Raw genomic sequence first — 1,010,177 nt, 5'->3', positions numbered from 1 at the left:
AGTGCCCATGGAAGTATCTGTAGAAGAGGCAGGCAGCAGAAACAGTGCGTCTATGAGAAAGCGAGTGGAGAGACTCTGTTAGAGATGAATCATTAATTAACCTAACTGCCCTCTTCTGAATGGAATCAAGAAGCTTGAGAGAGGTTTTGGGGGCACCACCCCAGATGTGGGAACAATATTCCATGGCAGGGCGGATTTGCGATTTATACAGAGTGAGCAGCTGTTTGGAAGAAAAGTAACGCCGAGAGCGAAAGAGAAAACCAAGTTTTTTAGATGCAGAAGAAGCAATGTTTGTAATGTGCTTGTGCCAAGAGAGATTAGAAGTCAGGGTAATCCCCAAAAGAGATATATCATTTTGCCTAGAAATTGGAGTGTCACTAAAGATAAGCATAGGAGCAGAAGAATCCTTTTTGCGAGATATAAGACAAGACTGAGTTTTAGAAGGGTTGAAATCAACTAAGTTGTCTTTGCCCCACTGGAGAATTGCTTGAAGATCGGCATTTAAGGAATTGGTAGCAGACTCGGCTACCATTAAGGCAAGAAGCAAGTTTTCTACTCTTAGCCTGTTCAAACTCTAGTTTGGACTGATTAATAACTGCTTTACAATTGTTGCGAACTTTGGTGTAGGCAGAAAATGAAACTGAAGAATTAGAAACAAGCCAATTACGATATGCAACATTGTTCTCTTGAACAGCCTTAGCACATTTATTGGAAAACCAAGGTTTAGATAAAGGACGAGATTTTAAAGTGGAGTGTGGGATAAAGGATTCCATTCCTGCAAGAATAATTTCACTGACACGATCTGAACAAACGTTGACATCAGAAGTTTTGTAACAGTAATCCGACCAAGGAAAAGAAGAAAAGAAGTCTCGCAGGTCATCCCATTTTGCATTCTTGTAATGCCAAACAACACTAGGTTGGGAACAGCCATGAGATAAAGGTTCCATTGGAGAAGGGACAATCACCAAGTTGTGATCTGAAGTGCCTAAAGGACCTCTCACTTCAACCATGTACTTAGAAGGGTTGTTTGTGAGAAAAAGATCAAGTGTGTGGGCTGTATGATTAGGATTGTCTGGAATTCTTGTAGGTAAATGAACAATCTGTGCTAGGTAATTAGTAATTCCAAAAGCCTCAGCATCTCGACTGCTGGGTCGGTGTGACTAGAAAACGGAAGCCAGCTGGAGTTGTGAACATTAAAATCACCAAGGAAAATTACATCACTGTTATGAAAGTTGGACTGGAGAAAGTTGCAAAGAGAGGAAGTCAAAGAGCTCCAAGTGATTAGTGGAGTTGGGAGAATGGTAGAGACAGATGAATTTGACACAATGAGGTAGAGAGATTTTAAGCCAGAGAAGATCAAAGAGAGGAGATTCCAAATTTCCAAGTCTCTGACAGGGAATATCAGAACGGACATATGCAAAAGTTTCACCTTTGAGGCGAAAGGAATCATACAGCGAATAATTTGGGCATCTGAGATGAGAAGTAGTTGAATCAACCGATAACTGAGATTCTGTCAGAAAAAGTACATGGGGTTTGGCAGACTGCAAGTGGAAATGGACATCGTTGAGATTAGAATTGAGACCACGTATATTTGTGAAATGAATTAGGAAGTGCTTGGGAGGTTTAGATCTTTTCGCAGATAAGCTTACTCTATTATTTTGACAATTCATGGTGTATTCAATAGTAAGAAAAGTGGGTGGGACATGCTGTATGAAGTAATGAAATTTTTGGATAGGGCGTACAAGTGGTAAGAATATACCCAGATCCTTTATGGGCCTTTTTCACAACGTGGCTGAGTTAGTCTGTCTTTTTTCCCCATAAATCGGATTCTTCGTCCAGCAAACAGAAAATCGACCACAGAACATGCAATTTACAGACAGTATACACAGAGCAATATGGTCATAGTCACTGATGGTCGCAGAACCAAACTACAACAATAACAACAAACAGTATATTCGAAGGACGGGTCATTAGCTGTTCTCAGTTTTTCTTTCTTTGAACCATCATCCAAATCAATTTTCGATGTGAACTTCACAATTTTTTTCTTGTTGTTTTTAATTTCTGTTATGGTTGACTTTCCAACCTTGCAAAATCTTGCTAACAAAGTTCCACTTTCTCCCTTTGAAATTCTGTTTAAAATCTCAATCTTCGATTTAACTGTTAAAAAGTTCTACTTCTTTTAAAAGATGAAGAAGACGACTAACTACAGTACGGGGAAATAAAATTCTGTAAATGTTCAGAATCTCTTCATTCCTATATCTAAACTTCATCAACTTTTTACTCCGTATCTCACTTGCACATATTGTGTTAATTGCAATTTCTGGGTGACGTGTTCTTTGTTATTTGGAATCCAAAAAAAAGTCAGGTCAGTAAACAAAAATATCAGATTACAAAGTGTGTTTAAAAACAGATTACAAAGCATTATGTTTAGTTAGTACTGTATGTATATTAATTAAGCTAAGTACATAAGTGTAAATTTAGTTTGCTAACCTATGTGTAAGGGGCTTAGAGGGGAACAGGTATCCTGTGTGTTATCAGACACTCAGCCTAAAACACTGATGGATCCAATATCTCTCTATTACAGAAGATTTAGGAGAAGACCGGTTGGACTGCCTCCCTAAAATCCACTCATGCACACCTTCTCGATGGTAAGCCCTGTTACGTCACTTAGGTGGCAACGAACGTGTAGAGTGGTTCTCTTCAAAACGCCTGGTCGGCGGGAAGAGGAAAAGATCAAACCCTCCAGCAATATGAAAGCACAACGAAACAAATGGCCCTCAAGTCCCCAGCAGATTTCACTCTCCCTCTTACGGCAGCGAGAGAATTAGAGTGGAAGCAGAGGGTGCTAAGAATCTCTGGGTACGACCAGGCTGCCATGCACGGAAACTGAACTTGGCCTGTTATAACATACGATCACTCATCGGTGAAGACAGGATATTAGAGCTGGAAAAGGAATTAGAAAATGTGAATTGGAATATCATCGGTTTGGCTGAAACAAGAAGAAGAAATGAATCACTTATAAGTTTATCAAGTGGAAATCTGCTGTACACCAATGGAAACAGTGAAAGGAGTGAAGGTGGAGTTGGGTTTCTGGTCCATAAAGATTTTAAAAACAACATTTTGGAATTCAAAAGTACATCACCAAGAGTGTCAAGACTAATACTCAAGATTTCTAAGAGATACAAGCTAAAGATTACAATGATTTATGCACCAACATTGAGCCATGATGATGAAGAGGTTGAAGAAATGTACACCGAAATTGAGTCTTCTAGATGAGCAGAAAACCCACTACACTATTATTATGGGAGACTTCAATGCTAAGGTTGGAAAAAGACAAAACAGTGCAGAAAGGGGAACTATAGGAAATTTTGGAATTGGTGAAAGAAATGAAAGAGGTGAAAGACTTGTGGAATTTGCAGAATCTCAAGGACTGTCAGTAATGAACACTTTTTTTCAAGAAAAGGGTGAACAGAAAGTGGACATGGAAGAGTCCAAACGGATTAACTACTAATGAAATCTACTTCATCCTCACTAACAGAAGATATATTGTGAATGATGTCACCGTCCTGAATAAGGTAAATGTTGGAAGTGATCACAGAATGGTAAGATGTACACTTGATATAGATGTAGGAAAGGAAAGGAAAAAACTGACTCGAGTAAATAATACAAAGGTCTTTGAGATAACAGAAGAGGAGAAAAAGCAGTATGTACTGGAACTTAAGAACAAGTATGAGCTTCTGTAGACTGCTGAGGACCAAGATATCGACGAGGAATATTACAACTTTTTGAAAGTGATAAAGCCCAAGAAACCTATAGGGAAAAAGAAATCCAAAGAAGAAAAAATTAGTCAAGAAACACTTGTCATGATGAACCGAAGACGACAAATGAAAAGCAAGAAAAACACTGACAGGGAGAAAATTGAGTATACTGAGTTATGCAAAGCGATTAGAAAGAGACTCAGAGAGGACATAAGATTTAACACAAGAAAAGTAGAACAAGCATTAAGGGAAAACAAAGGATTTAAATCAGCAGCCATGAGCAGTAATACAGAAAGACATTATACAGAAAGACGTAATACAGAAAGACAGAAAGAAATACAGTAATACAGAAAGACAAATGATACTGAAACTGAAGAATAGCGATGGTGTACTTACAAACAGCAGAGAAGGCATAATTCAAATAGCAGAAGACTACTATAGAGAATTATACAAGGAGCAGGGGAATGATGCCAGCAGTGGGGAAGATGGATTGCAAAGTAGCAACACATACGACATACCCAATATTCTTCCTGATGAGGAAGAACATGCATTGAAGAAAATGAAGAATCAGAAAGCCCCGGGGGAAGATGAAGTTACTGTAGAGTTGTTAAAATTGGGAGGAAGAGACATAACACAAAAACTGGCAAGGCTCTTCACAAAGTGCATTAGAAAAGGTGTGATGCCTAAGCAGTGGAATAATGCAATCATAGTTTTGCTGCATAAGAAAGGAGATAAATCAGAAATTGGAAATTATAGACCAATTAGCTTGTTATCCCACATCTACAAGTTGTTCACAAGGGTCATTACTAACAGATTAGAAAGAATACTTGATGAGAATCAACCGAAAGAGCAAGCTGGCTTTAGGACAGGATTCTCAACTATGGATCACCTTCATGTAATATCACAGCTAATGGAGAAAGCAAATGAATATAAAACACCATTATGCCTGGCATTTGTGGATTATGAAAAGGCATTTGACTCCATACAGCATAAGGCAATGTTTCGAGCACTGGAAAGACAAGGCATTGATACCCCATATATTATGATTTTGAAGAAAATATACGAGAGTGCTACCTCCTTTATTAGACTAGACAAAGACAGTAGGAAATTTAAAATTGAGAAAGGAGTTCGACAAGGAGACACAATATCTCCGAAGCTGTTTACTGCTGCCCTTGAGGAAGCTTTCAGAAGATTAGACTGGTCACAGAAAGGAGTCAATGTGAACGGAGAGTACCTAAACCATTTACGATTTGCAGATGACATTGTGGTCATAAGCCATGATCCCAAAGAATTAGAGGAAAATCTTAATCAGTTATGCAGAGCTAGTAAGGATTTTGGACTAAAGATGAATATGGCTAAAACAAAAGTAATGATGAACAAGTATGCCACAGAAAGGGAAATAATGATTGAAGGAGCAGTAATTGAAAAGGTGGAGTCATATACTTATCTGGGACAAGTTATTAGCTGTAATAATGATAAATGGCTGGAAGTCAAGAGAAGAATAAATTTTGGATGGATAGCATTCAGGAAATATAGTCACATACTGAAGAGCAATATCCCAGTTTGTCTGAAATGTAAAATAATGAACCAATGTATACTCCCCACCATGACTTATGGAAGTGAAACTTGGGCACTCACCAAAAGAATGGAAGAGAAGCTGAGAACTACACAGCGAAGAATGGAACGAATCACATTGGGAATCAGACTGTTAGATAAGAAGAGAAACACATGGATTAGGCAACAAACTCAAGTAAAGGACATTCTTATCAAAACTAAAGAACTAAAATGGTCTTGGGCAGGACACATAGCTCGAAGACATGATGACAGATGGACTAAGAAAATAACAGAATGGTATCCAAGAGGAGCTAGAAGAAAACCTGGAAGACAAAGGCGGAGATGGATAGATGAAATTCATGAGTTTGTGGGTAGTAAATGAATGGCCAGTTCTCAAAACAGAAGGAACTGGAAAGTTGCCGGAGAGGCCTTCATCCTGCAGTGGATTGAAAATGGCTGATGATGATGTGTAAATACTATAACATAAGTGTAAATTTAGTTTGCTAACCTATCGGAGGAATATTATGAATAATATTCCTCCGATTTTCACACAAAAATTTCATTTTAATTGGCAAGGTAAAATAAAAGTATAAATTTGTGCTTTATATCTTCATTTTCATAGCCTGTGGATAATATTCCTCCGATTTTCACTTATTACAATTGCTGTTTAACAGGATCAAAATTCAATTTGCAAACACGATCACATTAATTGGTGCTTACTGCAATTATTTTATGGCACCAGCTTAAAAAAAATAAATGCCAGCTTGTTTGGATTTTCGATGCCCTCTAGTGTATAAATAATCACTAGGTTAATTAAAGGCCTTAGTACGTACATAAGTTCTGAATCGTACTTATTAAATATCTACTGTATACAATAGATAAATTAAATCAGAGGTATAAATTAATAACTCTTGATGTCCTAAATGTAAACAATATATGGTAGCAAACAGACTTAACTCATACCTATAAGAAGCAAGCTGTAACAGAAGCCTGGACATTTAACATTTCCATGTAATAACATAAAAATACCATTAAATCATGGAAAATACCATTTAAATCCATGGTTGGTTTGCTAAAAAATAACTTTTTAGCTTCCTTGCATTATATAGTCAAGCTACATTTTTTTTTAAAATAATCACTACTCTGAACATAAATGTGCAATCTAAATAAGATTGATGGTATTGAAGGGTTGGAAATTAAATACATTTTTTAGCCCTTCAAATTACAGTCTACAGAAGTTCAAGTCTAATGTCAACAAATATCTTCTTTCGTCTTCTCAACCTCCAACCCAATCACGGTACTAAGTACTATAGGTTCTAATACCTTTTGCGTTTGGGTTTTTTTTTAAAAAAACCAACAACATTACTTTGGTTTTTACTCCGGAGCACTAGTGTACTTGTCTGCTGCCATGTTTTGTTCTCATGGCTGATGGTTCTGTTTTTCACTACATGAATTCTAATACAGTAAATCCCCGCTATTCGCGGTATCTGATTTAATATAAAATGAAATCTAAAAAAATGTGAATTTTAAAGCACCGTGAACATTTTCTGCCATAAAAAAACATGGGCGTGGCTAAAATTATCTTCACCGGTCAAAACAATGCTCGGTGGGGGGGGGGGGTCACAAAATCGCGAGCGTGTGGATGTTTCTCACTAATCCTCGTTCAATGTATTATGCTCTTGTCATGGAAGGTTTCGTCGTTTGCTTTTAATTTATATGCTTATAAATTGAATAAATTTATCAATTTATATGCTACAAAAGTGATAAATCTACCGTTTTACGGTGTAAAACAGACTTTTTTTGAGTGTGTTAATGGAAGAAAGTGACTTTATTGTGGACAAGTTCTTTTTAACCCGTACAAAAATATGGCTATGAATAACAAGGGAAATGTGAAAAGATCAAAGAAGGTGATGACACTAGCGAATAAAATTGAGTTATTAGATAAAATTTCTAATGGTGAAAGTGTCTCCTCAGTGGCAAAACATTATAAAATCAATGAGTCAATGATACGATCAATCAAGAAATCGGAAGAAAAAATCCGATGTAGTGTCCGTGAAAACGCGCCAAATGCTTCAAAAATTTGCTCTGTAACTCGTGATGCTAAATTAGAAAAAAATGGAAAAGGCTTTAAATCTGTGGATAGAAGACCGAACTGAAAATAAAATTCCGTTAAGTTCACTTATCATTCGTGAAAAGGCAAAACTACTTTATCAACACTTGAGCGAAACTGGTGATAGCACTGGCGGGATAAGTTTTTTAGCTAGCAAAGGCGCTGGTTTGAAAAATTTGTTTGAAATTTCTAATAAATATTACATTTAATATTAAATTGTTTCTTATTTTCATTTCGATGCCATATGCTTGCATTTCACTATGTACTGTCTATGTACATAGTCATATTATGATGGTGCATATAATACATACAGAGACAAAATTTTAGACTAGTTTTTCTTATATATTCCATACTTTGGAACGGAACCCCTTTATTACTATGGGAGCCATAACTCAGTATTCGCATTTTCGGTATTCGCGGCATTTCTCAGGAATGTAACCCCCGCGAATAGCGGGGGTTTACTGTACTATTCTTATACTGCATAACAGTAGTGCACTCAGTTGGAAATTTACTTCATGCAAATTTCCTTCTAACGGACAGAACACACCTTGGGAAAAAGTATGCCACTTTAGAACCTTAAAATCAGTATGAAATAAATTATTAAACTGAAATATAAATTATTTCAATTTGAAATTGTTCATTTTTTGATTCCACCCTTTATTTTCATTCTATTATGAACACAAATGTGAGTAACACATTTTTTCTATCAAAAATGAAGATTTTAAATTATTTTTTTAAAAATAAATCTCCTTCTGCCATATTTAGACACATTTTTTCACCTGTTAAAAAATGCCTGCATATGGGTGGTATCATTGGTGTCAGCGAGTGAAACTTGAAAATAAAATAAAAAAAACTGCATGCTACAAGTTCAAATTCCTGTTTTTCAACACTGATAATTAGATGGAAGAAAATTCCTGGTTATTATTTTTTTTTCTTAGGGCAAAACTTCAACGAAACAATTAATGAGACAGATTGAAAGAAAACACAATTGAGGAATTCATAAATTAGCACTGATGTCATTTGTACAGATTATTTAAATCAGATTTGGGGGGCAGGGGACTCAGCTCTGGCATATCTTATGCAGAGGCACTCCCATCTAAAAATTATTTCATGAACCCTTGAACAGCAAGGCATTATCAGCACTGAATTGTTTCTGCCTGGTTGCCAACACAATATTTTCATTTTTCCAAGTGCTGATTATTAGATGAGATAAACACTTTACTGTGCTAACTTTATTTTGGCTCAAATCCTTGAACACGTTAAAATAATTTTTGACATAAATCTATTCCTTTTGAAAAAGTTATATATATTGTTGTGGCAGTCCGAAGAGATGAAAATACTGTTGTTTACATTGGTTGTTAATGTTAAATTCATAATATGCCAACTTCCCGAAACAACTACCATCAGATGTTATTTATTTGTTATTTGGTTTTTAGGGGCATTAGCAACTAAGGCCATATTGCTCCGGGATATGCGGTGGTCATTCCCTGACCTTTCCGCATCCTCCGTATTTAGTGGTGACAGGCTCGAACCCCGGTCTAATCAAGAAGCGTGTGCTACGCACTGCTGCTCCTTCCCACCTGGCTACGGAGGCGCCACTACCATCAGAGCCTCACTCTATGATACTGGAAGCACCACTGATAACTAAAGTAGATTTTGATAATTAAACTCAGTGAAAATTTAAATCTCTTAATTTTCTTTGTGGGATTAACTTTTATCTAATGTTTAATTAACCCCAGGGGCTCGGCATCAGTGTCTCACCTGATTTTGTTTCTTAGTTAAATAAGAAACTAAACATAATGTGGTAAATATGTTAATATTAGAAACATCGGTGACAATATGGTTACAAAATGTGAATACAGAGAGAACATTTATGTATGTAGCTTTGTTATGGGTAGCCTCTAAGAATTTTCTCAAAGCTATCTTGTGTCTGAGTGTTGAGCATATCTGTAAATCCAGTCAGATGGTGTGCATTTGAATTGGTGAGGGTGAATGTTGCTTTATTTCTTTATTATTTTTATGATTTCATTTTGAATATTCAGATATTCAGGTATCTTGCCACTTAGGTAGAAGAATTGCACCTTGTCAAATATAACTGATTGTGTCATTAATTTTCCATATTTGATTTTGTGGTATATTAGTGTTTATTTCTATAACAGTCTTGGGAGACATAACCATGGGCTGTTCAAATGAGTGGAGATTGCTTGATCAGCACAAAAGTGTCATGTCACAAATGCAGAAAAATTTACTTTCAAAATTGAAAGGTCAAGAGTTTACAACAGTAATGCTCAACTTTCCTACTTCCTACCAGTTCCTACTTTCAGTGTAGCCCCTTTCAGGTAAGGGGCTACACTGAAAGATATAATATGCTATTAGAATCAGAGAATTCAAATACCTTCATCATAACCAATGTAAAACTAAACATTACTATAAAAATAGTCTCAACTTGCCTTATTAATGTGAGACTTGGACCTGCCTTTGTCCCATAAGAGAATTATATTTGGTTCCATTTAAGTGTACATTGGCGTTTCTTGAACGGAATTTTGATTAATTTTGTTTCATGCATAAAAAAGCCTGTTTACTCTGTTCTATGTAAACAAGAGAATTAGAGTTGCTAGTAAAGAAGCAGCATAAAAGGTAATTCAAGCTTCCTGGTTGTAATAGCACCGAACTGTATCATACCCCAGGGGCTCGTGTCTGGTGAGTATGGGCTTGGCACACCCAGAGTCCTGAGCTGGATATCATCATTCTTCTCTTTCTTGGCGATTCTCTCTCTCTCTCTCTCTCTCTCTCTCTCTCTCTCTCAGGGTAATTCAGAATTTTTTTTTCTGCTGATGCAGCATAAGCCTCAGGCTTCCTTGCACCATACGGCTAATAATAATAATACTGTAGTTCAATCAATTCAAATTCCAATTTTTCTGGAGTCACTAACTTTAAGGGAGAATGAGTTTTCAGAGACAAGTATATTAGTACTGTGGGCATGAAAGTCGCTCACACTGAATCACATTTTAAGATTCTCAACTCAGGAATTGATCACTTCTACAGTATATACACATTTCAAAAGGGAAAGGCATACATTCTTATAAAGCAAATCACAAGAAGAAAAATGACAGTTTAACATTTATCAATGGTTTCCTGAAATAGTTTCAGCTTCATTTCAAAAGATACGATGGCCCCAGACATATCAGAAATAAGTTTCTATTCACTTTGAAGTTTGGTATTTAGTTGATTAATAATATTTGTTGATTATAACAAGCAGTCACATGCTCCTTTGAGGTGAATGAACAAAACTTACTAAAGTTAAATTGAAGGGTCTTAGTCAATTACTCTTTGTGACTATTGGTGATAGCTCAGCTTTCCCAGATAATCTATCTACTGCTCAAAAAAGTCGAATTGGGTGAATTGTGGGACTGGGATATTTGTCTTAAATTGTGGTACTTTAGGAAGGAACAGCCCAAGTTGTAAGTTACTTACAACACATTAAAGGAGCCAGAGGAAGATGATGAGCAAAATTGATTGAGCACAACTAGTTTACAACAAACTGCAAGAACAAACAGTAAATAGTGAAAATATTTTTATTCTTACTAATAAAAAAAAGTAAGCATTTTTTATCATTTATAATTATATTTGAAGACCTTAAATCACATTTCAGTAATCTGCATATAAAATTAACAGATGCTTCTTTGAGTGAAAGTGACCATCATCAGCCATTCTCAATCCACTCTACAGTGGATTGAGAACACAGAGAATTTGAGAATACAGAGGCCTTTATTCTCAAATTCTCAGAATACTCTGTATTCTGTATCTTTATTCTCAGAATACAGAGTTACGATGAAGGCCTATCCCCAGCAACTTTCCAGTTCCTACTGTATTGTGCAATGGCCATCCATTTACTGCCCACAAACTCTTGAATTTCATCTCCTTCTCCGTTGTTGTCTTCCAGGTTTTCTTTTAGCTCCTCGAGTACCATTCTGTTATTTTCTTAGTAAGTAACAGACAGAGCTACAAGGCTCAATAAGAAATTTGTTTCTATGTTGTCTGCAGAATGCATCCAAAAATCACTCCAACTTTTAAAATGAATATAAAACTTTGCATGCAAAGATTAGTGCTTTGACATAACTGAAATGGAGGTAATAGATATTCCAATTAATAAAACCGAGTGAAAACGATTTAGAAAATGATATAAAAAGTTAAAATTTCCTCAACTCCCTAGAATTTAAAATTTGCTTTCCTTCCTGAAAAGGCAAGAAAGTAAGTGATCTTTTTATAACATTAGGAAATTTTTTTAATCTTTTTAAAATTTTCTGAAAACTTCAAGGGCAGCAGTAAACAACTTTGGAGACATTGTCGCCTTGTCAAACTCCTTTCTCAATTTTAAATTTGCTATGGTCTTTGTCTAGTCTAATAAAGGAGGTAGAATGCTCATATATTTTCTTCAAAACCATAATGTATGAGATGTCTATGCCTTGTCTTTCCAGTGCACGAAACATTGCCTTATGCTATATGGAGTCAAATGCCTTTTCATAATCCACAAATTTTAGGCATAATGGTGTTTTAAATTCATTTGCTTTCTCCATTAGCTGTGATATTACGTGAAGGTAATCCATAGTTCAGGATCATGTCTTAAAGCCAGCTTGTTCTTTCGGTTGATACTCATCACTTATTTTTTCTAATCTGTTAGTAATATCCCTTGTGAACTTCTTGTAGATGTGGACAACAAGCTAATTGGTCTATAATTTCCAATTTGTCTCCTGTGTTACGCAGCAAAATTATGATTGCATTATTCCACTCCTTAGGCATCACACTTTTCCTAATGTATTTTGTGAAGTCTTTCCAGTTTTTGTGTCATGTTTCTTCCTCCTAATTTTAACAACTCTACTGTAACTCCATCTTCACCAGGGGCTTTTTGATTTTTCAATTTTCTTCAATGCATGTTCTACCTCAGTGGTGTGCAAACTGTGGGACGCAACCCCCAAGGGGTCGTGAGATAAATTAAAGGGGTCGCAGCAAATTTTTAAATAAATTTATTTTTTGGTATATAAAAGTTAAAAACCTGGACGAAGGTAAAAGAAGTCAACACAAGAACTATGGGAAACTTCACTTAACTTACCGGGCAAACTTGTTTCCCACTACCACAGTTTCTCCCTGCATTCTTGGTAAACAGATGGTGTGTATTATCAGTAGTGGCAGTAGAAGTTGATAACGATGTATTGATTAGTTTTTTGTCATTATTAAAAGCAGATTATTGGAGTTCATGAGTGTAATGCCTTCAAGGCTGAAACTTATTTACAGGTACACCCTGTAGACTGCCTCAGTCTTAGGGTGTTTATTCCCCACTTCCTGCTGTTTTAAAATAGGAAAATGACTTCTACAAATGGTGCGTGTTATCAGTAGAAGTTCATTTCCTATCGGGAAAAAACAGTGGGAAGGGGAGATAAACATCCTAAGACTGAGGCAGTCTGGGGGTGTACTGTAAGTAAATTTCAGCTCACTCGTGAACTTCAATAATCTTCTTTTCATAATGAGAAAAAATCTATTCAATATATTGTTGTGGACTTCTACTGCCACTACTGATAACATGCACCGTCTGTTTACCAAGAATGCAGGGAGCAACTGGGGTAGCGGGGAAACGTGTTTGTCCAATAAGTCAAGCAAAGTTTCCCATGGTTCTTGTGTTGGCTTTCTTTACCTTAGCCAAAACCTGTTGTTAAAATTACCTTTTCAATACTGTAGGTATGGAGACCTTACTACTTAAACGAAGTCTGAGATACAAATGAACCCAACTGCCACTCTTCATTTTGTTAGGGTGATTACGTGTGTGACGCAGGTGGCATTCTTACTTATGGTCTGCATCAGGATTATGACTTAATTTGTTCATTGGCTATGGACACACATAAAGCAGCTGACTAGTGCGACTTATGTATAATACTTCTCAATTGCCGACCGGGCTAGCCAGGTGGGTAAAGTGCCTGCCTGGCAACTCAAAGATCGCAGGTTCAAATCCCGCCTCGGGCTTGGATCAGAGTAAAATGCAAAAACTTCGGGAGGTGCATTATGGCCACAGAAGCCGATGCGCCAACAACTAACAAAAAAAAGTACTCAATTAATCCCTTTAATTCTAAATTTGTGCTTCCTACAGCACAAATTCTCAAACTGCCTATATTGCCTAAAGGCCAGAGGTGCGAATATGCGGTAGCAGTAAATATATTTTATATAGCAAGAGTGTTGCCTGCACTCTTTATTCTGTTTTGTAATTCAGTGCTTTCATGTCAACTTGCATGTGTTTTTCATTCTTCTGCTACTTTTTATATTGCACATTTCATTGTTATTATCATTGTTTTTAAGAAGAAAAAATATATTTTCTCATGGATATTTCGGTAATCAGAACAAGATGGCTGAGGAGTGACAACAACAATGTTGCTACAGGTTGAAATATATCATGTGAAAATTTGAACAGTAATGTTATTTCAAGTGTAATGCAACCATCAATTTCTGGTAGAGAGCCGTCATATTCCAAATCAAAAGTAATGAAAAATAACAAAAAGTAAGGCTTCACTTAGTGTTTTTGATGATAAGCAACGTCCCGTGTGCATGATATGTTACGAAAAACTGGCTAACGAAAGCTTTTTTTTTTTTTTTTTTTTTTTTTGGTAGTTGTTGGCGCATAGGCTTCTGTGGCCATAATGCACCTCCCAAGGTTTTTGCAGTACTTTGATCCAAGCCCGAGGCGGGAATCGAACCCGCGACCTTTGGGTTGCCAGGCAGGCACTTTGCCCACCTGGCTAGCCCGATCGGCACTAACGAAAGCATGAAACCTGTTAAATTAAAAATACACTTACACGTGAAACATCCAGAGCTAATGAAAAAAACTGAATCCTTTTTCAAAAGGCAAACACCAGCCCCATACAAGGTCTGAAATCTTTCGTGAAGAAACATACGGCAGTTCCATGTAAAGCTTTAAGAGCATTGTTGTAAGTTTCATATTTAATAGGAAAAAATTTGAAATCACATACTATTGCTGAATCTCTTGTTCTCCCTGCTGCAATAAAAATGATTTCAATTGTGCATAGAGAAAAGTACAGCAACAATTTAAAAATCATTCGTCTATCCAGAAACAGTCATGTGGCATATTAGTTATGGTAGACAATATAAAATTCAATTTATTAAAATGATTGAGAGAAAGTCCAATTTTTGCAATACAGTTAGATGAATCTACAGATGGTCAAACCTTGTTCAACTTCTAAGTACTATAGGTTTTGATACCTTTCGTGTTTGGGGTTTTCATAAAAAAAAAACTACTACAAGGGAGATATTTTGGAGGATTTTCTTTGCAAAGCTTTGGAAAGACGAACGATGGGCGAGAAGATTTTTGATGTTATAAATATTTTATTTCAAACAAATAATCTAACTTGGAACAACTGTGCTATGATTTGTACTGATGATGATGGTGCATTAAGAGGAGAAAACAAAGGTTTAGAAGCCAAAGTAAAGGAAATTGCTCCAAATATAGTTTTTAATCATTGCATTATACATAGGGAAGCATTAGTGGTGAAGCAAATGCAAACTGAATTGCAAGGAGTTTTGAAAGATGAAGTGTGATCAACTTTATTAAAAGTAGAAGCTTAAAACTATACTTTTCACTATACTTTGTAATGTAATGAAATGGGATCCGCTTATTAAACACTTCTTTTATATATGAAAGTGAGGTGGTTATCCAGTGGTAAAGTGTTGCGACGTCTTTTTGACCACAAACATCAAGTTTTATTGTAGTTATCGGATAGAAATTAGAACCTTGCTCAATTGTTTACAAATAAAAAAATTGCCTGGAAAAATTACCTTGTTGTTATATTTGAAAAACTTAAATGATTTAAATTTAAGTCTTCAAGAACAGGGAACAAATATATTAATACTCAGTGATAAAATAGAAGCTTTCAAAAAGAAGTTTAATCTCTGGAAAACTGAATTTGAGCATAATAATATCGAAATGTTCCCATGTTTTTCTGATTTTGTTAATAGCAATAATATTGACATTTTACAATTTAGGGATATCACTGCGACCCACCTAAAATGCTAATTAGAAATTTTTTTCAAACGATTTAATGTATCTCCAGAAAAAAACAGTTGTATTGCATTTGTGATTCCTTTGCTTCTGAAATTTCTTCATGCACTGAAATCACAATTCAGCAAAAGGAAGATCTTGTCGACCTGACGTCTGACAAAGCATTACGCACCACTAGTTTCAAGGCTACAACTTGTAAAAAATTGACTTCTCTTCGAGACGAGTATCCAGAATTATTGAAAATGGCAATACAGACATTGCTAAAATCTTTTGGTTTTATTGTTTTGTAATTTTAATTGAAAAATAAGAATTTGATTTGTTGCTGTATTCAATTAAAATATTAAACATTTATTTTAATGCGTAAATTAAAAAGGAAAATTTTTTTATTCCTTTCTCAGTACGCAAATAAAATTTTCTCCTAGTTAATTTATAAAATGCCCTTTTCTTCTCTAAACATCTGGTCATCCTACCTGGGGTTTACATTGAGGGGTCATCAATTTTATATTTAATATAGGGGATTGCTAGAAAAATAAGTTTGCATAACTCATCAAGAAGGTTATTGGATATGTCGTATGTGTTGCTAATTTATGATCCAACTTCCCCACTGCTGACATCATTCCCTTGCTCCTTACATAATACTTTATTGTAATCTTCTGCTATTTGAATTATGCCTTCTCTGCTATTTATAAGTTCACCATCACTATTCTTCAGATTCGGTATCATTTGTCTTTCTGCATTACTGCTCATGACTGCTGATTTAAGTCCTTTGTTTTCCCTTAATGCTTGTTCTACTTTTCTTGTGTTAAATCTTCTTATGTCCTCTCTTTCTAATGGTTTTGCATAACTCAGGATACTTAACTTTGTCCTTGTCAGTGTTTATCTTGATCTTCATTTGTCCTCTTTGGTTCATCATGATAAGTGTTTCTTGACTAATTTTTTCCTCTTTGGATTTCTTTTTACCTATAGGTTTCTTGGGCTTTATCACTTTCAGAAAGTTGTATTCCTCGTTGATATCTTGGTTCTGAAAGGTCTGCAGAAGCTCAAACTTGTTCTTAAGTTCCATTACATACTCAGTTTTTCCTTTCTTTTCTTACATCTATATCAAGTGTACATCTTATCACTTCCAACATTTACCTTTTTCAGGATGATTGCATCGTTCGCAATATACATTACTGTGCAAATTATTATGGTATAGTGCATTCATTACCCATTTTGTGATATTTATTAATACTTCTCGCATTCAATGAAAAATATTTATTTTGCTAAACATCCCACATCAAGTATAAAACCTTACCCTTTTAGCATGATATTTATTTTTTAAGTTCAAATTTATGCCACCAGGTGGCAGTTATGTACAGCAGTCAGTTTCCTAAGCTTTGCATGTTTAGGCCTGCTTAAATTTTTTGATTCTTCTGGCATCTTTTCAAGTGTGTGACATCATTCCTATTACATTTATTGTTGCAATTGATAAGTGTGCTTCCATCGGAAAGGAAATATTAAGGATTGAAAGGTATTGTAGTTTATTAGGCCTATTGTAATTTATTTACTTAAAATGGGAAAGCGATCTGACTTATCACCAAGAAAAAACGGGACAGATAGATTGTTATTGAAGAATTCTGAACTTAATCTGATGCTACGAAATTGTCTGTTTCACAACAGCCTGTTAGTAATATAAAAAAAATTGCTGAAGTTAGGGCAAAATATCACACCAAATAGAAAAGGTCGATGTGGGAGGAAGAGGATTACTTTGCCTCAGGATGATCGCTGCATTGTGAAAATGTGTCGAAATAATCAGAACAAAGTAAGGAGGCGGAACAAAGTTATGATGCTAAAGCACTTTATATATACATAGTCTAAATAATCAGAACATTAACTCTCGGCAGATAACTTCTGTGGAAATGAGAGGTGTGGCTATATCCTCATCAACAGTAAGGCGCCGCCTCCTCAGTGCAAGTTTTTGAGCATACTGACCATGGAAGAAACAAGTGCTTCCATCTGTTTTGAAAGAAAAACATCTAAAATGGGCTAAAGAGTTTCAAAATTGTACTTCTGAAGATGGACTTCTGTTTAATTTTCAGATGAATCCATAATAGATTTTACAAGACAGAACCAAATATATTCGATGGTGACCTGGAGAAGAACTGATGCCAATGTATCATAACAACAGTAAAACATCCTGAAAAAGTGATGGTATGGAATGTGATATCTGGTTGGTTGGTTGTTGGGGTTTATTGGCGCATTAGCAACTAAGACTATAATGCGCCAAAACCAGGTGATATATAAAAATTTAAATTTCACTGACCTAATTACTTAGGTCACCATGTCAAGATATAAAATAACAAAGATATAAAATGTAGAAAAGATAAATCAATAAAGAAATAACAATAACATGTAAATTTTAAATACAAGTAAAAACCTTTATTGATTTAAAATAGCTAAAAACAGCAGACATTGTCATTGTCAGATAAAATCTGATTGAGTGTATACGGCTCAGTCAGATGATTAAAAGCGGTAAAACGGATATTGCTAAAATCTGGACAGTCAATTAAAATGTGCCTGATTGATAAAATTGTGTCACAGGACTCACACATAAGAGAAGCATCAGCTCTCAGCAAAAACGAATGAGTCAAATGACTATGTCCTATGTGGGTCCGGGCAAGAACAACTTCCTCCTTATGATTTCTGTGCAGACTAGACTGCCACGGTTCAATTACAGGCTTTATACGATATAATTTATTCGTAGTCTGTCTATTCCACAAATCTTGCCATTGGGAGTATAACTTTTGGTGTATTATTTGCCTGTAGTCTGTATAGGGGACTGACAGGCAGCGATTATTACTGGGAATTGCTGATTTGGCTGTGGTGTCAGCCAAATAATTTCCCCTAATCCCAATGTGGCTGGGAATCCAGCAGAAGCGGATATCATATTCACGTTCATGGAGAAAGTGAATCTTCTGCTGAATGCAAGACAGAACTGGATGAGAATTATATCTCACAGTTATTAAAGCCTGTAACACGTTGAGAGAGTCAGAATATAAAATGAACCGCTCGTATTTGCATTTACTAATGTGACCCAAGGCTAACTCTATAGCGTGCAGCTCTGCAGTAAATATACTGCATTCGGGGAGAATCTGCTGTGATGTGGCGGTGTCCAGAAAGACAGCAGCTGATCCCACATATGATTCCGACTTCGAGCCGTCTGTGTAAACTGGCACGAAGTCAGAATGTTCAGCTCGGTGTGCTGAATAAAGCTGCAGGTAGACAGATGATGGAGTGTCCGACTTTCCCCAATTTCTAAGGGACAAATTGCATGCTGGAACATGAGCATGCCAGGGTGGAAGGGGTTGCTTTGGTGTTTGGGCAACCTTGTCTACCTTGATATTAAGTTCTCTGAGTAGCTCTTGGAGACGAATACCAAAAGGATGATTGGCAGTCTTACGGGTGTTGTGCAAATTTCCCATTGTGGCTCAAAAACGAATGGCCACGTAGGATGGTCTGGCAGGGATTTCAGTTTTAAAGCGTACTTTAGGGACAACTGTTTACATCGAAGCGATAACGGTGGTTCGTTTGCTTCGACGTATAAGCTCTGGACAGGAGATGTTCGATATGCTCCAATAGCGATACGGAGAACCTGATGATGGACAGGATCCAGCCAACGAAGTACACTGTCTCTGGACGAATTGTATACCAGGGACCTGTAATCTAGTCTGGATCGTACAAGCTCATGGTAAATGAGTAGTAGGGTGCATCGATCTGCACCCCCAAGATGTAGAGGAGAGAGAGCGCAGAATATTCAGACCTCTTGCGCACTTTATGTGGAGTTGACGGATGTGATCCAGAAAGGCCAGCTTTTTATCAAAAATGAGTCCTCGAAATTTTGTGTCCACTGCTACTGGAATAGCATTTTGTCCGAGCTTTAATTCAGGTTCAGGATGAAGATTACGCTTACGACAAAAGTGTATGCAAACGGTCTTCTCCGGCGAGAACCTGAAGCCATTAGCAAGTGTTCAGGAATTAAGGCGATCAACGGCTTTTTGCAGTTGTCTTTCAATAACCCTCATGTCGCACGACTGACAAAATATGCTAAAGTCATCAACATAGAGGGCACTGTTTACAGTTGGAGGAAGTTGTTCTGTGATAGAATTTACTTTGATGGCAAAAAGCGTGACACTTAATACTGATCCTTGTGGTACTCCCTCCTCTTGGCTGAAGGAACGAGAGAGTGAGGATCCCACACGAACTTGGAAAGATTGATTGGCTAAAAAGTTTTTAATAAAAATGGGGAGATGCCCTCTACAACCAAGGCTATGCAAATCTTTTAAGATGCCAAATCTCCAAGTTGTGTCATATGCTTTCTCCATGTCAAAGAATACAGAAACCAAATGTTCACGTTTTAGGAAAGCATCCCAGATGGATGTTTCCAGACTAATGAGATGGTCCAGAGTGGACCGGTTCCTTCGGAAGCCGCATTGGATGTTGGAGAGAAGGTCCTTTGATTCTAAATACCATATTAAACGAAAATGAACCATTCTTTCCAGGATTTTGCACAGACAGCTAGTCAGAGCAATGGGACGATAATTAGTAGTGACTTTTGGATCCTTTCCTGGCTTAGCAAAGGCAAGAACGATTGCCTTGCTCCAGGAATCCGGAAACTGCCCTTCAATAAAGATTCTGTTATATATAGAAAGAGCAGATAATCCATAGATTTTGGTGAAAGATGCTTAATCATTTCATAATGGATGCCATCTGGTCCAACAGCACTTGCCTTGGAAAGAGCGAGGGCTCTTTTCAGTTCCTGTATAGTGAATGCCCCGTTGTAGGGATAAAGGCTCTTATTCTTAAATTAAGTGCCTGTTTTTCAATTTTATGTTTAAGGACCAGGAACTCTGGGGAATACGAAGATGTCGAAGAGATGTGAATATTTTCCCTTCATTTTCCGGATTTTGTCCCAGACCAACTTAGTACTAGTGGAGTGAGTAATTGATGAAGTAAAACGGATCCACGATTCCTTTTGACTCTGATGGCGGATGTTGCATGCTTTGGCTCATGCGCATTTAAAGGCTATAAGGTTAGTCGTGGTAGGATATCGGATGTATTAGCATCTATATCCCCCACGCTTTGTTTTCAGCCTTTTTTGCTGCTGTGCATTGTGAATTCCACCATGGTTTGGGAAATAGTGGAAACCTGGTAGATGTTTTTAGGACGGCATTCGCAGCTACTTGGACAATAATTTCTGTGATGTACGTTACTGCATGATTGATAGGCTCCTGACTGACAGTACTGAGGTCAAAATTTGTCTGACATTGGAAGGCAGTCCAGTCAGCATGATCAGTCTTCCACCGTGGTAACCTGAAAGGAAGACACGGTCTCCCACTGTGTAACGAGGTTATCACAGGGAAGTGATCACTTCCGTATAGGTTCTCCTCAACTTCCCAAGTGAGTGAAGGGAGTAGAAAAGGGGAGCAGATAGAAAGATCAATGGCAGAAAACATACGGGTAGGCATGTGGAAAAATGTGTTGGTTCCTACATTTAGAAGGGAGAGAACATTGTCATTTAGCATATGCTCTATGACTCGTCCCCTTTCATTATTGCTAGCACTAACCCCACAGGGTGTTATGTCCATTAAAATCCCCTAGAAGTAAGAAAGGGGGAGGCAACTGCGTTACAAGATCATCAAGGTCTTCCTGGGAGATGTCATTCCCAGGTGGCGAATAAATTGAACAGAGGGTTAATAGAAATCCCACTGTAAGGCGAATTGCAACAGCCTCTATGCTGGTTGTAAATAGCAAGGCCTGGACTGGGGTCTGGTTGCCTACAAGGATAGCCACTCCTCCATGAGCAGGACCATCCGAAATTCTGTCCTTACAAAAAATTGTGATGTTATGCACGGTGGGGGTGATCATTTGCCTTTAGATACGTCTCCTGCAAGCAAAAGCAAACTGGCTCGTGCTTTTGCAGGAGGGCCTTGATGTCATCAGTATTTAGCCGGAATCCACGACAATTCAATTGTAGGAATTTAGCCATTATTTTGGCTTGGTGGGTCCATCAGGTGGCTTCCGAGGTGCTGAGGGCTTACTTTTGTCAGTCTTGGATTTATCTTTTTTGAGGAAGTGTGGATGCTGTCCCGGATCCATTTCTTCCTCCGCAAAGAGTTCCAAGACTGATTCCTCCGGTACCTCCTTATTCTCTACATCCATTGTTTCTGGTGTTACAGGTAGTTTTTCCGAACTTTTTAGCTTTTCTTTAGCACTTGGTTTTGGTAGAGCACTAGAAGGTAGTGCTATAGGAGTGGCAGCTGATTGTGTTTTTTTTTTGGTGGGCTTTTATGAACTCAATAAATAGCGTGCAATCGGAGTGAATGTTTCTCTTGGTGGTATAGTCATCTCAGTTTGTGTACCGATAGTGCACTTAGCAGAAACCTTCTGAGCATATGAAGGCTTCCTGCTATTTATTGGTTGGATACGTTTTCTGGCCTCTGGGTAGGAGATATTCAGCTCTGTTTTCAGTTCTTGGATTTCTTTTTCATCCTTCCACCGCTGGCATGCTCTAGAGTAGGCAGGGTGCTCTCCTTGGCAATTGACACAGATCGGTTTTGGAGCTGAACATTCCTTGCTCTCGTGGTCATTAACACCACATAGAGCACAGGCAGGGTTACCACGACAAGATGTTTGTGAGTGGCCGTATTTTTGGCATCTAAAACGCCGCACTGGGTTTGGGATATAAATCCTCGCTGGGCAGTTTAGATAGCCTGCCTTGGTGGAACTTGGAGGCCATGGGGTGTTAAACGTGAGGATAAGAACTCGGGTAGGGACGAGATTCCCATCCTTCCGTATCGGTATTCTCTTGACAGCTGTCACTCCTTGGTCTTTTAATTCAGAGCAGATCTATTCTTCAGAAACATGAAGAAGGTCCCACTCTGATATAACACCTCGTGAAGAATTCAGAGTTTTGTGGGGGGTTACGGTGATAAGTATCCCCCCATTGGATGTAGAGTTCAAGATTTTTACAGATTGTTTTGTGCTGGAAGCTTAAACCAAAAGGTCACCAGAATGCAGTCGTTTAACAGATTTTGGTGAACCTGCCAACCCTTCTAATCCTTTCTGGATAAAGAAGGGTGACATCTTTCCAATTGACTGCTCTCCGGTGGAATGGAGAATGAGGAAAAGTGGTGTCACTGATGGTGGTGTATCCTCAGTCCTGGCTCTTTTTGCAGAGGTGTTTTCTGCATCATCATCTTGATTAGGTAGGGGCCTTGTTGGGGCCCCAGAAGAATTTAAATTTATAATACTCATAGGAGTAAAATAAAAATTTCCGATGCCCTAAGTATCTCACCCACCACGGAGCCCTACGAGGGGGGCCCACTCGTGAACTAGCAGGTACCGCATACACGAATGGGTCGCCAAGTTAGCTTAGGAGCACCATACCCACATTTCCTTGATCCCATCCCAGGACCAAAGGGAGGGAGACTTATTGGAAAGCAGTTGACCCTAGCAGTAAGAACCACACGCCGATTGATCCCAGTCGGGCCAGTCCGGGACCACCTGTCTTGTCGAAGCAAGGGCAAGGCTGGGCCCCTCAACCACCAGGATCCCCCTTTCCGAATTCCACGGGTCGCGGCACACGCCAGATTCCAAAGATGTAACACCCTGGAACCAAGGTATGGGCGTTAGATCCCAGTGATGCTAATCTGGAAGGTCCCCTCACCACGTACAGGTGCCCACGTCGAGGGGTGTGATATCTGCAAAAGAACCAGGCTGTCTTTATAAAGTCACAGGGATGATGATGAATCACTAACAGTACAAATCTGTCATACAAACACAGCTTTTACCCCAAATTTGGGAGTGGTGTCCAGATGGAAACTGTGTCTTTATGCATGAGGGGGCTCCATGCCATCGAGCAAAGACCATTGAAAATTTGTTTAATTCCATTGGGATGGAGGTTCTTCCCTGGCATAGCAACAATCCAGACCTTAACCCTATAGAGGGAATTTGGGAACTACTTAAAAGAAAGAGTTCATAACATATAATGCACAAATAAGAGAATGCTGATTGAAAAAAATCATTCAAGTTTGGCACCACAATGATCATCCGCCAAAACTAATTTCCAAATACAGGTAAGACCCGTTTTACGACATGGTTAAGTTCCAGCAAAACAGGGTCGTAAAATGAAAAGTCGTAAAACAAGACCAAAATATAATGTAATTGAATGAGATAGGTTCCAAAATTCCCAAATTTTTTCCAAGTATGCACTAATATTTCTGTTCTTTATAAATAATTAAATATTTAATGCACATGTTTTATTTATACTTATATATAAAATAATTAAAAAAATAAAATTTTAATTTGGTCCTGTGGAGTCATCACTTGAGTACGTATTTACTCAAGTGATGACTCCACTACCCATTTTGTCCACATTAAAAACTAAATCAGGGTGGTAGTTGTCTTTGTCTATTAAGCGTTTAAATTTGGAAGGATACTCTTCCACCACTGCAACGTCAGCACTAGCAGCCTCACCAGACACTTTCACATTGTGAATTTTACAACAGTTTTTAATCTGATGAAACCACCCTTTGCTGGCTATAAATGTTTCAGTGCTACCAGACTCCTCACAATTTCGTCAAATAACGACTTTGCCTTGTCCAGAATTACCAACTGTGTAATAGGAATGTTATTTTGGTTCATATCATCAACCCACAACACTAACAATTTCTCCATTGTCTCACTGCATGAATAAGTTGTTCTGGAGGATGACAATTTATTATCCCCGTGTGTGTGCGTGCTTTATTTTATCAACATTGTTCATAATCGTTGATACAGTAGAAGGTGCCAAACTCAACGCCTTACACACATCCGACCGATGCTCACCAGACTCCATGTGACGATCGCATCCATTTTCTCCTTAACTGTTAAGTGTTTTACACTCTTTTTACACTCACATATTTTGTCAAATAACGACTTTGCCTTGTCCAGAATTACCACCTGTGTAACAGGAATATTATTTTGGTTCATATCATCAACCCACAACACTAACAATTTCTCCATTTTTTCCATTGTCTCACTGCATGAATAAGTTCTTCTGGAGGATGACACACTTGTTATCCCTGTGTGTGTGTGTGTGTGTGTGTGTGTGTGTGTGCGCGCGCGCGCGCGCGCGCACGTGCGTGCTTTATTTTATCAACATTGTTCATAATCGTTGATACAGTAGAAAGGTGCTAAACTCAATGCCTTACACACATCCGACCGATGCTCACCAGACTCCATGTGATGATCACATCCATTTTCTCCTTAATTGTTAAGTGTTTTATACTCTTTTTGCCCCCCCCCCCCCCCGGCACAAAAACTGCCCTACTCTTAGAGCTCATGGTTACACAAAAATTATTGAGAAATAACACTGTGTAACCTGTTAACAATTGAGAGAAAATTCGCAATGAAACGAACATGGCACACTGAAAGTAAACAAAGAACCCCGGGGGCTCACCTCTGGTGAGTGTGGGCTTGGCCCACCAAGGGTCCTGAGCTGGATATCATCATTCTTCTCTTTCTTGGTGATTCCCTTCTACTTTTGACTCTCTCTCAGGGTAACTTGGGAATTTTTTTCCCCCCTGGTGCAGCATAAGCCTCAGGCTTCCTTGCACCATATGGCTATTATTAATAATAACCCTTGGCATAGCTATCATTCCACCCACAATGCGCCACAAAAAACAAAAGAAATGCCTAGTGCATGTTTGGACTTGCAGGTGCTGCTGCAACGTGTCACTGAGTTGTGTTTTTTTGTTATTTTCAATTTTTTCAAGTAATATTTTGAAACAGTCGTTAATACAAAAAGTTGTAAAATGGACCATCATAAAACGGGACCTATCTGTACACAAAAAGCATGCCAGATCATGTCAAAGCAATCATTAAGGCCAAAGGAGGGATTACTAAATACTGAATTGGATTAGATTTAAACATATTACTTAGCAATTACTCAAAAACAAGATACTGTACTTTATTAGTGCTGTTAGGAAAATCAAGCTTAATAAAGATGGCAATATAGCCATTTTGTAGCAAATTTTAGAAATAACTTTTAAAATCATATAGCAAATTATACAATAATACTTCTGATTGATTCAAAGCATTCAATAAACCCACAGATTATCTTTCAAATAAGTTGTATTTCATTTGTACCTTCTGAGAATACATAAACACACTTTACCATAATAATTTGCACAGTACTGTACTTTCTGTTAGTGAGAATGAAGTCCATTTCATTAGTTGTTAATCCATTAGGGCTCTTCCATGCCCATTTTCTGTTCACCCTTTTCTTGAAAAAAAAAAAAAGGGTTCATTACTGACATTCCTTGAGATTCCGCAAATTTCACAAGTCTTCCCCTCTTTTCTTTCACCAATTCTAAAATTTCCTATAGATTCCATTTCATTGCTGTTTTGTCTCTTTCCAACCTTAGCACTGAATTCCCCAATCATAATGGTGTAGTGAGTTTTCTGTTCATCTAGAAGTCTCTCAATTTCGGTGTACATTTCTTCAACCTCTTCATCATCATGGCCCTATGTTGGTGAATATATCATTATAACCTTTAGTTTGTACTTCTTGGAAATCCTTGACACCCTTGGTAATATACTTTTGAATGTTGTTTTTAATATGGACCAGAAAGCCAACTGTATCTTCACTCTTGACTATTTCCACTGGTGTACAGCAGATTTCCACTTGATAAACTTGTGAGCGATTCATTTCTTCTTCTTGTTTCAGCCAAGCTGATGATATTCCAATTCACATTTTCTAATTCTTTTTCCAGCTCTAATATCCTTGACCTGTTGCAATGTAAGATCACTCATCACCGATGAGTGATCTTACATTGCAACAGGTCAAGTTCAGTTTCCATGCATGGCAGTCTGGTCATACCCAGAAATTCATTGCACTTTCTTCTGCTTCCATTCTGATCCTCTAGCTGCCGTAAGAGGGAGAGTGAAAGCCGTTGAGGACTGAGGGCAATTTGTTTCATCATGTCGTCATATTTAATAGAGTGCTGGAGGAATTGGTCTTTTCCTCTTCACACTGACCAGGCAGCTTGAAGAGAACCACTCAACACGTTTGTTGAAACCAAAGTGACATAATAGGGGTTACCAACAAGGTGTGTACAAGTGGATTTTAAGTAGGCAGGCCAACCAGACTTCTTCTAAATCTTCTGAAATAGAAAGATATTGGATCCATCAGTGATTTAGACCAAGTGTTTGAAAATACAAAGAATGCCTGTTCCCCTGTAAGCCACGAAAGTGATATAAATGGCAACAAATGTTTTGAAGATTTTAAATTGCTAAAGTAGAACATAATTTAATAAATGCAGTAACAAATATTAAAACTGCATTGCAAATTTTTTAACCTATCCTATTTCTGTTACAAACAGAAAGGTATTTTTCAAAATTCAATTTTTTTTAAGACTTAAGATCTAATCTGCTTCAGAAAAAAAAAATAATAACAAAGACTTTGTAATATAAATAGGTATATCAGAAAGCATTGATATGGACAACAGAAAACATTTGCAAGAACTGAAGCACAAAAATCAACATGTTAAATTATATTTCATATTTTTAAATTTCTTTTGTTGTTCTAGTGGTCTTTAAAACCACACATTACAATCAAGTAATCCATGGTGAATGCTGCTTGAGAGTTACAATATGTTGGACTTGAAACTTCTTAATGGATTCTGTAGGTCCAAACTGGACAGTATGTAACCTGCTTTAAAAGCTGTAGGAGGTTGTTGCATGTTAAAGGTAAGAATAAGAGTCCTGACAGATACCACATTTCAATCTAGGATGAAAGGAATTAAATTCTGAAAGGGGTAAGCTTAACATAAACCTAATTGTGGATAATTAATATACCATCTGAATACGTAAATGTATGTGTGTACGTGCATGAGTGTCTTAAAAAAAACAAAGAGAAATGTAATGAGTACAAGCCATTATTTAAACAATTACTTTCAGAGGAAAGAAGCATGATGCATTTTGGGAGTAATTCTGCTGAGGGAGGGGAAGCCATAACAATGTACCAGTTTGCTAAGCCTTTAGGTGTAATTACCATCCACATTCATTGAAAACAGGATGGATTAAGAGGGTCATGGGCCCCATGCCAGCATGTTTGGGGGAGGCACCTACCCAAATAATATTTGTTAAAGAAAATGTTAAAAAAGTAAGCATTTCACTTATTACATTCTGTTTTTAATACAAAATTATAATTCACAAAACAATGCATAGAGAATTCAAAAAAAAAACATTGTAATACAAAAGATCTAATTTTTTATTTAGTTTACTTATGAATCTGGTGAAGATGCTCTAATTGATGAATCAAATATCCAATAAAGATAATTTATGTAACATTTGACACCTTGCCACTACCAAAAGATATTTGCGAAATTCAATAAATCAAAACAGCAGATGTGATTTAATTTCTAAATCTTTTTTTCTCTCCACAAATTCAAATTCTTATGGTTTAAATTTTGTCTGCTGAACTAGGAAGGAAAGGTTTCTTTTTCCTTTTTTCTGTTTGTTTTGTATTTTTCTAGTATATGATTACCATTTAAATAAATTTGCACTAAAATTTTAATATGTAACTTTATGTGACTGGCTGCTGCAAACTGATCAATTATTTCATCATTATTTTATTCACTGAGATATAAATTTTAAACTATGTTGGCTCCAATACTAAGCATTGCCAAAGCATTTCTGGTCATACTTGTTTTTAAATTATTCTTTATAAATTTCAGTTCTGAAAATAATTTCTCTCTCTCTCTCTCCCTCTCCATTAGAAACAATGGGCAAATATAAATATATTCTTAACACAATCTCAGAATTTGGAAATAATTATGTTTCATTAGGATTAGCTAACAATGCAGTGGTGCCAAATTTATAGACTAGAAACAATATATCCCTGTACAAATTAAATCACACTAATTCTTCTTTCCACCACTATCAACATATGCAGGGGCATATTCAGGGGGGGATATGCCCCCTTAACCATGCATATAAGTGTTCCTAGGTCTATCTAAAAAAAAAAAAAAAAAAAAGCACACTAAAAAAATCTGGTCAGTGTGCCCACCCTTATGATGATACCTGGATACAATAGTGAACATATGCCCCATAATGGTCATTACAAGATTCCCTTTCAATACATCGTCCAAGGACATGGTGATTCAGGTGGAAATGCTTATGGACATTTCCAATGTGAATCAAAAGCTCGTTGCTTGTATAGCTGTGGCATGTATTCTAAGTTCATTAAAAGTAAGACAACTGATGATCCTTTTCTTTGCAACTGATATAAAGATTGTACCAATCTCAAATTAAAACTAGGTGCATTACTAGAAGAATATGAGTCACTGAAGAAATAGGTCCTAGAAACAAATGTTAACTGGGAGCTAATCAGGGACTCAAGTATTTCATGACCTGTCGTAATTTCAGTCCCTGATTCAGATCCCAGAATGGAACAGTCAAGGCATACTGCTCTGAATGAAGGAGACAGTTTTATTGTAAGACTATAATTAGGAAAACTAATGACAATTTTCGTAAATAAATATAGGTGGACTAGGACTAGGGTGCGTTTGACAACTGATTTGACAACTATTGAAAAATTTAAAAAAAAAAAAAAATCCTCTCCTTACCTTGTAGAAAGATGTTAACCTGCCAGGGATAACTGTGTGGATAGGAATCTCCTCGCACAGGAACATTGAACCTCACAGATTCATGGTATGCTTACTGGGGAAAGTTATATGAATTGTTAAGAAATTATGCAGTACCCAATATCAGAAGCACAATTTCAGACACAATGGTATTTTTTCGACAGGATGTCACACCGCCACTTTTCATATCGCTATCTGTGACTATCTGATCAGCAAATTTCATGAACAATTGAAAGGTTTGGGGGGAGCAGGGGTGGAGGAGTGCTTCAGGTATGGCGCCTCCGTAGCCAGGTGGGAAGGAGCAGCAGTGCATAGCACACGCTTCTTGATTAGACCGGGGTTCGAGCCCGTCGCCACCAAATATGAAGGATGCGGAAAGGTCAGGGAATGACCACCGCATATCCCGGAGCAATATGGCCTTAGTTGCTAATGCTCCTAAAAACCAAACAACAAACAGCTTCAGGTATATGCTCAAAAACACCAGATGACCTGTTGATGATGTTATAGCAGGAAACACAGAATTTCTACTAACTTGTGCACTGTTGTATGTAGGAGTATTGAAAAAAAGATGTTTATGAACATCTTAAATGAGTTTTTTTTTTAAATTGAAGCCAAAATAGAAGATGTTAAAATAAAGTATTTAAATTATTTAGATTTAAGATTTTAAATTGTGTTCACAAATATGCATAAGTGTGAATGACAGAGTGTTTCGGCATCCTATGATTGACCAACAAAGTCTCAGTTAATTGCTTCAGTGGGTGTGCACCCTGAACCCTAACTGACACAAATGTCAGGTTTGCACGTGTGTGGGACACCTTAGGAATTGTAATTTCTAAAGGAAGTACAGGCTGGCCTCTATTAACTCGTCCCGCAAGTCCATCCCGCAAAACGGAAACGCGTTAATCAAATATAATAATCAATAAGAAAAATTATAATTGGTCCTTGACCTTCTGAAATGTCCATAAAGAACTTTAAAAATACCTTTTAAATAACTTTTTAACTGAATACAATGTAAAAGATAATGAAAATAATTATGTAATTAAATGTTTACTGCATAAACCAGCGATTCCCAAACTGCGCGCCGCAGAATATTTAAAATTTTCGAGGGAAACACAGCGATACTCAACATCTGTCGGACACCTCGCAAACTATTAGCTCGAGGTAGTTCACAGTTTCAAATTTGAATTCAGACACAGCATGGGTTTGTTAAGGGAAAGTCTTGTCTGACAAATTTTATAGGATATTATGATGTGGTTACAAAGGAACTGGATGCAAAAAATAATTTTGATATCATATATTTGGATTTCAGGAAAGCTTTTGACACTGTTGCGCATGGAAGACTATTGTACAAATTGGAGCAGAATGGTATTAAGGGTAAGTTGCTACAATGGATAAAAGGATGGTTAAGTGGGAGACGACAGAGGGTGGTAATCAATGGGTGCTGCTCTTCTTGGACTAATGTTATTAGTGGAGTCCCACAGGGTTCGGTGTTGGGTCCACTGTTGTTTTGTATATTTATCAATGATATTGATGAAGGTATATCAGGCTTAGTGTCGAAGTTTGCAGATGATACAAAGGTTGGCAGGGTTGTTAATGACAGTAATGGCAGTGTGCTACTGCAACAGGATTTAGATAATTTGGGCAGATGGGCTAAGAAGTGGCAACTGAAGTTTAACTTGACAAATGCAAAGTACTGCACATGGGTAGAAGTAACCCCAGAGAAACGTACCAACTATGTGGTACTACACTTAAGGTGGTAGAAAATGAAAAAGACCTGGGAGTAATTGTGCAGGCAGATATGAAGTTTTCTGAGCAATGCAGACAGGCTGCCAGGGCAGGTCATTGGGTTTTGTCAATGATATATAGGAATTTTGCTAGCAGGGAAAAAGAGGTTATTATCTCTCTGTATAAGGCAATGGTCAGACTACGCCTTGAGTACTGCGTACAGGTCTGGAGGCCTCATTTTAGGAAGGATGTAGATTTACTTGAGCGTGTACAGAGAAGGGCAACAAGATTGGTGAGGGGAATGAAGGGATCCTCTTATCAAGAGAGGCTTAAGTTCTGCAAATTGCAGTGGCTGGAGACTAGGCACCTGCGCGGTGATCTGATTGAGGTGTATAAGGCCTTGAATGGGTTCAGCACGCTGAATTCTGATGGGATCCTTCCACTTGTTCAGATTACGAACCTAAGGGGGCATAAATTCAAATTAAGAAAAGACAGATGTAGATTAGATGTGCAGAAATTTGCCTTTAGTCAGCGGGTGGTTAATTGCTGGAACAAACTTCCATCTGTCGTTGTGGAAGTTGATAGGTTGAATAAATTTAAGGAGGAACTGGACAGGCATTTGGAGGGAATGGTGTGATTTTTTTTTTTTTTTTTTTTGGCTGCTGCTGCATAAGCTCATACATTTGCTTTCTTGCATCACATGCCACTACTACTACTTTGATCATTTTTTTTTTAATGTTTTCAATGGACTGAAAATGGGTTTCCATTCTTTTCAATTTAAGAAAGAGAGAAAATCACAAGGGAATAGGTCTGTCAAGTAGAATGCATGTTCTCAGAGATTTGTTTATTGGGCAGAAACTGGCAAACAGAGAGCATGTTGTGTGCTGGAACACTGTTTTGATGGAGCATCCAATTGAGGTCTCTTCCTTTGAATTTTTTCATGTAGCCTTGCCAGAACTTCAGTGAAGTATTTTTGGTTGACAGTCTGATTTGGTGGAACATAGTCAGCCATAATAATTCCTTAATATTGAAGAAAACAGGGAGCATAGTTTTCATTTGGAATTGGGGAGGGGATTGTTATCTTTTAGTTTCTGGGTTGTACTGGAAAACTTTCATTGCAAGTAACTACAGAATACACAGAAAGTCTGGATCTTCAATTTTTTTTCAAAACTTCTTCACAAACTTGCGAGTTTTTTCATTCTTTGATCTTCATTTAAAATTTATGGCACCATCTTTTCTGATGTATAAATTTTCAGTTAAAATATGTCTAACTGTTTCTTTGTCCATATTGAGTTCTGATGCAACGATTATAATGCTTAAACGATGATCACTTCTAAATCAACGTCCTCACCTGGTCCACATTTTCACCAATTTTCATGGATACCAGGCGTCCTGGTCATTCATCGCCTTCCATATTCTCTCTTCCTTCTAAAAATCCTTTACGCCATTCAAATGCGTAACAACTTGACATAATATCTTCCCTGTAAACTTGATGTAATAACTCATAATTTTCAGTTGGTGTTTTCTTTATTTTTGTTAAAAATTTGAGGTTCATTCTTTATTTGATTCTTTTGTGTAATTTTTCTGGCAAACTGCAAAAACAGAAGGTAATGAAAACTTGTCTTACTGCAAAGCAAATGAGCATGCTGGAACGTAACTTTGTAGACAACTAGGGAATAGTTCAAGGTCAACCGATGTGCCTCTGTTTCACAGGTAGTGCTTGGTGTGTAGTGGCTGTGTGTGCAGTTGCGTTATTTAAGCGCCACACCTTGTATTAAAATTATTTTTTGAATCCAGTTCCCCTAAGACAACCTCATAGTAGCTAATCAGATTGGTGGAGCATGATCTTCCTTTAAACAAACTCATGCTATATTTGCCTTACTACTCTACTCCTATGAAGATGATCTTGCATTTATTTAGTGACTTCATTAGTTTCCCTGGCACATAAGTTGAACTTACATATCTGTAGTTACCACTTTCCCCTTGTGATTAGGAAATCATTTGCAATAGACAGGCACTTCTCAATCTAACAATGCTCTCACTGTCACAACTAATGGTTAATCTACATCATTTGAAGTTCTTTTAATACACTACTTGACAAAATTAACAAAATAAAGTATTTTTCATGAATATTCTATTTGGAACAGTGTCACTGTTTTAAAATTTGATATAATAGGCATCATGGCATGTAAATTCCAAGTATCCAATAGAAATCGATTTACCACCATAAAGAGCCGCACATTATGCAAATTATTCACACCTATAAAAACACGGGTTGCGACCACATCACAGATATAAGGAATGCAGATTTTGAATTTGGGAAGTACAATGGATAGAGAAAAAAAAAAAAGACAGGATAGGAAGGGAGCAGGGATTATGCTATTCGTTAGGAAACAAAATCTAAGGCAGTGCATCCAGTTGTCATGGATGGCCAGTGCAGTTTTAAGTCAGTTTGGTGAGACATAAGCACTGGGAAAGCAAAAATGACAATAGGACTGTTATCAGCCTAATGACTTTGATAAGTACAATGAATAACAGTACAGAGAAAGAGTGGCCAGTAAATAAGAATGTCTTATAATGAGTATTTTTAACTTTTCCGATATTGACTGGAACTCTTGAATTGGTCACTCCCACACTAGCAAGACCTTTGTGGATTTATTGGATGACTGTCTTCTACAGCAGCATTCTCGAGAGGCAATCAGAGGGAGGAATACTTGTCATCTGATTTTCAGCAGTGATTATTCATGCATTAAGAATCCAAATATAAAGGAACCAACTAGGTGGCAGTGATCACAGCGTACTGATGTGGGATTTGCTTAAAGATGTAACTACCATAAGGGGGGTTAAAGAGAAGGGTTTTTGCTTTCATAAAGGTGACTATGGTGGTCTCAGAAAGTTTTTAAATTCTATACTGCTAGACCAACTGATAATATTACCAACTGCAAATTCTAAATGGGAAGCATTCAAGGAATTAATTTTGGAAGCTACTAGGCTTTTTATACCAACTAAGAAATATGTTCAAAGTTTAGGCTTAAATCTAGGTAAGAAGAACTAATCCAACTTGTGGCAGAGAAGAAATGCATGGGATGCATATAAATTATCAGCCAACATAGAAGCCAATGGTAGATATAAGCTAGTCTGTAATCAAGTCACAAAGGAGGTTATACAGGCAAAGGCAAATTACAAGAAATCATTGGCAAAGGATACAAAGAAAAACAGCAAAGACTTCCTTACTTGTATAAACTCTAGAAGGGGAAGAATCAGATTGGTCCACTTGATATCCATGGTTCGACCGTAGTTGATCCTGCTTGGATAACTGACAAACTGAATGAGTATTTTGTATCTACATTCACCCCTGAGGAATTCTGTAGGGAAGTGGAGGCCAGAGGTATATCAAACTCTAACAGGGAGCTAAATGATTTTGTAATAACTGAGAGCAAAGTGGAAGAGAAATTGTTGAAGCTAAACATGTGAAAGGCACCTAGGGTGGATGGGATCTATCCAGTTATATTACAGGAAGTAGCAAAGGAAGTAAGCAAACCCTGAGTCGTAATTATGAGAGCATCCTTGGATTCGGGGAAGGACTCTGTGGACTGGAGAACAGCAAATGTATCCCCAAATCACAAAGTGGGATCAAAGAGTGACAAGAGTAATTACAGACTTGTTACTATAACTTCTGTTCTGGGGGACATAATGGAGTCATTCATTAAAGAAGCAATGCATGATCATCTAGACAAGACTGCAATTATAGTTCAGACTTGTTTGTTAAGATGGGTTTGTTAACAGGAAATCTTGTCTGACCAATTTGATTGGATACTACAATGTGTTACAAAAGATCTGGATGCAAAAAATAATTTTGATAATCATATGCTTGGATTTCAGGAAAGCTTTTGATACTGTTGCACATGAAACACTGCTGTGCAAATTGGAGCAGTGTGGGAGAGTGGGAGAAGACAGAGTGGTAATCAATGGACACAATAGATTCAAGGAAGAATTGAATAAACATTTGGGCGAATGGAGAGTTTTTTTTTTTTTTTTTGGCTGATGCTGTATAAGCTTGTTTTCTTGGAGCATATGCCACTACTAATGCTACTTCATTCTCATTTTTTGGCTTGCACAGTGGGTTAGCTACATCTCTGGTACTCAGCATGGCAAGTCATCGTCATTTAAATGGATCTTTGATATGGTGGGCCGTTAGAATACTTAAAGCTGGGCAGTCACAGGCAGAGATGGCACGCTGGCTTAACGTATCATGATGTCCATTCATCAACCATCTCTTGACATTGCTACAGGTGAAAACATTTCCAACCAGACTGTGTTAAGAAGGTTCAATTCAAGTGTACCATATACATCAACATCGAGCCGTGATGATGAAGAGGTTGAAGAAATGTACACTGAAATTGAGAAACTTCCAGATGAACAGAAAACTTGATACATGATCATTATGAGTGACTTCAATACTAAGGCTGGAAAGAAACGAAACAGCATGGAAATGGAAACTATAGGAAATTTTGGAATTGGTGAAAGACTTGTAGAGTTTGCAGAATCTCAAGGAATGTCAGTAATGAACACTTTTTTTTTCTCAAGAAAAGGGTGAACAGAAAGTGGACACACGGAAAAGCCCAAATGGTTTAACAACTAATGAAACCGACTTCATCCTCACTAACAGAAGATATATTGTGAACGATGTTACCATCCTGAACAAGGTAAATGTTGGAAGTGATAACAGAGTGGCAAGATGCACATGATATAGATGTAAGAAAAGAAAGAAAAAACTAACCCAAGTAAATAACGTGAAGGTCTTCGAGATAATAGAATAGAAGAAAAAGCAGTATGTAATGGAACTTAAGAACAAGCTTGAGCTTCTGCAGACCTTTCAAGACCAAGATATCGACGAGAAATACAACTTTCTGAAAATGATAAAGCCTGAGAAACCTATACGAAAAAGAAATCTAAAGAAGAAAAAATTAGCCAAGAAACACTTGTCATGATGAACAGAAGAAAAATGAAGAGCAAGATAAAAACTGACAAGGATAAAATTGAGTATACTGAGTTAGGCAAAACCATTAGAAAGAGACCCAGAGAGAACAAAAGCAGATTTAACATTAGGAAAGCAGAACAAGCATTAAGAGAAAACAAAGGACTTAAATCAGCAGTGATAAGCAGCAATACAGAAAGACAAATGATACAAATCTGAAGAAAGTGATGGTGAACTTATAAATAACTGAGAAGGCAGAATAAAGTATTATATAAGGAGCAAGAGAATGATGCCAGCAGTGGGAAAGGTGGATCACAAATTTCCAACACATATGACAACATAATATCCTTCCTGACAAGATAGAACATGCATTGAAGAATAGGTAGAACCAAAAAGGCCCGAGTGATGATGAAGTTACTGCAGAGTTGTTAAACTGTGAGGAACAGACATGACATAGAAACTGGCAAGACTCTTCACAAAATACATTAGGGAAGGAATGACCCCTAAGGAGTGGAATAATGCAATCATAATTTTGCTGCATAAGAATGGAGACAAATCAGAAATTGGAAATTATAGAACAATGAGCTTGTTGTGCTACATCTACAAGTTGTTCACAAGGGTCATCATTAACACATTGGAAAGAATACTTGATGAGAATGAACCGAAGGAGCAAGCTGGTTTACAGGATTCTTAACTATGGATCACCTTCATTCAAAATCACAGCTAATGGAGAAGGCAAATGAAATAAAACACCATTATGCCTGACATTTGTGGATTACGAAAAGGCATTTGACTCCATACAGCATAATGCAACGTTTCGGGCCCTGGAAAGAAAAGGGGCACACTTCCCATACATTATGGCTTTGAAGAAAATATATGAGTCAAGATGCCGAGGCTTTTGCAATTACTAATGACCTCGCACAGATTGTACATTTACCTACCAGAATACCGGACAATCCTAACCATACAGCCAACACGCTTGATCTTTTTCTCAAAAAAACACTTCAAAGTACACGATCGAAGTGAGTGGTCCTTTAGCCACCTCAGATCATAACTTGATGATTGTCTCTTCTCCAATGGAACCTTTATCTGATGGCAATTCCCAACCTCATGTTGTTTGACATTAGAAGAATGCAAAATGGGATGACCTGAAACATTTCTTTTCTTCTTTTCCTTGGTCGGATTACTGTTTCAAAAATTCTGATGGCTATGTTTGCTCAGATCATGTCAGTGAAATTATTCTTGTAGGAATGGAATCCTACATTCCACTTAAAAATCTCGTCCTTTATCTAAACCTTGGTTTTCCAATAAATGTGCTAAGTCTGTTCAAGAGAAGAACGTTGCATATCATAATTGGCTTGTTTCCAATTCTTCAGTTTCATTTTCTGCCAACACCAATTCTTACAACAATTGTAAAGCAGTTATTAATCAGTCTAAACTAGATTTTGAACAGGCTAAGAGTAGAAAACTCTCTTCTTGGCCTAATTGTAGCTGAGCATTCTGGTCTCTTGCCAAAGCTATTGGCCACAACTTTTGCCCATCTCTGCTCCCACCTCTGTCTCAACCAGATGGTGCTATTGTCACTTCAGCCAAGTATAAAGCTGACCTGCTAGCATCTCATTTTTCTTCCAACTCCTGTATTAATGATCTTGGTAAAACACCTCCCACCATTCCCTGCACACTCTATTCAATGCCTCCTGTGGTCTTCCGTCAAAAGGATGTAAGAAGAATTTTGATGAATCTTGAGGCTAAAAAGGTTCTAGGTCCTGATGGTATTTCTCCACTTGTTCTCAATACCTGCACTACTGAACTTGCTCCTGTTCTTTTCCACCTTTTTTCACTTTCTTATTCCAGAGATGTTTTTCCTTCTGCATGGAAATTTGCTCATATCCAGACAGTTTCTAATTAGGGTGACAAATCCCTCCCATCCAATTATCATCCCATTACAATTACGTCTTCTCTTTCTAAAGTAAGGGAGAAATCAATTAACCACCAACTCTTACACTATCTAGAAACCTTCCATCTGATCAACAATCGCCAGTATGGGTTCCGTCAGTATGGATTCTGCTAGTATTTATTCCGTCACATCCACTGGTGATATTCTGGCTTATGTTACTCATTTATGGGCAAATTCAATGGAAAAGTTCGGTGAAACATCTCGAAGGCTTTCGATCATGTTTGGCATAAAGGTCTTCTAAATAAGCTTCCAACTTATGATTTGTCAACCGTTTTTGTAATTGATTAACCAGTTTTCTCTCTGACCGCTCACAGGGCGATGGTAAATGGCTCTCTGTCTTCTAACTTCTCTAATGCTGGTGTCCCCCAAGGTTCAGTTCTTTCCCCACTATTTTCCTTTTGTATATTAATAACATTTTTCCATCGTCTGGAAATACTATGTATAGTTTTGCTGATGATAGCACATTGCATTCCACTTTGAGAAACCTTGTCTGCTCAATCAGTTTCAACTTCTCAAATATCCGCTACCAATTCCTTCAACACCGATCTCCAGGTGATTCTCCAGTGGGGGAAAAACAACTTAGTTGATTCAATCCTTCTAAAACTCAGTCCTGTCTTATATCTCACAAAAATGATTCTTCTGCTCCTATGCGTATCTTGGGTGGCACTCCAATTTCTATGCAAGGTGATATATCTCTTTTGGGGATTATCCTGACTTCTAATCTCTCTTGGCACAAGCATAGTACAAATATTGCTTCCTCTGCATCTAAAAAGCTTGGTTTTCTTTCGCTCTCAGTGTTACTTTTCTTCCAAACAGCTGTTTACTCTGTACAAATCGCAACTCCGTCCTACCATGGAATATTGTTCCCACATCTGAGGCAGTTCCCCGAAAACCTCTCTCAGGCTTCTAGATTCCATTCAGAAGAGGACAATTAGGTTAATTAATGACTCATCTGTAACAGAGTCTCTCTACTCTGTCTCATAGACGTTCTGTTTCTGTTGCATGCCTTTTCTACTGTTCTTCTATAATTCCCACTCTCGCTTTCAAAGCAGTCCGAACACGTACCACCACCAACCAACATTCATTTACTATCCTACTTCACACTCACAGAACCAACTTTTCATCTTTCTCGTTTATTCATTCAACTGCTGTTTTCTCGAACTACCTTCCTTCATCCGTATTTCCTGAAAATTACAATCTACAGAAGTTCAAGTCTAATGTCAACAGATATCTTATTTTGTCTTCTCAACCTCCAACCCATGCACAATACTAAGTACTATAATTTATAATACCTCTCGTGTTTGGGGTTTTTTTTTAAAAAAAAAAAAAAAACTGGGAAAACCAAGTTAAGAGTAGGAGTGTGATATAAGCTTAATGATTCTGATGAGTACAATGAACAACTGTACAAGGAAATAGAGTCGGCTAGTAAATCAGATTGTCTTATAATGGGGGATTTTAACTTCCCTGAAATAGACTGGAACTTGTGGGTTGGTCACTCACCCACCGGCAAGACTTTTGTGGATTTATTGGATGATTGTTTTCTACAGCAGCATGTTCAAGACAACCAGAGCAAGTAATACTCTTGATCTAATTATCAGCAGTGATTCTTCATGCTTTAAGAATCTGCAGATAAAGGAACCACTAGGTGGCAGATAAAGGACCACTAGATAAGAAGAGAAACACATGGATTAGGCAGCAAACTCAAGTAAAGGACATTCTTATTAAAACTAAAGAACTAAAATGGTCTTGGGCAGGACACATAGCTCGAAGACATGATGACAGATGGACTAAGAAAATAACAGAATGGTACCCAAGAGGAGCTAGAAGAAAACCTGGAAGACAAAGGCGGAGATGGATAGATGAAATTCATGAGTTTTTGAGTAGTAAATGGATGGCCAGTGCTCAAAACAGAAGGAACTGGAAAGTTGCTGGAGAGGCCTTCATCCTGCAGTGGATTGAAAATGGCTGATGATGATGATGAGGTGGCAGTGATCACAGTGTACTGATGTGGGATTTACTTAAAGACGTAACTATCATCAGGGGGTAGTAAAGGGAAGGGTTTTGCTTTCGTAAAGGTGATTACAGTGGTCTCGGAGATTGTTTAAATTCTATATTGTGGGACCAACTGATGATGTTGCCAACACCAAATTTTAAATGGGAAGAATTTAAGAAATCAATCATGGAAGCTACTATGCTCTTCATACCAACTAAGAAATACTGTTCAGGGTTTAGGTCATCTGGATCAGTTGAGCAAATGAGGCTCGTGGCATGGAAAAAAAAAAAATTCATGGAATGTTTATAAATTGTCAGGAAGACAGACTATCTTATATCTACTTAAGGTAGATATAAGATAGTCTGTAATCAAGTCACAAAGGAGATTAGGCAAGCAAAGGCAGATTATGAGAAATTTTTGGCAAACAACACAAAGAAAAACAGTAAAGACTTCTTAACTTATGTAAACTCTAGAAGGAAGGGGATGAATCAGATCGGTCCACTTGACATTGATCATTCGATTGTTGATGAACCTGCTGAGGTAGATGACAAATTGAATGAGTATTTTGCATCTACATTCACATATGATGAGGTCTGTAGGGAAGTGGGTGCCAGAAGCTTATCACACTCCAGCAGGGAGTTAAATGATTTTGTAATAACTGAGGGCAAAGTGGAGGAGAAATTGTTGAAATTGAACATGAGCAAGGCACCTGGGGTAGATGGAATCTATCCAGTTATATTAAAGGAAGCAGCAAAGGAAGTAAGCAAACCTGTAGCCATAATTATGAAAGCTTCTTCGGACTCAAGGGAGGTCACAATGGACTGGAGGTGTGCAAATGTATCCCCAATTCACAATGGGGGATCAAAGGGTGACATGGGTAATTACAGACCTGTTAGTTTAACTTCTGTTCCAAGGAAAATGGAGTCACAGGTTAAGAAAGCAATGCAGGATCATTTAGACAAGACTGCAGTTATACTTCAGACAAAGCATCTGTTTGTTAAGGGGAAGTCTTCTCTGACAAATTTCATTGGATACTATGATGTGGTCACAAAGGAACTGGATGCAAATAATTTTGATTATTTTCAATGGATAAAAGGATGGTTGAATGGGAGAAGACGGAGAGTGGTTATCAATGGACACTGTTCTTCATGGACTAATGTTATTAGTGGAATCCCCCAGAGTTCAGTGTTGGGCCCATTGTTTTCAATTGTATCAATCAATACAATTGAAAACAACAATGGTATTTATCAATGATATTGATGAAGGTATATCAAGGTTAATGTCTAAGTTTGCAGATAATACGAAGGTTGGCAGGGTTGTTAATGACAGTAATAATAGTACGCTACTGCCACAGTATCTGGAAAAGTTGAGGAGATGGGCTGAGAGGTGGCAACTGAAGTTTAACATTGACAAATATAAAGTACTGCATATGGGTAGCAGTAACCTGAAGGTAATGTATCAACTGGGTGGTACTACACTGAGGCCAGTGGAGAATGAAAAGGACCTGAGAATAATTGTGAAGTCAGATATGAAGTTTTTTAAGCAGGGGAGACAGGCTGCAAGAGTAGCTCATGGAGTTTTGCAATGATATACAGGAATGATATATAAAGTGGCCTGACCATTGTCTTATACAAGGTACAAGACAATGGTCAGGCCACACCTTGATCCTGTATACAGGTCTGAAGGCCTCATTTTAGGAAAGATGTAGAGATGCTGGATCGAGTACAGAGAAGGGCAACAAGATTGATGAGTGGAACAAATGGTTGGTGTTACCAAGAAAGGCTTAAATTCTGCAAATTGCAGCTTCTGGAGACTAGGCACCTGTGAAGTTAATTATTGAGGTGTATAAAGACTTGAATGGATTGAGCAAGCTCAATGCTAATGGGATTCTTTTTCTTGCTCAGATTACTCACCTGAGGGGACATAAATTGAAATCGAGGGAAGACAATTGTAAAATAAATTGCAGAAATTCGCCTTTATCCAGCGGGTGATTGATATTTGAAACAAACTTTCATCTGCTGTAGTGGAGGTGAGTAACTTAAATAAGTTCAAGGCAGAACTAGACAAACATTTGGAGTGAATGGATGGGTGAAATGGGAAGGTTTTTTTTTTTTTCCTGTTGGCTGATGCTATATAAGCTTGCTTCCTTGCATCATATGCCTCTACTAATGCCAATGTACTTAAACTATTTACAATTCGCAGATGACATTGTGATCATAAGCCACGATCCAGAAAAATTAGAGGAAAATCTTAATCGGTTATCTAAATCGGTTAGTAACGGTTGCAGACTAAAGATGAATATGGATAAAACAAAAGTAATGATGACAAATATGCCACAGAAAGGGATATATTCATTGAAGGAATAGAAATTGAAAAAGTAGATTCATATACTTACCTTCGACAAGTCATTAGCTGTAACAATGATAAATGGCTTGAAGTCAAGAAAAGAATAAATTTCGGATGGACAGCATTCAGGAAATATAGTCACATCCTGAGGAGCAATATATCAATTTGTCTCAAACGTAAAATAATGAAGCAATGTATACTCCCCACCATGACTTATAGAAGTGAAACTTGGGCACGCACTAAAAGAAAGGAAGGGAACATGAAAACTACACAGTGAAGAATGGAACAAATCATATTAGGAATCAGACTGTTGGATAAGAAGAGAAACACATGGATTAGGCAGCAAACACAAGTAAAGGACGTTCTTATCGAAACTAAAGAATTGAAATGGACTCGTGCAGGACACAGCTAAAAGTAAACCTGGATGACAACAGTGGAGATGGACAGATGAAATTCAAGAGTTTGTGAGTAGTAAATGGATGGCCATTGCACATAACAGAAGGAACTAGAAAGTTGCCGGAGAGGCCTTCATCCTACAGTGGATCAGAAATGGCTAATTATGATGAAGATGAACCCAAAACCACTGCAGAGCTTGTCGAAAATGGTGCCATGAATACGTGACACAAAGCCCTGACAAATTGGGCACAGTTCTGTTCTCTGATGAGTCCGATTTTAGCCTACAAAGATTCTAGACATTATTTCCTCTGAAAATGAGGAATGCGGTACGATCCCTGCAATATCAGAAAAGGGGACACTTACAGTGGAGGCAATGTTCTCGGGTGGGGAAGAATAATGATCAACATCTGCATCCTCTTTCATATTTCTGATAGGGTTATCATAACTGCATAGGGTTATCATAAATGCGGTACGATCCCTGCAATATCAGAAAAGGGGACACTTACAGTGGAGGCAATGTTCTCGGGTGGGGAAGAATAATGATCAACATCTGCATCCTCTTTCATATTTCTGATAGGGTTATCATAACTGCACAGATCCTTGAACTCTATGTGTCACTTTTAAGTGGTGCAGCTGGCCCAGAATTTTCTTTTCATGCACAACAATGCCACTGCACACAGAGCTCAAGTGGCAGAGGAATATATTTTGAAACTGCAGATAGCCATTGCATGCCAACAGCTGACTTCTCGATCACTTGGTGAGCTGGTGGAAGAATGGAATTTGTTGGCAAAGATTCTTATAGGCACCCTTATATTGAGCATGGTTCACTGCTGTCAGGCATGTTTCATCATTCAAGGGGATCATACACCACACTGATGCCTTGTAACCATATTTTCAAGCATCATGTATCAACTCCTGTAATGTGACCTTTTTGGTAATTCTTATACAAACCCTATAAATGTCCCATAGATCTGCCCAAAGTTTCTTGCTGTCTCCTCATTTCTTTGTTACTGTATGGTACACAACCATACCAAATTTTCTCCTGCTTCGTTCCAAGCTGCACAAGTATTACCACCTTTTCTATTTGTTCTATTAATTTTGTTGAGCAGTGTATAACTGAACAGATTCCACCAACCCTAGGTGCTTTGTTTACTTTTGGTTGCAACAATTTCTCTTCCACTTTACTTTCCATTATTACAAAATCATTTAACTCCCAATCAACATAAGAGGACTCTAACCCTATCTCTAAAACCTTCTTCCTGTTTGAACATTGATGCAAAATATTTATTCAGTTTATCTGTATAGGATCATCAACAGTTATAACATTCATATACAGCTGACAAATGTGATTCATCCCTTTCCTTCTACTGTTAACATATGCAAAGAATGTGTTGCTGCTTTTCTTTTTTTGCCCTCTTCGTCAAGCTCATCAGTTCATCTGACATCCATTTTGACCCAAAATTTTAACAATATCTTTTAACATAAAATATTTAGTGGTCTCTCTCTGAACACTTCCCACTTGGCATTTACACTTTTTAACAGTCAGTTACACTGAAAAGAGTTTATGAAATGGATGAGCCCATTATAATCACCTTTGCAAAAATAAAATCCTTCCCTTTAGAGTTATTTCTTTGAATAACTCCCACATCAATAAACCAGGATCACTGCCACCTAAAGGGTCATTAATTTGAAGATTCTTAATACAGGATGAATTACTGCTGATAACCAGAATAAGAATACTGCTTTTCCCTCTTACTTCCTTAACATGTTTGTATAGAAAGCAACTCCAGCAACTCAAGAAATGCTTTGCTCCTTGATATGAATCAATGCAAGAATCCTTTCCACCTCTGCTTATGGCTGTCAAATTATTAGTTTCCTTGTATCCCCTCAGGCTAACAGTGCTTTGACCTGTCTAATGCTGTTTCGATTGCATCAACAAAGCAACAAATATTCTTGCACCTCTTCTATTCAAGTGTATCCCATCTCTATAAACACAGTCCCATCTGATAACAAGACCAACCAAGCTGAGAAAAATTCTAACCCATGAACCTTGCATAGTCTCTCCAGGGCCAAATCAACTCACAAGGAGGCTTTCATTATAAACTTCCTCCTATCATGCTGGGACAAAATCACAAACAAAAATTCAACCCTAACTTGTGGCCTGTTCTCAACATCACCTTGTGCTTGCTAGATAAAACTCAGAATACCTATGCCACAAGTTTTTCCCTGGCAGACATACCCTTATCCTATTCCACTTATCCTTATTACACAAAATATTTTCTACTTCACTGACAAGTCACCAAGAATGGCAACCTCCTGTGGGACTAACAGATCCCACTCATGGTGATCCTGCCATGCAGCCAGATGTATGAGGGCAAGCTGTAGCATTAAGGTAAACAGCTGAGTACTTATTGAATCCACTGATTTAATTCCTCCTAGAGCAATGACCCTTTTCTTCAAGTACTCATTGTCCAACAAAAGGCTAAATATCTGCTTAATTTCGTCAACCAACCTACAAGCCTACCCTACCTGCACCTAGGACACACAAAGATAAAATATGTCTGGTCAAATTGTAAACAGTTTTATGAATTTCTAAATCTTTTATATTATTGCCACACAGACTATTCTGATGGTTGCATTTACCACCGCAGCATAATGCTATGTTAGAGGTGAATGTAATTATCTCTCTCTTTTCCTGAATAAATAATAATAATGACAATAAGTGCAATTCAGCCCAAGAATGGGCAAGAAGAAAGATTTACATGACAGAACAGTGTATAATAATCAGCATCACATGAGCATCTATGAGTGGCATAGTATTTAGAATTAGGCAGTACCTTTAGTTTCCCACATTTGTGCAGTATATACTCTGTAATGGAATACAGAACTACTGCAAAAGCCCATAGTGTCTGATCTATGCAGTATTGTGTTATGCTCTGTTGTTGTGTCTCTGGCTACTTGGCCATAGGGCCCCTAGTGGGACCCTACGTTTCCCGCCACCACCACCACCACTGGGAGGTGAGCCAGGCTGCCCTCATAATCTGGCTGATCTCTGCCAGGGTTGCCTGAGCTTTCTGGATGGAGCGTCTATGAGTATTTCAGAAACAGCAGCCCAAGATTGGTTCAATAATCAAATAATATCCAGCCAACTGCAATCCTGCAGTTGGTAATAGCTTTTTAATGCACAAGGCCAATAGATACTGACAAGACTTGTATAGGGTAACAGAAAGGCTGTAATCAAATAACCCAATGCAACAGCAGTAATCAAAGAGGCATTTCAGAACACATAAGTCATCATATATTGTCATGGACAAAATACCACACCTGACAACCAAACCAAGATTTACTCATCAGAAAAAAACAAGAAGGTGCAGATCCTTGTTCCTGTTGTTTCAGGCTGATGGGAGGAGTATAACATGAAGGCAACAGCATCATTCAATGGACTCATCTTCCCAGATGACAAAAACTATACATGCTGGTGTAGGGTGTTTTTATAGTATATACACGATCCCTTGATACCAATAGAACAACATTTGGATGCCACAGGTTATTTAAAAATTGTATCTGACCAGGTTTATTTCTTTGTGGCTGCAAAGTATCCATCTGGGAATGGATTTTTCCAAGGATAATGAATCATTTCAGAAGAGCAGTATTACACAGAACTGATTCTAGGAATTGAGTGAATTCAGCCTACTGCAATGGCCTCACAGTTAACAGATTCCAGTACAAATGAGTATGTGTGGTTTGAGGTGAAATAAGCAGTTCAGATTTGATTTATTAAATGATTTCTTTAAATTATTTATTTCACTCTTTACAACGAATTAGCATCAGTGTCAGTACTGGAAAATGACATAACAAAGCAAGCTTATACATCAGTAAAAAAAAAAAAAAAAAAAACACATCATGGGTGCCGACAGCATGGTGCAAGTGCACCACCTTTGCATTTCGAAGTAATACACAATTTTTAATGTTTTCATTAATTTATTGAAACATAAGATATTGCATGAATTCGAAAATTTGGTGAACAAAAAATTTATTCCCACATGCACCCCGTGACAAAATATCCTGCTGGTGCCCATGCTTCTCATATAACCTGTCCATCCAGTTTAACAGTCTGTCTAGTTCTTTCTTTAATTTATTAAAATTATTCACCTCCACACAGTTTGTATAACTATTTGCTTAAGGATGTATAATTCCTTCTCTTGCACACAGTTGAGGGGTTAACTATTTCAGGTTATCTCTAATTGGCTCCCCTATTTTTAAAGAAAGTCTAACTCTAAGAAAAATTTCCTTCAATTTGAATTCCTAATTTAACCTGAAATGGTTTCCTTCATGTTTACTTTGTTTTTATAACTACACGCACGTTCTCTATCACCACAGCGAAACATGGCAGAGTCCCATTTTGGGCCTTCCCTGGAATGCATCGGTTAGTTCAAGATACAAGGAAGTGAGACTCCTCAGCATCTATCAACTGCTACAGAAAGCTTTGTTTTTATAACTACACGCACATTCTCTATCACCACAGCGAAACATGGCAGAGTCCCATTTTGGGCTTTCCCTGGAATGCATCGGTTAGTTCAAGATACAAGGAAGTGAGACTCCTCAGCATCTATCAACTGCTACAGAAAGCCAAGGTGGTCTTTGTTTACAAATGCTTTGAAGACACCAGAGTTTCCCCCTCTTTTCAGATACTTTTTCATAACTGCAGAAGAAGAAATATCGTACAATCTAAGAAATTAAGCCGACCTGAAGGTTCCACTTTTCAGAAAAGCCATAGGTCAGAAAAATATAAAATACAGAGGCCCTAAAACCTGGAACAAACTTCACCAAACCAATTCAAGAAACTACTAATTAAACACATCACCAGGAATGTCTGACTCAAATTACTTTTCACTCAACTCCTTGATTTTAAAACCACAGAGGAAATCATTATCAATATGGAAATAATGTACAAATGTTAAAGGAAACAGTTGGCAAATAGTTTGTAAATTTTGTGCATGTATCTCATCATTTTGCTTTTCTCATCATATAATTGTAAAAATGTTCACAATGATATTATAAGTAGTGATGGTTTACGAAGTCTTCTGTAGAGAAATGTACAAAAAAACTCTAATTTATTTATGTCGTTTCTGTCGAACATTACCTGTACAATTTCAGAACTGTATATTTGTACATTCATCATTTTTTAAGGGAACATCCCCTAAAAAGCCATTGGCTTATGTGTTCTTCCTCCCTTTTTGCTGTTATCTCCCAAAAAAGTGTAACATAAAATAGGGATAAATAAATTATTATTAAAAAAAATTATTATTATTTTAACAGTAAAGCCGGTTGAATTAGGCAGAAAAATAAAAGGCAATTTCAGGGATACAAATAGAAAGCATAAAGCTATAATTCTTCTTGAGGAAGAATATACTATTCAATACTTAAGATAAGTCAAAGAGGATTCCTTTCAAATGGTCAGTGGGTTTTATTGTCTCTAATTATTTCAATGTATTATAGAGAAAGTTTTCTTCCCACTGAAACAAAGTAGTAAAGTAATAAGTGAAATTACATTTGGTAACTTTTTTTTTTTTATAATATTTCAGTGATAGGAAACAGGAGGGCTTGTTATATAACTACGGCAACTAGAAGCTCAGAATTCACTGATAAATAAAATGAAGTAATGTGTTCAATAAACAGTAATCTATCATATATTATCAAAACAGCTGCTGAATATGTTTGTCCACAATTCTGCCCACGTTTTGCATAATACAGAAGAATGGTCATAACAAGGAACTAAGTTTGTAATAATGACCATAATTATACAGATTAACTTTTAATTAGGAAATTACATAATTGAATAATCACCTCTGCCATGAAGGTGTATAATGTGGCCACTCCCTGTTGTGAGTGTCCAAAACTATCACCTGGTAAAACATCAGGTCTCGATAAGGGTATTACAAGTACTCTAGTAGCATGGCATGGTATGCAAGTGAATTTTGAATAATCATGAGATTAATGTGCTGCAGCTGTTTATTGGTATATGTATATTTTAGGTGTATTGGTATATTTTAGGTGGTAGATGACTTTCATCAACCGGTGAAATACCACCACTTTGCTTACTAGAGGCTTGAAGTGGCGAAACCCATATTTAGTCTCTAGAGCAAAGTTTCCGGCATCCCCCTCCCCCCATACTTCTCCTTCAACCCATGCACGGTACTAAGTACTATAGATTTTGATACGTTTCCTGTTTGGGGTTTTCATATTAAAAAAAAAAAAAATGTGATGAAATCCAGCAACGTACATAGTATTTCTTCCATCTTTTTTTTAACCCCTATTTTGGATTCATCAAAAAATAAATAATGATAATAAGTGATATAAATTAGAATGTCTATTACTGGGAATAGGAAATGGACTTTAAAATATAACATTTCTGGTATAATAAATTAATTTTGAAAACTATTTATACAGAAATTTTATATACAACCTGTTTATATCAGAAATATTGCTGGCACAATAACGTCTCAGCAGAAAGCCATGCATTTTGACCACATTCGCCCTTTAAAAAAAATTCTGCAAGATTTCTGATATCTTTGATAAAAATTACTGGCATATTTAATTTGGTGATAATATTTCTGAAAAGTAAGTAAAATGTATTCAAAGATATTTTAGAATGTGTTCCTTTAAATGTTAAAAGCTTTATAACTCTTGCATTCTTTCAACATAATACATACACAACTCACTAATTTCATTTTATCTAGCTGTATGCTGAATTCAACTTTTAATATTCTACATATGAGACTGGCATTTGATGGAAGTTTCCTTTAATATTTTGTAATTCAATTTGAAATGGTCTAAATAATCACATAATAATATGAAGATCAGACCACAGAACTAAAATTTCCAAATTGTACTCAAGAACAATTTTGGAATTTCTACAATGGTATTTCTGACAGTCATACTGTTCTGATCACCACATGAAAAAATTAGCCACTAAATGAATTACCAAGCATTAAGTAGTAATTCATTCAATCCATACAAGATGATACAACCCTTACACTGCTACACATTTTAAAAACAAATCTTCAAGCAAAGTATCAGTGACAAAACTATTCCCCACAGAGTTTCGCCTCTATCGGGGAGGGGGGACAACAACTAATATGGTATGGTGGTCAGATCATGGGGAACCATGATCTGACCACCATACCATTTGAAATTCACTGGAGGGAGAGGGCTTAGAACTGCAGTTTCGTCTCTACAATGTATATTACAATTAATTCTTTCAGCTTTATCAGTATGCATTGTGGATGTCCAAATTGACAACAATTATTTTAATTACGATGAACTGTTTATATTCAAAAATCACTAGCCACACTAAAGTTTGAGTTTTTACAGTGCATGAGATACTGCTGGCCCCATTATAGATGTTTATCCTTACAAATGTGTCGATACAGGAAAAATAAAAATAAATAAAAGAAATTAGAGTACTGACACCGCTTAGCACATTAACAAAATTCGCCCTTTAAAAAATAGAACGTCATCTTTTCACAGGTGTAAACAACGCACCTGTTTTGAAATTTTTCATATAACAAAGTCACTAACACGATTTCATGGGAATTAATAATTATATGTGCATTTTATTTATATTTTCTTGTAATAAGATTGCTAGTAATTATTAGGTGAAGTTAAACAATTAAAAACAAAAACGAAACATAGAAATAATTTACATTAAAGATTATATCACGAACAGGAAACTGTTAAGCCTAACTCTCAAAAACCAACCTTTTATTTCTCCCTTCTACAAGAGAACGCATTCATCAAACAGTGAATTCGGTGCTTTATATATTACCTCCAAGGAATAGGAAACTTGCTGAAAGAAAAAAAAAATTGAACAAATTGAAAGACGCCTCCTATTTTCTCCGAGCAATTCGGCCAACTAAACAATTTCATTATGAATTCACGACACTTACCCTTAAAATGCGTCGAACTATGACAGCAAAAATGCAAAAAGATATTTTCAAAGCTACAATAGTAGTAGCGTCAACAGCTGCGTTATACCATTAGCGCATCTATATAACTTCAGATGAACATAAATTTTTGTGAAAAAAAAACGAAAAATATCACGGAATAAACTATCCTTGACAAATATACGTATACCACAGCCATGCACAAATCGCGTGTACGCAGGAACAAACAAACATAATAAGGTGGCGCTATTGAATCTTCTCCTGCTGCGCTTGCGCGAAAAGCGTTAGTGATAAAGAAAGGCTCGCCGCGTGTTATGGTAGACAGTTCAGATAGGGCAGGAGGTAGAAAAAAGTGGTTAGTTGATCAGGAAGCAGCTTTCTTCCGATCATCGTTCTTTAACTGCATGCGAATGAATGTTTCAGAATTGTGTCATATATATACTAAAAGTCATCTAATGAAAGTTTCGCGATTCATTTAATGAATATCAGCTTAACTCTTACGAGTTTTATGTTATCTCATTCACAAGCGTAAATTGTTCGTACTCGGCCTCCAAGGGACTGGTCTGCTGCTCCAGCCTCTAGGCAAACGGTGAACGTTACCGAGTGGGTGCATTGACTGGCACTTGCGGCTTGGAAAGATGTGGATAGGTGGCTGTATGAGGAGGCACACCAGACGATGGAGTAAAAGTAACAATTCACTACTGATTACGCTACTTGGATGGATCCTGTTGGCAAACTTGGAAGCGGTGAAAGCAGAAACTAACGGAGGTAAGAATTGTTTGCTATCTTGAATAGCGTCTGCTTTCCAATTTGCGTTCTTTTGCTATTACTATTAATTGCAAGACGAGTTTTCAGTGCAGAAGAGGTGAAGTTCATTAAATCAGTGTGGTTTATGTATCCAAAACGTGACGCATTAAGGTATGAAACATAGGTTAATTAAGCTCTGGTTTTAGCTAAAAAGTATTAAATTTTCTGTTAACTGCTATATTAACTTTCATTATCAATTTTTCTCCATTAAAAACTTTCCCCTTCAAAAGCTTTATATAGTCACAGCTTCAAAAAGCTGAAAAGAGAAGTTGCTCAGTATATTTTTTAAACTTAGATTTGATATGTTGAATATAATTAACTGCGGAAGATGATTAATTATGCGAATTCTTCGTGATGGCAAATTGCAGCAATGGCAGAATGTTGACTAATCCCTTACGCTATATTGCTCACTTATTAACAACCAATTCTACTCTTCTGCCGTAGTAAAAACAGGTTTTTAAATGACGCTAGGCTATTTAAAATGACTTGTAATTCATTATGGAGGAATTGTTTTAATATTGTGTAACTTATAGTGAAAAATGGCGCCAGCAGAAATACAATTACATGAAGTTAGGCTTTAGTAAAGAAGTATCTAGAATTTTAAGAACACCTTTCGATAATGCCCCCCTCAATATTGCAAGAAATGTTTTGTTTAAAGGAATGTATGTATTGTATAAAAATATTCATCTTCAAAGAAATGTGCAAGGAATTTCATTATTGCTTGCAGTGGTATTAGGTGTGCAGAAATGTTTGTAAGTATATTTAAAGAAATGCAGTATATGGCTACTTACTAGATATCTTTAAATCGCACATTTGTGATGTACATTGTATTTCTAACAGGACAGTCCTTTCCATTAAACACTTCAGGCACCATGCCTAGGCCTACGAAAAAAAGGGACTAAAAATATATAATTAAAATAGAATTAAGATTTTATTCCAACAGGAAAATTCTACGAACTTATTTCTAAGCACTGATTTCTAAAATAAAAAAAAATCAAAAAAAAAAAAATCATTCGTCTGCCTTTTCTATCATCAGTGGCATCATCATCATTTCTATCATCAATGGCATCATCAAAGTTTGACTAGCGGATAAGTTTACTGGAATAAGTGTTAGAAACGTTTTCGAATTTCTTTATGAACAAAAAAAAAAAAAAAAAAGAGTTAACCACAAGGGTATTTTAATAAGTGCGATAGAATGTATTAGGACTCGGATGAAAAGTGCTTAGGTCCTATGAACGCCAAAAGGCGGCCCTGATTTCAATAGGCAGAATCCACGCATTTGATTTTTTGAAGTTTAAAAACAGACCTTTTTAAACTTACCTGTATAATATTTATATTCAACAAGTAGGACTTTCAAATGTATATTTTTGCATCAACCACTATCAACCAGTATTGACTTCGATTATTAAAATTTTTAACCATTAAGATTAAACTCAACAGGATATGATCCGCCTAGAGAAAAGTAAAAAAAATTAATTAAATAATTTATATATATAGGTTACAACAGATCTGGTTTTGGAATTTTTTTTTTTTTTTTTTTTTTTGTTATTCTTACGTCAATACCAGATTAGCTTTACGAAATCTGAGCTTTGGTAAAATATCTAATCTACTAAGATTTCATTTCTAAAGGCAAGCTTAGTAGATCAGATTTGATACCCTATGAAAATATAAGAGGAATGTCGAAACAAGAAGTCCATTGGCTTCTTGATTACTTCAGTTATTAAATCCTCAAATTCACAAATTTTTTTTTTTTTTTTTTTTCCTATGATGTTCTAATGAAATGCAATTTTTTACTCCAAACGTTTTCATAAATTATGTGAAATATTTTCAAGCTCACATAGGCCTGAAGCGTCTAACATGCGACCTGTGAATCGAACAAAGTTTCTCGACTCTTGAGTGCAGCCTGCGTGATATATATATATATATATATATATATATACACACATGTGTGCACGTACTCTCTCTCTTCACAGTTCTAGAGAACTTCGGCTGATTTGATAACCATACCTTTAGTACAGTGGTTACGATCAGCGTCTTTTCATGCCGCGCGGAAAAGCCTATGTTCAAATACCATCTTGATGGGAAGAATTTTATTTGCTTTTTTTCACAACGTGGTCGAATTAGTCGGTCTCGTGCGAGGGTTGCATGATTTTTTCTTCTAGAAACTGATTTTTCGTCCAGTAAACAGTGTTTAGGGAGGAGATGCCATAAGTACTCTTTTAAAGTATACAATTACTCTGTAAAAGCCAGATAAAAGTATTGTTCGGTATGCGAGTAGTGTTATGTTGTTGTTATTTGGTTTTTAGGAGCATTAGCAACTAGGGCCGTATTGCCCCTGGAAAGGTCATTCCCCGACCTTTCCGCATCCTCGGTATATGGGGGTCACGGGCTCGAACCCCGGTCTAATCAAGAAGCATGTGCTACGCACTGCTGCCCCTGCCCAGCTGGCTACGGGTTCTGTTGTGGTCTGGTACCTGATGGGACCCCCACTTGCCCGAACACACTGCTAGGAGGTAAGCCAGGCTGCCCATTATTCTCTGGCTGGTCTTCGCTAGGATCGCCCGAGCCTCCTGGACGAAGACCAAGTTTTAAAGGGGGGGGGAGTAAGAGTGAAGGGGATGTAGATGAAGGCATTCCCCTGATTATCGGTGGAACACTGGTTCCACTAGGGGCAGGGGTATTCCCAGGGAGAGGGAAGCCATCCAGCGAGGGTGCTGGGTGTGATCGCCTGTTGGCATTGGAAAGTTAAAAAAAAAAACCACTGGATCCTACCCAATCCGAGTACTGTGTTAATAGCATCCTACCCAGCCATACAGTTGGGTTATCAGGGTGATCCTACTCTGAATGTTCCCGGGTTAGCAGTCCATGTAGGTGGAAGTAGGTCAGTTTAGGGAAATACTTCAAGACTTAAGTTCTAGGTAGGGATAACAGTAGAGTCGTGTCCAGTTTAAGTCAAGTCTAGATTCAGTTGGCAAAAGTTTTAGGTGAGGATGCCCATTTTGATCCTCAGGTTAGGAGAAAGGTGCAGAGGGAGACATTAGTCACGGTCAGGAGGAGTGTAATTTTCTATGGTCATTATTGTTCTTCTGCTGGTGAAATCCTAATGAGCGAACTTGGTGAAAGCTTGGTAGTACTGTTGGTCTGGTATTGAAAGGTGCTCTATCTTGTAGAAAGTCGTGTATATCTGTGATTAGTTGGCTATGAAGGTCCTTGTAGCGAGGGCAGATGTAGACTAGATGATGCCAGTCGTCTCTGGGTGCAGTGCCAGTAGGGCTCTGCCTAATGCCCAGAGATGTTAGTTTTGATCGATGAGGCCCTGTTAATACGAAGGTGGTATATAAACCATGAGAGAACCATTGGAGGTTTGGGATAAATAATTGCTATTTCTCGTATAAACTTCTTTGTGTTGGGCCCCTTGGTGGAATCGGACCATCGTGCTTGTCAGATTTGGTTCAGTTTGCTAGAGAGAGAGTGTGCTTTCTTGCTTAATATTATTTAAAGTGTTGGTGTGGTCATAGATGGTTGTGGGGGGTACCGCGGGAGAGACTAAAGTGAACTCCTCTATGGATAACTGCTAGGTCCAGGGGAAGAATTCCAGCAAGGATTGGAGGGCTGGAGTACTCATTGTGCAGTTGGCTCTAGTGATTTTCAGCAGGATACACCTTTGGATAGTTTCTAGTTTTTTATAGTTTCTGAGAATGTTAGTCTTGGGGAACCAAACTCCTGCTCCATACGTTACCACTGGAAGAAAAATTGATTTGTGGGGGAGAGAAAGGGAACGTCAATTTAAGCTCCAATCTCTCCTGCAAATGTAGCATATCAGACGTGTAATTTCTTACTTTAGTATACAGATAGGCTGGATAGCGATGGAAATCAGTTTGGAGTCCAAGACAATGACAAGATACTTCAGTTCTATAATAAGTTTCATAGTTTCCCCACCAATTTAATTTTTGGGAGGGCGGGTCTTGTGGTCTGCAGGGTGCCTTTTTAAAAGTATTGATTCTGACTTCTCAAGCATATGGAGATAAACAACCCCAGTGATCATTTTTCCAGGAAAAAAAAAAAAAAAAAAGAATCCCATAAACTCACTGAACAGAGAACACACTGACTTGGGGCTGTCACGAACATGTTTAAGCACACACCTGGTTTTTCTGTGCCCCAAACACGAACAATAGAAATTTTTATTTATTTTTTTTGTTTTTTCATACATCACATAGGATATTTATATACCGTATATTGTAGTCGAAGCACTGGATATTATATTTGTTACCGTGCGCTAATTGGAGAAATGAATGGGCTTTATGACAGATGCGCAGAGAATTTTTTCGGGTCGCGCATGAAGTTGTTACTTCTTTGCTATATTTTTTTTTTTTTTGTTAGCAATAATGAATTATTATAATAATGAATAATTATTCATTATTATGAATAATAATTCATTAGCAATAATAATGAATTATTATTGCTAAAGCGTCTGAAATTTAACGCACAGCGTATGTTAAATAACTTGTTTTCCCCATACATATCACATATACTGCAACCGAAGCACTGAATATTATGTTTGATTAGAGGAATGAATAAGCAATATGGTGGATATACAGAAACAAAATGTTCTCGGTCCGCGCATGAAAGTTGTTTGCATTTTTCTCGTGTTTTTTTTTTTTTGTTATCAGTTTACTAAATACATGAATTATTACTATTTGCTTATTTTATTAATCGCAGCAGAAAGGTTAAATACCTGTTATTTTATTTAATATTATTACTATATATAATACCACTCATATACCACGTGAAACTAATAATACAGTTTATTAAGCTATTGGCTTAAATTACTGTTTTTAGGTGACGTTTCAGGCATCTTACCGATACCCATCATCAGACCTTTCGGTAAGATGCCTGAAACTTCACCTTAATGAATAGTACTTTAGGCGAATAGTTTAATAAACTATATTATTAATTCACATGGTATTAAATATAATAATAACAACATCCCTTCCAAATACGGAGGATGCGGAAAGGTCAAGGAATGACCACCGCATATCCCCGAGCAATATGGCCTTAGTTGCTAATGCTCCAAAAAACCAAATAACAACAAACAACATCCCTTCCCGTCTATATTTCCTTTATTATTAAAATCCGTGACGAAATCAATAAACGGCACTACGAAAACATTGGCAATGTACTAAGGTAATTTATTAAGTCAGCCTGAACTACGTATTGCTGCTGCTGTTGTTGTTGTTATTGGGATTAACGACATAAGGGCTACTGAGGCCAAATTGTGTCTGTTCATAGTTTATTTACAGGCAACATTTCGTTAGAGATGTTAAATTATATGCTCCTGTACAGGCCAATATGTTTTAAATACGTGAAAAGTTCTTGTATATCGGCTTCATTTCCTAATATATGAGACAAATTATGAGCTGTTCAACGTTAAGAGTGACCGGAAAGTGTTTGATCGAACGGTTGAATATAAGGGACACTCAACCAGAAAATGACGAACCGTAAGATGCGTCTGCCCACTAGCAGGAAGAGATGGGTATGGTGAGTGTGTCCAATTCTGAGCCTTGCTAATACCATTTCTTCTCGTCTGTTTCGTCGGAAGCTAGAGAACTACAGCTTTGGATCTTCTTTTATCTGGTAACGTTTATTGTTGATGATACCTTTCCAGATCTGTGACCATTTATCGTAGCACGCTTTACAAATGACAGACTTATAGTCGCTGTAAGGAACCTGAGGGTGTTGTGAGAAAGAGGGTTGAGGACGTTTAGCGGCAAAGTCGGCACTTTCATTTCCAGGAATGCCAGAATGGCCTGGGATCCAGCAGAAACTGATCGATTTATTGGACACACTGCAACAGAATAGCTGGGAATGAATCTGTTTCAAGATAGGATGAGAATATGAGAACTTCTTTATGGCAGAGACAGCATTGAGGGAGTCGGTGTAAATTATGGCAGGTGAGATGGAAAGCTCAATCTTACTAAGCGCTAACTTAATGGTATAATTCAGCTGTGAAGACGCTGCAAGCTAGTGGTAGTGTGGTTGAATTCGTACATGAAGGAAAAACTGCAGCAGCACCTCCCATTTTGTCAGTTTTGGAACCATCTGTATAAATTTTATAGGCATGGTTGTTCATAGTAGCATGAACTGAGTGTAACTGTCTGATATTGCAGCGTGGTATAATATTTTTCCCCCACTGCAGAAAGATACGTATTGCATTTCACATGCTGTTGATTATAAAGTATTACAAAACGTGTAGTGAATATTACCTTGGGAGGTATGTACAATGAAGTGAAAACAGTTACTTGTATATTATGAGTAAATAAATTAATTAGTTATAAGATAATTAGTTATATTTTGCTTCTGTTAATAACAAATTAAAATTCAATTAATTTAAGAAATAAAGCTCTATGCGCCTGAAATGCACACGTTAACCCTCTTCCCCCCCGTTTTGCTATACCAACATTTTTCTTATTAATGTTGGGGAGAAAAGTTAAGCATTAAAATCAAAATTATCCAATTAGCAATATGTGAAAGATAACAATAAGTTGTATCTACACTGAATTTCTGAAATGTGTGTATTTGTTGCAAATAAAATAGGCTTTCGAAATGCGTGTACTGCAAAAATGAGATTGTTTTGTAATTTTATTTATTACTGATTTTAGATAGACGTAAAATAAGCAAAAATTGCACACACTTTAAATTTGAACTTTTTTAAATGTAAATCCCAAACACGAGAGGTATTAGAACCTATAGTACTTAGTACCCTGCTTGGGTTGGAGGTTGAGAAGACGAAAGAAGATATTTGTTGACATTGGACTTGCACTTCTGCAGACTGTAATTTTCAGGAAATACGTATGAAGGAAAGTTGTTCCAGAAAACGGCAGTTGAATAAATAAATGAGGAAGATGAAAAGTTGGTTCTGTGAGTTTGAAGTTGGACAGTAAATTGCTGGTGGCGGCACGTGTTCGAACTGTTTTGAAAGAGAGAGCGGGAATTATAGAAGCCAATTCAGAAAAACGGTGCCCATGGAAGTATCTGTAGAAGAGGCATGCAGCAGAAACAGTATGTCTATGAGACAGCGAGTGGAGAGACTCTGTTAGAGATGAATCATTCATTAACCTAACTGCCCTCTTCTGAACGGAATCAAGAAGCCTGAGAGGGGTTTTGTGGGCACCACCTCAGATGTGGGAACAATATTCCACGGCAGGGAAGATTTGCGATTTGTACAGAGTGAACAGCTGTTTGGAAGAAAAGTAACGCCGAGAGCGAAAGAGAAAACCATGTTTATTAGATGCAGAGGAAGCAATATTTGTAATGTGCTTGTGCCAAGAGAGTTGAGAAGTCAGGTTAATCCCCAAAAGAGTTATATCATTTTGCCTAGAAATCGGAGTGTCACTAAAGATAAGCATAGGAGCAGAAGAATCCTTTTTGCGAGATATAAGACAAGACTGAGTTTTAGAAGGGTTGAAATCAACTAAGTTGTCCTTGCCCCACTGGAAAATTTCCTGAAGATCGGTATTTAAGGAATTGGTAGCAGATTTTCGAGAAGTTGAAGCTGATTGAACAGGGCAATGTTTCTCAAAATGGAAAGTGGAATGCAATGTGTTTTAATCGGCAAAAATATGGATAGGATTTGCAGTCAATGGAAGAAGGTCATTAATATTCAAGAGGAAAAGAGTGGGGGAAAGAACTGAACCTTGAGGGACACCGGCATTTGTGGAGAAGTTAGAAGACAGAGAGCCATCTACCCTCACCCTCAGTGAGCGATCAGAGAGAAAACTGGATAACCAATTACTAAAAACAGTTGGCAAACCATAAGATGGAAGCTTGTTTAGAAGACCTTTATGCCAAACGCGATCGAAAGCCTTTAAGATATCAAGAGCAACTAATTGTGTTTCACCTAACCTTTTCATTGAATTAGTCCATAAATGGGTAACATAAGCCAAAACATCACCAGTGGATCGACACTGACGGAATCCATACTGGCGATCGTTGATCAGACGGAAGGTTTCTAGGTAGTTTAACAGTTGGCGGTTAATTGATTTCTCCATTACTTTAGAAAGAGTAGAAATAATTGCAATGGAACGATAATTGGATGGGAGGGATTTGTCACCCTTTTTAGGAACTGGCTGGATATGAGCATTCCAAGCAGAAGGAAAAACACTTTTGGAATAAGAAAGTGAAAGGGCGGCAAAGAATAGGAGTAAGTTCAGGACCACAGGTTTTGAGAACAAATGGAGAAATACCATCGGGATATGGAGTTTTCTTAGTATCAAGATTCGTCAAGATCCTTCTGACTTCCTTTTGACTGAAGACCACAGGAGACATTGAATGGAGCGTGTTGGAATGGTGGGAAGTGTTTTACCAAGATCATTAATATATGAGTTGGAAGAAAAATTGGATGCTAGCAGGTCAGCTTTATCCTTGGCTGAAGTGACAACAGAACCATCTGGTTTGGACAGAGGTCGGAGCAGAGATGGGCAAAAGCTTTGGCAAGGGACCAGAATTCTCGGCTACCATTAGGGCAAGAAGAAGCAAGTTTTCCACTCTTATCCTGTTCAAACTCTAGTTTGGACTGATTAATAACTGCTTTACAATTGTTGCGAGCTTTGGAGTAGGCAGAAAATGAAACTGGAGAATTAGAAACAAGCCAATTACGAAAAGCAAAGCTGATAAAACACCTCCTTGAGGGATACCTCAAGTGAGTGTGTATTCTGCACGGAATTCTTGATGTTGTACAATTAGGTTTCTTGGCTTCAAAATGATCTTGATAATCTGTAATACGGAAGTAAACAGACAAAATATTTTCAAGGGCAGATAAGGAAACCTTATTAAAAGCTACCTTAATGTCAAGGAATATGATATAAATTTGGGCCTTTTCATTTAAAGCTTCTTGTACTCTGAAGAGAGTCTCCAACAAATTAGTAATAGTGAATCTTCTTTGTACTATAGTGTGGGGGTGGCATGTGCGCAAAACTCTGGATTAAAGCAGGGAGGATGGCTTTTCAAAGAGTTTTAAAAGCGAACAACTGATCGATATGGGCCGAAAGTCTGATATATTGCGGTTTACTGTGGCCAGGCGACTCCACAAAGGTGGACTGTTTGCCCGACTGCCAGTACGCTGTGTTCCTTTACACCTACCCATCGGAGACACCGTTTACAGTGGTACATCGAATACAAGAACTGGACAGCAGCGCAATGGGGTAAGGTACTCTTTACTGATGATATTAGATTCAGTCTCAGCAGCCATTCTGGACGTCAGCTAATCTGGCGAGAGGTTGGCACACGTTATCATCCCGCAAACATCACTGAAAGGGATGGATATGGCTGTCGAGGTGTTCTCGTCTGGGGTCTTGGATGGACATACACAATTCCAGATACTGGAATCGGTTCTGTAACCGGTGCACGCTACTGTACTGAGGTAAACCTTCCCCATGTGCGTCTGTTCCGAGGTGCCATTGGCCCCGAGTTCGTGTTTATGGATGATAACGCCACACCCCATCGCATTGCAGCTGTTGATATGCTTTTGGAAAGTGAGGACATTGTTCGTATGGATTGGCCTGCCCGTTCTTCCCTCCGCATCGAGCGCATATGGGACGCCCTGGGGAGGCGCCTAGCGGCACGTCCACACCCACTAGAAAATGTTCATCAGCTGAAGATGGCGCTGACAGAGGAATTGACGGTGTTACCGCAAGAACTTAACAACTTTGTTCTAAGTATGGACAGGCGATGCAAAGCCTGCATCGACATTAAGGGTGGCCATATCTCCTACTGAGGACCACCTCTTCCCTTTGTTCCATCTTTGGCAGTGATGCATTTATATCATGGCAGCCAGTGCTATGTTGCCATTTTTGAATAAAGTCCCTCTGTACCGTTTTGTTTCCGTTGTGTCGGTGTTGTTTTCTTCATCATTTCTCTACCTCACGAGGTTCCTTTCGTATGCTTTTCCAATATCCAAGCCACCCCTATGAGAAGCTACAGGTGAAAACCTGACTGATCCTTAAGTTTTGCACACCAGTGTAGTACACTGAGTGATAAAATAGAGGTTTACGGAACGTAAGGTAACGGACAAAATTTTTCTGGATTGCTTCGATTTTGTTATTGTGCTAGGATTCTAGATGGGTGAGCGAATTCAAGGATTGGCAGAACAATACTTTTATAAAGGATAACAGCATATCTGTAGTTTTTTAACTTGTGGGTGCTCCATTTGATAAATCCTAGTGTTTTGAATGCTTTGCTTGTGATTTTAACCACATAGGCATCAAATTTAGCACTGCTGGAGAAGAGAATCCCGAAGTCGTTAACTTGGTCACACCTTTCAATGATCACAGAATTAATAGCGTACTCTGTGTTTATTAGTTTTGTAGATCTGCAGGATGAGAAAGATTATTTTGCACTTCGAGAGGGTTAGCAGTACAGGAGAGAGAGAGAGAGAGAGAGAGAATGAATTTGATGGCGCATTGAAGCTGTTAAGAATCGTAATCTCCTTCACTGCTGAGTAGATCTTAAGATCATCTGCATAAACAGCAACTTGAACATTGGAGGTGCGGATGAAAGAAGGAAGATCATTTATGAAAACAATGAAAAGTAGAAGACCTATGGGGAGCTTCGGAGTACTCCACTTAGTAGTATAAAATGGTCAGAGTTCACTCGATTGATGATAATGTTCAAGGGACGAGGCGTAATATAGCTGCGTAGCCATGAGAGCAAAGGGTCACGGATACTATTTAGCTTAAGTTTTTTCAGAAGTTGTTCGTGCGGGACTTTATCAAATGCCTTAGATATATCTGTGTAGACTGCATCAACTTGAAGGTGGTTATCAATAACTTCAGAGGTGTATTGCCAGAAAGGAAGCAAATTTGTGACTACTGATTTTGCTAATACTCTTATCGAAGATAACTTTCGAACATCACAACGCTGTCAGCCTCGACTACTACTGTGGATGTAACTTAAAAAAAATTTTCTGTTTATACTCCAGCACGACAACCAAGTCAGTAGAGTTTACAATAAATCGTCAATACAAATATTTATCGTATTTAGTAGTCACGGGCTTGAACCCCGGTCCAACTCAAGGAACGCGTGGTATGCACTCCCGCTCCTGACCACTGGGCTACGTCAGGCTTATGCCGAGAAATAACTCTGGTTAATAGAAAACTTCCTACAATCCAGTCTAAATCTCTTTCCGTGTAGTTTAAACATATGGCCTCCAGTACAGGAATCATTAATAACCGAAAATTTCGCCTTCATTCATGTTAGTACCCCTCCTCAGAGGCGTATAGATCCCAGTGAAGTATTTATAGAACCTAAGGTTGCCATAATCTGTAGACTACGCCTCGTTGATAGCACAGTGCATATGTGCACCGTCCTCCCCACACAGACTGTAAAATGTCCGGTTCGAAACCCGTCACTGACGCAAGGAATTATGGGATTTTTTACAACGTGGTTGATTTACTCGGCCTTACGCAATGTTGCATGGTTTTTTAAATAAATAAATAAATTTTCTGTTTATACTCCGGGACGACCAAACAGTCAGAGGAGTTCACGAGATAGACAGAATACAAGAAACAGCACCGCATTCAGCAGTTACGGCCTTGAACCCCGCTCACTCAAGGCACTTGTACTTTATCCGCGTGCCTGACTATTCGGCTACTGCGGCCTTCCCATCTGTAAATCCTGGTTTTCGGTCCAGCAAACGGACAAAGCGACCACAGAACACACAATTTAGAGATATTTATACGTGTGTGTGTGTGTGTGTGTGTGTGTGTGTGTTATTATTTTTTTTTTTTTGTATAATATTGAAGATAATAATATAGAAGATAATTCAAGCAGACAATACCAAACTGGATTTAAAGAAACGCAAGGGATAATAATTTAGTTAAATACAAAATTTATGATTCTATAGCTAAAGAAACGCGTTGAAAACTAAAAAAAAAAATTAAATAAAAGCAATTCGAAAAATATAAAAGGGTTAGAGGAAATAGAAAATTACATTCATCCCTTGCGTTTCTTTAAATCCAGCTTGGTATTGTCTGCATGAATTATCTTCTATATTATTATCTTCAATATTATAAAAAATATTTTATACACATATGGTCGTAATGCATAATTGCTTTAGCAAGTGCATTGGCCCATAAGTATTAGTTACAGTTTGTTTACAATTTATTAACTTTCTTTCCATATTACTCTACGCTATATATGTATATAGTGTAGTATGGTGTAAGTCGCTGATGCGCCTGAAAACTACAACATCGGCAGTCCACGTAATACTAAATGTTTCCTTGTACGTTGTTCTCTTGCGGTCTCAGCTGACGGGTTGCCTGTATTTGGACCTTTTTAAAGAAGTTCGATGGTCCTCCATACTTGGACACTGTATCCCTACAGGCAAATGTTCGATAAATTGTCGATGAGCCACAATGGACCTTTCTTGCCTCCTATTTGCACTGCTTGGAGAAGTTTCACGTTTGATCAAACCGCAACGTCCAAATTCCTTTCTTCCTCTACTTTTTTTTTCATTCATTCCGACCAAGTGTATAAGTTATTTTGGGGTTGGTATTCCCCAAGTGTAAGACTGCATTTTGCTCCATTAAAACACAGCTGACACTTTTCTAACAATCCATGACGCTCATATGCAAATCATTCTGAAGGAGAGCTGCTAGGCGCTGACCATTAACTGCTCTACAGATCTTCTCATCTTCTGCAAATTTTGACATCACGATCTTTATTCCTTCCTTTATCATTTATGAAAGTCAGAAACAACAGTAGGCCCAGAACCGATCCTTGGGAAATCCTACTTCTAACGTTAGACCAATCTGAAGGGTAGCCATAATCACAGCTCTCTGCTTTGTTCCTAGCAGCCACCCTGATTCCAACAATTTCCAGCTTATAAAGTAGCCTCTCATGAGGAACTGAGTGAGTTGCTTTGCTAAAATCCAAATAATCAATGTTGAACTTATTTTTTTACAATCCGTTAATGAATAACTCTGTTTAAAAAAAAAAAAAAAAAAAAACCGCTAACCAGGTTAGTTAAACATGATTTTTCCTTATGTTAAAATTATCGATAACTTTAAGTTCTAAGGTTGGAATGATAATTAAAAGGAACGGAAACCTTATTTTTGGAGGTAAGTTCCGAGAATGAGGTTTTCCGTTCCTGTTATTTAACATGATTTTTCCTTAAACTGTGTAGCCTTCAAAATTTTTAATTTCTTCCTAAATGCTGTCTATTGCACCCTTTATCGTTTCCTCCATGATTTTCTCCCGCTACTGAAGTCAGATCTACAGTTAGCCAGTTCACTCTTAGAATCTCCTTTATGCGGTAATACGTTATCATTTCTCTAATCCGGAAAAATCTCTCCCGAGAGCAATAAGACACTCATAATTAACCTCAAGGGTATAATGAATTAATTTTCTCCCTCCCTTTTCATGATTACTTAAATATGCCATTAAATTAATTAATTTAAAAAAATAACTACAAAAGGCTTACTTTGCTTTAGGTTCGAAAGTTTTTTTTTTTCTAATAAACAATCATTTGTAATTTCAGTATCGCTGTTCAGCTTCACTCGCTCAGCCTCTCACTAAGGGGTTTTGTTTGTAAAGATCAATGCGAAATACCTGTTCAGTTCTTTTGCCACATCCATTACGCAAGGGCCCGATTTCATTTGTTTTCCTCTACTTCACATGCTTGCAAAACATAAATTTATTTTTGGTTTCTGGAAGGGTAAGTGAGATCAAAGCCAAATTTTAAGCATGCTAGTAATGAAGAGGCTCCGTAAAGAGCTGTCTTAAAATTCCTAATTGCATTGACGGTCGATTGTCTTTACTATATACAGAAATTGTCAACTTCAGAAAACAAAAGTGAGAAGGCACTTTGTATTCCATGTAGTCATTGAAATACAGTGTTAATCCCGTTAATTGAACATTTCTCCCCCCCCACCCCACCCCATGTTCGCGCCATTTTGTATATTTTCAATAAAATTATAGAGTGGATTTTTTTTTTTTCGGAAAATGCATGTGCAATGTGTGTGTTTCATATTTTATAACTATAATAATTTTAATAAAAACACTGAACTTAACCCATTTTTCAAACTGTTTACAAAAGGGTTAAATGATCCTACGCAAACTTTATTATCCGATGGATTCATTTAAATATTAATTCTTATCTTAGAGATACCAATTTCTTCCAAAAAACAAAACGATACCAGACCTCTTTTGAAATGTTTTTGTTAGATGAAAACTGTTTTGAAGAAAAATTGTTAGATTAAATCAGTGCCGAAAAAAGGAGAGAGGCCCGAACAGGACACTTACCCGTGTCAAAGACAGCGGTGTAACAATCCATACAAAACTTGAGCTAGGGGCATGTTATACATGTAATTTGGAGTGGGGAGTGCGTGTTTAATATTCTACCAAGGAATTACTTCAGTCCTAGGTGAAATGCTTTTGTTGGTTGAATCAAGCTTGAGGAAAAATGATCTGTCTTCTTTTTCAAACGAGCGCATAAGAGGAAACAATGACATTACAACTTGGGATCTAAAGTTATGGTTAATAGGTTTTTCCGGAATTTGGAGCTCTGGGCCAAAATGTACTAAGCGCGTGGTGGACTTGTTTTTTTTTTTTTTTTTTTTCTATTCCTCTTTCATACGAAGGAGTTGATTTAAAAAAAAAAAAAAAAAAAAAATCAATTACATGACATCTGAGTTAAAATTAGAACAATCTGGGAAAGGTGGAATAGCTCCAGAAATTGAAGATTGGGATGCAGTAGTAGATCTTGTGCCGGTTTTCGTAGAGCCAATTAAATAACACATTCCTAATTATATGAAATTAGGGGGATTATATTTTCCTTTTATATGTTTTTGTTACCAGTTGGATTTTTAAATTGGCCGGTTACTGCAATCGTTTTAATCTTCACAGAACAACAACCTATGCTTTGTAACTTATTGCTCTATATCACTCTCATGAACGGGGAGAGCTCGTTGTGAAAGCAAAGTTTGGTCTATGTTTAGCATTAAGACCATTGTTTTAACTGCAGTTTTTAAATCTTGCTTTCTGCAAAATCACATGAAAGGACAAGACTCTCCTAATTTCAATAAGTCAAATATCTGTAGCCAAATGCTTGAAATGAAAGCACTTCACCTATGCAGACTGTGTGTATTCAACGTTTACATTCGTATATAACGAGGTAACATCTAGTGAGAATAAATTGTCATTGTCGCCAAGTCTACAGTCTTTGAGATTATTAAATAATGTATCGTAGTTCTTAATCCCAGATTGTATTACCTCTCTAAAGGGTTTTATAATGCTATATACATGTGTGGCTAAGGATGAAAATGCCGAGTTCCTGTAGGAAACAATAGGTCGAATAGGAAATCCAGTCTTGTGTAATTTTACCTGACCTAAAAGTGCGGCAATTTGTATGTTCTGGCCTTTAATTCCTTTAAATGGGCCATAATAATGTAGTCGTTTATTCGATACGTGGTTATATACGAATGTAAACGTTGAATATCCATTAGATATTATTTGGGATATGTTAAATAAAAACTCGATACCGATTAATTATGCGAAGCTATCTATTATGGAAATTTTTCACTTAATTAAACTGTTAGTTGAGGCCAATTATATCACCTTTCGAGACAAGGTGTACAAACAAATTTTTGGATTACCAATGGGTTTTAGCCTGAGCGGCTTGATGTCAGAGATCTATCTCTCAACGATGAGCGTATATATTTGACACCTTTTTCGACCCCGTATCACATACTATGGGAGGTATTTAGACGATGTTCAAGTTATTACTGATAGTAGTACTATCCAAGAAATTTTACATTCGTTTAATAATATTCATTCTAGACTTAAATTTACATTGGAAAGGGAGGATACGGATACAAACAATAGTAATATCAAAAAATATTTTATTTCTGTCCCATATGTTGAACAGTGGCACAAACAGCTTATTAGATTCTTTAAAGATACCGAATTTAAATTTGTGGCCAGGCCAATACGGAAATTACACACTATACTGAACAATCGCTCCGTTCTTTCCGTGTTCGCAACACAAACTAATGATCTGATATACAACATTTCTTGCGGTGATTGTGACTCGTCTTACCAAGGTTCGACGCGATTTTCTCTGAATATTCGTGTAAATCTCAACATGAAGTCTCAGTTCGTGCTTCTCGTTCAGCAGCGTCAGAATTAGCCTTTCATGACATTAACGAAAAACATACTTTTTTATTTAACGAGGCCAAAATACTTGATGTTCAACGTAATTATACGCGTCTATTAATTGCAGAAACCGTAGAAATTAAATTACACGAGAGTTCTGTTAATGTTCGGCGGCCATATTTGATCTCCGATGCGTGGACATTTACGCGCGTGCGCGAAGACAAATAATCACTATTTAAGTTTCAGGTTCAACCCTATTCGGTAATTTTCATTCCTGTGATCACGACATACGGTCGAAAAGCGTTGTCAGCTTCAGGAAGGAAAATCATTTTGAATATTTTCGTTAGATTCCTTTTAATTGTGTTAAATTGATTTGAATTGTGTTAAATTGGTTTTTAATTATTTATTTTTTACTCTAATGTAAGTTTTCGATTTCTTCGTTTTAATTTCTGGAGAGTATCATACGGAAGCGTTTTCGTACTATATTGAGGTAAACTCCTCTTATTTTACAAAAAGACTATAGATCTGTAAATGTCTATCCTATTCACAAAGGGAGATTAAAGGGCGAAGTGAGTAATTTAAACCTGTAATTTTAAATTCTGTTCCGGAGAAAATAATGGTTAAAGAAACACTTAAACGGCAATCACAACATGGAGTGCTAAGAGAAAATCATTTTCTGAATAATGATTAGTTATCAATTACTGTGATACAGAGGAACTGAATGCAAAAAAAATAATTTAAAATAAATAATTTTGACATTACAAACGTAGATTTCAGACAGCCTTTGATACTATTGTATTCCATAATGAAAACTATTTGTACTGCTGTATAAATTGCAGTGAGTTTCTGCTATGGATAAAGGGATGGTCGAGATAGTGGTTATTAATGGCCACTCTCTTCAAGAACTAATGTTATTAGTGCATCACTCTAGAGTAGGTTCTTGGCGCTTTACTGCATCCAATATTTATTAACGATATTGAAATTAAAGTGTACGTTTGATGATAATACAAAGGTTGGTAGGGTGGTTAATAAAATCTGATAAATTAGGTATATGGGCTGACAAATGGCACTTGAAATTTAACAGTGATAAATGCAAGGCACTAACTGAATTTGGGTAGCAATAATCCTAGAATAGCGTTCACGTTCGGATGTATCACACTCAAGATACGTCGAGAATGAAAAAGATCTGTGGATCTGTACAGTCCGAAATTAAGTTCTCTGAGCAGTGCAGACATGCTGCTGAGACAGCTCATCGGCCTCTGTAAATGATATACAGAAATTACTATCAAGTCCAGCAGGAGAATGAATTTTTTTTCTCTTATTGTAGACGGCAGTGGTTAGGCCGTATCAGAAGTAGCTCATGCAGATCTGGAAGCTAGATTTTCGGAAGGATTTTTATTTGTTGGAACAGGTGCAGAGAAGAGCAGCAAGATTAGTCAGGAGGCAAAATGATTCTTTTGCCAAAAAAGATTTGAGTTCAGAAATAAATTGCAGTGCCTGGAAACTAGGCATCTGCGAGGAGACTAATTTTAAAGCATGCCTGCCCTGCAGGACGATATGTATGCAGGCATACCATCTGCACAAGGCTTCGTGATCGTTAGTTATGCATACGACTACTAAATGTTATGCATCGAAAAACTCTGCTATCTGTGTTATTTTGACCCTTGTACACCAAATAGCACATTTCAGTGGGCTACCGTGCTCTTTACTGATTTTTCGAGATACAGTAACTGCACCTTCGGGGATTCAATGCCGTTATTTCGATTTTTCCGTTATCTAGACAGTTTTATTTTTTATATATTTAATACAGAAATAATGAGGCTAAATAAGAAATAGGGAGCTTAATAATGCAATTTTATTAACTGCGCATAAAAAAACAAATATGTTGACGATCCAATGTTATTTTCTGCCATTAACATACTCCCACCTACACCCCGTTCTATTTTCTTTATTATATCAAGTTTAGTTATATTAAGCTCGGTAGCACAGTGGTATCGTCACCCTCCTCCCCACACCATGTGGAAAAGGCCCGGATTTGAATCCTGTCGATGACGCGAAGAATTTTATGGCCTTTTTTTTCACTCCGTGGCTGAGTTAGTCGATCTGAGGCATAGATAGCAAGGTTTTTCGTCCAGCAAATCGAGCAGAGAACACGCGCAATTTGCAGACATGGGTATATGAATTAACTTTCAGGATGACCCTAATGTTAATAGTTTAGATTATATCAAGTTTGTCACTAAGCTTCTTGTTCTTCTCTGTATGAGATTTATTAAGTTTAGGAGCCATAGTGAAGGGTTTTAAATATAAAATAATAATAATCCATGATATCAGTACAGAATTCATTTTCAAAATGACGAACGTAAACAAATACAGTAATCACATAACTTGCTGTTTCTTTTTTTTTTTCGACACTGCAAGACATCTGTGTTGTATGTAAATATTTGATCTGAATGTGCCGTTATTTCGACAGTCTATTGTAGTATTCCAGTTTCCTGCTTGCTAACATGGCGGGAAGAGATACGTTTAGAGGCAGTGGTTTAATGGTGTTGTCGGAATTACTATCAATGGCCATACAGATCTCCATGTTTTCCTCAACGGTGCCTCCATAGCTAGGTGGGCAGGAGCAGCAGTGCCTAGCACATGCTTCTTGATTAGACTGGGGTTCGAGCCCCTGAGCCACCATTTAATACGGAGGATGTGGAAAGGTCAGGGAATGACCACCGCATATCCCCGGAGCAATATGGCCTTAGTTGCTAATTCTCCTAAAAAAAAAAAAAAAAAAACAATAACAGTTTTCCTCAACGGTGGGAGGGTTGTTGTTCATATTAAGAGTGAGAATATAGCCCACATGGAATAGCCAGCCAAATCTCCAGATTTAAATCTAATATAGGATTCTCTAGCGGGAGGTTTTTCATATTGTGATATAAGGCATATACCACCAACAAAGATAAATTTGTTGAAGTATGTTTCCATGGAATATCAGTACGTAGTTTTTGGGGGCTCTTGAAATGATATACATCTCTTATTTCAAATTAAAAGTGTGTCCAATCTTTTTGTCACTATTGAGATAAATTAAAAGGTTTTTGGTTTTTTTTTACGTTTTTGTGCTTTGTTTCTTAGCTTTTAATCACCATCGTACATGATTCCCATACATTTAGTAAGATATAGTAATAATACTTAATACTTTGTTTTCTCTTATACAGTATTTACTACTTCATCACAGAATGAATGATTTTAGCATTCAGTGAAACTAGTTTCTTCTGCATTGGCTGAGAAACAGTCTAGGATGATCGAACTACTTGATGACGAAGTCTGTCTGTGAAGTGAGTATCTGATCGACAGTACAGTACTGGGAAGCCTCTGTTAGTTATGCTTAAGTAGCATAGGAACAGATCATTTTAGCTTCAGATTTATTTCAAGCTTAAAACATAATGAGAGGAACTGGAGTAGGATCAGTAAGCATGATCCTACTCCATTTATTCTGAACAGTTTCTTTGTCTGATCTAACTTACAATCTTCGATAAAAAAATAATAATAATAATAATAAACGCAGCCGCAAATATTGAAATGAATGCAGTAATTAATTGGAAGAGACTGCTACGTGGTTATTCATCTTAGAGGAATCAATGAATTATGCAACATTAATAATACACCACGTGAAAGACTTTTTTTTTTTGAAAATGTTGTAATTAAATTGAATACACCTCAGTGAAACAATTTGACAATGTTTCGAGAAGCCACTGCTTTTCTTTGTCAGGGCCTCAAGGTTAAAATAAATAATATCAGGGTTTAAATAATAGCTGAAAGAAGTTAATTACGACCCCACTCTGTAGGCCTAAAGAGAAGAATATTGACTTCTCTTAACATCTCCAAATTGTTTTAAGTGCTTCTATTGCGATCTATTCAGTTCAATTCAATTGCAACATATTCAATCAAACAGCTTATAATTCACGTGATATATTAATGTTTCTTAATTCCAATAAGAATGCAGTAATCTAAATGAGCAAATGTCTTTCAACTTCGAAATTTGTTCCTATATTTATGATAAGGGATTTCTAGCAGTTCTATACCTTTTTTTGAATGTGGTCTTAAAATTGTTTGTCTGTAATTTTAATTTTTTCTTCAAATGTAAAATAGTTTTTCGGCGTATCCACCTTCTTCCAGCAATTTTCCTATTGATTATACGAGTAAGAATCTTATTTCTGAAGGATACTGCATATATTGTTCTTGATTTATTCATATACTCGTTCATCCACGTCTGTGTTAATGTTGATTCATTATCAACTGCATACCTTTCATGTTATTATTATATGCATGGTCATTCTTCCGCACGCATGTATATTTGATTTTTCATATTGTAGAGTTTATGGCTGCTTTCCAAGACACCACTACCAGCCACTTCAAAATTTCTTCATTATTCATCATGTTTCTAGATGAATACAGGTGTATCTTGAATCCAAGGGTCCTCGGACATGATTGAAGTGCCTTTTGGCTGTAGCCTTTGCGCGCTTCTTGTTCGACGTGTGTGATAAATATCTCCATGAAAGCATAAATGTGTGCGCTCAGATATATTTTCATCTTTGCGAATTGTACAACAAAAGTTTCCTTCTTTGTATGATACCGTGAAATGCAGCGAAAAAGATTTCAGTATAGAGCGTCAGTGATTGTTATGAAGTTATCATTGTTTATATGAAAAACAGGAAAGAATCTTTTAATGTTGTACATGATGTACGTAATAAATATTACCTATAAAAATAGCAGCAGGATGAGAGTTTGCATTGGCCTAAACTAAACTATTATAACTCCAGATCCGAAACTGCGGGAAGACCTAAAGATTAGTGTAGAGTGGTAGGGGTGTAATTCTGAAATCTTAATAGAATTTCTGTTTACTGCGAGTTCAATGTGAGTTTGAACTTCTTTTAATCTGAAACTTTTTGGCAGTTATAATTATCTTCACTGCGGACAGGATTTTGCCCATTGTGGCGAAATTATTCTCAGAAATGGATTTCCCATATGTGATTGAATACAGTGTGATAACTTAGATTTTCGAATTCGAATCAAATTCATTAAAACAGATACTCTTTGTATAATCATAACTTGCAACGTACAGTATTCCCTGAAAATCTTAGTTTACCCGGAAACTAGTACCTCAGTTTGGCAACAGTACTGATGATATACGAGCTGCGTACCTTATACAGTATTTGGAAGTGGGATGGGATTGGGGTGGCGAGGAAATGAATTTGCCTTCTGTGTGTCCATTTCTTAAAATTTTTATAAGTGCATACTTCATATTTTCAACAATTTTTAATTTAAAAAATTCGATTTCAAATTTCTTCAGCCGTTCCTCTCATTATGTGATAGTTATCAAAAAAAAAATGAAAATAAATAAATAAAATAAAATAATGAAGATTAATCGATTTCTAAACGTAGTCTGAAATAAAAACTCTGTTGCTTTGTTAAAAAAAAAAAAAAAAAATCTCAATAATATTTTTCTTAAATTTAAGTCATCGAAATGTATGCAGTCTCCTTTCCGAATAAACATATATGGGTTTTGTTCGAAAATTTTCCAAGCGAAGCAGCAAAATTTAAGCAGACCATATTAAAACATGTTAATACAAGCTCTTCTTTTACATGTTTTTAATATACATAGTCGTAGTTTTTATTTTTTTCGCGGTTTATATTTTTGGTTTCTTTTAGTACCAGCGTTGACCCTTGATTGCGTTTTCTAAGTTGATAAAATCCCCCTTGAGATTTTATAAACTTAAATGTTTTTAATATGCTGGATTTCATCTATATGTTATGACATTAGCGGTGCTCCCTAATTTAGTGTTTTGAAAAAAAAAAAAAAAAAATAGGCGCGTGTTGATGTTTATGAATTGCATGTGTTCACAATCAGGTTTGCATGTTTTGCGGAAGGATAACTCTACATTCGCCCGAGACCACCTAGTTACAAGTCGTTGTCATCATCCAGATCTGTTATATACACGGCGAGTTATTGGTCACTGTGGTGATAAAAATCAGTTGTTCTGGATTATCATATTTTTATTCGCTATTTTCTTGTATGTTATCCTGTTTGTTAAACTTTTAGCGCTACGCAGAGTAAGCGCTGTTTTGTAATGTCTGCAGATACCATCTCTCCCCCTTCCTCTGGGTCTGTTACACGTATACCGTTACTGCTATATATTTTTGATTGCATGGCTACTTTTACTTTTGCTTGTATCTATATAGCATTGAAAAATTGCCTTGTATAATTTACAATGTAAAGATTGCCAAAATCGCATATTGGGCAAACTGGTAGAATATTATTCAAGAGAATTCTTCTTCAAGAGGAGTGTTTCCATTTTCAGTGGGTTTCCTCAGCATACAAGTTATTTTTTGGTAGGAATTTTTTCCCGCAATAAAGTGCGGTTCAAGGTGTCTTGGTCGGTTAAGCCTCGGGCTGTCATGTACTCCATCCATCCATTGCCTCCTAAGTCTTCCTCTTCTTCCAGGAGGTATCCATTCCAGGATAGCCTTTGGATATATGGTTTCTTGCATCCGTTTTACATATCTGTACCATGTTAAACGCATTTCTTTGATAGTGTCAATAATATTCTTTTTCGCTTCCATTTTCTCTCTTATGTCTTCACTCAGTTTTCTGTTCCACTCGCCTATTCAACGTCCAGGTTTCCGCTCCATTCAATAGAAGACTTTGTCCAATCGTTTGAAATATAAGTTTCTTTGTTCTATTCAAGATATTTCTGCTCCATAGAACAAAATTTAACATGCCGATAACATTTCTGCCGTCTGCAATTCTCTTATTGATCTCTGCTTGGGATGATCCATCACTTTTTAAGATTGATCCCAAATATTTGAATTTATCGACTTGTTTGATTTTAAAACCTGCAATATTTAGAATGCGTCCTGATCCTGAAGACAAGAGAATTAAAGAACATAAATATAACATAACCCACGGCCTAGTAACAAAATCGGATCCTGGTTTGCACATGGGGTGCGAGGATCAGTAATGGAATTTTAAGAACACCTCTGTTCTAACCACTGACAGTTAAGGAAACGCAGACTGTAAAAAGAACCCTTTATTTATTATTAGCATAATCAACAATATTAACCGAAACACAGGCATGCAGATAGACATTAACTATATGCATATTTTCAAAAAAAGAGTATTAGAACAAATAAAATAGAAACCATAATAATTATACCTTGATAAAAGAACCCCCATTTCCCTTCTAACGTAATCTTGAATTTACATTCACAATTAAGACGCTTTGGATTTTAGGAAAGATTTTGACACTGTTGCGCATGGAAGACTACTGCACAAATTGGAGCAGTATGATATTAAGGGTAAGTTGTTACAATAGATAAAAGGTTGGTTGAATGGGAGAAGACAGAGTGGTAATCAATGGACGCTGCTTTTGGTGGACGAAAGTTATTAGTGGAGCCCCACAGTTCGGTTGTATGCCCATTGTTGTTTTGTATATTTATCAGTGATATTGATGAAGGTATATCAGGCTTAATTTCCAAGTATTATTATTGCCAATTTATTTCTCTGTTGAAGAGACATCTCTGGGACAGCCATTGGCTAGAAGGGTGAGAGTTACATTCTAAGGTGGGAAGCGGACCCATGAGCAAAAGGTTACAAAGAAATACAGAATTTTGGAATACATGAGTAATTATGATTTTATAATAGAATATTTACATTTTTGGCATCTTTGAACATCAACCCTGCCAATCTTTGTATGCAGATGATACAAAGGTTGGCAGGGTTATTAATGACAGTAATGGCAGTGTGCTACTGCAACAGGATCTAGAAAATTTGGGCAGATGGGCTGAGAAAGTGGTAACTCAAGTTTAATATTGATAAATGCAAAATACTGCATATGGTTAGAAATAACCCCAGAGAAATGTATCAACTGTGCGATACTGCACTTAGGGTGGTAGAAAATGAAAAACATCTGGGAGTAATTGTGCAGTCACATATGAAGTTTTCTGAGCAATGCAGACAGGCTGCCAGAACAGGTCAGGTCATGGGGTATTGTCATGAGATTCAGGAATTTTGCTAGTAGGGAAAAGGTGATTATCCCTATGTATAAGCCAATGGTCAGGCTACGCCTGAGTACTGAGTACAGGTCTGGAGACCTCATTTTAGGTGGAATGTAGAGTTGCTTTAGCGTGTACAGAGAAGGGCAACGAGATTGGTGAGGGGAACGAAGGGGTCCTCTTACCAAGAAAGGCTTAATTTCTGAAAATTGCAGCAGCTGGAGACTGTACACCTCAATTGTAGCGGCTGGAGACATTATACACCTCAATCAGATCACCTGTGAGGTGATCAGATTGAGGTGTATAATGCCTAGAATGAGTTGAGCACGCTTAATTCTGATGGAATTCTTCCACTTGCTGAGATTACGAACCTGAGGGGCCATAAATTCAAATTGAGGAAAGACAGTTATAGACCATATGTGCGGAAATTTGCCTTTAGCCAAGCGGGTGGTTAATTGCTGGAACAAACTTCCGTCTGTCGTTGTGGAAGTTGATAACTTAAATAAATTCAAGAAGAAACTGGACAAACATTTTTAGAGGGAATGGATGTGTGAAATTGATTTATTTTTATTATTATTTTATTTATTTATTTATTTTTTTGTTTGACTTATGCTACATAAGCTCAGACTTCTCTCTCTGAATATCCTCACCCTCAGGCACAAACTATCATTGACCCCAGAAGACCTTAGCCTGATGCGGTTACACATCAGTTTTGATTCAGAAGTTCTTAGTTTGAGAGTAAAGTATAGAACATGTAATTAATTGTAAACCACTGCCTTGGCATGTGATGCTGATGGTTGGTTGATTGGTTTTATTGGCGCAAAAGATGCTGATGGTTTCATAAGAATAGCATTACAGGAATGTAAGTATTCATGGCTATCTACTTAAGTTTAATTTTAATCTTTTAACTAAATTATTAACTGCTTTAAAAAAAAAAATGTGTTCGATACCATGCAATATAAAACAGGTGGGCAGATATGTAGGGATATTGCATGTGTGTACAGTTCAGTACGAGAATGGTTAGGACGAATGATTAAATGACTTTGAAAACGGCGTGGTAAACTGGTAAAGGTAAACTGCAGCCATTATCAACCCACTACAGGATGGAAACCCCTCAACAATTCATGCTGAGGGAATTGGACCATAATCTGCCACGCTGGTCCAGTGCGCGTCGGCAGTTCGACCGTATTTAGCACTCAGGGGCTTGAACCCCGGTCTACTCAAAGAGCGTGTGCTAGGAACGGCGTGGTATTCTGTTCCAAATGCGCCGGTATGAGAATCTCGGAAACTAATCGTACTGGTCTTTCATGTACGACTGCGTCTCCTGTGTATCGAGATTTGTCCGGTAACAACACACAATCGGTCCATGCACTCACTTTTTTCGTCATATTATGATCCTTCCATCAGCTTCAAAAGCAGGAACCGGTATTGGTCAAATCAAGTAACATTTTTCCAATACTCCACTGCCCAGTGTTAAGTGTTCTGGTGACAACGATGCAGGGTGATGACAATATAATGGTGTTAGGACTGCTTTCATGGTGCCAATCGGGCTGCTTGATATTATGGATGCCACATGTTATCTGGATATTTTTTTTTTTTTGAACCGAGCATATCCCTTGATGACTTCTGTGTATCTACGAATGGGTTCTTCCAACAGGATAATGCTTGTGATGTATTATACAGAAATGAGAGTGAATTTAGCCTATTGCGCTGGCCTGCCAATATATAAATCATTTTGAATACCTGTGCGATGAGGGGGAACGTGCTCTTCGGAGTATAAACCTGAACCCATCCAATATTGAACAACTGGAAAGCAGTTAAATCAACGTATATCCGTATCCCTGTGGCAGGCTTTCGACACCTCGTTGAACCTATGCTACGATGAATTCGGGCTCTTCAGAGGGCTTAAGGAGGATCTACTTGCTATTATGTAAGTGTACATATGTGGCTACTCGGTGTACAAAACTCTTCATACAGTATCACCATTGTCTGGTATTAAGGAATAATACCTTTCTACCTGCTTGCAAAAGTTTGCTAAATCATTGATGGTTTACATTACATGATAAACTTCATATTTATATTGTAATTCCTAAATATTTTTCTTCTTGAATCACCTTTAATGGCTTTTCCCCAGTCTCATCCCTGGTGAACAGAAAAGTAAGTCCCTTTGCTGCTTGCCAGGTGCAGGACCTTGCAATAAACATTAGCTGTCATTTTTTAGAACGTATTTTTAACCTCTTCAAATTATTTTGAAGCAGCATCGCTTGTTTTTGGTCATTTAACAAACCATATCAACATTTATAGCTTCCTCATAATTTCCTCATCAGTAATGTTGATATCAGTAGATACCACAGGTTATCTGGAAATTGTTTTGAATCGGGCGAATCCCTACATGACTTCTGTGTATCCGTCTGCCAATGTGTTCTTCCAACAGGATAATGCTCTAGAATTTATACAGAACTGAGAGTGAATTTAGCCTATTGCGGTGGCCTGTCCATATCTAAATCACTTGAATACCTGTGCGATGAGGTGGAACATGCTCTTCGGAATAGAAACCTGAAACCATCCAATATTCAACAATTGTGGGAAGCAGTTAAATCAACATGAAGAACAAGAGGAACTCATTTTACCATTCTCATAATACAATTCTACCATTCTGAAGAATTGTATTGTGATCACCGCTCCTGTATCTATCTGTAGTTTCTATTTTCTCCAGTTTATGCAATACTTTTCCCGTTGGGAGCTGTATGTAAAGCTTTACTGAAGTCTGTTTATAATATCAGAGTTGTTTTTACATCTAATTTTTTAAACTCTTCTTAGTAATTAATGAGAAGGTCAGGCAAACCTTGATTTCACAAACTTATGCTGTGATTTCAGGATTTTGTTCTTATCGAGATGGTCCTTAACACCCGACATCATGATCTTGTTCATTGCTGGCGCAGGACTCACTGGTGTGTAGTTAGCCATCGTCTCTTTCTCTCCTCCTTTGTGGAATAAATATTAACGCTTCTCCAGTTCAAGAATGTTATCCCGAAGTCTTATTATTTGTTATCTCATTAACGTTACTAACAGTATATATTATTATAACTGGGTATATAACAATGGGATAGGAAGGGGAAAAAATAATTATGGTGAGCAGCGGGAACGCTTTCTTTTCGCTTCCTCAGAACACAGAGGAATTCGTAAACACTTATCGAGTTACAGCACAGGGGTTTCGTTATCCACATGACAATCGTAAATGGGGGAAAAAGGCTTTATTTCATTTAGGAATTCGCATTAGGAATTAGCGGTTCAAGGATTAATACCTATGAACAACATAACATGTTGAGGTACATTGCCTTATCCGTTCAACTAAGAAATGAAGGTAGGTCATCAAAACACTTAACCTAATTATACGGCATACTTTCATAGTTGTTTGAATATGTAGTGCTACAAACCAGGTTTTGATGTGGTATTATCAGTTGGCCTAATTGCCTCCTGTGAAATAGCTTTTTATTTTTATTTTAGTTTAATAGTTCATACAAGATGTTGCTAAAATGTCCGTGGAAATCACTTTATACGAGGGGAGGATTGAAAAGTTTTTTAGTCGAATATAGATTCGCAAAGATATTGCCAATCTGTGCTGTGATTCTTTTGTGTATTCACAGGAAATTACCCATTTGGAACTCTTCTCCTTTATAGAGGGAGTGGAAGGTGAATGGAGATGGCAACTTTTGAAAAAATCAAGCACAGGATAGTCATTGAGTACTTTCATTTAAAGGGAACGTCGTTTAAAGAAATTCATATAGACATAGCAACAAATATTAGGTGAATATTTTTCTTCATAGGCCACGGACTCGGTGGGGTTGCAGAATTTAAGCGTGGACAGTGTTAAGATGTGGGAGACCTGTTAACGTGTCGACACCCGCAAATGTAGATGCTATTCATGACTTGTTCATGCAAGGCCGCAGAATAACATTGAAGCATATCGATATAAAGATAACATCGTGCCATGAGCAAGCTCACAATATTGTGGTTTGTGTTGGGAATGAAGATTTCTTCGAGGAAGGTCCCTAGAGCAAGCACTGCATGCAAATCAGAAGCGGAAAAGAGTGAGTTGAAGCTAACGAAGCTCGGTTTTGGGGGTGGTATGTCACTATGGACGAAACATGGGTGCACCACACCTCAACCCAGAAATTAAAGAACAGTGGAAACATCCTTCTTATCCCCCCCCCCTCCTAAAAATTGACTCCAGAAGTCGGCTGTGAAAATCATGGCATCCTTCTTGTGGGATCCAGGAGTGATCACAGATTTCCTAGAACGAGGTGCCACTATCAATTGCGAGTATTATTCTAACCTACTGAGGTATTTTCGCGAATAATTGAAGTTCAGGGGGGCGCAGGAAATTGGTCAAAGGAGTCATCTTGTATTAAGAAATGTATCGGCGCACACAGCGTTTCTGACTGTGGAAACACTGCATGACTGTTGGTTCAAGCATACAAGGATTCTTATAGAGATCTTCGAAGGAGATACCACAAAGAAATAGCTAATGCTAAAATAGATTGTTGGCAAGGATTTGTCAAACAGGTTGGAAATTCAGAACCGTGGGGATTAGTTTACAAAATCTCCAGAAACAAATTAATCTGTGGAGAAGTTTACAATACAGTAAGAATAAACGGAGCAGAATCTGAGGACTGGAACTCCACGGTACATGCTATAGTGTCAAGTCTGTTCCCTAAAGATATTCCAGAGTTGGATACATTGGAGCAAGGCAAGATACGTCTTGAAAACAGTATGTACACGGGTTCAACTGATATTGAGTATTTCAATCTGTTGGAGTTGGGTTCTGCCATAGCTGGACTAAACAGCAAAAAATGCCCCGGAATTGACCTTGTGGAGAATCTTGTTATCGTCAAGTTTTTCAACTTTTATCCACAAGTACTGCTAAATCTCTTGAACAAATGCCTCCTGGAAGGATACTTTCCAAATCAGTGGAAATTGGCATTGCTCAAGATTCTTCACAAGACAGGGAAAAATATATCCGATCCCCGTGCTTACAGACCAATTTCCTTACTTGCTAATATTGCTAATAAAGAAAAGACTTCAACTAAGAACTCAAATCCAAAATCGAGTATAAATCTGACAGCTGAGCAGTTAATATAAATGTTGGTATCCCAGACTACTTTCTGGGAAAGTTATATGAACGTCTTCTGGCTCCTAGAATACTAAAGAAATTTGAGGAAAACCAACTATGCTCAAACTGTCAGTTTGGCTTCAAAAAAGGGAGGTCCACCGACGATGCTATTCTTACGGTGATGAACTTTATCCAGAATTCATCTTCTAAATATGTTTTGGCAATTTTTGTGGACTTTGAGGGCGCTTTCGACTCCCTCTGGTGGGAGAGTGCCCTCAGGTCTTTAAGGCTGGCTAAATGTGATAATTATGTGTACCGGGTACTGAGATCATACTTTAATGAGAGATACATCATGGTCAAGGCAAAGCATCTGTCTTACAAGGCCCAGGTTTCGAGAGGATGCCCCCAGGGGTCGGTGTTGGGGCCTCTCCTCTGGAATGCCGTACTAGATCAGTGGCTCACGAAATCACACGAGGATTCTCTAAAGGTGGCCTACGCCGATGATCTCGTGATTGCCATAGAAGGAAGGTTACGTAAGGTATTAGAGGACAAAATTCAACCCACCTTAGATGATTTGGTGGCATGGGCTGACATCAACAAGCTCAAGATATCTCAGAGTAAAACGAATTTCATGACATTTAAAAACCACTTTAATTACGGAAGACCACCAAGAATTCGACTGAATGGTTTACAGATACCTTATGTTCCTCAAAACAAATATCTTGGCATAATTCTTGATGATAAATTAACCTTTCTCCCTCATGTCACCAAACTGAAGGAAAAAATTAGAAATTTTACTGCTTCGGTCATAAGAATCTCCAAAAGAGACTGGGGTTTGAATAAAAAGACCTTGAAACTATATTATAAAGCAATATTTCTGCCTATAGTTTCGTATGGAGCAGGTATTTGGCACCAGAACGTCGTTAAGGTGAAAATTAAAAACAAGTTACTATCAATTCAAAGGACAATGCTTCTGGCATTAAACAATGCCCCTCGTACAGTATCAAACAATGCCCTCCAAATTCTTGGAGGAGAACTGCCTTTAGATTTATTTATCTTATACCGTGGCATGATTTATAAACATAAGAAAGGACTGCAGGTATCTATTATGGGAATTACAACCAACCCAGTTAGTAACTTAAAGACAGAACGGAAAAGATTATGGAGTGAAATGATTAGTATTTGGCAAAGTAGATGGAATGAGTCTGTGCACGGCGAAGTCACAAAGAAGTATATTGAAAATGTTGAGTTTGCTTCTACTCAACGTTCTGTTTCGTGGTTTGCACCAAGCATGTTTACGACGTATTTATTAACAGGCCATGGATCTCTGAGGGCCAAACTTTTCGACAGAGGTTTGGAGCCGGATCCTTTTTGCACCTGTGGTCAAATGGAGGACTGGATCCATGTTTTACTGTTTTGTCCGCAATATACAGACCATCGAGTATTGCTACTTAATCAGGTTCCAGGTCTAGCTGAGGACAACGTGAAAATACTAGTTGAGAACAAAACAAACTTTGAGACTTTCCAGACCTTTGCAGAATCGGTCTTTAAGAAAAGACTTCAACTAAGAACTCAAATCCAAAATCGAGTATAAATCTGACAGCTGAGCAGTTAATATAAATGTTGGTATCCCATTAAATATAAATAGGATGACTTGTCAGATATGTAAATTGAATTGTATTACTAGGATTTAGAGTCAAAATTTTATTATCTTTTGTACATATGTAAATATTTACTTAGTTTGTTTTTTTTTTGCTGGTTTCCAGGTTTGGGCAACCTGGGGACGGGATTGCTGGCACCCACCGGTATTGCACTATCTCCGGTGGGTGTGGGATTTGTGCCCATGGCACTAAAGGTAATAGTAGACCCAGGCTTGGCTGCTTGTGCCTGGGGGCAGGCACCGGCTGCCTGGGTGTTGGCTGCTCCCTGGTGGCAAGGTGGACACACACAAGCGATAAAAAGCTTGCTGAGTTTCTGCACCACCACAGACGTGCAAGGTGGAGATGGGCTAAGGCCTAGGAGCCACCCTTGATACAGGTAAAACACACACACACACACACACACACACACACACACACACACACACACACACACACACACACACACACACACACGTGTTCATATATAATATAGTATATATATAGGTATAATGAGAATGATAATGCTAATGTATATAAAATTGTATATATATATATATTCTCTGTAAGTTCTTGTATATAAAATGTAAAGAATTGTGTGTACAAATAAATGGAAAAAAAAAAAAAAAAAATGTTGGTTCGAGCTATTACAGCATCCACCCTACTCAGCAGATTTGGCTCCATCAGACTACTTTCTATTTCTGAATCTTAAAAGGGACTTGAAAGGACAGAAATGTGATGGTGACAATGCTGTGATGAATGCATTCAATAACTGTTTTGAGAAACTTTTTTGAAATTTTTTTGAGCCGGTTACGAGAACTAGTGGATCGTACTAGAAAGTGTGACTCAAAGGAGTGGGAGGATTATGATGAAAAATAAATGGCTTTTCACAACTTTTTAGCATTCCTTCCGTGAGAGGCTAGAAACTTTTCAGCATTCCCTCGTGTATATGTTAAAATTGGATTTAAGTATTTACTTTTTCTTCAAAGTAGTGATTTTCCACTGTGTATCTCTGCATAAGGCCATTTTCTGCTGCCACAATTGGAAACATTTGTGGAGCTTATTTTACATTTCAGTGCCTTCGACGTACGGTGCTGTATTACCTTCAAAGATCCAAAATGTGTTTCTTTCAGAGAAGTTTCGATATTTGGAAATAGGTTAGAAAAATCAGGAGACAAATCGAGATGCAGGGAGGATGTTCATATGATGTATACCCCCGCCCTTCAGGCACTGTTTTTTCACAGGTCTTCACTTAAGAATTGATGATTAATATTTGACAAACATACTTTTTATCCAACCCCAGTTATGCTATCATCCCACACTGTTTTTTCAACATATTCATTAGTTTTCACTGTTGTTGGGCAACAGGATCGAAAATCTTCATGGACTTTTTTTTTTTTTTTTTTTTTTTTTTTTGTCCCAGAAAATCGTTAGTGCGGTCGATAAGTGGTCCCTTCATTTCTTGCAATAATTCGTTACTTTTAATTAGAGGTTTCTCCAGTTTAATCGGAAATTTCAGTTCATACGCTGTTCCATAAATTTCCAGATATTGTTTTTGAAGTAAATCCCACCTTAATTTTGGAGGTACATAGTAATTGTAAACTCTACTGACTTGCTTGTCGTGCCGGAGTATAAACATAAAAATTTAAATAGATAAATATCAGCTTATGGCGGCTGCTTTAACGATAGAGAGAGAAACTTGCAATTCGCACCTGCAACTTTGTCGTATACAGTATAAGTAAATAAATAGAAGACAGTGATGCTAAACATTGCTATCAGCAACAGCGAGATACTGAAAATTAGTGGTCAAAAATATGAATGCCTCTTCAACCTATGGAATACAATGTAATCTCTTCTTAGTCAAATGTTTTCAGGACATAAAAGATCGTGGAGGCAGTTATAAAGTTATACTTTCGGGGAACTTTCATGATATACAGAAAGAAGCTAAAACGGTAACTACCATTTTTTGCTCCAATTTTATGGACTTAAAAGTATTGCAAATCTTGATTATGAAGTACAACCTAATTTAATGACAGGTACCTAGGAGATGAACTTTTGTCCGTTACAACTGCCTAATGTATAAAATGAATGACACATTGCAACCTAAGTAACTTTATCTTTTTCTTCCAGTCACATAGATCCCCAAGGAGCTGTTGTGGCCACCAACAAATTCCTCCAACTGCATCGATCGTGTGCTATACGAGCAGTATCGCAAAGTGTCATGCCCAGAAGTTCACTGATCCCATCCTTCCACCTAGTTGCAGGTCTTCCTCTGCACCTCTTCCCCTCGGCTTTTCCTTCCATTATATTCTTCAACAGAAAGTTTTCCATTCTTACTTACTATATGGCCAAAAAACTTGTTTTCTTTTGTTGATGTTATGAAGAAGAATTTTAGGCCTGCCAATATTATTCAATACCCACTCATTTGTTCTTCGATCTAAGTACGAAATATGCAGTATTCTCCTGTAACACCACATTTCAAATGCCTCAATTTTCTTCCTGTCAAATCTTTTCAGATTCCATCCTTCACATCCATAAGTGGCAACCGGAAAAAATTAACGAATCAATGATTCTCAGTTTCGTCTTTAGGGGCAGATCATGATCTCTCCATAATTTTATCAGATCAGCTACCAACGTTTTAGCAATTGCATAAAGTTTTAAAATAAACTAACAAAGGGGAGTTTCACTAAACATTCCTTCTTGGTGTAAGGAAACTAGTCTTTCTGTAGCAGAAGACAAACCTTAGAGGTGATAGTTGCAGTTGGAGATCGCGCACGACTCTGAATTGCATGATGAATAATTGTTCAGGAATACTGCTGTTCTATTATCATTTGCTGGTTCCCGTCCTCACGGAAAGATATTACCAAGTGAAACTGAAAGAAGAACAAACCCAGAATACTTCCAATACTCTCTGGAGTGCCACAGTGTAGTTTCTTGGAGCCAGTATTGTATACCCCAGCGTTTCCCAAACTGTGTTCCGCGGATCACTAGTGAGATGTGAACAAGTGTTCCGTGAAAAATCTTAATTAATAAAATAAATGAATTTTGCATATTTGTAGCTTACACCACTTTTGTACCATTATAATTTTTAACTTTTTTTTTTTTTCCGGTTATTGATATACTGGCATAGACTAATAATCAAATAGACCGCGCACGGAACACTTTATTAGTATGCGTAGAGGTAATAAGATATACGCATACTTCCATTCGTATGGGATTTAGCCTGGAGTACACGGATTGAAGGAGAGGAGAAGCGAACCGATATCATAACAAAACTCACTTCCTTGTATAATTTTTTTTTGATAATTATCAGTATTTCGAAATATTATTATTAAAATAAATGTCCATGTTTGAAAAAGGAACTTTAAAACTAGAAGCAAGTACTTCTTGTAGTGCAACTGTGGTCGATGAAAACGAACACGATATTGTCACACTTCAAAGTTGAGGATGAACAATCGCAGCCTTTTGTTCCCCAAAAATCCGAAGTGAAAAAACAGGAACCAACTAATAAAAGACCAAAACGCAAGTATGATGACAGTTATTTGAATTTCGGCTTTATATGTGTTGGAAATAATGATGCTCGTGATTCACAGTGCATTTTATGTAATAAATTCTTTTTGCTCCCGCTAAACTTGTGTTGCGCAAATATATTGTGAGATAAAGTGTTCCATAACTAAAAAAGTTTGGGATACAGGAAAATACCAGAAACTTTTTTTTTTTCTGGTATACCCTGTACACCGCTGACCTCCCAGTTAACGATAACACCCTGGTAGCAATATTTGATGATGACACAGCAGAACTTGTAACCGATGAAAATCCAATAATTGCAATACAAAGGTTACAAGAACAGCTTAACCAGACAAGCTTGGCAAAAAAATAAATAAATAAATGGTGCATGAAAATCAATGAGACAAAATCTATTCATTTTGCATTCACAATGAGACAGGAAACATGCCCACCAGTGAAATTAAATGGCCACATCATACCGCAAGAAGGCAATGCTAAGTATCTTGACATGCATCTGGACAGATGCTTAAATTGGAGAAAGCAGATTTGTACAAAGAGGAAACAACGTGGGCTAAAGGCAAGTTGTATTGTCTAATTGGAAGGGATTCCAACGTTAATATTGGTAAACAAGCTACTTATATGAAACGTCATATTGAAACCCATGTGGACCTATCACATCCAGCTTTGGGGTACCGCCATCACCTCAAGCATAGAAATGCTACAATGCTTTCAATAAAAGATGCTGAGAACCATTACCAACTAGCCCTGATATGTCACCAATAAAATGATACATAAAGACCTGAACATGCCAACGGTAAAAGAAGAAATACGCAATTACAGTGAGAAATACCAACAACGACTAGAAGTGCATCCAAATTACCTGGAGATGAACCTGTTTGATAACAGCGAAGTTCCCAGAAGACTAAAACGCTAACATCCGCTGGACTTCAGTGTAGTGCTTAATGTTTTAATTAAACTAATCTATTCGGGCTGAATGTAGTCGTCAGTGATTAAGTAAGCTCAATAGAAGTGTCGTCACTGGACGTCTCATTCATTCATTCATTCAAGACAATCCTACTGACATTTGTCATACCATAAGATTTACTTAATGTTCGTTATCTCGAACAGATTGTAAATGAGCATTATAGTAAAAAAAAAATATATAAAGAAATGAAACAGTCGTCTGCTTGAACGATGATAAGGAGAATGAAATTCCATTTAAGCAGCTTGATTGTTATTATCATGAATATTTAGTTGAGAAGAAGTCTTTATTTTTCAGGTGCTTGTTGCTTATATTAATTGGTGTAATATGGACGGCCTCCGTAGCCGAGTGGTCAGGAACGGGAGTGCAGGAAAAAAAAAGGAGGGGAGGGGGGCTCACGCTCTTTGAATAGACCAGGGTTCAAACCCCTGACTGCTAAATATGGTCGATCTGTTAACCCGCACTGGACCAGCGTGGCAGATTATGGTCCATTTCCCTCAACATGAATTGTTGAGGAAGCTTCCATCCTGCAGTGGATTTGATAATGGCTGCAGCTTACTTAGCTTAGTGTAGTTTGCAGGATTATTCCCCCAAGCGGTCCTACTGCAAAAAGATGCAATTTAGAATTCATACTCTGAGATCCGTTTAGTTTTTTTGTCGAGGGAATTGGAGTTTGTCTTCTATCGTATTTTCATGTTATGCATAAATATGCAACTTTTAGACAGCCCGGAATAAAAATTTTACAATCATACGGTTTGCTTTAAACTTAAGAGGTTTATTGAGCTTTGTGTTATTGTGATACTGGTAACTGTAATTCTCCGATAAATCTTCCCACCGATAACTAGACATGACGACAACGTTTCTTTTATTTACAGTGATGTTAATTTATGGACTGACTGATTTTTAAAATTTAAATAAATTCCTTTTCAGATTTCTAACATTCCACCTTATCTTGTAAGCTGTGAGTCACCTAATTTTATTAGGTAGCTGTGCATTAAATTAATGAGAGATATGATGATCACAATATCTTGGACAATCACAAGAACCTGCACATGGCCGTAATATAATTGTCATTGGAGGTGCTGCAGTTATTTTCCAAAACTATATGACTAAAAAGAAAAGAGGCCTGCTCTTCACGTCTTCACGACTTGAATTCTTTGGGACCTTTTAATAGAGATTGTTATGGAAAATAAAGTCGCGTGTCAAAAAGTATTCAGCAGGAATTCCGCAAATCGGCGTAAAATTTTACCCCCCCCCCCGCAGGCAAGCTTAAAATAGTAACGGCTGTTCGCTCCAACTACAAATTCATGATAAACAGCATTTTTGGAATAATTTGTCTCGAAGAAAGTGGTTTTAGATCCTAAAATAAACGTACTGGGTATTTTTTGAAATTGGAATGTGACTGGAAGTTTATGAAGTAGTAAAAAAGTGATCGCCAGCCCTATATTTGTTTTTCTCCGAGTTGTCGAGGTTATATCAAATTCGTAAACATAAACTCTGAATTAGCAGGTTGTTCCTTCAAGACTGAAAATTCGATTCGTGTGTGTGCGCGCGCGCGCATCTTTCTGAGCGCAATTTTAATTTAGAGATTTGCCGATTGTTTACACCGCATATTTTACACGAAAGTTTTAAAATTGTGGAGGTGCGATTTGGGATCAAAATCTTCATTTAAACTGGCTCTCAATGTGATGAAGTTGAATAGTCATGATTAATACTAATAATCGACGCTTCAGTTTTATGAGAAATTAATTTTTATGTTTTTGAAAAGCGGACCTCTTTTCTTTCTGGTAAGTTCTCAATTAAGCATATAGTATTTGTTTTCTGTTCCACATCGGTGGTGGTGTTGGTTTCTAAACAGAACCTTTACCTTCACGAAGTGCATTCTTTTCAGGATTGTAATATGTAATACCAAATTCAGAGCAATGTAGGAAAACAAATTTTTATAAAATTTGATCCCATGAAATTAACTGATGTTTCTGTCCTCTGGTGACTGATTTATGTTCTCACATCAGGCTCGTATGACATATACAGAATCATGCAGTGTTAAATTGTTTGAAGAATGGACTGTTTTGTGCCCCCCCCCCCCCCCTTTTCTCCTTCCATTTAGCAAAATTGATAAATTATTTCGACAAGGTCACTACACCCTGGGAATGGCTGCCTGGGAATAGTCCGTAATATCCGGGATATACTGACTTATAAATTTTCTCTTTGCTATCCGTTTTCACCATTTACGAGGATTTACGAGAGAATGGGGCCTAGTAAGCCAATTTCCATTTTGCATTAGGCGTTCACAACGTTACTTCCAAAAACGGGTGCTCCAGCTGTAGTATATTTCGAGTTTATTGCTTGAGTGTAACACAAATCAAAGTTAAATGCTTTTTTCTTTTCTTCTTCCTCTCTTGTTCTGTCGCAGTGATTCTTAGCTCTGTTTCTGTTTAGTCATCTCTATATGTGTAGCAGCTGACATAAAATCGTTAGGTAGCCAGACTTTGAAGAATTTTATTTCTTTACGTAATGTTTGTGCTGTCTAATTTGCTTTGCTTACATAAATGCCAAAAATCCACCAGGTTTGTTAGCAGGTGCCAACATTTTTTTTACAAGTGCTCTTTAGATTTCGGAAAAAATTTCTAAAAAAAATCGTTGTTACTTCATTTTTGCTGTAATCTTATCTTCTACGTCTGTTTATATATACGTTTATTCAGTTTCATCAACTTTTGGATCTGAATTCCAGGAAACGTTGGTTTTGTAAGTCAAAATCGTCAACAGAAAGAGTTAAGTGCAATCTTCTCTGATTTTTAGAATCTGTTTTTCGTGCTGAAATCTATTATAAATTGTTTGTAATAATACATAGAAAAGGCAGCACTTGCGGAATGAGTTTGACGTACTTTGAAGAGAGCCTGGAAAACGTATATACTCAGGAGCTAAAACATTATGACCACCTACCTAATTGCATGTTGGACCGCCTTTTGCCATGATAACCGTAAGCCCTACGGAACCACACCGCTGCACTGTACGTGGCCATAGGTACGAATAGTATTGTAGTAAATATGTAGAATTTCTCTTCAGCCCCCATTCCTGTCTTGAAATTTTTATTAACATCACCGTGAATTTTTTGACTTTGGTAACAAGATGATCGATGTGAAAAATAAAGCTTAATTTGTCATCAATAAACAAGGCCGAGATTCTTAATTTGGAACCTGTGAACCATTGATTTTAACTTTTGGTGGTCTTGCATAATTTAATTTGTTCTTGAATATAATCATATTGGTTTTAGTAGGTGAAAATTTTAGTTTGAGTAAAGGTCCATTCATACAGATCGGTGAACTATTTCTGCCTTATTGTATGGTGCACAGCTGGACCCACCAGAGATCATTATTGTGAGGTCGTCTGCGTAGGCTATGGTACGGGGGAAGAATACTCGTATAAGTATTGTCAAAGTGACGCAAGGGTCCCAAGTAGACCCTTGGGGCAACCTCGAATAACCACTCTGGGCACAATCTGATGTTTTGATACTATAAGATTCTGTTCTGAAAATAACTACTTTATCATCTAATCCGTACGCCTGTTAGTCGCACGGATTTGATGATAAAGCTCAAGATAACAGCCTGCATTCCTAAGTCGATGTAGGGCGCACTCCAACCAGAGAGAGCATCAAATGCGCCCTCGAAATCGACAAAGGTGGTGGTTTCTCGTCGCACTTTTAGTTTGATGTCTCGATATGTGTTACTAAATCAACGAGTGGGTCCTCAAAAGGACGTCCAGGCCTAAATTCGTACTGTCTTCTGTATGGATTTAGTATGTATGGACGAAATGGTCTTGTAATTACTGATAACTGACTTAGCCTCCCAGAAATGCATGTCATCCTGGTGTAGCAACAGACAAATTAGACATTAGCATAGTTACACAAAATGATTTGGAGTGATAAATCACACTATATGAGATGGACGCACCTGGGTATAGGGTATACCCAAAGGACGGTTTCACACAGATTGTTTAGTACACCGCCAGTGCAGTTTGGTGTAATGGTATGAGTCTATTTTGTCTGTCTGTCATGATATTTTGAATAATTCTGCCTTACTTGCACTGTGAGAATTGTTTTTCGAGAGACTGCATTTGTATCAGCTGACAACGCTCCTTGTCGGATGATACAAATACAGTCATTCTCCTAAAATCAGTCAGTACGACTGATTTTAGGAGAATAATTTGCTAAACCAGCCATTTCCAGCACAGAGTCCAGATCGCATTCAGTTGAACATCTTGAGGAGCAGCAGTTGAAAGTTAGAACAAGACATCTTATTTCAAGCAGAAAACTAACCACAGCTCGGAGAAAAAAAAATGTAGCAAATGTTAAGAGCTTGTAGAAAGGGTCCTGCAAAAGGTTCTTCATGTCATTTTAAGATCATGGAAGTCATATTCGGTATTAAAATTCTTTTTTTCTAAGTTTTTTTTTTTTTCCCTCTTAATTTAGTGCCCTAATGTACGTTATGGATTGTGAACTACTTGATTTCCAACCTTTGAACGCGCAAAATTCGCCACCATTAAAATATAATGATTATAACTAAGGAAAGGATTCCCTTACCCCACGCTTTTCACTTCTGCCTGTTAGGCGTACAGTATTGCGGAAATTTCAGTATTTACCTTTGTATTTATGTATAATTCAATATTTATAGGCGCCAAACTATGAGCGCATACAAGAAAGCAATATAAAATGAACGGAACCGTGTTGTTATATTACTTTGCTTCAGAAGTTTGGGTATTTATTTTAAAATGAATTAACGAAGTTATTGATAAACATTTAAAATTTTAAAACTGGGCTTGGATTACAACTTCCAGTATGCTGTTATTAATTCCTTACTTTCCAGTAAAATCTGGAAATTTTTTTTGTTTGTTTTAGATTTATCAACTAAAAATTGACACAAATTCACTGATTATATAAATAAAAAAGAAAAAAAAAACTTAAAACAGCAAGAAATTTCTTTACAGTAGAGTGACGCTGTAATAGAATAGTTAAAGGGAAAACATCCTTCCTTAAAAAGTAACTGAAAGAAATATGACCGTATACGGAATAAGTAATTTGATAAGGCCATACGTTCTGTGTACTTTGAGATCTTAATTTTTGAATTAAACAAGTAGATACCAGTAGGCTTAGTTGTTTGATCCGATAAGTAAGTGGTGTTGCACTCCTCTAAGTGGTCGATAGGGTAATTCTGCCACAGCAACGAAAAGAGTATGTGTGTCGGATATATAAATATAAAGGTCAATCGATCAGCTCTAAATTAAGAACACGCTAATTTCGTGTAGTAGCTAGCACCTTAGGAAGCCATTTCGCTTTGTATAATCACTGTGTGTGTGTGTGTGTGTGTGTGTGTGTGTGTGTGTGTGTGTGTGTGTGTGTGTGTGTGTGTGTGTGTGTGTTGGCCTGCTGAGCTGAGATGGCCCAGTGGGTGTGATCTGCCATTATTCACAAGAAGCAGGGTATAATACATGCAGTATTAATTGCAAAGTTGCTATTTCGAGGTCAAAAGTTGATATATTACTAAGAACAGATTACAGTTAAGCTTATGGAACATATTTCTAGTAATACATGTATAGACCAACCATTTCAGCAATTTGGTACTATAGCAATATCCTGAAAGAGGCCTCTGAGGTAGGGAAAACTCATATCTAGGAAATAAACTCATACACCGACCATTGAACAAAATTTTGTTCAGTGGTCGGTGTATGAGTTTATTTCCTAGATATTGTACTATAGGCATTTTTGACTCAAGTTTTGGGAATATTGTATTACGCTTGTCAGTTTATTTTTTTTTTTTTATGAACAAAATACGTCCTAGTTGCAATGAACTTCACGAAGCAGTCGATTATACTCGACAGTAATTTGAAGCTTGTTCTTTCTTTAACGGAAGATAAATCTTAATGAAGTTAACCGTAATGGTTACAGCGGAACTCAGTTTTGGCATGGCAAATGATTTTTGTAATATAAGCAAAATACTTTTTCCTATGATGTGCAAGATTTCCAGAATTTGAGATGTTAAGATAGGCCTATATATAACTGTTAAATATCCCCCCACACACACGGCTTCGTTCATGTATTATGGTTATTTCTTCAGCCAGCTTTGAATTAGCATTAGCAGAGACATATAATACAAGAAAACAAGCTACAGCATCATCCAAAAAAAAAAAAAAAAAAAAAAAATCTCATTTCACACATCCATTCGCTCTAAAAGTTTGTCCAGTTCATCCTTGAATTTATTTAAGCTATCAACTTCCACAACGACGGATGGAAGTTTGTTCCAGCAATCAACAACCTGCTAGCTAAAGGCAAATTTCAGCGCATCTGTTATACAACTGTCTTTCCTCAATTTAAATTTATATTCCCTCAGGTTTGTAATCTGAGCAAGCGGAAGAATCCCATCAGAATTGAGTGTGCTCAACCCATTCAAGGCCTTACACACCTCAATCAGATCACCTCGCAGGTGTCTAGTCTCCAGCCGCTGCAATTTTCAGAAATTAAGCCTTTCTTGGTAAGAGGACTCCTTCGTTCCCCTCGCCAAACTTGTTGCCCTTCTCTGTACACGCTCAAACAACTCCACAGCCTTCCTAAAATGAGGCCTCCAGATCTGTACGCAGTAGTTAAGGCGCTTCCTGACCATTGCTTTATACAAAGGGATAATCACCTCCTCATCCGTACTAGCGAGATTCCTGTATATCATTGACAAGGGCACATGACCTGCTCTGGCAGCCTGTCTGCACTGCTCAGAAAACTTTATATCTGACTGCACAATACCTGTGTGTAGTACAGTTGGTACCTTTCTCTGGGGTTACTTGTACCCATATGCAGTACTTTGCATTTGTCAATGTTAAACTTCAGTTGCTTGCATTACAATTGCACTTGCTTTGAAAATGCGTTTCCATGATAGTGTTCTATGGAAACCCTTTCATTACACTGACTACTTATTCAGTAATACTCTACTTAAAGAAACTGAGAGAAAGGAGAAGGTGGATTCTTAACGACATGCAAAATTCCAATATTTAATGTTTCCAAGAGATGTTTATAGTAGTCCCATTATTTACCAAACTCCTAGTAAGAACTTTGAAGGCGTTTCATTTTCTTATTTTTTCTAGCATGCAGAACTCCATTTGGTACTAGTTAGGTTTACTGCTAATATTACATGCAAAATTCCAATATTTAATGTTTCCAAGAGATGTTTATAGTAGTCCCATTATTTACCAAACTCCTAGTAAGAACTGTGAAGGCGTTTCGTTTTCTTATTTTTTCTAGCATGCAGAACTCCATTTGGTACTAGTTAGGTTTACTGCTAATATTTGGTATTAGTTTTCTGATTGATGGACCAACAGAAGTACCTTTCTCCATTTTAGTATCACGTTTCTTGGAAGCTTTTGTTTTTATGTATAATCCTAGTGTTTTATGTGAAGTTCTGGCAACTAGACGGTCTGCTGAATATAGAATCTACTTTCTTTCATCCCTAAACTCTGAATGAAGTGTCCATCCGATATCTGAAGTAGCATGATAATATTTGGCACGAATCTGCCTGGTCACAGATGAAACAGTCGTAGCACTTCATAAATTCAGACTGAATATGAAGTAGATACCAAATACTACAACTGTACTAATTAAGGCATAAATGAAAGTACATGATTTTTATACAGTGGCGCCACCGTAGCCAGGTGGGAAGGAGCAGCAGTGCGTAGCATACGCATCTTGATTAGACCAGCGTTCGAGCCCGTCACCACCAAATACGGAGGATGCGGAAAGGTCAGGGAATGACCACCGCATATCCCGGAGCAATATGGCTTTAGTTGCTAATGCTCCTAAAAAAAAAAAAATAAAAAAAAAAAAAAAATAACAAATAACATGATTTTTATGACTTGTCAACAGGAGGTCCACAACTGATGAATATTGACGTTATAAACCGTTTTACTGGGGTTATTCCAAAATTTTTGTAACGAAAAACGTCATGCGAAAAGCGTTACGAAAATTTATTCCAGTTTAATTTATCTTCTGCTGGGCTAAATTTTGCACAGAGCTTCACCTTGGCTCTATATTAGAGACAAAACTTTCAAACCTCAGAAAATTGCAGTACTTTTTCCAGGATAGTGGAAAATATGAACATGTGATCAAGGAAATTTTCTCACCTAATAAATGGGATAATGTGGACGTATCGTTGGAAAGCTAAGGAATTAAGAAACAGAAATATTAAGCTCGAGTTCCAATCCCAAATTCCAGACCAAACCTAGCGAGAGTGCATCAACTAATGAGTACCTTTTCTTCAAGCAATTTTTGAGATTAGTTACAAGATAAGTTAAGATAATGGAGGCATCTGAAGAATCCGTATGCAGTACTTGGAAATAGCTCTCTCACGATGGAACCCCTGAATTTTAGACAAAAGAATTACATTTTTGGTGATGCTGTTTGTATAAAACGATATTGCCAATTCAGTTGACTAGCGACTAATGGATAATAGTGTCGTTTCTGATGTGAACGTAAGACCAAGCCGTCATGGCAAAAAAATTAGACCTTGTCATTGGAGGGAACAAAGAATCCCCATGAGAGAAACTGAAAACTTTAATCTGAAGTTCTTACAGATTGGATTCCTACGGTACAACTTTAGGTTCTACAGCTAGAGTACAGTTTAAGATTAAACTTAATCGCCTTTGTACTGCAACGCAAAGGTGATTAAGGTGTTTCTTAGCTGTAGGAAACAAATGTTTTGAATACAATAACATTGAAAACAGTATGAGAAGTATATACAGCATCCTAGTAAAAGTTATAAAAAATATATATTTATTCAAGGAAATTAATGACATGTTAGGCCTTAATGACTGTGTAATATGTCATGGAAGACCTTTTTACTAAAACTAATAACTGACATAGTCGATTTCAGCTTGTGCTTAGTACTACACATCTCATTCCTTTATTCTTGTTTACATATTTTTGGTTGTTGTCGAATAATTACAAAATCAGGGGTATTGTCGAATAACTTTTTGCGTGTGCATAGTGTGTGTTGGTGCTTAAAAAAGATTTGGAAAGCGCTACCGTAAGGTCTGCTTGGTTGTCGTAGGGTTTTAGGCCCATCAGTAACTTAGGCCCTATTACACCGTATATAATTAAATTGCGTGTGTTCCATGGTTGATTTGCTGCACGAAAAACTCCTAGATTTTGCGAGAAAAAAACAAAACAAGACATGCTATCCTCGTCTGAGATTGACTAATTCTCCGCGTCATTGACGAGATTCGAACTCTGTTCTTAACTACCCGTGGTAGGGAGGACGAGATTATACCAACTTCGCTACCACGAGGGCCTAAAGTCTGATGGCGAAATGAGGTAAGCCGCTGTGTCAAGCTCCATCGGCTCCTCACTTTCGCCCTCATGGATAACACATTTGGTATAATCCGTTGCCACACTGGGGAGGCAATTTGATTAATTTTAGTGTAAATTCTGGTGAGAAATATGTGTTAGCATTATTTATAGATTTCGAAGGAGCATTTGATACTGTATGGTATCAAAGTGTTCTTTTTTCATTAAGAGGATTAAATTGTCCCGATTTGTTATATCCAAATTATTAAAAGTTATTTAATGGATAGGCAGATTATTATAAGATCCCAACATCTAACATTTAATAGAATTATTGATCGCGGTTGTCCACAGGGATCTGTGTTGGGTCCTATTTTATGGAATCTGGTCTTAAACCAGTGGTTAAGTAGAACAGTCCCTAATTGTTATAAGGTGGCTTATGCTGATGATTTGGTTTTGTGCGTGACAGGAATATCTAGAGCAGTATTAGAAAGTAGAATGGAGGTTATTGTTCAGGATTCGACTGATTGGGCTACATTAAATAAACTAAAAATGTCATCTACTAAAACTGTCATGATGTTATTAAAAGGAAAATTATACTACAACAGACCACCTCGATTATTAGTAAACAGTAAACAAATTCCTCTTGTTTCCCAGGTAAAATATGTAGGGGTTATTTTGAATGATAAGTTATTATTTTCACAACATTTAAATTATTTAAGTAGGAAAATAAAAAATTACACTGCTTCTATAGTTAAGGTTACCAGAAAAGATTGGGGATTAAGTAAACGCATTTTGTATCTATATTATAAAGCTATTTTTATTCCGATTGTGTCGTATGCTGCATCAATTTGGTATGTTCGTACTGTCAATGTAAAATTTTAAACAAAAACTATTATCAATACAAAGAATAATGTTAACTATTTTGCGTGTTTGTAAGACCGTTTCGACTAATGCTCTACAGGTGATTGCGGGGGTATTGCCTTTGGATTTAGCAGTCGTGTATAGAGCTTTTTGTTATTTTATATGTAAAGGAATACAAACTACATTTATGGGGATTACTAATGAAGTTTCTTCTGCAAACAGAAGAAATAAATTTTGGTGAAATTAATTAAATTATGGCAGGACCGTTGGGATTCCAGTAGTACTGGTAGAGTAACTTATTTATTTATACCTAGGGTCGAATTTAATTTTAATAACGAATTGCATTGCTGGTTTTATCCAAGTATGGAATGCTCATATTTGATTACGGGGCATGGTTCCTTAAAAAGCAAGTTGCATCAGTTTGGTTTAGTGGAAGATCCTTATTGTGTTTGTGGAAGGTTGGAAACATGGGATCATATCTTATATGAATGCAATTTGTGTGATGAATTTAAATTAGACTTATTTAATTTGGTACCTAATTTTATTAGGGGTTCTGAATTAATTTGGCTGTCTAATGAAAGGAATTTTGTAGAATTTCAACGGTTTTGCAGGTTGACATTTAATAAAAGGAGGAGTATACATGTGGTTACAAATACTGACTAAAGACCTGTACTTTTTTTTTTTTTTTTTTTCCCTCTCCTCCGGATGGATAGGCATTCTGTCTTGGAGGCGGGGAGAAAACCTTTTTTCTTTTCTTATTTATTTATTTATTTTTTTATTTTTTTTATTTTTTGCAGGCTTTGAGGCGGGATTGTTGCACTCACTAGTAAGAAGTATTCTCCTAGTTGGTGCATGTTTTTTTTTTTGCTGGCTCTTGGGTAAGGTGTAAGGTGTGTTTAGTGTCAGACGGCACCAGGGGTTTCCCCCATCTCCGCGTAGTTTTCATTGTGGGTGTACCAGTTCACTGGAAATGCCAGAGATTTAAGTGTATGGATATTGTACATGTGTAGTGCCGTGTACCGTTGTTCATCTGGTCGTTTAGCCGCTGGATCCCTGCTGAGGCCCAACGTTGCCCCACCTTTTCCCCGTGGAGGCAGACCAGTAACTCAGTAGGCTTAAGTTACTCTGGCAGATCCTGCCACCTAATTTCCTAAGATTTCAGTGGCTAGGACCTAAAAAAAAAAAAATTTTTTATTGTATTTATATTGCATGCATATATGCGTGCATACAAGCACATATATACACACATGCACATATGTACAGCATACATGTGCCAACGTCAATCGTGGGGTTGACGTCACTTGAGCTGGGTGCATATATGCGTGCATACAAGTACATATATGTACACACAACGTGCATACACATACCAACGTCAATCGTGGGGTTGACGTCGCTTGAGTTGGGCCAGAACGTGGGTGAAGATATTTTGGATGTATTTAAATTTAGGTGTGTGGGGCTTCACTAGCGTGAAGATAGAGAGGGGGGGGAGAAAGACAGAAGTGTGGAACCAATAGGGAAGACAGCCCCAAGGTTCAGTGTGCTATGCCCCACCAGAGTAGAAATGAGGGGGGGGAGCGACGAGAGAATCGTCTCCTCAAGGGAGTAGGATTTAAAGGTGAAGGGGGCTAGGCTGCCGTGAGGCTTTGGGAGCTAGGCTGCAGTTTGTTGTCTCTATTCTTGTCCACTTGATTCAGATTGGGACACTCATGAGGCAATCCCTGTCCTTTTATATTTTTTTCCCCGTTGATTCTCTTTTCTTCTTCTTCCCTTTTCTTTATTCCTTTCTTTTCCATTCATTTTCTTTTCTTCCACAGTTTTCTTTTCCAGGAGTTGTCTCTATCTTATGCGATTTATGTTACTGTACTATCAGTCTCGGTGTATGGCAATTAACACCCTTCTCCTTGTGAAGAGGTCCTGTGCATACTGGGAGAGCGCGCGGTACTCCTCTTCCGTGTCAATGAAATGATGTTCAAGTCCTTTGGGGAGGTAATGGATTTTCGTGATGAGGGTGCATCTGAGGTCTTCGTATTGTGGGCAGTCGTAAAGCAGGTGGTCCCAGCTTTCGACCTCCCCGCACGTGCAATTTGGGTCTTCGACGAGGCAGAAGCTGAACAGTTTCTGGTTGAAGGGTCCATGTCCTGTGAGTAACGAGGTCAGGTGCAAGCCCGGGAAGAACCAGCCCGGTTGCCTTGGGTATATTTTGTTCAGTTCTGGAAAGAATTTTACGAGTGATCTCGCCCTTTGTCGTCTCTGTCCATCTTTGTTGCCACTCCTGAAGGAGGTAGGTCTGTAGCCGTGCTCTTTCCGTTTTTTGACTGCTTGCTGGGTTGATTGTGAAGTCCTGATGATTTGCGGCCACTCCCTTTGAGTGCAGGTAGAGCAGTCCTGCTTTCACAGCTTCTAAATCCAGGGGTAGCGCTCCAGCAAGCACCTGCAGTGCAGGTGTGCTTACCGTGCGGCAAGCTCGTGTGGTTGTCAATAGGATGGTCCTGTGTGTCATATCCAGGATTTTCTTGTTGGTTACAGTGATGTTTTGGTGTACCATACTGCAGCTGCGTAGCTTATTGCTGGGATGAAGGTTGACTTATAATATAGCATTAGGGTTCGTTTTTTTCAGTCCCCAATCCTTCCTCGTAATCCTAGCCACTAGGGCTGAGTATCTTCTTATTTTCATTCTTATGTGTTTCAGGTGAGGTATGAAGGATAGGTTATTATCTAAGATAACTCCTAAGTACTTCATTTGCTTGGTGAGTTTGATGATTAGGCCATTTATTTTTATTTGGGGCGGACGCTGTACCTGAAGAGTTCCTTTCAGCAAGATGGATATGGTTTTCGTCGGTGCAATTTTTAGCTGGTTTTTTGTGGCCCAGTATTGTAATTTCTGCATTGCCTGATTACCGATGTTTTCCAGGTGGACTCTGGAATCTGCCTCAATAGTAACAATGAGATCGTCCGCAAAGGCCTGGGCCTCAGCCAGCCTCAAGTCCTGGCACAGGAAATCGTCCAAGACCATGTTCCAAATGAGAGGACCCAAGACAGACCCCTGCAGACATCCCCTATGTATGTTTCTTGTGATTTTTTGATAATTTGTATTTATTTCCACTCTTCTGTTTGAAAGGTAGTCTTCCATTGCTTTGTATAAGTTGATTGGTACTGCAGCTTCTCTCAGTCTGTTCAGGACGCTCGGCCACCAAAGTGAGTCGAACGCCCCTGCAAAATCGACTGAAATGACCAATAGATATTTTTTCCTGCACTCTTGTGCTTTCCTAAGCAGATCTCCAAGGGCATCCACCGTAGAGGATCCTGGCTTAAAGCCAAACTGATTTTTAGCTGCCAGGCCTGCCCTTTCGTAGTGGTTCTGTATCCGCATGTGGAGCAGCCTCTCGTATAATTTACTGACTACTGAGAGCAGCGCGATGGGTCTGTACGATGATAGACATTCTGGGTTCTTAGTAGGGTTTTTCAGAATTAGCTTGGTGTTTGCAGTTTTCCATGCCGCAGGGAATTTCCCTGTTTCCAAACATCTGTTGTGTAGAGGGTGAGTAGGATTTGCGGGGCAGTTTTTACTATTTTCTTTCAGCATCTCCTGTTCGATCATATCAAGTCCAGGGCATTTGCGGTTTTTGATCCTTGTAGCAGCCGCGCTGAGTTCCTCATGGGTGAAGGGGGGCTCGAGCGCAGGGGTGATATATTTTTCATTTTCTTAGCAGATCCTATGTTGTTCTTGCAGAGTTAGGGTCGCGGGTTCCTTGAAAATTGTGTCAAGTATATTACCCATTGATTGCTCCCAAGTGGTTGTGTAGTCTCCTTGCGAGGTCCTGGTGGTGCTGATCACCTCCCCCCCCCTGGGCAGTTTGTTTGTAGTCACCTTGTAAACTACACCCCATGGGTCAGTTCTTCCTGTCGTGGATACTAGATGCTCCCAGGAACGCTTCTTGCTTTTCTGTATCGTGTCCGTATAGTGATTTCTGGCTTCTCGATAGCGCTGTCTTAAAGCCTCCACTTCATGTGCGGGCCAAGTCCTACGGGCTCTCTGGAAATCTTTCCTAGCTTTTTGCATCTGGCGTCGAAGCACAGCTATTTCTGGGGTCCACCAAGGAACAGCACCAGGTTTTGGGTTTTTTCTTTTGATTGTTCGATCGCTAATAGTAGTAGTAGTAGTAGTGGCACTTGATGCAAGAAAGCAGTGTAGGAGCTTATGCAGCATCAGCCAAAAAAAAAAAAAAAAAAAAATCACACCATACCCTCCAATTGCCTGTCCAGTTCCTCCTTAAATTTATTTACCCTATCAACTTCCACAACGACAGATGGAAGTTTGTTCCAGCAATTAACCACCCGCTGGCTAAAGGCAAATTTCCGCACATCTATTCTACATCTATCCTTTCTTAATTTGAACTTATGTCCCCGTAGGTTCGTATTCTGAACAAGTGGGAGGATCCCATCAGAATTCAGCGTGCTCAACCCATTCAAGGCTTTATAGACCTCAATCAGATCACCGCGCAGGTGCCTAGTCTCCAGCCACTGCAATTTGCAGAACTTAAGCCTCTCTTGGTAAGAGGATCCCTTCATTCCCCTCACCAATCGTGTTGCTCTTCTCTGTACACGCTCAAGCAAATCTACATCCTTCCTAAAATGAGGCCTCCAGACCTGTACGCAGTACTCAAGGCGTGGCCTGACCATTGCCTTATACAGAGGGACAATCACCTCCTTTTCCCTGCTAGCAAAATTCCTATATATCATTGACAAAACCCCATGACCTGCCCTAGCAGCCTGTCTACATTGCTCAGAAAACTTCATATCTGACTGCACAATTACTCCCAGGTCTTTTTCATTTTCTACCACCTTAAGTGTAGTACCACACAGTTGGTACGTTTCTCTGGGGTTACTTCTACCCATATGCAGTACTTTGCATTTGTCAAGGTTAAACTTCAGTTGCCACTTCTTAGCCCATCTGCCCAAATTATCTAGATCCTGTTGCAGTAGCACACTGCCATTACTGTCATTAACAACCCTGCCAACCTTCGTGTCATCTGCAAACTTCGACATTAAGCCTGATATACCTTCATCAATATCATTGATAAATATACAAAACAACAGTGGCCCCAACACCGAACCCTGTGGGACTCCACTAATAACATTAGTCCACGAAGAGCAGCACCCATTGATTACCACCCTCTGTCTTCTCCCACTTAACCATCCTTTTAACCATTGTAGCAACTTACCCTTAATACCATTCTGCTCCAGTTTGTACAGTAGTCTTCCATGCGCAACAGTGTCAAAAGCTTTCCTGAAATCCAAGTATATGATATCAAAATTATTTTTTGCATCCAGTTCCTTTGTGACCACATCATAATAACCAATCAAATTTGTCAGACAAGACTTTCCCTTAACAAACCCATGCTGTGTCTGAATTATTGCTGCAGTCTTGTCTAGATGATCCTGCAATGCATCTTTAACCAGTGACTCCATTATTTTACCCGGAACAGAAGTTAAACTAACTGGTCTGTAATTATTCGTGTCACCCTTCGAACCTCCTTTGTGAATTGGGGATACATTTGCACATCTCCAGTCCGTGGGAACCTCCCCTGAATCCAAGGATGCTCTCATAATTATGGCTAAGGGTTTGCTTAGTTGCTTTGCCGCCTCCTTTAATATAACTGGATAGATCCCATCCGCCCCAGGTGCCTTTCTTATGTTTAACTTCAACAATTTCTCCTCCACTTTGCTCTCAGTTATTACAAAATCATTAAGCACACTGCTACAATTTGATAACCTTCTTCCATTTTCAAACTGTAATGATTCCTCACGTGTGAATGTAGATGCAAAATACTCATTCAGTTTGTTTGCTATCTGAGCAGGATCATCAACAGTCGAACCATCGATGTCAAGTGGACCAATCATATTCAGCCCCTTCCTTTTAGAGTTTATATAAGTAAAGAAATCCTTGCTGTTTTTCTTAGCATCTTTTGCCAAAGATTTTTCGTAATCCGCCTTTGCCTGCCGAACCTCCTTTGTGACCTGATTACAGACTAGCTTATATCTGCTACAGGCTTCTGCGTCGCCTGATAATTTATATGCATCCCATGCATTTTTCTTCTCTGTCACGAGTCTCATTAGTTCATTTGATAACCATTTAGGCCTAAACCTTGAACAATATTTCTTCATCGGTATGAAAAGTCTAGTAGCTTCCACGATTAATTCCTTGAATGCTTCCCACTTAGAATTTACTGTTTGTAACATCGTCAGTCGATCCCACTGTACAGAATTTAAAAACTGTCTGAGACCACTGTACTCCCCTTTACGGAAGCAAAAACCCTTTCCTTTACCCCTGACGGTAGTTACCTCTTTGAGTAAATCCCACTTCAGCACACTGTGATCACTGCCACCTAGTGGTTCCTTTATCTGCAAATTCTTAATACACGAATGATCACTGCTGATAACCAGATCAAGAGTATTACTTTCTCTGGTTGCCTCTCGAACATGCTGCTGCAGAAAACAATCATCCAATAAATCCACAAAAGTCTGACTAGTGTGTGAGTGACCAACCCACAAGTTCCAGTCAATATCTGGGAAGTTAAAATCCCCCATTATAAGACATTCTGATTTACTGGCCCACTCTATTTCTCTGTACAATTGTTCATTGTACTCATTCGAGTCATTAGGCCTATAACACACTCCTACTCTTATTTTTGCTTTTGCAGTGCTTATGTCACACCAAACTGACTCAACAGTGCACTGTCCATCTATATCAACTGGATGCACTTCTTTTGATTTTATGTTTTTCTTAATTAACAGCATAACACCTCCTCCATTTCTGTCCTGTCTATCCTTTCTGTACACATTGTACTCCCCAAATTCCAGTTCTGCATTCCTTATATCTTTGTGACACCACGTCTCTGCTATCCCAACAATATCCGCCTTTGATGTCTTGACCAACACTTCAAATTCATCAAATTTATTTACTATACTTCTAGCATTGGTATACATGCAAGCATACATGCTCCTATGCCTATTCCTTGTTACCCTAACACATCCCATATACCCAACTATTCCAGGATGACTGCCATCCGTCCCTGAAACCCCCAACACCCCTCGCTCCAGGTCGCTTCTTATTCTAATAGAAGTTGTGCAAGAATCACCTTCACCTCTGCCTTTGTATTAGGCCTAATACAAACCTAATACATACCTAATACAAACCTTAATGGTTTGTATTAGGTCTGTGGTCCCCCTCAGCAGGTCATCCGGGTCATTCTGTGGGTTTATACTGGCTGGGTTGCTTTCTATGGCTGTGATGAGCAGGTTTTTGTATGACATCCAGTCTGCTTTGGCAACTGCATATCTGTTTTTCTGTTGGTTTGTTAGTGTTACTGTTGTCAGTTGTCTGATTATTTTAAAGGTGATTGCACGGTGGTCTGAGGTAGTCCATGCCTCCTCCACCCTCCAGTCAGTCACAAATCCCGCCAAGTTCCTAGTGGCTAGGGATACATATATCGTAGCCTCCCAGAGGGTGTTGCAAAAGGTTGGCAAGTGGTGAGGTTGATTTAGCACTGTCAGCTGTGATCCTGCCAAGTAATCCTCAAGGAGTTGACCATTTTGGGTTCCACGCCTGCCAGGGGTAGTACTGTGCCATGTCGGGGATCGACAGTTCACGTCAGCTCCTATGATGATTTTTTGGTTTGGTAGGATGTCCTGCAGGCATTGAAGATAGTCGATTGCAAAATCTATCTGTTGTCCTGGTCTACAATAGAGTGCCACAACGTACAGGTTCCCTAAAGCTGTATTTAGCTGGGCACAGGCGGCCCACTCCGTGCAGAACTGCGTGATTTTAGTCACTGTGATATTGCTGTTCCTTACCAGGACAGCAGCCCATGGGGGTGTCTTCAACTGTGTGTATCACTTTGTAGGTGAGTGGGTAGCCTACAACCCGTTTCCCTTGCGAGTATGGCTCCCGTAATATGATGACATCCGCGTTTTCCTCTTCAGCTTTAACCCGGATCTGGTCGGCTACTGCTCTACCCCTCTGCGCATTTATTTGAATTATTTTTAGTATATTTGTGTTGTAAGCTTTAATTTTCGTCCCCATAGTCAATCCTACTTTGGTATAAACTCTTGGCTCGTTGGTACGTGGGACACATGGGGTCTCTCAGTGAATGCTTGTACTCTAACTTTAAGTTTTTACAGTTTACGCAGGTAGGTCCCACATCTTTGTGGGGGCAGGCATTATATTCATGGCCTTTTTCTGAGCAGTGGCCGCATGTTGGGGTGGTTTGTGCACACGTATGCGTGGTGTGACCGAACTTGCAGCAGCGGTAGCACTTCGGAACGACCACACGTTCGCGATATCGGTAGCATCCCCATTCTATAAACACCCTTGTTTGGTTCTTCAGGGTTTGCCAGGCTTCGGGGTTAGTTCTACTACCTAGTTTTTGTTTATTCCATCCCTCGCTTTAATGGAGTATTTGGGCATTGCTATCTCTTGTGGATTTTTGTTAGGGATTTTACCCTGTAGGTTTCTATGGTAGAGTTCGTACGCCAATTGGTTCGGTGTGATGTCTTTATCTACGTCGTATATTATTATGGCTGGCCCTTTTCTTTTGGGTGGTTCAGCTGTTAGGCCCAAAGTGGCTATTTTTGGGTTTTGTATTATTCCTAGCATCTCTTTCTTTGTCTCGGTTTCTATTACCAGTCCTATGCTCCTCATCTTGCGTATTCCTCTGATTTGGGTTTGTTTGAGGTCTTCCTTCATGGTGCTTATTAGTTTTGCCTTAATTTCTTCACTTGTTTTTATTTCCTCCGCATTTTTGGGCTTTAGTATTAGCAGGTTTGGCGTTGGGAGGAGTGTCTTTTTCTTTGGCTGTTCATTTCTTGGCATCTGTGTCATCGTTGGTGGATTACTCAGTACACTTGCATAGGTAGGGATGCGCTGTTACATTTGTTGTGTGACCCTATATTCCTGGTAGGCCTCCAGTTTGGCTACATTTCTTTCTGCCTCACTGCGAACCTTGTGGAAGACCGTCTCCAGCTTGGTCCATATTCCTACAATATCAGCCCTAAGGGCGGCTGAGATTCTACTTGCGGAGTCTTTCAGTTTGTTTTCAAGTTCCACCCGGAGGGCCAAAACCTGGTCCAGTACCGTTCCATCCGGCAATTTGGGGTCTATGGTAGGCTGGGGCTGCTTACTTGATTCTTCACTGTTCTCTGGTTGGGGGTCCTCATTGTTTTGCTGGTCTTTCGATTCGCTTTGCGATCTTGTCTCCATTCCCGTACTCAGGGCGACATATTTTTTGTATTTCTTTTTTGAAGTTTGTTGTGGCTGTGCTCCATCGTCGTGATCATTCTTCTCTATAATTTGCAAATCATCATTTTGCTCTAGGATAGGTTGTTGCCTTCTTCGTTGGTGTTCATCTTCTGGCTGAAGTTCAGTCAATTTCTGACTATGGGTAATCAGTTTGTCTCAGGTACGGTTTATCGAGACTACTACGGATTATCGAGGTAGGATCCACACACTGAAGAACCGGCTAGAAATGTTTACAAATGTTGCCGATCGTAAGTCCGTGGCACAATTTCGGGCCTAGCAGTGGTCAATATTTTGTAGTGGGAAAGTGAATGCTGTGAAAAGCAGGTGGTCGCTGCAAGGCAATTACTGCCAGAGGCGTAGAGTGCGCCCAAGTAGCGCTCTCTAAAGAGAAGCTTAAGCGGCAAGTGGCCTTCAGCTATGACTGTGAGTGTGGCCCGAGACGTTGATATGCGCCTAGCAAGTGGTGGCGGTGGCGAAGCTAGTGCCGAAGGCTGTAGATGGCAACCAGGAGCTCTCGCTAATAGCTGCATAAGCATTAACACACATGGGGGTCACCCTCCCCACGCAGTAATGCAGATCACCGTAGTCACATCCTCCAGTTCAAGAACAATGGGTGAAGCAGTATGTGTGTCGTCGCAGGCCGTCCCAGTGTAGCACGGCGCAGTAAAAAATAGTTCTCTACACTAAGTACATGTTCAAAGCACACGATTTTACACAATTCGGCAGTTTACGGTACAGTTTGGTGGAGCGGTCTTTCAGCTCAGTTTTAAACACAGTTTGGGCAACTTCCCAGTCAAGTGTAAACTACCAACGTGGCTTCTGCTTTATATCAGTGCCTCTCTATGGCCCTGTTGCCAGCCACATAGTGACCATTGTAGTCTGGCAACAAAGGACACAGATAGATACGCTGGTAATTTACTAAATTCCCAATAGATAATAAAAACTAATCTCACCTACGGAATCCTCCAGATAAGTTCTTTCAGGTGGAACACTTTTTTAAACTGATTAAACATTTTAAACACTTATTTCCCACACAAATTCAGGAGCGCGAAATAACGTGTCCGGTCGTAACCCGGTCAAACTGCTTCCCCCCTGGCTCTTGGGCGTGGGCACCCCAGGAACGGGACTGCTGGCACCCACCAGTCTTGCACCCTTACTGGTGGGTGCAGGATTTAGGTGCAATATGCACCGCTAGAATTAGTAGACCCAGGCTTAACTCCTCGTGCCAGGGATGAGCACCAGGTGGTACCCATTGCACCCGTTACTTGGTGGCAGAGTAGCCTGTTTCACTTATAATACATTACACACACGTGTACACACACTTACACTAACAGGCCATTATGAGAACATGGTATTATATGATAAATTGGTGGAGATGGATGTATGTCCGGGTGCCACCCTTCGACAGTTAAATACAAACATACACTGGGGAGGACGGATTATACCAATTATACCCCACATGGTTATAATAGACCTGCGCTCAAAACCTTGTGAATGACGCGAGGACTTTTTGTGGCCTTTTTCACAATGTGATTGAGTTCGTCGGTCTCAGCAATGGTAAGATTTCTTTTTCTCTTCGTAAACTCGGTTTTTCGTCCAGCACACAGAACACTCATTTCACAGACATTATATACTGCACAATACAGTCAAAGTTGCTCATGTACCCAAAACCCCCTGACAACAACAACTCGTGACAGGCAGTATTTTATTAGCCCTACAACAAATATAACTACAAAATTTATTTTGGGCTTGATTTTAATGAAATTTGGAATGGATCGACAACATTCTATAAGAGACAAATATATAATTTATGACAATCCATTCACTGGCAGTCGAGTTAATTACATTCTGATGAATAGACAGACGGACTGACGTTGTGAAGACAATATACACCTTACACATATGAGCTAACGCGTCTGCCAATAGAAGTACCGAAAAATAGGAGATTCCCTAAAATCAAAAAAAAAGGGGGGGGGAGTATCCCATTCGCTAATTGTGATCATTAGAGAAACAAAACACGAAAATTCGATTTTTGTGATAACAATTAGTGATTTGCAATGAAAAAAAAAAAAAAAAATTCTGCACATAGGGAAACTTTTAAAACATAACTATCAACCGAAAATAAAATATTTGTACTACATAAAAATATCTAAAGTGTAAAATGTAGAACTATTTACATATTAACATTTAATTTGAATGGATGTATGAATGTATCACTATATTTTTATACGTTGCATTTTCATTCAATTGAATCCTGATATTTTAATTGTAAAAAAAATTACATTTTTATCTCCAGTTGGTCAGTGTATTTTAGAAGTCTTCATTCAACAATTTTGTTATTTTAGAAGTCTTCACTTCTAAAATACACTGGGAGATTGGGGTGTTTTAGTGTCAGACTGCTGTTAGGCAGCTATAATGCATCTGTTTTAAACTAGGGTGCAAACTTATACGGATTTTGTTGCACAAAATTAGGGTTTTCTATTAAATGGGGCGTTACAGGAAATCAGAATTCAAGCATGTGCTCTTGTTATAGACGCTGTATGGAAGAAGAGCAACATTTTGCTGCTGCTATCGTTGTAGGGTTTTAGGCGCATCACCAACTTAGGTTGCACCCTGCATGATATGTCTGTAAAAAGAGAAAAAAAATCCGTTTGGTTGGTTAGTCATTTATGAGATTCGAACTCAGATCTTTCCAACCCGTTGTGAGAAGGAACAGGTATTATTACATTTTGTTCAACGCTTTGAAGGAATATGATATGCAAATCTACAAATACGTAATAATACTTATCAAGCTAATTTCTAAAACTATAAAGACATGAAATAAACTGTGTTCATTTTTGATTATTGTTCTATTAATTTGTAGATTTGCAAAACGCATTCGTTCAAACCACTTCAGCACTTGTCGGCAGTACATCGTGTGCTCTTCCTCTTTTCAGTTTTCAACTTTGAAAAGAATTTCAAATTATGAAATAATTAGTTCTATTTTGGTCTTTCACAAAATGATGAAAAATAGGACTAAACGTCGCGTTGTGTTTTTGTGAGCAGCAGAAGCCCGTGACTACTGAATACGGTACTGTTTCTTGTAATCTGTCTATCTTGTGAACTCCTCTGACCGTTTGGTCGTCCCGGAGTATAAACAGAAAATTTATTTATTTATTTATTTTTAAACAGCAAGATACAAACATTTCCATGGCATTACACCGCTGTCAAACAAATTTCATCGCCAAAAATTAATTTTTTATATAAACACTAAGACGCCGCTATGATAGCAGTATCCCAGCATTTAGATAAATTTTGGCAATATCATTTGTTTGAAATTAGTGTAATATTAAAGCAACAAGTGTTGCTTTAATATTAAGTGGTCAGGCCCTGACCACTGGGCCTGACGTAGCCCAGTGGTCAGGAGCGAGAGTGCATAGCACGCGTTCCTTGAGTAGACCGGGATTCAAGCCCGTGACTACTAAATACGATAAATATTTGTATTGACGATTTATTGTATACTCTACTGACTTGGTTCTCGTGCCGGAGTATAAACAGAATTTATTTACCGTGAGCATTAACTATGCCGGTTAAATCCACAAAAACACCAGACAGCACGGTAAACTGTTTATCGTTATCCAGCAAAAAAATAACTATTTTGAAAGTGTAAGATCAAATTTTTTCGTCATTTCTGCCTCTCTCATTAATGTTACTTCTTTCTGCCATAATGAACAAGAGTTGGAAGCCCCCAGGATTACTAACTTAACTATCATCATCAGTGAACAATTGATTTACAAGAAATTTAATGAATAAACACTAGTGACGAAATTTTCTACTATGCACAGGGCACACCCATCTCATTCGAGAATCAAAGCGACTGTAATGAACGCTTCGGTGCATGTTCAATGAATAAATGACATCGCTTGATGGCTTGTGCGGTAAAGATTTCCTGCAGACAGAATAAGAGTTGTAGAAGACACATTTTTCATATCAAATGCCGAGTTCCTTTTCCCTTAATTTCATAAATAATTTAATGGCTTCGGCTGACATCATAAAAAATATTTACTATTATAACAGTTTCGCTGAATGTGGAAACACTCAATCAGGATTTCACTGTATATGCTATTAGAATTTTTAGGACTCTTCATACCATTATAATATAAATATGTAAATATACTATTTCATTGAAATTACAGAATCGTCGTTGACCAGTACTCTTCGCAAATATGAAAATGCTTATAATAAAAGTAACCACTCTGACTAGTAGAAACGAGTGGGTTTACTGATTGGCCTAAAGTAATCGGAAATCGGGGATAATTATTAAAACAACTATATATGAATACATCACACGCACACCACCATTTTAAGCGGTGTGTTGTTTGTAACTACGTTCACACAGTAGTAATAAACAACATAAACCTCAGATCGAAACCGCTTTCACTTACAGACTTACAAATGGATACCTTCCACGTTTGGTAACTTTTCGCGTTTTATGTTTTGGAAAGGCTGACTGGAGTTACGTACGCGAACCCAAATTTGTACATCGTAATTTAAAACCCATATTCATCCGCGCGCGCGCACACACACACACACACACACACACATGCATTTGATAACAGCTGCACTAACATGTCGGCTTCTAAAAACAGTTACAACGAAGCATAAACTGTTCTGGTTGTCTAGGGGCTGATTGCAGTAAAAAAAAAATATATATATATAAATAAATAATACAAAGTAGATATTTAGGCTGAATTGTTACAATGAAATTTGTTACAATTAGGAATTTAAGGTTTTCTCTAGATATGGCGGACAGTACTGTACGTGTACCTCCGCATTTCTTATTTATAATTTCGATGAACACATTTTCCGAACCGTCTTAAAAAATACTTCAGCTTAAGGGAAGACACGTGTGTTTAAAATAAGTAAAACGTGGTTGGCATTTCTCGAACAGTATTTCTGGGTGAGGGATCGTTAAAAATCATCCTTGACACTTGATAACATCAGTGTTGTTATCATCCACTATGTGATTGGCGTTTGGGACTTTTAAGTGCACCTCCTGGTAGCTATGCCGGAAGCAAATGCCGTAAGTCGTGGCGAGGTCATGCGTTCGTAGCGTAACGGTTACAGTAACATAAACACAAGATTTGCTGTTGATGGTGAGACGTTGGACCCTCTTCCAGTGGGCATCCCAAAGGGACACGCGTGAGAAAACTGATACAGTCGGTAGGTTGTCGTCAGTACGTCTGGAGTCTCAAGCTAATTAGTCCACCCAACAGCGAAACTTGGAGTGCTCCTCATATTTGCGGAGGTTCATCAGCGGGATGCAAGTTGGGCTACTTGCCGTCTGACAGGGACTGAAGAGAGAAGGGCTGTACGCTTTGATTAGTGCGTGGGTGGTTTAAGTACAGGAGGAAGCCGTCAGGAATTACGACTGTGATAATGTCGTCTAACTCAAAGGTCGTGTAACGAGGAAAGAGAAGTTTAATAGGCTGCTAACAAGCAATCGGAGACGCGCTGTTATCTTTAATCAAGTGAGAGGCTCATGGAGTGTGCTGTATGTTTTCTTCATGCTCGTGATTGCTATTGAAAATTAAATTGACTACAAGGGTCTTTTTAAGGCTAGGGGGGGATGCGAAACCTAGTGGGGACAAATGACCTTGAATGACTGCGTTTAAATCATTTGTGTTGGTATCAATTATCAAAGATGTGTGTTTGTGTTTTTAACCCTTATTTGGTCCGTAAAGCAAGATGCTAATTTAATTCCTATTGTTGCCTTTGTTCTTCGCTGTTCACTACATCTTACGGGAGCAATAAAAAGCACATTAATGACTGCCTCTATTGCCGTAGCTGAGTGGTGAATACAAGGTTACAGAAGTACAGTAAACCTGTACTTCTGTAACGTAACCCCCGCTATTCGCGGGGGTTATGTTCCTGAGAAATGTCGCGAATACTGAGTTATGGCTCCCATAGTAATAAAGGGGTTCCGTTCCAAAGTATGAAATATATAAGAAAAAGTAGTCTAAAATTTTGTCTATGTATGTATTATATGTACCTTCATAATATGACTATGTACATAGACAGTACATAGTGAAATGCAAGCGAAATGAAAATAAGAAACAATTTAATATTAAATGTAATACTGTATAGTACAGTATATACGCTTTGAGTGGCCCTGGTCCAAGTATGGTAATGCTCTTGCATCTCACTATTTTGTAAATTCTTCTCACCTTATGTGGTCCGGTAGTATAAACAGAAATTTTATTTATTTTATTTAAATGTTGGTGGCACTAAGATACCGTGTTATATTGATGTCTTTGACCCAATAGTTGTCCAAGATATTTGTAAAAATTTACTTTCAACGATCGATTAAACTTTATATAAAATAAATATACAGAAATAGGTTGAAATTAAATAGATTAAAACAGTTAAAAACAATACAGAATGAGTTTAAATTATAAAAGCACAGGAAAGATGCTTCCAAGGCAAAGTGCCTCTTTATTTTATTAACTTGGTAGTGAATGGCATAATGCAATTATAATTAGCACGGCTGCCATGTTATTGGGGAAGCCAGGGAACACTATGCTCAACAAAAAAATAAAATAAATAATAATAATAATAAAAATAAGGAAACTTAGGGCAAGTAACTTTCGTATCATATTTCGTAAATCTCCTGATTCTGAGAGTCATTCATTAGTAATTTATTGTATGTACCATCGCTTTAAGCGAATTGCATATTATTCCATACTTTGAAACAGTTTAATTAGTTGTGTTCTTAGGATGCCCAAAAAAGGAATGTACTATACAATTTACAAATTTAAATATTAACTGTAGCAGGTTAAATATGGGCGACTAACAGTATATTATTTTTTTATGCAATATTATTGTATATTATTCAATATTAACGCAAATAAACTGAACGCGGATTACCTTGTGATATGGTCCTCTGTTACAGTATAGCGGTTTCGCCACTTATTCCTTGTTTCGATGTTCTGGGTATGAATCCTGTCTACAGCTGGAGGAATTTCTAAAGTTCTCTTCAGTCGAGGCTGTAGTGAGCCGATCTCAGGCGGAGGGAATAGGGTTTTTTCCGTATTCCCTCCAGACTTGTTAAGCGTTTTTCAGTCAGCAAAACATGCAGTTTGATCCGTAAACACCCTTGTATAATACACAATCGCGCAATAAGTCGCTGATGTACAATGCTTGGCGTACCAACAACAGCGTTGGTACGCCAAGAATCATACTTGTGGTGAAGTGCCTCCAAATAAAAAAAAAAAAAAAAAAAAAAAGTTAAAAAGATAAGAGTAAGCAGACAAGTATGAATAAACTTGTATGCTTATTCTTGTATGTTTTTTATTGTTATACTCCTTACTTTGAACGTTTCTTAAATTTTTTTAATATTTTCTTATCATTGCCAACGAAAGTAAGGAAGCTATTAAATTGTGTCCTTTTCGTATCAGTGCCTTCGTCAACTTGATAGCAATATAGCGACATTCCTTATAAACTGTCATTACTAACCGTACAAGCATTCTCGCATGCTGCTTGCTAAGGACGTTGTAGGCTTATTCACTTTGTTTACAATTCGCTTTTACAGAAAAAAACTGACAAAAACGGTATCATAAATAAGGAATAGTAATAATGGTGGATTTATATTACTCCCCCTAAGAAATAATCGTGTGCCCCACATTTTGAGAAACTACCTTATTGCATTAATTTGTCATAAGAGATCTCTTAACAAACCATGTTGAGGCGCCTATGAAGTGCATCCTTAATTAATAGATTCCAAAATTTTATTGCCACAAAAAATAGACTTGCAGGTCTGTGGTTGCCCATATGACTCTTAGAATTTTCCCTTTTTGTATGGAAAAGATTTTCACATTTCTGATTTTCTGGAACTTCACCTGAGTCTAAGGATGTCTCCACTATTAGATTCAGTCTCCGCCATAGCTATTTCTTTCATAATAACCGACGAGATACTCGTATCGTTAGTTCTTTCTGATTTCTTCACTTTTATATTTCATAATAATATTTATTTTCCTGTGCCTTTTCATTTATCGCGAATTCATTTAAGTCGAATAATTATTAACTGAACTAAAAGTCTCCTTCCCTTTAAAAATATGATCTTGTATGAATTAAAAAAAAATGGAACCTCTTTGCCAAATACTTCATATCTAAGTTAGATTAGACTATGTTAAAGACCTGTTTCTTAACAACCTTCATATATTCTCAAGCAGCTTTGTTCTCTTTTACTAAATGAATTCTTTGGTCAATCATTTCGATATTATGCTTTGGGAGTCGGATAATTGACCAGGATACCGTAACTGATATTCAGTCGCCTCATTAAGTATGCAGAAACGGTAGCGTGTGTTTTGGCTCGTACACATTTCTAACGAGTGTTCATAGGTCGATTGTATGTTTGGCAGATTTGAAACTTCAGAAGAATTCACGGGAAAAACATATCATCCTCCCCCTTAGCTCGACCAACTACAGCCTCGATTGGAGAGAACTTTAGAAATTCTTCTGTCGTCGACGGGAATCGAACTCAACATCTTTACAAACGAGTAAGAGGAGACTGTGTATCGTGCTACTAAGCAGCCACGGAGGACCTCTATTTCGGTCTTATTACACAAAATTTACCCTGCAGAATCTAGTGATATCATATAAATAAATCCTTTTGAGGATGTAGAACCTACTTGGCTTAGGCAATAAATACCTAATTGTACCGTTTGGAAAGAATTAAGAGTTCAAATTTTCTGAAACTTTTTTGCTGTTTATCGTCCAGTACTCGGGATCAGAAGCAGTAAGATTGCACCTTTTGACATCTAAACTGATTCTGGTCTATAGAAACGCACTTTTTTTTTTTAAAGAAATAAATGAATAAGTTATATTATTATTGGTTTAACATTCTTCATAATAGAAGATGTAACAGACAAGACACATTATGGCTGTCATTACCTCTGTATTATTCTGAACATGCCCCTAAATCCTCCAAGCATGTGTATATCCGAGCTGCTATATACTTCTAGGGTGCCGAGAACTGTGAGCAAAGGAGTGTCCTTGAATCGAGTCATTTAATAAAAAAAATCAGCGCTGCCGCCTACAAACATATTCATTACCTCTATGGTACAGAAATCTCCTACATATAACCGGAAGTGTTATGATGCATGTATGCAGGGTTATGCATTCCATGTAAAGTTGTGTCTGAGTCTGTTTATAGTCCGATTTTGATGCCGATATTAGTGTTTGTTTATTAGGTCAGATGATAGCAATTCTGAATCTAAGCATCTAGTAACACACGGAATGAGGTATGATATACGAGGGAGTATACGTACTCCAAACAGATGTTTGGATTATCTGAAACTGTCTGTTAAGCTGTACCGTCAACAATAGTACGTTTCCATCATCTCCTTACAGAGACTAAGTACTTTAGCCTGCCAGTTGTTTGGAAATGGAAACCTGCAGGCTGTTCACTCCGTTAATGAGAGACAGAATTTGATATCTGTCTCTTTAACTCTTCTGGTTTCTGTTTGTATTACGGTTGTTATAGCCTTTAGGTCAAATTTAATGGTTTATTGTTCATTATCAGGTTGGTGGAACTGAAATAGGAGCGCTCTTGGAAATGTTTCTCTCATTCCTGTGGTTGAAAATGGATCGTTGGTATGAAGTGGCAGGGCATTTTTGATAAATGAAGATCGCTTTGCTGAAGCGAAGTCATGCAAAGCATAATCGATGCAGTTGATGTTTGTGGCCTATTGGAGAGAATCTAAAGAATCTGCCTCATTCTGAAGAATTTTAACTTTGGCTGTGTATTGTTTTAATCCCCTTTTGGTAATTATTGATTAATCGATTTGCTTAGATGTTTGTTTTGGCTGCATATTTTTGAAGTAGCATTTTATAAAACTGAAGTTATTTCGCTTATGCATTTTTCTGAAATATGATTCTGTGCATTTTTCGACCGAGTTTGTCAGTCTTTTATTTGTGAACTGATGCTACCAAATAAGTTAACTCGTGCGATTCAGCTTTAACTTATCCATCAGAAACAACATTGGTTTAAAAAAAAAAAAACAAAAAAACCATTAATTAGTTTCAATAACTGCAATTCAATTCAGTTTTAATAAAATATTTTATTAAAATTCAGCATCTATCAAACTACCATTCTATCCGTAAAACTGAATAGTTTGGTCATCGAAATTCTTTGCCCATAAACCATGGCCATGCGTGATAAGATAATATATTCCATGGTGTGTGGTATTTTTATTTACGTAGTGTAATTTTTTCATTCTTTCTGGTGTGTGTGTGTGTGTGTGTGTGTGTGTGTGTGTGTGTGTGTGTGTGTGTGTCCTCCAGTGTGCGCTCATAATCTTAAATGTATTATATCTGTTCAAGTTTGTGCACTGATTGATTTGCATGGTGGGCGGGCTGAAAAACTCCTTATAATTTACAAGGGAAAGCCTTTCTTCCTCTACCTGAGCAAGTATATAGCCTCGATTGAATCAGACTAAAAATTCCTTCAGTCTCCACGGGAATCGAACCCTGACCTTCCAAAGGAGTTAAACGGTGACGTATCGTGCCTTATCTGCAATAAATTGTGTTACCGCTGCCCCAAAAGACACACGTTATTATTAAATTTTTAGTGTAGTAGAGGAAAAAATCATGCAATTTAATAAACAAAGCTGTACAGGAAATTCGAATGTTAAATTGCATTTTTCTGGGTTTAATGCTCTAACCAGATGCGATCTTTGTCGACATTAGTCTTGCATTGCCAATTGATGAAACACATCGTTACAATGCTCAGAAGAGACTCCCGAGGAGGTGGATTGTTCCAAAGGCTCGAGTCACTAAATCACTTGATTTTTGATTTAATATGAGACATTCATCATATCGCAACAAAATCACCAGATTTGATTTTCTCGAAAGACTTTTTTTGGTTTAAAAAAAAAAAAACTGCCAATAACTCTTCTTCAACTGATAAAATGGTAAAACTTTCTGAAAGAAGTCGTTGCTTTCAATTATAATTTATTTCCGAAAGAACAAAGTATTGATTGTTTCTCGGACATTTTTCCCCCCCATCAACGCGCAAATTCTTATGGTATTCTAGTTCATATGACCTTTCCGTATGTTATTTATACAAGTTCAGGAGCTAACTCGCTGTTAAAAACCGTACTTTCTCTGCATTAAGATGGGCCAGTATGGCCCTATTGCAGAGAAACTTGATTCATCCAGTCTCTCAGAGAACCAGGGCCTGCTTAAGGCACGATCCAGCGGTTCCCCCGAACAGGGTGCCAAAATTTAGGGGGCGCAAAATTCCCCGAAAATTCACTGATTTGCTGTAAATTTCAAGTCGGAGAGGGCGCACCAAAAAATCTCGCACATGGCGCTGATAGACCTGGGGCCGCTTCTGCAGAGGACTGACCTCACCACTATACTGGCACGATGGATGCTGCCGAGTACAACAATACTTACTTTTTTTTAGATTTCAGTTGTATTGGACGGAAAGAGAGATATGTAGACGCGTGTGACAATCTCACCAAAAAAGATGAGTGAAAAATGTGCTAAAATTTAAATTATTTCTGCTCAAATGTGTTTAGCATTCACCATGACTGTGTAGTTGTGAGATCAAATGACTGGGAGACTGGATGGATCTTTAAGTTTCCCTTCAGTCGGACTATACTAGCCCATCTTAGGCGGAGGAATTATGGTTTTCCCGAGGAATTTGCGCTCCGATGCGCCAAAAAATGTCCCCTGAATAATCAGTACTTTATTCTCTCGGAAATAAGTTTTATAATCGAAAGCAACAAATTCTTCAAAGTTTTACAAGTGCCTGCTAGCTATATTTTACTAAATCACAATTTCTTGCAGGAAAGCAATATGTAAATATTTACTCTAAACTAATTTTAAATTTAACTTTACAATTGTAGATTTTAAAAAATAAATGAAAAAAGAAAGAAGCACTGAAACTCCCATATGCGCGTGTTTCTCGAGCTTGCTTCAATAATGAATTAGGCATGTGCTTCGTGCGTGTTTGGCTTTTATCGGTTTATCGATAAAGTGCGCGCGTTTTTTTTTTTTTTTTTTTAATGAAGTGGATTAAGTGACCAGTTTGGTTAGTTAGCTGGGGAAAAAGAAAAAGCAAATTTAGCAATTTAAAGTCACGGAGTATTATTTTTGTCTTGTGAATATCTCTTCAAAAATAAGTTGAGCCGCGAATGAATCATTAAAGCAGGTTTGTGGCTTATTACAATTTTAATAGCATTCGTTGAAGCTAAAGAAGCAGATTCAGAGTGTAATAATTAATTATCGCCTTCAGCTTCAGAACAAATGTGGTTGGGATGGAGTAGTTAAGTTTAGATCGATTTGCCTTCTGAAGTTTTCGCATAGCTTGGACCACTAAGAAAAATTCAGTGTTCATATACTTTCTTTGTTCTTTCCTGTGCAACAACTGATTGTGTGTGTGTGAGAGAGAGAGAGAGAGAGAGAGAGAGAGAGAGAGAGAGAGAGAGAGAGAGAGAGAGAGAGAGAACACACTTGAGTTACGCATTTAATTATATTTTACTTTCAAATGCCTTCGGGGTTTTTATTGCTGGTGTTTAAACTGAAGTTATCAAATTGAACATTTCTTTCGGTTATGAAAGATGCTTCTCTCCGAAATATTTGATATTACATATTCAAGCTACTGAAGATCTCACTAAAGAATTTGACAGCACTTGGACTTTATTCGGTCGTGCAGAATCTTCTCCTGTCTCTATCTTTTTCAGATGGAAACAAACGTGTAGTGTTAAATTGGAAAACGATTAAATACGTTTTTTTTTAATATCATAATGGTCAAATGATATTAAAGAAGTAGAATTTCTTTATTACAAAAAAAAATAAATGAAAAGTCCTTGCACACCTCAATGCTTAATTTCCCCTAAAATACTTAATTTCGAAACATTGCATTTTGCACTTGATCCATTAGCTCACCTCACCATATGTTTGTCCAACTTCAAACCGTCTCTGGGAGCTCTGTTCCTTATTTAGGTGCCATCAGACCTAAATACAATATTCCAAATGTATTCTTACACGGAGAAATAATGATTCCCCCCCCCCCTTACTTGCAATGTTCCTGCAAATCATAGATATACCCCGTGCGCTCCTAGCCGCCTGCTTACACTACACGATAAATTTCATATCAGATTCGATCATGACTAGTAAGTCTTTTTCATTCAGAAATACTTTTAATTCCTGTTTCCCCTAACTTGTAAAGAACTGGATTTCTTCTCCCCACCTTAATAGATGCATTATACTTCAGCTGTCATTTCTCAAATCATATCTGTGACCAGTCTAGTCGATTTGAAACCTTGTTTTGGTCGTATCCGATGAAAACAGCCTGTTTTTGGAACCTCTGCTGCTCTTCGCATATATCTTTCGCTGTTTATTTAAAGGTAGCTGTCATTATGAAAATACCACACATATACTTCATATGAGTGTTTGAGGTGGAGTACCATATGAAGAATAGAAACAGGACAAAGTTAAACCGAACTGGCCGGGTGGCTGAACGTGACTCAGCATTGTAAGCAGAACGTGTAAACTGTTCTTAAGAGCTATGAAGGGCTTCTTTGTGTCATCCTTATCTGGCCCAACTGTGAAGCGTCACACCAAGGCAGTTTGCTTCAGAGATGCAGAAATTCTTGTATCCAGGCGTGTAATCTGCAAATTTCGTAAAAGGGGTATCTAGATGCACACGGCTATTCCCTTAACTCTTCTACACAAGAGAGCCCGGCTGAATTGGTGCCCACAGCATCGATTGGATCCAACAATAATGGGCTATTTTGCCCTTCACTTATCAGTCGAGATTTTCATCTGGAGAAAAGAGGAGCCAGATCACGAAAATAGGTGCATCTCGCTGACATCATTAAAAGATATGCATCCCCAGACATAACGGAAAGAGATGTTTGGAGGTGATGGTGTGGGCTGAAATCTCAGTCAGTGGCCGTCCAGTGTCTGTTTTTTCGAAATCGCGGCTGTAAGGCATATCGAGATAAGATCCTTACGTTGGCCGTTTTGCAAGAGCCATTGGTCCACTTTCTTTTAATGAACGATAATGCATAAACTTTTAGTGAACTCTAGATTCCGTACCTCTGTCTGGTAGAAATCTCATTGAGCTTACATCAGCTCTTACTCAAGAATAGGCCGACCGGGCTAGCCGGGTGGGTAAAGTGCCTGCCTGGCAACCCAAAGGTCGCGGGTTCGAATCCCGCCTCGGGCTTGGATAAAAGTACTGCAAAAACCTTGGGAGGTGCATTATGGCCACAGAAGCCGATGCGCCAACAACTACCAAAAAAAAAAAAAAAAAACTCAAGAATAGGAATGATGCCGCCAACGCTAAGTCTGGTTCTCCGCTTATCATTTCTGTATTGCTGATACCCACAGAAATGCATATTCCTTATTTGGGCATGTTTCCATAAATTATCAACTATCAGTTTTGGACACTCATGATCTGACTTGCATAACTTTAATTTCAATCGAAATTTTTCACTTTTTTTTTTTTAATAAAAAATTATAAAAACGTAAATAAATAAAAACAAAATGACTTTATTTATTTTTTTATAAAGTTATATACAGTTTTGTCTTTTTGTTTCTTATGTCTCGAGGATTAGTGTTATTATTATTATTATTATTATTATTATTACCTCTTAGGAGTAAGTAAGTATTGTACTGTATTATTGTTATTAATAAGAACGTTCTTGTGTATATATATTCCGGCGCGACCACCATGTCAGAAGAGTTTACAGTATTGAATAAAATCCTTAATCGAATTTAGCAGTCACAGGCTTGAACCATGGTCCACTCAAAGAGCGTGTGCTACAGCCCCTAGCTCTTAACTGCTCGGCTCCGGAAGACCTTTTGTCATCGAAGTGGATTTCACTAAGTTCATAGAATTAAATCCGATCTGAGCATTTCATTCACAGAACTTACCCCTTCTACACATTAAGGATTTATTTTAAGCTGTACTCTAGACTAGGGGTTCCCAAACTTTTTCGACCTGCGGAGCCCCCCATCAGAAAGGAAAAACATCCGGAGTCTTAATAAAAAAAAAAAAAGTCTTAATAAAAATAGAAATAGTCGGTCACTAGCACCAGATCTTTACAAATATAACACGCACATTGACAATGAAAGGTCACTCAGAAAAGGTCAAATTTAATTTTTACTTCTTTTATGCACAGCGTATTCTGATTCAATTTTACAGTTTTAGAAAAAAAATATTAAAATTCTAAAATTTCCTCGCGGATCCCCAGATAACAATGGTAGAGCCCAAAGGCTCCGCGGAGCATACTTTGAAAAAGGCTGCTCTAGGCTCATCTGAGTGTGACCGCTCGCTATTATACTCACGAACAGTCTTCATTTTTCAATGATTTTATATTTCCAAGTGTTATTTTGTAAATTCGAAGAGTGTTTCAGAAAGTTTGATCAAATTTATTTTTCAAACACGTGCAATACAATTTCGCTGCGTAATGCTTGGTTGCTTCGAACATTACAAGGAGCAATAGCAAGTATTACCATATTCTAAAATTACAACATAATTTGCAGTACAAGGTAACTTGATGTTTCGTTATCTTTTATTTGTTTGTGCGTGCACGTATTTGCTTGATTTTTAACGGGAAGTGCTGCTTCCATAGAAAAAGGTGGGAACGAATCCATAGAAAAAGGTGGGAGACTTGGTATCTGATATAAAGAAAAGTAATAACCTGTTTCACATGGTATAGGTCTAGCCGTTTCGTTTTCCTTCCTTCTTGAACCCATCATTGCCTCTTGTTTGGCTCGTTACTCGGCTTTCCTTAGGGCTTACATGGTCTAATGGATATGTCTGCAAAAAGCTCTAAAGGGGAATTTTACGAGAAATTTGAGTACATTGCTTGTGTGACACAGCCTCGGGTCTGTTGCTAGGTGACCAGGAATTAACTTTCTCCGATATCTTGTATTTACGTCATAAAAATCGAAATGATGGCAATTAAGTCGACGTCTAGATATTCCTAATAAAATGTGTAATTTATTCTTCCGACTGCGTTAGTCATAAAACATGAATGCAAATAGGCATCTCGCTGTCCTATAACTTCTCTGAAGCTATTTTAAAAGTTCACATAAGCAAACAGGACATCAAGAGAACATATCTGAAGTAGAAGGAAATATTCTCATTCTACAATTTTTGCTAGATCTGCCGTCTGAAAATCTATAAAGATGTATTTATAAATCAGGCTTTCCGTCTTGATAATTTATCATTGTGAAATTTTACACCACCTTGGCACAGTACCATACAGTGAAAGAGGGCCGTTTTTGATATACCCTGGTCAGTTTCTTGGACTTGAAACTATGGCTGGAGGAATTATACTTGAGAAATAAAGTACAGTAATTGCTATAGAGGAAATACGATAGTGGGACGTAGATGGAAGTGCATGGATATTTCAGCGGAAACAGTTTCTGCGTCATTCTGTGTGCGTGCTTCACTTTGATCAGTCTTAATAATCCTTTAAGAGTGGAAACATACTTCACTCTTGGGTTAAAGTGTTAAATATTTGATGTTTAACAGCCCCGGGGATTTCCCCCATCTTCGCGTTGTGTACTCTGTGTGAAACACAAACTCTGAAGGCTAGAGGTTTTCAAACAGTGTAAGGGGAAATTGTTATGTCGTGTAATGTTGATTCTCTGACCTTTTAGCCGTTGGGACCCCCGTTGCCCACACTTTTCTCCACGATGCAGGTCAGGCAGTAGAGGGCTCGATCACATTTTACTCTGGCAGGTTCTGCCACCCCTAGTTTCCGAAGATTTCAGTGGCTAGGGCCTAGGAAAATAAAAGATTTAGCGTTGGGGGTTAAGTTAAGCCGAATTAGAGTTTAAGTTAAGGCGTGGAGTTAATAAATTTGGACGCTAGTTAAGTTAGGTTATGTTTAAGTTAGGGACATACGCGGTAGATTTGTTAAGTAAGAGTGGGGGAAAGACTGAAGACTGGAGGGAAAGATAGAAATATGGGGTCGATAGCGAAAGCGACCCCAGAATGTCAGTGGGGACGGACCCCACCAGAGGAAAGAGGGGAGACACGGGAGGGGAGGAGACAGAAGCCAGTCTCCTTCCTCTCCCTGCCTTGGGGGTGGAGATTCAAACCAAAGTATACCAGGACATTTTAAGTACTAAGGACCATTTTAAAAATTTGCATAACTGCCGGAGCACAAAGGCTCTTCAAGCAATTTTTACTTTTCCCAGAGTATTTAAACCTGAGGCATTTGTTTCTTCAGAGTTTAGTAGTGTGCATTTAACATTTTTGTTTGACCAAACTAATTCATTCAAATCTTTGAGCAGATAGCTCGACACTTATTTATGGGTTCGAGATATGAACCTCAACCTAAAAATGGCTTACGAATCCTGGAGGAGGGGATTACATGAGACACAAAAGATTACATTCATTTGTTGCAGCGAGATTAAACAATAATATTAAAAATAAATCTAAAATACACGTATACATAAATAGAAAATAATTACTATTAACAAATATATAACCATAATAAAATTTCATTATGTTGTAAATTAGTTAACTCTTTACATAACCTGATGTTTTAGCCCTAAACTATATCGTAATCTAAATTACTGAACACCATCAGGCCTCTGTCATATGTGGATTTATACTTCGCAACTGGGTTGTCATCATTGCAACGCCAAGGTCCACCCACTGATGAAGAGCCAATAAGCTCCGAAACGGTGCCGTATGGGTGATGGTATCCGCTGAGAATAAGTAACAGAAGGATCTCCTACGGTGAAGTGTTACTTATTATAAGGTAGTGCAATATTATGGCAACTCGTTGTGAAGGTATTCACAATATGAGATAGACTTAATGATGCCAATTTATAACCACTTAAATAGTTGGCTATGTACTGAAATGATGCAATTGCACTAACTTGTACATTGGGTTATATTTCATTAACATTTCCGACTTGAAGTTGGGCTGGGAAAGTGTTTTGGAAATGAGTTTGCTGGTGACCACAGTTAGATTAGTTGAGACGTCATTTGGGTGGTAATATTGATTATAAGGCATAAGCAGGAGTAACGGCAGACGGTCTGCGACTACGTTTTCAGCACATACAGAGGGCATGTATTCAGAACCTAGTCAGATGATATGCATGAAGAATGGCTTCTTTATATACTTTACTGATGCATAGTTTTCACTGTCTATGAAAAATTGGTTTAGTAAGTCCTCCCTATTGTTTTGGGAACATCCGATGTTAAGACGCTCAAAGCGATCTAAATTGGAGCGCAATTGAACATGAACGGTGTCTAGACTTCTCTAACTCTGGGATATGGAAATGATTCAAGCAAGGCAGTGTACCTACACGTGATGTAAGACATTTTGCTAGGGTATGGTTTTATTTCTCTTAAGGAATAGCCTTAGTGTCCATCGATGTTGTTGAAAGTTTCGAAAAAATTGCAGCTCTGGGAACATAAAGATCTTGTCGTAGAAAAGTGCTGTATTTTCCCTGTTTAGTTATTCTCTCCGTGGAACAACTGCCATTTCTTGTAATTTTCTTTTTACGCTGTTTGATTAGTGCATTTTTCAAAGAGTCGATAATCTTCTTCCATAATCGATATGCTATTTTCAACATAGTAAGGGAACCCCCCCTTCTCATTTCGTTAGGAGTCAATCGAATAATAAAATAAAAATGTATATTAACTTCTTACTCTGTACGTGCATTGCTGAGAACTATTTTTGTACACAGTTTGCGAATGGTATTAATCTTTGGCAACTGTAATTTGAATTTCAAACATCCAGGTCTCTTGTTTTTAATGGCACATATCCTATCATCTTTAAGGTTTAGTACTTAAACTTGTTTAATATTAATTAAATCATTATTTAATTATAAATATCTATAATTATTGTCAATATTTCTAAATCAAACCTTGCTTTAAAGTAAGAACAAATTCTTCTTCTAAATCAAACCTTATAAACAAGCATTGCCGTATAACCCTCCGATTTACATCATCCGGTACAAAGATGAGTAGACGTACTTAAACGTGTATGCAAGATGTCTGTAAGTATGTATAAGGTTTGCAAGTTTAAAAACCCGAATACCTCAATATGTGTTTAAAAAATTATCCCCTGCTTCATAAGATCCATTGGATTCTATTGTACATTTGTTTCTGTATATCTGTCCAAGTAGTCACTGAGTGGGCTGGCCGCCTCCGCAGCCAGGTGGGAAGGAGCAGCAGTGCGTAGCACACGCTTCTTGATTAGACCGGGGTTCGAGCCCGTCACCACCAAATACGGAGGATGCGGAAAGGTCAGGGAATGACCACCGCATATCCCGGAGCAATATGGCCTTAGTTGCTAATGCTCCTAAAAACCAAATAACAAACAAACAAACTGAGTAGGCTCTGTAACTTTCCCTAAACTCGAATAATAATAACTAGGGGGCTTCGCCCCTGCTCGCCAACCCTCACGTACGCTTTTCTATGTAAAACACACGCTTGTCGAAACGCACTGATCGATATCTAATCAGGAAATGACCTAACCTATGTAATTATTTACCTGTGCATTTTTAATGACATAATTTTCCCGCCCACTTGTACCACGTAACCCGCATCCCTTTTCTTCCATTAGCTACCCCACCACGCGGCATTCTCAAGGCGGAATAGACATCACTGTAATTATTTACCTGCGTTTACCTAGGTCACTTAGGAAAAGGCAGTTTTCTTTGGATTCCATAATGCATGAGGAATATTGTTGCACCCAAAAGAGCAGGACTAAAATATTTACAAACTATGTAAATATTTAAAATATTTACAAATACTGAACTATTTCGAAATATACAAACTATATACTTCATCAGCTGACATTACAATGGAACATCAAATGATACCGGGTGTGGTCATATATTACACAGTGAACCACGTGCACGAGGTTGGTGAACATTTGTAGTGACGTAATTGTTCCGCCCTCTTCTCCCATTGGCTCGAATAAATATCGCTAGGAGGAAAACTTGTTTAATGTATAGAGAGATAATAATAAAGAAAAAAAAAAACACCTCGGCTAATTGTAGTCTCAAGTAAAAATAAGGCATATAAAATAGAGGGCAATCTACAGTCGATCATTTACATTATATTTTCGTTTACTCTTCAGTACTTATTGTGCGTATAGCGTATTTGTGTCTAACGACACCAGGGATTTCCCCATCTCCACCTTGCTTTCATTGTGGGTGTAACAGTTCACTGTAAAGGCCAGAGATTTAAAAGTGTATGGATTTTGTTTGTGTTGTGTTATGTACCGTTGTTCTTCTAGCATTTAGCTGCTGGGCCCCTAATGGATCCCAACGTTGCCCACACATAGCCCCGTGGAGGCAGAGCAGGTACCTAGTAGTCTAATATTTTACTCTGGCAAGCCCTGTCACCTAGTTTCCTGAGATTTTAGTGGCTAAAAACCACTGAGAAAGTGGTCTTAGGGGGTGAGACGCTAATGAGGTTTGTAGTCGAAAGTGATACCCGATTATTGTATGTAAATACAGAAGTTATTCGCCTTTTAGATGTAGCCACAATGCAAAATTCAGTCTTTATTAGACCTGGTAATGTTATTGAAATTACTACTCAAAAAATAAAATTTTTCAGAAACCACAGACCCTGTACAGTTTACATAATTTAAACACTTATCTGCCACATTTTTCATCAGATAAAGGAGAGAAAAACATTCTCAATTAATCATTATAAAAAAAAAAAAGGCTGTTCTTGCATGGAAGTATTGAAAAACGGTACTTTATAAATTTTGTTTTATTTACACCATACAGCTTCGTTAGCGCTGATCACGGATAATGCCATATTTAATAAATTTGCAAGTTCTCGGTAAAAAGGATGTAATGTAATTCAGTAGTACCGTTTGCATTTTTGGTACATATTTTTCTACAGGGGAGGAAAAAAAAAAAAAAAAAAAAAAAAAAAAGGCCGTTTAGTTCCGGGATATAAATTTGTAAATATCAGATTGTGAATTACAGATCAGATTTGACGAAATAAATTAAATTCAAGAAGCACTTACATAAATATTTTTCTATTGCAGATGACGACGGACATCATGAAACTGTCTTACACGACTGTATATACAAATGAAAGCCTTCTAATGATAAATCGATTTAATTATTGAACTAGAGATTTGCTTATATTGCTCCTTAATCATGGTAAAAAAAAAAATTAGGATGAATTTTCTGTCATCGCGAACAGGAATTGCCATCATTAATAGTCAGCGGCCTTCATATGGAACGGTAATTGGCATACCTACATTCATAAAAACAAGGGTTGCTGCGAATTTTACACAAATTGCATGTCTACCTGCGTGAATAACCGGGCCCGTTTCCTTCTATAAATGACTATTTTAGTTCTATTTATGACTTCCCAGTACACAAAATCCTGCATTGCCACCATACTTTTATTACTTGCAGTGTATTTTGGGTCAACACACTATTAGTCATGGTCTGATAAATGACTCTTCTCAGGAGTCAACAATCTTCTTTCGTTCTCTCTCAACAAGGGAGCCGCTGTTTCGATATCCGGACTTTATTAGACCAAGACTGATTTGTTTTGGCATTTCCCATGATGATTCCAGATACATAAGAGTACCCCACCTGTTTTGGGGATATGGAATTTTTTTGTCTTGTTTTGGTTTTAAAGAAACAATTGGATACATTTTTGATTGCTTCTTTTGATTTCTTCAAGTAGCTCTGTTTTTCAGTGTCATATTATTCTTTTTGCTTAATCTTTTGTGTAAATATTATTTGTGTGTGTGTGTCATTGACACTAATCAGAACTGACACTTACTATAGTGGTTCTCTTTGATGGTCACTTTAATCTTTCACTTCTATTTTCAACTCTTGCTGTTTCGAAAACAGTGTAAACTCTGCTTTGAAAAGCTTATTTCGAATTTTTTTAAAAAATTACTTTGTGAAGCTGTATAGTTCATTTTCTCGTGGTTTTTTTTTTTTTTTTTTTCCTTTCTTGTTTGTATTTTATTTTATTTTTTTTTTTTCGGTCTTCACATTAAAACTATTGCTAATGATGGAAGATAAAATTACTTCATTTGCTATAATATTTCTTCATGTAGGAATTCTTCTGCAGCGCTCTTGGGAGAACTGGAACTAAAACATTCCATAATTGGGCCTTTTTTTTTCTTTTTCTGAGGTCAGTTTTTTTTTTTTTTTTTTCCTTTGGGGAAAAGCCCCCCCACCACCACCACAGAATTTCTTACGCTGACGGGAAATAACTGGCGGGTAAAGTTGAAGGTTACTTAAAAACTATGACCGATTCTATGAATCTAGGCCTTTTCCACAGTTGTAGAACGGCAGTCATAACCACTGTATTAACCGAAAGAACTTCAGGTTTTAGCATTACGTATGCTTTTCTTCTTTTATTATTGTTAGCCTTATTTTAAGTTAAGCCTGGGCGGCACGTTAAAAGCTAAGTACCTACCTAGCGTTATTTTAACATTGTCTAATTAAGAGTTTATTCGATTTCGTAAAGTAATTACAAAATAACGGAAGTTGAATAAGAAAATAAAACATCAGATTTTGCTGTAAGAAAGGATTTGAAAGTACAGTAATTGTTTTAAGTACATTATACATGTCTTTTGTCAATACATTTGGAAATGTTTTTCGCTCTGAATTTAGCCAAATATATATGTAACGTTTTTTTTCTATTTTTCTTTTCGGCCGTTTGAGAAAATACACATCTTAAAGCCATCCAAAGTCCGCAGTCTACGAAGCGATAAAGAAATACCAGACTGAATAGGTCACAGAAACACGTATGCATGTAGGTTTTGGATGTTTGTTTGTGACAAATTTATCTCATTAGAATTCATGGGAGCAAAGTTTTATGTGAATCGTTTTGGCCCTTGAGATATCTCTAATGGTATTTTATTGCACAAACGTCGTAGGACAATGTTAAATATTATTACGCCTAATTTCATTGGCCTAATGGGGAAATAAAATGAATGACTTATTTCGGTCTGCATGACTGTAATGCAGCATGTATTACACAAAAATATCACAATCACCATGCTACATCGATATTTCCAGAGATCACGGCAATATTTAAGGTAGCTGTAAGATCATATCTGGTACTAGAGATTTCTTTAATTTCCGTTATGATCACCATCCTGCTTTGAAAATTTGTCAGCTTCAAAGTTGACTCCTTGCTCCACTCTAATCCGAAGGATGTGCCATGGGATTTAGGCCAAGAAATTGTTAGCCAACGGTTCTGCAACATAATTTTCCATATTATTCTTATTCACATGCCGGATCTATCTCCATGAAGTTTCATCAATGCAGCTAGTACGGAATTGACAAATTGCTAATGTAGGGGGTGGTAGGTAAGCCCTTACTTTTTCTAAACATAGTCATAATCCACCTTGTGATGAGGAGCAGCCGCACACTATAGTGCACTACCTTCAAACTTCATTGTCGAGTGATGCACTCGGGTTATAGTGCATAAATTTGCCACCAGTAAGAAAATAAGGTGCTTCTCCTAAAAATGACTGGAACTCTTGAACAATTGCTTTACACCCGAATGCTCCTCGATTACTAATGTTCTCCGAACTCTCAATCAACCATCTCACCTGAACTGTCGCTCCACTTATAGTCGAAGAACAGTGGGTGATATTTCCCCTCACCCAGCAGGCGATATCTAGTTTTTATTTGTTGTTATTTGGCACTTTATGAGGTGTAGCTCTACTAAGGAAACCAATGCTTGTACTCTTTCCAATGGATAATGAAAATACTTATCAACAGTACTTCTGTTGTTGACGCCTGGTTCCAGATTTCATTCTTTGATCACTCTCTGGTCGACTTAACCATGTTCCTTATCCGTGAGCATTTTTAGCTTATCGAATCGTTACACTCCGTTTGACCACTTTTTCACGAGGTGAGTTGCAGTTGACTTAGGAAATTTATAAACTGATTGCAAGCTGCACACCACAAGAAAATCCCAGATGTGAACTCTGAAGTTTCGCACTTCGGCTCGTGCTCTACAGTACAGATCTGTTAGTGCTTTTTTTTTTTTTTTTTTCCCTTTTTATCTAGTCTAGTCTTCGCGATAGCACGGTGGTTTTAACTACTGTTCTCCTTGCACTGAGTGGAAAAGGCTGTTGGTTTTTCTTTTTTCTGGCGCAAAAGCAGTTGAGGCAGTAATGCGCCAGGTGGAAAAGGCCCTGGTTCGAATTTACTCAGTGCAGTAAAGCGAGGAATTTTTTTTTTTTTTTTTCCTTCGCTGATTGGCTGAGTTATTCGGTCGTATGCGAGGAAGGCAAGGTTTTCCTCCAGCAAATAGGGAAACCAACCAGTGAACACATTCAATTTATAGGCATAATGCACGTGGTTGGATGAAGTTGTTCGCGAGTGACATTACCCCTCCCCAACTGTATCTTCTACTTTTCAGTCAGTTGGTGGGTCCTATTTCACTAAAGTTCTAAAGTTTCTGAATACTTTGGCAGTTTGCATTATCATGATAAAATGAGAGTTCTTCTAACACAATTCACGCTGTGTATACTAATTGCACATAAATCGTCAGTTTACTGAATAAAATAAAAACATTGAAGAGGCATTCGCCTTATAACAGTTGAGGCACGATTGACTTACACTTGATTGCCTTGATGATAACCCAGTAGATGAAAAGAAACTCTGCTATCACATATTCTTGGCACAGTTGCTAATGGAAGGGGAGAAAATCCCTTGAAAAGATTACCAATCAATCAGTACAGGTGTAAATTGTTTACATATCAGTTTATTAATTGTACCGACAAGTATTAATTGGTCTGTAATTAAAGTGAATGGCAGTTTATGCAAAACCTGGGAAAATAAGGTCCACGGACAACAAGAATCTTTTGCTTATGATAATAACCCCCAAAGAAAGGCGATAAGTAAAATTAAATCCACTTCGCGCCAGCCAGTGATGGCTTTAATATTTTTCCATGCGTTTTGTATCAATACAGTATTTATATTTTAGCCTAGTTTTCAGATGAGATGATTCAAGCATTCCAAGTACTGGTTGTTATAGAGAACAATGATTTTGAGCTGGCTGAAAAGAAGTTTTGGCAAGAAATTGTCAAGCATACAAGGAGCCGGCAGTGGATGGAATCTACCTAGTTCTTTTGAAGAAAGGTGTGGAGATATCTCTCTATTACGAGAATGAATGCGTCATTGAGTTTAGGTGAAATACCTTCTTCTTCTTCTTTGGTCCTTAGCTGGCAGCTGGGGAAGGCGGTTGGCCACGCAACCAGTATGCTGCTGTAGGTGCCGCAGGGTTTCGGACTTGCTCTGTGATGTTCTTCCATACCTTACGATCCATGGCTTCAGTCCTGGCCTGGTTAAGGTCGAGACGTCGGCTCTTCAAGTCATCTTCCACTTGCTTGGCCCACGTTTTCCTAGGCGCGGTCCGTTGGATGCTCCATTGGGTGGGTCGTTGTCTCCAAAGGAGTGTGGATGGTATTCTGTTCGTGCCCATTCTACATACGTGGCCAAACCATCTGAGCCTTCGCTTCTGGATTTGGTCGGCAATGGTTGGTTGCTGTTGGCATCTGGCGCGGATGGTATCATTAGTGATGCGGTCGCGAAGAGAGATGCCCAAGATCTGCCGCAGGCATCGCATTTGGAATACCTCAAGTTTGTTCAAATCTAACTTGAGACAAATCCATGTTTCCGATCCGTAAAGAAGAATGTGCAGGATCAAAGTCCGGAAGAGTCGGATTTTAGTCTTTGTGGAAATGTTGGTCCTCTTCCACAGACACCATTTGAGCGAGGCGAACGCAGTGGCCGCCTGTCCAATTCTGCTGTGGATTTCCATGGTGGATGCAACTTTCTTCTCCTGGACCAGCGACCCAAGGTATTTAAAGTCCTGCACTTGCTCGATCTGGACGCCTTCGAGATAGATTAGATGGTGGCTTGCGACCCATCTGTTGTCAGGGCCTTTGTCTTACCAGCATTGATCTTCAAACCGTATGGCCGGGCAATGCGGGCAATGTCGTAGAGGATGTCCGTGGCTTCAGCGTCGTTAAGCCGACCGGGCTAGCCGAGTGGGTAAAGTACCTGCCCGGCAACCCAAGGTCGCGGGTTCGATTCCCGCCTCGGGCTTGGATCAAAGTACTGCAAAAACCTTGGGAGGTGCAATATGGCCATAGAAGCCGATGCGCCAACAACTACCAAATCAAAAAAAAAAAAAAAAAAAAAAAAAATCAGCGTCGTTACCGGCAAGGATAGCACTATCATCAGCAAACATCAGGTCAGTCACATAGTGATCCTTGTCATATTGTATGCCCTGTCTGTTTCTGAATGCTTGCCTCATAATGGCGTCGACCACGATGTTGAAAAGCAACGGGGAGGCTACATCCCCTTGGTGGACTCCAGTTTGGATGGTAAATTCCTCAGATAAATCATTCTGGATGCGCACCTGGCTGGTTAAACCGTTGTATGCAGTTTGGAGGAGTGTGATGACTTTTCGAGGTACATGTTCAACCTCTAGTAGTTTCCATAAGGCAGGCCGGTGGACACAGTCGAAAGCAGACTTAAAGTCAATGAAAACAATGACGGTTCGCTGTCCACACCGGATCCTCTCCTCCATCAGCTGACGAATGGCAAAGATTTGATCACAGCATCCTCGCCCGGGTCTAAATCCTGCCTGTTCTTCTCGACTGGTTTGCTCGCGATGTTTTTGCCGTCTTGACTGGATGATCTTCATAAAGACCTTTCCGATGATGGAAAGGAGGCTGATGCCACGGTAGTTCTTGCAGTCCCGGTTATCACCTTTCTTGTGGATCGGTACGATAATAGCTTTCCTCCATGTTAACGGAATTTGTTCAGTGCACCAGATGGTTTTGAGGAGTGAGTGTAGTCGGCGAAGCAGTACATCTCCCCCGGCTTTGATCGCTTCTGTGGTGACTTGGTCCACTCCTGGTGCCCTGCCATTCTTCAGGGATTGTATGGCTGCTTTCACTTCTTCTACTGTAGGCTCAACATCGACCATGGAGACCTCAGGGGGGTCGATCGAGAGTGCTGTTGCTGGCGGTCCCTGAGGTGGGTCGTGATTATACAAAGCTTTGAAGAATTCACTCCACCGTTGCAGGCTTTCGGATGGTGATCGCACGAAGGTCCCATCAGCATTCTTGATGTTGTCACTAGTCAATTTGGTCTTTCCACTCAGACATCTGAGGGTGCGGTAGAGAGTGCGGTACTCGTTTTTGGATGCCGCCACTTCAAGATCGTCTGCCACTTGGTTCCAGTATGCTTCTCTTTCTGCTGTCATTCTTTGTCGGACTTCTCGGTTTAGCTGCCGGTACCGTTCAAAGTCGACCAACTTTGCCTGTTTCCGTTTGTCCACGAGGTCGAGGCACTCGTCTGATATCCGTGGTTGCGTTCGACGTCGGGCAGGTGGACATAGGGGCTTGGCACATTCCAGGATGGCATCAGAGATCTGCTTTTCTTCTTCATTTATTTCCTCGGGCACAGCCAGCATCTCGAAGCGGTTGGATAGGGCGATCTGATATGCCTGTTTGTTGGCAGCATTCATTAGCTGCCTCCAGTCCAGCTTGGCTGACCGAGATGATCTTTTTGCATGCCGTAATTTGAGCTGCACCTTAGCCCGGATGAGGTAGTGATCAGATCCGCAATCAGGTCCCCTCATGGCACGAACGTCCATGAGTGATGAGCGAAATCTGGCATTGATCAAAATGTAGTCCAGGATTGCTGAGTCCTTGCCAGATGGATTTCGCCATGTAAGTTGATGTTTTTGAGGGTGCTGGAAATGGCTGTTTCCAATGATCAGGTTGTTAGATGCGGCAAAGGACAACAAATGTAAGCCGTTGTCATTGATCTTCCCATGGCCAAACTTGCCCATTGTTGTTTCCCAACCAGATCTGTCCACGCCAATATGGGCATTAAAGTCCCCTGCGAGGATGATCACTTCTGTCTGCGGAATTGAATCCAGCGTATGTTGGAGCTGGTTGTAGAAGTCATTCTTGGTCGGGTCCAGGCTAGTCTCAGTTGGCGCATAGGCGGAGATAATATGGGTCTTGATGGTGCCCTTGACAGTAAGGACTGCCAGGCGGTCCGATATTGGTTGGAAAGCGATCACACTACTGGTGGCCTGAGCATCGACCATAAAGCCCACTCCTGCTTCTCGTTTCTCACCACCAGAGTAGAATAGCATAACCGCTTCATTAGGTGCTGGTGGTTGGATGATCATCGTTCCAGACCCGGTGAGTCTTAATTCGGATAATGCCGCTATTGATATCTTGCACCTAAGTAGTTCTTTGGCAATGATTTCCTTTTGTCCAACGTGGTGCCCCGTTCGAACATTCCATTCGCCAATCTTAATTGTCCTTTTCGGCGTAGTAAGCTTATTGCTGTGGCCAGTGATCCACTTCACACCAGCACCCTGGGTCCCCAGTGCTGGCGCATCGGCTACCCCGGATGCGGTAACATTGTTATAACAGCTTGTTCTGTGGCCAGTGGTCCACTTCACACCAGTACCCTGGGTCCCCAGTGCTGGTGCATCGGCTACCCCGGATGCGGTAACATTGTTGTAAGAGCTTGTTCCGAATTTCATGCGGTTTCTTGCCTAGTTTCCCCGGTTTCCCGGTTCTGGTCATTTCGGCAGGATGACCACCCTCCTCCTTTCGCAGCCGGGCTTGGGACCGTCCATGGCGGAGTTAGGTGAAATACCTAACTCCGCCATGTCCTTCCAGTCAATAGGTGAAATACCTATTGACTGGAAGAGTGCAGAATTTTTCCCGATTCAAAAGCGAATACGGGTAACAACAGCCCAGCACGTCTGATGATTGTAGAGAAAATTTCATAGACAGAAAAATTAATGATTAAACGGTGTTGTTCGGGATCCTATAGACGGGAGCGAAATTTATAAGTGAATCACAGCACGTTTAAGAGATTTCATGCTTAACGATCTTCGTTGGTTATTATGGTGGTGCGAAATAAAAGGGTATATGTAATAATTTTGAACTGAATTATTTAGACTTAAGGCCCTTAGACTTAAGTTAAATTAGACACAATTTCGCATGCACTTCTTTTTTACAAATTAGATCGGTGAAGAATTAAGATAAGGATAAGATATTGGATATAATGGATAAAAAGTTAGTTGAGTGGTAGGAAACACAGAATAGTTAACAGTGATCACTACTCTGAGTGTACCACTGTCGTGAATTGATTCCAATGCAGTTTCTGGAATTTATTAGTGATACAGATCAGTCGTAAACTTCTACCAGTGCATCCCCTGAAGTTCAAGTTATGTTTACATACACCGATGAGCCAAAACATTATGACCAGCTAGTCGTTATGCAAATCGACGCAACTGCAGGTGAACTACGGCGCGGGTCGGGGCACTGTATAAAAAAACACCTGATACTGAGCTCCGTTAATCAGTGTCACTCTTGTTCTTCAGATGGGAAAGGCAGAGGACATAAGCGAGTTTGACAAAGGCCAAATTTGTAATGGCCAGACGACTGGGTCAGAGATATCCGAAACGGCACGGCTGGTGGGATGCTCACGGTCAGCCGTGGTTAGTACCTACCGAAAGTGGTCCGAGGAGGGGAAAAGCCACGAACCGCCGGCGAGGTGTTGGACAACCACGGCTCATCGAGGCTCTCCCTTATGGTACATGGCAACAGAAAGGCGACTGTGGCGGAACTAGCCGGTAATTGGAATGCTGGTAATGGGAGTTAATGTGTCGCAACACACAGTACATCGAACCCTGCTGAAAATGGGGCTGTATAGCCACAGGCCGCTCCGCGTGCCCATGCTAACCACGGTTCACCGGCGATAGCGCCTACAATGGCCACGCGAGCATCGAAACTGGACCTTGAGTGATTGGAAGAAGGTCGTCTGGTCTGATGAATCACGTTTCCCGTTGCATCATGTGGACGGCCGGGTACGTGTGTGTCGTTTACTTAGGGAAGTGATGGACCCTGGATGTACCGTGGGACGAAAACAAGGCGGGGGCGGCGGTGCCATTCTTTGGGCGATTTTCTGCTGGGATACCCTGGGTCCAGTCATCCCTGTGCCAGGCACTGTGACGTGAAGGAAACTGATTCATACGTCCTGCAAAGAACAGTGACTAACATAATCATTGAGTCCAGCAGTGCAACCATAAAGAAGAGACCCTCCCCAGGCATGATCCCATGGTGGACCCGGGAGCTACAGACCCTTAGGAGGAAGGTCGCAAATAGAAGGAAACAATTCCAAAGAGCCTACACGTCTTGGCCGCAGGCTGAGGTGGAGGCCTCAAGACGGCACTATAGGGATGCAAGAAACTTGTTCACAGACAAAATCCAATAGAGTAAAAAAAAATCCTGGGAGCTGCTTGTCTCCACAGCTGGAAGCACTGATCCCTAGGGGCTTATATACAGAGTAACCACCAACAAACTCCCCAGGGAAGAAGTTCTCACCACAATCCGAACTCCACAAGGAACTCTAACAACAACGTGGGAGGAATTAGTCAACCTCCTAAACATAATACTGAAGGAACCAGTACAGCCCTCCAGTGAACTCAAGCTGTGCAAAGAAAACGAAGAATACCTCACGGAACAGAGGGAACAACCATTTATAGTGGAGAGAAGCGGCTGTCCGTATCAGGCCCAAAAGATTCCCCAGAAGAGATGTTTTAACCTGAAATCATAAAGAAGGTTGCTGACCTAGTACCCCAACTTCTCTTAAGGTTGTACAATTGCTGCCTGGAGGCTGGCTATTTTCCTATGGGGTGGAGAACAGCAAATTTCAAATTAATTCTCAAAGCCCCAAGCAAAAATCCGGCACTCCCGGAATAACGTCGACCCATAGTGCTAAGAGTTTTAAGTAAGCTATATGAACGGCTCGTTCATAGACTGATACAACACTACTACTACTACTACTACTACTACTGCTCCACTGCCAACCTTGAGGCAAAAAAACCACTGTATTCAAGCCGGTTCACTACACTGTCGATGCGATGAGAAACCTACTGATATCAGTGAATGATTGCCAACAGAAGTACTTTCTCGCTATTGCAGTGGATTTTGCCTGGGCGTTCAACTCGCTTTCGTGGCCAAGCGTCCTGGGTAGGCTCAGAATGGCACAGGTCCCAAGCAACTTTCATAATAATATCAAACCTTACCTCTCACACAGAAAAATGGAAGTGAAAGTACCATACCAACAAATCAGTAGGAACATCCACAGGGGATGCCCCCAGGGTTCCGTGCTCAGCCCACTGCTTTGGAATATAGTATTTGATGACTTTCTGAACACCGGTCTTGGGAAGGTGGTAATCCAGGTATCTGCAGATGATTTAATTCTCACCGTGATGGCAGATAATAGGGTACAACTTGACTCGAGCAAATCAAGCTCTACAGCGGGGGACTACGGAGATCTTTCTAGAGATCTCGCCTGTCAAAACGACTTCCATTTTGCTTAATGGAACATTGGACATAAGGAGGCCACCGAAAATTAAAATAAATCACGCTACAATCAAATTCGCCCAACAAATGAAATACCTCGGGATCATTTTCGACAGCAAGCTCAGATTTCAACCGCATCTCGGGCAACTCGAGCCTGATTGCGTGAGCCTCAGACAGGGACTGGGGGCTGAGTAAACAAACCATGTACCTGTACTACAAGACCACTTTTATCCCAGCGATCATATACGGCACACCAAATGGTACCATATAACCAGACTGGCCACCAACAAAAAAAATACTGGACTCGACACAACGAACAATATTGCTCAAAACCACCCGAGCTTGCAATACTGTGAACACGGAGGCGCTCCAGGTTCTTACTGGATCCTTACAACTAGATCTCGAAGTGGTCATGCGGACTAGTATACTACCTGTCAAAAGGAATCTCTGTGACCTACTCGGACTTTACGATTGAACTTAAACACTATAAAAATGGAAAAAAGCTCGGCTCTTGACACACTTAAAACAGGTGGACAGACAACCAAAGAGGAAGTGACACGATGCTTCATACCTGATGTAGACAGGGTTTTCCCGAAACTACCTGTATGATTCCACCCAGGCCTATATGCCACCTACTTATTGACAGGTCACGGCCCCTTCAACGAGAAACTAACATCTCTGGGCCTCTTCCAAGTCTCCAGCAGTTCATATGGCGAACCGGAAAGCTGGACCCACCTCATGCAGGAAAGTACAAACTACGAGGACCTATGTGGAAACCTAATAACAAGATTGACCTACCTGTTGCGAGGCCAGGAGCATCATCTCTTGGACACAAGCGAAGAATATAAGAACCTCACCAGATTCGCTCAGAAACTTTTTTTTTTTTTTTTTTTTCCAGAAGGAGAACCCGTTCTGCGACCAGGAACTAAGGGCACAGTATGCCTTGTAGCAGACATGAAACTCGACAACAACCGGACTATGAGCAAATACACCAACACTGAAACCTAAATTGTCTGACCAAATCAAACAACAAACCTATTTGAATAGGCCACACCACAGGAATTATGTGCTCACTGGATGGAAAAGTACTGGACCGGTCTCCCTGATGATGGAAACAGGATCAACGGACCAGACCCCTTCGGGATGCAAAAGACGATCTATGACACTCTACCCTGGTCGGGTATATAACTCATAAACATGACTGACCCTAACCAACTTGGATGGACACATGGCCCTTGAATGACATGGGGGCACTGGTTCCGACTGCTTCGTTGGACCCGTATCTTTTCCCCACCTTGAACAGCAGATTTGCTGCCAGTGTGCCAATTGGTGACCCGAGCTAGGCACTCTTTCCTGGCTTGCTTTCCACTCCACTTCCCTGGCTGGGGGGAAGGCGCTGTCCTCTTGTCTCCTCCCCTCCTCGTCATCCCCATTTTTTTCGTTCTGGTGGGGTATGAGCATGCCCCCACTGACACCTATTGGGGTTGTCTTCTCTATTGACCCCATATTTCTGTCTCTTCCCCCCAGTCTTTAGTCTTCCTCCCCTACTTTCTGTACACAAGCGATTGCCGTAAACGTCCAAATTACTGTTTGCCAATAATTTCGGCCTTTCAAATCCTAGCGCTATTACCTCCCCCCACGCGGAAGATAAATTTTTTTTTTTTTTTTTTTTTTAAGGTCCTAGCCATTGAAATCTCAGGAAATTAGGTAGCAGGACCTGCCAGACTAAGTAATTATAATACTGGTATACCTGGCCTGCCTCCACTGGGCTGAGTGCGAGCAACGTTGGGCCTCAGCTGGGGGTCAAACGGCTAAATGGCCAGAAGAAAAACGGTACATAACACTATACGTATACAATATCCATACACTTTTAAATCTCTGGCCTTTCCAGTGAAAGTAACGCGGAGATGGGGGGGGTGAACCCCCGGTGCCACTTGACACTAAATACACTCTACTACCGAAATATCATTGCTGACCTGGTACACCCTTTCATGGCAACAGTCTTCCCCTCTGGCAGTGCCGTCTTTCAGCAATATAATGCGCCATGCCACACCGCCCGGATTGTTCGAGACTGGTTCGCGGAACATGAGGAAGACTTCCAGGTATTGCCCTGGCCTCCAAATTCCGCAGACATCAATCCCATCGAGCATCTGTAGTTTGTGCTGGAACAGCAACTCCGATCTGCGGCGTTTCAACCACGGGCCTTACACGAGTTAAAGGATCTGCTGGTTACGTGTTGGTACCAGATACCACCGACACTTTTTTGGAAATCTTGTACCCTCCGTGCCCCGCCGGGTCCGAGCTGTTTTGGCTGCACGTGAAGGACCAACATATTAGGTAGATGGTCAAAATAAAATAAATAAATTTTCTGTTTATACTCCGGGACGACCAAACTGTCAGGAGTTCACAAGATAGACAGAATACAAGAAACAGCACCGTATTCAGTAGTCATGGGCTTGAACCCAGGTCACTCAAGGCACGTGTACTTATGCACCCGCGCGCCTGACCACTAGGCTACGGCGGCCTGTTTTGGCTCAACGGTGTATCTCTTTTACCTTTTGATGGATGCATGAGAAAGATGCTCTAAGTTGTGCACTCACACTCCCTTTTGCTGCACCAATATCCGGAATCCCTGATTAATAACTACCCGTATAGATATAATTTAAAGTGTGATATTCAGATCTGAATATGATATATTTGTGATATTTAAATTCTGAATTAAACAGAACAGTTTTTAAGCGATGATCAGTTTGGTTTCCAAAATAAGGAGGAACACGAGAACCCATCTTATCGTTACGCACAATTGTAGATAGAAGAATAATCATAAATAAAACCACATAGCTTTTTATTGATCTAGAAAAGGCATTTGACAGTGTTCTCTGGGAGAAGCTTTTTAGAGTCATGAAGAAGGTTGTTGTATGGTTTTTAGGAGCATTAACAATTAAGGCCATATTGCTCCGGGGATATGCGGTGGTCATTCCCTGACCTTTCCGCATCCTCCGTATTTGGTGGTCACGGCTCGAACCCCGGTCTGATCAAGAAGCGTGTGCTACGCACTGCTGCTCCTTCCCACCTGGCTACGGAGGCGCGTCATGAAGGCCCAGTTTGATTGGCGAGATCGACGAGCCATCAAACAAATTATATGAAAATCAAACGACAAAAATTGAATTTCAAAATTATGAAGTACTGTAATAGCGTCTCTACAAAGTAATTTATGAAGTAATTGCAAACGTATGAGATGCAGTTCATACGTTTTGCAGATGATATAGCAGCACTAGCGGAATATGAAGAAGAGTTGAAAAACACAATAGAAGTAATGGAAGAAGGTGTTTTTTTTTTTTTTTTTTTTTTTAGAATACGGGTTCAAAATTAACACAAAAAAAAAATGGTTTCCGGAAAAATAAGACAAAGAAAAACAGACAAGATAGAAATAGATAATAAGTAAGTTCATTTGTTATATCTTAGAAGCAACATAAAAGAGGATGGCAAAAGCCATTTAAAAATAAAGTAGAATTGCTATAGCGAAAGAGGCACTTAGGAAAAAGAAATTATTTATTTCAAGTAACATAAACAAATAAAAGAGGAAGAGATTCGCGAAAACCTATATATGGAGTAGACTTAGTGACCAGATCCCTAGTATTCCAATGTGGGACCTCAGGGAGCGGGGGGGGGGGTGGATTTCTAAATATATTCACATACAAAATATAAATTAAATACATGCTCTTCTTTGAGCTAAACTTATAAAATAAAATATCACACTTCTTAAAAAAAATACTGTATGTGTGTGTGTGTGTGTGTGTGTGTGTATATATATATATATATATATATATATATAATTTTTTTTTTTTTTTTTTTCTTTCTCACAGAAAGGCTGAAATTCAGTATTCGGTACCCCTCGTGTTACGCTACACAACGAACAGAAAGTTGCGAGAAGGACATGAACTGAAAAAAAAATAGTTGTAATTAGAAGAAAAGAAAAAAAACTAATTAGATAGGTCACGTTTCCAATCGATTTTCATATTTGTTTAGTGAAAAAGGGTTAGAGTTGTTTCGTGAAATAATAATAATATATACTTCTTTTAATAATAAAAACAACAGAAATTAAATAATATAATTAAATATATTTTTCCGCTGAGTAAATTTTTCTCAATAATTCCTTATTATTTGCTTTTTCTTCGTAAAATTCTTCACAAGAATTAGCAAAATTGCTCTTAACTTGTAGTATTGCTTTCAGCGTTTCCGCGGAGTTGTGCTTTTGTTGACGTTCACAACAAACTCTCTCCATTGTCGGCAAACATAATAGAAATGATCTGCTTTTTGTTTGCAATTAAGTACGGAGGCTAGACAGGAACTGGTAGGAATTAGGGATCCTCAGCTAGCGACCAAGTACATTTTAATGTGTGTCCTGCCAATTGCAATGTATGCTTCGCAAATTTGGTCTTCAGCTCCAGATTCACATTATAAGTCCGTCCTTGGGATCGAGTACTGGTTCTTGCGATGGCTTAACAGAATTGCTGGCCACCCTTTTACTATCTCAAGGGCCATGCTCTACTCAAACCTTAACATCACACCCTGGATGCAGCGGACAATTAACAGGAACATACACACTCTCGCACAAATGCTCACAGGCAGAGTGGATGCTCCAGCCCTGGATAATATTCTAGTCAAACCGCGTGTCACTGCTAGACGTTGCGGGGAAGTAAATAATCCACTGCGTCCAGTCCTGAACAATCTTAGTAGCCTGCAAAGATTCTTCCCATCAAATGCAGCGAAAATATTTAACTCACTACACATAGATGCCGAAAAACTGTGTGAGGATGCAACATACCGGAAAGAGATCTTCCAGGATTCGTATAGACTTACCAAAATATGAATCGGCTGCAAAGTACCAAAGAATTTAGAGTAAAAGAGAAACTTTCTGCTTTCAGAACAATAATAATTTGTTGACTGTAAAAATATACCTTCTGTAACAGTTATGTAAATATGTAATTTATAGATGGAATTATTAGTGAATTGTAAATATATCAGTTGTATAATGTATGTACAGAATCATCAATGTGTAAATACTATATATATTAAACATAAAATGTGTATATAATATTTCGGGACGAGACTACGTGTTCAGTATATGTAACCCACTGCACGTAGTATCTCGTACCCTGATATGTACTTAGCACCCTCCTGGCACTTTGCCGTCCCGGGGTGGTTTCCTTATGGAAATAAACGGATAATAATAATGTCCAATCGGGACATTTTCCTGGACAGTTTGCAATGCGGGGCAGACGACTGAAATCCGGGACGTCTGGTCACTTACCGCTGTATTGAATGTGAAACATGGTCAATAACAGAAACACTGGAGGAGAATCGAAGCATTTGAGATGTTTTGCTGGAGAACATTGATGAAAATCAACTGGAGAAACAAAAAAAAAAAAAAAAAAAAAAACGAATGAAGAAGTCCTCAGAGTAGCTGAGGTACAAATTACAATCAAGAAAACCATAATAAAGAGGAATATGCGATTCCTAGGACATCTCTGGAGACGCAACAATTGAATAGCAAATATACTAGGACAGCTGGAAGGGAAAGAAGCAGAGGACGACCAAGAATCACACCACTTGATGACGTGCTCAGACTCTCAATAATGAACTACAGGGAAGCTAAACAAAACGTCCAAATTCAGGTTCAGTGGAGAAAAAAAAGATCTCTATGGCGACAGAGCTTGGCCTTTAGAATGATGATGAAGATTTAAATCTGCGGATGTAACGTATGAGTTGGATAGTTAACATCATCACGCAAGGAATATTTCTCAAAAAAAAAAAAAAAAAATTTAAGTATTCAGCTAGTCAGAGAAGTGGCATCCACAATTCAAGCAGGTAAATGCAAGTTTTGCATTTTGGTTAGCAATTATAGGTTGTTTGCTCATCCAGGTAATAGCGAACTGAAAGTAGTAGTGAGCGAAAAGAAATTAAGGATAATATTTCAAACCAATTTGAAGCCTTTCAGCACTGGAGATAGATAGCCCCAGGATAGCCCCAATAATACATAGAAACTTCTCCAGTAGGGAAGAGAATTGATTGAACACTCATTACAAAGCATTGAGTAAAGTTAATTTTGATTATTGTATACAGATTTAAAGCCGCATCGTACAAAGAACGTAGTCTCTTGAAAGAGTGCAAATGAGAGCAACATAAAGGAGTGCTTTGATAGATGTAAGATTTATAGGCCTCAATAAGCTGAATTTTGGGGTCTCTCACTCATTCAAGTGACTAGGAGCAGTGGACATACTCTTCAACTTAGTAACAGTAGAGTAATTGGATGTTAGAAAATTTGTTTTCAGCCAGAAAGTGATTGGCTAGGGGAACAGCAACATAACGCTTTTTGAGATGGAACTTCTGACTAGAGGTTGCTTCATTTATTTTTATTTTACGTTTTCTTTTTTTTTTTTCCTTGCTGACGTTTCCAGTGATCTTCTGCTTGCATCTTCCCTGCACACAGCTCCACGAGCTAGGTCTGGTTGCTATGTACTTGTACACAGAGGTAAAAGTGTTAGATAAGCAAGTAAGTTTAAATATCAGCTTTGCTTATTAACCATTTTCAGTAGAAAGCAGCATGTCATTTTCTTCGCATGTTAAACCGAATTACAGCGAAAAGTTCTTCTTTTACGAATAAACTGTATATGTGTTGTTGATATACATGCGGTCTTTTTCTTTTCCGTGATAGTTTATCCATGAGATCTTGTTTCTGTCACGAGGTTCAGCAGAGAACTGAAACGTAGCTAACTGTATTAAGTGTAGTAGATTAGGATTGTATATTATGATGTGCCAAAAATTGCCCGCAAAAAAAAAAAAAACATGGGTGTCCTAATTTCTTTTCTTGCGTGAATTGACTTTTCACCTTGCATATCTTTAACATCTTTATTTGTTCTTGGCCTGTGCACAGTTGGTGTTTGAGCACCATTGTTAGATTACATACAATATGTATACTTTTTTCTGCCTTTTTGATATTTGTTTCTTTCCGAACTTCTTTGTTTTAGTGTTTTCTGTTCATAATTATTCACTGTTAATTTTAAAATGGTTGATCAAGTGTAAAATATTTGCGTGGAACACGATATCTAGGATTTTTTATTGCATTCAGTTTTGTAACTTAAGTTTTGGTCTTCTGTTCAGTTTGATAGATATTATATAGGTCTGGAACATCTATTCTTTTGGCGATAAAGTGTCTTCTTATTAGAAGTTAAACGAAATACGCCGCTTCACTACGTGACTAAGTTTTATGATGTTTTTTGAACTGTTATCACATTAATCGATACTTAAAATACAGTTGGCTCTGTTTCAATTCTCTGCTGAACCCCTTTTTCATAGAGGTTAGAAAAGAAAAATCAGTTACAAAACAATTGCAGTAATATGGCATACAGATGCTCAGTGAGCATACATTAGCAGTGGTAAATTTAAAGGAACTAAAAATGATCTGAAGAGCTGAACATTGAGTCTTAAGAATAGAGAACGTAATGTTAATTCATAACCCTCCCCTGAAGCATTATAAACTAAATTACATTTTTAACTTTGTTATTACTTCACTCAGTTATTTGAAGTTACTTCTCTCTATATTTGAAGTAATAACTCTTGTGTTATTACTTCAAATGTACGCTCACTGAGCATCTTTATCCCCACATTGCTGTAATTGATTTTTCTTCTTCTAAACCCCCCCCCCAGTCTCGAAGGCGGGATTCGTTTCAAGAGTCAGAAGACCATTGAAACGTAGCCAACTGATTTAAGCATAGATTTTATAATAACACTTCAGTAAATAACTTAAACTTACTCACGTGGTGTAACAGTATACTTTTTTCGTTTAACTTCTGATAATGACTGACCATGTATTTGTCTCTTTTACAGGCAATATTTTCTTAAATGTGATAATGTGAGAAACGTTTTCTCTGGTAAAATTTTGGAAAAAATTTGAAAAATCGTGGAAAATTTTTATTCTGATTATTGCTGGCCGTGTATGCAATCAATTACAGTCTAAGAATTTATTGTAATTGATTGCAGACACGGTTCATTATGGTATTATTGCGATTTTTTTTATCTTGTCATCCATTTCTCTATAGGAGAATGAATCCAAACTTTTCTACTGTTCTCATTAGTATGTATCAGCCTCATTCCACAGAGTAGGAACAACATAATCACGTATCACTATTTATTAGCCGATAATAAAACATTCTGGTTCTAAGTATTGGCTGTTACGTTTGAATCACTTTAATCAGTTTGACTTGCACTCATTTGGACAGTTTGTCTAAACAACAGTTGTAATAATCTTAAAAAATAAGAAGAAAAACAACAAAAAAAAACCTCGTTGCACTCTGAACAGCGCCATATGATGTACCCAGCGCATTAACATGGCCAACCCTTTTAACAATGTCAACTTGGAGTATGAGAAGCTTTGAGCCTACATACAAATAAATTTTCAGTTTATACTCAGAGATGGCCGCATAGAGAAAGTGCAGTTTACTTGATAGAATACAAGAAGAGCACCTTATTTAGTAATCACGTGGTCTACAACCACAGAAAATTCAGAAGGCGTATACTACAGCACTGATTTTCCATCAGTGCTATCAGCTAAATTTAAGGGAAATTAACAGGTGGCTCAAGGTACTAGTTCCCCCTCTGTTCACTTACTCCATAGCGTGAGTATGGAGCTAGTAGACTTAGTGAACTCGCTTCCATTCTGTAACCAGGAATTCATTCTGCCATTTTGAGTATGCTAGAAAACTGTTGCTCTCATCTCATGGAATCCATGCAGAGGTGAATTGGAATGTGGAAAGAGTCCCACACAATATTGCGGTATTATTCTTATTAAATTGCCTGATGGTTTATCGATTCACAGGCATTGCTTCGGGCTTCTCTAAAGCCGACAAAAGGCAAAATTTTAGGAACTTGCGACGAAGACAAGAGGAACGTATTAGCTGCGCGTGTGTGTGTGCGCGCGCAAAGGTAAACAGACTGATTCCAGATTATAAATTATAGATTCTGGATGAGTGATGGCACATAAGATGTCTTCTCTTCAGGGAGCATCTTATATGTGCTACTGATGTGCTAGTTGTGTCCATTATTGTATTTTCATATGCTCTGAACAAAGGGGACGACGACTCGTGGAGAAAAATTATCAGTGCAGATTTGGTAAATTTTGAATAAAGAAAATACAATGTTGCATTTGGTTTGTAATCATTTAGTAAAGCATGTTTCGATGTGTAATTCATAAGAGATAGCATAACACAGATTGTCTATTGGTTATAAACTGATAATTTTGTAAACAAAAAATGAGTGACCTCTTATTCATAATGAAGTTTGAGAGTATCAATTTGCGATTAGCATTTCTCCAGCTTAATTAAGCATTACGTTCGATAAAGATACCTTTTGGTTAAAAGTTGCATCAAGTAATTCTTATCGATTCTTTTGCGCTGCTGGTATCTCCATTTCCTCCCCCCCTACTCTCATTCCGTTTTGCGAGTATAGGCGGAATGTCACTATTCTCTGTCATAAACAGAGTGCTATCATATACAAACCCACTTATCATCAAACAAAACGTCCATTATCCGATGTCTTGAAGCGCATCCACACTAAGAGCTAGCGAGCGGACCGCACTGCAACCGGGATCTAGTGGAAGCTAATGACGCGGAGGAATTTCGAGCAGAATTTCTTCCACTAGCTGCTCTAGGCTTCCTTGCTGGATTCAAGCGATGTTTGTACGAACATCACGATCAGATGAACACATAAGTTACCATGGAATTTTTCCATTTCGGTCTGCCAGTGACAGCAGTTTTTACTGTTAGCTTCTTATAGGTAAGAGAAGAAAGGGGGAGTGAGGGGTTAGAAAGCAATTAAATGAATTTATAACGATGCTCATTTCACACTTGAATCACAATAGACAATAAATTACATAACCGTGTTGCCGGAATTAAATATTGCACATTCTTTAGCTTTTATTATACAAAATTCTTTCACTATCAAAACCACAGTCTTGTGAATGGTATGTAAATAATTTTACCGTTGTTAGTTTTTTGTAATTTTCTTAAACATTTTTTCACCAGGTTAAAACGCTGTTGCTGGTAGTGCAATATATATATATATGGCGCTAAACTCTCACGCCATGTGTAAATGACTCCGTTGCTGAATACTCCCTGTCGGAACAGGAAAGCATTTTGTGGACTCTGTTCACCTCATGACCGAGTTAGGCGGCCTTGATGAGAGTTGCTTGCTTTCGTTCCACAAACTGGCTATAAAATATATATGAGTTATAAGACAATAAGTTTCTGAGATGGCCAGCAGCTCATTTATAGCGATCCTTAAGGGAACCACCCCATCCTTAGTGAGTTGAGTTTTATCGAACCAGCCAACACAGCCAATTCGATAGAATTCCTTTGTTGAGTGTGTGTGAGTGAATATAAACAAATAGGCAGTTCATTGATTGTACTCAACGTAGTAATTGGCATTATAATAACTATCCTTTCAATTTTCCGTATTTGGTTTAATATTTCTTACTTGCACTTTCTGATACAAACCTGTAACCCCGAATGAAAATAATTCTGATATGATGAGAAACGTGAAATACGCGTTATATTTCAATTTTTATTGAAATCAAGGAGGAAGTGTATTATGAAAGCGTTGCCTCATACTGCGACTGAGGTATCTGTTGCGATTTATTAAATTACAGATCCTGATATGCGTGTTTCATTTCGCGCGCTGTTGATTACAAAGTACAGTATTGCAAAACTTAATAAATATTAGGTTGTGTGGGATTTGCAGTGAAATGAAAACAATTATTTTATATATTATTAGTTAATAAATTAGTAATTAATTGATAAGAATTATTTAATTTTCACTTTTATTAATCACAGAAAGAGAAATTCTGTTAATTTAAGAAATAAAACTCGAACGCACCTAAAATGTAACAAGTTAGGTAATGTTCGCACCGTGGACTTTACACCTAACTTGTTTAAATTTACTTTTGTTACTTTTCTGTTGAACGTTATTATAAAATTTCATTAATTTATAACATACATTGAAGAAAAGAGGTAGAACATGCATTGAAGAATTAGAAAGCCCCGGGGGAAGATGAAGTTACTGCAGAGTTGTTAAAATTGGGAGGAAGAGACATAACACAAAAACTGGCAAGGCTCTTCACTAAGTGCATTAGAAAAAATGTGATGCCTAAGCAGTGGAATAATGCAATCATAGTTTTGCTGCATAAGAAAGGAGATAAATTGGAAATTATAGACCAATTGGCTTGTTATCCCACATCAACAAGTTGTTCACAAGGGTCATTACTAACAGATTAGAAAGAATACTTGATGAGAATCAACCGAAAGAACAAGCTGGCTTTAGGACAGGATTCTCAACTATGGATCAATATCACAGCTAAGGGAGAAAACAAATGAATATAAAACACCATTATGCCTGGCATTTGTGGATTATGAAAAGGCATTTGACTCCATACGGCATAAGGCAATGTTTTGGGCACTGGAAAGGCAAGGCATAGATACCCCACATATTATGATTTTGAAGAAAATATATGCGAGTGCTACCTCCTTTATTAGACTAGACAAAGACAGTAGGAAATTTAAAACTGAGGAGTTCTACAAGGAGACAATATCTCCGAAGCTGTTTACTGCTGCCCTTGAGGAAGCTTTCAGAAGATTGACTCCTTTCTGCGACCAGTCTAATGTGAACGGAGAGTACCTAAACCATTTACGATTTGCAGATGACATTGTGGTCATAAGCCACGATCCCAAAGAATTAGAGGAAAATCTTAATCAGTTATGCACAGCTAGTAAGGATTTTGGACTAACAATGAATATGGCTAAAACAAAAGTAATGATGAAGATGAACAAGTATGCCACAGAAAGGGATATGAGTATTGAAGGAGCAGTAATTGAAAAGGTGGAGTCATATACTTATCTGGGACAAGTTATTAGCTGTAATAATGATAAATGGCTGGAAGTCAAGAGAAGAATAAAGTTTGGATGGATAGCATTCAAGAAATATAGTCACATATTGAAGAGCAATATCCCAGTTTGTCTGAAACGTAAAATAATGAATCAATGTATACTCCCCACCATGACTTATGGAAGTGAAACTTGGGCACTCACCAAAAGAATGGAAGAGAAGCTGAGAGCTACACAGCGAAGAATGGAACGAATTATATTGGGAATCAGACTGTTAGATAAGAAGAGAAACACATGGATTAGGCAGCAAACTGAAGTAAAGGACATTCGTATCAAAACTAAAGAACTAAAATGGTCTTGGGCGGGACACATAGCTCGAAAACATAATGACAGATGGACTAAGAAAGTAACAGAATGGTACCCAAGAGGAGCTAAGAGAAAACCTGGAAGACAACGGTGGAGATAGATAGATGAAATTCATGAGTTTGTGGGTAGTAAATGGATGGCCATTGCACAAAACAGAAGTAACTGGAAAGTTGCTGGAGAGGCCTTCATCCTGCAGTGGATTGAAAATGGCTGATGATGATGATAAAATTTCATTTATTAAGAGACTACAAAAAATTGAATACTATCTTTAGCTAACTAAAGGAAACATAGGCCTTTCTCTGGTTAACTGCGACGTGGTCGTTGATTATAATACTATTTAAGTAGGAAGATGATTTATGGGTCGATAAAGAAATTAAAAAAAAAAAAAAAAATGGTTGCGTGCATCACGTGAACAATAGAAAAGATCTATTGTTTCACCTTGATTTTTGTAGCTTCCGGGAGGAGTCTAATAAGGTTATTTGGCAAACTTCTCAGGCGTTGTAATTATCATGGTCAGTAGTTAAATATGTCCTAAATAAATAATAAAAAAAATCGCACACCCTTGTAGCCAAATGATCTTGACAGTTGTGATGGAATGAATCGATTACGGCAGTGACGATCGTTCTTTTTGTTTTCAGTGTACTTTTTTTTTTTTTTTTTTTTTTATATATCAAGCAATGTAAAACTTCCAGATGTCCGCGCGGAAACCTGCTTGGATGAGTGGATTGCCACTCTGCACCTTTTTAGAAACGTTTTAGGTTTTGATGACGCGATTATTTGAATCCTCTTCGGTCAGTTTTGAGGTTTTAACAATCGGCTAACTCTGAACTCACCTGTCGTATCATTGCTTACCTTAATCTGATTTGCAAGCATGGATGCACTTCACGTTTCGTGGCCCGAGTCGCCTTGGCATTAACTCAAGCTTCGTATTTACAAATTAGAAACTCCTCAGTGTCTTGGCCATGTTAGAAACAGATCCTGTGGTGTGGCTCTTCATAAGAAAGGTTTAGCAATTTTTCTTTAGAGTAAGAACTTTACCGCGAATCTTATTTACACCATTCTAAAATGTAAGCAGTGTATACGCCCTCAGCTTTGCTGGCTTGCCGCCCACTGTCATTTTCCAGAGAGACACTACATTGTTGTATTGGCGTTCCTCAGGTGTGCGTGCGTGCGAACTACTTCATATACCACAATTTATCTGTTCACTTTTCAAACCGTGTTGAAAAGTTTACCAAACTAGTTATGCACGCACTTAAAAAAAAAAAAAAAAGTCCACGATGAAGTTATACGAAACTTTTTTTTTTTTTTTTTTTTTTTGTTTTTTACACTCAAAGAAGGCAACATTTCAACAACCAATTCAAACAGCTTTGTATACCTTAATCGGAAGAAATAAAGAGAACGGATTTTTCTATACGAAACGCACATTTCCCCCACAATTACTTTAGATTCCAGTTAGTGGGATTATATTCTTCTTTTGAAGATCTCGATGTTTCATCAGGTTCCTCCTTGGGCAGGAGCAGCAGTGCGTAGCACACGCTTCTTGATTAGACCGGGGTTCGAGCCCGTGACCACCAAATATGGAGGATGCGGAAAGGTCAAGGAATGACCACCGCATATCCCCGGAGCAATATGGCCTTAGTTGCTGATGCTCCTAAAAACCAACTAACAACATAACAACGATGTTCATCTGAATAACCTTGGCTGATTTTGTGCTAAGGCAATGAGCCGTCTCCATGTGTTTTGTTTGTAAATTCCTTACAGTTCAAGTCTGTTTTCTGGGTGGAAAACTCCGATTAGGAGGTTGGAGGGAGAAACATGCATTTCTCGACTGAGGCCGAATAGCTTGTCAACAGCTTACAGTTTGTACCTCAGTTACAGACATGAAATATTGTTTCATTTATTGAGAGAATATTTACTAGACTTTAAATAATTCAGTTGCTTCATTTACTGATGGCAATTATAGAGAATTCTTCAAACACATTAATTTAAAGCTTTCTCTCACTTACGTCGAGCTTGGTAAAGTGGCATATTCGACAACCTCTTTAGTTTATATTGTGATGACATTTAATTAACATTGGAAGCGATAATGGCGCTAATTAGAAATAATAAATTTTGATAATCATACAAATTTAATACATTTAAAATGAACTTTAGCGAAAAAAAAAGCGAAGTGACCATCCCCTTGTGTCTCAGCTTCTCCGGAGAATCAAATATTGATATCACTTTTTCAAATTCCTTCTGTAATCTAGCTATCAACGATTGGACTGTACAACCTAACTGGACAACAAGTGACTATCGAGCAATTTCTTTCTCGGCCTCCATACCTTCTCCTCCCTCAGATTCGAGTATCTGTGTGCCTGAGTACGTTCGCTTCTCAATCAATAACATTAATTGGGACATATTTGAACATTCTGTAAATGCTGATTTCTCCAAACTGACTAACTCTCATTTTGACGCCATGTCTGTGTCTGAAGCTGCGACACAGATTCAAAAAATTTTGATTAATGCATCATATAAATCATCAAGGAAAAAACGTGTCAATTCCAGAACGTGTTCCTGGTGGTCGTCAGAATTATCTTTGCTTCGGAAACAGGTCCACCACGCTCGACGCACCTATCAGCGCAATCGTCATTTATCTCAGGCTGATGTTCGCATCTTTTATAATAATTACGTTGATCTCAAGAAACGTTATGTGAAGGCAATTGCTACCAGGAAGAAGCAAACTTGGACAGAATTTGTGCACAACTCTGGTAATGCGGACCCGTGGGGGCTACTTTATAAAATTGTAAGAAATAAATTATTTACACAAGAAGTGTATGGATCGATCATATACAATGGTCTGGAGACCACTAACTGGACGGATTCTGTAAATATTATTCTAGATAATCTTTTTCTACAGGACAATGTGAGCTCCGACTCTGATTTTCACACTAATATTCGTTCTGCCAACTCTCTGTACGTTTCTTCAATCAAGACTGAGGCTTTTAGTGCCATCGAGTTGGACACAGCTGTCAAACAAGTGAAAGTTAAGAAATGCCCAGGGATGGACATGCTGGAGAGTACCTTTATAGTACTGCTCGCCAAGATTAAGCCCAGTATACTTCTACAACTTTTCAACAAATGTTTAGATGCTGGGACTTTCCCAGATCTGTGGAAGACAGCCCTTATCAAGCTGATTAGGAAACCTGACAAGCCCCCCCAGGAACCGAGGTCTTATCGGCCTATAGCTTTATTGGCCAACCTTGGTAAGCTATTAGAACGTTTAATTTCCCTGCGATTAAACAACTTGTTATTGGAACGGGGATTAATTGCGCCTAATGAATACGGATTCACTACTGGAAGGTCCTGCGAGGACGCCCTTGTAGACTTCATTTCTTCTGTTGAACACTCCAGTTTCAAGTATACTCTTGCTATCTTTATTGACTTCGAGGGTGCTTTTGATTCCCTTTGGTGGGAAAGTGCCCTCGAACGTTTACGTCATGCCGAATGTTCCCAGCAACTTTATCTTCTAATTAAGAGCTATTTCTCTAACAGATTTATCACCGCCAGATCAAAGTACAGACAAATTTTGCGTCAGGTCTATCGAGGGTGTCCTCAAGGCTCCATTTTGGGACCACTTTTCTGGAACTTTGTCCTGCAAGGTTGGATTACCCGAACTTTTGACAACGTGAAGATCATGGCATATGCGGATGATTTGACAGTCCTTGTTGGTGGAAATTCAAGGTCTTCTATTGAAATATCCGCTGAGAAAGTTCTATTTGATCTTCAACAATGGACAGTTGAAAATAAGTTAAAAATTAGTTCTACCAAGACAAAAATTATGATCCTTGGCTCTAAACTGGATGTTCGTCGACCACCAAGAGTTAAAATAAACGAAAGACAAATACCTCTAATAACGGAAATTAAACTTTTGGGAATAACTATTGACAGCAAGTTAAACTTTCTCCCTCATTTATCCAACCTGCGAATTAAGATCAGAAATTTCACCGGCGCTCTTGTCAGAGTTTCTAGAACTGAGTGGGGTCTTTCTAGAAGATGTTTAAGAATCTACTATAACTCTGTGTTTCTCCCTATGGTTACCTATGCTGCTGACGCTTGGTTCCATAGGGTGCGGACTGTACAATTTCAATCAAAATTGATGACAATCCAGCGTACAATGTTACTTTGTATTTTGAAGATTTGTCGAACAGTTTCAACACCTGCTTTACAGGTTTTAGCCGGGACGTTACCACTCGATCTCTACGTAATTTTCAGAGGCTTATGTTATCGCCTGAAACGTCAGATTCCCACTGAGATCCTTGGTATTTCTATCAACACTCAAGTCGATGTTAAAGCCGAACGACAAAGAATTTGGCAAGAGTTGATCAACTTGTGGGAGGGTAGGTGGGATGACACAACACTGGGCAGTGTAATGCATAAGTTTTTTCCTGAAGTTGACTCTCTTACGGATAAAAAATCTACAGTCTGGTTTAGCCTTGACTTGTTTACCTCCTATTTGATATCAGGCCACGGATCATTAAATAAGAAATTGTTTAAATTTCGCTTGTCTCCTACGGAACTCTGCCATTGTTGCGGTGTGGAAGATTGGCAGCACGTGTTGTACTCTTGTCCCTCATACAATGAATTTCGAGTAATTCTGCAGAATGCAATTCCCAACTTTTCATCAGGATTGGAACCTAATTTTGTATCAAATGCCACGAGTTACCGCGCTCTTCAGGATTTTGCTAAGGCAACCTTCAATAAAAGGCTCGCAATTCTTTCTGCAATGACTACACATTCGCATGTGTAGTCTTTCTGCAATGACTACACATGCGAATGTTTCAAATTCAGCTCAAGACTATTCACCTTCACTGCAATGACGTCCATTTTCTCAACAAGATCTACCGCTCTGGACTTGTGCTCTGTGTGTGTGTTGTGTTTTTTTTTTTTTTTTTTTTTTTGAAACTCTACAAGTGTCCTACAACTGAAACTGAATTTGATTCCTGTGAAAATTCCTGTGCTCCTTTGTTCGGATGGCTGTTAACTGACTGTGACTTTGTTATTGGTGATTAACTGTGACTTTGCTACTAATGACTGCAGGACTTACTGGATTTAACCTCAACTGTTTTTAAGGTTTGTTTAAGACTTCTGGGCTTGTGCAAAGTTTTGTCGGTTGAATGGGTACTGTTATCCTTAATTATTTTCTTTGAACTTGTTTTTTTTTTTTTTTTTATGTTAATATGCATAAGATTACTTTCATTGTTTACTTTGAAATTATCTGTGTGTACCTCAATCTGTTGAGGTTTTCTTTTGTACAGTACTTAATCTTTGTATATTTGTATAAGTTAACGAGGCGGAGATGAACTAACGTTCCAGGTGCCGCCCAAGACAAATAAATAAATAAAAAAAAAAAAAAAAAATTCCCCTTGTGTCTACTTAATATACATGCAAAATTTCAGGTTTCTGAGGTTCATAGCCTTCGAGCTGCAGTGCTGCCACAGTCGCACACATTTTAATTATTATACAGGGTGTTTCAAAAGCGATGGTCAACAAGTTAAAAGTGAACTGTACAGACTACAATATCCAAAAAAAGCCCAGTAAACATGGGTCCTTTAGTGAATCGTTTTCGAGATATTGCACATTTCTAGTTTGGATCCACCATTGACTTGTTTGTTTAGGTTAGGTTATGCTCATTCTCTCTTTTTCCCCTCTCTCAATGCTCTGAGACGTAGCAGGCATACTAGTGCTTGTCAAAGGATAGTCAACATGGAAAGAGGTTACAGCAACGAAGAGTATGCGGACATGCACTTCATGTATGGTAAAGCCAATTGTAGTGCACTCGAGGCTGCGCGTTTGTACGAAGAAGCAGTTCCCCGCCTAAGGCAGTCCAAATGGTGCACATTTATCAGGGTACATCAACGCCTTAGAGAACATGGAGTACGAGCAGGTAGCCATAAGCATAACACCTGATGTTGAGGAAAGGGTGTTGGAAAGAATTTTTATTAAAAAATAATTGGCGGTACCCAGAACATAAGTTCAACTCCGCCTAACAACTCAACTGAGTACCTTACATCTTTCATAAAATAAATAAATAAAACATTGTAAAAACATGAAATATATAAATTAATTAATTAAAAACAACAACAACAACAAAATTTACACTAGCAACTCATTCATATCTTAAACAATGTTAGAAAGAATAGAACAAAATCCAGGAATTTCAATAAGGAGGGTTGCTCTGCAAGAGCGTATACTGAGTCATAGCAGTGTGTGTGGCGAATTTTACATCGCCATTTACTGTACCTGTACGATATCCAGCGTGTAGAAGGTCTCAGCAATACAGACTACCCTCCCAGAGTGAACTTCTGCCAGTGGCTGCAACAACAGTGTGTCCTGAACCCCCAATTTTTAAACAATATTTTGTTCACTGACGAAGCTGGGTTTACTCGTGATGGTATTTTAAATTTTTATAGCTGTCACGTATAGTGACGAAAATCCTAATGCAATCAAGAGTCACGACATCAGCAACGTTTCTCGTTAAATTACTAGGAGACTGTCTAATTGGACCACACTTTCTGCCAAATAGGCTAACAGGAGAGTTGTACCTTCAGTTCCTGCAGAATCTTCTTCCAGACCTCCTTGACGATAATAATGTTCCACTTCAGCAACGCCAGAACATGTGGTTTATGCATAATGGTGCACCGGCACATTTTACTCGAGTTGACTCGGTATCTAACTAGAAGGTATGGTCAACGGTGGATAGGTAGAGGTGGGTCTGTAATGTGGCCTCGCAGATCACTAGACTTGAATCCTATGGATTTTTGTATCTATGGATTTTGTAAAAAGCCTGGTGTACATTTCTGACATTAACACAGTTGAGAAATTGCAGCGTCGGGTTGTAGGAGCCTTTCAGCAAATCAAGAATGCCAGAGAGCATTCGCAACTCAATACGGAGAAGACTACAAAGTTGCGTATGGATGCAAGGACAGCATTTTGAACACCTTTTGTAACATCTGTAAAATCGTGCGGTGTTGAAACCAAAAATTAAAAATGTATTACCTTATGTTTAATAAAACCACCCTTAGCAAAGGATTCAGTTTTTTTTTTTTTTTTTTTTGCTAAAATTGTGCTCCAGAGTCAGTGGCGAATCTTATCAGAAAATTTGCATTATCTCGAAAACATTCATTTGCTGTCCGATATTCACTGGGACTTTTTTGATTATTTTAATTTGTACTTTTCACCTTTAAATTATAGACCATAATTTTTGAAACACACTATATAGTAGATGTATGTAGGCCTCATACATTAAATTCATAAATGTTGCGTGTATTTCATTATATTCTGATGTTTGTGCAATTTGAACTTGAGCAAAAGTTCATAATCGAATTTATCTTGTCAAAAATTCTGTTTCGTGTGGTCGAAATCCCATAAAATATGAAAATATGTTCGTTAGCATACTAAGAGTTTATTTAATAATAAAAGGATGACATTCTGTTCAGTTTTTAATTTGATCTGTTATGTGTTTTGACTGGATTTAATTCAGCTTCTGCGATGTTATTATTAGTTTGGTCTGTTTATTCATTTTTAATTTAATATCAAGAAGTTAGTCAGTTTCCTAATTTTTTTTTTTTTTTTTTCCCTCTCTCCTCTTTCTTCTCAGTTTTCCTACTATCAACAGGCTGGTGATTATTTCCCGAATAGGAATAAGAAACGTAGCTTTCAATTAGTTTAAGAGATTGTTCTGTAGGCTGTTAGATTGCAAGTAACAACAAGTTTTGTTAGGAGCGTTACCGTTCTGTGTCACCATTTTGCAGTGGAGCGAAATGGTGACACAGACTGAATATCAAATTTTGCTCTATACTCGAAAAATCTGCAACAGAAACGTATAAACTGTTAAAAACTTTATGGCGGTGAAACGTTGAATCGTAACAGAGTATTTGAGTGGTATTAGCGGTTCGGAGATGGACGTGACGATATTCGCGATGACCCAACAAGTGGGCCACCGTCGACTTCTCGAAACGAGGGCAGAGTTGCAGAAGTTCTGGAAATTGTGGTAAGAGATCGTCGTTTGACCCTTAGAATGACGGCTGATGAGTTGGATATGAATAAGGAGACGATTCGTCAAATTCGGTATGAAGATTTAGGAAAAATGGTTTGTGCTGACAGACTGACGGATGATCAGAAGCAATGAATAATGTCATGCGAAGACTTCATCTAGACTTGTTAAGACAATTCTAATTTCCCGTGGAGTTCCAAAGTCCGAAAAGGTTTTCTTTTTTTTTTTTTTTTTTTTTTCTTTTTCCGTTTACAGAACTACAGGATCAAGACAATGATGATAATGTTTTTCGACAAACAACATGTGATTCGCAAGGAATTTGTATCTGAATGGGAAAGAGTCAATGTTGCATTTTACGTACAGGTGCTTCAAATAATTTTAAAATATTGAATATAAAAACTTTAAAAAAATAAAAACTTCAAAAATTAAAGAGAAAGGCAGTTGGTTCTTGTTGCACAACGATACCCACCCCCCCATTCCGGACTTGTGATGCCATTTCTGACGAAACATGGCATTGTACAGATCAGTCATCCACAAGGAGATTTTATGGTGTTGAGGACATAAAGAAAACCGTAACCGCCCAATTATATATGTCTGTGGGTAAAAAAGCTACCCAGATTAAGTGTGCAACAATAAATATTTTGTATATTATCTTGGGTGTGTTATTATTTGTCTAACATAAGTGTACACGTACATTTACCAACGTGTTTGTTTGTGTGTGTACACACACCTCTTTCAAATTACAGCAGAAAATTATTTTTACTGAAATAAAAAAGAGCTTAAATTAGGTCGCCCGAGTTCAGAGTCTGCATGCCGTATGGGTGAGGAATTTGTAAACAAATAAATAAATAAATTTTATTTGAAATGGTCTCCGAGACCTACAGAAGTTCCTGGATTGTGCCGAATACCTTTCTTCGGAATCCACTTTGTGAAATGTATGCTTGGACACTGAACTATATAACATAGCCCTAGCCACGTTTTTCATGGATTATATTCCATTTAATTCTTATTGATTGGTTAACAGTGCTGAAACTTTGATTTTAAAGCAGTAGTTTCAAACGGGTAGTGCCTATATCAGTGACTGTAAAAATTTGTTGAATTCACAGAATTGAGATTGTATTGGAATATTTATTTCTTATCCGCCGCTTCCTGTGAACTCAGAACGATCTGAACATTAATTCTAAATATGATATAGAAATCTGTTTGTTTGAACTCTGTTTATAAATACTCTTTCCGATAAATGTTTCTGATATTGCTTCTGCATTGCAGGGGCTTGTTGGGAGGAGTGGTGATTCAATTTAAGGGGAATGCTGTGAATATGGATTATATTTTTAAAGTTTAATATAAATTACCTACATCCTATAAACCATGATAAAATAATATTTATTATTCAGCCCTGATTACAGCTCGTTTACCGGCCTCGTTCACTTTCAAACTAGATTAAAGCTCGGAAAACGCAAATATAGACTATGTAAGAATAGTCTCAAAAAGATTTATTTGAATGAAGGAGTACTTTGTTTAGAGCTAGCCGGGTGGGTCAAGTGCCTGCCTGGCAACTCAAAGATCGCGGGTTAGAATCCCGCCTCGGGCTTGGATCAGAGTGCTACAAAACCTTCCGAGGTGCATTATGGCCACAGAAGCCGATGCGCCAACGACTAACAGAAAAAAAAAAAAAAAAAAAATTTAGAAAAAACATTCGGAAGACTTCGTTCTACGTACCATGTTCAAAATATTTCTTCCTTATAGAATACTGGCCAAGTCCGGAGAACCAATTTCAAACATGTGCTCTATAGGTTGTCACTGATTTAGACGCTTGGGTTATACCATCTAACAGCTCATTTCTTGAGCTGAAAACATTGTGTAACTGAATTGTGCAAAACACTTCAGTTTCGCGCTGTACAATTCGGCTTCACAATGTAGTCAAATGATAGAACGGCATAAAACTGAATTATGCAAAACAGTCATCCACATTTATAGGACTGTGATCCTCCACCCGCTAACGTTTAAGAAATTATTGAGAGAAAATTTAAGAAAACTTGACTGTTGTGCCGGAAAATATATTGCATTTGCACCGGCTACGACCACACTTACCGAGAAAGGATGAGTCTGCGTCAGTTAAATAAATAATAATAAATAAATCTAAAATATGCTACCTGTTGGAAAACCGTAATATAACCGTTATCATGGATACTACGACATTTCGAATGTTATCGTTTGAATATTTCTTTCAAGAAATTCGACATCGCTGTGTGATACATACAAGACTTAATTGTCCAGCAGTCTGGCCCAAGAGATATCAAGAGAGGCTCTTTGTTGGGATGTCATTTATCTGCTGTAGTTGCAGGTAATACAATTTGTATCGTTAGGGATCCATTGAACACGGCCATCACGAAGAAATTCTTTCAAATATCTTAGAAAAACCTAGCTTTTATTGCGTTAAGTCACGTTATTCCCAACACATAGAGATGTCTGTTTTCGTGACACTTGAAACTAATGGTTAGCATTTTCACTTTCAATAGTCGACGAATTCTTTCATGGGAGGGCACTTTCAGCACGCGCGCAGACACAGGGAAAAAAAAAAAAAAAAAAAACGCTGCTAACAAACTCGTGAAGTGCGCTTGTGTTGTCATAGCTTTAGTAGGCGGATCTCTCTGTGCTTGCGCTTAGGGGGATGAGGAGCTTGCAGTTGAAGGTAATGATAAATGGATGGATTATCCACTACTCTCTAAGGATTAGTGGGGTGTTCTGTCTTTTGAGGGAAGGGGAAGAAATAAGGGGGAAGGGACTCTATCTTACTTAGAAAGGAGGGGAAAATCACTTGAAATGGCAAGAGACGAGCTTTTGCTTTTACCTTGAAATATGAGGGAGGGTGGGGAGGTTTAGTTTCCTGTCGTAGCTTGTGAGCTATAGCTCTCCATCTTCGATCTGATAATTTGACGATTACGTAGCATGTACAGGAAATGTTAACAACTCACGCCATTTGGGCATAGCTTAAAATATTAAAATGGGTAAAAGTTTTTCCTTAAGGTCTTATTACTCCATGATTCGAAAGACTGGCGACATCTATCGCACTGACATCGCTTGTTAAGTGTCTCATGTTTGAATACCACCCTAACATGTGTGGAACTGTCTATTCGAATGGCAGTCGTATTAGTTTGCACTCGCAGAACTCCAACAGATAATGGTGACAGTTATTGATACAAATTTTCAACGCGACGGATAAACACTTTGTTAATCATATTAAATTTTAGTTACAATTTGAAAAAAATCTTAAGAGTTAAATATAGAGATCAAGAAGAGATCATTGCATGCTATTGCATAAATATCGTCCCATTTCCCCCTACGCATTTTTCAGAAACTTTAATGATCTGATTAACCTACTATTTATTATTATTATTATTAATATCAATTTATTTCCGAAGAACTGTCCTTTTACAGCTATGCAGCTAGAGGACATGAGTTATATACAGAGAAAAAAACATAAAATACAGACATATGCATTGCATACAGAGCCAGATACAATATACGGCTTTAAACAGCCACTGGTGAAGATACAAAAACATAAAGTTATAAGAAATACAAAATAATAATAATAATACTATTTAGGTGGACGGTGACCCTAGTCTTCCCATTCCATCATCCTTTCTTGTGATGACACATAACAGCGTAATTATCAAAATAATCCAAAGTGAGTCAGCTGCACTATAATGCTTTATATTTATTAAGTTAATTTTGATATCCTCCTTGAAATTCACTATGCTCAATAATTAGTTGCAAGTGGCGAATTTTTTTTTTTTTTTTTTTCTAAAGATTGCCTGTTATTTTTAGCGTGTTTGTGTATCTTGTCTATCCATCCGCATCTAACAACTCGATTCCACTGAACGGATTTTCATGAAAATTTTATTCCTTTAGAACAGCGGTTCCCAAACTGGGGTCCACGAAACGACCTCTGGAACTGGTCAACTTATTCGTTCTATGTACAGCAAAATTGATCATAAATAAAGTTGTTATTATTATATATTTAGGTAAAAATAAGAATAAAGTTGAGTTGTTTTAAACAAAACTTTAAATTTTCTTTTCAGGAAACCCAGTGTTTTTATATATATATATATATATATATATATATATATATATTTAAATAATGACAAAAGTTAAAATAAAATAAATAAATATTGAGCTTTCATTAGGGACAGCAACATGCACATCCTCCATATGAAGCCAAGATATATCCAATATTTTAAAATAAAATAAAATAAAACATAAGCCAGTATGGCAAAAACTGTAGAGCGAAAATTAAGATAAAAATAACCCAAAATAAAACGAACGAATGGGAAAAGGAAAGTAAAGGCAAGACATAAAAACAGTAGCCGAAAAATCCCTATATAATTTAGCACTTTAAATCCAATTAATAAAACCGATATAAAATTTAAAATAATGCTAATTACATAATAATTTAGCGTTCCCCCCCACCCCCAACAGAAAGGTACCAGTTCCGAAAGACGCGAAATATCACCAAAAAGTGTTTAATGGAACTACTAAAAGATAACAAAATCAAAATAATAGACTGACCATTATGCCCCAAATCGACAGAGGACCACGAGCCTCGTGAACATGTATCCTTTGATACATGTTCAGGTGTAGTGCCCTGATGAAATACCTGATCCATATACCAATTTTATCTTATTTATTTTTATCTAGTTTGCATCAAATTTTTTTTACCCTCATTTTTATCACTCTCATTTTGATGCTCACTACATTTATTATTTTACATTTATTAATTTCTACTTCCCTTTCAGCTTTTGTGCATATGATTGGCCTGTTAATTCTGCATAATTCTACTTTTTTTTTTCTTTTTTTTTTCTTTTTTTTTTCTTTTTTTTTTCTTTTTTTTTTCTTTTTTTTTTCTTTTTTTTTTTCTTTTTTTTTTCTTTTTTTTTTTCTTTTTTTCTTTTTTTTTTCTTTTTTTTTTCTTTTTTTTTTCTTTTTTTTTTTCTTTTTTTTTTTAGGTTCTTAATATTCTTTTTCTCTTATTTTCTTCTGTTAGGCCTGGCACCTTGTGTTAATAACTTCTCCACCATCTTTTAGTATTTTCTATTAATTATTTATATTAATTATTTTTAATTCTTATATATATAAAATTTGACATTTTGAAGAACTGTTTATTGCATACAAAAGGCACACTCCGTACACAAACCCTTCACGGCTACAAGCCAGGGGTTTACAGTAAAAGCTAATACAATGTAATAAACAAGGATGAGATGGGGGGAAAAAAACAGTATATTACTAATTTTACAAGTGTAGGATTAAAGATTGGAGAAAAAAATTACAAATTTACATATGAAAATATATACACAACAGCATGTTATCAAGTTAAATTATTTTAACTTGATAACATGCCTTTTACAGTGCTGGAATCATCACAGCAGGCGCAGAAAGTTGGACCAATATAGTGATGGATCTACGGAAGTGATGGACAGGGCCTCAGGAGCAGGTTCTAATTTCCTGTGACGTAGTCCTGAGAAGGAAGTCTGTGGAGTAAGTTCTGCCTATATTTTTTTATCGACTGCGAACTTGTAGAGGTCGCCATCCAAGGAGTGTATGAACTGCAGCATTTGCACTGGTAAGAACCGATCGGATAACTTTTAGCTGGTTTGGGGTGGCCGAAGGACTGTATTGGTCCTAAGGCTTGGTACCTTGATTCTCCATCCGCAGTTAGCCCATAAGTCTGGTTCCGAAATAATGCCAACCATTTTTAGAGCAAAGACGAGTCATCTCTCATGGATAATGGCAGAAAGACGTCTGATGTTTAGAACTGCCGCCATCTGGGTCGTCCTTTGTGCAGGGGAAAGCCGAAATTTCCATATGGCCCACTTCAGTAGCCAAAATTTTCCCGCAAAAATCCGTCTCAGATGCGTTGAGGCAGTTGAGGTCCAGACTTCTGCGTCATAAAGTGTGACCGGATAGATACGCGTCTTTATATATCTGCACCCAACAGCCTGGTCATGGACATGCATAAGTTGTTGCTGAAGTGTCCACCAGAGTCGACAGAACTTTATTTGCAGGTGATCTATGTGTGGTAGAAAGGAGAGCTTCTGGTCAAAAATAACGCCCAGATCGGTGAACAGCAGAAATCGCGGATCCTCTTAGATTGGGTTGCACCATTGTTTGGTTCCGTTTGAGGGAGAAAGTCAACTGTTTTGACTTTTCAGGATTGATGTGAAGGCCGAAACCGGAGAGTAAGGCCTCTAGGTTCTGGATTTTCTGTAGGATTAAGGCATTTGTGTAGTCAGCAGTGTCTCCAGGGTTGATAGCAGTGAACAGCTTTATACCATCAGCGAAGGTGATGATATCAGTTCGGCCCGTCACGAAAGGCAGAAGAACAGCTGAGAACAAGATATTAAATCAGAGTTACCTTGCATATGTTAGTCTTATTATAGTTACCCTTCACTAGTTAATCTGATTAGAGAATTATATGAAAAACATGATTCATTCTTCTTGGCTTATTTCTTAATTAACTCCTAACACTTATACATTCATTTTCTTTACTCCTTGAGCGCCTCCGTAGCCGTGCGTAGCACACGCTTCTTGATTAGACCGGGGTTCGAGCCCGTCACCAATACGGAGGATGCGGAAAGGTCAGGTAATGACCACCGCATATCCTGGAGCAATATGGCCTTAGTTGCCAATGCTCCTGAAAACCAAATAACCACAACAACTTTACTCCTTGATACAATACCGTTTCATATGGTTATATTAAAAATGCTGCATTCACCATTCTTTATTCTCACTACACTGTATACAATACTTGTAGACAAATCTTCAGTATCCTAATTTCCCTCCTTGAAGAAGGTTAATGTTTACAAGCGGGCACCCCTTGCAATTGATCTTTGCGAGTAGCAGTGGTTGACAAGCCATAGCCCACTATCATCATCATCATCATCAGCCATTTTCAATCCACTGCAGGATGAAGGCCTCTCCAGCAACTTTCCAGTTCCTTCTGTTTTGAGCACTGGCCATCCATTTACTACTCAAAAACTCGTGAATTTCATCTATCCATCTCCGCCTTTGTCTTCCAGGTTTTCTTCTAGCATGGTTAGTCTTAATTATGGTATTATCCCCCCTCCCTGTCGGGTAGGGTGGATAATACCATAATTAAGATCGTTTTAATCCCGATTTTAAAACAGCGGGTTCAATTACAACAGCCCGATTTTGAAAATCGGGAACTCGTTTTCCGATTTTAAAACAGTGGAGCGGGGTGGGGAGATACCTTAAGACCAACCATAGAGGGGCTACTCTGAATGATCAATCGGAAGGGGTACCTACTTGTAAATATTTAACGGGAATATTTTTTATTAAGAAAAATTTCTAAGTTACAGTACACTGTCGAAATAACGGCACATTCGAGATCAGATGTTTACATACAGCGCAGTTATCTTGCAGTGCCTAAAAAAAAAAAAAAAAACGGGAAGTCACGTGATTACTTTATTTGTTAAATTCGCCATTTTGAAAGTGAATTATGTGCTGATATCACGGATTATACTGCTATTTTACATTTTTTTAAATTAAAAACTACTCTCCTAAAATTAATAAACCTCATATAGAGAAGAAAAGAAGAATAATTAAGAACATTAAAGTTTAATGACAAACTTCATGTAATAATAGAAAATAGAACGCACGTAATAAGTAGGAGTGTATTAATACTCATTTACTGATGCAGAATATAACATTGGATCGTCAACATGTTTGGGTTTTTTATGTGGAGTTAATAAAATTTCATTCTTAATCTCTCTATTTGTTATTTAGCCTTGTTATTTCTCCATTAAATATATTAAAAATAAAATTTTCTAGATAACGGAAAAATCGAAATAACTACATCATCAGCCATTTTCAATCCACTGCAGGATGAAGGCCTCTCCAGCAACTTTCCAGTTCCTTCTGTTTGGAGCACTGGCCATCCATATTACTACCCACAAACTCATGAATTTCATCTGTCCATCTCCGCCTTTGTCTTCCAGGTGTTCTTCTAGCTCCTCTTTGATACCATTCTGTTATTTTCTTAGTCCATCTGTCATGTCTTCGAGCTATGTGTCCTGCCCAAGACCATTTTTAGTTCTTTAGTTTTGATGAGAATGTCCTTTACTTCAGTTTGTTGCCTAATCCATGTGTTTCTCTTCTTATCTAACAGTCTGATTCCCAATATGATTCGTTCCATTCTTCGCTGTGTAGTTCTCAGCTTCTCTTCCATTCTTTTGGTGAGTGCCCAAGTTTCACTTCCATAAGTCATGGTGGGGAGTATACATTGGTTCATTATTTTACGTTTCAGACAAACTGGGATATTTCTCTTCAGTATGTGACTATATTTCCTGAATACTATCCATCCAAACTTTATTCTTCTCTTGACTTCCAGCCATTTATCATTATTACAGCTAATAACTTGTCCCAGATAAGTATATGACTCCACCTTTTCAATTACTGCTCCTTCAATACTCATATCCCTTTCTGTGGCATACTTGTTCATCTTCATCATTACTTTTGTTTTAGCCATATTCATCGTTAGTCCAAAATCCTTACTAGCTGTGCATAACTGATTAAGATTTTCCTCTAATTCTTTGGGATCGTGGCTTATGACCACAATGTCAACTGCAAATCGTAAATGGTTTAGGTACTCTCCGTTCACATTGACTCCTTTCTGCGACCAGTCTAATCTTCTGAAAGCTTCCTCAAGGGCAGCAGTAAACAGCTTCGGAGATATTGTCTCCTTGTAGAACTCCTCAGTTTTAAATTTCCTACTGTCTTTGTCTAGTCTAATAAAGGAGGTAGCACTCTCATATATTTTCTTCAAAATCATAATATATGGAGTATCTATGCCTTGTCTTTCCAGTGCCCGAAACATTGCCTTATGCTGTATGGAGTCAAACGCCTTTTCATAATCCACAAATGCCAGGCATAATGGTGTTTTATATTCATTTGCTTTCTCCATTAGCTGTGATATTACGTGAAGGTGATCCATAGTTGAGAATCCTGTCCTAAAGCCAGCTTGCTCTTTCGGTTGATTCTCATCAAGTATTCTTTCTAATCTGTTAGTAATTGACCCTTATGAACAACTTGTAGATGTGAGATAACATGCTAATTGGTCTATAATTTCCAATTTCTGATTTATCTCCTTTCTTATGCAGCAAAACTAGGATTGCATTATTCCACTGCTTAGGCGTCACACCTTTTCTAATGCACTTTGTGAAGAGCCTTGCCAGTTTTTGTGTTATGTCTCTTTCCCAATTTTAACAACTCTGCAGTAACTTCATCTTCCCCTGGGGCTTTCTGATTCTTCATTTTCTTTAATGCATGTTCTACCTCATCAGGAAGAATATTGGGTATGTCGTATGTGTTTCTACTTTGCAATTCCACTTCCCCACTGCTGGCATCATTTCCCTGCTCCTTGTATTAATTCTCTATAGTATTCTTCTGCTCGCGAATCCCCAAAGGTGCCGTTATTCTGAAAGTCTACTGTACCTCTATACATAAATTGTTTTTGTTTGAAAATATTCAGTAGAATGTATTGCATATATTTCAGATGTTGGGCATTTTTTCATAAGGAAAAGTCAGATGGACACGAGATTTTCAGGGTTTGTTTCACTTGTCTCTGGAAGGGTGGTGGAGGGGGGGGGGGGAGAACCCGGGAAGGTACAAGACTTTTCCTTCTCGATTAATGAATCGGGTAGGAAAAGTCGGATCGACGCTAAATTTTTTTAAGTATTCATTCGTCGGTGTCTCGGAACTTTTAAGACTACTTACAATTCAGTAATCACTCCCCCCCCCACACACGCATATTATTATATACGAACTGTTCACTTAACTCCTGGAATGGCAGCAGAATCGTACAACCACTGAAGTTTTGGCGAATTTGACAACAGGAGAGCATGTTCAAGAATACGCTGACAGTTACATGTGATAGTTGCAAAGTAGGGTTCATTTACGTGCTGTAAGCGTGAACCTTTTTTTCTGAACTGCATAATGAGAGATTTGAAGATTGAGCAACGTTTGTTTTCCGATGTTATTTTTAACATATTATAGACTGAGATAAATGCCAGAAGTTTGCAGAGATAAAACTACAATTTTCAAGTGGCACAAGCCTCTTTAAAGAGGGTCGAGAATATGTAGTCACAGCAATAGCTCTCAAAGACGACTTATGAAGAAATGCTTTCCGAGAGAGCGCTTCTACGAGAGTGTTCATCGACGTTGCTAGTGCAGGGGTCGGCAACTTAATTTGTGACGCGATCTACTTTTTTTCTTCAAAATGTGCCGCGATCTACCATCTCAAGAATTTCATTGCACATGGTTAAAAAAGTTAATCAACACATATTGAAAAATGTCTTTAAATTTAAATACAATTCACAATTCTTATTTTAAATTCATACGTATTTAAATTTTTTTTTAATTTATGCAAAGTTTGTCTTCGTGTCATCTGCTAAGCTTTCAAAATGGGGAATATGCTGTGATGAGGGCAACTGTAAAGAATCTTCTGTATGCAAGTCCGTAAGAGTAGAGCGATTCTTCGTTTTTTTTTTTTTTTTTTTTTTTATTAAATAAGAAAAGGTCGATTTATATAAATATGTGGAACCAAAACAGGAATTTTAAAGTTCACTGCATTTTTTTTACATTTGGGTACTTTTCTCGGCAACCATATTTCCAAAAGTCTTTTTCTGATGATCTGGCTTTTAGGATTTAGGAAGATATTGTTTCGCAATGTAATAATTTCATTTTCAAGTAATATTTTCTCCATGCTAAAAATCTCAGCGATTTTTTTCTTCAATTTTTTTCGTATCTAAGTCGACATTAAATGGATAAGAAATATATTGAACAATGCCTTCAATTGTTTCGGTCATCCACAACTTCCTCAATTTCAGAAACATATTTCTCACTAGTAAATTCAAAAACGGGATATTTTTGCAAATGAACTTGCATATTTGCAAAATGAATTTTTTTTTTCTTTGAGATCCTTAGCCATTGCCAAAAATTGATATTTATATGCAGAAATATTACTAATCATGCCACCCACATTTTTATTTTTTCCTTGTATTTCCAAATTCAGATCACTTAATTTACTTGTAAAATCTGCCAAAAAAGCCAGACCACACAACCACTCCGTATCTTGTAGCTGCTAATAATCATCTCCCCTTTGATCAACAATTTTTTTTTTTTTTTTTTTTTTTAATTTCATTCAGCAAATTTCGAAATCTCTGTAGAAACTTACTCCGACTCAGCCAACTCACATCTGTGTGTAATATCAGATCTGGTTCATTTTCATCGAGTTGCATTTTGAAAAGTCTCCTTTGAAGAGATTGTCCTCTGGCGGAATTCACGATTTTGAAAGCTATGTCCATAACACTTAGAATTTAATCTTTTGCTGGCTAAAACTTATTGTTGGATGATACAGTGGTAACTCAAATCTGGGAATTCACCATCCTTTTGGCACAATGCGATGAATCCGTTAAGATGCCCCATCATTGCTTTGGCTCCATCTGCTGTTATTGATACGAGCTTAAATAGTGGCAATTTAATTTTTTCAATAAAATTTTTGAATGCGTTAAATATATCAAGATCTTTAGTTCTTCCTTTTAACGAAACCATACCCAGCAGTTCTTCTCTAGTGGCAGAATCATCGAAAAACCATACGAATAAAAACGAGCTTATAGTGTTAGGGTCGGGCGCCACCTGTGGTTTCCCACATCTGCGCCATATGTACAATGTGAAGAAATGCAGAACACTGTAAATGCCAGAAAAAGTGTAGTGTGTTGAATGTGTGGTGTTGGGTTCTGTTGTGTGTCGTGGCATTTGGCCGCGGGATCCCTGATGGAACCCCACGTTGCGCGCACACACAACTAGGAGATAGCTAGGCTGCTCATTATTCTCTGGCAGGTCTCCGTCAGGGTCGCCTGAGCTTCCTGAACGGAGACCAATTTAAAAAAAATAATAAAATATATAATGAAATAAATAAAAAATTAAAGTAAGTTAAATAATAAAAATTAAAATAAAACTAAATAATAATATAAAAATAAATAAAAGATAAGATAGTGTGGCAGTACAGGGTGTACAGAAGAAGATGGAGCATGAGAGTAGGTGAGGGCATCCCCTAAATTGACAGTTGAGCGTATGCCCCACCAGGAGAAAAGGGGAAGGGGATAACTCCAGAAGGGTAGAAAAGCCACTCAGCGAGAGTGCTGAGTGTGACTTATATTTTGCGGTGGAGTGGTCAAGACCACTGGAGAACCACTAACATGTGGAAAGTTAGCAGGTAATCCTACCCTGGATGTTCCAGGGTTAGCAAGTCAATGCTGGTAAAACGGTCAAGTACAGATTTTTTATTTCAAGTTTGAGCAAAACCCTCACAGGTTTGTATCCCTAGCTGGAGTTGGTTGTAGAGTCCTGCACCTAGCAAAGAGGTTCTGTACGTACTCTGTTAGTAATTTGTAGTGTTGTTCGTCAGAAATGAACAGGTGCTCCTGTCCTTGAGGTATGTGTTGGAGTCTGGCGTACAGTGTTCCTCGAAGATCGTCATAAATTGAGCAGTTATAAAGAAGATGGTCCCAATCTTCAATTTCTCTACATGTACAGTAAGGGGGGTTATTGTTGATTCCGAAGGTAGTCAACTTATGATTTATAGAGCCGTGTCCAGTTATAATATATGTACATAGAGGCCAGGAGAGAACCAAGGCGCGACTTTGGATAAACTAGTTTGACATCCGGGATGAATTTCTTAGTTATTAGGCCCTTGTCCGTCTCCTCCCATCTTGTCTGCCAGATTTGTAGTAGCATGACAGCTAGTTTCTTCTTTTCTTGCTTACAGTCAATGCGGGTGTCGATGGTACGTCCAAAGATGGTAGCTGGGATTCCCCGCGACAAGCAGTAGTGCAATCCTCGACGGATGACCTCCAAGTCAAGGGGGTGGACACCTGTAAGAACCTGGACGGCCGGAGAGCAGTAAGTGTTTTTAGGGTCAAGCGGCACCAGGGGTTTCCCCCGATCTCCGCGTAGTTTATGTTGTGGTGTATTACAGTACACTAAATGCCAGAGATTTAAAAGTGTATGGGTCTTGGATCGTGTAATGTCGTGTACCGTTGTTCGTCTGGCCATTTAGCCGCTGGACCCCTGTTGGGATCCAACGTTGTCCCACTTACGCCCCGTGGAGGCAGGCCAGGAACTCAGTAGACTTAGTAGAAAGGTCCTGCCGCTGAGTTTCCTGAGATTTCGGCGGCTAGGATAAAAACTTTGGGTGGCATATTCCAATGGTCATCAAGAAAATAAAATAAAGTGATTTTTTATTATTTGCGTTGACGTGAGGGTATTATCGCTTTAATTTTTTAGGCCGCATGCTGGGCATATGGCGGTTTTGATGTGTGGGAGTTTCGCTAGCGTCAAGATAGGGGGGGGGGAGACGGAAGAATGGAGTGAAAAGGCACAAGTATGGAGCCAATAGAGAAGGCGGCCTTTTCGGTGGGGCATGCCCATGCCCCAACAGAGAGGAAACAGGGGATGGCAAGAAGGGGGGAACGTGTGGCCGTCCCTTCCTCCCGGGGAGTTAGGAATTATAGGTGAACGGGGCTAGAGTGGCCACTTCAGGTCTCCAATATGGGCTTTGTCTCACGTCTGTTTCTTCATTGTCACTCATGGGGCAAGCCCCATCCTTTTGTTCCTCTTTCTTTGGTTCAGCATCCTTCTTTGATTGTGTGATAGCTTTTTTTTTTTTTTTTTTTTCCCTTCCCTATCAGGTGGGTTCTGTTATCTTAAACGGGTGGCGTTCCGTTCTCAACTTTGGGTGGCATATTCCAATGGTCATCAATCATTGGTTGATATCCCCGTCCTTAGTTTCTCGTATTCCTTGGTGTCCATATTTGGTTTCATTACTCCTGTTGGCCTTGGTGGATGGCTATTTGTAGTTTTCTTCTTGAGAATACGTCCTGGGCAAAGCGACTAAAGGCCGCAAATTCTTCTGGTGTATCCAGGAGATGGTGTTCCTGGGTGTTAGGGATGTATTTAATTCTCGTGATCATTTCACACTGATGCATAACGTGATTCCATGTTTCTAGTTCGCCGCAGTGACAGTGCGATTCTTCGATTATGCCCAAGGCATTTAATTTGGCCTTAAAAGGCCCGTGGCCGGTGAGTAGAAAAGTAGTGTTTAGGCCTGGTTTTTTTATTATTAGTTACCCTAACACATCCCATATATCCACCTGTTTCACCATGACTGCCATCAGTCCCTGAAACTCCCAACACCCCTGGCTGCTGCTTATTCTAATAGAATTATTCTTATTCTAATCACCTACACCTCTGCCTGCGGCTACTTTAACCTTTTAGTCTGTGAATTCCCCCCCCCAAGCTAGCAGTTTTCTGACCCACCTAACACTGCCTGGATAGCTTCAGCAAATATCCTTGCAACCTTTCTATTTAAGTGTATCCCATGCCTGTAGAAGCAGTCTGTCCTGTTAACAAGCACAGACCAGGCTGAAAAAAAATTTTGTCCCTTGAGCCTTGCAGATTTCCTCCACGGCCGAATTGATTGACAAGGCTCTCATCATGTACTCCCTCCTATCGTGTCTGGGCAGAATTGCAGACACTTTCAAATTTAACCCCAATTCACGACTTTTTTTGCAACATTGACCTGTACTTGTGTAAATCTGCAGATCTCTTACTCTTAATGTCATAAGTGCCAACGTGTACAACAATATCACCCTTTGTGCCCTTAAAAGATGATATATACTTTACAACGTCATAAAATTTTGCCCCTGGCAGACATACGGTGGTCCTATTCCAGATATCCTTTTTACACAAGATATTCCCCGGCTCCCTGACAATAGTCACCGACGATAACTAACTCCTGTGGGACCAGCGCATTCTGCCTTGGAGATTGCCGCTGTGTTGCCTGATGCCCAGGAGTGAGCTCTGGCGTTGAGTTGGGCAGCTGAGAGCTTGACGGGCCCCTCATTAATTTCTTCGAGGGCAGCTACCCTACACCTCAAGCTCTCATAGACGCCCATCAGAACGCTGTGTTGATGCCTAATTTCTAGACACTCTGCACCTGGCATACACAAAGACATCCTCCTTGGCTAGATCATGTTCCGTTCCAGAGAGTCGGCAAACATTTCACAAGTTGCATATTTTTTTTTTAGGCTGTGATGCGTTGGAGAATCGCCCCCCCCCCCTCAGCTCTCTCCCGAGTCACAGCACTCCTGCCACTTTGTGCCCGTTGCTTTTCTACTCTAGTCTGGGGCATGATATTTTAAATTAATAAGATAAATAAATTTAATTAATTAATTGTCAATACTACACTATCTAATAGAATCCTAAATGCAGGGATACGAATTACGCTATATAATTTTGCGTTAGAGCTACCTAATTACCACAGTTAAAAATTCGAATTCCCTGCCACTCTATGCAAAAACAATGGCTGCAAGATTCGAACGAAACAACGGTTTTACGTATATTTAGTAGTAATCTACAAAAACTCTTATCTAAATTTAAAATAAAAATAAAAATAACCAGCGTATCTAGAACTATATGGCTACTTATAAAGTTCAATATAAAATAACAATTAGGTAAATAAAATGGCAAACATTTATCACTTTTTCGGAGCCTGTGTTTCACAGCTGTAATTTTTAAAGAGAGTCATAATGACGATATACATAATGATGTCAATCTTATAACTATTTAGTAGTTAGCTGCGAGCAGATCTGATGCATTTGCACTAACTTGTAAGCACGTTAACTCACTACGCAACTTGAGGCATTTTGCCCTAAAATGCGACGTAACATAAATGATTATGTAACATCTAGCGATGACGATTGCAACAAGCAGGTGCCATGAAGAAAACTGTGGTGAGAACACCACCTTGGGGTACTCCGGCAGTTCTTGATCTTATCTCCTGGAAGGATCGTGGTTATGAATTATGGCTGTCTCGTGTAAGATGGCCTCGGGTAGCCAGAGAAGCTTGCCGTGAATTTCGAAATAGACGTCAGTGAGGTACACTACGGCAGGTATCCAAATAGTAGCGAAAGCGGCCGGCAGATCGAGATAGGTGACAACAACCTCCACACGGTATTCAAAAGATCGCAGAATCTGTGAAGTGAAGAAAGGACCGTGAAAGTAAACATGCTAGGAATAGCACAGTGGATTTCAGGTGGCTGAATCTCAACAATCTTCTGACCATCAGAGGATGGATAGATTTCTCTAATGGCTTGAGGAGACAGGATGCAGAGGAAATTGGTCTAAAAGTTGCTAATTTCTGAAGAAGAGTGGTTTTTAGGAAGAGTTCTGATAGAACAGCAATCGAAATTGGAGGTAGGGAATGTTCTAAAATCTGCTTGTAGATATTATAATAATGATATAATATCTATAACCTATTATTTACAACTATTATAGTAATGAATGAACTTAGGCTTTTGAGGGGAAATTGAGATATTCCATCATCACCCATGGTGGAAATAAAAATAAAGTTAGGTGATATACGCATTGCGTTATATTTTAGGTTCATTCGATTATCAAATAACGTGCCTTACGCCTTCTGTACCGAACTTAGGAAGTGTTTATTAAAACCTATACCTTTACCACGCGTTGCCATGATATTGCACTACCTCGAATAAGTAACTCTTCACAATCGGAGGACTATTGTTACTTATTCTCAACGGACGCCACCACCCAGATGGCACTATTTCGGAGCTGATTGGCTCCTCTTCGGTGGTTGGGCAGGCACGCTGGTGTTGCAATACGACGTTTCCAATCTTATAACTATTTAGTAGTTATCTGTGACCAGATCTGATGCATTTGCACTAACTTGTTGTTGTTGTTATTTGGTTTTTAGGAGCATTAGCAACTAAGGCCATATTGCTCCGGGAATATGTGGTGGTCATTCCCTGACCTTTCCGCATTCTCCGTATTTGATGGTGACGGGCTCGAACCCGGTCTAATCAAGAAGCGTGTGCTACGCACTGCTGCTCCTTCCCACCTGGCTACGGAGGCTCCGCACTAACTTGTAAGCATGTTAACTCACTATGCAACTTGAGGCATTTTACCCTAAAATGCGTGGTAATTCAAATTACTACACACCATCAGGCATCTATCTCTCATATTGTGGAGTTATACTTATATTGCCTTGCCATCATTGCCACACCAGAGTGCCTGCTTACCCACCGAAGAGGAGCCAATCAGCTCCGAAACTGTGCCGTTTGGGTGGTGGCATCCGCTGAGATTAAGTAACAAGTCTTCTCCTGTGGTGAAGAGTTACTTATTCGATGTAGTGCAATAACACGGTAACTCGTTGTGAAGGTATTCACAATATGAGATAATAATTAGTAGTTAGCTGCGAGTAGATATGATGAATTTGCACTAACGTGTAAGCATAATCATTTATGGTAACGATATGAAGTTACGATAATTGATGCAGAGAATAATCGTTTCAACACTCGCGCTTATTAACCAGAAGTTGGTTAATCTTGTAGAATACCCTGTGTCCCTTAAACTTATCCATGAATCCGACAATCTTCACAAATACGATTTTATGGAAACATACCCCCATCCAACATCATCTCTTGAATTTGTTGAACCCCTATAAATAACGCTTCATTTCACTGTGACCGTTGAGCCATTTTTAACTCCACGCTTCTGTTCCATCAACATGTCGAACAATTCACAAAATGTGCCATGTCGCTGGATAGCGAAAATTCAACTTACAACTACATAAGATGCTCCGGTCTTGCTCACAGTTACTTCGTTACCAATATCTTTCAATCAGTTCTGTATGTCCTAGAGATTTGTGGTTCTGCTGCCCTCACCGCAGTTACGTCTTCACTGCTGAATATTGGCTCTTGAAGTGGGCAGTATGAAAATTCACTTCCGTCAGCTGACGACCACGACCGAGATGGGACGTACCCTAGGTATTACCTAACTTCCAGAACTCATCCGGGAGAAAAGATTAGTGATCTGGGTTAAGGTATTAACTGACTTAATTACAGAACCTTGCACATGGTATATAATCCTCTCGTGGAAGATTCCCCACAGTCGTATGAGTTCGCTTCCTTCTTTGTTAGCAAACGCTAATAGACGTGGTCTCCCTGGAAGAGTTCCACCGAACCAAATGTTGTCTGACGTCCGAAACCTTGGTTATGACCTGAGGAAATTTGCCACGCACAAAAAGCTATAGGCGAACTATTCTGAATGCTTCCAGTTTGCCTGATGCGGTGGATATTGACATGTTGGAGTGCCTATGAAAACCACGGAGCCTGCTTACGCTGCTCGTTCTAGTAGATGTTCCCCCACCCCCTTTTTTTTTTTCTCTGTATGTTGGCCTGCCTTTGGTAGTCTGTGAATGGTTTGTCTCCTCTTGTTTTTGAATGTCTTGTTATTGTGGAGATCATGCGTACATAGATGTATGAACGTACTCTTATGTGTGTATGATCTTTCTGTCAACTGAAAGTGCCCTGACTACAAATCCATTATTAAAACAACGTGTAAGAAACGGTGGTCTCAACTCTGGAAAATTCAAATCATTAATAAACTGCTGCATATAATAAAAAAGAGCCACAGCTGTGGAGAAGCAGACAGGCTTCGTACTGGTCATTCCCATTAAACTCATTTGTATTTGCTTTTGAGAGAACCCTCCTCAGTGTTTCTTTTGCCCATCGCAGCTAACAATAAAGCATATTCTCATTGAATGTCCCCGACAGTCAATTATCCGAAAATCTGGCGCCTCCGTAGCCAGGTGGGAAGGAGCAGCAGTGCGTAGCACATGCTTCTTGATTAGACCGGGGTTCGAGCCCGTCACCACCAAATACGGAGGATGCGGAAAGGTCAGGGAACGACCACTGCATATCCCGGAGCAATATGGCCTTAGTTGCTAATGCTCCTAAAAACCAAATAAACAAACAAACATATCCGAAAATCCAGCTTTAGCTCCCTATCTAATTTTCAAGAACTCTTAACTTTATCACATATTCTTGTCGGTGATGCAAATCTCGGAGAACTGATTAACTATTTGAAACGCATAAATTTGTATAATTGTCCCTGATCATAATGAGATGTACAATTAGTCATAAGTAAATCATGAACAGGCATAATGTGACCCAAGAGGCCCTTATGCCAAAACCCCCAAATACGACAACAATATATTTTTAGTCATCTCGCAATGTTATTTCATGTATTTCTAATCATCTGGCATCAATTATGCTTCTTGTTGGGCCGTGACGGACATAGTACATTTTACTTCGTTATTGACTATGGTATATTTAATAAAGATTTATTTTTTTCGTTAACGCCTAATATCACTAATGAAAGAATTGCGCGCACACAATACCTAATCAGAGATTACCAGGGCTCTTCTCTTCGCTTCTCTCCCTCCTGCGAATACGTGAAAAGGAGAGAAGGAAAGAGAAGGGTGAAAAGCTTCATTTAAACTCGCATTCCTATACAGGTAGATAAAGGTGGGACAATAAACAGTGATATTTGGTTATATTAGTCTTATATTTGGTTATATACTAGAAAGCATAACTGAAAACAAACAGTAAATTTCGAATTTTATATACGATTTTTGGGATTCATGTGTGTACCATCTAGAGGGAATCATCTTACTATTCATAATGAGCTCACAAAATATCAAATTAAGTTAAATTGCTTCCTCCCCACCCTTTGATCAAACTGTTAGGGATTGTCTGTGGATTGCATGTGTTCACAAGACGCTTTTCCTGATGATTGTCGCCTGAAAATTTCAGAATAAATATCAGCAGTGACTATCTCAGATAAGGGCCATAGGGGCTATAGCTCCCCTATTAACCTTTTATGATTTAATGTAGATTTTGTTTACTGGTACATGATGATTAAAGCTTAATGATTCCCCGGAACGCTACTTTAACCTTTCTATCCCTAGACTTTTAGAAAATCTGGAACCGTTCCTGAATATGAGTAATAACTATGTAATCCTATCTAAAACTGAAGTTATCCAACGGATAGTTTCCCCCCAGACTTACTCCACATCCATAACTGTACTCTGTCTCAGCCTTCGGTATACGTTCGCACTCCACAGAGCCCATATGCTGAAAATAAAGGCATAACTATAAGTGTGTTCATCCAACTCAGCAGCACCTCTTTCTTGTGCTCGGAGCTCCAGAGATTACGTAGCTTTAATAGACCCATTTTGCAAATAGGACTCATGCGCTCAACTCTCTGAATTCGTTGGATCCTCACAGATCGCTGGATCTGTGGTCAATTGACAAGGGCTATTATGATGACATTTTGACCTACACTCAGTGATCACCCCATCTCTAATGTGCTATGTCACCGTACTCGCTGTATAAAATGCTGAACAGCTTCTTACGTTAGGCGGCTAGAGTAGTGGTCATTTGTATCTGGTCGTGCAAGTCAAAGTGATAAAGTAGCAGTTATGTGGGACCTAGTAAAGATATCACTAAGTTTCGAAATGGCATGATTGTGGGAGTCGTGCGTCGGTACTTCAATACCAGAAACATGTCTTGTGGATTAGTCGCAGCCCACTTTGGTTAAGGTGTACAAAGGATAGTGTCGAACTGGTCAAACCGCCGACAGAACTGTAAAGGATTCCGCAAGGTGGGATGTTCTTGGTGAGTGAAGGGTGCAGCGCTTTGTACGGGCTCAATCGCAAGTCACTGTGCGACAGTTTGCATCTTAATACAATATGGCGAATGCAAGAACAATATATCAAATTACGGTACTCTGCACATGTAGATGTATGGGGTTCCACAGCAGACGACCCAAGAGACACTCTCCAACTCTGATCATCGTCAGCGGCGAATATTGTGATGTGAATTGCGATTATTATTATTTACTCAATTTATTGCTTATGCTTATGCTTCACTCCTGAACAGTCTTCGGCTTTTAGGGTGCCCATATACAGATGTACAATATAACTTAGAAAGTAAACATACATAAGCATTAGTTTCTATAAAATAATACAACAAATAACATCCAATGGCCATCCAATATGAGTAAAGAAAGCACATACACTCGTATATACAGTGACACAAGCAAAAGGTAGAGAGAGACCTGTAAACATTCGCATCGTAATATTTATAACTAATATACATAATAATTTAAAACATTCTCCTCAGCAGTGGAGCGAAGTAGGATTATTAAAACAGAGATTCCATCCTGCAGGGGATAATCAGGCAACTGCTACAGCTGTGCGTTGTACTTTGTTGTACTTTTGGAAGATGTTAGCCGGGGAAAAGCTTCGAATCATGGTTAAATTCTGTAGCGAGCTTCTTGGGTAATCCACGAGTCTTTGTAAAAGATGCGGGACAGCCTAGGGTCCGCAACAAGATTGTGGACATTTGGGGGCATCAGGCCGATCGGTCAGGAATAAGTGGTTGCGTAGCTTTCGTGCCATGAACAACTGATTCCAAGTGGTGCAACCAAGGTTTGCAAACATTATAGAACACGAGATGGTGAAAGGATGGCCATCACCATCTCCCGTTCCAACCACATTAAAATCCAGTACTCGATACCCATGAATTTTTTGATGTTAGTGAGGGAAGCAGAGGACCAGATCGTTGAAGCATACATGGGAATCGGAACAAGACATGTTTGTGATTGTTTACACCAGTAATTTCCTGTTTTATCTAATCGAATAGTAGTTGGACACTGGAGGAATGGAAATGAGTTTTGTGGTCGGATGAGTTCTAATACCTGGTGCAGCATGCTGACGGACGCCATCGTGTGTGGCGCAAGCAATACGGGTCCATGGAACCGTCATACATGGTGCTCACTATCCAGGTGGTGGTGGTTGTTTAATATTGGACTTATTTTGCTGGCACTTTTCTATGGACAGCTCTAAGGAGACCACGTGTCCCTACCATGTTTCTTTTTTTTTTTTTCCCCGACGGAAACGGGATCTTCCAAGGCGAAATACGCCATGTCGTTGGGCTCGTACTGTGCGCGAGTAGTTCGAGGAACACAGTGAAGATATCACCCATCTTGCTTGGCTTCCAAATTTGTTTGACCATACAATTGAACACCTGTGGGATGTTTTGGAATGAGACGTATGGGCATGCAACCGTCATCTGTTCCTTTGTGGAAACCCTTGCAGTCAATATGGCTGTAGATGCCTAGGCTAATACGGCTTTTATTCGTGCGAATGGTGGCTCAACACTGTATTAGGTAGGTGGGCATAACTAAGTGGTCACTGAGTGTATATGTAAAGGACGGCAGTATCAGTGCCGGCTCTTAATTTTTTATTTTGGTTGTTTTACTCTCGTGATTTTTAGATTAATGTAACCGGTCGCCTTCTGACTATAATGGTGTGTGTAGTTTACCATTGTATTTCTGTTTTGTTTATTTGTATAGGCAGTCTATTGTAAGATTTCTGTTGCTATATGTTTACAGAATCATGAATATATCCAATTTAAGTTAATAAAGAATCATTATGGTTGTGAACTTCTCTTACATATATTTTGTTCGCTCTTAATCCTGACAAATACGCGCCATAAAGTTCTCATTAGCTAGTTGCTAAAAAAAAATGGAGTAGCACTTGGCAGCTGACCAGTAATTTACTCGATGTAAATTTGTTTTCCAGGGTGAAAGTATCAATGGACAGAGGTTTTTTTTTTTTATGAAAACCCCAAACACGAGGTGGTCTTGCTTGAGTTAAAACAGGGCATTTGTTTTTTAATTAAAAGTGTAGTACCTGTGTTAATTTTCAAGTGATAAAGATTAGTATTGTTAGATATTGCGAAGTTTTAGAGATCTTCAAGTACCGTGTTAATAGACTAGAAAAAGATAGCGAATGCTTAGAAAGCGGTACTCACCTTGAATTAATCTCAATAATTGAAATCTAAATTTAGTTTTCAATTATTCTTTTGCTTCTTTACTTCAATGACAACCAAGGATTGGATGTGCACGCTTCTGTTTCCTTGCACCTATTTTAACTCAGTCAACACTTACCTACTTACCCCCATTTAATTTTATTCAACTTAACAATTCAACCTAAATATTAACCACGCTGCCTAAGTAAGTCATCGCAGATTAATTCAAGGTGAGTACCGCTTTCAAAGCATTCGCTATCCTTTACTATTGTTAGACATTGATACATTTATAGGAATGTATATTGTTAATCGGGTTGCTGTGTTTAGAATTCAGCAGATAATTCGGCCATGAAGTGTAAATATATCGTATTTGTGAATTGTGTGTATTCTATGGCCGGTTTTGTTTTATAGGACGAATATCCTATTTTTGAGAGTAAAAACTGTCCAATCTGGGACCGACTAACTCGGCTACTGTGTGAAAAAAACCAGGCCTTTTCAAAATTACATAATTAAAGAACGACTCTTATCCATTTAGTTACTGGTGAAGATTTTCAACCAGAAAAATGCATGTAACGCATTGATAATGTGGCGTTATAAAAATGGTGCACGATAAGTAAAAAGGCTGAGCACTTCTGGTATAGAGTGTTTATTCCTCTAATGTATTTCTAATTTTTGGTTAAGTATATTCTGCTTATCTGATGCGTTTGCCACCTCAGTGGTTTTCCCCCATCTTACAGTGAGAGCGCTTTATCGATTTGTTACGATTTTTCATTTTTCCGCTAGATGACTCTGCTTAGAGGTGTATTGACTTGGTGCTAAAATTTAGAGGAAATGAAATTGTGTATTTGAAATTGAACGCATTTATGCTAATAGAAAATGGTCTTAGTGTTGAATATTAATGTATCATCTCAGAGTTTATGTAATTTTCCCTAGAATTTATTTTTCCCCCAGGTTTTCGGTTAACTGTAGTGATTATTAGTGGTTTTCTTGTTAAAGGAATCTCGCTACCATGTATGGTCTAAAAAATCCGAATTGACTATATTATTTGTACTGATTTGAACAGACAGGAAAAGATTTACTCTCAGTAAAAAAGCCTCTCCTGCTCCACTCTGTTATTATACCTAGTAGTATTTGTACGAATCCAACGTAAGGTCTTCTCTTGTCTCACTAACATGAATTAATAATGTGGCTGATCAGTTGGGACTTCGCACGTGATCTGAAGCTTGCTAGCTGACTTGTTCGTCGATACGATGACGTTAACATAAATTGGCTATCACGCGTACATCTTATCAACGTTAAAGATCATCGATGTCAGTTAAGTGGGCTTCCCACCAGAGGGTTGCACTAACCCGAAGATGTAACTGCGAACTTCGTTTTCCAACTCGGAAGAGGGTTACATAATTTTTCTCCTGGAAGCACTAATTTTTCATTTAAAAAGAAACATTGACCTTAGAATACAGGCAATTTACAAATGGCTCGGTGCGTACTTGCTGTGTTGCATATGCTAAACAAAATTTTGCTTGCGCGTTTTCGGAGACCATTGTTTACCCTGAATACCGAAAGTCACAGTCGGATTGTCCTGCACGATGATGGCATCCAAGATAGCATTCATGGTATCTCCCCAGTTGGTTGTTTCTTGGTTATTATTGCTAGTTAAAGAGTTTATAATATCAGCAGTGCGATTCTGTTGCGGATTACTTTGTGGACAATGCCCCAAGGGTTGGAATTCCCTTCAGAGCAAACCAGATTTTGCCATGCTGTCTGTTTTTCGTGGTAGACGGCGGTGCATTCTTGAATTGTTACTAATGAACTTATTTGTTTGGAGTGGCCACTTCTACATGTTCTTTGGAGCTGCCTGCGAGCTGTTTTCATTTCATTACTAAGTTTGGTTAGCCTGTGGTGGGACGCTCTGCTCTTTGCGTTTTTTCTTCGTTGTAATTTTTAAGGCTTGTAAAAGAAAATTTTGGACGTAGTTAGTAGTGAGTCTTGATGCATCCCCACTGCCCGGGAAGTCATTAGGCAGATTACTGAAGTTATTCCAAATGAGCCGGTCAAATTCGTCCCAGTGAGCATGTGTAGTTCCGAATATACTGTTATCATAAATGTGGCTGGTGGTGGTAGTTGTTACAGGAAAGATGTCACGTTATAAACATATGGTTATTGGTGATATGCATTTCGTGGACCTTCCAGTACTGTAGCGCGTGTTAAAGCCGGAGTAGTTAGGGTGACGTCAACATTTGTCACTTTTGCTAGAGGCAAACGTGGTGGGCATGTTTGGCTCGTTGATAATTCAGGTCTGTAAAAGCATTAAGTCCTCCATGACAAGTCCTCTTCTATCAGTATTTGGATTGTGTCAAAAGGGATGAGTGTGCATTCGCGTAAATCACCATTAGAAGATTTCCTTCCCCCAAGGAGACATTTCGTTAATTTTGCAGTGCCCAGCGTTCTATTTTGTCACTAAACGGAAAATAGGAAGTAAGGATTAGCAACCGGTGTTCCCAGTGGTGGCGCAGGCAGAGTTGAGTCGCAAAGGGAAAATATCTTACTGACGACTAAGTCCAGATTTCTAATAATTATGGACACCGTACAGCCAGTATAGAAAATGTGTATATGTAAGGGCTGCACCTAGAATGTTAGTTCAACTCCGCCTCGTAGCTCTGTGAAGAACAGAATCAATTGTAAAAGTGCTACAGATGTGTCTGGTGTGAGTGGTGTGCATATACTGTTGTTATGTTCTGGTCTCTTGGCTACCCAGAAGCATCAGACCCCTGGGGAGACGATTCCGGTTACTCATCCACACCACGGGAAGGTGTGGATGGGACAAAAGAAAGACCCTGGCAATCATATACCGTGCAATGTTCCTACCTGTTATCACCTATGGAGCCGGTGCGTGGTTCACCCGCTCGGCCATAGTAAGAAATATGAATAAATTAGAATCGATACAAAGGACAATACTTCTCACTATTACCAGAGCATGTCGCATAGTAAGCACACCTGCGCTACAGTTGCTGGCCGGAGCTTTTCCACTTTATATGGAAGTAGCCAAAAAAAAAAAAAAGGCTTATATTATAAATTTAAAAAGGGGGCAAACCAACAGAATTTCTGGGGATAGCCCTTGATATAACCAACACCTTCAATGCTGAAAGAAAAAGAATAGGCACAAAGCTCCATGAGCTATAGCAGACAAAGTGGGAGCAGGAAACCAGAGGTCTGGTTATCAAAATGTTTCTACCATGGGTGGCAATTATTAGCCCAAAGACGTAGCCCAGTGGTCAGGAGCGAGAGTGCATAGCACGCGTTCCTTGAGTGGACCGGGATTCAAGCCCGTGACTACTAAATACGATAAATATTTGTATTGACGATTTATTGTAAACTCTACTGACTTGGTTGTTGTGCCGGAGTATAAACAGAAAATTTATTTATTTATTTATTTATCTAAGTGGTATGCCCCTGGAGTTTTTGCAACATTTATATTGACAGGTCACGGCTTTCTAAAGACTCCTTTGGGTCATCAATCAGCCCTCCTTAGGGCTGATTGATGACCCAAACTGCACCTGTGGCGAGAGTGAAGACTGGGCACACACACATTCTATATGAATGTATAATTTATGACATCCCCAGAACAGAGCTAATAGCACAGATTGTCCAATTGGGGAGAAGAACTTCTGTTCATCATAGAAGAGGAAAATTATAAAGCCTTTACATCTTTCACACAGAAAGTATTCGAAATACGCAGAACTATCCAAAGAATCATTGATTATTGTTTAATTGCTACAGCAATTAAACAATAATCAATAGTTAAAATTGCCCAAGTTTCGCACCACGCCCAGACGATGACTTAAAAACTGTCAAGATAGCAGTATTTTGCGCCCTGACAGAAACATGACATGACAAAACTCCCCTGGACTACCCTGCCATGTGTAGGAATCTAGGGCTCACTTCAAATAAGTAACCATGTAGGGGAGGGAGATGTACAGGCAGCCAGGAAAGCAGATTAGCTGAAACATATCAGTAAGCTAGTAGCAAGAGGATGTAGAATGAGAATGAAAGACAGAATGAATAGGCTGGGCACTGCGTGAACTAGGAATTATGATAAAAGGGAATAAATGGCAGTTTTGGTGAAAGAAAGAGTGACCTAACATGAAAGAGTGAATGGGAATGAGTGGAAGAGTAATTGGCCGAAAGAATACAAAGTTAAAAATAACTTGCATTACTTTATATATACAAAGGGTACTAGGAAAGTTTTGCAATACAGCTTTGTTTATTTAATTTTTTCAAAGTAATTTCCTCTACATTCAATACACCTCTCCATCCTCCGAAACCAATCTTTAAACCAGTTCTGCCAAGTTTCACTAGGGAGTAAAGCACACTCGTTGTCCCAAGCCCGTAGAAGGTCCTCATCACTGGAAAACCGCCTCCCTTTTAGCTTCATTTTCACATGCGGGAACAGTGCAAAGTCGCAGGGAGCAAGGTCTGAACTGTAGGGAGGGTGCTCGAGAAGTTTCAGTCCTGTCGTGGTCAAATATTCGGTGCAGGCTTTGGCACGGTGAGCTGGAGCATTATCATGATGGAGGTACCAGGTGTCCATTCTTGACTTTGGCCGCAGGTTCTTCATAGATCCAATGACTTTAGGCAGGCATTGTTCAGTATACCACTTAGCTGTGACTGTCTTCTGCGTGTCCAAAACGACACGTTCCACAATTCCACTCGATTTGAAAAATACAGCTATCATTTTCTTCTTTACAGATCGGGATTTTCTGACAATTACGGGTGTGTAGTCATCATCAAAGACCCAAACTTTGTTTTGAGCCTTGGTCGGCAGATCGTAATAGTACAGCCAAGTCTCGTCACCTGTCACGATGTTGTTCACATACCGAGATTGTCCCTTATCAAACTTTTTTAACATCTCCCGGCACCAAGTCACACGTCGTGTCATCTGCTCTTCAGTCAGTTGATGCGGCACCCAGAGAGAACAAAGTTTCTTCACGTGCAAATGATCTTGCAGAATCTAACGAATTGCTTGGTGCATTTAGGCCCAAAGTATCCTCTATCTGTTGGTAGGTCACTCGCCTGTTTTCGTCAAGCATTTTCCACACAGCAGTAACGTTTTCCTCCGTAACTGACGTTCGTGGCCTTCCCGGCCTCTCAGAATCCTCCAGTGTGAAATTTCCCCTTTGGAATTCTCTATACCACCTGAATATCGTGTACGATGTGGACAATCATCATCTAGTGCAAGAGTCATTTCTTCTAAGCACTGGTCTATGGTTAAACCACGCACGAAATTATACCGCAAAACTGTCCTTATCTCATTTCGTGACGACGATGCCATCGCAAGCACTTTACACTCTCACTACTAATGAATAACTGAGCCCATCGACTTGGCGCGGCGGCTACTATGCACGTATGAACATGTTTCAACATGCAGCAACAAGCAGCTTCCTGTGATTCATTGTTGCGTCATATTGCAAAACTTTCCTAGTACCCTTTGTATATACTAACAAACATTTACCAACACAAACACTATCACTGCATTCTCCCCTGGCTTGCAAAAAACTTGCCGCTTGGCGCCTGCACCACAACTGAAGAATAATAGTAAGCTGAGGTGCCCAGAGCGGCCAGTGCAAAAAGCATGAGTTTAATAAAAAAAAATGAAAGCCAGAAAAACGAATGAGAGTTTAAGTGTGTGAGAAAAAGAACACAAACCATAAATGCTACAGTTAAGTACATACTAACCCTAGTTTTAATTAGTATTTAAATTTACACTACACAACATTGTATCCCCCCCCCTGGTGTGTGAGAAAAAGATGAATGAGTGTGAGTGAGAAAAGAAAAAAAAAACGTGTGTGTGTGTGTGTGTGTGTGTGTGTGTGTGTGTATATATATATATATATATATAGAATCAAATTACTAAAGCGTAGAACTGTGATGTTATATTGAAGATAATAGAAAAAGTAAATCAATCAAATAATACCATTCAGGGATTTAAGAGAACGCAAAGGATTTAAAAAAATAAAAAAATTATCGCTTTTTACCCACAATCCAGATGACTTCAACTGGGGCCAGCCACCCAGACTGAAGTTAAAAAACGACAAGAAGTTCTCTGTTTCTGTAATGATCAATATATGATAAGTAATTTGAATCTAAACCAAATATAGTAATTAAAAATGGTTTAGAAATTTTAGAATCAAAAGTAAGTGAATTATAAATGTAAGCATATATTAATCATCGTTGACCCGACAGAGAAATTTGATTGGTTAATTAATTAATTATTTATTTTTATCATATCCATCACATAGGGGGCACCACATACTACATGTCTGCCGTATCCAGGACATAATGTAGTAACGATAATAGTCGTAAAAATATGTGGTGCCCCCTATGTGATGGATATGATAAAAATAAATAATTAATTAATTAACCAATCAAATTTAAGTTAACGCAAAGAGAAATATGCAGATAGCAAGAAGAAAAACTAATGAATACGGTGCTGTTTCTTGTAATCTCTCTATCTTGTGAACTCCTCTGACCGTTTGGTCGTCCAGGAGTATAAACAGAAAATTTATTTATTTTAAAGGAGTAGGAATAATAGAACCTGAACTCCATAAAGGCGAAAAATAGTGCTATAAATAATAAATAGTTTCTCCTACGTCCTCGGATTGCCCTAATAATTTCGGAGAAATAAAAATGAAGTGTAGGACAGCTTAAAGACAATACAAGATATATGGTGTGGCTCGGGTATGCTCGATATCGCAAACCCGTTCCTATAATAGGACCCTGGCTGAATTTGCATGTTACCTCAGCGTGAACTTAAGTAAACTTAAATGAATTTAACTATGTAAAAAAAAAATAATAATAAAAATAAAAAAACAATACACTGTAATTTGCAAGCCGGTGGGTGCTAGTTTTCTACGCCGTAATACACCAAGAAAGCAAAGTGTATCCTATGTACTTATATACATGGCACTAAATATGACAATTATATTGAACCAACGGGTTCAGAAAACAAATTTTTAAAATTAATTATGCTTATCGCTTTCCTGAAATGGTATTTCAGGTAAGCGATGGGGAAATTATTATTAATCAACTTGTACAATGCTATTATGTTTGCTGAACAGTTTTTTTTTTTTTTTATTATTATTGCAAATATAAGCAATCCTCAGACATTGGGATAAAATGATATTAGCATGCACTGATTTTGATATATTAGATCTCCAGTTTGTAAGGCGGACTACACTGAAATTAAATGCGTCTCTTTTATTATATACGTTTACGTCTATATTATTATGGAATATTTCTATATGAAGATCCAGGTAATTTGCTATAGTATCAGAACTACTAGTTTTTGCTAATACTAGTTCTTCTGGATATAATTTACTGTAATCCTGGACAAAATGTGGACAATTAAACACACATAGATCATATACGTATCTGAATATAAGTAGGTTATCTTGGAATGCTCTTTCTGTATAATATAGATAAAGGTTTGCGATTATGCTTGATGCTGGACTTGGTGCCATTCACTTGCAAGTATAACGATGTTCCGTCATATACATAATTATTAAAGATGCATAAATTTATTAGAGTATCCCAATAGGTTAAATCAACCTTTATAGCATTTTTATTTTCCAAATATACTTTTAAATTAACAAGATTAATAGTAGTAAATAAACTATTAAAGTCAAATGTTTGTATTTGTTGAATATTGTTATTTTTATTGCATTTATAATCGGTAAGTTATTATAATAGTTTTATTTACGTTATTTAATATAATTTTAAGTAACCTTTCTAACGTTTTTCCTGGAATTTTAGCATAACTATCTGTACATCATGTTATGAATCTAAATGCAATAGGTGATTTATGAAATTTGGGTATGTCATATATAAACGGATATTTAAGTTATTATATTTACCCCGGGGGCTCACATCTAGTGAGTATGGGCTTGGCACACCCAGGGTCCTGAGCTGGATATCATCATTCTTCTCTTTCTTGGTGATTCCCTTCTACTTTTGACTCTCTCTCTCTCAGGGTTACTCGGGAACTTTTTTTTTTTTTTTTTTTCCTGGTGCGGCATAAGCCTCAGGCTTCCTTGCATCATATGGATGTTAATAATAATAATATACTTTAATTTTTTATGCAGTGCAATTAATTTTTTGATTATTATGTTAGAGGAAGATGCTATGTATTTATATGTATGGCTAGACTGTAGTTCATTTTTAATAATTTCTATATAATATGACTTACATATAATTGCAAGCAGCTTTGTCAACGGGAGTAATTACAAAATGTTCATGTATATCTTTGAGCTGCCTATTTATTAATTTTGTAGTATATAGATTATCCGGTATGAAGTTCAATTGATTATATTTGTTAGATATGATATTAAGCATTGTAAATAACCACATGTGGTATGCCTCTCAACCGGTATGTTATATTTGTATTGTATGCTGATCTTATGAAGTATTTTAATAAATCTAGATATAACAATTTTTTAAAGGTAGATTTATTAATAGGTAGATTAGGTCGAAATTTAAAACCAAGTGATAAAATATCTTTAAGTTCAGGATATGGGATTATATCTAAATCGCCGGTTATAATGTGATTATGGTTAGGATCCACGCATCTATGAAATGAAGGTTTGTGGCAAACACATGTATCCTGTCCGATGTTAATTTTGTGAAGATTTGTAGCTATTATTTTATAGTTACCTGCTTTAAGACCAAATGGTTTAGAATATCTAAATCTGATATTAATATGTAAGTTATTAATAGGCAGCAAGTCATTACGTAAATTAATAGTTCTATGTATATCCAAATTATCCATAATTTTATTTTGAAAATATAAGACGAGGACAGAGTTTTCTGGTTGCTTGTTAATATTCGAAATGTTACTTCTGAATTTAACAATGTCTAGTATAATGTGCATAAGGTGAGAAGATACAAAGACATAATCATTTGGTTTTTCTGCTTAGTGCTTTTAGTACACTAAGTTTAATACTGAAAAATGTGTTATGTATTTTACTAATATTTATTGGATCAGTGTCCCACATTTTGAATAAATCTATGAAATCTGCTAGATGTTCTCGGTTGCTTTTATATGTTTTGAATTTACTATATTTTCTTTTGCAATTATATTTATGAAGTTTCGCAATTTGAAACATATTATAAACACATATCTTTCATATTCGTCATATATTTTTGATTAAATCTATTATTCAGACCGTATGTATATAGTGTTTTATATTGTAACATGCTAATTTCTTCTTGCAATAATCTTTCATTCGTGTTATTAAGTACATTAAGTATTGAAATGAAAATATTACCAAAAGTGTGTTTTTGGAAATGTCTGAATTCAGTATCATGTTCAAGATTACCTGTTTTCTTACTGGACTTGTTATTATAAGTATTAATATCGGAACGATGAAGATTCATTCTAATTCATTCTAATTTTTTTTTTGGCTGATGCTGAATAAGCTTGCTTTCTTGCATCATATGCCTCTACTAATGCTAATATGTAGATTATTGCTGGTTTGATCAATAGATTTAACATTGCAAGTACGACAAGTGATCATATATATAACATTATTTATTTTACAGAATATTTGCGAATTTATATTAATTGTAGCATGATTTGGATGCATATAGGGGCAAGTAAGACGTAATTTGTTATTACAAGGTTGAAATTTAAGAAATGGTAATCGGATATTAGTGCCAGAAGCATTATATGCTAAACTGCTCTGTAAAGTGTGTGATATTTGTGTGTCAATGTATTAACATGGTTAGGATTGCTATCCAGGGCAACAATAGTATCCTCGGTCACTTTTATCCTACTCTGCCGATGTAGTATTTTATTATTAGTTTCTAAGTAGCATAATAAGAACAAAGTTTATTAAGAACAAAGTTATTGAAAATGTCGAAATATAATATAAAATAAAATATAATGTATATAATATAAAACCCAAAATGCGCACTCATAAAATCCATGAAGGTAAAATTTAAGAAAGATCAATGAAGGTAAAATAAATAAATAAAAAAAAAAAAAAAAAAAATATATATATATATATATCTAAATGTACAATTAATTGTGGAATGTTTTCGTTAAATGTGTTTGCCTATAGGTATTAGGGTGCTTACGATTCAGGTGATCAGATTAGTCCATAAAGGCTATTAAGAATTAAGATAGCCTTTATGGACTAACCTGATCCGTAAGCACCCTAATACCTATAGGCAAACACCATTTAACGAAAACATTCCACAATTAATTGTACATTTAGATAATTATAATTACAGGCACGTATTACGTCCAATTGGCTTATATACAATGCTGTTAACGATGCACTAATGATCTCTTAAAAGAAATATGTTAAAATCGAACTATATTAGCATTAAATATAAGTAATACTATGAAAATATCCAACATGTTTAACTTTATATATTTATATGAGTAATATGGAAAGAAAGAAAGTTAATAAATTGTAACAAGCTGTAACTAATACTTATGGGCCAATGCAGTTGCTAGAGCAATTATGCATTACGACCATAATGTGTATAAAATGTTTTGTATAATATTAGAGATAATAATATAGAAGGTAATTAAAGCAGGCAATACCAATCTGGATTTAAAGAAACGCGAGGGATATAAATATAAAAAAAAAAAAAAAAAAAATATATATATATATATATATATACACACACACACACACACACACATAAAACTTGTCGTTGTCTACCCACAATCTAGATGACTTCAACTGGGGCCAACCACCCAGACTGAAGGCAAAAAACGACAAGGAGTTCTCTGTTTCTGTAATGATCAGTATCTGCTAAGATATATAAAAAATCCAGAGATTAAGTAATTTGAATCTAAACCAATTAAAGGTAGTTAATTTTTTGAATCAAAAGGAAGATATTATAAATGTAAGCATATATTGAACATCGTTGACCCGACAGAGAACTTAATTTAATAATTAAAATAAGTATAAAGCATATCTACCATATCCAGGTACATAATGTAACAACTAGTCGTTATGAAATAGTAATCCCTCTAGTGAGAATATATGTGGTGACCCCTATGTGATGGATTTGTTAGAAATAAACAATTAATTAAAGTTAACGCAAAGAGAAACATGCAGATAGTAAGAATAAGAATTAATAGAACCTGAACTCCATAAAGGCGAAAATATAGTAGTATAAATAAGAAATAGTTTCTCCTACATCCTCGGATTACCCTAATAATTTCGGAGAAATAAGAACAAAGAGTGCAGGACAGATTAAAGACAATACAAGATATAAGCTGTAGCTCGGGTATGCCCCCGGGATCGCAAACCCGTTCCTATAGTAGGACCCTGAGCTGAATTTGCATGTCACTTTAGCGTGAACTTAAGTATATACAATTTGATGATAAGATAAGATAAAATAAAAAACAAAATGAATGATACGCTATAACTATTTTTTTTAATATATTTATATCCCTTGCGTGTCTTTAAATCCAGCTTGGTATTATCTGCTTGAATTACCTTCTATATTATTATCTTCAATATTATACAAAATATTTATATATATATATATATATATATATATAACTTGAAGGGGAAAAAATATACAGGAACTCCCCGACTTATGTGAGGGTTGCGTTCCACGGAACACTACTTAAGTCAGATTTTACGTAAGTCGGGTAATTTCCCCATGCTTGTGCAGCACTCGCAACTGTGCTCGCTGAATTGATTGAATCAAAAAAGAAATGTTCGACGAATGTGTAAATAGAATTATTTATTGTGTATCTATTAAATTTTTTATCTCATGCGCAAATAAAATTACAAAAGCGTGCAATTTAAAAAAAAATTCAAAATTATAAAATTACAAAAAAGAGAGGAGACAGGCATAACGTCAGTAAGTTTTACCTCTCGAGCATTGTTTCCAGTATCGACGTCTTCAGCTGATAAGTACGCCGCTGCGGAGGTTGAGGGCTGTGGAGATTTAGAAGGGGTTGGCTGCTCAACCTTACGAAAGAACATTTTAATGGATGACTGGACGGTGACTTTTTTCCTTTTCATCGTAGATTTTTTTGTAGCAAGCAAGCATATCATTCACCCCTCTGTTAACTTTTAAGAATCGTTCGCCGTCAGGATCCATCTTCTCAAACCTCGCCATTGCCGAGGCAATTTCACGAAATGCCATTGTCATCTCTCTGGTGATGAAGCATCTTGGCTTCTCATTTGGTTCATCTTGAGCTTCGTCAGCATTTTCTTCTTTCTCTATCGCTGCCTGAAAGTCAAGAAGTTCTTCATTAGATAATTCCTTCTGTTCTTCCTCTATTAACGTCTTTGGCATCAACCTCCAACTGAAGTAGCTCTGCAACCTTTAAAATCTTACCTGCAACCGCTTCATATGATTCGTCTTTTTTCAAATCCTTCGAAGCCTTTTACGTGCCTTAAGCATATTTTCTTCCAATCGCCATTTAAACAACTTTTAGTAATTTCTGTCCAGGCCTTTTATTAATGTTTAAGATGGCGTGGTAAATATTATAAGGTTTCCAAAAGTCTCAATGTAAAATTTTTCTTACCGTCTACTGCAGAGACAATGCCTGAGCAAATGTTGTGCGTAAATAGTATGCTTTTAAATTCAAAATAACACCCGGATTCCATAGGTTGGATAAGTGAAGTCTTGTTTGACGGTAGAAATATGACTCTCACGTTCGAATTGAAATCATCTAGATGCGTAGGATGTCCAGGAACATTATCTAATAGAAGCAAAATCTTGAAAGGAACGTAGTTGTATTTACAATATTTTTCAACCTCGGGAATGAAGCAGCATTTAAACCAATCCTCAAAGAGAGATATATTGTTATCCATGCTCTGTTTCGATCGGAAATGCACGGGTGCGGTGGCTTTATTGATGCCCTTAAATGCACGAGGATTTCCAGAATGGTATACAAGCAGTAGTTTTAATCTGTAATATCCCGCTGCATTAGCCCCAAGCAAGAGCGTGGCTCTATCTTTTGAAACCTGGCATTGTATTTTCCTCTTTGGCAATCCCGTATGTTCGATCCGGCATTTTTTCCAATACATAGCAGTCTCATCAACGTTAAAAATTTGCTGTATTGAATAGCCGCCTTCATCAATAATTTTTTTCCAACACATCACAAAATTTCTCTGTAACTGCAGAATCGGCACTGGCGACTTCACCTCATACTTTAACGCTGTTGAAACCAGCGCGATGCTTGAACGTATGAAAACACCCGTTGCTTGCCACGAACTTAGGTTGGGGTTCGCCGTACTTATCCTTAATATCTTCATAAATACTTGTTGCTTTTGCTTGAATGGTCATTAGACTCACTCAGGGGCCACTCGCTTCTGAATCTGGTTTTCCATCCATATTATTAATTTTCCAGCTGTTCCATCTTCGATATAGCACCGGAACACTGTTTTGTGATCACTATTGATCTAAGTGCGTTGATCCTTTGATATGTTCTTTTATACGCGCACTGTCCTTTAAAATATTATTCTATGTTGAAGCAGCGAGACCTAATTCCCGTGCAACAGATGACAAACTTTGTCCTGCTTAATCATTTTCATCTAAATTTCTAAACCAATTTTGTTTCGTTTCCTCGCACTGCCAGCACGTGCACTTTCCGTTGATTCCTTTCCCCTCACCATTATAATACGTAAATAGGAATGAAGAAAAGTTTCTGAAAATTTGTATTTTATATGATTGAAGGTTTCAGTGAAGGGGAACACATTTCACCATAATAGCGTAAAACCCCACACAATTGCAGTTATCGGTATTATCACAAATGCAATAAGATCGAGTTTACTGTCCGTTAATAATTAGATGCACGAACAGAAAACCCAATAAACCGGAAAGTGCAAATTGTTTTTGTTTTCTGGTCGTTACCTCCAGAAACGTGCTTTAGAAAAAATATCACAAAGGCTTTCAAAATTGATTCTTATAACAGGAACATGTGATAATGATGAAAGGGTAGTGCAATTTTCATTATAAATATGACCTTTTAGAGAGAGAAATAGCTTAGTAATACAGTGAAATTTTCAACCTTCAAGGACTTGGAACGAATTACAAAAGTGGGGGGAAAGTGTTATTGGGTTCACATTGCGATATTTTCACGACTCCATTTATTCCTACGGGATGCAAAATAAGTTTCCACGATTCTTTTAAGTTTGCACCGGCTGGCAAAAACGTACGTAAAGTCGAATTTCCGTAAGTCGGGGAGTTCCTGTATATATAAAACATAAGAAAAAAGTACTGTATTAAAAAAATAAATGCAAGTAGAGTGAGAATGCGAATTATTTATTTATTTTTTTATTTATTTATATATTTTGGTAGTTGTTGGCGTATAGGCTTCTGTGGCCATAATGCACCTCCCAAGGTTTTTGCAGTACTGTACTTTGATCCAAGCCCGAGTTGGGTTGCCAGGCAGGCACTTTACCCACCCAGTCGGCGGTGTGTGTGTGTCACCTCCCGAGCGCGATGAGCAGTTTGACCTGCCTACCGGATTCGACACTACTTGAACTTCACAACTATCACCGACGAAGACATTCTGCGGCTTTGCTGCGACACGCCATTGGCGATTTGAACTGGGTACTCTAACCCGGTTCCCTTTGAAACCCCATTCTCGGGCAGGGGAGGGAGGAGACAGGTCTCTGTCTCCTGTCCTCCCTACCTACCTCCCATACTTCGCCTCTTGGGGCTCGTCTCCACTGACCTCTTTGGGGATGCCTACTCTATCGTCTCTATCCTTCTATCCGTTTCCCCCCTAGTCTTCAGTCCCCCCTCTCACTAAACCGACGGAGTATACCCCTTAACAATGGCGCCAAATTCTAATTAAACGTCTAAATTCTACCGCTTTCTTGTAAATATCTTTTGGCCAAATTCTAGTGTTACAACTTACACCCCTCCCCCTTTTTTTTTAAACCTTTGCCACTGAAATTAGGTGGTGGAGCCTGCCAGAGTACTTAAATAATCTACTGGAGGCCTGACCTGCCTCCTCGTGACAAGGTGTGGGCAACGGTGGGTCCCACTAGGGGCTCAACGGCTAAATTGTCAGAGAAACAACAGAACATAACGCTACACAACAAACCACTCCCCACACACTTTTTAAATCTTTTTCCTCCACATAGTTCTGTGTCACTCACAAGAATACAACGCGGAGATGGGGGAAACCCCTGGTGCCATCAGACAACTAACACACTACACTTTACCACGGATAGGTGGGTCAGTCCCAGAATTGATCTCCACATTCACCTAAGTATGGAAAAGCAAGATCTGATAAGACGAAGCAGAATTGTAGTTCGACACATACTCGTAAAACTGCTGCCTAAAAAGTAACTGCAGAACTTAATGTTTGTTGGCTGATTGTTGTAGGGTTTTAGGCGCATTAGCAACTTAGCCCATATTGCGCCTTATACAATATGTTTGAAAATCGCATGTGTCCTATTTGCTGTTTGTGGACGGAAAACTCGAGTTTCCTGGAGAAAAAAAAAAAACTATGCTACTCACTTCTATGACGGACTAACTTAGCCACGTTGTGAAAAAGGCCCATAAAAATTCCTCGCCGTATTGACTGAATATGAACTCTGGTCTTCTCCACCCGATGTGGGAAGAACTGTGATAATACCAGCTGTACTACCACGAGAGCCTTAATGTGAGTCTTAGCAATTCAGTTCCTAGGGAAACGGTTTTGCGAGAACTTCATAAAGTTGAAATTTATGGAAGAGTTCTACCTTGCCACAATGATGGTAATGCTAGAAAGAGAATGCGGTGGTGTAAGGTCACGAAGGCTGGACACTTGATAATTGGAAACGTTATATTTTCAAACAAATCGTCATTCACACTTTTTCTAATGTCGGAGTGGTTTTTGTTTTTTTGCAAATGCCAAAGGAATGCGCATCGTCCGGGACTGTCTTGTGCCAACCGTCAAATAGGAAGAAGGATCAACAGTGATTAAGGCAACAATGTTATTCTTTAGGTCCTAACACCACCCTGAACTGCCAAATTACTGCCACTGATTATTCTGAGTGACCAGGTTCATTACCCTGATATTCTGAGTGACCAGGTTCATGGTGCAAACACTGTCCCACAAACGATGCCATGTTTCAATATGTGTCCAATCTTGATCTGAGGAACATGAAACTGAGGCCAAGCATCTCCCATGATTTTCCCAGTCGCGGGACTTAAACCTTTTTCAGCCGCTGTGGGAATATTTGGAGATCATAGCGAGTCCTCCAACTTCACTCAAGGAACTTGAAACGTACCTCCATTCAGAATGGTCCAATATTTAAGGGATATGGTCCAATATCCCTTAAGACAGTTCAAGATTTATATGAAAAGGGTGTTTTTATATATATATAAGCGTATCAAATTAATTTGAAATTCATTGATCAGAAATGGCGTTGACGCATCGAATTTGTTTAGAATACTGTGACTCAACTTATGAATATTTTTTGGCAGAAAGACGCTTGTATCAATTTAATCTTGAGCTGTGGTCGTACTTTTGTTAAGTGTTTACTTTAAATTCTAACTCATTTCCTTTGTAGTCCTCTACCCTGTCTTCAGTCCCTTCATATCAGTGATTTATTGTTGGCGAAGTTAAAAGCAGAAAACAAGCCTGTGTGGTGTAGCATGGAAGGAAGCGGTCCTTACGAAAGCATGGAGATGACAGCATATCACGTAATGAGCCATGGCCGTGTTTGCTGTTACGTAATTACCAGTTCTTATTTTTGCTTGCGGATGTTGGTTAATTAATTAGTTAGCTGCACTTAAATTGAAACTGTGATGTAGCTTGGTGAAGTTAACGAGTTTCGAAAAGACAACTGCTGTGTTTTTTTTTTTTTTTTTTTAAATATTGACGTGCAGTTAGGATACTTGAGTAACTACCTTTTGTAGTATTTTTTCCAGTATTTTTAGGGAATTATTATTGAGTGAAATATCTCATTCCTTACACTTCTTTTTTTATCTGTACGATTTTAAAGTTGTTTCTACTCATCAACTTCATTTTAATTCTCTTTCTTTCTCTCTCTCTCTGCAGAAATAATATTGTTAGTCTGATGTTCATTTTATTAATTGCCATTTTGAATCGGAGTAGTTTTTCTCTCGTCTATGCTCAGGAGAGTCGCAAATGTAATGTCATTTTGCCACCAGGCGTGATTCTTGCCACTAGAGATTGCGAACACCATTAGTGCGCTGTTGTCGAAAAGGCTGACTCATTCGGGTAAATACTTGGATTACTGGTCTTTACATGCAGTGGATGTAGAGACATGAGTTTGAAGATATTACACGAGGTTCTTCTGTACTAGACTACACAGAAGTCGTGTTTATGATGACTTCGATGGTTGGGAATTGACTAAGAAAGATTTACATTTATTTCATACGTCAAAATGTCTATGAAGAATTAGTGTGGAGGAAGTAACTGTTACTAATGTCGATCAGTTGAACTATGTGAATGTGACGGAGTCAAAGATGAAACTATGATGGAGGAATGCACTTAATTTTCGTTATACTTTTTAGCTACTAATATTAATCTGCTTATTAGGATTTAATCAATTTCAGTTGCTTTCGATTCGGAGTTCTTATCCTTGACTAATTTTTTGTGCATAATTGTGTTACACATTCCCCTCTCCAAAAAAAATATAGGTATACACTTAATTCGTTTATTGTTCAAATTGATTTCCACTAACATCTATGCGCATGAATCGTTGTACAAATGTTTCTTGAACGTTTATTGAAACAAAAACACTTATCTGAGAGCATGCATTCCAATGTGTTTTTGGAATGAATGTGACCTTATGTTTTTGACTATAAACCGGACTTTAGGCATCCTCATTTGTAAAAATAGAATCATCAGGGTAGTTGAACGTGACTGAAATATGTAAATAAATATCAGGTGTTGTTGTAAATTTACGAAAAACACCGTCTATATTATTAGGGTTCATACTTTTAATGTACTTAGTATTATGTGTGCATTATCTTCACGTTCAGACAACCCAGTTTAACAGTTGTCTTGTGTTATCATACAGGGGTGATTCCAGGTAGAAAATAAAGGCGCTATTGTCTCCCCGCTCCTCTCACTTATGATCAAAATAGTGATATTTTTTTTACTGCTACATGATGATTACAGCTTAGTGATTCTCCTTTAGCCCCTAGAAAATCCGGAGGCCGTTCCCAAGTAATAAATTATCTGATTAGGGAATATGTATGCATCATAAACAAGAAATTTCCAATTTATATTAGGATTCTCATATTGTATGTTTTTTGTTTAAATTGTAACTCTAAAACACGAATCATTAATAGTCGAAGCTTGTAATTTGATTAGCAGCCACCTGGTTAAAGATGATGAATCAAAATACTTCTGCCAAAAGTAAAGACCTCTTTGTAAATTTTATTTACAGTGTAAGTGAAATTCATTTTTCACAGATATAACACATATCCTGTGTGATTAGCACTTATAATTTGAGTGGCAGCCATCTTGCTTAAAAATGGAAGAGGTGTAATAAAAACATAATATGATACTTTAGTATGTTTTTAGCAATTCTGTAAATTTTGTTTCAATCGTACTGTGAACACAAGGTTATGAGGGACGGGGCGCACACGTAAGATGTGGCGATCTCGCAAGTCCGCTTTCCATTTTTCGATAGTACAGTATATTTAAAAACAAAGTCGAATTGTTACATGCAGAGATATGGAAAATATTATCCCAACAACAACGAATATTTATTGGCTGGAGCTTTTGCCGGTTTAAAGAGCACATACCTACCATCAAGTGCTTTAAATTCCTCCGATTCCGACACACATCACATGTCTGTGCCCGACAAGACTTCACCTGTGGCCACTGTGCCGAACGCGGACACACCTACAACAATTGTCCAAACAAAAATCGAGCCCCTAACTGCGTCAACTCCAAAGCAGCAAAAATGGATCCCAATCACTCCGTCCGGCATGTCAAATGTCCAGTCTATTTAAGGGTATTGAGAACCATCCAGAACAAAATCGACTATGGCTGTACACCATAATCGCCATTCCACCAACGTCCTCAAGATTCTCCAACTGAATGCCCAAAGAGCCAGAAATGTGGTCGAACAAATTAGAATGAAAATGGATGAAGAAGAAATTGATATCATCTGTGCTCAAGAGCCCTACACCCACAAGGGACAGGTACAGGGCTACCCTCGAGCATATAGGATCATTGAGACAACCACAGATACTCCATGGGCAGCCATCATTATTAGGAATACTACAATTACAGTCACAAAGATTGACTCCTTATGCACGCCCTTTGGTGTTTGTGCACACATTATCTGCCAACAATCTCTCTGCACGTAGTCTCGTTATACTGCCGACCACGAACTGATATCGCACCATATATTGAATATCTCCAGTCAGTCAGTCATAACTCTTACCTTTCAGCAAAATCCTAGTAATGATGGACGCCAATTGTAGATCTCACATGTGGCATAGCCGGGTGGATGGCCACGTAGTTTCCCAGAATGGACAGCGATTAGAAGATTTCCTTTCATCTTCTCCATTTGAGGTCCTTAACCAACCACATCACTTTTCTACCTTCAGCAATACCCTTCGGGAAAGCAACATTGACGTTACCCTCGCCACATGGTCCATAGCACAAAAGTTCTCATCATGGATGGTTCATGAGGCCTGGACCACCTCAGACCACAGGGCCATCTCCTTCCATCTATCTAGACAACTTGATAGTACTCCTCCCATATACCACGATATCATCAGATACTCCACCAAAACAGCTGATTGGAATGCCTTCAAGGACAATATAAAATCAAAGCTACAAATGGATACATCCCAACTAAACCATCTAGATCCACAGGAGCACCTCTCCCTCTTAACAACCACAGCCAACAAGCATCTGAGGGAACTATGAAAAAACGTCATAAGCACCTAAAAGCAGTCCCTTGGTGGTGCAGGGAACTAGAATACCTAAGGCGCCAAGTCCACACTGCCCGAAAAGCCTTCCAGAGAACGAGGCACTCCTGGCCTCCTGCTGAGGTCCAGGCTCTACGGGAAGTATATAGAAGATATTGTAACGACTACACAAGCCTCATTCGGCAGAAAAAAGAAAGTGTCTTGGCAGAACCTTGTGACAACTACTGGTAACGCAGATCCTTGGGGGGGGGTCGTTTATTGCATTGTTATGAAGAAGCTGCCCAGGCGAGAGATGTTAAATGCAACCCTGACTCCCGATGGCAATCCAACACACACATGGGCTGAATCCATGAATAATATTCTAAATGCCCTACTTCAGACTGATGAGAGTCCTGTCAATGATGAACAAAAGCAAATTAAACAAGACAACCAGGCCTTCTTCAGCAATAAAATAGAACCTCCTTTCACCTCTGAGGAAATGAACAAAGCACTTGACAGAACAAAAATAAATAAATGCCCTGGTCATGATAATATTGAGGCTGAGGTCATCAAGAAAGCAGCAACACACTCCCGAACCACCTATTAGCACTGATCAACAAATGCCTTGTGAAAGGAATTTTCCCTGATTCTTGGAAACAGGCAGTGCTTCGACTCGCCCTAAAAGGTCAGGATAAAGATCCTACTCTACCCAAATCTTACCGCCCCATTGCTCTTCTCCCGGTCTTGGACAAGGTAATGGAGTGGCTGCTTCAATCCAGATTATCCACCTACTACCAGACAGTCAACTTAGACTCTCCAAAGCAGTATGGCCTTAAGCCAGGATGCTCCACTGAAGACGCTATGAACAATCTCCTCAACACAGCAAACTCAACCACAGAAAAATATCTACTGGCTATCTCCATTGACTTTGCTGGTGCCTTCGATTCCATCTGGTGGCCCAGCATTGTCAGGAGATTACATGAACTCAATATTCCACTCAACCTCTACTGCTCTCTCCAGAACTACCTCTTCAACCGCTCAGTAACATTTCAAACAAATTTTCAGAAAACCTCCCGACCAGTTGTTAGAGGGTGTCCACAGGGCTCAATTCTTGGGCCCTACTTCTGGAACTTAATATTAGATGAATTTCTTCTTATGGATCTAGGTCCTGTGGACTGCATGGCCTATGCAGATGACCTCATCCTCCTTATTAAAGCTGATTCTAGAACTCAGCTTGAGCAAATTGCCTTCCCCTGCCTTAACGATCCTCCAAAATTGGGGAACAAACGAAGACTATCCTCCTCAAAGGATCCTTGGACATAAGAAGACCACCCCAAATTAAAATCTCTGGGCAGACATTGCAACTAAAATATCTAGGAGTAACCTTCGACTCCCGATTAACATTCTTACGTTATCTTAATTACCTCTCCAACAAAATACGTCGTTATACTGCTATGATCGTAAGAATTAGCAGAGCAGACTGGGGTTTGAAGAGGAGGACTCTCATGCTACTTTACAAAACCATCTTCTTACCAGCTGTGTGCTATGGTGCAGCCATATGGTTCCCTCGTGCCATCATTGCATGTAATAAAGCAAAGCTACATACAATTCAACACAATATAAATTTTCTGTTTATACTCCGGCACGACAACCCCAAGTCAGTAGAGTTCACAATAAATCGTCAATACAAATATTTATCGTATTTTGTAGTCACGGGCTTGAACCCCAGTCCACTCAAGGAACGCGTGTTATGCACTCCCGCTCCTGACCACTCGGCTACGTCAGGCCTTTTTAAGCTCTAGTCACTCACCGTGACTAGAGCTTGCCGCACAGTCAGTAATCCTGCCCTGCAGGTTTTAGCAGGTACTCTTCCTCTGGACCTGGAGGTTATTCGTCGCGGCCTTGCATACCGCATAAAGAGAGGAATTCCCACCACCATTCTGGTTATAACACTCGATCTAGCTAATGATCCCAAAAAAGAAATGAAACAGATTTACTCTATGCTCTTCCAGCATTGGCAAAGATCTTGGGAGCAAACAGCCAAAAGTGAAACAACTAAAAGATTTCTTCCGCAAGTTATGATAACTGCACCAAAACCTCCTCCGAGGTACTCAGCAGACCTTCACGTCTCGTTCTTCCTCACTGGTCATAGATCGTTTCGGGCCAAGCTGCATGCCCTGGGTCTCACCGATTCTCCTCTCTGCACATGCGGTGACAATGAAGACTGGATTCACCTCATGTATAATTGCCCTCTTTATGATTTACCCAGAAATCTCCTAATTACGAGAACTGGAAATATACCCAGTGGGCAGGAACATCTCTACATAATTGACGAAACCAACTACAAAGCCTTCACTACTTTTGCCCAGACTGTATTTGAAATGCGTCAAATTCACCTACAGCAGACTGTTCAGTGCACCCCCATCTTATAATGAACCTAAAACTCAATTCACAGGACATATCCTGAATGGAATCAAAGAAAACACCAACAGGATATTGATCTTTATCCTGATCTAACAGGAATCTCTCAACGTTCACAAAGGAAGCTATCTTACAAACCCACCAACCCAAAAAGGACTTTTCTACAATAGACACAAGAACTCCAAGCAATCCTTGAGCTTCATGAATCCATGTTCCTCCTCTCTTCCCTTAAGAGAAGATTATCGAAGTCCTCTACCCAGTGTGGGACACTGCTCATTGCCTACCAGTCACACTTGGCTGGAGAAGATTAAATTGCTGACACTGGGCCCTTGCCCAATGTGGGACCCACTCACTTGCTGGCACCCCTTCTCTTCGAAGTGTAGGACAATATCTGATTTTCCTACTTCTGTTGGAACTCACATAAATACTCCTCTGGGAGTGGGACTGGCATTTAATCTTTCAAATGCAGGGTCATGCTTAGGCAACCTGACTTTGTGGGTCACTTGATTTCACAATCTTTTCTCTTCTTCCTGAGGTAGGGTGGGCTCCCCCAAAGGGGGAGCCCACCCTATCTCGCCCTCTTTCTTCTCCTCAATCTCTCACCCCTTCTCCTATTTCAAAAAAAAAATTTTTTTTGGCCCTCCCTGGGAAGCTCAGGCTAACCCCAGGGTTGGCCAGCCAGAGTTCTCTTCCCACTTGCCAGTGAGGGTAACAAGCAGTCTGTGGTGTTTCACAGACCCTAGGCTAAGCGGCCAGATGAACAACATAACCCGCACTAAGCAAACATGAACATACACTAACATATGCTATCTGGCCTTGACTGTACTGTCTTTTACTTCACAAGAGATTCAAATGCCGAGTTGTGCGAAAGCACCGGTTCCGCTTGTCAAAAAATACTATGTGACTAACACTGTGTTACATGCGGAAGGACATGGCGAAGACATTGTTAACAGTTTTATGCATTTCAGAACGCGCCTATAAAAAAAAAAAAAAATTATTATTTTAGGGTTTCCCGTAATTAAATACATTAACCCGTATTTGTGTCTGTAAATTGCGTATGTTCTAATGTCGATTTGCCTGTTTTGCTGGACGAAAAAACCCCAGTTACTGGGGAGAAAAACCTTGCTATCTACGCTTGAGACCGATTAACTCAGCCACGGAGTGAAAAAAGCCCATTAAAGTTCCTCGCGTCATCGACGGGATTCGAACCCAGGCCTTTTCCACCCGGTGTGGGGAGGACGGTGACGATACCACTGTGCTACTCGCGCAGACAACGCGCCTATAAAGCTCTTTCGAATACTATCGCCGGCTCAGCACAGGATATTTTGAGTTCCAAAACTAGAGCCTGGGAACTGTTAAACAATGTCTTCGCCATGTCCGTCCGCATGTAACACTTCGACTTCCGATGGACAAATTTTCGTGAAATTTTATATTTGGGTATTGTAGAAATATTTTTCGAGTCCCATCAAATTCCATTAAAATCAGATATCATTATCCCTTTCCATACGAAATCCTAGTTATCCACATATATAAATGAAAATATGTTTCAGATGTTCAGGCATAATTCTACAGGAATCGACTCCAGCTTTTAGCATATGTTCCGTTAGTGTTTGGGCTGACCTTAGGTCCAGTTCTCATTCCATAGTCCCCAGTTTCTGCTGGAGTTGCGTTACTCGAGGAACTGTAAGTGTTAGGATGTAATTTCACTTGATTTGCTTAAATGAAAATGGCCATAAGCGAAACTGCGGCGATTCTCAAGGTTAGGAATTAACTCAGATTAAACTAAGTAATGTGGCCTTAATTTTTTTTGTTTTATATACTGGTAGCAATTAATGAATCAGGCGTATGGAGAAGTGGAAAATCTTCTCGTTAGCATAATTTTTTTTTTATGCTAACGAGAAGATTTTCCACTTATTAATTAAAGCAGAGCTTCTTTTTAGAATTTAAAAGAGCATTTCCGTTACAGCTAAATGTACTTATCTTGCAAATATCAAATACGTACAAGGGATCACTTGCAAATGTTTTAACAAGTAGGTAAAAACTGAATAGATCCTTTCTAGTGTAGTGAAGGCAAATACTGTTGTCATTTTAGCCAACCATTTGTTTGCGTTTTAACTTAAAGGACACTTTCGTGTCTTATTCTGCTCTTACAGTTGCCACAGACAGGCAAAATGCAATCCGGCCGTAAATTTTTTATATTCTTTCTTTCCCATTTGTTTCCCCTTTTCGTTCACTTTCTTTCGAGTTCCTGTCAATAGCCTATCTCCGTGGGCGGTGGTGCGTAGCAAATATCTTCACTGAGTGGCGGGCTTTTGCCGTTTACGGCCCTGGTAAGAGCAGTTTCATGATTTTCTTTCATTGGATGCTTTATAATAGTCTGCGCGATACTTCCATCGTCCCATTATATCACGGTAGTCCTGATGGAAGAGCGATATGTATGGAAAAAGTCTCGACTTGAAGACATCGGCAAGCCAGGCTAATTAGGCTTGATGTGCGCAGTGTCGTGGGTGTCAGTGGGTGGGAAGATATTGTCACGTGCTCGTGGCTAATATGATAGCATGTTTCACTTTTGGCAGAAGTTAATATTCTTGGGAGCACATGATGGATTACGTTAAGATAGATTAATCATGGCAGGCCGTTAATCTGTGAATTATTACTGGGTTTAAATATGGACACGAAACGTGTCCCGTATGTGAGAAGGATTTATGTTGCCACGAAAGCGACATGTTCCTCGAAATTAATAGATAAATCATCATAATAGTCTTCTTAGAAAACAGACGACACTCGATGTAGTTTTCCTTGAAATCCAGCACAAAGTCATGAGTGCAACTCATGACTTGATGCTGGATTTCTCTGAATATGACTACAAGTTAAGGAAACTTCTGGTTTTTTTGTTCTACGAGGGAAGATCGGAAAGTAAGATCTGGTATTTTAACTTAAAACTAGATGTGGTTAACGTATAGGTTAGTGCAGTTGCATCAGCTTAATTCGTAGCCATCTACCAAAGTAGTTAAATTGGCATCGTTTTAATTATATCTCATATAGCGAATACCTTCACAACGAGTGGCCTTGGTATTGCACTACCTCGAATAAGTAACGCTTCACCAGTGGAGAAGACTGTTACCTTTTTCTCGGCGGATACCACCACCCAGACGGCACCGTTTCGAGTCTTATTGGCCACTCTTCGGTTGGCAAGCAGGTACCCTGGTGCAGCAATATGAGATATAATTAAAACGATGCCAATTTAACTATTTTTGTAGATGGCTACGAATTAAACTGATAAAATTGTACAAGATTTGAGGTAGTCATTCCACCACATAGCTTGAGGCTCTTGCCTTTAAACGCTTTATAGTCTAAACTAGATGTGGTATAAAAATTATATCTTTGAGCGGTTATAGAATGTTGTGCGACACATTAGAGAAACTGATCTCACTGGAATTGTTATAAGGAAAAGTGACCTGGGTACACTTCTTTCCTGAACCAAAACAAGCAAACAAGCAATACCCACCAAATTTGTTCAATAACTGTTTGAATCAAGGCATCTTCCCAAGAAACTGGAAGACCGTGAGACTGAATCTGATCCCAAAAAACTCCACAGCAGCCAACCATCTACAGACCGATAGCTTTCCTACCGGCGATCAGCAAACTATTTAAGAGAATGCTATACGCTCGAATTGACTCGCATTACAAGAGTGCGGAACTGCACATGTCTACCCAGTTCGGCTTTAAGTCCGAGTCTTGCACAGTAGAGACACTTCGACCTCTACTGCATGGTGTGGCCAACTCCAACAGTAATTCTACTACCTAATCATCTCCATTGATTTGGCTGGGGCGTTCAACACCATTTGGTGGCCGAGCGTCCTGGCAAGACTAAGGCGGGCCAACCTTCCCTGCAACTTATATTTTATTATCAGTCTTACCTTACCGACAGGAGTATTAGTGTCGTGGCACCCTATGGTAGGGTAAGCTGCAGGGGCTGCCCCCAGAGTTCCGTCCTGGGGCCGCTCCTGTGGAACATTGACTTGGACGAGTTCCTGGCCATGGATCATGGTGACGTAAACTAAGCTTTCGCCGACGACCTGATCTTAAAAATTGCAGCTGACAGTAGGGCACAGTTGGAGGTAAAAGCTAACCATGCCATCAAGATACTACAAGACTGGGCCCTCTTACACTGCCCAAAAATCTCGCCGACTAAGACATCTTCAATCTTACTGAAAGACACCCTTGACATGCGCAGGCCACCACAAATAAAGGTGAACAACACCACAATTAAACTCCAAAGCCAGCTTAAGTACCTGGGGGTGATATTAGATTGTAATCTTTCCTTCAAGCAGCCACATCTGGGGACAAAGATAAGGAAGTATTATGCACTGTTAGACCGTGTGGTCCGTCTTGACTGGGGAATTAAACGTCGCATACTCTCCTTATATTACAAAACAACATTCCTACCAGCTATAACTTACGCATCTGCGGTTTGATATCACAAGGCATCAACTGCCATAAATAGACGCATAATCGACTCAATCCACAGAACTATCCTGTTAACTATTACCAGAGCCTGCAGCACCACTAGCACTGTTGCCCTACAGGTATTAGCCAGAGCACTTCCCCTTGATATCATTCGCACTGAAATAACCTATTATATAACCAAAGGAATGCCTTGCACCCATTTGGACTATACAGTTGATAACAGTGCAACCCAGAAGGCTGCAGAAATACCTAAAACAAACCTGGCAAAACCGCTGGACAAACACAACAAAAGGGAATATCACCAAAAAGTTCATCCCGGACGTAGAGCGTATACCCCATTCTCTGAACCTGGCTGCAACCCTGACTTTACACTACCTACCTCCTTACGGGTCATGGGGCTTTCAATGCAAAGCTCACAGCATTGGGAATAGCGGAGGACCCGCGCTGTACTTGCGGGGAACAAGAAAGCTGGGTGCACATTATGTTTGAGTTTGTCCAGTACGAAGACCTTAGATGCAGATTAATGACTAGAGTTCGCTATCTACCGCATAGCCCCACGTCGCATACTATTAATACTAACTTGTTAAGTATCACTAATATCAACCTCGGTTTTTTTTTTTTTTTGGTCCTAGCCACTGAAATCTCAGGAAAGTAAGTGGCAAGACCCGCAAGAGTACAGATATTCTAACACCCGCCCTGCTGCCCCGTGGCTGGTATTGGTAACGTCGGGTCTCACTAGGGGCCCGGCGGCTTACAGGCCGGACGAACAATGGGTACTACATACCCCACACACTTAAATACCTGGCTTGTCCGATACCTAGAACATACGCGAAGATGGGAGAAAATCCAGGAGCCGTCAGATCCTCAACATGCCTAATAATTATCCACTAAACACCTCCAAGGGATAATCTTGGGGGAATAGTGTGGTTTGGTGAGCGACTTAGCGTATTGGAGGTTTTGAATAAATTTTAGTGTTGTTGGTTGTTTACCATTTTGCATTTGCATTGTTCTTGATTAGCTGCCTGACGTCTTGGGTGGGCGGTTGGGGGTTTATCCCCTAACCGACAGAACGGGTATAGCGGTGGTGAAGTACAGAGGTTTGAAAAGTTTTTAATTTGAGCATTTCCGTACCCTCGAGTGATATTTTTTTTTTTTTTTTTTTTTAAGCTCCCGGATCCCCTGTCCGTTTAAGTTGGACAGGGGAAGTTTTTGAATTAGTTCCCTGAATAGATTTTCGGAACTTATTTGTGAGTTCTAGTTATATTTTGTCAGTTTTGATTCTATAGAATTAGTCAAGAATTCGATATTTTGTGTTGGCTATTTGACTCCATTGTTTACTAATATTGTAAATAGTAGTGGCCTATCGACTTTTGTCTCTTCCTTTTAATTGTGTATAAAAGTTTTAAATTTTTACAAACTGATAATGCCGGTAACTATAAGAAGAACCCTGACTGGCTCTCTCTCTCCCCAACCTAACTCGGGAAGAACAGGAAAATGAGGAAATCATTGTCTCAGCAAGAATTTCAGGATTCCGTAAGCGAAGTTTCAGATGAGAAAATTGGACAAGGCATCCTGACTGTAGCTGAGCAATTGGTGTTAGAAAAAGAGATACATTCTACCCCGACTGAAGCCATCAAAAGGAAATCAAGTACTTCAAAGGACTCTGCTTCTAAAAAGAAGAAGAAAACCAACACAAAAGTATAAGCCAAAATCTAGTCAGTTGAAAGAAGGTTCTGTTAAATTAAAACAAACTGAACTGACACAGGTTGCGAAGTTGTCTTCAGTAGGAGGAAAAGATTCAAAAAAGGAGATTAAAAAAAATGTTCCTATAAAAAGGCCAAGAGAAGATCTTGATAGTTCGGATGAATTAGATGTTCTTAACTTGCTGAGTTTAGAAAAGAATAAAAGTGCCTGAAGCAGGTTAAGGCATATTCTTTTCCTAAGTGAGAATAATATATCAGGAACTACCTCGGCTCAGATTCTGGAGATTTGGGATGAACTGGAAATGGCAATTCTGGAGCTCCAAATTGACAACCAGCTATTAAGGTCTAAAGAAAAAGAAGATAGTGAAAGTCTTAAGGATTATGCAGCTGTAGCTTCTATGAAGAAGGAACTTGTGAAGCCTAAGGTAGCCATAATAACCAGTAAGAATGAAAAATATAAATCCCGTGAGGAGATGAAGACGGATCTTTTAAAGACAGGCCAGTGTTGAAGGACATCAAAGTCAAGAATCTTCGAGCTATAAGAGATAAGCGAATTATTGAGGCTGAATCTGAAAAGGATATAGAGGAGATTGTTAAATGCTCTCAATTTAAGGCACTTGGTATGAAGATCGAAAAATAAAGAAGCAGAGTCCAAAGGTTTTGATTTTTGATGTAGAACAAGAAGTGGACAAAAACTTGTTGTTGGAGCAGTTGTGGGTTAGAAACTTGAGACTATGGGTTAGATCAAAAGGTTTTTCAAGATAGTGTTTCGGTTGTTTCTGTGAATAAGGTTAAAAATAAAAATGTGAATACTGGATTTTACAGGTTTCAGGGGGGTCATTCACAGGCAGTTACTCGGCTTTGAAAGAATGTTTGTAAATTGGTCTTCTTGCACGGTGCGTGACATTGTAACAGTAACTCTATGTTACAAATGCATGGCTTTAGACCATGTATTTGTCTATGCTACTGGAACGTTAGTTCATCTCCGCCTCGTTTCACTTTTAAAATACAGGACTGTGCAGTAATGAACTGGCTGTTTGGCTACCCGGAATCATCAGTGCGGAAACGCGCCACCACCACTGGAAGGTAAACCAGGGGCTACCAACCACCAGCAGCAGCAGAAGAGAGGGACGCCAAGAGCCCAACAAAGTTAGAGCCAAAGACTCAAGCCAAAAATAGTAAAAATAAAAAGTATCTTATCCAACTATACAAAAATTAAATACTGTACACAAGATTAGTCTCAACAGATTGAGGTAAACGCAGATGATACACTGAGGTTTCAAAGTAAACAATACAAGTAATCTTGTTAAATTTTGCAAATTAATATAAATATAAAAAAAATGATATAAGGTCAGAGAAAATAATCAAGGATAATAACCCCCCCCCCCACCAAATCACTAGACTAGTACCATTCAACCGTCAAAACTTTACACAAGCATTTTAGCCCAGAAGCAGGCACAAAACTTATAAACAGCTTTTTAGGTTAAATGCGACATCCAATAAGTCCTGCAGTCACCAGTAGCAAAGTCACAGTCAGTTAACAGCCTGCCGAGCAATTTCAGGAGCTCAGGAATTTTTATCGTTAAATTGGGTTGTAGTTGTAGGACACTTGTACGGTTGAAAAAAAAAAAAATAATAATAATAACACAGCACAAGTCCAAAACTGTAGATCTTGTTGAGAAAATGGACGTCATTGCAGTGAAGGTGAAGAGTCTTGAGCTTAATTTGAAACATTCGCAGGTGCAGTCATTGCAGAAAGGATTGAAAGCCTTTTATTGAAGGTTGCCTTAGCAAAATCCTGAAGGGCGCGGTAACTCGTGGCATTTGATACAAAATGAGGTTCCAATCCTGATGAAAAGTTGGGAATTGCATTTTGCAGAGTTACTCGAAATTCATTGTATGAGGGACAAGAGTACAACACGTGTTGCCAATCTTACACAATGACAGAGTTCCGTAAGGGACGAGCGAAATTTAAACAGTTTCTGATTTAATGATTCATGTCCTGATAAATAGGAGGCAAACAAGTCAAGGCTAAACCAGACTGTAAATTTTTTTTTGTCCATAAGAGAATCAACTTCAGGAAAAAAACTTATGCGTTACACTGGCCAGTGTTGTGCCATCCCACCTACTCTGCCACAAATTGATCAACTCTTGCCTAATTATTTGTCGTTCAGCTTTAACATCGACTTGAGTGTTAATAGAAATTCCAAGGATCTAAATGGGAATCTGACGTTTCAAGCGATAACATAAGACTCTGAAAATTACGCAGAGATCGAGTGGTGACGTCCCAGCTAAAACCTGCAAAGCAGGTGTTGAAACCGTTCGACAAATCTGCAAAATACAAAGTAACATTGTACGCTGGATTGACATCAATTTTGATTGAAATTGTACAGTCCGCACCCTATGGAACCAAGCGCCAGGAGCATAGGCAACCATAGGGAGAAACACAGAGTTATAGTAGATTCTTAAAGATCCTCTAGAAAGACCTACTCAGTCTAGAAACTCTGACAAGAGCGCCAGTGAAATTTCTGATCTTAATTGGCAGATTGGACAAATGAAGGAGAAAATTTAACTTGCTGTCAATAGTTATTCCCAAAAGTTTAATTTCTGTTAATAGAAGTGTTTGTGTATTGTTTATTTTAACTTTTGGTGGTCGACGAACGTTCAATTTAGAGCCAAGGATAATAATTTTTGTCTTGGTAGAACTAATTTTTAACTTATTTTCAACTGTCCGTTGTTGAAGATCAGAAAAAACTTTCTCAGGGGATATTTCAATTAAAGATCGTGAATTGCCACTAACAAGGACTGTCAAATCATCCGCATATGCCATGATCTTCACTTTGTCAAAGGTTCGGGTAATCCAACCTTGCAAAACAAAGTTCCAGAAAAGTGGTCCCAAAATCGAGCCTTGAGGACATCCTCGAAAGACCTGACGCAAAATTTTTCTGTACTTAGATCTGGCGGTGATAAATCTGTTAGAAAAATTGCTCTTAATTAGAAGATAAAGTTGCTGGGAACATTCGGCATGCCTTTTGGCCATGGCGAATGCTGAAAAAAGCAATGCATACTGTGGTCACTGCTCAAAGGACATTCTTATAAAAATTGTCCTATTAGTTTTGAAGCGCCTAGATGTATTATTTGTTGGAGGCAGCATAATTCTAATGAGCACATGACAGTGGATAGGACCTGTCCAGAGTAAAGAGCTGAATCGAAAAAGATTCGATTATGAATAGTAATAAGCACTTTGTTAAAAATTGTTCAATTAAATGCACAAAAATCTAAGGATGTGGCTTCCCAGGTAGTTAAGGAGGTTGAGGAGAAGGCTTACGAAGTAGTGCTTTTGCAAGAACCTTACTCTTACCTAAGAAAAGTAAGGGGATATTGGAGTTCATATAGGATCCTTGAGTGTGGCGAAGAACGGTATTCTGCCATTGATTCTCAACCCAGATTTGGGAGTGGCTATGATAACATCACTTTGTAACGAGTATGGCATACCTAGTGAAATAGTGGGCCCTTTTGGATCCTTGTACTTGGTGTTCCTATATTAGGTATGTTTGGGGTCTGACGGCACCCGGGTTTTCTCCCATCTCCGCGTATGTTCTCTGTATCGGAAAAGCCAGAGATTTCAAACTGTATGGGATATGCAATGTGTAGTTTGTTGTGCCCATTGTTCGTCCGGCCTGTTAGACACCGGGCCCCTAGTGAGACCCAACGTTACCAATACCCGCCACAGGGAGGCCGGCCGGGTGTTACCAATATTTGTACTCTGGCTGGTCTTGGTGTTCCTATAGGTATATTTGGGTCTAACGGCTCCTGGGATTTCTCCCATCTCCGCATATGTACACTGTATCGGACAAGCCAGGGATTTAAAAGTATATGGGTCATGTGGTATTTAGCATGTTGTGCCCTTGTTCATCCGGTCTGTAGGCGCCTCCGTAGCCAGGTGGGAAGGAGCAGCAGTGCGTAGCACACGCTTCTTGATTAGACCGGGGTTCGAGCCCGTCACCACCAAATACGGAGGATGCGGAAAGGTCATTCAGGGAATGACCACCGCATATCCCGGAGCAATATGGCCTTAGTTGCTAATGCTCCTAAAAACCAAATAACAACAACAACATCATCCGGTCTGTTAGCCGCCGGGCCCCTAATGGGACCCGACGTTACCATACCTCGCCACGGGGAGGCCGGCCGGGTGTTACCTATATAGTACTCTGGCAGGTCCTGCCACCTACTTTCCTGGGATTTCAGTGGCTAGATCCTTAAAAAAAAAAAAAAAAAAAGTGCTGTTCGAGGTTAGTTATTAGCATTTGTTAGAATAATTTAGATGCTGGCGAGGGGATATACGCTGAAATAAAATTTTCTATATGCATAAATGGGTTGGGCAGGAAATTTTGATGTAGTTAAATTTGGAGGCGTAGGGCTGAAAATGCTGTGAAAGTCAACAGTAAAAGGGGGTGTGAAGACTGGAGGGAAGAAAAGGAAGTATGGGGCCGATAGAGAGGATGGCTCGGCGATTGCAGTGGAGCAGGCCCGTGCTCCACCAGAGGGAAGATATTTGGGAAGGGAAGGAGTGGGGGCAAAGCCCCCTCTCCCCACGGGAAGGGAAAGAAAGCACCGTTCAAGAGAGAAACAGTGTATGTTGAGTCATATGACAGCCTTGGATGTCCTTTAGTCCAGGTGCCCAACAGGGCAAGATGGGGTTCTTCTGGTCTTCTATGGTGTCTTTGAACAAATTGAGTCAGAGTCTTAGTTGTGTTTCCATTACTCTGGGCCATTGAGGGATGGCTGTTGTCTCGTGATTTGTGAACTTTTGGAATATCTTCACTCAAGGGGAGGGTAGGGTCCGTTGTCTTGTGAACAGATTTTGCGCAAAAAGTGTGAATGCTTTGTAGGTCTCTTCCTCTTGTAGAACGATGTCCTCCTGGTTTCGAAGAAGCGAGTGAATCTTGGTGTATAGTTGACATCTGAGGTCCTCGTATTGGTCACACTCGTATACCAGGTGCTCCCAGGACTCCTCCTGTCCACAGGAGCACCGCGGAGTAGCTGCGATTCCAAAGTCATATAGCCTCTTTCTAAATGAGCCATGTCCGGTAAATAGGTAGGTAGTTTTGAGTCCGGGCGAAAACCAGGCTGGGGAGAGTGGATAAACTTGTCCTACATCCGGTATAAACTTCTTAGTAATGGAGCCTTTGTTAGTGAGGTTCCAGCGATTTTGCCATAGTGATTTCACGTGTTGTAAAACCGTCTGTTCTCCATGGTTTTGGAGTTTGATGGGTCTGTGGTGAATCCTATATGAGACTATTTTTCCTTTGGAATGTTGGTACAGCAACCCCCAGCGCGCGTGGGTGCTCACAGTGCAGCAAGCTCTTGTTATTATGAGCAATATCGATCGGTGTGTCATCTCCAGTTTTTTATTGTTGACAGCTGTGCTAGTCTTTGTGTACCAGGCCCCAGCTGCATAGGCTAGTGCTGGGATAAAGAATGCCTTATAGAGGACGCCAAGGGCCCTCTTCTTCAGGCCCCAATCTTTCCTAGTGACTCTGGCCAGTAGGCTCGCATATCTTCTTATTTTTGTTCTCAGGTAGCAGAGATGTGGTGTGAAGTTAAGGTTTCTGTCAAGTATCACTCCGAGGTATTTTATTTCTGTTAGCAACTTTATGGTTTTCCCGTTTATCTTAATCTGCGGCGGTCTTCTAGGGTCAAGGAATCCTTTGAGAAGTATTGAACTTGTTTTTTCTGAGGAGATAATAAGAAGATTTGTACTAGCCAAATTTTGCAAGTCGCTAGTGGCCCGGTTTGCTATGGTCTCCAGTCGTGCCCGGCTGTCAGCCTGCAGCATCAGAACCAGGTCATCCGCATATGCCTGGGTTTTAACATTTGGAATATCCAAATTAAGGAACTCGTCTAGGACCAGGTTCCACAAGAGCGGCCCCAGGACAGAACCCTGAGGGCAGTCCCTGTGGACCGGCCTAGAAACAGAGGCGTATGGAGTGGTAACAGTGATTCGCCTGTTTTCAAGATAGGATTTGAGGCATCGATATAAGTCTCCTGTGATATGAGCCTTCCGGAGCCTGGCCAGAACAGCAGGCCACCAGACAGAATCAAAGGCTCCTGCGAAGTCAATCGATATTAGGAGGAAGTATTTTGTGTTGCAGTTTTTAGCTGTTTCAATAATATTTTCCAGAGCCTCTACAGCCGAGCGCCCCTTCCTAAAGCCATATTGATTAGGCGACATGAGGTTTGATTCTTGGAAGTGGTTCTCGATTCTTTGGTAGAGAAGGCGCTCGAAGAGCTTGCTGAAGATTGACAGCAAGGCGATTGGCCTATACGACCCTGGCATTCCTTGTGGTTTCGTCGAGCTTTTTTAAAATAAGTTTTATTCGTGCAGTTTTCCACGAGGCCAGGAAGTAGCCCACCGAGAGACATCGGTTGAGGAGTCCCAATATTGTGTTCGGTATAGTTTCTACCACCACCTTGAGCATCTCGGGCTCAATTTGATTTATACCAGGGGTCTTTCTATTTTTCATTCTCGCTGCCGCTATGCTGAGTTCCATTGGTGAGAAGGCAGGTTCAACAGCTGTGGTTGTGTATGTGTTATTGTTCTCACATAGTTTTCTTTGTTCCTGGGTTTGAGGCTCGGTTGCAGGAAGGAAGATATGATCCAAGATATTGTCTATAGAGGATTTCCATGTTCTGGTATAGGTTCCCTGAGCTGTCTCGTTTGCCGTTACGACTTCCCCACTGGGGAGTTTGTTTGTGGTGACCCGATACACCACTCCCCATGGGTTAGCATTTCCTTCTGTATTTACTAGGTTTCCCATGAGGCTTTCCTTCTTTTCTTTATTTTAGCTGTGTAGTCATTTCTGACCTCACGGTACTGTTGCCGCAGTACATCGACCTCTGCCTGTGGCAGGATCTACGCGCCCTCTGAAATGCTTTGCGGGCACTATTTACCCTTTTCCGGAGATCTGTGAGCTCTGGCGACCACCAAGGAACGGCTTTGAGGGAGGGCATCTTCTTCTTGATGGCTATATCTTCCGCTTCTGTGATTATTTTTTGTTACCTCTCGCTGATGCCGGTCTAGGTTGAATTCATTGGGGTGGAAGTTTTCTGCTTTCTCCGTCAGCAGCTGCTTAAAAAGTTTCCAATGCGCTTTTGGTATGGCGTATCTTGGTAATAAAAGTCGTGTGACATGTTGCGATTGGAGTGATCCGTGGAGGTTGTAAGTTAACACTCTGTGATCTGAAGTGGTCCAGTGTTGTTCTACCTCCCAAGGAGAGAGGTGTCCTGCTATGGAATGACTTGCAAGGGTTAGGTCGATATTAACTTCCCACATAGTGTTCGAGACGGTGTGGGGCTGGTTTGGTCTGTTTAGAATGGATAGGTCGCTGCTTGATATGTACTCCTCTAGGTGCTGGCCTTTGTTTGTTCCTTTCCGTTCTGGTGTCTCACTGTGCCAGGCAGGTGATCTGCAGTTTGCATCAAGGCCTAATATAAGTTTGGCGTTTGGTAGTTGTTGCTGCAGATTCTGAAGATATTGTAGGGAGTATGTCTTGTCCTGGTCGGGCATAGATGGACACTACGTAAAATTCCCCTAGGGATGATGCTATATGGGCGCAGACTGCCCAGTTTGTGCACAGGTCTGTTATCTTAGTTACAGTGAGGTCAGGATTACCAACAGCGATGGCAGCCCAAGGAGTTTCACCATCCACTTGGACAAATATTGCAAATACAATGATGTTCTTAGGCCATACTTGAGGTATTTGGAAAAGGTGGTAAGTAAGTTGAGGACAAAGCCTATAATAGTCGCCGCGGACTCGAACACCGGTTCCACGCTCTGGGGTGCTGGAATGTCCGAGGATAGGGGTTTAGATCTTGAGGATTTCCTTGCATCTCTGGGCTGGGATGTGGTGAAAATCTATAAATTGAGTATTTCTCCTACAAAAACAGTAACAATACTTTTAAAAGGCAAGCTGAGCTTAACAAGGCCACCGCTTATAAGAAGTGGAGATGTCTCCCTTAGATACGTGAAGATACCTGGGGTTGTACTTGGAGGAGCGATTGTTTTTTACAGAGCACGCACGGTACCTGAAGCAGAAAACCAAGCTCCTATACTCAAAGCTCCGCAGAGTGATACGAGTTAAATGGGGCATTAAAGGTAGAGCGTTGAATATGCTCTACAAATGGGTATTTGTCCTATATTCACATAGGCTACGGGGGCTTGGTTTAGTAGAGCGGTGAATTCTGCAGTGAAGAGATAGTTGCTGTCTGCTCAACGATTTGCCCTTCTGGGTGTAACTCGGGTCTGTCGTACATTGTCTTCGGAGGCGGTACAAATCATAACAGGAAAGTTGCCAGCGGACCTCTTGGTGTTTCGTGCAGGCTTGTTATACTGGAGAAGCATTTCCACAGAACTACTTTGTGTTCAGTCTTGTCCAGTCGGCAAAGTGCTGCTGGATAGACGTCTGCTGATGGTAGAGCAGAGGAGGATTGAGGACCAGATGGTAAGCATATGGCAGAATAGATGGTTGAACTCCGAGAAAGGGAGTGAAACTTTTCACTTCATCCCCTCTGTTCAAATAGTCAATTATAGGGACCATGGAACCTCTGACGAAGTGTTCAAGGCGGATTTCCTAAAAACCATTATAAAATTTAGTAATTATTAATAAAACAAACTTTCAAATAATTAATTAATTTATAATATTTTAAAAAATCAAACTATTACAGGAAAAGAAAACTTATTAGTATAAACTCTACAATATACTAAATAACCTTTTGAAATCCTGCTCTACTTCTGTAATCTGCTTTTATCCATACTTCTTTTCTGGTTTAGTGCATATGGGCATAATGCTCAGGAGGCACTGAGAGAACTCTGTTGCTTATATGGTGATACCCACTAAACAAAACAAAAAATTCAAACACCCTCTGGAGATAAAGTGATAGATGCAATCTTATGAGCAGGGAGAGAGGGAGGGAATAACACACACCATTAATTTTGCAGAATATGTCCACTGTTAATGTTCAAAATTTTCCCTCTACAAAAGAGATATGCCTGTAGTAAGACATTAAGAAAACTTCAACTACTTGGTGACGTAGTCATATTCTTGAGAGTGCATGATTACACAACGCGCATATTTAATATCAGATATGCTGGGACACACTAGGTGGAACACTTTGCTGCAAGTCCCATGTTGCCTGATTAAGAACATTGATTTTCATCCGTTGAGAGGTTCGCAGAGTGACTGGTCTGGCTCTCTCTGGGGTTTATTACCGGGTCCACGAATCAAATTTCAAATTATCTCTAGTCAGATTATACATTTTACGGACGAAATATGGAACTCTAGCTTCGCACGACGTCAGTCAGCTTCAAGGAAGTCTTACATTCACAAAACGTAATAGTTGTTGAGATATAAGCATGCAACCCAAATTTTTGTTATAAATGTATGACAGCTGCGAGTGCTTTGAAATTATTTCCGAAGTTTAAGTAACAAAAGTTCTCTTTTCTTTTGAAATTCACAGTTAAATATAAAAATTGTCAAAAATATTTTATTTTTAAGCTCAACTTAACTAAATTGCAGTATTTATTTTTCGAGGAAGAACCCATTGCATCATTATTACCTCGGTAAAAAAAAAAAAAAAAAAAAAAAAAACGTTAAAACCAACTCCTCTCCTTACTCGACCTGCAAATTTTCTGCCTGAATGGGACGTCATTCAGCTTCGTGCAGCCGAAACATCACTATAATTGACTTAAATCTAACTTCAAAAAAACATTTCAAGGTTTGAAAGTTTTTCCATTTACGGATAAGCGGATTTTCATTTCTCGTCCTTACCCAATTTTTTTTTAAATTTGTTTTTTAAACTTTTATTTGTATACCCTTTCAGTTAATGTGATGACTAATCAAAAATTGCAGTAAAATCGAATCACCCATAATCAAATTAAAATTTGCAGGAAAAAAGTACAATTTTTAAATAAATTGGAGAAATACAGTAAAAGCTACTATCCAAAATCTGCAATTTTCGAAGGAAGACCAAAAAGTAGTCTATGGGATGCGTTGCTTCCGAATACTTGACTAGCGACAAGGATGGATGACAGCACGTAATGTTATCTCCAGTGATTTCTGGCTTGGTGGTTTTTTTTTTTTTTTTTTTTTTTTTTAATCGAGACGTTATATATTAAGTGAGCTCTTTCAGTGGTATAAACAGACCGTTTGAAGAAGAAAGTATTGAAAAAGGTAACTCGTTGAAAAGCAAAAGTTCGCTCCGACTGAGAGAACTAAGGCCACGGTATACAAAAAAACACCGTTAGGAGACTAAAAATAAAAACGTGTGTTGTTGCTGTTCCACACGTTTCCCTAGTTTTCACTTGCAAGCTGCTCATCCATCCTCTGGTTGAGCACTATGATTACGCAGGAAATATGAGATGGATTCTTGTTAAAAACGTCAAAAAGAGGTTCTGCATTGATAATTTGTTTTCAATGAGTAATAAAATATCGGTAAGCCTACTACAACAAAAGGATCTATATGCCGCATTATTAATAGTTTTATTTCTCCTGATCAAATTCTGCAATTTAAGAAGTTGAAACGTTTCTGTTAGTATACAACTTTGGAATGCACAAGATAATTGCAGTACTTGCTTAATTCATAATGTGGTACGGTTTCGATTCATCTGTGCAGTATATTTGCTTTGCTTATTTACGAAACTGTGCGGAAAGTGAACTTTTTGACCATGTTACCTTACAAATACAACATGTCAGCTTATTGGTTAAACCACCCTGACATCGACAGTACAATAATAACCGAGTTTTAATTTTTGAAATACAGAGACCACACGTGTATGCCACGTGTGGTCTCATGATATCACATGAAGCCGAATAGAAAACGAATATACGAGAGGTAAGTGGATGTATTCAAGTATAACAAAAGTTTGACTTCATGTTGAGATAGACTTTACCGAGACCGACTAGCTCGGCTGTGGGGGGGGGGGAGTTGGGACGCTTAACAGCTTCTTCCATCTACATGGAACTTGAACCGGGGCATCTTTCGCGCTTTGGCTACGTAATGTATACTGTTGATTATCAAGCGGGACTGGAGTCCCTCCAAGTGCTGTAGTCGTAAAATTAACAGAAGGTATACTCTGTGAATGTTACGTATGCAGAGAGTATACTGTGCTTATTAATCGAATTCCAGAGGGTATACAGCGTATACCCTCCACTACAGCCCTGGTCCCTCCCAATTCCGCATGTGTGTACTCTGTACCGCAGTAGAACTCTCTAAAGGCCAGAGGTAGTGTGAGCTTTAGTGTTGATCTGCGTAGTTAGTGTTGGTCTGGTGTTCCTCCGGCCATTTAGCTGCAGAATCCCTAGTGAGACCCCACGTTACCCATCCACTGCCCCGTGGAGGCAGGCGGGATGTTGCAGGGAATAGAAAGGTCTCTGGCAGGGGCGAACTCTAGGTGACCGAGAGAGAGACTCTGGAAGAGACATTAGCAGGAGAGAAACAGTTGCAGATAAAGAAGGTGGATGATAGGAAGACTTTTTCCACCTGGAAATGGGAACTTGATCTTTTTCTGTTAAAGGGATGGGGGGGGGGGCAAATTTTTCTGTTACGAACAGAAAAAAGATTTGTGGTGGTAGAGTTCACCAGGCGAAAAGGTGTGGAAGGGAAGAGGGATTATAGGGGAGTAAAGTCATAGGGCTAGGGCACCCTATTTGGGGTGCCCTGGCCCAATGATCGCACTGTAGACATGCCGTGCTTCTCTGTTAGTAATCCCACACTGATCAGGCCAGTTGAAGTCAGTGTTAGCATATCCCACGCCATGCCTCAGATCAGAGACATGGCGTTAAGGCAGGGGGACTTCCTAATAGGTTGTCCCAACTAGAACAAATTAGGGGTTCTTGCTAGAACAACACACAATGCACTCAGTCCAGCTGCACACCTGTCATACTTACGTTTACACAATCGCACACTTTTTTTTTTTTTTTTTTTTTTTTTTTTTAATATGTATTTAGGGGCAGAATAGAAATTTGGTTACTCACGACATGTACATAACGAAGTTACAGGCCATATTGATAACACCGTTCCTCTGAATGTTATGTATAATATGCAATACACTGGTGTTAAAAATTTAAGGACCAGCCAGGTTTTCACCTGTAGCTTCTCATAGGAGTGGATATGGATATGGGAAAAACATACCAAAGGAACCTCGAGAGGTACAGAAATGATGAAACAACACCGACACAACAACGGAAACAAAACGTACAGAGGGACTTTATTCAAAAATGTCAACATGATACAGATGCATCACTGCCAAAGGTGGAACAAAGGGAAGAAGTGGTCCTCATTAAGTGATATGGCCACCTCTAATGTCGATGCAGGCTTTGCACCGGCTGTCCATACTTAGAACAAAGTTGTTGATAAGTTCTTCCGGTAACATCGTCCATTCCTCTGTCAGCGCCATCGTCAGCTTTGAACATTTTCTGGTGGGTCGGTGTGAACGTGCTGCTAGGCGTCCCAGGTGTGTTCGATGGGATTTAGATCGTGGAACGAGCAGGCCAGTGCATACGAACGATGTCCTCACTTTAAAAAATATATATCAACAGCTGCAGTGCGATGGGGTTATCATCCATAAACACGAACTTGGGGCCAATGGCACCTCGGAACAGACGCACATAGGGAAGGATTACCTGAGTACAATAACGTGCACCGGTTACAGTACCGCCTTCCAGTATCTGGAGTTGTGTACGTTCATCCGAGATAACGCCTCGACTGCCATATCCATCACTTTCAGTGATGTTTGCGGGATGATACCGTGTGCCAATCTCTCGCCAGATTAGCTGAAGTCCAGAATCGCTGCTGACTGAATCTACCCTCATCAGTAAAGAGTACCTTTTTAGTAAAGATTTTGTGGTTGTAACCTTTAGTTGGTAAGTGGAATTTAAACTGGATCTTCAGGCATCCAAATGCTTCGAAATCAGTCTGATTCGATTATAGATCAGTTGATTTTTCGCGATTCCTGTAAATGAGTGTCATACACTGTCTTCTGTTTCCGTAATTCAGATAATATTTTAAATCCATGAACTGTTTTTCTCTATTGGGATAAAACTGGCTCACTGCGCTTGACTTTCTCATCCATACGAGTTAAGTAACTATGAATGCCTGCTGTGTTGTAAGCTTAATCAAAGTAAAGTTTTTTTTTTTTTTTTCTTTTTTTGCCCCTTCCGTATATATCTGCTTCATCTTATCTCATTCTGGTGCTGCTGCACTGCGTGTTTGTAATTTATTAAATATATTGATTCCTAGGAATTACATCGAGACTTTCGAATAACTAATTGTAGACCGTAATTATCGTCTGTGTAAGAGTTGTTGTAATAGAGAACTATGCTTAACTGTAATTTAAAACTTTGAATATAATTTTAAAATGAATAGAGCTTTTTGATCTTTTATGGAAAATGCCTATTTAAACTCACTTTGCTAAACAGCCTGGATTGTTTTCTGAATAGGCCGATTGTGGGAGCAAGTTTTACTCTGTCATGGCTTCATACAAATGGTTGCTCGTCGGAAAACCTGGCTAGATCCGACAGTATACGCAGTTTAGTAGAGGCGCCTCCGTAGCCAGGTGGGCAGGAGCAGCAGTGCATAGCACACTGTTCTTGGTTAGACCGGGGTTCGAGCCCGTAACCACCAAATACGGAGGATGCGGAAAGGTTAGAGAATGACCACCGCACATCACTGGAGCAATATGGCCTTAGTTGCTAATGCTCCTAAAAACCAAACAACAACAACAGCAGTTTAGTAGAATAGGTTGAAGTATTAGTATTAGTGACATTGTGCAAGCAGAAGCCATATGCTTTTGCTGAACCGGCCGAAAAAAAAAAAAAAAAAAAAATATATATATATATATATATACACACACACACACACACACACACACACAGTGGCGGACAATAAAAATGCATCACTTGTGAATTTTGCAAATGCGTTTTGCGCAACATTTTGGTTTGCAGAAATGTTCGAAATGCATTTTTTAGATGGGAAATATATCTCTGTGAATGAAATCAGTAAAACGACTCCACCTGATATACCTAATTGCCATAAATACCTTCCCAAAGGGTAAACTGCGTAATTAATGGAAATATTAGAAATCATGCAAATGGCAATCATGGCAACCAAACACATTTTTTTTCATTTTACGTGTACAAACTGAAATGACAAGTTAACGTAATAGTATTATGTGCTGTAAATCAGCAAAATAAGTCCTCAATATTTGTTGTTCCCCCCCTCGAGTTGTAATTACAACGATCTAGCATAGAGTTAATCAACTTCTGGAAATACGGTTGCCCAATTTCCTTGTACCACATCCTAGTAATGCTCTCCTGCAGCTGAATCTTACTTCTTTGCTTCTTCTGAGCAATTTTAGATGATATTATGTAACAGCAATTTTCAATTGGGAATCTGATCTGTGTTGTTGCCGGGCCAGTCCAACACTAATGCCAGCATTTCTGAGGTATGACTGCACCTTAAGGGAGAAAAACGAGTGAAAACATTTGGTGTATGTTTTAAGCCTTGTAAGACAAGATTTAGATTCATCATTAAATCAAAATAGCATAAAACTACCAATTTTGCTGTGTGAAAAGGTGCTGAATCCTGTTGAAAAATTCAGTTTTGAACGTCTGTGTGGTGATCCCTAATAACGGGTTTCTGCATTCACCGTTCGATTAATAAACTTAATTCACCCTAGACCATCTGACCGGCGGGAAACTTTACAGTCACGATGGTATGCCTCTGATTTTCGTCTTCTGACATATCACTTCCCATTTGAGCCATGCAGGTTGAATTTCGATTCGTCAGAAAAGATGTCCCATTGCTCTTTTGTCCATGAAAGGCGTTTTAGCCCAAGCAAGTCGCTTCTTCCTCATTTGTTGGGTCAACAAATGCTTCTTCTTGGGCCGATAGGTATGCAGACCACATTCCGAAAGCGTCTTTGGATAAGGTATAAGGTATGTTAGTGTCTAACGGCTCCTGGGATTTCTCCCATCTCCGCGGGTGTACATTGTATCGGGGCCAGAGATTTGAAGTGTGTGGGGGTCATGTGCTGTATATTGTGTTGTACCCTTTGTTCCTCCGGTCTATTAGCCGCCGAACCCCTAGTGGGACCCGACGTTACCACACCATGCCACGGGGAGGCTGACCGGGTGTACCACTGTAGCTAGAGTACTCTGGCGGGTCCTGCCACCTACTTTCCTGGGATTTCAGTGGCTAGGACCAGATTTGAGAATGAGATGATCGCTGTTTCTTGAGCAACGGTTGTAATTTTAACAGAGCGTAGGGTTGTTCGCTGATAACTTGTTCTAGGGCCAAATAGGTCGGGCAGTAATTTTGATGTTTTTAGATTTAGACCTGTGGGGAATGCGTGTGTGTGTATATATAAATATATGTATATATACACACACACACGCGCGCGCGCGCACACACACACACATATATATATATATATATATATATAAACTAAATAAAAAAAAAAAAAAAAAAACGTTGTGCAAGAGAAAAGTAAGGGAGGAAGGCAGAAGACTGGAGGGTAGGAAACAGAAGAAAGGGGCCAAAAGAGAAGATGGCCCCTGATGACAGTGTGGCATGCCCAGTGCCTCACCAGAGAGAAGAGTGGGGTGGCGGGTGGACGAAAACCACCACCCCACAAAAAAAAAAAAAAAAATCATTCTGTAAGAGAAAAATAGGGGGGGGGGGAGTAAAAGAACGGATGGCAGGAAACAGAAGAAAGAAGCCGAAAAAAAAAAAAAAATAATAAATAAATAAAAAATAAATAAATAAATAAAAAAATAAAATAAAAAATGAGAGAGAGATATACTCCGCAAGTTCAGGGTAGGTACAGCTAGCACGGCCAGTCAGTTGGAGCCGACAACTTGCTGGAAATCCAGCAGTGTGAGTGCTGCTATGGTGGATGGGTCATGTTCAGTAAGGTCTAGTTCAGGTGCCGTCATTGGGGCTCCATTTGGTGAGTCTGTGTCGCATCCAGACTAAAGGCTGGTCCAGTAGTCCATCAGAACGAACAGTGGGGGTGGTCAAAACCGGGAGTCCAAGATTGATGGTCAAGTCCAGGGATCGATGCTAGGCCTCTTCTTGATGAAATGTGTCACATCTGGTCGAGAGAAGTTTGTCCAGAAATCAATGATGAGGAATTTGTCAAGGTATGTGCGGACCCTGTCTTTTATTGCACTGCTGGTCAAGTCTTGTGCAAGTTGGTCCAAGGCGTTAGCATCCATGGCTCAATGATGCGTAGCAACAATTGGCAGTCATGGTTGTTATGACCTATTGATTCGGATACTAAGGTGGTGGTAGCGCTTTCTGCCTGGTAAATAAGTCCATTGCAAATTGAGTCAGAGCTCGGTAAGTTTCTTCATTCTGTAGGGTGAGGTGTTCTTGATTTTGGTAGTTGAAGCGTAGTTTTGTTATTAGGATCCTCCTGAAGTCCTCGTAGATTTCACAGCTGTGGGCAAGGTGCTCCCACGTCTGATCCTCTCCACAGTGGCAGCGGGGTGAGTCGGAAATTCTGAAGTCATGTAGTTTTTTCTGGAAGGAGCCATGTCCAGTGAGGAGGTAGGTAGCATAGAGTCCTGGTGAAAACCAGACAGGTGTGAGGGGGTAGGAGGCCCTGACATCAGGGAGGAATCTTTTGGTGACAGCGCCTTTAGTTGATGCCTGCCATCTTTCTTGCCAGGTGTCTGTTAGATGTTCATTAAGTCTCTTCTTTTCAGCGTTTCTATTATTTGCTGGGTCAGTGGTGAAACCTGCACAAGTAACTGCTCTTCCTTTGGCTATTTGGTAGAGCAACCCATGACGAACAATCTCCAGGTCCAGTGGAAGAGATCCAGTGAGGACCTGGAGCGCATGGGTGCTGACAGTGCGACAGGCACGCGAGGACAGAAGGAGAAGAGAGCGCTGGATAGTTCCTAGGCGCGATCTGTTTCCGCGTCTTTGGATAGTTCGTGCACTTGTTTTAACACCAGAGGCCATCTCCAAGTCAGGTTTTAGATCAGGAGCACTAGCATGGCGATTACGAAGGCATAGCCGTTTCAAATATCGATCTTGGGAAGACGTAGTCACTGTTTAACGCCAGATCCAGGTCTTCTCTTCACATCACTGGATTCACGCTTTAATTTCAGCACTCGGGATACTGTTGACTGGTGGCAGCCTATTTTATCAGCGATAGCACGCGTAGAAAGCCCTTCCTGGGACAGAACAACAGCTACACTTTTTTTTTTCTTTCTTTCTTCGTGTCAACTGAATTATGGAGCCGTGCTTACACCTCCGCAAAACTGGATACTAATGAGTGTATATACCCTTCCAACGCCGTATTTATAGAAACGGCTGAAGCAATAGAAACGTTATGACGCAACATCTTTGCTTTGCGATAAACAAAATGACTGTAATTGCCTTGTTTCTAATTCTTCAGTTTCATTTTCTGCCTACACCAAAGCTCGCAACAATTGTGAAGCAGTTGTTAATCAGTCCAAACTAGAGTTTGAACAGGCTAAGAGTAGAAAACTTGCTTCTTGCCCTAATGGTAGCCGAGCATTCTGGTCTCTTGCCGAAGCTATTGGCCCAAACTTTTTCCCACCTGTGTCCAAACCGGATGGTTCTGTTTGTCACTTCAGCCAAGGATAAAGCTGACTTGCTAGCATCCCATTTTTCTTCCAGCTCATGTATTAATGATCTTGGTACAACACCTCCCACCATTCCCAACACGCTCTATTCAATGCCTCCTGTGGTCTTCCGTCAAAAGGATATCAGAAGGATTTTGATGAATCTTGATGCTAAGAAAGCTCCAGGTCTTGATGGTATTTCTCCACTTGTTCTCAAAACCTGTGCTCCTGTACTTACTCCTGTTCTTTGCCGCCTTTTTTCACTTTCTTATTCCAAAGGTGTTTTTCCTTCTGCTTGGAAATTTGATCATATCCAGCCAGTTCCTAAAAAGGGTGACAAATCCCTCTCATCCAATTATCGTCCCATTGCAATTACTTCTATTCTTTCTAAAGTAATGGAGAAATCAATTAACTGCCAAATCTTAAACTACCTAGAAACCTTCCGTCTGATCAACGATCGCCAGTATGGATTCCGTCAGTGTCGATCCACTGGTGATATTCTGGCTTACGTTACCCATTTATGGACTAATTCAATGGAAAGGTTCGGTGAAACACAAGTAGTTGCTTTTGACATCTCAAAGGCTTTTGATCGTGTTTGGCATAAAGGTCTTCTAAACAAGCTTCCATCTTATGGTTTGCCAACTGTTTTCTCTGTGATCGCTCACTGATTGTGAAGGTAGATGGCTCTCTGTCTTCTAACTTCTCCACTAATGCCGGTGTTCCCCAAGGTTCAGTTCTTTCCCCCACTCTTTTCATCTTGTATATTAATGACCTTCTTCCATTGACTGGAAATCCTATCCATAGTTTTGTAGTTTTTCCGATGATAGCACATTGCATTCCACTTTCCATTTTGAGAAACCTTGTCCTGCTCAATCAGCTTCAACTTCTCGAAAATCTTCTACCATTTCCTTAAATGCCGATCTTCATGTAATTCTCCATTGGGGCAAAGACAACTTAGTTGATTTCAACCCTTCTAAAACTCAGTCTTGTCGTATATCTCGCAAAAAGGTTTCTTCTGCTCCTATACTTATCTTTAGTGACACTCCAATTTCTAGGCAAAATGATACATCTCTTTTGGGGATTACCCTGACTTCTAATCTCTCTTGGCACAAGCACATTACAAATAGTGCTTCCTCTGCATTTAAAAAACTTTTGGTTTTCTCTTTCGCTCTCGGTGTTACTTTTCTTCCAAACAGCTACTCACTCTGTATAAATCGCAAATCCGCCCTGCCATGGAATATTGTTCCCACATCTGGGGTGATGCCCCCAAAACCTCTCTCAGGCTTCTTGATTCTATTCAGAAGAGGGCAGTTAGGTTAAATTATGATTCATCTCTAATAGTCTCTCCACTCGCTTTCTCATAGACGTGCTGTTTCTGCTGCACGCCTCTTCTACAGATACTTCCATGGGCACTGTTCTTCTGAATTGGCTTCTATAATTCCCGCTCTCTCTTTCAAAACAGTCCGAACACGTGCCGCCACCAGCCAACATCCATTTACTGTCCAACTTCAAACCCACAGAACCAACTTTTCATCTTCCTCATTTATTCATTCAACTGCCGTTTTCTGGAACAACCTTCCTTCATACGTATTTCCTGAAAATTACAATCTACCGAAGTTCAAGTCCAGTGTCAACAAATATCTTCTTTCGTCTTCTCGACCTCCAACCCAAGCACGGTACTAAGTTTATAGGTTCTATTACCTCTCGTGTTTTGGGTTCACATAAAAAAAAAAAAAAAAAATATCTTATACGTCTCACTAAAAATGTTACTTTTTTTATGGTGATGCAGTTTTTGTCCGCCACTGTGTATACATTTGTATATTAATAAATACAAATTATGCGTTTCACTCTTCACTTAAGTAACTATCCAGTTGACCTTCTGAATTTACCTATCAGCCTCAACTACCTATGAAGGCAACTTGGCGGCTAAAAGAAAACTTCCTGCAATCTAGTCTAAACCTCTTCCCCTGTGATATTTGAATTTATGATCCCTAGTTCCAGAACTCTTTATAACAGTGAAAATTCTGCCTTCATTCAGTTTACTATCCCCTCTCAGAGCCTTATAAACCTCAATGAGTTCCCTTCTAAGGTGCTTGATTGCTAAGTCCACATGAACGAAGTCTTTCCTCGTACGTGTACTCTTTTGATAATCTTACAATGGGAAATGTCAGTTTTGGACCCTTTCAAGGTTAGTGACTTTTTTCCCGCATTTAAAATACACAGTATTTTAAATGCGGCCTTACAATTGCCTTGTGCGATGTGATTATGACCTATCCCTTTCTACAGGATAGTGTTCGATAAATCGATTCTATACCATTTGGGGTTGCTATTCCCCAACTAAATGGTCACAAAGCCCCCTTTGTGACCATTTTTGAAGCTTGTTCAAGTCATCCTGAAAGGAGAGCTGCTTGGCACTGATCATTAATCTCCCATTCTTTATATCGTCTGGAAATTTTGACATCACGCCTTTCATTCCTTCATCGGTGTCGTTTATAAAACTCGGAAACGACAGTGGTCCAAGAAGCGATCCTTGGGGGACTCCACTTCTGAAATTACACTAACCTGAAGAATATCCTTCAAGGTAGCTGTATGCTGCTTTGTGAAGGATACTGAAAATATTTTTATATGCTTGCGCGTTTACTGTCATCTCCATAGGAATATGGGGATGGATTATATGGGATTCTATTTGTAGCGATATACGAGTATATACATAATAATAAACAAGCAAATGTTTTTCTAAATGTTGCTTATTTTCTGATTATTTTAGTACAGTACACTTATTTTCTATCATTCAAAACTGCATAGTTATGTTTTAAAATTCAAATAGCCGTACCCCTTCAGAATCGGGCACATGTTTGACTTATTTTCCCTTTATTTTTGGCCCTACAATGCTTCCCAGAATTTTTCACCCATAATTTAGAAAGAACCTTTACATACGAATAAACCTAAAGCAAATAAGAATACATTTACCACGACATGAAAAATTTAAACGAATTGTCTGTAGCATACAACGAAAATTTCATCTGGGAGCATCTGCTATTTTTATGTATTTAAGTAGATTGGATTTCTAAGAAAATCATCGATGAATGCCCTCTCCGCAAATTGTTAAATATGCCTCCAAATGATGGTTAAACAATTGAGATCACGAGTGAATATGTAAAGTGGCTGCGATAGGATATTAATAGTAAAAAGTACTCTCTATATTAAATAAAGAAACACCACTAATAAAAGGAAGAAAGGCTTTCTTCAACGGAGTCTAAACAGATGCAAATATGCATCAAATTTTTTTAAGGCGGGGGGGAGGGAGAGAAGAAACTTTAAATACAGTAGAATTTAATAAATCAGGCATTCGCTGAACATTAGCATATGCAAGAATTATAAATTCCACTTGTTTTGAGTTATGGGCATAGCGTAAGTATTCAGCGCTATTTCCTGTTGTGTTATGCACGTATGCTTGGCAACTTAGGTTAGCGATATCATAATTAAGTACAGTCACACGATCAGAAACAATTTTGTGGATGTGAATTAGAGAAGAGCTTCCTTCGATTTCATAATAAAATAAGCATGCTTTTTTGCTAACTAAATAATCTAAATATGATTTTCAGCATTTTTTTTTTATATTATCGAAATCATATTTGAATATTTTTATGTGACAGTTTAGTATTACCGATTCTTGGAATTTCCACAGAGCGATAACCGCCAGCACTAAGTCAAAATATACATCCGTGACTTCAGATTGGCGCGGTGGGTAGAGTGTTTGCCTCAGAAATGAAATTTGCTGGTTGTAATCGCACCTCCGTATGGGTATCGTAGTTATCTAGTATTTTTTTTATTTTTTTAATGAGGTATAAACGTGTACAGTTGTACACATAAGGTACCCGTATGACTGTGCATAATTAGATTGCTGCAATGTGATTACAACAATCTTTTTTTTTTTTTTTTTTTTTTTTTTATTCGATTTTCATTCACTAAATGTGTAAGGCAATGGTCAGGCCACGCCTTGAGTACTGCGTACAGGTCTGGAGGCCCTCATTTAGAAAGGATGTAGAGTTGTTTGAGCGAATACAGAAAAGGGCAACAAGATCGGTGAGGAGAACGAAGGGGTGGTCTTACCAAGAAAGGCTTAAGTTCTGCAAATTGCAGCATCTAGAGACTAGGCACCTGCAAGGTGATCTGATTGAGGTGTATAAGGCTTTGAATGGGTTGAGCAGGCTCAATTCTGATGGGATCCTTCCTCTTGCTCAGATTACGAACTTGAGGGGGCATAAATTCAAACTGAGGAAAGGCAGTTGTAGAATAGACGTGCGGAAATTTGCCTTTAGCCAGGAAGTAGTTGATTTCTGGAATTGACTTCCATCTGTCGTTGTGGAAATTGATAGCTTAAATAAATTCAAGGAGGAACTGGACAAACGTTTAGAGGAAATGGATGTGTGAAAATTTTTTTTTTTTTTTTTGGATGATGCTATATAAGCTTGCCTTCTTGCATCATATGCCTCTGCTAATGCTAAATGCATACTACTGTGCTAGTAAGTACGATGCTGTTAATTAATATTGAATGTCTGCCAAAATGTTATATGTCGCAAACACTTGGTAACAACCCAACCACGTACAGCCTAGGGAAATATATAAAACGTTAATAACTCTAAAACGGTGTTTCCAAAAACCAATTCCAGATTTTTAATGGCATTGTTACTAATTTAAAAATTTGTTTTAAATCAGTAACAATGCCGATTTATGAAGTTCTACTCTAATAATAAATATATAAATCATAAAAATAATAGGAAGAAATTACTCAAACAGATCTAAATTAACACAAAAAATATAACTGTAAGTTAATTCTTTTAGCCTTTTAATTAGGAACTTCAAATTGTGAGGACGTAGTACAATTCTTAGCTGCTGTTTTGTTCAGACCAAATTTTCCAAGCAAGATCGGATTTTTTTCCAGTAACAATAATTGGACAGAACTGTTGGTGCATTGATATTAGTACGGAAGTATATTTTAATATAAGATTGGTTTATAAAATAACTTGGGATTCAAACTGACAAACTTGCTTTAGCCAAAATTAGCCCAAAGTACTCTAACGTCAGATTAGATTATGTTATGTAAGTTTGTATAGTACTTTGAGTCAGCCTCCTTATTTAATTACTGTAGTCTGTTCAGTCTAAGAATGACATGTATGAACGTTACAGTAAGCATGGTTGCATAAGCTAATTTATTATAGGGATTGTGCGAAAATTGTATTAATTGGCTTACGGATTTTGCGAAGTAACTGCTAAAACCATTGCAGAGGAATTTTTCCGCATAGCTCACATTGTTGGTACAGCGGTTACGATTGCCGTCATTGTTTTTCCGTGTTGAAAAGGCTTTGGTTCGAATTCTGTCTTGACGGGAGGAACTTTTATCGACTGAGTGTCTCTCGGGAGGATCGCATTGGTTTTGTGTTCCTGCAACTCGAGTTTTTCATCTAGCAAACAGACCGAAAGATTCACGTTATTGCAGATATCATGTACCAACTCCTCATAGCCTTAGTTTCTTTAGAGCTTAACATACCCGCCAAAAAAGGCCGCTGTAGTCTAGTGGTCAGGCGCGCGGGTGCATAAGTACACGTGCCTTGAGTGACCGGGATTCAAGCTCGTGACTGCTGAATACGGTACTGTTTCTTGTAATCTGTCTATCTTGTGAACTCCTCTGACCGTTTGGTCGTCCCGAAGTATAAACAGAAAATTTATTTATTTAATTGCATCTAATCTGAAATGGCGTTTTTATTTATCGGTTATCACGGTCAACACTTTGTGATGTAGTCGACGAAATGATAGTAGTTTTAATAATGACAGTCTACATTCTGGACATGACACACATTATAAATGGTAAAATTGTCAGTGTTACCAGTGATAGATATTTTATTTTTATTCTTTTCGGATTGGAGAGGGACAGGAAAAAATAAGCTAGAGTGACGTGATATTCCAGCAATCTTCTTCGACTTTAAGCCTCTACCTGTTATGGCAAATCCTAATAATGGTTTTCCATGTTCTTTCTTTCTTAGAATATTTTTGGAATTCACAGCTTCTTTGGGTAGATAATCGATAATTTTATCGCGGATTTCAAAATTTCGATAAATCGGAATTCTTCATTTTTGTCTTTCTCAGTAATCAAAATTTCGATAAATCGGAATTCTTCATTTTTGTCTTTCTCAGTAATTAATATATATATATATATGTGTATATATATATATATATATATTATTTTATTTTTTTTTTTTGCCGGACGACTGATGCCAGTGGAGTTAGGAGTAACTAATGGATAAGTTGTCTGCTGTAATTAACTGAAACTATAATTATTTCCCAACCTAATTATATAACCTTATCTTTTTAACTAATTAATGAAAAACTATTTAATTCATAACAGTCGTCGTTATATAACAGACAGTAACGTTGATGACCTCAGGTCAACACTTATATAACATGATGTATTGGATGTCGAATGATTGATTCGTTATTCATCCATTCTCGAATGCTATCAGTAACCAGTAATCTGCTATACTTATGGTTCTTATCGTTGTTTGTAGTTATTTCCTGCAGAAAGAATTGACAAGTATTATCGATATCTAAAGATTCTTGCGACTAAACGGCCACTACTTTAGTCCAAGAACATTTACCAAATTTCTGAAGCGTATTAACTAAAAAAAAAAAAAAAAAAAAATCCCACTTTTTGTGATTTTCATACCTCCTGCTAACCCTTCCCTCCGCAAAAAAAAAAATCTTCTAAAGCAGGCTAACTTGTTAAATATGTTCTAGTGCAAGAAAGCCAACTTGTGTCGTAATGTAATGTGCGTGCATTAAAATTTCCCAGAAGTAGATCCGCAGTCGACTACCCCTGACACAGGCAAAGCAAACAAAAAGATTTTAGCTAGCTCATGTATTTAACCCACCCGTCGTGTCGTTTAATTAGGCCATCAAAGTGACTCTGTTAATCAGTGTAAGAGGAAAGTTCTGACAGCCGATGAAAGGACTTTTGGCACGGCGTCTGCTGTTGAAGTATCGTGAAATCCATAACCTTTAAACTTCGGGTCGTTAGTAAAGTAACGAAACTTGGGTACTTGCTTTCCTTTCGGATTATTACGTTACATTAAAAAAAAAAAAAAATTAAAAGTTATCGTTCAAGAGAATGAGGCTAGCCTATCACACCGCGCTTTGCATAGTTTACTTAAGTGGAAGGCGTAATCTCACGTCATGTGTCGTTAGTCTTAATTCAACGTTATGATTCTTCATACTTGTCTACGTTTGCAGTATGAAGCATCGTAATCTCAAAATGGTCTCTGCATTTCTACGAGTAACGCATTGCTTTTAGGATAAAACGTAGTGACGGTTAATATTAGGCTACCAGAATACATCTGAATATAGAATAAGGATGTCAAAATTATCTGAACGACACAAATTATTCATTCTTCCAATGAATGATTCGCAAGAACAGATTAGCCACTCCTAAACGAGTGGATATTCTGTTCATCTGCATAAATTTTTGTCCCACGGTGGAAGGAAAAATGCATATATATGAATGTTTTTATTCGAACTAGGGAAAGGAATCCGAGAAGATTCTTCGAAGTAATTCCGAAGGAACGAGTTCTTACTTGTACAGTTTGAGAGGGCGGAGATGGAGTTCACAGAATAAGCGTCATTAAATGAGAGCTTTCTTTTATTGTACAGAGAGAGAGAGAGAGAGAGAGAGAGAGAGAGAGAGAGAGAGAGAGAGAGAGCTGTTGTCGCTGTGTTATATAATCATGACCTCTGAAGACCGCAGTAGCACGAGAGGACTAAACCAGGCTGCTTTCAATACTGGAGGTGATCAATAGATAGATGCCTTTTTCATCCTCGAGACCCACTCGTGAAATACTTTACTTGTTTTTTCCCTATTCAGTATGGGTCGAACAAGATCCGCGTGCAGCCTTGCGCTCCAGAAGTAAAACTAAAGAAGGAAGGAAGCAATTGGCAGGCCCGTTGCTTATTGAGGGAAGAGAGAGAGAGATCGCCTGCTCCCCTTCCGCTTGCCATTCGATGTTTACGACCGACTCTTAGCGGTAGTCGTTTCTGTCTTGTTTCTCCTTTTTCTTTCTTTACCTTTGGTCTATTCCGTTTGGACGGAAATTTTGTTTCACGGCGGAAGTTCTTACGGCAAAGCTTCTCGGACTTCTTTTGATTTTAGTTTTCGCTTCGTAGACCATCACTCCGGCATGCTCGTCCGTGTGCCCAGACTTAAGAGCTCAGACTACTTCTTAGACGTAACACTAGGCGTCTCGGTAATGTTTTGCACTGCGTGAAGTTTCGGGGTATAAAGCGCTTCAGTCTGATTGGTTGACGTGATCACACTTAAGACGTTCCGCCTCGTCGGTAAGTGTGGTCATAAGACGTATGGGCTGTATTGGGTAAGGCAAGTCTGGTTTTTCGTAATGAAAAGATCAACAAAAAATGCGAGACATGAATGCTGCAAATAAAATTTCTATTGATCAAAAAAGATGGTCAATTTAAGCTTTTTAACATAGTTTCTTGGAACAGTGCTTATTATATATATTTTTTTGTATCTTAGCATGATTCAGGTAGAGTCCTGCATCGGGTATCGTAGGCGCTGGAAGCCACTGGTTACCCGCATGTCGGTTCTTCAGTAATTTTGCTGTTCGCGAGGCTGGTGCGGGTCCACTTTTTGATTATAAATAATTTAATTTGATAATACTAAAAATTAATATATTAACTCATTAAGTAATTGTTTTTAGTAGTTTTTTTTTAAATAATGTATTGTAGTTTCTTTGTAAATTGAGTTTCACACAACAGTACTCTACTACTGATATCGTTATTTGCGAGATGCGATTAGTTTAATATATTTAAAACTGTCTCTCTCCCTTTCTGGAGTTGCTAGACATGAAAAGTAGGAAAGATAAATTTCGATTTAAATTCTGTCATAATATTATTATTATATAGCACATTAAGTTCCGCTGTCACTATATTAAGCGAGTGATTCAGAATTAGAAATTGAATCGACACTAAAAATAAGCTTTCAGTACGAAACTGAAAGAAAAACATCATTAAAAGTTTCCAAAAAATAGCAATTTAAAAGAGCACTAACTTTTTAGGATTTCATTTTTACTGGTCATTCAAAATTTAAAATAATTTAAGTGCCTTACTTCCGCCGTACATACAGAATCGTATGCTTTTTAATTTTTTTCTTGTTTATTAAACTTCTATTTATAAAGTTTATATTCGTATCCAGACTTTTCGAAGTCATAAGGATATAAATATTTGATTTAAATTGAATTTTTTATGGCACATGGCAACTAAGATAAGATGGACCAGTGAAGGATATAGAAAAACTAGAGTATATAATTAAGAAAAAATAAGAGTGTTTAGAATTTTAAATTGAGGGTCTAGGATTCTCGTGAACGTAGTCACCCCCCCCCCCACCCATTATGAACAGCCATTGTAGTTTTGGCCTGCTACTAAGCGATACATAAATTATACAGTGTGATACTGTATAATTACAATATGATACGATATGACAGGTAACATTTTAGGGTGTACAGTTTCTTCCAGTCTCTGTCAAGTACATTCTTCCCGTCTGATGCAAAACGAGGAGGATTCAATTCTTTCCATCTCTACTAACAGTGGAGCAAGCGAAAAAGTTTTCTGCTTCTCCATCCATTGAAGAGAAAAGATATACTGCTGAACCGTTGATATCCATTTCCGTATGTCAGTTTACCAAAGAATATGTAAAATTAATTATATTATGAACAGGTGTCAGTTTAATTTTTTTTTCAATTTAATTGTTTGTTTGTTTTAATTTTTATGTATTATAAACAATAAAAAAAAATTAACATTATTCATGATTTACTTTAATTTAAAGCTAACTGTTGCATTATTACTGACTTGTAGAAAACTTATTTGTTTATTTTATTTATTTATTTTTCTCCGGGTACGTATGGGTTGCGGGTCTAATGTAGTAGAACCGCGCAGGACAAAAGTGCAGGCAAAAATTCGGGGTCTCTCTTTCTGTGTTTGCGGAGGAACATACACAGGTGCAACATGATAAGAAAAATTGGTATAGTATTCTCCAAAAACACCTGAGATTAACGGAATCATCTGGCCATGTCTCTTATTCTTCTAGAGCATTTTTAATCTGATGACCTAATCACTAGTCACATATTTAAAAATGTTCTCGATAAAAAGTACATTGCTATCAAATCCTTGACCTACTACCAACAATTTTCAGTATTTCGGAAGAATGTCATAAATGAGACGCCACCGTTCCCAGTTGAATTTTTTAAACTCCATAGATAATAAACTCATGCTTCATGCCAACTGAAACTCTTCTGAAATCTAAGTCAGGATTCGAGACTCCAAGAATTTGATACTTTGATTTGGTGCAGCAGGAATTCTAGCCTTTCCATACTTTAAACCTCAAAAATATGATACATTTTAGTTTCTCATATTACAGCTCTGAAGTCTAGACTGTTAAGACTGATGCCTTCATTTTCTTATTGTGGTACTCTTCAAAAATGTTTCATCTCATTTCAGTCTTTCTTTTCAATTTCTGTCTGCCCTCCGTTTTCTACCCAATTTTTTTTTTTTTTTTTTTAGATATCTTCATTGGTCCAATGTTCAACAACAAGTTACATCCTCACAATTAACTTGATGGTGATTAACCTCAAGTTAATCACCATTAACTTGAGGAGACCTTTTAAAATTTTCATGTGCAGCTATCTCAGTATTATCTGCATCCCATTCTTGCTGAAAATCACTTTAGTTTCGCGCCTAAAAGACTCACCACTGTGCGCGCGCACGCACTCTGTTTGATCGTGTGAACGTACTATTTTGTCATAAAGCTGAAAATTTATAGAATTTTACCACCACTGTCTACTTTACTAAAAGGCTTTTTTAAAAAGGCGATACATAGGTTAAAAGAACTAGATTTCTGCCCATTCTCATTTACTTTGGATTCTCACTGCTTTTGAATAATTTTCGTACTCCTTGACTAGAAATGAACGATGCCTTCATTGTTTGCGTCATGATGGCGTTTAAATTTTCATGAGAGGTCCCATGTTAATTGCCTGCATCAAATATTTATCAGTTTTTATTGTGAATGGACCTCTCAAAAGGTTTTGATAATCAGTGTGGATTAATCACGTATAATCATATAAAATCGTAATTCAAAATCAATCTCAAATTTTGTTTATTTGGTGAATGACTCATCTTAGAACTGGTCATTAATTTTTAATTTCAACAACTGAAAATATTCTCTTTTCTGATTCCCCCCCCCCCCCCCATCCGCTTAAACTATCACTCAAGTGTATTCCTACTTTTTGGCTTAAAATGATTTCCAGTCACGTTTCACTCTGATGCTTCAATACTTCTTTATAAGAAACATATTGTATTGTTCGGTGTTTCTTGGAATCTGTTCAGAAGTAATCAGAGTTTGAACTCAGGATTGTATATCACTTTGTTTCAAGTTTTTACCAGTTCCCAGTGGAATTGAGACTGGTTGTACAACGGGTCCTGTCTTCTATATAAAATTGTCAATTTTCTCATTGACTCATCTGATTAACTTTCATTATTATACTTTATAGCTTGCACAGGGACGTGCAAAAGGGGGAGGGTTGCATTGGATGCGCCGCACCCGGGCTCTGAAGGGACCCCACCCCACATGTGTTTCTTAATGGTTATAAGATAGTTTAACAAAATAAAGCGGCGCGGAAACATGCATTGGGCTCCCAGAAAACATTGCACGGTACTCAGCTTGCATCAGAAGCAGGCGTGTACTATTTTGATCTTCCACTTCGTCGTGTCAGTGTCTTTTACCATAATCTTTTGACGCGCTGTACTCGTTTCATCAATCTGTCGAACTTTGATATTTTCTCTCCTTCGGTCCTCGACCGCCCTGTCCCTCACACTTTTCTTGAATAATAACTTCGAAACTTTGCACTTGAAAGTTAATCACATTATTAATTAACTTTTAACTCGTGGAATGTGGTTTGGCTTTTGTTACTCTCAATCGATGTTTTTATTCCTTTTTTTAATGTTCTCACTTCACAGTTTGATGTCTTTGTTGTCAAACTGCCGAATGTTTTAACAAGAAGGACAGACAAATTTATCAAAGCCCTTGAACCCTGATATATTGCCAAGTTGTATTTGTTTTCTGTATTTGTGTCTAGCTCTGTGTTTTTATGCTGTATTTGTATTTCTTTACATTTGTGATCGGTATTTTGTATGTGTTCGCTGCATTTTGTAGCCTTTTGTATTTGTACGTCGTACTTATCTTTTCTCTAACTGCTATATGTGAACCCCTGGTGCTCGTCGCCGTGGGGTTCACATATAGCAACTTTTTTATTATTTTTAATTTCAGAATCTGTGATATTGTGCTGTAACTTTACTTCACAGTAAAGATTTATTTATTTATTTATTTGATGAATATTCTGAAAATAAATAAAATTTACTCCTTCCATAAACGATAAAAGGCTATTATTAACGACACAGAGAGAGAGAGAGAGAGAGAGAGAGAGAGAGAGAGAGAGAGAGAGAGAGAGAGAGAGACTGGTATAGTTGAAACAAAACTGAATAACAGTGTTAAATATTATGTTGAACTTCGAAACTTAAATTTAAGGAACTTCTTGATACAACTGGCATTCCTTAAGAATCCAAGTATGAGGTTATGCACTTGATCACCACCATAACAATAGAATTGGTATTTGGAGGATTTTGACTGCTTTACTTTGTTTATGCGAATATTTAATTGAATGTTAAACGAGTTCAAATAATAGATCACAGTATTCGGCAATACCGTCTACGGATTCATTTTGAAAATAAAGCAGAGGACTGATAGTAGAAAGCTTTATAGATCAGGAAAATATCAGAAGTTGAGGAAAATATCAGAAGTCTAATCCATAACATACAGATGTTAAAATCTGTATGTTATGGATTAGACTTTTAGCCACCAATCAATAACTATTTCACATCACATTACTGATAATACAACAGATAAATGAATATTTAAAAATGGACGACAAGATTTGGAGACGAAAGAAAAAGGTCATACTAAGAATGTGATTGTTTTTGTTTTTCCTTCAAATGGGAAAATTAAGTTTAACTGCGCCAAACAACCTGGCTCAGAGTGCACATTAAGCGTTTGGGATTTTCAGTACCCAAAATTGCCTTCCTTCAGCGTTGTATTATTCTTAACGCCCAGTGCGTGAACTAAACTCGGAGATATTTTCAGCTGTAACTGATGTATGATGAAAAAAAAAAAAAAAAAAAAAGAGGGGCAAGGAGGGAAAAATAATAATTTTCTGTAGACAACTTGAAAACGGTTGCCTTTCGTATTAAAGAAAAGAAAGTCTTTCTTCTTTTCTTTTTTTTTTTTTTTTTTAATTTTTTTAAAATGTATTTTCCACTCCAGCGCTGAGTCTTCAAATAGCAGAATTATTGGGTGCAATGTTTCGTGGGTAGGGGGAAGAGTGAAAGAGCAGGAATTCCAATCTCCCATCCACTTGACACGTGCCACTGTTTTCGTTGTGTACTCGTACATGCGGGCGGGCGTTCTTTAATTTAAGCTGAGGAAGGGTGGCTAGTCTAGCGTGTAGGTTTAATGCTCTGCCAGGCCACGTGCTGCTCTGTGGCTTTGCCTAGTTGGAAAAATACCACCGCCGTTGTCGAATTGCAGGACAACTATATAGAAGCAGACTAAGATTAATGTATCCCTTGGAGACCTCCGTACTATTAAACTGCTGAAGTACTAGGTGAGGAAAGAAGGAAGAGTAAAAGCTAAGCGAGGCTCTCCAAGATATGCATAATTACCTTTTCTGTCACAGCTGACCTTAATGAGCTCTGCTGACGGGAAAACGCGAGCTCTCTCGCCTGCCTGTCAATAGAAGGGATGCCTTTGCCCCTGCTGGTTGTGACAACCCTCTAGTTGCGCCGTTTTACTTAAGAACTTGCAGCGTAACCACCAGTAGCGTTTGTGACACCAGGGTGGTAGGGATCTTTTCAACTGTTGCCAAGGTTATTGCTGCACTCTGTACTGATCATGCGCAGCATTTAGTCAATTTTCTTCCTGCACGCTCGTACTTGGATGTGTACGAAGAGGTGACAAATGTGCTAATTAAGGGGGTAGACGACGGGGATTTTAGCCGCTATTAGCTGAAATGACCCCCAAAGGAATTAGTTTAGCAATTATGTAATGCTAGGAATGCATAAATCGATTTGCATTTAAATGACTAAAGCTCGAAGAAGGACGCGTTCGTGTGACACGGTGATGGTTTATGTCACCCTTTCACGTCTTCCGGACATCTACATGTTAACATTTATTGTCGGGACCTTGGATAACGTTCTGTAACGGACTGCAATAAATGTATCATCGCCGTATTTTTAGAGGCCAGCAGAAGTTAAATATGGCTTCTGCTATCTTCAGACGGTACCTAGCACCCAGCTATCAATAAGGAAGATTGCTGCATTTCCTCCTATGGATCCATCTAGCTTGAAAAGCGATGTGTGCAGGCCTGAAATTGTTCATCCTCTGAGCCAGATGTTAAGACGTTAATGACTTACGCTTATGTCATTTAATGGTCCACTAGGAGTAAGTGAAACTTGATGAGGTGAAAAGGTGTCGCCTAATAATCGAAACAATGCTATTAAACCTAATGCAAGTTTCAACTTCTATTTTATTTTATTATTATTTTTTGTTCTAATATCTCACAGTGGGCCCAAATGAAAGTGCCAATAGTATTATTTGTTTTTAAACTGGAACTGCTAAGAAGGGCATCATGGTTAGGGAAAAAAATTCTTTCTGGGCTTAGAATTTGGGAACAAAATATTTATTTAATGTGTGTGTGTGCGCACAGTACGTTACATTTCAGGCGCGTTAGAAAATAGTAAGAATTCATGATTTATAACGGGGGAAAAAAAAGGCAAAACGAGCAAAAAGCAATCACTTATGGGACTTTGGTTTATTATTTATATGGGGAGTTTTGATAAACTTAATTTTGGGCCTGCTTAATATACCACTTTTTTTTTTTTTTTTTTTTTTTTTTGGGACCCTATAGGTAGCTGTTAAATACACAATATTTGTATTGTACAGTATATCCAGCCGGCGCCTCAACCTCCCAAAGCCCACTAGTACCTGACTACGTACTGAGATCAGGAGATCTCAGTTCTGAGGCTTTCTTGCTTACTTTCCCATCCAAGATAGTATCATTGAGTATTTTTGGCTGTGTGTTTTTTCTAGAATAATAGAAATCATTGGGTAAGGTAAACAAAAATACAGATTTAATTTTCACTTCTAAGGAATTTCATATAATACAACATCTAATTGACATTCATATACATAAAGTATAATTACAATTTTATATTTCTTCTATATGTATACATGGCTGCTCTATGATAAAAGATATGGCTTCAATTTCTTATACCTCTCCTTTAACCTCTTTACATAGGTAATTAATAATTAAGATATCTATATATTTATATATAAATTTATAACCTTCGAGAACTACAATACAACCTATAGCCTGGAATTACAATCCTTCTCATTCTCTTTATTTATGTTAGGTGCCTAAAGTGCTTATACATATTATTATACTGTACTCTTTATGTAGTAGGGGTGACGTAGTATTCTCACTGTTGTTAAAATTCTATAGTTATGATCCAGGATTACAGACTCTTATATTATCAATAGTTTTAGTTCATCCAGGGCTTACTGAGCCTTTAACTTGTCTCACTATGATTAATTTAGTAAGAGCGTTCTTTTATTTTTAAAATCTGTGGTTATATTTACTTATTATTTGTCAAATATAAATTTCAGGGTACAGACGACTCATCAAGTTTTCACACGCTTTAATTCTGTCCTTTTATAATCAACCAAAAAAAAAAAAAAAAAAAAAAACTTACATTCTTGTTATACTTCTTTCTTTTACCTCGATGGGCTTCCCGGTTCCAATGTCCTGCAGTCTTCCAAGTGGTTGTTTAGAATTACCAGACTGTCTCCCTTCCCTTCCGTTCCAAATCACTCTTCTTTGTTTGAGTTGAATTGATCGGTCCCTCCATTGCCTTCTTCTATTCTTATTTCGATCCCTTTCTCTCTCTTTTTCTTCCTTACTCTGCTTTCGCTGCTACATTTCTATTCACATCCTTTTCAAGAACTAACCCCACTTTCATGAGTTATTTCCTAACCTTACCCACTGCACACCTCATCCACTGTCCTTACTTCGGACGCGCACCTCTTTTTTTTTTTTTTTTCTTTTTCTCTTCAACATCTCTCCCGCTCTTCTCTTCCCACCTTTTTCTTTGTTTCTCTAACTTCGCTTTCTGACCAATCACTCCTCTCTCTACATCATCTTCCTCCTCATTCGGTTGCTGGCTTTCTACTTTTTCAGGCCCCCGTCCTCATTGGACGTCTGTATGTTCATAGACGAGGACAGTATATTTTTCTCTAGTTTCCAGAACCTTCCTTGCCATCGCCCCCACCAATTCTTACTTCCATTTGTCACGCCTGTAGCACCGGTCATCCTTGTAATTCGAACAGGTGCACTCAACCCTCATTCTATTCACTTATAGTACCCTATTTTTGGCTGTTTCCTTAATTAATATCCATAACTTTTCGCCCCCCTTGGCAATGGTCTCATTCTCCACGGACACTGTTTTGTTTCTGTACTTTTTTCATTCAGTAAGCCCCCCCCCCCCCCCCGCAAAGAACAGTGACCGATCTCTCCGTGCATGTCATTCAGACCCCGTACAGTTTGGCGCCTATCGCCACTCTTTCAACGATGTATTCGCTCTTGTATCGAACTTGACCCGCTAATCTGCCTTTGATGGGGGTCACCCTTCTACCCCCCCCCCCTCCCTTTAGGCAGAAAAAAAGGAATCGGAAATAAGAGCGTTCTTATTTCCGATTCCTTTATAATCATTACTTTAATTAACATTCTTGCCCATACTTAGTAAAACACTCCACAATTTATGTATCCTACAATTCTTACCTTCTTTTAACTTCCCCGGCCTGTATTGGCATGAACTTATTTATTTATTATTATTATTTTTTTATTTTTAAAGTTTATTTATTCTTTTATTCTTCCTTCTGGTCTCTGTCGGGTTGGCTATGATGTATACGTATAGACTTTTACGTGTACATCATAACAGAGACCTGGCTTGTTGCAATGGCTCCTACGATTTTCGGTGCCGATCCGCCCCCTCCCCCCTGACGAAGTAGTTAAAGCCCTAGGACCCACAGCAATAAATAAATTTTTTCTGTTTATACTCCGGAACAACCAAACGATCAGAGGAGTTCCAAGGTAGACAGAATACAAGAACAGCACCGTATTCAGCAGTCACGGGCTTGAACCACGGTCACTCAAGGCACGTGTACTTATGCACCCGCGCGCCTGACCACTAGGCTACGGCGGCTAGCATTTAGCATTAGTAGAGGCGCATGATGCAAGAAAGCAAGCTTATGCAACATCAGCCAAAAAAAAAAAAAATAAAATAATAATAATAATAAACACGCTCCCATTTCACCCCTCCGTTCGTTCCAAGTACCTGTCCAGCTCAGCCTTTATTTTATTAAACGATTTCTATCTTGTGACTGTATGTTACAATTGTCAGGGTTTTGGGCATACTACCAAAACATGTAGACGACGGGATTCTATATGCAGCCATTGTGCTGGGAATGGCCATACATATAAAAATTGCAAAAACATTAACAAAGAGGCTGCATTGTTAATGTTCGAAGTGTATTACTAGAAATCATGTGGGAGACCATTCTGTTCGTAACAAAAAGTGTCCAGAATATCAAAGAGTACTTAACCTGTATAACATCAGTCTAACAAACAAGCACTGCTGTTGCATTAGAAACATTCTAATTCTTTGTGAAACCTCCAAAATCCAGTTATTCCTGGAATCACTCCTGTTTCTACTTATGAAGCGAATAGTGACCTCAGCAACCATCTCCTCTTTCGTCAATCCCAAATACAAAAGATTTTTCTCATACATGTCACGTAGAAGATCATCCTTATGAACTTCCTTACTAACATCATACACAATTAACTTCGTTCCAGTTCTTTTGGGAAATCCAAAAGCTAATCCAAGCCGTGTCAGTTGTTCGCACTTGTTTATTTCTTCTATGTCTTTTTCAGTTTGCATCTCTAAAACAATGCCACGATCAAATACTTTTCTTACCTTCCGTATCCTGACCCCTCTCAACGAGTTTCTCATTTCCTTATCCACAGCAATTCGGACATCTTCATTACTTTTAAGTACAGAGTCATTAGCTTGAATTAATAAAACATGCTCGTCATTATATGATCTAGTCGCTTCATCGTCTGAGGAACTCACTTTCAAGCCCACCTCCTTTGCAACAGAAGTTAAGTCACTCTTAACTACATCACTATAAAGTTTCAGATTTTGTCGGTTATCCGTACCTTTCCTATAATTCTGAGCGGATTCATGCATACATTCTATCCGTTCCTTAAATTTCTCATTCTGTATTCCAAGTTCCAAAACCATGGCTTCATGAAGGTCCCAGCTGGACAGTATATATCTCTCTGATTTAACTCCGATTTATACCACTCTCTTTGGCAAAAAGGAAATCTTTGCTTAATTTTAATGTCACTTCTGTAAGGCTATGAGTATTATCTCCTTCGAAATCACCATCTACGCGAGGTAGTTTCTCTCCCCAGAAGAAGTCATGTTTTTTGACAACAGGATTAAAATTCATGTTTTTGTTCCTAATTTCTTTTGAACACGATGACAAGATACTCGCTTCAGTGTCATTCCCTATCTCAATTTTAGCTGAAGAATTTTCATTTTTCTCAGCCAAATCACTCTGAACATTTTTCTTAACTTTACGTAATTCCTTATCCCAATCATTTTTAGGCGCATTGATTTTGACTTTCCTCTTATTATTTCGTCTTAAAACGGGAGACCTACTGCACGATGAACAGTGATACAACTGAACTTTCTTCCCCACCGTAGCATAACCGCCTTTGACGACGTGTTTTGATGGAATATTCAGGAGATCTATGTGGTGTCAAAAGTGCAATGTCTTTATCATTCCTATTCTTCAATATCCATTTCTGCTAACATGATAGCTCTACCCGAGAGAACCTCCTTCCATTCCAGTGTCTTCTCACTTACACCTACAGAGATAGACCTCAGAAGATTCTTTGCTTTGACTCGGTGACAATTTACCTCGAGATATACTTGGATCCTGAAATTCTAGCTTACGCGAAGAATTCCAATTCTTCCTTAATCTACGTTTTGAAATTTGCAGACTTGAGTTAGTGGTCTCTGTAGCAACAGTGAGATCAACCCTGTGTGTATCTGACTCCATTTGATAAAAAGTTTTTTTAATAGAGGGTACTAATAACCGTATAGGGGGCACTACGAGCCTTCTTCCATTGTTAACAATGGCTGTATACGCCTTTACTATTTAAATCTAAAATTCTTTAAAATTATATATCTTTTCCGCTAAGAAGATATTTTGTTCCAAACTTAGATGAAACTAATCAGCCAGATATACCCTTCCGCCTATTTGAAGTCTCCTTCATCCATACTTTGCAGATTTTAAAAGGTAGCTCTTCAAATTTTGAAGTACCAGCGCTATGCTAAAGCATAGGCAGCTGGAACTGACAGAACAGAGAATGCTCTAACTGCCAAAACAGACTTATCGTAAATCTAGCTTGAATATTACCTTTCCTTGATTAGAAATCGTCAAACCTTGTTAGACCTTATCAGAATATATCCGTCTATCACAATTAGTTATGTATAGTACCTTATGTAGGATGGCACCCGAACGTCAGTTCAACTCCACCTTTCTACACTGTGATGATTACAGAAAGCACTGTAAAAGGCCAGAAATGTGTGTAATATTACGTTCGTGCAGTGTGTGTGTGTATGTGTTGTTTAGTTGTTTCTGGCCGCTTTGTCACCAGGCAGGCGATCACCTGGAAAGCCTGCCCAGTGTCCGTCTACACCACAACTACGGACACCCTCCGAACCCTCCGGTTTACCAGCTCTTATTGCCCTAATATCAGAGCAAAAAAAAAAAAATAATAAAATAAAATAATAATAATAAATAAATAAAATCTATATATATATATATATATATATATAAAGTAAAAAAATCCCATCCCTCGGGCAGCCCAAACCCAGGGTTACCAGCAAAAATAAATAAGTAAATCAAAATAAAATGTGAAAAAAAAAAAATAAATAATATATTCTCCACTTATAATATATATAGTCTCTCTCCACTATATATATATATATATATATATATATATATATATATATATATATATATATATATATATATAGTGGAGAGAGACTCCACTCCTACTGGCAACTGGCCTGGACAACCAGAGTTATTAATTTTTAGGACAGCTGTCCACCTCCAGCTGCGTAAATGGCTGATTCAGAAGTAGTAGTGTAGGAGTTATTGAGCTCTCTTATTTGTTGATGAGTAGTCAAGTCATCCTCTGGGCCACCAGAAGGAAGCAGATTGTCCAAGATAGCGTTGGTGTCCTTCCAGGCGAGAGTTTCGGTGCCGTTTGCGGGTACCGACCAATAAACAGCAGGGGAATAGGATTTGTTCCTGGTAAGGCGATAAACAAGGCCCCATTGGTCCCGATTGTCAGTAGAAGTAACCAAGTTCTGCCAAGATTTTATTTTACAGGTGGTGATGGTTCTGACGTATTGTCTTTTGAGAACCTGATATTCTGTTTTAAGACTTTCGACGTCAGGAGGTGGCCAGCTCCTGCGATGTCGTGGGCAAGTACGCCTAGCCCGATGCATATCCTGAAAAAGGCGTCTGAGGTTGGGAAAATTCATATTTTAGCATTAAATCAGCTCACATACCAACCATAAGAATAAGTATTTACTGTAACTAAAATATTTACATATTAAAATAAAATAACTGTTTACAAAAACTGCTATTATATTAAATTAAATTATATACATGTAAAAACATTAAAACTGTGATAAAATCCTTAAGATAAAATACACTAAAATAAACCGGATTAAGAGCGATAAAAACAATAAAAGTCTCTGGAGCTTTCGGAATCATCGGCTTCCTTCCTCAGCAGTAACAAAACTTCCTGCAGCACGTCCGAAAGCTCCAGAGACTTTTATTGTTTTTATCGCTTTTAATCCGGTTTATTTTAGTGTATTTTATCTTAAGGATTTTATCACAGTTTTAATGTTTTTACATGTATTTAATTTAATATAATAGCAGTTTTTGTAAATATTTATTTTATTTTAATATGTAAATATTTTAGTTACAGTAAATACTTATTCTTATGGTTGGTGTGTGAGCTGATTTAATGCTAAAATAGCCCGATGCACTTGCTGACGAAGCAAAGTAAGTTCTCGATTCCACCATGGAGTGGGATAGGAAGATTAAATTTTCTTTTTGGCTGCTTTATAACAGGCGTGGCTGAGAGCATCATTAACATAGGAAGCTAATTCAGAAGCTGTAAAGTGTGATGGATGAAGTTTATGGTTTCGATTGGAAAATCAGTGTTGATTGAGTCATCAAACCGGTTCCACATGAAGCGTCACAAAGAAAATCTTCTAATGTCCTGTAGTGGAGGATTATATGATTGTGCAGAACAAGTCACAGAGAAGGTGATCGCACGATGATCACTTGAGCAAATGTTAGTATTTACTGTCCAGTCATTAATGTTTGCAGAAACGGTGTAAGAAGTAGCAGTGATGTCTATATTTGATTCGCCATTTAGAGAGCTGAATGTATAAGGTGAACCGGGTTTATTTAGAACCGTCAGCTCATGTGAAACAAGAAAGTCTTCTATGAGTGAACCCTTGTTATTAGTATGGTCGGAGTGCCATAGACTGGTGTGAGGTGTAAGGTATATTGATGTCATGCGGCACCAGGGGTTTCCTCCATTTCCGCGTTGCTTTCATTGTGGGTGTACCAGTTTACTGGGAATGCCAGAGATTTAAAAGTGTGTGGGTATTGTACATGTGTAATGTCGTGTACCGTTGTTCATCTGGTCATTTAGCCGCTGGGCCCCTGTTGGAGCCCAACGTTGCCCCACCTTAGCCCCGTGGAGGCAGACCAGGAATCCAGTAGACTTTACTCTGGCAGGTCCTGCCGCTTAGTTTCCTGAGATTTCGGCGGCTAGGACCTTTTAAAAAAAAAATCATAATATGTATGTATATGCACATGTATATACAGTACTCATTTCACTTGTCTGCATACACCATATGTTGTATGCCTATACACACCGCTGGGGGGGTTTGATATTACATAGATGGATAGGCCGAGACTGGGCGAAGATTATTTTGAGTGTTGTTAAATTTAGTGTGTGGGGCGTTCGCATTGTATATAGATAGAGTAGGAGGGAGACAGAAGACTGGGGGGGGGTAAAGATAGAAATATGGGAGCGATAGAGAAGATGCCCCAGTTGGTCAGTGAGGCATGCCTCACCAGAGAGGAAAGGGGAGGGGGGGTTCGCGAGGGGACACAAGGAGTCTCCGCCCCGCCGTGGTAGGTTTGGAAAGGAATCGAGTCAGGTGCTCGATTCTGGTCCCCAACGAGTCTTGATGGCAGTGAAGCTGCATGGTTCAGGTCCATGTGGGCTTTTGCAGATTCAGGGTTCAGTCAGTCGCAGAGTTGTAGGCCATGTCCTTTTATTCTCATTGGAGGTATGGAATTTGTTGTGGGAATAGTAGCTTGTCCCATTTAGTTTCCAGTTGTGTTGTTATTTGCTTGTTGGGCTAGTGTGGCTCGGCGTCTGTTAAACAGTTTCTGTGCAAATTCGGTGAATGCCATGTATGGTCCTTTATCGTCCAGAATGAATTGCTCCTGATCCTTGGGTGAATGTCGTAGTCTTGTCACCAGCTGGCAGCTGATGTCGTCGTATTGGTGGCAGTCATACATTAGATGCGACCAAGTTTCTGGAATGCCACAAGTGTAATTTGGATTTTCAATTATTCCCAGAGTTGTTAGTTTGGCGTTTAAGGCACCATGTCCTGTGAGTAGGTACGTCACAAACAGACTAAGTGCGTACCAGGTTGGTAATTTAGGTTGGAATCTATGTATATTTGGAAAGAATTTATTTGTTATCCGACCTTTAATGGAGACATCCCATCGTGCCTACCACGCCTGCAGCAAGTGAGTCTGGAGTCTTCTTTTTTCCGTAATGCGGTTATTTCCTGGATCTCCGTTGAAGTCAAGGTGTGTACAAGCATTGCCTTTAGCGAGCTCATGGAGGATGCCTCTTCTCACCACCTCTAGGTCTAAGGGGAGGGTTCCTGCGATGACTTGCAGAGCGTGTGTGCTCACTGTGCTGCAGGCACGAGTAGCAGTGAGTAGCATGATTCTATGTATGGAATCAAGTATTCTTAGATTTGCAGCTGTGCTGGCCTTTTTGTACCAGGCACCAGCTGTGTATGTTGCGATTGGTAAGAAGGCTGCTTTATAATAAAACATCATCGTTCTCTGTTTCAATCTCCAGTCTCTTCGGGCAATTCTGTTTATTAAGGCAGTGCAGTTTCTTATTTTTCTTCTTACGTAGTTTAGGTGCGGTTTGAAGGATAAGCGGGTATCCAAGATGACGCCGAAGTATTTGAGCTCTGTGCTGAACCTTATTGTTCTAGTGCCAATTTTAATTTGGGATGGTCTGTGGATGTTCATTGTTCCCTTTAAGAGTATGGAGTTGGTCTTCGTCGGTGAGATTTGTAGTAAATGGTGTGTGGCCGTCTTGGAGAATTTGCACAGCGCGGTTTGCCAGTATTTCCAGTTGTGCCCTGGAATTAGCTTCTATTGTTAAGATGAGGTCGTCCGCGAAGGCTTGTGAGCGGACCCCTTCCAGATCCTTGTTTAGAAACTGGTCCATCAGGAGGTCCCACATTGTTGGTCCAAGTACTGACCCCTGTGGGCACCCTCTATATATTTTTCTTTCTATTTCTTTGTAGGGAGCTTTTATATTGATTGCTCTGTCGGTGAGATAGCTTTTAAGCACATTGAAGAGGTTGCCAGGAACTCCTGCCTCCCGGAGCCGACCCAGGACGCTCGGCCACCATAGGGTGTCGAACGCCCCGGCAAAATCAATTGAGATAGCTAGCACGTATTTTTTTTCTCAGATTCTTGTGCTTGGGCAATTAGGCTTTGGAATGCATCTACTGTGGATCGACCTGGTTTGAATCCGTACTGGTTTGGTGAAGATAGGTTTGCCTGTTGGTAGTGGTGATTTATTCTGGATAACAGTAGCCTTTCAAAAAGTTTACTTAGTACTGTGAGTAGTGTGATCGGTCTGTAGGAAGATGGCTGTTCTGGTGGTTTGTTTGGATTCTTAATTATTAGTTTAACATTGGCCATTTTCCAATCTTGCGTAGGCGTACACTTTTCCTTCTGCCTACTATATACATAAGTAATTAGTTTTAATTTTATCAGGTAACTATAAGTTATCCCTGGGCCGCTGACTGCATAAACAAGTCCAGGGAAATTGGGTTTTTCGCTGGAGTTTTAGTGAGACAACTGACAAAACACATGAAAATTGCAACATGTTTAATTCTAGGAAACTGACTTGTGTACATACAAATTTTTCACTAAATTTCTAATACAGGCACCTCCACTGGGATGTACAGTTACAAAAGTTCCTTACTATAATAAATAAATAAATAAATAAATAATGTGTTTATACTCCGGGACGACCAAACGGTCAGAGGAGTTCACAAGATAGACGGAATACAAGAAACAGCACCATATTCACTATATCTCATTACCAGGAAGATTTATTTACAGTTCCTTTAAAACATCAATTGTGCTTTTCCTTCCACCTCACAGGCTAATCAAGTCATTCACAGTTAGGATTTCAGAATTCCTTTCCCCAGGACTATATCTTGACTAGGTATAATAATACTAACAGTACTTACAATTATTTGTCTCCTTCTTCAGGTTGGGCCAGCTCCTTGATTTTAAGGCGATTTTCCATTATGGTCTTTAAATCGGATTCCTTTGTTCTGTACCAAAAAAACTCGCCAACCAACTCACTCTAATACTGCCTACTCACTTAAAACCACCAACACTCTCTCTGCAAACGATCAACTCACTCTAAAACGACCAACAACTATTTCCAAACCACCAACTCACTCTAAAACGACCAACAACTACTTCCAAACCACGAACTCACTCTAAAACGACCAACAACTACGTTTCCCGCCGAAACAAATCCCTAAAATTCTCCCCTCCCCCATCCCTTATTTTAATATATAATTCTTGATTAGTTCTATCGTCTTTGACCTTCTCCGTATATTTCTCCTGGTTCGGATCATTTCGGGGAAATTTAACCTGACCTTCTTTTTGTAGGTCTAAGCTCACCCTCCTTCTGGGAATTTTGTCTTGCCCTTAAACATTTTCCTAGTGACTTATTCCTAATCCTATCTTAATTGTACTTTGCGTGTATAATTAATTGTTCACCGAATCAGTCCAATTTGTAAGAATATTCCGATGTTAAATGCATATATACATATTATTATTATTACTTTATTTATTTATTTATTTTTATTTTTTGGTAAGCCGAAGCTTACACTGGATTTGGCATTAACGTCTGACATTGAGTTTGGCAGTGCCTACCAAAGAAATAACTTGATCGAGGTAGGCAAGATGAAGTGTAATGTCGGAAGTTGGTGGGCAGTATAGTGAAACTAAAAAGTAAGAATCCTGAGGAGTAGACACACTTATGCAGACAGCGTGTTGATTGTAAGACTAATATCCGTGTATCACAAGAGTATTTAAAGTAAGCACTTTAACACCATATTTATAAACACTTTTAACAAGAGCACATATAATAGCACTATCACAGCTAGCCGCCATTGTTAAGCCTTACAGAGTAGAGGCAAACTGTTATATTTAGACCACCCGAATAATTAAATTCATCTGCCGTGCTGTATCTTATGTCTGTTAATTGCGTATATTCTAAGGTCGATTTGTCTGTTTGCCGAAAAATTGCCCAAAATTTGTCGAAAAATTTGACGAAAAACCTTGCTATCTACGCCTGAGACCGACTTACTCAGCCACGGAGTGAAAAAAGCCCATTAAAGTTCCTTGCGTCATCGACGGGATTGCAGAGTAGAGGCAGCAGAATTATACACTAGCTGATCCCGAAGCCTCCTAGAGAGTACCAATAGGTTCGGTCCGGTGTACTAACTAGCGGCCGGCCTGCGACACCGTTTTAGAGCTGTACCCTCGAAATGTAAGGAAGTTTGTATCTCGCCAGTGGCGTTTAAGATAACCTCAAGACATCAATCATACCGCATGATGGAAGAGATTAAGGCGGGGGAGTTGACCAGAACTTAGGTCTGGAGACTAAACATGGGCTCCATCACTTCAAGCCTCCACTAAGCAAATTGGTGGTATTGCACCATTTGATGAGGGTCATCCACCACCTAGCATTGTGGTGGCCGCCTGGCTACGGCGGCCACCAGGCGGTCAGGCGCGCGGGTGCATAAGTACACGTGCCTTGAGTGACCGGGGTTCAAGCCCGTGACTGCTGAATACGGTGCTGTTTCTTGTATTCTGTGTATCTTGGGAACTCCTCTGATAGTTTGGTCGTCCCGGAGAGGTGCCTCCGTAGCCAGGTGGGAAGGAGCAGCAGTGCGTAGCACACGCTTCTTGATTAGACCGGGGTTCGAGCCAGTCACCACCAAATACGGAGGATGTGGAAAGGTCAGGGAATGACCACCGCATATCCCGGAGCAATATGGCCTTAGTTGCTAATGCTCCTAAAAACCAAGTAACATCCACATCGTCCCGGAGTATAAACAGAATTTATTTTATTTATTTTATTTTTTTTCATTGCCTGGTAACACAGAGGGGCAGCATCCTCCGTGTGGTGCGGACGCCACACCTCGATCCCTGCTTACGTTGGTTCACACCTGGGTGGTCACCCACAGTGTGCATACCCATAGGGGTTATACCCAGAATTAATAACAGTCCCACCAAAGTGAGGGTGCAAGCAGAGGATTTGGCTGTCACAGACCGTCCAGACTTCTCCGTAATTGGGTCCACTTGACTTGAGTGTCATCGGAATATCAGTGTTTTAGACTCCCAGGTACCACCACTTGTCTGGTATATCTGAGAGAATGTCTGAGACGGCCTCAAGGACCAAAAAAATAAAGAATTAATAAAAAAAAAACATTTTCGAGTATTATTTATTTAGAATAGCTTTAATTTAATAAATTTCACGATATATTCACAAATAACTAAGATTGCCATTATTGTTTTGATCCTGTTTTTTATGAATGGATTAATATAATGCCGTGATAACTCTGTACCAACTTTTTATAATTGAGCTAGTATCTCCAGCTTTAATTTGTATCAATAGTAAGACTGTAAATTGCATAAAAGGTCACCAGAAACTTATTTTCCGTCTGTCAGCAGAATGGAATACCAGTATTTTAATCGTGAAGGTACATTCAAGACAGCCATTGCGAGAAGTGTATAAAAGCCCCCTCCTTAAGCTGGAGATGTTAATCATGTAAATCAACCGAAAAATGTACGCAATTTACAGACACAGTACACTGATGCCTTGTGGTTTTAGCGCTCCTGGTGTAAATTCAAAACAACCATGTATGGATACACTTGCAGCCAGCACAATGGTTGAGATCACGGTTCTTCGGCACCGTGTGGAAACCACCTGCATTCGAATCCCGATGAGATGGGAGCAATTTTTAATGGCTTTGTTCATACCATGGAAAAGTTTCTCTGCGATGCTTATATATATATCATCATCAGCCATTTTCAATCCACTGCAAGATGAAGGCCTCTCCAGCAACTTTCCAGTTCCTTCTGTTTTGAGCACTGGTCATCCATTTACTACCCAAAAACTCATGAATTTCATCTATCCATCTCCGCCTTTGTCTTCCAGGTTTTCTTCTAGCTCCTCTTGGGTACCATTCTGTTATTTTCTTAGTCCATCTGTCATCATGGCTTCGAGCTATGTGTCCTGCCCAAGACCATTTTAGTTCTTTTAGTTTTGATAAGAATATCCTTTACTTTAGTTTGCTGCCTAATCCATTTGTTTCTCTTCTTATCTAACAGTCTGATTCCCAATATAATTCGTTCCATTCTTCGCTATGTAGTTCTCAGCTTCTCTTCCATTCTTTTGGTGAGTGCCCAAGTTTCACTTCCATAAGTCATGATGGGGAGTATACATTGGTTGATTATTTTACGTTTCAGACAAACTGGGATATCGCTCCTCAGTATGTGACTATATTTCCTGAATGCTATCCATCCAAAATTTATTTTTCTCTTGATTTCCAGCCATTTATCATTATTACAGCTTAATGACTTGTCCCAGATAAATATGACTCCACCTTTTCAATTACTGCTCCTTCAATCATTATTTCCCTTTCCGTAACAACTTGTTCATCATTACTTTTGTTTTAGCCATATTAATCTTTAGTCCAAAAATCCTTACTAACTGTGCATAACTGATTAAGATTTTCCTCTAATTCTTTGGGATCGTGGCTTATGACCACAATGTCATCTGTAAATCGTTTAGGTACTCTCCGTTCACATTGACTCCTTTCTGCGACCAGTCTAATCTTGTGAAAGCTTCCTCAAGGGCATCAGCAAACAGCTTCGGAGGTATTGTGTCTCCTTGTCGAATTCCTTTCTCGATTTTAAATTTCCTACTGTCTTTGTCTAGTCTAATAAAGGAGGTAGCTCTCTCATGTATTTTCTTCAAAATCGTAATATATGGGGGTCTATGCCTTGTCTTTCCAGTGCCCGAAACATTGCCTTATGCTGTATGGAGTCAAATGCCTTTTCATAATCCACAAATGCCAGGCATAATGGTGTTTTATATTCATTTGCTTTCTCCATTAGCTGTGATATTACGTGAAGGTGATCCATAGTTGAGAATCTTGTCCTAAAGCCAGCTTGCTCTTTCGGTTGATTCTCATCAAGTATTCTTTCTAATCTGTTAGTAATTGACCCTTGTGAACAACTTGTAGATGTCGGATAACAAGCTAATTGGTCTATAATTTCCAATTTCTGATTTATCTCCTTTCTTATACAGCAAAAGTATGATTGCATTATTCCACTGCTTAGGCGTCACACCTTTTCTAATGCACTTTGTGAAGAGCCTTGCTAGTTTTTGTGTTATGTCTCTTCTTCCAAATTTTAACAACTCTACAGTAACTTCATCTTCCCCTGGGGCTTTCCGATTCTTCATTTTCTTCAATGCATGTTCTACCTCATCAGGAAGAATATCGGATATGTCGTATGTGTTGCTACTTTGCAATCCATCTTCTCCACTGCTGGCATCATTCCCTCGCTCCTTGTATAATTCTCTGTAGTAGTCTTCTGCTATTTGAATTATGCCTTCTCTGCTGTTTATAAGTACACCATCGCTATTCTTCAGTTTCAGTATCATTTGTCTTTCTGTATTACTGCGCATGGCTGCTGATTTAAATCCTTCGTTTTCCCTTAATGTTTGTTCTACTTTTCTTGTATTAAATCTTCTTATATCCTCTCTGAGTCTCTTTCTAATGGCTTTGCATAACTCTGTATACTCAATTTTCTCCCTGTCAGTGTTGTTTTTTTTTTTTTTTGCTCTTCATTTGTGGTCTTCGGTTCATCATGACAAGTGTTTCTTGACTAATTTTTTCTCCTTTGGATTTCTTTTTCCCTATAGGTTTCTTGGGCTTTATCACTTTCAGAAAGTTGTAGTATTCCTCGTCAATGTCTTGGTCCTGAGCAGTCTGCAGAAGCTCAAACTTGTTCTTAAGTTCCAGTACATACTGCTTTTACTCCTCCTCTGTTATCTCAAAGACCTTTTGTATTATTTACTCGAGTCAGTTTTTTTCCTTTCCTTTCCTACATCTATATGAAGTGTACATCTTTACCATTCTGTGATCACTTCCAACATTTACCTTATTCAGGACGGTAACATCATTCACAATATATCTTCTGTTAGTGAGGATGAAGTCGATTTCATTAGTTGTTAATCCATTTGGACTCTTCCATGTCCATTTTCTGTACACCCTTTTCTTGAAAAAAGTGTTCATTACTGACAGTCCTTTAGATTCTGCAAATTCCACAAGTCTTTCACCTCTTTTATTTCTTTCACCAATTCCAAAATTTCCTATAGTTCCTCTTTTGCGCTGTTTTGCCTTTTTCCAACCTTAGCATTGAAGTCCCCCATAATAATAGTGTAGTGGGTTTTCTGCTCATCTAGAAGACTCAATTTCGGTGTACATTTCTTCAACCTCCTCATCATCATGGCTCGATGTTGGTGCATAAATCATTATAATCTTTAGCTTGTACCTCTTAGAAATCTTGAGTATTAGTCTTGACACCCTTGGTGATGTACTTTTGAATTCCAAAATGTTGTTTTTAAAATCTTTATGGACCAGAAACCCAACTCCACCTTCACTCCTTTCACTGTTTCCATTGGTGTACAGCAGATTTCCACTTGATAAACTTATAAGTGATTCATTTCTTCTTCTTGTTTCAGCCAATCCGATGATATTCCAATTCACATTTTCTAATTCCTTTTCCAGCTCCAATACTCTGTCTTCACCGATGAGTGATCTTTCGTTATATGTATGTATGTATTTAACTGTCGAAGGGTGGCACCCGGACATACATCCATCTCCACCAATTTATCATATAATATCATATTCTCATAATGGCCTGTTGGTGTAAGTGTGTGTACACGTGTGTGTAATGTGTTATAAGTCAAACAGGCTACTCTGTCACCAGGTGATAGTCCATTGGGCAGTTACCACCTGGTGCCCATCCCTGGCACGAGGAGCTATGCCTGGATCTATTAACTCTGGCTGTGCATATTGCACCTAAATCCCGCACCCACCACTAAGGGTGCAAGACTGGTGGGTGCCAGCAGTCCCGCTCCTGGGGTGCCCACACCCAAGAGCCAGCAAAAAAAAAAAAAAAAAATGCACCAACTAGGAGAATACATCTTACTAGTTAGTGCAAAAATCCCACCTCATGGTCATTCCACAAGGCCAGCCAAAAAAAAAAATAAAAAAAAAATAAAAAAATAAAAAAAAAAAAAAAAAAATTTTCTCCCCGCCTCCAAGACAGAATGCCTATCCATCCAGAGGAGGAAAAAAAAAAAAAATGCACCAACTAGGAGAATACATCTTACTAGTTAGTGCAACAATCCCACCTCATGGTCATTCCACAAGGCCTGCCAAAAAAAAAAAAAAAAAAAAAATTTCTCCCGCCTCCAAGACAGAATGCCTATCCATCCAGAGGAGGGGGAGAAAAAAAAACAGGTGTTTAGTCAGTATTAGTAACAACATGTATACTCCTCCTTTTATTAAACGTCAACCTGCAAAACCGTTGAAATTCTACAAAATTCCTTTCATTTGACAGCCAAATTAATTCAGAACCCCTAATAAAATTAGGTACCAAATTAAATAAGTCTAATCTAAATTCATCATACAAATTGCATTCATATAAGATATGATCCCATGTTTCCAACCTTCCACAAACACAGTAAGGATCTTCCACTAAACTAAACTGATGCAACTTACTTTTTAAGGAACCATGCCCCGTAATCAAATATGAGCATTCCATACTTGGATAAAACCAGCGATGCAATTTGTTATTAAAATTAAATTCAACACTAGGTATAAATAAATAAGTTACTTTACCAGTACTACTGGAATCCCAACGGCCCTGCCATAATTTAATTAATTTCACCAAAATTTCTTTCTTCTGTTTGCTGACTTCAGAAGAAACTTCATTAGTAATCCCCAGAAATGTAATTTGTATTCCTTTTCTTATAAAATAACAAAAAGCTCTGTACACGACTGTTAAATCCAAAGGCAATACCCCCGCAATCACCTGTAGAGCATTAGTCGAAACAGTCTTACAAACACGCAAAATAGTTAACAACATTATTCTTTGTATTGATAATAGTTTTTGTTTAAATTTTACATTGACAGTACGAGCATACCAAATTGATGCAGCATACGATACAATCGGAATAAAAATAGCTTTATAATATAGATACAAAATGTGGTTACCTAATCTCCAATCTTTTCTGGTGACCCTAACTATAAAAGCAGTGTAATTTTTTATTTTCCTACTTAAATAATTCAAATGTTGGGAAAATAATAACTTGTCATCCAAGATAACCCCTAAATATTTTACCTGGGAAACAAGAGGAATTTGTTTACTAATAATCGAGGTGGTCTGTTGTAGTCTAATTTTCCTTTTAATAACATCATGACAGTTTTAGAAGATGAAATTTTTAGTTTATTTAATGTAGCCCAATCAGTCAAATCCTGAACAATAACCTCCATTCTACTTTATAATACTGCTCTAGGTCTTCCTGTCACGCACAAAACCAAATCATCAGCAGAAGCCACCTTATAACAATTAGGGACTGTTCTACTTAACCACTGGTTTAAGACCAGATTCCATAAAATAGGACCCAACACAGATCCTTGTGGACAACCGTGATCAATAATTCTATTAAAAGTTAAATGTTGGGATCTTATAATAATCTGTCTATCCATTAAATAACTTTTAATAATTTGGTATAACAAATTGGGACAATTTAATTCTCTTAATGAAAAAAGCACACTTTGATACCATACAGTAACAAATGCTCCTTCAAAATCTATAAATAATGCTAACACATACTTCTCACCAGAATTTACACTAAAATTAATCAAATCGCGTAGGGCATCCTCTGTTGAACTATTTCTCTTAAAACCATATTGATATTTAAAATGAAGATTTTGTTCATTGAACAATTTCTCTAGCCTTAACAACAACAATCTTTCCAATATTTTACCCAAATTTGCTAACAAAGAAATGGGTCTATAACCCCTAGGATCAGTCAACAATTTGCCAGGTTTTTGTAATAATTTTAACAGAGCAATTTTCCAAAATCCTGGAAAAACTCCTTTCAATAAACACTTATTATACATATTAACCATTATTTCTGGACACAAGTCAACAAACTTTTTAACACAATTATTTTTCAATCAAGTCTAAACCTGGTGTTTTATTATCCCCAACCTTAGAACATACAAATTTCACTTCATCAATATTAAACAATTCCATCTCAGATGATCCAGTGTATTGTTCATTCCTCTGTCTAATTTGTTGCTGCTGTACACTATCTTTCCCACAATTGTCATTCAAAAATAGTGCTAGTAATAGTAGCAATTGTAGAATACCAATCAGACTCAGTATCATTTGAATACACAGTATTAATTAAATTATTAACATTCAACTTGTTTCTAGTTAACTTAAACAACAATCCCCATGGCTCACTATTTCCAGTAGTACAAACCAATTCTTTCCATGCATTAAATTTGTGTTCAGAGATTGCCTTATGGTATTGTCTCCTCTTAATTTTATACATTTCTTTATACCTTAATGCTTCATTATTACTTCTACTCCTAACCCTCTGAAAAAGCTTCCTTATTCTAAACACTTCCCTCCTTAATACTGATAGCTCCAAAGACCACCAAGGTACTTTATAACCTCTCTGTTTTCTTCTCTTAGCAGCCAAATTTAAAGCATTAAAAATAGAGGATTGAACAAAAAATGCATATTCAGAAGTAGTTAATGAATTTAAATTTTCCCTAGTATAAATTGAAAAACTATCCAACACAGCACCTTTAAATTTATCCTACTTAATATTTTTATAATTAAATCTCAAAGTATCATCTGTTGACATATCTGTATTGCTAATTTCAGATAAATTTATAATTATTACAATAGCTCTGTGATCACTGTTAGTCATATTTGTAACAACATCCCAAGAACTGACTCTTCTATTTAATTGATTATTTACTAAGGTGATATCAATATTGGAAACACCATGAATGTTATCAAAAGTATATGGTTTAAAAGGTTCATTCAAAACACTTAAATTATGACATAAAATGAATTCCTCTAATTGAACACCTCTATAATAAACCATATCACTATACCACAAATGTGATTTTGCATTAGCATCCATTGCTAAAATAAGATTACTAGAAGCTACAAAATTCATTACATTTTCTAAGTATTGCACTGAAATATCAATATTAAATGAAGGTGGACAGTATAGAGATACTAAATAAAATGATATCATATTAGTTGAAACATGAATACAAGTAGCATGTTCAGAGCAAAGACTACATATATCAGTGATATTAAAACTCTTATTAAAAACTACAGTAACAGTTTTAGGTTTAACTACAGTAGTGTGTATAACATGAGCAGTTATTGGAAATCCAGTGACCTTACAAGAGTATGCAAATGTACCTACATAAGGTTCTTGGAGACACAGAATATCATAACCTCCTTCAATCATACCAACTTTAATTTCATCCATGACATTTCTTGATTTTTGCCCATTCAATTGAACAATTCTTAAATAATTTACTCTATGATCATACGTACTAGCATTATTCATCATAATTAATTCGCATACTTGCAATTTCCAATGCCCTGATATATTCAGGGCAATTAACATCTCTTATAGAATGATCATGAATCCTTCCCTTCCTTTTACAATTAACACATTTTGGAGTACCATCCTTATCTTGACAATCACTATATTTATGCCCCCCCTGGGCACAATGCCCACAAGACACAGTCCTATGTGTACAGTTACCAGCTGAATGCCCGAATCCCAAACATTTAAACCATTTGGATATTATTACAAACTTTCTGAATTTAAAAGAAGCAAACCCAATGTATAACCTATCACAAGCTAAGATACACCTGTATAATTTTGGATTCATACTTATAACCCAATTATTATACCTGGCTTTAGATCCAGTACAAAATCTAAATAATACACCCTCTTTAACTTCCAATTCAGTAAAACCAAAATCCTTAAAGTTCTTATAAAACAAGTCCTCAAAAAATTCCTCCTTTTCCACATCCTTTGGCACATCATATACTAAAATTGAAGGGTCTGAAAGTTTAATGTTGTCTAGTTTTAAACCTTTATTTACTAACTGTTCAGAATTGATAATTTTATTCAAATCCTCCCTTTTAACTGTTTCAATCAGCACTCCCTTATTTCTTATCATTTTTAAATTTCTAATTTTAATGTCCTTAAAGCCTTCTTTCAGGGATTGAGCCACAACATCCTTCACCTCTTGACTGGAAGTAAATTGAGTATTGTCTTCTGCTCGCAATATAAGAGTATTGCCCTGTTTTTACTGAATGTTTTTAGGTTGATGCCAATGACTTCCATCTGACACACCTTCATGATCCTCTAAAACAACTTGAGCACCCAATTGCCCCTTTACAACACCTGATTTAAATTTATCTGCATAAGAAACTGCCTGTTGTTCTCCAATTGTTGACAGCTTGGACTGATCTCTAATAAGATCATCGAATAGATTGGCGGCTCTTAATTGTAGCTCATCAATCCTAGCCTTAAGAAATCTTTATTGCAATAATAATGATAATAATGATACAATTCGATAGATTGCAATGTTGCCCTTCACGGCCACCAGGCCAGGGGTTAACAGTAATAATACAATATAAATAGTGAACATTGATATATAAAACATAGGAAATGCATATGCGGAAGTACAATTCCAAACTCCAAGTATCATACAGTTATTTACAATACAATATATAAAGAAGATATGGGCAGAAACGGATAATTTCATATACATACAAATATAGTAGTATAAGCAGACAACGTTCTTTGCACTGAACAGAAGTAGTTAGTCCATCATTGCTAACTGTCATACTGAGGAGTTAGTATACCGTCTTCACATCAGGTGGTGTTGATGGCTTGCAGCATTAAGACGAGCTTCGAGGAGAAGGATCAGGGACAGGGAAGTACAATTCAAGGATGCGACATCTGTATTCCCTGTCAGAAACGAACTTGTTAAGGTCAGCATCCAAGGACTGGGCACACGAAAGTAGCTGAAAAGGCAGAAACCTATCTGATAGGTAGAGACGGCTGTGATGTGGGCATAGAGTTGGAGTCGCTCTGAGGGAAGACCGAGGGATTCTCCATGAGCACAGGTCCCAGAATGATGGTGCCGAAATCTCGCCAACCATCATTTTGATAGTCGTGGTAAGACGTTTCACCCTAATCAGCGTGGGGAGCCTTTGAATTTGAATTAAGCTGGCCATTTCAGTTGTCCTGAGCTGTGGAGGCAGTTTGTGTTTGTTTATGGCCCATTTTAAGAGCCAATACTCAGCAGAAAAAAGTGGCCTGATTGTGCTAGTTGCAGCTGATGCCCATATCTCTGCAGCATATAAAAGCGGAGAGTATACAGTGGTTTTTATATATTTTCTAGTAGTTGTGACTTCATTTATATAATGTAGATGCTGTTTGGCAATCCATCGGAGTCGAGCTGCCAGGGTGAGGAGCTTGTCTATATGGTAACTGAAGCAGAGCTTAGGATCAAACACAACCCCGAGATCAGTATGCTTATTGACGATGGGAATTGGAGAATTACACAGAATGGGCTGAATATAAGAAGGTGTTTTCTTTAAAGAGAATATCATAAATTCAGATTTCTCTGGGTTTATTTTTAATCCGAACTGGTTGAGGTAGTTTTCAAATTCGTTCAGTGTATTATTAATTGATCCTGTTATCATGAGAAGATCATCGTATGGAGAAATCGGTGTGAGGAGCTTTATATCATCTGCATAACATAAGATATCATACCTGGACTCAACAAATGGAGAGATAAGTGCTGTGAACAAGAGCCCAGATAAGACACCACCCTGTGGCACGCCTGAAGAGACACTTCGCTCATATATGTGCCCATGGACAATAAGCTGGATTATTCTGTTTCGAAGGAGTGACGTGAGGAACTGTAGAGTGTCTCCCTTGATCTGGTAGTGGTCTGAAAGTAGCTTCAGCATTGCAGGAACGTTTATAGAGTCGAAAGCTGCTTCAAGGTCTACATAGGTGACTGCAAGCTCTGCTTGGGATTCAAATGCAGAGAGGATAGAGCTGGTGGTGGCTAAGAGGTTAGTCACAGTGGATCTATGAGGAAGGGAGTAATGGATTTGAGGAGGCTGATGTGGAAGAAGTTGTTTAGTTAGAACGGGGAGAAGTACCTTCTCAAGGAGCTTTAGAAGACTTGAGGCGTTGGAGATTGGCCGGTAATGCTTAAGAAGTGAAGGAGATTGAGTTTTGGGGACAGGCTTGACAAGGTAGATATTCCACTGCTGGGGAAAGAAGTGGGTTGACAAAATAGCATTAAAAATAGTTAGAAGGGGATCCAAAATGTATGGGCTGAGACATTTAATAATGAATTGGGGGATTCCGTCAGCACCTGCCGTCGCAGAAGCTGATGTAGAATTAATGGCAGAAATAAGCTGTTCCCTAGAGATTGATACTGCCGACAGAGTGTCAGGCGGGATTCTCTTTGTTAGAGTATGAAGATCAGGACATTGTTCCGTGTTCGAAGCAAATCTTGATATGAAGTCAAGCCACTGGTCAGGTTCAAGATTTAGGGGGAAATCAGAAGGCCGCTCAGAGTAGGGACATTTTCCGCTACGAAGGGTTCTATCCATATAATGCTTAATTGCTGTTGACTTCTGCTTATTAAATGTTGCGCGAGCTTTGGAGTAGGCTATCCTGTCATGGATACTGTGCGACTGCTTCCACATTTTGTGCAGATGCTGCTTTAACTTGAAGCTCATGTTAAGATGGGGTTCAAACGCTCATTATCAATGAGCAAGGCTGTAGTAATTATCTCCATGTCAACCCATTTATCTAGTATAAAATTTGATGCTGTCTTTATAACCTTGTTGGCTTCGCTCGTGGTGTAATCAACCACAATCTTCTTTAACTTTGTAATCAACTCATATACTGTATTTACATCCCCATATCTGCATCTTTGCTCGTATATATTGTTGACTATTATGTTGCTCTCTCTGACATTGGTACCTATGCTTCGTCTGCTAATATCCCCAGAAGAATTGTCAACATCAACATTAAGAAATTCTGAATGAGTATCTGAAGCATCTGATATCCTTGGCTCTGATGTTAACTGTAAATCCTGTATATCCTCTCTGATCTCTTCACTCTGTGTTCCCTGATCTATAACACCATTCTGAACCTCAACAGCTGTCATGGAACCTACATCTTTATCCTCATTCCTTGTACCACTAACTCCTGGATTAGAACTGAAAGTTGCACCTTGAACTGAAGTTGAACCAGCTTTAACATTCTTAATTTTATGCTTTGGATCTGTTGGCTTTTTAGCCACCTCTCCGTGTAGCCTGGGAACTCGCGAGGAGAGGGGGGAAAGTGCCAGGCTCTTCTTCTCTTCCTCCCCCACCTCTAGGATTTTTCTTCTTATCCATATTTTAAACCAGATAATTGATCAACTCAGAAACACCAGAAATACAGTAACTATCAGCAGGAAAACCCAATTACGTTTCCCGCTAAATTGATCTTTCGTTATAACAGGCCAAGTTCAGTTTCCGTGCATGGCAGCCTGGTCGTACCAAGAAGATTCTTAGCACCCTCTGCTTCCACTCTTTTCCTCTCGCTGCCGTAAGAGGGAGAGTGAAAGCTGCTGGGGACTGAGGGCCATTTCTTTTGTCGTGCTGTCATATTCTGGAGGGTTTGGTCTTTTCCTCTTCACGCTGACCAGGCGTCTCCTTCGTTGCCACCTAAGTGACGTAACAGGGCTTACCATCGAGAAGGTGTGCATGAGTGGATTTTAGGGAGGCAGGCCAACCGGACTTCTCCTAAATCTTCTGTAATAGAGAGATATTGGATCCATCAGTGTTTTAGACTGAGTGTCTAATAACACACAGGATACCTGTTCCCCCTCCCCCCATCTCTCTCTCTCTCTCTCTCTCTCTCTCTCTCTCTCTCTCTCTATATATATATATATATATATATATATATAAAACATTGTATAAGTATGTATAAGCAGAAAAAAATAATAATAAATATATATATTTATTATTATTATTATTATTTTTTTCAACCATCAAATAAGTCAGCCGACCATAAAATACAATTTGAATTCACTTCATGACCTTGGTTGCCTTGGCGCAAGTATTAAAACCCAGTAAATATCCGACGAGGTCGTAAGCAGTCAGTAAAATGTCCAGTTAAGCCCTACTACAAAACATTGACAAGGCATATTGGCTTTTACTTTACCTTTTTAAAAAAAAAAAAAAAAAAAAGTATAAAATTTTCGTTATTGAATCCATTGAAATGAATTTCTGTCTTCATTGTTCTTTTTATGTAACAACCCCCTCTAGTCGTGTGGTCGTCCCGGAGTAGAAACAGAAAAATTTATTTATTTAAATTTATTTTTATTTATAAATATATTTTTAAATTTAAATTTATTCAGTTATTACAAGAGCGCTAGTTGCGCGTAACTTTTACTGATTTCATCTGTTAAACCTCACGCCTGATTGTCCAGTATTAATGGACAATCAGGCGTGAGGTGCTCCATCTACGAGACTTTTTCCTAACTATTTTTAATTTTTTTATTATTTTTTTTTTTTTTATAAAATTAGGTTATAAGACTAATTATGAAAAGCGATTTTAACAGTTATAAACACTTATGGTCCTTCTCTATATTCAGTTCTGAGTATTTCTTTATTAAATATAGGATTCACTAAAAATGACTTTTTTAACTCAGTCCATGACAGGAATAGGCCTGCTGTATATTGATTCGATTCAGCGATTTACTTTTAATTTAATATTCATATTAGTTTTAATATTCACAAACTTTTCGACCTATGAAAGGTTGACTGGACTTCGCTTTAGTTTCAGAAACGTCATACAAGCTGTCATTTGTTGTTGAATTATAATTTTCGATGATTCTGTGAGAAACACTTGCAGAACGCTTTACAATTGCACGATCGATGGAAGAGGGACATCTGTAAATATTTAATTCGACAGATGGAATCGTAAACTTCTCGTGCATCGACTTCACATTGGCGTCCATTACTCTTCTCAATGCTTTTGTCGTTGTTCAGCTTTTTCTTTCTTGTACCAGACAAGCTAAGACATTTAATGGTATATCCCTTTATAATGGAAGCGACAATTTCTCCGACTCACCGCCTCCGCAGTTCAGAGTAGTAAATTTCACTGTTCGCTTTGTTTGACTTTAATGTTAAAGAACTAATGGAATCCATAAGCCTATTACTGCTTTTGGCAGGAGAGTTAAAAAAAAAAAAAAAAATTTTTTTATACTAGGCATATCTTTATTCACTGGAGAAAGGACAAACTAAGGGTGCTGCAATTAATTTCGTTCATACTCCTTGCAGAACTGTTTATTCCATTGTAGAAAGAACTAAAGTTACTGTCCATATTTTATATAGACTAAATAAGAAAAAAAAAAAATCTTTCTATTCCGCGATGACCACATAAAGTTAGAGGAGTTCAAAATATAAAGAGAATACTTAAATGTAACTCTTTTAGTAATCATGTGGGCCTGAATCACGGTTCCTTACTTCTGTATCCTCGCGCTTGACCACCCATTACAGCTATAGAAATAGACCGTATAGCAATCCTTGCTAAACGTTTATGATTTGTACCCCTGACATATTTCATAAACTCCACATCTTCCCTTTCCCAGAACAAGTGTAAATAAACCGATTTAACGTAAAATTTAGCTAAGAGTATACATACATTTATAAATTAATATGTAATTCAATTAAAAAAAAGTCGAAATAAAATACGCTTTATGCTTGGATTGGTGGGATGGTTTGTCCGCATTACGTTAAAAATTGCTTCATAAAAACACTCGCCCATCAATAAACCAAATGCGCTCTCCGGGAGGAAGGAGCGCCTCACACTTAGGGAGGGCGCGTTTACTCAGAGCCACGTTTGGCGCGTGCTTAGTGGTTCTCAGTATTCTTAAATTCTAAAATATTCATCACTGTTAGAAATAAATAATAGCTATTTGAAACAATTGCAATGCCAGTCAGTCCCCGTCCACGCTGTACAATCTATGTAAAGTCCCCAGTCTGTTTTACTGTTCGACAAGTTTGAATTGTAATGTAAAGATAGTAACTTTAAAACATGGTACACAGCTTTTGGTTCAAATTTTTAATTACGAAATATATTATAAGTAAATAATCAGTGGAATGAATGAACTACTTCTTACTGTAAGAATATATATAATATGCAAAAATTTTAAAAAAATGGATATATTTAGGCCGAAAGAGAATTTAAGTGACACTTTTTTTTATAATTGTCTGACTGTATTACTTACTTAAATTGTATTAAACTATTACTTAAATTGTAAATCCAAATTTTTTAGCAGTAAGGGCTCTAAAATCCCGTAGGATCTTCAGTCCAGACCGATCCAAAGACACTTTGGTTCCTGAAAGTGCGATACCAATTCCAGATAATGTTCATCTAAGAGCTACTTGCATGGTTCAGTTGCATTGCAGAATTGCATGGAATAGGACACCACTCATGCATACTGAACAACAGTTTTACTGTTCGATGCCACGCAGTTTTCAGGGTGTTATTATTTGCGCATCTGTTATTTTCTTCCTTCCTTTATTTCATTTATTTATTTATTTTTAAGACGGGCATCCCCTCAATTTGATTCGTATACTAAATTTTCCTTAAAACGAACAAGTTTGAAGACAGTAAGGAACTTCCTAGTAGTGAGTTGTCCTCACGCTGTACTCAGAGCAACTGTTAATCATGCTTGTATTTTAATTACTTTAATATTCATATTTCATATCATTTCCCTGAAATATATAACATTATTTTTCAGATTAATGTTATCTGTTAATTAATAAATTATCTATTAATTAACTAAACATTAATTAATGAATTAATTAATTTGCCGGTGGGGGATCCAAAGAGGATATATTTTGATTTCCTGTGATCCGATAAACGCGTACAGTATACAGGATGTAAATTCATTTAACAACTAATTGTTTGCTTTTTATTCAGTAATTTATTCTTTAAAAGATAATTTTAGTTTTCTTGGGTTTTATATCATAAACAAAAAAAATAAAAATAAATGTAAAGAGGCTTTTCAATTTATCTGCTTTTTTGTTGTTTCTTTTTCTCTGGGAAAGTAAGCGAGGTTAACTTTCTCGGAGTAAATTTTTTATAATTTCTTGAGTGCTTTCCCTTTTTAGTTTTTTATTTATCCTCTTGTACTCTAGAATTTTCTGTCAAACTGAAAGCATTGAATGTGTTGTAGCTCTTCGTAATCAAATTAAATATCAAATGAATTTCAAAGCGAAAGATCGCGATGTTATAAAAACGCGTTTTTATAGCAGGAGAACGTAGAAAAATACTCGACCCTCCTCGTTGTTATCCGCTGCTTAAAACTTAATTTTAATGAATTTATTTGAGCTCTCTCTGATGTATACTTTTTCTTTTGCCTGAAAGAGGAATTTGACACTGCATAATCCAGTTATTTTGTTGTTCCGAAAGAAACTGAATCGGCAAACATGCTAATAGGTTGCTTAGAATATTTAAACACATGATTTTTGCCTCGATAACTTTCCTTAATTAACTTAGAAGTCTTATGTTTGTACTTTTATTCCAGTGTTTTTTTTTTTTTTTTTTTTTGTAATCGCATCACATTACTTGCTTGTGATGACGTAACCATACAGAATGTTACTGCTAATAAAGTGGGGTTTTTTTGTTTTTTTTTTATCTCACTTTGTTTTACCTGATATTGCAACAAGTTTCCGAATTCGGAAAATTGGTTAAAGAATGTGCATTTTAATATATTTATTTATTTATTTATCTTGGATAAAAGAAACTAGAGGCACGTAATTTCTTATCATAAACATAATTTTTGAGCTTCTCAGATTTAGAAAGGCATAGCTATCTTTAGCAGGAATGAGAAGATTGCGGCTTTTGTTTGGATTAGAAACAATCAAAATGCTGACAGTTAAAATGCCAACAGTCCAAAACCTCGATACTTAAATGGCGAAGGTTGAAAACGCCACATTACAAATGTTGACAAATTGAGATTCCTAGATCTTCAAAAACGCCTACACTGTATCGTTAAAATTCCGTAAGGATTAGAACGCCAACTGCTCAAAACGCCGACAGGTTAGAGCACCAATTGAATGCATTGTTTTTGTAAAACGGATCTGTTATTAATGATTTAAGCAATTTATAACGCAATTTTTTGACTTGTTTCATGGGTTTTCATGAGGTGAAAAATTAAATTTTCTTGATATTTTATTGTATTACCAACCGATTATTATCATATAGTAACCAAAACAGTTCATTTTGTACTCTAGTTTTAGTAGAATCAATGAATCAATTTTTTTTTGTTCCTTTCTTTTCTTTTCTATTCTAATTTATTTATTGTGATTTATTTTCATATTTTATTTATGGAAGAAATTTTAAGGATTTTAAAATCTTTGAACTTAGCCCTATCTAGAAAATAGTTAAACAGGTATGCAATATCTCCTGTAAATGCCCTTGATACTGTTATCGAAAAATCCTAGAGACACCAACCAGTCAAAGAGATCATAGGATAGCAAGTGGCAAACTTATAACCAGCATTATTACAGCCGTCTCTCTCTCTCTCTCTCTCTCTCTCTCTCTCTCTCTCTCTCTCTCTCTCTCTCTCTCTCTCTACCCGTGAAATCGCCGTTGTTGGGTTCTGCGGCCTGAGAAAGATCCTCCCTCCTCTTTTAGTGGCAGTGTAATCATTGACTCCATTTGATAGGTTCATGAAAAATAAGATGTTCAACCACTTGATGTTTACATCTTACTATTGTCAAAAGGGCCGTGATATCACAGAAACATCCGCTTCGATCGACTTAATTAACAGTTCATTGCTGAGCCCAATTTTTTTTTCCATTCTGCGCATTCCTAATCACTGCAGATTAAGTGTTTTCCCCCCTCTCCCTTCTTTCCCTGACCCATACAGCCTCCTAGTTAGCAGGAAACCCTGGAAAACAATTTACTGCCTTCTAGAGGCAATTATAGTTGTCTGTGCTGAAGACTATTTTGCTCTTTAAGAAAGTTGTGGATGATTTTGAAACCAGATTCAGTGATTTTATAACAATTGAAGACATTGTTCAATATATTTCGTATCCATTTAATGTCGACTTAGGTACGAAACAAATTGCAGAAAAAATCGCTGAGATTTTTCACATGGAGAAACGATTACTTGAAAATGAAATTATTACATTGCGAAACGATACTTCCTAAAAGCCAGATCATCAGAAAAACAGTTTTGGAAATATGTTTGCCGAGAAAAGTACCCAAATGTAAAAAAATGCAGTGAACTTTTAAATTCCTGTTTTCGTTCCACATATCTATGTGAATCGTCCTTTTCGTATTTGAAACAAACAAAAACGAAGAATCGCTCTACTCTTACCGACTTGCATACAGAAGATTCTTTACGGTTGGTCTTATCACAGTACATCCCCGATTTTGAAAGCTTGGCAGATGACATGAAGACACAAACTTCGCATAAATTAAAATTTTAAATACGTATGAATTTAAAATAAGAATTCTGAATTGTGTATTGAATTTTAAAATTTATAAACAACTTTTTTCAATATGTGTTTAACGTTTTTTTAACTTGGTGCAATGAAATTTTTGAGATGGTAGATCGCGGCACATTTTGAAGTAAAAAAGTAGATCGCATAACAAATTAGGCTGGCCACCCCTGCACTATATCACTTATAGTTCCTTCCGAAGGGATTTAGCATTAGCAGAGGCATAGGATGAAAGCAAGCAAGCTTATACAGCATCAACCAAAAAAAAAAAAAAACCCTTCCCATTTCACCCATCCATTCGCACCAACATTTTGTCCAGTTCTTCCTTAAATTTATTTAAATTATCAACTGCCACAACGACCGATGGAAGTTTGTTCCTGCAATCAACCACCCGCTGGCTAAAGGCAAATTTCCGCACATCTATTCTATAACTGTCTTTCCTCAACTTGAATTTATGCCCTCTCAGGTGCATAATCTGAGCAAGAGAAAGAATCCCATCAGCATTGAGCTTTCTGAAACCATTCAAGGCATTCAAATCAGATCATCTCACAAATGCCTAGTTTTCAGACGCAATTTTTACAGAACATAAGTCGTTCTTGGTGAGGACAACCCTTTGTTCCCCCTCGCCAATCTCGTTGCCCTCCTCTGTACTCGTTCCAGCAGCTCTGTCTTTCCTAAAAGGAGGTCTCCAGACCTGTATGCAGTACGCGAGGTGTGGCCTGACCATTGCTTTATACAAGGGAATAATCACCTCCTTATCCCTGCTAGCAAAATTCCTGTATATCATTGCAAAATCCCTGTGAGCTGCTCTAGCAGCCTGTCTGCACTGTTCAGAAAATTTTTCATCTCTTACCGCACAATTACTCCATGTCCTTTACATTCTCCACGACCCCGAGTGTAGTGTCGCACAATTGGTAGGATACTTTGGGGTTACTGTTACCCATATGCAGTACTTTGCATTTGTCAATATTAAACTTCAGTTGCCACCCCTCATTTCATCTTGCTAACTTTTCTAGATCCTGTTGCAGTAGCATAATGTCATTAACAACCCTGCCAACCTTCGTATCGTCTGCAAACTTCGGCATTAAGCCTGATATATCTTCATCTGTATCATTGATAAATACAGAAAACAACAATAGGTCCAAAACCGAACCCCGGAGGATTCCACTAATAACATTAATCCACGAAGAACAGTGTCCATTGATTACTATTCTCTGTCTTTTCTCACTCAACCAACCCTTATACAGAGCAGCAACTTGCTCTTAATGCCACACTCCTCCAATTTGTGCAGCAGTCTTCCATGTGCAACAGTATCAAAAGCCTTCTATGATTCAAATATATGATATCAAAATTATTTTTTTCATCCAGTTCCTTTGTGACCATATCGTAATATCCAATCAAATTGGTCAGACAAGACTTCCCCTTAACAAACCCATGCTGTGTCTGAACTAACTGCAGTCTTATCTATATGATCCTGCAATGCTTCTTTAACCAGTGACTCCATTATTTTCCCCAGAACACAATTTAAATTAACAGGTCTGTAATTACTCGTGTCACCCTTAGATTCTCCTTTGTGAATAGGGGATACAATTGCATATCTCCAGTCTGTGGGGCTTCTCCTGAATCAAAGGATGCTCTCATAATTATGGCTAGCGGTTTGCTTACTTCCGTTGCTGCCTCCTTTAATATAACTGGATAGATCCCATCCACCCCAAATGCCTTTCTTATGTTTAACTTCAACAATTTCTCCTCCACTTCTCTCTCACATTCCAAAATCTTTTAGATCCCTGCTGAGTTTGATAAATATTTGACATTCTCCTTTCGAAATAACTCCTCATGGGTGAATGTAGATGCAAAATATTCATTTCAATTTGTCAATTTGTACCTGAGCAGGATCATCAACAGTCGAACCATCGATATCAAGTGGGCCATTCTGATTCATCCACTTACTTCTAGAGTTTACATAAATAAAGAAGTCTACTGTTTTTTTTTTTTTTTTTTACTTCCTTTGCCAAAGATTTCTCGTAATCTGCCTTCGCTTGCCTAACTTCCTTTGTAACGTGATTACAGACTAGCTTATATCTACCATAAGCTTCTGTGTCACCTGATATGTTATATGCATTCCATACATTTTTTTTTTCTCTACCACGAGTCTCATTAGTTCATCTGACATCCATTTAGGCCTGAACCTTGAACAGTATTTCTTAGTTGGTATGCAAAGCCTAGTAGCTTCCAAGAAAGGTACTAGCTTCCTAGTACCCTTCCATTTGCCCCTGATTGGTAGTTACATCATTAACGCATTTAAGTAAATCCCACATCAGTACACTGTGATCATTGCCACCAAGTCGTTTCCTTTATCTGCAGATTCTCAATGATTTCGGAGATTTGGAGAAAATAAGTGAAATTAATAATGAATAGAAGAAATCTATTCTCTTTCCGAACATTTACATGATATTATTTTTCTGATTAATAATATTTAATTTTGTATTTCTGTATTTTTATGAAAATAAAGGCTAGAACTTTCTCGAAACCTGTAGGTGTTCGAAACTTTTCCCCATATTTGAAATCAGCTTGAAAATTGTTAGGTGTATTACTTGACATTGAGGCGAGTTTCGATTATGAAACAATAGGAGCTAAAAACTTCTGTATGCTACACATTAACAGGGAACATTATTATGTGAACATCCCGAATGACTAAAAGAGCATATTCTGAAACTTGGTGTCTGACTTTTTATTGACCAGCAATGCCCGAACATCAGAACATACTGAAATTTATATTTTTATGAAAATTGGAATGACTGGACAAATTTACTTCAAAGACAAATTTAAGATTTCATCAAAATCTGGCCACTGCGAGCTTAGTTTTCTACACGTGATCTAAATAACATAATTGTATTATATTAAAATAATGATATTAGCAGAATCGAACGATATCAGTATAATCGAATGTTTTGCCCTAATTGAATAAATAAAGAACTATAAATTGTGCCCATTTTAAAATAAATCCTAGTCAATCGCCAGGCCATAATGACATCGGGAGTGTGTGGGAGCTGCTGCAACATCTCCCCGCATACCCCCCCCCCCCTTCCTGGAAAAAAAACTGTTAGATTTGCCAGGCTGTATGTGAGATCGTATTTTCGTGGAGCATTATTACACAATTTTTATTTCCTGTGTTTTTTCGAAGAACACCTTCCCTCAATTTATTCAATGTGTCGCAGTAACTGACTGCATTTATTTTTCATGGCGTTTCTACTTAGATAGCGAAGAAAACTCCACAAACGTCATCTGAGACGCGATTGTTGCTATGATTTGTGTGTTTTTCATTCATGGAAATGGCCGTTTTTTTTTTTTTGTTGTTGGTGGTGTGTGGGGTGGGGGGTTGCTTCCATGTCATGGAGTGCACTTCTGACTCTGGAGAAACAGGCTGCAAGTCTCTTCAATTGTTACGATTTCATTTAAGAAACCTCTGTTGGTTGTTTCGTACCGCAGAAGAGTCTCATAGCATGGTTCTGTGTTCTTCAGTAAGCTGATTTAGAACACATCTTGATTATGCCTTCCTGGATGCAAGCCTGTTATGGATTATTTCGTACACTCCCGTTTACATATGTCTAGCTCTTCTGCAATTGGTCGATCCTTTCAATGCGACAGATTTTTTCTGTTCTGGGCGAACGTGATTTTCCTGGGTGTTTCGTCATTCGTATTAGCAATGGCCGCATGGTGCAAAAAAATAAAAATAATAATAAATAAAATAATAATAATAATAAAAAATAAATAAAGTAATAATAATAAGAAGAAGAAAATTTAAAAAAAAATAATAAATAATTACTAAGACAAAAGGAAATACCTATGCTTTCCCTCTTCCCTTAGATAATTCTCCAGCTGACCTTTGAATTTTCCTAAACTGTCAGCCTCTACCACCCATGTAGGTAACTTATTCCAATATAATTTATAACTCACTGGCTAAAATAAAACTTCCTGCAAGTTTTATTTGGTTCTAAACATCTTCCCCCGTAACTTGAAATTATGGCCCCTAGTTCTGGAATCGTTTATAACTGTGAAAATTTCTTCCTCATTCATTTTAATTATGCCTCGCAGAGGCTTAAACATCTCAAAGTCTCCTCTAGGGTGCCAAGTTTCCAAGCTCTGCAACCCAAATTCGAAGTTTTGCCCTTTTGCCGATCTTACCAGGAAGTTTCCCGTCTTTGGACCCTTTCAAGAAGCTCGATGTCTTTTTTTAGGTGCGGTATCCATACTTGAACACAGTATTCCAAGCGAGGTCTAACAATAGCTTTACATAATGGGATTATGACGTCCTTATCTCTACTAGCAATTGTTTGATAAATCATCGATAGAACACCATGGGCCTTCCTTGCAAACTATCTACAGTGCTCGGAGAACTTCACGTCTGACCGCATTGTAACACCCAAGTCTCTTTCCTCCACTACCGGCTTTAGTTCAACTCCACCAAGTGTAAGAAATCTATCTGTCACTATGAAGAACCTCTTCTTGGAGGTGATCATTAACTACTCTACCAATCTTTACATCATTTGCAAATTTAGACATCACGTCTTCTATTCCTTCATCGATGTAATTTATGAAAATCAAAAACAAGTGGTCCTAATACTAATCCTCGGGGAAGCCCACTTCTTACATCACGCCAACCTGAGGAATAACCATTTATCACAACCATCTGTCTCCTGCCCTGAAGCCATCCTGCTATCCGTCTGATTTTCGCTGTAATTCCAACCTATTCCAGCTTATAAAGTAACCGCTCATGTGGGACTGAGACAAATGCTTTACTGAAATCCAAATATACAATGTCGAAATTATTCCTTAAGTCCAGCTCTTTTCAAAATAGCTAACCAGGTTAGTTAAACACGATTTTCCCTTTACAAAAAAGTGCTTCAGAGCTCCATTTCTATCTAAATCAGGGGTGGGCAACAGCCGGCCCGCGGGCCACATCCGGCCCGCGACGATGTTGAATCCGGCCCTCTCGGTAAATGCATAAATATAGAAAATCCATACCTGACTACACTCGCCGTAAACGTTCGGCTTAATTCGGTTCAATCGGGAATCGCGGCCAGTACAACAGTAACCAAGTGATTCTACGCAGCGTCAAAGAATTATTTCCTAATTATTATTGTAGCATCGATCGAACGAAGTTCCTTTGGGTTTGACTTCTTATTGAAAAAAATAATATTGGTGCGAGATATTTTATGTTTTATGCCTTTTCTAATTATTACAATTTTTAATATAATTTATAGCCCATAAAATGAGCCAATTAAAAAAAAAAAAAAAGAAAAACTGATGCCGAATGCCGCATTTTCAATGATAATTGGACATTCAGATATATTTTTTAAAAATACATTAAGAATTTGGTAATTCAAGTAATATAACATTTTTTAGGTTCTGATTTTTTTTATTAAATCGTTCAATCTATTCCGGCCCGCATCATGATGCGAAAATTTCATTCGGCCCGCATCATGATACGGAAATTTCATTCGGCCCGCTGACGAAAAAAGTTGCCCACCCCTGATCTAAATGATCCTGAATTCCACCCTTGATCATTGTTTCCATGATTTTTCCTACTACTGAAATTAGACTGAGTGATCTTTTCAAAATAGCTAACCAGGTTAGTTAAACACGATTTTCCCTTTACAAAACTACGCTTTATAAAATATAATTCTGTTTATTTAAAATAGAGAGAATACATAATTTTACGTACTTCACCTGTGCTGTATTAAGTACACCCTCGTAGGGTGCTGTGTTCAAGGATGGATTTCCAATTTGAAATCAAATTAATTTTAATGATAGTTATTCTCTGTCTGTAGGTTGACATCGTGAAAAATTTTCGAAAACTAGGGCGACCTGCACTACTGTGTCTGGCCACGGCTCCTGAAGCTTAACCCCTCGCATTTCTGCTGGAAGAAATATTGTGCTATCACAAAGTAAAACTAAGACAGTAAATATGCCAAAAATAATAATATTCAAACGCTTTCAAAAATTAATCTACTTGTACCGAGATCTGCTAAAATGTGCCAGAAACACTTGTATCGAGGTTCATGGCAGGGTCGAACTTGGGGAAAAATTAATTTCCCCCTCCCCGTCTTTCCTCGTCCAAAAAAAAAAAAAAAAAAAAAAAAAAAGCATTATTTTGATTTATGACAAGTTTACCGAGAACCTTACGCTACAGAAGCGGCTGAAGCCCCCAAGACTTTCTAAATGTCTTTGCGAACCATTCCATCCCACAATAGTGGTTGCCATTTCGAACATTAATCAAGCTAAGTCTGGATTACTATGATGTGATTAGGGCCTTCTGTTAAATTGGATTATCATTTAATCTAGAAAGAACACATATTTCTCCGAAGTTGCCAGAATATTATGAAAGAATTCGGTACGACGAAATTAGAAGTACTCTGAAATCTGGAAATTCATATGATCCTCAACTTTATCTGAGACACTCAGTAAGCTGATTTAAAGTGATAGTGAGGGAAAATCCTGGCTTCTCATCACACTGCTTTATTGTGAAAATATGTTAAACGAGTAACCGAGGCAGTTAGATTATGTACCAATGAAAACCTAAGTTAAATGGACGCTGTACGTTATTTCTGAGATCCATTAAAGCTAAGATTTATTGCATTTTAATAAATTATTTATTATGCTTTAGAGTTACTTTGTCTAGTCAACAGAGTTATTTCTTGCGCCTTAGAAAGTATCTCGTGACTTCAGACTCGTCTCGTATTTTTAATTTAATCACAAAAAAAGATCATCCGTGACGGTATAGTGTTTTCGTCACTTGTCATTCATTTGGAGACATCTGGTTTCGAATCACTTCGGAGATTGGAAGAATGCTTAAGTCGCTTCAATCAGGATTGTAGTTAACTGATTTTAGGTGGAGGTAGTAAGAGTTTTCAGCCCGAACTTCATATACAAATCGTCCGTGTGTTAAATAAAAGTAAACTTCCTGTTAATACTCTAGAACAGCCACGTAGTATCAGGGGAAGTTGCAAAATAGTGATACAAGAATTTTGCCATTTAGAGATCACGTGGGCGCGAACTGCAATCAACTGAAACAGTTGGACTGCTCTACTCAGCGCATTTAACTACTCGAATAACAACCAATAATAATTAACAGTCACAAAAAAGGTACCTATAATTCTAAAAATAATTTATCGCTTTGTGGCAATAAAATTAATTGATAACTGATTAATTGTCGTATTCTTGTATAATTTTCTGTGTACACATACACGCACACAGTGTTTCAAGTAAAATGCATTTATCACGGTATGTCTTGCTTAGATTTAGGCTGCTTGTCGTTGCACCTTTTTCTGTCATATTTTGGCTGAAATTTTTGAATTTGATGTTAAAATTGATTAAATATTGCTGTTTAGATTTTACGATTTCTAAATTAAAATTTTGCTTAATTAACCCCCTTTCCCCTTTTTTTCTCCCCTCGGTGGAAAAGTTGTTCCCCGCCTTCGATTTGGTATAAAAACATCATCTGTGTTCTTCTGAAATGAATAAACCAATTTTATTTGAATTTTAAAAAATAATAATAATAAATAAATAGAAATGAAAAGTGGTTGAGTAATATTCGTTCCACAGTACGTACGCAAGTTACGAGCTGTGAACTGTTGGCTGCGAGTGCAGTTGTCCCGTCTCCTCACGCTACAATGTTGTACTGTATTTGTTTTTATTTTTGTTCAAAATACGTACGCGGATTTTCAATTAAATTCTACAATTGTCGATTTGCAATGAATAAAATGAAACTAGTAGTTCAATATTCATTTTCTAAAACATTGAAAATTTCCTCGGCCGTCCTATAACGTAATATGTCAATAAATATTTGTTTAATTCTTGACGAAAAGTTTCGAAGCCTTTCTTTCTGTTATTTGCGGGTTTGAAATCCTGCGACTGTTATCCTACGTCCTACTTATAAGTAGGATGATGCGAATAATCGGGAGGACCTTTTAACGATCGTAGACAAAAGAATTTCACTTGTTATCTTAAGCAAAAAGCTGTTTAGAAATATTTTCCTCTATTAATTTCTGTCTCTTTTCAATTTAACATAACCTTACTTTTATGTTTGAGCCTAGATTTCATTTTTTTTTTTCCTCAATTTATAGTACTTCCTTCGCTTTGAGCTATCACTGCCAAGCTCAGTCACTACATTTTCATAATTTGGAAAAAAATCAGCAGAAAACGCTTTGCTGTGTCTAGCGCCTTGCAAACTGCGTATTGTTGATCGAAGTTGGGGCTGACTTTTCTGCACGTGAAATGAAGTAGAAATACAATAAATTGTAGCAAACGTAATTACTCCGTTCGTGAAAAGTGAATGCGATGTTCCTGGCTAGATTATTTTACAGTTAAACGGATTTACACTTTTTTTTTTTTTTTTTTTTTTCCTTCCTCCACAGACATTGAACATGCTGGCTCAAATAAAAGAAAAAAGACTGAGCCATGACAGAACTTATTACCGTGAATATTTTGCATCCATTTTAGTGGAAGTTTGGGTTTAGGTATCCGAAAATAATGGCTAACGGATTGTAAGCATTTTTTCGACATGGGTTATACATTTTAAAGAAGTTAAGTTTCAATGTCTGTAGTCATAGTCCCATTGTAGTGCAGAGCACACGTTGATTCAAGGCCGCAGCTGAGTGGTCAAAGCGCGGTGCATTTGTACACGCGTTTCAGTTTCTCAGTATTCAAGTTCGCTTGACTGTAAATATGGTGATATTCTTGTATTTTCTATAACTTGTAAACTTCTCTGATCCTATATGGCCGCCAATCACTTTAAACTGAAATTTTAAATTTATTTATAATTCTTCGTTTGGGAATAACTCGGCCACCTACTCCTTAAGAGAGAGGGTGAGGTGTTGAAAAATAAGTTAATATTTGATACTTCTGCATGATTCATCCGAAGCATTTTTGCAGATTCAGTGAAAGAAGACTGCGAAATAAAGCAAGAGCCCCAATTAAGTCGAGCCACACTTATGCTGCCAACGTGATCCAACAAAGAATACAGCCAATCAGAAAGCAACAAGAAACAGTTTTGCGCGCTTGGAAGAGAGGCGCTAGCCTCAAAAAAAAAAAAAAAAAAAAAAGTATACACTTTTGTAGCTAAGTGGTTGTTGTGTTGGGCGTCACGCGCAAGCAGGCGATTTCTCCCTTTGTTATTGCCCTTGAAGCAAAAGTTTTTGCTTGGCCGAGGAATGAGAGTTGGGGAGATTTAATTGGTTCTGGGGACACGACTGTCCAGCAAAAGAAAAACGAAGAATTGTATTTTTGATCGAACATCCTTGTCGAAATCGAAACTTTCATGCCTTCTTTCGTAGTATACGTTGAGTACGAACGAGCTGTCATTCTTTTTCTATTGTAGACGTACACAAATTTGGCAGTGGCTTCTAATTTCAGAAGACAGTTGTTAATAGAAAAAGTGGAACAGCACGGTATACTTTTACGTAAGGTCTTTCGCTGTAGAAGTAGGGAGGCGCTACTAACCTGTGTTGCTTTCGACTAAACTTGCATTCTTTTGTATGGCCGAGCCTAATAACATTATCGCGAACGAATGGCTCAGATTCCACAACAAAGTTTGTTTGGAATAAAGCATCGATAGTTTTTGAAGCCTTGCTTAATGAATTTAAACGCGTCGGAAAATTAATATAAATTGCAGCTTATTAGCGTACCTGCCAGATAATTTTCACACAGCATGACGAGCTGGGATTTAATTAAGGGTTTTACGTTGGCTATCATTTATCATTTTCGAGTTTAAGAAAGGATGCCAGAACACGATGGTCGGTTCGTTAGTTTTTGTTTATGGTTTAGAAAACTCCTCAGTTGGATTCCTGTATACTCCATAAAATCACTCCTAGTTTCTTCTTCCTGTTGTTAAAATTTTCAGCTACCAGGCACGCGCGCGTCCTATTTTTATACCGAGAATAATTGTAATAAGCACAGTATGGATTTATCACCCTCATCATTCGTAAAACCTTTTTTTGAGCAAATATTACTTCATAATGCAATTACGTAGTAAAACGAGATTATCAAGAAACTGTCGAAATTTCTGTGAGAGCTCTTTTGGAAAGATCTAGATTTAATATAATAAAAGAAAAGAAAAAAAAAACTATGCTACACGAAAATATATTTTAACCATTTTACTTTACCTTCGAAAAACTGCAATCGGGGGTTGTCCCGACCGCGTGTTGCCTATTCCTTCTTATTGTGCGGCCCGCAGCCATATTTGTAGCTCTAAGCGTATACCGCCTCCCCCCCCCCCCCGGTTCTAGCGTGTCACAAAATATAGTTTCATATTTACTTTTGAAAATATCAGTTTTTACTGATGTTTGATATTTCTGTATTGCTTTCTTGTGATGTTTTATATATCTTCCTCAGTATTTAACAATTATTTAAGAGTATTATTACAGCCATCTAATAAAAAATATTATTAGTGTCGTGTAATATTAGTTTTGGATTTAATTAATTAAAAAAAATTAAAACTGTAAATGTAAACGTTGATAAACAGAAATTAGATTCAGTTTTGAAATATGGATAATTAGTTGGTAAAGAACTGTTCTTGCGGCCCTCGATCTTAAGCATTTTATCCGCGTTGGCCCCGACATTACTTCTTCCAGATTCGATCTCCATTCGAGAGCAATTAAGTTATACAAGGGTCGGTCCATAAGTAATGCCTCTTAGGGCACAAAAGTGAAAAGACAACATATACAAAGTTGAAATTTATATCATTTATTAAACAAACGCTGGGAAGCATGTATACATTATTCTGTATGCCCACCTTTTTATCAGCATATTTTTGCCATCATTATTTCCAACTCAGATATGCATTGTGATAAAAGGATCAGCCATGCTATTGTAGCCAGCCTGTTACTTTTTTTTTTTTTTTTTTCAGAACCTCGTCAATGAAATATCTTCCACGAAATTATGTCTTTATATGTCTAAGCAGAAACAAATCAGACGGAGCGAAGTCCGAGCGATGGGAGATGAAGCAAATCTCTCTTACCTCTAGGTATGCACTTTCATCTGAGTCATATGCACAGTGTATGGCTTAAAAAAAACGTGGCCATAATTTTTTGTGGTGACTTGGCAACTCGGGGTTTTCTAATTCACTAGAGGCGGCGGATGTGCTCATCCGATGGCGTTTAGAATACGGGCCATAATGGAAGATATATAGGTCTTATCACCTGTTATTGAGGCCTTCAAAAAACTTAAATTATTGCACTCTTGCAACAGGTCTTGGAAGATCTTCAGGAGAGTTTCCTTTCTTCTGTTAAAAGCTAGGGTACCTTTTTGCCGCATATTTTTCTGTAATCGAATGTGTGTAATATGGTTAATATTGTTCACTTTGAACACCCTGGTGTTGCTTGTATAATTGATTTTTTTCCCCCTTCTCGATCCACACACTTCTTCAGGTGATCACACAGTCTTCCGTTTTAAAGGAGTCACTGACACAAATGTCAGTGACTCCTTTAAAACGGGAACGCCATCTACGAACACTACTTATATCAGTAGTGTCTTTTTTGTACACGGCCTTCAATTTTTCATTAATCCATACATCTAAGTTTTCTCTTGACTTAAAAAGGAACTATCACCAACAGTTGGCGGAAACGGATAACAGTTTGATTGTTCATCACTTCAGATCTGTAACAGAAAGAAACTTTTATTTTAACATGTTTGTGTTAATATCTGTTCTAGCAATATATAAAACTTAATGATGTTAAATCAAGTACAAAAAAAAAAAAAAAAGAAAAAAAAAAAAAAACAAAAACGAACTTTGTCGTTCAAGAGGCATTACTTATGGACCGAACCTTGTGTTTAAGACAAGGCGCCTAACAGAAAATCTCAGGAGCTCATTTACCGACCCGCTGAAGTGAGGAGATGATAATTGTTAAATTATCATCTCCTCACTTCACCTGATTAAATAATTTACTACAATTTATAGCTAGCAACAGTGTTATATCAATTAAGCTGGACAAGAAGTACTTGTAGGGTTGATTTGACTAAAGTTGTCAAAAAAAAAAAAAAAAAAGCCTCAGGGTTCAACTACCATAACTCAGCTTTCCTTAAAAAGTTTTGTGCGTAATCCCATTAACTGTCAGTAATTATCGAGTGAATGTAAACTCTGAATTTTCCAAACTCGTGGTGAAAAATGAATCCACGAAGGGGTTAATACCAAAATGTGTTTCATCGTTACGATCTATCCCTAATAATCACATATCTGAACCCAGTTAGGGTTGTTGTTCATTACGAATACAATAAACTTAAATTCCGAAACTGAGCTTAAGGCCTTGAAAAGAATCGCCAGAAGAAAGGGTTTCAGCGCTTGTGAGAAGTTGATATATTGAATGTTAGCTGAAATTAGGTTCAAGTTAAGAGAGTAAGATAATTAATCATTCAAGTTCATGGCAGAAGAAAGGGTTTCAGCGCTTGTGAGAAGTTGATATATTGAATGTTAGCTGAAATTAGGTTCAAGTTAAGAGAGTAAGATAATTAATCATTCAAGTTCATGGCAGAAGAAACTTTTAGTGCCTAGTTGATTTTCGATAGGAGGGTATATGACAGGGATCCCTCCTTTGTGGAGAGATCCATGTCATGGAGCCCTTGGTTAATAATTAGTCCTCAGATTTAAAACAATTATTAAAATCAGTTTATTGAACCTATAAATGTGGTCTGCAACCCCTTACATGCCCATTCAGCCAGAAGGGCGATCCATCATACAATTAATTATTTACATCACATACACTCTACTAAAACTTTTAAACTCAATTTGGGTGTAATTTTTTTACAAGAAATAGATTTAACAAGGTCAACTCACGTAATTAACTGACATAGATAAAAATGTTTAGGTAGTGCGTTTCAGGCGCTTTAGCAAATGTTAACAATTCATGATTTATAACAAACAAAAAAAAAAAAAAAAAACCACCAAAAACAACTTTTATGTGCCAGCCAAGAAAAGTTCGGTTCTGCGCATCCGCCACATTGCCTGTTCAGTCTTTCAACCAAAGCACGGAAACAAACATAGTACGCAGTGCTTCAGTTACAACATACAATATACAGGTAGCCTATATGGTATTTTATTTATTTTTATTAATAACAAGATACACAACAGGTAACCATTAACAGTGTATCTGAGAGCAGTACAATGAACACAATGAGAGATCCAACAGAAAGATAAACATTGATATAGATTAAAATCATATGTACAAAAGAGTACGCATTAAGTTAAGTTATCGGTAAAACAACTAATAATTAATCAGTTAGAGAACAGAAAAATAACAAAACACATAATAATAATAAACTACAATAATTACATCAGAACTAGTCACTTTGCAGTTTAAGAGAAGAGGCAAACTTGTGGATGGAGTTCAGTGGTTGGGAGTTGTCAAAGAAGTCAATGAAAGAGTCATTTGCTGATTCTGTTTAGTGGACTGAACTTCGCAGAGTCAGCGCGAAACAGTGTAAAGTTCCTGACTTGTCTACAATGAGCATTGAAGTTGATTTTACTAAGGATATCAGATGCTATATAAGTTACAGTGATTACTTTGGCTAGAAGGGTGCACAGAGGCCTCAGATGAAAGTAATAACACAGCGATTCATAATACACTAAGTGATAAAATAGAGGATTACGGGACGTAAGGTAACGGACAAAAATTTTTTTGGACTGCTTCAATTTTGTTAGTAAAAGTGTGTGATGATTCCAGATGGGTGAACTGAATTCAAGGATTGGCAGAACAATAGTTTTATAAAGGATAGCCGCATATCTGTAGTTTTTGAAATTGTAAGTGTTCCGTTTGATGAATCCTAGTATTTTGAATGCTTTGCTCGTAATTTTAAGGACATGGGCATCGAATTTAGCACTACTGGAGAAGAGAATCCCCAAGTCGTTAACTTGGTGACACCATTCGATGATCATAGAGTTAATAGTGTACCCCGTATTTATTAGTTGTGGAGATCTGCCGGATGAGAAAGAGATTAATTTGCACTTCGAGGGGTTAGCAGACAGGCCATTCAGAGATAGCCACAGAGAGAATTTATTGAGATATGTATGAAAAAAATGAAATGAAAATCATATGTATGAAAATAAATAAATTTCCGGATTTCTGTTAGCCGATTTTAATGAAATTGGAAAAGGTTCGGCAAATCATTCTAAAAGGAAAAATCCATATGCTGGTATTAGAGATGTTACATGCGAACGGACGGACAAGCCAAGATATAATTATCGGATTTCTGTTGGTTCAATTTTAATGAGATTTGGGATGGCTCAATAAATCTTTCTAAAAGGCCCAATTATAAAATTTCATGAAATTTTATACTCAAAAATTTTAAATTTTAATTACCATCGGTAGATATAGATCTATCGATTATATGTGGACGGGGGAAAATAATAATAATTACCAGATTTCTGTTGGTCCGATTTTAATGAAATTTCACATGGTTCGACACATCTTTTTAAAAGGCCAAGTATAAAATTTCATGAAAATTGTAGATGGATATAATTAGGAGCACAATTGTTACATGCGGACGGACATGGTGAAGACAGTAGAGCATTATAGCGCCCCTAATAAAGTGAAATATTCTCTTTGATAGAATACGCTTAATGAGGGTTAACACAGAATCTTTGATTAGATAGAAAGAAATTAGATATAAAGGAAACCGAATCAAATGCAGTGGTTATGTGCAGGGTAACACCGTGAAGATCCACCTCCTTGATTCCATCAGAATCAGTGGTTGGACCTTCATGTTTTTGGTTTGTTTTTTTTATCAGAAATTTATATGATATAAACAATTAAATGCAATAATATAATGAAAAATAAATAAATCTATTATGTTAGTTGCTGAAGAAAAGATAAGTCAACCTGTGCATTTATCTCTTCAATTATTAAGATCTATTTTATTTCGAAGTGAATACAATTAAGTAAATGTATTTATCTATATAATAATTATTACAAGACAATAATTATATTGTAAAGATCTGAACATTTGTATAAAAGTACATGATGTATATTTCAAAATATCTCTACACCCTCCTAGCCCACTAGCTGTACAGGGGGCGAACCTTGAGTTAATAAACTGATAATAATAAATTCAGGGCGATTACTACTATTGCGAAATAAGCCACAATTCGCCGTAACTTAGGGTATGTATTCTCAAATGTGGCCACCGGTTATGTCTGTGAATAATATAAAAAGTGAGAGGTAATACGAACAAGTGAAAGAAAGTGCTGAAATTAGGAGCTGAAATTAATAAAACATGTTTTGAAATGTTTTCAGGAGCTGAAATTAATAAAACATGTTTTGAAAGTGCCGATGTTGGAGCACGAAATACATCCAAATGAGCCGAATTCTAGATAAAGTCCAGTGAATATCTGCAGTATCGGATTATGAACTTGAAAAAGTGTGATCAAGAACAATTTACTGAAGGGAGTAAGTATGACTAAACACAAGAAACTATAAAAAGTTTATTTGTGATATTGGTGACTCGTTATTTCTGAACTTTGAGGTGTATAGCACTTTCATTTGGGGGTGGGGAGAGAAAGTCTCTTTCTCCCGTTATATTCGTCTCGGTGTTTACCAGAAATGAAGGTCAAGATAATCTAGATCTAGGAAGGAAGAAGGTCACAATGGCAAATACAGATCCATGTAATGCTCAATTATATGATCCTATTTACTGGCAGACGAAATTACTCGAATCTTATTGTTCAGCTTTGTCTATAAGGGAAAAAAAAAAAAAAAAAACGAACGTAAGTCCAACCTCTCAGATGATCGACAGGGTTCTTGCTGTCCATAAACGATCTATAACCCACGAACGGCACTTAACTACAGTGCAACAAAAGACGGAAACGAGAGCGGAGCTCTAGGATGCTCCAATTCCAATGGGGGATTCAATTTATGACTGGTACAACCAAACACTACACAACATAATACTGTTTCATCCCATCCCCTATTCTCTCTATCTGTCTCCAGCTCGCCCACCACCACAACCACTCATGCGCGTGCCATTTTAGAGCCCATCAACGAAAGGCAACATCTCTCACATGCAGGATCGGGGGAGGGGGAGGGGGAGATTTCGTCAAACGATGCTTTCCTTGGTTACCTTGGTAACGCATCAGCCATTACATCTAGAGTGGGAAGTCGTTTTTACGAAGGAAAAAATACTTTCATGGTTAAGAGTTCAGTATTTGTGCGTTTGTAACGTGGTGGAGGTTTCTTGGAAATTTATGAATCACAAAGGATTTTCAATTTATCATAAAAGGAAAGTGTCCTATATGTGAAATTCAAGAATATAGGAATAATCGAAACGCAAACTTTTATGCGAATATACTATTGATTATGAAGTAGTTAATTAACAAGTTATCGGAATTCTAATTTGGCCCTTCTCATATAATTATCAGTTTGATTTTTTTGTTCTTATCTACCACACACACTTACTTTTGGTGCATCCTTCATGTTTTAAATTGTTTCGAAAATAGCCTTGCAGATTTTCAGTACGGCACCAGAAGCTGAATAAATAAAACACTGTTAATCACCGCGGTTCTCAATAAAAAGATATTATGTAATTCAAATTATCGACTATACGTTTCGATCTTCTTGTGAACTAAGTGCAAATTGTCAGAGTACGTGATTTCCTCGCGATTCATCCTGAAATTTTTTGAGAATAGAATATCTTTATTTGCCTTATTTTTTATTTTTTTTATTAATCACAATAACAGCATTAAGCCTTACATTTGTGGTATACAGTTTGCAATACAATTATTACATATACGTATAAAAGTAAAACATATAAACTTCAGTAAAATTAAATATTTATAGAATAAATACAAAACATGTATAAACTTCAATAAAAAAACAAAATATTTATAAAATAAAAGCAAAACTTATTATAAAATTTTAGTTAATAAGGAAAATGATAAACACACATAGTATTAATAATTTAAAAAGAATGATATGAAACATTGAATAATAAGAAAAACTTTAAAAAACAAAGAATTTTACTTCATTATCTATATGACAAATGTAATTTTTTAATCGTTGAAATAATACCTAAATTCTAATAGATGAATAATGCTTAATGATGAACTATAAATCAGTTTATAATATTCATTTTTAACACTGTTTTTGCTAATAAAAATATAAATTTTATTTTCATTTAAAAATGCTGCTGTTCTGTTGAAAAATTCAAATTTAAGATGTTTTGTCCTAAATTTGGTAATATAATATAATTTAGGTTCCCTCAAAGGCCTATGTGAGCAATTAAAGTTGATACATGTCAGTAGCAATGAAGCATATACTGTATTTTGCCTTTCGGTTCTTAACGGACATCTCAGAGGAAATATGAACTCTTAGACTGCAATTGGAGCTTTTTAATCGGAGAAGACAACTATATTCATATTCTAATAACAGCAGCTTATTGGGAATGTAAGGGGGTGGAGTCAGTTAGCCTCAGGCGAAAATGTAGGTGTTCCCATTGACATTTCTCCTCTGGATTTATCGTTGCTTGTTACACCTTCGCATAATGGCCTGAGTTTCCGTGGCTGTAAGTTAAATGAAGTTATCCTTTCCGAGTGATGGCCAGATGTAGATTCATCCAAGCAGACAGAGCAAAGTACGAAGAGGACGCTGTGGTTGAAATGATTCATTTGTTAGCACAATATGATGATGATAAAATAAGAGAATTCTCTTGTCATGCTGGATTCTTTGCAGTAAACAAGGATTGCCTTATCGACCAACATAGCGAGATTACAGAATTCTATCGACACAGTGTAATTCAGCTTCATATCGATTCCCTGTGAGGTTTTTGCCGAAAATGGTTTGTGCATGGCAGACACAAACCTTGTGCTCTTTTATCTCTGCCTCATAATGGCTTCGCATTCCTTGGAAGAGCTGGTCTTCTCTCATTTGTTGCCTTATAATTGGCCGTTATGGTAGTGGATGGCTAGTTCTCCTTTATACCTTTTCTTGTGTTGGCCGTGGTTTAACAGTTGGTTTGTTCCCACTGTACCCTTCGGACTAGACTGTTGCCATTACCAACCTGCTTGCTTGTTAGCATGACGATCAATGGTTTGCCATATGTAACCTCACATAAACTTCGCAGAGATTTATCTTAAAACTTGTGACGCTTTATAACTAGCCATGCGCATATAGAAACCGCCAAACAGAAGCTATATAGTATAGCTCAAGAAATAAAGGGATAACAATAAATGTTTGAACTCATCTAACATGAAGATGGTTTTATTAATATTGATCACTATTAAATGACATTTTTATTGACAGTGTGTATTATTTAGTGAGTCTTTAGCCAGACATAGCAAGTTTTTTATTTCGGATTTATAGTTCCACAAAATACATAGCCGAACTTTAACAAGATTATCGCCCACTTGACGCAAGCTCAGATCTGCATACCTCTGAAAAAAGGGTCGAAATTTGCACGATATCGAACACTGTGATATTAAATACAATTAAACATGGGCATAAAATTTCGGAAGGTAAATCTGTTTTACTCTTTCGGGTTGCTAGAATAGTTATTAAACTTTATTCTGAGAGGAAATGGGTGTAGTTAAATAGTCCACTATTATTAAGTGCCTCCGTAAAATGAAAACAGTACGGCTGTAAATAAACTTCCGTTTGTAATCTATACCACCATATACTGTAGTAGAAACGAGTTGTACTCTTCCTTCTTTTCTAGGCTAGTGCGCAACAGGGCTGTAATACGTCACCGGCTCGACAACGGTGTGTGGTCGAGGGAGCCCGTACAATTCCTCCTCCCCTCTCTCTCTGCGTCTGTGGGATTTGAATTCTGACCTTTCTACACGGTGCGAAATAACAGCGATCGTAACCACCGTGCTAGCCGTGAAGGCACACTGTTTAGTTTTAATAGGATTGGATGAAGGTGCAAGTCAGGGTACGGCAGCCTGACATATCGCCTACATTCTTTTAAATTTTGCTTTAATTTGATAATAAGCAGGATCCTCCTAGTTAGCACGCGTTACTTTGTAAACCTTGTTAGATAATATTTTCGGCTTTTGAATGGCGGTTTTGGCCTATCTTGTCTTTTTTTTTCCAAACCTTTGATACCATTTATTGAAGCTGTTATAGAAAATACCATACAAAGTTGACGTTCAACGCACACCACGTAGAAATGTCGGCCATGGTCCAGTTTGGGTTGGTTTGCACTGCCACAAGTAAGGAAGTTGAATTCGAGCTCGTATATTACTATAAAAAAAAAAAAAAAAGTACGACGTATTGTGAATGTGGCGCTGAAAATTCAGATATGCAGTGGCGATGAATTTGTTTACTCTTTTGGCCATGGTTATATAAAAAATAAGCTGAAATTTATTTTATTCAAGCGGACCGAGTCAGTGTTTAATAAAGAACGCAATGGACTTATACGGAGAGCTTATACGGAAGCAGCAGTGCTTAGAAAGCGCACTGAGTCAGAAAAACATCTCTGCGCCTCGTGTTTACGGAAATTGTGGAATCCAAATACGGTATTCACGGCATCGTGAAGAGAAATCATTGGCATTACTAACCGAAAATTCTTCAGGTAGAAGAATTCTTGACGATTCTGATCAAAATATGGGAATTCTGTTGAATGGATTTTCAGTATTTAGGCTAATTTTTGTCTAGTGAGATTCAGGGCTAAAACACGCGTTACTGGTTCATAAGTAACCTAACTAAATTACCCTGTCCAAGGAGCAAGGTGGTAGCCGTCTCATGGTATGATGTGATCTCTTGAAGGACCAATAATTATTCCACTCTTTTTTTTCCCAAAACACTGTGATACGAGAGACTTATCTTGATATGCTACAGAACTAGGCTTTTTCAAGCATTTTCACTGAAGATGTAAGTAGATGTGCTAGAACCATTCTGTAAATATACAAATAGTTCCAGCAAGATGGTGGTGCGTCTGCTCATTGTAGCCGTGCAGTTCTGGCAGAGATTAGGGGAATGGCTACGACAACCTCTGATAATGGAAAAAATATGCAATATTGAGCTCAGACGCTCACCACGAATTCCTCCGTGCGGTGAGATCTACCTCAAACAATTCATGCTATTCTGAACTGACGGAAAGTTTGCATTGTTGTGTTCGTGTATGATGCACACATTGAATAAATTTCTAAATAGTTTCTTTTGTTTCCAGACATATGAGACACCCTGTAGATTAAAGTGCAATTAATGTATTACTGAAATGTGAACTGCTAGGAATTTTAGTTTTCAGATGGCGCACAACATTCAAAAGTTTCTCCCACTCTTATAGTATAGATCTTTAGATTCTTTATATTTAACGCATCTGATCGTTTAACCCAGCCCATTTGTACTTTTTATAATGAAGGTTGAGGGAAAGAGTTGCTTTTTCTTATGTATGTGTGCTCTCGCACTTTGGTTTTGAACTTTGTTTATTTATTTAGAAATTCTTAAGTTGACGTCTCGATTAGACCAAGGCTCGCACGCGATATTGTATGTTTGTGTAGGAACCTATTTGTATATAAAGTCTAACAAGAGCAGACTCTTTTGAAATGTTGTGCGAACAAATGTAATGATATTTTTATCTGTACCCACAACATAATGGAAATACAAGATGTACGGAAAAAAAAAATATTGTTTCTCAATTGTATTTTTCCTGAGAACTAAAAAAAACATTTTTTTTCTTCTTCTGTCTGTGCGTGTGTGAGAGAGAGAAAGAGAGATGAGCATGTTAGATGAAAGAAAAGTCTCGTTTGCTTACGTTTGGGTTCAAATTATGAGTATATTTCTTAAATTTCGATTAAAAAATGTATAGTTTTTTTCTCCTATTGTGTATATCGTTAACACATGTAAGGGGAGAAAAAGTGTAGATGCGCAATAGTTATCAGGATGCACTGCTACCGTACTAATGGTGTTTATGGATCTCGGCGATGACAGAACTTGGCGATGCGTTTTATTTTTTATTATTTTTTTTATTTTATTTTATTTTTTTTTTTTACGTAGGCTCTAAATATATTTCCGGAATATTCATCCTCACGCAACCTTGCACGTGGCAGAAAGAGAAGGACATAGAAGGTGAATGACAGGGGGAGAATCGAAAGAAGGGAGGGGCAGAATAGTTAAGTGCCTACGAATGAAAACGGCAGTTACTCATCTGTCTGTGCTTTGACGAAGGCATTGTCGTTCTCACAATGGCTGTATTCCGGAAATTTCGATTGGTATCTCGGCTTCCATTTTCTCGCTTAGCCTTTTAGGCACAAGTCAGCGATAGGAGATTTTGACTTTGACCAGCCCTGTAATATCTTTCGTATATAAAAAAAAAAAAAAACTACTGAAGTTCGCGTTAACATTATTAAATCCGTTTATTAAAGTAGCAAGTATTTGCACCGGCTAGAAGGGATATATTTAAACATAGTTTAAATATATTTCATATTTGAAATATATTTCAAAAAGTAGTTCCTTGAATCAGTGGTGTCCAAACCTTTTTGGTCGCGCACCATTATTTTACTTAAAAGGATTAGCGCGCACCTCAGAATAAAAAATGAAATGTATAAGTTTAATGTATTTTTTATTTATAAATTATTTACATGGAAGGCATTATATCTACAATCACGATTTTAAAAGATCACAACTAAAAAAAAAATACAAAACAAAATTAAATTGAAGTTCAAGCGCAAAATGATATGAAATCATTAAAGTAACAAGTGTAGTAAATGTAATGTAATACTGTTTGTTTTATTTATAAATAATTTACATGGGATGCATTATATCTAGAATCACATATATAAAATTACAATCTAATTCGATGCAAAAATACAAAACGAAATTGAAATTAAAGTACAAAGTGGTATAAATCAAATCAACAGCATTTTTTAGTGGGAACAATGTGCTTGAATATTTTTCATTATTGCTGTGTATCTTGGTTTCATATTTTGGGATACAGCTACCCGAAGATCTGGTTTCAAGTTAAGTTTATTTCTAAACGTGGTTTTAATAGTAGTCATTGCAGAGAAAGTCACCTCACATAGATAGGTACGTTAATCCAAATGGAAGGATTGCATCGCTCGGCGGATAACTGCATTGATCATCCGCGCACCCCATGGATCATCTCGCGCACCCCACTTTGGAGACCACTGCCTTAAATGATTGTGTAATAATGGAAAAGTAACAGAGAGGACAACACAACTTTAGACATCTGTAAAATGCAAAAGAATGTTAAAAAAGGGCTAAGTAGAATTAATGGAGGCCACTTTTCTAGTCTTACAACATTTCTCTTATTTCATACACTGCAAATTTGGTTCTCATTCGATTGTGAACCCAAGAGCTATTAGGTCTGTAACTGAGAATTTCTATAGGCTGTTTAAGGTCATTCACTAGAATTCCCGCGATGCTTTCACGCTTTAATTTTACCCTTTTTCATCAACAACTTACTGATCAAAAGGGATCGAATTGTAGCTAGTCTGTATCACGAATGATATGGGTGAAAAGTATACGAAATAAGAAAGAGGTCAGCTAACGAATGACCTTCAAACTGTCTCCCACCCACTTCCCATTTTTAGAAAGTAGGCTAGAAGTCACTGGCACATGTAACACAAAGAAATGGCTAACTAATTAAAATGAAAGTCTTAATTATATCACGCTTACCAGAATTAGACTGTGGATGGCCAAAATTTACTGTAAATTAAAAGAGCACATGCGCTTCTGTGTACGAATATTATTGTCTCCTGTTTATTCGATGTTAGAGGTCTAATTTATATTGCATATTCTCAGTTGCTGCCCCCACCACCTGATTTCTTTGTTGTTTTCTCAGCCCTTCAGATAGTGTTTCTTATAATGGAACTTAAGAGTTTTTGGTTGATCAAAACAATCAGTTTGCTTATTAGTCTTACTGATCAGTGTTTTACAAGGATGAACAATTGCAGCACTTATCTACCTCCCGAAAGTTTTTGTCATTCCCCGCCTACGGTGATCCAATATATAATGCCCTAACGATTTCAATAACCCTTTACCCTTTTACGTCAGTATTTTCTCCTCTTGAGAATTTCTTGGGAATTCCCGCTTCCTTACCCTCTTGTATTCCATTTATCATTCAGCTTATGGATATGTATGGGGAATGGGGGGAAAATCCTCCTTGATTCGTCATTTATATACTTCCATGGTTGTCTCCCAATGGATGCATTCTATCATTGATCACCTGTGTTAAAAACTTTGAGTAGGCCCTCTATTTATGTGATCATTTTCGTTTATTTTACATTTATTATTTTTTTTACATTTATTTTGTGTTTGGGACCACAGCTGACATCACAGTGAAGTTCCCTGCGATTCACGGCTTACACGAAAGAAGAATTTTTCTCCCTCCTTTGGACAGTTGAATCCTGTGTTCATTCATGGTGATTTTAATTAAAGCTGTTTCCTATGAAATCGAGGAAGGAGCTGTTTATTAAACATAGACAATTAAATGCATCGTTTTGACCTACGGTAGCGCAAAGTTGATTGCTCATGTAATCAACAGATTTTCCCTGTTGGTCTTTCTTCCCCCCCCCCCCTTAATGATTAGTTGCACTTTTGTTGCCGTGCGCTCTTTGATACAGAAGAAGGAAAATTGCCCATTGTAAGATTTTCGCATGCTTAGAGATATCACATTCCACGTTCTTTTAACCTGCGCATATTTCTTAGTATTTTTCATCCATTGCAAGCCATGAAACAATGCTTCCATTTCGCATACTCACCACCACTGTATGCACATGGTGTGTATATGAAGTGCCAAAGCAGCTAAGATTATATGGCTTCTTCTGAGTATGCTTCCGACTAGGAGAGGGCAGTATTTGGACCTATTGTATCATTATCTGAATAATATAAAAAAATGTCACCCCTCAAACTAAATTCCAGTCAGATCACTGCCCCAATATGCTGTGAAATTTCCTCATCCAATAGAGCAGGTGTGCAACAAATTGATGAGCAAACAACTCAAACCAAGAAAATATACTCCCTGAAGTTTGGGAGACCTGAAATTATTTTAGAACATCTTAGGACCTACAACTGGGATGCTCTCTACAATAAACGGGTGGAAGAAGCTACCAATTTGATTGAGGAACAGCTCTTATTGATTTCTGACCTCGGGTGCCTCGAAGGAGGTAAGAATCACTAACAAAACCAAATCGTGGTTCAACGAGGTTTTAAAAAAGGCGTTCGTGGCCAAGCAAAAGGCTTATCGGAAATGGAGAAATTTCGGATTTAATGAAGACTTCACGGACTATAAGAAAAAAGCCATCTTTTTGAGAAAGAAACGACTTGCTCGCTACGAAGAGGAGATTCTAACAAAACTACGACATTCAAAACGAAATTGTCAGCAAAAAAGGCTACTGAATTTGAAATGGAGGAAACTACATTTAGACACTGTGCAAAGGAATGCTTTGAAAGGCTAACAAGTGAAGGGAAAGCTACAAATGATCAAAAATAACGGCCGGAGGACATGGCACGCCATTTTTTGGCAAATGGCGGTGTTTGTGTGAATGCATTATCCAACGTCACTGTTTCTAGAAAAGATCTCATTAATGTGCTATTAATGCACTGCCTGACAAATCTACAATCGGCCCCGATAGGTTCCCAATTTTTATTTAAAAAATATGTAGCGCCTATATTGTTGATGTGTTGTTGCCCATATTCCAAAACATCCTGAAAAATGGAGTTCCCCCCCCCCCCCCAACGTAGATGGAATCACTACTATGTGAGGCTGGTGCCAAAAAAGAACCCTAAAGACCCTTAAGACTTTCGGCCCATATCGATCAGTTGTTCGTTATTAAAACTCTTTGAAAAACCCATCCTCCCTGCTTTAACCCAACAGCGTTTTGCTCACAGGCCACCTCACCTCCATACAAAGAAGATCCACTGTTACTAATTTGTTTGAGACTCTTCAGAGTACAACAAGCTTTAAATCAAAAGGCCCAAATTGATATCATATTCCTTGACATTAAGGCAGCTTTTGATAATGTTTCCTTATCTGCCCTTGAAAATATTTTGTCAGTTTACTTCCGCATTGAAGGCAAACTATTACAGATTATCAAGACCATTTTGAAGCCAAGGCACCCAATCGTACATCAAGAATTTCGTGACGAATGCACCCTCAATTGGGGCATCCCTCAAGGAGGTGTTTTATCAGCTTTGTTTTTCGCGGCCTCCCTGGAACATTTTTCTATCACAAAATCATAGTTTTATTTCATACGCCGATGATATTAAGTATTTTGTTGTCTCTAGCGAACTAGCCTTTGTGTCTGACATCAATTCCCACGCCAACCCTCAGCTTCATGAACTACATTTATACTTAGGTAAAATAGGTTTATGGCTAAACTCTGACGAGTCAGCACAACTAACAATAAGTAATAAGAAGATAAAGAAAAGAATTGAGTTACAGTATCTATAAGTGGAGCACAAATTACGAAAGTCAGCACCTACACTGACCTTGGAGTGACGTGGGATGAGGGCCTTACCTTTTAAAAGGCACTTTCAGGACACCAGAACAAAAACTCTCGCTGCCATTTGGGCTGTAAGACAAGAGCTAACTGGGATTCGGAATCAACAACTAGTGACCCAATACATCCGAAGATGTATTGTTCCTGTTTCCCTCTAGGCCTCAATTATTTGGTCCTCTGCCCCCAAATATTAGGAATGTTAGGAAGCCCCCAAATATTAGGAAGTTTCTCAGCTTGGAATACTGGATGCTCTGGTGGTTGAATAGGATTGCCGGGAAGCTTTTTACAATTTCAAAATCCATACTGTGTACAAACTTAAACGTAGCTCCGTGGATAAAGATGGTCACCATGTGTAACATCAGCACTCTTGCACTTCCTACTGGGAGTTTAGATACCCTCAAATTGATAATATTGTGGCCACGCCACGCCTTGGGGCCCGGCTCTACTACCCTCATAGTTTGCGAAGCGCTCTACATCACACGGAGGGATTAAGGCGGCTATTTCCTGCCAGTACTCTGGAGTCTCTTTAGAGACTTCAAAATCGACTTGAACAGGCAGGTACTGCCATGACAAAACCTACACGAAGCTGATAGCAGCGGATTTGTATACTACACTACACATTTAATGAAGCAGAGAGTGTACATTTCTGTGTAATTTGTGCCTATGTAATGAACGATTTTTGTGTCTTCAAAATACTCTGCTGAGATTTATTTATAGTGACTGTTGCTTGTATTTATGTTGCTTGCATCAAGTGACCGTTGATGTATGTATTCTTGTGTATATATTGATTTATTTATTCTTATGTATTTTCTGATTTTCAGTGTTGCCGTCTAATTTGTTGTAGGATGTCTATATTAGACACTTTCCTAGATAATGTCTGTATAGGGGTGTTAGATAAATAAACTGATAATAATATTGTCTGTAATATGCATTCTTCGGTCGATTTTCCTGTTTGTTGAACGGAAAACGAATATCCGGGCGATAAAACCATGTAGCACTCGACTTCTTCGAGACAAGACAACTCCTTCACATTGTGGAAAAGCCGATAAAAGTTTCTTCTCGAGAAGGTATATGATCCCACATCTTTTGATCCACGGTGTAGGAGGACGACGATCGTAATCACTGCACGAACCGCGTGAAGTGCTCATAATGGAAACACTAACAAATTCAGGACAGGAGGAAAACATTAATCAATAACTTGCCCTTTCTCTATCGTCAAAACGTGACTATCCAGCCTTGCTTTGAACTTTTTACCAAACTCTCCACCTCAAACTGGTGCCAGATAATTTATTCCAGTGACCCATAACACAATACACGAAGGTAGACTATGAAGACAGGATCTCATTATTTGCATATTACTCCTTAAGATTTTCTATTTGTGGCCCCTAGTTCTTGTATCTTCTCCCAAGGGAAAATTCACCTCGTTTCATTTTTACTGATCCCCTTCAGGGCCTTATATGGCTCAGTCAGATTCCAATCCCTGAGATATCTATTTGCCAAGTTTTGCAATTTACAACCGTTCTTTAAATGGACATTAGTTGGCGCGTCCTCATGAAGAAGAAGCTTTGTGTTGTTTCGGGTGTGGCCTCGAGACCTGAACAAAATATTGCAATTTGTTCACGGCTGGAGGTTATCACATGGCAGGGATGTCCTAGTGTCATGTATTGGAGACCTGCCTCTGTGATCATCTCTATCCCTCTTTGTTGCAAAGAGAATAGAAATAACTGATAACATTGGCCTGCATAGATTTTGATGTTTCCAAAATACATTGTGTTACTGGGTGTACTGTTAACGCTAATTCTAAAAATCCAAACCGATTTTACCTATCCCGTACAGCTCTTTCACAAACAAACAGTAAAAATTGTTTTCTTAGGTACACATTCCATGTATACACGTATGCATACTGTTTTCTTTGACAAATATAGAAGTGCCCAGACGTGTTTAGAAATGTCAAGACCTGTCAGTCAGAAACTTGCGATGTGTTTCTTCTGAAGTCGCGTTAACTAGTATCTTTTAACGTGATTTTCATATTCTATCTTTGAAAATGAATTCGTTGTGCGAACAAATCAAATATTTCGCTACATTTGCAGTAACTATGTTGTGGATAAAGAAAGGCATCAATTGTGAAAAACGTACATGCTGCATATTTTGGAATTAAATTAAGTGACCAAGATAAAAGTTGCCCTCAACCCCCATAAAGTGTGCTTTACATGTGTGGACCGCTTGTGATTGTGGAAATGGTAAAAAGAAAGCCAGGACATTTGCTATTCCGTAGTAAAGAGGGAACCTCTTAATCATATTAATGACTGCAACCTTTGTTTCGTAAATGTAGAAGGTTATAACACGAAGAACAAGCAGAGCATTGTGCACCCCCAACAATATTACTTCAGCTGTAAGGCCAGTACCTCAAACTCGTGGGCTACCACCTCCACCAGTTTTTCCTGAAGATATGCCATCAAATCCTGAATCTGGCATTTGTAATATAGAGGATGATATGAACTATCCTGACAAAGAAGTGTGCAACTTTGGACTACAGCTGTTTACACAAGGTTAACTCGACGATCTCGTGAGAGATTTAAATTCCCAATTTTTCCGAAGAAGGCATATATTGCAACAGCATTCCTTTAATCCGGAACTTTTTGGAATAGTCTATAAATCAACAGAGCCAGAGCGGAGACTAATTATTGACTAATCGAAACAAAGCGTCAAAGTTCTTCATATTAGAAACAAGTATGAATGTATTCGTGTAGCCCATTCAACACACTTAAAAGAGAACTACGAAAATATTAAGTTTCTTTTGAAATAATAAAAAAAAAAAAAAAAAAAATGAGTACATAGATTATGTTTGTCTACTACTTGGCAACCAATTCGATTACACAAAAATGCCTTGCTTTCTTTCTATGCGAGTGGAATATTCGATCAAGAAGTGAATATTGGAAAAATAAAGTGAAGCCATCAAGACAATCTCTCCAGGCCCTTCCGTAGCCAAGTGGGAAGGAGCAGCAGTGCGTAGCACACGCTTCTTGATTAGACCGGGGTTCGAGCCTGTCACCACCAATGCTCCTAAAAACCAAATAATCGGCCAAACCCTGAATAAAGAAGGAAATTGTTTCAAACATGTTTGCACTAAATTCCCATATCGCTTATATAGGAAACGATCAAAGCAGGGATTTTTGTTGGACCTCAAAACCCCAAGCTAATGTTAGTCTGTATTTGAAAAATCCATGAACCAAACTAAAACATCCTCTTGGACTGGCTTTAAAAATTTCCCAAAAAGTTTACTACGTAATTCTTGGGAAAAGCAAACTTCTGTATTATGAGATGATAGTGAGTGACATGCTGGAGAAGCTTTCCAACCTATATTTTTTGCAACTTAGATTTTTTTTTTTTTTTTTTATGAAAAAAAACACGAAAGGTATCAAAACCTATAGTACTTAGTACCGTGCATGGGTTGAAGGAGAAGTATGTGGGGGGGGGGGGTGCCGGAAACTTTGCTCTAGAGACTAAACATGGGTTTCACCACTTCAAGCCTCCAATAAGCAAAACTAAGCTGCAATATGGCAATAGGAATGTTAAGGTAATGGGTAAAAGTAAGGAAATGGGTAATCAGAATTGGTAAAATAAATGGGGGTGAAAGATACCAACGGGGTATGGTACACTGCTGATGGATGTTAAAAAGAACAGCTTCCGAAAATAGCTAACCGAAGAAGTCAAAAAGGTGCAATTTTAGCCCATTTAGTGTAAAAGAAATAGTTTGTGGCCTTCTATGTGTGAAAGGAGGATAGTCTAGTATTTACGTTTTTACATATTTTTATATAAGAATAATGTATTCGTAAAATCTATAAAAGTACAAAATAAACCAAAAATTTTTTGTTTTGTTTTTATTTGTAAAAAAAATCCTTACATGCTAGAGCAAATTAAGTAACTTTATAAATTTCTATTGAAAATGTAGTTCAGATTACTTATCAGCAGTAAAACAGAACTTTTCCTAAAATGCAGACCAGTGTAATTGATGATCTTTGACGACAGAATCTTCTGCCATTGTCTACTTTATCGTTGCGCCTACGCATGGATGATGTTTACTTCTCAAGGGAATGGAAACTGTCCGTACGTGTCGTCGTACAGGTGACGCCTACTGCTCCTTCCCATCCTTCCCACAAAATTCCAACCGAGCTCCTAGAAGATGTCTATTGGCAGTACGTGCCCAATTTGATTTTCGAATGGTGGAGCGGCGCCACGCTTCTGTCAGGAATGCACATTGCTCGACTAGTAGATTGGTTGGGAGCAGGGGGGGTGAGGGGGAAGAGAAGCATGGTTAGCGTTTGCTAGCTAAAATGTGTGGAGTTCTACCTCTATAAATACTGGAATAGCACTGTGTATGCCCCAAAAGGTTAATACCAAGATTAACTGCCGTCTCTCCGGGTTTAGGACGGAAATTTTTAGAAGACATGTGCACAAGATTCTCCATATATTGTAAAATCTGGAAACGATAACAGTTTTGTTTTTTGGGCTTTATGCAAATGTGATTTTTCAATTTTTCAAGTGGCAGGAAACACTATGTAATAAGAATTTATTACATAGTGTTTCTATTTTCAAACTAATAAGCATAAGGAAAACGTGCAGTAGTTAGAAGTAAATGCGATGATAGATTTAGCATTTGTAGTAACGATGACGTCATATGCCTAACGTTTATTCGTATCTTTTTTTTTTTTTTTTTTTTTTTTAACAAAGGATAATCTTCCTGTGAATTGTTATTCATGCAGGCACATAAGTTCAGAAATATTTCCCAATAGTGAAGCACAGAGAGAAAGAAGAGGTAATGATTCTGCCATTTTCGATTGCTACAAATGGCAGTAATCAAAATGATTCTATGCTGTATCCCACCGTGGTGACCTTTCGTACTTAACAACAACAAAAAAAAAAAAAAAAAAACTCGTCAAATCGAAAGCAGCTCGCTCTCAGTGGTAGCATCAAGATGACTCTGAGTACATTGGACATCTTCTGAACAACCAGAAAGCATGAGAATATTCCTTCAAAGGATTGTCTGGCATTTAGGTTGATAATGCTTCTGAGAAGAGAAGAGGGAGCACTTGGCGGTAATAGATTGTCCTTGTGATTTCATGCATTCTGTGTGAAAAGGTAGCTGCGTGCCTTCCTGTAAAAGTGGGTGAATATTTAGAGACATTTACTATCACCTAGAAAGAAGTGCTAAAGGAAAGATAATATTAAATTGTTTCAATTAATACGTGCCAGTGAAATAAATAAAATTTTGAAGCATGTGTACATGTTGGCTGCTTTTCGGGTAAATGTGTAACCAGATTGGTAGAAGAGCAGCAACCTTTGACAAGTCTATTTAAGGAAGTGGTGGAAAAGCCATGCGAGTACTTTTCGGATTTACCAAATCGAAAAGTGGAAAAGTTTCCAGTGTTTCTTGGTGTCATTATAGATGATATGGAGCAACAGTTCTGTCAGTTTCAGTGTGAGAACTTAAGAGCCGCTATTGTTAAAGAAGAAAAAATAGATATTCAATGCCCAAAGAAGCTTTAAATATGATAATTTTCTCACAATGCTTCTTATATTAATAATTTCTGATAACAATATGAGATAATATTGAGTTAAGTGAAAAATGAAACCAAAACTAGAGTTCAGATCTGTTTCTGAGTGAAACTTCGGAAGTGTCCTTGATAACCAAGTCTAAACATCAGGGCAATTGAGGGAGAACTTTGATTCAACATTTCTGAAAAGAGAAAAGTCTGCAGCAATATCATTTTTGAAGCAAGCATAATCAGTTGATGTCTAATGGACAATCCAAACAGAAATCCACAGAGTGATAAACTCTAGGTAAACTAATGTTTGAAGGCATATTGTACTGGTAATCAATGGTGCGTCCATATTTTAATGTGAAATGTTTATTGTAAGTGAAATTTACTGCCTAGCGCAGTATGGACCTTAAGAAACCTTCTGCTTGTTATCCGATCTTCAGCTTTACAGAAGTCGGAAACTGCGCTTATGGCATTGAGTGTAAGAAGCAACAGAGCAGCTTTGCCAGGCATCAGGAGAACTCGGGTGGGTTCAATGTTTTTTTCTGTGCTGATTGTGTGTGTGTGTGGGTTGGTAGGTCACACTTAAGGTGTATTTAGTGTCAGACGGCACCAGGGGTTTCCCCCATCTCCGTGTTGCTTTCATTGTGGGTGTACCAGTTTGCTGGAAATGCCAGAAGTTTAAAAGTGTATGGATATTGTACATGTGTAGTGTCATGTACCGTTGTTCATTTGGTCGTTTAGCCGTTGGACCCTTGCTGAGGCCCAACGTTGTCCCACCTTCGCCCCGTGGAGGCAGACCAGGAACCCAGTAGTTTTAGTTTCACTCTGGCAGGTCCTGCCACCTAATTTCCTGAGATTTCAGAGGCTAGGACCTTAAAAAAAAAAAAAAAAAAAAAATGCACGCGCGCTCTTTTATATGCACGTACGTACAGACAGATCCATATACATGCGATACATATATCCATCATCGTCGGTTTGATGATCGTTAGGTGAGGGGGATAATGCTTGCATAATAATGGGCGAACGGTAATTTTGACATAATTAAGTTTTTGTGTGTGGGACATTCGCTAGCATAAAGATAGAGTGGGTGGGAGACTTAAGGCAGAAATATGGGGATGATAGAGTAGGCAACCCCAGAAGTCAGTGAGGCAGGCCCATGCCTCACCAGGAGAAAGTAGGGGGCGCCGGGGGGACCGTCCCACCACCGGGGCAAGGGGAAGGGGGTGGAACGGCACCAGGCAAGGGAGCCTGGTGCGATCGCCAACAAGCGTCTGCAGGAAAACTATACAATGACCCTGTTGGTGGTGTCCAATCTGGTGTCATGTCCGAGTTGTCATCCTTGGGACCTGGGTCCCGTCCATGTTAGTCCTTTACCTTAGTGTGGTTTATTTCCTAAGCCTTCCAGTTCTCAGGAGTGTGTCTTGTTCACATAGGCCCAGCTGGTGGGGTGTCTAAGTTTGGTAGTCATCTCCATTTGTCTTTCATGGGACATGGGTCCCGTCCATGTTAGTCTATTTTGGTATAGTTTGTTTCCTGAGTTTTCCTATTCTTGGGGGTGGGTCATTTCTGATGTCCCAGTCCAAGCGAGCTGAAGAACAGATGTTCTTTGGTTATAGTGGTAGTGGGTTGTCGGCTGCGGCCATTTGGTTTATCCTCCTCCTTCCGAACAGTGGCTGTGCGTAATCCGAGAAGGCTTAATACTCCTTCTTCGTGTCTAGGAGGTGGTGTTCTTGTCCCTGTGATAAGTAGTGGATTCTGGTGAGTAAAACACCACCTAGGTCTTCATTAGAGCCTGCAGTCATACATGAGGTGCTGCCCGCTCTCCAGCCCCCCGAAGTGCAAGTTGAATCAACCTGGATCCCAAGTAGAGACAGTTTGGCATTAATCGGTCCGTCTCTCCAGTTAAGAGGTACGTTACTTGTAGACCTGGGAAGGACCAGTTGGGTGAGGTTGGGTAGTTTTGTTCAATATTGGGTAGAAATTTCTTTGTGATCTCTCCCTTTTGAGATTTGCTCCACCTTTCCTGCCATGCCCTGCAGGTCACACTTAAGTGTTGTCACCTCTAATCCGCCAAACATGTATATCCCTTAATTAATTAATCCGCCAAAAATGTGTATCCCTTAATTAATGTTAAGGGATATACATTATGTTATATAAATGTTATTAATATGAGATTGTTATTACTGTTACAACTCAATAATAATACAATACAATATTTATTTGTCTTCATCAATTACATTGATTAGACCGGGGTTCGAGCCCGTCACCACCAAATACGGAGGGTGCTGAAAGGGTCAGGGAATGACCACCGCATATTCCCGGAGCAATATGGCCTTAGTTGCTAATGCTCCTAAAAATCAAAATAACAAACAAATAAATTACATTACATCAAAAACTCATTAGGGATTGCAGAATCGTTATCAACAAGTTATTGTTACACATTTGATTATACAAATCTCTAACCCACTCCCTGAAAAGGAAGGAGAAAATAATAATAAGCTTATCGATGAGCAAAACATATTTCATTTATCATAGATTTTTTTTAACCTAGAAAAATTCCGCTGAATTAAGACCAGACGTATTAGAAGTGACTACCAAATATTTGTAGATTCCTTTCTCCTGTGTTTTTTGAAACTTAGTCGATAATGACTCGCCCGCCTATCCGAAAGAACTAGAATCTTTTCTCCAAAAAAAAAAAAAAAAAAAAATCTTCCTGTAGATTTTTTAGCCACTGCTGAAGTATTTTGTCTCTCTGGTGGGTATTCCACTATTTTTTTTTTTTTTTTTTTTTTTTTTTTTTTTAACATACAGTGATAATTTCCTATGAAATGTTTCTATATTTAGCATAAAGGAGACTGTAATGCACTCTTGTCCCGGGCTCACTGCTGTTTCTTGAGGGTCAGTCCATGTTTAGTAACGAAGCATTTTTTAGTGGTCATTTGTTGTGGTTCTTTCAATTGCTCATTTAGTCAGCAAAACTGTTTTTTGCTACAGGCATATGTACGCCTTGCTGTTGAACGATATCCAGCATTCGTCCTGCACCGACAATAAAGAAAAGCCTTTCCTACCAGAGAGAGAGCTTTAAATATTTCTAGAAAGGCCAGTTGTGGTCGTTATTGTACAATGCGGGAAGTGGTAACGGCACGCGAATAACGAAGTTTCCAGCTGGGCTCTTTATGACGATCCATTTTTCTCTGAGTGGGACTGTTCAAACAATAAAAGAGTAAACACAAAAGAAACATTGAAGATTCGTTGCCAATACATATACACCCACCATTACTTGCAGCCTTCCAGCGTACCAGTGCCGTTCTCTAATGGTTACATTCGTGGTAAAAATATTTAGTCTGCTTTATATTTTATTCAGATTGGCTAAACTGGAATTGAAAGTCCACCCGGTTCACGCGAATTTCTTGTAAGGCTCAATGATTGTGAATGCTAGTGTTACAATTTGTAAAGGAATGGAATTAAAATTACATATTATGATATCGTATTCTGATTACCTTATCCCACTTACAGAGCACATAGTAGATATTACTGAGTAAATTTTAACTAAAAAAATCCACAAATAAACTCAGTCTGTGACAAATTTTATTATTTTACCACTCAGGTTACCTCAAGTAGACAAACTGAGGAATTCTGATTTAGATGGATGTGGACAAGAAAAGTGGGGAGGATTTGGTGTTTTACTAATTAGAATTTCATATATTACCAGAAAATACTCTTAACTGAAAATTGAATCGCCTTCCATTATTCATCGGCTGGCGCTTTTTTAAAATCTGGAACCTTCAGTTAATATAATATTAAGGATAATTAGTTTTACTCTGAAAACTCTAACTCCATATTATACTATCCTGATTTTTGGGTCTTCATCAGCTAAGAAATCTGAAAAAACTTAGGACTCCGCTAACAACTCTCTGCAACAGACTGTGAACCATATACAATAATTTCCCCTTTACGTTATTAAAAGATATACGTCAATGGTATTCTTCAGAGGATGCCTTAAATTTAACCTATAAGCTGATATTTTTTTTTTTTTACCCTCCCGTCATTATTTCTTCATCTTGCTACACATATTCGCACCTCCAGTCGGCACATAACTTGTAATTTTATAAGTACTTTTTCTTTTTCAAGATTAGCATGTTTGTGCGTACCAGGGTGTTTTTAAACGTGTTATGAAAAACTCCAAACACGTGGTATTAGCACCTATATTTGTTAGTACCATGCATGGGATGATGACGGAGAAGATATTCATTTGTGTTGAATCTAATTTTCGGGAATAACATGTAAAAGGTTTTTCCAGAGAATAGAAGACGGGATAAATGAGGAATAAAAAAAATGTTGGTGCTGTGAGTTTCGAGTTTGACTCCGATCAGAAGGCTTAAAAATGTCAAGAGCAACTGCTCGCTTTTCATCAGACTTTTCCATTGAATTTGTCCGAAGATGTGTAAGCCAATATGTACCCGCTGAATCGACGCTGACGGAATCCATATTGACTATCATTGATCATATGGAAGTTTCGTGATAAATTACGCGTTGGCTGTTGATTCTCCATTATTTTGTAAAGAGTAGAGGTAAGTGCAATGGGGAGATAATTGAAAAGGAGGGATTTCTCACCATTTTTAGGAATTGGTTCAATATGAGCAATTCCCAAGATTAAAAAATAATAATAATAAACAAATGGTGAAATAAAAAAAAAAGTGTAGGCAGGCGACATAGAATACGAGCAAGCTCGGTAATGCAGGTTTGGCAAATAAACTGAGAAATTCATAGGGACCTGGAGCTTTCTTGGTATCAAGATTGTTCAGAATTTTTCTACCATCCTTTTTGTCGAAAGGTTACAGAAGGCATTGAGTGGAATGTTTTTGGTATGATAGGATTTATCAAGATACAAGAATTACAAGAAAAGAGGATGCTAATAATTCAGCTATACTTATCTTTTGCTGAGGATTCAATAGGACCATCACAAGGAGATTCCCTTGGATTGGAAAAGTGCAAATGTATCTCCCATACATAAGGGTGGCTCTAAAAGTGAAGTTGAAAATTATCGACCTGTCAGTCTGACTTCAGTAGTAGGGAAAATCATGGAGGCAATGATCAAGGGTGGAATTCAGGATCATTTGGATCGAATTGAAATTCTCAAGGATACTCAGCATGGTTTTGTAAAGGGAAAATCATGTTTAACAAATCTGGTTCGCTATTTCGAAAGGGTCACTCACGAGCTGGATTTAGGGAATAATTTCGACATTGTTTATTTAGATTTCAGCAAAGCTTTTGACTCAGTCCCACATGAGCGGTTGCTTTATAAGCTGGAACAGGTTTGAATCACTGGGAAAATCCTTAGATGGATAGAAGGATGGCTTCAGGGCAGGAGGCAGAGGGTTGTGATAAATGGCTATTCCTCAGATTGGGTTGATGTAAGAAGTGGGGTTCCCCAAGGATCAGTATTAGGACCACTGTTGTTTTTAATTTTCATAAACGACATTGATGAAGGGATAGAGGGCGTGATGTCTAAATTTGCAGATGATGTTAAAATTGGTAGAGTAGTTAATGATCACTGTCAAGCTGAGCTTCTTCAGAGAGACCTAGATAGACTTCAAGAATGGTCAGAAAAATGGCAGCTGTGCTTTAATCCAACAAAGTGTAAGGTATTACACCTGGGAAACAGTAATCCCAAAAAAACCTATTCAATTGGTGGAGTTCAACTAAACTGGAGGAAAGGGACTAGGGTGTTACGATACGGTCAGACATGAAATTCTCTGAGCATTGTAAACAGGTTGCAAGGAAGGCCCATGGTGTCCTATCGATGATCTATCGAACTTTTGCAAGTAGAGATAGGGACGTGATAATCCCATTATATAAGGCTTATGTTAGACCACACTTGGAATACTGTGTTCAAGTATGGAGACCGCACCTAAAGAAAGACATCGAGCTTCTTGAAAGGGTGCAAAGAAGGGTAACTCGCCTGGTGAGATCGGCAAAAGGGCGTCCTTATGAAGAAAGACTTCGAATATGTGGGTTGCAGAGTTTGGAAACTAGACACCTTAGAGGAGATTTGATTGAGGTGTTTAAGGCTCTGAGAGGCATCAGTAAAATGAATGAGGACGAAATTTTCAAGATTTATAAATGATGCTAGAACTAGGGGACATAAATATAAATTCAAGTTACGGGGGGAAATGTTTAGATTGGACTGCAGGAAGTTTTATTTTAGCCAGCGAGTTATAAATTACTGGAATAAGTTGCCTTCATGGGTGGTAGAGTCCGACAGTTTGGGGAAATTCAAAGGTCATCTGGATAGTACTTTCGGGTAAGGGAAACGCATAGGATGATAGGTTTAATTTCCTTTTTATTTATATTTTATTTTATTATTATTTTTTTTATTTATTAATTATTATTATTTAGCTATTTATTTTATTTATTTATTTTTTGTTTTTATCATTGTTTTGTTCGGTTTTTTTTTTTTTTTTTTTTTTGGCTGGTGCAGCATAAGCTTAGTATTAGTAACGGCCGCATGGTGCAAGAAAGCCATAGGCTTTCTTGCACCATGCGGCCGTTACTAATACTAAGTTGTAAAAGAGGCAGGACTATTAATGGACAGAAGTAGTGGCCAATAGTGACAGAAAACCTGAATACTGAACTATCATTTAGTCAAGAAGCGAGATTTCTACTCTCTACCTTTCAAAATCGAATTTGCATTGAATAATAACTGTATTACGACCAATAGTGACAGAAAACCTGAATACTGAACTATCATTTAGTCAAGAAGCGAGATTTCTACTCTCTACCTTTCAAAATCGAATTTGCATTGAATAATAACTGTATTACGATTTGCATCAGCTTTAGTGTAGGTAGAAAATGAAGCCGGAGATTTTTATACAAGCCAGTTGCGATGTGTTACTTTCTTACCTTGAACAGCCTTAGCACATTTATAGTAAAAAACCAATAAATATGCTAAAACGTTTAGATAAAAGATGAGCAAATATTGGATCGGAAATTTTAAAACAGTAATACAACCAAGAAAAATAATTGAAATAACCCAGTTCATCGCATTTCGCACTGCTCTAATGCCAAAACGATACGAGGCTGAAAATGGTCAATAGAGAGAGACTCCATTGGAGAAGAGCATCACCGGCTTATGATCTGAGGTGCCTAGAGAACCAGTATTTTGGCCGTTCTTTGACCAAGACCCTTTCAAAATATTCGGCCAATAACATGTATTTCTTACTTAAACACATGTTATGAATACACTTATTAGAACGCCGTGAATCTATTTTTGACGGATTTGTTAGTCTACCTGTTGTAATTTCTATAATTCTATGTGACAATATAGTGATTTTGTCATTTGTTTATAGAGATCGGGGTGTGAATCCTTGCCAGAGAATAGAGGAATTCTTAAAACAAACCCTTTCCAGCCGAGCTGAGAGGATAGTAGTCTCTCTCTCTCTCTCTCTCTCTCTCTCTCTCTCTCTCTCTCTCTCTCTCTCTCTCTCTCTCTCTCTCTCTCTCTCTCTCTCACACACACACACACACACACAAAAAGCCCGGTACAACATACAGATCAGCCGGCGAATCACTTCTACATGAAAGACTTGTGAGCTAGTGCCTACCAACTGACGCTCTATAACTAAAATATAGCACTATAATGCATTTAAAATTTTTATTCAACCATCCGTATTACCTGCCTATATAAATCGTTCTGCAAGTGGATTACTAATGTATCACTCACTCTTCTAAAGTAGTGGCTACAAATATGGAGCAGTATTTTTTTTTTTTTTTTTTTCCCTCTCGCAGCTGTGCTTCTAGGGTCATGAAGCAAATAAAATTATATTGAAGTCAATTAGTAAATGACAGAATGATGGGGAGGGCGTAATAGAGACCCGTATCTGTCCTTAATCTATTGATCATCAATCACGTCTCTCACTTGCAGGGTTCGATGTCCACAAGAATATATCTACTATTGCACCCCAGGGAAGGATAGAGGAGTTCTTGGTCTCTGACTGTGTGCGATTAACAGATGGTCCTACCACCAAATTCTCCCGTAATGATTTTTCTCTAGTAGGGGAAAGGCGCAATGACTCACAGGGGACTTGGAAGTTCTTTGGCCTGCCCGTGACTTTCATTAGAGCAAATCTCTGTAAGATTTAGGTAGGCAGAATCTAGATTGAATAAGCACTCTATAAGAAAAAGATTGAAACTCTTATAAACATGGACCAGACCTGCTCATAGTGCTATAAAGCAGCAAAGGTATCTAATGGAATGTCGGATATTATTAGTGTTACTGCATGCAACTGAAAAAGATGGCGAGACGAACTTCATTTTGAGGTTTTACTGCTCGTGTCGGCTTCGGGCTGTAATTAGTCTATAATTCCCCAAGAAGTATGTTATGTTTCGCTACTAGCACTCTAAACCACTCACAAACCCCCTCACGTGCTCGCATGCAGAAGAGAGACACGAGTAGGTGGAAACAGACATGCAATATCACCAGTTGTGACAAGTCGAAGAAACCTCAAACATTTAGTTTTGTCTTTACAACTTCACCAGCACCCTTTGTTCATTACCATTAACTTTGTAACATTAACATTACCATTACCTAACATTACACGTCAGCAGCTTAATTATACATTATGTATAAAGCAGGCATTTGCAACATTGCATGTTGTAATATATACTAGAGTTTACCCAAGGAATAAATTATGCAATTTTACGGATAATATTGATTCCATGGACTTCAAAATATTCAGATTTCTTTCATTCTGATTTTAAAAAAATATAAAGAAAAGTTATTGCTCTCTCTGGACTTAATGCCAAATTTATTCTATAATTCTTCCTATTACTTAACAGTGCCCCACCCCAGAAATATTTGGGGATTAGTATCAAATGTCTCTCTCGCTGATATGTTATTTTATGTTGTATTGGTTTTCTTCAATTCTTTTAAGCTGTAATTCGAATGAATCGCTGTACAAACCTTTACATGCCGAGCAGAAAAAAAAAAATAATAATAAAAATATATATATAATAACAATAATGTCGTTCTGGACTGTTGGCAATTCTCACATTCTGTTTCCCTTGAAAAGATTTTAGGGGAAAAAAAGCAAAAGGCAAAATGCAGTCTCACTAGGCCATGTCGCCTTCTTAAATCCGGTCTCCGAGTTCGTTCAATACGAAGTATTTATTTCTCATTACTATCGATCCTTGAAGATTTGCTACCTTCTAGCAACTTTGAAACATCTCGTTTGACAAATAATCTGTATAAAAGTACTAGGATTATATGTCCATTAATATTTGATCGTTTGTAATTTCCTCTCGCTGCACTGCTTCGTTGGGATCAGTTTTTTCTGTCCCTTTTATTTCATATTCTTTTGGGAAAAATAAAAAGAAAACTTCCTAAGCAGACAAAATATTTTACTATACATTGCACTCTACGCTTTCTTAGTGAGCAAGTATCATGTAGTTTTTTTTTTTTTTTTCATTGGAAATTTTTTAAATTTTGAAAATTTCGTTTTTTAAATGAAAAGGACTCGCTTTTATATACCGTTCTTTTACCCACTATAAAAGAACCGACAAACAATCTTAAATTGTTCATTGTCTTGTTCTTTTACAGCACATCAGCATCGTTAGCACCTAATACGTTAATTGTAGTGTTAATACAATGTGTGTTCACTGGCCGATAGCGCGGACTGAGACACGGAACTGAACAAGTATAATTTTTTGGTTTGGTTTCTGGGTTTTTTTTTTTTTTTTTGCGCACGAGCAGGAATAAGTATAATGCTATTACGGTATAACATTGAATATTTACGGATACAGATACGTTTTTAAATAATAATAAAAAAAAAAAACAGTTGTAACGTTTTAATTTTTTTTATAAAAACTCCAAAACCAAAACGCTTGACAACCTATAGTACTTTAGTACCGTATATGGGTTTTGAAAACAGAAGACTTGAATTTCTGTCTTCTTACAGTCACGTAGCTCCCTCAGGAGCTGTTGTGGCCACCAACAAATTTCTTCAACTGTCTCGCTCTTCGAGCTTCTGCCATGTCCAGAAGTTCACTGATCCCATCCTTCCACCTGAAGATTGTGTACACTGTGTGAAGATTCTGTAGATTGTGTACTTTTCAAGAAATATGTGCAAAGAAATGTTAGTCCAATGGACAGAAATAGAGGGAACAAATGAGGAAGAGAAAGTTGGATCTGTGCTTTTGTAGAACAGTGAATGTATGTCGATTAGCTAAGGCGGGTATTTTAGACCAATTTTCAAAAGAGCGGTGAAATTGTATACTGTATATCAGTGCGTAAGAACAATTTTTATGTAAATATGAATAAAAATATTTCCACAATATATAAAATTTAAAATAAATGAATATTCGTATTAACGGCTGTCAGGCGTGGGATCATAACCTTAAGTGTATTATGTATGTGGACGTTTGCGTTCGGATTCGTATATTATGCGGGCTGACCCCGCCCCCTCAGAATAACCGTTGGGGGAACTTCTACACGCTCCGCCTGCGATCATCTAACTACAGCCTCGAATGAAGAGGATTTTAGAAATTCTACCAGCCATCGACGGGAATTGAGCCCAGACCTATCCAAACGAGTGGCAGACAGCGATTTATCGTGTCGACAAAGCCCCGGAAGGCATATTGAAATAAATATATAAAAGGAATGCAGCAAAAACTGAACTTCTGTGTGACAGAGTTGAGGTTTCTAAGAGAAGAGTCATTAATTATCCTGCTTGCGTCCTCTTTAAAATAGTCTAGGAACTTGAGAGAGTTTTGGAGACATAAACCCAGATGTGGTCACAGCATAGCAGGTTATACCAAACCGCCCTACTGCAAATCGTCCTTTGGATATGAGAATAAAACACCTCTTAGAAGAACTAAATTTAATCTTAGAGGATGTGGCGCGTACCCTCCCATTCTCTCTTGCTCCTTGGAACATCACTCCACCTTCATACGACTTACACATTCATGAATGGAATAAATCTATTTTACATAGAAAAAATTTCTTGCAGCTATACCATGCAGCAGTGGACCAGTTTCCCAACTTTGTCGTAGTACATACTGATGGACAAAGAATGATGCCCACGTTGGAATCGCCTTAGTTTTCCCAAACATCACATTAGCATATCAGTTGTCATGTGAGTTCAGTATATTCTCAGCCGAACTAATAGCAGTTCAGGTTGCACTGAATTACATTGAGTCCTCCGATATTAAAAACAGCATGATTTTTCTCAGATATTTTTAAGTGCACTTCAAGCACTGAAAAACGCCATGAACACCACTCACCGAGTTGTAAAAGAAATAATCACTTTGCAAAAATTATCAGAACTTGGGAGAAAAATACGCTTCTGCTGGGTCCCAGGACATATGGCAATTCCTGGGAATGAACTAGCGGACAGTGCTGCCAAATCGGCTAACCTTTAGAGAAGGGCAACAAGATTCGTGAGGGAATGAAGGGATCCTCTTACCAAGAGGCTTAAGTTCTGCAAATGCAGTGGCTGGAGACTAGGCACCTGTGAGGTGATCTGATTTAGGTGTATAAGGCCTTGAATGGGTTGAACACGCTGAATTCTGATGGGATTCTTCCACTTGTTCAGATTATGAACCTAAGGAGGCATAAATTCAAATTAAGGAAAGACAGACGTAGAATAGATGTGCGGAAATTTGCTTTAAGCCAGGGGGTGGTTAATTGCTGGAACAAACTTCCATCTGTCGTTTTGATAGTCGATAGGTTAAATAAATTTAAGGAGGAACTGGACAAACATTGAGGGAATGGTTGTGTGATTTTTTTTTTTTTTTTTTTTTTGGCTGATGCTTCATAAGCTCATACACTGCTTTCTTGCATCACATGCTACTACTACCACCACTACCACCACCACACGACAGCAAGTGGAAAGTCCCTCATGAAGACTATACATCAATAATCCAGGAAAAATGCACGTACCAGTGGCAGTTATCATGGCAGCAACAGCTTAACAATAAACTTCGAAGTATTAAACCAAATCTTCAGCGATGGCCTTCAAGCTTCAGTTAAATTCGACAGCAGGAGGTAATATTAGCTCGCTTGAGAATTGGACATACTAACATTACTCATGGTTATCTCTTAAGAGGAGAGACTCCCCCTCAGTTTCATTACTGTAACACTACACTTTCCGTGAAACATATCTTTATCGAATGCACAAAACATGCAAGAGAACGCCAGAACCTTCTCACTACTGACATAACGAAAGACCCTCTTACACTTGCTTCAATCTTCGGTAATAAAATAAATGTCTCAAAATCATCACTTTTCTCAAAAGGATTAATATATATCACTTCCTTTAGCTAATAAAAAAATAATAATAATTTTGTAGCCATAGTTAGGAAATTATCCCTACCTGCAAGAAATAACATTCATACTTACCATATGTATGGCGCACTATGGCCATAGATGCTGATACGCCAAATAAATCCCCAACCAACCAACCCAGATGTGGAAGCAATATTCCATGGTGGGGCGGATTTAAGAAATGAATATATCTCAATGTATATACAATAGGTTCAATAGCTGTCTGGAGGAAAAAGTAAAGCCTGAGAATTTTTTTTTTTTTTTTTTTTTTTTTGTGCAGATGAAGCAATATTTGAAGTGTATTTGCTGATGAGACTAGAAATCAGGATAATTCCTATAAAGATATAACCTTTTCAAAAACATTGGAAAGTTATCGAAAATGAGCACAGTAGAATGAAGTTTTTTTTTTTTTTTTTTTTTTTTTCTTGCGAGAAATAACAGAAAACTGAGTTTTAGAAGGATTGAAGCTAAGTGAGTTATCTTAGCCCTGTCTGAAGAATTACCTGGAGGTATTTAAGGAATTTCCACTATATATTCGAAAATTTGAAGCTGTTTGTGCAGAGCAAGGTTCCCAACCTGGAAGATAGAATTCGGTGTGCTTCATCAATAAAACTGTCCTGGTTTCCAGTGAGTAAAAAGTTATTTCTCCTGTTCTTTTTCTATTGGCCATTTCCAAGACCTGTTTATTGCTTCAACGGCAGTAGTTGTCTCCATTATGCTTTCAAACTGAGATTCCTGCAACAGCATCCTACGTTTGTTTTCAATCCATGTCGATGGGAAAACTTGTATAATATCCAACTCCCATTCTGTATTCGCATCCAGGAGCTATTCAGATTTACATTTTACAGTAGGCAAGGTTGTCCATCCACCACGGCAATCCCTTTCAATATGTAATTTATGTACCAGCATTCGACCTCTCCCTTCAGCACACAGCTGAACATTATTTATTATTATTATCTTAATTTTCTCTTAAGAGACACCCGCTTACGGCTATTAACCAGGGGGTGCACATTCATATAAACGAATATAAGTTATATACATAATTATCCACTTATAATTTATTCATATCATTGTCTTAATAAATTATACAAATTATACATTGTCTAATTAATTATATTATACACATCATTGCCTTATTTTTACATGACAGACAGATAGAAAGAGAGCAAAAGCATAATTTGCAATTTTACAAGGAATTAGAGAATGTTCACATCTACACCACGATTTACAACTAGATAACAGAAAGACATGACGTGTAATGTAAACATAATAGGAGCACCAGTGAGAAACAAAAGCAGTCCCGACCAGTTCATTCTTCATTTCCTGCATTCTATTTTGTTTTCATCTGTGGGCTTCACTCAACATTTATAGGTGGAATAATGCATTTTGAAACATCTCAGTCCTGTACCTCTTCTCTGTGCAAAGCTTTTCTGGGTCTGCTTGAAGATCGTTGTACATCTTAATGGTCTTCCTGCCGGTTTATACATTTTATATATATATATATATATATATATATACACACACGAATGCAGCAAATATCTACGGTATATACAGTAGATATTTATACCATGGAATTGCACGTCTGGTGGAGTTGGATCACATAAGAACTTGCCAACTGCCTGTGTATTATATACACAGATTCTTTTGAGTGCATTATAGGAGATATCTGAATTCACTCGTTCCTTCCCTGGGATCATTAGATGATACATTTTTCTGATGAACTTTATATTCCTTCTGCTCGCTCTCTAGCCACATTGTAATTAGCGAAAACGATTTTGCTGCACCATCTACAGGCAAATAATACGTAATATGCTGAATTTAATGGCAAGATTTTGGGGCAGTCACTAAGAAATTATATCGAATTAATCTTGTAATCAAAACATAGCAGTCTAGTCTGCGCAGCATTCGTATTTTTTACGGTTCCTGTGCAGACGACTCGGCTCCGTATAGGATATAATCTTCTTACATATTCTTTTCTGAAGGTTGATGACCCTATGCGCGTTTCCTGTAACACCATTTGAACTGTCCAACACATTTTAACCCGTAGTTTGAGCCGGATGAAGAAATCTCCAAATCAGGGTCATGTATGTATTTCGGTGGTATAGTTAACAGGAATGCTCGAAACCAGTATATAGATTAGCAAGGATGAATTGATGAATTAGTTATACGGACGGAAATGGACTGTGAGGTCTTGGTGCGTTTCGACAGTGAGTATAAGGCTACTGGGGTCCAAGGCCCATTAGTACTATAAGGCTACTGATAGAATTGAATAATGGAAGTATTGGGCCATATTTACAAATATCTTATGGGTCGAAAGGTCGCATTTTTGTAGGGATGATACCATACAGACCGAATTCATTTCATCTTGTAGCAATTTGTTACAACTGCCAGTGTTACGGACACACTTCAAAAAGCTGTAGGGGCTGCGATCCAATCTTCAGTCACTGTGCTAGGAGTGGTCACACATGACGCAGATGTCAACATACACATAATTCTGCAGTATGTGCAAATTTAAAGTCAAGGAGAAACAGACCTATCCATACGGTAAGAGACGTGAAATGTCCGGAATATGATCGTGCGCGGAAACTGATTATTGAATGGACAAATTCCTTTGCAACCTGCAGTGCACAGTACAGTAGTTTCTGTAATATGCATCAGAAACGATAGGTTATATAATCTACATTCTTTAAATATAGTCTAATTAAAAGGTCAACAATCAAGGGTTGTGGCAGATGAAGGGCGGGATTTCCCATTTGGTACCATAGGCACAGTGCTTAGGACCTACTAAATTTTTAGGGCCTACGTAGGAAGGGGGAAAAAAACAAAAAAAAAAAAAAAAAAAAACGTTCAATGTTTTTACTGTGTCTAACGAAAAACGAGCTGAGAAAACATGTGCACAATCGACTCTAGGAGCTTCAATTCAATTCGCTATCTAGCGACTGTTCTCGAAACTGGGAAAATCGAAGTGATGGTCGATCCGTCAATTGGTGGTTTATCATTTATTATAGTTGAAATTTGAGTCGCGTTAATTGACGTGATTCACAGTCTGTTAAAATAGAACCCCCCCCCCCCCCCGAAGTAGGGCCTATGAACACCAAAATACAGCCCTGGGCATATGAATTGCGGATTGCGTGTAATCGTGCACAGATTGATCTTGCAGCCGACCGGGCTAGCCGAGTGGGTAAAGTACCTGTCCGGCAACCCAAAGGTCGCGGGTTCGATTCTCGCCTCGGGCTTGGATCAAAGTACTGCAAAAACCTTGGGAGGTGCAATATGGCCACAGAAGCCGATGCGCCAACAACTACCAAATCAAAAAAAAAAAAAAAAAAAAAATTGATCTTGCATAAATCGAAGGACCATATGGAAGTACAGTAGGTGGTAGGATTATGGGATTACTCCTTTTCTACTCTAATTGCTTCCAGTCAAGATCGTAATCTGCATGCAGCTATATCTTATCTTTAACCGCAATATTACTGTACTTTTCTACATCCCTTCAGCACTTCGCATGCTCTATGCGTCTCGGTGGAGACAGATAGCATTAAATTTTACCTACCGTTGCTTGATTTCAAACATGGAACGGGAATTGAACCTTAGCTAAATTACTTGGATGACTTGTTGCATCACTTAGACTCGCGTGGGTAAGACGGAGATCTAACAGTTCGTAGGATCTCAGTCCTTCCCACACCGGGTGGAAAAGAACTGAGTTCGAGTCCCGTTGATGACGCAAGGAATTTTTATGGGCCTTTTTCACAAAGTGGCTGAGTTAGGTGGTATTTCCTCTAGCAAACAGAAAATCGACCACAGAACATGCAATTTACAGAGAGTATACACAGAACAATAGGTCCTTAGCCGCTAATGCTCCTAAAATCTTACAACAGTATCATTTAGGAGAGAAGGTCATTCTGTCTTTGCATTCAAGTTATAAAAATAACTTGTGGTTCAGCAGGACTGACTTACTGACAGGGGACGCTTACTTGAAGAGACTATACATCACAATTTGTTTGTTCATAATCAACACTCGGGACACGGTGCTTTTTGGAATGTGATGTTGATATCACGTTATCCACCATGCAGGGACCAGATCTCATAATTGGTTGATTGGGCCAGACTGAGTATACAAGTGACCATCGGGTAATCAGGATTCAGGTTGAGAAGAGAGATCTGTCATCCTAGTTATGTTCAAGGCAAGCTAAGACGATTCTCGATACGATTGATAAATTGGACCAGCTTCGATAAGCTACTTCGGGATAAGGTTGGTGAAATGACAGCAAACGTTTGTTGCAGAATTGGTTAGTTAATGCCTCTGCAGCTTCTATGAGGCTCTGTTAACGATAAACGTGCTCTAGTAAAGTGGTGGACTGCGGATTTGACGCATCTGAGTAAAGAAACAAATCGGGTAAGAAAGGTGTTCCAATGGAGTAAATGTTGCGGAAGAAATCAGCAAATTACTCTGAAGAATGACTACCAGAAAATATACTCATAGAAAAGAAAATATACTTTGTATTTTGCTTGGTAAATATACTCGTAGAAAAGAAAATATAAAGGTTGTGAACAACTGGTGAGATCCTGGGGTATAGTTTATAAGATTTGTACTAACAAGTTGAGACACCTTGCTGGAGACATGACCTGTTCTATTCATGTTAAATGGTCGAACTTCAAGATCTTGGGAAGAAACAATGCAGCTTATTCTCGATCATCTGTTAGGTAATTCTAACTTAAATGTAGACATTGATACTGGACTTGAGGACTGCTTGCAAATGAAGGAGTTAAATGATTGTCATGAAGGTGAGGGAGATCAAAATGACTTTCAACTTGATGAGTTAGAAACTGCTATTTCCAAGATAAAAAAAATGTCCAGGAATGGACCTTTTTGAGGGTGAGCTTATTAACCTAAGTGTCAGATTGATTCCAAGTCATCTCAGCATCATCAACGCTCGTCTGCGAGATGGGGTCTTTCTAGCCCAGTGGAAGGAGTCATTGCTAAATCCTCTTTTAAAATCTCCAGTGAAACTGGAAACTTATCGCTTTATTAAATGGATTGGGAAAAGTAGACGAAAGACTCCTGGCAACGCGAATGATGTGTGAGGTAACTACGTTTTACCTGACGATCAATACGGTTTCACTGCAGTCAGAGGAACAGATGATGCGTTACGGCAGCTGGTCAATTGTGTGCAGCAGTGCACAGCTAAATATAATTTGGGAATTTTCATCGATTTTGTCGGACGTGTGACACAATCGATTGGAACAGTGTGTTATTTGTTATGCGACAAGCGAAATGTACAAAGCAGTTTTATTCTGTTATAAAGGACTATTTCACAAAGAACTAACTGTCAAGTCGTCTTGTGTGACGATTACAAGGAGTGTAGTAAGACGTTGCCCTCAGGGATCTGTCTTTGGGCCACTTCTATGGAACCTTGTGCTCAATGAATGAATGAATGGCTGAAACGAAACTCTATTGACTTGATGATAGCTTATGCTGATGAGCTGGTTCTGTAAGTGGAAGACGATTCACGAGCGCAATTGGAAGAACGTTCAAACTTGATTCTTTCGGAACTACATTAATGGTGCAAAATGCATAGACTGACAGTGTCCACAGAAAAAAGTAAAACTGTGTTATATTGGATGGGCACCTAGCGGTTTCTTTAGATGGATCTCATTCCAGTCTGTGAAAACGATAAATTACTTAGGTATCCTACTTGATAGGCAGGTACGCTTCTTTTCTCATATTACTTACATAGTAGATACGGAAATTTGTTGGAATCATTGCACTGATAACAAGGAAGGACTTTTGAATGAAAGGAAGAACACTGAATTTGTTCTACACTGGTGTGCAAAATTTAAGGACCAGTCAGGTTTTCACCTGTAGCTTCTCATAGGCGTAGCCTGGATATGGGAGAAGCATACCAAAGGAACCTCATGAAGTACAGAAATGATCAAGGAAACAAAACCGTGCTGAGGGACTTTATTCAAAAATGGCAACGTAGCACCGGCTGTCATGATACAGATGCATCACTGCCAGAGATGGAACAAAGGGAAGAGGTGGTCCTCAGTAGGAGGTATAGCCACCCCTAATGTGGATGCAGGCTTTGCACCGCCTGTCCATACTTAGAACAATGTTATTGATAAGTTCTTGCGGTAACATCGTCCATTCCTCTGTCAGCGCCATTTTCAGCTGGTGAACATTTTCTGGTGATTGTGGACGTCCCGCTAGGTGTCTCCTCAGAGCGTCCCATATGTGTTCGATGAGATTTAGATATTGGAACGGGTAGGCCAAACCATACGAACAATGTCTTCACTTTCCAAAAGCATGTCAACAGCTGCAGTGCGATGGGGTGCGGCTTGATCATTCATAAACACGAACTCGGGGCCAATGTCACTTCGGAACAGACGCACATGGGGAAGGATTACAGTAGCGTGCACCGGTTACAGTTCCACCTTCAACTATCTGGAGTTGTGTACGTCCATCCAAGATAACGCCTCCCCAGACGAGAAAACCTCGACCGCCATATCGATCCCCTTCAGTGATGTTTGCTGGGTGACACCGTGTGCCAACCTCTCGCCAGATTAGGTGACGTCCAGAATCGCTGCTGAGATTGAATCTACTGTCATCAGTAAAGAGTATCTTGAGTAAAGATTTTGTGGTTGTAACCTTTAGAAATAGTGTTGGTCCTTCAGTTTTGCACTGCAGTGTATGACTGCACCTTCTTGCTAAGTGTTAGTTATGGTGTTCATGTATGGTTAGACTGTGGGTTGCAAAAGGCGAACGTCAGGAAGCTGTTTTCAATATAGCGTGCAGTGTTATTGAAGCTAAGTGCGGCCTGCAGAACTGTTTTGAACGATGCATTGCAGATTGTGACCGGACTACTGCTGCCTCTAGATCTACATTTTGTTTTCAAGTTAATGCGTTTCCAAGCTTAAGGCATAGAGTACCATGCAGGCATTTATCAATTGAAATTGATTGCACTGGTGCGTACAAAGAAGAGAAGAACCAATCTGGGCTCTCTTGGTTGGTCAATGGGAGGAGAGATGGAATGATAGAACTAAGCATTACAAATAAATTCCTACCGCTTGTAAATATTAATCGTAAATCTTGGTTCAGATGGTTCAGTCCAAATTTACACACCATCTTCTTGACAGGACATGGATCATTTTTTGAAAGGTACGTGAGTTAGTTATTGTGGACCGTTCTGCTTGCGTTTGTTGCAAAGATGAAACTTGGGAACATATATGACTATTATGAGTACTCGGATCTTAGAGAGGAATTAAAAGGAGGATCGCCGAATCTATATGGGTGGAAGCCTGGAAGGGAACAACTTCTTTTAGGAACAGAGGCAGATTTCTAATCCCTCCACGTGTTTGCTGTCCAGGTGTTTCGAAGACGGTTAATCTTGTTACAAATAGATGCACAAGGAAGTTAATTGTTGCATTGTGTAATGAAGTCTTTAGCTAACAGGAAAAAAACCAAGTTGGCTGATTATTAGAATGGATTTCAGCAGGGTAGGCGCTGGATGCGCACAACCGTTCTAATTCTAATTACAGGTGGGCGCTTACCCTGTGTGGGCAATGACGCCCAAATCGTTTCAGGAAGAAAGACATCTTGGAGGGTTCTTGTGCAGATGTACTTGGACTTTGTTGCCTATTTCGGATAGATGTACTTAATTCTCTGTACGCTACTGCGAATTGTATATGTAATACTATGTATGGTATTGTAAATGTACAGTGAGGTTGCCAAATTTTGCAGGGAACACCACTTAAATTAAATAAAGCTCCATTTGGAGCAGCACATTGGCTTGTAATCTGTACGGGTCTCACACGCTGTGTATCAGAACAGATTAATATTTATTAGCAGAGTAGAGGACGTTGCTACTGTTCTGCTTGGTGGGAGTCTGCTCTGCTATTCACCTAGTTGCATCTCCTCTATTGAGTTTGTGCTGCCAAGAGTTTCAGCTTGGACTATATTCTGATTTAGTTATCATATACTTAATGGGCTGCTGGTGATGGGTGGACTTAATTTGGTTTATCTGGATTTGCTGCTAACAACGTTTGCAATCAGCCAAGTTGTACGTGATGTGGACAGTGCATCTTTATTGAACCCATCACGTTTTTTGGACTTTCTTGAATTAAGTCCTCTAACGTGGATTCTTATTTCTGGTGGCATCTTCGTTAAGTCTGAACTTCATCAATGTGCGCTTTTTATAATTAATGGACTGATGGCATTTTAGTGAGCTTTCCCATTTGTCTAACCCTTAAACACAAGGTCTAGACAGACCACGTGATCAGCTGTTTAAGCTCCTGTTTGTGTTGTCCCAGTGGCAATGCGAATAGGGGTTGTGTTTTCAGTTGCGATTATCTAGTTTGAGCTCTATGCTATAGAAATTTTGATTGATATTTTCTTTGAACTCTATAGAACGTGGTATAGAATCATGGCTTCGGAAGTCTTTGAGGGTGAGCGTTGCCAAAGCTTTACGTCCACGTCGCCTGGGGTGGGCGGCCAGTGAGACTTCGTGTTTGACTAAGAAGAGTAGGTCTAAGTGAAAGCAGAGTTGGGACAGGAGATTTGTATTGTGTTTCAGCCCAATGTATTGACAAAAGCCTTGACATTGTGTTAAATTAGTTTATATTGTGAGTTCTAAGAGTTCCGTGACTCAAGTTTGTTTTGAGTTTAAATTATTTTTTAACTTCTCTTTGTCTCATCCTGTTGGCAAAAAAAAAAAAAAAACTAGTTTCGTCGAGGGACGCCAGTGACGTTGTGTTGGAGGTAGATGAAGGTGAGGAGGAAATATCACCAGTTAAAATTTAAAGTATTCGATTGGAAAGAACTGAAATGGTGAGATATGAGTCTTCTGATTCAGAAAGTGGAGAAGAGACTGTGGTGGAAGAGCAAGTTGATAAGGATATGTGGGGAGAGTTCACGATATTAGAAAGTTAAGAACTGAACTGCAGCGCTTTCTATTTTGTGACTCTAATAAGGTTACCAGAGCCGCTATGAATAGTATTCTGAGGATGTGGGATGCTCCGGAAACAAAGGTAATAAAAGTGTATGTGGAAAATAAGACATAAAATCCAGAATTCCGGACTGTCAGATCCTCCCAGAGAATAATGAGACCTATGCAGATATTTTACAGAGGGGTTTTGATAAAGAACGTCCAAATAAGAAAGGAAAAGAAAGGGGTATACGCTGTGTTGATAAAGACTTGTGATGATATGTATGCTACGAGTGAAGAAGTAAAAAAACATGTTAAAAGGGCACCTCCGTGGGCAGGAGCAGCAGTGCGTAGCACACGCTTCTTGATTAGACCGGGGTTCGAGCCCGTGACCACCAAATACGGAGGATGCGGAGAGGTCAGGGAATGACCACCGCATATCCCCGGAGCAATATGGCCTAATGCTCCTAAAAACCAAATAACAATAACATGTTAAAAAAACGAAGTGAAACCCGCGTTAAAGAGTTTGAAAGTGAATACAAAGGAGAAAATAAGTTTTTTATGGTGTTTTGCAGGACTGTAATAAAGACCGGTTTTATAGCTAACTTTGGGAGATGAATAATTGCGTTGTTAAGGTACCTAAATATGTTAGAGATTTACTGGTGAGAAAGGTACGAGTTTATATTCACTGGCCATCTGGTTTCAACTGGTTGGCATGACTCAATGAATGTGATATTGTGTGCCTTGTTTCCTGGGGATAGAGAGGTAGACGATAATTATGAACATAGGAATATTCGAGAGTTTAAGAATATAAGGGTGAATTGGACGATTCTGAGTTCTATAATGTGGAATTGCAGGATGCCCTTCCTAGGACTAAAACTGGCAAGGCACCAGGTGGAGACAAGGTTGATGTGGTGACACTAATGAAATTTGTTGAATAAAATTCTTACATTTTGGCCTTTGCGCTTGACTGCCAGAAAAACGAAACCATTGTGGACAATTGAGTATAACTAGCCAAATGGACAAACTCTTCAAATGGACAATTGAGTATAACTAGCCAAAAAAAAAAAAAAAATATATATATATATATATATATATATATATATTGGATAAACATAATTTTCTTTACTAAATACAGGTAGGTTCTTACTCCTGTACATATTTATCTAAGATAAATTCAGCCATTAATCTATCATTCTGCTCCAATTGTTTCCAAACAGAGTGGTCCGAATTAGATATTACTCTCAACAGTGACCAGTATCTAATAATCTTTAAAAGACAGTGACTGAAACAAAATGAAAATATATTCCAGGTTCATCCGATGATATATACCTCCAGTATTTTCCTCTTTGAAAACATTATTCAAAATCAATTCTTCAGTAACGTTATCAAGCATATCATTAAACAGATACTAGTTGAGGCTCTATCTTCTATACTGCAGTTCACTGCTGGAAAATGCAAACACGTCATCATGGTGGAATAGCAACTTGTGATGTTTCAAAGAAAAAAAATAAATAAATAAGTAAATAAAAGAAAAGAAATAAAGCTTAAGTTTATTCGAAAATGTCCTACCATTACCAATCTCTATTCATTATAAGGAGTTAAAGCAAATACTGTTATTGCATTAAAAAAAAAAAAAAAAAAAAGTGTGTAATGTTAAAAAGCATACTTCGTAATTTTTGACATTTTTGTTTTATTTTCAAGCATAAACTTTATTTCGAATTTCATCATATTTTACATAATAAAAAAAAAGTGCTTATTTTTAAAAATTATTTTATTATATAGTAACGTTTATTATATATTAAGGAAGCGTATAAAGTTAAAATATACTACTCTGATAGCAATTTACGAGAGTAGCTATAGAATCCCTTAATTTTAGTCAAAAGATATTGACAGGATCTTTTTTTGTTGTTGTTATTATTCTTTATATTATTTATTTATCTTTTTTTTTTTACCTTGTATTTACCTAACATTTTGGAAATGAAATGTGTGTGTGTGTCAGCTAGCTGTTTAACTGGCAGTGTAGCTCTTGTCAGATATCATTATCCAGATGTGTACCTATATCGTGGCGATAAAATATGCTATGATTTATTACATTGTAAAGAATTCCACATTCTCGACAAATTACTGTCGTAAGCTACATTGACTTCATTTGTTCAAAATGACTTAGTTAATCTGCTTATGTAAGGCACGTCTGATTGTGATTTGTGCGTTGGTCGTTGCCATGGTGAAAAATAGCTGCGCCAAGTTCTTTCATTATGTTTTGGTACCTGAAACGAATAAGCAATAACTTCCGTGTTTCAACGGTTAATCGCTATCTGCGCTAAAGAGCTATTGGCTAATTGGGTAACTTGTGGGAGCAGAAATATTCCATCTAATTGGAAATTGAAAACTTTTTTAGCATTGCTGCAATAGTTACATTATATGGAATAGGCTTTAATGTTCCACAAACTCCGAACCTTGTTTTGATCATATATTTAATCTCCATTACATTTCAGCATTTGTGAGCTATCAATATATCTGAATTCAGCCAATATAGCACTTGCATGCGCAGCTTTATGTCCACGATTTTCCAGTCTCTTCGGATGCTTTATCCGCAGCAGATTTTGTACTTAAGTTCTACAAGAAATATCTTTGAATTCTCTTCATTGGACGGACGATTGAACTAATCCGACTCAAGAAAAAAATGTTACCTCAATTAAATTGGCATTTGCAATTTTTTTTTTTTTTATATACATTCATTTAAAATGTTCGCGATGGAGAAAATTTTCTTTTGTGTTTGCCATTTTTTGTTTAGTAGATTGTTTATTACCTTCCTTGTGGTTTCAATCGTTCTTTCTTTCTTTTTTTTTTTTTTTTTCTGTTTATTTAATGTAACATCTGCGCGCGATCATTAAAGGGAAAACCTACAATCAAGATAACGATATGAAATTACTCTGACGCTGCGTTGTTGGTGTATTTTCATTATTTACGCGGTGTGCACGAGGGAAAAAAAAAAGAATTGAAAACGCGATGGTCCGACACAGAATCATTTTCGAAACCAATGAAATAGCATCAATTTGATTTTTTTTTTTTTTTTACAATTATTTCTAAAATGATTCGCCTGTGATAAATCAGTATTAAATTAAGGTAAACAATTGGATGACGTCGTCTAGAAGTAATATACTGTTGATCACGTTTTTGTTTTTCTTTCCCCCCACATATTGGTTTGATTTATGTATTTTTAATGAAAGAAGAATGTTTTTAAAGTTTTCCTACTTTTTTGTGATTAATTTTTGCTTTAGCCGATATATATTGGAGGGATAGAGAGAGAGAGAAAAAGAAAATTTAAGAAAAAAAATCGTTTTATCACATATTCTAATAATAAAAATGCTAATTTTCATTAGAATTTATAATGCACTGTCTTTTGATCTGTTCCCATGTTATTAATCTCTTCACCTTAACTATTGGTCACCATGTAACAAACGTGAAAGGGCTTTCTAAACACTAAAGCAATAAGTCTACTGCAATATGGAAAGAAAGTGTCCATTTTGTTTTGCATGTTTTAAGTATACTGTTAGGTGCTGTGTGGTTGTATTGGCGCCGCCACTTCCATAATGATTCCTTTGTGCGTTTCTTGTTTAGAGAGTAATAAAATAGTTGCTCAGACGTCATGCACAAAATGCATACTTCATGCTGAGTGCTACCCAGAGAAGGTCATCAAAATGCCTACCATATAATGAAGTTAAGCTGCACTAAGAAAACAGGTAGGAGTAAAGTTGTTCACTGAATAGAAACTCAAGATATGATCAGACGGGATATTTCCATTACTGAATATTCAATTCTAGTGGTCTTTGTATCGGATTGCTTAGCAAGGTCGTATTGTAAATAACACTTAATTAACTCTCGATGGAATCTAATTTCAACAGAATGCTGTTCTCAGTTCATATTTTCTTCAAAGGTTAAGTGTTCTGCTAATGGAATGGGGGATTTGCATTCTCCACCGGGTTTGCCAAAGTCCAATGGTTCCATCTATTTCATATAAAGATAAATTCGCTCTGATTATAGCAGCTTTTGTATTAGCAGTACGATTTTAATAATTAGAGAAAAATACTACTAACTATCAAAATAGAATGCTTCATCCTAACCAACAGTACAAGATACCAAAATTTCACGTGAGATTGTTTACCAAGTCCTTTTCACTCATGGCAGTATTTAACCAATCTCAAGACGGAGACACGGGGTTTCCTCCTTTAAGTGTTCCGGGTTTTTCATCCCACAAAATTTTCAAATCGGCGTGTCAACGCAAGCTCTTGCAGACATAACACGGGAACTATAGCTGAACCCCCATTTCAAGGTCCCGGGGTCATATTGTTTTTATTATTATACACTATGTACATTTCATATTTGTTAATTGTCGTGTATATAGAATTAGTACAACAACCAACAGACGAATTGATGTGGTCGGTGGCGTGTAGTCCACAGACGAAAGTTATACACTGCTTACTTTATTAAACTAAAATTTACAATAGTGAGTATACTGACAGTGAACAGTTTGTTATGCGTCTCGCACAAGCAATGGAATGACAGTATTATCGTAGGTGTATATTGCCGCTTTCTGCAAGCTTCCACTCGCAGACAACTGGTCAAACCATATCACAAAAGAGCAGACTGCCATTTTTGTGCTTTACGCTTGGAATGATGCGGCCTTAAAAAAAAAAAAAAAATAATAATAAAAAAATAAATAACAATCTTCTGTGTTAATGTCATTCCCATATTTGAGATTCATTGTTAGAATTTTAAACTCCTCCGAGCATGACACCATTGCCTATTGTTGCAAATTAATATCTGATTAAAAGTTGTGGATGGCAGATCTGTGATCAATGTTTACATGCTGTGTATATACTAACAACTGCTTCATTGTGTTCCTAAATTTATTTTGTATTCCCGGAAGCGATTTTCCAGAGAATACCAACAAGCGAGCTCCCTACTCAATACTCAGAGTTAAATTTGGCACAGTCAGCTGGTTTCTTCTTGCTTATGTTTCCCAAATTGAGGTTTTCGGTTTTCTGAGATGCTCTGAAACCCATTGTACGCTTACTTCTGCCTGGAATCTCACCACACCAGCTCAAATTCTTATTGGCTTTTGCGTTGTTCATCAACTGTAAATGACTTTCTATCTTTTGCAGCAATATGCTTCATTGCTATGGCTCCAAAACGTTAGTTAGCGGAGTGCGTACCACGCAATTGGTAACATTAAAAATATAAAATGAAGACAAGTGCTCAAACTTTGAAACAGGAGTGTCCTCGTTTAAAAAGGTCGAAAATACCCCTGCAGATAATGAAAATACTTTCCACTCATTGCGGTCAACCTATCTTAAGGACGAGACTTCGTCCGTAATATAGACTTAATTGCAAATTGACCTCTATCTGGATCTATCCATAGACTTTTCCAGGTGTGAGGAGTATTTCAGAACTGAGACGTGTCTGTAAATATGGACATACCTTCCAAAATTTCTTCCACTTGTTGAGCATGACATAGACAAAGGCTATTAGGAGTTACTTGTTCTGTTCTTTTTGTAACCATGAAGGAGAGCACATTCGCTCAAACAAGATATCCGAGTCTTATTCTGGCTTATTCTAGACATCTATCATTAATCCTCTATCTTTTTTCATCAAAAATGTGAATGCCATTTTGTATGGTTGTCTGTGGACTTAAAAATTTTCGTTCCACCTAAGAAAAATACCACGAAGATCATAATTCGTCCTTCCAAAGATTATCTGGGAAATCTCTTGCGCGATTCGCATGCAGAACTTTTATTGGCTAATTCTCACACATTTTATAGCACTAATATCGAAGGCCACGCGAACGTTAAGCACGTTTTGCGTGGCACCTCACTGACGACCGATGCGTACACGAAGAGTCTGCATCATTAGGTGGAGTGTATCGTTGTCGCTAACTGTGAAGAATAAATTCATTACTTGTACACTGACGGCTTGCTTCGCAGGCGTCTGCTTTCCTTCTTGTTTCGGATAATAACTGGTGCATTTAGAATGCGTGTCCGGTACATGTGGTATCTCCAGCCATGCGGTTCGTTTGTTAATTGAATAAACACAATGATGATTACAAACTAGACATTTTGGAATAATTCGCTCACCTTAAAAAATGTGCTAACCAACATTCAAAAGAATATTCTTTGCAGAATAGCAGAGGGCTCAGTGACATCTGTTGGTTGATAAGATAGTCATCGGCGTTGTTACATGTTCCATTTAGGATTAACCTCATTCATTATCAAGTATGGTTTTTAAACGGCAGCATACTCATTTGCAGATTAGTCACCTAATGAGTTGGAGAAGATGCATGCTTAGTTGTAATGCAGAAATACAGAGGGCGCCATTCGGAGCAGCGGGACGTTGATTAGTGGAAATTATCCAACTCAGTTTTCAGAGATTAGTGTTCGTGTAGGAGGATTGGCAGGGTATTAGGTGGTGTTCGTCTCTATTACTTTTGTAATAAAGGGGCTTAATGAAGGGGAGATGCTGTTTCTGAAGATATTTTCTCAATGATACCGGATAGACTACTAGCTACGTTTAATTATAGGCAGGCATTTGGTGATGGTGACATTTGCAAGGTTATATTGTCAAATATTTAATGTGTGCTTGGATTCTCTTTCTCTCTGAATGAGCATTTATATTAAATCAAGAAAACTAAATAATGGAGAATTTTTGCAGATCATTTGCTTTAAAAATTCTTTTTATGAACTTTAAGAAGAACTTAACGAGAATATAAACATGACTATTCTTGTTTAGTTACGCTGAGGAGAGTTTCATGCAAACAAATTTCTGCAAAGTAGGATGGCGGCCAGTCTCGTTCAGATTTGTTGGTATTTCAATTAGGGCCAAACTTCTGTTGGCCCTAATTTAAAGTCAGAAGAGCGTCAGTGCTGTAGCACATGTCAATATTTAACTGCAATATTTAACAAATTGAAAATGGATTCTTTTTAGTTGGGTGAATTACCTAAATAAAGTATACAGGGCTGAGTGAGACGCTGTAACACATGGTAAGTACTATGAGAGAAAGTACATCATTCTAGAAATTCTTGGACCGAGCTCCCTTTTCGGCATCTTCCTGTAATTGTTCTGCAGGATGCATGTGCACTCGAGAAGATAGGAATGAAAGTCTCTGACAAACGTTTATAAAGGTCGATGTGCTATACCTTTTAATTGAACTTATTCAATTTTTATAGTATGCACCATGTAAATTTATACTGCCCTGCTCTCCTAAGGCTGTCGACGTAAGCAGATTATAGAAAATAAATAGATTGCTGGTCAGAATGATTTCGACACACTGTTTATTTTCAAATTACTTAGTTAGCCGATCTGAAGCTGTCATGTGTAATGTTGATTTTCTGAAGGTTTATTCTATTCTGATATTCTTAATGTTCTTTTGAAAATACTCTTTCAAAAAGGGAAGCAGTTGTTGCTACATTAAAATTCAAAGTCTCTTGGCTCACCGCTAATTGTACGCATCTGTGTGATCCAAATTGTTTTTAAGGAAAGAATCCTCTTCTGCACATTTGTTGCCCGGTGTAGTATTAATATAATAATAATAATAATAAACTATTTCTGTCATTCATACCTTTCCCGTCGCCAAAAACTGCCTTATCTGTTTTCACTTGAATAGCCCCCGTAGGTAGTGTCGCTAGTAATGACCGTCCTCCCTACACCTGTTAGAAAAGACTGTTAGAGTTTGAATCCCGTCAAATGACCCGAGGAATTTTTATGGAGCATTTTTCACAACGTGGCTGAGGTAGTCTGTCTCAGGCGAGAGTAGATGTTTTTTTCTCCAGGAAACTTGAGTTTTTCGTCTAGTGAGCAGTAACATGATCACAGAATACAAGCAGTTCACAGACATATATATATATATATATATACGGAGCAACTTGGTTCAACTTGCTGATGCGCCTAAAACTCTACAGCGATAACAATAGCTACCGCATGGAATTTAATCAAACTATCAACATGCTGGGGCAATTCATTCCAGTAACCTACAACACGCTGCTCGAAAATAAACTTCACATGAGATACAGCCTTCTATTACTCTCCAAAATTCTGTACTTGTGTCCCCTGGCTCTCCCCCCCCCCCCTGCAAGCGAAAATATACCTCCTTCATTCATTTTAGTGATTCCCTTCAAGGCCTGATATAGCTTTGTCAGGTTTTCCTACGATGTCAAATTGCCAAGCTTTACAGTTCACACTTTTTACGCCCTTCTTTGTATGGACATCGATTAGCATCCATCCATCACAGTAGTATCAGGATACCGTATGAACCGAATTTGCGGGGATGGTACCCAGAAGGAGGAGGGTCCCGATTTGGCGGGAAATGGTATTTAGAAATAAAAAGGGTTGTTTTGTTTTTCTCTCGATAAAATGAGTTGGTGGTAATTTTCAATTTATTTTTTTGGGCCCGGGCGCGATATGGGGCTATCTGGCTGGCATCTATATACGTTTCCTCGGGGCTACGTTGTTCATTGGGGGGGATTGAAAGTAAAGGTGGTAGTTGAAGGTAGCGGCTGTGACGTCAAAAAAAAAAAGTTTGTGAATGTGTAATTAGGTTTGTGCTTTGAATTGTGGCTCTTAATTGGAAAGTGAATTCTGGGAAGATTATTTTGGAGTGTTAATGCTATGGATGGGGGAGGGCCGCCGCGTCGCAGACGCGGCATCTTGTTTGTTTGCAGGATGAAATACTTTTTTTACCTGAAAGATAAATTCCTTGCTGTTTCCATCTGTTGTTGAGACCTGAAAATAAAATTATCTGTATTCTTAAAGTTTTTCTTGACCAGAGTTCCACTTGTTCTCGAAAAGAAGAAAAATTAAACCTGTGTTTCCTTGAAGTCTTATCAAGTTTCTCTGCAATGATTATTTTCTCAAACCTCTATATATATTTGATATGTAAAGTATTTTCCAAAGTAAAGAAGTGTAAATGTTTAAAGTTTAGATTTTTTTTTTCTTGACATAGTTGCTCTCTGTTGTCACTACCTGAAAATTGTCCCTTTTTCAAATGTGTTTTTCTTAAAGTTTACTTAAACATCACAAAGTATTAAGAGGACCGTTATTTATTGTCAGCAGTTTGTGTGTGGTTATTTTTCGCAGTGACTCCAGTTAGTTTTTTCTTAAGATCTTAGCACAAGATGTTAATGTGAAAACTCCCAGCGTTAAGTTCGATATTTTAGCTGTCACAACAACAAGAAAAGTGTATATTAAGCGACATCAAGTGTGCTTGCTTAAATGAGTTGCTTTCTATCTGTTGCCGTCTTGTTTCGTTTAGATGCATACTCCTTTTTCATCGCAACTAGGAAAATTATTTGCAGATGTACATTGGAACCGTAAATTCCACTTTTTTTTTTACCGTGTGCTAAAAAAAAAAAACTAACACTTCAAATTAATAGCAGTTTGTATTTATAAAATTCGTTGATGATAACAATAATTTAAAAGTTTTACATTTTTTTTTGAATAAAAGAAATGTTTTAAAGCTAATTTATTATTTTTAGTAAATTAAAGTTGTAGAAAAGAAAAATTATAGTTTTCCGTTTTACTGAAAGAAAAATGAAAAAGCATAAGCAGTGGGCCGATCTTAAAAAAATAAATAAATGTTCGATTTTAATAAGAAAAGAAGTTGGAAGGCGAAAAGCTAAATATTTATTAAAATGTAGGTGGGAAAACAACAAATTATGCATCCAATGATTGTAAAGAGGGTATCTTCCCATAATGAAAATAAAAATTATTTTTATTTAAAAAGTAAATAAATCGAATAAAATACAGTCTGAAATAATTATGAATATTTGCATGAGCTTACTGGAATGTGCTTTGCCTTTTCATGTCTGTATTAAGCTATTTACACAAAATGCGTTGATTCTTTTTCAATTCCTACTATTAGTTCACACTCTCCCTATATATATTTATATATCTTGTTCAAATTTTCAATCATTAATAAAATACTTTTTATTCATCCACTCAAGTTCAAATAAATTTTTTTAAACTTGTACTGGATGACACTTGATGTTAATACAGTTTTTTTCAAATATTAATTCATTAATTAAATTTAATTAATTAATTTTAGTTTTATATGGGAGAAAAAAATTTCTCTTATATAAGATATTTAGCAGGATATAAATTTAGGAATAAATACCGTCAGTGGCGAAGCATGTAAGATCGCTGGAAAAAAATTTCTTTTTCAGATTCTTTTTTCATTCTGGGTTCTAGTCTGAGTCAAGGAGGGAACAAAATGGAAAATGAAACATGTGAATAAAAATAATAGTCCAACACCATATATAGAAAGGAAAATGGAAAATTGCAAGGAAATTCGCTTTCTATTTTGCCACTTAATATTGTGATTCTGTCATATGTATATACATATTTATATTAATTGTAATTATTTAATAAAAAGTAACTAAAATAAAATTTTTCTTTGTTGACCTAATTGACTTTAAAATTTTTTTTTTTATATTACTTGTTATCCGATAATTTTAATCTCTTATAAAAGAAATTGCCTAATGGTAGCAGAATAAAACTAAATACACTCTTTATAACAGTAAATTCCTTTTGTACATCAGAACCGTCACATAAAAAACTTAGCCTTTATGCTATTCTGCCTGTCTGGCAAATCAAAGGTCGCGGGTTCGAATCCCGCCTTGGGCTTGGATCAAAGTACTGCAAAAACTTTGGGAGGTGCATTATGGCCACAGAAGCCAATGCGCCAACAACTACAAAAAAAAAAAAAAAATGCTATTCTTCCGCAATGGTTTAGTCATTTTTATTTCGTTCATTTCATCAGTCTGTGGTTTCGCGAATCTTGTTTTCAGAACTAACTCATTTCGCACTTGTGACCATTTATAAATATGTCTGTAAAAGTTATTGCCCACTTTAAAACTCTAATTATTATTCAAACTTTAATATGAAACAAATAGTCTGATATTTATATATGAATTTATTGAAACGCATACATTACCTCCCCATTATTAAGCTAATAGCTTATTGACTAATCACTTTATGGCTACGATGGATAATCATCCATCATAGCCATAAGTTAGTAGTTTATATAGATTTAATGTTAATTAAGTAAAATTAATTTTATTTTCTAGATAAATAACCTTTAATAATTTTAATACGTCTAACAGTAGGCACAAAACTCGGTAAAAAATATTAATAAAAATTGATTTGAAGGATCAATGACTTTAAATAACTATATGTACACAAGTAAAGATTTCCTTTCCGTCTGTTGTACAAAATTCTATGCATCTTTTCCACCTGTATGCAACTAATATTCCTGGAATTCTAAGTTTTATTTATGGATGCTGTAAAAACGGGGGAATGCATGATTTAACGTCGTACGCAACCTAGAGATAGTGCACTGAGAGAGAAATAATTTTCCACAGCATGGTCTATTATCTCAGTCGAATTAATGACTGCACTGAACGATAATTTGGCTCCGGTGTATAATAAGTTCTAATAGGCCATCCTGAGCCTGACTATCGATACAGGGAGGCACAGAAAACATGAGTAAAATGAAAAGTGGAAAAGGAAGTATCATCTGTAGTTAATAAGATCTAGAGGGAGTAATGATCATTAAATTCTGATATCCAAGCGCATTTCAGCACTTCCCAAGACTCCATCAAGACTACTTTATGACCTGAAAGAAGGTCTTTAACGAGAATCGTTTGTCCCCACTTATTTATAGCCAATCTAACTGGGGTCATTCGTCATTTCAAGATATCCACAAGATTCCCAACCATCTGTAGCCTCCTGGTAAATTATCTGCAACACTGAGGGGAACGGGGTGGGAGTTATTTTGAAGTCATATCCCGAAGACGAATTTACAATATATTTAAACTTAGAGTGGGGAGAGAGAAATCTCGAAATTTGTGGACCAGACAGTCTTGAGTGCAGTACCGTTTTAAAGGAGCGTGCATTGGGAGAGGTAAGCATTATTAAAGTCTGCTTAGATCGGGAAACCTGCGTAAGAAACAGAACTGTATTTCTGCTGTAGATAATTTTTTCCATAAAAATATCAAGAGTAACTTAATTTAAGTTATTATTTTTTTAATGAAAACTCCAAACATAAAGGTATTAGAACCTATAGTACTTAGTACCGTGCTTGGTTGAATGTTGAGAAGGTGAAAGAAGATACTTCGTGACATTAACTTGAAATTCTGTAGATTATAATTTTCAGGAAATACGTGTGAAGTGAGATTTTTCCAGAAAACACAAGTGTAAGCAAGAAGAAAAGTTGGTTCTGTTGGTTTCAAGTTGGACAGTAAAAGGATGCTGATTGGTTGCGGCACGTGTTCTTGGTTGGTTTGGAAGAGAGAGGAGGAATTAAAGAAGCCAATTCAGGAAGAAAAGTGCTGAACCATCTATATGAAAAGCATGAAGCAGAAACAGTCTGTCAGACAGAGTGGAAAGACTTTGTAAGAGTTGGAGATGGTCATTAATTAGCATTTGTAGAGGCATACGATGCAAGAAAGCAAGCTTATGCAGCATCCGCCAAAAAAAAAAAAAAAAACCTATTTTATTCCTCCATTCGTTTCAAATGCTTGTCGAGTTCAGCCTTAAATTTATTTAGGCTGTCAACTTGCCTAACTGTCAATTAACCTAACTGTTTTCTTTTGAATGGTGTCTGAGAGGTTATGGAGGCAAGTTGTGAGAACAATATTCCATGGTATGGTGTATTTCTGTTTTGTACAGAGTGAACGGCTGTTTGGAAGAAAAGTTAACGCCGAGAGCGAAAGAGAAAACCCAGTTTTTTGAGACGCAGAGGAAGCAATATTTGTATTGTGCTTATACCAAGAGAGATTAGAAGTGAGAGTAATCCCTGATAGAGATAGATGATCTTACGTAGAAATGAGTGTTTGAAGATAAGCATAGGAGCAGAAGAATCCTTTTTGCGAGATACAAGACAGGTCCGACTTTTAGAAGGATTGAAATCAACTGAGTTATCTTTGTCCCACTGGAGATCACCATTTAAGAATTAGTAGTGGATATTCAAGAAGTTGAAGCTATTTCTGCAGAGAAAGGTTTCTCAAACTGGAAGGTGGAATGCAATGTGCTATCATCAGCAAAACTATTGATTTCCAGTCAGTGGAAGACGGTCATTAATACAGTATATACAACAGGAAATGAGTGCGAGGAAGAACCGAACTTTGGGGAACATCAGCATTAGTGGAGAAGTTAGAAGACAGAGCCATGTATCATCACCTGCAGTTGAGGGAGAGAGAGAGAGAGAGATATTAGGATATCCAATTATAAAAAAATAACAGTCGGCAATCCATAAGATGGGAGCTTATTTAGAAGACCTTTATGCCAAACATGATCAAAAGCATTTGAAATGTTAAGAGCAACTGCTGGAGTTTCACCAAGCCTTTCCATTGATGGGTAAAAGCCAGTATGTCGTCAGTGGATCGACACTGACGGAATCAATATTGGTGGTCATTGATCAGGTGGAAGGTTTCAAGATAGTTTTAGAAGGAGGCGGTCAACAAATTTCTCTATTATTTTAAAAAGAGTAGAAGTAAGTGCAATTGGACGATAATTGGGAAGTTTTTGTCACGCTTTGTAGGAACTGACTGGATATGAACAAATTGCCAAGCAGAAGGGAAACACCAGTGGAATAAGAAAGTGCAAAAATGCAACACAGAAATGGAGTAAATTCAGGAGGAATAAGTGGAGAAATACCATCAGGGATTGAAGCTTTTATTGTCGTCAAGATTGTTTAAAACTATTGTGACATAATTTTGATGGAAGATCACAAGAAGCATTGAGTGCAGTGCATTGGTAGTGATAGGTAGTTATTAAGATTCCTTTAGATTATGCACTCTTTAGTTTGATCTATCGTAAGACCTTAACATCCATAGAATTATTCATTTGTAGACTGTCTCCTGAGGCAGTTATGCCCAGGCTTCTTTGATATTGCAGGTTATTTAAAATCTTAAAATTATTCTTCAGGCCACTTAATTTCACTAAACACTCTTACCCAAGTGAGAAAATGCGTATTACTTGAGTAAGATAGTTTACCTGTTTGTGAACGAAACAATAGGCACACTTTAAAATAATCTTCAGCTACTTACTTTGGAGCAACACCAGTCAAATTCTGTCTTTTAAGGCTGTAAGTAGGAATTGGTCCCAGAATGTCTTATGGATGCGTTCCACTTTCCTGTCGAGCCCGACTGAATAGTTAAGTAGTTATAACAAGTACTATTTTTATAGCGATTTCTACTTTTCCCACTTACTGAGTTATGACCCTCGTTTCTTCTTCTACAGACTCGGTATTTCTCCCAAGTTTCGGAATCCCATTATCTTTTTTAACTTTATAGATTGAAAACAGGAATATATAAAATAGCATTTTAATGCCAAAATTCTTCAGCTCAAGCTGGAGAAAAAGTTAAAAACATCTTAGCCCATCGTGAGCGAATAACCGTAAAGATGCCAGATTTTCGTATAAAGTGAGTTTTAACAATTTTTCCTTAACGAAGAACAGTTTGTTTCAGACTTCTGTTTATGCTTGTTTTACAAAGGGGGTTTAAAGTGAGGTTTAACTCACTTTAAACGTATAAATTAACTAACTTTAATCGTATAAAGTGAGGTTTAACAACTTTTCCTTAACGAAGAAGTGTTTGTTTCAGACCTCTGTTTACGCTTGTTTTACAAAGGGGGTTTAAGAAACCCCCTTGTGGATTTCCCAAAGTGTGGTCCGCGGCCCGGTACCGGTCCGCTTGAAATATACTTACATAAAAGTATAAGAAAATATCCTGAAGAAATTAAAATGTAATAAAATTCCAAATACCCAATTATACTAAAAATACTTAATAAATAAATATTTATTTGCCCAAAAGCAGGCCCAATCAGATGTCAATTTTATGTAAACTGTTGATAATAAACAAAGAAATGAATCACCTATGCTTTATTTATATTTACTGATGTTAATGAATATCTAATTGCATTATTACTGGTGTGTTACATGTCCTAATGGTAGTGTCATTATTTCCTGAACCTACGATTATAATTATTGAAAATACATTAATTTATAGCTATAGGTGGGCCGCGAAAAAAAATCTTCCAAAACCGGTCCGCGCTTGAAAAAGTTTGGGAAACCCTGGTATAAACTAGCAGTTTAGGAAACTGTAATCCTCAGAAAAGCCCAGACAGGAAACTGAATGTGAAACGAATTTAAAAATCAGTTGCACACGTCTTACAAAAAAAAACAGGAGGATTTCACCTGTACCGTTGTTTCCTTGGCTTGCACTGAACGAAGGTAGTCCTGATTGCATGTTTCGGTTCTGTAAATAAATGTTTCGTTGCACATAGACAGGAACTGTCACTGACGATTTTTTTTTTTTTTTTTTTTGGGAGATGGTGTCCGATTGTTTTTGCAATCTGAATATCGCCTAATGAAATGGTGATGCTGCTTGTGTTATGATCAGAGTTGGAATCAATACCAGGATTAGGTTTTATTTCGTTATCTCGTTATTTAGATATATAGAGTTTGTTATTCATGCTTAATTTGTTTTATAAGAGAATTAAGTTTCTTTCAAAAACTAAGAATTATACAATATCCCTATTGCAACTAGAGACGTGATCGCATCAGTAATTTATATGTATTGTCAGTTTACATCTGTGTCTAATAAATTAATAGGATATTCAGTAATCTCGCACGAGGCATTTCGATACCGAGTGCCACATAATCGTCTCATTCTATTCGCCATAGTTCCCAACTGTGGAAGAGCTCAGGAAAAATTAAACAACCAGCTTTCGGGGTAATGACATTGTATCAGTATCTGAAGGTAGATTAATAAGAAACAGTTGGATTATGGGATTACAGGTAATAATGAAATATGAAGTGATTATGTAACTGTAATGTGATCTGACAATAAGGCATACTTACATTGCCTTATCAAAGTATTCAGATACTTCTTCCCACCCAATGTGGTGAACATCGCGAATGAAGTGTATGGAAAGCTGGAACAGGTAAGTTTTCAGGTAATAGTAGACACATCACAAATAAGCTGAATGATTCGCGGAAAAATAATTGACGAATTTCGGAGTGTCTTAATCTTGGAAGACATATCAGCAATTTATCATTCGGTTAGGTAGGTGTTAAAAAAAAAAAAAAACTGACGGATAGGAATCATTGATTCTCGAAGAAAGGCTGAAAGCGAACCAAGCTTTACGACCTTGAATCAGGGAACAGTGTAAACAGATCCTATAATTTCGTTGTACGCTCTTTAGAGCAGACTGTCTAGTGTATGGAGAGTACCTGGGGAACGTTAGTTACCGCAGTGTGTTGTGCTCACAGTGAAGTCCGGAAGACGCGAGGTGAACGTGTGGAACAGCTCTCGTGATTCTGACTCGGACCGCTAGTTTACTTCCAAAAACCATCAGTGTCAGGTTGAAGACAAACAACTTGGTCAATTCCTTTATGCCTGCACTTTATAAAAATCAGTGTTCCGTGTTTCAGGACGGTGCGACCCCATCACATATAGCAAAAGTGTAAAAACGTCGGTTGAGGAAAACAAAATTCCACTCGAATGGCCAGCCCAATGTCCACACCTGAATACGCCGAATACCTCTGGGAACACCTCTTCTACAGCTGGCGGCCGTACTGAAGGAGGAATGGTCATAAATTCAGACCCGGTGTCTAATACTTTCAGTAGCTTAGTGTAAATGTTTTCCTAAAGAATATGCAAGGTTGAAATATACATTTCTGTAGGTTGCCCAGTGGCCGCTTTTCTATGCAAGTTGTTAGGAGAAAAGTTGTAATTTGAGAACGAAATCTTTATGAAGCGAGATTCGTGTGACTGAAACTTTGGTCATCATGAATGTGCGATTTTTCTCAAACTAAAAGAAGGGAAAAAAAAAACCCTTAATAAGTATATGATTTATAAATGACTGTATTATATTTACTAGTTGTCTGTAATCTGTACTAGTAGAAGTATGATTCCATAGCGATTTTACTGATACGTGCAGTTGGATTGCTGTGGAACCATACTTCTATTAGCCTTGTGCTGCAGAGCCTCGAACCATACTTCTTTCTCATGTTGGAGAGCCTCGAAAATATTCTTTTTATTTATTTCGTTACCTAGATTTAGGCACAAAATGAAGCAAACTGCAAAATCGCAATTTGCTTCATTCTGTGCTTTAGGTCCGACGATCATCCTGGCAAGCGCCCCATCTTGCAGTCTTTCGTCAGTAACGGAAAGAACATCTAAATAGTTTATTGCTCTCGTGGGTAGCACAGTCGGTAGAATCGCCGTCCTCCCCACACCAGGTGGAAAACACGTTACCTTCCTGCTCCAAAAGCTCTTCAGCAAACGTTGACAGCTTTCCCTGTACTCCCTCGTAAATTACCTTAAGGAAAGTCGGGAATATCCTTATCGAGATGGTGTTGTATCGCATCCTTAATCATAGGTTCTATGATCGCATCCTTAATCATAGGTTCTATGATCGCACCCACCACAGATGTCACTCACTGGTCTATAGTTGCTCATCGCCTAATTCGCACATTCTTAGTGGATTGGATAAATATTAGTGCTTTTTCGCTGTGATTATCTCGCAGTCCAATGATCTAATTATCGTTCCCAACAGGTTAGCGTACTGGCTAACCTGTTGGAGCTTTTCCCCCTAGAATAACAGTGCATACGTCTACCATTGGAGCTTTATCTTTCCTCAGCGTCCCTTCGATGACGTAAGGAATTTTTATGGGCTTTTTTTACAATGTGGCTGAATTAGTTGATCTCAGGCGAGGTAGCGTGGTTTTTTTATCCCTTAAACTCGGGTTTTTCCAGCAAACAGACAATTTACCACAGAATACACGCAATATACAGACAGTATACACGGTGCAATATGGCCTTAGTTGCAGATGCTCTTATAAAACCCTACAGCAACCACTACTACAATTATTTTATGAATAATGCTGAATTAGTTGGTCTCAGGTAGATGTAGGTTTTTTTTGTTTTTTTTGCCAGCCGTTTAACTATTTTACTTTACAGAATATAAAAACCAGTAATGAATAAACGCAGTTATAGATATATATATTCTTGAACAACAGTGCCTGCTTTTAACAACATACGAAAGAATTGATTTCTATGTTCTTATAAATCACATGTATTCTGTAAAAAGAGTCAATTATAGGATTTATTTGGAAAAAGTGGTTCCTATCTTTGCGACGCTGCGGTGAAATCGATGACGATATCACTTTCACTAAAGCGTAGTTCATTTTTGCCATCTGGTTGTTGATGATGATTGTTTGGACGGAGAATTAGTATTAGACTACATTGCGCCTGTCCGCTATGTCTTTGCTGTCTAGTGTTGCATATTGTAAATTAAATTAATAATTTTGTCAATAATGAAATGAACGATATCCATTACAGCATTCGCTGTAGAATATGCGCAATACATTGTCAATAACACGCTACCTGCTGATTACAAGCATAACTAAAGAAACTTGGTTGAGATCTTATCGTTCATCATCGTGATGACAATCCTGCTTCAGACTTGACAGTCGTTTGAATTGGACGATACGTTCTGAAAATAAAGTGGCGGTTCTGATGAATGGGGTGGTTACTGGAGAAAAAGGGGGAAAAAAGAAAACGCTTACCCGGAATACTTTAAAATTAGGAGAAACGCTTTCTCCTTATTTTATATTAATTTGAACAACTGTGTACCCTGCAATTTTTCAGTAATATTGTATTGAAAAACACAAACTACTCTGATTTTAACATTAATTAGGTGTATTTTTCTTTTGGTGGTTCGGTACTTTGGAAGAGGAACCCTCCGTAGCCAGGTGGGATGGAGCAGCAGTGCGTAGCACACGCTTCTTGATTAGACCGGGGTTCGAGCCCGTCACCGCCAGATGCGGAAAGGTCAAGGGAATGACCACCGCATATTCCCGGAGCAATATGGCCTTAGTTGCTAATGCTCCTGAAAACCAAATAACAAACAAAACAACTTTGTAATAGTTTAAAACTGTGGAAAAAGAGTCTGTACCGATTTCCGTAAGTCTTTCATTTCCCTTTATACTTTACTACATTGTATCGTAGTAACAGAAAATAGTATCATTGTAACTAAGATCATAGATCGTCTCTTGACGATGCAAAAGTTATTCACTTCATATTTTGTTGCATTGATATGGAACATTTGCTGCTGTCATGTTGATCTGCTGAGAATATGCAGTGGAAAGTGCTTTGGAGTTCAAGTTGCCTGTTTACACTGCATGGTAAATTTCCTATCTCATTGCATCTGTGATCGTATCCCATACTCTTTTTCGTCCTGAATCACTTTTCATTCCTCTCCCACTAGTTAGCATTAGTAGAGGCATTTGATGCAAGAAAGCATGCTTATGCAGCATCAGCCAAAAAAAAAAAAAAATAAAATAAATAAATAAAATAAAATAAATAAATAAAAAAATAACCACTTCCACTTCACCCCTCTGTTCGTTCGAAATACCTGTCCAGCTGAGCCTTAAACTTAATTAGGCTATCAACTTCCACGACAAGGGATGGAAGTCTGTTCCACCAACCAACCACCCGCTGGCTAAAGGCAAATTTCCTCACGTCTATCCTACATCTGTCTTTCCTCAATTTGAATTTATGCCCTCTCAGGTGATTATTCTGAGCAAGAGGAAGAATCCCATCAGCATTGAGCATGCTCAAACCATTCAAGGCTTTATACACCTCTATCAGATCACCTCGCTGTTGCCTAGTCTCCAGACACTGTAATTTGCAAAACTTAAGCCTTTCTTTGTAAGAGCACCCCTTTGTTCCATTCACCAGTACTCTAGGTGTGGCCTGACCATTGCCTTATACAAGGGAATAATCACCTCCTTATCCCTGCTAGAAAAATTCCTATATAACATCGACAATACACCATGAGCTACTCTTGCAGCCCGTCTGCACTGCTCAGAAAACTTCATATCTGTCTGCACAACCACGCCCAGGTCCCTTTCATTCTCTTCCACTGTCAGTGTAGTACCACAGAGTTGATACGTTGATCTGGGGTTGCTGTTTCCCATATGTAGTACTTTACATTTGTCAATGTTAAACTTCATTTGCCACCTCTCAGCCCATCTGCTCAACCTTTCCAGATCCTGTTGCAGTAGCATAGTGTCAGTAGTGTCCTTGACAACCCTGCCAACCTTCGTATCGTCTGCAAACTTGGACATTAAGCTTGATATACCATCATCAATATCATTTATAAATACAGAAAACAATAATGGACCCAACACTGAACCCTGAGGGACTCCACTAATAACATTAGTTCATGATGAGCAGTGTCCATTGATTACCACTCTCTGTCTTCTCCCCCTCAACCAACCTTTTTCCATAGCAGCAATTTGCCTCCGATGCCACACCGCTCCAATTTGTGCAGCAGTCTTCCATGTGCAACAGGATCAAAAGCCTTTCTAAGATCCAAATATATAATATCAAAGTTATTCCCTGCATCCATTTCTTTCATGACTGCATCATAGTATCCAATCAAATTGGTCAGGCAAGACTTTCCCTTAACAAAACCATGCTGTGTTCCAGCTATAACTGAAGTCTTGTCTAGATGATCCTGCAGTGCTTCTTTAACCAGTGCCTCCATTAATTTTCCGGGAATAGAAGTTAAACTAACAGGTCTATAATTACTTGTCGCCCTTTGATCCTCCTTTGTGAATTGGGGTTACATTTGCACATCTCCAGTCCATGGGTACTTTCCCTGAGTCCAAGGAAGCTCTCATAATTATAGCTAAGTGTTTGCTTACTTCCTTTGCTGCCTCCTTTAATATAACTGGATAGATCCCATCCACCCCAGGTGTCTTTCTTGTATTTATCTTCAACAATTTCTCCTCCACTTTACTCTCAGTTATTACAAGATTCTCTAGCTTACTGCCAGAGTTGAATACACCTCTGGCATTCCCCTCGCTGAATAACTCCTCATGTGTGAATGTCGATGCAAAATATTCATTTTGTTTGTTAGCTACCTGAGCAGGATCATCAACAGTTGACCCATCGATATCAAGTGGACCAATCTAATTCATCCCCTTCCTTCTAGAGTTTACATAAGTAAAGAACTCTTTGCATCCTTTGCCAAAGATTTCTCGTAATCTGCCTTCGCCTGCCTAACCTCCTTTGTAACTTGGTTACAGATCAACTTGTATCTATCATAGGCTTCTGTGTCACATGTTAATTTGTATGTATCCCATGCATTTTTCTTCTCTGTCATATGCCTCATTAGTTCATCTGACATCCATTTAGGCCTAAACCTTGAACAATATTTCTTAGTTGGTATGTAAAGCCTAGTAGCTTCCAAGATAAGTTCTTTGAATGCTTCCCATTTTGAATTTTCTGTTGGTAACATCATCAGTTGGTCCCACTGTATAGAATTTAAATACTGTCTCAGTCCATAGTTTATAAGAAACTTCCGGATTTATGTTTCCTTGGCGAGAAACCTTACATTTAAAAGCATTAAACTTCAGTTGTCAATTTTTTTCAGACCATATGTGCAACTGATCAAATTTCATTTTGAAGCAAATTGGCTTGGTTTTGGTCGTTACCTTCCTGCCTCCAAATCTTCAGCAAACGTTGACAGCTTCTCCTGTATTCCCTCTTAAATGATCTTAAGGAAAGTCAGGAACATCTTTATCGAGATGGTTGTATCGTATCCTTAATCGTAGGTTCTATGATCGTACCCACCACAGATGTCACCCACTAGTCTATAGTTGCTCATCGTCTCATTCGCACATCCATTGTGGATTGGATAAATATTAGTGCTTTTTCACTGTGATTATCCGGCAGTCCCAATGATCTTATGAATGTTCCCAACAGGTTAATGTACTGGCATTCCATGGAGCTTCCCACCCTAGAATAACAGTGCATGCCATCTGCCCTTGGAGCTTTATCTGCCCTCAGCGTCAGTAGCTTTTCCATCAGACTCTTCTCCAAAATCATCGCTTTTACAGCAGTCGAATTGACTTGGCTCATTATGGCCTAAGCTGCCAATGCGCCATTAAACACTAAACCAACCATCAACTTTCTAACGGTGTGTCACTGTTCGAGCGTGCCTTTTACTGTAAATATCTTTGGCAAATTCCTATTCAACTCGTCTGCTGCTTCTGCTGGGCTTTATATGACTCCTCCACTTCGATCAAGTAAGGACATACAGTATTTGGTTCACCCTTCTTTTTTGTATTCGCGTACGAAAAGAATTGTCTAGAACTATCTCCATTTTTAGCTCTCTTTACTGATGACTTGTGGTATTCATCTTTTGCCTGTTCTGTCTCATCGGTGGTTTTGCTACATATACGCTTATAATTAGCCTAGTGGTCAGGCGCGCGGGTGCATAAGTACACGTGCCTTGGGTGATCGGGGTTCAAGCCCATGACTACTGAATATGGTGCTGTTTCTTGTATTCTGTCTATCTTGTGAACTCCTTTGACCGTTTGTTCGTCCCGGAGTATAAGCAAAAAAAAAAATCAAATTATTATTTTATGGTTGCCCGTAATTAAATACATTAACCCCTATTTGTGTCTGTAAATTGCGTATGTTCTATGGTTGATTTGCTTGTTTTGCTGGACGAAAAAACCCCAGTTACTGGGGAGTAAAAACCTTGCTATCTGCGCCTGAGACCAACTAACTCAGCCACGGAGTGAAAAAAGCCCATTAAAGTTCCTCGCGTCATCGACGGGATTCGAACCCAGGCCTTTTCCACCCGGTGTGGGGAGGACGGTGACGATACCACTGTGCTACCGCGCAGACCCGGAGTATAAACAGAAAATTTATTTATAATATTAATGAATCAGTGTTCCTCTGTAGCAGTGGTGTCCAACCTACGGCCTCCGAATATTTATACGGCCCGCGCTGCCATGAAAATGCTACTTTGTTCGGATCAACGTATGTTTGCAAGCAAATTTTTTCACTCGTGAAATAAAATAAATATTTAAGAAGAAACAGGATAACAGATAAATCTTCATTCCGTATCGAGAACTGCAAATTTTGAACAATTAACTAAAAATATCCGGCCTCAATCATCATCACATTAAATGTTAAATTTTGCTCAGTAAATGGTATTGTGTATTGTACTTAATTTTTTTGGAATATTTTCGATTTTAGGTGTATCATCATATTTATTTATTTACAAAGGGTACTAGGAAAGTTTTGCAATACAGCTTTGTTTATTTAATTTTTTCAAAGTAATTTCCTCTACATTCAATACACCTCTCCATCGTCCGAAACCAATCTTTAAACCAGTTCTGCCAAGTTTCACTAGGGAGTAAAGCACACTCGTTGTCCCAAGCCCGTAGAAGCTCCTCATCACTGGAACACCGTCTCCCTTTTAGCTTCATTTTTACATGCGGGAACAGTGCAAAGTCGCAGGGAGCAAGGTCTGGGCTGTAGGGAGGGTGCTCGAGAAGTTTCAGTCCTGTCGTGGTCAAATATTCGGTGCAGGCTTTGGCGCAGTGAGCTAGAGCATTTTCGTGATGGAGGTACCAGGTGTCCATTCTTGACTTTGGCCGCAGGTTCTTCATAGATCCAATGACTTTAGGCAGGCATTGTTCAGTATACCACTTAGCTGTGACTGTCTTCTGCGTGTCCAAAACGACACGTTCCACAATTCCACTCGATTTGAAAAATACAGCTATCATTTTCTTCTTTACAGATCGGGATTTTCTGACAATTACGGGTGTGTCGTCATCATCAAAGACCCAAACTTTGTTTTGAGCCTTGGTCGGCAGATCGTAATAGTACAGCCAAGTCTCGTCACCTGTCACGATGTTGTTCACATACAGAGATCGTCCCTTATCAAACTTTTTTAACATCTCCCGGCACCAAGTCACACGTCGTGTCATCTGCTCTTCAGTCAGTTGATGCGGCACCCAGAGAGAACAAAGTTTCTTCACGTGCAAATGATCTTGCAGAATCGAACGAATTGCTGGTGCATTTAGACCCAAAGTATCCTCTATCTGTTGGTAGGTCAATCGCCTGTTTTCGTCAAGCATTTTCCTCACAGCAGTAACGTTTTCCTCCGTAACTGACGTTTGTGTCTTTCTCGGCCTCTCCGAATCCTCCAGAGTGAAATTTCCCCTTTGGAATTCTCTATACCACCTGAATATCGTTGTACGATGTGGACAATCATCATCTAGTGCAAGAGTCATTTCTTCTAAGCACTGGTCTATGGTTAAACCACGCACGAAATTATACCGCAAAACTGTCCTTATCTCATTTCGTGACCACGATGCCATCGCAAGCACTTTACACTCTCACTACTAATGAATAACTGAGCCCATCGACTTGGCGCGGCGGCTACTATGCACGTATGAACATGTCTCAACATGCAGCAACAAGCAGCTTCCTGTGATTCATTGTTGCGTCATATTGCAAAACTTTCCTAGTACCCTTTGTATTTACCTTAATATTAGTAAATTAATAAGAGGAGTTTACCTCAATATAGTACGTGGAACACTTCCGTATGATACCCTCCAGAAATTAAAACGGAAAAAACGAAAAAATCGACAACTTACCGGTACATTAAAGTAAAATATAAATAATTAAAGTAAAATATAAATAATTAAATAATCAATTTAACACAATTCAAAATCAATTCAAAACAATTAAAATTCAAATTAACGCAATTAAAAGAATCTAACGAAAATATTCAAAACGATTTTCCTTCCTGAAGCTGACAATGCTTTTCGACCGACTGTCGTGATCACAGGAATGAAAATTACCGAATCAGGCTAAACCTGCAACTTAAATAGTGATTGTGTCTTCGCGCATGCGCGTAAAGGTCCACGCATCGGAGATCAAATATGGCCGCCGAACATTAACAGAATTCTCGTGTAATTTAATTTCAACGGTTTCTGCAATTAATAGTCGCGTATAATTACGTTGAACGTTAAGTATTTTGGCCTCGTTAAATAAAAAAGTATGTTTTTCGTTAATGGCATGAAAGGCTAATTCGGACGCTGCTGAACGAGAAGCACGAACTGAGGCTTCGTGTTGATTTACACGGATATTAAGAGAAAACCGCGTCGAACCCTGATAAGACGAGTCGCAATCACCGCAAGAAATGTTGTATACTAGATCATTAATTTGTGTTGCGAACGCCGAAAGAACCGAGCGATTGTTCAGTATAGTGTGTAACTTCCGTATAGGCCTAGCTATAATTTTAAATTCGGTATCTTTAAAGAATCTGTTAAGCTGTTTGTGCCACTGTTCAACATATGGGACAGAAATAAAGTATTTTTTGATATTACTATTGTTGATTGGTGCAGTATTTTGTATCCTAACCTTAGCTTGTACCCTAATTCGATTTATTGTGTTAATGGGATAACCCCTGTTCAAGAATCTGCTAGTTAATATTTGTATTTCTGAGTCTAAAGCAGAATCCGTCGTTGAATATTTATAGGCATTTAGAAATTGATTAAAGATAATCGATCTTTTGTAGGTGAACGGGTGGTAGCTATTATAATGTAGAAGCATACCGGTGTTTGTGGGTTTTCGATAGATGCTAAATTGTATTTTGTTCGAGTCCCGGGTAAGCGTGAAATTTAGAAAGTTTAATGACTTAGTATCCGTATCTTCCCTTTCCAATGTAAATTTGAGTCTAGAATGAATATTATTAAACGAATGTAAAATGTCTTGGATAGTACTACTATCAGTAATAACTAGAACATCGTCTAAATACCTCCCATAGTATGTGATACGGGGACGAAAAGGTGTCAAATGTATCTGCTCAATCGTTGAGAGATAGATCTCTGACATTAAGCCACTCAGGCTCAAACCCATTGGTAATCCAAAAATTTGTTTGTACACCTTGTCTCGAAAGGTGATGTAGTTAGCCTCAACTAATAGTTTAATTAAGTGAAAAATCTCCTTTATAGGCAGCTTCGTATAATTAATCGGTGTCGAATTTTTATTTAACATATCCCAAATAATATCTAATGTGTATTCAACGTTTACATTCGTATATAATGATGTAACATCTAATGAGAATAAATTGTCATTGTCGCCGAGTCTACAGTCTTTAAGATTATTAAATAATGTATCGTAATTCTTAATCCCAAATTGTGTAACCTGTCTAAAAGGTTTTATAATGTTATCTACATGTGTGGCTAAGGCTGAAAATGCCGAGTTCCTGTAGGAAACAATAGGTCGAATCGGAAATCCAGGCTTGTGTAATTTTACCTGACCAAAAAGTGCAGGAATATTGTATGTTCTGGACTTCAATTCCTTCAACTGAACCATAGTAATGTAGTCGTTTTTTCGATATGTGGTTAACGTTTTATTGTATTGATTTACCAAATTGGTAAACAGTGTCGGGTCCACTTCACAATAAGTGGAGCTATCAGATACAACTGAATCTAACTTATTAATATAATCATGTTTATCTAGTATTACCACTGTATCTCCTTTATCTGCCCTCTGTATAATAATGTCCTTATTTTCTCGAAGTTCTCGTAAAGCTGAACTGTCATGTGTATTCAATTTAGGAAGTCGCGTTTCTTTTATGTTATTCACTACTTGGTTAACTTGCTGAATAAATACATCTTTTTGTGGAACACTACGAAGTCCAAATTCAATATCAATTACGCATTGTTTTTTTTGGCAGCTTTCGAGGTGGTTAATTATAATTTAATCCTTTGGATAAAAGTGAAATCTGGTCCTGCGATAGTGTACACGAGGAAAGATTTGTAACCTGTTGATATATCGGTTCGTGGGTTACAAATCTGGGTTACAATTTGGGATTAAGAATTACGATACATTATTTAATAATCTTAAAGACTGTAGACTCGGCGACAATGACAATTTATTCTCATTAGATGTTACATCATTATATACGAATGTAAACGTTGAATACACATTAGATATTATTTGGGATATGTTAAATAAAAATTCGACACCGATTAATTATACGAAGCTGCCTATAAAGGAGATTTTTCACTTAATTAAACTATTAGTTGAGGCTAACTACATCACCTTTCGAGACAAGGTGTACAAACAAATTTTTGGATTACCAATGGGTTTGAGCCTGAGTGGCTTAATGTCAGAGATCTATCTCTCAACGATTGAGCAGATACATTTGACACCTTTTCGTCCCCGTATCACATACTATGGGAGGTATTTAGACGATGTTCTAGTTATTACCGATAGTAGTACTATCCAAGATATTTTACATTCGTTTAATAATATTCATTCTAGACTCAAATTTACATTGGAAAGGGAAGATACGGATACTAAGTCATTAAACTTTCTAAATTTCACGCTTACCCGGGACTCGAACAAAATACAATTTAGCATCTATCGAAAACCCACAAACACCGGTATGCTTCTACATTATAATAGCTACCACCCGTTCACCTACAAAAGATCGATTATCTTTAATCAATTTCTAAATGCCTATAAATATTCAACGACGGATTCTGCTTTAGACTCAGAAATACAAATATTAACTAGCAGATTCTTGAACAGGGGTTATCCCATTAACACAATAAATCGAATTAGGGTACAAGCTAAGGTTAGGATACAAAATACTGCACCAATCAACAATAGTAATATCAAAAAATACTTTATTTCTGTCCCATATGTTGAACAGTGGCACAAACAGCTTAACAGATTCTTTAAAGATACCGAATTTAAAATTATAGCTAGGCCTATACGGAAGTTACACACTATACTGAACAATCGCTCGGTTCTTTCGGCGTTCGCAACACAAATTAATGATCTAGTATACAACATTTCTTGCGGTGATTGCGACTCGTCTTATCAGGGTTCGACGCGGTTTTCTCTTAATATCCGTGTAAATCAACACGAAGCCTCAGTTCGTGCTTCTCGTTCAGCAGCGTCCGAATTAGCCTTTCATGCCATTAACGAAAAACATACTTTTTTATTTAACGAGGCCAAAATACTTAACGTTCAACGTAATTATACGCGACTATTAATTGCAGAAACCGTTGAAATTAAATTACACGAGAATTCTGTTAATGTTCGGCGGCCATATTTGATCTCCGATGCGTGGACCTTTACGCGCATGCGCGAAGACACATAATCACTATTTAAGTTGCAGGTTTAGCCTGATTCGGTAATTTTCATTCCTGTGATCACGACAGTCGGTCGAAAAGCATTGTCAGCTTCAGGAAGGAAAATCGTTTTGAATATTTTCGTTAGATTCTTTTAATTGCGCTAATTTGAATTTTAATTGTTTTGAATTGATTTTGAATTGTGTTAAATTGATTATTTAATTATTTATATTTTACTTTAATTATTTATATTTTACTTTAATGTACCGGTAAGTTGTCGATTTTTTCGTTTTTTCCGTTTTAATTTCTGGAGGGTATCATACGGAAGTGTTCCACGTACTATATTGAGGTAAACTCCTCTTATTAATTTAGTAATATTATTATCAACGTAGAACATATTGAGTATTACAGCTCTGATTCATACTATCTATTTACCTTAATATTGAAAAGCAGTGATCCTTTTCAGGTTGTAAAGTTTCTAGAGTGAGCATTTAAAAGTAAAAGTATGGTGTTTTGTATTTTTATAATTTTAATAAAATCTAAAAAAATAAATCGCTGACAGATTTGTTGCATATCTATGTCATTTGTTGAATATCTATATCTAGTGTTGGGAATTTGTATTTTTTATATATAGCCTGAAAATAATAAAAAAAAAAACCCGGTAACATGAAAATAGAAACTATCCTTTCACATGTAACAAGATATGGAATACGTTAGTAACACACTAATTTTTCTCGAATCACTCAGTGCGGCCCACGAAACAAATCTAACTTTGAATATATCCCCTGTACGGGAAAAGGTTGGACACCATTGCTCTACAGTGTGTAACTATCCCAGCCTTTTTATTTTTTTTATTTTCTTCAGCTAAACTTTTGATCTCTCTTGTCATTCATTTTGGTATCTTTCTTTTGTGTAACTTCTCCGCTGGAAGGAATTCGTTTGTTAGTATCCAGTAATATAATTATCTTTCCATTTAATAGAGCCCGATTTGTTCCATGAACAACCAGTTGCACAGATATAATACACAATGGCGCAATACGGTCTAAGTTGCTGATGCGCCTATAACTCAACAGTAACAATAATATAATCCCAGAAATATCTCACCCCAGTATAGTTTGTTCTCATGAAATTGAATCCTCAGCTTTTTCTTTGACTACGGAAATGTCCAAAGAGATTTCTATAGTTAAAGGAAGTCAAACTTTTGATCTAGTTTGGATCCTTGCTTATGCCCAAGGATCCACACTGATCTTTGACACATTGTAATAAATAATAATCATACAGTTCGCTCAGAAATCTGTTTTGTATAGCGACATTGCCAGTCAGCGATATACCGTTTATGGAAGGCAGATTCAAGTTGCCTAAAGAGATTTTCGCCGTACTCCTCAGAATGGTTTGGTCCGTAACGTGCACCACCCATGTTCAACATCCATCTGAACTTGAACCGACTCTGTGTCCAGTCTAATCGCTTTCAGACAGCTTTTCATAAGAAGCACGACTTCTCCCTTTCAACCTGCCCCATATTTCCTGGTCGATTCTAACTATAATCAGTTTTTCATCACCTCTCTGTGGTATATTGGAAATACTTCAGGTACGAGAGACGCTAGTCAATACAGTAACACAATTAAATCAGGCTATCGTCACGATTCATCTTGGTTTGGGTCGTATTTTTATTGATGACGTTTTCATTTATCTTATCAATTTTGTTTCATTCGAGGTTTTGTTGGCTAGTTCGCAAAGAGAATCACAACTACTAGTAAGTAGGGTAGAATATAAAAGTGAAGAAATGGGCTTTACAATTAACAATACGAAGTCAAAAATTGTATATCAATAAACAAAAAAAATAATAATAATAATTCTTCTCTCTCTGCAGAAATGGAAATATAAAACTAGTCGTCAACTTTGGCTACCTAGGAAAGTCGGTCTACGCAGACAACAATCAAAATAAAGAAGTCAGACCGCGTATTGGACAAAAGAAAAAGGAAAAGAAAATTCAATATGATGAGAAAAAAAATTGAGGTGGGATGTCTAAGAAGAACCGTGAGAAAGACAAGACAAAGTTAGTAATGAAAGAGTTGGCATACTGCTGGCATATCCTGAGAGAAATGAAATACCACAAATTACACTGTAGGCAAGATATTAGATTCAGAAGTGGGGGAAAGGAAGAGATTAATGTGTGGACGTGTGTTGTGTTTTATATAGGGCGGCTCATAAATATTAGTTCAATTCCATCCTGGTACTCTGTGACGATATACAGAAATGTGTAAAATGGCGAGAAATAAGTGTAGTGAGGAGATTAGCGAATGGCCTGAGATACTTGACTGGATTGAATACCCAGAAAATAATTCATGATGCTAAGGATAGAGCGGCTTGGTATTTGCTGGCTGCCAACTTCCCTGTTGGAGAATGCACCTAAAGAAGAAGATAAAGTTTTATGTTACAATATGCAGTTTATTGGCTTAGTTATTTGAGTTCTCTCTCTATTATATTATATTAATAGGAATTTTCAATTTACTCTGAATCAATGGTTGTGCTCAAACTGAATAGAAAAAAAATTTTAATAATAAATAAACGTCTTATTGCCTTCACCATAGGTCTCTGCTGTTTATGCTTAGTCGTTCACTGATGAGATGACAAGAATTGCCGAAACAGGTGCAGTACAATGAGAAAAAATTTGAGATGTGGTGCCTAAGGAGGAACCGTGAGAATCAAATAGCAAAGGCGGAGTTGGTAATAAATGAGTTAGCATAATACCTGCGGACACATCCTGAGAGATGAAGAGTGCCATTCGTTTTCATGTGATGGCTAATAGGCATCTTTCTATAGCCTGATTTAATTGTCATCCTATATTGATTAGGGGATCTAGTACTTGAGGTGCGAGACAAGACCCCTCTCTCTGGATGTCACCATTTCTCCATTATTGTTATTATATCAGTATAGGTTGACGTAGCAAAAAATCGTAAATTCTTTTAATTTATTTACAATTCTCTTGGAATTCCTATATAGATAAATGAAATTTTGTAATTTATTTTATTATTATTATTATTATTTATTTTATTTTATTTATTTATTTTTTTTTCATTTTAAAACTAACGCATTCCGTATAGCTACCTAAACACGTGGTATGCGATAGGTAGTGGTTTTTGCACATATTTCAATGTTTCTTTCTGTACATATGGTAGTTAGATCAGACAAGTGTGATTTTGGCCCACGTCACTAACCTTTATTTATTTCTACGACTGCCCCCTCCCACCTCGAATTAGCAGTTTCCCTGATTTATTACGGTCTCCTGATATTGGCAGAAACACTTGCACCTCTTTTCTTCAATTGACTAGGGAATGCCACTGTGAGAATTTCCCTTCACAGTCCCTCAATTCTAGAATTAATCTACAAAGCTTTCATCATATATTCCCTCCTATCGTTTCTGGGAGACTGCAGACACAGTGTCTCTTGTAGTGACATTTTTCCATGACCTTATTTCTTGACTAAGTCATCAGTTCGTTTATGTTTTGGGTCATAAATACTTACACGGATCACCTTTTCTGCCCTTAAAGACTAATACATGGCTAGTCTCATCAGTTTTCGTGACAGACGTAGTGTGGTTCCGTTTCATCTATCCGTACTATAGAATATATTTCCGGTTTCCCGTACAACTGAAGTCCGCTAGTTCCACAGGAGATAGTCTTACTATTTCCTGTGAAATCAGGATGTGCTGCACTGAATCGTCATGACAATTTCCTCGTTAGCCATGACATCCTCTTGACATGTTATACATACCTTTTCCAGTTGAAACCATAATTACTTTTAAGTAAAGATTTAAATAACAAAATGTCAAAATAAGACACTGATGAGCTACCTTTACAAATGTCCTACCTAAAAATTAAATTAAAGTTATAAAAAAAGAATACTGAATAAGATTAAAATATAGGGCTGTTCTGTCCAACTAGTAATATTCAACTAGCAATACACTTGATGAATGACCTACTTTTGAAATCAAATATAAAAAATAAATTCCTTAGGGACTCTATTTATGTCTTCCCCACTGCAATGTTTAAGAAACCAGAATTTATATTTAAAAAAAGGATATTATGTTACCGTTCCTGATTGAAGGAATGGGCAATATGGCGGATCCGCAGAATGGATAAAATGTTCTCGGTTCGCACATAAATCATTGCTTTTTGCTCGTCTTTTTTTTTTTTTTTTTTTTTTTTTTTAATAAATCATGAATTATGACAATTTTATAGCGCGCCTGAAATGTAACGCACTGCATACACAGCGAACTTGTTAAAATATGCTATGCTACTATATTTATAAAAAAATAAAATTCACTGAGATAAGCACGTGCGCTCAAAAACAGGTTTGTAAAGGTCTCCTTAGGAGATCTCCTCATCCTTCAGAATCCAAGAGAAGCATATGGACAGTAGTTTTAATGTAGAAACTAGCTTGACGGTTTGGCCTTGAAGTTTGATAGTGGGGTTTCTAGTAGGCTGCAGTGATCCCTTCAGGAGAATGGATTGTGTCTTTTGGGGTGAGAGTCTTAGTTTGTGTAGGGCTGCCCAGTTCTGAAGGATTTGAAGTGCCTGGTTTCCTCTGACTTCCAGAGAATGGACAAGGTACTATTAGTCTTAAGCTGTTTCCTGGCCACGCTTAAAAGTTTGATACATTTAGGTTACATAAAGAAAGGTTGTATACAAGGCCGTTGTCTGCCGACCATTTAATTCGGAAGACCCTTGTATAAAAATACTCTAAAGGTATAATAACTTCAGATTATTTTAATTTTGTGGTATAAGTTGATACCATCAGCACAATGGCTGTTTGGGGGACTGATATTCTAATATGCGAGGGAGATTGATTTATGTTTGTTGATCCCTAAGGAACTGTACTTAATGGTAGCGTTTCTTAGGGATCTACAGCAGCATATATATATATATATATATATTTTTTTTTTTTTTTTTTTTTTGTATATGCTGCTCCAACAACTGGCAGTTCTTCGTGAATCCGGTATTTTTTGTTGATCATCAGAGGACGCTAAATTTTATTGAAGACGGTCAATTCGTGCTACGAGGGATCACTAGGGAACGGAAGCGCGTTGCTAGCTGCACATATTTGTCAAATATATTAGATAGGTTGCTTATTTATAAGGAAAATGAAATAAGTAATTTTTGACCGACGATAGCATTGTGTTTATAGGTTGGAAGATTTGTTAATCTGTTTCAGCTGATGTCGAGGCTGTCATTAGCCGACCTCAGGCGGAGGAAGTATGGTTTTCTCATGTGACAACTGTCAAAATAGTTTTATGATTAAGCCTGGTATTGCATTGGTCAGTTATACCTCGTCACGTTGTGATGACTGCTGTGTTAATTTAAAGATAAGATTAAGTGAAATCTCTGATTATTAACCTCTTGTGATGTTCGCAGAATGGTCGGAAAATGCATAATCGTATCGTCAAATATTTATATACACATAAATCCGTTTGCCTTCAAAATATAGTTATTAATAAGTATTTACTGCCAGCAGTTGGACTTTGGATTTTCTGCTAAACTTGATGTAGGTCTTGGTCTCTTTGTTTAATAGTCTGGTGAACTGTTCTCTTAAGCAATTTTAGAAAGTTGAAGTAAAACTCAGTCATGGAAATTTTACAATCCTGTTTTCAATTTTAGCAAGGTTGTAAATGTTACTTTTTTTTATTCCATCATCTTTTATCTGTTTTATGTATATATGTAGGCCTGGCGTAACCGAGTGGTCAGGGATGAGAGTGCTGTAGCACGCACCCTTTCAGTGAACTGGGGTTCAAAGCCTGGCTGCTAAATACGATTAAAGTTTGTATTGACGATTTATTGTTAACTCTACTGACCTGGTGGTCGTGCCGGAGTATAAACAAAAATATCTTTATTTTATTTCCATTCTAATGTGAGTAAATCTTGAATTATTTCTTATATTTTTATATTTCAGTACTGTTTAAACTTTAACAGAACCTTTATTTAGATTTTCATCTGTATGGATACATTAGTAGTGCGTTTATTCACACGTGTTAATGTGTGTTTATGTTTGACTAATGAAATACTCTGCTAAATGTGGAGAGCAGCTTCTCTGTGCGTCAGAAAACTCGTACAGAGAAGCTACATTTCCGTCAGTAATTGTATAAAAAAAAATTTCTTCCGCTTTCTCTTTTGTTGTTGACAGGTTGGCCACCGCTAAATGAAAGAGACATTTATTCTAACTAAATTTTTAAGTATCAGCACATGAAATCAATAGGGCACTCCGCAATAACAATTCTTTCTGTAGAGTCTAGATTTTTTTTTCTTTTATTTTTTTCTTTAGAAAGCTTAGAACTACGCATGTGAGCTTACTGGGATGATTGACGAAGACATTGGTCGATGTCAGAGATGTTCAACAAGCAGTTACAAGTTAACGGAGACCTTTAATTATTCAAGGGCCTTCAAATACTCCGTGGATTTTAATCTCTCTTACCCGGAGATGTCGAAAGAAGATTAGGGGTGGGTAAGGAGACGAGAAAGGCAGTTGTTAGTACAGTAAGTCTTCTCGTGTTATTATCGACTACTGCTGTCTGCTTTCGTTATAGATGCATTCCCTACACTAAGTGGGATCATTTTAGCTTCGTGAACTGTCGCAGTTTAAGAAAGAATTAAAAACATTTAATTGTGTCTTGTTGAGCATTTTTTACTACGTGCTACGCATGCGTGTGTGTAATGAAGAAAGGCGCACGACGCATCCTTGCCTATAATAAAATTTGTTTTCACATTTTTTAAATCCGATACACTAATTTCCTTAATTAGTCAACTAACGCGGGCTAATTCTTTGGCCTTTTTCTTTAAATTGTCAGTATCTCTGCGTGTTTATTTTTTTATTATTATTTTATTCTTAGGTTGTTATATATCAGTGGTTTTTAAGCTTTTAGGACTGTGGATCACGGTTTTAAATAAAATGCACCATTTAAGCACATGATAAATTTAAGCATTCTTGAAAAGTTTGCTGTCGGGATGGGGGGGGGGGGGTTGTATACTTGCTGTATGCTCATTCTCGGCAGACCGAACAGGGTGCCTGACTACAGTCTCAGAAAAAGAATTAAAAAATAAAAATAAAAAACTAAGAAAATTTTCAAAAGCATTGGTAAATATGCAGGCAATGTAAGTACCATATGTAATTATCTGTAAATGGTCTGTGTATTATCAATCTGGTTATTATTTGTGGGAGTACGCAGTGCCCTTGAAAAATTTCAGTCAGCGGGCATTTAAATTGTCGCTATATTAAAACAGAAATAACGTGTTTATGTAAAAATACTAAAATTAGATTGGAATATATCTAGTGGAGTGATATACAGCCTATGTCTTACCAAAATACGATAGGTATCGTCAATGGCAGCTGTAGAAGTGTGTGTGTGGATCCGCCACTTTCCAATAGTTAGCAGGTGTCTTTCCACTGCAAATTATTGGAAAGTGGCGGATTGATGAGTGGATGAATTCTTAAAGGCTTCATCGGTGCTATAGTTAGTTAGTCGATTGGCGGGTGGAGGAATAGTATTAGTATTAAGCTGCATTGTTTATGCAAGGAATCGGAATTTTTCTGCATCTGCTAAAAGGAAACTCACGTTGTCAAAAAGTGCCTATCCGGTTCCTCCCCGAATATGACAGGCTGTCCGCCTTGGTAACCCTTGAAGGCAACTTATTTCAACGTGGCAAAGTTAAGACTCATAAGCTCTAGTCTGCTGTTCCTCCATATGATTTTATAATTTGTGTCCTCTGGGTTTTGTCTCACTTACCAGCGATAATACTCTTGTAATTTACTAACTAAAGTTTCTACTTGTTAGGTTCTGCACACCATATCTTCTAAGCCCATCCTTTTAGCGATAATACACTTAGCGCTTTTCGCTAATTTGGTTGTCCTTCTTTGCATCTTCTGTAGAAGTTCTATATTTTTCTTTAGGTGCGCCCTCCAGACTTGTGTACAATATTCTACGTGTGATCCCGACGTCTTACAAAGAGCGATAAATTTCCTTCTCTTTGCTTGCAGAAATTCTGATAAATCAAAGAACACCATGTGTTGTTCTTGTTCCCTGTTTACATTGCGTGTTGAACTGCATGACTTTCTTCATCCCAGAGTTTTTTTCATCCTGAACATTTCTTTAATCCTTCCCCAGTCTATAAATATTCCTGGGCCGGAATATCAGAAGGAGGGATAGAACTTTTTTTTTCTTGAGGTATTCTGGGATTTTCAGGTTGCATAACAAGCAATTCATCCCTTGAACACACGTTATTACAGGTTAAACCATATGAAAGCGGTGTAGTTGAGGCATCAAAATAACCAAAACGAACGAGTAACCTCCAGTTTCCAACACTTTTTAAACAAGATTTGCAAAAAGCGACGTTACCTTCGCATTGACCTTTACTAGGACAAATTTTAATCTTATTTATTTCTGTTTATCTGTGTTGAATTCTGTTTAATTTGGTTGAATAATCTTCAAGAACGTATTTATTAATGTTTTATTCAAACAAGCTGCTTGGGTATATATTTCATCTACTAAAAAGGTAAACTACGCCGAGTGACGTTTCTGCAGCTGTTAACTAGCTAAAATTTAATGCAGCACTAGTCATTAATAGTTAAATAATTGAATAATAAATGAATGTTAATACAACATCAGTGCAATGATAGTGTTTTGCTCTTTTTAAATGTAATCATCCAAGGTTATTCTTGTTAAATGAATGCGTTGTTTTTGGGGACGCAAATCGAATTTTTGGAAATAGAAATGCTAGGTTGTTTAATCAACATCAAGATGGATAAGGCGATGAAGCTTCCCTGTATCACAACCGCAGTGCTAATGCTAGTGTCATATTGAAAGTCATGTGACAAAGGAAATGCCTGTCCTATCAGCAACATGCTAGCTAATGGGTCTTAAACACAATGAAAGCTCTGAAGGATATAAAGTTTTTTTTCTTTGTACTAGCTCCAAAATTTCATCCTTAAGAAATAATCAATTCATTACACGCGAATCTTATAATAAAGACTTAAGAAGGTTGTTTCTCCAAAACCTCTTTTGCTTCTCATATATTGTAAATTTTTAAGAAGGCATATAAGGTACTTTGGTTCATCAATAGAATCATACGTTCAATATTGAATTTGTCCAACAGTCTTGCTAATTCTTCAACATGCTTTCCCTATGCGGGCCTAGAAGAGCACATTTTCTCAAGGGTTCGAAAATATGCAAAAAAATCTATAAGATTACTATTAAAATCAGAAGGTGCTAAATTTTTTCCACAGGAAATATAAAATGTACCTACAAGGAGATTTTCCTTATCTTATTTATTAAACAAGCGAACTGTGATCTAATTTAAATTTGTTTATAAGCTTTTACATAATAAAATCTTAGATACATTGGCGTATAAAATAAAACTTATTCTGTTCCTTTCACAATTTCGATTGCCCTCTCTTTTCAATCAAATTCAGGACTGGCTAACATAAAGTCAATTACTCAGTTATTTAATTTTGCTGAACTTGCAACTAGGTCATTCCATAAATTTCCCAAATTTCATTCACACTGTAAAAGTTTAACCTTAGCAATTCGGCTTCCTTTAATTCCTGTATAAATAAACTAATCGCCTTTTTTTTTTGCTGTGTTTATTCAGCATCTAAACACTTTCAATAATGATGTGTGTGTGTGTGTATATATATATATATATATATATATATATATATATCATTCTTTTAAATGCACCGTATTATTTGTCTTTTCTGATGGTGTACATAAACATTGTTATTGGAGCATACTCTGAAATGTATATTTTTAATAAAAATAATGAATAAAATATTCTTATGATTTCGTTTTTTTTTTTTTTTTTTTTTTTTTTCTCAAGGTTGAGGAGCAAAGAGCACGGTTTTTCCCCTGGGTTATTTCGGGTTTTTCAGGCCGCATAACATGCATTTTGGCCCCCGTGAACACGTACAATCATGACCCACACACAGCATAGTTATGACATTATATGCAGATGCGCTATATAAACAATAACAGCCAGTTTTCTTACTCAATTTGTTCTTTCCAGCTCACGTTCGTTTACTTTTATTGAAAAGTGTCGGTTTTTCGAGATTGTATTTATATTTTTTGCAAACAGGAATCCTCCTCTGACCACGTCCAGTTGACATTAGATGCACTGACCCATGCTCTGAATTGTCTTAGTACTAGTTCAAAATGTTAGCACTGTTGTTTCTTAATTATATTCTTTGAAACAATTTTTCATGTGGATTTCTTAAATTCGCAGCAAGCTAATAAATTCAAATGCAGTATAAAGTTTTCCCAACCATGGTATTATAGATTCGCGTAATTTTTAGCGTTTTGGAGTGAAAAAAAATTAATAATAATCAAATAAAATTATATATATATTCGAGTTTTGTTTCTTACGAACCTTTCGCATCGCTAGTAAAAAAAAAAAAAAAAAAAAAAAATTCAAATTAAAAATCTAGGCGTTTGTGCTGTTGTTGGCTTCGTTTTATTTATGTTTTCATACTGTATACGTTAGAATAAACAAAAAATACTCGCAGAAACCAAAAATAGATAGATCTTTAATTCAAATTTTAGAATTTACTTTTTATACTATGAGAATGGTCTTACAAGGGTAGATGTAATCTGACTTGTCGATCCGTATGACCTCATGGTCATATAAGGTCACTAATATTACTGTATTTTGTGGTATCACGTGAATTGGAACAGTAATGGGCTACGGCCGTGATTGTTATATTTTTGATGTGTAAACGTCTTTGGCGGCACCTTCTAAATTTCGGACAGTAGCAAAATCAATATGTCACGATTTTGCGACGCGGGAATGACGTCATTTCCACTTTTATTCATTATTAAGCACGTGCTTAATTAGAATTTTAGGAAATTAAAAATAAATAAGGCCTAAGGCCAAAATTTCGTTCCATCCCCGTTTTTTATGACACTCTGGCTTGCCTGTTTTTCCATGGCCATTTTAATCCTGATTTTTCTAATAATATCCTACTTACACGTTTTTTGTAGCAGTCGTTTAAAAATAATCATCAAACTTATGATAATGGAGCTGCTCTTTAAAGAGGTATCCTGCAGGACGTAAGAAAATCTGGTTTACTTACTTACTTACTGCCTTACGAATGAGTTTTGTTTCCTCTACGTTCACGGAGCGCCTTTAATGCTACATCGTAGTTATATATCTGAAAATTTATCAGGTGACGCCATATGGAAAATGCTGTGTAATCAACTGTAGCATTCCGTAGTTATAAGTTAAAAATTATTTTTCTTCTCCCTTCTAAAGCCCGCTGTATCTCGATGTCCTGTACATGCATCATGCGCTTTCCAGAGTTGTGTGGAAGCAGGAAAAAAAGTCGAGCAGAGCTGGAGAGACACAGGCATCTCTCCTAATGCAGATTTTTCTCGCCTCTCCTCTCTGGTACGCTGGATTTCCACGGTTGACGGCATCTACGACGCTTGCACGTGCTAAATTCCCGGCGTCTTATACGCGTGGGCTTGCCAATTTGAGGAGGATTTCATCCTTAATCCAGTAGAATATATGCTTGCATTCCTTTCGACACGCGATATCGTATTGGAATTGAGATTATTTCTCTCTACATTTGGACGATGGGGACGGGGAGACAAAACAAATAGAGATTAGAAATTGAGTCATACCTATGTTATTGATTAGTTCTTAGTTTTACTTAGAAAATAACTTCTGTATTAAAATTATACGTGACTGTTTTATAAAAACATAAATTTTAAACCAGTTAATAATTGAAATCGAGAAATTGTAGCATTTTTAAATTATAAGTGCCACATTGTCCTTGATTTGTGTGAGTACCAGCTTATACAACTTGCACATGCTCCTGTGTGGCAAGGAATCGCACAGCCCCAAAAGATGAACGACCATGTTGGCAGAACTAATTTATCGCGAGGTTCTTCAAGTGCATTAAAACGAAAGATTTGCAAACTTTGTCTGCACATTAATGGCGAGTTTCTGTTCTCTGTCTCTCTCCGGAAAAATTGTTTGCCAAAGCGGTGCCATTGAATTCTCGTTTCCATGGTTTCACTCTTGCTGATTTCTAGGGTTTGTTGCTTCCGGTAAATAGATTAAGCAGCCACGAAGTTCGAGCGTAATATTTTTTTCCTTACAGCTCAGGAATGTGAATAGTGTAGCGTGAACTTCGATCTGTCAGAACTGCCAAGGGTCGCTACGGTAAAATTCAGTTAATTTATGGTGTGTATCATAAACCTGGCAACTTGATTTAATTGCATTAGAATTTATAAAGAAAAGAATAACTAAATAGATTGTTGCCTAGTTTGACCACGCGAGAGACCCTATTAGAAACCTAATTTTCTTGGTAGCTGAGCTATGTATTTAAAAGGAAAAAAAAATCTTTTAAATCATAGGTACCATTTATTAGATGAACAAATCTGAGATGAACCTTTAATATAAAAATGTGTAATAAGCTTGCCACATTTCTCGTTGCAACTGCGATATACAAGTTACGTAAAGCAATTTATTTGCCGGTTTACGATCTTCGTGCTTCTTTATTAAAAATTCTTAGACCAAAAGGAACCATTCATCTGTTTGCGCTTATTTGGATTGGAATTATTCCGTTTTAACTAATGGATAGTGTAAATACCCAGAAAAAATTTACCAACCATATGATGCGCAACAAAACAAAAATTCGAGAGAGGAATTCTTTGGAAGTTTTGCATTTACATATGGACTACTATTGGGACAATATTTCTGTCGTTCAAAAAGCGTGGACCTTATTTGTGTAGCTGTAATAGAATCGAAAGGTTTTTCAATAAGTTATTTTTATCTCCATGACTATTAGTTTTTTTTTTTTTTTTTTTATTGTCAGGATTTGTCTTGGCCATCTACTTTTTCAGTAGACGAGAAGGCGACATCGGAAAATGAGCCAAACAACTCATGAGTGTCAGCTCGTGAAAGTGTACTGCTTCGCTTTTCTGAACACACGTGCTCTTTATTCAGTTATGACCTAGTTTGGAGGCGTTGACTAAAACGAGCTAAAACATGCAAATTGCTAGTTTGACAGAGTATATTAAAATAAATGCCTTTGATCGCATAAGTTTAGCTAGTTTCTGGAATGCTTCTCGTTTGTTAAATGCACACACAGATAAAAACATGTTGGTTTAGGATCGCTATTGACATAAGCATTCATCGTTTTTTTTTCTTTAAAAAAATGGAGGGTCTGTCAGTACATGAAGGAGCAAAATGCAATAACATAACTCATCTTGTTTTTGAAGCGAAACTGCTCAGTAAATAACTGGAAGAAACGTGGCAATGAAAGAAACGCTAAACATGATTACATGGAGAAGATAAAACATTGGCGATAAAATGTTCTTTCCACACTAAACATATCGTGCTTTGGATTTTTTTTTGTTTACTTTGTTTTTCCGGCTTTGAGTGATCTCTTTTCTCTCTTGGAAAATTATCTTAGGAGTTTGTATAAAGGAATGAAAAATGGAGTAAATGAAGTGATAACGAATAAGCATCCATCAGTACATTTTTGTATACTTAAGTTCGTTTTTCTGTTGGTGAGAAGCTTTTACTCTTGTCAGTGAGTTAAACAGAAGTTACGATTAAAAAAAATTGTAGGGGTCGTAACTGAAAGGCAGAAATCCAATTTTACTGCGTTCTTCTTATTACCAAAGGAATTGTGAAAGCTTCAGCTTTTGCGCATGCGCGCAGTAGGCCATAACGTCAAATTGTGTTGCGGTCATCATTCGTCCATATATATTGAATTCCTGGGGTCACTTTAATAAAATTATATTGATGGTTCTGCCTCCGATTTATGGTCAGGGTATTGGATATATGAGTCACGGAGAGGCAGTGTTGAAGCCCTGTCATTGCTGCCATGAAAAGTTCTTATCACTGGGAACTGTTTAAGAACTAGTCAACAATAATAATAAGAATTTCATTGCCCATCTGTGATTTTAAGAATTTTAGAATGCCAATGGAGTTCAGTTCTCGATGTTCTCATGAAACGGTGCATGTGTTGCTAATACATTGGTAATAATTCGAATAAGACGAATGCTCATGGAATATATCGTCAGTTTTATTATTTCAAGCTTTTATGAATTCACGCGGCTGGGCTTTCGAATATAGAACAAACCTATTACACTTACTAATGCGACAAGCACCCGAAAAGCAAGCAAGTATATTCACTATGATAGAACAAAAACTACCAATAGTTGGGGATGTGGGAAATCTCTCCCAATCTTTTTTTTTGTCGAAAGCAAAAACTGAATTTATTTTTTGCAATAAAGTGAAAAAAAAAATACATTCTGTGTTGTAAGGCTGCTGTTCACTGCCATGTTTTCAAGAAGCAGAGGCCGTTTAAATTGCACATATTTGGTGTTTGTTAAATGAACCACACTCAGAGTAGTGTGGCTGAAGAAAATGGAAACCATTTCGTGTAGTTTCCATTGCGTTGGACTATTTATGGCATGATTGTACTTACAGAAATATAAAATTTGTTTAAATGAAACTTAGAGACATTTCAGAGGGAGGAAACTGATTAGGACAATACACACACACACACACACACACACACACACACACACACACACACACACACACACACACACACACAAGATGCATATATATGAATAGAATATATTCGCATAGCATAATGTATGAATGTCTAACTAACTGTGCGGCATGTTCGACTAATGCATTCAAATCAGTGCAGTGTGCTTAAAGCGGGTTCTGACTATAGGAGTTCCTCCTGTTACTTAAGCGTTTACATCGCATCACAATAAGCGAACGCTTTTATAGTAAGGAGTCAAAAAAAAAAAAAAAAAAAAAAAAAAAAGTGGTTCACTCACTGGGCTTCCCCTTCTGGCTCATTTTGTAATGAATAGAACAGGTAGGCCCCCTAAATGTCTTTGATTAGTCTATTCTTTTTCTCCTTACTATAAGCTATATTTCAGCAATCAGCTTGAAAAATTTTGCGTTGCTGATTGACAGTAAGCTTCTCCCATACGGCAAAGGTTGCGAAGGCTACCTTTTTTAGAGGTGATGAAACATCCACCCTATATTATTGATCTCTATTGTGGTATCTCTTTCGCCCCGGATTTTAAGTGAGGCTATGACGTATAAACCACAGTAACGAGGTGGTTTTAAAGAGTTATTCCCTCGAATTTTATACCAAGGAAGTGAACTGCTTGTGCAACATTGTAATTTTATGTAACACCGTATTTCACAAATCGAATTAAACACACATTTCGTACATCTTATTATCTATACATTTCATCTGTTCCAGCTCTTAATATTAAGTATACAGGGGGATTCAGAATTTCATGTTTTAAATTTTACAGTGGGTTCTTGACAACAAAAAGAATCAAAAATTTTAGGCATTTTCGAAACCACTTAATTAAGAAAACACGATATTAAGCGTCACTTGCGGTATCCAGAGAAATGATCAGGGTATTGGATATATGAGTTAATAAAACGACATGATTACTCTGGAATATAGTAAATAAAGTACATTTATGTATAAAAACACACATGACAAAATCGTCATGAATTAGAAAATAAAATTTATTTTAAAAAAAAGTGAAATGCCTGTTGGTTTAGAGGGTATTGCGGCTCATGGTGGAAACTGTCAGGCATTTTAATGATAGCAAGCCTTTTATTCTATGGAACAGTAATGACATTGAATTTAATAAAAATTGTTTTAAAAAAAGGTTGGAATTTAATGTTTAAAGATCCGGCTGTTGTTTTTTTATTTATAGTTCATTATTTTTCTTCCTCTCAATTGGGTTAAATTAAGTCGATTTCAAAAATAGCGTATTTTTATTTTTTATTATTATTTTTTTTCATAACTTGCATATCACTGCGAATGCATCCTTCTCAGCATTCAATTTTAAATAATAGCATCACATGCAGGTATTTTCTGACTTGTACCTCGTCGTATACACAGTAAATGAGGGTAGCAGTATACCCTGTAAATCAATGGCCATTTTATGTTTCTAATGAATTTTATTTTCCCAATTCACACTGATTTCTAGAAGTGGAACTCAACATTATTTCTACCCATAGTCGTTTCATTTTTGCACACAATTTCTCTGATATTGGAAGTGACATAGGGAAACTTATTTTCTTAAAACATTTTTTTTAAACTACGCAAAACTAAGAATATTTTCGATCCCTTTCATTGTCAGGAAAACAATAAAATTTTGACATGCAATTCTAAACCACCCTGTGTATTATTATTATTATTAGCTGTAGGGTGCAAGGAAGCCTAAAGCTTATGCTGCACCAGCCAAAAAAAAATTCCTAAGTTACCCTGAGAGAGAGAGAGAGAGAGAGAGAGAGAGAGAGAGAGAGAGTTAGAAGTACAAGGGAATCACCAAGAAAGAGAAGAATGATGATATCCAGCTCAGGGTGTGCCAAACCCATACTCACCAGATGTGAACCCCTGGGGTTGTATCACCGATGATTCTCAAATGCGGCCATTTTCATTTTTATCGTGCATAATTGGTGGGGGGAGTGAAAACAGTCAGAATAAGTTAATAGAAACAAGTCAAACGAAAGTGCAAGAAGCGTAATGTTGATTACCAAACTCCAGTCATCCACATTAAAATGGTTCTTAAAATTGTGTGGCTTTAGAATCACTGGTCTGTATATCATTTTAAAAATATGCTGTGTGCGCCGTAGCGAACCATCCGGAATAAATTATTGAATGAACGCTTTCACATTCAGCCGATTTTACATGCTCTATACATGTGGGAAGGGCTAAACTTTGAATCCTGTTAGTGGCTAACAGAATTTTCTGTAGGTCTTTTGGATTGCTGCTAAGTAATTTGGGCTCAGATCTAGGTGGTAGCATTTTTTTCACTGAGAACTTCGGTTTTTGTCCTGCAAAACAGACTAGTTGCTCTTGGAATATAGCAAGTAGTAGATAATTACACTGTACCTGTCTTTTGCGGCAAGTGTAGTAAGCTGGCAACGAAATCATCATCTTGGTATGACCATGTAACACACTACGTCGATAGTTTTGTAAATAACCACTTCAGATGCTATTGGTGCCACCTGTTGCTCATTTCGTGTTTTCACTTTTAAACAGTGTGAAGGGAAGCCTGCTCTTTCATATCTCTCTCTCTCTCTCTCTCTCTCTCTCTCTGTGTGTGTGTGTGTGTCTGTGCTTGTAAAAATTTATTTTCGGGCTATTGCAGGCTTCCGTTAAGTCTACAGACTGAACTCTGTTTATCAGACAGCTTCTCATTAATAATAACCATAGATAAATTAATGAAATAACTATATTTATCCGTATGTAATTTTTCTGTAAACTTCACTTATTCAGGATTTGTTCTGACGGATATTTCAAAGGATAACTCTCTACCATATTTAAAATCGAATTCAGAATGGTATTCCTAAACAAATCTTGCATAAAACAAGTTCCGACAGACGCTTCATTGATAACGTGGCAGAATCCAGAATGGTTATTTAACATCCTGTGGACGGATTGAAGCAGACTTTCACCTTGATGGATCAGTGATGAGCAGTAATTGTCGAATTTGAGCTAGAGAACCATGTGCACGTAGAAAAATCTCTCCTCTCATTAAAGGTCAGAGTATGCTGTGAACTGAAACAGATGTAGGAAAGGAAAGGAAAAAACTGACTCGAGTAAATAATACAAAGGTCTTTGAGATAACAGAGGAGGAGAAAAAGCAGTATGTACTGGAACTTAAGAACAAGTTTGAGCTTTTGCAGAGTGCTCAGGACCAAGATATCAACGAGGAATATTACAACTTTCTGAAAGTGATAAAGCCCAAGAAACCTATAGGGAAACAGAAATCCAAAGAAGAAAAAATTAGTCAAGAAACACTTGTCATGATGAACCAAAGACGACAAATGAAGAGCAAGAAAAACACTGACAGGGAGAAAATTGGGTATACTGAGTTATGCAAAGCCATTAGAAAGAGACTCAGAGAGGACATAAGAAGATTTAACACAAGAAAAGTAGAACAAGCATTAAGGGAAAACAAAGGATTTAAATCAGCAGCCATGAGCAGTAATACAGAAAGACAAATGATACTGAAACTGAAGAATAGCGATGGTGTACTTATAAACAGCAGAGAAGGCATAATTCAAATAGCAGAAGACTACTATAGAGAATTATACAAGGAGCGAGGGAATGATACCAGCAGTGGGGAAGATGGATTGCAAAGTAGCAACACATACGACATACCCGATATTCTTCCTGATGAGGTAGAACATGCATTGAAGAAAATGAAGAATCGGAAAGCCCCGGGGGAAGATGAAGTTACTGTAGAGTTGTTAAAATTGGGAGGAAGAGACATAACACAAAAACTGGCAAGGCTCTTCACAAAGTGCATTAGAAAAGGTGTGATGCCTAAGCAGTGGAATAATGCAATCATAGTTTTGCTGCATAAGAAAGGAGATAAATCAGAAATTGGAAATTATAGACCAATTAGCTTGTTATCCCATATCTACAAGTTGTTCACAAGGGTCATTACTAACAGATTAGAAAGAATACTTGATGAGAATCAACCGAAAGAGCAAGCTGGCTTTAGGACAGGATTCTCAACTATGGATCACCTTCACGTAATATCACAGCTAATGGAGAAAGCAAATGAATATAAAACACCATTATGCCTCGCATTTGTAGATTATGAAAAGGCATTTGACTCCATACAGCATAAGGCAATGTTTCGGGCACTGGAAAGACAAGGCATAGATACTCCATATATTATGATTTTGAAGAAAATATATGAGAGTGCTACATCCTTTATTAGACTAGACAAAGACAGTAGCAAATTTAAAATCGAGAAAGGAGTTCGACAGGGAGACACAATATCTCCGAAGCTGTTTACTGCTGCCCTTGAGGAAGCTTTCAGAAGATTAGACTGGTCGCAGAAAGGAGTCAATGTGAACGGAGAGTACCTAAACCATTTACGATTTGCAGATGACGTTGTGGTCATAAGCCACGATCCCAAAGAATTAGAGGAAAATCTTAATCAGTTATGCACAGTTAGTAAGGATTTTGGACTAAAGATGAATATGGCTAAAACAAAAGTAATGATGAACAAGTATGCCACGGAAAGGGAAATAATGATTGAAGGAGCAGTAATTGAAAACGTGGAGTCATATACTTATCTGGGACAAGTTATTAGCTGTAATAATGATAAATGGCTGGAAGTCAAGAGAAGAATAAATTTTGGATGGATAGCATTCAGGAAATATAGTCACATACTGAAGAGCAATATCCCAGTTTGTCTGAAACGTAAAATAATGAATCAATGTATACTCCCCACCATGACTTATGGAAGTGAAACTTGGGCACTCACCAAAAGAATGGAAGAGAAGCTGAGAACTACACAGCGAAGAATGGAACGAATCATATTGGGAATCAGACTGTTAGATAAGAAGAGAAACACATGGATTAGGCAGCAAACTCAAGTAAAGGACATTCTTATCAAAACTAAAAGAACTAAAATGGTCTTGGGCAGGATATAGAGCTCGAAGACATGATGACAGATGGACTAAGAAAATAACAGAATGGCACCCAAGAGGAGCTAGAAGAAAACCTGGAAGACAAAGGCGGAGATGGATAGATGAAATTCATGAGTTTTCGAGTAGTAAATGGATGGCCAGTGTTCAAAACAGAAGGAACTGGAATGTTGCTGGAGAGGCCTTCATCCTGCAGTGGATTGAAAATGGCTGATGATGATGATGTGAACGTACGGTACACACATTTTCGGTACTTTTTGCTTTGAAGCCATTAAAAACGATGGCATTTTGAGACATGCACAATTAATAGCACGCGATATTTTAGCCTATTTTGGACCAGAATTATTCCACAGATTAATTAACGTGATTTACTCGGAAACAATTTTTATGCAGGGTGGTATTATGCTCCATCGAAAATAATGTCAAATCGCTCTTACGGGAAATTTTCACATAAGAGCAATTTATCAGGCTCCGTTTTACAAATCCCCAGCCCGCACTATCGCGTGATATTATTCCATCAGACCTTTGATTTTGAGGATTTCTGAAACACCGTGTTTACAGAAATTTGCCCTGTGGATATTTGATTAACTGTAGATTGAAAATTTACCTTTGTGTTATTTTTCTAAACGCACACACACAATGTTTTTTTCAGTGGTAAAGTTGTTCCTCCTCGCTATAAGAACATCATTAGTGTACAGACAATTTCTTTGAATAATAAAAAAAATCGGCCGTTGCAGTTTTTTTTTTTCCTATAAACTTCTAAAGAAAACTTGCATAAACAAGTAGACTTTCCGCTAGGCAAACTTTAACGACAGTCGTGCAGTTAATTGACGGTATGCATTCCCTAAAAGTACTCGATGTCATATCTAATCATAATATTTAATAATAATTAACATTCTTTTAATATTTAATAATATTGAATTACACACATGCGCACATCAGAGTTATTAAAAAGTCCTTTCCCACTTTTAAAAATTAACTCTAAAACGTTCGTTTCAGAAGTAGAACGATCCGGGATGTTCCGGGACGATCACTTAAATAAGAAGAGTTTACAGAATGGAGAGAATTCAAGAACATCGCCGTATTCAGCAGTCATGCAAGCTTGAGCCACCTGTCGAATCAAGCGCGACTACCTCACGTTTGGCCACTCGGCTGCGGCCCACACCATTGAAGGAAAGTGTCAGCTTTCAGCAACAATTTGTAATTGTCAGAATTTCAGTGAGTCTGTTTTCATCTTGTTGAATATTTCAAAAATATTCTTGGGAAGAATTTTTTTTTTTTTTTTTTAAGTGAAACTTCTTTAGGCGTGCCACAGACGGTTGTACCACTCTACCAGGTACGAGCGAAGCGGCGCCGTACGTAGCAGTAACGAATGAAGCAATGAATACCCCTATAGCGCGGCCACGGTGTAACTCACACGCGTGTCGCGTTTACGTTTTAAATCGCTATATCACAGCTTCTAGCAGTCTGATTTTAAAAACCAAAATATTTCTTTCGTCATTCTCTACCGTATTTAAAAAAAAAAAAAAAATCGACGGAAAACAATTTTTAATTCAACATGTCGAAGACTAATAGTGGGTCTGGTAAGGCGTATAGAGCATGTATGCGTGCAATGCGACCACCGAAACCACCTCCATTGAGTAAAGATCTGGAGAGATCTGTGAAAACCTTGTAATAAACTTGTAAAACAATTGTAAAATATTAAACCACTGTAGGGGTTTTTTTTCTTTTTTTTTTTTCTATCTACATCTACAGCTGATTTTAGAAGAGGTTGATTTCTGGCTCCAGACCCGCTTCCATTTGGTATTATTAAGTTTATATATGAGAAAAATCCATGATGCTATTCGTCAGCTGAGCAGGTATCAGTGTGTGGTAATTACCTGAATTGGATAGCATTTTAATAGACATAAAGAAGAATTTAGATATTGTAAACTGTTTCCCACAACGATGTTTAGCCATTGTGATAACCAATATTCCAGGCTCAAACTTTTTACGGCGGGATTTCGGAGCAGTGGACCATATTGAAGCTGCATAAAGTGGAACGGATGATATGCATTTTTGAATGTTATTGAGAAATTAATTCGGGATTTCCTTTTTCTTCATTTTCGCGGAATTCCTGCCTAATTGCCCACGTGTCCGCAAACGTTTATGCTTAAGCGTTTCAAATTGGTTTTGAAAGCTTAGTTGTCATCACTAAGTCAAGTGGTGCTCCCCCTTTTTTTATTGGTTCCCCCAGTATAATATCAATGTCGTTTTCATTTTTCTTATTCGTAATGGTCATTTGTCAATTTATCTATATTTTTCCTGAAGCCAACATGCCGAAGATATAAGATTGGATTTCGGGAATTTTTCTGTTGACACGTCTAATTTGAGCCTAGCGATTGTTGATCCGAGGTTATGCTGAACTTCATGTCATCTGCTTAGGTTGGGGACATATGTACGGAGGTCCCTGAACGCTAGTTCCACTCCGCCATGGTATTCTGTGATGCTTTGTAGTGCTATGTTTGTGCAATGTCTATGTTTAGTTGCTTCTGATCACTTTGCTACCAGGGAGCAGCGATCACGAGGAAGGCACTCCCCAGTATCCGTCCACGCCACGAGGAGGTGGGCCACAACTATACGCGTAATGTCCAAGATGGACAAAAAAACGCAACCACAAGCAGTAAGTGCAGGTCCTATGGATGCTAGCAGATTCCGCATCACTAGGAGAAGTAAAGAAGGGCATCTGCTTAGGTTAATAATACTGACTTGTTTGGCCAGCAACCGTTCAATAACAGAAGCAAAAAAAATAAGGCCGACGAAACACCACTTGTGAGACTCCCCGGGTTAAAGTAAAACGCTCGTTTAAGTGCTGTTGAACAAGTGCCATGATTTTAAAATTGCTCAGATAATCTGTAGCATCCTGATCCTTCGATCCTGAGTAGGTTCTCAAAAGGTTTAGTGCTGTTTACATAAGATTACCAAAGTCAGATTTAATATTCGCAAATAAGAGATCCAGTTGCAATTTACCGTTTTGAACTTTTATTCTGAATAGAGATCCATTAAATTAGTTCTTGTGGCCTCATGAGTAGCAGAGTATAAGTACAGAGCCTGATACGAAACAGTGTTGTAATAGCATCGGTAATACGATATTTTCAAATGCTTTCAACAGGATACATGTAATTGATACTGGTCGGAATTTTCCAGTTTTTGTTGGGGGGGGGGGGGATTTTAACCTTTAGTACAGTGACTGTGTATGGACTTCATATGGGACAAATTGACAGAATTCTATTCTCAATATATATAAGAGTAAAATGTTCACAAACATATGTATATGCTCCTTGGTCAGCATAGATCTCCGTTCCTACATATCTATGACATGGACTATCTATCTATAAGACGAAGACGGGCAATCTATTTAGCCGTTTGGTATCTGTGTTAGTTATTCTATTCATAGCTGAGATAATAATCGCGTAATTTTAATATTACACATTGCCAATCTGTCCCGAACAATGTTCGCGAAACAATCCATATTTATATATTTGTCAAGAAAGGTTTAATTATTTGATTCCATGATTTTGTCTTAGGGTTATTATAGATGCTCATTCTTTAATGAGTATCTGTTGCCTTAACATTTTATTCTGATACGTGTCTCCAGTACATACTTGTATTGCTCTGTCTCTCCATCTTCCTAATTTTGATATAAATGGAATTCTGGCAAACACGGCATGGTTTTGTAAAGGGAAAAATCAAGTTTAACTAACCTGGTTATTTTATTATTTTTTTTTTTTCCCGATATAGTTACTCATGAGCTGGATGCAGGAAATAATTCCGATATCATTTGCTTGGATTTCAGCAAAGCACGTGACTCAGTCCTGCAAGGAAGATTACTTTACAAGCTGGAAGATGTTGGAATCAGAAGGAAAAATTCTTAGATGGATTTCAGGATGGCTGTGAGGCAGATTTTTGTGATTAATGGTTATTCTTTAGATTGGGTAAATGTAAGAAGTAGAATCTCCCAATGATCCATATTGGGACCACTGCTGTGTTTGATGCTATATGACATCAACCAAACTATAGAGGGCATTATATGTCAAGATCGGTATAGTAGTTAACGATCAGCACCGAGCGGTGCTTCTTTTTCAGAACGATTCATTATTATTAAATCCGTTTATTATTGTAGAAAATGTTTGTTTTTATACCGACCGGCTAGAAGAGTGTACAAAAAGGCAAGAATAGCAATTATATACAATATTATTTACAAAATGCAATTATTTACAGTATCGTACAAAAGTAAATGTTCAAGTTTGATTTTGTTGCATTTTCACTTGTTTCAGAATATTACGTCTTAGAGTATTGCATCTCGTTCCACCTTCTTTATCCGAATAGTTTCAGCAGGGATGCTCCAGTTCTATATTTGAATTAAGTGTGGTCTTCAGAGAGGCTCTTCACTCTGTATTGCTTGCTTTTTGAGTATTCTGTTGCCAGTGAATTAAAAAGGTTGACTGCGTTGTTTGAAAATAAATTCTTTAGGCAGGAGAGGTTGGACAGTATAGAATGTAACGGCAGGTAGGGGTTGCCGTTACTGCGTCCAGCACGTAGAATACAGATAAATCCCTGAAGACTGGGGGCGTCAATTACACCAGTAAGGATCTGAGAAAAAAGAAGAATATTCCTGGATACTGTGAAATCTCCAGGGATTTATATTTAGATTGATATATAAAAGGCCCGGAGATGGTGAATGGGTTTCCCGTGACGACTCTATTCATCCAACGTATTATCCATTATTCGACTGCCAGTTATCTGTTTACATACGATGACGGAGCTGAAGACCAGATTGGTGATGCGTATATTGCAATTGGCTGTCGGCACAGCTGGACGTATATCCCGACGCCAGTGAATTTGGCGTTGAATAACCCCATCAGTTCTTGTCGAATTGCCCACATCGTCGAGTAATCTTCTTTTAGACGTTTGGGATGGTCAGAAATATGGCAACTGTTTTAATGCAGCAGAATGCAAGGTTTTACAATTGGGGAATAGCAACCCCAAAGTAACTTATACACTTGGTGAGGTTGAACTAAAATCAGTAGAGCAAGAAAGGGATTTGACAGTTGCAATACGGTCGGACATGAAGTTTTCCGAGCAGTGTACACAGTCGGCGAGGTTAATTTTTTTGCCGGTGCAGCAAACGCCTAGAACATACTTGCACCATATACCTTAATACTAATACTGAGTGTTTTCAGGAAATCGTAAATTTTCGGTTTTTTTGATTGCATACTTTTCTGGATTGTTTCACGTTTCTTGTTAATTTGCTGAAATGGGCTTGTCGTTTCTCTTTTAAGATGTGCGGAAATATTAAATGTGTTTTCTCATCACACGTATTTTTATGTGGTTTTTATATTTTCATATAAATAATCTTTCATAATAATACTACAACTAAATATGTACATAGTGTTTTAATTTAACTCTGAAATATAATCAAGAGTTCAGAGGTCTTCGAAAATCTATTGATTATATTAAGAAAAGTTTTTTTTTTTTTATTATTACTGAGCAAAAATGGCGCGGATTTCATGAAATATATATACAGTATATATATATATGTATATATATATATGTATGTGTATATATATATGTGTGTATATATATATATATATATATATATATATATATATATATATATATTAATCCGAATAAAAAATATTTGACGCATTCCTAATATTTTCTCTGAGCACCCCGTTCGTTTTTAATATGTATACATCTTTTACGGCACCTAGTAAATTTCGCACGGTAGTAAAATAATCAATTTGTCACGATTTTGCGACGCGAAATTTCCTTTTCATAACAAAGGAAAACGGGAGAGAAGGAAGTCGGGAGAGGAGATCGCGCAAAGGATCATGGGAATGATCTTGGGTGTGCTCAGCTGGTTGCGGAACACGTTAATGATTCGGGGCATACCACTTAGGCGGGTTTGGGCTAACCATTGCCACCCGTGGCAGAACCCTTTAGTAACCAGAGAAATGGATATCTGGAGGGCAGTGATCTTGGATGTGCCTACAGCAGGCATAAACCAGCACTGAGCACATCAAAGATCATTACATTACATGCGCTTCAGCCTTACCAGTTGAAGTGCATGTAATGTAGGCATTAGTGTACCCGTCTGTGTTACTGAACCGGTTGTATATTTCCATCAAGAGGCGAATCATAAACGTTTTTCTGCAACCAGCTGGGCCGGTCAAGAATATTTGAATCGGTTCGCGATTGGGAGATAAGACTCCAAATTACATGTATGAGTAGAATCATTTGCTTGTCATTCTCATTCAGTTGCACAAGTCCTTGTTATGGTTATCAAATGTTCGCGTTTTTTTGTAATTACACTGAGTCGGTTGAGCGTGGCAAGCTTTAGATCCTCATTCATCTCGCTGTTTGGATGATTGTAAAAGTTTAAAGGGGTCTTCTCGCAGTCGTGTTACAAAGCTGTGCAAGTCATTACCACATGCTTCGTCACGGTCAACGTCGTCGTTGCCTTGATACATCGTCTTACATATTTCAATCGTCTTACGAATGTCCAAGTCCGATTCATACAATTTACGATCTAGTATGAGCTCTTCATTGTCGTCGTAGATCTTGACATATTTCATCTTTGACAGTATCTCTGTTTTCTCATTGCGAAATGGAATGTGCAGCATTACCACCTCGTGCTTGTACTCGTTTAGATCCTGATCCAGTCATAGTTTCGATAGCGTATTATGCGCGGATACTGTCGTTTCTTGCAGATCTCGTAGTGCTGTATGTGTAATTTGCGAACAAAGCATGACAGAGTAACATTATCCAACATGATAGTAACATTGTAACAATACAAATACTTGTATTGTTGCAATCATACTGTTCAACAAATGGCTACAATCAAATGGGTAATTAGGCTATTGCCCTAGCTCTTCCAAACATTAATTCGGTAGAGTGGGGGCGTGTATCCTATTTATTACTAACATTGATTCGCTAGAGTAAATAGCGGGCGTGAGCATAAATTATATCGTTCATGATTTCTGTTCTAGCTGTTCGAAATTTAGTAGGTGTCCTCAAAGATGTTTACACATAAAACATCTTTCATGCGCACAGGGTACACACGCGATTTTTTTTTTTTTTTGCACAAAAAGATACCTATAATTGAAATATTGAAATTCGCAGAAAGAGGTAGACTTTAGTTGCAGTTAATTTTCTGTATAAGCGGACGTTCATTGGAAGTTCTCTGAGAATATTTCTTAGTCGGAGGTACTAAGTTTTCCATTCACAATTCCTGCTTTTCGCTATACGAAACAGACGAATCTCTAGAATACGCGTGGTTTACTGACAGTGCACAAGTTGACTCTGCCTGATTGCCAGTCAGCTGAACCCGATTCTCGACATAAAAATTAAATTGCATTCAGAGCTGCAGTATAAATACTCAAAATTTGTATCTACTTACTCCTTCTAGAAATAAAAACGAATAAATAAACCCAAAAGTTATGTATTTAATAAATAATCTTGAGTGAATGTATAATTGCGTAGAAGTAACATATATCGGTACTAACGACCCCCAGGCGCCCGCTCCTAACTGCAAGTATATTGTCTGTTGAAGTGTGTATTCATTGTCGATTCGCAGGATGTAAAACCCTCCACCTCTGTAGCCTTGAATGAAGAGGACTTCAGAGATTCTTCTAGTCATTAACGGGAATCGAACCCAACGTTCTCGAAACGAGTGGAAGAGGGCGATGTGTCAAGCCAACTAAACTGCCACAGAGGACAGCTTAGAAATAACAAGTGAAAGGTACATAAGTACATTAATATATGCACTTGTGTATCTTTATTAAGGCACAGAATAATATATAGCATATTGCAAAGGGAACGCAAAAACTACCGCTGATGAAAATTGCATACAGCTTTCAAGCTGTGATGTTTTGTCCTGTGTTGATTTGAATTTTATGTATCATTGTAAATTTGTAAATCGGTATTTTGTGCATGGCCATCATTTTAAAATTTTAATCTCAATAAAGGTTTAGCAATTGTATTTTAGCATTTATTTGCGGTTGGAATTAGCAGCAACAAACGCGTGGGTCTTTATACAAATTTACACTGTAAACAGTGGTCGAAATATCCTGTATTAATAATTTTTGTTACTCATCACTTGGTATAATTTTTTTTTATTTTTCCAGAAGGGACCGCAACTTGTTTCTTGTTGAACCTTAAAAAGGTTTAGAGTTTATTGTAGAAGAGCAAAAAAGCGTCAGTTAGCATCTTTTTTTTGTTTTTTTTAATGGCGTACTTCACTTACATCCATTACATCACGGACTTTTATATCCTCTCCCCCATCTCTTTATTGGTAGTGAGCATAAGGATATTAAAGATACCATCTATACCCACCCTGCTGATCCAATTTCCTCTCTTATCTTTGGCTTTAGACTAGAACAGACACGCATCGACGGAATAGTATCCGCCGTAGTTGGGTCTGTTATGTTTATGGGGCTGTTTTACGAGTTATGGCAAGCGGAGTGGATAGCACGCATCTTAATTCTATCGGGAAGAGGTTTATCTCAGGAGATGACTTTGAAGGATGAGGATGTTATAGGAGCTGATCGAGTGATGTTCAGATACTGTAAGAATCTCCTGGTATGTACAACAAATAAAAAGAAAGTTACTCTGTTACTTGGCTTCGGCATGGAAGTTTTTGCTTAGTATGCAGGTGCCGAAACTGCAAACATGCGTTGCATAGAGGTTCGTCGTGCACATCTAATCAACGTGCGTCAGACGTTGCTGTCGTGTTAAACGTTAACACTACTCTTTGCAAGTTGACTAAAACACAAAGTTTTCAGTCGGTTTTCAGAATCTTTGTTCTTTTTGTTGAAAATCACACTGTTCTGATTTAAGACTTTTCTCTGGAGAGACGATGCATTTCTATTTACTATAGTCGAGATACTCCATATTAGATTTTCTCAGTTCGTATTGAATTCTCTTTCCTTGCCTTGCGGAAACGAACATTAGCATTTTTACAGTCTTTGATTTGTAAACTAGAACAAATATCCACAAAACATGGATATTTGTTTTTAAATTAAATATTTTTGATACTACTGAACCTGTTGATATTCATATCAGGAAAAAAGGAAAAAAAAAAAAAAAGATCAGCTAGCGGGAAGTTGCGGCCACGCAAGCTATAACTAAATAAATAAAAAAACTGTTTCAGAAATTCTCATTGTATTTCGGTACACATCTAGTACATACTGTGCTGAAAGCGTAGGAAAGTACAAATCTTCAAGAAATATAACAATTTAAAGGCAGTTTTGTGAGCAATTTGATCCATTGACTCCAGTCCAAAATAGCAAGAGTGCAAACGTGATCTTAATTAACAGATAATGGCTACTGAAAACCATAGCAAGAGAAATATGGTTAAGGATCTGAGCTGGGGAGGGAAAGATCTCATATCAGTATAAAAATGTACCCCCTAATATCTAATTTCATTTTAAACGGCATAGAAAATAGTAAAAGCAAGAGTACAATCAACTTCTGCCCGTCTTATTTATTTGTTTGTTTAGGAAAAGGAAAGGATATAGCCACCCCTGGACAGCATCCAAGTTCTAGGAGGGTAAACACAACTATAACAGATTTAAAACAATACTTTACTATATATATATATATATATATATATATATATATATATATATATATATATATATATATATATATATAGTTATGTATATATATATATAGTTATGTATGTATGTATGTATGTATGTATAAAGTAAAAGATACAGAGGACAGAGATTCAATCAGTAAATTAATTACAGTAGACTAAGACAGAAAAATGTTCAAATAAATGCTGAAAATACATTGTGCACCCAACCAAGAAGAGTACGGGGTGTCGAAGGGTTGCAATAGGTTGCTCGGAACAGGAGAAGTAGCCTAGATCATCCTCTAAAACGGAAGCCCACGAAAAGTGAAGGTGAATTGGAAGGTCTAAAATTGTAAAAACTTTTGATCGGTAGGCCTTGTCCACGCAAATCGCCTCAGGGTTAATATTTAGGTCGTTCAGAAATCCAATCGTGTTTATTGGGAATATCTGACTGAGAGAGCTGATTTGGTTGAGGGCAGGTCGGATCAAAGATGTTTGCTTGTTAGATATTCTTCCGTTATTTTTAAGCAGGATGATGAAGCTATCGATTTTGGGAGCATCTCTCTCTCTCTCTCTCTCTCTCTCTCTCTCTCTCTCTCTCTCTAAGCTTATTTCGGCTTACTATAAGCTTAGAGAGAGCAATTATACTGTCCCATGCAGCGAATGCAATATCGCCCTAGCGATAGTAAGAGGATGTCCTAAAGTCCTATTGAGGGATCCTAGAAGCCAATACTCAAACACCAAGAACTGCTGCAGGTAGGTTGAAGTGGCTGAGGACCATATTTCAGATGCGAAGAGAGCCACAGGTACCACAGAAGTTTAGACAAATTAGTTATTAGCTTGTTATTGCCGAAATCCACCAGCTCCTGTCGAGCTGACTAAAGGGCCGCGAAGAATGTTTCTTGCTTCCTTGAAGTGCTCCTAAAAAGACAGGTTCGAATTCCAGACCAACTCAAGGTCTTCCCGGTTAACGTCAACCGGGAAGATTTTTCGATATTTGGATTCAATTCATTGGTTAAGACCAATGAATTGAAAAAATCCGTTTATCTCAGAGATTTGTTTTGTTGCAGCTCTCTGGACAGAGAGCGCCTGTTCTGGCCGATCCGAATGAATGAAGAGCTTTAGATCGTCGGCGTACGATATCATGTTTTGGAAATTTGCCACAAGAGGTTTGAATGCTACTACAAATAGCGCCGCTGACAAAACGCAATCCCGTGGTATGCCTCTGAAGATAGTAAAGGATCGTGAGACCATTGTGCTCAACAAGGATCCGCCTTTCCTGAAAAAGTTTTCATTGAGTACAGTGAGGATGTTATCGGAGATCTTATCATATGCAGATTTAACGTTAAGAAAAATCATGTCGAGCTGTGCTTTAGAACTGAAAGCTTCCTGTATGTGAAAGAGAGTTTTTAAAAGAGATTTGTGGTAGTAGATCTTCCAGAGACAACGGTGTGAAGATGGCAAGTCTGTGATGGAAACAGTGCTCAATAAGTTCAGTTAGGATTGTCTTTTCAAAAATTTTAAAGAGGAAGATCCCATTGCGGATGAAAATCATTCGCAGTTTTAGGCTTCAAATTCTTTGGATATTAGGGGCCTAAAACTGTAGGTGTGTTAGTAGTTTGGCAGTAGCGTGTCCAAATTTGGGGCATTGAAGATGTTCGCAAAATTTCATTGAATATTTGGGAAAGAATATCCAAAATGAAGATGGGCTTGTTTAATGATAAACAACGAAATCCATTTGGCCTTACGGTAGCTTTGTTTGATAACTCATTAATTACCTTCATCAGCTTCTTCTTCGTAATACTGTAAGTGTTCACTGCTTGGTCAAATCGCGTAATGGCATGGAAGGGGGACCATTAGATTATTCCTATACGTGACTCTTGCCAAAGGCACTGTCGGCCCATTCGATGAAAAGACTTTGATTCATCTTATTATCTTTGGAAAGCATTGAAAAGATTATCTTTATAATGCTTTGTAAATGACCACTTTGAGCAAACTAACCTCTTAGTTGTGTATATATTGTTAGCGAGCCGTTTTTCTTTCATAAAAAAATGCACTTTTTATTTTAAAGCTAATAAAATCGTTTGTGGTTCCAGAACTCTTCCATCTCCTGAAGCTGGTTGCTTATCTAGAAAGGCGGGCTTCAGATCTCTAGAGAACCATAGGTTTGAGTTTCGGGTGTACGAGCCTAGGCGATTTTTTGAGCGAGTACATGATTAGTTCCTTTAGTGGAAGTGGAGGAAAACCATGGAAGAAGACGCATAGAGATCTGGGAGTAACATTTGATACTAAACTTACGTTTAAGTCGCATATTGACCTGATTGTAAAGAAAATGACCTACTTACGTTGGGCAACAAAACAGCACCTCTTGCACGTGAAACAGACTACAACAACCGCATGATGTTTAGAACCACAGTGTATTCGGCCATTTTCTGTGGCGCCTAATTGTGGGCGTCAGCCACCCCTGCCCACATTAGGAGAATATATGCGAGTGAATTCTGGCTGCTAAAGTTGACAAACCATAAGCACCATCTCGCTCAACAGTTCAGGACCACGCAGCTTTCTGAACAGCTTGAACTGCAGCGTTTACCAGACATCATTGCCTGGAAACGATTCAAGCTGTTCAGAAAGCTTTGTGAGTGGCACATCCCGCCATCTGCATTAAGAGGCACCAAATCCTTGAGAATGAAGATCAATAGATTGAAGATGACCGACAAATTTATACCCGCCAGTGCGTTAGAATTAATTCAGTGTCTAGTACATCGGAATTGACTTACTAAGGCTGATAGAAGATCCGAAATATAGGAAACAAACCGCAGTGCGGTTCGCCGAGGCTACTGTTGCCTAGTAGCTGTGTGCATTTCTATCAAGAACTGTGTGTATGCAATTGAATAGTGTATATCTCGCACAAGTTGATTCAGTGGATGTGATGTTAAGATGAAATTTTGTATTACAATTGCCAGGACTCTAGACAGAAATGCAGTGATGAGTAATGCAGTTTATATTTTAGCTTTTCTTGTATATTTTAGCCATTCTTTTATTTTTCATTTTATGGTAATCCCCTGGCATTTTCTGCCGTGAAGGGAATTTATCACTTACCAATGTACACTTATATTTTATATTTGGTAGGACAAATAAAGATATATTTATTAATAGTTAATTTCGTCTTTTAACTGTTCTGAGCGTATTGAAACGAATACCTCCGTGGAGGTGCGGGGTGTTGTCCAAAAAAACCATGCTATTATTTTTAAGGAGAACATTGAAGAAAATCCTTTATTTTCCTATAAATTTCAAGAAGTGGCATCCCGCAAAAACATTACGAAAATCTCAGCCTTTCCGAATTGTCGCCTTCACTGCTGTAATAGTATTAAATATCAGTGGACTTTTTATTCGTATTAAACGTTGTGGTATTGTTAGCTTCAGTGTCACGTTGTCTGTATAAATAAGAGTGAACCGCATATGCTGGAAGAGAAAAGAATTAGCTGAAAGTAATGGTTTTTGTTGGTTGTTTTGGTTTTTCGCTAAAGTAATTAAGACTGAGGTGTTAATGTATTCTGTTTTGGGTTTGCCTTCTTTGTTGGATTAAACACCAGCGTGTCCTTGGCGATCGTGAAACTTCACTAACGCCGTCTTTATGTGTTCGAGACCACGCCTTTTATACACTTTGTAAAAGGACATTATTCATAACTACATCTGTGAAAATAATGGAAGTAGGGCTATGACAAGAAATATTCACTTTAAGCCAACAACAGCTACATTATTGAAGAAAACAAAAGGAATATAGCTAATTTAGAGGAAGTAGAAATGAAACTGAAAAAAAAAAAAATTATTTTATTGCAGAACCTAAAAGGATTGTGCTAGGGACGCCTCTCTTTGCCTGAGACAGCCCCTATTGAAGAGAACCCAGACCTTTCCACAGGAATGGCAGTAAGTTGCAAAGCCGCTCTTCTGTTAAGGAAGGCCTTGAGATAGTGGCTTATCTCATTTCGTTTCACCATTTTGAACTATAGTTCCGTATTCAGATATTGCATCTTTAATTCCTGGCCAGTCCATATTCCTTGAGGCACTTACGAAGCTTAGCACATGCATATAAAGGCAGCTGCTGTAATGGTGCATTATCGCTGAAGGAAGACTGCAGATCCTAAAATCTTCGATTCGTCATGGGAAAGAAATGCCAAGAAAACAGTATGGTAGAAGTTTTCCCAGCGACAAAGGATTGTTTCGCCTATAAAGGATTGAGAAAACTCGGTTTAATAAATAATAACAATATCTGTTTAATAGTTGAATCGTCACATATTAAATTTTATGCTTTTCTGTATATTCTGTTGTTTTTTAACAACAGAATATACAGAAAAGCATAAAATTTAGTAACCAGATCTATTACAGTTACTTTTATTTCATGTATGAAGTTCTGTGCTTATGAAAAGTCTCCTAGTTGTTTTCTCTGCTCACGTTTAGGCCAGATCATAGTAGAGGAATAAAGGAGGAAGGAAAATTTTTACCAGAAAAGTACAGCCTTTTAGCTCTGTATTAAAATTTCTGTTAATCTTTCACTGTGTCTTTAAATTAAATTTATCCACATTAAAAAAAGTCTCTTAAATATTTTAAAATTATACATTGGATTTATTATAATAATGGTATGGCTATAGTTTAGTGTATGAAAGTTACTTCAGAAACAAATTAAGCTTTTGCAACCCTGTTGACAAAGAAAACAAAAAAATTCTGAGCAGTGCAAGTTTTTTCATGATGAATTTCCAAGTACACTATGAATCACTCGGATTTGTGCGGGCGTTTTGCCAAGAATTTTCTAGCTAGTAAGGAGTTACAGTTATATGTGTAGTTAGAATATTTTTAACATTGCTAAAAATTATTGATGTCAAACAACAATGGAAGAGATTTGAGAACAAATCGTTCCTCTATTGAGATTCTTCCTAATCCCATTCAGAGTGTGTGATTTTAAAAGTTCCGTAAAACGGGAGAGTTTTTTGACATGAGGTTGACAAGAATTTGTCATTTTTATGAAAAGCTATCAGAATAAAAGATAAATGGCTCTCAGCCATGGAGATGTGCACGCGACGAGCTTGTCATCCTACAGAAGATAAGCGATCTAGTTGAGCAGGTGGATTACGTCACTCTGCTGGTGACTCAAAGCTTGCGTGTATGGAAGAAGTTGCAAAATTGGAAGTGGTGGATCCTGCAGTACAGAAAACAATTTAGAAGGAGATATCTATATGAAAAGCGGATTTACTGCGCGTTTCTTAAGTACCATATTTAAGGAGGATTAAGGATTATTGTTCTGATTGTCTCCAGCTTTAAGAATTAGGAAATAAAATTCATTTACCAAACTTTCAGTTGGAAAAGTTTTCTTTCTTTGTTGATAAATCCATCAGAGTTCTCGAAGTTTTATTGATTTACTGTAGAGCTCCGCACGCTCTAAGAATCTCTTATTAGTTCAGCTGATGGTCTGTGCTTCCCTCTTACTGGAACTTAGTCGCATGAAACATTATAATAATCTTCAAGATTCAGTCTGTTTCTGACATGAAAAATCTCTTGAATTACTCTGGCGTGTAGTGTTTGTATCTTTGAATTTATCTTTTTGTAGATATGATTTTTTTTTTTTTTTTTTCGCTAAAATGAAGGATTAACGTTTGTATATTTAGCAGGGGGTCATCAATTGACATTCCGCATCCGAACCTCCACTGATTTTCACGTTCTGCGAGTGATCTGAACCGAAGTTAGTTATTTGCGTGAAGCCAAATTGGTTGGGTGGGGCCAGGCCGGCCCTGTCGTAATATTGCTGTTTCGTAAGAAGTAATGAGATCTTCCACAAGCTGCCTGTAGTTGCCGGCTTTAACGTTTCCTACAAAATCAGTCGATACATTTCGATAGACTTTCCACGCTGATTTCTCGCTATCACTAAGGTCACATTCGAACGATTCGTCTTTGAAAAGTTAGTTGCCTTATTTGTGAACCAATGAAAACGACTGCCTTAATCTTCTCTGTACTAAGTCTTGGGAATTTCTGTTGCAAGTATGTAAATGGAGGACCATTCACTTCCAAACCCTTAACGAAATTTTTCATGAGTCCCAGTTTGATTGGTGGAAGCAAAACTACTTAGATCTACCAGAGGTTTAAATCTACGTTCTTTATTCCAGGTGTTAATGATTTTCCTTGAGGCCAACGAAATTCTATTCTAGTAGTGCAATTCTTTGGCACGACTATCCCACTCTCAGGGAGAGCAGCAATACTTAGTGTAACCCGTTTTGTAGTGCTAATAAAATGGCTATTACCTTTAATTTACCACATATCTGCTACTCATACTTCTGATAGTGTACAAATAAGAGGATGTTCTCCATGTTTGCGTATGTTTCTTTTTTGTGGACGGCATATGCAAGAGGTATTGAAGATAGCATATTTCCATTGTGTAATAACTCAGCCTTAAGGCTAACATTAGATGAATCTATAAAATAGTCGCCATTCTTCGGGAGCGTGGCTCATGTCTATTGCTGCCATTAGGCCATCAACATCCTTATAAACAGTGAGTTCACTTTCTGTTTGATGGATTTATCATAGTCTTTATTTCGAGTACAAAATGTTGTCACTTTCACAGAATGATCTAGATTCTAGAAGATTCAACTGTTATAGCCTCGAGACCAAAAACTCTGCCTTATTCTTCGGCAGTTCGAGATACCTGATGAGATCATTAAGCTCACTTTCTGTGATCTTGTGTTGTTCAGAAGAATATAGGTTTTGGAAAAATGGTGTATCCCTTGACGTAAACAGCTGCTGTACTTCTTCGTGTACATTGAGTCGATGTTCATCAGTATCTTCATCAGAGTGTACAGAAAAACGGTCGGGTGGTTCAGAAACATGTAGTGCTTCACCATGAGGCACGGGAAGAATTGCATGTGGTATATTTGTGTACGTCACTGTCCACTTCATTGTCATCCCTTTTCTAATAGGAGGCGCCACACAAGTAACAGTCTGTGACGTAATTTGTTGGCTTCCTCCATAGCATGGGCACTGCGAAAGGCATAAAACGTCCGTTTCGATTCACCCTCGCGTTGACATTTGATGAACAGGTAGTGCAGCATATATGTGGAGCCCAGTTCTTGTCCTGCTTGCCTACTTTCCAAAGTACAAGAAGTAGGCCTTTTTTTATGGCTCGAGTTAAGGGACGCTTTCTTGAAGCTAACGTGACTTCTCCACACTTCTCCACTTCTCCGGACTATTCACACAATTATGGGGCATATTAATCATACACGACACAAATACTGCGCAAAAAAGTAGGAATCTCACAGAAAAACAACCTTTTAACTGAGAAAAAAATCACCCAGTACTTAGCCTCATTCGAGGATTACTGCAACAGAGTTGAAGACACATTCGAGGCGATAGTTGCTGATCACGTGATAAGAGCGTGGTGGTACTGAAACTGATGTTTCCATGCGTTTTTCCGAGAGCTGTAGTTGATAATGTAGAGTAACTGGCTAATATGAAACCCCAACTGTAATTCGAAAACAAGAGCCAATCGACAAATTTAATGTAATTTTCGCGTTCAGTAGAATAAAAATAGTCAAGATTGGGTATTTTCGTAACATTTTACGCGTTGTCCAGTGTTAATTTGTCCTGCAGAGGCACTTAAAAAAAAAAAAAAAAAAAAAAAACATGTATCGAATCCCCTTAGCCCGGAACGAGAATTCTCGAATTGTAAATTGGTTTTCCGAAACTGTTTTTGCCGCATACGCAGTTTCCCGTTTATTAGACGAGGAGGGAAAAAAACATGATAATTGTTGGGCAGTTAGATGAAATATATTGAAGGTGGTCGCGAGGATGTGACTACTTTCCATCTAATTGTGATCATTGCTCTAATTCCCACCCTACCGTTCGTCCTGCGAGAGCACGATCAGTCCTTTCGTGCTCTTGCAGAGTTGGTTGGTTTGAAGCTCATAGCACAGGGATAGCTCGAGGCCACGTTGAATAAACTCAAAAAAGAAGTAGCTTCAGAACTGGCAAGTTGATTTGTTTAGTTTATATAATATAAGTATCCTCCGTGACAATGTAGTGGTTTCGCTACTTGTCATTCGTTTAGGAAGGTTTAGGTTTGATACCCGCGACGACGACGAATGGAGGAATTTCTAACGTCCTCTTGCGTTCCAGGCTGTAGCTAGCCGATCTCAGATAGAGGGAGTAGGGCGTTTCCCCATGAGTTATTCTGAGGTTTTCAGCCCACGCAACATATCCATTAGCCTAACACACACACACACACTTACTTATACGAATATGTTATGCTTGGAAACGGTTAATAATTATCTTAGTGTAAGTGTTTTTATAGGTCTTTTTGATCAACAATTCTAGAGAGATACTTTTTTCAGGTTGTGCTTATTATAACAGATTGTTTGTATCTTCTAATTTTTCAAAAATAACAGCGGTATTATGAGTGACGATTTGGGAAGGGAGGATGAATATCATCTGAGGGAGTGCGTGAATCTTTTTTTTCTTTGATTAAACAGCTACTGCAAACTTGTATATAAGCAAGTTAAATGAGTTTATATCAACGACTTCAAGAAAAGATGTTTATTTCATACAGGACGCTGCCCGTCCCCATTATTCTGCTCTCTAGGAAATTTGTCATCCATAAGCGACGATATTTGGATGAAAAATTTCCCGGAGGTGGGCCAGTCGAATGAGCTACCGAGTTATCAGATTTCACCTAAGCCGGTTTATTCTGAAGTTTTATAAAGGTAAAGAGTATTGTAAAATTTTATTTCTGTTGTCAAATACAGTAATTATTGAGAGATTTTCAAAAATTAATCCAGCTCTGTTTACAAGTGTTTGCCGAAATTAGAAGGTAGGAACTTTAAAAATTTTCCAAAGTGGAGACAAACAGACTCATGTATCTGAGGCTAATACCTGCTATTTTATTAATCTTACTAACCTTTAAATATTATAATTTTTATAAATTTCGTGACATATTATCATGGTTTTCAGATATCGGTTGTTATGTGTTTAAATGGAAGTTTCTTCTTCCGTACTGCTTGGTTGGGCGCCTCCGTAGCCAGGAGCAGCAGTGCGTAGCACACGCTTCTTGATTAGACCCGAGTTCGAGCCCATCACCACCAAATACGGAGGATGCGGAAAGGTCAGGGGATGACCACCGCATATCCCGGAGCAGTATGGCCTTAGTTGCTAATGCTCCTAAGAACCAAATAACAACAACAACTGCTTGGTTGTTCACTTAGACAAAATATATTTATTCGCGCAGTTCGGCATACCTTTGTAAATAAAGGTCACCCGCTGGCTTACGAGAATTAAATAAACTTCGAAACAGCTGTTCTAGTTGTCTCATATTTTTAAATGCATATCAGATTCACTCGCTCAAGTGCTGCTATATAATTTAAATTGATATTAGCAACCTAGGCGGAACCATAGTTAACGTTGGACATAAGACCAAGCTTCAGAGCCGAGTTTTTGGCGTCAATCTTTTGAGGGAGCAGAACATTTCGTGGGATGGAATACTTAACGCAGTAAAGTGCTCCAAATTTATTTTATTCTACTTCTGTATTGACTCCTATCCTCTAATATTATAAGAACAGTAATTTTAATGTATTCAATTCAGTTGTTTCATATACATTAAATGGAAAATGTCTCGGAACTTGTGACCCAACCTGTATATTTGAAATGCACTTGGTAATATTGTTCTTTGTTTTAATAATTTTTGAATAACACAGAGTGAATTCATGATATTTACATACGAACACATGTCAGAGATCAGATTTTTTCCCTACTTTTTGGTTGCCCTCACTTCTCTAATTCTGGCACAATCACCGATGTACATTGAAGGTCAAAGAAATTACATTCGATATATATATATATATATATATATATATATATATATTGAATGTAATTTCGCTATCCCTTCTTTGACCTTCAAATGTACAATAAAACATAAGTACACACATCCATATATCCGATGTACATTGAAGGTCAAAGAAATTACATTCGATATATATATATATATATATATATATATATATATATATATATATATATTGAATGTAATTTCGCTATCCCTTCTTTGACCTTCAAATGTACATCGGATATATGGATGTGTGTACTTATGTTTTATTTTTGAACACGTCATATGTGGTCTTAAAAGAGGGGGGGGGGGGTAGCTTGATTAATTTCTGTTCTTTTTCGGACAGTCAGTAATAATACCGAATGTAGATGAAACAGATTCAACTGTAGAATGGAGAAGCGATTGTTTGTTGCCATGAATTGGTTTAACTTATTTATAATCTAGTTCAATATCGAATTCAGATTTTTTTAACATTAATGTTGGCTAATGAAGACCTGTTTTTATAGCAGGACTTTCACATTTTATAGAACTTCCAAAAATTAAAGAAAATGTAATATTTTCAAAGGCAATGCTCTTGCAACTGTGCCACTAACGTGATGAGTTGCTCCAGTGCTTCTCTACAAATAAGCAATACTTCTCTAAAAGAGAATTATAATTCTACTTATTTGAAGTAGCACGATAATTCCTGAGATGGCCATTTTGGTCTGAACTATTTTCTATAGGAGAACTTACTACCCCTTATATAGTCTCAAAATTAACGTGGCTTTTGGTTGCCTCCTTCGGAATATGCATAGTTTGCTTAAGTCTGTGTATCCCGTCAAAATTGTTTTCTGTCTGTGATCAAGTTTTCTATTACTTCTGTTGCTCTTTTTTTTATAGGTACATTTCAGATAAACTTTTCTTCTCTTCTTGCTGCCATATCTTTGTGTTCTTTTAAAATACAGTTGTGTAAACAGAATTCTCTTGAACATTGTAGGAGGCAGTTATTTCCGTCGACGAAGAAATCCCTACTTTAGTCTAACAGCATCTGCTATTAAATAATTCGTTTATTCTTCCGTGTCCTTCTTCCCTGTTTTCTCGCTCACTTCTCTGTAAGCAAGAAGGGCCTTATTGTGTCAGAATGGACAGTGAAGTAACCACTGTCGCTATCATTGTTAGTGAGACATCCCATAGGACTGGCATTCCTCCAATCTTCGTGACACGGATGGGAAGATCGGTCTCGAGGGATTTAAGTTGATGTCTGTAGTTCAGAAACGGAACTTGCTTGTTCGCTCGACTGTTGATTGCTCCTCCTTGGATGTCTTGTAAATCGTTGTCATGGAAACACTCCGTGTATCCGAGTTTTTATTCTTTCTTTATCTGTGGTCTAGAACTCCAAATACAAATGCAATATACACTAGAAAACTTAGCATATCAAAGAGGTGTAAGATAACATTTACGTCTTTTAAGTGGATCACAGAGATTGCAAAAATAGAACACTATTCCGCAGACAGTAAATAGCTACAGTGTTCAAGGTAAGAGACGAAGAGCAGGGAGAGATTACTTTTTTAGGACAGTAACGTAGGCGATTGGAATGGATAACTTTCATGCATAATCTATATGTTTGGTAAATTGAAGTGGCCTAGCTGATACAACTCCATTTTCATTTTGAATATGCGCTTGATTGTATGTTCAGGAACATTTTCAGTTTAGAAAAAGTGATTTATAGCTTCAGAATATGATAAAGAACACGAACCAAAGCGCAGAACCATTTACGCTACATATATTTATGTGAAAGAATTTTGGAACCTTATATGGTTCCTTCTACCTTGTTAATTTTTCCCCTCTGAATTTGATTTAAATTACGAAAAGAAATATACGATGATTTATCTTATTTCTTAGTTCAGTAGTGCCAAGAATGTGATCGAGTATTCTGTATTTTACACACTACCAATTCTGTGTAAATTGGTGAAGGATTTAATTTTGTGCCATTTTTCGTTTCAGTTTGCGTGCGTAATTTCCACTCACTGTTGGAAGATTTTTATTTATTTATTTATTTTCTTATTTTTTTTTTCATTGTAAGCGTTATTAAACAAACTGTTCCGAACGCTGTGCCATTATTGCTACCACAGTCTCCTGGCATGACCCGTGCTACTCGCGTTTGCTACACCCGATAACAGATGCACGATTTTTGCGTGACATAGAAGACAATTATATGTTCCTCTGTATGTTTTTTATTCCTGTTTTTAACATTACTAGACATGAATAAATTATTTGAATGGGCCGAGAAATGACAGCAAAGACAGATGTAATAACATTGGAAAATGTCTTGCATTTTGGTAACAGTGATTTTAGAGTAACACAGAGACAAACTCAAGGTAGTTGATAATGCAGAGGATATGGGAATAACTGTACTGTCTGGTATAAAATTCTCTGAACAGTATAGACACACTGCTAGGAGAGGCTAGAGAGTTATGTCAGTGCTATACAGTAACGTGCCAGTAGGGATTATTCCATTACATAAATCAATGGCTATGTTATATCTTGAATATTGCGATACAGGTTTGAAGACCTCATTCAGTAAAGATGCGAACCTAATGTATGGCAAGTTTGCTAAACGCACAAAGGGGTGTTATTAAGAGAGAGATTAAAGTTCTGTAAGTTAACGGTTTGGAAACCAAGCATCTGCTTCATGTTTACATAGAGATGTTAGCATTTTAACGCTTAGTCATGGGACTCGCACGAAGACTCAATTCATTCAGTTAAGCGGGTTTCGGACATCCATTGTAGAATGGATGTCCGAAATCAGTCGTTGATACAAATGAGTTATATTTAAAAAATTGTTTAAATCGGGAGTATGCAAATGGTCTATCTCGGTATATGGAAATAAAAATATATCTACTCTTTCTTCTTAAAAAAAAAAAAAAAAGAAAGAAAAAGAAAAGCAGTATACTTCCTAAAAGTAAATAAGCGGTACATTTATAAAAAAAAAAAATGATAAATTGACCTTGCACTGAAACGGGTCCCACTGGTTATAATCATCGCCTTTATCCCCCTCTCCCCAACTGGATGGAAAAGGCCTGAGTTCGGATTCTGTCAGTGACACGAAAAATTTTTAGGAGAATTTTTTTTTTTACAACGTGGCTGAGTTAGGCGGTCTAAGGCGAGGGTTGAATAGTTCATTCTCCCGAAAACTCGGGTTTTTCGCCCAACACATGCAAATTGACCACAGCGTACACGCAATTTACAGACACAATATATCGATGACTCATATCCTTAGTTGCTTTGGCAACTAAGGATATGAGTCATCACATAACACATACTCAAGGTAACATTGGTGTCTAAAGAGATGTTTTGATCTGTATTCGGATTCTTTTTGTATCACTACTTTTTTTTTTTTTTCAAAACAGTATTGATGCATACAAGACCACATATGTTGCTCCTCCACTGCATTTCCTAATTTCCAGGACCACTTTAATACTTGTGGCTCGCAAGACCACCTCTCCTGTCGCCGTTTTGCGTAAGTTGACGAGTGAACCCCTTGTTTCCAAGTTACCCCACCGATCGACAAATCTCAACACTGTAACCTTTAATTCCACTCGTGGAATTGTGCCTGGGTGTCTGTCGTTCAGTTTTCCCAGGCATGTGAACTGGATTTGCATTTTTTTTTTTTTTTTTTTTAAAGCGGGGGATCAGCATTCACATACATTTCGAAATGTACCGAAAGATATTTCATCATTCTGAAAGGCAATTCCAAATTAAGAACAAGCGGCCAGGTTTTGTGAATTACGTTTACTGATATTTAATACCACATTAGCGGTGTGCAGGAATAGGAAGGGACCAAACTTGTAAGTTTATACGCATACCTAATTTTGAACACCGAATTAAATTCTATTATAGAAACATAAATCTTAGAAGTTCATTGTTCCTATCCCATGATGTGTTAGTTTCACCTCATTAATAACGCTGGTAAAATAAATAAATAAATGTTTATACTTTAGAATAGTCTTCATAGAGCCAGGCGAGTTTATAACTGCTAGACATGGCATTTACTGTTATCACTGAACTCCAGCGTTGTTGTGGATTTGTACACCGAAATGCGAAACTTTGTACTTCATGTGATCACTCAGCTATGGTTGTAAGCCATGTGGATGTTGGATAGATCTAGGAACTCATACATTTTCAACAGAGGAAAAAGAGATAGTGCTTTTTCCTCCGTTGCTATGCCCTTGTCAATTTGTGTAAAATTGCTACAACTCTATCACACCAAACTGCAGTACTTTTAAACATGAGGTGAATTGCGTAGTTTTTTTCAATAATCAGTTGAAAAGCTCCACTTCTACATCTGTTCTTCAGGCGTAACTTTACAGCTTCTTACTCATAAATTACATCAGCTATCCATTCAGTGTTAGTGCTCTCGCTTTTCCATCTTTACCTCTCCTGATACAGAGATCAGTCGCCAATCTATCATCACTGCCATACGTTTAGTTTTGATGTCCAACATAAAAACTAAAACTCATGTGCTAAGATGTGAAAATCGATTGGAACCTTGGAGAAAAATTTCCTCTTTACTCTCGCTTTAGCCTGATGCTACTGGCGAAGTTGAAGGGATGCACAGAGTGCCCAGTTGCTTCCTGTTTATCTCTTTACCTTGTAGGGAAACAGTTTTGTTTATTTGAATTAATATAAACATGGGTCTGGATACATTTTGTTTTAATCTATGACTATCGTAATATAATAATTATTATTATTATTAAATGTAAACTTTCACTTACTTTCAATCGGAACATCCAAAAATGAGGGACATACAATGTAATTCAGTTACTATTATCTCTGACGGGTAGCTTTTTTGTCTCTTTTCTCTCTGTATATACTGTATATATATTTCTCCTCACCAACTAGACCTCGCTGGATTAAAGCTATATTTAATCCGTGAATGTCTTTTTTTCCGTACAAATTTCTTTCCTCCTTTTTCGTGTGTTTCACACAAATTATCCCGGTTCTGTGCAGTGATAGAGCAGTTCTGTAGGGCAATCGTCATATTAGTGTTACCCGAGAAGAACCTCATTCATCCAATGTGCATTATGTCTACAAATTACATGTGTTCTCTGGTTAGTTTTGCCGAACAAAAAACGGAGTTTTCGGAAGAAAAGGAAAAAAAAAAAAAAAAAAACTTGCTGTCTTAGCCTGAGACCGACTTAACTAACTCAGCCACGGAGTGTGTGCTGGGGGAGGGTGTTAAAATGAAAGTTCCTTGTGTCATTTACGGGATTCGAACCCGGGCCTTTTTTCACCCGGTATGGGGAAAACGGTAATTATAACCACTATGCTACCGCGAGGACAATTCTATGGGACAATCACTTTTCCAGCCAATTTTCCAGTCTTGAATGCACCGATTGCAAGAGCGATAATAAGTCTAACATATAAAGAGGCACATGACCTTTATGATGTATGCAGCTTGCAAAACTACACGTATCTGTTTTCTATTATAGCACTGTGAATTAAACGAAAAAAAAAAAAAAAAAAAAAAAAAAGACCTGCGTAAAAATTTGATTCTAAAATATTAAGAACGGCAATGGCGTGATTTAATATATTAAAAATTCACTCTAGGCATCTGTTTATATATATATATATATATATATTCACACGGACGTGCACACATATACACAATCAAAGCTCCGGGTTTCGTGAAATAGCGAAAATTAAAAGAGAAAAATCAATAAACTGCGTAGTCCACTGACTCTCAGTACTACCCTTGCGGACTTCGAATTGAGAACCACAGTACTAGCCCAACTGACACACTCAGGAATTTTATTGTACCAAGCTGAAATGAAACAGAGTTATCATTTTGTTTTATTTTGTTTATTCATCCCTCCTCCAAACAAAGCGATACATGCTGCAATACGTTAAATGCGGGTCCGTGTCTCATGTCTTACAGGAATCTGGGTGTGTTGGCCTTCTGGTAATTTATATTTGAATTGTGCGCCATATCCCTTTCAGTAGTATATATTTTGGCGTTGATGTTAGTGTTTTTATGTATAGCGTGAGCTCGTGTGTTTTCGTATTTTACCGTATTTGTTCATGCCTTTTTGCATTGTACTTTTATCCTCCTTCCTATTCTTCACAGCTGCGCTCTCGGTTGTTACTTTTTTTTCTTTCCTCTCTTAAATGATATTGTAGTCTTTCTCTCTCTCAGTTCGCATTCTCCAGATGTCGATATTGATCAAACTGCTACTGGCTGGCTAGCTGGCTGAAGCAAAAGAAAAGAAAATCTGGATTCTCTGTACATCTCAGTAAATTTTCTGTGATCAAACATTGGATGATGGTTTGGAAAGACGTCCCGCTTCTGAGGAAATTGAATAGAAGTCTACATTAGTAGACAGAAGGTTTCCGTTTCCTGAAATAAAAAGTGTGAAAGAAGTTTAGCCAATTCCTTCTTTCGCCCACCCATTCGTGTTTGTTTCTTTCTTTTTTCTCAAACGTGGATTAAAAAAAAAAAAGATTATATATCCTTCTTGATATACGAACAGCTCCAACAATGCTAAAGATGCTCAGATCATTTGTCAGATAGTGAAAGAACTTCGAACATGGAAACCATTAATTACAAATGTACGATGCTACATGGAACTCTGAGCACATGCTGGCAGCTTGCTGTCTCTGAGTCTTTACTGGATGCAGGAAGTGCACCACTGTGTCTGTGGTATAATGAGAATTTTGCCAGTTGATAGGCACTGTGGGCACTTACTATTCTGGTCTTTCTCAGGGCAAATTGATGTTGCGCACTGTGCTGTGGTATCGAGGGACATTCTGGTCATATTGATCCCTTTGTTTACGTTTTTCTTTCTTACATTCAGAATCGATGTACCGAGCGTGGCAACGAACTGCCGTAATTTTTCTTTTTTCCCCCTTTCACTCGTAGGTAATTCATCGATCATTGATAGACGTGAGTAGACGGTTCACGTGTTGCTAAACATGATACTATAATACCATACAAAAACAAAGCTGAGTAGCATTTTAGGCTTCTCTCGCAAGTGTTATCGTGGCAACTCGACATACGAATATGCGGTTATCTGACTGATGATGTCATTACCACTTGCATCGAGTGCCGATGTAGCAAGCGAATTCAGTGATGGAAGTAAGATTTATTCTTGAATTAGGCTGCCTGGGAAAAAAAAAGGTGGAAAACGAAGCAACTTTAAGGGGAGTGTTTTAACATATGTACTTTATTATTTAACAGCGTAAACAAAAACTATTTGAACTATGCCCACCACTAAATAGCCTTCAAAAACCGGGCCTTCACTTTCGTTTTGTCGACAAAAGTTTTCGGCTATTGGACCGACTATAATCCTGTGACTGACGTTCCACATACCCCTCTTTTCCCCTCCATACGTTTCGATAGCGTCTGCTAGTTGGGAAGAATTCTTGGTATTTTCTTCTTAGACGTCCATCCTACGTGTTTGACGAGATGAGGTGAATGCCCTTTCGAATGCACCATTTGTTGTCTGATTTGTTATGCCTTTCAGCGCTGGTGTATTTATTATACCCTGATGTCACATGAGTCTGTAAATTGCAGATAGGGATTGTGCACTTTTCTGTGTAATGGAGTGTGCGAAATTTAAACGAAAGGGGGAAGGGAAGAGGACAAACGAAGGACTTTGGATTTGCGAGAAAGAGAATTTGGAGAACCTCAATAGTGCTTACAAGTTTTGAGTGATTTAGTAGCGCGAGGGTTTATACAATTAGCTTGCTTAGCTTGCTGACGTAGATGAAAGTATTCCCGTCCGCCAAATGGATTCCAGAAGAGGCGTGAAGTCATCATCCGTCACAGTACATCTCCTCTATCTCTCTCTCTCATTTCTGCAATTTTGACCATGCCTTTATCTTTCCTGAGTGTCCTGTGTTTGGAGATTAGTTTATTTATTTAATATATAACTATATGGCTGCCCTTGGGGGAAAAAAAAAACTTCATCAGATACTCGTGACACGCTTACGGACTAAATACTTGTGCTGAATATATGTAAAAAATGTACGAATATTTTTATTTCTTAAATTGGTATTAAGTGTAGCATTAACACCACTTTAAGCAGAACTTACTCCATCGACTTCCATCTCAGGACCATGTCAGAGGACATTAGAACCTGCTCCCAAGGACCTGTCCATCACTGCCATGGATCCATCACTACATTGTTCCAACTTTCTGCGCCTGCTCAGATGACTCCAGCACTGCTTTTCCAAGGACTGCTCCTTGGAAAATAATTTAATTTGATAACATGCTGTTGTGTATATATTTTCATATGTAAATTTTTCATTTGTTTTCCAATGTTTAATCCTACACTTGATTGCATTAGCCTTTACTGTAAACCCCTGACTTGTAGCCGTGAAGGGTATTGTGTACGGCGTGTGCCATTTTGTATGCAATAAAGAGTTCTCATTGTTTACTGCCAAGGTCTTCTAGAATAGAGGGCCATGTGTAGCCCACGGATCTTATTAAAATCAAACAAAAAAATAATATTACTTTTACACATTGCGTAAATAGCATTCTGCAGCAGATAATATTTTTAAGGTTTTTTGCCCCCTTCTCTTATAAAAAAAATATGGTTATCAGAATTCTGCGCCAAAATAAAATAATTGCCAAACTGATATCATGAAATCAGAAAAGTAAGTCTGTATAATAAATATACTCTTGCATGTCTTTTTTTCCTTTTTAATCTGCTGGCTTGGTTCCCGTGTTATGAAGGTGGAAATTGAATGTGGCCTGTTAATGCCAAACGGTTGCAGATTCCAGTTTTAGAGGAATCACCTTAAATTTTCTGCACAAGTAAGCCACATTAAATGGCCGACTTTGTTTGTAGTTAAGGACATCTTGAAACCGAAATGTATCCCTGTTTGTGTTAATCGGGCTCTTAAGCATTATTCATTATCATTGGGCATCCTCTTTATGAAGAAGATTGTATATTTGCTGATTTTTTTTTTTTTTTTTCATATGGGATTTATCTCCCGCTTCAGTAAAACCCATATGCGGTCCTCATGCCATTGCATGGGAGAATATACAGCAAAATGCAATTAAGTGTACACTTAAATTAGATGATATGAACTACTGTTCTGTGGATCGATACGAAGATTTACTAAGATGTGATATGCAGCCCTCAACCAAAAGACGAATTCTATCCGGTATTCGTTTCAGTATAAAAATCGTTATACATATAATTAATTAAAATTGTTACGCATATATAATTGTACTAGTATGGTTGCAGCTGTTCACCTGCTCGCCATCGATTGTGCACCCTTCAGTCGTCATGATGGAGCTGGGACTTCGTCAGACAAGCGATTCTTGTCTAGTGTCCAGGAACGGTGCTCCCTTACCCGTTGTAAACGGAGGTGTCGATGACGGTCGGTCAACACGAGCACATGAGCTGGTCGTTTACTCCGTAGACCTATACAAAAGGCGTTCACTGGATGGTGTGCACGGAAACGTTTCTCTGCCCGCCCTGGTTGTATGCAGTTAATTGAGGGATCGTGAGCCGTCTGCTGACCTGGACAGTATGGGCCAACCGCCGTTCACCTCGACTGTTAACCAACGGTGATTTCCTCCTTCCCGATACATTGGGTGGTTGTGTGCTCCCTCTTCGGACCATTCCAGCCACACTTTCACTACTGTGGCCCCGAATAGCTGACAATACCGGCGAAGCATATCTCGCCTAGATATGTTTCGCCGGTCGGTAACGTCATCCTAGATGCTGTGCGATGCGTCCGCTCGTGGAGATAGGGATGGTCATAATGATTTGGCTCATTGGTGTAATTTATTGAATTAAGATTATACTGGGCTACTATTGAATGAAAATACTATAACACAAATGGCTTTTACAAACAAGAAATTATAAACTTTACATTAATTATTGTGAATAGAGGTAAGGTAAGTTAAAACAAATTAGTTAATATACGCAGTACGTTACATTTCTGGCTCGTTCGATTCCCTCCCCCCTTAATTTATTGATTTTTTTCTGTGATTAATAGAATTGAAAAGTAAATATAGTTATATCCTTATCAATTAATTACTAAGATACAACTTTATACAACGCTTAATAAAACTCTGTAGCATTATGTTCTCTAAACTTAGCCGTGCAGGTTAATTAGAACTATATAATATTTATTTCTCTTCACCCTTATACTTTTTTTTTTGTCTCTCTTTATATATTTCTCTTAAACTTTCTAATACGAACTATATTTTATTGCGCTTACGAATTGTGTGGATTAGAGCTTGAAATTTTGCCCTGTCGTATGTTGGCAGTAGCAACTCCAAAGCTTACTGTCTCTCGAGTAACCTTGAAGGTCCATTTGCTGATGTTTGACACGTTCGGAAGATTTTTGAAAGTGAGGAAAATCCTTGTGCTTAGCCAACTTTATATGCTTTCTACAACCATCAGTTGTTCCCCTAGTTCTGGAAGTAATAAACTTTAGAGAAAACTGCCTGAGTTTTCCCTTGCAGTTACTAAGATCAAACTGCTTTTTTTCCCTACTCCTCACAAATCTGCTGGCCCCCGAAACATCGGACTTCGACTTTTCAATTAAATTGTTTATCATGAAATGCTCAGATTTACACATTTTTAAAAAAAATGTTTTCCACCACTTTTCTTAGACATCATTTTGAAAAAAAAAAATGGGGGGGAGGGGTGATGGAAACCGATGTTTCGTATTACAATGCCTAATGAAAACTGCTATACTGTACCCCCCTGGTGGCGATACTGAATGAATTACACATCGAAAGCCAATCTCGCACGAGTGCAGTATTTCTTGCGTCGGCTACGAGTTTCGCTCGTAAACTGGACCCTTTCCGCAGTATGTGAATTTGTTTATAGCTTCTTGATAAAAACAGGAACTATAAACACTACTTGACTTAGACACGGTTTCGACAAGTTAGTTCAATGGTTTTAAAACAAGGTTAAAACAGGCGAGGGGGAGATTGTTCATATAGTATTTCGGGTTGTTTTTTTTTTTTTTTTTTAATCTAATTATCGGATATTGATAAACGAAAGCAAGGCTAGCTACTCATTAGCTGCAAATTAAATTTCTTTATTGTGAAAATACTGTATTTTAACTAACAGCAAATACCATCAGACTGAGCTCGCAATGTCACCAGTCCGTACCAAAGCAGACTTGGAGAGAGCCGGTCTTTCTAGTCGGCCTTCGGTTCTTTCCTTGGCTGTTGGTGGACGCTGTCCGTTGTTTTCGAAGTCCATTACAACGAGGTTTTGCGGTATAATTAATTGTGTTAATTCTATAAAATCATCTGCTTTATTTTTAAAACGTAACAATATTTATTATTTGTGTCTCATGAATACCAAAAATTGTTAAGTCGAAGTTGGCCAGGAAATTGGCAAATTCTTGGAGTATTACCAAGGATTCAAAGAGGAGAGCGCTTAGCACGGATCTGTGGTTACGATTTTTATATCAATAAAGACAGTTAACATTTACAATTTAATTATAAAATTGACTGATAATTTTCGAAAAAAAAAAAGGATCGTATAACGATCCTTTTTTTTCGAAACGATCCTGGCATCTTCAGAGATACCAGATGATGCCATTTTACTAATAAGACATTCAACAACAGGCCTCCAACGATAAGAAAAACTTTTTTTTTTTTTTTTTCCAGTAGGACTGACAGCAGCATAAAACTTGAGCAATATCGGTGTAAATATATCTTTGTAAATATTTTGGTTTATGCGAATCAGTAAAAGTAATAAATACTGTGCAGTTTCTTGTATTATCTCTATCTTGTGAACTCCTCTGACCGTGTGGTCGTTCCGGAGTATAAACAGAAAATTTATTTATTTTATTTATTAATCCGATTGTTGAATAGGCCACCATCGTCAAAATATTCGAAGATGTTGACGATTATTGCCGTGCATGTTTATTTTCTTACTGTTATTCTTGTCGTCTAAAGATACTCGCCTTAGCTTTATATATATATATCGGAAAAATTAAAATAAAAAAATTCATGACTGAAAAAAAAAAAAAAAAAATTCCTCTTTACTTTAGCAAAACATTCGAATAACAAAATAAAATATTGATTTTGCTTTGTTAACCCTGCAAGTGCTTCAGTTGTTTTATATATACTTCCTTAATTCTATTGCATATTCTCTCAAAGTGTTCGAATATTACCATGCATTAATAGTGAATACGCTATTCATTAAATGTCTGATGCGACTTACGCGTAACAAATGTTGTTAATGTAAACATTTAGCCTCGAATCCTTTCATTACAGATCCTGTGATTGAAGAAGGTCCAACGAACAGTACTGTTATGGCTGGCGACAGCGTTCTTTTCACGTGCGTGGTGTCCGGAAAACCGCCTCCTCGCGTCACGTGGCAGCGAAATGGTCGAAGCCTTCATCATCATGGCCACGCCACCTACCGAGTCCTTGACAATGGCGCTCTTCAGCTAGAAAATGTTGGCCTTGCGGACGATGGCATGTATCAGTGCATAGCCCGGAACGAAAGAGCGGCCGCGCGCTCCGAGTATGTCCGACTGAAAGTTGAAGGTAAGAAAGCGAGTGCATTCTTAGAACGGGTTTTCTTAGTTTGCTTACGGATGGTTCAGATGTTTAACCCATTGGTGTTAGTGTGCATGATGTGAAATAACCGCAGCACATTCTAGACCCAAAGAGTGTCAATAAAGAATCCTGATTCAATTGGGGTTTTTTTTTTTTTTTTTCCATTCCAATGTCAAAAGTGATCAAAAAATCACTTTTTATTTCGGAATCATTTATCGAAGGCAGTATTGTCCCAAGAACACATTCTTTGGTAAGCTACAAAATTAAAATAGTTAAAAAAAAAAAAAAAAAAGAATTCAAATAACTATTTGAATAAATACATCAATCGCCCCTCCCCATGCACAGTTTGCTCTTCCCTTGTGAATTAGTGGGCCGTCCGCTAATTTCTGGTAAATGAAATTAATACCAACTGCACAAGTATTGAGAAAAATGGAAAGTAAAGGGGAGGGTGAGAAGGAAAAGGACCGAGGATCCCGTTTTACAAATCTTCTCTGGAGCGAGTTTGTGCCGCTGTGCTCAAGCGGCTTCATTGACAAAGCTACGTAAGTGATGATCATGTTGATTCATCTTTGAAACGGAAATTTCACCTGTCATGAATGTTGTACATACTTGGGTAATCAGGGATAGACATTTCGGCACCACTACTGTTTTCTGCTAACATAAATGTCCACTTCATTCTTGAAATTTAAGATCATTCTCATAATGCAGTCCAGTCAAGAATGTGCTGCCACAGGCTATGTACTCTTAGCAAAGGTTGGATTCTCACAACTCTGTTTTTCAGACCGTGGATGTTTTGAAAAGCCACATAAATATATGCTCATTATACTTCCATTGTCGTGTTTTACAACAAACATCTTCGTTGATGAACAATATAATTAAACATAGGCAAACAATAAACTAGGAAGAAAATACTTTTTGCTTTCACCTACAGAGTAAGCTTAATGTTGCAGGACCTTCATCAGTCAGATCTTGAGAAAAATAAGCTGCCCCTTGACTTTGCCGCCTTCAGTATCGTACACTGAAACAGAACTTTAAAATACAGTTCAGAGAAGCGCCTTGTTAAAAATAAACTCAGCATTTACGGTGGCGTGATGTTCTCAGTGTTGAATCCTTTGGGTGCTGGTGAAACAATTTTAAGTCTCTTTGGCTATATTGTCTGAATAAAAGCAATGGCCTTTCTTCATGGAAGATGTGGTAATCTCAAACATCGGATCATTGTTGTAGGATGGATATCGCCTTGAGACAACCGCACGTTCGGGATCGTGACGGTTTCGCGTTGTCATGGAACAACATTATGCCACTGATCACTTCTCCATTGTTTCGCTATAGGGATAAGCATTGACTCTGGCACCATTGGGATCACAGCAGGGTGAGGAGGTATAATGAATTGTTATGCGATTATAAAATGCCAGTGATATTGAAATGAAAAGTGTGTAAAATAATAGTGAGACCGGCAGCGGTGTATTGGAGTGAAATATTTTAAAACACCACGTACAGATAATGCGTACTGCAGCAATGAGTAATGATGAAGAAGTATGAAACAAAAGTAATGATGAACAAGTATGCCACAGAAAGGGAAATAATGATTGAAGGAGCAGTAATTGAAAAGGTGGAGTCATATACTTATCTGGGACAAGTCATTGTCTGTAATAATGATAAATGGCTGGAAGTCAAGAGAATAAATTTTGGATGGATAGCATTCAGGAAATATAGTCACATACTGAAGAGCAATATCCCAGTTTGTCTGAAACGTAAAATAATGAACCAATGTATACTCCCCACCATGACTTATGGAAGTGAAACTTGGGCACTCACCAAAAGAATGGAAGAGAAGCTGAGAACTACACAGCGAAGAATGGAACGAATCATATTGGGAATCAGACTGTTAGATAAGAAGAGAAACACATGGATTAGGCAGCAAACTCAAGTAAAGGACATTCTTATCAAAACTAAACAACTGAAATGGGCTTGGACAGGACATATAGCTCGAAGACATGATAAGAGAAGGGACTAAGAAAATAACAGAATGATACCTAAGAGGAGTTAAATAAAACCTGGAAGACAACGACAGAGATGGATATGTGAAATTCGTGAGTTTGTGGGTAGTAAATGGATGGCCAGTGCTCAAAACAGAAGGAACTGGAAAGTTGCTGGAGAGGCCTTCATCCTGCAGTGGATTGAAAATGGCTGATGATGATGCAGCAATGAGAATGTTGAGATGAATGTGTGGGGATGACCAGGAAATGTAGAATTGGGAAAGGATAGGATATGTGAGGGAGAAATTTGGGAATGGCACCTATTCAGGATAAACTAATGGAAAATAGATTACGATGGTGTGGACACAAAGAAGAGAGACAAAGATTACATTGGAAACCTGATTGAAGATATGGAATGAAGTAGGAAGAGAAAAAAATGAAAGATATGTGGACTGAAGGAAGAAGAGCTAGAAGACAGGAAAACTTGGTGGATAAAAATAAAAACTATTGCCTCCTATGGAATAACCAAAGTATCAATAGTGATTGATTCGTGTTCATGAAAAAAAAAAAATCTTATATATACAGGGTGATTCACTACCAGTGCGACAGACTTGCAAGAGGTGTAGGTGGCACAAAGACGAATCGGAATCACATAGCATTGCAGGGTCCGAAATGCCTTCGTCATGCGGTAGAGGACGTTGAACGGGAGTTCGCGTGAACAGCGATCCCGCTGGAAGTCAGCATTTGCGAACCGGTTCCCGAGGCAGTAGGATGGACGAGTATTCAAACATTGAACTGGCCGACATACACCTCGCGTATGGAGCTGCGGACTGTAACAGGCGCGCCGCCCTGCGCTTGTACTAGGAACGTTTCCCGCACAGGCGTGCTCCTCATCATACGATTTTCGCACGTGTGCACAGAAGGTTACGTGAGACTGGTTGTTTCACGAGAGGTACCATGAATCGAGAGCGAACGACGAGGACGCCAGACAATGAGGAGAATGTCGTACGTCTTGCAGAAGGCAATCCGAGTACGATTACTCGAGCGATAGGCCAACGATTGGGTATTTCCCAATCCACTGTATGGAGGATACTGTCAACAAACCAAATGAGTTCATACCATCTGCAACGCGTCCAATCATTGGAGCCTGCGGATTATCCACTCCGGAGGACTTTTGCTACTTGGTTTCTTCAACAGAAACGGTTCGCAAATGCTGACTTCCAGCGGGATCGCTGTTCACGCGACCTCCCGTTCAACGTCCTCTACCGCATGACAAAGGCATTTCGGACCCTGCAATGCTATGTGATTCCGATTCGTCTTTGTGTCCCCTACACCTGCAAGTTTGTCGCACTGGTAGTGAATCACCCTGTATATATATACCGGGTGGTTATAAAATAAGTTTTGACACTAGGGACTCCTATTCAGGAGACCCTAGTGTAGGGTATGGGGAAACCATTTGTAGAAGAAAAAAAAAATCGTTCAAATTTCCGCCGCCAGGGGGAAAACGGCGCTGCACATAAGTAAAAGTTGTTATTTACTTCAAGACACGCTGCTTACGCAAATGGCATCCTGTTAGATAAAAGCAGAAAGGCCAACGCCACCGTCAATAACCATTATGACTCTTCCAAAAAAGGAACCTATTAGTAAAACTGTTCTACCATAATAATAGTAATGCTAATGCAATGCAGCACTAAGTGAATATCGGAACAAAAATGTTTGCGTAAAGGACCTTTGACATCGTCAATGGGGCTTCGAAAACTAATAAACAAAATTGAAGCGACCGGGGAGTTAGGTGTAATTCCAGGCAGGGGATGACCACGTATCGGAATGGAGGTAGTGGATGAAGTGGCGGTTGCAATGGCCTCCAGGTCAGAGAATGCGAAACACTGCCTTCCAGTCAGTTGTGCCAGAAGTGTGTCAAGAGGCTTGAACCTTCCTTGGTCTACTGTACGTAAAGTGCTTCGAATAATTTTACGCTGGTTCCCGTACAAGATTCATGCAGTGTAAGAACTAGTCTTGTGATCAGCAACAACGAATAGACTTTGCTCTACGATTTCTGGCTCTTATGGAAATTGACGATACATGGGCTCGAATGATCTTGTGATCTGATGAAGCACATTTCGCTCTTTGGGGGCTGTAAATGCACAAAACTTGCTTATATGGGGAACCTCGTTCATCTGCTGCGCATGAAAGACCACTACAAAGTCCATACGTTACAGTATGGTGCGGATTCACAGCAGAGTTTATAATCGTACCATTTTTCTTTGAAGAGTCTACACCTCAGGGCCCCGTAAGGTGTCTTAGTTGCTAATGCGCCACAAAAAAAAAAAAAAAAAAAAACCACCCGTAAGGTGTACAGTAACTAGTGCACGGTACTGCGCTCTTCTAAGAGATCACATTATTCCCGCTGTGCAATAAAGGCAATGCTTGGAGACCGTAGTGTTCATGCAAGATGTTGCCCCTCCCCACGTTGGTCGACAAGTGAAGGAACTGCCTCCGTTCAACATTCGGAAATGATCGCATCATTTGTAGAGACTTTCCGCAGTTCTGGCCACCCCGATCACAGATCTCAATCCCTGTGATTTCTGGCAAAGGGAATACCTGAAAGACAGTTTATTGTGGCGGCATACAGACACTTGTCGATTTGAAAGAAGCATTAAACAGCATGTAGATAACATCCCCAATGAGATGTTACACGAAACTGTCACACGCAGTTCTACGTTTTCAGAATATCATCTCAAGTGAAGGAAAGCACATAGAACAATATCTGTAGATTTCTAAGTTCTGATAATCCTAAGTTAAGTATTCCATCTCATGTTTACAGTGCCAATTTCTTCCATGGTGGCGAAAATTTAAACTATATATATTTTTTTCTTCTTTAAATCACTTCCTCATACCCACAAAAAATGTTTTTGTGGTGCACATTGGACCCTTTAGTGCCAATAGAGCATTTGGCTGCCACAGGCTATCTGGAAATTGTTCCCAACTAAGCGCCTCCCATCACATTTGCTGTGTGTCCATATATGGTTGAGTTCGTCCAACAGGAAAATGTGCCAGAACTGTAAAGGGTTTTTCCAGGAAATAGACTGAATTCAGCCTTTTGCAGTGGCCACTACAGTGGATGAGATCTGTCTCAATCCAGTTAGCATCTGGAGGATGAGGTGGAACGAGCTGACCTTAGTGGAGATCTAGAACCATCCAATTTGAAACAAAAAAAAAAAAAAAATTAAAATGAACTAGCAAATCTGTGGCACGCTTTCGCCACTCCATTTTCGAGTCCATGCCATTACCTCGAATCCGGGATATTCTAAGGGCAAAAGGAAGTTTTACTTTAGCTATTTAATAGATAAAGTGACATTTAGCAAAAAAATTCAGTACTATCAAAACATCCTAAACAAGTATAAATGCAGAATTTCCCTTCTTTGATGTTCGAATTCACATTTTGTGTTGCTTTTCTTTTATACTCGTTGGCCATTAACTTGAAATATGATCCCGACAAATTCATACAAGTAGTGGAGAGTGCGCAACAGAAGAGCTGATCCGCTGAGTTCTGGTGTTCGCAATCGTATGCAGCATGTGCTTACTGGTAATCTTACTAATCGACGTACGTTAATGAATAAATTTTTTTTTGCTTATCCTGCCAGATTTTAAAGAGGGATAGTGATTGTTTGTTCTGACTGGGGAATTGGTTTCTGAAACTGCACGTCTGGTGGACTCTTCCAGTGCATTCTGTCATTTTCACGGGACCGCTGCTGGTGTCCCACTGAAGGCATCAGCAGTGGTCCCTTGGCATCCTTCTTCAGGATAATATAGCAGCAAACATATCTGCTACGTCTGATCAGACGTTGCAGATATGTTTTCAGAACATTTGGAAAAACTCTCTCTATCTCTATCCGGCTTCCCATGCAGTTTTGGGGAATTCTGCTTATTGTGGGCCATATCATTGAATCTGTTTCGTTATCCTGTGACGTCCTTATTACGGGATGATCACACACTTTTTCTCGCCATGGGTGTCGGAGGTGGGGGGATTAAAATATTTTAGTGTCCACAGTGTATTTTGATGTAAGTAAGCTCTATTGTCTGACCCTGTTTATTTGTGAAGAACTGACACGTTGCTTAGGGTCCACTTTGCGAATAGCTTATTGGTTTAGGACAGTAGTAATTAACATATTACTTCCCTGAGTTACACAATTTATGATGGAAATCGGTAAAGGACTGAATGTTGAAGTTAATAATTAACTCACATATTTCCACATCGCTTTATCGTGTAGGGGTAAAAAAAAAAAATGTTTGTGACGCATCTTGTTATAGCCGAGTCTAGGCAACGATTATTCAAGTTTTGTAACTAGCACCCTTTTTCATCATATATAACACTCTAAATATTAACTGCAGAGAGCGCTATTCATAATTTCTTCTTAGCTTGTAAATTTGGCCTCAGAGGTTAATGATGGCGATGAGTTTTTGATTACACGTTTGGAAAACAGGGCCAAAAAAAAAAAAAATGCTTCATCGTTTCGAGTCATCTGGAAGTCAGCTTATCATCAAATTATCTTATTTGACATAAACAGATAACCACTTGATATAAAATTATCATCCAATTTTCCATTAATATGACACTTACATAATACCCTGGGGTACTTTCTTGCTCATAAAGAAGGTTGCATTCGTATAAATTGAACTCGAATTCGGATAGCTAGATAGAAGCCTGAAATATGTTTTTTCGTGGCTGAAAACTATAGGGCACGCTTGATGGATGATGTACAAATGAACTTGAAGCAATTGCTACAGTATAGGAAACATTCATCCATTTTATTAGTCTGTACACAGAACATGCATTTCAACCATTTCACCTGAATGCGCTCATCACAGGAAAGGATATATAAAGAACTTTCCCTCTATTAAGCCGCCCCCGTAACTGTCATCTGACGTTGGCATAGCAACGATTAAGAAAACAAGTCCGGCGCTGTGAGAAATATCGGCATTTTGCGTAGCCCAAGACTTTCGCATACATATTAACTGACCGCATGCTCTGAACTTAATTGTTGTTATCGGCGTAGCTATAGCAACCGGTCCAAGAAACAGATGTCAGCCTTAGAAATGCTCTGCTAAAGAAATCGGCACGTTTATTCACCGGTACGAGATTCGAGAAGGCAGGATGAAATTAAAGGTTCACTTACCCACCTAGCAGCAGGATCGATAGCTGTTATTTAATCTTTTGCGCACTTACTTGCTCTAGTCGTGCAGTGTTAAAGAAACACGGTTTGTTAGAGTTGGTCTTTTCGATCGCTGCTGCGAGATTGGGGAACGCAATTTCAAGCGAGAATGGAAAGGAAAGAGTGTACCTTTTAAATGTAATTAGTATTATTAGAGAACGGCACACACCCCTTCAGCGTAGTGTGGAAGAGTTTGTAGATCTCGGATACATGTGTATACTCTTCGACACGAGTTTACGATCGCCCGATGCTTTGTGGCAACAGACAAAAAATCAATTACGTCCTCTTTGTAGATAAGGTTTCGTTCGTAGCAGCCGAAGTCTTGGCTGACTAACGGATTTTTAACTCAATTGCCTTTGTTAAGCTTCGGTCGTGCTATCTGTTCAGAAAGGGGTTTAACGTATCATTTCCGTAAATGGTAACCATTTTGTACGTGGCTTTCTATGGACTAAAGTATACTCTTAGTTGCTGTGGAAAAGAGTCAGCTGATAGGGACTGTGTGGTGTTTGAATTCGTTCCACAGTTGTTCTGTTTGATCTCGGTTCCCTCTGGGGTTTACTTTATCTGAGATGCAGTTCTCCTTTATGCTAAAGCTGCCCAGAAATCCCTCCTTCAAAAGATAATGTTTCAGCTAAACTAATGCTACTGTTTAATGGAAGTTTCGAGGTTTTTCTTTATTTTGAAATTCTTTCTGCTATCACCGTTTTACAACTGCATGATAATAAAGTCAAAATTATGTGCAGCAAGCGCTCTGATATTTATGTAATGCAGTTATCCGATGAAAAGGATTCTTGGGGGATAGCGTTAGTTCCTAGAATTGAATTCCATCAATTTATACCTTTGCGCTAGTTTTTCGGGACTTATCAAACGTAAAACTTTGCAATCATGAATAAATATATTTATTAACGAAAATACATAAATTAATACAAATGCCCATTTTCCTAATACAGTTCGACACATCCCTACATCTGTTCTGCTCTAATATAGAAATTGAATTTCCATACTTGGGGGTAAGGGGTGCTCAGGCTGGGTTATAGCCATTTTTATGGTCAGAATAACATTGAAATTTTCAGTGTTTTTAACTTTCAAGGCGAACAGTTTCCGTAGTTGTGCGATAGCTTCTCATAGGCTAATTGGCCCGGAACTGCTATATTCGAAAGTGATATTGGTATTAAATTGACATAATGATGCAAGAAAGCGAACTTATTCTGCATCAGCTAGAGGTTGTGGGGGGGCTCACATTATTCCAAACACGTGCCTTAGCTAATAAATTTATGAAAATGCTAGTTTGCATTATTATCCCCTTCCGCCAGAGGAGAAAAAAAAATTCGCGAGCGTACACTGCTCTTGATAGATGAATAAACCAGAAGTGGCTTAATGCGCTAAACTAATAAAAATGGAATGGAGAGCTTCACCCAGCAAGTCAGAAAGACATATGAACTTGTTATAGTCAGACTAGCAGAACTATTTACTAACTTCTAACGTTAACTCCAATAAAAGCTATTTCTGTTTTTTTTTTTTTTTTGTTTTTTGTTTCCGGTTAAAGTTATCTGATCGGTTCCTGTCCATGCCATTTCTGCAGTACATACGCTCCCTGGACGACGATCTCTACAAGTTTGTGGTAGATAAAAAAAATAGGCAGACCCTGCTCTTGAGAACTGCATCAACGCTACAGTTATATCACTCCAGTGATGAAACCTCCTTGCAGTTTACACCAGTTCTGCTTCATCGGAGATAAACTGTGCCTATCTGTGCTCAAAACGAGACTATGCTTGATGGATGCCATGATAAATAGCTGTGAAAATAAAGTATTAAAAACTGACAGCCTATGGTATTGGAACCTTGCCAAACAATGAGTCTCCATGCCGTTGTTCTGTACTATAAAAGGACTTTACCCAAAACAATAACTGTATTTAATAAATAAATAATAAAAAATTTTCATTTATTGCAACTGCAACAAGCCCATCACAGCACTAGGCTAGGGGCATAAATTCAGTACAAAGGAGACAAATATATATATATATATATATAAAACAAAAAAAAAATACATAGCATATTCTATATATACATTAACAACGAATATGAACTATAATGATCAAAAATATATATTGCAGAACATCAGATTTGCCTCTCGGATGTTGGTTGCAGGCAGGCAGCTGTTTGTATTTCTCATAATTTGTTTGTAAATGAGACTCCTGTAGGCTTCAGAGTTGAGCAACCTCTTACAATCAATGTTGTGATAATTTGAGATGAAGGGATGCATTGGGGAACATCCTGTCCATTTGTTTTATTTACTTCCTAACGCGCTGCTGTATGCACAGCGAATTAATTTCCCACGTAAATTTGTTAATTTTTGTATTCTAATCTTTAATCATACGTTTTAATTTTAATAATACAATACTGAGTTCCAATATTTTATTACTTCAGCAACGTTATTATAAAGATACTCAAATAATGTGTTATTTGATTATCTTTTCTTTTTAAATCTCTAGCTTGTAGCTGTGATGGGCTTTATTTATAGAGTAAAGGGTTTTTCTTACCTCGTATTCCCTCTTAATATTCAGAAGCAGAACTATTTGCGAACTTCTAACAGTAACACCAGTACTTCTGAGTCTGAATTTTTTCTGTTTGTTAATCGTCATATTTTAGGATCCCTGGTACCAAGGGTGATTAATTTATCTTCATAAATGAGATCTGTGGGCATAATTTGTGGGATTTATTTAATAATATTAGTACAGAAACAACGAGTATTGTAAAAGTTGTTAGAATTATTTAATTTTTTATTCAGTTCCGAAACTTTTCCGGAAAGTTCAAGTTCTCTCAGTATACAAATATGAAAATGTAACATCGATGGGAGTTAAGTCAATTACTGTTATAATTTCCTCCTTTATTTATTATAAATCAATACAGGAGAATCGAATTCCCCGTAATTATGAATGCGGGAGAACGTTGTACGTTGAACGAATAAATCGATAGATTATATACATTATTTAGCGAATAAGCAATAGCTAGAAACGAAAAGATTCATTAATATATGAATATTCGTAATTGTACAATTTCAGTTGGAAAGTTATTAGTAAAATGCAATCAGGCGGTTGGAGGTTAGTGGATGGACTGTTAATGTTTAATTCTAATCTAGTTCTGAACGCAGGAATAGAGAAATATCGAAAATTGACCACAGGAAACGAATGAGATTTTAGATTACTATTATGGCTGAATATTTAATAGACCATTGATTATTTAGATAAAAAAAAAAATCCGATATAAAGTGGACATAATTTTAAACCTTTCGTAAAGGTAGTTATAGACTCCATTATTAATGGAGTCTATAACTACCTTTACGTATCCAAAGCACAAAAGTCTGGTTATTCTTTTTTGCACGAATGCAAATTTCATAATTAATGCCTTAGATGAGATTCATGTGACATCGACCAAGTCAACAGAACTGTCACAAATATACTGAGTAATTTCAATTTGATAACAACATTACATTATCGAAATTAATTGCGAGTCTCTTTATGTAGCCTACATTTATAGTATTCTGATGGTAAGACCACAACATCTTTCCTGACAATAAAAGATGTGAACACTGTCAAGACGTTTTGAGCCTTTTATCAAATGCGACATTCTGAATAGAATAACATTGTTGAAGTTGTGAATAGCAGTGAAAGTAATACAGTGGTTTTTATCTGAATTAAAAGAACCCGAGGATAACTGAATCTAGATTTACCCGATTCATTGTCTACTGAAAGCGAAAAAATTTTTCATATCGGCTTTAAAAAGGAAGTTTTTGATAGTTGCACTTCATAGATCAACGACATCGTTCTGTTAATAGAAGTAGATCCAAGAAAAAATCCCGAGCAATTCTGCTGTTAAGAAAATAACAGGCAGAACAGGTCACTCCCTGCAGGATATACTGTATTTCTATTCATAAATGTAGAGGTTTAAATGTCGTACTAATCGAAAAACAAGCTGGCAAATAAGCCATCAAACAGGATTGGCTGCTATCTAGCGCAGTCCACTATTCACAGTTTCTCTCCGTATTGGCAATTTGTTGTTGAATCTGCGGATAAGGGATGCCAGATCGATGTGATTGATATCGATTTCAGTAATAACTTTGCAGTGTATCATAAACAGTGAAAACACTATGGTATGCCACAAGGCACTGTCTTATTTAGGGTGACAAAATTTCAAAGATAAAAACATAAATACTTAGTTCTAAATTAAAATTCGAATTCTCAGATAATTTTCGCAGAATATTTGCTTTCGTTTGTAATCTTCATAGCTGCAAGTACTTCACTTGCCTTGAGTAATGAAACAGGAAATTAAGAACAAGTACTGTAATTATCTGTATATCCAATATAACGGGTAGCAGAATAAGATGCTCGCCTCATTTTTGGAACAAAAAATATTAATATCAAATTACATTATAAATAGAATAATATCCGGCTATGGCGATCAGTTCAATTTCATAAACAGAGTTAAAATAAAAAATGGCTATTTTCTGAAAAATTTTATTTAATGAGTATAAATAGAAATTAATGTAAAGCTAATTGCTTGAAAATAGTCCTGCCACTTTATAAATGCTATTAGTTAAACATAAATCTTTTCGAATAATTTAAAAACGGAAAATTTGCTGCTCTGTTTTGATCATCTAGTTTTTTTACAAGTGCTTCTGTTAAAAAAGCACTGGAGAAGCGAAGATGAATTCTTGTAAAACCTTTGCTAGTTGGTGATTTAGTTGTATTTGTACTGATAAATGCAATAAAATATTGATTTTATTTTATTGCATTTATCATTTTATAATCTTTTCTGTTATACAGGTTTCCTGAAATATCATTTCTTTCTGCAGGAATCTCTGTCATCTTTTACCATCGTTTGTGATGGTAAAAGTTCCGCTTCCATCGAAAATTAGGGAAAATTCTTAAAGGACCTTACAGCTAGGACGGTAATTATCGGCTCCCATGCAGAAGGACCATGATTCTCCCCCCCCCCTCCCACAAATTATTCTGAGATTTTTTCGGTTCTTAAAACGTACAAATCGGGCTGATTTAAAAAAAAAAAAAAAAAAAACCATGTGCCTCTAACCGAGTAGTCGATAGTATACTTCATTACCCCGAAGTAATTTCAGACAAACAACTACAACCATTCAGTGATGGCTGCTTAATTTGCCTGTTTCGGTCGGTTTCTGGGTGGTAGGTGCTATCCATTGAATGCACTGCAGTTTTGTGTTGTAATCCATAGTATAAATCCCGTTAGAGGAAAGTGCGAAGGTATATGGCAAACCAAACAGGCTGAGATTAAAATGAACATATTTGCTAAACTGAGCAAAAGCATCTATTCAGCGTCGTTTACAGTTCTTTTCATTCCGATGTCATTTACTTTGGCGGCGTTTAAGTAACGCTGCTCGTACCAAGTTCCTCTTCAATGTTTTGGATGGACAGAACCAATACTGTGATGGATTGCGTTCATAACATGTAAGAGTGCCGTGTGTTAAAGGTTGCACAGTTTCTTTAACAGAAGCGAAAGTAAAATTGATATGTGAGTATTTTCAAAAGTTTCGTCATATATATTCGTCTGATCGATATTGTGTTCTAAATAAAAAAAAAAATATTCCAGTGATTCTGAACATCGAAGTGACTGCAATTTTATTTCTCCTACATTCGCCACAGAGATTGAAAACTTCTAGCAGTATTTCAAAGGGAAATGTGGTAGAAGACCCAGTACTGCATTCCAACTAATCTTAAAAGCATGGGCTGTGGAAGTTATCTTTTGATCCGGAATGTAAGGCGCTTAGCTTTCCATCAGCGGTTGGCATCTGTTAGTAAACATATGCCGAACTGCGAATAATGTTTTGTCTAATACATTATACACAGCTCGGCATATGTTTGCTTATAGGGATTACCACCTAGCCGATTAGAAGCGAATGGTGATATTATATAATTTAAAAATATTAGCAACTTATGCAGACAAAGCGTACGAATTTTTTTTTTTATAAAGATTTTCCCTCTATAAAGCAAAAATTTCTAGATCCAAAGGATTAGACTGAATGGCGTTTGTAATTAAAAATATTCCTGATTTTTGTCTACATTATTATTTTCTTCGAATAATAATTTTTGCAATGTTTCACTTTCAAAAGAACCTTGAACACTGTTGCTCAAGAATTTTCGAATGAGCTTTCATTCATTGACATCAGATAATACATGCTGAAGTTCGCTGGAATGATCCAGGCCCACAACTTTTTGGTGTACGCATTGAGTTACATTTCAGTTACATTATCAAGCATATCTCGGCGCTTAAAAATTTCTGTAGCTGCTATATTCAAGAAATATTTACCAAACTTCGCCACCTGATTGTAGCCATGAGGAGAGAGTGCTTGGCCTTTGGCACTCGCACAGTGGCGCCTGCCCCTGTGACTTTTGATCCCTCTACCCATCCCCTATTTCTCCTTACTCGGGTGGACTGCCTTCTCTATCTGTCCACTTTAGCTTGTTCCTCACATTCAGACCCCCCTTCCTCTTGTTCCCCAGGCCTTCTCTTCTCTTCTCTTTTTTTTTTTTTTTTTTTTAACTTGGTCTTCGTCCAGGACGCTCAGGCGACCCTGGCGGAGACTAGCCAGAGAATAATGGGCAGCCTGGCTACCTCCTAGCGGTGTGTGCGGGCAACGTGAGGTCCCACCAGGGGCCCTGCGGCCAAATGCCAGGACACCCAACAGAACCTAACGCAATATGTCATATACAACAGACAACACTTTTCTGGCATTTACAGTAGTTCTGTATTCTTCACAGTGTACATATGGCGCAGATGTGAGAAATCACAGGTGGCGCCTGACCCTAACACTATGCACACTATATGCAGTATTTCTTAAGGTACTGCTGTATATAGGGAAAGGATTGAGCTGACTTCTCCAGAATCAAATTTGATCAGTAGTGCTTCTTGAAGGGAAAAACTGAAGATTGGAAAATCGGAATTGAACAAAAAAAAAAAAAAAAAGGCACTAAAAATTAGTTTTTGATTAAACTTTTCCTTCTCGAGTAATGTCCGAATATCCAAAACTATATATTTCTTTAGAGGGGAGAAAACTATGTAGTATCAAATGATTCTGGAAGTTTTTCATTAAGTAATTTTCCTTATTGAGTAATGCCCAAGCATCACAAGCACACCTCCATTTACATATACAGTAGAAGCCATCTTATCCAACGTGATGAGGACCTGTAATTGGTTGGTTAATTGAAAAAGTCGGTTAAAGCGAGGAACATAAAATAAAAAGTATATAGGCGTACCTTAAGAATTTTATTTTTACTTAGAACACACACAGTTATTTACTTACTTTATATACTTGTACATTAATTTACATAAAATCAATAATTTCGATCTGTTTTGATGATGAAATATGTTTTGCAGCATAGTCCCCAATTTTTTTTTTTTTTTTTATATATAAGAATTATATCGTTGACTGCCAGATCAGGTTTCAATATAATGTAAAGCTTTTTCTAGAATGTTTTTGGCTGTGGATTTGATTCAATATCTTATGTGATCGTCACAGTTTGGTGACGATTTGTTGGAAAACATTGAATCCGTTGTATATTTTCTTGAGGAAAATTTTTGAAACCTTCAATTTTCCTGAAATTAGCTAATGAACTACGTTCGTTATTTTCTTGCAGTTCGGGACTTTCGTTAGCATTGTCCTTTTGGGCCAAAGTTTTCTCCCAAGATTTATTAAATGTTGAACTTGGAATTTCGTTCCATGTTAGTTATATGTTGTAAACACATCTTTGATGTTGATGGCGTTTAACGATTCTGTAAGACCAATGTTCGTGTCTTCTGTTTTCTTTTCTTTCCAAAATTGAAATCAAAAATTTTCGCCTTATATCGTCTCTTTAGACATTCTAGAACACCTTGATCCAAAGGCTGTATCAAGGATATTACAATCGGTGGTAAAATCATGGCCTTGATGCCCTCTTCTTTAATTTGGATGTGAAGGCTCGTTATCTAGAAATAGAATAACCTTTTCAGATAAGTTTATTTTCTTGCGGTGTTTCTGTACAGAAGATACAAATTCATGGAATAAAAAAATAAAACAAAATTCTTTGAATAATGAAGAACTCATCCATGATGATATTTGTGAGTAGTAGTTTTTGAGTTCCAATTGCATTGCTGCAGTTGGCTACCATGATTTTCTCTTTGGTGTCCTGGCACGGCAGGCTCTGCTTTTTTGTAGTCATTTTTGTAGATAGAATTTTATAATTTAGACCTGTTTCGTCCATATTGTAGAGTTGTTCTCCACTCAGTTTTTCCCTGTTGATAAGTCTTCTGTAAATTTTTGAGAGGCAGACTGAGCAGCGGATAATCTCTCCCCACATTTATGTATTTGAGTATTAACTTAATACATCAACATTTTTTCTAACGTCAAAGCCATCCGTCACTTGCTGTAAAACTTTCTGCACCATCACTCTTTTGGTGAAAGATCAAATCCATTTATTTGATGCTACTGTTTATGTGTTGGCTGATTGAAGTTCCGTCTTGTCTTTCTTGCATAAACTACAGCCAGTGAATAACGCAGTCTACCGTCTCTAGTATTGGTTTCTTTAAAGTGACGCGAGAACTTAACGACCCTTGTGAGACTAACTGGGTGTGAAACTCTTTATATACAGTATAGATATATATTATAGCTGTTTCACCCATGTCTAATTCAACAGCAATATCCTCAGACTCGCATTTATCGAATCCTTCCAAGAGCATCCATCTTAATTTTCATAGAAACAACTTCAATTCTTTTCTTGTATGTCGAAAAAGTCGACATACAAGAAAAGAATGGTAGTTGTTTCATATTTCATTAAGTTATGTAATATTTCGTTTAATTACATACTGAAATTATACTTTTATTGGTGCAAACACGGTTTGGAACAAATAGACAACTGACCTTTCGCGATGCATTCAACCTTACAGGTGGGTGTGGTATATTACAACAGCTGTTAGTTCTAATGCCTGGACCAGCCATCACAGAACACTGAAGTGTGTCTTGAACATCAGACAAAATGTTTTAAAGAGGAAAAGGGAGGTGGGGAGTGTCGATTAAGAGGACTTTTATATATATATATAAGGAGTATTTTTATTCTAACTTTTTATTTTTCATATATCTTAATATTTTATATACCATACATAACTGACTTAAACACAAAGAGTATACTCCCAGAACTATGTTCAGGGTACTACTATAGGAACGGGAATAGCAACCCCCGAACTGCTCAAGCACGATCTGTTTCCGTATTCTTTACACTTTCCTACCATTCTATATTTTTATTTCTTGTCAGCCATTAGTTTACCGAACGCAATATCGAGATGCTCCTTTTCTGCTGTAACACACTTTTCTCGTCTAAACAAAGTTTAGCGATTATTTACTGCTACTTTGTAAGCTTGTTATTCCTTTCTATCCTAGAATGTCTACTTCATGTGTTTAATACCCATCTCCAATATATATTCCTAATTTTAATTTAATTTTGTTACAATTTCAAATTTCTGACACGTGGGATATCTAGCGTATTTTAATTATGATTATTTCCTTAACTTAATTTTTTCATATCTCTTACACAGATTCGCTGGCTATACCATAAATACTTTATATCAGACTTACTTAACTTTTTCGTGACCCTCCACTGCAGTACAAACCTTGTCTCTCTCTCTCCCTCCTTAGTCAGTTATCCTCTTTTATTTTTACCTGCCTTTCTCTTTGCATTCCGCCTCTGTCGGTCAGCCATGAAATATACGTATGCCTTATAATTTAAATTTTAATCGTTATTTTCTATACCAGCTTTTCAAATCTACCACGTGTTACCTGTATTTCATGTCAGAAACAGAGACCTTACTTCTTCCGGTTTTTTCCTTTGATTTCGGCGGCTGGCCCTTGAAGAAGGCGTTGAAATCATAGGATACACAGCATTCCTTGTTCTTTGGTTCAGTTCCGTTAGCCTTTTACCTTTGCTTATTTCATTCCCTTCGTATCTACACACATACACACACACACACACAGACACACACACTCCGGCCTAACATTAATTTCCGGACACCTAGGTGCCTTTAGATAAAAAGAGCTTTTATTGTGTCATTTAATATTTTGTGCTGAAACCTTTTGCTTTTATGATGGCCTTCAATCGTTGCGGCATACTCTCAACAACCATTTTTATAAATGTCAGGTGATATGTTCCTCCACTCGGCCTTTAACGCAGCCACCAGATCGGCCGTGTTCTTTGGGTGATCTCGACGTGCACGCACCCGACGATCCAATACATCCCAAAGATGCTGAATATGGTTCAGATCAGAACTCGGTGCTGGCTAATCCAACTTTTCCACATCCATGTCCTCAACCAATCTGTTACGACCCGAGCAGTATGGTATGGCGCGTTGTCTTGCTGATACAGGTATGGGCCCTACCCCGAAGTATTGCCATAATGTTGGAATTGCATAATTGTCCAGGATGTCCTGTTATTGCACAGCATTCATGGTTTTGTGGATAATGACTAATGGGCCCAAGCCAAACCATGACCAGCAGTCCCATACCATGACACTACCTCCACCAAACTTCATTGTTGGGAGGATTCAATTAGGAAGGAACTGTTCCCCTGGCATTCGCCACACCCAGGAATGGCCATCAGACTGGTAGAGTGCGAACCTCGACTCGTCTATCCATTGGACTGTTTTCCACTGCTCTAGCGGTGCCTCCGTAGCCAGGAGCAGCAGTGGTAGCACACGCTTCTTGGTTAGACCGGAGTTCGAGCCCGTGACCACCAAATACGGAGGATGCGGAAAGGTCAGGAAATGATCACCGCATATCCCCGGAGCAATATGGTCTTAGTTGCTAATGCTCCTAAAAACCGAATAACAACTGCTCTACAGTTTAGGATTCGCGCTCCTTACACCATGTTAATCGGCGTCTAGCATTTGTTGAGGTGATCAATGGCTTGTGAACAGCTGCACGACCATTGTAACCCATATCATGGAGTGTCCTTCGTATTGTACTAGAGCTGACTTGGCACTCCTCTCTTCGCCTGGTGGGGCATGGGCCTGCCCCACTGATTATCTGGGGTCGCCTTCTCTATCGTCCCCATATTTCTGTTTCTCCCCCCCAGCTTTCTGTCTCCCCCACTCTACCTAATACGCTAGTGTATACCCCCACATCCTTAACATTTAATAATGACTAAATTTAATTGCGTTCGCACTTAACTCATTTGGGCTTTCTACTCAATTTTCTTAATCCCCACCGAGCGAAAATTTTATTATATATATATATATATATATGTATTTTTTTTATTATTTTTTTTTATTAGGTCCTAGCCACTGAAATCTCAGGAAATTAGGTGGCAGAACTTGCCAGAGTAAATATTTCAATAATAGTGTACCTGGTCTGCCTCCACGAGGCATAGTGTGGACAACGTTGGGCCCCAGCAGGGGTCTTGCGGCTAAATGGCCAGAAGAACAACGATACACAACACTACACTCATATAATATCCATACAGTTTTAAATCTCTGGCCCTTACAGTGAACTGTTACACCCACAATGAAAGCAACACGGAAATGGGGGAAACCCCTGGTGCCGTTAGACACGAACACAATATACACGACATTAGTCCCAATACTCTCACAGAGGGTGAGACAATGGCAAATTACGATTTGGCGCGCAGAATTCTCTTGTCCCGTTCTGTTAGTTTTCAGGGTTTACCAGGCTGTTTTTTGGCAGATTGAGTCCCATTCCTCTCTCATTTGCATATGACGTCACTAACTGTTGACCTAGGGATCCGCAGACTGCGATGTCTCGTACAGAACGCTTACTTATGTGGCATCCTACTATCATTCCACGTTAGAAGTCTGTTGAACGTATCATCTTGCATGCCTACTTTTGCAATTGTTTGTTCGAAGCCCAGTGTGCATATTTATAGCAAGTTCTGTGACGGTGTTGCATGCATAGGACCTGTTTCCTCGTCCATGGGGGGGTGTCCGGATATTAATGGTTAGGCAGTGTCAACTCGCTCGACATCGACATGTGGTCTATTGACAAGGCATATCGCGATGGCATCATGGCCTATCTTTCTGTTTGTAAAGGACAGTTATGTAAGTGCCTGTCTTAGTTAGCCGATGTCATTTCATGGTATGCTCAATTTTTAGTCCTTTTTCGTTTTAATTAGTATTTCATTATTACATTTTGATTAGATAGCTTAGCTTAATTTTGATTATTATTTTTTGTTTATTTATTTATTATTATTTTTTTTTCCTTATAAAAAAATCACTTGTGTAAACAACGTATTGTAAGATTCCTCTGGCTTTCTGTTTAAGGAATCACTATACGGGGTGGGGGAATTAAGAAAAAACTTTATAGATATGATTGCACATACGATATAACACCAGTTTGATTTACAATAATTTTTTAATAAGTGCACTTAATGATTTTCATGTATATCACTATTTCCGTAGGGTTACGAACTTTCATAGTGCTATTCTAGTTATGCTTGAGTTGTAAATTTGTGTTTCTGTTGACCAATCTAAAGTTAACTAAAGATTCTCATGAATGAATAAATTGAACTCACGACAGTAACTAGATGAGTCTAGGTAACACTTCTCTTAACGAGGAATATCATTACATCATTTACACGGATGAATAGCTATCCTTAAGGTTTTTAATTTACTATTTTTGTAATATATTAAAATGCGACAAGTTATTCATTGTAATGTCGGTCATTCTAGTGCCTTATGGCTTTCGGTAATCAAAATATGAGCTGTTTATTTTGTCTTATAATGGAATATGCTCACAGAAGTTTCTCATTATTCAAATTCACGTCTATTTTTCTGAACAAAATGATCGTCTTAAGTCTCCCATTTAAGAATCAGATACTTTGTCATCATTAGAGAACGATTATGCAAAAATTTTCAGAAGAAAACATGCATCGGTGCCGAAACGTACTTCCACGTTTATTTAACTGGGGGGGGGGGGGGGGACATATCTTTAAACTATCCGAAACACATACGATTAATTTGAATAAACAGAAAAATAGGCTTAGCGATTATATTCAAATGGAAGAAACAGGCCTAAAACGCCATCTTCTTTTATTACCATGAATATATAACAAAGGAAATGGGGTCTTTTTCTTTATATATTCTTCCTCCTTTCCGTGTTCCGCACTTCTGTATTTAAGCATTCGATTTCTTACAGATCCCTCGAGTGTGTTGTTTTATCCAGTCACTGTCTCTGATACCCGTTTCACCTTAAGTAACGTGGCCTCCGTAATACGTCCCCACGCTGCTACGTAGAGGAGATAGTCAGATTCGTCCGACATATCCTAGTCTTATAAAATATTCATTGAACTAAGACACGGTACAGAAGAAAACTCCGCGACCATTACAGTATAAGATTTGCGGGACAGAATTCCTCCATTTTCTGATGACACTGCAAAATGCTTGCGGTTTGGTAACGATAATGCACTTTTGTGTTCTCGACCTCCGCCGATGTTTTCGACACTGGCCGCCCTGCATGCTTTTCTTACCTGCTACACTTCCGTGGGATTGTTTGTTAATGAGAAAACGTGTGCCCTACTCGCGTTTGCTTTCAAAAGCGCGTGTTTTTGTATAGGGATTACGGACTCATGTCAAATAGAATGTCTCGTATACGCCGGAGAATTTAAGGGAAACGACTTAGAGGAAGGTGAAAGTAAGAAAAGAAATGTTTGTGGAAAAGCTTTTTTTTTTTTTTTTTTTTTTTACTGCTGTAAGTGAATGATGCAAACAGTTGTTATGCTGTCCCTGTGATTTTTAGAAAGAAAATTTCCTGTGTCGAGTGCGCTCACTAAACCTGCCTAGAAGCTGCAGAAATAAATAAATAAATAAATAACACAATGCAAACAGTGTTGTACGGTTCCTGTGTTTCATAGAAAGAAAGAAAGAAATTCTGGCGGCAAACTCAGAGATCAGCGATTTTCAGATTTTGTTAATTTTTTAAAACATTTTTACGGAACAACATACCAGTAGTAGCATTGATATTTTATAGGCTTCGTGTTTTTATATGTATTTACTGTTCTTCTTTGTTGCTTTTTGATAGCTTGTTTATTCTTTCCTCTCTCCATCCCTGACACGTGTCCTCATACGTAATGGTATAGAGTTCGTCATTTGTTAAGTCAGACTGGATTTGAATTCCATCGGAGAGTGAAGGATTCTTAAAAGCCCCTTCTCTAGTGGATGTTGTTATCCGACTCAGGCGGTAGGTATAGAGCTCCCCCCATGAGATATTCCGAATTTTTCAGCACATAACGTGCAAATCGGCCCATGAACATACACACGTCTAGTCTGCAGTTTCATAAGACTGGAGCAGTAGAGCCTAAGATGCCGACGCTCTGTAAAAGGAGAGATTTGTCTGAATTCATTTGTTATAAATCACAATATTGTAAGTCAAATGTTAAGACTTTTTTTTTTTCTTATTTTGGACCCTAGAATATATGCCAAGTTTTCTGCCATACTTTTGAAACACTGTATACATGAAATATTACTACTGGAGTATAGGTAAAGTATTTTTAAAAAATGAAACAAAGAAGTAGGGAGTATCAACTTATACATGATGGTGTTTTAATGTCTGATATTAGTTTTAGTAACCTTTGATGATCTTGCTGTTTTTAATTAAAAAAGTAATTTTGCTAGAGTGGATAATGCATATTCTTCTAATATGGGAGACGAAAGGCATCCTTTATCACCGATAAAGGATGCCTTTTCTTTATATATTCTTCCTTTCCGTGTTCCCGCACTTCTGTATTCGATTTCTTACAGATCTCTCGAGTGTGTTGTTTTATCCAGTCACTGTCTCTGATACCCGTTTCACCTTAAGTAAAGAATTTATTAATTTGGGTAACTATTTTACAGCGCAATTTAGTATAAGGCAAGGCATTACGATTTGTATAATTTAATTTGCCGAATTTTTAGTGAAATCTTCAGATTGTTTTCCCCCATCTTCTCCACTTCATGTATCAGCAACTACCATTACTTTTAACAGCATAAGCATTTGAGGCTGCTGGTTTCAAATACTCGTGCCTAACGAATGCTAGGCAGAATATTTTAACTATTTGACTTGTCTTTTCGTGGCTCGATTTGAATTGGTATTACATTCCTTTAGTTCTGATATTTATAGAGTACACGTTCGTTGTTAAATTGAGGGTAAAGGATGCAGTATGTTTTAGCGCGCTGAAATTCACATTTTCGTAAATTTTAAATAGAGTGTTATTTTTAGTAACTTTGCAGTACCTTGATAAAAAAAAAAATAAAATTAAAAGGTAAGTCCTTTAATTTATTCAATTAGTACCCTCATATTGAAGATTAATAGACATCTATGTGTCATTTTATCAATTATTCTTACTCTGTCATTTTATCAATTATTCTATTAGTATGACTATTCATGATGCACGAATCAATGGAATTTTTCATTATGTACACCATAATGAAAAATTCTATTGATTCGTGCATCATGAATAGTCATACTAATAGAGCTAACCTATTTGCGAAAATCGAACCTCCCGCCTTTTTCATTCATTTCACAAATACACATGTCTCAGTTGCGATCTCAACGATGGCCATATCCACAAATTTTAAGCCTACAATCTGCCAAACTCCACTTACTTTTGACAAAATCTCAATTATTTATTTCCTCAACCACCACTCATTTCAGTTTCATTACAAATCAGAGTGAATACGTTATTCGCTCTATGATTCCTTCTGCTTGGCATATGTCCGGTCTGATTTTTCATGAGACTTTCTAATCTGGATTCTTCTCGTTTTAATTTCCTCTGGCTTAAAATCTCTATACTCCATTCTCTCAAATTTTTCGGTTGTCTTTATCGTTGTCCTAACTGTACAAATAGCTCAGATGGAGAAAAATCTGAGTGGAATGAACAGTTTAGTCTTAGACTGATATACTTCCCTGGTGGCTCTAGTATACAGCTGTATCTTTCTGAAGAATTCTCTTGAGAGAGGGTTGAAAAGTCGCAAAATGTAGAATAGCTTTTTTTTTTTTTTTTCTGTCAGATCAAAACATTAAGGTGTCATTCTTTTCCAGTTTACATCATTCTATTATATTACTCCAGGCCCATTTGTCATCATTCTATTATATTTTGTTGTTCAATTATGACATTATTTCTTTCTAGTAGTAGCACAAATATTTGGCTAGAATTCCTCTTTTTAAAGATTGTAAAAAAAACAAATTTTTTGAAACTTTAAGGTTATCAAATTAAAACAAAATCACTTAGTGTACGATACCTTTTTAAGTAGTAGATTAATCGAAAGGACTTGTTATTAAATCATTATTATTGCATCATCGCATTCGTCCTTGCATTAACTCTTATTTTAAAATCTAATAAACTTATAGCATCAGGAAGAAATCAGGATTTTCTACTTATATATTGTTAGTCACGCTCGGATGAGGGTGCATGGTTTTTATCTCCAAAAGCTTGGAATTTCTTCTTCTTATTTACCTCGACGCGTATTTTATATTTTTTCGAAATTTTTTTTCTTGTAGAGTGCTTGTCAAAAACCAAGAGCAGAAGAAGTTCCTTTCGTAAAGATCTACTACGGAGATCTCGAGTTCAAATAAACTGTAATACTGCCTCGGATTAAGACTGAAATAAGTGAATCTTTTCAGAAATAGAGTGAAGGGCGGATTATTTTCATTACTAAAGGAAATGTGTCTATTACACTATCAGTAAAGAATGAATGAAATTATAGACGCGGATCTGAATACGCGTAACATATATGTGTGAGGACGCGTCGTTCTTTTGTGAGTTAATCATTTGTTTAGCTACTGGTCGCGAGCGGATAGAGATGTCAGCCAAACAGTGTGATATGAGACAATGAACCGAGGCCTAACGATTTTTTGCGTTAAAATATCACAATAAAAGAACTTACGTTGCAAAACGAAAAAATCTTCCTCATGTGTAATGATCATATTAAGCTCTTAGGTCAACCATCCTTGCGTGTTGTCGATATTTCTTTAAAGGCCTTGGAAAAATAACTAGCTGCAGTTGATCGATGGAACCAGCCACTACTATAAGTTGGAAACGTATAAGACGTTTTGTCGATATTGCCGACTTCGATTGCTTCCATTATGCGCATAAAAGTTTGATACTCATTGAACATATTCCTTGTCATTTATTTTGAACATCTGCCTGGGCAGGCATTTGTTGCAGATAATTTGGCATTGTTATGAAATGTCTAAGACTCCTTTAATTTAGTCAATATTATAGGCTCCCTTTTCCTTTTGTTAAATGGGAACTCGCATAGTATGATGAAATGCAAGGTCGCTTCAACAGCGGCATCCAAAATTGTGTGATTTAGCAAAGACAGTTCTTGTTTTTAAATTTCTAATGAATATCATTCGGATTTGGTGTGATAAATTCATGTTTTATGTATGATGTTTCTTCCTTCTTCTGCCCCTTTAAAACTATTTCCCCGGCATGATAAGGTTCTTTTAAAGAAAGAACGAGAGTTTCCTTATCTTATTCCAGTTAAATTCTTTGGAAGCATCCAAAATGGCAGCTTAAGCGTTAGCACGTTAATGGATTTTTTGTCACTTGCTGTAATATACATCACACATTACTTTCCAAAGTGAAATGCGCACGCCTTTAAACGGCAACATAAAAACAGTGCGCCTTCCTCCCTGGCACTCTAAGAACACCGGATGTGGTGCAAGTTTTACAAATTCTTAAGATGCGCGTTGATAAGGTGGGACATATGAACATCCTTTTCTCCCTCTCTACTTCCTGTCTGAAGGGTTATTACAGCTTGCAGCCCCCAAGGGGATTTCATTCATAATGGGAGATTTATTATGTAGGGCGAGTATGTGACATTGTTTCGTAAACACTGGTTTCAGTGTATCGGTCTGCATATGATTTATTCCCAGTACCTGTAGTGTAGAAATTCTATAGATTCCTATAATGGTACAATGGCAGCTGGAATTCCTATTCGCTTCACTCTGAGCAAGAGCGATTGTCTTTGCGATTCGTAATCTTAAATTCGATAATATGTGTAATCTATTTGGTGCTTGTGTTCGCTGACTGGAAGGACCTCTCCGGATAACTGCTAAAATTGCACAACACGTGTTCATTGAGATAGTTTATGCGCTGTACCCACACAGTTCGTGTATATAGCGCATGTTTTCTTTGAAGAAACTACGATGTGCAGATATAGTACGGTTGTTATAACCTGGTAGCAACTTCTAGCTTGATAGGTCTACCCTTACTTGTGATTAAATGAGTTCTTGCATAACTCTTAAGCACAAGCAAGGAGGTTCACTCCAGTACGCATGTGTGATATATGACATCAGTGTTGACAAACTCTCTAAAATAATGATTGATTGATGAAAACTAAAGTAAAAAAAAAATGTGAGAGATAACTCATGTTGGAGAGGAAAGTGATGACTTCAGCAAACCATGACGTAATAATTCTTTTCATTCTTGAATGATCCCTGATATATTCACCCCACACTCTGTGCGCCAAACCCCTTTTCTAATTGTTGACTTTAGGTAATTTGCCTTTCTCCTTCTTCCCGGACTGATGCTAGCGGTGGGAGTTAGCAAATTATATTCCAAACAATCTACGCTGCTTACCTCTAGAGGTCACCATAATTGTTGCTGGCGTTCTGAGTAGCGTTGATTGTGCGAAGATCGCCTAGAACAGAGACCGGGGTCGTCTTGCTGACGACCTTCGGAGCATCCAGAATGACATTTAAAATTCAAATGACTTTGCGCAAATGCAAATTTTTCTTCAACTTCCTGATTTCCCGCCTCCCTCCGGCCGCTGTCTTTCTCTCCTTGACGTTCATTCCCATTCGCTTCTGCGCTAAATAGACGGAAAGAAGAAAACGGTGAAGAGGATAAAAGATGAAGTAGAAAGATTTAATATGTAAATAATGAGGGAGTTCAGTCTGCTTTTGTTTATTTATTTTATTAATTTGAAGGAGAATACCTTGATATTTATGACGAAGGAATGGAGAGATCGGAAATGTTCACCTCTAAAGCAGGAATGAATGCTTCCAGCTAGGCAAAGATTTGTCTGATGGCAGTTAAGTGATTTCTGAAGATCAGAGGAAGATAGTGCCACGATAATTAAAGGATGATAGCTGGGAATGATCCGTTTTACAAGCTGTAGATGTGTATCAGATGCCTCCACTGATTCCTTTGTTTTTTCGCCTCTTTGTTTTTATCTTTCTCCTCAACACAGGTTCCTTTCTCTTTGCCACCAACAACCATTGCTAATTATGGACACATCACGGGATTAGAACCCTGTTTTTCTATCAGAGACTGCCTCTTTCTTGTAAACCTAGTAATTATCCTGGCACGTGTGCCTTGTTCTCACGGTTGTTGCAGAAAACTGTTACGGCCGTTATCAGTGACGTCACCAAAATTTGTCTGGTTCTGACGGCACTTTATTCTTCTCCTTCCATCGTCTTTCTTTCTTTCCGCCGTCGTCATGATCCTCATTCACTGCCAAATCCGACAGCCCAAGCTCTCCAGTTGATAAAAGAGATTATTACAGAAAGAGAGAGAGACGTGTCGATTGCTCTGAAGAACGCTACCTATAGCGAACTGACCACCTAGAAGTGTTTGACTTGTACGGAAAGATGATGGAGAGATGCTACACCAGGGATTAGTCGAGGTCGCAGTTGTTAGAAGAAGAGCCAATTCTTCGCATTAAATCTCATAGAGAAATATTTCGCTGTGTGTGAATAACAGTTGCCGTAATAAATTACCTTTTGGGAGTTTATCTGAATTGATTGTTTATTAAACTTCTTTGTTTTCAAGAGCTTCTAAATTCTTCAAATTACTTCTAAATTCTAAGGTGGTGCCGTACCTTATTTTTCTTATTCTGCGGGGGATACAAACGAGACCTCTCACCTGCACCCATAGGGTGTGGGAGGAAGTCACAGACACCAGGTCACTTTGCACAATTTTGCGTCGCTGTGCTTATAATATCCTGAAATACATTGTCAAGTTAGCCATTTGAGCAAACACATCAATTACTTTATTTTGTATTTACAATTTAATAAATATAAATAAATATAATCTTTATTGTGTACAAAAGGATGTATACAATGTACCCTTCACGGCGGGAATGCCAGGGGCTTCACATTGGCTGGTGGACAAAGTCCTTGAGGACGGGGCCCACATCGAATGTTCGGGTTGATCCCCCAGGGCCAAAAATATAATACGTTTCAGTTAAATTATTCACAATATATTCATAACGATATTATACAGTATTTTTGACATTATATACAATATTATACAGACATCCTTTTTAAATTTATTATACTGCGATATTACTGTGCAGTTCGCCTGATTGAGTTTAGGTCAGCAAGGATCTCTCTTCGGTATTTGCGATCCTTGACAAATATTTAGAGGTCGCCTTCGATTGGTTGGACTGTGGTAAGCATCTGCTTTGGGAGAAAGCCGTCGCTAAGGGCTAGTCTATTATGGTTGGCTATAAGTGTTGGAGCTGACTTCAGTCCGGGTTGAGGGATTCTCCAGCTGCAAAGTTCCCATATGTTTGGCTCCGAGATTATTCCAGTGGCCATTTGGCAGTTAGTGTGAGGCGTCTTTCCATTATAAGGTTTGGCAGTCGGGCAAAGTTCAGTGCGGTTGCCATCGCAATTGTTATTTGCTGGGGGTGGACGATGACGTTTATGTGTGATCCAACGAAGGAGCCAGTATTCGGAAGAGTACACACGCTTGATATTCGTGGGGGCTGCAGATGCCCATATTTCTGAGGCGTATAACACGACGGAGTATACAGAGGTGTATACGTACCGCCGAGTCACATCCAGATCCTTAACGTGAAGTAGTTGTTATTTGGTAATCCACCGCATTTTTCAGACTTTTGTTATGAGCTTGCCAATGTGGGGCTTGAAGGTCAGTTTGCAATCGAAGTCCGTATGTGTATTTACCACTGGAAGGAGAATGCCATCTAGAGAAGCTTGGACTTCAGTGGGTTGGTGCTTCAAAGAAAAGACAATTTGGGCTGATTTTGCAGGATTAATAAGTAGTCCAAATTGATGGAGATAGGATTCTAAGTCGTGTAGCTTTCGATTGATCTTTTCATTAATTTTTGAGATATATTCGCCCGGGTTAATCTGGGTGTGTAGCTTAATATCACCAGCATAGCAGATTGTCTTCTCTCTCTTGAACAAACGGAATTATGACTGCAGTAAATAATGCTCCGGAGAGGACTCCACCTTGGGGAACTCCCACAGTGATTTTTCTTGAGATAATATCGTAATCTGGTGTAAGAACAATGATTCTGTCTGATAGCAGGGTTGTGATCAACCACAACATGTCACCTTTTATATGGAAGTAATTTTCTAGGTGAACAAGCGAGGGAATGCTGATTGAGTCGAATGCAGCTTCCAGGGCGACGTACGTGACGTCAAGTTCTCCTTTAGCTTCTAGTACTCTGAAAATAGTGCTGGTAATGGATGTTAAATTGGTGACTGTGGATCTTCCGAGAATGGCATAGTGAATTTGTGGGGTCTGTGAGGCAAGATTTGGTTGGTGATGATTGAAAGTAATGCCTTCTCCATACGTTTTAAGAGGCTGGAAGAGCGAGAGATTGGCCTGAACTGTTTAATGAGGGATGCAGATTGACATTGAGGATGTGGCCTCACAGCATATCTGTTCCAGAGAGGGGGGAAAGTAGTGCTGCGTTAAGACACGGTTAAAAATTGAGAGTAGTGGATCGATGATAAACGTGCTGAGACACTTGATCACGAATTGTGGAACAAGGTCAGGGCCTTCGGTTGCGGTGGATGGCAATCCATTTATAGCAATTATAAGCTGCTTCCTGGTGATGCTAACTGTGGGGAGCATATCCGTTGGGACGTTGTTGACAGGTAAGTTGCCTGGATATGTCGGGTTCGAGAACCGTGCAATGTGGTCTATCCACAGTTCAAGATCCGGTGTTTTAGGAATGCTGTGTGCCGAGAGTCACAAAATGGTTTGCCTTTTTCAAAGTTGGTTTTAGTCGTTTTTGTGATTGCAGATGATTTCTGGCGGTTGAATACTGCCCTTGCTCTGGAGAAGGCAATCCGATCTTGTACAGCGCCTGACTCTTTCCATCTCTTATGTAGATTTTGTTTTTCTTGGAAGGTTTTGTTCAGTGCAGGTGTCCACCAAGCTCGTGAACGGGGAGTGATGACGACAGTCTTTATCGCTCCATAGTTGGCAATGGTCCGGATCCACCTGGTCATGAGGTCCACAGCCAACTGGAGATCGCAATTGTTGAGAGCTTCAAGGAAACCCATTAAACTCTTAACCTATTAAATTCTGCTTAATATCATAAACTCGATTCGTGGTTGAGACTTTTCGAGTGATTTATTTTTGTCGATGCAAAACTCGAGACCTCACTTGGAATTTCTATTAACACTCAAGTCCGATGTTATGGTTTGCCTTTTTCAAAGTTGGTTTTAGTCGTTTTTGTGATTGCAGATGATTTCTGGCGGTTGAATACTACCCTTGCTCTGGAGAAGGCAATCCGATCTTGTACAGCGCCTGACTCTTTCCATCTCTTATGTAGATTTTGTTTTTCTTGGAAGGTTTTGTTCAGTGCAGGTGTCCACCAAGCTCGTGAACGGGGAGTGATGACGACAGTCTTTATCGCTCCATAGTTGGCAATGGTCCGGATCCACCTGGTCATGAGGTCCACAGCCAACTGGAGATCGCAATTGTTGAGAGCTTCAAGGAAACCCATTAAACTCTTAACCTATTAAATTCTGCTTAATATCATAAACTCGATTCGTGGTTGAGACTTTTCGAGTGATTTATTTTTGTCGATGCAAAACTCGAGACCTCACTTGGAATTTCTATTAACACTCAAGTCCGATGTTATGGTTTGCCTTTTTCAAAGTTGGTTTTAGTCGTTTTTGTGATTGCAGATGATTTCTGGCGGTTGAATACTACCCTTGCTCTGGAGAAGGCAATCCGATCTTGTACAGCGCCTGACTCTTTCCATCTCTTATGTAGATTTTGTTTTTCTTGGAAGGTTTTGTTCAGTGCAGGTGTCCACCAAGCTCGTGAACGGGGAGTGATGACGACAGTCTTTATCGCTCCATAGTTGGCAATGGTCCGGATCCACCTAGTCATGAGGTCCACAGCCAACTGGAGATCGCAATTGTTGAGAGCTTCAAGGAAACCCATTAAACTCTTAACCTATTAAATTCTGCTTAATATCATAAACTCGATTCGTGGTTGAGACTTTTCGAGTGATTTATTTTTGTCGATGCAAAACTCGAGACCTCACTTGGAATTTCTATTAACACTCAAGTCCGATGTTAAAGCTGAAAGACCAAGAATTTGGCAAGTGTTGATCAATTTATGACAGTAGGTGGGATACCACATCACTGGGTTGTGTGATACGTAAATATTTTCTAGAGCTGACACTCGTGGATAAAGAAACTGCGGTCTGGTTTAGTTTTAACCTGTTTACTTCTTATTTGTTATCAGGACATGGATCATTAAATCAGAAACTGTTTAAATTTCTCCTCCTACGGAACTCTGTCATGGCGGCGATGTGGAAGATTGCAATGTATTGTATTCGTTTCCCCCTCATACAATGTATTTCGAGTAACTCTGCAGAATGAAATTCCCAACTTTTCATCAGGATTGGAACCTAATTTCGTATTATTTGCCACCAGTTATCGCGTCCTTCAGGATTTTGCTAAGGGGTCCTTCGCTAAAAGGCTTGCAATTCTTTCCGCATTTACTGCCTCTTCTAATATTTCAAAATTAGCTCAAGACTCTTCACCTTCAGGCCCGGGGTGCCAAGCGATTTCTGAGCTTTATAAAGCGATATAAAGCGTTCTCCTTTAAAGGAATCACTCTTCTGTTAAAGTTTCCAGTTAGTTTCTCTTAAGTACTTTCAAAAAGCACTGTAGACTCATCTTACAAGTAGTAAGTTAAGTCAGGAAAGAAAAGACAACTTTCCTTTTATTCTTATTAGAGTTATTAACCCAACTAATCTAACAACCGCCGCTCGTGACATACTCCTTCCTCCCCGTGGCGGGGCCGTTAACCTGAGTGGTAAAACCAACCTTCAGGGCCAAAAGGAATATAAAATGGAGAAATAAACCTTTCCTCCACTTGATCCATTGAGATCATCTACTGATACGGACCAACCTGATCGTGACCATTATCAAAATAAAAGGCAAAAAAAAAAAAAAAAAAAAAAAAATCCATGTCAACAAGATCACTCAGTCTTTCTCCTTATTCATTCACTGTCGGACTATCCTGTGAGCAAATTATCCCCATTTTTAATTCAGAAATGCTTGGAAAATGCTGCAGGAACACCAAAGATGGTAAAACGTCTACAGTCTGGAGATCTGCTGGTAGAAACAATAAAACCAAATCATTCAAAAAGATTAATGAAACTGACCACCTTTGGTGGAATACCAGTGAAAATTACACCACATGCCACTCTGAATACCTCCAAAGGAGTTGTAGCAGAGTGGAACCTCATTAACATCTCAGAGGAAGAAATTGTGCAATTATTGGCTGATCAGAGTCATACAAGCAAAGAGAATATTAATCAGGAAATATGGGGAATTAATGCCTCCACGGAACCTAATACTGACTTTCAGTACCCCAAATTTACCAACAACAATTAAAGTAGGGTATCTAAATTGTCGCATACGCCCATATATACCGAATCCCATCAAGTGCCAGAAATATGGACACTCCCAGGTGACATGCCGTGGCACTATGATGTGCCCAAATTGTGGTTCAACAGAACACACCCAAGCTGACTGTACTGTAACCGCTTTCACCTGCCCCAGCTGTAATGGTAACCATACGGAACATTCAAAAAATTGTGAAATGTGTAGTAAAATGGGAAAAAATATACAAAAATATAAAACAGAAAACAAGGTTACATACTAGGAAGCCAAAAAGCACATCATGCTGACTGTACTGTAACCGCCTTCACCTGCCCCAGTTGCAATGGTACTGGCATATTCAAAAAAATTGTGAAATGTGTAGTAAAGTGGGAAAAAATATATAAAACAGAAAACAAGGTAACATACTAGGAAGCCAAAAAGCACATCATGCAGTTTATGCCGAAACGCACATATGCACAAGCAGCTCAACAATGTTTCTACTGCTACTCAGACTGATATCTCAGTCCCTCCAAACACTTCAATTGCCGATTGGGTCTGGTCCGTGCTTAATACTAAGCCGCAACCTGCCAAACAAAGTCTACAAGAACAAGAAAGTAATACTCAAATTTCCGTTCCACCCAATATACCTGCAACTACTAAAAAAGCAGACAAATCAGCACCAACGGATCATATCGAGACAGGCGCCTCCGTAGCCAGGTGGGAAGGAGCAGCAGTGCGTAGCACATGCTTCTTGATTAGACCGGGATTCGAGCCCGTCACTACCAAATAGGGAGGATGCGGAAAGGTCAGGGAATGACCACCACATATCCCGGAGCAATATGACCTTAGTTGCTAATGCTCCTAAAAACCAAAATGACAAACAACAACAATCATTTTCCAGACCAAGAAACAATTCCCCATTCATATGGATGTTGACAACAAACAGGTGAAATTATATTACATATTCATGCAGAAGGACACATGGATACAGAGCGACCGGTATTCCCAAAAAACAGATAGATGGAAAACTGAACGATACAAATAAACTGCTCAAAAAAAAAAACAAAAAAAACAGACAGATCAAGACACAACTCCAAAAACCGTGTAATGCAGCACATACTTCAATGGAATTGTAGAGGCATGCGTGCCAATGCAGACGACTTATATGACCTGATTAATAGATATAATCCAATGATAGTTTGTTTACAAGAAACCAATTTAACGCCGCAAGTAACTCTCTCAATCAAAAACTTCACAATGTATAGAAAAGACAGGAATACTGCAAGATCTGCACATGGAGAGATGGCAATCTTAGTTAACTCTAAAATTCCCTCTCGAATTATCTCTCTCTGTACAGGCCGACTTGGAAGCAGTTGCTGTGCGTGTGGCTCTTGGAATAACACTAGTTTCAATATACCTTCCGCCAAACAGTCCCATCACACTAAAAGAAGTAGATCTTATAGTTCAAGTGCCAACACCCTTCTGTCTCTTCGGTGACTTCAATGGGCATCAACCATTGTGGGGATCTTCCCGCATGGATCAAAGAGGACATCTGATTGAGACCTTACTGAACCAACAGAAGTTAACCTTATTAAATAGTGGCCATCATCACATATTCATCCTCAGCAATTGACAGTCAATATACTTAGAGCTCTCCCATACTGTTCCCCAGTATAGAGTAGTCAATCTTAGAAGATCCACACAACAGCGATCATCTTCCAATTATATCCAAAATTCAAACAAAATATTCCCACTGTCCCGACCACAGAGTAAAATGGAAGTTCTCAAAAGCAAATTAGGCAAAATACTCAATCTGTGTGTCCTTTTTATGATCAATTTATAAAAACACAATCTACAGACATAGTCACCGAGCACATCTACCATAAATATTCTGGCAGGAGCTTCTGAAACAATTCCTCAGTTCTCTGCAGACCAACACAGATATGCAAAACACTGGTGGAATGAGGCTTGTAATAGTGCCAAAAGAAAGAAAATTAAAGCCTGGAATCAGTTTCGTAGGTTCCCTACAACAGCCGACTTCATATTATATAAAAAACAAAAGGCAAGGGCAAGACAAATAAGAAGAAAAACAAAAACAGACTCCTGGATAAAATTTGCCAGTTCCAACACGAAGAACTCCAGCAGTCGGATAATATGGAAAACAATCCAACAATTAAATAATAAATACATTCCATTTACTACCCCAATCCTGATTAAAAATGGACGAGAACTGTCCTCTCCTAAAGAAATGGGCAATTTCCTTGGAGAAACTTTTATTGAAATATCAGCAGCATCTACATATGACAATTCATTCCTGAAAATTAAAACCTCAGCAGAAAAATATAAAATAAATTTTAATATCACACGACCTCTTTCTTATAATCAGCCCTTCAACTTACTGAACTCCTTGAAGCCTTAAACAGATCAGCAAACAACGCAGCAGGACTGGACGGAATCTATTACATAATGCTAAAACATCTCCATAACACATCTTTAAAATTATTACTAGTATTCTATAATCGGATTTTCCTTGAATCCTTCCTCATAGCATCACGCAGTGATTCTTGCTTTCCTAAACCGGGAAGTATCAATCAGTTCCGCAAAACTGCCGACCAATTTCTCTCACCAGCTATATCGTAAAACACTCAAAAAAATGATACACAGCAGACTAAAATGGATCCTTGAAGGTAAAATTCTGTTAAATTGCAACCAATACGGTTTCCTCCAAAACAGATCCTGCTTGGATCTTATGATAGGAGCGAGCTGAAACCAAAATTCGCAACGCTTATATTAAAAATCATCATCTAGTGATGGTCAGTCTAGACATCGAAAAAGCTTTTGATACCACATGGAGGTATGGCATTCTTCGAGAGCTCTATTCCATGGGGTTGAGAGGACACTTACCACAATTCATTCATAATTTTCTTAAGCACGGAACCTTTCAAGTTTGTCACCAGAATGTACTGTCACAATGTTTTATCCAGGAAGAAGGGGTACCCCAAGAGTCCATACTTAGTGCTACCCTCTTTGCAATTAGGCTTAACACCATGACAGAATATTCCTAGAACTGTAGAGCTATCTATGTATGCTGACGATCTTGCCAAACAATACCATTGAGAGACAGGTACAACTTTCCATAAATAAGCTGGAGACATGGACTCAACAAAATGGCTACCGTCTATCAGGACGAAAGACGATTGCGATCCATTTCTGTAAAAAATGCAAATTACATCCAGAACCTGAATTTAAATTAAGAAATCATTCGATCCCTCTCGCCAGCAATATCCGCTTTGGGTTTAACACTAGATGTGAAACTAAATTTTTCCATTCATATAAGTTATCTTAGAACCATCTGTTTGAAAAAACTCAATATACTTAGAGCTATCTCTGCCATAGCATGGGGCGCAGATAGATACACTCTTCTGCGCTTGTATCATTCTCTCATCAGGTCGCGTCTAGACTATGGTGCAATCGTCTATAACTCAGCCAGGAAAAGTATGCATACAAGACTAAATACCATACAACACAGTGCTTTTCGCACTGTCCTTGGGTTCTTCTGATCTTCCCCGGTCCAAAGTTTCTATATAGAGGCAAACGAACCTCTACTCCACCTCAGGAGGAAAATGTTGCTACTCACCTACGCAGCCAGACTTAAAAGCCTTCCAGATCATTCCAATCAGGCGCTACTCTTCAGTCCTGAATAGATAACATTCCCCTTGACGTGGGCACCTTTATGGTGAGGGGACCTCCTAGTGATGCTGCTGGTTTACCAGATTAGCACCACTGGAATCTAACGCCCATACCTTGGTTCCAGGGTTACATCATTGGAATCCGGCGTGTGCAGCAGTGCGCCGCGACCAGTGGAATTCGGAAAGGGGGATTCTGGTGGTTGAGGGGCCCAGCCTTAATACACCACTTTGGCCCTTGCTTCGACAAGACGGGTGGTCCGGGACCGGCCCGACTGGGATCAATCGGCGGGTGGTTCTTACTGCTAGGGTCAACTGCGTTCCAATGTCTCCCTTCCTTTGGTCCTGGGACGGGATCAAGGCTTATTGGAAACGTGGGTATGGTGCTCCTAAGCGAACTTCGCATCCCATTCATGTACGCAGTACCTGCTAGTTCACGAGTGGGCGTCCCCTCGTAGGGCTTCCTGATGGGTGAGGTACTTAGGGCATCGGAAATTTTTACCTTACTCATATGAGCAATTTAAATTCTATTTCTTCTGGGGCCCCCAACAATGCCCCTACCTAATCGAGATGAAACCACAGAAAACACTTTTGCAAAAAGAGCCAGAACTGAGGATACACCACCACCATCAGTGACACCGCTTTTCCTCGTTCTCCATTCCACCAAAGAGCAGTCAATTGGAAAGATGTCACCCTTCTTTATCCAGAATGGATTAGAAGGGTTGGCAGGATCACCGAAACCTGTAAAACGACTGCGTTCTGGCGACCTTTTGGTCGAAGCTATAAATATAAAACAGGCGGAAAAAATTCTGAAAGCCACATCAATAGGGGAAATACCTATCACCATAACCTCCCACAAAACTTTGAACTCTTCACGAGGTGTCATTTCAGAGTGGGACCTTCATGTCTCTGAACAAGAGATCTGCTCTGAATTGAAAGAACAAGGAGTGACGGCTGTCAAAAGAATATCAATGCAAAAGGATGGGAATCTTGTCCCTACCCGAGTTCTCATCCTAACATTTAACACCCCACGGCCTCCAAGTTCCATCAAGATACTGCCCAGTGAGGATTTATATTCCAAACCCACTGAGGTGTTTCAAATGCCAAAAATACGGCCACTCACAAACAGCTTGTCGTGGTAACTCTGCCTGTGCTCGATGTGGTGCGAAAGACCACGAAAGCAAGGAATGTTCAGCTTCCAAACCGATCTGTGTAAATTGCCAACAAGAGCATCCTGCCTACTCCAGAGCATGCCAGCGATGGAAGGATGAAAAATAGATCCAAAAACTGAAAACAGAGCTGAATATCTCCTACCCAGAGGCTAGAAAACGCATGCAACCAATAAATAGCGGGAAGCCTTCATACGCTCAGAAGGTTTCTGCGAAGTGCACTATCGGTACACAAACAGAGATGACTGTACCACCAAGAGAGTCATTCACTCCGATTGCACACTATTTATTGGGTTCACAAAAGCCCACCAAAAAAACACAGGCAGCTACCACTCCTATATCCGTACCTCCTAGTGCTCCACCACTACCAAAACCAAGTGGTAAAAAAGAGCAACCAATAATAATAGAAACAATCAATGTAGAGGACAAGGAGGTACCGGACGAATCAGTCTTGGAACTCTTTGTGGAGGAAGAAATGGACATCGGACAGCGTCCATACTTCCCAAAAAGCGATAAACCCAAGACTGAAAAAAGTAAGCCCTCAGCAACTCGGAAGCTGCCTGATGGACCCACCAAGCCAAAATAATGGCTAAATTCCTAGAATGGAATTGTCGTGGATTCCGGCGAAATATTGATGACATCAAGGCCCTCTGCAAAAGCATGAACAAGTTTGCTTTTGCTTGCAGGAGACTTACCTAATGGCAAATGACGATCACACCATGCGTAACATCTCAATTTTTCGTAAGGATAGAATTGCAGATGGTCCTGCTCATGGAGGAGTTGCTATCCTTGTGGGCAACCAGAACCCAGTTCAGCCCTTGCTAATTACAACCAGCTTAGAGGCTGTTGAAATTCGCCTTACAGTGGGATTTTTATTAACCGTGTGCTCTATTTACCACCTGGGACTGACATCTTCCTGGAAGACCTTGGTGATCTTGTAATGTAGTTGCCTTCCCCTTTCTTACTTCTTGGGGATTTCAATGAACATAATACCCTGTGGGGTAGTGCTAGCATCAATGGAAGGGGGCGAGTCATAGAGCGTATGCTAAATGACAGTGATCTCTCCCTTCTAAATATTGGAACAAACAGCTTCTTCCACATGCCTACCAGTACATTTTCTGCCATTGATCTATCTATCTGCTCCCCTTCTCTTCTCCCTTTTCTCACTTGGGAAGTGGAGGAGAACCCATACGGAAGTGATCACTTCCTTGTGGTAACCTGATTACACACTGGGAGACCATGTCTGCCTTTTAGGTTACCATGGTGGAAGTTTGATCAGGCTGACTGGAGTGCCTTTCAACACCTGGCAAATTTTGACATCGCTGCAGTCAGTCAGGAGCCTGTCAATGTTGCAGTCACGTACATAACAGAAAATATTGTCCATGCAGCTGCAACTACAGTTCCAACAACGTCCACCCGGTTTCCTTTTCCAAAACCATGGTGGAATCCATGGTTTTGAAATCATGAAGGAATCATGGATCTGTTTTACGTCATCTATTACCCAGTCTACCAGTGCTAAGGTAGTCTGGGAAAAAATCCGGAAAATGAAGGGGAAATACACAGCACACCCCTCATTGGTCCAGGAATATAATGGATGTACTATTACAGACTCTACTACAATAGCCAATGCTCGTGGGGAAACATTTTCTAACATCTCTGCAACATCATCTTACTCCCCAGAGTTTCTGGTCTTAAAGCACAACAGTGAAAAACAGGCCCTTAAGTTCACATCGAAGGGTTCCCACCCATATAATCGGCCATTTACTATCCATGAGCTGAAAACAGCACTTGCCCGTACAAAGGCTACCGCTGTTTGACCAGACAACATCCATTATGAAATGATCAAACATCTTTCACCAGAATCCATGGACTGTCTGCTCTTCTGTACAACAGAATCTTTATTGAAGAGCATTTTCCGGATACCTGGCGCAAAGCAACTATTCTTGCTTTTCCCAAGCCAGGAAACGATCCTAAATCTCCGAAAAACTATTGTCCTATTGCTCTGACTAGCTGTCTGCGCAAAATATTGGAGAGAATGGTCAGTGCTCGTGTCTTATGGTATTTAGAATCGAATGACCTTCTCTCCCGATTTCAGTGCGGCTTCCGAAGAATCAGGTCCACACTGGACCATTTAATTAGACTGGAAACATATATTCGAGATGCTTTCCTAAAAAGAGAACACTTGGTTTCCATCTTCTTTGACGTGGAAAAAGCGTACGACACAACTTGGAGATTTGGTATTTTAAAAGACCTTTACAATCTCGGTTTAAGAGGTCACCTTCTCGTTTTTATTAAAATTTTTTTATCCTGTCGTTATTTCCAAGTTCATGTAGGAGCGAACGCTCCTCCCTTTCGCGGCCCTTTTGCCAAGAGGAGGGGGCACCACAAGGATCTGTCTTAAGTGTCACGCTTTTTGCCATTTAAAATAAATTCTATTTCTGAACAACTTCCTCCAACTATAAACAGTGCGCTCTACGTCGATGGCTTCAGCATATTTTCTCAATCATGCAATATGAGGGTTATTGAGAGACAATTGCAACAACTATTGACCGTCTTAACTCCTGGGCCACGGCCAATGGTTTCAGGTTCTCACCGGAGAAGACGGTTTCCGTCCATTTTTGTCGCAAACATAGCCTCCACCCTGAGCTTGAATTACGACTTGGACAAAGCACCATTCCAGTTGTATCAGAGATGAAATTCTTGGGACTCATTTTTGGCAAAAAGCTGACATTTGTCAAACACATTCGTCAGCAACGCACAAAGTGTACGGGAGGGCTTAACATTCCCCGCTCTCTCTCTCTCTCTCTCTTCTGCCTCTTGGGCCGACCGGGCCAGCCAGGTGGGTAAAGTGCCTGCCTGGCAACCCAAAGGTCACTGTTTCGAATCCCGTCTCGGGCTTGGATCAGAGTAAATGCAAAAACTTTGGGAGGTGTATTATGGCCACAGAAGCCGATGCGCCAACAACTAACTAAAAAAAAAAAAATTCTACGTCTTGGGGTGCAGACCGATGCACTCTACTCCGTCTATACTGTGCACTTGTACGCTCAAAATTAGATTATGGGTATCAGGTATATGCATCTGCCTGAAATAGCGCTGTTCATTTGCTTGACCCCATCCATCATCAAGCCATTCGTTTTGCTACTGGTGCATTCTGAACATCACCTGTCCAAAGTCTGTATATCGAAGCAAATGAACCACTCTTGTCGCTTCGACGAATGCAGTTATCTCTACAATATGCCTTCAAGCTGAAATTCTGGTCAGACCACCCCACGTGGACATCCGTTTTTGAGCCAGGATGGGAAAATCTTTATAACACACGACGCACTGCTAATCGCACATTCGGCATTCGTGTTCAAGAGCTACTCAATGAGCTTAACATCTCGGTAGACAAGATTGCTCGATCACCAAAGGAGTCCCTTCCACCCTGGCATGCACAAACACCAGCATGTGACTTCTCGCTCAAGGTTGCGAGGAAGTCTAATACTCCCTCTTCTGTCTACCTTCAGCTCTATTCACAACACTGTGGAGAACATTCTGACTTCTTGCCAGTTTACACAGATGGCTCGAAGTCAGAATCGAATGTGGGATCTGCTGCTGTTTTTCCAAATAATACCATATCAGAGCGGATACCCCTTGACTGCAGCATTTACTCTGCAGAGTTGCTTGCTATAGAGTTAGGTCTGGATCACTTAAGAAAACAGCGATACCAACGGTGTATTATACAGGGTGTCTCAAAAATATTGGTACAAACGTTTAGGGGAGGGAGGTAGGTAACATCTAAAGGAATGTGAACTGCATAGGAACCCAGAACCGGAAACGTCACCGTAAGTCGGTAGACGGCGCTGTTCATCAGTTCGCGAGAGGGAAAATTCTGGTTTATTCATTCAAGCAGTAGTCGCCGCACGAAGAGCATGCATCGATATACGAACTGTGAGCTGGCAGGCTTGCACCTAGTGTATGGATTAGCAGAGGGCAATGGACGAGCCGCTCAACGAATTTATGGAGAACGCTTTCCAGACAGACATGTACCGGACTATCGTTTATTTGCGTGTGTGTGCATCAAAATTTGCGCGATTATGGGTCATTTAGTGGTATCAGTAGTGCGGGCAGACTACGTTCGACGCGAAGTGTGTTGAATGCCTTCCAGAATAATCCTACTACCAGCACACGTGCCGTTGCCTCTGCTTTAGGAGTGTCTCGTTGCAGTGTACAGCGTGTCTGGCACGACGATTCCATACACCCCTTTCATCTCCAAAGGGTTCAGTTAACGCTCCCCCAAAATCATCCTGCACGTGAGGCTTTTTCGCAGTGGTTTCTCCAAGAAAGTGTTCAAGACTTGAATTTTCCAGCCTATGTTTTGTTCACGGATGAGGCTTATTTCACCTGAGAAGGCTTATTCAATCAGCATAGTGCTCATGTGTGGGCTCACGACAACCCACACGGTGTGCACCCCCATGCGGCACAACATCGCTTCGCAATAAATGTGTGCGCGCAGGTATGGTCGGTGACTGCTTAGTCGGCCCATACCTGTTACCATCCCGCGTGAACTCCGCTAAATATCGGATCTTTCTTGAACAAGTTCTACCAGGGTTACTTGACGATGTTCCAGCAAATGTGAGACGCAACATTTCGTTTCAACATGACGGGGCGCCTGCCCATTATGGAAGGTGTGTTCGTGACCATTTGAACAGGCGTTTTGGGCGTCGATGGATTGGCTGTGGTAGACCCGTTGCCTGGCCCTCACGCTCACCTGATTTATCGAGCCTTGGTTTCTTTCTGTGGGGGGGCTCAAATCTATCGTGTATGAATCGCCTGTGGAGACAGAAATGGATCTCGTGGCGAGACTCGTCTGCGCTGCTGCTTCTGTCAAAGAAACTCCAGGTGTGTTCGACCGCGTCCACCAATCCATGCTGCATCGGTGTCATGCATGCATCGCGTCTCATGGTGGAACCTTCGAGCATCTGTTGTAACATCATGAAATGCACCCATTTCGTATTCCATTGTTAATATTATGTCAAATAAATGTTTGCCACTAATTACTGTCTTGTGTCATTTCTGCTTCTTGTGCCTCTGCTACTACTTTCCCGTGACGTTTCCGGTTATGGATTCCTATGCGAATCACATTCCTTTAGATGTTACCTACCTCCCCTAAACGTTTATACCAATATTTTTGAGACACCCTGTATATGCTGATTCAGTGAGTGCACTACAGGCTTTATCAGCGGTGTCACGCACCAATCATCCAACCCTGTCCCGAATTCAGCAGATAATATACATCCTCTATGTAGGTGGATTCGATACCCGCTTCTGCTGGATCCCCAGTCACATCGAGATTAGAGGAAATGATTTGGCTGAAATTGCAGCCAAATCAGCACCCCTGACGGATAATCTTGACATGTTAGTCCCCTATACAGACTACATGTAGGTGATCTGCAATAACTTACAATCTCAGTGAAATAATGCCTGATTAATTCAAACAAACTATGTCGAATTTAGCCTGTGATCCATTCTTGGCTGTCCAGCTTACGCAGGGATCGCAAAGAGGAAGTTGTTTTTGCTCGGCTCCGCATAGGACACTGTCATGTGACACACTCCTTTTTGCTGAGGGCTGATGACGCTCCTATGTGCGAGTAATGCGACACCATTTTATCTGTTCAACATATTTTATGCGATTGTACCAGTTTTAGAAATGCTCGTTTTACTGCTTTTACCCATCTGACTGAGCCATATACACTCAGTCAGATTTTAAATGACAATGTGTGAGCAGTTTTTAAATTTTTAAAATCGATTAATAAATATACATTCATATGAAATATACAATTTGCTTTTATCATTGCACTATTTTATTTATTGATATGTCTGTATATATATGTACTTTTCGATGAAGTAACCTTTTTAAAAGTTTTTAACTTTAATTTTTAATTTTAACCTTTTCATGGCGCATTATAACCTTGCTGTTTTTGCGCCACAAAAATCAAAATCAAATCAAATATATAACATTTTATAACAATAACCCCACTGAAAACAGACCAACTGGTGTTAGACTAGAAGAGTTAATTCACTGCTGGAATGTACATTTGTACAAGCTCAAAGAAACTAAAATACCTTATCCACCCTGGTCCACAAACCAACCTTACTGTGACACATATTTCCAACAATTGAGGGAAAACGTCCCTGGAAAACTGTAACTTCAAACAACTGTACGAAGGGCATGCTTATAGCAATGCGCAGAGCTGCGTAATATATACTGATCGCTCAAAATCGGACGGCGCTATAGCTGCTGCAGCAGTGTTTCCCTTCAGTGAGGGTATCTCTCCCGACTGACTGCAGCAGCTATAATGCAGAACTGTATGCAATCCAGCTGTTTGGCTTGAGCTAGCTATTGAGATTATCAATATTCATCTCAACAACAGTAGTTTAATATATACAGACTCCATGAGTGTCGCAATAAGTAATATATTCCTTGGGGTTGTCACAGACATTCTCTCGGATATGCCAGGCAAGCTGTACTTGCTACCTGGGAGTCTAAAACGCTGATGGAACTGATATTCGGGTGACACTCAAGTCAAGTGGACCCAATTTCGGCGAAGTCCGGACTGTCTGTGACAGCCAAATCCTCTGCTTGCACCTTCACGATGTTGGGACTGTTAGTAATCCTGGGTATAACCTCCATGCACAAGTACATGGTGGGTGACCACCCAGGTGTGAACCAACGTAAGCAGGGGTCGAGGTGTGGCGCCCACACGACATGGAGGAACGCCGCCCCTCTATGTTACCAGGCAGTACTAGGTGGTAGATGACTCTCATCAACCGGTGAAATACCACCACTTTGCTTATTGGAGACTTGAAGTGATGGAACCCATGTTTAGTCTCTAGAGCTAGAAGGTCAACCCTTCCCTATATCTTCCATCATGCAGTATGATGATGCTTTTGAGGTTATAATGAACGTCGTGGCGAGATCCAATATTCCTTACATTTCGAGGGTACAGCTCTAAAACGGTGTTCGCAGGCCGGCCGCTAGTTAGTACACCGGACTGAACCTATTGGTAACTCTCTAGGAAGCTTCCGGATCAGCTAGTGTATAATCTTGCTACCTCTACTCTGCCAGATAGTGACTGGAGGTAGTCCGAGTAGTGTGTATGCGGGGAGCATTGTCGAGGCCACGTTATGTCAAGGATCTGGGTATATTCTTACCACATGTACGCCATTTCATTACTTCATACAGCATGTCCCACCCACTATTTCTTACTATTGAATACACCATGAATTGTCAAACTAATAGAGCAAGCTTATCTGCGAAAAGATCTAAACCTCCCAAGGACTTCCTAATTCATTTCACAAATATACGTAGTCTCAATTCTAATCTCGACGATGTCCATTTCCACTTGCAGTCTGCCAATCCCCATGTACTTTTTTTAACAGAATCTCAGTTATCGGTTGATTCATCTACTGCTCATCTCAGATGCCCAAATTATTCTCTGTATGATTCCTTTCGCCTCAAAGGTGGTACTTGTGCATATGTCCGTTCTGATATTCCCTGTCAGAGACTTGGCAATTTGGAATCTCCTCTCTTTGATCTTCTCTGGCTTAAAATCTCTCTACCTCATTGTGTCAAATTCATCTGTTGTCTCTACCGTTCTCCCAACTCCACTAATCACTTGGAGCTCTTTGACTTCCTCTCTTTGCAACTTGACTTTCTCCAGTCCAACTTTCCTAACAGTGAAGTAATTTTCTTTGATGATTTTAATGTTCACAACTCCAGCTGGCTTCCATTTCTAGTCACACCGACCCAGCAGGTCGAGATGCTGAGGCTTTTGCAATTACTAATGACCTAGCACAGATTGTTCATTTACCTACAAGAATACCGGACAATCCTAATCATACAGCCAATACGCTTGATCTTTTTCTCACAAACGACCCTTCTAAGTACATGGTCGAAGTGAGAGGTCCTTTAGGCACTTCAGATCACAACTTGGTGATTGTCTCTTCTCCAATGGAACTTTTATCTCATGGCTATTTCCAACCACGTGTTGTTTGGCATTACAAGAATGCAAAATGGGATGACCTGCGAGACTTCTTTTCCTTGGTCGGATTACTGTTTCAAAACTTCTGATGTCAACGTTTGCTCAGATCGTGTCAGTGAAATTATTCTTGCAGGAATGGAATCCCTTATCCCACACTTTACTTTAAAATCTCGTCCTTTATCTAAACTTTGGTTTTCCAATAAATGTGCTAAGGCTGTCCAAGAGAAGAATGTTGCATATCGTAATTGACTTGTTTCTAATTTTTCAGTTTCATTTTCTGCCTACACCAAAGCTCGCAACAATTGTAAAGCAGTTATTAATCAGCCCAAACTAGAGTTTGAACAGGCTAAGAGTAGAAAACTTGCTTCTTGCCTTAATGGTAGCCGAGCATTCTGGTCTCTTGCCAAAGCTATTGGCCGCAACTTTTGCCCATCTCTGCTCCCACCTCTGTCCAAAGATGGGCAACATTTGCCAATCTCTGCTCCCACCTCTGTCCAAACCAGATGGTTCTGTTGCCACTTCAGCCAAGGATAAAGCTGACCTGTTAGCATCCCATTTTTCTTCCAGCTCATGTATTAATGATCTTGGTAAAACACCTCCCACCATTCCCAACACGCTCCATTCAATGCCTCCTGTGGTCTTCCGTCAAAAGGATATCAGAAGGATTTTGATGAATCTTGATGCTAAGAAAGCTCCAGGTCCTGATGGTATTTCTCCACTTGTTCTCAAAACCTGTGCTCCTGAACCTACTCCTATTCTTTGCCGCCTTTTTTCACTTTCTTATTCCAAAGGTGTTTTTCCTTCTGCTTGTAAATTTGCTCATATCCAGCCAGTTCCTAAAAAGGGTGAAAAATCCCTCCCATCCAATTATCGTCGAATTGCAATTACTTCTACTCTTTCTAAAGTAATGGGGAAATCAATTAACCGCCAACTCTTAAACTACCTAGAAACCTTCCGTCTGATCAAAGATTACCAGTATGGATTCCGTCAGTGTCGATCCACTGGAGATATTCTGGCTTATGTTACCCATTTATGGACTAATTCAATGGAAAGGTTCGGTGAAACGCAAGTAGTTGCTCTTGACATCTCAAAGGCTTTTGATCGTGTTTGGCATAAAGGTCTTCTAAACAAGCTTCCATCTTATGGTTTGCCAACTGTTTTTAGTAATTGGTTATCCAGTTTTCTCTCTGATCGCTCACTGAGGGTGCTGGTAGATTGCTCTCTGTCTTCTAACTTCTCCACTAATGCCGATGTCCCCCAAGGTTCAGTTCTTTCCCCCACTCTTTTCCTCTTGTATATCAATGACCTTCTTCCCTTGACTGGAAATCCTATCCATTGTTTTGCCGATGATAGCACATTCCATTCAACTTTCCATTTTGAGAAACCTTGTCCTGCTCAATCAGCTTCAACTTCGAAAATCTGCTACCAATTCCTTAAATGCCGATCTTCAGGTAATTCTCCAGTGGGGCAAAGACAACTTAGTTGATTTCAATCCTTCTAAAACTGTCTTGTTTTATATCTCGCAAAAAGGATTCTTCTGCTCCTATGCTTATCTTTAGTGACACTCCGATTTCTAGGCAAGTTGATATATCTCTTTTGGGGATTACCCTGACTTCTAATCTCTCTTGGCACAAGCACATTACAAACATTGCTTCCTCTGCATCTAAAAAACTTGGTTTTCTCTTTCGCTGTCGGCGTTACTTTTCTTCCAAACAGCTGCTCACTCTGTATAAATCGCAAATCCGCCCTGCCATGGAATATTGTTCCCACATCTGTGGTGGTGCCCCGAAAACCTCTCTCGGGCTTCTTGATTCCATTCAGAAGAGGGCAGTTAGGTTAATTAATGATACATCTCTAACAGAGTCTAACATAGTGCGTCTAACATAGACGCACTGTTTCTGCTGCATACCTCTTCTACAGATACTTCCATGAGCACTGTTCTTCTAAATTGGCTTCTATAATTCCTGCTCTCTCTTTCAAAACAGTCCGAACACGTGCCGCCACTAGCCAACATCCATTTACTGTCCAACTTCAAACCCACAGAACCAACTTTTCGTCTTCCTCATTTATTCATTCAACTGCCGTTTTCTGGAACAACCTTCCTGAAAATTACAATCTACAGAAGTTCAAGTCCAATGTCAAAAAATATCTTCTTTCGTCTTCTTAACCTCAAACCCAAGCACGGTACTAAGTACTATAGGTTCTAATACCTCTCGTGTTTGGGGTTCACATAAAAAAAAAAAATTCTCAACTCCACCTTCCATAGTAAAAGAAATACTGTCTGGTCTAAATCGTTTACGGAATAGGAATCATATGCTAAGCTTCTGTTTGATTCCAGGGAATGCTGGCATCGTAGGTGACGAAACAGCAGACCAGGCAGCCAAACAGTACCGCACCTTCATCTTACCAATACACTACATAGATTTACTAACACATATCCGACATATCTGTAGAGACCAGTGGTTAAACATTTGGAAGACCCATATGAGCAATAAATTGTTTTAAATTAAACGTGAACCACAACTATGGAACTCTAGCTACAGGCGAAACAGGCATGAAGAGATAATACTGGCAAGACTACGCATAGGGCACACTCACACCTGACCCAACCCACTTGTTCCTGCTCATAGGTGACGATCCTCCTATATGCGCGCATTGTTCATCACAACTTCCAGTCCGGCATATTCTCTTAGACTGTTCAATTCATTCTCACATCAGAAATCATACTTTCCGCTCTCTGACGCAAATGCAAGCAACCTTATCAATGACCCACCTGTTAGGAAACAATGCTAATCTGGACGAGCTCTTTGCTTATCTTAAACAATCCAGACTATATGATTATTTCTAAAATCAAATAAAGCAAATTTCCAACATCTATCCAAATACCAGAATAGGCATATTTTGGCCTAAGTTGCCCTTGTGCCGATAAACATCTACACCAACAACTTCACCTTCACTCCAATGACGTCCATTTTCTGTGATTTGCTTATCTTCTAATTAACAGAATAAATTGACCTCATAATGTTTTCACTATCTTAAACAAAATCTTCGACATCTTTCACACTCAAATTGCACTGGATTATGTCCAAGTCTTATCACTTTCTGTGCCATGACGTCCTTTCCTCCAGTCAACTTTTGATTTATTAAATCTCAACAAGATCTACAATTTTAGGACTTATGCTGTGTTTTATAATGTTTGGTTTTTTTTTTCCCCTCCCCCTCCAACTTTGATGTAACATTTAACCTAATTTGTTTATAAGGTTTGTACCTGCTTCTGGGCTAAAATGCTTTTGTAAAGTTATGTATGTCCGTTAAATGGTACTGGATTGCGTTTTTAGGTTGTGGATTGTTATTCTTGATTTATTTTCTTTGATTTAGTATATAACCTTTAATATTTACGTTAATGAGATTACTTGCTTTGTGTACTTTGAAAACCTCAACGTATTGTCTGATGAATATGGTTTGAGGCAAATCTTGTGTACAGTGTTTAATTTTGTATAGTGTTAAAATACTCTCTCTAGCAATTTTTGCCAAGAGTCTTTGGCTTGAACTTTGTTCGGCTTTCGGCGTCCCTCTCTTCTGTACTGCTGGTTGGTAGCCCCTGGTTTACCTTTCCGTGGTGGTGGATGTGTTTCCGGCTTGCTGATTCCGGGTAACCAAACGACCAGTTCAACAAAAACAACACTCAACAGCACATATCTGGCCATTTCTACAGAGCCTTGTATCTTCATAGTGAAACGAGGCGGAGTTGAACTAACGTTCCAGGTGCCACCCTATACAAATAAATAAATACATACATTCCAATACGGGAACAACCAGGACTCTGACCTATTTAGACCTAATATTAGGAAACAACGTCTCTTTATGGTAATATGATTTTTCAGTCTGCAGTTGGAAAAAGGTCACTCTTAAGTCCTGTCTTTATGATTACAAAAGCAGAATTAATTATATAGTAATCTAAATTAATTTTGAGACTTTTGAGTAAATATGGAACATTTGTCATTGCTAATATTGAGACAGTTGGCCGAAGCCCACTGAGAAAATATTTTTGAATTTTGCTGTAGATTTAATTGATCGAGAGTCGATGAAACTACGATGTTTTATGATATGCATCGTACTTACATCTATCGTTAAATCTTAGAATTGTTTTTGAAAGAATGGGTAAGAATTCAACGAGGACAGTAAAACATTGGAGATACTCTTAGGATTTCAATTTCCATAGAACGTCCACCCGCCTACCCTTATTTGATAGCAATGGTCACATGCTGCAAAAGTCAAGGTTAATTGTTCCCAATCCTATAAGTCGAAATCCATGTTGTGCTGACACTGTTGTTGTTGGAAATTTTACGGCGCCACCGCAGCTAAAGGCCATTATGCACACTGCTGACACCATTCCATGATTTGAAATACATATGGTTTTACATATACAGAAAGATTCTCGGCCACTGCTGTATCGAATAATTTATAGAGGGAAAAAGTCAATGGGACGAAGTTTTCAGTAGCAAATCCAGATTTTTAATTTTTAAAATACTGTAGGACAAATCACCACCCAGTTTTTAAACAAAGTGGATACATACCCGATGCCGATGTTGTTAAATAACTGAAAAGTATCATGCACTATGGAATTTCCACATTATTTCCAGAACGAAAATTGTACGCTGTCCGGTCCCTACAAATTTTATTAAATAAGCTTTTTCAGTGCTTCCTCGAAATCCTGTTATTTATAAATTAGAAAGCGCATATTAGATACTTTGGGCAAAATACATTTTTAATTCAGGTACGTGCTTTCAACCGTCCAATGACTTGAAGTAATTTGCGGATTCATTAGCAATATCAGTAAGGTCACAACGTAATGTATTCTCATTATAGGAGGATGTCTTTTTTTAAATTTTATTTGAGAACTTAAAAAGGTTCTAAAAAGGTTTGATGTCGCTTTTGTTTAACTCACTATTGGTGATCGAATTAATGTAATTGTAATTCCATTTGACTATGAATGATTTAGTATATCTTCTTAATATATTATACTGAATTAAAGCATTATGAGAGTTGAGTCGTCTTACAGTTTCTGAAGAACCCATTATTTGGTTTCATTTCTTCCTTTGAAGCATAGTGTAAACCACATAGGGAATCTGTGAGAACAAGTTTTGTTAAGGGAGTACTCTTAATTATTCCGTGTAATTCTGAAATTAATATCGAGAAATTGCTAATAGTTGCTGTACTTAAAAACAGAGAATTCCAGTCAGTATTATAAAGATCTTTAGAAATACCTAACTGGTCTGGTAGCCGGTAATTAACATACTGATGGCTTTTATGCTTATATGAAAACATCGGGGTTCATTCAATTATGTGTGATCTCGTTATACGACAACACCACGCCACATGGGGTATGGATCGAGTATTTGGTAACGTGAAATTATACGGGAGATATGATCTTCCTGTAGTCGCTTGACCGCGATTTCTTCTAGCAAACCATGCACTCGTCTCCTGGTGGGACAATGAAATTTGCGTTTGATGCCCTTACGCTTGGCACATTTTATTTCAGTGTAATTAAATGAACCGACATAGTGACCTTGGGTTAGAACCAAAAAGTTCTAACCCAAGGTTATATACAAAAAGAACTTTTGGATATACCTTACACGAACTGTGTTCGAGAATGTAACGTTGTACATTTCGGATGAATTCTATATACCTTCATGACATGTGTTTCGTGAGAGAAAGAATTTTGTTCCTGCGGAGGTTACAGCTTCGTGGACAACGACTTATCTTCCAGTACTTGCCGATTCATCATTTTATCACGTTTTGAAAGTGCACAGAATAAGAGAGAGAGGTGTAGTGATTAGCCTTGAGGGGGGGGGAAGACAAAATGACCATTCTTGAAAGAAAAAAAAAAAAAAAGAATATAAAAAAACATTAATTGTGTATTGCGTTTATGTCAGACACGCGACCAGTTTGTCCAATCATTTAAAGTTCTGATATATGAAGCAGATGGAGTTTCGTGCTGTTAAGACAGGGAAAATTTCAATATCAAAAAGAACAATTATTTTGTACCGTCTTACAAAGGATATTGGACACGCACTTGTCTCGTGCAATGGACTGAACATGTGTCGCCTACACGACCCGTTCTTAATCGTCTGTTATCAGCCAGCTGGCTGTTTGTGATTTATAAATGACCGAAGGAAAGTTTAAATACTTCTTGTATGATAAGGCCAAACTGAATCCTTCGCAGTAGGTTACCCTACTGCGAACAATTTTGGCATTGAGTTATTACTGAACACCTGTTGCATTGTCTGATTGGATAGTATAATTGGGTAGGAAGATCATCGCGGTCTGTGTCATCTTGACTCTTGTTTGCTCATATTGTCTCTTGTTGACAGTCTTATTGTAGGCGAAGCGGGATTCAATTACCTTTGATACCAATCGATTAACTGTACGAGAAGAGCATCTAATGCGCCGCAGACTTCGTCCTAGTGGGAAGCTCCGAATTTCTCTGGAGGCAAAGATTGTTCTGTAGAAGCAAAAGATATTTGTAGAACAAATTAAAGTGCACGGAGCTATAGGAGAAGCCAATTGCAGGCGGTGCTTTTTTTTTCCTTTTCCTCTCTACGTGTGTCTTAGGGGAGAGAGAGAGAGAGAGAGAATTCAAGGGCCTTTGGGTAAAAGTAAACTCCTTTTTTTCTTTTCTCCTCCCTTTTTCATGACCCTAACTTGAAGTTAATTTAAATCTTACTTGAAGGCGATTGTAGCTACGCTCTCGCTTTACGGTCTCTGAAGAAACTTAAAAACTATTAGTTTTTCTGCTTCTCAACTTTAAATAACCATTTAACATCAGGGTGTTGAAATTACAACATTATATTGCTGTTGATTATTTTAATCATAATATTTTGACTTTCGATTTGTATTTTCTGGAAATATATTACTGATGCCGTGAATAGTTTAAACATTTCCATCCACTTATTATTTTAAAAGGGTGTTATTCTATAGGATACCCAACGGTTTTATAAAATATTGGATTACTTCAGTTAAAATAGGAAATATACACTGTTGTAGCTGCAGTAAAAGATGCTTATAATTATGAACTACACTTGTATTTATTGAAGTACGTTAATAGCAAGTTGGTTCACTTTTGGCCGTAATAACTGCTTCATTGCTTCTTGGAAGATTTTCTGCTAATTTCAGTAGAAATTTGGTGTTATTGTGTGCAATGAAAACAAATCCTATTATATCAAATACTCGCCTTCATCGACTCTGTTCACAATAAAATAATCATGAAAAACATTTTGTTCTGTTAATTTTGTCGAGCAGTGTGGTTATAATCACACGCTTGTTCAGCTGCATACGAGTACTTTAGAGTATGAACTGGTATCTACTTCATATCCGTGACTTGATGACTACTAGAAAATGTATTTTGTGATGATTATTGCTACTATCCTGTATGGCGCAGAAATGTAAGCACCGGCTTCTCCATATGCCTTCAAACTGATCTGCACTGCTGAATTATCGGTGGGTATAAAGACAGTTGGTCGGCAGAAAACGAATTTATTTCCGCTATAGTTGGTTTTACACTAATTTTACATGAGAAAATCAAGGAAGGAACCATTGATTATTGAAGATATTAAGTCCATATTTTCATTATTTCCTGAAGCAGCAATGGAAGTGTTGCTGCTTCGGGTAACTTCATTCGTTGTGAAGTTTTATTATTATTTGTGTTTTTAAGAATATGCTGGATAATAAGCGAATTTTCACCGAATTGGAGCAAAGACTATAAAATAATAATAATAAATAAAAAAAAAGAGAGAAAGAAAGAAAAAACTCACTTGAATCAGTTAACTGTGCGCCATAAGTTTGCAGAACAACAGGTGAAAATAACTGCGGAACAAAGAGACTTTTTGGTGTTAAAATTGTTCAAAATTCTTTTGATCTCTTTCTTGACAAAAAAAAAAAAAAAAATCAGGTAAGATAATTAAGTTGTATGTCGTTTGTTAGAAGGAGATTTTCTACAGTTGTCAATATATAAATTAGAAGAAAAGTAGGCCGGCTTTTATTTTTTATTATTATTATTATTTTTTTTTTCATGTTCATATTCTGAGACAAAGAAATAGAAGAGCGAGATGGGTTCACAACTGTAGCGATTTCTGTTTATTCCACAGACAACTCAGGGCGGAAGAGCTTCACATTCCTTGTGACTGTATACATATTTAATTAAGTGCAACCAGATTTTTGGCGCCGCAGTCCACAGTGGTCCGTTCATTTTTTGTGGCAGCGTACAAGTTCGAATCAGCACCTCTTACTTGTGGGCACGCATGATCATGTACACCAGGAGTGGCCAACTTAATTTGTGATGCGGCCTACATTTTTCCTTCAAAATGTAATGTGCCGCGATCTACCATCTCAAAAATTCATTGGTGCACAAATCGAGGGATCACTGTATATTTAAAATTCGTTGTGATCGACTCGTTGGCCACCCTGATGTACACGAATATGCATGAGTAGCTTTCTCATAGTCTCATCCCTTCCTCTCCATTCAGTATCAGCTTCCGTCTTCTGCTGTACGATCATTATTGTGAGCAACCTGAGAAGTAACTTTTGATTAAAATTGTTATTTTAGATTCGCAACACTATTGGTTAAGCACTCTTAATTTTTTATTAGACATGTTTTCGTTTATGAAAAATTTTAGAGCTGAAGAAGTGACTTACTTTGAATATTGATTCAGTCACGTCTTTTTATATTTTTGTAATTCGCGGAAAGGGTTACTGTAAAATCATATGGTAGGAGTTTGTACACGATGAACAATGGAAATAACAAATCGCAACCTCACCTAACTCTATATTGCCTACAGAACACACACATAATACACATAAACCTACATTACTCACCTATCTGGCCCATTTGCAGTGGCACTGTTCTTCACAGAGATACGAGGCGGAGTTGAACCGACGTTCTAGGAGCCGCCCTTTACATAAACACACGCCCACAGCCACATTATCACAAAAAAAAAAAAAAAGAAGATATAATAACGTTGTTAGTAGTCACCTTAATTTCAGTGGAGGTTTTACTTTCTTTGCTTTATTTAAATTAAACATAATATTAATTTGTTGTTGTTTTTAATTATTAAGGTAATAAGAAAGCTAGGCTAGGAAAATTTAGATAACCTTCAATATGTAGTTTTTTTTCCGCACTTCTCTTTGTAAGAAGCAAAGCTTAGTAATGCCGGTACAATGAAATTGAATTTTAATCCGCTTAATTAAATTACAAACGCATCCGCTGTTGAGTGTGTGTGTGTGTGGTGGGTTTTTTTTTTTTTTTTTTTTTTTTTTTTAAGACTAAACTGAATAACTCAGTAATTCCCGTAATTGTCACTATACAAAATAAAGTTACGATCACGTTTCAGAAACATAAAGTGGTAAATTTTAACCATGAAATCTATGGTAAAATCATTTCAGATTTTACCATATATTTCATTGTAAAATCTGAATATGATATTAATTCTAATATCATCTTCAGTTTTCCTCTCTGTTTTCGTGTTACGGATTGAAAATCGTGAACAATTTGCAACTCTATAACATGAAAATCGAGTTTCTGAGAAGTACTTTGAATTTATTTTCTTTCAGTTGGCAATTATGTTCTTCATTGGATTCAATTGGTCAACGAATGTTTTCTTAGTGAAGATAGTCTTTGGATGAAGTATCCATCCAGATTGAGAATGTCTAGGATGCTTTAGGGAGAATTGGGGCGCGTAAACCTTCTAGAACACTCCATGCGTCAAGACCTATGATTGAGGTTTTTTTTTTTAAGCTCATTATTATATTAAGATAGAATTATATTACGTAGACAAATTTCTTTACTTTCAGATTTTGTAGCTATAACTTTAACATTTGGGTCGCTGCCATTGTTTTGTTAGATCTTGTTCTATAAATTCCTAGTTCATAGTTATTTATATGGTACTGTAGAATGTTTTATACTTAGAATAATCGCATTGTATCTTTCCAAGTAATTTTTAACTTCTCTGTCAGGTAAATGGACACTATATACACACCTTTTCATGGTCTTAACTAGCTAGGCGCTTATTCTAAGCACCCAATCCACATCGAGCTCATTTTCAACATACAACGGAAAAAGTTTTCGTAATAAATGAAAAATGCGAAATAATAATTAATGAAATTTCGGGTGGAAGTGCATTATGATATTACGCATTACTGTCATTTTACGGACATTATAAAATAACATGTTTATTGCAGGGGTGGGCATATGATTACCGATGACTACCAGGCAACACATCGGACGTTAACACTGCTAATGGAGAGTATAGCAGGATCAGTGATATTCGCTTATTTATTATTTCGAAATAGATATTGCCTAATGGAAAAAAGTACAAGGTAATAGGGGCTTTTCCATAGATAGTATGCAAGCTAGCGGACAATTGCCCTAAACGCTAAGAAACAACTTAAACTTATTCCTGGACGTAAAAAAGAAGCTTTCGACACACTCAGCACACCAGAGCTAGTTAAAATTTTGAAGCTTTATTTCAGAATGGAAGGTCACCTTTTTGCTATCCTCCATCAACTTCTCATCAACAGGCAAAATTTTATTATATATGACCATAGATTGGTGAGGACCATCACGAACTCTGTCGGCATCCCACATGGTTTTTTGCCGCACTAGATCCCTTCCTTGCAAAGCACCCAAACTTCATTTCATACGCTGATGATCTTAAGATGGCTGGTCATATCCGACGATCCAGAAAAGTTGAAGCAGTCGCTTATGAAAATCAGATAGTACTGTTTGAACTCAAGGATTATCTAAGGCGTCTGGGATTTAAGCTGAATCCTCAGAAAGCAGCTCAGATGACCTTCACAAAAAGGAGCACTGTTAATGAAATTATGCTCCCAATAAATGGAACCGCCATTAAAAAGGTTCACTCCCACAGGGATTTGGCGTTGAAGTGGGATGATAGGCTTACTTTCAAAGACCACCTCAAGATAGAAGGCTAAAAACGCTTGCGGCACTGTGGGCAGTCCCGCAGGAGTTGGTCGGTCTTAGGTCTCAAAGGTTCCTTTTGGAATATGTCCGAAGGAATTTATTATTATTATTACTATCTGTTTATTTCACAGAAGGAAACCACCCCGGGACGGCAAAGTGCGAAGATGTGCTAATTACATAGCAGGGTACAAAATTTTAACTAGCTCTGTTTCGGAACGTAGTCTCGTCCCGAAATATTATATATACATTTTATATTTAATATATATTTAAACATAATTCTGCATATACATTATGCAATTATACATTTACAAGCCAGTAATTCAATATATAAAGTATTTACTCAATTGCTAAAGAGGGCATGTTTCCAGTAAATAGCTTCGGTACTCTGATCAGGAGCCTCTACTCAACTGAAGAGATTTCTTGGGGTTGAATATTGGCTCCTGAGATGGCTAAACAAGGAATTGGGCTACCCTTTTATCATCTCTAAGCAAACTCTAGCGTGCTCTATGCAAACCTTAGTATGAAATCATCTTCAAAGAGAGGAACCTGCACACCTTGGTACAACTTCTGTGCCGCCAAATGGATTCGCCTGATATCTGGGAAGTGACAACAAACCCTCAAATCTCAGAACGAACCCGGTGCAGTTCAACACCTTGTCCGCCATCTTCCCTGCAAAATGTGCAATACCTTAGATCAGTGTTTCCCGCGAATAAGTTCTGAATGTATAACTCCCTTGAAATTGACGCCTTATCCTTCTGCAGCTAGAAGCGCTATAGACAGAAGACCCTAAAAGAAGTCTGTAAACATGAACAATAATCCTTATGCGAAAGAATTCCCTGCCAAGGCTCTCCTGGATTCACCGTTGTTGGGTTTTTTATTTTATTTTTTTTTTGTTTTTGTTTTTTTTTTTTTTTTTGTGTTGTATTTTCAGTCTGTTTTGATTTCTTGTAACTCCAATCAATGTAATCAACTCGAATTTGCATCTTGTACATCCTTCTAGCTGAACCAGGCTGTTTAGGGGGTGTCCACTGATGTAGAAATAATGATGTTAATAATAATAATAATAATAATAATAATATACTACTAGAGAATATACTAATACTGTTATCAGTGAGATAATTCAGCCGGCTACCTCACCGGGTTCCACTCCTACAACAAAAAAAACAAAAAAAAAACAAGAAGCTATGGTTACAGTGGACTCAGTAACACCAACGCTTGAACAGTGTTGGTGTTGCTGAGGACGGCTCTTCTACTGCTATTTCACGCTGATATAAGGATACGGCATTAGGGGGTGTCCACTGATGTAGAAATAATGATGTTAATAATAATAATATACTACTAGAGAATATACTAATACTGTTATCAGTGAGATAATTCAGCCGGCTACCTCACCGGGTTCCACTCCTACAACAAAAAAAAAAAAAAAAAAAACAAGAAGCTATGGTTACAGTGGACTCAGTAACACCAACGCTTGAACAGTGTTGGTGTTGCTGAGGACGGCTCTTCTACTGCTATTTCACGCTGATATAAGGATACGGCATTAGGGGGTGTCCACTGATGTAGAAATAATGATGTTAATAATAATAATATACTACTAGAGAATATACTAATACTGTTATCAGTGAGATAATTCAACCGGCTACCTCACCGGGTTCCACTCCTACAACAAAAAAAAAAAAAAAAAACAAGAAGCTATGGTTACAGTGGACTCAGTAACACCAACGCTTGAACAGTGTTGGTGTTGCTGAGGACGGCTCTTCTACTGCTATTTCACGCTGATATAAGGATACGGCATTAGGGGGTGTCCACTGATGTAGAAATAATGATGTTAATAATAATAATATACTACTAGAGAATATACTAATACTATTATCAGTGAGATAATTCAGCCGGCTACCTCACCGGGTTCCACTCCTACAAAAAAAAAAAAAAAAAAAAAAACAAGAAGCTATGGTTACAGTGGACTCAGTAACACCAACGCTTGAACAGTGTTGGTGTTGCTGAGGACGGCTCTTCTACTGCTATTTCACGCTGATATAAGGATACGGCAAAAACTGTATGAATCCATGGATCTATCCATTCTTTTGTGAATAATGTAAACTGTTGGCAGCATGTGATATGGCATGGGGAGTGTTTTGTTGTGCATATTGGGCCCCTTGATACCAGTAAAGGAATATTTGGATATCACTGGTTATCTGAAAATTGTTTCCTACAAGGCTATCCCATAAATGGCTGCAGTGCATCCATCTGCGGATGGGCTCTTCAAACAGGATAATGCGCCATGTCACAAGAGCAGAAATTGAAAGAACATGAAAGTGAATTCAGTTTACTGTGGTGGCCTCCTCATTCACGTGATCTCAATCCAATTTGCAACGATTGTGGAATGCAATTTACTAAACGTAGACTACCATCCTTGTGGCACGACTTCGATAGTTCGTTGAGTCCATGCCACGACGAATTCAGACTGATTTGAGGCCTAAATGTTAGGGGGGGGGGACTTACTCGCTATTAGATTGGTGTGCCTAGTAAAGTGTCCACTCTGCTACTATTCAACATGGCACTGCAAACGTGCACTTCTTCCCTTACAATTATAAAAAAAAAAAAAAAGTAAATTGCAGCCATTATCAACCCACTGCAGGATGGAAGCCTCCTCAACAATTCATGCTGAGGGAAATGGACCATAATCTGCCACGCTGGTGCAGTGCGGGTTGGCAGATCGATCGTATTCAGCAGTCAGGGGCTTGAACCCCGTTCTACTCAAAGAGCGTGTGCTACTGCACTCCCGCTCCTGACCACTCGGCTACGTAGTGGTGTTTATTATACTGAACAGTTATTTCCAATTATAGTATAAGCCGTTGGGAACTGGTGAGTAACTGGTAAAAACTGATGAAACGCGTGCTGCTGGAATCTTTATTAAAATTTAATGGTAGTTAATAAATTAATTAAAGTCGATAAACAATGTCAGGGAAGAAACTTTTCGATCGTATTGTGAAGAGTGGTTTCTTTTAATCTCTGTGTGTACACAAATGTCTATGCTGGCTTCGTTAGAACATCAATTGTGAAATTTTACAGAAATCATTCTTTTCAGGCTGTACAATCATTCTGTACAGAGCTTCGGGACATCCGGTTTGTTTGTTTGTTATTTGGTTTATAGGAGCATTAGCAACTAAGGCCATATTGCTCCGGGATATGCGGTGGTCATTCCCTGACCTTTCCGCATCCTCCGTATTTGGTGGTGACGGGCTCGAACCCCGGTCTAATCAAGAAGCGTGTGCTACGCACTGCTGCTCCTTCCCACCTGGCTACGGAGGCGCCTGGGGACACCCGGTAGTGTCACCACAATCGGAATATGGTGATATTTGGATGCTTTTCACATTTATTCCCTTGCTATCTCCGCCTCTGATTGTCCCGTTTGCAACCTGTAAACAACTCAGCAATGCAATAAATCACTCATGCGGTGTCTTTGTAAGAGATTTTCCTTGATCACATTTGCAGATTCGTCTTTAGTTAAGTGTATTTGAAAAATGTTAACTTTTTTTGGGGTAGGGGAAAGATTTTATTGATTAAACATGCGAAAATTGGCGGAAACAGAGCAAAATCGTAAAACCGAAAGGTGTACGATTTGCTCTGTTAAAATGCACTTTAAACGTCACTTGCAAGATGCAGATTTGTTAATACTTTCTAGGACGTTGGTTAGGTGCAAAAGAAGCTAGTGTGAAATGTGAAAAATTGTCAGAGGTGAAGGATTATTTCACCCACGAAAGTTGAGGAATAACTCGACCATTTAAAACGCATTTATTCCAGATGCAACTCTTTCTATTCACTTCTAAAGAAATTGTATATAAATAAACTATGTTACTATAGGAAAGAAAACATGCTGGCGTTATTAATAATTCGTTTTTGAATTTTCTAGTTCCTGCCAAGGTAAAAGGTGGCAGAAGTGTTTACAATGTCAGCTGGGGATCTGACGTCAGGCTAGAATGTTCCTCTGAAGGAGAGCCGCCTGCTTTAATGACTTGGTGGCAGGATGGGAAAGTGGTAAGCATTAACTTATTTTTAATTTTCTCTATTTCTATATCCTTGATGAATTTGGCTCCAAGTTTTATTAACTTTTAATAAACCTACAGAAAAATGACATTTTCCGGTTAGATGAAGTAGACTCACTTATAGCGAAACCCCTTGACTTAACTGAAACCCTTGGTTTCAGATTTGGTTACTAGTTAAAAATAGGGCAATTCTTCGCCTTTTGTGTGCATAGCCCAAGTTGCGCAGTTCCATGGTAGTTCCGAGTTGCACGGTGCAGTTCTGCCGTTGCTGGCATTTTTGGATATATTATTGAGCAGGCCTTGATTCGTGTTCTCCAGAATATCGATTACTTAACCCCTATCAGTGCGTGTTGCGGTTACTCTGAAGTATTGGTGACGTAAATTTTTTTTTTTTATTATTTTATTTTTACCCCTAAGAATATCGTGTCTTAATTCAATAACTGTCTCCTTAATTAGATAAATGTGACACTTCCATACTTGTCTCCTGATGGCATCGACCGATTGGGTCGGAAACGTCTCCAAGCAAAACAGAAGGCGAGTATTTTTAGCGAATATAAATAGATCGAATTTATTACATACAAGATACAGTTTTTTCGTGAACTTATTCGGAGAAACAGTTTGCTGAAAGCGAAGCTTAATTCGGCTCAACAAGATTGTTCTATTCTTCTCTCGTTCACCCATTTGTTCCCTTGATGTCTCTAGTTTCTGACAGTTAACCTTAAGTATGCTACTTAATCATCATACCCTTGTGATGTGTGCCGCTGTTTGGGTGAATAAGTATATTTTTCCTTTTCTAGCTGCACGGATATAAATAATAATGTAGATCAGGATGTGTAACCTTTCAGGGCAAACGGATCAGCACGTAAAAAGGTTAAGTGCTTTGAGCATGTGATAGTTTCCGGCTCCGTAAGCGAAGTGCCTTCTCTAGTTATGCGAGGTAACATTCCTGTTAACCAAACAGTTTTTTTAGTTTTCTTTATTAAACGACTTATAAACGGAAATTATTTATTAAATAAGAAAAATAAATGCTAAAAGCGAAGAAACTTATTGATTCTTCGTAGAATACCAAGAATTTAGATAAATACGAATGCATAGGTTGCAACGGTTTGTTGCACTGTTTATTTTTACATCATATGTGTTGTAGTAAGAATTATGTGCTTTCTGTAAAATGGATATTGAAAATGATGTTCGTTTTTGTCAAGTAGATTTTGTTTTTCAGATAGTCGTGTAATTTTATATAATGTTTATACTTACACCTGTATATTAATCTTCGAACGTTATATTGTGTATGATAATACAAATATAAAACCTTTAAAATCCACATACACACTGCATTTTAATCCTTTTATCCCTTTTTTTTTCTCTTAATATGATGTTTATAGAGCTTTAAGTCCATTTGAGACTTCAGCTAATGTGGTATCAAGAGTTTGCATAAAATAAAATAAAAAAAAAATTAAAAAAAGCTGACTTTTTTTTTGTGGTCGCTATGCACCGAAGAAACAGAGGCCGTCGTGGCCTTTGCCAGAAAAGTTTATGCGCCTGTGGAATAAAAGTCAAAGACCAAGACACATCTTGCGTTCCCCACAAAATTTGTCATCTTTGTGTTAAATCCTTGTGACGTGTACTTTGTTTTCCCACGAACTTACGAGGGCTTTCCGAAAAGTAAGGTAACACATTTTCTCTCTCGATGATGTTTAATTAAACAGAGTTGAAATTACACACAAAAAAATAAGTGAACATGCACTAATTCTCCACAAAGTCTCCAGTTTTATTGATGCACTTGTCCCAACGATGGGTCAGTTTATCAATACCAGTACTGAAGAAGTCCGTGCCCACACACACACACAGTAACCAACATCGCACCGCCTGATTAACTTCCTCATCCGTGGTGAAATGCTTTCCTGAAAGGTGTTTTTTCAGAAGGCTGAACAAATGGAAGTCTGAAGGCGCTAAGTCTGGGCTGTAGGAGGGATGTGACAGGCTTTCCCAACGATTATAGCGCAACCACTCACGAGTGGTGTGGGCAGTATGTGGAGTTGCGTCGTTGTGCAACAAAATCACGCCGCTTGTCAGGAGTCCTGGACGTTTGCGTCGAATGTTGACTTTCAATTTTTCCAACGTTGCACAATAAAGCTGTGCATTGATTATTCCTCCCTTCGGCAATAAATCCACCAATCGAACGCCTTGGCGATCCCAGACTACTATGGCCATGACTTTACTGACACTGGGAACAGTTTTGAATTTTTTGCGCACAGGAGATTGTGGGTTTCCAGGTCATGGAGTCTTGTTTGCTCTCCGGGGTAAAGTGATGAACCCACGTTTCGTCTGCTGTGACTATGCGAGCGAGAAAACCCTCTCCGTCGCTGTATCGCAACAGGTTCTCCAGACACATCCCCATGAGTTTTGCTCTGACAATTGTCGGGGCACCCAGCAGCAGCACACCTTTCGAAAGCCAAGGACAGCGTGAACAGTGGACTTTCTCACGTTCACTATTTGTGCAATTTCACGCAGTTTCACTCGCCTGTTTTCAAGAGCGATGCCCTTAATGCGCGAAATGTTGTCTTCTATCTTGCTCGATAGAAGACAACGAAGGCTTGCCCGCCCGATGTCGATCTTCAATGTCAACACGGCCCGCTTTAAATTCATTGCAGCAAACACACACCTGCTTCTTTGTCATCACTTTCGCGATACACAGCAACCAGTTCACAGTGAATGTCACTTGGCGAAGACCTTTTTGCTTGCAAAAAGCGAATAACTTCACGAACCCCTGTTTTGAAGCACACTCACACGGTAGCCGCCATTTTGCAACTGGAATCTGGTGTGAGGCGACAGTACCGCAACACTGCACTGGCGGTCTTTTTGAACGTTTGTATTAACGGGTCTATCTGTCCACCGCGTTTCATCTCATTCCCTTTCACCATTATTAAGAAAAAAAAAATGTGTTACCTTACTTTTCGGAAACCCCTCGTACATGAATCTAAAAACAATGGAGATGATTATTATTTCTGTTCATGCAATGCACGAACACCAGTTACCCGGACCATCTGTAGTGCAAGAATCAAATGTCTTTATTTTTTCATTTGTTTTTGGATTGTTTTCTGTAATTTTCACAGTATCATATATTGATAAAATAGGGTAAAATTGAGAGTAGGAGGAGTTGAGTGTTTAGCGCATGCCAGATATTTGTTTGTACGAAACTAAAGCTTTTCTCTTATATTGGCCCCATTGCTTCATCCCCCCCACACACCCCTAGATTTAATTTTACGTAGATAGGAAAAGTAGTTTGGATTAGTAAAAAAATCAAGCTTTCATACTTTTTCCGACGAATTGCATGTTCTAAAACTCAGTTTATTTTTTGGAGCAGTTGGAATTTCAAATAACAAAACCCTGTGATCTTATTCTGAGACTTAATCTGGATTTGGCACCTAGAACAGCAGTTTCTTAACTGCTCATCCTGAGACCGCGTCCCAGAACTTTGTATATCTTGATATTTTTAGTACCTCTTAAAGTTAAATTTAACTTCTCTGAATCAGAAATTGAAACATTTATGAAAATAAACAGAATCTCACTCATTAATCTGCAGAGTGATTGTAAAACTACCTGTTTTTTAAAGTTATGATATTAGGTTAGCATGTACGTACATAGGATCACAATTCAATCGTAATTCAGTGATTACATGCCATTTAGTATGTACCCTATTATAGTTCAACGTAGCCACCACCATTTTCACAAGCCTTGGGTAATCAGGTGGCTTAACTGGCATCTGATTACCCAAGGTAACTTGGAGAATGATTTCTGATAACAGAAACCATTTTCTACTATACTAACGTTTTTTGATGATTAGCTCTTTTCAGCTCTTTACTCGGGATCCTGAGGGCCAAATAATAACTGTAGCGCCTACTGACAAACCCTCCCACATGACAAAAAGCTTCGGCCGACTAGAGCGTGTTTAAAAGGAGAGACCAGACCTCCACTCCATCCACGCATACCTTTCATGAACGCCAACCTTCTGTCATAGACTTCTGCTGACAGTTCATGAATACGATGCAGTTTCCAATATCTCCACTTCAGTTTTCTTGTGAGAATCTTTTGAAGAGCGTGATACCTTATTCCAGTTTCCTGTAACACTGCCTCTTGGAATTTTTCTTGGCTGTCTTCCGAACACCTCTTCACTTGCCTGAACATTTTCTGTGGACGTTTTTTTTTTTTTTTTTTGGTGGGGGCTTCCCACGTTTAGCATTAATGACTGTCATTAATTTTCTGTGATATACCTTAATGATTGTGTCCAGTGTTTCGTGTCATCCAGGTTCTGCGCGTCACCAGTTCTACATTGCTACCACTGAACCCCACACTACAGCAGTTCGGACTCTTATCACTTATATCCTCTTTATTCGTCACGTTTTATTTGCAATGAAAGAGGAAATGTTATAATTGCACCAAATGGCATAAAATTATCTACCTGATGCGCTTATTGATAGCTATACCTTGCAATACTGCTCAATTAACACAGGTTTAAAAATAGGGAATGACTTTTATATCGCTCTGCATTATACATTATCAGTCCAGTTGAATATGTATTTTAATGATCGTGCCCTCGTAGATGTAGCCTTTGTAGATGTAACTTTTTTACATCTACAAAGACAAATTATATATCATTCGAAAGTTCTTTACGAGAAACCGAGTTTGTTTATATACACACACTGGTGTTCAAAGAAAGTGAATCATCCTAAAATTGTAATTGTCGTCCGAATAACGTACGTATATGGCAATATTTCTTACAGATTACATCAGATAAGATTGACACGCGTAGGTGATGTAATATTGCATCAGCTGTAACTTTCAGCTGTATAAGCACGCTCTGCAAGAGTTGCAGTCATTTCTTGCTTATGTCAGGATGGTGAGTTACGTGCAGTTGAAGCCACGAAGAAAGAGTGCTATTATTGCTTTACATGAGGAAGGATGTTCTTCCCGTCATATTACATATAGAGTGTCTTGTAATCAGTCGACAGTGAGTAGATTTCTTTCCAAACTCAAGAATACTGATTCTGCTGATAGGAAAAAAGGAACTGGACGCAAACGAGTCTCTACGCCAAAACAGGACCTCGTTTTGAAGCGCTTATGCCTTAAAAACCGTAAAGCTTCTTCGTCTGAGCTGAAACGAGAATGGGAAGAACATACAGGAGTGGTAGGAAGTAGGTAGGTAGGAAATAACAGTCAGAAGACGCCTCTTCAAAAATGGACTTGTAGCCCGTCGTCCTAAGACAAAAAGCCCCTCCTCACACAAAAAATGAAAAAGGCCCAATAAATTTGGTGTAAGGAGCACGTCAAATGGACCCCGAGCAGTGAAAGCCAGTTATCTTCTCGGATGCGAAGAAATTCAACCTGCATGGCTCTGATGGGAGACAAACGATTCGCCGTAGACTTGGTGAAGAATACCACCCAGACTGTATGGTACCTACAGTGAAATTCCCTACCAGCCAAATGATATGGGGGTGCATTTCCTATCGCGGAATAGGTCATCTGCAGTTTATAAAAGGTTCCTTAAATACCAATGGATACCTGGCTATATTGGAAGGCAAATTGCTGCCAACCATTAGAGACCATTTCAACCTGGCAAGTAACGGCATCTTTCAGGACGACTCCGCTCCTTGTCATCGGGCGAAAAGTGTAAGTAGGTACTTCTGTAGTTACTTTAGCTTCATTTCTGCATTAGAGGTTCAACAGTAATGTGTTTACATTTGTTTTCTGTCCAGGAATCAGCCCTGACCTGAATCCTATAAAGAACTGTTGGCATGGTTTGGAATCTGCAGTTGCCAGAAAGAAACCAAAGACCCTTCGTGAACTTCAGGAAGCCATAATTGGTGTTTGGAACCACGAACTATCAGTTGATTATCTTCGGAAATTGATCATGGCAATGCCTCGACGGTGTGCTGCTGTCATCAGGGCCAGAGGCGGTTCAACTAAATATTAGTTTGCACCTGGTGAACTTTTCATTTTGTCTTCCATTTAAAATGATAAACTGAAGCAAATTGAGGGCTTCTGATAACATTTCAGCCATACTTGTCGTGTTTATCAAAAACTGTTGTATAAAAGTTGCAATGCTCATTTTGGAATATTTTGAGAGCACGTATCAAATATTACTTAGCTTTGCCTTAACTATTAATAAATATCTTTCGTTTATATTTCTATTTGTGATGCTAATCATTAATGTAACATATCATTGCGAAAAAAGGGGTAGAAATGCAAAATTCCTAGGTGATGCGCTTTCTTTGAACATTGTGTTTGTGTGTGTGTGTGTTCTCAAGATGCATACATGTGCTCTCAATTCTTCCATGGTAATTACTCCTGACAGTTCAGCTCCCCTACCTAATACACTGATAATAATATATTTGTCTATCTTCTGAAGATGTATATATTAACCGGAATTAAATTATCAATTTTTCCGCTAAACTATTGTGCCGTGGCAGTATTATGAGTAGTATAGTAATAAATGCGTATTGTGCTTGAGTGTAGTAGGTAGACAAATTTCGTCTGATGCAGTTGGATCTTGGTATATGTGATCAAATCCTACTGTTGTTGTTCAGAACTTTTTTTTTTTAGCCTTTATTCTTTTGACAAAATAAAATTCAAGGAAATTATATACATACATAACAAAGTTTATTACTAGTAATAGAAATCAAAACTTGAAAATGTAATTTTTATATTTGGTATTACAAATAATAATAAGTTAATGTAAAATTTATGATAAAAGTCCAAATAACAATCTGCTACGTTTCGAATATTGCTTACCGTCTATTAAAAAACCTCCCCAAACTGAATGACAAGAGAGGTTTATTATTAGCCTGTAACCTAAGCAAAGACAAATGAAACAATTCGATTGCAGAACCGGTTAAGGGTCACTCCGGTTAAGAGTGATATTACGGCCTTGCACGTATTGTATTAAAATATTTCTAAACTTATAACATAGTATTAACTGAACATTTACCAACAGGCATTATACATCTCTGAGTACAGTAACCTCAAAAATATTTATTCATTTTTTATTTTTTCAATTTGAAATCCAAAATATTGGGTATATTGTTTAATTGTTATTTTCTTTAAATTGTTTTTTAAAGCGTTTCAAATAAATTTGCAAAACTTTAAAAACAATTATGCAGCAATGTCAGTTCGTTGTATTTTATTAGAATAGCAGTATATAATTTATACAAAATCTATTGAAATGTGAAACAGTAGCCGTAGCCCAGTGGTCAGGCGCGCTGGTGCATAAGTACATGTGCCTTGAGTGACACCGGGGTTTAAGCCTGTGACTGCTGAATACGGTGCTGTTTCTTGTATTCTGTCTATCTTGTGAACTCCTCTGACCGTTTGGTTGTCCCGGAGTATAAACAGATAATTTATTTATTTATTTTTATTCGTCAGACAACATATGCTATAGACTCTTAGCCGATCAACTCTAGAACGAAGTCGTTTGCTTATTGTTTTCGTTGGGTTTTAGGCGCGTCAGCCGCTTCTGTCACGCTGCGTCATTGTGTATTATGTCTCTACAAGTGTGTGTTCACGAACCAATTGGCTTGTTGTGCGTGCTGAAAAATTCGGACCTACTCTCTACTCATGACGCCTTTAGAAATTCCTTCAGTCATCGAACATACCTTATACTCATATGAGGCCTTTAGAAAAAATCCTTCAGTCATCGATGGGACCCGAACCCAGACTTTTCCAAATGAATGCAAGTGACGAAACCACTACACTGTCACGGAGGACCAGGAAGAAGTAACAACGCCAACGAAGTATGGATACTTCTTTAACTGTGCGGATTCATGACTCACAATGTTGTCATATATAGTCACATACAATGCTGTGACTGTATATGGCGAATAGGCCTAAATGAAAATAGGAGTCGTAGCAAAGCTAATATACACTCTCCTACCATGAATGTCCGAACACCTACATGTCTATAAATAATCTTTATTTACAGAAAAACTAATAACTATGCCTAAACCGTTAGCCTTTATGACAACCTCTGTTCTCCCTGAAACTTTCTCCACTAGTTCTTGGTAACTACCCTCCAATATTTTCGGCAATTCAACCTTCAAACCGGCGATCAGTTCAGCTCTGTTTTCAGGGCAGTCTCTCCTCACACGCGTCCGACGATCCAGTTTATCCCAACCGTTCTCTGTAAGATTGAGGTCAGAGCTCTGGACTGGCCAGTCCAAATTTTCGACACTTTTGTACTCAAACCAGTCCGTCACAATACGAGCAATATGACATGGAGCTTTGTCTTGCCGAGAAAGGTATGAGCCTTCCCCGACGTTTTGTCACAACGTAGATAATGCATTATTATCCAAGATCTAGATAGAACTCGGCGTTCATGGTTTTGTCCAAACAGCCAATGGTCCCAGGCCAAACCATGAAAAACATCCCCAGACCATGACGATAGTCTGGCAGACGGCTTCCTCTGGGCATCCGTCACACACTGCCATCAAACTGGTCAACCGTGTACCGTGGCTTGCTGTTCCAAATGACAACTTTGTATTGGTAACAGTCCAAGAATGGCATGCCTTACAGCAAGCTACACGGCATCTGGCATTATTCGGGGTGAATTAGTGGCTTGTGGATGGCTGCACGACCTTGGTAACCCATATCATGCATCGCACTGTACTGGTGCTGGCATATATTCCAGTCGTCTCACTGAAAGCCTGTATGTGCAACCACAACGTTGCCTGCGTTCCGAGCGGACGATTCTCTGTAAGGCTTTCCCTTTCACGTTCTGTCAGCTTCTTGGCTTTTCCGGGGCTTTTCGTGACGCTTTCAGGCACCAGTCTGCTTCCATTTGTAGATCACAACACCAGTCATTGACCTAGGGATCTTCATTTCCGTTGAAATGTCACGTACAGACCGATTGTTTATGTGGCACGCTATTATCATTCCTTCCTGGAAGTCTTAGCTACGTCGATTGCGGCGCCTTGCATTCACAATCATACTCCTGTCTCTTCAAAAACTTATGAGCATAATTATTGGCTGACACGTAGTGCTTAACCAACTATCAACGGAGGGATGTTCGTATAGTAGTAGATATTTTCTCTGATTGTGAACAGTTTCCACGGGATAATTAATAACACCTTTAGGTAGAAGGTTGTGGCTCTTGTCAGCTGCTAAAAATATATTGACGTGCTTATTCTGTGATTGATTTCTGTCGAGTTGATTTGGATTACTCTACAAATAACCCAAATGTTCGAGAATGGGGTGGAAGTACATGATTATCCCTTCCGTGACTGTTATTAACTTAGCCACTGAGTGAAGGTAACTCATTAATGGGTCTTCCCGTTCCTGATTAGAAATACGATATCCTTCAACCTTGGTCAGCGACGAAAATCAAGTCTAGGTTATTTCCAATAGGTGTTAATGAGAGCAGCCATGCTACCTACTGCCCTGACCTCGAGGTTGCGGCGGTAAGTTATTTTGCAATGACAATTAGAAAATCGTAGATCAGCCATCCGATAAGGTTGATATATTTCTACCTAACCCAAAGCGTGGTGAATTTTATATTACATTTTCTAAAGTAACTTCAAGAAGTGGTTTCGAAGTTTTGATTGAAGGTATCATGACAAGATAGATTCTGACCTACACCGAAAATATTGTCAACCAAGTTTCAAAAAGAAATGTAAGTGAAAGATGTTGCTGATAATCAGATGATTCTATAGTAAAATTCGAGCATTATTTCGAAATGTGTTGCTGTCATTATTTAACTTTTCATTTTCTTTTTATTACTCATACCTTTAATTTGGTATTGAGATATTTCTGAAGGGCGATTATATTCGGAGATGTTACACGTTAAGGCTTAGTACTATGTATACATAGTACTAGTAAAATAATAAGAGGAGTTTACCTCAGTATAGTGCGTAGAACACTTCTGTATGATACCCTCTAGAAATTAAAACGGAAAAAACGAAAAAAATCGACAACTTACCGGTACATTAGAGTAAAACATAAATAATTAAATAATCAATTTAACACAATTCAAATCGATTTAAAACAATTAAAATCAAATTAACACAATTAAAAGAATCTAACGAAAATATTCAAAACGATTTTCCTTCCTTGATAGATTCTGACCTACACCGAAAATATTGTCAACCAAGTTTCAAAAAGAAATGTAAGTGAAAGATGTTGCTGATAATCAGATGATTCTATAGTAAAATTCGAGCATTATTTCGAAATGTGTTGCTGTCATTATTTAACTTTTAATTTTCTTTTTATTACTCATTCCTTTAATTTGGTAATGAGATATGTATACATAGTACATAAAACTTTCAAGAACTTCCTTAAGGTCGCGCCAAACAATACGTGTAGTTATAGATATAAGCAGGAATTGTTTGGAAATTTGATACGATAGCTATAGAGAGAGAAGTAATGGGAGTTATGAAATATTTAATCACACTCTGAGAATCGAATTATAAAAAAGCGTAAATATTTCTTACTTATTTTAACAACGCGAAAGTTCTCTAGGTTAGAAATTTAACTGGTAGAATACTGATAAGTGGAGGCAAAATTTGAAGACAAGTTGGAGGCTTAAACCGCACCTTATCACGTGACGTTAAAATACAAGCTTCTGTCCTTTACAAGAGTTTTATCGTATTTGTTGCTGCTTATTAGCCAGCATTACTGTGCGCGTAGTGTTTTCTGCATAAAAATTCCCTTCGCAGAACAGTCGCTTAATTATATCAAGTCGAGTAAGATAAATTAGCAGCCGTCAGTTGGAAGGCGTTTCTTAATTGGATAACTCAACAGACCGGACCTGTAATGTAAAGAAATTAGCAAATAACGAAGATCTTGTAACCTCAGAAATTTGGTAACGAAACTGCCTCAAGATGGCTCATTTTATTGCATATGCTAGCTGAATCACTGAGCAATGTAATGAGGACCCGTGACCATAGAAATTGATTCAACGTATCGTAGACCCATTTTTTTATTTCAGACTCTGAAATAAAGAACAATTAGAATACCTGAATCTTCGTTGGTAAGTCGGAAAAATGACGCGACAACTTGGCTGTCTACGGTAGCATGTGCTAAAATGATTGTACTTATATTATTAAATAATACTGAATATTTTCTGATATCATTTAATATTATATTTTTCTATAATACATTATTTTTCTTTATTATTTAATAATACTGAACATTGCTAATAAATATAGAAAAATGCTCCGATAAACCAAAAAAAAAAAAAAAAACAGAGGGAGATATTATGCTTAAAAATGAAAACTAGGACTAGACAGTTATCTCATGAAAGAGTAAATGATTGTGGAAATGGAAAAATCGAGTCTCAATTTTCCAGAACTACAACTTGATTTAGCAGCCTCCCATTCTAACAAATAAAAAGTACTCTGCTTTTTTCGCTCCCATTCTAAAGTAAAATATTAATTTAAACGTCGCCAACCGGGCTAGCCGGGGTGGGTAAAGTGCCTGCCTGGCAACCCAAAGATCGCGGGTTCGATTCCCGCCTCGGGCTTGGATCAAAGTACTGCAAAAACCTTGGGAAGTGCATTATGGCCACAGAAGCCTATGCGCCAACAACTACCAAAAAAAAATTTAAACATCTCTCTCACACACACAACTGAGAAACTACTTCTTTTTTTTTTTTTTTTTTTTTAAATTCGTTACTAAGTGTAAATACATTGCTGTGTCCTGCAAGTTAGAGAAAGTAATACAGGACAATTTTTTTTTTAAAGATTGCTTATTAGTCTCTATTTACCTTTTGTGACCAAACTAATATATTTATATCTTGGTACAGATGACACATCATAATGAAAGTACGTTTATATAAGAAGCTATTTATATTGGGAAAATGTTTATTCTCTGAAAAAATTGTGCCTCTTTGCCTTTATGTCTACAATAGTGTTTAAACATCACTTGTGCGTAAAATTTTGCCAACTGTATTCAAGTTTGGCTTTAATGCTTCCTGATGAATGATATTTCTGATTGAAATGGGAACATGTTACTGTTAAGTATTACTTTGACGCACATTTATCAAAAATAAGTAATAAAATTGAAAGTTTATTTGTTTTTGAACTCGAATACGAAAAATTACAGTGAACAATGTTGTCGCAATAGATAGTCATTTTGAACAGATACAGCTAAACTTGATAAAATTGCAATCCCATTTTTATGTTGCTAGAAGCACGTATTACCTATTCCTTAGGTATGTTATTATAATAATATTTTGTCCTTAACAGCCTCTGAGCATGTGCTATACTCATAAACTTAAATGTATTATATGGGTAGAAGTATCTGTTCAGGGGCTGAAAAACTCTGAATAACTCAGAGTCAAAAACCTACATCTGAGATCGGCTAACTATAGCCTCGAATGAAAAGGACTTTGGAAATTCCTCCTATCTTCGACGAGAATCGAATCCAGACTTCTCCAATGAGCGGCAGAGTGCCACGAAGGGCTCCTTTAGCATGTTTTTCATTTCATATCATTTGAACGAACTAGCAACGTAGACGCCCTATGCTCCCACCCATATACGTTTAGTTCTCATCTGTATATAACAACTAGTTGGTTAACACCAACGAAAACTTTAACACCTTCTCCATTGATCAAGTAAAGTTTGAAGTCAAAGCATACAAAAGCGAAATTATGGACCAAATCTGGACTAAAACACCAGGACTGCCGTGAAAATTTAGCTGAATTTTTTTTATCAGAAATTTATGATGTAAATAATTAAACGCAATAATATAATGAAAAATAAGTAAATATGTTGTCAGTTGCTGAAGAAAAGATATATAAGTCAACCTGTATAATTTATCTCTTTCATTATTAAGATCAATTTTAAAGTGAATTGTAACTTGCAGTTAAGTAAATGTGATTATCTATTTAATAATTATTGTAAATAACTTGAAAATTTGTATAAAATTGTATGATGCATATTTCAAAATATCCGTACACCCTCCTAGCCCACTAGCTGTAGAAAGGGTGAACCTTGGGTAAATAAACTAATAATAATAATAATAATAATAAGAGAGTAGTAGTAGTGACATGTGATGCAAGAAAGCAAGTGTATGAGCTTATGCAGCATCAGACAAAAAAAAAAAAAAAATCACACCATTCCCTCCAAATGCCTGTCCAGTTCCTCCTTAAATTTATTTAACCTATCAACTTCCACAACGACAGATGGTAGTTTGTTCCAGCAATTAACCACCCGCTGGCTTAAGGCAAATTTCTGCACATCTATTCTACATCTGTCTTTTCTTAATTTGAATTTATGCCCCCCTTAGGTTCGTAATCTGAACAAGTGGAAGGATCCCATTAGAATTCAGCGTGCACAACCCATTCAAGGCCTTATACACCTCAATCAGATCACCGCGCAGGTGCCTAGTCTTCAGCCACTGAAATTTGCAGAACTTAAGCCTCTCTTGATAAGAGGATCCCTTCATTCCCCTCACCAATCTTGTTGCCCTTCTCTGTACACGCTCAAGCAAATCTACATCCTTCCTAAAATGAGACCTCCAGACCTGTACGCATTACTCAAGGCGCGGCCTGACCATTGCCTTATACAGAGGGACAATCACCTCCTTCTCCCTGCTAGCAAAATTCCTATATATCATTGACAAAACCCCATGACCTGCCCTAGCAGCCTGTCTGCATTGCTCAGAAAACTTCATATCTAACTGCACAATTACTCCCAGGTCTTTTTCATTTTCTACCACCTTAAGTGTAGTATCATCACACACTTGGTACGTTTCTCTAGGGTTACTTCTACCCATATGCAGTACTTTGCATTTGTCAAGGTTAAACTTCAGTTGCCACTTCTTAGCCCATCTGCCCAAATTATCTAGATCCTGTTGCAGTAGTACACTGCCATTAACAACCCTGCCAAACTTTGTATCTGTAAACTTCGACACTAAGCCTGGTATACCTTCATCAATATCATTGATAAATATTCAAAACAACAGTAGACCCAAAACCGAACCCTGTGGGACTCCACTAATAACATTAGTCCAAGAAGAGCAGCACCCATTAATACCACCCTCTGTCTTCTCCCACTTAACCATCCTTTTATCCGTTGTAGCAACTTACCCTTAATACCATTCTGCTCCAATTTGTACAATAGTCTTCCATGCGCAACAGTGTCAAAAGCTTTCCTGAAATCCAAATATATGACATCAAAATTATTTTTTGCATCCAGTTCCTTTGTAACCACATCATAATATCCTATAAAATTTGTCAGACAAGACTTTCCCTCAACAAACCCATGCTGTGTCTGAATTATTGCTGCAGTCTTGTAGCAATAATTGTACAATAAGAGATATTAACACCATCACCGCAGAAGCGATGCCCCACCACTAGCTTAAGTGACATATACAGTCAGTCATGTCTTTGATTGGCGCACAATAGCCTTAGATGCTGATGCGTCATAAAACTCCTAATAACCAACCAACCAATCATGTCTATGAAGTTATTATATTCTAATGCACCAACTCCGTTACCCTTCACCACCCCACCGCACTGGTGGTGTGGTGAAGGGTAATGGAGCTCTTTTTAACCATAATCAGTCCTGCGTGTGACCATATCCAGTGCTCTGTTATATTTTGGATAGGTATTTCCACGGCAGTGTGGCCAGAGGAGGCTTTGCTTCTCCAGGATTTGACGCACGTGGATGTTTCATATAATTTACAATGTGTCCTAATTGAATATTCGCGCCCATCGTAATGGTCGCATCAGACATCGCCGGTGCAGTGCTTGACCGTGGATCTACTCTGAGTTGTATCTCTACTCAGAGTAACCTGCTTTAGCTATCCCTCTTAATCTTTGGTTCTCCCAATATGTCTTCAAAGCTAGATCTTCAAGCACCTTCACGGTTAGCTAGAATCCTTATTGTCCCAGTCACCTGTATCACAAAATTGAAAAGGCGCCTCCGTAGCCAGGTGGGAAGGAGCAGCAGTGCGTAGCACACGCTTCTTGATTAGACCGGGGTTCAAGCCCGTCACCACCAAATACGGAGGATGCGGAAAGGTCAGGGAATGACCACCGCATATCCCGGAGCAATATGGCCTTAGTTGCTAATGCTCCTAAAAACTAAATAACAAATAACAAACAAAATTGAAAGCCGGTTTAACACATACCTTTGTTCCTGGTCAGCATGTAACTGATGTTCTAAACTGATCTTCAGTTATGCACGAAGTCATCAAGTTTCTTTCCCAAAGCTGTTGCAGAAAATAATCTTTCAACGCACTGTTGTCAACATTAAAGATCACCATCTTCGGAGACAGTCTAGCTGGTTTGCCCACAGCCAACCCCAGTCGAGAAATTCTAGGACATGAAACAGTTTTATTCACATTTTCCTGTGTTGCCACTTCTAAAATCGCTCGTTTATTACTAGACGTTCTAATAGACGTCAATCTGATATCTGTAAGTATCGGCCGTACAGATTTCAGCAGCTCCTGCTTGACTTCGTCACCGGAATTATATTGATCCTCTTGGGCCTTGATGATAAAAAGTCGAAGAATTAAAGCTCTCATCCGGAACTCTCTGACGAACCACTTCAGCATAGTATCTACTGAGAGTAGCCTGCTTTAGCTGTCCCATATCTTTAGTTTTCCCATTATGTCTTTCAAGTTAGATCTTCAAGTTTATCCCAACAAGGCATAATTCTATCCATCACTACACTTGACATCTGTACTTCTTCGTCCATCAAGAAATTTCTCAAAATCCAAAGACGCCACTTCTTGTACTGAACCTTCACTCGGTTCAGCAGCAGTTGTTTTTTCTTGAGACTCAAACTGCATTGTTTCGTCCTGCACTGTCCACAGCTCGGGCCCTAGTTCTTTGCATACCACTTTCAGCAGAGGACGATATATCGTGCCAGCTAAGCTGTCACGAAGGGCTCCTTAAACATGTTATAGGCAATTGCTACCTATCATAAATTCTTAAATTATGATTTTTATTCTTTTGTGGTTTTGCAATCTTGGATCTCAAAAGTTCATGCTAACCCTACGTTTAAACGCAATAGAAGATACTGAACTCTTTGCACTTAACATTTGAACTAATGTCTGTTCTAGTTAAATTATTAAAGTTTCATTAATTCAACTTGATATTTATATTCATAATAAAACTAGCCGAATGGTCAAGCGCGAGGGTAGAGACGTGCATACGCTTGATTGACCGTGGTTCAAGCCTGCATGACTACTAAATTCGGTGATATTTCTTTTATTCTTTCTCTGTCTTGTGAACTCCTGACTTTGTGATCCTCCTAGAATATAAACAAAAATTATTCATTTTATTTTATTAAGTAATAATATTTAAGAAGCAACACTTTACCAAGTTGAAACGTTTAATTAGTTTATTGATATGAAAGGATTAGTTGATGCGATTAGACCAAAAAAGTCTCCATAGCTGTGTTTAGGATTTCTGTATTGAAATCTGTCTTCGAACCTGAGTTTTGGATCACTAGACTCTACTCCTCAGTCTTGGTTTGCTTGGCGCAAACCAACTTTTTGACGTTAAAAACGTCAAAAAGTTAGTTTGCGGGGGGGGGGGTCTAGTTATTCTATCTTTTGCATTCAGAGAATGCAAAAGATAGAATAACTAGACCCCCCCCCCTCCTTTTAAAGCCTGTGTATTATCTGTTGTTGGGGAGTCCCCGTTTACAGACGGCTTTATCTAGATCATGATTCCATCGCTGCAAGTATTAGTTTTAAGTAGCTTGGTATCAATAAATGCAGCTCATGAGACTTATCGGTACTTAATGGAATGTAAAGGCTTACCGACCCTTCTCGGGAGTTATCAACCATCCATGTAGCAGATGGGGAAGAACCGAGGAGGTTAGCTGCTGTACTCGATCCGCCACCCAATCAACGATGCGAAATAAACCTGCACGTACGCTCACTTAGCTTTAACGGGCGACCATCTTTTTTAATTTGCATCGTAATAAAAAGGGCTCTATTAGAGTGTCACCTTCACGTCCAGTAGTTTATTCCGAAACACGTCACTAACAGTACCATCCGCTATTAACTTTTTCTACGTGTGGGAGCACTTGGGAACAAGAAGTCGTTCTTTAGAAGCGATGTCAAAACCACAAACTATCAAGCCTCACCGAACAATCGCAACGAGACAGCAAAGGGTCACGTAAACCTGGCGTCTCCTTTAATGAGATCTGCGTCTTCTCACTTAGAACTGTCACTTGGGATGGGGGGGAACAAACCCTGTACTCCCTCCACCTCCCCACTTAATGTCATGGAACCAGTGGCCGAAAAAACGACGAGAAACAAATTCAGTTTCTTCCTCTCTCTCTCTCTCATTCCCCCTATACCCTTCCCGTCCTTTTTCCCTTATCCGTTTCTTCGACGTGTCGTGTGCCACGTGCCAGGGGTATCTTGAAGCTTAAAGTCTCTCTTTACGACAGGCGTCGGTAATTTGATGCTTGGCAGCACAGCACGCCGCAAGGCTGATGTGAACGAAGTAATTACTTACCCTTTCAAAGTCGGAATAAACAGACGGGACTCGGCACAGCCTCATTCTACAGGTAGGACTCTCATTCTGCCATTTCCCTTTACTTCTTTCTTCGTCTCTTCTACAATACAATTCGAAAAGCGGCGCTGCTTCACTGGATAAGAAAATTAAAAATACCCAAAAATTCCGAGTGTTACGAAACTTTCAGTGATTCTGTCTCATTGCCGAAAGAAACATTGGACGAGGCAACTATCATTGAACTCCACTTTTATTCACCGTTAGGCCATGCATCAAAAATGCTTGATCATGTACAAATATTTTTGTAGTTGAGCACTTCAACAGAATGTGTGTGGTTATCCAAACTTCCTGAAATGTCCTGAGCGTAGTAAGTTACGCAGTCTCAGACGAAACTATGAATTCTGCCACCGCTGGATTAAAGTAAAAGCTTAAAGAAGTGGGCCAATTATTAGAAGGAATGGGCAAAAAAAAAAAAAATGGTTCCTTAAGGAAAATAAATTTTACCCACTGTTTTAAAATTCCTTCTAATAATTTTTCCACTTCTTTAATCTTGACTAGTTCTTTTTTGTTTTTTTTTGTTTTTTTGTTCCTGGTTAAGGGTTAACAACCAACTAACCCCATCCCAAGTGAAAGTACCATACCTGTCTGTATGGTACTTTGGCCACTGGTCACAGTGGCAAAAGCACCCGGAAAAAGAGCTCGAAACATTCATATTTACATTGTACACACACAATATTAGTTATAGTCCCAGATTACCTTGGTAATACTGCTGTAGAGTGACTGCTTAGCTACCGGTTTTATATACTACCTGGTGGTTCGGTAACTAGCAGTTTCAGTATTCGCGCAGAGACCGGAAAAGCCATGAGGCATGCTGTATTTTGTTGTAGATATCCTAGTTTTCTGAATGGGGGAAAAGCAAAAAAAAAAAAAAAACGGATTTCCTGGGAAAAAAAAAAAAAATTATTTATACTCGCCCGAGATACACAGTATGGGGGGGGGGGAGACACTTAAAAATTCCTTCCGTCTCAGCGAAATTGTCAGGCTTTTTCTACATGATGTGGGGAAAAAAAAAAAAAAAAAACAATTATTATAACCACTAGCTATGAGGGCAGACTTGCTCTGTCCTTGCCTACCCCACCATGAGATTCTTTGAATCAAGTACCATCAACAAATAAATTAAATTAAATGCAAGGTTTCGCCTATTTGCAAAATTAGTACGTTTATCTATTAAAATAAATTTACTATATAAAAAAAAAAAACAGTAAGCAGAACCTGTGAAGTTCCATCTTCAAAGTTCGTTTTCTTATTGTTGCAATTTCGTTTGGTTGCATTAGAAACAAAATAGCTCTTTTCATTGCTATTTATTTTCAGAACAGTGCTAGACACCCCCTCACCATCAGCACACTTATAACCGAAATTGAATCACCTGATAAAAAAGCCTTTAAATTACAAGATAAAAGATGCAAATAATTGAGTGGAAAATGCATTTTGCAGGGTGTTAATCTTAAAAGTTGCCCACTTTATTTGTATTAAGTATAATTCTGCTAAGTAACGATTTTTTTGATGCAATTGTGACTAGAAGAAGTGACATTCAGTTTGTCACGTTCTGTGTTAGAAATCGCACGCGTCATTATCATACTGGTGAATAAACGTTATGCGTATACCATTGAGCAACGGTTTTTTTTTTTTTTTTTATGGTGAATCTTACTTTGAAATGAAGTCTTAATGCTTGTCAACAAAAATTCTCTACCCTGCGGAAACACTATTCAAAAGGAGATATCGCTGTTCAACTCATTTCGCTGTAAGAAAATACCTCTAAAACCTTTTCTATACCGAGTGCACAGCATGAACTTCGATATCAGAATAATGTTAAAAAATTACGGTACCGTCGTTGGTTTAAAAGTCTACTTCTCCTTGAAGGTATTGAAAATTTGGATAAAATTTATTTCGCTGGCGAAGCGCAGTTTCGCCTTAGTGGCCACATCAAAATTAGAGAATGTGGAGCGCTGAAAATCCGCATATTTTTTTGTGAAAACCGCTTACATGCCCAAAATATCGGTATTTGGTGTCGAATATCTCTCTATATTTTTTGATCATCTTTTCACATCTGACGTTTACCAAGGCATCATAATGAAATATATCATTGCTAGAGGGAAAATGAATGCCATCGGGTCCAACAGGACGTGGCAACCTGCCTATACCGCACACTCAATCATTGAAATGTTGAAAGAGTTTTTTGAGATCGAATCGTATCACAAGGACTTTGGCCAACTTAACAGACTTATTTTTATGGGGTTATTAAAGGAGAAAGTAATCCACGAATCATTCAGATGCTCAAAGCGATCATCGAAAACACTGTTAGGAGTGTATCGAGAAACTCTTTGTCGATCTCTCGCAACATGATCGAAACATTTAATTTATGTATTTGCAAACAGCGGAGAACACTTCCGGAATTGTTTTTGAACTATTATCAGCCTTATTGAATAGTGCAGCCACACACTCCAACTGGGACTGTGAAGCGTGCAACCCAGCCAATTAGGAGACATTAGACTCTAGGAACTGCAATGCCTTAAAACTCCTAGACCCTTAATTTTAATTTAATTTAATTTAATTTTTTAAATTTAATTAGAATTAAATTTTTTCCTAAATCTTTAGATCGAATTTATGTTATTCTCTGCATTTCAATTTGCCTATTATCTGTTTCTATCCTTTACCTCTGTGGCAGCTTAGTCGGCATGATACTCGTTTGGAAGAGGACGGAGTTCAATTCCCGTTGACGACTCGACTTTTTACTGTTTTTCAATCGAGGCTGTAGTTAGTTTTTTTTTTTTTTTTTAACTCGCACGCCATGTAAATGAACACACAATTCTACAGTCAAAATATGGCATACCTATATGAGCGACAAGCTCCAGGCTGTTGAAATAATAAAATGAATTTGAAACTTTCCGTTTTCTGAAGTCCGAGTTAATGACTATGTAGAGTGTGTTTAGTGTCAAATCTCCGCGTAGTATACATTGTGGGTGTGAAACAGAACACTGTCAGTGGCAAAGGTTTAAAGGTCTGTGGATTTTGTATATGTGTAGTGTCGTGTACCGTTGTTCCTCTGGTCATTTAGTCGCTGGGCCCTATTAGAACCGAACGTTGTCTACACCCCTCCACTTGGAGTCAGACCAGGTACACTAGAATTATAGTTCTTTACTCTGGCAGGTCCTGCCACCTAATTTCCTGAGATTTCGGTGGCTAGGACTTAAAAAAAAAAAAAAAACCCTATAGATAGGGTCAGCCACAAGGAGTACTATTTATACGATTTGACCTTAAGTTTTTGGGCATAGTGTAGTTAGTGGCTATGATGAGTTTATTCAAAGTTGTAAAAGGTCGTACAATAAAGATTATTATTAAATACGCCGTTTCTACTACTGATGCTTGCAAAATGCGCCTATTTATGTTACGCCCAATTACGTGTATTAAATTTACGCATGAATTGCACGATGCGATGCGAACGATGAATATAAAGTTGCGTGATACTCGTACAGACATCGGACAAAAACTTAGTCGCTTGTGGTATTTTCGCATATAACAGATTGAACGCTTATATCTACTGCGCTTGTCTGCTTGCAGCTCTGAGATTAGAAGACAAAGTTAACGCGTTTTCTCTGTTTACAGGTATACCAGCTGTGACTGAAGAATCAAGTTTCCACCACTATTTTAAATGGGACGCAGAAAGAAGTTTTTTTTTTTTTTTTTTTTTTTTTTTTTGGTAGTTTTTTGGCGCATCGGCTTCTGTGGCCATAATGCATCTCCCAAGGTTTTTTTGCAGCACTTTGATCCAAGCCCGAGGCGGTATTCGAACCCGCGACCTTTGGGTTGCTAGGCAGGCACTTTACCCACCCGGCTAGCCCGGTCGGCGCAGAAAGAAGTAATAGCACTTGGCAGGTTTAATGGACTTCTTGTTAAAGAAGCAACTGAATTCTTTGGTTTCAGAAAGAACAGTAATAAAAGTTTTGAAGGAATGTTGGGAGTCGAAATCAACCAGAAAGCAGCAGCAGCATTGTGGTCAGAATTCTCTATTAAGTGATCGTGATCAACATAAGACAAGAACTGCTAAGACAGTTAACCAAAGACCTCATCACTATAATATTTCTTGTTAAAATTATAGTGATATGCAGCCTGACGCCCAAGGCCTGTTTTCTAAAGACCTGATTTCTGAGAGCACACTGCGAATAGAATTGAATAACATGGATATCTGGGGTAGGGTCCCCCCCCCCCAAAAAAAGATCAATGTTAATAGCTGCGCATAAAAAGGCCTGGGTAATGTGGACAGAAAAGGTATAAAAACCGGACTGTTGATGATTTGAAAGCTGTGCAGTGGTCTGATGAATCCAAATTATGCCTATAGTCAATGATGCCAGGCATGAGTTCACAGGAAAAGCAGCAACGAGCAATTTCATCCACTCGGTGTAAGGTTGGGGATGTTTTAGCTATCAGGAAGTAAGTCCCCTACTTGTAGTACCAAACAGGATGAATTAGCTTGGCAATACAAGTATTCTAGATGATCAGGTTGTGCCTTTTGATTTTGATAGTCCTGTGTTCTATAATAACAACTGTCTGATTCACAGTGCCTCTACTGTTTTAAACTGACAAGGGGGAGGGAAATGATGGGACATTAGAATTGGCCAACAAAGTCACCAGATTTAAATCATATCGGAAAGTGAAAACACAACAGCATCCACAAAACCCGAATTTGTTATTGAGCTCAGTTGTTTTTAGAAGGCTTAATATTGATATAAACTATTTAAGGGGTATAGTGGAATCCCTACCAACGAGATCTCATGAAGTCTTTCGTGCTAAAGGAGGTTTCACATATTATTTAACTGAAAAATTGCACAGGTAACTAATTATTTTTTATATTTTTTTTTTGTCCAGTGTCTGTATACTTATAAACTCATCCACTTATACGATACCAAGTTCATTCTAATAACTAATTCTAGTTTTTTGTGAAAATGAAATTTTTGATTAGTTTTTAGAGCATCGTTAACTTAGATTATTCCGTGAACGAGTTGCAATTTTTGCGAAAAGAACTCGCACTTCTACAAAACTGTGATTAGTTTGTGTACGCTTATGGTGTGTATGAGAAGTAAATGTAGTGAAATCGACTTCACTATATTTCTAAGCTGGTTAATTTCCACTAAATTAAAGCTTCTTAAATTTAAGCCCTCGTGGGTAGCACAGTTGGTATAATCACCGTCCTCCCCACACAGTCTGGGAAAGACCCGAGTTCGAATCCCGTCAGTGACGCGAAGAATTTTTATGGGCCTTTTTCACAACGAGGCTGAGTTAATGGCGACGGTAGTATAGTTTATTCTCCAGAAAATTCAGGTTTATCGTCCAGTAAACAACAACTCGAACACACACAATTTACAGACCTAGTATATATGGCTCAATATGGCCTAAGTTGCTGATGCGCCTAGAACAATCAACCAATCTTAAATTAAAAAAAAAACACTATTGCTAAACAGTTTGCGCTGAGTGGCAGCTTTTACTTATACTTACTCTTATGAAATGGAGTGCTTCTTCAGTAACACCATCAATGTCAATATTTATATCGTACTATGCGATATAAAGCAAGTGGACACTTACGTAGGGACACTGTATGAGTATAGTTCAGTGCGATAATGGCCAAAGACGAAAGGCTTAAGTGACTTGAGCGTGGCATGGTAGTCGGCGCTAGGCGTGCCGGTTTGAATAACTCAAACCGCTACTTGTTGGAGTTTTTACTTACGACCAATGCAGGCAAAAGGGAGCTGAATGTCTTGGCAAATATGACAGTGATAGACATGTTTCCAATCCTAACTGATACCACCAAAGCATAGTGATGGTTGTATCACTGAGGATTAGGATCATATCCTCTATTGCTGTCATATTTACTAAGACTTTCGTCTCCTTCTTGCCCGTACTTGGTGCTAGAGCTTCTGAAACGTCCATCCTAAGCTCTAGTGGGAGCTTCCAGCTACCTCTGAACTTCGCCCATGAATTCTTGGAGCGTCGTCCTCTTCTACTGCTACCACACCTACCTAAAGATGTCACTGCTGCTCATTGTGAGATTTCGTTCCACTGTTATCATCTCACTCTTCTTTATTTTCTACTTCTTTTTCTTTCCTAGAGTTTTTTTTTTTTTTTTTTTGTTTTGCTGACCCTATTTTAGCAGAATTTATTTTATTCTATTTTTTTTTTTTTTTTTGTGTTTGTTATTCTATTTAAATTTTATTCTATTTTACCATTGATGTAGGATTTTGTCTTATTTTTTTTATAAGATAGTACGAATTGCTGTGGCCCGCCTTCTCGTGGCATGGTAGTCGGCGAGCAGCTTCCTGGTAGCTGTTTTTTGGTTTCAGGAGCATTGGCAATTAAGGCCATGTTGCTCACTGTATATTGTCTGTAAATTGATTTTTCTGTTTTCTGGACGAAAAACTCGAGTTTCCGGCAGAAAAAAGCTACCCTCGCATTAGATAGACTAACTCAGCCAGTTGTGAAAAAGACCTATAAAAATTCCTGCCGTCAGCGACGGAATTCGAACTCAGGTCTTTTCTACCCAGTGTTGAGGAGGACGGCGATTGTACTACATGTGCTACCAACGAGGGCCTTCCTGCTAGAAAAGCTGACAGAAACAACACTTTAAACATAACATTACACTTTACACACGTCTAGCCGTTTTATATCGAGATTGGTTCAAATACCAAATAACATTCAGTCAACCGGCGATCTTGTGGTTGGAAACAGCTCATTGGTGCAAATGGCTGATGGAAAGTTACAGAAATGCAACAGTCAATCAAAATAATAAGCCGGTATAGCAATCGTAACAAAAGTGACTTTTCAGAAATCACAACTCGTCTTACGATACCCACTGAAAATGGGTATTGTAGACAACGACCAAACCAAGTTCCCCTCCTATCAACAAAAAACAAGAAGGTACGGTTACACAATGGGCTCGGGATCACTAACACTGGAGGTTTGTAAAAACTTTGCTTTGTTGAGACAAATCTTGGTTTCTGCTGTTTCACGCTGGTGGGAGGACCAGAATATGCGAAAACAGCATGAGCATGTGGACCCATCCTAGAGATGTCAGTAATGCAGGGTGGCGGTGTAATGGTTGTGGGAAGTAGTTTCTTGGTTTGTATTAGGCTCTTGATATCAGTGAAAGCAACGTCAGAATTCCACAGGTTATCTGGAAATTGCTTTCGACCAGGTGCACGTCTTCTTGGCTGCAGCGTATCTATCTGCGAATGGGTTCTTCCAACAGGATACTGCATCATATCACAAGTCCAGAATTTTTCAGAACTGGTCATCAGAATAATCAGGTCATCAGGTCATCAGAACCAAGGACATCAGAATAAATTCAGCCTACGATAGTATCCTCCCCCCCCCCGTCACCTTACCTTAATCAAATTGAGCAGCTGCGGGATGAGGATCAAACGAGATCTTCGGATTAGATATACACAACCATTCAATTTGCAACCACTGCAGGGAAGCAACTGTGTAAACATGAATTAGCGTCTCCGCTTGGCACTCTGTCGACATCTCGTGTGAGTTAGTATTACGACCAAATCAGGCTGTTCCAAAGAGCTGATCTACCCGCTATTATCTAAATGTACCTAAAGTACCTAAATGTACCTAATAGCTACTCAGTATATATGTAAACTGTATAAAGTTTACTGCATTATATCTTGGACGTCAAATTACGTTTACGTCATATTACGTTTTCCTAGAGCTGACTTACTCAGAACTGCGCGAACTTTTTCACATAAAGAAAAAAATTCTGTATGCTAAATTTTGGGTATAATTCGAACTCAGCAGAATGTTTTTTATTTTTTTATTTATTTATTTTTTGTGCAGTTACTTGCCAAAAATGCGTGGAGATCTTAAAACCCAGACAAAGTTTTGTTTATTGGATTTTAGTGTATCTTTAGTCGATTAAAACACCATTAAAGAAATAGAGGGAAGCATAATTGCTTAAACATGAATGGTTTCAAAATATAGTTAATTTCCTCTTTGTCTTGTTTCTTAGCTGAAGAAAGCAGAAATGGGGGACTACGGTTCCACTTTCTCAAAAAACCTGTAAATGGTAAACACGAATTAAAAGCAGAGAGAAACAAGTTTCGCGAAACTTTAACCACAGTATGGTGAAAGGGATTTTTTTTTTTTTTTTTTTTTCCTGGAAGACAAAGAATTTATTGTTATAATTTTCGGAACTCTTGTTTTCTTCACTTGCATCTAGCATAGCGCTGTGATCACTTTTCTTTCACGCCATAGAAAGGGCCGAATTTGATTCCCCTTGGAATAAATGAGAAAGGATAGGACTTTTCCTTATTTTTTTTAACATTGTGTTCAATGTAGTCGATAGTGGACAGATTTCGTGGCTTCATTTTGTCTCGGAAATTCGGGAATTTTATCCATCAAAACATAAAACTACCATAAAATATCCATAATTTATAGACTCGGTATATTGACGTCTCTTGGCTTTAGCTGCCTTGGAGGTTTTATCCTAAAACAGCAACCCAACTGATTTGCTTCAAATGTTTAATGACGTGTTTAGTCGACTCAACTGATTTAATGATATTTCTCATTTGAACTGCCGTATTTGACGAACTTTATTTTTCTTATTTTCATTTTTCCATTTTGTATTTCTGGTGCATTAAATTATATACCGATAGTTTTTTAATGCTGAAAAAGTAAGTAGAACTGTTGTTTCTTCAGACTTTTGATTTGTATCCAAAGCTTCCAATGTCTTAGGCGAAAAAAAAAACTTTTGCTTTCTTTTCGAACTACGTGAAAGTTGTTGTTTTCGACTTATATCACTAGGTGGCGTTGGACAGTCTACTGGTTTTTACCTTTGTAACGTCAGCAAGGTCATCGAGACAGGTTTGTTTTAGGACGCTAACGGCAGGTAAAGGGAAGGCAGTAGAAAAACTTTGGAGAGATTTAATTATTCATGAACCACACGCTACGACTCTTCGGAACTGGCGAGAAATCAATAGATGCACGTGCGGCAGCTGGTACCTTTCCTCTCGGGTTCTGCCGACACTTTAGTAATATGTCGGTAACTGGAGTGAAACTTCTAAGGGGCGGGGGAGGGGAAGATTAATATGAGAGAAGCTGGATTTCTGTTTTATTCCTTTTCTTTGTGGATCGAGCTGCAGAAGGTGTTAGGTGTGGCAGGTGACGGAGGTTCTTAAAAGCCTGCGGCGTTCATTTGTTCTTTTCTTGCCGTCAATTTCTTTTAGTTATGAATACGAGGATATGTTTAAAGTCTAATTAAAATGCTAAAAAATCACATTAAAAACATCTTAATTGAGCTTTTGGACGAATTTAAAAAATAAATAACCAATCTGCGGGATATCATTGTTTTTTTCTCATAAGTCGTGGTTTTTTTTTTTTAGATTACTGTATTTCTTGATTGAAATGGCATGCATAATAGGGAATTTAACATTAATTGTACTGTATGATAAATGTTGAGTATAAATTGAAATATATATTCTATACGCCATAAAAAGGGAGTTTTGAAAATACATTCAAACATAATATTATAGCACTTTACAAGCCAGTGTAATATCAGTTTAATTCATTTACACTGAATTAAACAACTTGTGAGTGGCCACCTTATTGGGTACACCTGCTTAATAGGGAGTATATAAGCTCGTGGCATGAATTCAAAGAAATGTCGAAGACGTGCCATAGAAATGCTTGTTCATCCGTGAAATTATTTCCCACAGTTGTTGCAAATTCAATACTGTAGTTGCTGATCTCTATTCCGGAAAGTTCATTCCATCTCATCCCACAGATGCCCAGTTGCATTTGGTTCTGGAGGCTGGGGAAGCCACAGCAATAAGCTGAATTCAGTCCTGTTGGTCCCGAAACTAGTTCAGTACAGTGTTTGCATTGTGATATGCTGCATTATCCTTGTGGGAAAACAATTTCTAGATAACTTGTGGCACTAAACATTACTCCACTTGTATCAACGGGTTCAACGTGAACCGCGAAAGTACACCATTAAACTCCGCACACCATTAAAATCCTCTAACAGCCTGCATTGTTGATTCCTGGAAGGATGAATCCATAGACTATGGTGTGTCCGCCATATTCTGGTCCTCATATTAGCGTGCCTTCGCGGGTAGCATAGCGGTTATAATAACTATCCTCTCAAAGGAGAGTGTGAGTTCGAATCCCGTCAGTGACGTGAGGAATTTCTATGGTTTTTTTTTTTTTTTTTTTTTCATAACAGGCTAAATTAGTCAGTCTCAGGCGAATGTTGCATGATTTGTCTTCCGGAGAACTCGAGTTTTTCCTCCAGAAAGCTGACCAAAGAATGCACACAATGACAGATACAATACATTTGACGCCTCATAGCTTAGCTGTTTTGGCACTTAATGCACACATACAAGCGTGGGCGCTGGTAACACAGTTGGTGGAAGAGAGACCTCAGTTCAAGTCCTGTCGATGATCTGAGGAATTTTTATGGGCCTTTTTCACAATGTAGCGAGAGTAGCGTGGCTTTTTCTCCTGGAAACTCGGGTTTTTCGTCCAGCAAACAGATAATCCACCACAGAACACACTCAATTTACAGACAGTATATACGGAGCAATAAGGCCTTAGTCACCGATGCTCCTAAAATCCTACGACAACACACACACACACACACACACACACACACACACACATGCGTGAAACAGCAGAAAGCGAATTCGTCAATACCCTCTCGGTTATATTGGCAAAATATATGAAAGGTTGTGTCAGCAGTTTGATGATTTTGAATGAAAATAAACATGTCCTCCGAGGCCATATGTATATATATCCAATATGGATATAAAAAAGGAAAGTGTACAGAGGATGCTATATACAGACAGCTTGGTAGATGTTTTTGTGGACTTCAAGGGAGAATTTGACAGGCTTTGTGCAGGGTGGGGGGGGTTTTGGCGAGAATTAGGCGTGTTCAATGTTCTTATAATATATATTCTGTTCTTCTAATATATATAAATAGAGAAGTTTCAGTGACGACTAAGATAAGATAAGACGTCAATTTTGCGTGGATGTCCTCGGGTCTCAGTGGTGGGCCCTTTACCTGGAACATGCATGGGCTTTGGGTTTTTAAATGAGCATTTAGAAAGTGTTCAGTATGCGGCTTACGATGATCTTGCTATAATGATATTTGGCAATTCAAGGTCTCAAATTGAGTCTCTTGCCTCAGATGTGTTCGGTACACTCATAAATTGAAGCTAATTTAAGTTGCAAATTTCACATAAGACTGTGCAGATGCTGCTCAGATTGAGTTTAAATATAGCGTCTGTTGTTAAGGGTAGATGGAGTCTCCCTTAGATATGTAAGAATGGTGGGATACCTTGGTTTATACCTGGAAGAGCGTTTATATTTTACAGAACACATGAAATGTTTAAGGAACAAAATTAAGATATCTTACTCCACGCTCAAAAGAGTCATTTGGATGGATTGGCGAATTAAGGGTCGATCTTTGAATTTCTTATATGAACGTCCCTTTGTTCCCCATCTTGACCTATGCTTCTAGTGCTTGCGGGCATAAAGTTCCGAATTCTGTTGTGCAAAAGTATGTTTAAAGCACAGCGGTTTTGTCTTTTGGATATAAAGAGGGCATCACATATACTGGTTCAGCTAAAGCACTTCTAATGATTGCCTGCAGGCTTCCTGCTGATTTGTTGGTACTGTTGAACGGTATGCTGTTTTATACTAAAAACAAATTTCAGTCAGTATCATGGATCTTGTCCATGGGTATTGTCCTGATGTGCAACGGGTATATACTAAACTAGATTTGATACTAGAGAGCTATTACGTGCTCGATAATTCCTATATTCTATTATATTATGAATCAACAGGGCTTACCTTTATTTTTTGATATAGGAAGCTTCTTTTCCAACTCTCCTTGTCCAACTCGCTAATACTTCATGGGGAAGGCGATGTCAATTTTGCAAAACATTGTCATAAAGTTTGATTTTGGAGGTCTAAACGGGCTAATAATTAAGGATCGATTTTACATTTTGGTCCTGTGGCTGGAATTTTGAGTTAAATTTAGGGGTCTAATAATTGGGTAAGGGGCGGGGGTGGGGGTAGGGGTTGGGGTTATTCTCTACATTCCTTAAGTTGGACTAGAACTTTTCGGGGCATCATGTTCACAGGAAGAGAGTTACTCACAATTAATCCGAAACTTTTTTTCTTTCCTTATGTTGTAGTATTTGTTCTTCACGCATGCGTATAAGTGACCAATCGTCGGACAATAGGAATGGCCTACGGATATTGATTGAAGTTTCATGTAGTTTCATCTCTAAGGTTTCTGCAATGAGTAGTTTGTAGTAGTTGTGTTGAATATTTATAATTTTTGTTTCCGTAAAGCCGAAAGTATGTCTTTCATTTATTGCGTGGAACGAAAGTTCCGATGCATTTGAACGACCCGCCCGCACCGAAGCTTCGTGTTGTTTTGCTCGAAGCTGTGCCACTCCCATGGTGGATCCTACGTAGACAGCGTCACAATTTTTGCATGGTATACTGTATACGAGGTCATGCTGTGATTGGAATGTGGTGTTTGATGGCCGATTTCTGAAGAATGTGTATAGTTTGTTCATGGGTTTTGCTATGATTTTCATGTCGGTTCCCTTGCATATTTGGTTAAGTTTATTGTACCAGTGCTCGATATATGGGATGGTGATGAAATATATTTTTTTGGTCTTGTCGGATTTTTTTGCTATGTTTGTTGCGAGGTTGTTGTTATTTATTTTATCACGGGCTATTTTTTTTACTTTGTTTATATAGGTTAGAGGGTAACCCCTATTTGAGAATCTTCTTGTTAGTTCATTTATTTCAGTGGTTAGAGAAATCTGGGTGGAAGAATATTTATAGGCATTTTGAAATTGGTTCAGCATGACCGATTTTTTGTATGGTTGGGGGTGGTAACTGTGGAAATGTAGAAGCATCCCTTTATTAGTGGGTTTTCTGTATATGCTGAAATTTAGTTTTTGGTCTAATCTGTGTATGGTAAAATTAAGGAAATTTATGGAGTGGGATTCTGCTTCAGTTTCTAATTCAAATTTTAGTCTCTGATGGATGTTATTAAAAACCTGTAGAATATTGTTTATGGTCGAATGGTCTGTGATGATTAGGATGTCGTCCAGATATCTTCCGTAATATGTAACATATTACGGAAGATATCTGGACGACATCCTAATCATCACAGACCATTCGACCATAAACAATATTCTACAGGTTTTTAATAACATCCATCAGAGACTAAAATTTGAATTAGAAACTGAAGCAGAATCCCACTCCATAAATTTCCTTAATTTTACCATACACAGATTAGACCAAAAACTAAATTTCAGCATATACAGAAAACCCACTAATAAAGGGATGCTTCTACATTTCCACAGTTACCACCCCCAACCATACAAAAAATCGGTCATGCTGAACCAATTTCAAAATGCCTATAAATATTCTTCCACCCAGATTTCTCTAACCACTGAAATAAATGAACTAACAAGAAGATTCTCAAATAGGGGTTACCCTCTAACCTATATAAACAAAGTAAAAAAAATAGCCCGTGATAAAATAAATAACAACAACCTCGCAACAAACATAGCAAAAAAATCCGACAAGACCAAAAAAATATATTTCATCACCATCCCATATATCGAGCACTGGTACAATAAACTTAACCAAATATGCAAGGGAACCGACATGAAAATCATAGCAAAACCCATGAACAAACTATACACATTCTTCAGAAATCGGCCATCAAACACCACATTCCAATCACAGCATGACCTCGTATACAGTATACCATGCAAAAATTGTGACGCTGTCTACGTAGGATCCACCATGGGAGTGGCACAGCTTCGAGCAAAACAACACGAAGCTTCGGTGCGGGCGGGTCGTTCAAATGCATCGGAACTTTCGTTCCACGCAATAAATGAAAGACATACTTTCGGCTTTACGGAAACAAAAATTATAAATATTCAACACAACTACTACAAACTACTCATTGCAGAAACCTTAGAGATGAAACTACATGAAACTTCAATCAATATCCGTAGGCCATTCCTATTGTCCGACGATTGGTCACTTATACGCATGCGTGAAGAACAAATACTACAACATAAGGAAAGAAAAAAAGTTTCGGATTAATTGTGAGTAACTCTCTTCCTGTGAACATGATGCCCCGAAAAGTTCTAGTCCAACTTAAGGAATGTAGAGAATAACCCCAACCCCTACCCCCACCCCCGCCCCTTACCCAATTATTAGACCCCTAAATTTAACTCAAAATTCCAGCCACAGGACCAAAATGTAAAATCGATCCTTAATTATTAGCCCGTTTAGACCTCCAAAATCAAACTTTATGACAATGTTTTGCAAAATTGACATCGCCTTCCCCATGAAGTATTAGCGAGTTGGACAAGGAGAGTTGGAAAAGAAGCTTCCTATATCAAAAAATAAAACTAAACTAGATGTAAAGAGGTATGAGGTATATTGAGGGTCTAGCGGCTCCTGGGATTTCTCCCATCTCCGCGAATGTTCTATGTATCGGTGACAGTACCCTGTCAAAGCCAGAGATTTAGAAGTGTGTGGGTCATGAGTAGTGTTATATGTTGTGCCCATTGTTTATCCGGCTTATTGGCCGCCAGGCCCCTAATGGGACCAGACGTTGTCCATACCTCGCCACATGGAGGCTAGCCGGGTGTTACCATTGAGTCAATTGTACTCTGGTAGGTCCTGCCACTTACTTTCCTGGGATTTTAGTGGCTAGGACCTAAAATAAAATTGGAACGACCGCGGTTGATTTTAAATCACTTACATTAAAGCACTAATATGGGGTTTGACGCTGAAAGCCTGTTTCTGAAGTGCCTAAAAGGTTGGGCGAAATTTTTTGGTGTATTTAAATTTGGACGTGTAGGGCTATACGCTGTGCAAGAAAAAGTGCTGGGAGGGGAGAATGAAGGCTGGTGGGTGAAATAGGAAGAAGAGGGTCGATAGGGTAGGTGACCCCCAATTTTTTCAGTGAGGCATGCCCATGCCCCACCAGAGGGAAGAAATGGTGTGGCAGGGAAGAGAGGCGACAGCAAGCCGTCGCCGCCTCCCTCCCCTGCCGGGTGTGGGAGTAAAAGAATTGCACTGCACAAGAGAGTGCAGAGCATAGAGCCAATATGGCTCCGTTGAGGCAGCAACTTGGAGTTTCTCTATCTTCGTTGGTCTTCTCTGTCATTGGTAGCCATATTTTTCCTCAGCTATGAACACTGGTCAGGTCCATTGTTGGTCTGTTAGCTATGGCTGTGGTTCTCTTCATCATGGGAGGATCCGCAGCTCCATGGGGTTATTCTTGCGATCGCTGGTTTTAAATGATTAGTAATAAGCAGGTTCCTGGGCGAGGTTCTCCTTGAGTCCTCTCCACGCATGTTCTGTGTTTTTTTTTTTTTTTTTTTTTTTTTTATCTTGTGTAGATGGCTATCAATGTTTTACGCCTACCAAATAGTTTTTGGGCATATTCCTTTAGCTCCCTGTATTCCTCAAGTGAGTCCAATAGATGTGATTCCAAGTTCTTGGGGAGGTAGTGTATTGCAGTGATCAGTCTGCACCTGAGGTCCTCATAATGGGTGCAATCATACATAATGTGCTCCCAGCACTCAAGCTCCCCACAGGCACATCTCGGATCCACCTCAATCCCCAGCGCTGCCAGCTTGGCTGTAAAGGCCCCTTGACCAGTCAATAAATAGGTGGTGTATAAGCCAGGTTGAAACCAAGTTGGGGGACTGGGGTACATCCTGTCGATGTTCGGAATGAATTTCCTGGTGATATTTCCCTTATTTGAGTTGGCCCAGCGCTCCTGCCAAACTTGCATCAGGTGTTTTTGCAGCCTTGTCTTTTCATTTTTTTGTGGTGCATTAACGTCCACAGTATAGCCATGGTATGTACAAGGTACAAAGTACAAAGTACAAAGTATGTTGAGGGTCAAACGGCACCAGGAATTTCTCCCATCTCCGCGAGTGTTCGCTGTATCGAGGGACAGTACTCTGTCAAGACCAGAGATTTAAAAGTGTGTGGATCATGTGTTGTGTAGTATGTTGTGCCCATTGTTCTTCTGGCCTATTGGCCGTCGAGCCCCTGATGAGACCCGACGTTGTCCGTACTATGCCAACGAGGAGGCTGGCCAGGTGTACCTTGAAATTTATTATACTCTGGCAGGTCCCGCCGCCTAATTTCCTGGGATTTCAGCGGCTGGGTCCTATAGAAAAAAAAAAAAAAAAAGATAGATAATCGCGGTGGTATAATTGCAAAATCGCTATTAAGTTGGTATGTGGGGTTTGTTCCCCGAAATTACCATGGGATTGTACGCTAAAATGACAAGTTCTAGAGGCCTAATGGGGCGGGCAATAATTTTGGTGCTAATTTAAATTTGGATGCGTGGGGCTTTCGCGGTGAATAGTCAAAGAGAAGGGTAGGGAGACTGAAGGCTGGGGGGAAGAAAGAGAAGTAAGGGGCCGATAGGGTAGATGGCCCCTGCAGTCAGTGGGGCATGCCCATGCCCCACCAGAGGGAAAGGGGGATGGCAGGAGGAGGAGAAGACAGCGAGCCATCTCCCCCCCCTGCCAAGGAATAGGAGTGAAAGCAGGCTGGTCAAGGTTGCCAGCCCAGATCGCCATATGGCTAGGTGGCAGCAATGTGCTGCAATCATTTCTCTGAGCCCTTGCATGGTAGTATCTGGGAAGGTTTCTGTGGTTGTGTAGACATTCTGCTGGCCTGCACGGCATGGTTGTTTACTGCAGTGGTTGAGGCTGTGGGAGCGTCCTTCTCCTTGTGAAGAGGTCCTGGGCCAGCTGCGCGAATGCCTTGTATGTGTCAACTTCAGTTATGGCGAGGTCTTCTTGATTACGGAGGTTAAGCTGTGTTCTAGTAATGAACCTGCAATAGAGGTCCTCATATAGTGGGCAACTGTACATTAGGTGCTCCCACGTTTCACGTTCACCACAGAGGCAGAACGGTGTATCACTCAGTCCAAATCCTTGTAGTTTGTCTCTAATGGCCCCGTGTCCCGTCAGCAGGTAGGTGGTGTAGAGTCCTGGTGAGAGCCACGGTGGATAATTCGGGTATACCAGCCGTATGTTGGGTAGAAATTTTCTAGTTATTGCACCTTTGCTGGAGGTCTCCCAGCGGGCCTGCCAAGTTTGTTGGAGGTAAGCGGAGAGACGGCTCCTTTCTACTTTGGGATCATTTGACAGATCTATGGTGTAGTCGAGGCATGTTGCCGTTCTGCCTTTGGTCAGTTGATAGAGTAGCCCATGCTTAACAATCTCCAGGTCCAGAGGGAGGGATCCCGTTAGAGCCTGGAGTGCGTGGGTACTTACAGTGTTACATGCTCTCGAGATGGTTAAGAGTATGTGTCGCTGTGTAGTCTCCAATTTTTTCCGGTTCACTGCAGTGGTAGCCTTGCGATACCATATTCCAGAAGCATATGTAATCGCTGGCAGGAAAATAGCTTTATAGTAGAGGCTGAGGGTTTTCCGCCTCAAACCCCATTCCTTGCGTGTGATTCGCGCAAAAAGTGCGGAGTATCCTCTAATTTTCTTCCGTAAGTGCACTATATGTGGTGTAAAGCTCAGGTTTTTGTCTAGTACGACTCCAAGGTGCTTTAATTCGGTGGTAAGCTTGATTGTGTTACCTTGTATCTTGATTTGAGGGGGTCGTCTGGTGTCTAGGGCTCCTTTTAATAATATAGATCTTGTCTTCGAGGATGAGATCTTCAAGTTATTGTTGTTAGCCCAGTCCTCTAGAGTTTCTATTGCTCTGTTGGCGATGTTCTCCAGTTGCGCCCTAGATCCCCCAGGCAGCATCAGAACCACATCATCCGCATAGGCTAGGGGAACGACGTCGCCGAGTTCCAGGTTCAAAAAGCCATCTAGAACCAAGTTCCATAGGAGTGGGCCCAGGATTGAGCCCTGTGGGCATCCTCTGAATACTTCTCTTGTTACTGAACAATATGGTGCTCTGACTGTCACGAACCTATTCGACAGGTAGGATTTGATGACTTGATACAGATTTGATGGTAGGTTGGCTTTCCGGAGTCGGGCCAGGACGCTTGGCCACCATAAAGTGTCAAACGCCCCAGCAAAGTCTATTGCTATGACCAGAAAGTATTTCTGATCTGAGGTAGTTGCAGCATTTGTAATATTTTCCAGGACATCCAAGGTTGAGCATCCCTTCCTAAATCCATATTGTCGGGGTGACTGCAAGCCGGCTGCAGTGTAGTGGATCCCTATTCTGTTTCTTAATAAGTGCTCAAAGAGCTTGCTCAGGACTGATAACAGTGCTATGGGTCTGTATGACCCCGGAAGGTCCAGTTGTTTGTTGGGACTTTTGGGAATGAGGCACAAGTTTGCAGTTTTCCAGGCCTGGGGGAACAGGCCTTCTTTGAGGCAGTGGTTGTATAGATTAAGAAGCACCTCTGGAATGGTTTCGACGGCTTTCTTGACAATCTCTGGCTCCAAAAGATCAGAACCAGGAGACTTCTTGTTTCTAATCCTCATGGCAGCTGTTTCCAGTTCAAGTTTGGTGAAAGGTTCTTCTGTTGCAGTCGTGTAGTAGGTTTCATTGTCTGCACAGAGGGTTATCTGCTCTGGGGTAGAGGGGGCAAGATGGTCTTGAAACATGGTATCCATGATGTTAATAATTGTTTCCTGCCAGGTCCGGGTATAAGTACCCTGCCGTGTCCTCGTCGCTGGTATGGTCTCACCCCTGGGGAGTTTGTTTGTGGTTACTCTGTATACCACACCCCAGGGGTTATCATTCCCAGTCTTCTTGATTAGACCGGGGTTCGAGCCCGTCACCACCAAATACGGAGTATGCGGAAAGGTCAAGGAATGACCACCGCATATCCCGGAGCAATATGGCCTTAGTTGCTAATGCTCCTAAAAACCAAATAACGAACGAATCATTCCCAGTGGTAGAAACAAGGTGTTCCCAACTGCGCATCTTACGCTGGCGAATGGTTGCCGTGTATAGGTTCCTTGCATCTCGGAAGTTCTGTCTCAGTGCCTCCACTTCCGCTGCCGGCTGGGAGCGCCTTGCCCGCTGGAAGAGTTTCCTTCTCCTGTGCACCTCCTGCCTAAGCCTCTGTAGCTCTGGAGACCACCAGGGTACAGCCCCCGGGGTTGGGTTTTTCTTTTTGATAGAGGTGTTGGCAGCTTCAGTGATGAGACCAGCGACCGTCATCTGATGCTGATCCGGGCTGAGTCCAATGATGTTCAACGATTGGGCTGCTGTGGTCAGTGTGGCTTGGAAGAGTGGCCAATCCGCCTTCTCTATGGCATATCTTGGCTGTGCCTGCCTCACTGCTTGGTGTCGCCTAAGGGAGCGCTGGAGCTCAAACGTGATGGCCCTGTGGTCCGACGTGGTCCAGCTTTCTTGGACGGTCCACGATGTTAGGTGGCCAGCGAGGGATCTGGTAGCCAGAGAGACATCGATTGTGGCCTCCCCCATCGAACTAGAGAACGTTGCCAGATTGTTTGGCCGGTTGAGGACTGTGTACGGACTATTTGCTAAGTAGTCTTCAAGTTGTTGCCCGTTCTGTACTCCACGTCTATCCATGGTCTCGCTGAACCACGCTGGGGACCTGCAATTCACATCCGCTCCCACGACAATTTTACTGTTTGGGAAGTCTGTCTGGAGGCTCCTCAGATATCTGGTTACTGGTAGTATATCTTCACCTGGGTGACAGTATAGCGATACCGCATAAAATTCACCCAGGGGCGTGATAATATGGGCACATGCAGCCCAGGATGTGCAGTAGTTGGTTAGTTTTGTTGCCGTTATATTTGGATTCCGAATCAATATGCAAGCCCAGGGTGTTTCTCTGTTATCCTGCACTATCTTATAGGCCAGGGGGTAACCCCTGACCTCCTTGCGATATGCATATGGCTCCTGGAGGAGGAATATGTCGAGATTTGCCTCGTTCGCCTTCTTTGTGAGCTGCGCCGCTACTATTTTGGACCGTTGTGCGTTCAGTTGTATGAATTTTACCCTGTTGATGTTATAGGATTTAGGGCGTGTGGCCATAATCTAGTCTCATTTGGAAAGTGCTCTTTGCTTTACAGTACACTGGACATTCGTTATCCCTAACTGAGTGCTCTGCTGGTAGTTTATGGAATTTGCAATTTACACAGGTCGGCGGCTTGTCTTTATTCGGACACGTGTTGAAGTCGTGGCCACGTTCTGCACAGTGGCCACAAGTGGGTTGGGTTTGGGCACAGGTATGAGTGGTATGCCCAAACCGGCAACATCTGAAACACTTAGGGACAGCAACGTGTTCCCTAAAGCGGTGACTGCCCCAGTTTATAAACACTCTGTCGGTCTGGCTAAGCGTGACCCAGGCCGCTGGTGACAACTCGACGACCCAGTGGCAAGCATTTCCTGTTCTGGCTTTCGTCTTGAACTTGGGAATAATCAAGTTGGCGGGTTCTTCTTCCGGATGTGCGTGCTGGAGGTTTCTGTAATACAGTTCCTCCTGGAGAGCAGTTGGTGTCAGATCATTGTCGAGGTTATATATTCTGATGCTAGGTCCTTTGCGTCTAGGGTGTAGGGCTTCAAGTCCGAGTGTTTGAATCTTCTCATTTTGTAGGATTTTTGTTGCGTCCTCTTTTGTTTGAGTCTCGATGATAATCCCTACGTTTCGGGTCTTCCTTACCGATTTTATTTTGGTATCTCTGAAGTCGTCTGCCAACTTTGTGACCACTAGATTTTTGACCTGTTCGCTGCTACTGTTTTCGTCTGTGGAGGTCGGGCGCAGTATTACCAAATGTGGTGTTGGCAGGAGGGTCCTGCGTTTCATCGCTGTAGTCGCAGTTGCAGTTGGGTCAGCAGTCGGTCGGGTCCTCAGTGCTTGCGCATACGAGGGAGCGCGCTGTGACATTTGGTCTGCTCCCACGGATTGGAAGGCCTCCAGTTTCGCTTTAGCTGTTTCGCACTCTAGGTTGGTTTGTAGTAGGACTGTCTCCAGCTTTGTCCAGATGGACACTATTTTTCCTCGAAGTCCAGTAGTTATTCTGTTGCTGGTATCTTTCAGAAGGTTCTCTAACGTTGTTCTGAGGGCGAGGGTCTTTTCCAGTACCGTCCCCTCTGGGAGAGTCGGATCTAGCGACTCGCTATTTTCGTCCTCCTTTACATTGTTGGTATTTTCTGCTTGAGAGCAGAGGATGTTCTGACTTCCTCTTGTTCCTTGCTGGCTTCTTGTCTCTCTGTCACTCTGTTCGACGACCTGTTTTTTATTATTTTTCCGCTTGGGTGCGGAGTTCGTTTCCTCTGTATACTCAAGCTGCACAGTTTCCAATAGAGTACTGCCTGCTGTTTCCTGCGGAGCAGTGTTTATTTGGGCGGTGTTGCTATCAGTTTCTTGTGGCATCTTGAACCAAACTTCGGATTACCGAGCTATTCCAGATAAACGAATGTAATGCGTATCGTTGTGGAAAGTGATTCACAAGATTGCAAATAGCGTTGACTACAAGTTCGTAGCACAAGTCCAAGCCGAGATATGGCGTGTCAAAGTTTCAGCTAACCCCCGCAGGTCACTGAGGAGGGGGGGGATAACACCAGGGAGCTGGGACTACCTTTAGTAGGTTTTGGGTCAACAAGTACAACGGTGGTGTTAATTCTGTCTATGGTGCATGGTTATCAATCGTGTCTTTAACATTTTAGGTTCCACGTGGGGTGGGTGGTGGGGGAAGCACATTAGAAATTTAGAAATCATTGTTCAGTAGTGGTAGTGAACTTCTTCCGTTCGATGACTACAGGAGAAAGTATGCAGCAGTGGGTGGGAGTGGGGGAGAAACAATCACTAACCCTGTCGCCACCTGACCTTGCCAGGAGCTTAAGTGACGTGTTGCCTTAAGCAGAATATCACTGGGTTCGGCTGCGTTGAATGAACATTAAGCTTGCTGTTGGTTTCGACTGTTAATTAACTGGAATATACGAATGCTTAAAATTTAGATTAAACATATTTTCCTTAGCAGACACTACAGGTTCTAGTTCTCAAAAGCTTTCTGTTAAATTGTGATTCAATATATAACACAGGGGGTCACCCTCCCCAGTCAAGAGTGCAGTTCAACCGCGGTGGCAGGGAAATAAGTGGAATGCCACTCTCTCCAACGCTAGAACAATGCCGCCATGGTGAGCTGACACATTGTTGCCAGCGTTGAATTAAAAACGAGTTGAAATGCACTATCTCACCCAATAAAACTGAAAACAAATCTCACCACTGTGATCCACTGATGTAGATAAATCCTTCAGTACACAATTTAATTACCATATTAAACTTAAAACGCATAATCCAGACACATTTTCACGGAGCGATGAACAGCACGTGTGAGTAAGAAGGCGGCCATTTTGGTTGTGGTATGTACAAGGTAATGAGGCGGCCATTTTGGTATGTACAAGGTAATGAGAGGGAGAGATTATTAATTGAATTGTGCTCATTATGGCAAGATAGGTGTAGTCTATGTCCTGAGATGGCTAAACAAGATCGCCGGGAAACCGTTTACCATCTCAAGAGCGGTCTTGTCTGCCAATCTGGACATCACACCGTGGAAGTATATCATCACAACCAGAAACATCTTAACTCTGGCAAAGCTACTAACGGAGAGAACAGATGCGCCGAAAGTGGGAAACGTGATCACTCGCCCTCGGATGACACGACCGAGAATAAACAGAAAAGAACCAAGTCTCAAGTGCCAACTGACTCAATTGGACTCTCTGGGGAGATTTTTCCCAGCAAATACTGTGAACTATTTTAATAATTTAAATATAGATCCAGAGAAACTATGTACAGCAAAATGTATAGGACAGAAATATTTGGTAATGTGTACCGGCAGGTACAAATATAATAAGACTAATTTAATAATATATATACTGTAATAATATTTAGCATTTAACAACCATTCACAATTAATCCATTAACACATATTCTGTGTTTTGTCATCTCCAAATATTGTAAATAAGTTCATGTAAATATGCTTGTAAATACTGAAATAATGTAACCACACCCTCTAGCCACGTGCTGTCTATGGGTGTCTCGTAAGAGAAATAAACAGATAATAATAATAAAAAAAAAAAAAAGGATGGTTGGTTAGTTAGTGTTTTATGGCGCATTGCAACTAAAGCAGCAATGCTCCAAGTCAAATAACACAAAATCACATCAAAAATCTATTTGGTAACCTAAACAGGTTACCACGTCGAATTATAGAAATATATATCAAAATATAAAGTATAAATTCAGATAAGCGTATGTATAAATTCACACTGTGAAAAGTTAAAAACGTTAGACATATTGTCTCTGTCATTTAAAATCTGACTGAGTGCAAACGGTTCAGCCAGATTAATAAATCTATAATATATATATATTATAGATTTTTCCTCCAGAAATTATAATCAATTTGCATCTGATTGGTTTGTTATTCCAACCCATTTCTGAATTTAATCATTATATGTGTATGTTAACCTTACTTTATGACGTGTCCTGTTTAATCTATAATATCTTTGCTACTTCAGAAAAATCCGCGTAATATTCCTTGTTTGTGAACCCCTGGATGTGGTCATTCAGAGCTTTGAATTATCATTCTCCCCCACCTCCCAATTTCGTACTAAACACTTCACGTCGAACATTATCCTGTATTTAATCTTTGATTAGACGTTTGTTGAAGATATCGTTCTTTTCTGTGAAAAAAAAATAAAATTTTACTTTTTAAAAGAACGTTTTTAAAAGAAAAATATATAAAATTTTTACTTTGAAAACAAAGTACAAATTTTATTAACTGATATGTACACAAAATCGTGACATTCTGTCTAACAGTAGTATTTCTCAGCCTTTTTTTGTTATATGATTATAATGAGTTTAAAATATATATGCAAAAAAACCCTTATTTGTAACTGGCTGGTTGGAAATTTTTTTTTCCTATGGTCATAAAATCGTTATCGTACTTATGATTGTGCACACAGGATTAAAAAAAATCATATGAATGTAAAATAAGTCTGGTTTTTTTTATTCATACATGTATTATACGTACACATACGTGCATTTTTATATAAACAGCAAATAAGCAATGATCATTAAAATTACAAGAAAAATTATAATCAATTTAATACGAAATTTGAGCTTATTTGGAAGAAATCAAAATTTCTAACCTAGGTTTTAAACTGCCCAGGGCCAAAATTAAATCATAGGTGTAATGAAATATTTCGATAGTTCTCCCACAAACCTACAAAAAGAATAAAGGGCTATAAAACTTTTAAAAAAATCGTCTTTCTTAAAATTTCAGTTGCTTTGGCGTCTCCCACCCCAGCCTTCTCAAGCATACCCTTAAGCATACGCATACCACCGGTTCAGAAAAACTGCAACATAGCACAACGAGTCGATTTGCACTTTAAGCAGATGGAAAAACCAGACTAACTCATTGGGGAATCCTCCGTCAGAGCGTCGAGAATTAACGCGAGCCCCAAGAAAAAGTGCATGATGGCTTCCCCTTCATTTGTATGCACAATTCAGGCCTCAGTAAAAAGTGTATGAGTCCAATGTAGGTGTGAGGGTTAAAAAGCAACATGTCAGTTCTAACATATAATGAATCACTAAGATAAAAAATTAATCTTTTACCGATTATTAAAATTTAATTACTTAAATGTAATATTAAAGTCTTGGACGGGCCCCAGCAAAAAATTGTGGACAAAAAATTATTTCAAACTGTAGTTTGGCCTATTCCTCTGCCCGAGATCGGCTAACTCCCGTTGAAGAGACCTTCAGAAATTCTTGCGGTCATCAATGTGATTTGAGCCTAGAACTCTTTAAACAATTGACAAGTGGCGAAACCCCTGTCCTGTCTTAAATGACTAACCCTCAATAGCTCAATGGGAAGGGGTTGATCTACTCCTCCCGAGTTCAGCTAACTAGAGCTTCTATTGAAGAGGCCTTTAAGAAATTCTTCAGTCTTCGACAGGATTCGAACAAATGGAATAGATATTACTTGCTTCATCTAGAAATTTTGCGCAATTTTTCTTAACGGATTCGATTGTACACATTCTAGCCAGTTGACCTTGTTTTATTTTATTATTATTATTAAATAGTGGACATAGTGGACATCTGTCAGTGGTCCCCCACAAAACCGTGTGAATGTGCCATTGTGAAGAAAGAAAATCTGCCAAGGCCAGATGAGCGTGTGAGTAGTGCATATACCGTGGATATGTTTGTTCATCTGGCCTCTCAGTTACTGGAAGGCCCCGTCACCAGGAAGAGGCATTCCGGCATCCGTCCTCGGCACGAGGAGCCGGACCAGGTCAGTAGAGGGACGCCTGTTGGAGTCGAGTCCCTCCAGCAGAGCAAGGAAAGAGAGAACTCAAAAAATGAAATGGAACAAAGGAAAGGAAGTAAGAAAGGGAAGAGGAAAAGCTGGGACCTCGAGGAAAGGAGGTCCCAATATAGAAATAAAAACAAAAAATAAAATTTAAAAAATAATAATAAAAAAATAGAAATAAATAAATCATTAAATAATAAAAATTTATTTTTTCTCCCTTTTTATATTCTCTCTTTCCTTTTTTTTTACTACTACTGCTAAGGGTTAGCAGACTACCAGAGGAGAACCTCTTGCATAGCAGTGAGTGCATCAGCAGGAATATTAGAAATTCTTACCCCAGGTCGGGGTTTGCCTGAGTATTGTCCCAAGTTCGAAGAGGTTGCACACAAGAGAAACCTAGTGAGACAGCAGGAGCAGCAGCAGTCATAAGGTGTCTCTTCCTCTTGAAAAGAGTGTACAATAGTGTATGAAGATATTGAAGATTTCATTAGTTTCAATCAACAAGTGTAGGGGCTGGAGAGCAGGCAAGTTGCTTTGGAGGAGGAGTTGTTGTCTCAGATCCAAATAAATATATTTGGTGCGGTAGATGAAGAACCACCGCACCAAATTCACATATTATTATTAAATGTAATTATAAGTTGCAGTCATGCAAGAAAGCAAACTTTTGCAGCATCAACCAAAAAAAAAAAAAAAAAAAAAAAAAAATGTGTTCGCGCCGAGCACGAATAGAGGAAGTTAAGTGAAACTTCTTTAGGCGAACATTTATCACTTGACCGAGGATCCCGTATTGAACGTATGAATGCCGCGGGCAACGAATCTGCAAGAATGGGAGCCTTGTTGATATGAGATGTTCCGTTACCAAATCTAGTTTCGGCAAGTGCTGTGGCATTGGATGATATTTAAAACCATTTGACTTCGATAGAGCCGGAATCACTTTGTTCTTGAGAAAGCCACGACAGCTGTTACACGCCATTTGACTTACTTCCTCATTTGGAAATGATGTTTGAAGAAGAGCGTGATCTCGAGCTGCTACAATCTTCACATGGTTCTTGAACCAAACACACGGAACAGACTGAACCGAAATCATTATCCAGGAATGTACGTTTAAACTGTGCGTGGATGCTTCGGTGTTCCTTGAAATCCTGTTGCTTACACCCGCTACGTGTTGAACGATATTCTGGAATACTTCTGGCAGTGGGTTTTGGCTTCTTCCCTTTTCGTTTATGACTTGCCTTCTAGGACTCTTCATAGTTTTCGTTTGCAGTATCAGCTTCCATGACTCCTTCCATATTCACTTCTAACATTTCTGGGAAGATGTACGAGTACTATGAAGATATGGATGAACCTTCTCCAGCTTCTTTGTTCAACTCCATCGCACGCTATAATTTTTTCCGCTGTCGAAAATAGCTTAGATCTCTCCTTTGTACTCAATGGAGGTGGTCGCATTGAACATATACGTGCTCTGTACACCGTATAACGTCCACTATTATTCTTCGGCATTTTGAATAATAAATTCTTTTCCGTCGAAATTTTTTTTTTATTAAATATATATCATTCTCGACCGTATATTAAATACGGTCGAGAATGATGAAGGAAATAGTATGACGCAATTCAGGAAGGGTACTGATTGGGTCATGCGTTGCTCGTGCCGGTTACGGGGTGGTACAATGGTGGGGGAGATGAATAATTTTGTGTCGCATTTTCTTTGCGATTTTTGTCAATCCACGGAAGCATTGTACGTGTGCTATACGCCTTACAACACTCACTACAGTGGTTCCCCCGCGCTTTACGTTTGGTTCACTGTACGATCAAATTACTTTACGATGGACACTCCATAACAAAATACCGTTCACTATAAGATATGTAGTAAGCGACAGTAATTTTGATCATGTTTACGAATTCAATTTTAGTTCTATTAACGGCGAGTCTAATAAGCGAAAATAGGAAGAATATTATCCATATGCTATAAAAGTAAAGATATAAAACATAGATTTACACTTTATTACCTTACCAATTAACAAAATTAAATGATACGTAAATTTTCCACAGGTTAACAAAAGAAAAAAATCAATTATACGGATTTTCACAAGTCGGTACCTACCAATTACTAACGGAGCCCAACGCTGCTTAACTTAGGTGATCGCATGAGAACTGGGGCATTTTGCGTAGTAAATAGCTGGCTGTTCAGGGAGCGTGTAATGCGTTTACTTATGGCAGTGGTCGCATTTTCTTCGCCTTTTTTGTCAATCGACGAACGCAAGTTACTCCCATCTGAAAATTACCTGGTGCGCGCCTAAAGAAGTTTCGCTTCAAATAAAAAAAAAAAAAAAAAAAAACAGCCTACACAGTTCACCCATCCATATCCTCCAAGAATTTGTGTAGTTCTTTTCTTGAATTTATTCAACCCCTCCACTTCCACAATAATAGATGGAAGCCTCTGTTCCAACAATTAACCACCCTCTGGCTCAAGGCAAACTTCCACACATCTATCCTGCAACCATCCTTTCTCACCATGAATTGATGTATGCCCATTTGATATATAGCGCAACAGAGCAGTAGTATTCAGTATATTCTGATACAATTTAAACTTTTAAATTATAAATAAAGCTTAAAAACGAGTTAAAAATTATCGCTTTTCAGGAACAGGTGGCCAGTACTAGGAAAAGAATTTGATAAAGAGAGCTATTAAGTGCCCGATAATTCCTATATTCTATTATATTATGAAACAACAGGGATTACCTTTATTTTAGATATAGGAAGCTTCTTTTCCAACTAACTCTCCTGGTCCAACGCGCTAATAATTCTTTGGGAAGGCGATATCAATTTTACAAAACACGTGGGACATCTTCCCCACTGTCAGAACCGTAGGGGTCTGAACGCTACGGTTCTGACAGTGGGGAAGGTGTCCCACGTGTTTTGTAAAATTGATATCGCCTTCCCAAAGAATTATTATTAGCGCGTTGGACCAGGAGAGTTAGTTGTAAAAGAAGCTTCCTATATCTAAAATAAAGGTAATTCCTGTTGTTTCATAATAGAAAAATAATACACGGTTCTACGTGTAATGGTTCTCAGAATGTCGTAGTAGAGACATTTTCACATAGGAAAACACAAATTTAATTCGGACATATAATTTTTGGAAAAGACAAAATAACTCATTTCTCTTGATTTACCTTCTTACAAATTCTCCTACGTAAATTTTGAGAATCAGCGAGTGCGGGTCTCCTTGTTGTTTCGTGCAGTTCAATAGAGACTCATTAACGTTGACACTTTAACAGCTCTTTCGCGCTTATTAGTGAGCTGAAGTTTTTGTTCAATGGAGAGACCAACCCTGCTCCATATAAACATGGACGCACACAGATTCAAATTAAAACAATCAAAGAAGAATGTTAAAATTAACTGTAAGTGGTGAAACCGCAGCATCACTGAAATATAACTAGAGTGAACAAGTTCCAGAAAGTAAAGGTTAGAATGCACTGTTTGAAAAATTCAAGGTTTCATTTCATAATTTTCTGTTTTGTGCTCTGGCATGATCACTAGGTCAGAAGAGTTTTCAGTTATTCTGAAATTTCAACAGTGAATTCAATTGTAAACTGCATTTAGCAGTCATGTGAGCTTGAACCACAGTCCATTAAAACGTGCATGATTTTGTACTCGCGCTTGACAATTCGGCTTCGTCTGGCCTCTACAGGAACATTTCATAATGTTCCTGATTTTATGCATTTCTTTGTTTATCAACTTACATTGACTTAGACTTCCTTCATATACAGGGCCCTAGAGTCCTTGTATAAGAAGTTCTTTTTTTTTTCCTAAAGTTGTAATAAAATAAATAAATCATTTATTGCCATAAATATACAGGCAAGTTCGTCACATCCGAGGCAAGGGGTCAGCTTCAAAAAGCTGCGATATGTCTAGAAAGTATTAAATTAAAATACAACGAAGCGGGCTTAAAATAAAACTAGGAGAATAGTCCAAATTCTATCTTTGGTTTGCTTTTGCTTTTGATGTTGACTGATGGGTTTTCGAATGTTCACATTTGCCTATAACTGTTCGTTCATTTTATTGTTTTGAAACTTGTTGGCAGTTTCTTCCCTGTAAAGCCTGCTAGTCGTGTATTTCTGACAATCAACTAAAGGGGGATCAGTTAGATGTAACATCGAATTGGGAATGATCTGTTCATTTGTTGCAGCCTCGTGAGTATCCTTACCGTACTAAACTAATTTTACTGGGATTTTTGGAGGAAGGAACGTGACTAGATTTCCTTTTACACTCAGGACAAATTAACACGATATTGTTCTTTTCATAATTTTTATAAATACAATAGTAAGATACTATTGTAATTATATACGAATAATTAGTAGTAAGGATAATGTGTTTCATCGCATATTACTTTGATCTTAGAATGTTTTGGCGTCCTTACTACTAATTACTCGTATATAATTATTTTCGGCCGACCGGGCTAGCCGAGTGGGTAAAGTACCTGCCCGGCAACCCAAAGGTCGCGGGTTCGATTCTCGCCTCGGGCTTGGATCAAAGTACTGCAAAAACCTTGGGAGGTGCAATATGGCCACAGAAGCCGATGCGCAACAACTATCAAATCAAAAAAAAAAAAAAATAATAATAATAATAATTATTATTTTCAGGGGTTGGGCGAGCATATTATTTTATATTTTAATTTAATTTTAAGTATTAAAGAAGAAATAGTCAATGACTTCTTCAAAACGTTAGGACTCTGACGATATGCTTCCTGGCCAATTCCATTTGCTATAAAATAACGATAAAACCTACAAATACTAAGTGGATGTCGCGATTGTTGAGCATGTCACGTGTGATCAGCATGATTGTATTAAGAATATACTCTAAGGTTAGTTTGTCCGTCTTGCAGAATTAAAAATTCAAGTTGCCGATAGGGAAGACTATGCGATCGTCTTAAGAGATCAAGTTGCTCGAACACGGTGTGAAAGAAGCCCTTAAAAGTTCCTCCTATCCCATGGATCGAACTCAGGCCTTTTCCTCACAGTAGAGTTATAACAACAGTCTCATGTATTGAGACCCGTGTGTAGGTCGATATTGTCCTGCCGGAAAATAGCCACTGAGATGGAGCATAAAAAAGGGCAGAAGTACTGGTCTTAGAATGGTTCAACATAATCAATGTCTTGCCGATAACATGCCATCAGTGGTGAAAGGCTATGGTAACTGATGGCTCCCTACACTGTGATTCCAGGTATTGGGACACTATGATACGCCTTGATGCAGGCTGGATTACCTCTGTCCCGGTATGTCTCCAGACACGCATACGGCCGTTACTGAATCCCAAATAGCACGTGATTCGTAATTTAAAAAGATAGTGCCGAGAATGGTATTGCGCCCGTATAAGGATATATATATACATACAGCCAGGCCTCGCATGAGGCGAGTTCGATTAACGCGCCTTTCAGTTACCGCTATTTGAAAATATTATACCACTTTACACGATGCAAATTTCCAGTTAACGCGATCTTTTTTTTTTTTTTTTTTATGTGATAGTTGAAAAAGATTTGAATCGCCCGTCGGACGGTCAATAAACAAACGTTTGCCTACTGCCCGCATCAGTGTGTTCCATCAGCCATCGGAAGAAGACGTGTTACTTATCTCCCGCTAATAAAGTCAATGCAGACTTGCATTTAAAAATTCTAATTCTTAAATCAGTCAGATAAAAATGTTACCGTGAAGGAGATTATTATTAACCATTGGTGCAAGGAAGCCTGAGGCTCATGCTGCACTAGCCAAAAAAAAAAAAAAAAAAAATTTCCGAGTTACCCAGAAAAAGAGTGAAAGAGAGAGAGAGAGAGAAGTAGAAAGGAATCTCCAAGAAAGAGAAGAATGATGATATCCAGCTCAGGACCCCGGTTGTACCAAGCCAATACTCACGAGATGTGAGCCCCTGGGTGGAATTAACGGTAAAAGAACTTGATGATCTTTCGTATCGCGGAGAACCTCAAACAAAAGATTTGTGGTTCTCTGCGATATTTATTTCGCCAGGGCCCAGAGAAGATTGTTGTCGGCTATCGGAAATTGATTGATGAAAAGAGAGAAAATCGACTCTGTTCAAATATTTCAGTAACAAATTTCAGTTCAAATATTTCAGTAACATTATGTATTTTATGTCAGATCAGAGGTTCCCAAACTTTCTCGGTTCATAGCGCCCTTAGTGTCTCAGTAATTTTTTCACGGCGCACCCAGACCAAAAGAAAAACCTGACAGTTCCGTTTATTAAGTAGTTAGGACCAAACAACCTAATAAGAAATGTTGAAACAAACTGTGAACTACCTCGAGATAGTAGTTTGCGCTGTGTCCGACAGATTAAAATTAAATTAAATTTTCTGTTTATACTCCGGGAAGACCAAACGGTCAGATGAGTTCAAAAGATAGACAAAATTCAAGAAACAGCACCGTATTCAGTAGTCACGAGCTTGAAGATGTCGAGTATCGCTGTGTTTCTTTCGAAAATTTAAAATATTCTGCAGCGCACAGTTTGGGAACCGCTGTTTTATGCAAATAAATATTTAATTCCATAATTATTTTCATTATCTTTTACATGGTATACAGTTAAAAAGTTATTTAAAAGGTATTTTTAAATTTTTTTATGGACATTCTTGAAGGTCAAGGACCAATTATAATTTTTCCTATTGATTATAATATTCGATTAATGTGTTTCCGTTTTGCGCGATGCCCTCGTGGGACGAATTAATCGCGTTAATTAAGGTCAGCCTATATATATATATATATATATATTGGGACAGTACTTTCCATAAATTGGAAATAAGGAAATTCATTTTTAAATTACACAGCTTTTTATTTTTAATTATGCAATTCTTTTAATTTGCGAGGTTTTCTTGGTGTGTGTGTGTGTGCGCGTGCGTGCGTACGTGCGTGCGCGAGCGCGCGCTGATAATGAATTGAGGATTTAAGTCTAACCCGTTGTGAGACTTAAAAGGGGAAAACCCCACCTTAATAGTTGAATTCGGTCAACAAAACTACTTTTTGTCTCAATTGGATTTCGTCATTTGGTCAAATTGGATCTTTCTGTCGAGTTTTGACAGTCTTTAGTGTACCTGTTAACGAGTTAAATCATTTCTTCATTTCCTTTCAGATGTCCAACATAGAACCCGTCTACACCCACTCCGTCCTCCACGTCAATGCGACACATACCACCATGCTGACATGCCACGCCACCAACTTTATAACCAGTATAAATGCCACTGTAGCGGACAGCAAAGACTTTCAGCTCTACGTTCTCCCAAGGTTTGGTAAGTGCTTATTTCCTGTTCCGTGTTAGCGTACTTCTTAAATATCTAGATGGCAATGAGTTCTTCCATTTCGTGCCAGCCACAGTTCATTATTATGTGGCTTCGGTGGAATCTACTTCTCTAAATACCATGACATTATTTTAGTAATGGATTTCAATTTCAATCTGTAAGAGCAAATACACTTAATTTTATGAATAGAAATCTATTTGCCGACCGGGCTAGCCGGGTGGGTAAAGTGCTAGCCTGGCAACCCAAAGGTCGCGGATTCGAATGCCGCCTCGGGCTTGGATCAGAATAAATGCAAAAACTTTGGGACGTGCATTATGGCCACAGAAGCCGATGCGCCAACAACTAATGAAAAAGAAATTGATTCATTCTTATATTGCACACTGCACGATATATCATTAAAAATATTTGAGGATCCAATTAAGTTATCTTGACTATTTCACTTTTGTGAAGTGCGTCCACTCTGTGGGAATGGAAATTTTTATCTCCTTCATGTTGTTGTTATTTGGTTTTTAGGGGCATTAGCAACCAACGCATATTGCTCCAGGGATATGCGGTGGTCATTCTCTGACCCTTCCGCATCCTCCGTATTTGGTGGTCACGGGCTTGAACCCGGGTCTAATCAAGAAGCGTGTGCTACACCCTGCTGCTCCTGCCCACCTGGCTACGGAGGCGCCCATCTCCTTCATGTCGATCAGTGTAAAATAGTTTTTAATTATCTTGTCAATCAAGTTACAACAGGACATGAAAAACTGGATCATGAAAATATCTGCGCTATACCTGCAGTTATTAAAGATTAATTTCCTTAATTTACAATTACGTCTTGTGTTAGTTCGCACAACACTTCAGTATACGGCACCGAAAGTAAACGAAGAATCTGCCCACGGTGACACATTTGACAAAATATTGCAATTACTGTTTAAACGGAAGCCTCCCTCCCCCATTGGGTGAAAATGAAGGGGTTTAATGATAACAGTATTACTGTTCATCGTAGTGCTTCCCAAAGATTAGTTTTAATTCCGTGTAAGCTTAACACGGTTTGTGTTCGGTGCCACCGTTAATTGGGTTGTAGTGTATGTGCGCCATTTGAGAAGGTTGTTGGCAGATCATCTCATTCCAAACACATGTGGAAAGATTTGACAGTAATTGGATTACTTGCTACTGTTGGAAATTTAATGTTTTGTTTTTAAGCAGAAGCAACGCCTTTGATGTGCACTTCGTTGAATTAATTATTCTTCTCCTGGGAGGGGTAGGGATGGATAAGAGATGCTTCTGTTGTTTCATTCCTTCTGGAAGGTAGAGTTTATTTACGTAACGTATCACGAAGGGGATGAACTTATTTAAACTACTTTAGGTTACCTGTCGTGATCAATAATTTCTTTACAGCGCCAATTTTTTTCTTCACTGTAATTTAATTTAATGTAATAATACAGTACCTTTTTTTTTTTTTTTTTTTTTTTTTTTTTTGCAGCCGATCCGAATGACCTAATAGATGTGGAAGAGGAGGAAGACGATGATGATGAGGATGAATTTGTGGATAAGATGAAGAAACCAGATGTTCGGAGACCAGACACAGCTTTGGGTTATTGTTCACCCTACTCCGGTGGTGTGTGCAAAAAATACTTAAAACGCACTGAGCTGGTCTTTTACAACTTAACGAGCGATGAACATCCCTTAAACGAAGACATCACCCAAGGATTATGGAACGAGTTGATCTCCTCGCTCCAAGAGCCGTGTCGCAGCGCAGCAGAAATACTTCTGTGCTATTATGCCTTCCCCAGGTGCGAATGGCTCGGTGGCATTGCTGTGTATAGACCTCTCTGCAGGTGAGTGATTATAATAATTCTATGAGCTGTTTACCACACCATCCCTTACTTTAAACACTGTTTAGCAGCATTTATATTCTTCTCCAAATTGAATAAAATAACGTGTAAATGACCATGAGTCAGGAGACTAACACAGGTATGCAAGTACTTTGTATCGGGGAAAAAATAATAATAAATGAACTAGATAGATCTTTGGACACTGATTCCAACTCTCTTTTCGGTTTCCTCTAGTTTTTGTGATGAGGTCGATTACATGAACACAATGAGACTGATGATGCCATTCACATACCTATTCAGCCAACCTACGTGAATGTAATTATTACGTATTTATTATTATGTTTATACATTCATATTTATGTAATTGTTTGGGTGTATCTTATCCTTGTTATTTCACAGTTTAATTATTTGCTTATAAATTGGTTCGGGCAAGATCCGGTGAATTATTGAAACACATTCATTGTCATGCCTTGAATATTTAAAAATCCCCCCAAAAAATCTGCGAAATGTGTGTCTTTTCCTAAGAGAACGGTGTACAATCATCACAGATGTTCTGAAAATTTACAAGTTATACTTTGGCTGGCCTCTGGGTGACCAGAATAATCCTTTGGGCACCAATATTATTTGCGGCGTTTGTTCTAATGGACTAAGTGATTAGTATGAGTAAAAGGAGAAAGTCAGTGCCGTTTTCCATATCCATGATATGATCCGCGCGAGTAGCAGAGTGATTATAATCATCATCATCATCCTCCCCACACTAGGTGGAAAAGGTCCAGGTTTTTATCTTGTCAATGACGTGGAGATCTTTTATTGGCTTTTTTCACTCCGCGGCTAAGTTAATAGGTCTCAGGCGTGGACAGCAACGTTTTTCCTTCCCTTTAAAAACTTGGGTTTTTTTCTTCCGGCAAAACAGGAAAAATCAACCAAAGAAGACAGCAGTTTACGGACGTAATACACGTGGGCAGATGAATTAGGTTTCTAGTGGCCCTAATATGACACTTTACTTATACCAATGATACAGTACGCCAAAAGACCATGATGGCGATGGTTACTTTTTGTAATGTGAATGTAACTGGATTCTCAGCAAAGGATAAGCATAAGGTTATTTATCCGAACTTGGATTCAACGGTGAGATCAATCCATCACGATGACAGTATGCTAATTCCGGTACCTACATAGCACGGACTAGATTCTTAAGAACGCGAAATGGAGTGTAATGTAGACCTGACAACTTCAGCCAGTGCCGAGTACATATCCAACTAAGAGACATCGGAGCCAGACTTGTTTACCAAGATGAGTTGAATGGTCTCATTAAAGATCTAGCTCTCTCCATAGATTAAGTCGAACTTCCCGCTTTGAGATTAATATTATCAGCAGTCGCATTATGAAATGTTCTCGATTTCTTTTCTAGGACTACTACACGTCCTAGAAAAGAAATCGAGAACATATTTGAAATCAGTGCGCAAAACTGGTTTATAAAAGTTTGGATGTTGTTATGTTGTTATTTGGTTTTTAGGAGCATTAGCAACTAAGGCCATATTGCTCCGGGAATATGCGGTGGTCATTTCCTGACCTTTCCACATCCTCCGTATTTGGTGGTGACGGGCTCGAACCCCGGTCTAATCAAGAAGCGTGTGCTACGCACTTCTGCTCCTTCCCACCTGGCTACGGAGGCGCCTTATAATAAAAAAAAAAAAAAAAAAAAGTTTGGAAAAAAGGCGTATATTCATTTTGTTGGCCAGTGTTATCGAAGACCTCAATTTAAACCTTCGTTAAATTCGCCGAGTTCTCGTGAAAATTAATGTATTTAGGCAAAATATTGATTAGTATTAGCACCAGTTTTTCTACTAATTGAGGAAAGTTTTACCTCTATTTTTAAAAAAAATCTTAAGTTTTAAAGTATTATTCTAAAAACCGAATTCCAGTACGCTTATTAAAAAAAATAATAAATTCTGACTGATTGATCTTGTTCAGAAAGAAATCCAGGTTCTCGATTTTTAAGAAAATTTTCGAACTAGATACTTTTTCGAATAAATTATCAATTTCATAATAATGTGCCGCTTTCGGTGTATATCACATATATTGATATATAAAAGGACAGAATACATGGGGTACCTGGTTCCTCTGCAACGCGATGCTGTCACCTCTCTCCCTAGTGGATACGGTGGTGATTCGATGTCAGTATGGATAAACGTCGTGAGTTTACCGACTTTGAAAGAGGGGTGATAGTGAGTGCCAGACGCATGGGTTACTGTATCGCGGAGGTGATACAGAAATTGCACTATTTCCGTTCGACAGTATCGAGAATGTATCAGAAATACGCAATTTCCGGAATAACATCTCATCGTGGACAGCGCTGTGGAGGAGAAAGTTGGTAGATGAACGTGGCCGTCGATGCCTGTCTCGCATTGTTTCAGCCAACTGGAGAGCGACAGTGGCACAAATCATCGCCGACTTCAACAAGTTAGATTGCCAGAAACGTGTCCACGAGGACCATCAGGCGATCATTAGCCGCATAATTATGGGAGCCAACGACCCACCAGAGTCCCATTGTTAACACCACAACACAGGCCTCTACGCCCCAACTGGGGCGCCTCCGTAGGCAGGAGCAGCAGCGCGTAGCACACGATTCTCGATTAGACCGGGGTTCGAGCCAGTGACCACCAAATACGGAGGGTGCGAAAAGGTCAGGGAATGACCACCGCATATCCCCGGAGCAATATGGCCTTAGTTGCTAATTCTCCTAAAAACCGAAAAACAAACAAACAAACAGCCTGAACTGGGCGAAAAAACATCGGCACTGGACCTTGGATGATTGAAGACGGGTCTCCTGGTCAGTGAGTCCCGTTTTCAGTTATTTCAAGCGGACAGAAGGGTGCATGGAAACTGGCCGAACCATCCGTCATGTCAATAAGGGAACTGTTCAGGCAGGTGGACGGTCGTTAATGGTCTGGGGCTTGTTCAACTGGCACACGTTGGGACCTCGTACGTCTAGACGCATCTCTGAACGGTCCAGGATACGTGTCCATCCTTGCAGACCATCTGCATCCCTTCGTGGTCATCGTGCACCCACGGGGCAATGGACTCTTTCAGCAGAACAGTGCGCCTCCCCACAAAGTCGTGGTGACTAGAACATGATTCGAAGAGCATTCTGCAGATTTTACCACCACAGAATGGCCTCTCCCGTTCACCGGACATGAACTTGTGGAGCATCTTTGGGATGCTATGGAAAGATCCGTTCGAGCTCTGGATCCATCACTCAGGAATGTGACGGAATTATGGACAGCGGCGCAGCAAGCATGGATGGAAATACCTGTGGAACGCTTTCGTGAACTAGTGGACTCAATGTCTCGCTGTGTGACTGCCCTTATTCGGGCGTAAGGTGGGCCTACCCGTTACTAGGTAGGTACCCAAGATTTCTGCCCACTCAGTGTATAAGGCTTTTGTATATATCAGAAAGTCAGGTTGCACATTATTTGAAATCTTAGACTGATCGAAGTAAATGGCATGAACCCGACTATCCTCGTCAGTTATAATTTATTGTCATCCTGCCTGACAAAACGTTGCAGAATAGGTTTTATTTATTTATTTATATACACATTTCTTATACACAGGGCACACAAACCCTAAATAAAGGCGAGAACGCTAGGAATTACATAAACAAAACAGTAGTAATCAATATAGAACTAGAATTAAAATATATACACAATTTACATTAAGAAAAGAGAGTAGGGAGCAAATTCTTATAGATAGGTGGATTAAGAGTAAAATCAATATTGTACTTCTTCATTTCCTGAAGAAAACGAAACAGAGGACTACCAAGTAAGTGATGAGTACGAGGAACAGGCAGTGAGAAATTAATTTTATAACGAGAATTCTAACGGGGTATAGCGAAAGGTATTTGTGCAAGAAGAGATGGAGAATCGATAACAGAGTTTATGATATTGTAAACAAAAAGAGACCCATGGAGTTGTCGTCTAGAGGGAAGAGGAATGATTCTGAAGCGACCACAAAGAGCTCCATAATTTCGACGGTGACAGGCAATGTGATTTCGATAGCATAAGAAATTAATGAATTTAATTTGAATTCTCTCCAGTTTGAGAGAAAGTTATTCATGTTGTGGGGACCAGATAATATCACAATAATCAAAAATGAGAAGTATAAGCTGCTTGTAGAGAAGGTTCCAGACAACGTTTTATTAGAACGGTCTACTGGCAATTAAGGTTTACAATACCGGTCAAAATCTTAATACCGGTATTTCGGTATTTTTAATTTATGATACCGGTATTCCAAAAACAAACGTTTTTCTCAATAAATTTTGATGACAATTAGGTGCAATAAAGGAATGAAGAAAACAAGTACTGTAATTACTTGAATTCATGTTTTAAATAAACATTTATTGCAATAATAAATATTCTGAAAAAAAATCATTAAAATACAGTTATTCTAAAAGCAAAGAAATACATATTGTTACTGCAAATTTTAGTTATGTTTAAGCATCCACACTACCTGTCTGAATAAAGTGAGCTCTTAAGAAACATAAGCAATTAATAGTATGATCGTTTAAAATGGATCTAATTTTGGTACATATTTGATTAGCGGCAGAAAACGCCCTTTCAGATTCTATTCTGTTACATGGACTGAGATCGTCTACGATTATCTCAGTCCATATTTTCTAGGCTTTGAACTTTTTTAGCAAAAATAGTTAAGTATTTCATTAATTTCAGACTCCAGTTCATCTTTTAAAATTACATTGGAGTCAGGCAATTTCTTATTTTGAAAATAATTTGTGGAACACTGATGTTCTGTTCCATGTTGGTCTTCACTGGTTGAATTATGTTCATCATTTTCTGAAGGAGAAACACGTTGTATTCAGCGAAGTATAATTTTCACTATAGTATCTTTACTGAGTCTGGGAGAGAGAGCAAAGAGTGGGAATAAGGAATAAAGAGAGCAAAGAGTGGGAATAAGGAATAAAGAGAGCAAAGAGTGCAGTTAAGGAATTCTTCACATATATAAATGCAAATAACAAAAGGACAAATCAGATCGGACCCTTATGTAATGGACGTGGGACAGTATTAGATATCCCAACTGATGTTGCAGATGAACTCGACAGACTTTGCATCGATATTTACAGAAGAAAATCCCTTCACGTCAATGAGAAATTATGAGAGTGAAGTTGAAAAAAATGTAATTAATGATGATGAAATTTCACATGTTGATTTAATAAGAAAACTTTCGCGCCCACGGGCGAGTAAGGCTCCTGTGGTTGATGGCATATACTCTATAATCTTAAAGGATGCGGCAAGTGAGTGCATTGAACCATTAAGGCTAGTTATGAGAGCATCACTGGACTCAGGAGAGATTCCGTTGGATTGGTGTAAATTGGAACATAAAGGCGGTTCTAGGAGTGTAACAGGAAATTACCGACCGGCCAGTCTAACTTCCGTAGTAGGGAAATTCGTGGAGGCAATGATCAAAGGTGGAATTCAGGATCATTTAGATGGAAATGGAATTCTGTAGGATACAGAGAATGGTTTTGTAAAGAGAAAATCATGTTTAACAAATCTGATTAGCCATTCTGAGAGGTCACTCGTGAGCTGGATTTAGAAAATAATTTCGACATTGTTTATTTGGATTTCAGCAAAGCAGTCTCACATGAGCGGTTACTTTATAAGTTGGACCAGACTGGAATCATAGGGAAATCAAAGGAACTGGATTCAAAGAATAATTTGGATCTTAGAAAGGCTTTTGATACTGTTGCACTGGAAGACCGCCGCACAAATTGGAGCAGTGTGGCATTGGAGGCAAATTGCTGCTATGGATAAAGGGATGGTTGAGTGGGAGAAGACAGAGAGTGGTAATCAATGGACACTACTCTTCATGGACTAATGTTATTAGTGGAGTCCCTCAGGGTTCAGTGTTGGGTCCATTGTTGTTTTCTGTATTTATTAATGATATTGATGATGGTATATCAGGCTTAATGTCCAAGTTTGCAGATGATACGAAGGTCGGCAGGGTTGTTAATAACACTAATGGCAGTACGCTGCTGCAACAGGATCTAGAAAAGTTGAGCAGATGGGCTGAGAGGTGGCAACTGAAGTTTAACATTGACTGATGTAAAATACTGCATATGGGAAGCAGTAACCACAGAGTAATGTATCAACTGTGTGATACTACACTGACAGTGGTAGAGAATGAAAGGACCTGGTGGTAATTGTGCAGGCTGATATGAAGTTTTCTGAGCAGTGCAGACGGTCTGCAAGAGTAGCTCATGGTGTCTTTTGAATGATATACAGGAAATTTTCTAGCGGGGATAAGCAGGTGATTATCCTCTTGTATAAGGCAATGGTCAGGCCACACCTTGAGTACGGTATACAGGTCTGGATGCCTCTCATTTTAAGAAGGATGTAGAGCTGCTGGAACGAGTACAGAGAACGGCTACAAGATTAGTGAATGGAACAAAGGTTTGCCCTTATGAAGGAACTGTAATTTGCAAAATTTAAACAAGTTTTGCAAATTACAGTTTCTGGAGACTAGGCACCTGCGAGGCGATCTGATTGAGGTCTATAAAGCCTTGAATGGTTTGAGCATGCTCAATGCTGATGAGATTCTTCCTCTTGCTTAGAATAATCGCCTGAGAGGGCATAAATTCAAATTGAGGAAAAACGGTTGTAGGATAGATGTGCGGAAGTTTGCCTTTAGCCAGCGGGTGGTTGATTGCTGGAACAAACTTCCATCTGTCGTTGTAGAAGTTGATAGCTTAAATAGATTCAAGGCAGAATTTGACAAACATTTGGAGCTAGGGGATGGGTGAAATAAAGGTGTTTTTTTTTTTTTTTTGGCTGATGCTATATAAGCTTGCATTTTTGCATCATGTGCTTTTGCTAACGCTAACTTTTAAAATCCTTAGATGCATAGCACGATGGCTTTAGGGCACCAGGCAGGCGGTTATGATAAATGGTTATTGCTCAGATTGGGTTAATGTAAGAAGCGAGGTTCCCTAGGATCAATATTGGGACCACTGTTGTTTTTGATTATCTTAAATAACATCTATGAAGGGATGGAGGGCGTGAGGTCTAAACTTGCAGATGATGTAAAGATCAGTAGAGTAGTTGATGATCGCCGCCAAGTAGAGCTTTTTCAGGGTGACCTAGATAGACTTCCTGGATGGTTAGAAAAGTGGCAGCTATCCTTTAATTCAGCAAAATGCAAGGTTTTACACCTGGGGAACAGCAACCCCAAAATAACTTTATACACTTGGTGGAGTTGAATTAAAGTCAGTAGTGGAGGAACGGGACTTGGGAGTTACAATACAGTCAGACATGAAGTTGTCCGAGAATTGTGGACAGGTTGCAATGTTGCACGGTGTCCTATCGATGATTTATCGAACATTTGCTAGTAGAGATAAGGACGTCATAATCACATAAAGGTGATTTTATAACCTTTATATGATTAAATTTTAAACTATTTTTTATTAAATTAGCACCGAAAAACCAGTATTTTTGTATCAATACAGGTATTTGAATACCGGAAAAAAATGAGCGGGATCCCGGTATTGTAAGCCCTACTGGCAACCCTCGACTTGGTCAATCTACGTGTTAAAACTCAAATGATATAAATTTTTGACAGTCTAACTCATGGGTTCGTTTTGTTTGTTTTACTTCATGAAACAAGTCTTGCAATCAGTACATAGTAAGAATAAAATTCATATACATGTATATGAAAATCATAAAAAATAAAATCAAATTGTAATATCATTATTACACAATTTTTTAAAAGATTTTATAAATACATTTAGTCAGCATTCTCAGCAGCGCCTACTGCATGTTAATGATATAGTTCTCGGCATACAAAGAAACATATCTTCAGATAAACTGTTTTTTTTTTCAGCAATTTGATGGAAAAATCCCATTAATAAAATAATGGGCACGACGAGGTGAAAATCACATGGTCGTGCCAACCGGGAAGGAATGTGCATCTGCGGAGAAATCTCTCTCTTGAAAACTGGTCCATCAAGGTACACAGCTTTAAATAGATGCCCCTCTCTATAGCATAAAATATACTCCAGAAAATCATCAGGTTCCACACCGATTAATTTTTTTTTTTAAGTTTAAGTATTAGATAATATATTTAGTGCGTGTTAATATAAAGATCATTAAAAGAATCCTCTTTATATAAATTCAATAAATTTGAAATCGGGTCCAATCATTAAGGTCTCAAAAAAGCTTCAACATTTTTTTGAAGATTTTTGGCCTGATATAGGATAAGTAATAAAGGTTGAATCGGCTTTCTTCCTATTTTCTCTACAAAATTTGCTAATTTTGTAAAGAACTGATCTCCTGATACCTGAATAACTGATCTCCTTTCTTAACTCGAAAAATTTCAGTGAAAAATCAAATAAGGTATTCCGTCAGAGCATTCGATTTTTTAATGGTAAACTTGTTATCCAAAATTCATCGTCATGCATTTGTATGACGTGGCACACGTCATCCAAAATGCATGACGTGTGCCACGTCAATGCAATAAAAATTAACGGTAGAAATTTCATTCATCTGAATAATTAGCCTTCATTTATTGAAGTGTAATTAATTTAAAATTTTCTGCCCTAAAACTTAATGCTAGTCGGTAATTTTAAAGAGTATTTCAGGATGACTTGGCCACTATGAACAAGTTCCACTCGTTAACTATCCATATTTATTCCAGGGAAGACTGTGTAGCTGTCAAAGAGCTCTTCTGTTACAATGAGTGGGCGTTGGTGGAGGACAACAAGCAACGTGGAATTTTTTTCAAGTCACGAGGACACTTCCGTTTGCCTGACTGCGATTCTTTGCCGTCCCTGGGGAACACCACTACACTTTCGTGTTCACACAGTCACTTGACGGATATGAAAGAAGAGGAAATTACATGTAAGTTATCTTTATTCCTAACTGAAGTCCATTAGGGTAATGCAAGTTAAGAAATGTAGGCAAGGCTATGGTAAGGTAGACTGATACAGTTGGGAGTAATCTGTTGTGAGATCACACATCGTGTAAGATCATTACTCAGAGGTGTATTAGAGGCCTATGTTAGGTGAGTGACAACTGACACCCAACTAACCCAGTCCTTTGTGTTAATATAGTGAATCCACCTCTTGTCACTCGTTTGAGAAGGCTGGGTTCAAAGCCCGCCAGAGATTAGAGGAATTCTGAAAGGTATCTTTAAGGGGCTGTAGTTAAGGTCCTCCTCCCTCCCCCCGTTATTCCGTAGTTTTATGCCAGCATATGGAGACCCATCCGTTAACGCGCGCGCACACACACACACACACACTTCATCGTATCACTGTTATACACAGCATTATCATATTAACAAACGTATCATATTACATTGCATTGGCATTCGCCATCAATTTTGCCTTCTATTGACAGGGTCTGGTACAGACATAAAGAAAGAGTCCCAGAAAATATTTAGAAACCGGAGCAATGATTTAAGTAGTCGATGTGCCAGGAAATTAAAATTAATCCCAAAATTCAAAAAATAAGTAAATATAACACAAATCAACTAATATTCCAAAAGCAGATTCAGTATTCTTTTCCATATCATAAGGCTTAATTAGTTCATTTTGCCCTCATTTATACATATTTTTCAAATTTTTTTATACACTGTGCTGCCACTTTCTTAGGTACACCTACCTTGAGCCTCGTTTAGCCTTCAAAACAGCCTGAATTCGTCTAGGCATGGATTGAACAAGATGCTGAAGACGTTGTGCAGGAATGGAGTACCATACAGATATAAGTGTGTCACGCAGTTCCTTGAGATTCGACGGAGATGTAGGCCTGCAGCGAATAGCCCTTTCCTGCTAATCCCAAAGATGTTCAATAGGATTGAGATCCGTGGACTGAGCGGGCCACTGCAGAAAAAAAAAGTCATTGTCATGTTCCTGGAACTATTCCATAGTGATTCTGGCTTTGTGCACCGGCGCATTATCCTGCTGGAAATAACCATCTGCCTGAGGATAAACTGTCAACATGAACGGATGCACTTTGTCAGCAACGATGTTTGGGTACGATGTGGCATTCAGACGTGAATCTATGGGTATCAATGGACCCAGCGTGTGCCAAGAAAACATTCCCCACACCATAACACTGCCCCCACCACCTTGCACAGTAGTCGTCAGACATGACGGGTCCATGGATTCGTGTTGTTTTCGCCAAATTCTGAGCTTTCCATCAACATAATGTACAAAGAACTTCGACTCGTCAGACCAAGCAACTGCTTTCCAATCCTCGATAGTCCAGTGCTGGTGTTGCTGAGCCCACAGGAGGCGTGCGCTCTTGTTCTTCATTGATAACAAAGGTACGCGATGTGGCCGTCGGCTGTTGTAGCCCATTCGCGACAAAGTAGTAGTGGCATGTGATGCAAGAAAGCAAGTGTATGAGCTTATGTAGCATCAGCCAAAAAAAAAAAAAAAAAAAAATCACACCATTCCCTCCAAATGCCTGTCCAGTTCCTCCTTAAATTTATTTAACCTATCAACTTCCACAACGACAGATGGAAGTTTGTTCCAGCAATTAACCACCCGTTGACTAAAGGCAAATTTTCGCACATCTATTCTACATCTGTCTTTTCTTAATTTGAATTTATGCCCCCTTCGGTTCGTAATCTGAATAAGTGGAACTAGTGCAACTGGTGGTCCGTTGCCATATTTTGTTCTGCGCACCAAGGTTGTATTCTAACTTGATGTGCGACATTGTGGCCCGTCTGTTTGCTTGCACAATTCTAGCCATCCTCCTCCTCTGACCTCTCTCATCAACAAGCGATTTTCTTCCGCAGGAGTGCCGTTGGGAGGATGTTTTCTGTTCGTTGCACCATTCTCTATACACCCTTGAAACTGTGGTGCGTGAAAAGTTCAGGAGAACTGCCGTTTCATAGATGCTTTGTCCAGCACGTCTTGCACCTGCTATCATGCCACGTTCGAAGTCCGTTAGCTCACTCCTTTTCCCCATTCTTGCTACGGTTTGTACGCTTAACTGATACTAGAAAGGTTTTTCTGCTGCTTTTATATCCACAACTGTGGTCATGTGACTTGCAACGTTGTCGGACAACCATTTGTGTGCACAGCAGGGATGTACCTAATAAAGTGGCAACACAGTGTATATGGCAACTGGAAATGCTTAACTGATCTTAACTTATATGTTCAGGAAAGATAACAGAAAAATATGACTATGCGAAGCGTCACCGCTCAACAAATAAATAAGTGTGATGTCACAGGAAACTACTGTCGATAATGAGTCCATCTTACTGTGCCTTTGTCGAACCAAGTATGAAAAATGTTTATATCATTTTATAGAAAATTTTGTTAATGTGAGTGCATATACGAAGAAATAATTTGGGTAGCCACTGTGTTACTGGAAATCTCGAATAAAAGGATTTCCATTAATGCAGAAACCATATGAAACCGTGTTAGAAACAACTGCACTTGAACACCGTATGCAAGTTTCGAAAAGTGAATAATTAGGACCTCTTTTTCTTCTTCTTCTTCTTCTTCTTCTTCTTCTCTCTTGGAATAAAATAAATACGGGCGCATGGAGAAAAATAAGTGAGACATGCGTAAAGAACTGCGAGAGGAATCACCAAATAAATTCTACAGTGAGAGTAAATAAGAAAGCACAAAAAAGAATGAAAAGGATATGGAATTCCTTAGAATCTTGGTCTCACAGGAAAGGCCGAGTAGTGAAGAGAGGAATAAATGCATGTTGGCCACGTGCCTCAAAAATGCATAAAGGAAATAATATCAGAAAATACTGTCCATCTCCCACCCCTTATCCATAACATCTTTGATGTTTTGTTTATTATTTTGGTTCACAGGCGCAATGTGTATATCTCCTTCGCTGGAACATGATTACCCTATTCCTTCTTTCTTTGTATAGCAGCACCACTGTTCAGAAATTCACCATTCTTTGCAAAGGCGTTTCGCCTAGCGACTTCATTATTGCCTGTAGCGCTTCCCCAAGAGAGCACACTTGCATGTGGAGTCAGTGAAGTCGGAGCACGTTGTTTGGATAGCAGAAACTTGGAGACAGTGTCAATGACGCAGCTGTTGTTCCACAAGAAGACTCCTACCTATCTGCCTTCCCCATTCATCGTGTAACCCTCTATCTGTCTGCCATGACAAGTGTGGGAGGTTCTTGTTAGCGACCCTGCTGCAGAACGCTACCACACGAGCGAGTAGTTCGTATCAGAAGTGGTAATTCAACCTACCTCTTGTCAGCGTTGGCGTGATGAAGTGCCAGGTTATAGCAGAGAGACAGGCCATCGATGGTGTTCCTTTTCCACCACTAAGGCTATAATCTCTGATTAATTGCTTTTGTCCGCTGCTCGACTGTCAGCATTATCTACAGGCTTCTGGTCTACGCCCACTTATTCGTTGCTTATTCCATCAACTACTCCTCGTGCCTACTTTAAATATGCAATTGGGTTGCTATGGCAACTTAGTTTGCGCGACAGCACTGACATAACAAACACCATACCAGATATCGCGCTGAAATTCAAAGCTGTCCCCGCACGATTTTTTGCTTGTTTCATCACCTGGGATTCAACGAGAGAATTCTTTCAGACGAAATGAAAAATGGGGGACAACGTGAATATTTAAAACTTAAGAGGCTCTCGAAATCTTTTACTCCAGAACTGACTTCCTCAGAATTCATTTAAACAACAATATTTCAGAATTAGTGTCTGAACTGAAATGTAACTAATGCTCAATTCTCCTTTGCCAGACAATTTTCTATGTGGAGGCTCGATAAATTAAGAAAATATTTAAATGTTGTTATGATGCGGTAAAATGGGAAGACTTAACATAGGAGTGTGCTTTTCCCTAGAATGAGTATTTTCCAAGGTGACAGCAGGCGAAGTGCTATTTGAAGTCTTTAAAAGTAATTGCAACCTATCTTAAAATTCGTCCTCACGCTGTGTGTTGAAGCCGCTGACTGTGGTGGCTTTTTTCAATGGATACATAGGTCAATCATGTCGTCATTTGTGGTCGACATGTGTCATATAGTTACAAAATATTTCATAAAGTCGAAATCTAGAACCACAGAAAAAGCTTTATTCGAATATACAAACATATATTATGGAAAGCGTCCTGCTAATGTACTGTTTTTATTAAAAATTACGAAAGTTCTCCCCCCATAATTTTGCAGAAGTCCATATAATCCTGGTTGTAAATCTGTTTTGCAATACATGAATGAGAAAAGTGACATAATATCTGCTACTATTGAGTTTCGTGAAGTGCGAGCTCTTACTACTGACACGAGGTTCCAAACTTCGTTGACAGCTCTTCATCTGTGATTGATTGTCAGTTTTCATCAAAAAGGGAGTGAGGACGTAATGAGCAGAAATCTCATTAATCATACATGTATTCTGACCACAGTTCAATCCATCGCAGGTTCAAAACTTACAGCCTTAGTGATGGTTATTGGAACTTGTGCAAAATTTAAATTTTGTAACCGAATAACAGAACATATTTCTACTACAACAGATATTCTTATTGTACGAGAAATGCGGGGGGGGGTACGTTTTAGCCACTCTTTGATTTCATGTCACTATCTGTAATCAGTAGTTTACAAGTTTGTACGTTATAGCCGTAGAAATTTAGGTAACGCATAAACTGAGAAAGCGTTACTTGGAGGAACATGCCTGTTGTAACAAAATCAATGAGGAAACAAATTTGAACTAATCAGGTAGATGATAGCAAGAAGTTTGTCAGGCTGTTTTCATCATAAGCTTATCGACTCGATATGATTTCATTTGCCAAAGTGATCAATACTTTGTCTGTAAGGCTAAGAATTGTCTTAGCCTGTTTAAGCTTTTTTTTTTTTTTTTTATTGTTTGGTAAGCGTAATTTGAGGGATTAAGTGTTTCGGTAATTGTCAAGTCAAAGTAATTTTCTTGAAAAGGACGTAGGTGACCAAGAAGAAAAACAAACCAAAAATTTGAATTGTAGATAGGAAAATCGCCAAAAGATTCCTTCCTGAAGGCCGATGTGGTGTGGATGAATGCCATGAGTAGCTGTGTCTTTAGGACCATCCTGATAAATATATTCTTCTAAACTATACGTTCTGCTTTTGTGTGAGGGTTGCCAAAATCAATTCTTGTCTACATAGTAAAAATATCTCTGACCAATATCTCCATTTCCGATCGTTAGTAGATAATAGATATTGGCCATTGATAAACTATTATCCACTAAATGGGCAATAGATTATCAGTGTATAATGTTATCCATAAATAGAGGTCATTGGATAATCGGAAGCTAAGCAATGACAAAACATACAGATCTGCCACTCTCACGGATACTTAACCCCCCTCCCCCTAATTAAGTTGTAAGTAATCATCGGATTCACCCACTAAACATCCCAGTAACGAAGTTATTGTTTCAGTAACGGATTAACATTAGGTAAACCTCTTGGGGCCCAAGGACCCTTTTCTGGCCTACATTCATATTGGACTATATTCATGCCGTTTTTAATTATATGTGTAGTTGTAAGTAAGCACTCAAATGTTAGCGGTTTAACAACAATGTGCTGTAATGATATTGCTTTTTTTTTTATGATTACCCTTCCCCATAAATTGTATTTACTACGTAAAATTGTATTTAACATTTAATGTAACACCAGCCTCTCGATAGCTGTAAAGGGGGATTTCTTGAAATAAACTGATTATTAGCACACACAAGAAGCGAGAACTGCCAGGCTAGGAAGTTTTTATCAGAATGCGTTAGTGAAGTTAGTCGGACAAGTCCGTGTTGGGGCGTACTGAATAGTGTCTGGGCTATTCAGTACGCCCGTAGCCGTAGCGGGCCGCCGTAGCCTAGTGGTCAGACGCGCGGGTGCATAAGTACACGTGCCTTGAGTGACCGGGGTTCAAGCCCGTGACTACCGAATACGGTGCTGTTTCTTGTATTCTGTCTATCTTGTGAACTCCTCTGACCGTTTGGTCGTCCCGGAGTATAAACAGAAAATTTATTTATTTATTCAGTACGGCCTGCGAGTGTATTCCAGTACCTAAAAATGAAATTATTAATTGAAAACTAAAAATATAATTTGAAAAAATAAATAAAATTACAGTAGACTTTCGAAATAACGGCACCCTCGGGGATTCAAGATGCCGTTATTTCGATTTTTCCGTTATAGAAAATTTTATTTTTAATGTATTTAATGCAGAAATAATTAGGCCAAATAAGAAATAGAGAGATTAAGAATGCAGTTTTATTAACTGCACATAAAAAAACATAAACATGTTAATCGATGCAATGTTATATTCTGCCGTTAATACACTTTAGCATTAATAGAGGCATACGATGCAAGAAAGCAAGCTTATGGAGCATCAGCAAAAAAACCCCCTCCAAATGCCTGTCCAGCTCAGCCTTAAAAATATTTTGGCTATCAACTTCCACAACATAAGATGGAAGTCTGTTCCACCAATCAACTATCCGCTGGATAAAGGCAACTTTCCGCACATAAACTCTACAACTGTCTTTCCTCAATTTGTTTTTATGCCCCCTCAGGTGCGGAATTTAAGCAAGAGGAAGAATCCCATCAGCATTCAGCTTGCTCAACCAATTCAAGACCTTATACACCTCAATCAGATCACCTTTCAGGTGCCTACTCTCCAGGCGCTGCAATTTGCAGAACTTAGCCTTTCTTGGTAAGCGCGACCCTTTGTTCCCCCCACCAATCTTGTTGCCCTTCTTTGTACTCGTTCTAGAAACTCTACATCCTTCCCAAAATGAGGCCTCCAGACCTGTACACCGTACGCTAGGTGTGGCCTGACCATTGCCTTGTACAACGGGATAATCACCTCCCTGTCCCTGCTAGCACGAGTCCTATATATCATTGACAAGACTCCATGACCTGCCCTGGCAGCTCGTCTGCACTGCTCAGCGAACTTCATATCTGACTGCACAATTACCCCCAGATGTCTTTCACTCTCCACTTCCCTAAGTGTATTATTATTATAGCAAGTGATTGCTTTCACCCCTTTTACACAGCCAACCGGCTAGAAGGTATAGAAAAATGAACTCCCGTGTCCATTTTTTTAACAGTGCCATAGGGTGGACAATTCTGCCCACTTAGCTTTCATTTCCTGAGCTTTCTTGCCCTGCAAATGCAGGAACTTGATCACTGCTCGATACTCCACTTTGTCAACCATAGCATCCTTTCTCAGATTCCGGGCGGCTCTACCTCTGGTGTGCGATCACCTACGGAAATGAAATTTCCCATGTTAGCGGATTTTTTTTTTTTTTTTTGTATGATTTCATGCAGCAGTACTTCTTCATCAGGTGTGTTATTTTAACAGTACTTTGCCATATCAAAGAAGGGCAGTGCTTAAAAATGCAATGAATGTTTAAAATATATTGAAAGAACACTGCAAGAAGTATATTTCATTCATATTTACAAATAAAAGAAATGTAATGTGTATTTTGGTAGTATCTGGTATATTGGTATATGATGTGTGGGTACTGTTCAAGTAGGTAAAAAATCAAACTGAATTGTCATTTATTACAAGAATGACAAATTGAGTGTAAAAGGAAGTATATATGAATTTAAATATTTTCACATTTGCACTCGTTAAGTGATACTAGAAAAGTCAGCAGTAACGTGTGCGTTTCAATACTTGTTAACATGTTTTACTTGTTTTCTTCAATAGTTGATTGCATCAGAGGACGCGGCAGGTTCTATCAAGGTACTATGAACATCACGAAGTCAGGAACTCCATGTCAGAGATGGGATTTTCAGGTATACGAAACGGCCTTTAAATTCACGATTTATTAATGCATCCCTAATTATTGAGATTATATTGTTTGTATATTAGTATCAGACGATTTGTTTTTAACTACTGCACCATAATCATAAAAAAAAAAAAAAAAAGTAGGGAGAGAAAGGAGATGGCAGGCGCATAGTATCACAAATCGTCTCTAATATGGGATAACATTTATTGCATATACCCAGATCTTGGTATATGCAATAAATGCGATAACGGACTCTTGTGGGGGCTAGAGAAAAGTCAATTTTGAGGCCTCTACGTTAATTTTATCGGTCCCTAAACACCCCTGATATTAAGGAAGTAAGGGGATTTTAGGGATCCCCTTTGGTTGGAGGCCCAGTGCGTTGCATAGGTTCGAAACATGTACGCAGCGCCTCTCCCCTCACGACGACACAGTTCTCTTTCTCTTCCTCCCCATCTATCTAAAGGTCTTGTGGCTAGATGTCTACTACAGTAATCTTGTGTTCAATGGGACATTAATTTTCATAAAGCTAACTGCACTCTGGTTTGAATCATATCGAACAGATTAAGTGCTTAAAAATAACTATTAGAAAGAATTAACTTACTCTAATAAAAATTTTAAAATATATTTTATTTAATTCTTAAATAAAAACTAAAGAATTAAGTTTAAAAAATATAACTATTAGAAAGAACTACTAGCAACAGTCCTTTGTTGCTGGTAGTTCTGTAAGCATTTTTAGTCCAGGACAAATTTATAAATGGGGCGGATTGAATACCAAAAAAATATTTTTTTTAAAAATGATCAGAGGAAACCGTCTATCATCCATGTTTGTGATCTCTCTCTCCCCCCTCCCCCCTTAGTCAGAATGCTATGTAGTGAATACTTATATGGAGGGATATGAACAGATGATCCTTCCGTAATGTTTTTAGTCTGTTCAGTTATCTTAGCTTTAGTATCATTCGCAATTTTTAATGACATCGGTTTCAGTTAACTTTGTAAAGTTCAAAAGGATTGTAGTTACATCCAATAATAAAAAAAAAAAAAAAAAATGAATGATATAATATCCGACCATTAAACCTCTGCAATTTGATAAGCCTGCTATTAGCTGATACTGATAGGTGTGTGTGATCCCCTGGCTTTTATTAATGCCGATGCTTTTCATGTGGCCGGTGTCGGACCATTGATTCTCACAATCTGTTTTGGAAATATTAAGTTCTCGACCTCAGAGGAACTCGAACTTACTACCTTATGTGATTCTCCACGGGTATGTGCCTATTCAATGCCTTTAAAAACACTTACACTCCATTAGCCTGGAACTATATTCAAAATATGCGCGGCTACCAATAACAAAAAGGATTATAAAAGTCGATTTTTACGGCTTTAGATCCAAATTAGAAACTGTTGGTCATCACCTTTCATCTTTGCCTGATGTCAGACAGAGGTTTGCTTTTCGAACGTCATTTTAAACATAGTAGGGCTAAAGCATATGGTGCCTTGTGGGCCATAAAGCAGGAGGAGCTTGTCGGATGTCATGAGCCAAATGCTATTGCCATTCTGCAGTACATCCAGAAGTGTGCCTTATGCCAGTTCAACCTTATGCCTCAATCATCTGGTCCTCCGCCCTGACACATACAATGCCTCATTTGGTCGTTGGATACTGGATTAATCTTTGGATGAATAAGGTTGCAAGTAAAGCCCTTTACTATTTTAAATGCCATTCTCCCCAGGAAACTGTCACTTGATCATCCTTTTCCATGAAAGCAGCTGATCACTGAAATTCTTCGTCATACTGCACAGCTCATCACAGAGGATAGTCTTCGAGATGTCTTTCACCCTGTCTTCCCACGCTTATGCTGGTAAAGCCAGTGGAAATAACCTTCTTCCTCTGGCAAGAAACTTCTGTTTCCTTGCATTCGGTGAAACGATTCTTTTATCCAACTCCTTTGCGATGTTGTAAATTGATGCTGAAGTGCTTTTATAGTAACAACTCACACTGGGAGATTATCCTGTCCGAGACTCCTTGCATTTGGAAATCTAGCAAGTCAACTTGACTTTGTCCTTCTGATTTGCAAGACATCTGTTTTTATCTCTAAATTATTATAAACCTTGTATATAAGATATACAATAATTGTTCAACTTTAATTCATTCTTAATTAAATAAATAATATGTATGCTGCTGTAAAAGCCCGCTAAAACCTAGTTTACATTACACAGACTAGTATTTAAGTAAGTTATACTTAGCTCAACCAAATGATTTCAATCAATCGAATGACTGTATACTTGTGTTTTTTTTTTTTTTTTTGTTCCTTGTGAATAACACTTCTACTTCTGCTAGTAATAATAATAATAATAATAATAATAATAAAGTCTGCGATTGCTCTCCTCAAGATGGCGCCACAATACTAAGAGGAACATCACCGTTAATTTTTTCCTTCTTATTCTGATGTGTGTGTGTATGTGAGATATCTGTTTTAGATCTACAGTATTTTATAATTCTTTCTGACGGCGTTTACTATTTTTCCCATCTTTATAATCGTATGCTGGAAGATCCTTAACAGAAAAAGCTTGTGTGCGTGTTTGAATCACAAAACTGCAATATCAAAAATCAAGTTATATCACTAGCTGTTTTGTGAAAAACTTTTTTTTTTCTTCGTCAGGAGCCTCATCACCACAACAGACCTCCTAAAGTATTCCCCGAAGTACTTCATTCGGAGAACTATTGTAGAAATGCAGGAGGTGAGGAGCCAGTCCCCTGGTGCTACACGATGGATCCGAGGATTCGCTGGCAGCACTGTGATATTCCGCTCTGTGGTAAGTTCTCATTCAATCTGAATAGTTTGTTGCATGTTAACTGCACGATTAAATGAACTGAGTGTAATGGTATGCAAAACTTCTTATCGCCTAACTTCATTAATGCTTCAACTAGTCTAAGCCAGCTTGTCATATTTGCTTCGTTTCATCTTTTTTGCATGCATGCTTGAATTATCTGATGATGTGTTTCGGCATGTACCTCCGATTCTTCTCTTGAACAATTAAACAGTAATGGAATTCATTCTGTTGAGAAATCTAACATCCTAAGCAACTTCACGTCACATCCCTGCTGCTTATAGCATGTTCAGCTTGCATGTATTATAGCCGTCTTTAATCCGCTTAGTAATATCTTCATTCCTTGCAGATAACAGTAGTCTCTTGAGCCACCCCGATACAGACCTCATAGATATCTTCGAACCTCCTCTGGAACCTCTCTTCACCCCGACCTTCATCCTCATCATCTCTGCCATCAGTCTCGCTGGGATCGTTCTAATTATGGCTGTCATTTTGGGCTTCCGACGTCTTCAAAAACAACGCTGTGGCTACAACGCTACGCCGACGGCCGAGGTGGAAATTGATCTCGACAAGTTGCCTTCGAATCTTGCCTATCATCGCACGGCCGCGCGCCTCAATCCCCGCCTCGAGAGACTGGAATATCCTCGAAACGACATTATTTACATCAGGGACATTGGACAGGGAGCTTTCGGGCGGGTTTTTCAAGCTAAAGTTCCCGGCTTGATGAAAGAAGACGATTTCACGATGGTAGCCGTGAAGATGCTAAAGGAAGAGGCTACAGATGATCTGCAGAGCGACTTTGAACGCGAGGCTTGTCTCATGGCAGAGTTCGACCATCCCAATATCGTGAAGCTTCTCGGAGTGTGCGCGGTAGGGAAGCCCATGTGCCTTCTATTCGAGTACATGGGAAGAGGTGACCTTAACGAGTTTCTGCGTTCCTGCTCACCAACCAACTACATAGTGCGGACAGGTAACGGAGATATTTTCAGTGATGTGCGTCTTACGCACATCGATTTAGTGAATTTAGCCAGGCAGATCGCGTCTGGCATGATGTACCTGTCCGAGAGGAAGTTCGTCCATCGCGACCTGGCTACTAGAAATTGCCTGGTTAACGACGAGATGGTCGTAAAGATTGCAGACTTCGGCCTCTCTCAGAAGATCTACGCTGCCAACTATTACAAGGGTAGCGAGCATGACGCTATACCAATACGGTGGATGCCCCTCGAATCCATCCTCTATAACAAGTTCACCGTGGAGTCCGACGTGTGGGCGTGTGGGGTTGTGCTGTGGGAGATTTTTTCTTTCGCTCTCCAGCCGTACTACGGCATGACTCATGAGGAGGTGGTGAAGTACATCCAAGATGGAAATGTACTTACGTGCCCCGATCATTGTCCCAGCAATATTTATAGCCTTATGAAGTCATGTTGGAACCGAAAGCCTTCCAGTAGGCCTAGCTTTAAAAGTATATATAAAACTTTAGGAAATATTCACGAAGATCTCGCCAAAAATCAATCCAAAGACCGAAGAGTGCACGTTTGAATAGAAAAATTCGAAGACTTTCCGCCAGGTGGCACTAGAAAAACTGATAACACTGAAAACTCATCCTGTATTTATGTCGATCTTTCGCCTTAAAGGATCTCTTTTAAGAACTATTAAAGGTACCTTTAATCACTGTGAAATTACTTTTGACTTCCTAGACTCCACCTGGACGTTCAACAAAACTAAATGTTGAGTCTAGAATTCCCCTTTTTGCAGAGGAAAATATAAACTCCTTTAAGTACTTTGTCTCTGTGGCGTGTGAGATGTGTCGCGTTAACGGACCTACAGACCATCGTGTAAATATATTTTGGATTTGAAGGATGCAACGTTTGCTATTTTTTTGTATTTAGACAAGGAAAAGACATGGACAATCTCAGAGTGACTGGCAAGCCTGTGTATAGTTAGTGCTTTTACTTTGAAAATAAATCTCACTTTTTTTTTTAAGTCATTTCTTTACCACTTATTTTAGATGAAAATTTTACCTTCATATACACGAAAAATCTCCGTATAAAAATATTTGCAGATATGTGATATCGTAACGTCCCTACTGTTACTGTACAAATAGGTTAATTAATACTGCCAGTATGTGTAGGAAATCATAAGAAATTTCTATTGCACAAAGCATTTTTATTGTACTGTATTTTATAGCCTTTTAGACACCAGATGGCACCACGTATGAACTTTTCGGGTAAAAACTTCATTTCTGAAATCTGTTGATATGCGCAACGTTTTTATTGCTGCCTTGCTACTGGTACTCCACGTGAGAATGATTGTGTCTTGAATTCAAGTAGAACATTTCATGATCTGTTCACTTGCTAGTTGTTTATATTTCTGCTGTTTTATGTAGACTGTATCTCCCTTTCCAGTAGTAACAACTCTACAGCGGGGTATGCAACATAGAAGGTTAACTACCCCCAGAAATGAAATCCTCCACTCCTTTTCCTGTTCACAGCTGTTTCTTCTTTCTCTCTCTGTGATTAGAATATACTCATTTATGAGAAAAGCTGGGTGTGTGTATGCTCACGCTCCCATTCATTGTCGTCTAACCTTAAATAATCAATTAACAGGTCAGTTCTATCGCCGATTCGAATAAGACAACTTTTTTTTGTTGTTGTTTTTAAGTTCAGGTGTCGGAATCACTGAAGGAACAGAATAAATAAGGGTTTTTTTTTTTAAGATATTCACCAACATTTATTCTTTGTAATTGTACACTGCAAGCAAGAAAGATAAATTAGACATTTAAAGAAAGAAAAAGAAGGTATATAGATGAATAAATACATACTTAGCGTATAAGATTTTTATTAGTGCGCTTTACAGGAGGCGTTGTATTCTCGATGGGATTTAGATCTGATGACTATTAAGGCTAAGACCTTAAGGTTTAGATTTGGTGACTGTTAAGACCTTGGAAAATGCCTTATCTTATTTTTCGGGCGCAATGATTAGTGACTAAGATCATTGGTATGAATGCAGGATCAACATTTATTGTAAGAAAAATTAACTTACACGACCACTAACTGTAAATTTTGAATGATGGTTAACTCAAGTGTAAAATACGAACTAGTAGTGAAGATATAACTAAGTTTTGATTCCAGATAGCACTAACATCGTGTGTACGCTTAGTGGTCGACGCAGTCGCTGTTGTGAGAAATTTATTTATTAATATAGTGTAAGAATAAATAAATGCATTCTTACAATGTACTGACATGCTAAAAGAATAATAAAATGCATTCATACAGAGGAAGTAAATCCTGAAGCATTATAGCAAAGTTAAGATTTAAAAAAAATTATAAATGTAACCGTCTGGGGTTATTTCTTGTGGGCTTTTACTTGTATCGTCATATCATGCGATACATTTACATTCTGAACAATTCTGCTCCTCCTACACTCTGGCAGTTCCTCCATTGTAATAGTGGTTTCATCATTTGTCACTCCTTTGGGGAGGTATAGGTTCGAGTCCCGTCGATGATTAGAGTTATTTCTAAAGGTCGGTGCAATTGGAGTTACAGTTGTGCAATCTCAGGCAAAGGGAATAGAGCCCACCCCCCTGGGAGTTTTTCCGTGTTTTTCAGTCCACAATACATGCAAATCGGCCTAGGAATGCACACTTACAGATAGTACACAGTGGAACAATATGGTCCAAGTCGCTGATGCTTCTAAAAACCAGTAATAACAATACTGTGGCAGCAGTATGTGGTGGGGGGTGGACCTTCGGTATGAGAGCGCACCATTTCATACTGTACAAGTAGTGACTTGGTTCGAAGATATGAGCTTGCGAAAACTTTATTGTCTTGCCCAATACAGTAGTCGAGTTGATCTTTGTGCTGAAGGACCAAAATACCGCCTTCCTGTTTCGAAAAGTCGGTTCGGCGTCTACTGACGAAGGTACAGTGGTGTAATTAAGGCGAAAAGTGGGTCAATATGTTATTAAATATTGTATCAGTAAAAAGTTGTCTGAAACCTGCAGGTGTCAGGTTACTTTTGACAATACAGTATATTGTTAAAATAAAAAGAAAATTTATATTTAACTATGGAATCAAAAATTTAACCTGTTACTACTTACGTGAGATACATGGCCGTCATTTTGAGCATAAAGTTTGGAATCTCGTTTATGTAGAGAAAATTATAAGAGCCGATTTAAAAAAAAGTTGGGTAATATATATATATATATATATATATATATATATATATATATATATATTTTAAGTGAAGCTTAGCAATCGGAACAGCCTTTCCAAAGAATTAGTGGAATATTTTCAGTCTTTAACATGATAATTTATAAGATGATTGATTGCAAAAGAAATCTAGACTGTGTATAATAACGTTGGCCATGGAATCAATAAAATGAAGTGAAGAAGCGCTACAGTTTCAAACTGATTTATAAATTAGTGTTGACGGATTCGAAATAATTTGCGGAGTTGCTAACTCATCATTTACAATGGCGAGAAATCTTATTTAAATTTAGAGAAGAAATTAAGTTACAGTTTGAGTGCCAGTGTGCTTAATAAAATTCCAAATTTGACGAAAATATTTGTTTTTCGTCATCCTTAATGTAACCGATTTGCGGGAGTGAACGCACTATACACATAAGCATAACGTGACCCCAATTATCGTTCATACTGAACGATAATATGGTGTCATATTATCGTTTAGTATGAACGAGATTCAAAGTATTCAAAGTATATTATGTAGTAATGCGGTCTCCTGGGTTTCCCCTATTACCGCCAGTATGAACGAGATGGCGTTACTGAACTAACTGGGGAACCCATGGCTGTGCCGTGCACAGCCATGGGTTCCCTGTTGGTATTTTCACCGCCCTCAGACTGTGCTTAACTGGTGGCGAAATTATGGTCAACGACTCCATTTACCAACAAGTGCACGGCACAGCCATGGGTTCCCCAGTTAATTCAGTCACGGCAAACATCGCGATGGAAGAATTAGAGGGTCGTGCATTTACGAGTATGCCACATCCCATTACCTTTTGGTGTCGCTATTTGGATGATATGTTTGTAGTTATCCCCAGAGATTCGGACGACCGACTCTTAGACCACCCCAACTCTCTGTCGCCTTTCTTAAAATTCACCATCGAACTAGTCGGACAATACCCTATCATACTTAGACACCCTTGTCCGACGTAGGGCACTTGCTTGAAGACAAGTCTATCGCAAGCCAATGTGTGCTGGCCAGTTTACCAACTACCGTTCAGCACACACGCGCAGTCATCTTCTTGGCACTGCGCGGACCTTGTTAACTCGCGCCTGGACCCACTCTAGTTCTACGGATGAGAGGTGCACCGAGATTGCTAGGGTCAAGATGGATATTGTACTGGTTATCCCACCAGTACCTTAGACAGGTGTGACCTACAGGCACGTGACCACGTAGCAACCAACAGGAACATTCAAGGTAATGACTCCGCCACGAGCGTCTTTATCCCATACTACCCGAACCTATCACAGCAGATTTCTAGGGTTCTGAAATCTCAAGGGATAAACTGCGTACAGCTCCCGGGAATAAAATTGCGATCCTTCGTCTTTAGAGTGAAAACACCGGCTTCCACCTTACTACGGCCCCGAGTGCCAAGCGATAGTTCCCAAGCGATCTTTCTAGTGCGATTTTCTAGCGATTTTCCTAGGGCGAGTACTAGTGCTTTGATAATCCCTCCACCGCTCGCAACGTTACTGCTGACCGCTCGCAACGTTTCTGCTTCCCTCGCTGAGCAACGTCACTGCTTCACCGCTAGCAACGTTACTGCTAACCCCGCTTGCAACGTCACTGCTATCGCTAGCAACGTACTGCTCTCCTCTTCTGCTGATCGCTTGGTCACTGGTTGGCACCGCTCCTGCCTCCACGTGGCGGGGCCGGTAATCTGGGAGAAGGATTTCCCTCTTCCAGGGCTAAAAGGAGCAACGATGGATTGTAATGAATATCCATCTCTGGAGCCCACAGGTGGCAAAGTTGTTAACTCTGTCTCAGAACAAGAGTCCAATCGTCCGAAGAGACTTCGGACGGAAAAACAGATTTCAGATATGCCAGCATTTCTTATAATGCACTCATTGTCCACACAACCTGTCGGCAAGCTATCGCCTTTTCTGATACAGAAATGTTTAGAATCGGTTGTTGGATCCCCTAAAATGGTGAAGCGTCTCCAATCAGGAGACCTTTTAATTGAAACCTCAAAAACATCTCATTCGGAAAAATTGTTAAATTTAACAACATTCAACAATATTCCAGTGTCAGTTACGCCCCATAACACCCTGAACACGTCTAAAGGCGTTATCAGTGAATGGGACCTATTAACTGTTTCTGAAGAAGAAATAGTACAAGAGCTTAGCGAACAAAAGGTGACACATGCACGGAGAATTATGACCAAAAAAGATGGCAACCTACTACCAACTAGGTCCATTATTTTGACGTTCAGCACTCCGAATCTTCCATCTTCTGTCAAAGCAGGTTATTTAAACTGCAAGATTAGACCTTACATCCCGAATCCCATTCGCTGTTTTAAGTGCCAGAAGTACGGCCATGCACAGACTGCATGCAGAGGTGATGCTGTTTGTCCTATTTGTGGCTCTAAGGAGCATTCCCAAGGAGAGTGTACAGTTTCCACTCCTACTTGCCCAAACTGTAAAGGAAGCCACCCTGCATTTCCTAAAGCATGTGACCTCTGGAAAACAGGAAAAAAAATCCAGAAATATAAAGTGGAGCATAAAGTTACATATCCTGAAGCAAGAAAGCAAGTGCTGTTAACCATGCCTGGCAGATCATACGCATCAGTGACCAGAAGTAGCCGCTCAATTGCAACACAAACAGATGTCTCCATAGAACCAAGCAGTTCTTTTTCCACCTGGGCCAAAACTGCACTGCTAACATCCAAAAAGAAACTTACAGTCAATGAGACCAACAATACACCAATTAGTATCCCAAGTGATGCTATCTCATCATTGCCCGAAACAGCAAAATCAGCAAATGTTGAAGACCAAGAAAAAGGGAAACAATGCAATAGGAAAATGGAAATCGATATTCAACCAGAGGATGAAGAGTCAGTTTTAGAATTATATGCTAATGATACCATAGAAACAGGACGCCCAACCTTTTCAAAGAATGAAAAATCAAAACAAAGCAGACTGAAACCTTCTCAGAAAAAACAGTCAGATCAATCTTATTCAATCAAATCCAAACAATGAATAAATTCATACAATGGAATTGTAGAGGATTACGTAGTAATTTTGATGACCTGAGTGATTTACTTTTTCAAACAAATGCAGTAGGTGTATGCTTACAGGAAACATTTCTATCACCAAAAGTCTCTCTCAGATTCAAAAATTACACCATGTTTAGACGAGACAGAGATTCTGATGGGCCTGCCCGTGGGGGCGTAGCTGTTCTTGTAAAATCTACTATACCGTCAAAACATCTCCAGCTACAAACTTCCTTAGAAGTTGTTGCAGTTCGGATGGCATTGGGAATATCATTAACGCTTGCATCCATTTATATCTCGCCCAATTATCCTTGCTCCCTGGCTGAACTTGACAATCTAATCGCACAACTGCCGCCTCCTGTCTGCTTATTCGGCGATTTCAACGGCCACCATCCATTGTGGGGATCTTCCACCATGGATAGGAGAGGCCAATTAATTGAATCATTCCTGGATAACCATAACCTGACTCTGCTGAATTCTGGCTCTCCAACTTATATACAACTACCTACAGGTACTACCTCAGCCATAGACTTGTCCATCTGTTCGGCATCTCTTTTTGCAAGCATGAAATGGTTAGTGTTGAATGATCCATTCCACAGTGACCATTTTCCTATTATCAATTCAATTGAAACCCAGGCTGTGTCATGTCCAAAAGGCCGTACTTCTTGGAATTTTTATAAAGCAGACTGGGTAAACTACTCAGCTTGTGTCCTTCTCGACACTCAATATGTTCAACATCAACATATTGATGACGTAACTGACCACATTACCAGCCAAATCCTATATGCAGCAGAAATTTCCATCCCAAAATCAGACCAATGCAAACATGTACACAAAAACCAGTGGTGGAATACGGATTGCTCTAAAGCAAAAGTAGAAAAAAACCGTGCTTGGAACCGGTTCCGCAAATGCCCAACTACTGCCAACCTAATTTTATACAAAAAACTCAGAGCAAAAGCAAGGCAAATTAGGAAGAAAGCAAAACGTGACTCCTGGATAAACTTTGCATCAACTATTAACAAGAATACTGACACACGAATTATATGGAAAAAAATACAAGCTCTCAATGGAAAATTCCCTCCGCAGCAGTCTCCGATAATACAATGGAATGGGCAGGACCTATCCTCTTCTACTGACATTGCAAATGCTTTAGCAGAATCTTTCTATAACATTTCCGCCTCCTCTTCTTATGTCACCTCCTTTCAACGCATTAAATCTGTTGAGGAACGTCATAAATTTAATTTTTCAACTAGACTCTCACTTCAGTATAATCAACCCTTTTCTATAGCTGAACTCAAAGAATCCTTGAGCAAATCTCCAAATAGTGCAGCAGGACCAGACGGCATTCACTACAATATGCTGAAGAATCTATGTGAAGCTGATCTCTACATACTATTACTCTTTTATAACCGGATCTTCTCAGAAAATACATATCCCCTCTCATGGCGTCATTCCTACATTTGTGCTATTCTAAAACCAAGTAAAGATCCTTCCATAGTTGAGAATTACAGACCAATATCTTTGACAAGCTGTTTGGGCAAAATCTTTGAAAGGATGGTGCATAAGAGGCTCATGTGGGTGCTAGACTCCCAAAACGTTCTTTCCGATCACCAATATGGCTTCCGTAAAAACAGATCTACCCTAGATTTACTACTCAAAATTGAATCTAACATACGTAACGCTTTTGTCATGAGACAACATCTGGTGATGGTGAACCTAGATATTCAGAAAGCATTTGATACCACTTGGCGTCATGGTATTATTAAAGATATACATCAGTTGGGGTTGAGAGGCTACCTTCCACAATTCATCCAGAACTTTTTAAGGTTACGCACCTTTCAAGTCCGATACCAAAACGTGCTATCAGCAACTCACATTCAAGAAGAGGGTGTTCCTCAGGGTTCCATACTGAGTGCTACCCTATTTGCTATTCGGGTCAACCACATATTGGAAGAGCTTCCAAAATCCATACAAATATACATGTATGCAGATGACCTCACCATATCCTGCCAGTCACAAAGTATGAATACTGTTGAAAGACAGTTACAAATTGCTCTTTCCAGAATAGAATCTTGGACCTTACGTAATGGATACCGCCTAGCTGAGCAGAAATCCACCGCTACTCATTTTTGCAAATTACGGTCACTGCATCCCGATCCTGAGCTAAAGATCAATAACATTTCTATTCCTCTTGTTCACACTGTCCGTGTTCTTGGCCTCGTACTTGATACGAAACTGAACTTTCAAGCACATGTAGCTTATCTTAGAACTATCTGCTTGAAAAAGTTGAATATTCTCCGGTGTGTGTCATCTATGTCATGGGGTGCTGATCGACATACCTTGATCCATCTTTACCGAGCCCTCATCAGATCCCGCTTAGACTATGGCTCTCCAGTGTATGACTCTGCGAGAAGAACTACTTTAGAGCGATTAAACACGATCCAGCACAGTGCGCTGAGAGTTTCTCTAGGAGCTTTCAGAACCTCCCCTGTTCAGAGCCTTTATATCGAAGCTCATGAGCCACCTTTACATCTTCGGAGGAAAACATTACTTTTGATGTTTGCCGCAAAAATTCGCAGTTTGCCCTCCCACCCTAGTTGGAAATATCTGTATAATACCGAATGGGAGTCATTTTACAACAGTAAGCCAAATGAAAACCGACCTGCTGCACTTAGACTTAGAGAACTCACTCAAGCATGGAATATAGACATCAGCAATATATTTCAGGACATGACACCTCCTGGTCCGCCTTGGACAAATATTTCTGTTAATTACGACGATTATTTTCAACAGTGGGGTAAGAACACCTTGTCGCCCTCCAATATTGCACAATTACATGAAACTCACTCTTCTAACTCAGAGGCCTGCAAAATCTATACAGATGGATCAAAAACTGAGACCCAAGTAGGTGCTGCAGCAGTCTTCCCTTCATTCACCATTTCTGTTTCATTACCAACAGAATGCAGTATCTTTACTGCTGAGCTCTATGCTATTAATTTAGCTCTCGATCGGATAAATGAATTTTTAATTACGACCACTTTAATATACACCGACTCACTCAGTGCTGTCACTGCTATAATAAGTGGTAACAACTCTTCTCACCCTGTAATAAAACAGATTCGTTCTAAGCTACTTGCCTGTAAGGAATTAAACCAAACTGTGACATTCTGCTGGATCCCAGGACATTCTGGAATAGCTGGCAATGAAAGAGCGGATCATGCAGCCAAACAACCAGAAACCACCATTTCGCAGAATTTTCAAGTTCCATATACAGATTACAAACACATTATCCGTAAAGCATGTTATAACAGTTGGTCATTAATCTGGAAAGGTTATCCAGGAAACAAACTCTACCAAATAAAACCGGAACCAAAGCTATGGCAATCCAGCTTCAGCAAAAACAGGCGAGATGAAATAATTTTAGGAAGGCTAAGGATTGGGCATACTCACCTCACTCACCTATATCTATTAACTAATGACAGCGCTCCACAATGTACATTCTGTCAAGTACAACTGACCATTCGCCATTTGTTAGTGGACTGTCCCCACTTTCAAAATATCTGCTTAAACACCTTTAAATCAATAGCTAATACACAGTCATCAATAAATTTATTACAGATTCTGGGTGATGATTCTAATGAAAAAGAACTATTTATTTTCCTAAATCGTATAGGAATATATAATAAAATATAGTTATATTCACTATTAGAAAGACACAATATGGCCCTAGCAGCCTATGTGTCGTTAAACACAACAACAACAACAACAACAACCACCTTACTACAAAGTGGACTAGTCTACCGCATTTCTTGCCGTGACTGCACTGATTGCTATGTCGGAGAAACTGGCAGAAGGCTCGGTAAACGTATCTCAGAACACGAAAGAGCCATCCTCTTAGCGGACATAAAAAACAAAAAAACCCCTATTTTTAGGCCACCCGAATAATTAAATTCATCTGCCATGCTGTGTGTCTTATGTCTGTTAATTGCGTGTGTTCTATGGTCGATTTGTCTGTTTTGCTGGACGAAAAAGCCCAGTTTCTCGGGAGGGGGGGGAACCTTGCCATCTATGCCTGAGACCGACTAACTCGGCGTTTAGCGGACATAGAACACTCGGCCATTCCTGAGCACTTCTGGTCAACCCGACACGACATTCGCCCACACCGTGATGGCATGGTTGCCGATCGGTCCCGTCACTACCAACGCCACGCCTGGTTGGAGTCGTTGCACATCACGTGCTCTAATACTTTGGTCAACAGAAGCAGTGGATGTGTGTCCACCCTATTATTGAGGCAACCGTTCTCATGACTGACAACGTTGGCAACGTTCACATACGTCACAACCACAACTTCAAACAGTTAATTGTTACATCACGCAGTTTAATGTGCATGACTGCACTAACGCTCTTAAGTTCTGTGGTCCTCAACTTTCAGTTCAACTGATGAAGGTTACCATAATAACCGAAAGCTCTTTGTACTGTATGCATTTAATTATTCTGTTTTACTATTTAACATTAAACCTGTCGTTTATTTAATTTACTTTCCGTTTCGCTCTGTGCTACATAATAGATTATACAGTGCAATTTTATTAATAAGTTACATGAAAATTTATATTACACACCCATTTTCTAAGTAAGGCGTATTATATAGATAACGTTTCATGTTGCATATATTTAAAGAGAGCGATCATAATAATGTTTACTGATTCACTCTCCATTCCCAGGAGACAGGAATTCCTGTGCGCAACAGCTACGAAAAGTCAAAGCATCGTTATCTAAAAGTGACAGATGTGTTGCTTTTTTTGTTTTTACTCTTATGATTAAGGTGATCTCAAAAAGTTGTGGGGGAAGCTTACGTTTTAATGTATAATATGAAATAAAATTTTATATCACTATATACAATTTTAAGCGCTGTTTACAGATAATACGAAGTTGTGCCTAATATGAATAAAACTGAGTATATTTGTCTTACTCATAACACTGTGCACTAGCTGTAACCTTAAATTTGCACTCAACTATTTGGTGTATAATAGTTCATACTGTATTTCAAGTTCAATGTCGAATAAGAAATTCCTGCGTCGAAGAGATCTCATCTGATGTAGATCCGCCATCAGCATTCTATGTGATTTTTGGTTTAGGAGACACCCTTGATGTAATATTTTGTGTTAGCCCTTGATTGAGTCGTAAGTAATCGAAATATTTAATAGCTGATTTCCATTGTCCACCACCATCATCATTATCCGTTGACCCTGAAAAGCAATTAAGCTCTTCAGGGTCAGTGGATAATATATCAAATACCCACGTGGAGTTGAATGGAAGTATCCAGAGCGGTTTCCTTCTTTGCAATTTGGATCTGGTGGGGAGAAGTGCTATGACTTTTATTGCGTGACGGAGGTTTGGAAAGGATTTTCCATAATTTGTAACTTTCAACGAATATGTGGTGTCTTTTAGTGTAGTTTTTAATTTTATATAGCATATTAGACTAGGGTACAGGATATGTGTAAACTCTGTCGTCGTGTTTCGACTTAAAAAAAAAAAAAAAACTATACATAACAATCAGGATCAATGTGGGATAGTGCCATATCGTAGTGTTATGATATCCTCTAACTGAAACACTTCAAACTTAGTTTTTTACGTTCGCTCCTCAATAAATATTTATTTTCGGTACCTCCAAAGAAATACCAAATTATGTGATAAATACGAAGGTACATGACGTACCAGAAGCTGCCAATGAATTCTACTTGTATAGCCCATGCCTCTCCGATCTAGTAGCTCGAAGAACGTTGCTTGTTATGTTGAGGACCATAGCCACTTTCCGAGGATGCCCTATTAAGTGCAAGTATCGATTAGGGACGTAAATCATTGTCGTACCCTGTGGACGTATCTTAACGTTAATGACCTCTTTGTGAGCAGTCGTAAATTACCTGTATCTTGTAAAGATAACGGAACCTGTCACAATGTACACTATTTAATGTGTGTATAGAACTTCGAATACACTAATACAGAGATGGTGCCTGCCCGAAATGCACTTTGTAAGCGCACATCAATTTCTCATTCGGAAAAGCGGATGTAGGAGATAGTAATGAGAGACGAGAAAATGATCATATGAGATGGCGATAACGATGAATTTCCTGCCTAGAAATGGTAATTGTGGGCGGAGTACAGGGATCCAACTGAGGGCGAGTACGGGTCATGCGGATACAAAACGTGCCCCCATAGCATATTTCAAAATCTCAGTAAATATTAAAAGATAACGAAATGAGATGTAGCTGTTAATTCTTTTCATCTCCCCTTCGTTGCTATTTGGATCATCGTTATAAAAGAAATCGTATCTGTTCGAAACTAACTTGCAAGAACCTAAACATCCCAACTTTGGAAATGATAGAATTAAGTTTCGTGGAGAACAAGATACTTTGATTACCTTCTAGGGTTTTTTTTATTTTTTTTACCTTTTCTTTAATTTAATATCGTTGTACAAACCGCTGAGCCATAATGTTTTAATTAAGTTCATAGAATAGGCTCATTAAAACCACGTAACAAACGGTTGACGTAATATCGGTGGCAGCCAAAAAATATGGCCCTGAACAAATTGATCACTTTTGTGCTGTAGGATTCGCTAATGAAAGGTAATAACTTCTGGTCGGCGCTTGCAGCCATCCACTGGAATGAATCTGTAGCATGAAATGAAAATAAATCTCTTTCTCATGCAACCCCCATTTTCATTACTTTTTATTGTGCCAGATGCACCATTTATCATATTTGTCAGGAGGGACTGTCGTTGAACATCATCTGATACGCATGGTTTAATTACTTCTTTCCGACAGCGCCCTCTGCAGAATACACACAAAGAAACTGCTGGGCTTTTATTATGTGTATGTTCCGATCCTTATAAAGCTAAGTTTTGGGGTTATAATTTACTGACGTCTCTTTTGAACTAGTAGCTGTTCACATAGAAGCGCTGTGATCTTTTACTTGTCATCCTAAAATACAGTGCAGTATTTCATTACAACACTTGACGGAAAACTGATTTTATATTAAGTTAATATGGCCCACCTGTTTGGGAACACCAGGTGGCACTTCTATAATGCAAATGTAAATTTTCTTTCTAAAGTGAAAATTGAGGCATGGTTGCCCGGCGTCGTGTGCTATTGTTTATTGATGTGAACAATGGAAACACTGCTACGTTAACGTTGTAATACTTTCATAAAAGTATGGAAACCGTTAGACTATAAATCTCACTTTATAAATAGGAGGGAAGGAAACTGAACATCCATTGTATTCAGTTTTCAAAGCGTTTACCTGATACACAGAGAATTGCTAGTTTTTAAATATTCTAACCGATATTACGAAACGATCATGTACGTGATTTTCACTGCAGGTCATTCTCCGTCCTTGTCATTACAGTGCATCTGTTACCTTGGTAACGGAAAACTCGCCTATTTAATGACAGTAAAGCAACGTGTAAAAACTGCAGTACCATTAAATAGAGGCGATATTCCGCAGAGTGTAGTACTGTATTACAAGTATGGGCCATTTAACGCACGCTTTAGCCGATATCCCTGTCAACTGGGATACAAGAGTTAAGAGTATAAACCGGGAGGGAAATGGGGGAAAAAACGATTTACCGTCACGGATCATTTAACGAACGCAGAATTAAAACACAGGCAAAGGTGAAGAAAGGAGTCTGCGTTGGATTGCAGTTGCAAGTTATTCTTAATACCTTCCCTGCACCCCTTGCATAGTAAGGATTCTTGAACGAAAGGAATGTATATCCAGTGGACTCTGCTTTCAAGAAGCAAGCAGCTCCATTCACTAAATAGTATTCGCAGCTAAATAAACGTAATTATGATTGAACAGTAATCTTCAATTCATTTATGTGATGATTCACTGTGTGCATTTTTTTTTTTTCTTTCCCAAAAGCAGGAATAGGCTATACACACTAATCTCCAAAAAAGCCCGGACAACCCTGTTTTCATAGTCCATTGAACCATAAAATCCTAACAGAAACCCAACTCTTCCGACCTCTTGTCGACCCATTACTTTGCTGTCAGTTTAGCATTAGTAGAGGCATTTGATGCAAGAAAGCAAGCTTATGCAGCATCAGCCAAAAAAATTAAAGTAAAATAAATAAATAAAAAATAACCACTTCCACTTCACCCCTCTGTTCGTTCGAAATACCTGTCCAGCCGAGCCTTAAACTTATTTAGGCTATCAACTTCCATGACAAGGGATGGAAGTCTGTTCCACCTACCAACCACCCGCTGGCTAAAGGCAAATTTCCGCACATCTATCCTACATCTGTTTTTCCTCAATTTGAATTTATGCCCTCTCAGGTGATTATTCTGAGCAAGAGGAATAATCCCATCAGCATTGAGCATGCTCAAACCATTCAAGGCTTTGTACACCTCTATCAGATCACCTCGCTGCTGCCTAGTCTCCAGACACTGTAATTTGCAAAACTTAAGCCTTTCTTCGTAAGAGCACCCCTTTGTTCCATTCACTAATCTTGTTGCCCTTCTCTGTACTCGTTCCAGCAGCTCTACATCCTTCTTGAAATGAGGTCTCCAGGCCTGTATACAGTACTCTAGGTGTGGCCTGACCATTGCCTTATACAAGGGAATAATCACCTCCTTATCCCTGCTAGAAAAATTCCTATATATCATTGACAATACACCATGAGCTACTCTTGCAGCCCGTTTGCACTGCTCAGAGAACTTCATATCTGCCTGCACAACCACCCCAGGTCCCTTTCATTCTCTACCACTGTCAGCGTAGTACCACAGAGTTGATACGTTGCTCTGGGGTTGCTGTTTCCCATATGTAGTACTTTACATTTGTCAATGTTAAACTTCATTTGCCACCTCTCAGCCCATCTGCTCAACCTTTCCAGATCCTGTTGCAGCAGCATAGTGTCAGTAGTGTCCTTGACAACCCTGCCAACCTTCGTATCGTCTGAAAACTTGGACATTAAGCTTGATATACCATCATCAATATCATTTATAAATACAGAAAACAATAAAGGACCCAATACTGAACCCTGAGGGACTCCACTAATAACATTAGTCCACGATGAGCAGTGTCCATTGATTACCACTCTCTGTCTTCTCCCCCTCAACCACCCCTTTATCCATAGCAGCAATTTACCTCCAATGCCACACTGCTCCAATTTGTGCAGCAGTCTTCCATGTGCAACAGTATCAAAAGCCTTTCTAAGATCCAAGTATATAATATCAAAGTTATTCCCTGCATCCAGTTCTTTTGTGACTGCATCATAGTATCCAATCAAATTGGTCAGGCAAGACTTCCCCTTAACAAAACCATGCTGTGTCTGAGCTATAACTGAAGTCTTGTCTAGATGATCCTGCAGTGCTTCTTTAACCAGTGCCTCCATTAATTTTCCGGGAACAGAAGTTAAACTCACAGGTCTATAATTACTTGTGTCAGCCTTTGATCCTCCTTTGTGAATTGGGGTCACATTTGCTCATCTCCAGTCCATGGGTACCTCCCCTGAGTCCAAGGAAGCTCTCATAATTATGGCTAAGGGTTTGCTTACTTCCAGTTTTGAGCAAGCTCTATGAAAGACTTTTATACAAGCGGATTCAACAGTACTACTCCACTACAATCCTCGAAGCAGCAAACCAATATGGCTTCAGGCCGGAATTGTCAACAATCGAAGCCATCAGGAACCTTATAAATACTGCCAATGCATGCCAAAGTAAATACTTTCTGGTGATCGCTGTGGATTTTGCTAGGGCGTTCGACTCCCTCTGGTGGCCGAGCGTCCTTGGCAGACTCCGCAAAGCGCATGCTCCCATAAACCTTTACAATACTATCAAAGCATACCTGTCCCAAAGAAGAATTGAAGTCATAGCGCCCTTCCAAAGAATAACAAGAAATATCCATAGCGGTTGCCAACAGGGGTCCGTTCTTGGCCCCCTGCTTTGGAATACTGTATAGTCTTCGACGACTTCCTTTGACACCAACTTGGGGAAGTAAAGTGTCACGCCTTCGCAGATGACCTTGCACTAATGGTGGCGGCAGACTCCAGGACCCAACTGGAGATACAGGCAAACCATGCCCTAGAGATCGTACAACAATGGGCGGAAGAAAACTTCCTACAAATTGAACCCACAAAAACAACGTCGATCCTTCTCAAAGGATCATTAAATATCAGAAGACCTCCTCAAATTAAAATAAAAGGAAAAACGGTAAAGCTTACCACCCAAATGAAATATCTAGGTGTCATCCTTGACAACAATCTCTCCTTCCAACCTCATCTCAAGCAACTAAAAATAAAAATTTGAAACTACTCTGCACTGGTCGCCCGTGTTACAAGGCGTGACTGGGGCTTGAAAAAGCGAACACTCTCTCTCTACTATAAAGCTACATTTATACCAGCAATCTCATATGCTGCTCCAATCTGGTTCCACAAGACAGCCATGGCCGTAAATAAAAGAATTCTTGATTCAATCCAGAGATCAATCCTTCTAACAATAACCCGCGCATGCAGGACTTAACGAAACAGGCCTACGCGCTCTGGATTCATTGAGGAATTTATTGTAGCTTAAACAGGACTGTCAGTACGCAGGCACTCCAGGTGCTGGCAGGGGTTCTCCTGCTGGATCTGGAAATTGTCAGGTGTGGCCTGTCATACTACCTATCTAAAGGGATGCCCGTCACATTTATGGGGTACACCATCGAACCCACAAATGATAGAAAAACTGAAAAGACCCGATTATTCGGGCATCTGAAGCAAGAATGGCAAACCCGCTGGACAAACAGCACCAAAGGAGAAGTGACAAGGAAATTTCTTCCGGACATACACAATGTTTACCCTAAATCACCTTGGCTCCACCCAGGACTGCACTCCACTTACCTCCTGACGGGTCACGGACCTTTCAATGAAAAACTTGCGGCCTTTGGGCTTGTGGAGGACCCACATTGTCCATGTGGGGAACGCGAGAGCTGGCAACATTTGATGCATCAATGCCCACTGTACGACGACCTACGTGGAATCCTAATCACCAGACTAACTTACTTACCTCAGGACCGGGAACACCATCTCCTGGACAGCTTCGATGAATATCGAAGCTGTCGCCAAATTTGCACAAGAATTATTTGCAAGACGGAGAACACAAATTGCAATCAATAATGCACGCCGTTAGTCCAGGGCTCCCTGCACATGAGCATCCAAACTGACCCAGCCTATGGCCGTTATGGTGGGACCTCACTCTCTCTCCCAGGATTGAACATCCATCGCAAAGGATGGACGATCCGTCACCATCTATGCGGACTCCTACTAGACAATGATCTCTCTCTAGACGGGACTCTTTCTCCCATGTGCGACGCAACGACTGGACATGACCACAGCAGCTCTGCTGCAGCACGCTGCCTGGCATTCTGAACTGGGCACCTTTAAAACCCCATCCCTAGGCAGAGAAGGGGAAGAGATGAGCCTCTGTCTCATCCCCTCCCCTGCCTCCCCCTTTTTTCCCTGGTGGGGCTTACTCCACTGACACTCCTGGTATCGCCTTCTGTTTCGTTCCCATACTTCTACCTGTTCCCCCCCCACTCTACCTTTACCAAACGACCGTGAATGTCCCAACTGCAAGCTGCTAAACTTCAATGTGAAAAATTAACCTAACCTTCATTTAAAACCTATCTCGGCCTTACCTAAACCTCTAGCGTCAACCCCATTTTTTTTTTTTTTACATAGGCCCTAGCCGCTGAAATTTCAGGAAATTAGGTGGTAGGGCCTGCCAGAGTAAATAATTGTAATACTGGTGGACCTGATCTGGCTCCACGGGGCCACAAGTGTGGGCAACGTTTGGCCTCAGTAGGGGTCCAGCGGCTAAATGACCAGATGAAGAATGGTACACGGCAGTACACATGTACAATATCCATACACTTTTAAATCTCTGGCCTCAACAGTGTTCTGTTTCACATGACAATGTATACTACGCGGTGATGGGAGGAAACCCCTGGTGCCGTTTGACACGAATACACTTTACACACAGTCCATTGAACCTATTCACAAAACAAATGCTCATACTCCTCTGGCTTTTGCAGCAGTGCTTTCTCCACAGAGAAAGCATCGCTGCCTAAACGTGGTTTTATAGGAAACCACAGGAACCGCTGACACAGAATACAAAACAAAAGTCAATTGGACCTTTGCCGACCGGGCTAGCCGGGTGGGTAAAGTGCCTGCCGGGCAACCCAAAGGTCGCGGGTTCGAATCCCGCCTCGGGCTTGGATCAAAGTACTGCAAAAACCTTGGAAGGGGCATTATAGCCACAGAAGCCGATGCGCCAACAACTACAAAAAAAAAAAAAAAAAAAAAAAATGGACCTTCCCGGAAAAACAAGTAACTCAGACTGGTAATTTCTTCCTGCAGGAAGAATGAAGCGCTGTACCCGCTACAGTTTATCGTTCGTTGGTGAAAAGCCTACCCAGGAAGGTGGAGTGGTAGTGATATCAATGCGTATCCGTATACTTTTTCGAAGCCTGCACGATGTCCACAGTTTAAGTTACCATATTCAGAAGCCTTGCAAACCAATAATGGTGTATTATAATAAAATTTAGTATAGTCAAAATATTTATTGCATGATAGTTTTCAAAAGTAATAATACCTATTTCAGTATGAGCACTTCATGGCTAGGCGTCTTAGAATTAAGAAGTACTGATTACGGAACAGCTAAGATTAAGAAGACGGCCGTTGGGAGTTAATGAAATGTTTGTTAATATTATAAAAATTTCTCAACTATCTTTTGCTCTATAATTTTTTATCAGCAAAAGCTGAAAGCTTGTTTACATCCCTTCAAATTGCACAATTCTGAAACCTTCGAATAGTGCTAGAGTATTATTAGGTTTCGGGAAAACGGTACAACATAAATTTTTCTATTTTTATTTTATTTTATTATTTATTTTTTGTTGTTGTTGTTTTGAATTTCTATAATGATATACATTACAGGACCTAAAATTCAAAATCTAATGTACTGTACTCCTGTATGAACATATTCAATACAGGCAACTCTCGTTTACGAACATTCGCTATAACGAATGTCACAATTCATTCAAAATTTCTTAAAGTCGCCAATAGATAGAGTTCCTTATAAAACGAAATGCCAAACGTATAGTGAACATAATTGTAACATTTAAATAAATAAACCTTTTTAAAAATGTATTTATTACAATAATTATCAGAAAATTATTATGATAATTATACTGAACTGTTCTTGGTTAATAAAACTAATCTAACCAGTAAAAAAAAAAACGTTGGTTTACATGCCACGCCACGTAGAATGTTTAAACGGTTTTAAATCAATTTCTGAGGGGTTGGCAATCTTTGAAGAAGACGCAAATATGGAAAGAATTGTATAAGTGAAAAGAGGTGTTTATTACTGTCTCGCATGCTACAGTTAAATTTTTTGAGAAAAAAAAGAAACTAACTGTACAGTCTTCTATAAAAACATATTTTAAAAGGAGAGGGAACCCAGCTGTTTCTTCATTATCAGACACCCTTCCATCTACTTCATCTGCACCTAGTGTCACTTATGGAAAATATTGAACTCTGATGAAGATATTGGCGAGTAAAAGTTGAATACATATATTATGTTAGTATTCATTTTCTTTATTTATATTTTGTAACTCTGTTTGTTTTTAATTAAAATTAACAAGTACGATATCTTGTTTTTTTATTCTTTTCTTATTTTATGACCATTCGATGTTTAGTACATGGTTTTAATGCTTTAAAATGACTGCTAACTTATACGATACGTATCAAAAGCTCAGCTCAGGAATTCAAGATACACATAAGAACAAAGTCTTGGAACTGAACTCGTTCGTAAACCGAGAGTTGCCTGTAATATATAAAGCATATAAGTACATAGATAACAACAAAGTAATGATATCGAAATCATTTAAATAATTTTACAAAGCGGTTTGAAATGCTGTATATTATAATGTACGTTGTCACAATTCGATACGTGAATATTTACGGAACCACTTAGGGCCCAGACAGGTGAAGCTAATTCTTCGATTGGTAAAATGAATTATTTCTATACTAGTAAATACTGTATGATTTTTAAACGAAATAGCATCTACTAATAAACCCTAGATTTATATAAGCTGTTTAGGTGATTTGCCTAATATTAAAAGTAGAGGATGAATAGAACCATAAGGTTGTTATATTCTGACGCCCGAATAACTAACTGGATGGCCAGCCAGGCACTAATCAGTTACTTGCGTAAGTTGTTGTTGTTGTTGTTATTTGGTTTTTAGGAGCATTAGCAACTAAGGCCATATTGCTCCGGGATATGCGGTGGTCATTCCCTGACCTTTCCACATCCTCCGTATTTGGTGGTGACGGGCTCGAACCCCGGTCTAATCAAGAAGCATGTGCTACGCACTGCTGCTCCTTCCCACCTGGCTACGGAGGCGCCTGTAAGTTTGTTATTATCTTCTGAAGTGGAAATAGTTGAGAATAGTTTTGTCATCAGCGCATGATAAAAAACGATACATTTGTTTTGAAATGTAATATAAAATCTTTAAGATATGCATTGCACTGGTCCCTGAAGTACCTTCCCCTCCATAGTGTGAATTTAAAAAATAAGTCACACATCGAAAATTATTACTAACAGCAACTCGAAAAGTTGTATTGGTAATATAATTATGAAACCATTTTAGGAGGAGATCTCTAATTCTATTCAGTTTTAGTATTAGGAGATTGTGCATTACATAATTGAAAGCTCTGGATAAGTTGGCGACCTTCATTTCCTTCATCTGTTCTCACCGCTATGCTTTGCCAAAAGCAGTAAAGCGTGTTGTAACAGAGGCCACAGGACAGAAGTTGTACGGCAACGGCAAAAGTAAATTAAAATATGGAGATATTTTTGTATTACACTAGAATCAAATAATTTTGCATTAGAATTTAATTGTATAATCTGACAATGCATAATAAATAGAAATGTATAATCTGTTTGGATGTGGATTCGAATAATATACGGATTCCCAAGTCTTTGAAGATATGTGTTACCAGTTGAGTCCATCCAGAACTAATTGAAAAGTGTTAAATTTTTGAATTTAGAGTGTGGCAATTGTTGGTGAGCATTTATTTTATTTGCAGATATCGTTGGATATTTAGGAAGACTGAAACAATGCTGCACAAATATTGACTTCCGTTTTAGAACATCAGTTGTAGCGGTGGGTCGAGATTTGAAGTGATCAATAATCCTTGGTTTCTATTTCTAACAAGATTTCAAAAAAAAGCTGTCTCTCTCTATAGTGACAGGATTTATTTGAATGAATTGAGGTAATTCTTATAAAGGTTTCTCTTAAGAAAAATCTGCCTTCTCTTAGCTGCTGAGAAATTTCCAAAGTCGAGTGTGTTCCTGAATCGTTTATTGGTATTATGCAGCTTATTCGTAGTTTTTAAGAACTCGTTTCTGATAATGGGGGAACGTGTTCTTTGAGTTTTGGCATTTGTGAAGGTAAACATTCGTTGTAGTTTTTTAAGTTGGTATGTTATAATCAGCATACATGCATAATAGGCAAGTCCAATAACAATACAATTCGTTAATTTTTTTTTTTTTTTTGTAGTAGTAGTACATCTGATGGACAAAATAAAGTATAGTTAACTTTAACTATACCTTATTTGTTAACCTTTGCAAACTGAACTGAAATTGTGCGCTTATATTAATTAACTGATGCAAATCAGAACATGTAAATATCTTCTGATATGCAAATATTCAGTGATTTTAAACAAAATGTTCTGAGTGTGTCTCACTCACTTCGATACACGGATGCCAAACACATCTGAGTAAAGTTTCATAGTCCAATTTCACAGAGTTGTTATTTGGTTTTCAGGAGCATTAGCAACTAAGGCCATATTGCTCCTGGAATATGCGGTGGTCATTCCCTGACCTTTCCGCATCCTCCGTATTTGGTGGTGACGGGCTCGAACCCCGGCCTAATCAAGAAGAATGTACTATGTACTGCTTCTCCTTCCCACCTGGCTACGGAGGCGCCCAATTTCACAGACTCCGTTTAAGTGATTCATTGCAGTGGGGGTCAGTCGGCAAGATGGAAGCGAATTTGTTGCAGGCGGAGATTAAAAAAATAATAATAATTAATAAATAGCCAGCAGCGTTAATAAAAATTGATACCCTTCGTCCTTCTCATGCGCACTGTACTGTAGGCATATTATATACAGAGACGTAAACTTACAACCCACTACTTGGACTGCAGTCCATCCTTGGATAGTAATTTGTATCAGTATAATTCAGAAGCAGTTTTAGAATATAAAATGAGAGGGAAAAAAATCATGATCTAAAAGAGAAAGAAGCATACCCACTTAGCTCAGGCTAAAGGGGATAGACATCGACTTAAACTACCCGCACGTCCCAGTGAGTCGGGTTTCCGTCTCTACCACTAGGATGCATGATTCCACCATCTAGCTGGAGCCCGTCTTTTTAAAACTTTTTCAATAAATTCATTGAAATAGGTGAAAAAACGTTGGTCCGTGAACATGACCGATACGCTTTTTATCTAAAGCACTTAGTGGTTTTTCTAAATTGAACCGTAAAAAAAAAAAAAAAAAATTAACCGTAAAAAAGTAAAGTGCAGCCATTATCAACCCACTGCAGGATGGAAGCCTCCTCAACAATTCATGCTGAGGGAAATGGACCATAATCTGCCACGCTGGTCCAGTGCGGGTTGGCAGATGGACCGTATTCAGCAGTCAGGGGCTTGAACCCCGGTCTACTCAAAGAGCGTGTGCTACTGTACTCCCGCTCCTGACCACTTGACTACGGAGGCCGTCATGAACTAATGAACCGTAGTTCTACATAATTCTCAAAACTAAGCATTATGTGTATATATGTGTCCTCAGAACCACATGTGCAAAGCCCAGATTCACTAAGTCTAAAGTTGGAATAATCTAAGGGCCAACCCGCGACAGGTCAATAAAAACGCAGCCCCTGGTCCAAATTGTGGCCAAGGTTTCTTTTTCAAATCTAATATCAACTCTGGGCAAAAATACGAATGTTTGTGTACCCTTATCGCATCTCTCTCACCTTGACTGTCAAACACCCGTCAGTTCGTCTACCAATCTTTTCTTTTCCATTTTTATATATTCCTCCTAGAGTATTATCTTTCATTGGCTGGGCATGATGATATACCAGCAAATGTTGTTTGTGGTAAAATACAACATACCATGTAGAGTTATTAGTAATGTGCAGGACGTTTCCCTGAAAGTCCTCTGTGGAGAACATACGACAAGCCCGGTTGTACACAGGAGAATTAATCGCCGAGCTTGAAGCAAATACTTCTTTATGACAGAATTTCTAATTCTGTATCCAAATGGGAAAAATGGGAACAAATACGCATTCGTATAACACGTCCTTTTATACCCCAGTCAGCTCTAATTACGTTTCTGATCTTGGAATACAATCGCCTCGTCTTATTTTTCAAAAATTTAACATGCTAAGTAAAAAAAAACATTCACTCCCCCATGCACAACCCCAAACACCTAGTAGGCTTCACATACCTCAGGGGGTCGCCTCCGTAGCCAGGTGGGAAGGAGCAGCAGTGCGTAGCACACGCTTCTTGATTAGACCGGGGTTCGAGCACGTCGCCACCAAATACGGAGAATGCGGAAAGGTCAGGGAATGACCACCGCATATCCCGGAGCAATATGGCCTTAGTTGCTAATGCTCCTAAAAACCAAATAACAAACAACAAACATACCTCGGGGGGGACTCCATTAGCTCTAACTAGGGGTATTCTATTCATACTTAACTGACTTTTCAAGAGCATTTGCACAGTTTTGGTTAGAGAACAAGCTTCCATCTTATGGTTTGCCAACTGTTTTTTGTAATTGGTTATCCAGTTTTCTCTCTGATCGCTCACTGATGGTGATGGTAGATGGCTCTCTGTCTTCTAACTTCTCCCCTAATGCTGGTGTCCCCCAAGGTTCGGTTCGGTTCTTTCCCCCACTCTTTTCCTCTTGTATATTAATGACCTTCTACCATTGATGGAAATCCTATCCATAGTTTTGCCGATGATAGCACATTGCATTCCACTTTCCATTTTGAGAAACCTTGCCCTGCTCAATCAGCTTCAGCTTCTCGAATATCCGCTACCAATTCCTTAAGTGCCGATCTCCAGGTAATCCTCCAGTGGGGCAAAGACAACTTAGTCGATTTCAATCCTTCTATAACTCGGTCTTGTCTTATATCTCGAAAAAAAGGATTCTTCTGCTCCTATGCTTATCTTTGGTGACACTCCGATTTCTAGGCAAGATGATATCTCTTTTGGGGATTATCCCGACTTCTAATCTCTCTTGGCACAAGCACATTACAAATATTGCTTCCTCTGCATCTAAAAAACTTGGTTTTCTCTTTCGCTCTCAACCTTACTTTTCTTCCAAACAGCTGCTCACTCTGTACAAATCGCAAATCCGCCCTACCATGGAATATTGTTCCCATATCTGGGGCGGTGCCCCCCCCACCCCCCGAAACCTCTCTGCAGCTTCTAGATTCCATTCAGAAGAGGGCAGTTAGATTAATTGATGACTCCTCTCTCACAGAGTCTCTGCACTCTCTGTCTCATAGACGTACTGTTTCTGCTGCATGCTTTTTCTACAGATACTTCCATGGGCACTGTTCTTCTGAATTGGCTTCTATAATTCCCACTCTCTCTTTCAAATCAATCCGAACACGTGCCGCCACTAGCAAACTGTCCAACTGTTCAATTTACTGTCCAACTTCAAACTCACAGAACGAACTTTTCATCTTCCTCGTTTATTCATTCAACTGCTGTTTCTGGAACAACCTTCCTTCGTGCGCATTTCTTTAAAATTACAGTCTACAGAAGTTCAAGTCTAATGTCAACAAATATCTTCTTTCATCTTCTCAACGTCCAACCCAAGCACGGTACTAAGTACTATAGGTTCTAATACCTCTCGTGTTTGGGGTTTTCATAAAAAAAAAAAAAAAAAAAAAAGAGAGAGAGAGAGAGAGAGAGAGAGAGAGAGAGAGATTTGCAATTTAGTCTTCTTACTCCAGTTAAATAATTTCCCAAGAACAAGTTTGGCTCGTGATACAGTCATGGATCTGGAATTTTCATATAAAAAAAAAAAAAAAAAAAAAATGGCTAGGTCATCAATATGAATTCAGAATCTTCAAAGTTCAAATTCATCAAGGACCAAACCGATTCTTGGGGACATACTCAAGTCTCTTCACGGCTAATCTCAACAAAACTAGTATATATGATTAATTTTCTATTACAAAAATAATTTCTGAAAAAAGATTATCAGTACATTTAGCTTGTCTCATGCTCCCCCCCCCCCCCCCCCAACCAAAGCGTGTCAAAGTCACCTTTAAAATCAATAAATAAAACGAGAACGTACCGCCCATCAAACTCTTGCACACGTCGCACAAGCCTGTATATGACATCCTCCGTTGATGTTCCTCTCTTAAACCAAATTGGTTTTTGGAGGCAATATTATTTGCGTAATACATAATCATCAATCGAGTGATACAGTCTTTCATGAATCTTAGCCAATACAGGCAAAACAACGATTGGACGACACGAACCTGATTCATTTGGAAGACTGTCATGGTTTTTTATAATCGAATGTAATCTAGCCGTTCTCCATACCTGAGGGAAAGCAACCTCTGCAAGGCATACATTAAACATATTTGTAAATATATTAGGTCTTAACTGAAATGCTTTCTTAACTTGAACTTCTGTCAAGTCTAATCCCGGTGTTTTGTCGTCCCCTCCCTGGAACACAGCATTTCGAACTTCGTCTAAATTAAATGGTTATTCAATTTTTCCTGTGTATATATCGTGCATTTTCCATCATGACGTTCTGTTATTCTTCATCGTTTAGCTCTTCCTGGTCCTGTGGGAACAGTTCTTCCAGGATCATGGAACGGTTCTCACTGGAACGGCTTGCACACTGGAGCGGTTCTCACAGAACCGCTCCAGTGTGCAATTACAGTCGCTCCGCTTCATACAGTATGAGTAATATCATTAAAACAATGTTTTTCAGTTATTACTTTAAAAATTGAACCTCATTGATCCCCGCATTGACCTCTGAAACAACCCTCTCACCTGAACGTAATCCCTCAAATGGCTTGCTTAAATTTGTAAATAGCTTTTACCTGCTGCTTACGTTTCTCTATGTAAGCAACCCTTATAAAACTGCACCATTCCTGATCATTTACTCTTTTGTATCTTTGTAATTACCTCCAAAGTAACATTAATTGCCTTCTTAGTTCAATCATATCCCTATTCCACCAGAAAACCCGACTTTTGACATTCTTTTTTTCTTTTCACACTTTTAGTACAAGGATTCAGTAAAGTCTCCTGTACTTTAATCACTAAAACTGGTCTGTACAGTTATGCCAACAAACCTCATCAACTAATTTACAAAAAATGGGGTAAAGTGCCTGCCTGGCAACCCAAAGGTTGCGGGTTCGAATCCCGCCTAATGACTTTACTTTTGTCACCACTAATTCATGTTTATTTACTATTAATGCTGCTTTCGGAGAATCTCCATGAAGTAATAATAATAGTTTCTGGGATAATCCCTTACTAGTCCATTAACTACATACGGTTCTTGAATTCCGTTATGTAATTTAGTTGTATTGCTACAGCTTTTACTCGTTGAGTGTTGATCTGAATTGCTTTTAAACTATTATTCATAATTTATATTTCTCATATAGAATTCCAGGGCATCCACTATCTTTTGATATTCAGGGCATCCGCTATCCACAGCAACATGCTTGGTCTCCCTCTTTCTTAATTTACAGTTTGAACTAACTGCCTCTTCATTCTCTGAAATACAGTGTCTATAAGTATGTCCGGATCTGACACAAACACTCTCCCTTTTACAGTACTTTGCAGTATGGCCATAATTTAGGCATTTATAACATTGTATTACTAGAAAATTCGATTTAAATCTGTACGCCACTCCAAAAAAAAAAAAAAAAAAAACATATGATTTATTCAATTTTGTCAGAAAACGTCATACTAAACATTTTATCTCAAAAACCCAATTAAATAATTAACTATTAATTTTAGATCTATTAACAGAAACAACTTCAATATTTCTGAAAAATCCTGCTTCGAAATACCATAATCTGAAAAGTTTTTTTTGTGTATAATTGGTCAATAAAATCTTCTTTAGAAGTATCTTTCTATATATATATCGTATACCACAATTTTTGGAGACATGTGTTTATGTAAGGGGCGGCTCCCAGAACGTCAGGTCAACTCCGCCTCGTATCTCTGTGAAGAACAGTATCACTACAAATGGGCCAGATATGTGTGTGACGTAGGTTTGTGTGTGTTCTGTTGTTATGTTCTGGCCACTTGGCTACCCAGAAGCATCAGTCACCTGGACAGATGATTCTGGGTAATCGTCCACACTACGCGAAGGTGGGCCAGTTCCAGTAGATGGGACACCTATGGTCTCAGAGTATGAGACAAAATCCTTCTCTGGGGCCCACTCCAGAGGGGGGGAAAGAAAAAGAAACCTGAAAGGAAGAGAAAGAAAAGAATAAAAATAATTAACTAAGATAACAAAAAAAATTTTTTTAATTAAAAAAATAAAACCAAGGGGGGGGGGGGGTAAGAGAGAGAGATAAAGAAAAGAGTAGTTCTTCCAGTTGTGCAACCAGTAAGAACGGCGGCATAAAAACACTTCGATGCCTCCAGCCAGATGAATTTGATCAACCTCGTATCACTGGAATCATACTTTTCCTTAGTTCAAATACTTCTTTAGCAAATACCTGGAGCAGCTGAAACTTATTAGGGTCTCTTAAAAATATAGCAGCTTCTTCTCCTGGAGCTATATTCTCAAGAATTTCACGTATCGCTGTCCTGGCATTGTCATATATTCGACGATCATATAGTATGTGCTGCCAGCCTTCCTTGGCCCCGCAAAAACAAAGGTCCGTGTTACTTAGTCCTAATGCATATAATTTCTCATTCATTGACCCGTGCCCTGTTAACAAAAATGACTATAAACTAAGTGTAAACCAATTGCGAACTTTTTTTATCATTCAGAAAAGTCACGTTCGGGATAAACGAGTTGGTCACTCTTCCGGTAGTTATGGTATCCCATCTTGTCTGCCATAAATTGATTATTTCATTCATACATCTTTTCTTTTCGCCTCTACAGTCAGAGCGAATATTTATCTCTATACCAAAAAGTTCTGTAGGAATTTCCCTCTTAATACTGTAGCAAAAACCACGATACAACAAATGTAGATCCAAGGGTAGCGCTCCGGCCAACACCTGCAGCGCGGCAGTGGACACCGTTCTGCACACTCTTAGAATACCATGAAGCATGATGCGTTGTATAACATTTTTTGGAAAGACTGGTTTAGGTGAATCATTCCTCAAACCAATTTCTTGTATTATCGAACACCCCCTTATTTTAGAAATGTCGTCCTCGCTCTCCGCCTCGACTAGACACCTCTGTCCACATATTTCACTTACTAAAGGCCAAAACTTTAGAATTTCCGTTTTAATTTACTCGCTTGTTTTTGAAACCTTTGACGCTGCCTTGATAATGAAAACCTTATGAACATTTTTTATCTTCTTTTTTGGCTTCCTCACCACATCTGCATATATCTTTGTAATATGATCTTTAGATTGATTTTTCGGTCTGTCCTTTAATATCAAATTTTCTACGTAAACATTTAATACCTTTGTTTCGAGGTTATCCCATAAGTCCAAAATGACTGTCCTGTCAGTAGTTGGCACTTTGCTGTGTACATCAAATAAAAATTTTAAGCCTATTCATAACTTCTTTTACGTGTTCAAAACCTTTCCAAGTCTTTCCATGACTGGGTGCCTTGCCAAGGACAAGAAAGGGAAGACGACCTTCCCTTCACGAATGTTGAATTACTCCTTCCGGGAAAAAATTTATTTCGATTAATTCAGCTACCTGTGAGAGAGTTTCCTCTGTAACCCCACTGATAGCTTCAAGCAACTCTACTTCATCAATTTCCATATCATTAATTGAAGACATTGTATAAATAAAACATATGTACACCTAAAAGGTACTTATTAAAATGATAAGTAGCTAATTTATAACTCCACAATCAATAAATAAAACACAATATTTATAATAAAAAGTTACGTATCAAGAACGATAAGCAACTGACTATTTAAAAGTTACAACGCAATGCAACCTTAAGTGAGAAGATCAGAAGACCCAAAGAAAAATTTATAATCTTAAAACTCCGAGTTCACAATTAAGCTAAACACAAACACTAATAAACCACCCGTACGCAGCACCCAAAAAACGAGTAGTTATTTGGAATTGCAAAAATTCCATGTCAGCGTTTGCAGTTTCATTTTCCTGGAACTGTAACTCAGGTGATTGCAGTTTTTACCTTGTAACTATTTGAGCGGTGGCCTTTGCTACTGCGTGCATTGCTCAAAAGTAAACGGTGAAGGGAAGACACAGAGTATTTTACAAAATAATCAAACTAGAAGGTAGCCATTTTACCAGCAAAAAGCATTTTGTAACAGAGACCAAGGTGTGTTTGCCAGCTTAATAAGTAACATTTTGAGGACCAGCTAAAATTGATTATCTTGCAAATATTGAAAATTTGCCGAATCCTTCCGCTCTCATTGCCATACAAAGATTCATTAGTCCTGAGTCGCTAGATTGAAACAATTGGCAGGAGGGGAGAGATGGATAGGATGCTTATCCACTGCGTCGCAGTCTATATTGTCAGCCTCCAAAAATAATACTGTGTACTGTAGACAGTTAACATCGTTGGCATTTAAACTATTTGACATTCACCTTTATAGCTGAATGGCATTTCCCTTCTTGACAGCCTCACGGTTAGCAGTGTTTACGATCGCAGTCCTACCCCACCGTGTAGAAAAGGCCCTAATTAGAATATCGTTTCTACGGGAGGAAGTCTTATCTCCAAAAAAAAAGTTGGTCTGCAGTAGTACATCAGCGTGAGAACAGAACTGAGAAAATTACCAGAAATTTAGTGCAATGGAAGGCAGTTATCATCGATGATGTAGCAGAATCGAATCATATTAGAGCTGGAATGCCTTCAAATCATGGATAATGCGATGTGTGAAATCAGAAATAAAGGTGAGATGGATTGTTTAAGCGCATCGTTTGCACAATGGCAGATACCCGGTCGAAGTGATGCTAGCCTCTCTGCTCACATAGACCAAAAGCAGCCGACCGTTGTACGCAACGTATGAAATAGTGAATCCCATAGCAACCACCATCAGCATCCACAGATCGGTATCTGTCTAATTCCTATGATCAGCCACTACGATAACTGCAAGTGAAACCCGTGGAAGTGAAGAAGATAGGATAATTTGCCCAGTAAAGGAAATGAGTTTCGAGCCGTGAACTCGGAACCATGTACACAACTGCTCGGCTATTTATTCTTCCAGTTCAGATGCCGAACTACGTACTATTGATTTCAGTTAACGACCCACCAGGTGGAAAACTCGCTAACTTTCAACGAATAATTAATCCTTTAACTCGACAGACATTCGCTTTGTGAAATTTAATAAATTCATAAAGCTCGTGCGCATCGATAAGTCCCCTACCCATCTGCTTTTTCCTTTTATATCCTCGCATGCAGTGCAGTAGGTTCGCTTGATGTAGCCTAATTTTTTTCCTTTGCTATTTAAACCAAGATATCCTTACAGCATCACTCATCCGTAAACACAGATGATGAGGAAACGGATTAAGGAGAATTTATCTTAAAATCATTAAAGGGGGTTAGAAATGAGGATGTCACGCACTGTCTTTCTACCAGAAACACACGGTTGGTTGAGCAAAGCTGGGTTGAGATGAACACATCGATAGAAGACAAAGAGATTGCGAAAAGCGTCATCTTTGGTTATGAAAGAAGGAGAATATTCAGTATTTTTCATGAAGGATGTTCTCGACGTATGAGAGCCAGAAGTAATAAGGTCACAGTTGTTTGCAGGAAGGATGAAATGTATAATCCGTTTTCTGTTCTAAAATTCTTTGCATTTCGTTATGAAAAATCACTGCGAATAGCGCAGGATGAAAAGTAGATAACCGAAAAGAAACATTAGCGAAGGAGTAGCTTCGAAGAACACGAACATGTTGGGAAGAGAAAAGTGTTCAACGAATTCAATTATACGCAGTGGGTGCTGCGTAAAAAAAGCGTCGAGCTGTTTCCATCATTCCTCACACAAAACACTGCAATTTCCTACTTATGCTACCTCGAGAGAATATACTGTTTTCCTTCCAAAAAAAAACAAGAAAGAAAGAAAGAAAACGAAGAAGCGTGCTTGCCTTATTTTACCTAGTAACATTGTGCGGATGTTTTTCTTTTCCGTGCACAACAAAGCATCACTATATTTTCTCAATTTCTTCAACAGAAACTGAGAGTTCTATTTCCTCAAACGAAACCTCGATAGCAATCTTATGTCGTTTCTTTAGACGGAACGTTACCGATATTTTTCTCAATCTGACGTTTAAATGCGGCTCTATTTCCCAAAGTATCAAGCAAATCAATCTCTTTCTCTTCCTCTCCACCTACCGCTCAACAAACTGTCCGATACCACCATGAAATATCTATCATTTCGTATGCCCTGACTTCTAAACATTTGATCTTCTTTATTTCTCTTCAGAAAAATTGTCTGGTTTAAAGTTTCGTTTGTCTTCAACCTGGTACACTGAGTGGGTAAATTATTAGGAGCGAGTTCGAAATATGCTCCTACCGAAAATTCCGAAACACAGGTGGTGTCACTGATATACCACTTTTTTGTTGTTGTTGTTTATGCGCCTGGACGACCACATAAAGTCAGAGGATACAGAGAGAGTACACGAACAGATCTGTATTTAGTAGTCACGCGGCTTGAACCATGGTCACTCAAAGCACGCGTTCTTCTTTAACTTCGTACTTGACCACTTGGCTGTAGGGTAAATAAAGTGGAAATCTCTGATTAGGACATTCGTGGCTTAGTCGGTAATTACAACATGGCTCGGAATAAATTAGCTCGATAGATAGCAGCTTATAATTTTGTGCGCGTGCCTTTGACATGAGTCGGGCCATTTTGTAAATCATGGTTGTTACTTCTTTGGGTTTATTATGTTCAAGCGCACGAAGGTGCGATAGAAGTGCTTATTGTACAACGAATACGTTCATTCCCGTATGAAAGAAAAAAATTTTTTTTTCTTTCTTTCATATGGAATGAACGTATTCGCTGATCAAGTATTAAAGCGACTATGTTGGCGTATTCAAACGATTTTCGTAAACAACCTTAATCAAAATGTACAGTCCAGATACTTGATCAGCGCTCTGCACTTTGATGAAAGCTGCTTAAATGTCTGGCCAAATTTCGTCAAACTGGCAGTGTTTCGAAACCCATTCTCTCTTTATCAATATCGCGTCTGTGGGGTGGGGTTGGGGGTCTTCGAAAAAATTTTGCGATTTCCTAAGAAAAGTCAGCATCATATTAAGGAAGAATTGATCCTGTAAAGAATTTCACTCCAAAAAATGGAGCGTAGACTAAGTGATATTTCTATAACGGATCCAAGTGGCTCATGAGTTATAATGGCAAGAAACACAGGGGAACTGTACTACCCTTGTGTATTAGGCTGAGAATTTTCTTCAAGACATTTACTGTACTGTTTTTTTTTTTTATATGAATGTCACGTTCAGCGCTCAGGATATGTTAGCAAACAAATGTTTTTCCTAGGATACCTGCCTCCAAACGAGCCTGATGAGAAACCCCTTACATATCGAACGAGTGACAATATATCGCTTCATTTCCGGTCATGAGATCATTGGTCTTTACTTTATTGTGGATGAAGAAGGGAGTACTGCTAACCGGGAGCGTTATAGGAACATCATCATGATAAGGTTCATAGAGGAAATACGGCTGATCTTCACATCACCAGCTGCGTTACTGTGGGGGAATTGTAAAGTAAAAAGATTTTCGTGATCCTCTACTAAGAATCCTCCGGAATCTACACGAAAACCATAATGTATTGTACACAGCATGCCAGCAGAGACCATTCGAAAGTGTTTTTACTAGTGATGAGCATAATCGATTATTTCGATTATAGCAAATCATTCCACTCGATTATATCATTCAAATGATTAATAGTTAGTAATTACTAATCACTCCAACACACCCTTGCTGTACTTTGTCTGGGGAGTCAAATGGTTTGAGTCCGAGATAGAAGGATTTCCACACCGAGAAATTCCAGTTTTTAACACTGCAAAACAGATCTTTAGAACACCGATGGCGAACTTTTTCCGGCCTGCATGCCAAAAATAAGTTGAACTTAAAGTGTACCATTTTTTGCGTACCCCAGAGATAAAACTGATTAAAATTAGTATACAGTCTTTATTGACGTTATAAAAATTTACAAATAATTAATTAAAAGTTCTATGTATAAATATAGTGCAAATGCATCAAGAATACATAGCTATATCTGAATAAATCAGATTATTAATAAAACGGCATCGTTTTAAGTTATATCTATGTATGTATTCTTGATGCATTTGCACTATATTTATATATAGTCTAGACTCCTTCATAGCTTGAGGCTTATGCCCTAAATGCTTGAGTCTAAATACATGATACACCATCAGGCATCTCTCATATTGTGGAGTTATACTTCATAACTGTTTTGCCATCATTGCATCACTCGGGTACCTACCCACCCACCGAAGAAGGGCCAAATAGCCCTGAAACGGTGCTGCTAGGGGGAGCTTGATGATGTCCGGAGTTTCCGAGAATAGGTAACAACAGCCTTCTCCACTGGGGAAGCGTTGCCTATTCGAGGAGTTTATGAGTTTTTGAGTGGTGTGAGTTGACGGAGTTACTGTCCCTTTCATTCTTCTACACTGTTTCTTTTCCTCTTCCACTCCTACTATAACTTTCCCTCTACCTTTTTTGCTTTTCTAAGTCTAATAGGGACAAGTGGATATTCGAGTAGATATTCACATACATACATCAAATAGCCCTGAAACGGTGCCGTCTGGGTGGTGGTATCCATCTGAGAATAAGTAACATTAGTCTTCTCCTTAGGTGAAGCGTTACTTATTCGAAGTAGTGCAATATCATGGCAACTCGTTGTGAAGGTATTCACAATATGAGATATAACTTAAAACGATGCCGTTTTATTAATAATCTGATTTATTCAGATATAGCTATGTATTCTTGATGCATTTGCACTATATTTATACATAGTCTAGACTCCTTCATAGCTTGAGGCTTATGCCCTAAATGCTTGAGTCTAAATACATGATACACCATCAGGCATCTCTCATATTGTGGAGTTATACTTCATAACTGTTTTGCCATCATTGCATCACTCGGGTACCTACCCACCCACCGAAGAAGGGCCAAATAGCCCTGAAACGGTGCCGTCTGGGTGGTGATATCCATCTGAGAATAAGTAACATTAGTCTTCTCCTTAGGTGAAGCGTTACTTATTCGAAGTAGTGCAATATCATGGCAACTCGTTGTGAAGGTATTCACAATATGAGATATAACTTAAAACGATGCCGTTTTATTAATAATCTGATTTATTCAGATATAGCTATGTATTCTTGATGCATTTGCACTATATTTATACATAGTCTAGACTCCTTCATAGCTTGAGGCTTATGCCCTAAATGCTTGAGTCTAAATACATGATACACCATCAGGCATCTCTCATATTGTGGAGTTATACTTCATAACTGTTTTGCCATCATTGCATCACTTGGGTACCTACCCACTCACTGACGAAGGGCCAAATAGCCCTGAAACAGTGCTGCTAGGGGGAGCTTGATGATGTCCGGAGTTTCCAAGAATAGGTAACAACAGCCTTCTCCACTGGGGAAGCGTTGCCTATTCGAGGAGTTTATGAGTTTTTGAGTGGTGTGAGTTGAAGGAGTTACTGTCCCTTTCATTCTTCTACACTGTTTCTTTTCCTCTTCCACTCCTACTATAACTTTCCCTCTACCTTTTTTGCTTTTCTAAGTCTAATAGGGACAAGTGGATATTCGAGTAGATATTCACATACATACATAAATAGCCCTGAAATGGTGCCGTCTGGGTGGTGGTATCCATCTGAGAATAAGTAACATTAGTCTTCTCCTTAGGTGAAGCGTTACTTATTCGAAGTAGTGCAATATCATGGCAACTCGTTGTGAAGGTATTCACAATATGAGATATAACTTAAAACGATGCCGTTTTATTAATAATCTGATTTATTCAGATATAGCTATGTATTCTTGATGCATTTGCACTATATTTATACATAGTCTAGACTCCTTCATAGCTTGAGGCTTATGCCCTAAATGCTTGAGTTTAAAAGTTCTAATAAATTTTGCGTACAATTGCACATGCGGGGTTTTCATCGCTAGTGGTGACAGATAAAGTTGGAAAAAAAAAAAAAATTCTTCATATGAAAAATACTGTTTTATAGTGTAAAATGCTTATGGGTGTCCGCGTGTCTCTATTTTTTTCCATCCATTTTTTTAAATTAAAATGTATAGACATATTGATCAATGTTACCTTCACGAGTGTAACGAACCCCTTCCATAACAGATTAAAGAAGGAGTATTCTAAACTCTCATTAAAGATTAGGGATTTAAAAAAAAAAAAAAAAATTATCTGCGCTCAATTAGTTTACCAAACATTAATCGGAGACAGTGAGATATGGGAATCACTCCATGGATGAATGTTGCTGCACCATACTAATGCAAATGATTCTTTGGTTAAGACGTACATTAACGCAGGATGGTGTGCAGCTGCCGTCTACACTTCAAATGTCTTCTTGGCCTTCTTTAAAAAAAGAGACGGAGGTGGGAACTGATTTCCCCACTGCAAGGATACGCTGTGGCCTACGTCTATACAGGTATCGAAAGATGCAGATAAAAGCAACCCACTTCATCCAGCTGAGAACTCCTTACCTTTGCGACTAACTTGAAGCGACGAAAGATTGTTTTTCCGCTAACTTTGATCGACTTGGGCGAGGAGGGATGAAAATGTAATTTTCCTAAAACGTTCCATTGGTCCAAAGAACACAACTGGGGATAGGGAATGAAATCGGCGCGCGGCACTAAAAATGTTCTTTGCGATATGAAAGAGTTAGTTTCTTTCTCTCTAGCACGCGGTACTCTAAACGCTGGGGGTTAATCACAGGGCCAGTGGAATGGCAGCCGAGAGAGGAACAGGGAGAGCAGCGATAACGGCACTATGGCTTTTGTAGATCACATGACCTCGAGTATATACAGTGCTTGTGAAGAGATTGTTACTTCATTAAAGTGGCGAGTTGGCACGATGTAATATAACAAAAGCTTGAAATAACCTCTCCCCGCCACACCCCACTGAACGAAAACTTGAACTGTATTCCGTGTCTGATGCAAATATGTCCAGAGGATATATTTATTTTAGAAAAATGAATAAAAGTTGTTCTTTCGCGTCATTTTTCAGAACTGGCTGCCAGTGGTTTGTTAGTATGACAACTTTCGACATGCGTTTATTAAGACGAACCCTTAGGTGAAGTTGGCAAAGTTACTTTTTCTTTCTGATTAGAATGATGACGTGCATTTAAGAGTGATGAAGGTAGTGACATTTGGTTTAGCAGTCTATTAGAGATAATGGGGAAGCTCGTTATCTTAAGCCGTAAGACTCGATAGCATTAACGCCGTACTCGAGGACTTAATTACAACCACTATTTACTGGCATCGAAACAAAGTTGGCCAAATTATACACTGTGCTAACAAATTGTCCTCCTCCTCCTGTGGGAGCATTAACTAGGTGATGTTCCTGCACCATTCCTGTTAATACTATTCTTAAGACATTGTCCAACACTTCAGCATCACACGTGCTACTTAGACAAGAGGAACAGCTACTGTATTAGATAGTAACTGACAGGGCGAAGAGCATCTTATGAAAAACATTGCTAAACTCAGAAAAGAGAAAGTATAGCAACAGAGGCTAGACCTCTACCTCGGACACAACAGTAGAAAGATATAATGGTGTAAGTTCATATGATTTACGTACTTGATAAAGGGGGAAACATTTCTTGAACGTTGAATACCTCGTTCCAGCCCTTACTGTGGTGTGGTCTGGGGTAAAGCACTTCGAAACGCAAGGGTTTTACAACAGTGGCATTTCTGCGTTGACTGGAAGAGTTTTCAAAAAACTCAGTACATCATACATTGCGAATCTTTACTTTTATTTATTTATTATTATTTATTTTATTATATTATATTTTTTCGATATCTCCTGGGTTTTGGGAGCGTCATATGCAGAATGATTTCAAATTATTTTTTAGGAGAGAACTGAATTGCATTGTATTTCAGTATATATTGTAAAAACATCAGATTCTGGAAACTTTCACAGAAGGGAGTTACTTTCGTACTTAAGGTTGTCTTAATAGAAAAGTCGAGAAAAGATATCAGTGCGGTACTTGATCCAGTCCCAATTTTCCTTCTTTAGAAGTTGAAAGAACTAACAAAATCATTGACTTCCACAGATCTTTGTAGGAAAAGGACTGAATGCCAGCATTTTACCCCTTTTCCCTGTGGGATGCAGCAAACAGAACGGTACTTGAGATTAGTGAGTACACGTCAATTATCTACGACTTCCTGCTTTCTTGTAAGGTTTCGACAGCGGGGGAATTTAGTTGCAGGCAGTGGTCAAAGGATGCTTTCCGTCTTGGTAATTAGCAATTAACAGGGAGGTTTTATTTTCACGGTACCTTAATTGGCGTCGGCCTTCCTGCTTGCGCAGGTTATTGTAACAGAAAGTTACGCTCTGCGCATCTGGCTTACTGTTTCTCCGCACAATAATCTGGCTACTTCTTGAGAAGTGGATTTGCGTCAAGAATACTATCATATGCTCAAGCATAAACAAAATTATGCAGCAAAGGCATGTCGAAAGGAAACAATCCCAGAAAACTTCTAGAGATCACAAAATAAACTGTTTTGTAACCTTAGAATTGCTTTGATGCATTTGGCACTGTCTGCGGAAAGTGGTTGATTCCCATAACACTTTACAACTTCATTTTAAATTCAAGTGGAAACCTAGGGAGAGAAGTAAGGCTGCTAACTAGTGTATACTTCAGCCAGTAACGTCTCTGATCGTGTCTGGGGTGAGAGCACACACGCAATGGGTTGTTGCGAGAAGAAACGCTAAGCTTAGAGTATGTATTAGCTATTCGGTGAATTTGCATCTGTTATCATTGTTTGTACTTGATAAGAAACAAAAGGATTTCTCAAGCCTCTCACGACACCTCCTTATAAAATATCTGCACACCCTGGTGCACGTATATGTTTGAGATGCACCTTTAATGAGATGCCCTCGAGTTGCTTCTGGTGTTTACAAAGTTTCTTGTTATTTAAATTGGATATTCACTTCCTGAGTGTGTGGGTTTCTTTATCCTACTTCAGTTTGTCTCAAGGGGTCACTGGAAGTCAGGGAAAATAGCATTGATGAAAGAGAACGAACACATTTTACAGCTGGTGTGTGTTTTCATGATTGAAAAATAGGGAACACTACAGTGGCGCACAAGGCCTTGGCTTATCAACTTTGCCTCATAAACGTCCTCTTCCACCACCAGTTATCCCGAGAGAGAGAGATGCTCCCTCTCCATTGTAAATACTCATTTAAGCGAATAAACACCAGCTAGTTATGAGAACTCTCTTGCTGATTTTCTCTGGATGTTTCCTGGACTGATTACAAGGATCCGGTGTTTCTATGACAACAGTGGTCTGCGGAGTTTAAAAAAAATATATATTCATTTCTGTGGTGAAAGCATTAGCTACTGTTCCTTGTCGCTGATCGTGACAGCTTTGATTTCTCTTCATTTCCCCTCTAAGTGATCGGATCTTTGTGCCATGCCGACCAAAAATAGCGAAGTGCCCTGTAAACTCATCGCGCCTCGATGGATAAGCAGAAATGGGTCATTTAGATGAGGATGCTTTCGTGTAAGAGTAATAGGCCTGCATCCATTTGTCGGCATCAGGGTCGTGCCGCTCTGCCGACCGATAGAATTAACTCTTCTATCGTTTTCCTTTGCCGTCTGCGTGACTTCCGCCTCTCTCTCTCTCTCTCTCTCTCTCTCAAAACTAATTAAAACAGTCTTTCCGGGAATGCAATCTATCATTGATTTCGTCCGCTTGTTTAAATCTATCTGATGAAAATAGGAATTGTAGGAGACACCGGACCACCCCGTGTGAGTCAGAAAGGGAGATGTGCACAAGGGGGTGGCGAGAAACAGCGATTTCTACGACGCAACCACTGTTCTTTCCGTCAGCCTGTTGCGCAGAAATTCGGGTCATCTTCCGCTCCATTAAGCATCAAGTGCCATGTTTACACTGAACAGAAGGAAGTTGCTTCATTAGCTGAAGTGGGTACTCCGCTAGAATGGTTTCGATGAGTGAAGCGGAGAGCAAAAGCTGTTCGGAAAGGCGAAACAGGCTGCGTCAGATGAAATTGCTACTATTAGAACACACAGTTAGACCGTTCTTTACTTTGATAAATTAGGTCTTTATTATTTTCCTGGGAAGGTTATATATATAGTCAACTCGACAGTTCTTATGAATCATGGTTTCTTCTGTGGTGGCACCATCTGACGGAAAAAATATGAAACAATGGCTCTCTTTTGTTATCAAGCCAATACTACTGATAGTAAAGACAGAATTTTCCGGCATTTTATTTTGTTTGTTAATCCAGGCGCATATACAGGAAAGTAGTGTACGCAATGGTATCTGGTGAGCATTTGCATGGATAGTCTATATAGAAATAATAATGATGACAGAGGCATCTTCCCCAGGAACTTTCATTCACAGGTCTGGAGAAATAGAGTGAAACAAATACTGAACGAATTAGCTCTGTCTAAAAATTACATTGGGATTGGAATCGGTGATAGCTTCATTTGGATGGTGTTGGATATGATATATCTAGGGTCAGTACATAGCAAAAATACGGTGATTATTTGGATCTCTTAAAGGAACCAGGAAAACCGCCCATTAATCCGCAAAATATTGGAAGGAACAAATCATTGAAATACTGAAAAATATGACTAGATTGGTTGCTTGTTTTCTAATGAATACGGCGCATTCAAATACGCACGATTCTACGAACTAATCTTGTAAATTCCTTCTGCCCCATGGGGCAGAAAATTTGTTACTTTGATATATTTCTGTGTTGTGTCGTGACTCAGCGTTGACAAGTGCGGGCGATAGTTCTAGTTCCGTGGCTTACATGACCAATGCAGGGAAGTCACTTATGTTTTTGGTTTCTTTTTGTTTTCTTTTTATCTTTATTCTTTTTAATGTTATTAATTAATTAATCTTTATTGTACGTAAAGATAAGATACAATGTACTCATCACGGCATGGTGCCAAGGGTTTCACATGGATAAATATAATAAGATATAGTAAGAAGATAATAGCAAAATAACGCTATAATTATTAATAATAACAATGATTATAACAGAATATAAAAATTGAATCAAAGTAAAATCCAGGAACAGATGCCATATGAACCACTCCTCCATACATCTATACTCGTATAATCGTCAACATTTCTGTGGGAAGAAATCTTTCAGTCGTGTGCAGTCTCACATGGGTCGAGCACAACTGTGGCTTTGCTCTCAGCGCAGGAGGAGGAACTCTATTATTAGCACATGTTATTGGCACTCTACCGGTGGTTGCCACGATGATCGGGATGGTCGTTACTTGTTGCATATGCCACATCTGTTTGATCTCCTAGTGTGTCTTAGGTCTGTGTACTGTACTTCTTGATCTTTGCGTCGTGGGTTTTCTGGAGGTTGTCAGTGTTGGGCACCGCTATGTCAATCAGATGGGTAGCCTTTTCCTTCTTGTCGACGAGGGTTAATGCCGGTATGTTGTGCGGGATTGTCTTGTCCGTTATTATGGAGCGGTCCCAGTATAGTTTTTGGATTGGGGTCTCTAGTACTGCCTGAGATTCGCACTTTTAATACGGTACACTTTATTATTGTTATTATTATTCAGTCAAAGATACACGTCAAGCATATATCCAATTGTATATTTGTATGCACATTCTGTTTATAAATAAATAAATCTTTATTTTACAAAATGGACAAGTATAACAAACCTTCATAACGAGACGGTTAGGATTTTGTGATTAGAAAGAAATGACCTAAGAGACAAGAAAACTTTTATAACGAAGTTAATTTTAAAAGATAATGTGATTGAATGTAAAAAGATGAAATGTTAAACATAAAAGAATTTTTAACATATACGACGTTACTCGCCATAGCAGGGAAACTGTCTCAGTATTAGCTATAGTTCATTTCTCTATAGTCGAGAGAAGCGGAGTTCCCCAGTTACAGTTCACTCAGGAAATTCAGATCATATCACAGTGTGGAAGTTTTTACTTAAGTGATTATAGTAAGTTAATAGTACCTCTGATGAGATTCACAGTATTCGATTGGTTGAGACCCCTTAGGAAAGTTTCAGACATTCGGGAAGGCTATGTGTGCTGTGATCACTGATTATAAACAGCTCACAGAAATTAACTGTGGACAGGAATTTGGCTAAAAGTTTGTCACCAGAAGACACCGAGAGTGTGGTTTAGCTGCCTATGTTTTTGTAAAGAATGGACCTCTTGTACTTTGCGTTTGTGCCAAATCCTAATTCTAATTTTGAAGACACTTTTCTGGAAGTGAATCTGCTGAACAGGATAATAAGGGCTATTCCTCAGAAGCCTCTTCAAGTGATGCGCCACAGTTCCCTAATCAGCAAGAATTAGATGACTCATTTGAAAGAATGGAATCTGCTGGATCTCAATCACATACAAAAAAGGTCACGTAAACACGTTTTCACACTGTTGCAGAATCTGTACTGTTGATTTAATTTTATTGGTCTTTTCCATCTGTTTACAATCATCTAACTTAAAAGAAGGAAAAACGTTTCATTCAAAGTTCAGTTTAATATCACATATTTAATCCATTTGAGTGATTCTCCTGTGCTTTCCGGTCTTTTTGCTTTCACTCATTGTCAACCTTTTGCTGTCTAATGACTAAAGTTATTTCTTTGTTCAAGACGTTAAGGAGTGTGACGAACTGAATTCAGAACTCGACATGCATACTCTTAAGCGTGATTGAGTCTCTCAGGAAGCGAGTTGATGCTTTCGAACAAATCCAGTCGACGTACTTCCGAATCCCTTACCAGAAATGTATCATCTATTATAGAATGCTTTGGTTCTGCAAGAGGTAGGTTGAATTGGGTAGCAGGGAACATATTCTGATAGAATGCATAGAACCAGAATATGTCTACCGGTAGTAAAAATTTGACGTTGTGAGAAACAGTTTATCAGTTCGTAATAGTACTAGTGGATGCATTTTTTATTATTTTTACTTATTTATATAAATACAAAAATACATTAAACAGAAACACTCTCGCGGTTTATAATCATTCGAACCTGTGTAAGAAACTCCAGCAGAAAATGGAGCTTCTCTTACAAAATTGTAAAATGCAACAAACTCTCAGAGACGCAAAAGTAAAAGAAATGCATGTATGCTCAATGACATTTATGTATGTATGTATGTGGCCTGTTTTTGCGGCTCCAGGACCTGGGTCCATCTCCGCATATTGTCTCTGTCTTTACTACAGAATCTGTGTAAATAGGGCCTGAAATGTGAGCAGCCAACACCTGAGCCTGATGCCCGTCCCAAGGCACGTGGAGCCCGGCATAATCTACTATCTGCCCCTCAGAAATGCGCTAAAATTCCGTACTCATGATGCCCAGTTCTGAGTACCAGCAAAAAAAAAAAAAAATAATAATAATAAATAAATAATAATAAAAATAAATAAGTAAAAAAATAATAATAAAAATTCAGGTCCAGGATGGCTGGTAGGTGACACAGGGAACAGTTCAGCAAGAGTTGGTTGAATTATCCAGTGTGGTGAAGCAACTGCATTCTTCTGGATACTGGAACCAATCATTCTTTCAAACAGCTTTCCCAGGTTGACTAACAGAGAGACTGGGCGGTACGCACTTGGGGTCGGTATTAGGTTTTCCTGGTTTTTGAATAATTTTAAACAGTGCCTGCTTCCTGAAATTGGGGAATATGCTTTCCAAGTGGCACTTGTAAACATTTAACAAAATAAGGTAGAGCTTATGAAATCTAGCGATGATTGCATTTTCTACCAGGTCATAGCCTGGACACTTTTTTAGGATTCAACTTGGCCACTTATTCATATTGTCAAGATTGGGATCCTCTTCGGGAAAGATGTGTTTAATGATTTTCTCAACCCTTCTTGGGAAACAAATTGTCTCCAAACCTTAATTTGTTCTCTTGGGTGACTTTATGGTAGATTTTTCGCTTGTCCTTGCACTCTTTCTTGAGAGCATTAACGTCAGGATCAGGCCAGTGCCTGCGCCATTGAAAGGCTCCTTGCCACATGCGTTTGTTTTCTGAGATCAGTAAGTTCTTGTGTCCACGAAAGAGTATGAGCAGTGTGGACTTTCTTTCTTTCGTTTGGCAGCATATTCAGTGGCTCTGAAGAGGGATGACTGTATGTAACAAACATATTCAGTTGCAGAGAGGATGTTAAGGTTTGGAACTGTCGCTTTGAAATCAAGGTTCAGAAATGCTCCGAATTTAGCCCAATTAATGTTTCGGTTTGAGAATCTTCTAAGGTCCTTCAGTTTGTTGCCATTGTTCTTTGGTGATAGTGAAGGAGATGGCATGGTGATCACTGTTAGAAATGTCTGTAATCACGTCCCACTCTGAAATGTAATTATAAACTGTGGGTGAAGTTGATGTTGGACTCCCCATGCACGTTGGAGAAAGTGTAGGGTTTTCCACCTTCATTGTGTACCGTCCAGTTGTGGGCCAGAATGAAGTCCTCAAGGAGAGCGCCACGAGAATCAGTTTGGTACGGTGCCATAGATTGGATTTGGCATTGGAATCTGTTGTGATGACAACAGATTCTAATGTCCCATTGTGCCGTGGAAGTCCTCAAGTAGGTTTAGGGCTTCTTGAATATCACCTGCTGGTGGACAGTAAAGGGAAGCAAGGCCCTTGGGTAGCAACAGCAATACAGGAGGAGTTATGGGTACACAGGCTGGATATCGATATGGTAACAATTTGATTGTTCAGGACCATAATAGCGGCCTTTGGATGAACTGCTGTAGGTAGAACATCCTGGATGTAATGGGATATCCCGTGATTTTGAAAGAGTTATCATCAGCTTGGAAGGTGGAATATGGCTCCTGCAGACAGATAATGTCGTATTTCCTCTCCAGGGCTGCAACCCTGATCTCATCCGTCGTCTTTCTTGAGCTATGCTCATTTACCTGAAGGATTTTGATTCTGGGCCCCTGGTTCTGGTTTGTGCTGCAATTTGGTGTGTTATTCATGGATGATTTTGTCCTGGCTAATTCAACTGCACGAAGATACTCAGGGCATTTGGAGTCTCGGACAGAGTGGTTGTGATCCTTATTTCTGCGTTTGCAATTTACACATTTGGGAGAGTCCGCTTTGTGTGGACAGTCTGCAAAAACGTGCCCATCTTCTGCACAATGTCTGCAAGACACAACCTTGTGTGTGTGTGTGCAGTATTGAAATGATTGATCATAGGACAAACACTGGAAGCATTTAGATACCACTCTGAATCTTCTAAATTTGTGCGAGAATACCCCTAAGAATATTCTGCTATTACCTAAGATGTGCTTTAGGATATTTGGGGGAAGCCGATGACCCACTTTGTCAGTTCGTTCTTGGACCCTGTGCTGAATCTAAATGTTATCTTCTATCTGATTTCTTCCAGGGAAAATCCAAAACTCCTGCTGGTTTTTATAGAAGAGATGTCTTCCAATATTTCCTCTTTCTTGTACTCCTTTCGCACGTCGTAGACCATTATGGTAGGATTCGAAAGTTTTAGTTTCTCGTGAGTTAATCCTCCTAAGTTAAGAGTTGTCGTATTAGAAATCTTCTCCATTGATGACCTCAACAAGGACTGCTTTATTTCTCGCTGTTCTGATCCTCTTTATTTTAACATCTGTGTTCAGATCGCAAGGTTTCTTTCACTTTTTTCCTGTCTTCCTGGCTGGATTCAAGCTGCGAGTTTTCTGTGGGACGAAAGATTACAATGTACTGTGGTTCTTTTTGTGAACCTGGGGGATCTGAGGTTGAGTGCAGTAGTTTTTCACATGGAGCAGTGCGATGGGCCTGGTCCTTAGTGACCATATTTGGTACTCCAATGGAGGAGTGCTTCTTTACAGTGTCTGCTTATGTTATGGGCCCTTGTACCCTTCCTGCCATAAGGTTGTCAAAATGATCAGCCCTGATTTTGAGTTCTGCTGTCTTCACCTTTAGATTTTCATTCCTGATAATGAGTGTTGTGGTTATGGACTCCATTTCAGCCTAAAGCCTCTGGATGAAGTTGTCCAGTTTTGTATTTGTGTTTGTTTCAATTTCCATGTAGTCAAGCTGTGTCATTTTCAGATTAGTCATTTCTGCGTAAATTAGTCAAGGTTATCATTTTTGTCCGATAGTAGAAGTGAGCCATACGGGCCATTACCACCCCTACGTCCACTTTGGCCAGGGGAACTATTATTTTTTGTGGGTTCTTTTAGGGAAAGTGTGGTATCTTCTGTTTTGGATGCGGAGAGATCGTTAGTCTCATTAGACTCTTCAGAGGAGGCCTCTTGTCTCACATTGTCGCAATCCTGGATTTCAGAACTAGTGATGCCAAATTTGCCTTTCTGTTTCTTTTTCTCTTTCGTTTTAATTTTACTGGTTTCTTTTTCTTTAACGCACTCTTCCCTTGGGTACCTGGAGAGGGTGGGAGAGGGAACTCAATTCTTTCATTATCAGTCATTGTGGCTTTCGCAGAAGGAACACTACTCTTCAGTGGTGTTTTCTGCGGAAGAGGAGTGAACTCTTCCGATTCATCCTCAGTAGAATCACTAGAGGAGGAGGAGGATGATGCATGGATGACTAATGATTTAAAGCTTAAACGAGCTAATAAATTGTTTATAAAATGAAAGATCATGTTGAAAAATGTCGCTAGATAAGAAAACAATGTTATTTATGTCTGCAATTCTCTTCAGACATGATAGAAAGGATTTTGTGTTGAATGCTTCGTGGATTAACTCTATGCTTGAGGGACTCTGCAAAGCTTATGGGGTTAAAACTTGTTATCAACATAAGCGGTCATGGTAGACAGAATTTATTTAGTAAAGATGGTATTCACTTAAAAAGAGGAGGTGCAAGTGTTTTTTTTCTAATTCCGTTGAGAATGCATTGAGAATTCAGGGAAACTGCTAGTTCTGATGAATAGGGAAATTTGCATATGATCGACTCTGATCAGTGGTATGGGACAGAAACAGCGTTAGAGAACCTATAATGGAAGAAAAATCCACCAGCAAACTAAGACCACATGTAAAACACTCAAGTAACGGTAAGGGCTGTGATGGGGTTTTCAAAAAAAAATAAAAATAAAGTAAAAAATTTAAGTTAAGTTGAGAGTCTGTGTGGTGCAAGGTGAGTCAGAGTAAAGGAAAAATGAGAGTGGGGGAGGGGGGTATGTTACAGACCTAAAAACTCAGAGTATGGAAACAAATAGCTCTTTAGACATATTGATTGATGAAGTCTTCCATGATTATATAATTATGAAAGACTTCATCCTGTCTCTTATAAACTGGAATACAGGTTTTTGATCAAACTGGATAATTGCTTCTTATCCCAGCATGTTCGAGAGAGTACAAGGAACAATTACTGTCCTAGATCATTATTTTTGATATAATTAGACTCTTACTAAAGATCCCAACTTATCAAAAACTTAACAGTGGGGGAACTAATTGCAGTCCGTGACCACAAAAGGGATTCAATCTAAATAAACTTTGTGGCCAAGGATAAAGACGGGAGCTTCAATTTCAAAAAAGATGGTTATAATGGCTTAAGACATTTCTTGGGCTCGAATAACTGGAGAGAGTTCTGTGTTCTGTTGGGAGCAAATATTCTATAGGAAATATTCAAGGGCGTTATCCTCGAAGCCACAAATGTATTCCTACAAGTGGTCAAGTTCCGTAAACATCACTGTCAAAATGGATGACATCAACAGTTTAATTGAGCAAAATACTGATACAAGTACTGGACAGTTACAGACAATCACGTTATTCTGATGTGCTTGATCATTATAAGAGAAGAGACCACTGATATCACGTGCGAACGCTAATTACGAGAAAGCACATGCAAAAAGCTAAAAAGAGAGTTCTCATATGTGTCTCATAATACAAAAAAGAAGAGAGCAAATCAAATAGGTCCATAAAAAGCTCAGAAAAAATGGCAAATGAATTAAATTTATACCCCTCAACGATATTAACAGTGAAAAGCAATCTCGAATCTCTGTGAAATGTTAAGGTGTCAGTTTGCTGTATTATACCGTATTTTACGGACTAATGGGGTTGGAAGGAAGTATTTCTTTAAAAAAAATTAATTTAAAATGAGGTTACAGATATATATGTGGTTTGCTGATATATGCTTTGCGGAACATTTTCCACCTATTACACAAGTAATAGGTGGGACATTGCCGTTAGATCTTCATCTTATATTCAGACTGTTCTGTTATCTCAAGCACGCATTGCCGATGGAATTTGCTGGTATTACTGCAAACTCTTCAAATGATTTTAAGCAGGAAAGGAGGCATATCTGATCAGAACTTAATAACATCTGGCAAGATCGTTGGACCACGTCAGTAAAGGGTAAAATCACGTACAAGTTCATCGATAATGTTCTGTTTGCTTCTGATCGGCAAATATCATCTTGGTTCTCTCCTAATATTTACACGTCTTTTCTCATCACTGGGCACGGTTCCATCAAATCGAAACTTGTTCAGTTAGATTTAGAAAATAATGACACTTGCCTTTGTCAGCAACCTGAAGATTGGAACTTATTGTGACTTTAGAAATTCCATACTGAAAAATGTTACGCAATTCTCGCCTGACAATGCAAAAATTTTGATTGAAACTGTCTCCAATTTCAACCATTTTCACCAGTTTTCTATTAACGTTTCGACAGAAGAAGGCAGTTACTGACAACTTCCACGACGAGTTCCAACGACGCATCATTATGAATGGATACTTTTTTCTTGCATCCTGCTTGCCTTTCAGGATTATCCTTAGTAATACTGAAATTCATGAAGCCTTCAGTGACTTATTTATTTTATATTTTTCTTTTGTTTCGCTAGTATGGGCAACTAGAAAAATCTGCTGGCACCCACCGATTGAACAGCCTTCGGTGGGTTCGAGATCTGCCCCTCTTAGGGCAATTAAGTTAGTACAGCCCACCTCCTCGTGCTGAGTATAGCTATCGCTTTGCTGCTGCACGGTTAAGGTGGCACATACAAACCACATGTGACATATATTTGTTCAAACTACAGCATTCTGTAAACAATACAGTGTTAATTGGCGGAGTTGAGCGCTGTTCCAGGTGTCCCCGCTACACTGAACGGCTGCATATATATATTTATATATATATATGTAAACAGAAAAAAAAAGTACTGGTTAAGTTAGGTTTTTTTATACTCTAGTCACTAGAGTATAAAAAACCTAACACTAGTCTAGTGTCAATTTTTGAACGGTTTTAAATAAAATGAGAGTAAATTAAGTAAAATTTAATTTACTCACGTTTATCAATATTTACCGCAACCCCCAAATCTTTTTCGCGACCCACAGTTTAAGAACCGCTGCAGTAGAAGATAATTTACCGTGAACGATTAGTGGTGCCTGGAAGACATTTTTTCAGAATCAGAACTAAGATGTTGAAGTTCAGACACTGATGAATCTCCAGAGTCAGACTCCTTAAAAGCTCCTTAAGCTTAGCCTTACTTTTAACGATATCTGAAAGTGTTTTTTTTTTTTGTTTTTTTTTTCACCCCAGATTCCACACAGTCGTAGGAAATAGAGACACCAGTCTATCAGCTTTAATTTTTGCGCTTTCTCTTTTCACCAGTTTTTTACGGAGCCATGATGGAACAATACAAGTGAGGTTTTAATAAATAAAAAGGGCACAGACGAACACTTAAGTATATGATAGCGAGCGCATTCATAAACAGACTGGGATGCTTACTGTCGGTTGCCGTGACTCATGGGTTTCTGGTTTTCCCTATCACATGAACACGCTCAAAATACATTTTGGTGACGAGTGTTACTCGTCCGTTAAACCGAAAATGTACTGGAAATAATGTAATATTTTCGTAAATGATACTGACGAGGGTACCCAAGGGAAGCTGTCAGAGTTAGCGGACGTTTTGAAGATGATTAACATTATAAAATTATGTAATTAGGGAAAGGAAATCCATATAAGCTACTGGGGAGGGAGAGAGAGAGAAGCTAAGAATGGTTTAAGATGAAAGACATATTACGATTCGATTTGACACGAAATTTTCCATGTACTGTAAACAGATAGCTAAGAAGGCACATGATGTCGTGTCCATGATTTATAGGGCCTTTGCTAGTAGGGAGAAGGACGTTATTATCCCTTTATACAAGACGATGATTAGACCAAAGTTGGAATATTGTATTCAAGTGTGGTGACCGTACCAAAAAAAAAAAAAAAAAAGTAGAACTTTTGAATAGCGGTTCAAAGAAGGGCAGCCAGATTAACGATAAGTTCAAATCGGTACACATAGTATAAAACACAGCGTGTTACAAGTTTGATCACTTGACATCGAGAGAGAGAGATTTGTTTGGGGGGAGTGTTAGTCTCTGAAATAATTGAACAAAGTGATTAGAAAGGTCTGTTTGTTCCTTGTAGGTAAAACAAGAAGCAGGAACACAAAGATAACATCTTGAGGAAGAAAACTAGATCACGTGATGTTCACCTATTGGCAGACCTAAACTTCCACATAATCTTTATGCATATGTAAATGAGTCAAAGAATGAATGTATTAATTTAGGTATTCCCATTTATTTTCTCCACGATGTATAGGAGCGAAAATGTATAGTTGAATAAAGATAATAATGATTTATTCAATTTCATAAAACTGACAATTTTCTATAGGAATAAGTTTTCTAGTCATTAACTCATAATCGAAACCAAGTCTATAACAACTGGGTTTCGATTGAATGTGGTATTAATAGACTAGGCTGCTCAGATTCCTGATCTGTTAACTGAATAGAATGAACTGGAAACCGTATGAGAACTTGCCCGTGAAAATCAACATCACTTAAACCAATGAAAATAGTTCTGTTGGAAGAATGGACAATTATTTTCTTTATTGTGCCACAAATGGTATTAAAATGAAACATTCAAACTTAATACACTCGTATCTAACAAAACATTGTATCACATAAGTTTTGAACCAAGTTCGTTGATTAACTAGTTTAGAAGTAGGGAAATTTTGAAACCATTCTTTCCTAAAGATAAAGATCTGTGTGTGTACCGTATAAAGAATTACAAATGCTCTGGTTTAAATTTTGTTTTTAGTTACAGTCTTTGGAATTACAACAAGCTTTATCGTTAATCTCTGATGAAAATGCATGCACTCTCTCTTTGCACGATAATGATACAGTAAACCAAGCTGTGAAGTGGGCATTATAGTTTTTTAGTTGTGACTAAATATCGAGTTAGCTATCAGGTCTAGTATTCATTAAAAATACTACTAGAGGAAACTGCGTTTTAGAAGGAAAGTGTGTGAAAAAGAAGCATCTGTACCTTATTAAGCTTTTAATAAGCTACAAAGGATATAATATAATTGACAGTTCACTCTATCAAAATTCTTTTCTGCGGAAAGCTCATTAGAAAGATGACTGATAGGCATTTTTCCGCAGGTCATAAAAATGAAAGTTTATTCTGGAAGCAATGGCTGCCTTTTCAAAACAAGACGCATTCTCCGAAGTTTAGCAAAAGCTTTAGTTCCATAAGCATATAAATAAGAAATCTTTATTGCAATAATAGTAATAATGATATTACAATTCGATACATTGCAATGTTGCCCTTCATGGCCACCAGCCAGGGGTTAACAGTAATAATGCAATATAATAATAAATAGAGAGCATTGATATATCAAACATAAAGAAATGCATATGTGGAAGTACAGCTCAACTCCAAGTATAATACAGTTATTTACAGTACAATATGTAGAGAAGATATTGGCGGAAACAAATAATTTCATATACGTATAGTAATATAAACAGGCAACGTTATTTGCACTGAACATAATTAGTCAGTTCATCATTACTCACTGTCATATTGAAAAGTTACTATGCAATCTTTATATCAGGTGGTATTGGTGGCTTGCGGCATTAAGACGAGCTTCGAGGAGAGGGATCAGGGACAGGGAAGTACAATTCAAGGATGCGACGTCTGTATTCCCTGTCAGAAGCGAACTTATTAAGGTCAGCATCGAAGGACTGGGCACATGAAAGTAGCTGAAAAGTCAGGAACCTATCGGATATATGGAGACAGCTAAGATGTGGGCATAGAGTTGGAGTCACTCTGGGGGAAGGCTGAGGGACTCTTCATGAGCACAGGTCCCAGAATGATGGTGGTGCCGAAATCTCGACAACCGTCATTTTGATAGTCGTGGTAAGACGTTTCACCCTGATCAGCGTGGAGAGCCTGTGAATTTGAATCAAACTGGCCATTTCAGTTGTCATTAGCTGTGGAGGAAGTTTGTTTATGATCCATTTTAAGAGCCAAAACTCAGCAGAAAAAAGTGGCCTGGTTGTGCTAGTGGCAGCTAATGCCCATACCTCTGCAGCATATAAAAGCGGAGAGTTACGTTATACTAACTTTACATTTACATTATACTAACTTCATTAGTATAATGTAAATGCTGTTTGGCAATCCATCGGAGTCGAGCTGCTAGGGTGAGGAGCTTGTCTATGTGGTAACTAAAGCAGAGCTTAGGATCAAACACAACCCCGAGATCAGTATGGGAATAGGAGAATTACACAGAATTGGCTGAATATAAGAAGACGTTTAAAGTATCATGCCTGGACTCAACAAGTGTAGAAATAAGTGCTGTAAAAAAGAGCACAGATAAGACACCACCACTTAAACATTTGTTCGGCGTAACTTCAGGCGTGCCTGAAGTTACGCCGAACAAATGTTTAAGAAATTTGGACAGTGAGAAAATCACTGCTGTAGTGTACGTATGAAAAACCAACCCAAATGTGCTTTATAATTCGAAGTTTATTTTCAGTTGTTAAAAGCGTTGAATGAAAATAAGTGTATAAAATTTTTTACATTTTAAAAAGACAAATACAACTGAAATGATCACTTTGGTTAATTTTTTAAACTGCGCAAAATTCAATTTTGTTTCTCTTTATAACAGTGCAATTCTAGACGGACTGTGTCTCCGTTTCTCTCGTACCTCTATTAGTCAGTATGGATAATTTGATGCTTATTTTTTCAATATTTTCATTAACTGTTCCATACCGACTGCAGATACAAAATCTGAGTTATTTCTTATAATTAAGGTATTAAGAGACCATGACGTATTCTTAATTTCGTTCTCCCTTTCATTGCTGATTTTTAACCCCTATTTTGGAAGTCGAGTTTCGCATTTTTCATCGTCAGGCATGCGAACGTAGTTTTCTAATTAACTGCCATAGGATACTTGTTTATGGCAATTTCTTAACTCTGTCGTTATTAGTGCTAATTTCGACTTCGTAATTTGTTCTCAGTTAATTTAAAATACCGTGTTTTTTCTTTTTTCTCCTCTATCTGCTTTTTTCTGTTGAAAGATTTCTTTGGTTGGATTACCAGCACCTAATTATATGGCTGATTTTTTCCCCCTTCTTTCTTTTTAATGCCAATTACCGTGAGCGTTGAGTTTGGGAGCTTTACTGGGGCATCACGTCTGCTGAGTTAGTATTAGGTAATTAAGGAATGTGGGCAACTTAAGATGAACCTCGCCGTGATGAATGTAAACTATTCGAGTTATCTCGCCATCTTGTTCTGTATTGCAGCTTATCAAACTATGTTTTTTTGTTTTTTTTTTCCTTTTATCGTGTACATGACTGAATTGGGCTGTCAGTAAATGTGGGATATTAGCTCCTGTGTAGTCTTCTTTTGGGACTATTACTAAAAACTTAAAATGGTTAAAATTATTCTTAGCATTTGGGATTCCTCTCACTAATTCCCATAAAATTTCTTTTTAAACGCATATGACAGGCTGTTGAAAAATTGCTATACGGATCTCTTTCACTCAGCAGTCCCTGTTTGCAAAATTTCAGTGGAACCGCGTCGAGTTCGCTCTTAAGTTTGTGAGTCATATTATTAAACTGACTGCAGTTGAGTTGCTCTTTTTGGGTTAATAGAAATGAATCTATTAATCATGTCATGCATGACAAAGTGAACCTCTGAACTGCTGTGTATTCTTCTAGCATGAGTGGAACGACAATTTTTTTTTTTTTTTTTTTTTCACATTCACCATGTTGGTGGGGGAATGCTGACAGACGCTACTGCAAGAAGACAAATTACTCCCTCTCTTATTGCACGGTAGTGGAGGATGGATTAAAAGAGACAGAATTTGCCTGATGAACATTTCTTCTTAGCTAATCATAAAGCGATGATAAGGGCGGAGAAAGACTCCCAAACAGGATAATGTCGTCAGAGATTAGTGATTCAGTGGAGATTCATTAAGATTGGCATTAACTGTAGGGCCGCATTCAGACTCCATAAGAACTCGTTTGTGTAAATTGCCCAGCTATAAATCAAACGTCAGCGATATGGGAAAAATCAGCAAAAACCCCAAATTGGATATAGATGCACATAAAGGTCTTGAACACATCGCTATCAAATGACTGTTTTGAACAGAGTACAGAACGGTCATCTGGAAAGCTGAGTTTTTAATTTTAATCGGAATAGTCAACGCATTCTATTTTCTGTACTAATACTAATTAGTGGGCTACCTATAAGCAGTTTAAAATTAGTCATTCCCACCCCGTGGTGGGAATGACTAATTTTAAAGTAGCATATACTATTGCATTTTATGCAATAGTATATGCTACTTTATTTTTTAACGAACACCTTAAATATAATTAAAAAGAAGCTATTAATCATGATTTTTAAATGACTCCGTCTGGAAAGAAAATTTTTATTGAAGGACTGCAACTCTAAGCTTTTCAACATTCCCCACGACGTGGGTATCTGGACGCGGTGAGGGACCTGCAGTAATACTACTGCTCATGCAGATTGGTTCCGAGATGGATCGCCCAGGATCAGTGGCTAGTGGGCTCGCGTGCAAGGATCAAGCGTATCAATTACATGTCCTACCTCATGGTCCGAGGGACAAGATTCGGACTGGCCGCGATGCGATATTTCTGCCTGGATAGCCTTGGCATCCCACTCCGGAGCGCATTTATTGCTTGTCGGATGGTAGATATATCCTTGGGGTTCATTTCCATTGTTTCTATTCGCTGAAGCACGTTAATATCCGATGTCAGAGCCACGATTAAACAAAGTTTTAAAGGAACGAAAGAAATAACTGGTTTCTCGAAAGGATCCGTCTAAGGTTTTTTTTTTTTTTTTTTTTTAATGACTAGAAAAGGCACCTCCGTAGCCAGGAGCAGCAGTGCGTAGCACATGCTTCTTGATTAGTATTAGTATTAGTAACGGCCGTATGGTGCAAGAAAGCCTATGGCTTATGCTGCACCAGCCAAAAAAAAAAAAAAAAAAAAAATCCGAACAAAACAATGATAAAAACAAAAATTAAATAAATAAATAAATAAAAATAATAAAATGAAATAAAAAATAAATAAAAAGGAAATTAATCCTATCATCCTATGCGCTTCCCTTACCCGAAAGTACTATCCAGATGACCTTTGAATTTCCCCAAACTGTCGGCCTCTACCACCCATGAAGGCAACTTATTCCAGTAATTTATAACTCGCTGGCTAAAATAAAACTTCCTGCAGTCCAATCTAAACATTTCCCCCCGTAACTTGAATTTATGTCCCCTAGTTTTAGCATCATTTATAATCTTGAAAATTTTGTCCTCATTCAGTTTACTGATGCCTCTCAGAGCCTTAAACACCTCAATCAAATCTCCTCTAAGGTGTCTAGTTTCCAAACTCTGCAACCCACATATTCGAAGTCTTTCTTCATAAGGACGCCCTTTTGCCGATCTCACCAGGCGAGTTACCCTTCTTTGCACCCTTTCAAGAAGCTCGATGTCTTTCTTTAGGTGCGGTCTCCATACTTGAACACAGTGTTCCAAGTGTGGTCTAACATAAGCCTTATATAATGGGATTATCACGTCCCTATTTCTACTTGCAAAAGTTCGATAGATCATCGATAGGACACCATGGGCCTTCCTTGCAACCTGTTTACAATGCTCAGAGAATTTCATGTCTGACCGTATCGTAACACCCAAGTCCTTTTCCTCCAGTACTGGGTTTAGTTGAACTCCACCAAGTGAATAAGTTATTTTGGGATTACTGTTTCCCAGGTGTAATACCTTACACTTTGTTGGATTAAAGCACAGCTGCCATTTTTCTGACCATTCTTGAAGTCTATCTAGGTCTCTCTGAAGAAGAGACCTAGATAGACTGAGGTTCGAGCCCGTGACCACCAAATACGGAGGATGCGGAAAGGTCAGGGAATGACCACCGCAGAGCAATATGGCCTTAGTTGCTAATGCTCCTAAAAAACCAAATAACAAACAACAATGACTAGAAAACAACGGTTCTTCGATATCTCAAAGGCGTAAATGCGGCAGAAAAACAATACTTCAAGAGGGCAGCTGTCGTATTCTAAGGAGAACTGTACGAAAAAATAGGACATCCAGTGCAGCAAATAACATTTGAATTCAACCAAGCCCACAACTGCCCAACTTCAACCCGTACCATGCACAGAGAATTGAAGAAATTGTGCATTGGCAGTCCCTATTTGGAAGCCACTTGTCTCAGAGGGAAAAAAAATAATCCGCTTTCAGTGGTGCGGGAACTTCGTCATTGGACAGTGGAACAATAGAAGAAAGTCATGTAGTCAGAGGAATCGCAATAAACTTTGTTTTCTGCTGTTGGTGGGCTGAGAATGTGGAGAGAACCTCACGAAGCGATGAACCGTACCCTGCTTGCCTTGTTACTTGTCTCGTAAGACAATGCAAGCATCTGGAGGTGGTAACATGGTATGGGAAATATTTCGTTGGCACGGACTGGTTCCGTTGAATAACGGAGTAAGATCGAATGTCATCCAGGGAGTACCTGAATTTTCTATCATATGTACTACACCCAGTAATGTTACACTTTTATCCCGAAGGTAATGGATCACTTTATGGATGACAATGGAACAGTGTATTGTGCCAGAATCGTGCAAGAATGGTTCGGCGACATGACACGGATTTCCACCATCTTCCCTGGCCCACATATTCATCTGATCTCATCCTATTGAGAATGCATGGCATATGCTGGAAAGAGCTCTTCGGCAACGAAGTCCTCTTCTTTCAACTTTATGTAGCTACGCGATATTTTTCTGGAAGAATGGTTGGAATTAGACTAGAACGCACTAAAACATCTTATAGAATCCATGCCGCTCTTTGTTTCGAATAACTTGCTGTTATTCGAAACAAAGGCAGCCCGTTTCAAAGGTTCGTATTTTTTTTGACTGGTGTGAGTATTTAGAAGCAGTTAAACTTATCTTCAACATGCAGGGCGGCTTCTGAAGAAACAAGTCCACATTGGACTATCAAATTAGACTAAACATCTCTCCGAAATATTTTCCTATAATGAGAACACTTGATGTAAGTCTTTGAAAAGCGTATGACACAGCTTGGAAATTTGGTGTTTTAAAATACTTGATGGCCTCGATCTAAGAGATCACCTCTCGGTTTTCACTAGACACTTGTTATCCTGTCGGTCTTTCCAAATTGGTATATACAAACTTGGAAGTTTTAAGTGAAAAATCGGTAATTGATAATTCAAGTTTGTATACACCAATTGCTGTGCGAAGAGGATAGCATTCCGGAGGATATTTTCAATGAACGCGTCTTTTTTGCCATCAAAGTGATTTCCATTACAGAACAATTTCCTCCAACTGTATATGACACCCTCTACGTTGATTACTTTAGCATATTTTCAGTCATGCAACATGAGAGCCATTGAAAGACAACTCTGCTGTGAAACATTTGTAGTACATGATAAAGTATTAAATACACTAATTTCCTAAGGTTGATGCACTCGAATTTTTTTTTAATGAAAACTCCAAACACAAGAGGTATTAGAACCTATAGTACTTAGAACAGTGCATGGGTTGGAGGTTGAGAATACAAAAAAAGATATTTTTTGACATTAGACTTGAACTTCTGTACACCATAATTTTCAGAAAATAATTATGAAGGAAGGTTGTTCCAGAAAACGGCAGTTGAATGAATAAACGAGGAAGATGAAAAGTTGGTTCTGGCAGTTTGAAGTTGGACAGTAAATAGATGTTGGCTAGTGGCGGCATGTGTTCGGACTGTTTTGAAAGGGAGAGCGGGAATTATAGAAGCCAATTCAGAAGAACAGTACCCATGGAAGTATCTGTAGAAACGGCATGCAGCAGGAACAGTACGTCTATGAGACAGAGAGTGGAGAGACTCTGTTAGAGATTAATCATTAATTAGCCTAACTGCCCTCTTCTGAATGGAATTTAGAAGCCTTTGGAAGCACCGCCCCAGACGTGGGAACAATATTCCATGGTAGGGCGGATTTGCGATTTGTACAGAGTGAACAATTGTTTGGAAGAAAAGTAACGCCGAGAGCGAGAGAGAAAACCAAGTTTTTTAGATGCAGAGGAAGCAATATTTGTAATGTGCTTGTACCAAGAAAGATTAGAAGTCGGGATAATCCCCAAAAGAGATATCATCTTGCCTAGAAATCGGAGTGTCACCAATGATAAGCATAGGAGCAGAAGAATCCTTTTTGCGAGATATAAGACAGGACTGAGTTTTAGAAGGATAAAAAGCAACTCAGTTGTCTTTGCCCCACTGGAGAATTACCTGGAGATCGGCATTTAAGGAATTGGTAGCGGACATTCGAGAAGTTGAAGCTGATTGAGCAGGCAAGGTTTCTCAAACTGGAAAGTGGAATGCAATGTGTTATCATCAGCAAAACTATGGATAGGATTTCCGGTTAATGAAAGAAGCTCATTAATATATCATCACCTTCAGTAAGCAGTCAGAGAGAAAACTGGATAACAATTACAAAAAAGTTGGCAAACCATAGGATGGAAGCTTGTGTAGAAGACCTTTAGGCCAAACACAGTCGAAAGCCTTTGAGATGTCACGAGCAACTGCTTGTGTTTCACCGATCTTTTTTCATGAATTTGTCCATAAATGGGTAACATAAGCCAGAATATCACCAGTGGATCGACACTGGCGGAATCCGTATTGGTGATCGTTGATCAGACGGAACGTTTCTAGATAGTTTAAGAGTTGGCAGTTAATTTATTTCTCCATTACTTTAGAAAGAGTAGAAGTAATTTTTAGGAATATATCCAGCCAGTTCCTTTTTAGAAACTGGCTGGATATATTCCTTAAAGAATAGCTTCTATCGCCAAACAGCTTCCAAATACAGTTGAGACTTATCTTTATCCAGATGACCTTTCCATCTCCTGCCATTCCCTAAACATGAAATCTATCGAACGGCAGCTTCAGATATCACTTAATAAAATACAATAGTGGGCCAGCTTCAATGGCTATCGACTCTCACAGCAGAAAACAGTTACTGTCCATTTTTGTAAACGACGCAAACTTCATCCTGACCTTGAACTTCAAATTTCTAACGTCTCCAGCCCAGTCACTAATAACATCAGATTTCCAGGATTAATCCTTGACAACAAGTTAAATTTTCTAGACCATATTAAAAATGTACGTACTTCATGTCTAAAAAAGTTAAACATACTCAGAGCATTATACGTTCAAACATGGGGTGCAGATCGTAACTCTCTGCTTCGGTTATACAGGGCATTAATCAGATCCCGTCTTGATTACGGAGCGCCCATCTGTGATTCAGCCACAACGAGTGCATTGCGCTGGCTTGATCCAATTCAACGCAGTGCTTTGAGGCTTGCACTTGGTGCATTCAGAATCTCCCCAGCACATAGTCTTTACATTGATGCTCACGAGTCCCCACTAATTTTACATAGGAAAGCACTGCTATTGAAGTATTCTGTCAAGATACAAAGTTTTGCCTCGCATCTCATTCAGTCATACCTGTTCAATCGATCGTTAGAAAACCTCTTCAGAAATAAACCTAACATTGTAAAGCCAGCTAGTCTTCGCCTTCTTGAACTGATGCAAGTTTGGAATGTTTCCATCCATTCCGTATAACAGATAGCAACTTTCAGTCAAACACCATGGGCTTCTCCTCGGCTTGTGACACCTCTGCCAATGGGGAAAGATCATTTTACAAGCATCAAATATCAAACAACTTCATGCAGCTCACACTCAAAGATATATTGATAATTCCCCAATTTATGCAGGTGGCTCTAAATCTAATTCAAACGTTGGAGCAGCTGCCGTGTTTCCGAATAGCGTTATTTCAACATCCCTTCCATCTGAATGCAGTATCTTCTCAACTGAATTATATGCAATTAAACTGGCTTTACAAAATCTGTTCTGACTGTTCTTTAGAATCTGTTATTTACACTGATTTCCTCAACTACAAATTAAATAACGCCATCAACTGGTCACCTTCTGTTGGATTTCAGCACATTCCGGTATTGTGGGCAGTGAACTGGCTGATAAAGATGCAAAAAATCCGACTACCTTGGACTTAACAAATATCCCCGTTCCGCCATCAGATTATGCCTTAACTATTCAAGCTGCATGCCTGTCAGAATGGACAGGCATGCTAATAATAAACTTTCAATTTAAACATGATCCGAAAATTTGGCGCTCCAGTGTCCGCACATCAAGACGAGAAGTAGTAGTCCTTTCAAGGGCAGGAATAGGTCATACTTATTTGACCCATCTTTATTTACTCATGGAAGAGTAAATATAAATCTGACTATTAAACACACTTATTGACTGCCCCTACTATAAACAAGACAGAACTTCAACCCTGCTATCCCTGGCTAATCTCGGTAAGACAATAAATTTAGAGAATCTCATTGGAGACAACGCAAATATTCCTGAATTTTTGAACTTCCTAAAGCAAACTGGAGTTTTTAATCATTTCTGACTTTACGAAACTTTCTCATTTCTTTATATACTAAATGAATGAATAGGCGCATTATAGCCAAAGCAGCTTATGCACCATCAAATCCCCATATCAACGACCTTTCATCCACGAGATAGAACAGCAGAAGACGAAGAAATAAAGAAGAAAATTGCGTAAAGGTAAAAAAAGTGTAGTATGACACAGGATACTGCTCGACCATGTTTTTATCTAGTGCTGCCCAAAGTAGTCCACAAAGAGGAAAAAGGCTTCAGTCAAACAGCAGCAATAAACACCTGATGACTGCCCAAAGGCAAGTCAGGAACAAGTTCTAGATGTAAATCTGTTGATCTGGAGTGGTATCAGAATTCACTGGTTGATGACGGTATCACTGTCCAGAGGAAGGATTTAGTTACCGAGAGTTTTAATAAAGAACGAGCCAGAAAAATGTAACATCTGTTAAAACTTTCGTCGCGTGTTTCTGAATAACTAGAAAAATTTTATACATGACATCATCAGGACGACAGACGAGGCCAACAGGTTGTATTTTCATTTGTAATGTGTTTTCAATTTGATTGCTTGTATTAACATTAACGTTGAAACTCTTCCTACGGTTAAAAGTAGCATTGCAGAAGGTTTGAAGGGCCTAAAATTATTAATAGATATGAGTAGCTCCACACATCTAGGAGACAAGTTTGGAACTGTTTCCTTAAGAGCCGATCTTATGTCCTCGTAAATAGAGCATTCAAAAAGGACTTGAGAAGAGTCTTCCGGTAGCCTACATTGACAGGATGCCGTATTAGAAAGTCTAAATTGGTAAAGGTTTGCGTTAAGCGAACCATGTACAGTTAGTATATAGGAGGTAAACAGTGAGGGTGAAAACCATTTTCTGATGAATGACGAAAGTTTAGTTACGTCAGGAACGATTTTTTGGTAATAGTTCCTTTTTTCTGTAGAATTAAATCTATTCTGCCAAATGTTAAGTAATAAATTCCAGCATTGGGTTCGTTCAGTTTTGGGATACGCCTGAAAATTAACAATGATTCCATGAAATTTCGTAGAAATGCCTCGGTGGATGTTAAAACAAAAACCTCTAATACGGGTGTATTTACAGGTCTTTGCTGGAACTGTTGTTGTTGAAAAAGAGGAGTGGTCATTTAATTCTAGTACTGATGCAAGATTTTGTTTTCCACACGAAGTTTCCATAACTGCCGCTAGAGGCGCTCTCTCTGATCGCTACTGAGCAGACTCTGTATGTGTGCATGCTTGTACTTGTCGAGCTAGTGTTGCGGGAAGACAGTTTTTATAGCCGCGTGTCACTGACGAACGTTTTGAAGAAAGTATCGTGTCGGACATACAGATTGAGAGCAATATTTGATCCGTTATTGTGTCAGACTGGGCTTAAATGCATCGGGAACAGTTAAAAGAGATGAATGAAGCGTGTGGTAATGAGTGTCTTGGCAGGACGGCCATATTCCGGTGTGAAGTGGTTTTTCCATCAAGACAATGCCAGGCTCCATACGGCTAATATTGTGCAGGCAGTGATCACTGTCGTCCCCATTATTCATGGACTTAGCCCCCTGTGATTTCTTCCTGTTTCCACATCTGAAGAAAACTCTGAAAGGCAAGCGTTTTGCCTCTGACACAACGATGCTCGCAGAGCCACTTTGTAGTCTTTTTTTCGAATAATGGTTTGCATGAAGCATTTAATGCATCGGTACGAGGTGGTGAAGGTGGGTAAAGTTCAAGGAGAGTATTTCGAGATGGAAAAATCCACAGAAGATTCAGATGATGACAATTAAGATAAGATCATGCATCAGTCTGCGAATTAAATGATTACCCTTTCGTACAACATGCAGATTAATTGAAGTGCCCGCAAGAATCTGTAGTTGACACTGTTTGGGAAACGTGAAGAAGGTCAAGAAGAAGACAACGTCGAATAGTGGATAACTTAGTTTGTACAGTTTTACGTGCAGTATATCTAAACCAAAGACTGGTAGCATAGATTGTAACTGGGATTATAAAATAAATGCGGAGTTTTGGTGTTCAGCTTCCAGTCTTTTGTGGTAATTTGGCGCAGCATTGCGGTAAAACTCTTAGCTTTGACCGACAAGTGTTTAAGATATGCAGTAAAGGAAAAGAGGTCGTCGATGATGACTCCTAAAAATTTGATGCTTCTGACAAATGGAAGTGATTTCTTGTCAAATTTTACAACTGATGGTCTACCGTACTACAGTTTCAGTTTAAAAACCATAATCTTGGATTTGTTTAGAGATAATTTCAATTTGTTCTTAGAGGACCAAGTTGATAGTTCAGGAAGTACTTTATTAGCATACAGGTCTAAATCAAATCTTAAATTTCCATTAACCAAAATGACAGTCATCTGCATAGTCAATTTATTGCACATTTTGAAATTCAGTCATCCTAAGCAGCCAATCATCAAGAACTAGGTTCCAAACCAAGGAGCCCAAAATAGATCCTTGGTGCAACCACGGGAGACAGATCTGTGAATCTACATGCTTTAATGATGACGATCATAGCGCGATCAACAAAGTACACTGAGTGGAACAGAAATCATGGGATACCTACCTAATAACGGGTAGGCCAACTTTTCGCCCGGATAAGGACATTCACGCGGCGAGGCATTGAATCTACTAGTTCACGAAAGCGTTCGACAGGTATTTCCATCCATACTTAAATAAATAAATTTTCTGTTTATACTCCAGGACGACCAAACGGTCAGTGGAGTTTACAAGATACACAGAATACAAGAAACAGCACCGCATTCAGCAGTCACGGGCTTGAACCCTGGTCACTCAAGACACGCGTACTTATGCACCCGCGCGCCTGACCACTAGGCTACGGCGGCCTGCTGCACCGCTGTCCATAATTCCGTCGCATTCCTGGGTGGAGGATACAAAGCTCGAACGGATCTTTCTACAGCATCCCAAAGATGCTCCACAGGGTTCATGTCCGATGAACGGGAGCCATTCCGTGGTGGTAAACTCTGCGGAATGCTCTTAGAACCATGTTCCAGTCACCACGACTTTGTGGGGAGGCGCTTTGTCCTGCTGGAAGAGTCCATTGCCCTGTGGGTGCACGATGACCATGAAGGGACGCATATGATCTGCAAAGATAGACACGTAACCTGACCGTTCAGAGATGGGTCTACACGCACCAGAGGGCCCAACGTGTGCCAGTTTGAACCCTAATATTTCTAGTTTATTAGTTGATTGAAGTCGTAAGATGAGGTGTTTCATTTATACGGATAAGTGATGAAAACATCTGCATTATGCACTTAATTCTACCTGGAATAATGTGAAGAGATTTTTTACCATATATTCCGACGTATAAGTCGAACTTTGAAAAACTGCGAAATTGTTTAGAATTTTAAGACCGACTTATACGCTAGCAAAAAAATTCTCTGTTCGAATTAAAGGCAAGTGCTTGGATTAGGAAGATATGAATTGATATAAATATATTTATAATTTATTACATATGTATTTTTAATAAATACATATTTTATATATAGTTATTTAAAAACGCATATAAAACCTTTTAGAACTTAAGAATTTGTTCTTCGTCAGATGAAAACAGTTCAAGGAATTCATTGGGAGTTAGATTTTCGGGTTTACTTTTGGAGTTCTCGAAAAGTAAACATTGAGATTTTCTTATACCCAACTCTATTTCATATTTAGGCATTTTTTACATTAAAACCTAAATATGCAACAAGGAATAACTCATATAGTCAGAGATTTCCGTTTACGCAAATAGTATTAATAATAGATATCACATTGTCACCCGCTCCTATAACGTTTTGCTTTCGTGACGTTCTGATTAAGAAGTTACTGTATACTCTTACAGTTTTCCAATTTACTGTCCATAGCAATAAAATGTCACAATGTAAAATTTTGAAGAAAGAGCAGAAATAACTGAATTAAAATGTAGACAGTGACTTTTAACGCAGTGTCTTCTTGGATTAAGTTAATACCACTAAGCAAGGTACGAAATATGACATTAAAAAAGGGGAATTGACTTATGCAGCGAATATATGCTTAAGCACTGATTTTCTGTACTAAAAACAGAAGTCTACTTACACGTTGATATATACGGTAGTTTTAGTATGCTCTCTTGTAATTTGCGGATGTATTACCATTGTTTCTGTTGGTAGGCCTCTTGATAATTAATAACATCAAGAAGACTAACATAGACTATTATTAAGTTTATTGAACTAGAAAAACGCTGAATATAGCATTGTATTAACTATTTTCGTGAAGTGATGGTTAAAGGTGTTTTTCTTTATTTATTTATTAATTAAAGCGGTCCCAGCCAACATATGGCAACCCCGCTGTCAGTTACACATAATTTAGCATTACTCTGATATACTCCCTCTCCTTTTTGCCCAAGTACAGGGAGGGGAAAACTACCATGACCAAGGTGTTGGTCATGGTAGTTTTCCATGGTAGTAAACTGTCATGACCAAGGTGTTGGTCATGACAGTTTTTCTTAGGGAGAAGGAGTTAAAGAATTCCTCTGTAAAATTGAAGCTTTGTTAGTAACATTTATACCTCCTTTCGCCGCTATCCTTAGTTGCGTGTAAGAGTAAGAAATCTCGTAAGGCTTTCTTTTATGATTTATTTCGATTTAGTATTAGCATTAGTAGAGGCATACGATGCAAGAAAGCAAGCTTATGCAGCATCAGCATAAAAAAAAAAAAAAAAACCTCCCATTTCACCCCTCCATTCGTTCCAATTGCCTGTCCAGCTCAGCCTTAAATTTATTTAGGCTATCAACTTCCACAACATGAGATGGAAGTCTGTTTCACCAATCAACTACCCACTGGCTAAAGGCAAATTTCCGCACATCTATTCTACAACTGTCTTTCCTCTGTCTGAATCTGTGCCCCCCCCCCCCCTCAGGTTCTTAATCTGAGCAAGAGGAAGCAGCATTCAGCTTGCTCAACCCATTCAAGGCCTTGTACACCTCGATCAGATCACCTCGCAGGCGCTGCAATTTGCAGAACTTAAGCCTTTCTTGGTAAGAGCACCCCTTTTTTCCCCCTAACCAATCTTTTTTCCCTTCTTTGTACTCGTTCTAGCAACTCTACATCCTTCCTAAAATGAGGCCTCCAGAGCTGTACACAATAGTCTAGATGTGGCCTGACCATTGCCTTGTATAACGGAATAATCGCCTCCCTTTCCCTACTAGCAGAACTCCTATATATCATTGACAAGACTCCATGACCTGCCTTGGCAGCCCGTCTGCACTGTTCAGCAAACTTCATATTTGACTGCACAATTACCCCCAGGTCTTTTTTTTTTTTTTTTTCACTTTCCACTTCCCTGAGCTTAGTACCACGCAGTTGGTATGTTTCTCTTCGGTTATTGCTACCCATATGCAGTACTTTGCAATTGTCAATGTTAAACTTCAGTTGCCACTTCTCAGCCCTTTTGCCCAACTTATCTAGATCCAGTTGGAGTAGCATACTGTCTTCACTGCCGTTAACAACCCTGCCAACCTTTGTATCATCTGCAAACTTGGACATTAAACCTGCTATACCTTCATCAATATCATTAATAAATATACAAAACAACAATGAGCCCAAAACCGAACCCTGAGGGACACCACTAATAACATTTGTCCACGAAGAGCAGTGTCTATTAATTACACTTTCTGTCGTCTCCCACTGAACCATCCTTTTATCCATTGTAGCAACTTACCCTTAATGCCATACCTCTCCAATTGTACAGCAGTCTTTCATTTGCAACAGTATCAAAAGCTTTCTTGAAATCCAAGTATACGATATCAGAATTATTTTTGGCATTAAATTCATTTGTGAACGCATCATAGTATCCAATCAAATTGGTCAAACAAGACCTCCCTTTAATAAACTCATGCTGTGTTTTAACTATTACTGCAGTCTTGTCTGGATGATCCTGCAATGCTTCTTTCACCAGTGATTCCATTATTTTCCCTGGAACACAAGTTAAACTAACACGTCTATAGTTATTTGTGTCACCTTTTGAATCCCCTTTGTGAATTGGTGATACATTTGCACATCTCCAGTCCATGGAGACCTCCACTGAGTCCAAAAAAGCTCTCATAATTATGGCTAAGCTAAGGGTTTGCTTAGCTTAGCCATAATTATGAGAAGACTTCCCATTTAGAATTCAACGTTGGTAACATCATCAGTTGATCCCACTATACAACATTTATAAACTGTGTGAGACCCTGTAGTCACCTTTACGAAAGCAAAAACCCCTTCCCTTTAGCCTTGATGGTAGTTACATCTTTAAGTAATTCCCACATCAGTACATTGTGATCACTGTCACCCAGTGGTTCTTTATGTGCAAATTCTTAATGCATGAATAATCCCTGGTGATAATTAGATCAAGAGTATTACTCCCTCTGGTTGCCTCTTGAACATGTTGCTGTAGAAAATAGTCATCCAATAAATCCACAACACAAAAGTCTTGCTAGTGTGCCAGTGACCAGCCCACAAATTCCAGTCAATATCTGGAAAGTGAAAATCTCCCATTATGTTAGACCTTCTGATTTAATGGCCCACTCTATTTCTCTGCACAATTACCCATTATACTCATCAGATTCATTAGGCCTATAACACACACCCCTACTCATTTTTCCTTTTCCAGTGCTTATGTCACACCAAACAGACTCAACGTTGCATTTTCCATCGACATCAATTGGATGCACTTCCTTAGATTTTATGGGTTTCTTAACTATCAGCATAATCCCTTCTCTCTATCCTTTCTGTACACATTGTACTCCCCAAATTCCAATTCTGCTCTGCTTATGTCTGTGTGATACCATGTCTTTGATATCCCAACAATATCTGCCTTTGATGTCTTGACTAGCACTTCAAGCTCATCAAATTTATTAACTGTACTCCTAGCATTGACGTACATGCAAGTATACTTGCACCTGTTCCTACTCCTAGCCACCCTAACACACCCATGTATTTACTTGTTCCACCATGACCCCCAGCAGTCCTGTAAATCTCCATTACCTTGCTTTCCAGGCGGCTGCTCATTCTAATAGAAGCAGCGCAAGAATCACTTTTACCTCTGGCTGCGGCCACTGTTAACCTTTTAGTCTGTCCATCTCCCCGAAGCTAGCAGTTTTCTGACCCACCTAACACTGCCTCGATAGCATCAGCAAGTATTTTTGCACCCTTTCTATTTAAGTGTATCCCATTCCTGTAGAAGCAGTATCTCCTGTCAACAAGCACCGACCAGGCTGAAAAAAAATTCTACCCCTTCAGCCTTGCACAATCTCTCCAGGGCCGAATTGATTGACAAGGCTCTCATCATATACTCCCTCCTATCGTGTCTGGGCAGAATTGCAGACACTTTCACATGCACCCCTAATTCGCGACTTTTTTTCGATATTGACTTGTACTTGTTGAGTAAATCTGCAGATCTCTTACTCTTAATGTCATTAGTTCCAACGTGTACAACAACATTACCTTTTGTGCCCTTAAAAGATGATACCTGCTCTACAACGTCATCAACTTTTGCCCGTGGCAGACATACCCTGGTCCTATTCCACCAGCTAAATTTCCAGCAGCTAATATATATATATATATATATATATATATATATATATACAGTTAAGAAATGCGTCACCTGGCAGATGCATAGGAAAGTAACGTAAATCTTTTTTAGCCTTTGCTCTTGCATCTTCTTTCGATCATGGCAGCCTTTGCATGAATATCGCCTTCACAAATAGTAAGCATTGCATTAAATCATCAAGGAATAGGTTTTTCTTCCCTTTCAACTTTCCGATCTTCTTCCCTACCCCTTCCCCACCTCCAAAAAGAAAATAAAAAAGCAGTAATAAATAATTGCTGGTTGCTCTTAAAAAAACGCTCACAAAACAATCTGAGCAAAATAGACTTCATGCCTGAAGTCATTATTTGACGTTCCCGTCTCGATTCCTTTTACTGTGTTTATTTTTTGTGTCTACTGTACAGCGTGAATCAGCCTTAACAAACAAAACGTAAAAGAATTTAAAAAAAGAAGAAAACTTCGATTACGTCTCAGTTTCGATTTGCAGTTTAAATAATTCTGCCCGCTGTTCCTCCTTGAAATGAAACACTGAACGTGAGCAACAAAGCGCCTGGAGAGAAACGTCACAGTTGATGTGATCGCTATGTGCAGTGGCTTAGATCAAAGCACGTTGGATGCCAAGTTCGTGTATTCGTGATAATGTACATGTGGTTCATGATGACGCGAACTACGTATGATCCATTTCATCGTGTACATGTTAGTCATCCTATGCACACGACACGCTTTAATTAGCGTCACAATCCTGTTATAAATGAACACATCGCGTTCATTACTCATAGGAATTCAAATATCGAAACACTAATTGGTCCTAGAAGGAAATATCAGATATGCGAAAATAGAATTTCAGTAAAGCGTGGAATCCGCAGAGATTTGTAACAAGGAAGAGGTTCGTTAAAAAATATCACAGCACACCTTTCCACAAAGAATTTCACGAGGAAACTTTGGAATTGATAACAATCCTGACACTGCAGTGTTTTTATCATAGTTGCGCAGGGCTGGAATGCGATGGTATTATTGTGCGTGTTCTTGATGCAGCATGGCCATTATGTTAACACGTGTTGTGATTAAACGTCACTATGGTTACTCATGTGAGCATGAATGAGTATCACATCTGTTTTCGCTGATTCCTGAATATATTTATGCTTCTGATGGAAATGCATCCGTTTTAATAAAACAATAGTTTTTGCGGAGATCTCCTAATACATATAAAACACGAGCTAGTATAATTGTAATTTTCACGTGATCCAGTTGATAACAGCATCCTTGTGTTTGACATTACTGAACAGATCGGTTTTTTTTTTTTTTTTTTTTATTATTATTATTATCAGAGATAAGACTTAACAGGCCGCAAAGATGCGGAGAAAAAGTTTGCTGGCCACGCCTATACTGATAAAGCTTTTAACTACTGAATTTTATATTAAGAATAGAAAAGAACAGGAATAAAAAAAAAAAGTTCCATGACATGGAACTGACATTCTAATTGTACATGATGGCAGCAATACAGGCCCCACCCTGACCCTGTAGCGCAGTGTTATGGACGACGGGGTGTGTGTGTGTTGGGCACTCTGACATGTATCATTAATATCCGCTGTCATGGAAAGTGAAATGATAAGAGGAAAAGGCCATTTCTTAAGTTTATTGTTCATTTTTGGATCAATATGGTGGATAATGATCTGAAATGTATACTCTCCTGCTCCGAAAATAATCAAAGCTCGGAAGATATTTGCAGAACAAAATATTAACGATTTCTACATTTTATTTAGATATCAAAAGCGTACAGCTTTTTATAGAAACATGAAAATAAGCAGCACACTCGATGCACGCATTCTGCATTAACGATTATTGAAGTGTAATGATGTTCTCTCATCTTTCTCGTTTTGATTTGTGTTATCTATTTATTTTTTTCTTTTCTTTATTAAAGATTTGAATGTTTCAACCAGATCTCCCATTTTCCGGAATCACAATGAAATATTACATAAAATGTGTAGCTAAGACAGTAGGAATTTTTAATTAGTGGTTTAATATCGGGAAAGTAGATTATACGGTTGAATAAATCCATAGAAAATTTTCAATAAAATGGAATTAAAGATGGTCGGAAGGGAATATCCAACATCTTGATGAAGGCACCAATATATAAAAATAAGGGTTTTTTTTTATTCCTTTTTCCCTAATTTTCAAATATTGCAATACTTACTGCCAATCGATGTAAAGAAGGATTGCATTTATTAAATTCTTCAGTATTGCATTTGCAGTTAAATATAAACGAAAGTTTTTTGTTTTTTTTTTTCTGCATCGTCTTAGCAAGACGTTTCAGAAGAAATCTTTTGTCTCGTCTTAGCAAGACGCATGGTTATGGTCACATGGCGACAGCTAGTGTATGAATTTGCAAATAACATTAAAAAATGTATCACCTTGGTAGTATAAGATTAATTGTAATAAAGTTTGATATTATCGTTGCCCTGATTCCGGAGACTGCTGAAAATTCTGTGATGTTATGTGCACACAAGGGTGTAACTTGGCGGATTGAATTAGACTGGCCGTTCGAACTGCGTACGTTTTTCTTTTCTCCATAAAATAGAAAAGTTGATTCTTTTAATAAAATGTCTACTTTTTTCCCCGAAGCAAATGGCGCCATCTTTTGAATCACGTTCTACTAATATACTTTAATACCTTTATTTATAGTTTCCCCAGTCCACTATTATTCTTTCATATGGACAAAAAAAAAACGAGCAATAAAAATAGTTGATGATAAAAATGCAACGAGAAGTCTGAATCCGCCTGAAAACCACTATGATCGATATCTTATTTCCCTTTCAGATGCAGCTTCAAAAAATCCCGACTTGGCATGCAGAGATAAATAACTTCGGTTTAAGCGAGTCATCGATGTTCACTGGAAAACAAGAAACGGCAAATTTTAATCGAAATTCAAATCGCAGTCTTCACTCTTCTTATTCGCTTCGACAATGTTCTCATCTCCGCCAACCGACTCGCAAGTTGATACAGAAGGTGCGACACTCGCTGAAAAAAAGGAGGGAAGGAATGACGATAGATGAATGGAGGGTAGGAATAAGGGGGAAGATGCGAAACGCGTCGCTTCTATCATTCCTTCTCGCGTCTTCCATTATACAGATGTGCACGATGGAGTTTGACAGGCCGCAAGATTGTGTCGGAAGGAAAGATTATCTACTACACGGCCTGTTCATAATGCTCTAGAAATCGCAGCGCACCTTATCTCTGTAAGAGCGGTAAATTTCATATTATAGCTGCATTACAGTTTTCAATTTAATCGATATGAACCAATAAACAATAGAAACGTGCATTAAACCAGATGTTTTGAAGAATTTTCAATGTTGATCTATGCAGAAATATCGAAATTGTGAAAGACTTTTGGTCTGGTTACATTTTATTAGTTCAGTTAATTTGTTGTAGTAAATATTCAGATTATTGTCAAAGCGAAGTCGTTTATATTCTCGAAGCAGCGGGCAGCGAATGAAGGTGTGGAAACGGTTATTCTCTTTTTCTCTTTTCTCCATTGCCTTCAGACTTTGATGTTTAGAAGTTGATTATGATTTATTGTTGTCTCTCTCCTGGACGGGTTGGCGGTGTGAAAGAGAAGGCTTAAGTGGTTGTTTGAGGTGGGAGTGTCTTCGCAAATGAGCTTTGTTAGCGGAAATCACGATGGAAGAGGAGGAGCGTTCAGAATCACTTGTCCTTTCTAAGTCGATATGCGATTCCTTTGCAATTTAATCAAAGTCTCTTAGAAGTATTAGGTGAGTGAGTGAGAAATAAAGATGTTTAGGGTTACATTTAAGTTTGGGAGAACCTGAGTGTAATTAAACCAGAAATCTGAGTGCCGTTATTAATATTGCAAATGTGACTGCGTGAGGCGAATTTCTTGAAGAGTGGCGGTTCACATCTGACTATTAAGAAATCTCAGGGCAGCACTCTACTACTACTATCCTAATACCGATAAGAATAGACTGTGCCATATGAACCATGCATACTAATCTTCAACGTGTATTGGGACTCCTTACCTGTAGGAAGTAATGATTAAGTCCAACGTCGCGTGATAGGTAGATGGTAGTACCAGCAAAAAAAGTCGACACCCAAAGCAAACTGTTATAAATATTTTAAGTACTTCAGTGGAAGACATTATAACGTGATAATTTATTCCAAAACACGTAGACCACAATATGGGATAGCGAAATTAAATCGCAGAGATACCGTGGGTTATTATGGTCTCGCAGCTGTTTCGTAAGCTGAAGCTGCCTCCCCTGATGTAGAGAACTGAAGCATTGTACATTACAGAAGTGGCAAAGCGTGATGAATTGCTCTAGGCATCAGGTAAATATACCTGTGTGTACCACTGAACGATCTCTCCCAGGTTGCATAGCGCCAACAATGAAGTTCGGTGGGACAGTGTGGTGAGATGGGTCTTTTTTTTTAAATGATTTGGACTTTATCCTCTCTATGACATCGATGAAACAATGAATGCAACTGTCTATTGTGATTTGTGTGTTGTATATATCTAGTTGTGCCTCAACTGCATTGTGGAAATTGTTGATCATACACAACAATTTCCACAATAGACAACTATACAGAGAAATAGAGTAGGGCAGTAAATCAGAATATCTTATAATGGGGAATTTTAATTTTGAAATCATCCACAATAATTTCCCCGTTGTTGGGGGGGAAACAGTATTTATATTACCATGGCCACACTGCGTGTCACTAAGTACTGTCAGTACAATAGTGTTCAAGGAAACTAATGTGCTTAACCTGCCATTTCCAGTCCAGATCTGAATGTAACTGAACACCTTTCGGCAATTAATATCCAGAATAAGACGTCTTAATTGAAGAAGAGATTTAGCCGCATCGTTTAAGGGATGAACGGGGTGAGATTCCCGTCTCCACATACCAGGCACCTTAGAAGGTGTCCTCCAAGTGAGATTAAATGTCATTAAACCTCATGGCAAATCAGACCCGATATTCAATTTTTTTTTAAAACCAGAAATTTCCTCATTTAATGTCTTCAGCACACGTTAGTGAGTGGACAGCAAATATTATGAGTGCGTAAACTGATCCAACTAGCGCTATATAATTTACTGATGGTGAGATTTGTTGCCATGTAAACATGTTTTGAGTTTTCATAGACATACACCGAAGGGGGTACATTCTGAGTAACATAAACAATCTTCAGTTCCAGACCGTCTGTCATTTTGTTGGATAGCCGAATCATTCGTAAACCTTCGAAGATATAAATCACTTCAGGGGGGAAGTTTATGATCATGGCTTAGAAAAGAATCATACGATCTGTTGAATAGCAAAAATGATGGTTCGCGTAATGTCAAACTGGACAACTCCTTATATCGGCGGTAACATCAAACTGATCCCTGAATCTACTCTCATCAGTAAAGAGAACCTTACCCATTGCGCTGCTGTCCAGTCCTTATTTTCGATGCACCACTGTAAACGGTGTCTCCGATGGGCAGGTGTTAAAGGGACACAGCGTACTGGCCATCGGGCAAACAGTCCACCTTTGTGGAGTCGCCTGGCCACAGTAAACCGCGATATCCTGCATCCGCTGCAGCTGGTTTTCAATGGATCCCGCTGTCTGGTGTCGGTCTCTTTTGGCCTGTAGGAGTATATAGCGGTCATCATTGGGCGTTGTTTTTCGTGGACAACCACCACTGCCTTTCGAACAGCTGTACCTGTCGTTCTGAAGGCCGACCACGCACGTGAGACTATGGACGATACCGAACTCTGCAGCCACACTCTTCGCACTTCGACCTTCCTCGAGCTTCCCAGTTATTCGACTCCGGGTAAAGTCATCCAGATGTTGTGTACTAGCGATTTCGTTGTCTGGAGCACCACTGTATGAAACCAATCGAACGTCTGTAACAATCGTGCTCACCATTCGGTAATTTGCACTGAACTGCTGAACTTATCTGTTTATGCGAGCCCTCTCATCACGATTCAATTTTTTGCATGTGCAACAGCTTTCTACTGAACGGTCACAGTTATGCAAATCGCCACAGGCTATTTGGTTGATTTTGTGTTTGTAACCTTTAGAAATAACGTTGATCCTTAAGTTTTGCACACCAGTATGTATATATATTTTTTTATTATTATTTTTTTTTAATGCCAGGAGGAACCGACTCGGTAACTTTTAGTATATATTATTTCCATTAACTTTATCTGTTTAATCTGTTTAGGGCACTTTGACCATTCACAGGCTGCGCTTTTTCCCTCATGCTTTTCATCTATAATAATCCAGAAAACATCTGCCTATATATAATATGCATGTAGCATTTATTTTAGGAAAATTCTGACTGCTAAAACAGTAACAGTACCTAACTTTGAATTATTAAAATAAAATAGCAGTTCCTGGATATTGATGTTTTTTAACGGCAGTTTGTATACTTCGAAAGGGTTTTCTCATAATTTCTTTGTTCTTTTGGTGAAGACTAGAATCAAGAGTGGATCCTGTGTGTGGGGGAGGGGGGGGGTTTAATTAGGATTGATTACACCGATCCAAGATTATTCCAAAAGCATGAACTGGATCTGTTTTGCTTTCCTATGCCCTCCCCAGAAACTGTATCTGCCCTTGATTAGAATGAGAAAACATATGTAGATTGGCTGTTGGTTAATTTAGCCCAAAGATAATTAGAACATTTTGGGTATTTTCTGTAATTTGCTTGTTGTTAATCGCAGTTTGTGCTTTGTGTGATGCTGAGTAAACCTACTCGCTCTCTCTCTACCCATCCTAAGAGAAGAAGTTTGGGGGGGGGGGCGAAGCTGAGTAAGTGTTACTGCAGGGCGAGTTTGAAAATAACGTATTTTTCTTGCCAGTTATTTTTCCAACGAAGACCACTTCCGTATAAGAATTCCTTCGACTTTTGCAAGTTTCATGCAGTTCAACAGGTCGTGAGCACAGTATCTGTTTATTCGTTGGTTCTTCTGACAGTTCGCATCATCCACAAGTCATTGTGATAAACCTCAAACATCCTCCCCGATCACTTCCTTGTCATATATCATCACTTCTCTCTCATTCATTGTTTTTATTTGTGCTGAGCCATTCCTTATGTGATGATAAACACCGCGCGCGGTTAGAAGTTCTTTCTTTGATTTCTTTGGAGCACTGAAGAGCGTTTCTGAGTAACATAAACATTTCTTCAGTTCCAGACCGTCTGTCATTTTGTTGGATAGCCGAATCATTCGTAAACCTTCGAAGATATAAATCACTTCATTCATGGCCTCGGAGATCTTTCTTCTTCTTCACGTTAAAGTCACTTTGACGGAGCACAGTAACGACTCCAGCTTCTATTCTGGACAGATCCGCATTGGTAAGCTGAAATATATATTTTTTAAATAGTCAATGTGAGATTTCTTTCAGACCAACACTTATCAGACGTTCTGTGAGCCTCTGTGTTCTCACGAGGCTCTTGGGATTCACACATTTATAATGTGCCTCCCAGGTATTGTAATAGTAACGTTTAGAGGGTTTACTTCTCTCTTGGAATCCGTTTCCTTTGGAAAATTCCTTGCAGAAAGCCGCAAAGAGTTAGTCGACGACACCTAGCGGTGATTTAAGCTAGCAGATAAACTAAGAATCAATTTTTTTCATTATTTTATTTTAAGCAATCACAAAGTTTAAGAGGAGAGTATAAATAGAGAGAAAAATCTCTTCAAATATGCTGAAATTTCAAATACACGAGTGCAGGTTTAGAATGAGCATGTGTATTATATTTATAAATATATTTTATAATATAGCCCAAGTTATGATGCCTACAAACATCGTCGAGTGTAGCAGCTGTGGTATCTCTAGTGTTCTGGCAACAAAAGAAGTACGCTAACATAAGAACAAATTATGTTCTTGTGACAAATAGAAAGCACCTAAATTCAGCGAGACCTTTGTTCTTGGCCGTTTTATTAGACTCATGTTTCGCGGACAAAAGGGCGATTGGCGATCTGTTGATGGCCACTAGTAGGGTGTCTGAGGCGGTGATGTGATATGCGGACTGTAATTCGGTGTGCAGCGAGTGGGAATTAATACCATAAACTAGGAAGTTAGGTCGTACGGGAAAGTAACTCCACTATTCGTTCGCCTTTCAGTAATCCCTCGAGTTGCGAAAGAGCACATGAAATAAGAAAATACCAGGATTCTTCGAGAGGTTGAATGGGAATGATAGAGTATACGTAACTGAAAATTAATGCATTTTCAAGTGTGAGGGTGTAGCGCAGTGGTTTTCAACCGGGGTGCGTGGCACCTCAGGGGTGCCACGTAATTTCGGCTTAAGTTACTTAAACTTATTATTTTGTTTAATTTATATGTTTATTTCATTATGAAAAGGTGTACAGTATCTTCTTAATTTTGTAGCGATCTATAATTGATGTTTACTTAGTACCTCTATATAAAGAATAAAATTATTATATACTGTATATATATATATATGATTTGTATTATGAAATGTAATTTTTGTAATTATATTATTGCAATAACTATCATATAACATATATATATATATATATATACAGAGAGAGAGAATCAGATCTAACAGACAGAAAGTTGAGAGGGGGGTCGCAAAATAAAAGAAATTACTTAGGGGTGCCGTTATTAAAATAAGGTTGAAAACCACTGATGTAACGTAATAATTTTTGAATCCTTACACACACAAAAAATGCAGTTCCCTTGGTCTACAGCTCTTTGTAGTGATATCCTCTTTCTAACAGAATTGTCATTAAGAAAATGCCTTCTCTGAAATTCTTTCACGTTTCTCGCTTCAGAACAGTATACAAAACACTCATTCATTGGAATGATGAAATCCTCACGTTATTGAATGTGTATTTTTGGAGTTTCTGTAGTAGTCATTCTATTGTCGCAACATTATTTTCCGTTTATAAATATATTCCCGAGTATTTGTGTATCGGATTGGAGAAATACTGATGGAAACGAACAGCGAGATTAGAAAACTGTCAAAGACAGCGACTCTTAAAAGTTGTTGTCTTTGACAGTTCCTCTGATTACAGTACGGTGAGGTATAATGTGTGTGTTATAAGTCAATTACCATATGTTGATATATGCTTTTTAAAAGATGTTTGAATAAATTCTATCTCTTAAGCGAGCTATTAAAAATTTGAAAGAATTGAATAACTAATGGTTCAATACGCCTTTTTTAAAAAGAATTGTGGAATACCATTAAGCCCCTCACTAAAGTCATTCATTCTTAATCTAATCGATACATAAATTATGATCAATTATTAATACTAAGGTTAGAAATAACATCATCATTTTCAATAAATTTGTTTCAAATTTCTACATATAATGATTCAGAATTAAGTACTGATTCAGAATAATCACAAACATCTGAATAACCTCAAGTGATGCATAAGTTTTTGTTATTTTAATATAAATATAAATAAAACAATGAGAAGGTTGGAGAGAGAAAAAGGTTGGATCAATGTAGCAGAGTGGTGAAAAGTAAGAATGAAAGTAAAAATGAAAGAGACAGGATAATGAGACACTGAAGAAACTTGAAATTTTAAGTGATCCTAACAAAGGTAGTTTCGCTGCTGTATTTATTATATAAGCAAATTCGTTTCTTTGTCATTTCTGCCTTGCGGGTGCATGAAGATGGAAGGGATACGCCAAGACATCTTTTCTCTCGCATCACAAATTCGAGGTCAAGGAACCAGAAACTGTGATCTGTGGACTGTTTTTATCATACCTCCCTGAGAACCGCCCCCCCCCCCTCCGTCTCTCCCTTATCTCCTAGGGTATTGATTCCCCCATAACTCCAAGTCCTTGATGGCAATCTCGGGATACAAAGGATGTTAAGAGGCTGAAATACTGTACTGGATCGATAGCGAAGTCGTGACTTCACTGCAACAACGGACGGCTAGCGAGGGTCATTATGTGCTTACAAGTGTCGCGAGCTGTTTCGTGAGTTGGTGCAAAGAGTGCACTTCAGGTATGAAGCGGCAGTTAGAGAATGCTGCTGGAGTCAGCTGCCTCTTCGAGTTTAGCGAGTGGGGATTAAGACGAAAGGATATTGCCTATCAAAATTGTCCTCCACAGAAAGTGTTCATAGCGAGGATGCTGTAATTGGATGGCAGTGCTTAGATTCACTGTCTAAATAAACCTTATGATTGCTCATATTAGTCAATAGAATTCTTCCGATGTTTTCTTCAAAAACACTCCACTCTGATGGCACTTGACGTTTCCTAAAACGAAAGCGACCAAATTTTTTATCTCATCGCTTGCTGCTTTTTTCTGTTTTACCATTTATCACTGTATTAGTGCCTTTTTCTGCTATAACCTCCTGTTTCTGCTTATGTATCTCATATTAGACAGAATGTGACAATATCTATTTCATACGTATCATTTTATTTTCTATCGCACATTTATTTATTTACTTTTGACTTTTTTTTTATCTGATTTTTTTTCTTATTTAGGTTATATACATCACTTTTGTATATCTGTCTATTGTCTCACCCTTTTGCTTTTAATCTTCTTTATGAACACAGCAAAAAATTTTGCGGTACTTTTGGGTAATGGTAGAAACGCAAGATTGCGTTGAGGATCTGAACTGTTTTAGCTATGAAAATAGAATAATGAATTTCTCACACATTTTTCACCTCAAAGATCAAGCTCTGTGGCTCATTCTGTTCATGTTCTCATGAAGAGCTTGAACAAAAAATTCACAAAAAAAAATCAGAATACAGTTGTCTTTAAAAAAAAATTAGATGGAAATGCGATCCACAACAAGAAATATCATGAAGATGATTTTATTTGGGTTTTTTTGGAGATCCTAACGCAGTTTTATAAATCTATTTGTCCACAAACTGTTTTATTTAGGCATATCTTCTAATTTAATTAGAAATGAATGATATCTTTGTTATTGAGAGAGTTTGAAGTAATTGCATAATTTTCTTGAAGTTCGTTGTAATGACCTTTAAGAATAGCTTTTCATTACTATTTAAAAATATCCTAATCTTTTGAATGATTTTATGTGAAGTTAGAATTTTTCGGTATATGCAATTAACAGATAAACCAAATCGTGGCAGCAGCTTATATGGTTGTCTTCCACTGGTTTAAACCGTCGGCAGTGCACGAGGTCTACTGAGATAAAATCCAAAAAACAAGGGACCAAAGTGTGGTCCCTGAGGAACTCCGTATAGAGAGCGAAAAAAGCACGAAATGATATATTCCATATTTTCGTTACTTGTGTGTAGATTATAATGAGTAAACAGGTTTGGTTTTCTTTTTATACTCAGTGGCAACATTATAGGCCCATTGGAGTTTGAGAGAGGACACGACAAGAATACTGCTGTATAGTATTTCGTAGTACCACATAGCAGACAGCTATGTGGTACTACGCTATGTGCACATTTAAGCAGAAAGCATGTGTAACTTCAAAATTGACAGCTCGGCTACGGTCGTCCCAGACAAACAAATTGAAGGGTCCATAAAGAGCCATGATCTAGATATATCACATCGACGGGATCATCTGATTACACGGTCGTAAAAATGTGATGTCAGAAAGTTAAGAGATTCAAAGTCGCATATCCTCCTAGATGGAATCCGATCCGAGTAGGTTAAAGAAGATTTACCTATATAAATCTTCTTTAACCTGACCTGAATAAAAAGTATGATTTAACATTAACTGACCCTTTGTAGAGTCAGTTAATGTTAAATCATAACTTTGTTCAAGACTTGTCAAAGTGTTCAATATCTAAATAAGCCTGCAGTTGTCGAGATCGCCGTTAGCATTACTTTTACTCCCTGACATGGACACCTCCGGAGGAGGGTGGGAAAGCAAAATTAACCGATTCGTCTAACCCTAGGAAAATTATTACTCATCTCAAGTACTGGGGAATAGATGTTTATTTTTTCGTAGCAAAACATGCACAACGTTACCCATTAGCAGTGCATATATTAAATAGTGGCAGTTGAAAGAGCCCAATCCTAAAAATACAACTAGAATACAGTGTATAAGGTTTTAATCTTTATATCATCGAATGTTCAGGAAGAAATTGACGTATATTACTTTATGCACCTCACTTAAATTGTTTAAAATGGAGGCCATTATGTTTCTCACGTGATTGTACACTAAGAACATCTGCGACACTTTTTTTTTTTTTTTTTTTTTTTACAATTTATCGTACAGACATTTGATAGTAAACAAGTGCATTCATCGCCGTATTTCCATGCAGATCATTTCTGGTGGCTTCATATACATGCAATGTAAACTTTACAAAATAAATATTCTTTGATGTGGATTGTATACCATTCTTCTACTTACTTAACGATCTCAAAAGAAACCAATAACGAAAAGAAGAAATGTTACGTCAACGAATTTGCGTTTCTTTTTGAGAACACTGAAGTAGAAAAGGATGTTAGGAAGAAGTCTTTAGCTTTCGATATACCCATTAAACACAAAATAAGGCTATGTTCCATGCAGTTACCGACTACATTTGATACGCCCTGGGGAATAGATCTTTTTAAAATTCCTTTTTGAACCGGTAATTAGTACGATATTATGCAGCTGGCTACGTCAAAGGATACTAAGAAATCGGTGGTATGCGCACCATAGAAAATGAAATTAAATAACGGAATTAAAATAAATTTCTTATTCGAATATCGGATTGGACAGTTTCTTTTTTGGTTACACGCCCGATAGCTGATTAATTACGCCTGATTGCAGAAAAAAAATGACAGTGTATTTGGCTTTTTCTTCTGCAGGTTTTTAATATGCAACATTCAGAAACATGGGAAAAAAATTGCACTTGTTGATCCCAGTTTACCCTGGACAGGCACGGCTACATATTTATGAGATTCTCTGTAATCAGCTCAACCGTTGTATACACGGCACTGCGCAACTATATAAAGATCTCGTGCTCAGCCACAAGCGCTCAACACGGCATCACCAGATTAAGAAATGAACTCCTCGTGCATAGCGGTCTAGAAAATAAAATTCTGCACACGTTACCATGGAAACAGGTGATTATTCCGCAGCAACGCATTGGAATGTGTTGGCGCGAAACGTCGGACCCCTTCCATGGATGCCATAATGAAACAGTTTATTAGGGAAAATAAAGATGGCAGCCATTCGTCGTGTTGCAAGACTTGCTTTTGCAAATAATGATGAAAACCAATTTTTAACGGAAGATGGAGAGCAATAGTTTTCCATCTTCTTTTGAGAAAAAAAAAAAAAAAATCGGACATATTTCGAGCCCAAACATCCATCATCACGTACAGCGTTTTCCCATTCAAACGTGGGCAGATGCCGCTTAATTCATCTCATCTGTTCATTCCGTATGGCTACTTCTTAATGACATCTTAAGGAAATTGCCGTTATGGTCATTTAGGCGTAATCTCTGCTAATGATTAGGATAGTGGCGAAAAAACGCACGTTCACGCTCCATTAATTAAATGCCGTCGTTAAAAAACTGCATTCTGTAAACAGCCGTGCATAGTTTGACGGTCGAAATAAAATATTTAATTGTGGGGAGATTTAAATAATGTCGCTAATTGAGATGGAGAGAGTTGAAGGGTGATTACATGAAACGGTGATTATCATTCGAATTGTGCATTAGCCAAATTCGGAACGCTGGTGTGCTGCATAAACAAAGCAGTGCTTTGATTTCTGCTAAAATCGGTGCCGCTTACTTGTTACTGTAAACTTATGCACCATACACCCATCCCCGAATGGGTGTTTGAGCTATGGACAATCATTATACTTCGCTAAAATTTCGTAGTGTGTTGGTTCATGCCGAAAAAGAAAATAACTTTCCGTGAAAGTTTACTCATTAACAGCAATTGCTGGCCACGTGCAGCCATAGCTGATAACAAATTTAAGTAGCTCCTCTTTGTAGTAGCTCAATGGATGAGATCGATTTTACACGTCTGTTCCAGGAAACTTTGCGTAGCGAGAAAGTTTGCAACTGGGTTACAAGCAAAAAAGAAATCTTTGAAATTGCAACGAAACACACTGTAGATCATAGAATGTCCCAAACCACCAGTAGCTATGCCATTATATGTGTGACGTCACTCTTTCTCACAAAGAGGAGAGTAAAGCGTGATTTGTGCGCGAAAACCATTACATCGGTCCACGTGAACAGGGGTTGTCATTTGTAACTGTCAAGCTACCACGAAAGGGGGAAGGGAGGGTTTAATGGCATGAAAATGGGGAAGGTTTTGGCTTGTTTCTTTCTTTGCAAGTGCACTTCATCTGACAAGTGAAAGAAAGCCCTTCTGCAGCTCACGTGCACTCTGCTGGCCACGAAGGAAGCCCTCCGTGCATATCTTCGTAGTGCTCGCCACTCAATTCCCCCTGTGTGTGCTTTTCTCTAAACTTAACCTGGAAATTGCGTGCACGTAGCTGTCGCAGGTATCGCTACTGAAGGAAATCCAGTTCCGTAGGAGATAGTACAACGAGGACTACTGAATAGTGGACTTTGGCGTTGTTTCAGTTTCATTAAGGTTCCGGCAGTTCAACCAGTACACCGACATTCTTGGTCCTTCTGTGTTCTAACTTGAAAAGTTTATTGAATAGAAAAAAGAGAGCGATCCGCTGAAATTTTGTTTAAAGCTATTTTTTCGTAATCTCTGTGACCTGTTTCCTTTGTTCCTTTGAATATATTTTTTTTAATCCATAACTTTTCTGTAGACTGCTTAAAACTCTGCATCTTGGCATTAGGGTAACCTCTTTGAACTATAATCCATGGCTACAAGATGGCTTTAATTACTATAGCGGGAAGAAATTTTATAAGTGATCGAAGGTCATTTGTTACCTCTCCTCTCCTTTTTCATTCCTTGTACCTTTCACACATACAATTCGTAGTACTACCAACTGCTTACGTAAGCAGCGCGTTGATTAGACCAACACTTTTCTGATGAGAAGGGATGGAATTGTAGCGAAAAAAAAACTTTTTTTTGTATGTTCTCAGGGATTATATATAGAATTTAAGATTCCTGGGAAGGTTCTATTGTTCTTTTATATTTACCTCCTGCTGTTTTAATGACAACAGTAGAACCATTGGAATGCTCTCTCGATCTACAATGGGACAGAATTTCCTCATTATCTCATATTGGAAGGTTTTAATTTTCCCCGTTATCACTTATCCTTAGGTCCGCAAGATACGAGTATAATCACCAGAAGCCTGTTTAATACAATAGCAAAATTTGATCTTTTGCAATGTTGTAACAGTCCAACTCTTAAAAAAAATTACGCTCTCGTGTTTTCAAACTAAATATCCTCCACTGTTATGTCTAATATTCATTTGGGTCATAACGCTGTTAGTAAAACTATCTTACATTTCATTTCGCCTTCGCTCATTTCAAAGTATCGGTATAACTTTAGAGAGTAAAGTTATACCGATACTTTACCCTTGGGATCAACTGCATCTTGAAATAGCTAAAATCTGTATTAATTGACAAGGAATCATCAATACGGAAGCTGTTTATTTTTTGTTAACCTTCTCACTCTCTTCAAGTTATGTTTCAAGCTGTAGGCAAACGATGGCAAAAGTATCCATATTGATTTAATAAAAAGATAATAATATTGGCTATTGGTTCTGGATCCAAATTACATGCAAAATATGTAAAATAAAATTTTAAGTGTTGTTATGAGTGCAAATGACTTCAGAAAACTCTATATAGAAAGTACATTGATTCATTTAAATCTCCTATATCTCAGCGAAATTATCTAAAGCATTTGTGGCACTATTAATTCTCAGCGTTCAACTTGAGAGCATTTTTCCAATGTAAATTTCTTTCTGTCCCTAATAAGATAATATCTGATCTTTCTGAAATAGTAACGGAATTTCAAAAGTATTTTATTTCTCTTGAAGATAATTGTTGTGCTCAGAATTATGATATTAGTTCTTTTCTGTATTTTGAAACTTTATGCCAATTTACAGTTAACGAAATCAATCTGTATAATGCAATTCATCACAAAAAAAAACACAAATTCCTCACCCCTTATATTTTACATGTTATGTATAAAAGTTACTAATCATTAAGTTCAAGAATTTATCCCTCTGAATTTAAAAATTGTTTTATAGTTCGAATACACAAAAAGGCTCGAAATATTTGATTTAGAATTATCGTTCTTTAATCTTACTGAACTAAAATTAATAATATAGGCTTAATATTATTAGCACTGATAATATTATTAATTTGAGCAATTAATACGGTACTTTAAGGCTTACTATACATTTTTCATTGTCTTACTGAACTACTAAACAAAGGTTTTTAACACAGCCGTTTGCTTAAAGATCTCATGCTTTATAAATCCATTTTATTTCACTTCAACACTGATTCAGACTTAGGTGATTAGTGCTATCAACTTTATTAACATTCTAGCAATATGTCACCAGATCTATGGCTTTCAGACGCTCCAAAGATGTCATTTATACAGTGCTTTTCGCTTCTTTAATTTTGTTGTTCCTTATTATTTAAAAAAAAAAAAGTTCAAGCTTATAGTTTTCGGGATCAATTACTGCAATGGTTTCGTGTCTATTTAATACCGAATAATTATTAATGGATCTTGTCCTTTCATTTCTCGTTAAAATTTGGCGTACCTCAAGGATCTTAGCCGGTCCCGTTGCTATTCTTTGTATGACAGCGATGTGTAGTATGTCATTAACTCACGTCATGTTCATTACTTAGCATATACAGGCAATTTTGCATTTTTTTCACGTTAGCAAAATAGAAGATTGCTGTGAGTTATAAACAATATTGTATGATTTTTATTCTTGGAATCATGTTAATAACTTTAATATAAATATATAAAAATGACTTTATGATCGCACAAAGCATTTTGCTTTGTTGTAATCGTATTCCTTTGTTATTTTCATATTCCGTATGAATTATACGATTCTCATACAATTCATATGGAATATGAACACTTTCCCAATGGATCTAAGTTAATAAGATTGTCGTCTCATAAAAATCTGGGAATAACATTTATTTCTAATTGCAGTTTCTTAATTCACATTAAAAATGTTATTGCTTGCGCGAATCGTGCCTTAAGTTTGTCGAAGGGATATTCTATACCTGGGCTCATCATCACTATCTAGAACACTTTACATCGCCTTAGTTCTTCCCATTGCAGAATGCTTTCCCGTTTATGGCCATCACGCATTGCTTTAGAAAACATACAGCATGATTATATTAAATTTATGCTTAGATTTGATTGGGAAATTAGATATTTTAAACATCGATATCAGGAATATTTACTTAGATAGGACTTGCACCCTTGGCCAAACGGAATTTTTCAGTTGATCGATTTATGCATAAAATTTTGAATAATAAAGCTCACTGTACTACAAACCTGCTAACTTGTTTTAACTTTCACCTTCGAAACCGTTTCTTTATAAAAAAAAAAAAAAAAAAAAAAAAAAAAAAAAACTTCGTTCAGATTGTGATCAACTTAGCTAATCAGTCGATTATTACACTTGATAGGCGTCTCCGTAGCCAGGTGGGAAGGAGCAGCAGTGCGTAGCACACGCTTGTTGATTACACCGGGGTTCGAGCCCGTCACCACCAAATACGGAGCATGCGGAAAGGTCAAGGGAATGACCACCGCATATTCCCGGAGCAATATGGCCTTAGTTGCTAATGCTCCTAAAAACCAAACAAACAAACAACAACATTACACTTGATAAATGTTTTAGGTTTTGATCATTTTAATTTCGTGTGTTTAATTAGTGTTAAAATTCTATTTAAAATGTTCAAATGTTTGTTTAGAATTTTAACCACTGGGTAATTTACGTATGATTATACTGTTGTATCAATTTTTATTTTATGTTTTTATATTTTGTGTGAAGTGCTGTGAAATTGGTGTCGTAGAGTTTTCGCAATTATGTTTTCGTTGTCAGCCTACGAGGTTGTAAAGGTTTTAAATGTTTCTATTATATTTTTTCGGTGCATTGCAATTGGGAAACGCCTTTTTAATGTATATAAATAAAATAATAATGAATATAATGAAGGATAATGAATATAATGAAGAATACATAAGAATCAGCTTGTGCTTAAAAAGAATAGTGCAGTCTTCCTTGCTCTTAGTTCAGATTGACACTCTTTTGACATAATGGGATGTTTTAAAAATTTGAGATGGCACCTTCTGCACAAATGAGGTTATCATTTGGCGGGAGTTTCGTGTCACTCCCTTTCCGAGGTTCAAACGGATATTTAGAACACATGTTCTTCTTCTTCTTCTTCTAGAATGCACTGACTTCTCGCAGCCTCGGTTGCCTTTGTGCTTATCTATCGACTGACCTAAACTCATCTTCTTCCATTCGTATGACTCTCATTTAAGAACCCCACACACACACATACACACAAGACCTCACCAGTACGCCGTTAAATACATTACTGTTAGGCTGTCAACCCCAAATCGAACAGCGATACTGTATCAACAATTCATTACTCTGTGTGCGTGGTCAGAGTTCTCCCAAGAGTTCAGTTTCGGTACAACACGCGGCAGTATTGTGATAACATCGTTGTATCTCTCGGGATCAACTAGATAGATGAAATGAAAGACGCTAGTTCATGTTCCAAACTGCGCTATAAAATTATCGCATAATTTATTATCACATAAAATGCTTTATTATTATGGCTTTATTATTATTAGCCTTGCTGTTCTGTTCATAAGAATTCCTTTTATTCTGTACTATATTTAGAAGGAATTATGTTTCCTCTCTAAATATTGAGAAAGAGGTAATTTTACATGTCATGCACTTAAAATATATATACTATCCTACAGAATCTTAGCAAATCAGTTTAGAAAGAGTGGATCCCCTTTATCACAGATGACAGCAACAGTTCCCATTTGACTTTTATTCCATTAGATGTGCGCAGACTTTAGGTTGCGCATAGGGATATAACATCATCTTTTTTTTTTTTCCTATACGCAATGGCATTATTTTCCAGAACTCTTTCATTACTGTCTGGGTGCAACCGCAACGATATAGAATAATCTGGTTCGCAACAATACGAGTACTTGTACTTTGTACACTGGACAGAAAGAGCCCTCGCGGCTGTCATAGTGGCTACGACCAATCTTTATGGAAAAGTTCTAGTTTCGATTCTGGTTTGGATGCGAAAAACTTTAACTGGATTTTTCCACACCTGGCCCAGTCTCTCCCTCTCTCTCTCAACTTGAATGTTCCATTTTGTAAACAGGCAAACCGACCAAAGAATACAGTAATTTTCAGAAAAACAAAAATAAAAAAATAGATTCCTCATGAGACTGTTTATTGGGATTTTTGTGTCCGCACAAAGGCCCAACAATCGTAGCTCTTTTGAGCTCGTTAATATCATATGGTTTTTCCTCTCCACGATAAAAACTTTTGAAGAGACAAAAAGGCCTCCTGAAGTGCCCGCTAGATTACTGTATGCAGATTTTTGCAAGGAAACTCTCGCATATTGGGATGTCCGATTCTTTAATATTTTGGTTGAGGAATGAAAATCAGAATACACTTACCACAAAAAATGTATTATGTAAACAAACTCCCTCAGTTCATTGCAGGCTTTATCATCGATGAGGTTTAATCCTCATTCTATCCTGTCCCGGATACAACAGACGTTGCACTTCCTTGGCAATTCAAATTTGATGTTCGTTTCTGCTGGATTCTCGACCACATTGGGATCTTAGGAAATGATTTGGCAGACAAATCGGCCAAATTAGTGACTATTGGGAATGTTGCCATTGGGAAATCAGTTTCTAAGAAACTGATTTTCCAATGGCAACACTCATGGTTGCAAGCAAATTATATGAGATTAAGCCTGTAATTGAACATTGGCAGTCTAGTCTGCCAATGTTCATCTTTTATCTAATATCACATTGCTCACACATAGCAGGGTCCTCAGCTCTGCATAGGACATTGTCATCTGACACACTCCTTTCTGCTGAGGACTGATGACCCTGCTATGTGTGAGCAATGTGACACCGTTTTAACTGTAAAATATATTATAACCGACTGTCCCAATTTTAGAAATGCTTGTTTTAACGCTTTTACCCATCTGATAGCCATATACACTCAGATTTTAAGCGACAATGGCCATGTGTCAGCAGTTTTAAATTTTTAAAAGCGATTAACATATATACACTTATATGAAATATTCAATTTATTCTTACTCATTTACTGTCTTTTATTTATTGACATATATATATGTATATATATATATATATATGGGAACTTCTGACACGGCAACCTGTTTAAAGGTTATCAAACTGGCGCAATATAACCTTGTCTTTTTTTGCGCCATAAAAAACCAAAAACCAACCAATCAATCAATCGGAATACAATCTCATGTCAGAAACGTGTTTATACTAAAAAATATACAGAAACAAACAGCTGTAAGCAGGATTGGTTGTTTATCGCAGATGGGATTTAACCGATTTCCATCATGGAGTGATCACAGCTCGCAGGGCTTACAACACTCATTTCACGGACTAAATTATGCCCTTATTTATTCCTCTTATGATACCATTTCAAATTTGCACTACCCCCATAACATCTGAGTAAGCGGTGTAGATATCTCATTCCGAAAAGAAAAGCGATGCCTATTTGTTTAATTACGAGCACCTACGTTGTATTATTCTTCCCGATGTGCTAATCAAAGAGCCGTCCAATAGACACGAACTCCCTATCCTGAAGTTTTAACGAAACCCGATGTTTAACCTTTCCAAGTGGATGGCTAATTAAATAGTTCGATTTATAGGAAGCATTTCGCCGCCCGATTTTGCCCTCTGAACAAACAACTGTCAGGAATCACAGCCGAGCCAAAATTAAATTTTCCGCTATGCCCACAATTTTTGTTGTAAGACAAACCATTGCGACAAGGTCTGTAATTAAACGCTTGAGATGGGGAAGTACTCCACTGCGAAGAGATACATTGGCGCACATCTTCGTCTGACTGCAGCGATAGAGGGAGGTGGATTTATTCTCTAAACACTTGGTCCATCTCCACGGCACAAACTGGATATAATTGATTTCAAGTAGCAACCGTCAAGGAGAAGTGGCAATCTTGTATAGATTTTCTTACTAAAGTATCGGCCTCTATAAACTTTTCCTGTCGTTTATGGTTAATAGCAGAAAAGCGTGGGGAGTTTGAAAGAAAACCTCTCTTTTGTTCTTTCTGCTGCGAAATTAATTTGCGTCTACCGCATTCCGCGGAGAAACGAGCAATTTCTGTTCGCAAAGTTTGTGTGTGTGTGTGTTAGGAGGCGATTGTAGGAGACGTGCAATTTGAATAGAAATTTCACGCAACAGTGAACACGTGGCTTATATTGTTTAAGGGAAGTTGCACGCGGGTAATTGTTAGGCAACAATAGTAAAATGGCAACGTTTATTTTGCTTAAGTCTAGATTGCGACATCGAATCTGATGTTCGGAATGCTCTGAACAAATCTCGGTCGAAGCAGCTTGAATTGCTTCGAAATTATCGTTAATTGCATCTTACTCATAATTAGAAACAAATGTTTGAATAACTTAAGCTTACACGTAGTCATCAAATTTCCATTTTGCGCTAAGAATTGATGAAGCTGCACATCAGTGAGTGTGTCTACTGGTGCCATCTAGTGTCGTGTGCTTTTTGTCCAAGTAGTGATACTGAATAAGGCAATATTTCGATTTGCCTTTTACGAACGGATGATTATCCTTCACAGAGTTTCCAAACGAGTGCAAATTATTATTGTTATCATTGCCTATTCTTACTTGAAAAGAGGGCGCGCATGGGAGAACAGCATTCTAATCAGATTACAGCAGTAACAGGCGTACTCGCCTTCTTGACCAGCTGGTTGGTATAACGTATTAATGAAATCATAAAGCTTTGCATCCAGTACGCATGCGTGTATCATTAAACTCAACTTTGACGATTAGTAAGTACCAGGTAGATTAAAGTAAGTCGTTAACTGCGAATAACAGCCAACACTACTGACATTAAATATGCTGATAATGAAAATAACTTCATTGTTCCGTGATTAGCTTCCTGTGTCAGATTTGTTAAGGACAGAAATCGGATTATAGACTGCCATGTATCGGAAGGGTCACAAGTTACTCAGTGATATTAGCTCATATCATAGATGTAGACCTGTTTATGATGCTGACGCTTGCGAACAAGTAAATTACCCGTAAAATTCGGTTTGGTATAATAATTAAGTTTAAATCGTGTTAATTTTCTGGTTGTGCATCTCTCTCTCTCTCTCTCTCTCTCTCTCTCTCTCTCTCTCTCTCTCTCTCTCTCTCAGGATACATGTATCTTGAACAAAAATCGCTTTAGACTGGTGCATAGTGGTGCCATCTTCTGAGTGCTAATGTCATAATAGTGATGCGTTGCATCGCTTACTGGTACCACCTCTAACTTGCCATCATGTCTTGTGAACTCATAATTACAGAGAGACTAATGATTGTTTTTTCTCTTGAATCATTAATTGAATTATAATACCATTGTATTCTGTATTGGCGTTTCTCGATCTGTTTTATATCGCGACACACTTAAACTGTAAAAAAAAAACTGCGAGCCATCATTATTTAATAGTTTTATTTAGTGACACAGTTCGTCGTTTTGGCTTCTCAGTTTTTCATATTCAAAGAATAAATATAATTAACAGAATTAACATACCAATTAATAGATATTATATTTTATTAATCGTGTAATTATAAATATAATTTGGATATAATAGATAGAGTACTTACGTATCTGTTATTACATATACTTTATTTTTAATACAACCCTTCTGCTTTATCAAAAATTTCATAACCCACCCAGATTTTATTGCGGCCCATCAGTAGGTCGGATGAATGGGTTGAGAAACACTGTTCTAAACAAAATAGAGGTAAGTGCAAAGAGTGGTAACTGTGGAATTCCTAATTATTATTATAATTAGTAAGAGGACGCTATTATCAATTGCATATGTCATAAAAGTTAAATAGTAAAGGCTATTAGGGTTCTTTAACGTCCCTTTACTGTATCTATTTACTGCATGCAGTGCCACTCCATAGGTGTAATTGAAAACAATGGCCGACAGTGGCATCACTCGTTGTGGACAATCTAAAAGTTTCATCATTGGTTCCTATACATCTCAGATGAAGTGGCGTGGAGTTTACTCGGTGAAAGAGGTGTATGCGATTAAATTTAATGGCCGTTGTTCAAATTTAGTGCGCGCACGGTGTCAAACTATCGTTTCCGGTGGAGTTGTCGCGTGCGTTTAGTTAACTTACACAAAATTTTTGATCTTTATATAAGTGAAAGAAAATCCATAAATGTCACTTGACAAACTTACAAAAGTACAGAAAAGAGATATTACTTAGAGAAGTCGCCGACTTGTCCAGTTCGATATCTCAGAAAGGCCTGATGTAGCTGAATGGTCAATTCGAGAATGCAGTTGTAAAATTCCTCTGACCTACGCGGCCATGCCGGAATCAAAACTTCTCATTCCTGCAACCTGTGCGAAGCCGGGTATCTTAGCTAGTTCAAACATGAAACTGTCTTTATTTAAAGAAAGACAGAGTTTCATTTAAGAAAGACATGAGCATATTGCAAAGTTTGGCAATTAGACCTGTTAAGGAGGATCCGATAGAGTTGTGTAAATCCGTAAAGGGAACCAGTAAAATGAACGAGGGGGATATGTTTTCTCTGGCAAAAGAGAAGAACCGGGGATCGTAAATACACAATTTTGGGGATCAACATAAGGCTGTATTTCACGAAGTTTACTTTCGGGAAGTGTTGTAGATCATTGGAAAGAATTTCCTGTCAGTGGTCGTGCAAAGCCAAATTGGCCGATAGGAAAGGCATGAGCGATAGAGATTTATTTATTTTTTTTTATTATTATTTTTTTTTCACTCGTGGATGTGTGTGTTTGGCAAAAAAAAGTGGCTGTCCAATTATTTTCCAACATTTATCTATTGTAACGTTAATAATAACTCAAAATTGGATAAAAGTTGCCACTTGATAAGAAAATAAATTTTCTGTTTAGACTTCAGGACGACCACACGGTCAGAGCAGTTCACAACTTAGAGAGAATACAAGAAACAGCACCATATTTAGCAGTCACGAGCTTGAACCCCGGTCACTCAAAGCAAGTATACTTATGAACCCTCGCGCTTCACTTCTCGGTTACGGCGGCCTGCATCCTGATGGTCTTTGATGTTCAAAGCAATAAAAGGTAGATTATTTCTTTATCTAGTGGAATTGTTATTTTTATTATTCTAAGATTTTAATTTTAAAAAATTAAAATATAAGAAAGTGTGACATAGCTAATGCTGTTTTGGCCTTCAATATTATTAAAATAACTTCTAACTTGCCATAAAAACAAATTTGGCAAATTTCAACTTTTTATCACGGTTTTAGTGTTTTCATAAGTAGCCGATTTCGATTATCGATGAGTTTACTTCATTTGAATACTTCCCGATAGACTGCGCTTTCTGAACGGAGTATAGCCCAGTGGTCAAGAGCGAGAGTGCATAGCACGCGTTCCTTGAGTGGGCCGGGGTTCAAGCCCGTGACTACTAAATACGATGAATATTTGTATTGACGATTTATTGTAAACTCTACTGACTTCGTTGTCGTGCCGGAGTATAAACAGAAAATTTATTTATTTATATTACTATTTATTTAAAAGTATTGCCGCTCTGTTTCATTGGTACACCCACCTAATGAGAGAGTGCAGTTCGATACTAACAGCGGAACGGATAATAGAAATTGCTTTACGAGAAACATCACCTAGTTCTTAATTCGTTCTTACGAAAATGTAAATTAAGGCGAGTTTAAATGAAAGATTAAATTATGCAGAATAATGGAACTGCTGCGTTGTTCCCTTAATATTTCAGCAGGCATATTAGCAACTTAAAAAGACAAACTTTGAAATAGCCTAGACAAAAGCCCCCCCTTTATCTATCGGATAGCTAGAAAATGTTCTAAAAGGCTGTATTATTGAGAAAAAATAAAATAAAATAAAATAAAATAATATATATATATATATATATATATATATACTGTATATAGTTTACTTTACTGCACATCAAGGAATAACCGATAAATATATAGAAAACCACTCCACGTAATTTAAAACAGCGGATAATACTGTTGACGTGAAAGACAAAACAGGAGAGAGAGAGAGAGAGAGACAGGATAATAAAATGATGCCGCAAACAAGGGACAACTGTCGATCAATATTGTGTTCGTTAATACCTGGACTTTCCAGATCTCCCCCCCCCTCCATATCTCTCATTCCTTTGTATGTCTTTAAGGAAGTCTCAATTACAACAAAACTACATCGGCAACGGAGTTAAATGACGTAGAAACTTGTTCAAGCAATGATACGCTCCTAGCCTCCGTATCCTTAGCCAGTACACCGCACTCCGTTCCGACAACCGCCTCTCCTTCTTTCTTTCTCAGGCCGTGCAAGTTCGGAGTAAGTCCGAGCTTCCATAGCAGCCCTCATCATTAGCGAGATTATGATCTGAAAAGAGGCTTATCTTTTACTTTCTAAAAGTTGAGATGCCCGTTGCCTAGCAACCGCTCTCTAAACAATGTAACTTGAGATTTTCCGTTGCATATGAGCCAAAGAAAAAGTTTTCCAGTTATTTTTCTTTCTTATAATTGTTGACTTTGAACGAGAAACATACCGGTACCAGTATCTTGCTTGTGTAATCCCTAGATCCCGGATTGAACATGGGGATCGAGCACTAATAGAATACAAAAAGTTTTGTGTAGACTGAAAGAAGAGCAAGCCACCGTGTCGGGTAGAAATGTAGAAAGTCCTCACATTTGATATTGCTCTCCCAATACATAGCAGAGGTCTCTAGTTAACAGGTTGATGCAGGTAAAAATAAAAAAAAAGTAACTGATGCAGAGAGGGCGGGTTTGTCGTTAACATTCGGTAAATGGCTTGTTCCCTATTAAATGGCCTTAGTTGGTAATGCTCCTAAAAACCAAATAACAACATCACCGTATTAAATAAAAACAACAACTCAGTTATCACTGAAGTTTCTGTTGTGTTAAAACTGCGATCTAAAATAAACCACGAAAGAAGAACTCGCGAGCAAGTGGTGCGTGAGGATGTGCGTGACCGCGTTCTTTCACCTAAGGAGGCGCGTGAGAAAAGCTAATAAGAAGAAATTACGATAAATAGTGAAATCCGTACTTGGAACAAGTTAGTGACCACGCGCTACCGTTTGGATGGGGAAATGAAGACAAAGCGGAGAAAACGCCATCGGTACAAGTGAAAGTTTAGTTCAGTTCACACACGAATGAAGAAACGGGCGGGGGGAACGATTATGAAACACTGTGGCGTCTTGGAGGTGGGGGGACGTGCCCAGCCTATATCTGCTGCAAAAGGGAAAGCAAAACAAGCTAGTGGTGATTTAAATTCATAAGCAGTCCCATCATGTGCAGCCGTTGTCAATAATGGAAGCTCTAAACAGATGACTTCGTGTAGATGGTGCGTTCTCCAAAATGGATATCTCGCCATATTTCACGACCACGGCAATTTCATCCCTGGATCACCATGGCAACGCACGCGATGCCGGAGTGCATCTTCGCCGTAGAAGGAAGGTATAACGTCTTGTTCTCCATGGGGGGCAAAATGACCCTGTCGCGAAATACGCAATCTGCCTCCAGAGTCCTCTTCTTTCTGTTTCTTCGAAAGAATACCGAGGAATATTAATGATTGCAAGGGATGCATTGGTATCTAAGTGATATAGATAGTGTCCCCGAATCTCCCCAAACTGGAAGTTAGGATTATAGCTACTCCCCCCCCCCCCCGCGCTCGCCTCCTTCCCGAAAAGTACGTTGTCATATTTATGATAATGGTCCCTGACTAGCTAAGCAACATTACTTTTAATACACTCTTCTTCTTCGTTCGCTCTCATTCTTATATCTGTCACTCTGTTTATGACACTCTCTCCATATCTGCTTGTCGTCTTCGTAATGTGCAGTCCTCACCTTCTGTTCCTTTGCTTATTTTCCTTCGTTGGTGTATCCTCCTCGCTGACTTTGCATTCCTATCACTCTCTCCCCTTTACATGATCATTATGAAAAATAGATTCAACTGGTGCATGGATTTTATTTCCTTTGTATGTGCACATAACAATATTTCAGTTTTAATGTTCTTTATGGATATTTATTACATCCATTATTATGAATCTCTGTCACGTTTTCCGTTTCGTTAACTTTCACTCCTTCCAGCAAGCTCAGTGGATTGCGAAAATGTCGACATGAAAATGGTCGTTTTTGAATAGAATGAAATTTGCAAACTTGCCCAGCCTGCAGATATTTATAGCCTCCTGGTTATATTTTTTTATTATTATTATTATTATTATTATTTTTTTTTTTTTTTTGAGAACAAAGAATTATAACATCACGAAACTGAAAGAGAAAATGCCGAATATTAATTTTGATATTGGTTTTGATCAGGTACTATATAAATGGATAACGATTGCTTGACTGTCTCCTCGATCCCTGGATTCGGGTTTGATAAGGATAATCCTTTTTATTGAAACTGCTTGGTAATATTGTGATTTATAAAAAACAAAAAAAAAAAAAAAAACACCTGCCTACTGACCAAGGCTTGCTTTTTGTGATAATATTGTACAGTATTGTCTTTAGTTTGTCGTCTCAGAGTGATATGCTCAGCAACATAATTTCTGCTACAGCCTACACTGGTATAATACAGTATCTCTCAATGTACTGTATTCGTATGAATATAAACAATATTTCTCGCTAATAATTACGGTTTTCTTTTGTCTTTTTTTTTTTTTTTTTTTTTTTAAGTAACTGATAGGGTTCGATGACTAACAAATCTCTCTTTCTAATCCGCCTGTTAAAAAAATCTTTTGTCTTTATCCAGAAGTGAACAGTCAAATAATTACCTCTTCTTGCCGATTATCTCCGTTCCCTCTCATATAGATGTTATTATCTGGTGCACGCCTTTTCTACACATATTGTCATGGACACTCGTACTTATGAATTAATATATGTAACGGCATCGCTTTCTTTAACCATAGCTGCCATCCACTTGTCAGGAATAAATATACGAAAGCAACCGCGCTCACCCTGGGAGTAAGCTGATCAGCGAAATATAGCAGAATGGGTCGATGCTTTCTGCTTATCGATTTCCAACTGGGATTCATCATAGGATACCATATTAGCAATCAGTGTGTTCGCACAGTTGTAGAAAACCGCAACACTCTAGATCAGGGGTCGGCAACCTTTTTTGAGTTCAGAACCACTTTTGATCTAATAAAATAAAAAAAAAAAGAGAATCCGAAGAGCCGCACCTCAGCTCAAGGGGGGGGGGTTAGGAAATGGAATCGAGTGGGAAGTTGTTTTATTAAAAATATATATATTTTTGAAATATTATTTATTAATACTGAAAAACATAACAAATATCCAATTAGGTACAAATAAATGTGACTTTTGCTGGTGAACTCCTTGAGCAAGTCTCTCAACATTAGGCGAGTATGCCGTAATTTTCATCTTTAAACGTGCTGAGAGACTTGCATTTTTCAAACGGTTTCTTGATTTATTTTTAGTATAGTTCATGTTCGAAAATATTTGCCTGCAGAAATACGTCGAACAAAAAACTGAGAGAAGTCCAAAAGCAAATATTTTCAAATTTATATACGTGTCCGGTAAGCTACTCCACGCATCGAACACAATTTGATCTTGCTTTTTCAACTCATCTGTTGTCGTCCATTTGTGCAGAATTGCAAGGGCAGCTTTTTTTTTTTTTTGTGCTTTTTTTTTTGTCTTCGTCATGTGTAGCTGTGAGAAAGAGTTTCTTCTCGCGCTGCGTTCTGTTAACACAGCTTTCCCACCTCTGCCACCATTGCCTTTAATCAGCTGATTACTCGAGGAGTCGGAGATTCGCGTACTGGGATTAAAAGAAAGCGTGTGCTTGCTGTTGCTTCTCGTTTTCGATTTCTGCCCTGTTCAGATGCGAGTCTGCTTTCGTCTTTAGGACAAGATTCCTATACTTATTAAACCGAGATCTAGAAGTAAGAGACATAGCTTCTCCAGAGAATGTTTCAGTCTGCGTGGGAACTATTTTCACTCGCGGCTAAACCGTACGTCGAACCTACACCATATTTAGTGTGATGGCGTTCAAAAAATTAACTGTTTTGATCAAAATGTTAAAATAAACTTTCTTCTCCTGGGTATCTGTGCTTTGTTGCTGATTCTGATATAATCTGCTTCAATGAAACGTGACGTTTTGACGACCACGTTGGTTTAACTAGGCATTTCTATCAGGTTACGAGCAAGAGCTAGGTACAACCAAAAAATACCTCCTGGATCCTATTTATTTCTTCAATAAACAGGACAAGTACGCAGATAATATGGAATAAAATACGAAAAATGAGTGGCAAATATAGAAATGAACTATCTTTAATATTACTCTGAAATGAAGAAAACACCACTGACCCATCAGGGATAGCTAATATTTTAGGAAGAGCTTTTGCTAATGTATCGGCAAAACAAACGTCCACCACACAGAATTTTTGATCTACAAGGAGAAAGCCAAAATAAACAGAATTAATTTTGATACAAAAAAAAAAAAAAAAAATTTAACCATATAATAAACCTATTACACTACATGAATTGAGTGTAGTGCATACTGTCTGGTCAAACCATGCAATTTGACCAGACAGTATGCACTAACACGCTTAAACATATAAAGTAAACAGAAATAAAAAAAACCTTCTGAAACTGCACAACCCCATTTTCATAGAAAATCTATATCCTGAAGCATGGCATCACGCAATAGTATTGACTTTCCCGAAACTTAAACAACTATCGACCTATAGCCCTCAGTAGGCAAACTTTTGGAGAAGATAATCAAAAACGATTAGTCTGGTATTTGGTTAGCCAACTAGTTTACCAGCACACAACGTGGATTCAGGTGTAACAGAACTAAAATTAAATCATCACGTAGGAACTGAAGCAGACATTAGAGTACATTTATAAGTTCGAAATGCACGGTCTGTATTTTTCATTATAGAGAAAGTCTATGACAGCGTGAAGTTACGTTATGTTACAGGACATCCACGATGCAGGACCGAGAGGACATTTTACCTTTATTTATCCAAATTTCATGAAGAATAGAACATTTCATTAGAGCAAAAAGTTAGAGTACAAAACACCCTGTCAAAACCTTATCAGCAAGAAGGAGTTCCCAGTGATCTTTCCTGAGTGACATTCTATTTGCCATCTAAACAGATAGCATTACAAATCGAGGGTTTCGTGTCAAACAACGTTAACTACAAAATTGCATTTTTGTTTTGAGACAACTTTAGTTTTACTTTATACAGATAACAATGCATCATGCCATAGAACTGTATCTCTCTAGTACTTTACAAGTTAACTTAGACTGTAAATACATTTCCGGTAAACCACGAAAATGTCAAAATACTTTTTTTGGCTAATTACAAAACTACAAAATGATTTTATGATTAACGGTATTTGACACTATATCCTCGAAAACAGCTACTACCCACAAACGTCACATGCGTTACTCTATGAGTCTATGTAGACGACTTTAGTATCTCTTACTAAATGCAGAATATGGGAACAATAGAAAGACAACTACAATGCGTATTTAACGATGTCACTAAGTGGATCCAGAAAAATGGATTTAGAATTTCAGAACAAAAAACGTTTACACTTTTATAGAAAGCGAAATTTACATCAGATAATGAACTACAAGGTCACAGAGTACCAGAAGCGTAAAATTGCGTTTTTCGTAAAATTACCAAAGCGTAAAATTTCTTGGACTGAATTTAGATATCAAATTGACCTTCGTAGAACATATCAAGCAATTACCAATAAAGTGCGTGAAACATCTAAATATTCTTAAAACTTTGACAACGAAAATATGGGGAGCAAATCATTATACCTTGCTCAACCTTTATAAAACACTAGTAAGATCCAAAATAGATTATGGAGCACTTGTCTATGACTCAGCGCAAAAGGGGTGCTCTAAAGTAGTTAGCCCCGATTCATCATGGCGCACCGCGAATAGCATGTCCCCTGCTTACAGCCTCTACACAGAAACTAATATAAGAGAATATCCTAACTAGGCAACCCTATTCATAAATGGGAAAACGATGGAAAAACCTGCACTGGTGTGCAAAATTTAAGGACCAATCAGGTTTTCACCTGTAGCTTCTCATAGGAGTGGCCTGGATATGGGAAAAGCATACCAAAGGAACCTCGTGAGGTACAGAAATAATGAAGGAGACCACACCGATACAACAACGGAAACAAAACGGTACAGAGGCACTTTTTTCAAAACTGGCAACATAGCACTGGCTGCCATGATACAGATGCACCACTGCCAAAGATGGAACAAAGGGAAGAGGTGGTCCTCAGTAGGAGATATGGTCACCCGTAATGTCGATGCCGGCTTTGCACCGCCTGTCCATACTTAGAACAATGTTGTTGATAAGTCCTTACGGTAACATCGTCTATTCCTCTGTCAACGCCATCTTCAGCTGGTGAACGTTTTCTGGTGGGTGTGGACGTGCCGCTAGGCGTCTCCCCAGAGCGTCCCATATGTGTTCGATGGGATTTAGATCGGTGGAAATGGGCAGGCCAATCCATACAACAGCTGCAGTGCGATGGGGTGTGGCGTTATCATCCATAAACACGAACTCGCAGCCAATGGCACCTCGGAACAGACGCACATGGGGAAGGATTACCTCAGTACGGTAGCGTGCACCGGTTACAGTACCGCCTTCCAGTATCTGGAGTTGTGTACGTCCATCCAAGATGCCTCCCCAAACGAGAAAACCTCGACCGCCATATTGATCCCTTTCAGTGATGTTTGCGGGGTGATACAGTGTGCCGTCATTATCAAACTGCTGGATGGAAGCCTGCTCAACAATTCATGTTGAGGGAAATGGACCATAATCTGCCACGCTGGTCCAGTGCGGGTTGGCAGATCGACTGTATTTAGCAGTCAGGGGTTTGAACAACGGTCTACTCAAGTAGCATGTGCTACTGTACTCCCGCTCCTGACCACTCGTCTACGGAGGCCTTGGTTTTTTTTTTTTTTTTTTTTTTTCACCGTGTGCCAACCTCTCGCCAGATTAGCTGACGTCCAGAATCGCTGCTGAGACTGAATTTACTCTCATCAGTAACGAGTACCTTAAGTAAAAACTTTGTGATTGTAACCTTTAGAAATAGTGTTAGTCCTTAAGTTTTGCACACCAGTGTATATAGAAACTGCAAACACGTAAACCATCATCAATGAATGCAACTAAATGAACTACTAATAACAGATAATCTCAGTATAGATAATGTTGCAGATCTCGAATGACATGTAATACTAGCGCGAACCAGTCAATCCATATTTTGTGACCTCGCCATACAATACTGGAATAAAAGGACCTTACCAAAAAGGAGTTTTAGCAGTTTCATGCTGTGCTTAGAGCTCAGTGCCCAAATCATATACTCTAACAGCAGATACAAACCAAAAGGTTTTGGTCCTCCCTTCTGTGTCATGGCTTGCTTGCGTCGCATCCAGCGTTTTCTCTCCTTTTTTGTATGGCTCTGTGTGTAGTAGACATTTTTCTTGAAAATAAATATTTTAATAATAAATTTCATAATTTAATATAAAACAATTTTACCTTAACTACATTTATACTGTAAATTTTCTTACTTTTTAAAATATTTAAATGAATTTTGGGTGTAACTACCATGCTCCCTGGAGTTGCTCAGCTCCAAACGCCAGTTTGAAAAGAATTTGTTGAAGATTCTATTTCTGGAGATCGTAATTATCGATGTATAGTGCCTCCATCTAGTGAGTAAATATCTCTCTCCAAAGTGCAGGTTGAGATGTTTAATAGACACTAAAATTGACAAGCGATTAAAGGAAAAAAACAAACAAAAAACATAAATCACTAAATAAAAGAATGTGGTAATAATAAAAATATGCAAAAAAAGCACCTAAAATTGATATTATCCTTCATTTACGATCCCACAAGCTATACATGTGTATTGTCGTAAAGGTACTGCGTCGTACTGCCATCTATTGGTGAATATTGCATTTAATTTTTGATAGTATCTAATATTATGTTCAAAAACATCGCTCATTGACCATTAGTGGTACGTTATAGTGTTGCGTAGTAGTATGTGATAAAATGTAGATGAGCGGCACCTTCATAAATACTGTATATGCTTTTAATGCATATAAATCCCTTTTCTATTAATAAGTGACAACACATATAGCATACTTAAGGGAAGTGTTACTTATTTGCCATGCAATACCGAAGCAATTCGTTGTTGATAACCTGACACTCTGAGAGATTAATGACATTCTAATAAAACAGTTTCAATCGAGCTATTGTTTCTTCTGCTTGCCGATCGTATTGTGAGGAGTGCATGAAAATGCAGCCTTTTTGTATGTGATCTTATGAAAATTAAAACTCAGTGCAGTGTTTGAAAAAGAAAACATTTCTAAATTATGGATAGTTAATGCCTGTCGCGATTATGAAATTCAGAGAATTTTCTCTTCCTCTCTTAAGTTTTATGCGGGTGGCCGAATTTAATCTAATAAAATGCAACTGGCTTAGATCGAACACAATAGAACAAACTTAGCATGTACTACATATTTCCCTCGCTATTACGCCCCTTTTAAAGGAACTACATCGGAAAAGTTAATCTGCCATTTATTCAAAAGACGAACCACTATTGTGATAGATATTTAGGGACTTACTGGTCTCTCATCATATACTAGCATTTGCGAGATTATTATTGTACTAGTGGTGATATGTTTTTGTATGGTAAGCTTAGGTTCTCTGTGATATTTTAGTGGTTTCGCCACTTGGCGCTCGTTTGGATAGGTCTGAACTTCTATCTCGTCGATGATGGGAGACCCTTTCGGCTGACAATTATAATAGCTTTGCTAGTGATTATTATTAGTAGCGATATTATTAATGTTGGTAGTATTAATATTATTACACGTGCCTTGAGTGTCCGGGGTTCAAGCCCGTGATTGCTAAATAGGGTGCTGTTTCTTGTATTCTCTCTCTCTCTACTTTGTGAACCCCTCTGAACTTGTGATCGTCCCGCAGTATAAATAGAAAATTTCTTTAAATTTCTTTCTTTGTAATAGGTGTGAACTTCTGTCTCGTCGTATATACTTTAATAATTATAATTAATTGTAATAAATAATTATAATAATATTATTACTAATATTATTAGTAATAATATTAGTAATAGCAGTGGCAAAAATGATTCAAGAAAGCAAGCTTATACATCATCAGCCAAAAAAAAATTCCTCATTTCACTTATCCATCTCCTCTAACAGCTAATATAGTTCTTTGAATTTATTCAAACTACCCACGACAGTGCCAGATGGAAGTCTGTTCAACAATCAACCACCCTCTGGCTGAAGGCAGATTTCTGCACATTCAACTTGTAGCCATCCTTCCTCAGTTTGAATTCATGCTTCCTCATGTGTGTCGTCTGAGCAAAAAGAAAGATTCCAGATCTTCTCGCCTGCAGACCCTGCAATTTACAAAGCTGAAGCCTTTCCTGGTAAAAGTACCCCTTTGCTCCTCTCGCGAATCTTGTTGCTGCTCTCTGTATTCGTTTCAGCAGCTCTACATGCTTCCTAAAATGAGGTTTCCATACCTGCACATGCCCTAACCAATTCGTTATACAATGGGATAATCACCTCCTTATTCTTGCTGGCAAAATTAATGTATATCATCGACAAAGCCTGTTATCTGAACTGCTCAGAATACTTCATATCTGACTGCATAGTTACCACCAGACCTTTTTCATTCTCCACTGCCCTGAGTGGGATGTTTCGTTAATCTAGGATTACTGCTCCACATATGAAGAAACTTGCATTTGTCAATACGTCAGTATGAAGACAGCCGAATTACAGATAATGTGATATTGCGTCCAAAGTGTGCATATGCTTTGAAAATGTAGAGAGTTATTAATGTGCACTTATTACCAAACCAAATTACGTATCCCAACTAGAAACCTTTTCTCCCCCCCTCCCCGCTTCTATGTTCTAGTGTGATTGCGAGAAGGATCAAACTTATTATTTTTTTTTTTTTTTATGAAACCTCCAAACTTGAAGAGTATAGTGTAATTTTCAGAAAATACATATGAAGAATTGGGAAGAGTTAGTTAGTTCTGTGAATTTAGGGTTGGATAGCGAATGTATGTAGACTTGTTGAGGCATGTGTCCTTACTGGTTTTGATACACAGTGAGAGAATCAGAGATGCCTTTCAGAAGAAGAGTGCCCATGAAAGTAGCTATAGAAAATGCATGCAGCTAAAACAACGTCTGTGAAACAGAGTCAAGAAACTTCAGTGAGGTTTTGGGACACCTCCCCAGATGTGGGAACAATATCTGGGGCGGTGTCCCAAGATAGTATGTCCCATATATTCCATGGTAGAGCTGATTTGAAACTTCTTACAGAGTTAGTAACGCAGAGAGCCAAAAAGAAAACCCGTTTTTATGCAGATAGAAGAAACAATATTTGTGATGTGCTTATGCCAAGGAAGATTAGAAGTCGTCATAATTCCTAATAGTGATGTATGATCTTGTCTATAAAAATGAGTGTCATCAAAGTTAATCATAGAGCAGTAGATTTTTAAAACACTATCGTCAAGGTATCTTTGTACGCATTAAAAGAAAAACGGTTTTTTTTTGTTTTTTTTTTAATTCTAAAAAAGAAAATAGCCAAGAATGAATCAATTTCGGTTCAGATCAATTAGCATTAGTAGAGGCATTTGATGCAAGAGAGCAAGCTTATGCAGCATCAGCCAAAAAAAAAATAAATAAAGTAAAATAAATAAAAAATAACCACTTCCACTTCACCCCTCTCTTCGTTCGAAATACCTGTCCAGCTGAGCCTTAAACTCATTTGGGCTATAAACTTCCACGACAAGGGATGGAAGTCTGTTCCACCTACCAACCACCCGCTGGCTAAAGGCAAATTTCCGCACATCTATCCTACATCTGTCTTTCCTCAATTTGAATTTATGCCCTCTCAGGTGATTATTCTGAGTAAGAGGAAGAATGCCATCAGCATTGAGCATGCTCAAACCATTCAAGGCTTTGTACACCTCTATCAGATCACCTCGCTGGTGCCTAGTCTCCAGACAATGTAATTCGCAAAACTTAAGCCTTTTTTCGTAAGAGCACCCCTTTGTTCCATTCACTAATCTTGTTGCCCTTCTCTGCACTCGTTCCAGCAGCTCTACATCCTTCTTGAAATGAGGCCTCCAGGCCTGTATACAGTACTCTAGGTGTGGCCTGACCATTTCCTTATACAAGGGAATAATCACCTCCTTATTCCTGCTAGAAAAAGTCCTATATATCATTGACAATACACCATGAGCTACTCTTGTAGCCCGTCTGCACTGCTCAGAGAACTTCATATCTGCCTGCACAACCACCCCCAGGTCCCTTTCATTCTCTATCACTGTCAGTGTAGTACCACAGAGTTGATACGTTGCTCTGTGGTTGCTGTTTCCCATATGTAGTACTTTACATTTGTCAATGTTAAACTTCATTTGCCACCTCTCAGCCCATCTGCTCAACCTTTCCAGATCCTGTTGCAGCAGCATAGTGTCAGTAGTGTCCTTGACAACCCTGCCAACCTTCGTATCGTCTGCAAACGTGGACATTAAGCTTGATATACCATCATCAATATCATTTATAAATACAGAAAACAATAATGGACCCAACACTGAGCCCTGAGGGACTCCACTAATAACATTAGTCCACGATGAGCAATGTCCATTAATTACCACTCTCTGTCTTCTCTCCCTCAATTAAGTTACCAAATTAAGATAATCATGAATTTTGGCTTATCTAAAGCCATGAACATCTAGAAATCAAACCTCCAAATGTAAATAGAAAAAATAGTTCAGTAAAGTCGCAATATTAACCAGCTGGGCATTTCAGATGTACAATTTATATTTCCAATACACATAACAAAGGGATCAATACCGAATGGCACTTTGTTAGATACACATACCTTTTCAAGAAATGAAGCGATCCTTCAGTAACAGCATCACGTGTTAGTACATTGCGATATAGAGCAGATACATAGGGATTTTGTATGTACGTAATTCACTGAGAGAATGGGCAGGACGAAAGATTTAAGTGACTTCGAATGTGGCATGGGTCGGCGTCAGACACGACGGTACGTGTATCTCGTAACCTATAACCCTACTGGGGTTTATAAGTACAACTATATCTCGGGTATACCGAGAATCATCCAGTAAACAAATAACAACTCGTCGTACTTTGTCACAGATGGCATGTCGCAATCGGTTATCGTATCGAGTTCCACTCCTGTCAGCAAAAGCAAGAACAGGCTCAGAAACACCAGGAGTGGTGCTTCTAAGCCCGAGAAAATGTTACCTAGTCTGACGCATTTCAGTTCCTTGGATTTTACGCTGATAGGAGAAACAGAATATGGCGAAAACAGCACGAGTCCGTAGAGGTGTCAGTAATGCAGACTGGCGGTCATGGCAGTGTAATGGTTTTATGGGTATATCCTCGGTGCGCTTTGCCCCCCCCCCCAATCCTTGATACCGTTGCAGCAACATTACGATGCAAAAGTTTATCTGGAATTTGTTTTCTACAAGGCGCAGCATCCTTTGGCTGCAGTTCATCCATCTGCGAATGAGTTCTTCCAACAGGATTATGCTACATGTCACAAGGCTAGAACTGTACAGAACTGATTCCAGGGAAATGTGAGTGAATTCAGCTTACTGCGTTGGCCTCTCCTGTCACCAAATCTAAATCCTGAGCACTGTGGGATGAGGTGGATCGAGCTCTTTGGAGTAGAGATCCGCAACTATCCAGTTTGCAACAGTCGTGGAAAAAGAATTGAGTTGCTATGGGCCAGCATCCCTATGGCGTGCCATCGACATCTTGTTGAATCCATGCCACGACGAATTCAGGTTATTTCGCGAGCTAAAAGCTATTTTAAATTAGGCTAGTTTAAGTTCTTTGTTAGGCACTAACTTAAAACATTTTATTAGGTAAGTACCTAATAAAGTGGACACTCAGCGTATAAAGAGAATAAACAAATAGGAAAGACAAGACCCAAAATGAAACAATTACAACTGCCACCAAACAGTATTGAGGGTCGAATGGATAACCAGTGCCTAACAAAAATCTCTAAGATGATGTATTTATTCAAATACTGTAAATAGCAGCTAGCCACCCACAAATGAAGTGGCATCGTTGTGATAGTAACCTGACACGTGCAATCCCATAGCTCCACCTATATAAATCTAATTTCTCTTACCGTGTGTAGTACATGTAGGTATCGAAATTGATGGATATCTACCTGTACTATACACGACATTATCAAGATTAATGACCCAGATATTTCTGGTTCATTAAAAGTAGTTCTAGAATAAATTTTCTATTTACACTCCGTGGCAGCCACGCAGGGTACAGAACAGTTTACAAGATAGTGACTGAAAATATTACAGTATTTCGTGGTATTAGGTGCATGGATTGCAACGTTACCTATTAACCTTGGCTTCAACACCAAAAATTGTTATGTGGAGCTATGATGCGGTAGCGCTATATCGTACAGGCGGAACCATTTTTCTTATGTCCATAAACCCAAAGTTAAGATAAATTTGCTTCCTTGCGTAGACCTACTACAATGATGTTTTATTAGACCAAATTTTGATTAACGGTTGACTCTAGGAGAAGGTTCCCTGTAAGTGTGATACCTGTACAATCAGCAAACTCAATTGCCATTGTCTCCACTTTTGGCGACTGAAAAGCGGGGCTATTTCTATGGAGGTATTTGGGTACCTCTCCATGTTTCAGTATTAGTGAATCTGTTACACTTTAGTCAAGTTTAACATAACATTTAATGCTTACTTATTACTCGTATATCCTTGTACATTGATGGAACGTGGTGAAGTAATAGCCGTGCGTTCTTGTCCTCTCCCCTTTCCAATAACAAGATACACTGGTCAAATTTAGCATGACTAAAAATGAACCTGGTTTTTCCATTAAAAAAAAAAATCAGTCCTACAACTTTCAAGACAGAGTTAATAGTTCACTTACAGTTATATTCACTTACCAAAAACAAATACCAGATGTGATGCTGAAACAAATCCTAAATGGCTGCCATTTCCTATCTACAAATCAGTGACCTGTCATGCAGCGAACTGCCTCGTAACAACAAATAACACGATGCATGACAATAAAAAGATCTTATCTGTACCTATATCATAATATGAAGAAGGCCATATCCATCAGCTGTCTCTAAAAGAAATTAAGCATCGCAGCTATAAAACTATCAGCTCAGAAACGCGAGTTCCCATCAGCAATAAAAGACTATGAAAATAGCCACAATGAAAAATCCTGTGCGAAGTTGCCATCTGATGCAGTCTGATTTTGTGCTGCATAAATTAACTGGATTTGTTGGGCGAAAGTATTGAACACAGCACACCACTAATAGATAGTACAGTAATCACAGAGTGGCCCATAAACATCTTCGTCTGTGATATACGGTGAGACTCACAAACTTACTCTTAATTACTTCTACGCTTGCATTTAGTAACTTCTATAATTAATAAAATAGTTTATTTTTATTATTCATGATTAATTAAAAGAATCCAAACTTTTTAAATAAAAAAAATCATATTGTGAAAGTAACAGTAGTGCCATTTATTAAAACTTAATTGCGTGCGTGCGTGTATCCAATAATCTCGTTTTTGTAGTGGAAAAATTATTTCTTGTAATCGTTCCCACTGAATTAAAAAAAAAATAGAGTTCTCATCTAGTGGGAATAAATTTATAAAACTTAATTAAGTACAGTATTTACAACTTTATTTCCCAGAATGAATTGGACTATTCCTTGTGTACAAGAAGACAAATATTTCCTCCCAGTAATTCCTCGTGCCTCTGATGACACAGATAGAAAGGCTCTCAAATCGAACAAAACCTGATTATAAATAAGCGAGTGCTGTAAGCTCAAGACAGTCGCAGTTGAAATCGGAAGGCGCATATCTTGTGATACGTGGGGTTTTACTTTACACAGATTGCAGCTCTACTGCACCGTGGAATCTATTCAAATTCCCCTATCGCAAGCCCTCTTTCAAATCGATAAGCGGTATAAAGTTTCTCTTCAAACGTAGAAAAGTATTTTTGAATCGTTGACATAAATTCGAGTGCTGTATAAATGTGAGGAGTAAATAATAGTAAAAAAATCGTATTACCTCTCCATTTCCTTCCTATTCATACTCTTTAATCTTTACTGCGTAATGGCAGCATGAGTAGGACTGTGAAATGCGTAGTAATTTTTCAGAGTCCTACCTTCCATCACAACTCTTTTATAAATATGAACTTTCTTAAATGAAACCAATCGAATTAAAGAAATTAAATATCCATCAGGGATAGTTACAGCTCTGTGAACGCCCTTCCTATTTTACCTGCTGTTATTACTTCAGGTATAATATTATGACCTAAGTGACCTCCAGTTTATTAATTACTTCGTGTTATTAAACTGTATTCTCAAGTGGATTTCGGCCTATTCCAGGAAATTGGAATCCTTGGAGGGAAAACAGCAGTGTCAAGCTATTCGAGAAACTGTTGCTTTCGTACCGTATTGAATAATGCTTTGGTCTACCGTGGGTAAGGCAGGGTACTGTTAGACCTTGTATGGAGTCAGCATGCGGTTTCCACCCAGTTTCATTGAAATATTGGTCATAGAAGAATAGGCGCCTACCCATTGTTTATAAAGAGGCTGCATTGACAATTAATCTTGAAGAGGCACATTCCTAATTATTAAAACATAAATAAAAGCAGTTTTACCGTATACGATTACAAGTTGTGCTTCTCTCTCTGATAATAATAATGATCACGATAGCAAAAGTTACGTCCAAAATAACTTTTATTTAAGACTTCGGACATTATGATGTTCTGGAAAGAAGAGGGAAGAGGGCATACTTTTTAACGACCAAAGTCGAGCTAGCTAGAAATATTGCTATATTCATTTTATTATTTTTATTTTATATATATTTTTTTCTATTTATAAAATGTTTTGTTACGTTGCCTGGAATGCTGGTGTCGTGCTCATACTCTTTCTTGGAGGAGGAGTTTTTAGTAAATGGGAAGGAGAACCGCGTTGAATGTTGAATTTGTAAATCTTTTGTGGAAAGACAGCTTATAAATTTCTGTTTCGACATATCTGCACGCATCATCTTTCATTGTGAAATTTACTCTGAAGCTAAAGGTCAAGTGGCGATCTGTTTTAGAAGATTTTTATTTGTTGTTTAGCGAATGTAATCCGCAGAGTGGATTATACTACAAAATCTATTCGCAAGCTTATACTAGAAAATCCTATTCGTGATGGAAACTCAGCATTGTAAAATTCTCACGGGAGCGCGAATAAGAAGTCATTTTTGCTTGTCATGCGTGAAATGTAGTCACGATAATACAAGCTAACACCGAAATCTGGTTGAACTTTCCCCACCGTACTGTGCGAATTGAATCGCTCGACATCGCCTCTTCCAAAGAAAGAATGTCGAGAGTAGAGTGAAATGCATCTGATTATTTTGTAGCACACCTCTGAGATATTTTTCAAACTTTGGGAACAAAATAAAATAATCCTTTATTGTAACCAAAAACAGAGATACAACCATGAAGTCCCAAAAAACAGTCATGCTGCTTTTACTTTGAATTTTTTTGGATATGCAGACGTTTTAATAGTGAAATTCTTTGGACTTTCTCGTCTTTTGCGGATCATAGTGGTAAATTCCGAGATTCATCTCGGACGACGTTCAGTAGATCTGATGTATTGGGCTGCAAGAAACTCAATAACTACACTTTGTTTGAATCACGTGTTCAAAGGTGCTTCCATTTAAATCAGGCTAACATGTAAAATGGGCAACCATACTGACTAGAATCTATTAGCTACATGGAAAATCTGGCTCTTGCTGCGCCGCCTGACCCAAGATTATGAACTAGAAGCATTATCTTTTAGTTCATTCTTATTATTCACACGAACGTACGATTTCTTTCGGTGTAAACGATTGCAGATTATCAAAAATAAACGTGTGGAGGCCAAAGTAAATCTCTGTATCGTACGTTTCAAGTGGCTCTAAGATACAGAAATTCATTGTAGAAATTCAAAATCAAGGGATCGAAACAGAGCTTTAAAAACCGAGCTTTTTTTTTTAAAAAACTGGTATACTTTTGATTGCTTTCATTAATTCCATCAAAAATAGGAAATGAAAATGTAATTGTCGATCCAACTCTATTCAGTTGTTATTGGTTTTGCGGCGCATCAGCATCTTCGGCCGTATTACACCATAAGATATAGAAGCGTATGTTCACGGAATCGATTTGCTTGTTGTGTGAGTGGAAAAACCCATGACATACAGTGCTACCTTCTGTTTCCTGAGATAACGTATCGAGTACGGGAAAAGTTGACAAGAATATCTATGCAAATTGGTACATTTGATAAAATATTTAAATTATTTATTGTTGATAAATATAAGTTAATCCATTGCCAAATTTCTTAATTTTTGATTAAATACTAACTCAGTATTAAAGTGATTAATATGATCTTTTCTGAATAACCTGCGAAGGTTCTCTTCCTTCTTATCTTATCCTCTGATGGTGGAACTTTATTTCTCTGCAAGCTTGCTAGACGAACAAAATTTCTGGACATTCACTGTTTCAAAAATTTCATATCTTTTCTTTTTTTTTTAAACTTAGTTTTACTTCTCTTTCATTCTTTTTTAATTTGCAATCTCTCTTTCTCCTTTTCTTTTTAAATTTTCATAGAAGAATTTCCTTCGATACGATTTGGTAGTACAAATTCTAAACCCTCTGTAAACAGAATTTGAATTTTGATGCCGTCAGTATCTAAACTGTTTATCTCCAAAATCGTGGCAGCAAATCATACACTATGACATGATATCATTATCAGCGGATGTTATCTACCGTGATATACTTCAAATATATAAATGCAAAGTACTGCATATGGGTAGAAGTAACCCCAGAGAAACGTATCAACTGTGTGGTACTACACTTAAGGTGGTAGAAAATGAAAAAGACCTGGGAGTCATTGTGCAGTCAGTCAGATATGAAGTTTTCTGAGCAATGCTGTCAGGGCAGGTCATGGGGTTTTGTCAATGATATATAGGAACTTTGCTAGCAGGGAAAAGGAGGTGATTGTCTCTCTGTACAAGGCAATGGTCAGGCCACACCTTGAGTACTGCGTACAGGTCTGAAGGCCTCATTTTAAGAAGGATGTTGATTTACTTGAGCGTGTACAGAGAAGAGCAGCAAGATTGGTGAAGGTAAAGAAAGGGTGGCCTTACCAAGAAAGGCTTAAGTTCTGCAAATTGCAGTGGCTGGAGACTAGGTACCTGCGCGGTGATCTAATTGAGGTGTATAAGGCTTTGAATGGGTTGCGCACGCTGAATTCTGATTGGATCCTTTCACTTGTTCAGATTACGAACCTAAGGGAGCATAAATTCAAATTAAGAAAATACAGATGTAGAATAGATGTGCGGAAATTTGCCTTTAGCCAGCGGGTGGTTAATTGCTGGAACAAACTTCCATCTGTCGTTGTGGAAGTTGATAGGTTGAATAAATTTAAGGAGGAACTGGACAGGCATTTGGAGTGAATGGTGTGAATTTTTTTTTTTTTTTTTTTTTTGGCTGATGCTGCATAAACTCATACACTTGCTTTCTTGCATCACATGCCACTACTACTTCTTGGGCTAGAAGATATTGCTACTCGCACTCGCATATACTTCCTAACAAACGAAACATGTTAGGGAAGAGAGGGAAGTTTGTTTTTTTACAGCACAATTTACAAAAATATCATTTTACAATCTGGAAGGATTAAAGCAGTCCGGCACTCTTATGCGTTTGCAGTTTGTCTTTAAGAATCCATGCAAAAAAAGAAGGATGACATTTCTTCTTTTTAATGTTATCGCTTATCCTGTAAATTTTGTAACTTCCCTAGGCTGGAACTTCTCTTCCAGTTACAGTAACGTAACGTAATGTGACGTGACCCGTCATGCAGTTCTGGTGTGAGCCGGTGACCAGTTTGATATTACTGTAGTATAACTGAGAGCTAAGAGTGATAGAATATGCCCAGTTTCTTTACATCTGGAGAATGTACGCGTCATTAAATACATGATTAATCTCTTCCATAAACAACGATTTACTGATGCGCACAGATAAGATTTAATTCGGCATAAGCAAGGTTTTCGTGTCATTATAACTAATCATAGAGTTCGTCAGCAGCATGAAAAGTTCCAATGGTGACAAAGACGAAACAGCGATCTTGATTATTACTCGCGAGAAATTCAATTTCTTTTCATTATATTATTAAAATCAAAATGCCACATGAATTGATAAAGACTGCACATAATTCGTTAACTGTTCTTCTTAAGGAATAATCATATACACATAGTGATCACTGAATTATGACAACCCCATCCCTAATGGACTATTCCACAAAAAGCTCGGAGTATAAAAAGCTGAACAGCTTGCTACGCTAGAGCAGCAGTAATTTGCATCTGGTCGTGCAAGTAAAAGTGATAAAGTAGTAGTTATGGTACGTAGTAAAGATATAGAAAATTTCAAAAGGGCATAATTATGACAGCTCGTGCATCGGGTGCTTCCATATCGGAAACATGTCTTGTCGGTTGTTCACGACCCACTTTGGTTAAAATGTAGAAAAGATTGTGTCAAATCACCTCCTGCCAATCGAACTGTAAAGGATTACGCAAGGTGGATGTTTGTGGTGAGTGAAAGCGAAGGGTGCAGCGCTTTGTACGGGCTCACCGGCAGGTCACTGTGCAACAGTTGAAAATCGCAATGGGGAATGAAAGAACAATATCCCAAATGACGATGCACCGCACACCTCAAACTTATGGATTTCAACAGCAGACGACCCAAGAGATACCCTCTCCTCACCGCTGATCATAGTCGATGGCAAACGCTGTTGTTTCAATCAACAACACGCTGGTTGGACACCGGAGGACTGGAAACGAATGTACTGGTCGGAGGAGTCCAAATACCTGATGCACGCCTTCGTGTGTGGCGCAAGCAACACGAGTTCATGGATCCATCGGACACAGTGCCCATTATCCAAGCAGGTGGCTGTAATTTCTTAAAATGAAGCATGTTTTGCTCGCAAAAACTAGAATCCTGGTGCGTATGGACCAATGTTTCACTGATGAGATTTTTTTTGCTACTTATTTTTGTTTGCAGTCTCCAGGGTTTTCCCCATATGCCACTCTCATCGTCTGTACTTGGCAAAGCCGGCCGTATAAGTGTAGTGTAGATCTGCAAGTGTTATGTTTGTTGTATGCCGGCATCTGGTGACTTCGCAGCCAGGGAGCAGCAGACACCCGATCGGTTTCCCGGCCACGTGGAGGCGCGCCAGGAAATATAATCCAGGACTTGTATCGCACCAGACTTTTCAGAAAATTCTAGAAAAGTCTGAAAGAAACATTGAATGAAGGAGGATATAGTTGGTAAATAGTGGGATAAATGGAGGCGGAAGTAGACAGAAAGGTAGGGGATCAAAGAGAGAGACATCCCATAGAAAAGAAAAAAGTTAAAAGTTCAGTGAAGAAAGTCTGGACAGTGGCGTCCAATTTTTAATCTCACCCAAATAATGTGGTCAGCATGAACTTATATTAGGAGCAGGATGGGCTTTGGGTTTAAGTTCCCATAGAAACCATAGCTCCATTAGTCTTGTCGGCGTATATCCAATATAGTATAGAAAACAACAGGAAGACTTCCAAACTGTATTAATACAGGTGACAAGAATTTTTGTCACATCTTATTAACAGACCAAGTCAATATTGGCAAGTACTTATCGTCAATGCATCATATTTTCCAGTTCAGTTATGTCCAGTGAAGAAGACATCCAAGTTGTGTAGTATAAATATGAGTGACAAGTACATTGAAAGGATAGAATTCATGTGATACCTGGTTCATCGGCAACGCGACGCTGTCACCCCTCTCGCTAGTGGACGAACCCTCCGCTTGGCAGGTATATAGGTTCACTGCATTCACGTAGACATTAATTCGATGGCAGTATAGATAAACGTCGTGAGTTAACCGACTTTGAAAGAGGGGATGATAGTGAATGTCCGACGCATGGGTCACTCTATCGCGGACGTGGTACAGAAATTTCGCTATTCCCATTCGACAGTATCAAGAGTGTATCGGGATTGCGCCATTTCTGAAATAACATCTCATCGTGGACAGCGCTGAGGTAGAGAAAGGTGGTGGATGAACGTAGCCATCGACGTCTGTCTCGCATTGTTTCAGCCAACGGGAGAGCGACAATGCCACAAATCACCGCCGACCCACCAGAGTCCCATTGCTAACACCACGACACAGGACTCTACACCTCAACTGGGCAAAAGAATATCGGCACTGGACCTTGGATGATAGGAGAGGTCTCCTGATCCGATGAGTCCCTTTTCCAATTATTTCGAGCGGATGGGAGGGTGCGTATCTGGCGGAAACCGCACGAAGTTATGCACCCGTCGTGTCAACAAGGAACTGTTAAGTCAGGTGGTCGGTCGGTAATGGTCTGAGGCGTGTTCAACTGGCACACGTTGGAACCTTTGGTACGTCTAGACGCATCTCTGAACGGTCTAGGTTACGTGTCCATCCTTGCAGACCATCTGCATCCCTTCCTGGTCATCATCCACCCACAGGGCAATGAACTCTTCCAGCAGGACAATGCGCCTCCCCGCAGAGCCGTGGTGACTAGAACATGGTTCGAAGAGCATTCCGCAGATTTTACCATGGAATGGCCTCCCCGTTCTATGGACATGAATCCTGTGGAGAATTTTCGGGATATTGTGGAAAGGTCCATTCGAGCTCTGGTTCCTCCACCCAAAAATGCAACAGAATTATGGACAGTGGTGTAACAAGCATGGATGGAAATACCTGTGGAACGATTTCGTGAACCAGTGGACTCAATGCCTCGCCATGTGTCTGCCCTTATCCGCCCGAAAGGTGGACCTACCCGTTACTTACTAGGTTGGTATCCCGTGATTTCTGTTCCCTCAGTGTAGTTATGTCACCACGACTTATTTCCAAGATAACCCTAGGATATGCAGCACACACGGGTGGTGAGTATTGTCATTAAGTCATATTCAACATTATAATAGTGGGAACAAATTATCAGAGCTCAGGTCAGTGTAATGTTCAGTCTAGTTCAGAATTATGAGTGAAAGAATCCTTGAAGCCTATTTACGAGCCAAATCCAAGTTAGTAGAAGGTCCACGCAGGTAATGTAATTTAATACTTATGGGGTTAGTGATGTTGAAGAAGATCTTGAGATTTCCCTTTCTCATATCGGGAGCCAATACTATAAGACACAATAACTTTTTACTGTTTAATGTATATCTAAATTTAAATGTCTTATCGGCAAATTGTGATGAGACATCAATATGTTTTGCTTTGAATCAGTGCGAGAGCATTCTCTATCCTGAAACACCTGTTAATAGCTAGAGGGGTTTCCTGGAGTTTCCTCAGCTCGATATATAGAGAACATTGAAGAACGATGTGATCCAAAGCATGGAGTTTAAACTACCATGACCTGTAAGTATGTATATAATTCCGGGTTAAACCACTTCAAATGTTCTTTATTAAATTCATTTACTTTTGGGGGGAAAAGTATATGTAATTCTTCCAAGTGTGATGTCTCTCCATTCTTGTTGCCTTATATATGGCTAAGTTCATTACATATCCTCTCCGATAACTCCTTAAAAGGAGAATTTTTTTCCCGGACAGAAAGGGAATCTTCCGAGACGATAATGCGGTGAGTAATCGGGACCGCAGTGTGCACGGGTGGTTCGAGGAACACAGCGAGGATATCACCCATCTTGATTTGCTTCCAAATTCGCCTGACTTCAATCCAATGGAACATCTGTGGGATGTTTTGGAAAGGGGAAAGTAAAGCGTATGGACACTCAGCCGCCATCTTCCGACACTCTGAAAAGCCTTACAGGCAACATGGCTGCAGATCCCTATGGACGTCTTCAGACATCTAGTGAAGTCAATGCCTAGGCGAATAGCAGCTGTTGTCCGTTCGGACGGTGGCCCAACATGGTATTAGGTAGTTAGTCATAATTCAGTGATCACTGAGTATATGTTATCAATTATGTATCCGATACTAGGGTTGGCATGTACATTATAGCACATGACAACATTTACTGTGACTTTGTTTATTGTCATTGGTTTCACTTAAGATAAACAAGTTTCACTTTCATACACTTAAGAAAGTGAAATTTGTTTACATTTGTAGTCACTAGCACTACATTATTCACAGGTGTAAGTTTGTTAGTGGTTAATGTTTATGGAAAAAAAAAAAAAAAATGCTTCTCCAAAGCTGCTGTGACATAGATGTACCTCTCTAAAATCCAGACCTCTCAAACACGAATATACCGAGAAGCAGTGGTTGCACATATATTTATAGGCCCTAAAAATAAGACTGCGAGGTCCTTCGCAACCTTATTTTTAAGTCCTTCAAATATATGTACTCCTAGAGTTTCTAAAATCCATCCTCTAATAAAATTATGACGTATGATGTAAGCAAAATGCAATACGCAGGGCCGAATTAAGGATCAAATAGGCCCCCGGCCATAATTAAATTTGAAGCCCCTTTAATATATTGTATATATATATTGCACATACATACAAATACTACATAGGGTTTTATATTTATATTGTGAATAATAATTCCTTGATAAAAATGTAAAATAAAGAGGTCAAAAATGTTTTATGTTTTTTGACTTGAAAAATAAAGTAATAAAAAAATTTAATAAAAACTTTTAACGTATTTATTGTAGTGCAATATCATGGCAACTCGTCGTGAAGGCAGAGCACAGTATGAGAAAGAGCAAATGATGACTACAACAACTACTTTGTAGTTTCTTAAGAGTTGTCTATGGTGTATCTACACACCGATATTATATAGATATTAAACTCTTAATGTATTATGCCTTGTGCATTTAGTTATTTTAAATTATTGTACAAGAAAAAGGTATAATAAAAAGGTATAAGAATAAAATTTAAACACTTAATAAATTAAGTTTTAGTATGCTTTTATATTACGCCTTTTCTTTGTTTATTATTATTAGTATTTTTTTTCACTGCTTTAGAAAATATTTACACTGAAAATGAGGCCCTTCTTCGGGGGAGGCCCCCGGCCATGACCGGTTTGGCCGTAGCATACACACAAGCTGGCAAACGAAATTGCTATGGTGTCATAAGTGAATGCGACTAACAGAACTCCTGCAAGAACTAAAAGGAAGCATAAAGCACTAAAGGTTTTTGTTTCGTCTTGCACTTTTATGCCCTTCTGACCTACACAGACTATACTTGCGGCTTAAAAATAATTGCGTACCAAATAATGCACACGTTTTTTCTGAGCATAAATATTCCATGCTTCGTTGTCTTCATCAAGCCTCAATAAATTTCATTTTATTGTTCTTTTTCTGGTTAACAAGAATTTACAATACGAACGTCTCAACATTCTTGCATCACGCATGCGTAGGCCTCTACTTATGTTTGGCTTCGACAGGAAGGATGTTGGTGTGAAGATTACCTTCCATAACGCAGTGCCACAGTTTACCCTTCTTAGCTATTCTGCCATCATTCTGTAGATAAACTCTGCTAATCCGCTTAATTTATAATTAATTGTGCATGGAACACAACGCTGTTACATCGAAGAATTAGAGGATCAAAGGGGTGCATGCAGTTACACTCCCTTTGAACAAAGCGCATTGTACGAGTACTCCAAGCAGGTGTGTTTACTGGCTGACTGAATAGCGTTCTGTTTCAGAATAAAGATGAACAAATTCAAAGCCCTTGGATAATTTGCAGGGTCAGCATTCGTTAATAGATGGCAGCACTAACACCTGGAATTTTTAGATTTTTTTAAAAATTTGAATCGATCGTTAAGGGACTATTTCCACATTTTTGCACTGTTCGTGAAATAATTTGTAGAATACATCCTGATTATTTAATTTATTTGTAAAATGAAGTTATAGAAAAACAAAATAAAGTATTGAATTTATTTTTCTGCTTAAAATGAGTTGTAACAAATATTCATTAAGTGATTATTTACACGTTTTGAAGTTGTTCATATAAATCTCTTAAGAATTAAATTATGCTTTATTGGGATTCCAACTTATTTATTAAAGTTTCTCCGTTAAATATTCTAATTTCAGGCAATCGAAACAAATATATCTACGGCGATGTTATAACCTTACACGCATTCACAACAGCAGGTGGAGTGTACAGAAAGTGTCACGTGATTTCCGGTAGTCAGTAGTGTGATGCCAGTGTATACGTGCGTGTAGTTATAGTTGGAACACAGTTGTGGTGCTGCTTTTGTCCTTGGCTGAGCCTTAATTTTTAATTCCAGTAGTTACTGAACTTTACTTAAAAGCCAAGTAAGCAATAAGTTTTTTAGAAAATAATTTTACATAAATGCATTACGATGAATATTCACGTTCCTTAGCTACTCGAGAAATTAAAAATAAATTTAATTAAGATAAATTTTCATAATTCCAGTTTCATAGCTTCTAAAGATGCGTTGAAATTAAAGAACCTTTACAGCTGATACTTAGCGTGTATTTACTCAAGCAAATATCACATTGTACTCGTATTTGCTTTTCAAAGCAAATACGAGTACTCCTTTAGCATAATTAACCAATTACATACCGGTTAAGATTAATTACATTCCACCTTGGTGCACAATTTACTCTATAATTTGCGATCTTCTAACGTAGTTCATAAGGTGTTAATTAATTCTCATTGCTGCAATGTAATTAATCAACTGACAGCGATATTATAAAGGAACTTCAAAAATTGCACGAAACTACGAATATTTACTAAGGAGTGATAAAATCTTCTCAAGAATGTAGAAAAACTATTTGGTACAAGCAGCGTACGTGTTTAGCAAAACGCAGATAGTATCAAACAAGCTGTTCCACTGCGCGGAATCAAATTAACCAGTCTCACCACGTGTTGTTGGTGAATAAAAAATAATGGCAGTAATGAACCAAAAGAAATCTCGTATTCGATGTTTCGAGAGCGGCACGCACGTGTCTGTGCGGAAACAACAATTAGTCTCGCGCGGAAGAATCGTAAATGCGAGGAAATTGTCGCTAAGCAGTAATTATTGAGTTGCGGGTTGGTGAAAAAGAATACTTGCATTAAGCTTCGCTTGTTCTTTCACCGGGCTGTCCTGAGATTTGCTTTCTGAATTGCAAGTTCCGTTTCGTTCACATATTTTCTTTTCGTGCTGTTCGTCAACGAATCCTGTCTAAGTTTATTTTTGTTAACATAAGATTTGCATTCTTAATTAAGTTAAGCGTTCGAGTTTTCTGATTATATACACTTATACTTCACAAATTCCCTAATTTCGAAGTTTCTTAACTTCGAACTTTGATTCCATCAGCATTTTTTTTTTTTTTTTTTGTGCACGGAAAATTCTAACCTGCATTTTGCTACAAGCATCCTGCGGACGTACCCAAAAATCACAGCAGGAGTCTCGTTGTTGTTGTACGGAATCCACCAAACCGATATTTGGGATAAAAACAGGGTTTGACGTCTTAAGAGATCCATTGATCTAAGAGGTCATATATTATTCACAATTTTCTTCAATAGAGATCCTTCGAACCTACATAAAAAATGACTAATAAAGCTCTGTTCTTAGTGGCACTTCTTTTTTTTTTTTTTAATGCGAATAAATCATGTTACCTACCAAATGTATACCGAATACAATGGATTCATACCTCTGTACCGATGAACTTACCATATCCTCATCATTGTCCCTAAACGAGATCTAATTAAAGATCTATATAAGTAGAACAGGATATAACGATCTGCACCCCACACTGAAAGGCGTCTATAAATCTCAATAAATAAAACCGAACTGGATGACACAAATTGGATACAGATTATCTAACGGGAAGGCCATACACTTCTGTAACACGCGCAAGCTGCAACCTTGACCTTAGCCACACTTAGCCGACCAACTTTTTCCAATTGTGAACATTATTCATTTTCTTTCTGCTACATCGTGGGGGGTGCAGATCGTTATACTCTATTCCACTTATATAGATCCCTAATTAGACTGTAGTCTAATCTTCTAGCGACTGTAGCGTGCGCGCGCTCTTTATGATTCAGCTAGAGGAAAGTACGTTTACGCGTCTCGTCCCTATCCAGCCCATGAAATATTAGAAGGAAGATTTAACTGCTCAGCTACGCAGCTAAAATTCAAAACCTTCCCACCTATCTCATTTGGCCGATATTGCATGATCCGCGGTAGACAACCTATATGAACAAATTCAAAGCAAATTGGATTACTGGTAACCGATCACGGATGCTAATAGAATGCTGTAGTGTTCACGTTCATAAAATCCTCAGAGACTTCATAGATCCGGATCCCCCGTGGATTCCCCTCTCACTTTCTTGTGACAGTTACTGCCAGCAATGGGAGAAACATCCTCTAGTAAATGTTAATATCCAGCAAATACATATTATTAACTTTTGAATTTATTTTCGCTCTTCTGTGGTATATAGTGATGATTCAAAGTCTAAGTGGGCACACTTGCTGTCTTCTCTGAAACAAGTTTCTCTTTCACTTAGCACTGAACATATTAGCTATGCCGCTGAATTTCATGCCATTAAGCTAACTCTAGAAAATATTCTCCATCTTTTAATCCAGAAAAGTATAATATATACTGACTCAGAGAGTGCTCACTTAGCTTTTAAAAACACCCCACCTAACAATCACTTATTAATTTCATAAGAGCTGGGCTGATACGTTTCCGTGATCATCGATAAATAGTTTTCTTCTTTTGGATCCCATGCCACACTGGAAGACCAGGGAATGAAAGTGCAGATCATGTTGACAAACATCCAGCGCAGCCTTAACAAGTTTTCAGGTACCGTTTACTGATCATAAATTACATATACGGAGAATACGTAAAGAATGATGGACAATTCATGGCAAACGCAAATACATAAACTCCTTCAGTTTAAACCTGTACCACAATTATGGGCTTCAGCTTCTGTACAAACAGACTGGAAGAAGTAATCCTAGCCAGAGCCCGAAAGGGTCAGAACTCATCTTACCCACTTTTATTTTCTTCTTCTTTCAGGAAATAATCCTCCACAGTGGACCCACCCCCACACGCTAATGATAGTAAAGCATATACTTGTTGTATGTGATTTGTACAATAACTCCCTACTCTTCGCTTTGTTTTCCCTCAAACCTGCAGGAATCTTTGTACTTGGCCCTAACATAGATGATAACTCGTCTCTCGAAATCTCTCTCATTCCTAAAACAAATACGATTTTATGACCGTTTCTGACTGCTTCCACAGCAGTCAGAAACGGTCAAGAACTCCCATAACGAAAATGACATGGGAGAAACGGTCATCACCAAAGTTGTGATCTGGCGTACCTAGAGAATAGCAAGATGAACTGTGTAGCCAGAGAAGTTGTTAGTAAGTAAAGGTTCAAAAGTGTTACTTGAATAAATAAGAGTTTGGTATCCTAGTAAGAATAAACGAGTTTCTGCTGTTAGAGTAGCCTTGGTGCCTTTACGCTGCTCAGTCAGTGTAACTGAATTAAGAAAAAAAAAAAAAAAAAAAAAAGCGAGAGCTGAAGCTACGAACCGTAAATCTACCAAAGAAATAACAGGATTTTAGAGCTGGATGAGCAATAGTGATGGCGAATTAATTCAGTAAAATAAAAATATTTTGGATAAAAGAGATCCCATAAAAAATATTCTACATGAGGTCTCACTGGGAATATTAGTGTGCGCTTGTGCATAAAAATCCTAAAATTTGTAATATAATTAAAATAAGTAAAAAGAGTAAGCTAATCGAATCGAAATTTTCAGTGTATTGTGTGATCCATTACTATGCCTGACTTTAAGAAGCAAAAAATAAATAAAAAAAGCACGCTAAACCTTACTCTGCAGAATTAATATACATGATCATTGAACACTTGAAATAGCAATTATCTGGAAAAAAATAATTTAATTAAATATGATAAATAAATACGTTAATGTTTGCAATTTCATTGCTTCCTTGAATTGTAAGTTTTTTTTGTTTTTTTTTTCCGTATTTTCAGGATCCTGTAACCAACTTGAATTTGTGTAACTCTCAATGGATATGCTTCTTCAGAATATAGAGGATATGCTTCTTCAGAATATAGAGGCTACGCACCTCTACCTATAGGTAAGCAATTTTCATAGATTACCAATTGATTATTTCATTCAAATTCCACCAGAGGATCGATCACAATTCGGAATGTTCGATTCATAATATTTTAGTAGAGCAGTACATAAGGAGATGTTCTTATTAACTTTCTTTATTCTGGGACCGTTAATGTTTGTGATTTCCTTGAATAATCTTGCGTCTGCATTCCTAGAATACAGATGTAACGATCTTCAGGTAGGTACATACTTGCTTAATGCAAGCATCATGATAACTTTACGTTTGAATCATGTGTACTTAATATATTGGCTATGAATGTCGTAAATAATGATTCTTTTTAAGGTACTTGAAGCTAATACTGTATGTAATATCCTAATCAGTACAGAGGAAGTTGGGAGTGAAGACTACAAGGTGACGGGTTTGGATATTTCTTAGAGTAAATATGTTTAATTTAGTTATTTAATAACAATTTTAATTTAGATGTTTAATAACAATAATTATGAAAGCATCCACAAAATTAATTTAAGAAATTTTTGCGTGATTTTAAAAATTTGTAATTTGATTTAAAAACTTATAAAACTAAAGTTATCTACTGATTGAGTGTCAGTAATTAATTTCAGATTTGAATAAATATAAAACGAATCCTGCTTATCAGAACAGATACGTTATGAAAGGATTTCTCAACTGTTATATTATAGCTACTAGAAACAGTGGGTTCCAGGCATGCATTTCATAACGTATTTTTAAATACACTTTAAATGAAATTCACGATTTTTTTTGGGTTAAATAGCGAGTGTTATTTAACCCAAAAAAAGTGCTTCATTAGAAATAAATGCGGTAGCAAAACTCATTACCAAGGGAGAATTCTAAACACTTTTATATATATATATATATGCAAAGTAGAATGCAAATCATTATGAAGAGAAATCCCAAATCGAGTCTTTAGATGAATCTACATATTCATTCCCAGAATAAATAACTAGTAACTAATTAGTTATTATGACTACACTGAATGACAAAATTCGCAGAACAAAATAGCTTTTAAGCAAATTTTATTGTGAACAGTGTCGCTGGAAGTGAATATTTGATATAATAAGCATCATGGCATGCAAATTCCGAGTATCCAATAGAAATCAATCTACCACCTTACAGAGCCACACATTATGAAAATTATTCATGACTATAAAAACACGGGTGCGACTACATCACTTCATTACTGTTTTTTGGCTTTCTCGGTTGGTTAGCCACATCTCCAGTACTCCGGATGGGAAGTCGTCGTCGTTTAGATGATTCTTTGAGATGGCGGGGCCTTGGACGACTTGAAGCCTGGCAGTCGCAGAAGGAGGTGGCACGTTGGCTTATGTATAACGCAGTTTCGTCTCGGCACTATGGAAGCAGTTTCAAGAGACATGAACCATTATAAGAGCTGGCCGAAGGCTAGATCAACCAGAGTAGACCGCTATCTGGCTCTAACAGAAAGACGGAACCCTACGATGTCCTGTAATCAACTGTCTCTTGAGGTGCTGCAGCCACAGATGAAAACATTTTCAACCGGACTGTGTTAAGAAGGCTCAATTCAAGTGGACTCTATGCAAGGAAGCAGTGGTTCGTATCCCATTAAACCCAAATCACCGCAGAGCTCGTTGAAACTAGTGCCATGAACATGTGACTTGGAGCCCTGACAAATGGTGTACAGTTCTGTTCTGTGATGAGTCTCTTTTTATCCTACAAATAGATTCTAGACGTCATTTCATCTGAAGACAACGAGGAATGCTGTATCATTCCTCCATCAGAGAAAGGGACACTTACGGTGGTGACGATATTCTCATGTGGGGCAGAATAATGATCAACATCCGCTCCCCTCTTTATGTTTTGCATAGGGGTACCGTAACTGCACAGACGTACCGAGAACAGATTCGCGAACCCTATGTGTTACTGTTCAGGGTTGCAGTTGGCCCGCATCTTCTTTTCATGCAGGACAAGAACGCTGCACATAGAGTTCAAGTGGTGGAGGAACATCTTGAAACTGAAGATATCCAACGAATGCCATGGCCAGCACGATCAACAGACTTAGATCCGATCGAACATGTGTGGGACGCCCTTGGGCATCGAACAGCACGCGGACAGCCAACCCCTCGGTTACTTCGTGAGCTAAAATCTGCGTGGGCGGAAGAATGAAATTTGTTGCCACAGAATCTTTTAGACACCTTTATATCGAGCATGATTCGCCACTGTCAGGCCTGTTTAGATATTGGAGGGGATCATATACAGTACTGATGTCATGTGATTATATTTTCTAGCGTCTTGTATCGACTTCTGTAATGTGACCTTTTTTTGGTAATTCGTATACAACCCTTATAAATACCCATTATACCTATGCGAAGTTTCTTGCTGCCTCCTCGTTGTTATGCAATGGTACACCACCATACCAAATATTGTCTCGCTTCATCGCAAGATGCACGAGTTACACCTCGTGTTCTATGTGTTCTGGTAATTTTATTGGGCAGTGTAGTTATAATAAGTAATTACGAGATATATATGGACTATATGCACCCCGCTTAACGGTAGTTGACTTAACACACTTCACTATAATGACACTTGAAAATTACGACCAATGTTTGGGTTGCGACATCCTTCACCTCGTTATAACGACACCTTAAAAATCATCTCGAGAAATATAAAGAACCGCTCCGCCAAATAACAGCCTTGCAAGCTGATTAAAAATAAATCGGCGTTTTGACGTTCCTCGCCAAACATCAGTGTCATGTAGAAAGTATTCCGCGTGAAAGAACGAGGCAGCGTGAAAGAAAAGACATCCAGTACGTTTGGTGCTTGGCGGAAATATGGTCTGGTTCTGTTCAGAATCACGTTGGATTTGAAAAACTAACACATGATATATAAAGAAACGTAGTGGAGACTGCAAAAAGTATGTTTTGGATAATGTTGGGAATGCTGATGGGGTCGATTTACCCATATCACACGATTATTTCACTACCGAAGAACTCAAACATGAAAATCAAAGAATGCAAAAGAAGGTTGAAGATATGCTGATTGCCGCTCCCGAAATTAATAACAGCCAAGGATATGCCAGAAGCCTTTACGCATTTGGAAGCTGCAGTGGTTATCTTTGTTGATAGGGAGCAGCAGATACATAAAAGTATTATATGCACCTTCATCTGTTACGAATACGGATGTTAATAATTAAAGAACAGAAGGTTCATTATTTGTGACCGACTAAGATTAAAAAAATAAAATAACATTTCTCTTTTTTTTCTTCAAATTTTCCTTTTTTTCGTGATTTTTTTTTTTTCAAGGCCTTAATTGAGCCAGATGGTTCTACGTTAATGTTTTTGTTTTTTTAGGCATATCATCAATGTAGAGCATATTGCGCCACTCAAACTTGAAAAAAAAAAACTGTGTATTATATCTATATAAATGTGTGTTCACGGGCCGATTTGCATGTTCTGCGTGCTGAAAAACCCGAATAACTCACGGAGAAAAATCGTTACTCCCTCCACCTGAGATCAGCTAGCTACAGATTCGATTGAATTGGACTTTAGAAATTCTTCGAATTGTCCACTGGATTCGAACCCAGACCTCTTCAAACGAGTGACAAGTGGGGAAATCACGGAGCACCACTTCTACCTTAAACAAATCAACGATCCACCACCTTTCAGTTTTATCAGTGCTGTGTTGTTATTCAGCTCGGCAGTTGTTATACGTCATTTATGCAAATACAAGTCTACTTCTTTTCCTGTTATTGCATTACGCTAACAACAGTTATGTTTAAAATCTACCACATTTTTTTTTTTTTTTTTCAAGTACGGCCTCTGTCATTATAATATGGGAGTATATGGAAAATTGCCATTCGCTTTTTAAACATTTGGCAATAACAACTCCTTTTCGAGGAACTTAGCCCTGTCGTTAAGCGAAGTATACCTGTACCTACAATAAAGATTGCAATAATTACTTTTCGTTGTTTCGATATTCATGAAATTATTTCATAACCAAACCAATGTTATTTGGACATAACTGGAGTAGCTGACAGTCAATTACAGAAAAAGTACTTTTCTAAATTTTTCTTTTTTAAGTCGTCGTTGCCACAAAACTGCTAGCGAACTCAATAGTAAACTGAATGCTTATGTCATTAAAAAATTATAAATACAGTAAAGTTATATTATAAATTTTTGTGATGTATATTTTATTTCGAAAGAAATTATGTATTGTAAAGCAAACTATCAATTTAATTTTAATAATCACTATGCTTCAAAGAAATCAATTAGGCGGCTGCTTTACTGTTAGGAAGCGCACTTTTTCTATATCAGCTAAATAAAATTATAATAAAACAGAATATTCATATTATTCCCATTCCCACAAAGTTACCATATAATTCCACTTTGAGCTTAGCCAAGCTCACTGCTTTTCACTAAGTTCGGATGCAACTTATTCCAGGTGAACTTTATGAGATCCAGTCTTCTCTTATTTCCTGAGAATTTATATTTGTGTCCCCTCGTTCTTGCCTCTCACCTACGAAAGGGAACAGAACTTCCTCATTCATTTTACTTAGACCCTTCAGTTGCTTATACGCCTTATTTAGATCTACCCTTAGATATCTAGTTAGTGGCATAGTATTAGGGTTAGGTGCCACCTGTGGTTTCCGACATCTGTATGTACTCTGATGGAATACAGAACTACTGCATAAGCCAGAAAAAAAGTGTCGTGTCTGGTTTATGCAGTATAGATGTCTAGTTATTATTATTGTCTTTGGTGGCCCCTAGACATTTGTCCAAATCCACCTAATATCACTGACTCTATTATCTTTATACAGGACACCCAGTCACCTGAGAGCAGTCATCACGTAGGATAACTGCTACCTGATGCTCGTCCTTATGAACATGGAGCTGGGCCTAGGTCTACTGTACTGTCTGTGCTGATCGCACAAAATTCCCGCACCCTCTGGTAGAAGTGCTAGACCAGAGGGTGCCAGAAATCCCACCCCCAAGTTACCCTTGCCTGGGAGCCAGCAAAAAATAAATAAAATAAATACATAAAAAATAATAATAATAAATAAAATAAAAAAATAATAAATAAATAAATAAATAAAAGAAAAAAAAGACATCATTGTGGTCCACAATCCCGCGCCTAGTTACTTACATAGTGCCAGCAAACACAACAAAAAGGAAGAAAAAATAAATAATAAATAAATACTAAAAAGAAAGAAAAAAAACGAAGACCAGGGTGGTTAGGAAAAAAAAAAAACCTCTATCCCCCCACCCAAATCTCACGCTGGTAATTTATCCCGTACTATGTTAATTTCCACAGTGCCAGCAAAAAAAAAAAAAAAAACAGGATAAGAATAGGATGAGAAGAGGGAGAAAAGAAATCTATACAGTGAACAGCTATTAGTTTACAAACATCCAGGCTGATAACTGTCTTCTTTTTTAGAAATACAGAAATGTATTTATTATAATCTGACAAGTAGTTATTTTCGTTACTATATCTCAAATCACTAATTACATTCTTTAATTGAGCTCTGTAATTCTCGTACAACAAACAATCATACAATACATGGCACCAAGTTTCTTCAACACCACATACACAGTAAGGGTTTGACTTTAATCGGAAATAATATAATTTACTATTAAAAGAACCATGCCCTGTTAACAAAAAAGATGTCTAGTTGTGAAACTGCAGTCCCCATCTTCTGAATCGTCCTTCATGTGTACATCAGGTTCGTCATAACAGATTCATACTTTCTGGTACAGTCGCCAGACCCAAATACACTGTTCCAAATGTGGACTTGTATAATAGGATAATGACGTCCATCTTCTTACTAGAAAAGGTCCTATAAATCGTGTACAGTACACCATGTACCTTCCTAGCCGCCTGTTTACACTGCATAGAAAATTTCATGTCGGGTTGAATAACACCTGTCTTTTTGACTTGAACCACTTTTTAGCTGACCCACCCTACTTTATACCGGACTCCATTTGTTTCACAAATGCATATAACCTTATATTTAGAAGCATTAAACTTAAGTCGCCATTTTTCAGACCATATATGCAACAGACCCAAGTCATTTTGAAGCTAAATGCCCTAGCTCAAATTGTTAAGCATCCTTCCTACCTTGAAATTATCAGAAACCTATAAAGTAAACTTTATAGTCAGTAAACTTTAACACCACCTTTCCTTGGATAATATCTTAGTCACGATCATTTATGAAAATTAGAAATAGGAGGGGACCCAACTCTGAGTCCGCAGTGCTCTATTTTTTATAGTGATCCACTGTGAAGTCTGATCATTCAACAAGGATGGGATACACTTAAATAGAAAGGGTGCAAGAATTTTTGCTGACGCTATCTAGGCAGTGTTAGGTGGGTCGGAAAACTGCTAGCTTGGGGGGATACAAGGACTAATAGATTAACAGTAGCCACTGGCAGAGGTGAAAGTGATTCTTGCACTGCTTCTATTGGAATGAACAGAAACCTGGACAACAAGATGCAGGATATTTAGGAGACTGCTGGGAGTCATTGCGGTACAAGTAAACACATGGGTTGTGTTAGGGTAGCTAAGAATAGGAACAGGTGCATGTATATTTGCGTGTACACCAATGCTAGGAGTTTGGTAAATAAATTTGATGAATTTGAGGTATTGCTCAAAACATCAAAGGCAGATATTGTTGGGATATCAGAAACGTGGTGTCACACAGATATAAGGAATGCAGAACTGGAATTTGGGGAATTAGTATTAGTAACGGCCGCATGGTGCAAGAAAGCCTATGGCTTATGCTGCACCAGCCAAAAAAAAAAAAAAAAAAAAAAAAAAATCCGAACAAAACAATGATAAAAACTAAAAATAAATAAATAAATAAATAAATAAAATAGATAACTAAATAATAATAATTAATAAATAAAAAATATATATATATAAATAAAATAAAATATAAATAAAATGGAAATTAAACCTATCATCCTATGCGCCTCCCTTACCCGAAAGTACTATCCAGATGACCTTTGAATTTCCCCAAACTGTCGGCCTCTACCACCCATGAAGGCAACTTATTCCAGTAATTTATAACTCGCTGGCTAAAATAAAACTTCCTGCAGTCCAATCTAAACATTTCCCCCCGTAACTTGAATTTATGTCCCCTAGTTCTAGCATCATTTATAATCTTGAAAATTTTGTCCTCGTTCATTTTACTGATGCCTCTCAGAGCCTTAAACACCTAAATCAAATCTCCTCTAAGGTGTCTAGTTTCCAAACTCTGCAACCCACATATTCGAAGTCTTTCTTCATAAGGACGCCCTTTTGCCGATCTCACCAGGCGAGTTACCCTTCTTTGCACCCTTTCAAGAAGCTCGATGTCTTTCTTTAGGTGCGGTCTCCATACTTGAACACAGTATTCCAAGTGTGGTCTAACATAAGCCTTTATATAATGGGATTATCACGTCCCTATCTCTACTTGCAAAAGTTCGATAGATCATCGATAGGACACCATGGGCCTTCCTTGCAACCTGTTTACAATGCTCAGAGAATTTCATGTCTGACCGTATCGTAACACCCAAGTCCCTTTCCTCCAGTACTGGGTTTAGTTGAACTCCACCAAGTGAATACGTTATTTTGGGATTACTGTTTCCCAGGTGTAATACCTTACACTTTGTTGGATTAAAGCACAGCTGCCATTTTTCTGACCATTCCTGAAGTCTATCTAGGTCTCTCTGAAGAAGCTCAGCTTGACAGTGATCATTAACTACTCTACCAATTTTATCGTCATCTGCAAATTTAGACATCACGCCCTCTATCCCTTCACCAATGTCGTTTATGAAAATTAAAAACAACAGTGGTCCTAATACTGATCCTTGGGGAACCCCACTTCTTACATCAACCCAATCTGAGGAATAGCCATTTATCACAACCCTCTGCCTTCTGCCCTGAAGCCATCCTTCTATCCATCTAAGGATTTTCCCAGTGATTCCAACCTGTTCCAGCTTATAAAGCAACCGCTCATGTGGGACTGAGTCAAAAGCTTTGCTGAAATCTAAATAAACAATGTCGAAATTATTCCCTAAATCCAGCTCGTGAGTGACCCTTTCGAAATAGCGAACCAGATTTGTTAAACATGATTTTCCCTTTACAAAACCATGCTGAGTATCCTTGAGAATTTCAATTCGATCCAAATGATCCTGAATTCCACCCTTGATCATTGCCTCCATGATTTTCCCTACTACTGAACTCAGACTGACAGAAAGGTCGATAATTTCCAACTTCACTTTTAGAGCCACCCTTATGTATGGGAGATACATTTTCACTTTTCCAATCCAAGGGAATCTCCCCAGAGTCTAGTGATGCTCGCATAATTAGCCTCAATGGTTCAATGCACTCGCTTGCCGCCTCCCTTAAGATTATAGAGTATATTCCATTAACTCCAGGAGCCTTACTGGACTGTAGGCTCGAACGTTTTTTCATTAAATAATCTTGCGAAATTTCAATATCATTAATTACATATTTTTTATCTTCGCTCCCACAATTTCCCATTGCCACAAAAGGCTTTTCATTTGTAAATATCGATGCAAAATAACTGTTGAGTTCATCTGCAACGGCAGCTGGTGTATTTATTACTATCCCCTTTCCCTTACGTAAAGGTCCGATCTGGTTTGTCCTGCTCTTCTTGGCATTTATATATGTGAAGAATTCTTTATCCCCCTCTTTGCTCTGTTTGCTAGTGATTTCTCATAAACTGCCTTCGCCTGTCGAACCTTTTCTATCCTTTCTGTAGAGTTCAACGTCTACAGAAAGGATAGACAGGATAGGAAGGGAGGAGGGGTTATGCTATTAGTTAAGAAACACATAAAATCCAAGGAAGTGAAGCCAGTCAACATCGCTGGACAGTGCAGTGTTGAGTCACTTTGGTGTGACATAAGCATTGGGAGATCAAAATTGAGAGTAGGAGTGTGCTATAGGCCTAATGACTCTGATGAGTATAATAAGAAACTGTACAGGGAAATAGAGTGGGCCAGTAAATCAGTGAGTCTTATAATGAGGGATTTTAATTTTCCAGATATTGACTGGCATTTGTGGGTTGGTCACTCACACACTAGCAAGGCTTTTGTGGATTTATTGGATGATTGTTTTCTACATCAGCATGTTCGGGAGGCAACTAGAGGGAGTAATACTCTAGATTTGATTATTAGTAGTGATTCTTCATGCATTAAGAATCTGCAGATAGAGGAACCACTAGGTGGCAGTGATCACAGTGTGCTGAAGTGGGATTTACTCAAAGAGGTAACTACCATCAGGGGTAAAGGGAAGGGTTATTGCTTTCGTAAAGGCAGTATGGGCTGAGACAGTATTTAAATTCTATACAGTGGGATCAACTGATGATGTTACCAACAGCAAATCCAAAATGGGAAGCATTCAAAGAACTTATCTTGGAAGCTACTAGGCTTTACATACCAACTAAGAAATATTGTTCAAGTTTTAGGCCTAAATGGATGTCAGATGAACTAATGAGACATATGGCAGAGAAGAAAAATGAATGGGATGCATATAAATTAACACGCGACACAGAAGCCAATGATAGATATAAGTTTATCTGTAACCAAGTTACAAAGGAGGTCAGGCAGGCGAAGGCAGATTACGAGAAATCTTTGGCAAGAGATGCAAAGAAAAACAGCAAAGAGTTCTTTACTTATGTAAACTCTAGAAGGAAGGGGATGAATCAGATTGGTCCACTTGATATCGATGGGTCAACTGTTGATGATCCTGCTCAGGTAGCTAACAAACTAAATGAATATTTTGCATCGACATTCACACATGAGGAGTTATTCAGCGAGGGAAATTCCAGAGGTGTATTCAACTCTGGCAGTAAGCTAGATAATCTTGTAATAACTGAGAGTAAAGTGGAGGAGAAATTGTTGAATATAAACACAAGAAAGGCACCTGGGATGGATGGGATCTATCCAGTTATATTAAAGGAGGCAGCAAAGGAAGTAAGCAAACCCTTAGCCATAATTATCAGAGCTTCCTTGGACTCAGGGGAGGTACCCATAGACTGGAGATGTGCAAATGTGACCCCAATTCACAAAGGAGGATCAAAGGCTGACACAAGTAATTATAGACCTGTGAGTTTAATTTATGTTCCAGGAAAATTAATGGAGGCACTGGTTAAAGAAGCACTACAGGATCATCTAGACAAGACTTCAGTTATAGCTCGGACACAGCATGGTTTTGTTAAGGGGAAGTCTTGCCTGACCAATTTGATTGGATACTATGATGCAGTCACAAAAGAACTGGAGGCAGGGAATAACTTTGATATTATATACTTGGATCTTAGAAAGGCTTTTGATACTGTTGCACATGGAAGACTGCTGCACAAGGTGGAGCAGTGTGGCATTGGAGGCAAACTGCTGCTATGGATAAAGGGGTGGTTGAGGGGGAGAAGACAGAGAGTGGTAATCAATGGACACTGCTCATCGTCGAGTAATGTTATTAGTGGAGTCCCTCAAGGTTCAGTGTTGGGTCCATTATTGTTTTCTGTATTTATAAATAATATTGATGATGGAATATCAAGCTTAATTTCCAAGTTTGCAGACGATACGAAGGTTGGTTGTTAAGAACGTTATGTTGTTGCTGCAACAGGATCTGGAAAGGTTGAGCAGATGGGCTGAGAGGTGGCAAATGAAGTTTAACCTTGACAAATGTAAAGTACCACATATGGGAAACAGCAACCCCAGAGCAATGTATCAACTCTGTGGTACTACACTGACAGTGGTAGAGAATGAAGAGGACCTGGGGGTAATTGTGCAGGCAGATATGAAGTTCTCTGAGCAGTGCAGACGTGCTTCAAGAGTAGCTCATGGTGTCTTATCAATGATATAGAGGAATTTTTCTAGCAGGGATAAGGAGGTGATTATTCCCTTGTATAAGGCAATGGTCAGGCCACACCTTGAGTACTGTATACAGGTCTGGAAGCCTCATTTCAAGAAGGATGTAGAGCTACTGGAACATGTACAGAGAAGGGCAACAAGATTAGTGAGTGGAGCAAATGGTTGCTCTTACGAAGAAAGGCTTAAGGTTTGCAAATTACAGTGTCTGGAGACTAGGCACCGGCGAGGTGATCTGATAGAGGTGTATAAAGCCTTGAATGGTTTGAACATACTCAATTCTGATGGGATTCTGCCTCTTACTCAGAATAATCACTTGAGAGGACAAATTCAAATTGAGGAAAGACAGATGTAGGATAGATGTGCGGAAATTTGCCTTTAGCCAGCGTGTAGTTGGTTGGTGGAACAGACTTCCATCCCTTGTTGTGGAAGTTGATAGCCTAAATAAATTTAAGGCTCAGCTGGGCAGGTATTTCGAACGGACGAAGGAGTGAAGTGGAAGGTTTTTTTTTTTTTTTTTTTTTGGCTGATGCTGCATAAGCTTGCTTTCTTGCATCATATGCCTCTACTAATGCTAATTTAAGAAAACACTCTGTCTCTCGTCTTTTAACGAGCGTGATATCTTACCAATAACTCCAACTTCTTCCAGTTTATACAGGGTGTCTCAAAAATATTGGTGCAAACGTTTAGGGGAGGTAGGTAACATTCTAAAGGAATGTGAATCGCATAGGAACCCATAACCGGAAACGTCACAGTAAGTGGGTACACGGCGCTTTTCATCAGTTCGCGCGAGGGAAAATGTCTGGTTTACTCATTCAAGCAGTAGTCGCCGCGCGAGGAGCATGCATCGATATACGAACTGTGAGCTGGCAGACATGCACCTAGTGTATGTATTAGCTGAGGGCCCACACGGTGTGCGCCCCCATGCGGCACAACATCGCTTCGCAATAAATGTGTGGGCAGGTATGTCGGTGACTGCTTAGTCGCCCCATACCTGTTACCATCCCGCATGAACTCCGCTAAATATCGGATCTTTCTTGAACAAGTTCTACCAGGGTTACTTGACGATGTTCCAGGAAATATGAGACGCAGCATTTGGTTTCAACATGACGGGGCGCCTGCCCATTATGGAAGGTGTGTTCGTGACCATTTGAACAGGCGTTTTGGGCGTCGATGGATTGGCCGTGGTGGACCCGTTGCCTGGCCCCCACGTTCACCTGATTTATCGAGCCTTGATTTCTTTCTGTGGGGGACCCTCAAATCTATCGTGTATGAATCGCCTGTGGAGACGGAAATGGATCTCGGGCGAGACTCGTCTGCGCTGCTGCTACTGTCAAAGAAACTCCAGGTGTGTTCGACCGTGTCCGCCAATCCATGCTGCGTCGGTGTCACGCATGCATCGTGTCTCATGGTGGAACCTTCAAGCATCTGTTGTAACATCATGAAATGCATCCATCTCGTACTTCATTGTTAATATTATGTCACATAAATGTTTGTCACTAATTACTGTCTTGTGTCATTTCTACTACTTTCCCGTGACGTTTCCGGTTTTGGGTTCCTGTGCGATTCAAATTCCTTTAGATGTTACCTATCTCCCCTAAACGTTTGTACCAATATTTTTGAGACACCCTGTATAGCGGCCTTCCATGAGGGACAGTATCAAAAGCCTTTACTAAAGTATAGATAAATAATGTCACAATATTTGCATCCATCTGCTTATGACTACATAATAACACTTCATTAAATTGGTCCGACATGACGAATCCATGGCAGTGTCTATTCAGAATGAAATTCTTGTCGAAATGGTCCTAAGCCTCATCCTTAACTGTCTACTTCGTGATCTTGCCTACAATATAAGTCAAACCTACTGGTCTGTAGTTAATCAGCTCCTCTTTAGCACCACCTTTGTGGATTGGGGAGACATTAGCACTTCTCCAGCCCAAGTTGTTGAAGTGCTAATGTAATTACAGCGTAATTAGACTTCTTTTCGGAGTCTAATTACGCTCTCATTGACATTCCCTGCGGTTTAGTATACTTACATGCACCTTTTTAATTATAACGAAATATATACTATCCTTCCCTGGAGCCTTGGCCTGCTTTATTCTCAGCAGCATTTCTAACAAATGCTTCTTTGGGATCATTGTCACTTATTATTTTGCAGGCCGGCTCCTTAACATTTTCCGGTAATTCGAGCTTGCTTTTCTGTAAATATCACTGAGCAGTATCTATTCAACTCATCTACCATTTCTGCTGCGCTTCCTGTCGATCGCATTAAGGAACCTCTTGGATTTACTCTCACTTTTTTCATATTCACATACGAGAACTCCTTCTCCTCTTTCTTAGCTCTATTAATTATTTTTCGTAATCAGCTTTCGCCTGCTTACCCATCAGTGGTTTGGTCCTCTTATAAAGCTGATAAAAGTGAATCATTATCTGTAATTGTCTGCCTGAAATATTTATCTGAATCATTAATTGGCTGTAACTGTCCCATGCTTATTTCTTTTGCTCATTTAAACTGTTTACCTCGCATGTCATCCAATATTACATCTTACGTTTGCGGATGTTTGTTTGTTTAAAGGTTTATGGCGCATCAGCATCTATGGTTGTAATGCGCCAAGTCAAGACTTTTGCAGAATTTGACCACTGATACGAATACGGTTGTGGCTTCGAGGATAAATCTCTTGAATATTTCTCGTAGCATATATGCGTCCGACGCTATATCTTTTCAGTTAAAGAAATCTTTGACCCCATGCCACATTATATGGATTTGTTGTCAGTGCCTGCTGTTAATTCCCCCACGGTCAAATTTTTATTATAGTTAGGCTCCTTGGTGAGAACTCACAGGATATTAGAGCCTTCCCCCAATACTGTTTCAGACATACTGTAATAAGTAGAAATTTTCCATTAGTAGACTAGTTTATTTTCAGTTAACGTATTGTACAGAGTAAGCGGAAGACGCTGATAATGGGATAATTGTATTTGCTAGCCCATTCAGTCTGCCTCTAGAGATTTTTGTCATACTCCTTAGAGTTGTTTAGTCTGCAACATACCCACTGTCATATCCCTCTGCTGCAAGTCATTTCACAGCACACTGACTCAACATCTGCGTTACCTTTATCGGACTCAAATGTTCTTTCCTCCTTCAGGCAATGTTTGATCAGAGCATAATTCGCTCCTCACCCCGCTCTATATCTAAGAGCCACACAGTATTTACCGGATAAAGTATAAAATACTTTATCTGGTATCTCTGAGTAGCACCATACCTTATTCCATAACAAATTATATATCTATATTTTAACTCTTAACTTATTATTAGGCTTTTCGTAATGACTGAAATTCATGCATAATTAATACTTTCCATTAAGCTTATTTAAACAAATCATTTTTTCCTGAGAGGTGAGCTGAATTTCTTCAACCATGTCAAATTCTGCGAAATTTCAATTAAATTTCGTTTATGGAAAAAAAAAAACAGGGAAAAAAATTGCGTCTTTGAATTTATAGATGCTAACTATAATACATATCGAAATGCTGACTTTGAACAGCTTCTTAATTGGACATTTCCACAGGTAAACCAAATTTCTCTGATTCTGTGCTACTATGTTTAATATGTGGTTATAATAAAATGAAGATAGATTTTGTCCAGCTTCTCGTTAGTGGCCCTTATGCTTTGAGGGGTTAAGGACTCTTAAATTTACGCATGAGATGATTATTTGTGCTTCCATTTGGCTCTAAGTTTTTTCATAGAGAGAGAGAGAGAGAGAGAGAGAGAGAGAGAGAGAGAGATCAATTACACTGTATTTTGTTGTGAAATGTTCCGCGTATTTTATTGCTTTGATTATTGAGATAAATAATGAGGTAAATAATTATGTGCTGGTACTCTTAAATAAAAATTTACTCCTTTTCCAAACCACGATCGTTGCAGACCATTTTGTTGGAAGCGTGCAAATGTAGCAATCGATAGTCTAGTCGGATGTACTGGCAGGAAAAAGAATTCAAATATGGATGTCCCTCAAGACAGCTGTCGGCATTACCGATACAAGTTTCTGTGCTGGGCAGTTGCGAAGCAAACGAATGCAATACGGTACGCTCTATTTCATACCGACCAGACCGAATGTTCGTAGTAGATGGGCTTTTTTTGTTGTTGTTTGTTGTTGTTGCGGACTATCATCATAGATCACCGCACGAGGCTGTAGAAGGGCATCCCAGCATCCATTTCCGAAGTTGCTACAATCTGACGGTCGCCTATTTTTCTTCCTTTTACTCTTCCGCTTGTAAAGAAAGCGGAATGATTCGAAGAATGACCTGAAACTTAAATTGTTGCAAGAATAGTTTCTTTTTTAATGTATGATAATAATTTATTATCAGAGCCGTCGGCACCCAAGTAATTGTGCAAACTTTTTCCCGGAAGCCACAAAACTTATGTCACTCTCAGATTGCCAAGCAACAGCGTTTGATTCTTAACAACATCTCGTTCTGTATCGCGAGAAACTTCGCGCTCTTTGTGCTGCCATTTCGCTAACAGAAACATTGGCACCCAGAATAGATGAACTACCGCATATTGCACTGGAAGCGAAGTGTTGTTTTCCCCTTCCCCTCTCAGCAACATACTGTGGTATGGAAAGAGGCAAAACAGCTCATAAGGGATATTGGATGCAGCTTCTTCTTTCCTGTTATCCTTATTGCCAGCGTTCACAGCTTTTCGCCGACAAACCGGCGAAGTAGTTGCATCTTCCGTACTTCTTGAGCGATAAAAGAATCGTGTTTATTGTTCGGATGCGATGCCGCTTTTATAATTCCTCAAGAAAGTAATTTATTTAAATTCCCAGTTGGATCCAGAAGGAATCTTACAAACTGGGAACAACAATTCGGTCCTCGGTTGAATTATTTCACTAATAAAATGAAGTGTAGAAAACTTGCTTCCTTCTGGGGCTCATTGCCGTTAAGCGAATTGTTAACTAAGTCTTTTGCCGACAAAGGGTAGCAAAGTTCCACCTGCCGTTAGAATTCCCCAAGGCGTACTTAAACTGCCTTCAAATAAAACTCAACATCCACCCGAATAATTAATATGATAATTAGCATATTGCTAGAGGTCGCTTTTAAAGTTGTGACGTTTCACTCCCTCCAGGCAAATTTCAAAAAGAGCGTTAACTCGACATAAATTTGCGCTCTTTTTGAGCTTACAAAGCGTAACCTTTGAGAAAGTTTTTGCGTAGATATTTCACCGAGACGTAGATGAAATTACAGAATCCATTAATTGATTATAGTAGACAAGAGATGACTAACTAAACAAAGGTGGTGGCGAAATTTATCTTTTCACACTCGATAGCATTCACCGGTGGTTCGTAGGCATAAAAAGAGGTTTCCGGTTTATTATCTCCGAAGGGGTTTTTGGACACGTCTTGTGAGGGAGGTGCGAGAAAGTAATGAGAGACGACAGGCAATCTTATCGTCATAGGAAGTCATAAAATGCCTTTTACGATGACCAAGACTTATCAAAAAGGTGTGTGTGGCGTTGTAAGTGTTTCTGCAGAGACACGTGCCTTTCATAGTGCGTCATAGAAAGACCTTCGTAGTTTTCTTACTTTCTTTACTAGTCAGAAAGCAATACATGCATACTTCAACATTTCAGGAACAGTAAACACATTAACCTCCCCCCCCACTGGATTTTGCATGTGTTTTTTTAAACTCCCATCTAATATCAGCTTTAATCTCTTCCATCCAATCTCGATATTTGAGATGATAATATTACATCTTTGGAATGGTTTATATCTTGGACAGTTGTTCGCGTATAAATTTTTTCATACTCCTCGACCACCTCTTGATGAAATATATCGTTGATAAAAGAGAAAACTTAATTTATATTCCTTTAAGTTAGCAAAAAAAAACCCTCACAGTACCGATCGAGTAAGAGAATTGCTGTAGCTATTCTTTTTTCTAAAACCACAGGACGTCAAAAAAAAATTTCTAGCAACAAACCTTGTAACATTTATTTCGATCAGTGGCTTCTGATGACAGTAAATGTTATGTCGACGTCAAAGCACGCCGAACGCTCTCTATCCCCCCCACTTGTAGTCCTTCCTGCTGCCATCAAACACAGAGCAAAGTTGATAAAAAAAAAAAAAAAAAAATTACAGATCGCATCTGAAAAGGCGCCATGCTGGCGTCCGTCATGTTCAAAGAGTGTTCATAGGCCAACCAAGGTGGATCGATTTTTGTCGCCAGCACTAGCAGTTTTGAAATTTCTCTTACTGTCTGTGGTTCCTCCCACAAAGTAAAAGCGATCGGATAACTACTCACGAATGCCAGTCATGTTTACATATCAGAAACACTAATAAAGATATGTCTTTAGATGGGTATGTTGAAAAAATATCACGAAAATGCCTGCTGAATTACTGCTTGCCCGTTGGCCTTATTATAAGCAGAAGTTTAGAGGGGTGGGGGATTGAAGCCTACTGCAACGACTCCTAATCGTATATCAAAGGCTGACAAGCGCATCTGACATCGATTCTTCTTTGCGAGCAACAAAACGGGCGAATCGCTTGTTTGCAGGAATTTTCTTCGAGTCGAAGTACCAAAACATAACGAAGTACACGTTCGACAACATGCACTTTCATCACCGCGGTGACTAAGCTTTAGCCAGATAAACTGCGTTTTATAACGATTATAAACTTCAATTTTATATTTTCATTTATCGTAGAACGACGATGAGATGTGAAACTCTACTCTTAATTTAATGACTGCTGGTTGTTACGTACTATAATATGTACAAATACTGGGGGAAATAAATAATTCTAAACAAGCGGATTTGCTGTATTTTATAAAATAAATCCGAAAAATATTTGAAAGTATTTCATTGTGCTTTTAAATGAACTGAAGGACGATGAACTAAAGAGCGCATGTCCGGTCCCCCCCCCCACATTGTTAAACAGTCTTATCTCTGGTCTAAAAAAATATAGTGCAGTAATTTATTAGGCAGAGTGATAACTGGATGTTTTGTAACTGAATTGCTAAAGTGTAAGGCTGTATTATTATCATTGAACTTGTCTATAAATTCTCAAATTAATATCAAAATTTGAAAGTTATCTTCTCTGCAGCTTAACTACTATTTGGGTTTCAAGTTCTGATCTCAAGGCATTTTATAGCTAGTACTTCGTTACCTTCTTATGTATTCATCTGTTAAACTTATTAAGGACATTTGAAGTTAAAATAAAAACGCTATCAACGATACATTAAGAAATTGGTTGCGTGGTAGGTTAGATATCAACCCTTTTTGCCTTCATGTCGATAAACGCGAAGTTCTTACATTTTCCAACTCGATAGCTAACAATGCCTTCATGAAGGCAGATATACAGGAGTTCACTGAAATTTAGCGGCCCACTCAGGTTTTAAGTTCTGCGATCCGGCGCCTCGCGCTCTGAATGTATGAATAGATTTGTAAAATTCAAGACAAATTCCATGCTATGAGGCGCCTCCGTAGCCAGGTGAGAAGGAGCAGTAGTGTGTATCACATGCTTCTTGATTAGACCGGGGTTCGAGCTCATCACCACCTAATACGGAAGATGCGGAAAGGTCAGGGAATGACCACCGCATATCCCGGAGCAATATGACCTTAGTTGCTAATGCTCCTAAAAACCAAAACAACAACAACCATGCTATGAAAACTATTGAATATTATTGTAATATTAACAGCACCTCATCCATGGGTCTCATATCTGCGGAAGCCACCCACCACAGATTGCCTTGGTACTTAAGCACTATAAATAAAAAGCACTTCTCCAAAGGAAGTATCTAGGGTGGTTTCAATTAAATGGCACCTGGGTCTGTCCCACTTATTATGGAGTTTAGTAGATTTGTTGTCTGGATTTATTTATCCGTGTTATTACAAATCACACCGGTACAGCCATAAAGTCTAGGAGGATGGATCATGAATACTAATAATTTCTTGTTTATTCAGTTCTATACTTTAGGATAATTTTCAAGTAATGTTTTATTCAGAAGACAGATTTACATCTATTCCTTTCCTTCAACATGACAGTTGCTTAAATTACAGCCCTGGTATTGCTTCTATTTAGTTCTGTGATTTATACGTTTTCCCTTTTAAATGAATTATTTTACTGCTTCTCATATTAAATTTTAAAGTAACAACGTTAAAACTTAACACACAAACTATTAAAATATCAGAATTAAAACAAATTATTTTTATCTTCTGCATTATTAAGTTAATATTTTTAGTTTATTTTACAAAGTTGTACAGGGTGGCCACTGAAAGACTGAATGATATAAAACAAAAATAACTTTTACAAACCTGTTTTTTTAATTTTTTATTATTTTATTTGGAAATATAATTAATGTATAATTTTTTAGTATTAAGTGTGAAAAATAACATCCCTCAAATGACTACCATTTTCCTGCTCACAAATACAGGCTCTTTCCACAACATTTTCCATGCCCGTACGCAAGGTTTCAGGTCGTAAACGTCGGATTTCGGCTCGAATGTTCTCTCCGTACGTTCTTGAATTGTTCGAGGTTTATTTACGTAAACCCCTTCTTTCAAGTAGCCCCACAAAAAGAAGTCTGGAGCCGTCAAATCAGGTGAACGCGGAAGCCAAACGAATTCAGCATTTTTTGAAATTATTCGTTCACCGAAAATTTCTCGCAGGAAGTCCATCGTCGCCCTGGCAGTGTGCGCAGTAGCTCCATCCTGTTGGAACCATACCTCCTGATTATCTTCGACCGCTGGGCATAAAAAAATTTCAAGCATTGTCCTATACAGGATCCCGTTGATTCTTTCTGGCTGACCTTCCTCATTTTCAAAGAAATAAGGACCGATAACTCTTTCAGCCATAACACCGCACCAAACAGCGCATTTTTGGGGATGTAATTCCTTGCGATTCTCAGTACCCCAAAATCTGCAGTTTTGTTTGTTGATGTACCGGTTTAAATGAAAATGGGCCTCATCACTCATTATCAAGTTGTTCAAAAAGTTATCTCTGGCTAGGTGTTGAAATCGAATGGCGTACTGCAGGCGCTGCTGAGTATCTTGGGGTAGTAAAGCTTGGACCATTTGGATCTTGTATGGAAACATTTTTAAATCCAGTTTCAGAATCTTCTGAAGCGATGTTCTGGCGATGCCTAGTTGAGCAGAGCGACAACGGGTAGAGGCTGATGGATCCTCAAGGACCCTGCCGTATAGCTTCCACCGCTGCATCAGTGCGCACAGGACCTCTTCCCGGAAGATCGCCGACTGATACAGTTCTTTCAAATCGGGTGATTAGGTTCCGAATCATGTTATCGCTAGGAGATACTCTTACTTTAAAATGTTGCCGGTATTTTCCCTGAGTTTCAATAATTGATCTTTCACTGGAATAGAAAAACCCAATGAGTTTTACTCGTTGCTACATCATACGTAGCTATTTTAATCTCCAAGGGATCCTCTATAACCTGTAAAAAAAGAAAATAAAAAAGATTGAAAATGAACAAGTTATGAGTTTTTTTAAACCCTTCAGTCTTTCAGTGGCCACCCTGTATTTGGACTAAGTATTATCATTTAAATTTTGCTTAACCGATTACTTTTTTTTCTTCAATAGGAATGTTATTATAGAACAGCTGGTTATGCGCGGACAGTGTGCGTGTAGCGTTTCCTCGCGCCTTTAGGTTATTTGTTAATGTGTAATTTTTTTTTATTCTTCAAATAAAATTGATTTACTGAGGTTTCGGGAGTACACCCATGATGTTTTTAGACTAAACCAAGGACAGGAACAACTTTCCTATTGGGGAAATAAAAGCAGCTTATTTGGAAAATTTTAAACTTGTAAAATCTGAACTGTAATACTTAGTCCATTTTTGACATCAAATAGAAAAAGTTCATCCTAAATACGACAAAAAAAAGGTCCAGATTAATAGTCTAAACCTACATATAAGCGAGATAAGACTCTGGTGCTTTTTATTCGAATCATTCTAATATAGAAGTATACCGCTATTTGTTTATGATTTGATATGGATGTTTATTTGCTATTACAGAGTAAGGAATTTTCCTACAGTAATGCTCTTAGCTTTCTTAACATGAGGCTTTTTAAATTCTTGAGTTAAAACTGGCATATCATCTCGCCTCGTAGATGTATCTTTATCATGGTAAAGATACATCTACAGTAGATGTAACTTTGTTCAGTCCTCACAGTGCCTATTTACACACCGGTGAAATCCCAATTAAGCTGGCATGTACTGTGGAATGAGATTCGGAAAAGTGGCTCCTCGCATTTCGCCTCCTGTAGATTGAGTAGGCTACAGAAATGTAAATGATTTTTAACTTCTTGGAGCAACTTTACGTATGTGGCACGAGTTTTGTTTGGCAGAAGCGCGTAGAACACTGCAATAACTGCGTTGAATTGAACCACATGAATAAAGCTGCTGAAAATGCGTGGGTACTTTGCTAAAAGTTCCATCAGAAAACCACTCCTGGCTACGCGCCAGGAGTGGTTTTCTGAAGATTGTTACTAGTGTAAAAAATAAGCATGCGACCCGGGAGCAGTTCTTCCTGAGAATCATACGTCAAAAACTGTTGTACATTGCCATCGATGATCATTTCTTGATAATTTTGTGGAATTACTAGGTCCTGGAGATTGCTCGGTAAAGCAGGAGTACCATTGTTGCATCGAACATGACGAATAGTTCGTTTAAGTGAATCCTTTTTAGGAAAGTAATGCCGTGACATTGGCATGAGCTCCTGCAATTACTGATGCAACAATTTGCTGTGGCCCTTCGTTCGTGGTTGTTGCATGTTGCCGTATTTGACTAATCAATTGCAATGCTTCCGACCTTGCAGCTTGAGCTGCATGGTTATGTTTAGTTACGACTTTGACAACTGGCCCTTCCAAACCCTCTGTCCAACACGCCCTTTGCAGGTGGAACGTTTTTCACAAACCCAGATTCCATGTTTTTCATCTAGAATTCTCTTTGAAAACACGTAAATGTGGTTGTCATCATCTACCAATTTTCTTTTGCCACTTATTGAAAACAATTTTTGCCATTGTACATGCAGGATTAATCAATCAAGATGCAAAAATAATATGCAGATATTGCACTGCCTGCGACGCTCAGCTTGTTCACACGATGCACCACCGATAATGAGGCGGCGAAAACAGCAAATGCGCGCTGTCCAATGCACCAGGGAATGTGAGGAGAGCCAGATGCAGGAACTTTTGTTTGAATTTAGACAAATCAGAACAAGATTCACTTGTTACTGAAAAGACTTTTATAAGATTAGTCACTGTTCCACAATTTGTACACGAATGTAATTTTGAAAATTTGTTCGGAAAAGTTAAGAGTTATCGAGAGAGTTTAACATTGAATCTTCACTAAAAGAACTGAGACTTCAATAAAAATTCGAGTTGTCGAGAATTGACTGTATTTACATTTTTGTAACCTACTCGTTATCTAATGGGGGCGAAATGTTCCAGGGGCGAGATGCGAGGGGCTACTTTTCCGTAAAGCCTGTGGAATATACACCGGGTGATCACTGAATTATGACCACCTACCTAATACCTCGTAGGTAAGTGGTCATAATCCTCCTTTTGCCCTCAGTACAGCAGCTATACGACGTGGCACTGATTCAACAAGATGTCGGAAGCGTTCGGGAGGTAAGGCCAACCAAGCTGTGTGTGTGTAATGTGTTCAGCAATGCAAGTATGGAGGTGATTGGTGTATCCAGACGCCTGATATGCCTTTCCATAGTGTCCCACAAGTGCTCTATGGGATGGATATCGGCGGAGTTCGGAGGCCAATCGATATGCTGGAAGTCAGAACTGTATTCTTCAAACCATTCCTGCACAACAAGTGCCCGATGGCTCGGCGTATTATTATCTTGGAAGACACCATTGCGGAGATCACTGATACGTTGTTCCCCATGCACCAGGAGTCCAAGTTCCTGCCAGTGAATCATGCCCCACACCATACAACCGCCTCCACTGGCCTGCATTTTTGATACCATGCACGATGGATGAAGAGACTCATTCACAGTGTGGAGTAAATAACGTGACTCATCCGACCAGCACATCTTCTTCCAGTCTTTTAACGTTCAACTTGCATGCTCTTTGCACCAGGCGAGTCTTTTACGCCGATGAACCTTGGTTAGTAGAGGATACCGTAGGGGTCGTCTGCTTTTCTTTTTTTTTTTTTTTTTTTGTAGTTGTTGGCGCATCGGCTTCTGTGGCTGTAATGCACCTCCCAAGGTTTTTGCAGTACTTTGATCCAAGCCCGAGGCGGGATTCGAACCCGCGACCTTTGGGTTGCCAGGCAGACACTTTACCCACCCGGCTAGCGCGGTCGGCAATGGATCGTCTGCTATACTTATGGTATAGCCCATACGTGCGAGCGTGCGACGCATGTTCATGCCAGATATTGTTCCGGGTTGGCCCATGTTGTATTGGGTAGTCAACTCTTCAACAGTGCTTCGCCTGTACGAGTCGTCATACCTGGCGCTCACCTCTAACATCAACTTTTCGCTGACCTTTGCAGTTTTGCTGTCGGGTCGTTATTTGACCATTTTGACGCCAGTCCTGGTACACTTTAACTACGGTGGCTCTCGAACACCCACACCGGTTCGGTTCAGCCGTCTGGAAAATCGAGATACCAGCTCGTCGAGCACCCACAATCTGCCCTTTAAAAGTCCGATAAATCCTTCCTTTTACCCATCACGCTCGGAATTTTATTACCTGCTGAACCACTGACACCTTATCTATGCTACGTAGGTTGACTAACTCCCACCCTCGTACCTCACGTAGTCAACGGGTCGCATTCAGTTTTCATAGGGGTGGTCATAATTCAGTGATCACTGAGTGTATAGCAGTATAATTCTCCCTTACTACTTAAAAAAAAAAAATACTCCAATATATTAGTATTATTTGTTCATTTGAAATTATGAACTTCTCACTTGAACAGCAGTATATGCTAGGCGAAATATAACTATATTTCAACAGCATGTGGCAGATTAATAGGATTTTACACAGTATAATAATAATAATCAATGATAATGATGGATTCATGATAACTACAGTACGTCAGTGTTTTGTTACAAGGATTTTTTAAAGTAGAATGAATTAGGCGTAGTTATACAGTATTATGAATTGCAGAAAGTAGATATTTATTTAAACAAATGGCTTTCCTGTTCATTTTCCCACCTGCTGCGTAAGTGCGTCAGTATAGTGTGGATATCGGGGAAATCGATCCCAGATGCGAGGAGTTTTGCCAACGTTGAGGTGTTTGTCGTTACGATAAGTAACCAAGGAATCCAGGCAAATGCAGTGTAAAGTATGCTCCTTGTGATGGTAAATGGCTTACCAAGTGCTCTAAGCCAGTAAAGTATCCAGTACCGCCAGCAGCAGAGAAAAGTTTTCACTTTGTGGGCTGGTTCAGGCGACCATATCATAGACGTGAAATTATACAGTGCATTACATTAACTAACTTGGTATATTGTTGCTTTTGCTTGCCCTTATAACAACGTACAAGGTGCCTATAAATTATTCTCCTAATTATGAAGCTCGATCAAAATATTATTGTAATGGGTATCTTAAGATGGTTTGCTACAGCTATCAATGCAACTCGATGATTTTTCTTGAGGTTGGTAGCCTTGTTTCCCAGCAAGCCTTGCGACAGTACAAACATTAATATGGTGACAGTGCAGGAGATACCAAATCTCCAGTGATTGTACAGAGACGTTTTTCAACGGGAATTCCAGAAAGCTCCACCTATGGAACAGTCAATGAGGCGATGGTTGAAACAGTTTCGAGAAACCGGCATTGTGCTACACCAAGAAGGAGCAAGTAAGCCTAGTTTATGTGCAGTTAAAGTTTTGGGAATTCAGAAATGTTTATCCGAAGTCCTACAAAATCTATCCTCGACAAGCCTGCAGCTGCAAATACCGTAAGCAACATTGTACTGGGTGGTTTTCAAGAGATTGAAACCTTATGTTTAAAAATTGCTAATCGTCCAGGAAATTAAACATCACGACAAACCACCACAAGAAGAATTCGTTGTTCATATTCTCAACCGTATAGAAAAGATGAGCACTTATTGAAAAATGTGGCTTTCAGTGATGAAGCGACATTCCACCTGTTCTGGTAAAATAACAGACACAATTGTCGCATATGAAGATCTAAAAATTCCACTCAGTTCGTGAACACGAGCTTGATAGTCCAAAGGTAAACGTGTGGTACGCACTGCCCTTCAATCAGTTGATTTGGGCCATTTTTCTTTCACAAAAAACACTGAACTACGCAAATTACTTATATGCTCGAATTGTACGCTGCACCTCAGCTGAAAGATATGCAGCCACATGTGTTCTATCAGCGAGATGGGGCACCGCCACATTAGAGCTTGAATGTGCTCGATTTCCCCAGTAAAAAATTTCCTAACCGATGGATCGGTCAAGATGGTTCCATTCCTTGACTCCTTGTTTCCCGGATATCACACTATGGATTTCTTTGTGTGCAACTACGTAAAGGACCGAGTATATGCAAAAAAGCTAACAACGTCACAGAGTTAAGACGGAATTGAACAGGCAATGTTACTTCCGTTTCTCAAGAGATGGTTCAAAAAACTTGGAAGGAAATCGGCTACCGTCTTGACATTGTACGTGCTACTAAAGTTGCCCATGTGGAGGTTTACTAAAATAAGATTGTGTGATAAGAAATTCCTTGAATTGTTTTATTAAGAGCAGCAAGCCGTTTTACAATACCGATAAAAATAAAATTTTAATCAAGCTTCATAATCAGGTGAATAATTTATAGACACCCCGTATAATTAATTTTATATGTTAACACTTCATTTTAAAATTGTAACAACAACAACAATGTTTCATTGTTTACATCTCCACCATAAAAAATAAATGAAGATTCATGAGCAGAAAGAACTGTGTTAATTGCAAATGCAGAGTTCTTTGTTGTCATTGTAACTTCGGAATATCTTCTGAGGATGACACTCATTTTGTTTTAATCATTATCAGAGTATGAAGAGTTAAAGACAGTGAGCATCGTGAGGTATAGTAAAAAAAAAATCAATCTGGGAACAATAGCATGGAACGCAAAGGAACTTCTCTGCTGTTTTTCGTAGTTTTCGCCGTGATTTCCGAAAGGTGAGATGCGGTGTCATTATGGAAGAGCTTAATGATAATTACGGTATGTATCAACTCACAGAATTCGTCTTCGCGGAAATGGTGCAATGGGAATGCGATCTCACCGCTAAGCAACTCCCGGCTATGAATAGGAAATGGAGAGGCTATTGTTGTGATAATTACTGCTGGCAGATAGCAACTCCTGCGAGCGCGAGACTTGTGAATTTATAGCGAGGTGCAAGACATTTGTTGATGTCAAACTTAACTCTACCGGTAATGAATACATGGTTACAAGCGTCTTAATTTGTTAATTCATAAATGCCCGGTTTAGCTTTTCCAGTAGTACAAATCTTCTTCCTTATCAAATATAAGAGAATTCATTTGTGGATGTCAGCATCTTATACAACAGTAAAACATTATATTAGCTTACCTAATGCTTTTTTCGTGTTCCTTTACTAAAATTAAATTGAGATGAGAAAGTCGTACTTCAGAGGGACTAAGACTTTTTTTTTTTAAGCGAATTTCCCACAACATCCATTTACAAAATCAGTTTACAGCTGTATTAATTTTTTTTCGTCGCTGACTTTTCCATGCGAATGATTGGTCTTATTAATAATGCAGCCAAATATACCAAACTCTTAGTTTGAGGCGACAGTATGTGCTGTTACTTTATATCGATTTTAAAAGGTAATTTTTCCGAAAAGTATAAAATCAGAAGAAAAAAAATTAATGTGTTAGTTTTTAGACCTAATAAAATGACTTGTTTATATCAATTTACAGAATTCCTAGTCGTAACAGTAAATAAATTCAGATTCACGTGCATCTTTTAGTCATATCAACATATGAAATTCCATTATTGGAGAATCCACGCTGAATTTCTATAATAAGGTCAAGGTTTTGTTATTCAGAAGTGAACGCCATGAAGCTTCAATATATGGTGTCAGTGAAAAACAAGTTTCTTTATAATGGCAGGATAGTGATTATAACTTTTGCGCTATCCGAGAGACTCTATAATAAGGTAAAGAGCAAAAGTTCCAATTATGTCTGTTGACTTATAGAAGTATAAAAAATAAAGTGAAATAGAACAGAGAGCTAGCCAGCAGCAGGAAAATAGAATATGAAACCAAGGAAGATGCTCAGAATAAGTTTGAGCTGTTAGAAAATAAAGTGCTTTGAAACTGAGCCTGGTGTTCCTGACTGAAATCACATATTCAATTCCCCGATACCAGCTAGAAGCTTAGCGAAATCTGAGAGTAGTGATCCATCTCCCCCACATCAGGAAAATCCACCCAACGCGATTGCGAAGCATCCCTCGGTGAGGCCGTGTGCAAATCTCGGAAACGTCGACAACTCTGCCTGCAGAACGTCACAGAAAATGCTAAATTCGAAATAGAGTGACCTCCTACTGATATTGGAAGCAAATCTGAGGCGTGGGGGCTTGCTGGATGCTCGATCCTTCTCATCTTTTTCTTTTGCCTCAGCAAGAAACAGGCCTGCTGCCATGGTGACCATGTATTAAATGTGCTAATTAGCTTCTGTGTGTACCGAATTTTCTCTGTATGAAAATAGAAAATTTGGTACAGAGTGATGTAACTGTAGTCAGTTGGAATATTAAGAGCTGTGCCACCTATAGATGGCGCTATGACAATATAAAAAAAAAAGTACTGTATTGTTTTCTGAAGCCCCTTCCGTTAATTTCACATGTGTTTACTTAATTTAATTGTGTGCATTCTTAACTCTCTCGCCGTGATTACACAAAACTACCAAAAAGAAAGTAAATTTCAAGAATTAAAATGCACCATGTGATTCTTTTATGTTTATAATTTTAAAACACGATGAACTGATGGAAACAAGCCTGCAAGAGAATTGACAAAAGGGGAAAATATTTATTAAAGTAAACAAACGCACAGTCTTCAATTATTTGAAAAGGAGTTATGCAAATTGAGATCGTTATAATTTGTCTTCGTGTATTTATGTTGTTCCCGAAAATAAAAAGAAAAAAATAATAAGCGTGTTGAGAAAGACAGCGCAAAAATTATTTTAGTATGGCTCTTGTCAAACAATCGCATTCACAACGAGTGAACAAACGTGTAAACAGAAAAGCAGATAATTCAGTCAGTGTTGCAAAGGTATAGCCGGGAAAAAAAATATTAATAATTACGGTGGTAGTTAATTTTTTCCTTTAATCAAGTCTGTGTCTTTTCAGTGGAGTATATTAAGCAGCAGAGGGCGCTAATGTAACCTTTTGTGTTCTCTCTACTCTTTCTACAGACCACATAAAGTTTGTAATTCACGAATTCAAATTAAACGTTGGATGTTGAGTTAGTTCTGGTTTTAGTCCTCAAGTAAAAATTTTGATGTACTTTTAAAGGACTGTAGTGCTGGAAACGCCCTGTTTTCCCTATCTCTCTTAAACTCGTGTGTACCTTATTCCGTTTAAAGATCTCATTGTGAGTAATAAACGAAAAGTTGGAAGATCGATCGGATTACGCTATTGTAATTTGTATACTGTATATAGGGTAAGGTGTCTTCATCTCATGAGCTAATTGAGTACACAGTATTAAGAAAACAAAACATTTATTTTACAAGTCACTATTTACAATTACAATATCCTTCTTCATTTAAATTTTTTAATAATTTTCTTCACTTTCTTTCATGAAAACATAAACATCTCTTAATCACAATGCAACTCAATTTATAATCTACAGCAATCATAATCCATCCTCAGGTCTACTTCCATCAACTAACTATCTAAAATACTCTTATGGCACATTTATTATTATAAACAAACAATTTTCTTCTCCCACACAATTTAATCCAATTTAACTACATAACTTAAAACCTTCTATAAAACTGTATGAACTATTCTAGTGCAGTTATTTCTTATGCCTTTTAATTCCTTGTGTTACTACACTACCTCATTCTTTTCACTCATTTTTTATATTACGTCATCTTATAGGCCTGATGTAGCCGCATGAGTGCAGTAGCACACGCTCTTTGAGTGGTCCGGGGTTCAAGGCTGTGACTGCTAAATACGATTAACATTTGTATGGATGATTTATTGTAAATCCACTGAGGTGGTGGTGGTGCCGGAGTTTAAACAAGAGCATTATATATAACATGCATAAAGCCATTAATCATGCTCATTATGAACCTAACTTCGACATCTGATATCCACTCTCCGGTATTTTTAAATTAAACTATCTAGCTATGTTCTTAATTTATTGTTCTGAAAATGCCTGATGTGAGGATTTACATTTTCAGAATCTTCCGTCCACGAATCTTCTTCTCCATCTAACACAAGAAATCTTTATATTGGGACGTTCCTGGAGGATCTCCTAATTATGAGAACGATTCTCCCTAGCGGATTTGCCTTTGCTGGACTGGAATATCATCGGCTGTTCTCTGACCTGCTACCCAGAGTATTTGCATACTTCTCAACTACTCCTTTCTGTTTTTCTGTTCAAGACTACGTTTATCAGATACATCTTCCGTACTCTTAACCACATCTCGATTTACCTTCAGGTCCCCTCTATACTTTATTCTTCAAATCTGCTACTATCCCCACTCGCTCACTTCGCTTTTTGCTTCTCTCTCCTCACAAAAATCTTATATATTTGCCTTTCAATTTCGTATCTCCGCCTCACTAATTAAAATTTACTCCAGTCAAAGTGTATCTCCAAAATTCCTTTTTCCATACGGCAGCAATTTAAATTTATTCAAATAATCCATTCCTACGCAACGGAACTCTTTTACTTGTTTTCCTGCAGGCTTCCCGCTGACAGCGCCTTTCAGGCCGCTACTTTCCGAGGTCCTACCCAAAACACCCTTAAGTGGCGGCATCCTAAAATAGCGATGTACGTTACACATTAAGATGTTCCGCTGCCTCCTTAAGTGCCTACTTTTAAAGTTTTAAAGGTCTCTCTTCATCTTTTGTTAGTTGTTTATTACGAAAACTTAATTTTAATTTTACTTTCTCACACCTACTCATACCGTGTTTCTCTTTATTCTTTTTAAGTACAATACAGCCAAATATATTTTCTCTATGATAAATATAGTAAGATTATATATGTCTTAGAGTTCCAACAATCAGCTATCCGCACATACTTTTCAAATTGTCTCCTTACGTATGTTGTCCAAGAAATAGTAAGGATACTATTAGCATTTTGTTTACTCGGTCCATTTAAAGCTTTCAGTCGGGTCTCTTCCCAGATGTTGCAGTTTATAGAACTGAAGTCTTTCTTGGTAAGAGTACCCCCCTTTCATTAATATCGTTGCTCTTCTCTGCATCCGTTCTAGCAGCTGTACGTCATTCCCCAAATCAGGCCTTCCCCCCAGGACCTGTTGCAGTACTCAAGATGCCACTTAACCATTGCATTATAGAATGGATAATCACCTCTTTATCCCCGCTGGAAAAATTCCTGTATATCAGTAACAAGACTCTGTGAGATGTCCTGGCAGTCTATCTGCACTGCTCGGCTTCTTTTAATATGATTTGATAGATTCCAATAACCCTGGGCTCCTTGTTTACTTTTAGTTGCAACAGTTTTCTCTTCCACTTCCTGCTCAGTTAGAACAAAATCATTCAGCTGCCGGATATAACTTGGTTTACTTCTGGTATTCCCGTTTCTAAAACTTTCTGCACAAAATATCTACTGTTTTTCAGCAATCTGAACATGATCATCAATAGTTATGCCATTCATATCTAGTGGGCCAATGTTGTTCATCCTTTTCCTTCTAGTGTTAACGCAAGTAAAGAATTCTTTGCTACTTTTCTTTGCACTCTTAGCCAAAGACTTCTCTTAATCTGCCTTAGCTTGCCTAACCCCCACCCCCCTTAGTGACTTGATAGAAACTAGTTTGCAACGGGACAAAGAAATCTACAGTAAGTAGAAATCTGTGTCCCGTAATAATTTATAATCATCCCATGCCTTTTTTTCTTCTCTGCCGCTAGTTAGCAACGCCAGTTGGACCTACTGAAAGAAATTTAAAAACTGACCAAGATCATTGTAGTCATCTTTACGAAAGAAAAACCCCTGTCTTACCCTTGAAAGTAGTGATAGCTTTAATTTTTGTCTTTAAATTTTTCTTAAATTCTTTTATTTTTAATATTGATTTCGTTGCACCCCATCCCTTTTTACAAACTGGAAATAGTCCTGAGGGTTAAAAAGTATTATTGAGCATTTGCCATAGAGAATAACGGAAGTAGAACCCGTTGAAGTGGGGGAAACCACCCACCTCTGCGTGTTTTAGGAAGAGCACTCTGTATATGTTATTCAGGCCTCGATCTGCATGCACACGGCTTCATCTCTAGCGGGACCAGCCAAGAGGGAACTGAGAACTGTTTTACATGAGATATAATTGGGAAAAATTGGGATTTTTTTTTTTTTTTTTGGCTGATTCTGTTATAATCTTGTTTTCTTGCATCATATACTAATTGAAGCTGTTCGGTTTTCCTTTGTTCGGCGTGTTAACTGCAGGAACGCATGGGACGCTTAACAACTGATCACAGAGAATGTCACGTGAGCCCCAGATGTGCATTTCCGAAAATCCTAACAGTTGCGCGCACCTACCTTCATCAACGCATGCCCTGTGCCTCACAACTCCACGGCCGGATTACGCAGTCACCGGAAAACGAACGAGCAGTGTGTTGCCCGACTGGCTTCGCGCGCGCGCTACGCCTACACCCCGGTTCTCTGAATGCTCCGTACACTGACTCATTACTTCCTCCGGTGGCAGGTCAGACCGGAGTTGGCATGTCTACAGATCTGTGCGGTGAACAACGCTCTCTCCGGTGGGCTGCTCCCTACACCACTCGGATGCTCTAGAGGGAGGTCACCCATAGTGTGAACGAACGGTGGGTCTGTGCGAACTGCTCCTTCCGTCCCGACAATGGCTGCGTGGAATAGTCTGGCTGGCTATCTCGTGCAGAAACCTGGCGGAGGTAAGTTCTGCATGGCCATTACCGTAAAACACACCATCAGTATGAGAGAACGCGGCGAACTGCTTGTCATGAATCTGTCATGCACTAGCCCTTCAAGGAACATCTTTCTTCCCCTCATTAACAAATTGCCCCTATGGTGACTTAGCTGTGTGCATGCAATTATTAGTTATGCGATTTGCATTGGACAAAACGTTGGGTGCAGGGTGGGGGATCTCCTGGCGTGAATGTGTTTGGAGGATTATCTTGCTCCAATGCGGTATTATTCAGTTACGAGTCTGCGACACGTTTTTCCACATCGGACCACCGTAATCATGAAAAAATGCAACGTTGGGCTGTCAAAACAACACACTGTGTAGATCTGCTCCTTGCCATTTTTACTCAACATGGTCTGATCTGCTTTTCGGGCCACTTTTTTAGTAACAGCAGTATTTCAGTAGTTATTTGGGCTTATCCCAAGCGGATCTCACAAATAGCCATTGCGGGTTTCTCATCCAACAACGCGATTCAATTGAAAAATAGCCAGCAAGGTTTTGCCACTCGTTGCCAGCTATTGCTATGCAACCAGTGTACAGCCCGCGATACACACCTCTTGGTACCCGTGGTCTCTCTTAGATGAGGGGGGGTTGGAATAACTTAGTGTTTGCAGTTTAATGTTCTCTGAATTTTTTTTTTTTTTTTTTTTTTGTTCTTAAAAGCAGTAAACACTTTGTTTACTAAAATCTGTAACATGCTTTTTAGAGGAGTAATGTTTATTGTTGTACAGCGCTATTTATATCCCATCACGGCTACATAGGTATGAGGATTTTATAATTGGTCATTTTAACAAGAATATTACCAGCCCTTCTGGATCGCTCTCCATAATGCCTTAATACAGGATGAATTAAAGAATATAATCATTAACGACAGTGGGCTCGAACCACGGTAAAATCAAACGCCTGTATTCCTGCACTTTTGTTGACCACTCATCTACGTCAGGCCTAGCAAGAGTTTAGGATACTTTCCATAGTCGTTTATGCACTCCAAAATTTATTTTAGCCATAAGTAATCCTTAACTGGGAACAAGCGCCGTACTTAAAGCTTAGATCAGTTTAAGAGGCACTTAAACTAGCCGTTTAACTAGTATTTATTTCATTATTTCCTTTCCTTTGGAGGAGAGAAAGGTTATTTTGGTCCAATAAGCTTCTAAGCAGTGATTATAGTCTTCGTACATCACATGTGGAGAAGCGGGCAACAATCATTTTCAAATATGCTTCATTCCTATAGACAGCAGGCAGAATTGCAGAGTGGTGTGATGTGCGGTGGAAGCAATCTTTTTCTAGAATAAGATTGATGCGTGACCTGATATGAAAGGAGCGATAAACGGGTCTCAAAAAAAGATAGCTGGTAGAAGTGCGAACTCTGGTCAACATCAGTCATTTTGACCTTCGGTCGGCGATGCGTTCTTTGTGTCAATGACTCATGAAAAGCTGTTGTTATCGGATATACCATTGGGCTGAATTTAGAAAGCCATTAAGAACTCTTCCATACTGTTTCCAGAGCTTTTATGCCCCCACAAAAGCAGGGGAGCAAACACAAACATGGCAGCAGTAGAACGTGGACAGATTTCTGGACGGCGATCCTTACATTTATTACGGTGACTACCAATTTTTTTCTTTCACAATGTTCGAATCCAGTCAACACGGGAGGAACCGTAGTGTGTGTTTTTCACATCGTGATCAAGTTACTCTGTCTCGGCTGAATATTGCATGACTTTATTTATTTATTATTAGTATCTTTAACCTCTCTCTCCTGGAATAGCGTGTTTTTTCTCAAAAAAACAAAACAACCCGAGCAGAATACACGAGAAAACAATACACGCAGTTTACAAACACGATATACTAACGCCTAAAGGCCTTAGCTGCGCAAAAAAAAGGGGAAAAAAAAACACAACCAGACAGCGAACGATGGAATGAAATATCCGAGTACTGTATACCGTAATAAATTTCACGCGTAACATAGAGCATCATGGCCAAGGGTAATATGGTAATCCCATACGAGTACTTCGTCCTATCTCTCTGCATGGTGTAGCTGAGTCGTTAGGGCGCGATTTCAGTAGTACACACACCTTCACTGTGGTTTGAGACTACGTGACCCGCTTAGCAAAGTCAATGATAATATTTCCGTTAAAATGATTAATTATAAACCCCTGCCATGTTCTTTGTGGTTGTGCCAGGGTGTAAAAGAGAACATTTTTTTAGTGTATATTAAACACAGACTACGTTCATTTATAATGTCCCAAAAAATCGCAATATATGGCGAGTTCCTTATTAAGTTTAAAGCAGATAAATCAATGATTCACTGCACAGATAGTCAGAGGAATCTCATGAAGAAATAGATATAGATACACATATTAACAAATTATAGTAGATTTACAAAAGTAATAATATATACCACAACTATAGCCAGATGGTAACCAATAAGATTAATCTAACAAACATTATACGCAGAACAGAATTGTAATACAAACTTTAAGAAACTATTTAAAATATTAACGCTTACATATTTTGGGAATTCAAATAAGAATTACTTCCTATAGAAAATAAAATAAAACAAAATAAAAATTGATATAGAAATAATTAATCGATTAATTAAAAGTGAATATGTGCATAAAACATATATTAAGCAAATAAATTGTTTATTTGCTTAATACGTATTTATGTTTTATATAATAAGTAAACAGGACGAAAGTTTTATAATCCGAAAGCTAGAAAGTATGATACAAACAAAACACTGTTTGCAATGCAGCGCTTATGATTGACATTATGTCAATCATAAGCGCTGGTATTCCACTCAAACACACACCACACAGTAAAATTCCACAACGGAAGTTCTCAGTAATGCACAAATCATTAGGTTGTATCGAAATTTCGTTCTGATGAATATCGCTGAAAATGATTTTAAAGGCATCATTATTATGTAAATAAATTCTGCTGCTCTTTTGTAATACACAGAAGTAGCAATTTCCGTGCATTATTTTGCTTGAATATAGACTCCACAGAACAACAAATTTTGGGTCATATCTTGTTATGGCATGAAAGTAAGTTTACTTTATAGGTTTTGGGATGCTAAACACGGAAATAGTGCTTAAAATGGCAGATTGCTTCTTGTTTTCGAAATGTAGTTTTTTATATTTATTGAGGTATTTTTTATTTATGTGGCAGTAAGATGTAGCTACGAACATACCTGTATCAAACACGGGACATTTTGCCTTTCGCTTGTATTCAGCTTCGGAAGCATTCCTTTTCACCATTCAACAATAATCGGCTAACATGGCGGCACTCCATTTGCTTTTGTATCTTTTTTCCATCGCCGCGATGTCTTGATGGAAGCGCTCACCATATTCATCGCCGACGGCACCACAGTTAGGCAGGAAGAAATGCAGGTGTGAGTACAAGAAATGTATCTGCAATGGCATGTTGCACCCCGTTTTTTTGTAAGAAGTAATGAGGTCTTCCACAAGCTGCGTGTAGTTGTGGGATTTAACATTTCCTAGAAAACCAATCGAAACATTTCGAAAGAGTTTCCACGTTGATTTCTCGCTATCACTAAGGGCGCATTGGAACTGTTCGTCTTTGAAAAGTTGCCTTATTTGTGGAGCAATGAAAACGCCTGCCTTAATCTTCTCTGTACTAAGTATTGGGAATTCCTCTTGCAAGTATGTGAATGCAAGACCGTTCACTTCCAAAGCCTTCACGAAATTTTTCATGAGCCCCAGTTTGATATGGGGTGGTGGGAGCAAAACTTTATTTGGCTATGCCAGAGGTTCAAATCCTTCATTAATGATTTTCGTTGAGGTCAGTTCCTCTTTTCGTAGTATATATTCGTGGCACGGCTATCCCACTCGCAGAGAAAGCAACAATACTTAGTGTGACCCTTTTGTGTACTAATAAAATGGCGATTACCTTTAAATCACCACATCTGCCACTCACTTCTCAAAGTGTACACCTGAGAGGATGTTCTCCATGTTTGCGTATGTTTCTTTTTTGTGGACGGCATACCCAAGAGATAATCAATGCAGCATATTTCCATTGTGTAATAACACATCCTTAAGGCTAACCTTAGAAGCGTCTATAAATAGTTGCCATTCTTCGGGAACGTGCCTCATGTTCATTGCTGCCATTAGACCATCAACATCCTTATAAACAGTGAGTTCAACTTCTGTTTGATAGAATTTATCATACTCTTTATTTCGAGTACGAATAGTCACTTTCACAGAATGATCTAGAAAACATTATCTAGATCTAGAAGACATTGTACATTGTCACTTTCACAGAATGATTTAGAATATTCCACCGTTGTAGCATCGAAGGCAGAAGCTCTGCCTTAGTTCTTCGCCACTTCGAAATCCCTGATGAGGTTATTAAGCTCACTTTCTGTGATCTTATGTTGTTCAGAAGAATAGAGGTTTGGACAAAATTGTGTAACCCTTGACGTAGACAGCTGCGTCTTCGTGTATATCAAGTTGATGTTCATCAATATCTCCATCAGAGTGTACAGAAAAACGGTCGGGTGTTCAGGAATTGGTAGCACTTCACCGTGAGGCACGGGCGAATTGCAGATAGTATATTTGGGTACGCCACTTTTTCTTCATTGTCTTCCCTTTTCTAATAGGAGGCCCCATACAGAATTAAGAGTGTGACGTTGATTTGTTGGCTCCCTCCATATCATGGGCACTGCGAAACGCATAAAATATCCCTTTCGATTCACCCACGCATTGAGTTTTGATGAATAGGTAGTGCAGCATACCTGTGGAGCCCAGTTCTTGTTCTGGTCGCCTACTTTACGCCCAAAGTACAAGAATTAGGCCTTTTTTTATGGCTCGAGTTAAGGGACGGTTTCTTGAAGCTAACGTGACTTCTCCACATACTTAACAGAAGTCATCCGGACTATTCACACAATTAAGGGGCATATTAATCTTACACGACACAAATATTGTGCAAAAAGTAGGAATCTCACTGAGAACAAATCACCCAATACGCAGTCGTATATGGGCGCCTCCGTAGCCAGGTGGGAAGGAGCAGCAGTGTGTAGCACATGCTTCTTGATTAGACCGGGGTTCGAGCCCGTCACCACCAAATACGGAGTATGCGGAAAGGTCAAGGAATGACCACCGCATATCCCGGAGCAATATGGCCTTAGTTGCTAATGCTCCTAAAAACCAAATAACAAACAAACAAACGCAGTCGTATTCGAGGATTATTGCAACAGTGTTGAAGACGCATTTGAAGTGGCAACAACTTATCACGTGATGCAGATCAGGGCTACAGTTGCCGATCATGTAATAAGAGCGTGTGGTACTGAAACTGCGGTGTTGCCATGCGTTTTGCCGGGAGCCGTAGTTGATAATGTAGAGTAACTCTCAACATAACACATATTTTCACACCTACATCATACACATGCTGGCCTTGGCTTTATGCCTTTTCAGATGCTACAGCGGCATATAGAGGAAACCCTGGAGACCGAATTTAAAACAAATACACCTTGTAGAGTAACTTGCTAATATGAGACCCCCCCCCCCCAACTGTAATTCGAAAACAAGAGCCAATCGACAAATTTTAATGTGATGTTTCGTGTTCAACAGCATAAAATTAGTCGATATTGGGTATTTTCTTTTTCGTAACATTTTACGTGTTGACCAGTGTAATAAATAAATACTGACAAAATGCTTATACTGCAGAAGTAAAAATCTGTTGTTGAGAATATCGTTTCGAAAGCATATTTTTTATAAGAAATACTGCTCATTCAGTAGATACAACCGTCGGATAAGAAATATATTGTTACTTTCGACATATTAATACTTCAGTATTGTTTTTGTTTGTCTCTGCCCTTAATACGAAAATTTAATTTTAGTGCAATTGAAAATATATACGTATCGTAGGGGTAAAAATAATTCGTTCCACTGAAATTTTGCGCCAAACTGTTTTCGTTCAAACGAACTTAAAAGCGTTAATAATATGGCAAATCGACCGAGACTTAAATATTTTTATTTGAAGATATTTTCATTAAAACGATATTCGTTAACGTAATTAATAAAACTACGTGACTGTACTCGTAAACTAACTATATAAAAGATAGCTTACATACAAGTTTGCATGCTTATCAATAATCCAATTGTTTTAGATAGCTTATAAAATGAATAGATCCAGTTCTTAGTAATCCGATATCTTTAAGAAGTTAAAGAAGGAAATTACTATAATTGGTTGCATAGTTTTAAGTGCAAACACTGACGGAGAATGAGTAACACGAGAAGCACTATTAATGCAATCTCGGGAAGTATATTAAGACAAACTAGAGATAACTTTATCTACTTGGTTGCAGTAGTTTAAAGAACTATCAAAGTATTTTATTTAATTAGTTATTGGCACTCCAAATGTAATACCTGTGCACGCGTTTTATTGCTCACACCTATTGTTCTTATCGCAGTGCAAATGCCTTCTGATGTCTTTTGACGAATATTGGGCTTCTGTTGGTAATTTATTACTAGATCTTATTAATCCTAAACGATTAATGTGACGACATTACTACTTGAGGTGCTTACAAGAGACATGATAATCCTGTAATGTTATGGTTAATCTAGAAATCGCATAGCAATAGTTTCATTTCATAGAAGCGAAGTGATTTCTCTAGTAAATACTCACAGATCTTGTTTTTCTTTCGTGAGTCCTCTGGACTATGGAAGGAAGTCCTCCTCCACGTGAGCAATGATAATACGCTGATTGATTATCTTTTCCCACTAGAAAAGATTAATTAGAAACAGTTCGCGGAAGAACTACTCTTAAATTCGTCTGATGACACCCACGGAGGGATACTTTAATAATGCCTCCTTATGAAGTAGTCGTGGAGACTAATGGGTTTTTTTTTTTCCCATAGACATCACTCCATTAGGTTTCTCATTGAACCTCTTCCTCCGAATTCGATTAAACTCTAAAAAAACAGCTATTCATTGTCTTGTGTTGTTGGTAATTCCAATCGCTAAAAAAATAAAATAAATGGACGGAATCAGTATCAAAGAAAAACATTAATATTAACTCGCGTTTTGAATTTTTATAAGCCTAAATTGAAATTTTCAAAATAAAAATATTGATGGATATATGTTTTCTTTCAGAAGCTTAGAATGATTTATTAACTATCTCAGTGATCTTAAAATAAGCATCGGTGTTCTTTCAATTCAATTCGAACATGAAGTTTTAGTGCACAGATCTATACTTAATAAATTACTAAGTTATTTCTTTGAATTAGAGCCCTTGTAGTAGAACAGTGGCTGACCATTGTTCTTTGGCACCAAGGGAAAAGAAACAAAAAAGCCGGCTTCCATTTCTCTCGGGTCTATGCTTTATATCCACAATGCCCGACTTTAGATGGGCGAGGATTGCAGCGTTTTTACCTCGATAATTTTGGGGTTTTCGCTTAGAAATAGGCAAACGGCTATACAAACTTAATTTCTAAACAGATTCTTTGAAATAAAATAGCAATTTTTATTTATTGTAGGCATCTACATTATTCTTCGTTTATTTTTGGCTTCTACGTCATTCTTTATCTGTTACCTCATGAACCATAGTCTATCGCTGTGATGGGTGACGTTGCAACAGTGTTTTGCTATAAAGATTAATTTGTGAATACCAGTTTGTTAACGTAATTGATAAAAACTACTTCACTATAACGAAACATAATGGCATAAGAAATGAAACATTTGTATTCACTGCAAGCCATATGAAGAGAGGTGTTTAAGTATGCATTGGTTTATCTCATCTCGCTGATGTAATGTTTTCGGGCATCCAACATGAAATTAGATACCCTTGTAACTAAGTAGGATTGGAACTAAGAAAGCTTTCTATCTAAAACAGGGTGATGGCTAGCGGTGAAATAGAGTGGGTAGGAGAGAGGATAACAATGCACATAATGTTTCTTCCTGGTTTCAAGCGACTTGGCCATTGTTTGAAATAAAAGCCTTATTCTGTACATTCGTCTCTCCGTTGTAAAGCGGCTCCAGTTGCCCGTGGGTTTTTTCCCCCTTTCTTATTCCCCTTCCGAGTGTATCTCACCTACGACGGACTACTGGTTCCAGAATAATTGATACTTCATTCCCCGGGGGATCTGCGGGGCTGCAGGAAGACACGCTGACATAAAAGCGGGTGAGCGAAGATAAATACGAAGATAAGAGAAAAGGAAATCAAAACCTTTTTATGGAAGAATTGCGTTCATCACAAAGCACTCCGTGGAGCTAAGCTTGCGTTTGACTCCGTAGTTTATCCTGGTACTTTGCGAAGACTTGGTGCATACTGGGGGCATTTGGGATATGACGTCATTGGCTTGTTTCTAGATTTCTTGTGTTCTGAAGAGTGGTGATGGGCTTGAGAGGGAGGATATTCGCAGAGAATTAAATCTACTACTGGTGTTATTATAACACCAGCAGTAAATTTAATTCTCTGCGAATATAGTACGAACGCAAAGACGTGATTATTCTCGCGTCATGCTAGTTCTTCTTCATAAGTAACAGCCCTTCCATATCAGAAGAGAAACTTAGCCTTCGGTCCTCATTTCTTTCCTTTTAGGTGCGTTAGCATATATACACATAAATGCCTATTGTCTTCACCATGTCCATCTATCTGTCCTTCCGTCCGAGCTCATATAACAGCAGGACTCCCAGTGGACGAATTTTCATGAAATTTTATATTTGATTCATATAGAAAGATTTGTTCAGACATCCCAAATTGGTCAGATACCTTGACGTGGTGATTGGTGAAAAAATTTCAAACATCTTAGGGAAAAGATCAGAGTAATTTATTGTAAAATCAAAATACAGCTACGAGTTAATTAGGGGGTAGTGTCAAGAGGAATTCCCTTTACCTTCTATACAAGTGTGTCATTATTCCTATAATTACATACGCTTGAGAGGCATGGTCTCTAGAGTTGGCAATGTGGTTATCAGGAGAACTTATTTTTGGCAGACTGCTCCCAACGATGCCTTGCAGGTAATTAGCCGGATGGGAACTGATTGATTTGGTAATGAAGAGCAAGATTGTAGAATTTTAAAAAATAAAATAAAATAATAATAATAATCCATTGTAATTGCTAGGAATAAGATCTTGTCCTAGTCTGGAAAAGAATTATAATAAATCCAATGTGTAAAATTAGAGAGAAAAAGGTTCCAAAAGGAGATAGGAAGAAAGTTGAAACAGTTCTTTGATGGATCGGGTCCATGCTTTTCTGTCAGGAATCCATACAAAATGGCATAATTTAAGGTTCTTTAGTAGTATGTTGGTCACGGGGCATGGTTTTAAAGACTAGAGTGACAGATCTAGGTATTGAAAATAACCCATTATGTGCTTGCAACGAAGTAAAAGACACCAGCCACGTTATTGAGGCATTACATTTGTAATGTTGATTTTAGGAATTATTTTCCCTGGAAAAATTAGCGCTGATTTCTGCGGATACTGGGAGCTCTAAATATAATAATATTTTTGTAATTAAACCGAACGGCTGAGTTTCGAGAACGTAAAACTAGTTTTATTCGTAAGAAATAACATACATACTTACCCTTCTGTATGACGCACAATGGCCATAAATACCGATGCGCCAAAAAAATCTCCAAACACAGTTTCATTAAATATTCTATAAAGTTACAATCTTAATAATTGATAAGGAGATAATTATACTTACTTTTCACTTCAGTTAATGATAGAAATAGAAAAAAATTAAATTAATTTTAATAAAATAAGATTGTGCTTGAAATCTAACGCATTGAGTATATAACCTAACTTGTAATAAAAGTATGTTATTCGATGTGTAGGCATTACTTAATAAGAAAAAAATTCAAGCGATAGACATATTCAAGTACATGTATGTTGGTCCCTGGAAAGCTTTTAAGATCAATCATAGTCCCCCCACCCCTCCGACCACAGAAATCTGTTAATATAAATGAAAGTATATTTCCCATGTTTTTCTGTTGGTCCTTGGGAAAATTTCAGGTCCAGTTAAGATTTCACAACCTTTGTTCCTTTCCCTCCCCCCCCTACAAAAATCGACATAAATGAAAATATGTTTTCGTATTAATCGATAAGAAAAATGCAGATTGCTACCAACTTTAAAACGTGTATTCTGTTGCCCCATGGAACGGTTATAAGTTCAATTCCGATTTCAGAACGTTCCCTCCCCAGTTTACCCTACAGAAATATTACTATAAATTTGGAATAAAAGATCTGATCCATTTCAAAATTTCAATGCTCGCTTAGAATATTTTAGGAATTTTTGCAACAAATTTTCATGTCGATGAGTTGACTTTATTTGTTATAAATCATGAATTATTACTGTTTGGTAAAGCGCTTGAAATGTAATGCACTGCATACGTTAACTAACTCGTTTTTTTATTACATTTGCTTGATTTTGATTTCGAAAATCTGTATGAGAATTTTATAAACCTGCATACAAAAAAGATACAGAAGAAAGAATCCTGTAATGTTGGCAATGAATGATTTTAAGCAATTTATGTAATGGATGTCTCTAGCTAATGCTTTTTTTCTACTAACTGAGATAAGAGATTTCATATAACAATGTCAAGTATTATTATTTCATATTTACAATTGAACCTGTCAGCAATTTAATAAGAAACCGGCTGTGGACCAACAGAATAAGTTTTCTACGATGTCAATTTGAAATATCCCCGCTCCCAATATAACATGCTTCTAGGATGCTATGGTTTCGCCTTGACAGCAGTAAGCATCTGATTCACCGAATTGTACCAGTGCCGTCCTGTGTGATTTGAGTTAACTGGAAGTGCCTGAGTTAGTTCCTTATTGCTAAACACCTTCACACACTATGGAATCGTATTTACCTCTCTTCTGTACGACATCTGTGTACTTGGGCGAATGTTTACTCTACCCTCTATACAGTGCAGTTTCTCCTGGTGGACTTCTGTGTGTTACTGAAATTTGCTTCCTATCACTATCCACAAATTATCCTCACTTGGGATGTAAAGAGAGAGCATCTTAATTATAGAAAGAAAGAGGAAGAAACGGAACGAACTTTGCCATTCTTATGCGCTATAATTTTGGTAGATTTTCTATTGATTTATCGCATCTGTTCATTTTGTTCTTACACCTCTCTTTGCTGTGCATCGTTTTCTCTTACTGCTTTCTTGGGCGCCCTGTGTTGCGCCAATACACTCTCGTCCCCAAGATGTCCTTGGAAACGAAGTAATCGATTTCTTGTATTGGTTGGATGATACCAACAGGAATGACAAATCTGAATTTTCAATCGTAGCTTTTGTTGTCTATCACCGATCCATGCATAGCTTTAATGCCATTTTCCCTAATTCCATATTCTATCATATTTTCTCTCTGCAGCTTCCCACAGGGAATTACGATCTAGTTCCTTGTTTATTCTCTTCAGAAATGAGAAGGTCACTGCATGAAGGAGAACTATCAAATAATTAGGTAGGGGATAAGATAGAGTAGAATTTTTCGGTGATGCGGGTTGAATTTTATTAGGAGACTGCTTATCAGGATAACGTAAAGGAAGTTGAATGACTTGTCGAATAATTTAATATACTCAGTACCCCTGTGTTTATCTGGCTTTGCTTAAATAAACGTTGTCTTATCACATCTTTTAAGAAGTTAATGTTCTTTATCGAAGGTATTCTTGGTATCTATTGTATTGTTGCACTTCCTGTAGCGATTAGTGCTTCACGATATGAAAGAAGAAAATTTTTATTGTACAGTAAAGATACAGATACAATAATGTGCCCGCCACGGCCAGGGGCTTGACAGTGATATGGGATAATATAAAAATATGTACAGTATAAAAGATAACATAACAATTAAAAACGTAGCATTAGCCATTTAATAGATATGAGTATGTACATAGTTGTGAGGCAGACAGTGCACCAAGGTATGTACAGATTCATATGTACAAAGCACATATTTAAGCATATTCACACAAGTCAGAATATTTCACAGTGCCAAATTGATGTTCGGTATTGCATTTTCTTGTGAAACAGTTCGTCGATTTGCCTGCGACGTGCCGTTCTGCGCCTCATAGCAGATAGCAGGTGGAGGAAAGGTTAGGCGTATAGTAATTAATCTTTAATGGATGTTTTCATAAATATTTTAAATGATTTTATAGCATCCTTTAAAAGCAAAGTAAATAGCGCCCATTGTTTCACATTAGATAAAACTCTTTACCCGCCTTTAATCGTATGTACCAAAGGCAGGCGCTACCACTCCGAAGTGACCTTTCTCCCTACATGGTCATCGTATATCCCCGAAGATATTGATCAGATTTGTGAATACAAGTTTCGTATTCGATCCGTGCCAGGAATTGAAAATGTAATTTAGAGGTTAGGAATAAAATAGTAGGCTAATAAGAAGAAGACTCGGAGTCACTGATGCTGTCTCTTTTAGATAGATGTCTGCCTTGTAAGAAAGGTGCAAGGGTCGAATCCAGTCAACGACTGGAACAACTTTCAATGCGATCTTTACAGCACACGGCTTTCATTAAGCAGCCGGTTTTGAAGTTTTCTTACTGTCCATCAAAGATGCCCATTTCTTAGTATCCGTCTGTAGAATTTTCCCTCTAGGATTGCCGAAACACTCGAAGGCGAGCGGGTGGGAACACTTGTTAAATTTATTGCTCACGCGTTGGAATCTAGGCGGTGTTGACTTCAGAGACTAGGTGATGGGGGAAGAGACGTACATACAAATGATTTATCACTTACTTTGAAGTTCGTGGAAATAGCATCAATGTTACTGATGCAGAAACCATCGTGAAGACTTCCTGCTTGCTGTCCCGTGCTGTCATCGCCTAATAGACCACAAGACTACGGTAGGAGTGCTAGGTTATGTTGTTTGGCGACAGAAATTATTAGAGACAGCGATGGTGTCGGACCACGTGACTGGAACCGTAATTACTATTCGAAACTCGTCTGTCTGGCGGCCTAGTAGGTCTTACTTTTGGATTTCTCATTTCACGTTATTTGTAGGTGCAGACTGAAATAGGCTTCTGATAATTATGATAAAAGAGGGATTGGGCAAATACTTGAAATAAATGCGACAATAATATAATCTTTACTTGATTATTTTTCCAATAGCAATAAATAACCATAGACTGGCCATTAAAACATGAGTAATTTCCTATTATCTTTATTCTGCAGAATTTCAGGCCTCTGAAGTGATCCACTGGATTTTAGCTAGAGTGCTTTTCAATCTCTGCGCAACTTAGCTCTTCCTAATGATATTCCCAGTATGCCGAGTATACATGCGTCTTTTGGCAATAACAATCCGTTCCATTCCTAGACCAGCTGTCACTAGCATAGGAAATATTTATTTATATATATGCATGGCCTTTCTCATTAATTAACGACATTAATTTTTCATGGAATAGCTCGATGGTTCAATGAAAAAGATGCCACTCAATGTGGGTGTTTTGTAAGCCAATTAAGGTGAATGATCCAACTGGTTAATACGATGGTGCCGTTTTTATATCGAAGCTTTTGATACTTGCTTCTGGTCCAATTCGTTTTTCAAAAAATAACTTTTACATCTTTTTAGTATATGATAGCAGTATGCTGAAATTTGAGTCTGAAAGGCTGCTAACTTGGTAATAAAATTAATGAAACAGCTGGATTCATATATACACATTTTTGGCACTATTTTCCGAATAGTAACCACCGACTCAGCCAATACCTGCAGAAGTCAACTGAATCAATTGATGGAGAAGAATCATTTGGTGGATGTGGCCTGTCTCCGATCAAGTATTCAAAAAAAACAGCTTGCAGTATCATTGATAGTGATGGAACCACTACCGTTAGACTACATCTGAAAGGTTACCATTGCATTTCGACAATCGATAAGGAGCGCATTTGTTTCATAGGAAGCAGGATTCCAGCAACATTTTGGCATATGTCGGGCATATGCTTATAAATTATATTACACTGGGAAAATGTGGGGAGCTTCTGACGATTACACTCTCGAGAATTTAATTTCTCATCCCATGATTAAAAATAGTTGTCTTTAAACTAGGAAATGTTATATGAACCAGAAGATCAGGTCAATTTGAAGGAAGGCAATTGGAGGAGTACGCCAGTACGGTGAATACCAAGATTCGGTGGTATCGGTTTCAACAATTTGGTAGTGCTATACCAAAAATAGTATCCTCTAGCATTATATTTTGCAAACAGTTAATTTAGTGAATATAGTATGATACTTCATATATTTTTTGGTGAGCAGAATCATCTCGATTTTATAATCTTCGTTCTTCTTCTTTCTCAGCCGTCAATGGGCTGAGGGTTGACAAAAAAAAAATTTGTTCACAAGTTTCTTGTCAAAACGTATATTTCTGCAGCTTACAATTTTCAGGAAGCCTATGGCAAAAGGTTTTTTCGAAGGATAGATCGTATATACAGAATAAATGAAACAACAATATTTAGGTTAGTGAAATTTGGAGTTGAACGGATAATGGATGCAGACTTGGTTTTCGCGTGTATTCGTTTGTTTATGCGTCTATTGGAGGTACCACTCACCTTCATTATACTTTAATTATGGACAACTATTAAATCTAGGGGTACGTTAGTATCATAGACAGGTTTAAATTTTATACTAATGAAGTGCTTGATATGGAGCTCAAAATAAAAAAATTAAAAAAAAAAACACAAAAGCCAGAATTCATTCATGGAATACCTGGTTCCTGGGCAACGCGACGCTGTCACCCCTCTCGCTAGTGGACGAACCCACCGCTTGGCAGGTATATAGGTACACTACATCACTGCATTCAAGTATACAGTAATTCGATGTCAGTATGGACAGACGTCGTGAGTTAACCGACTTTGAAAGAGGGATGATAGTGGGTGCCCGACGCATGGGTCACTCTATCGCGGAGGTGATACAGAAATTGCGCTATTCCCGTTCGACAGTATCAAGAGTATCGGGAATACACCATTTCCGGAATAACATCTCATCGTGGACAGCGCTGTGGGCGGAGAATGATGGATGAACGTGGCCGTCGATGTCTGTCTCGCATTGTTTCAGCAACCGGAGAGCGACAGTGGCACAAAGCATAGTATTTAGGCTCAGGCGCCACGGTGGTTTCCCCTATCTGCGCCGTATGTACTCTGCGATGGAATGCAGAACTACTGCAAAAGCCAGAAAAAGGCTTTTGCATCTTGTCTGACTTATGTAGTATTGTATTTTGTTCTGTCGTTATGTCTCTGGCTGTTTTGCCGCAGGTCCCCTAGTGGGACCCTACGTTACCCGCCACTACCACTGGGAGGTGAGGCAGGCTACAAATCGCCGCCGATTTCAACGAGGGAGGTGTCAGAAACGTCTCCACCAAGACCATCAGGCGATCATTAGCTGCAGTAGATTATAGGAGCTGCCGAAACACCAGAGCCCCATTGCTAACACTACGACAGAGAACTCTACGCCTCAACTGGGCGAAAGAACATAGGCACTGGTCCTTGGATGATTTTAAACGGGTCTACTGGTCCGATGAGTCCCATATCAAGTTATTTCAAGCGGACGGGAGGGTGCGCACCTGGCGGAAACCGCAGGAAGCTGTACACCCGTTATGTCAATAAGTAAATGTTCAGGCCTGTGGATGGTCGGTAATGGTCTGAGGCGTGTTCAGCTGGCACACGTTGTTTCCTCTGGTACGTCTAGAGGCATCTCTGAACGGTCCAGGTTACGTGTCCATCCTTGCAGACCATCTTCCTCCCTTCATGGTTATCGTGCACTCACACGGCAATAGACTCCTCCAGGAGGACAATCCACCTGCCCACAAAGCCGTGGTGACTAGAACATGGTTCGAAGAGCATTCCGCAGATTTTACCACCGTGGAATGGCCTCCCCGTTCATCGGACATTAACCCTGTGGAGCATCTTTGGGATGCTATGGAAAGATCCGTTCAAGGTTTGGATCCTCCACCCAGGAATGCGACGGAATTATGGACAGCAGTGCAGCAAGCATGGATGGAAATACGTGTGGAACGCTTTCGTGAATTAGTGGACTCGATGCCTCGCCGTGTGACTGTCCTTATCTGGGCAAAAGGTCGGCCTACCGGTTACTAGTTAGGTATCTCATGATTTCCCTCCACTCAGTGTAATAATATGAATGTTAGAATTTTTTTTAAATTGAAAACTTTCTACAGTTCATTCGTGTCATTATGGTAGTGTAACCTTTAATTACCAATAGAGAGAAAAAAAAGAGACTTTTGTTTAACTTTGGTGTCTGTGTTAACAGTTTCTTCTCTTTCGAACCTTCAATCCATCCATGATATTAGTGTACCAGTAGCTTTCCATAAATACAGTATTTTTCATTTATATGGTTTTATCTAGTGTATGTCAAGTTTATGCGGGTTTTCCAACTCTCAGATGATCATGCTATTACAATAAAATAGTGCTGTCTTCATCAGCTACTCATAAGAAAACAGTTACCTTTTTTCATTTCCTTTATGAAAACGTTTCTTCTAGTTTCCAAGCCCTTGGGATCTAACACCTCAGTTATGATCTTTGCACATACTTTTCCATTAGTGGAAAAGGTTAAAAGGTTTTCCAAATGATTGAGTTAACTGGCCTTGTTCTAGGATCGTCTACTTTTTTCCTTCCAAGAACTCTAATTTTCATCCGGAAAGACTGGAAAGTCAATCGCAGAGTGCACCAAATTTACAGGCACAATATACTAATGCCTCGCGACCTTTGTTGCCTGGCAAAAAAACACTTTTTGTTCTCTCAACCATTAATTCAGACATGCTATTGGAGTGGTATTGGCTTCAACAACCATTCATAATCTTCATTTAGCTTACTTTCTGTACCGCTTGGGCTCTCCTGAGTTCTCAATCGGCAACCAATCCATTCTGCAAGAAGTTCCTTTTATAATGTGTTATTCTCACACGTATCGAATTAAAATCCACAGAGTTGTCTGCACTGAATTGTCATATATCGAATCTACATGGATCCCCAGTTTCAATGGAGGCTGGATTTTTTTTTTTTTTTTTTTTTTTGTTGTTAATACAGATGTATAAAATTCACTTGGTTCACGTGTATGGCTATAGGAAAACTTCGGACTTCCCTGGATGAGTGTCCTGATTAGTCTGTGGAACATAGATAATGTTCGAATTGTGATGCTATGTTCTGTGCAGTTGCCGAGCATCTTATCTTACTGGAGGATTGGGTTAGGTTAGCGGTACACTCAGTGTGTGGGGCTTTCGATGGTTCGATCTTATTCACTGAGCATAAGTTGGGTGTTTAGAATGAGAGGCTGCAGTTTTCCGCGATTATTTTGTAATTACTTTTTTTTATTTTTTTATTTTTTTTTTATTTTATTTTATTAATAAAAAGATACACAACAGGTAACCATTAACAGTGTATCTGAGATCAGATCAATAAACATAATAACAATAATGTGAAATCCTACAGGACGATAAACATTGATACAAATTCAAACAATAAAGCATATGTACAAAAGAGGATTGTATTAAGTTAAGTTACCGGTAAAACAAGTAATAATTAATCCGTTAGAGAATAGAAAAATAATATAACAAATAATAAGCTACAATAATTAGATGTGAGCTAGTCACTTTGCAGTTTAAGTGAAGAGGCAAACTTGTGGATGGAGTTCATCAGTGATTGGGAGTTGTCAAAGAAGTCAATGCGAGAGTCATTTGCTGATTTGCTGATTCTGTTCAGTGGACTGAACTTCATTAAGTCCGTGTTGGCAGAGTCAAGGCGAAACGGTGTAAGGTTCCTGACTTGTCTACAGGGAGCATTGAAGTTTATTTTACTCAGGATATCAGATGCTTCATAAATTCCAGTGATTACTTTGGCTAGGAGGGCGATGTCAGCAGTAACTCTTCTAGTGCACAGAGGCCTCAGATGAAAGTAATCACACAGCGATTCATAATACACTGAGTGATAGAATAGAGGATTGCGGTACGTAAGGTAACGGATAAAGTTTTTTTGGACTGCTTCAATTTTGTTAGTTAAAGTCTTTGTGTGAGGATTCCAGATGGGGGAACTGAATTCAAGGATTGGCAGTACAATAGTTTTATAAAGGATAACCGCATATCTGTAGTTTTTGAACTTGTATGTGTTCCGTTTGATGAATCCCAGTGTTTTGAATGCTTTGCTGGTGATTTTAAGGACATGGGCATCGAATTTAGCACTGCTGGAAAAGAGAATCCCTAAGTCGTTAACTTGGTCACACCTTTCGATGATCACAGAGTTAATACTATACTCCGTATTCATTAGTTGTGGAGATCTGCAAGATGAGAAAGAGATAACTTTGCACTTCGCGGGGTTAGCAGACAAGCCATTCAGAGATAGCCACAGAGAGAATTTATTGAGAGTTGAATTTATTGAATTTATTGAGAGAATTTATTATTTTGTATGCTATGGTCTTCAAAGGGGAGAGCATCCAATGATGTATCCTTACTCCTTTAGGCAACATGATGTTTTATTTGGTATGAAATAACACATTCAGAAAAATCATTAAGATTGAAGAGAGAGAGAAGTCTTCTGGCATCTTAGGCGAAATGTGATACGTACATCCAATCTTATTTTGTATTCAATCAAAAATTCGAACAACGTGTTCACAGAAAATCAAATCCTGAAACACTTTTTCTCCATATTAACATTTCAAATCTGTAAGTAGGCCAATCCTCAAACCTTTCGCTCTTTCTTCTCCAAATCTAATTTAAAAAATAAACATATTCCTCCTCTTAAAAATAAAATTTGTCATTCTGCCATTTACTTTTTGAAAACTATATACAGTAATGGACTTATTCCTATTCCCCCAATTTGGGATCTAATCGTATGCTGTACCATGCCTAAAAATTACACAATCAACACACAGCCTTTTCCAACTCAAATACAGTTATTTTACATGAACAAACTGCAAAAAAAAAGCTTTTATTCTGAAATTCATTGATTGTTTACTTCAGGGCAGTGACCTTCCTCTACCTCTTCTCACGTTACTACCCAGATCAGTATGTCACGAGTATGAGTAAGACCAAGGCTAGAAAAAGTTCGCTTTTTTTATGTCGAAAGACATTAAATCTTTAACAGGAGAGTTAGGAAACCAGAAGAAACTTGACACCGACGCTAGATATAAAGAAAGTAATGAAGATTTTGAAATCCGTTGCTGCTATTGGTATTTCTAATCATTTCTTTTTCCGTGTCTGCTTCATTGAGTATATGTTTCTGTAGACATCGCAATATATTATATTCCTGGACAAGATGTAATCTCCTTACCTGAATGCAAACCTGAACCATACGTGCGTATGGGTTCGAATCCGTGCAATGCCCCGAAATGGTACGAAGATGAAATGAAAAAAGGGCGTCTGTGAAATGGGAAAGGTATTCATCATATCTTGGTATAGTCCTCCATAGCAGCATAGGAACACATTTGTACAGACAACAATCCTTAAAGCCCTCTTCAGTTGAAGCTGTAATTCAGATATCAGGTGGAAAGAGCAGTGGTTTATTCCCGTGAATTATTCCGAGGTTTAAGTTCACACTATATGCAAATCAGCTGTGAACATTGTGCAGAGGGATTAAACAACAGAAATGGATTACCGCAAGGCTAGCGCGCTATACCTTGAGTAACCGAAGCGCTAAAAATTCCAAAATGTGCAAGTCTTTGTATAAATATATACCAAGATTTGTATATATTTATACCGAGACTTGCAACTTGGTATAAATATATACTTGTTATAACTAAAGTAATAGTTAGACTGTAGGAAAATTCAACATAAAATAATATATATTATTTATATACAATATTTAAATATATATAAACTGTTCTTTAACTGATATTTGTTATTACAAAATACTACCGTCATCGTGGCAACTGTATTTTCAAATCTTCAACGTTACTCCTGATTTCGGACTGGTTATTAAGATATGTTCGGTAGGATTGAACCAATGGAACAGGGCAGGACAGAATAACCCTGTGACATTTAGATAAAGATGTCTCCCAAGGCTGATAATGCGCCTCTTTTGTGGTATGGAAAACCTGTCACCGTTCATCATCTTTTAGAAAACCTCATGCAGGGCCTTTCTGTGATTACGCCTTTCTGTAAAGGAGTACCTGAGGAATTCTAGAAACGTGAAAAATACAAAACCAGATCTACTTAAACCTCCATTGCACATTGCATCTCCGATCATGTTGTTTTTTTTTTGTTTTTTTTTCAGCTTTGCTAGTCGAAAGAAACAGCATGAAGAGGGTAGCGTCATTCGAACCCTGGGGTTAGTTAGTGCGTTCCAAAACACTAGAAGCGAAGCATATTGCGCCAGACAAAATGAATACTCGTCAGCTGGTCAAGTAGTTTTTTTTCTTTAGCTGTACCTTGCTTGGTTTTCTGAATAGGGAATTGTTCACTCCACCCTCCCCACTTCTTTGCTAAAGAGGGAAGTTCGATGATCTTCCAGCATTACGTGTTTGAAAATATCCTTCGCTAATTTAGATAAGACGTGTCCTGTTCTTGTAATGACGGTTGCTGTCATGTCAATCAGCTCCCTTGGGGTTTATTATAAATACGGTTTGCTCTGCAGCAATGCGGGGTGATCAACAAACACGCCAAATATTTGCCTTCCTGCTGTTTGCTGTGTCTGGTTTTAATTAATTCGCCTTTCGCTCGCTGGAGATTTACGACACTATCTACGGTTGTCTAACAGTATCCCTCGGTAAATGTCTAGCATTTGGGAACCATGGCTACACACTAGTATAGAGTGGTTTCGTTGGTCAGAGAGTCAAGCATAGAGCTAATTAGACAACTGGCATCTAGTTGCTTGACACTCAGATGGTGAATGTTAAAAGCTTTCTCATTGCTGGAGTTAAAAAACTGATTTCCGTCTTGATATGGTTTTTAACCTTCTAAAACAAACTGAACGCGAAATATGTTTCTAATTGTGGAGTTTCTAATGGAAATTATACAAAAGGGGAAACGATACGTAGTTAGCCATTAACTATGATTTGATTCAGGCCTGGTGGAGTCCAGTCGCCCCTCGATGATGTGATTCACTTCAGTAAACGTTTAAAACTCTATCATTTGGCGTAAAAGTGTTTTTAATTTCCTATAAGTCATAATTAATTCCTGGTGGAATTTTATACAGTAATTTAGTAATGCATATTTTGCTAACTCCTTAAGCTATACCTACTGGAAATTTCTTAATAAACTGATTAATAATAATGTTGAAGGCATTAGCCTTCAACATTATTATTGAATACATTAAATTGAATATGGTCATCGTCCAACAAATCTAATCCTCTGTGGAATATTAATTTACCAGAACTCTACATATGAAAAGTAATTTGTTTGATTCCCTTTGCCAAACCAAAAATACAGTATTTTCCTTTTTTATTTAAGGACCTTTAATAAGACCTTTTCCCTGTGACCGAATTGGTCAGCCTGAAGCGAAAATGTGACGTTTTTGTGTTCGCAAAACTCGAGTTTTCATGCTTAAAACTGATCGTAGAAGAAGCGCAGTTTACAAAGGATTGAAATAGGCCTATTGGTACCTAAGTGCTTAGCGAACAGCAACTGATTTCTGCTACTGAAAAATTAATGTAATGTTTCGAAATTAACGCCTCTAATATTGGGTCTGTTAGTCATCTTAATATGTGCCAAAATTCCTGTAGTTTTCAATTTACAGACGTCCTTTTAAATTCCGACAGGTATTGAGTGGGAGGCGAGATTATAGCATTCGATAAGTTGGATAAACTTAAGTTCAGTTTTACAACAGATGGCGTCTTGATCCCTACAGTCGAGTCGCTGAATAAATCCCCGTTGTCTTTCTTTTATTTTAATACCTTCTCTCATACACAAGAGATTAATCTTATCGAATGAAAAATACTTTCAGCTATTCAGAATGTAGCTTCGGAACCAGAAGGACTCATAAAACTCGTAGAAGTATGCCTATACCATTAAATATGCAACCTGCATGTAAAAATTTAGAAAGTTTTGCTGTGTTCCTACATGCTTGTAGACTGAACCGTAGAAGAGAAATTTCTCGGTGTATGATTAAGTTATGACCCAAAGGGCATGTAATCACCCCCTTGGTATATGGACGTTATCTGCATTCTTAATTCCATCCGCCATTTGGCATAACTGGTCATGTGTACATTAACCAACCAGAAAACGACGTTGTAGTAATAAGTAATATGTTCTGGTCTAGAGTATTTAGGACTGCCTGCTGACTGAAGTTTCATTCGTAGGAGATTTCGATACGTTTGCGAAAACATGTTTACGTCTCCCGAAATGCTTAATTCCATCGAAGAAAAGAATCTGAAACGAGAGTAGAAAATGGGCTTATTAAATCTTGCACTAAGTGTAAGATTTAATGAGCTATTTCAATGCAGGCGAGGTGCTCTGTTGCTTATCATAAATCACAAAGTGCCACTTTTCTCGCTTCTGGCAATAGAACAGCACATTACCTAAAATTAAAGGAGATGGATGGACTAAGAAATGTTGACTTCTGGTAAAGAACCTTTCACCAGGAGTCAACCCCGCCACACGATATTTTAATAATGTCGTGTGACGTGTCGTGAATTTTTTTTTTCTTTCTCGTTTACATATGTTATGTTACACCATGTAAATTCACTCATATGATTTTACAGTTAAACAAGTTTTCTTTACCCTCTCTTTTGTGCTTAATGGTTCCAGTTGTGCCAATTAAATAAATTCAGTCGACTAGTTTTTGTTCATATCCATACTTTTCCTAGGATCTGCGGACAGAAAGTGGAGTAAATAAAAGAAAAAATTTACTATCTACTCCAAGTGGAATAAGAAGAAAAAAATTAAAAGCAGCGCACCCGGAAGCGAGATTTAGCACCTGAAACGACTTCATGATGTCGGCGCAAAGGCAAAAATCGTTTGATGCATCTTTCTAAGTTATCAATAGTGTTCTAAAGATCCATTAGTGTATTTTGCAGTTTGTCTCCACCAGAGAATTTTCTAGTTCAGTCCAGGGTGCCAAAGCCTAAAAGAGTTTATGTCGATCATCAAACTCCAAAGAAACACTTTTTCACTTTATATAGAAGTACTTCCGTAGCGTTGTCAGTAACCATGTCATGTTGGGTGTTATCTGATTGTTCTACGGAGGCTCTGCGTGTGAAACGAGAACAGGAGCTTACTTTGAACAGCAGGTGGACGCGCCTCTTTACTACATCTACTCTCATTCACATTTCGTAATATGTTTTAAAAGTGGTTCTTCGTTTTAAGTGATGGTCTGTAACTTTACATGCAGTCAGTCGTTCAAAACATCTTTATTGTAATCCTGATTTTTTTTATTCATTTATTTTTGCGAAAGTGGCTGTACTCTTACCGATGCGCTGTAACTGTGGCTATTTTCCTGTATAAAACATTACCTTGATAACTGAAATATCAACTGGCAAGCCATCGGGATTCTAAAGCTAGCCGTCGTTATCGCTGCATTTCCCTATCTTTCCGCTCCCATTCCTTTAATGCCTCCCTCATTAGAGTAATGAGGTCAAAAAAGATTCCATAGAGTTAAGTTTGGCTTGCCTGTTGTGCGCATTTCATTCCAACAATAAAGCGGTGCAGAAGAGTAAACTTTCTTTCTGTTAAAAGTGGAATAGTTGGCGAGTTTTCCAGAAATAGCGAAAAAGTCACGCGAAGCCATCTAAATACGCTACAAGAAACTTGAATAGCCTGTCTGCTCTGAACCCTTTAATGATGCAAATCCGGTGTGATTATTCATGGTTTCAGTGAGATATTTATACCCGCGTTATCCCAGTTCATTCCCCCTCCTCCCTTGCCCTTCGTCTGCGCAAAGTGAAGCCGAAAATTTGTATAATACTTGATTTTCCCCTTTCCGAACAGTCCAAATTGTATCCTTCCTGACTGATCGTTGCGAGAATTTTATTGGTTCTTGGCGATGACGCACGATGACGTCAAACCTCACTTGATAATGAGAATCGAGAGGGATGGCCGAAAATACCGATGGACTTGGTGATCCCTTCTATCTATTTCTATCAGCCGAACAGATCTCATACCGCGCATCGTGTTACTGCACACCATACACCGGTGAAGAATGGTGTAATTTTATTCGGACGACTTGAACATCCCATCTAAGAAACAGATATGCTGCTAACCGTAAGACGGTGTCTACTTAGTTCACTGTCTCCTTAGAATCCGTATTGCCAACCAAATAAAGGGCGACACACGCAATCATTGAACACTGTCTTCGTAGAGTATATTCCAATTGGCAACGACCAAAGATTACATTTCAGCAAAAACAAAAAGCTGTGAGAATTAGATGATATTCTCAACTGATTAAACTGATTTTACCTTAGCTATTAGGAAACTTTACTTTCCTTCATTTACTCTACGATAGAAAAACGAATTTTTTGGTCTTGTAAAGTTTTTTTTTTTTTTTTTTTTTTTTTCGAATTTGGCTTTTGAAGGACTCGACATTGGTATGGGCAGCTCAGAGGAATTCGTCATGAATATTAGCAATTGGGAAGTACTCACTGTAGAGGTATACATGTTACACTGCATAATGTACGTTGACGGTAGTAAACTTAAAAATATTGGAAAAATCTTCAAGTTGGGAAAAAAGTCCACTCAAGTGGTAATTCGCTGCTACTTATGATGTACTATACCATATTTGTTTTATCTAGTGTGTTCAGCACCATAGATAATTGTGTGAAGATGCTTAGCACATTAGTATATAATGTCATGGCAACGCCTCCTACCATATCACTACGATAGTTTCCACTCTGTTCAAAGGGAATAATGTTCTCAGTCTGTAATGCAAGCTGGTAAGTCCGACTTTGAACCACTGGAGCTTGTTGTAGGAAACCAAGGCCGCGCATCAGCAGAACTAAATCCAATAAGCGAGCCTGCAGGCATTATCGAAGAAAAATGCCGCTTTAATACATGCAGCTCTACCAGAACCTTTTCAATTTATTGTTAACAGTTGGAGGAATCAACGTCTTAGTATTAGCATTAGTAATGGCCGCATGGTGCAAGAAAGCCTATGGCTTATGCTGCACCAGCCATAAAAAAAAACCGAATCAAAAACAATGATAAAAAAACAACTAATAATTAATAAAAGAAAAGGAAATTAAACCTGTTATCCTAAGCGTTTCCCTCACCCAAGGTACTATCCAGATGACCTTTGAATTTCCCTAAACTGTCAGCCTCTACCACCCATGTAGGCAACTTATTCCATTAATTTATAACTCGCTGGATAAAATAAAACTTCTTGCAGTCTAATCTACACATCTCCCCCCCCCCGTAACTTGAATTTATGTCCCCTAGTTCTAGCATAATTTATAATCTTGAAAATTTCGTCCTCATTCATTTTACTGATGCCTCTCAGAGCCTTAAACACCTCGATCAAATCTCCTCTAAGGTGTCTAGTTTCCAAACTCTGCAACCCACATATTCGAAGTCTTTCTTCATAAGGACGCCCTTTTGCCGATCTCACCAGACAGGTTACCCGTCTTTGCACCCTTTCAAGAAGCTCGATGTCTTTCTTTAGGTGCTGTCTCCATACTTGAACACAGTATTCCAAGTGTGGTCTAACAAAAGCCTTATATAATGGGATTATCACGTCCCTATCTTTACTTGCAAAAGTTCGATAGATAATCGATAGGACACCATGGGCCTTCCTTGCAACCTGTTCACAATGCTCAGAGAATTTCATGTCTGACCATATCCTAACACCCAAGTCCCTTCCGTCCAGTACTGGGTTTAGTTGAACTCCACCAAGTAAATCAGTTATTCTGGGATTACTTTACACTTTGTTTGATTAAAGCATAGCTGCCATTTTTCTGACCATTCCTGAAGTCTATCTAGCTCTCTCTGAAGAAGTGATCATTAACTACTCTACCAATTTTAACATCATCTGTAAATTTAGACATCACGCCCCTCTATCCATTCATGAATGTCGTTTATGAAAATTAAAAACAACAGTGGTCCTAATACTGATCCTTGGGGAACCCCGCTTCTTACACCAACCCAATCTGAGGAATAGCCATTTATCACAACCCTCTGCCTCCTGCCCTGAAGCCATCCTTCTATCCATCTAAGGATTTTCCCAGTGATTCCAACCTGTTCCAGCTTATAAAGCAACCGCTCATGTGGGACTGAGTCAAAAGGTTTGCTGAAATCTAAATAAACAATGTCGAAATTATTCCCTAAATCCAGCTCGTGAGTGACCCTTTCAAAATAGCGAACCAGATTTGTTAAACATGATTTTCCCTTTACAAAACCATGCTGAGTATCCTTGAGAATCTTGAGAATTTCAATTCGATCCAAATGATCTTGAATTCCACCCTTGATCATTGCCTCCATGATTTTTCCTACCACTGAAGTCACACTGACAGGTTGATAATTTCCCACTTCACTCTTAGAGCCACTCTTATGTATGGGAGATACATTGGCACTTTTCCAATCCAACGGAATCTCCCCAGAGTCTAGTGATGCTGGCATAATTAGCCTCAATGGTTCAATGCACTCACTTACCGCCTCCCTTAAGATTATAGGGTATATTCCATCAACTCCAGGAGCCGTACTGGCCTGTAGACTCGAAAGTTTTTTCATTAAATAATAGAAACAAGATTAAAGGCTAGTAATTATTAACATGATTTTGCTTGTTTTATGTGTGGTTACAATAGCAGCCACTCGTAGTAACCCTAGCCGACATGGAGTCTAACTCCTCTGAATATTGCCCACCCCTTCTGTGGAAAAGCTACAAATTTCATATATTCACCCCCCAGCGGGGGTGAATATAGAGAAATATAGTCTTACCAACCAAAATGTTAACTAGAGTGACCGTATCACCCAACGTAGGGAATACTTGTGAGTAGAAAATACCCTAATGCAACTTTTCGGTCCACACCAGCACTGTTTGCACATTCTACAAACTCACCCCTTTCTGATCGATTCCTTCCATCTGCTTTGGATTTAGATGCTGATCTTCACAACCTAGTGAAGGATAAAAATTGTAGGCGTATAGTTCTGCACTGAATGTCAAATGGGTCTTTATACGTTGTGATGGACTGATGATAAGTCCTATATATGAACTAACATCTCAAATTTCTTCATGTAATATTTATTTTATTACTTAATTTTAATAAATTTAATCTGCCTTAGTTACATCTTGAATAATTTTCTAATGCTTTAATTTAATTTTAATGTTGTTGTTGTTGTCATACTCAACATCAATGCACGTGTCAGAAACTTGATCTTGGCTTCTCTACAGAAAAATTCTGAATTCCTCGTCCAACAGTATCTGTATGCAATACCACCACTTCACTTATTGGAGGCTTGAAGTGATGAAACCATGTTTAGTCACTAGAGCAGCAAAGTTTCCAGCATCCCCTTCTGCCCTATCTCCTTCAACTCATGCACGGTACTAAGTACTATAGGTTTTGATACCATTCGTGTTTGGAGTTTTCATTAAAAAAAAAAAAAAAGTGTGCACGGTGTCATGATCATTTTGGAATCCGAGTCATAAATGAAGGTAAAAAGAACTACAAGCATACACTATAATATTCTCACCTGTGAAGCGAAGCTTCGTATATGCCAGAGGCCTTAAAACGACCCAATAGAACACTGCATGACCACCACTAGCTTGGAACTCCGCAGTATGTACGGCGGATCCATGAACTTATGGAGTTTTCTCTAGTAACAGCGCCTGTCATCGGCATGATGCATTCATTCTTGAATCATATTGCAAGATGTTTCTTCGATACTCAATGCATTTTAACTTAGAACTATTTCAAATTCTAAAGATCATAACTATAAATACAAATAACGAAGGCTCAGTATAAACTACAATAATTAAACAACATAACATAATCGGACACTTGAAATTTAGCCCATATAAAAAACTATCCTTTGTATTTTGTAACTCATTTTACCTCTTTCTTTCTATAATTTTATTAGCCAGTTTCAGAAATAGACCATACTTGTGTGGTCAGACAACACCGGGCCAACATTTTGTTAAGCTTTCTCTGTTATCCTGAAATTGGCGTGGTGCCTGCAATGTTATAGGACAGCTCATTCGAAAAAAATTCGAAAATACTATGTCTGGTTAAACGTATGTTTCAGCCATGCTAAACTTCAACCGAGGTCTAGCCTTTCCTGTCCAGTCGACTCTAAGCATAAAACTCAATGTAACTTTTACCCATCTCTCTTTTCCATAATTCATGCCACCTACAATATCTTTAAATTTTCTTTTGTAATCGCATCTTTTCCGCTTCATCAAATAGCGCCATATTCCTATCGGACGCTCAGAGCAGGAGTGCACACCATATACTCATTTTGGTATATTATATCAATTTTCTCTTTACTATTACAGGTTGAAGAGCTTCAATCGAGTCTGTCCTTACTCGGTGATGCAGTAGAAAACGAGACTCATCCAACCAACAAAGCCCTTTTTAGGTCACGTCACAGTATTGGCGTTCTTCGCATCAGGCCGGCTGCAGTTGGTGCCGAGCAGTGAGGAAAGAGTGGCAAATGGGTCATCGGTTGTTATACCCTAGCCGTTGCAGGATCTGTCTCGTTGTCCTTGTAGACCCCCTGTCTGGAGATCTCCACATTATATGGTGGTTATAGTTCTGACAGTAAACTGTCTGTTAACTTGCTCCAAACGTTGCAATTCTCGTTTGTCCTGTGGCGTCATTAACCGTTGACATCCATAAATCGGGTGCTGTGTCGTTGCTTTTTCCTGTATGCTTTGCCACTCTGCTTACGCCACTGAAGCTCTTGAAGAGTCTACAAAATATGCTTTCAGATGGTCTCCTGCTTTTCGTACACAGACACTGATTCCTCTTTGAAAATCTCTTAGAACACACTTCTTGTTCATATTTCACACATTTTTATGCGCGATGCATAGGTCTCAAATACTGACAGCTGGCATACAGAATGGCTTTTATTTCACTCGCCTGGCACTAGCAGAAGCGGTGATTATAATTCGTTGACCATTCAGTGTAGTTAGGTTGTTTTTGGCTTACAGAATAAGACCTTATTTTGATCAGACTATATGTTTATATTCTTTAACTTATTTTCAGAATATAAATTGTTTACATGTTCATTCGTTGTATTTAACCCTATTGTTAATCTTGGTAATTTTTGACGTAGTAGCTACTTAGGCTATAGTGCGCCAGAAATCCGATGAGATTCGAACCCTCTCCAAACGAATAGCAAGTGGAGAAATCGCTGTATTGTCGTGAGCCTGTGCTGCTGTTCAGCGGTGAAGCTTATGGCTTCAAATAAACAAATAAAAATTTAATACATGTAATACCTAACCTTAGTTCGATATTTATTTCAGTAGTTCGATTTTCAGTATTTTCCGAGATGTAGTAATGCCTAACAGCTGATTAACAATAATTATTGAATAATTAGTCTTTTCTTCTGCTTTGTTGAAGGTGATTCACAAAGGGGATCCTTTTGCGAAAGTTAAATCATTTTAGACTTGTGAATAGGAGTGTTGCTGCGTAGCTGTATTCTTGTTTACCCCCTTCGGCTTCTCCAAGTGACTTCCTCGTAGTGCAGAGAACACGCCTTTACAGGATACAGAACATTTCTTCACCATGTCGTCACTGTATAGCACACTGATTTGGACTGCAGCCTTACAAACACCTGGCACTTTGACATTTTCTACTTCTCTTTGGGCAAGGCAAGGAAATGACCATATAAGCCCAGGACAGAAACACAAGCGATTCTAAAGACGCCTACTAAGTAGGAAATCAATACTTTTGACGCAAAAAAGCTTGCCTTAACGAAAACGAAAGTCTGTTATTCGGTGTTTGTGTGAACAAGAAACTTGTAGACGCCTTCTAAGATGCGAGACGATTGTAAAGCAGGATTTTGCTCAGAGAGAAGTCGAGCGAATAGATGTAACCCTATCTGACACCTGAATCAATCGAATAAAGGTAAGAAATGGAGGCTAAGTAACTGCTAGTTCCTGTGTGCAGTGAAAGGATTACATGCTTGTCGCTGACACAAACACTAAACTTTTTCAATAAATACTGTTTATTTCACGTTGCGGCGAAATAAAAGGAAGAGTATTGCAACTCAATAAATATAAGACCCCGCTATAATAATATAAAACTGCTTTCCGTAATTTTGCTTTAATATTCCCACAACTCTCCTTAGAAACCTAGTCAGCACGATGCATCGCCAGTCCCCTACTCGTTTGGAGAAGTCAGAGTTCAATTCCCGTCGACAACTGGAGGAATTTCTGAAGTCCTCTTTATTCAAGGTTGTCCTTAGCCCATCTCAGGCGGAAGGTGTAGAATCCCCCCCCCGTTATTCCGGTTTTTCCGCTTACAACATGCAAATCGCCTCGTGAACTCCCACTTCTACAGACATAATACCCTTACGGTTATGAGTACACGCATGTGGATCATTCAACTTGCAGGATCCCTTAACCTTTTTTTTTTATGTGAACCCCAAACATGAGAGGTATTAGAACCTATAGTACTTAGTACCGTGCTTGGGTTTATCACATATTCATGGTAATTAGCAGATTTGGAGGAACTGTTTCTGTATTTAAAACGCATAAATTTGTATAATAGTATCTAATTATAATAACGTAAAATTAGTGATAATTAAATCATTAACAGGCACAATATGGCCCAAGAGTCGCTTGTGCCAAAAAACCTCAAATACAACAACAATGTGGACCATTAATACCAATATTTATATATTTAATATTACCATTGTGGTAATCCTTCATTCTTACCCTAGAAGAAAGTTAATAGACTACTTTTGTAAGATCATGGGGGAAGAGATTTCTGTGTTCGAGAAAAGGGCAAGACTTCGTCTTCCTCGTCTCTAACTGCATGAGAATTGCTAATCTACTTAATGAAGCTACTTTGCTATAAGAATAAAAAATTGTTAAAAATTATTCTTAAACACTTAAATTCAGTTATACGTGTCAGAAATATTGGAAAGACATCAATGCTACAGAACTAATTGGTCTTCCGGCGCTTCTGTTAATGAAGGAATTAAAGAAGTTCGATTCACCGAAGCAGAATTGCCCATTAATATGGAGAAAATTCCTTTTCCTGATCTTGACATGTGTGTATGCAGTGAAAAGTATGGCTTATAACGAATAGTCATTATTTCCTAAACGAATGCTTCAAAGTGCAGAATTAATGTAATTTTTCTCGTACATATTTTTGCAAATACCAAACTTCTCTAATTTTAACCCTTGTTGCTACTTCACAAGTACTATCACTTCTTTATTCTTCAAAGTATTGGTTAATATAATTAAAGCAAATGGTTGAAGCGTGGGATAGCAAATAAATCTATCACTTTGACTTGCTTTTTTTGTCTTCACTTTTATGCAGATCTGTAGCTAACATTAGTTGCGATTGTAGTCGTGTATTTTGAGGTGGAGCAGCGATGAATTGAGCACTTGAAAATGCTTTATAAAATTCTGGTGAAGTTGTTGTTTAGGAGCATTAACAACTAAGGCCATATTGCTCCAGGGATATGCGGTGGTCATTCACTGAACTTTTCACATCCTCCGTATTTGATTGTCACGGGCTCGAACCCCAGTCTAATCAAGAAGCGTGTGCTACGCACTGCTGCTCCTGCCCACTTGACTACGGAGGCGACCTGGTGAAGTTAGGAAAAACGTGTAAAGTATAATTTCAGATAAAAGTTTATTGAGATGGAATATATAAACTGAGGAAAAATTCGCTTATGCATCAGTAACGTTGGCATTAAAAATACCATAAATTGCAACTAAGATTATTATCGTTCTCTTTCTTCTCCTAATGGTTTTTATTTCCATCCCGCGAAGTGTACTGGTACCATGTGCGTGGGATGGTTGTTATGTCCAGTTACTATTATTGGTCAAGGAATTCTCTTACTATCCTACAGATATTCAGAATTCCATGTAAGTGTTCTCTGGGAGGCCTATTGCTGCTAGGATCTTATGGAGGCTCTTTGGCACATCCCAGTGGTTGATCTGATCTGGTGATTGGGATGGTCGATACTTGTTCCGTATGCCACATCTCTTGACTTCCTATCATAGGTCTGTGTACTTCCTGATCTTTTCCTCGTAAATTTTGTAGAGGTTGCTGGTGTTGGACACAGCTATGTCGATCAGGTAGGTAGCCATTCCCTTGTTGTCGATGTGCGGAATCGTCTTCTCTGTTATTATATCCCGGTCTCAGTATAGATTATGACTAGGGGTCTCTAGTATGGCTTATGGTTTGTACTTTGGCAGTAAAATACAGTGAAAGTCCGCTCGCTATAGCGGACTTTCACTGTATTTTACTGTCATTTTATAATGCATATTCATTATATTATATTAAATGGGTGCCCACTGCTTATGAAGATTTTTTAAGGATATCTTAAAATATAGACATAAATTGCGCAGCTTTAGTATTTAGTGGTGCTTTCAGGTCAGCGGAGTCCAGTTTGAATCTTTATAATTTCGAAGTGTCGGATTACTGAGCACATTCTATTATGGAAGCTGTTATTGTTCAGTATTTCGGAATTTGTGTGGTGCAGGCATATACATCATAAAATATGTCTTAGCATCTAGACGTATAAAAGAAAGGATAGGCTTTTCTATGTGACGGTATTCGATTTCGTTGTGATATTCAGCAATGAAATAGTTGTCTAGTTTTGATACTACATATCGTGTTATTGACGCTGAGTGTTTTGTGTGTAGACTTTAAAAGACTGGTTATGGTGGCCCCGAGTGCCAAGAGAGTGATCGTAGCGATTTACAAAACGATTTGAAAGCGTATGTTTTTTCCAAGAGACTGATTAGAAAGATTGTTAAAACCTTTTCTTTTATAAAGTTATTTATTTTTGGCTCTTCCTAAATAAAGAAGTAAGCTTCCTGCCAAGAAAGGAAAGACACCTTTCTATTATATATATAATTAACTTCTCTAACACACTAACTACTAACGTCTTATCGCTTGGTCACTGGTGGCAGCGCTCCTGCCTCCACGTAGCGGGCTGGTAATCTGAGTATAAATCCCATACTCAGGGCAGAAAGGAGCAATTATGGATCCCTTAACACCGACTGTAGAGCCTACGTGCTCACATGAACTTGAATCATCTCAAGCAAAAAGAATCAAAAAAGACCATTCTTCACCTGAACTACCTGCTTTCTTAATTCTACATTCTTTGTCAACTAAACCTCTTAGCAGCTTATCTCCATTTGGCTGTAGCAGGTACTCCTAAAATTGTCAAGCGATTTCGCTCAGAAGATCTCATTATTGAAACATAGGGAGATCTCCTGAAAAGAATTATAACCAAACATGATGGTGTCCTTACACCCACAAGAAACGTTATCCTTACCTTCAACACTCCGAATCTCCCAACATCAGTAAAAGCTGGCTACCTTTCCTGTAAGATCCGATCGTATTTTCCAAATCCACTTAGATGCTTTAAATGCCAGAAGTATGGCCATGCTCAAACAGCATGTCAAGGAAAGTCCATTTGCCCCTCGTGTGGCTCATCAGACCACTCTCAAACTGAATGTACAGCAGCAACGCCAGTGTCCCAATTGCCAGGGTTCTCACCCCGCTTATTCTAGAACTTGCGAATCATGGAAAATGGGAAAGAAAATAAAGAAGTACAAGGTAGAGAAAAATGTAACATACCGAGAAGCACGTAAACAGATATTTAACGTGATGCCTTCCAAATCATATTCGAATGCAGTCATAAACACTAAAGAACTTTCAACACAGACTTGTATTACTATTCCTCCTAAATTATATCTTGCTCAATGAGCCAGATCAATCCTCACGGATGGCGAGACACTGACAGCAACAAAGACCAAAAGTCCATCAAATTTTACTAATACAAAGCTATATAAGCCACAACAAGAAGTCCCCAAGTCAGGAACATTAACAAAGGAGAAAGATGCTCATCATACACAAAATAAACCAACTGATCGAACTATGGAAATTGATGAAGTCAGATTATGAAGCTGCAGTTCTCCTGCTACATGCTGATGACGAGATGTATATTACTCGCCCAGTCTTTCCAAAACGAGAGAAATATAAACAGGATCGATGGAAAACCAAACGATCAGACCAATCCACCTAACCTAAACCCAAATAATGCAGAAAATCATTCAATGGCATTGTAGAGGCCTAAGCAACAATCTTGAATTAAAATACTTAATGCACCAGCATGATCCTGCATGCATTTGTCTACAAGAAACTTATCATCAAATTATACTCCACACTTCACACGGTATACGCTATATAGATGTGACAAGTGTTCTGTCTCCAGAAAGAGGAGGAGTATCAATTTTAGTTCGTAGTAATGTACAATCCAAACCCATCCAGATTTCCACCACTCTAGAAGCAGTAGCCGTTCGTATTGTTCTTGGCATTAATCTCACTCTTATCTCCATTTATATTCCACCAAACGTTTCATGTTCCACTGCAGAACTTGACAATTTACTAAATCAACTGCCTCAACCTGTATGCTTTCTATGTGATCTAAATGCTCATCATCCTTTGTGGGGTTCCCCGAACATAGATCGTACAGGTAGGATGATCGAAACCAAACTTGATAACCATCACTTAACTTTACTGAATACCGGTTTACATACTTATATCCATCCACCTGCCTACAGGATCAAGCTCTGCTCTGGACCTGTCCATATGTTCCTCGACCATTTATCCTAGCCTTGGTTGGACAGTATTAACTGACCTTCACAACAGTGATCACTTTCCTATAATTTTAATTTGCAGAATACAGACGGATACAAACTATACATCTAACCAACGAATTACGTGGAATTTTCACCGAGCTAACTGGGAGAAGTTTTCGAAAACAATCCAATTTGATAACCACTTGATTCTTACTGCGTCTATTAATAATGCCACTAGACATATAGTAGAAGAAGTACTTGGAGCTGCTGCTACCGCAATACAGAAAGTAAACTTTACGAAACAAAGATATAATGGTTGGTAGACAAGGGATTGCTTTGCCAAAAGAAAACAAAATAAAGCCTGGAACACTTTTCGCGAAATGCTACAACGGAGAACTATATAAACTATAAAACTGAAAGCTGCAGCACGCCGAATTCGTAGAAAAGCTAAACAGAATGCGTGGATTCGTGGAACAGTTCTACCGTCTGCAGAAACACTGACCCCAGAATAATCTGGAGAAAGATACGTATCGTCAGTGTAAAGTGTCAACAAACAAAGGCCCCAATCCTGTCCTGGAAAAGAATAGATATTTCTTCTCCAACTGATATTGCAGAGGCATTTGCAGTCACTTCATCATCTCAGTCTTATGAAGACTCATTTAGACGTAAAAAAATGTCTGTGGAAAAATATAAAATTAACTTTGTTACAAACCAGTCTTATTCCTATAAAACTTCCTTTCACTATGAATGAACTCAATGAAGCTCTCCAGAATTATCGAGATAGTTCTGCTGGACCAGATGGCATTTTCTACATAATGCTTCGTCACCTCAACTCAAATTCAAAATCTACACTACTGAAATTTTACAACAGAATCTTTGAGGAGAATGTTTACCCTGATACATGGCATCAGTCAGTTGTGGTAGCCATAGCAAAACAGGGGAAAGATGCTTCCTCCCCCAATATTTATCGTCCTATATCTTTGACCAGCTGTTTAGTAAAGATACTAGAAAAGATGGTTCGCAGGAGACTTGTCTGGATTATTGAAGATCAAGATGCTATAACACGCCACCAATTTGGTTTTCGCCGTAACAGGTCTACAACTGATGTCCACATCAAGGTCGAAGCTCACATTCGAAATGCTTTTGTTAAAAAACAGCACATGGTACTGATAACTTTTGATATTACCAAAGCATTCGACACAACCTGAATATATGAAATCCTCCAAGACTTATACAAACTTGGATTGAGAGGTAACCTGCCGCGATTCATTCAAAATTTTCTATATCTCAGGACCTGTCAAGTACGATTCCAGAATGAGGTGTCCAAAATTCACACGCAAGAAGGAGTACCTGAAGGATCGATTTTAAGTGTCACACTCTTTGCGTCTTTATAATTTCGAAGCAAAAATCGTACCAATGGCATTATTCGAGACATCCCAGCTACGCTGGAAACATATGTATGCAGAGGATCTTGCTATTTCCTGTCAATCATCGAACATGGCTACCATTGAAAGACAACTACAGATAGCAATAAACAAAATTGAAACTTGGACAAAATGCAACGGCTGTCAATTAACCGAGGGGTAAACAGCAGCAATACACTTCTGTAAATTACGATCGCTTCATCCGGAACCCTTATTAAAACTGAAAGGCAGAGGAATACCGATGACAGATTCAATAAGATTGTTGGGTTTGATTTTAGACACCAAACTTAATTTTGATAAACATATAACCTACCTGCGAACTACATGCCTCCAGAAATTAAACATCCTTCGTGCAGTATCCCAGCATTTTGGGGTGCTGAATTTATATCGTGCTCTAATCCTGTCACGATTAGATTATGGAGCTATCGTATATGCGTCAGCAAAAACGGCATCTTACGGTCTCTGAACGCCATCCAACACAGTGCCATTCAATCTGCACTAGGTGCCTATAGAGCTTGTACGTTGAATCACATGACCCTCCGCTTTATCTTATAAGACAACGCCTACTTCGCCAATACGCTGCCAAAATAAGTTCTCCATCTCATCCTTGCTGGGCATATCTCAACCAACCTCTTTGGCCAACACTTTACGAATCCAAGCCTAATAAACCCAGACCTGCTGGGATACGTCTTCAAGAAATAATACAGAAATGGAAAATCGATCTCAAAATTGCGGAAAGTACGAATATGCCTTTACCTCCATGGAATAGACATGATATAGACATTTATCTATACTTCGCTCAGTGTTCAAAAAATGCCATTCCATCATGTAACATCCGACAGTTACGTGTTAACTATCCTTCGGAACACACTGGGAAACTAAAAATCTATACGGATGGCTCTAAGTCCCACTCACAAGTAGGTGCAGCAGATGTATTCCCTTCCAGTTGAGTGCAGCATACTTTCTGAAGAACTGTATGCTTATACAGCTTGCATTAAGTGAAATATGTCAACGGTCGTCTCTCTCTGGCTTAATATATTCCGATTTGCTCAGTGCTATCTCAGCCATACAGGGTAAACAACATTCTCACCATCCTCTTGTACAAGAAATTGGCTTTCTTATCAACCGATGTAAAAAAAAAAAAAAAACACTGAAATAACTCTTTGCTGGATTCCAGAACACGCTGGAATAGAAGGCAATGAAAAAGCAGACAGGGCAGCCAAGTCAACATCAGAACTGCCAAAAACAAAACAGTGATAGTACCATACACCGATTTTAGGCCAATTATTATTAGAGCAAGTGAAGATGAATGGGTCCAGATATGGAGAAATCAAACCAACGATAAACTTCACGAAGTAAAACCGAATCCAGAAATATGGCACTCAAGCATCAGAAAAAGTCGCATGAGAGACTACGAATTGGCCACACTCACTTACGTATTATCATCTGCTAGCTAATGAGAATCCCCCCCCTCTCTGTATCAATGCCAAGTTCACCTTACAGTAAAACACATCCTTTTGGTCAGGAATTCCAGACTACGTTGCTTCCAAAGTCTATGCAATAATTAAAATCCACCTACCCTTCAATAGATATTAGATAACTCTACAAATCTAGACGAACTCTTTAGTTTCATTCGTCAAATCCGATTTGACAAACGAATCCGAAAATAATTGAGTTACATTAAAAAAAAAACCTGGAAAGACACATCTTGGCCTTTGATGCCCTTGTATCCTAAAACCCTTAATCAACAACAACTGGTTATGGTGTGTTCGACGTCCTCTCCACTTATATACTGTTCCTCTGAAAGTTGTATAATTTCGATAAGTGGTTTTTTAGTGTGCTGCTGGCGACAGTGTATCGTATTTCATTGTCAATACACATCTGTGTGAAAATCGATTTTCTTTACGATTATCAGTATTGTCCTTTTCTCTGGATCTTGTTGGTTTTGTATTATTTATGATATGGCGTTGCTGTTCCAATAAGTTTACACACGTTCGAATATATGTGAACGTGCGTAAAAATCACTTGTAATAACTGTACTTCCTGTGAACGGATTTTCATGAAATTTTATATTTGGCTCTTTTAGAAAGATTTGTTGGGCCGTTCCATATTTCACTGAAATCGGACATATCCGGTAATAATTATTTCTTTGTTCATACATACGCTATCCATATGCCGTGTATGTAGCTGAAGCGCTGGACCAAGGCTTAATTGCAAACAATAATCGTTTGTTGCCGTGCGCTGAATGAAGGAATTAATGGACAGATATGGCGGATGTGCAGAAATTACGTTCTCGTTTATACTCCTGAATGACTACCAAACCGAAGTTTACAATAAATCCTGAATATATTCATTAAGCATATTTAGCAATCACACGAGCTTGAACCACAGTCCATTCAAAGAGCTTGTACTACTTGTATGACCACTCGGCTACGTTAAAAATAATCTCAGTTCGAGCGTGTGAAGTGGTTCCTTGTTGAATTTTTTTTCATCAGTTTATTATTTTTATAAATCGTGAATTATTACTACTTGCTTTTTATATCAGGCACAGCCGAAACGTTAAACAGGTGTTATTTTTTGTCATTAAAATACACGAGGAAATAAATTACATTACAAAACTGTTGACTGCATACAATCTGAAGTACTTGTTGCTATTTGTTTATTTTATTAAATCAGAGAAGATCTGCGAAATACGTGTTTCATTTAAACGTTTATTAAAAATCCAGGAATAAATCAGTAAAGTATTACAAAATATTAATATTATGTTGGGAGGTACAGTATTTTAAAACAATTACTTTTTTATATTATTAGTTACTTAATATTTTTTTGATAATAAGATAATTAGTTATTACTTTTCACTTCTATTAATCACAGAAAAGAGAAAGTCCATTTAAGAAATAAAAATTGAAACTTCCTGAAATGCAACGAACCGCTTACATCCCTAACTCCTTAATGCCTCCTTGGGTTGAAGGTACATATATAGACCTTATCTGATATTCTTGAGGCAAAATCATCTGAATTTTAGTATCTTAATGTGTAGGTAGGTTCTGATATCGTTGTGTGGAACAGAGCAAGTCAGTGATTTATTATACGGGAAAAAGTAATATATAAACATTTATATATTACTTTTATATATATTTATTATATCTGTTAAATCTGCTATCAAGTTACACTTGCGATTTCTTTACATGTTTTGTAATAATTTTCACACTGATGTGCTTGTGTTTACTCTCTTTTCTGTTGTTATCAGATAAGTAGTAATTTGGCCATTAGCCCGAACTTTTTTGTCCTTTCTTTTGTTTTGTTTTCAGATCAGAGTGATTGCCAAAATTTGTAGGCACCTTTTAATTTCGGTGTGGAAGCTGCCAGCCAGAATAATAATTTCTGTTGGGGATATGCTGAGCACTCCATGAAATGTGTGCGTGTTTGATTTTCTATTCTAGAGGCCTGCTCTGTTATCACAGTGGTAGGAGAATGCGCTTTCGTTACTCCACTTTCATGTTTTATTCATTCCCTTCAAGGCATGAGGAAAGACGTTCCTTTTCTGTTTTTTAGCAGTTGATTCTGTGTCTCCTGTATTTGTTCTATGCTGTTAACACTGCGTTTCGTGAACAGCTGTTGTTCAGTATTATTGGATCATTTATTGTAAATAGACTGTTCCGAATCATTTTGTTTATGAGTAATACACGATTTGAGGTGTGTGTGTGTGTGAGCGCGCGCGTTCGCTCGCTCCTCTTGCTTGTTGCAAAGGAGAGTAACTTGAATTTTATAAGAATTTGAATTTTTTTGAATTATCCCATGAGGAGGACCATAAGAATATTTGCATATATTGGGATACTGGATTGTTTAGTTCAGAAATGGAAAAATAGGGGCGGGAACCTCATTCTTTTGCATGAGAATGGGATTTCCGTCCCCATTAAAACTCTCGAATATCAAACAGGATTCGAACCAGGCCTTTCGAGACAGTTGGCTTGGCTTGGCATGGCAAATATGCTTGGTCAAGAACGTCCTCTGGGCTGGAAGGCGGAACTGTTAAATAACGAGTTTAAAACTAGCACTGACGTACTCTAATAAATATAATAGTACGTCACTGCTAAACTTTTAGCCTTAAATTCACTATTTCACAGCCTCAAAATTTATGATAACTCTAAATACGAAAGGTTAATGAAGCTAAGTTTGCTTAGCGCTTGAGGGATCAGAAGAGCTTACTAATATGCTGAAACTTTATGGGCACACGAGTACATAATCAAGTTTTCTCACGCTTCCCTAGCTGGCGATCACATGATTCCACCACCTGCCATTACTTTTGAAAATGAGTCTTTTACTGGTTGACAGAGCCATTATCATAGCTGATAAGTCTCCGGATTTGCGACGGAGAATCTGCCTTTTCGACCCCTTCTGCATCTCTTCTTCGTGTTAATTTTACTCCGTCTTTTTCGAAAAAAAATAATTAGTAAAACTACTTATTCGAATTTTTAAAATTTTAAAATCTCAGCTTATTTTCGTTAAAGAATTGACCATCAGATTCCAGTCTACGTTGTGTAATACAAAAGTTGGAACGCTGGAAATGGTACTGCTCTATGTAAATTGTTACTGGTGCGTTAGTAACGGTGCTAAGGTATTTCACAGTGGCCATCAGTAAGGTGTCAAATAAATATAACGTAAAATTTTAGAAAGCATACACGAATACACATATTTTATATATATTGTAAGTCTGGAAATAGGTTAACAGTAATCCTGACAGCAGATCACCTTAAGAGACCCCTGTTGTTATAGGTCTGGATCATTTTTTGGCCAAATTGTAGATGTGGAACTCTTTTTGTCAATAGGGATGTTATGAATTTTATTATGTTACCTTTGATATTAAATTAATGCTCTAGGAGGTGGCCTAGCCTTTGGATGTTGATGGAACCAAAGGAAGTATTGATAGCAAGATAGGTTATGGCTAGTTCAGTATTTGTCTCAAAGGCAGAAAGGGTGGCATTAGTTCTGGCAGGTTGTTAGTGATTGTGGATCGATTCTTTACTGCATAATGTATCTGTGGTAGAGGCTGAAGACGTATGTGAGTTGTTCAGTTTGGCAAATGAGCTTTTCAGGAAGTTTTAGAAGGGTGGAGGTAGTTGTTACTGGCTGTAGCTGCTTAACACATGTAGGGAAACTGAACCTTGGAAACAGGTCTGACAGTATATTCTGTCCACATAACAGAAAATATGCCATGGTTGAGGATAGCATTTTAGATGCTGACAAGAGGAGCTATGGGCTTGGCGCCCTCATCACGAAATGAGGGACACTATCCGGAACAATGCTAATTGAATATGAGGAACAATACCATCACTGCCAATGAAACAATGGGCCCATTGTTCCATTGGCAGTGATGGACCTGGTCAGCAGCTGAATTTTTCCAAAAATGTCAACTCATTATCTTCATGCAGAGGAGGAACGGACTGCGTCATGAATGTGATAAATCTTGATATGGGGCACACCGTTCAGATGGACCAGCATCATTCCTTGAATTTGTGGGGTTGTAGAAAGGGCACTTTGTCTGTTATCACCTGACTGGATGGCGCCTCCGTAGCCAGGTGGGAAGGAGCACCAGTGTGTAGCACACGCTTCTTGATTAGACCGGGGTTCGAGCCCGTCACCACCAAATACGGAGGATGCGGAAAGGTCAGGGAATGACCACCGCACATCCCCGGAGCAATATGGCCTTAGTTGCTAATGCTCCTAAAAACCAAATAACAACAACAACAACAACACCTGAATACGTTGTTTAATTCATTCGATCTTTTCGTATTAAAAAGGGCACGTGCTTCTGAGAGACAATTCTATCTCATATGAGGTTTGATTTTTTCCACGCTTTGCGCTTACTGATTTTTTTTTCTTGGAAAGCAGTTGCTAGCTCAAGATGTCCATCATGCTTTGGATTGGAAGTTATGATAATTGTTTTTGTGGCAACATAGGATATAATAAGGTTAAGCTGTCTTGTCAATGAGGATTATTTCAAGATCAGGAGGCATTTCTTGAGGGCCTGCCAGGGCAAGTTGATTACAGCTTATATACATATTACATCAACTAATGAGTTCGTCTAAGAACTTAGGGCTGATAATTGTCCTACGTGTTGCTTTATTTGATTGAAACCTGGATTAGAATTTTAGCAGTAACGGTTGGTGGAAACTAAGTAGGAAGAAAGTGGCAATGAGTGTTAATGAAAACAGGTGATCAAGATAATGAGATTCTCTCTCTCTCTCTCTCTCTCTCTCTCTCTCTCTCTCTCTCTCTCTCTCTCTCTCTCTCTCTCTCTCTCTCTCGTAGGATCATTCCAAATTATTTAAGTGCGCTAGTGCCGAATTCGGAATTTTTTATCATAAAATATAATCATCCTTCGAGTTGTTCTAATCATGTAGGCGTGTTTTTCAGAACTATGTTTCTTGATAGAAATAGCAAAAAATACGGTTTTGAAAGAACAAAAACAACAGGCATTATTTTTGAAGTTCCACGAATAGGGAAAGAATAGGTAGTGGGCTGCGAAAAATGGGCCATTTCGATTGCTACAAATGGCAGTAATCAAACTAATTCCAATCTATATCCTATTGGGGCGACCTTTTCTAATTTAAAAAAAAAATCGACAAATCGCATGAAGCTTACTTTCAGTGCTAGCATTGAAAGGTGCAACAATTGGAAGGTGCTACAGCGTGCAACACGGGATATCTACTGAACAACTGAAGACACGCGGGATTCCTTTAAAATCTGTCTGTCTGTCTGTTTTGATAACCCGCATGTTATGGTTGCCATCCTAAAATCTGGAGTAGCAAGGGTATTTATTGAGCGCTTGGATGTAATAGACCGTCCTTGCCATTTCGTTAATTTGTATACTGATAAGGGAACTTTTTGCATGCCTTAGTGGAAATTTACTACTATCTAGGAAGAAGTACTAAAAGGAAAGATAGATCTAAACACTTCCAATTAATTCATGCCGTTGAAGTCCGAGTAATAAAATATTTTGAAGCGTGTTTTGTACGCGTTGGCTGTATTTTGTTTAAGTGTTTAATTAGGTAAACGAGTGTATTTAAAGAATAGGTTCGAAGTGGCGAGAAAAGCCATATAAGCACTTTTCAGAGTTACCAAATTGAAAAGTAAAACAGGCAGTCAGTAGTGAGTGACACTGACTCATGCCAAAATCCATTTCATGATCCAAAATAGGATTTGAAAGAAGGCAAATTAGTGACCTACACAAGAAAAACAAGCTGCTGTTATGCTTTTTATTTGTACGTGGTTTTTAAAAGTTACATTATTTTATGTGAATTACAAATTCATTTTAACTGAAAAGGAAAACTTTCGGATGGTCGTTTCAAACTCAGAATAATCTAAATTACTAAACCAACTTGCTGCGTTTCTGAATTCTAATGTGGAATTCTGTCTGTTGCTAATTGTTTCAGGTGAAATAGAAAGTTTGGAAAGTAAAAACAAAAGTGTGAATGCCCCGCCCCCCCTAATTTTCTGACTGATTTTTATGCTGTATAGTATATTACTGTTATTTATGCTAGAATCGGATAATTGCTGATGAAGAGGAATAATATGTTCATGTTTATAAGACGTCTAGCGTTGTAAAGGAGTAACTGCCATGTACTGTCTTGTTAAGTGCGTTAGCATATAGGTATAATGCGCCTATTGGCTTCACCATCTCATCAGTCTGTCTGCCCGCATGTAACAACTCAATTCTCAGTAAACAGATTTTCATGAATTTTATATTTGGGTCTTTTAAAAAGATCTGTTAAGCCATTCCAAATTTCATTAAAATCAGACCAGTATAAATTCGACAATTATTCTTTTTTTTCGTTCTCATGTAATAACTCGACTCCTAGTGGGCGAGTTTTCATGAAATTTTATATTTGGGCCTCTTAGAAAGATGCAAAGAACCATCCTAAATTTCGCTAAAATTGGACTAATAGAAATCCGAATTATAATTTCTTTGTTTGTTCGTCTGCATGTAATAACATGGATTCCAGTGATGGATTTTAATGAAATTTTACATTTAGATATCTCAAAGATTTATCGAGCCTTCCCAGATTTCTTTAAAATGGACCAAGAGAAATCTGGCAGTTATTATTTATATTTTTCATACATATCACGTAGACTATCTAAAGTATATATTGTAGTTGAACCACTGTGTATGTTTAAAGGGGCAGTGTGGTGGATGCTTAGAAACGAAATGTTCTTGGTTCCCGCATAAAAGCCGTGGTTTTTTGACACTAAAGAAGTTTGTTTACTTATTTACATAATTTCTATACTCATAACTTATTAGACTTTTAATTTACAGGTAAATATCGAAAATATTAAACATAGTTAATACTGAAAGTATGATAATATCTTCTATCACATGGTGCTCATACCCCGAAGCCAGACGGTCAGTGTTACTGCGATAACAGTACATTTTATATGTTCGAGGTTCTTGGGAATGCAAAACAAGGGAATTTTTACGCCTATTTACAGTGTCAGGGTCATCTCGACAGTTGTCATTGTAAATAGTAGTTTTAGAGTTCCAGTATCAAAAGATACGTTAATAAATGTGTCGTAGTCTCTAAGGCGAGTACGTCCAGCCTTGTTTTCCAGGGTGGAGCTACAGCCTTCAACACCATTGAAGGTCACCGATTCCGAGACATCACTTGGAGTGGTGTATTTTCCATCGCTGACGGATTCAGAAATTGATGGTAAGCACTGTGGAATGAGAGATTGGCAAATGCACTGTTCAAATCAAATGGCCGAGTGTGGTGTGGGTTTTAGAATGGTCTAAGAACGCTACTTTCCAACTTTCTTCGTCCTAAAAGTGAAGTGGGTCGGAAAAGTATCATGGTGTGGGTCTTTTGTGTTTTGAACTGTGCATGTTGATGTAGTTATCAGAACCCCCGTGACCTTATCCGACTTTGCCATTTTAGACAATTCAAATAGTACTTTCACTGTTGCAATCTTATGGAAATAAATCCTGCATATGCGAGGTCAGGTTTGTAGACAACTGGTTGTATGAGAAAGACTTCGGTGAATTGGCATTACTGGCACAACGATCTGACCTAAGTCTCGTGGGACATCTGTGGGACCAGCTAGAATTTTGGATCAGCGCACAACCAGTAACCCATCTTTTTCACTGAACAGCTGACGACTACTTTCAAGGGAAGAATGGAGCAAGATATCAGCTGTTTTTTAACATAAAGTGGAGGAATAGTGTGTTATTACGGCCAAGGTGAACCCGTATTATTAATATCCTGAATAAACATTCATTTCCTTGAAAAGTATTGGTTTCGGCATACCTTTCAGATATCTTAACTAAGCTAACACTATTAATATGATGAACAGAATTAATTATTCGCAGCAACTCGTGGCTTGTTAACTCAAATTCAGGTAGAATATGGGAATTAATTATGTTAATCAGTAATTGAATATCTAAGGAACTACCGTAATTGGAACAAGTCTGCTGATACTCGTATGATCGCTTTCTGAGTAAAATTGATTGCGACCATTCTGTGCTGAAATCTGTCATTCTGCGTTCGCTAACCAAATTAAGGTCCATTTTATCTCGTGAATGAATGAGTCTTACCTATATTACTCAGAGTTCACGAAATTGTTCAGAATTATATTAATAATACTAACTAATTTGCAGAAGCTCGTATTCTAGTATCAAACTCATTTTTGAAGCTGAGAAAAACATTACCAGTTCGTTCTCTCTTTTGGACAGTAATCTAAAAAAATATCCTCCGAAAATACAATTAGAAATTATGAACATTCAGAATAATTCAAAACTTAGATAGTTAAAAAAATGGATTTCAGAAAGGGGTAATTATAAATATCTTTCGCTCAGGTTGGAATTGGCCTGGTTATTTGAAGAAAATAAATATGCGAATTTGAATTATTTGTAAGGTAAGTGCCGAGCAGCGAGTTAAGTGAAGCGTCATTGGGGCCAACTTTATTCCATCGGAGGCTCTCAGAACCTTTGAGGGGGGTTTCCTGTTTTAGTAATTAATCGTTGTTACTTTGTAATTCATTCCTCCAATTCAGCGCACGACACCACACACAATATCCAGTGCTTCAGCTACAACACGTTGTATATATATAGCCTGCATGATATGTATGGAAAAAAAGAAATAGCTTTCTAATATGCATTTTTTAAAAAAATTCCAATAAAGTATTATTACTTATTATTAGTAGTAGTAATAATATTAGTGACATTACACTTATTGACTATAAGACACAGCCTGCTACGCTGGCAAAAGGATCACTGTCAACTGAGCATATTCCCGAAGAGAAGTTGGGTAATTTTGTTAGCTTTAACATTGGAGTAATGAAATATGTCGAATTCCTTCACAGTTTACAAGTTGATGAAACAGTTTTGTAACTATTACCTTTTTTTTTTAACTCCTACCCAGCGTCCAGTTATTGGAAACGCAGTTTGACGACAGAATCGAGAAACAATTAAGTTATACATAAGTAAATTGCCTGGGTTTTCTAGTCTTATTAAAACAGAACTTGATGCAGTATATGCAGACACAATCGTTCATAACAATAACAAACTGAAATGAGAAAAGGTCTGACCGAGAAGTTTGGGGGACACTAGTTAAAACCTTACCTCTTGATCGGTGTATCAGACTAGATCTAATAGTTTCGGCTCCTAAATTAATAGGAGCCAAAACTATTAGATTAACATAATTAAAATGTACCATTGTGGTATTGCCAGAATTTGGCCCCTTGCTTCCTCGGTTGCCATTAGAGCACGGCCTTTCTTTTGGCATGCAGACAATGCATCTTCTGCTCTGCTTTCTCTGACTCGGATGATTAGCTCCACTAGCTATTGCCTGGTGGTAGCGTAGAAAATAGTTTCGTTGCATCTCTCACCTTACAGGTAACGTTTTGGTTCGATTTTCGTTTACGGCTAAAATTGATAAAACTTCCTTCCGGCCCGAGGAAGTATTTAGGGCCTTTTTTGTAGTTGTTTTTTTACACTGTGACGAAGGGGTTTTTTACGTTAGCCTTGGGTATTACATCCCATAGAACAAGTAAATCGACTGTAAAATGCACGCAATTTAAACGTCAGGCGCCTCAATAGAAATGTCGAACAACTTAACACACTAGACGTTGCTGGTATAGAAAGCTGGAGAATAGTACGTAATGATAATACAGATTAAGTCAAAAGTAGCTTCACACATTTTGTGCCTTTTAAACATTTTACTATGTTTACAGAGAAGAGATAATGTACTGGGAGAAAACTCGCAACCGCAAAGTTGCAGTGACTGTTTAGGCCAGTTACAAAATGGTAATCAGTCTTTTTCCAGAAGCTCTGTAACATGGTTGGTGTGACTTTGTAGATAACTGCAGAGATCCATCTCATTCAGTAGATCACATGGAAGTGAGGAACATGCACCATCTCTTGCTGGAAGAGCACAACTTTTCTTCAAAAACGTGTTGGGTTTTCACTTCCTCACAGTGTGTGTGTGTGTGAGAGAGAGAGAGATTTAAGCAGCTCTTCATCTTCTGCTATAATAGTTAATATGTCCACGCAGAAATAAAAATATGTAATGTCTGATATTTGATTTTGTCATCAGTTATAATGGCTTGTGCCATCTGCAACTCTTCTGGCTTTAGTTGCAACATCTTACATACCACCCTCCACACTATTTTTTGCAATACACTAAATTCTGTGCTGGCCACAGTACGTTAATATTTGTGGACTGTGGGTGAAACTCCACTTCTCAACCTTTCTCAATAGGTTCCTCACTTACGACACGCGTATCGGTTTGTGTGTTTTCTTTTTTACTGTGGCTCACAGAATTCCGACAGAACATCAGGTGGCTATACAAATCATGCCAGCCAGCCGTAGTTATAATATATTCTCGGTTGTGTTTTGCTAAACCTTATAACGAAATTTCCACTTAACTTAGGTTAAAAGCTTTGTTTCTTCCATTCAAAAATGCATTGTGTGTCTCCTTCTATATCAGTGTGTCGCCACAGAAATGGCGACACACTGATATAGAAGGTCTGATGTAGTGCGTCGCAGTGGCTGGTTTAGCAATCAATAACAAATGAGCATGAAAACTCCGACTTTTAAGTTTACCACTGGCAGTACATGTTGGTTGTAGTGAAGACATTTATAAATTTTTTAAAAGTTGTGAAGCTACTTCTGACTTGTCCTGTGTTATTGTTGGATATGCTTGTTTGTTCACTGGTAAGCAACTTTGAACTGTCATTAAAACTTAATGCATTTTAGTCTCCCTTTCTCCTCTTTGTGCTGCTGCCGATATAGACTGTTCCATTGCCCTTTATAATATAAGATGAACGTTTCTAATAATTTATGCATTGCAGTTAGTGGATTTTCTATGCATATATCGAAGAAGTATGTAATCATCCTTTAAAGAAAATGGAAGTCTGGAAAAGAAGCTATTATTGTAATGAAAAAACGCTTTCACAAAAATTTCACTTGATCCACCTCTTTCACAACCAAACTATCTTCCCAGATGCTACTAATGTTGAAATTATACAGTTTCACATTCCAGCACTGTGTGGAGATTTTTGCTTGTGTCATGCGCGCACTACAACGAAAGAGAAATGAGAGAGAGAGAGAGAGAGAGAGAGAGTGTGTGTGTGTGTGTGTGTGTGTGTGTGTGTGTGTGTGTGTGTGTTCACGTCACGCATTTGGAATTTTGCCAGGTGGCTGAACGTGAACGGCAAGATCGATCTGTACATTATTGAGAACACAACTGAGCACGTGGTGCTGGCTCATGGCGACACCATGTCACTAACCCGCACAGTGACCCGCTAGTTGTGCATAGCAGTACAAAGGCAGTCATAATCTCGTGGAAATCTTTCTATTTATTGCACCGATAGTTCTTTCTGGGAATTTTCAATGTTTCATCGTTTATTATTTAAGCAAGTGCGGTATTTTTATAGAAATCTTCACTTAAGATTTAAAACTGTTTTAGTAGATTATTACGCAGTAAAATTCTAGTTATGAGTTGATGGAGGTTTTAAAGGCATTTCCTTCGAGTTCTGCTTATTTATACACATTCCATTATGCTAAATGGCCTGTTCTCTGAATTAATATGTTGCCAAGCTTATATTTAATGTATTGTTAGTAGATTCAAAATGCACGGAATCAATTCTAACTCCAAACTTGACATCAAAGCAGCAGTCATAAATGCGAAACCTAATTTCTTCTCTGGCCTCGATAGCATCGCTCCTTTATTTATTAAAGAGTATCAGAATAAACTCGTAGGACATCGAGTGTTCTGCGAAAAACGAAAGTATAGTATTTTGTCTGCTCACTGATCTCAGAATTAAGTATTCAAGCAAACATATTTGGAAAGAATAATACAGAATAAATTTCATAGCCAGATCGAGCCTCTCGTTTCACTGAGCAGCATGGATTTATTTCAAGTTGTTCTACCACAAAAGACATTGCCTTGTTGTAGTCATTTTTCGACAGCTAGACCAATCACTACAAATAATGTCATTTATAGAAACCAAAGGCTTTCACTAGACTCTTCTGTTGTATATAAATTTGGATCATTCGATCTTGGATCTCTATTACTGTGCATTGATAGTTATCTTCAGATTAGACCACTATATATAACAATTAAAAATAATTACTAAAAAAGGGGTGGACCCAAATGAGATCCCAGAATAGTTCCATATGTAACAGTTTCCTCTCTCTCTCTCTCTCTCTCTCTCTCTCTCTCTCTCTCTCTCTCTCTCTCTCTCTCTCTCTCTCTCTCTCTCTCTCTCTCTCTCTCGTGTTTGAAAAGAGATAGAGAATACTCTATTTCTTTTCAAATACTTGTAACAGGCCATTTTCCTATATGCTCGTCAACATAGTGGAGTGGCAATTGATAGCAACACGGGAATGTTGCTATAAATTCATCCAGAATATTGGATGAATGTTTTGCTGATTATGACCATTAGTTCCACATGTGCATAATGGGCTTATCCTGCAACAGAAATCGCAGCTTATTCAGCACCACTCGCCTGGATTTTTTTTCCCTCATATTGTATATATCGAAAGATAATATAGCGCCTGCAAATAATAATCACAAGACATAAGTTTGGTTATGGAGATACCCGTCGTTGGATACGCAACCTTTTCTGCCTCCCCTCCGTAGCCAGGTGGGCAGGAGCAGCAGTGCGTAGCACACACTTCTTGATTAGACCAGGGTTCCAGCCCGTGACCACAAAATACGGAGGATGCGGAAAGGTCAGGGAATGACCACCGCATATCCCGGAGCAATATGGCCTTAGTTGCTAATGCTCCTAAAAACCAAATAACAAACGAACAAACCTTTTTTGCCGAAGAAACAGGCCTTGACCGTCATCTTGTCTTTAGTTCATAAACGTCTTCTGGCAACATTTATCACAAAACTTATTTACATATTTTTAAGGCAGTCGAAATATGCATTCGCCTTTATGAAATTGTACTTTTCATTCTGTGCAGTTGCAGACACAACTTTGTTTAATGGCGATCTACATTACTAACTCAGTAACCTTCAACACTACTATATGACACGCCTGCCGCCCTACTGCAGCTGCTTAAATGTCGAAGTGAAGCCATTCTGGAAAATTATTTAACACCCCACGCATATGATGACGATATAAAACTGTGCTCAAGGTCAATAAGAAAGGTTTCCTGGTTTACAGTATGTTTAAGACAGCCTTGCAAAATGATGTAATATTTTTTGCAGTATCTGTGTTTTTATGTTATTCAGTTGTTTCTGACCACTTTGCCAGCAGGAAAGCGATCACCTGGAAAGGCTGTCCAGTGCTCATCTGCACCACGAGGAGGTGCGCCACAACAGGCGTGGTGGAGTTGTAAACCTCAACTATCCCGTACAGAGTTTAGGGTCATTCAGGGAAAAAAAATATCTAAATCGTGGCCGAATTAATCGGTCTCAGGCATGGATGACAAAGCCCCCCCCCCCTCCAGACTCCAGCTTTTCATCCGCATCTTACGTTCCCTGTAGAGAACCTCGGATGATGAAATGCGGATTCATGACATTTGTCAAGCTGTTCCAATACGGCCTCCTGGGCTTTCGCCCATATGCCACATTTATCATAATTGTTATACTTTTATAATTCCATTGTAAGTCAAATATATCAAAACAACAATTACAATAGTCAAACTTGACTAACAACAAAAAGAAAAAACTGAACAGCACAATCTTTAGCCTCGCGGTGGGGGCGGCGTCTCCACTTCCACCACGAGTTTCCGTCCCCACCACGAGGAGGTAGGTTGCCCTATCCAGGAAACCATAGTCCGAACTCCGCCAGACAAAATAATACATAAATTGATCAACTTTCTTATTACAAACATAAGCAAATTCAACTACAACTCCACCATTCTACAGCAATACGCAAACATACTCGCACCAGTCCAGTCCCCATAGACCCCAGACACTGACGTTGTACTGCGACCGGCGACTCCCGGCACCACCGGGAGAAGCCATCCATCTTATTACTGGGGAAATCCTCCTCAGCACAGCAACTGAATTCAATCTAATTCAGTTCGCCGCATTAACATGTCAACTGCACGCAAATAATCAGGACATATCCTATCATTCGCAGCATGTGCTGAGCGTGACTTCCTTCTCCAGCAATTTACACATTTCGGTGTGTCTGCATGCTTAGTGCAAGACTTAAATGTATGGCCTTTCCCGGCACAGTGACCGCAGAACTCGTCCGCGTCACAGTACCGGGCCACATGGCCATACACTTATAGCATTGTGTCGGGGTCTGCAGGTCCCAGACACGGTGCGAACTCCAGTTCAGAAAAATTCTTGAGCGATTAAGCAACAATCTCCTAATACGTGGGGAAACTTTCACCACATAGTTGTACCCTGGAGAATTCCTTGCTTTATTCCTAGCTAGGACCTTTATCTCAGAAAGTACTTGGTCTTTATTGACACCACTGTCAACCAGGTTATTTCCCAAAGTTCCTTTTAGGTGGTCTTGAGTTACATCTGAATCCACATCAAAGATCACAAGTCGAGGATATCGTCGAAGGGTCCGCTCAACCTCCAATCCAAGATCTTGTACCTTCGGGCATTCTTTAATCTTTTTAACATCCGCTTCTGGTGCAGCTTCAATCACCACACGCTTGTCTCTTATCGGACGTACCGACACGATCTTCACATTGGTTAGAACGGGGCAACTCGGCCTGTCAGTTCATACTTAACCTGATCACTAGAACGGTACTTATCCGACTTTGCCTTCAATATTACAGTTTTGGCCTTGGTCTTTGCTTCCTGGGAACCAACAGCATCCGCGTACGTTCTTGGCATGGATACTTTATCTTGATTTAAATTATCCAACTTTGCCTTTAGTTGCTTATTCTGAAGCGTCAGAGTCTACACTACGTCTGCCATCTTATCCCAGTACTGCATTATCAAATCCACATCTGCTCCACTAGCGTCGCGAAGGAGTGAGATATTATGTCTCAATTTACTTCTATAGACATTCAGTTCCTCTAAACCAGTCTGTTCAAGGATATCTATATCAGTCTGTACCCACTTCACCGGAGAAAACAGCCTTGGACTCGCCTTGACTGAAGTCCTTCTCACAGGTGGTTCAACAAGAACCACTTCCTCTGTCTCAGGCGGCGCCTCCGTAGCCAGGTGGGAAGGAGCAGCAGTGCATAGCACACGCTTCTTGATTAGACCGGGGTTCGAGCCTGTCACCACCAATGCACAAGTCCCGCACCCACCGGATGTAGTGCAATACCAGTGGGTGTCAACAAATGAATTACTAGTGGAGAACTTCCACAAATTATCCTCACTTACACCCACTAATTATTATATTAAACAGATATATACAATACTTTTTTTTTTAAATATGCTCATTCTCTGAATTACTGAGAACCAAGAAAACAATATATAACGAACATCTTTACAATAACAGTTAAGATAAATCTTGTCAAACAATTGGCCAAAATCAATGCAACATTAATTAACAAAAATTAACACAATAGCAATCCATATAAGTCAATAGCAATTAACTTAAATCTTTTCTTTACACTTAAACTTTTGGTCATTTGTGAAGTTAATTCCCAGAAGAAGCTGAAGTTCTTAGCACAGTCCTCAATAAGAAAACTGATCTTGAGAAGGTTTGCAGAGCAGTAAAGTTATTATAGTCTTCAACTAAGATATTTACATTGTTCTCCAATAAGTTTGGAACCGCAGATGTTAAATCCGTTCTAAGTTGAGAGTACAATGGACAGTTCAGAAGTACATGAATCCACGTTTCATATTCCCCACATGTGCAGTACGGATCAGGCTCCAGGCCACGCTCAAATAACTTAGCCTGGAGGGACACATACCCTGTTAGCAGATAAGAAGTTGTCATAGAAGGTCTAAACCACGAAATAACTCCAGGGGTTGTTGAGAATTCTACTTGCGCAATATACTTTCTTGTTACAAGCCCAAATTCGCTCTCATCCCATCTTTTTTGCTAGACAACAGTAAATTCCTTCCAAAGCCTTTTCTTCTCCCTTTTGAACTCGCTGGCTGGGTCAGTCGTAATTCCAAGCATTGGCTTAGACTGTCCTTTTTAGGTATTAAATGAAACCCCGAAAAGCAATATATAAATCTACAGGAATCGCACGACCAAGTATTTGGAGTGCGTTGCTTGAAACAGTCCTTGGAATATTATTGATCGTCAAAAGAACTGATCTGTGTGTGGAAATAAGTTTGTTTCACTTTTGATATTTTAAGGAGTCCTTATGTGCTGTAATGTAATAACACTGAAAATTAAGCTAAGCTATACATACGATCTAGTTTGTTTCACTTTTAACTTTGCTGCTTTTTGGTACCAAACCTATTATATTATATGATATAATAGGCAAATATATGGTTTTATAGTAAAGGTTCAAGGTTTTCTTTGATAATCCCTACTCTTTCCTTGAGACTCTGATAACTGAGGCTGTGAAAAAACGGATTTTGTCCCCGAGTTTTGACACATGAGGCAGAAAACTGAGTTTATCATCTAAGGTGATTCCCAAATACTTAGTTTGGGATACATATGGGATTTGGGTATTATTTAGTCGGATTCTGGGTAGTAGTCTGTTGTGGCTAAAATGATTCTTAAAAGTTATAAAACTGGTTTTGCTGGGAGATATTTTCAGTTTGTTGACTGTAGCCCATGACATCAAGTCATACAAGATGGGCTGTATTTTCTCTTCAGTTATTCTCCTTGTGCTTCCATCAGCAACGATCACCAAATCATCCGCATAGGCTACATTACTGATACCATTGTGTTCCCACGTTAACCATTGATCCAGCACAGCGTTCCAGAGGAGTGGTCCCAACACTGATCCTTGGGGCATCCTCTTGAAATCTGAGCTAGTACGTAAGATGTTTTGCCCATCACCTTAATGTCTGTCGCTAAGGTACAATCGCATAACACTATAGATATACGCATCACACTCTGCGGATCTCGAGCTCCTGAGGGCACTTTCCCACCATAAAGTGTCAAACGCATCCTGAAAGTCCACAAACACAGCGAGTATGTATTTAGCAGGTGAGTTGGACACAGAGGTGGTCAGAAAATTTATAGCGTCTTTAGTCGACCGTCCTTTCTTGAAGCCGTATTGTGCTTTTGAACATAACTGATGATCTTCTAGCATTTTTTGGATTCTTGGGACTAACATTTGCTCAAACAATTTCCCCAGGTTTGCTAAAAGCGAAATAGGTCTGTAGGCCCGTGGATCTGATATTAATTTCTCAGGCTTGTGCAGTTCTTTAGTAGAGCTATTTTCCATTGACGAGGAAATATTCCTTCTAGTAAACACTTATTCATCAAATTTAAAGGAATGTGTGGAAAAAATTCAAAAAATTTAACTATGACTGTGTTCTCAATCAGGTCAATACCGGGGCATTTCTTACCATTGAGCTTTGCCACGGCAGAGCCCAAATCCAGGAGTGAAAAGGGTTCAATGTTTGATGGTTCTTCATGCTTTTCATTATCATGACGTATTTGCATTTGTTCAGGTGAATCTAGATCCGATATATCTTTGGGGAATAGGTTGTTAATTATGGAATCCACCGTAGACATCCAGTCTTGAGTCTCTTGACCATCTACTTTAACTGTGTTATAAACATCTCCGCAAGCCATTTTGTTCCTTGATATCCAGTAAAGCAAGCCCCACGGTTCTTTATTTCCTATATCCGTTACAAAATTTTTCCAACAGCTTTCTTTTGAGTTGGAAATTGCCTTTTGATAGTTTTTCCTTAGAGTAGTGTAAGCCCTGAAGGTCCGAACATCCTCGGTAGAAAGATGCCTATGTCGCTGGAATTCTTTTCTAGCCTGTTGAACTTGCTTTCGCAGGTTACCTAAGTCTGAAGACCAACAAGGAACAGAAGTTCTTGTCTGCTTTCTTTTGGCCGAGTACTCCATTGCCAAATACAGGTGGGTCTGGACGAAATTTGTAAATTCCATTGCTGTCATAGCATTTAAACTATCTACAACATCTGCAGAGAAAATAGTGAGAAGGTAATCTCTGAATTTGTTCCATTTAATGGAATTCATTGAGAAACGTTTAAGATCGTGTGGCTGTGAATCATTATATTTCTGTCGAGGCCGCAAACCAAATACAATAGCGCGGTGGTCGCTATTCACAAGGTTTGGAATAACATCCCAGTCAGTTAGAATTTAATCCATTTTAATCGTGGTAAGAGTGACATCTATGTTTGATTCGCCATTCACAGAGAATGTGAACGGCTTGTCAGACAAGTTGTGCACACTTAAGTTGTAGGATGAAATCAAATCCTCGAGAGCTAATCCTCTAGGGTCGGTAAAACCGCTGTACCAGAAGTTGGATTTGGCGTTTAGATCTGCTGTTATTATCAGATTTTTAGAAGCGAAATTAGTACATATATTGTCCAAACGATGGAAAGTCAATTGTATGTCTTCACTAGGCGAACAGTAAACAGATGCAATGTAAAAATTTATGAAAGGTGTAGAAATCATTAAACAGGTCACAGTTTCCGTGCACAGACCTGTAATGTTGGTAACAACCAGATCATTATTTATAACAACTATGGCACTTTTTGGAGGTTTGTCAAGCGAATGAATAATTATTTTAGAATAATAATTCTAAAAGGTGTCAACATGACATTTGGCAAGCTCTCACTATATGGCCTCCTAGGCTCTCGCCCATATGCCACTCTGTCATAATTGTTAATTTAAAAAAAAAAAATCTTTGCAAGGTAAAAATTTATCACGTAACAGTTATAACAGGTCTATCTTGACTAATAACAAAATAACTTGAATAGGACATGTGTATATGTAATGGGCGGCACCTAGAACGTCTGTTCAACTCCGCCTCGTGTCTCTGTGAAGAACATTATCACTACAAATGGGCCAGATATGTGTGTGACGTAGGTTTTTGTGTATGTGTTCTGTTGTTATGTTCTGGCCACAGAAGCATCAGTCACCTGGACAGATGATTCTGGGTACTCGTCCACTCCACGGGAAGGTGGGCCAGTTCCAGTAGAGCACGTAATGTCTCAAAAGAGACTCTGAGCCACCTGATGTTGCCATAAGGTGGGCCAGATTCCTCCGGGGGCCCATTCCAGAGGAAAAAGGAAGGAGCGAGAGAGAAAAAATAAAAAATAATAGTAATAAAAAAATAATAATAATGATAATAATAAAGTAAACACAACCCGTGGTGCTGGTTTAAAAAAAAAAAACACGTTGCGATAAAAAAAAAAAATATACTAAATAAATAAAAGAATAAAATAAAAATAAACTAATAGTAAAAGAAAAAAAAAACACAGACTGGCGCTAGTGAGAAAAAAAAGGGTAGTCTTCAATAAATACTCTTGTATCCAGAATAATTCAGATGTGGAACTGATGACCTTTAGGATCAGTGCAATGACAATTCATGCACACATATGAACAGCACAACCTTTAGCCTCGCGGCGGAGTCGGCATCTCCATCCCCACTACGAGGAGGTAGGTTGCCCTGCTCAGGAAACCGTCCAGACACCCGCCGGACAAATAATAATATAATTCATCAAAATTATACAATACAGTCTGTCCTCGTATAGCACGATAGTTGCGTTCCTAGAAATCCTCGTGCAATATAAACAACAGGCCCTATGGGAAAAGTGGGGTTAGGTGCCGACCACCCAAGATTGAACACACATTTGGAACCAAAACATTACCAAACACAATAAATAATCGGGTAATTTTAATCGTTATAAAATACTTACGTATTTTATAACGATTAAAATACGTAATAAAAATATTATATTATAATAAAGTATTTTTAGTATTTTTTAATACTAAAAAAGTATTTTTTACGAATAAAATACGTATTTTATTCGTAAAAAATTTATTATATTAAATAAAATAGTCGTAATAAAATACTTACGTATTTTATAATACGTAAGTACTGTATAAATTATAATACGTAAATCGTAATAAAATATTGCTAATGCTTTTGCTTCTATCGTAAGCAAACTTGCTTTTTGTTTGATTTTCTATCCAAAGAGATGACAGCCGTTCCACCTCTTCCAATTCTTTGTGTCTTAATCTAATGGATTTTAATTACACTTTGAGTTGTTCCTGCTATGAAAGTTGTTTTTATTTTCTCCGCATTCTTTGTAATTCTCCGCGTTGCCTCATTTAGGTCTGTAGCAAGTGCAATATAACATGGTCTTTCATTTCGCTCAAAGCGTTTCACAATTTCATATTTTTTCTCTATTGACAGAAGCGGACTGGCCATAAGCCTTACGGGGGAAACCACGGTGGGCCGGAGGCCGGTGTGATTTTGGCCATAAACCGTAGTATGAGGCCACTATAAATTTTCCCGGGTAAGAATTTTTGATCCAGTCCGCCTCTATTTATCGATATTGCTTCGTTTTTTTTTCTCTCTGAATGTGCAGTGTCTTAGCCAGGACGCTTCCTTTTCACACCTTTTAAGTATTTTACTAATTTTTAGGGAATAAAGCACAATTACAAAACGAGGAGGCACGCTTGATACACATAAACAAAGCTGCGCGCGTGTAGCAACTGAATAAATAACACCGTAAAGGCCGAGATACACTATTAATTAACACCTCGCATTTTACTAAAGCACATTTTTGGAAGTTACTACCATAAAACAATAAAAACAATTTCCAGTTGCGTTTCTGCTAGTGGAACCTGTTATAAACTGGTAGTAAACTCCATCTAATTGCATTTGCGATTATATCGATAGCTGGAATTGTGTTGGTTTTTACGTTATTATGGTGAAATGTGTTGTTTCCCCTTCACTGATATAAAACACATAAATACATTTTCAGAATCTTCTTCTTTCCTATCGTGTTGCGTTCAGTTGGGGTGATTCCGCGTTCGACTGCCATTTCTTGTAAACACAAAGGCGAATCGTGTATAAGCGAATTCGGTTCGTGTTATATAAGATAACGTTCCCCTATTTGTAAATCGTGTATGATCGAATTCGTGTAATGCAAACACGTGTTATACGAGGACCGACTGTATATATAAAAGCTAAAGCTTTCACCATTCATTATCACATTTTAACACCGGTTCAGTTCCCACGGACCCAACAACGGCGTTATTGTGACCGGCGACTCCTGGCACCAGCCAGGAAGAGCCAACCTGTTTAGCTGTTAGAGGAGCCCACCCCGACCCTACACTAAGTTAAACGCAATCGAGTTCTGTTCTTCTTTTCAGTATATCTACTGCACGCAAGTAATTAGGGCGCCTCCGTAGCCAGGTGGGAAGGAGCAGCAGTGCATAGCACACGCTTCTTGATTAGACCGGGGTTCGAGCCCGTCACCACCAAATACGGAGAATGCGGAAAGGTCAGGGAATGACCACCGCATATCCCGGAGCAATATGGCCTTAGTTGCTAATGCTCCTAAAAACCAAATAACAAACAACAGCAAGTAATTAGGACATATTCTATCACTTGCAGCATGGGCTGAGGGGGACTTTGTCCTTCAACAATTAACACACTTCGATGTTTCCACACATCTCGTGCATGTCTTAAATGTATGACCCTTCCCGGCATAGTGACTGCAGAACTCGTCCGAGTGACAATACCGGGCCACATGGCCATACGCCATGCATTTGTAACACTATGTCGGAGTCCATAGATCCCGGACTCGATGAGAACTCCAATCCACAAAGATTCTTGAACGTTTTAACAGCACTTTTCTAATATGTGGGGAAACCTCCACCACGTAATTATATCCAAGAGAGTTCCTGGCTTTATTTCTTGTTAGGACCTTGTCAACATGACATTCATTCATTTAATCAAGCTAAACCAAATGGCCACCTGAGCCGTAGCTCATCTGCCACTTACAATCATAACTGTTTTATTTGTTAACAACCTTGGTCAATCAATCTTTAACAAAACAACAAACAATTACAAAAGTCTAACTTGACTAATGACATAAATCAAAAGACAGCACAACCTTTAGCCTCGCGGCGAAGTCGGCATCTCCACCCCCACCACGAGTTTCCGTCCCCACCACGAGGAGGTAGGTTGCCCTATCTAGTGAAACATAGTCTGGTACCTGCCTGACTCCATTCTCCTCAAGGGTGCCCTAGATTACAGGAGACCCCCACAGATTAAGATTGATGGTATCACATTACGACTGTCCAAGAAACTTAGATACCTGGGAGTAATACTGGACCCCACTCTCTGCTTCCAGGCACACTTGAAATACATCTGTAAGAAGATACGGGGCTATACAGCCCTTGTTACCAGAGTCGCAAAAAGGGATTGGGGATTGAAAAAGAAACCCTCAAGCTGTTTTACAAAGCCGCCTTCCTGCCGATAGCTACCTATGCTTCCGGAGCTTGGTACCCCAAAGTCACCATGGCTGTAAATAGCAGAATCCTCGACTCTATCCATAGAACCATGCTGCTCGCTATAACCCGGGCCTGCAGAACAGTTAGCACCCACGCGCTGCAGGTGCTGGCGGGAACCCTACCTTTAGACCTCGAAGTAGCTAAATGTGGAGTATTATATGAACTCTCCAAGGGAAGAGCCTGCACCTTCGCCGGCTTCGACGCAGATCCTACCACAAATCGTTTGACTGAGAAAAAGAGACTTGCAAATCATCTCATGCAAACCTGGCAAACCAGATGGGAGAATTCCCCAAAGGGAGAAGTCACCAAACGATTCTTCCCCAACGTTGGAAAACTCTATCCAATGGCTCCAGCATGGTTCACGCCGGGACTCCACGCGACCTTCCTGCTAACAGGACATGGTGCCTTTAAGGCTAAACTTACAGCCCTGGGCATTACAGATGACCCTACTTGCTGCTGTGGAGAGCTGGAGAACTGGCACCACCTCATGCATGAATGCCAGCTTTATGATGACCTCCGCTGCCAACTCATCACTCGGATCACTTTTTTGCCCAGAGATAGAGAACAACACCTCCTGGATGGGAGACAGGAATATATTGCCTTCTCAAAGTTCGCTGAAGCCCTGTACAGAAGAAGACAGGACCTGAATGCACATTAGCCACATAATGGCTAGAAGCCAAAATGTGCATAACACCAAAGATGGACTACTAAGCAACCATGAAGATAGACAAAAAATCTGAATGAAGGACGAATAGCAGCTGTTCTGGCGGCCTGAGCCAAGCACTAGCCTGGCTCTCCTTTAATACCCCTTCCTGGCAGGAGGACGAGATGACCAGGTCACCTCGCCCCCCCTGCTACCCCACCTTTCTTTCTGGTGAGGCATGGGCATGCCTCACTGACCACCTGGGGGAATCTCTTCTGTGTCCCCCATACTTCTGCCTTTTCCCCCAACCTTCTTCCTCCCCTCCCCCACTCTATCTATACACAACGCGAGCGCCCTACACACTAAATTTAATCTAGCAAAAAAATAATCTTCGCCCAGTCTCGGCCTAATTATCCTACGCAATGCCCTACTCCTGCCATATGAATGCATGCACACGTGCTGTATGCAAACATCCAAAGTAATTACGATTGCATGGATGCGTATATATTATGTATCACTGTTGTGTTATATGTGCATATATGTGTATGTGTACATAAGTTTTTTTTTTTTTTTTTTTTTTTTTTTTTAAGGTCCTAGCTGCCGAAATCTCAGAAAATTAAGCGGCAGGACCTGCCAGAGTAAATCTTAGTCTACTGGTGTTTCCTGGTCTGCCTCCACGGGGCGAAGGTGGGGCAACGCTGGGCTCCAGCAGGGGTCCAGCGGCTAAATGACCAGATGATGTTGTTGTTATTTGGTTTTTAGGAGCATTAGCAACTAAGGCCATATTGCTCCGGGATATGCGGTGGTCATTTCCTGACCTTTCCGCATCCTCCGTATTTGGTGGTGACGGGCTCGAACCCCGGTCTAATCAAGAAACATGTGCTACGCACTGCTGCTCCTTCCCACCTGGCTACGGAGGCGCCAATGACCAGATGAACAACGGTACACGACATTACACAGGTACAATACCCACACACTTTTAAACCTCTGGCATTCCCAGGAAACTGGTACACCCACAAAGAAAGCAACGCGGAGATGGGGGAAACCCCTGGGGCCGCATGACAACAATATACCTTACACCTGCCAGACTAAATAATAATAATTGATCTTTCAAAAATTCATAATAACAATTGATCATACAGTACTCACACCGGTCCAGTTCCTGCGAACCCCAACACTGACGTTACTGTGACCGACGACCCCCAGTCACCACCGGGAGAAGTCTTCCTACAATTACTAAAAAAGGGGGTACCTCCACATGATACCAACTAATCCTATTCAGTTCTTCTCTTTAAAGTATCAACCGCCTTTAAATATTCTGGACAAGTTCGATCGTTAGCACCATGTGCAGAAGGCGCCTTCCTCCTCCAGCAATTTACACATTTTGGAGCATCCGCTCTTTGTGTACAAGACTTAAAAGTATCACCACTCCCGGCACAGTGACTGCAGAACTCACCCGCATCACAGTACCGGGCCACATGGCCATACACCATACATTTATAACGTTGTGTCGGCGTCCACAACTCCCGAACACGGTGTGAGCTCCAATTCAAAAACACTCTTGAATATTTTAAAAGGTATCTCCTTACACGTGGGGAACCCTCCACCACTACATTGTACCCTGGAGATTTCCTTGCCTTATTTTTAGCGAGTATTTTTATCTCGGAAAGAATTTGGTCTTTATTGACGAATCCGTCAACCAAATTCCTTTCCCACAATTCATTTTTTAGGGACTCTCGATCTACATCTGAATCAACATCAAAAATTACTAATCTTGGCAACCGACGAAGGGGCCTTTCAACCTCCATCCCAAGCTTTTGTACCTCCGTACACTCTTCGATTTTCTTGACATCGACTTCAGAAGCAGTTTCGATCATTACCCTTTTATTTCTTATAGGTCGAACTGATACTATCTTGACGTCAGTTAAGACAGGGGCAACTCGTCCCATCAACTCACTCTTAACTTGGTCACTAGTACTATATTTGTCCGCCTTTGCCTTCACTATAATCATTTTATTCTTGGACTTTACCTCACTGGAACTGACAGCCTCTGCATATGATCTTTGAACAGCCACTTCTTTTTCTTTCTGTTCCATCAAAGTGCTCAACTTAGTCTCAAGGAGCACATTTCGAACAGTCAAAGACTGCACTAACTCAGCCATCTTGTCCCAGTATCCCATTACAATATCTAGATCGTGTACACTTGGCTTTTTTAAAGCCGATACAAAAAACCTTAATTTACTTCTATAATGATCCAAATTCTCCAAGGTGGTAGGTTCTAACATACACCGTGCATATTCCGAGGACTTCTCCTGTGAATCTAGAGGTGTCTTCTGTCTTGAACTCTTCCCATCTGGAATTCTTTTCTTTTCAGGTGGTCTACTCGAGACCTCTCCTGTAACTTCTTCAACTGAAGACTCCGAGTTCTCCTCCGAAGATTCTTCTGATTCTTCTACTGGAGGGACTGGAATCTTTTTCCTAGTTCTTGGCATTATACTCTACAACTTTCTTGACCACTCACAAAATTTTGATTACACGAAATTACAAAAAGAACCAGTCCTAAACAAGCTCTATCTGCCAGCTGAGGGAACAATCACCTCAGCTGCCCAGCCCAGACCACTTGGAGGAAGAGCCTCTTCAAACAATTTGTTGTTCAGGGATCCAAACAAACAGCCGCACTATCACAAGACCAAACAAGTCACAATGATAAAGTTTTGACCAACTAATCAACAAATCATTTGGCACCTGGGCCTTGTCAACATGACAGTCAGGACTCATTGACACCTCTGAGAGGTAGAATATACTGAAACTTCATGGCCTTACTTCCCTGGCACAAAACGGGAAAACAACAGCCAAATTTATTTGTTGACTTTAGATTCAGTCAAAGAGGCGCCTCCGTAGCCAGGTGGGAAGGAGCAGCAGTGTGTAACACGCTTCTTGATTGTACCGAGGTTCGATCCCGTCACCACCAAATGCGGAAAGGTCAGGGAATGACCAGCGCATATTCTCGGAGCAATATGGCTTAGTTGCTAATGCTCCTAAAAACCAAATAACAACAACAACATTCAGTCAAAGCCATTAATTCCGTAATAACTTGGTTTACATAGAAACCGGAACCATTTGGTATAAAATCTTCTGTGTTCTCTTGAACTTACACTATTTCTAATGTTGATCAAGATGACAATCTTTATCAATATCGACAAAAGAGTTTTCTCAATTTCAGAGAATAAGGTCGTTGTTTAATATTGATAATTCATTATATTTGAGCTGTCTGTAGCCTCAACAAAAGATATTGGAATAAAATTCCAAGCAACATTGATTTTCATTTCTCTGACTTCATATTCCCGGATTTAATTGGCTCTTTAAAATTCCTAGGATTAATAAAAATACTTAGTCCACAGTTAGGATCTGATAATTCTTTGATTAAATTACTGTTATACAGTTTATAAATAGTCTTACTTTCGTAAAATAAGCAAACACCATATGGCTCTCCCCCCCCCCCACCACACACACATACACCAAAACTATCTTTCAGATGTACTGACTCTAAGACAATATTTATCCACCATTTATGCTTCAGAAATAAAACGGATTTTCACGGGTTTAATTGCTTCTTTTACTAATAAACAAGGTCTCCAGTTTAATTAAGACTGATCCTTGTAATTTTCCTTTGTTTTACAGTGTCGCGAATCAATCCTCGACACCACTCACGCAGCTGTTGCACTGTGCAAAACTAACTATAGTTTTAGGTTGTTATTCCTTACTCTGGATTAACTTATTTTATTTGGTCTTATTTCTAATGTTGATCAAAGTTCTCGCTTTCCTGCTGTCGGGTTTTAATGATTTCGTAGTAAAGTATTTGTGTCTCTAAGTTATTACTGAGATAATGATGAGTTTACTAAACTTATACTCTCGTATTTGAGTTTTAGTTCGAAATTATGTTTGATGCGTAGTATACTTATCAATGATTTTTATTGGAATTTGTTAGTAGACGTATTACTTATTCATTAGAATCACAACTTCCTCGTCCGAATGGGAGTAAACTCAGATGTTTGTTATTTTAAAGTCTGAAAATAATCAGCTGATACTCGACTTGAATCCTGAATAATACTTAGCCTTGCGCAAAGGCCAGACATTCTACAATTATGATTGCAAGTTGAAAACTTCTCAATTTCCAGAAGAAAATAAGTATCAAAGATAATTCTAGTCTGTTTACAGTATTACAAACTCTGTATTTAGAAAGTTACAATCTTGCGTCTAGTGGCATGCTTCACTAGAAGATAGACCCATATCCAAATGAAGAAGGGCACGTTCTCTACTCATCATTGGCTTCACTCATACCAGATGGTATCAGCTATCCGAAATCCTTCTCTCTACGCTAAATAATGATATTATAAAAAAAAGGAAAATATACTTATTGGTACAGTACCACTTACCTGTGAGAATAAAATTTAAAGACGTATTCTCTATTTATGGTTTCTCTAAAAATTTAATACAGGTAGATTTGCTCACACTGCTCGAATCTTGCAACTTTAATGCGACTCGCTCTAGCACCTGACATTGCTCAACCTTCCCATCCGAGTTTCCAACGAGCCAATTACTGATCATACAGTCCGTTGACTCGTGGTGCGTGGGAGGAAATGTCTATGAAGCTGTGCCTCGCGGATGACCTTACCTTCAACAGCATGCTTCGCATTATAGTTAGTGCCTAAAACTGCTGCACATTCAAACCTCTGATTTCGTTTTTGCCCTTGCTTACAAAATGCTCAGTATTAATTGTTTATCTAAGTCTGTCAGCAGCTCAAGAAAGTGGTTTACTTGTTAGGCTAAATAAATAAAGGAAGTTCCTTTTACAGTAGGACTTTGCTTTATCCAAATCTGTAAGAATGGAAGTTGGACACACGCACATACACACCAAATGTTAACGAATCGATTATGCCGAAGTCATGTGATCTTATTGCTAGCCGTAATTAAATATGTTTACTTCTGGACTACTTAATTTTCATAATAGCACTCGGCATTCTTTGAAAACAAACAGATTTAGCTGCAACCGGAAACCATGGAAAAGATAATGTTTCAGTGCTTCTCCCTCCTTTACCAATCATTCTGCAAACTGCGCGAGCAATCCCTCCTCCCGCCATTTGTCATTATCTATAAATATCTCTCCACTTGCCTTTTCAAAGCTATTTCCCGATACACTATTAATAAGTTGCAGGTGGTCACGCAAAAGCTTAATACCAGCCCTCGAATGACAGCCCTAAATAGTCCCAAAGGACGCTGTGTAAGATAATCCAGCCTCAGTCAATTTGTATTAGTAATTTATTTATTTTACTTAATGACTCATTTTAGACCAGCAATTCATCATTTATCGCTTGTATTTTCCTGAATAAGAAGATTAAAACTTCATCTGTACTTCACTCCCCAATTTAAAGGTTAAATATTAAACAACATTGCTAAGTGTGGAAGTACTTAAGCCTAGACAGCATGATATGTATGAGAACTCGCCATCTTTTTCTAATGACAAAAAAAGCAAATCGAGCCCAGAAAAGCATGTTATATACGACCTAAGTTGCCGATGCGTCTAAAATTCTACCAATCGGTACTTACGTTGGTACATAACCGAAAATCGGCTAAACTGTGCCTTTTTCAAAAAATAATTTTAACGAACTGTGGCAATAAATGTTGCTGGGGTCAGCATCAAATGATCCATAATCCAGTTTTTACTTGTACAGTAAACGCTCGCTAATCCGGTTACAGTTAATCGGGATCGAAATATGAAAATTCTGTTCAGTTGAATACTTAGAAAGACACACGGGATTTAGAAGGGCAGATGAGTAACTCTCACTGCGCGGTGATTGACTGTCCAGAGAGAGAGATGGAACATACATTGCCTTGCGTGTTGTTCAATATCGTTGTGGACTCTAGGTCGGACGGATTCTATTGCTTATATCACTTCATTTGCGAACTCCTTTATACTTATATAAGTTAACATTTTATATAATTATGGGTTCTAAAGAATTAAACAGTGAAATAAAAAGAAAACACTTTACTTTAACTATCATTAACTTGAAAATGGTGTTCCTGGAAAAAAAAGTTGCTGAAGAATTTGGTATTGGCCAACAGGCTGTCAGATATTAAAAAATAAAAAGAATCTATAAAGACATTTCCTTTAAACTTCGATGTGAAGAGTGATAAAAGCAGTGTATTATAAAAAATCTAAAAGAAGTGTTGCTGGAAGCAGCTGTATTTAAGTGGTAACGATCAAGTTGCGTTGGTGTGCGACGCCAGCGCCACCTGATAAATGTATAAAAAGACAATTAACAACATAAAAACTATTGTCTTTTTATAGTTTTTAAATGAAGGCTCTACAGTGATATTAAATAAAATAAATTTTCTGTTTATACTCCGGGACGACCAAACGGTCAGAGGAGTTCACAAGATAGACAGATTACAAGAAACAGCACCGTATTCAGTAGTCACGGGCTTGAACCCCTGTCACTCAAGGCACGTGTACTTATGCACCCGCGCGCCTGACCACTAGGCTACGGCATATTGTTTTATTTATTTTCATCAGCACTACCTATATCATTAAATTTTCCATTTATTTTCCTTTTTTTGTCTTTTAGGGCTTTACTAATCCGGATGAACTCTTCCACCCCCCCAATTACTCTGGAATAGCGAGGGTTTACTGTATCTACATTTCTTTTCTTGAACACTCTCATTCAACAACAACGATATGAAATTGAAATCTTTCACAGTTTTTCATCTTCCAACATTAGCCATGCCATCTTTTTGCAGCTGGTAAAAAATACACGATTTAGCCGGTTTTGGCTGTGTACAATCACTCTCATTTCCCCTCCCCTTTATTTCAGTCAGTAAAGATACTTGCTGTGAAGTAGTACGTACGTATGTTGTTTTCACTGTTGCAGTCACTAGATTTTTCTGCCCTAATCGTGTACTTTCTCGCAGCTCTTTTTCCTTACCTTCAAGAAAATTCACGGATTAGTTTAATTTTCCAGTTTTGTTTGCAAATATGGATGTAATTTGGTAGGTTTAGACAAATTTCGAAACATATCATACGTTGTGTTGTCTAATCATTTTTAGGACCTGCATTTGTAAATCCGTACACTGGATTCTCATACGAGTGTTCTGATAGGTATTTAACATTCGGAATTACAAGTTTAGCTCCTTTAAAATTACCAAAATTATGCATATATACAGGGTGTTCCAAAATTACACTGAAAAATTTAAAGGAGCAATTAAAAGTTCATATGAATGTGTTCGAAAAATACTTAACTGTCCGATTACAGCTTTATGGGTTTAAAAAGTGATGAGCGATAACTCTTTTAATAGGTGTGCTTAGGTACAAGGATGCGTGATTGTAATTAATTCTCTTTCACGTGTTCCTCACGTGTAAGAAGCACTAATCGGCGTCTGGAACTTGGCAATAACCTGCACTGACGTAACAATAACTGAAGCACATGTTCAAAACTCCAGGCGTGTTCCGAATTCAATTATGAGCGTCTTGAATTTAGAAGACGAGGTCTGGCTCGCGTTCCACAGCTGGTTTTTTTTTTTTTTTTTTAAAACTTCATTAAAATCAAGGGATTGCACCGGCCATGTATAGGACTGCTATTCCCAATCCATTTCTCTTGATGCATTATAGTCAGAAGATTACGTGCCACCATGCTAAAATGGACGAGGACACTAGGCCCCAGATGCTAATCGAATTCAACGACCTATGAAGTTTTTTCTTTTTAAAAAGTATATATCATTTTTTTGTTTAATATCCAGTTCTTCCATTTTTTCTTATAATCAGCAGCATCTAGTTCTACAAGCAGTACACACTAGTACACTGGAGCCCAGAAGGGAAAGTTACCTTTCTGTTCTTTTTCCTTTTCTTTACTATAAACTAACCTAACTAATCTTTCCCAGTCGCTTAGTCACTGGTTAGCATTGCTTCTGCCTCCACTTAGCGGGGCCGGAAATCTAATCGGTAAATCGAACTGCCAGAGCTAAAGGAGAAACGTGGATGCAAGCGAATATCCGCCACTACAGCCGAAGAGTTCCCAGTTTATATACAGTCATGAAACTGACCATGACCTCTCTTTCCTTTACCGACTGAAACTTAGAACTGACTCGAACAAACAGGAGCCATTAACATTCCTGGTAATAGACTCTGTCAACTCGGCTAGTGGGAAACGTTTCGCCTTTCGTCGTACAACAATGTCTAGAGAATATACAGAGGGATCGCCAAAAATGGTGAAAGGCTCCATTCAGGTGATCTATTGATAGAAACGACTCAGCCCAAACATTCAGAATACTTACTAAAGCTTACATCGTTAAGTGGAATCCGAGTTCAAGTTGCTATCCAGAACTCCTCAAAGGGAGTTATAATGTGAATAGGATGTTAAACTATTCAGAAGAGGAAATAGTCCGAGAGTTACAAGATCAGAAAGCGACAAAAACGGATAACGATCCGAAAAGAGAACGTAATTCCAACATGCAACATCAATTTGACCTTTAATCCACCGAATTTGCCGAGCTCAATTAAAGCAGGTTACTTAAATTGCGGTGGTCGACCGTACATCACTAACCCTTTACAATGTTACAAAAGTCAGAAGCTTGGACACTCCGAGACAGTTGGACGTGGTAATACTAATTCTGCAAACTGTGGATCCAAAAAGCATGCACAAATTGAATGTACTGCCACAAGGTCCTAATTTCGAAGGCGAGCATCATGCTTTCTCAAGCCCTCATGGATAGCACAGTTTTCATAATCCCTCATCCCCACACTGGTCGAAAAAGACTTGAGTTTGAATCCTGTCAATAACGCGAGTAATTTTTATGGGCCTTTTTCACAGCTTGGCTGAGTTAGTCGATCTTAGGCGAGGGTAGCATGGTTTTTGATTCCAGGGAGTCGGATTTTTCGTCCAACAAACAGCAAATCGACACAGAACGCACGCAATTTACAGACGTATTATATACGGCGTAATGTGGCCTAAGTTGCTGATACGCCTTACAACAACAACAGCTTTCTCAAAATTATGTAATCTTTGGAAATTAGGAAAAAATTTTAAAATGTAATAAGATCCAGAATAAAGCGAAAATACAAGTAAAATTAATTATGCCATGGCGTGACATTTGCATCCACCACTCGGAATTACCAGACAATAGCAACACAAACAGAGTTATTAGTTTCACCTGATACATAAATTGCAGAATAGGCAAGATTTGCGCTTTCAAACCATTTCCTGTCTTCAAGGCCCTGTAACAAAGAATGGATACATGCAAATCAGAACAGTTTGGATACTAATGATACGATTGCTCAAGATAAAACAGTACTTTCGCTCCATGCAGAAGATATATGGAGACGGGATGCTCTATTGCTTCAACATAAAAAGAAAAGGTCAGGATTCTGGACGCCCTTTTTTTCCAAAAAAAAAAAAAAAAAAAAAAAGTAAAAATGATTGGTATAAGCAAACAGAAATTTAACTTTCTCCACTCACATGCGGCAGTTCTAATAGGCTCAAGAATATCATCCAGACATATCTCTCTTCAAACATTAACTGAAGTATTACGCTCGGACTTTTTTTTTAACTATTGTTTCTATATACACCTCTCGCCAAATCATCTGTGCACTAATAAAGACCTAGAAAAGCTTGTAGCACAAATACTTGCTCCTTTCTGTTTATGGAGTAATTTCAATGGACACCATATATTACGGGGTTTGCAGAAGGCGGCAGATCATAAACTCCTTACTCGATCATCAAAACCAAATTCTACTTAACATTGGATCACACATATTATGCATTTCCCAACCGGATTAACAGCAGCTATCAATCTTTGTATATGCTCTTCCACTCTGTTCCCATGCATAGAATGGAATGTGCTAAACGACCGACTTTGCAGTGATTAATCTCCATAATCTGTAAATTACGAACATTGATACCATTTCACAGTGAAAAGAGGAATAACACAAGTTCTCCGAAGCATACTGGAAAACCTTCTCTAGAAGTATCTCTCCAGATTATCCAGACTCAATCTATAAATATTGTTACTGTCATGTAACAAAGCAAATACTAGTAGAAGCAACCAAGTGAATACCTCACTCAATATGTAATGAAAAACACAAACATATTAACCATTGGTGGTGTGATGCATACAGTAAAGCTAAACAAGAAATGAATAAAACATGGAACTTATTTCGCAAGCACCCAACATTAGTAAATCTTATTAATTACAAAAGACTCAAGACCAAAGCAAGACAAACAGCAAAAAAGGACTCCTGGATACACTTTGCCTCTACAATTACTAAAGACACAGATATCAGATTAATTTTGAGAAAAATCAAACAACTAAATGGCAAATACCCACTACTATCCTTCCTCATCTTCAACAGAAATGGACAGGCTATATTATCACCTCAGCCGAACGATATCAAATAAATTTTAACACTAACTCCTCTTTATAGTCAACCCTTCACGATAACTAAACTCAAAATGAATTTTTAATCAGTACATCCAACGGTGCTGCAGGACCAGATGGAATATATAACATTATATTAAAGCATGTAAATGAGATAGCCTTAGAATCTCTTTTGATCTTTTATAAAAAAAATTCTATAGGAAAATTCATATCCACAATCCTGGAGCCATTCTTCTGCCTTAGCCTTCCCCAAACCTGGAAAGACCAATCAGTCTTACATAACTACCGACAATGTCACTTACCAGCTGCTTATGCAAATATTACTAGAAAACTCCTGGCCATGTCGCCTTGATAAGTATTATTGTTCCTAGTACTTGTACCGTACTTAGCAGAAAAAAAAATAATTAATTAAACAAAACATCTCATCAACAATAATCAGTATAGCTTCCGCCACAACAGTTGTGCCCTGGGTATGATGATGAAAGCTGAGGCAAATATCCGTAACCCTTTCATCAGAAAAGAACATTTAAATATGACAAGTCTCGATGTAGAGAAAGCATTCGACCACTTGGAGATATAGCATCCTTCGAGACCTTCATTTATTAGGACTACGGGGACAATTATCTCTGCTCATACAAAGCTTTCCACTTAGCAGAATTTTCAAAATACGCTACAGCAATGTACTATCTTGTTCGTATGTTCAAGAGGAAGGTGTTCTTCAAGAGTCGGTACTGAGTGCTACCGTGTTTGTTATTCGCGTAAGGATATTCCAAATACCTTGTAAACATATTTGTACGCACTTATCTCACAATCTCATGTCATTCCATATATTCGCTCCATTGAGAGAACTTCAAACCACAATAGGCAAAATGGTTATCGCCACTCTGAACAGAAATCTACGCTTGCCCATTTCCGCAAAAAGCGTGGCATGCACCCAGAACCTGAATTACGGTTCAAAGCTGAAAAGCTCATCTGATTCCAATTACCAACCGTATCCGATTTTTAGGCATAATTCTAGACAAAAAACTCACTTTTGTGTCTTTATAACACATTTACGTACTCAATGTCTAAAACAGTTAAACGTCCTTAACAGTATTGACAGTTAAACGTCCTTAACAACATGTGGTGCTGATCATTATACCCTGGTACATATATATCGTGCACCTATACAGATCCCGTTTAGACGTAAAAAGCACTGTCAAAAAAATTGAATACCATCCAACACAGGGCGCTTTGAGAATTGGCTTGGGAGTTTTCCAAACATCGTCAATTCACAGTCTGTATATAGCAGTGAATGAACCTCCACTCCACCTCAGGAGGAAAAGGCTACTGCTGAACTATGCGGCAGAAATCCAGAGTTTGTCCTCACACCAGTTCTGAAATTCCTCTTTACCCCATCGGTCACGCAGTTTTACGAGACCAAACCTAATGAAAATAAACCGCTGGACAAAGGTATTACTTGAGTGGAATGATGCGTAGGTAAACTGTGTTGTTTGAAGATAATAAAGCACTCAAAACCTATGTTGGTATTATTATGTTTATTTCCGAACCGAAAATATGTACATAATGGAGTTAAACGTTTTATAGCATTTTATTACCACTTCTTCAGTGACAGCTGCCTTTGCAAATTGGAGCGGATTGCTAATGAGAAACAATCCTCTCCAATTTATGCATTGTTACACTGAACTCGTTATCCTTGTCGAATGCAGTTATCACCGCAATATTTCAAGCAGCAACTCTACAATCTCTGTCCAACTTACAGGAATCACTAACATTAACACATCTAATCAGAAATTATGCAAACTTAAATGACATTTTCAGCTTTTTTAAAGCAGATCCAGGCATATAATAAATTATAGCTTAATATAATCTTGGCCTAAATAGCCCTTGTGCTGATAAACGCATATAACAACCAACAGGGACATCATCATGCTTGAACTACATGTGCTGTCGGATATTCTTCAATCGGGGTTCAATAAATTTTTTTTTTAAATTTAAAAATATTTTTTTCCGATCACTTTTCAAACAAAACCGGCTGCCCGGAAGGAAAACATTTCCGCAGACGTTTATAAGAACTTTTCCTTTGTTTCATTACGTTGAATTACTCTTATAATTTTGTAGGTATAATTTAATTACACCCAATATATATAAAATTTGTTTTATCAGAGTGTTGCTAGTTTTTTTTAAGTGGCGTACATTACATCTTCATGTAATTCGCTTCGCTATTTGTACGTTTAAACTAACAACCATATTGATTCAACGTAAATAAATATAAAGAAATGTGCAGTCTTAATTTTGCATACGTATTGTAAACTCAACTGACTCTTCTGACTGGGTCGGTGGCTTATAGATGAGTTCCAAGGCATTGCGAATCTGCAAGAAGAGGGCATCTCGAGAAGATTCTCTTAACACTATTAACAGTGCTGCAAACGACCAGCAACTCTGTGGGAGGAAAACTGTTCGTTGAAGAGAATAGGATATGCTTAAACGAAATAGTTTTATTCTTTCAGAAATTATTTCGCGCACTATAAAAATATACTTTATCCAGCAGAAACTAAATTTCATGGAATTCTGTGCGGACTCCAAATTAAGAAACATCTTACAGCATTTGCTAGCCTTGAGGCTGTTAATTTCTGAGAAAAAACCCATATAGTTTGCTTCTTGGAAGTAATATCGCAAGTCGATTATAATAGAATAGGGCAAAAGTACTTAGTAACAGTAATTACAGCATATAATAGTAAAAAGCGACCGTTATACTTGCCTTAACAAGCAACTAATTAGCCAGTTAGGATTGCTGAAAAACTCATGGAGGAGCTTCCTATTGTCTCATAAGAAGCCGTAATGATGTTCGCGTAAATCTGTTTCATGAGGCTTCTGTCCCTTTAGAATGCCATTAGGGAGCCTCTGTATTTCCCAAGCGATTAATTATAGGAGGGTACCCACACCAGAATCATTGTTCGCATTATTATTTGGCAAAACAGAGGAAGTTATAAATCCATTGTCTGCATCTCTATATCCTTCAAATTCGTGTAGCAGTAATCAGTTGTTAACAGAATTCTTCCCAGTGACGTCATTGCGATGACTCTGTAGGAATACTTTTGGATAAGTAGCTTAGTTAACTAGAGAAGTAAGTGGAGTTCTGGGAGCCTTACAGGCGAATCAATTAACCTCGTGTTCCACGGTTGTTTCTCCGAGTCTTGGTGATTTTAGGTTATTAAAAATACCTTGGGGTTACTTTCAATGTAAAGCTTATTTTGCTAGGTTAGCGTGCTTTGTTCTCTCACTGGACAAAAGGACGCTAACGTAGCACGCACAACTTAAATCAGAATGCTTCTGCAGGTGGATTTTCATACACTAATTCTATTGGTTATCTTAAATAGAATAACCACGCACCATTTGTGCTTCGAACATTCTTGGAAGGAACGAGACCGCATACTGCCCATCATGATCCAAGCTCTCGATCATTCGCAAATCCTAATCATCCTTTTTCTGGAGGCCTTTTTTCCCATTTAAATTTGTCCATCGCACAATCTCTAGAAAGAATATATAACAACTGTTTATTATTAATTTTTCTCTGTATTTTAAATTCTGTTGTTTTGTTTTACGCTACAATTAATACGCATAATTTTATTTATAAATTACCCATCCTATGCAAGTTGCCTTCATGATAAACGAAAGCATATTCTGAGTAACAAACAAAATTTGAAACATTACTTGTTGACAGTTTTATATACAGTAGAAAATAAATACAATATTTGTATTTGATATACAAATATTTATACAGTTAGGATTATAGACACGAATTCGTGTTCGATTTAAAAAACTTATTAAAAAGGTTTAAATCTCACAAAACTCCGACTAATAAAATAAATAAAAAAAAAAAAAGTGCCCTTAAGAATATTGCTCATCGTATACAATATGATACAATATGAATTATTAAAATTCATAAAATTAATACTAAAGTATATTTTGTACAAAAATACCTGGTAATCCGGGAACATATGCCCCTTTGCACATAGGTCATTAACTTTTCCAAATGTAGAGAGATATTGAGGATCGTAACTCCTAAGTGAGGTCTTACTTTAATATAAACATAACAGTTACGGCTGAAATGTTTTTCTTTATCTAATCTTCAACGACAGATTAAAATATGGGGAGCCTGTAATCATCTTTAGCCAACGCTATTATGTTCAAAATTCCAGTAACTTGTGCAGTTGGCCCATGAGATATGAAGTAGAATTATCTCTATTGAGCTTAAAATGCTTCGACAGCCCACGCAGTTTCATTGCAGATCTTTATTTTATTTTATAGACTAATCTTTTGCTTTTCCCAGAATGCTTTCTTTTATTATAGTCTTTACATTGCTTATTCAGTTGAACTTGTCTGTGTATAATAAGAAATTTATTCGAATGATTGAATGTCTGGGAGACCTCCCTTCGTATACAAAAAGGTTGAGAACGGAAAAGAAAAAAGATCTACGTATGAAGGTCATTTTTGCTCTTTGCAAACCCCTTGAGGAATAAAAAATTTTTCAGCACTCCTTTTAATAATTTTTTAAATAAAACTTTTGAGCTTCATGAATTCATTAAAAACAGTCTCCATACGTAATGTACCAATAACACATCTACAATAAAATGTGAATTCTAATGTTGTCATTGGTTGCAGTTGCGTATTGTAATATTAAAGTATAATTGTTAATGAAATGAGTGAAATCGAACGCTTGGTTAGGACAACTAACGCTGACATATAGGGATAACGGAAAAGTGGTATGACCCCGAAATAAAGAATGATGAGTTTCGCTGTGGTATGTATAATTTCTTTGGGAAGAATGGACAAGGTAGAAGGGGTGGGGTGGGGAAAGGGAGTCATGCATCTTATCAAAAGCAGCTTGAACGTGACTAAAGCTTTCCCGGATTCAGAACTTGTTCATGCCTGCTTAGAATCTGTATGGTGTAAAGTAACTAGATGCAGTGATAAAATTAGTGTGGTAGTATGCTACCGACCCGAAGATTATGACGAGAGCCTCATGCAGATGGAATGCGCGAGCAAGTGTGAATGTCTTATTATTGATTTCAGTTTCCCCTAATTGATTGGAGCAAGTAGGAGGGAAAGTCACTATGGGGAACAAAATCACCTTAATCATTGTTATTTATATCAGCGTGTTATGGAAAGTATTAGGATGAGAATATACTAGACCTGATCATCACCACGACCCAGATGATATCATAGGGTTGCGAGCACAGGAACCATTAGCAGGACGTGATCACGGAATACCCAGTTGGATAAACAGAAGAGGTAGCAATTGTTAAAAGTAAATAGGTTTTCATTTCAGGAAAGCAGAGGTTCGTTAGAGACGTATGACTGCTTAAAGTGCTGTATCGCCTCGTCAACTGGGGAGAAACCATAAAGAGAGCGAATACCTTTAAACATATAGTCACAGAAGCCACCATTATTTATAGATGAAAAACCTTTTATAGTGAGGAGAAACTGTGCGAGTAAAACTGGGAAGCATGATATGAGCGATATTAAAATTCAGAGGATTATTTTTTAGAAACACTTTCTAACCTAAAGACGAGTAAGGCGCTTGGAGTGCCATATACCCAGTAATTTTGAGAGGCGGCAACAGAATGCATCGAATTAAGGTTAATTATGAGGGCATCACTGGACTCAGGAGAAATTCCCTTGTATTAGTGAAGTGCCAACGTATCGCCATTTCATAAAGGCGAAGAGTGAAATGGGTAACTGTTCACCGGTCAGCCTGACTTTTAGAAATAGAATTCTAAAGGAAACACAGCATGGTTTTGTAAAGGAAAAGTCATCTTTAACTAAGCTGGGTAGCTATTTTGACAGAGTCATTCATGATCTGAAATAATGTGGAATAATGTGGATATTTGTTTTCTTGGATTATAGCAAAGTATTTTACTCCGCCCCTCTCATGAGACGTTATTGAAGTCATTGAAGTTATTGTGTAAGCTGGAACATTTCGGATCATTGAATCATCGAATCTTTAGATGGACCGCAGGATAAAAGATAGAGTTGTAAATATTGGTTACTCTTTAGATTCGGTTAACGTAAGAAGCGGGGTTCCTTAAGTATCGGTACTAGGACCATTGTCATTTTTAATTTTCTTAAATGACATCGACGAAGGTATACAGGGCTCGACGTCAAAATTTGCAGACGATGCTAAGATCCATACAGTAGTTAATGACTAGCTCCAAGCAGCGCTTGTTCAAGATGACTTTCGGTACGGTCAGAAAAGTGGCATCTAAGTTTTAATGCAAGGTCTTGGGGGAACAGCAACCCTAAAGTATACACTTGGTTGGGTTGAATGAAAATCAGTAGAGGAAGGAGGGGATTTGGGAGTTTTGATACGTTTAGCCATTCTCCGAGAAATGTAGACAAATTGATGATTTGTCTACATTTCCGATGATTTCTGAAGATAATGTTCGATAAGTATTGATGATTTATTAGTTTCCTAATCTCCGCGTAGTATACATTGTGGGTGTGAAACTGCACTGCCAATGCCAGAGGTTTAAAGGTGTATCGATTTTGTACACATATGTGTACTGTCGTGTACCGTTGTTCCTCTGGTCGTTTAGTCGCTGGGCCCCTAATGGGACCCAACGTTGCCTCACTCCACCCCGTGGAGGCAAACCAGGTACACCAGTATTATAGTTATTTACTTTAGCAGGTCCTGCCACCTAATTTCCTGAGATTTCAGTGGCTATTACCTAAAAAAAAAAAAAAAAAAAAACCCACGCTATAGATAGGGGTCAGCCAAAAGGAGTACTAGTTATGCGATTTGATGTTATTAAATTCAGAAATTCCTCAGATTGGGTTGATGTAAGAAGTGGGGTTCCCCAAGGATCAGTATTAGGACCACTGTTGTTTTTAATTTTCATAAACGACATTGATGAAGGGATAGAGGGCGTGATGTCTAAATTTGCAGATGATGTTAAAATTGGTAGAGTAGTTAATGATCACTGTCAAGCTGAGCTTCTTCAGAGAGACCTAGATAGACTTCAGGAATGGTCAGAAAAATGGCAGCTGTGCTTTAATCCAACAAAGTGTAAGGTATTACACCTGGGAAACAGTAATCCCAAAATAACGTATTCACTTGGTGGAGTTCAACTAAACCCAGTACTGGAGGAAAGAGACTTGGGTGTTAAGATACGGTCAGACATCTCTGACCATTGTAAACAGGTTGCAAGGAAGGCCCATGGTGTCCTATCGATGATCTATCGAACTTTTGCAAGTAGAGATAGGGACGTGATAATCCCATTATATAAGGCTTATGTTAGACCACACTTGGAATACTGTGTTCAAGTATGGAGACCGCATCTAAAGAAAGACATCGAGCTTCTTGAAAGGGCGCAAAGAAGGGTAACTCGCCTGGTGAGATCGGCAAAAGGGCGTCCTTATGAAGAAAGACTTCGAATATGTGGGTTGCAGAGTTTGGAAACTAGACACCTTAGAGGAGATTTGATTGAGGTGTTTAAGGCTCTGAGAGGCATCAGTAAAATGAATGAGGACAAAATTTTCAAAATTATAAATGATGCTAGAACTAGGGGACATAAATTCAAGTTACGGGGGGAAATGTTTAGATTGGACTGCAGGAAGTTTTATTTTAGCCAGCGAGTTATAAATTACTGGAATAAGTTGCCTTCATGGGTGGTAGAGGCCGACAGTTTGGGGAAATTCAAAAGTCATCTGGATAGTATTTTCGGGTAAGGGAAGCGCATAGAATGATAGGTTTAATTTCCTTTTTATTTATTTTTTTATTTTATTTTTTTATTTATTGATTATTATTAATTAGTTATTTATTTTATTTATTTATTTTATTTATCATTGTTTTGTTCGGATTTTTTTTTTTTTTTTTTTTTTTTTTTGGCTGGTACAGCATAAGCCATAGGCTTTCTTGCGCACCATGCGGCCGTTACTAATACTAATACTAATTTTTGGGTGTAGGGCTCAAGCCATTTAGAGATGAGTCGGACGCTAGTTGTAAGTTAGAGAAGTGGAGGAGACTGAAGCCTGGGGGGGAAAAAGACAGAGATACGAGGTCTATAGAGAAGATGACCCCCAAGTCAGTGGAATTTTTTTTTTTTTTGTTAGTTGTTGGCGCATCGTCTTCTGTGGCCATAATGCACCTGCCAAAGTTTTTGCATTTTACTCTGATCAAAGCCCGAGGCGGGATTCGAACCCGCGACCTTTGGGTTGCCGGGCAGGTACTTTACCCACCTGTCTAGCCTGGTCGGCCAAGTCAGTGGAATAGGCCCATGCCCCACCAGGGGGAAAAGAGGGGTGGTGAGGGGAAGAGACTGGGGTCACCTCCCGCCCGGGGAGTGGAGGCAAAGGACAACGCAAGGGAGCGTGGCTAGGAAGACCTAATGGCAGCAGCTGAGCTGTGCTGGTGGTTATGTCACTCCTGGGACGAACCAAGAAAGGAGTTTTTCTTGTTTTCATTTTTTTTTTTTTTATTTTGGCATTAGTCTTCCTACCAATGGTTGTCAAGAGCGAGGGTACGAAAGTGCACGCGCTTTGAGTGACCGTGGTTTAAGCCCGCATAACAACTAAATACGGTATAATTCTTGCTTCTTTCTCTCTGTCTTGTGAACTCCTCTCGAGAACCTTATGTCATCGCCCCGGAGTATAAAGAGAAAATTTATATGTTTATTTACACCTAAGTATAAGATAGAATAGAATTTATTTCTACTCGAACCAGAAAGCATTTCCAACACAAGTACCAACAAATGCACTTTTTAAAGTTGAGTACATGTGTAGAGACGAGGTAGCACGTATTTAATAGAAATTATCTATCGAGCAAAAGATGGATTGTTAGATTAGATTGCGCAGTTAAAATTTTGATGGGAAATGTTGCCATCTTTTTCTCATAATGCGAGTGATTCCTATTTCCATTTCGTAAATATTTTAATAAGCTAGAAGAAAAGTAAATTAATGTAAAGAATTGTAGAACCAGGAAACCGTAAAAACACGCAATTGTGTTTGCTCACTCCCCCCCGCGAACGACCAACTGGGAAACACTATCTAACATAAATTGCTACGGTTACGTACGGTTGGACAAAGTGTAGTTTACTACTTTTTCCAACGATTTCTATCAAACAAGTATAAAATTAAACAACAAAATTTTGCATTCAGAAATATCGATCAATATCAGGCAGCAGAATATCGACGAAACGACTATTGAAGGTCATTTATTTAACATTGAATTTATCTACGAGTTGTACGGATCAGGGTAAAGAACTATAACTGACAATTATGAACTCGAAATCTTCGGATTATTCCCTGGAAAATTTTAAGAAGTAAATTTTTTTAACAAAATTTAAGAAAATAACCAAGTGAACGAAAAAAAAAAAAAAGTTGACGAATTTAAAATAATGGCAGATCCAGCACCGTTTAGTTTATAGAAACCGAAAGGCATGTTTAAGGCAACTGAAACATGCCCTGCTTTGAAACATAAGATTAATGCATTAATCGGAAGTTTTATTGGATGTGAGGGAACGTTATTTGGCCTTTAATTCTGAGGGGCGCCATTTTCCTTCCCCGCCGCTCTTATTGTTGTTATCATTGATTTGGAGAGTGCTCGTTCCTATTCCTATAGGCGATAAACATAAATTACTTTGCGTTAATGTGCAGCTGTCTCCAGAGTTAAGCGAAAATGCTAAATGAAGCACATGCTAGCCATTCCCATACCTCTGGGAATGACACTCTGCTGGAGAAAAGCTTGCACTAAGTGACAAGTTTTATCCAGTTATAGCTGCATCACATGAACATTGTTCAACAAGTAAATAAAGGACATTTTAAATTCTGTTTGCGTTATTCGAAAAGATGTGTTGCGAAGAAGTATTTTGGTAATTTTCGAGTATTTTTGTTGATTTTGTAGCGCATCAGCATCTTAATTCATATTTCTCTAGTGTATTATGTCTGTGCAAATGTTCACGAGCCGATTTGTATGTTGTGCAGACTGAAAAACCCAGCATAAATCATGAGGCTGGAGTGGGCGAAGGGAACGTTACTTTCTTTGCCTAAGATCTGCTAACTGTTCACGATTGAAAAGGTCTTTAAGAATCTCTCCGACAGGATTCATTCCGTCCCTCTCCAAATGCAGGCTCGAAGCACTATTGACAGGACAGGACACCATGAACAATAATCATTATGTGGAAGGATTTCCCTGCCAAGGCTTCCCTGGATTCGCCGTTGCGTTTTTTTTTTATTTTATTTTTATTTTTTTGTATTTTCAATCTATTTTGATTTCTTGTAATTCCAATCAATGTAATCCGACTCGAATTTGCATAATGTATGTACGCCTTCTAGCCGAACTAGGCTGTTCCGGGGGTGTCCACTGATGTGAAAATAAAATGATGTTAATAATAATAAAAGTGGTGAAACTGCTATGCCAATGAGGATAATTTTCATCTAATACACACAATCTTCTGTTTATGACTAAACACTCTCGGTCGTGTTCACTAAAAACCGAGTTATTTTGAGTAACGTCAAAATAACTGTTGAGAATTATTAGATTTTCAATAAATTGTGTGTTCTGTGGCTGATTGGTTTGTGATTCAAAAACTTCTCATAAGTTATTTCAGTTTATAATGGAATGCCTTCAAATTTCTCCGTTCATCGAGACAATTGGACCTGGACCTTTCCAAATTGGTGGAGTTAGCAAAAATGTGGTGTTTATTACACTTCTCGTGGGTATACGTGTGATGTATCAAACAAACTACCCCCGGTAGCCAACAATTATATATATATAATATATATATATATATATATATATATATATAATTATTATTTTCTTATCTTTTTGTTTTGCATCTTAATTGTTTTTGTATTCGAGATTACGTCCCCAGCATTTTCACCATCTGAACTTTTGCTGCAACGCCTACTCCCTTAGTATATAATAAAGAATTAAATCTAGGAATGAGCTAGATTCTTACGAAAGTACATCGTACCTTCTAAGAATAGTTTAGTGTAGTTTATTTAAAAACAAGCCAGACAAAAATAATGATAATTTATAGTGCAATTCCTTTTCTGTGTATCTATCAAGGCGTACTAAATGCTTCCTCATTATTGTCTTCGCATATTCCTTTTTACTCTTCACCCACACAACAGTTGGCCTGTCTTTTCACAAATCAAAAGATACTAGCTCGTTCAGGGTGTCTTAATTCTTTCAAAATTAAATGTAGTTTTAATGCAGTATTCTTATACAAGGCTCGTGAACCTGTTGTTGCTTGTGGACACACACACAAAGCCACCACTTTAAATTGACAGAGTGGTCAAAATAAAGAGTGAAATAGTGCATGCTCTTAGTAGATGACCGGTGGTTCTAAATACGGTCGATCTGTCAACCCACACTGGACCAGTGTGGCAGATTATGGTCCCTCCCTCAACGTGAATTTGTTGAGGAGACCTCCATCCTGGATTGATAATGGCTGCAAATTTACATAAAAGAAGAGACTTAAAAAAAATGAATAATATAGGATAAGAGTAATAAATATTAATTTAACCGAACAGCTAAGTTTAGAGAATATAAAACTATAGTTTTATTAAGTGGTCTATAAATTTATTCTCGTAGTAATTAATTGATAAGGAGATAACTATATTTACTTTTCATTTCTATTAATCACAGAAAATGAAAAAAAAAAAAAAAAATCATTTAATTAAAAAAAAAAAATCGAACGTGTCTGAAATGTAGCGCACTGCGTACATTAACTTGTTATTTCTTAAATTCACTGCATTTTGTCTTTTTCAGGGATTAATCTAAATGAAAAATAAATAACTAATTATATTGTAAGCAATTAATTAGCTAAGAATATTTAAAATTTGTTCTTTTCACATCACTGCACATGTCTCACAACTTAATATTCACTCAACGTTTTCTAATACTTATTTCGTCCTGGATTTTTAATGAAATTTAAATACAACACATATTTCACGGTTCCCCCATCATTTAATAAAGTAAACAAATAGCAACAGGTAAATCAAATCGTAGTATTTTCATATCGTAATATGCAGTCAACTGTTTTGAAATATACTTTACGTATTTCCTCCTGGGTTTTAATGACATTTGAAAGATAACCCGTACTTCACACTTTTGCTGAAAAAGCAACTATACTGTATTTCATATGCGCAAACCGGGAACATTCATTTTCTGCGCATCCTTCAAATTACCCATTCATTCCATCAGTTAAGCACGGAAACAAATAATATCCATTGCTTAGTTACAACATACGGTATATATAGACTATATGATATACATGAAAAAAAAATTCTATTTGTCCGATTTTAATGAAATTCGGGATGGTTAAACAATATGAATTTTCATGAAAATCTGTCCACTGGGAGGCGAGTTTCTTCATGCGGACGGACAGATAAACAGACACGATAATGACATTCGGTGCTATACGCATATATGCGAATATACTTTACAAAAAAGCATGTTAGCCGAAAGGAAGGGAATTTACTGATTAATAAACTAACCACTGCGCGTTAAACTGTAACTTTATTTTTGACTCTTATATTACTCATGTCTTTAATTTGATAATAAAATATTTTTGAAAATGTAACTTTATTGAAAGATATTTGAGGTTGTATGCTCGTCTTAATTAAGAGTTAGTATTGTAGTTATTAAGCCTCGTATTATTTTTAAAACCGCATGCAAGGTAGTATTTTAAATCTTACCCAGCGTATGCCGTGTTAGGTCGACCATTCAAGGATACTTTAATTTAGGATTATTTACTGAGATATACTGAAAAGTAAATTTACGTGATAATTTCCCTAGTGCTGCTGTTTTCTCAACGAAAACGTTTTCACGCTGCCACTTCATTATTGAACGCCACTTACAAGTTAAGCTTTCTTTAAAACTAGATATCATTGAAATTGTGTATAACAGCATTTCGAATTATATCGAACAAGTGCTAGACACTTCACAGTTTGACTAGATTTGTCTGAGGCTTGTCCAGAGAAAGAGTGAATCTTTAGTACTTCGATATTTGATATTTGTTTGTAATGTTTATATATACAACCCCAGGGGGCTCACATCTGGGCTTGGTACACCCAGGGTCCTGAGCTGGATATCATCATTTTTCTCTTTCTTGGTGATTCCCTTTTACTTCTCTCTCTCTCTCTCTTTTTTTTATTTTTTTTATTAGTTGTTGGCGCATCGGCTTCTGTGGCCATAATTCACCTCCCAAAGTTTTTGCATTATACTCTGATCCAAGCCCGAGGCGGGATTTGAACCCACGACCTTTGGGCGAACTAGAAACATGGCATCACGTTATGCATCAGTGTGAAATATACGAAGACATCAGATGTCAAATGATCACGAGAATTAAATACATCCCTAACACCCAGGAACACCATCTCCTGGACACACCAGAAGAATTTGCGGCCTTTAGTCGCTTTGCCCAGGATACTTCTCCTAGGCTATTTGTAGTTTTATTCTCCAGAAGAAAACTACAAATAGCCATCCACCAAGGCCAACAGGAGTAATGAAACCAAATATTGGACCCAAGGAATACGAGAAACTAAGGACGAGGATATCAACCAATGATTGATGACCATTGGAATATGCCACCCAAAGTTGAGAACGGAACACCACCTGTTTATGATAACAGAACCCACCTGATAGGGAAGAAAAAAAAAAGCTATCACACAAACAGAGAAGGATGCTGAACCAAAGAAAGAGGAACACAAGGATGGGGCTTGCCCCATGAGTGACAATGAAGAGAAACAGACGTGAGACAAAGGCCATATTGGAGACCTGAAGAGGCCACTCTAGCCCTCTTCACCTATAATTCCTAACTCCCCGGGAGGAGGGGACGGCCACACGATCCCCCCCCCTTCTCGCCATCCTCTGTTTCCTCTCTGGTGGGGCATGGGCATGCCCACTGAAACTGGGGCCGCCTTCTCTATTGGCTCCATACTTCTGCCTTTTCCCCCAGTCTTCTGCCTCCCCCTCTATCTTCACGCTATCGAAAGTCCCACACATCAAAATTAATACATCAAAACCGCCATACGCCCAGCATTCGGCATAAAAAATTAAAGCGATAATACCCCCACGTCAACGCAAATAATAAAAATCACTTTATTTTATTTTCTTGATGAATTGGAATATGCCACCCAAAGTTTTTTTTTTTTTGGTCCTAGCTGCCGAAATCTTAGGAAACTAAGCGGCAGGATCTGCCAGAGTAAACTAAGTCTACTGAGTTTCTGGCCTGCCTCCACCGAGCGTAAGTGGGGCAACGTTGGATCCCAACAGGGGTCCAGCGGCTAAATGGCCAGAAGAACAACGGTACACAACATTACACGATCCAAGACCCATACACTTTTAAATCTCTGGCATTTACAGTGTACTGTAATACACCACAACGTAAACTACGCGGAGATGGGGGGGGGACCCCTGGTGCCGCTTGACCCTAAAAACACTTACATTTACTTACACCTTTGGGTTGCCAGGCAGGCACTTTACCCACCTGACTAGCCCGGTCGGCCTCTCTCTTTTAGGGTAACTCGGGAATTTTTTTTTTTTTTTTTTTTTTTTTTTTTTTTTTTTTGGCTGGTGCAGCATAAGCCTTAGGCTTCCTTGCACCATATAGCTAATAATAATAAAATAAATTCTGACATCCGTGAAATGTGACTTGACTTTAGTGGATGCAGTACAATACCTATTTGTAATGAGTGGAGCATTCAGAAAAGCAACCTTTTGTGTGACACTTTTATGAAATCATCTACCCGTAGTTTCCTAATGCTGCTGGAGAGGAATGAACTAAGAAAATCAGCATGAAGTACTATCGAAAACAAAAATTAAGAAATGCTTCTTTCCGAAATTATTTCGCAGTAGAAATGTCAATACCGTAAAGTGGCTTACAGCGTCATGCAGGGAACAGAGAGTGCGCGTGCTACAAGCTCGTTATCCCGGAGAGAGTAATGTTATTTAGTTTCCTAGTCTCAGGTGCACTTCACTAAATCTCAACAGAATGAGAACTTTCCTTCGAGGCAAAAAAGAAATGTCTTTTTTCAGGAGTTGTTAACTTAGTTTCCGATTGCCGAATCTGTTTCGTGCTGAGATCTCTGGAGTACGCAACTCAGGCAGGAATGACGTGTCTGAATCAAATAAATATCCCTGCAAGTCATAGCTGCATCCCTGAATGGAGTAACGAACAGATTTCAGCAACCCTTTGAAGATTGTGTAGGCGTTGTCCCACGCAATAACTCCGCGGCCAAAATGGAAGGAGATGCGAGGCAAAATAAATTCAATGTGTCCCAGATTTTGTTATTGAAGAATTAATGTCATTCAGCAAAATTTTAGATCGAAGTATTGTAAATTAAATTTGATTCCTGGACTCTGAAAAGAACTCACTGTCTTCACTTGTCCAGCGTAACATACATGAAAATCGGTTAAGGCATTTGAACTTTACTTGAATTAATAATAACTGTTAACTTAGAAGTTATTAAAATTATTGTACAATAACGATCGTTACCTTTACTGTTCTATGCCAGACTGTAATAAGTTGCCTGACACATCACGTGCTTAACTGGAAAGAAATGGTCTGCGTTATATCATCGAAATATAGGAAACATGCGAAAATAATTTGGATAATTTAGTTCTAAGATTAGTTAAGTTCAGTAATTCACATAGGAAATACGACACTGATATAAATAGCAATAAACTATTTGACTTGTATCCTGCTTAGCCTACTGTTTCAGTGGAGAGGAGAGATTGGGGGGGGGGGGGAGCTGTACTCGTCCTTTCGCATGCACACACAGCGTGGCATAATAGTTCAGTTTTGGTCAATATCTGTTAAATCTGTTGGAGCGTGTGTTCACAAATCGATTTGCATATTGTGTTAACTGGGAATAGCTCATTGGGAATACCCTACTTCCTCTGTCTGGGGTTAGTTAATTTCAGCAGTGACTGTAAAGGTCTTTAAGAATTTTGAGTTCAGATCCTGTCGAATACCGCCCCCAAGATTTGAACTTTGAATGGTTAAGAGTTATGAAACTAATAAGATGTCAGAGAGGGCCATGAGCCATTTGCAAAATGAAATGTGCCACAGAGTACGTTACGTTTTATTTTGCAAATACCTGGCGAAGTTCCACATGTTTATCCCAATTGTTGGGAAGTTCTGTATATTTATTCCGATAACTGGGAAGCATTGTCTTTCGTGTTAGGCGCTCACAAAATGCGCTTTCCTGTTAATTCCAAAATAAGGAAAACACACCTTTCGGATGTATTTTCATATACCGAAAGCGGTAGATCATTGCGGGCTGCAGTTTACTTTGGGCCTGACGTAGCCGAGTGGTCATGAGCGCGAATGCAGTAGCACGCGCTCTTTGAGTGGACCGGGGTTCGGTCCCCTGACTGCTAAATGCGATCAAAATTTGGATTTATTGATTTATTGTAAACTCCAACCTGGTGGTCGTGCCAGAGTATAAATAGGAACTTTTTTTTTTCCTCTAATAGTGAAGATAAGGAAAATTTGGATCGTTCAAAGTTCAGATAATAATACTTCACGAGTACTGTACGTAATTTGGTACATTTACTGGTATATATTCTTTATCTGTTATAAAAACTCTTTCCACGTTTACTTTCATCAATAGAATGCCATAGATGGTAAATTAGTAAACTTCTTTGAAGATATCCGTGTAAGTGCCAGAATTAATCCTACTCTGGTTTCTCATACCGACCAAATCAGGCCGAAAACACACGCTTCTACGAAAAATACATATAAGGTTAAGACAGCATAATGGTGGGGGCTGTTAATACCAATATCTATTTATTTTATTTATTATTTATTTTTTTTTTCTATCTAATACGCTGCCACCTTGTGGCCTTGGTTTATTCGACTTTAACGACGCAAGTTGGGGTGTCGTCGTCTTGCCGATACCATCTATAACTGGCATGTTCAGAAATATGAGTTCCTGTGAACTTAAAACTTAGTTTCGCATTGAAAACCGAAAGGAAATAAATATAATATGCATGCATGTGTTAGACAAAATATTGGGGTTTTTTTTGTTTTTTTTTTTTTGTGCCGCATTCAGATCTCATGTTCCTTTTGATAAAATAGTTTTTATTACGATGCAGGAATTATTTATTTAATCAGTTGATTGCTAGTTGCAATCTCCCCTTGAACAGCATGCAAGCATTCAGCACTCCCCTTGAACAGCATTGAGATCTCATGTTCCTTTTGATAAAATAGATTTTATTACGATGCAGGAATTGTTTATTTAATCAATTAATTGCTAGTTGCGATCTCCCCTTGAACAGCATGCAAGCTAGAGGGGAATATTAACAACTTAGAAAATATATTTAGAGTTTTGAGGGAAAAGACAAATTTGTATAAATAAATGAATTGTTCTTCATTGCTGGTTGACTTCCGAGGGGAGCATCCGCAACCATTCTCAATTCACGCTTGGCAATCAGGCTGCGCCCCGAGGCTGTCAACATCCTACACGACATCCTCGACCACGATTGACAACTAGGAGAAGGCTGCACGTGGTAAGCCCTTCCAACAGGAGGCCTGCCTTCCAGCTAAGTTCTGTTTGCATTGCAAGCAAAAGACTATGGGTTCCAGTTAGTACGATTGGGACAGTTGTTTTGGAAGATAGTCTTTCTGTAGGCCTTACTCGAGCATAATTTTTCACAGTTGACTTGGTATCGGTTTATGATTTCCATTGTATTCTACTCAAATGAACTCATTGAATGCTACTCAAAATCAAGCAATTCCAAAATGGATTCCACGTACTGTTTATTATTTTAAGCTAATGTACAATATGGAACTCTGCTCATAATAGGTAATTATTCATACATCTTCCGCAGAATACAAGTGCCCGTATTTGCGCAAATGGCCCATAGGGGAGATAACTGATTTTGATAATCAGATACTGTATCACCAAGACACACGTTGAACAGTGAAACACCTCTGAACTCCCTTTAGTGTTTATACGCGGGCAAGTTCACGTAAAAGGATTAAACTTCCTGAAACGCGTTTTCTTTAAATTCTTTTTCTTAAACTACGAGTTGTAAAAGTATTTCACTGGCAGTTGCATATAAAAAAGTAGCTGCAATGGTAAGTAAGTCTTACGTGTGGAAGGAGTAATCCATTGTATGATTTTCGCATATTGTATTTAATTTTAATTTTTTTTTTCATTTTTTCTTCTGCTGTGTAAGTAACCATCCACTTTTCCTCATCTTACTGTTTTTATATTATTCATATTTCCTCGTGTGTTTACTTTGATATTAATTTTCATATCGAATAACTTACCTTAATGAAGTTGCCCCATCCAGATTTCTTTTGAATTAGATTAACTGAAGTGTTGCTTTTTCACCTTTTTTTTTTTTTTTTGGGATGTTTGTTCACCAGAACCGTGGCAGTAGCTGATGTCGTCAAATATAATTGCTAAAATAAAAGTCCGTTAGTCTACAGCGTCTCGCTGATTAGGCTTTGACATAAAAAGAATTTTTTGCTTCGACGATTGAAGTTTATATATTGTCAGTAGAATAACAACATTATGTACCAATATTAAACTAAATATTCATATGAAATAAACGTATTCACTTTATTCAGACAGCGCTTAACGTGCCACAAAATATTGATTTTTATTCCAGTACATTACGTGTACACTCTTAACAGCTAAATCACATGGTACATTCACGTACATTTTCCACTAGCAACTTCGGGTCCGATAGCGATTAGGGCTTTGGGCGGGGGGAGAAATATATGTGCTCAATAAATGTGTGTGACAGCTTAAGACAGACCCGTAGCTCTACAGCCATCAGTTATAGAACATCGGGAATAAAATAAAATGTGTAGTGGACCTATTTTAAAACGAAACAAATCAATCACAGTTCATCACGCAGTTAAGAGTTTTTGTAGTTGCGTTAATACGTTTACATTTCATATTGCGATTATAATTAATTTCTGTTATTACATTTAAGTTTATGTATCTGATAGGACCTCAGTTTCCCGTAGTGAATAGGATCGATATTGTCTTTGAATAAATTCCATAGAAGCCTCGAACATAATTCCGTTTTTTCAATTTTTATAGTGATTTTAAAGTATTAATACAGAATGATTTGTTTTTATTAAAATTTCAGTACGGTAGCATTGTAAAATGTGTACTATACGCTCGAATTAATAAATTTCTAGTTCTACACTCTTATGACATTTAATAAATTCTAATAAGCTTTTTTAATTAAAAGTACAAAACGTTTCGATTGTTACATTTATCCCTGCATTATTATTTGATGAGACTCGTGATAGAGAAGAAAAATGCATGGGATGTATATAAATCATCAGGCGACACAGAAGCCTCTGGTAGATAAACTAGTCTGTAATCAAATCACAACTGAGTTTAGGCAAGCGAAGGCAGATTAAGAAATTTTTGGCGAAGGATGCAAAGAAAAACAGACTTCTTTACTTATATAAACACTAGAAGGAAGGGGGTGAATCAAATTGGTCCACTTGATATCGATGGTTCAACTGTTGGTTATCCTGCTCAGGTTATTGACAAACTGAATGAGTACTTTGTATGGAATGTATTCACACATGAGGAATTCTTTAGGAAAGGATGCCAAAAGTTTATCTAACTCAAACAGACAACTAAATGATTTTGTAATAACTGAGTAGTAAGTGGAAGGGAAATTGTTGAAGTTCAACATAAGAAAGGCGCTTGATATGGGTTGGGATCTATCCAGTTATATTAAGGGAGGTAGCGAAGGAAGTAAGCAAACCCTTAGCCATAATTATGAGAGCATCCTTGGATTCAGGAGAGGTCTCCGCAGGCTGTAGATGCGCGAATGTATCCTAAATTCACAAAGGGGGTCAAAAGGCAACACGAGTAATTACAGATCAGTTAGGTTAACTTCTGTTCGGATTAAAATAATGGAGTCACTGGTAAAAGAAGTAATGCAGGATTATCTAGACAAGTCTGCAGTTTTACTTCAGACACAGCATACGGTTGTTAAGGGGAAATCTTGTCAGACCAATTTAATTGGATACTACAATGCGCTCACAAAGGAACTGGATGCAAAAAATAATTTTGATATCATATACTTGGATTTTAGGAAAGCTTTCGATACTGTTGCACATGAAGACTACTGTACAAATTTCTGCTTTGTATAAAGGGGTGGTTGAGTGGGAGAAGACAGAGTGGTAATCAATGGACACTGCCCTTCGTGGACTAATGTTATTACTGGAGTCCCCATAGTTCAGTTTTGGGTCCAATGTTGTTTTCTGTATTTATTAATGATATTGATGAAGGTATATCAGGCTTAATGTCCAAGTTTGCAGACGATACGAAGGTTGGCAGGGTTGTTAATGACAGTACGCTACTGCAACAGGATCTAGAGAAATTGAGCAGATGGGTTGAGAGGTGGCAACTGAAGTTTAACATTGACAAATGTAAAGTACTGCATATGGGTAGCAGTAACCACACAATAACATATCAACAGTGTGGAACTACACTCACCGTAGTGAAGAATGAAAAAGACCTGGAGTAATTGTGCAGTCAGATATGAAGTTTTCTTAGCAGTGTAGACAAGTCTGCAAGAGTAGCTCATGGTGTCTTGTTATTAATATACAGAAATTTTTTTAGCAGAGATAAGGAGATGATAATCTCATAGGATAAGGCAATGGTCAGGCCATAACTTCAGTACTGCATAGGCCATAGAGGTCTGCAGGCCTCATTTTGGGGAGCCTCCGTAGCCAGGTGAGCAGGAGCAGCAGTGCGTAGCACGTGCTTCTGGATTAGACCGGGGTTGGAGCCCGTGACCACCAAATACGGAGGATGCGGAAAGGTCAGGGAATGACCACCGCATATCCCAGGAGCAATATGGCCTTAGTTGCTAATGCTCCTAAAAAAAAAAACCAAAATAACAACAAAAAGCCTCATTTTGGGAAGGATGTATAGCTGCTGGAATGAGTACAGAGAAGGACAACGAGATTGCCCTTCGCTTAGGAGAACAGGCAACAGACTGAAGAATATACTGAAATATAGCCAACACTCTTGAACTTAGCTACCTTTACGCGCAGAACTACTTAAAAGATTGAAATGAAATGAAAGGACCGCCCATCTATATTAAATATTTGCATGTGAGTAAATATCCAGTGCTGGTAGGGAAAATCCAATTTAATAATAATAATAATTAAACTGCACAGTGGCTGTTTGTAGCGGACTCATTTTGTGACATAATTGCACTATTAACTCAAGCCTCATAAATATAGAATGCCCTGAAAGAGGCTACATGAACTTGGCAGCCAGGGAAGTAAAACTTGACGTCACACTAGCTAATTGAGCAAGCGTTCTCAGTGAATGGAATATGCACCATGAATTAAAAATTAATGGAAATTTAGTGAAACATCATACCTAACGTAAAAATTTTTATTGCTTAATTGAATAAAACATATTCGTGTTAATTTAGAGGACATACTAAGGATAATTAGAATTTATTCTTAGAGAAATATTAAGATTCCTGGTTTTGATTCTTGTTTGTTCGTCGTCCAAGTATGTAAAATTTAAAATTTTAGAACAATTAAATGTTATTTGAAAAAGAGCATTTAATATTACTTGAACTTTTAATATCGTTTTCTTTGAATGGTTAATGAAATTAGTTAATGAAGCAGGGTCATTTCGCATTAAGTGTTATGAATGATTTTTAATACGTTAAAAGTTTTTAAACAGTGTATAAAAGACTCTTGAAACTGGAGATTATGAATTTTTATTATTACTGTGTTTAAACACTTTACTTGGATGTTTTTTCAGACCGTACTTTGTGTCTCATATAGTTACATATGCATGCATGCATACATCGTCAAGATTTTCTGCTTGAAGTGGAAGTTTAACTTCCACTTCAAGGATTATTTCTAAATTGTTTGAAAACCATTCAAACAATTTTGGAAATAAACCTACTTAACCTGTTTAGGAAATATCTGAACTGCTATTCTTTATGGATTATTTTTTATTCGGAAGTACATTTAGCCAATCAGGTGGATATGTTTTCTTCCACGGCTTAGACTCTGTTTCAACAGCACTTAGTTAATTTCTTCTTCACATTTGTCAAGAGACAATTACTAAGTGTTCAGTGAATTCCATAAAAATTAGATAATGTGTTTAATCAGTAAGATTCCATAAAATCTAAATCCGGATTCTAAGCGAGAGGTTTCAACTTATTTGTTAAGAAGGAGAAGGAGCATCTTGATCACATAATAGAGTACAAATACCACATTGGGATTACAGACGTTCTTAACCAAAATAATTACTGCTGTGCTCTGTATTAATGTGGCCAATTGTAGGGATTCACCAGTGAATCCTCTTCTCTTGGTTACACGTACATAAACACTTTACATCAAAAAGTTTAATAATGCTAAGTTTGTAATTTTGTAAATAAGCAATCGGTTAAATTGTCGTCTTCCAAATGAAGACTGCAGATCGATTTGCAGTCTTCATTTGGAAGATGAAAAATTTTTAATCGGTCTCAGGCGAAAGTTGAATGGATTTTTCGTCCCACAACCAGCGAACGCACCGTAAAATACACAATACACTGACGTCGTTTCATGGCTTTAGCGCTTAAAAAAAAAATTCACAAATTAACTGTAGATAATGATGTATATAAATGGACAAGTGTTGCAGGAATCGAAAGCTCTAATACCACAAATAAGTAAAACAAGGCAGGTGCGTTATAACTCTCAGTGGAATGCAGAATGTGCAACAGCAAAAACAAAACGTACCTGGAATGAATTCAAAAATATTCAGCTTCAACTAAATTGATCCCATGCAAAGCTGAAGCGAGGCATATTCGAAGAAAGGCCAAGAAAAATTCTTGGGATCTCTAATCTTTCATTGGAAAGGGCAGAATAAGATCGCAGAAATATTGGTCGACCCTTTTGCAAATGTATCACCGGGTACAGTCTACAGTGCAGATTTTTAAGGATTAAAGTAAGAGCTGACCGAAACAAGTGGAACTTCTCAAGTACACGGAAAGGACAGAATTCATGGGGTTCCTGGGCAACGCGACGCTGTGACCCCTCTCGCTAGTGAACGAACCCACCGCTTGGCAGGTACAGTATATAGGTACACTGCATTCACTTAAACGGTAATTCGATGTCAGTATGGATGAACGTCGTGAGTTAGCCGACTTTGAAAGATGGATGATAGTTGGTGCCCGACGCAGGGGTCACTCTTTCGCGGATGTGGTACAGAAATTGCACTATCCCCGTTCGACAGTATCAAGAGTATATCGGGAATACGCGATTTCAGGAATAACATCTCATCGTGGGCGACGCTAAAAGAATTTTAATGCATTATTCTTATTAAGGTTTAAAATAAAATCAATTTCTGTTCATACTGCAGGACGACCACAAGGTCAGAGGAGTTCACACGATACAGAGAATACGAAAAACAACACTGTATTTAGCAGTCTCGTCAATTCGAGCTATCTCACTTATTTCCTGAAGTTATCTGAAGTATTACGCCCTTAAATTATTCAGTTACTACAGTTTATTAAATCGTGAATAATGGAGGTTTCCCAACACCTAGTATTTATGGACTTAACCTATTAAACAACTGTTTACTATTTTATCATCAAAAAATGCTAAATTCCCAGCTAGATTGAGTTGTGACCTTCTCTGAATAGAGCACAATGTCGAATAATGTCTTCGTCCAGTTTTGATAAATTGTAGAATAATGCCATTGTATTTTTGAGACGATTAACCTCTAGTAATAACGCACATTAAGAGATTGCCAACTTGTTTTCGCTAATTAATTTAAGGAACACGGTGCTGTTTCTTGAATTCTGTCTTGTGAACTACTCTGACCGTGTGATCGTCAGATTTTAAGGGACAATCAACAAAATGTATTTTTATTTTTAGTTATCAATCACTAGCAGAAAAACGTAGCAAGATTAGTTGGAGGCGAACTTAATTAAATAAAAAAAAAAAAAGTAGTCACAACTAAAGCGTGCAGTATGTATTGTGGCATGATTTGTATAACGTCGCAAAGGATTATTTTGCATATTGCTGTGTGAGTGAATTGTAGGTTATTTTTGTGATTTATTTATTCATTTTCCTATGCTTTATTAGATTTTTTAACTCCACTACTGCAGCTTATAATTCAATCCCACAATATAACAATGGAATGGCACTCGTAACTTTCATTTAAACATTAGTCGCATTCGTGTTGCCTTCATATTTCAGTCTAAAGGTTACAGAATGGCTAGGGTGTGCTAGAGAACGGCTAGAAACCAGCAGAACATTTTAAAGACTTTTTAAAGCCTGTAATCCCTTAATATCTGAAGATATCATCTTAATCCAGAGAACTATTTGGAACAAACAATCACTGTCGGGTCTCAAGATACTATATCTATTTCACTTAACAAAAAAAAAAAAAAAAAGCAAAGCGAGCACAACATGTAGCGATTAACGTCAGCACAGTGTCAACTTAGAAATGCCTGTTCTTTGTGCTTGCATTTACCTTTTATTTTCCGCACTCTTTTTAGTTTTATTTATTTTATTTTATTTTTTGTTTATTTTCTCTTTTGTTAGTAAATGCAGCAAATGACTGACGCAAATCTGCAATTTCAATGAGTTGTACTTACTAGAAAAAAAAAGTAATAATAATAAAATAATAATAAATAGAGTTAAATACTCCCGTTGAGGAAGTTTCGCAGGTAAAACAAAATTTTCTGGTATATTCGTGTTGGATGCTATTCTTTCATTAAATTTACTCAAAAAAAAAAAACTTTCCTGATGCGACGCACTTATTTTTTAACAACTGTCGCTAATATATGATGTATTTTAAACATTATTTTAGAAAGAGTTTTTTTCCTCGACCGTGTTTTCGTTACCATAGCAACAAAGATTCCGTGGTAAAGTAATTTTGTCGCTTTCTTTGGTAAGTTGCACTTGCCCGCACTTTACTCGTATGCTAACAGAGCATTGCGTGTGCTTACCCACACAAAAAAAAAAAAAAAAGCAAACTGCGAGAAAAGTTTCGCTACTCAAACACATCTCCGTTCTTTTCACTATAAACTTGAAAATCTTAATGAGTGTCGGCTATGAAGGCACCGTTTCCAGCAACTTGGTTGGTATCATTCAACTTGGTCAGAGTATGCGTAAGTGTCACACCTTCGATTTACTTATAGAAATGATCTGCCTGTTGAAATGATTGCACGTGGGGAGAGGATCTGAAAATTACTTCGAAGTACCAAGGCAAGTCAAATGAAAATGAGATTTCCATTATCTAAATTTAAATACGTGTCACCATGGATATAAATGGATTGGTATTAATGTCCCTACTGAATATTAGGGCTCGTTGACTATCCCGTATATACGAAAAGTTAAGCCATCTAGCAGAGACATGGTATTCATAGTGCCGATGGCGTCCAAAATAGCGCAACGCAGTATTATTCACTTTTTTACAGTGGAGGACGTCCATCCAGCAGGCATTCAACGGCGTGTGGCAAAGCTGTACATGGACAGCTGTATGCCATGCCCACAAGGGCGAAGGGGAAAATTGAAGGAAGAAAATTCTTGCAGATGGCCCTCGCCCACAAGCTCACAGAAGAAACTGTTGTCTTGGTGGACAACGTCATCAGAGCGGATCGGTGTATGACAGTTGATAACCACTTAGCCAGCGAGTTGGATCTCAGTCATGAGTCCTGCACCATCACCCATTATTTTTGCGTTTCTGGAAGACTGAAAAATGATCTAGCAGTCCGTCGATTACCCAGGAACGATAAAGTGAAGAAAGATGTTAACCATTCGTGCCAACAGCAACCAAATGACTTATGAGCAGTATATAAAAAATCTGGTGTACAGGTGGGATTAGTGCATAAACTATGATTGAGATTTTTTTTTTTAATTTCTTGGAAGAAAAACATTAAAATTTACGTGGAGTGCAGTGTTGTTTAATCTGTTAGAATTTTTTTTTATATAAAATGAAGCGTCAGTTATTGGGAAAAAAAATTAAAACTTCATATTTTTGCGAATCTGAATTAAACAAATCAGACACTTGCAGCTTAGAATCTTCAGATAATTAGAAGAGATTTTTTTTATTTTTTTTGTACTTATCCAGGAATGCTCTCATTGCTTCAAAACATTAGCATCGGGATGTTCATAGTTTTCATCGCAATAGGCACAGTATACTGTCCACATTCAATGCGTGTGTGTGTGTGCTAATTACTGCATGGACGCTGTCTGTGCCTATTTCTGAGTGCCGGTCGCAGGAGACTATAAGGACTTCATCCTAATCGGACCCTTTAACTCTGTCGTAGTGGGGGGGGGGAGATAGGATATTCTGCTTGACAGGAACCCATGACCTTTTTGAACGTTACCTACTACTGTCATGCTGCTTTGTTAATCAAATCACTTTGCCGAATTCCTTACCACTTGCTTTGTGTGAAAGTTCTTGAAGGTCGCTGTAGCAAAGTGGTCAAGGGCGAAGTTACACGCGCCTTGAGTGACCGTAGTTCAAGTTCGCGTGACTTACTATTAAATACGGTGATGTTCTTGTGTTCTCTCTATTTAATGAACTACTCTGATCTTATGTGTGGTCGTCCCTGGAATATAAGCAGAAAATTTATTTTATTTTAATCCTGTCTGAGAAGCATCTTTCCTGTATGGAAAAAGCCATGAGGCATTCGCGTTGTCTTTTACTTACTTTTCCATCTCCAGAAACAAAGTACAGAAAAAAAAGCCACAACTGCTAATTTAATAATAAAAACTAAATAAAGAGAAGTGAAAGAACAGAGCTATATTTGCAAAACTCTTATGACGTCACTGGCATCACATGTGCCAATTGATATTTTTTCCTACCTAAGGCCATTGCATCCTTATATAATGATGCTCACCAACATAACTGTGCTTCCTTATACCCGAGGTCTGTAAAAGCCGCTCATGAACTTTTCAACGCAAAAGTTTGTTGGGGGGACTGGGGTGAATTGATGCCGCCGTAACATGTTAAGCTGTAATGTAGGAAGCTGTTCCGTTCGATGGCCTCCGTGTTCCATTTGTGAGTGCAAAGCGATCTACTTACAAATGGGCGTCTTTGGAAACTTTTCTTTAACAAAATAAGCAAAAAAGAAAGTGCTCCGAGTTCTGGCAGCAGTCCATAAAATGCTAGCAGTTATCCGGAAATGCGAGCATCGAGACTTCAAATGGTACTTTCTTTTGATGTTGTGTCGTAAACATTCTGAACTCGTACAATATTTTGAAATCTTCAAAGTAGACTGTCATGAAACGGGTGGGGTGAAGGAGAAATATGCTGCACGAACAGCCTAATGAAGTTGCGCATCCATTCCCTGTTTGTCTCTCTCTCTCTCTCTCTCTCTCTCTCTCTCTCTCTCTCTCTCTCTCTCTCTCTCTCTCTCTCTCTCCTGTGTGGTATACTTCAGATTTTAACTGTTCAGTTTCCAATTTACAGTAAAAAAAAAAATTTCCCTTCCCCAGGTAATAATAAAATTATGTTCAGCGTCATCTTCAGATGGTGCCAAACACAGGCAAAGAATATGAAATTTCTGGAGATTGCGTATTAGCAAAGAGCCCTAGTGTAGACTGTAATACCAGCTAATCATCCACCTGCTATAACTCTGCTGAGTTATTCCGCTATTTAAGAGCTAATGGTCCTTTGACGGAACGGCTCGTAAAGTTTCATAAAGGCATTTCTGCTTTTGTTTTCCTGCCCGCTATCTTTCCTGCATCTCCAGAATAGTTGACGCCATCTATACACTCTATCTACAGACGTCATTTTATCGAGTAATTAGTTCTATTCTCATGGCGCCGACGCCAGCCCACCACGGGACTCCTCATTGTTGGAAAATACATTGTTTACCCTGGGTGGGATATGACAAGTAGGCAGGAAATGAGGCTGTATTTTAAGGCCTCATTTCTCTGCCTGCAACTTGAAACGAAAGTAGGAAATCTTTATGTGTATGTGCGCGCCAAGTGGCCATTAATGCAAATCAACATCGGGAGAAGCGAAGTTGATCACGAAATGTGAAATTTTGTAGGTAATGAAAATGACCTATCGTTTCCTTTATTTATCCCGTCAAATTATTCTACGACTGGCGATATGTACTTCCTTGCGCTGTACCTTTATAGAAGGAGTTCACTGTCTCCTGGTAACAGATGCAATAGTCGCATAAAATCATTCCCATTTCACGAAGTAAATTTTTCCCAAAGATGTCTGGGAATAATTTAAGGAAGTAGCCCAAGTTTTCTGAACCGTAATTTGCTGGGTGGTTAATTGCGCGTGTTCATAAGTACAAGTTTGCAGAATAGGATTCTCCTTCCTTTAAAACTGGGACAAAACGTTCGTTATCAGACACAATTAGGTCCAACTTAAATTTGATATTTCCTGTTAAATACTCCAAGGAGTCCTCTCAGTTGTTGTCCTCTGCTGTTGTCGTCCAAGAACCCTTTTTCAGCTCCCATGATAACCAGACTTTGTGTGCAGGTGATATAAAGTTCTTCGTGCCTTTCAACGCTCGAACAGACACAGAAAAAGACAATAATTTTAGCCGCCTGTAGTTTGGTAGAGGCCAAAATTATCGCTAACCTCTAAACCTATCTCCCGTACTTGGTCTCTCCTTAAGCTAAACCAAATTTGATTCATCCAAAGCACCTATCTTTATTTTCAAAGCTTTTGTTCTTACCATGCTACTGTTCTCCTCGCAGATATGGTATCACAAAACCAGATTTAAATGGTACAAAGGAGGTTCATCCAGTACCTGACTTCTCTGAGGCCGATGTTTTACCACAGGGAATACAACTATATGTGTTTCAGACCAAAACCTCTGGAAGCAAGGAGGAGAATTATGAAGCTCATGCTTCTGCATAAGATTACTACTAGCAGTACCTGTGTTCCAGAGTTTCTAAATCACATCCCATATCTTCAGCTACAGCTTCTGCGGGACTCCAACTTATCTTTGAAATCTTTCTTGGACTCTCTCTCTCTCTCTCTTGTATTCATATCGGTTCCAAAAATAGGACTTAACAGCTTATTCAATTTCAGTATTACTGAGAAAGTCTACACTTAGCAGCCTTGGATGCTAAGGGCAAACTACAGAAAACATTTCTTTCAAAATAGCGGCTTTATTATTATTACAACGGGGTTTTAGATAAGCTGTGAAAATTTATGTGTATAGTTTCATGTATGTATTTTTCCTCTCCCGGTATGTATCCTGTATATTTAACTTTAATCATGAATTTGATTACTTCATGCCCTTACATATCATGTGCATTGGTCAAATAACTTCATGTGTATCTATGTATGTATTATCTCGTGCTTGTATACTTGCTTTAAAGCATCCTGTGCTATAGTTATACTACTTAATATTACATTACTTGATGTAAATATTTTTCTGTGTTTTTTGCGTACGTTATAAATGGATCTTTCTGTTATATAGTCCTTAAATAAATAAATAATTAAAATAAAATAAACCCGAAATGCTGTTCACCAAGAAGCTGATTTCAAACAAAATCAAAAATCCACATTCAATGCAAAGTCGTCCAAAATCCTCCTCTCGACCCTTTATAGTTATTTAGGTGTCGCAGTTAATTTCTCAAAGGATTTTGAAGCCACCCAAGTTAAAAGAAATCAACCGTGCCCTCACGATCATCAAGCAAGAACTTTCGGAAATCAAAGTGTAACATAATTATTTATTAGGCAACCAAATTTTTCTGTCTCGTAATCTTCATATCTCTAGAAAAGTCTTAGTACAGAATACAAATACTGCTAGTAGTAACCTTTGTTGGAACCTTGAGGGTTCCAACAAAGTGGAAAGGCTGCCTTTTACTATCTTGAGAGCCTCCCTCCACGCCACACTCAACATCCCACCCCCATGGCAGTTTATCATCGCTTCCAAAATCGTTTAAATCCTTACTATTTTTATCGCCCATCAAATCGACTCACCCGAACTCGCACTTTCGATCAGCAACCCTTACGACAACACAAAACACTGCTTACAAGAAATAACCAGCTTCACTTCAAACATAATGCCACCGGATGCATCAACAGAATGTCTAGCCAACGCAGCAGCAATCGTTAACAGGTTTTCTGTCAATCTCCAGCTGTTCACGGATAAACCTATGAGCAAAAAATTCTTAGCAACTTTTATAAACTTCTCCTGTGCCGGATGTGATGGCCCGCCACCTCACCATTGCTACATGAGACCTGCAACATCCGTGCACTGGACTTTCCTGTTTTTATTTTATTTATTTTAATCTACCTTCCTGATTACCACATAATTGTATAAATGAGTTTAACTAATCTGTATCTTTTATTTTCATGATTATACGTACTTGTAATTGTTATGTATAACTGTATTGAATGTCCTATCACTTCTATTATATTATTTGTATTATTATTATATTATTATTGTACTACTATTATATATTATTATTATCTCATCGGGGAGAAATAATAGCATAATAATAAGCCATTTATGCTATGAGGGAATAAGACAGAGGACTTCTCTAATAGGACTGTTTTTCCCCCTCCATTTCCAGAGAAGTTAACTGAGAACAATACACAATACACAGATGGCGCTATTTTATTGATTATTTGACTTTGCAAAAAGAAAACTACCTCCCCCATTCCATCATATATTTGGAATGGCCCAGCTATGCTGTTTTCTTCTCCACGAGCGTTATACGTAATTATAACCAGTCTGTGTGTGTGTGTGTGCCGAATATCGATAAGTTGTCGATGTTGTTTAAAACATACCTCGACCATCTCTAGTGTTCCAAGATCCTTAGCAGCAGATCGAAGTAAAGTCTAGTTGCCGAACCCGCACATCCCCGAGGACACGATGTCGTAAAGCAAACATTTCATTTATTTCCGTTTTGTAAACATGCGGACTAGAAGTACGGATATTTTCATAGAGGTCATCCACAACTTGCCGAACCATATAGGTCACATACACATCGATAATAGAACCTGTGCGTGATGCGGTGAATGTAGTGAGCGGAAGATAACTACCCGGTTATCCCATCTGATGCAGCCACCCTCTGCTACGTGGAAAGCTATTGATCCCCTCTCTGCCACCTTCCTGCATGTATCAAAGTGTGCTTAGAAACTCGGTGGAAATTGCAGGGTACGAAAGCTGCTGCAACGATATTTGCTGTCCTAGATTCCATCCATTGTATAGTGTCTTCCAACCAATGTTTATAGCGTATCATCTGGTCTTACAGTGAAAGAATAACAAAGCTACGTGATCCCAGTAGGCACATACGCATGGATATTTATGACATTACTGAATGTTAAGTTGTAATATAAACAGAAATTTTATTTGAAGATAATAAAGCACTCAAACTATGGTGGTTTTATTATGTTTATTTGGGATTGGAAATATTTACGTGATGGATCAGACATTTTGTGGTGTTTTCTTACCACTTCATCAGTGACTGCAAAGACACAGATTATTATTGTAGAATTCTTAAAATTCTGGTAGAATTAAATTTATAAAAACTTTTAGTAAATCAAACTCTGATTTTTGATTTAAGGTTCATTTTATATAAGTAAATAAGTAAGCATTTTCCAGTTGTCTTTGCTATATCACCGGCACAAAAGATCACTTTGGTCCCAAGAACTTGACTTGTTTATGGGTGAAATATATGTATCTATACAGTGGTTTACTCAATTTCGTTGCCAGGAGATTAAGGCATTATCTTTATAGTCTGGATTGCGATATATGTGGTTATTTGTGCCCTTTGGGTAACATTACTGCAGGTATTGGTGTAGTGGATAATGAGGGATTATTTTATTACACATTTGTTGAGAATATGTGATATTGAAAAAAAATTAAATTAGATTATTTTAAATTAAAATAGAATAAAATCAAATTTTTAATTAATAAAATTAATTATATTGTCGGAAAACTTTACCAGTTAAGGTCTTCTGTTTCTAGGGTGATTGGTAGGGATTGACCTAGCTCGTAGTACGCTCCTTAGTAGGGTGGGGGGCTTGAAATTTTAATTGGCTTAGTTCGTAATAGAATTTTTAATAATTTTGGAAGTGGGGAATTGAAGTTCCTTTGAGCAACTGACATCACATTGGGCAGGTTTCTGTGGGATTTATTATTATTTTTTTAATCATGTATTATCTTGTCCTACTCCCTCTGCCTGCAATCGGCCATCTGTAGCTGATGAGACCTCTAAGAATTGCGCCAGTCTCCGAATGCCTTAGAGAGAGAGAAGTCAGTTCAGATCCCATAGAGGACTGGAAAAATTTCTAAAATCCTCTTCAATCGAGGCTATAGTTATCAACTTCAGGAGGAGGGGTTATCCCCATGAGTTATCCTGGGATTTTCAGCCCATATAACACATGCAAATCGTCCCATGGCTACTCACTAGTACAAAATAAATCTACTATATGTGGATAACATGAGCGACAAGTTCAGGTGCCATTAAAATAATAATAATCTCTTCCTACCAGTGAGAATATATTTCCACATGAGTCTCCGACGGGATTTGAATCTCTGCAAACAAGTAACAAGTAGCGAAGCCACTATACTGTCACAGAGGGCTTAACGAAGTGCTCACAAATTTGACTGATATATGAGAAAAATGGGTTTCATTTATAGATTCGTCTTCTTATATCCATTCAAAAATTCATATTTAAAAAAAATCTACTCTCGCCCACATGGTGAACGCTATATATCTTCCTCCAGCTTCATATATTGATTCATTCAATATGTTATGCTATTGCATCTCATGTTTACTTTTAAAATTTCGCGTGAATTTGTCACGAAAAGAAGCCCGTGGGTATAAAATTGTTGACTTATGCGGAGGCCTTTTTTTTTTTTTTTCATAACTGTAATACATGTTTTCGATCTAAAGAAAACATCCTGTTCTATATGGAGATAACATTTAAGCTTACCAAGTTCGGCGTTGTTCTCTGTGATAAATGGATAAGGTGAAATTTCAACCGTGGACTCTCTGTACGATTCTCACCACATGCTTAAATTAAAGCCAGAAATCGAACAAAGGATACCAAATTTCAAACTTAACTTTAATTTCCGAATGCACGTTCGTCCGCCAGAGGGAGTAGTTTTGCACTTCTGAGTTAAGTATGCGCATTAATCTTCCTGTGCCACCATTGAGGAGATGTCCGTAGCTTACAGCGTTGTGAGTGGAAGCACCGCCACCTTAGAAACTGTTTTAAAAAGTGGTTGAAGTTGACGCGCGCAGTGATCTCTGGATAGGGCTGGATTTAAACTTGTCTCGACCCTAAGCTGTAGCTTGTTTTGCTTATATATAAATCCGGTCCTGTCTCTGGGAGTAGTCAACTCTAAACACAATGGTACAGGAACGTTTGCTTAAAACTCGATATATTTTTCGGGTTTAAAAGAAAAAAAAAACCTGCTTTGATTTGTGTAATGTAATTTTTAACGTAAATCGTTTCTGTATGATTTGGGAGTTTTTTTTTTTTATTTTTTGTTTGAAACATTCGCTTTGATTAATTGAAATTAATCAAATTAAGAAAAAAGCTTATTTAGGATGACATCTATATTAGGGAAAATTACAAATACTACACAGCAGAGTAGCAATCTATTCAACCAGAGCCGTTTTCGACATGGGTCTACGCGACCACGGACCCAATAGTAAGCGTGTACAGTAATAGTAATAATTATCTTCCTCTCATACGTCTTATTTTCCCCAAGCAGGAGAGAGATATATATAAAAACTCTTTAAATAAATGTATTGTAGTCATATATGCGTTTCATTATTTCATTTTTAATTCTGCTTTTAAGTTCTACATTGGATTAACTTTAACGTATTTTCTCATTTCCGAAACCCATTTTACCTGTGAAAAGTAACTTCTGGAAGTCTTGTGAAGGTCTCTTAGAACAACCAAAAGCCACAAAGATGGCCACAAAGTATACGGATGTTTAGGTTCAGCAATCCCAGAGTGCTTTGTGCCAGTCGGCTTCAACTTTTTAGCGACATTTCATGTCCTTAGGTTCTATCCTCTTTCGTGCCGCCACAGTGAAATTAACAACTATTAATTATCAGACAGTCTCCGTAAGACGTCATCGACGATCGATTAGCAACTGATTACGGCTGACTAATTAACGGTGACATTGATTAACAGTGTGATACTAGCAAGACGCCAGTTGCGAGCTTCACTTGGCCAAGTAGGAATCTATTAATAAAGAGTGTTTGTTACGTTTTAAAGCAGTGGGTGGTAAGTTCGTAACTTTGTCGGCTAACAATTTTATACTTATTTATTCGGGGAAATTACTGTAACTTCACAGCGTGGTTCCCCTCAGAGATGAGCTCTTGTCGCCGAAACGCAGGAAAATGCACGCTGGTCACTGGACTGCTTGGGAGCGTGATGCTAATAAACTTGTTTAAATAATTAAACCGATTTGTGCAAAATTAATACGTTTTAATTCGATTCATATCATTCAGTTTTAGTTAATAATTTTTCAAAAGCTGGAGACAACGGACAACAAAATGCCTTTATTAAATAGTTGTTATTCTACCTTATATATAATCGTCTATCGGGCGTCAGAAAGTTAAGCCAGCAGGCGCGTTGGTGAGTGATGTTTTTTGATCATTCTTTTCTTTTTTCTTGGGAGGCAAGAAACAATTAGATTTAAAAACATCAGAATTAAGAAGAAATTTTTATTCTTAATTCTGATGCTATATTGGATAATAGGAAATAATTTCTTGTAGCAATAGGATTGTTATCAAAAAAAAAAAAAAAAAAAAAAAAAAAAATCCCGGCCAAATTTCAGAATAGCGAAACGTGTAAAATCGAACACAAAATAAAGTATTCCAACAGAATACTTGGTGCATCTCTAGCTTAGTTTGCACATGGCACAGTAGATAAAAACATCTTAAGTTTTTATATATTTATTTTATCATTAATACTTTTTTTTACATTTCAAAAGTACTTAAAGAAAACTACGATCGTAGTGTGAGAGGCATCATTTCATCTATATCTCATATTGTGTTCATCCTTCACAACGAGTTACCAAGTATTGCACATCCCCGAATAAGTAACTCTTCACTAATAGAGAAGACCATTGTGACTTATTCTCGGTGGTCACCATCACCTAGATCAGTGTTTCTCAATCTTTTTAAATAAATAAATAAATAAATAATCTTTATTGTGTACAAAGGATGTATACAATTTTACCCTTCACGGCAGGAATGCCAGGGGCTTCACATTGGCTGGTGTACAAAGGCCTTGAGGACGGTGCCCACATCGAAGTTCGGGTTCAACCCCCAGGGCCAACAATTTAATACGTTTCAGTTAATTTATTCAAAATATTCATAAAAATGTTATACAGTATTTTTGACATTATGTACAATATTATACAGACATCATTTTTACATTTATTATACTGCCACATTACTGTGCAGTTTGCCTGGTTGGGTGTAGGTCATCAAGGATCTCCCTCCGGTATTTGCGGTCCTTGACAAATTTGTAGAGGTCGCCTTTGATTGCTTGTACTGTGATAAGCATCTGCTTGGGGAGGAAGCGGTCGCTGAGGGCTAGTCTGTTATGGTTGGCTATAAGGGTCGGAGCTGATCTCAGTCCGGGCTGAGGGATCCTCCAGCTGCACAGTTCCCATATGTTTGGCTCCGAGATTATTCCAGTGGTCATTTTGACAGTTAGGGCGAGGCGTCTTTCCATTATAAGATTTGGCAGTCGGGCAAAATTCAGTGCGGTTGCCATCGCAGTTGTTCTTTGCTGGGGTGGACGATGATGTTTATGTGTGACCCAACGAAGGAGCCAGTATTCGGAGGAGTACACACGCTTGATATTCGTGGGGGCTGCAGATGCTCATATTTCTGAGGCGTATAACACGACTGAGTATACAGAGGTGTATATGTACCGCCGAGTCCCATCCAGATCCTTAACGTGAAGTAGTTGTTGTTTGGTAGTCCACCGCATTTTGCAGAATTTTGTTATGAGCTTGTCGATGTGGGGCTTGAAGGTCAGTTTGCAATCGAAAACTACTCCCAAGTCTGTTTGTGTATTTACCACTGGAAGGAGAATGCCATTTAGAGAAACTTGGACGTCAGTGGGTTGGTGCTTCAACGAAAAGACAATTTGGGCTGATTTTGCCGGATTAATAAGTAGTCCAAATTGATGGAGATAGGATTCTAAGTCGTGTAGCTTTCGATTGATCTTTTCATTAATTTTTGAGATATGTTCCTCCGGGTTGATCTGGGTGTGTAGCTTAATATCGTCAGCATAGCAGATTATGTCTTCTCTTTCTTGAACAAACGGAATAATGACTGCAGTAAATAATGCTCCGGAGAGGACTCCGCCTTGGGGAACTCCTGCAGTGATTTTTCTTGAGATTATATTTTGATCCGCTGTAAGGACAATGATTCTGTCTGATAGCAGGGTTGTGATAAACCACAACAAGTCGCCTGTTATATGGAAGTAATTTTCTAGGAGGTGAACGAGTGAGGGAATGCTGATTGAGTCAAAGGCAGCTTCCAGGTCGACATACGTAACGGCAAGTTCTGCTTTAGCTTCTAGTGCACTGAGAATGGTGCTGGTTATAGAAGTTAAATTGGTGACTGTGGATCTTCCGGGAATGGCATAGTGAATTTGTGGGGGTTTGTGAGGCATGATTTGATTGGTGATGGTTGAGAGTAATGCCTTCTCCATAAGTTTCAAGAGGCTGGAAGAGCGAGAGATTGGCCTGAACTGTTTAATGAGGGATGCAGATTGGCATTTAGGATGTGGCCTCACAGCATATCTGTTCCAGAGAGGGGGAAAGTAGTGCTGCATTAAGATACGGTTAAAAATTGAGAGTAGTGGATCGATGATAAACGTGCTGAGACACTTGATCATGAATTGTGGCACAAGGTCAGGGCCTGCAGTTGCGGTGGGTGGCAATCTATTCATAGCAGTTATAAGCTGCTTCCTGGTGATGCTAACGGTGGCGAGCATATCCGTTGGGATGTTGTTGACAGGTAAGTTGCCTGGATATGTTGGGGCCACATTGTTCGAGAACCGTGCAATGTAGTCCATCCATAGTTCAAGATCCAGTGTTTTAGGGATTCCTGTATGCCGAGAGTCGTAAAATGGTTTGCCTTTTTGTAGGGTTGCTTTTAGATGTTTTTTGATTGCAGATGATTTCTGGCGGTTGAACACTGCCCTTGCTCTGGAGAAGGCAATCCGATCTTGTGCAGTGCCTGACTCTTTCCATCTCTTATGCAGATTTTGTTTTTCTTGGAAGGTTTTGTTCAGTGGAGGCGTCCACCAAGCTCTTGAACGGGGAGTGATGCAGACAGTCCTTGTCGCTCCGTAGTTGGCAATGGTCCGGATCCACCTGGTCATGAGGTCCACAGCCAACTGGAGATCGCAATTGTTGAGAACTTCCCAAGGGATGGAGGATGCGGCTTCGAGACATCGTGGTGGATCAATGAATTTGGGAGATGTTATTATTTTTTTCTTTTTTGGGCCTTGAATATTGAAGTTAGGTGCGGCTAAGTGCAGGAGTATGGCAATGGGTTCGTGATCGGATTGAAAGAGATCGTGAGGGTTGTCTAAGAGGTCGCATGGTGCTGAGGAGAATACCAAATCTAAGAGATTGAGTCCTCTCGTGGGGTGGCAGTTGAGAAGGCTGATACCCAGTGAATCCATACTGCTAACGAGCATCCTACTAAGATGTGCGAGAGTAGGGGGAAGATTGAAATCTCCACAGACAATGTGCTTAGCAGAGGCGTGGAGGTGATTCACTAGCCAATGGATTACATCTTCAATGATATCACTGTTTGGACCTGGTGGAATATATACTGTTGCTATGTCTATCAAGTAGGTGTTAAGATTGAGGGACACCATGGCGGCTTCAAATGCAGGGGATTGGCTTACCACAGAATGTACCAATGAAAAGAGGGTGGTATTGTAGAGTATTGCGACTCCCCCTCCTCTACGATCTACTCTAGAGGAGCAGAGCATCTGGTAACCAGCCTGAGGTGCACAGGCAATGGAGTCCTGGCCATTCCCAAGCCACGTTTCAGCGATACAGAGGACATCCAGGGTTTTCGAGAGTAGAAGCTGTTCGACAGTGTCTAGCTTGTTACAGATACTTCTTGCATTTTGAAAGACAATTCGAATTGTGGTAGCCTTAGCAATCGGAGTTCGTACAGGTGGTAGGTTTCTTTTTTGGGGCCGCACTGGTCTATTGTGCGTTGTGATATGTACAGGGATATTAGAGACAGGTTTGCAGCCTTGGGAATTGACATCATAAACGGCTGGTAGTTGGATTGATTGATATGTGGACATATTGTTTCCTATAGTAGTTTTGTTCTCAATAGAATCATTTGAATTCTTCTGTGTTTCTATGGCTTGGCAGCTTGATAGTTTTAGTTGCTATTGTATTTGTTGATGATTTTGGTGATTTATTGCGGTTCTTGGCGTCTGATCTAGGAAGGGTTTGACGAGAGTTCCAGGGGGCCATAGCCTTGGATCCAACACGAAGCTCATCATCTCTGGGTGGCAGGTAAGGATGAAAGATGCGTAAGTTGGGTACCTAGTTCTTCTCTGTCTCACATCAATATTTATACTGTGACGTTCTGCAAACATGGCCTTAATGCTGCCTGGTTTAGTAGTTGGTGCCAGTCGAGAAACAAAGATTTGCCCACGGGTCTGGACCGCTGTGATATTGTACGAATATGAGTGATTCCCCTTAATGGAGTGTTGTGTGCCACCTGTTTTTCCCTTTTGTCTTCCACGTTCCATATTTTGATGGGTTGAATATATGATCCCGGTTTCTTTTGAGGGAACCTGTTGATCGGAGAAAAGAGACTTGGGCAGGGAGTGCATGCAGTTTGTAAGCCTTGCTGTTGGCATCTTTTGGATTTTATGATCGTATTTTTGGCTGGTGACTACTTCTGCAAATGCGGGTATTAATGGACTCTTTCCAGTTTGAATTGTCTGCTCTAACATTTTAGGTTTGGTATTATTTAGGGTCGATACTGTAGAGGGGGCCACCTGAGAGATCTTCGAGTGGCTATCTCCGGTGATGTTAAATGCAGGTTTGGTAGAGTTATCTTCACTGAAATCTGCATCTTTCCTGTTGAGCTGATTAGTGGATTGTTCTCTTTTGCTATTTTGAAGGTTGGGTTCTGTGGTAGAAGGCTGGTTCACTACAGTGAATTTATTTGCAGCTACTTGTGCCTTGAGTTGTTGTATTTCTTCAAGTAGGCTTGAGTTTTGGGCTTTGATTTGCTTAATCTCATTAATAAGCATATTCAGCTGCGTGTTTATGAGCATTACATAATCATCACTTATCTGCAGGCAGTTTTCCCTGTGCATCAAAGTTGTTACCGTTTGGCAGCACTTTGTGGCCGAGGTAGCTACATCATATATTACTCCTCCAGGGAGTCGTGGAACGGCTGTGCTTTGCAACAGAGACGTGGAGGTAGCGCTGTCATCTGTGGGGGAATGATTGTCGCCATCGGCGATTTGTATCTGCTGATCGGAAGTTTCCGGTGTGGTGCTTATGCTGGGGTGTGGTAGGATGGCTTTATTTTTCTGTGCGGATGATGTAGTTTCGGTTGATGTGCAGGGTATCTCAGTACGTTGGGGAGGTGCCCTTGATGCACCGTTGAGGGAGTCACTGTCAGGTATTTCCTTGCAAGAAAGACATGAAAAATTGCGTCTCCGTTGCTTGTTCATCTTTTTTAAATCAATTTTGAGGCATGATCCACAAAACGAAGCGTGGCACGTAACACAAATAATGCATAGGTCAGTGTTTAATTTGCATAATTTACATTCAGCTGTGGTGAAGACTTCATTTAACTCTGTCATATTTGGATATCTGATGGGAAATGCTCGTGTTTGAAGGTTTAACCGGCTGAATTAGTGGTACAGTATTTAGTTCAGAAAGCTTGTCACTGACTTTAGGAATGCAGTTAATCTGTTTCCGGGGGAGGGGGTGAATTTCCAGGAATTAGTAATTGACGCGTATCGCCAGGGCAACTGATCGCAAGTACTGTACAGTCGGTCCTCGTATAACACGTGTTTGCATTACACGAATTCGATCATACACGATTTATAAATAGGGGAACGTTATCTTATATAACACGGACCGAATTCGCTTATACACGATTCGCCTTTGTGTTTACAAGAAATGGCAGTCGAACGCGGAATCACCCCAACTGAACGCAACACGATAGGAATAAAGAAGATTCTGAAAATGTATTTATGTGTTTTATATCAGTGAAGGGGAAACACATTTCACCATAATAACGTAAAAACCAACACAATTCCAGCTATCGATATAATCGCAAATGCAATTAGATGGAGTTTACTACCAGTTTATAACAGGTTCCACTAGCAGAAACGCAACTGGAAATTGTTTTTATTGTTTTATGGTAGTAACCCCTAGAAATGTGCTTTAGTAAAATGTGAGGTGCTAATAGTGTATCTCTGCCTTTATGGTGTTGTTTATTCAGTTGCTACACCCGCGCAGCTTTGTTTATGTGTATCAAGCGTGCCTCCTCGTTTTGTAATTGTGCTTTATTCCCTAAAAATGAGTAAAATACTTAAAAGGTGTTAAAAGGAAACGTCCTGGTGAAGACACTGCAGATTCAGAGAGAAAAAGAAAAGCAATATCGATAAACAGAGGCGGACTGGGTCAAAAATTCTTACCCGGGAAAATTTATAGTGGCCTCACACTACGGTTTATGGCCAAAATCACACCGGCCTCCGGCCCACCGTGGTTTCCCCCGTAAGGCTTATGGCCAGTCCGCTTCTGTCAATAGAGAAAAAATATGAAATTGTGAAACACTTTCAGTGAAATGAAAGACCATGTGATATTGCACGTGCTACAGACATAAATGAGGCAACGCCGAGAATTACAAAGAATGCAGAGAAAATAAAAACAACTTTCATAGCGGGAACAACTCAAAGGGTAATTAAAATCCATTAGATTAAGACACAAGAATTGGAAGAGATGGAACGGCTGTCATCTCTTTGGATAGAAAATCAAACAAAAAGCAAGTTTGCTTACGATAGAAGCAAAAGCATTAGCAATATTTTATTACGACTTACGTATTATAATTTATACTTACGTATTATAAAATACGTAAGTATTTTATTACGACTATTTTATTTAATATAATAAATTTTTTACGAATAAAATACGTATTTTATTCGTAAAAAATACTTTTTTAGTATTAAAAAATACTAAAAATACTTTATTATAATATAATATTATTTTTATTACGTATTTTAATCGTTATAAAATACGTAAGTATTTTATAACGATTAAAATTACCCGATTATTTATTGTGTTTGGTAATGTTTTGGTTCCAAATGTGTGTTCAATCTTGGGTGGTCGGCACCTAACCCCACTTTTCCCATAGGGCCTGTTGTTTATATTGCACGATTTTGCATTGCACGAGGATTTCTAGGAACGCAACTATCGTGCTATACGAGGACAGACTGTACTAACTTACAGCAGTGGAGTCTGACCTTGATCTGTAGCCGGCAGCGGTAAGTGGTGCTGGTCAATTTTCCGAGCGTTAATACAGCTTGATCATGTCCGATTATGAGATTCTGTAATATGAAAAGGAACTGCAAATAATAAATACCTGGGTGTCTTGGTCGCCTTGAAGTTGGTGTCTTCTTCTTCAGAGTCACTTGAGGAGTATAACGATACTAAAATCACCTTATAAACTAAGGCATAACTTCATTAATTTTAATGATTATTGAGAGCAACACACATACGTGACTGTACGGTCCGGCGCCACCTATACATATTTACTCTCATGGCACATTTTCCAAAGAAGAAAAATTTCGCGGCACACCTACGTAGTCATAGAAGAAGAAATTTCTAAATTTTGCGGCACACCCTTTGAGAAACACTGACCTAGATGGCACTGTCTCAAAGCTAGTTGGCATTTCATCGGTGGATGCCTTTCACACTACGATCGTAGTTTTTCTTTAAGAGTTGTCTATGGCTTATCTACACCGATATTATATAGCTATAGAGGTGGCGCATTATGGCCACAGATGCCGATGCGCCTAATAAATCCCCAAACAAACAACAAACTATAGCTATAGAATCTTAAAATATATAATGCCTTGTTGCATTTAGTTTATTTAAATATGGAAATCAAGAATGGTATCGCGTGGTCGTGTTAGATAAACAGCGCGTGGCCACGCTTAAACAGAGGCTTGTTTTACCACAGTTAAACAAGCTTCTGTTGCTTATTACCACGTAACCCGGATCTCTCTTCTCCCATTAACTGAATAAATATCATTAGGAGGAAAATTATTTTAATGTATCGATAGAAAAGTAACCGTTACAAGATGAATAATCTGTGAGCATGAAGGGATGCACCTGATGGACAACAATTTCAAATATACCTTAGCATTCAAGGCGTTGGTCCACCGGTATCAAGGGACTTAACTTGTGCCACGAAAACACTGCCAACACCATCACACTTTTACCTCCAGCCTTGAAATGGGGTGGTGACACCTGACACGATGGGTTCAATAAGATATGCTGCTGTCGCCGTTGTTTCCCTGGTCCTGCTGTCAGCATGAAACAAACCGAAACCTGGATTCTTTTGTCGAAGCGATCATTCTTCACTCCTCAAATGTCCATTGTCGCTGTTCCTGTATCTGCTGTACCCATAGCTGCTTTTTTATAACTGAGTGTGGCAAGTTATCTCCTGCTATACCCTATACAGGGTCGGACGCATCGTGCGCTTCGAATATGCCGTTGCTGTTGGGTTTTAGGAGCATTAGCAACTTAGCAATATTGTGACATTGTGTGTTATGTCTGTGTATATATACAGTATGTATGTGTGTGTGTGTTCACAAGTCGATTTGCATGTTGTAGGAGCTGAAAAATCGGGGGAGCATACTCCCTCCTCCTGAGATCGGCTAACTGCAGCCTCGATTAAAGAAACCTTTAGAAATTCCTTCGACGAGAATCGAACCCCGCCGTTGTATTACGTTGTCATTTGAAGATTGTGGCCTATCTGTCAGACAGACTCCACGATTCTTTTTTCTTTCTGTTGGCTCCTCACATCAATGTGCTGATTCCGGCCGCGGGCTGCCATCGGCTAGATGTTTTGTGATTGTTGTTCTGTTCTCGTACAATCTTGACCAGCGGTATTCAACCGGTGGTACGCGTACCCTGGAGGTACTCGATGTCCTTTCAAGGAGTTCGCTGGCATGCGAAATCGACTTTATTGAACAATATCTACTGTATATAATAAATTTATTTATGTTCGGCCAGTTCCATCAGTCAGAATCAATCCTATAAACTGGTATTATCTCAGTACCTGTTTGTATCTGGGAAAATTATATATCGTACAAATAAATATAATGGGGTACGCCAACAAGAAAGTTTCGATACTACGGATACTAGTGCTCTAGACACTTGTACTGGCAACGTCTGGCTACCATACTGCGCTCAGTTAGCAAACAGCATAATCAGTTAGATTATGCTGTTTGTTATCTCTCTCTCTCTCTCTCTCTCTCTCTCTCAAAAACACACACACTCCATTAGCATCAGTCTTTGATTAGTGATCAATTCCTTTTAGATGATGGGGTATACCTAATTAACTGGCCACTCGGTGTAAACGTAACGCACCATTTTTTTCTAGAATAACGTTTCCAGATTTTCTCAAACCGTTCTCGTGGGATTTAATTAGATGTACTTATGTTAATTATCAGTTCCTTTTTCTAATTAAATAAGCTTCCTTGTAGTTAAAGTACTGTTGATCCCACAATGCTTTGCAGCTTTTGGTATGTATTAAATACTGCTACGCCGCCATTCACGAAGGACTTGTGTAGTGACACCGTGTTCACCTGGTCTTTGATAGTTATTAAAGAGCCCCATTAGTGTTGAGATGTACGTTGATTTCTTAACTGAGAGGAATGGAAAGAAAAACAGAAAAGGACGGACAGAAGTTTCACTCGCGTGACACCCACCCCAGGAGCCATCTTTCTTTTGTGCCCTGTGTCGCACACTGTTTATTGGAGACTGTGGTCACACGGCACGCTGCTTTCACTCGCTTGTTTCCAAAGTAGAAGGAATAAACTCCTTGACTCTTCCGAGAACCAGATGCTATCGTTACTGGGTTCTCAGAGATATAGTGCTGCCACTTTGTGCTTTGTGGAAATTGCATTTCGCGTGTGTTTCCTTCTATTCTGTAGTGCTCAGATGGAACGGCACGACTTGACGCTATATCGGTCATCAAATCTGGTGCGTGCAGGTAGTTTAATTAAATAAAATAAGAAGCTGAAAACGTTTGTTTTATTTATTAATTAAATGAATGTCATTTTATAGAACCGTTTTGGGTGCTTATTTATCCGTGCACCAAAATGTGCTTATTATTAAATGTCTTGTCTTAGAAAGCACACGTAAGAACTTTGAGAGGTCTTCTAACAAGAAGTTTCTCTTCACTCACATGCTGAGACTCCTTGACAAGTTTCATCTAGTCGAATGAGTTCACTTGTTGTTTCCTATTCGATGTGGACACCCTTGACTGGCATTTCCAATTCTCTGGATGACTTATTTGTTAGCCGGAGGTTCTTTTAACTCGTTGCCCTTTGCGTTTTCACTGAGTTTCAACTGTCAAGAAACGTGAGATGCGCATTGCCATCCTTGCAGTTTTCTAACTATTCTGTCGGTTATCTTTGTCATTACAGTTTGTGGCCTTCCAAACTGATAGCGCATGCGTGAAGTGACAGAAACGAAGGTATCAAAAGAATCAATACTAAAAGCCACTTTCTCTACTTGCATTCTGTTGTTATTATACTGTTCTTATAGTTCTGCATTACTTGTAATTGCCTATTATTCTGTAATCTACTTATGATAGAACGTTCGATGGAGTATTGTGCTCTATTTAATTGCATAACAGTAAACATTTATTTATCTATCTACGTTACTTAACTAATGTCTTCCATTACAAAATGGCAAGTTTTGCAACTTGCCACTCTGGTTTCGATTCCGACAGACTGCAGAAAATCTTAAAGGCCCCTTCAACCAAGATTGCGAGCCGTTTCTAAGAAAATTAACATTTCCAAAGCTCCGGGGATCGATTTAGTAGAGAATATCGCTGTTCTTAAAGTGATTGAGCTTAATCCTAACATCTTATTAAACTTATATAATAAATGCTTACTTCAAAGTACCTTTCCTGGGATCTGGAAAGTTGGTTTGATCAAGCTGTTAGTTAAGCCGGGTAAAAAACCAAATGACCCAAGAAGATATAGACCAATTTCGTTATTGGCCAATCTTGGCAAAGTTTTTGAAAGATTGTTATTTTTAAGATTGAACCAAGTCATGGATAAAAATGGTTTGACCCTGCCTTATCAGTATGGTTTCAAGAGAGGGCATTCTACGGAGGATGCCATTAATGATCTCATGAATTTCACCAACCAGGCAGAGGATAAGTATGTGTTAGCCATCTTTGTAGATTTTACTGGAGCTTTTGACATGCTGTGGCATGAGAGTATTCTGTCTGCATTAAGGGGTATGCAATGTCCAGACTTATTGTATAGGACGATACAGAGTTATTTGTATTGTAGGAAAATTATACTGAAAGCTAAGCATCTACAGTTTAATAGGAATCTTTCGAGAGGGTGTCCTCAGGGGTCTGTATTGGGCCCACTGTTTTGGAACTTAGTACTTAATTTATGGCTAGAACAATCAGTTGAAAATCTGCATAAGATTGCTTATGCAGATGATTTGGTTTTATGTATTACTGGTAAATCCAGGGCTGTTCTTGAAATAAGAGTGGCCCAGGTATTAGAAAGTCTAGTGTCATGGGCTGATCTGCATAAACTATTGATATCTACAACTAAAACTGTTATGATGCTTCTTAAGGGGAAACTAAATTATGCGCGACCGCCAAAAGCTTTAATTAAGGGGAGGCAGATTCCCCTAGTATCTGAGGTGAAATATCTAGGTATAAGAATTGATGATAGATTATCGTTTTTCCCACATTTAAATTACTTACACGAAAAAGTTAAAAAATTTAGTGCAGCAATAATTCGTTTAACTAGGTCAGATTGGGGGTTGAAAAGGAAAGTTTTTTAAATTTATACTACAAGGCAGTCTTCTTACCCATAGTTGTGTACGGAGCATCAACGTGGTACTTCAGAGTTACTAACGTTAAATTTAAACAGAAATTGTTATCGATTCAGCGTTCAATGCTTTATGTTATTTCTAATTTGTGCAGAACAGTCTCAATGAATGCTATGCAGGTTTTGGCCGGGCATTTGCCTCTAGACTTGTACATTGTGTATCTGGCCCTTTGTTATTACTTAAAAAAAAGGCATAGTGGTTTCTTTCATGAATATTACATCTGATGTCACTATAGAGATAGCTAAAGCTAAGAAAAATGTTCTAACACAGTTGATTGGTATGTGGCAACAGAGATGGGATCTTAGTGTAACTGGGGAGGTGACTAGATTGTTCATTCAAACAGTTACATTTACTTATGATAGTAACAACAAATGGTTTTTTCCTTCTATGGTAACATCGTTTATTTTAACTGGCCATGGCTCATTAAATTTTAAACTACATTACTTTGGTCTAGTCAGCTCTCCTTTATGCACTTGCGGTCAACCTGAGACTTGGAGTCATTTATTATATGATTGTAGTTTGTATGTTCAGTTTAGAGAAAGGCTAAAAGTGAAGATTGGTAACTTAGTTAGAGGCTGTGAAAGTGATCTTATTGCTAATCAGGATAAATTTCAAGCACTGCAAGAGTTCTGTGTAACTGTTTTTCAACGGAGAAGACATTGTAATAATCTAATGATTACTAATTAAGATTTGGTTATATACATTTTGATTATTTGTGTTTTTTTTTCTTTTAGTTTGTTTATATTATGTGTGTGTGTATATCTATGTATTTTATTTATTTTATTTTTTTTTTTTTTTTTGCTGGCTCTCAGGTGTGGGCAGCCTGGGAGCGGGATTGCTGGCACCCGCCGGTATAGCACTACTTCCGGTGGGTACGGGATTTTTGTGCATGATGCACTTAAAATAGAAGACCAGGCCCAGCACCAAGTGAATATGGGCGGCCATTAGGGTTTCTTCGCCACCGGGGAGCGGCTGTGCAGGTAACAGCTGCTCCCTGGTGGCGAAGAGACCTTCCATACAGGTCTATTTTGCAGAGGTTCTGCAACTTTATCAGGTAGAGATAGACGGAAGTCTAGGTGCCACCTTAGACATAATAATAATAATAATAAAATTACAATATGGCGGTTTTGTAACTTGCCACTCTGGTTTCGATTCCGACAGACTGCAGAAAATCTTAGAGGCCCCTTCAACCAAGCAGTTAAATGATCTTAGGCGGGGAAAGTGATTTTGTTTTTGTGAGTTTTTTTTTTTTTTTTTTTTTCAGCCCGAAACATATGCATATCGGCCTGTTCAGCGGGCGCGCGCGCACACACACACACTTCTACTGACAACGCATGACAAGCCACATCAGCTGGAATATCCTAACAACTGGCGCATCTATGACTTGAGTTGTAGATGCGTAAAAAATTCTCAACAACAACTTCACTAATGCTTAGACGGCGCCCTCGTCTTATAAAACGTGAGTTTTATATTAATTACTTGTGAATTATCTTGAACTTGCGAGTAGCTGATGTACACTAGTCTACGTCAAGATCAAGGATTGCACATTATGCTGCCGTTGGACTTAAATCCATTTTTTAAGACTGCTATTTAGAAGTTCTTAAAAACTTTCTAGACAACCACTATGGAGGAATCATTGAAATTATGGGAGAAATAGAGTTCTGTTCTAAGATCGAATTTTTTTCTGTTATCTTTAAATAGATTGTATATAGTACATAAATTAATAATGCACAGCACAAATTAATAGTGTATAGTGTGTTTAGGGTCTAACGGCACCAGGGGTTTCCCCCTATCTCCGCGTAGTATACATTGTGGTGTGATACAGAACACTGTAGAGGCCAGAGGTTTAAAAGTGTATGGAGTTTGTGGTGTGTAATGTTTTGTACCGTTGTTCATCTGGTCTTTTAGCCGTTGGGTCTCAAATGAGACCCACCGTTGCCCACACTATACCTCGTGGAGGCAGACCACGTACACTAGTATTTTAGATATTTACTCTGGCAGATCCTGCCACCTAATTTCCTGAGATTTCAGTGGCTAGGACTTAAAAAAAAAAAAAAAAAAAAAGGTGTGGTCGTTTGTTATTTGGTTTTTAGGAGCATTAGCCACTAAGGCCATATTGCTCCGAGGATATGTGGTAGTCGTTCCCTGACCTTTCCGCATTCTCCGTATTTGGTGGTCACGGGCTCGAACCCCGGTCTAATCAAGAAGCGTGTGCTACGCACTGCTGCTCCTGGCTACGGAGGCGCCGGAAGTTGGGGGGGGGAGAAATACTAGAAATTAGGTCAGGCCGAAATAGATATAAGTTATGCGGGATAGTTACATTTTTTTTTCCTTTTTTTTTTTTTTTTTTTAGTATGGGACTTGTGTAGTTTTGACAAAGGTCAAACGCTAGTCGCAAGATAGCTAGAGAGGGAAGGGAGACTGAAGACTGGAGGGTGAAAGACAGAAATATGGGGTCAGTAGTGAAGATAACCCCAAACGTCGATGGGGCAGGCCCATGCCTCACCAGGTGAAGATAGGGGATGACAAGGGGGGAGGGTACAGAGTAACCATCACCCTGCCAAGGGAATGGATGGAAACTGAACCAAGTGAGGGTACCCGGTTCAGATCGCCTAATGACGTTTCGGCAGCAAACTGCACAATGTCTTTGTCGGGTCTTCATATGCCATTCCTGGGAGATGTTGTCCCGTCCGTGTGAGTGGTCAAGTCCAGATAATGACTCCAGTTTAAGCCAGTGGTCAGATCCAGGTTAAGTTAATGATTAGTTGTTCTTCAGGTTGTAGCTGTTAGGTTTTTGTTTGGTTGACACATCTAAGGATCTTTATTATGGATGACGAGTGGTTAGTTTGTGGGAAAATTCCTGCTAAGGTTGTGCGTATGTTCTTCTTTTAGTAAAAAGATCCTGCGCAAACCGCGTTAAGGCTTTATAATTGTCCTCGTTCTCCAGGAGATATTGTGCTTGGTTTATTGGCGAGAAACGTGTTCTGGTTATTAAGAGGCAGCGGAGGTCTTCGTAAAGTAAAGTGTAAAGTGTATTTAGGGTCATACGGCACCAGGGGTTTCCCCCATCTCCGCGTTGTTTACATTGTGATGGGTGTGCCAGTTTGCTGGAAATGCCAGAGATTTAAAAGTGTATGGATATTGTTCATATGTAGTGTCGTGTACCGTTGTTCATCTGGTCATTTAGCCGCTGGACCCCTACTGAGGCCCAACGTTGCCCCACTTTCGCCCCGTGGAGGCAGACCAGGTACACCAGTATTATAATTAATTTACTCTGGCAGGTCCTGCCACCTAATTTCCTGAGATTTCAGTGGCTAGGACCTTTAAAAAAAAAAAAAAAAAAATTCGCACGTTGTATGTTGATCACATACATGTTTCCCGGTTTGAAGGGGTTGCATTTGAAAATTTAATGGCCGGGGAGAGGGCGAAATAATTTAGAGAAGCTAGAATTTTGGTGTGGGTCTTGCGCTGGCATAGAGATAGAGAGGGGAGGAGACTGAAGGCTAGGGGGGGGGAATAGCTAGGAAAGACTGGAGTCAATAGAGTAGACGACCCCAGCATGTGCCAGTGGGGCATGCCCATGCCCCACCAGAGAGAAAGATGTGGGATGGCAGGGGGAGGCAACAAGAAGGCTGTCGCCTCCCCCTCTGCCAGGGAAGGGAGGAAAGTGTGCCCGGCAAGGGAGCTGGCACAGGTCGCCATATGGCCTGGCAGCTGCATGTCTGCTTGAGTCAGGTCCTTGTTGTCCCATCCGTGTGTAGGTTCCTGTCTGTGGTTGTCACTTGGCAGCAGGACAGGTGCCTTAGTCAGGTCCGTAGTTGTGGGTATTTAGTCCAGTCTGTACTTATGTCTCTATCTGGAGTCATGGTCATTAGTTATTGGATCCTGGGTCCATTTGTTGGATCCGAGTTTGTCGAGTCCTGGTGTTTTTTTTTTTTTTTTTTTTTGCTGTTTCTTCCTGGGATGCAATCCCTTTGTGGATTGTCTTGATGGTGACTGTCCGTGCACCTTATATGGTTGTTTGCAAAGTCATATATTGTGGGCCTGAGAAACGCTATTGTGGCTGTGGGGTCGGAAGAGTATGCCTTCTGTGAAAAAGATCTTGTGCAAAGTTTGCCAGTGCTTTGTAGCTGTGCTCCTCCTCCAATAAGCGTTCCTCTTGATTCTCTGGTACATAATGTAATTCTGTAATTAGTCGGCATCGGAGGTCTTCATAAAGCTTGCAGTGGTACATTAAATGCTCCCACGTTTCCACTAAGCCACAATGACAGAGGGCAGTGTTGCTCAGTCCAAAGGTCATTAGTTTGAATCTGATGGCGCCGTGGCCAGTTAGGAGGTACGTGGCCAGCTTGGGTATTTTGGGTATACAGCCGAGACAGTTGGGAGGAATTTTCGCGTTATTTGACCTTTTGTTGAGTTTTGCCACCGTGTTTGCCAGGTTTGCTGAAGATGTACAGTTAGTCTTCTTTTCTCTATTTTCGGTACGCTGGCTACATTTAATGTGAAATTTAGGCAGGTATCCGGTATGCCTCTGGAAAGGATGTAGAGGAGTCCACTGCGTATCACTTCCAGGTCCAAGGGGAGGGCACCCGTGAGCACCTGAAGCGCGTGTGTACTCACTGTTTTGCAAGCTCGAGAGATAGTCAGTAAGATGTACTTCTGTATGGTTTCTAGTTTTCTTTTATTAGTTGCAGTGGTTGCTTTCTTGTACCAGACACCGGAGGCATAAAGGATGACTGGCAGGAACACAGTTTTGTGAAAAAGAGCAAGGGTTTTCTTCTTTATGCTCCAGTCCTTGCGGGTGATTCTTGCAAATAGTGACGAGTAATTTCTGATTTTATTTCTGAGATAGTTAAGATGGGGAGTGAAGGATAGGTTTCTATCAAGGACAACCCCCAGAAATTTCATTTCTGTGGTCAGCTTGACGGTGGTTCCTTGTACTTTTATTTTGGCAGTGGTGCATGAGGTGCTCCCACGTTGTCCACAGTGGCAGAGAGGGGGGGGGGTGTCACTCAAACCGAAACTGGAGAGTTTTGCACTTATTGCGCCGTGTCCCGTGAGTAGGTAAGATGTCAGCAGTCCCGGTGAAAACCAGTTTGGGCTTTTGGGAAACACTAGTTGATTATCCGGTATGAATCTTCGGGTGACTTCCCCCTTTTGTCGAAGTCGTCCAGCGAGTTTGCCAGGCTTGCTGTAGGTGGGTGAGAAGGCGTTTTTTATCGAGTTTACGATCGTTCGCCGGATCAGTTGTGTAGTCTAGGCAGGTGACTGCTCTGCCTTTGGACAGTTGATAAAGCAACCCACAGCGGACGATCTCCAGGTCCAGGGGGAGAGCGCCAAAGAGGACCTGGAGGACGTGGGTTCTTACAGTACAGCAGGCTCTCGAGATTGTCAGTAGGATTGAACGTTGAATAGTCTCTAGCTTCCTTTTGTTTACTGCTGTTACCGCCTTGTGTAACCAGACCCCTGATGCGTACGTTATTGCTGGTAAGAAGACTGCCTTATAGAAGAGGGCTAGGGTCCTCTTCTTAAGTCCCCAGTCGCGACGAGTGACTCTAGCTATTAGTGCGGAGTATTTTTTTGATTTTGCTTCTGAGGTAAGTAAGATGGGGTGTGAATGACAAATTTTTAACCAGCAGAATACCAAGATATTTAAGTTCAGTGGAAAGCTTAATTGTTGTTTCCTGAATCTTTATCTGGGGAGGCCTTCTGATATTGAGAGAACCTTTAAGTAGGATAGAGCAGGTTTTTGTTGGGGATATCTTTATGTGGTTTTGGGTGGTCCAGTCTTATAGGATATTTATAGCACGGTTTGCAGAGATCTCTAGTTGAGCTCTTGAGTCTGCCGCCAGCATCAGGATCAGGTCATCTGCATAGGCCTATGACCTCACATCACCAAGGTAGAGGTTTAGAAAGCTGTCGAGCACCACGTTCCAGAGCAGTGGGCCAAGTACTGAGCCTTGTGGGCATCCTCTATAGACTGGTGGTGTGACTGAGCAGTACGGAGCACTGACGGTTACTGTTCTGTTTGCGAGATAGGTTTTTATACAATTGTACAAGTTAGCTGGTAGTTTTGCTTTCCGGAGTCTGCCGAGGACGCTTGGCCGCCAAAGGGAGTCAAACGCCCCGGCAAAATCCACTAAAATGACAAGGAGGTATTTATGGCTGGTAGTGGTAGCTGCTTTGACGATATTCTCTAAGGCGTCCACCGTGGAGCATCCCCTTCTAAAGCCGTATTGGTTTTCAGAGTGAAGACCAGCCTTGGAGTAATGAATTTCTATTCTATTGCTTAGAAGATGCTCTAGGAATTTGTTTAGTATGTGGATAGAAGGGCGATGGGCCGGTATGACTCCGGAAGGTCTCGTGGTTTTGTTGGATTCTTGAGAATAAGCCTTAATATTGCAGATCTCCATACTGCTGGGAAATGGCCTGTTTCAAGGCAATGGTTGAAGAGATTTAAGATCTCATTTGGGATGGTTTCAGCAGCCTTCTTTACGATCTCGGGCTCCAGCATATCTTCTCCTGGAGATTTCTTTTTTTTTTTTTTTTTTTGCTGCAGCGGTGTCCAGTTCTTCCTTGGTGAAGCGGTCTCCCACTTGGGCCGTGGTGTATGAGCTGTTTTCCTCACATAGTAGTATTTGCTCTGGGGTGCTTGGTGGCGTGTGTTGATGGAACATGGCGTCAAGGATGCTATTTATAGATTCAGACCATGTCCTTGTATACATGCCTTGTGGCGTCTTGGTGGCTGGGATGACTTCTCCCCTGAGGAGTTTGTTTGTGATCACTCTGTAGACTAAGGCTGTAGAGCCTTAGTTGGCATGTGCTCTTAGCTTTTGTGTAGACAGGGCATTTATTGTACCGGATGGAATGATCTGCCTGCATTTTCATTGATTTCCAGTTTGCACAAGTGGGTGGGGCTTCTTTTTTAAATTATGGAGCAGAATTTCCAACTGTGGGGACTAGGTGCTCCCAGGAGCGCTTCTTCCTTTGTTTATTCAGGGCTGTGTATTCATTTCTTGCCGTTCGGTACTGCTGCTTGAGGTACTCTACTTCCGCTTCCGGCCATGTCCGTCTTGCTTGTTGAAAATTTTTCCGTCTGGTGTAAACCTCAGTCGCAGTTGTTGGAGCACTGGGCACCACCAAGGTACTGCTCCAAGAGAAGGTTTCTTCCTTTTAATAGTTATTTGAGCTTTCAATGACTAGGCTTACAATTGCCTTTTGGTGCTGGTCCAGGTCCAGTCCAACTGTGCTGAGAGAGTGGGCGGCCATGATCAGTGAATCTTTAAATTGCTGCCAGTTTGCCTTGCCAATTGCAAATCTATGTAGAGTTTGCCTTATAATTGGTTGTCGGCTTACTGATCGGTGCAGTTGGAAAGTTATTACATGGTGGTCCGAAGTGGTCCAGCTTTCTCTAACTGTCCAGGATGAAAGGTGTCGTGCAACGGATCTTGTGGCCAGGGTGATATCAATTGTGGCTTCCCACATCGTATTATTTGATTATTTGAGACTTGAGAAACAATTGTTTGAGAGATATTCTTCCAGTCTTTGTCCGTTATTTGTGCCTCGTCTATCTTGAGTTTCACTGAACCACGCTGGCGACCTGCAGTTTACGTCGGCGGCAACGATGATTTTCGCATTTGGGAATTCCAGAGAGATGCTTTGTAAGTATCTAATAATCAGGAGAATATCCTCCCCCGGCCGAGAGTAAAGAGAAACTGCGTAAAATTCCCCCAAAGGGGTGATGATATGAGCACAGGCTGCCCAGGAAAGGCAGTAATGTGGTATTTTGGTGACAGTGGGATCAGGGTTTCTGATCAGAATAGTCGCCCATGGGGTCTCCTCGTCCACTTGAACGATCTTATAAGTCAACGGATACCCTCTGACTGCTTTACTATGCGAGTATGGCTCTTGAAGAAAGAGGATATCGAGGTTCTCCTCAACTGCACTGCAACTGCTTTAGCTCGTTGGGCATTAAATTGTGCAAATTTTACAGTAGTAGTATTAAATGGTTTAAGGCAAGTCCCCATAATCGAGCCTTAGTTGGCATGTGCTCTTAGCTTTTGTGTAGACAGGGCATTTATTGTTCCGGATGGAATGATCTGCCTGCATTTTCATTGATTTGCAGTTTGCGCAAGTGGGTGGGGCTTCTTTTTTAGGGTACGAATTAAAAGTCGTACACATGTGTGTAGCATTTGGGGACAGCCACATGCTCCTTGAAGCGGTGTGCCCAATTTATGAACACACTATTTTGTTGACTTATTGTTTTCCAGGTTGCAGGCAAAGCTCCACTACCCAGTTGGTAGAATTTCCCACTCTGGCATTTTTTTGAAATTTCGGGAAAACGAGGTCATTTGGTTCAACATCGGGGTGGTCCTGCTGGTGGTTTCTTCTGTATAGTTCATCCTCGAGTGTTGCTGGGATTAGGTCCTTTTCGGTATCATAAATTGTTATGCTGGGTCCTTTTCTTTTCGGGCGTGCAACCTGTAGGCGAAGTGTTTGTATGTTGGGGTTCCTAATGATTTTGTTAGCTTCTTCTTTCGTCTCAGTTTCAATGACACCAATATTACCTGTCTTCTGCACAGATTTAATTTTTGTCATTTTCAGGTCTTCTGCGAAATTTGCGATCACTATATTTTTTATTTCCTCACTTGTGTGAAGATCTTCTGTGGAAGTAGGTCTAACAATGACCAGATGTGGTTTTTGTATGAGAGTTTTCCGTTTGTTTGAGTTTCCTGATTCAGTTGTTTGTTCAGCATTTCTATGCTCAGTTTGTTCAGCCCCTACCTATGCAGACGCTCTGAGGGAATCCTCAGCGCGTCTACATAGGTAGGGGCGCGCTGTTGCATTTCATTATCCCTACCGTCAAGATATGCCTCGAGTTTAGCCACTGCCTTCTTGCGTTCGAAGTACGTTGCAAGTAAAATGGTTTCCAACTTCGTCCATAGAGAAACTATGTCTGCGCGCAGAGCTGTACTGGCTCTGCTGTTGGTTGTCTTCATTAAAGTTTCTAGTGCAGTTCTCAGGTAGAGAACGTGCTCTAAAACTGGACCCTCGGGTAGAGTGGGATCCAGTGGCGTCTCTTCATCATCATTTTCTCCTTGCTGGGAAGGTCGGTCTTGTAGTTCCTTTCGTTCACTTTGGGATCTGGTTTCCATTTCTGATTTCGGAAATTATTTCTTATTACGCTTCTTGGAGGCCACAGTAGGCCTCCGTATCATCCCGTAGGCCTGCAGTTTGGATAGTTTCAGGAGTAATTTCCTGGCATTCATCAATGATATGGTCTGCAGTGGACATGATTTTCAAAATACGGAAAACAGGGGTTTCCAGATAATCGGGTCGCCATTACTATTCTCCTAAAAAGTGGAAAAATGATGGTTGAAACAAGTCTCTATGATAAACAAGAACCGAGCATTGTGCTGTAGCCTTCTGGTAACGTGGGAAAAATAGGAAGAGCTCAAGCGGAAAACCTCAATGAACAGAACAAGGGTTTATTATTATTATTAGAAGTTTTGGAGGACGATAAATACGATGACAGTCTTTATTTTCTTGCAGGATCAGCCCGGCGAAAGTTTCACATTTGCCACAGAAAGTTTGTAGAAGTGTGGGGAGCACACAGAAAACATGGTAAAGTTAGTTTAAATCAGGCGAAAAGTTTCAGAAACGTTGCGCCTGTGGGCATAAGAGGAGAAAAGTACAATTAGGGTGAAGAAGGTATAATCCCTAACCTTGTCGCCACGTGACGTTATCCTTAACCTTGTTAAGCGACAATTACTAAGCAAACAATTGCTGACACAGAGCGGGTGATCCCCTCCCCAGTCACAATTTGCTAGATATTAGCTTGGCAACTCCGGAAAGATCGAAAACCGCTCTCTTCAATTTCCTGCCAATGGCGGCATGGCGACCTGACCATTGACAAAGACATTGAATAATTAACGTTAAAACTGCAACTTTTGCACAGGGAAATATTTAAAGTCAGGAAACTTGTTCATTTGAAATTTGTGCGGAAGTGGGCCAATGTGGTCTCACCAGTTCTACACGACGCCCAAATCTGCACTCTCTCCAACCTGCAATACACGCCCACAGTGCCCATGTGCGGAAAATAAAGGCATTCCTTCATCTGTGTTCAACTAAGTACTGTATGATCACACGACCATCGGAAACGCGGTTCGTTGGCGTTTGCCAGGAAAACACCTCCGTAATGCCCCTTCTTTGTGCTCAATGCTCCAGAGCTTAGAGTTTCAATAGACACTTCTAAATGTAGCTTTGGACACTCAATATCATCATTAACCTATGGTCTACTGACAAGTCATATCGCGATGACATGTTGGTCTATCTTGCTATATATAAAGGACAGGTGCAGGTGCTGGTCCTAGTATGCTGATGTCATTTTATGTTATGCAGAATTTGCAGTCTTGATTGTTTTAATTATGATTAATTCTCTATTCTGATATTTTGTTTTAATGGTTATTTTGTAGATTACTTGGTATTTCTGTGCTTGGTCACTTGTATAGTCAATGCTTTGTAAGATTCCTCTGGTTCTCTGTGCATGAAATCAAAAATGTATACGATTTAACTTATTAAAGAATTTTATTATTATTATCATTAAATGGGAGTTCTGCAATAGGAGGTTGGGCTTTTCAGCCCAACCTCCTATTGCAGAACTTCTGAAGGAATAATGATACCCATAAATAAATAAATAAATAAATAATAGCATACTTTGATATATAATTTTTGTACATATGCCTCCCCCTCCCCAAGGAGGAGCCTGAGCAGCACCCTGTAAAGCAAGGCAATGGAGATTTCCAGGACTGTTGGGAGTCATAGTGGAACAAGTAAATACATGGGCTGTGTTAGGGTAACTAAGAGTAGAAACAGGTGAATGTATATTTGCACACCAATCTTAGGAGTACAGTTAATATATTTGATGAGCTTGAAGTGCTAGTCAAGACATCAAAGGCAGATATTGTTGGGATATCAGAGACGTGGTCACATAGATATAAGCAGTGCAGAATTGGAATTTGGGGACTACAATGTGTACAGAAAGGATAAACAGGACAAGAAGGGAGGAGGAGGGAGTTATGCTGTTAGTTAAGAAACCCATAAAATCTAAGGAAGTGCGTCAAATTGACGTTGGTGGAGAATGCAATGTTCAGTCAGTTTGGTGCGACATAATCACTGGGAAAGGGAAAATGAGAGTAGGTGTGTGTTATAGGCCTAATGAGTACAATGAGCAATAGTGCAGAGAAATAGAGTGAGCCAGTAAATCATAATGTTTTATAATGGGGGTTTTAACTTTCCAGATATTGACTGGAACTTGTGGTTGGTCACTCGCACACTAGCAAGACTTTTGTGGATTTATTGGATGACTGTTTTCTACAGCAACGTCTTCGAGAGGCAACCAGAGGGAGTAATAATCTTGATCTAATTATCAGCAGATTATTCTTGCATTAAAAATTTGCAGATAAAGGAACCACTGGGTGACAGTGATCACAATGTACTGATGTGCGAATTACTTAAAGATGTAACTACCATCAAGGCAAGGGAAGGGGTTTTGCTTTCGTAAAGGTGACTACAGGGGTCTAAGACAGTTTTTAAATTCTGTACAGTGGGATCAACTGATGATGTTACCAACGTTGAATTATAAATGGGAAGCCTTCTGGGACTTAATTTTGGAGGCTACTAAGCTTTTCATTCCAACTAAGAAATACTGTTCAAGGTTTAGGCTTAAATGGATGTCAGGTGAATTAATGAGGCTTGTGGCAGAGATGAAAAATGTATGGGATGCATATAAAGTGTCAGGTGACATAGAAGCCTATGGCAGATACAGTCTGTAGTCAAGTCACGAAGGCGCCTCCGTAGCCAGGTGGGCAGGAGCAGCAGTGCGTAGCACACGCTTCTTGATTAGACCGGAGTTCGAGCCTGTGCCCACCAAATACGGAGGATGCGGAAAGGTCAGAAAATGACCACCGCATATCCCCGGAGCAATATGGCCTTAGTTGCTAATGCTCCTAAAAACCAAATAACAAACAAACAATTAAGTCACAAAGGAGGTTAGGCAGGCGAAGGCAGATTACGAAAAATCTTTGGCAAAGGATGCAAAGAAAAACAGCAAAAATTTATTTACTTATGTAAACTCTAGAAGGAAAGGGATGAATCAGGTTGGACCACTTAACATAGATGGGTTGACTATTGATGATCATGCTCAGGTAGCTGATAAGCTGAATGAGTATTTTGCATCTACATTCACATATGAGGGGAATGCCAGAAGTTTATCAAACTCTAACAGGGAGATAAGTGATTTTCTAATAATAACTGAGAGCAAAGTTGAGGAGAAATTGTTGAAGTTGAACATAAGGAAGGCACCTTGGGAGGACGGGATTTATCCAGTTATATTAAAGGAGGCAGTAAAGGAAGTAAGCAAACCCTTAGTCATAATTATGAAATCTTCCTTGGACTCAGGGGAGGTCCCCATGGACTGGAAGTGTGCAAATGTATTACCAATTCACAAAGGGGATTCAAAAGGTGACACAAGTAACTATAGACCTGTTAGTTTAACTTGTGTTCCGGTTTGTTAGAGGTCTTTAACAAACCTAGCATAGGTTTGTTAAAGGGAGGTTTTGTCTGACCAATTTGATTCGATGCTATGATGTGGTCATAAAGGAACTGAATGCCGAAAATAATTTTGATATGATATACTTGGATTTCAAGAAAGCTTTTGATACTGTTGCACATTGAAGACTGTTGTACAAATTGGAGAGATATTGCATTAAGGGCAAGTTGCTACAGTGGATAAAGGGATGGTTGAGTAGGAGACGACGGAGAGTGATAATAAATGGACACTGCTCTTCGTGGGTAAATGTTATTCCAACACCGAACCCTGGAATTCCCCAGGGTTCGGTGTTGGGCTCATTGTTGTTTTGTATATTTATCAGTGATATTGGTGAAGGTATATCAGGTTTCATGTACATGTTTTCAGATGGTACAAAGGTTGGTAGGGTTGTTAACGACAATAAAGACAGTATGCTACTCCAACTAGACCTAGAGAAGTTGGGCAAATGGCTGAGAAGTGGCATCTAAAGTTTAACATTGACAAATGCAAAGTGCTGCATATGAGTAGCAATAACCCAAGAGAAACGTACCAACTCTGTGATACTACACTCAGGAAAGTGGGAAGTGAAAAAGACCGGTGGATAATTGTGCAGTCAAATATGAAGTTCGCCGAACAGTGCAGACGGGCTGGTCATGTTATGGAGTCTTCTCAATGATATATAGGAATTTTGATAGCAGGGACAGGGAGGTGATTATCCCCTTGTACAAGGTAACATCAGACCACACCTAGAGTACTGTGTACAGGTCTGGAGACCTCATTTCAGGAATGATGTAGAGTTGCTGGAACGAGTAGAAAGAACGGCAATAACATTGGTGAGGGGAACGAAGGGATGTTCTTACCAAGAAAGGCTTAAGGTCTGCAAATTGCAGCGCCTGGAGATTGGCACCTTCGAGGTGATCTGGTTGAGGTGTTTGCCTTGAATGAGTTGAGCAAGCTGAATGCTGATGGGATTCTTCTTCCTCTTGCTCAGATTAAGAACCTGAGGGGACTTAGATTCAAATTGAGGAAAGACAGTGCGGAAATTTGCCTTTAACCAGCGGGTAGTTGTTTGGTGGAACAGACTTCTGTCGTTTGTTGTGGAAGTTGACAGCCTAAATAAATTTAAGACTGATCTGGACAGGCATTCGGAACGAATGAAAGGGTGAAATGGGAGGGTTTTTTTTTTTTTTTTTGGCTGATGCTGCATAAGATTGCTTTCTTTCATCGTATGCCTATGCTAAAGGCGATACATTTCGTCCAGCGTTTAAAAAGATTTTGTAAACTCTTTCATTGGAGTCATATCCGTTGTCTCTCTCAGAAATGTTCTTTAAGCTTTGAGAACAAAAAAAAAAAAAAAAAAAAACACCTCTTGTGCCAAATTCAGGATATAGGGAAATTGCGAAACAGCCCAAAATCCCAGTGACGAAATTATTATTAATAATAATGAAAATCCCAAGTTGAGTACATAACATCAACCGGGAGACCCCCCCCCCCAGATCGGAGACTAGTAGAACCTTTACATATAGGGAATTGTGACAAATCAGTGTTGAAATTATAGGTTTAAATCATTGTTTATAAGGTTACTAGATAGCACAATTCATATTTTTCTTAAATGAATCTGTATGTATTCCTTATTTTGTGACCACTGGTCACAAAATAAGGAATACATACATACACATCACGATCAAGATTCATTAGCTGTATTGCAGATTTTGGTAAGTTAAAAAAACTTTCCAAATTCAGGCAGAATATAGTGAAAGGCATGTGCTCAAGAAGGGATGGAGAATCAGTAATAAAGTTTGATATTTTAACAAAAGGTGACGAAGAGTAGTCTTCCAGTTGAAGCGTGAGGCTGATACACCATTGACAAATTGTTCATATGGCATCCGGCGATTGTCTTTTAGAAACACGTTAAGCATCTTTTGTGATGCGTGCTGCCTGTAAGATATTTCTGTTAACCCTTGCACACTTTTAAACCTGTTCCTGCTTTAAATGCAGCTCGTTCGCACCATTCGAAATGCTGGGAGAGATGTCTGAATACTCTTGGTTTAGTAGTGGATATATGCGTATCAACTTTAAAAAATTGGGATTCTCGTACATATTGAATGACCTTGATAACAGAACGGTGGCTTAAATTACTTGCCATCCCTTTCTGGGTTCGAGGCTCGTCTTGAACCTTTGGAGTTTCTTATGCCCTTTTCACTGGGATTTTAGTTAGCTAGTGTCCAGCGGAGGTGCATAGTCATTTCGGCCTTTTTTACTTTTTTTTAACCGATCCTAAACACATGCGCCTACACACCAGTGCCGTGAAGCATGCTGGGAATAGTACTTGACCCTAAGCTCACTTTCTCTCTGCATCTTGCACACCTCCACGCGAAAGTGAGAAACTACACTGCTCTCATCGCACGGGTGAGTCGTCGCGATTGGGGATTGAACCGACGCACCCTTAAGATTCTGTACAAATCAATCTTCCTTCCTTTCATAACATATGGATCAGGGGTCTGGTTTCGCAGGGCAACTCTTTACAACAACAAACGTAAACTGGGAACCATCCAGCGCACCATCCTTCTTACTATTACAAGGGCATGCTGCACAGTTAGCAACCCAGCCCTTCAGGTTCTTGCGGGCGTCCCGCTTGATCTGGAGGTTATTCGAAGGGGCCTCCACTACTGTCTATCCCGGGGTATACCAGCAACTATCCTTGGATACTCCATCAATAACCTGAATGAAATCAGGCAGGAAAAGAAAAAAATTGCCATCCTACTACTTCAGACCTGGCAGGACAGATGGACTGCTACCGAGAAGGGCCCAATCACCAAGAAATTTATACCGTATGTGAATGCCGTATTTCCTAAATCTCCAACTTGGTTTTCTCCTGGTCTTTATACCACCTACCTCATTACTGGACACGGATGAATAAACCATAAATTAACATCCATGGGAATCATTGACAACCCCTACTGTGCATGTGGTGAAATAGAAGACTGGAACCATCTAGTATATACCTGTCAACACTATGAGGACCTCCGCAGCATCCTGTTTACTCGTATACAAGATAACCCTCAAGGAAATGAACACTTATTCATCACAGAAGAAAACTACTACTATGAGTTTACCAAGTTTGCACAAGCCCTCTTTACAAGACGGAGCACCCTATTGCCAACACAAAATAGGAACAACCCAAACATCTGATCCTAACCTAACTGGCCAACCGATCTTAACCTGGATAGGATCAACTGGCGTATGGACCACCTCATTCCTCAGTGGCAACTTGCACACGGCTCTCTTGCTGTCTTATTTATCGTCCTTCCCGGGTTCCCCTTTCAACTGATGGCGCTGATTGCTCCATTGATAACCTGGAGGATACCTTCGCCTACATCCTCCATATTTCTAGCTATACCCTCCTTTCTTGCGTACACTCTGTACTTCCCCGACTCTACCTTTTTTTTTTTTTACTCCGTCCAGGAAGCTCTGGCGACCCTGGCGGAGACAAGCCAGAGAATAATGGGCAGACTGGCTACCTCCTAGTGGTGTGTGCGGGCAACGTGGAGTCCCACTAGGGGCCCTGCGGCCAAATTCCAGGACACACAACAGAACCTAACGCAATATGTCATGTACAACACACAACACTTTTCTGGCATTTACAGTAGTACTGTATTCCTTCACAGCGAACATATGGCGCAGATGTGGGAAACCACAGGTGGCGCCTGACCCTAATACTATGCACACTATGCCGTGAAGCATGGAGGCAATGGAAAAACGACTCCAATAGCCTGTATAAAATTGATAGGTTTTTCTTTTTGCGACATAAATAACATCGAAAGACCTGTCTTCATTTAAAACAGCCGTCATCTTCGCAAAGAGGGATCAGTTATCTTTATTTTTTTCATATTAGCGTTAGTGGCATATCTAGGATTCAGTAGGCAAAGATCCTTGTGCAGAATATATAACTTACGTATTCCTTCTTATATTCGAGTGCTCATATACGAAAGATTAGAGTACAATACTCTGGCGTGCCGATTTCCTCCTCCTATTATCTTATTTGCGCCTGCCAATCAGAAGCTGTCTCAGCATTTGAAGGTTAATCAAGCAACACCCCCAGGGCTTCTACTTCTCTACCTTAATCCTGCATCGCCTTCCAGGGATAGCTTTTTCTGTCTTAAACTCCAAATTGATTCCAACTATAACTTCCCTCTCCTTCTTAAGTCCAATCTTCTTTTAAGACAGGGTTGTTGTTTTTTTGTAAGGGCTTGTCTTCTGGTACCCAGAGTCCCAGAGGGAAGTCAAGTACAGAGCTTCAGTGAATAGACTAGACGGCTTGCCTTTACTTGGCATGGGACGGTAGCTTCATGTGGCTAGACCTCGTCCCATGCCACGTGAAGGCGAGCAGTCTAGTCTATCCAGGTGATTTTCCACCAGTAACCCACGTGGTTTTTCTGCTGTCTGACTGCTAAGAGACCAGTCATACAACATAATACGACGCTGTAGTGGAGAGAAATTCTCTCATTCTGTATACTTTTCACCGGTATAATTCATGGTACCGACTACTACAAAGTAGTTGATGAGAAGGAATGAAATTGTACCATGAATACTTCGCAGGAAGTATTCATGGTACAATTACTATAAACTCTCTACTCTCTACTATAAACCTGTACAACACACGTGACTTGCAGTAGAGAGATACTACAACACCAGTGACATTGGCGGATTGTAGAAGAACCCCGGGAAAATCGATTAGACAGTGAATTCATGGCACCCAATGTACGCTTAGTTGCTGCATATTTGGATGATACGTTCTTGCTTGGCATATAGGTCGTTTCGTTAAATTCGTATTATTATAATGAATGACAAAAAATTAAAAAAGCAATTAAGGAACTGGTAACCTTACTGAAGAGAAATTTTTGGTATATTTTTTAATTTGACTCTTCGATGCAGATTCGCGATCAGTGAAAAATTTTTCGCACCTTCGGTACCATATGAAAGCGAATCTACGTCGTGGAAATTTTTCTTTGCGTTTGGTAATAATGTATTAATTATTATTTATTGATCTTCCCGCCAGCTTGACCACTCCATATTTTGTACATAACTGCCTATGTTAGTAAAGGTGCAAAATCCACATGTGGTCTCCTACCACTGAACGTAGAGGCCCTCAGCGATCAGAGGTTCATTTTCTCTACTGGTTCTACTTCTCTAATTCAATTAGTACGTAGACTAGAAGATCTAAAGATTGCGTTGGATCTGCAATTGACAACAACAAATCACAAGAGTGGATGCAATCAAACCCAAGTTTCTCTTGAGAGTTGTTTAGGAATCTTTGCTTCGTGGTAGGACAATAGCCAAAGGAAAGCAGCGTACGATATCCTCTGGGAGCATGCATCAATGTTAGTGAGATCAGCATCCTTTTCGGTTTTTCTGCAGGTCACCAGGGTAATGAAATAGAGTGCGGTCCTATTTAGTTGCGTTGTAGCATTACTCCGTGCTAATATTAAGATTTAATTCAGTCATGTTCTTCAGACTTCTTTAAACTTAAAGATTCGTCGGCACAAATGTACGTCTTAATTTAAATTCCCGAGTTACATAGAAATAACAAAGTAATTCGTATAATAAATGAAGTTATAAAGCATTTATCGATATCTGAATAAATATTGAGAGAAAGCCATTACATATACGTACATTATATCCATTACATACATTCTAACATAATATTATTAAATACATGCGTGGTGTGAAAGTGTCTTAATTTTCATTTAATATTATACAACTGGGATAAACTTATAAATAAACTATTCGAGTATTTTGGGTAACAGAAATTACAAAGGAAATCGCTCGATAAATTAAGTACAAAATCAATAGTAGCAGTCCTCCTTAAATTCTTTCCAATGCATGTGATAGATTTTTCGAATTTCAACAAAGCTACTTTTCAAAATGACAGAATTTTCCCCAACTTGGATATAACATTCACTGTTAAAAAAAAAAAAAAAAAACTAGCAGGTAACATTGTATCAATGACTACTGTTATTGCTTTTCACAAAGGCATGCGAGTGGAATCATCGTTAGGGCTAATGATCATAAAAAAATAGTTAAATAGGCATAAAAGCATTCAAATATATTTTTATGACAACATGCTTCCATTAATAATGATAAAAGCCACAGTGAGACATTTATGGTTGAAAAGCAACAGCTTGGTAGTTGATATATGAGCTACCCATATTTGTAAATGTTTCTGTTGCATAACTTTTATTGTGCAATATTTTTATTAGCTTTTTGGTGCAGAAAACAAATCAGTAACAGTGCTTGTAACATATCACTTTTGTATAAAAACTAGAATGTTTTGGTCCATTGTTTCGTCTCAAATGTTTTCAGTGTGCGGTTGTTGCTATGGTAACACAGAATTTTGTTTCATGCGTGATGTAAAATCCAGTGATGTAAAAATAATGTTACTCTGCCAAAGCGCCAGCCTTCTTTGAGTTTTCACCGTTGAATATTATAGATTCAGTGTTTAATTATTTAATAGTAAATGATGTGAACATCTGGTGAGTATGGGCTTTGACACCCAGGGTCCTGAGTTGGATATCATCGTTCTTCTCTTTTTTGGTGATTCCTTTCTACTTCTCTCTCTCAGGATAATTCAGAATTTTTTTTTTTTTTTTTTTTGGGCTGGTGCAGCATAAGCCTCAGGCTTCCTTGCACCATATGGCTAATAATAATAATAATGAACAATAATATTAAGACTCTTCTGTAAACTGATGTCGCTAATACCATGCACTGTAATATTGCCTGCATGCCTAGTTCAGAAACAGTTATAGGCTGAGATTGCAATCGAACTTCCTTTTTTAATACTAATTTATTAAGTAATCTACTCCACTTATTGCTGAATGTTTATTTTATTATTTGATTCTGCTACTAATTAATCTTTCGTAAATTTTGCAATAAATGTAGCTAATCAGCACGAGTAATGAAATTGCCCTTCAGGTCGATTAATTTGTTTCTTAATGAATCAGTCTTGCTCTCCACACTTTTAAAGTAAAAGCCCGGCGAACGCAATGAAGAAACTTCTTTTATCCTTTAAAAGCTAATAGGGACAGTAATTAGTGTCAAAGATTATAGTCACTTTTAAACCTTACACAGTGCGCACACATTTATCGCATGTCGACATCGCTTAATGATTTTTATGAAATCAGATGTACGCCTGAAAGACAGCTTCATTAAGCTTCACAAGAGTTTCTAAAGATGATGATGGGCTGTGGTTTGTGTAACTGGAACTACCGTTTTCTTTGTACTGTAACGAAATTAAGTTTCTATATTCTTTGCAGAGAATATGACTTATTCTCTGTTATTCTTTGGTTATTTGTGATAATTTTAAAATCAAGAAGTTGGAATGCCACTAGACAAAGTGTAAACTGGATATCTTTTTAATTATACAGATTTAGTTTTTTTTAAACATATAAACTTTTATAAAAAAATTCACATAATGCAATTAATGGAGTTGGTCTTCCTTTAGAGATATTCCTTGGCATTCCGTAGGATATAGGGGTTATATTCAGGTTACCCACAAAATGCGTCTGTTTTGCTGCTTTCCAAATGGTCTCTCAGCTCTTTCACGCATAATATTCAAGGACGACAATGGCTGTGGCAATGGCATTATTTTCCTGGAACATTACCTTTCCATTTGGATGCATCATCAACAATCGAGGAAGAACATGGTCCGAGATCCGTAACAGTACTTTGGTACACGTGACAGCTAGCAGATAATAATGAGGGGAATATTAAAACATTCACCACCAAAATAGCGCTACCGGCTTGAACAGCAGTCCTGTTGTACTTCGGTATCCATCTGTGGAAAATAGTGTGAAACGGAATTCGTTGAACAACATTGTACATTTTCACGACTACTACGATCGTGTCGCCACTGCAAACACGTGTCTTCACTGTTACACGAGAATTTTCTATCGTGTAGCACACTTGATATTGCTCTTAGCTCCGCGCTTGCGGTGCGGGTTGGCATGGGTGTTTCTGTTCGATATTGAATATATCTGCCTTTCGAATATGGAATACGCTTCTTCCGACGTGCCTCGTACCTGTCCCTGCAAGTTGACTCAGTCGATATCAGCATTATACTCCTGAAATACTTACTCTGCACTGGTATACGCTACCCCGCTGTTATATTTAGGGATGCTCCCACTGAAGGAACACCCATATACATGCCCTCTTGCTTTCTGGCTGATGTTGCCTCCTTATTAGTAAAATACTAATTGCTACACCAATGCCAATCATCTGTGTTGATAACCAAGCTCATTTCCATATATTATGATCATGTTATTGGTGGAGGATTTTAGGCGTGTTACCATACAAGCTGTATGGAAAAAAGAAATTCATTGATTAAACCTTGTTTTAATGCAGTATTGTTAGATTTAGACAGTCCATGCACGCTTCGCATGTATTGTTGTGTAAGAATCGTGTAGTACAGGGATCAGCAACCCTCGGCTCTTTAACTTTCAGCACTAATGAAGCACAATTTGAAATGGAGTTAGAGGACTTAAAAATCAAGGACATGTGGAGTGCAAGACTTAAATGCCTTAAAACTGAAATTGAAGATTTGGAGAGGCGAAAGGCTGCCCTTGAAATTTTACACAAATGGGTGGCGATAGATGAGTTGAAAATGTAAAACCAAATTGTGTTCGATGCTTGGAGTAGCTTACCGGACACGTATATAAATTTGAAAATATTTGTGTTTGGACTTCTCTCAGTTTTTGGTTCGACGTATTTATGTGGGGAAATATTTTCGAACATGAACTATATTAAAAATAAATCAAGAAACCGTCTGAACAATGCGAGTCTCTCAGCATGTTTAAAGATGAAAATTACGGCTTACTCTCCTGATGTTGAGAGACTCGCTCAAGAAGTTCACCAGCAAAAGTCACATTTATTTGTACCTAATTGGTTGTTTATTCCTTTTTTTCAGTATTAATAAATAATGTTTCAAAAAATATATATTTTTTAATAAAACACCTTCCCACTCTATTCCATTTCTTAAAAAACTCCCCTCTCTTCCCAGCTTGAGCTGAAGTGCGGTTCTTCGGATTCTCTTTGTTTTTAATTAGATAAAAATGGCTCTTTTTCTTTACTCAAAAAAGGTTGCCGACCCCTGGTGTAGTAGGTTGTGTCGCTTGTGAAGATATAAAGGTAAAAAGGTAAACTGCAGCCATTATCAATCCACTGCAGGATGGAAGTCTCCTCAACGATTCCTGTTGAAGGAAATGGACCATAATCTGCCACGCTGGTCCAGTGCAGTTGGCAGACCGACAATATTTAGCAGTCGGGGGCTTGAACCCCGGTCTACTCAAAGAGCATGTGCTGCTTCACTCCTGCACTGACCACTCGGCTACGGAGGCCAATATCTTCACAAGTCTGAAGGAGAAGCTTAAAAGTATGTGAGAGAAGGGTTTACAGCTGTGTAAATATTATACAATTAAATAAATAAATAAATTCTTTATTGCTAATAAGTACAGGACATGTACTAGAGACAATAGTACTCAACACGGCGACATGGCCAGGAGTTTTACATTATAAATGAAATTAATTGGCAAAAAGGAAAAAAAATACCGTTACATGGAAATATGAGTTACAAACATGTAAATTATAATAATGAAAAATGAGGACTAAACGTCATATGGAGGAAATTATCCCAGTTCCACAGATGGAATCCACTCGAGGAGCATGTGACGGTATTTGTAGTCGGTAGCTAATTTCTGAAGGTCGACTCCAAGACGGAGCAGTGCCTGAATTTTGGGGAGTGCCTGGGCAGGTAGGAACCGACTACACAGTTTCAACCGGTTGTATTTGAGGATTAGTGTGGGCTGTGACCTCAAGGATGGCGTAGGATTGTGCCACTGACAGAAATCCTAGATGTTTGGGGCGTTTAGTTTTATTAAGAGTTCTTAAAGTGGTAATCTTAGTAATTAATTGATAAGAAGATAACTATATCTATTTATCTTCTATTTTCACTTCTGTTAATCACATAAAAAGGAAAAAATCAGTTAATTTAAGAAAAAATCGAACGCTCTTGAAATGTGGCGCACTGCGTACATTACCTAACTTGTTCTACTTAAGATTTAACATGGCTTTCGCATGTTGGAATGTCCGATTTTTTAATATTTAGGTTGGACAGTTTATTTATCTTTTATTATAAAGAAAAAATTGCTGTTGAAAGCAAAAACAACGAGGGTAGGAGTTCTATATTTTTTCGATCACGTAATGTTCAAGGAAATAAAAGTGGGAAATATGTTGTATAATATAACATACTGTAAGGATATATCGAGCAGAAAGTTGCGATTAGTATGGGAGACTGTTTCAATGTTGTTTATAGTCGATGTAACTTCATCGAAAGAAGAAAGAAATGTTGAATTTGTTAATGACCCATTCATAACATATGGTTGTACGCGTAATTAAATATCGAATTGTTTCAATCACATTTTCTCTCAAGCTGACACCGATTACGTAACTCACCTACTACAGTAATGGTTTACTGCCATGCGTGTACTTAGCCTTTATAGCTGGCTGTTGATCGAAGTTGTAGCCTAATTGCAGGATTACGTGTTGTGGATGTTCATTTAGAAGAAAATCTCGTCAATGTATGCTTCCTTCAGGCCAGCATCGAAAATGTAACGAGAGAATTTATCGTCTGGGTTGTAATATCCAATTACTGGGCCCTCAGTTGTGCTGGTTCGAGAATTGCAGACGATGGAGTTTCATAATTGTTGTGTTATCTCGTAGTTGCTTAGTGCTCTGTTCGTTGCCTAAATAAATAAAATAAAAAAGTTTCTTTCTAATTACACAACTTTACTTTTGTTTGTTTGTTTGTTTTTTCCTTGGCATTTGTATTGATCGTCTGCCTCTTTGCTCGGTCAAAATTTTTCTGGCGAAGTTAATGGCGTCGAGGAATTCATGATTAAATTTAAGAAACATTATTCCCAACTGGGAAATTAGATCACAAGAAGATTAGTTTGGGGTTATTAAAGAGTTAAAGAATCATTCTGGAACAGTGCAAAATAATTTATATAAAAGACTACCACTTTTCTTAATTAGTTTATCTCGCCAACGGGCGAGATATTTTGTTAAGGGTCTATTAGATAAAGGCTTTTGCCTTTGAAAAAATAATTGTTACAAAACTTCCAACACTTTTTCGATTTTATCCGGAAGATTTCCAGAATTGCTCAACCTTTGCTGAAACTTTTTCTTCCAGATTTAATCAAGTTTATGATACGTATTTTTCAGGTACGTGTATTGTTATGTTTTGGGTTTGAAATGCTTCTGTTAAGTGGATTAGAAGTATATCGAGTACGTAATCTTTTGTTTTGTTTCAGTTTGGTTTTAGTGTACTTGTCTTTTTGTAATTTGTATCCTTGTATACAGCTCTGGTTTTATGGTGTGGTAGCTATGCATAAAGCTACTATTAGCTTCACCATGCCTGTCTGTCCGTTCGCACGTAACAACTCTGCTCTCATTGAAAGAATTTTTGTAAAATTTTATAATTGTTCACCTCAAATTTCATTATAATCAGACAAATATGATATAAATCCGATTTTCATGCATATCTCGAGTTATATGCTTGAGAAGGAAAAGTACGGGTCAACACCAATTTTTAGCTTATATTCTGTTTGGTAGTAGTAATGAAGGCATGTGATGCAAGAAAGCAAGCGCATGAGCTTATGTAGCATCAGCCAAAAAAAAACAATTTCATATATCCATTCCCTCTGAAAGTTTGTCCAGTCCCTCTTTGAATTTATTTAAGCTGTCAACTTGCACAACGACAGATAGAAGTTTGTTACAGTTATTAACGGCCCCCTGGCTAAAGGCAAATTTCCGCACATCTATTTTACAACTGTCTTTCCTCAATTTGAATTTATGCCCTCTCAGGTTCATAATCTTCGAAAGAAGGTTTAGACCTAATTTTGACTTCAGGTGTTTTTAACCCATGTAGTACTTTTTGATAATGGACATGCCTGGGATATAACGCAGAGCTTACATTATCTGCCTAACTCGTTTTAAAGCGTTTGAATTTAATTCTGTTTTTTTTTTTTTTTTCTATTGGAAAGGAGATTAAGATTGTGTAGCGTACTTTATATAAGATTTAATTTGTTTTCTACAAGTATCATCTACTCTGAAAAAAAATAATAATAAATTCTTCCGTTTCATACATGAAGTTCATAAGCAATTCACAACTCTTGAAGTGGATGGTATTTCAATAGTTACCACAGTGCAAGATATTGATGTAAATTGAGCTAGGTTAGCCAGTATTCGTGAAGTGGGTGGAATTTTGAAGTATGGTATAAGAGTTCAGAGCATCTATGAGTTAACTTTAGAGCATCTATGAATATGTCAAATAAAACATTAATATTTCGGCTTTATTATGTAAAAAACTTCATGTTTGCCATGAACAGATTTTTAGTGCTGATTTGGTAGTAAAAGCCTGTAAAAAGCTATTGCTTTCTCTATGAAGTGTTCCGCATCATGACGGTGAAAAAAAGCGCATCATGTTTTTCATGTGTTTGAAGGGGATGTCGAGGGAATGGTTTTCGATCATACAACCGATGCATATAATTTTAAATTACGGTTTATTGCATTTATTTCACAAAACATCTGTTATTTACCCCTTGCGTAAAATGACTCATTTATTATTATTAATTTTGAAGAAATTCGTAATAATATAAGGTGTAAATTTTAGCCGTTTTGACTGAAAAAGTGACCTATAGGTTTAACTTTAGTATGTTATTGTAAGAAAAAAAATGATTCCCTCTAAATTTTGAGTGCATTTTAATTGTAAAAAATAAACATTTAAGTAGCATTGTTGAGGGAAACGTAGACACTTATAAGAACAGTCGCTGCTGCACTTTGGTTTCAAGATAGTTCATAAATCCTTTATTTCCCATTGGGCTGAGCCGTAATCGGTTACAATAAATCACAGTGCATGCTAAACAGTTGCACGCTTGTGATCTGAGACATACAACCAGTCATTTCGCTCATGTGCTAAAATTCCTTCTTCCCATTGAGGGGACTGTAGATTTAAGCTCTTCACTCCTGCTTCCTTACTAACCCAACTGTAAACATTGGTGCTGTTTCCATCCAGTCTTAGTCCTGTCTGGGCTTAAATCTATTCTTGTGAAATGTGCAGTGAGGGAAAGGATTTTTTTTTTTTTTTTTTTTTTGATTTGGTAGTTGTTGGCGCATCGGCTTCTGTGGCCATATTGCACCTCCCAAGGTTTTTGCAGTACTTTGATCCAAGCCCGAGGCGGGAATCGAACCCGCGACCTTTGGGTTGCCGGGCAGGTACTTTACCCACTCGGCTAGCCCGGTCGGCTGAGGGAAAGGAAGGAAGAAAGAAACAGAATTAGTCATTTGGGGGATGGAGGAGCTTATACTCCATACGAACTTGAAAAATTTTGTCTCTCGCTATACCTGTACGTTGTTTTAATGTGTAGTATATCCCTGTTAAGAAACTTTTATTTTATGGAATTTTCCTTTCCTGTAAAGGCTACTTACCCGCGTTGCTTGTTTTTATACTTCCAATGATAAATGTCCATAATGAATTTTTTATTTTTTGTTTTCATTTTTTTCAGCGTTCAGCCGGCTGAAAACGTGGAAGAAGCAGTGGTACGTATTTGATGACGAGCGATGCCAACTGTTCTATTACCGCACTAAGGAAGAGTATGGAAGCAAAGCCCCTCTTGGATTCATCAATATCCGAGATGCGGCAATATCCCTCACACTGGAGGCCAACAACCAGTTCACAATACAGTAAGTACCAACTTGCATATAATCTTTATTGTGTACTATTTCTTTCAAGTCAAAATGTAGTCCTGTTAAGTTAGGTTAGTATGTGTGTATTTATTTTCTGTGGAGCTGGTTTGTTTCTTCCCCTCCCCGGAAGCTTAAACATCTGGGCTGAACAAAACTAGACTGATTTTTTTGCTTCATGCACTCCACATTTATCACACTTTGATTGCTTACTTATTATTGGTCGTTCTTATTATTACTCATTATTGTTCTTGTAATCTTAGCAAGCATTGCGGTGGGGGAACTTCTAATGAAGGAATTTCTAATAAAACTTTAATTGGATGCAAGTGGCTTTTCTTTCCATTCCTTTTGCTCAAACAAAAGTCAGTATTCAAACTTCGATTCTGATCGGTTTATTATTTTTTTTTCTCTTAGAGTTTGTATTAAAGGTTGCCCGGTTAATTATGTATCCCTTAGTTGTATTCAAGTTAAGGATGTCTTGGCGGACGGATTCTGATTGTGCAAGTCCGTCATTATCACATTCTCCTTCTGGGCTTTTGTTCTCTCCCCATCAGAGTTGTGAACTATTACCAGCAAATCCATTTTTCGGAGTGATTTGTAACTTCCTTGGCATCCTACACATTGATGACTAAGAGGCTTAGTGACCATGACAACGTATTAAATTTCATAATGTAGTGTCGTTCCTGTCAGAGGCTTGCACTTATACATCACATTAAGCTCCCAATGGAAATTATAAAGGAGTTAAGGTTGACACACTGTGAAGGAATTCGGTGCGTTGAACCTATAGCAACTCGATTACGTAAATGGGTATATTCGCTTAAATAAGTATAAAAATTTGGTTTGTAATAAAATTAAAAAGGTGATAAAATATCTAGATCGGGATTAGAAAATGGAAATTACTTTGCTTTATCTGAGTCCACTATAATGAAATTTTACTATGCATTTCCGTTGCATCTTAGAAGATCCGGTACAATGTCGAGATAACTACGGTTGTTATTTCTATGAAGCATTGTGAAAATGTTGATGTTCAATAGAGACGACCTGAAATACTTTGTCGTGGCAACTGGTTATTGTGAAGGATATTAAGAGAGATTCAGTAAGCTGTTATTTTTCTTTGGAGTAATAAAGACTAGCTTGACAAAAGAAATAGTGTTTGCATCAGGTTGGGATACCATTTCGGTTTGAGGATTATGTAAGAAAATTTAGCAATCGCTGAGAACCAGCTCATACTGCATGGTACGAAATACGTACGAACAGTTTTTCTGGTGCAGATGATGTAAAAATATGCTGTATTTGCTTTGCTGAAGGGGAAAGTAAATATATCACTTTTAAAAAATATTATTGTGTATTCATCAGTCAACTTTGTACCGTACTTTCATATCCGCATTAGGAAAAATTTTGGGGTTTTATTTTCAAATGTGATAATAAAATCTCTGGAAATCGCCGCCATAGTTTTGCTGATAAATACACTACATTATACTTTTTTTCTGTCTTGATAAACTTGCTTCGTATAAACATTCTGGCCCAAAATATCAACTGCTTAATTCCCATCTCTAGAATATCCTTACGATATTATCTTTTTTCTGAGCAGGATAAACACCGTTCCTCCCCCGCATTAGTTACTACGGGAGATACCTTGACGATGTACTCGTTATAACGGATTATGACACCACTCAAGACATTCTACAGATATTTAACAAATTCATACGAGACTACATTTTACATTGGAGGAAAAACATATAGAAACAAAAGCTCTTAATTTCTTAAATTTCACTCTTACACGAGATATGCAAAAAAAAAATACAATTTAACATTTACTGAAAACTCACCAATACGGGTATGTTCCTGCACTACAGAAGCTATCATCCGTTTACTTATAAAAGGTCCATAATATTTAGCCAGTTAAAGCTCACAAATATTCTACTTCTGAACCCACCTTAGACTTAGAAATTGATATACTAACCAACAGGTTTTTAAAATAGAGGGGCTACCCACTTTCCATTATTAATCAAATCAAATTACAAGCTGAATATAAGTCAGAAAATACGATACCTATTAATAAAACCAATAAAAATACTTTATTTCTATACCGTACAATGTCGTATAATGGCATAAGCAACTCAAACTCTTTAAAGATAGAGAATTAAAAATTGTAGCTAGGCTTATGCAGAATAACGTATACAATATTTCTTGTAGTCAGTGCGATTCATTGTATCAAGGGTTGACTCGGTGTACTCTAGATATATGTGTGAAACAACACGCCGCTTCGGTCCGCACATCGCGCGCAGTCGCATCGCAATTGGCTTTTCATGCCGACCATGAAAGTCACGCATTCCTATTTAATGATGCGAAAATTTTAAACATACAACGTAATTACATAAAATTATTGATCGCTGAAACCCTTGAAATGAAGTTACAGGCAAATTCTATCAACGTGCGCCGTCCTTACCTGATTTCGGATTTCTGGTCTTTTTTACGCATGCACCAATACAAATAATCTCTCCATTTAAGAACTTAACACACACTTCGCGTTATATTCGACCTGTGAACAAGACGATTAGTCGAAAAGCTTAGTCTGCTTAAGAATGGAAAGTACAGTATATTTTGTTTAATTTGTATGTTTAATGTGTTCATCGTGATTTTAATTATTTATTCTCGTAAACGGTTTTCCGTTTTTAATTATTTTAATTATTCTTACACAACGTCTTCTCGCACTCGCAGTCTCGTTGGGTTGGTTTGATGTGTTTCGGGGTCGGGTTGGGGCTTTCGATTCCGTTGTGCGTCGAATTGATCATGTCTCTTATGAGTAAAAGGATTCATTAAAATTATTTTATTCGTTTACATTTCGAGAGCATTGACCAGAAGCATTCTATGCAAAAGATTGAGGTAATCTCTTACTCTTTAAAATGAGCAGGATAATGTACAAAGTTAAATCGTGAGAATTTTGGAAGATCAGAAAGGAGAGCTGAACAGTACATCTCAGAATGAATATTCTTGCATCCTTTTTGTTGAAGTATTGAGGAAGGGGGGAAGAGAGTACGTTATTTGAAGAGCAGTCAGTAGAATCTGTTTGGACATTGATGCAGAAGTGCATTCCGTTATGGTTACCTTATGGTACATTGTCTGCTGGTTACACTTCGGCTGGATAATGCGCCGTGGCATGAAGGCAACGTAGTGTGTTTCCACGAATATCGCAGTGTACATATCTGCCTCCTTCGTTGACCAAAGAGTTGATACAACCTTCATCTATTTGTGTTTCTAGGAATTGATCAGGAGTGACATCAAACATGAGGGGCGTTTTGATTCCACTACCCAGGATACGAAGGATACTCTGGAAAGGAAATTCTGGACTGTACGGTGGAATATATGAGTATATCAGAAGGACATTGTCGTAATCTCATAGAGCCATGCCAAGACTAATACATGCTGTCCTGGAGGCGAATGGAGGTCATGTATGGTTCTTTATCTTTACCGTCTTGCACTCCCCTCCCACCCCCGCTTTACAGAAATTTGTTTTCTGTTTTAAGGGTTATCTGAATATTACAGTAATATGTCTATTTAAATGGATATTATGCCAAATATTATAATGAATAATACAAATATAAACTACAAGGAAAGTACTTGTAAAAAATTACATTTAAAAAGTTACGATTGCTATGGAAAAAAGAAAAGAAAAGTGTAGTTAGTTCTTGAGAAAAAACGGATTAAACCAAAATGCTTCACGCCGTTTACCCCCCTCCCCTCCCCTCCCCAAATCCTCGTATACCTGCCATAAGGTTAAAAATGAAGTTCTTGCACGATGCCACACAATTTGTTAGGTGTTCCTAATAAATTATTCACTAAATATATAATTATAATCCTTTAATCGGGAAAATTTTATAGTGAAAATTAGGATAGTCTTTTCATTCAAAAACAGTAAAAAAAGAGCTGTAGCATTCTTTTTAAGAAAAAAATATAATGTCCACATTATATTTTTACTTAAAAACTTTCCTTAAGGGTTTCATAATTTTGCTAGCTGGTGGTTTATAGTCAATAGTTTAAGAGCGAATTACAAATTGTCAAGCTGTCTTGATAAATAGCGTCATCAGGAGTAGAATGGCCCAGTGAAAATGCAAGTAATTGTCATTTTATGTAGTAAAAAGTATAGTTACAACTGAATCCCGAGCCAGCACAATGAATAACTAAACCATTATCAGGCAACGTGGTTGTGTAACAAAACTAATAATGCACTGCAAATGGTATTAGGCGGTTATTCTCAAGCAGAAAACAAGGCACTAAAGTCGTAAGTTGGCAAGAAACTGAAGTTCAAATTAGCTGATTTAACGCTTCGCTGAAGACGGCAGACAAAATTGGAAGAGGCGAGTCGTTGAAAAGATGCGATGAAAATCATTTTCCGAAGTGAAGCAACGCGCCCCAAGGCGACGAGACGAATCTGACTTTCCATAAGGTAAACATGCAAGAACTTCAATATGCTTTCAGTGAAACATTAAGGCTCTTTTCGAAAGCGGAAGCTGTTTATGCTCACAAATATAGTGATAGATTTACGGTAAAGATAGTAAGCAGAACAGAACGATGCAGGAAATAGAAGGATTTTGCAGTAAAACCGGAAAAAGGTCTTTTTTTTTAAACTATTATTAAATAACAATAAATAAACCTTGGCTTCATATCCCTTGGTCAACTTGAAATTAAGTGCACTTTCTTCTCTTTAAGCCCAATGTGTTCAACAACGCCTCTTGAATACATTAGGCTAGAAATTTATAAAATGCTTTGAAGCCCAACTTCTAGGGTAAGCATAATGCCCTTTCTAAATATGTTAACTTCTAGAGATTGAATTAAACTGTTGTAAGTTGGATGCTTAGGTTACAACCAGTGTAATATTGTATTCCTTCGCTCAGCAGCATTTTCTCCTTACGTCTAAAAGCTCACTACACATCAAAAAATAAATGAATTTAAATGAAAAATTTATATTAATGTCTTGGCCAATGTATGCTTAATTTTTTTAGCTATAAGCCTCTAAGTTGGTAACGTGGTAAATCTATCTTTACTGCAGCCAACTCTTCATTAGACTTTAATAAAAACTCATTCCCAATTTCTTTTGACACTGAGATTCAGTTGGAAAACTAATAAAAAAAAAAAGAAGAAGAAAGTTAGAAACCTTAATCGTAGTCCTTTATCCTTGAGATCAAAATTACGACTGCACAACGCCACTTCAAAATCAGCCCTCTTCTACAGCTGTGAGATAAGAAAGAGAAATAAGAAAGATGCACACAAACTAGAAGCAGCACAAATGAGATTTTTAAGACCATTATTAAGCTTTACAAGACTAGACCACCAACGAAATTTAGATATCCGGAAGAAATTAAAAGTAGATAACATAGTAAATGACATAAAACGGTATCAAAAAATTGGATCAGCCACCTAGAAAGAATGAACCCAAACCGAATCCCAAAATTAGCCTTTAACTACAAACCTACAAGAGAGATGTGGGTTGACCAAGACAACGATGGCGAAATCAAGACCATCTCCAAGAGCTACAACGGAACAGGTCTTAACAGGCCTAAGCCGGACCAACCTGATGATGATGACAGTTAGAAACTCGCACAAGTAACTCCCAGCACTTTTTTGTAGTTCTGTACTGTAGTTTGTAGTCAATTGTTGTTAGTAATAAGGTCTACACCAGAGAAACCGACCATTTTTAAATTTCGTAATTTTGAAAATTCTCTCAATAGTCGGACATTTAATAGGTTTATTTGTGAAAACCTTTGTATAAATCAAGAAATAACTGATCCGAATGCGTGATCATTACAATATCAGCTCTACTAATTTACAGAATTAAAAAAGAAGAATAAAAATTCTTCTGAATTTTTATTCTTCTTTGTGGTTCATACTGTCATTCAGCCAGATGATTGGACTCTTTTTTTTTTTTTTTTTTTTTTCCACGAAAACTCTGTAAACCTTCAAATTACCTATATATGCTCGAACTGTATTGTACACCTCAGCTGGAAGATATTATTATTAACATCTTTTTATTTCCACATCAGTGGACACCCCAGGAACAGCCTGGTTCTGCTAGAGGGGTGTACATTTTAAATATTCAAGGCAATTACGTTGATTGAATTAAAATAAGGGAAAACATATTGTATTTATAAGTAAGCTCACATCGACACTGAAATTTCAAAACTGAAAGTGGTACAGTCAATAGTTCTACTTTTCACACTAATTTTTCAGGATGTCCTGTCTGTAGCGCTTCGAGCTGCAGAAAGTTGAGGCATCAATTCCCAGGGAGTTATATGCTCCGAACGTATTCGCCGGAAACACTGATTCTAGGTATTGCAGGTTTTGTAGTGAAGATTTAAGACAAGGTGTTGCACTGCACCGGGTTGAACCACCGCTTGGTCTTTTAGCGCCTCCGTAGCCAGGTGGGCAGGAGCAGCAGTGCGTGGCACACGCTTCTTGACCACCAAATACGGAGGATGCAGAAAGGTTAGGGAATGACCACCGCATATCCCCGGAGCAATATGGCCTTAGTTGCTAATGCTCCTAAAAACTAAAATAACAAAAATAACCGCTTGGTTTTTGAGGAGATTTTAAATTCCTTTGACGCACCAGTGAGAGAAATGTGTTTCAATTCATTAGAAAGGGCATTTTTTGCTTCGTCCACAGGTTTGGAGTAGATGTTGTTCCAGTTGAAAGCTTTAAGTTCAGTAAGGACATTTGGCTTGATCGGGTCAGTTGTGAACGTAGTTACGCACCGGGTCTGCGGATTTTCTCAATGAGACTGAGGTTACATATGCCTGTGCAGGTTCAAGAACTATTGGAAGGTGGTCCGACATGAACTTGGAATTATAGGGAACGATTTGAATTAAGTTATGAAAGACGCTGTCAAGGACCTGACAGCGTCTTTCATAACTGGTTAGTGGAGTAACCAGGGGGGTAAACCCCAAGGTCAGCATGGTATCTTTTATGTCTCGCCTTGCCTCCTTGAACCTTGTAAAATGCATATTAAAATCTCCTAAAACGGTTGTTTGGATTTTGGGGCAAAGATCGGAAGATGTCCGGGCAAAAACGTTTTCTCTGATTGATGGGGTATGTCCTGGGGGGAGATACACGAGGCCAATTTGGATCATTTTGCCATTCTTGCTGAAAATTGCAATGACTGCTCCGTAGTGTGGTGCTTTACTACTGTGAACATGTAGCTGCCTGAAAGAGGTCTTGAAGATGATAGCACCGCCTCCTCTCTTATCTTTTCTGGAGTTTGCTAGATAGTGTGAACGAGAGGAGCACCCCGAGGTGTTATCCCCTCATCAACCCATGTTTCCGAGATGCAGATGAAATCAATGTCTTCCTGGAGGAGCAGGGCTTGTAAGGTAAAGAACTTGTTAGCGAGGCTCCTAACATTTTGTAGAAAGAAAGTTAATGACATTTGGGTAACTTCCATTTGTCTCTTGAAAAATTAATATACAGTTACATGTGTTCTATTAGCAAAATGGTCCATTACCACACTCGAGCTTGCATGTGCGTTGTTTCCTCAAAAAAAAAAAAAAAAAAATCCTAACCGATGGATCGGCCGGGAGGATCCCATTCCATGGCCTCCTTGTTACTCGGATATCACACTTTGGATTTCTTTGTATGGGGCTACGTAAAGGACAAGGTGCAACAAAAAAAAAGTTAAGAACGTCACAGAGTTAAAAGACAGGTTGAACAGGCAGTGTGCCTTCCATTTCTGAAAGATGCTCATGTGGAGGTTTACTGAAGTGTGGTTGTGCGATAAGTAATTCTTTGAGTTGCTTTATTAAATGTGGAAGCTGTTTTACCGTACCTATTACACTAAAAATTTAATTGAGCTTTATAATCAGGTGAATAATTTATTCCTCTTAGTTACCCTGTATAAATCTTGGAGAAGCTCTTAGACACGAATTCCAAAAGGATGGTTGGCAGTCTGACGGATTTCCAATCATGCCTCAAAAACATCCGTTTTTGAAGCACGTCTTTTGTCTACCTGCAGTTCTATTCTGCACACCGACCTCATCTCTGATTTCTTGCCAATTTATAAAGATGTCTAGAAGTGAGATTTACTTATGAAATCTGATGCTTTGTTTCAAGACACAGTATCTGAGCTAATTCTTCATGGATACAGCTTATATACACTGTGCTGCCACTTTATTAGGTACATCTACCTAGTAGCGTGTTGGGCCTCCTTTAGCCTTCAAAACAGCCTGAATTCGTCTAGGCATGAATTGAACAAGATGCTAAAAGCGTTGTGCAAGAATACCACGCAGACATGAGTGTGTCACGGAGTTCCTTGAGATTCGACGGAGGTATAGGCCTGCAGCGAACAGCCCTTTCCAGCTCATCCTAAAGATGTTCAATGGGATTGAGATCCGTGGACTGAGCGGGCCACTGCAGCAAAGAAAAGTCATTGTCGTGTTCCTGGAACCATTCCATAGTAATTCGGGCTTTGTTCGCCGGCGCGTTATCCTGCTGGAAGTAACCATCTAACTGAGGATAAACTGTCAACATGAACAGATGCACTTGGTCAGCAACGGTGTTTAGGTATGATGTGGCATTCAGACGTGAATCTATGGGTATCAATGGACCCAGCGTGTGCCAAGAAAACATTCCCCACACCATAACACTGCCCCCACCACCTTGCACAGTAGTCGTCAGACATGACTGGTCCATGGATTCATGTTGTTTTCGCCAAATTCTGAGCATTCCATCAACGTGATGTACCAGGAACTTTGACTCGTCAGACCAAGCAACTGTTTTCCAATCCTTGATAGTCCAGTGATGGTGTTGCTGTGCCCACAGGAGGCGTGCTCTCTTGTTCTTCATTGATAACAAAGGTACGCGATGTGGCTGTCGTAGCCCATTCGCGACAAAGTGCGACTAGTGGTCCGTTGCGATATATTCTGCGCACCAAGGTTGTATTCTTACGTGATGTGCGACATTGTGGCCCGTCTGTTTGCTTGCACAAGTCTAGCCATCCTCCTCTGACCTTTCTCATCAGCAAGCGATTTTCTTCCACAGGAGTGCCGTTGAGAGGATGTTTTCTGTTCGTTGCACCATTCTCGATACACCCTTGGAACTGTGGTGCGTGAAAAGTTCAGGAGAACTGCCGTTTCAGAGATGTTTTGTCCAGCACGTCTTGCACCTACTATCATGCCATGTTCGAAGTCCGTTAGATCACTCCTTTTCCCCATTCTTGCTACGGTTTGTACACTTAACTGATACTAGAAAGGTTATTCTGCTGCATTTATATCCACAACCGTGGTCATATGACTTGCAACATTGTAGGACAAACCATTTGTGTGCACAGCAGGGGTGTACCTAATAAAGTCGCAGCACAGTGTATACTGCAAAGTTGCACGTCAGAATTAGCCTTGGGTCCCATATGCAGTCACGAATACCAACGTTATATTGTATATACACTGTTTAAATGCATTACAGGCTTATCAGGGATGAAATAAAGTGCTCATGTTCTGTCTCAGGTTCAGCAGCAGATACATTCTCTATATGAATATGGATTTGTTACCCGCTTCTACTGGATACTTAGCCACTTTGGAATTAGGGAAAGTTATTTGGCTGATACCGCAGCCGAATCAGCAACTCCCACGAGTACTCTTACTCTCTAACTCCTACTAATAGACTACCAGTAATACCCAATGATTTATACTCCCAATGGCAAGACTTCAAATAAATTACATCAGATTAAGCCTATAATCAAACCATGACAATCTAGTCTGTGCAGGAATTGCAAACGGGAAGATATTTTTGCTGGACTCCGCATGGGAAACAGTCATCTTACATATTAATTTCTGCTGAGAGCCGATGACTCTCCTATGTATCATTATTTTGTGACACCATTTTAAACATTTGACACCTTCTTATTGAATGTCCGGATTTTTTTTTTTGTGGTCGAAATTTGTTTTTGCGCTTTAACAATCTGACTGATTTTATTTGGCAATGATTCAGTCCCTCGTGGGTAGACAGCTGGTATAATCACCATCCTCCCCACACCGGGTGGAAAGACCCGAGTTCGAATCTAGTCAATGAAGCGAAAAATTTTTATGGATCTTTTTCACAACGTGGCTGAGTTGGTCGGTTTAGTCGAGGGTTGAATGGCTTTTTCTCGAGTGTTTCCTCCAACAGGCAGCAAATCGACCACAGAACACACGCAATTTACAGACAAATTATATATAGTTACACTGAAAGGACGGAATTTGAGGTTCCTTGGCAACGCGATGCTGTCACCCTTCTTGCTAGTGGACGAACCCACCGCTTGGCAGGTATATAGGTACACTGCATTCACGTAGACGCAAATTCGATGTCAGTAGTGATAAACGTCGTGAATTAAGCAACTTTGAAAGAGGAATGATAGTGGGTGCCCGACGCATGGTCACTCTGTCACGGAGTCGGTACAGAAATTGCAGTATCCCCCTTTGACAGTATCAAGAGTGTATCGGGAATACGCCATTTCCGGAATAACATCTCAAAGCCTCCACCTTTATATAACAGATAAACGACCTGCCCCGATGCATTTCGTTGCGTCCATGCTAGATGTCTTGTTTAAACGCGCATGCTCCTTGGCGGGTCGCCCGTCGTTAGTGTCGTTCGTTCGTTCGTTCGTTCGTCCGTCCGTCCACCAATGTTGTGTCACCGGGGCTCACGAAATTACTATATGCATTGCGATTGATTACCGTGTTATCTTCAATATACTTCACTTCTACTTAATAAATTACTACTTATCGTCGAACAACCATGTCTCACAAGAAAAGAAAAATTGAAGAAGAAAAGCGAGTGTATCAAAGCCGATGGGAATCAGACTATTTGATTACAAACAACAAGAATAAAATTCAAAACTTGCATGCAAACAATGTCTTGTTTGCATGCAAGTTTTGTCGGTGCCTAAAGAGTATAATGTAAAACGACATTGCACAGTAAAAGATTTGAGATGTGTATTGGGGAATCAGGAAGCACCATTATTGCGGAATATAAGAAGAAATTTATGCATCAAACGAGTTTTTTTTTTTTTTTTTTTTACCGCTAAACTTAGCACTGCACAAAGTTCTCGCCTTGCCGCTTCGTACAAAGTAGCATTGGAGTTAGCGAAAGCAAAAAAGCCTTTTAGTGACGGTATGATTGGGAAGAAATGTGCAATTGAAATGGCAAAACAATTTAATGAGCCGAAATTAGCCGAGAAGTTCGAGACAATGGCATTATCTCATGAGCCCGTCGCATGACGTATAGAACACATGGATCAATACATTTCAAAAAAGCTGTGTGATTCAATGGCAAAATGTGGGTGCTTTTCATTGTGTCTGGATGAAAGCATTGATCAAGCAGACGTAAGTCAACTTTTAATTTTTGTTCGAACTATTCAGGAGGACTTTACTATTAATTAAGAACTGCTTAGTCTTATACCTTTGCATGGGACTACTAAAGGTACTGATATTTTCGAAGCAGTTCAAAACTCTATTATAAACTATGGAGGATTCGATTAATGTTTCTGCATTGTCACTGATGGGGCCAAAGCTATGGCAGGGACTGGAATCGGGTTTTGTGGACTATTGAAATAAAATAATATTAACTGCGCTACCATTCATTGCATCATTCATCAAGAAGCATTCTGTGGAAAATCTCTACGTCAATTCAATGCCATGAAAGTAGAAGTAAAAGTAACCAATATTATACGAGGAGGTTATAGACCTCTGACCCATCGTAAGTTTTGCGATTTCTTCAGCGAAGCGGATGCTGCATATGGCGATTTTCTCCTCCATTCTGATCGCTGGTTAAGTGCCTGAAAATGTCTGGAGCCTTTTTTTTTTTTATCTGATCTTGCATTTTTAACAGATATGACCAACTATTTGAATGATTTGAACTTAAAGCTGCAGGGCAAACAACAGCATATTGCCAAATTATATGGTCATTTTAATGGTTTTAAAAGTAAATTGAAACTTTTGAAACCAACATTGGCTAATAATATTTTTACTTATTTTTCCTAATTGTAAAAAACAATTTGAAGAAATTAAGAATTTTTAGAAAACATATTGAAGAAATGACAAATGTCATTTAATTTCAAGCCCTCCTCCCCAATAAAGTGCATTGAAACAATCATGGAGGACTTTGAGAATCGATTTGGCGATATTAAGGAAATTGAAGAAGATATTTCAGTTTTCATTCAGTCATTGACTGTCAGCATTGAAAACGTAAGATCTGACCTCCAACTGGAATTGTGCCATTTGCAATCCGACCCTTTTTATACTGGCAGAATCGAAAAAGGAGATTTTTTAAAATTATTACCAAGAGAGCACAATCCGAAATTGAAGGACTTTGGACTCAAGATGTGCTCAATGCTTGGGAGCACATATCTTTGCGAAAACACGTTTTCAACAACGAAATTCATAAAACCCAAATACAGATGTTCATTGACTGATAAATCACTTTCACATTTACTGCGATTGGCAACTACAAGCATCGATATGGATATAGCTACGTTAGTAAATGAAAACGAACAGAGCTCTCATTAAAATGAAATAAGCCGACCGGGCTAGCCGGGTGGGTAACGTGCCCGCCTGGCAACCCAAAGGTCGCGGGTTCGAATCTCGCCTCGGGCTTGGATGAAAGTACTGCAAAAACCTTGGAAGGTGCATTATGGCCACAGAAGCCGATGCACCAACAACTACCTAAAGAAAATGAAATAATAATTATAAACAATTGTATCTTGTCTACTGTTTCAATAAAACTTTTATAAGCAACATGACTTTCCTTTATTACGAAATTTTAAAAGTGCTACCTAACGGTAGGAATCTCCAAATATTTTAATATCTGTACTGTATTTATTATTCTGGATGTGGCCCTCGGATTGATTTTTTTTAATGTGACCCTCGGATTACCTAAGATTTGACAGCCCTTATGTAGAATATGCATACCATGTAAAGGTACACCGTCGTGTGGACGAGGAAGGGACGTAGTTTTCTAATCACAGTTAATAATTCTCTATGTTCTTGCGTCAAACCAAACTGATTTGGAGGTGTTTCTAAAATACATGGCTCATTGCTGCAGTAAAGGTAATTTAATGGTAATTTAATTTTGTATCAAAGAGAGAGAGAGAGAGAGAGAGAGAGAGAGAGAATCTTTTATTGTACCACCCTCAATTGTAACAGTTAACTTGGACAGTGTTGCAGTGTCCCTTCACGGCCGAAAGGCCAGGGGTTATAAAAGGCTTAGTTTACGCATTGCGTTACATTTCAGGCATGTTTGATTATCAAATGGTGTGCCTATCAAATCAAATGGTGGGTTGAAAACTTCTACTCTGTGCTCAAGAAGTGTTTACCAAAACTTCACGTGATGGGTAGCAATGAGATGGGAATTGTGCAGCAGTAATTCTTAAGGGGGTGTGATGCACAGGGGAAATGAGTTAACCTGTCGTTAACTAACCTGGCCTTTAGTACATAGATCCCAAAAGATTTACTTTCTTGACAAATTAAGTAAAGTTAGAGAATAAAGAAAGTTAATTTCATATCTGTAGCCTCTTTTTTTTTTCTTTTTTTTTAAAGTAAGTTTTTCGCATTTTCATGGGTTTTCATTTAAAATGATTACCTGTATATAGCCCATATTAAGTTTAGGCCTAATTTTATAGCCCCTACAGATTGCCACAAATTGGAACAGCTCTCATTCTTTTTCAAAATTCCAGGACTCATTCAAAACGTATTTTTATAAGATTCTCTCCATCAGACTTGATAAAATCATTTCCTCCTTCAACCTCGTACAAAATCACAGAATATTTATTTGAATTTGACTTCCTGTACAGTTAACTTAAACCTCAATGCTGATACTTGTATATTGAAGAAATTACAAATGTCATTTAATTTCAAGCCCTTCTCCCCAATACTCGAATGTCCCTTTCTGCACTGACTTCGTTTAATAAGTGGAGATTCGGTGTAGGACCCAGAATCTGTAATCCAAGGGAAGCTGTCCATATTTCATTATGATACGTGTTATCCCAACAGATGTGTATTTTGTGCGATACTGTAAGAGAGCCAGCTAGAGCAGACAGATCCAGCTAAACACTGATGCATCATATCAGAATTTCCGACGTATACAGGAAAAATTCGTTGGGCCCATCAGTCAACGAACCTCCAGTAAAGAACATGTCAGCCATTTTAAGTGATGTTCCTTCTGCAGCCTTTTCCTAAATCATCTCTACAGGGCACTAAATCACCAGCTGCACTAAAAACAAGGTGACATGTTATAAATCATAGCTGTCGGGAGGCCATTTATTTTTAAGAAGGGCCTGTTCGCGATTAAGTTTTCTATCCAAGTGCTGTTCTTAGATCGTACCATGAACCCAACTATTTTTTTTTTCTTATATAGCTTACAAGAACGAACTTAGTGAGACTGATGGACTTTGAAGAGGAGCATTACTTACAAGCAATCTCTCTCTGGTAATGCCCTAGAAACAATGAGAAACCATTCATCTACTTTCATTATGGAAGAACGCATCCAGTTGGCGCCTTTTGTACGTTACTCCATAGCTGACAAGTGAAAGATTATCTGTATTTAGATATGTCTCTGTTTAGAGTGTAAGTAGCCGAAAAATGATGAGAAATAGTTTTGGTTTATACGTACTTGCAATAAGAAATGGAAGTTATAGCCAGAGATACTTCAAACACCGGAAACATTACGCGAAAACAAAGAAATAATAAAATGAAATGTGGACCAAATTTACATTACGCGAAAACAAAGAAATAATAAAATGAAATGTGGACCAAATTTATATAAATAGCTAAGCTAAAAAAATATAGAGAGATACGAGTATATTAGTGATACCTATAATGAATGCCAAATTTATTTTATTTCAGTTCCGGTGGAAAGGATTATGTACTCATTGCTGACAACCACGAGGCTATGATGATCTGGGTAATGGCTTTGCAGGTGAGGAGCAGGAGAGTAAATTTATATTAGATAAGTATAAATACTACCTGTAGTATAATATTAAGGCCGTTATAAAATCCCATATATATATATATATATATATATATATATATATATATATATATATTAGGACATTTATCTCAATAGCTGTTTTAGTTTCTTGAAATGTATCATAGAGATTGAAATGACTATGTTCCGCCTGTCTTTAGACGTCCTGATTAAAAGAATGATCCCACATCTCTTAACATCAGTGTACCGCAAACCAAGGTGTGTGAGCCAGTACACCAGTTATAATTCATTTGACACTTCCTCGCATCGGCATGGCATCGTTAGAGGGCGCTAATGAGCAGGGCTTGGTCACATCACATTGTCAAAGCGACATAAGAATAAATAAATAAGTAAAGTTGGAACGGAATCATAGAAATGCAACTTCTCTAAGCAAGTCCTGTATTACTGAGAGTTGTTTTTGACTCAAGAACATGCAAAGGAGGGTACATCACACGAAGAAGATCCATCACATACTGAACCACATCACCACCACTGGTGATGTGTGGAAAAGAACACGACTTACGTGATGGGTCGTGTCTCTTTCTATCCAAGAGTATCGCATAATATGTTACAATAAAACAATAAGTTGCAATATTCGTACAAATACCTGGAAGGAAGAAGTGGTGTCATTTACACTACTAACAAGAATGACACCCGCTTCTGAATAATGTCTACATAATAGATTATGCTGGAAATTTTAAACTTTGCCATTCGTTGGAATCGACTCACATCTGTAATACCAGATTTAGTATTAGTAATGGCCGTATGATGCAAGGAAGCCTAAGGCTTATTCTGCACCAACCAAAAAAAGAGTAAAATAATAATAAAAGAAAAGGAAATAGACAACCTGTGTGTTTCCCTCCTCCCGTAGGAAATTTCCCCAAATTTGTCAGCCCCTACCATCCATGTAGGTTACTTATTCTAGTAATTTATAATTCGCTCGCTGAAATAAAACTTCCCGCAATCCAGTCTAAACATCTCCCCCGTAACTTGAATATATGGCTCCTAGTTCTAGAATCATTTATAACCTTGAAATTTTCGGTCTCATTCATTTTACTTTTGCCTCTCAGAGCTTTAAACACCTCAATAAAGTCTCCTCCAAGGTGCCTAGTTTCCAAGCTGTGCAACCCACATATTCGAAGTATTTCCTCATATGGACGCCCTTTTCCCGACTCTTCAGTCTTTGGACCCTTCCAAGAAGCCCGATGTCTCTTTCTTGTTTTTTAGGTGCGGTCTCCATACTTGAACAGAGTATTCCAAGTGTGGTGTAACAATAGCCTTATATAATGGGAATATGGCCTCCTTATCTCTTCTAGCAAAGGTTGGATAAAACATCGATAGGATACCATGGGCCTTCCTTTAGAATTAATAGGGCCAGTAACATTCGTGTACACGTCTCTCTCAATTACCAACTTTCTTCTAAGCATTAATCCTTAATCATTCATCTTTATTCTCCCTCTTCCCTTTCCCTCATTTCTCTTTCATCAGAGAGCAAACATCCTCCTGCTTTCTCTTTGAAAATAAAAAGCTGGAGGATGTTTGTTTAAACCTCCAAAAAGAAGCTAGAAACTATTATAGATTTTGTGTTTTTATCTGATCTATGTTTTAACGCTTTCAAACAGTGTGTTTTAATTGATTTTTTGTCATTATATCAATATTTTTATTTGTTCATTTTATAATAATAAATTTCATTACATTGTGGTGGCTGGCTGCAATAATTTACATATGTAATGCTTATAGTACGATCAGTGTTATTTTGCAGACTAATAAACAGTACATATCAGCACTTTGACTTTGAATCACACTTTTGTTTGATTTTTTTTTTTTTTTTTTTTTTTATTTGATATCTTTTTGCATTGGGAGCACAAGTTTTCTCGCACCCTGGTCAAAATGCTTATTGATAAATCCGAGCTTATTAATAAAGCTACAAATATACTCACTGCTAGTTCCCATAACAACGTACTGTAATTCTTGTTTTGCTGCGCAAAATTTATCTTTCGCCATAGCAACGAACTCGGTTATATATTATTCATTAGCACTTCAATACATACAGATAAGTCAGTTGTCATTAGTCAATCCTGTTTCCATGACAAACGGTTCGTAATCGAAAGTGTGGAAATTAGAGTTCCAGTTTTTATTATTTGAAAACGGTGCTTGTTTCGATAAATAAAACATTTAAAAAAAATGCTAAGTACGTGGTGTTATTAACCAGTAATTCAACCATAATTTCAATTAGATGGATTACTCTTATGCCACTTGAAATGTTGTTAAAACTTCAGCACGTATTATAGTTTTCAGGTAACTCTTACACAATTAAAATGAATTTAATGCTGTATATGAACAGTCACAGTCCACTTTCACTTCCTGTCTCCCCTTTATTTTACCTTTTTTTAACTTACAAGTTCTTTGCATTTAATTTTTGCGCTTGGGCCGCCCTCTCTTTTTGTTTTTTCTCTCGTTTATATGTTTTATTGAGTAATTGCTGTCAATTAGTTAATAACATTATATTGATATTGTTTTATTTATTTAATTACGTATGTTTCATTATTTCCTATAGTAGTTTGATTTTGTAAATTTAATTTGTATATTTGCACATGATTCAGCTTAGTCGATTTGCTGTTGATCGATATCCAAATATTTATATTTTGTGTGTTTGATTTGCTTATATTAGACTGAAGTAAGCTTTTCCTTACTTCCCTTCGTTAGAACTTATGGCATGGCCCTTCTGGACCGTGTCATGCGTTTTAAGCGCCTGGATGCAAAGAAGAGATTGGCGCTCCTCCTCCTCCTCCCCAAACATGGGAAGGTCCAAGTTCATTTTGTTATCTCTGTCCTCAAAAAAAAATTATGTTAACGTAACAGCGATTGTAGGCGACGCAGGTGCTTGATCTTCGTTTATCGCTTTTTCGCGATGCCATATTTTTATGTGGTAGTTAAATTTTAATTATTTTGATTTATATTGTTTATTTTAATTGACTTTATTTACATTATGATCGTGGCTGTTATTCTTCGATCGCCCATTTGTATTATCTCTTAATTGGTGAAATCAGTTGGGTTATTATCTCGTAATTGGTTCATAAATATTAACATTTTATTTACGTAATTTACGTTTATTTTGTTTTAATTCTCTTAATTAGTAAATCAATCATGTAAGAGTATTTAATTTTTTAGTCCTTCTAGTCTTCTTTTTTGAGCACCCTTCGATGTTTATAATACGTCACTTTCTAAAGAACAATCCACACTTTAGATGTAAAATTAAAATGCTCAAAGAAAATTAAAGGGTAGAAACCGGGCTGACTAGGAAATCGTCTAGGAACGAATTAGGGAAACTATAAAAAAATAATAACTGTAGGAACATGGCATGTAAGGTCTCTTAATGGGAAAGAAGAAGAATTATGGAAAAATTAAGATTTCTGCACTAACAGAAACGAAAGGGAAATGTACAATTATATAATTATAATATTTAATATATAATTGTGACAAATTATATATTAAAATATAGTGGGATGCAGAAAATTGAAATAGCAGCTAGAGGCGTATGGATACATATTAATACATGAATCATTAAAACAATATAAATTTAGAATCAGAAAGAATATTCTCTCTGATTCTAAAATTTTCTGAAATCAACTAGCTTTCAGAAAGAAAGCTAGTTAATTTCAGAAAGCTAGCGATATGGTTTTCGCCATCCCATAAACTTTGGTTTTTCATCCCACAAAAAACTAATGGTAGGATTTACCCAATTTACAAAAATGATAACCCTCATAGTCTAAATAACCCACAGACTTTTATAATGCTTATTTAAAGTGATCGAAGGGAACCGAAAGCGTATTGGAATTTGAACCCTGGTCATTTCCACGCGGTGTCTGGATGATGATGATTATAATTGCTATGCTGCCCCTACAGACGTTCCACTTTGCCGCCATAGCCTAGTGGTCAGGCGCGTGGGTGCATAAGTACACGTGCCTTGAGTGACCGGGGTTCAAGCCCGTGACTGCTGAATGCGTTGCTGTTTCTTGTATTCTCTCTATTTTTTGAACTCCTCTGACTGTTTGGTCGTCCCGGAGTATAAACAGAAAATGTATTTATTTATAATTGGGAACGCTTGAATGTGAAATATTTCCAGGGGAAGGATTGATTGCTTCGTAGGCGACTCAAACTTGTGGATTGTCAATTCTCCATCGTTGCTGTATTATTATAAATATTGCCGAAGCCTCTCTGATTATTTTTGTTTTATAGCTTCGTATAGGCTGTTAGTTTAATTTTACTTTTTTATTTTAATTTTAAGCATTGATCAGTTATTATTAACTATTGCAGTACTCTACTTCTGCAGTAAAAAGTACCAATTACTAGACGTTATGCGTTTCAAGTGTGTTCTTCCAATTCAGAGATGGATGCGGAAAGAAATGCAAAGATACTATTTTGAATCGAAACATGAAATGTGTAACGAAAAATATATTGTTGGTTATGACAGTTATTGTTGAGCAATCAGGAAGACATACCACGGCGAGAATGTCAGAACACATTGACGGAGTACAAGGTATGTTCGCAAACAAAGAAGTCTTATCAGTCAAGCAGTGAGAGAAAGTGGAATAAGTTATCATGTAGTCCAGACAGTTTTTAAGGAGGGCTTAAAATGGAAACCGTACAAAAGTACCTTATGTTCAGCAGTTGTTTCTTGTGGTTTCTTGTAAACATTTCCTTCAGTGGACTGACTCTCCAGATGCCTTAGCTAGCACTTGCGAGTTGCTGTACAGTACTGTGTGAAGTTCTCCCAACGGTGTAGTAAGGCTGCTAAGGCTGCACATGGAGTGCTGTCAATGATGTATAGGAAATTTTCCAGTAGAGTTAAAGGGGTAATTATTACACTATACAAATCACTGGTTAGATCACATCCTTGATTATATAAGGCCTGGAACCTCATTTTAAGAAAAAAAAAAATCAGCTTGCTTGAAAAAGTACGAAGGAGGAAAACAAGATTAGTTGTCGATGCTTCCTATTTTTATAGGAAGAGATTCCAGTTTTTTAAGCAACAAAGTTCAGTAAATATGCATCTGCATGGGTGATCTGACTGAAATGTCCAACGCCTTAAAAGGTTTGATAACCTTAATGTTGGGACATTTTCTTTTCCTATGATGATGCATGCAACGGATCCTAGATTCAAATTAAGGAAGACTGGATCTAAGAAAATTTTCCTTTAATCGAAGAGCAGTCACTTTTCGGAACAAGTTATCATCCCTGGACTTGTAGATTAATAACAATTAATGTAGATTTTAGTGGGATTAGATACGTATTAGGAAGAAGTATATAAAACTAGGGCGACATTTTATTTCTATATATTAATGTATGTTTTATTTATTTATTTTTATTTTTTTGATGGCAAATGCTCTAAAAATTTTTTTTTCTTACATTGTTCTACCATTTACTAACGCTAATGACATCTGGTCTAGGCTGTGTTTAGAGTTCGTGGTCTTTTGAACATACATAATTGTCATTACTGGCCAAAAATTACAATCGAACACATTCCAGTAAAATTGCTCGTTGTGCCGAATATGCCAATCTATTGGACCTTTGATTCAAGGAAAAGACATTGATGGCTAGAAATATTTCAACACATCAGCCTTCTAAAAATTAAGCAGTAGGATAACATCAATGAAATGAATTTTATGCAGAGGAAACCCCCACCTTCTCTATCGAATTTCATAATTGCTTGGACGCCCATATTTCCTCACATCTCGATCTGGCTATACGAGTCGTTAGAGTAGCTGGCTACTCCAATAGTTGGCTACTCTAACGATTGGATCCTCCAAGCGATTACTTTTTATAGATTATGGCAAAATAAAAGCATGTGCCAAACCCGCTAATTGGAACGAACTGAAAGCTTTTGTCCAATTTGATGGTTTTCCGTAGGAGTTTCTTAAGCATGCGGTGTTAAAACTTGTGGAATAATTGTACAAGTGATAATGCGAAAACGTAGGGATTATGTTAACATTTGAATATAGATGCTCTTTGAGAGAGGAAAAAAAACCAAAAAAACTCGATGCTGTGTTTATATTATACTTGTATTAATTGGTGGTATTTAGCTTCTTCTTCTTCTTCTTCCTTTTTTACTTAAAATTTTGTGAATTTTCGATTATATGCTACCAATGGAAATCTCCTAACCAGTTAGTGGTAAAATCTGATCTGACACTTAGTTGTCAATCAAGCTCTCTCTCTCGCGCGCGCACACATTTCTACTAGCCCAAACTGATAGCTGCTGTCAGTGAAATCACTAGCTAGTAAAATTTGAATATTGTAAAAGTCAGGTAGACGAAGCATTAAATTTCGGCTTGTGAATCGATTCATGTTGTTTAACATAGTTACTTTCACCGTGGATTCGATTCGACTTTCTACGTTGTATTGCGATGGATATTTACAAGAAATCCATTTTAATGGATTTCTTCTATATATTTTTAAATATTGCATTTCATGTTATTCGTAGAAATCCTTTCATTAAAATTTTCACAGCCTTGGTGAAAATACCTGTGTTTAAACCTAAACTAACCTGACCTTAAATGCTGTAAGTCAAAATCAGCGTTGCTTTGATGTTTCATATATTATTTTAGGTTCATATTGAAGGCTCGCCTCACTGTTCCTATACAAAAGGCAAGGTTACCAGAATGACACTTTCATATCGATCAAGTAACTTGCCCTGAAAGAAATGTAATTATATAACAAAAAGAGTTCGTAATATTTTTATTGCATTACGAGGTTTTATTATTAAATTGCCGGTGTCCAAAAAAAAAATCAGAATTTCGTATAGGATGGTTTGGTTTATCTCGATCCCACTTGCAGTTAACCGAAACAAATATTGTTTGCTTTATATTTTATAGAGTTGTAGTACTGATATTGTTCTTTGCAAGAGCAGGTTGGCCTCAGCCACGCATTATTTAAGTCACTTGGACGATAGCTGACCCTATTTTAAACAAATAATAATATTCACGGTATTTTGTGTAGCGAGCTCGCTTTCAAAACTTCAGCAGTTCTTTCAACAAAATCCATTGGATTTGTTTGATAGAGACAAACGGCACAAATCTTTCGCTTACTATGCCCTCTCGGGACGGACAGTAAACATGACATTCATTATCTGTTGACGTAGTGGTCTCGTGTGGTATTTTTTTTAGTTCCGCCCCTAGGAGACTTGTTGGTCCGTTAGAACAGCTGCACGCAGCTCTCAGAATTGCAGAAAATCTTAGCGTACAAGGGATCAGTGTGTGTGTGTGTGTGTGCAGTATCGAAGCTACCAGTGGCCGAGGATTATGTAGAGGGAATCGATTAAAAATAATATTAAAATAAAACTCAGATGTCCAACATACAGTTATGGTTGCTAAAATCAATTCAGTGCTCTTTTAGAGAACTCGAACCGTTTCTGTCCACAAGTAACAGTGTCAAAATTTTAAAAACATATTTTATAAAAGTTTACGCACGAAGCAGTTACCATAGTTTTAAACGAATGATTTCGCTTCGCAAAAAATTAATTGTAAAATACATTCAAAAGAATAAGTAAAAAATATTTTAATTCTTAGTTTATATAATTTGCATCTTAAAACTTTAAAGTACAGTGCATATTATTTTAATTTTTTGCGGTCGCATGATGCATTTTATTTTCTCTGCCTAACCACTGGAAAGTAATGGTTACCGATGTTTACATTTTCAAAATTTGACAAACTGCCAATAATTTCAACAAGTATCTCAGTCGTAAGCGATGCGTAGGGGTCTGGTCTTTGTTTGCACCTGCCTTGCCCAAGGTAGGGGAATGGAGGCAGGCTGCAGGTTGTTCTGTACTTTCGCGTTCACCGAGCTCTTTCCCCGTTTGATTTCCAATAAATTGGATTACCACAACACTGTTATCCTCCATCGACTCAATGAATGATTCAGTGAGTTATCAATGCCATAACCGGTGTGGGTGTGTGTGTGGTTTTCTTTCTGACATCATTTGCTGATTGCTTTTCGATACAACAATGAATTAAACTTATACAACTGCCAACGTGTTCTGGTTCTCGCTATAACTGTTTCATTAAGTTATCTGCTTCTTCTGTAGGCCAAACGGGATACTCCCGGGACCAAGTCAGTAGCAGGCAACAACGAAACCCAGTGGAAAAGAAAGAACGAAACCCAGCCGAGGAAGGATTCATTACCCGTAAGTCATCGTCTTAAGAAATAAGTACTTCTTAAAGAAAGGGAGAACAATAAGAACGGCGATTATAAAGTTGGCGCCATCTCTCAATAAAATAAGAGATAAGTACTTCTAGTAGAAAAATCGAATGCAGTTACTTATGGTTGTGACCAACTATTTGTGTGATTATATTAAAATTCCTTACTTGTGATAGTGAAGGGTTAGATGGCAGTTTAAACTATACATAAGAGTGCTTTGTTAGCAGTAAATGGCTCTCTCTCTCGCTCGCTCTTATAATAAAGTTGGCGCCATCTTTTGGTAAAATTCAGCACTATCTAAAGATTGTTCGCAAATTCACTTTTACAAACATTCCCCATCGTGAACTTTGAAATTTAACTAAATGAAATTGCTTGTAAATTATTTCCTTCTTCGAACTTTATTAACTTCCTTTCCATGTTTACTCTGCTCTCGTTTCTTTAAAGACCGACCAAGAAATCCAAGCTATGCTAGGACGCTCATCAGATTCTGAAACGAAAGCGGGTCTTATCCGAACACATTCCCTGCAGTTGAATGGAGGTCCTAAGATACGCCGACCCCCCTTCGTCAGGTCCACCCCAGTAATAACTACCAAAGATAGGAGGAAATCGGAAGCCGAACACTTAGGTAAGTTATCGTCATCTATAATGCGGGACTTCCGGTGTACTGTAAACTTTCTTCCGGTACGTCGACGTTCAAGCTGGACTTTTTGTTTGTTTGTTTTCAGCTAGACCACCGTACTCACCGGAGCTACTCCATTGTAATCTGAACCGCAGCAGGTCGGAGCGCGGTAGTCCGATCCACAGTACCCTGCTGAACTCCAACATGCAATCGACTTCCGATTCAACTATCTTTGCCAAGTCTTCCCCTCTGAGACCTTCCAGCCTGCCGTCTTCTTCCCCTGAAACTCGTTCTACCAACACCACTGCTCGAAATCCCCCGACTTGCAACCCAAAACATGCCAGTACAACGAAACCCAAGGATGCATCTCCCACGTGTGACGAATCGTCATCGGAGACAGAAGGTAAAGATTCGCCTGATACGGAATCGGCCACTGAATCCGATAAACTGGACCCTATTGAAGTAGTTCAATTTGAGGAGGCAATAAAGAGGGATTCATCGACTCCAAAAAAGACCCTCGACAGTAATCTACTTAGACAACTGAACTACGTCCAAAATCATTCCGAGAACATCAGAAGGTAAGCAGCCATTTTAAGCTCTGTGCCTATTTGAAAATGAAAAAGACCGCTCCCATTTTTACTGTTCTCATTTTTATTGCACAGTTTTCCGGTGTGCGCGTTTAAAATTAACCATTTGTATTTAGTGTTCCGTCCAACAGACGTTTCTCAATGCAGTCATCTGATAGCTGCGATGAAGTTCATTTCTCAAGAATACAAGAATTGGAAACAGAGTTGATGTAAGTAATGAATGTAAAAATGAGTTAGTTTTGCAAAGTTAAAATAGTAAGAATGTAGTAAAATATTTCAATCTTGTACCCGATAACGTTGTACTTTCGGAACGAAAACCACCATATTACGAGATACTTTAAAATGCCTATACTAGCGGTATTAAAAAAAAAATAAATAAAAATAAAGCAGGCGGGTGATGATATTAATATGGCAAAAAGTTAAAATTCCACTTTTTCATTTCGTATTGGAATGTCTGAGTGGGTCCTAGACATCTGAAATTTCACAGTTAGGTTACTGAGAATATGCACCCGAGGATGCTATATTCAGGATTTTCCATGGCACACGGGTACCTGCAAAACCTTTTTAACATCCTTTACTCTGCTATTGTGTTTCTTTTAAATGAGAAGACTGTAATTTAAGGGAATCCGTTTGACCGAAAATAGGGTTAAAAGTTAAAAATTTGCAACTGTGGTACACAAAAGTTACTCTCGCTGTTGTTCGGTATAGAGGTGGGAGACTGCTATTTTCTGCTTGAGTGGAGCGGCTTCCTGTATTCAAAAGCGAGAAACCAAATTCCTGGAGCCGGTCCTCGCTAGTTCCAAGTTGCTCAACATGACCAGCATTTTTGCAGCTACATTCTTGTGGCTTGTATAATAGCAGCATAAAAAACAAAAATAGATTTTCTTTTATACTCTGGGACCACCACACATAAGTATAGAGGAGATAGATAGAATACAAGAACATCATCATATTCAGTAGTCATGCGGACTTAAACCACATAAGTCATTCAAGCGCGGGTACTTCTGTATCCTCGCGATTGACCACTTGGCTGCTGCGGAGCCCTTTTCAAAATAAAGCAAATAGCCGAGATAGCGAAATTATTAATCGCCAGAACTTTTTTTTTATCGAATACTCCCCCCCCCCCGCCCACAATTCTTCTCACCTCGGAAGCGCGGATTTCTGGCTTTAGTGCTGTCTATTTTAACCAGGGTTACCTAGTATAATTCTAGAGCCCAGCGGCATTATTGTGAGAAAGAATATGACCATCATACCAGATCAGATATACGTCGATGCTTTATACATCTCCTAATACATCCTGGATATAAGAGTCCCGCATCGAGCTCCAGTGCTATGAGCAGGAAAATTTAGTCTCGTTGCTCAAGTTCTATGTAATGTTAGACAGTGATAGCGCCTGCAGTGGTTAGAAACTGCAAAAAAAAAAAAAAAAAAAGGAAAGGCAGGATTATAGATTACTTTAGTTTACCTACGAAACTTTGTCTAGGACCAACACATTACATGAGATTCTCAATTCCCTCACTTCGCCAGAATTTCTTTATAGTCACTCTGTTTGTTCAGATCAACATTAAAGGTTACGTGTGCGCAATATTTTCCGTTCCAGATCAATGAAATGCGAGCTGGCAAAAGCACTTAACAGGGAAACGGCTTTCAAGACTGTGCTAGCTGAGAGAGATATCCAAGTAGCGGCACTGGATCGTCGACTTTCTCAAGCATCGGGCGACACTGGGGAGGAGCTGAGGTAAGTGATAATAAATAAAATAGTTTTCTGTTTATACTCTGAGACGACCACATGAGGCCAGAATAGTTCACAAGATTATATATATATATATTTGTGTGTGTGTATATATATATATATATATTTGATAGTATGAACCAGAGCTATAATGCTCAATACTTTCTACGTTGATATCAATATTTGTAGTAAAAGAATAAGAGAAGTTTACCTCAATATGATACGTAGAACAGTATGTATCATATTGAGGTAAACTTCTTATTCTTTTAACAAATATATATTTGAGAGAGAGAGAGAGAGAGAGAGAGAATACAAGGCCATCCATGAGACCACAAGACGTTAGTCGTAGTCCAGACCACAAGACCTTAATAGTCATGAGGGCTTGAACGACCCTGTAAGCCACGGTCATTCAAGCATGGTTACTCCTTCACTTGGTATGTAAGATGATTTCTTCTAATCCAAATATGGAAAAACATTGTAAAATACGGACATAAAAGAATATGGAAATGTTCAGTTGGATCAGCAAAAAAAAAAAAAAAAGGGAACGTGTTTTGGCATAGATTCTGCAGTGTTTTTCTTGGCATGTTTGGCTTAATAAGCATCAAATCCTTTTGTTCTTGGGTGGTATCCGGAACTAAATGATTCAGGAAAAGGGAAAATGCAGAATAGTTAAGTAAATTGGTATCTTTCTGTTCCACTTATTTACCACCAATTAATACATGCCTTTTATATTTATTTATTTACTTTATATACCCTCTTGCTTTATTTTTATCTTAACACATTTCATAAATATCTCTTGACATAGTGAACTTAGGTCACTGAAATCCTGTCCTTTTTTAACTATTATTTTTTATGACTTGGTTTTTGGCGCATTATAGCTTCAATTCCTTACGCATCAATAAAATCCAAAACCAACCAACCTTTCTGTTTCACATTAATGTGAGCTGTTTGTTTCCTTGACGATAGTTCTTTTTATGGTGAGATTTGGTTTGGTGTTTATTTTTTGGTCACGAGGGAAGGTGGCATCTTTAAATCCTCTGACGACTTCAGTGTTGTTAGTAGCCTACACTCTCATCCTAAGTTGATATAAAAGGAAAACCTATTTTAATCACTTTACACCTGTTTTCTGCAATCTTCCGACATACAAAAAAATAGGAAGAATTGGCGCGCAATAAACAATAGGCATTTTTTTTCTTGTTTTATTTTATTTTATTTTTATATCCGTCCATGTGTCCAAAGCAAATCGGTAGATCTAGGATTTTACCAGATTTCGGGCTTTTTACCATAACATATGTTACAAAAAATGTAAATTAAAATAAGAATAAGTTATCAGAAGGTAGAGTGGGTAAACCTTGAGAGATAGAAATAAAAACGAAAACAAATACTATACTTATAAAAACGAGGAGGAAGAACTAAATAAAGATGGCATTGCAGAATTTATATGTACCTAGAAATTTAGAATATAGGAAATAAAGGACCGATACGGCAAATTTACAATCCAGTTATGAAGAAATTTATGCCGGCGCACCTTGACCAACTAAATGTCGTAAAATATCACATTCTTCTTCTGGCGTTTTAACCCAGGGTGAGTCTTAGCCTTCTCAACGATGTTCCATCAATAAGCTCCTCCCAAAAGTAAAACTTCTCCAACTTATTATTCTCATGATCTTTAAGTCCCCTTCTATGTCATCCATCCATCTTTTCTGCGGTCTTCCTCTCGCCCTCCTACCGGTAGGCTTCTGTTTCATTATACTTTTAGTTGTTCTGCTATCATCCATTCTCATAACATGTCCCAACCAAGCAAGTCTCTGGCTCTTCACAAATCTGACGATGTCCTCGTGAATAAGATTGCCAAATTCGTGGTTCTTTCTGATCCTCCAGGATCCATCAACGTCTTGTACTGGCCCAAAAACTTTTCGTAAAATTCTACGCTTAGTATCATTAATGTGAAATATCACATTAATGATACTAAAACTAACCGCAACAGTGATCAGTTTTATTCTTCATTGGCCCTTCAATTAGATTTACATACACACTCATACATCCCTTCCAAAAGTACTCGGACGCCCCCCTACCAATTACGTGAACGGTGAGAACTACATATATGCAAAGCACAAACAGGTTTAAGAGTGCTTAGGCAATAGCAGAGATATCGCACACAAACCGAATGAGTTACGACAAGGCGCTTATTGAGATTTAAAAGAAGCTTAATTATCTGGTTCTGTACAAGCAGTTTCCACATCCACTCGACTGAACCTCGCAGAATAGACGAAAGCCAATGTGAGAAGATCAAAGAATAAGGGCGATAGGTCAAAAAACTGATTTATAGGAATTGCCGATCTCTGAAATAAGTAACGGAAGAGAAAATGTTACGTTAGGGCTCCAGATGTCCACAGAAGAATCCGTAAGGCCATACACAATATTTATTATTTAAAACACTAATGCCTTGAGGAGCTTGAAGATATGGATTTTCATGGCAGAGTTACTGTAAACAAGTCCCCGATAACAACAAACGGACGTGGGTGTCGTTTGGAGTAGTGGCTAGCCAATCGTTTTTGGATCGTGGAACAGTTAAAACAGGTCCTGTGGGGGCAACGAGCCCAGTTACATAGTCTTCAGATCAGATAGTCGAATCTGTGTGTGGAGAATGTCTCGGCAACGCCATCTTACCCCAGTTCACAATGAAGTTCGGAAGAGTCGGTTGTAATGGCAAAATCCATCATTGCAAGTAGTCCTACACTAACGTCCTGGACAATTTCATGGTGGCCAAACTTAGACAGTTCTGTGAGAATTGCCTTCATGTTCCAACACGATAATGAGCCACTCATATAGCGATCAGTGTAAAAAACTTGCGTTTAGGAAAACGAAGTCCAACAACTTTCTTGGCCAACACAGAGTTCAGATATGAAACCGATCGAGTGAAGATGGGTTGAACTGGTACTTATGGATGATGGTGCAGCTGATACCATCCGTCTTCTACTTCGCTGTCTACAGCGAACTGTCGACATCGCTGAAGGAAATGCATCCTTCTTGCTGCCTACTGAAAGAGACTGATGGAACGTGTTTCGCGACGATTTGATGCTGTCATTAAGGCAAAAGATCAGCCTACACCTCTTATTAATATGTTAATTTCCAAACGTGATGGGGTCATAATACTTTTGGTAGGATAATTTTGTTTGTTTGTTTGTTTGTGTGAAAACAAACGATGTTGCCACTAAGTTATCCAGTCATATTGAACGGATACTGCCAAACTTGTGTTTAAGCTGCATTTTAACTTAGTTAACTCGTGTTAAACTTTATGGGACTTTGAAGTCGCCATTTACTTCCGTGATATGAAAGGGGTTACATCCTTTCATATGCGGGATTTACCGTTTCGATCAGATTAAAAATTTATTTTCTTCGATTCAGATATACAGTCTCACCGAGGGTCTTCAACTAGAAGACTACAATAATTTCGCGCTGGAATATATATAAATGAACATATTTGCAAAATTTTATAAAAAGGTACACAAAGAAAAACGTTAATCTTCGATTTGCGTTGTTCTTTTATTTATTTTTTATTTTTTTTTTTTTCAGGTTCAAACTATCAAGTATCAAAACCAATGCCTCACTATTGAAGTACAATTAAAAATTATTGTAATTGACTTAGTTATATAATCGTATATAGCAAAAACTGAGGACAGACTTCATAAAATTACTTTATGTAGTACACCAAGTACAGTTTAAAACTTTCAGGAGTTGCGAAGCTCAGTAACTTTGTGATAGCATGAAAGCAAACGAGTGTCCATTTTCATCGTAGATTAAGTTTATATCTACAGTTTCTTCTTTTCACCCCAGGAAACTGAGTTATTTAGGAGTAATTCTTAGAAAAATCCATATTTCATCCACAGGGATATGGTAAAGTACGTGATCCTCGACCTAGAATTGAATGAGGATGAAGACCCCCCCCCCTCAATATTAGAGTCCTATAATTTTCATCCCCGCAGAAACAGTTGGAGTTCTACTTTTGTGTGAAGGTTATTGCATCTTGGAAACGTTATTTCACACGGTCAAGGTTTGTCAGCTTATTTTAGAACTTCCTGAACTGAATTGTATTTGGCTTCGCAATTTTATCATTGCGAGAGATGATTTCATTCAAGGGATCTAACCTTGAAATTACAAGTTTAATATTCGGGGAATCTGTCCTTGGAGTTAGTGTTTTTGTTTTATTGATAATACACTGCCAATTTCTCATCACTCATTATGACTACTGGGGTCATATTGAGTGATATAACAAGAACGAATTTTGCAATTGTGACAGGGTTGTGTTTGATAGCCACTTCAAATTTTCTCATTAGTCAATATTCGGATACTATCGATACGTTGGTCTTTTCTTTGGTTGCGAAGACCAAATTACACAGGTATATAAAATGACGGAATTTAAGCATCTTATATACTGAATAAGGATTTTTTGATTGGTAATTTCATGTCCACGGACATGTGGACAGTATGTATTGTATCTGATCAGCTTATTAACGTTAGTTCAACTTCTGGTAGCAAAGGTTAGAAACAACTATATTTAGTTGTTTCTGGCCCCTTCTGCCAGGAAGCAGCAGTCAGAAAGGAGGCGGCTTCCAAATACTTTTCTGTGCCACGAGGAAACTGACCACAACTCGTTAATTGGTAATGCTATTCAATTCTTGGTTCATATTCCATATTGCGCCTTAATATTTGAAATTTAGCTGAACAAAGTAATATTCAATGGTCAAAAGCCTCGCGGCTACATAATTAAGATCGCAGTTGTTTCACAGCGTGTGAAAAAAGCCTGGGCTCGAATCCCATCGAGATAGGAGGATTTTTTTTTTTTTTTTTCACCTTACACCCCATGACCAATTTCAATTTCAAGCGAATAATTCAATAAACAGCACACCATCCTATGGAATACCTCTTGAGATTTCAAAACAAAGGTGGTAGCACACAAAGCAGTGAATTACGATTGCTGGTTAAATTGCCTTTTTGGAACATTAAACATGAGAGCATCTTATAGCCTATAGCATTGATCTATAATCTTCTTGGATTTTAGGTTTATAGCTTGAAGAATTGGTTTTATTACATATTTACACTAGATAGAAAAGGACAAATATAAACTACATATTTGAATCCACTCCATACATAATCAGATGTATCTTGCCAAGACCTGCCTGCATACCCTGGATTGAGGAAAAGATGAGAGTTTTCCAGCTGTTCGATTTATTTTTTTACACGTGCACATTAGTCCTTAATCATATATAAGTAAGTAGCATCTATTATGCACACAGAAGAAGTCGGGATAAAATCTTTTTTCAAGACTTCTCTTTCTCTCCTTTTTCTTTCTTTCGATCTTGCCAGTGTCCAGTTAGTGATGATTTGCCGAACTCGTTATTTAGCGGATTATTTATGTATGAAAAGCGTTTTTCCGCAGTTAGCGAGCCCTGTTAAGTGAGTGGCAGCAGACATTGGTGTACTGTCCTAATAGCTTCCCTCGAAAAAATTTTACTTTTGTTTTAATCCTGCAAAACAGACACACCAACTTTGGAACACACGTACTTTGATACCACAGACCATCCCCCCCCACTCCTCATTGTGTTAGCTGCCTTCTAATAGCAACCTACATAACAACCGTGGGGAACCAAACCCCTATCCCACCAAATATTTATTAGTTTGGTTTTAGTGCAGCCAGTGCATTCATATACGATTTGTAATTAAGCACAAACCTCATTAAGAGGCCTCTTCTTCCTTCCACCGTCTCTAGTGCATGGCCGAATAGATGAATGAACAATACAGCCCGCGATTTAATAACGCATAAAAAAAAAAACGATGGCCTGCCGGTTCCTTAAAGAACCCTTACATTTGCGTCAGCGGTGACCATGACAACACTTGAAGTGAACTATGTGTGCTAGGAGCCATTGTATGACATCTTTGTGTTTTGTTTTGTTTTTTTTTTTTTTTTTCGCCTCTCTCTCTCTCCTTTCTTTCTTTCGCTATTCCGGAAGTGTTCCCTCTTCTCTTTTGTAATTTCCTGCTTCGGGTTTTATTGGAGGTAAAAGATTACACACTTGTGTTAGGGTTTGGCTCGAGAAAGAATAAAAAAAACGCGGAAAGAGAGAGAGAAAATGAAACGCAGTAAAAGGAATTCCTGGTGCACTATATATCAAGTAATCCGGACATTGAGCAACTAACCTCCTGTTTTCACTACATACTTATACACTTCAGATTTTTATCTTCGATCACCGCGCCTCTTTTCACACGCTTCTGACATTGGCAAAGATTAAAAACAGAATTGAGGAGAATTTTCTGAAAATACGTTTATTGATATGTAAAAGTTTGCATGTGTCCGAAACCTACTACTTCTTTTCCTCATATCATCAAGCTAAAATGATATATTATATTTTCTGGATCATAAGACAGTGTGCGCAACTTGTCTTGTACATTGTGAGGGAATTGTTGGTCCGCCATCCCTCCAGGAAAATCGCAAAATCACGTGAAGAGAAAACGATTTCATTTAGGCTTCATTCCATGTACTATTCCTTTTCAGACCACACACCCAGTCTGGAAGCAAAGAGACCGCAGTGGAGTCACAAAAGTTCCAAGAAACGTGTAGAATCTTACAGAATCATAATCGATTTCTGAATGAGGAAGTTTTAAAACTCTCCCGTATCCTTCAACAAGAGCACTTTAGAAGCCACAGCAAACATTTGTAAGTATTTGAGTTTTAGATTTGATTGCATTGCTCTTTGGAAAAATTTCAGTGACATTAATAACAAATAAAAACATTGCTTGTTTCATAGAAAATATAAAGCTATTAAAATATAAAGTCTAAATATAAAGTCATCCTCCGTTGTTTATAGAATAATGGTAAAATAAAATTGTTCAAAATTTAACTGCAGTGGATTCTGTAATGGTTGAGCTGAATCTGAGTAAACCATGAATCGCGCCATATTTTTCGTACTGGGCTGACCATCGATAAATGGAATTGCCTTGAGAAAAATACTTGGAGGACATTGTTCACTAGTAACAGATTCATATTTTACCATTTGAGGAAAAATAATAACTTTCTCCTCAGCTGCCATTAAAAAATTGATAGAAGTTCTTTTTTATTTTGGCATCTTTAAAACAATGTTAAAGGAAGAGTTAAGATTTTTTAACTGTTTCAGATACAACGAACATTCTCAATTTTATTAACAATTTGCTTGTATTGTCTTTACACCTGTATAACATTTGTCATTTTTATTTATTATTAATTTTATTATTTTTAAAACTTAATTTATAGCCACGTATTAATCCATAATAGGCCTTACGATAATTGGTACTTTCACTGATAAGTTTTTTACATCCTGTTAATTGTAATGAGATACTAACTACTTATATCAAATATTTGGTGGCTGTTGCTAATAATTGTTACTAAATAAACAGTAACAGTCGTCAGATCTTTTCTGATTATGCCTGATGACGGGATTCAGTGTGGAATCCAGAAACGTTGCCAATTATTAAATAGTTAGTTATAATGTAGACTTAATGTATTACTTTTTACACAATAAAATTCACTTGATAAAAACACATTACTTGGTTTAAGTGTTATTTACATTTAATTAATTCATTATAAACAACCAGTAATACGATTGTTTATAATGAATAAAGAATATATAAAAAATCTATCTCTGTATTAAAAAAAAATTTATATCTTTTAGCACCTTCACTATATCCGTCCGTCCACATGTAGCAATTTGACTCCCAGTGGTTGGATTTTCTGTGAAATTTTGCTATTGGATTCTTTAGATTTGTCGTGCTTCCAAAATTTTAATTAAAATCGAGAAATAGAAATCCGGCAATTTTTATTTTATTATTTCTAATACATATCTCGAGTTATATACAATTCAGTTAATCCTACACAATATACAGGGTGCTTTGACAACAGATCAACCCTACTTTCAGGATCCATTCAGGACCAGAAAAACAAGTTGAGCAGCTGTGGATGTTTGAATATTAAAAAAATGGGCTATCGAGTGTTTAATTGTAAAACAGTAATAAATAAGAGTAATTGATGAGAAGATGACGATAACTTCGACTTTTAACTTCAGTTAAATCACAGGGAGAAAAAAATCGATTAATTTTAATAAAAAAATAGAATGGGTAATGTACTTACGTACATTACCCAGCTTATAATGGAAGTCTTTTATCAGATGTTTTCACATTACTTAATAAGAAAAAGTTTAGTCCATATCATATTTCCACCGTAGGTTTCCCTGCTCCTAAAGCTTTTAAGATCAATCATAGCCTACCCCCGCCCCGACCACAGAAACTTTTCATATAAATGAAAGAATATTCGCGTATTACTCTAGAACAAAAAGTTGGATCGAGGCCAGATTTTCAACCAATGTTCTTCTGTTGATTCTTGGGAAATTTTCATGTCCAGTTATAGTTTCACAGCCCTCATTCCCTTCCACCCTCCTACAAAAATCGGCATAAATGAAAGTATGTTTTCGCATTAATCAACAAGAAAAATGCGAATTGCTACGTAATTTTCAACATATATTCTGTTGGCCCCTGGCATGGTTCTAAGTTCAATTTCGATTTCAAAACATTCCCTCCCCAGTTTCTCTGCAGAAATACTATAAATTTGGAACAGGAGTTCTGATCCATTTCAGATTTTCAGTGCTTACTTAGAATATTTATTTTAGGAATCTTTGAAACAAATTTTCACGTCGATGGTTGACTTATTTTGCTATAAACCATGGATTATTACTATTTGATAATGCACCTGAAATGTAAAGCACTGCGTACATTAACTAACTTGTTTTCATAAGTAACTAACTAAACTAAAACTTAACTAAATTAACTAACCTGTTTTCACATATTCATTTATGCTATTAGCAGCCATAATATTAAATGATATATTTGTTTCAGTACAGTAATTTATTCTATTATTCAAAATTCATTAATGTGCTTGCTTTCTTTTTCCAATTACCATCCCTATCATATGCCTCAACGACCCTCTAAAGGACACCTGTCAAATTAATTTTTTTATTAAAGTAATTGGTGCGCCCTGTAAGTGGCTGATGATAACTTTCTTTACGTTTAAAGAAAGCAAGAGCAAGTGTTCCAAATGTCTCCTTGAGCAACAATACACGCCTCCGAGCGGCTTCTTGTAGATAGAACATTTCGAAAATTCTCGAAATGTTCCGAATGGACAACCATCCAATCCGCTTTCGGAGAAATTGTGCATTACAAACCGGGTTGGTGTAAACAAGCGCCTTGAGATATCCCCGTAAGAAGAAATCAGGCAGATTTAAATCTGCAGAGCTTACAGGCCATGCAGCAGATCCACCTCTACCAATCCAATGGCCAGGATGCTTATTATCGAAATATTCTCGAGCAGTGAAGCTAAAATGTGCTGGATACCCATCGTGCATTAACCACATTTGACAGCGTGTTTCCAGTTGAAGGTCTTCCAGAAATGCTTGTACCCGGGTCTTCATCAAAAAGAAAGTCCATATGAACTTTTCATCTCTATACTTGGGAGAATTTGCTCCCAAAGTTTTATGAGGCCTTTCAAGAACACTATCTATAAATGAAAGCGTTTCAGATATTCAAGTATGTATTCGTCGAGAAGGAAAATGAGATATTCAGCGTATGTTACCTATTATCGGTCTAATTTCGTCTCCCTCTCCCCTCACGCGACAGTGACACTCCTATGAATCTGGAACAGCAGTATTTGTTTATACTCCGGCACGACCACAAGGTCAGTACAGTTTACAATAAATCAATCAATACAAATGTTAATCGTATTTAGTAGTCACGAGCTTGAACCCCGATCCATTCAAGGAGCGTGTATTACTGCACTCGCGCCCCTGACCACTCGGCTACGACAGGCCAGTTTCTCAACCTTTTAAAATTTTCAAATATTATTTAGAATATTGTTAAATTATCAGATGATACACAAGCCCACAGTATATATAAACTAATTTGCAATCAAATCACAAAGGAGGTTAGACAAGCTGAGATAGATTACGAGAAGTCTCTGACAAAGATGAAAAGAAAAGCACAAACACTAAAAGGAAGAGAATGAATCACATTTGTTTACTAGATTTGAGTAGTTAATTGTTGATGATTGTGTCGAGGTGGCTAATAAACTGAATAGCTGTTTTTCACCTTCTCACACATGAGGAATTCTTTAGAGAAGGGAATGCCAGAAGGTTCTCAAATTCTAACAGGAGTCTAACTGATTTTGTGATAACTGAGAAGAATGTGATAAAAAAACTGTTGAAGCTAAACGTCAAAAGGGCACCTCGGGTGGACGGAATCTATCCAATTATATTAAGGGGAAGCAAAAGAGGGGTAAGCAGATCTTTAGCCATTATTATAAGAGCATCATCTTTGGATTCAGAAGGAGATTTCTGTGGACTGGAGATGTGCAAATGTCTCGCCTATTCATAAGTGAGGAATCAAAGGGTTAATTGAATAATTACGAGCTTGACTTTTGTTCCAGAGAAAAATAATATAATGGAGTCAGTGGTTAAAGAAGTAATGCAGGATTATCTAGACAGGGTTGCAATTATACTGCAGTCACAGCATGGGTTTGTTAAAGGGCGATCTTGTCTGATTAATTTGATTGGAATCAATGACACAGTAACAAAGAAACTGGATGCAAAAATAATTTTGGTATCATATACAGTACTTAGATTTCAGAGGAACTTTTGATACTGTTGCATGTAAACGACTGCTGTGCATATTGAAGCAGTGTGGTATTAAGGGCAAGTTACTGCTGTGGATAAAGGGGTGGTTGGGTGAAAGAAGACAGATTATTAATGGGCATGTCTCTTCTTGGACTTGTTAATAATAGAGTCCGCCAGGGTTCGGTGCCTGGCCCATTGTTGTGTTCTATATTTGTTAATGATATCGTTTAAGGCATATCAGGCTTAATGTAACAACTCGACTCCCTCGTATCATCTTTTCAGATGATACGAGGGTTGGCAAGGTGGTTTATAACAGTAATCATGGTATGCTATTGAAACAAGATCTAGAAAAATTAGAGATGGGCTGAGAAGTGGCAGTTGAAGTTTAATATCTACAAATACAAGCTAGTTGATATGGAGAGCAGTTGTTCCAGATTAACATACCAGAGTGTAGGAGAATGAAAAAGACTGGCGGGTAATTGTACAGTACGATATGCTGTCTCTGAGCGGTGCAGAGAACAAACAGGCTTTCAGGAGAGCTCATGGGACTTTTATCAATGATATACGAAGAATTTTGCCAGCAGGAATAAGGAGGTAATTATCTCGTTGTATAACGCAATGGCTCGGCCGCATAAAATCGGCCTCTTGAATAGTGGAAACAGATCTGGAGTCCTCATTTTAGAAAGGACGTGTGCAGAGAAGGACAACGAGAAAGTGAAAGGAGCCAAAAGGTGCTCTTACTAGGAAAGGCTTCATTTCTGCAAATTGCAGCGCCTAGAGACTAGGCACTTGCGCGGGGAGATCCGATTGAGGTGCTTAAGGCTCCGAATGGATTGAGAACTCAATTCTGATGGAATCCTTACTCTTGTTTAAACTACACACGTGAAATGTCTTGGTGCACTGTAACTGTAGTCTTTTGGCGCCATTAAAACCCAAATTAAACACACACACACACACACACACACACACACACACACACACACACACACACACACACACACACACACACACACGTGGTGGCATACATTCAAATTGAGGAAGTATTGCAGAGTAGATGTGCGAGAAATTGCCTTCAGCCAGTGGGTGGTCGATTGTTAAAACCAATTCCCATCTGGCGTTGTAGATGAATTCAAGGAAGAACTAAAGAAACTGTTAGAGGGAGAAGGACAGGTGATATGGAAAGTGTTGCTTTTTTTTTTTTTTTTTGCTGATGCTGTATACGATTGTTTTCTTGCATCATTTGCCACTGTTGATAATCGGACGAGTCTGAAATGTAACGCAATGCGTGCATTACCTAATTTGATATAATATTCTTGGAGCAGAACGATGGGTATGCATTCCTTTGTTTGTAACAGTTATGTTTGTATTCTAATATCGTTTAATTTGTGTTAATGATTTTATTTCGATGTTTCTTTATTTATTTATTTATTCATTCATTCATTTAAAAGTTTCTCACACACAGGACGCACAGGCCCTAAATAATGGTGAGAACGCTGAGAGTTACAGATTCAATACAAAACTAGAAGTAAAATATATACAAAATTTGGATTAAGAAAACAGAGTAAGGAGAAAATTCTTATACATAGATGGAGTAAGTGTAAAATCAATGTTGTAATTATTCAATACCTGAAGGAAACGGAACAGAGGACTTCCAAGTAAGGGTTGAATACGAGGAATAGGCAATGAGAAATTAATTTTGTAACGAGAATTCAAACGGGGTACAGTGAAAGGTATTTGTTCAAGAAGAAATGGAGACTCGATAACAGAGTTTATGATATTGTAGACAAAAGAGACACATGGAGTTGTCCTCTAGCGTGAAGAGGAACGATTCAGAAGCGATCACAAAGAGCTTCATAATTACGACGGTGAAAGGCCAGGCGATTTCGATAGCTAAGAATTTAATGAAAACTCTCAGGTCTGTGAGAAAGATATTCCTGTTGTGGGGACCAAATAATATCACAATAATCAAAAATGGGAAGTATAAGCTGCTTGTAGAGAGGAATTATAGCTTTGCCACTCTTGAAAACAGAGGAAAGACGCTTGATTAATCCAAGAAGTTTAGAAGCCTGAGATATTACGTGATCAACGTGGGAAGAGGGATGAAGGTCAGATCGAAATGGGACACCTAAGTCCTTGAACGTATCAGTATGTGCAATTAGAGAGTTTCCAATATAATAATCAATAAGGACGGAGGGTCTAACTGCACGATTCGAGCGAAAGCGACACAATTTACATTTTTGGCGGGTTCAGAAACAAGTTATTTTTATTGAGCCAGAGTGAGAGGGAATCAAGACAGAAATGGAGTTCAACGCTGTCAGTTGAAGAACAAATAACTTTGTAAAGTTTAATATCATCTGCATAGGGTTGCCACTCAACGTTAACTGATTGAAATAAGGTTGGCAGTAAGTGTAAGATCATTAATATAAACAATAAAGAAGAGCGGACCCAATGGTGAACCTTGAGGAACACCTTGCGAAACAGTAAACGGAATTGAAGTACCATCAATTATTACGGATAGTTTACGATTTCTAAGCAGTGAATCAAGAAAATCTAGTAAGGGGGATCGTAGACCATAAGATTAAAGCTTGAACAGCAGAAGATCGATGTGGACAGAGTCAAATGCATGTGAAATATCAAGGAAAAGCGAATCAATTTGATTTCCTTTGTCCAAATTAGTTTGTAGGAAATGAGAGAACAAGGCAAGATTTGAAACAGTTTATTTCCTGGGAAGAAAAGCATACTGATGATTATTGATACTACGATATTTGTAAAGTACGAGTTCAAAATTTTTCGCAATTGTATTAAGTATAGTAATAGGTCGGTAGTTATTAGGCATAGATTTATCACCCTGTTTTATATAAATCGGGATGACATAGGCCTCTTTGATCGCTGAAGCGTAATAGCCATGAAGAAGACAATAATTGAAGAGATTTGTAAGAACTGGAGACGAACTGCTTTTCATGACGAAAAGAGCAGGGAAGGTATCAGGAGCAGTGAAATTTCTAAGCCGAGAAATGGCTGACTGGACATCATCAGTAGTGAGAAATAATCTATCAAAACCGTCATTAGTATTATATTCAAACGGATAACAGGGAATAGAACTTTGCTGTTCGGAAGAATCACGTTTCGAAAAATGGGTAGCAAAAAGATTAGCAATGCCAAGACAGTTGATAGGGATATTAGAATCATCAGTTAACATACTAGAAGATCTCGATAGCCGTTTGAGATAGGACCACAATGGTCTCGAATTGAAATTCCGAGTAAGTTCAGCTTCAACTGAGTGAAGATAACGAGAATATTGAGAATTAGTAATTTCCTTAACATGCCGTCTAAGGGAGGAAAAGGAAAAGTAGCTAAAGTTAGTTTTGAGTTTTAAATACCTTTTGTGGAGGTGATTTTTGCGACGAATTAAAAATTTAATTTTTAATTCGTCGTTTACACAATCTTGTTCGACATCCAGTGAGGGAAATTACTACAATTTACGAAATTATGTTTCAGAACTACTTAAGTGAAGCGTCGTACTGTTATTCTTGCCTTGTTATTCTTTGCGTAGAATAAACTCTTTATTACGAGCCGAATTACTGGAACGAAGGATAGTGGTAGCTATGCTCTCAGCAAAGCTTATTACTATGTTATCACTGGTTTTGGATGTTAATCAAAGTAGTGTCAACAGCTTGAGCGAAATTTTTTCATTGACGAGGTTTCAAGTTAACTTGTTATTATCCTAAAGAGAAGAATGTGGACTAACGAAAAGCCGCATGTCTTTCATGAGGTACCATAACATTCTGGAAACAAAAAAAAAAAAAAAAAAAGGAAAAAAAAAAAGCATAATACGAACTTTACTACTATAAGTTGCTGTTTATACTCCGGAACGACCACCAGGTCTGAGGAGCGTACAGTAAATCATGAATACAATTATTGTTAGTCGCATTGTGCCAGCCGTGCTGCGTTTAACTACAGTTCATCAAAGAGCGTGTGCTACTGCACTCTCTGTTCTGACCATTTGACTGAGTACAGAAAATGAGGACGTTTATGCCGCAATTACAACATTGGGAAACGTTTTGTGGCCGCTCTAATTTCTAATAACTTGGGAGTCATGGAACTTAACAGAATATTGTAGAATGCGTTTCAAATTTAATTGAGAATACTCTTCGCGTGGTTCAAAAGCGAGTGGTGGGAAAAGCAAAGGTGTGATACGAGGAAGAGGCTCGCTTGGGATATGTTTTGTGCATGTGTTTGTTGCCATTTCATGAAAAAAATTAAAATAAGTTAACAAAAATCATATGGGTTGGATAACTTATCAATCAACCTGTATCTAAAAAAAAAAAAAAGTTTTCTAACAAGGTGATAAACTTGGTAGCAATAACTAGTAACTCAGTCAAATAAAAAGCCTGAAATTTAGTTCAGAAGCAGCAACCACAAGTATCTTTTCAAAAGTCGAATCGAGCGGAAATCACAGCGATGGGTGCAAATGAAAAAATTAGAATACTGCCCTTCAATTGCACAACAACATTTAGATTTTGTTGAAATGCCAAAATTCCATTCATATTCAGCCAGAATGAAAGTTCGTACCTTGGGCATAAGTCAAAATTCTATGTTCGTATGTTAATACGAACGTTCACCGTTTTCCAGTTTTTGAAAAAAATATATCATACTCCAGACGACTGTTTCCACGCTGATATCACCTCTTCAGTGGGCCCACTTGGTGATGGAAAAATGAATCATAATTGCATAAAACTAAAGATTTTCACGTTTGTTTTACTGGGTAGAACCATTCACGTTTCCGAAAACCTATGAACTCCATTGAAAGATACGGGGGAGGATAAAATAATCTTAACACTTAAATTTACTAAAGTGGAAACTAAAATCTAGAAATAGAACAGTAGTGCTACTTATTCCTTGTATTCTAAAACGCTAATGTAGCGCCCCATTCATAGATCTTGCCTTCGTTTTAAGTTTTCATTTTTTTTTTAAATTTATTTAGGTATCAATTCGTGGTTATTAATTTAGTAGATTGTTTCTCCTTGGCCCTCACTAGTAGGGAGAGGTGTAATTACGATCCCGGATTGCCCTTCTGTTCTGTTTTCCTCACTTTTAACTCTTATTTTTATTACTTCGTTCCTCATGCTGTTAGTAAATGAAGGCTAAGCAACATTCCTGCCGTTCTGATAGCTTTCTTTTTTACCTGCCTTGTATAAAATTAAGTTAGTAATTTTGGTTTCTCTTCCCCTTTTGTATCCTTTAATGACATTGGCAGTTTCATCTGGAAACTTTAATGTTGTAGTGTTTTTAGGCGCATCAGTAACTTAGACCATATTACGCCGTATATAATGCCTGTACAATCTGTAAATTATGCGTTCTTGGTCGATTTTCTGTTTGCTGGAGAAAAAACCATGCTACCTCGCTTGAGACCGACTAACTCATCCACGTTGTGAAGAAGGCCCATAAGAATTCTTCACGTCATTGACGGAATGCGAACTCAGGTCTTTTCTACCCGATGTGGTGAGGACAGTGATTATACCAACTGTGCTACACACGAGGGCTGAAACTTGGATGGTTCCGCCCAGTAAAATATGAATGAAAATCTTCAGTTTAGTGTTATTTGGACTAATGTTTTTCATAGCCAACCTTCTACTGATGAGGTACCAGCCAATCAGCACCGAAACGGTTGTTTGGGGATTAGAAAAAGCTTTCATAAACTGGACAACAGTGAATGTTTAAAAGCCTGGTTAATACCTGTGTTCGAGCCTTAGCGAGCCTTGAACTTTATACCCAAGGTATGAACTTTCAGTGTATTAAGTTCGGCGACATCGGCATATTTGTACGTATTTATTTAGCAGTAGTTATTAAATTCAGGCAGGATGTGAATGAGGGTTGCGTATCACTTGGTGAAATAAGAAAAGAACTGAGCAGCTAATAAAATGTGTGCTGCAGTGATGACCCATACCCAAGTAAAAATATCGTGTCATGAAGTTTGACCTATTAGTTGCAGCGATATTTACTGTTCGCTCTGAGAGGTTCCTCATCGATCAGTTAGTTAGGGAAAGTCTGGATGTGCTGCGCTAACTAATTTAGTATCCCTTCTATTTCCTCGCTTCTGTAAGCCTCTAACGCAAACTTGATAAAAGCATGTTCACGAACGAACTCTAATGGTCTCTATTGATTTCATTCACAGACGGATCCAGGAGCTACAGGAAGAAGTGGACCAATTGAAGCGAGACTACGTGTTCCTGTTACAATCAGCCATCAGAATCACCTCAGTTGATGGACCCGAGACTTTAGAACTGTATTTGTATGGAGAAAAAAGGGTATACTCGCTTGTTTCTAGTAATTAATAAAATTGGTACTTATGTCAAGAGGTCCAGTCTCCGCAAATTTTCGACCTCAGTCATTTATATTTAATGTAAAAATTTTGATAGCACAATTTCCGGAAACAATTTTAAAAAGGCCTCTCTAAGTGCAAGGCAGAATTTCAATTATTATATGTGATAAATAGATAAAAACAATCTCTAATTGTATGTCGATCGACACTGTCTCGACCTCTGTTTAAACTGCTTCATAGACGGATAATAATCGTAGCATTCTTTTAAAACTCATTAACTACCTTGTATTTAGAACTGTCTTGAACCAGAACAAGTTCCAGTATAATGAGGCCAGGACGACTTCATTTTAATTCTAAGAAAGCTTTTTTCTGTGTGAAAATATATCTGCTGATAAAAAAAAAATAATAAAAATTATTGTACGTGGCACGCAATAATGTTGCCGCTTGCATAATGACAGAAAAATTTGTCCGACCAGACAATGGATAAAAATTGATTGCTAAAGAAGAGATAAACTAGTGCCAAAAGCCAAACATCTTTAAGAATTTAGGTCACTGTTTTGTTTCGTTTATCCTGAGTATGAGGGATAAAGAGGTATTTTGGCATTAAAAAACCGGAATAGCAGCTAACATTAGTCCTGGCCTTACTATTCTGAACCAGAAACAGAAAGTGCGAAGAACTTGCCATCAACTGAAATTTTTACGAAGTATTTTAGAATAATTGCCTTCAAGTTTTTCTGTTCTTCCATTTCTTTCATTGTTATTTCAAGGGAATATCATTTTCATGTCTTAGCATAAACAGAGGGTTCTCCGTCTCTTGGAAGAAGCTAAGAAGTCCAATCAGTCTCTTCCGGGTTATGACGGGTGAGTGTTTTCACTTAATGTAGTTTTGTCTGCCGGTTGTAATCTCTACTGAACTCCTTTAGAAAACACGTGACAAAGACTGTCGCAGGTTTTCTAGTTTTGCCTACAGAGAGTGCTGTAGTAGATAATTATGTACTGTATACTGAACGGTTTTTAAGAATTGCCTACCTTGGAGTAACAGCTATGGTGTGAACTATTTTACAGGGGGAACTCCATCTGTCACATCGACCGTTTAGGATTCAAGCATTGCTTTGTGGATGACAGTCTCATTCTTCATTTCCTGTGTCGTCAGCTCCATCAGCACTACACCTGTCAATTGCGTAGCTTCGAACGTCACTTAGCCTTATGGAAACACTATTTGCACCGTTATGGCAATAATCTTCATAGCACGGTAGGCGCATTTTGCTGTTTACATGTTATAGGCAGAATAAATAGATATTGGAAGAACCAAATTTTTACACCAACAATTCTTACTCTTGATTTTTTTTTTTTTTTTTTGTTATAGAAAGAGCTGAAGTTCTTGGTTCGTTGTGGAATACCTTCTCACATGAGGTGTAGAGTTTGGTGTGACCTCTATCGGATAAGGATACGTGATATCAAAGAAACCAAAGGACCTAATTATTATGCAAACTTGTGTAATGCCGCACCGCATTCTGAGGTGAGGCTCTTGCGGATCATCTACGCTTTATACTCATTTCGTTAATTCAATGTAAATTGGCTCCCTAACTGCTATTTTTGCCGAAAATGCAAATAAGATTTTATGTGCTAGATTTATTTATTTTTTTTTTTTACTTTATTAAGTTTTTTCTTTTGTCATGGTTCTTAAAGTCCGAAATTTTACTAATTATTTTCTGTATGCAGCAAGTAGCTGAGCACAAAAGACAGATCTCATTGGATCTCCTTCGAACCATGCCAAACAACATCAACTTTTTTGACAGAGAGTCTCCAGGGGTGAGTAATTTCTCTATTGGCAAAGGAATACTGTCTCTGACATGGACTTCCACAGATGTGAAGGGAGAGGGCAATTTCCCTCACGAATCTTGAGAAAAAAATACTTAGTTTTATTGTATAAAATTTAGGAGCACCTTGAAAAACTAAATCCTTTCAGTTCCTAAATCCTGAAATTTTCTGCGGACGTCCATGGCCTCTCTCTCCTTTTTTCATGTACTTCGAATAAATTTATTAAGTAAATTATATTTTAAAGCGCTTTATATGGATTAATTAAGATCTATATCGAATTTGATAATCATGCTACTGTTTGAATATACCAGACTATCTCATACTTAACATTTTGCGTGTGCAATAAAAGAACGTAAGCCAAATACTGTATTTGTGATGTATTGTAGGTGAAGAGGATGCAAGAGGTACTTCATGCTTTTTGTCTTCATAACCCTTCGGTGGGATATTGTCAAGGGATGAATTTTCTTGTGGGGATGTGTCTGTTGCACATGGAAACAGAGGATGCATTTTGGTATGTTTCCATTAAACATCACAAAGTTTCCTTGAATGAATATTTATCAAATAAATCTTTATTGCAGCTTTGACATATTGAGGGTATTAAACATCCACTGCAGTAATCCCTCCGCGGCCATCACACCAAAAAAGAACTGAGGTATCACAAAAATTTTGAGCATCGTCCAATCTGGAAGTGAAAAAGTACACATGTTGAATTTGAGGTTATAAACACACACACAGAAACGTACTTAAGATTTGTATGTATTAAGAGTGAAAAAAATATGACTTCACTTAATATAAATTCAATTATTGTGAAGTTACATACTTGTTCACTTTAGCGTTATGAAAAGAAGAATAATGTAACTTGATGCTCTTGGAGGCCGTTTCGAGGGGTAGTTATTGCCGCCTGTTTTTGTGTTAAAAACAAATAGATGTCCCCATCTCCCCACACTCACTTTTCTTATACAGTACTCAGTAAAGTTAAATTTTTAATATGGAATACAACTTTTATTTTCAAATAGCGTTCAGAAATGTGAAGAAAATAATGTTACGTCGGAAAAAACAAGGCAAAAACAAGGGTTACTGCCCCTTGTTTTTGCCGACTGTATGTTGACCACTTAATAACCGCCTAAAGAAACTGCCTTCGTGCTAATGAGATTATAAATTTAACAAACATAATTACGAAATGAGGTTAACTACAAACCGGCCATTAGATATTGTAATGTTAGCACATACAAGGCAAGTTTAACATTAATGGACAAGGGTGACGCTGTTGATGACATACCCTAAGTCATTAGTCGTATATTGTCAAAAGAGTAGAGTATAGTAACAGACTCGCTTCACAAATGAACGTTGGTTTTCATCTGCGGCAGCGAGTCATTAAGTCACAGCAGTATAGAGTAGGAATAGGTTGGGTGTGGAGGTACGAAAGAGGTTTGCTAGTTCCAGGACTCGAGGCCTGTACCTTTCATTTACAAATTTGTCTAGGGCCGTGTCCAGAAAATTAGCATTCTGAGCATTTGCCATTGGCGAACTAATTCGATGAATGAAGTTTGCTGAATTTGAGAACAGCTTATTGGCTTAGATGAGACAACCGAAGGAGGGATTCTTGTTTCACAAAGATGTGAATGAAGTGTGGGTGTGCCTACAGCATTTCTTGAATTTGCACTTTTCATCAATGTGAGTAGGGATCCTTGTAATATAAGATGGAGGAAACGCTGCTTTTCTATCTTTACGAGAACGAGAATAGAAATTAATGCTTTTTAGTGTCCCATTTGAGAAACAAATATTTTATGAACTATAACAGTTTCAGATTGTCAGGAGAGGCCGATCTCCACGCTGCAGAAGAACATGTAGGATTCTCGAATACAGCATCGCATTTGACATATCGTTTGATAGTTGCACAATTCTGTATGTACTGCTTTTAATTTTATTTCGTTCCGTGTTTGCACGTTGCGGTCTGAGTGGTCTAAAGCAGTGATTCTCATCGGGGGCCATATTACCCCCAAGGAGGCGAAAATTGGTTTTTGGGGACGAAAAAATCATGGGTATTACAATGGTTTGTGGCCCTCCAAATTTAACCTTATTCGACGACATCTTATTCCTTAACATTTAATTTATCTCATTTGGGTTTTCTTTTCCCCTAATTTTTAACATGTAGGTGTGAGTGTAATATCAGGAGTGAGTGAGAAATTTTGATAAAAGGAAGATTGTGGGCGTGGTTAAATTCAAGCACCTTTGCTTTTCATAGGCATTAAATGCCTAAGTGCTTTCAGAGGTAATGTCTCTGCAATCCTTGGCGTTTGCGCCTTTCTAACAGCTTCGAACTTGGCGGCGGAATGATAGGCATGGTTTTATTTATTTATTCTTTTGTTTCATTGGTCAATATATGAGGCATGGATGGAATGAGGAAATGTTTCAGTCTATTGTTTCTACTTTTTAAGCGACAATTAGTATTGATTTATTGTTTCCTTGTGGAATTTGTTTATTTTTGATCCACGGTGCTTTTGTGAGTGACATGGGCTATGAGAGTTAAATAAAAATAATTTATATTTTCTTATTTAATTCTTCGTAGTTATTCAACCCATCATCAATCATATAAAAGTGTTGACAGTATCTGTATGAATTAAGTTTATGGTTCTATTGAAAACCCAATCGACCCAAGACAGCCCATGAGTCTTATGTGTGATAGTCCTTTTTTCAAATTAGGCTATGAAACCATCAAGACTTTTAGATCACTTAAAAAGGAAACATCCAAGTTCGTGAACATATCGAATATTTTAAAATTTTAAAACAGAATTTTGAGCAACGTTAACACTTACTCCCTTAACACACAAACAAACTGATGATGGAATGATTGCGTCTTATAAAATTGCAGAAATAATTGCAAAAACTTGTAGTGCTCATACAGTTGCTTAAATTGTTATACGACCCGCATTAGAGACTGTAATTTCAACAGTGATGCATCAAAATCCTTCCAGTATTTTAAAAGCATTGGCATTGAGCAACGATTGAATTCGAAGCCTTTTAGGGGGGCGATAATTAACAAAAGGTTAAAAAACACTGGTCTAAAGCTATTGCAGCTGTTTCACTATCAGACAACGTGTATTGAGAGTAGTTTCAGTTGTACAGCCGCTGGTTGAGAAAATGAAGTCTAATTAGTTATTCCCTCTGGCAGGGTGATTTTTATTGGTTTAAAAGCGATGCTGTGCTGCCAATTAATCTTTTGCAAGTAGACAAGATAGAAGTGGGAGAGCAGAGTTGGTTAAAATCCTCACAAGTTAAGTGTTGGTCGCTGGATAATTAACAAACTCTACTCCAAGGAGTGTTAATTATCCAGTTGATGTCTTTGTCAATTATCTCTATATTATTTGCTGTATGGTTCCTTTCGCCTCAAAGGTGGTACTTGTGCATATGTCCGTTCCGATATTCCCTGTCAGAGATTTGGTAATTTTGAATCTCCTCTTTTCGATCATCTCTGGCTTAAAATCTCTCTACCTCATTGTGTAAAATTCATCTGTTGTCTCTACCGTTCTCCCAACCCCACTAATCATTGAAGCTCTTTGACTTCCTCTCTTTGCAACTCGACTTTCTTCAGTCCAACTTTCCTAACAGTGAGGTAATTTTCCTTGGTCATTTTAATGTTCACAACTCCAGCTGGCTTCCGTTTTCTAGTCACACCAACCCAGCTGGTCGAGATGCTCAGGCTTTTGCAATTACTAATGACCTTGCACAGATTGTTTATTTACCTACAAGAATACCGGACAATCCTAACCATACAGCCAACACGCTTTTTTCTCACAAACAACCCTTCTAAGGAGTCAGTCAAGAGCCTATCAATGATGCAGTTAAGTACATCACAGAAAATATTGTCCAAGCAGCTGCTAATGCTGTCCCAAAAACATCAGCCCGGTTTCCACCATTTCCTAAACCTTGGTGGAATTCACAATGCACAACAGCAAAAAAGGCTCAAAACAAAGCGTGGGGGATATTTCGCCGATATCCTACCACAAACAACCTTATAGCCTTCAAACGTGCACGAGCCAAAGCACGCTACATTCGTCGTCAGAGTCAAAAGGAATCATGGATCCGTTTTACATCATCTATTAACCAGTCTACCAACTCTAAGGTAGTCTGGGATAAAATCCGGAAAATGAAGGGGAAATATACATCCCACCCTTCTTCAATCCTAGATTATAATGGATGCGCTATTGCAGATCCAACTGCAATAGCCAATGCTCTTGGGGAAACATTCTCTAACATCTCTTCAACATCTTCGTATTCCCCAGAGTTCCTGGTCCTGAAATACAAAACCGAAAAACAGGCACTTAACTTTAAATGTAAGAGCATCTATCCCTACAACGGGGATTTCACTATTCTGGAACTAAAAAGAGCCCTCGCTCTTTCCAAAGCAAGTGCCGTTGGACCAGATGGCATCCATTATGAAATGATTAGACATCTTTCACCAAAATCTATGGATTGTCTGCTCCTTCTGTATAACAGAATCTTTACTGAAGGGCAGTTTCCGGACTCCTGGCGAAAGGCAATCATTCTTGCCTTTCCCAAGCCAGGAAAGGATCCAAAAGTCACCACCAACTATCGTCCTATTGCTCTGACTAGCTGTCTGTGCAAAATCCTGGAGAGAATGGTCAATTCTCGTTTAATATGGTATTTAGAATCAAATGACCTTCTCTCCAGCATCCAGTGCGGCTTCCGAAGGAACCGGTCCACTTTGGACCATCTTATTAGATTGGAAGCATCCATCCGGGATGCTTTCCTAAAACGGGAACACTTGGTGTCGGTGTTCTTTGACATGGAAAAAGCGTATGACACAACTTGGAGATTTGGCATTTTAAAAGACTTACATGGCCTAGGCCTTAGAGGGCATCTCCCTTTGTTTATTAAAAACTTTTTAGCCAATCGATCGTTCCAAGTTCGTGTGGGATCCTCACTCTCTCGCTCCTTTAGCCAAGAGGAGGGAGTACCACAAGGATCAGTATTAAGTGTCACGCTTTTTGCCATCAAAATAAATTCCATCACAGAACAACTTCCTCCAACTGTAAACAGTGCCCTCTATGTTGATGACTTTAGCATTTTTTGCCAGTCGTGCAACATGAGGGTTATTGAAAGACAACTGCAGAAATCCATTGATAGTCTGAATTCCTGGGCACTTGCTAATGGCTTCAGGTTCTCGCCGGAGAAGACCGTTTGCGTACACTTTTGTCGCAAGCGTAATCTTCATCCTGAACCTGAATTAAGGCTCGGACAAAATGCCATTCCAGTAGCAGCGAACATAAAATTCTTGGGACTCATATTCGATAAGAAATTGAACTTTTTGGATCATATCCGTCAACTCCGCACAAAGTGCACGCGTGGGCTTAATATTCTCCGCTCGCTCTCCTCTACATCTTGGGGAGCAGACAGATGCACCCTACTACGGCTGTATCGTGCACTTGTGCGATCCAAACTAGATTATGGGTCCCAAGTCTATACTTCAGCCAGAGACAGTGCCCTTCGATGGCTGGACCCTGTCCATCATCAGGCTCTACGTATCGCTACTGGAGCATTTCGAACATCTCCTGTCCAGAGCTTATACGTCGAAGCAAACGAACCACCGTTATCGCTTCGTCGTAGGCAGTTGTCTCTAAAGTACGCCTTAAAACTGAAATCCCTGCCAGACCATCCTACGTGGCCATTCGTTTTTGAGCCACGATGGGAAAATTTGTACAACACCCGTAAGACTGCCAATCGTCCTTTTGGTATTCGTCTCCAAGAGCTACTCAAAGAACTTAATATGAAGGTAGACAAGGTTGCCCAAACACCAAAGCAACCCTTTCCACCCTGGCATGCTCGTGTCCCGGCATGTGATTTGTCCCTTAGAAATTGGGGAAAGTCGGACACTCCATCTTCGGTCTACCTGCAGCTTTATTCAGCACACCGAGCTGCATATCCCGACTTCGCGCCAGTCTACACAGACGGTTCGAAGTCGGAATTATATGTGGGATCTGCTGCTGTCTTTACAGACAGCACTACATCGGAGCAGATTCCCTCTGAATGCAGCATATTTACTGCAGAGCTGCATGCAATTGAGTTAGCCTTGGATCACATTAGTAAATGCCAATACCAACGGTTCATTTTATATTCTGATTCTCTCAGCGTGTTACAGGCTTTAATATCCTTGAGATATAATCCTCATCCAGTTCTGTCTAGCATTCAGCAGAAGATTCACGTCCTCCACGAACGCGAATATGACATCCGCTTCTGCTGGATTCCGAGCCACATTGGGATTAGGGGAAATGATTTGGCTGACGCCGCAGCCAAATCAGCAATTCCCAATAATAACCGCTGCCTGTTAGTCCCCTATACAGACTACAGGCAAATAGTACATCAAAAGTTACATTCCCAATGGCAGGATTCATGGAATAGACAGACTGCGAATAAATTACATCACATAAAGCCTGTAATTGAACCGTGGCAGTCTAGTCTGCGCAGGAATCGTAAGGAGGAAGTTGTTCTTGCCCGGACCCGCATAGGACATAGTCATTTGACTCATTCATTTTTGCTGAGGGCTGATGACCCTCCTATGTGTGAGTCCTGTGGCACAATTTTAACAATTAGACACATTTTAGTTGAATGTCCAGATTTTAGCAATATCCGTTTTACCGCTTTTATTCATCTGACTGAGCCGTATACACTCAGTCAGATTTTATCTGACAATGACAATGTGTCTGCTGTTTTTTGCTTTTTAAAAACAATAAATATTTTTACTCTTATATAAAATTTTTACTTTGTGCTTTTATATATTTGTTATACCTTTTTGACATAGTGACCTAACTAATTAGGTCACTGAAAATTTAAAAAAAAAAAATTTTTTATAAATGACCTGGTCTTGGCGCATTATAGCCTTAGTCGCTAATGCGCCAATAAAACCCAAACCCAAACCCAAACCCAACCCTTCTAAGTACACGGTCGAAGTGAGAGGTCCTTTAGGCACCTCAGATCACAACTTGGTGATTGTCTCTTCTCCAATGGAGCCTTTATCTCATGGCTTTTCCCAACCTATTGTTTGGGAAAAGCCATGAGATAAAGGCATTACAAGAATATATTAACGTATTGTTTAGCATTACAAGAATACAAAATGGGATGACCTGCGAGATTTCTTTTCTTTTCCTTGGTCGGATTACTGTTTCACAATTTCTGATGTCAACGTTTGCCCAGATCATGTCAGTGAAATTATTCTTGCAGGAATGGAATCCTTTATCCCACACTCCTCTTTAAAATCTCGTCCTTTATCTAAACCTTGGTTTTCCAATAAATGTGCTAAGGCTGTTCAAGAGAAGAACGTTGCATATCGTAATTGGCTTGTGTCTAATTCTTCAGTTACATTTTCTGCCTACACCAAAGCTCGCAACAATTGTAAAGCAGTTATTAATCAGTCTAAACTAGAGTTTGAACAGGCTAAGAGTAGAAAACTTGCTTCTTGCCCTAATGGTAGCCGAGCATTCTGGTCTCTTGCCAAAGCTATTGGCCGCAACTGTTGCCCATCTCTGCTCCCACCTCTTTCCAAACCAGATGGTTCTGTTGTCACTTCAGCCAAGGATAAAGCTGACCTGCTAGCATCCCATTTTTCTTCCAACTCATGTATTAATGATCTTGGTAAAACACCTCCCACCATTCCCAACACGCTCCATTTAATGCCTCCTGTGGCCTTCCGTCAGAAGGATTTTGACGAATCTCGATGCTAAGAAAGCTCCAGGTCCTGATGGTATTTCTCCACTTGTTCTCAAAACCTGTGCTCCTGAACTTACTCCTGTTCTTTGCGGCTTTTTTTCACTTTCTTATTCCAATGGTGTTTTTCCTTCAGCTTGGAAATCCTTCAGCCAGTTCCTAAAAAGGGTGACAAATCCCTCCTATCCAATTATCGTCCCATTGCAATTACTTCTACTCCTTCTAAAGTAATGGAGAAATCAGTTAACCGCCAACTCTTAAAACTACTTAGAACCTTCCATCTGATCAACGAACGCCAGTATGGATTCCGTCAATGTCGATCCACTGGTGGTATTCTGGCTTATGTTACCTATTTATGGACTAATTCAATGGAAAAGTTCCGTGAAACACAAGCAGTTACTCTTGACATCTCAAAGACTTCGATCGTGTGCGGCATAAAGGTCTTCTAAACAAGCTTCCATTTTATGGTTGGCCAACTGTTTTTTTGTAATTAAATAAATAAATTTTCTGTTTATACTCCGGGACGACCAAACGGTCAGAGGAGTTCACAAGATAGACAGAATACAAGAAACAGCACCGTATTCAGTAGTCACGGGCTTGAACCCCGGTCACTCAAGGCACGTGTACTTATGCACCCGCGCGCCTGACCACTAGGCTACGGCGGCCCTATCGCTCACTGAGGGTGATAGTAGATGGCTCTCTGTCTTCTAACTTCTCCACTAATGCCGGTTTCCCCCAAGGTTCAGTTCTTTCCCCCACTCTTTTCCTCTTGTATAGTAATGACCTTCTTCCATTGACTGGAAATCCTATCCATAGTTTTGTCGACGATAGCACATTGCATTCCACTTTCCAGTTTGAGAAACCTTGCCCTGCTCAATCAGCTTCAACTTCTCGAAAATCTGCTACCAATTCCTTAAATGCCGATCTCCAGGTAATTTTACAGTGGGACAAAGACAACTTAGTTGATTTTAATCCTTCTAAAACTCAGTCTTGTCCTATATCTCGCAAAAAGGATTCTTCTGCGTGCTTATCTTTGGTAACACTCCGATTTCTAGCCAAAATGATATATCTCTTTTGGGAATTACCCTGATTTCTAATCTCTCTTGGCACAAGCACATTACAAATATTGCTTCCTCTGCATCTAAAAAACTTGGTTTTCTCTTTGGCTCTCGGTGTTACTTTTCTTCCAGACAGCTGTTCACTCTTTACAAATCGCAAATCCGCCCTACCATGGAATATTGTTCCCACATCTGGGGTGGTGCCTCAAAATCTCTAACAGTCTCTCTCCACTCGCTGTCTCATAGACGTTCTGTTTCTGCTGCATGCCTCTTCTACAGATATTTCCATGGGCACTGTTCTTCTGAATTGGCTTCTATAATTCCCGCTCTCTCTTTCAAAACAGTCCGAACACGTGCCGCCACCAGCCAACGTCCATTTACTGTCCAACTTGAACCTCACAGAACCAACTTTTCATCTTCCTCGTTTATTCATTCAACTGCTGTTTTCTGAACAACCTTCCTTCATACGTATTTCCTGAAAATTACAATCTACAGAAGTTCAAGTCCAATGTCAACAAATATCTTCTTTCGTCTTCTCAACCTCCAACCCAAGCACGGTACCAAGTACTATAGGTTCTAATACCTCTTGTGTTTGGGGTTTACATAAAAAAAAAAAAAAAAAAAATCTCATCAACCATGTGACAGAGACTGTCACATGGTTGATGAGATTTCTCTTATACTTGCGCATCGCAATGTGCTCTAAATATATTAGAGAATTGTGTAAGTTGCGATTTACCAATGAGAACACAACTTCAAATATCTCTCTCTGCTTAAAGAGCTTATTTCAGGCCCTCTGGTGATTGCCCATTTGCTAACCAAATTTCAATCAGATACAACACATTTACCTTAGGCGACAGGAACATCCGGAGCGCAGTTCGTTTTAAGACAATTATTCTCTGGTGTGGTGTAACCAGCATTTGATTGCCCGCTATTCTGTTATGAATAGACTCACCCCTTTCCCTCTAGATTCACCGATATTGCCCATTTCGTTCCTCCCTCAGTCGACAGACAAATTTCATTGCGTCTGCTTCTGATGTCAGCGAGAAGGGTTAATTGCGGTACAATTTATCTGCAAGTCCTTAAGCAGATAACATAGAAACAGTGACACTAATAAGCAGTGGAGTGGAGAAGGGGAAAGGAAGGTGGCGGGGAAAAGGTATCATGCCAGGGATAATTCTAATTACTGCACTAAGAAAATTGTTATTAATTGTTTGAATATTACGTCAGAAGTTAGATACTGATATTGTGTTATTTTTAACTATTCACATTCACCTTTTCATGTTTTTTTCCGCCATTATAAGTTTTCATTGCTTGTTAATTTGGTGTAATGTGATGCAGGTGCTTGGTCGCCATTGTAGAGAAGTACTTCACAACAGGCTACTTTGATCAACATCTAATTATGGCCCAAGCTGACCAGGAGGTGCTAAAAGATCTTCTGAAAGATAAATTACCAAAGTTACATCGACACCTACAAGCTATGGACATCGAAGTTTGCACCATTACCCTCAACTGGTTCTTGTCTATTTTCTTTGATTCGGTGCCATTTGAGGTAAGTATTTAATTCTCATTATGTCATTAATATTAAATTGAATCTCAGCGCTGCCGGTTTAATTTGTAGCATTCATTAGTATCAGTGCCAAACTTTTAAGAGGCCAGAGCTGGGAGGCATTCTTCTTTCGGCATAGTCAGACCGTGTAAACATTCTGGTTTGCTATTTTGAAAGGGTCACTCACGAGCTGGATTTAGGGAATAATTTCGACATTGTTTATTTAGATTTCAGCAAACTTCTTGACTCAGTCCCACATGAGCGGTTGCTTTATAAGCTGGAACAGGTTGGAATCACTGGGAAAATCCTTAGATGGATAGCAGGACGGATTCAGGGCAGGAGGCAGAGGGTTGTGATAAATGGCTGTTCCTCAGATTGGGTTGATTTAAGAAGTGGGGTTCCCCAAGGATCAGTATTAGGACCACTGTTTTTTAATTTTCATAAATGACATCGATGAAGGGATAGAGGGCGTGATGTCTAAATTTGCAGATGATATTAAAATTGGTAGAGTAGTTAATGATCACTTCTTCAGAGAGAGCTAGATAGACTTCAGAAATGGTCAGAAAAATGGCAGCTATGCTTTAATCCAACAAAGTATAAGGTATTACACCTGGGAAACAGTAATCCCAAAATAACTTATTCACTTGGTGGAGTTCAACTAAACCCAGTACTGGAGGAAAGGGACTTGGGTGTTACGATACTGTCAGACATGAAATTCTCTGAGCATTGTAAACAGGTTGCAAGGAAGGCCCATGGTGTCCTATCGATGATCTATCGAACTTTTGCAAGTAGAGATAGGGACGTGATAATCCCATTATATAAGGCTTTTGTTAGACCACACTTGGAATACTGTATTCAAGTATGGAGACCGCACCCAAAGAAAGACATCGAGCTTCTTGAAAGGGTGCAAAGACGGGTAACTCGCCTGGTGAGATCGGCAAAAGGGCGTCCTTATGAAGAAAGACTTCGAATATGTGGGTTGCAGAGTTTGGAAACTAGACACCTTAGAGGAGATTTGATTGAGGTGTTTAAGGCTCTGAGAGGCATCAATAAAATAAATGAGGACGAAATTTTCAAGATTATAAGTGATGCTAGAACTAGGGGACATAAATTCAAGTTACGGGGGGAAATGTTTAGATTGGACTGCAGGAAGTTTTATTTTAGCCAGCGAGTTATAAATTACTGGAATAGGTTGCCTGCATGAGTGGTAGAGGCTGACAGTTTGGGGAAATTCAAAGGTCTTCTGGATAGTACCTTCGGGAGAGGGAAACGCATAGGATAATAGGTTTAATTTCCTTTATTATAATTTCCATAGGATAATAGGTTTAATTATTATTATTTTTTTCTTTTTTTATCATTGTTTTATTCGGGGTTTTTTTTTTTTTTTTTTTTTTTGGCTGGTGCAGCATAAGCCATAGGCTTTCTTGGACCATGCTGCCATTACTAATACTAACATGGAAGTCGCCACATTCAGGCCACAGCTGTCTGGGGAAACAAAATTAACGTTGAGACTGTTTGTTCTGGAAACTGTCATCTCCTTCCCCTGTTTGGCATCAGATGAACTTGGAAATTGATTGCAAAGGTACTCAAAACAATTACCGTTCTTGCATTAAGCCTTTATAAATTGCTTCAAGTAATACGACTTCTGTTATATCCCGGGACCTTTGCGTTCAATAGTATTCCACGAAGCAAGGCAGTTTCTGTGCGGCCATTGCCCAATTTTACAATGTTATCTTCGTGCTCTGATAACCCATTCTCGTGCGACACATGGTAATTTGGTGTAACCGTATGTCGAACGTTCTATATGTGTATGTCGCTAAAGAATCTTACATAAAGAATCTTCAGTTCTCCACAAGAGCCAGTTATGTCCATATTTAACTTTATTAAGAAGTTTGAAGCTTTCATACATCTCCTTCAGGTGAATTATGCGATTTTGTTTGGTTAACACAAACCTTTGTCATAATTAAAGTTTAATTTATTCCCAAACAAAACATTTGCTGTCTGAGGACTCTTGCAATACTGGAAAATTAAGTAAAATCATTATTCTGTAATGCTGCAAAACAGATGGCAGTCCAACACCGCACCCACTTGTGATTGAGAAAACATTTTCCAACGAACTTCCATTATGATTTATGAGGTCAATAAAAATCCAACCAAGAAAATGTTTGAATTTGTAGTCAATGTTATTTTTCAGTATTAGCTATTGAGGTAGGCAACCACGGTGACCGCATGGTAATAATATAATACAATAACGTTCAACAGCGACTAGTATAATAATCAACTTCCACAAAGATTGGCTTTGGTGAGAATATCGTTGGTAAACATAGTACAGAAAACAAATGTGATAGTAACATTGAGGGATGGGAGACTTTGAAGGAGCATATGAATTTTATTGAAGGAGTTCGTTAAGATGAACGATGTTCCTACTTCAGCAAAAGAGCTGCTGACGATTACCGATGGTTTCTATTATAAATTAAAGAAAATCCCAAGTAAAAATATTGTTAGAAAAAGCGTAAGTTAAATCTAATATACGCACCGAAAGAAAAAAAAAAAATTCAAGTTGGTTATTACAAACCTAAAAATTTAATTCCCTTGAACTTTTTATTAACGGTATTCTACTTATATATAAAGCATACCAACAACGCTTTAAAAAAACACTTTTTATTCAAGAAGTGCTTACAAAAAATCTATCGAATTTCAAATACTATGTACAGAACTGATGTGTACTTATAAAGAATGAACGGATGACTGGTTTTCCATTATAGTTTAGTTTGTCGCCAATAGGTGGAGTCATGTGTAATCGTATTAAGAACAGTCAGTCTATAGATTTAATTTCTCAGTTACACAGTCTGAATAGTACTTTGAACTGAGAAATAATTTGCATTGAAATAACAATATTAAATAATAAAATATTCTTAAAAATGAATTATATACAATAATGATGACATTAAAATGAAATTGCTTTTATATAGAGGTAGTACGGATGAATTACCCTGAAATGCTTTGTTTCAGAAGAAACCCGTAACGACATTCATAACATTGGGGAGAACGTCACTAGTTAATATAAAATAAAAAAAATAGCTGGTTTTGTGTGTGTGTAGCACCATTATCACGATTTTTCACGGTTGAAGAGTTTAAAACAAATTTTAATTAAAATCTTGTTTCTCTTAGACTTCTTAAGGGATATTGCCAATTCCTTGCAGTGGGCTGGATCATGTAGATGAAGTTAAAGGTGATTTAAATTAAAAATAAGCTGACTTTGAAAGCTACCTCTCGGCTTGCAATTAACCCTCAGTAATACAGTTCCACCACACATTAAAAGATGTCGCAGTTGTCTGAAATGCCACTAGATGGTGCCACTGTACTAACACGAGATTCTGGTTTAATTTATTATTTTTTTATGATCAGTTTTATAATATTATTTTATACACCACGTCTGCCACTGTAGACACATCCTGAGGTAAATATCGGTTTTGGCATCTTAAGAAAATAAGGAACACGAACTGGCTGCTTGCAATCATAAAAAACTAAGATGACCTGATTTTCATTTCCACGCGCTGCAACTGTACCCACTGATGGTTCTCTTTGTCGTACCACGTCAGTCCAATGTTATAGATACCATTAATGTTCGCATACTGACAGTGATTATACCACCATCCCCCGGAATAAAAGAAGGCGCAGTGGGTGCTGCTGGCATCGTTGTCTCGATCCAGAGTGCTGAACGCCATCCCATCGTGGTGGGAGAGTGCATCGCTGGCGTTGCCATGGTAACCGCCAACTTCGAGCCGGTACAGTTCTTCTTCGGAGTACACCACAAAGGAGCTATACTCCGCAAAGATATAGCGTCCAAAGGTGTCCCACATGTCCAAACGTAGGGTGACATTATTGTTAGAAGTGAGCGAGTGGATAACGTCATTACCCAGCCAGTATTCCCCATGAGAGTCGCCAAATCCGTGCTTGTAATCTGTCCAGTTGCGAAAGAAATCCTCACTGCCGTCTTCTCTTCTCTGAATCAGAGTCCAGTGTCCGCCGATCGTGTCCATGTCGCAATACACCTCCACTGCGTCGCTCGTGTATGGAGGGGAGATTAAATACACTCCACTTCTGTAGCTCACGGGTGGTGTAATAACGTCCCTCATAGTACAGTCTGAAAGAAAAATAAAAGGTTAAAGATCAGCAGAGTTAAAGGTCAAAGAGAATGTTTCTAAGAATTAATTAACATTACTGAGAATATTTAAAAGACGCTCTCGATCGCAAAGCGATCGAGAGCGTCTTTTAAATATTCTCAGTAATGCGATTCAAATTAGTAAAGTATAATCCCCATAAACGTTAAATATAAATTCTGTATTTCAAATTTTCAGATTGTTTCCGTTAGCAATCATAATAGTAGAAATATAAGGTTCAACTCTTTTAAAGTTTGGAAAGAGAGTAATTTTAATTTTTAATGTTATTCTTGGTTTTTTAATTGTACGTTCTCTTTATGGATATTGTATTTTATGTATTATTATGACTTTGTTGTCTTTGGTATTATATCCATACAAGTGCGTGTTCACTGGCCGATCCATGTTTGGGGAACTTTGAATAGCTGAGAAATCTTGAATAATTCACAGGGGAAATCTACTCGCGTCTTAGAGATCGGAAACTATAATCCCGATTGAGGAGGCTTGGATTCGAACAGTCGATGGCAGATTATGAAACTATTCCATGAATTTGTATCTGCATTATAAGAGAACTATATTTTTTGCATTGTTGTTTATAATGTTTAAGATGATTGTGCAACTGTAAGTGTACTTTTGAATTTTAATTTAATACTCATTATGTACATCCGATTAATAGTAACATGTTCGTATTAGCATAGAAGCTTCAGCTCTCGGATGGACGACATTTTCTTATTTGCTTCCAGATGCGTAAGTCTTGACGTGGCGCTTATTAGAAAGACAACTTTCTGTGGGATGTATTTAAATAAATAAAATAAACATCCTGAAAAAAAATTTGTAGATTTACAGGTCTGTAGAAAAAAGTAGTTGGGTTCCGCGGATTATCGAGCGCCTATCTTTTCATGGGTAAAACTTGAACGCAAAAAAGAAAGAAAGAAAAAAAAAAAAAGTTGCGTGAACTAAACATGAATGGTATATACCTAGTGTATTTTAAATTTCAATATCGTTTGCAATTGACCGAATTATCTCTATTTAATTTTTGCAACTTCACCAGCATTGCAGGGTTTCGAGATTCGTTAAACTATTGAATCGTTTCCGGAAGTATTTGTTAAGAACTAACCTCATTAGTCATGTAGTAGGGTAAGTAGGCAAACAAGATTAAGGTTGGGGGATCTCTTGTTGGCTCTGACAATATGAATGGGAGAACAGATGTACATTGGCCAGTTTTAATACGCAAATAGTAACTGTATTATAGAGGGATCTGATCTTGAAAAGACTCCAAGATCAGAGTTTGATATAGCGTAACATTTCCATTTCGACACACATTGCCCAAAAGGCGAGATCAGCATTTATATGGATGTTTAATTTTTCAAATTCCATACGTATAAATATCCAACATAAAACACGATTGTCACTCAGTATTATAACGCCAATATTGCCTTCCTAGGCCGACCGGGCTAGCCGAGTGGGTAAAGTACCTGTCCGGCAACCCAAAGGTCGCGGGTTCGATTCCCGCCTCGGGCTTGGATCAAAGTACTGCAAAAACCTTGGGAGGTGCAATATGGCCACAGAAGCCGATGCGCCAACAACTACCAAATCAAATCAAATCAAGCCTTCCTAGATTGAATATAATGTTCCCTCAGATTAAAATGCAACTCATCTGTTCTAATTTAGCTGTAGCACTTAAATTGTTGGATACATTTTATTACTAGGCTGGTCCAGGGGCAACTGCGCCGACCTAAGTCCCTCTTTTCGATTAGATATAGATTGTTGTCCTTGAAGAAACTCTCTGTTACAATACAGTACTGAAGTTGTCTCATTTAATCATTAGAATTCCAGTTTTAAAAAAAAAGTAGGTTCTGCCCTTTTAATGTATAAACCAACTTACCATTAAAGGCCAGGTTAACTTCTTAAGTGAAACTAGGCCAGTGTCTTGTTGCTTTAAAAACAATAAAAATATTGCACGTCTTTGCTTTGGGAGTTAACTTATATACTGTATAAAAAATTTTTGTTTTGTACGGTAATAATGCACTTGTGATTTTTTTATTGACTGGATTTGAATTTGTTCAGTTTATCTAATATCATTCTAGCTTTTGCAAGAAGGTTAGGCAACCAGCACGATGTCACATACATGGATAAACCTTGAGGTTATAATTGCTAAGATCATAAAATGATGATGTATATTAGGGGTGGCCAACTTAATTTGTGATGCGATCGATATTTTTCCTTCAAAATGTGCCGCGATCTACCATCTCGAGAATTTCATTGCACATGGTTAAAAAGGTTAATCAACACATTGAAAAATGTTGTTTATAAATTTTAAAATTAAATACAGTTCAGAATTCTTATTTTAAATTCATACGTATTTAAATTTTTAATTTGTGAAGTTTGTGTCTTCATGTCATCTGCCAAGCTTTCAAAATCGGGGATATACTGTCATAAGGCCAATCGTAAAGAATCTTCTGTATGCAAGGCCGTAAGAGTATACCGATTCTTCGTCTTGTTTTTTTGTTTGAAATACGAAAAGGCCGATTCACATAGAATTGTGGAACCAAAACAGGAATTTAAAAGTTCACTGCATTTTTTTACATTTGGGTACTTTTCTCGGCAACCATATTTCCAAAAGTCTTTTTCTGATGATCTGGCTTTTAGGATTTAGGAAGATATTGTTTCGCAATGTAATAATTTCATTTTCAAGTAATATTTTCTCCATGTGAAAAATCTCAGCGATTTTTTTCTGCAATTTGTTTCGTATCTAAGTCGATATTAAATGGATAAGAAATACAGTATATTGAACAATGTCTTCAATTGTTTTAAAATCACTGAATCTGGTTTCAAAATCATCCACAACTTTCTCAATTTCAGAAACATATTTCTCACTATTAAATTCAAAAGCAGGATATTTTTGCAAATGATCTTGCATATTTTCAAAATGGTCGAATATTTTTTCTTTGAGATCCTTAGCCATCGCCAAAAATTGATATTTGTATGCAGAAATACTACTAATCATGTCACCCACATTTTATTTTTTCCTTGTAATTCCAAATTCAGATCACTTAATTTATTAGTAAAATCTTCCAAAAAAGCCGGCTCACACAACCACTCCGTATCTTGTAGCTACTGATAATAATCTTCCCTTTGATCAACAAATTTTTAATTTCATTCAGCAAATTTCGAAATCTGTAGAAACTTACTCCGACTCGGCCACCTCACATGTGAGTAATATCAGATCTGGTTCATTTTCATCGAGTTGCATTTTGAAAAGTCTCCTTTGAACAGACTGTCCTCTGATGGAATTCACGATTTTGAAAGCTATGTCCATAACACTTAGAATTTAATCTTTTGCTGGCTAACACTTGTTAGTGGATTGTACTATGGTAACTCAAAAAAATTTTGGAATCATCATCCTTTTGGCACAATGCGATGAATCCGTTAAGATACCCTGTCACTGCTTTAGTTCTGTCTGTTGTTATTGATACGATCTTAAATAGTGGTAATTTAATTTTTTTCAATAAAATTTTTGAATGCGTTAAATATATCGACCTCTAGTACTTTCTTTTAACGAAATGATACCCAGCAGTTCTCCTCTAGTGGCAGAATCATCGAAAACCATACGAATAAAAAGGAACAATAGAGCTGTATCACTGACATCTGTAGATTCATCCAGTTGTAAAGAAAAGGAGACACAATTGGCAATATGAGCACGCAATTGTTCGCTCACATTTTTATTCATTTTTTCGATGCGTCGCATCAGAGTATTTCGAGATAATTGCAGATCTTGAAGAGCACTTTTAATTACATTTTTGTTCTTAAAATTTTCAAAAAGAGAATCTGTTATTTCTAAAAATGCATCTTTGATGAATTGACCATCAGAAAATGGTTCGCATTGTTCTTTTTTTTTTTTTTTTTTTTTTGCAAGAAACTACTCACTTTAAATTATGCTACAGTTACTGCTTTTGATCTTTTAATTTATTTTTTTCTATGGTCACTATTAGGCGGAAAATCCGATTGGTATTTACCATGGAGTGCGTTGAAGTGCCTTTCTAAATTTCCTTTTTTTGGGTATAGCCACGGAAGCATTGAAAATCAAATAACATTTTTCTTTTATCATTACAGAAAAGTATTCTAGTTCCCAATCTTGATGAAAATGAAAAGTTTTACTCTTTTTCGTAGTATTCATTTTAAATCAAAGGGTATTAAATTTAACCTATAAATACTGTCCAGTTATTAATATTAAGTAAGCTAAATAAGAATTCGACACACACTATGCTCTCCACAACATAACTGCGTGAATTTTCACTAGACAAGCCTAGCGGCTGCGCGGCGACTAGAGTGGTCAAGTGGTTCGACGGATTTGTAATAAGCGTGTGCAGTGGGGCACATAATAATAATAACAACATTTAGATTTTGACTAATCTATTTTTTATATATATTTAAAATTCGTGGCGATCGATTTGTTGGCCACCCCTGATGTGTATATCAATAAAAATGAATCATAAAAATAGTATAGAACAATTTCCATAGAAGTTCTCAAGCTATTCTGGGTAGGAAGGAGGGGTGTGTCTTTGCACAAAAATAAAATTAAAAAGTAATTTAAGAATAATGCATAATGAAAGTGTGATATAAATTAAGTTAAAAGAAGGAGAGTCACAAGAATAGTGGGTTCTCGTAGGGGCAACCTGGCACAAAAAACTTTGAGAGCAACTAATTTATAATTTTAGTTCTTGTGGCAACGGGAGTGTTTGTTTTATTAAATAGTACTGTTAAAAATATTACTTACCTGATGGTAACTGATGTACAAATTTTTCCATTTCCCTTAACAAACGACCTTGCCCTTCCTGAAGACCGGGTAACTTCACACTGATGTTATGCAGTTCTCCAACAATACCCTTGTACAGTCCCTCCCAGTGTGGGATCACACTAACATCTAGTTTCTGCTTCAACTCCAGATGGACTCTGTCTAGTTGTTCACGGCCTTCGTCTATCTTCCTGCTCAGTTTGGATAGCCGCAGTTCCAGGTTAGCCAGCTTCAAGTCTTGCAGCATTTCTTCATTATCTCTCCTGCACTCCGAAAGTGAATGATTGAGCACTTCATTCTGGATGGAGATTATCCTGTAATGGTCTCTCTGTGCTGTGGTCTGGAGACTGGAAAGGTCTTTCTTCAGTGTCTTCATATTTTCATAGTTACGGGACTGCTCCTCACGCAGCACTTCTAGGGATGACTGCATCTGAGCCATGTTGAACTCCAACTTGGACATCTCTTTCTGCAGCTCTCCCGCATTTTGTCTCGTCTTCTCGTCCATGTTTTCCAGGGCTTTGAACAACTGCACCGTTGATGTTTGTACTTTCTCCATCCCAGACATCGATTCACTAATGTTGGAGAGATGGTGAACATTATGAGAGGCTACATCTTCGACAATGTGAAGACGGTCATCTATTTCTTTAAGATCTTTAAGTGCATCCGCATGCTTGTCTTCCATCCTTGAAGAGTTATTTACCAGTCTCTTTATCATTGACTCTGAGCTCAGCAGGGACACGTTTAGCAAGCCTTGAGCTTGTTTCAGGTAGCGAACGTCATTCTGGATGGCGAATTGATGGTTTCGAACTTTCTGAAGTGCACCTTTAAGTAGACTGACTTCTGCTTTTAGCCGTTTGTGGTGTCGCAGATCACTCCCAGAATCCTCTGCAAAAACAATACAAAAAACAAAGTCAAATAAGTTTCAGTCAGGTTTCGTTAATATTTTTTAATCTTTCCCATTCCTTTTCTTTCAATTTAATTTCCTATAGGAATCTGATAGTAAAAATAAAAAGAAAATCTACTTACTGCTGTAGAAAAGAAATTCCATCATGTCACCAGATCCTTCCTCTTGCAGTGCACTTTGGTCAGCTTCGTGACCCGGAAGAAGACGATTCTGGATCAAAAATAACAAATATATATATATATAATATTTTGTCTTCATTCTTATAAATTGTGAGCATTATTTATATCTATGATAGCGATATCAGTTGCAAAGTTAAAAAAAATATATGAAGTGGTGCCATCTTGCAGTTCGTATTATAATCTGAAAAGATGCGGGTTTTTTGTTGTTGTTTTTTGACTAAAATGTAAATCAAACATGTAATTAAATGTTGATTTACAAAATTCAGTGCTATATGCCGTTAAAGGAATTGATGCAGCCTGCAACAGGAAATGCTGAAGTGGCGTCAACTGCCACCTTCATTTTAAAGCGAGAATTTAAAAAAAAAGTCAGCATACCAAATATAAAATAGATAAACTAGTTGAAAATACAGAATAGATAAGTAGAGCCTACACCAGAGCTGTGCCGAGGGTAAGGCAAACGAGGCTCTTGCCTCAGGTTAAAAGCTAAAAGGGGCGCCAAAAGAAAAATTAAATAATTGCCAACGTTGCCATCATTAACAGTAGGGCGCAATTTTTCATTCTTGCCTCAGGTACTAAAATGGCTCGGCTCAGCACGGCCCTGGCCTACACTAACGCAGACAAGCACAAAGGCACAGCCAGGAACCTCCTACTTAACAGGAAAGTTTAGGGGAACCGCAGTGGCCACTTCTTCAGAGAAGCATCTGTTGGCTCTGTGGAATTTTACATTCGCATTTCTGCCTGCTAACAGCAAAAGACTCATGGAACCGCCTGTGCAAGCGATCATGACAGATGAAACAGAAATAAGTCTTAAATGTGATTAACCCGATAAACTAGGGAGAAACGTAAATTCCCATATCTACTGAAGCCAGTCGACCAGGCCTACATCTATTAAATAAAATTATAAAACACGACAAAACAACCCCCTACGTATCTATTCCTGCTGAGTGTGGACTCCTCCATCTATTCTATAGTATTTACTTATTTTATTTGGTAGTTTGTATTTATTATTATTTTTTTGATTGTCGCTTGAATGAAGGTGGAAGTTGGAATCTCTTCAACATTACTTGTCCCAGTTCAAGCAATTCCTTTAACGACGTATAACAATGTTCTTACCGTTTGAAACATCTTATAGCACCATAACTAGGATTTTTACTATATTATATAAGTAGGTTAAATTATAAAATAAAACTACGATTTAATTATTATCCGAGAACTTATGGCTCTTAGATAATAATTAATAAGTTTTTTTGTTTAATAGCAAACTGGACATTTTTTAAAATAAAGTACAAATTCAGATGTTGGAAAAAAGTTGTTCAGCACTTTGTATGTAAAGTATTCACTATGTATTTGGTATTTGCGCAATTTAAAAAGTAAAAAAAAGTCAATGGATAAACTTACCATTCTGGTATTCCCAGAGGTGGCTGCCCCTTGATCCTGCAGCTCCTCCCGAACAGCTACTGTCTGGAAATAAATACCACAAAAGATTTAGCAGAGATAATATGGAAATTTGTCTTAGTTAATACATAGTATACTTGCACAATCAGAAAGTCCTTTGGAGGAATTCAAACAGAGGAATGTATCAGATCAAAACATTAGGACGAAGATAGGGAATACGCTGGCGACGGGAAGCTAGTAACATGTTTAATAATTATAGGTGAAGGTCGTAGAGGTTAGGCATGTTGTCATGTACAACGAACGGGCCACAGCGGATGCGAAAAAATAAATCTCCCTGGCATAGTCGATGATGAATTTTAAACGCTGCTGCATATGAAAGCTGAAAACAACGAACTACAGTATTTTTTACCCCCTCGCTAAACGAGAATCCATCCAAGGTTGATGGGGACAAGTAGAAAGGTCGATTTACTCCCCGCCTTCCCGATAATCACTCGCAGCTGTGATCCGTAAATTGCTTACTGATTTTTATCAGCTGCTAAAAATTGGTAAACAATTACTTCCGTAAACAGCAAAACTTGTATTACGCATGGGCGAAATATAAGTTAGGCCGAGTGGTCAAGTGAGAGAGTTCAATAGCACGCGCTGTTTGAGTGGACCGATGTTCAAGCTCGTGACTGCTAAATATGATTAATCTTTGTATTGACGATTTATTGTGAACTCCATTGACTTGGTGGTCGTGAACAAAAACTTTTTTTTTTTTTTCATATTTTCAACGCATTCTCCGATGTCGCTCATTATAAAGGCACTCTTGTTTTCTTTTGACTGGAAGTGAAATAAATATACCTTAATAAGAGATACATATACAGTACTGTATTGGATACTGTTGTAGTTCAGGTTGTTTCCTTCAATGTTAAATTCGGCGTAAGGGAATGACTTAGAAGTATAAAAGAATAAAATAAAATAAATAAATTTTCTGTTTATACTCCGGGACGGCCAAACGAGTTCACAAGATAGACAGATTACAAGAAACAGCACCGTATTAAGCAGTCACGGGATTGAACCCCGGTCACTCAAAGCACGTGTACTTATGCACCCGCGCGCCTGACCACTAGGCTAGGGTGGCCTCGTCAAGAGTTAATTATTATAACAAGGCTAAAAATTATTATTATTGACCTGAGAGATAGGAGAAAGGAGCGTTTAAGAGAGGGGAGGAAATACAAATATAAGAAGAAGAAAAAATTAAGAACCCTGTAGTATAGAAACTCTATCTTCACTACCACTGTCTTAATGCTCCTTGTCCAATTTCAGGGAAAAAAAAGTCTTCTAAATGATTGTGAGGTCGCGATGGCGTGTGCTCTGTTAACGAATCTTTCCTGACTGCGGTACGCAGTGAGGATGCAAAAGTGATAATTGGTTAATTGCTTGAGTCAGTGACTTGGCAAAAGTCTGGAAATACTTGACTGACAGCGCTGAGGTATTTTTCTGCACCGTTCCCCCCTCGCAAAAACAACTACCAGTGTTAATGAAGTTAGTGCTCCTTTGTTGTTGTGGCATTAATCATAATGCCACAGTTTTATTATATTACGCTATTTAATACAATAAATTTGCTTAAGCGCCTAACGTGGACGTTGATTGACAGTAACTGTCAGCCAAGATTAGTGTCAACATATTTGGAGCATATATCACGGAGTTTATCAACGAATCGTCCAATAATATCATAGTGTGATTTTAATCGATATCGGCAAATGGGTTGCTTCGGGAAGCGAAAACCTAAGAGTCCATAAGTTACTTATGTCGAAATTTCTTGTGGGCGTAGTTCACTTAAGTTCAGTTGCTGCAAGCTATTAAGTAGCTAAAAGCAGTTTTATTTCAGAGAAAGGTTGAAATAATGAACTTGTTTCAACCAGAATGTTGAAATATGTTCATTATCAGTCGCTGTTGAAAGCGTGCATTGAGAGTGCAATGCCCACTGAAGATGCAAGCATACGAGCGCCTAATTTAGTGCAATACAACACTAAAGCCGGTGCTGTATTGCACCCTCGAACTTAAACCTCTTGAACTTTACTTATATCTCAACAAGGGTTGTCCCAGAACAGTGGCTGTCCCATGATTTTAAAAAAATGACGTGGGAAGGCACTAAGGCTGTGTTCCAGAGAATCATTAAGCTTTAATCATGTGGGGAGAAAAATCCACATTATTTTGATCACAAAGGGGGTAATAGCCCCTACCAGTGGGAGCGCCACTGTCCGAGAATAAATGATTTTTCCGTGTCTAGCTTATTCTTAGAAGCATGTGGTTAGTCGGCAGTGGAAGTGGTAGGAGGGGGGGGGGGTCAGCTCGTAGAAACGATGATTGTTTTTCTGACGAGGTGGTTGAAAGTGACGTTTGCCCGTTGACCCGAGGGTTAGAATGGGTAGAAGGCCTAATTGTCGCCGGAGTAGGAAACATTCATTATATACATACATCAAAGGAGATGTTTGGATCCTAGGTCTTGCAGAGATGCGCTCATTTGTTTGTTTAAAAATGACGTCGGCGTGGATTTCCGTAAAATGGAAAGGGCGGAATTAGTTTGCATATCTGAGTCAACATCGTTAATAAATTTAGTCTTCTAATGCAGTAAAAGTTGCATTACGATTTTGAGGTTATTTTTTTCCTTCTGCTGTTATGTTTTTGTAAATACGAGAAACATCATTTTATATTAGTCGCCAACGTGCTAGCATTTTCTTTGATCGCAGCATTTACTGTCTCTGATGGCAGCTCAAAATTATCCTCTTCAGCCGTTCTCTCTGCACTATTGCTGACGACTTTTCTCTTGAGTACTTTCAAATTTCTTTCATGAGAATGTTCCGTACCAATTCGTGAAATGATGAAAATTCATCTCCAAACTTTAACGATGCGATTTCGTGTCCAATAGCACTCGCGACGTTTTAAAATTTGATTTCTGTAGGTTTTCTGTTTTTGTTTTTGATTTCTTTATGTCTATTTACTAACAGAAAATGCTTACCCTTTTCTGATAATATTCGACTTACTTCCATGTTGTATTTTTCGGTTACTTTCACAATTGCTTCGGAAAAGGGGGAAAATATCAACATCACAATTTACATATGGAGTTTGTACTTGACCTTACTCCATTAATGCTGAAGACTAAACGGATTGCAGCGTAAAAACTTGACGCTGTGATTTACGTGTTCAATATTTACATGTTTAACATCTGCTCCTGGGAAAATAATGGAGTCACTGGTTAAAGATGCATTGCAGGATCATCTAGACAAGACTGCAGGTATAGTTCAGACACGGCATGGGTTTGTTAAGGGGAAGTCTTGTCTGACCAGTTTGATTGGATACTATGATGTGGTCACAAAGGAACTGGATGCAAAAAATAATTTTGATATCATATACTTGGATTTCAGGAAAGCTTTTGACACTGTTGCGCATGGAAGACTACTGTACAAATTGGAGCAGAATGGTATTAAGGGTAAGTTGCTACAATGGATAAAGGATGGTTGAGTGAGAGAAGACAGAGGGTGGTAATCAATGGACGCTGCTCTTCGTGAACTAATGTTATTAGTGGAGTCCCACAGGGTTCAGTGATGGGCCCATTGTTGTTTTCTGTATTTATCAGTGATATCGATGAAGGTGTACCAGGGTTAATGTCTAAGTTTGCAGACAATACGAAGATTGGCAGAGTTGTTAATGACAGTAATAATAGTACCAGTGCTGTAGTCGTAAAATTAGCAGAAGGTATACTCTGTGAATGTTTTTTTTTTTTTTTTTATGAAAACCCCAAACACGAAAGGTATCAAAACCTATAGTACTTAGTACCGTGCATGGGTTGAAGGAGAAGTATGGGGGGGAGGGGGATGCCGGAAACTTTGCTCTAGAGACTAAACATGGGTTTCACCGCTTCAAGCCTCCAATAAGCAAAGTGGTGGTATTTCACCGGTTGATGAAAGTCATCTACCACCTATGTTACGTATGCAGAGAGTATACTGTGTTTATTAATCGAATTCCAGAGGATATACACGTATATTATATATATACGGGTATATGCTAAAACCAGAAGGTATACGCTATACACCTAAAACAATCCAGAGGCTATACGGCATATACCTTACACTACAGTCCTGGATAGTACACTACTGCAACGGGATCTAGAAAAGTTGGGCGGAGAGTGGCAACTGAAGTTTGACATTGACAAATGTAAAGTACTGCATATTAGTAGCAGTAGCCCCAGAGTAACGCACCAACTGGGTGGTACTACACTCAGGGTAGTGGAGAATGAAAAAGACCTGGGGGTAATTGTGCAGTCAGATATGAAGTTTTCTGAGCAGTGCAGACAGGCCGCAAGAATAGCTCATGGTGTTTTGTCCATGATATACAGGAATTTTGCTAGCAGGGATAAGGGGGTGATTATACATTTGTATAATGCAATGGTCAGGCCACACCTTGAGTATTGCATACAGGTCTAGAGGCCTCATTTTAGGAAAAATGTAGAGTTGCTCGAACGAGTACAGAGAAGGGCAACGAGATTGGCGAGTGGAACAAAAGGTTGTTGTTACCAAGAAAGGCTTAAGTTCTGCAAATTGCATCTTCTGGAGACTAGACACCTGCGAGGTGATCGAATTGAGATGTATAAGGCCTTGAATGATTTGAGCAAGCTTAATGCTGATGGGATTCTTCCTCTTGTTCAGATTACTCACCTGGGGGGGGGGACATAAATTCAAATTAAGGAAAGATGATTGTAGAACAGATGGGCGGAAATTTGCCTTTAGCCAGCGGGTGGTTGATAGTTGGAACAAACTTCCATCTGTTGTAGTGGAGGTCAACAACTTAAATAAATTCACGGCAGAACTAGACAAACATTTGGAGTGAATGGATAGGTGAAGTGGGAAGGGGTTTTTTTTTTTTTTTTGCCTGATGCTATATAAGCTTGCTTTCTTGCATCATATGCTTATGCTAATGTCTGTTCGCTGTTAATTACTCTCTCAGTAGTCGAATTTTCATGAAATTTTACATTTGGTTCTTTTAGAAAGATTTGTCCAGCAATTTCAAATACCATTAAACCGGTCAAATATAAATCCCGCAATTATTATTTCATTCTTTTTTTCCCATACATATCACATATTGTAGCTGAAGCACTTGGATATTGTGTGTTTGCCATGTGCTGATTGGAGGAATGAATGGACGATATGGCGGATGCTCAGGAAAGAATCGTTCTCGGTTCGCGCATGTTCAAGTGAGCCGTTTTGATGAGCCTATTTTTTTTGTTTTTTTTATCATCGGTTTACTAAATACAGTATATAAATCAGGAATTATTACTACTTGCTTATATTAATCGCAGCATAAAAGTGAAATAGGTGTTGCATTCGATTTTTATTTAAAATATAGGAGGGAAATCAATAAAGTATTACAAAATATTACCGAGAAACCCATGCACTAAAAGTCTAAATTCCTATCTTCTTCTGCCTTACTTGTGGTCCATTGAATATGCCGCCTTCCACTTTTACTTCAGAAAATGTTGGTGATATTCAAAGTAGAACTATAAGCATTGTATGGAACCTTGATTTATTTTAAAAAGTTTTACCCGATTGACCGATTGCTTAACTAGCTCTAGCTTACTGCAAAATGGGAAGGCCTTTTTCATTAGGACCAGACCATTAGCTGCAGTGCTTTTTATAGAGCTTCAATCTGTCGGAGAGGCCATTCTCTTATGTTACAATGCTGGCCAGTCTGTTGCTCTACTGTTCCATGGACAGAAGCAGCAATGATACCATCAGTCCATGCAGATATCCTATCGTTTGCTAACTTTCATATGTGATCTCCAAAAATGCCTTATCTCGTAGTCTTTTCTTCAGGAATGAGCTACAGTAAAGTGGAAATTTATTCCATCTATTCTTGTTGGCAGTCAAAACAGCCTTCATCGTTGAGGTCATCACAGTCACTATCCTATTCATCAAATAAGTCTTCCGTCTATGAAGTCCCTTCTAAGGAAATTGGACAGAGAATTAATAATTCTTCAGTATAACTGGAACAGTAGAGGACGGTTTATTTGAATGTCTAAAATTTCTTCAATCTTAAGCATTCTCATACACTGAAATATCCACCACACAAAAGTAGCCATCATGAGTTATCTACACATTCAAGGAATTGCAAAAGGCGTAGACTTTCGGCTACCAAGCAGTAGCCATCTTTCTAATGTTGACCAGCAGCTACAATAGATCTCGTAGCTGCTGATCAGCATTAGGTACAGCGGTCAAAAACAATTTTTTTTTTTGACCGCTGTATTATCCTCAGCAACTTTGACTGGTAACTATAGCAATATGAAATCAAAACAAAAACATATTTTATATACATTTTAAAATATGTATAACATACGTGTACCATTCCTTTCGAATAACGTGACTGCACTACAAACCCAATCCCATAGTTGTACTGCGTGCATCGAATGTCTTTCGTTCTTCACAGCACGCAATATTCTGTGCTGGAGAACTTTTTAAAAAGTTCGAAGATTGTCTTGGGAGCAGGAGGATAATTATCACCCAAAATCTCATGCAGTTTTCTTAAGAGGTTCGAGGGGGTTGCTTTTAATGCATGAGGAGAAGGGGGGACATTGGTATCGATTTACTTTCGCATTCTAATTTATTTGATCAATATTTTGTGATTAAACAGGAATCAAAACAGTAACATATTTAACTTAATGAAATGTAAATTTTATTGCTTCCATTCAAATCGAGCTGTTCTTCCCTAATTATTCTGACACCATTAAGGATTTCGACGTTTTTTCCATCCCTCATGTCATATCTTCCAAACTTTTAAGTTTAATTAAGCCTCCTCGCCTTTCAAGAGCGAAACAATTGACTCTACAAGCAACTTATACTTTCAGTTTTTGGCTTTTGTGATGTAGTCGTAGATCTGGTGACCCAAAACAACAGAAATGACTTTCTCACAGAAAAAATTCAAATCAAATTCATTAAATTCTTATACTTTCGAAATCATTTTGTCTTTCATCGACAGAAGTGCCAGTCACTTTGCCTTTGTTGTTAGTCCTGGCCGACCGGGCTAGCCAGGTAGGTAAAGTGCCTGCCTGGCAACCCAAAGGTCGCGGGTTCGATTTCCGCCTCGGGCTTGTAAAATGCAAAAACTTTGGGAGGTGCATTATGGCCATAGAAGCTGATGCGCCAACAACTAAAAAAAAAAAAAAAAGTTAGTCCTCTGTTCTGTTTCCTTCAGGCAGTAAGTGAACTCTTAAGTCTGTAATACCACATCAAAATCGTTTTTGAATATGTTTGTTCACGATATTGGCCTCGAGTTTATGATATTAACCAGAAATTTAATGAGTTAATTTTAAATACGAAATTAAGTATGTGATGCGTTTGCACAAGTGACAAAGGGTGCTTTCACACACGTGATACTGAAAGGGATCCGATCTCCCAACCAACCAATGAAATTAAAGAAGTGAGAAGGGTCTTTAATTTTATTGACTGGTTGAGGGAATAAGTAGTGTTCGCACACGAGAACACTGATGCAGATCCGCTTCAGTGTCGCGTGTGCGAACACAACCCGTCATTGTAAATCAGGATTGTAAGCACAACGGTAACGGTTGAAGCAATAGTCTACTGCAGTGTTTCCCAACCCTTTTTTTTTTTTCCAGATATACGGGCCACTTTTCTATTTGAGGTTAAAAACCATGTGCCGCTGTTATATTTCAAATAAACGACACCGACCACAAAAAAGATGGTGATATAAATGAGAGAACACCAGGAAGGGAATTTACCAATTAAATAAACTAACCAGTGAACGGGAATGTTATTTTTGACCTTCATAACCAGCGTCCACTCTGCAATGTGGAGGTTGGTTATGAAGGTCAAAAATAACTAGTGGTCATCGCGAAGGCACATAAATACACGTGCTTTGAGTAACCCGAGTTAAATCTTACCAGTGATATGCCGCAGAACCTAATACATGTATATAAATAAATAAATAAATAAATGTACTCGAAGGGCGATACCAGAAAAGTTTGGTTAGTGAGCATCTTTCAACTATTGAAGTTTTCGTGTTTTTTTGTTTTTTTTTTTCTTTATTAACTTTATCTACAGAGCTCCTCATTCCTGGAGTTGCTAAGTAGTACGACTTATTTATTTATTTTGCTTTCTTCTTCCTGGAGAAAAGCATCTGCTCATCAATTTTGAATGTAAATATACTCGTATGAGCAAAACACCAGTGTTGTCGGAATGCAAGGAACTTTTTCTATCGCGCCATGAGTCTGGATCCCTTTTGCTAGTGAGGGTGCATAGGTACACGTGCCTTGAGTGACCGAGGTTCAAGCCCATGACTGCTAAATACGGTGCTGTTTCTTTTATTCTCCCTATCTTGTGAACTCCTTCGACCGGGTAATCGTCCCAGAGTATAAACAGAAAATTTTATTTATTTTTATTTGTGTGTAGCGGGATTCGGGACACTGTTAGCTTTGAAACTGCTCTTTCGCCTGTCTTCAAAAGGAGTTGAATACTCAGCCATAATGCCAAACTTGGATCAGCATAAGTTTAGCTTAAAATATCAGGCTTTAAATAAAGTTTTTTTTTTTTTTTTTTCTTCAATAGGCACTCTCAAAATTTGTTGGCTTTTATTTATTTATTTATTATTTTTTTGTGGGATCACGAAACGTTATGAAAAAAGCAGGGAATTCCCGGCCTTTGACATTTTACCAACCCTTTGTTCGAGTGATATTACAGAATTCTCTTGGAATTAAAAAAATAATAATGGATAAAATAAAATAAATGAATAACTGAGAAACTTATAGCAAAATAATAATTTTATTAATAATGAAACTAAAATAAAAAATATTGTTTGTGTAAAGTTCAAAACGAGATACTGAATTTTTACATTTATCGGATGAACGTGCATTATCTCATGCACAGTATCCTGCATCTCTGTTCTGACTAATTTTTATGTACAAGTAGCTAACAGTGCATTCCAAACAGTTAAAAGTTTGTGAAGAAAAATTGTTACTATCCTGCGGTGACAATGGAGTTCACAATTGTCAGATTCTTTTTTAATTCCAGTTGAACGTACTTCTACCAGGTGGAGATAATAATAATCATGAAAGAACTGGCGTGGTACCGAGGACAAATTAAAATTTTTTGATAGTTCGAACTTGATCCCATTATTGAGCAGAGCACCCTTCCTTTACAGACAAAGGAGTAACTGATCATACCTGTTCATTCATCAAATTATCAGGCTTTATAACCCCAGGTGATGTTAATGACCCCGATGGGAGGAGTGGGGGTTAGCCTACAGCAAAACTGTGATACAAACTGGACGAAATACAGGTTTGTCCATTGATAATCCGGATTTCCTATTGAAAAAATGAAATACCCTACGCTTCGGTTTGATTCATTAGCTATTGAACTTTCTCACTTTCTTTTATATAAAAAAAAAAAAAAAATGAATACCGTATTAAGAAGGCATGTACCGGTAGCAAAACTCGCTATCACAACTAAATAAAAGTGTTTCATAGCTTTTTATTTATTTATTCGGATTTGTGTCGCCGACGATATTTTAACCAAGCACTCCAGTAGCTTATTGATGCAATGCGGACATACATCACAAAACGAGATTGACATGGCCAAGAGACCTAAAATTATCACACTTACCTGTTCTTCCAACCGCTGTTGATTAACCGCCAACTCCTGTGCAACCTTCCTTATATCCGCAACATCTTGTTGTACTTGGGTCATCCTGGAGGTTTCCCTTTCTTGGACCGCTCGTAACTGCTCCAAGTCGCTTCTCAACGACAAGAAGTCGGAACGCACCAAAGAAAGTCCGGACTCGAATCGTTGACGCTGACGGAGCGCTAACGATATATTCAAAACTGCCGCCAACTCTGAAATTTCTCCACGCAGCTCTTCAACTGTCTTTTGCAGCCACTTCGTGGTGATCTGGTTGGAGCGAAGCTGGCTGAGAGATGCCATGTCTTGTTCTCGTTGGGCTTTCAGAGTTTCCAGATCATGGCGGAGTCGCTGAATTTCCAGCCTCAGTCCCTCCGACACCTGCTGAACGTCTTTAAACTCTCCACCGACCAACACCTCTTGCTCTCGGATAGCTGTGACCTCGGTCAACTGCTGCCGTAACACATTCAGTTGTGTTTCCAGGCGAGCTAAATTCCGACGGTCTTTCTCCAGCTCATGGATGGTCCGAGAGTTCTGATAAAGTGTCCTATCTACTTGGCCTCTTGTTAAGGTCAATGGATCACTTGAACCAGTCTTGGTAGGGTTATGTGTCCGGTGAGAAGATGTAGCACTGCTATCCATGGACCGTAACTGTGCATCCAGTTTAGCTTCCAGTTCCCGAATGGTGAGTTGATTTCGCTGGTGATCTTGTTGCAGAGCTGTCACTTGTTCCTTTAGAACGGACACCACCTCCGCTAGTTGGGTAGAATCTAAGTCACTAGTGGCAAATGCCACATGACATGTGCAGATGATGATAACAGCCAGCATGTCGCTAGTACTTTTATTACCAATTAAAAGTTCCCGGCGAGCAGTCCTTCACTATAAACACACAACCATAGCATGTGAAATCCAGTCGCGCTCCGCAGCCACTCTCTGCTAAAGACCACACTGCGTACACTGATTAAACCCTCTGCCTCGGTTTTATGTCTCTCCCTGCTGCGTCCCCACGTGCCTGCTGTTCTCGACCAGTGCTGCTCAGCTGCTGCCCCCTTGTGGTAGACCACCCGTACCGACAAAGGAGTGCAACACCAGAGGACAGTAGCAAAAGCCGCAGGGCTGCGAATACAAAAGGCAACTCGGCTCCCAACCGGCTGCTTCATCGCTCATTAGCGGATAGCTCGAACACGACCCTGCCCCATTCCGCTGTACGCTCACGTGATTAGCGTACATGTAATTATGGCAGCGGATTTGGAAAGAAGCGTTTAATTTGAATTACTTATCTAGGATTCCACTTCACGAAGGTCATTATTAAGAACGGTGTTTGGTTAAATATTTCCAAACATTTTTAACGGTATTTAATGTTAGAAATGTTGAATAACGGTTAAAAGGCAACATTCTTCATACTTCAAATGGGAAATAAATAAAAAAAAAAGGGGAAAAAACTTCCTAAATAAAATTACTTGCAACCAGTAAGTTTTAAATTAAGGATGATCAGCTGCTTAGAGTCCCAAATTTATGGGCTCCGAAATTTCCAGTGAAACAAATGAATTTCCTCGTAAATAAAACAAACTATTTCATTTATCCAACGTCAACACATGAGACGTTTCGCTTTAAACAAATGCAAGTCGAACATGATATCTAACAGCATAAAATGTACAACATATCCGTTTACACAAAATAACAAGATTTACTTAATAAGTTTCTAGGTTAACTGAGTTAAATGTGATACTAAATAGGGCCCCTAGCATCATTAGGAGACCATTACAACACATAATTTATAAATGTCATAATTACAACCGCAAGCAAAATGCAATTTCAAAAATGATAAAAAAAGATAAAATAAAATAAATAGCTGTGATTATCTTCCACCACGCAGTCACTGAATCGCTTACCGCTTTCTAAAATTCAAAAATAGAAATATTTCATTTTTTCATTATAAATGAGTCCCAAAAATATTCCTGTCGAGCACCCTGTAAGTATCATCGCTGCTTCCACTGAGAGATAAAGAAATAGTGCGTTATAGTAGAGATAATCTCACTAGGAAACAAAAATACTAAAGAAATCGACATTTACACGTAATTACTCCTCGTGCACCTTATCGAGTGCCACACGTGACAGTGGTTACTTTCACATTTTGCATTCGGATCACGTTCGTTTCTGTTTAATTTGGCTCGTGGCACGTGTTCATTTCACTGTTAGTCAACTGTTGATCGTGAACAGAATAATGAATACACTCAGCTGGAAAAATATTGTGTCACTGAGTTTCGCATTGCACTTACTTTTGTGGATTTGCTTTACTTATAATTGCGGTTTATTAGTTTTAATTCAGATCTTTTAATTTAAGATACATATTACTTTAAGTTATTGTGTGAGGCAATGGAAGCATGTGAGTGACCGCATCTTGGGACGGCAAAATGAATAATATCAGAGATCTTTTTATTTAGTAAAGCAGCGACAAAATGAATGCAATAGTACTGGGTAAGAGCGCGTTTATACTGTAAAACATCGCATATCCCAGACCCTACCTTTCCATCTGCTCTCAATTTTGGTAACAATCCATCTCCGGTCCTACATGTGCACGCGTTGCTTGTCAGTTGTAGACACGTGCGCTCTCCAGACGTTTCCCCTAAAAAAACCCGGCGTTCTTTGTGTTTGCTACAAGAAGCGGACACCCGTTATTTAGCACAAAAAAAACAAAAAAAAAAGAAAGAAAGAAAGAAAGGGACCTTGTCTATGAAAAATGAAGATGCGTTACGACCAGGACGGTGAGAAATGAACTTACGGGATGATCGTTTCGCCGGTGGTAAGTCGTGAATAGGCCCGGTTTTCATACCACCACTGACGTCCGTGTACCCCCTTTAAAATGGGGCACTTGGCAATAAGCCGGCTGTGTGCACAAATGTCCGTGCTGCAGCTTTCTAGACTATTCCCTCCATTCGCGTGTCTGGCATTGTACTGCGACGTCTGCTCTGAACGTAACAATGCTGCGCGTGGCCTGCTATTCAGTACATCACGCTCGTGCAATGCTTGAATAAGTAATTATCTTACTAGGGGATTTACATGTAAAGGTAACGGTACACCGCCCATCTGTTCGGAACAGATTTCCTCTCTCGCGTTTGGTGAAGTCAGCTGCTACTTTGGGGGGAATGGGGGGAGGTGGTGTCAATTCCGTTCACGTCACTTCGGTGATAATTGTCTGTTCATCAGTGGTTGTTCTTGGTCCGACTCGCAACTGCGCTATTGTTTGTACACACAGTACGTACCAATGAAGAGTTGATTGCCAAGGCCATTCAAGTGCATAGCTACGAACAGACATGCTTTCACACGTGCTCACCTGCCTGAAGCAGGTTTTGGCCTTCACGGGTTGACCATGACTACTAACGGAATGGAAGTCCTCACATTAAGGAAGTTTAAAGGTGAGCGGGTCTTCTTAATCTATCCGGCATATTTCTACTCATGGGAGAAGGGTGTTGCCATGACTGGAAGAAAATAATTCTGGACAATTAAGAAAGTTGTTATTAAAAGACAGTTAGCAAGGCCAGAACCTTTAACTGTAAAACAGAGCAGACAGATTCTATGGTGAGTAGCCGGGAGCGGCTGGGGTTCAGAAAATAAGATGAGGGGATAAATTGAAACGGAAAGGTTGGTAAACATCTAAGGATTCGCCACTGTCCATCTTGTGTGCTGGGGAATTTGAACTAACTGTCGTTTGATTAGATAAACAGTTGGAGTGTGTGCGGTTGCACTAAACGTCAATGCATTCGGTATGCATTGGTGAGAATTCTGTTTCGGTTGCATATCTCTCTCTATCTCACACACATAGAAGAACAGATAGATTGAAAGATTGAAAAACAATTCTTATAAGCAAAGCAGCTTTTTTTTTTTTTTTTTCATATGATGCTTTTATTTTTACATGTCGAGGGCTTAGTGTCAGACAACGTTAACTACAAAATTGCATTTTTGTTTTGAGACAACTTTAGTTTAACTTTATACAAATAACAGCGCATATCATGTCATAGAAATGTATTTCTCTAGTAGTTTACAAGTTAGCTTGGGTTATTATAAGCACATTTCCAGTAAACCAAAAAAATGTCAAATGACTTTTTCGTGGTTAATTACAAAATGATTTTGTAGTTAACATTGACTAGCACTAAACCCTGGATGTGTAAATGAACCTTTTTGTAAACTGCCTTTTATTGTATGAAAAATAAATAAAAGAAGTCTTCTTTCAATGAGCAATGAAATGACCAGAATTCATTACGTAAAGTACGTTCTTATGTATTCGAAAAGCGTTACTTTTCTTATAAATATCTGCTCATTCTACAAAATTTGGAATCGGCCCTACCATGGAACGTTGTCTCCAAATCTGAGGCAGCGTCCCCAAAACCTCTCAGATTCCATTCAAAAGAGAGCAGTCGAGTTAACGACCCGTCTCTTGAAAAGTCTGTCCACTTTCTGTCATATGCGTTCTGTTTCTGCTGCATTCCTTTTCTACAGATACTTCCACGAGCACTGTTCTTCTGTATTGACATCTGTAATTCTCCCACCCTCTTCCAAACCAGTCCGAACACGTTCCTCAACCAGTCAGAATTAATTCACTGTGCAGATCTAAACTAACAGAATCAACTTTTCTCTTCCTCATTTGCTCCTTCTGTTCTCTGGAACAACCTTCCTTCACGTCTATTTCCGAAAATTAAATCTAGAGAAATTCGAGTCAACATGTATCTTCTGTTTTCTCAGCCTTCAGCCCATCCACGATACTAAGTACTATAGGTTCTTAATACCTTTCATGTTTAGGGTTTTTATAAATTTTTATGGAAAGTGTTGAAGAATTTAATGGTGCGAGTTCATATGATATATTAGTTGTAGAAGGGTGGGAACCGCAATACTGAATTTTCGAGGCGCAGAAATACCTATAGTACGTGGGGGGGGGGAACTGTAGTCGGCTTAGGATCATACATAAGCCTACCCACACCATACTCACATTATGGAGTGAATGAGAAGAGGGAAGCCTGGTGAGTGACCTGACCTTCAATTGCCTATTGTTTTCTCCTTGCTATAGTCTCGACGCTGCACGATTCATAACATCATCTTCATGCTACTGAAACAGTATACAGAAGCTTTTAATAACAACACTCTTTGAGCCTTTATTAAGATATATACAGTATATACCCCTAATTGAATTGTGAATTCCCCTGACCACATAGGGAGAGAGAGCGAGAATACGAGAACATCTCTGTTTAGCAGTCATATGACCTTGAACCACGGCACTCGTTTGTTATATCGTTGCACTTGTATTTTGCGGTGCGTGTAGAGTTAATTATTACAATGTACCTATTGCAGCCTGCCGTGACAGACAGTGATTTCACCACTCGTTTGTATATCTTTCCCCGAAACTCGTCGGAGACTGGAGGAATTCTTAATGCTCTCTGCTGTAATCAGTCGATCTCAGAAAGTAGGCTTTTCCTTGTGAGTTATTTCGGTTTTTCAGCACGTACAACGTGTAAATCGGCATATGAACACACTCTGGAGAGAGATTTAATACACTGTTAGTCCAAGTTGCTGATATGTAAAGTCAGGGGTTTACACTTCAGGAGTAAGATGGAATGATAAACACAAACTCACAAGTAGGATCATCTCAAAACAGTGACATTGGTAGAGGAATATAAGGCTCGTACAAGTTTTGGCAATAAAGTTCCCAGAGTGGTGCAATAAAAAGGGCATAAAATGAAGGAGCTCAAAAATCGTTTTATTTTTACTCAAAATAATTGCCACTTGTTTGAATGCACTTATTATTCCGTTCTAAAATTTTCTTAAAAAAGTCAGCGAAGGCTTCCAATGAGATGATTTCGTCTTCGACATCCTGAAATCTCTTTCCTTTGAAAGCAGTTTTTTCACCTTGGAAAAGAGGAAGAGGTCCCACACCGTTCACACACCTCTAGCTTGTACAGAGGATCTGTACATTGACACAAACCCGGAGTTAGGGGGAGATCCCCGGTACCGCCTGACCCAGAACACTATGTCCACTATCGTGATGGAGCAACTTGTTCCACGGAACTCGTGTTGCTGCCCCTCTAAAACCGCACTGCTTTATCGCAGCTTTATTCCCTTCTTGCACTATACCCACACGCTCGATTGTAATTTTTTTTTTGTGCTCCGCATAGAAAGCTTAGGAGACTGTGTCGGGTCCAGCCAGAGTTCATATCCCTCTCAACTACCTGGCCTAACTCCGCATGGTGGTGGTGGTGACGAGCAAATTAGGGTCCAACCAGGGACCCCACGGCTAAACGGCCAGACAAACAAACAACCATACACATACACATTCTGACCCTTACAGTGAATTATATTCATCACAGGGTAATTATGCGGAGTTCCCCGGTGCCGTCGGACAACTAACACTGTATCTCTATGGTGCTAGATCGCAAATAAGGAGGATGGTTGATCTGTACAATGCGTCTTTCGTCAGAAATGTCTTCACAATGTCTCCACCCATCTCACAACAAGTGTGGAAATGGGTAGGGCATTGTCATTGCCACATGAACCAACTGTTTTTTTTTTCTCGAAATTTCGACCTCAGCTGGGAAGTGCCTTTAAACAGTCTTACCGTAGGTAGAACGCAGCATTTACAATCCCCCACCTCCAGTTACAGATTTCTTGTGAATCGCACCCTGTTTGTCGAAAAACATGACCAGCATCGTCTTTTCCCTGGACTTCTTAAACGGAACTTTTTGGGTCTTATTAATGATTTTGAAGTCCACTGCATGCTCTGACGCATCATCTCCGGGTTGTACTGAAACACCCAACAGTCGTTTCTAGTGACAATATATTTGAGGAAATGAGGATCTCCTTGACAAGTGGATGAAGTCTTCGCTTGATGACACTCTTCGTTGCTTCTACTCATCCATGGGGCTGTGTGGCACAAGTTTTGCCTAGACTTTCATTTACCCTGATTCTTCATGCAAAATTTGATGAATCGTCTCCTTATTCATATTCAGCTCATTAGCCATCATTCTGAGTGTCAAACAACGAACTCTTGCCATAATTTCCGAACTTTTACGACTCTATCCTTATTTCTAGAAGTTGACAGACGCCTACTTCATAAACACGTCCGTCTTTGAACTGCTTATACCATTCAAACACACTGATACCACTTAACGATTCATTACTACAAACACTTTTGAACTTTATATATGTTTCTGTTGCAGATTTTCCCAATTTAAAGCACAATTTTATATTCATCCGTTGCTCCACTAAAAAATCGTGACACTGAACGTTAACGCTAGTAACGAAACTGGTCGTTACTTGCAGCTTCTTAGCCCGCTAGACAATATCTGTACCACCATCTGTTGGAGGAAGTTTGAACTATGACGTACCACTTCTCTTTACTTTCAAACTTATCGAACATGACTGCAACAACACCAGTCCGGGAACTTTATTGCCACACCTTCTATGTTCCATCTTTAGCATCAAGTAAATAAAAAATTAATTTTCTGTTTATACTCCCAGACAGCCAAATGGTCAGAAACAGCTAAATGATAAGTGCACTTTTCTGGCTTGTTCGAAGCAGTGAGATTAATCTTTTTTGGCTAGAGGCCAAATGACTTAAGTTTCTGAAGGTCATGGGCCACATGGGTTCTCACGAAATGTTGATCACATTTTTCGAAATGAAATTTAATATTTATTTTGTTTATATTTGTAGTTTAATTTTTTACATTAAATAATTAAATAGTTGTAATAACATTGTTAAATATTGAGAGACCCAAAACATCACAAGAAAGCAATTCACAAAAATCGAATATTAATAAAAAACGGAATTGCTGAAACATTGATTAAAAAAATTGTTAGATACCCATTCAATAAAATTTAAGGTTTCAGTGAGACAGAACTATCCGATTTTGAATGTTGAAACACTTTAAAATCATTTAAGAATGAAAGTACCTTTTCCAGCCTTGTCAACCTGTAAAGTGAAAACTGAAAATGGGATTCGATCAGTGATTATTCAAAAATAATCTTTTATCCATTGAAAATGCATATAGATGTGGTCGACCTTCAGATCTTAATTTGGGGTAATTTCTTTAATCAAGAAACGATATTCTCCGCATTGATGTCCGTGTTACTTTGAGTGGACGATGGGCACCAGATCACTCCCTGTGAATTCTTCATCCGGTGGAGCTTCTCGCGTGTTTTGGATGCCTTTCTTCGTTTCACGTGCCTGCGCGCACATTCTGCATCCGAGTCATTGCACCTGGTCACTTAAAGCTACCAGACTTACGCACGTGCGCGTACGCGACGGTCTCTGTGGTTGTTCTTTCCCTTTCCGAACGTGAGGCAGATGTTCTCCTCACCCCTTATTAACCGTCCGCAATACCTCCGGCAGTTCTGACGGCCTGTGTATAGAAAGGAATATTTCTAACAATTTCTTGATTCAAAATATCCAAGCAAGCCGCGGAAAGATCGTACATGCGTGTATGGAAGTTTGCAGCTGCCACGAGCATCTGGCGTTATCAGTATAGTGCTGAAAATGGCGTTTGCCCTAGTTATCCGGGGGTAGGGAATAGAAAAGGCATTGAGATATCCTAAGATAGGCAAAGTGTTATCTTTCAGTTGTTTACCATTTCCGTGCATGTGTTGGGGTTATGCATCCTGGCCCCCGACAATATGTAGACTTCGTATCAATGCTCGCTAATGATTATAATTCTTTCTTTTATCTTGCCTCAACTTCCCTGGTACTGTGATTATTGCCATAAGACCAGAATGTATCCAAGGGAGTTCCATGTCGTACATTACATGGAATACCTCCTGGGGGAATACCTCCTGGGGGAATATAGACACTTTCAATGGGTGTATCAGGTGATGTTTGCCTACAGCTTGACACTAGCTGGTGCAGTTCGTTATTATCACGGCTTTTATCGTGATTCACTCCCGCTAAACGCTGCTTGCTGTCTTGTGCTTTCATCGTGATTCACATTCCCGCAGTTTCTGCCCTCCCTTCCCTGTCCCGTTGACCTTGTGTGGTTATGGCTTGTAACAGGATTTTGAGTTCGGAACAAAAAGAAAGAAAAAGGTAATGGTTTGTTGACCTATGACATTGTCGATACACAAAAGTCAGATAACTACAGCTTACCAAGCAGTAAAGTATAAAAGAACTTTAAGGAGCTGCTGCTTCTTGAATTGGAGACGAGTGAGACTTTTTTTGTTTGTTTGTTTCTAACTATTTGATCGGTCTAGTTCAGATGTGCTGCTACCTATAAACACGAGATCTACATCTATTTATTTATTATTTGATAAATAAATAGATATCGATCTACCGACTCTCGAAATTCACCAAAATTCCTGTTTCATGGTGAATGAACTGCAATCCAAACATTCAGGAAAAGCTGAAAAGCATACCTTTGAGCTTTCTTTATGTCTACGTATTTCATATACAGTATTAAAGAGGGGAAAAGTTGTGGGTGGGGTGGCAGGTTTTCAATCAAAATTTAACTTTTCAGTGCTGTCCACTTTTTGTGCAATGGTATCTGCAGGCTCTGGTGCATGGTTGGTTTTTAGAGTAGCCTTTCTTTTGCTAAACTGTTATAACCATTTAAGAAATGTTTAAGGGGTCCACCTTCTGTGTCGGTCGGTGCACCTAATAATTGTAATGTATCTTCTTTTGCATGGCCCTGTGTTTACCTGAAGAAAGACATTTTTTGACCGCACATCATATTGTCAGATTGGAATTTAGTCTTTCCTTGAAAAGAAAATTATGACAGCCTTATTCTCGGAACTCCAACAGTTATCAATAATATGGTAGTTATAACACTGATTTCATGTTGGCTTGAAATACATGGTGACAGAAAGTGGTGAACCTGGGATGTGTCTTTTAGTTTCACACCGAATGATACTTAACAACATTTTTTAACAATAAGCATTTGTTATTAAGTGTCTAATTTAGCAACAGCCAGGACCGTCTTATTTGTGTCATCTTATAAATCGTAAGTGCTTTGATTTTCTCAATAAAGTATATACAGTATTCAGTTAAATCCCCGGTTTCCAAAATGTCTACCTTAAATAACTAGATGTTATCCCTGTAATTATAATACGAAATAAATAGTACTAACATTAAACTTTATATTTTACAGATGTTTTTACAGACGAAGTTTTAGTTATGGTTTTTGTTTTTTCTCTCTCTTTCTCATCGAAATACTTGTACAGTAGTTCAAATAGCAGACCTAAGGTTTCTTATTTTTCGAGTTGCTTACTGTTGTTTCAATTAAAAAAAAAATAAATTCTGGTTTTACTCCTTGACGACCATACATATTAACGTCACCGTTCATATTAACAGAACAGGTTCAGAAAGTTTATTTTTGCATAAATGTGGGATTTAAATGGGATAATGGACTTTTACCAGCCATTTTGAATACATCAGAAGGAAATCCTACTCAGTGATTCAGGCCACCAGAATAGAGCATATTTGCACTAAAAATTCAATATTGGCGATTTAATATATATCCAGAAAAATATATTGAGTCATAAAAGTATTCAGAATTGGCTCTTGGGATGACTGAATAGAATCACAGACCTTTTACCATCTTAAACTCCAAGTTAAAAATCACGTATAGGAGATAAGTGGTTATAAGTTTAACTAACACTCCCAATGTTCTTTCATCTAATAACAAGATTAGATGCTCCTAATAATAACTATTGGACCATTTCCCACCAAACGGATCCAGAAAGCTTTTAGACACAATAGGATACCTTGCAAAGATTCTTTATGGGACCAAATTGAACAGTTTCGATGATTAAAGTAATCCTGAAACACTGTATACCAACGCAAATTAAGGCCGCCGTAGCCTAGTGGTCAGGCTCGCGAGTGCATAAGTACACGTGCCTTGAGTGACCGGGATTCAAGTCCGTGACTGTTGAATACGGTGCTGTTTCTTGTATTCTGTGTATCTTGTAAACTCCTCTGAGCGTCCCGGAGTATAAACAAAAAATGTATTAATTTATTTAATCTACACGCACTGCCTGAAGCAAGTGCGTGTAGATTCTTACAACTGTCCATGTAGCTCAGATTCACGCAGAATTAGATTTAAAAAAAAAATAACAACAACAACATAATAATAATTGATAAATAGTGAATGCTTTATTGATTGTGAAGATCCGCAATTTTGTAACCACGAATGCCAAAGATTTTTGCAGTAATTTCCAGTTAGTAAAATGAGTAATGTGTAATTATGTAAGCGGTAATAGTAATTAGAAGATAAAACTCTGATATAAGAGGTAAAATAAAGTACAATTAGATTAAGGATATATGTATTAAGTGAGGTGTGTCAGTAAAATTCCTAAAAAAGTAAGTGTGTATTGTGATAGTTTCCCATTGGAACAGAGTTATTATAACTAATCGTTAAGAACCTGTCACTCAAAACTATGTAAGTAGTTATGCTAGAGATAAAAATACATTTAAGTCTAACCCCCCCCTTCAGTCAAAGCCAGGCAGAGCTTGGAATTGATCAGAGAACACCGTTTCCGTTCGCCACACGTTTTGATAATATCAAGAGTGCTCTATTTGTCAACAAGGGATCTGCTCGCAAAATGTTCTTATCTACATTTTGCTTAACTTAAGAATAAATATTTCCGTAAACTACAAATAATTATCAAATTTATGCAGTTAACATTTATTCTTAAAGTAATTTCACAGATTAGAAATACATACAATTATAATATAGGTAACAGTTTTTGCTATGTGGAATACTCGTCAAAACACTTAGTGCAGAGGTTCCCAGACTTGCTCTGTTCATGGGGCCCCCTTAGTATCCCAGTAATTTTTTCACGGCGTCGCTAGGCCAAAACAAATACCTGACAGTTCCGTTTATTAAGTAGTTAGGTCCAAACAACTTAAAAGTAATGTTGAAACTGTGAACTACCTCGAGCTAGTAGTTCGTGCGACGTCCCACAGATGTCGAGTATTGCTGTGTTTCCCTCGAAAAATTAAAATATCCCGCGGCGCCCTTGTAAGTTCTCTGGGGCGCCGCGGCGCACAGTTTGGAACCGCTGACGTACTGTTTTTTTTTCTTTTTTTTTTAACAAATATCCCACATAGCAAGTGCATTTTTGATGGTTCTAACGAAAGTTCTATGACAGTGGTTCCCTAGTGGGCGGTGGGTTTATCTAGGAAAGAGAGAGAGAGAGAGAGAGAGAGAGAGAGATAATCTTTTATTACCCTTCACGGCCATAAAGCCAGGGGCTTACAGTTTCCCAAACTTGGGAAAATTGAACAATTATTTACAAAAAGGTAATTTTACAAAGAAAACATATTATAATACAAAGGAGAGAACTCCTTACGAGAGTTAAATCTGCTTGAGCTGGCTTAACATCGAGATAAGAGCACCAGCTCAATCAGACAGGAACAGGTGCAAGGTATACATCAGTCATTGCTGATTAGTCCTACTCGTCATAATTTTTTTCCGGTAAGTCCGGTCAGCAGCGAATTTGTTCAGGTCGGCGTCCAGTGCCTGGGTTTGCTTGAGCATCTGCTGAGGAAGGAACCTGTCCGAGAGATGGAGTCGTGCTGAATGCGAGTAGAGCTCGGGATTGGCCCTAAGGGCAGCAGGGGGGATCCTCCAGCCACAGGTATCCCAGAATGAAGGTGTTGCCATTATGCCTGTTATCATCTTGACTGTTGCTAGGAGGCGTTGGTCATCGATTAAGGTGGGAAGCCGTGGAATTCCGAGAGAGTTGGCAAGCTGTGTGGTACGAATCAGAGCTGGAAGGTTGTGCTTCCTGTTGGCCCACTTTAGGAGCCAGAATTCTGTGGCAAAGAGTGGTTTCTTTATTGACGGTGCCGCTGACGCCCAAATTTCAGCAGCATAGAGTAAAGGTGGAAAGATAACTGTTCTTATGTACCTCACGGTTATCTTTTTATCTGTGATATGAAGGAAATGCTGTTTTGCTATCCACCGGAGTCTTGAAGCACGTGTGAGGAGCATATCCATGTGGGCGTTGAATCGAAGTTTTGGGTCGAATACAACGCCCAGATCACGATGGCTGGACACAATTGGGATGAGGGTGTTGCCGACCGAAGGCTGGAGAGAAGAAGGAGTTTGCTTCAATGAATACACCATGAATTCGGACTTAGCAGGATTGATCTTGAGCCCAAACTGGCAGAGGTAAGATGTGACTGTGGTGAGAGTGTTGTTAATTTCCACTTTTACCAGATCTAGGCCTTGACCGGGAATGATGGGAGTGAGTATCTTGATATCGTCCGCATAGCTCAGTAGACATCGAGAATGTGCAACCAGTGGGAAGATAATGGATGAAAACAGAAGGCCCGAAAGGACCCCTCCTTGTGGGACTCCTGCGGTGACGGATCTAGTAAGGGTGCGATCTCCTGTATGAAGCTTTATAACTCTGTTATTCAGAAGAGAGGAGAGAAAGCATAATATGAAGGAGGAAGGAGGTAAGGGGGCAGGTGGCCCCTTCGAGGTTGTTAATTTATAGGATTAACCAAGCTAGAGCCTAGGGCGAAACACTTTATTTACTTTGTATTTAAAGTGTTACTGCTATGTCCTTTGATCACTTTGTATTTTGTCTTCACAGGATTGGTAACAGCCATTAATTTTTCTTAAAATAGGTAACATACATTGCTTGTTTGTTTGGTTTTTAGGAGCATTAGCAACTAAGGCCATATTGCTCCTGGATATGCGGTGGTCATTCCCTGACCTTTCTGCATCCTCCGTATTTGGTGGTGACGGGCTCGAACCCCGGTCTAATCAAGAAGCGTGTGCTATGCACTGCTGCTCCTTCCCACCTGGTTACGGAGGCGCCCACATACATTGCAGTAGATGAAGGTTTATGCTAGTTTGATAAGTAGTTATATATAAATATTTTATGTGTGGTCATCCGACTTCTCTCCAACCAAAGAAATCGACTCCAGATTACTAAATGTGGTGATTTAAGTAGTGCTTAGTGATTTTAAACCAGAAATTGGGAAACTGGTATCATTCATCAAACCCATCGATCGCATTAAGAATTTATTGAATACTGATGTAATTACTGAATGTGGACTAAATGACTCTCAGACTTTGAAAAGCAGGTATCACTGGATAGTTTCATCAGTTTTGTTCAATTAATTAAACTAAAAAGTTGTAATCGGATTTTGAATAAATGTGCAATTAATTGGTACTGTTTTGAATTTCATTGTGTTATTGTCTTCTGTAGTGGTCATGCAAACGGCTAGTCTGAATAATGTTTTTTATAGGGTAGGGTAGGAGGCACTGGCGATGAGTTTATGGAACCAGGGGGCGGTGGCTGAAAGAGTTTGGAAGCCACTGATTTGGAATAATTTTGATGTCGGTTGCTAGACGAAACCTTTTTTTTTTTTTTTTTTTTTTTTTCTTTTTCAATGTGACTTGCGCGAGTCCCCGACTCCTTGCAGCACACCCCTGAATCACGTATCATGTACATACGTGATTATTAAAAAAAAATAATAAACCATTTTTATAAAACTATAATAATACTGGGTAGAAGTTGAAACTTACCCCTGCGAAATTACGAACCTGAGAAAATTGTCTAATTTGTTTAGGCCAAAGATTCCCAAAGTGTGGGTTATGCCCTCCCCCACGAGGAGGCCCACTTGTTTGGGGGGGGGGGGGGGCATGTTGTTTATACGAAATACTTTTTTTTTTTTTACGAAATACGGACAATCCAACCTACTTATCCAGGTATGAAGCGTATTTTATTTCGGTCTTCGAGAATAATGTATTGAAGTATATATTCATTTATAAAAGTGTTTATAAATTCATACTTTTTTGCACTGTTTATTTGCACTTGTTCTGGTGAGGCGCGAAATTTATGAAGGGGGGAAGCAGTTTATAAAAGTTTGGGAATCTCCTATCTAGGCTTATATGTGAGCTCTGGTCAAATAATGCTCATAAAAAATATATATATATATATATTTTTTTTTTTAGCTCTGGATTGGGCCCCCAGAGGTTTTTTTTTTTTTTTTTTTTTTAAAGTGTTGTTGTCTCATAACCTGAGACCTTATGCTTCCCATCTACTGGAACTGGCCCACCTTCCCGTGGTGTGGACGAGTATCTAGAAGCAGCCTTCCTGGTGATAGCTGCTTCTGGGTAGCCAAGAGGTCAGCATAATACAACAACATAACATGCATTAAACTACACGAACATTGCACTATATTACACGCTGGCCTGTTTTGCAGAGTCTGTTCAACGTACAAAGAAACGAGGTGGATTTGAACGGACGTTCTAGGAGCCACCCTACCTATACACATACATGTCCACATATCATAACTATCACATAGCTTTATGAAATAAATAAATAATCTTTTATTGCACATAACCAGATACAGAGGGTAGTAAGTAACCATGTCTAGAAGCACTAGCGGATCCAAAAAAAAAAGGACAGGAGGGGCACCAATTTGTGCCTTGTTTGTGCACAAACAAGACACAAAATGGTGCCCCTTCTGTCCTTTTCTTATTTTTATTTTTTTATTTTTTTGAATTGTGTTTGTGCCTTGTTTGAAATATTAGCAATCAAATCTTTGATGAAATATTAGCATCAGATTCTCGCCTTAAAATTCATTAACCATGAAAGGTCATATTAATAAATAAATTTTCTGGTTTTTTTTTTGTGTTTGTGCACAAACAAGGCACAAACACAAATTACTTTGAAGTAAACTTTACGTACGACCAAACTGCGTGACGTCTCGAACTAGAATGGCGATCACATCAGCATCAGTGTTGCCAACTGTAGTCAATTGAAAATAGCTGAGCCTTAAAATAGATTAACCTCTGTTAACAATAAAAAAATAAATAAAATTTTTTGTAGCTAAATGGAATTAAACGATTGGTGTATTATTCTCCGAAAAACGACAGGGGGCCACGTGCGCCGGTGTAGGCTGCAAGGCTAGGGGTTTGACAAGTTGAGTATACAGCAACATACAATTAGAGATTAGCAATAAGGAAAATTAATAGGTAATAAGTTATATTAATGGCCTCCGTAGCCGGGTGGTCATGAGCGGGAGTGCAGTAGCACACGCTCCTTGAGTAGACTGGGGTTCAAGCCCCTGACTGCTGAATACGGTCGATCTGCCAACCCGCACTGGACCAGAGTGGTCGATTATGGTCCATTTCCCTCAACACGAATTGTTGAGCAGGCTTCCATCCTGCAGTGGGTTGATAATGGCTGCAGTTTTTTTTTTTTTTTTTTTTAGGTTATATTAACCTAAATATAAAAAAACAGGCTATTTAAAAGTTGGAGGTAAATTAGAATTAAAGGGCAAATTATGCGATATTTACATTAAAATTGCATATAATTATAAAAATATACACAAAAATCAATTCCAGTTGATACAACTGCCGAAGCGTGCAATTATAGTGCGCGGCAGAAAAGTATTCAGTTGCGCATTCCAAAACATACTCGAAATTATCCATCTTAAATTCAAACCAAATCTTGCAGTCGCTATAGTTTTTTACGTCATAATTTGTATCAAATTCCAATTAGAAAGTTCGCTAGTTGGACTGGAGAAGCTCGGACACTCATTTTGGTGGGAAATGGCTTTAGGCTTCATCAATACGAAGGCTACACGCACACAGAGACAACGCGTGTCATCAAATGTACACGAGCCCATTAGATACTGAACAAAGCAGGAACTTTCTCTGCGATTCAATGTCTGTATGCGGATTGGGTCGCAAATTTATGCATATCCACTCCACCGTACAGTATGATTCCAGTATTTGAATGGCTGATAGTGACTGCACAGATTATTATTTTTATTATTATTATCAGTTTATTCAACAAACACCCCTGTACAGAAATTATCTAGGAGGGTGGCTCATGCATACATCCAACTAAACTTATTACAATGTAACATAGGATAAAATATCAGCAAATACATAAGATATATAAATATAGAGGAAAAATTACATAGATATATAAATCATACATTCATAGAAAATTACAAAACATTATACATACGTAGAAAAATGACATCGTCATTTACACTATGAATTGGTCCTCATTGTCATTCTCTGAACAAAAGGAATACCCTCAGTCCTATAAGAGTCTTTTGGAAACACAATATAATAAATAATAAATGAATTTTCTGTTTATACTCCGGGACGACCAAACGGTCAGAGGAGTTCACAAGATAGACAGAATACAAGAAACAGCACCGTATTCAGCAGTCACCGGCTTGAACCCCCGGTCACTCAAGGCACGTATACTTATGCACCCACGCGCCCTCCGTAGCCAGGTGGGAAGGAGCAGCAGTGCGTAGCACATGCTTCTTGATTAGACCGGGGTTCGAGCCCGTCACCACCAAATACGGAGTATGCGGAAAGGTCAAGGAATGACCACCGCATATCCCGGAGCAATATGGCCTTAGTTGCTAATGCTCCTAAAAACCAAATAACAAACAAATAACAAATAACAAGCACCCACGCGCCTGACCACTAGGCTACGGCGGCCTATATCGTTCATTTAAGATTTTTATGAGTTCGAGGGCACTTTAAGTCTTTCTTGAATTACATTCTTCATTATATTTGTAGTTTGGTATACAGATCCGCTGCAATGAGCTTCCTGTAAGTTTTCTCATGGCAGTACCTGTTCGGGTCTATTTTGAAGTCTCTAAAGTGCTCCAGAGTATTGGCAGGAAACATTCGCCTTGATCCGTCTGTGTTATTGAGAGCGCTTCGGAGACTATGAGGGTTGTGGAAGCGGGCGCCAAGATTTTCAATTTGAGGGGCATCTAAACTCCCAGTGAGAAGTTGCGCTAGAGTGCAGATGTTACGTATTGTGATCATCTGAATCCACGGAGCTGTGTTCAAGTTTGCGTACAGTATGGATTTCGAAATTGTGAAGGGCTTTCTGGCAATCCTATTTTACCACCGGAGCAACCAGTATTCCAGACTGAGAAATTTCGTAATGTAAGTATTTGGAGCAGAGGAACAAATTGTCGAAGCATATAAGGATACAGGAACGATACATCTTTTGATATATTGGGTCACTAGTTGCTGGTTTCGAATCCCAGTTATTTCCTGTCTTACAGCAAGAGTTTTTGTTCGTTCCCATATGGCAGCAAGAGTTTTTGTTCTCGTGTTCTGAAAGTGCCTTTTGAAGGTAAGGCCCACGTCACTCCTAAGTCGGTGTATGAGTTGACTTTCTTAATCTGTGATGTGAATTTGTCTTAAGTTGACTCTACGTAACTTACTGTTGACCACAAGGATTGTGCAGGGGTGCATCGGGTATAGAGATCCCAGAAATTTGAGGATGAAATGATACCAGTTTGCAGTTTGGTATAAGTTTTGCGCCTTCTGCTGTTTATTGTAGTGTTGGTAACCTTGGCAGCTCAATTTGTCTGGCCATTTGGGTTGTCCTTACCTTTGAAGGAATGTGATGTTTACGAAGGGCCCACTTAAGTAGCCAGTATTCTTCGGCATAGATTTTTTTTTCTTTACTGTCGGGGTTGCTGAAATCCAAATTTCTGCGCCATAGAGCACCGTTGAGTAAACCAGTCTGGATATATTTCTTGGTTATTCTTAACTCATTTGCATAAAGGTTTTGTTTAGCTCACCATCTAAGACTATGCATTCTTGTTACTAGCACCCCAATATGCTCAAGAAACCTAAGTACTGTAGTAGTATCATAGGCGAACTTAGTACATCTCTGATGAAATATTAGCATTAAATTCTCGCCTTAGAATTCACGAAACGTCATATTAATCATTTGTCATAAAAACAATCCTGGGAATACTCTGTAGTCATGGAACTTTTGGACACCTTGCAGCCAAACAAGAGCTAAAATGGATGCTGGGTTTAACAATTATATCGTAAATATTACTCCCGTTACTATGGCAAACCAAAGGTATTCCATTAGCAAAATAGCCAAGCTAGAGTATGTTCGAACAGTCTGATGGTGAGTGGCGCTAGAGCTGTCAAGGGCAACCATGTGATATCTCATTACCAGTTCATCAATTAGACATCAATTAACCATAGTTACATCACAAGCTTTCGCGCAAGCAGCAGTGAACTGGATGTTACTGATACAGTGCAGGATTGGGAAGTCCTACCTAATAGATAGCGTGAATAAAGTAAGTAATGAAGATTTTTGTGTTTTTGCGCGCGCACTCAACTTGTATCCTTTCGTCCTTTATAAAAAAAAAAAAAAAAACGGGTGGGAGAGCGTAATTATATACAACGGTAATAATAATGATTCTCACTCTGAAAGGTCCCTGCTGCATTCCTTTGTCTTCAATAAATGAGTGAAAATCGTCATAGGGGTCAGAAGAGCGAGAGATCTATATATATATTAGGGGGTCCGAAAAAATTTTACGAAACGGAATTCTAATTATTAAAATAGGTACATTACATTAACTATGAATATTAGGCCTGACGTAGCCGAGTGGTCAGGAGCGAGAGTGAATAGCACGCACTCTTTGAGTGGACCGGGATCAAACCTGTGACTGCTAAATACTATTAACGGTTGTATTAATGAGTTATTGTAAACTCCACTGACTTAGTGGTTGTGCCGGAGTACAGTATAAACAAGAACATGTATTGTATATATATATACTGAGTTGGCTCTCGATTAGCAATATCTGCCAAATTGAGAGCAAAAGGATCCACCTTTTGCTCTCAGTGCAGCCCATACACGTCTTGGCATGGATTCCACAACGTGGTGCAGGTTGTCTTGTAGTAGTGCTAGCCATGCGTTGCACAATGTGTCGAGTAAAGCCCGCATATTGTCAGGTGGATGGTCGAAGCATCAAACGTTCTTTTCCTATAGGTTCCAAACGTGCTCAGCTAGTTTGAAATCGAGTGGGTTGGACAGCCATGGTAGGACTGAGAATTCGTTGTCACGTTCCTCTACCAGTTAGGGTAGAGGAACGTGAAAGGCCTTGAATGGGTTGAGCACGCTGAATTCTGATGGGATCCTTCCACTTGTTCAGATTACGAACCTAAGGGGGCATAAATTCAAATTAAGAAAAGACAGATCTAGAATAGATGTGCGGAAATTTGCTTTTAGCCAGCGGGTGGTTAATTGCTGGAACAAACTTCCATCTGTCGTTGTGGAAGTTGATAGGTTAACTAAATTTAAGGAGGAACTGGACAGGCATTTGGAGGGAATGGTTTGATTTTTTTTTTTTTTTTTTTGGCACTGATGCTGCATAAGCTCATACACTTGCATCACATGCCACTACTACTACTACACTGTCATCACGAAGAAGTGTTCTTGGTCAGCGATGAAAGAAAAATAGGCATTCCCATCGAGTCGTTGATTAATGGTGATCAGAGGACCCAAGGCATGCCACGAAAACAGCCCCAACAGTGTATCCAGGTGCCACGGCCTCACGTTTTTTTCCAAATCTGGACACGCCCTTCAGCATAATAAAGTTAGATACGGGATTCACCAGACCAGGCGACAGATTTCGACGTGTCGGTAGTCCACTGTTGGTGATGACTTACCCAATTAAGGCACAGTTTCTTGATTTTCACGGTGAGCACGGGTACCCTTGACGGCTGTCGACTACCATAGCTTATATGAGCTAATTTCCGGCGCATAGTCCATGTGGCTATTGGTCTTGCTATTCCTAAGTTACAAAGTACTGGGTGGTTTGCTGAGTTACGAGACGAGACATACGTGACGCTCACCACGAACGTCGACCACACGTGGCTGTCCCACGTGTGACCTTTGACTGGTTGTTCGATAGCTGTTCAGCCAGTCACGGTGAGATGCGTGACACCACATAATGGGAGCACTTAACCATATTTGCTGTCGTTGTCGAGATACTGGTACCTGCACGCCTTGCTCCCACAATCATTCCACGTTCGAAGTCGGAAAGATTTCGACGCCGACTCATTCTTCCTCACAGATACTCTGAAACTGATCGCCATGTGCAGACTACAATCATATCAGCCGTTCCGATTTCGAGCCTTCACCAGCATCACAGACCAGTCCATTACTACACAGGGGGTTGTTTCTAATGCAAAGAAGCTAACTGTGTGTGTAGTGATACTGAACTAAATTAAGGATAGGGTCAGGAAGGCCAAGCCAAGGAAGATATGAATATAATAGAAAGAAAAACAGTACTTAACTACAACCAGCAACAGATAAAGATAGGGAAGAAATAAATTAAGAATAAGGGGAATACATTCCTAAATTAATTTTAAAATTACATCCAATTAGTCATATTGTTGTGGTAGATTTTTATTTCCGTATATATATATTTTTTATTTTTTTTCACGCAATTCGGCCATGCAGGGGCGCTACTAAAGTTTTTATAATTGGCTATAATTTCTAAATTAATTTATGTATGTATCCCTCTATAACACCCATGTTCTTGATTTATTTCTTCCCCATTTTCTTTTGTAGCTATAATTATGTATTCTTTATAACTATATGTATGCTTTTTCTTTGTACTGTACAGTATTCGTATCTTAGCTAGGCTTAGCCACAGCTTGGCCTCGCCTTTCACCATACATTTGTTAATTTTTATTTATTTATTTTGGAATACTGTAGTCCAATATAGCTATGTATGAGTGTGTACTGTATATATATATATGTATGATCAACGTTGTTTTTAATATACGGTATTATAATTATACTTTTATTTTCTTTGATTTAGGTTCTGATATAAAAATAAATAAATTTTCCGTTTATACTCCGAGACGACCAAACGGTCAGAGGAGTTCACATGATAGACAGAGTACAAGAAACAGCACCGTATTCAGCAGTCACGGGCGTGAACCCCGGTCACATTTTAATTAATCTTTTATTTTCATTAGCTATTATATTTTTATTCTTATTTTGCTGTCAGAGCCCAGAAGATCACCGTTTTCCACACTATGCCCCTGGGAGACAGGTCAGGTACACCAGGATTATATATATATGGCCTTAATATCAACCCAGCAAAGTCTGAGTGCATTCCCTACTCCTTGAAGAAAGAGACCACAACCATCTCGCCAAAGATTAATGCAGTATCCATACTTCCTGTTTCATGTAATTTAGATTTGGGGGTGGTTTTTGACACAGTGCTGACATTTAACCATCACATCGAAAAACTCATCAGGCGAGCGGCGCACCTGAAATGGAGAGCGAAGCATCACCTTCATTACGTCTCAGACAAGGTTACCGCAACAAAATATGCCAGGACCATCATATACCCCCCTGCTACTTTATGCAGCAGAAATCTAGGCGTCGGCAGCACCCACGAACACAAAACCCATCTGGATAGTAGAGTACTGGCTCCTCAAGTGGGTAACCTACAAACACAGGATACCACCCCAAGCCCATACGACGAAATGGCCCTGGGAATTCTCAGGCTGCTCTCTCATTGAACAAAGGAGACTGGTAATCACGATAAAGATGCTGACCGGTCTCATCACATCTCCTTCATTCTGGGATCTCTGTGGCTGGAGGATTCCACCTGCCCAGCTCCGAGCCACCCCAACAATTTGCCCTCTTCACTCACGCCTCCACTTATCAGATTGTTTCCTACCCTACCAGATGCTCGAAAGAATCCAGGGCATCGATGCCAATTTAGAGAAATTTGCTGTTAACCGACATAGATAAAGGATTCTGTATCCCACACATCCCATGCCCTCCAATCACTTAGCATAGACAGAGGGCGTCATCGAAGCAATCTAGTGACATGCAAATTCACCCCAGGTTCCCTCCAGTAAGGAATAGTCAACGACTGTCCGGACAGTCTGCAAAAAAGAAAAGCCTTCTCTTTTCTTTTCTGGAGCGTTAAGTGGCGAGTGCAGGCCTACATGCCCTGCACTCGGCACTTCGATTAATTACTGAGCATACCGGGAAATGAGCCAGCGGTGAGTGCATCAACTGCCTCTGTTCATGCTGTTCTATCCCAGATCTGGAAAAACGAAACTTTCAAGTGTCTTTTTGTTAATTTAATCTTAATGTAATTACACAAGTATTTATTTAATGTAATTTTTACGTCTTCTTAATATTTTTGTGTAACCTAATGCCATTATGGAAGTCATTGTATCGTCTTATTAATGTCTTTTGTCACTTGATGTTATTTCATTTAATTTGTTTTATGTCCTATATAAATTTTCTGTTTATACTCCGGCACGACAACCAAGTCAGTAGAGTTTACAATAAATCGTCAACACAAATATTTATCGTATTTAGTAGTCACGGGCTTGAACCCGGTCCACTCAAGGAACGCGTGCTATGCACTCTCGCTCCTGACCACTGGGCTACGTCAGGCCTATCACTTAATGGCAATTTATTTATTTCTGTAGTATATCTGCTTGTTATCATCTTTAAGTGTTAACCCCTGGCTTTTTGGCCGTGAAGGGGCATTGCAACACGATCCGATCATGTAACTGTCACAACTGAAGGTGGTTCAATAAAAGATTCTCTCTCTCTCTCTCTCTCTCTCTCTATATATATATATATATATATATATATAGAGAGAGAGAGAGAGAGAGAGAGAGAGAGAGAGAGAAAGAGAGATCCTTCTGTACATTAAAATAATTTTCCTCCTAATGATATTTATTCAGCCAATGGTAAAACGTAACAAATACAAAAATACGTAACAGAAGCTTGTTATACTGTGTAAAATATCACGCGATACCATTCTTGATTTCCAAATGTAACGTATTTATTTGAATAAACTAAATGCAACAAGGCATAATATTTTAAGAGTTTAAGATTCTATATTATAATATCGGTGTAGATACACCATAGACAACTCTTAAAGAAAAACTACGATCGTACAGGGAAAGGCATCCACCGATGAAATGCCAACTAGCTTTGAAACAGTGGTGGTGGTGCCCACCGAGAATAAGTGACAATAGTCTTCTCTATTAGTTTTTTTTTTTTTTTTTTGGTAGTTGTTGGCGCATCGGCTTCTGTGGCCATGATGCACCTCCGAAGGTTTTTGCAGTACTTTGATCCAAGCCCGAGGCGGGATTCGAACCCGCGACCTTTGGGTTGCCAGGCAGACACTTTACCCACCCGGCTAGCCCGGTCGGCACTCTCTATTAGTGAAGAGTTACTTATTCGAGTTAGTGCAGCACAGGATGAGCACAATATGAGATACAGATGAAATTATGCCTTTTACACTATATCGTAGTTTTTCTTTAAGAGTTGTCTGTGGTGTATCTATACCGATATTATATAGATACAGTAACGTATTTATGTATTCATAGCTGCGGAAGAGACACACAGAGACGAAAGTTTCGATACGTCCTGTTATCTCATTCCAAGTTATCTCCCTCCATCCCGTCCCCTCTCCCCCCACCCATCCACACAAAATAAATTAATGTATACTAAATATTGCTCATAAACTAAAGTGACCAGATCCTTAGTATTCCAATGCGGGACATTGAGGGGGTGAAATTCTACAACCCCCTAGAAACAATATACACACATTTAAATTTTTTTTTTTTTTTATTTATAAAAAAATCAAAGACTAAATATAAATTTAAACATATACTTCTTTGAACTTAACATTATAAAATAAAATATTACACTTCTGAAAAAAAAAAGAAAAATCAAATACTGTATAGTCTATATATATTTTTTATTTATTATTTTTTTAACAGAAAAACTGAAATTCAGTATAGGTACCCCTCATATTGAGAACTTATGTGATCGAGATCCGCATTGGCGGATTCAGGCGTGCCCCCCCCCTGTCGTTTTTCGGAAAATATACACCAAGATTGTGGCTTAGCTATTTTCAACTGACTACAGTTGGCAACACTGATAATTTGTGCACCAGAATAACGATCTATCGCTATTCTAGTTCACAAAATTGCCCCCTGTCACAAATTGTCCCCCTCTTGTAATTTTTTCTGGATGCGCCACTGGAGACCCGCTAATATTCGTAAAATCGGACAAATGCTAACTTATTGTGATTTCTTTTATAGAGAAGCCGTCTTCATTTTGAATTTAAAACGATATTTTGAATTTATAAAAAATAAAAGTAGAATAATAAATATAATGTATAGGTTATTAAGAAATATTAAAATTTTGAAATATTATATTTTAATTCAGGTAAGGTACCCTTCGTGTTATGTTACATGACGAACAGGGTTCTGAGCTGGATATCATCATTCTTCTCTCTCTCTCTCTCTCTCTCTCTCTCTCTCTGTGGGTAATTCAGAAATTTTTTTTTTTTGGCTGGTGTAGCATAAGCCTCAGACTTCCTTGCAACATATGGCTAATAATAATAACAACAACAGCATGAAGGACATGAACTGAGAAAAATAGTTGCTATTAGAAGGGGAAAAAAAAAAAACCCTTATTAGAGGGGTCATGTTTTTAATTGACTTTCATTTTTGTTTAGTGAAAAAAGATTTTTTTTTTTTTTGCTGTGAAATATACTAATAATAAAAATACATACTTCTTTTAACAATAAAAACAAGAGAAATTAAATAATATAATTAAAAATATATTTTTCCGCTGAGTGAATTTTTTCATTATTTTGTAGTATTGCTTTCAGCATTTCTAAGGTCAGTTTTTTTTTTTTTTTTTTTTCTTTTGTTAACGTTCAAAACCTATTTACTACCGAAAGAAATCTTTCCATTGTACCATTTGTTCCCGGCAAACATAAATGCAAATCAAATCATAAATGCATATGTTTGCAATGAAGTATGGAGGTTACATGTCCAATCCCGGACATTTTCTGGGACAGTTTGCAATGAGGGGCAAATGACTGAAATCCGGGACGTCTGGTCACTTTATCATAAACGGATACTATTGATTGAAACACGCAAGTTTGTTATTTTATGTAGTTTCATGTGGGCAATGGCGTCATGAAAGTCTGTAGCGATTTCAGTTTACTGATTGCCCTTTCGCAGGGAGGGTAAAACTAGTAAAGGTCGGCAACCTAATTTTCTCTTCTCTGTTGTTATTCTTTGAACTGGTTTCGTTGGGGAGCGACGTCACTTCGAAATCCTCAGTGTTGATCCCCCTCGCCCCAGCTTTGTCCGCTCCAGAATACGGAAATACTGTTTTTCCCCGATTTCCCCCACACACTTGCACGGCTTCAGCAAGTTTTCAAAATTACTGAAGATGCCGTAAGTTGATAGGCGGCACGCGGACGGCGACATGCCCATTAAGCGCTCGCCTGCCTGTCTTATTTTCTAGTGATTACAGCACTCGTGGGGTGACAAACTGCAGTGGTAGATGATTCTACCCCGCCAGCTGGGTTCCGTAGATGGGTCGGAAAGCTGCACTAACAAGTCACTCGTGTTAGAAGAAGACGACAGCGTTGAACGCATTTGTTCTGTAGTATGCAGCTGAATGAGCCATATCGTATCATGGCGACGCGTGGATTGTTACTAGTTTATTGCCCGTATATACAGTTTTCTATTTATTGTCCGTTCATACTGTGCGATGTTTATTTACGATTAGTCCACAAAGCAGAGACGTTTTAACAAGCCATAACTGTGGATAATGTGGCCATAGCAATGCATGAATCAGAACGGAACACCGTTCTGGATGATAAATGTAAAATAAAATACAAAACGTTTCCGAATGATAAGCGATTATTATTAGCCATATGGTGCAAGGAAGTCTGAGGCTTATGTGGCAAAAAAAAAAAAAAAAATTCTGAATTACCCTGAGAGAGAGTGTAAGAAGTAGAAGGGAATCACCAAGAAAGAGAAGAATGATGATGATATCCAGCTCAGGACCCTGGGTGTGCCAAGCCCATACTCACCAGATGTGAGTCCCTAGGGTTTATAAGAATATTACCGTAATTTGCGCTATTATGGATTCAAACAGAGAGTGTGAGTAATTACCAAAAGTACTAGAGGCTTGCATAACTGCAGTTTTCAAACCCAGTCCTCACTACCCTTAACAGGACGGACCTAGTGGGATTTCGATCGTGCGGTCACGTTTCTATGTGCTCTGATTAATAAGTGATTTTAGTGTTGATTAAACATGGATTTACTATTCGCCAAAGATTCGGACTTGAAGAACTAACGATACTGAATCATCAGGTGATTTTATGTGAATTTCTGTGCGGATTTCAAGAATTTATGTGAGTTTTTAAATTCTTACATATGTTAGCGTTGTGCCTGTATGCAGTGCGTATGCATAGAGCCAATATGGCCGCCTTCACGATCGTTAATATGGCTGCCAGACACGTTGTTCATTTCACACTCGTGGATTTCAGTTTAAAGTGTTTTTCTCATCAAAAGTATATACAGTGATTCCTCAACTCCAGTGGACTCTCAAGGTGAGAAACTTTCTGTGCTTTGTTGGGAATTTGGCTGGTTAGAAGCGTCACTATTTGTATTCTTTGTGCCAGACCGCATGGTCACCATGTGGCTGACATTTGGGATATAGAGAGGCAACCGACATAACGCGGTCGCCACGCTTCTATCGAGCAACTTGACTGGGGAGGTGACCCAAGCCTAGTAACCTCGGACTGTGACCTAGTCCCAAATTTTCAGCGATCTTCGTACTCTTCATTTTAAGGAACAGTGACCAAAACGGTTCCCCCCCCCCTCCATTACCATAGACTTACAATGGTGAAATGTCATCTTTTCCCGATGCGCCAAATAACTTTTTAGTATTACCAGAAACTTCGCCGACCCTAAAAACCGCAAAGAAAGTGACCCCGCTCTCCTAGGAGTATTTCTGTACCGAGCTGTTTTCTCCCCCCCCCCACAATCTAACTGGGGGCACAAACCAAACTTCAACGGCTTACTGCAAGCCAACTAATATACCCACAAACTTGTGGCTGACATCATCCGCCAGCAAAATCCAAGCCCTAGCAAACACTATCAACAAAATCCCGCTAATTCGGACGACCCCGTTAATCCGAATTTTGTAGACATGGACGGGGAAACAGACAAAATGAAGGACACACAGCAACCTAATCAATGCGACTACATCCAGATAACCGCAGAGCAATCAGAGGATTTGGAGGACACTCGCCCGGGGGCCCTCTCAACCAAACGGAAGAATGTCAAACGAATGGCACCAAAATCAGAACAACGTGAAACGCGGTCTCAGACTGAAGCGAGAGACCAATTACACAACACAACCTCACAGAAGGACCAGAACGACGAAAAGCAACAGGACTCACTACTTGACCCTGCTCTCCCAGAGGGTACTGTCTACCAGAAGTCTCTCTTCCTAAAGATGGCCCTCGAAAACTTATTCAAGGACCACTCAAACAGAGTATCCACAGGCCTTAGGGCCCAAATAGTTACGATCTTCCATAAAATGGAAACGATACTCCTAGACACTCATGTCGAATGTGAAAGAGCGACCTCGCGACTACAAGCATACATGGAATGTGGGGCAAACCAAATGCCACAGCGCGCCTCCACATACGCTCAAGCGCTGAGGACCAGAACCCAGGAACCACCAGAGACGACACTCCAATCGGCATCCAGACGGAAGACACTACTCCCAAGGCCGAATTTGGTCATCCTCAGACCAACTTCCACAGAGGAGCACACCTCCAGCGAAGCAGTCAAAACCACAGTAATGACAAAACTAGCAGAGGATCTCAAGACCACAAAAATTAAATCAGTACGGAAAACGCGCAACACAGGTATAATAATCGAAACGCATACGCAGGAAGATGCCCAAAAAATAATAGCCAATCCGAGAATACAAACTCTTGGCCTGGAGGCCGCGCCCCCCCAAAAAAGAGGGCCTAGCATAATTATATTCAACACGGACAAAGACCTCACACCAACAGCTCTTCGAGAAGAACTGTATATGAGAAACCTCCAGCAAGAACACCCGGAGGTAGATCCAGCATCACTTATAAATCCGAGGTATCAAACCAAATCCCGAATAGGTAGCGCCACAAACTGGGTGGTTGAGCTTTCGCCTGCGGCCTGGAATACTATAAATAAACACAACAGAGTGTTCATAAACTGGGGCAGTCATCGCTACAATGAACATGTGACAGTCCCCAAATGCTTCCGGTGTGGCCGCTTCGGACACACCACCCACACATGCGCCCAAACGCAACCAACATGTGGGCACTGTGCTGAAGTAGGACACGAATTTAAGACATGCCCTAAAAGAGAGGATCCACCAACATGTGCAAACTGCAAGGCGCACAAAATCCAGGCAGACCATTCAATCCGTGACAACAAGTGCCCTGTATACATAAAGGCCAAGGGAGTATACCAAACAAGACTCGACTATGGAAGCACGCCCTAAACAGTATAACCAACTAAAAGTTCACTTCACACAGCTCAACGCGCAAAGGTCTAGGGCGGTTGCCGCCCAGTTGGTAAAAAAGGCCAGCGAAGAAAATGTCGACATTATGCTCGTGCAAGAGCCGTATACACACAGCAAAAAGGTCAGGGGATACCCCATGCAATACAAGATTGTGCATACTGATGCTGAAACCCCGTGGGCAGCCATCCTAGTTAGAAATCCGGATTACACAGTGACTAAACTATCAAACTACTGCCTCCCCTGGGCTGCGTGTGCCCACATAGTCACCGCACTAGGGGAATTTTATGCTGTCTCAATATACAGTCGACCGGGGGAAGATATCCTCCCAACAATTAACTACCTACAGACCATGCACACAGAATTTCCGAACGCCAAAATAATTGTAGGCGCAGACGTAAACTGCCGCTCACCGGCATGGTATAGCGAAACCCCAGGACGGAGAGGCGTTGTGAACGGGCAGCATCTGGAAGAGTACCTCACAAACAGTTGCTATAATATACTTAACCAGCCAAACAACCTCCCAACATTCTCCAGTACTATGTGGGAGACAACAATTGATGTCACCCTTGCCACAAGATCCGTCACTGATCACATCACAGCCTGGACAGTAACGGAAAACTGGACAACATCGGACCACAGAGCAATAACCTTCCAACTAAACCGAACAATAGCCAGAAGCACAACACCCAGACAAATACAGCACAGATACGCCATAGGAAAAGCAGACTGGCCCAAATTCCAACAAACCATACGGGTGGCCGCCCACACATTCAATACAGAAGAGACAACCCCAGACCAACACCAGGCAAAACTGGTGAGACTTATCACAGAAGCGGCGGACAAATCTATCAAAAGAAAGAAACCATCTCCGGGGGCGGTACCCTGGTGGAACCCTGAGCTTCAGCAACTAAGGCAGGTAGCAAACACCTGTCGGAAAAAGTTCCAGCGGGCTAGACGTGATTGGCCTACTGCAGAAGTAGAGGCGCTCCGGGAACGATACCGCACTGCAAGGAATCAATACACAGCAAAAATCAGAGAAAGAAAACAGCGTACATGGGAACACCTAGTTTCCACGACAGGAAATGACAACCCCTGGGGAGTGGTCTATCGGGTGACTACAAATAGGCTTCCCAGAGGCGAGGTACTCCCAGCAATGAGGAAACCGCAAGGGGGGTTCACAAAGACGTGGCACGAAACTGTCAACAATATTTTGGATGCTATGTTTCTGCAGCACACTGATCCCGCTACGCCAGAACAAGTACTGCTCTGCCAACAGAACAGGATATACACAACCCAGCAAATTGAGGAACCTTTCACCAAGATTGAGTTGGAGATCGCGGCGGCCAAGCTGAGAAACAAAACGTCCCCAGGCGAAGATCTCCTAGAGCCAGAGATCATCAAGAAAGCAGTGGACACTATCCCGGAGGAAATACTGAAACTATACAATAAATGCCTCAAAGAAGGCTACTTCCCGTGCAGTTGGAGGGTGGCGACGCTCCGGCTAATCTTGAAGAATCCCACGAAGAGGCAGGACCTCCCAGGGTCCTATCGCCCGATAGCGCTCCTGACAGTTCTCAGCAAGCTTCTTGAACATCTCCTGCGAAACAGGATAGAGAAGCACTATAGAAACGCAGGCCTAGAGTCACCCAAACAATTTGGATTTCGAAAAGGATACTCCACCACCGATGCCCTACGCAGCATCATCAACGCTGCAACAGAAACAGACCGCAAATACTTTCTTGCCATCGCGGTTGACTTTGCCGGGGCGTTTGACACCCTCTGGTGGCCAAGCGTCCTCAGCAGGCTCCGTGAGGCCAAACTCCCAAGTAATCTCTACAATTGCATCAGCAGTTACCTATGCGACAGGTCAGTAAAAGTCACTGCTCCTTACTGTACAATAACCAGACGCATCTACAGAGGATGCCCACAGGGCTCCGTCCTGGGCCCACTGCTCTGGAACGTGGTCCTGGACGGATTCCTCAACCTCAACCTCGGAAATGCAACCTCCCATGCGTATGCGGATGACCTTGTCCTGACACTGGCAGAAAACTCCAGGGCACAGCTGGAAAACACAGCAAACCGGGCGCTCGCCACTCTACAACAATGGGCTGACGAAAATAACCTGAAGATATCATCCACTAAGACAAGCTCCATCCTACTTCGGGGAACCCTGGACACCAGGAGACCCCCCCAAATAAAAGTACAAGGAACCACCGTCAAGCTGACCACAGAAATGAAATTTCTTGGGGTTGTCCTTGATAGAAACCTATCCTTCACTCCCCATCTTAACTATCTCAGAAACAAAATCAGAAATTACTCGTCACTATTTGCAAGAATCACCCGCAAGGACTGGGGCATAAAGAAGAAAACCCTTGCTCTTTTTCACAAAACTGTGTTCCTGCCAGTCATCCTCTATGCCTCGGGTGTCTGGTACAAGAAAGCAACCACTGCAACTAATAAAAGAAAACTAGAAACCATACAGAGGTACATCTTACTGACTATCTCACGAGCTTGCAAAACAGTGAGTACACACGCGCTTCAGGTGCTCACGGGTGCCCTCCCCTTGGACCTGGAAGTGATACGCAGTGGACTCCTCTACAGCCTTTCCAGAGGCATTCCGGATACCTGCCTAAATTTCACATTAAATGTAGCCATCGAACCGAAAATAGAGAAAAGAAGACTAACTGTATATCTTCAGCAAACCTGGCAAACACGGTGGCAAAACTCAACAAAAGGGCAAATAACGCGAAAATTCCTCCCAACTGTCTCGGCCGTATACCCAAAATACCCAAGCTGGCTCTCCCCAGGATTGCTGGTCACGTACCTCCTAACTGGCCACGGCGCCATCAGATTCAAACTAATGACCTTTGGACTGAGCAACACTGCCCTCTGTCATTGTGGCTTAGTGGAAACGTGGGAGCATTTAATGTACCACTGCAAGCTTTATGAAGACCTCCGATGCCGACTAATTACGGAATTACATTATGTACCAGAGAATCAAGAGGAACGCTTATTGGAGGAAGAGCATAGCTACAAAGCACTGGCAAACTTTGCACAAGATCTTTTTCACAGAAGGTATACTCTTCCGCCCCCACAGCCACAATAGCGTTTCTCAGGCTCACAATATATGACTTTGCAAACAACCATATAAGGTGCACGGACAGTCACCATCAAGACAATCCACAAAGGGATTGCATCCCAGGAAGAAACAGCATTAAAAAAAAAAAAAAAAAAAAACTCGACAAACTCGGATCCAACAAATGGACCCAGGATCCAATAACTAATGACCATGACTCCAGATAGAGACATAAGTACAGACTGGACTAAATACCCACAACTACGGACCTGACTAAGACACCTGTCCTGCTGCCAAGTGACAACCACAGACAGGAACCTACACACGGATGGGACAACAAGGACCTGACTCAAGCAGACATGCAGCCGCCAGGCCATATGGCGACCTGTGCCGGCTCCCTTGCCGGGCACACTTTCCTCCCTTCCCTGGCAGAGGGGGAGGCGACAGCCTTCTTGTTGCCTCCCCCCTGCCATCCCACATCTTTCTCTCTGGTGGGGCATGGGCATGCCCCACTGGCACATGCTGGGGTCGTCTACTCTATTGACCCCAGTCTTTCCTAGCTATTCCCCCCCCAGCCTTCAGTCTCCTCCCCTCTCTATCTCTATGCCAGCGCAAGACCCACACCAAAATTCTAGCTTCTTTAAATTATTTCGCCCTCTCCTCGGCCATTAAATTTTCAAATGCAACACCTTAAAACCGGGAAACATGTATGTGATCAACATACAACGTGCGAATTTTTTTTTTTTTTTTTTTTTTTTTTAAGGTCCTAGCCACTGAAATCTCAGGAAATTAGGTGGCAGGACCTGCCAGAGTAAATTAATTATAATACTGGTGTACCTGGTCTGCCTCCACGGGGCGAAAGTGGGGCAACGTTGGGCCTCAGTAGGGGTCCAGCAGCTAAATGACCAGATGAACAACGGTACACGACACTACATATGAACAATATCCATACACTTTTAAATCTCTGGCATTTCCAGCAAACTGGCACACCCATCACAATGTAAACAACGCGGAGATGGGGGAAACCCCTGGTGCCGTATGACCCTAAATACACTTTACACTTTACACTTTACTACCCTTAACAACAGTTGCAGACCAGGTAATTAATACTTATAATATGTGTAAGGGTTAGAAGTTGTGTGCATAAAGGAGTGGACACAATAGCAGCATAAATTTTATTGCAAGGTGCCCTGGAGTCATTCCTTTTGAGGAGACAGGAGCAATGCAACCAAATTTCAACAAAGCCTCTCCCCCCTTCCATCCGGGGATGGAGACCATTGTTTCTTGCATCTGGCCCACCAAACTCGAGGTGCAATCCTAGAAGCACCTATTGGCAGTATGCACAGGACAGTGGAAGATCAAGTAATATGGGCGAATGTGACCTTTTATCTTGAGTTAACTGTGTTCTGTGATTAAGTTATTTTATTGTATCCTGCTTTAGATGTGTTGAAACTACTCTATATCGATATGTGTTCATTATATATGAACACTTTACATAACCTTAGTTCTCATTGTAAAATTTGCCTGTTTTATTTGGTCTCCCATTGCTGATCTTCAGGTTATTGCTTTGAAAAACATAGAGTATGCTGTTGTCTAAATTTATATTTAGATTAGATGACAAAATTGATATTTTAAACTGTGATCAGTGCTGGATTAAGGTATGGGCTAGCAGAGCTCTTGATCTGGGTGCTATTCTTTAAGGGGCACCAAAAACAGAAGAACAATATGGCAAAATTATATATATATCCTTAGTAAAGATATTTTATCATCACAGAGAACCGTGGCAGTGTTACACTTAATGTTCAGGAGTTTCTCTACGAAGTTACAATAATAGATTTCCATGTTTAGTCTAGGTATTCAATTTATCCACAAATGCATAATCAAGTTCACTTTATAGATTTGCTAACTTATTTTAATTTTCATGTTCCAAACACTAGACAAAAACTTGTTATTCATAAAAAAATCATACAGATTATGGGCAAATTAGTCAAATCAGTTGATAAATTACATTCCATAAATATCTAGACTTAGAACCTTTTTCTGATATTCATTCTTTTTGTACAGCCATATATCCATTCATAAGTTAAATATTTCTACAATTTTATGTTTTAATTTAAATTTTACAAATTCTCACAGGCGCCTCCGTAGACAGGTGGGAAGGAGCAGCAGTGCATAGCACACGCTTCTTGATTAGACCGGGGTTCGAGCCCGTCACCACCAAATATACGGAGGATGCAGAAAGGTTTGGGAATGACCACCGCATATCCCGGAGCAATATGGCTTTAGTTGCTAATGCTCCTAAAAACCAAATAACAAACAAACAAACAAACAAATTCTCACGCAGAATTTTAATGAATGGATAACTGATTTATGATAATACTTATCTTGTATTTATTTTTACACAAAAAATAAATAATAAAATATTTATTATTTATTTTTACACAAAAAATAAATAATAAAATATTTATTTATTTATCTTTTCGTGTGGGAAATGCTGTGAAATTTGTGTTATAGAGTTTTTGCATTTGTTTTTATTGCCAGTTCAGCTGTAAAGATTTTTATTGTCAGTCTTGCTTTAAATTTTTTGTATTATATTTTTATTTATTTCTTTTTCAGTACATTCTGTCTGGGTAATGACCTGTAATGTATGTAAACAATTAAAAAAAGAAAAAAATTAACTATTCCATACAACAACCATATGTAATATACATAATAACATTATGTTGTATCCATATTATATAAAAGCTGGTTACAAATTCAATATAAATTCAAGATCTAAGTTTCAGTTATTGCCAATCATATAAATCATATCATATCACTCCTCTCTAGAAAAATAAATTATTAGCTGGAAATGTTTAGGTGTAGCTGGATCCATGACTCAATGGTAGCTGATTTATTGAGTGTGGCACACACCCATCACCTAATAAATCAGCTGTGGAAAGGGGACAGAAAGTGAGTGAAAATTCCAAATTTTAGCGTGCATGTGCACGCACGCACGCACACACACACACGCACGCGCGCACACACACACACAGAGCATTTAAGGTTGAGAGGCACTGGTAGTTTCCCACAACCCTGCAATCAGTTCTTTTGTGTTATATACAGTACCATGAAAAGGACAGATAGCTTAATTGATATGTGTTTTTTTATTGTATTGTTGGGTTACGTCATTCATTTGGCCTCTTACCCACAGTTATCGTAGAGTTCCACAGGCCCCTAGTTACCATACTTGGCACAGGGAGCCAGGCCAGGACACACACACACAGCTCATATTGTTATAATATGCCCTCTCACACCATGAATTTAAAGTTATATGCATATTTATTTGATGCCTTATCATTACATGCACTAAAATTCTAAGTTGCACAAAAGCCACACACTGCCATGTTACACTCTTTCTTACTAGCATTATTTCTGTTTGTGGTGTTTATGATTGAATGCATGTTCCTTATTTTGATTTTTTCTATATTTTGCCTGTAAATATTTATATACATTTCCTATAAATGTACACCCTTCCCACCTGTACTGTACACAGTGAGTGCAGAAAAAATGGAGAGCATTAAATATTTAAATAAAAATGGAAGTTTCAAAGTTTTAACAAAAATGGTTTTTGTTGGATTCAGACATCAAAAGAAGCTGTATTTTCAAGAGAAAATTGGATGGTTTGATGAGCAATTATAGATTTATTTTAGAAGGAAAAAAAATAGCATGCTAGCAACTGACTTTACATTTTTTCTTTTAAAAACCAGTCCAGTACAATATTTCCCCTTCCTCTAATTGAAAGATCACTCATGTTTTATTTCAATAAATTTTTGTTTAATAACCTTTGGTTTTAATGTATTATTTACCAATCATAGCATAATATGTATTGATAAAAACAAGTTTGAAAATGGGGTAAGCATTGACAATTTATTGACAATCCTTGACTGTAATATGAAATAGAGCATGCTACAGACTTACTCTTACATGCCATTTCTCTGGAATGTATGACATGCATTATAACAGGACGAGTTGTATATGAAAATCTCCGATTTTCTTTGCAGGTCTTCAAAAACTATTACATATGTAATAGCTACAATTTTATTGATAGATTTTTATAGAGAGACTTATACTTCATAACTGGGTTGTCACTATTGCAACAACAGGGTACCTGGCCACCCACCGATGAGTAAGCCAACAAGCTTCAAAATGGTGCCATATGTGTGGTGGTATCCACTGAGAATAAGTAACATAGTCTTCTCCACTGTTGAAGCGTTAATTATTCAAAGCAGTGCAATACCTCGACAACTCTTTGTTAAGGTGATCAATATGAGATATAAATAAATGATGCACTCATACTTCCTGCGTGCACTCATACTTCCTGATGCACTCATACTTCCTGTAAGTGCAGTACCCATGCATAAACAAACTCTTTAAATTTTATAGATAATTAACTTTTGATTGAGGGCTGAAAAATGTTTATATATACTTATACAGTGTACTTCTTGAACTGCTCTGTATACTCTATTTCTAATTTGTTTATTTTTATCATTTGGTTGAACCCAAGAGCTTCTGCTCATATAGGTTAACTAGGCAGCTACCTAGAATGGCAAAAAACCTCAGCATATATCTGCTTTAGAAACTTTGTGGGAAGGGGCACAAGTTTCTGGAAAAACATTTAGAGCCACTTCTGATCGCACCTGTGCTGCGTGTTGCTTGTTATAAGGAAAAAATAATGTTTTATTTAATTATTATGCAGAATAGGTTGGCAGTATGGTTAAGGAAAGTAATCAGGGTAAGCTGCTGCAACAAGATCTAAACAAATTAGGCTGATGGGCTGAGAAATGGGGGTTGAAGTTTAACACTGATAAATGCAAGATACTACATATGGGTAGAGAAATCCTAGATTAATGTACAGTAGCGTAGCTACCCTTTTTTGGGCCCGGAGGCAAAGAACACGTTCGGGCCCCTACTTAATGAAAATTGCAAAAACAGGAGACAGCCAAAAATGCCAGGCCCCTAAAGGGCCCGGGCCCGGAGGCAATTGCCTTGCCTGCTTACATGGTAGCCATGCCACTGTTAATGTACCAACAGTACAGTGCTACACTTAAGGGTGGAAAATGAAAAATACCCAGGGGATAATTGTGCAGTCAGATACAAAGTTCTCTGAACAGTGCAAACAAGCTGCCAGGACAGCTCATGGAGTTTTGTCTGTGATATACAGGAACTTTGCTAGTAGGGACAAGGAAGTGATTATCCCATTGTATAGGGCTATGGTTAGGCCGCATCTTAAGTACTGCATACAGATATGGAGGCCTCATTTTAAGAAGGATTTAGATCTGCCGGAATGGGTGCAGAGAAGGGAAGTGAGATTGGTGAAGGGAATGAAAAGATGGTGTTACCAAGACAGACTTCAGTTCTGCAGATTGCGTTGTCTTGAGACTAGGCAACTGCTAGGTGATATGATCGAGGTTTTAAGGCTTTAATGGATTAAGCAAGCTCAGTGCTAATGGCATTCTTTGTCCTGCTCAGACAGTGTTTTGTTTCACACCCACAATGTATACTATGCAGAGGTGAGAGAACCCCTGATGCCATTTGACACTAAACACCCTCTTCTCTCTCTCTCTCTCTCTCTCTCAGGGTAACACAGAATTTTTTTTTTTTGACTGGTGCAGCAAAAGCCTTAGGCTTCCTTGCACCATAAGGCTAAACAATAATAACAAAATGGTGGGGACATAAATTCAAATTGAGGAAGGATGATTGCAGGATAAAGGTGAGGAGGTTTGCCTTTAGCCAGTGGGTGGTTGACCATTGGAACAAACTTTCATCTGGTGTTATGGAGGTGGGCAGTTTGAATAAATTCAAGGAAGAACTAGACAGATTATTGGAGGGGGAGGATGGACAAATGATGTGGGAGGAAATCTTTTTTTTTTTTTTTTTGGTTGGTACTTTATAAGCTTGCTTCCTTGCATCATATGCCACTAATAATAATAATATTAATAGGGATTTTTGGATCATGCTATCTGTTTCTATTCTTTTTTTCTCTCTTCCTAAAATTTTCATTTTTTTTATTCCAATTCATTTTACTCAAAAACAGAAAAAAACGTGATATTTGGGAAAAAAGGTATGTGATGAGAAGAATGGATGGTATTAGCTGAGACCAAAAACTATTGTAGGCTTGTATAATGTTTTTTACAACAGTTTTTTTTTTTGAAATGCACATTGATTGTTTGCTGTTATCTTGCAGACACTTCTTAGAATTTGGGACTGCTTTCTTCTGGAAGGACCAAAAGTTCTGTTTCGATTCTCACTGGCAATTTTCAAGCTTCAGGAGGAAGCCATACTGGCAAAGCATGACACGGTCTCCATCATGCGACAGTTAAAGGCAGCTGCAAAACTGTGCTTTGACCTGGAAGGGCTAGTAAAGGTGAGTGGAGAGTATTGGGCTAATTTAGCATAAGTTTCTGAGCAAATAGTTAATGACAATCATTACACATAGTATTGCTTGATTGGTAGTAACGTTGAAGAGAACAGTCGGTGGATTGTTGGCTGCTGTAAAGGGATAAGTAGTTTTGATATTTTTACCATATTCTTTGTTAATTAGCATACTATATTATGTTCTATAAAGATATTAAATAGGTTTAGTAGCATTCGTTAGCTTCTTTTTTTGAATTTAACTAGTGATATTTGGAAGTTACAACTCACCAGTGTTGGCGCCATTATTGTTGAACTAGCCACCATGTTATAGTTGTTGATAAGAAATAGCATAATATATATATATATCTCGAACTGATAGCGTAAGGTATAATGTAAAACTAGGTAGCATAATATGAAGCACTGTATTAGGAATCTGTTAGCTTAGTATAGTATTATAAATTAATCAAAAAATATTTATCTTATTAAATTTCATTGTTAATTAAATTGTATTTAAATGGAAATCATGAGCCACACTAAAGCTGTGAAACAACGTTCACAGACTAGCGAGAGTGCTGTGGCTCGGAGGAGAAATGAAGGAGGCGATTCTCCAACACATCACAGTCTCAAAAAATGTGAAAAATGTAAAATGTTTGCAGGCTTTCTAAAACAAGACATGATCTAGCCAAGAAGGATGTCTTTGTGTGTGCCTAGAGTGTCAAGAAATTAGGTGCCAACTCAGCATTCTGATGGGCATCTATGAGTGCTTGAGGTGTAAGGTAAATGCCCTCGAAGAAATTAATGAGGGCACCATCAAGCTCTCAGGAGCCCAACTCAATGGCAGAGCTCACTCCTGTGCATCAGGCAACATAGAGGCAATCTCCAAGGCAGAATGCACTGGTCCCATAGGAACTAGTTATTGTTTGTGACTCTATTTTCAGGGAGATGAGGAATATACTATGCAAGAAGGATAGGTGGAACAAGACCAGGGTATGTCTGCCAGGGCCAAAAGTTTATGATGTTGTAGAGCAGATATCATGTTTTAAGGGCACAAAAGATGATATTGTTGTACCTGTTGGAACTAATGACATTAATAAGAGTAAGAGATCTGCAGATTTACTCAACAAGTACAGGTCAACGTTCAAAAAAATTCGCTAGTTAGGGTTGAATGTGAAAGTGACTGCAATTCTGCCCAGACATGACAGGAGGGAGTATATGATGAGAGCCTTGTCAATCAGTTCGGCCCTGGAGAGATTGTGCAAGGCTCATGGAGTAGAATTTTTTTCAGTGTGGTCTGTGCTTGTTGACAGGAAAGACTGATTCTACAGGGATGGGGTACATTTAAATAGAAAGGGTGCAAGAATATTTGCTGATGCTATCAAGGCAGTGTTAGGTGGGTCAGAAAACTGCTAGCTTGGGGGGGGATACACAGACTAAAAGGTTAATAGTGGCCGCAGGCAGAGGCAAAAGTGATTCTTGCACTGCTTCTATTAGAATGAGCAGTGCAGAATTGTAATTTGAGGAGTACAATGTGTACAGAAAGGATAAAAGAACAGGAAGGGAGGAGGGGTTATGCTGCTGTTAGTTAAGAAACACATAAAATCTAAGGAAGTGTATCCAACTGCTGGGAGTCATAGTGGAACAAGTAAATACATGGGCCGTGTTAGGGTAACTAAGAGTAGAAACAGGTGCATGTATACCAATGCTAGGAGTATAGTTCATAAATTTGATGAGTTTGAAGTGATGGTCAAGACATCAAAGGTGGATATTGTTGGGATATCAGAGACGTGGTCACATAGATATAAGCAGTGCAGAATTGTAATTTGGGGGACTACAGTGTGTACAGAAAGGATAAACAGGACAAGAAGGGAGGAGGGGTTATGCTGAGGGGTCACTTACACACTAGCAAGACTTTTGTGGACTTATTAGGTGACTCTTTTCTACAGCAACATCTTCGAGAGGCAACCAGAGGGAGTAATACTCTTGATCTGATTATCAGCAGTGATTATTCATGCATTAAGAATTTGCAGATAAAGGAACCACTGGGTGATAGATCACAATGTACTGATGGATTTACTTAAAGATGTAACTACCATCAAATAAAGGGAAGAGCTTTTGCTTTTGTAAAGGTGACTACAGGGGTCTGAGACAGTTTTTAAATTCTATGCAGTGGGATAAACTGATGATGTTACCAACATTGAATTCTAAATGGGAAGCCTTCAGGGACTTAATCTTGGAGGCTATTAGGCTTTACATTCCAACTTAGAAATACTGTTCAAAGTTTAGGGATTTGTAGCAGGTGCAGTCTACTCTGACAGCAAAAGGCATCAAATGCCAACAAAGAAAGGGCATTATGGGAAACATTGTCCTTTATTGCAGGTGATCAAAAATGCATAATTCTTTTTGTAACTCTCTATACTGTTGAATTTATAATACTCCTAGTTAATAATCTATAATACTATAATATAATAAAATGTCTAAATGTATAACTTGAATGGATAGAGCAAGCTGATGGTATTCTTCTTCTTGCCTACTACTACACATATGAGGGGCATAAATTCAAATTCAGGAAAGATGGTTACAGGATAGATGTGCAGAAGTGGGTAGTTTTAATAAATTCAAGGAAAAACTAGAAAAATTAGGCTGGTCAACAAGTAAAATGTTATGAAAACGAAAATACCCAATCTTGACTAATTTCATGGTGCTGATCACCAAAATCACAGTACAATTTGTTGATTGCTTCTGGTCAAATTACAGTTGGGGTCTCGTATTAGCGAGTTACTCTAGATTTCAACTATGGCTCTCAGCAAAACGCATGGCAAAACTACAGTTTCACCATGCTCTGTATCATGTGATAAGTTGTTGTTGTCTCAGTTGCATCTTCAACTCTGTCAGTAAGCTTCGAATATGGCTAGATACTGGGTGATATGTTCTCAGTTAATGGTTGTTCTCTGTGAGATTCCTACATTTGCACAGTATTTGTGTTGAATAAGATTAATATGCCCTGTAATTGTGTGAATAGTCTAGATGGCAATCAGGATAAGAACTGGGCTCCACATGTATACTGCACTACCTGTTGATCAAACCCAACATTTTGCAGTGCACATAATATGGAGGGAGCCAACAAATCATGTCACAGACTGTTACTTCTGTATGGCGCCTCCTATTAAAAAAGGAATGACAATGAAGAAAAAGTAGACAGTGACATACACAGATATACCATCTGCAATTCATCCTGTGCCTAACAGTGAAGTACTCTCTATTCCTGAACCACCCGACCATTTTTCTCTACAGTCTAATGAACATCAAATATACATGAAGTAGTGCAGCAGCTGTCTATGTCAAGGGATACACCATTTTGTCCAAACCTCTATTTTTCTGAACAATCACAGAAAGTGAGCTTAATGACCTCATCAGGAATCTCAAACTGCCAAAGAATAAGGCAGAGCTTTTTGCCTCGAGGCTACAACAGTGGAATCTTCTAGATCATTCTGTGAAAGTGACAGCATTTTGTACTCAAAATAAAGACTGATAAATTCTGTCAAATAGAAGGTGAACTCACTCTTTGTAAGGATGTTAATGGTCTAATGGCAGCAATGAACTTGAGGCACGTTCCCGAAAAATGGTGAATATTTATAGATGCTTCTGAGGTTAGCCTTAAGGCTGTGTTATTACACAATGGAAATATACTGTCTTCAATACTTCTTGCCTATGCCACCCACAAAAAAGAAACATATGCAAACATAGAGAACATCCTCTTTGGTGTACACTATCAGAAGTATGAGTGGCAGATATGTGGTGATTTAAAGGTAATCGCCATTTTATTAGGACTATCTGCAAGGGGATAGATAGTCTTGCCAAGGATATGCACTATGAGAAGAGGAGTTAGCCGCAACGAAAATCATTAACACCTGGAATGAAAAATGTAGCATTTGAACCTCTGGTAGATCCAAATAAAGTTTTGCTTCCATCACTCCACATCAGGGCTGGCCACAAGCATGTTCCACTGGTTCAGTCGAACAGGGCCCTGCTCTCAAATGGTTTAAATAATAATATTATCCTCATCTTTTCTGCATTTCTATCAATGCACCTACCTTCGTCTTACCCATATTATCACCCCTCAAAGAGTGCTTGCACAAGTCGGCTTAAAAATTGCTAGAAGTAAGAGGGTATATTTCATTCTCAATGTGTATGTTTAATTTTATATCAAACAGAGGACGTTATTTAAAAATGTAATTTATATGTTATACTAACTTTCAATAATATCTGTATTGTTTTTAACTTCTGGAGGTATGGCAATAACAGACAGGGACCCACCAGTAACTCTTGAACAGGGCCTTGCAAATATGGGCCTGCCCTGCTACACATCAAACTCGGGCTCATGAAAAATTTGGAAGTGAACAGTCCTGCATTCACATGCTTGCAAAAAAAATTCCCAACAGTTAGTACAGATTAAGACAGGCATTTTCATTGGTCCACAAATAAGACAACTTTTCAAAGATGAATGTTTCAAATGTGTTCTCAGTGTTAGCAAGAAATCAGCATAGAAATCCTCAATGTTTCAACTGGTTTTCTAGAAAATGTTCGTCGGCAACTACAGGCAGCTTGTGGAAGATATCATTATTTCTTACGAAACACTGGGATGAAAGGTGTCATTGAAGATGCATTTCTTGCACTCACAAATGAGGTCTTGATGGAAGAACTCTCCATTTTTGTCAGTGATGAACATGATGAGCATTTTCATTGACATCACAGTGATGGAACAAAGATACAAAAGCAAATGGAGTGCCGTCATGTTAGCTGATTATTGTTGGATGGTGAAAAAGGATGCTTCCGAAGCTGAATACAAGCAAAAGGTGAAAAGCTTCCTTTTTTGATACATCTTACTGCCATATAAATAAAAAATACCTTGTATAAATATGAAAAACTAATTTTTTTGAAAACAAGAGCCAATCTGCCATTTTAAGCACTATTTCCATGTTTAGCACTCCAAAATCTGTAAAATAAACTTACTTTCATGTCCGTAACAAGATATAACCAAAAATTTATTGTTCAGTGAATGGTCAGGTGATGTGGGAAGTGGATTTTTTTTTTTTGGCTGATGCTTTATATGTTTGCTTTTTTGTATCATTTTGTCACTATATTAATACTCTAAGTGAATTTGATTCAGTCTTAATTGAACTATACTGATTTTCTGAGAAGTAATGAGATTTTGAAACAATGATTTTTTTCACTAGTTAGTTTTATTTTTTATATATTTATTTTTTATTATTATATATATGAGGGGGTATCAAAAAGTTTGTACCCTGACCTAGATAAAACATCAGTAGAAGATGCCGTTTTTAATATAAGTTGTCTACATATTCAATAACTAACATGTGAAATTTCATCCCTGTAGGTGATCGTACACCAGGGGTGGAGCCCGGAATCTGAGGAAGGATGCTAATTGACAAAGTGGAGTATCAAGCAGTGATCAAGTTCCTGCATTTGCAGGACAAGAAAGCTCAGGAAATTGATGAAGAAATGAAAGCAGGGTATGGGTAGAATTGTCTATCCTATGACACTGTAAGAAAGTGGAAACAGGAGTTCTAGTGCGGCCGTACAAGTGTCTTTAATGGAAGAGAAGGAAGATAGCCTTCATTCCCAAGAGAAGGAAGCCATCAACATCCACAGACAGTGAGACAGTTGCAAAGGTTGAACAGCTGGTGCTGAGTGACAGATGTGTATCAATTCATTTCATCACAAATGCAGTGGGAATTATTTATGGGTCTGCCCACAGCATTTTAAGTGACCGTATGCACATGTCTACAGTCTCTGCATGATGGGTTCCAAGATTGCTGACTCCTTTGCAGAAGCAATGTCGAATGCAATGTTTTCGCCAACTGTTGGATTTGTGTAATGCGCATGTTGAGAGCTTTTTTGATTGGTTGGTGACAAATGACAAATGCTGGGTGTACCAGTATTGATCCAGAGACTAGACATGTCAAGGCAGTGGAAGCATACCTCCTCCCAACTTCCCAAAAAGACAAAGGCCACTCCATCTGTGAAGAAGGTGATGTCCTTGTTTTGGGACATAAAAGGGTTAATCCTGACAGATTACCTACCTCGTTGTTCCACACTTATCGGTGAATACTACAGAAATCTTTTGAAAAAGTTACGCGATGCTTTGAAGGTGAAAAGGCATGAAATGTTAATCAAAGGTGTCCATCTTCTTCAATGCTGCCTCGCACTACTGCAGCACCCACCCTATTCTCCTGACCAGACTTCTTTCGAGAAATGAAGAAACCATTGTGTGGACACTGCTTTGATTCATCTCAGGAAGTCATCATTGAAGTGGAATCATGGTTTCAGACAAAGAGTGTGGACTTCTATGATCAATGCATTAAACAACTGATCCATAGATGGGAGAAATGTGTTACTATACATGGAGCGTACATAGAAAAGGATTAAAGTTCCTGTGATGCTTTGCCTTTCTAGGGCTGTTATTTCTAGGTAAGGGTACAAGCTTTTTGATACCCCGTGTGTGTGTGTGTGAAGTCATGTAAAAGAATATTAGTTTCTAATATTCTTTTACATGACTTCACACACACACACACACACACACACACACACACACACACACACACACACACACACACACACACACACACACACACACACACACACACAACTGATCCATTGATGGCATGGGCAACAACAATCTCACTCTCAGGTATGGGCAACCTGGGAGTGAGATTGCTGGCACTCACCAGTATTGTACTACATCCTGTGGATGCAGGATTTTAGGCATTGAGCACTGACAGTGAATTGTAGACCTGAACCTGGCTTGAGCTTAGGGACAGGCATTAGGCAGCAGCTGCCCAGGTGTTGGCTGCTCTGATGCAAAGAGGCCTGACACTAACAATAGAACACATACATCAATACTTTTTTCAGGCCTCTTTCACAGAGTTTCTGCACCATCACAGGTGAACAAGGTGGCATATGCCTAAGAGACACCCCAAATCAAGAACATCAAAAAAAAAAAAAAAAAAGATCTTGATGACCATCCAACCGTCCTTATCTAATAGTGCATTGCATGACTAGATCAGTCATAAGCTTATGCAGTTATTCGTGTACTTAGATAAATTACTGTACTTAGATAATCTGCAGAAGACTATAATGATGGCATATGCGTATTCTCTCCTAAAATCACCAGTCTTGTACATTCAAAAATGCTTCATTTATGCACAACTGGTACATTCAAAAATACATTCAGGAATGCTTATCCCAACTTACGTTCTCGTCGCATATTGATTTACTTGAAAAGAGGATGAACTAGCTACATTGGACATCCAAACACCTTTTGCACTTGAGACAAGCTGCAAGAACTGCACGATACATAAGAACAACAACATATTCAGCTGTAATTGTGGGTGTTAGCCACCCATACCCACATTATGTATTCCCATGCACGTGTGCGTTAACGTATATTCTTGGATGCGTACAGATGTTCATTTACCTACATGCATGCGCATTTAGGTATGCATGTGTACATTTGCTTTTAGGTATGCATGTGTGCATTTACATATGCACTTGTAGGTGTGTGTGTGCATGTGTATTTATGTATGGTCGTGCATTTAGTGCGCATATATGCATTTATGTATGCGTGTATATATATAATGTACGTGCATACATATTATGTATGTGCATTTATCTATTTATATATGTATTTTATTTATTTATTAAATCTGTTTATTATTTTAGCAAGTGTTTGCTTTCACCCCTTTTACACAGCCAACCAGCTAGAAGAGTGTACAAAAATGCAAGAATAGCAATTATTTACAATATTTACACAAGTGCATATATTTACAATATTAATTACAAAATGCAACTATTGACAAAATTAAAGGGGGAAATTATTTACAGTCTCATTCCAAAGTAGATGTTCAACAGTGATTTCATGTTGGTCATTCCATCTTTATCCGATTCAGAATTATGTTTGTCGATTTGAATGAAATCAGTAAACCTTTCACAAACGTTACCTTCTCAATTTGTCTCTCAGAACAAATGTTACTTGAACTGAGTAACATCAGGAGTTGAATCCACAGTTATAGAAAATTCATAGCATTCTTTTAGAATGCCATGTATTTTCTCTAACTGTGGATTGCATTCTTTTTCTTTAATTTCAAAATTTTTGGTTAGGGGGGCATATGGTCCTGTGTGGTGAAATACACATCTGGTGAGTATGGGCTTGGCACACCCAGGGTCCTAAGCTGGATATCATCATTCTTCTCTTTCTTGGTGATTCCCTTCTATTTCTCTCTCTCTCTCTCTCTCTCTGTCTGTCTGGGGTAACTGAAATTTTTTTTTTTTGGCTGGTGCAGCAAAAGCCTCAGGCTTCCTTGCACCATAAGGCTAATTATAATAATAATAATAATAATAATAATAATAATAATAATATATAAATAAAAATGCATTCTGTCTATCAGATGTAATGACTAGTAGTTCAGCTGCTTTATTTACCGACAACACTGTTATTTTATTCCCATTTGTTCAGTATAATATGGTAATCATTATTTTGTGTTCTAAATAGAATAAAAGGAAACATACTAATGCAATTTTTGACAGTTATTTCTTATTGGAGTAAGAAATTTAATAAATTTGCTGTCCTGTATGTAATAATTTTATAAGTTTTCAGTTTGCTCTTCACTTCTTTCTATATCAACAGGTGGCCTTTGAAGATTTTGAACCATTTCCCAGGAGACAAGAAATTGCTTCAAAAGAAGCATGTTATTACAAGGTTCTACAGGAAAAAGCAAAGAAAAAAGAAAGGGAGAAACAAGCCATCAGAGAGAGGGAAAGAATGGTGAGCCACTTATTTCTGAACATTTATAATGGTGGGATAATTATGTTAAGGGAATGGAGTAGGAGGGATAGTTCTGAGTCAGCTTTGCTAACCCACGTTATTCTATAGTTCTTTCTTCCTCAGCCAGAATCAAACATAAGAGGAGCCTTATCAATTACAGATACCTATTTGGCAGCTTGGAGCTCATTATGTTTTTCCATTCACTAAATAATTTTTTTTTGTTCGCAATAACAAAACTATTAAAATGCACCCATTTTAGCACCCTGCACACTTGCATCTCTGACCATTGTTTTATGCATATAAATAGAGCAGATAACAGTTCTATATGTTTATGTTAAGACTAGGAATGTTACTCTTTCAAGTTTATCTGTTTCTGGGAAACTTAAACTATTAGCTTTATCATTATTTTTCACCATTCCCGTGTTTGCATAAAGTCACATAACATATTTTTGCTAATAGAGAAAAACTTTCTTTACTAGAAAATCATGGAACTAAAACCTCTGTTACATTGACAATAATTACCAATTAATGAGAGTTAACTTACTGCATATTCCATCCATCTCCTTCTCAGACAATGTACATAAGGGGGCATGAATTTAAATTGAGATACAAAGGTTGCACGGTTTGTTGAAATTTTCTTTTAGCTGGAGTGTGGTTGATTTTTGGAATAAACTTCTATCTGATGTTGTGGAATGGGTGGTTTGAATAAATTTAAAGAAGGATTAGACAAATTATTAGATATGCACAGATGAGATGATATAGGTTTTTTTTTTTTTTTAGCTAATGCTGTATAAGATTCTTTCTTTGCATCGTCTAGACCACACATCAGCTGATGAGAAGTGAGTAAGCTTCAAAAGCTGCCCTGGAATTGCTTCAGATTTTTAAATGTATAATGGATTCACCTATTCTGGTGATGCTGTATAGTTTAAAACGATATTAGCAAAATGGACAAAACCAATAATAATGGTATTTGTACCTAATCTTCTGATGGGTGCACAAATTTCCTTCTAACTGACAGATGCAGCTTGGGATGAGTCTGCCATTCTATAACCTTAAAATCAGTATAAAAAAATTAAAAATTGTGCACTGTTTGATGCCATTCTTTATTTTTCAATCTGTTATTAATACAATTGCAAAAAAAAAAATCCATTCTTTATATTATTATTATTAATAAAATCCCTTTTTCCACACTTTATGCTTTTTTTTTTTTTTTTGCATGGTGGATTATTCATCACAGCATGCAGTGAATGGTGGAATTAATGATGCAGACTGTTTGGAAACATTGAGAAATTAATAACTTGGCATTGATGTCACTCTTATAAATTTTGTTTAAATTAGGAAAAATCACTCTGGCATACTTTTAATTCCAGGGTGCTCCTGTCAGAGGGTTAAGTTGGACATAAGCCCAGGCCTTACTGCTGAGTACTCTGCACTCAGTCTTTGGTATAAACAGAAAGTCTCCATTATCAAAACTAATTGAAGTTATTACATACAAATTTTGACCTAGTATTAGCCCCAATTGTGAAAATTTACTGAATTATTAATGACTATCATAAATATTAAGAGAAATAAATAATGGTAACAATTGAATCCATTAAATTGTATTTAGTCTTATGACTATAAAATTATTTTCCAGATGGCTCAAGTGGAATTAGAAGGTCCTCATAATCTGATAATTGAGTGTGCTGCAGTATTTGGTAGAGGTAAGTGTATTAGAGTAAATCTGCATCGTTGTTACAAAAGTTTTGAAGTACACTGCTCATTTGTCCTTTATTTTATGGTATGCATAATGATTCCTTTGAAATTAGAAAACTCAACTTGTTTTCAAGGTTTAATTTTGAATGGAACTACTGGATTCATACAAGGTTGTTTTTATTTTGTTATATACAGATAAGATGTGGCTTTGCCATGGTTACAAACATGGTTCCAGGGTGTCCTTGGTAAACTGTGTAGAAAACATCATGTACAGGCTGAATGTTGAGGTAAATATCTGACCTCAGTCCCATAATACTATTGAAAAAATTTATTACAAATTGTAGTTTTAGTTGATGCTTAGATTAGACTGGTTTGTTGAACTGATGTAAAATACAGGCAGTTCCCACTTTACAAGTTTTCGCTTTACGAGTTCCCAGGTTTAAGAGGTTTTTTTTTTTTTCAAGTATCAACAAAATCGAAAATATGAATTTTAATTGCAAAAAATGAATGTTAAACATTTGTAAATGCCACATTTAAAACCACGCGCATAGCTATACAATACAATATACCCCACTTTACGATATTAATTCGTTCCAGAGACACCATCATTGTATCGTGAAAATATCGTAACGTAAACCCAATAATACATTGTTTTTTTTTTTGGTAATTCGTTCCAAGACCTCGAAAGTTTTTTTTTTTTTTTTTTTTATGTGAACCCCAAACACTAGAGGTATTAGAACCTATAGTACTTAGTACCGTGCTTGGGTTGGAGGTGGAGAAGACGAAAGAAGATATTTGTTGACATTGGACTTGAACTTTTCTCAGTTGAAATTTTCTCTATGTAACTAAGCTATTTATCTCTCTAAAAGGTCATTTTATAATGCAAATTGTATTACCAATTCAAATCATTAAAATGCACTACGCTTTCATTTCATAATTATTGTGTGTTATTTGGTTTTTAGGAGCATTAGCAACTAAGGCCATATTGCTCTGGGGATATGTGGTGGTTATTCCCTGACCTTTCCCCATCCTCCATATTTGGTGGTCACGGGCTCAAACCCTGGTCTAATCAAGAAGCATGTACTATGCACTGCTGCTCCTGCCCACCTGGCTACAGAGGCTTCATAATTATGTTCTATCATAAGAATCAATTTTGAATGCGTTTGTGATATTTTTCTAAAGCACATTTCTGGAAGTCATGACCATAAAATAATAAAAACAATTTGCACTTTCCATTTTATTGGGCTTTTCTGTTAGTGCAAGCAATTATAAACATGTAGTAAACTCCATGCTGTTGCATTTGTGAAAATACCGATAGCTGGAATTGTGTGGTTTTTTTTTTTTTATGTTATTATGGTGAAATATGTTTCCCCCTCACTGCAATCTTCAATCATATAAAAACAAATTTTCTGCATCTTCTCTTCATTCCTTTTTTTTTTTTTTTTTTAAAGCTTGGTAAACTTGTTACTCTGCACGTATTGTGTTAGTTGCAGTTTGTGCATGCCGTTAAAAAATGCTTATGCATGCTATCGTGAAATTTATAAAGAAAAGAGAACATTATCTTGGAAACAAACGCCTCTTGAAGCATTTCTGAAAAAAAGACTCTGGTGCAACAAACCAACGAGTGCCAAGCCAATAATGAGTGATCAACAAGTGTGCATTTAGTTGATGATGATGAAGATTAAACATTCTTTAACATTTGTAAGTCATAACTAATTTCTTTATTATTATAATTTGCTTGATTTTACAGGCTGTGCTTTTATTTCTTTGGATAAATCAATCAAATTATGTTTAAACATTAACTAATTAGCTAGCTAATCTCATTGTTGAGAACCTAACTCCTGTTTTTAACATTATGTCTATGGGGAATGAATTCTCACTTTACGAGTGCGCACTAGGGACGAATTAACTTGTAAAGTCGGGAACTAGATTACAATTTTTTAAATTCAGCAGGTATTCTGAATGGACTGCATCCTTCATAGACGATTTAGTTTGCAATCTGTTTGACCCAGGGGGCGCTTTCGTAGTCAGGTGGGAAGGAGCAGCAGTGCGTAGCACATGCTTCTTGATTAGACCGGGGTTCGAGCCCGTCACCACCAAATACAGAGGATGCGGAAAGGTCAGGGAATGACCACCGCATATCCCAGAGCAATATGGTCTTAGTTGCTAATGCTCCTAAAAAAAAAAAAATTTGACCCAGAACTTTATTTTCACTGACACAATACTGTTTTAATCAGTTGTTGATGATTAAACAATTGTTTTAATATTTGGTTGAAATGCATAAGTATTTCACCCATAGTTGAATACTACTTTGGGGGTGGGGAGTGGATCAGAATAGCCTATGCTATAAAGAAATTAGCTAAATAACTAAAACTGTATATTTACTCAAAATACTTTCCCAAAGACTAATACGTTTGTTACATTTCTCCTCCACCTTTTTCAGGCCAGTTAAAAAAAATTCTGAATCTTATCCTGCAATCCAGCCTTCTTGTTGCAATGATATCATTAACCATTTGAAATTTGTTCCCTTTCAAACATTTTTCCAAGTAAGTATTTAAACCTTTCATTAGAAAGGAGGGGGGGGTAGGGTGAATTCAAGTTTAACCCAATCTTCGAATGTAGAGTTGATCCAGCAGTTGAAATCTTTGGTATTAATCAGATGCATCATCTCAAATAGCCACTCATATTCCTGATACAAGCACAACTTCTGAAATCTAGCAACATGGAAATTGCTAGTTTTTGGATTTTTCCAGTTTTGGTATAATGTTCTTGTTTATACTCTGACACAAACCAGTTTAGAGGAGGTTAATTATTTTGACAATGAATACAATCATTAACCATATTTAGTAGTTGTGTGGGCTTGAACCACAATCCGCTCAAAGCATATGTACTTCTGTACCCTCATGCCTGACCACTTGGCTATGTCAGTAATAAATATAGCCAAACATGAAATGATAAAATTCAAGAATGGATGAAGGGAGAACACATCGTTAGCCCCGCTGTCTGGTTTTTGATAATATTTCTATGTGATTAACTTATTTTTATTATTTTAATTATTTCATTCTTTTATCCCTTAGACTGTTAATGAAAATTTGGAAATGAGAAACTTGGCACCATGAAGTTACTGAAGTGATGGAAAACAAAATCACTTTTTTTAATATTTCATTTAAAAAAAAATAAAATAACAAGGATAAAAAAATAAAGAGAAACAAAATAATGGACAGGATTTTTTTATGCTTTTTTTTTCTAGGAATAGAAGTGAAGGCTTTTAGATTCCCCTCTCTTCCTTGCATGATTGACACCAGTCACCACTTGCTTTGGCAGCTGCAGTAAAGTTTTTCACTACTATCGGAACATCTTCAATTGCCTTGAAATCCACAAAAACAACAGTCACTTCATTAAAGAAACAAATGTTTTATTCAGAATGCGGGGTCTGGATAATAATCTTTTGGCATGTAATGCAGGTCAATTTATCTGGCAAAGTTGAGTTAGGAGACAAGACACATTTCAGAGTTTTTCATGTTTTCTGAATGATGCACGTGCCTGTACTGTATAGTTGATAAATTGTGTTCTCAAACATTGGATGAGAGTGGAAATTACAAACAAAATTTTCCATGGCTGTGTTCAGATACCTTTTAATACAAATACATACATGCCTGTTTTACTTTCAAAAATACTAAACTGGAATACAGTACATAATTAGAAAGGCAATAGTAACAAATACTGTCTTAATAAACACCTGGGAAAAGCTATCCAGCAAATTTTTTTCTGCAGGATTTTTATTTCCAGGGCAACACAAATAATACAGCCCAGAGATGAGAACTGCCCTCATTTTAAAAAGCAGGAAGGATTAAACTACTATAAATATATAAAAATTCATATATGAATAAAGATTAATATTTCCATGCATTTATTTTCACGGAATTGTAACTCTAACTTGTGCTGCCAGTAGTCAGAAATTCAAAAATATGAATCAAAACACTGCCCTCCCTTGTTAGTAAAAAATGTCCCTCCCTCGTTAATAAAAACTTGTTACCAACAGTTACTCACTGTCAGCAACAATTTTTAAAGACTAAAGATGAGTGCAGATCACGTCACGAACATAACATAGGATGATAGATGATGAACTGATTGTAGAACAACACTTATGGCAGATTTTACCCAGGTGCTTTTATGTACAGCAAAGGTATGGCTATATTTGTACACAGTTTTTCAAAAAAAAAAATTGTAAATAAATAAATTTGGCCAACTGTGGACTTCATTTGACATTCAACAGGCTTTGTATCATAACTAAGACGATAGTGTTACTTACAGCAATTGAAAGTTCTCGTCATCAAAAATAAATGCACAAATACCAATGGAGTGTTAGAAAGCATTAAGTTAAATTTTTTTTTTTTTTTTTTTACTTTAATAAGTGCCATTTTATTGTCAGTGATTCAGACTTTTTACAGCATATGATAGTTTGTTGGTGATTCAGTCTGTTTACAGCAATGGAAAAAAAAAGGCTATGTTCCACTTTTCGGCAGGGGTCTGGAACATAACCTGCCATATGAGTGGGGCCCTACTGTATGTGCTTTTTGTTTCCAATTTTATCCGTTTATTTTATTTATACAGGCTATTTATCTGAAATGCTACATCACTGTGTGAGCAATTCCAACAGTTTTGATTATAGCCCACATATTTGAAGTCTTTACTCATATGGATGCCCTGTTTTCAATCATACCAGGTGCACTGCCAATCTTTGGACCATTTCAAGATCACAATCCACTCAAAGCATGAGTGGATTGCCACCTGTATGCACTGTATGGAAAACTTCATGTCCATCCATATTGTAACCCCAAATGCTTTTAGGGGTTACAGTATGGATTCTTCCTCTACTGTTTTTAATTTAAGTACTTGGTGGGGTACCAAGCGCTTAAATTATTTTGGGGTTGCCATTCCCCAAGTGTAAGACCTTGCATTTTGCTGCATTAAAATATAGCTGCCACATCTCTAACTATTATCTAAGTCTTCGTGAAGAAACACTGCTTGTCACTGATCATTAACTACTCTCCCAATCTTAACATAATGTGCTGTATCCCTGTTGATGTCATTTAAGAAAATCAGAAACAGTGGTCCCATTACCAATCTTTTGGTGATCCTACTTCTTAAGTTAGTCCATTAAGGAGAGTAATCATTAATTGCAACCCCTATCCCTCTGTCCTGCAGCTACCCTGCAATCCCTTTAAGGATCTTCCTGCTGATCCAAACATGTTTTGCCATATACAGCAACTCCCATGTGGTAAAGAGATCAAATGTTTTGTTAAAATCCATATAAGCAATGCTGAAATTATTTCCTACATCCAGCTCATGAGCAGCGTTGTCAAAATAGCTGACCATGTTGTTTAAATATGATTTTCCCTTTACAAAACCCTGCTGCATTTCCTTCAGAATTCCATTTCTATCCAAATGACCTTGTATTGCAATGTTGATTATTGCTTCCATGGTTTCCCTACCACTGAATTCAGAGTGATCTGTAGTTTAACAACTTTTCTCTTAGAATCTCCTGTATATTGGTAATATGCTGGTTCTTCTCAAGTCGAAAGGAATTTCTCCTGAGTCCAGTAATGTCTGCAAAATTAATCTTAATGGTTCAAGTATTCTCTTGCTGTCTCCCTTAAAATTTATTAAGCATGTGCCAGCAACCACAGTAGCCTTACTCACCTTTAGATTCGAAAATATTTGTAATAAACAATCATCTGTAATTTCAATATTGTTAATTTCATGCTTTCCTAACTGTGAAAGGCCTTTCTCCTGTAAATACCAATATTAAGTACCTGTTCGTTCAGTTCATTCACAATATCAGTTATGGGTTATTTAAGATTTTCATGTTATGAAGGAGTCTAATCTGATTCCTTCTTTTCTCCTTTGCATTTGAAAATATTAGCATGTGAAAAACTCCTTATTCCTGTTTTCTTAGCCAGAGATTTCTCATAATCTGCCTTTTCCAGCCTAACCATTTCTAAGATTCTTTACAGTTCAGCTTGTAAAGACTTCAGAACTTTTCATCACTCTGTATCTTTCCCATGTCATCTTTTTCTGCTCTGTTAAATTGGTTAGTTCGTTATTCATCCATCTTAGCATCCTCCTCATGCTATATTTTCTTAATGGTATATTTATGCTTCTGTGACTATTGCCTTAAAGGTGGTAGTAGTAGCAGTAATGGCAAATGATGCAAGAAAGCAAGCTTATATAGCATCAGCAAAAAAAAAAAAAAAAAAACCCTACAGTTCACCCATCCACACTCTCCAAGAATTTGTCTAGCTCTTCCTTTAATTTATTCAACCCATCCACTTCCACAACAACAGATGGAAGCCTCTTCCAAAATTTAACCACCTGCTGGCTGAAGGCAAACTTCTGCACATCTATCCTGCAACCAATCTTCCTCAACTCAAATTTATGCCCCATTGTGTGTGTAGTCTCAGCAAGGAAAGTGGAAGAATGACATTAATATTCAGCTTACTCAATCCATTCAAGGCTTTAAACACTTCAATCGGATCTCTCCGCAGGTGCCTAGTCTTGAGACACTGCAATTTGCAAAAGCACCCTTTTGTTCCCTTCACCAGTCTGGTTGCCCTTCTCTGCACCTGTTCCAGCAGATCTACATCCTTCCTAAAGTGAGGGCCTCCAGACTTGTATACAGTACTCAAGATGTGGCCTAACCATGGCCTTATACAAATGGATGATCACCTGCTTATCCCTACTAGCAGAGTTTCTGTATATCATTGACAAAACCACATGAGCTGTCCTGGAAGCATGATGTCTTGGTTTCGTTCCCTATTTGTATTAATCTGCGCAATATTCTTTTCCAGAAACCCAAGACAGGGTAGTTATATTATGTCAGTGCAAACTAATTAAGACTGTGAGAAAACAAGAGACAACATTTGTTGGCAATACACTTTTTAACTATTTCTTTTCTTCTTTGCAGTTTGATTCTCGGGTGATGTGCATGCATGCTCCTGATGATATGATCATGCTCTTTGGAACCCTCTCTCGTTTTGTTCATGCTTACCACACAATTTCCAGGTAGGGCTGGAACTGTGGTTTCAGTTAAGTTCATTTCATTGTGATACAGTATCTCAATTTTATTAAGTTTGTTTCACTATTATAAAAAATAGCCAATTTCTTTTTGAAAAATGAATATATGGAATGTGAGACATTAAGAAGAATGAGACACCATTTTCAACTTTTGATTTTCCACAAGAATTTTTCTGCTTTCTTCTGATTTAATTAAACCTTTTGTTTCTTTCAGGAAGCTATTATGGGAAATTAGCCTCAATGATAGTGTGTTTAGTCTGTGTTCACACCAAAGGGATGGGGTGAAACAGGTGTTTGCTGGGCTGGCTGATGGAACCCTGGCAGTAATAGAGGTTAGTCATTGTTGGGATTATTTTGAAAATTCTGTATACATTGAGATTTGAAAAACTTTATCTTTAGGTGGTATAACAATAGAATAGTCCATTAACATCATTACCTGCATTATTTTGGCAGAAAATAGAGTTTTATTTCTTAAATTATAAATAGTATTGATAGTTCTCCAATTCAGGTATCTTTAAACCATTAAAAAATGTAAAGAATACACAGTGAAACTATGAACTCAAAAGTAAAAAAATTTCTCTTCTGTTTTTTTATGTAGAATGTTCAAGGACGGGCACCCAAACCTGATGTGTTTTATGTTGTTATTGGTTCTAGCTCAGTCACATGCCTACAACTAGTAGGGAGACGCTTATGGTGTGCCTGTGGGAGTCTTGTAGTAATCTTAAGTGCCAGGTAAGTGGAATGACAACTTCATAAATGTTCATCTGTGTCTAAATGTTTGGGATTTCATATATATTGCTATAAGTCAAAAACAAACACTACATTTTTTAAAAATCTAGAGGGTAATATAACAGTGATGAAACTGTGAGGCAATTACGGATTATAAACTAAAATGTATATAACTTGGAATCATGTGCATCATCAGCTACTGGAACTGAGGTATCATAGGGAAACCTGGGCATAAGGTTTTTGTGCTGGCTGGGTAAACCTTTTGTTAGTTAATCTTCTTTGAGACTGAAGGAAGAGAAGATGGGAAACACTAATATAAGTCAGTTGGGGGTGGGTAGAATAAAGGGGGATGGAAGGGAAAGGGGCTGAATCTATAGAAAATATGGAGCTGTTGATCAGACCTCCCAGTAAGTATATATTGTAACTTAATATTTGTAGGCATAAAGGGCTCTTACACAAACCTAGGGCTTTAACTTTTATAGTGGAGCCATTTTTGGTTTTAATTAAATCTTTTCAATTTTTTTCTTATTCACTAGTAATACTATAAACCTTATGAAAACTAAAATGTTTTATTTGTATTTTAATTATATGCAAAGTTGAATAAAACACTTAATTCCTTGTTAAAAGCCACTTGACATGGGTATCTTTACATGGTGAGAGGACCTCCCATTGACGCTACTGCCCTCCAGATTAGCATCACTGGGATCCAACACTCACAGTGTAGCTTCAAGGATTCAACACACCACTGCTTTGACAATACAGGTGGTCCTGGGATGGCTCACCCAGGATCAATTGGCTAGTGTTATCTGTGTCATTGCCATTCCCCAACCCTTATGGTTCAAGGCACAGGATTCAAGCTGGTAACAGTACAGGTATGGTGCCTAGGTAGCTCTGGTGCTACAATAATGAGTGCATTTATTGCTTGCTGGGTAGTGGATATCTGATTGGACTCCATAGTGGGTGGGGAGCTCAGACACTGAAACAATAAAATCTTTGTGAATCCTGATCTAAATTCTTCTAGGACCCCAACACAACCCTACCAGAAAATTATGCCATTGAAACAGATGTCATATCAGAAAAGAGGCTTAGAAATGAAGCTGTATCAGGTCTGACACTTGATAACTGTTAATCCATTCTACTGATGAGAAACATATAAGAAAAATGTACCCTTCAATGTTCAGAAGGGTTTAGCAGGGATGGCAGGCTCTCCCAAATCTGTAGAATGGCTGCATTCTGGGGATATCCTCATCAAAACGAAGTGTGATAAACACTCAGAGCAGTTCCTCAAAACCACCTCTGTTGGGAGAATTCCAGTTATAGTAACACCCCCAGAAGACAATTAATTTATCCTAAGGTGTCTCAGAATGGGACCTGCTTGATGTGTCTGTTTGTTTTGAACTGAAAACTTTGAGCTGCAAAACATATATCCATGACTATATGGATATGTTTAATTTCATCTTTAATTTCAGTATACCAGTGTTTCTGAATGCAATTACAACTTGGTACTTGAACTACCCAGTAAAGCTGTATAACCTAACCCACTAAGGTCCAGAAAGATGGACTTGCAAACAGCCTGTCATGGTGCCCTTGCATGTGCCTTGATGTAGTAGTAGTAGTAATGGCAAACTTATATAGCATCAGCCAAAAAAAAAAAAAAAAAAGCCTACACATCACCCATCCATGCCCTCCAAGAATTTTAGCTTTTCTTTGAATTTATTCAACTCATCCATTTCAACAACAGATGGAAGCCTGTTCCAACAATCAGCCACTTGCTGGCTAAAGGCCAACTTATACACATCTATCCTGCAACCATCCTTCCTTAACTTGAATTTATGCCCCTCATGTGTGCCCCCTCTCAGCAAGTGGAAGAATGGCATTAACATTCCGCTTACTCAATCCAGTCAAGGCTTTAAACATCTCAATCAAATCTCCCCACAAGTGCCTGGTCTCAAGATACTGTAATTTGCAGAACTGAAGCCTTTCTAGGTACGAGCACCCTTCCAAACTAGTTGCCCTACTCTGCACCCGTTCCAGCAGATCTACATCCTTCTTAAAGTGAGGCCTCCAGACTTGTATACAGTACTCAAGATGTAGCCTAACCTTGGCCTTATACAAAGGGATAATCACCTCCTTATCCCTGCTAGCAAAGTTTTTGTATATCATTGACAAAACCCCATGAGCTGTCCTGGCAGCATGTCTCCACTGCTCAGAGAATTTCATGTCTGAATGCACAATTACTTTCAGTCTTTTTCATTCTCCACTACCCTGAGTGTAGTACCACACAGTTGATAAGTTACTCTGGGGTTACTGCTATCCATATGCAGTACCTTGCATTTGTCAATGCTAAACTTTAACTGTTTACTGTCAGCCCATCAACTCAATTTTCCTAGATCTTGTTACAGTAGCTCACTCTCATGACTGTCATTAACCACTCTGCCAACCTTTGTATCATCTGCAAACTTACACATTAAGCCTGATATACCGTCATCATATCATTAGATAAATATCGAAAACAACAATGGACCCAGCACTGAACTTTGGGAAACTCCACTAATTACATTAGTCCAAGATAAGCAGTGTCCATTGATAACCACTTTCTATCTTCTTCCATTTAACCATTCCTTTATCCATAGCAATAACTTGTCCTTGTGGATTCTGATGAAATATGACATCTGGGTTCTCCTGCAAAATTATAAACCAGTTTGCTTTGCTTTTGGAAAACAGGAGACATACTTAAAGGCAAATGAAGACTTTTCCTTGTATAACATCATTGTTGTCCATCAGGGTAAAACCGGAGATGGACCTGACCATGGAGGAATTGCTATCCTTGTGGGCAACTAGACCCCATTTCAACCATTGCCATTTTCCACCACCAACATCTATCTATTTGCCATCTGGCACTGACACCCACCATACAGACCTTGATGACCTTATTATGCAACTGCTGTTCCCTCACTTACTTCTTGGGGATTTCAATGGGCACACTACCATTGGGTTAGTGCCGACATTAATGGGGACTAGTCATAGGGCATATGCTCACTGATAGTAAACTCTCTCTCTCTCTCTCTCTCTCTCTATCTCTCCTCTAAATGTGGAAACTGATACATTCTTCCACATGTATGTCCATATGGTTTCTGCCATTAATCTTTATATTTGCTCAATGTCTCTCCTTCTTTCACTTATTTGTGAGATGGAAGAAAACTCCCTATAGCAGTGACTGCTTCTGTGTGAAAACTTTGTTACTTGGTGGGAGACTGTCTTTCTTTTAGGTTATCACGGTGTAAAATTAATCAGGCCGATTGGAATACCAGTCAGGAGCCTATCAATGAAGCAGTGATGTACATCACAGAAAATATTGTTCATTGTAACTACAATTGCAATTCCAACAATATCTACTTGATTTCTACCTCATTATCTACCTCATTTCTTAACCATCTTGGAATGCAGAATGCAGAGCAACAAACCAGAATCAAAACAAACCATCTTGAAATGCAGAATGCAGAGCAGCAAAAAAGGATCAAAACTGCTTGTGGACAAGTCATAGAGCATATCCTCACTGATGGTAAACTCTTTCTTCTAAATGTAGAAACTAATATTCCAAAGATATCTGACCATGTATAATCTCTTAGTCTTTAAAATGTGCATGTGAAAAATCATACTGTAGTAGTAGTAGTAGCAGTGGCATGTGATGCAAGAAAGCAAGTGTATGAGCTTATGCAGCATCAGCCAAAAAAAAAATAAAAAAAAATCACACCATTCCCTTCAAATGCCTGTCCAGTTCCTCCTTAAATTTATTCAACCTATTAACTTCCACAACGACAGATGGAAGTTTGTTCCAGCAATTAACCACCCGCTGGCTAAAGGCAAATTTCCACACATCTATTCTACATCTGTCTTTTCTTAATTTGAATTTATGCCCCCTTAGGTTCGTAATCTGAACAAGTGGAAGGATCCCATCAGAATTCAGCATGCTCAACCCATTCAAGGCCTTATATATCTCAATCAGATCACCACGCAGGTGCCTAGTCTCCAGCCACTGCAATTTGCAGAACTTAAGCCTCTCTTGGTAAGAGGATCCCTTCATTCCCCTCACCAATCTTGTTGCCCTTCTCTGTACACGCTCAAGTAAATCTACATTCTTCCTAAAATGAGGCCTCCAGACCTGTACGCAGTACTCAAGGCGTGGCCTGACCATTGCCTTATACAGAGGGACAATCACCTCCTTTTCCCTGCTAGCAAAATTCCTATATATCATTGACAAAACCCCATGACCTGCCCTGGCAGCCTGTCTGCATTGCTCAAAAAACTTCATATCTGACTGCACAATTAATTATTTTTTGCATCCAGTTCCTTTGTAACCACATCATAATATCCTATCAAATTTGCCAGACAAGACTTTCCCTTAACAAACCCATGCTGTGTCTGAATTATTGCTGCAGTCTTGTCTAGATGATCCTGCAATGCATCTTTAACCAGTGACTCCATTATTTTACCCAGAACAGAAGTAAAACTAACTGGTCTGTAATTACTCGTGTCACCCTTCGATCCCCCTTTGTGAATTGGGGATACATTTGCACATCTCCAGTCCGTGGGAACCTCCCCTGAGTCCAAGGACGCTCTCATAATTATGGCCAAGGGTTTGCTTAGTTGCTTTGCCGCCTCCTTTAATATAACTGGATAGATCCCATCCACCCCAGGTGCTTTTCTTATGTTTAACTTCAACAATTTCTCCTCTTGCTTTCAGTTATTACAAAATCATTAAGTATCCTGCTACAATTTGATAACCTTCTGCCATTTTCAAACCTTAATAATTCCTCATGTGTGAATGTAGATGCAAAATACTCATTCAGTTTGTTTGCTATCTGAGCAGGATCATCAACAGTCGAACCATCGATGTCAAGTGGACCAATCAGATTCATCACAAAACTGTAATCATGGAAAAATTTATCAAAAAACTTCCATCCTCTTGGTTTTGTCATTGATCAACAGCTTCTGTACAAACTGTAATTTGTATTATTTCATCCTCAAATGCAGCATAACATGTTATATGCTGTTGACTACAATATGTTAAGCTCATGACCAGCATATCATATGGATTTCCCTGGGTGTTGCATGAAACTTTCCCAAATCCACCATACCCTTTTTGACTTTTTGTTTGGCCACCACCTCTGCCAGGATGAGTGTACAAACAGGCAGCATTTATGAATTTTCTCTATCAATGCAGATGTACTCAGTTGCTTTTTTTAAACCATGCGTGAAATTTATGCATAATGGTGGTAGACACCAGTTTGTTGAACAAAAGCATACACTGTGCCTTTTTGGTGTTGGCAAATTCCACCATGGTTGCAGTTTTGTGATTATGCTGCATCTACTATAGAGATGCATTTTTCTGGTTGCTGAAAAAAAAAGTGAAGTATCACTTGCATGTGGTTTTTTTAATTCTGGAAATAGCATTCTAAGTTTGGCAATTTTATTGCCTTGCTAAGTGATACACGACAGTGGAATTACATCGGACAGCCCGAATAAGTTGGTAAACATTGTTTATCAGAAGTGTGAGCATATTAACGACATATTGTGCAATCTCCTCCGTGAGTAATCTATTGCCATCACGTCTAATGAGTATTACTCTAATAGTCTCGACCATTTGCAAATCAAAGGTATGTGTCAATTACCCTTGAAAGTGTCCCATCTAGGGAAGTTGAAAATACCAAAAGGATACCTATTAAAGTGCCCATTTTCATATTAGGGAGCGGCCATTTTAGAGAGTTAGTCTAACATGTAATTTCTAATACTTCTGGCCAGGACCCAAGCCTGAATGACAACAAGAGGCGTCCATTAAGGGTGATTCACTGTATATAAAATATAACTTTTACTTCATATATTGACTCTTTACTCTTTCTTAAACATTAAAATCTTTTTTGACAAGGTTACCTATTTCAAAGGTTACTAATACTTAAATACTTTGACATTTTATGACTTTGTATGGCACAAAAGAGCCTTTGTCACTGATTTACCAATAAAATCTAAAACCTAACCCTGTTGAAGCAAAATTATTATAGTTTGTTGGTTATTTTTGTATAATTATAGAAATTTCCACTTGGATGGAAATTTCTATAATTTTATTTTTTTTTGGTTATGTTTCAAATTCCCTTTTGAATTCATTATTGAAGCTAAAGGAAGAAGGGGAAACGGGAATGTGTTAATGAAAAACCTTGAAACACCTGTAATGCAGTCACAAGGACTTTATCTGAAGAAAAAGTGCATTCTTCCTCTTCTCCATAGCCAGGTGGGCAGAGCATCAGTGCGTAGCACATGCTTCTTGATTAGACCGGGGTTCGAGCCCGTGACCACCAAATACGGAGGATGCGGAAAGGTCAGGGAATGACCACCGCATATTCCCGGAGCAGTATGGCCTTAATTGCTAATGCTCCTAAAAACCAAACAACAACAACCTCTTCAAAGGCTAAATGAGAAATGGATGTGCAATTTTTTTTTTTTTTTTTTTTTTTTTTTATGAGAAATCTATGAGAACAAATGAAATTAAGAGTTTTTATAAAGGGCTATTTTGCCATATTTCTTTATAGTAATGCAAGAAGTATTGAATTTATAACAAACTGGTGCATAATCCAGCCATATAATCACAGGAAAAATATGTGTGCAAATCTGCTCTAACTATTCTAAATGGGCAGAGGGATTTTCAAATAATGATTTCCCACTGATTCACCAGTATGCTGTACTCTTACTTTACAGTATCATACAGGCTTACTTTCAGCATTGTTCCGACTGAACTGGTTAAGTAACATCTAAGCGACACCTTGATTATAACATCATAAAAAGGTTCAGTCTGGTAAGTTTGACACTAAAAATACATTATTTTTCCTTCATTTACAGAGAAATAGGTAAACCATAAAGAAACATCCCTTAACTTCTTATAATTGATAGTACAGATCATTCAACACTGTGACTTGAGAGTGGGCGTAAATTAATATTTCTTGCAGATTTTTTTTTAGATTTTCAGTGTACTGATATATGTACTGATGTGAAAGCCAGTGTGCTGAACTGTTAATTTTATACCACATGCATAAAATTAACAATACTGCAAAGATACCAGAGCTTTTTGATTGTGATGTTTAGCTAGTTTGATAAATGTGTATATCATGCAGACATTCTTTTCTTAATGCTACATTATCTCCTCTGGTGTGAAAATATAAGAAATATATAAAAATATAACAAGAAAAGGCTTTGATCATGATATTGACCAATAGTAAAAACTGTGTTTTGGAGAAGAGTATGGTAAATTCAAAATGGAAGGAATAGAGAGACAAGCAAATTTTTACCTACCGTGAGTTTGGAGTGTTGCTTAGTTGCACAAATGAGAATGCAGTATTTAATATCTCGAGTATAGGTAAGCAGACTATGTAGCCTAAGTGAATTAATATTACACAATTCAGTTTTATTTTAACCTTTTTCTACCAAATTTCTCTCCTTCAGAGAAATCTTATAGGTGTTTTCACACTATATGACAATAATGAAAATGTTCATCAATTTTTGTAATATTTCTTATTTTTTCTCTCCCTCTCTTTTTCTTTTATTCATTTGCAGAACACTGGATCTCCTGGACCAATTTCAGACTTCATCAAATGGCCTGGAATATATTTTTCGAATGATTACAGGTGACCAAGGTGTGTGGGTTACACTACGGGGATCTTCCGTTCTCCAGCTGTGGGATCCCCATACCCTTACCTGTCGGATGCTATATGATGTCAGAGACAATTGTTGTTCTCGAACTCTAAAGGTAATCAGAAACACGAGAATTTAACATTAGAGTTCTTAATAATATAAGATTTACTAGTTATACCATAGCACACGCTTCTTGATTAGACCGGGGTTCGAGCCCGTCACCACCAAATACGGAGGATGCGGAAAGGTCAGGAAATGACCACCGCATATCCCGGAGCAATATGGCCTTAGTTGCTAATGCTCCTAAAAACCAAATAACAAACAAACAACTAGTTATACAATATAATATTATTATGAGTAAATTGTAATTTCAATTGTAATATCACACTTGTCCTTAAATAAGATCTGTGTTAAGGGAGAAACTAACTTGAAGAATTTGGTCATTTCTTCATACACCACAATAATGAAATAACATGCTATGATTTCATTTGAAGTCAGGAAGACGTAGCCAGTTGATATTTCTTTGTGTTTTTCTGTTCTTATTTTTAGTCTCACTTTTATAATTTCGAGATTAATTTTTCAGTATACACATCATTTATTTTTGTAAACTTTGAAATTTGGAGAGATCTATGTATGTATGTCAGTTAAACTGTGTTAATCAAAACTGTTTAACTGGCATACATATAATCAAAGTGACTTCAAGGATCATCTCTATGCCACTTTTGTGAAGACATCACGCTACTGCATTCTGTTGCCATTCCTAGGGTCAGCGTACCTTTCTGCATGAGAGTAAGACTATATAAATTGAACATGTTGACTACACCAATACTCAAACTTGAAAACATTAACAGCTGGACTGCGAATAGTTGGCAGCAGAAACAAGATTATATGTATTTTATATCAAAAGTTTGTCCAACACTTAAACATTATACACAATATCTCATTGGTTCTGAATTCAAATGCCAGTTAATTAATAATGTCCTGTGCATGTAACTTTGGAAATGAAGGGACTCCCATGAAGGCCATTCTTCATAGGGTCAAACAGGTGAAAGTCTGATTATTAAAGGCCAGAATGAGAAATATAAGAAAGAGGTGGCAAAACATTCCTCCAAATTCCACAATGGTCTCTAGCGTTGTCATGCTGAAGGGGGAATCCTTCATTCTGTGGCTTTGCCTTCACTCCTGCAGTTTGCATCTTTTAGCTTCTTCAATGTCTCCCCACAGCAAGCAAAATCAACCATGTGTCTCTGTTCCTGGAAATCTACAAATATAACTCCCTCTCTTGTTCTAAAATGTGGAACATGATTTTTCCAGCTGATGGCTGAACCATAAATTTCTCCATCTGTGAATTTGTGTGGTACCATTCTACAGACTGTTGCTCTGACTCTGATTTGTAATGAAGTATCCAGGTCTCATTTGTAGTGATAATACTGTCAAAAAAATTGTTGCCCACAGTCTCGTAACACTCCAGAAGATTGGCACAAGCTTACACTCTCTCTGCTCCTAATGATCTGATGTTATCATTTGTAAAATCCAATTGGCACACCATTTACTCTACTCTACTCCAGGTTGGCTAGAATTTGTTTTCAGTGCATTAATATTTCCAATCTTGCCCACTCCTCCTGGGTCTGTCTTCACGAATCAGTTTATCCACTCTCTACTCATTTTCTGCTGTCGCTGCAGCTTGAAGACCTTGGCACATCCTTCAAACCACTATTACCATCACTGACACACCTAGCCCACTGCTCACACTGACTGTCATGTCCTCGTAGCCATTTTTCCAGTGTTGGTAAATATCAATTGGCATAATGTCATACGACTGTTTAGTATGCACTTCAGTGCTATCTGCCATTTTTCACAAACTACTACTGCCCTGTCACCTGGCATGCAGTGTTAAAATCTGCAGGATATTGGCAGTAACATACAAATTTTCATCCACATGCCTTTATATTTTGTATGTAACATCATGAGTGAGGGAAAAAAAAATATTGGTTTTTAGTTTCAGAGCAGCCTTTGTTGTGTGTGTGTGTGTGTGTGTGTGCGTGTGTGTGTGTGTGTGTGCGTGCTCGTGTGTGTGTGTGTGTGCGTGCGTGCGTGCGTGCGTGCGTGCGTGCGTGCGTGCGTGCGTGCGTGCGTGCGTGCGCGTGTGTGTGTGTGTGTGTGTGTGTGTGTGTGCGTGCTCGCGTTTAACCAAAAATAATTACTTGGTACATATTGCTAGAAAGAGTTAAACTATTCACAGTCATATATAAAATTTACTTGCTTGCAGAACTAGACAATAATTATCCAACCTGTTTTGCTGAAGAAGAGAACCATAAAAAACCATAATTCATTCTTAAAATGGTATGATTCCTTTTATAAGTAATTAAACAACTTGAATGATAAAAGGCCACTATATGTTGTACAGTAGAATTTTTACATTGCAGGTAGATGACTCTTATACTAATCATGGTCGAATAACCTCAATTCTTCCTTTTGATGGTACCATTTTGGTAGGCACTGCAGATGGGACACTTATTATTTATGATGTAAGTGCCCATAAATCTCCAACTGGAAGTGCTCCAGGCTCTCCCTGTCCACTACCAAGTAGTGCAAGACCAGCCAATCCAGTGCAGATTCAGGAACGATTAGAGGTAGGAATTATGTTAATCTCCTTACATAATCCACAATTTTATTGGCACTTTCATATGACTGTGGTGATTTGATGGATTGTTCTTGTTTCTTGTTTTTACTCTGGCACGACCACCAGGTCAGTGGAGTTTACAATAAATCATCGATACAAATGTTAATCGTATTTAGCAGTTACAGGCCTTAGTTGGCCTTAGTTGCTAATGCTCCTAAAAAACCAAATAACAACTGTCAGAAAACCGTTATGAACATAAATTCAAACTTACCCATGTATATATTAATAGTTGGTTAAATAAATATAGGAATAACAAGTAAATAATAGTAATAATTGAAAGAAGAAACTATTTTACATGATTAATGATAATTGAAGCAAAGAGTCTAATTTCTGTAGCATACTTGTCAGCCAATTGGTGAGCAATGCATTGCTTAAATTATGCTGAAACTAGAACATTGAAGTGGAAGGCAATCATAGTTGCACTTGTAATTCAAAGTAAGCAATAATTGTTCACTGATTAAACCCCCTCGACGTGGGAACCTGTACATGGTGAGGGGACCTCCCAGTGATGCTGCTGGGCTTCCAGATTAGTATCACTGGGATCCAACGCCCTTAGCCTAGGTTCCAGGCTAACATCAATGGAATCCGGCGTGTTTGCCGTGCACTGCGACCCGTGGAAATTCGGAAAGGGCGATCCTGGTGGTTGAGGAGCCCAGCTTCAATACACCACTTTGGCCCCTGCTTCGACAAGACAGGTGGTCCTGGATGGCTTGGCCAGGATCAATCTGCTAGTAGGTTCGCCTGCAAGGGTCAACCGTGTCGATGCCAGCCCCTACTCTCAAGGTCCGAGAGACAGGACTCCAGCTGGCAGAGGTGCGGGTATAGTGTCTGGGTGGCCCTGGCGTTCCACTCCCGAGTGCATTTTTTTGCATGCTGGGTAGTGGGCATCCCATTTGGGCTCCGTGGTGGTTGGGGAGCCCGAGCACTAAACCATTCCAAAACACTTACGAACCCTGAAACTCCAAACTTTTCTCCTGGAACCTCAACACGGTCCCTACCAGATCAAAATACAGATGAAGAGAATACAACGCAGCCAAACGGCCAAGAAAGGAAGAAAAATCAGGACCAATTCCACACTTTTTGGTTATCCCTTCAACATCTGAAAGATCCATTGGAAAGATGTCGCCCTTCTTTATTCAGAAGGGACTGGAAGGGATGGCAGGTTCATCGAAATCAGTCAAATGGCTATGCTCCAGCGATATCTTAATAGAAACAAAAAACAAAAAGCACTCAGAACAGCTTCTTCAAGCCACCTTAATCAGGGGAATTCCGATTATAGTCACCCCTCATAAGACATTAAATTCTTCTTGTGGCGTGATTTCGGAGTGGGATCTTATGGAAGTGTCAGAGGAAGAAATCTCTTCTGAACTTAAGCCACAAGGAGTGACAGCTGACAAGAGAATATTCATACGTAGGGATGGGAATTTAGTACCTACTAGAAACCTGATCCTTACATTTAATATGCCAATATTACCTAATGAGATTAAAGCTGGGTACCTGAATTGTAAAGTAAGGCCATATATACCAAACCCTTTAAGATGCTTCAAGTGTCAAAAATACGGACACTCGCAAATGGCCTGCTGTGGTTCCCTTGCATGAGCTCGATGTGGTGCAAAGGACCATGAAATAACTGGATGTTCAGCTACAAAAGCTGCATGTATTACGCAATGGAGAACACCCTGCATATTCAAGAGCTTGCCAGTAGTGGAAGGAAGAAAAGGAAATACAATGACTAAAGGCAGAACTTAACATCTCATACCAAGAGGCCAGGAAAGCAGTTAAACCAGTAAGTAGCGGTAAAGAAACATACACCAAAAAGGTATCTAATAAATGCTCAATTGGCACCCAAACGGATATGACTGTACCACCGAAAGAGTCATTCATGCCCATTGCCCGCTATCTATTAAGTTCAGAAAAACCAGCACAGAAATCTCAGTCAGCTGCCACTCCAATATTGGTACCTCCCAGTGCTCCAACACTATCGAAAGCGAGCACTAAAGTAACATTACAAAAAAATCAACAGCCCATGTCAGGACAAGAAAAAATGGATGTCGAAACCAGGGAGGTACATGACGATTCAGTCTTGGAACTCTTTACGGAGGAAGAAATGGACACAGGACAGGGCCCATTCTTCCCCAAAAAAAGAAAAATCCAAGACTGATAAAAGTAAGCCCTCAGCACCTTGGAAGCCACCTCATGGACCCACCAAGCCAAAATAATGGCTAAAATCCTACAGTGGAACTGTCGTGGATTTTGGCGAAATATTAATGACATCAAGGCACTTCTGCAAAAGTACAAGCCAACATGCTTTTGTGTACAGGAAACCTATTTAAAGGCAAAAATTGACCCCCACCATGCATAATATTATGATCATTCGTAAGGACAGAATTGGGGGCGGTCCTGCTCATAGAGGAGCTGCAATCCTCGTAAGCAACCAGATTCCCTTTCAGCCTTTGCAACTTACAACCAAGTAGAGGCTGTAGCAATTCGCCTTAAAGTGGGGTTTTGATTAACCTTTTGCTCTCTTTATTTACCACCTGGAATTGATATCCTCCAGGAAGACCTTGATGAGCTCATCATGCAATTGCCTCCCCCTTTATTACTTCTTGGGGATTTTAAGCCGGGTGGGTAAAGTGCCTGCCTGGCAACCCAAAGGTCGCGGGGTTCGAATCCCGCCTCGGGCTTGGATCAAAGTACTGCAAAAAACCTTGGGAGGTGCACTATGGCCACAGAAGCCGATGCGCCAACAACTACCAAAGGGGAAAAAAAAAAAAAGGGAAAAAGGGAATTTTAATGGACTTTGTGGGATAGTGCTAACATTAATGGAAGGGATGAGTCGTAGAGCGTATGCTCACTGACAGTGACCTCTCCCTCCTAAATATGGGAACAAACACCTTCTTCCACATGCCTACCCGTATGTTTTCTGCCGTTGATCTTTCTATTTGCTCCCCTTCTCTCCTTCCTTATTTGGGAGGTGGAAGAAAACCCATATGGAAGCGATCACTTCCCCGTGATAACCACCCTAAACTAGTGGTAGACCGTGTCAGGCATTTAGTTTACCACGGTGGAAGATTGATCATTTATTCAGTCATACTTCCAAAACTGCCCAAATAAAAGTTTTTCTATATTCAGGAAGGTATGAAAGTTTCAGCCATTAGCATTGAACGAACAATTAATGCTCAACAGTTATTTTGAAGAAGGACCTACCTGTCAGGTTAAAAAACGTTATTTACATTAAAGAAAATTATTAATAACTTTTATCATCTCATTATAATTACTGTCATAAAGGAGGAATAACTATAGACAATAAACATGGAACAATGTAAAGAATGAAAGGGATAAACGACTGTGATTTTTATAAGTTGTGTTAGTCTTATTAAGTGGCTGTTGGTCTTCTTGTGACATGCTCTGATCTTCTGAGACACTTGATATCATTATTGCATGTCCTTGATGTGGGACTTAGCATCTGTGTTGGATTACTAGCTTCTGCTCTAGCCCTGGGTCTTCTGTCTGCCTCTCCTTTCCTAGTATGAGGGACATTTGAAAAGTTCATGGCCTGAGTAAATGAGGTTTATATGAGGAGTCTGGTAACACAATACTTTTCAACACAGTTGCCTTTGGAGTCAATACATTTTTGCCACTGATGCTGCAATTATTGATTCCACTGCAAAGAATGTTTTCCTTGGGCCTCCATCCACTGCCGCTGTCGAAAAAATGGATTCTACCAGGTATTTTTTCAAATCAGGGACTAGGTGAAAGTCCGATGGTGCTAGCTCTGGTGAATATGCGAGATGATCCAAGATTTCAAAGATGCAATCATATAGTGCAGCCATGGCAACGACAGACTTGTGAGCAAGCATGTTGTCCTGGTGGTACGTGACTTCTTTGCTGAATTTTCCTCAGCATTTGTCTTTTTATTTTCATGCAAATGCCTCACACAAAGTCTCTGTAATATTCCCCTGCAATTGTTTGGCCTTTCTGAAGGTAATCCACTAGTAACACTCCATAAGCATCCAAAAAAACTGATGCCATCACCTTGCCAGCAGAAGGAATAGACTTGGCTTCCTTTGGAAGAAGAAAAGAGCTGTAAAGACTGCTCCTTTGTATCTGGCTGAAATTAATGGACCCACGTCTCATCCATGGTCAAAAAACTTGCAAGGAAATTTGCTGGATCTGCTCAAAAACAATACAATCGTTCACTTGACAACTGTTGTGTGTTTTTGATATGCTGCTGTCAACAACTTTGGGCTCCACTATGTTGACACCTTTTTCATAGTGAGAACCTCTGTTATTATGACACACACACACACACACACACACACACAGATGAGATGCCAGAAATGTATTGAACTGTTCTCACTTGTCAATCACTCATCACCAGGTCATGCACTGTCAACAACCTCTGAAGTGATGGGGGCATTGCAAATTTTTCCTCCCTTCCCCCAGTTTTTCCACCCTCCCCCATCATTTAGTGCCTAGCCATGGAATAGGAAAGGACATCCTCCCCCAATATTGTATCCATATTCTCATGAATTGCCTTTGGTATTAGTCCCTTTTTTCCCAAACATTGGATGACTAAAAAAAAAAAACACCAAAACTGCTTGAAACTCGGTGCATAACTATTTGAAGTGTTATACATTGAGTACAGCAATTTTTAACATTGTACCAGTATCCTTTCATACTCAGGTGTCACAAACTTTTCAAACATCCCTTGTAGGGGTTTGGCTGAAGGTCACTTGCTATTCTTGTAGGTTAAGGTTTGGTTTTGGTTGTTTTTTTTTTTTTTTTTAGGAGCATTAGCAACTAAGGCCATATTGCTCTGGGGGGTGGGGGATATGCGGCGGTCATTCCCTGACCTTTCTGCATCCTTCGTATTTGGTGGTCACGGGCTTGAACCCCGGTCTAATCAATCAAGAAGTGTGTGCTACACACTGCTGCTCCTGCCCACCTGGCTACGGAGGCGCCTGGTTAAGGTCAGTGTTACTTCTTGTGGATTTGGGGAAATCCCGTTTTGATTTCTGCCTGGCACTGACCAAAAGAGAGCAATCCACTGGGGGGGGGATGTTGTCCCCCATTTCTGTTTGATGCCCAGCTTTCTTAAATAATAATTGTTTATGATTATTATTAAAGAAAGGTTGAACATCTAGCATAAACAGAGGAAGGATGAATGTCCTTCCACCAGTGGATTCTTCCTTCCCATCAGCATCCATAAAGAAGCAGAACAGGATGCCCTCGCCCAACCACAAGAAGTAACATTGACAACAACCAGCACTACAAGAACAGCAAGTGATCTTAATAACAACCAGTCACACCTTATTAGGGAAAGGGAGATGGACAGAATCCCCAGGGCTATAACAGAAGTTAGTAGTCCAATACAGAAACCAAGTCCCAGGTCAAGCCATCCCACCAACAAGGACATCCAATAATGATATAAACGGTCTCAGAAGATCAGAGCACTACAGAAGATTGGCAGCCAACCAATAGGACTAACACGAGGGAGGGGCAAATAATAGGACGTGGCAAAGCAACTAAGCAAACCCTTAGCCATAATTATGAGAGCATCCTTGGACTCAGGGGAGGTTCCCACGGACTGGAGATGTGCAAATGTATCCCCAATTCACAAAGGGGGATCGAAGGGTGACACGAGTAATTGCAGACCAGTTAGTTTAACTTCTGTTCTGGGTAAAATAATGGAGTCACTGGTTAAAGAGGCATTGCAGGATCATCTAGACAAGACTGCAGCAATAATTCAGACACAGCATGGGTTTGTTAAGGGAAAGTCTTGTCTGACAAATTTGATAGGATATTATGATGTGGTTACAAAGGAACTGGATGCAAAAAATAATTTTGATATCATATATTTGGATTTCAGGAAAGCTTTTGACACTGTTGCGCATGGAAGACTATTGTACAAATTGGATAAAAGGATGGTTAAGTGGGAGAAGACAGAGGGTAGTAATCAATGGGTGTTGCTCTTCGTGGACTAATGTTATTAGTGGAGTCCCACAGGGTTCGGTCCACTGTTGTTTTGTATATTTATCAATGATATTGATGAAGGTATATCAAGCTTTATGTCGAAGTTTGCAGATGATACAAAGGTGTGCAGGGTTGTTAATGACAGTAATGGCAGTGTGCTACTGCAACGGGATCTAGATAATTTGGGCAGATGGGCTAAGCAGTGGCAACTGAGGTTTAACCTTGACAAATGCAGGGTGCTGCATATGGGTAGAAGTAACCCCAGAGAAACGTACCAACTGTGTGGTACTACACTTAAGGTGGTAGAAAATGAGAAAGACCTGGGAGTAATTGTGCAGTCAGATATGAAGTTTTCTGAGCAATGCAGACAGGCTGCCAGGGCAGGTCATGGGGTTTTGTCAATGATATATAGGAATTTTGCTAGCAGGGAAAAGGAGGTGATTGTCCCTCTGTATAAGGCAATGGTCAGGCCACGCCTTGAGTACTGCATACAGGTCTGGAGGCCTCATTTTAGGAAGGATGTAGATTTACTTGAGCGTGTACAGAGAAGGGCAACAAGATTGGTCAGGGGAATGAAGGGATCCTCTTACCAAGAGAGGCTTAAGTTCTGCAAATTGCAGTGGCTGGAGACTAGGCACCTGCGCGGTGATCTGATTGAGGTATATAAGGCCTTGAATGGGTTGAGCACGCTGAATTCTGATGGGATCCTTCCACTTGTTCAGATTACGAACCTAAGGGGGCATAAATTCAAATTAAGAAAAGACAGATGTAGAATAGATGTGCGGAAATTTGCCTTTAGCCAGCGGGTGGTTAATTGCTGGAACAAACTTCCATCTGTCGTTGTGGAAGTTGATAGGTTGAATAAATTTAAGGAGGAACTGGACAGGCATTTGGAGGGAATGGTATGATTTTTATTATTTTTTTTTTTGGCTGATGCTGCATAAGCTCATACACTTGCTTTCTTGCATCATATGCCACTACTACTACTACTTATAAAAACCACAATCTTTTATCTCCTTCATTCTTTGTGCTGTACATGAGCTTAGAACTGTAACTGTATGTAGTTATTCTTTCTTTATGACATTAATTATAGTAGTAGTAGTGGCATGTGATGCAAGAAAGCAAGTGTATGAGCTTATGCAGCATCAGCCAAAAAAAAAAAAAAAAATCACACCATTCCCTCCAAATGCCTGTCCAGTTCCTCCTTAAATTTATTCAACCCATCAACTTCCACAACGACAGATGGAAGTTTGTTCCAGCAATTAACCACCCGCTGGCTAAAGGCAAATTTCCACCCATCTATTCTACATCTGTCTTTCCTTAATTTGAATTCATGCCCCCTTAGGTTCGTAATCTGAACAAGTGGAAGGATCCCATCAGAATTCAGTGTGCTCAACCCATTCAAGGCCTTATACACCTCAATCAGATCATGGCAGACTAGGCACCACGCAGGTGCCTAGTCTCCAGCCACTGCAATTTGCAGAACTTAAGCCTCTCTTGGTAAGAGGATCCTTTCTTTCTCCTCACCAATCTTGTTACCCTTCTCTGTACATGCTCAAGCAAATCTATATCCTTCCTAAAATGAGGCCTCCAGACCTGTACGCCAGTACTCAAGGCATGGCCTGACCATTGCCTTATACAGAGGGACAATCACCTCCTTTTCTCTGCTAGCAAAATTCCTATATATCATTGACAAAACCCCATAACCTGCCCTGGCAGCCTATCTGCATTGCTCAGAAAACTTCATATCTGACTGCACAATTACTCCCAGGTCTTTTTCATTTTCTACCACCTTAAGTGTAGTACCACACAGTCGGTACGTTTCTCTGGGGTTACTTCTACCCATATGCAGTACTTTGCATTTGTCAAGGTTAAACTTCAGTTGCCACTTCTCAGGCCATCTGTCCATATTTTCTAGATCCTGTTGCAGAATCACACTGTCATTAACAACCCTACCAATCTTTGTATCATCTGCAAACTTAGATACTAAGCCTGATATACCTTCATCAATATCATCGATAAATATATAAAACAACACAGGACCCAACACCGAACCCTGTGGGACTCCACTAATAATATTAGCCCACGAAGAGCAGCACCCATTAATTACCACCCTCTGTCTTCTCCCACTCAACCATCCTTCAATCTATTGTAGCAACTTACCCTTAATACCATTCTGCTCCAATTTGTACAATAGTCTTCCATGTGCAAGAGTGTCAAAAGCTTTCCTGAAATCCAAATATATGATATCTAAATTATTTTTTGCATCCAGTTCCTTTGTAACCACATCATAATATCCTATCAAATTTGTCAGACAAGACTTTCCTTAACAAACCCATGCTGTGTCTGAATTATTGCTGCAGTCTTGTCTAGATGATCCTGCAATGCATCTTTTACCAGTGACTCCATCATTTTACCTGGAACAGAAGTTAAACTAACTGGTCTGTAATTACTCCTGTCACCCTTCGATCCCCCTTTGTGAATTGGGGATACATTTGCACATCTCCAGTCCATGGGGACCTCCCCTGAGTCCAAGGATGCTCTCATAATTATGGCTAAGGGTTTGCTTAGTTGCTTTGTCGTATCCTTTAATATAACTGGATAGATCCCATCCACCCCAGGTGCCTTTCTTATGTTTAACTTCAACAATTTATCCTCCACTTTGCTCTCAGTTATTACAAAATCATTAAGCACCCTGCTACAATTTGATAACCTTCTGCCATTTTCAAACCTTAATAACTCCTCATGTGTGAATGTAGATGCAAAAATACTCATTCAGTTTGTTTGCTATCTGAGCAGGATCATCAACAGTCGAACCATTGATATCAAGTGGACCAGTCAGATTCATCCCCTTCCTTTTAGAGTTTATATAAGTAAAGAAATCCCTGCTGTTTTTCTTAGCATTTTTTGCCAAAGATTTCTCATAATCTGCCTAATCTACTTTGTGACCTGATTACAGACTAGCTTATATCTGCCATAGGCTTCTGAGTCACTTGATAATTTATATGCATCCCATGCATTTTTCTTCTCTGTCACAAGTCTCATTAGTTCATTTGATAACCATTTAGGCCTAAACCTTGAACAATATTTCTTAATAGGTATGAAACTTTTAGCAGCATCCACGATTAATTCCTTGAATGCTTCCCACTTAAAATTTACTGTTGGTATCATCGTCAGTTGATCCCACTGTACAGAATTTAAAAACTGCTGTCTTAGACCACTGTACTCACCTTTACCGAAGCAAAAACCCTTTCCTTTACCCCTGATGGTAATTATATCTTTAAGTAAATCCCACATCAGTACACTGTGATCACTGCCACCTAGTGGTTCCTTTATCTGCAAATTCTTAATACACGAATGATCACTACTGATAACCAGATCAAGAGTATTACCCTTTCTGGTAGCCTCTCGAACATGCTGCTGCTGCAGAAAACAATCATCCAATAAATCCACAAAAGTCTTACTAGTGTGCGAGTGACCAACCCACAAGTTCCAGTCAATATCTGGGAAGTTAAAATCCCTCATTATAAGACATTCTGATTTACTAGCCCACTCTATTTCTCTGTACAATTGTTCGTACTCATTCAAGTCATTAGGCCCATAACACACTCCTACTCTTATTTTTTCTTTTGCAGTGCTTATGTCACACCAAACTGACTCAACAGTGCACTGTTCATCTATATCAACTGGATGCACTTCTTTTGATTTTGTTTTTCTTAATTAACAGCATAACATCTCCCCCGTTCCTATCCTGTCTATCCTTTCTGTACACATTGTACTCCCCAGATTTCAGTTCTGCATTCCTTATATCTGTGTGACACCACGTCTCTGCTATCCCAAAAATATCCGCCTTTGATGTCTTGACCAACACTTCAAATTCATCAAATTTATTTACTATACTTCTAGCATTGGTATACATGCAAGTATACATTTACCTATCCTTATTATCAGTTACCCTAACACATCCCATATACCTGTTTCACGATGACTGCCATCAGTCCCTGAAACCCCCAGCACCCCTCCCTCCAAGTCGCTACTTATTCTAATAGAAATTGTGCAAGAATCACCTTCACCTCTGCCTGTAGCTACTTTTAACCTTTTAGTCTGTGAATCCCCCCAAGCTAGCAGTTTTCCGACCCACCTAACACTGCCTCGATAGCATCAGCAAATATTCTTGCACCCTTTCTATTTAAGTGTATCTCATCCCTGTAGAAGCAGTCTCTCCTGTTAACAAGCACAGACCAGGCTGAAAAAAAATTTTACCCCTTGTGCCTTGCACATTTCCTCCAGGGCCGAATTGATTGACAAGGCTCTCATCATGTACTCCCTCCTATCGTGTCTGGGGAGAATTGCAGGCACTTTCAAATTTAACCCTAATTCACAACTTTTTTGCAACATTGACCTGTACTTGTTAAGTAAATCTGCAGATCTCCTACTCTTAATGTCATTGGTGCCAATGTGTACAACAATATCACCTTTTGTGCCCTTAAAAGATGATATATGCTTTATAACGTCATCAACTTTTACCCCTGACAGACATACCCTGGTCCTGTTCCATCTATCCTTTATTCCCCGTCTCCCTGACATTAGAGTCACCAACAATAACTAGTTCCTTTGGGACCAGCGCATTCTGCCTTAGAGATTGCCGTTGTGTTGCCTGATGCCCAGTAGTGAGCTCAGGCGTTGAGTTGGGTAGCTGAGAGCTTGAAGGGCCCCTCATATTAATTTCTTCAAGGGCATCTACCCTACACCTCAAGCTCTCATAGACGCCCAGTAGAACGCTGAGTTGATGCCTAATTTCTAGACCTGGCACACACAAATACATCCTCCTTGGCTAGATCATGTTCTGTTCCAGAGAGTTCGGCAAACATTTCACAAGTTGCACATTTTTTTAGGCTGTGATGCGTTGGAGAATTGTCCCCCTCAGTTCTCCCCCAAGTCACAGCACTCCTGCCACTTTGTGCCCGTTGCTTTGATGCTCTAGTCTGGGGCATGATATTTTAAATTAATAAGATCAATAAATTTAATTAATTAATTGTCAATACTACGCTATCTAATAGAATCCTAAATGCAGTGATGTGTATTACGCTATATAATTATATGTTAGAGCTGCCTAGTTACCTAGTTAAAACTGCCTAGTTTTAATAGTTACCACAATTAAAAATTTGAATTCCCTACTACTCTATACAAAAACAATGGCTGCAAGATTCGAACGAAATAACGGTTTTACGTATATTAAGTAGTAATTTACACAAACTCTTTATCTAAATTAAAAATAAAAATAACTATAAGACTACGTATAAAGTACAATATAAAATAACAATTAGGTAAATAAAAAGGAAAACACTTATCGCTTTTTCAGAGCCTGTAATTCATAGCTGTAATTTTTAAAGAGAGTCAGCGTCCTCTCTCAGGTAAAATTATATGATCATTTCTGACTGTTCCCATTACAGTCACCATGGGTAACTTCCACATCACTGATAGGCACAATATGGCTTAAACACCCCTTCTGCCAAAATTAACAACAGCTATTTATGATGACATTATTCGCAAAATTTGTCAAGATATTAAAGAAAACTACATTTGGATATCAGTTGAAATGAAAGACATTTGTTTGCCGCTATATTTGCACATTTTATATGTGGAAATTAGATGCAAAACCATCATGTCCATATTAACTTGCTTGTGAGTCCCTGGTTAAGTGTTCTCAGTTTTCACAGTTTTAGAGGAATAATTTGTAGAAGTGTTTTTTACTGTGTAGTTCAGATGAGTGAAAAGAGAATCAAGTGAGGGCTCCCCTGGAACTAGTGGGATGAAAAAGAAAAGATATTTAATTACTTTTGAAGTAAAAATGAAAGTAATAAGAACAGCCGAAAGTGGTGAAGGCATTAAGTGTGTTTATTAGCCATGAGTTAGTTGGCATGCTCAACAGCAAGTACAACAGTGAAGGATAAAGTGTCCCCCCTACCACTCTAAATACCACTTTCCTACTCCAACCTGTGGATCAAGAGGTTATTTTCACCTTTAAGCAGTATTATTTTAGAAGAATCTTGATTCTGACTACTGCTACCAATGGGAGAGAGGAAAACAGTTCTTGCGCAGTTTTTGAAGGGCTGAAATATTGTTATATGATGGAAAGATATCAAGCAATCCACTATGATGGATTGTTGAAGAAAGCCTTTCCCACAGTTTGATCATGACTGGAGATTTCCAAGAAATGGAAGAAAATGTCAGAGGAAATTTTAGTCATGCTCGAATGCCTTAACCTGGAAGTGGATATTGAAGGTATGAATGAGTTGCTGGAGTCCTATAGAGAAGTCCTCATGACCAAAAATTTGAATAAGTTGTAGGCACAAAGGCAAACTGAAGAAAAGGATGATAGCAATGATGAAATCACTGTAAAGAGCCTGAATTTAAAAATTTAAGAGAAGTCATAAAGTTGGAAGAGACAATAGGAGTCAACTGGATTCTGATATCATTGCTGAAATGAGCAGCAATGTTGTCAGAGACCTTCGTTAATATCAACATTAGTTTATCGGGTATGTATAACAATTGTCTTATTATCCAGTTGGTTCTTTCAATGAAAGTCACCTTTAAAATAAATTTTTTGGTTAATTTGAACTATAAAATATTCTCAATTATAGTATTGTTGCAATTTACAACAAATTAATGCAGATATGGTTAGGTTTGAGATCTCATTAAGCAGTCATACACATTTAAGGTCCAGCTAATTTAAGAATCTGTGTGACCTTCTTCAATCAGTAGTACAATGGGATGGGAGAATTATATTTACTAATCATTCACATTTTCTTACATTTGAGTTTAGCTGGAAATATTGTTCTTACAAGAAAAGACAAATTGGTACAACCCTCATTTCTGATAGATGGACTTAGTCTGGTAACTTGGGGTCTTGATCCTTTTGGCATTTTGATCAGTCTTGAACCCCAAGTCATGACAAAGCATTTAAGTAGTTTTTTCTGTTTCAGAGGTAGGCCAAGGATTGAATTTATATCCTTGGTAGATAGCAGTTTATTGTGTTTTTGATAATTGCTAAAATAGTTTATAACCTCTATGATTTCATAATAATATTATGTGTATGTCATTTTTTTTATTTTTTATTATTATTTATTTTCATTTAAGAAACTATACCTGGAGCAGCAGATTGAAGAAGAAATCTCTAAAGTTAATATAAGACCTGATGTTAATACAGAAATGGTACCAGAAAAAGGAAATACACAAATTCCTTTGCCAAAATCATCCACAACTATTAAAAATCCTATTCAGTTGGATACAAATGTTTACTCTTCCCTAACTTCTTTCACTGGAAGTCGCTTATCTGAAATGGTAGTAGAAGAGGAGTCAATCGAAGAAAGTGAGTCACTTTCTTGCAGAGAGACTGTTGAGGACAATAATTGTGAAATAGAAGAGAATCAAAGTTCAAATGAAAAATTTGAAGTTGATCATGATGCTAGTATCACTGCAACAAGCGATAATGTATCAGATCAAAAGAGTGTGGCAGGAGCCCACCAAAATCCATGCAATGGTCTACAGATGTTAAAAGCTGTAGAACCATTGCTTTTAAGCCAAACAAAAATTCAGGAGTGTGCAGAAGAAAAATCTACTAGTATCTGCCAAGAGCTGGTAGTACCTAGTCACCAAACAGGAAATGCAGAGCTGCAACAAACACCAGTACACAATTCTATGAAGCCGCCCAAGGAATCCAGACTTAACAAAAACTCACTCCATCCATGCAGGGTACCAGAGAGTGCTCGTCAAGCTCATAACCATGGCAAAATCAAGGGGAAAAGTGGACGAATATCTTTTTTTCACCTGCGAAAAACAGGAGCCAAACTCAAAGAAGCTGGTCGTCGTTTCCAGTCCCTCAGTGCAGAGGATATACCTACATGGATTACTAGAGAAAAACCAGAGCCTGTTGTCTCCTTTCAGGGTGATTCAGTTTTCAGTTCCAGAAAAGCATCTCGACTACCCTCCTTAAAGGATTTTATCAAGAAAGAGGCAGTTGAACTAGCAAACTTTTTACGAACCAATGAATCTGACAAGTTAGTTGAGAATCAGGTGTTCAGTAGTGACAGGTCAAAGGCTGTGCCTTCTTTACATGCTCAGGGAATATCCTCATCCACCCACATCTCTCCTCCTAGCATGGATTTGGCAGAGGATGGAGGAAACATCATTGGAATTGAAATCACTGAAGCACCTTGCCAACAAACAGAACAGCAGAGTGCACAAAGTGACCCCACTGAAATTGCCACAACTACTGCCATTGAAATCACAGTTGATGCCACTTCTGACACTGCCTCCCAAGGAGCCGACAACATGGAACTCTCCAATGACCTTACTCTTGGAAAAGAAACCAATGTAGTTAGTGATGAAAGCCGAACTTTGCTAAATGTTCAAGAGGATTTTCCTGCTTTGCAGACTGATGAAAGTTACACAAATGGTACGCAGGGTGACCTTCTGCAGCTCAAGGATTGGACAAGAACATCTCGTAAGGGTAGTGACAGTGCAAGCAATGTGTCTTTTGGAAGTGCTGAAGTCCCACATGCCTTTGAGTTAGTGCTTAAAGAGAAGATTAAAATATCAGACAAGCCAATAAAGTGTCTCCTCCAAGCTAGGTATGTGTTACGTTCTTTGTACCTATCCTATTACATTCAGCATTGATTTAGTATTATTTCATCAGTGCCTTTTCATAATCATTACAACTAATATTTTAATGTAAAATATTTAGGATTCTATCTTATAATTCAAGTATCAAGGAGTGCTTTTTTTATTTTTATTTTTTTCTCTTTTGAAGAAATGGAAATTTCATAGAGAAAAGTACCCACATAGTAGCCATGAAAATGCTTATAATTAGACAGTTTATATTTCTCATCATTTTATAGAAGTTTGCTGTTGAAACAAAATATTATATCCATTAATAGCGATAGGTTGGATTTGGATCAATCTCTTCTTCATATTCGGATCCATCTGTTTCTGTTATGTTGTGTATGATTTATGTATCTTTAATAATTTCATTTACAGTTTATGAAAGAATTAATAAAATTGGTTTTACATTTACAAATCAGTGATGATCTGTTGGAAAGCATCATTGGATACATAGTGTCTGCCTGCTATAAACATGGGAAATCTTCAATTTGTCTGAAATCAGTTAATAAATTATGTTCTTTATTATCTTCTACTGAGAACTTTCATTAGCACTGCTAACCTCAGTTTTTTCAATTAGTAAATGTTGAACTTGGAATTTTGTTCCATGTTAGTGCTATATTGTAAACACATCCTTGTTGTTGATGACCTTTAACAATTTATAAGACCTATATTTCTGTCTTCTTTTTTTTCCAAAATTGAACTCAAAAACTTTGTTCCGAGTAGTATCTTCAGATATTCTAAAATCCCTTGATCCATAAGTTGGATCAAGAATGTTACATTTGGTGGTAAAAATACAGCCTTTATGTCCCTTTCTCCAAGTTCTTTACAAATGGGACAACAGGACTGACATCCATAAAGAAACTAGTCATTTCAGATAAGTTTATTTTCTTCAAGTGTTTTCTTTACAAAAGGTACAAATCCACGAAAAGAACATTTTTTGATTAATACATATTATTCAAAAATAATCTATGATGACTTTTGTAGTGGTGGTAAACTGATAAAGATGAACAACTTATATTTTTAAAAGCTCTAGGAAATTAGCTGATTTACCAACAACAAAAAGTGCAAATTGTGAGTTCTAGTTACATTGCTATACTTGGCTACCTTAATTCTTACTCTTTGGATTTGTATGAAACACATTGGTCCACTTGACGTTGAAGGTTTAACTGATGATGATCCCGCTCGGGTTGCTGACAAACTGAATAGATATTTTGCATCTACATTCATGCATAAGGAGTTCTTTAGGGAGAGCAATGCCAGAAGTTCATTAAAATCTAATGGGGAGTTAGATTTTTAAAAATGATTTTGTTGATAACTGAGAACAAAGCAGAAGAGACATTGTTGAGGCTTAACATAAAAGAGGTGCCCAAGATGGATAGGATTTAACGAATTATATCAAGGGACACAACAAAAGAGGTAAACAAACCCTTGGTCATAATTATGAGAGCATCTTTGGATTGAGGAGAGGTCCCCATGGACTGGAGATGAGTGAATGTATCCCCACAATTCACAAAGCAGGATCAAAGGGTGACATGAGTAATTACAAACCAGTTAGCTTAACTTCTGTTCCAGGGAAAATAATGGAGTCTAGTTAAAGAAGTAATGCAGGACCTTCTAGAGAGGAATGCAATTATACTGTAGTCACAGTATTGATATGTTAAGGAGCGATGTTTTCTGACCAATCTGGTTGGCTACTTTGATGCAGTAACAAAGGAACTGAATGCAAAATAATTTCAATATCATATACTTAGATTTCAGAGAAGCTTTTGATATGGTTGCACATAAAACACTGCTTTAAGGGCGAGTGAGGTTAATGGAGTCCCCCAGTGTTCAGTGCTAGGTCCATTGTTGCTTTCAATATTGATGGAGGTATATCAGGCTTAATGTCTAAGTTTGCAGATGATACAAAGGTTAGCAGGGTGATTAATGGCAGTAATCAGGGTAAGCTACTGCAACAAAATCTAAAAAATTAGGCAGATGGGCTGAGAAATGGCAGTTGAAGTTTTACATTGACAAATACGAGATATTGCCTATGGGTAACAGTAATCCCAAATGAATGTACCAACTGTGTGGTACATTCAGGATAGTGGAAAATGGAAAAGATCTGGGATTAATTATGCAGTTCTCTGAGCAGTGCAGACAGGCTATCAGGACAGATTATGGGGAAGTCTATGATATACAGGAACTTTGCTAGCAAGGATTATTCCATTGTATAAAGCAATGGTTAAGTACCACATACAGATATGGAGGCCTCATTTTAGGAAGGATGTAGATCTGGAATGGGTGAAGGGATTAAAGGGTAGTCTTGCCAAGACAGGCTTCATTTCTGCAAATTGCACCATCTGGAGACTAGGCACCTACAAGGTGAACTGATTGAGATATTCAAGGCTTTGAATGGATTAAGCAATCTTTTGGCATTCTTCCTCTTGTTCAGACTGCACATATGAGGAGGCATAAATTCAAATTGATGAAGGATGGTTGCAGGAGAGATGTGCAGAAGTTTGCCTTCAGCCAGCAGGTGGTTAATTGTTGCAACTAACTTCCATCTGTTATTGTGAAAGTGGGCAGTTTGAATAAATGCAAGGATGAACTAGACAAATTACTGGAGGAGATGGACAGGTGATGCCATCTCCTCCAGCTTGTTTTCTTGCATCATATGTCACTAATAATAATATTGTTGCTGCAATCTTCATTTTTTTAAATCATTCTTTTAGTATTGATATTAGTAGTGGCAAAAGATGCAAGATAACAAGGAGCTTATACAGCATCAGCAAACAAAAAAAACCACATTATCTGTCCATCTCCTCTTAAATTTATCTAATTCTTCCTTAAATTTATTCAAATTACCGAACTCCACAACACTACATGGAAGTCTGTTCAAACAATCAGTCACACACACACTGGTCGAAAGCAAATTTTTGTGCATCTATCCTACAATCACACATTTTCAATTTAAATTTATTTTCCCTAATATGTTCTTGGTTATACTCTGGCATGACTACCAGATCAGTAAAGTTTACAATAAATTATCGATGCAAATGTTAATTGTATTTAGTAGTCACGGGCTTGAACCCTGCTCCACTCAAAGAGTGTGTGCTACTGCACTCTCGCTTCTGACCACTCGGCTATGTCAGGCCTATGTGTCACCTGAGCAAGAGTTAGGATGCCACCTACATTTCCTTTACTCAAACCATTTAAGGCTTTAAACACTTTAATCAGTTTCCTCACAGGTGCCTAGTTTCCAGACACTGCAGGACTTCTCTGAAGTCCATCTTCCTTTTGTATTCCTGACTAATCTTGTTGTTCTTTAGATCCACTTCAACAGATTGACATCCTTCCTAAAATGAGGCTGCCAGACCTATGCAGCATTCAAGATACAGCCTAATCATTGCCTTATATAATAGGACAATCATCTCCTTGACCTTGCTGGCAAAATCCCTGTGCACCATTGACAGAACCCCATGAGCTGTCCTAATAGCTTGTCTACAGTACACTGCTCTGATAACTTCATGTTGAGCTGAACAATTACCCCGTCTTTTCCTTTAAGTGTGGTATCACCCAATTGGTACATTATTCTGGGATTACTGCTTCCCACATACTCTACCTTGAATTTTTCAATGTTAAACCTCAATTGCCACTTCTCGGCCCTTCTGTCCAATTTTTCTAGGTCTTGTTGCACCATCATACTGATTTCTATCATTATTCACCCTGCCAACCTTTGTATTATCTTCAAACTTTGAACTTGATATTTCTTCACCAGTATCATTATTATATGTTGAAAACAATAAAGGGCTCAGCACCGAATCCTGAGGGACTTTATGGATAACATTATATAATTATAACTATATAATTATATATATAATTACATTATATAATTATATATTATAACCGGATGCCAAAATATTATTTTTGGCATCCAGTTGCTTTGCTAATACATTGTTGCAGCTAATCAGACTGGCTAGACAAAATCTACCTCTAATGAATCTGTGGTGTGATTGCTGTATAACTGCATTCCTGTCAAGATGATCCTGTATAACTGTTTTATTCACTGATTCCAATATTTGCCATGGAACAGAACTCAAGCCTTACAACTCTATAATTATTCACTTCTCCCTTTGATCCTCCTTTATGAATTGGCATTGATTGGCATTTGCCAATCTCCAATCCTCCTCTTAATCCAAGGAGCCTCTCATAATTATAGCTGAAGGTTTTCTTCCTCTTTATTTTGCTTCTTTTTAATATAACTGGAAAGATTCTGTCAGCCCCAGGTGCCTCACCAGTTTCTCTTCCATTTTCCTCTCAGTTATCATATTTTGTCAGTGACACCTTATAATCTAGACCTTTTTCATTTACTCTCAACTATTCTCCAGTTAATTTCTCTGTTGATAAATGATCTTTATTCTTCTATAAATTTTTGAATTTATCTTATCTTCCTGCTAATGCGCAATATGGTCATTAAATAAGTAGACTGCATGTGCAGCCACTGCACACCTGGGAAATAAAGGCACAGCATTTGACATTGAACCTCTCCCTAGTTGTCTGTCAAGTCATGTTCCAACATGCTCATTCACTTTGCAATGAAACAGGTTCTCATTACCTTGTGTTTTTGCAGTTTGCTGGAAAAATAACAAAAGAATTGAACAAAAAATCAACCTAAAAATTTTAACAAAACTAAAGAAAACACCAAATGAAAGTTATGTCAAATTTATGGGGAAGATACTATGTCAAGGGTTCACATGTTTGAATAGCATAAGATTTTTTGGAAGTGGAAGTTGATGAATGACCAGGTAGTCCAGATCCAGCCCCCTGTGAAATGAAAAGTGTACATTTTCAGTACATTGAAACCATTAAAAAATAATAATAATAAATAACTAGTGTTAAAACGGCTTACAAAATATGATTTCTAGAAATGTTTGTGTGCTTAGAAGAAATGTAAGGAACAGTGTGTGCAAAGCCTAGGGCAATTATTTTGAAGGTGATAACTTGTAATGTACAAAATATTTCATTATGTTTATTTTGTTTCACCAGTCTTGTTATTTAATAGCCACACCTTGTCTATGAATATCATGATATATTTTTATAATAAAGATGACCAGTTGTGCTAAAATATTAAAATAAAGCTGTTAGAAAACTTGCTTTTATCCTTTTATATAAATTTAATGGCACTTGCAATGGGTGTAATAAAATTACATAAAATGGAATTATACAAGATACATAAGCAATATTATTAATTTTCAGGAACAGTGGTACCCACCATTTTTGTAAGGTTAATTTTTTTTTTCTTCTCTCTCTCAGCTGCAGTGGAGAGGCAACAATTATTAGCTGTGCTGGTTACTATGGAGATGATGAAGCTGTCTTAAAATGGATTAAAGAAGGAGAAGAGGTAAGAAAAATTAATTACTGTCCAGTAAAATCTCCAACAGGCAAACTTATCTTGGCAAGAACAAAACTTCCCATTCAAAGTACTATGTAGACCAAGCTGTAAGGTTCTTGAAACATTGCACATTTTTCACTACAGTATGTGTACTTTTGTAGGAAATGAATATTTTTCATGCCGCTTTAGCTATTTTAAACGCACCTTTCTCAACATGCCATTTCATATTCTACTCTTAGCTGCTAAAGCGATTTCTACTAACAGATTTCTTCTGAATTGTTCATTTCTGATTAGTAAAATAGGATGAGTGTGTGTGTGTGTGTTTGTTTGTTTGTTATTTGGTTTTTAGGAGCATTAGCAACTAAGGCCATGTTGCTCCGGGATATGCGGTGGTCATTCCCTGACCTTTCCGCATCCTCCGTATTTGGTGGTGACGGGTTCGAACCCCGGTCTAATCAAGAAGCGTGTGCTGCGCACTGCTGCTCCTTCCCACCTGGCTACCGAGGCGCCGTGTGTGTGTGTGTGTATATATATATATATATATACACACACTGGTGTGCAAAATTTAAGGACCAGTCAGGTTTTCACCTGTAGCTTCTTATAGGAGTGGCCTGGATGTGGGGGGGGGACACATTATAGCCTAAGTTGCTAATGCGCCAATAAAATCTAAACCAACCAACCAACCTGGATATGGGAAAAGCATATCAAAGGAACCTTGTGAGGTACAGAAATGATGAAGGAAACAACACTGACACAACAACTGAAACAAAACGGTACAGAGGGACTTTATTCAAAAATGGCAACATAGCACTGGTTGCCATGATACAGATGCATCACTGCCAAAGATGGAACAAAGGAAAGAGGTAGTCCTCAGTAGGAGATATGGCCACCCCTAATTTCCATGCAGGCTTTGCACCATCTGTAGTTGTGTACGTCCATCCAAGATAATGCCTCCCCAGACAAGAACACATCAACTACCATATTGATCCCTTTCAGTGATGTTTGTGGGATGATACCGAGTGCCAACCTCTCGCCAGATTAGCTGACGAGACTGAATCTACTCTCATCAGTAAAGTACCTTAAGTAAAGGTTTTGTGGTTGTAACCTTTAGAAAGTGTTGTTCCTTAAGTTTTGCACACCAGTGTGTGTGTGTGTGTGTGTGTGTGTGTGTATATATATATATATATATATATATATATATTCATTTTATGGTTGGTGTTAGGATTCATTTTTCAGGTATTTTTTTAGGTGGATGTGGAACTTTGCTGGAAACTCTGGTGAGAACAATAGCTATTTATGCAAATTTAATTTCTGTCTCCTTATCATTTAGCCATATACACCAATGAGCCAAAACATTATGACAACCTACCTAATATGATGTTGGTCCTCCACGTGCAGCCAAAACAGCTCGTACTCGGCAAGGCATGGATGCTACAAGATTTCTAAATGTGTCTTGTGGTATCTGGTACTAACACGTAACCAGCACATCCTTTAACTCCTGTAAGGTCAGTGGTTGAGACGCTGCAGATCGGAGTTGCTGTTCCAACACAAACCACAGATGCTCGATGGGATTGATGTCTGGGGAATTTGGCGGCCAAGGCAATACCTGGAAGTCTTCCTCATGTTCTGCGAACCAGTCTCAAACAATCCGGGCGGTGTGGCATGGCGTATTATCCTGCTGAAAGACGGCACTGCCAGCGGGAAGACCGTTGCCATGAAAAGATGTACCTGGTGTATCTGGTCATGTTTAGGTGGATGATAGACATCAGAGTGACTGGCACATGGATGATTAGACCCAGCAGAACATCACCCAAAGCACAATACCACTGCCACCGGCTTGTTTTCGTCCCATGGTGCATCCAGGCGCCAACACTTCCCCAGTTAAACGATGCACACGTACCCTGCTGTCGACATGGCGCAACAAGAAATGGGATTCATCGGACCAGATGACCTTCTTCCAATCACTCAAGGTCCAGTTTCGATTCTCACATGCCCATTGTAGGTGCTGTCACCAGTGGACCGTAGTTAGCATTAGCACTCGGAGCGGCCTGTGGCTACACAGCCCTATTTTCAACAGGGTCGATGTACTGTGTGTTGTGACACATTACTCCCGTCACCAGCATTCCAATTACCGGCTAGTTGCACCACAGTCGCCCTTCTGTTGCCATATATCATCCAGGAGAGCCTTCGCTTACCTGGAGCATCGATGAGCTGTGATCATCCAACACCTCACTGGCGGTTCATGGGTTTCCCCTCCTTGGACCACTTTCAGTAGGGTACTAACTCTGGCTAACCGTGAGCACCCCACAAGCCGTGCCATTTCATATGCTCTGACCCAGTCGTCTGGCTATTACAATTTGGCCTTTGTCAAACTCTCTTAAGTTTGCTGCCTTTCCCATCTGAAGAACAAGAGTAACACTGATTAACAGAGCTCAGTATCAGGTGTTTGTTATACCATGTCTTGACCCCCACATGCGCCGTAGTTCACCTACATGCAGCTGCTTTGATTTGCATAACGACTTGCTGGTCATAATGTTTTGGCTCATCGGTGTACATACATATATTAACAGTGCATCCTACGCATGCCTACTGACAAGTAAGAGGCCCATATGCACTACCACTAGTTCTCAAGGTCAAAAGACCACATATACAGCCTTTGATTTAAAATTATGTATTCATAACCATTTATCAATTAGCGAGACTTTTATCCAGCACAGTACTTTCACGCCAATGATACACTGTTCCAATTTATACAGAAGGCATTCATGTGGGATAGTATAAAAAGAATTGCTAAAGTCTAAATATACTACATCAGAATTCTTCTGTGACAACCTCATAATAGCCTATCAGATATTTGAGAAAATTATTTCACTTTAACAAATCAATGTTATGTGTCTCCTATAATTCCATTTTGTTTCCAGGTAATCCTGTAGCACATCCTTAATCATAGATTTAGAATATTCTAGTCAAACTGATGTCACTAGGAGAAAAAAAAAAAGATTAAAAGTAAGGCGATTTCTACAGAATGAACAGCTGTTTGGAAGAAAAGTAAAGGCGAGAGCGAAAGAGAAAACCAAGTTTTTTAGATGCAGAGGAAGCAATATTTGTAATGTGCTTGTGCCAAGAGAGATTAGAAGCCAGGGTAATTCCCAAAAGAGATATATCATTTTGCCTAGAAATCGGAGTGTCACCAAAGATAAGTATAGGAGCGGAAGAATCCTTTTTGCGAGATATAAGACATGACTGAGTTTTAGAAGGATTGAAATCAAATAAGTTGTCTTTGCTCCACTGGAGAATTACCTGGAGATCGGCATTTAAGGAATTGGTAGCAAATTTTCAAAAAGTTGAAGCTGATTGAGCAGGGCAAGGTTTCTCAAAATTGAAAGCGGAATGCAATGTGCTATCATTGGCAAAACTATGGATAGGATTTCCAGTCAATGGAAGAAGGTCATTAATATACAAGAGGAAAAGAGTTGGGGGAAAGAACTGAACCTTGGGGGACACTGGCATTAGTGGAGAAGTTAGAAGACAGAGAGCCATCTACCATCACCCTCAGTGAACGATCAGAGAGAAAACTAGATAACCAATTACAAAAAACAGTTGGCAAACCATAAGATGGAAGCTTGTTTAGAAGACCTTTATGCCAAACACGATCGAAAGCCTTTGAGATGTCAAGAGCAACTGCTTGTGTTTCACCGAACTTTTCCATTGAATTAGTCCATAAATGGGTAACATAAGCCAGAATATCACCAGTGGATTGACACTGACGGAATCCATACTGGCGATCGTTAATCAGACGGAAGGTTTCTAGGTAGTTTAAAAGTTGGCGATTAATTGATTTCTCCATTACTTTAGAAAGAGCAGAAGTAATTGCAATGGGACGATAACTGGATGGGAGGGATTTGTCACCCTTTTTAGGAACTGGCTGGATATGAGCAAATTTCCAAGCAGAAGGAAAAACACCTTTGGAATAAGAAAGTGAAAAAAGATGGCAAAGAACAGGAGTAAGTTCTGGAGCACAGGTTTTGAGAACAAGTGGAGAAATACCATTGGGACCTAGAGCTTTCTTAGCATCAAGATTCATCAAAATCCTTCTGATATCCTTTTGACGGAAGACCACAGGAGGCATTAAATGGAGCATGTTGGGAATGGTGGGAGGTGTTTTTTCATTAATACATGAGTTGGAAGAAAAATGGGATGCTAGCAGGTTAGCTTTATCCTTGGCTGAAGTGACAACAGAACCATCTGGTTTGGCACCTCCATAGCCAGGTGGGAACGAGCAGCAGTGCGTAGCACATGCTTCTTGATTAGATCAGGGTTCGAGCCCACCACCACCAAATACGGAGGATGCAGAAAGGTCAGGGAATGACCACCGCATATTCCCGGAGCAATATGGCCTTAGTTGCTAATGCTCGTAAAAAAAAAAAAAAAACCAAATAACAATAATAACAATAACCATCTGGTTTGGACAGAGGTTGGAGCAGAGATGGGCAAAAGTTGCGGCCAGTAGCTTTGGCAAGAGACTAGAATGCTCGGCTACTATTAGGGCAAGAGGCAAGTTTTCCACTCTTAGCCTGTTCAAACTCTAGTTTGGACTGATTAATAACTACTTTACAATTGTTGCGAGCTTTGGTGTAGGAGAAAATGACACTGAAGAATTAAAAACAAGCCAATTACGATATGCAACGTTCTTCTCTTCAACAGCCCTAGCACATTTATTGGGTTTAGATAAAGGACGAGATTTTAAAGTGCAGTGTGGGATAAAGGATTCCATTCCTGCAAGAATAATTTCACTGACACGATCTGAGCAAACGTTGACATCAGAAGTTTTGAAACGGTAATCCGACCAAGGAAAAGAAATCTCGCAGGTCATCCCATTTTGCATTCTTGTAATACCAAACAATACGAGGTTGGGAAAAGCCATGAGATAAAGGTTCCATTGGAGAAGAGACAATCACCAAGTTGTGATCTGAGGTGCCTAAAGGACCTCTCACTTCAACCGTGTACGTAGAAGGGTTGTTTGTGAGAAAAAAATCATGCATGTTGGCTGTATGGTTAGGATTGTCTGGTATTCTTGTAGGCAAATGAACAATCTGTGCAAGGTCATTAGTAATTGCAAAAGCCTCAGCATCTCAACCAGCCGGGTCGATGTGAGTAGAAAACAACGGAAGCCAGCTGGAGTTGAGAACATTAAAATCAAACAAGGAAAATTACCTCACTGTTAGGAAAGTTGGACTGGAGAAAGTCAAGTTGCAAAGAGAGGAAGTCAGAGCTCCAAGTGGTTAGTGGAGTTGGGAGAACAGTAGAGACAACAGATGAATTTGACACAATGAGGTAGAGAGATTTTAAGCCAGAGGAGATTCCAAATTACCAAGTCTCTGACAGGGAATATCATAACGGACATATCCACAAGTACCACCTTTGAGGCGAAAGGAATCATACAGTGAATAATTTGGGCAACTGAGATGAGCAGTAGTTGAATCAACTGATAAAAACGAGATTCTGTCAGAAAACGTACATGGGGGTTTGGCAGACTGCAAGTGTAAATGGACATCACTGAGACCACGTATATTTGTGAAATGAATTAGGAAGTGTTTGGGAGGTTTAGATCTTTTCACAGATAAGCTTACTCTATTAGTTTGACAATTCATGGTGTATTCAATAGTAAGAAAAAGTAGGTGGGGCATGCTGTATGAAGTAATGAAATTTTTGGATATGGTGTACACATGGTAAGAATATACCCAGATCCTTGACATAATGTGGCCTCGACAATGCCCCCCACCCCGCCCCGCATACACACTACTAGGGCTCCCTCCAGTCACTATCTAGTAGAGTAGAGGTAGCAAGATTATACACTAGCTGATCCGGATAGGTTCGGTCCGGTGTTCTAACTAGCAGCCGGCCGGCCTGCAAACACTGTTTTAGAGCCGTACCCTTGAAATGTAAGGAAGATTGGATCTCGCCACGACGTTCATCATAACCTCAAAAGTCATCAATCATACTGCATGATGGAAGAGATAGGGAAGGGTTGACTGGAACTTAGAGACTAAACATGGGTTCCACCACTTCAAGCCTCCAATAAGCAAAGTGGTGGTATTTCACCGGTTGATGAGAGTCATCTACCACCTAGTACTGCCTGGTAACATAGAGGGGCGGCGTTCTTCCATGTGGTGTGGGCGCCACACCTCGGCCCCTGCTTACGTTGGTTCACACCTGGGTGGTCACCCACCATGTACTTGTGCATGGGGGTTATACCCAGGATTACTAACAGTCCCACCATCGTGAAGGTGCAAGCAGAGGATTTGGCTATCACAGACCGTCCGGACTTCGCCGAAATTGGGTCCACTTGACTTGAGTGTCACCCGAATATCAGTTCCATCAGCGTTTTAGACTCCCAGGTAGCAAGTACAGCTTGTCTGGCATATCTGAGAGAATGTCTGTGGCAACCTCAAGGACCATCGTGGGTGGAATGATAGCTGCGCCAAGAGATTATTATTATTATTAATAGCCATATGGTTCAAGGAAGCCCGAGGATTGCTGCACCAGGAAAAACAAAAAAAAAAAAAAAAAAAAAATTCAAGTTACCCTGAAAGAGAAAGAGTCAAAAGTAGAAGGGAATCACCAAGAAAGAGAAGCATGATGATATCTAGCTCAGGACCTTGGGTGTGCCAAGCCCATACCAAATGTGAGCCCCCGGGGTTCTTTGTTTACATTCAGTGTGCCATGTGAGTTTCATTGTGAATTTTCCCTCAATTGTTAAAGGGTTATACAGCGTTATTTCTCATTAATAATATTTTTTGTGTGACCATGAGCTCTAAGCGTAGGACAGTTTCTGTACCGGGGGGGCAAAAATGTAAAACACTAACAATTAAGGAGAAAATGGATGTGATCGTCACAAGGACTCTGGTGAGCATCGGTCGGATGTGTGTAAGGCATTGGTTGAGTTTAGCACCTTCTACTGTATCAACGATTATGAATAATGTTGATAAAATAAAGCGCGCGCGCACACACACACAGGGATAACAAGTGTGTCATCCTCTCGCCACGTTGTTCATCATAACCTCAAAAGTCATCAATCATACTGCATGATGGACGAGATGGGGGAGGGTTGACTGGAACTTAGCTCTGGAGACTAAACATGGGTTCCACCACTTCAAGCTTCCAATAAGCAAAGTGGTGGTATTGCACCGGTTGATGAGAGTCATCTACCACCTAGTACTGCCTGGTAACACAAAGGGGCAGCATTCCTCCATGTGGTGTGGGTGCCACACCTCGACCCCTACTTATGTTGGTTCACACCTGGGTGGTCACCCACCATGTGCTTGTGCATGGAGATTATACCCAGGATTACTAACAGTCCCACCATCGTGAAGGTGCAAGCAGAGTATTTGGCTGTCATAGACCGTCCAGACTTCGCCGAAATTGGGTCCACTTGACTTGATTGTCACCCGAATATCAGTTCCATCAGCGTTTTAGACTCCCAGGTAGCAAGTACAGCTTGTCTGGCCTATCTGAGAGAATGTCGTTGACAACCTCAAGGACCAAATATGGTATTACAAAGTCACAACAGCGGTCAACAGAGAAACCCTGGCCACCATTCAAAGACCGATACTTCTTGTCATTACCAATGCCCGCTGTACGGCGAGTACACATGCTCTACAGGCCCTTGTGAGAGTCCTCCTGCTGGACCTCGAAATCATCAGATGTACAATTAGCCAAGGGAGTCTCTATTACCTTTGCTGGACACACCATAGACCTGACAAACAACCAGAAAGCAGAAAAAACTAGGCTGTACATCTGCAGCAGTCATGGCAAAACAGATGGATGCAGTCTGCTAAGGGAAAGATTACAAGAAAATTCTTCCCAGATATAGACAGGCTGTACCCCAGACCCTTTCAATGGTTCCATCCAGGCTTAAATACGACATACTTGTTAATGGGACATGGCCTGTTCAATGCTAAGTTGGCAACATTCAGGCTAGTCAACAGTCCATTATGCATCTGTGCAGAGGCTGAGACCTGGCAACATCATGTATTGTTGTCAACACTACAAGGATCTCCACTGCTTATTAATAACGAGGATAAATTACCTCCCGTGAGACCCGGAATCACACCTTATGGACACAGAGGCTGAATATAAGGCATTCATACATTTTGCTCAGGACTTGTTTAACAGAAGGACTCTACTTGCCATCCATAGAGATGCTTGAACCCTAATGCACCACGAGGTCATAACATGACAAACTGTCACTGGAATACAAGGATGATAGTATAAGAACAAAGGACTCAACTACACAATATCAAAGCTTAAATCGACCAGACACCGAATTGGACAATTCACAAGCCAAAACCTAGTGAAATATGACTTAGAAATCAAAGAGGCAGCATACAAGACTGCTGTAAAGCAGCATCAAATGGACATTCTGAAGCAGACATCACCAGCAAAAAGCGATCTTACTGACTCGTGACAGAGACACACGGACTCGTCACTTACATTTGTGGATCCACCACCAGCGTGGACATCACGAGACTAGACTTGCTCATTAATTACGACAGTGAGCAGCTCTGCCGACATGCCATTTGGTGATCTGTGCCAGGTGCTCTCACCCTGTCCTCTTTATCCGGTCGCCTTCCCTATTGTCGCCGTATTTCTATCTATTCCCCCGAGTCTTTTCCCCCTACTCTAACTAAACCCAACATCGTGCTCGATCTGAATCTAACTGAGCTTCAAAATTTAACTCTATACTAACTTAATACCCAAATTTGGCAGTAACCTAACTTCCAGCACCTAAAATAAAAACTTTTTCTTTTTTTATATAGGCCCAGCCACTGAAAACTTAGGAAATTAGGTAGGAGGGCCTGCCAGAGTACTAACTTCTATTGTGATCCCTCTATGCTTGACCTACCTCCTTGGAGAAAAGTATGGGCAGCGGGGGGTCCCAACGGCTAAAAGGTCAGAGGAACAACACAAGACACTATACTACACAACCATACACTTACACATTTTTGTAAAAATCTCTTGCCTTCACAGACTTCTGTGTTACACAGAGTATACAATGTGGGGATGAGGGAAACCCCTGGTGCAATTAGACCCAAAACACTTTACACTACACACACATGAGGGGGCATAAATTCAAATTGAGAAAAGATGGTTGCAGGATAGATGTGCAGAAGTTTTCCTTCAGCCAACAGGTGGTTAATGTAACAGGCTTCCATCTGCTGTTATGGAAGTGGATGGGTTGAATAAATTCAAGGAAGAACTAGACAAATTCTTAGAGGGTACTGTTGGGTGAATTGTTTTTTTTTTTTTTTTTTTTGACTGATGCTATATAAGCTTACTTTCTTACATCATTTGCCATTAATACAGGTCGACCATCACTAATTCGGATATAATTTCCGTGAACGTAATTTCAAATTTCCCAGGACCTGCCACTACTGTTTTGGTGGTTGGTTGCAGCGTCAGCTGTTGGCGTGAACTCATAAACACTGGAAAGCCATTCCCACTTTTTTTTCTGCATTTATTATTATAGCCTGCTCACATTTAGCCCCAGCCATGGTTCCAATGCATAAAGGAAGTGCCTCTCGTGGTGTAAAGCGCAAACACCGTACATTGTCCATAATAGATAAAGTTGAACTTCTGAAAAAAACTCAACGGCAGTGTGTCGTGTGAGAAGTTTAACTCTGCTTTTTTTTTTTTTTTTTTTTTTTTTTTTTTTTAATGAGAACCCCCAAACACGAAAGGTATCAAAACCTATAGTACTTAGTACCGTGCATGCGTTGAAGGAGAAGTATGGGGAGAGGGGGATGCCAGAAACTTTGCTCTAGAGACTAAACATGGGTTTCACCACTTCAAGCCTCCAATAAGCAAAGTGGTGGTATTTCACCGATTGATGAAAGTCATCTACCACCTGAGAATAATTGTAAATTCCAACAATTTCTCTTAGGTCTTCTTATTTTAGTAATTTTCTTTTAGCCATTCCTTTTTAGATTTTTTTTTTTTTTTTTACAACACACTTGTACAAACAACACAATATGATGGATAATACAGTGCACTAACGAACTTGTTTTCACAAAATCTCTAACAATGCTGACAAACTTATTGCGACGTTTGAGTTTACTTTATCGCAGTTAGTTTTATTGCAGCGCTCGCCGCACGTGCAATAAACTAATCACAAATGACCTTCATATGTATGCCGTAATAGCAATTTGTCCATGTATGTGGTCGACACGGCTTCTCAAGAAATCAAGTAACCTACCTGCGCCACGTCGGCCACATATATGCAACAGAAAAAAGGTCTCTCTTTTTTTATATATATATTTTAAGCAAAAAAACGACAACACTGACATTATAATATTTATTTTAGAATTACTAATCAAATTATTTGCTAATTATTTTTTGGTTCCTGGGGATTTTTTTTCTTAAACTGGCTTGACAGTCAAGTGTTAAAGGCAGGAGGAGGTGGTTAGCTATTGGGTAAACTGTATGTGCTAAAATATTAGCACATACAGTTTGCCGGATCACTAATCACCAGATTAGTGATCCGGCAAACTCACTAATCTGGCACCCCACAGGTCCCAACGCTGCCAGATTAGTGATGGTTGACCCGTACTACTAAGACTACTCATGTGTGTGTGTGTTATCCTTTTGTGGAAGGCAGCACCGGTAGTTCCCACATCTGCACCATAGTACTTTGTGAAGAAGTACAGAATCTCTCTAAAAGCCAGAAATGTGTAATGTAAGTAGTGTTGTATTATGTTGTTGAGTCTGTGGCCCCTAGTGGGACCCTTCATTGCCCACCACCACCACCACTGGGAGGTGAGCCAGGCTGCCCATCATACTCTGCCAGTGTTGCCTGAGCTTACTGACAGAGACCAAGTTTTAAAAAAAAAAAAAAAAAAAAAAGGGTTTTTGTTAGAAAGGAGCATGGTGAAGAGTAAGTCTGATTGCAGGGATAAAATATTGTTCGAGGACAGAGGAAAATATCCACCAAGATTTCTTAGGGGAGGCATAGGGGGGGAATAAAGCCACAGATGCAGACCAACAGTGAATACTTATTACAACTGAACAAACTAAATTTTTTTACTGATACATATAAACTGAGAAGTGATACGAGGTGTGATCAGAAAGTTTGCCAACTGACAAATCATGAAATGATGTCATGAAATTATCAATTATCATGAAATTGTGGCACGGTAGAGAGTTTAGACTTGCAACAGCACAATCAGTGACTTATATCATTATAGGTATAGTAATACATGAATCTGTGTTTATCTACAGTCATTCTAAATTAGCACCTGTTGAATAGGCATTTCATATGTTTATTTGCATCTTAAAATGAGTGAATTTGCATCAATTTTGTTTCAAATTAGGGGGGAACCCACAAAATGTTAAACACTTTTTTTTGAGAAAATGGTTCAAAGACTTTTAAGTGATTCACCAAGTTTAAAGGGCACCTATTTGTCCATTGAAGAAAATATTCATTCTGGTCTCCCTTCAACTTCAAAAAAAAAAACTGATTCAATTGCTCCTGCTTGTGTGCTTATCAGGAACAATTGACTTATCTCTGAGGTTGCTAGTGAAAATTAGTAAGCATTTCTTTTGCAGCATCCCTATATATCTGCCCACCTACTTTATATTGCACAGTATGAACATGTGATGATGTTACTGAAGGAGCACTCCATTTCATGACAAGCGTAAGCATATCTAATAAAGTGGCCACTCGGTCAATGTAGGTAACAGCCAAAAATATGAATATTGGAATTAGCACACTACACTGTGCATTTCTGGAGTGCAGTTGAGTTATTTCATACAAGTATTTTTGTGGGTCTTACATTTATATTTGGCCACTGAACAGTCACCGAGATGAAAATTGAGCTTTCTCCATAAACCAATGCTTATTAAAATAGCAGGCTTATTTTCTAAAGCATGCAGAAATAGACCTCAGAAGTAGACTCTCCTGTGATATCACTGTCACCAAGAGTCACTTCACTTGAATTTTGTACAGAAACTCTTTCACTTCTTTAACAAACAATCCTGTACTTCAATGATTCTTCTAATTCAAGTTAAGAAAGATGTTTTACAAAAAATTTTCAAGACATTTTCAAAAGTAAATGCTGAAAATATGCAATGTTTTCTACCATTATAATTGTATTATCTTTATACACTTGTTGTGGACTAGAGACCTAGTCATTTAAAACTTATTAAATCTATTTATTGAAGTCCTGTATTACTAACAATTTATACTCAGAGTTCATCATCAACTTGAATAACACTTGTTCCTCAGTACTTCTTTCATGAAGTCACCAACCATGGGCAGAACATTCTCCCAAGACTACAAATTTCAAAGATACTAAACACATGGGTTTTCCGGAAATATATAAAACTAAAACTAGAGATTCTTTCTGGAAAGACCGTATGATATGCTATATGTAGTATTTGATTCAAATGAATATTTGCCCATTAAAACAGAAGTTTTCTTTGTATTATAAGAGAAATTAGCATTCATTGGAATCATAACAAAATTCTCCAACTTGCTCAATATTTATGCCTGGCATTACATATATTTTTAATTAAGTATAAATCCAAACTTATTAATCTAATTATATTTCTAGAAACTCTGGACCAATGATCCAATCATTGAAGTGTGCCCATATACAAACACAATTAAGCCTTCACCCTATGCTCGTTCACGTCTACCCCGTCGAGCATCTATAGCTACTTCCACTGCAACTGGAGAATCAGATGGTTTCTTCAGCACCAGAAACGCCAGAATGGCAGGTATATCACCAGCATCTAGCGCTGGCATCTTAGTAGAAAGTGGAATAGCAAAAGTTCAACATTTGCTATCAAGAGTGCAAGAAAGAACATGAAGAACAATTGATAATTCAGAGATATATGTAAAGAAATCAAGATTTTGGCCTTTACTGCAAGATGTAGTACTATATTTTTAAAGACTAACTAGCATTCAATAAAAGATATTTAATGAAAAAATGTTTAAACACAATGGAATCCTATATTCCATAAATGTTATAAATTGAGCCTACTCCGATTTGTAAAGACTAAAGTTTGTGCTTTCTAAAAAAAGAATACTGGATGAACTATACAGGCAATTGCAATTTGTAGTCTGTATCCTATTTGTTATAAGAGGTGAGCAGAAACCATAAAAAAAAAGTAGTTTACATGTTGTATACAATACTCATTTAATTTCTGACTAGAAAGAAAATGTACACACCGAATGTTTATATAAGAATGTGTGCAGAAGATGCATAGCTGGTAACATCCTGCCCCTTTAAGGCAAATTTGTGTAAAAAAAAAAAAAAGTAGAATAAAACTGAGGAATGTAATTTCTTTAATCCATAAATATTTAAATATGCAC

The 1,010,177-nt window shown here is 38.4% G+C and overlaps 3 protein-coding genes across 5 annotated transcripts; 2 read left to right on the top strand and 1 right to left on the bottom strand.

Moving 5' to 3' along the window:
* Positions 1–51,046: 51,046 nt before the first annotated feature.
* Positions 51,047–536,283, top strand: LOC150087227 (tyrosine-protein kinase transmembrane receptor Ror2-like). Of its 2 annotated transcripts, XM_090371897.1 has the most exons (9): positions 51,047–51,257; positions 402,807–403,082; positions 462,712–462,836; positions 512,832–512,988; positions 514,466–514,820; positions 523,524–523,726; positions 531,501–531,589; positions 534,237–534,390; positions 534,755–536,283. In XM_090371897.1, exons 1-9 carry the CDS (start codon positions 51,128–51,130, stop codon positions 535,942–535,944), a joined length of 2,679 nt encoding a protein of 892 aa, XP_090228023.1. In that variant the 5' UTR covers positions 51,047–51,127; the 3' UTR covers positions 535,945–536,283. The 2 variants fall into 2 exon arrangements, with proteins under 2 accessions (XP_090228023.1, XP_090228024.1); XM_090371898.1 differs by lacking the exon at positions 402,807–403,082.
* A 153,005-nt stretch (positions 536,284–689,288) lies between these two features.
* LOC150087225 (uncharacterized) lies at positions 689,289–1,009,758 on the top strand. 2 transcript variants are annotated; one of them, XM_090371087.1, is made up of 28 exons: positions 689,289–689,562; positions 832,866–833,043; positions 847,908–847,980; positions 856,109–856,207; positions 856,666–856,846; positions 856,947–857,418; positions 857,544–857,636; positions 859,028–859,165; positions 865,713–865,874; positions 876,026–876,158; positions 876,963–877,033; positions 877,238–877,424; positions 877,539–877,691; positions 877,895–877,984; positions 878,380–878,504; positions 888,112–888,322; positions 947,913–948,092; positions 956,787–956,924; positions 958,561–958,627; positions 958,815–958,906; positions 965,587–965,684; positions 965,911–966,028; positions 966,295–966,428; positions 974,028–974,220; positions 976,532–976,738; positions 989,905–991,397; positions 996,730–996,811; positions 1,009,414–1,009,758. In XM_090371087.1, exons 1-28 carry the CDS (start codon positions 689,511–689,513, stop codon positions 1,009,669–1,009,671), a joined length of 5,478 nt encoding a protein of 1,825 aa, XP_090227213.1. In that variant the 5' UTR covers positions 689,289–689,510; the 3' UTR covers positions 1,009,672–1,009,758. The 2 variants fall into 2 exon arrangements, with proteins under 2 accessions (XP_090227213.1, XP_090227212.1); XM_090371086.1 differs by having other exon boundaries at positions 996,724–996,811.
* LOC150087226 (uncharacterized) lies at positions 891,834–910,349 on the bottom strand. Its single transcript, XM_090371896.1, has 5 exons — positions 909,406–910,349; positions 899,756–899,818; positions 898,301–898,388; positions 897,257–898,159; positions 891,834–892,466 (listed from the first exon to the last, which is right to left on the bottom strand). Exons 1-5 carry the CDS (start codon positions 910,246–910,248, stop codon positions 891,847–891,849), a joined length of 2,517 nt encoding a protein of 838 aa, XP_090228022.1. The 5' UTR covers positions 910,249–910,349; the 3' UTR covers positions 891,834–891,846.
* Positions 1,009,759–1,010,177: the final 419 nt, after the last annotated feature.

The sequence above is a fragment of the Mastigoproctus giganteus genome, chromosome 4, assembly GCF_048544385.1.
Source record: "Mastigoproctus giganteus isolate SK-2022 chromosome 4, ASM4854438v1, whole genome shotgun sequence".
NCBI classification, from domain to species: Eukaryota; Metazoa; Arthropoda; class Arachnida; order Uropygi; family Thelyphonidae; genus Mastigoproctus; species Mastigoproctus giganteus.
Note: the sequence above shows the minus strand (reverse complement) of the source record. Positions and strands in the feature narration are given on the sequence as shown.

Coding starts and splice junctions, on each gene's coding strand:
- LOC150087227 (XM_090371897.1), top strand. CDS start 51,128: ATGTGGATAGGTGGCTGTATGAGGAGGCACACCAGACGATGGAGTAAA. Junction 462,837..512,831: donor GGTGGCAGGATGGGAAAGTG/GTAAGCATTAAC, acceptor ATTTCCTTTCAG/ATGTCCAACATAGAACCCGT. Junction 534,391..534,754: donor CTGTGATATTCCGCTCTGTG/GTAAGTTCTCAT, acceptor CATTCCTTGCAG/ATAACAGTAGTCTCTTGAGC.
- LOC150087225 (XM_090371086.1), top strand. CDS start 689,511: ATGGCTGCGTGGAATAGTCTGGCTGGCTATCTCGTGCAGAAACCTGGC. Junction 857,419..857,543: donor CATTCCGAGAACATCAGAAG/GTAAGCAGCCAT, acceptor ATTTGTATTTAG/TGTTCCGTCCAACAGACGTT. Junction 965,685..965,910: donor GCTTACCACACAATTTCCAG/GTAGGGCTGGAA, acceptor TGTTTCTTTCAG/GAAGCTATTATGGGAAATTA.
- LOC150087226 (XM_090371896.1), bottom strand. CDS start 910,248: ATGCTGGCTGTTATCATCATCTGCACATGTCATGTGGCATTTGCCACT. Junction 898,389..899,755: donor CCTCTGGGAATACCAGAATG/GTAAGTTTATCC, acceptor TTTTTGATCCAG/AATCGTCTTCTTCCGGGTCA. Junction 898,160..898,300: donor GGAATTTCTTTTCTACAGCA/GTAAGTAGATTT, acceptor TTGTTTTTGCAG/AGGATTCTGGGAGTGATCTG.